General features: G+C 41.8%; 158 protein-coding genes, 8 long non-coding RNA genes, 1 other non-coding gene and 4 pseudogenes across 264 annotated transcripts; 76 read left to right on the top strand and 95 right to left on the bottom strand.

The window, feature by feature from the left end:
* Nucleotides 1-2,926: 2,926 nt before the first annotated feature.
* LOC129587883 (uncharacterized) lies at nt 2,927-5,005 on the bottom strand (the record flags this gene model as incomplete). Its single annotated transcript, XM_055481824.1, has 4 exons — nt 4,395-5,005; nt 4,160-4,331; nt 3,743-4,093; nt 2,927-3,190 (listed from the first exon to the last, which is right to left on the bottom strand). Coding segments are annotated over exons 1-4 (1,398 nt in total), but the record flags the coding sequence as incomplete, so codon positions are not given.
* A 3,255-nt stretch (nt 5,006-8,260) lies between these two features.
* Nucleotides 8,261-9,383, top strand: LOC129587885 (uncharacterized). Its single transcript, XM_055481827.1, has one exon. The coding sequence runs from the start codon at nt 8,347-8,349 to the stop codon at nt 9,160-9,162; it is 816 nt and encodes a 271-aa protein (XP_055337802.1). The 5' UTR covers nt 8,261-8,346; the 3' UTR covers nt 9,163-9,383.
* Nucleotides 9,384-9,470: 87 nt separating this feature from the next.
* LOC129587884 (lysosomal cobalamin transporter ABCD4-like) lies at nt 9,471-14,099 on the bottom strand. Its single transcript, XM_055481826.1, has 8 exons — nt 13,472-14,099; nt 13,116-13,243; nt 12,910-13,049; nt 12,564-12,680; nt 12,286-12,411; nt 11,978-12,123; nt 11,096-11,908; nt 9,471-9,872 (listed from the first exon to the last, which is right to left on the bottom strand). Exons 1-8 carry the CDS (start codon nt 13,599-13,601, stop codon nt 9,679-9,681), a joined length of 1,794 nt encoding a protein of 597 aa, XP_055337801.1. The 5' UTR covers nt 13,602-14,099; the 3' UTR covers nt 9,471-9,678.
* Nucleotides 14,100-14,254: 155 nt separating this feature from the next.
* Nucleotides 14,255-16,971, top strand: LOC129587887 (ras-related protein Rab-11B-like). The gene is made up of 7 exons (XM_055481831.1): nt 14,255-14,415; nt 14,777-14,846; nt 14,966-15,108; nt 15,189-15,241; nt 15,782-15,975; nt 16,169-16,383; nt 16,581-16,971. The coding sequence occupies exons 2-6, from the start codon at nt 14,807-14,809 to the stop codon at nt 16,378-16,380; spliced, it is 642 nt and encodes a 213-aa protein (XP_055337806.1). The 5' UTR covers nt 14,255-14,415; nt 14,777-14,806; the 3' UTR covers nt 16,381-16,383; nt 16,581-16,971.
* A 154-nt stretch (nt 16,972-17,125) lies between these two features.
* LOC129587886 (helix-loop-helix protein 13-like) lies at nt 17,126-18,913 on the bottom strand. 2 transcript variants are annotated; one of them, XM_055481828.1, is made up of 2 exons: nt 18,341-18,913; nt 17,126-17,691 (listed from the first exon to the last, which is right to left on the bottom strand). In XM_055481828.1, exons 1-2 carry the CDS (start codon nt 18,846-18,848, stop codon nt 17,549-17,551), a joined length of 651 nt encoding a protein of 216 aa, XP_055337803.1. In that variant the 5' UTR covers nt 18,849-18,913; the 3' UTR covers nt 17,126-17,548. The 2 variants fall into 2 exon arrangements, with proteins under 2 accessions (XP_055337803.1, XP_055337804.1); XM_055481829.1 differs by having other exon boundaries at nt 17,126-17,688.
* A 543-nt stretch (nt 18,914-19,456) lies between these two features.
* On the bottom strand, nt 19,457-24,428 carry LOC129587781 (thromboxane-A synthase-like). Of its 2 annotated transcripts, XM_055481692.1 has the most exons (11): nt 24,225-24,428; nt 23,702-23,816; nt 23,489-23,588; nt 22,273-22,425; nt 21,671-21,790; nt 21,502-21,590; nt 21,254-21,399; nt 20,566-21,118; nt 20,060-20,284; nt 19,878-19,953; nt 19,457-19,765 (listed from the first exon to the last, which is right to left on the bottom strand). In XM_055481692.1, the coding sequence occupies exons 2-11, from the start codon at nt 23,764-23,766 to the stop codon at nt 19,664-19,666; spliced, it is 1,629 nt and encodes a 542-aa protein (XP_055337667.1). In that variant the 5' UTR covers nt 23,767-23,816; nt 24,225-24,428; the 3' UTR covers nt 19,457-19,663. The 2 variants fall into 2 exon arrangements, with proteins under 2 accessions (XP_055337667.1, XP_055337666.1); XM_055481691.1 differs by lacking the exon at nt 24,225-24,428 and having other exon boundaries at nt 23,702-23,880.
* A 1,687-nt stretch (nt 24,429-26,115) lies between these two features.
* Nucleotides 26,116-41,364, bottom strand: LOC129587686 (cytoplasmic polyadenylation element-binding protein 4-like). Its single transcript, XM_055481538.1, has 8 exons — nt 39,267-41,364; nt 33,845-33,971; nt 29,263-29,478; nt 28,790-28,879; nt 28,588-28,706; nt 28,239-28,353; nt 27,966-28,147; nt 26,116-27,500 (listed from the first exon to the last, which is right to left on the bottom strand). Exons 1-8 carry the CDS (start codon nt 40,551-40,553, stop codon nt 27,273-27,275), a joined length of 2,364 nt encoding a protein of 787 aa, XP_055337513.1. The 5' UTR covers nt 40,554-41,364; the 3' UTR covers nt 26,116-27,272.
* A 3,430-nt stretch (nt 41,365-44,794) lies between these two features.
* Nucleotides 44,795-47,889, bottom strand: LOC129587745 (E3 ubiquitin-protein ligase MARCHF5-like). Its single transcript, XM_055481638.1, has 4 exons — nt 47,189-47,889; nt 46,923-47,125; nt 46,107-46,237; nt 44,795-45,622 (listed from the first exon to the last, which is right to left on the bottom strand). Exons 1-4 carry the CDS (start codon nt 47,350-47,352, stop codon nt 45,146-45,148), a joined length of 975 nt encoding a protein of 324 aa, XP_055337613.1. The 5' UTR covers nt 47,353-47,889; the 3' UTR covers nt 44,795-45,145.
* Nucleotides 47,890-49,997: 2,108 nt separating this feature from the next.
* On the bottom strand, nt 49,998-55,644 carry LOC129587699 (isoleucine--tRNA ligase, mitochondrial-like). The gene is made up of 5 exons (XM_055481566.1): nt 55,412-55,644; nt 53,709-54,850; nt 52,426-52,856; nt 51,472-52,264; nt 49,998-51,156 (listed from the first exon to the last, which is right to left on the bottom strand). Exons 2-5 carry the CDS (start codon nt 54,386-54,388, stop codon nt 50,073-50,075), a joined length of 2,988 nt encoding a protein of 995 aa, XP_055337541.1. The 5' UTR covers nt 54,389-54,850; nt 55,412-55,644; the 3' UTR covers nt 49,998-50,072.
* A 1,032-nt stretch (nt 55,645-56,676) lies between these two features.
* On the top strand, nt 56,677-58,333 carry LOC129587720 (malonyl-CoA decarboxylase, mitochondrial-like). The gene is made up of 7 exons (XM_055481589.1): nt 56,677-56,762; nt 56,831-56,900; nt 57,189-57,279; nt 57,348-57,500; nt 57,575-57,734; nt 57,797-57,843; nt 57,900-58,333. Exons 1-7 carry the CDS (start codon nt 56,746-56,748, stop codon nt 58,145-58,147), a joined length of 786 nt encoding a protein of 261 aa, XP_055337564.1. The 5' UTR covers nt 56,677-56,745; the 3' UTR covers nt 58,148-58,333.
* LOC129587719 (metabotropic glutamate receptor 5-like) lies at nt 58,334-71,892 on the bottom strand. Its single transcript, XM_055481588.1, has 16 exons — nt 71,645-71,892; nt 71,299-71,409; nt 70,981-71,169; nt 69,330-69,477; nt 68,809-69,017; nt 68,277-68,484; nt 66,297-66,371; nt 65,668-65,842; nt 65,187-65,446; nt 63,292-63,538; nt 62,955-63,129; nt 62,088-62,214; nt 61,694-61,941; nt 60,584-60,724; nt 59,512-60,035; nt 58,334-59,261 (listed from the first exon to the last, which is right to left on the bottom strand). Exons 3-16 carry the CDS (start codon nt 71,128-71,130, stop codon nt 58,490-58,492), a joined length of 3,459 nt encoding a protein of 1,152 aa, XP_055337563.1. The 5' UTR covers nt 71,131-71,169; nt 71,299-71,409; nt 71,645-71,892; the 3' UTR covers nt 58,334-58,489.
* Nucleotides 71,893-74,157: 2,265 nt separating this feature from the next.
* Nucleotides 74,158-76,303, bottom strand: LOC129587709 (superoxide dismutase [Cu-Zn]-like). Its single transcript, XM_055481576.1, has 5 exons — nt 75,647-76,303; nt 75,543-75,557; nt 75,261-75,290; nt 75,050-75,169; nt 74,158-74,712 (listed from the first exon to the last, which is right to left on the bottom strand). The coding sequence occupies exons 1-5, from the start codon at nt 75,960-75,962 to the stop codon at nt 74,519-74,521; spliced, it is 675 nt and encodes a 224-aa protein (XP_055337551.1). The 5' UTR covers nt 75,963-76,303; the 3' UTR covers nt 74,158-74,518.
* Nucleotides 76,304-77,117: 814 nt separating this feature from the next.
* Nucleotides 77,118-79,959, bottom strand: LOC129587729 (sarcoplasmic reticulum histidine-rich calcium-binding protein-like). Its single transcript, XM_055481606.1, has 7 exons — nt 79,397-79,959; nt 79,034-79,136; nt 78,654-78,808; nt 78,242-78,586; nt 77,991-78,131; nt 77,768-77,911; nt 77,118-77,660 (listed from the first exon to the last, which is right to left on the bottom strand). The coding sequence occupies exons 1-7, from the start codon at nt 79,803-79,805 to the stop codon at nt 77,215-77,217; spliced, it is 1,743 nt and encodes a 580-aa protein (XP_055337581.1). The 5' UTR covers nt 79,806-79,959; the 3' UTR covers nt 77,118-77,214.
* A 780-nt stretch (nt 79,960-80,739) lies between these two features.
* On the bottom strand, nt 80,740-86,567 carry LOC129587861 (uncharacterized). Its single transcript, XM_055481802.1, is given in 11 exon segments — nt 80,740-81,225; nt 81,228-81,272; nt 81,338-81,365; nt 81,507-81,747; nt 81,822-81,916; nt 82,066-83,109; nt 83,209-83,381; nt 83,651-84,550; nt 84,637-84,840; nt 84,927-85,238; nt 85,723-86,567. Coding segments are annotated over 11 exon segments (3,837 nt in total). The 5' UTR covers nt 86,246-86,567; the 3' UTR covers nt 80,740-80,953.
* A 6,952-nt stretch (nt 86,568-93,519) lies between these two features.
* On the top strand, nt 93,520-107,562 carry LOC129587862 (uncharacterized). The gene is given in 31 exon segments (XM_055481803.1): nt 93,520-93,917; nt 94,241-94,631; nt 94,634-94,975; nt 94,978-95,502; nt 95,505-95,634; nt 95,878-96,344; nt 96,456-96,843; nt 97,047-97,434; nt 97,436-97,572; nt 97,648-97,734; nt 97,794-97,843; nt 97,902-98,145; nt 98,216-98,497; nt 98,499-98,691; nt 98,761-99,067; nt 99,180-99,857; nt 100,081-100,318; nt 100,414-100,862; nt 101,033-102,301; nt 102,460-102,992; nt 103,145-103,382; nt 103,385-103,901; nt 103,903-104,645; nt 104,802-105,180; nt 105,272-105,435; nt 105,571-105,751; nt 105,809-106,062; nt 106,168-106,301; nt 106,385-106,538; nt 106,616-106,783; nt 106,987-107,562. Coding segments are annotated over 31 exon segments (10,683 nt in total). The 5' UTR covers nt 93,520-93,656; the 3' UTR covers nt 107,379-107,562.
* A 117-nt stretch (nt 107,563-107,679) lies between these two features.
* On the bottom strand, nt 107,680-109,697 carry LOC129587780 (uncharacterized). The gene is made up of 5 exons (XM_055481690.1): nt 109,438-109,697; nt 109,034-109,355; nt 108,651-108,751; nt 108,333-108,535; nt 107,680-108,120 (listed from the first exon to the last, which is right to left on the bottom strand). The coding sequence occupies exons 2-5, from the start codon at nt 109,160-109,162 to the stop codon at nt 107,948-107,950; spliced, it is 606 nt and encodes a 201-aa protein (XP_055337665.1). The 5' UTR covers nt 109,163-109,355; nt 109,438-109,697; the 3' UTR covers nt 107,680-107,947.
* A 1,596-nt stretch (nt 109,698-111,293) lies between these two features.
* On the top strand, nt 111,294-116,637 carry LOC129587690 (probable G-protein coupled receptor No18). Its single transcript, XM_055481544.1, has 4 exons — nt 111,294-112,170; nt 113,229-113,775; nt 114,990-115,458; nt 116,096-116,637. Exons 1-4 carry the CDS (start codon nt 111,614-111,616, stop codon nt 116,527-116,529), a joined length of 2,007 nt encoding a protein of 668 aa, XP_055337519.1. The 5' UTR covers nt 111,294-111,613; the 3' UTR covers nt 116,530-116,637.
* A 145-nt stretch (nt 116,638-116,782) lies between these two features.
* On the bottom strand, nt 116,783-120,983 carry LOC129587691 (uncharacterized). Of its 2 annotated transcripts, none has more exons than XM_055481547.1 (8): nt 120,615-120,983; nt 120,224-120,428; nt 119,000-119,053; nt 118,081-118,836; nt 117,816-117,966; nt 117,535-117,633; nt 117,251-117,474; nt 116,783-117,200 (listed from the first exon to the last, which is right to left on the bottom strand). In XM_055481547.1, the coding sequence occupies exons 4-7, from the start codon at nt 118,519-118,521 to the stop codon at nt 117,254-117,256; spliced, it is 912 nt and encodes a 303-aa protein (XP_055337522.1). In that variant the 5' UTR covers nt 118,522-118,836; nt 119,000-119,053; nt 120,224-120,428; nt 120,615-120,983; the 3' UTR covers nt 116,783-117,200; nt 117,251-117,253. The 2 variants fall into 2 exon arrangements, with proteins under 2 accessions (XP_055337522.1, XP_055337521.1); XM_055481546.1 differs by having other exon boundaries at nt 117,277-117,474.
* Nucleotides 120,984-121,664: 681 nt separating this feature from the next.
* LOC129587751 (synapsin-like) lies at nt 121,665-127,753 on the bottom strand. The gene is made up of 8 exons (XM_055481645.1): nt 127,222-127,753; nt 126,307-126,715; nt 125,361-125,502; nt 125,135-125,192; nt 124,930-125,021; nt 124,259-124,536; nt 123,410-123,587; nt 121,665-123,135 (listed from the first exon to the last, which is right to left on the bottom strand). The coding sequence occupies exons 1-8, from the start codon at nt 127,315-127,317 to the stop codon at nt 122,181-122,183; spliced, it is 2,208 nt and encodes a 735-aa protein (XP_055337620.1). The 5' UTR covers nt 127,318-127,753; the 3' UTR covers nt 121,665-122,180.
* A 963-nt stretch (nt 127,754-128,716) lies between these two features.
* On the bottom strand, nt 128,717-133,305 carry LOC129587752 (A disintegrin and metalloproteinase with thrombospondin motifs adt-2-like). Of its 3 annotated transcripts, none has more exons than XM_055481648.1 (15): nt 133,291-133,305; nt 132,921-133,043; nt 132,216-132,496; nt 131,921-132,149; nt 131,424-131,602; nt 131,235-131,318; nt 130,977-131,101; nt 130,866-130,906; nt 130,571-130,712; nt 130,363-130,494; nt 130,032-130,194; nt 129,721-129,816; nt 129,279-129,497; nt 129,050-129,164; nt 128,717-128,951 (listed from the first exon to the last, which is right to left on the bottom strand). In XM_055481648.1, exons 3-15 carry the CDS (start codon nt 132,390-132,392, stop codon nt 128,761-128,763), a joined length of 1,893 nt encoding a protein of 630 aa, XP_055337623.1. In that variant the 5' UTR covers nt 132,393-132,496; nt 132,921-133,043; nt 133,291-133,305; the 3' UTR covers nt 128,717-128,760. The 3 variants fall into 3 exon arrangements, with proteins under 3 accessions (XP_055337623.1, XP_055337622.1, XP_055337621.1); XM_055481647.1 differs by having other exon boundaries at nt 132,216-132,312; nt 132,373-132,496; nt 132,921-133,295; XM_055481646.1 differs by having other exon boundaries at nt 132,921-133,295.
* A 1,375-nt stretch (nt 133,306-134,680) lies between these two features.
* On the bottom strand, nt 134,681-136,846 carry LOC129587793 (uncharacterized). The gene is made up of 5 exons (XM_055481711.1): nt 135,924-136,846; nt 135,668-135,815; nt 135,360-135,574; nt 135,060-135,299; nt 134,681-134,963 (listed from the first exon to the last, which is right to left on the bottom strand). The coding sequence occupies exons 1-5, from the start codon at nt 136,066-136,068 to the stop codon at nt 134,890-134,892; spliced, it is 822 nt and encodes a 273-aa protein (XP_055337686.1). The 5' UTR covers nt 136,069-136,846; the 3' UTR covers nt 134,681-134,889.
* A 932-nt stretch (nt 136,847-137,778) lies between these two features.
* Nucleotides 137,779-141,999, bottom strand: LOC129587792 (AAC-rich mRNA clone AAC11 protein-like). Of its 4 annotated transcripts, none has more exons than XM_055481707.1 (9): nt 141,719-141,999; nt 141,371-141,430; nt 141,180-141,264; nt 139,791-140,257; nt 138,716-139,723; nt 138,553-138,594; nt 138,257-138,426; nt 137,890-137,954; nt 137,779-137,825 (listed from the first exon to the last, which is right to left on the bottom strand). In XM_055481707.1, exons 1-5 carry the CDS (start codon nt 141,864-141,866, stop codon nt 138,966-138,968), a joined length of 1,518 nt encoding a protein of 505 aa, XP_055337682.1. In that variant the 5' UTR covers nt 141,867-141,999; the 3' UTR covers nt 137,779-137,825; nt 137,890-137,954; nt 138,257-138,426; nt 138,553-138,594; nt 138,716-138,965. The 4 variants fall into 4 exon arrangements, with proteins under 4 accessions (XP_055337682.1, XP_055337684.1, XP_055337683.1 ...); XM_055481709.1 differs by having other exon boundaries at nt 138,257-138,395; XM_055481708.1 differs by lacking the exon at nt 137,779-137,825 and having other exon boundaries at nt 137,910-137,954; nt 138,291-138,426.
* On the top strand, nt 139,090-140,861 carry LOC129587794 (uncharacterized). Its single transcript, XR_008690401.1, has 3 exons — nt 139,090-139,718; nt 139,817-140,252; nt 140,405-140,861. It is a non-coding gene; the product is annotated as an uncharacterized LOC129587794 (long non-coding RNA).
* Nucleotides 142,000-142,300: 301 nt separating the features above from the next.
* On the bottom strand, nt 142,301-144,055 carry LOC129587676 (uncharacterized). The gene is made up of 5 exons (XM_055481523.1): nt 143,817-144,055; nt 143,472-143,616; nt 143,150-143,364; nt 142,818-143,054; nt 142,301-142,713 (listed from the first exon to the last, which is right to left on the bottom strand). Exons 1-5 carry the CDS (start codon nt 144,004-144,006, stop codon nt 142,595-142,597), a joined length of 906 nt encoding a protein of 301 aa, XP_055337498.1. The 5' UTR covers nt 144,007-144,055; the 3' UTR covers nt 142,301-142,594.
* A 448-nt stretch (nt 144,056-144,503) lies between these two features.
* LOC129587673 (uncharacterized) lies at nt 144,504-147,096 on the bottom strand. The gene is made up of 7 exons (XM_055481520.1): nt 146,886-147,096; nt 146,563-146,710; nt 146,292-146,506; nt 145,787-146,026; nt 145,343-145,641; nt 144,781-145,185; nt 144,504-144,706 (listed from the first exon to the last, which is right to left on the bottom strand). The coding sequence occupies exons 1-7, from the start codon at nt 147,022-147,024 to the stop codon at nt 144,647-144,649; spliced, it is 1,506 nt and encodes a 501-aa protein (XP_055337495.1). The 5' UTR covers nt 147,025-147,096; the 3' UTR covers nt 144,504-144,646.
* A 2,303-nt stretch (nt 147,097-149,399) lies between these two features.
* On the top strand, nt 149,400-151,216 carry LOC129587679 (homeobox protein Nkx-3.1-like). The gene is made up of 3 exons (XM_055481525.1): nt 149,400-149,759; nt 150,189-150,403; nt 150,751-151,216. The coding sequence occupies exons 1-3, from the start codon at nt 149,477-149,479 to the stop codon at nt 150,991-150,993; spliced, it is 741 nt and encodes a 246-aa protein (XP_055337500.1). The 5' UTR covers nt 149,400-149,476; the 3' UTR covers nt 150,994-151,216.
* Nucleotides 151,217-152,498: 1,282 nt separating this feature from the next.
* LOC129587675 (uncharacterized) lies at nt 152,499-154,770 on the top strand. The gene is made up of 3 exons (XM_055481522.1): nt 152,499-152,633; nt 153,021-153,687; nt 153,993-154,770. Exons 2-3 carry the CDS (start codon nt 153,042-153,044, stop codon nt 154,496-154,498), a joined length of 1,152 nt encoding a protein of 383 aa, XP_055337497.1. The 5' UTR covers nt 152,499-152,633; nt 153,021-153,041; the 3' UTR covers nt 154,499-154,770.
* A 100-nt stretch (nt 154,771-154,870) lies between these two features.
* On the bottom strand, nt 154,871-157,919 carry LOC129587674 (uncharacterized). The gene is made up of 4 exons (XM_055481521.1): nt 156,560-157,919; nt 155,863-155,925; nt 155,533-155,649; nt 154,871-155,323 (listed from the first exon to the last, which is right to left on the bottom strand). The coding sequence occupies exons 1-4, from the start codon at nt 157,616-157,618 to the stop codon at nt 155,144-155,146; spliced, it is 1,419 nt and encodes a 472-aa protein (XP_055337496.1). The 5' UTR covers nt 157,619-157,919; the 3' UTR covers nt 154,871-155,143.
* A 447-nt stretch (nt 157,920-158,366) lies between these two features.
* LOC129587680 (uncharacterized) lies at nt 158,367-160,959 on the bottom strand. The gene is made up of 3 exons (XM_055481526.1): nt 159,293-160,959; nt 158,957-159,115; nt 158,367-158,644 (listed from the first exon to the last, which is right to left on the bottom strand). The coding sequence occupies exons 1-3, from the start codon at nt 159,632-159,634 to the stop codon at nt 158,477-158,479; spliced, it is 669 nt and encodes a 222-aa protein (XP_055337501.1). The 5' UTR covers nt 159,635-160,959; the 3' UTR covers nt 158,367-158,476.
* Nucleotides 160,960-161,613: 654 nt separating this feature from the next.
* Nucleotides 161,614-163,533, top strand: LOC129587681 (U-scoloptoxin(01)-Er1a-like). The gene is made up of 5 exons (XM_055481527.1): nt 161,614-161,806; nt 162,086-162,155; nt 162,353-162,485; nt 162,697-162,819; nt 163,175-163,533. The coding sequence occupies exons 1-5, from the start codon at nt 161,726-161,728 to the stop codon at nt 163,266-163,268; spliced, it is 501 nt and encodes a 166-aa protein (XP_055337502.1). The 5' UTR covers nt 161,614-161,725; the 3' UTR covers nt 163,269-163,533.
* Nucleotides 163,534-166,430: 2,897 nt separating this feature from the next.
* Nucleotides 166,431-169,296, top strand: LOC129587677 (homeobox protein MSX-3-like). Its single transcript, XM_055481524.1, has 3 exons — nt 166,431-167,033; nt 168,006-168,214; nt 168,828-169,296. Exons 1-3 carry the CDS (start codon nt 166,724-166,726, stop codon nt 169,101-169,103), a joined length of 795 nt encoding a protein of 264 aa, XP_055337499.1. The 5' UTR covers nt 166,431-166,723; the 3' UTR covers nt 169,104-169,296.
* Nucleotides 169,297-178,685: 9,389 nt separating this feature from the next.
* Nucleotides 178,686-180,095, top strand: LOC129587845 (uncharacterized). The gene has a single exon (XM_055481785.1). It carries the CDS (start codon nt 178,687-178,689, stop codon nt 179,884-179,886), a length of 1,200 nt encoding a protein of 399 aa, XP_055337760.1. The 5' UTR covers nt 178,686; the 3' UTR covers nt 179,887-180,095.
* Nucleotides 180,096-180,242: 147 nt separating this feature from the next.
* Nucleotides 180,243-185,135, bottom strand: LOC129587670 (ATP-dependent RNA helicase TDRD9-like). 4 transcript variants are annotated; one of them, XM_055481514.1, is made up of 8 exons: nt 184,961-185,135; nt 184,523-184,888; nt 184,270-184,403; nt 183,135-183,885; nt 182,579-182,934; nt 181,927-182,398; nt 181,095-181,596; nt 180,243-180,872 (listed from the first exon to the last, which is right to left on the bottom strand). In XM_055481514.1, the coding sequence occupies exons 2-8, from the start codon at nt 184,807-184,809 to the stop codon at nt 180,387-180,389; spliced, it is 2,988 nt and encodes a 995-aa protein (XP_055337489.1). In that variant the 5' UTR covers nt 184,810-184,888; nt 184,961-185,135; the 3' UTR covers nt 180,243-180,386. The 4 variants fall into 4 exon arrangements, with proteins under 4 accessions (XP_055337489.1, XP_055337491.1, XP_055337490.1 ...); XM_055481516.1 differs by having other exon boundaries at nt 184,523-184,881; XM_055481515.1 differs by having other exon boundaries at nt 184,979-185,135.
* Nucleotides 185,136-185,635: 500 nt separating this feature from the next.
* Nucleotides 185,636-191,076, bottom strand: LOC129587773 (somatostatin receptor type 4-like). The gene is made up of 6 exons (XM_055481679.1): nt 190,138-191,076; nt 189,709-189,866; nt 188,687-188,770; nt 188,225-188,310; nt 187,539-187,887; nt 185,636-186,649 (listed from the first exon to the last, which is right to left on the bottom strand). Exons 1-6 carry the CDS (start codon nt 190,321-190,323, stop codon nt 185,989-185,991), a joined length of 1,524 nt encoding a protein of 507 aa, XP_055337654.1. The 5' UTR covers nt 190,324-191,076; the 3' UTR covers nt 185,636-185,988.
* Nucleotides 191,077-191,439: 363 nt separating this feature from the next.
* LOC129587658 (neogenin-like) lies at nt 191,440-211,987 on the bottom strand. The gene is made up of 19 exons (XM_055481487.1): nt 211,117-211,987; nt 203,583-203,748; nt 203,019-203,161; nt 200,616-200,897; nt 199,731-200,021; nt 199,382-199,657; nt 198,681-199,037; nt 197,715-198,005; nt 197,579-197,628; nt 197,004-197,452; nt 196,612-196,709; nt 195,983-196,300; nt 195,418-195,750; nt 194,806-194,959; nt 194,483-194,727; nt 193,857-193,973; nt 192,859-193,260; nt 192,115-192,296; nt 191,440-191,783 (listed from the first exon to the last, which is right to left on the bottom strand). Exons 1-19 carry the CDS (start codon nt 211,337-211,339, stop codon nt 191,682-191,684), a joined length of 4,479 nt encoding a protein of 1,492 aa, XP_055337462.1. The 5' UTR covers nt 211,340-211,987; the 3' UTR covers nt 191,440-191,681.
* Nucleotides 211,988-213,025: 1,038 nt separating this feature from the next.
* LOC129587843 (putative thiamine transporter SLC35F3) lies at nt 213,026-217,206 on the bottom strand. 2 transcript variants are annotated; one of them, XM_055481781.1, is made up of 8 exons: nt 217,069-217,206; nt 216,820-216,953; nt 216,231-216,570; nt 215,742-215,961; nt 215,425-215,550; nt 215,134-215,323; nt 214,888-214,977; nt 213,026-213,292 (listed from the first exon to the last, which is right to left on the bottom strand). In XM_055481781.1, exons 2-8 carry the CDS (start codon nt 216,950-216,952, stop codon nt 213,153-213,155), a joined length of 1,239 nt encoding a protein of 412 aa, XP_055337756.1. In that variant the 5' UTR covers nt 216,953; nt 217,069-217,206; the 3' UTR covers nt 213,026-213,152. The 2 variants fall into 2 exon arrangements, with proteins under 2 accessions (XP_055337756.1, XP_055337758.1); XM_055481783.1 differs by having other exon boundaries at nt 216,231-216,543; nt 216,820-217,157.
* Nucleotides 217,207-217,940: 734 nt separating this feature from the next.
* Nucleotides 217,941-224,426, bottom strand: LOC129587882 (guanylate cyclase 32E-like). Its single transcript, XM_055481823.1, has 16 exons — nt 224,088-224,426; nt 223,192-223,321; nt 222,708-223,014; nt 222,575-222,641; nt 222,275-222,421; nt 221,666-222,153; nt 221,351-221,523; nt 220,827-221,100; nt 220,552-220,725; nt 219,981-220,471; nt 219,698-219,838; nt 219,444-219,567; nt 219,260-219,358; nt 218,981-219,177; nt 218,758-218,807; nt 217,941-218,574 (listed from the first exon to the last, which is right to left on the bottom strand). Exons 1-16 carry the CDS (start codon nt 224,269-224,271, stop codon nt 218,051-218,053), a joined length of 3,570 nt encoding a protein of 1,189 aa, XP_055337798.1. The 5' UTR covers nt 224,272-224,426; the 3' UTR covers nt 217,941-218,050.
* Nucleotides 224,427-224,540: 114 nt separating this feature from the next.
* Nucleotides 224,541-230,314, bottom strand: LOC129587682 (prestin-like). Its single transcript, XM_055481529.1, has 14 exons — nt 229,590-230,314; nt 228,632-228,794; nt 228,150-228,310; nt 227,697-227,965; nt 227,326-227,490; nt 226,972-227,210; nt 226,797-226,897; nt 226,454-226,692; nt 226,300-226,395; nt 226,095-226,201; nt 225,852-225,921; nt 225,485-225,760; nt 225,063-225,405; nt 224,541-224,940 (listed from the first exon to the last, which is right to left on the bottom strand). The coding sequence occupies exons 1-14, from the start codon at nt 229,684-229,686 to the stop codon at nt 224,729-224,731; spliced, it is 2,538 nt and encodes an 845-aa protein (XP_055337504.1). The 5' UTR covers nt 229,687-230,314; the 3' UTR covers nt 224,541-224,728.
* Nucleotides 230,315-230,684: 370 nt separating this feature from the next.
* LOC129587683 (2-acylglycerol O-acyltransferase 1-like) lies at nt 230,685-232,707 on the bottom strand. 2 transcript variants are annotated; one of them, XM_055481531.1, is made up of 4 exons: nt 232,322-232,707; nt 231,785-232,262; nt 231,174-231,370; nt 230,685-231,064 (listed from the first exon to the last, which is right to left on the bottom strand). In XM_055481531.1, exons 2-4 carry the CDS (start codon nt 232,027-232,029, stop codon nt 230,913-230,915), a joined length of 594 nt encoding a protein of 197 aa, XP_055337506.1. In that variant the 5' UTR covers nt 232,030-232,262; nt 232,322-232,707; the 3' UTR covers nt 230,685-230,912. The 2 variants fall into 2 exon arrangements, with proteins under 2 accessions (XP_055337506.1, XP_055337505.1); XM_055481530.1 differs by having other exon boundaries at nt 231,785-232,707.
* A 4,708-nt stretch (nt 232,708-237,415) lies between these two features.
* On the top strand, nt 237,416-240,419 carry LOC129587753 (SKI family transcriptional corepressor 1 homolog-B-like). Its single transcript, XM_055481649.1, has 4 exons — nt 237,416-237,770; nt 238,500-239,008; nt 239,065-239,204; nt 239,437-240,419. Exons 1-4 carry the CDS (start codon nt 237,703-237,705, stop codon nt 240,094-240,096), a joined length of 1,377 nt encoding a protein of 458 aa, XP_055337624.1. The 5' UTR covers nt 237,416-237,702; the 3' UTR covers nt 240,097-240,419.
* Nucleotides 240,420-240,596: 177 nt separating this feature from the next.
* On the bottom strand, nt 240,597-242,442 carry LOC129587754 (beta-alanyl-bioamine nonribosomal peptide synthetase ebony-like). Its single transcript, XM_055481650.1, has 4 exons — nt 242,268-242,442; nt 241,581-242,183; nt 241,116-241,273; nt 240,597-241,012 (listed from the first exon to the last, which is right to left on the bottom strand). The coding sequence occupies exons 1-4, from the start codon at nt 242,383-242,385 to the stop codon at nt 240,863-240,865; spliced, it is 1,029 nt and encodes a 342-aa protein (XP_055337625.1). The 5' UTR covers nt 242,386-242,442; the 3' UTR covers nt 240,597-240,862.
* Nucleotides 242,443-242,877: 435 nt separating this feature from the next.
* LOC129587800 (putative thiamine transporter SLC35F3) lies at nt 242,878-246,096 on the bottom strand. 2 transcript variants are annotated; one of them, XM_055481718.1, is made up of 8 exons: nt 246,048-246,096; nt 245,775-245,893; nt 245,016-245,433; nt 244,540-244,759; nt 244,275-244,412; nt 243,794-243,983; nt 243,454-243,543; nt 242,878-243,304 (listed from the first exon to the last, which is right to left on the bottom strand). In XM_055481718.1, the coding sequence occupies exons 2-8, from the start codon at nt 245,866-245,868 to the stop codon at nt 243,084-243,086; spliced, it is 1,371 nt and encodes a 456-aa protein (XP_055337693.1). In that variant the 5' UTR covers nt 245,869-245,893; nt 246,048-246,096; the 3' UTR covers nt 242,878-243,083. The 2 variants fall into 2 exon arrangements, with proteins under 2 accessions (XP_055337693.1, XP_055337692.1); XM_055481717.1 differs by lacking the exon at nt 246,048-246,096 and having other exon boundaries at nt 245,775-246,041.
* A 146-nt stretch (nt 246,097-246,242) lies between these two features.
* On the bottom strand, nt 246,243-249,039 carry LOC129587881 (arylsulfatase B-like). Its single transcript, XM_055481822.1, has 10 exons — nt 248,810-249,039; nt 248,517-248,625; nt 248,265-248,315; nt 248,016-248,128; nt 247,859-247,895; nt 247,584-247,789; nt 247,392-247,518; nt 247,232-247,294; nt 246,914-247,082; nt 246,243-246,824 (listed from the first exon to the last, which is right to left on the bottom strand). Exons 1-10 carry the CDS (start codon nt 248,912-248,914, stop codon nt 246,518-246,520), a joined length of 1,287 nt encoding a protein of 428 aa, XP_055337797.1. The 5' UTR covers nt 248,915-249,039; the 3' UTR covers nt 246,243-246,517.
* Nucleotides 249,040-249,307: 268 nt separating this feature from the next.
* On the bottom strand, nt 249,308-254,750 carry LOC129587830 (arylsulfatase B-like). 2 transcript variants are annotated; one of them, XM_055481761.1, is made up of 16 exons: nt 254,316-254,750; nt 254,072-254,215; nt 253,916-253,989; nt 253,440-253,621; nt 252,730-253,118; nt 252,538-252,663; nt 252,061-252,198; nt 251,854-251,990; nt 251,637-251,796; nt 251,448-251,560; nt 251,301-251,337; nt 250,985-251,190; nt 250,783-250,909; nt 250,516-250,705; nt 250,068-250,376; nt 249,308-249,858 (listed from the first exon to the last, which is right to left on the bottom strand). In XM_055481761.1, the coding sequence occupies exons 1-16, from the start codon at nt 254,491-254,493 to the stop codon at nt 249,558-249,560; spliced, it is 2,811 nt and encodes a 936-aa protein (XP_055337736.1). In that variant the 5' UTR covers nt 254,494-254,750; the 3' UTR covers nt 249,308-249,557. The 2 variants fall into 2 exon arrangements, with proteins under 2 accessions (XP_055337736.1, XP_055337737.1); XM_055481762.1 differs by having other exon boundaries at nt 252,730-253,028.
* A 1,230-nt stretch (nt 254,751-255,980) lies between these two features.
* Nucleotides 255,981-269,989, top strand: LOC129587880 (cAMP and cAMP-inhibited cGMP 3',5'-cyclic phosphodiesterase 10A-like). Its single transcript, XM_055481820.1, is given in 25 exon segments — nt 255,981-256,982; nt 258,128-258,230; nt 258,317-258,370; nt 258,531-258,764; nt 259,252-259,302; nt 259,374-259,432; nt 259,752-259,803; nt 259,906-260,219; nt 260,373-260,487; nt 260,629-260,938; nt 261,001-261,068; nt 261,181-261,504; nt 261,586-261,666; nt 261,809-261,897; nt 262,059-262,121; nt 266,181-266,184; nt 266,327-266,774; nt 266,948-267,134; nt 267,407-267,497; nt 267,590-267,727; nt 268,070-268,438; nt 268,744-268,862; nt 268,928-269,038; nt 269,104-269,182; nt 269,370-269,989. Coding segments are annotated over 25 exon segments (3,978 nt in total). The 5' UTR covers nt 255,981-256,647; the 3' UTR covers nt 269,550-269,989.
* A 1,407-nt stretch (nt 269,990-271,396) lies between these two features.
* On the bottom strand, nt 271,397-279,844 carry LOC129587778 (uncharacterized). Its single transcript, XM_055481688.1, has 7 exons — nt 279,796-279,844; nt 273,373-273,742; nt 273,069-273,288; nt 272,577-272,807; nt 272,268-272,457; nt 272,112-272,201; nt 271,397-271,915 (listed from the first exon to the last, which is right to left on the bottom strand). The coding sequence occupies exons 2-7, from the start codon at nt 273,549-273,551 to the stop codon at nt 271,728-271,730; spliced, it is 1,098 nt and encodes a 365-aa protein (XP_055337663.1). The 5' UTR covers nt 273,552-273,742; nt 279,796-279,844; the 3' UTR covers nt 271,397-271,727.
* LOC129587777 (uncharacterized) lies at nt 274,433-279,306 on the top strand. The gene is made up of 11 exons (XM_055481687.1): nt 274,433-274,676; nt 274,755-274,969; nt 275,029-275,424; nt 275,873-276,087; nt 276,423-276,475; nt 276,540-276,702; nt 276,769-276,804; nt 276,869-277,015; nt 277,401-277,513; nt 277,821-278,238; nt 278,581-279,306. Exons 2-11 carry the CDS (start codon nt 274,915-274,917, stop codon nt 278,857-278,859), a joined length of 1,875 nt encoding a protein of 624 aa, XP_055337662.1. The 5' UTR covers nt 274,433-274,676; nt 274,755-274,914; the 3' UTR covers nt 278,860-279,306.
* Nucleotides 279,845-281,789: 1,945 nt separating the features above from the next.
* LOC129587652 (exportin-7-like) lies at nt 281,790-288,092 on the bottom strand. Of its 2 annotated transcripts, none has more exons than XM_055481481.1 (25): nt 287,777-288,092; nt 287,570-287,716; nt 287,415-287,505; nt 287,287-287,357; nt 287,119-287,214; nt 286,979-287,053; nt 286,641-286,787; nt 286,425-286,548; nt 286,268-286,341; nt 286,081-286,203; nt 285,862-286,008; nt 285,380-285,746; nt 285,106-285,211; nt 284,902-285,031; nt 284,757-284,830; nt 284,556-284,700; nt 284,272-284,419; nt 283,962-284,121; nt 283,626-283,816; nt 283,352-283,566; nt 283,143-283,281; nt 282,778-283,037; nt 282,549-282,676; nt 282,211-282,415; nt 281,790-282,141 (listed from the first exon to the last, which is right to left on the bottom strand). In XM_055481481.1, the coding sequence occupies exons 1-24, from the start codon at nt 287,792-287,794 to the stop codon at nt 282,241-282,243; spliced, it is 3,351 nt and encodes a 1,116-aa protein (XP_055337456.1). In that variant the 5' UTR covers nt 287,795-288,092; the 3' UTR covers nt 281,790-282,141; nt 282,211-282,240. The 2 variants fall into 2 exon arrangements, with proteins under 2 accessions (XP_055337456.1, XP_055337455.1); XM_055481480.1 differs by having other exon boundaries at nt 282,264-282,415.
* Nucleotides 288,093-288,519: 427 nt separating this feature from the next.
* On the top strand, nt 288,520-291,240 carry LOC129587766 (26S proteasome non-ATPase regulatory subunit 8-like). The gene is made up of 6 exons (XM_055481664.1): nt 288,520-288,988; nt 289,077-289,149; nt 289,589-289,691; nt 289,919-290,185; nt 290,583-290,694; nt 290,767-291,240. Exons 1-6 carry the CDS (start codon nt 288,878-288,880, stop codon nt 290,953-290,955), a joined length of 855 nt encoding a protein of 284 aa, XP_055337639.1. The 5' UTR covers nt 288,520-288,877; the 3' UTR covers nt 290,956-291,240.
* Nucleotides 291,241-291,757: 517 nt separating this feature from the next.
* On the bottom strand, nt 291,758-299,540 carry LOC129587838 (uncharacterized). The gene is made up of 3 exons (XM_055481777.1): nt 298,154-299,540; nt 296,398-297,935; nt 291,758-296,211 (listed from the first exon to the last, which is right to left on the bottom strand). Exons 1-3 carry the CDS (start codon nt 299,538-299,540, stop codon nt 292,039-292,041), a joined length of 7,098 nt encoding a protein of 2,365 aa, XP_055337752.1. The 3' UTR covers nt 291,758-292,038.
* On the bottom strand, nt 299,537-311,732 carry LOC129587837 (mucin-5AC-like). The gene is made up of 10 exons (XM_055481776.1): nt 311,242-311,732; nt 308,242-309,753; nt 307,758-308,111; nt 307,562-307,690; nt 306,289-306,789; nt 305,030-306,211; nt 303,141-304,882; nt 302,822-303,037; nt 299,927-302,741; nt 299,537-299,673 (listed from the first exon to the last, which is right to left on the bottom strand). The coding sequence occupies exons 1-10, from the start codon at nt 311,456-311,458 to the stop codon at nt 299,537-299,539; spliced, it is 8,805 nt and encodes a 2,934-aa protein (XP_055337751.1). The 5' UTR covers nt 311,459-311,732.
* Nucleotides 311,733-315,606: 3,874 nt separating this feature from the next.
* Nucleotides 315,607-323,208, bottom strand: LOC129587839 (mucin-2-like; annotated as a pseudogene).
* Nucleotides 323,209-328,276: 5,068 nt separating this feature from the next.
* LOC129587672 (uncharacterized) lies at nt 328,277-330,942 on the top strand. Its single transcript, XM_055481519.1, has 6 exons — nt 328,277-328,792; nt 328,878-329,057; nt 329,241-329,378; nt 329,556-329,669; nt 330,049-330,114; nt 330,447-330,942. Exons 1-6 carry the CDS (start codon nt 328,711-328,713, stop codon nt 330,725-330,727), a joined length of 861 nt encoding a protein of 286 aa, XP_055337494.1. The 5' UTR covers nt 328,277-328,710; the 3' UTR covers nt 330,728-330,942.
* Nucleotides 330,943-336,478: 5,536 nt separating this feature from the next.
* On the top strand, nt 336,479-345,125 carry LOC129587660 (activin receptor type-2B-like). The gene is made up of 6 exons (XM_055481490.1): nt 336,479-337,074; nt 339,658-339,812; nt 339,886-340,554; nt 340,910-341,329; nt 342,452-342,724; nt 343,369-345,125. Exons 1-6 carry the CDS (start codon nt 337,050-337,052, stop codon nt 343,579-343,581), a joined length of 1,755 nt encoding a protein of 584 aa, XP_055337465.1. The 5' UTR covers nt 336,479-337,049; the 3' UTR covers nt 343,582-345,125.
* Nucleotides 345,126-346,458: 1,333 nt separating this feature from the next.
* On the top strand, nt 346,459-349,023 carry LOC129587812 (uncharacterized). 2 transcript variants are annotated; one of them, XM_055481735.1, is made up of 7 exons: nt 346,459-346,894; nt 347,402-347,564; nt 347,673-347,789; nt 347,854-347,899; nt 348,001-348,072; nt 348,340-348,536; nt 348,819-349,023. In XM_055481735.1, the coding sequence occupies exons 1-7, from the start codon at nt 346,590-346,592 to the stop codon at nt 348,861-348,863; spliced, it is 945 nt and encodes a 314-aa protein (XP_055337710.1). In that variant the 5' UTR covers nt 346,459-346,589; the 3' UTR covers nt 348,864-349,023. The 2 variants fall into 2 exon arrangements, with proteins under 2 accessions (XP_055337710.1, XP_055337711.1); XM_055481736.1 differs by lacking the exon at nt 346,459-346,894 and having other exon boundaries at nt 347,157-347,564.
* A 1,988-nt stretch (nt 349,024-351,011) lies between these two features.
* LOC129587738 (syntenin-1-like) lies at nt 351,012-354,560 on the top strand. 2 transcript variants are annotated; one of them, XM_055481619.1, is made up of 8 exons: nt 351,012-351,167; nt 351,449-351,560; nt 351,913-352,122; nt 352,487-352,648; nt 352,730-352,905; nt 353,038-353,150; nt 353,259-353,409; nt 354,196-354,560. In XM_055481619.1, the coding sequence occupies exons 2-8, from the start codon at nt 351,510-351,512 to the stop codon at nt 354,248-354,250; spliced, it is 918 nt and encodes a 305-aa protein (XP_055337594.1). In that variant the 5' UTR covers nt 351,012-351,167; nt 351,449-351,509; the 3' UTR covers nt 354,251-354,560. The 2 variants fall into 2 exon arrangements, with proteins under 2 accessions (XP_055337594.1, XP_055337595.1); XM_055481620.1 differs by lacking the exon at nt 351,012-351,167 and adding an exon at nt 351,183-351,339.
* A 469-nt stretch (nt 354,561-355,029) lies between these two features.
* LOC129587664 (neuropeptide F receptor-like) lies at nt 355,030-364,099 on the bottom strand. Of its 2 annotated transcripts, none has more exons than XM_055481497.1 (4): nt 363,222-364,099; nt 358,056-358,479; nt 356,729-356,847; nt 355,030-356,277 (listed from the first exon to the last, which is right to left on the bottom strand). In XM_055481497.1, exons 2-4 carry the CDS (start codon nt 358,440-358,442, stop codon nt 355,488-355,490), a joined length of 1,296 nt encoding a protein of 431 aa, XP_055337472.1. In that variant the 5' UTR covers nt 358,443-358,479; nt 363,222-364,099; the 3' UTR covers nt 355,030-355,487. The 2 variants fall into 2 exon arrangements, with proteins under 2 accessions (XP_055337472.1, XP_055337473.1); XM_055481498.1 differs by lacking the exon at nt 363,222-364,099 and adding an exon at nt 358,649-358,671.
* Nucleotides 364,100-365,528: 1,429 nt separating this feature from the next.
* On the top strand, nt 365,529-366,997 carry LOC129587790 (S-phase kinase-associated protein 1-like). The gene is made up of 2 exons (XM_055481704.1): nt 365,529-366,280; nt 366,618-366,997. Exons 1-2 carry the CDS (start codon nt 365,930-365,932, stop codon nt 366,777-366,779), a joined length of 513 nt encoding a protein of 170 aa, XP_055337679.1. The 5' UTR covers nt 365,529-365,929; the 3' UTR covers nt 366,780-366,997.
* Nucleotides 366,998-367,295: 298 nt separating this feature from the next.
* Nucleotides 367,296-369,152, top strand: LOC129587823 (proline-rich protein PRCC-like). The gene is made up of 3 exons (XM_055481753.1): nt 367,296-367,504; nt 367,632-368,028; nt 368,401-369,152. The coding sequence occupies exons 1-3, from the start codon at nt 367,399-367,401 to the stop codon at nt 369,002-369,004; spliced, it is 1,107 nt and encodes a 368-aa protein (XP_055337728.1). The 5' UTR covers nt 367,296-367,398; the 3' UTR covers nt 369,005-369,152.
* Nucleotides 369,153-369,470: 318 nt separating this feature from the next.
* LOC129587723 (uncharacterized protein KIAA2013 homolog) lies at nt 369,471-372,803 on the top strand. Its single transcript, XM_055481594.1, has 5 exons — nt 369,471-370,592; nt 370,760-370,880; nt 371,126-371,511; nt 371,946-372,159; nt 372,316-372,803. The coding sequence occupies exons 1-5, from the start codon at nt 369,790-369,792 to the stop codon at nt 372,715-372,717; spliced, it is 1,926 nt and encodes a 641-aa protein (XP_055337569.1). The 5' UTR covers nt 369,471-369,789; the 3' UTR covers nt 372,718-372,803.
* Nucleotides 372,804-373,273: 470 nt separating this feature from the next.
* LOC129587769 (transmembrane protein 33-like) lies at nt 373,274-375,802 on the top strand. The gene is given in 8 exon segments (XM_055481673.1): nt 373,274-373,471; nt 374,136-374,168; nt 374,170-374,183; nt 374,319-374,363; nt 374,494-374,690; nt 374,772-374,839; nt 374,912-375,126; nt 375,205-375,802. Coding segments are annotated over 8 exon segments (786 nt in total). The 5' UTR covers nt 373,274-373,387; the 3' UTR covers nt 375,335-375,802.
* A 286-nt stretch (nt 375,803-376,088) lies between these two features.
* On the bottom strand, nt 376,089-377,991 carry LOC129587801 (protein jagunal-like). Its single transcript, XM_055481719.1, has 2 exons — nt 377,597-377,991; nt 376,089-376,735 (listed from the first exon to the last, which is right to left on the bottom strand). Exons 1-2 carry the CDS (start codon nt 377,680-377,682, stop codon nt 376,258-376,260), a joined length of 564 nt encoding a protein of 187 aa, XP_055337694.1. The 5' UTR covers nt 377,683-377,991; the 3' UTR covers nt 376,089-376,257.
* Nucleotides 377,992-378,512: 521 nt separating this feature from the next.
* Nucleotides 378,513-383,155, top strand: LOC129587744 (protein HEXIM1-like). 4 transcript variants are annotated; one of them, XM_055481637.1, is made up of 4 exons: nt 378,513-379,063; nt 379,213-379,772; nt 382,307-382,437; nt 382,557-383,155. In XM_055481637.1, exons 1-3 carry the CDS (start codon nt 379,028-379,030, stop codon nt 382,350-382,352), a joined length of 642 nt encoding a protein of 213 aa, XP_055337612.1. In that variant the 5' UTR covers nt 378,513-379,027; the 3' UTR covers nt 382,353-382,437; nt 382,557-383,155. The 4 variants fall into 4 exon arrangements, with proteins under 4 accessions (XP_055337612.1, XP_055337611.1, XP_055337610.1 ...); XM_055481636.1 differs by having other exon boundaries at nt 378,513-379,766; XM_055481635.1 differs by having other exon boundaries at nt 378,513-379,772; nt 382,646-383,155.
* A 3,759-nt stretch (nt 383,156-386,914) lies between these two features.
* On the bottom strand, nt 386,915-389,561 carry LOC129587628 (DDRGK domain-containing protein 1-like). The gene is made up of 6 exons (XM_055481457.1): nt 389,079-389,561; nt 388,817-388,939; nt 388,245-388,375; nt 387,640-387,741; nt 387,365-387,577; nt 386,915-387,310 (listed from the first exon to the last, which is right to left on the bottom strand). Exons 1-6 carry the CDS (start codon nt 389,191-389,193, stop codon nt 387,104-387,106), a joined length of 891 nt encoding a protein of 296 aa, XP_055337432.1. The 5' UTR covers nt 389,194-389,561; the 3' UTR covers nt 386,915-387,103.
* A 1,993-nt stretch (nt 389,562-391,554) lies between these two features.
* LOC129587627 (uncharacterized) lies at nt 391,555-393,755 on the bottom strand. The gene is made up of 3 exons (XM_055481456.1): nt 392,162-393,755; nt 391,910-392,068; nt 391,555-391,730 (listed from the first exon to the last, which is right to left on the bottom strand). The coding sequence occupies exon 1, from the start codon at nt 393,321-393,323 to the stop codon at nt 392,169-392,171; it is 1,155 nt and encodes a 384-aa protein (XP_055337431.1). The 5' UTR covers nt 393,324-393,755; the 3' UTR covers nt 391,555-391,730; nt 391,910-392,068; nt 392,162-392,168.
* A 182-nt stretch (nt 393,756-393,937) lies between these two features.
* Nucleotides 393,938-397,940, bottom strand: LOC129587624 (serine/threonine-protein kinase Chk1-like). The gene is made up of 12 exons (XM_055481453.1): nt 397,555-397,940; nt 397,355-397,430; nt 396,869-397,271; nt 396,379-396,496; nt 396,144-396,267; nt 395,999-396,063; nt 395,851-395,920; nt 395,442-395,735; nt 395,282-395,380; nt 395,033-395,214; nt 394,826-394,963; nt 393,938-394,607 (listed from the first exon to the last, which is right to left on the bottom strand). The coding sequence occupies exons 2-12, from the start codon at nt 397,383-397,385 to the stop codon at nt 394,356-394,358; spliced, it is 1,776 nt and encodes a 591-aa protein (XP_055337428.1). The 5' UTR covers nt 397,386-397,430; nt 397,555-397,940; the 3' UTR covers nt 393,938-394,355.
* Nucleotides 397,642-399,185, top strand: LOC129587633 (HIG1 domain family member 2A, mitochondrial-like). The gene is made up of 3 exons (XM_055481464.1): nt 397,642-398,029; nt 398,602-398,706; nt 398,840-399,185. Exons 1-3 carry the CDS (start codon nt 397,780-397,782, stop codon nt 398,887-398,889), a joined length of 405 nt encoding a protein of 134 aa, XP_055337439.1. The 5' UTR covers nt 397,642-397,779; the 3' UTR covers nt 398,890-399,185.
* Nucleotides 398,060-401,970, bottom strand: LOC129587629 (ADP-ribosylation factor J-like). Of its 2 annotated transcripts, XR_008690383.1 has the most exons (6): nt 401,586-401,970; nt 401,161-401,416; nt 400,764-400,953; nt 399,745-399,926; nt 399,219-399,553; nt 398,060-398,181 (listed from the first exon to the last, which is right to left on the bottom strand). XR_008690383.1 is itself a non-coding variant. In XM_055481458.1 (5 exons), the coding sequence occupies exons 2-5, from the start codon at nt 401,398-401,400 to the stop codon at nt 399,326-399,328; spliced, it is 840 nt and encodes a 279-aa protein (XP_055337433.1). In that variant the 5' UTR covers nt 401,401-401,416; nt 401,586-401,970; the 3' UTR covers nt 399,045-399,325. The 2 variants fall into 2 exon arrangements, 1 of the variants encoding a protein (XP_055337433.1); XM_055481458.1 differs by lacking the exon at nt 398,060-398,181 and having other exon boundaries at nt 399,045-399,553.
* A 66-nt stretch (nt 401,971-402,036) lies between these two features.
* LOC129587631 (nucleolar protein 16-like) lies at nt 402,037-403,755 on the top strand. Of its 2 annotated transcripts, none has more exons than XM_055481462.1 (5): nt 402,037-402,363; nt 402,544-402,671; nt 402,929-403,037; nt 403,288-403,479; nt 403,557-403,755. In XM_055481462.1, the coding sequence occupies exons 2-5, from the start codon at nt 402,568-402,570 to the stop codon at nt 403,707-403,709; spliced, it is 558 nt and encodes a 185-aa protein (XP_055337437.1). In that variant the 5' UTR covers nt 402,037-402,363; nt 402,544-402,567; the 3' UTR covers nt 403,710-403,755. The 2 variants fall into 2 exon arrangements, with proteins under 2 accessions (XP_055337437.1, XP_055337436.1); XM_055481461.1 differs by having other exon boundaries at nt 402,041-402,363; nt 402,424-402,671.
* On the bottom strand, nt 403,697-408,908 carry LOC129587623 (ubiquitin carboxyl-terminal hydrolase 8-like). Its single transcript, XM_055481452.1, has 13 exons — nt 408,302-408,908; nt 408,101-408,208; nt 407,817-408,021; nt 407,507-407,651; nt 407,366-407,442; nt 406,921-407,199; nt 406,689-406,848; nt 405,788-406,619; nt 405,295-405,569; nt 404,955-405,238; nt 404,561-404,897; nt 404,172-404,481; nt 403,697-404,093 (listed from the first exon to the last, which is right to left on the bottom strand). Exons 3-13 carry the CDS (start codon nt 407,972-407,974, stop codon nt 403,963-403,965), a joined length of 2,988 nt encoding a protein of 995 aa, XP_055337427.1. The 5' UTR covers nt 407,975-408,021; nt 408,101-408,208; nt 408,302-408,908; the 3' UTR covers nt 403,697-403,962.
* Nucleotides 408,909-410,024: 1,116 nt separating this feature from the next.
* Nucleotides 410,025-411,143, top strand: LOC129587634 (uncharacterized). Its single transcript, XR_008690384.1, has 3 exons — nt 410,025-410,181; nt 410,337-410,756; nt 410,883-411,143. It is a non-coding gene; the product is annotated as an uncharacterized LOC129587634 (long non-coding RNA).
* A 416-nt stretch (nt 411,144-411,559) lies between these two features.
* Nucleotides 411,560-415,313, top strand: LOC129587879 (aminomethyltransferase, mitochondrial-like; annotated as a pseudogene).
* Nucleotides 415,314-416,549: 1,236 nt separating this feature from the next.
* Nucleotides 416,550-418,756, top strand: LOC129587878 (uncharacterized). The gene is made up of 6 exons (XM_055481819.1): nt 416,550-416,572; nt 416,744-416,980; nt 417,063-417,165; nt 417,228-417,797; nt 417,853-418,085; nt 418,654-418,756. The coding sequence occupies exons 2-6, from the start codon at nt 416,754-416,756 to the stop codon at nt 418,754-418,756; spliced, it is 1,236 nt and encodes a 411-aa protein (XP_055337794.1). The 5' UTR covers nt 416,550-416,572; nt 416,744-416,753.
* Nucleotides 418,757-419,175: 419 nt separating this feature from the next.
* LOC129587632 (uncharacterized) lies at nt 419,176-420,260 on the top strand. Its single transcript, XM_055481463.1, has 2 exons — nt 419,176-419,283; nt 419,343-420,260. The coding sequence occupies exons 1-2, from the start codon at nt 419,275-419,277 to the stop codon at nt 419,775-419,777; spliced, it is 444 nt and encodes a 147-aa protein (XP_055337438.1). The 5' UTR covers nt 419,176-419,274; the 3' UTR covers nt 419,778-420,260.
* Nucleotides 420,261-420,573: 313 nt separating this feature from the next.
* LOC129587876 (ADP/ATP translocase 1-like) lies at nt 420,574-422,005 on the bottom strand (annotated as a pseudogene).
* Nucleotides 422,006-422,018: 13 nt separating this feature from the next.
* LOC129587635 (uncharacterized) lies at nt 422,019-426,505 on the bottom strand. The gene is made up of 4 exons (XR_008690385.1): nt 426,296-426,505; nt 425,893-425,997; nt 425,751-425,805; nt 422,019-422,060 (listed from the first exon to the last, which is right to left on the bottom strand). It is a non-coding gene; the product is annotated as an uncharacterized LOC129587635 (long non-coding RNA).
* On the top strand, nt 426,353-429,917 carry LOC129587625 (lysophospholipid acyltransferase 7-like). 2 transcript variants are annotated; one of them, XM_055481455.1, is made up of 7 exons: nt 426,353-427,475; nt 427,678-427,804; nt 427,864-428,032; nt 428,088-428,239; nt 428,313-428,512; nt 429,137-429,699; nt 429,767-429,917. In XM_055481455.1, the coding sequence occupies exons 1-6, from the start codon at nt 427,267-427,269 to the stop codon at nt 429,687-429,689; spliced, it is 1,410 nt and encodes a 469-aa protein (XP_055337430.1). In that variant the 5' UTR covers nt 426,353-427,266; the 3' UTR covers nt 429,690-429,699; nt 429,767-429,917. The 2 variants fall into 2 exon arrangements, with proteins under 2 accessions (XP_055337430.1, XP_055337429.1); XM_055481454.1 differs by having other exon boundaries at nt 426,354-427,475; nt 429,137-429,917.
* LOC129587630 (neuroglobin-like) lies at nt 428,979-432,645 on the bottom strand. The gene is made up of 3 exons (XM_055481460.1): nt 431,646-432,645; nt 430,652-430,877; nt 428,979-430,001 (listed from the first exon to the last, which is right to left on the bottom strand). Exons 1-3 carry the CDS (start codon nt 431,894-431,896, stop codon nt 429,837-429,839), a joined length of 642 nt encoding a protein of 213 aa, XP_055337435.1. The 5' UTR covers nt 431,897-432,645; the 3' UTR covers nt 428,979-429,836.
* A 354-nt stretch (nt 432,646-432,999) lies between these two features.
* LOC129587840 (uncharacterized) lies at nt 433,000-435,509 on the bottom strand. Its single transcript, XM_055481778.1, has 4 exons — nt 434,998-435,509; nt 434,357-434,430; nt 433,846-434,145; nt 433,000-433,617 (listed from the first exon to the last, which is right to left on the bottom strand). The coding sequence occupies exons 1-4, from the start codon at nt 435,273-435,275 to the stop codon at nt 433,319-433,321; spliced, it is 951 nt and encodes a 316-aa protein (XP_055337753.1). The 5' UTR covers nt 435,276-435,509; the 3' UTR covers nt 433,000-433,318.
* Nucleotides 435,510-438,529: 3,020 nt separating this feature from the next.
* Nucleotides 438,530-442,124, top strand: LOC129587875 (RNA-binding region-containing protein 3-like). Its single transcript, XM_055481818.1, has 11 exons — nt 438,530-438,933; nt 438,998-439,045; nt 439,153-439,307; nt 439,381-439,549; nt 439,784-440,222; nt 440,401-440,495; nt 440,569-440,627; nt 440,723-440,870; nt 440,933-441,167; nt 441,463-441,553; nt 441,614-442,124. The coding sequence occupies exons 1-9, from the start codon at nt 438,739-438,741 to the stop codon at nt 440,954-440,956; spliced, it is 1,332 nt and encodes a 443-aa protein (XP_055337793.1). The 5' UTR covers nt 438,530-438,738; the 3' UTR covers nt 440,957-441,167; nt 441,463-441,553; nt 441,614-442,124.
* Nucleotides 441,301-446,072, bottom strand: LOC129587770 (visual pigment-like receptor peropsin). 2 transcript variants are annotated; one of them, XM_055481674.1, is made up of 6 exons: nt 445,759-446,072; nt 444,815-445,009; nt 444,558-444,740; nt 443,633-443,740; nt 443,219-443,562; nt 441,301-441,777 (listed from the first exon to the last, which is right to left on the bottom strand). In XM_055481674.1, exons 2-6 carry the CDS (start codon nt 444,942-444,944, stop codon nt 441,409-441,411), a joined length of 1,134 nt encoding a protein of 377 aa, XP_055337649.1. In that variant the 5' UTR covers nt 444,945-445,009; nt 445,759-446,072; the 3' UTR covers nt 441,301-441,408. The 2 variants fall into 2 exon arrangements, with proteins under 2 accessions (XP_055337649.1, XP_055337650.1); XM_055481675.1 differs by having other exon boundaries at nt 444,815-444,994.
* A 1,017-nt stretch (nt 446,073-447,089) lies between these two features.
* LOC129587731 (proton channel OtopLc-like) lies at nt 447,090-452,955 on the top strand. Of its 2 annotated transcripts, XM_055481608.1 has the most exons (10): nt 447,090-447,601; nt 447,685-447,799; nt 449,049-449,276; nt 449,987-450,157; nt 450,230-450,277; nt 450,672-451,016; nt 451,208-451,422; nt 451,884-452,394; nt 452,491-452,549; nt 452,712-452,955. In XM_055481608.1, the coding sequence occupies exons 1-10, from the start codon at nt 447,339-447,341 to the stop codon at nt 452,782-452,784; spliced, it is 2,028 nt and encodes a 675-aa protein (XP_055337583.1). In that variant the 5' UTR covers nt 447,090-447,338; the 3' UTR covers nt 452,785-452,955. The 2 variants fall into 2 exon arrangements, with proteins under 2 accessions (XP_055337583.1, XP_055337582.1); XM_055481607.1 differs by lacking the exon at nt 452,712-452,955 and having other exon boundaries at nt 452,491-452,687.
* A 568-nt stretch (nt 452,956-453,523) lies between these two features.
* LOC129587732 (uncharacterized) lies at nt 453,524-457,132 on the top strand. 3 transcript variants are annotated; one of them, XM_055481612.1, is made up of 3 exons: nt 453,524-454,105; nt 454,774-455,622; nt 455,820-457,132. In XM_055481612.1, exons 2-3 carry the CDS (start codon nt 454,824-454,826, stop codon nt 456,317-456,319), a joined length of 1,299 nt encoding a protein of 432 aa, XP_055337587.1. In that variant the 5' UTR covers nt 453,524-454,105; nt 454,774-454,823; the 3' UTR covers nt 456,320-457,132. The 3 variants fall into 3 exon arrangements, with proteins under 3 accessions (XP_055337587.1, XP_055337586.1, XP_055337584.1); XM_055481611.1 differs by having other exon boundaries at nt 453,524-454,123; XM_055481609.1 differs by lacking the exon at nt 453,524-454,105 and adding an exon at nt 454,390-454,642.
* A 1,958-nt stretch (nt 457,133-459,090) lies between these two features.
* On the top strand, nt 459,091-461,846 carry LOC129587733 (uncharacterized). Its single transcript, XR_008690393.1, has 6 exons — nt 459,091-459,393; nt 459,484-459,595; nt 459,665-459,882; nt 460,049-460,418; nt 460,474-460,713; nt 460,911-461,846. It is a non-coding gene; the product is annotated as an uncharacterized LOC129587733 (long non-coding RNA).
* A 141-nt stretch (nt 461,847-461,987) lies between these two features.
* On the top strand, nt 461,988-463,029 carry LOC129587842 (acidic leucine-rich nuclear phosphoprotein 32 family member B-like). The gene is made up of 4 exons (XM_055481780.1): nt 461,988-462,212; nt 462,313-462,680; nt 462,764-462,829; nt 462,890-463,029. Exons 1-4 carry the CDS (start codon nt 462,040-462,042, stop codon nt 462,955-462,957), a joined length of 675 nt encoding a protein of 224 aa, XP_055337755.1. The 5' UTR covers nt 461,988-462,039; the 3' UTR covers nt 462,958-463,029.
* LOC129587841 (uncharacterized) lies at nt 463,017-464,726 on the top strand. Its single transcript, XM_055481779.1, has 2 exons — nt 463,017-464,187; nt 464,406-464,726. The coding sequence occupies exons 1-2, from the start codon at nt 463,344-463,346 to the stop codon at nt 464,669-464,671; spliced, it is 1,110 nt and encodes a 369-aa protein (XP_055337754.1). The 5' UTR covers nt 463,017-463,343; the 3' UTR covers nt 464,672-464,726.
* Nucleotides 464,727-465,163: 437 nt separating this feature from the next.
* LOC129587874 (uncharacterized) lies at nt 465,164-468,979 on the top strand. The gene is made up of 9 exons (XM_055481817.1): nt 465,164-465,171; nt 465,288-465,517; nt 465,825-465,895; nt 466,009-466,239; nt 466,299-466,439; nt 466,499-468,096; nt 468,151-468,354; nt 468,439-468,518; nt 468,576-468,979. Exons 1-9 carry the CDS (start codon nt 465,164-465,166, stop codon nt 468,977-468,979), a joined length of 2,967 nt encoding a protein of 988 aa, XP_055337792.1.
* A 42-nt stretch (nt 468,980-469,021) lies between these two features.
* LOC129587853 (uncharacterized) lies at nt 469,022-470,255 on the top strand. Its single transcript, XR_008690414.1, has 3 exons — nt 469,022-469,166; nt 469,221-469,262; nt 469,821-470,255. It is a non-coding gene; the product is annotated as an uncharacterized LOC129587853 (long non-coding RNA).
* Nucleotides 470,256-474,090: 3,835 nt separating this feature from the next.
* LOC129587873 (uncharacterized protein F54H12.2-like) lies at nt 474,091-475,434 on the top strand. The gene has a single exon (XM_055481816.1). It carries the CDS (start codon nt 474,091-474,093, stop codon nt 475,432-475,434), a length of 1,344 nt encoding a protein of 447 aa, XP_055337791.1.
* Nucleotides 475,435-475,862: 428 nt separating this feature from the next.
* Nucleotides 475,863-477,190, bottom strand: LOC129587850 (uncharacterized). Its single transcript, XM_055481792.1, has 2 exons — nt 476,436-477,190; nt 475,863-476,241 (listed from the first exon to the last, which is right to left on the bottom strand). Exons 1-2 carry the CDS (start codon nt 476,802-476,804, stop codon nt 475,984-475,986), a joined length of 627 nt encoding a protein of 208 aa, XP_055337767.1. The 5' UTR covers nt 476,805-477,190; the 3' UTR covers nt 475,863-475,983.
* Nucleotides 477,191-477,252: 62 nt separating this feature from the next.
* LOC129587846 (uncharacterized) lies at nt 477,253-478,605 on the top strand. Its single transcript, XM_055481786.1, has 2 exons — nt 477,253-478,100; nt 478,199-478,605. Exons 1-2 carry the CDS (start codon nt 477,512-477,514, stop codon nt 478,300-478,302), a joined length of 693 nt encoding a protein of 230 aa, XP_055337761.1. The 5' UTR covers nt 477,253-477,511; the 3' UTR covers nt 478,303-478,605.
* Nucleotides 478,606-479,708: 1,103 nt separating this feature from the next.
* Nucleotides 479,709-488,746, top strand: LOC129587832 (uncharacterized). Of its 3 annotated transcripts, none has more exons than XM_055481763.1 (16): nt 479,709-480,104; nt 480,212-480,361; nt 480,449-480,971; nt 481,404-481,633; nt 481,726-482,079; nt 482,156-482,488; nt 482,790-483,164; nt 483,237-483,527; nt 483,712-484,146; nt 484,381-484,803; nt 485,024-485,635; nt 486,184-486,369; nt 486,528-486,768; nt 486,937-487,109; nt 487,287-487,724; nt 488,174-488,314. In XM_055481763.1, exons 2-15 carry the CDS (start codon nt 480,215-480,217, stop codon nt 487,716-487,718), a joined length of 4,755 nt encoding a protein of 1,584 aa, XP_055337738.1. In that variant the 5' UTR covers nt 479,709-480,104; nt 480,212-480,214; the 3' UTR covers nt 487,719-487,724; nt 488,174-488,314. The 3 variants fall into 3 exon arrangements, with proteins under 3 accessions (XP_055337738.1, XP_055337739.1, XP_055337740.1); XM_055481764.1 differs by having other exon boundaries at nt 479,709-480,113; nt 480,220-480,361; XM_055481765.1 differs by lacking the exon at nt 487,287-487,724 and having other exon boundaries at nt 479,711-480,104; nt 488,174-488,746.
* Nucleotides 488,683-491,921, bottom strand: LOC129587834 (protein downstream neighbor of son homolog). The gene is made up of 7 exons (XM_055481768.1): nt 491,552-491,921; nt 491,004-491,492; nt 490,525-490,653; nt 490,354-490,463; nt 489,993-490,289; nt 489,517-489,817; nt 488,683-489,283 (listed from the first exon to the last, which is right to left on the bottom strand). Exons 1-7 carry the CDS (start codon nt 491,582-491,584, stop codon nt 488,939-488,941), a joined length of 1,704 nt encoding a protein of 567 aa, XP_055337743.1. The 5' UTR covers nt 491,585-491,921; the 3' UTR covers nt 488,683-488,938.
* A 142-nt stretch (nt 491,922-492,063) lies between these two features.
* Nucleotides 492,064-498,430, top strand: LOC129587833 (5'-3' exoribonuclease 1-like). Its single transcript, XM_055481767.1, has 22 exons — nt 492,064-492,270; nt 492,373-492,504; nt 492,575-492,675; nt 492,742-492,839; nt 493,128-493,237; nt 493,311-493,421; nt 493,476-493,555; nt 493,634-493,721; nt 493,779-494,193; nt 494,326-494,401; nt 494,460-494,549; nt 494,629-494,785; nt 494,871-494,987; nt 495,049-495,218; nt 495,480-495,600; nt 495,682-495,771; nt 495,930-496,156; nt 496,371-496,644; nt 496,725-496,817; nt 496,919-497,086; nt 497,160-497,540; nt 497,819-498,430. The coding sequence occupies exons 1-22, from the start codon at nt 492,196-492,198 to the stop codon at nt 498,134-498,136; spliced, it is 3,492 nt and encodes a 1,163-aa protein (XP_055337742.1). The 5' UTR covers nt 492,064-492,195; the 3' UTR covers nt 498,137-498,430.
* A 617-nt stretch (nt 498,431-499,047) lies between these two features.
* LOC129587836 (uncharacterized) lies at nt 499,048-501,925 on the top strand. Of its 5 annotated transcripts, XM_055481773.1 has the most exons (6): nt 499,048-499,191; nt 499,445-499,588; nt 499,647-499,729; nt 500,122-500,234; nt 500,401-500,853; nt 501,399-501,925. In XM_055481773.1, the coding sequence occupies exons 4-6, from the start codon at nt 500,123-500,125 to the stop codon at nt 501,575-501,577; spliced, it is 744 nt and encodes a 247-aa protein (XP_055337748.1). In that variant the 5' UTR covers nt 499,048-499,191; nt 499,445-499,588; nt 499,647-499,729; nt 500,122; the 3' UTR covers nt 501,578-501,925. The 5 variants fall into 5 exon arrangements, with proteins under 5 accessions (XP_055337748.1, XP_055337746.1, XP_055337745.1 ...); XM_055481771.1 differs by having other exon boundaries at nt 499,445-499,729; nt 500,103-500,234; XM_055481770.1 differs by having other exon boundaries at nt 499,049-499,191; nt 499,445-499,729.
* Nucleotides 501,926-502,025: 100 nt separating this feature from the next.
* LOC129587835 (uncharacterized) lies at nt 502,026-503,963 on the top strand. The gene is made up of 2 exons (XM_055481769.1): nt 502,026-502,498; nt 502,791-503,963. The coding sequence occupies exons 1-2, from the start codon at nt 502,130-502,132 to the stop codon at nt 503,286-503,288; spliced, it is 867 nt and encodes a 288-aa protein (XP_055337744.1). The 5' UTR covers nt 502,026-502,129; the 3' UTR covers nt 503,289-503,963.
* A 370-nt stretch (nt 503,964-504,333) lies between these two features.
* LOC129587813 (galactoside alpha-(1,2)-fucosyltransferase 2-like) lies at nt 504,334-506,371 on the top strand. The gene is made up of 2 exons (XM_055481737.1): nt 504,334-504,912; nt 505,058-506,371. The coding sequence occupies exons 1-2, from the start codon at nt 504,568-504,570 to the stop codon at nt 506,132-506,134; spliced, it is 1,422 nt and encodes a 473-aa protein (XP_055337712.1). The 5' UTR covers nt 504,334-504,567; the 3' UTR covers nt 506,135-506,371.
* Nucleotides 506,372-507,241: 870 nt separating this feature from the next.
* On the bottom strand, nt 507,242-508,019 carry LOC129587827 (uncharacterized). The gene has a single exon (XM_055481758.1). It carries the CDS (start codon nt 507,895-507,897, stop codon nt 507,415-507,417), a length of 483 nt encoding a protein of 160 aa, XP_055337733.1. The 5' UTR covers nt 507,898-508,019; the 3' UTR covers nt 507,242-507,414.
* A 1,870-nt stretch (nt 508,020-509,889) lies between these two features.
* Nucleotides 509,890-512,160, top strand: LOC129587651 (histidine-rich glycoprotein-like). The gene is made up of 2 exons (XM_055481479.1): nt 509,890-510,064; nt 510,248-512,160. Exons 1-2 carry the CDS (start codon nt 510,013-510,015, stop codon nt 511,861-511,863), a joined length of 1,668 nt encoding a protein of 555 aa, XP_055337454.1. The 5' UTR covers nt 509,890-510,012; the 3' UTR covers nt 511,864-512,160.
* Nucleotides 512,161-512,958: 798 nt separating this feature from the next.
* LOC129587771 (proton channel OtopLc-like) lies at nt 512,959-520,023 on the top strand. 2 transcript variants are annotated; one of them, XM_055481677.1, is made up of 11 exons: nt 514,879-515,454; nt 515,554-515,604; nt 515,684-515,809; nt 516,286-516,531; nt 516,599-516,772; nt 516,881-516,928; nt 517,348-517,668; nt 518,625-518,872; nt 518,981-519,491; nt 519,562-519,620; nt 519,685-520,023. In XM_055481677.1, the coding sequence occupies exons 3-11, from the start codon at nt 515,756-515,758 to the stop codon at nt 519,794-519,796; spliced, it is 1,773 nt and encodes a 590-aa protein (XP_055337652.1). In that variant the 5' UTR covers nt 514,879-515,454; nt 515,554-515,604; nt 515,684-515,755; the 3' UTR covers nt 519,797-520,023. The 2 variants fall into 2 exon arrangements, with proteins under 2 accessions (XP_055337651.1, XP_055337652.1); XM_055481676.1 differs by lacking the exons at nt 514,879-515,454; nt 515,554-515,604; nt 515,684-515,809 and adding exons at nt 512,959-513,601; nt 513,756-513,870.
* On the bottom strand, nt 519,959-521,705 carry LOC129587872 (senecionine N-oxygenase-like). The gene is made up of 3 exons (XM_055481815.1): nt 521,503-521,705; nt 521,171-521,322; nt 519,959-521,002 (listed from the first exon to the last, which is right to left on the bottom strand). Exons 1-3 carry the CDS (start codon nt 521,697-521,699, stop codon nt 520,170-520,172), a joined length of 1,182 nt encoding a protein of 393 aa, XP_055337790.1. The 5' UTR covers nt 521,700-521,705; the 3' UTR covers nt 519,959-520,169.
* A 1,471-nt stretch (nt 521,706-523,176) lies between these two features.
* On the top strand, nt 523,177-534,429 carry LOC129587622 (uncharacterized). Of its 6 annotated transcripts, none has more exons than XM_055481447.1 (7): nt 523,177-523,466; nt 523,566-523,684; nt 524,049-524,096; nt 526,955-527,038; nt 530,459-530,810; nt 533,157-533,242; nt 533,948-534,429. In XM_055481447.1, exons 4-6 carry the CDS (start codon nt 526,957-526,959, stop codon nt 533,239-533,241), a joined length of 519 nt encoding a protein of 172 aa, XP_055337422.1. In that variant the 5' UTR covers nt 523,177-523,466; nt 523,566-523,684; nt 524,049-524,096; nt 526,955-526,956; the 3' UTR covers nt 533,242; nt 533,948-534,429. The 6 variants fall into 6 exon arrangements, with proteins under 6 accessions (XP_055337422.1, XP_055337420.1, XP_055337425.1 ...); XM_055481450.1 differs by lacking the exons at nt 523,177-523,466; nt 523,566-523,684 and adding exons at nt 528,790-528,942; nt 529,020-529,067 and having other exon boundaries at nt 523,712-524,096; nt 533,948-534,428; XM_055481449.1 differs by lacking the exons at nt 523,177-523,466; nt 523,566-523,684 and adding an exon at nt 528,790-529,067 and having other exon boundaries at nt 523,713-524,096; nt 533,948-534,427.
* Nucleotides 534,430-535,828: 1,399 nt separating this feature from the next.
* On the top strand, nt 535,829-538,836 carry LOC129587668 (probable RNA-binding protein EIF1AD). Of its 2 annotated transcripts, XM_055481508.1 has the most exons (5): nt 535,829-535,986; nt 537,250-537,623; nt 537,746-537,854; nt 537,975-538,086; nt 538,299-538,836. In XM_055481508.1, exons 2-5 carry the CDS (start codon nt 537,531-537,533, stop codon nt 538,483-538,485), a joined length of 501 nt encoding a protein of 166 aa, XP_055337483.1. In that variant the 5' UTR covers nt 535,829-535,986; nt 537,250-537,530; the 3' UTR covers nt 538,486-538,836. The 2 variants fall into 2 exon arrangements, with proteins under 2 accessions (XP_055337483.1, XP_055337485.1); XM_055481510.1 differs by lacking the exon at nt 535,829-535,986 and having other exon boundaries at nt 537,215-537,623.
* LOC129587667 (EH domain-containing protein 3-like) lies at nt 538,750-542,317 on the bottom strand. The gene is made up of 3 exons (XM_055481507.1): nt 541,204-542,317; nt 540,098-540,546; nt 538,750-539,708 (listed from the first exon to the last, which is right to left on the bottom strand). The coding sequence occupies exons 1-3, from the start codon at nt 541,667-541,669 to the stop codon at nt 538,992-538,994; spliced, it is 1,632 nt and encodes a 543-aa protein (XP_055337482.1). The 5' UTR covers nt 541,670-542,317; the 3' UTR covers nt 538,750-538,991.
* Nucleotides 542,318-543,038: 721 nt separating this feature from the next.
* LOC129587783 (mini-chromosome maintenance complex-binding protein-like) lies at nt 543,039-546,693 on the top strand. 2 transcript variants are annotated; one of them, XM_055481694.1, is made up of 11 exons: nt 543,039-543,273; nt 543,438-543,501; nt 543,675-543,781; nt 543,842-544,027; nt 544,312-544,473; nt 544,668-544,842; nt 544,945-545,068; nt 545,136-545,253; nt 545,486-545,663; nt 545,800-546,071; nt 546,208-546,693. In XM_055481694.1, exons 2-11 carry the CDS (start codon nt 543,438-543,440, stop codon nt 546,403-546,405), a joined length of 1,584 nt encoding a protein of 527 aa, XP_055337669.1. In that variant the 5' UTR covers nt 543,039-543,273; the 3' UTR covers nt 546,406-546,693. The 2 variants fall into 2 exon arrangements, with proteins under 2 accessions (XP_055337669.1, XP_055337668.1); XM_055481693.1 differs by having other exon boundaries at nt 543,347-543,501.
* A 1,005-nt stretch (nt 546,694-547,698) lies between these two features.
* Nucleotides 547,699-550,384, top strand: LOC129587844 (melatonin receptor type 1B-A-like). The gene is made up of 4 exons (XM_055481784.1): nt 547,699-548,051; nt 548,635-548,752; nt 548,941-549,061; nt 549,182-550,384. Exons 1-4 carry the CDS (start codon nt 547,920-547,922, stop codon nt 549,963-549,965), a joined length of 1,155 nt encoding a protein of 384 aa, XP_055337759.1. The 5' UTR covers nt 547,699-547,919; the 3' UTR covers nt 549,966-550,384.
* Nucleotides 550,385-551,500: 1,116 nt separating this feature from the next.
* Nucleotides 551,501-554,605, top strand: LOC129587724 (cytochrome P450 2F2-like). Its single transcript, XM_055481595.1, has 4 exons — nt 551,501-552,016; nt 552,546-553,256; nt 553,361-553,584; nt 553,898-554,605. Exons 1-4 carry the CDS (start codon nt 551,751-551,753, stop codon nt 554,224-554,226), a joined length of 1,530 nt encoding a protein of 509 aa, XP_055337570.1. The 5' UTR covers nt 551,501-551,750; the 3' UTR covers nt 554,227-554,605.
* Nucleotides 554,365-558,278, bottom strand: LOC129587725 (RNA polymerase-associated protein RTF1 homolog). Of its 2 annotated transcripts, XM_055481597.1 has the most exons (6): nt 557,897-558,278; nt 557,236-557,813; nt 556,961-557,061; nt 555,900-556,719; nt 555,268-555,576; nt 554,365-554,545 (listed from the first exon to the last, which is right to left on the bottom strand). In XM_055481597.1, exons 1-4 carry the CDS (start codon nt 558,084-558,086, stop codon nt 556,353-556,355), a joined length of 1,236 nt encoding a protein of 411 aa, XP_055337572.1. In that variant the 5' UTR covers nt 558,087-558,278; the 3' UTR covers nt 554,365-554,545; nt 555,268-555,576; nt 555,900-556,352. The 2 variants fall into 2 exon arrangements, with proteins under 2 accessions (XP_055337572.1, XP_055337571.1); XM_055481596.1 differs by lacking the exon at nt 554,365-554,545 and having other exon boundaries at nt 554,891-555,576.
* Nucleotides 558,279-558,431: 153 nt separating this feature from the next.
* Nucleotides 558,432-568,905, top strand: LOC129587847 (inositol hexakisphosphate and diphosphoinositol-pentakisphosphate kinase 2-like). Of its 2 annotated transcripts, XM_055481787.1 has the most exons (18): nt 558,432-558,907; nt 559,118-559,713; nt 561,461-561,538; nt 561,604-561,854; nt 562,272-562,512; nt 563,286-563,549; nt 563,856-564,441; nt 564,678-564,943; nt 565,026-565,138; nt 565,419-565,475; nt 565,551-565,759; nt 566,142-566,410; nt 566,482-566,579; nt 566,970-567,084; nt 567,153-567,398; nt 567,487-567,616; nt 567,684-567,869; nt 568,061-568,905. In XM_055481787.1, the coding sequence occupies exons 1-18, from the start codon at nt 558,868-558,870 to the stop codon at nt 568,651-568,653; spliced, it is 4,338 nt and encodes a 1,445-aa protein (XP_055337762.1). In that variant the 5' UTR covers nt 558,432-558,867; the 3' UTR covers nt 568,654-568,905. The 2 variants fall into 2 exon arrangements, with proteins under 2 accessions (XP_055337762.1, XP_055337763.1); XM_055481788.1 differs by lacking the exon at nt 565,419-565,475 and having other exon boundaries at nt 558,433-558,907.
* Nucleotides 568,906-569,541: 636 nt separating this feature from the next.
* Nucleotides 569,542-572,707, bottom strand: LOC129587848 (uncharacterized). The gene is made up of 6 exons (XM_055481789.1): nt 571,364-572,707; nt 570,794-570,955; nt 570,645-570,727; nt 570,345-570,557; nt 570,192-570,281; nt 569,542-570,073 (listed from the first exon to the last, which is right to left on the bottom strand). The coding sequence occupies exons 1-6, from the start codon at nt 572,484-572,486 to the stop codon at nt 569,801-569,803; spliced, it is 1,944 nt and encodes a 647-aa protein (XP_055337764.1). The 5' UTR covers nt 572,487-572,707; the 3' UTR covers nt 569,542-569,800.
* A 167-nt stretch (nt 572,708-572,874) lies between these two features.
* LOC129587849 (uncharacterized) lies at nt 572,875-577,475 on the bottom strand. The gene is made up of 7 exons (XM_055481791.1): nt 576,980-577,475; nt 576,704-576,784; nt 576,344-576,433; nt 575,347-575,727; nt 574,193-575,078; nt 573,868-574,007; nt 572,875-573,507 (listed from the first exon to the last, which is right to left on the bottom strand). Exons 1-7 carry the CDS (start codon nt 577,244-577,246, stop codon nt 573,412-573,414), a joined length of 1,941 nt encoding a protein of 646 aa, XP_055337766.1. The 5' UTR covers nt 577,247-577,475; the 3' UTR covers nt 572,875-573,411.
* Nucleotides 577,476-578,532: 1,057 nt separating this feature from the next.
* Nucleotides 578,533-580,281, bottom strand: LOC129587855 (uncharacterized). The gene is made up of 3 exons (XR_008690415.1): nt 579,582-580,281; nt 579,440-579,500; nt 578,533-578,687 (listed from the first exon to the last, which is right to left on the bottom strand). It is a non-coding gene; the product is annotated as an uncharacterized LOC129587855 (long non-coding RNA).
* A 4,648-nt stretch (nt 580,282-584,929) lies between these two features.
* LOC129587802 (probable G-protein coupled receptor No18) lies at nt 584,930-591,554 on the bottom strand. The gene is made up of 6 exons (XM_055481720.1): nt 591,435-591,554; nt 590,445-590,555; nt 588,823-590,373; nt 587,604-587,706; nt 586,000-586,209; nt 584,930-585,910 (listed from the first exon to the last, which is right to left on the bottom strand). Exons 3-6 carry the CDS (start codon nt 589,000-589,002, stop codon nt 584,988-584,990), a joined length of 1,416 nt encoding a protein of 471 aa, XP_055337695.1. The 5' UTR covers nt 589,003-590,373; nt 590,445-590,555; nt 591,435-591,554; the 3' UTR covers nt 584,930-584,987.
* Nucleotides 591,555-593,054: 1,500 nt separating this feature from the next.
* LOC129587717 (uncharacterized) lies at nt 593,055-596,334 on the top strand. Its single transcript, XM_055481582.1, has 2 exons — nt 593,055-594,350; nt 594,744-596,334. Exons 1-2 carry the CDS (start codon nt 593,612-593,614, stop codon nt 596,042-596,044), a joined length of 2,040 nt encoding a protein of 679 aa, XP_055337557.1. The 5' UTR covers nt 593,055-593,611; the 3' UTR covers nt 596,045-596,334.
* Nucleotides 596,335-597,375: 1,041 nt separating this feature from the next.
* LOC129587714 (protein slowmo-like) lies at nt 597,376-600,533 on the bottom strand. The gene is made up of 3 exons (XM_055481580.1): nt 600,083-600,533; nt 598,845-598,979; nt 597,376-598,375 (listed from the first exon to the last, which is right to left on the bottom strand). Exon 3 carries the CDS (start codon nt 598,325-598,327, stop codon nt 597,776-597,778), a length of 552 nt encoding a protein of 183 aa, XP_055337555.1. The 5' UTR covers nt 598,328-598,375; nt 598,845-598,979; nt 600,083-600,533; the 3' UTR covers nt 597,376-597,775.
* A 2,543-nt stretch (nt 600,534-603,076) lies between these two features.
* LOC129587698 (dnaJ homolog subfamily B member 6-B-like) lies at nt 603,077-605,703 on the bottom strand. The gene is made up of 4 exons (XM_055481565.1): nt 605,077-605,703; nt 604,195-604,450; nt 603,815-604,104; nt 603,077-603,705 (listed from the first exon to the last, which is right to left on the bottom strand). The coding sequence occupies exons 1-4, from the start codon at nt 605,342-605,344 to the stop codon at nt 603,545-603,547; spliced, it is 975 nt and encodes a 324-aa protein (XP_055337540.1). The 5' UTR covers nt 605,345-605,703; the 3' UTR covers nt 603,077-603,544.
* Nucleotides 605,704-605,816: 113 nt separating this feature from the next.
* LOC129587696 (RNA polymerase-associated protein RTF1 homolog) lies at nt 605,817-609,907 on the top strand. The gene is made up of 7 exons (XM_055481562.1): nt 605,817-606,025; nt 606,722-606,889; nt 607,058-607,133; nt 607,203-607,912; nt 607,982-608,082; nt 608,300-609,003; nt 609,509-609,907. Exons 2-7 carry the CDS (start codon nt 606,722-606,724, stop codon nt 609,568-609,570), a joined length of 1,821 nt encoding a protein of 606 aa, XP_055337537.1. The 5' UTR covers nt 605,817-606,025; the 3' UTR covers nt 609,571-609,907.
* Nucleotides 609,486-613,728, bottom strand: LOC129587697 (MFS-type transporter SLC18B1-like). Its single transcript, XM_055481563.1, has 12 exons — nt 613,106-613,728; nt 612,534-612,629; nt 612,279-612,352; nt 612,082-612,164; nt 611,955-612,019; nt 611,754-611,822; nt 611,468-611,564; nt 611,221-611,360; nt 610,900-611,102; nt 610,742-610,837; nt 610,354-610,425; nt 609,486-610,293 (listed from the first exon to the last, which is right to left on the bottom strand). Exons 1-12 carry the CDS (start codon nt 613,511-613,513, stop codon nt 609,930-609,932), a joined length of 1,767 nt encoding a protein of 588 aa, XP_055337538.1. The 5' UTR covers nt 613,514-613,728; the 3' UTR covers nt 609,486-609,929.
* Nucleotides 613,729-614,872: 1,144 nt separating this feature from the next.
* Nucleotides 614,873-617,201, top strand: LOC129587852 (uncharacterized). The gene is made up of 4 exons (XM_055481794.1): nt 614,873-614,978; nt 615,334-616,450; nt 616,657-616,815; nt 616,931-617,201. The coding sequence occupies exons 1-4, from the start codon at nt 614,890-614,892 to the stop codon at nt 617,021-617,023; spliced, it is 1,458 nt and encodes a 485-aa protein (XP_055337769.1). The 5' UTR covers nt 614,873-614,889; the 3' UTR covers nt 617,024-617,201.
* A 5,178-nt stretch (nt 617,202-622,379) lies between these two features.
* On the top strand, nt 622,380-624,801 carry LOC129587851 (uncharacterized). The gene is made up of 4 exons (XM_055481793.1): nt 622,380-623,423; nt 623,849-624,152; nt 624,253-624,411; nt 624,582-624,801. Exons 1-4 carry the CDS (start codon nt 622,687-622,689, stop codon nt 624,708-624,710), a joined length of 1,329 nt encoding a protein of 442 aa, XP_055337768.1. The 5' UTR covers nt 622,380-622,686; the 3' UTR covers nt 624,711-624,801.
* A 110-nt stretch (nt 624,802-624,911) lies between these two features.
* Nucleotides 624,912-628,627, bottom strand: LOC129587816 (putative cystathionine gamma-lyase 2). Of its 2 annotated transcripts, XM_055481741.1 has the most exons (5): nt 628,447-628,627; nt 628,152-628,345; nt 626,828-626,980; nt 625,715-626,466; nt 624,912-625,563 (listed from the first exon to the last, which is right to left on the bottom strand). In XM_055481741.1, exons 1-5 carry the CDS (start codon nt 628,449-628,451, stop codon nt 625,285-625,287), a joined length of 1,383 nt encoding a protein of 460 aa, XP_055337716.1. In that variant the 5' UTR covers nt 628,452-628,627; the 3' UTR covers nt 624,912-625,284. The 2 variants fall into 2 exon arrangements, with proteins under 2 accessions (XP_055337716.1, XP_055337715.1); XM_055481740.1 differs by lacking the exon at nt 628,447-628,627 and having other exon boundaries at nt 628,152-628,437.
* A 1,580-nt stretch (nt 628,628-630,207) lies between these two features.
* On the bottom strand, nt 630,208-635,417 carry LOC129587695 (solute carrier family 28 member 3-like). Of its 2 annotated transcripts, none has more exons than XM_055481560.1 (14): nt 634,448-635,417; nt 633,545-633,915; nt 633,157-633,306; nt 632,784-632,967; nt 632,612-632,710; nt 632,370-632,432; nt 632,243-632,290; nt 631,821-631,905; nt 631,567-631,690; nt 631,320-631,488; nt 630,931-631,089; nt 630,748-630,828; nt 630,589-630,688; nt 630,208-630,501 (listed from the first exon to the last, which is right to left on the bottom strand). In XM_055481560.1, the coding sequence occupies exons 1-14, from the start codon at nt 634,718-634,720 to the stop codon at nt 630,482-630,484; spliced, it is 1,926 nt and encodes a 641-aa protein (XP_055337535.1). In that variant the 5' UTR covers nt 634,721-635,417; the 3' UTR covers nt 630,208-630,481. The 2 variants fall into 2 exon arrangements, with proteins under 2 accessions (XP_055337535.1, XP_055337536.1); XM_055481561.1 differs by having other exon boundaries at nt 632,375-632,432; nt 632,646-632,710.
* Nucleotides 635,418-635,529: 112 nt separating this feature from the next.
* On the top strand, nt 635,530-638,366 carry LOC129587889 (splicing factor C9orf78-like). The gene is made up of 10 exons (XM_055481833.1): nt 635,530-636,031; nt 636,100-636,159; nt 636,247-636,301; nt 636,523-636,590; nt 636,815-636,910; nt 637,063-637,146; nt 637,213-637,344; nt 637,415-637,557; nt 637,654-637,767; nt 637,955-638,366. The coding sequence occupies exons 1-10, from the start codon at nt 635,904-635,906 to the stop codon at nt 638,062-638,064; spliced, it is 990 nt and encodes a 329-aa protein (XP_055337808.1). The 5' UTR covers nt 635,530-635,903; the 3' UTR covers nt 638,065-638,366.
* Nucleotides 638,239-642,050, bottom strand: LOC129587888 (DNA topoisomerase 3-beta-1-like). Its single transcript, XM_055481832.1, has 4 exons — nt 641,392-642,050; nt 640,600-641,183; nt 639,197-640,233; nt 638,239-639,070 (listed from the first exon to the last, which is right to left on the bottom strand). Exons 1-4 carry the CDS (start codon nt 641,777-641,779, stop codon nt 638,521-638,523), a joined length of 2,559 nt encoding a protein of 852 aa, XP_055337807.1. The 5' UTR covers nt 641,780-642,050; the 3' UTR covers nt 638,239-638,520.
* A 159-nt stretch (nt 642,051-642,209) lies between these two features.
* On the top strand, nt 642,210-643,445 carry LOC129587712 (protein PBDC1-like). Its single transcript, XM_055481579.1, has 3 exons — nt 642,210-642,498; nt 642,556-642,799; nt 642,917-643,445. The coding sequence occupies exons 1-3, from the start codon at nt 642,385-642,387 to the stop codon at nt 643,048-643,050; spliced, it is 492 nt and encodes a 163-aa protein (XP_055337554.1). The 5' UTR covers nt 642,210-642,384; the 3' UTR covers nt 643,051-643,445.
* On the bottom strand, nt 643,440-646,789 carry LOC129587711 (general transcription factor IIH subunit 1-like). The gene is made up of 11 exons (XM_055481578.1): nt 646,308-646,789; nt 645,973-646,174; nt 645,728-645,824; nt 645,487-645,640; nt 645,245-645,397; nt 645,078-645,163; nt 644,770-645,018; nt 644,505-644,708; nt 644,333-644,408; nt 644,024-644,142; nt 643,440-643,925 (listed from the first exon to the last, which is right to left on the bottom strand). Exons 1-11 carry the CDS (start codon nt 646,477-646,479, stop codon nt 643,758-643,760), a joined length of 1,680 nt encoding a protein of 559 aa, XP_055337553.1. The 5' UTR covers nt 646,480-646,789; the 3' UTR covers nt 643,440-643,757.
* Nucleotides 646,790-646,945: 156 nt separating this feature from the next.
* LOC129587713 (organic cation transporter protein-like) lies at nt 646,946-649,816 on the top strand (annotated as a pseudogene).
* Nucleotides 649,817-650,166: 350 nt separating this feature from the next.
* On the top strand, nt 650,167-658,109 carry LOC129587689 (anaphase-promoting complex subunit 1-like). Its single transcript, XM_055481543.1, is given in 10 exon segments — nt 650,167-650,751; nt 650,820-651,008; nt 651,287-651,597; nt 651,791-652,217; nt 652,411-653,701; nt 653,703-654,055; nt 654,249-654,985; nt 655,218-655,822; nt 656,106-656,749; nt 656,906-658,109. Coding segments are annotated over 10 exon segments (5,826 nt in total). The 5' UTR covers nt 650,167-650,431; the 3' UTR covers nt 657,855-658,109.
* Nucleotides 658,110-658,565: 456 nt separating this feature from the next.
* On the top strand, nt 658,566-659,765 carry LOC129587871 (uncharacterized). Its single transcript, XM_055481814.1, has one exon. The coding sequence runs from the start codon at nt 658,566-658,568 to the stop codon at nt 659,763-659,765; it is 1,200 nt and encodes a 399-aa protein (XP_055337789.1).
* A 690-nt stretch (nt 659,766-660,455) lies between these two features.
* On the bottom strand, nt 660,456-666,380 carry LOC129587749 (peroxidase-like). The gene is made up of 19 exons (XM_055481643.1): nt 665,291-666,380; nt 664,843-665,154; nt 664,559-664,722; nt 664,340-664,452; nt 663,934-663,957; nt 663,833-663,847; nt 663,688-663,763; nt 663,578-663,614; nt 663,395-663,473; nt 663,295-663,331; nt 663,187-663,237; nt 662,857-662,973; nt 662,629-662,651; nt 662,229-662,381; nt 661,980-662,082; nt 661,428-661,863; nt 661,177-661,349; nt 660,854-660,959; nt 660,456-660,697 (listed from the first exon to the last, which is right to left on the bottom strand). Exons 1-19 carry the CDS (start codon nt 666,214-666,216, stop codon nt 660,634-660,636), a joined length of 3,009 nt encoding a protein of 1,002 aa, XP_055337618.1. The 5' UTR covers nt 666,217-666,380; the 3' UTR covers nt 660,456-660,633.
* LOC129587750 (uncharacterized) lies at nt 663,886-666,445 on the top strand. Of its 3 annotated transcripts, XR_008690396.1 has the most exons (4): nt 663,886-664,111; nt 664,353-664,678; nt 664,940-665,660; nt 665,733-666,445. It is a non-coding gene; the product is annotated as an uncharacterized LOC129587750 (long non-coding RNA). The 3 variants fall into 3 exon arrangements; XR_008690395.1 differs by having other exon boundaries at nt 664,353-665,660; XR_008690397.1 differs by having other exon boundaries at nt 664,353-665,732; nt 665,796-666,445.
* An 887-nt stretch (nt 666,446-667,332) lies between these two features.
* On the top strand, nt 667,333-668,168 carry LOC129587829 (uncharacterized). The gene is made up of 2 exons (XM_055481760.1): nt 667,333-667,533; nt 667,687-668,168. The coding sequence occupies exons 1-2, from the start codon at nt 667,449-667,451 to the stop codon at nt 667,953-667,955; spliced, it is 354 nt and encodes a 117-aa protein (XP_055337735.1). The 5' UTR covers nt 667,333-667,448; the 3' UTR covers nt 667,956-668,168.
* Nucleotides 668,169-668,377: 209 nt separating this feature from the next.
* Nucleotides 668,378-669,776, top strand: LOC129587825 (uncharacterized protein YwjB-like). Its single transcript, XM_055481756.1, has 2 exons — nt 668,378-668,687; nt 668,768-669,776. Exon 2 carries the CDS (start codon nt 668,784-668,786, stop codon nt 669,333-669,335), a length of 552 nt encoding a protein of 183 aa, XP_055337731.1. The 5' UTR covers nt 668,378-668,687; nt 668,768-668,783; the 3' UTR covers nt 669,336-669,776.
* Nucleotides 669,777-672,407: 2,631 nt separating this feature from the next.
* On the bottom strand, nt 672,408-675,589 carry LOC129587775 (uncharacterized). Of its 3 annotated transcripts, XM_055481682.1 has the most exons (5): nt 675,314-675,589; nt 674,811-674,991; nt 673,946-674,347; nt 673,316-673,827; nt 672,408-672,995 (listed from the first exon to the last, which is right to left on the bottom strand). In XM_055481682.1, exons 3-5 carry the CDS (start codon nt 674,333-674,335, stop codon nt 672,533-672,535), a joined length of 1,365 nt encoding a protein of 454 aa, XP_055337657.1. In that variant the 5' UTR covers nt 674,336-674,347; nt 674,811-674,991; nt 675,314-675,589; the 3' UTR covers nt 672,408-672,532. The 3 variants fall into 3 exon arrangements, with proteins under 3 accessions (XP_055337657.1, XP_055337655.1, XP_055337656.1); XM_055481680.1 differs by lacking the exon at nt 675,314-675,589 and having other exon boundaries at nt 674,811-675,303; XM_055481681.1 differs by lacking the exons at nt 674,811-674,991; nt 675,314-675,589 and adding an exon at nt 674,490-674,743.
* Nucleotides 675,590-676,002: 413 nt separating this feature from the next.
* Nucleotides 676,003-678,663, bottom strand: LOC129587776 (uncharacterized). 3 transcript variants are annotated; one of them, XM_055481685.1, is made up of 4 exons: nt 678,426-678,663; nt 677,965-678,138; nt 676,873-677,814; nt 676,003-676,609 (listed from the first exon to the last, which is right to left on the bottom strand). In XM_055481685.1, the coding sequence occupies exons 3-4, from the start codon at nt 677,307-677,309 to the stop codon at nt 676,171-676,173; spliced, it is 876 nt and encodes a 291-aa protein (XP_055337660.1). In that variant the 5' UTR covers nt 677,310-677,814; nt 677,965-678,138; nt 678,426-678,663; the 3' UTR covers nt 676,003-676,170. The 3 variants fall into 3 exon arrangements, with proteins under 3 accessions (XP_055337660.1, XP_055337658.1, XP_055337661.1); XM_055481683.1 differs by lacking the exon at nt 678,426-678,663 and having other exon boundaries at nt 677,965-678,399; XM_055481686.1 differs by lacking the exon at nt 678,426-678,663 and having other exon boundaries at nt 676,873-677,717; nt 677,965-678,399.
* A 1,128-nt stretch (nt 678,664-679,791) lies between these two features.
* LOC129587756 (high choriolytic enzyme 2-like) lies at nt 679,792-682,656 on the bottom strand. The gene is made up of 5 exons (XM_055481654.1): nt 682,440-682,656; nt 682,113-682,364; nt 681,617-681,764; nt 681,075-681,519; nt 679,792-680,954 (listed from the first exon to the last, which is right to left on the bottom strand). The coding sequence occupies exons 1-4, from the start codon at nt 682,531-682,533 to the stop codon at nt 681,078-681,080; spliced, it is 936 nt and encodes a 311-aa protein (XP_055337629.1). The 5' UTR covers nt 682,534-682,656; the 3' UTR covers nt 679,792-680,954; nt 681,075-681,077.
* Nucleotides 682,657-684,695: 2,039 nt separating this feature from the next.
* LOC129587755 (thioester-containing protein 1 allele S3-like) lies at nt 684,696-690,171 on the bottom strand. 2 transcript variants are annotated; one of them, XM_055481651.1, is made up of 17 exons: nt 689,823-690,171; nt 689,492-689,719; nt 689,341-689,398; nt 689,036-689,161; nt 688,882-688,969; nt 688,735-688,822; nt 688,049-688,660; nt 687,620-687,811; nt 687,385-687,555; nt 687,201-687,320; nt 687,007-687,079; nt 686,696-686,753; nt 686,483-686,600; nt 685,951-686,404; nt 685,541-685,770; nt 685,330-685,378; nt 684,696-685,181 (listed from the first exon to the last, which is right to left on the bottom strand). In XM_055481651.1, exons 1-16 carry the CDS (start codon nt 690,132-690,134, stop codon nt 685,364-685,366), a joined length of 2,943 nt encoding a protein of 980 aa, XP_055337626.1. In that variant the 5' UTR covers nt 690,135-690,171; the 3' UTR covers nt 684,696-685,181; nt 685,330-685,363. The 2 variants fall into 2 exon arrangements, with proteins under 2 accessions (XP_055337626.1, XP_055337628.1); XM_055481653.1 differs by having other exon boundaries at nt 686,696-686,750.
* A 930-nt stretch (nt 690,172-691,101) lies between these two features.
* Nucleotides 691,102-695,302, bottom strand: LOC129587639 (ubiquitin carboxyl-terminal hydrolase CYLD-like). Of its 2 annotated transcripts, none has more exons than XM_055481468.1 (5): nt 695,168-695,302; nt 693,946-695,076; nt 692,686-693,819; nt 692,287-692,601; nt 691,102-692,061 (listed from the first exon to the last, which is right to left on the bottom strand). In XM_055481468.1, exons 2-5 carry the CDS (start codon nt 695,008-695,010, stop codon nt 691,381-691,383), a joined length of 3,195 nt encoding a protein of 1,064 aa, XP_055337443.1. In that variant the 5' UTR covers nt 695,011-695,076; nt 695,168-695,302; the 3' UTR covers nt 691,102-691,380. The 2 variants fall into 2 exon arrangements, with proteins under 2 accessions (XP_055337443.1, XP_055337442.1); XM_055481467.1 differs by having other exon boundaries at nt 691,103-692,061; nt 693,946-695,067; nt 695,164-695,302.
* Nucleotides 695,303-695,654: 352 nt separating this feature from the next.
* On the bottom strand, nt 695,655-699,521 carry LOC129587665 (presenilin-1-like). Of its 7 annotated transcripts, none has more exons than XM_055481499.1 (10): nt 699,294-699,521; nt 698,885-699,057; nt 697,934-698,161; nt 697,436-697,689; nt 697,217-697,358; nt 696,867-697,155; nt 696,707-696,805; nt 696,303-696,560; nt 696,096-696,208; nt 695,655-696,034 (listed from the first exon to the last, which is right to left on the bottom strand). In XM_055481499.1, the coding sequence occupies exons 2-10, from the start codon at nt 698,921-698,923 to the stop codon at nt 695,879-695,881; spliced, it is 1,578 nt and encodes a 525-aa protein (XP_055337474.1). In that variant the 5' UTR covers nt 698,924-699,057; nt 699,294-699,521; the 3' UTR covers nt 695,655-695,878. The 7 variants fall into 7 exon arrangements, with proteins under 7 accessions (XP_055337474.1, XP_055337475.1, XP_055337476.1 ...); XM_055481500.1 differs by having other exon boundaries at nt 698,885-698,994; XM_055481501.1 differs by having other exon boundaries at nt 698,885-698,991.
* Nucleotides 699,522-699,961: 440 nt separating this feature from the next.
* Nucleotides 699,962-706,727, top strand: LOC129587661 (transient receptor potential cation channel subfamily M member 3-like). 2 transcript variants are annotated; one of them, XM_055481492.1, is made up of 19 exons: nt 699,962-700,512; nt 700,612-700,791; nt 700,858-701,088; nt 701,446-701,867; nt 702,234-702,490; nt 702,620-702,726; nt 702,793-702,985; nt 703,139-703,287; nt 703,345-703,517; nt 703,589-703,735; nt 703,936-704,234; nt 704,286-704,521; nt 704,695-705,079; nt 705,154-705,300; nt 705,413-705,533; nt 705,597-705,770; nt 705,863-706,052; nt 706,139-706,281; nt 706,370-706,727. In XM_055481492.1, exons 1-19 carry the CDS (start codon nt 700,456-700,458, stop codon nt 706,503-706,505), a joined length of 3,747 nt encoding a protein of 1,248 aa, XP_055337467.1. In that variant the 5' UTR covers nt 699,962-700,455; the 3' UTR covers nt 706,506-706,727. The 2 variants fall into 2 exon arrangements, with proteins under 2 accessions (XP_055337467.1, XP_055337468.1); XM_055481493.1 differs by lacking the exon at nt 699,962-700,512 and having other exon boundaries at nt 700,664-700,802.
* Nucleotides 706,728-707,503: 776 nt separating this feature from the next.
* Nucleotides 707,504-712,534, top strand: LOC129587758 (neuronal acetylcholine receptor subunit alpha-10-like). The gene is made up of 6 exons (XM_055481657.1): nt 707,504-708,052; nt 709,955-710,157; nt 710,419-710,573; nt 710,851-711,163; nt 711,295-711,529; nt 711,958-712,534. Exons 1-6 carry the CDS (start codon nt 707,965-707,967, stop codon nt 712,302-712,304), a joined length of 1,341 nt encoding a protein of 446 aa, XP_055337632.1. The 5' UTR covers nt 707,504-707,964; the 3' UTR covers nt 712,305-712,534.
* A 270-nt stretch (nt 712,535-712,804) lies between these two features.
* Nucleotides 712,805-715,835, bottom strand: LOC129587715 (purine nucleoside phosphorylase-like). The gene is made up of 9 exons (XM_055481581.1): nt 715,646-715,835; nt 714,921-715,096; nt 714,733-714,836; nt 714,550-714,617; nt 714,356-714,463; nt 714,044-714,062; nt 713,804-713,938; nt 713,600-713,636; nt 712,805-713,296 (listed from the first exon to the last, which is right to left on the bottom strand). Exons 1-9 carry the CDS (start codon nt 715,678-715,680, stop codon nt 713,004-713,006), a joined length of 975 nt encoding a protein of 324 aa, XP_055337556.1. The 5' UTR covers nt 715,681-715,835; the 3' UTR covers nt 712,805-713,003.
* A 721-nt stretch (nt 715,836-716,556) lies between these two features.
* LOC129587788 (alkylglycerol monooxygenase-like) lies at nt 716,557-719,753 on the bottom strand. The gene is made up of 9 exons (XM_055481702.1): nt 719,347-719,753; nt 718,934-719,023; nt 718,722-718,759; nt 718,363-718,514; nt 718,200-718,246; nt 717,900-718,030; nt 717,806-717,838; nt 717,608-717,718; nt 716,557-717,468 (listed from the first exon to the last, which is right to left on the bottom strand). Exons 1-9 carry the CDS (start codon nt 719,503-719,505, stop codon nt 716,793-716,795), a joined length of 1,437 nt encoding a protein of 478 aa, XP_055337677.1. The 5' UTR covers nt 719,506-719,753; the 3' UTR covers nt 716,557-716,792.
* A 273-nt stretch (nt 719,754-720,026) lies between these two features.
* Nucleotides 720,027-723,851, bottom strand: LOC129587784 (ubiquitin carboxyl-terminal hydrolase CYLD-like). The gene is made up of 6 exons (XM_055481695.1): nt 722,581-723,851; nt 721,921-722,484; nt 721,504-721,818; nt 720,699-721,349; nt 720,537-720,594; nt 720,027-720,467 (listed from the first exon to the last, which is right to left on the bottom strand). The coding sequence occupies exons 1-6, from the start codon at nt 723,637-723,639 to the stop codon at nt 720,283-720,285; spliced, it is 2,832 nt and encodes a 943-aa protein (XP_055337670.1). The 5' UTR covers nt 723,640-723,851; the 3' UTR covers nt 720,027-720,282.
* Nucleotides 723,852-724,251: 400 nt separating this feature from the next.
* On the bottom strand, nt 724,252-727,527 carry LOC129587787 (alkylglycerol monooxygenase-like). The gene is made up of 10 exons (XM_055481701.1): nt 727,408-727,527; nt 727,094-727,333; nt 726,759-726,848; nt 726,636-726,673; nt 726,331-726,482; nt 726,217-726,263; nt 725,686-725,816; nt 725,599-725,631; nt 725,372-725,482; nt 724,252-725,130 (listed from the first exon to the last, which is right to left on the bottom strand). Exons 2-10 carry the CDS (start codon nt 727,292-727,294, stop codon nt 724,458-724,460), a joined length of 1,476 nt encoding a protein of 491 aa, XP_055337676.1. The 5' UTR covers nt 727,295-727,333; nt 727,408-727,527; the 3' UTR covers nt 724,252-724,457.
* Nucleotides 727,528-728,492: 965 nt separating this feature from the next.
* Nucleotides 728,493-729,474, bottom strand: LOC129587789 (uncharacterized). The gene has a single exon (XM_055481703.1). It carries the CDS (start codon nt 729,202-729,204, stop codon nt 728,875-728,877), a length of 330 nt encoding a protein of 109 aa, XP_055337678.1. The 5' UTR covers nt 729,205-729,474; the 3' UTR covers nt 728,493-728,874.
* Nucleotides 729,475-730,396: 922 nt separating this feature from the next.
* Nucleotides 730,397-734,215, top strand: LOC129587785 (protein Skeletor, isoforms B/C-like). 2 transcript variants are annotated; one of them, XM_055481697.1, is made up of 10 exons: nt 730,397-730,574; nt 730,782-730,988; nt 731,192-731,270; nt 731,533-731,659; nt 731,828-732,090; nt 732,149-732,428; nt 732,724-733,158; nt 733,251-733,386; nt 733,506-733,622; nt 733,940-734,215. In XM_055481697.1, the coding sequence occupies exons 1-10, from the start codon at nt 730,508-730,510 to the stop codon at nt 734,068-734,070; spliced, it is 1,842 nt and encodes a 613-aa protein (XP_055337672.1). In that variant the 5' UTR covers nt 730,397-730,507; the 3' UTR covers nt 734,071-734,215. The 2 variants fall into 2 exon arrangements, with proteins under 2 accessions (XP_055337672.1, XP_055337673.1); XM_055481698.1 differs by having other exon boundaries at nt 731,533-731,653; nt 733,940-734,214.
* LOC129587786 (6-phosphofructo-2-kinase/fructose-2,6-bisphosphatase-like) lies at nt 734,117-738,325 on the bottom strand. 2 transcript variants are annotated; one of them, XM_055481700.1, is made up of 8 exons: nt 737,576-738,324; nt 736,774-736,923; nt 736,334-736,594; nt 735,620-735,973; nt 735,238-735,284; nt 734,882-735,177; nt 734,533-734,621; nt 734,117-734,399 (listed from the first exon to the last, which is right to left on the bottom strand). In XM_055481700.1, the coding sequence occupies exons 1-8, from the start codon at nt 737,901-737,903 to the stop codon at nt 734,377-734,379; spliced, it is 1,548 nt and encodes a 515-aa protein (XP_055337675.1). In that variant the 5' UTR covers nt 737,904-738,324; the 3' UTR covers nt 734,117-734,376. The 2 variants fall into 2 exon arrangements, with proteins under 2 accessions (XP_055337675.1, XP_055337674.1); XM_055481699.1 differs by lacking the exon at nt 734,117-734,399 and having other exon boundaries at nt 734,411-734,621; nt 737,576-738,325.
* Nucleotides 738,326-738,529: 204 nt separating this feature from the next.
* Nucleotides 738,530-738,719, bottom strand: LOC129587893 (U2 spliceosomal RNA). Its single transcript, XR_008690417.1, has one exon. It is a non-coding gene; the product is annotated as a U2 spliceosomal RNA (small nuclear RNA).
* Nucleotides 738,720-739,283: 564 nt separating this feature from the next.
* LOC129587642 (tyrosine-protein kinase JAK2-like) lies at nt 739,284-744,723 on the bottom strand. Its single transcript, XM_055481471.1, has 8 exons — nt 744,011-744,723; nt 743,282-743,577; nt 742,829-743,222; nt 742,039-742,489; nt 741,139-741,742; nt 740,596-740,992; nt 740,094-740,411; nt 739,284-739,978 (listed from the first exon to the last, which is right to left on the bottom strand). The coding sequence occupies exons 1-8, from the start codon at nt 744,482-744,484 to the stop codon at nt 739,538-739,540; spliced, it is 3,375 nt and encodes a 1,124-aa protein (XP_055337446.1). The 5' UTR covers nt 744,485-744,723; the 3' UTR covers nt 739,284-739,537.
* Nucleotides 744,724-745,159: 436 nt separating this feature from the next.
* LOC129587772 (arylsulfatase B-like) lies at nt 745,160-749,424 on the bottom strand. Its single transcript, XM_055481678.1, has 12 exons — nt 749,154-749,424; nt 748,537-748,645; nt 748,335-748,385; nt 748,160-748,272; nt 747,984-748,020; nt 747,836-747,909; nt 747,276-747,416; nt 746,814-746,940; nt 746,306-746,495; nt 745,968-746,213; nt 745,776-745,838; nt 745,160-745,681 (listed from the first exon to the last, which is right to left on the bottom strand). The coding sequence occupies exons 1-12, from the start codon at nt 749,259-749,261 to the stop codon at nt 745,384-745,386; spliced, it is 1,557 nt and encodes a 518-aa protein (XP_055337653.1). The 5' UTR covers nt 749,262-749,424; the 3' UTR covers nt 745,160-745,383.
* Nucleotides 749,425-749,555: 131 nt separating this feature from the next.
* On the bottom strand, nt 749,556-754,544 carry LOC129587659 (PR domain zinc finger protein 10-like). Of its 2 annotated transcripts, XM_055481488.1 has the most exons (6): nt 753,975-754,544; nt 752,513-753,550; nt 752,184-752,321; nt 751,674-752,072; nt 750,714-751,432; nt 749,556-750,436 (listed from the first exon to the last, which is right to left on the bottom strand). In XM_055481488.1, the coding sequence occupies exons 1-6, from the start codon at nt 754,261-754,263 to the stop codon at nt 749,828-749,830; spliced, it is 3,192 nt and encodes a 1,063-aa protein (XP_055337463.1). In that variant the 5' UTR covers nt 754,264-754,544; the 3' UTR covers nt 749,556-749,827. The 2 variants fall into 2 exon arrangements, with proteins under 2 accessions (XP_055337463.1, XP_055337464.1); XM_055481489.1 differs by lacking the exon at nt 749,556-750,436 and having other exon boundaries at nt 751,317-751,444; nt 753,975-754,543.
* An 885-nt stretch (nt 754,545-755,429) lies between these two features.
* LOC129587618 (xylulose kinase-like) lies at nt 755,430-762,981 on the bottom strand. Of its 7 annotated transcripts, none has more exons than XM_055481439.1 (7): nt 762,876-762,981; nt 760,210-760,977; nt 760,012-760,133; nt 758,832-759,354; nt 756,874-757,589; nt 756,091-756,445; nt 755,430-755,933 (listed from the first exon to the last, which is right to left on the bottom strand). In XM_055481439.1, exons 4-7 carry the CDS (start codon nt 758,981-758,983, stop codon nt 755,540-755,542), a joined length of 1,617 nt encoding a protein of 538 aa, XP_055337414.1. In that variant the 5' UTR covers nt 758,984-759,354; nt 760,012-760,133; nt 760,210-760,977; nt 762,876-762,981; the 3' UTR covers nt 755,430-755,539. The 7 variants fall into 7 exon arrangements, with proteins under 7 accessions (XP_055337414.1, XP_055337410.1, XP_055337413.1 ...); XM_055481435.1 differs by having other exon boundaries at nt 760,012-760,352; nt 760,559-760,977; XM_055481438.1 differs by having other exon boundaries at nt 760,012-760,166; nt 760,559-760,977.
* LOC129587621 (disks large-associated protein 5-like) lies at nt 762,413-764,225 on the bottom strand. Its single transcript, XM_055481444.1, has 3 exons — nt 763,784-764,225; nt 763,429-763,700; nt 762,413-763,117 (listed from the first exon to the last, which is right to left on the bottom strand). The coding sequence occupies exons 1-3, from the start codon at nt 763,971-763,973 to the stop codon at nt 762,986-762,988; spliced, it is 594 nt and encodes a 197-aa protein (XP_055337419.1). The 5' UTR covers nt 763,974-764,225; the 3' UTR covers nt 762,413-762,985.
* A 208-nt stretch (nt 764,226-764,433) lies between these two features.
* Nucleotides 764,434-767,146, bottom strand: LOC129587619 (deoxyhypusine synthase-like). Of its 3 annotated transcripts, none has more exons than XM_055481441.1 (8): nt 766,802-767,146; nt 766,546-766,680; nt 765,810-766,028; nt 765,540-765,626; nt 765,249-765,354; nt 765,059-765,162; nt 764,792-764,917; nt 764,434-764,729 (listed from the first exon to the last, which is right to left on the bottom strand). In XM_055481441.1, the coding sequence occupies exons 1-8, from the start codon at nt 767,000-767,002 to the stop codon at nt 764,655-764,657; spliced, it is 1,053 nt and encodes a 350-aa protein (XP_055337416.1). In that variant the 5' UTR covers nt 767,003-767,146; the 3' UTR covers nt 764,434-764,654. The 3 variants fall into 3 exon arrangements, with proteins under 3 accessions (XP_055337416.1, XP_055337417.1, XP_055337418.1); XM_055481442.1 differs by having other exon boundaries at nt 766,745-766,884; XM_055481443.1 differs by having other exon boundaries at nt 766,754-766,882.
* Nucleotides 767,147-780,152: 13,006 nt separating this feature from the next.
* Nucleotides 780,153-793,456, top strand: LOC129587669 (probable nuclear hormone receptor HR3). Of its 3 annotated transcripts, none has more exons than XM_055481513.1 (11): nt 780,153-780,599; nt 789,142-789,227; nt 789,592-789,622; nt 789,709-789,819; nt 789,903-790,083; nt 790,869-791,104; nt 791,190-791,317; nt 791,471-791,603; nt 791,668-791,775; nt 791,850-791,969; nt 792,144-793,456. In XM_055481513.1, the coding sequence occupies exons 1-11, from the start codon at nt 780,569-780,571 to the stop codon at nt 792,407-792,409; spliced, it is 1,431 nt and encodes a 476-aa protein (XP_055337488.1). In that variant the 5' UTR covers nt 780,153-780,568; the 3' UTR covers nt 792,410-793,456. The 3 variants fall into 3 exon arrangements, with proteins under 3 accessions (XP_055337488.1, XP_055337487.1, XP_055337486.1); XM_055481512.1 differs by lacking the exon at nt 780,153-780,599 and adding an exon at nt 784,055-784,286; XM_055481511.1 differs by lacking the exon at nt 780,153-780,599 and adding an exon at nt 788,511-788,851.
* Nucleotides 793,457-793,656: 200 nt separating this feature from the next.
* LOC129587684 (3 beta-hydroxysteroid dehydrogenase/Delta 5-->4-isomerase type 1-like) lies at nt 793,657-796,617 on the top strand. 3 transcript variants are annotated; one of them, XM_055481534.1, is made up of 4 exons: nt 793,657-793,793; nt 794,231-794,429; nt 794,533-794,700; nt 795,349-796,617. In XM_055481534.1, exons 2-4 carry the CDS (start codon nt 794,249-794,251, stop codon nt 796,140-796,142), a joined length of 1,143 nt encoding a protein of 380 aa, XP_055337509.1. In that variant the 5' UTR covers nt 793,657-793,793; nt 794,231-794,248; the 3' UTR covers nt 796,143-796,617. The 3 variants fall into 3 exon arrangements, with proteins under 3 accessions (XP_055337509.1, XP_055337507.1, XP_055337508.1); XM_055481533.1 differs by lacking the exon at nt 793,657-793,793 and adding an exon at nt 793,823-793,948; XM_055481532.1 differs by lacking the exon at nt 793,657-793,793 and having other exon boundaries at nt 793,816-794,429.
* Nucleotides 796,588-798,449, bottom strand: LOC129587685 (transmembrane protein 267-like). 2 transcript variants are annotated; one of them, XM_055481536.1, is made up of 3 exons: nt 798,253-798,449; nt 797,556-798,020; nt 796,588-797,262 (listed from the first exon to the last, which is right to left on the bottom strand). In XM_055481536.1, the coding sequence occupies exons 2-3, from the start codon at nt 797,856-797,858 to the stop codon at nt 796,870-796,872; spliced, it is 696 nt and encodes a 231-aa protein (XP_055337511.1). In that variant the 5' UTR covers nt 797,859-798,020; nt 798,253-798,449; the 3' UTR covers nt 796,588-796,869. The 2 variants fall into 2 exon arrangements, with proteins under 2 accessions (XP_055337511.1, XP_055337510.1); XM_055481535.1 differs by lacking the exon at nt 798,253-798,449 and having other exon boundaries at nt 797,556-798,207.
* A 1,463-nt stretch (nt 798,450-799,912) lies between these two features.
* On the top strand, nt 799,913-805,407 carry LOC129587718 (uncharacterized). Of its 5 annotated transcripts, XR_008690389.1 has the most exons (8): nt 799,913-801,203; nt 802,003-802,566; nt 803,654-803,724; nt 803,810-804,008; nt 804,142-804,321; nt 804,468-804,615; nt 804,739-805,221; nt 805,318-805,407. XR_008690389.1 is itself a non-coding variant. In XM_055481583.1 (7 exons), the coding sequence occupies exons 1-7, from the start codon at nt 800,307-800,309 to the stop codon at nt 804,999-805,001; spliced, it is 2,322 nt and encodes a 773-aa protein (XP_055337558.1). In that variant the 5' UTR covers nt 799,913-800,306; the 3' UTR covers nt 805,002-805,309. The 5 variants fall into 5 exon arrangements, 4 of the variants coding, with proteins under 4 accessions (XP_055337558.1, XP_055337561.1, XP_055337559.1 ...); XM_055481583.1 differs by lacking the exon at nt 805,318-805,407 and having other exon boundaries at nt 804,739-805,309; XM_055481586.1 differs by lacking the exons at nt 804,468-804,615; nt 805,318-805,407 and having other exon boundaries at nt 804,161-804,321; nt 804,739-804,917.
* A 434-nt stretch (nt 805,408-805,841) lies between these two features.
* LOC129587765 (pleckstrin homology-like domain family A member 1) lies at nt 805,842-807,829 on the top strand. The gene is made up of 4 exons (XM_055481663.1): nt 805,842-806,295; nt 806,704-806,783; nt 807,160-807,230; nt 807,377-807,829. The coding sequence occupies exons 1-4, from the start codon at nt 806,104-806,106 to the stop codon at nt 807,391-807,393; spliced, it is 360 nt and encodes a 119-aa protein (XP_055337638.1). The 5' UTR covers nt 805,842-806,103; the 3' UTR covers nt 807,394-807,829.
* A 329-nt stretch (nt 807,830-808,158) lies between these two features.
* Nucleotides 808,159-812,471, bottom strand: LOC129587799 (U6 snRNA phosphodiesterase 1-like). The gene is made up of 9 exons (XM_055481715.1): nt 812,078-812,471; nt 811,404-811,729; nt 811,092-811,290; nt 810,917-810,970; nt 810,574-810,763; nt 810,179-810,505; nt 809,371-809,601; nt 809,114-809,195; nt 808,159-808,602 (listed from the first exon to the last, which is right to left on the bottom strand). The coding sequence occupies exons 1-6, from the start codon at nt 812,251-812,253 to the stop codon at nt 810,401-810,403; spliced, it is 1,050 nt and encodes a 349-aa protein (XP_055337690.1). The 5' UTR covers nt 812,254-812,471; the 3' UTR covers nt 808,159-808,602; nt 809,114-809,195; nt 809,371-809,601; nt 810,179-810,400.
* A 676-nt stretch (nt 812,472-813,147) lies between these two features.
* Nucleotides 813,148-815,447, top strand: LOC129587663 (thymidine kinase, cytosolic-like). 2 transcript variants are annotated; one of them, XM_055481496.1, is made up of 6 exons: nt 813,148-813,544; nt 813,679-813,710; nt 813,925-814,038; nt 814,120-814,303; nt 814,724-814,843; nt 814,913-815,447. In XM_055481496.1, exons 1-6 carry the CDS (start codon nt 813,488-813,490, stop codon nt 815,096-815,098), a joined length of 693 nt encoding a protein of 230 aa, XP_055337471.1. In that variant the 5' UTR covers nt 813,148-813,487; the 3' UTR covers nt 815,099-815,447. The 2 variants fall into 2 exon arrangements, with proteins under 2 accessions (XP_055337471.1, XP_055337470.1); XM_055481495.1 differs by having other exon boundaries at nt 814,724-815,447.
* Nucleotides 815,448-815,521: 74 nt separating this feature from the next.
* Nucleotides 815,522-818,767, bottom strand: LOC129587662 (m7GpppN-mRNA hydrolase-like). The gene is made up of 5 exons (XM_055481494.1): nt 817,575-818,767; nt 817,209-817,478; nt 816,792-817,037; nt 816,471-816,580; nt 815,522-816,291 (listed from the first exon to the last, which is right to left on the bottom strand). Exons 1-5 carry the CDS (start codon nt 817,629-817,631, stop codon nt 815,931-815,933), a joined length of 1,044 nt encoding a protein of 347 aa, XP_055337469.1. The 5' UTR covers nt 817,632-818,767; the 3' UTR covers nt 815,522-815,930.
* A 2,290-nt stretch (nt 818,768-821,057) lies between these two features.
* Nucleotides 821,058-823,340, bottom strand: LOC129587779 (uncharacterized). The gene is made up of 4 exons (XM_055481689.1): nt 822,336-823,340; nt 822,069-822,282; nt 821,409-821,975; nt 821,058-821,328 (listed from the first exon to the last, which is right to left on the bottom strand). The coding sequence occupies exons 1-4, from the start codon at nt 823,277-823,279 to the stop codon at nt 821,248-821,250; spliced, it is 1,806 nt and encodes a 601-aa protein (XP_055337664.1). The 5' UTR covers nt 823,280-823,340; the 3' UTR covers nt 821,058-821,247.
* A 157-nt stretch (nt 823,341-823,497) lies between these two features.
* Nucleotides 823,498-827,557, top strand: LOC129587722 (galactose mutarotase-like). 4 transcript variants are annotated; one of them, XM_055481593.1, is made up of 8 exons: nt 823,498-823,682; nt 823,779-823,956; nt 824,593-824,951; nt 825,232-825,386; nt 825,580-825,804; nt 826,047-826,276; nt 826,512-826,686; nt 826,992-827,557. In XM_055481593.1, exons 3-8 carry the CDS (start codon nt 824,690-824,692, stop codon nt 827,079-827,081), a joined length of 1,137 nt encoding a protein of 378 aa, XP_055337568.1. In that variant the 5' UTR covers nt 823,498-823,682; nt 823,779-823,956; nt 824,593-824,689; the 3' UTR covers nt 827,082-827,557. The 4 variants fall into 4 exon arrangements, with proteins under 4 accessions (XP_055337568.1, XP_055337565.1, XP_055337567.1 ...); XM_055481590.1 differs by having other exon boundaries at nt 823,498-823,956; XM_055481592.1 differs by having other exon boundaries at nt 823,498-823,962.
* A 350-nt stretch (nt 827,558-827,907) lies between these two features.
* LOC129587746 (uncharacterized) lies at nt 827,908-832,118 on the bottom strand. The gene is made up of 6 exons (XM_055481639.1): nt 832,109-832,118; nt 831,838-831,881; nt 830,860-831,244; nt 829,754-830,186; nt 829,195-829,471; nt 827,908-828,639 (listed from the first exon to the last, which is right to left on the bottom strand). The coding sequence occupies exons 3-6, from the start codon at nt 831,140-831,142 to the stop codon at nt 828,151-828,153; spliced, it is 1,482 nt and encodes a 493-aa protein (XP_055337614.1). The 5' UTR covers nt 831,143-831,244; nt 831,838-831,881; nt 832,109-832,118; the 3' UTR covers nt 827,908-828,150.
* A 4,470-nt stretch (nt 832,119-836,588) lies between these two features.
* On the bottom strand, nt 836,589-840,681 carry LOC129587708 (uncharacterized). Its single transcript, XM_055481574.1, has 3 exons — nt 840,315-840,681; nt 839,504-840,251; nt 836,589-837,473 (listed from the first exon to the last, which is right to left on the bottom strand). The coding sequence occupies exons 2-3, from the start codon at nt 839,724-839,726 to the stop codon at nt 837,001-837,003; spliced, it is 696 nt and encodes a 231-aa protein (XP_055337549.1). The 5' UTR covers nt 839,727-840,251; nt 840,315-840,681; the 3' UTR covers nt 836,589-837,000.
* Nucleotides 840,682-846,153: 5,472 nt separating this feature from the next.
* On the bottom strand, nt 846,154-848,765 carry LOC129587870 (uncharacterized). The gene is made up of 2 exons (XM_055481813.1): nt 848,532-848,765; nt 846,154-848,449 (listed from the first exon to the last, which is right to left on the bottom strand). Exon 2 carries the CDS (start codon nt 847,258-847,260, stop codon nt 846,154-846,156), a length of 1,107 nt encoding a protein of 368 aa, XP_055337788.1. The 5' UTR covers nt 847,261-848,449; nt 848,532-848,765.
* Nucleotides 848,766-852,596: 3,831 nt separating this feature from the next.
* Nucleotides 852,597-856,531, bottom strand: LOC129587819 (galactose mutarotase-like). 5 transcript variants are annotated; one of them, XM_055481746.1, is made up of 10 exons: nt 856,237-856,531; nt 855,923-856,115; nt 855,457-855,622; nt 855,205-855,383; nt 854,940-855,139; nt 854,588-854,697; nt 854,276-854,479; nt 853,851-854,077; nt 853,323-853,485; nt 852,597-852,973 (listed from the first exon to the last, which is right to left on the bottom strand). In XM_055481746.1, exons 1-10 carry the CDS (start codon nt 856,313-856,315, stop codon nt 852,890-852,892), a joined length of 1,605 nt encoding a protein of 534 aa, XP_055337721.1. In that variant the 5' UTR covers nt 856,316-856,531; the 3' UTR covers nt 852,597-852,889. The 5 variants fall into 5 exon arrangements, with proteins under 5 accessions (XP_055337721.1, XP_055337722.1, XP_055337723.1 ...); XM_055481747.1 differs by having other exon boundaries at nt 854,940-855,124; XM_055481748.1 differs by lacking the exon at nt 852,597-852,973 and having other exon boundaries at nt 853,338-853,485; nt 853,810-854,077.
* LOC129587821 (uncharacterized) lies at nt 856,525-860,278 on the top strand. 6 transcript variants are annotated; one of them, XR_008690410.1, is made up of 6 exons: nt 856,525-857,128; nt 857,546-857,846; nt 857,928-858,521; nt 858,686-859,076; nt 859,244-859,566; nt 859,672-860,278. It is a non-coding gene; the product is annotated as an uncharacterized LOC129587821 (long non-coding RNA). The 6 variants fall into 6 exon arrangements; XR_008690409.1 differs by having other exon boundaries at nt 857,542-857,846; XR_008690411.1 differs by having other exon boundaries at nt 856,526-857,846; nt 858,686-858,802; nt 858,884-859,076.
* Nucleotides 860,279-861,587: 1,309 nt separating this feature from the next.
* Nucleotides 861,588-867,429, bottom strand: LOC129587818 (uncharacterized). Of its 3 annotated transcripts, XR_008690407.1 has the most exons (5): nt 866,331-867,425; nt 864,606-864,708; nt 863,699-864,499; nt 862,910-863,525; nt 861,588-862,239 (listed from the first exon to the last, which is right to left on the bottom strand). XR_008690407.1 is itself a non-coding variant. In XM_055481745.1 (4 exons), the coding sequence occupies exons 1-4, from the start codon at nt 867,187-867,189 to the stop codon at nt 862,098-862,100; spliced, it is 1,905 nt and encodes a 634-aa protein (XP_055337720.1). In that variant the 5' UTR covers nt 867,190-867,429; the 3' UTR covers nt 861,588-862,097. The 3 variants fall into 3 exon arrangements, 2 of the variants coding, with proteins under 2 accessions (XP_055337720.1, XP_055337719.1); XM_055481745.1 differs by lacking the exon at nt 862,910-863,525 and having other exon boundaries at nt 866,331-867,429; XM_055481744.1 differs by lacking the exon at nt 861,588-862,239 and having other exon boundaries at nt 862,639-863,525.
* Between the last annotated feature and the right edge of the window lie 1,659 nt (nt 867,430-869,088).

Genomic DNA, 869,088 nt, shown 5'->3' with positions numbered 1-869,088 from the left:
TCGGAGCTTCGTTTCCTACCGTGTCCGATGCCTCTGGTATCGGGATAGACTGCACTACCATCTTTCCTTCCGGTTGTTCCGGAATTGGAATTGGTAAGAATTAAAGTGAACTTCGAATGCAGGTAGTCGCATCCGAGTAGCACTGGGATATCCGCTTCGGTCGGCTGGACATGGAATGTGTGATGGCTAGTAAAGCCCTGCATTGTTACAGGTGCCGTACAGCAGTGTGACACTACAAAGGCGACTTGTCCGCCCACTCCAAGTATTTTGGTGTAATGTCCGAGGGGTTGCATCGTTAAACCGTTCCTCTCGCAAAACCGTTGTTCGATGAGCGAAGTCTCCGCTCCGGTATCCAACATCGCCATTGTGGGCGTGGATCCGACTTGGATTTCGTGTGTCCAAGCTCGAACTGTTTTCGGTTTCTTATGCGTTCCCTTCTCAAAGGTTACTTCCCGTATCGTTGGTTTGATGGGAATTAGTGATACCGGACCGTGGTCGGCTGGCTGTTGAGTTGAACTTTGTGTAAGTTCGACTCCGACTTCACCCGCTTCCTGTACCTCAGGTCGGTTAGCTACTCCGTCCTCCGGTAATTTGGCGGTTCGGAACCGTTGTGCCTGTGCCAGTATCCGTTCCTCTATTGAGGTGTCTGTTGGCCTCAATTTTGACCACATATAGTCGAGGTTCAGGAATGTTCGAGAACTGGCTATCGTTCTAGCTGGTCGCTCTTTTGGCTGGAAGAGGTCCGCTTCTCCCGGCCGAGAGTAAACGGGTACCTGTACTCCCAATGGGACTGTTTCCCATTCTTCGACTTCTCCTTCCGATTCCTCGGTGAGGTCGATAGCTGCCATTGTCGCAGCGTATCTATCCGTTGCGCGTGCGGATGATACATTGGGGAAGTTTCTGTTGCCCCTGTGCGTGAATCGGCGTCCCGGTCCTCCGCGTCTTGGGCATCGTCTGGCCTGCTCGGTTGAGTTTATCCTCACCGGCAATCCGGTCCAACTTCCGTGGCCGGGCCGTACTACGTCACTTTGTGTGACGGACGGCGCAGTCGCTTTGTTCGCACTGCTTAGGTCGGGCAATTTCTGCGTTCCGACCTCCGACGTTCCAGCTTCGAATCGAGGGGCTGGGTCGGTCGCCTCGAGTGCTTGTTGCATCCCGGGCCACGCTTCGACGGTGCCGTTGTTGGCGTACACGCCGAACTGAGCGGCTAACTTCACGACCGCCTCCTTTGTGGAGGCCGATATCGCCTTTGCGAAGTCCTCTTCGGAGCTGTTTTCGTTCAGTCCGAGTAGTTGGAGGATAGTGGCTACCTGTTGGTAGCCTTCCTCAATCGTCGTTGGGAAGTTCGGTTCGTTCCGGGAAGTTAGCGGCTGATTAGTGGGGTTATCCTTGTCCGGTGGTTCGGTCGGATGTTGGAGGTCGAATGAGTCACCGGAGCTCATCGACCTTGAGCGTTTCGGGGAGTTACCTGAGCCGGCCCATTGTTGGGTGGCGTCGAGTTCAACGACTGGCGGGGCGGCAACGGTTCTCTGTATGCCGGGGAACCTTGTTGGTTCCCACCGCTATTGTTGCGGTTTCCGCCATTCCCCTGGCCGGGCGACCGGTTTCTGTTACCGGGGCTACCCGAGCCTCCTGCCTGTTGGCGTTGGCGTGGTGGCGGCACGATGTCCTTCCAGAAGGGATTCACCGAGCCTACCGGGCCATTCGTCGAGTATCGGCGGTACCAATCGTCGTACCACCGAAGGTTCGGATTGTTATCCGAGCCATAGATGCAGCGCGACTCGTCATGGTTATTGAACATGCAGTGCCTGCACCGGAAGGTCTTATCCTTCGTCCACTGGAAGAAGGCCGCCTCCATCTTATCGACGTACGATGTTCCTTGCCGAGCACCTTGTTGTGCCTGGGGAGGTCGGTTGCCTTGTGGGCCGCCGCCTCCGCCGCGGTTAGGGAAGTTCCCACGGCCGCGATTCCCGCCGCCGCGTCCTTTCCCGCGACCATAGCCTCCGCCGCCGTATCCTTGTGGAGGATACTGTCCGTATGCGGAGTACCCCTGGTTCGAGTTCTGTCCGTAACCAAAACCTGTGTTGTTTTGGTTACTGCCCGAGCTATATCCTGGGCCGCCGTAGTTGTTAACGGGGGCTCCAACTCCAGGTGCTGGGGGATTCGAGTTCGCTGTTACCGCGCCTGCCCACGTCTGTTGCTGGACTGGTGCTTGTTGCACCGGTGGCGTCGGGGCCGGGCTTAGTTGTCCGTATTGTGCCGTCGGAGTTTGATATCCGGGCATCATATGGGGCTGATATCCGGTCTGTTGCGGTATCGCCGGAGGTGGAGTCGGGACAGGTGCAGGTGTTGCTGCCCGAACTCTAGCGTAGTCGCTGTCACGCGACTTGCGTACCTCGTACATTTCCTTGCCGTTAACGAAGTCCCGTAAATAGTCGCGGAACTCGATCGGCGTTGACGGCATCCTGATTTCCAGGGCCGCCCGCAGTTGGGGTTCATGAACGTTCTCCTTAAGGTGGTACAGTATAATTTGGTCTGTGACCGTCGGGACTTGGGACTTCATGAACATCATTGCGTCGTAGTATTGTTCCGGCGTTTCTTCGCCGAAACGGAATATCCGTTTGTTAATCCTGGATATCATGTTCACTTCTTTGTTTTTGTCCGCAAATCTCTGCTCGAATTTGGTCAGCCATAAGTTGACTGGCCATCCGCCGAGTGGTTCTCCGGCGGCTTCGAGGGTATGCCATTCTTTCGCTTGGCCGTCCAGTTCGGCTATCAAGTCGGACATGAAGGTCTGATCGTCTTCGTACCATCGTTGGGCTTGACGATACAGGCTTCGGATTTGCTTAAGCCACCCATGAAGTTTGGTGTGGTCCCCGTCGAACGGTGGTAAGGGTTGCCGACGTCCGTGGGCTATTGCTCGTACCAAAGCAACGTGTGCTGGGTTCTGTTCCAGGGGATTTGGTTGTGCCGCCGGCGCAGCTTGTTGTGCAGCCGGGGCGGGTGGTGGATTGACGTATGGCATGTGACCTTGTTGGTCTTCGTACGCCTCCTGTTGGTAGGCATCGTCGTCCTGGCCTTCGTATCCGTCCTGTTGCGGATGTCGAGCCTGAGCCTGGTCTGCGTGACGAGGCTGTTGCGGCTGTCCTTCATACTGTTGTGGTGGAGGCGCTCGATTTTGTCTCGGCGCCTGCGGATAGAATCCACTTGGCTGGTCGTAGACTCTTCCGTACCGGTCGGGCTGTGTTCCCTGAGCCGGCATCCGACTTTGTGTAGGTCGGTTTGGGGGCCTTCGGCCTTGTTGGTCGGAGCTGTCTTCTCCATTTCGTCCGTCCTGCTGCTGGTCGGCCGTGTTGAATGACCGAGCTCGCCCGCGTTTAAGGTCGAACTGCGGGTTCTGGCGGAGCAAGTTCGGGTTGGAATTCGTCCGTGGCGGGCGGTATGCCTCCATGCCAGGTCTTGGTGGCTGGATTGGGAGACGTGAGGAATCTGTTGTCCGATCTCCTCTCGTATTAGGTACCGGCGCGTACATTGTTGTGCGCGTCGCGTACGAGGTGCTGGTATACGCACCGGCCGACGTTGTTGTCGCCACGTTCGTCGTTGGCACTCGTGGTGCCGCGGTCGACGTGTTGTGTTCCGGTTCCGGAGCACTCGGTACTGCTGGTGGTTGTGGGATTGTTCCCACACTCGGGTCAATTGTTACGACTCCGACGAAGTAGGAGGTGTTGTTCTCCTTCTTCACCATTTCCTGGGTCGGGTTAATTCCCCACAGGATGTCACTTATTGTTCGTGACGGGTGTTGCTCCTGTGCCATGGACGTCCGGTATGAGGGCGGTTCGACCCGACTATGTTCTTGGTATGGGGGAAGTTCGACCTGGCTTTGTTCCAGGTGTTTCTTTTCTTCCCTCAGACATCTTGTTTCGATGTCCATTTCGTCCATTTGCCGCATCATATCTGTGAGATTGCGGGCGGCCTGTTCGCCGAAGTCGTACAGTTCGACTTCACGGGCCTCCAGGTAAAGGATGCGACTGTGTTGCGCCTCGTTTACCTTTTGGGCCTCGTTCAAGTTGTACTCAAGTTGAGCTCGGAGTTTCTGTTCCTCCTTAAGGACTTGGTTCAGTCCATGGACCTGGTCGGCTAGCTGGGCGTTTGCTTCCACCAGGTCGACATCGGCGGTCCTTTCGTTAGGAAAGCCCATGTCCCGAGCGTTCGCGTCGATGAACCGTCGTCCCATTCTGGTGAAGGCAAGTTCGATTTCCGCCTCGAGCTCGTCGACTCTGTGTGTTAGGCGGTCGATCTCGTCGTCGGCCTTCTTCAGTTCCACCACATATCTATCGACTTCGTTTCGATAGACCTCGGCTTCTTCGTTGGCCGTGTTGAGTTGCTGGTGGAACGCTCCGGCTGCCTGCTCCGACTCGACCAGTGCGGTCTGTACATCGGCCAGGTCTTTTTGGGCCTCTTCGAGCGCTTTGTTCGCTTCGGCTAGTTCTCGGTTCAGCTCGTGAACCGCATCCATGGATCGATCCAACATGCCCTTGAGTGTAGTGGCTTCGTCGATGTCATGCCGACACGGTTGGTCGGTACGCTTCAGTATGGCATTGAGCCGATCGATCTCCCGTTGTTGGATGGCGATGCCTTTGTTGGCGTCGGCCATTTCGCGTTCCCATTTGCTTCGTTCGAGCCGATGGGTATCTTCCGAGTTCCGGAGTGATTTTCCCGCCGAGTCGATAATTCTGTCTGCCAAAGCGATCTGAGTGATCAGTCTACGGCATCTCGAGCGGAGTAGGTCAACGTCTACGATCCTTTCGGGCGGTGTTGCCGCTATCCACTTCTCGGCCGTATATTCGAGTGTACTGGCCTGGTAGGTGAGGTCGTCCTGGTTGGACTTCACCGGTGTTGTGAAGAATCCGTCCGCACTGTTCGGTCTTGACACCTTTGTTGTGTCAAAGACTTCGTCGTTCGGTGTCGGGGTTCTTTCACTACCAAGTTCGCCAGGTTCGAACATTAACGGTGATGGTCGGATCTTCAGGTCGACTGGTCGACTTTGTGTCGCCTTGGTCGACTTCGCCGTTTGTTGAGCTTCGGTTACTCGAGTCGACTCGCTTCCGGTTGGCGAAGGTCGGCTCAACGGTGAAATGATCCGTTCGGTGGGCGCTGGTATGCTGGTCGGTGATCCAGCTGGGCGAGGGCCGCTTCGTGGCGGTACCTCGGAATCTTCCGTTCTGGTTGGTATTTTAGTCGGCTGGACGGCCGCATCCGACTTTGTGTCGGTTGGTTGCCGTTCCAGGGAAGTCGGTTGCTTGTTGCCGACTTCCTTTTCTCCGACTTTCGAGGTCGGTGAAATCCTTCCGACCTGTGTGGTCGGTTGGACATTGCCGACCTCTGTTGTCGGCTTATCCATTCCGGTCAAAGTCGGTTGTTCGGCCCCTTGAGTTTGTGGCAGGTCGGCCTGCTGTTGACCGACTTCTTTTGCCGGCGGCTTGTCGACCATTTGTTGGTCGGCCGCTGTAGGTTGTTGTTCACCGACTTGCTTAGTCGGAGATTTTCGCTCGGCCTGTGTGGTCGGCGATTTCCTTCCGACTTGGTTAGTCGGAACGTCCATGTTGGGCGAAGTCGGCTTCGGCACCTCTTCCGTCCTGTTGGGTGAATGCCGTCCGAGCTCGGTTGTCTTTGTGACTACCGAGCCCTGAGCTCTGTGTGAGCTCGACTCCAAGTCGGTATGAGACAATGTGGTCTCAGCTTGCGGCTGTTCCGCTTCCCCCTTGGTCGGGTGGGACGGGGCTGCTGTGTCAGCTGGGGCTTCCAGGAATGTTTTATCCCGGGCGTCCTCGAAACTGTCATCCGAAGTCAGATTCGAGTCGGCAAGGAGGATGCGATCGTTGCGTTTCTCCCTTGCTTCGGCCGACTTAGTCGAGTCGGTTGAGGACGGCTGACTTTTGTCTTGACCGGCGTACCGAAGTGAGTACTTCCCGGTCATGTTCGCACGCCGAGAATAGTCCGTGTTGAACTTTCTCGCGTACTGATCTTCTCGAGGATTCGACATTGTTGTCAAGTCAGGTCGGCTCTGGTGGAGCCTTAATAGTTTAGTCAGTTAGAAAGAGAAAGTCGAACAATCTTCTGTGTGAAGATGTTCGGTAAAGTCAGGAACGTCTTTTTGTTCAGGAACTTCCAAGGGTCAGGAACGTCCGATGAGATGTTGTTATTGTTGTTGATGTGTCTGTTGGTGACTCAGTACACAGGGTATTAATACACAGTACAATGGTACAGTACAGTACGTAATAGTAGTACGGTGTAGTACGTCCTATGTTACTGTGCTGACCAGTGTGACGTAACAGGTTAAGTGGTCTTGCACTTCTGCCTACGTCACAGAATGCGAGCCGCGTGCAAAATTTGCAAAAAACGATGAATCACGCCTATGTTAGGCTATGGGAACTTTCCCCTGCACGCTGATTGGCTGCCTCTTAAGTACTGATAAGCGGTCGTTATGACGTCACAAGGAAGTTCGAGAATTTTCGCGCTATTTCCCGTTAGAAAAACAAATTATTTTTGCTCGGCTAGAAGGTCGATCTAGCTCGGATTTTTAAGTTTTTAACCGTTAGAAATTATTTTTATTAATTAAGAAAATTTTCTGGTGGTCGAAACACCGTTAGAAATCAGAAATGAGAGAATTTCCGACCTGTTGCCGGTTAGCCTTTGTCTAACTGTCTAGACAGGTTCGTTGACCTAGCAGGTCGGTTCTCGACCAAAAGCAAAATTCCGAGTCGGTTTCTCCGTCAGAAATTACTTTTCAACCGTTAGAAAATTTAGATCTACGGCTAGAAATAGTTTTCTACCGCTAGAAAATGAAAAGCCGACCTAGTTTCGGCTGAAATCGACCTACAACCGTGACTTTACCAGTGTCGGTGTCGGTGTCGGTTCCACTCGATTTCCTCCGTCCGAGGTCGGAAATCCGTCGTTTCCGAGCTGAAATCCGCGAGTAAAGTTGCGGGTCGCTGTTCAAAGCGAAGGTCCCCGTATGATTGGATTAATCCTATCGCGCTGCAGACTCTCGTTCGAGTCTGATCCGTCAGTTGGGAGAAGAAAAGTCCGTGCTGTTGGGAAGTAAGATTCCGCTCTTCAATGTGGAAGAGACCAAGGAACTGTGCTCACCAGCTGGGTAAGAATCACTTCAGTGATCCTCGTTTTCCTCAGCTGTAAGACGATGCGACCGTTCTGATCAAAGTCAAGGGCAGAGATTGCTTCAGCAATCTATCTGACAGTGACTTTCAGGTTCCTCACAAGTTCTCCGTGAATTGAGCCTTCACCGTCTCCTCAAAGGGTCCGTTGAAAGAAAACCAAACGATTCTGCTTACCATGTAACAGGCAAGCGCGAGGAGATCACGAGTGTGCTTTATTGACAAATAAAGGGAGCAATGCTGCGTAATAGCAGGGAAAGCAAGACCAAAGCACCGATGGCTAAGCAAGCAAGTGAATGCTAAAAGGCTCTTGAGCGTCCGTCAAGGCGTGAAAGAAGCAACTGGCGGCAAGCACGTGCTGTGTGCCATCAGCTGTGTGATGATGCGCAGACTGGACTCAATCCAACGCGAGCGTACGCTGAGTCATATAGCGAGAGAGGGACGAGAGAGCAAGTATGCTCAGCGTGTGCGCCGCATATATCCGCTTCAGCGGATATGAGTGCAGTGCAGCAGCACACGTACGTACAGCGAGAGAGGCGATATGGCAAGCATGAGTGCAAGTACGTCCATGGTGGGCCGTATGCACCAGGCGCAGTCATGTGCCTCTGACACCAATTAACCTGTCTCGTGCAAACGTGGTTTATACAAGACATCTGCTATTTTCTCAACATTTCATGCTTCTTTGAAGTTTTGTAGAAGCACAAATACACGCCACCCGGTCAACTGAGAAGAACAGAGTTAATGAAAATTGTCATAGTTTGTTTAGCGAAAGGCTAGAAATTTGAGCCTTATGGTATTTATTTCTTGTATTCAAACACGAGTCATTATCGCAGGTTTTAGCACAAAGGTCACTGCACAACTTCTATGTTTTCGATAAGCTTCAGGGTTCATGAATGTGGTTTGTGGTGAAACTGAACTTTGACATAAAGAAATACAGAAGTTTGATTACACTAAGGTTAAGGTCGGCGCATATCTTTGCAGCACAGCAAAATCTTGGCCTTTAAAATGACTTCTTTTGTGGCAGAATTGTTTTATTGGCGTAACCGGCTTATCGTGAGATAGCAGCTATATGTAGCTCATATTCCTTAAAGTTAATGCTGTGAATTGTTTGTAAGCGGGGTGCATTGCAACAAACGGTGTCTTTCTGTAGCCGTTCTGTAGCCGGTGCTATATGGTTTATGTGGTAAAAAAACAGAAAATGTCTGTAGAAAATCGCATACTGTTCCCTTTACCGAATTATGGATTCGACCCCACTGAGACAGCGGTGCCGTGGAAACGCATCAAAGCCGCCGGATTCACGGTGGTGTTTTCGACTCCCACTGCTAAGCAGCCGAAAGCGGACAATCGCGTTCTAACCGGCGAAGGATTCGGTCTACTAAAACCTTTCTGCATGGCCGACAAGGAAGCGCTTGCCGCTTATGCGGAAATGGAAAACTCAGAAGAATTTCGCCACCCTATTGCATATGACGCCATTAAACCCGACGATTATGTCGGCATCGTTATTGCCGGCGGACACGATAAGGGAATGCGGGAATATTTAGAGTCGACCACTCTGCAGACGAATATCGTTAATTTTTTCCACAACAACAAACCAGTGGGAGCTATCTGTCATGGCTGTCTACTGGTCGGCCGCAGCCGGGATCCGGCGACCGGCAAATCAGTACTGTTCGGCAAGAAGATGACCGCATTAACACGCCGTCACGAGTTGTCAGCATATAATATGACACGATTATTTTTGGGTGATTATTACTTGACGTATCCCGAGACAACGGTAGAGGATGAGATGAGAGGATACGCGGAAAAAGCGGAGGATTTCCAAGTTGGCCCCGGCTGGCCAATCCCTACGTTGCGTGATTCCGCCGTGAAGCCGTATGGATTCGCGCTAATCGATGGAAATTACGTGTCGTCCCGATTTTTTGGTGACGCCAATGCTTTTGCTAATGCTTTCATCTATTTACTGACGCAAAAAGACGAGATAAAACAATAATCTGGGTAATCATTTTTTCTGCCGGTATCTTTGTAATTAATCACTGCGCTTCGCAATCCAAGTTATCCGCGATCCAGCCTTGTAATTCACTTTTCACGTGATCGCAAAATTGGTCTTTATTGTGAGTTACACCGTAATCAGAACTAAATTCGGCATCGCCTTGATAAAAAAGGATAGGTTACGGGTCTTTCTTGTTAAGTTTTAATTAAACCTTACAATGTAATAAAAACCGGTCATCGGCCGAGTTTCCCGACAAAATTTATATTTGTTGCAAATTACGGCGGAAATTAGAAACCGCAGAAGCTTAGTCGCATAAATACTTTTATTTTCTGGAAATCCACATTAATCTCACAAAGAGAAGCAGGATTCAAAGAGTATACCGGCATACCGGTTAATAAAAATTAAATATTAAAATTTAATCTCCAATCACAATCAACTGAGCAACCATCAGTGTATCCACTTTCCACCTAAATGCTTTCGAATCACAGAAAGGTTATTTGCTGTCAAAACCGAGGGCTATTGATCCGGTTCCCGTGTAGACTTCTTGAAAGAAAACCCACCCCTGCCGTCAAGTTCCAGCAGTGCATCATGATAATTCCTGAGGGTAATCCGATGGCCGACGCTTACGTAAGTTATTCCCAACTGCGCACAGGTAGCATAAAGTTCTTCTTCCACGTCCATGCTGACGGCACTAGTAGCTTCGTCCAAAACTGTAATAGGAAAAGCATCGTTTTTTAACATTCCCTAAATTGCCATGGCGGACATGCTTACAAAGAAACTCACTCCAATTTTATAAAACATCTCAATTTCGGCAGTTTACAGAGTACCGCAAAACCAAATAATCTGCTACCAAGAAAACTGTACGAGCATTAAATATGGGTGACAATTTGTAAAGTAATTGTTCACCTACTACTTTAGTACTCGTACTATCAAGTCACAGTTTATTACATTTGTATGTGGTAAGTAATTCATTTGCACAATCAGTTCCAGACTTTACATTCTTAAAATTTACTATTCGATCAAACAACATACTACAAAGCCCCAGAAATAAGTCAAATGTCAATGTCCAAAAACAAAGTCGGTTTTAGAAATTATATGGTAGATTCTCTTGTCAAGCCACAGCCCCAACAGATTCGCACTGCAATCGACATATCGTAACTGCATTGTTCGCTCGCTTTACATACACTTCACGTAATTAGGAAGCAGTCAAGCCGCCGGCTCTAGTCTGCTCCAACCGCACCTAATCCAAATTGCAGTTCACAAGAGACACACCCATTCCCTCTTAAAAGCCCACTTCTAAATTTGTACTTTATAATTCCAACAAAATTACAGGCTGTGGCAAAGAGATACTGTACCACGGTCGCCCGACAGTGATTCTTAAGGAAATTCAGCTCAGTACCAGCGGCATTTTCGCAAATAATCACAGAAATGTAACCGTATCTGGTGGAGTCAAATGGCTTACAGCCACAATAATACTAACGACAACAGCTCCCTAAAAATAAAACTACGACAAAGTGTCCCTGAAAAAGAGCGAAAATAAGAAGCGGTCAAATTTCAGCACACGAAACCATCGACAACAACAAATGCATACGTCCGACGAGTGCGGTGGTGTCACTCTGCGTAATCTTACAGACTATGACTACAATTTTCAGTTCTGTACAAATTCAGGCGCAACTCTCATTCTACAAGAAATCCTTATTTTAGCATTCAATAAGGCAACTCAATTTTGCTCCCCTTACAATTATTTGTAAATCACAACCACAGCAAAGTGTCAGCAACCTTTTTTTTCCCTTTTTTAAGGAATGTTTTGGCTGTAGTGGAAACTACTTATTACGCCTAATTACACAACTTAGCCAAAAATTGGAACGTCTTAGCAGTGAGTGTGCTAGTTCGCTCTTCGACATGCAATCCATGTTGCAGCGCAAACACTTACATGCCATACGTGGTCGATGATAGAACACGCGCGCAAAAGCAAGGCGCTGCATTTCTCCGGGACTGAGCACATCGTACCAGTTCCAGTCCACCATCTCATCCACGCTCTTCACACGCTCCAGAAGCCTTTCAGCCCCAGCTTGCCGCAGACACTCGCTGACCTTGACCGATTCTTCCGGCTCAATCTCTTCCGCAACACCCAACGGAAAAGCAACCTGCTGCCACAGACTTCCGTCCGTAAAGTACGGTTTTTGCGGAAGGAACAACACATCCGTTGGATGAACGGGTGGCGATAATTGACGGTCTATCCTTCCGGATCTAATCGGCCACAATTCAGCCAACACTCGCAACAGTGAGCTTTTCCCACAGCTACTCGGCCCACTGATCAGGATGGTTTCCTTCTCACGCACGCTCATCGTCAGACCGGCAACGAGCAATTCATTGGTGGTATTTGGTGGAGAAATCTCCACATTATGTAACCGGAAGAGAGTCGATTCATCAGGAATATCTTGCAATGCACTCTCCCCGTCAGACTGCACGGATGTCAAGTCATCTCTGAATTCTCGAGGTATGGACAGGTTCTCTAACAGCTGACCGATACGATGTGCCGTGCCACCAATGTCAGTGATGGACGTGGAAAGATCCACGAGGACCGTGAAGCTACTGATCAAATAAATGCTGACGAATGCATTGGCGCTAATCAATGCAGCCAAATCCGCCGCGGACAGATAGTCGTAGTATCCGGCAAAAATCGGAATGCTGATAATTAAATGGCAAAGAATTCCACCGAAATAGTTGTAAAAATTCAAGAAAACTGCAAGTAATTTGAGTCATATTGTAATACCGCAAAGGATATGTAGTTCCGCAAATAAATCATACACACAATTCAGTGCCAAACGCAGGTTGGTCAGCAGAAGCTGTACAGCCAGCAACGTATGCAGCCTAAGGTTGAGCCGATTTTCTTCGAAATTTCCGCTGTCGTAAAACGCCAGCGATTCAGCATTCGCTCGAATCTGCATGTGTTTAAATCTACAACCAAAGTACTTCTTTAATATCTAGAAGCCATTACAGCGAAAGTGCAATCGGCTTTCCAGAATTCCAGCAAGGATCTATCGCAGTCTCATCGTCCTTAACAGCTTAGTCGAACCAAAATCGACAATAATGTACGCAAGACATGTGAAAGTAATGTACCGGAAATCCCCTTCTTTGCGTTCCTGCTTTGCGACGAAATTGATGACTGGCGACATTAGTAATTTGGATGCAATTGTACCAATAATAAAATAACCAAATATGCTGAGAGGTCCGATATACGTTGTTCTGTAACAAAAACAACTTTATGATACTTTTAGCACAAATTAACCTAGTACTTCCGTAATTGCATTATCTTCACCGAGCCCAACGTGGTATCAATTTATATAAAGCGAAGCACTCTACAATTATTACTGCTTACAGAAATTATTATTACTGACGTTATGAAGGATTTGTACGAGTAGTATCCGATGCGGAATGGAGCGATGATAACGGTGGCGATAATTGTACTGAGTGTATCGCACATCTTGTTGACATCCTGAGTGATTCGCTGATCTCTGTCCAAGAAAAATATATAGTTTCAATCGAGTAGAAAAATACTAGTAGTAAAAATGTGCGAAAACACAAATTACAAAATGAGACAATATTCGTAGCCTTTCAAACCTCACGCAATGCCTCACAAAATGTATTTTAACATTGGCTAGCAAGAAAAACGCACACGCGGAGTACGTACATATTTCGGTATTTCGAAATTTAAAAAAAACAGCGCACAAGCCGCAGACTTACGGATTGTCAATTGTTTTATCCAGCACATTCAACGTATAATACGACTTGTCGTTGAAGTACATTCGCTGCAGTTTCTTCGTCAACAGTTTGCGCCAGCAAATATACATGACGGAAGCGACATACTGCTTGGAGCTCAGTACCTAAAGAATAGATGCAAATGCAAAAGAAACATGTCCAAAACGATTTTCAACAGATTTCTATCTTACAATAGCGCTTCCAAGGATGTACAATGATGCTTCCAAAAATGTCCAATAGAAACCATCCTTGTCTTTTTTCCCTAAGACGGAATAAAACCGGCTGGGCACGATTCCAACTTGGTACCCGATAACTTCGCCTAAACAAAAGGAATAAAAATATACGAACTTTTTTCTCAGCCGATCACAAGTTGGCTATTCCACTTTGAAGTTAGAGCTATTGCATGATTGCGCAATAATGCGCATACAGATAACAGCACGAGTATAAGAGAGACATCATTCTAAACGCAGGCTAAACTTAAAGAGAAATTTCGGATGAAGTTTGCAAACCAACTGACTGCAACAGACGTTTGCAATAGTTTACTTACCTAATATACCAAGGAGTAATAAAACATAAAATAATAAGGCCGTTCGGCAGAAAAATCGAGGAAACAGAATCCTCAAGATGCGGCAAAAACGGCGAAACAACACGCGATCAAAACCGAGTTTTTTCACCATTTTTCAACCTGCCTTCTTATAGCATTGCAAAAAAGTCCCTTTTAACGTGTTCCTTGTATGGAAAACCCTTTAAATTAGTCAAACATATGCCTGAACTGTCACCTATCCATAGAAGACAAACCAAATAGCGACTTCCAGAAACGAAAACGGTTTAGAACACAAAAAAGTTCGAAAAATTTTGGTATTTCAGGCTTGCAGGACCAATGCAGGTGCAGCTGATGGATGCTGCTGGTGTTCGCTGGAGAATATACCGCCACACGATGGCGGTAACCAAAACCTAGCTCAGTAAATCTGTCCCCAATCCCCCCACTCCCCATGCAGATTGACTTCCTTGGCGGCTGCCAGTCGAATGCTGTTTAAAGCGAACGGAATTGGTTTTATTCCAATTTCCATGTCCTTGAAAAACTAAAAATCACTTTCTGTTATCATAATAGATTTAAGCGCAGAAAAAATAAATCGAAATAAGACACCAGATCAAAGTAAAGTACACTTAGTAAACAGTACAGTACAGTACGGCTGAAAAAAAATCAAGATTTCGGCACGGGCCAGCCGATAGAAGCGCCATCTGGTAAAAACACTCTGATCACTTGACCTTGACTAATACCAGTGTGTGCAATATGACACATCCAGCATCGTTTGCATTGCTCTTGATTTTGCATCGTGGCCGAAGGTTTCTGGCTTCCACCTTCTTTTTCGTTGGTATTTTTATGCTTTTTCCGGATTATTTCATCTGAAACTGATGTGGATCATTTTTTGTTAACAGCAGACAATTCTTCATCATAAATCCTTCTGATATCTCCATTATAACACTCAGGTAAGATCGTAGAGTGTGCATTAGTCGTGCAGAACTGAAGTTAATTGAACTGATGGTCATAAGATTCGAGATCGCAGCTAATAATCTGAATCAGCATTAATTTAAGCACGGTAATTGACGTGCTTATTCTTTTTTTGTATGAATTAAAACTAAAGAGTTTAGTGTGTGCTGTTTTTACATGAGATAAACATGGTCAGCAGCGCTGCGCCGTGATTTTCGTTTGCATCTTTGAAAAAAACTGGAATTGCACTTGATCTGATTTGAAGCCATGCTGCCATGGGCATTGTGTGTGTTCTGCGGATTTTTCCGTTTGTTGACTGCAAAAACTGAGAGTTTTAAGTAATCCTTTGTGCTTCATTAGAACACGGCGTTTCCATAATCCGGCGCGAAGATGGGAGGCAAGGATGATGAATATGATTATCTTTTCAAAGGTAAACAGTGCGATATGCGAAGTACTTCGCAGAGCGCTCGCAGTAGCTGAAATGCGAAATCCCATCGTGCGCATTCTTCACAGCTGACTGCCGTGCAGTACATTCTTTTGCGATTACAGTGGTATTAATCGGGGATTCCGGGGTGGGGAAGAGTAATCTGTTATCGCGGTTCACACGCAATGAATTCAACCTGGAGAGCAAGAGCACCATTGGCGTGGAATTCGCCACGCGCAGCATCCAGGTCGACGGAAAGGTTATTAAGGTTGGTGGTGCGCGGAGTGTTCTCGTGTAGCATGGATGTGCGTTCGCTCTTGTTCATGTCGTTCTTCGTCGTCCGAACAGGCGCAGATCTGGGACACGGCGGGCCAGGAGCGATACCGAGCCATTACCAGCGCGTAAGTCAGATTTTGTTGGTTGTGTCAACTCACACAACTGGCGTTAGGGGGAAAATTTGATGAGTTGGCGAAACGGTCGTTTATTTAAGTGCGAATTACGATTATAAACTAGCGTCAAAAAATTTCCACATGGTCGTCTAGCTTTTCATCTTTGACGTTTGCTGACTGTTTACGAGTTGAAAAGATCATCTTTCGAAAATCTTTCTATTGGATATTTTTCCCTTATGCTTATTTAAATACTTTTCCAGTGACATCTACAACGGTACTTCATTTGTTCCTTGTGCGGAAAAACATAACAGTTTTTGCTTTTTAAATTGTTGTGCGTATTGAAACGTCTGTATATTTTGTAACACATTAATCACTCGATCTGCAAGGAAAGTTTGTTCATTTTTTTTTATTAATGGCTTAATTTTCGGGCTTTTTCAAAATCTTCATATGTTTTCCGGTTTGTTTTGGCTTCTTAAAAAATTCCAGTTGCGCAGTTTATGATCTTTTGGTTTGTTCAAACGAGTTTATACTTTATACGCCATTTTTTTACAGGTATTACCGCGGTGCAGTCGGAGCATTATTAGTTTATGATATTGCCAAGCACATAACGTACGAAAACGTGGAACGATGGCTCAAGGAACTACGGGATCATGCGGATCAGAATATTGTCATTATGTTAGTGGGGAATAAGAGTGATTTGCGACACCTCCGTGCCGTACCGACCGAAGAAGCTAAGGCCTTCGCCGGTGAGTGCGCATGCTGTCTATGAATAGCATGCTGTTTTGCTGTAATAATTAAATTGACGTGTGTATCCGATGTGATTATGCGATGAACGCTTTTGTATTTCCTAAACTGAATTATTTGAATGCATGACTTTGCACGTGATGGGTTGACTGGTTTATAAATTGTAAGCCACATTAATGAGCGTCTTTTACATAGAGAGGCACCAGTTATCCTTTATTGAGACATCAGCTTTGGATTCGACTAACGTCGAAAATGCCTTCCAAAATATTTTGACGGAAATTTACAAGATAGTTTCGGCCAAGGAGATTCGTGATAGTCCAACTGGTGGCGACCGCCCTCGCGATGGAAAACCTATTATACCCAGCATCCAACCAACGGAGCCCAATCAAAACAAGAAATGCTGCTAAAAGGTATTTGAATTTCATTCACTGTTTTTAGAGTTTTTTATATCCAAAAATAAACCGATGGTGATTATTTGGAATTAATTCGAAGTGTAGCCTGAATATTTGTCTTATGGAACGAATTTTCTGATCTTGGTTATCGGAAAAACTTGAAACCGTTGAGGGAGAAAGACCGTTAATAATCTTTTGTGCATTTCTTGGTGCAGATGATTTTCCATTGATTGGACGACGACTGATTTTCCTGGTGTCCTTGCAAACTGTTTTGATACTTCAAGCTGACTGTTAGCATGAACTGGGAAAAGATGGTCCACGAATGCGTGTTGTCTCAATATTTTTGCCCTTTTTTAATACACTCCGACCATACCAATTTGGGCAAATGCCTTTTCGTAACGACTGTTAATTCCTTCTACCAGACAGGTAACAATATACGTTTTGCAATTTATTTGCACTGTTCATATCCATACGTCTTTTACATGTTTGCCAGTTATCTGTTTTGTTTGATGGTTCTGTCTAATACTGCGCTGCACATTCTGGATTTGATTTTTTTGCAAAGTTTTTTAGAAAAAATGGTTTTAATAATTAATATGACCGCGAATATTTTCGTTCGACGTATTTTCGTGTGTTTTTTTACGATTGGAAGGTTCAACATTTGAAACACTTATCTGTCAAAGTTTTCTAGGTTTCAAATATTTTGTGATTGTACTCAGAAGTTAACGACTAAAAGAAACTAGGTAATTTCATAATTATGATATTCTGCACTTCTGTCCTTTTAATGTCTCTTTTGCTGGATCTTGAACGTTAAGTCGGTAATGTCTGCACTCTCGTTCTCAATTAAGGAAATGTAGAGTAACCCCGCAAAAGATAAATACCGACACGTTATTAACAATAAGCTGTCTGCCGCGTATAATATCACGAATAAGTAATATCACGAATATCGGTAGTGTGTATCAGTTTACTAAATTAGGAGAACGCTGTTTGACTGATCAGACATTCCATAGCATTTTGCGATAATGAATTTACCATACAGATATGAAATTACCCGTATACGAAAAAATTGACTAAACTGAAACTACGCAGGTGGGCAACGTCCAGTTCGGACGACAATGCCACCAAAACCTACACGTATATTACTCGTGTTTTAGCTGTGTCAGATGTTAAACTGGAGCGTGGAAAGTCATCCACAATCATTTCGAGGATTTCGGAATTGTTGTCGATGTTGGAAATATTGCAGCAAACGGTTGGCCATTTCGTGGTATTCGTGAGAAGAGATGCCTAATTGTTCCCAGTTAATCCAAGCAAGACGAGCAGTGAGATCTGCTAAAAATAACAGGTTGGGAAAACATCGGGATCAATATGAACAGATTTGTTCTTCACAATCAGCTGAGTTAGTAACACATCTTGCTTGTACTTTATTACGTACGTACTTAATAGTAACTGACTAACTGTCATCTATTACGATTCTTAAATCGCACAGTAGCAACATGATGCTACTGTTACTGAATTAGGAAGAAAACCAAAACAACTAGTATCGTCCTTCTTGGATGTTTTGGTTTCACTTGGATAATTCATCATTTAACTCTGTATCATTGCTGGCCAGTTTTTAAACATCACGCATAAAATGAAAATACAGGACTTCCACTGACCGTGTTCAGTATAAAAGCAGTTAATCGTCAAACAGTCAGGTAAAGGAAAGGCATCAAATAAAGTCTCTGCTTTAGCTAACGTAAGACGGCCGGGACATCACTCAAAAGGTCGTCCACGCATTTATCCGCGCTCAAAAGTTAAATTTAGCACAACCAGAAAAATTTTACTACCGCTAATAAAAAACGCTGGTTATACTATCACTTGACACCTCACAAAATAACTCCATGGGAAAAATTATTTGCGCAAATAAGATGTTAATTAATCGACTTGAACGCTGTGTCTCTGGTTTTGCTCTGAAACTTATATGCAATAAAAAATTTACCATTAGATGCCCATTCGGTGGATGCCGGCATATTAGCATTGGATGTCATTCCTTGGCGCAACACTCTTTCAATGTGTTGCAGCGGCTCTTCCCGGCAGTCGCGCAGATTTTCCAGCAGCGAAATATACGCTATAGCCAGTCTCAGTGTGTCAATTTTGGATAGCCGCTTTTCGTAAGGAAATGTTGGCACGCGGTTCTTCAGTTCTTCGAACGCACTATTGATGCTTAACATGCGTCGTCTCTCCCGAATATTGGCTGCTTGACGCGGCTCACTGCCGTAGTAGGCAGCATAATCTGGCATAGAGCCATCGTTCCAGTAACAGTTAACTTCGCCATCCTGCGTGCTGGTCGAAAATGGGAAATTCTGTGCCGATTGGGATGGGCAAGCGGTATGCGAAAGGTCACACAAGTGTACATGCGAAAGGTCACACTCGTTTCCCATTGCGACGCAGCTCGTATCTCCACATACGGTGCATGTCATGCAAGAATGCGATCCAGTATCGTCCATTTGATGGAGACTGTTTAATAAACTAAACACAAACTTTAAATTAAGCCTACGCACAATACAAATTATTTTAGAAACAAGCTGTGGAAGTCTAGACTTGACTGAGACCAAAAACATGAGTTGTTGGCTATATATATATATATATCACTTTGGTTTGACGATAAAGTAAGTACTTATTGAGCCTGAACGAGAGCATAGTACTTTGTAGTTTTCGTATTGTGTCGCTGATGTTGCGTCGTTATGCTGTTTGGCTGACACGTGTATGTGACACCGGCAGCCACAGAAGTTCATGACATTAAGACTACTTAAGGATTGGATGATGCTGGATGTCGTAAGACATGCGTCGAATCAGTTAACAGTTCACAACTCAAACACAATCACCAATTGCACACTGGAGCTGGTTTGAGTTAACCCACTGGGATGAAAGTACGCTAATCCCACGCGCAACCCTCGATAGTAATTAGACTGACTGATTTCCCGGCTACGTTTGTATTTGTTATGTGCTGTATATTACATATGTACGCGCGATTGCTTTACAACTCATGTCCGATTTCCCTAATTTTTAATTTGTAGCAATCTGCCGCGATTAGGCGCGAAAACCGCTTTTTTATACGAAAGCTGATTTTATTGATCAAAACATAATACATTTGTAAATTATATGTTGTGCCAAAGTATTCTCTAATGTAAAACGTTTATAGTAACATTTATTGCCAATTTAACAATCACACCGAATTACCACCGGTCAAAATAACCGTCAAGTAATGCTAGTGCCAAATGGCAACTAGTAAAACAAAATTATGTTCTTAAATATATTGCTTTTATACGGTGTCATCTGCAGTTGGTTGGCGTCGCTCCAATCGGACAAAAACTCCATTGCTCGGATTCATTGTTACAAACGGACTTTGCAGTTCCAGGTTTTCCTGTGTATATAACAAAAATGATCACGCTAATGTCAGAACTAAAGACTGGGTGAATTTTCGAAGTTTTTCTGTTGTGCTGAATGCCATATTGTCATTCACAGTTCAGTAGTACCTGTCCGACAATATTTTCGATTCGAAATCTTTGAAGAATTTGCACAAGTGTAATCCGAATTTCCATCATTGCAAAACTGTGAGCCAGAGAAATAAAGCATTATTTTACAGTGTTATTTGCATCATTTCCTGCGAAACTACGAGTAGCAAATACGCTTAGAATATACTATAACTTTCCCTTGCCTCATTCCAATACAGTTTCTTGGTCCTTCTCCAAAGGCCATAAAGGCCATCTCCTGTATGGCACTGACGTTATCCGGCATGAACCGGTCAGGATTGAACTGCGATGGATTCGGCCACAGTTCGGCATCGTGGTGCAGAGTCCAGACCGGGATGTGAATAGCCATCCCAGCCGGTATCTCTAAGCCATTTATTGTGCAGGTTTCAGCGCACTCGCGCATAACGAATCTGCACATATGATTCATATGAGCCACAATGAATTTACATTACGGTACAAAGCATTCGATTACGCACTTCATCCGGTGCAAATCATGGCTAATCACGTATCAATAATTGGAATCACAGAGTATTTAGCAACCTCTGAGCGGACTGGAAAATGTAAATAACTGGTTTCTACGTTCAACATGCAAATATCGACTAGTTAATGAGTGACCTTTTCCATCTGCGTGTGTGCATATGTCAAATCATTAGTCGATGACCTTTTAATCTTAGTATATAGGTATACTTGCCCAGTAATTGGCGGATACATGCGCAAAGATTCTTTTATAACAGCATCCAAATACGGTATCCGGCACGATGGAAAATGCTCGTCGAATTCCGTTCCTGGCTGTTCACCCACCGTTGCCACTATGTCGCGGTACAGGCGTTCCTGTACGTCCTGATGTTTGGCCAGCAGAAATGTGGTGAAGGCCAGCGCATTGGCCGTTGTTTCGTAGCCGGCCAGCAGGAAGACAAAACAGTTGGCTATCAGTTCGTTTTCTGTTAGATACCGTGCGCTTTGCAGTGGTTGTGGGGTTTTTTCGTGTATCACGTATTCTGGTTTATCCCCGATGATACTCATCGGACTGGTAGAATGCAGTGCTGTGTTAATCGGCATGTTAATGCGGATGTGATCGGCGGCGTCCATCATCAGCTGAATCATGTCGTTGTTCTTGATGCCGGGATTTTTACGACGTTCGTGGAAAACTTTTTTCATGTGTGTCAGGACGCAAAACTGATGTTTCGATGAGTCAGATTTTTTGTGCATCAGCTTAGCCGCAGCACCCAGCTCTGGAAACAATACTGTAAAAAGGTCAGGTACAAGAGTGACCACGGTTTAATTTTAAGGTCCTAAGTAATGTCCATTTTTCTGGCGATTAATTGACGCGTAAATATTTGTATATTCGACATCAAATAATCCAGAACTTGTTTACTTACAGAGTATCTTTAACGCGGGCGTGAAAATCGACTTGAACACGCCGCGGCACATCGTAAGTAAAGCGTCATCGGGATCGGTCTGACTATTGACTTGTAAGGCAAACGCGGCTTGCGCAATAACATCCAGAGTCAATGCTTGAAACATTCTGCAAAATTAGTTAATGAGCCGTAATTCCACAACATTAATGCTTCTTTGTAAATTGATCGTTGCTGTAAATACTGTGAAGTATTGATGAATTAGTGCTTACTGATATATGTCAAAAGGGTTTGGCTTTTTGCTCTTGTCTTTCAACAAGGTTATTAAGGTACTGGCAGCATTGTGCATGCTTCCGGCCGTCTAAATAAAACAAGCAGCATACGCCATGGAATAATGAAGATGTCGTTGTTTCGAGTGTCTTTTGGCAACCTTGTAATTACCTGTCGGACTTTTTTCGCGCTAAATGTGGGTGATATGACATTTCGGACCCGTTTCCATCTTTCACCTCGAAGGCTTGTTAATGTGCTTGCTCCGGGCTCAGGACGAGGCGGACCTAATGCCTATCATCCCAAATATTAATGTATATACGCTTACGTACTCAAATACGTTTTTAAGGAATACACCGAATTTTCTAGATTTCGTAAGCAATCATGACAAATATGAGAATAATTTTACATGCACAGTTCACACGCAGCGAAGTATGACATATTTGTTAATCTCGAACGGAGAATTCACATGTTACATAGAAATCATTTGAAGTGCTACTGCAGTGTATATTATGGTTAGCCTAGCCTTATACAGTATATAAGTTCCTATTATTGACAAACGCCTCGACACGTTAGCTAAAATTTGTTTTTCTATTTATTACATAGTATTGCCGTATTTTTACCTTAGTCTAATTGTAAGAAGTAAGGTTGCAATATTTTAGCTTATATCATGATGTGAGCCCAAAGTGCCCACATTATATTTAGGAACATGCTAGTACTCGTAACAACGCCGTCTCATCGTTTTATCATATTAGCGCACAAATTTATTCGCTTACTGGGCGGTTGCGAAAATTTGAGAAGTTGGTGACCAGTATCTCTTGCAGAATAGAAGTATCACTAATAACCAAAATGGGGCGTATTCCCATTGGGAAGCATCCAAAAATTTTGCCGTATTCTTTGGTCCATTCATCGATGACTACCCACGGTTTCTGAAAAATTACGGTCACACGTGATCACGAAAAAGAGTTTCAAGTGGGCGCCCATTTTTATTTGCTCGAATCTGACAAGTACTTGTCATATTTTAAGCTAGCTATACAGTGCGGCGCTCCGGGCATAGAGGGTATTACAAAGGTCATCTCTGCAATGCGGTACGTCGAGCCGAAAATGACAGTTCACCAAATAGTTTTGCTTCGTAGAACAACGTGAATGATAACCGAAATTGTTTCGCTGCCTGTTTTTGCTTACGATATGCAGTATCCAAAAGAATCCTTTATTTCAGCAAAATTAAAAAGTTTATATGCAGCTTTATGAAAATATCACATCTTGTCATATCTTGTATCTCCTTCACTTCTGCTTTTACTTTTTATCTACTTCACTTTTGCTTTATTGATTTTGCTTATTTATTTATTTGCTGTTATTATTTATTTAACTAGAACCATATTTGCAATATTTTGACAACTTTTGCAACGCCATAATTATTATCATTTGCAGTAATTTGTAGGACATGCATGCCGCGGGTAATATCCAAAGAAAACGAAAGGTTATTTTCAGAATCAATGAAAGTCGCGAGTGGGAAGTCTCAAAATTACTGGTGCCATGCAAAACGGAGATTACTATTAATTTTAAATGCACTACTTATTTGTTTCTTTAGTATGTCAAAAGGTTTCATTGTTTTTGGCCAGGTTTTGGTAGCAGCGTAAAGACATGTAGTGAAAATTTACAAGAAATTGAGTGGAATAAAAACTACTCGAGTATAGTTCTTTGATTATAAGCAGTAACTCTAACGGCCCACTAATGTCACGAATAAAAGTTAATCCAAGAAACTAGAGTTTTGAAGTAATAAGAAAAGAAAATCGAAATCACTTGAAATGAAGGATAACTACCTAACACATTTGCTAAAACATTATGCAGTTTTGGGTGTCAGTACTGCATACTTTGTATGCAGCAGCACTAATATTGTAAGTCCAATAATTAATGTTAACAGCAAAATTAGTACGTATAAATAAGACCACACTGTGGATTGTACACAACGGCAAATGGATCCGTGCTTACCTTTTCTCTCCATACCTCCTTGACATTGGTACTTAAAAGCGATGGTTTTGGTCCTGGTATGCCCATTATGCGAAATGTGCTTAATATCTGTAGGCGTGATCTGAAAAATGAAGAGTTTGCAGCAGAGCCCCCAAATGATTTTTTGCATCGTAATAATTAACAACATTAACGGCGTTTTTAGCCATAAACGTGCAGTGAATGGGACCATAGTACCGTAACCAGATGGTGAACATAACAACTGCCAAGATAACTAGCGCCAGTCCACTTTGCGAATCCATTTTCCGAATGCCAGGTAAGCACCTTGACCTTTTTTGCACAATTCAGTAATCTAAGCCAAAAACGTGAAGCTGTCTGCCTGGTATCGATGGGTGCTAGTCAATTAATCAGAGAACATATTTATTTCGTTGCGGGTACATTCGCTTAATTGAACCTTTAATATATAAAGTGTTAATTACGCCGGAAGCTATTGACCGCGACGATTTAACGAACCACTTGAAATCGCACAAGAAATTTGTTTGAATTACTATCTAAAATGTATTTTCGGTGGCACAGCGTTTCTGGAACGATATATGGTTCCGGTTAGCCTCTGGAGTTTTTAGTTTAATACACAGCGGAGCAAGATACTCCTTAAAACATTACCCGAATGTGCTATCACAAACTAGAGTTGTACTAAAAATAAGGTACTTGTAGTATTCCATTTATGAGTGTAACAATAAGAACAGCGTTGATGTAGTACCTTACTAGCCCACGTCCAAAACCTGAAGCTTAAAGAACCAATGTGTTGCGGCAACGGTGTAAGTGCAGCACATGGTGGAATTCTTATTACTTGTCCACAAATGGGCTGCACGTTGTGGCCTGTATGGCGCTTGCTACCCTACACAATATACAGCTTTGCGGACAAACAACGTCGCCCTTTCTGCAAAACGCTGCTAAAATTGTAACACAACGAAAAGCCTGGTCAGAAATATGTCAGGAGACACTCCAGTTTATATAATACGAGGAAAGAAGCGGCTCGTATATTCCCGAAGGTTCGTCTGCTGGTCTTTCTTTGCATGAGTCAGAAAATACTGCGTGAGAATAATCGCGTATTCTCAAATACCTGCACCCCCAATACTTTTGTGCAATTATGTGTTGAACTGTTTATGTTATTTGTTTGCACCAAACTCAACTAGTTAAGGCACATGCCTGATACATAAACCGTTCATCCTATATCTTACAACTACCTCGTAATTACCTGGAGCTTATGTATAAACAGAAAATCTGCGAGTAATGTACTGTACAGGGCACATCCTGATTTATTACACGTTCTACATATAGTAACCACGGAAAAGATAATCAACTGTTAATAATTACACCGACGTTGATTTCTTGCAGAACTGTTTTGGTTACTTTTAGGCGAAACACTTTTAGGCGATTTAGAAATCTCGGTAACAATGACGAACCCATGAGTGTTGCGGGATTTATGAAATGTTTTCGTTTGGAAAACATATGTAAAAGGACAATAAGATAATTTGTGTTTCTTAAACTTTATTAATGTGCTTTACTTTTCTTTTGCTTCATTAGTATGCTTCATTGTTAAACAATCCGAGCTCTAATGGCGCAGTCAAGGGCACAATAATAGTAACTATTACTGTGCTCTCGCATATTTGCATAATCTAATATTTTCTATAGTGTAAGAAATGTCCACAAATAAATATACAGTATTTCTAAATGAATAACATATAAATATGTATAGAATATTGGAAGTTCGGGGTACGATACTACGATGTATTGAGCAAACGAAAATTGCCATTTGTAACACAGCAAAATCGTACAGTGTTAATGTTCAACCGCAATAAGTAACTTTTGCACATCTTTTAATACAAATCAAATAAAAAAGATATCAGATACGTAATACAAACATCACGGCATAGAAAAACGGCAAACTAGAATAGGAATAATTACGGTGAGTTTACAAACCAACACACAATTTTTCAGTGTATATCAGGTAAAAGCAAACAGAGCTGCGTAATAAAACCCCAAACTTCATATTATGTGAAGAGAGAGTTAAGTAAAAAAAACCAAATACCTCTGCTCTGCAAACAAAATATTGTTTACTATTTCCAAACGTAAACGTTTGTATTGCGAACATTTCAAAGGCAAAATCCCCGCCACGCACAATATGGGATGCAGATGACCCTGATCCATATAGGCTGCTTCAGGTTTCATGGGGTTATATGTCTTGGAACTGATACGCTTTAATCAGCAGAACCGGATGTTGCCGCAGAGGTGGCATATATGTATATCGTGGAAGTGAAGTCCGAAATTTAATCCGGCGATCAAAAGTAGAAAACTATCGGTGTGTCGACCATATTTCAAATAGTTTAAAAAATGTGTACATAAAAATACCACGTCTAATATTGCGGAAGAAATTAAATAAACACATGCTCCAGAATATGGAAATATGAAGAGCGGAAGTTCCGAAAAGTAATAACGCCGTATCAACTCAAGAAAAAACACACAAAAACGGATCCCAGAGAAACGGTGCTTTAGTTCTGCAGCCGAATTGCTATGCATTCATAACTGTGTCATGGCCAAGAGCTCTTGGTTGTGGTTATCCTGATTCGTATCAACGGAAGAAACGAAAGAAACACAACATTTTTTATATAATACCAGCCAATAACAGCCATAATCCAGAACAGCACAAAACGTAAGCAAAAAATAATTCTATGTATCCAAAACCAGTCAGAGATATTGCTATTCTTTCTTGTGTTCACAAAGGTAAAATCACCACAAAATAAAACATAAAAACCAAACAAAAACGTCCTGTTTGTACGTGAAAACAAAAATAAAAATCCCCCACACCAAAAAATAAAACCTTGCCAAAAAATCCAAATCAATCCATCCGTGGATACTATAATGCAGATTCGAAAATATAGAAATTTCATCTGTCCGAGGTTTTGGCAAAAGTAGCTGAGGTTAGAAAACAAATCAACCGGTATACGCGAAAGGCCAAGAAGTTCCCATAAAAGGATGTAGAAATTTCGTAGAAAACTTGTGGCAGCATCATAAGTCAAAAATAATAAGACACCCCAGGATGATGACTGGCGAGGTGCACTGGATCACGGTACGCCGAAAATGTCAAAAAATATCGTCCAAAGATCAGATTGTCCAGAAAAAAGCCACGGGCACAATCGGGGCGCTGAGGTCATCCATATCAAACTATACACATCTTGTCCACAAAATGACTATCTCAATAAAGAGTGATGCTATAGCAAAAAAATATAAAGGGAATGCCATTAAACCACACTGCAAGGTAATCAAACTAAAAAACCAAAAACTAAAGCAAACTACCGACAAAAAAACCACGTTAATGAATATTTGGTGAGTGAGCAAAAAAACAACCAAACAGAGAAGGGGAAAAGATAGAGAACAAAAAAGCAGAAAAGGAGGCAGTTAGGAAAGAAAAATACACAAGCTATAAAAAAGGCTTTGGTAATGGTGAAGATTCAAAAGATAATTTTGGAGAGAAGGGGGTTGACCTTTTCGAGCACACACACTATCAGACCCGGATGTTTTTGGCGGAATCCCGTTCTCAAGAATATAAAAAATATAAATCAGCAGTGTGGCATTATTTGTCCCTTGAAGGCAGATAACGTTGATGAAGACCGTACATGCACACAGGTGCTCCGGATGCACGCCGGTTTGCATAACAGAGTGATAAGGATAAAAGAAAGGAGGGAAGAAGATACCACACTCAGGATTAATGTTGCATTTGACGGCACACACAACAGCAGATAGCAGACTACCAGCGCATGGCGGCCGGCCGGGAGCGGTCGACACTGCTCTCCTTGGTGACCGGCTTGTGGTGGTCCTTTCCCGGGGACGCATGGTACGGGCCCCAGCAGTGCTCGCATAGATAGGCCAGGCAGCCCACTTGCGAGCAGAAGAGCGGTGCACTGCGCCCACTACACTTCATCCCGTGACAGTAATCACAAATCTGGTCATCCAGGACGTAGGGCTTCAGTTCAACCTGTTCAAACATACAATCTGTCATCACATCATGCAATCCTTCATTCAACTCTTTTACAGTCATCAGCCTATATATGCACATACGATTATGTTGCATTTCTGCTTAAACTTTTAAACCGCAGTTCTTGAAATTAATTTGCGGATCACCTTTCAAACCAAACCAAAAAACTTAAATAAAAGCTTTACTCAGTTAAAAACTTAGTTGAACTAAACTTAGGTTTGTTAAATTGTCTCTGTTTAACATTGATTAGGTTCTATTATAAAGTGTGGTAGAGCCATGGATCCGACTTTCTGAACTCGACAAGGGGATACAAAAGTGAGACATACATATAGAGGTATACTGCATAAAGCTTCACTACCAAAAACAGTCTGCATATACGTAATGATTTACAGCAAAAGTATTCTGTGACGTGCATTTTTTAAATTAATTATAACTGTATGACTGTGGTCTACTACAAATATTTACCCGTTTGTCAATTTCGCCGTTTTGGAGCTGTACAAATCTGGCATTGATGGCCGCAATATAGCTCTGTTGGTTGCTGAAGGTGATCCGACCCGCTCCTTTGGGATATTTCAGTTCCGAATCAACATCGATGCCGGCATAGGCCACGTAACCAAACCGCTGATTCATCAGAAGTGCCAATTCGTCTGGAAAGGAAAACAGCGCAATATAAATTAACCTCAAGCCTTGACGGGAAATAATATGTAGGCGCTATTTTTCCCCTCAACAGCAACTCACGGGCTTTCAATGGTCGAGGCACTCCGCCAACGAATACCGTTAAACGGGGATCCAGCTTGCTCTGCGTGTCCAGGTAGCATTCATTATCGGTAAGCCTCCACGGTCGAATTTGCACCTAATCGAGTCAATAAGAAAACATCACTCACTATTCCACTGGAAAGTCACATGATTTTTTTTGCAACCTTTGACTGGACAAAATGAACGAATTTAATCTGTAATATCTACTATCATCACTTTTTCCAGTTAGAAACCGTTATTAAAACGCTGTTATAAACAAGTTGAATAAAATTGTTTCCTTCATCGAGTAGGTTGCAAATATTTGGAATTATTCTCATATGGGTTGACATACTGGTTTATCCTTGCTCGTTGGGCTGGAAACGTGGACGTACAATTTGTCGCCCTCTTGAACAGATGCATCCAGCAAAGCGTGAACCGAGCTTTCATCTTGGAACAGCAGAAAGGCATACCCTAAAAAGATAGAAACACATGCACCAATGTTGTATTAAATTCCACATGTGCACTCTGTAAAATGAGCCGATTATGCAACTGACCTTTCGGTGGAAAGTAGGATTTGCTTTCTGCCTTATGTGGCCAGTCGACGATCAGTGGACCAAAACGCCGGAAACTGGTAGTTATCTCTTCTGTAAAGAAAAACCTCATTATATGTCACATTTACATAGTACGTAATAATTAGTTATTAGACGTATTTTGCTACATTCAGTCTACACGTAAACGCCAATACTACATTTACTCGTATCAACAGAATACATACGTATACCTGCCCAAAGGATTTCATGCGCATTTAGCCCAGTAAGCAACAATTTTCTCTTTTGATACATTTACTATTAGGGCACAAATATCGTTTGATAGAGCATTATAATTGACTGCAGGAAGGCACGCTGCTTTCAAAACACCCTATTCTGTGCACTGCGTTTACGTAATTGTGCGAACAAATTATTTCAATTCAGGTACGTACAGTGATAATTACTGTTATGGTTAAGAAATATCTGTAAACAACCAGTACCTTCGTCGATATCAGGAGGAAGTCCTCCCACGAACACTTTCCGAGAATACAAGTGCATCTGATCACCGCCAAATTCTGATCCGCTTGAATGGTGCCGGGGGGACATGCGCGAGCCCATCGGCGAAATCGAAGACGGGACAATTTGGTCAAAAGGATCCAGAATATCACCGAATCGGCTTCCATCGTAAGAATTGTAGTTTCCGAAAAAATTGCGACCTGTGACAAAAGCAGATTAAGATTAGTTACTTTAATCCGCGCAGAACAGATATGGTATCGCTTAATTATCAACAGCCATATTATATAGTCTACAGAAATACCTACAAGTATATTTGCTTTTGCACAATGTGATGGTCAACCTATAATTTTGTCTAAATGGAGTTTCCAAATTTTGGTAAGTATATGTAGCGTATTAATGATTGTAGTATGATGCTGCAATGTTTTCGGCAAAAGGTTAAAAACGATCATACGTTCCAAATTGTTAAGTATAAAATTAATTCGGTCTATGCCAATAATGCCACTATCTTGGGTTTATGTTTAGTGTAGGAACGGATGGAGAAGCTCTTTACCGGCTTTAATGCGATTCATGGGGTAAATTGTGAAGTAAGCATGCCTGTTTGTGCATACGACCAAAATAAGCAGCACAAGAGAACCCTTGGCCGAAAAGCCAGGCACTTGGAGTTGCTTTATCACCACAGAAACAGCATCGGAGCGGTGACAGGAACATTTTTCGTTCAAGTGCTACTCGTACGTTAATTTAGGATGATTGGAAAATCGAATATCTATCTGATCCCAACAGAATCTATCGTATTGCATAGCAAACTCGAGCGGTGGTAAGACGGAAAATATTAAAGAAGGACAATAAAATAGTTCGTACACTCTTTCGCTTGATATGCATTAGCATGTCGTGAACTGATAAAATTATGAGAACGCGTCACACTTTGCAGCGCTATGTTCGGTGACTATTAATTTACGATTATTTTTTCCTGGAGAATATAATGCTCATGAAAAAATACGCTGCCAAAGTGCTAAGCTGTAAATATGCATGGTTAATGTGGATTTGTCGTGCCGCACGGACATACTAAATTAATCATCAAATAAACACGCAGCTATTCCAGCCGTGCGTATTCCGTCCAGCCACACAGCCCAAAATTAGACTAACGAAGCCACTTTCTATATTCATCATGTTTTTTCTCACACTTTGTCTCTCCGGACCGGATATTAGCTGTGAGCCGTCAACCATTGCAGCAGAGCGACGCTGCTAATAAACTTCCAAAATGAAAACTATGCGTCACCGTTTGCCAAGTAATTACTTCACACTTTTTACGTCGTATAGCTCGGTATACGAGCAAGTGTCTGCCAGCAGTGACAGACATACACAAAATAAACTGGTAATAACATGAAATTGTTATTGTGGTATGCCTTTGTACAATACAATAAAGCATCACAAGCCTTTTCAGAGTTTCGGCGTATTTATAAAATTATAGTTCCTGCAACCAAATTTGCCGCGTGATGTATAAATTATATAGCTTGTAATTTACAAAACACCGGCAATAAAAATAATACGCGTAATGCAGACATGCCGATCGTACGTCTTTCATTTGCATCTGAAGCGCTAACGGTTTGCAAGGATAAACCTAACCCCAAAATTTTCCCTATGTTACAGATAAAGTGTGGGAAAGTGCTGTGGTATATGTGGCATATTTGCACTTTTAGTTAGTAAGTGCATATACACGTCTTATTTAACGAGTGCGGGCATTAGATAATCCGGCCAGCATCTCTTGTATCCTGTAGGAATGTTACAATTTGATTACCGAGCAAGAAGCAGTATCCCCAAAAAGCAAAGCCTCCGCGCTCCACATAAAATGCGAATGCGCATATAGCGAGCGCCACTCTGTGCAGCTAGATGCAATCTGGTTAAGTCGAGCGATTGCCAATGCTGGTCCTTGGCAATCCGACCGGAGATTGATTTCCCTCATGCAATTTTCCGCTGCGTATCGATTTCCTGTCAGCTCCTTTACAATTCGACGAAAGCTTCGTCCGCGTATATATAACAAATGTGTACGAGAGCGAGGCCTATTGCATAATCGTGTGTGTGTGTGTGTATGCATTATATGTGTGTGCGCGCGCCCTTTTCCTTTCTCTCCCTGGACGAATAGAATGCGCTGAAAGGGAAGTGAGAAAAAAATAGGAAGAGCAAAAAAACCCTGGCTGCACCGATTAAGTTGGCATGCAAACGGAAAGGAGAAAAACAGTGCTAACATGCATCCTAAGACACAACAATGGCCGAGTCAGGCAGATTGTCGATTATATGACACGAAAAATATCAATCTAGTGGGCGCGGATGCTGTACAGGCAGCGATGCATATTCCAGATGCAAAAAGCCCTCGCCAATCATTCTTCCACTAATCGACGCACGGATTCAATAGATTTTGTCTAGTGGAATACATGGAGTTCTATACTGGTCGCGGGATATATACACTCTCTCTTTTGCATCGATGTAACCAGTAACGGACGATTGATTCATTTTCATGCCTTGTACCAACACACTACGCCAACAGGAGAAGAGGGCTTCCGTTCGAGTTGCCCATTCACTGGCTTTTGTCGGAGCACTAACAACAAAAATCCCAATTTTCTTCCCATTCATCATACGCCCTTTACTTGTTCTGGAGGACATATTAAAACCCCGATGTATCGAACCTTGTATATAGCTTAGTCTGCTGTACAGATAGTAGCATCCCAAAGGCCTTTAATAAAATTAATAAGGTGAAAAAATCGATGTTGCGCAACAACAATTCTAAGTATTATTTGAGGGGTTTTGCCCAGGACCAAACAAGAAGGAGAGCGCCAATGCTGACGTAACACTGACTGCGGACTATGTACCATTTTGGCGTTTTGGATGAACACGAAGGACCACTACGTGGTCAAAAGCGAGATTAAGTTCCGTTCCATACTTTGCGAGTGTTTATATAACATTATCTGCTTAAAATTGGTATTTTTATAGCAAAACGCCAATAAACACTAGACAAACTCCTTGATTATTGTAGGTACCGTGCGCCTATTCAGAGGTACACCGGTCAACAAATATGTTTGGAAAGCGAATGTTATGCAACAAATTTCCGCGCTTGGTTTGTACAGGCCCGGAGTTTCACCCAATCAGATTAAGACCTTTAGAAATAGCAAAGAAATAACGAAATAAGGCACGCAGAAGTGAGGAACAGACGCGAACAGATGAAACAATACAAACATTATTGTTCATAAAAATTATTTATTGTTTAGATTTTTTAAGAAGCCCAGACAAACTGACCAAAGTCATATTGTCATGAAATCGTCCCCACCGTAGCATATATTGTTCTAAAAACAAAATTAACTATCGATCTAGAACCTTTATGAAAATGTCAACTATGTCGGAGCATAAAACAAAATGGTATGATAATTGTAGCACTGAATGCTTCAGGTGACAACACATATGCCTGGCGCTCCACGAACTTCCGATATTTTAAAGAATTGGCAGCCCATGTAAAAAACCTGAATATAGCGACTGGTATACAGTAGTGAAAAATGAATTCTTGTTTATTCAGCTAGATCACATGGCGAATTTGTGTACTTTTTTCTTACCACAATCAGCGATTATAATCGCTTCGCAAATCTGTTACATAATCCAGCGTATTAACTAGGGCCACAATAAATTAGCTACCATAGCTCAGCAATTATGCTTGGCCATTCCGCAAATTGTTGTGGAGGTTAACCGGATCAACAGAGGAGATGAATCAAAAATACTACGGCAATAGTTAAAAGCACCCTATTATTTTGCTTGGCTGATCTCTGAAAAACTGCATAGTGCATACATAAATGTACTCTCTGAAATGCAACAAATGCTTTGTTAATTATGGTAGGAGAAGGGGATAACATCATATAAGTAAATTTTTTAAAGCCAACATTTATGATGTAGGTACATTAAAATTAATATGATATAAAACCAATGCTATATATTCAACTCGGCAGATAAGGATGTAAAGTAAGAACTTAATAACCCACAACAAAACTTAACAACGTTACGTTTTCAAATTAAAATAGCGCTTACACAAAATTTAATATGAACGTTTATAAAGAATTACAAGTACGAAAACTTTCGTGATTGCAAGAAAATACGTGCTTCTTTCAACAATAAGAACATTCGTCGGCATCCAGACACGTTGTCTGGCGTCGGCACGCAAGCATTTGTTCGGACTTTCATTATTGCAGTGAAAAAAACATTACGGCTAAATAAAAGCCCGTTTTGCGATGAATAATATTTGGTCGGCCTATAAAGTGCCTGTGGGGACTGTATGGGGTGCGGCAATCCCATGGGAATGTTTATCACTGGGAATATTTCATCTCTGCCAGTGAATAACCGGAAAGATGCGCAGAATCGAAACCCAACGTTTATCTGTGTATACGCGGTGCTCACTTCCGGTTGGGGTGCACTAAGCTAATTTGCAAGTGTGAAAGCTTCAGGACCCTTTTATCGACAGCTAATAGTAAGACCTCGATATTACATGCGAATACATAACCATAATTTTTGTTCTCCTATCATCACACATACCTTTGCCGCTGTCGTCCCATCCATTTGTCGCTTTCAACATGTCCGTCAAATGTGGTTCCAAAGAGTATTTCAACGAATCGAAACCGCTCATACTCCCATTGTTGCCTTGATGGAAATTGCGGGGATTCTGTAATGAGTAGAAAAACCTTTTAACTCGTCTCTCAAAGTACTCTGTACATATCGTGCCCTGTATAATTAAATGTAGTAGAGCTGTGTACACTAACTATACTGCTAATGTTACATAATAACTGCACTGAATACTGCGTTGCGCTTTTACAGCATTCCACAAGCTCAAATATTTTGCTTTTAACCGGTTTATCAGCAAAATTAAAACAAATAACCGGGACCACTTGCAACAATTTTTATTATAAGAAGATACGAATAGAACATTCCTTAATTTAATTACACTGTTGTCAATAGGATTAGCAACTATCGTTGAATTATTTTTGCAAATAGTGATCGTACTCAGAGTAAAACAAAATATAAACTACTCGACATTTCAGTTAAAGATTATTATTGCATCTTTTGATGGCAGGGGATATTAAATGTTATTGGTTTTCCCATGATGTGCATTAGCGATATTCTTTCAACTGCCCTCCCATAATTCAAAGCTGCATGTGCCATTATTTGGGATCGTTCCATATTGACGGCACTTCGCAAGCTGGACCGGCCAGCAGTATGCTCGATGGCAACTGTTAAAACTCATTAATTCACGCATCCCTGCATGTTTACAGGATACGCGTTTACCCGGCGATCCGGGAAACGGATACGGTGCTTTGAATACAGCCAGTAAAGAGCTGAGAATGTTCATTGGGCAATGGCCGTGCCGAGAGAAGCATAACATATAACGAGCTCCAACGATAACATCACCGCATAACCGTTCAATATTGACACTATACACAGTCCTATATTTGTCTTTGACCACAGTCCATATTTAGCCCATTTCGGTTTTAAGAATCGTTACTTCCAAACACGCCGATCCATAATGCCGGCAGAATCATAAATGTAATAATTTATTATCACTGCTCCTGGTCTGCTGCTTCTATATAGCTGAATGGCCGCCACACCCATTCACAACCACAGCTGCTGGGCAGCGAATGAATCTTGACGGAATGACCTTAACTGACCACCGCACGGAAGTCTGGCCTGAACTGACCCCGTGATGTTCGGATTTGACATTGCGAGGAGCCAGGTGGTAGCGTCATTTGGGTGTACTGCCAATAAAGCTGAACAAGATCCCCATCTGCCATTGTCGGTTGTCCATAAGACGCTTAAATCAGTACGCATGTCTAGCCTGTACACTCCTTTCCATTGAGAAACGTATAATAACAATTACGGTCACTTGAGACCAACAGCTGGTCAGTCGCGTGGCATGCTACAGAGTACAGATCGACAGCTGACAACGAAAGATGTTATTAGAGCAAGAGCGAATAGCTTGCCGCTACTGCTGATAAGAAAATCAGCAACCGTTGTATCACACCTCATTGGAAGGGATTCAGCTAGCGCTTTTGTAACTGGCTTTTTAACAGCAGCATGTTGATATGGATTAAGCAATGCATTATTTAATTTGTCAACGTTTTACAAATTTTTTTTAAAAAAAATCAAAAAGTGTTACAATAAAATGTTTGCATAAAGTACAGCTAAACTCTTTCACGCATACATGAAACTCTTCAATTAAACTCTTTAAACTTGCTTAAAAGGTTTTACAGCATTAAAAAAACTAATTACAAGCCAGTTAGTTCATGTTACAGTTTTTTCTCCTGAGTAAACGTTTTCTAACCCACCGCATTCGTAAAAACATCCGAAAAAGAGAGAAATTCTTGGAAATGCTTTAGTTATTGCACAAACAACCAGGTTTATCATAAAGAAGCCCTACAAAACACATAGACAATCATTACCAGCCAAGTGCGCAGTGAAAAATGATTGCTCAACCGGAAATGGTGGTTTCCGGTTGCTGGCCAAGTAGCGACCCAAGCAAAGTGAGGTGAGACAAATTACCGAATTACAGGCTCATGTTATTACATGGTAAGATAAGCTACATGGCCACGTCTTATTAATTTTTGTAACTCAGTGACCAGTCTGCAGGAGTTCGTATGCAAGACAAAAATTTAAGATTGTTCAATCTTGATCGCACTTGAAGTTTTTTGGTAAAGGTCGATTTCTTTTGCATTTGCGATTTGCGCTTTGAATGTTGTCTTGAATTACAACTTCTATGTCGTAAGCAAAAATTCTTCAACATTTATTCTATTTTTGCTTTGATTACACCGGAAATTTGAGACTAGTTCAGGATCAAAAAAGAACATCTTGCGTTGTAGCGTGCATACATATGCAACCTAAAAATGATAATGTTTACAGCTGTGCATCACGTGAAACGCTGCGTAGACAAGATTATCGCATAAGTTAGTTGTAAATGTCACGACATAGCCAATAATCTGAAAAAATGTACATATTGTACTTATTAAACAATTTCAAAACTTTTTAATAATTTTTGCATATAAGGCAATTTCCTCAAACGATTCAGTATATTTTAGAAATTCTCAATAATAATAAATTCTTTAAACCACCCAAGTAACTTTTTAATTATTTAAGTAGATAATTAAATTTTTTATACATCTTTATGGTATAAATTGTAAATCATCATCAAAATTATCGAAACATCATTTTCACAATTTCGCAGCACGTGGGTTCGCTTCAAAATGCTATTACACTTTAGATCCAAATACAATACTACGCTACTTTGAGGCCAGGTCGAGGTAGTTATGTATCGGTTGCTCTTCAGTGTGCACCGTAACAAATTGGAGGGGTACGATAATATTCTACCAAAACGCATAAAAACGCTCATAAAATCGAAGCAAATCTTTTCATTTGCTCGTTTACTTCGAAGACAAATAAAAAATTTAATGTTAGCATGTTATCAGCCATTATGGACCAAAGTTTGCCAATCAAAGAAAAACGAGGTAAATATATTCGTGAAGTTAATATGTATCATCCAGAATAACGAGAATCTGCACAAACAAGTAGCAAATACACATTAATTTTAGTGTCGGCAAATATATAGATACAGTAGCCGCAGTTTCCATGAAAGAAGTTTTAATGATCATAACACACGTTGTCCGATCCAAATAGTTTTTATCGCCACTTGAAGATTGTATTTATAACCCAGGCAATGGAAAGTTTTTTCCGCACTGATGATGAAAACATTGACATGCTTGCCGGGTAGAAATGGGTCCTAATTGTCAAACCGAACCAGCCACTCGCATGTGACGCATTGCCAAGTTTGCCTATTCTAAACTAACTAATAAAAACCACCGCTATCGTTTTCCTGTCGCGCAGTAATTCCTAAATACATATCGAGCAAAATATACATGGAATATACATATGTGTATACGAAGCATTATAATAATAATCTCTCTCTCTTACTGACAGCATCATCGTCTGCAGCTGCATCAACTACTTACATATCCCCTTAAGGAAAAGCAGTTTAAAGAGGACGTGTAATAGGCCATAAGAACGCCAGCTGATTGGGCTAGATGCAGCCAACACAACATAGCTCCAAGATTATTACACAAGATTACGTAGCCTTCACGTTGTCTACGCCGACCCTAACTACCATACTGAAAAACGCTGGCGCGGCGGAAGCTATTTTTTATGTTCCATTCACGCTGAGCTAGTAATGCAATGCTAACGAAATTTTGATCAGCTAAGCGGAATATGTCCTATTAAAAAGGCTGTAATAATTAAAGTATTGCGTTATGCGCAGTCCACAATTAGAACTGGCTACAGTGCGGCCTGTATATTTTCAATATGCGCGTGCCGACAACAAATGTCGAAAACTGTGGGGTTTTTTTAGTATTTGTTGACCATTCGACATGAACCTATATCTTACTAGTACTCTTTAGTACTCAGAAAATTGTCAAAAAGTGCAAAATAGCGTTAAGAAAAAGTTTTTGCAATTGAATACCAATTTTTCCTCGAACGTCTGTGGAGTTACAAGTTGCTATAACGAACAATTTTATTTTATCGTTTTTCCATGATGACTCAAAAATTTCCATCTAAACCTTGACCAAAATGCTTAAGACCTATTAAATGTTTTACGTACTTATTTGCTTAAAATTTGGCAACTAATAGAATTTTAAAACTGAATCGTTACATGTACGGTATACATGCATTCTAAATGTAACAAACAAATTAAACAAGCGAACAAAAAAACACGCAATCGAGATCAGCAAACTTGCTTAAATTCTATAATGTTACGAATGCATGAGATACTTTTCCGCCTAAGTTTTAATGGTCAGCAATTGTCGGTATTTCGGGGTGCGATTCGCCTGTCTAGCTGAAGCAGCCGTAGAAAACGAACAAGTCTGGCAGAATAGAAGGTTTTTGTGTTGATTAAGCTGATTCAGATTAGATGTCGATTGCGGCAGACCTTATCATGTGGTTTGCGTGAGATCATCGTCGTAATGTCAATCTAAAATCTCCCCATTTTGCCGTAAATCCTTGAACGAAATGCATACGTACAGCTGTACCAGTGCTTGTTATCGTTTGCATTGCTACTTGCCCCCGTCTGCTTCTTATAGCTGACAACTAATGGCTTCTGGATCAGTTGGATAGAAAAATAATTACCGTATTCTTGGAACAATATTTACCAAAACGCAATGTTTACCTTGCTACCCCCAATCATAATGACGCTCTCTTCGTTGGTGCATGTGCAGTGGCATTGTGCACTATGCCGATTCTCAGACTGAGTAGTTAATATGCCTTAGGGCGGTTAAAAAATTAATACTACTCAGTAGAAAGTCTGCGTTTATAGGAAACGTTTATTTAGCGCAATTCAGGAAAACATTTTTGAAATGAAATTTAATACGGCTGCAAAAAAACTACTTTTAAATTTTTAAAAGCCTACGCTTGCGGTATTTTCTTCACCAAATAATATTATCGATAAATACCATTAGTGTGCGAACTAGTTATCGTCTGGGAATTAAACACAGTTTAATTGTGCGGACCACAGTACACACCTCGCATTCAATCTGCGATACACATCTGACATCTGTACATCGCTTATTTTACGATTTATCTATCATATTACAGCATTTGAAAATTTGATTACAAAGCCTGGTTAGCTTGGTTAGAGCTACTTTTAATTTAGTTTAATAATATAGGCAAGAGATATTAAAGTAAACCCTAAAGTATTATCAAAGACAATTTGCAGTTAACGAGGTACACTTCCATATGTACACACGCGGGTTATTAAAGAAATTGCTTATCCGTTAATGGTAAGAAATATAAAGCAGTTTGTTATGATTGCTGCGAAGACAGATCATTGAGCTGTTAGCCTGAGATTGCGACAAGCACTCACTTATTCCACTAAAACAATATTTACACGTGCAACTCTTAGAGGAAAAATAGATGCTTAATCCCATACCTGATTGTAGCCGGTAGTCGGTGCCGGATCCATATTCCAGCCTGATAAGGAAAAGTTGGCCGTATCACCATTAGTGGTGTGATTATGTGCGATTGTGTCATAGAACGAGGCACCCAAGGAATCAATTCCATTAATATAATCACCGCCCATTGTTCCGGGCACATGATGATGATGATGGTGACTGTTATGGCCAAGATTCTGTACATGGCCATTAGCCGGATGGGAAGCACTGCGCCGATACTGGGCACGATGATTGCTGTTTATATGACCAGAGTAAGCACCATTATTAGCGCTGCATCCCGTATTGACGGGATAACCTGCTGACTGCACTTGCCGGTAATGCGCCTGCTGTTGTGTCATGCCCGAATGTTGATGCAGAGTGACGGATGCTGGTCCCGCCATACTACTACCGGGTGATAATTGTTTTCGACTAATCGGCGATACTGAACCACTGCTAAATGGACTCGTACAGGCGTTCGGCGGGGCAGAACGGCGATTGCTAAGAGGCGCAACGTTGTTCCATGTCGTAAAGGGATTAGCCAGGCCGTGAGGCGAGCCGAAATGCTGTAGATTACTCTCGGAATTAGACGGGCTGAGCGACGGGGACAAGTCCGACCAGAAACTGCCCCATCCCGCCGAGCCGGGCGCACTGCCGGGTGGCTTCAGGTAGCTCTTACCGCTGCCCTGCTCCAGGAAGCGCTTTTCTTCATCATTGGACCCGAAACTGCCCACATCGTTAAAGGAGCCCTTAGATGACCAGACACTGTCGCCGAACAGGCTGTTGCCCAATTCCAGGCCGGATATTTCAAGACTACTCGACGCACTGGATGACGCTGTGCCCGTTGAGCCAGCGCCGCTAAGGGGACTCGATGATTCCCGTCCAGTCGCCGATGTAGCCGCTGCACCACCGCTACTTGCCATCGTTCCGCTCTGGCTATTTGTATTAGCGGGAAATGACATTGATTTTTCCTCTTTATCAGCAGCAGCAGCAGCCGCACTGCCAGTTGGGACAACGACTGGGGGGCTTAGTGAATCCTTAGGTGAATTCTCGTTCACTGCGCTGTTGGCCAGTGCCAGCGCTTCACTGGCACTAGTTATGTCTTTACTTTCTGACGACCAAATCGATGAGAGCATATCTGGGCTTAATTGGAACAGCCGTGATCCAGGCGAGCTCATGCCGGTACTGCGGTCGGTACAGTAGGAGGACAATGCTGGCGATTCGCTTGAACAGCTATAATCAAAGGGAGACCCATAGGAACGGAAGGCCGTCTCCACACCGAGTTCCATAATGATCAGGCCGTAAATGCCGACTTAATTAAGGTCGATCGTATTCCCGTCGGGTTGGTGTGTGTGTGGGCTGTATATGGTATGGATAGTACAGTACATGTACTTACGGTAACGGCAGCTGGACTGTCCCGGTACAGTGTGTGTGCATGCGGCACTCAGCTGCGCCGTTGTAACGGTTGTCAAAAAGTAATTCCTCACCACAATGTGTCGCAGCAACGTGTATATATAGGGATGGTGGAAAATTATTTTAACGATCTCAGAAAAGAGTTTGGCAAGTTATTGGGAATACGGTGAACGAAAAATGAAGCAAGACGGAATTTTACAGTAACAAGCTACTGGCTGCGATTGTGGATCACACCAAGCATGCGGGCTATATGAGTGGGCTTTACTATCCACCATACAGTCATACACATTCACAGCTGTTCGATACAGATCGCCACCTCTTCCAGGACACAGCAGCCAATGACAGCCGCCGATAATCCGTCGATAAATCGGTATTTGTTCACAAGGACTTTCCTCGTTAGCAGCCGACCAATTCGCTGACACTGACGTCAGTTGGACAGGGAATCAATGTATAGATTTTTGTTGATTGGGCATAAATATAAAGCTGTATTATGTATTCGGCTAAATTTGCTGATGGCACCACGCAGTTCTGGCGGAAAATTTGCTATTGAAACAGTTAAATAAAAGAACCGTAATATTACACAACAACATTTGTTATTGTACTGCAGACTGAACTACATTTTAAGTCGTGAGGGCAAAGTGAAGCAAGCCAAATTGGCTAAGAATGGGCCTAGTAAATTTACTTCTCACCGCTTAAGAAATCTTGTTGTACCGCTAGAATAGATAGGCAGCTAATGAAAATTGTAATGTGCATCTTATAGCCGGTAGGATGGCTGGCAGAGTCATAATCGTCACAGCCAAAAACCGGTACCGTAAAAAAAATTACATAGTATTTACGCTTAATACTCACCGCACTGACTTTTGTGTCTGGCGGTATAATCATGACATTTGTTATGAAATAGTGGCGTAATCGAAAGTGTAGTTCAATGCCAGCATTTTCCTATTAGTTATTGCTGTTCATCAAATGCTGTAATTCTGATTATACCTAGCCTATCTTATTAATTTAACACCCACGAATGTTCATTAATTTATTTCTGCTAATTGAATGTTTTAATTTAAACTACTGCAACGCTGCATCCAGCTCACCGAATATCGTGCTACAGACAAAGGGTGTACGCAAATTCGCGGAACTGTTTTGTCTGACACCGGTAAAAACGTTGTCCTTACAATTAGCCGAATACCTCATGTGGACTTCCGCTAATCTCTTCCGCACCTTCACGTCGTTGCGTTTTCCAAATGAAGGGTTACAGGGGAATTAACCATTTCAAATTTCTCAATTATATTACGACAGAATCTGATTATTTACTGAAATATCGTCAGCATTAAATATTAATTGTAAGCCATAACGATGGGTTATTTTATTTAATACGTTTAATTGTAACAATACTTATTCCCGCGTCAACAATAGTGCATGCTCTGGCATGCACAAAACATCTGATGATAATGCTGTAGTCACAATGGATTTGTAATTTTAACGTGCAGCTTTGTTAATAATTATCTTTAAAAAACTTCTGTTTCGACGGCTATTTAATGCATAATGCCCACTTGGTTATGGTAAGCTTCGGAATGGAGATTAGCTTGGTATAATGTAAGCAGAATTAACGATCTGTGCATGTCAGTTCTTTGATTTACCGTTAACTCTGCGATTAGCTTCAATAACTTCATGTCCACTTTCTGTATTGCGAAAAGCTGATCCGGTGTTTTACAGATATAACCACGCATGTGGAACAACTTGGTCAGTTCATGCTCAATTAGTGATTGCTATTCTTTGCAACAACATATTTTTTCTCATCTTTTGTATGTAAGAAAGGCTTGTAAAGGCTGAAAGTGCACCATGTCAGCGGCTACCGCATACATTCAACTTAAAGACTTACGTATTAATAAAAGCACATCAGTTTTCGCAACATACTTGATATTCTGTTATAAATGAAATACTTAGTTATACAAATTTTGTATGATCTGGCGATTAATATTTGCGATTGTGAGTTATAAATAAAAATAATAAACATTCTTTAAAAATGTGAAATACCTACTTTGACTGATTGACAAGTCTAAATGTGGAACGTAATAATGTATCGTGAGGAGGCATCGTTATTAATACTGATGCAAATCGCGTTGCCTTTTAACGAAAACAAGAAGTATCCGCAACTAATATCAGTAATATGCAGGCCAGCTGGCACCCACATTAAGTTTAAGAGCTACTGTACTTTTGTTAATATCAACGTAACGTGCTTTATAATTCAAGGCAAAATTAAAACAAATCAATATCAAATACATCAATAATCATACTTCTATGCTTAGAGACTGCATAACCCTATCGGGCATCGGCTATAATTTGTCGGTGTTACAGCGATTGGTACGGATATTTATGTATTGTTTATTGATGTCAGCCGCATTTGTTTCCAGCTGGAAAACATTGATATTTGCAGGTTTGTGTAGTGCTGCACAAGCTTCTTATGAGAGAGAACAAGTACGCAAGAAGTATATAGTTACTGTAAGTAAGTAATATATGTTATAAGTAAGTAGTTTTTTTCTCATGTTCGTCGGGACGCGCTATAATAATACAGTGGTTGAACTACCCAATCATTTTTTTCGATCCTAGAACCATCGTCTGTCCATTCAGCACTTTTCAATCATTATGTGTTTTCCGTTCTGTCAACTTAAGTAAACAAATCAGAAAAATATCGAGTAACCCGCTTTTACGACGGGAACGATAGATTTTCGCCGAAATACGGTTTCCCCCTTGGAACATTTCTTCATCTTTATTTGTCCCATCAGGATTTACTAAGGATACCCCGCGTATAAACCGCTCGCCGGTCGTTTCTTTTCCCGTTGCACTGCGGCTGCGCCATGCACGGCCGATACGATATACAGCTGCCATTCACGGGGCATACCATGTACACAGTCAGTGAATGGAGGGAAAAGGTGAATTAATTTAAAAGTGTTATAAAAGCGTAATCATCAATCGTGAGCCGGTTCGACGTGGATATTGATCAGTTGCCGGCTACAATTTCTCAAGCAATGAAAAGCAATGCTTTCAATACCCCCCAAACGAAATCATCTCGTTGCAGCAGCAGCAAACGTTCGATCGCGCTGCGACTCCAGCTGAGCATAGGCTGAAATCTTCGTGCGAGCTGCACTTAAAATCGGGCATGTTGATGATGGTGAATGAGCCAGATGGCTTATTGATCACATACTTTCTCTTTTTTCCAAATGTCATTTCCATGAGGCCGCACACCAAGTACGAGATCCCAGTCGATAATTATTCTAAAAACGCCTCTGTCATGTCAGGCTTAGAAAATCAACATGCAAAAAATATCTTAATCCAGCTTACTAATGTAACGCCGATTGCGGCAGCGCAAAATACATCCCAAAAATAACGACAACATCGCTCCATCATTTGGTCAGCGGTGAGAAAGCTCCAACATCTCAGCGCAGTATTTTACGCAAATTAAAACATGTGTAACGATGCTCCGCGTTACTCATAAGGCACATAATTTTCGGGTTGCAGTTTTCACATTTATATTTTACGATCGATGTGGCTTTAGAGGATGTGTGTTATATGCCATGTAGTAGTGTCTCATCATTTTAACACTGAAGTTACGTGAAAGGAAGCAAAACATATAGAAGTATGCAAAGGGCATCGTGTACAGCAATATTTATGGTTAGTAAAATACTAAAATTGATCCATAAGTGTGTGTCAACAGTAACAGGCTAACAGCTTTTTTGCCATCTTCAAATCATTAGCGCAATGATATATTTATTAGCATTGGCACGAAAACAACTTATACCACGCCCTGACAAATGTATTGTAGATGGACTACTAATGGACATCCCTGTAACTGCAAATCTCATGTCGACGGTTTGATTATCTGTTGATTGGAAATATTGGTGGAAATTCCACACCGCACTCAAAACAATAATCTTCCACATTTGTCGCATTTACAAGGCTGAATGCAAGCGCGAACACTGTAATTAGTTCACTTTTCACGTAACGGTGGCTTATCGGCCATACATGATATTAGCAAATTAAGCCTCCTTCACGTTTTCCTACCCAACCCGGACGTTCCTGTCGCGAAAACTGCGCTCTAAGCTAATAGGAAGCAGTCAGGTGACAGTTTGGCGCTCCACTATTCACTCCATTTCATAACCGCGCTCTTCATCGTTATACCCGTACACCTACAGGCCATTTTTGCCCGCAGTAAACAGAGTACAATTACATCACCACCTGACAGACAAATTAACACCGCTGCGCCAAAAAAAGAAAAACAATCCGCTATGCTAATGAATGCTGTTCTGTACACCAACTGAAAACCACACCGATCACAGGGGGGAACGAAATCCCGGAAGTGACTGCATACAAACATACGTAGCGAAGCGCTACCGCATGATAGTATGACACACTGTCCAGCACCTTCACAACAAGAGTCATAATTCTCAAGGATGTCTTTGTGATGGCGAGCATACTGTTAATAGTGGTCTTCTCCGGTATCAGCCTGAGTATCAGCATCTCGCGTTTCAGGGGCATCCATAATTTGCCGTTTATGATACTGCTCATTATGCTTGAGCTTGTAATAAATGCGCAGTATACCTTTGATGGCAATGAATACACTGCCGCCAAGTACAGTGCGCTCCAAATTGGATTTGACACGCTGGCCCAGTAGAAAGCGACCGATTAATGTGGCAATGGTGGGAAAGACCAGGGCGCCGCACAATATCCGCGACGGGGAGCTTTGCTGTTCGGCATAGGCCAGATTCTGCTCGGGACGGTCAAAGACGAACGGACAGATGGAGTGCATGATCCAGCGCCAGTTGCGCGCAATGTAATCCTCCCAGCGCAGCATCTTACCCCAGATTAAGCAGGCCGGAATACTGGGGAGGGTAAGTAGTAGGAGCATCGGATCTGACCGCTCCATTAACTGCAGACCTTCGCGGTGTCCCAACACCTATTCAACAGCACGTCTTTGTTATGAGCAAAATAAAAACCGGATAGCTAAAAACCCATGGAACACTTCGATAATTGTTCTCCACTTGCATACCGGATGCAAAACGCAGCAGAATGTCAAGGAACAATACGCGCAGAATACTGACATACATTACACAAAAATACCGCCCTTCCAACTTAGTATTTGCGAATATATACAGTATTCCTGACATTCCTTGTTAAGCTGGCTGCATATCATCACAAACTGTCAGTCGTAACTTGGTTATCAGTAGCATTTTGCATTTTTCTCGAACCATAAAACTCAGCAGTTACCGAGCGCCTGGATTTTGGGTGAAAAGAACTGAGCTTGTCAGAAACGCCAAACTGCGCTAATTATATTTTTACAGAAGGAAGCGGCTCAATGCACGCCTTAACAGGCATTATTAAAACAGAAACTACGTACACACTACACAATGCAAATTAGGCTAATAATATTACCAACGTACCTGCATGACAGTTAAAGCTCCGTAAGAAACAGCTGTCCAGTATGTGGCTCCAACCAGGCATAATCCCGCAAAATATGGGCACGCTTTATTGATATATCGCTCCACACGATCCAGAACTTTATGTACAATACCTGGTAAAGATACAAACGCAAGAGCGTGATGCAATCGTTTCGACCAGTTTCACAATACCTACTAAATGATACACAAAAACTGAAAGCTGCAATCAAATCTCAGATCAAAAGCAACAGATAAATATGTAAACAAACAACTCGCGAGGAGAAAGAGACTTCGGTTGGTTTTTAAGCTAACTATACAGTACTGCGACCACCGACCGCTCTCGCAATAATTGTAAATTGGCTTATCATGTAAAAGCACTAAATGTCGAAGGAAAAAAAACTATATAAAACAACTTCTGTCCCTCTGTTACAGAAAAATATGATTATTTTTTACTCGTCAGGCGAAATTTCTCGCGCAAACAAATTAATCAAACCTACACGCACCTGCATTTCCCACTCCTGCCATATTAACTTCGTCAATCTTATAAGAAAAGTCGAAAACAGCTAAAAAAAAGCCTAACAAATCCAAAACAAAACATGCATAAATATATAAACGCAAATCAAAACAATTATATAATTCGGAAAACCTTTTCACAAAGTTAACCAGCATACAACGTCGAATCAGATTTAAGAAAATCCTTTGGCACTGTTATTCCGAAATTTTTAACGTTTATCCAAATATAAAAGCACTCAGCCGTACGAATATCACTGCAAGCCACTGACAGTCATCCAGCTTGTCTCCCTTTTCTTGAATTCTTACCTACGTCTCCGAATTTGACCAGATAGAAGGCGCCACACTGTGGACACGCGACTGGAATGGTGACGATCCCTTTCTGCTGAGCGTCAATCCATCGCTGCAGACACGAATAGTGCACCCACTTCGTGGATCCCCGACAACGACACGGACGCAGCCAGCGCATATTGGGCTCTTCTTCCTCACCCGCGAAGCACACCCAACACGCTCTGCAAACAGAAACACAATGCTGCCACTTCGAACCGTTCCATCTGCTTCACTCGGGGTACTACCTCTCGAGCACGGATGTGTCTACCATGTTAGCACCGTTCTTCACTTCGAAGGCGACGGAATGACTGCCACTCGCCACTGGATCATGCACGGGATTTCCCCGTAACATCTGCGCAGTGCCAGTGGATTCCACATCCAGCGCGACAGATGGAGGGACCGGATCCATGATGAATCTTCCCGAACAAACTTACGTTTAAAGAGATAAACACGGCTATAGATAGTTCTCGAAAACCAGAACTGCGCGATTCGCGAACATCGCCAAAAGTAAACCAACAAACTCAAGCACTGCAGAACTCGACTGGAAACTGGAGTGGATACTGATAGTATGTATACGCAATCGATCACATCTGCTGATCTGCAGGTAAACGCTCAGCTGCATAGGAGAACTCAAACACTATTAACAGCCAACAGCTAAAACATTATTGAATGTGTTCAAAATTCAAAGCAGAATTCTGTTAGGAATTCCCGCACATTAGATAAAAGAACTAAATTTATCGAAACCGAAAAATTTTTAGTAAACTACTAACCGTAAGGCGTAAACTGCAAAAACTTATTACTGGCTAATAAGCTGTTGAACACAACAAAGTCACGTCACTGAAGTAAACAGCCGTAAGTGCAACTGACTGGCGAGTATTCATTATACTCACTAGTAGACCCCGCGCAAACTGCGCGGAATAAATCGGTGACGTAACTCACGTAAGCCGAAGGAGTATAAGATTAAATGGGAAGTTTAAAATAAGTTTTAAAACAGATTTTAAAACTTACTGCGTGCTATAGTGTTTACGTTCTGTACGATACGATTATGCGGTAAGTACTGTCGAGTGTCGCGTGCTTTCCACAAATTCTGGCTACGTGTAAACTTTCCACATGTAAACCGTACCTCAGCCACCCTACCGGAAACAGTGACAATCCCTGTTTTTTATGAATGTACACCTGCTGACCTGCTCATTGTAAAATTGATATCATGTCAAAAAGTTCATCTTTTCATCAGAGAAGTTTTTTTGCGCTAGCAGACACCGCGCAAATTGTGCGGAATGAATAATCATGCGATAATAGCAAAATCCAGAGTTTTCATTGATTTATACTGGAAAATTTGCCTTTAATTTTAAGCAGCGATGATCTTAAATTGCGAAATTTTTCTTCCAAAGTGGAACAGCTTTTTCATTTCGATCGGGTGATTTAATTCCACATCAGTCACCAATCGGTTAAATTCACTGCAGTTGCTGCACAGCGGCTTTGTGATACATCTCAGAACTTGTTCTCCCTTCCAATTTTTTTGCCATTGGGAGCTTTTTAAGCTGCGAACTATCCGATAAATAACTACGATAAATAACACTCATAACAGTTTATCACTGATTTATAATCTCAGTTTGACCACTGACGCCGCGGGTGGCCGCTATGTCCCAGTTTAACAATCAGTAGAAGTATACAAATACCGCTATAATTATAGTCTACTTGCTTTCTGTTCCTTTGACCACAGAAAACAGTTATCTAATTAAATTATAATTAATTAATTAAATAATTCCCATTAATTAAATAAGGGTAGAAAAATTTCGGTGTTTATTTCTACGCTTTCTTCCCTGCGTTCCTAAAATGTGACTTTATTCAGCAAAACCAATACACATACATACTGGTATAGTCGGATATGATGTACAAAATGAATAAAAATTTTCTTAAGCGCAAACTATTACCCAAAATGTCAGTTACATGATTGCTGCTCCGCGAGCTCCGCTCGCGCCGCAGCTCGGCGTCGCCTGCGGCTCCGCCTTCTACGACAACCAACGATATTATTTCAAGTTTCGCAAATATTCTCTCGTTTTCTGGATCTGCCTATTTTGGTTGTTCAACCTTATGTGACACTTTTCGGTGTTCAATCTTACTGTAAGTGTGGATTGTGGAGTTAAAAATCCAAGCTCATGTGGGATGTGCAGCTGCCAACTTGCTGTCATTTAAATCAGCTTGCTTCCCTTTAAATCTTGTTGTCCTTTAAACTAAACATGCAATGCCGTCCTTTTCGGACGTCGTTTTTCACAGAAAACAAATTAAATGTCTCTTAAGTCGTAGCAAATTTTTTAAGTACTTCAACGGCAAACCAGTAACAATGACAACCGCCGTGGAAACGTTGCAATTTTAAACTGATCAAACCACCGCGAACGACAGCTGCCTTAAAAACAGTTTCGAGCAGCTGTAGTGCAGTTTCATACTCGAAGACTTTATAGGTCTTCTTTCTCAATTCTTCTTTTTTCTTGAAGCTAACTACTCATGAAAAATTTATAGATTTATTCAAGACTACGGAATAATACATAGTCATGGTTCAAAACCTTCAAAGTTTTCCACAGTCCTTGGAAAGTTGGGCGACGCGTTATGGCTGTCGAAACAGTGGTGGTCGGTTTGGCAGTGGTGGATTCTTGACTTTTCTCATAGGCTTTCTATGTTAAAGTTTTTTTAAGTTTTCTTTCAAACATTTGTTTTTCTTCAAAAACTAACTTTTGCTGGCAAATCTGTACGTTAAGGGCTATCGAACGACCTATAGACGTCGGAGTTTGGTTAAGTGCAGCGCTAATGCATCGATGACACACACGGAATTTCGTTAAGGCTTATCCTTTTATTATTATAGATTACAGTACTTATGCAGTCGTAACACGGTATCAAAATTTTAGAAATCCGAAGAAATGCAGGTTACGATTACCTGCCAAGTGTTAACTATTGTTATTCTGGTGTGTTAGAACTTATTAGAAAACCATTAGTATCTGCCATGCTATACAATATAATATTTGCCATATAATACACAAACAAAATTAATACTAAATATTCACCATTTTTATTTCATGTAACATCTCAAAAAACAGTCTGGTTTCCAATGTGATTGCAACATCACAAAATGAGTTAAACACTCCAGTTGTCACCGATAACACCAATACACCGTTCACATAGATCTTGCTCAACTTTGTCCAGCAAAAACTTCCGACAACGACCGCATGGCCGCTTTTCCACATTTATACGAGAAACACCGAAACGTCCGGTAATTCCATTACTCTTTATCTCTCCTGAGACATCAAAGCGAGAATCTTCCAATGAATTAACATTTCTCCACTGCTCTATATGCACCATAGAAACTCCGAAAAAATCTGCCATTTCCTGAGAAGCTTTCTCGTCGCAAAAAGGCGCCAGCAGTTGAAAGACATCGGGTGTCAGCATAAATCGTAAATTCAATTTCAGCAAATGTTCTCCCGTAAACTGTTGATTGACCGAGTTCCGTATTTCCTCAAGCACGTCGAACATACGAAGTACTGCGGTCTCGTCTTGTACCGACACAGTCGCATCCTTCCATACGTTATCCGCGAAAAAGTTTCCAAAAGTCTTGTTTGATGATTCCAGATAACTGTTCACCTCTTCTGTTAAATACGGTGCAATGGGAGCAATCACAAGGAGTAAGCTTTCCAGCACATAATGCAAAGTCGTCAAAGCCGATCGGCGCTTGACGCTATTGTGTGGTTCGCAGTACAAGCGGTCTTTGATCACAGTGCAGTAAAATGCCGAAACACTGACGCTTACAAAAGCAATAAAGTCTATGATGACTTTATTGTATTCCATGTTCCGGTAATGCTGGTCGATGTCTGAAACAAATTTGTGCGTTTTTAGGAGCATGTAGCGGTCAGTAAGGCACAGCTGCTCAAAAGGAAGGCTGTTCGTCGCTGGATTATATCCATGCAGGCATCCAAGCATAAAGCTGAAGATGCTGCGCCATTTAGCAATATTTTCCACTACGCTATCCACAAGTTTCGGACCAAACAAAATATTTGTAGAACCAGTAGCAAACTGCGCAACCCAAATCCGAAGAGCATCAGCACCGTATTTCTGTACAACTGAATCCGGGTGTATCACATTTCCAAGCGATTTGGACATTTTCCTTCCTTTTTCGTCCAACGCAAAGCCATGCACAAATATTTTCTTATACGGTGCAATATTTCTAAAACAGAAATAACCCAAGAATATTTCATTGCTTCCATCTAGAATCGCTAAACTGCACCTACAAGAAAATTTTCGTTTTGTCTCCGTACTACCAGGATTACCAGATTTAGGAAATACCGGACAGTGGTATACTTAGAAATCTAACGACGATAATCCTCGTCAATCGAGAGCTGCTAAATCTACTAGTCTTCTAAATTATTAAAAACAAATCCACAGAACAAAAGTGACTAATGGTCCGTTAGTCCTAATGGTCAAATTAACTAAACACCGCCTTTAATCAGGACCGTTTCATAAGTTGAATACATTAACATACCGTAGTGCAACGCTGGTCAATAGTGACGTCTGAAACCATGCACCATACTGATCATGCCCTTCCAGATACAGGTCTGCCACCTTCTTATTTCCTAACACACAAGCCCACGAAGTTCCGCTTTCGAACCATATATCGAGAATATCCGTGCCTTTGCGCACAGCTGCATCCGGTAGAAGTCCCAGCGAACATCTAACTGGCTCTGGAAGCAGACTGGGTACATCGCGGTTCCACCACGCACCCGAACCTTCTTCGGCTATCACAGTCCTAATGTGCTCAATACTGTCCTTACTGATTAATGACTTGTTCGTCTCATCATAAAACACTGGGATGGGAACGCCCCACACGCGCTGCCTAGATATACACCAATACGGCCTTTGCTGCAGTTGCTGCTTCATATAATCCATACCATTGCTAGGATTAAATTCCACTTTCCCCAGAGCTTCTACTGCAGCGTCTCTAAGTTTTTCCACATCAACAAACCACTGGTCACTGGCACGGAGAATTACAGGCTTCTTGGTGCGCCAGTCATAGGGATACGAATGCACAAATTCATCGTCACAATGCAAAAGCAGTCCTCGAGAATTCAAGTGATAAATAACAGCACTGGTCCCTTCGGTGAGAGCATCAAGCCCTGGCAAGTCAAATCCTGCCGAAGGTGTAAATTTACCGTCCTCATCCACGTAACAAACGGATGTATCCAACTTGTTTGCCAGCCCTAGCAGGTAGTCGTCGTGCCCATGCGCGGGGGCTGTATGCACGAGGCCGGAGCCTTTTTCGGCTGATACGTAATCTCCTGCAATACCACCATAATCAACAAAGCAATCTTAAAAACACTGTCCATGTCAATTAACTGGGCAAATGAGAGAACTAGCCACTTGTTACTAATAAATAAAAAAAACTGTCTATTTAGCGAAAAACAACATTCCCACGAGGCACCAAGAGTCCAAGACTCACCTGGAAGGAATGGGCATTCCTTGGATTCGTACAACGGGTGCGCGTATGTTGCGCTCCGCAAATATCCACCCGGAAAAAATCCTTTCTTCTTGAATTGCAACCCAGTCAATTCCGAGCAACGGTCGATGAAGTTCTCCGCAAAAAGAAAAACTCCCGGTTTTTCAGGGCTTGTTGAGACAGCCAATACATATGAGACGTTAGGATTGAATGCGATGGCTTGGTTGCCGGGAAGACTCCACGGAGTGGTTGTCCAAATAACCGCATACCATGGTAATTTCTCTTCTTCGCTGGAAAGTTGAATTAACTCCGGCTTTTTCATCAGTTTGAAAGCAGCATAGACGGCGGTGCTTTTGTGGTTATTATTGTACTCTAATTCCGCTTCCGCCAAAGAACTTTGGGAAGACGGTGACCAGTACACTGGTTTTAGATCCCTGAAAGAGAAATAAGTATGCAGCATTGTTTCATGGTCAACATTCACTTCAAAAATAAGTTTAAGAAAGGGAAACTGCAATTTTTTTGCTTGCTAAAAATCTGCTGCATCCCTGGTCACAATTTACAGATACATTCTATGGTCTACCTTAGACATCAAACAAAAAAGAAAAGTCCGAAAATACAGAGTACAGCATTTCCAGTTACACTACTTTATTAGGCTTCAGCCAGTACGAGTACGCATAACAATTCGCGTGCGCAGCTTTACACTGATGCGAATGCGAAAACTCAGGGCGTGCTGCTGGCGATAAATGTTTTTGATGCTGCCGGCGGAAATTAAAAACTCATGACGTCACTGAACGATTGTGATTGGCTAGCCTTTTTCGTCCCGTTTGGAATCATGTCTTGCTCGGCAGCATGGCTCTGGCAAGCAGCTTGTGATGTTGCCAAAAACTTAAAATTTTGGCAACATCGTTTTGGGGTGTGGGGGGATGCTGGGGGTTGTTGCCGAACATGTCCGAAATTCAGATTGTGTTTGTGTCATTGCTCACCTACTACCGTCTTGCAATTACGAATATCGCCGCTTGAATTTACAACTTTACCGTGTAGGTTCCTTTGGATTTTCTCATACGCACAGGGTTTTTTTTAAGTAGAATTGCCTGCTTCTACAAAATTGAAGCTGCTTTGAAAAAGCTGGGCGTTTATTGAATTAACGCTGCAACTTGAAATTTGCACTCAAACGGCAGCTTGTTTTCGCATTCCCGTCACTAATAAAAAGCAAAAATTTCCAATTTGGCAGAAATTAAATCATTAATAAGTAATTTGGGTCAGTATTAATGTTATAATCACATTACCTGTAGATTAGCTTTTCTTTAAATAAATTCCAAAATAACTCGATCTGTTTGGCCTCGTACGCACGATCGCGTGTAAAGTACGTGTTCTTTCCGCTGCTCCAATCAGCAACAACACCCCAGCGGCGGAATCCATCCCGCTGAATTCCCGAATACTCTTCCACCACCTTCTCCGCCTCCGTGCGCACTCGCAGAGGCTCCTTTTTGCCATCTTTGATTTTTAGCCGTTGCAACGCCTTCAATTCAATGGGCAATCCATGGCAATCCCAGCCGGGCTGATAATCCACTCGGAATCCTTTCAAGATTTTGTATCGGTTAGTAATATCTTTAAGAATCTTGTTGACGGCATGGCCCACATGCAAGTCGCCGTTAGCGTACGGTGGCCCATCGTGCAGGATAAATTCCGGCCGATCAGCGCGCACAGTTTGCAAGTGAGTGTATAAATCATCAAACTTGGCGGATACGCGAATACTCTCATCAAGAGCTACACGTGGTTCGCCATCCGCAATCCGTCTCGGAAAAGTCGTCTTTGGCAAGATGACGGTGGAGGAGTATTTCTTTTTAGAGCCAGAGTCGTCGTTCTTCGGCTTCGGTTTGGTTTTTGAGCTGGCATGTCGTATTCCAGGTCTGCACGTACGAATTATACACAGTCTCGGGAACACTGCGGCAGCAGTTGCGATCATGCCGAATCAAGGAATCGTTGAGTCATCAACTTACCAACATGCAGAAAACGGCTGAATTCAAACTGCAAGTCGTGCAGTTCACAGAAATTTGTAGCGAATAAAAATGATGTTGAAAACTTCGAAATGCACTTAACAGAAGCAGCAAGTTGCAAAATAATCAAAAAAGAAACAAAACAAAGGCACAGTACTAAACTTACTAATAAACACCGATGCCAAAAAACATGCAAGCCAAAATAAGCCATCACGTAACATACGTAACGGGCGGGCGTCCTTTTCTGGATGCGCAGGCGATTCTCAGCGTGCACTACGATGCGGATTTTGGATAAACGCGATTTTCTGGGATGATCAGCTGGTTTCGGTTGCGGGCTGTTGACTGCTGTCTGTTTTCCTGGTCTTCTTGTAAGTGAAGTGAAGTGAAGTGAAGTTTATTGTCCTTGCAACGAGGCGATTGCCCCCTCTAGGCTTCAGACAGCAGAAAGAAAACAGAGTGTAGAAACAATATCCAGAAATATAAACATGAAAACATGAAGGTCTTTTAAAACAAGCAGGAAACAAAACAAGCAAAGTAACGCGTTGGCCATTAGCACATGAATAGGCAGAAAGGAAGTGAGTACTTTTACTGCGGTTGCGAAAAGTCGTTTTACCAATGTGGAAAAGGGAGGGAGACGATCGCGCTGGGGTCGATGCGTAAAACCGAAACCCACGAAATGTACAAAGTAATTATTAAGTTTCTCAAAATTTTCAAAAGAAAACCGTGGGGAAAAGGAAAGCACCGACACTTACGCACGTAATCGCCTTGTACTATCGTTGTCAACTATATCGCAACCGTGAAATAATTGCAGGAAAGAAAGAGAAGTTGACACCAAACATTAAGTAACTTCACAAACAATAAATATTCGAGTAAAAAAACATTTAAACAAGAGTTTTCACTTTTTAACACTTTCTTTCAAGATCTTTACTGATGGCAAATTGTTCAGTTTCACGGTATTCAGGGCTTCGGTAAAGGTGGCCAGCGTTACATACGCAATGGATTGTAGCGGAAGGTCATTCCAGACGGACACGAGTCTGTTGAGATATGATTCATGGGTGACTGGAACTGTTCTACCACAAATGGTTGTTGGAGCCGGTTTGATAGGACATGGATGCTTCAGGAGACGGTCAGATGTTCTGGTGTTACCTGCAACAGACTCAAGCACAGCAGCCGAGAGCGTGAGCGGTGATACGATTTGGTCACCCAACGGAATTACTTGGAACACCAATTTGTAAATAAACAACAAGGCTTTTTCAAACGACGTATGCTTAGATCGTCCCATTTTAGCTCTTTTAGCCGTTTGTTGTAATTCAGGACACCGTTGCCTAAGCGTAGGGTTTTGGTAAATCTTCTTTGACAACGTTCGATTATTTTTCTTGACTGTTTCCAGCACCGGATGCGTTAGGGAGCAGCAGTAATCGAGAACTGAGAGGACGAGTGATTCGAAAAGCGAATGCGAGCCCCGTAGTCCGTGTATCGAAAACATGATTAATGTAGCCAATTCTTTGGTTACATTTTTTGCTACATTTTCACTGTTAACTTTAAAATTAAGTTTTCGATCAACAGACACTCCAAGGTGCTTAACATGATCACATTTCGGAACGGGAACGTCATTTATACTGTACTGGAATGGTGAGATCTTATCTTTTTTCTTCGAGAAATGAACATGGGCAGATTTACTGGGATTGAGAATCAGCTGCTTGGTGTTAAGCCATTCATTAAATTTTTCGGTCTCATGAGCAATGGCATTGTTTTGGTAACAGGACTAGGCAATTCGTTTAAGCAAAACGTTTACACTAGGCTTTTTTTCTGGATTGTTTAGGCTGCATATGAACAGGATTTGTCCAACACTGAATTCTGGGACTAGCTGTTTACTGTAGTTCGGAGATTTTGTTAAACAAGTTCTTTTAGCAGGCGGTTTTCAAATAGTCAGAAATTAGGTGCACAATCTGACTAGGGAGATTCATTTCGGTTAACGCACTGATTATTGATTCGTGATTAATTATCGAAAGTTTGAAAGTCCGAAAAACGGCAGTCATACAGTGAAATTCTGGAGAAAATCTCGCAGTTTGAAGCCGTGCATCCTGTAATTCACTGGACAGATATCAAACACCGCGTCGGGCCCTATAGGAGGTGTTTTATTTTTACAGCTGTATGCCTAATGAACCAGTAGTGGTGCTGCATACGGCTTTAATGGAAGCAATTTGGATCAAATGTTCAGGTATGTTTCTCCGTCTGTGTTGGGATTGGCTTTCGGGTGGAATGATGAGTCTGGAGAGGATAACGTGGCAGTCATCCTGTGAAATTCTGGAGAAAATCTCGCAGTATGAAGCCGTGCATCCTGTAAGGCACTGGACAGATATCAAACACCGCGTCGGGCCCTATAGGAGGTGTTTTATTTTTACGCACAGCTGTATGCCTAATGAACCAGTAGTGGTGCTGCATACGGCTTTAATGGAGCAAATTGGATCAAATGTTCAGGTATGTTTGTTTTTCTGTGTTCCTTGATGCTCTGTCAGCATTTGTAAGGGATACAAACGGTCAGACATACCGGAATGCTACACTTCTAACTTTTATTCAATATACTTTCGCTTTTACAACCCACTCTTTTCCAGTCGATAAGAAAAAATGGCATTTTGAACCCGCTGACTGTCGGTCAACAATGAGAAACTTACAATATTAGATCTGTTGAAATACTACTTTATCAGATGAACGGTAACATAACAAATGCACATAACCGGCGGCTTTTAATGCACATTGATTTTGCAGCACATACTTAGACAAAATCAAAGTGGCGAAGTGGAAGATCCAGACAAAATTCGAGCAGCAGTATTTTATTCCGTGTCTTCCACTCAGCGAGGTTGAGTTATTTCAGCTAGTTGGTATTCCTTACGATTACACGTTTCACGTTGTTGAAATGTCTTCCAGGCTTACGAGGAATAGATCTGGGAATGTATCTCATTCGACGTGCTGTTACCGAACTGCGAAGGGAATTTCCGGACATTGCTGAATTCGCCACGCTTTCTCCGATACCAACTTTTGCGGCTTGGCTTTTGACAAAAATGAGATCGGCTACGGACGGTATTAAATTCAGTTCTCTTTACATGATATGTTTTTATGCTTGTAGGTTTTAAAATTACGGTTTCTATTTACAGTTTCCGCTGTGTTTACCGAAGAAGAGCAGACAACGCTCAAGCCAGTCGCCGGCACAACGGATGTTTTATCGTTCGTCCGGAGATCATTATCGTCGAACTGGTTTGAGGATGACAGAATCCGTAGCGCGCTTCAAGGGTTTCTTACCCGAATGTGTTTAACGTATGATATCTGAATTATATTGCACTACTTTTCCTTATAAAAGGGTATTTCCATCATTTTAGGTATTTGATACAAGAGAAACGGCGTGGTTTTGCTTACGATGCCGTTGGTAAGTGCGAACATCATAGTTCTGTGATCATCGGTAACATTGTTTCGTGATTTTAGCAAATTTCCATCTGGGAAATGGAGCTGAAGTATGGCGATTAAACTGGCTGGCCGACACTTCCGGCAAAGGTTTATCGCAGTCATTTGGCCTGATGGTGAACTTCCGGTATCCTTTAGACAGAGATCTAATTGAAAACAGCAATAACTATATATTCAATAAACAAGTCAGTGTATCTAACGAGATTCGCAATCTAGTTGACAAATTTCGTGTTGCTCCAGCTGCAGCTCCGGCTGCGGTACCGGTATGAATGCTCGGTTAATAGCGTGGTTTTATTTTTATTTGTCTGAAACCGCTTTGTGGTTTTCTGTATGCCAGATGTGATACAGATTATAGATAGTACAGATTATTGAATGTTGGAAATATTTTGTCATGATGTTTTCATTTATTACAATTTATAAGAACAGCAATAAAAGCGGTTTTTCCTACGGATTGGGATACTCTTTAATGTTGCACGTTTTCTTTTTATTTATCCACAAAATCTAGTTGAAGAAACCTGGATCGGTAGGACATAAAAAATCTTGTTCCTTCTCTTTGGTAACCGGACATGCATGACATTGCTTACTAGTTACTATCAACAGGTTCGAACACATCACAACTGGCTAGTAGGAAGATCAGTTAAACGTATTCCCTGATCTTCCAGCCATTCTTTGAGATTGCGTAAACTCTCCGTGTCCCCATTGTACGGGCGTATTAACGCGTTACTAGCCGATGCAAGTGAGACACGGCTGGACGCCACTGTGACGTCATCCGTGGCGGACGTCAGCGTCGCGTTTGAGCTGGAGCGCCCACGACTGGAAAGGTCGTCGGCCGACGTCCTTGAGCACATGCGGGAAGACTGGGGAGGTAGGCTAGTGTCCAGAGAGCGGGTGGCGGTCATCCACCAGGGCGGGGCCGTCTCCTGTTCGGTGGGACTCAGAAGCTCCTCTTCGATTTCATTCCGCAGGAGGAGGAGCGACCGGCGTCGGCGCCTTAGTGTCGGTGTCGAGTGAGCCAGTTGTTCGATGATCGGGAGCAGGAGCTCGTAACCGGTTTGGGCTTCACTGCTGGTGGTCTGGATGGCGGGCAGGGGAGGATCCTCGCGGAATGCGGTGCTGGTCTCTTCCATGACGTCGGACATGCGGGGCAGCTTTTTGCTGGGGTTGGCGCGGTTGATGGAGGTGTGTTTGGCTTTTACGATGAAGTGTTCCTCGACGTGGTTCTCGGTGGATTGGGTCGGACTGTCGTAAGATATGCTGGACATATGATTGACCACTTCCGTGGTTGAGCGGGCTTTCTTTATGTTGAACCGCTGTAAAAGGGTAGGGATTCGTTGCGTCAGTGAATCCGAACTTCTCGGCCCACGTCGGTAAAATCCTTGCATGCTAAAAAATAATAAATCACCTTTAATTTATTTTTACTAGAAGTATTACAAATTTATTGCGTTTCGCAGAGCCAGTTTTATAGTCTACTCTTATTGTATCGTGTAGGTAATATCGTAGAGTAAATTGTATAATTACTTGTACCAGTACAACTACGCGAACATAAAATATCTGTGTTTTGTATGTTGTGTAGCAGATTAATTTTGCTATAATTTAGGTACGAGAATGTGATACCTATAGAAATTATATCTACCGTTCAGTGTATCTCTCTGTGCTGCTGGTTTCCATTGATTTGTTAGTAATATTATTGGATCCGATATGGCAGCGCACTTGGTTGGTAGTGGTAAAAGCACTTCGTGTATTTCTTTCGGGATGCAATAAGATTATATACAGTTTAGGGAAGAATAGAAAAACTAAGGCCACCGTTGCACTGAAACTAATACATAAGCACATGGTGAGAATCTTTTGGTCACTTCCGAAGTATATTGGAACAAACGCCAGCCAGATCACACATGTCGTATACATGGTAAATCCAATGAATTTCGCCTCGTTAAAATTCTCCGGCAGATTTCGTGTTTTAATGGCATACACTGTGCACATGACGATAAGAAAGAAGTCAAATCCCATCGGCGCAATAATCCCCAATGCAGTGGTATTGCAAATGAGACGGGCGCGATTTAATTCCGGGTAGTGCAATACGAAATTAGCCGGCTCCTTCAATAGCATTGCACACAATATTGCCACCTCCACGCCAATTATTATCCATGTAATTACAACCTGCGCAGTGCCAACACACATTTTATTTTAAGACAATTTTTTGCATAAACCTAGAAATCCTGATGACATTTTAATTGTATGTATATATATGCGTGCATTACCAGAATTATGTTTACAAATTGGATGATTCATATTTACGGATACTCCACTGTCGTTGGTATAAGTAACCCCGTGACTTTCGTCGACTTATTAAAATTTTGTTTGTATTTAGCATGTCTAACGGTAAGCCGCAGCAAACCAGTTTATCAGCTTTGCATGCGTATGCAAATGCGACAACATGCGCACTGAATGGAAACCGTTTTGACATACAGTAGTACACATTAAAATTAACATCAACTTTATTTTCTCTTACAACTTCATCGTAATATTTTTGAGAATTTAATTAGCAACAGCAGAATGAATAGGCCAATATGCGCATGCCAAATATATGGGTTGCAGAATTATTATCTGTAAAGATATATAATTTTTTGAAAATATGCCGTGTTTCTGTTTTTTGGGCTAGACTCATTGTTTTTTCGACCGCGCGCGTACGAGAGCACAAAACTTACTTGAGCCAAGGCTGACATGAAGCGCGGTTTCCTTGTCATTATCTTTTTCTTTCCGGCCGCCAGAATTCTGGCAATACGATTAGTTTTGGTCACTAAGGCCCCATATATCATGGCGAAGCTAAATCCAGGCAAAATCCTTGTCTGCAGAGATGCAACACAAAAGTTAAACACGAAGGCGAGCTTATCAGAACAAAGTGACGTAATGCGCATAACGCTCTCCAGTATTTTGGTTATAGGTCATGCAATTGATAGGTTTTAGCAAACTGTGCCATTATTTACAGTTTCTTCCATCAGCCGTCACAAATGAAAGGAATCTTACCAGAGTAAACAGCTTACGACAATATATCAGTGCTCATGTTCCGGAAAGTGTTCATTCATAAAATAAATTTGCAGCGAAATTTCTCCAGGGATTTTATGCAAATTCAAAGAGCGCCTGGCTATGATCTATTCCGCAAATAACTCATGGGAACGAACGCTTGGCCATAATGTGCAATAATTATATCGAGCCTGTGGATGTGTGTTGCAGTGTTACTATATATGCATGATGCCGGTAGTCAATACGATGCACTTAAAAAGTACATCTCTGCAGTTACGCAGCCTTACTAGCAGTTTGCAGTTTTACATCACACTTAATTTGATACATTAATTAATTTTACAGTTGTGTTGTCTAACACTACAATAATAATAATACAAAAATCTGTTTTAAAATGCCCAAAAAGCCTACATATTCCACAAGGATAAACACACTTTTTCTGATATTTGTAACTATAGCACAGCGATAATAATTCACATCTAGCATCAAGGTAATTATATGAGCACTGAGCACATATATTTTTTCCAGTGTCCACATCCATTACTATACCTTAAGCGAAACTCATGGTGTAGATATTATTTAAAAATTTAGACAAGAAAAGAGCAATTAAAGATTGTTAAGTTGATATTCTTTGTTATTTACGTTGCAAATTGATAGGTTACGATTATTATCTGTCGATGTACGGGTATATCGCACAGTACAGCAGTCGATTAATTGTATAAGGTCAACTTAAAACGCAATAATGTGGAACGTGGCAAGTACTGTTTTCGTAAACCGTAGCACTGTACTGTACATACGAGATAGCAGGTCTCCAGTGAAGGCTTGGCCACGAGCGGGAATGTTGTGGCGTAGCTGAGCTGGATTCCCACGAGGATCATATAAGACAGTTCCCGTGTTGAGGCTTTGACAACAGTGGTGTTGTTGTGCATCATGAAGACAATTGTTGTGAAGAGTGTGGCCAAGAAACCCAGACAGGAGAAAGATATACCAACTGCCGCTTCCGTACTGTCCCAGCTGACATACTCCAGCCTGATGGGCAAACACGCTGCACATACGGCCAAGGAAGACACAAACGGACAAAATTAAGTCCCATCCAGCGACAGCTCAAATTTATCATCGTTTGTTAAGAAAACGCACGTAACGTCTATGCACTTAAGGATTGTATGTGTTCTGTATGCATAGACAACGTACCAGTGATATTCTCATTTGGTAGCCAGCCTGGAGGACATTCCTTGCATGTGAACTCATCAAGGAGGTACTCATTTAGCTTGCACGGCTGACAAACCCAACAACATTTCACGCCTCCCGTTTGGATGGCCTGTCAAAACAACACCAATTTTCTTCTCCATGGCCACTGCTTCACTAATAAGCTTGCATAATTACTTTTAGACAATGATAATTAAATAAATTACACTCGAGGAGATTTCGTTAAGAAGCAAATGTAAAACAACGTAATGCGGCGTATTCGCGCTGCATTATGATTGGGAAAGGTCATTTCCTGAAGCAGTCATGGAGAACGATAAATACGGTTATGACGGCACACCCAGGTTTGTTGTATTAGTAAAGACGGCATTAACTGGTTGGACATACACTGTAATACAGTTAAATCAATTAAAAATTCTCTTTTAAATCATATCAAAGCAAAGTAGAATCACACATACTCTGTTTTCTCAGGCAGGATTTTACCGTAACTGCATAAAGTGTACTTATTAAAACATTTATCGTATACACACAGTCACAATTGAATCCTGTCTACAGTACATCCCAAGCCATTTGCGAGCACGGAAATAATTAGCGCACATATTTTACTGCATGTGTTGAGTGACACTAAAAACGCTAAAAGTTGACGCTCAAATTAGCTATAGCATAAACGCTGGCGAGAAACATTTTGGACTAATGACCTGGACTTGTAATTACGAGTATTTTTATGTCCGCTTTGGCAGGTTAAAATTGATCAGTGCTTTAACTTCCTGTTCGATTTTCGGGTCTTTATTATTTGAATTGTTCTAGATCAAGCCTAGCGTAATGATTTCAATGTAATGTAACCGAATTACGTACTTTGACTTCGCCTTTTTTGCAGGGATGACTGCACACAGACTCCACTGTGCGATGATGCTGATTCTCGCGATTCCACTGAAAAGGCTGCTCCAGGCGCAGATGACCATTATCCCACTGCCCGACTCGATGATACTTGAATTTTCCATTTCGTTTTTGGAAATTCATGATGTCGTAACTAAACAAAGCATCGGTTATACATATCTGCTTATGAAAGTACGAGTATATATACGTGCATATAAGGTCAATCGTCTGGCACAGAGCCTAATTAAGGGCGATGATGCCGTGGCCGTTGCAGACGACGAAGGCTGTTAAATGGGATTGACAAATTACTCCTTACCGGCCTGGCGGATCCCCATTCTCATCGAAATGAATCATGTGGCCGCTAATACTAGTGAAATTGACATCCATGAGATAGTCCAACAAAAGGGATCCGTTGATCGTTTGCATTTCCGCACATAATCCCGGTACTCCATTACATACTTCGTGATGCATATTATGCAATCCATGCGCCAGTGTGTAGATGGAATCAATTACGAATCCCATCTTCGTATCCTGCTTGTAGCTCTGGGACAGCCTTTCTCGACCTATTAAGAAAAATAATTTGCGCTCCATTGATCGCGATGTGATGCAGAAATGTAACGGGAAACACAATGGACGTGCCATATGTTAAACCATTTTAAAATGATGCTTATTTCTTTCGAGTTCAGTCGTGCAGCACACGTATAGTTGTAATTTTATCCAGCTGCACATCAAACAGAACCCTAAAGTGGTAAGATCTTGTAAAATATTCAGAAAAGCATAACGCAGTAATGCTTATTTTTTGCACCCAATATTCCGGTAACTTGTATGGAAAAAGCTTAGTTAATTTCGCGAGATCTAAACTGTTTTTACTAAAGCAACAAGGTGTGGACATTAATTTTTGGCTGTGCTTAATTTTACTTGTGCTTCTTAAACAAATTAATAGAGTGATAGCGAATGTAATTTTCGGTTTACCAAACCGATACAGCACACACAATCACGTTTTTAAGCAACACAGTAACAGTTCACCGTTTTGGGATTATAGAGCACGGAGCACAGAAAGTTTTAGCTTTGCGATGCATTATACGACTTAGTAGAGTATTAGGAGTGACCAAGTGTTTTCACAAAAGACTTCAGCGGATTATGGTATCTCTTGTTGGGACTACAGTTAACATTTTTTCCTGGTCAGAAAGTGTAAGCTAAGCATTACGTGACATCTGCCGACTCTAAAAAATCACCATGCGGAAAACTCTTGGGCGCTAGAAAGGCTGTGCCCAGAAGGATGTGTATAATATGGGACATGCGATTAACCAAATGGCAAAAGGGGATTAGCAAGCCGCCTACAAAAGGACCGTTCTGATAAGAAACGTCGTTAGCCGCCAAAGAAAACTGCGCAAAGTTACTTCAGCACTGCCGCTACAATCTATCGTCTGTGAGATGCATTTGCAGTTTAAATTGCTTGATAGCTTCCGATTACAAATTGGCTGGTTGATTCATTGATTATTATGTCGTTAGCGAATGTCGTTAAACAGTTACGAAATGCCAATGTATATCCATTTTGTTTTCGTTTGCATGGGTGGGCTTGTGAAAGATCGTTTTTGGCATTTTGGTTGGAAATCTGAAGAATTTTGTTTAAAAAGTGCGCTGTTAGGCCTGTAGCCACGTACGTCGAACATTTTTCAAGATTGTTCCAATCAAAACATGTACATTATTTATTTTTTCGTGATTAGTATGTTTAAATTCGGTAGATATTGTCCGGTAGTCTTCCGTCAGTTTTCACTAATAGTCAATACGGTTATTATTTCGCGGTTTCCCGACCTCTTTCGCTTTTTGACCTAAATTATAACACAGATTTCCTTATTGTTAGATGCATTATGGAATAGTAATTTATATGTCAATATTAATCACAAAGCTAGGCATTTTGAAATCGCAATGTCGCTTGTTTTGAAACCCTGGGTTTCACGCCAAGCTGCAGTATATGAAAAACTTGTAATACTTTTTCAGTTTGTATGAAAAACCTTGCAGTTGATGCATCCAAAAAATCTGAGGAAAAGGTCACCAACAGCGCACTTCACGCGGTGTTTTTAAAGCTTAATTCGCTTTAAAAGCTTAATCTATAAAATCAGATTACAGTGAAAACTCTAATTTGTGATAATAAATGCATTTTTGCGAGTTCAGATAAACTGGAAATTACCTTAGAGACTTGATTCTTACCGGTGCATGTTCGATTGAAATAATAGTTGCCAAATTCAAAACCAGATACTGCAGAGCCTTCTGGTTCAGGAAGCAAGCAATTGAATCGTTCACTCCAGAACTCTTTGAACCAGGGATTCTGCTGGTGCGTCCATGGGCTCAGGCGAAAATAATAATCATCAAACCAGTCAATATACGGCGATTGGATGCGGATTGATATTCCACCCACTGCTTCCTCTTCCACCCCCTGCACCACATCCGTTCGGTCAGCCCAGCCATCACTAAAGAGCAGCACAAATTTCCCTGGTTTTCTCTGCCACCCGGCCTATAGGCTTAATGAAAAATCAATTTCTGTCGTTTACATGAATTTTGATTGCACTTTTTTCTGTGCGTAATGTCCGTTATTTTCCAGCTGATGTTGCATGAATATAAGTTCTGCTTCGATAATTGTGTAACGTGGTTACAATATGGTTGTACACACATATCGTCAATAGTGCTTTACCTGCCGATGAGGAGAAATTTCCCTGAATACGGTGACTTTTTTAACGCTTTGAATAAGCCGGTAACTGTTTGGCCTTCACAAAAACAGGCAATCACTTTGGCTTGAGGATAGAATTTCCAAAAGTTCTGCACGACGCGATCGTACTCTTTTTCGTCCGGATTACTCGGAATGGTTTCTAAAATTTTGAGACCGATTAATGATGATATATTACCTTACCTAAAATAATGCGTTCAAGCTTTTGCACATTTTACTATAACATTTCGTTAAGTATTATTTAATAATAAAAAAACGCCGCAAATACTCTACAAATTTTCAGCATGCACGAAATACTGCAACTTTTATATTAGGTATTTTCATATATGTACGGTTTCTGTAGCGTTCAGCTGCATGTAGTGAACGATTTCTAAAAAATAAAATTATGCAACCCGGCAGTTTTTGATTAAGCAAATTGCATAAAAACGGTCGCCAACTCGAGCTATCTGCTTATATACTGTGCGTTAATAGCTGATCGATCACATGGTATTTGTACGATACTTTTGTGACTTTCACTTTTTAAAAACCGATGGCCAGTAATTTTACTGTGTGGACCAATATATGCGTCCGTCCTTCGTTTATCAATCTGAGATTACCTTCGGTAGCAATACATATTCCTGATTTTTTGGCAAGGCTTTTAAATGCTTCCAGTCCACTGGTTCCATAGCTTCCTGAAGTGAAAAATAGTTACCGCGTTACAGACTGACAGGATACCATTTTCTGATTAGTATAATGCTTCCTTCTTAACATGGCACAAGTAAGTTCATACTAAAAAACGAAACATTTAATTTTTCTTGTTTATTACTGTTCATCCTGCTTAGTCACACTCGAGTGGGTGAAAAAATTTTACTTAAAAGCGATCCGGAGAAAAGTGGAGCATTATTTTAATCCAAAAATTTAGCACGGTTGGCTGCCTTGTCAATGACACTTTCAGATTGGTGAACGCCTCATCTGTCATCCCAAACAAAATAAATTCGACATCTCTGTGCAGCATCAACTGTTTCAGAAGGTTTGATCGTTCCCGCCGTTCTCGACATATTATTAGCGTAAGAGATAGAACAGAATAACTCATACGCTGCTGCATGCCTTTTTTTACAACCCGGCAACTTTGTGTCGAAAAGTAACTGATGTGTTTTTTAATGCCCTCTGCCTCCCTTAAAAGTGTTGAGTTAAAATAATTTTGGTATTACCTAGGATTTTACTTTGGGTCTGGTAAATGTTAAACACAAGAACATTTATTTTGCATTAACAGGTTGTCTCTGATACAATATCACTGTAACATTATTATAGTAATTTATTTCACGTGTTATTGCGTAATCAGCACCCAATCGAAAGGCCGTGGAACAAGAATTTTTACGAGAAGAAATATCTGCATTACTTCTACAAGAATGGGAATGCGAGTGAATTACACTCCCACTCCGGTCCTGACCGCGCTTGACAGGACGCTTGCGCCGGCTATAACCTTCTGCACAACAGCAGCGCTTTCAGGCTCAAATTGCTGCCTTGAGGAATTCCAACATCCTGTGGCGAGAATAGCATTCGTTAATGTACTTCTCCTCCTGTTTCTGGAGAACACTAATCTACATTTTTGCATTCGTTTGGCATCCTGCGCATCTTATTCATGTCCCATTTGCCAAAGGGTTTAATCAACGTTCTCTGCTCACTTTTACATTTTATCCAAGGGCGCAAACAAATTATGTAATGGACGTTCTTATAAGCTTCTGTGTAAAAAAAGGAAATTCACTGCACACACAGTTTTCGTATCTTATAACTATAAGATGGTTCTGCATGCTTTGTAAATATCAGATTTTGTAAAGTAATGTTTTATAACATACATAATGTCCGTAATTTATTCCTAACAGTACATACCGGTATGGATACAATATACAGCATAACTGTAGTGACAACTGTTAACTACAACAAGCCACTTTCCATACTGTAGTTTACAAATCACGTTAATTTGCTTTTTGGTTGCTGTTACCGAAAAAATGTGTAAATTCATAACATAAAAAACAAGTACCAAAATTAGGTTGGTGGCCTCGGAAGCAAGCTGTGCTGTGAAAGGATTAGGCATGTCTCCAGAGATTACCCTTCATTAGCAAATGATAGATAGTCAATGGATTTTCACGCACAGTGCTAAATCTTTACTCGCTGTATCTACTGATGACCGGCAACAATTCCGTGTTCGAAGGACAAATTTCACTATTTTCAAAACACCGTAATACGGAAATTGAAAAGGTCAAAACTAAATATTTAAATTCGCCGCTCTTTTTGCAAGAAGTAAGCAATTCAAACAGAACTCATCAATTTTCATGACATCACTCGGAGTTAAAATAACGGCGAGCTATGACAATAAAAATGCGTTTTAATTTTTTCTCATAAGGAAATTCCCTCACATAGGGTTTACACAGAGGATATGATCTGAAGTTGCAAAGGTTGCAGTCCTTATTAAGATATAAAAAACTATGTGAAAAAGCACTAGATGAACAGATGTAATGAAGGATCGTCGAAGGGCTAAATTCTTACGTTATGCATTACGGCTGTTATACAGATCGGCTATTTACTCTTTTCCTCACCTTTGGTGCACACAGCCGATATATACGTCCAATTATGATGAATGATGAGATCGAGGATGGCGGCGGCTTGGTAGCGATCACTTGGAACTACTCGTAGAAAATACTTGTAGGACGTTTTATCGCTGAGATCCGGACTAGTGGCTGAATAGCCTATTTGAGGAATGTTGAAGAGTTGCAGCAAATTCTGGACTTGGATAGCTACCGAGCTCTGTAAATGTAAAGCGATCCGATACCGGCTGATTTTTTTGAAAAAATGAACAGCTGTTTAACGGAAGCAGTTCCGGCAAAACAATTTTCGATGGCTGAAAATGCCAAATATTTAAAAATTTACAACTTGACATATGTCCAGTTGTACAGTTTTCTGTACCAGTGAGTAAGTAATGATCACGAATTAGCGTGATATATTGTACATTCGAAGTGGCTTATTACCTATAATTAAAAAGCAAAACTACGAGTAATAAAGTAATCTCATGTATGCACGGGAATATAATTTTAATAATAATTTTAACACCCTGGTGTATACGAAACTTACACTTCCGGGACCCACTATCCCAACAAAATTTTTCTTCTTTTTACTCGCAGTTGCTGACGGACTACATTCGGCATCTCGCAGCTCGGCACCAGGTATAACCATATCACCAGTTTGAGCAGCAATAGATTCGCGGATGAACTCGATGGTCTGCTCGAGTGCAACAGGAGAGTACCAACAGTCATCACGAATTTCAACTCCCAGTTTAACACCTGAACCAAAGCAAAGCCCTATATAAATGTGTTACACAAAATCGATGGGTATATTAATATGACCAACAAAGTGCTATTTTTGCTGCTCACACCATGTTTTAAAATTTAGCCAAAAAAGGCTAAAAAAACAAGCATATGAACCTAATTAACTACAAGGACAACAACAGGTAGATAAAAATAACTATGATACAGCTATAGAATATAATGCTAAAATGAATTCTAAAATGGGAAGTTAGTGCTAAAATGAGCCAGGTGTCGGCATTTCGTAAAAAATAATTTAACACGTTTACTTTCGCATGTTGATACAAGTACCAGGTAAAAGTTTGGGATTCTTATTAATGTCATCAATCGTCCGCAGAGTGGCTTCCAACCGCTGAATGCCGTATTCTTCCCAAATCTTGCCGCATGTTCTGTCTCCACTGTAAACGCGTCGATGTTCTGGCTGATGATGGACTGCGAACTGCAATAGTGTATGCTGATTTCTTGTGCTATTACGAAAATTTCCGGCATCGGCGGATATGATTTATGACAACTATATAGGTTTGTTTCGTCACATTTCATCATCGTCCTTAATTGGCAATCTAATAATGCGTATGAAGATAAATTTTTAAACTATGCTGTTCACTTTGTCGTTGCTAAAATTATAAAAGAATTAATTATTGTCGTAGGAACATCAAATATGTATTTGCTTGCGTAACCCCACATGTTCTGTACGTGAACTATGTATTTTTAACCGTGTGTGTTATTAGCTACAAAATTCTTTTGTGAATACCGAAGCAGTTGCTGCATCCGAGATGGTACAAATTACCATCAATAAGGGAGGCAGGCGCGCAGATAGAAAAATTTGCAAGTAGCATCTGCTTCTGCCAGAGGCAACTGTAAATTAAGTTACTTGAGCATTATTCTTGAATCCCATATGTTTTCGACGTTTTTGAGTAGCTAACATATAAACTGGGATCGTAAAGTAAAAACCTATCACACACAGAAACTGCCTTTAAGCTGGGGCTGTAGTACTGTAAGAGTGCCGTTCGTTAATGCAGCCAAAGCCAATGTAAAAACGTGGAACTGGCAATACTAATAAAGGGGCGCAGCTTACCTTCGGATTTTTTATTAAAAACTGGAAAAATGCAATTTTGTAGCTTCTAATCAGTTTTCTGCTAAATAATAAAGCACCCAAAACAACTTTTTGAAATTAATGCGCGGCAATTTGTGTCTTATCAACTGGAAGGATATTACCAGGGTAAAAAGAAAACAATATTGTGTACCAGTAAGTATCATGTGCCAGGCTAGTATAACGCTATCCGAGATCCATACTGTTGTCAAACTGGTGACCCTGCAGCACTGAGTTTTTTCAATTCGCTTAATTTTATAATCGTGATTTTCATATGCGAATTTTTATACTATACACAAATTTCTATACTACAATGCAGCTCAGCTATAAAATATCCGAACTAGCAATAAAGAAGTTTATTCAGTGATTTGATATCGATTCATAACGCTTTCAGTGGTTTACTGATTAACGTTCTCCTTGATGCATTAGTGTGATCGGCGTTGTGTTGTCTTGACAGATCCACATTTTACGACGATTTTACGCCGAATTCACTGACCAGTATAAAATGATTATACTGGATTGCGTGCAAACAATTACAACCAAATATATCCATTTATGACTGACATGAATGCTGTATGGATTTTTACAAGTACGTCAAAGTATCACAATAACGAACTGCTTATAAGTGATACCCCAGTTTGTCCAAACTGTATTAAAATTAATGTCCTGCCTGGCTGACAATTAGATTTCGCCCTAACACTAGTACTTACAGATATATCATAAAAAAATGGTTTGTTTATTTTAATATGACAACGAAAACAAGAATAATATAAAAATCTGATTAGAACCATTAATTAAATAAACATTATATGCACTGCAATTAAGCGGAAAAAATTGTAGTAGTTTACCTACCAGAGCGCCAATCATTATATCTCCGTCCACATAAGCGGTTTTTTTGTGACTGGATGCGGTATCCACAGTGTGCAGGGAAGAAATCACAGTAATGGTCCAGTAAATAAGCGTAATCCGTACAGTAATCCAGATAATTACAGAGGTAAGCATATTGCGTCATTGTACTGATAGTCTTCGCCCAAGCATCATCTAGCATCATATTGCCAACGGTGAAAAATAAAAACAAACAGAAACTGAGCCATTAGCAAATGATTTGGTTTTATAATTTGCTCCAAATAAACAGCCACAGTCCTTATTATCCCGTAATGGGCTGCTTACAATTAATACTGTCAACCAGCTGGTGCCGGTTTCGCTAGATGGCTCATGCACTATGCATAGTGGACGATGTTTTCACAAGTTTATCCCGTGTGTTGTTGTTATCCCGATCAACTGCCAAGGATACTTGGACATTGGCAATGAAGTGCACATTTGTATACGCGCGAAAGTGGATAATTCAAGTATGATACTAATCAACTTTACACGCAATATAAACTGTTGCAACACACTCCTTCCTGTTCATCCTTCACACAACTGATCTTGTCAATGCATATACACACAGTAACATACACACGACACAGGCCTGTTAGCAAAGTGCCAACAAGATCCCAGAGAAAGATATTCTTACCGGATACAACATACGCTACATCGCCTTATGCCGGGAGAAGTTAAAACGGACTCGTCTATTAGGACAAGATATGGTCGTATTCGCGTTTATGAAAGTGATCAGACGGATGCCAGTGTTGGATGTAACACTCGCCCGGCGCTCATGGTGATGTCTGCGTCGACCAATATTTCGCGCAACAGTAAGCACTTACACATGTACAATTGTAGTTCCCTGCGAAACGCGGAGTGTAATAAATTGTGGGAAAAACTCGGCGGTTATCCCAGTGGACCAGCTGTACTACAACTGGACCACCTCGGTTGTCCTGCTTATACGCGCTGTAAAGTGATTGGCACTTGGTAATATCAAGCGCACGACACCACAGCGCATTTGCCTACTAGTGCCAGCGTTAACGCCTACGTACTTGGAAGAAATTAATATCACTCCCCGTGTTCATATTAGGCGCCCGAACAGCCCATGATTGTTGGGTTGAGATTGACGAAAGGGGAAGCCAGCAACAGATTTGAATATGCTCCAACAGATTCCGCCTTCGGTTTTGCGGCTTTGTGCAGTCAAGCATCTGTATAAAACGTATAAAGAAAAGTTACGAGCAGTCCAGCCAGCGGTGTATTGTAGCTTATGCCGCAACCGTTTTAATAAGTACACAAAATTAGTAACATTGTCATAAAACATTATTATCTGTGTCCACTGTCCAGTGTCCTTTAAAGCGAGGTTACAGCCGGCTTTTTCCTGTTTCCTTATATTAAAAGTATTCGGTATTCTTACAATAGTTAAGTAACCGGTCGGTAGGATATCGCCACGGCACTTGCAGTATTTATAACATGAACCTTTTATTTTAAGATTAATTAAGCTGTGTATCACTGTACTGTATATGCTTATATAAGGGTTTTCTGACCCGGCGAACAAAAAGCTCTCTCTTTTGCAATGCAAACTCTAAATCATTATGTTACGGCAACAGCTGAACCATGAAAACATTCAAAAATTCTCCCACACCTAAATGATAACAGATTACTTTACTCAGCACAGCGACGGCTGAGCCGAACAATGAAATTAGTAACTACACAACTGTGGTACTAATCCAGTATTTGTTTAAATTATTACTCTTACGTACTGGATGCACGTCAGCGACTGACTAGATAGGTGTTGGCGCTCTTACATACTATATATTATCCTAATCCTGTATAGTAACAATCAATGAAATTACAGGTATCGAAAATCTGGAAGGTTGTTAAAAATCAACAACAATTGTGTCACTTTCCGAGACAATAAGGAAATACTTACCATTATAGAACGAACTGTTAACGCATTTCGAGCCGGCACATTAGTGAGGTTTTATCAGATTAACATAAACATAAGAGACCAACATACCATATATAAGCGGTTCCACGTGTTGTACAATCAGTTGACTTATGCATGCTGTAACCTTGCGGTCTAATAATTACAGTCATTACCGGCAAAATTTCTCCTTTTCGAAATGTATTGAAGCTTTGGGCAAACTTAAACCTTTAAATTTCTTGCCTCGGGGTGCCTTTAAAAGCATGTGCATTTAAACAATCTTCTTGCAGGTGCATTTAAACAATCTTCTTTCAGAACATGGACGGATATAATGACTTGTTGGTGACACTTGTTTTAGTTACGGTAGAGGCGGGTGATAACTTTTTTTACTGTTAAAACCTCGGTAAAAAAATGGGGTCTAGCTTAGCACACCAGAGTTTTAAATAAAGCTACATAATGTATGAAAGTAGCCGATGATAACCTTTAAAAATATGCCGCTTCATTACGATCAACGTTCAGGCTGTTCCATGGGGTCAGACATTCACCGGTGCAGAGTTGACCTATTACGACGATGCGGACTACGGTGCATGTAGATCACAAATCAATGCCACAGCACAGAATCTCGTACCCATCAGTCACGAACAGGCCAACGGCCAACCCCAACGTGGACCCCTTTTGCACCAATAATGTCTGTGTGAAGGCCACTTATACACCAGTCACGGTACCGGTTAAGGACAAGTGTCCGAATTACAAAAAGACGCGCATCTCGATCTCTCCAAGACGGCCTTCCAGAAATTAGCCAAATTGTGAATCGGCCGTCTGCGCGGCGCAACCTTTTCGTTTGTTCGATGTTAAGAAAATTGTAACATGTACATGACCAGCTGCTTTCCAAAGATAACTTTAAATACAACAGTTGTGTATCCATTTACGTCTTACGAGTAGCACTTACTTTGTTAACACGATCAAAATGACATGTGCAACTTAACGTTTTATCTTATATAAATATTTACAACTTAGATCTTAGATGCATGTTTAAAACTGATTCTACATACGATAATTATAATTTCTACCATGTAAATCATAGATTGCACTGATATTTCACATCAGCAGTAGTTTCTATCTACGGCCCACATGTAGCCCATGTGTTCGACAGCAAATTAAATCACGTATTTTGCCACACAGTATGCATCTGAGAACAACTTTTTAAAGATGGACATCCATAAAAAAACATGATCACGTGATTTTCATCAGAACGAAAAATCCCATTTATCAGAACGTGAAAACCCAGTAAGTCTCTATCCCGGTGCAAGTTCTTTGCTGCATGAACAATATCAGTTACATTTCCAAGTGATTATGAAGTTAATCACAATCAGGTACCAAAATGATGCTCATTGATCTCATCAAAACCAGAAATTAACAATGAAGGCATGCATGAACTTATTTATTCAAGAGCCAGCCTAAAACACGTAAACTAAATGTGTTAGACGCGTACAAAACATTTAGAATTCGATCCCAACATCACCGGAAAACAATCTAAAGAATTTGAACTCCAAGGAATGGAAACGCAAAAATTAATGTATTTACAAAATGGGATCAAACGTGCTATTCCTTGAGCCAACCAATTACGCCGCAAGCCAAACGTCCACCAGCCGATCCCGTCTTTTTGCTATCTGCAGTGCCTCCGCGTCCCAGATCATCCGCTTTCTCGTGAACAACAACGGACCTTCCGATTATAGACTGTGGCCCCACCAACGTCAGAATGTTATCACGCAGGTCAATTTGGGCTTTTCCGCTACCTACAAAATATTATACACTAATTATCTAATACCAATAATTTACACCAAACCTCACAATCAGGAACAAACATCAAAATTCGAAGCACGTTATACGGTTATAGAGCTACTCGTGTGTTAAATAATATGAATCCAGCCATGTATGTACCTTTCTCTACTGCGTTACGTTCAGCGACTACAAAGCCTAATACTCCAGCAACATTAAGACATAGATAGCACACACAAAAATGAAGTTCTCGAAACGTATGAATATGCAATTTTGCATCTCCCAGCATAACCGATTAACTTTTCCGGCGTCAGCAAATGAAACGTACTAATTCAAAAGCCAAAAGTGACTTACGGTCAGCGTTGATGTTTCCCAAATCACCGTCGTGTCTTACAACATCCTCCGGTGCTCCATGCTCATGTGCGCGAGGATTCCAGTGATCACCCGCGGACTGGCAACCATTCGTAATATCCCCTGCAAAAAAGCAGAAACCCCGCGATCAGACCAGACCCATCCGACAAGAATAATAGGATACACGTACAAACTCAAGCAGCAGCGAACTTACCAAATTTGTGTATGTGGAAAGCGTGGACACCTAAACAATGATTTTGTCAATAACAGCAGTTTACTTTTAGATGGACAATGCAAAACCACTTCAGAGCTCAGATAAACACTTGCAGTCAGCGCCGCAATATCTAAGAAATCAAAATATTTAAAATTACTACGGGTAATATATTTCAAATCAAAATATTTAAATAATTTAATTTATTATTAAAATTAGTAGCACTGGGCGAAGTAAATTAAACTGCATTTTAGTTCGGAAAATGTTGAAGATAGCAATACGTACCTGTTGACTTCAAACCTGTAAAAGATGAAACTCGTTAGCAACCTTCCAGTTAATAGAATATGGCTCAATATGCTGTTCATTCTGCGCACACAAAACCACTGTACCGTTGATATCCCCGTAGATGTGCACCGGGCTGCTTGGCTGTCCATTAGGCTGCGATATATCTTGTTCCAAATGGATAGTTCCCCACACACCTGATCCGCCACCTTGGTCCTTCAAGACTGCTACAGTTCGCAGCTTCGTCGTTTGCTGCGAAGAGGAATAGCGTGCAAACAAGAGAACGACGGCCAACAGGCAACTGCCAGCTATGATAATTCGTGCCATAATGCTGAGTTTCCGAGGGGACTGCGTGAAATCTACGAGCCTGGAATAACGCGATGCGATGTTGTCACTGTCGGAATGGCTCGGTTTGCGCCGCATTAAATAAATTGACGTGCAGCTGGCTGAGCTGGGCAAGCAAGAAGCAATGCAAAGGCAGCAAGGGCAACGGCCAATGTTCACTTTATGTGCTTAGCAAACTAGGTACGTTCATGATGTTATGCCATAGTACGCAGCCAGACGCCAGCCAGCTATGGGGAAATCCGCCGGGTGGAGAGTGATAAGGATCGATCACTCGCGATCGCAATTCGCAAATATACAATAAACCCTTCCGCCTTTGGGAATTTGCCGTGTCAGGACAATCGGACATCTGGGCAAATGAAATGACGTGAATATTTGGTAGTTAACTAAAAAATTCAACTACTGTACTGTAAGCGAAAACTAGCCATTGGCCAAGTTGACAGCAGGAAGTTAAAAGTCCTATTAGATACCAAATACTTTCGAATTTCCAATGGGATGGAAGACAGATTTTTGCGAATACCGACACATGGTGGTGGTACAACCATGAGCTTCCTTCGAAATTGCAGCCTTCTAGGAGCGGCAGCTGGCACCCGCAAATCATTACTATTGTTAAGAAATTGGAAATAAAGGTGTAAATTGAAAAGTCCTACTCACAGAGCGTAAGCATTCACATCAATTATAAAATAAAGTACAAACTAATATTACACCAAAATAAATAGTTTCAAACACGTGCATACTAAATCTAATCATCACAGCTATCAAATTTTGTAAGTTCTACTCGTAGAGCGTAAGTACGGTAAGTATTCACATCAACTGTAGTTCAAAGTATAAACTAATATTATAGCAAAATAAATGGTTTCAAATACGTTATACGGGCACGCTAAATCTACTCATTAGTACAGCTAGTATCAAGTTTTGTTTTTACAAAAATATCAGTACGTAGCTTCCTTGTGCTGTTGGTAATGCAAAGTACCGTTGGCTTTACATCGCTGCATGCTGAGACGTATGCATAAAATTAATACCATTGTACTAATCATGAGTACTGTACTGGACTGTCTGCACACATATTATAACATCATTATAATTAATTTATTACTGTACTTAAGTATTGCAGTTCCCTGCGAAGTAAAAGGGCATGATCCCACTCCCACATGCCCACTAGTCCGTTGAAATGGCTTCCGGCAGCCTTCGAATTCCGAGCCTCGTCAGATTCACGTAAATTTATGGTGCCGTTGGTCACTTTGGTTAACATTTTTTTAAACCCATTTTTGATCTCAATTAATACCATCACTAAATTATTAATATGGTTTCACAAATCATTCGCAGCACCAATTTACCAAGCATTGTTCATTCTTGCAAAAACACCACAAGCAACAGGAGGCTCCATGTAGCCAGCCATAGCCGTTCCATTCAGCGTGTTATTGTAAGCCAACTGGTTGAGCTCATTAAGACCAATCTCCCTGTACAGTTGTGAATCTGCGGCCATTTCCTCAGGTGTCACCGGATTCATCCTGTGGTGATAGTAGTCGCCTAGAGTCAACCGGTCAGAAGTGGACGAGAGGGACGATGAAGGCTTCAGTGCGCGCTTTCTCCGGTTGTTCTGGAATTTCGCCAAATAGTCCTGCAGTTTGGCAATCTCTTCATGTACTTTCTGCTTCAGTTTCGGCATTCCTTTGACTTTTTGAAGACTGACGCCCCGTCCCATCGCATGACCGCATGTCGCACAGGCTTCTTGGTGCCGTTTGGGGATGGGGAATTGGAATTCTCCTTCTCCCTCCTCTGCAAAGAATTATGTACTTGGTAAAACCAGTTGAGTATCCAGTGTGCTAAGCCAGTAAAAGGTGACAGCTTGTATCCTCCGAACAGCTCATGTAGCAACTTGTTACCATTGGCTTTCAAAAATCCCATAAGCGCGCCATTTGGTTTATGTTGTTTGCCGTGCGGTTTTTCCTCCACAGGTACCTCTTCGTTTTCTGGGGCTTTGCCTTCGACATCAACCTCCTCTTCTGCTCGCTTGTTTCGCTCCAGTTCTGCGACAAGTAAACCAATAACCCTGGCATTTTTTTAAAAGCGAAAACTTAAAAACAAGTACGCGGAGCGCCTTCTTACTTTGTTCCTTTGAGCTGGCGAACACTGATCGCTTACGCCGGGACGGCAGAGCATAAGAGCCTTCGTTGAATGCCGGTCCGAGATGCTCGCATCCATTTTGCATGTCAGCGAACTGATGCATGGAAAGGGCGTAAACCTCACCTGGATAAAACCGCATGACATCAGTATCCAGTTAGTAAGCTTTTGAAGATTTTTTCTAGGCGGAGGGAAAGAAGCATAGTGATTTATTTGAATTATCACAAATGCTGTACCTGGAGTCAAATTCTTAACGCGCCCATGCATCATCATCTGGGGTCCCTTAGGATGTTCGTCGTCTTTCTCGATGGACACATGACCATGGTCACGGTCCTTTTGGTCATCCTTGTCATCGTCTTTATGTTTATGTTTCTTGTGCTCATCCTTATCATCATCTTTGTGTTTATGGTCTTTGTGTTCATCGTGGTCATCATCTTTGTGCTTGTGGCTCTTGTGCTCCTCTGAGTCATTATCCGACGCGCGCTTTCTGCGTGGACCACCGGCTGGTCCAGCGGGCGGTAAGGATGCATGCAATGCGGCCGTGGGAGCTTCGGCATGTGCGTGTTCATGGTCGTGGTCATCTGTGGTTCACAAGAATACAGTCTAATTTATTAATTAAATATTTCGTAAACTGATTGTATTACGGACCAGAATCCCTTTCATGACCTTCGTGATCACGATGCCGACTACTTTCCGTTGTCGAGCGTGAACGGCGGCCGTGATTTGTAGTTCGGGTGGCTTGCTGATCTCCCGGATGCCTTGTTGTGTGCCGGCTGCGGCTGCGGGATGTGGTGTGGGTGTGTCTATATCCAAATGGAGTTAAGGAAGTGACCCGGTACATGGTACAAAACTCGTGCACATACACGAGTTTGAGAAAAATCATTTTTTCACTACAGTATATATAGCTTTCGTATTAAATCCGGCTTAGGTTAGTACGTCTGTAGTACTATAAACGTATACAGAGTACTTTACCATTAGTGATTCTACTCATTGTAATTCACAGAAGCACGGTACGAGTGGTTAATTACCCTTCGCGATCGTGATCACGACCATGTTCGCCATCTTCATCCCGATCGCGTCCATGTCCAACACGACGGTCCTCTAAATCGTCGTAGTCATGATCGCCATAACCTGTACAACAAAGTTTCATGGTCTCACAAAATTAATCTGGAACAAACGTAATTCATTTTAAGTGCAGACAAATTTTTGATAGTATGTACGTAGAAGAGTATACAAATATCGGTTACGAAAATTATGATTTCAGATAAACCGCTTTCTGATCAAACGTCAAATGGTACGACAAACAGATTCTAGCTAAGAAGTTGCAGCCACTTCTTGCTTGTTAGCTGCACTTAAAGAGTACTGAAGGAAAAATCTGAAATGAATCCTACCAGCCGCAAAAGCTGCTCCTCCGACAGCAGCCGCTCCGACCGCGCCTCCACCAGCCGCCGCTGCGGGGAATTCCTCCATTTCGCGCTCACGTTCTCCTTCCGGTCCGAACTCAAATTCACCTGGACGCTCGGTGGAATGGTGCGATCCATGTCTGGTAGAATCTTTCCGGTGTCTCGTCGTGTGACTCCTGGTGGTGTGCCGCCTGTCGTATTTGGATGTGGTTGCATCCCAGAAGTCATAGAAGCCGGTGGGATTGGTAACCACCTGTGTTACTGGTTCGACATAATTATTCGGATGTCCATGATAACTACCGACAGGAGCCAAAAATGCAACACAGGCCAGAATGGCCAGAAGGACGGCTAATGAGATAAATACTGCGGCATGCTGGCATTTGGTTGTTGTATTCATGATTATATTATTCTGGAATCTATATAAAAAAAGGTCAATCAGTACTTACCGCGCACTCTTATTATGCCCAGATGGGAGAAACCATCTGTTCTACGATTAGTTAATAAGATTTACAGACAAAGTACCGCATAACGCTACCGTGTTAGCACAGAAACAGCCAGGTCTGAAAAAATTGCTCGAAGCAAAAATCAACGTTTTTATGCATTGAACAAAATGGCTTGGTAGCCTGCAGACACGCATGTACAGCTATCTAAAAACTACAATAATAATACATTTGACCGGCAGCAAATGTTTGCGCCACTTTATGCCCCAGGTTAGCGTACTGTTTGCTCTTCTGCTTTTTGACATTTTTGGGAGTCTACCCAAGCCTGATAAAATGCAAGAGTGCATCCTCGAAGCCCGCTCAGATTACTTTTAAAATTATTTAATGGAGCAACTGATCATGGATATTTAGATTAAATGTTTTTTTGGTTATTGTTGGTTCACACTTCAGAGTACCATAATATCATGTTATAACACGAGTTTTTATAATACGTACATCCGTAATCCATACGCTACAAAGAAAAAGCTTTTCCGACTTTACACATTTAAATATGCTTATCAGCAGTTCAGACAGCAATAATGTTTGTTTCATTGCATCGCATCTATGCAAAGTCCTGTAAAATAGTTTTTATAAAAATGCGGTTTGGGAGCACGAATGTTGTGATCATAATTAATAAAGCTCGGTATATTGGAAACTATGTACATACACGTATGTTTGCAGTTAAGACGGTGCGGTAATTACTTACCGCTTGCAAGCCCTAAAGGTAAAAAACTCTCTGTGATACGTATATGATTTTTATCTTTTCTTTGATGCCCATCAATGCTACAATTGTTAGCACAGGAAAGCGATTGTACTCTAACTGCAGTCGTTCTAACCTGACTTGTGAGCAAATTTAGCGCTAAAATACTTTTATTGGTTTTCGTATCCATACGCTTTAGCAGCCACACAACACAGCAACTTAGTGTTCACCGTGAAAACTTAACTACAAATAAAAATAACGAGGGAGAATCAAGCAGAAATGAAATAAAGGAACAATTTGTATACCAACAACAGAATTAACCAGGCAAAATTTAAACGCTGGCAAAAATTTTATTGTTTTTTTGTTTCAGTTTTTCATAACTTCGTCTATCCAAGCTTGATACTGTCCCAAGTTAACGAATAATGCCGGTGTTCCGCCCTGACCGCACTGGATGCCGGAAACGACAATGCCAGCCAGTTGGAAATTGCCGCCCACATTGCACACCAATGGACCACCGCCGTCGCCGTTGCAGATTGTCTGGCGTCCGGTGGCGCTGCCGCACATGAAGGAGGTGGTGTGAAATTTGAAGCCGGGTCCTAAGGGAGAATTCTTGAGGCGGTAGGCGCATTCTGATCCGACCAAATGCGCGTTGGAATCCGTTTCAGGCGTGATGAAAACGGAAAATCTGCAATTATACTCATCAGATATAAATCCACAGAACGTGTGTTTTCCCAGTTTCGAAGAACTCACTTTGTCCCAGTTTACCCCATCCGCCAGCCTAAAACCGAAATCCAAGTTTAATAAATTAATGGCAAAAATCAATGAATTATTTTTATATATGCGTCGACAAAGTGTAGCTAAAAATTACAGCAACCGAACCAAACCTAATTGATGTCAAACCAGAACCTTATTCTTGTACCTGACAATTCATCCCAAAGTAATCAATCTGCCCTGGTCGACATGCCAAACAGATATTACTGAGGGTGATGTCTGCCGGTCGGTTTAACTTCAGCACCGCAATATCGTTTTCCAGAGTTTTGGCATCATAATTGGAGTGAATGTACAAATTGAAGACAGAATAGTCGCGTGGACCGGGGACTTCCGTTGATATATTGAAATCCCATTCACCTAGTCGCACAGTGATGTCCATCGGGCTTCGCCTAATGCATGGTGCACATTAAGACCTTTAGCTATCGTTTATCAGTAGGTTCAAATATTCTGAACTTGTCCATACTTTGTTACGCAATGCGCCGCCGTTAACAGCCATATTGTATCGATAAGAACGGCAGAACAAAAGTAATTCCCACTGGAGCGGTCAAGCAAGGCTGCCTAAAGCAAATCAAATACGCTATGTTGAAAATCAAATGTAAATATCACGGCGGCCAAAATTTATGGTTTGAAAAATCGGTACACGAACAGCGACATCAAACGCGGTATCGTAGGCGAGCGCACTGAATTGCCAAGCTGTTTGTACGTACTTGCCAGCAATATTCGCCAACATCAGCAAAGTCAGGATCGGAAGTAGGAAACTCTGGCATCGGGGGTCCTCCCATGGCCGTCGGATATCCATTACCCACATTCTGATTAAATCCATTGTAAGCCGGCGTTGCTGAGCCCTTTCCTTTAATACCACATTCGCCATTGACGGAATTTCTCGTGTAACAACAACTCAACTCCGGTGACGAGCACCCATACATGGAGACTTCCAGTCCATACAGAGAACAATTCCGTGCCGTTGAATACGGAACACAAATGCCGGGATGGTCCTGTATGAAACACTTATTGGCCTCTTCCAGCGAGTACGACGCATCGCGCTGCAGACCATCGGTGGAAGTATAGCAGCACACTTGTTGTCCGGAACAACCGCCCTGACGGATTCTGTAGCCCATTTTAAAGCAGTTTTGGGCTAACGAAGCCTGTATACAGGATGCGGCTTCGCCACGCCCGCCGCATACGCCCAGTTGGTTCTGCTGATTGACAGCTGCACCCAGTCCTCCACTCTGCTGAAGCGACTGCAAAAGTTGTTGGTTGTTGGCGTTTTGGTTGTTATTCTTGTTGAAAAAAATGGGGATGACAGCTTTCATGAGGCCACCGACATCCGTTGCGCTTAACTGAGGCAAACCCAGTCCACCGGAAGTGGCCGCTGCCGCCGCCGGCAGGGCAGCCGCTCGGTTCACCTGCGGCATGTTGGACAGTGGCACTGAATTGATGTTGGACGCAGCGGCTTGAAAATTTACGGGGGCATTATTGGACGCAGCAGCCTGCATATTTAAAGGTGCGACGTTGATGTTAGAGCTGGAGGAATCGGTGAGCTGCGGTGCGGCAGCTTTGTCAAAGGAAATACTCAGCGGTTCGTCTTTCAGCATGGATGGATCGACGTTGCTGGCCGATGGGTCAGATGAAAAGCAGCAGGATTCTGATGCTTCGCAACCCGACTGGACAATCTGCATTCCCAGGCCGGGACAGAGAGCGGTCAGCGAAGACGCCACACAGATGCCTTCAAATCCGTTACTGGTGCAGGACTGTAATGTACGAATGGTCAGGTTACTAATTTTTCATTCGGGCGTTCAATTCCGATGAATAATTATTCGAGAAAACAAAAATTAATAATATCTTGGCACCTTACGAGCTCGACCTTCCGGTCGGTATGGTATTCGGCTCTCGTATGTCTCTGAACCTTCTGCTACCATTGGGTCGTCGTCTTTTGCGCCCGTCGTAGCTTTAGCCTCCTTCTTTCCCATAACATTATTTATCGTATTGGCTAAGTCATCCGGCAGTCTTGCTTCTGGACTCTCTGTGCAATGCATGAAATTACTTGCATGAATTAGAACTAATTTTTTATAAGAAACTTATTACGATAAACGATTCGTAAATGCTCAAATTAAAACCTACCTTTACGTATGTAAATCTTCCTTTACGTATCTAGCTTTAACTTTATAAAATTAATAAGTTTTGAACTTTCTTTTATTTTTTTCCAACTTTACATACGAGTACAAATGATACATCACATTCGCAAAAACTTAATGATAATTTGTGCTGCCTGAAGAAAACTAAATGTCTTACTTGCACAACAAATTTTTCCAGAGTCGCAGGTCGGGCTAATACCAATCTTCAATTTCATACTGTTGCAAACGCCTTGCATGAACTGCGGCATACACAATCCTTGTCGGCCATCCAGCACGCACTGCTGCATACCGGCCGCAGCATTCTGGATCATCGGCAGCATTCCTGCTGGGATCTGATTTACACTCGTGATGTTGCCCGCGAGCAGCGTATTAGTCGCTGGATTAACGGTGGACGCTGAACTTGGAGTAGTGGTCACCTGCATCGCCAGGAATCCGTCGATTAAACTAGAGGCCATATCCGCTGTACTGACACTCTTGGGGGCCTGCAGTGCCCCCAGTACAACCGACATCACATTCCCGGGAATTGTACCCGCACCCGACGCCTGTACCTGTGAGCTGACGACATTACCAATGGTATTGGCTATCGGGTTGCCCACTGGTGCTGCTAACGCATTCTGAGTGAGTAATGCGGTATTTCCGTTTCCGACATTTTGCGTGCCACCCAGACCAAACGTCTGCGGGTTCGTTACGCTTTGACCGAAATTCGCTACACCTTGTCCGACCACCGCCGGACTGAAGCCAGTTGGAAATGACGAAGTGCCTGCATTGGCACCAGAGAGAAGGTTGTTCTGAATCGGACCGGAAGCCGGTGAAAACATTCCCTGGTTAGTAGAAGACGATGCTAACATTTGGGACGATAACGGTGAGTTTTGTTTAGCTCTCAGAGACATGATCAACTGTGCTGGATCACGACGGTAACAACAGACATCGCGAGTCATAGTTTGAAAGTTAACACATCCGCCGTCTTGGATATCGTAATTGTATAGTTTACAAACGCCTTGCAGAGACACCGGCATGCATGAACCTTTGTATCCATCCACAAAACACGGCTTCGTTTCTGTATAAAAAAGGTCACGAGATTTAATCAAACCAAACTCACAACATCAAACCAAAATTTTAAAAAATGCAGTAAAATTAATTTACCTTTGCTGGCAAACTCTAGGGCGCCATGGTCACGAAACATGCTGGATGGGTCGTTGGGAAGAACGCTCGACCTACTTTTACTATCGGACATCATGGACATCGGATCATCATAGACGCCATCCAAACCATTGCCCATACCAGGCCGGTTAAATCCACCGCCGCCGAATCGCTGAGAACCAAAACTTCCAGAAGGAGCACCACCTCCTGGAGACAAAATCAGATGGAATTCGTAAATGTCGACTCGTATATTCGAAGAATATTATACGACATAGACTTCGTCGGATGCTAACCTCGACCCATAAGCATCTGTAAAATCTGATCATCCCGACTCGAGCCGGATGACATCATCCCACCGCCAGAATACCCTCCACTCAACCCATCGAGTCCGCTGCCCATGCCGCTTAAACCACCAAATCGGGAATTCAGGGACTGCCCTCCACCTCCCAGTCCGCCTAATCCACTGAGACCATCTAGCCCTCCCAGACCGGATCCTCCTCCAAAGTTGCCTAGCCCGCCTCCTCCGCCACCGCCAAAATTTCCTTGGTTGTTGGCCAACAAAGATTGCAGAGTGTTGGCATCTAATCCGTTAATTCCGGATGATCCTAATGGATCAGACGAAAAACAGAGTCATTGTGGGTTGGTACCGATATTCACTTAACAAACGTTAGAAAAGCTCGCAGTCAAAGTGTGCCATTACCGCGCGTACTATTGTTTTACAACAGCCAACAGGTATTGCCCGTTAATGTCAAAACGTATTTTTGCATCATCGCCTTTCTTATCTGATTAGAAAAACATCTTATTTGTTTCCGGTTTATTAGAACTTTCATGACTAATTACAATCAAAGTTCCCAATCCCACTGAGATGGCTTCTTTCAAAGCTGGTAACAATGGTAGCTTCATATAACTAACATTAATGAATATACAAATTACAAAATATGGTCTCCACCGAAAAATCTGTAGTGTAACTTGCAAAATCAGAAAACTGTTGACGAACCATTAGTTCCGGCGGATCATATTTTCATTTTTTCAACACATCTGTCAACCCATTCCCTAAAGCACCAAAAAGGCCACTTATTGCTGACCCACCGCCGCCATTTCCACCGAGCAGTCCAGACAGCCCACTTCCGCCACCGCCGCCGCTCAGTAATCCGGACAGTCCACTTCCGCCACCGCCACTCAGCAAGCTCGATAGGCCACTCCCCCCGCCGCCACCACCCCCGCCCAAGAGGCTGGATAGTCCGCCGCCTCCGCCACCACCGAGCAGACCAAGTCCATTTCCTCCCGAACTAGCCGCTCCGGCCACTGCCGACAGTATTCCAGAAAGGGCACCACCTCCACCGCCTCCTCCCAGTCCACTCAACGCACCCAGCCCTCCTCCACCACCGCCACCGCCGCCGAGCAGGCCACCCAACCCGCCGCCACCTCCGCCACCCAGTGATCCCAACAGCCCGCCCAGTCCACCACCACCACCACTTCCTTTCAAGTTGCCCAGGAGTCCCAGTAGCGGCGTCAGATTGGAGAGATTTATTTGAGCGGATGATAACTGCAGTCCAGACAAGAGTAAAATTACGTATGATATGGAATATTTATTACTCGTTAAATATAACATTTTAAAGTCCGATCAGTAAAATTTCGGTAAGGGTCTCAGAAGATGCACACAAAACCGAAACAAGATAGCTGCTATATGCAATGATCGAAACACGCATAACCTACCAACTGCGCGGACTGACGAGAATGTTTCGATGAAAAGTAAGTAACACACTATAATTACGAACATGGACTTTTTTATAAATCTTCCATGTCAGTGATGTGACCGCGATTCAAGTGATGGTTTTTTTTCGAGCAGTGCAGTTAAGTAAACGCAGCATACTCATCGTAGCAGTAAAACATAGCTGCCGGTGTTAGTAAGTGCTGTAGTAAAAGTACACGGATAGCTGATACAAATTGGTAATGAAAAAACACTTCCGTGAAGACCTTCAAGCCGCGAAAACGCAGTATATTTTGCAGATACCTCATACTGCGATAACTGTTCGCTGAATGTGTTCTAGAAATAATTAGTAAAAATAAGTGCCTGTCATTTAAATGTTATTATATCATCGTAAACTGGTGAATATCTAGCAAAATGGGTCAAGGCCACACTGAACACGCTGCACTTGGTCACTCGATCGTATGCGTCATATTTATAACCACTCTTGATAAAATCTTATTTTATGGTACAGTATAGTTTATGGTTTATGGTACTTATTTTATGGTTGTGAGTCTTGTGACTTTTGAGTACTAAATTAAAAAAGCTTATAAACCAAAATCGGGGCTTTTTAAAGTAGTCCACAATAAGTGGTTTTTACTTTTAAATCACGCTTCCCGCGCGGCTGCAGCCTGCCAGTGCAGATAAGATGCTTCCTTCTCGGGTGGCAGTTACAAGTTACAACATTGCAAATCCATGCCTACTGCCTGCAGTTCGTGGACAATTAAAAAACTTAGAAACATTAGGATACCACAAAAGTTAGATCGGATAAACATTAAACATTAAACACCCATTACCATAAGATTAATTTACGCACCTATGGTGAATGGTCTTTAGGCTCAGCCGCTCAGGTAACCAAAAGCATGTCCTCGCAATCTTGGAACATAGGAAGTTGCTGTTTGAACAGTTTGATTACAATCCACGTTGACAGTCAATTAGTCATGATGTTATGGTTTTCATCCATCTTGTACTCTTGGGCGCAAAATGTACTTTATTCAATTGTACCAGTTCGCCAGCGCTTGCAGAAGAAGTGCTTGCTTTAAAGGGGTCCATATGTCCGGTCACAATCCATATCGGATGCACTCGATGTAGGAAGGTGTTTCCATTTCTACTGTAGCTTGTTGCGGTCTCGAAGATTCGAATTATCTGTCTGACGACAGTCGTGTAGGCGATTTGTGTTCCGGTAGTTTGGCTTCCACATATTTAACCAACAAAAAAATGGAAATTCTATTCGTTCCACACATACTGGATGGACGGAAACGCAGATTATCACGGAAGAAAAAATCCCGTAATTTTCCACTGCTCATCGATCCATCTTCACCTATGACGAGCTAGACCCTTTTGGACTTGACCAAACAATGGGCAGTCCATGTATCGTCACACCAACATGGCACCGGCCGGAAATTGAACTACAATAACAATTACAAGTAATTTGTTACTGAAACTTGTTTAATAGTTTAGAATTAAACAAGCTACCTGGTACATATAATGTATCAATTATATTATTCCTTACTACAACTGAAAAAATTATGAAGTTGAAAGTCTGAAGCAAAACCTTTAAGGTTTGTGTCTATGTTTCTCTCTCTTCTGGTGGCACTGCTAACCACTGGGAACACATCACCGCTTCCGTCTACTCTCGAGCCTGTAGTCTCTCACGTACGGTACTTGCAGTTGTACGTAGATGTGCGCTAACATGGTGGGACGTCTTGCGGAAATGTGGTGGACAGTGGACATAAAGTTTTACACTCCGCAAATCTGGGACTGGCGTACAACGCATGTACAATCGATTTGCCAATCGAATACTATAGAGCCACCTTGGCAAATTGAGGAACATTCAAACATGGGTATTTTGACAAATGAAGAAACACCAAACCAAAACTATTCAGTGCAAAAAAAATTGGGATATTGTAGTCTGTGTCACAGCCTCGAAGGGAAGGACTGAATGGAGCAGATGTTGCAGATATCCGTTGCCCAGTGGGCAATGTCCATCCACCTTGAGTGAGTAGATAATTAATATTATGTATATTGTATACTAGTAGGTTCAGCTGTATGTTGACCATTAATGGCGATTTTCTTGTGGAGATACTTGTAAAATATATTCTTGATTCTTGGAAGTATCTTCAAAGCTATTCATAAAAAAATGGTTAGTCGCTTGATTAGGAGGCGGTGTGTACTTGTACCAATTTTATCAGTAAAATAAAACTAATTTGTTTAATACAAAGTAATACGTTTTTGATATAATTGTAGTTATAATATAAATATTTAATTGTAGATTGTAGTTATAGATTTGTAACCGAATTTCGAGTGCCTTAGAGCAGCAGACATCCGACGCGGTAGTGACCTATATCCGAGTACGCGAGCGATGTTTGCAAGGCACCTGTCGAGTGTCGAGCGACATGGAGAAAGAAATGATTCGATTTCGTTTGGGATGAGATTAGTTCATTATCGTCGCCGTACAACAGGCAGATTAAAATGGCTACCCAATAGGTACATGACATTCTCATGTAGACGCGGGGAAACCTTCACAGCGCCTTGCACTGGGCAGTTAATCCGTTAATACATTAATTGTTTACGAAATGTTTTCTAAATAAACACAGCGCACCAATACGATGGTCGGCGTTAGCCGTTGTATTTGCGCGGGCTTCAAGGATTGCTGTCGCGAACCTTTACCCGCTAAGTGCCCGTATGTAAACGATGGCTAGAAGTTTTTTTTACATAGCGCCGATAGCATCACTCTACTTTAATGTATGCACCACCCCTGATATGCAGACACTGTAGGGATCTCTTGATCAATTTATAGTGGGACCTTTGCCAGCGTCCACTGTACGTCGAAACGGTTACGAGTTACGACTTCGGTTATGTGATCTTTATTATGACTCGATCTCGTCAAGTTCAAGTAGTTAATGTTTGGTTACAATTAACTGCCGCAACAACGGCATCAATTGTAATTCCATAAACCTTGTGTTTGGACCACAAGGACTTTTTGTTAATTTCTTGTATGCCGTGCTTGGCTTTAATGCGCCATTAGGACGTTGTTATATTTTGATCAACATCCGAATCACGCGTCTGATCTCTACGAGTGCAGAAATCTTGCAGATATCCGGCACGTTGGTCGTGCTGTGGAGAGAGACGGATCTTTCTGCACCTCAGCCTGTGAGCGGATGAAATGAAGCCGCGGAATAGATCGTCTAATGTTGTGGATTACTGCCGGAGCATATCCGTAAGGCCCTATGTTATTAATTTTTGCAGGTTTATTGCATTATTTGCTCAACAATTCAACATCAAATGGCATTGCTTCGGCGAACAGTGTGTAATGAATAATGTACAATAATTAATAATTGGCAGAAAACGCTTTTAAATAAATCCGGGTAACTAGCGAGGTGTACGAATCAATTTAAAAGCTTTTATGGCAGCTGCGATTGCCATTTATTGCATATCAAAATCAAAGCAGAAGCCGGGTTATGTTTCTCATTATTGTAGTTTCGGAAATTCAGAAGCCCCCTGGCATATCCGCAATTCGGAAATGCGAGCTCTTCCGGCCCCGATTCCAGAGAAGCCGGTAATCATCGGCCCATCGCACGGACTTTCGAGAGCGAGTACGGTTTATGTTCCAACAGCGCCAGTGAATCCGGCAGTCCCTATTCCACAATGGAACGGCTCCCCAACCATTCGTCACGGGAGCCGATGATACGGCCGACTTCCGACCGGTGCAGTCGGTGGACGATTTTCATCAGCTGTTCTCTTGCGCTGATCGCTCTTGTTGTTGCTGCAGTAGTTACCATAAGATATACCGGTAAGTCAGTGCTGGATCGATTAGCAGTTTAGCATAATATATTTCCGGGTGTGGAATGGACAGAGTGACCAACTTTCATTAGTCTGTTGTGTGCGACGGTTAAAGATCAACAGGTCCACTTGAGATAGTAATAAGACAACGGAAGTTTTGGTAATCGATCCACTTTTGCGGCTACGGTGCATATGGAGTAAAAGAGCCTTTGATGATTATTCGAATACCTTGCAAAAAATATCGAATTTGTAATTGAATAACTTTTTTACAGATACCCTTCAAGTTTCATTTTGATCTTAAATAAATTGCACAAAATATTTGAGTTTCGTTTTTCGCTCGATTTGGCTATTGCATTAATCAAATAAAATTATTCTCTAGCTTCCTTTAGTTTTCGAAACGGTGCTTATCGATCTGAACCGGTTGAATTGTCATACTTTTGCGATGCATACACAGATACATTAATGGTAAGCGTCTGAGCGTTACCACGGACAATAATTAATTTTTACCAGTACAAAACGGTAGGTCACGAATAATATCAAAATATACAAGTTTTATATTCAAGGCATTTATTAAAAAATTTCTGTAACATGGTACTAAGTTAGCACTTTAGGAGAAAGACTTGCGCTGTGTCAATTGGGTGTGATGTATTCAGATCGGTTACATAAATGTTTGTTAATTTATGAAAATGGTCGCGTTGACTTTGAACTTTGTCAGGATAAATTGTTTATAGATATACTATTAATCTTCAAGAGATCATCAGTAGCACTATAAGAGGAATTTCACTCATGAGCATTTTGTAATGACCGTTAATTTATTCCAATTTTGTTTAGACAGCAATCGGAATATATTTATTCAATGATAATTTTCTGTGTTATGCAAGGTAAGCGTGTTTATTTTTATTGATTAATTTTGTTCCAGTGGGCATGGCGGACTCCAGTGCAAACCTTAATTCCACTTCTGCCATTTTGTCCCAAGAACAAGAAGCCCCGCAACAGCCATCCTTTCAAGGTAAGAGGCGCGCATTTGTGTTCAGGGGTTACCGTGACCCAGTCAGATTGTCATAATAAAAGGCGCCACTGAGCCATACACGTGCTAGTTTTGCGCATGGCTGACGCGTAATTGACAATGGTTGCGTTTTTTGACAAATGTTGACGGGAAGAGCGCAGCCGGCAAAGGTGCTAAACTGTGTGACGTTTAGGTGTTTAGCTAGTGTGTTCACGTGAACATGTATTTTTCCCGTACGTACACTGTATCAGCGTCAGCGTGGCCATCGGAAAGAGCGCGGCATTTTCATAATGGCCAGATTACTATGCATTACCCTAAGATGTTGTTTTTTCGTTGACCTCCTTTTTGGTGGCTTGTGTTTAGGCAAATACCTTTATGAGAAAGACGTGTCTCAAATCGGTGGTAATCTGCACTGTTCATACACTTTTCAGCTCAAGGTTATGTGTAATTTGTCGCAAAATAGTGTGTTAATAATTTCATCAGAGGCGTTACGGTGCAGCGCTACTGGTCGCCATCTCAAGCAAGGTCTGCGGGACCTTTTCATACCCGCACTGGCGCTCTCAGCGCGGTTTTGCCAAAAGATTTAGTGAACCTTTCCAGCTGAACCTAAGTAGTGTATTACCGCATCTCAGGTTCAGGGTTTCGTTTCGCGCGGCTGTTTTCCTCAAGGATTACGCAAGCTCCCCTCTGTGCGCTAACTTGCTAAGTGCCCTTATGCCTAGTTAGTACCTAGTTAGCACCTACTCCGCTGATTACCTGCTTCGAAAGCAGTCTTGCTCCACAACATGGCACTGAGCTGCTAGTCTGCTACAAACGTCGAAAAATACCGCAGATTTAATTTTAGCGACGGTGTTAAAATGATTTGAGAAGTAATTCAGGATAATCTAAGCGAAGGTCAAAATGATGCACTAGTGCCGGTAAACTATTTGTTTTCGTGGTTGCCTTAGTATGCGGTTTTATAAAGAGCCGGGTTAGATAGATACTCCAAAAAACTAACTTAACTAGTGTGTGTACTCGTACTTTGTCATTATCGGTACACCTAACTGTGTAATGTATGTTTTCGTTGGGTTCGACTTGAATATCTATATGTCGCGGTGATTATAGCTGGCCATAACTAACTAAATTTATACATTTATGAACTATATCTACTTTGTATATGAATATTTCAAGATCCTCATTACAAATAACATCTGAATGTTGATTTGGTTTTAGCTGCCCCTCAAACTTCAGTCAGAGTATTTAATGGAAGTATGCGTTTAATCACCGGTGATGATTCCATTTATGACAAAAGCTTGGAGAACTCTGCATCGAAGCGCTACAAAGCTCTTTCGGCAAGGTGTAGGACAATGGTATGCGGAAGAAATAGTTACGGTCACAATGGCATAACTCACGGTCAAGATTACGTACAACATTTTCTGATTTGCAGTTGGACACAGCATTCCAAAAATATTTTGGAGGTTTATATTGGTTTTCGGACATTGTGGGGTTCAAGTATGCTTGACTAGTTGGTTACCAGCTTATCAAGCTGATGTACCATTACAGTAATGCTCATGTGTTCCAGGCAAGGAAGTGTCGTGGTTTCTTGGGTTAGTTGGTTCGACGAGAAGGGAATAGAAAGTGATATTCCGGTGGCAATCGAAGCATTCCATGTCAGAGAAAAACTTATTACTGGATTACTTGAAAACATTGAGTCGGATGCCGGGATTGATTTGGAATCCATACGTATTACAGGTACAATATACGAGTATATCTATATTTCTGTCTGTAAGAGATCTTTTAGCAATTGTACAGAGTACCTCATTTTACTGGCAATAGCCACCGATTTAACAATAAATACGAGCGCCATATGCGCCAAGCACATTACTTCATATATTGAAAATATGGTTTTCATCAAGCTACTTAATCATAAAATACTTAATACTTAATGAGACATAATAATAAAAATTTTGTAATTATAGTTGTACTTATTTATGAGTATAAAAAATTTAGATGCACCAAATCAGAAGTTACCGGTTAATGTTTCGCCTCCACAATTCCGTGATTTGACCACCAGCACGGCTAAGCCAACCATTCCTACCACAACCAAAAAAGCCCAGACAGTTGCTAATGGCAATACTACCGCGCGCTCTACTAGTACTACAGCAAAAGCCGAAGATCCTGTGGTTTTGGATTTTAAAACTATCGGCGCGCACGACGACCAGGAAAATGTGGCAGCCAGTAATCCACTTGAGCCCGGCGCTCCCATGATGAGACCGTTTGAATATGCAGCAACCCGTATGTTTTCTGAACAGCCTGTGATCAAGTCGTCGCCTTTTACTAAACTGGATTTTAATAAAACGGACAAAGCGAAAACAGTGGATTTTATACCGCGTTTTCCGACGGTTGAATCATTGTTGCCATTTCTGCAGCAAAGTTTTCCGTTGAATCGTTTCTTTATTTTCGCGCCATGGTGTTCCGGGAATTCCCGCTGCTCCCAAAACGTCAGCCATGCCGGCGACTACACCTGCAACAACTGCGAAGGTACAACAGAAAACTACAACTAAACCGCCGACAACGACAACCGTGACGACAAAAGCACCACTTCCAACAACTGCGATGACACTGTTAACATTTCCTATAACAACACTTGCGCCAACCACAAAGGTGACCGTCGATTTCAATTTCACATGCGACGACGGCCATTTTAAATGCCGAAATGGACATTGCATACCGCTGTATTTATACTGCAACGGCGTGGATAATTGTTTGGTATGTCCATTTTTGTTGGCGGTCATTAGTAATTTAGTACCAATAGCAAATGTTGATTTTCATTATGTGGGCGTTATTTTATGACGGCTTCGGATTAAGTATTTAATGCAAATGCCTGTTAAACTTCGAGCTAACTTTAATTTTGATTTTAAAGTTAGCGACTTCTATCGAATAAATTTTATGGATTTTCAAGGTAGTGTATATAAACTTTTTTTGCGAAGCTGCCGATAATAAAAATAATAAAGTGGATTCTTTTGGCGATTAAAATTATTTTGAATTTTGTTTTGTACGCATAAATAAAATAGCATGCATTTTGTTTTTAGGATGGCGGTTCGGATGAACCCAGCGGGTGCAGTGCATGCGGCGCAGGGCAGTTGTCGTGTGGCGACAACAACTGCTACACGCTGAGCCAACGGTGCGACGGGAAGCGTGACTGTTCAAACGGCTTAGATGAAACCGACTGCCAACAGTGCCAGGCAAACGCCGTCCGTTGTGCCGATGGCCAGTGTAAACCACTGTGGGTTTGGTGCAACAAATTCAACGACTGCGGCGACTGGTCAGATGATCCGCCAAACTGTGATTGCCGCGATGGACAGCTGCGCTGCCTGAATGGTCAGTGCGTGATCGGCGAAACATGTAACGGAATCCGGGAATGCATTGACGGTTCCGATGAGCGGAATTGTACATGCTTAGACCGACTGATGAAGAGCTTCCCGCGAAACGCTGTGACGGGGTAGCTGACTGCCCAGATGGCTCCGATGAAAACAACTGCATGTTTCGGTGCAGTCGTGATCAGTTCAAGTGTAAGGAAGACGGAGGCTGTATCAGCAAAAACCGAATTTGTGATGGTAAGGATGACTGTCTGGATGGATCCGACGAAGAATATTGCTTTCAGTTGTCGGCCGATGGGCAGAAGATCAATAAGCAATTTCTGGAGATTCGAGAAGAAGGTGTGCTGATGTGGAATATCGATGGCGACTGGTATCCGGTGTGCGCACAGTTATACAATTCCTCGCAAACACCATCCGTCTGCCGGGGGCTGACCTATGCGAAAGCCAAGCGGAAAGCGGGATTACGCTGAGCACGAATCGCGGCTATGCTCACTATGATTTCCAGACGAAACGGTATGTCATCCGGAAGCAGTGTCATCGGGATATCGTGGTGCATCTGGCCTGCGAAGGGCTGGTCTGCGGCATTACACCCACCACCAATCACTGGCGCAACGAAGTCAGACAATCGGCCCGCATTGTCGGCGGCGAGGACGCGCTACCCGGACAGTGGCCTTGGCATGTGGCGCTGTACCGTGATGGTCATTACGCCTGTGGTGCGACACTACTGGACCGGCAGTGGATGATCTCAGCGGCACATTGTTTCTTCCCGCATATGTACCGCTACTGGGCCGCACGGTTGGGCTCGTGGCGTCTCGAGTTCCATGCCACCCAGCAGCAGTTGATCAAGATTACGCATGCACTGATCTACGAAGGGTATGATCATTTTGGCAGTTCTGACGGAGATATTGCGTTGCTACGGTTGGATAGACCGGTGGATTTGAGCAACTGGGTGAGACCAGTGTGCTTGCCGAAAGAACCTCCATGGGATCACTGCCAGGCGAGGCATGCAAAGCGATCGGTTGGGGATTGCGAGCAGAGGACGGATCGAAGGCGGATATTCTCCAAGAAGTTGATGTGCCGGTTTTGAACAACACGGACTGTAATAGGTAAGAGATGGTATATAGCACATGGAGGCAGTTTGTTCTGATCAGTATCTTATTTATATAAGCTATTATATTAGTGAAGATATCATCCAACTTCTGATTACCTTTGGCAAGCGTGATTCATGGAAATACAGACAGTTCGCATTTTAATTTGTTTTTTTCGCTTTATACTATCCTTTTTTATGGGTGTTTATGGTATCTTCATTGGTGTTTGTTTTCAACGCGTGGTTTTATTTTTGTTTTCAGCCTTCAAGATCCGGAATACTTCGGGAAGATCTCGGACTACATGTTGTGTGCCGGACAGACCGGACGTGATAGCTGTCAAGGCGATTCCGGCGGGCCTCTGTTGTGCAGTACGGACAAAAACTGGTTTCTAGCAGGTGTAGTGAGCTTCGGTAGTGGATGCGGTGGTGGACCCACGCGACCCGGTGTGTACTCCAGAATATCGAAATTTTCTAAATGGATCGAGGGCGTCCTGCTGAATTCCAGTCGTGGCCCTTTGCCGGCCAATTCTGTATTAAAGCCCTTCAACTGCTTCGGTTACCGCTGTGCCGATGGAAAGTGTCTACAAAATATCCAAGTCTGCGACGGGATTGTTAATTGCGTAGACGGCATGGATGAGGTCAACTGCGAAGCGCGTAATGATACTGGAAAGAGTTCGGTTGGTGCAACCGTGGATAAAAAAGGCTCAAGTCAACATCTTGATTTATCCAGTAAGCACACGACCGGCAATTAAAGATTTTCCGTTTAGTTGCATTGGCGCTGGGCATAATTTTAATAATTTTAATGAAATTCAGTTTAACAACTGATGAAATCTTTTTCAGTGATGTGCTACGAATGGAATTATAGCTGCGACAATGGAAGGTGTATAGACATTCACCTGCGTTGTGATGGTCGGGATGATTGTGGAGATTTGTCTGATGAAAGAAACTGCCAGAGCGTTCTGTCAACGAAGACACCGGCCGGGGCACCGACAAATGTACCAGAGATGCCATCTATGGAACCGCCCGAACCGATGCCGAGAGGAATTTGTCCGGCTGGGTTTTTCCAGTGCAGTGATGGGGACTGCATTTCCATTAAGCAGCACTGCGATAACCGACCACATTGTTCGGATGGAAGCGATGAGTTCGGCTGTCCGACGGATAAATGTGGCAAGGATCTGATCGAATGCACTAATGGACAATGTATCCCGTTGAACGGGTGGTGCAACGGGTACGTTAAAGCACTGCTATAGACTATAGAGCTCAGACTTTCATATAGTAACCGAGATCGGAAACTTTGTAAGTAATGTTATACATTTATATTCGGGAAAGGTTTTACATTTCGAAGCGGTTAATACTTTTCATTGATTTCTTATTTTAATGCAGTGGACATTATATAAAAAATAGTGGTTAACGCGAGCTGACCTTTTGCAGTTACAATGATTGCGGAGACTGGTCGGATGAACCCTCGAATTGTACATGCCAGCCTCGACAGTTCCGTTGTACCAATGGACGTTGCATTGACCAACGCTTCCGTTGCGATGGAAGCCCGTTGTGTACCGATGGTAGCGATGAATTCGATTGCCCATGCCGGGATCTTATCCGACACACGGATCCATATAAACTTTGCGACGGCTACCCCGATTGTTTGGATGGATCGGACGAGAAGGATTGTGTGAAATGTGGTCTGGACGAATTCCATTGTCCCGGTGGAAGCCAGTGTATTAAAAAGAGTCGGATTTGTAATGATATCGAGGACTGTCCAGGCAAAGAGGACGAAAGCAACTGCATGATGTTGACCGAAAACCGGACGCTGGATAATGTGGAGCTTGATGTTACGGCCCAAATCCGGCTATCTGTTTTTGAATATCAACGGTAGCTGGCTTCCCACCTGTGCCGATGGGTGGGATGGATTTAGCGATGTCTTGTTACCGGTTGTTTGTACATTACTTGGCCAAAGGTGGGTACATTTTGAATTCCGTTAATAGCAAGAAATGAGATGACCTTTTCGAAAATGTGCGCTGTTTCTTTGCAGTATGACTGGTGCGCAAGTTGCTTTTGAACCAGCTGGAGGATACCGTAATTTTGCTCTGGTAAAAGGAGCTTCCTGCTCCGAGCGTAAGTGCTTGATTTTTGAGTGTATATGCTTTAAGAAATGCTTAATTGCATTCCGCTTTTTAGAGATCGATGCACACAAAACATGATTGTGCGAGTGACCTGTGGCGGCACTAGTAAGTGGAAATTCCTACGGTTTGTTTTTCTTCTGCTGCCACTGTCGTTTTTTTGCAGCTTGTGGACTCATCCAGGGAGCCATTGCGCCCATTACACGCTCGCTGGCTATGGGTCGCGAAACGCTGAAGGAAATTCTCAGCGAGAGATATGGTCGAGTAGGATTACGTATTCTTCGGGGCGAGGCCGCTTCACCGCAAGGCACGCCTTGGCATGTGGCCATTTACAAGAATGGAGAATTCGTCTGCAGTGGGTCGTTGGTTAGTGAAAGCTGGATTGTGACTGCGGCACACTGTCTAGAAGGGTAAAATACTTTAACTAATGCATTTCTATTCCCATAAAACTGCAGTGATCAAATTGGTTGTATATTACAGGATGCACCAGTTTTACTGGACAGCGAGAATGGGCACATGGCGGCTTAATTCACACAGCCCGTATGAGCAAATCCGACGTGTCCGTGTTATACTAAAGCAAAACCACAAAGGCTTCCTGACATCGGATGGCCGAATAATGGGCTACAAGAACGACATCGCCCTGCTCAAACTGGATAGTCCCGTGTTGCTATCGGACTGGATTCGCCCGATCTGTCTACCGGGCGTGGATGCCAAGACGGAAAGTCGCATGGTCATGGACGTGAATGAGAACATCGTCACGCAAGAGCCTCCGGGAAGGCACCCGTTGCCGTATTACTGGGTGGGGCCGTACCGTAGAGGGACCGGTTGCCAAGACTCTCCAAGAGACGCACTTCACCGTCATCGACAATGAAATCTGCAACCGATCCTACGACGGACAAGTACCGGACCAGATGTTATGCGCGAAGAGTGTCGCAGGAAATTCCAGCTTCTGTCAGGTAAATTTTCGCACTTATTTTGAATATCAGTCGGCAGTTAAAATTATGGTAATCTGTTTTTTATTATAGAAAGATGCCGGTGGCGGGTTGGCTTGTGCCGAACATACCGACCAGTCGATCCTGATGGGCGTTGCAAGTTACAGTCCATGCAGGAGTGATTCAGCACTACCGGGAGTTTTTACTAATATTTACGCCTTTTTACCATGGATCAAAGCAGTGTTGGATAGCGGAACCGAACCTTCTGTGCCGGAATTCGCTGCTTGCTCCGGTTTCCGGTGCCAGATTGGTACATGTTTGCCTATTGCGATGCGTTGCGATGGTCAGCAGCAGTGCCCGACTGGTGACGATGAAATGAATTGTGAACCTTTCTACCCAGGTAAGCATTTCACTGTTTCCCCTTTATCTGGTGGTTTAACAGTTTGGTTAATTTTGTTGTTTTATTGCGTACGGTTTCATGCTCTCGGATTTTTAATTGGTGATTTTTTTAGCTCTCTGCCGTGATCGCGATTTCTTATGCGCAAATAACCGCTGCATACCGGGTCAGTTATACTGCGATGGACACGATGATTGTGGAGATCGTTCCGATGAAGGAAACAACTGTACTGCCTCCTGCGGCAATGGAGAATTCCGCTGCATAATTAACGGCAAATGCATCCCGAATACCTGGCGATGCGATTCGTACGCTGATTGTCCAGGCGGCACCGACGAGGTCAACTGCACCAGAGACTGTACGCGCGGATACTACAGCTGCCCAGATCAACGGTGTATTCCACCATCGTTTGTTTGCGATGGCATTCGCGACTGCGTTAATGGAACGGATGAAACCAACTGCGGATGTCCAGCCGGCAACTTTAAATGTCGAAATGGTGATTGTAAACCACTCGCGCTGTTCTGCGACGGGAAGGCCGATTGTCAAGATGAAAATGATGAAGAATTTTGCAATCTGACGAGCTGTCTGGTTACGCAGTACCAGTGCCGTTCTGGAGAATGTATCAGTCAGAGATGGTTATGCGATGGAGATAAAGATTGTCAAGATGGCAGTGATGAAATCGATTGTGCATCCAATCCGGCCAAGGTTGTTTGTCCGCACGGATACACGGCGTGTCCAACGGGAGGCTGTATTCGATCGTCATGGATCTGCGACGGATCTCCTGATTGTCCTAACGGTATGAAGCCGGGGCAGCAGTACAATACACAAAAATTAAATTAGCAATTAACAAAAGTTCAAAACAGCTTTAAAACAGAATCAAATTCTGAAGAGTTACCGGGGGCAATCATTTTGAAACGTTATTGAAAAGTGAAGTGACCTTATGTTATGTAAATCGGATTCTACAGGAAGAAACGCACATTTTTTATTGATCAAAATCTAAAATGTTGTTGTTTCTGTAGGCGAAGATGAGGACATGTGCCACACCAGTACAACACGCCGTTCCACACCGCCGCGTCGCACAACACGCATCATACCGACCACGTCACCAACAACTTCCACTACGAAAACCACCCCTGTGACAACTATAACAACGTCCACAACTACCACTACCACCGCTACTACAACCACGACTGCCACTACGCCAACGACGACCAAAACAACAACCACCCCGACAACTACTACTACTACCACCACCACGACCACTACGGCACCAACAACGACTACATCCACCACAACAACGCCAACCACAACCACGACGATTCCCGAAACCATCCCTACCGAATCCACCACTTTTCGCAACCCATCGAACCGGACGTTGTTACCAGTTCCACCGGCAAACCGACCACCGCTCGGTCCACGCCACGGTCTCCGATGCGCCGACCGACTACCACAACAGTAAAGAGAGTAATATCCAGCACAACAACGGAAGCGCCGGAACCGTTTACGCTGGCCACGGAAGATGCGGATAATACTGTCGCGCCGGATGGTAAAGCGACGCTGTGCGGCAGTTCCGGACGGTATCAGTGTCCTGGAACGGGTTTCTGTCTGAAACAACAGCGTGTGTGTGATGGATACCCGGATTGTCCCCAGGCGGAAGATGAAAGCCAGTGCAGCCAGTGTAAAAATAAAGCACTGTGCTATCTGTCCAAGACTTGCATTGCCAAGGAGCACTGGTGCGATGGAAACAGGGACTGTCCAAGCGGAGAGGATGAACTGCACTGTGTCACTTTATCAAACAATGGTACTTTTATTGATCTTATATTGATGATTGAATTTTTTTAGGGTTATCTGTAATTTGTAATTTATTTGTGACCTTTAGATACCACACGACAATTAATTTTTTTAGTGGTATCTGTAATTCATTTGTCACCTTTAGCTACCATACGACAATCAATTTGGCAATTCTTGCAGGTACGGTTGAGCGCAATGGACTGGCCCTGCCAATCACCGGACATTCCGGCTACGTCATGGTGCAGCACGCCGGTGACTGGTATCCTCTTTGTGCGACGACATGGACACCGGGTCTGACGCAGGCTATCTGCAAATCCTTATCCTTCACCGACGCAAAATACACCACCTTGGTCAATCATTCCAGTCTGCCGCAAGGCATCAACCCGGAATCCGTGTCGTTCTTCTCACCGGAAGATGTCCGCCCGACAGTTGAGTCCATCACGGAATCACGGCCGCAGTCACGGACCGATACCGATGTGGTTGGTTGCCAGTTTGTTTACGTGGGTTGTTCCACCTTCTCGTGCCGGGATACCGGAACGATGATGGGAGCACTGCAGCGCCGCAATGAAGAACGACGCCGAGCGCGCACGGAAGCCGCACCGTTCGCGTATCCGTTTTACGCGAATATCTACGCCAACGGCGAATATGCATGCGGGGCATTTATACTGAACGATCGCTGGGTGTTGGCCCCGAAAAAGTGCGCTCAGAATGCGGAGGACAGTGTGGAATACTCCGTGCGCTTCGGTGTAACGCGCTTGCAGTCTTTGTCGCCGTTTGAACAGACATCGCGGGTAACGGCCATTGCCGAACATCCATCGCAACCCATTGCCATTCTCAGCGTTGCCGCGCCGCTGCGATTCACTCGCTTCACCAAGCCGGTGTGCTTCCCCGATGCCAATCATCTGCACTCTTTACAGCTGGACTCTTGCAAAATGATCGGCTACAATACCGATATAACCGATGTCCTGATGGAGGCCTCGGTCAGTGTGGTGTCGGAACGGCACTGCGGAAAGATCCCGGAAAACCAGACGTGCGTTGCCTCGCCGTCCGGAATATGTCCGAATCTGGGATCGTGGTTGCTGGCATGTAAAGCCGAATCCGGATGGATACCGGTGGGATTGCCGATGTATAATGCTATCGGGTGCCGGAGCCCTGCCCCGACGGTCATGTTTGTGCATAATGTCAGCCATCTGGGTGAATGGATCCTGGAGCAGATGGAGCGGCCTATTGAACGGAGCTTGCCGGTGTGCAATGGTTTCAAATGTAAACTGGGCAACTGTGTACCACCCAAATCGGTGTGTGACGGCATTCCGGATTGTCACGACGGCATGGACGAAGTGGGATGCAAACAGAAGCCAGATCCGGTTGATGCGTGCGCGGAAGGTGATCCGGGATGTGATTTGAACACGAAATGCAGTCTTTTGGATCCGACTTGTGTCTGCCACGAGGGTAAATAAAAATGCCACTTTTTTTCAATAAAATAATTGCATACAAAAAGTTGTTGTTGGTTGTAACAGTTATTTGTGAAAAACATTATAAACGTTTTAATTAATTTATATTGAATTTATGAAAGATCAAGGGAAATGTCTAAAACGGTATTGTTGCAGATAATCTTCGCTGCGACGGTTTTTGTTTATCGGGTCAGTTGACCTATTGTAACGGACGGCCGGACTGTCAGGATGGTCTCGATGAACCGGCAAACTGCACTTGTCTCCCGAGTCAGTACTTCTGCGCTGCGGATCGTCGCTGCATCTCTAAACTGTTTGTTTGCGATGGAAAAACCGATTGTACAGACGGCGCAGATGAAGCCGAATGTGGCCGGTTAGTTCACACCGAACGCACGCTGGATCTGGAGTGCTCGGTGACTCGTCTGGAGTTCAGTTGCCCCGCGGCGAATTCAACGGGATCAGCACCATGTCTGAATATCGTCGAGTGGTGTGATGGCAGTAAAAAATGTCCCAACGGGACGGATGAACCTTTTGGGTGCAAGACCATGTGTCCCAAAGGTTATTTCCACTGCAAAGCCCATGCTCCTCTGAAGAACTGTGTACCGGAATCCGCTTGGTGCGATGGCAAAGACGATTGTGCGGATGGGCAAGACGAGTTGCCGGAATGTCAGTGTAAAGATTCACAGTTTCAGGTATGAGATTTTGAATGCTTGCTCCTGTTTCTTTATTGTAAAATAAACGAAAAAGTTTTCAACGAAATCATATTGTCAGTGAATTTAGTTTGCAACCATTGTTAAGAGGCGGACGGTCCAGAAATTGTCAAAACGTCTGACGTTAATTATAGTGTAAGAAGGACGGAAAGTGTATCTTGAAGAAAATGGTATGCGATACCCAAGTCGATTGCTCGGATGGATCCGATGAACGTGAATGCTCCTGCACGAAAACACTGAACGCGACGATGCCCAGCGCACTGTGCGATGGATATGCCGATTGTCCGTCGGGTGAGGATGAGCTGTACTGCCTCGCTTGCCCAGAGAACGGCCAATTTCTCTGCAAAGAATCCCGGCAGTGCCTGGACAAATCGAAGTCTGCAACGGAGTGCCGGACTGTACACTAGGCGAGGACGAGCGCAACTGTCTAGCGTTGGCTCCTTCCGGCGCTGTCCCATATGATCCCTTCAACGCCGTTCCGCTTAACAACTTCGGCTTCCTCATGGTGAACATGCGCGGCACCTGGAACAAGGTGTGTATGGACAATTTTGACCGGAGCGCCGCTAACCTGGCGTGTCAGAAGCTAAATTTTGCTACATCAGCGATGACCCTCCCGAAGACGATGCACAGGGATGATAACGTAGCTTTGCACGCGGTCGAGAAGTCTAAGATCCGGTTTAAGTATGCCGAGACATGCCGGGATAAATCCGTGGTGTATCTTTCCTGTGAGCAGATGGGATGTAAGTTCACACAGAAATCGAATGGAACGAAATCAGAAGGCATTCCCTGGCATGCGACCGTTTACACCAACGATGAAGCCGCGTGTGATGGGGTGTTGGTCCATGAGAACTGGGTAGCCACCACCGGAAGCTGCATCGCTTCCTTCACCGATCCCTCATCAGAACGACACCGAACGTCCCGGTGTGGCCATTCGTTTTGGTGCCATCCGTATGAAGAGCAATTCCGCGGCGGAACAGACTCGTTTTCTCTCGGCCTGGATCCGGCATCCCAAGTATGTCTTCCAGCCGGGCGTGCCAGGCCGGTTTACGGTGAAGAACGATATCGCGCTGTTGCGACTGTCCAGTCCGGTGAAGATTACCAATTACGTCTATCCCTTATGTATCGGAGATTCATCAACCGCCGACGACCAGGCTTGCTATGCCGTGAGTTTCCGTAACCAGGAATTATCCGCCGAAATGGTGCCGATATATAACTCTAGCGTGTGCAACCACCGTTTGCCAGTGTTTGAGCACGCCATCAGTTCGGATCAGATCTGCTCGTCGCCGGGCGCTTGTTTCGGATTGAGCGGGAGTCACATCGCCTGTAGGGATGCGCAGTCCGCATGGACGCTTAAAGGTTTGATGAGCTATCGGATGGCGTGCAATTCACCGTACGGATACCCAATTTACACTTCTATGGCCAGCTATGCGCGCTGGATTGAGACGGTCGTGACGAACAGGTCATCACCCAGAGAATGGATAAATCCACCGTGTTCCGGATTCCCTTGTCATCTGGGAAAATGTATTCCATCGGAACTTGTTAACGACGGCAATTGGGATTGTCTGACCGGGGACGATGAACGAACGCAGGATTTTGAGGAGGATTTTGCCAAAGGAGCCGGTGAAGGTTGTCCAGGTACAATATTCTTCCAGTTTTTGGTGACAATCATAATAATTTGTTGGTAAGCAAGTAATTACCTCCGCCGGTAACTTTGTGTTTCTTGATTCGCTCATCCCGGAATCTCGTTTGGCATAGCCGAGTTTTAATCCAAACTTGCTTTTCTATGAATAGGAGAAGAATTCCGTTGTGGCTCCGACCAGTGCATCGCCCAGTCTCGCCGCTGCGATGGTGTAGTGGACTGTGCTGATTTTATGGATGAAATCAATTGCAAAAAATGTGGAGAACACGAATATCTTTGCCCGCGATCGAAAACATGCATTCTGCAGACAGCTGTCTGTGACGGACTGCAGCACTGCGAGCAAGGCGAAGACGAGACCAGTTGTGTGGTTTTGGCCAAATCATTTGATGTCCGACCGGACAGTATGGGTTATCTGGAAAGTGCCTCTGAAGGTTACCTCATGATCAAACGCAAAAGCGAATTCCAGCCCGTGTGCACTAATATATGGACACCATCGCTCGCCAGTGCAGTTTGCCGGCATTTGAATTACGAGTAAGGCTAGCCTTCAAAAACTAAATGGTTTTCTAGACACTTGTGAGTCTATGACTTTCCATGTAATATTTGCCTTATTTTTGTTTTGCAGTACCGTTAGACGAGTGAATACGTCGGAAATCCATGAGTTCCCGATTCCCTTGCCAATGACCTGGAACGCTGTAGTACGCACACTGCAGGCCATGGAATCCGTGCAGGCAAATATGCGCGCAGCATCCGAATGCAGCAATATTTTTATGAGCTGCGACCAACCAAGTAAGTCCCAGGCCAGTTTTGTTGCAAGGTACTTCAAGTTTTCCAGCAACGGACAAATAAAAATTGTTTTAAAACATAATGTTTTTTGTACACCGTACAAAAAATCCGTCTTTAATTTTGTCACTAATTTGGCAGGATGCGGCGTGATTTCCACATCGTTTTCCGAGCCTCTTCAGCCTCCACTAAGCCGCTCTGTGGAGAAGATGGAATCGTTTTGGCCGTGGGCGGCATCGCTTTATGAAAATGGGCGGTACAAATGCTCAGCCGTACTTGTCGAACCTAGCCTGCTGGTATCCAGTTCCGCTTGCGCTAAAGGGTGGGAAAAGCTTTTTCGGAATTTTGTTGCATGTTTTAACAGTTGATATATTTGCAGAAATGAAGAAATGATAGCCCGGCTTGGTGCTTTCCGTTTGGATTCCCGTTCTCCATATGAACAACACATTCCCGTTGCCGAGATGATCCTCCATCCGGAATTAGGCACCGGTCTCAGTTTGTTCCGTCTACAATCGTCCGTGCAGCTCAGCGCAACAGTTCGTCCTACCTGTCTAGCCGGCAACGAAGACCATTTCAGCGCATCACCACAGCCATGCCGCATTATTGGTTGGTCGCTAAATCGCGGAGCGGACGGTAAGGCAATTTAATTACCATTTTCTTGTAACCAAGAAGTCTTAGTCAAGAATGGAAAAGTTTAGCATACGCAGGTGATCACATTTTTTTGCGCTGATTTAACAGATTCGCTTATGGAGATCTACGCCCAACCACAAGAACGAGCTCTATGTCGCAGTAATACTCAGAGACTGGGCGTGTCAGGACGATTTCCCGTTATTTGTGCGGAATTAATGGACACCCGAGTGGATGTGTGCGAAGTACGATTTTTGTTTAATTTTTTTCAGTGTATAATGTCTGCTTATTTTTAAAGTGTATTTTTAACATTGTGTTTTTCTTGTAGAATTTTACCAGTTACGCGCTGTTTTGTCCTCGTGTCAATAACCGGTGGATCCTGAGAGGAATCGGTGCCAGCCTGATAAACTGTTCAATGTTCCCCGTTACTGCTACTTTCGTTGACGTCAGTGATTTGTCAGAAAAGCTGGAGGTTATATCCAGTAAGTTCAGATTGTTTCCTTCAGCTCCGGAACGCTGAAAAATTGGTCTATGGTGAATTAAAATTTATCTGTTGCAGGTAGTAACAATACAAGAGCAGAAGCTTTAAAGGTTCCCACCGTGAACTGCGATTTCGAAGACGATTTCATATGCGGCTACGATTCTGACTCGCCAGACAATATCCAGTGGAAACAAGCTAAAGCCAAATATAAAGTGAACCGAAGCAATGCATCTGTTGCCGATTATGGTATGTTAATTCATCTGACAAAATTTCCTCCATTTTTATGCCTGCTTATCAGAAATTTAAAAACGAAGTTACATTGATAAGAACGCTTTCGTCAAAAAGTGGTGTTCCGATATACTTCTGCTATTTATTAATTAATTTAACTGCTTATTAATTTTAATCAATTATTTGTCAACCTTTAAAAAAATTCCTGGATTTTTTTGAAGGTTTGAGCATGAAACTGGAGCTGAGCGGACGTTTGCGCAATGTATCCAGTCTGCACGTGCGCGGCAATCTGGTCAGTCCATTAGTGCCGAAAATGGCCAACACAACCCGCTGTTTACGGTTTGATTACAACGCTGGACCCCGCGGTAAACTTTTCCTGTACCGACGCCTGGACAACGGTGGGGTGTACCGTATCTGGCAGTCATCCTACTCGCGCTTAGACCATGCAGCATGGATTGAAGGGGACATCGACATTCTGAATGGCGGTTATCAGTTGATCTTCGAGGGCGTCCTCTTAGTCGCCCGACCGGAATACCGTATATCGGTGTCGGCGGAAATATGGCTGGATAACGTCAGACTGCTGCCTGGATCTTGCTCAAACTTGCAAACGTAACGCGCGCTCGGGATAGTTGTAGCTTTTTTTGTAGCACACAAAATGGCAGCTTACGAGATTTTCTGACAAAGTTGTCGTTTATGGCGGGTATGGTTGAAGGACACGGACGGGTATATGGACGGGCTGCCAGCGAGCTGGAACAATTTCTGTTGTCTTTATACCGTATCTAATTGTTTTTGTTCATATTTCTGTGCAGTTTTTGTTGCTACTGTTTTGTATATTATCATTTTTATTGAAATAAAATATTGACCAGTGTTATTATGAGGCGTAGTGCGATGTTGCTCATATCATTCTTAATCAGCACAGAACGACACATATTTTAATTAAAGCAGCATTTTTACAAAATTTTGGCTATTTTTATTGTACAAATTTCACCTACGAGCCGTATTGAATATAACAAAGAACACGAGTACTATCCAAAATTTAGATCCTTCAGCCCGGTGTTGTCCATTTGTAGCCGCGTTGGATGGATACCTCGTTGTAGGATTAACACAGAAATTTTCGTGGAACAGAACTTCAAGTAACTGAACACAGTAACTAAGCACTCTGCTGTAATTTGAAAAAAATATCTATTTTTTCTCTGCGTCCGTGCATTCGACGTCTTGGGAAGCAGGAGTTGCGCACGTGCACGGATAGGACGGGCATCCCTTGGAGCTGAACTGGAAAACCTTGCAGGGAGTTACCAGATTGCAGTATACTGTAGGCCGTTTGCAATTGCTTTTGGGGTGTCCGGTGAGGATTACTGAAAATGTAAAATTGCAATATGCATGCTGCAGCGGGAATGTCCGGTGGCAGGTTTGATTAACGTAGTACAGGAATGCAGTGAAGTCAAAAACACTGTACAGATATGTGTTCTACCGTCATACATAATACTGTATATCGTATATTAAATGCCGAATATGCCATGCAGTTTTTTGCTTGTGTGTACGCACTGAATATTAAGCCGTTTCTGACCTGCAACTCCCGTTGTTACGTTTGCTCCCGGTGCATGAAACTGTATCTGCCTTCCTTGGTTATCCGGTTGTGCCATTGACAAGCCATCGATTATATTACCCGGTAATATTGTCGTCGAGTTATCAACCTTGCAGACGAATCCGAAAATTGGATATTTAACTATAGCATCTGCCGCCCACGAAATACCGGGACCAGTGGCGTTGCTATAAATGGTCATGGTTACAGTCATTCTGTACGTCACGTACATCACTTTAAATTTTTGTTGAAATTTTTACAATATATATCTGTATATGAATTGAGCAATATTGCTTAACATACTCGAACAAAGTCTGTCCGGTAGAATCGTCAACTTTTCTTAAGCGGAAGAGCTCGACATTGTCCGGTCGTGATCCGTTGTATACAGGAAGGTTCTCTCTCAGCTAGAAAAACATTAATTTTTTACGAAAATTTATTTTTTTACTGTACCTTCAGAAACACAACTGGCTAAGTTTTAGTACGATTTCCTTCACTGCCGTTACAATACACTTGAATACAGTACCACGCGACAAGTTTCCAGAGGTAAAACGTTTTCCCACAATAAGATATTGTTATAACAAGTAAGTCACAACACTTATATACTAGATGCGTTTTAATAATACAGGTTTGAAGTTGCGGGTGTGTAAAAAACATTTGTAAATTCATATTTTTATTTTAATGCTTACTAGTGCGCTGTATGATTCGTTGAGGCCTGTGTTAGGTGAATCGCCGGGAAGGTGTGCGAAACGCGACGTAGAATTCGTGTGCATAGCATTTCCACTCGTCATCTCCCGCTGGACAATCAAAATTCCCATCACACCAAACGCTTTTGGGCATACAGGTGTACCCGTCTTGGCACGGCAGATCGTCACCGGTACACTGCGTCCCGAAATAAATGCCCAGAATAATTGCAGCAATTATTCCCACGGCAATAATGAAACCAATACCAATGTAACCGGCTTCCTTGGCATTGCACACACGGTTGGAAAATTTATGATAGTCCACTCCCTGAAAAACAGAATCATTTCATGTTTTTCTATCAAAACTATTCCCGGAAATAAAAGTAATAACAGATTCACAACTTTCTCACCGACATTGTGGGAAATCAGTACAAGTGACTGCGTAAAGAATCAAGCTAAGTACAGCTTCCTTGTTTAATTTGTACAAGAAACGTTTGAGAAACCACTTGAATTACTGATTTGAATTCCACTTCATGTGTCAACAGTGTTGATGGGGCGCCGTATATACAACTGGCAATAAAGTAACTGTTGCGCACATGGATTCAGTAAATATGGTTCCTCAAATTATGCGTCAGTTGCTGAAGCAAACCGTTACACTCTCTGTCTGTCACGCGCAATAAAACTAGTCGTATAAGGCTGTACCTGATTTTACTATCAAGGATTTTAAAATGGGCGATAGTGTCATAGCGATTTGTCCCATTGTTATCGGTGCGCTACATTGTGACGTGACGTTTCTCTCGATAATGTAATAATCCGTACCAAAGATAACACCTGCTCAATTCAACAAATCAGAAGCACACATTACAGATTACAACCTGAAACAATACTGTTCTGTAATACATGTTCTCAGTTTAAAACTTAAAACTTTTACCTAGAATTCAACTGCAAAGATTGCGTCGAAAATGTAGTGCTTATGCTGATGTATTATACAAGCACTAGTCATTATACCAGTGGTCTTTAAGTACCATTTACAATATCAGCTATGAGTTCTGCAGTTAATGCAGCCAGCTTACGCTCGAACAGTGAGAAATGTTTTACCTTTAAAAAAATTAACGGTAAAAATGTAACTAAATACAAAATAGGTTTGTCGTACTTCAAAGTTGCGAGCTTGCGAATAAACCCAGGTAGTGGACTATACTGGTGTTGTACAACATGAGATTTTATTATATCTCGGTATATTCATACCGGTATGGGGTATCAGTATGAAAGGAGTATGGAATTATACATAACCGTGTAATTCCACACTCCACAGTCGACCGATATCAAATGTTGATTTGAAAAAATTGCAGAGTATCAAAACTAAGTAATATACCGACAATAAAAGATCATGTATTTTTGTTGCTTTAATTTGGTACTGGGACTGCTAGTCTATATTCATGTAACTATATCGTATTGCGTGCGGCAATTTAAATTTTTTTAAAAATCTCCAATCGCTCGTACGTCTCATTTTCGAAAAAAAACTAATTGCGATTTTTACCTCTCAGTGTTGCCTGAAATGTGTCCGCAAGTTCTGTGGATCTTAAACTACACTTTCATATGATGGCGTTCCAAAATTTAAACCAAAAACACCGGACTTGCTGGGAAATTTTAGGCACCGCCGGGATGTAAAAATCATGAATGATTTTTCTCGAAAACAAACCGGGTCACCATTTTGCTTGCAGCAAATGTTATACGTTCTGGATGTGCTTTGTTAGGACATAGAAAAAATGTCAATAATTAATCCGGCTGAATCTGCAATGTGCAATTTAGCGGTATTGCTGCAACCGTCATAGACGATTAGGAACAGCAATCATGGAACCGGGTTCCACGGTACACGCCCCAGCTGGCATACGCGGGCAATGTCAGAGTTAATTAACAGTCTCTAAACATTCTCAAAAGTTGTTCGAACATATTGAGTGCATTACAATTGGCAGTATTATTCATCAACATCCGCTGCAAGGCCGCCGGTCGGCACTGCGCAGCCGGTGATTGTGCATATACGCCGTACATATTTAGCCCAGACTACATGACAATTTACTTTCTTCCTTTCAGCATATAGCCAAATTAAAATGTGATTGGATTCACATGTCGGTTCTTGGGCCGGATTCGTCCTGTATATGTGTACGTGTGTGGTGGCGGGAGATACCAGTAATAAAAGTGTAGTGTAGTGCCTGCGCACTCTCTGTCTCTCATACATGTTTCTTCTTCCACACGCCGGGTCATTAGGCCTTCGCCAAGGATGGCAAAAAGTCATTCCCAGTGGTTGTGTTAAAAAGGAAAGTCACTAACCGTTATCCAATAGTTTAATTTGGTGTAAATGAGTCCTTCTTGACTATCTGCCCCACAACACACACGGCTCCTGTAAACACTGCACACACGCAGAGATATATTCTCTTTGTGTGTATATATAAAACGCGCCTACCGCACAATCGATTGCCAATAATCCAGCACCCGCGTAAAACGTGAACATTGTGGAAATGAGCGTAAAGGGCTGCCGTTCGCAAGATATCAGCGCACGATACATCATATCCCTGTCAGACAATCGCCATGGACAACGCGTCAGCCAATGTCTCCAGCAGTACAACGGTTGACCTTTACCGGGCGATTCCGGTGTCGATCCTCTTAGCCGTCATCGATCTCATCGTCATCTTCGGCAACATTTTGGTAATTTTGGCGGTACTGACCACCCGCACACTGCGGCAGATAACGTGTAATTATTATATTGTGTCCCTGGCTGTGTCGGATTTACTCTTGGGCATCTGTGTACTGCCATTCAGCTCGGTATACGAGATTCTAAATTACTGGATTTTTCCGTCGTTCTTTTGTGTCATCTGGTTAACCGCGGATGTTCTTAGTTGTACGGCTAGTATACTGAATTTATTATGCATCTCCGTCGACCGGTATCTGGCCATTTCCAGGCCGCTCCACTATCACAATTACAGCTCCACCAAATTTGTCTTGATTATGATTGGTGCGGCGTGGGTGTTAGCCATTTTCGTCTCCGTGGCACCGGTGTTTGGATTCGAGAGCGGTGCCGGTGATGGTGCGGGACGGACGGACGAATGCAAAGTGGCGGCGAGCGGCTTGTTCTGGGCTTTGTACAGGTGTGTGTATATGTTATTTTGCGTAAAAGCGTTCTGCGCTAAATGGAGCAATTAATGGAAAAGTGTTGTTGTTGCGACCCATTACGGGTATTTGCGTGAGTATTGCCATGCGGAGTTTTCCGCTTCACTTTGGATATTCACGCATCTTCTGCATGGGAATGCAGTGTTTAGTACGGTCAATGCTTATACTGCACAAAAGTTACAATACAGTCAGCTCGCTGTTGGAAAACAGTTTCGATGTTTGTTAGAATATCGATAACCGTGTATATTTTAAGCGTGCAAGCAGTCTTACTCATACCACCATGAATTCATTCGACATTGGGAATTTTCGTTATTCCTACACCGACAAGTTTCAGTTACTGCTTGCGTTTCTTTGACCGCATCATCTACTTAAAACATTACCTAAAAGCTCTAAATATGACACATTTTACACAAATTAGCGTATTACTATTCGAATTTTTATGTTTTCCGGATTTACTCAGTATTTTAGACGACAGCTGTAATTGTAGTTTGAAAAATTGGGGCAATTACCATACATGATACAACATCTAGGTAAGAAAAATTTATGAAGTTTCACCGAAATTTTTTATTAAGAGCTTAAATGGATTTTTGAGATTTGCAAACGTATTACAAACGTTTTACATCAATATAATAGTAAATTAAAAATTATCTCTTTTTCGCACAGGAGAAGAGAATCTTTTTAAAGCTTGCAGAACTTATGGCATCATTATTAAATGTATTCTTTTCTTGATTAATTGCTCATGACACCCTTTTCAAAATTTGACAAGTTCTGGTTAGTCGACAAACGCTTTCAGTACATAAACGCAACGACAGTACGCCATTATAATAATTATATCTTATTTTTACATGACTTAAATTTTGCGCGCAGAGATGCGATGTATATAACAAAGTCCCAAAAGTGCAAGGTTGGCTCAGTTATTATTTCGTGAAAGCCTCTCAGCGAAAGGGTTATTGATTTCATAAATCCTTTAACACTAAGTAAACGTGCAACACTGAACTGCCAGTGTAATGCTGTTATTGTATTGCGTTGATTGCAGTTCCGTTGGCTCATTTTTCCTTCCATTATTTATCATGCTATTCCTCTATTATCGCATTTATTTGGTGGCGGCCAAACATAGTAAGTTTATGCGGGAAGAAAGGGAGCGTTTTGCTTCGTATGCACTGCCGCGGGATGAAGTGCCGGCGCCGACAACCGCTGTCGCCGCGGATACCGGTCGCAACATGTCGATAGCGGACAGTGAATCAATTGCGGCGAAACCCGATCATCCGCGGATATCACGGGTGAGCAAAGTCACCATTCAGTCGGCGGAAACACCACAGGGCGACTATCAGATCCTGCCCAAAGACTCGGTCCAACTCCAGCCGGGCACAATGAAAAGGTCAACCCTTATGAAACGACTGCGCCGGATGTCGAAGGATCAAAAGGCGGCCAAAACGCTTTTCATTGTCATGGCTTGTTTTATCGGCTGTTGGCTGCCGTTCTTCACCGTCTACCTAATCGATGGGGTGTGTAAACAGTGGTGCGCCATTCCGTCATGGATATTTAAAGTGAATTTCTGGTTGGGTTACTGCAACTCCATGTTGGTAAGTTGCACGATGTACACTGACGCGCGGGTGAGGAATTGCAAGTTGGCTAGATTTTGGCTACACTTGTATTACGCTGGCAAAATGGTAATCAGCGGTGCCGTTGTGTCTACAGGAAATGTCGAGATTGTTAATCACTTGTGGCACTTGTGCCTGTTCCCGCCAGTTGCGTATGCATGTACTCGTACCTTCATCGATTTTGGTTGGTTAATGAAATCGTAAAATGTTTGATGAGACGTGATGGGAAATTGTAATGCATTTAGTCAAATAAGTTTTTCTAACGTATACAGAGGCCCTTCTTGCAGATGCCGGTGCGCATCCGCCCATACAACCATGAAATTCTTGAATGAAAATGTTTGCATTGTATGTATTTTATTTTTCTGAAAGGTTAGACGCCGAATTTTTCTTGCAAATGAGGTCATTTTATCAGCCATTTAACATTTCAAAATTTTCATGGTAAAAATTTTTAAAAGAAATTAGTTTATACTAATATTCTCAGATCAGCTATAATTTGAGTAGGTTGCACTCACAATCAGTTACTTGAACTAAAAACTAGGCGTAATTAAACGGATGCTACGAGTTTAAACTACGGCTATTTTAAAACTCGTATCTTTCAACACTGGATTAAGAACTGTCAGATCTGTCACAGGCACATCACAGAAGCAAAACTTCTATCACACTTACTGTACTGTATCAAGCGTTAATAAACTTCGAAGTTAAAAGGAACCGTTTTACTTCAGAAAAAATAAATTAATGCTAAAATTATTTTACAAAATAAAGGAAACGATTAATTAAGGTGGAGCATGAAACTTGTTTTACGCTGGTGACTATATTTCGATTGTCCATAAACCATTTTTCCCCGTTACAGCTTTGTAAATATTTTGTATTTTGGTAGTGGAGAATGGTATCTGTAGACTGGATACAGCGAAACTGCAATGTAATAATAATTCTTTGTGTTACTGCCCGTATACAATGTGTATTATTTTCTCGCATTTAAATATGTATCTCCGAAAAACCCGAACAGTACTTATTTCCGCAGTACTTTGACTTCATTTACATACAGTTCTATAAAACTAAATATGTATCTGGTACTGTAACTTATCAGTGTTCGATAAATCATTTACAAACACCGAAAAGAAAGTTATAATTTTGAAGTGGATAACATATGACATATTTGAATTACGCCTGTGTGGACAAAGTGGCATTTTTCACAGAATCCTGTGATATACGCGGCAAGTTCGCACGAATTTCGGACAGCATTCCGTCGCATCCTGCACTGCGCACTGAACCCCATTAACACCGACCAATTTGCCGAAATGGACCATCATCGTGCCCAGAATAAGATGGCCAGTAGCTCCACGGGAAACGCATTATCAACCGGTCGACCAACTGGGAATGGCTTGTCAAAAACGGCTAATCGCTTAAGACATTGTGTAGCATCGCATTTTATTAGGAAGCGAACTAATAACAGTCATGAACCGGCAAAATCTGATCGATTTCCGGCTAATACCAATGTTGCCGGCGAGAATTATCCTCCTGTTGTCCAACAAGATACACGACTTTCCCCAATTACATCTCCGGGACAACAAGTCCGGAAAATTGCAAATTTAACTCTTGAGAAGCAGCCTCTTGAAATCTCATCAGATGCTAACGCGACCCTTTCCACGGCCGACCACAGATTAGGTAAAGTATTACAGTAGGAAGTGCACTGCTTGCAGTAAGGGATAATTAAGCCATATTTTAGATGTAGGTAAAACCATGATCTGACCGGCATCATCAAAATTTCATTTAGAAGAATCGCTTTATTATATATTGATCGCACAATATAAAAACTTTTTCAAGGCTATTTGCTGTAACAGAATAGTTAAAATATGATGTAAAATTTATGTAATTAAAATTTTTGAGGAACAATTTGAAGGACAGATCGAAAGCTATATCATGATCAAGTTACATGGTTAAGGTTAAAGCGCATTCCGCTTAATTTGTTTGATCTTGGACGTTTTGTAAAATTCTAATAACATTTGCAATATTTTCCGTAATATTTGCAATATATTTGAAATATTTTGCAACGTTTGCGGTATTGACATAATTATTGTTAAGCGAATAACTGCATGCTGAAGAAAATCTTGCCGTAAGTGAGAGATTCCCTTAACATCGTGCTCAAAACTGAAAACATTAATGGTGAAGGTTAATTACGTGTTTCTTGCGCCTTCTTGGGATTGAAATTCGCATAATTTCTCCGATGGTCCGGCAACTGCGGTTACATAATAATATTTATTTCCTGATGTAATGCTTTCAACAAGTCTATTCTCTTCACCAGGATCCAATCAAGTCAATAGCCCAGTAAAGTATCCTTACTCGAACACATGCGCCAGCGGAACATATGCGTCACCGGAAGTAGTACCTGTTGTTGTTAATACAAATACGCGTGCGCAAGTGCTGCTCACTCCTACATCGCCCAGCGGATCCCTTACGCCGGTCCTTACACCAGACAGCGCCTCTGCCGCCGCCGGAAGTCCCGGTTTGCCTGACCGGGAAAACTGGATAACCACTAAAAATAAAGCCAAACGCGTTGTTGCCATCCTGGTGAATAAATTCCCCCACTATAACAGTCCAGAAAAGAGTCCCATTACCAATGGCGTAATACAGCGCGTGGTAGAGGTGGCCGATGCGGGAATTTCCACCAACGAGCCCGAGGTCACCGACATCGGCGTACAGACCAGTGTATCGTTTGTGGATTTAGGACTTATTTAAACTCACAATTATTTGTTTTTTTGCTCAAACTTCTCATGATTCGAGACAAAGTATTACTCTGCAAGGTGCAAACCGAGACTAATAAGCAACTCGAAACGCCGGATTGTTAAATGCACATGAACGCAATGAATGGAAGCGGGCGTTTTTTAGTTAAAAAGTGCACTGCTTATTAATGGCCGTCTCGCACAGTATGCGAGGCGTTCTTAAATCTTACGGTGGTTCGCACTTCCAAAGAACGCGTTTCACGGTTGAAGACATTTTAATTTTCCTGTTCTCAGATCTATCTATATCTTTCCCAAGAAAACGCAAAAAGGTGAAAAACATAAAACTGATCATTCCCAGAAAAATGAGATCACAAGAAAATACAGTCACAAAAAAGACATCCATAAATGATAAAATCTCCACCTGGCGTCACCAAAAACTATATCCACCAGGAAAAATTTTTCCATAACCAAAACACAACCGAAAGTGCGTTCTGTGAGGTAATAAAAAAATAAGAAAAATAAACATCGAAACTGCTGTCAGAAAAAACCGACGATAAAAGCTATGCATACGTACACCGAAATCTAACACAGGTTCACACCGTACATTTTCCCAATCCAAAATTCAGCTGCGGGATGCCATGGCCATCTGCGCCCAGGCCCGTTCGGAAAAGGGATTTGGCACCCACTCTAAAGAGAAAAGTTAATGCGATTAATAATCCAAACGTTGCCATACATACCGGTTACTGGATGATGCAATGGTTACTTGATTTCTTTCGCGGTTTACTCTGCGCCATGGGCTGCACGACAACGTACTGCGGACGCGGCTCCTGATATGGCCGCGAACGCACCACCACGGTTTTGCTGGTTTGTAATCCCATCGGATGGATGCCGGTAGGCAGCGTCCCTGTTTTGCTTCCCACCGCCACGGGATACGGCACACGTTTCACGGAGACATTCGCACCTAAATCAAATCCCTTGTCCATGACATACGAACTTAGTAACGAATGCTAGGACAAATTACCGGAAGCAGCTTTTTTAGATTTCCTGTCTGCCATAGTAATTTTTGGTTTTGCCGGGGCCTTCTTTTTCTTCTTCTTTATCGGTTTCGGTTTTCGAAACACTGAAAAGAAAGGTGTCGAAGTGGCGGCAGTTAGCGAGAAGTCTAGCATTTGGAGAAACGCCTTAGACGCGATTCAAAATTGACTGTACTCTTTAATACGACAATAAAGGTTAATCAAAGCATTAAGGTAACGCATGAATACTTGAAAAGAAGCATGGCTTATGGTAAGCATAACAACTTACGAGGTAAAGAGTTGCGACTGCAAATGACAATCCGTTCCCCATTTCTGAGCGCCTCCAGATATGTGGCTAGCCCGGATGACGGAGCAGCGGTCACTTCGGGACACGGCGCAACAGCCGGGCGGTTTGACTGAATCCACAACCGCAAAACCAGCTACGAATGTGAGTCATAAATAGTGGATGACCAACAAATGTTCCAGAGACGTAGACAGGCACACTGCATAAAAGACTTCCCTAAAAATTTACAGACAACGAATGTCAGTCTTACTTGGTTCTGAGAGAGCACTGTCAGGTGATTTCGGTTCCACAACTGTAACTGCTTTTGCACCGGCGGCCTAACGATAATCACATTCGGCTTCTTTTTGGTCATCACTTCTTCCAGCTTTTGTTTCTTTTGCACTGGACCATCTGGCGATTTCGCGCTTGACAACGAAATAGTACCAGCGATTGTAGAATCTTTAGCCTGGACCGCCTTTGGAACGTTACGGAGGACAGGAAGTGACCTAATCACTGGCTTTCGAGCAACAAAGCCGTTCGTCACACCATCAATGAGTGGCCGAATCGGCAATTTTGCGGGAACCAGCCGCGGTGTAAGGAGATTCACGGCATCTTTAACGCGCTTATCCAGCGTCTTGGGGCTGCTAGCAAGCATCGCAACGCGCAAGAGTAGCGTAGGCACTGAAAGCCCCGTTCGGATTCCACAAGTCATAAGCTTTCAGCATAGCTATTTCGAAGTCAGCCGGTGGTTTCAGATCAGAGAAATCAGGGCGGGAGAGAGGCAGGTCCGTACGGAGAGGTTGCGTGCTGCTAGTGCCATCGCTAGTTTTCCCTTTTTTGGCAATTTCAAAGTATCCAACGGTTTCCAGATCCAGCTGGTCAGCTCGATCACCAGACAAGAACTTCAATGGAGCTGGATCCAACTTCACACCGATCTTCGACGGAGTAATGGGAATAGCTTTCTTCAAAGGACGCTTCTTTGGAAGAGGCTCATCAGCATCGTCCGGATCAATCTCAGGTTCTCGGACTAGTATTAACGGCGTGTTAAAAATAATACAACTCAATAACAGCTGGTTCCATGATATGTAAACATATTTAATATTATAATTAATTATAACCTTTATCTCGAATACTGTACCAAAATGGCACCAGCTACGCTATAAAATCTTCAGTTGTGCATAGAAACTTACGCTCTCCTGGGTCGAGTGCCGCTTTTGGCGTAAACAATAGTCCAGATCCAGATTCTGTAATCAAGAAAATGCGAAATAATTCACACTTACACGACCATTCCAGCGCGGATCTACTTGGCGCGGTTTATTAATTTTAATCTTCTGCATTCTGTCGTAGTTCGTATAATATTATTATTATTTACTGCTACGAAAAGTCACGCACGATGACTGAATCATTCGAAGTCAAAGCAGTATCAGCTGCTAACCAGCTAGCGGAGGCGGTCACTGTTGCAAACCTTACTAATGGCAACGGACAAAGAAAAGCAACGAGCTTTTCAAAGCAAGTCCGCTGTCGGTTTAGATTATTATCGAAATCCATCACTTTAACCGGATACTAAAGCAAAACAACGTACACACGTCTCATTCTTAATTTCGGTAGGTTGATTTCCTCAAAAGACTAAAAGTCAAAAGTCGGCGATCAAGATCCTGAAAAGACAGAACCATTCGAAACAATAATACTTACTCTTTGCATTTGCGAGCTATGGAATTCAAAGCGTCTTCGAAGATCAGGTATATAAAAGCGAAACAAGAAAAGCGCTACTAAAACAATTATAATACAGAAACCAAATAAAATGAAAAGAATCACTGAATCAGATAAAAGCTGGTCATTTCGCAATCCAAACGACCGACTTCCGCAAACTTTTGGCGGCTTGCCAGCTTTAACTGGCTTGTCCGCTTGTTGTACTTAAATGCCCACTGCCAAGTTGCCAGCTAACTGTGAGACGTGAGTGCCAGGCGAGTTTTATTAAATTGAATGCAAATAGTAAGTACTGCACTTTAATGCCAAATTACCAATCAAAATGGCCTACAAGTGAGTGCCGTGTGTTGCACAAAAGTAATTCCGCAGGTAGAGAAACATAAAGGAGCAATAGTGGTTTTTTAGTGGAACAATACTGTCTGGAGAATTACAGGATTGCGTCTCAGCTGAGAATCTACCGTATACAGAGCACCTACTGTACAAGTAAGTACATTTTCAGTGTCGGCGCTTCTATGGTCTGCTCGTCTGCGTAGTAAATTATACATTAGTAACAGCAACCAACCTACCACGCTTGAAGCTTCTGTTTATTGGTGATTTAAATTTTAATCAAGGAGAAGAATAGGAAGAGTCATAAGAATTTAGTAGTCAATTTACTAAACTTTTCAGGTGGCGAAATTGAATCACATGAAGGACAAACAGCAGCCTACCCAAATCAAAATCCAAAGGATACGACGACGGCTTCCGCGGGCTCGTGTCTGCGCCGCTATCTTTATCGATAAGATCTCCGGTAGCCATTTCAAAATCCCACGGTGGCCATGCGCTACTGTTGTCCAACTGCTCATCCCATTCAATCTGATAAGAGTCATAAGACGAAACAGAATAATCCATTACGGAAGCGGTTTCTTTTTGTCGCTGCAATTAATTTCACAAATCAATAATGGTCAGCACATGCAAACAGGCAGCCAGAAAACAGCTGTCGGTGTGCCCCATTTTCAACAATGAACAGGCAACTAAATTCAACTTCCAGCAGTTTTTAAACTCTGAAGACCTGCTTTACTTTAGCAGTAAGGAAAAGCAAGTTACTGAGCACGTAGTCACCTCGAGATATAATCCACAATCATACTGGAAAGAATATATATCCAGTTATTCTTCTTGAGATGATGATGGACATCAATTACCAATTGAATGGAAATCTTCGTACACGTTACGAAACACCTCCGCAAACGAACAAATCCATCAGTGATCTGTTGATATCCGTCGGTGTTTAGCTGCTTCTGCCGTAGTTATTATCGACTTCGGAAGCAGCACAGCTAGAGTAGCAAATTTAATGATTAAGCCCCATTTTCTTGGGTCTGTACAATTATCTCCCCCGAGGGCTCGTAGTTCTTAGACTGCCGCAATCAGAAAGATGTATAATTCGGGAATTCGGGGATCGGACCAGTCAGAAACTGCTCATAAAAATCTGAACTTAAAAAAAATTCATACTGAGCAGCTGCAATGCGGTGGCTGTGGATCAGGATATCGGGAGTGGGTGTAACAGTTCCGATGTCCATTGTTCTTTACCTGCCAATCGTGGGCGAGCAAGCACGGTTGCGCAATCCAACCGGCAATCACGGTGCACGCGCACACCACACTGCAACATTTTACCAGAAAAAATTCTTCTTGTTTGAGTTGTTTCACGAATTATAAATTCACTACGGTCTCAAAATTACTGTACTATCATAAATTCATAACTGATTGAGACAATCAAAATCGTTACAAGTTTATTAAATAACCGGCAAAGTTACACTTAAACAACTGCTGCATTTTCCTTCGTTGTAGAGTAACATAAATTAGAACATCCATAGACTGCCGATTCGTCTTTCTCCAGACTTCTCTCTCCCGAGTCCAGGCGCTCATCTTGTCGACTTGCTTTTCCGAGGTTATCGTACGTACGCACAATATTAAATTGTACAATTTATGTGTGTTAAAAAAATAAATTAATAAAATAAATTTTAAAAAAATAAATTATTAAAAATAATTAATAGATCTCATTCACTTTGAGTCTACGACTGATTCCAGTCTGCCAAATGGAACAACGGCACATGGCACATTATCTGTAGGTAGCTGCTGTTAGTTAGCAACGAGCTAGTAAAAATTTTTACTTTTTTCCCGAATAATTGAAAGCTTACGAATGAAGCCGATTTCTGTTATTAAATTTTGGTGGCATCGACGCAAGTATGCTAGCCTGTCAAGTAATACTAATTTATAGGTGAACCAGTTTACTTTACCGGAACTGCAAATTTGTTAGGCGCAAGAAACAAACTTTCGCAGCGGAACGTTGCTCCTTGAGAAAACAGTTTAAAGCTTTCTAAAAGCAAGCAAATTTAGACTTTAACGGACCAGTTTTGACAGTTCAGCAGTGATAAAGTATAGTAAGCGTCAGGTACAATCGAGAAACATTTTGACAACCGTCCCGGAACCTTTCGGTGACCCTGCTGCTTAACAAAGAAAATTATTTACGAATAGAGACTGTTCTCACAATAAAACGTCAAATAATTAAAACTCACAGCTTTTAAATTACACACCCCGAAATCCAGAATAATTCAGACAAAAAACTCAACGTTACATTCTGCATTAAATTATTGCCAGACATTTCACGACTCCTAACAATTTCCCACGCGATTACATATCTCCAAATATGCCCGCAAAGGTCCGCTTTAGATTCGACATAGTATCATCCGTGTCCGTACTGCCCGCCTGGGGAGGGCGGTTCATCCCGACTGGCTGCTGACCGGCGCCCTGGTAAGGCGGATGCCCACTGGGCGGCCCCATTCCCGGTCGTCCCATTCCTGGCGGTATTCCGACGCCGGAAGTGGCGCCGGGCATCGGTTGGCGCTCCGTCGAAGATGGACCAGCCCCGGCCGTCCCGCCGCTACTGAAACCCTGCTGTCCGAAACCACCGGCGCCCGATGGTCCCGCGGGATTGAAGGTGCTCGTGCGTGAATCGGATTCGCGGCGACTTAGTGGGGCACCCGGTGCACTGCTGCTATCCCGGCTGGGGGGCTCCCTGCTGCTGACATCCCGAATATTGGAGTCACGGGGATCGCGAATGGGTGGGTCGCGTGAATAGCCACCAGGTGGCGGTCCTATCTGGGAGGCTGGGCGCCCCGAGGGGGTGGTCTGCTCCCGGGAAGGACCGGCCGGCGCTCCCGACTGTCCCAAGCTTTCTCTTCGGGGAGGTATCCCGTTGGGGATGGTGGGTGCGCCCGTGTAGCCCGATCCCGGTGTCTGTCCACTTGAGGGAGTTGGTCCACGCTGCTGCTCCATGGGCTGGCCGGGCGTTGTCTGCATGCTGTAACGGCGCCGGTTGGCGTCGGCGTCCATCTTGCGATAGACAATTTCGGCTATCAACTGTCGGTCTTCCTCTTGTGTTTCACCGAGCAGTCCCATGGTGGAGGAGTCGTTGATGCCGATTATATGCTCCTGCCCGTCTTTTCCCACAACGGCTTCTATGGCGAACACGTCCAGACCGCCAAATACACGGGAGCACTCATCCAGCCACATGCGGAATTTTTCTTGAAGTGGCACTTGTTCCAGCATACTGGAGCCAATGTTGGCTTTCCATGAACCGGAAATGCTATCAAAAAATCGGATTAGCACTACCGTATTACAAAAACTGTATAAGTAATTTTAAAATTTGATAGGATTATTTCAATCTAGTCTAATCATAAACTGTGCTTAGTGCGCCAAAAATTGTCTTCAATATTAACAGAACACCATTTAAGTACTGTTACGCATGAATAATCATCAGCTGAATAATAGTATCACAATAATGTATTCCTACCTTAAGACCGCTTTCGGCTTTCATACAAATGCTGCATTCTGGTACTACATTTTATACTTATTCGTACCTTTTTCTGATAAAAGCTTTGTACGACGGGCCGACTTTTTGCAGATGCAAATCATATTTAGAGTCCACGAAGGGTTCTACAGTGCAGTATGATCCACAACTTCCCACAAGACTAACAACGTCTTGGAAGTCGTAATGATTGTCCACACGAGTTTTGCCCAGTCCGCCATGACAATGCCCTGCAACGTAACCACACTTATTGTTAACACCAACTGCCGGAACTCTCGGACTTGTTTGTTTCCGGATTACGCACTGTAACTTCCGGTCGGATTTTTCCGGATTTGTAAAATCAAGAAACAGACTATACAACTACACACTGCACTCCTAGATAATAGATATGTAAAAGTACTGAATTTGCACCTTTGAAACTATGTACGTATGTAATATTATCATATTCAAGCAGAAAGCAGTGTTAAACCGTCCGTTAAATAGCATGTAGATGTTGCAACGACGATACGCTGATAACGCTAAACCAACCGATGGTGAAACTAATTGTTGGTGGTACAGTTATTTGTTTTGCCTTGAAATACTTAACCGGCAAGTATGTATTCAAAATTTATAATAAGCAGTGGGCCAGTGGCACAGCCATACCACAGCTAAATGGTTACTGCATGCATGCATGGGTAATCCTGCGTTGGTTATACCAAATTGTACGTTATCAACGATAATCACATACTCTCCTGGTCATGATTGTAGTTTACGATATTAGAGGGCATTCGTATTGCCACTTATTTTACTGCACAACTGTTTCAAACTATCATTTCATTTTAATATTATTACAAATCATTTTACATGCCGCTCGTGTATGCGATCGGTGGTTAGCGTATTCCACAATGTGCTACATTTTTACCGATCTTAATCACGACCGGAAACTGCGTTGACGTCAGCATCTCTCGGTGGTTGGGGTAGAAGGACTGATGAATTAGAGGGAACTTCTCTTTGCCTAGGCGTTGTTGAATTTGGATGAGCTGAGAGAATATAATAGGCTTGTCCAAAAACATATAGAGACTCTCCAGTGAATTTACAGAAGGAATGTTGGAATACATTAATGCCAGAATGAAATGTCGATAATCCCGATTTGCATCGCGAATCGGCTGGCGAATCAATACAAAGTCTGGTCGGAATGACCTGCAATGTATGCAGTAACATAAAATAATACAATCCCATATGGACATGTACTGCAGTTGTACACACATGTCAAAGATTACGTAAAATCAATGTGCAAAACGACAGTGAATTTTAATACGGACTACGGAGTGCAGAATCGGAGGATTCCTGGTGTAAGGTCTTTCTAATCAATAATTTGTAGCGTACAGAGTGTACTTATGATTTTTTGACTTGATTTGCGTGAATCGGAGTAAAGGCCAGTTACTGTCAAGAAACAGCTCCTAAAATAGTGTCATCCAAATGTTAGGAATTTTTTAGAATCGAAGGTAACTTAGCTAGGTAAGGATTGAAAGTTTAAGCCATTCTATTGATAATTAAGTGCGCAAAGAGTATACTTTATGGGATTTTGCGTACCGGACTACTTTGGTTCCCCCACGCATGATTTCCATATCAACAGCCAAGCCCCTGTCGGATGTGGCGGCCATATTAATCTCATTGAATTCTGCCTAAAGGCATCCAGTAATCACATAATTAAGTTTTGCACACCATATAATTTTGGCAGTTATGTCGTTATAACCACATTAGAAACATGCATAATATTAAATGCTACAGTTCTCACTTGTTCTATGCGGATATCCCATTCGTTCTGGATACGCCGGCCACGGAAATACTTAGACCTATAAGTGCAATATTAAGAATAAGCCATATTTGGAACTGAAATCGATATATTCCGGCACACAGTCTCGCAAACACTGGAAGAAGCATTATTTGAAGCAATTATAGATACCACTACTAATTATTATCCTACGTTCTTGATTACTCGGTATATATTTGCTCTGACTTACCAGTCTGTATGTTGATCATCAATAACTAATAGAATTTTATTTTTTTCCCGCGAACCAGTAACACTTCCTGCTGCCGCAACGGTTTGTTGAACCAGATTTGTAGTAGATTGGCTAACTTGCCGGAAAAAACTTCTTGCAATATCTGGAAATAATGTGTGAAGATATATACGGCAGCTTAATTTGTATAATAAGTTATAAAATAAATAATAAGTTTCAGGATGCTAAAGCCTAAGTGTAGCATAACCGCAGTAGCCGCACCCAAAAAGGTTACTTAGACTTATTACGTAGAGAGCCACGTCAAACAAAAAAGTGACAAGAGAATCAAATTGTGCTAAATTTAATATTTAATATCATAATTATTTAATATCGTTTAATATCATATTAAGTAATATTTTGTATAGATTATTTAACAAACCATAATAAAATAACACCTGCCTTGCGCAAACTTTTGTATATACCGGGACCGTATGTCCAGCATAATAGGTAAAAAAATATAATAATGTAGCTTTGATTTCAAAAGTAACGTTGACACTACATGAAAGTGATAAAATAATTATGATACATACGATGTAAAGCAATGTCTCACTCTCCACCATGACGTGTCTTCTCGCGTTAATCGCATTTGTTACATTAATTTACTAGACTCGATCGATACCCTTTCGCACAATGAATTGCTTCGGCTCAGGATCGAAACACTCTTAATTTACTACGCTATTGATAGAAACGGCTGATCGAACTAGTTCCACCCAGCTGGCACGCAAGCCGATGACCTTTAGGCGTAATATGTTTAGTTGCGTGCAACGCATACTTGCTCAACCACCTTTCTATATTTACACGAATCCTGACTTTTGCGGTAGCGACTACTATTAATGCCTCATATAAAAAACGAACGTTACTACAGAGATATTGTACCATTAATGGCCCATTAAGAAGTTCCATGACTTACTTGCAGGAGTGTAGTTTTTATTCGGCGAGCTGGGAGCGCTCGTTGTTTTCGGCAGTTGGCTTTGCTGCTGCTGCTGCGCCTGCTGTTGTTGCTGCTGCTGTTGCTGATAACGCATCTGCTGTTGCTGCTGCTGATACGCCGCGGAATCGCGCGATGGGAGATTAGGATGACCAGTCGTCCCAGGAGAAGGACTGGAAGATGATGAGGTAAAATTGAGACTCATATTAGGGCGATCGCGTTGCTGCTGGTGTTGCATGGTGGATGATGTCGCTTGCGAGGAGTGCATAACGTTTTGATTTGGTCCTCCGGCAGCCGCTACACTGGATGCGGACTGTGCCGATGGGTTAGATAAACCGGGTGCAGCGGATGCAGGCAGTGACTGCTGCTGCGCATCAGCATCCTCGTCGCCCTGCGAGAGAGTGCAACAAAATCCAGCAAAAAAAAAATTAGCCCACACGCGTGCTCAGCAATAAGGAATTTGATTACGGGGCAACAATGTATAGCAATCTCCGCTCGGCGTTCGTTGTAAGTGCTCGCGCCTTTTGTCTGTTCACATCGTTAACGGATGTATTCACCGTGCGCTGCGCTTTCTGGATTTGTGCGCTTGGCTTACATAAGTAATCGCAGTGCACTGTGTTACAACGTGTGCCCGAATATAAGCACAGGTTTTCAGTTTTCACGATTAGTGTGTGTTTGATCAGACCAGCTATAGCACTGCAGGCATCCCAGCGTTTTTCCCGTTAACGTAATAAAATCCCCACATGAAACTACGCAAAAGCGCCCTATACCGTTTAAATGCTGGACGTTATCGTATTACATGGGGAATTACTGATTGCATATGGGAAATAATACCGCAGCGCATACAAGGTTTAATGCAATAGAAATATATAGCGTCAATGTGTGCATGATGCGTACCTGCATTTCACCTTGACTGAACCGGCGTCGCAGCTGGTTCATTTTACTGCCAAATCCATCCCGGAGACTGGCAAAGGAGGCCATTGTATCCGACATTTGATTAGGCCGGACGACACCTTTTTTTCCCGGGAAAAATGTATCCGCAAATGTCAGTTCCCGCGGCTGGCCAATCCGACAGAATAAACGAATGCGACTGTCACAATGGCGGTGGCAGCTTTAGTCTTTAATAATAGTCAAGGAGAAATACAGTAATCTGCCGTCGCAATCCTGTGTGTATTACGGCTTCAGCCGATTAAATCCCCCGCAACAGATCGCACTAATTTGGATAGCTCAGCGTTTCTCCTCATCACGGATCCTGTTGGGCTGTCAAATGGCCAACAACAACCACATACGTCGCCGCGTACGAATCGCGCACACATTGTACATAAAATCGAATTTTTTTTCTAAAGCGGAAGTCGCCCAAACCAAAATTACTACCAGTTAAGGCTGTACGCTGAGCAAAGCCGTCATATCGTATTGAAGAGGCATGCCAAGCATACGTGCTTCTGTGATGTTTAGGAAACTGGAGTGCCAACCGGGAGAATCGAGAAATTCAGCGATAGCTTGTATTGATTTCCGATAACGGCTTTCGTAAAGTACTGAATATATGCTGAATCTTTGAATGCGGCAATACAAAATAATGTAGTCTCGGGAAAATTTATTCACATGGCGGGCGCACTGGGAATGCTGATGCGCAGCGCGTTATGACTACTTCTATGTGCCGACGGCACAGCACTGGCCGTGTCCATATGTCGGGACTTCATGGGAGGAAGACCGATCAGCAGACAACTTTCTCTTTCTTATGACAATGATAAGTTACACTCGAAAACTTGATCTTGTGGCCGTGTCCGGGTCAGTTGCAAAAACTTAAAACTCTAAAAATTTACCGTCGTCTTCCATTAAAGATTCTCTACCATCCTAATGTCTGTCATATGTACAATAATGTGTATTAACCAGCCGCCAAAAAATATTAAACGTCACGTTTGCGTTGGTATTTTTATTTGTCTTATTTTATTTACGTCTTATACTAGAAGATGTTTACTGAAAAATATTAATTTTAACTTTTATTTACAAGCAAGTTTTTGAAGGACCGTAACATGTTTTTAAAACATTAAAGGTAGCTAGCGCGAGTTTTCATAAATTTCGACACAGAATGAAAAACCAAGTAATAATAACGGGAAGCAAAGCAATTACCCCATTTTTTGTTGCGCGTTTGGCGGCGTTAGATGTACGATGTCGTTTTTTAAGAGAAGCAGTAATTAGTGGTCTGTGGAGAGACTGATGACTAAATTATTCATGAATTGGTTATTAAATAGTGATATTTATTCATTCAATAAGTCAGTATCTTCGTAAATTATATAAGTGTTCTACAATACTTTACACTGCAACGCATGTACTTGTAAAGCTGATTTGTGAGAAAATGTGATTTATTGACAATAATTTATTTATTCGCTGTAACAACAACTCGATAGGTAAAAGAGGAACGTTGACGTTATAGATCTATGTATCGGATTGGGGAACACATCGATGATCAATACAAAAGTACAAACGGGACCCGTCACTATTACACCAAGTCCCATCGGGGAAGTAGGCTTCCTGTCCCAGCATTACCGCCACGGCATTCTTTGGGTGCTTATAAGAGTCACCTGCATCCGTTTTACAGTATATGGCACATGCCGATTCCGGTTTATCTAAAGCAAGCCAGAAACGACTTTTTTCCTCAATACACATTAAAGCTCGGGCTGGGTGGTATTCATGGCCTTAATGGACTGGCACAGGATTTGCTTACCGCTGTCATAGGGAAATTGTTTTCCTTCAGGCATTATTCCCGTCACTCCCGCTGTGTAGTAGGCCTGACATTTTTGGCTGGCATAGGCACTGGCTGACTGTCGTGCGCCGCAAATCTACGGGATATACATGCAGCTAAAGTCAACAATATGGAAGGGACATATAGACGTGGGAGCAAAAGTTTTAATCAGGTTCGACAAGCCAGAAGAGAGATACATGCCGCCAAATACCGCATTATCCGAACAGAGTGACACTTGATGATTCTCGCCGGCACAACCCGTCTCCGTGTTTTGCGGCTCGGGATTATTGCACAGACGCTGCGTGATTTGGTATCCGGTGCCGTGTTCAATACAACCCGATTCACAGGCGCCTTTAGCCCAGCTGGACCATCCGGGATCCGATACCGGAAGGTCACCTGTCCACGGTACACAATCGCCACCCGAACACCACTGTAAATGAGGACCTGATTTTAATACGAGTATTGAACTACTCTGTACGTACTTATTAAAATAACATATTACTGTAGTATCCGTTCATAAATCGATAATACTGCAAAACTAGAGCTCATGGACCCGGATTTTGACCCCGCACGAAAAAAAATAAAAATTAAATGCACGCGCATATTGTAACGTTTAATAATTTTTTATCTATAAGGTTTTCACCCTATCTCACGTTTTTAGATCCACAATATGTTCCATCCAAAGCCGGTCCAATAGTTGATGTCATGCCCTTAACGCTGTTTAGACACTGGAGGCTCCCGCAAATCTCCTAGAACCACATTTATATTTACATAATATGATCATAAACTATGTTGATTATTTCTTCGTCTTCTTTCGCAGTTGTTCCATCCAGTTGTATATAACCAGCACATGTACAATGTTGATATAGGTAGGGCCGTGAACGTCGACACAAAGGGCACTCCGCTCGGCCCTGTTGTGAATAATATACGGCTCATCGCAATAAATATTGGTCGTTATACTTACGCTAATTTTTTGTATGGGATCTCGTACATACTGCGGATTTTGCATTTGCAGGGCACACTGCGCGTTGGCTGTGTATATCTGTCCCGGAGGTGAAGGAAACTTTGCAATGTTATTTTCTGATGACATGGGTGATGAATTGGTATCGTACAAACAGCTGCGCGATCTGCAATAAAATAAATTAGTAATCAGTGACGGATATAATGAATTTTGATGCGGGGCCCGATTACTACTCTACATCTTATGGTCAGAAGTAGAATCGAAGCTGGTGCAAGCTAAATACGTACTGTAATTTAATCGTTAGAAGCGGTCCACGCAAAAAACCTTGACTTACGCTAGCTTTTCTTGCAACGCTGTTTTGCTGCACTCTGACCACAACGTCTGTCCGGACCATCCTCTGCTGCCCGACATGATGTATTTTCCGGTTGGACAGCTATTTCCGTCGCCATCATGCATCAGTCCTATACTGCATTATTTGCGATTATTTACAAGACTGTATCATTTGGCCGCAGTTTCACCACCAGCTAAAAAATGGGAGATACCTATGACCAATCTCATGGGCAACCATATACGCAGCCATAAATCCAGAAGATTGCACAGCGTTTTGTAGCTTATCTTTTGCTCCTAGTTCTGCTACTGTTGCACTGTAATCCGGATTGCAGACAGCTCCGACGCGTGACATCCCTAATACATCCCAAAAATTTGTCATATGTCCTTTGGAGAAGAATTCACTTTGAAGTATACGGGATTTAAAATTACTTGAATTAATTTTATCGCTTTGTATTAGAAAAAGTTTTAAGCACGCTAATTTTATGGAAAAATTATTGGGACACTTACCCATTACGGTGTAATCTGTGCCTCCACGAGAAAGTTTTATGCTGTGCAAGAATTAATAGTATATAAAGATAATGCTTTCATGCGACTGTAATATTTGAGTGCTTTTCTCACCTTGTCAAATAAAGTGCATGATCCCAGTGCGATGGGTCCGATTCTGGTGCCGAATTAAGATTTTTTTGGTATGCACTAAACGCTGCCAGGGTAGTTTCTATATCACCACTTGTGGGAATATCAGTCTAAAATATTGAAACAAAGTAATTAAGTACTGAATTAGTCCTGCAATCAGTATGACTAGATTAAAACCATAAAAAATACATGCGGAAATTACTGACGTTCCAGCGAAAAGCAAAGTAAAGGTCAATGTCGTACCGGTTGTGACGTCAGCATGGTCAGTTTCACTAATTTCACGTCTACAGGCGGGCCGAAAGTCGGCAGATGCAGCAAGAGATCGACCTGCGCAATTGACCATTAAGCGAATCAAACTGCACCATACTGCTGTAATTGTAACTACAATTTATATATTTTTAATTCTGCATAACTTGATCTAGCAGCTCACACCTGATGTAAAAAGAGCAGAAGAAAGTCATGCATAATAGCGGTGGAACCTAAATAACCCGAAAAGCGTTTATAAGCCTCCGCATCCAAAAACACCGATAATTCCAGAGTAGCTCGTTTGCCATCATTTGTTGATCCGGATCTGCCAAGTCGTTGGGTCTGTGTTTCATAAAGGCAGCGTCCTAAACATTAAATACTGTACATACGGTAAAAAGCGACACTGCACTAATTAACGCTTAAGACTTAGCATATCTGTTATGATTTGCCTAACTTTTTTGATTCAATAACGCTTTTTCAAGGCACGTATGCACTCGTACGTGCAAGTGATTACAGTACTAACGATTGCAAAAAATAAGTAAATAAAAATTGTAAAACAAAATTTTATCAGTTAAAGTACTTACTTTAATTATTATACTTATGACCGTAGTTAACAATTACTTCAATATTAAGCGAATATATCACGTTGCCAAAAAGCTGGTTAAGTATAACTTGCAACTTGCCGTTAGGACATTCCGCTTTCCCGTCTACCGCACATTTTTGGGCGTTGCTCCATTCAGAAGCATCATCCAAACTCTTCCCCATTCGCGTCTTTAACGCCTCCAAATTCAGGTTATGAATGCCGAATACGATATGCTGGGTTTTATAGTTCGAATGCAGTGCCCGTTTTCGTAATCGCGGTGGTACTGGAGAAATGCGGTACAATTCGTCATTGTGGGAAATATATCCATTCTGTAGAACAAGATAACAGCATGTTAAATCAGCTGGTAGCACGAGGAATCCGGATTATAAACTCACAAGTGTATAGTCCTGTGCGACAACATGAACCGCTGCGGAAGTATTGTGGTCATTCATGCGGTAAGCGCAAATATCAGACTTCGCAGTGACGTCGGTGCTGTCTAAGGCATCGAAGATCAAATCATCCCGCAAATGTTCGCTTCTGGACAGCTTTAACCTGACAGTCTTGTTGAACATTTTGAGAGTACGGTGCAACGTCTTGGGGCATCTGGTTGGCCACCGGATTGACCTTTCCACGCGGGCGAATGGATGGTAGGGAGTGATGACCTCGTAAGATGGGACTGCAAAACATCAATGGGCAAAACGTAATGTAAATATATCGAGAACATCAATGCGCATGTGTCAGCCTGTGCGCAAAACGATATCCAATAATTACTTATATAAATGCCGGTTACATATAGAGACGTATATGATCGTCGTTTCATCATTAACATAAACAACTGTTCATTCAGTCATTACGCAGATGTGATATATAAATCGATATTTAACAGTATTATAGATATAATAAACATCCTAATTTCAAAAAATACCAACACCGAAATTTCGCCGGGTGCAAAACACTGACGGATGGATGATACAATGCGCTTTCTTATCCAATTTTTTTAACTATTTTTATGCATTAACATGCATTCATTAATCCCCAGAATCCAAATATACAACTTCCTGCACACCTTTTATCAGCTAGTAATCAAACGACTGACTTACCATCCGGAAGTTGATCCAGCAGATCCGGATGTCCAAAGACAGACAAATGTTCTGCCCGTGTCAGCTGCTGGTGCAGCGGTTGATTCTCGAAATTAGTGGACTTTGCAGTGCTGAACGTATATCCTGCCAGAAAACAGCCAAACAGTAGAAAATCCATATTGTATCCCGCAAAAGAATGAAGGTATTTTACAGAAGCTGAGGAACAGATCGACAGAACTTGTTTATGATATTTTAAGAAAAAATAAAAACGCCTATGTAAGAAGATATCTGAAGAAAATATAATATGTTATACTGTAGAATATACAAAATTAGTAAAAATTATATGAGTAAAATACTGTGACTGTCGGGCAACATATGCACGCCCACGCACATGCGTCCACTAACACGAGAATCCCCGGAAAGGTCCATTTGTAATGCGAAACAACGAGTTTTTATAGAAGTTCAACAGTTTTCCGATTAACCATGTGATGTTGTTCTTTTTTTGGCGAAGATTTCAAGAGCAGGTCTGTTTGTCTTTTACTTATCAACTTGACTTTGGCAATAATTTCTTAGTTTTATAGGTTTATACCATCCTATTGTGAGAAGTAGGGTGCCAAGTTGGCGACAATTGATGTAGCAGATCTGCCGTAGCGCCACTGCACTTGAAAATTCAAATTATTTGCTGTATTGTTTTATGTGTATGTTAAGCCATGGTCCATGAACGCTGCAGAGGAAAATGTGAACTGTAAAATTCACCAGTACTATAGGATATGCCTCGTTGTACAAATAGAATACCATACCATACAAGAATACTGTATCAATGCGTAATTTAGGACCGTAATCTTGGAAGCGCGCATGTAGCCAAGTGGCAGTATTTTGTTGGAAAACTTCCTGTTTGAACATATCGTGCTATCAGTTTTCTCATTATCATGAAACAGTGAATATCAAGATTTTTATTAACACGAAGCAGTGAATATCAAAGTAGCTTACCGTAATTATCGAATTTGAAGCCCCCCAAAATACAAGCCCCCCCCGTAATTAGAGCCCACCCCTAAGGTCGTTTGAAAGTTAGCCCCCCCCCCCCCCCGAAATAGAGGCCCATGGGCTTAATTAAATACCGTAAACCCCATATTAAAAAATGCCAAAAAGCTGGTTTGAAAAATTGAAGCCCCCCCCTAAATACAAGCCCATGCCCGTAATTGGAGCCCACCCCGTGGGTCATTTGTAATATTTGTAACCCTGGGCTTCTAATTCGATAAATGCGGTAAACTTGTTTAATTAATGTGAAAGTATAATATACGTTTGACTATTGTATTGCACGATCAGGATTAGCCTGAAAGCAAAGCGAAAGTGGATGTGTGTGAGGTTTTGTGGATTTGCTTCATTGATCGGTGCATTAGCGCAGCATCTGTACATCTTAACTTTAACCTGTATAGATGTACGAATTAAGGATCACAAGGAATTAAGTCACGAGGTCAATTTAATCTTTAAAAGGACCAAAGTGAAGTCGAATTCTCTGAAGTGACACACAACATCAGTAAAGTTTGTGGGATTTTTTATTGATCGTGAGTTATGCCAGTATTGCTTTTAGCGACGCATTTTAGATACCTCATAGCGGAATATCTTGTGCTCGTACCTACTGTACTTGCAAGTTGCAACAATTATGCGCAATAATTGTGTATATAATTATTTCACTAATTAGCCGAATAATGTCGATGTAAGTACAAGAACCATGCCATGAATGTAATGTTTCTTGACCGCTGGCTGCACTGCAGATAAATCGCTACAATTTATTAACAAAATTGCTCTAGAATGTTCTCGCCTATATTACAGTTAATAGAAATTTGCATTAAAACGACACAATGCCGACGAAAAGCGTACTTATTGTTTTCTGGACAATTATTTGCGAATCCGAAGCAGTTCTGAACAGTGGCACCAAGATATTGGCAAAATTCGATATGAGAAACTATCGGTCTTAAAGACTAAAGATTTATCCAATGTCTGGCCCTGATGGCACTCCGTTGTTTGGATTGTTGGCAGGAGGTATATTTCCGTTTAAAAATGCTAAAAGTAAATATAGTCGTTATCAAGTTTTTAAAATTTGAAATTAATAAATTCATTCAGTGTGTAGTCAAAGTGTACTGTAACTCATAAGCTTACGGTTTTGACAGACTGTCGTAGCAATAGAGTACAAAAATCCCAATGCCTGGCAGTCTTGTAGGCTGAGTCTTCCAGAATTAAATATGGGCTGCCCGAGATTCGCGTCAATTATACTGTCTCCAGGAGTAGTTGTGAACGTTTGGTCATCCAATAGCGTTATTGAATTATAGTCCATCGTTGCACTATTACTAAGAACTTGCGATGGATTATATGGTGCAAGGGATCCAGCCGCCTGAGCAACTAGAATAGAAAGCAGAACTGTGTATTGTAGTGGTCTACTTAAGCCAGCACACGGCTTACCCGGTGTCATGACGGTGTTGTCGAACGTAATAAAAGTATCCCGAGAAGGTTTTCTGTGCTCTGACCGCAAACCCATAAGAGAGACAAACAATCGCATAGCTTGCCGGATGTTTAGCAAACAACCGTCTCTGCCGGGTACCATGGACATATACTGACCCACTCCATTCTGATTGTACACCATACCGGGAAAGGTCACGCATGTTTGAGCCGGCGTTCTAATACGAAATACGTGTACATATGCGGCAATATTGCCTATGTGGATATCACCATTACGCAAGCTTTCCTGGATTATAATAACTCTGCCTTACTGTGACGTAGATGATCCGGATCGGGAAATAATCACGAAGCTCTGACCATTGTTAGCGGAAGATGTCCGTTGTATGAACTGGAACTGGTTGCCCATATCGCTACTAATCTGCGTCATGGCCGCTTGCATGAGCGTCATTTCAGCTTGACCTATAAAAAATTATAGAGGAAGATATCAAAACTGCAAAAGAGCCGGCGAAAAGTTTGACAACTTTATTATTTATGGAAATGGGGAATTAATTCCGGAAAACAACTTACTGTAGTCCCCTGGATTGAAATAATAGGGAATGGTTCTTCCGGGCCAACGCGGATATGTTGGATCGGTATTGATGACGAAACTGTTGACTTGCGAAACTTTAAAAATCCTCAGAAAGCAAACAAGCACTGCACAAGGGAGCTCCATAATTGTACAACAGATTGTAAAAATACTGCTGTATATAAACTTTTTGGTTCTGAAATCTTAAGCTGATTACCGGTTAAAATTTTAAGAGTTTATGATGTTCATGTCGAGGGAATAAATAAATTTAGGTTAGATTAACCATAATTGTACTTGTACGTCAGCACTGTACTACGTGTGAGTTTCTGAGCACCTTACAATAGTTAGATGAAGAAAATTCAAGGGTGTAAATCCCGGTATGATTTTAATTGGTACAGTTTTTGATGAAATAGCACATTTTGAGCCAAATTTGAATGGCCTTCAAGTTGCAGCTGACTTCCAAATCCAGTCAGTCGTCCATTTAATTGAACCAAACGGAAAATTCATTACTGTATATAATTACTGGTACGTATTCTGTATGGTTACTACGTATTCCGTAACTTTTAGATGATGCATACTATAATGGTAACGGCTATGCATAAAAATAACAGAAATACGTAATACATGATAGTAACTAAGCAGAGCAGTAGATAATTTTGTTTCTGTCGCAAACGATTATAATGGCATATATGGTGTTTCTAGATGCAGTACACGTTGTGCCTGTGAGCAGTAAGCACGTGAGCAGTTCACCATTACTGGTAAATTCTAAAATCTCGAATTACGAATTCGGTCGCCATTTATAAACGTATACAATTGCACTGTTGGTTATCGAATGCAAGTTGTTGGCATATTATGATAAAAAGGGTTATAATCGAATTATTACATAGTTTGGCGATAATAACAATAATTTTGCGTAATTACGGTAAGTGTTTATCCAATGTCGGTCCCACCGCTCCCAGTGCTGGGTGAATTGGCAGGCGGAATATTCCCGTTCAAGAACGCTGCAAAAATTTAACGAGATAGAAGAATATAGTCTTTACATAGTTGTTAATTTTTTATGCTGTGCACGTATTAGCTAAATTCGGCGCAAATCAATAAATAATATTATTAAGAGCTTAAACATAGAATACGTACGATTTTGGCAGACGGTGCTTGCAATGGAATAATAAAAGCCCAGTGCTTGACAGTCCTGTATACTAAGGCGTCCGTTATTGAAGATGGGTTGGCCGATATTGGACGTAATAATGTTCGTGCCCGGAGAATTGGTATATGTTTGGTCATCCAGTAAAGTAATAGAATTATAATCAATTGCTCCAGGATTATAAAGAACAACTGAAGTAGGGTATGGTGCAGTGGCGCTGGTGGACTGAGCAGCTGTCGAAAAATGCCAAACCTCCATTAAAACATCAAACTTTTGCTCCCCTTAATTTTATGCACGGATGTTAAAATTAATTATCTTCTGCACGTACGCTGTGTCATAAGTGCATTGTTGACCGTCAGTAAATTATCCCTCGTCGGTTTTCGATGTTCCGAACGCAATCCCATTAAGTAGACGAATAACCGCATAGCCTCCCGAATGCTACCTAAGCATCCATTTGTCCCACTGATCATAGCCATGTACTGCCCGTATCCATTCTGATTATACTGCATGCCCGGAAAGGTTGCGCACGTCGTAGCCGGAATTCTAAATTTATGCGTTAAAAGGATTTTGGTGCTACACGCACAAAGCTCCCTGTTTATCATTATGTACACTTACCGCGAAGTTCCCGATCCAGATTTGGAAATAATTACAAAGTTTTGCCCGTTGTTAACAGCAGTTGTCCGTGGTACAAAAGTGAACTGACCGCCCATATCACTGGTAATTTGTTGCATAGCTGATGTCATGACGCTGGTTTCTTGTTGAGCTTATAAAAAAAACCTTTGCAAAAATTAAACGTGCAAATAAGTTGTACGCTAAGGTCACCTTACAGTAATCTCCAGGCTGAAAATAATAAGGAATTGTTTTCCCAGGCCATCTTTGATAAGTTGGATCGCTATTCAAAACGTAACTATTCGCAATCAAGAAAAACTTGCAAAGGACAAGAACTACTGCGAAACTGTTCATCGTAATCCGTTGCAATATCTACTGACAATTAATAACAAGCAACAAATACTACCCAGATTTGGACTGATGCACAGTTGGCAAATCCCTGTTTTAGTGCTTGATCGTTTTACACCATGACGGATATTGTCTTCATTAAACAACATAAGTAAGAAACATAAGTAAGAATCTTCAGAAACGCCGGTCAAAATTAAGGCAAAAATTGTTGCAGTTGTAAGTTGATTAACGGCTTACTTCATCAACCTTAGACAGTCACAGATTTGCATACGTTTCTTAATTTTTGGGAAGACCTGACGCATTTAAGCCTTGGTTTGGCTGTTTCCGGTTATTTCGGTGATGATGCGCCAAGATTTTTTGTGGCTGAGTCGGCTGACTAACCAAATGAGCACGTGAAATTCTTTTTCCTAACAGAGAAACTAACATGCAAGCTTAATAAAGGGTTTTGGTACTACAATTTGTTTATTGTTTGCAGAGAGATCGTTAATTTCTGAAGAATAAGTACAAAACAAAAAAGTATTTTACCCTCTTACTTTGCAAAGCTATGTACGAAGTACTTGAGTTAACAGGATCAACTGAAAAGTATAACCGATATCATCATTGCACTGTCTGCACACTGCACAAATTTCTTTACTCGAATGCTGTAAATCGTTGTATTCTGCAATAAGTATATTAATATTTTCATCAAACATTCACTTGTAGCTTAAAGAGCACCGTCGGCATATTTGCATGTCTCGACTTTTTTGACGCCAGCCGGAAATTTTGTCCCTGATATGGTAATAATGCAGAGTTGCAGACAACTGATCTCTCCAACACAATCGGTTCCAAACATTTGGTAGTTTATTGCATCAGAAAAAGCAAAATTTGAATACAGAACAAGTATGCCGATCAGACTACAAACGTACAAATCGCACAAAATAGCTCAATCGCACAAGAATTCGTTAAATCACTTGCGACCGAAATCGCCCGGATTTGAAAATCCAGAATTAGGAATATTGTTATTGGGAAAATTGTTGTTAAACGGATTACTGGGATTGTTCGGGACAATGTTGCTAGGGATATTGTTATTGAAGGGAATGTTGGGATTATTCGGCTGCAGGATGTTGTTGTTATTATTACCGGGAAAATTCAACGGGTCATTAGGAAACAGATTGTTGTTATTGGTCGGATTGAAAGGAACATTGGGAATATTGTTGTTTAAAGGATTGTTATTGGGGATGTTGTTATTGGGAAAGTTGTTGGGAAAGTTGTTATTGGGAATGTTGTTATTGGGAAAGTTATTATTGGGAAAGTTGTTGTTGGGAAAGTTGTTATTGGGAATGTTGTTATTTGGAATGTTGTTAAAAGGGTTATTGTTGATGGGGATGGTGTTGATTGGCTGCACGGGAATCGTGGGATTCTGGGCTCCTATCGGTGGGACTAAGTTGGGAGTCTGTGGACCGTTATTGACGTTAACCGAGGGCTGGATATTCGATGGAAAAGTGTTGATTGGCTGCTGTGGATTAAATGGCTGCTGCGGAATGAAATTGTTGATTGGCTGTTGTGGATTCGTCGGATTGATTCCGGGTATCTGCCCGCCAATAACCGGCTGAAACTGGCCTCCAATTGTCGGTTGTTGACCAATCAAATTGGTTGACTGCAGCCCGATCTGACTTGACTGGGCACCACACTGTGGCATTTGTGTCAATCCACCAGCATTGTAAGCTTTAAGAAAAAAAGCGGTAACCAATCACAAACAACTACAACACTACCGTAGCTAAAAAAGTCTTACGATCAGGACAATTGTTGGCGTTGCAGGAGCCTGATTGATCGCGGTAGTATAAGGCAATGCCTTGGCAGTCTTTGCGGCTCAGTTGACCCGTGTTGAGCAGCGGTCTTCCCAGGCTCTGAATAACCGGAGCGCCGTTCCCGCTGAATTGGTTGGGATCAATGAGAGTGATGGAATTGTAATCAAAGTCGGGGTCAAAGCACACCCTGCTAGGGTCGTATTGGTTGAGAGGCACATACGGCTGTACGCGGCTTTCCACGTTGGAGGGATTAATTTGGATAAACTGCGCGCGGTTGTTCGGTTTGTTGTGCTCGGACCGTAGTCCGATCAGACTGGCCAGCATGCGCATCACGGCCTTGACGCTTCCCATGCAACCGCTATTTCCACCCTGTATGCTCATGTGCTGACCTTGTAGTCCAAGCTGACCGGCGATCATTCCGGGATAGGAAAAACATGTTGGAGAAGGTGTTCTGCACATTAGTAAAAGACATTAGTAGTTTGGTACTTATAGAAGCTTGTCGCAAAAATGCGCATTAAATGACAATTTCCTTTTACTTGAATTAACTGTAAAGCCTCTTACATACCGTAACTAATTTTAGGTTTATGTCTAATTGTAGGATTTTCTGCCCACAGAAAATGGTAAAACAATCCGTTCCCTGAAATGATATGTGCAGCAAGCGCATGTTCCTGTGGTACCCTACCCTTCTGTATTATAAAAGTTGCACGGTGCAGGTGATCGAATACGGAACGAACGTCAGATTCCCGGACAATCTCAACTGGTTACAACCAAAAAAAAAATTTTAACACGATTTGCAGATAAATTCAGATAACTCCATGCCATAACTGTAACCTAACACCTAATCTCGCTTCGCACTGTTTCTCCCATTGCTTCATTTTCTAGTTTGTTTCCTTTAACGCACCGGTCTGGCTGATTCGGAGCGGTATAAAAGGCCTGACTTCGCCCTTAACGATTAAGTAAGTATGTAAAGTGTACGCGTTAAAACATTTATGTTTTACAAAGAAACTGCGTTGTAAAACAATCTATAGTAGATTATTATGTAAACTACGGTTTAACGCTCGGTAATCAAGTTCATCTCACGTACTTGATGGCTTCCTACCACTGAAGTATGTGAGTAACAAAAGAAGATCAACAGTTTTAGTCCTTTCTCTTTATATTTACTACTCTAAGTAATGTGTCCGCCAACTGGGTTTTTACTGATTGACAACTACGTAGTCTATCTTACTTTATACGGTGACGAAAACTGCACAAAATGTTATGTGGCCATGCACAATAGTCGATATCTTGCTTATAATATAGATATGCCTATATTAATACCGGCGAAAAGTACAATAATTAACATGTACTTGCACACCGTGAGTCTGTTGACTTACCCAGGTCCTCCGTTTTTGGAGATTATGACGTAGTTCATAGTACCAGGAGTCGGAGGAGAATTAAGCAGCTGGAATTGTATGCATCCTTGAAGAAAGCATCGAGCAATCAATAGTGCGCAGGAGATATTAAAGTACTGTACAGATATGTCTGTATGTCAAACATTACGCATCGAAATTAGTGTAAATTATACCTCCTGTATTGCTCATTATGGTCTGCATTGCTTGCAAGATTAGGTTCCTTTCATCGTTACCTAGAAAAATTAAATGGAAGAAGCACATTCCTTCGTTGCGAATAGACGTACAAACATATCACCATTGACAAATAACTTAAATTGTTTTAAATCATATCAATCAATGCGTTCGTATATTTATATGCAGCGTTGAACCGATATGCCTCCAAATTGAAGACTAGGTATAAATTTATCCCGGACGGATACAATAAAAACAGTTTCTCGTATTTTTGTTACCTAAGTGGGTAATTTGTCTAGTTATAAATTTATTAATGTATTTAGCTATAAACCAAGCAAAAACATGCTTACTGTAATCGCTGGGAGTAAGGTAAAATGGTATCCGCCCACCAGTCCATTTGGTATATGCCGGGTCATTGTTGATTACACAAGATTGAGCGAACAATAAATGCAGCCATATTAACTTCCAAATACGGAACCATTTGGAGAAAGACTTCATTTTTAGAATTCTAAAGACGATAGAAAAAACCAGAACAATCAAATGTTAAATGGTTAATAGTACTACAAGAGACCGAATCACAATAACAGATGAATTACCGACATCCGGTCAATTACATAAAATATTCCTCGTTTGCGATTTTGATCACCGGGCCTTCTGATTACCGTAAAATACTTGAGAATTAACGCTGACCAAGTTCATGCCATACGTTTTTCTTCCAAGTCGTTGAAGTGCTGTTTGCGGGAAATGAGTAATAACGCGCAGGTGTACATTGTTTCATTTGCTTACGGTTACTGTAGGTGCAGCAATTAAAATTTAGCGCTGTAATTGTTTATCCGCTTGTCATTAACGTTTTAGGGACACGCAAAGGGTGAAGCTGCTACCAACTTCCACCTTTAGCGTAGATAATAATGTATAGCGCCATACATCACAGTCTACACAATATATTATTACAATTATGAAGTAATAACCAAAATCGATTGTACAGCAAAGTACTTGGACGCTGAAAATATTATGCTTGTTTTTCTTTTTACACCGATGTTATTAATGAAACATTGAGACTTCCGCGTATCTTTGCCAGTGGCATACGTACGTCATTGCCCTAAAACAGCACGGAGAGTTTCTCGTCAAAATTTTGGTGACTAAAGAAACTTATATGGAACTGGAGAAAAAGACAGTATTTTTACAATTATCACAACTGCAACTCAGAGAAGCACATCAATTTTCATTTATTTCTTGAAATCTGGCCGTAGAACTGGTGTTGTCGTAGTGGTTCCAGCAACGGTCGGCGCTATTGTTGGTGCAGGCGGGCCCAGAGTGAAAACCGGAAAAGCGCTGTTACCATACACTGTAACACAACAAAACATTCATTCACATAAGCACCTGTTTTTTAAAATTTTTTGTAATTAGATACAATGGCGAGGCATTTGCGAAGTTCATTGTTTCACCCACAATCTGCGCACTGGACGGAAGGGCATTGGTACATGACTTTTATTGCGGTGCAGTCCGTAACGGACAACCTCCCAACGTTTTGAATGTTAAATCCGCCTTTGGCGGTAATGGTTGGATTTCCATTGGAGGTAAAGGTAAATGGATCCAACAGTGTTATGGAGTTGAAGTCAAAATTATCCTGGTCGAAAATCACTTTGTTGCGATCGTATGTATTAAAAACTTGATTTAACATCCCCACTATAGAAAGGAAAACATTAGCACAAAAATTAATGATCAATACATTCGGGGTAACCAGTCAGTACAAAGTGATCGATATGTCACAGGAAACGAACCAGGATTAATGTTGTTCGTGTTAACAAGAAGAAACGTATCACGATTTGGTTTGTTATGCTCCGACCGCAGTCCGAGCAGGCTGGCCAGTATGCGCATGGCTTGGCGGCGATTGCCCAGGCAGCCATTAATACCGGGTTGCATAGCCATGTACTGGCCGCGTCCATATTGACCGCTTATGATACCCGGAAATGAATAGCAGGTAAGGGAATTCGGTCTAAAAACAACAGAATATTGCCTGGTGGTCCGCTTTTAGGCATAGAGTAAAATTTTTTATCAGTCAGTATTTTTATTGCCTTAGGGTAGGATTTTGTGTACTCGTACCCACTGAGCCCTCCCGTACGTGTGATGACCACAAAATAAATTCCAGGTGGGGCTGGAAGGCTAACTTCCCTAAACCGTACGCAGTTTCCACTGTCAGCTTGGATTTGCAGCATTGCCTCTCGAATCACGTTTAATTCTATTAGATCTGCAGATATAAAATATATAAATCAATGACAATGTCATGCATACAGTAATTTTGCCCCATCATGCAGATAAAGCCGTGAAAAAATCCCCGTGATCCAACAAGATCTTTATAATCGTACATTGTACATAGTCATAAGCTGCACTTGTATAGGTTACATCGGAATCTTTATTATTAGCATTGCATTGTATTAAATTACATACTGTATTCGTTTTGAGGTATGGCATAATACACGTCTCCTCCGGGCCATCTTCCGTACGTCGAATCGGTGCTGATCACAAATCCACACGTCCCCTTCCATAATAACAAAACGAGGATAAAGATAGCCCGCACAAACCGTTTGATGAGATCCGGCTTCCGACTGGAAGAATGTGAGAACAACCGTTCTTCCATGATAAAAACGAGACCGTACACTATATAGAGGAGACGTGTATAAAGTTACATCACATCGTTGCAAGATTTACTGTATTTCCAAATATAGCGCAAGCTAGTACAATGCATGTCAATACGTACATCACTACTTGACGATAATTCTTACGGTTTTGCCAAATAGGCGATTATTGAGATAATATATTCATAAAAAGTTCAGCAGTGATACAAATGTCAAATTTTGGCACACCTTCGAAAGCATATAACATAACCAAGGAGGTTTACGCTCCTCTGTAGTTAACAATTTCCGGCCTATTCGATCAATCAGAAAATATTATACCTTGGAGTCAGTAACAATGGCTCAAAATATACGAGTATTTTGATTGTTGTAGTCCGTTTTATCAGTCCCTATTTTTCTTAGAGCTTATGCGGCCCGAGCGTAAAGGTAACACATGAATTGTACGATCACATATTGCTACTGTAATAGCATAACTATGTACAGACAAACGTAGCTCTCGGTGTATTTTTTATTTAGATAAAAGCGATTGCTTCATAGATAAAATTTAAATGAAACATCCTTCCCAATCAGAAAACAGCGCCTCAACTTTTGGTATTCCGTAAGCGTGACAATATATTCTTGTCATTGAACAACATATACATCCGGTCAGCCTTGGTTGGAGCAGATTGGAATAGTAGAGGAAAATGGTCTGGGATTATTCATAACCTAAGAGTAAAATTACCATCGTATAGCCTTTTCTGGCGGGCCTCAACTGTAGACCAACTGGTTAACGAGCTTACGTTTAAACAAACTTGGTTGGAAGAATTCACTAGTGTTGTTGTGGAACAAGGCGCCGCTTCAAAGTACTGTAAAGGTCGTCCGTCCGTAGGTTGATACAGGAATACTAATCTTTCCTGCCCGTTTACCGTCACGCTGTACATCTCCCGAATCCCATAGTTGTTTAGGTCACTGGATACGGCCGTGTTGGAGCTGAACACCGAAGCTAAGGTCACAGCCGCCGACTGTCCCTGGACGCCGGTAACAACAATATATCGGCCTGTGTTCACCCAGTAAATTCCAACAGCGTTGATGTTGCTAGTGGCACTAGCAGTGTTTCCGTAGGCTGATGCGCCCTGAATGTTGGTATATCCACCCGTCAATTGGGATACGGGATTACCGTTTTGATACAAAAATACATTTCCATTCTGTAAAAAACGTCAGCAGTTAGCAGCCACCTGCAAGAAATTAAAAAACACAGAGCCGGTAATATAATGACTCTTTGAAATAGTATAACAGGATATTTCTTTAAGCTTGATTGGACTAAATCAGACAAAAAATCACAAAGCGAATTTCCAACATTACCGAATCGAGTAAATACGTTAATCCTGCTTGATAGTATCCAGAAACAATATTGTTGGGAGCACTGGGGAAAACACTGGTTAACGGCACACCGTTCTCCATGATCTGCCCGTTCTGGCTGCTTACGCCATACAACAAGTTACCGCTAAGGTAATAAATTCTTCCCCGACTATAATCATTCCAGGCACCGTTGATTTGTAAATTTGGGGAGCATAAGCCAGTTTGCGCAACGGTGGGAACCACAGTTACTGACGGTACTGTTGTAACAGGTTGACCAAAGATTACATTGTTGGATCCATAAACTAAAATGCAGACATGCAGGATTATACAATACTTTAATGCAGGCTACTAGCCTATTATAGCTATGCCAAAGCACGGGGTGAAAATTTTTCCAAATTTGACTGGTTAGCGTATGATTAATATGCAAGTTGTTTTTGAACTGCATACCGTCTTGGCAGTTGGCAGAGTTACATCCGTATATGTAAGCAAGTGCCTGGCAGTCCCTGATACTCAGCCGTCCCGAATTATAAATCGGGAAGTTAGCTTTGGAGGTGATAACTGGCGCGCCCGTTCCACTATACGTATAGGGATCAATAAGCGTTATTGAATTGTAATCAAATTCAGCTGAATTATATATAATGGCCGATTCATTGGTGATCCTGTTGAACACACCCGATGATGCCGCAGCTGGAAATTTACATACAATGTTAAATTCACTAAAGTCATGCGACATTATTATACGGGAACCGATCACAATCAATCACAATTAAACACTGTAAATTCTTCAATTCTCCTATAAAACTAAAATTTAAAAAATTTCAATAAAAGTAACAGTAATTATGATTAGCGTGTAGCATCGTACTGTATATATATATGATTGCGTTTGTTTACTGTACAGCAGTTTAATTTTTAGACCCTAACAACGTAGTCGCGTAATGGTCTGAAAACGAACCAATATTCAGAGCGGACGGATTTGTTGTGACAAAAGTGTCTCGATTAGGCTTATTGTGTTCCGGTCTTAATTCCAGCAGGTACGACAACAAGCGCATTATCTGCGCCTTGTTCTGCATACAGCCTCCCGCTCCTGGCTGAATGGACATATACTGGCCGGCACCATTCTGAGCAGCCAACATCCCGGGATACGAATAACATGTCGGTGAGGCTGCCCTGAAAATTCGGTAAAAAGATCGTCATGGTCTAACTTCCAGGCAGTGTCAATTTACCCGGGGCCTCCGGCTTTGGAGATTATGACAAAATTTTGTCCGGGATATAATGGATTTCCCAATATTCCAATGTTTTGCCAGTTAATGCAACCGCCAGTATCGGAACTGATTTGTGCCATAGCTGACTGAATCAGCAGCATGTCATTACCTAAGAGTGCAAACTTTTTTTATACAGATACAAATTTACCACAAATAAGTTTGTAGGGTTGTGGTTCACCGGTCTTTTTTGATAATTTCTACATTTGTAAAAAATCAAATTGCAATAGTTATACACATTTTAAATTTATCTAGTCTTATGAAATATCAGCTGTTGATAAACTTACTGCTGTAATCTCCTGGATTGAAAACATAAGGCACTAGCCGATTTGGCCATGCTCCAAATGTAGGATCTCTGTTGATTACATACGCATTTAAGCACGCGAAATAAAAGACGAATATAATATAAAAATTAAATTTGAACATGGTAATGTTAGTAATATGCCGTAAATGGCTTGCCGGTTATGTGAGCACTAGCTAAAAAATACCGTAGCGATATTCTTGCGATCAATATTTACCACTCCTTCAAAACAGCTGCTTGAAATTCTTTTGCTGATTATGATATTCTGACGTGGTTATTCGGTATTATTGCGATGATGCATGTTTTGTATGTGCAAGCAGTAAGCACAATGTTATGTGCCTTTTGTGTGTTAAATTATCTATCCTTATGGTGTCGCAGTAACGATCTGCATCTACGAAGCTTAATGCAAACGTTTTTAGCTGTATCTGTAGACCATTACTAAAAGTGATCATCGATATCAGCATCTGTGTCAAAATTCAAACAAAATACGATGTTAACTTTGGTCCTTTTTATACTGTAGATCAAACTCCTTATGTACTTCTTACACGCATACTCGTACGTATCGCTACCTTACAGTTGCTAGCCAAACGAGTATTCCTGTGCCGACAAGCCTCATTTAATTATTTTACACTTTAATTTTTTTTTGTTCAGCGTACTTCATTTGAAGATATTTAGACATTTTACTTAATTAATATACGCTCTAGTTTAGATGTATGGTAATAAGCGACAGTTCTGTGCCGCAGTCATGGGCCAACCACCATCACCCTGAAGTTATATGAATTTTGACCTTTTGCCTCGAAAACTCGTCTTCATAAATATTGAAAATATCGGCCAGCCAGTGCAGCACAATTACGAAGCAGAACTTACAGTTTTAAAGAATAAATGCCATTCAATCTAGTCAAAACATACATTACTGCACACATCTACATGGAATACACCAACGGTGGCCCATGTCGATTAAAGACTTGTCTATTTACTTTAGACATCTGAGTCTGTCTCTGCAATTTTCTCCGCGGCTTCCATCCTAAAATAAACACATGCTCTGGCAACACGGATATTAATTTAAATTTTACTCTATTCCATATGCGTGCACTTAGCTTTTCAGGCCATAATTTGCTGCGGCGCACAATTTACTGCTCTTATGTTCACTTGTCTCCCATTCTGCTTCCTAATGGTTAAGTAACATCTATTGTGGGCAATCGTCATGTTCGCACAAAGTGGTCAATTGCTGTGGACGGCTCCCGCTGTTAGCCTATTCATCTAATTGCGCTCCAGTTTATTCCCTAACCATAACATCTCTCTCTGTGTGTACGCTATCGCCGGCCATAATTTAATTCTAAGTGTTGCATCATGATGAATAATCTTAAAAGCATTTATCCGGCATTTGTTCTCTAAAGACATTTGAGAGCACTCTCGTGTGGTCCCGTTCAAAGGGTCTTCTTGTCCACCATAATTTCATAATAATGCAATGCGTTCATTCAGTGTCCTAATATTATCGTTGACAGATCAGTTAATGTTTTCGCCAAATTTGGTGCGATGCCAAGATATCTGAATTGTTTCGATTCTTATTGTTTCAGATTTAAAGGTGTTATCATTATGCAGCATCTGTCACTTTTCGTTAATATTTTGTGTGCTAAAAATGCATCGAAATACGACAAGAAAAAGTTTCTGTACGAGTATATTTTGCGTACCAACGCCGTGATATTTAAAAACTAAAGCAAAACAGAAGAGACGTAATTGTAAAATTACAATAATTTTTGCCGGTAACTTGCCACTTCCTTTAAGAAATTCACGTAACACGGAAATAGCCAAATTTGACAAAAGGTAGCGTGAACCAACAAGGCAACAGATTAAAAAATTTAATTTAAAACATTTAATTGCTATGCGTTCTCTAAAAACCTGACTGCTGCAACGGATATTTTTTTGTATTATCCGTCCAAATTCGACGTTTCTCCATGTGGAAGTATGCGATTTTGGGACACACAATAGTCGGCTGATTGTTCTCGTGCTCTTATTATGTACATGTCCAGAGACAAAAAAATAAAAGTACCGGCGGAAAGTAATCTCCATCTATGCTCGACCTGCTGTTCTCGTTTGGTTATTCAATACTGCTAATTTGTTTTCAATATGCGTATGTTTCTGCAACTTCTTACGATCGAGCTTTCAATACGTCATATCAGACTACTGCAAAATTCAAAGTAGACGATAATCGTTATATCGGGCCTGTACAGCATCCGTAGTTAGGAAGTTACAGAACCTTGTACTTTTTGGATAAAATCAACCAATCATAATGAAGCTGCCACACATTTCAGCACACATTCCCGGTTATTCTAAGCAGACTTGGTGACAGACAGCGGAAGGCTGATTGGTGAACATGAGCAGATTGCTCTTGTCTTCCACAGCAACATCCCACTCTTACTGTTAGGATGCAAAAATGCTAACATGTTGCTCTTCAATAAAATCTGCGAAAATTTAGTGGACGATTTAGCCGTCAAAGCTGCATTGACCTAACCATTAGTAAAGTTATACCTACCCGCGTCTAAATTTCATCGGATATTCCTCTGGTATGTTTTCTCAATGGAGACCAGCAGCAAAATATCATTTCGGATAAGCGATATTCTTGATGAATTCATCACTGGTGTGCCGGGTAGGAAATCTTTGAGCAGCGATGTCACTTCCATCCCTAAAACTGAGAATCCAAATCAGCGGAGAACTACTGACATGCTGGGCGACATGGACGATTGTTACAGCAACCTTTCGGATGATGAATATCAGTCAGGCGTCAGTGTACTACCCGACGATATGATGAAGGAACACGAAAAACTGGATTCTCCTGATAAATTTCTAAACAAAAGTCTGGGTAGGTGAACATGTTTGCATGAAGGCACTGAACGGCGGACTTTAATATGGACATGGCAGTCATACCACATATCCGTGTAGTACACCGTGACCTTTGTAGATTTGTCTGCTTGTCTGATGTAGTTAATATGGCTTTCGCTTCTGCTATAGCTAATATGGCAGTACAAGATGCATAAGAGGATTGTTCAAATTGAACCTGATTCACGCACATCTATAAACTTAGTTGGAACTTTGATCCTTCACACTAAAATCTGCTATTTAAATTTTAAATATATAAATTTTTCTCAGTACCAGTTTATTTTAGGGTTTGTTTTCAGTGTTGTAAGGATGCGATTGTAAAGTCTGTTTAAAAAATTTGCGACCACTGAATTTTATTACTGTTAATATCAGAGTTTTGTATAAATGTGGTAAAAGTTGAAAATTATTTTAGGAAGAAAATGCAAAAGCCATTCAGATCTCGAAGCTGGTCCGCTCGTACATTCGACAAAGCCCAGAAAAAAGCGTTCTCGCGCCGCATTTTCCCATGCGCAAGTTTTTGAGTTAGAGCGTCGCTTTAGTCATCAGCGCTATTTATCTGGTCCAGAAAGAGCGGAGCTTGCAGCAGCCCTATCCCTAACGGAAACCCAGATTAAAATTTGGTTTCAGGTAAGCCGAAATCGCACAATCCTCGGGTGAAACCAGCGTTGTTTAAAACATCATTTTGTTACTGTAACCAGTACTCAAACAGTAACAAGTAACACTAATAGCTTTAGAAACTTTCATTTGCTCGTTTATCAGTTTTAATAATAATTGTAACAATATAAGCGATAAAGCACTAAAGTTGTAGGAGTCTCAAAGCTATGACATGTTCTTCGTTTGGACAAAAAATTAACATAAAGTTGAGTAAGTTCATTGTAAAGTTTTAAGTTGATTTTGAAATTCATTTAAAAAACGATTTAATGTATCTGCATTATTATTATTATTATTATTATTATTACAATGACCCTTTTCAGAATCGCCGATATAAGACCAAGCGGAAGCAAATGCAAGTTACAGATACAGTGACGGCCAGCCATGTGCACGTTCCGCCGACTGCCCGCCGGGCACAAATCAGGCTGATTATGCACAACAATCAGCTAGTGTGTCACCCTGACGACTTGCCACATCCCGGGATAATTTATCCATGTCCTCTTATGCAGGAATGGATTGGTCATTCTCGTTGGTGGATGCAGCACTGTGAACAGTTTTTGACTTAGAAATCTGCATTTGGTCTGCTATAAGCCTCTGTTTTACTCGAATATTATTGTATACATACTCATAAGCAATAATAATTACCGCACATTCGTGCTGCAGAAGTGATACGAACACTCTTACTACAGTTTGCTGGCAGATTCAAGCCTCAGTTTCTTATAGAAATTTAAGTTTCCTCACAAGATTACATAACTAATTCTGTATCATGATCCTGTATGCTGTATTGCATTAATTAATTTTAAGTAACCGAATATGCCGTACAATTGCGTATGCAAATAAGTAGTATAAACTATGGATATTGATTCGCAGTTGCACACGAGAAGCCTGAAATAAAACACAACTCATCTGAAGCTACCCGACCGTGTCCAACGTAACTTTTTAAAATGTAAAAAATGGTACTGGTATGTGTAACCGGTAGGGAGCACACAAAGAACATAAAAATTAAATCAAAACAAATTACAAACACCAGTACGGTGAATTCTTTTGCAATAAAATGCCGATTATGTTAGCTTGCGGCATTGCAAGCCGCCTTGTGCAGCTTCAATTTACAGTCCATTACCGAAATTTACTTATGTTTTATAAATAATGAACCAGATTCCTTAATATGTGCTATGACAAATCGAGAGTTTCATCAGTTGCCTTGTTTCCTTCATATGACTGATTCCCGAACTTTGTGCAATTTAATAACCAATTAAAATTCTATAGGCGCTTGTTAGTGCTTAATGCAGTTTTTTTAATATTTATTGCAGTTAAAGAATGTGCCAACTGAAATTCAAACGTTATTGTCTGTACGCGCGACAAAATGTAAAGCTGCTTCGGTATTTGTGGTGCTGCTACTTGTACACTTATTTCAGCAAATCATGAGAACAATATTGTACGTACGTGTTAAATAAAGCTGATTATTAATTTTTATCTGCTTGAATCTACCGTACTGTACATGTAATGGATAACGTTGTCCATGTTTAAAAATGGTCGGAATCCGAATGTAAAGCTTGCAAGCTGGATGAAATACAAGTTCAAAGAGCGGGTACCAGCAACGAACTTAAACATGCCGGCTATAAGACGTTAGCGCGTAGTGCACCGTCAGATGATCAACGTACTGTATTCGCCGTACAGACATCATTCAGGAAAAAACATCATTCAAGCAAAATTTCAGCTGATTCGCGCTAGCGGCGGTTATTAGCACTGCATGGTGTGTAAACTGTAGCCTCGTTTAAAACTGCCGATTTGCAGAATGTCTGCAAGTGTGTAATGTGGTGCAAGTCAAAAAAAACTTAAAATTTTCCTTCATACTTCACTGTCAGATACTAAGTAGCCACGCGACTATTAGTGCACACTTGATTACGGAAATTGTCCATATTAGTTTTGTATTTCAACATATTTTCGTTTAGTCCTATTTCGAAATAAAGTGTCAAGACCTAATCATGGCGGAAAGTTCTACGAAGCGAAAACACGTGCTGGTGCTCAATGTTCCTGCCCATGGACATATGATTCCATTGCTGGAATTATCGCGAAGAATTGGTCATTTTCACACAGTAACATTTGCCGTATCCAAAAGCCAAGCTCAAAGTCTGCAGGAGCGGGAATTCTCTCGGTGCAGTCCGGCGAAGACGTGACGCTGTTCCACATCGAGGACGGAGCCAATGTAACGTAACGATAACTACTTGTATAACTGTATCATACTACGGTACTATACAAAATAATATTATACTGGAGCGTCACGCTATACTTTATTGCTTTTTTACAAACATTAAAGTGCAGCCATTACTAAAACTTAAACCTATTTTCGCATTCTTATTTGAATGTCTAACTCGTATTTCTTGCTGGTAATGATGCTGAGGTATATATAAATTCAATTTAGGTTGATATAATTTATTGCATATGTGTGAATGTAAAACAATCAATATAATAATTATAGATATGCGCTTTATACGAATTCGAACGTACTTATTTGCTAGCTTTATATAAATTGCACCTTTAATTTACTGATTAGTCTTAAAAAATGCACGCATTGTTTTTGTAACAATTGCAGAGTGGATTTCATGCCAACAATATGAAAGAAGCCTTCGATAATTTTAACCACGTAATCTGTCCAGGAGTAGAAACAGTCCTGAAAGACATTAACACACAGCAGTCCCGAAGCAACGGCAACAAAAAATTGCATTTATGTACCGGACAATCGCTGCCCGTCGTGGATGTTATTCTGTTCGATATGTTCCTAACAGGAGCCGTGATGCGGAACAAAATCCCCGGTATATTATACTACTACTTTAATTCTCCTCCCGCCATATTATTACGTTGGTTTCTGATGTTGAACGATAAAACACCGGTTGTGGCGCTGGAGGATCACGATTACTTTCACCGCATTCCGGACGAAGTCGGCCAGCCTGTGGTCGGGCAGATGGCGGGCATTTTGGAGCTATTTCTGCCGATTGGTCAGTTTCTTCCGGATGTGGACGGCATTGTTTGCAATTCCTTCCGGGCCATCGACCAAGAGGATTTGGATTTATTTCTACAGGATCCGCGGATGAAGGATAGTAAAGCCGCGATCTACTGCTTGGGTCCGTTTATTCCCGAAGTAAAATGCACTGGACAGACGGAAGTGGAGAAGTGGTTAGGGGATAAAGACAAGAGATCGGTTATTTATGTTTCCTTCGGCTCGGCAACGGTTCCACAACCCGAACAGATAAACGAAATCGGTTGGTGTTTGATTATAATCGTTAATATTGGCGAACAAAAGCTATAACCATTGCCATTTAAAAACTATCCAAGAATGACATATATTTATTTTCACAATAATCAAAAACAGCAATAAATTTAAATGAATTAACAGAAAACATTGCGAAAATAATATTACCGGCATACTGTTATTATTTATTAATAATTAACCTATTGTATGGGACTATATGGAGTATCTTGTATTTGGTGCTGAAGGAATAAATTCTTAATGGGAATATGTAAAGAATGTATTAATGGGAATATGTAAAGAATTTATTTTCCACAGGAAAAGCTTTGTTGATGGTTGATCAACCGTGCATCTGGTCCTTGAAAGCCGGACACGAGCAGCATGTTCCACCGGAACTAATATCCAATGAAGCGAAAGCTAAATTTCTGATAGTACCTTGGGCACCGCAAAAAGAAATCCTGGCTTCTCCGGCCACCAGCGTAATGCTCAGTCATTGCGGATGGAATGGAACGCTGGAAAGTCTGAGCTGTGGCGTTCCTTTGGTGTGCTTTCCGATGTTTGCCGATCAGCTGGATATTGGCAAAATGCTGGCGCGAAAAGGTCTTGGACAGTTCATCCCGGGAACGGGACTGAAACCGGAACGAGTGGTTCCAGCGGAGGAAATTACTGCTGCCCTGAAACAAGTCGGCGAATTCCGCCACGGTGACCAGGGGAAATTTCACCAAGCAGCTGCGCGGATGGAAAATGAGATCAAGCTGGCGCTGAGTGACCAGGGAACATCGACGAAAGAGTTTCACCGTTTCATCCAGTTTAAGGAAGCTTAATATCCATACAACGGAATAATTAACCAGTATTTTGTGGGGCATTTTTAAAGTTCTTTTTTAAATACAATTATTGTACGTGTTGGTTTAAGAAGGTGTCGTTTGTCGAGGCGACCAGGTTGATATCGCAGTTTTTTTAGTGAAAAGCAACAATATTTTTTAGCAATTCTACAATATACTTTGCATATATGCTCGAGCGTTGCGAGTTTAATCATAATCATGTTGCACATAAGGTCAGAAACTTAGTAAGATTATCAGAGTTCGCTCATTATAATATTTACGACGTTAAAATTGTACGCGGTTCGGAAATTTTGTGATTATTGCAACTTCGTTAATTTTAATCGCTTTAGTCTAGTCTGAAATACATACTGATATCGAAAAGGTTATTCCACCATTTCAGATGATGCGGCACAAAATCACGCTAAACAGCAATACAACGAGCTCTACTCTGTACTTCTAATTCGGTTGTTTTATAAGAGCAATCTGCAGTTTTGTACTGTAAATTTTTTAACCATGAAAGTACAGTATGTATCCGTACTTCAGAAACTGAGTTGCTAAAACTAACTAATACCTTGTATCTGAAAGAGACATGCGCCCAACAAGAAGCGTAGCTGACGTGTATCGACGTATTATCATGAAACAGATTTTCTACGAATAGCGAAGGGTTCCAGTAATATTGTTATCGGAGGTTCCCGTTAGAACAGTAGCGTTGAAGGTGTTTATGATGCGAGATGTATTAATAAGAGCTTCCAGTTTTTCAGTTGGTGCGCGGTAGTTTTCGGATCGTTCGATTAGGAAGCAAACGAAACCCAAAAATCCCATCACCATCTAAAAATGCTTTTACATAGAATTATAATATAGGCATAGGCGCATAGCGAAATTCAAGTTACATATACATATAATAAATGTTTTGGCAATAATCTGTATATTTTTTTCTGGGAATTCTGAGAGTAAAAAATGAACCAAAGGCCAGTACCGGCGCACAATTTGTATAAGAATTCCGCGGCGTTGTAAAAAAACAAAACAAAAGTTCTCACCCCTAAACCAAACCCACGATCGATGTTAATTATTCGTGATAGCTTCAGTGAATAGCAGTGATGGTCGATAGTATGCAAAATGGTCAATAAACAACCATCTTCATCCGCCGCTTCAACCTGCAAATATTGAGAAGGGTCACATTACTTGACGCTTACCAAAGTGTTCCGCCCGGTCGAAATTTTGAAGTCGTAAAACTATAAGTACTCGTATACTTTATATATTTGTATTTAAAGACAGTATTGGCCGTGCAATAGTGTTATACCATACACCTTCTAATTAACAAAATTAATAAGCAATTGGCACAATTCCCGATTGTGTAAAAACTTTACCTTATCTCGGGTGCGCTGTCGACAGGTAATTAATTCCTTCCACAGTGGTTTAGATCGGAGACTCTGGAGAGTACTGCTTTTATAAGTAAGTACGACTATATATTTGTACAACTTATTTAACAACACACACATCTTATACTGGAAGAGTTTAAAAAAATTTGTAGGAAAATACGGTTTTGCGCTCATTGCTAGACCCTTAGAGGTTAATCTTTTTGTATTGTCAAAATCTACAAAAACCACATGTTCATGCTCAGATTCCTCGATTATGGACTTACACTGTAATAAAGATGCTATCATTCTTTGGTTACTAAATTTTACCTGGAGAACGCCTCAGAACAGTTTCTGCTACCATAGTAAGTAATATAAATTCTGCTACTGCAATAGCTTTCACTTCTATAAACGCACAGACTCTTTTGGTTTGCTAACCTACGAGTAAAATGGTTAGACCGAAGACGTTGCTGCGCTCCCCTTCATACTTAATTACCGACCAAAATCGTTATTACTTATTAGGATAGCAGAACAGTAGCGGTCTATTTAAAATTTATTATTAACGTTTTTAAAAATATATATGCTCGAAGAAAGCAATGTCCCGGCGTTCATGGAAACTCAGTCACTATGTTTACGCAGCTGATAATATCCGTATTTGTAGTATTTTATACATTGAGCAGCTTACTGTACTCGCACTGTCATACCGTACCGTTTCCTCAAGGACAACTGCGAAAAGCACAATGATCATCAATCCAATGAGGGGCTGACTGAACTGACCCACAAACAGAAGCATCGAAATTATATCTGTAGTTTTCTGTGCCGTAACGGTAAAGCAGTAGGAAGTCAAGGACGCCAGGATGGCCAAGCTCCCGAATATTAAGCATGCCAGGGTGGAAGACCAAGCTTCGCTCATGTTGTTGGATGACGTAATTAAGGCTTCTTGTTTGATCCGCAGTTGTCGCAAAGTTTGTTCAAAATCACTGCTTTGCGTTGTCCGTGCATTGGCCAGTACCCCGGTTTCAGACGGAAGTGACATTGAATGAGTCGGTGGTTTTGTGTGCATCGCAGTTTCCGTGACCTTTGCGAGTGCTGCCTGTAACTGTTTATTGTACCTTTGCGCCGAACTGGTAAACACAGAGCACGTATGCACATAGTACAGATAAATAGGTTGGATACTGATTTGGCTCAAAAAGACGGCAGTACCCCGTAATAATTCAACAATGCCCTTTGGAACAGCCGGCATAAACAGGAAGACTATCGGTTCCCAGAAATTGGTTCTGTTCATCCACTGTTTGATGATGTAACATATTAGTCCCACGAGGCTTTCCGCTGCTAAATACAAGATAGCAAACCAAGCTATTTTTACACGTTTTCCATGTGTCCTTGTAGTTGCGTTTATATCAGGGTTTCGACGCGATCCATGCTGCGATTTTCTGGACTTTTTCAGATTTACTTCGTCTAGTTCCTGTAGAGCGCCAGTTACACGATCCAATTTGCTGATAAACGTAAACGTAGCAGCGGATGCCAAGAATGTGGTAAACATCACCCGAAAAAAGGTCAAGCCGGTAATGATTGGGCTCTGCGGGAAATTATCGTTGGGATCGTCGTAGGCGATGGTCTTCAGTTTGTCGCCTTGGCTTAACCAGTCCATGAAGTCCATTAAGAAAAGTGAAGTGACAATGATAGGGATAAAGTATAATCCGCAGTTTTGACAGCGCGGTGAAGATTGTCCGCAGGTCGAGGCGTTTTTGTTCTCCTGGTGCTTCATCGTAATGATCAAAATAAGAAGGCCGTTCTTTGAAGTTATCTAATTAAGGAAAACAAGTTTGTCCTCAAAACACAAGCATATATAAGGTAAAAGAATTAAGCCTGCTTGTAACCTTGCAAATGCCAAACTGTAAACCCTGCTTTTGGTGGTGGAAAAACCGCAGGAATTCTCGCAGCCGATCGCAGATGGATCGCCAATCATGAATGTTTAGCTGCGCTTCTCTCCCGTTACTCTGGGATGACAGTTTATTTAAGGTCCTTGAGGTTAAACGATAAATCGTCGTGTTGCAGGTGAATAAACAAATTCCTGCTTATTGCAGATGTGGAAAAAAATGACCTGCGTACGTATGGTTGCAGACTTGGAGTACGTCAATTATACTGCGATGGATAAAATACAGATAAGTTAAACACTGATCAATACCGGCACCAGGCACATGCTCGAGTTCGACAGTACTAATGGTAAGGTTCCCAATACCTACGACGCTACCCTTTTTTGTTTCTAGTGTCGATAGTGAATCCTTTAATTTAATAATAACAAAAATTAAATTGTGCCTTGCCGCTGCAGTATTAGTTTTAAAATGCTGTAACAATTCAAATTTTAGGACTTACTGTCAAAATAGCGCCGCGGTTGTACTGTTTTGACTAATTACTAAAGATGTTAATAACCTGATTTGTATGGCCTTACGTATTTTTTCTTTGCTGGTTACTTTATTTACAATGAATTTTAGTTTTATAGGAACAGCGTCGAGCATTGCCGTAGAAATACTACATATGAACTCAAGAAATTTTTGAAGTTTTATGCGATGTCTTGGTGCAATAATATCCACGTAAAACCGCGGACACCTGCTGTTTAACCGCATCATAATTCTATATGTCCGTGAATTGAAATATTCAATATGCTTTTCGGGATGTCTATATCCACTGAAGAACAGTTGCAGTCGATTCGTTCATCGATTTTCGCGTCCAAATTCAAGTCAAGTTTGAGTTGAAAAACAAGTATCTGATAGGTGAGGTATAATCCGAAGAGCTGCAACAGAATAATAATTCGGATGACACAATATTAAACTTAAGTACTTAAGCATAATAATTCATATTTCGGACTTAACTACGTACTCAAATAAATAACTAATGCGCTTCGCGGTAACTACTTGTATAATCACCAAAATTTCGGTAGCAGTTATATCTAGCAATTAAGCAGATAAAAGAAGCTGTCCAATGTCTCTAATTAAGTTTTACGGCACAATCAAGCTTATGTTTTTTGCTAGTTGAAAGTAAACTCCAAGCAACTTTGCCGCACGGGATACTAAATTATATAAAAATTTGAGATTTCTGCACGTACCGTTACAATGGCACCATAATTCACCGTAAACATTTTCCAAGCAGTGAACCCGATGTTATTGCAAGACAGTGCGTTCAAAAACGTTTGCAGTTGCAGGGTTTCCGTAATGGAAAGACTTGTTTGATCAATCTGATGGAGATTAATTGCTGGTGAGTGGGCCTGTTAAAAACAATAGCAACATCATAATTGAAAGCGAGGAATTAGTATCTGCGTTTTATTTTCCGTGCACGAAATATATTGGCTAATAATATAATCTTCGGTTGCGAAAAAAGTAGAAACTGTAGTTATCAGCGATCCGATGTAAAGAAGTGGACATACGAGAAATTTAATTCTTACCGCATCATGTAGAACAGCTCCAGCAAAAAGGATTAAACAGAGCTGGAACAAGTACTGCAGACACCAAAACAGCAATGAAAAAAAGAATATTATCGTTGCGTTAGTGATCTGCGATATATCCACCAAAACGAAAATTCCCAGCAGGATTTGAAAAACCGCACATATAAGCGATACCAAAATAAACGGCGACATTACATTGTCGGCAACTTCCAGCAATATGCACAGCGTGTTATGCGATGTTCTAAACCATTCGATTTTTGAACAGTTTCCATTGCTGCTGATATTATGTTTCAGATCATGATTGATGTGCATAAAATCCACGACAAAGAAAGAAGCAATCATAACAAAAAAATACGTGGGAACCACATACAAGAAGCTAGCGTAAAGCTGCCGATAATCAGGATGATTTTGAAATATGTTGCACTATCCGGTGTTGAACCTTCCATAAAAGCGTCTCGCATCTGCTTATACAAATTGTCATCAATAAAGACCGGCGCCCACAGTGTAAAAATTTGCAGCGCCAAGTGTAGGACACAAATAACGGTAATTATATTTCGCCTTCGGACGGCCTTTTTATGAAAATTAGCCATTTTGCAATGGGGATCGGTGCAGCCGCGATAATGAAAGAGATCAAAGCAGAGAAATAATCGAAACAACGATGTTTTTTTCGCACAGGAAATCAGGATTATTAGATGAATAATTAGTAGCTGGACAACCCAGAGTGTGTAACTGATTGCCGTTACGATGTTCACCAAACTGCGATTCGTTACTCTTCCGTGTAAAGTGTAATGCACAAAATGCCACGCCGTATAAATGAATTTGGCGCAATATAGGCCTACCACAACAAAAACCAGCATGCAGTAACACATGCTGATATTTTCAAACAAGGAATATTTGGCAATCAGATTCGGATGCACTATTAAATTAGACCCCACTTGACTTCCATCAGCGTTAGGAATAGAAAACACAGATCCTTGTGGCGTCTCCATCGCAGCTACTTTGCGCAAATCTCGCATATTGCCAGACGGGATGAAATACATTCCTCCAAGACGTAAAAGAAATAAAAACGGCCGGCATACACTGTATAACAAATTCTTTCTCAGCTCATAAAGTCTTGGTGCTGATCCATTAGTGTTATTGGTAGCGATATTTCCATTCCCATTGTGCACGGCATTTGCGGTTTCCTCCATTTTCCCAGCGAAGCAAGGATGTGGGACTTTGAATGTAACCTTATATGTTTTATATCTCTCCGAACGTTACCGAAAGACGAATGCGCTTTCAAAGAATTTTAAAATACAGTTTAGCATGGGCGGTCACCACGGCACACGAAACTGACAAAGATAATTTTATTATTTTGAATAACAAAATTAATCTTTCATATTCTACGCGTGCGGGACAGTACGTAAATAGTATTTGCATGGCGAAGTCGAATAACCTCCTAATCGATACTTTACTGCACCTTACGCACTGGTCTCTACTGCCTGCTATGAAACCTTCCAGATCGTTTGCATATTTGTTGCATAATCTGATCAGAGTGTTGTAAGGTACGCTGGTATATTGATTTATCAATATTTCTCACCTTATTAGACAAGCAACTGGTATAGGTAGGCGAGAATGAAAATGGAAAGACCATTGTCGCCGAACTGTACGTACGTAGGTCGGCAACAAAAAAGTAACACTATAACAATGTCATATGAGTGAGCACAATCTATTATACAGATCTGTGGATAAGTACATTTGTAGATCGGTACGCGTACGTATGCGAATTATAATAAGCATTAATTATTTGTTCAGTAAACATTATTGCTTGGAATACAGAAAACCAGTGGAAAACAAATTAATTGTATGTACTCACTCCTCAGTAGTTGTACTGCTTAAACAGAGAGCTAGCAATAGTTATTTATCTCATCGGCTCTTGACGATCGCTACATCGTCGTCTTAAAATAACATAATGCAGGCGAAATACGTAGTATAAGCCGCCAAATAATTAACGAGTAAGAACAACAACTAGACATGCACCTAAAAATGTACTTTGGGAAATTACTGCACTCAAAATTTGAACCATTATAAGCCCAAAGTACGTAGCTCACAAAGATTTATTGCACGTGGTTACAATCGCGCTAATAAAAATTAGCAGTTTCGCTTACAATCAGGTACTTGTTAACCGGCACTTTTTCATGCACAAATATGGGGTTATATCTCCATACAGTGCTGTTAAGTCTGTTATATTGTTATTGACCGTATGATGTGCAAGATTTACCCTCAAGGAAATTCGGCTACAGCACTGCAACATGTGACATAATATTTATTGCGAACCAGACAGTCTGATAATTATTACAGCATTACGGTATTCATACAAATAAGCGCCCATGCATTTCTACTGACACAAATTGTAACATAAGAATAGTTCTAGGTAAAAACCTTGGTGCGACAATGGATGTACAGACAGTATACCTGGTTATCCTCCTGTTTCCGGTTTTGTTCTATACCAGCTTACAGTTGCAGTTTCCATGGGTAAGTTTCCAACTACAGATATGTACAAACAAAGGCTTTGACTGGAAATGTATGTATGCACTATGCAGGTCTCTATACAATTAAACTTTAGCAGAAAAATATGCACTGCATATACCTAAAGTATATTTACGGTAAGTTGTAGATTACTTGTAGATTACTTGTAGTTTTAAGGCGTATAATGCATGGTAAGTGCACATCTAAAATTAAAAATTCGCACTACGATTTACAGAGACTGCAACGAATTCTGTCGGGAAAATCTTATATTTTACGTTAATACAGGCGACACCAGCCCAAGACGCCACGGAATCTTCCGCGTCCGTATATGATCTAAAACTTCCAGATGTTCCAGGTGGGTCTTTGTACATAATCTAAGCAAATTTGCTAGGTGTGAGTATATAAGCAGGAAGAAAAGGAGAAATTGTGTATGTAACGAAATTTTGAAGGCGATAATCATTTGTTTCTTTGGTACGCGTACTGCATTTGTACAATATACAGCGCATGTTGATCATGGACTGTACCTAACAACTGAATAATTGTGATGCACAGGTGATCGCGTACAAGAATTTCTTAATTTGACTGTGGCTGGAGTCGATTATCCCATATTTGAGCACATACCGGAAACCAATTTTTCATGTACTAAAGTGGAACAGCCTGGATTCTATGCGGATCCAGAAACAGGGTTTGCATAAATTTAGCGATAAAAAATCCGTAGTTAGGCTGCAGCAGTCATAAGAACATTATGCGAAATGCTTGGAAGCTAGATTAGTGCAGATGTGCCCGGTACTCAATTACTCATTTAATATAAAAGTTTTGGCTGCAGTTATTACGTAAGGACGGATACTGTATACTTACCTTTGGTTTGCACAAGTATGTAACAATTTATATTGCAGATGCCAAGTCTACCATCGATGTGATCCGCAAGGAAAAAAGTTTAGCTTCCTGTGTGCAAACCTGACAATTTTTGATCAGCTGCTGCTAACCTGTGACTTCTTTTGGAAAGTTCAGTGCAAAAAGTTAGTATATTTTAACCTACCTGTCGTCAGAAATTGCGTTTTTATATTGTAATTTGTTTGCTATAATTTAAATATCTTTTACTTTTTTGATACGAAGTATAAAGCCATAATCAGAGTCATGCGGACAAATTGGCAACGTCTTTCTTGCCGCGGCCGATAAACTCGTTAATTCAGTTCAGTACTAGTTTCCCTCAGAATTAATCAAATTCCTTACGAGATACTCAATTTTGATTTGGATTCTAATTTTAATAAATTAGCAAAACAGAGCTCGAGAGTAGAAGACACTCAGAAACAAGTTTGTTTGACTTGAATGAGCATGTTCAGTTGAACTGATAACACTTCACTTATTTTGCAGTGCCGTTGGATTTTACAACTATGCCAATGTGCATCTATACAGTCAGGATGAACTGTTACAGTCTCCATTTCATGATCAAGGAAGTGGACGTTGAGTTCCTCGAAATATGTATCTATCCGCATAAAACAGTAACTTACCGGTTTGCTCAAAGTTACAGTTTCTGAGACAACATTAAATTCTGTCTACTAGATTTGCCTACTATAATATGTTGTCATTTTTACAGAGTATGTACAGATATACAAAAGCACAACAGCGGTGTAATTAAATTTGCTGTGTTAATCAGGCGAAGTCTGACTTTCTGTAACCTGTGACCATGTATGCCTCACGATGCTCGATTTTTACGAACAATATCATAGATGTAGCATGTGGTCATTACATTGTTGTATAAAAAGATGTGTGACTGTTTCCGTATGTATTTACAAACAGTTTCGTATCAAAATTTAAGCAAAGTACATGAAAATCTTCGTTTTAATCGGCAACAGCCATAGCGGCGTAATACAACGTAATTCACGGTCCTATTAATGATAATACGTGCATGAATAGCAAAAACCTACTTGTGGTATTAGTTTTTTAACTTTTCCCTTTTCCCGTATTTGTTTTCTAACTTTTCCCGTTTTCTAACTTTTCAAAGGCACGCTTAGTTACAAACCAAGCTGGCTGAAAATTAGAAAACAGACGAAAATATCCTAGATAACTTGTTTTTAAAAAACGTATGTATGCTTTCCAAAACCAGTAGTAGAAGGACGGAAAAATCGGAAGCCAAATGGAAGATTTTTCCTTAGTTTTTATGGTTTTGGTCGTCTTTTGGAAACAAATCGTGAATATGGCGACTGGAAAGACAATTAATTAAACCCTCCCCCTTTCATGTTCATTCATTTGAAAACGTGTCACGGCGAACATATGAACTTATTCACAAGTAATGAACGTCTGGCAAGTCTTAGAAAAATAACAATGGCAAAGTGATACGTCCTTAATAAAGCAGCTGACAAACTTTCAAGGATGATAGCAAGTCGTTACCGGAAGATGGATGACAAATGTCGCAGCTTGAAATCGGGATTGCAGGGGGTGGAGAATGTCCAGTGCAGAAACACACCTTTATGAACCGGCGAGCATATTCAAATGCTTTCACCTACGATATAGTCGCGCATCATTAAATCGACGCCAGCCTTTTGTATTATGTATTGTTATTTGTCAAAATATTTAAATGCGTCTAGTTTCCTGTGTGACTGACCAAGTCAGTGTCAGTAAAGCCAATCTTCCTTGTAAGCCATTCCAGGTTTTCCTTTTTAACCACCAGCCATTGTTCATCACTAATTCGCAGTGTATCGAAAACAAACATAATATATGGATCATAATAATATAATAATATCATAATATCCTTATACACCTTGATAATATCATACTATCCCTCGAAGTTGTAGTGAGTGCAATTCGTTGTACGCAGCCTGCAGTATGCTTTCCCGTGTAATTAATAAGCTATATACTGAAGAAAATTATTAATTTGTGGTGCTGCATCGGTAACGGAATAAAATACTTCGTACACTACCGATCGTGAAACCGTAAAGCATGGAGAAGTTTCGAATTATTAAACTCACGCAATTTATATACGAGAGTTTGAACTCTCGTACATATATATGTTTGCTACAATCGCATAGTACAACAAATGATAAACAGCATATTTGTACTGCAAATTTTTCGGAAATTCGGGACGTATTGTGCGTACGTACTGCTGTACTTGCACAAATCGCTTATAAGTCTACAGAATAATGTTAGAACAACAGGAACATCGTATTATGACATCGCTACGCATTTCCGTCAAATAGTACAATGGGTGGAGATATGAAAAATATGTTTGGTATTATGTCTTGTATTATGTATATGTTCGGTATTCTTTCTTGATGAATTAAGCACATTATTTCGAATAACGAGCCGATAATTAAAGGATAACAAAACACGGCTGTTTTTAACAGCAAATGTGTCTTCATTTATACTCGTAGAGTTTTTCCTTCTAAAAAATAATTAAGCAAAGCGAAAGTTTCTGTAACTGTAGTCGCTTCGCAAAAAAGGGCACAGAATTTGGACAATAACCGAACCATTGCAATGTCCATGTGAGTGTTGTTACTGATCAGTGGTCAGCGCGTAAACAGCTTTTATCTTACACGACAGCAATATTTTTGACGCCGCGCGCCACAAAACCTATCAATGCTCATCCTCCAGAGAAGACGCCCAGCAATTAACTGCATTTGGCTCGTCTTTTCAGCGAAACGTAATCCATCGGGCGGCAGTCTTTGAGCGGCTCGGAGCTTCTTGATATGCTGATCTGTCCCTCGGGGTGGGTAAATGTGGTGTGTTAAATTGTTAGACAATGATTATAATTTGGATAATGTGATTAGTCCATTGATTAGCTGCTTTTTGTAATTGAACCGCGCGATCGAATTCTATAGCCGGCTGGAGGCTGCTCTGGCTCCATAATCTGCCGAAAGCAACGCTCCATTGTCATCGGCACTAACTGCAGCTGAGGGAGACAATTTAAATGAGACTATTTGTAATCAGGAATTAATCAAAGACATACGCGCTCCGTCTGACTGTCTCCGTGGTCTCCTTCAATGAAAGCGTCCGCGACAAACATAAACTAATCTTTTCCGAGAGAGGGAGAAGAGTGACGCTGCCCAGAGACGGTTCCGGACCATTGCGAGGAGGGAAGCGGTCGCCCGGCAATGTTAACCAGTGCGCAACCCTTTATCTGAAGGCTATTTGGCACTGTCCACTCTCTCCGTGTATATACAGATCCACAGACGATGCCGGTACTGGCGCCGCGGCCACGTCCGGGACGGCTCTGGCCTTTCATATAATGTTATCGCTGTTTAATTGATGCCTTTATAGTCCACGCTCGTTAAATCAATGGCTTGATTAGAAATTAAGTTGATTCTGACGAATAACGTCCCTGCCGCTCTACACAGTCTCCATCGGGCACCATGACGGATCGTTTGTCTGTATAATTAACGCAGATGTGGTTCAATGGTAAATGGTAGCCGAATTAGTCGGCTGTATGCATGTCGCCCAGAGACGGTACTTGGTTGTGGATTGGAAATAGCCCTAAGTCATGTACTGCGCCGCCGTTTGATTGGCCGGCAAAGTGGTAAAAGCATGCAGCACGGGGTGGGGCTTGATGCCGCCGCGGAATCGCTGTCGTACCAGCAATTGCAGTTTACGTTACGCTTCTGTTGACAATGAAATGTTTACAGAAGTAGTTGGATCGAACAAATTAGCTAGGAGAAATATCCGAGCGCGTCTTTGAGCTGCACTTTTTCTCCAGCGCTTCTGACGAGATTGAGTGTAGAGTGTGCGTTGGCGATTTGCAATTGGTACAGCCGTCGTCTTCCTTTAGTGTTCCGATCTGTCATCACTTTTGCAGTTGGACTGTGCTGTCATTTAAACTCTCGACACATCCACGGATATGGATTCTGTTATGAAATCCATATTGTAATTGCACCAGTCAGGCTTAATATTGGACGCCAGCTGAAATCTTTAACGGTGGTGCAATTGTTCATGACACGACTGCAAATGACGATGTCACAATTGGACAAGGAACAGAAAAATCACCATCCAGTCGCGCCTGTTGTTCCTCATCCTAAGCGGAAGCCAATATCTTTTACGGTCGATTCCATTCTAAGCGACAATGGACAACGTTCACCTTCACTATCGCCGCGATTGTCCGACTCATCCTCGCCAATTTTACCAGAGGATGGCGATATCAGTGGCATGAGTAGTCCGACGGGGGAATGTGGACAGAACACTTTCCCTTCCGGTCACGCCTGGATTAGTCCTTCAGTTATTCGGAATTCATTTTGTTCTGGAAGTGAGTGCTTAACATTATTACGTCATTTCAAAAGCTAATAAATACACAAGTATATAAAGTACTAATACATAATTATAAAACTTGTTCATGCATTTTGGCGTAGTTTTCGTTTTTGGTGTGCGTTGAACCGCGCACGAACTCTACAGGTACGCGTTCCAAAGCTCGATAAGTAACAAAAGCTTCGGAAAATTTGTATTGGCAATTAAGCCTAATCAAAGCGAAGAGGCTAGCCGGCAGTGGTACCGGACCATCGCCGATAGAATCGTTTTTAAGTACAGTACTCTCGCTACTTAGTCTATCTTCAAACAAAATCTGACACTGTTCTGAGCAAATGCCGCTAGTCGTGCCCTTTCGAGCTCTGTCGGAGTAGGTTCAATCGTGCTTTTTTGGTACAGTATCTGTATCTGTACAACGTGGTGACGCTGTTTCGAATGCATTTAATCAGAAAAATATTTATTTCTGCAAAACTACAATAATTTACAATTATTTAACGTATTTATTAACTGTCGTGTTTTAAGGAAACCGTTACCGTACAGTTTTCGTAGTGAATGTAAAAGCAATCGAACTGGCTGGCAACCGTTTAGAATATGGCAATGCTGGCGCAGACGTTTGTAAATATACCTACCACTAATAATTATTATAAAGTTATTCACAATTAGTTTATAACAACGGATTCCTTAGAGTATGTACAGGTTTCGACCGCGCAGACTTCAAACTTGTATTCCACACAAATTTGTAAAAATGTATCTAGAAAGGTTGTTTCTCGCAAGTTCTATGTTTTGTATGCATATAGTAACAATAAACGAAGTTAGACGCCCCTTAGCCAGTCTGCCTAACTTAAATCGTATTTTAAATTTGCAAGGACAGTGTTATCAATAAATTTGTCAGGATATCAAAAGTGGAATGCATACATCATTTGGAAGTTATTTTAGAATGTAATTGGATTCAGCTAAAATACGCATTTGATTTTAGAACCTGGTGATCCACGACTAATTAACGCTCAGAAGTGCGCCCTTCGCAAGCACAAGCCGAATCGGAAACCACGAACGCCCTTTACGACTCATCAACTTTTGGCATTGGAAAAAAAGTTTAAAACTAAACAGTATTTGTCGATTGCGGAACGTGCCGAATTCTCTAGCCAGCTTACGTTAACGGAAACTCAAGTCAAAATATGGTTTCAGGTACGTAATGATGAATGTAATGTACTAGCAACCAAAACACGCTCTTACACCATTAAAAACTCCGCATGTATAGTACATATGTACTTCGAGAAATCTTCTGGAAAATCGGTGACATTAATTCGTATGAAGCATTTCTGTCCGTAATTACTGGAAACAGACTGCTAGCATTGTAACTTGCATTCAATGCGAATTGAGAAGCAAAAATGCACAGCATATATTTAATTTCGTTTCGAACTTTATGTTTACTCTACGTTCTAAGAAAATAGGTTAACTAATGATTCTAGACAATGCTAATCGAATCAGGTAAAAGCAGCTGCACGCATTGGTAATGTGGCGCCCATAAATCGGGTTAGAATTTAATTGCATCGATTAATAAAAACGACGAATGCAATGAATATTTTATCAATGCCTGTTACATATTTTGACACGCTGGCTCTGATTATTGATTTGCGAAACTAAATTAGCTGTGATGACTGCGTTCGTTTTTTTATACAATTTTTTGTTAATAGTTTCCAATTAATGAGATGTTAGCCAGATATAAAAGTACTCTACAAATGTGTTTATATCTCTCGTCACGTTTTATATTAATATTCTGAAATATTACCGATTGCAGAATCGACGAGCCAAACAAAAGCGTATACAAGAAGCGGAAATCGAAAAGCTGAAGATGCAGGCCTCTGCTAAGCCGTTTTTCCCGCCCGGAATGGCCATGGCCAATGGCTTCGCAATGCCACCAATCTTTTCACAAGCCGGCAGTTTGGCTTCCCTTGCGTCCACCCTGCCTCAACAGATTCCGGTGACGTCGGCATCCTCAGCATTTCTTCCGCCCCCGGGATTTAGCTTATTTAATCCATTTGCCCAGCATCCGATGATGTTTCCGCCACGATAACCAGAATGTGCACTGTGCAGTGACCTTTCAATTGTGTAATGAAAATTGTTATACTTATTACCGTATGTATACAAATGTATTATGGATTTACCTTGGCTGTTATGGATTCTGTATTTCCTCTTGTTTTAAAATCAGAAAATATGTTTGAAGTGAATTATTGGTATTATTCCCAACTTGTATTAAAACCCTGCTTAAATGACCAGTTCGCCAAACACCGTCTTTTTAATGCAAAATTACTAGATTATCGCATTATCGCTTGCTGATGAGGAGGATGCGTGGTGCATGTGTCAGGAAATTTGAGTCAGGAATCATGGCAAAATGTAAAAAATGCACATCACTGGAGTTGTCAGTTTTATGATAGGAGATTTATTGGCCGGCTCATAAAGTGCCTGCCACAACAGATCATGCATGAACCGTATATATACCGGCTTTAACCTAATCGTCGGCCGTTTGCCACTTGGTCCGGCGCTTTGAAAATGTTTATGGGCGCATTTAGACAGTCAACAGACATCTGCGGCCTCCTGCTGCAAATTTATATGGAATACATACAATAACTCTGGCCGATAGATCAACGATAGTTCATTTTGACTTGTTCCTAATTTCATCCCGCGCATTAGAATAAGCACACCCGACACGGTGTGAATAATATGCAGTCAATGAAAATTAAATAGCACGCCACGTGGGATGCATACACTGCTTGTTATGCATGCTTGGTTACCTTTCAGCTTAATAATGGACTCCCAGCTAATTTTTCCTCTTAAACCTATTGTTAGCAGATAGCTATCCTAATTTTTGTCAACCTGCACCAATCGATCACAGGACTATCGATGTACTGAATATTATTATAATGTACGCGCAGAAGTCCAAATGTATTTTCCCACTTAACCATTAAATCTGTCTTTGACACGCCAAGTTCATCTCGTGCTTGAATGAGTCGTTACAAAACCTACAGACATATCATTGTCCAAGAGGTTTTTGTTAAAGAATGAATTATTGACAGTAGTTGTTAGTTGTTCCCTCGTATCGATAAAGTTCAAAATCTGTATTCCAACATTCGCAGTCAATTAATTTTAGCTATACAGCAAAAGCATCTGAAAACATCTTTTTTATAATAATTATGACAGTGGAAACAAAATTTTCTGTGTTTCGATGAGGTTTAATTATCGTAGCCAGATGTTTGATACGGAAACACGTACTGTACGTCTGTCAATGCGGTGGGTACGCGCATGGCCGGTTGCCGGTTGGTAATCCTTTTCGGCAGTCATCATACAATCAATGCTTCTGATTTTTACAGCGGTATGTAGTCCCTTTAATCAAAAAACGATTTAAAGTTTCTCCTCGGCGACTACCGTTCTGCTATGCCTACGTGCAGTACTTCGTTCTTAGAGCTCATTTGGAAGTGAAATGCTACAGTTAGTCCAGCTTCTCGTCGCTTAATTTTGTCAGTGTTCGATAATAAGCCAGAAATATGGAGGCTGAGATTACGCTAGACGATATGCACTGGTGATTTGGCGTAAACGTGTTAATGTATGGATCCTGCTGATTCCGATACCCATCTCAAAGTGCATCGGCACATCCCAGAAAGGGTCATCGCAGTCATCTTCTGGCTTTTGGCGGCAGCAAAGACTGGGCGCCAATTTGACATGCCGGGAGTTAATCAAGCAAAATGTGGTCAGATATCAGGTCAATATTCCAGCTCCAAATAGCTACCACCCATAAAATTGAGTGCAGAAATTTAAATTAAAATATCAGGTTATGTCTGGAAAAGTGTAAACTATAAGACTGCCGTCTGTGTGATCACGATCGGCTGGTCTACCGGGCACTGGCAACTTGACAAGTGCAACAGCGCAACTTTAAAGTTTAGACCGCCATATGCAATACAAGCGGCAAGTATAGACTGTACCGTTGCACTGGTCCAGCTCACATACTCTGTAGTTGAATTTCTTTATTTCTTTGTAATTATTTTTGTATCACAGTTGTAATGCGTGTATCTGTTCTGAACTATAAGTTATGGTATATTGGTCAATTAAAACTTAAACAACAAGCAGAAATATTGCTCTAGATCTACGTAGCTTCCCAATTATTAACAATAAACCATATGCTAGGTTCGAAGTGTAATTAGTGCAATTATAAATTCGTAATAGCGCTGATTGACGAGATCACAGGGCATGCAGCAGCGCCAGCAGTATCTGCTACCGGCAGGAGCTTTTAAGCCGAATACCATTTGCAGCTAATGATAGCGTGACATGATATGATTTCACGGAAATATAGTATGCTAAATTTTGTCATGCAATACCCATATTAGCCTCCTGTAACATGTCCGCGCCGTCAGCGATCCTTCAAATATGACAATTGTCCGCAAATTGAACATAATGCTTTCTTCAATTGAAAATGGCACTTTAGAGGTTTCAGTATATCCAAACGGAAGCCTCTTAAGAATCATTGGAACAGAATGAGCCCCACAAATGCACCACATACGGACCAGCGACTAGAGCCAATCGACATGATCGACGAAATGTCAGAGATTAATTAACAGCCACTTTTCCTCTAAACGACGATCTGGGAGCTGAATTTTTCAATTATGAGATTTCCTGCCGCAATGAGAGCTTGCGCATACCGGTAATTTCTTCTCTGACAAACTTCCGCTGTTGTTCAATTTGACAGTGATCTGTTGTTGACCTCCGTGTCCTCTGATATAAATTGCTTGTTGAACAAACCGGTGTCAAAAATTTAATATTTAAACACTTTAAAATTTTTATTACCGCACTCCCCGTATTATTTTATTTAAACCGCTACCAACACCATTTATTATACTCATATAGTACAACCGCAAAATTGCGTTTTGCACATTTTCTTTTACTATCATACAATATTTTTGCGGTCTGCAGATATGTGTACAGGCATTTGCAGAAGGTAATTCCGAATTTTGTGTGTAACACTTATGAACATTCAGATACTGTTCAAAAACAACTGGCAAGTATTTCGTAGCTCAATTGAATTCTGTCATTGCAAATTTTTGAAGTATATAATAATTATCTTGGAACTAAATACACACGGGAAGTGCAGTTTCAGTCCTTTAATTATAAACTGATGCCTTTTACATTGCTTTCTGTCTGGTGACCTTAAAGTTTTTGCACCTTTCCTAACACGACGGAGCTGTTACACTTGTCGCGCCGCCAGTGCTAATTCTGTACTCGCCTTCATTGACGCAATTCCTCGAGCTAAATAAATTTTAGTCCTAAGTCCTCTCATTTCCGTTTGGCCAAGGGGATATTCATGGAAGTTAAATGCGTCCAGTTGAGTTGGCTATTACCCAGTGAATTGATTTACAGTGCGGCACGCAATGCAGTCATCGAAACCGAGATAATAAGGCCCATTAGTTGTTATAATCCTATTAAGCTCCTATTTGGATAACATCAGCCACGAGGGATCTATGGCTCCATTTCTTCTCACTTACAAAACGCTTTCCGCCCATTAACAAGCACCCAAACATATATCATAATTATGCGCTAATAAATACCACATTGCCGCAGCTATAGAAATGGGAACTATTTCAGGTCGAAAATATCATGCCATCAGCAAGAATTGTAAAAATATCACTCGCTCAACGTTAATGTCAACTGGATCCGTTTCTTGTTTAGATTGCTTTGCCTTTTAAAAGGCAACGGGCCTTATATTCACGTATTTTGGCCGATCATGCAGAAAAACCAAAATGCATAGCTTTTTTTAAAATTTTATGCTTCCTGCAGATGAAAATATTTTATTAAATTATATTTCAAATAAGATATAAATAATTCTTTTATTATGCTATATTTAGAAAAAGTGACCTTATGTGCTATCGCGACATAGGTATTGCTATCAAGACCATTTATTATAAAAGCTGATTATTGCAAAACAGGCTTCTGCTCCGGTTATAAATTACACTCATGAAGTACTGTGTCAGGTTATTCAATTCTTATTTAGTAATTAGTTCTCATAATTGTTGCTGTGCGGCACTGATTGCTAAAGGCCTAGAGCTAATTAAGCAGCATACACACACCTTTAGAAACATAACTCAATAAGTAAATTGACTAATTTGTATTAAAAAACTAAGCATGTTGTCATAAAGGTTATTACGAAGCTTGCAGATTTGCACCAGATCAAATGAAAAAATTTTCAAAAACATTTGCTTCTGGTGTTATATTTTTCGTGAGTGTCAATACTTTTTTTGCTGTCACCGACGATCACTGCAGAAATTATGCGCAATTACCACTTGATGGATGGTCCGCATCGTTGTTTTTGTAATTAGCTCTAATTTCGGAAGCCATCAAAAGCCTGCAGTCGTGTTGATTGTCAGAAAGAATGCCGTTTCTCGTTTTCTTCAACGCAACCTTAGCACCGACAATATACCATTTGACATACCGCAGGATTTGGCAGTCTTTGAGGTCAAACAGCTACCGCCTCGAGAACTCATTTCTTGCTGGACCACAGTTTGATTAGCTACAAACTGATCATAATCTTGACACGACATATTTTATATCTAGAGGTAATTTAAGCATTCATTTTCACCGACACTTGCAGAAAGCACGGTTTACTTTTTTTCAGTCCTAATTGTACAGGTACAGCGTACATATATAAGCGCACATGCGGTACGATGAATTGGAGATACTGTAGGAAAAGCGGCGTCATTTATAAAGCATCGCAGTTTTTTCTCAGTTCAGTGTAATTTGCAGGTGACTAATGAATTTTATCATAAGACTTGTTTAATTAAGAAAACTGCTCTGATTAATTATTGATCAAAAGCATGTTTTGATCAATAACTCTTATCGATATATAGACGCTCTCACGCCGGTTACGAATGCATAGTCGAACCAAGGTGGTCGAACTGTATTAGCATAAACATTTCACATAACAGTTTTCATATTTTACTTATAGAGCGGTTGTTTCAAAAAGACAATTTTAACATTACTATGCCCCAGAAAACTGAAACTTGAAAGAAATCTCAATCGAATCTTTTCTCTCATCTACAAGTATATTGCAGTCGTGTTATTGTGCTCTACTGTATTTGTGTAGTTCGCGACTGACTTTTTTGGCACACAAGATATGGCGCGAGTATCTTTTAATTATACTCGTGCCGCCTTTTCCCGCTGTGCTAAATCAACCGGCTGCCATCTTGATACGGCGTGGCATCCAGCAGGGATGATGATATTTAATTTTCAGAGACCCGCGCTCAGCCTCCAAAGATTCATTTGCCGGATTGGGCAATAAATGGCTTAATCGAATTCGCGTTCAACAACTCTATTACCGTCTCAATACGCTCATCAGAGTAATGTGGCAGAAACGTTTAGAATTAAATTATTCATGCAGTAGTGGAGCATTAGTCCCAGTGCCGGATTGTGCAGCCAGTTAGCCGAACAATCAATAAAAAATCCCAACACGACACATTCACACGCGGGACGTCATATGCGTCCCACAAACAGTCGGCACTAACAGAATTTAATTATACAGATCATCCAGAAAATCTTTTCAGCGCAGCAGTCCAAGTGGAAAATGATAAGACTAACAAATAGTTTTATGTGCTAATCTGCCTATAGATTGATTTTTAATCATCTGCCATATCGCTTTATTGGAGTCGACATTGAGCGGTTAATTTAGCTCACCCCCTGCGCGACCGGCATCCGCCTGCAAAGAATATCAACCGGTCTTCCATCATATGATGCATTGACATTTTGATCCTCGGCACGCAGCAGCACCCGGAAAACTTTCGAAATACGGATTATCATTCCTGTCTCTATGTTTTTACGTGTTTGACGTGCGCTGCAGATTATAACGACATAAACTATAATCACAAACTGCATTTTTTATTGCATTAAAGCATGTAGTACAATAGTGCATTGTATCGTACTCGTAAAATGTTTTAGGATCACTTATTTTATCTTTAACAGGTACAGTTTAAAATGGGTTTGTGTACCAAGATTATTCGAAACAGTACTACAATTCTACAAATATATTAGTCCTGCCACAGATGGTACGCGTTTTTTTATCAGATCTAGAGTCATAAAAATTATCATAATAATATTATGGTATCTTGTTCCGTTTCTAGCGTAACGCCAAACAACAAACACAAATTATTTCGGTTTAGTAAATGTAAGCTTTTCTTCAGTCGGCTAAAAGTTTGCAGTATTTACCCAAAAAACTGCAGGCGCACTGTAGTTCTTTCTATTAAGCAGGAATGTATCGTCGAGAAAAATTTCGTCTAAGGATCTGGAGCCGGTCAGTTCAGGCTGCCATAAAATGAAATACTGATCATCCATTAAATGCGGACGACTACGGTGCGCTGACTGCCGCGAAAGTTATTTCCACAGAATTATCTTTGTAGGCACGCTATCCCCCTGGTTAATAAGTCAAGCACGTATTTAGTCATAAAATAGAACTTCCTGTCGTTAAGTGCAGAGCCATCTGTTTCTGTGTAGTTTGCGTATCAACAACAATTTTTCATCAATTACCTTCTCATTACGACTGTCATAACTCATTAGGCTTTGCCGGAAAATGGTTGCTCTGCGCTGGTGTTTATTGCTTAATGCACGCGGGCGCCATATTTCGGCTATTACCGCCAAAACAGTCGCTGAACTACAGCGCTTTTCTTTGCCTTTAAGTTTAGTCCCGCTGGAATTTGACTGGCGAACTGTAAACGGGAAACATCTTTGTGAAACGTTGGCCAAAAATGCCGCTACGCGACACAGGTCTTGATATTTCTGGAATAGACCATTCATTGATTCTTTAATTACATAAACGCAAAGTACGTGACCAGGTGACCTATATGCTACTGTATTTATATTTTTAGGAGTGTATTATTCTGCCATGGTGCTCCTACTACGATATATATTCTGGTGCTCGTGTATATTCTGGATCGTCGATAGCGCGCCGCCTGCACATATAGCAAATTTAAAACATATAGCATTGAGTGCATGTATTGTACAGAGTATTGCGATGGTATCTCATAAACATTTTAGGCGAATAACAGTAAAAACACAGACATTGTAAAATACCGTAGCAGCATTTTCTTATGCCGAGATGAAAGGCCTAGGAATACAAGTTCTAAATAAGTGCGGAGGAAGCATTTTTTGTGACCTCGTATTGGTACCCTGCAACGCTCTCACGTTTTGCGTGCCAGAACAGTGAGCATTAAAAAATCAAGTTGAGAAATTGCAATAGTTACGATATTAATTTCGTTAAATTTGTATACCGGTTGTTATACTTATTTTTTTCCGGCTACTCTGGATCTGGCTAGCAATATTTCCGAACTATTGACTTATTTTATTCTTAACATACGTATACTTCTATGCACGAACTGTTTACAAACCTTAACATAACATCTTTTGTCAGTGTGCGGATACTTGTAACTTGGTTAGCATTCGCGAAGCGGAGGTTGCTTTTTTTAAATTTGACGCACCTGTCTGTGTATTCGTAAATTATACTGTATATACGTAAGTTGTATCGAAGAGAATATATCGAAAGTCTGCAGTGTGAATAAGTCAATAATTATTCATGATAATACTCGTGCCATTTGTAACATGTATTAAAACGGGCACGGGTCACATTATTATTCTTCACAGTCGGATACTTATTTACCGTTCTGCAGATCTCGCAATCACATGCATGTTACAACTTCCTAAATGTTACACGTATACCGATATAAAAGTAATTGAGCTCAATATGTACAAATATTGCCAAATTATAGATGCGCATTAATATAATTTGACACTGTCGATAAGTGTTTGCTCCTGGATTTTAGTGTTTACGATCGCACAAAGAATTGAATTATGGCGGTGTTATTGCGATTTCGAGTGTTGTGAGCTGCGCCTGAACACTGTTCTTTGTTGGTTTTGACTTTTATGACGCCTGGAAGGTGTCATTTAATGAGGACGAAAGCCGTTCCGATAGATCCTGCAACGCTGCACACACGAATTCTATGGCATCAATTACCGAACATGAGCGCAAATTAACAAGATATATCGCTCAAATAATTTTTAGGTTCATTCCAACATGCCGTTTGTAATAGCCATCTTCGGCTTGGCATATTCCCCATCATCGCAGATTGTCAACTTTTACGTTTGCGTCACGTTTGACATGCTTATTAAGTTAGAAAACGTAACCACTGTTTGGTTAGAGGCATCCACCCGAATAACATTGCCATTGCATGTACCATGTCCGAGCTTTCTAATAAGCTTATTAATTATTACGGTGCTAGACATGGTATTACTTTTATAACATTGCCTATATCCAAATGTATGTACTTATACAGAAAAACAAAGAAATTAGTGAAAGTGAGAACTATTAGTTATGTTATCCACAAAGAGTAAAAACTGATTTATAAATAAGAACCTGACCCGGCAAGCGAAGCTGTCGTAGATGTGGGTTATTGATTCGCTAGCAGTTAAGAGCACTGATGTTACAGTAGACCATTGTAACAAGTCAGTTGCAAGTACTAGCTGTATGCGGCATGAACCATATAATTAATAATGATTTAATATCAATTAAATAACAACAAACAATTAACTGATATCAAGCACCGAAGCAGTTGTTATTCACTGCCGCACCTTCTGTGGCAAACAGAAATACTGAAACCAAAATAAAGCACTACAAAATACTAACTACAAAACCCTTTTTATCCAGCGAAAGCCAGTACAGGCAAAACTGCCTGCGCTGAACGTTAATTAAAATGGTACGAGTTAAAGCACTGAAAAAAACAACCAAAATCGGTATTCCTGGCCTTGGAATGCATGGTTAGAGTTCCCAAAACGGCTGCTGCATTTTCATCAACTACCGCTATTATTTTTTTTTATTATTATTCATCGTGGAGCAGGTAGCCCATTTCCGGCTAGAGTGACATACTAGCTGGGATTTTAAACCTGGCCAAACAGTAAAATCTAAAAGTACGAGTACTCTGTACAGATAGACAGAAAAGGACTCCTTAAACAAAATTCACACGGTTCAAAGCTTGCTTAAAAGCACCAATGGTACGAATATCGAACAGATCAGAAAAATTAGAATCAACAAAAAATGTCCACAATTTATTAACCTTCCAAGCAAAGGTCGTCTCGCCAACTTTTCTTCTTCGCTTCCGCCGCTAATGCAAGCTCCAGCGCTGTTTCGAAAACGCCGTAAATCGAGGTTTCCCGGTAGCTTCGTGGATTTTCCGGCTGATAAAACAGATCATTACAAACATACAAAAATGGTTAAAAGCAAGAAAACAACGCGTATGCGTTCATGACCTGACCATTTAAGTATGTATAGTTACTTTCGGGCTTCAAGTTTTTTAACAACTTCAAGGGCATTTATTTATTTATGAATGATTGATGTTTTTTTCAACAGATTCTTTCCCTTTGAATGCACATTAAAGTTGAAAATGTAAAACTTTTATTGTATACTTCTAGAGACTGTGCTGCGTTATTTAGCCGTAGTAGCTCGCCTCGACAGTGGTCCCTTCACTAGACAAAAGGCTCGTTGCGGCACGAGCTCATAAAACTTTTTTATTGTTGTCGACAAAAAGCAAATTATTTTTGAGCCTTGGATCCGATACAGGCTTCAACACGCGCCAGATATGGATGCGAAATCTGTTGTTACAGTTCATAAGTTCATATTCATAATTTATAATTATTATAACAGTTGCCTTTGTTATATTTCTTTCCGGGTTTTCTCCAAATTTTTTACTATGAACTCGTTAGTATCGAATGATTATTTGCAGCAGATCAGTACAGTACTTCCCCTTCATATTGTGGAGCAGCCTGCAATGATTGCCACGCAGGTTCCGCAACCAGCAACCAGAAGGAAAGCAGCCAACCTGGACGGTCAGCCTGAAGCCAAACAGCACGTCAAGTCCTTCGCCCTGGTTCACTGTTTCGTCAACACGGACTTGCCATCGTTGAGCCTGCGACGCTGCGATGAACTGATCGCCTCGGTTGACCACGTCTCCGATCACTTGTTGCACGAGATGTACGAATGTTGTCCGGATTTGTTAGCCCGGAAGGAATACCCGCATCTCTATACGATTCTCGACAGCACTTCATCTTCCTCCTTCGCTAGATGTATTGCCTACATAAGGAAGCAGCAAGCACTGTATATCGCGTTGGACGGGCGATATGCCAATGCGCAACCGGGGACTGATGACGAAAAATTGGACCGTAGCTACAAACCAGCGGTGCTGTTAATTGCTACTGAGAATTTTATTTTTATCTTTGACTGGACGAAAATGGATACCGCGTTTGTCCGCTCGATATTACAGCCGCTATTCGCTGATCTCCATGTGCACATCGTCGTGCATGATTTTGCCACGAAAGAGAGAATTTTGTATAAAAAGTATGGGATAAAGGCGTACAATCTCTACGATATAGCCGAAGCGGAGAAGCGCCTGGAAAAGAAGCAACATTTGAGCGCTCTGAACACGTACAGCATCGCGGATTTCCAGCAAAGATACCACAGTAAAAGCCGTATATTCGAAAAGTCATCCCACGAAACATTCCAGCATACTCCCTTGGAAAAACTGCCAAAAACTCCTAGTCGGGGTGTGAACCATTATTCACCGGAGATTTTAGAAGATTGTATGAAACAGGTGGTGTATTTGCCCATCATAAAGTCCTTGCAGACGGAGCTGTTCATGAGGCGATGCCGACAAGCGATGGAGGATGCGCTGCTGGACGTGTGGATATCGAGCGAAGAGTGGGCCTACTGCACAGCCAGTTCCAATACGAATGCGCCCATCTTTCCCAACGAAAATGACGAGACTGAGCTCACGGTGGACTGAGACCCTATGGAGTAGTGTTTCTCATACCCGATGAAAATCTGAGGATTTTTTATCTGTTAACTTAGAATTGGTTCGGATGGTGGCACTGCGTATCGTTTTATGTTTTACAGTTTTCGTTTAGCCCTAATGCAATTTCTGTTGTATTTGTTTACAATTGTGCCGGGATGAAAACAATGATTTGAACGATGTGCTAATCCATGTTATCAGTCATGAACATCTCTCGCAGTGCAGATTTCTGACTCGTGGAAATTCGTGCTCTTTTAACGATTCAATACGAAATTCACTTTTTCAGCATATATTGTTTAGTTAGAAAAATCGTTTACCAATGTCTGCCCATTCGCCATTTTACGCCAATCTCTACCAAAGCGTTTTACTGTTCCAAATTCTTAACAATTCTTATCACAAAGAAAGAAGTCAACAAATCTAACCCAAAATTATGCACAGCAGTTAGTAAAATTTTACCTTTTGGCAAAATATGTTAAACAGTAGTTGTTCGAGCTTTACACATGATTCAAAGGTGAGCTAAAAAACGGATGCAAATCGTTGAAAAAAACTTCCTGATCACGTTTAGCAGCATATTTGGAATTCTTCGCGCAGGGAACAAACTCATAATCACTGTTCAACAGCATATGCAAAGCGTGCCGAATGGCTTTCCGGTACCCCGGGACTTTCACTTGCCGGGTCATGGGATCCTTCATCACGTCCGCACCAAAACATCCACGGATAGAGTTGCGGATGATACGGACAAACACCATCATATCTTCATCGATCACCGTGTCGAAATACATCACAAAGTTATTATCTCGCAGCAAACGTCGGTGACGATCCAGGCTACCGCGAATGCCAATATAATTAGACTTCCCGTTTGCTTCGTTATCCTTGTGCGGTATCAGACTGATGGCGTTGGTAAACAACAAGAAGACTAGGGCCGAAAACTCCGGTCGACCTTCCAATAACGTCGTGTTTTCTAGGATTAACTTGTTTTCCTACAAAAAGCGTTTTCTAACTTAATATCCTCCTGAAAAGTTATTAGTTTGTGATTAAACTCTGAAGTACTGCACCTCACCATAACACCTCAATGCATACAATATTTTTTGTTCATATATAAATACCTACCATCATGCGGAGCCGACAGGATTGCCCCTTTACCTTAGTTAACTGCGTATTAATTTTAAAAGAATACTGTTTTTACAGTAGAGTCACCATACCACGGAATTGGAGGAAACATCAGCGGCCACAATCCATCGCTTCATCTTCTGTAAGGGTGCATTATTCAGAGTGATGCTGTTGACCGACGACCGTTCCATCCGGGTCACTTTCAATTCCGTTCCCTTCGTAATTCCACAGAATTCCCGAATTTCCAGTGAGCTTGCGGGTCCGTTGAACTGCACCACTTCGAATTTCGACGTGGCATTGGCGCTGGACGCGGCAGAATCGGTTCGTATGCTGCGTGGTTGCAACATCAATTTGGGTCGAGGAGGTTCTATGCACTTCTGGATATCCCGGTTATCGCGCAGTTTTAAAGACCGGTACACTGCTTTTGGAACCTGACGAGGATTGTCTCCGCTGAAGAAGACCGTGATGGCACCTTGCTCATCAATTCGAATTTCGTTGTCAGGATTAACTCCGATATTTTTATGAAAAAAAGCTTTCACTCCATTTGTGCTGATGACAGACGAATCCGATACTCGGGCATATAGCTGCACACACCTGATCGAAAAAATAAATATGTTCAAACTTCAAAGCCATTGATGTAAGTTTGTTTCACCATAAGCAATCTAATACAGACCGTTGCTGGAAAAGGAAGTACTGCTAATTCTAATTCAAACAAGTGTAAGGTCAGCAGTAACAATGTTGTATACTCGAAAACGTCGCATTACTGTGATATTCGTCACGACTCACAGTTAATTAAATTCAAAAGACATAGTCGTCATACTACACCTCCATCACCTTATTTTAACTAATTTACCATTTCACATTGTAACAAACTAACTGCTGTATTTACGTTGACAACTTAGGATTTTTCAACTTTCAACTAACCGCAGTTCATCGAGAAATGCATCACCCTTGGCGGCCACCCGTTTCGTGTCGCCGGTTCCATGGAAAAAATTCGGATAAAACGCCCCAGTAATTACCAGCTGGAGCAGCAATCGCTGGTCAATCTGATCACCAGCAGTGTCCCATTTAGATGCTTTTCTGTTGCGGAAGCTATGGGAATGGCCCACACTGAACTCTTTAACATGATTTTCCAGATCCGTCACGAGAGCGGAGACTTCGTTAATGCGGTGCCACGAAATTGAGTATTTGTTGCACCATTCCCTTTCCTCATCAATGGAACTACGAAAGACCGTGCTCTTCTGATCATACCAGGCACGATAAGCCGCTAACGCTGCCAGGGGATCGCTGCACTGCCCATCGTCCCATTCCAGCTTCATTTTGTACTTGTCATTTTCCTTCCCGAATCCACTATCCAAAAAATTTCGCGACGCAAGGCATGCCGCTATAATTATTCCTAAAAAGTCAAGGTACTATGCAAACAACTGTGACGGACAAATAGCTGATATATGTGGTAAAAGAAAGTTAAGAAACCACCAGACCAATAAAGCATTTTGTGTATCTCAAATTTAAATGAAGTAGTGTAACTGCCAGGTATAAACAAAGTTCAAAAGGCATTTTTCCAATCCAGTATTACCTTCTTCGACGCAATCAAAACAAACGGACAGAATAATCAATCGGCTCAGAGCAATATCCAGCGGTAAAGAAGCCATAACGTGTCCGAAAGCTGTCAGCTGTCCGTCGACTCGTTGCTCCCCTTTGTCATGACTGGGATGATCAGGAACCGTCAATGCTTCGGCTTGCATGAGCTCCAGCACATTGCGTTCGATATCGTTTGGATTAGGCGCATCTATGACGCCCGTCAATATTTCATATATGGTACTGGCAATTCCAAGTTTCTTCACCCTCAAAATCGTCCGATGTAGTGGCACCCGTAGCATTTCCGGTGTGGCGTGAGAGGGCAGGGTGTCATAAAACTCTCTTTGAACCAATCTAAAAGTTTGTAAGTAAACAAGAAAAAAAAATCAATTTACCAAACAAGAAAATTTTACAGCCGTAATAAAAGAAATACAATAAGATATTAATTAAAACACAATCCACTCTACAATCTGAAGCATGGAAAACGAAGAAAGCCTTTTAAAGCACAAGCGGAAACGAGAACGTATCGAAGCAGGAAGCACAAAGGAGCTTACCGGTAACAAATCCCCGACGAAACCCGCCCCGCACGTCCCCTTCTCTGCTCGCAGTTGGATTTCGACGCCCAGGTGAGATTCAAGCCAGTAAACGATGTGTTTGCCCGTCGTTCCAGCTGCTTTGTCAGGCAGAGATCCACAATATACTTCACATCCGGAACCGTAATCGAGCTTTCCGCAATATTGGTCGATACGATAATTCGTCGCACTGACGCTTTTTTCGGTTGGAAAATCCTTCGCTGGTCTTTGTTGGCAATAGTCGAATGTAGAGGAATAATTTCCCACTCTGCTCGCCGTCTAGCGCTCTCACCTTCCAGTAGCAGCATAATGCTTTTTATCTCCTTTATTCCCGGAGCAAAAATCAACACCGATCCCCTTTCAGTCGAGCGATTGCCTCTCTCCGCCTCGTCGAAGTAGGCGACCAGATTGACCAGACATTCGGTAACTACTGGCTGCATGTACGGGTCATCCAGGGAGAATACACCAAAGCGGAAACCTCCGAAAGGGATGTCGTCAAGATACTTGACTGTGACGTCAAACAGTCCGCTATTCAAAGCGATGACCGGCGGATTGTCGAGGTAAGCCACTAACTTTTCCATGTGCATTGTAGCTGACATAACAATTAACCTGACTCGGCAGTTCTTGTCTTTCAAAACGCGTTTCATCAGCAATAAAGCGAGATCCATCTCCTCCTCGCGCTCATGAACTTCATCCAAAATCACGTGCGTATAGTAGTCCAATCGTCCTTGATCTGTTACACAATTGTCAAACTACTTTTCATTTTCAGTGCCTGTATCTGCTTGTTGCGTCAAACAAGTGTACAAAAGCGGCTTCTATGTCTTTTGTCTTCAGATAAATAATAGCCTCTTAATTATTGGCGAACAAGAGGCAAAAAATCGAGAAAACTGAAATTCAAAAAACCAAAATCAAGAACTTCAACATCGAAATTATCCAATGCTTAAATGAAGTTAAATCCTGAAATGAAAAGCACGACGGACTACTGCTGTAGTTTGATAGTGTGAAACAGGACAGAAATCCAGAATTCGCATACAAATAAAATAAATCATCATGCTGCAGTAAGCGGTCAGGGTCTGTATATACAGACCCTGAAGCAGTCAGATAAATTATCTCTTACTGTGCACAAGCTTCTCCAGAAGGACCCCGAGAGTGCAGTAGACGACCCTTGTTTCGGCACTTTGAACACTTTCCTGGGCAATCTGATACCCAATCAGACCTCCTAATGTCCAACCACGCTCCTGGCACACATATCTACGAATTCAATTACGTCAAAAACGCACTCTTTCACAACCACGTTCTTAAGCGGCACATCATGAAGCATCAGTGAAATGTTTAAGTAAAATTCATAACAAAGACCTGCAGGAACTTACTGGGCAATACTGACAGCAGCGATGCGGCGGGGCTGCGTGACCACGATATAGGGCATTTTGCCCCGCCTCACAAAATTCTCCAAAATGTACTGGGGAATCTGTGTGGTCTTTCCGCAACCTGTTGCTCCATGGATCAGGGTAACGGGTGAGTTCCTCACCGTGTCCAGTATAGTCTGACGGTATTCCGCAATGGGCAGTCTACCATCGAATTGGATGCCCTTGCCCTGGCTAATGCTATCATACTCGTTCTTGATTGTAGCAGGTGGTGGACCGAGGTTTGAATTCATGGCTGAAGCGTAAGTGGAAATTCCCAGTCAATTGCCCAGCAAACCAACGGTAAAGGCCAGAACAAGAGACACCTACAGGCTACAGCACATTGCATACAACTCAACGAGCCAGCGGGTCAAGCAAACCAGGCAAATCACTGCGAGTACTTACTGCTTCAGAGGAACTTACACAAAATACCAAATCCCCACTGAAGACGCACGTCTTTCAGGAATACCAAACACTGAAACACGACAAATCTGATCTTTGCGAGATGGAAAGAATTCAACGGATAACTTATAACTCAGTCGAAAAAAGTATCGAGTTTGACAAAATACAAATGCTGTCAGCTTTTCGGCGAATAAAAACCAAAAATGACGCGTGTCACGTGCGCCGACTACCAAGTAGTAGTTTCCAGACAGGTAAACCGCTCCTCTAAGCGGGTTGCCGTAGACCCCTGCGTATAGCGTAAAATAATTTTTTATTTTTTAATCTTCAAACTTTTTTGAAGATTTTTTCAGATAAGTACAAACGGGTTACAAAATTCATAATGGGTATGGGTATATAATATATATACCCACCTTGCAAAATTAAAACCTTCGTGAAACACGCACGTCGAACCTGCACGGGTTGTCTAACACGGTGCATCTGGGAAACAAACGTTTAGCTAACGTATTTTTTACAAACTGTTTTACTCGGGTTATACGGTTAGTCATACCAGAACTCTAAAGCTTCCGAAATCGCAGCGCGTACGTTTTCTTAATTTATTTTTCAGACTCCTGAAAACTCGATCTCGAGCGTCATTTATTAACTCTTGAATTGAAGATGCTTGAAATAAAAGCGTTATGTTATAACAATGTATGGGTTTTGGATACGCAAACGAGACAGTACCATCCCGCCCAGCGCGCACCACTGCAGGCATTGAACAGCTGCCGCCTCGTACAAATTCTGATTAGTGAGTAAAGAACGTAACAATAAACATAAGCGTAGAGTTACATATGGAAAAACTGACACGTAAGGGTATTGCATGACGAAGCACAGCATATGACGTCCAATATAACTGATAGAAAACTAGAGTGTTTTATATACGTACTTATATTCTGCGTAGCCATATAATACGATAACGTCCCATCATGACAACGTTGAGAAAGACATTTAATCTGCGAGCGTAAACAATGACGTGGGTGCATGAACAGCTGTGATTAAAGCAGCATATTAGAGCCAGTGGATTCTGGTGACATTAATTCGAATGTGGTCATCACAGTTTTGCGCGTGACCATCGGTTCCTGGTAGCGCATCAGCGGCGTCCAGGCGGTTATCTGAAAGGACGCGATGACCTCGCCCTTAATGACCTGCATGTCGACACTGGTGTCCTCGTCACTGTCGTGCTCCACACGGTTGACATCGGTTTTAACGGGCGCCACACTGGTCGTCGGGCCGCAGTTGGTGCTACCCGTGTTAGGCGTTGATGGCATCGGTGAGTGCTGCATGTTACAGCTGAGATAGAGATTGGGGCGTTTGTCGTACTCCGGCGGAGAGAAGTTTTGTGACAGTTTATAATTGGAACAGTACTCGGGCCGGTAGCTGGACTCCCGCGGTAGCATCAGATTCGGTGTGCTCAGTGCGTCGGATTTGTTTTTCGTACAGCGATAACAGGCTTTAGCGTAGCTCTGCTTAAAATTCTCACTTAAAATGGCGTATAATATGGGATTAACAGCCGAATTAGCGAAACAAAGGCACTGCAGTATAAGCGATAAGTAGACAATGCGCTGACTAGCGCGAATTTCCGCGGGAGTCAAGGGACAGGACAGCAGATGATTAAACTGGCTGGATGCGCTGAAGGAAATGAACAGCTGACTTCCCCTGGAAAAGGCCAGACAAGATTAAAAAACTGGAGGCAATGAACTTAAAAGAAATGCTGAGGGAATACAAACTGCAATAGTTAACAGTGTTACAATTGTAACATACTCCATATTTGGTGGTACACCATTCAAGGTTCGTTTTCCGATGACAGTAATGTGAACATACGGCGTGGCCATGCATTGTTCGGTTTGTGCTGTGCATTTCAATATGATACAAGCTACTGTTTAGTGTCTTTCAGAACTTCACCCCACTTCAACAAACTAAACTGGGAATTCAGTTGCGCTTTGCTTCGAATTATGCACATATTTTTCCTTTGGAATTTTACGGTAGCAGCATCCCCGCGAGTTTTGACATGGAGTCGAGTATCTTTCGCGGCAGAATCGATATGACATCACTGAGACGACTCATCGGATGTTGGTTAATCTCTCTCGGCTTACAAGGATACATAGTCTTAATTTTGTGAAGAGCTTCGCGAGATTGTTATTAATTTTCTGTGGCCTCCAGCCTACTTATGACCGGCCATCGAAATTATTTTTGTGCACTTTTGGGAAGCAAATACTGCAGTGCAACAACGATGCATGACCTTTCCTCGGCAAACATGATTCCACGTAATGGTATTTGCTCTACTTTTATTATTTTAATTTAATCCACCAGTCTTATAATAAATTTCAGCAGTGACCGAAATCGAATGCTCACTTCGATTTCAAAACGTGTACAGCTAACATATTTCACTAGCCTTAATAATTAAATTTAACTGATTCAAATTTGTGTCATTGAATGAAATTTGTTGGACGTATTTGCGCAAATGTCAGCGTAAAGGTGGCACCATTATTAGTTTAACCTTACACCGTTTAATAGTAATCTGCGATATTGCAAGCGTTGACCTTACCAATAAGGCGTCCAGCACAGCAGATAAACGACGATTACCACAAATATCATGACGGTGACCCTACGCAGCCGGGTCCGCCGTTTTGTAACGGTGGGATTGGGTGGATACACTATGGATGAAGTGCTGCTGGGGTGATCGTGCGAATTATGACGACTGCGCAGTCGCTGTACCACCAAGCCATAAAACGTCAACATAAAGGCCACCGGAAATGCGTAACCCAAGACGAAACAATACAAGACGAATGCATGGTTTCCGGAAACATGAAAGGAATCGGGCCAAAATATGTTACAGTGGGTTACGCTGCCATCTGCGGCTGAATCGGTCTCGGCGTACAAAAACACCGGATACACTAAAAAATTTATGTGGGCTGTCAGTTGTAACATCTGTGAATATTCAATTTCGATTATGTATTCCCGTGTACTGCCACAATAATATTGCTATGACACTGTACAGGCCACAGATACGCAGTCTGCGATGATTTCCTTTTCATTAAGCTCCAGAAAAAAACTTAAATAATGCCTTGAAATTCCTAGAACTACTTGAAAAGTCTTGTGAAGAATTCTTCAGTATTTTACTTCTCGTTTTGAATTATAATTGTAATAAAAAGGTTTAGCGCTAAATGTTGTATGTTACAAATTCTGCTTAGTTAGTAATCTGTTTTGCTTCATACCCTAAAGCAGACTTACTGAGCATTATGGCTAATGCCCACACCAGGGAGCATACAAAAACAGCTGTTCGTGTTGTTCGGATCTGACGACTTCGAATTGGTAAACTGAAATAAAATCATAGATAATTCAACCATATTTTTCACCTATGCATTTGTCGGCTGTGCATATATGTATGATATGTAAAAATCGAGCGATTCTCTCAGAAATTCTGATGAAACAATAATAAGCAGTTCTGTAGTTGTACTCAAAGCAACTGCTAAAACAAAATCACCTGGGTCTCTGACGCCCTTTGTGTAAGTTACGGCTACAGTAATTTATTACAAATAAGCCTATGAAATATAAAGATGTATTTTATTTTTAATTTGTAGAACCGTTAACATTGACTAAACAAGAGATATTATTATGCAATCGTACTTTGTATTTTGCTCGTATATACACCAAATTCAACGCTACATCATTATTGCTCCTACAGACACTCACCATATTGCTACGTAGCGATCTGCAGACATCGTGACCAGGAAGAAGCTTGATGCAAATTGATTGACCGTTGACATTGAATAATAGCTGTCAGAAACAAAATCCTTTTAGTATACGGGAAAAATATTTTGACGCATATGTATATAATGACAGCGTCTGTATGCATAATATCTATATACGCGTACAAGCTACAGAAATTTGCAAGAAAAGTTTTTGGATAAGCAGCTGCACTGCCTAACGGCGATATGTTTATAACAGCTACATTACTTTCGGAAGGAAACTCTCAGTACATCTAGAGGAAATGAACAGCTTCCAGACCGGAAGCTTTAAAACTTTGAAGCTGCGAGGGATAATTGTCTGCCAAAGATCCGTTCCATAAAGTTAGGTGCACCCGGGGAAGAGGATGTGAAGATAATACTGTACACTTTAAACTTCCCGTTATGGTACTACAACCGCCTTCACTTTGCACTTATCATAAAATTATAAACCCCATACCAGAAATTAGAGGGAAAACGTTATGTAAAGAGGCGTGGCACGAAAGCTACCAGTCGTGCTGTATATTTGAAAAAAGATTTTATTTTAAGAAGTCAGTTTTCATGATTTGTATTGGCATAGTATTTTTACTTATTGCGGAAACAACTGCAATGAAAATTTGCTTAAATGCCATGGTTCTTTGCGCGCGAGCTTACCATGAAAATAACTGCGCCACAAACAGGTGACCTAAACTTTATCTTCGAGGAAAACGGTATGAATCTGCGGCATGCACCATTAAAAGTCAGTTGGCACTGAACTTGACACATTTAAGTTAACACTGCGACGACTGTAGCAGTGACGACAGTCGATGGCTTTGGTGATTACTAATATAATGTTCAATACTATGTGAGTACAGATTCAGTAAATCCAAAAATTGTAAGGAAATTAGAAATAGGCAACGACGCACAAAAGTAAAATATGATTCGAAATTAACATGAATAATAGTATCAGACACCACAACGCACAAAAGCCAAAGATATACAAACCCTTACATTTTGCAGTAAATGTTTCCAAACGGCCAGTGTTCAAGTATGGATGTGGTCATCAAGAAAGGGATATTGACGAGAAAAGCGATATCAGCCATCGCCAACATCAAAATAAAAACGTTTGTTACGGTGCGCATTGCCGAAAACCGGCACACCACATAAAACTACAAAAGAGGAAACCGATGATACATATAGACAAATTTGTGTGCATTTTGCGATGAACTGCTATCAAACGTGTATAGTAAATTTCTGTACTTATAAGAAAGGCATTTCTTAATGTTCGAGCATCGATTATAGTAGTAGTAATTAAGGTATGGTTATTAACATAAAAAGCAAATCTCCTGGCTCATAAATGAGTTACTGCACTTATGTATACCGTGTACGTAATGATTAAATATAACAAAAAAAAACACAAAATATACATTAAGCACTTACAACTAGAATATTTCCGCTTAATCCCACCAAACATATTATGGCATTTATTGCATTAACGGTATACAAAACCGCCGGACTCGCACTGGTCGCAAAGATGGAATCGTTCATGCAGGCATGCTGATAATCGTAAACAGAGCTGGGGCTGGCGCGCATCGTGGGTTCCGGATTAAGCGGCATGGTATACATATGTATTCTTCAAAATGTCAACCCCAAGAAGTAAGCGTAAAGATGAATGCTAATAATGAATCTCTAAGTAGCTCTGAATTTCCGTTGTGGATAATATTATTTTAACTGTTGGATGTGAATATTATTTTCACGTCCAGAAAGCACACAGGCGTTGATTAAATTTGCTGATAAAGAGAGCAACGGTAAAGTGATCCTCGAGGAGTACCGTCAATATCATCACATGGCCGGAGATTGGTGCAATATGATTAAACGGGAGAATACATATGCATGTATTCAGATGTGTGGGAATGCCGGGTGTCCTCCGCTCAGGACACGTGCTGTGCCAGCGCGACGTTAAGAAAGGGAGAGAAAAAAGAGAATTAAAACTCACCGTCGGGAGTAAATGGCAGTGGATATAGCCGGGACGGTTTACACTTCACACTGTGTCATTGTAGCGGGATAAGTGTGGATTTAATATGCGCCTATGTGTGAACGTGTAGCACCGTCAAATCATCCAGTCTGATGTGCCGGGGCGCCAGTTGTGTTAAGTAATAAGCACCATGTACGCACTGCATGCGGCATATACGCGTTCCATGTATAACTAACTGTATTACAGTTTACCAGGAAGTAATACGACAGCACTGATCCGGCTTCCTGGCATCGTCCGGCGCATCCTCTTTTTCTCTCTATCCCGCTTCCCTGCGTCTAACGCGGCGGCGGCCTGGATTACCTTGCACGAACCGAAGGGAAAATAATCAAAATATTGCCTTCCTTACAGCGGCTTCATTGCCACGTCGACGGAAGAATTAAAAAGCTAAGGGATTTATCGCCTTGACCGGCATTTGCGGTGCATTGTACAACAAATTATCAAAATCTTGCTATTTGACCTTATATATAATAATGCGCGCTGATTTTCCCATTCAGGTGCATTTCGGTGTGTATGTGAAAAAAATCCTTATCATACAAATGGATGCAGTTCACGTGCGTTTCTACGTACTAATGAATGCAATTATGCTACACTGCGTCTTAGCTACGTTTCACAGAAAACGAGAATTTTCTGACATAACAGCCGTTGCAAGTCAGATTAAAGTGAGCCATCATGTGCAGTTTAACGTCAATTAATAACATCAATAGCGCTTTTTTCACTTCACGGAATTTTTAATTAAACACATTCAACAAAACAGACAACAAAATCAGATCGTTTGTAACTGAGAACACCGCTAATAAATACACACTATACGGAGAACAAAAACTTCTTCCCACGTAGAACTCTTTGGTAATCAGACTACAATTGTACATGTACAGGCATCGGACAACCAAAAAAGCTTTTCACAGTAGTTTTGTCTGCTGACACAGAAAATACAAATATGCGACAAGTATCAACAATTAATAAACTCAGAGGCAGTTATTGCATTAAGGTCCTTCATTAATCCTTCCAAATTGGCCATTTCTTGGGACAATTCTTCCGTGCTATAACCATGCTGCGAAAATAATCAAAGGGTCATTTATTTTTCAGTGCTACTATTTCATATACCATATTTATAAATTTGTTGTTTCAACGTACTGTATTAAAATGCTCTCAAGTCTTTTATTCTTTACCAACTCGATGTTAACGTACTTAGTTTAACTGTCACCACACAATATGATGTCGATACTAATATTATGGTCTACAATTCTACATACAACCAAAATATTTACCAAGAGTACGACAGCAATCGCTTGAAAAATTGCTTATAGCGCATTTTTTAATTTTTTCCTAGTACCGTCTGCACGTCACTGTTACAAGCCCATTTTGGCTGTTGGTGCACTTACAGCTGATCTTCCGTCTTCCTTTCTAGGGAGATCGGCGAAAGTGACAGGTGGTTTATGCGCTTTTGGTTGATTTTGTATAGGCACCGTCATGGGAGCCCGCTTATACGGACTTCCGTTCATCATGGCCGTCAACGGTGGATGGACAACGGGAGGCACCGAGATTTGAGCCAAAGGCTTGGCAGCTGGAAAATTAGCCACAGTTTTCAAAGTAATCACAGGGTTGGTCATATATATTTCTGGAATAATTAGGTATACGCCCTGGAATGCCGCGAAAGATCCATACGATTACCTCCATTCAAAAATTCAAATAATTCTAAAGTACAATAAAGTCATAAGGGTTTCTTTTTTATTAAAATTGTCAAGCAGTGTGACGCCATAAAATTAGTTTCTGTGGAGCTTTTCTTTAATACAAGGACAGTCATTATTTTAAAATATGTGAATGCGTAGCCTGAAAATTCCCTAAGGTGGCATTTTCACCATCGCTTGACATCATCTGACCATGATGGCGTCGTTATTTCTTTTTCCTTACTTGAACATGTGTTCTAAATGAATATAACTGAGCTGTCCATTTTCACAGAACCCCACTAATCTGAAACGTATTCCCCATTAAATTTGTTCACTTAACAATAAGAGATTTTCTTCCGCACGCTTGATCCGGGTGCAGTGTATTTCTCCGCACAACAACAACCATCACCCACAATATCCCGCTTGAATTACACACCATACAATGGGATCTTTATTTACCTAAATGCCTCGGAGTGGTAACAGCTGGCTGCATGGCCCCAGCGGCGGCCACGGCACCGTTGACATGATGATGATGATGCTGTGGAGGCGGCGCAGGCACGCTAAAGCTCTTAAGCGGGTGGGGCACGCGATGGGATGCGGAGCGCAGTGTGTCGGATGATCCCTGCGCCGCGGCGCCGGAACTCCCGGCATCGAATGTCGACGGTGTGGAGGGATCGGGTGATGCCAGCGATTGATGCGGACTGCATTCAATGGTCGGCAAGCGTACAGTGCCGCCACCGCCGCCGATTACCGGCTGACCGCCGCGCAGTGGAAAGATATTACGCTGCATGCTGTCAGGAGGATTAATGCGTGCGGCGTTATTGGCTGTGTTGTTCGGCATACCCACAACGTTGGTAATGGCTACAATGGGAAAAAGACAGCTTAACCATTAATGCCCATTATGGGAAAACGTGGAAAAATTTATTCGCCAAGTGGCTGTTTTGTTTAATTGGGTTCCAGGGAAGGCCGTTTCACAATTTCGCCATCGCGTGACAGCGGCGATTAAATAGACATAAATTATGGCTAAAAGCTAAAGTAAAAGTGATCCAGCATTAAATACTTTCACCGACCTCAAGTTGAAATGTTAGCCACTTCACGTGCCACCAATTTGCTGTTCGCTGAATAATTAAGGCAATTTTTCTTTTACAATTTAGCAGTCGCAGCGCAACAAATATTATAATCAAGCAGAACGATTTCCGATTACGTAACATGCATTTTGATGAGCAACAAAAGGTGCATGATTGTTATTTTTGTATTCTTAAACCACACTGAATCCATATTGACAAGAGATCAAAATAATCGAAAATGTCAGCTAAACGACGTAGTTATACGGTTTCCTGTGTAAATTACCGGGAATGCTGGAGGAAAGGGAAGTAAAGAGATCGTCATACACCGTCGGTGACCATTATATATGACATGTGGTATCATATTATCGCTTGTAAGTTTATTTTACGTACGCTCTTTTTGTGAGTGTTGATCCAACGTAATTTGGAAAGGTCGCTGGGTCCGCCGGCTGAGACTGTTGAATTTATTCATGTCATTGTAGCCTCGGCCGTCAATGTTGTTCTTGATATCTAGAATAAAATCGAAATTCTTAATTACCTAATTCAAATTTCTTGGTACTATTTTCTGCTGCTTAATTATCCAAAGATTATATAACTCTGTTGTATCAAGGTGACCTTCTGCGTTTGCGACCCGGAGAGTGCATTTGGTATTACTACATCGTATATTGTATGCAAAACTAATGTGTTAACTTTGCTGTCAAAGTGTTACAACTGCGCCTTCTTGTTTGTTTCCAGTAACCATTAAAAATCATCGCACTACTGAATCCCGATGTATTAGCTGAAAGCAACATAATAACATAAAAAGCACAAATAATAAGAGTCAAAACATTTCCTCAATCGTTTAGTCCGATAACCCTCAGGGCGATTGTTCCCAGCGCATTCAGGGGTGTCTAAGAGGGATTTTTTTACTGACACTCTCCCGTCAATCATGTCATTACACCCGGCCCGGCGACATGTTGGCCTTGTCTTTACTGAGTGGCATCGCGTAACGTTTTTTCCCACTGCTTATGACTACTTACCAACAAATGAATTTGTGCGCTTCTGTAATCGATCTAAAGTGGCTGAGAGATTGATGTTATTGGTGTATTCGTTGGAATGCTTGAGGATGGGGACAATTTCATGGGGGGATTTCTCCGCGACATGCTTCAGCTCCACATTGTCGGCCGGATGATGGTGATGATGCATCCAGAGATCGGGCGCTTTGAGATCCGTCTGCTGCTGGCCGGCTTTGTTCTTCTTCGAGCCCGCCTTGTAACCATTGGTCCTATGTAATACAAGGACATTACAACCATTATTTTTTTCCCCGCGTCGGCGGCACTAGACAACAGGATTTGGGACCCACCCTTTGCGCAGATTAGAGGGTGCCTTGTGTTTCCGCCAACAGCAAATACTAATTATTATGACGATGACGACAGCAGTCACGCTGGCAACGATGGCGATAATTATGTACAAGGTGTTCATGGCGATCCCATGGGACGAGCCAAATTGAAGCAGTTCTAAAATCAAACACGACCCTCACATTACAGTCCCGACAAATTAAGTACTGGAACGGATGATTGTGACGCGTGCATGCATCCGTTTCATAATCGAATAAATTGAAATATTTACGAATTTTACTAATTAAGCCGCTTGGAAATCAGCTTTCTCGTTAACCCAGTAATCTTACTTACAGCGACTGCTAATAAATTCATTAAAGTTCATTAAATTATTACTGAACATTATTTTTACCAAATTCTCGCAAGTTTGCAAAATTACAGGTTCATTTTCTACATATTATTTAGCATTTTATTGCTTATTATAAAAAATAATGCATTTGACTGCCGTTTTCAAGAACCGTTCATTGATTTCTTCGTTTAAAGCAGTTTTGCCATATTTTTTTTTATTTTATAAAATGAAACAAAGTGAATTATTATTAAAAATTAGTTTTCGTAAGTCTGGATTGCCGAATTCATACCATCGGAGTACGCTCGCGGATCCGCATCTGGCGGTGCCGTGATGAAAGACACTACCGCTGATGGAGGCCCGTAACCTTTACTGTTGCGTGCCGTTATTTTGAAGTAGTACTTGGTGTTAGGCAACAGGCCGCGGATGACCGTGGTTAGTTTATCACCCACTACCGGCTCTACGGCCCAGTCGCGGTCGTGCTGGGAATTGTCGACGGTGTAAAAAATTACATAGCCGGTTATCAATCCGTTAGGTAGTTCAGGTGGGGAGTAGTTAATCATCACAGCGGTTGGGTTATTGGCCAGGGACATAACGGTTAGATCCAGCGGCGCCGAAGACGGTGCTACAAAAACTCTAAGTTAGTATTACGGGAGATATTAACGAAAATTTTAATTTTTTTTCTCTTTACCTTACTAACAGTGCGCACTGTTAAAGCAGCCAGAAACGGCCATAAGAAAACTACAAAAATTTTATGAAGAAAAGGTACAAATTACGAAAACATGAAGGTCACAAAATATGTGGCAAAATACTTTAGCATCACCGCTTATCCTAATAACGTTAACTTAGTTACGTACCGGCTTCGGCCGTTCTGTTGACGACACTCAAACTCCATGTGCTCTGCATGCCGCCACGAGTCACTCGGACTTCGAAGATGTACTGGGTGTTGGGTCGCAGTCCGCTTATAGGACACTCCAGATCCGTTGAATCAATGGTTTTTGGCCGGGAATCACCATGCAGTTTCGAGTAGCGAATAGTGTAAAATCGGCTGTCGGAGGGTGGCTGACCGTTGGGCAACGAAGAGTCCGTCCAGCGTACAATGATCATGGATTCCGAGATGACCTGTGCCTGTAACCCAACGGGTGGAAGGATGGTTGTCGCTGGTTCGGCTGGGGCTGCAAAAAACAAAAATCCGTTTGTAAGTAAACCCGGTTTCCGTTTGACCGGTTTGTGTTGCATTATTAACGCACAACGGAATACGTATATTTTTAGTGTACGAGTAGTTTTGCTAGGTAATGAAAGTAAAACGATACTATTGGCAGGCATCCGCTGCTCACGGATGTCCGTCAAAACTTCCATAAAATATTTGTTTACCTGCTACTGCCGACAGCGTCAGTGGATACTTTTTTACCATTTAGCTGCTGTATTTGTCCGATACATGTAAATCAGCTTTTCAGTTTCATGTATGCCGGTTTTGCGGTTTTACCTGATGGAAGCCGGGTTGTAACACTTTCGTAAGTTGGCCTTCCGTCACCCATGTTATTGAATGCTCGGAGACTTATGACGTATTCGGAACCGGGTTCTGAAAAACAAATTAACGGTTAAGACCAGCCAAATGAAACGATATCCAATATTACGCAATACCGGCACGAGGAAAATAGCGTTAAAACAGTTTGGTACTAAATGATCCGTACATAATTGATTTTGTTTTGGATATGTGATGAAACCAAAAACACTAAAGCGTTTCTCCGGTTTACGCAATTTCATTCCGTTACATAATGCCTTCGTAAAAATAACCTGTCACGTGGCTGCACTGACAGGTGTACACCTTCCGGAACTGGAAACTACTGAAAATATTTGTGTATTTCCGCTCACCCGAGATCCTCGATGGAATAAAACCGCTCCTTACTATCCACCAATTTGGTGTAAACATCCGGTATTCCAATGCCCCACCCAATGGTGTAGCCGCGCACCACCACATTGGAATCACTGGGCGGTGACCAGCTAATGATAATGCTTTTGGCGGTGGCACGGGCGCGGGTTATTTTTGGCATACCCGGTTCTTTCAATTCATCCACGTCATCGCGGAATGTTTCTCCAGTCAGCCATTCCGTCGGTGGACCTGTGCCATTGACGGTGGCCGCCGAAATGCGGAAGAGGTAGGGCTGACCCCGTTCTAAACTGGTGATAGTGTGCGTCCGCCGGTTACCGTCCACAGTAGCCACTTCCGTCTTCTTTGTACTTTTATTGCGGTAGCGAATTTTGTAGCCGGTGATTACGCCGTTTTGTGACGCCGTGAGCGGTGGTTCCCATCGAATTGTAATACTCTGTGAAAAAAAACCACAATCATTTTTATCAGTTTGATTTCATTTTGTAGTTTAAAACCTTTTAAAGTTCTTGTACAAGAAATCCATACAAAAACCAAATAGCAATAAATTCTACACAAAACTCACGTTTGCGCTCGTTGGCTCAATTACAACATTCTCCGGTGGAGCAGACGGCACTGGAATGTTTGGAAAATATTAATTATTTGATTTATCATCACCTGCATGAAAGCCGAAGAAATGGAAGAAATAAAAATTCACTAACCATCAGAGTGAGTACGAACGTGGACATCGGTCGAACTGACGCCAGGGCCGTTTTCGTTAAATGCAACAACCGTTACCGCATATTCCGTGTACGGATTCAAATTCGTCAAGATGTACTGCTGCTTTTCGGTATCTAGTTCTTGTGATGGTTGTACTGCGCCCACTTTCCCGTACGAAATCCTGTATTTCTGTATGGATCCACTGCCATGGTGAGGCCGGTCCCATTCCAGTTTTATCTCGGTGGTGGACAAGGGATATACGCGGAAATTATTCACCGGTCCCGGTACATCGACTGTACAAAGAACAAACACATCGTGCAAATAGCGGAGAAGATTATTTATTTAAAAGTGTGAAAAGCATTGTTACCTATGTTCTAGTTACCGCAAATGGCAAAACATTATCCTTCTAACAAGTAAATGTGAGGCCATGTAGTCCCATGTCCATTAGCAACCTTGCTTTAATATTGATAATCTGATCTTAAAATGCAGCGCGCAGGTGGCGATATTAATGCGAAAAAAGCCCACACGTTGCAACCATCTCTTTGTCCTTGATTTAATTATTTTAAAAACTGAATCCATTATCCTTGATTACTGAATCAGTAAATTTTGTGGCTCATCTGTTTACGATGTCAAATGCCTTATACTTCGAACGTGAAGTTTGAAGTATGGAGATCACATTGACATCGGTGACGCGTCGTTATGCGTAATCTATTACTGTACGTTTTACAGAGCTATTAATTTTGTATGATCAGAGCTGGTCATTATATTAATAAAAACAATGCAATAATCTGCGGAAGTTATACAGCGGAATTTTTACAAGTTTTCAGCAAAACAGGTTATGCAAGCGAGTCGCTTCTGGTCGATTAACTTGCTAGTCACGTAAAGCCTTAATATGTGCCTCGGATAAACGAACGCACGGCCTTAATGAAGAAATTATGTTAACAACCAGTAATGACCACAACCATTACCTTCAGGATGCGTCCGCACCAGTACTTCTTCCGATGACTCTCCTGGGCCGTGCCGATTGTACGCCACCACCCGGAAAGCGTAGTTAGTGTCCGGACGGAGGCCTTGAATGTTGGCCTCCTTGTTGGCGGCGGATGTGTTGAAGACCCGCTCCCTCGTGGAGCCCTCTTGTTTGTAGTAGACGGAATATGTCAGAAGGGGTATATTAGTGGTAGCAGGGGCTTGCCAGGTTAGTGTTACGAAGCGTGAGCTAATTAGATGCGTAACGACATTCCGCGGCGACGAGGGAACATTAGTTAAAGAGGACGCTGAACCTACACGAGGAGCAGGAATATTATGGAATACAGGCATCGTCCCATCTGTACGAAAGCAACCAAAACACAAAATAATGCAACGGCACGTACAAACAGAGGAAGCAAAAGCTTACTCAATTGCGGTAATATATAACTCAGGCAAATAAATGCAATTAGGTAAACAACAACGTAAAACGAAAGAATATAATAAAAATTCAAAACTGTTACTGTATCTATAACGAAAACAGAATCGGAAGTACGGGGCACCATTACAAAGTAATGACCATCGGCAAGCCATTTTCCACCATACCGTAAATCAAAAATATACATTTTACACTGCTTACTTAACGTTCTGACTGTAAGAACAAGCATATTATAAAACCCAAAACCGTATTATCTAATTATCATACCAGCATCCAGTACGACCAACTGTGCCGTGGCCTGCACTGTTCCCTGGACATTGCTACCGAAGCACTGATACACTCCGCCGTCGGATTTAACCAAGCCCAGGATCCGAAGATTCCTCCCGTTATCAATTTGAAAATAATCACTCGGAATGACCATATCACCATTTTTGTACCACTGTATTGTCGGCTCCGGTGCGCCCCGGATTTCACATTCCAGCAACACATCTGAATCTTTCTGACCGTAGGTATCCACAGGTCGTTTAATAAAGACCGGCATTTCTAATGAACACACAAAGAACATGGCATTAAAAAGCCGGAAAAAAGGCGGAAATCACAAACCACAACGGCTTACCATGAATTTCTAGTGATGCCGAGCTTTCCACTATATCAGCGGAATTTTCAGCTCGACATTTATATTGTCCGGCATCATCTAGTTGTGCATTATCAATCTGGAGATTTCCCACGCCCAGAATAGAAAATCGCGTGTTCCTGGTATCGACCGGAAGTCCATTTTTTAGCCATGTAATAGCCGGAACTGGATAGCCATATGCCGCGCACTCCATAACCGCTTTCCCACCCCGTAACACAGTCACTTGCTTTGGTCGCATTGAAAATACTGGTGCTTGCAGTTCGGCATCTGGATCTGCCAAAAACAAACTTCAAAATACGGTACGTGCAAAATATCTACACATACACTGTAGAAAAACATAAAATACGAAATTTTAATTGTGTGTATTGAACCTATTCGCAAACACCCTTGATAAAATAACAATTAATTAACAATAACAATTATTTGCCGCAATTACAGGATATTATAGTGTGTATCACATATTAAAATTTTTTTTACGAAACCAAAAGACCATTACACCCTTAGCATACAGCTTATGCTATTAGGTATTCCCACTTTTGATTGATGCAAGCAGCAAAAAAGAAATTTTCGTTCTAACATTATTTGGTCTGTTTGTGAAATCTCATGAAAGTTTGGAGAAAAACGATTCCCATATCCTTTTTACGAGCCGCAGTGGCGCTGAAGTGATACATGATCCTAAGCAAAATCTCCGGGAAAAACCACGCTATTGAAGTATCCCTAACCCACTGGCATAGTGTACGTGCTATTGTATCGCTTTCCGGATCATGTTATATAACGGCAGTGGAGCACCTAGCATTTCTGTGCATTGATCCTTTTGACCTCCTTTTCATCCCTGGCTTTAATCAAGCATTCATATCGCCCAAATACCTGGATCAGTGTCCACAGTTAATCGACCAACAGAGCTGAATTTGCTCCCGTCAGCGTTCTCGGCTTTACACTTGTAGTTCCCAGCATCCGCTGCCCGCACACCGCCAATCTCTAGTGCACCACTTGGTAGAATAAACATCCGAGCATCCAGAATTACCGGCCTGTCGTCCCGGTACCATGTAACGCTGGCCGACGGAAGGGCCGGCGTGTTACAAGCAAATCGCGCCGTCTGCCCTTCTATGCGATGCTGGTTCTGTGGTTCATCTTCGAATGCCGGTAAAGCTGAAAAAATTGGTCAAAAATTAGCTTACGAGTTAGTTTAAAGGTTAGTTTAAAGTTAGTACCACACCACTAGCTCTACTAAAATATGTGAAGCATATATGCGAAAAAATAGTATCATAAAATTGTAATGATTGTGGTAAGCCAGCATTTAGTCGTAGTAAATGTTGCAAATTAAATTTACTGTTGCAAATTTTCGGTCATTTCGAAACGAGAGCACCCAAAATCTGAACATATACGTGATTGTAAAATGGTGCAACATTCCTTATGTACAGTACCTATAATACAAGTACAGCCATATACCAGCAAGTACACAAGAAAATATTTTCGCTGTGAACCAGATTATGAATAAAATATGTTTTGCTCGTTAAGTTGATTATAATGACAGGCTGTTGTAAGATTTCTCAAATGCAAAGTATATACATCCGCCTGAATGGTTTGCATTTGGGCATTTATCTATTAATGGGTATCTTTTATCCTTTTCAGGGAGTTTATGTCAAATTTTGCAGCGCCCCTTGCTGTTTGTGACAAATCGATAGCACATGCTGTCTAATGTCCTCCTATTCGAGATAAGAACCCTTAGTAATCTTTAAGAAATCGCCAGATCAATACTGGAGTGGACCAAAGTTGCTGATCCAGGAAAACGTCCGCAATTACGTAGGCCACTAGGTCAAATTTCGTTAGTGGCACAACATTATTATCAGCTTTTACTGCACTGGATTCTGCAACCTGCCAACTGAACAACAACTTTGATTCAGACCATAGTTAAATTAACTCAAATCACACTACCGAACATTCGAACGCATTATATCTGCTGTTTTCCTAATTGGTTGTATGATATATCACACGATGCCCATTTCTTAATCTGCATACATACTAGTACGTACTTATTTTTTTACCATGAAAACAATACAACGCACAGCAAACGCCGTACAAAACTAAAAGCAAAAGGCACTTCATTCGCAACTATTTGTTTTGTTTAGTTTCTGGTGGAAGAAGTATAACAAAATTTATTATTTATATTTCCAATCCCAGAAATAGTCATCTGCAATAGCACGAAATAACAATGACGCTATTTGCGGGAAGCATACACAATTGCAGCGGTAATGCAATTTCTTCCTAATCTAGTTCACTTCCGGTCAGCGCATGCCGTTCCCGATATATTGCCGCTATATTACTCATAGCCCATTAATGGATTTTCAGCCAGTCTAAACAAAGTCCTGTAACTTAATCTATCACGCTTTTCGGAGAACGTTTCCCTTTTCACGGCATTAATGTCGCCATAAACAAGTCGCAAGCAAAGTGGTCCGGCCACTAGTCAAACAACTCTTTCTGCAGCCATGAGCTTGCCAGCTTCTGCTGATCTCATTCGGAATGGTTCTCGTGTTCCTGCTCGTGTGCATGAACCAGTACATGTGGCAGCAGTCCCTTGGGCAGTCATTTCCGCTTAACGAACTTTTGCTAAATTATGTTCGCACAGTCCACTAACTAATTACATGGCCGCGGAAACGGGCTAGCATCTATTTTTGTGAATCATTTCTAACTTTATCGTATTTCCATTTATTATGACTAGGCTCAGAAAATAACAGTGTAACGCACAAGTTTCTTCTCGTTAAAAATTTAACAAGCTCTGCGCGTAACTATAAATAATTTTTGGGGCTTTTTTAGGAAACCCACAGACTAATAATTTTTTCGACTTTTTTGCCGGCACGATGTCGTTGTATAGCAGTGCAAACTAAATTCTAAACTACAGAGCAGGTGAGCTTTGCCGAAAATTCGTGTTTCACGCTGACCTGCTTATGTCGTAATTTATGGACATTGCGCAAAACAAAGCAGCCATAAATCCTCATATCGCGGATGTGTCGGTTACACTCGCTCATAAATACCATCTGTCGCATTAGACGTGCACAGGCATACATAAATATCTATTCCCTCAGCGGCTGGCCACCGCGTATGTTCCTCACACTTCCCTAAAAGTCGGCACGTGTCCTTCTTTATTACGCGATATTGCTGCAACAAAAGCGTTTTATCGCCTACGCATGACCGCCGGCACACATGTGCCCTTTCCGTCACTCTTCCCCGGCGCACAGCGCACCACCCCTCCCGTTCCGTTATTCAACTTACAGGCAATCTGCAATTTGGCCGCTCGACTGACGATCGTTCCGATGTTGTTGGTGACAGTGCACTGATAAATGCCTTCATCTGGTCGATCTGTCCGACTGTGAACGATCTTTGTGAAGAACAATGATCCGTTGGATAAAACCGACCTGCAAAACGTCCCACAATCACAGATTGAACCCAAACAGGAAACAGAATGTTTTCCCTGCTCCGAGGGACATGCGCATGCGGGACGACGTGACTTATGAGCACAATCACATGTTTATAGCTCTTTACCGAATTTTCCTAAATCGATCGTTGTGCATTCTTCAGTAATATGATATCCAGATGTCATAACGCTTAATGTGTCGAAAATTAATCATGAAAATACTGTACGTGTTCAATGAAAAATCTATATAAGAAAATTTTTCAGATATTCGTAAATTTAAAACAGTTAAAACACAAAAAAATTATACATACATTCGTAATACGTCTGTATCGTTTGCTCCAGTTGTAGTTTATTTTCGATTAATCATGATGCTTGGTTAACGATTTTCTATCTGGTTTACAACATTATTTGCAAATATCAACCTTCTTCCGTCGGCGGCAAGACTGATGGGAACTTCATCCCGTTTCCACTGCACATGAGCATCTGGTTGACTGGACGTTGAGCAATTCAAGAGTAAAGGCCGATCACGAACAGCAGTTACATCTGCCGGTTCAGTGGTAAAATAAAATGGCTTAATCTTGTTCTGACCTGTAAAATAATATCATCCATTATCGTAATTGAATCCGATTGATATTAACAAATAAACCCTATTGTATGTTTATACAGAATTACTTTTTTGAGTATTTCTTGTTTTTTTTTCGGTTGCATTAAAAAGCAGGTGGACAGTGCACACATGTACTAATATCATTGTACCGGAACGCCCAGCCGTAATTCAATTAACGCTATTTTTTTAGCACATGCTGACCGGTTTTAAGTGCTTTGGAACGAAGAAAATCAAATCAAGACCCCCAGAGTAAGTGAACAGATGGGCAAAATTGAGCCCAACTGTTTGAATGGGGACTAAATTCGCGTGGGACCCTGGTGGTCTCGCTCAAGGTTCCTTATTAGTCCCATGGGATGCACAAACGATTACCAAAGCACTCTCGACTTAGCTCGCACGCGAAAGTATTCATGAGACGCTGACGCAAATATATTTCATCAAGTCAGAGTTTTCCTAAGGAAATCTGATCAAAACATCAGAGGCAATAATCTAAGTGACACAAGAGGCATTTGCATCCCAACGATCTGCGCGGGTACCGTAACTGTGGCCCGCTGGCCAGTGGTGACTGCGCTGACGCTGCAGCCGCGTCTCTCATTAAAATGCAGCGCAGAGGTTACTGACTTGCAATGTTTTGATCTGATATGGATTATCAAACTGTCATGATGATTTCACATGGGTACCCCATCTTTCTTAACAGTTAAGACATTGAATTTTGATGATTATACGATTGCGCAGATGAAGAGAGTGAAATCGTTAAGGAATGACTGGGCAGTCAAAATTCATTCTGGACTTCTCGTAACGCTGCGCAACGCGGCTCCATCAGCTGTGTGTTACTAAACCAACAAAATTGCTCTGCGCATGTTTCTTGGGAATACGAATCAATAGTCGGCTATCCCATATTATCTGACTAGTAGGTCACTGTTTAGTTTTAGTAGAATTGTGCAGAATCAACCGGACAAGAAGCCAACGCTAATGTCTTCTTAAAACAGCGGAAGAAAACAAACAAAAAACGCCATGATTGACTGCTCATTGAAATGTAGGAATTGCATGTTTCAAGAGCTGCTATTGTCCGCTCAACCGGCTGTCATATTCGTTTTATTGTGGTCTGACCTTAGACGTTCGCTAAAGAAACGACCAATCCGTCATACATCATTCAAGCCGGCATAATGAATTGTCGTTTTAACACCTGACGACTGCGTTTCGCGGTAAGCGATCTGCCAACGGAAACGACTGCGAAACATTTAATACAGCACACTGTGAAAAGTGCAGCTAGATCGTATGGTGCTGCGGATATGATTATGCGTCCTTTTTCTCTTCTTAACACCCATCCAAAGTGAAGCGCCGTTGGCTACTTTGTTACAGCCACTCAACTACATCACGTTTGGTGTTTCTTGTCCATCAAGTGGCTACAATATGCAGCGGCTTTCCCAGCACGATTCCGCGATGCGCCCTTGCTGTGTGCAACTCTGACCAGTAACTGGAAAAATAAATCACTCAAATGCTTCTGTGTGCAAATCTCCTACTTGAGGCTGTGTGTTGCCAGTGCAGTCAGACCAGCTGAGAGTGAAATATGGATCCTGCTGGCCGGACGGCGGCGATGATGGAACTAGTGACCATTACCGAAGCGGCTACCCTAATGATGCCACAACTTAAATATGCTAATGCAATAAAAACCGATATTCTAGTAACGAAGGCATGCAGCTATAGAATACACCGCGTTCGGTCGATCCGTCTAATTTTCCATCGATCGGCCCGGCTGTGCGTACCGTATAAATATTAAAAGCATTTGATGAATGGGAATACGAGAGGCAGTGGTCAGTTAATTTGGTCAACATTGCTATCCAGCTAGCACAAATTCACAGCCGATAATTGCGTGTACGCAATGCAGAAATCCAATATCTGCCCACTGTCGATTTTCATATTGTGGTCAGTGTATTTGGTTGGACGACAGACACCAGGCAGTAGGCATGTTCCGCGATGAAACCGAAACACTCCAACTTGCAGCAAATATCTATATTTACAATTTAGCACAGAGTGTTAGCTAAAGTATTCAGTTCAGATTATTATTTGGGACAAAAATGACTAATTCATGAGTGATGAAAACCTGCATGTTGAAAACAAAGTTACTGATATTATCAGTTTCATAAACGCAATCAGCAATTTATGTCAGAAATTAATTTGAAAAGAAATACTTGCACTGACGATGTTGAAAAATTTGATTTAATGTTTCTTTCTTGCTAAAAGTTTTTGGAAAGAAATTGTAAATCAATTTTGAATTTGCAAGCTGCAGTCCAGAACTTTCAGCGCGGGGACTACATATTCCCACGTGAACTGCACTCCGACGCCCAGAAATCACGCAGCCTAGTGACACAGCCGGAAATCAATTGGTTACTGCAACCTCACTCCACAGGAAAGATATATTTCTTTCAAGTAACCTATTCACTACATGCATCCGGTGCGTTGCTCCCTTGCAGTGTCTATCGTCCACCTGATTGCTGTGCCTCTATTATTTTTGGGATATTTGAGAAAGACAGATTTTCATAGAGATGTCGATTTTGGGCCAAAGGTTAATGTAGCAGACTTTGTAGCAACAGGATCTCAACCTGGTGCAGTGTGTCCTAATATCGATAACTCGCGCTTTATTAACAATCGGCTACATGAGCCCGCTGGGAAGATAATGACCACGAAGCTGATTACACCCCATTTCACTCCTTTAGTATTCAGCTGGACGCGTTGTAGCGCCTTCCTGCTTGCATGATTAACTAATACCGAACGTTTCTTCTTCAATGACTGCCGTAAATGAGAGGCTTCGCAGCCTTCGCTGCAACAAGACAGCAACTTTTTTATTCTAAAAGTCTTCGTTTAATATGAAATAAGCTTTCGTTTTGGCAATAAATAGTGATACAAATTAGAGACCTGCGCAAGTACACAATTAACGTTACAGCGGGAAAGATGTGTACAATAATATAACATGCGACCATCTGTCACAATGGCAAAATGGAACCCTAGGGTAGCTTTAAAAGTTTTCATATTTGTAAATGTAAATTACAGCATTAGAACTATAATTCAAGTTTGTGTAATAAGGGGGTGTTTGTTAGAGGGGAAATTTTGATGGTAAATATCCGCTGTCGGCCTTCTGTTCGTATTTTTCCACTGTTTCGTTTACGTCTGCCCATATTTATCAGAACCAGTATTTACGCTCCTGATAGCTACACATTCTGCTGGCTAGCATCCCAGCCGAACTGCTGGTGTTATCATTTAACAGGATGCTATCGTTTACCGTGTGCATTCGTCCAGATGGACAATTAATAATAAGTGCCGGCCAATCACCGTATATCCGGGGAACACTTGGGATTGATTGCAATCAGCTGACATATTGTAGGTAAACGATAAGGCATATTTAACTGCACTGTACCCCCGATCATCCTTGAGTTCTACTGTAGTGATTCGCACACAGACTAATTACTTCAAATTACAAGTATATTGGTTACGCTACACCGAATGTGAATGAAACATTTCAAGGAAAACGAACTGAAATTACTAGTTTCCTTTAGGACAATTTTTTAAAAATACAGTACTGCAAAAATTTTTTTGCAGCTGATTCATTTGCTAAACTATTTTTTGTTTATCTTTTTCTAATGTCACTGAGTACAGTAATGTAAAATAAGGTGTGTAAAATTACTTGCTGTGCTACTTACTATAGTGTGAGGTAAGTAAGTTCCTGGTGTGAATAGTAAATAGTGTGAGGTAAATAACTACTGGGTAGCTATAGTAAGTTCCTGGCTGTGCATATAACGAATTATATGTATTTTTGTTTTATGAAAATTAAACGCTAACAAATTTGTTTATCAGCGTTGCAGCTACCAGTCCTGCACCACTACTGCATATTTCTGATTCTGGCATCTATTTCCAATTGAGAAGCAATCATAAAAATAAGTTTACCCTTCGCCCAAAATTTATTCATCCTAAATCAATATCATTTCTCGGCTATGAATGATTGGAATTCCACTGACCACTGCCGACAACCGGTAAGTACTAGTACGCAAGAATATTTTCCAGATGACGAAACAAAGATGGCATTCTTGACCGCTTCCCACATCTGGAAAAATTGTCAGATCGCCCCACCAGAACGGACACCCGATGCCGGCAACCATACCGAAATTTCAGCAGCTGTCCACATCAGCGATCACTTATGCGTTCACTGTAAGCGCAATATGGCGCTTTTAAAACTGTTCGATTACGTTTTCTAAATGCTGAAAAATGTATATAAAAAATGGTGTGGAACTGATCAAAAACAAAGGAATAACAGAAGGTCGAGAACCAACAAACACCTTCAGAAGAACTGAAGCTTTAATCGGCACTATTTTATTTTAAATTTCTTAAAGTGAAATCATTAGACATATATGAAGCACCAACCGGCTCGAATGCGTCAACAAAAGTTTCAAACTGTAACGAACTTTTTAGATTACAACTACTTTGTACCTGCAAAACAATTTAAAATGTATTAATATAACACCAAAATCGTGCATCAGGTATTTAACGTAAGCTAAATGTTTATTGCGACTGGCGCACCAGCAGAGCAGATCTTTAGCATCAAAGCACCAAACACACAGCTTTAACAAAGCCAAAAGTCAGAAGTTTAAGCCGCAGACAGGTTGATCATTCTTTGTACTTTGAGAGTGCAGGACATGTTTAAAGCAAATGCAACATTAGAACTGTTATCCTTCCTTTTACAATCAGTTGGACTAAGTACATTTCACGCGCCGTGACTGCACCTGCCAATTTATCCAAGCTGCGCAAAAATACCTGATTCCATAAATCCTAGGGTACGTATACCGGCAGTGGTAACACCGGTTGCCGGTTAACATATTATTAATCGCTATAAACTCGTAACTTTGGCTGGAAATTATAGTTTAATGCATGTATAACAATGTGTTTGTATGCTCTGGTAGAGGGCAACTGTTGTAATTATTCGACAGCTGGATCGACAAAAGTCAAATCGATCTACGACAGCTATACGGTTAACTGAATGGATATTAGTGGTTATAAAAAGTTACAACGGTTGTTCCGATGCCTCACTGGGTAAACATGCTACAGCAACATACACGACTGACGGATGGTGGGAATCGTCACAGCAGAGTGTGGTTCCATGGCTGTTATAGCTGGCCCAAAAATCAGCACATTAAACGAGCGATTCTCATGGGGTAGGCCACACTTTTCAACTTGGCTGAATCAACCGGAAGTGGGGACAAAAATGGAAAATTCGATCACAAAAATTTAATCAAGTTGATGAAATTGAATTTATCATTGTTATTCGTTTTGACAGTTCCGCACCGTTCTGCGTATTGACATGTAAACGGGCAATATTTAACTTCCATCAATATGGTATCTGTAACTGGTGATTTTCTCGCCTCCGCACAATCTTCTCCAAATTTAATGCAATTAGCTTAATCAAAAGTACAGGACAAACAATCTTCCAACAGGTACATATTGGCACAAGTGCACCTGCTACTTAATATTATAAGGAAAAAAATTTGTTTTGGACTCTAAAGCTGCTGATTGTAAAATTATTTAAACCTATGAGAATTTTTTTGGAAAACTACTGATGCAGGATTGCTGATGCTAAATTAAGTAAATACGGAAACGGCAATTTGTTGCAAAAGATGATTTAGTTAAAGACTTGGATTTATTCCGCTGGATCAATGTTTTAATACGGATTTGCCAGAGAAGCAGAGCCAGAATACTGTACCTATCTTCACACTCTTAACCGGCAGCAATCTTCAGCATCAGTTTTAAGTGCGCATAAATTTCATCAGCTTAAATCAATATTGTGCAAAGACGGCTTAGAAAAAGATAAATATATGTTTAAACTAGATATAAAAACAGAAGCGGCTTTCATCGGCATTCACTTCGGTACACATATTTTGTTATAAAGTACTCAAAAGACAACACGGGCGTACTACCAGAAGGTATCGCAGACACCGGCGTCTGTTCTGATGGATAGTCGGACCTGTTGTAAAGCACTCGCGGTCTTTTATTATTGAACTGTCTTGGCTTGAACAATATTTCAATCTCAGTCCGAACACGGACAACAATAACCGGACGACGGATAGGCAATAATGCCCGTGAAAGGGTCAGATAACTGTTTCTGCCTGTGGGGATTACTACTCACTTCGGCCAGCATGGCAAAAAGGTGCCAAGCAGAAAAGGATGTCAGAGTGGTCTATTCTCCTTGAATTGGAATTATAAATGCAAATGACAAACGCGGTCAGCACTCTGTCGCTCCTCTCTATTGCTATGCACAATTCGCTTTTTATACGCATGTCAGAGAAATTCAGTCGTGCAGGAAACAAGTAACTGCAGAATTCATTTGGGGTGCCCCATATACAATTTTAATCAAAAAATTAAATAAAACAAATCGCAGTGCAGAGCGGTATGTTTTCTAATGTCTCATATTTTTTAAAAACAGAATTTGGATACACAAATAAGGCACGTTCGTAGTGAAATTATTAGTACGAACGTGCTAAACTACTAACATAGTGGCTCAGTAGCCTCAGAAAAATACGAAAACAGCGTCTTATGGATGTATCATGTCCCTGCATCGTACCAAAATATCACCACCATCAGGCTGCTGAAAATTTTTATCGTTCATGTTGACTACATCGGAAAAAACAATACACAATAATCTGGTAATGAATAATGCACAAGGTAATTTTGGTTGAAGTTGAACGATTCAGAGCGGAATATTAATAAATACAGAAACCAATGTAGCATTCACAGTATTAAAACCACAGCCCAATAATACTACTGCTGCGGTGAAACTAATAAGGCACGAATAACAGATAGATCTGAAAATGAATCCGATTAGAATTTTTGCGAAACTGATATCTGCGCACTGATCTAGCAAACCAAAACGACTTTCTAACAAATGTTCTGGCTAGTATCCCCCAAATAGTTTTTCCCATTAACACAAACTCAATCAACAAATAAGCTGGTCTGTCGTGCAAATTTGTTTAAGAAAAGTCGGCATCTCAACTGGTCACGTCATGTTTTTGTTCATTAATCATTTTCTTTTTATCTGACTTTAACTGCACTCCATTTTTGTAATTCAATTTTTCATTGCAGCCTGAAAAGAGGTTACGCCACAAAAGCGCGGCATGGCAATCGGAGACGACCAGCGAGACCGGCGACTGTTTAAACAGTAAAAAATCATCCGGATAAACATCACTTTTGTGAAGGGGGGTGTTTTTTCAATTGCTATCATTTAAGTCAAAGATATCCTGTGCCTCGTGTAAGGGACTATTTTCTATATGCAATACACTACGCACACTATCAAGCCGAGAGATTAAGCTCACCATTTCCTGCACTTGCTAATGCCGATTGCCGGATTATCCCGAAATACATCATAACAATCTGGGCCAATGGCCGTAAGGCCCATAAACATTGGCATCCTCGGCTGATGCGCAGATGCTGCCGCGGATACGGCATCGCGGTTCCGCTGCACAGGGGACTCCTTCGCACTTGGTCTATGCCAATAGATTCCTGTAGCCGCTGAGCATTAAGTTTTCTTCGCAGCATGTACAATGCGTCCTCCCATCCGGCAGTCCCGGCATCGCGCGCGCTATTCAACACACTGGCATCTCACTTTGTCCTCATCAAAACAAATCCACCCGCGTTTTCATCACCGGCTTCTTCCCGCTGACAATGGGACATACAGATTCTTACCGGCTTATTCAAACTTCCACCCGCCGCGGTGACAACGTGATTCATCCAGCTATCGTTTATAGCGCATGTGGGCAAATGTTCCACTTAGAAAAATGTATGCTGTTTGGCGTTAACACATATAGCGCTATATCCATACAATAGGCGGAGAAAAATGATCGATCAGGGAAGCGTGTTCCTGCTTGGACTTTCGGCTTTCATAAATTTAACTTTACTGCATGACTGTTGTGAGGAGACTTCTTTTTGCGCCGTACGAGAGACTAGTCATCGCGCGCTACACACATCCACCGATTAAACTTGTCTCTTTCCGCCACAAATTAACCTAAAGCGTTGCTTCTAGATCCGAGAGGAATAGCTCAAGTCCAGCAGCATTTCTCTTCAATCAACTTGCGCGCGCTGATCACTAAAGCTGGAAGTGGCGTAACGAACGTAGTCCGTGTTTATCACCCCTTGCTTAAGGCCCTCGTGCACAGGAAAACTGCAACAACTCAGTATTGCTTATAGTTATGATTAAGTTACTGGAGAATAAAATCATAAAGCACCGCTATATTTTTAGTTAATAGAGACGAATCACAAAATCAGCTTAACCGAAATACGATACCCGTTTCAAAACGCAAAAAGGATGATATAATTCTTTGCTTCGTCGATTTTGTGTGATGACCCCACTCGCAACGGTCCCGTTACGCTGGCTGCTGCGAGCGCTGCTAGACTGGTTTACATCGGACACACCCCACTTAATGCAGTGGTAGCCAATAGTGCGCTCACCACTCACCAGTAGGGATCAGCAAGTAGCGGTAAGTACAATAATAATATTTAACGGTTTTGTACGCCATATCGGGCTCAATACGAGTATATATATGCGTCGTCGATATGGTCAGCGCCGGTGCTTTCGGCTGACAGTTCATAAAGTGATTGCGTGCGAAAGACTGGTTATTAGGAGATGCAAGTAAAATGCGATAAAAACATCACTTTACTGGTTTTCCTCCTCTTGCCGGAAACCTAATTTGTCCTGATTCGGTGCTTTTGAAGCAACGAAATCAGATTTTGACGGCTGCATTACGAAAACAAGAGGCACGTGCGTGTCGCAATGGCTTTGGACACTGCTGTTATCGCCATCACGAAATTCGCCAATGGCAACCGGTATCCATCAATCTGCCCTTTTACAATCGGCATCCTCCGTGATTGTATACCCATCTTTGGCGCTTGCGTTTTTCAGAATTCTCGGTTGCGTCCGAAACAATTTCTGAATACTTTTTGTGTAATGTCGTACAGATTGCAGGTGCATAATTACGTTTATCTTCGTATGCAATGTTCGGTGCTACATGCTGTAGACTGTCATCGAAACTAAATGTTGCTGTGGATCGAAAATTGCGGTATTTCCGGCTCTAGATTGTTTAGACGCACGTCTAATGATATTTATCATTAAAAGGAATAAATGTTTTGGTTTTATTTTTATATTAATTTAGCTCACCGGCTCACCGTAGAAAGAACCAAAAACCCACCCTTAAAATTTAAAAAATAATGTAGACTAATATTGTTTATTGTACTGTACTCTAACAGCTTTGACATGGATAATTGTGCGATAATTTAGGTTTTGTATCCCACGTTGGTTGACCGAAAACGCAAGCTTTTGCATTCATATAGTAATTTCGTTGAGTGAAATTCATTGTTATTTGCTTGATTGTTTTTTTAGGCGAATGGATACTCGGTCGTCCGGAAGAACAATAAAAATAAAACCAATTGCAATTAAAACAGCGCCCACAATTTCCAGTTCCGCAAAAGTTTGTCCCCGTGCATACGCATCTATAACTGAAGAAAAAAATATATATTATAATCCGCTGTCTATACTAAACGAGTTAAAAAATAACGTCCTCGCAAACTAAAACTGCGCAATTTTTATTTAACATAATTTTTAATTTTGAAATTGTAAAAACAGTGGATTAAAGGCAGCGTCTGTGTTCATCGTAAAACGCTCGCTTTGTGAAATCTTGACTGTCACATAAGCGTCTTTTAAAGAAGTACTGGCACAAGTTGCACATAGCTACCAAAATAAACGAATAATTTTTTATTTATATTGCTAGTCGTATTGAGTTGTGAAAATTCTCTAATTTGGGTTCGTTCTTTACCCAGAAAATTGTTTATGCACAGACTATAAAGTAGATTTAGATACTTGGCCAGTTTCTAGAGCAAGTCTTATTATTATTACATCTATTATTATTACATCTAAGATGTTAAGCGTACGTAGATACAGCCTGGCCACGCCAAGTTCGGACAGCTGCGTAAAATAAATTCAAAAATACTTTTGTTCGTGATTATGTTTCTCTTTTAACACTTTTTTAGCGTAACTTTTTACTGCGGATCTAGCGATATCAAAATTGGAACCTTCTGACATATCGCTAAGCAGGTAGGCGGTGATGAAGTGGGCGGGGCAGTGGTCGTTTTTAGGGTGCTTATAACTGCCCTCTAGAAACTTTAGGAAACTGAATTTTTCAGTGAATTTTTTTAAAAACTATATAACTGCTCAAAGGGTGTCCTTTACGGTTCAGCAACTCAGCCCTGAGCGATCGGCCCTAGAGGTAACCCCAACTCAAAGTTCGTCTCCCATAGACTTGTATGTTATAACACACCTGCCGACGAACGCGGCTGCCTAGCACACAAATGTGGGAGATTTGAAGTTGACCATTTCCTTGGATGAAACATGGGTCCAGTAACATGATTTTAATGAATCGACAGCTATCTATCATACATGCGGGAACACGCAAGTGCCGGACAACTGGAAGAAGGATCTGACAAAGCGGTGATTAAAAAATGTTATGATTGATATCATAATTCGTTGGTACGAGGCGCATCGGATTTTTTGTGAGAATGGAAAACTTAGATTAGACGAATAGCCGTCCATAAACAAGATCTTATCAAGATCAGATAGCTACGACCGCTCACCGCTGTACAGCGAGCGCCCAAAAAAGGTCATCCCACATTTTGGAGGTGCCCGCAGGAAGGCTGCAAAGGTCACGTAGTCTTGGTAAAAATCGGGCGGTATTAGGCACCGTCAGAAAGAGAATTGGTTGACCAATACCATGAAATTAATTAGGCTGGACTAGGAAAGGGTGGAATTTTTAAACGATTTTTGAAATGGGAGCTGCATCCCAGAACAAATGGGTCGAATCGCATTTCGAAGCTGGTCCGTTCCAGTTTCGATCTCACTGTAATTCTGGACATGACTTCAGCGTAAAACCTTTACATGCAATAGTTGCTGGATACATACGCTGATCATACAAAAATGTAATACGGTTTTAATTCTAAACGGATGATTTCTGGTAATTTTTGGGGAAAAGTGTCCGAACTTGGCGTGGCCAGGCGATACATCGGTAATATATCTGGACATAAAAATCAGTTTTACTTACGATTGTTAATCGGGATTCGTAGGAGGTTGTACATGGACATGAAGAAAGGAGTCGCAACACTTATACCATAATTAACAATAATGGCAGTAGCTACAAATAAAAGTAAATCACCGAAATCATACTGCCATAACACTGTGTACGAAAATTAAAAACTAAAATGCCGCAAAGTATTTCAATAAATATATGATGGTCCGACCGCTTTGAAATACGGAGTGATTTTGCTTTTCATCGAAAGGATTTTCTTACCCAGGGTGGCTCCTCCCGACCCGGCAATCCATCCCCAAGGAACCGAATCGAAAGACCATGTTTCCATACCGGCGATCCACAAAGTCAACGGAAACACCCATCCAAACATCAAAATAAAGATTGCAGTGCTGGACATATACAACGTGATTTGTCCGAGCTTAGCCGTCTTTAGAACGTATTTCAAATAAACCTAGAAAATTTTGCTTAAAACCATAAAATTTCATTCCTTACAAAATGTTTCAAACCTTAACAGTAAAAGTTAAACATCAAACACGAGATATTTAAGCACACCTGGTTAACCGCGTAAAATGTCGCAGCAACTAGGGTCACGGCAATGCCAGTTATGGAATCCGATTGAAATCCTTTCACATACGCTGTGAGTGCCACACCCGTGAACGAAACAACTGTAGCAATTATCTGTAAAGAGCATTTACAAAGTTTTAGGAAGTACGGAAATTCAATGCACATGCGAGTGAAAACCGAAATAGTTAAAAATACTATTGTGTAAGAAAACTGCTCGTTGTCTCACTACAACTGTCATGCTCTTTGAGCATCACATCATAATTATAATAATAATCTAATTGCTAAGTACATGTATGCAGTTGTACCTTTACTAGCAGAATCCGTTGATGCAGAAATATTATGCTGATGACATAAACTATGGCGATTTGGGAGGTCATTAACGTTGTCGACTCCGAAGGAGATATATACGACAGTGTCGACATGTACAGGCCCAAACTGACAATGCTACTTGCTCCTAGGACCACGGTCACTTTGAATAACGAAAGTAAGGTTACGCCTTCGGGGCCATACACAAGTATAGCTTTGCTGTAAGAAACAAAGCTGGACAATGCAAAATCTCAGGAAATAAATTTTAATTTGGACTTATGCATGTATCACAGCTGTAACTTGTTCTTCTGAGTGTCTATGTTTTTAATTTACAATTATTGTTAATATAACAGCAGATGCATTACTGCCGGTTCGCTTTTATTTTTTTGTTATTGCAACTAATTTATGAAGACTTGGAAAGATCACGATCAACCTTTTACTGCCGCCTATACTGGGCAGTGAAACCTTGCACGGAAATATTTACATACTTAATTTGCTTTTCAAATCCAAATGACCTTCGCTTTGCAAAGGTAACTGCTCCGGAAATTAATAAAAACAATGGGAAGATCCAAACTCGAATCATTTGGCTTGTGTACATCATCAAAAACGGCGCGTTAAAGTCCTCTGAGTACGACTGCTTTGCTAGCTGAGATTCTGCAATACTGGTTCCGGTTGCTCCAAGTACTAGTGCAATGGATAAAATAACTCTTTTCCCGGTGCTTTTTGGAGTGAGTTCAGGTTCCGGCGTAGCCACAAGTGGATCCGGAAGCTCCTCCGATATGGCAAGCGATCCTTTTCTACCTGTATTTCTAACATGCCCAGATTCGTCTAAAAAAAATTTTCGAATAGCTAAATCCCAGAATCTTTTAATTAGGGATTCCGACAGTGGTCAAATCCTGAGCTCAGGATTTGACCAGTTAGGTATATGTACAATATATATTGGCATTGGGCAGGTAAGCACAATTTGTTAACAATTCATCCATAAAAATATAATACTTTTATATTACTGTAGCAAGTGCCGAACTTTTGAAAGAAGAATCTGCGCATGACAATATGCAAATCGAACTTAACCTCTACCTTTTTCCATAGTCACACGTTTGTCGGAATCCATTTTTTCTGGATAATGCGTCGCACTACTGGACGATGCCAGCACTTCCATGTTGTTTCCATCAGTTTCTTCTAGATCCGCTCGGGTTGCCATTTTGAGCATTCTGTACAGTGTACTCGTATTATCCTTGGGTTTCCGATTGCATATACTGTATTTTTACTTCCAGCATTCAGAAAAGTCCCATGGAATAATTGTTTAAAAAAATTTGTAAGCCTTACATCAGAACATTCTCCACCTAGCGTTGTTCGAAAACGTCATATGCGATTGGTCAAAACAAACATCCTGGACAACTACGTAGAGCTTCAAATTTTACGGAAGCCGCTTAAAAATAAATAAGCGTCAGAAGCTATTAAGACCGAAGGCTGGTGAAATTCGTTCTTAATTGTACGTAATAATTTGAGTACATTGTTTTCTTATCAGACACTGGTGTATTTGTATAGCATTACTATCCCTAATCAGAGATTTCTTTATGCATTGCCGCGGCAGCGGCATAGCACAAGTATAGCCAAGTACAGCGAGCCATGCAATGTGCTGAGTCGTTGTTGGCTGTCATAGGTCGTCACAAATGCAAAAGACGGATTATCGGTACGAGTCTCGAATCAGTTTGAAATTCACCATCCACTGATATTCAGTAATTCCAAAGTTCGTAGCGGCACTCTATATAATTAATATTGTCATTTTCTATCGAAAATGTCGATCTGGTGCATAATGGCATCGCGCGCGCATGTAGGGTAACATCTAAGAAGTCGGAAGAAGTAGGCTATCTCGCGACCCTTGCGTAAGATTGTGGACAATGTTTGATGGCACTGCCTGTTACCGGTGATTTACGACCCCCACCAGAACAAATGAACATGAGAGGCAGCGCATTAGTAACGAAAAACAACATCACGCATAGCCAAACCAAGGTGGATAGGGTACCAGGGTGGTTACCCTATCCACCTTGGCCAAACTTTAGTGGACGGAAGGATATAATAAGCTCGAAAACAAGTTAAATTATTTCACAAAAGTGATACCGTGATGTTTGCGCTAATTATTGTTATCCACGGTCTGACATGTGAATAAGAAGTGTACAAGAAGTGCAGTACGTATATCCCATCGCGAGATTTAATTATATTTTACGGTTACATGTTACCGCTACATTTATCCACATCGCGGCTGCTAATTCCAGTACAACAACCCCCGCATATTTTATCTAAACGTCTATGCATTATTTATTTCTTTCTCTTCCATGAGCTGTGCCATATCGTTGCTTGGAACACCTTTCTTTCGATAGCTCATCATCAGCGGCACTGCTTCCTTAGAAAGGTCACATCGAAATCCGTCAGGCTTAGTATCCTTGTAGGGCGGAAGAGCAAGCGGGTAGTTGTTATTGACCTTTTCATCCTCCGGCAAACTTGGGTTAACAGGCTGACCATCCCAAGCTGTCCGTAGCTGTAGTTGGCTGAGCGGTGGCCTTTTAATGTTGCTCCAGCGTCGCTGAAGTTCCGCTTGTGGTGGACTACGGATGCTGACGAGGAACGGCTGGTTGCCGGCATTTGGAATATCGCCCATGGAAACAATGTTACGTAGCTGGTGCTTGTCGGAATCGACGTCGTGTCCCAGTAACCAATAGGTCAGTTGTTCACCCTTCCCTTTCATCGGCACCAGGCCTCTGGCTTCGAAACAGTATCCACCCAGAGAATCCAAAATTGTTTTACATTGTGGACTGCAGTGTATTCGTAAAGCTGCGAAAAAATAATATTGTCATGTGCATACGCAAAATCGTATGAATTATTTCAGGTATAAAAAGTTGAGCTCCATCATCTTTGCTTCGTCGTCATTTTTTATCTTATTAGAAGCAATAAAAACAGCGGATTTTAAAATTGTCATTCCTGACTGTTACAGTTACAGCCAGTAGCAGTACTCACGTTTCCCGGTTGATTCGTAACGAGACGCCGTGTTCACAGTATCGCCAAATCTATTCAAAAGCAATAATTAAGTTAGAGCCGGAAACGATCATATTGCTCGTTTCTTATTGTTGCACATAGACTGACAAAGTACTCGTACAACAAACCAAGACTGCAACACCATGTCTTAAGACCTAATTTGAAAATTAAGTAATATGCTTCACAAAAAAATTTGACTAATTACAGGCAGTAGCGCGGCATCTTAAGGCCCACAATTCCAGCCACGCATGATCCGCTGTGGATGCCGATACGCAGTAACAGCTGTTGAGAAGGACGATGACGTATGCGGAAGCATTTTATAGCCGATAATAAATGGATGGAAATGTCAGCAATTACTCCCGCATGACGCTTGCCGTTTCGAATGGGAAGTCCGCTGACCATCTAAAAAATTATAGCAAATGCTTGTGTTAAACGGAGGAAATTTTTAACAAGCATGACGATACGAATTCATTTAATCCCGTACCATGTAGCTGTCTCCAATCGTTTCCACCTTATAAGCGTTTGCGTACAGCTCCAGCATTTTATCGAATAATGTGTACAAATCATTCAAAAACTCTACAACCTAAAACGGAGCAACGGCGTTACCCGCAAATTTTTTTCAATCATTTTATTAATCAGGCAATAAAATAAATTATTCCGTAGCATACCTCAAAGGGTGTACTTCCGGCACTTAAGGAAGTAAAGCCAACAATATCGGAGAAAAATATTGTTACGGAATCAAATTGTTCGGCTTCCACGGTCTTGCCGTTTATTAGCTTTTCAGCAACAGGGCTACACATAAACGTGAGTTACGTAGTACTCTAGTGTAGGGAATCTACGGTTAAACAAATTATTTGCAATCAGAATCCAAGTTTTTAATTAATTAATATTGTGCTCTAACGGAATCGTTCAGAATGGTTACCGTGGGAGCATTTCATACAGCAGGCATTCCGTGCGCCGCTTTTCTTCCGCCAACTCCATTGTTCGTTCAGCCACTTCGTTTTCCAGATTTGTGGCATATTTCTGTAGCAAATGCACCATGTTGTCCAATATTGTCGGCTTCCTGTGGAAACAAATTTTGGACGTTTTCCCGTATATTTGCCCAAGATGGTGTATATACACCATACAAAGTTTATGTATAAAATGTATATATACCGGTACAGTACATTGTATTTTTATTTGCATTATTTAATAATTAAACATACATTCCCTGCTTTAATAATTTAATTCGCTCCATGATGCTGGGAAAACTTGGCCGCGCAAAGGGGCTTTCTTCCCAGCAACTGCGCATTAACTGAATTAGATAATGCGGCGTAGTGTCCAAGAGGTGACTGAGGGACGGTCGAAATAACGCTTCGCCATCTCCATCCCTAATTTTCTTAATAATCTCGTCGTTTGTTAAATCGGTGTGGCCGAATGGACCCTCTCGGCCGATGATTTCGTACAGAATCAGACCGAATGAATAAACATCTCCGCTTTGTGAGCCTTCTAGAGGCGGATCAGTCATTCGGAGAAACTCCGGTGCCATCCACAGACGACGTTGTTGCGGTTTGGACGATGTTATTTTGAACTTCTTCCGAAACTCGATCAAACCGAAATTCGTAATTTTCACGGTAAATTTGCTGTCTACTAGTAGATATGCCGGCGATAAGCTGCCATGGGTTTTGTATACGCTTGCGTGAAGATATGACATTCCCTAAAAATGAAGAAAAAATCGAATACGCAAAATTAAAACGTGCAAAGGTAAAACTGAAAAAAATGGTACGAAACAATTACCTTGACAATGTCCACAATAAATGACCAGATAAAACCTTTGCAGAGCAGCGGAAAAAAGTGCCCGTAAAGTGCTTCGGTTAGTGAACCGCGCTGGCAGTATTCGGTTACCAAACAAGCCGGTTCGGTGCAGGCGCCGATGAAGGCGCATAAATTAGGGTGGGCCAATTCTTTCGTCTGATAAAGACAGAAATCCAAGTTTTCTTTGTAAATTACTTGCAGTACGTAATTATCGCACAATTATACTAGTGTGTTCGAATTTCCTGCCACTGCATTACTTTTTTTAGATCTTGTTTGATATCGTCGGTTAAATCCAAGCAGCGAATCCAGCAGAGGCGCTTGACCGCCACAGCTTCCCCTTTGAAAAGGCCCACTTCTACGCCGCGCGTGGCCGTCACGGCTTGCAGCTCAACCAGCGCCTCCAGATCCAGGAAGCTGGAGTAGAACATCTTGACCATCGTCGGCGGCAGATCTCGCGTGCACAGATAATTGCGTATGCGCTCCACCTGCAAATCCTTCCAATCCTTAATTCCAGCTTCTGTTCGTTCCATTCTGAATATTGCAATCAAATATTTCATATACGCAATACGCAATCTTTTAAAATGCGGTACGTTAACACTTTGTACGTACGTGCTTAATACGTGTTCAATACGGTCGTGCTTAATACGGTTAACACAGTCGTGCATTCATCTTTTAAGGAGACTCAGACTTTACTTTGTTTCCTGCATGTGATCATGATTATTACAGAAAAATAAAACGCGCAGTGAATTATATCATACTGAAGAAGCGCAACTGCTCGCACCTGAAATAACACACTGAAAAAATAAAAGTGACGACTAAACTGGGAATCAGCAATCCAATCACCCATCGCCAAATGGTAGGACAATATTCGTTGTCAAAACCGCAGCGCGGTTCATCTGCTGGAGGGAACGGATATGCCCATGAAACCTCTTCGCCATCTTTCAGTACCAGAACCTAATAATTGACCGCTTTATAAACACCCCCATAATATTACGTACGCTACAAAAAATATGCAAAACATGTTTATTCTAGGCGGATTAGGCAACAGGCTATCTGGAGAAAGGTCACTATGGTAGAACAGATTTGTTGTCTTTACCGGGAGGTCGCTGTGGTAATCGTGTCCCACAAAGAATACTCCGATGTCTACCAGACCGAATCTATCGAATCCATCCAGCGATTCCTGTTTCCTCACTGCCAACAATGAATAATTTCCCTGTGCTATTCCGTTGCTGTCCATGTGAACATCGTATCCCATGGCGCTTTGGTAAGTTCGATTAACAAAGTACTTCATCAAACTAACGCCATTGTGAGGATCTGGACACTGGGAACGGTTTTGCAGACATTCATGCAGCGCTATCGAATACTGCATAACCGCATCGTGCAGATACACCGCTTCGGTTCGGACATTTCGCGGAATGTCCTGTGGCCAAGCGAAACTGAATGGCGGCAGTTCGGCAAATTTGTTGACATTCTTGGTGAATTCATCAAGGTTGACCTTGTCGGTTTTTGGTGGCGAGGGAATTATTCCGAAGAACGACTGAAAGGCTTTAATAGTTTCAGGTTTAACCTTTTCCAAGAACACTCCTAAAAATAAATACAACGAGATTACTTACTGTTTTTGTCTTGGACGTGATAAGTTTTAGAAATTTCCCGATTCATTCATAAGCACAATCTCGTTTTTCTACATTATTACTCATAAGTTTACCGTTTAGGTATTTTGAGGCTTCTCTTGAGCGATATTGCTCCAGATATATCCCAACAACAAAATACAATCCGGTGTCCAACAGACCGGCCTGGTCCATGGCCTCCATAAAGCCAAGATGTTCCTCGATATTGCCGATTACAACATAAACTATATATATTCAGGAATACTGTAAATTTACTTAAAGTTTTGATTACTAGATTTTATTTGTCGAAGCATGTTATGTACGAGTTTCTCAATTCTGCAGCGACAGTTTGAGAAACTTTTGCCGGGTACAAATCAAACTTTGCTAGGAAAACTCACTTCTTGTTAAATGTTGCGTGTTTTGTACAATTTTCTTGAAGGGATTCGGTAGTACGCTAGGCATTCCCTGATAGAAACAGACTGAAATTGTAACTGAACGCTCCAAACTCATGTATAGCGACGTGTACCGTACCACGAAGTAAGTTCCTGTCCAGGTTTCCGTATGGAGAACCTGGATACCCTGTTCGGTGATTTGCTTTTGAACTGATTCGCTCAGTCGTCTGGACTTCTCGCTGTTATACAGCAACGTGACCTTTTTCCAGTTATATTTTAGCAATAACGAAGCAAGCGGCTTTGCAACTTGTGATGCCGGTGGTTTAACGGAAACAAAGGTTGCGTAACCTCCAGCCGAATTATTACCATCCTTCAGCGCATTATGGCAGAAATACGACAGCATCAGCTTGTTGAAATCGGCTGCCAGTCGGGCTTCATGCATGCACCTAATCAGTTCACGGTCAAACATAAGATGGAAAGTTTTACCTTAAATGCTTACACACGCAGTATACCGGTGTTATTTATGTCACATAAAATGGAGAAAATTTATTTTTTTCGTTAACATGCCTTAAAATTTTTGCAAAACGTTTTAGGCAAGTTAACTTAAGAGTGGGTGGCATTACGTTTCTTGTGGCCCAATGATGGCGGAGAAATTGTTTACACAAAATCTCGCTGTATGTTTCATGCTTTCCGTCTCCAGTCCGTAAGTTTCTGCGTATTCGAACTCCAGTTTGTGCCCAGCAAGAATGCCATCTGGAAAATTGTGATATATTTTGTAGACAAACAGACCATTGAAGAATTAATTATCACCATTAAGTTTTACTGATTTCATAAGTAATACATCACATGCAGCGTACTACTACTACTGGGTGGCCGAACAAAATGTCGGTCTTCTTTTGGTTTGTTTCTTGCGAACCACTTGTCGTAACGTTAACTATTTAGCCACGTTTGATGGCTCATTTGCAATGGTGCAGGTTGAAATTGCGTGAAAAATTTGCGTGTCCCAGCTTGCAAAACGTATGTAGGATCTCGTGGCATTTCTTTCCGTACGGACTATTTGAATACTTTTGGTAAATTGCAAGACATATACTTTCAGACTTCAGTTGAATAAAAGTTGTGGACATGCTGCATGCGCTGGATGAGTTATGCAGTCAGCACACTTTGTGACTTTCTCAAAAAATGCCGGTTTTTGAATTTGATTTTATTAGTATTTTCATTATAATTTTTGGCTGCAGGACACGAGACAACGAAAACTGCCGGATTTTATTTTGAATATAGCATTTACAGAAATAACAATTCGTTAGATTAGCTTCCTGAAGCGTTGGTCAGAAATTCAAAAAACCCTGCTAGGGGATTTCACGAGAATTACTCATGCGCAGTTTTAGTCATCCCGTGTACTGGTCAAACACGGTCACCATTATACTGCAGTTCCTTACAGTAAAAAAATATAGAGACACCCCTACCCAAAACAGTAACGTGAAATGCTTATTCTAATGCATTATTCATTGTGCAGTTTTACCTGGGTGGTGTTCATTAATTTGATTAACAGCCAACGCAATTGCACCGCTGATTTGATATCCTGGTCGATTATAAGTAGGGAATTCCCGTAATCTTTTCGACCCCGATATGTAACCAATTCTGAACGTCTCACCGTTTACAAATTCACAAATAAACAATAAAGAAAATTTCAATATTAAAATCATAGTTTTGACAGAGATTGACAAAATGATTTTAATGATAACAAAAAAGCAGACACGTAACGATTCGAATGCGCATTTTCCGCGGCCCGCACCGTGAAAATCCGACTATCAATATGCACGGTCAGATATGCAATCGAAATTCCTGTGGCAGATGGCAAAACAGAGTAACTTTCAGAACAGAACGTTTTGAGTACGAGAACTGTTCAAAAATGAGATTCTTATTATCTTTATGCGTATATATAAGAAAGGCGTCTGCAATTTCGTCAGTGAAATCCGGTCGTAAACTTTTTTAGATGTTCTGATACCAGTGAAGAGAATTTTACGTGGATAAAGTGCAATACTGTAATATACAGTACAGTATAAATATCAGCCAGCATCACTCAGTTTTTGCACACATCAACTGCATTCACAGCCATAAAAATCGCACAGCAATACGAAAACACTTCTAGTGTAAGGATCTTTAATTGGTTCCAGGAAGACCTTCGACTCTAAACGCCGGTGTTGGCCAGAATCGATTGTCAGGAGTTTCTTCCAGAGGTATATGGTCCGGTTCCGCTCTTTTTCTGATTCTTCGTTTGGCCTCGGCGACTGCGTCTTCCACACAGAGAAATATATTGCGTTCCGGTATGGTTTTCAACACTTTTAAGCGCTTGATCTGATCAGTGATGGATCCTGAAACAAACATTGTTCAACACATTTGACCAGGTTGCTGTAACAGGGCTCAGTAATGGGTATTAAAGTGACCTTTTGATTTTTGCACATACGAGTATAAGCTGTTAATCTCTGGGAGTTACCTTTGTTTTGGCTTAATAATATTTCCACTCCCAGCTTCTCAAGATCGCTGGCGATTTGCTCCAGAGCCCGCAGTCCAACGGAATCAATGAACGATGTCATGTTCAAGTCGATTATGGCTCGGGTCAAATCGGTTTCGAGCTCGTCTAAAGTATCGGTGGACGCTGTGGCGGAACTGGAAGGTCGCATTAACGATTTAGCTTTGTTCGGATCATTGACGGAGAGTGTCAGTTTCTTGAAGGAAAATTTTGTCTTTTTGCTGGACGGTTTGTCAAAACCTGCCTCTTCAAATTCTGAGAAATCCGCTAAATTTGGAGCGCTTTTGGCAGTGCCGAGAGGAATTACCTGATCAATTCATGTATGGAAAATTTATTGTTTTCCTTTTATGACAAGTAAAAACGTTTCGAAAGTATCTGTGTTTAACCTGATGATTTGTCTGTTCGAGTAGTGGCCGAGATGTTTCCTGGTCGTGGACACGGTTCCTTTCGATCATGACAGCCGCAACCACTGACCGCCTGCGACCAATAGGTGACTCTTCGCGCTCGTTGACAACAGTGGCAATATAACTACCGGGATCTGCCACAGGAGGTGGATTAGGGTCGATTATCATGCTTTTGATTTTCTTCACCAAATATTCAGCATTCCCAAAGTGGAAGGCGCTTTGAACTTGCAAGATTTTGATACCCGGTATTTCCGTTGCCTATCCAGGATTATACAGACGCCCAGTTTAATCTTTTTCAGAGGCGCATAATTTTATTATTGTTCGTCCTTATGTTACTGTATATGGTTACCTCTCTGTATTCTTTTAGTGGCAGATATCCGGCTGATTTTTTTATTCTCCCGAGGACGCGGACTTTTGGCCTGTCAGCATGAAGGAATTTAATACCTTTAACGCTGATAATTTTGTTAACCAATAAGTAATAATGCGCGATTAATTGTTGAATACTCACGTCCCGAAATTGTGATTCTACTGTTTTTAAGTGCGCTATACAGCGTTACATATATCGTATAAAATCAGTTTTAATTGAACGCACCTGTGACTTCGATAGGTAACAAAAAATAGAGAGAAAGTTATTCCAATGATAAGTCCCACTCTGACATCCAACACAATGCAGGCAGTAAATGTGATAATCCAGGTAAACTGCAGCAGTGAACATACATTATCGGCGAGCGTGCTACTGCTATTACGGTATATACGAGTATATACTGTGATTACTGTCCAAACTGACTGCTGCATACCGTGTCTGGTTTGCTGGCTTTCCATAAAGTTGGCAGGTCCCCAAAAATCTTCAGGGTCATTATTAAGGTCACCACGATATTGGCAGAAACGATTCCCTGACAATACACACCCATGGAACGTAGGTTTTGCAATTCGAAAGAAAATGTAACTTACAACCGGCAGGTAATATAGCGACTGGCCGACAGACAGAAACAAAACCATCATGAACAAACAGCCAAAAATCGTGGATAGCTGGCTCTTGCTGCCCATTGACTGGTTGATAACTGATCGGCCGACTGGTGCGGCAGATATGAAACAGGAAAAGAAAGACCCAAACACATTGGCCGATCCTATTGCTATCAGTTCCTGACTAGGCGAAATTTTGTTTCCTTCCTTGCGGGCGAGAATTTTAGCTGCAGTATCCATTTTATGGAGTGAAAGATAGTCCACATTGATTACAAATAGGTAATTCGACATTGATTAAGTATAAATATAGCCCTGTGCTTATTTGTTGTACCTGAAGATATCGTTAACCCAAAGGACACCAAAGCATTTATAAATCCCTCTCCCAAAACATGCGGTATATAGTCCATAGGCGGAGGTTGTGGAAGGGGTAAGCTGAAATTATAAATCGTATTAATCATAGTTATTGAATTAGCGTTGAAGTGAATGTGATCACTGGAATCACTGACCTTTCCGGAATAGCACCTAGAATTCGCACACCAAACCGTTCGTTGAGATTGAACCAATATGATACTAATGCACCCAGTACTAGCACAAAAAACTCAATCGGGTACACAATGTTGGTTTTGCGGAAAAGGATGGGCTGGAGAAATTCCCTAAATCCCAGTATGCACGATGCCGCCAAGACGGATATCATTGTGTCATATGCATTGATATTCTTGATGTTGATAAACATATTTGACACCAGCTGCCTAATCAAAATAAACAATGTCAGTCACGATTATTTTGAAGATCGCACACATTTTAACAACATGAAATTGCTGGCACTGCACATAGTTTTGTTGCGGATTTTGTGTACTTGCCCATGGATGCTTTGCTAGTCCGCAATAGGGGAACAATCCAATGCCCAACATGTTCGGCACCTGACCAAAAATCGCCTGCATACAGCAGGCCACGGAAAATGGATCCATAACATTCGTTGAAAATATATTCGACAAGAATCCCAGTTTGAAAATTCCCATTAGCAGCTAGATCATCAGGAAGGCAGTTAACTTTATCAGTTGACACCGATTACGTTTATCGTTATTCGTTACCGATATCGTTAAGCAACAAGTATAGTACGAAAAAATTAATACCTTGATATTTTGGTCAGTACCAAAAGAATTTACCACAAAATGCACAGTTACATAGTTCATGCCTAGTGTAGTTATGTAATTTAGTCGGTTTACAATACCTGAAATAAGCCAGCTACCAGTGCTACAGCGCCGGCAATTTGGAAATGCACATCCAACATTTCCCCTGCGTTGGTTATTGTGTAGTTTTCTGGATGATAATGCTCACGAATTCTGGACATACTGACGCCAGTCAATGCAGCGGTAATCGGCATTCCACCAACAGAATTCTGTGGTGAACTTCCCAGAAAGGCGTACATAAGTCCAGGGAAGATGGTAATGAATAAACCATGCTGGGGTCTCATTACGGCTGTCATCGCTCCAGCCATGGCTAGAAAACATTCCGAAATGTTCAAAATGTTGCTCGATATTTTATTTATATATGTGTCTTCTACCACAATAAAACAAGGTGCTATGATCGTCAGCAATATGGCAACTGTTTCAGTGGTTTGGCAATAAGAGAACTGTACAGATATCAATCAGATCGAATCGGATTTAAGCATACGGCTTTTTACCTTGCGGAAGATGAATCATGGAAACAACAGCGCCGCTGATAAAATCCTTTAAAACCCATGTCCATTTATAATTCAAAATGTTCGAGATTAAAGGAAACAGGGATCCCAGGAACTGAACGGGCCTTTGGTTAAGTCCATAAACACGCCGTTTTATCACCGCTCTACAACGTGCACGCGTGTCATAACTACAGTACTCGTACATGCATAAACCATTTGGGAAGGTACAAACCACCTGTGTATGTATAAGCGATATTCATAAAAAAAATTTGCTTACTACGCCGAAACTGCAATACTAAACACAAGAATTATTTATTGTGTACAGTTTTAAGTAGTTTATATGTAACAGGACTTGTGAACTGGACTGATACCAGCATTACTATACCGGTTGCTGGAAAGGTCAGCGACTAAGCAGCTTACACGCTAACATCTACATGATATTTATTACAAACACCGTGCTAGTCGCAACTCGAGAACTGGATTACTTCGTGTTTTTGGTGAACTTATCGACGGAGTCATCTTTTTCGGATTTTGTTGTCCAACATCCGACATCATAGCACAATAATCTTGAAGCGTGAAAATGTTTTGTGCTGGAAAGAGTTGTCTGCGTACACTTGTCCTTTAGGTCGGAGCTTCCTGATGAATCAGCTGCAATCCCATTTAATATATTATATTATAAGTATGCACATAATGCAACATTACCTAACAATAAGTTAAGTGGAAGTTAACGACAGGCAACTCAATTACGCAATATGAAATTTTTGCTTTTAAAATTTTAAAGACGAATTAAAAAAAGAAAGCTTTATTATCGCAAAATTTGATAAAAACAAGTTTGTAAAACTGTTAAATATAAATAACTGAAAGTATGCTTTTGAAATTATATATATTTGAGCTTTAACTAGCGAAAATCAACTCAAATGAGCCTGATACCGCGTGAAATAGTATAAAGGCACCACTATACATTATAAATAAAACAATCCCTAGTAATGACCGTTTTCTCTTGCATCGTCTTATGAACTGTATTAAATGGTGACCGAGAAAACTGACTTTTTTCATGACTGCAATTATTGCCAAAAAAAACATATTACGCATTTATTACACGAGCTTTGCGATTTAGAAATGCTTTTACGAAACACAAATCCAAAGTGTCTTACCTTCCTCTATAGAATCCATTTATGGTGTAAGAAGAATTTGAAAATTATACTAGAAGTGAAGGCATGTAACAATTTGTAAAATCGGTATTACAATTATACGAATATTCCTAAAAGAATGTTGACTTGTTAACGTTTATTCAGGCTGTAAGCAAACGAACCATTTTGGCATTAGTTCCAGATACGCAGAGCGGTGCTTACTAAAGATGGTAGACCAAAAATTTTATGTTGTTACGTACACTGATTCATTGAAGGTTTTCATACTTTACAGAAACCGATCTAATAATCGTACCTGACAATGATGTTTCATCTTGCAAGTCCGGTGATAGGATTGGACTTTCGCTGTCCGTAGTAAAATATGGTGGACGATTTTTGGCATAAGAAGACATTTTTCAGAGCACATAAACGCGGGTAATAACAAAATGTTTATGTCTAATGCAACTGCATCATTCACTGTGCGTACTTTATGGCTACTACAAAAAGTTATAGTGTATCACCTATCTTCGCAATATGAAATCATTGAGGTGCAGAAGAATTGTGGAAGTTATGTGTGGTTTTTTATACCAAGTAGGAACGATGTACCATTTACCGCCGTCGCGTAAACAATCTTAAGTCCTGAACATTTATTATTGTTATAAGAAACTGTTTATATACGCACAAGTGCATTGTGCACTATAACCAGCACTCCTCGTATGTTGTGGTTTACTAATATTTCGTGGACAATGGAAGCACGTACGATACGCAGTTTATCACAATACTGATAATTCCCACGCATCACTTAAGTGGACAATATTTAAAAGTCCTGGAAAAGCAATAACCTCAACTTATTTTGTAGGTCGGATAAGATAAAAATATCGGATTTACAGCAGCTGTATGTATGGTCCATAGCAATCAAACGTTATCACAAAACAGCACACCGCAGATTGCAATAATTACAATTTCCGTCTAATAAATTAACTAAAAGTGGCAGAGTCGGTAGCTGATTACAAACTTGATGTTATGGCAGACCGACATACGAAAAGATTTATGTGCCTAGTGCTTACTATTTCAACATTTGATAAACATTGCAATCTTAAACAGGATGCCGGCATCACCTTCGAAACTTCAGGCAATAATATTGTAACTATTGTGTTCTTGCCGAGTGCCTTTGACTGTCAAACCTTCTCTAGATTGAATGCACCGCATCGTCAAGCGCGTCAGGTAAAACAGTTTTTTTCTTAGGAATTTAGGATATACAATAAAATAAACACCTGATCATAATTCCAGAATTATTTAGCGAAATCAGTTGCAGTACTAGTATAAAAGTACTTCAGACTGCGCCTGCGGTGGTCATTCCGCAGCATGCCATTCAATTTCCGTTTTTCGCCATATATAATGGTATCCACTATTATTCCACTCTTATAATTTATCTCTAACTATTGGTGTTTGTACAAAACAAACCGCACAAAACAAACAAATAAAATTTTTTAGTAATAGTATCAAACAGTTTTGATTTTAGTAATAAACAGTTTTTAATTAACTGCGTTTGCTTGTTTGCGATGCAAAAACATCACTGCGCGCTGGCCATATCATGATATCGTTGACTAGCGTACAGTCATACAAAGGTCTGCATTTGTTAAATAAATTCAATTTCGCTGCAAGCATGTCCATACAGTCCTTTGTGCGTATCAAAAAGATCCCGTAGAGCTTTTTTGTACTGCTGGTGAAGCTTGTCGATTTGTTGTTCGGTCGGGTGAGAAATATGTGGCACAGGAATTGGTTTTCCCACTACATAAAATGCATACAGTGTATAAGCTGACTGATGATGAATTTTAAAAAACGTACAATATCTCAGTACTTGCAGATTTGAAGAACACACTAGCTAATTAATGCCTACCGACAATGTTGATAGGCCTGCGATAAGGATACCAGAAAGGTATTTTGAGTGATCCATAAACATAAACTAATACAGGAACTCCAGTTTTTGCTTGGACCCATCGCTGAACTTTTCTCCACCGGGATCCGACGGGATTGTTAAATACTTGATCATAGATATCATTTTCTCCAAAGCCGTAAACGGGAATAAGGTGACAGCTACAAAATAAAGTGGGTAATATGATCAATAACATCCGGACCAAAAACAATTTATGTGTGCATGCTTATACCGTTACACGCATTACGATCATACAGATACGTGTAAATATAATTAGTCAATATATTAAAGCTGAGATTTGAAAAATAAAAATGCTGCAAAAAAACTAGTTGAATAATATCGCTATATCACTGCATAACTAAAATGTCTACACATGGGTGTTTTACACCAGACGACAGTGCAATCTGGGATAATAACCACACAGCGATTCTGATTCATTCCAACCATTTCTTTTAGAAATAAAGTGACCACTACATCTATAGCAAAAACAGCTGTTCAAACGCTTAAATGCAGCAAAACTCTGATAAAAATGGAAAAAGTTTCTTGTGCAGGCAATAATTATTGTTACTATGTACCCGGTTTTTAAAGCCGTTCGCACAAATCCCTTCCTGTCTTTTAGCACCAGTCTGTGCATTCCTGGTCGAGCGTCCAGCGTCTCCGCTGCTCCCCCGATGACCAGCACCATGGCATTTCCGGTGCCCTTGTTAGCCATGTACCGAATATTCTCTTCTGATGCATTGGCAATTCCTAGAAGCATCAAGAAGTCCCGGAAAATCGGATGGATGTAGGCCAGACGAGTACTTAATTGCGTGAAGCGCATTCCAGGAAGTTTCTTGCTAATATCTACGGCTTCCGTTGCAAAACAGCACAGACATCCGAATCCGACGTAGCCGTGGGGATGGTATCCAAAGATGTAATTTTTGTCTGGAGTAATATCGGATGGGGAGACAATATGCACTTTCAGGGAAAAGTAGTGCCTCCATAATTTGAAAATACTTAATTTCCTCAGTGGTCGATAAAGCCGGCCACCTCGGTTTGGAGCTTTGTCCAAAACTGTCCACAACAAAAGTGCGAGAGATACCCAGAAATAGTTAGTAAACAAAAGTTTATACCATAGCATCCATGTTAGCATCCATCCACATGTAAACCAAAACGTGATTAAAATCGTCACTACGGATAATCCAAAATTATATACCAAGGTGCGCATTTTTTCCGACATTCCAATTTAAGTAAGCGCTACATCAGCGGCAGTCTAACGAAGGATACAAAATGTTCGAAAAAATTAAAAAAATCCAAAAAAACTTTTGTTTATTTAATCTGCAACGAAAGTAAATACCAATACATGTATCGATTCTATTTGCACAGTATTACGACTACTCAGGAGAATATAGCGGTCGCGCTGCAAGCTTTCTAAACGTTGTTGTATTATGCTTTGGTCTTGTTTTAATTTTGAAAAACTAATTTAACGTAGTACGAGCATCTGTTTTGACTCGAACATAGAAACTAATTAAGTGTTAGAAGTACGAGTACTGAATGTATAACACACAGTTCTAATCAACCCAGCCTCCTAATCAAGCTCAAGGGTCATCATCGCTAGAAATTTCCCAGTAAGTATGGTTAAGAGAGATAACACAACATGCACTAAAACTTCTGACCAATATCGAAATACGAAACCAATATCGAAATCCTTCTAGCAGCTGCAGTGCTTAATTAACTGCGCGAACGAACCGAATTTTAGGATCTTCTTCTTGGGCTCACCTAAAAATTAATAAAAACGGTCATCATGAAGTGGTGCAGGCGCGTGTTATGTTCTGTACGAACAAAATGCACTGTATTAACATTAATAAGGATATAATCTGCAATAAATTTTATTCTTTGCGCTCTTTTCCTCGTTATTATAGCCAACATCGAGTAAATGCATGTCGTTGTCGACTGCCAAACTGCTACTTTGTAAAAAATAAATTTATTTGAATTTCAAAAAGGATATTTTGTGGGTTTCAATAATTTTTTCTAACTTTTGTTACTTGTTACAGAAAACATATACAATATGCAGCTGTTTGTTACTTTGCGCAATTATGAAAGATACGTATTTCTGGCAGCTTGGCGTTTTTTTTAAACATGCGCCTAGTAATTGATAAACTGTAAATTTCCAAAACAATTAGCGTAAATCGCTTTACGCTTACATACTAGGGGCAAGCCGTACATTTTCTTATATTATCATTCGTTCTTTGCTGTAAGTATTAATACATAAGAATAATCTTGAAAATTATTGCACAGCAAGTTTCCTGTCTAAAAAATTAAGCCAATAGTTATTTTTTTGAAACTATTTTCACTGCAATTCTGCGCGACTACCGAAAATATGGAATAGCAGTCATTATTATCCCAACCTAAGGCTGTTGTTAAAAGAAAGAAGTTGGTGATTACCCAGTTCGATTATGGATATCCTTCACATGAAGTAGAACTCTTGCACGAAGCCTGTTCTCCCTGGAGGCTCGTCTCACTCCTAACCGGCAAATAAAGCAGCCCAACTTGTCAGTCAACCTTCAACTAGATTAATCAACTAAAACTTTAATCGCCACATTATTATGGATTTATTAAGCGAGGCAAATACGCACTATACCTATCACTTCGCAAACAACACCGGCAAGCAACATAGCTTTATCTACAATACACACGTGTACTATTATAATCCATCAGCATCATCCATCAAATTTTTAAATGTATTACTTAAACTGATCTGACGTTTAATTTGGTCAAGTTGCACCGGCTTATCCATTTGTAATGTCGGTTTTTATGACAGCGATCATGGATATTACTAATTTAAAATAAAAACATTTACCTATCGATTTGTTCTGCCAGCCGGAAATCAATTTTTTAACAACGCATTATCATGAGGGAAATAAGGTTAATTAATCATTAATCTGAAACCATACGTAAAGTCACATTTACTGATTCGCAGATGAAAAGTAAACGTAACCACCTAACAAGGAACATCCTCCAAAGTGTGGTGGAAAATCCTACCAGTGATGATTAGATTATACGATGGACAGCCAGTATTATCCAGTAGGTAATTTCTCTAACCTGTGTAACACTTCGCATTTCCGGTGGCGGATGCGACAATTTGATATTTGGAAGGGCGCAGGTGGTTGGATGGCAATATCCGCCCAAAGTGTCAGTAATTACATCAGCAGCTGCATCTTAGTTACGAGTTGCGTCTTCTCATCCGGCTGATTTAAGGGATTCCCAGCATATTCTATACAAGCACATCGTACAGTTGCTTTTTGTGCTTGTTATCCAGCTAATCTCCGGTAATCCATTCCATCGCATAAGTTAAGCTTCCATTTTCGTACTTTTATGTAGGTTTTACTTTGATTCATACCCGGTGACCTTTACTTTAGTGTTGCTTATACACAGCTACCATTAGAGTTATGATACTAACAAAATTTGAGCACATACGACAGCAGCACTCTGTTAACAACTTTTTCTGTAATCTATTATGACAGAAATTTTTGATTACACATATTGCAGTCTCTTTAACAGTTATCAATTTTTTTATAATCAGTTTTAACTTTTCTGTTACGCAGCAGTCTTTAGTAAATTATGGACAGAAGCCGTATTATGAACTGCTTGTGCTGCGAAACAGCCGCTGTTTTTACGTGGAGTATTTAAGAATAAGCAACTCTGCTGACGGGAATATCTGCAGTCGGAGTCCGATCCAAATAAGTTTGTCATTGAATTTAATCCAATAGCGGATGCATGCAGCGCATCCCGAGCTGAAAGACGCGTATGCGCATTAAGGGCCTGCAAGACAGGAGATGGGTGCATTAAGTTAAATTGCCAAGCCGGTATAGCTCAGTGATTTGCATGATGTAATTTGCTTGGGGACACATTTGCTTGGTCCCGGGATTAAACGGTTCAACAGCTTTGATTCGTTTAAAAACTGATTCGATTTAGCTTACTTGTTGGCCAAGAATCTTCTCGGTTGCTTAATACAGCCATATTCCTTACTGTTGGCCGGGACTTCTTTAAAGAATATGTGAGGACGACCAGATAAACACAACCGTTGCATGCAGCAGTTGGAATGGACGCGACTACTACCGCTTGATCGATACCGACGTCCAATCTCCATATAGACATGTACACACGCATAACCAAATCGTAACGGTAATGGCGACGCGGACACCGTGACAGAAATTCCATTGGAGCAAGCTCAAGCGTTACGTCTCAATTTTCTTGTGCATCTTAATTCTTAAGCAACTCGCTTTCGTCTTTGCTTTCTAGCGTAGGGGGTCAAACTTAACACAACCTGAAAACTGGACTTTAGTCAGCTACGCCCGCACAACAATTAATTAACATTATTAAACACGGAACTGAAAAAATTATCTGTTGGTTGACGTTTTCTTCAAAAATATGCTTCCATATTTACAGCGGTGGATTTGAATAATAATTGCGTTTGTCATCCGCATAACGGTCTATGTAATCTGCCCACATGACCGCAGTGGATGTTGGTAGTAAACCGAACCGTTCCATGCAGTAAAATATAGCTTGTTTATTTATAGCGTCTTTAACAGCAATAGCTTAACAGCAATAGGTTAGGTTTTTTGTCAAGAAAAGAAATAAAACTGCATCTTCTTAAGAGTTTGGAGCTTCTTTTTTTAAAATCAGCTGCACATAGCAAACAACAAGAATGTCGTACAATCACTATAGGTGTACGGTTTAATCTTTAATAATTCTACTATTTGCCAGTATTTTTCTCTCTCACCGTTGTTATCTTTGCTCATAATGATGGTATTCCAGTTCTCAGTATAAGGATATTCTGCCCAATCATTTAGAAACTATGTTCGCGAAAAGGTCATCGGTGGTTTTAGCTAATCCCTAGCTATTAAAAACTCGTATTAACTGTTTACAGTTGTCTTTCGACATTCAGCCGCTTTACGCGGTGCCGGAAGCGAAAGGCGGCATGAACGTTGGTGCTAGCATCAAGGGAGCTAAACTCGGAGCTAAATTAAATTCATTAAATTCCAGTCAAATAAGCATGAGCGGTATATAGACTGTTTGCTCAAACCTACTGCATTACAACACTTACCGCAGCCGATTCGCTCTCTCCCAGTGGTATCGCAGTCGGGAGCGATCGGGCTTATCATCCAGCCCATCTTGTTCACACACCATAATTCTTTAATGTGCGCATCAATTTGGATGGCATATTGCGAGTACCATAATTAAGATTACCAATATGTTATCGAAATAACTGGCCGATATTCTGAAGTTCTGAGCATATCTATAAATAAAAATTATTTTAAAAAAAACAAGTATTCAACCAATAGTTTGAACATGCTCATTTTACAAAACGAGTTCTGTGTTGGGTTGTTGAACCTCTATATTTAATTGTACTGCTCTTCACAGAAATTACCGGTAATATGTCGTAACCATTTGCTCGCCAAAAACAACACCGCTATTTGATGAATTTCTGTACATTTGAATTATAGTCACTGCGAATGCATCTGTTCGTATGGTACATAAAATTACTCAACCAATATGGATTCAAGGATACTTTTCAAGAGTTTTAGTCATTTATGGTGCACAAAACGTAAAAATTTTCAGTATGTTACGATTCCGGTTATGATCATATTTACTTATAATTATCGCGCGAGAAGCTTTAGTTTTTATGGCTTGTGTTTTGACTGCAAATGTACATATTTAATTCTAAGGTTGTTTTAATTGTAGATTTTAATTTTTGGAGATCACCTTTACACCATCGCATTTTCTTAGAAACAAAGATAAGGATCTGTAATCGCTGGAAGTTGTGAAAATAAAGAATTGTACAATCATCCCGATGTCCGCGTGGGAAAGGGTTGGTCTGTTCGGGTAGCTGGAATAGTAGCGCGTTAACGGTAACCGGTATACATACAATATACTGTCATTGGCCATTAGTAACAAATATTTACTCGATTGGCTTCGTAGCCTGATTTGAAGCCCACAACATGTCAGCAGCATACGGGAGACGCAGCAGACTAATCCCATCAGCATCCCTGTTCTCTTCTGAGGCTATTTTACCGGCAACTAACTGCAATTTAATTATTCCCGATCGGATCTCTGTTACATTGTACTGGTAAACGATGTACGAGCGCAACCGAAATACTCCAGCGTAACGGTGGTTTAAACAGTGATCGGAAAGTACTATTTATTTACTGGTCCACCAGTATGCTCCTCTTGGTTTTTAAAAGTATCATAGCTTTTACACTTTGGAGAAGCAGCAGTATCTTTAATACACGCTAGATAAGTTACTTCTGTCGAACGTGTTTGCACTACAGTACTGTATTAATAAAACCGCACAAACGTATTTAGCTCTCTTAACGCTCGCGCTGATGACCTTTACTTGCACGGAATTCTAAGCACTGAACTTTTTGTTTTGATCACCTCGCTATCGGTTAAATTTTCTTCTTGGTAGAGCATCGGAGAAATTGTGAATGTGTTGGTTCGTATTGATGCTGTAATGGAGCGAACATTTGCGAATGCTAACTCGGATGTTCCAGCTTCGGGAGATGCGGAGAAACCCTTCGCGTAAGTGCGGTATGAGACACCATTAAGTCTATGATATTGTCCAGCTGTAACGAATTAATTTTTATTGCGCTTATGGATCGGAGATAAGTAGCAGGGATTTGTGGTATAGCCAGCGTTAACGTTGTATGACCACTTGCTCCATATTTGTGCAGGTATTTTGAATTGGAACGGAGCGGTCATATATACGAAATTAAATAGCGCGAACTCAAAATGCTAATTAAGTCTATCCACATTTTCGAGTGTCAGTAAATATTTTTAAAATAATCCACGCGAATTGTTGCCAAGTTCTTTGTAAGAAGTTGCCACATTTTTCACAATACTGTATTAAAAGAAACGCACTATCATTACAATTATGGAGGCGTCCTAAGATGCTACTTCAGTCTGCTTCATTGAAAAGTTTTATGCATAAGTGCATGTTTTCAAAATGACTTACAAATAGCGATATCGATAAAATACTGTGTTAGTACTTGACGGTCTTAACCTCCATTCCGACCAAGATAACAACCGAAAATGCAAATTCCATTTTGCAGCAAGATTCAACATTTTACACCTATTAAACTGCAAATAATGTACTGTTAAACGTCAGCAACAAAATCTCTTGAAATAATGTTAATTCGGGTAACATCAAACGTTTTTTTAAAGCAAACTGCTTATTAGATTCTGTAAATAATTTTTCTTTCCGCCATTAAGCAACAGCCGATAATTTCCTTCGTATGACGATGACTGCAGGGAACGATGGGTAAGCGATGAGGACATCCGTTCCTCTGCTCAGCTGGACGTTGGCTGTCCGCGCGCCTCCAGCGAAGACAAGCGTGGCAGGCGCAGCAGCAGCAACTGTTCATCCGGTGCCAATTCGCCGTCACCCGCGCACGACTCCGTGCCCAACCAGATCCATACAGTTCAGCTCTTCGACGTGCCTATCGTGGCGCTGAGCATTGACCGTCGACTGCGGCTGTGTTTGGCCCAAATCTCCAGCACCCTTCTCAAAGACTTCAGCTACAACGAAATCCATAACCGGCGCGTGGCACTGGGCATTAACTGTGTCCAGTGCACACCAGTACAGCTGGAGATTCTGCGCCGCGCCGGCGCCATGCCCATTTCCAGTCGACGCTGTGGGATGATTACGAAGCGCGAAGCTGAACGTCTGGTGCGGTCGTTCCTGTGTGAAACTAAACCACCAGCATTACCGGACGACTTTGCCTTCCAAATCGCACACAGCTGCGCATGGGGATGCAAAGGTCACTCAGTTAACAACGAATCGTGTCGAAGTTGTGTCACTGGTATATTGTTGCAGGACGATTCATGCCTTCGCGGTATAACAGTAGTCGAGCCAAATGCATCCAATGTGTTCATTGCCAACAATACTTTTCACCCAACAAGTTCATCTTCCACTCTCATAAACTTCCGGATTCGATTTTCTCACCGGCAGATGCTGTATGTGTTACTGCGCGTGACAAGGCAAAAGCCCCGGCAGCTTTTAATTTTTGTTTCTAGTCAAATATAAACAATTATAATTAAAAATTAAAGCATAATTAAAAATAACTATTACATTTAAAGTATAAATATAATTAATTTTAATTTAACATTTAACGCAAGATAGCGTTAATTTAACATTTAACCTTATCGTAAGATACTGAACCTTTTTTGGTTAATTCGTCGCGCATAGGCCAATTTCAACAGCTGGCGACGCCATATCCGCTTAATGGAAGACATTCACCTTCCGGAAGACATTGTCCACGCCTGGGAAGACGTCAAAGCCATGTTCAATGGCGGCAGTCGACGCCGCATCATCACCGCGTCGGCTTGCAGCACATCGCTGCCCCGCAAATGCTCTATCGGCCCCTCGCGTACCTCCCACCCAGCCATTCCCACTGTCCGCAAAATAACCCCCGTGGATCTCGGCACTAACGTCAGCCGTATCCCCAACTCCCCGCTGCCGCTGACCCTTGCCGGACATTATCCGACACCGAGCTCGGTGTCGGCGCCGCTGGCCAGCAGCGCCAGCTCCTCCGTTATGCCGTATCCGTCCATGATCCATCCGGCCGCCTCACTACTCCAGTACGATTGGCTGTACCGGCAGAATGGGCACCATAATAGTCTCCTGCATCCAGGCGCGGCCACCAATCTGTGGTCGCACATGCAGGGATCTGTGGATCAGGGCATGATGTGGCCCTGGAGTCCGGCGCATGCTGCCGCGGCTGGACTGGCCGCTAGTATATTTTCTGATCGACGGGCGGATATAGGATCGTTCTTGTCCAGTTTTCGCCCATTGCCGCCGTGTCCGGATGGGACAGCGCGAAAAGATAAATCCTCCAAGGAACCTTAAATCGGCGCTTATTCTATGCTTATATATACAGCTGTCTATACTTATAATTATACAGATACGTGGAGTCTGTAATATTAATGGTAGCCACAAAAGGAACACATACTCAGTCGAGCCGAATCATATCTTGACACTGGCTTGACACTGAATCAGATCAACTGCATAAATTAATTAACGATAAGAGCTTGCTGCGTATGCTTCTGTGTATTCTTTCGCCGTTTGATAAGTCCAGAATTTAGAAATCCAAAATTGCACCGACATCAGAGCATATTTGCTATGGATATCCAGTATGTACATTGTTTCCTCTGACGGTTCTGTATTCTTTGTAAATTGTATTATTTTGTTTAGGTTTGTATGTGTCTGCCTGTATCCTTATCTCCCAATAACATGCGAAACACTTGAAATATGTATACATAACCATCAACAAGGGTGCGCAAATTCACCGGCCATTGCACAATTAATTCGTAGCGTAATATTTCGTTTTGATTGGGTCGTTTTCTGCGCACACGCAGTTCAGATTTTTTTAAATCGAAATTAATGCAAAAGAACCACAGTAAGTTCTTTAAATTTTCGCAGATAGGAAACCAGCTGTACGTAAGCAAAACTATATAATTATGTATACCATATACAGATATACTGTATACGTAGCTGCAATTTTTAGAGAGACCATATTATTTTGTGAATACTAAATTATGGAAAGAATCGATAACGCCAAAATCTTGTGATCCAAAATTATAAGTTCCCCGGGAAGCGGATACAGCCGTTCCTTCTAGCGACCAGCAGAGCAGTAGTTCCCGACATCGACCGTCACCGTGAAATCACCGGGGCAGTTTGCAAACGGTTTCTCACCTCTTGCATTGGTCCATGCATGTGGCTGATCAGTCAGAAAACGTGTGCATCCAAACATTTCCGCTAGTTGCTGCAAAACAATAAGAAGTACGAGCGCGGAGCACATATAAATATTTAAACCCGAAATTAATTCATTGTGCTCCGAGCCGCATTGTTTTACTAGTTTCACCTACCTGGGTAAGAGGACTTGTATTTTGCGCTATGGATATTTTGAATCCATCTTTTGTAGCTTTTTCATGGGATAGTTTGGCTAAGAGATACATGGCATACACATTTTCTTTAGGAGTGTTGTATAAAGGCGTTCCCATTAAGAAATGAGCATTTGCTTCTCCTGCAGCAAAAAACAAATCCTGACAAAATGACAAGGTAATCGTAATTAATAATTACTGATTACTGGTGTTGTATAATCACTCTGATATGCTGCACATAAAGTATACGTATTTTACGTACGACATTGTACATACATTAACGATTAAATGGATATTAAATGTCTACTTTGTAATAAGATCTGTGATACAATCTTACATTTAAAAATTAAAACTACCGTAATTTCACTGGTATAATAAACAATTTTACAACATTATTCCTTATTTGGGAATGATAATTTGCTTTGAATCGGACAATCTTCCGGGCCTAACCTGGAACCGACGGGTTAGCCGGGAACTGACCGGCAACACGCGCCGTGATGTCATCGAGATATTGGAAGACATTGATCAGATGCGGATGCAAACCATCCAATGGGAGATTAGCAAAATCCGTCGCATCCGCCGATGTCGCCACCCCACGCAGGACGTTATTGTCGTCGACAATGACAAAACTATGTTTAGCGAATAAATGCCAAATTCGTTTCAGTAAAATTAAATAATGCCCAGCCATCAAACTGGGATCCGTCCGCTCCAGTTGGCCTTTCTGGACAAAACTCTCCGCCAGCAGCGTCTGCAGAACATCGGCTGGAACACTGTCGAACGGCTTCTGAACGTACGCATAATTATTGGACAAATTTTCCACCGTGTTTTCTAAAGTACTGAGACCAGGCGATTTGAATACGCTTTCGATGAAATCTTCAAGTTTAATATCTCGGCCTTGCTGCTTTAGCTGGAGAAACGTGGATACGGCGGTTAAGGAATCCGCGTCTTCGTCCTTGGCCGGCTGTCTGCTAGAAGTATTCTGGAAGTTGGACATGGCAAATCTGGGCAGTGATTTTTGCGCTTCAAAATACGAGTACCAGGGCGAGTCGTAGTCTGTAAAGAACAGTAGTAAATCGTAAGTTTATCCTGGATAGCACAGAGCAAAAACAATGGAAATGTGCACTGGAATGCATATACCTTCGGGCTCCATCGTGATCGACATGCTCGCAGATTTTGTGAATTTCACGTAAACCAAGTAGAAAAACCGAAGCAGTAGAAAACGGTTTCTCACGCGTCTGTTTGCTATTTTTGACATGCACAAAAATGTTCGGCAGTAGTGCAATTACCAGCGCAGTCTTATATACACAAGCGCATATCATTTGGCTTATCATCGCAGCATGCCATGTGCAGTGTGCATAGCACAGCTGATCGCTTACGAGACGACGTTAAACAAGTTTTTCAGCGTACAAAATACACTCTGTTTGACTTTCGTTCACTGTAGCCAGATAGATATACTTGCACATAGTTTTTTCTTCCAGGGGCACAACTACAAGTTTCGTATGAAAAAGTACCATTATTATATGCTTTATTCAGAAAACAGAGAATGCAGTTTCCCACGCACCCACCCATGGCTCTAGCAGTGGGCATTTCTGTTGCATTGGAGGTAGAGGATGTATTCTACATACAATATTAGCGTTTTCCTGCCCCGGGCAGGTTGTGACACATTTCGAAATGCGTTTTTTATACAACACAATGTCACAATTTTAACTCTGAAACATAATAATATTACTTTTGCTTGATGATAGACATCATTGAAATTTGTCTCTCTTCGAGGTGCAGTAACTTTAGAATGCATTTCCCAAATCGCCGCCGTTCCAGACCGTTCACGGACAGCAACCGGTGGCGTTAGGACCGTATTACCTTTTGATTCCAGCTCCAAAATTAATATCACTTAACAGTGGCAGTGTTTTAGCATTTAGTTTTTCAAACAATGCGAACTTTTTACACTTCATTTTAGTATTTAGACATTTCAATGCGATTGGAGGAAATAGAAATGTTGTCCTTTATGCCGCTGCTTGATTCTCCGTTCCACCACAATCTCGTTATCCTCGCTTTTATTTCAAAATCTACAAAGTTATTCGGAATGACCAGCATCAGAAATCCGGCAATGACCAATGCAGCGGCGATTCCGTTGAGCAGGCTAAATGAATCCCCTCGTGCGCCAATATCAATTCCTTTACCAAAACATGATACGAAATCAATATTACGAAATGCATCTTGTCCCTTCGCAATGCAAAGTGATTAAACGATGTTTCTGTACGAATTCAGCTGGCTTTAGTGGCTTTGTAAAATTTATGCATAAACAACACAATAAACAACGTACCATTGTTTATAACGATTTGCAGAGGTCTCGACATGGTAATGAATACAGGCGATGCAAAGCTAATTGCCACGTAATACGCCAAGGCGCCAACTACAAATACAAAGTACAACCATGAAAAATAAAATATAAATATAAGCTGTTAGTCCTTATAATCAAGCACCGTTGAAGAGAGAGGGACAAACAAAACGTCCATTAGCTTTTGTAACTCAGTTTTTTGTAATTAATTTCAAAGTTAAAAATACGTAGCCATAAAATTTAATCTAATTCGCTGCATAATTAACGTGTTAATCTGTACATGTGTGTTTTACAACGATAAGAAATAGAACCATCAAGTACTAACCGGCTCCGATAGCACCTTGCGCTACTATAATCAGCCAAGGAGCGGTTTGGAAATCCCAGATTTCGTTTCCGGTCAGTTTCAGTGCCAGAAAAAGCGGCCAAGAAATCAGCACCATGACCGTGGAAGTCAACGACTGGTACAAAGCGATCTGGCTAATAGTAGGCGTCCCAAAATGTTTCTTAAAAAGTACCTGTAAAATATCGTGAGAAACTAGGATGTTGTTTTTTCTCAAAAAGCAGCACGCACACAACATGTGCACATTTACGATCTACATTTAATATAGTATACTTCTGAAGTAGCGCACAAAACAATGGATTTTGTGGAAATCATTTGGGTACCTGCACGTTTACTTGTATTCATAAATATTTTCGAAAAGCCACTGATGTTATTATCAGTTATCAGTATCACATGTACACCGACTGCAGCAAAATTAATACAAGTGGATTGTATTCGAAATTTGAATGCTGATTGCCAAACATACCGACGTTACTGCCAGTGACACCGATGATCCCGTCATCAGAGCTGCAGCGATCCAGGAATCGCTGGAGGAAACCAGTTCTTCGCCGGATGCATACGCAGTCAGTACAACCCCGGCAATGCAAACAATAATTCCCAGTAGCTGCAACATTTATCCTGACAATACGATATGCAGTTAGGTTAATCATTTGCACACATATTACAAATTTACCCATGCCAAAATACTTCTGTACTAACTGTAAGAAGTAATTCGAACATGGTGTACGCACCTTAAATATTAAAAACTTCTCTTTCAGGAAGACCCATGAAATAATGTGGACTATGATAATAAACTGGCTTCCAATTGTGACACATTCCGATACCGAGGCGTACGTCACTGCCCAGTAAAACAATCCATTGATGGCGATAATGCTTAATGCGAACGGAACTAAGTAAATTACGCAGTTCAGCGGTTGGAATCCTTTTGGTCCCATTAAACTTTTTGCTTCCCTGCAATAAAGTTTACATGTTAAGGTATCAACAAAAAATTACCTTGTACAATCTAAAGCGCTCTTTCTTTCTCAAAGTTCAGTTATTACTGAACAACATTTTATTCTTTTTCCTTAAAACTGCAGCGTATCGATAAATGCTACTCTAGATATAACGCTGGGACCATGGCATACATAGTATTATTGGCTTGGGATAATTATAATTAGAGCTAGAATTGGCTAACTAAATCCTTTTTTCACAGTATAATACGACTTACACCCAAAGACCTTTTGCAGATATCCTTTTGTTCTCGCCGGAAATAACTATGCTGCGGTGGGCCTTACCACAGATCCAGATTTTATGGATCAGGCCGGCATGCCCACAGGTGTATTCGTATATCATCCTAATGCAGACCAAGGCAGGAAATGTAAGCATCCGAACAATATTGCTGCACCACAAGAAAAAGAACGGTGCATCAAAGGTCGACCCATTGACTTCCTTCGATAATTGCTGGTCACCCACGGCTGTGCTTGCACAAAACAACAAAATCACCAGACTTATTCCAAATCTTTGCCAGTCTGTTTCTTCAGCAACAGGTCCATCAACAGTGACTTGAGATTCTATTGTGACTGATGAAATTTGAGGATCATTCGACTCCGAAAAATCTCGCTCATATTCCACGCTCAGAGTTGAAACTACACAACAATTTGAATTTTAATTATATATAAAACGCAGAGAATTTTTAGCAGTTTTATTCATTATTTGTGTCATAAATACTCTGCATATCCAACACTGCAGCACAAATCAGATAAACAACGACTTCATTATATAGCAACGTAAACCACAAAAAAACAAGCGCTCACAAGTTTTTTGAAATCCTTTTACCAATTGCTGCTAAAAGATTTTTGTATGTAATGTGACTAATGTCGAATGTTAAAATCATGTATACAATACACTGTATGTGAACCACGTAGGTACTATATATATGTAGAAGATTTGAAGTACTGGAAAGCCGGTGAGATTTGCGAAACCTTACCGACAACGTGTGTCTTCTTATTGTCTGATTGGTCGTCCTGCCCAAGAACTACATCGACTTCCGCTAAGGCTGGTTGTCCTGACTCTCCCGCCATTTGAATAATGATTTATGGTTGATTGCTACGCATCCGAAAAAAATCGTTCTAGCATGAGTACTAGAAAACAAGAACGGAGCACACACAATACAAAGATCGGCATCGGTGGAAATAACCCATAGATAACTTTCCCGGAAGTCCGGGATTCTGATACAGTTTGTAATAACTGCAAAGATTACCTGCTCATAGGAATACGAGTGAGCTGGAAACCAAAATATCCGATAACAGTTTTACGCACAAGAACTTCTCGATTGCTATGATAAGCTTTTTGTTATTGGTATCTGTTAGCTGCAAAAGGTCAGCAGCTGTTTGCAGCTAATCTAATCTTTGTGGTGCTGACACGATACAGGCAGCCGTAATTCTCATTATGAATCGAACTATCTGTACACACTAAAAATTTCATTACAGAAAATCAAACCAAGTTTTTTTCTCTAATAACATTAAATTTTGCACAACAATAGAGACAAGTGCCATAATGCGTTTTGTACTGCCCCTAATACATCCAAGAAAAAGGGCAGATAACATCAGGGTAAGCCAACAAAACGTCCATTAATTAATTACATTTCTAATGTAATTACTTTAGTAGCAATGCAATAACTTATTTATTTACTCAAAAAATTAAATAGCATTCTTGCTAACCAAATAATACTCAAGTTAACCAGGGTTCTATTAAGCCATGATGAAACGCGGTTTTTGCTCTTGGATCCAGGTCAAAAATATCAGGATCAGAGGGTAGTGCGGTTGTATTATACTCACGGATCTTTTCCATCAGCAGGTCAGCGATATTCTTGTGCGAACCCGCAAGATTGTTATATTCACAGGGATCTTCTTCGATGTCAAAAAGACATGGAACCAGTAAAGAATGGCACGGCAATGCGTGGCTAGGCTTTTTACAGTGTACGGCTGCTTTTTCGTGTTTGATAAACTTGGCATGAATACCATTCGGTGGTTTATACCTACACCCATAAGGAAAGGCCGTCGAAGCTTCGTACCATTAATATCACAAGACACACATTTCGCAGCATTTTTTAAAGGGCATTTTTACCAGTGATCCATGCGAAATGATTTTGTTTTCAAGCCTGCCGGTGATCCGTAAACCAGTTTATAATTTTTCCATCTTATAGCGTATTCAGGACCCACTGGATCAATCTGATGCACAATCTCTTCTCGGGGTGAAGGTAAGCCTTCGGATATAGCGTCCCAGGATCTACCGCCTAATCTATCAGCCAAATGTGAGAATCACTCCACAATGCCGGTAGTACGTCCCATCTGTTCAAAACACCCAGTTATTTCCTGTCAAACAACGCAGATGTAACAATATTGTTCACCTAACTGCGATCTGCGTCCAGTCTACAATCCTCACCGATTGCTAGAAAGCAAAATGCGTAATTTTTCCCAACTGACTGGTCCATCACATTCACCATTGCTAGAAAGCAAAATGCGTAATTTTTATTGACGAAGGATTTTTACCAGGAACACCGTGTTGTATATAAGTAAAACAAGTAGTAGAAAAATCAGTCTACCGGCATGTTCTCGGCGATCGTCGTGCTTAATATAGCTGAAGTGTTTTTCATCTTTCCATGGCGCTTGTGTTGGGTCATATTTCCCAGCAGCATGCGGGGCCATGTGGGAAAAGTAAAGAAAAAGTGGCTAAAAAGAAAAATTAGAATATTATTTAATCGGTTATAAACAACGCAATTTAAAGTTTAACCAACCTTTTCATAGTGGTGCTCGTCTATCTTTTTAATGGCAACTTCGGTAAATAAATTTGTCGAATATTGTCCTTTGCATTTCTGGCAGGCAGTCACGTTATCCCAAAGATCAAATCCGCGCCATTCTTCCTTGCGCACTTCCGGGGTGTAATTAAAATAGTCGTTGGCACCGGCGTAATAGCCGAAGAAAGAGTCGAAACCCCGGTACACTGAAACCGACACCAGAATAATTCCCAAGACAATCTTGTACACGGTATTATGCACGCATCTTTACCTACAAGGGGTCATTGTCCGTTTTGAATAACCTAAATGCCACTAAAAAAATCAAAACGTTTATTGAAATCCAGGCCTGCTAGCCAAATGTGGAGTACAATAATTACAGCTTTATATAAATTGATATGGCTACAATTCTTTTATAAAAACTTATAGGCGCACTTTGCCAATTATGTGAGTGGAATATCCCAAATCTTTCAGGTATTCAGGCAAGAGTTTTTCCTCCAGCGGAAGCGCCCGATCTTCTCCAATCTGTAGAACCAGCCGCTGCATTCCTGTAGGCACAACACAAGTTGTATTATAACTGACACCAAAAGCAGCCAAATTGCATCAAAGTGTATTCCATACGAAGTAACTGCTTTGTACTTGCACATAGCCTATTCGTTGTATAATCGATTGTAAATTGATTACCTGTGCGAAAGGGATATTTTCCGGTCATTAAAGCAACTCGGGAAGGTGTGCCTGCAAACTGAAAATTAAATGTTCCATCGTTTACTTCATCTCTGTAAATCCATTCCGTACAATTATGCGCATTCCGTACAATTATGCGCTTAAACATAATGAGCAACAAATAACGTTGTCCGACCGTGATTGTTGCTATTCTCGGGTCGTGAAATGTTGTTTCAAATTTATCAGATCAACAAATTTTACCGGTTGACGTACATAGATACTGTGCGTAATAATCATGCAAAATTACGCCTTCTTCGGCCAGAATATCAATATTCGGAGTAGGAATTTCGTCGTAGCCATGAAAACTGACATCTGTCCAACCCTGTAGCATAGAAGTATTAATGTGCACTTAAAAAACACACATCTACGGGGTGGAAATAACCGGAAACAGTGCATCAAGAAATTAACCCGATCGAAAACTCTAAAAAATATAAACACCTAGTACAGCATTAGATACTTGAAGTACGAGTATCTCATCTTTGCCAGTTACTACAACAGAGGCGTACCAGGTCATCTGCCAGGATGAAAACAATGTTTGGCTGTTTGACCGCAGTAACAGTCAGTGCCGGCATGATAAGAAACAGAGTGCATGCAACGTTTCCATATTCCATAATGCTTTTTCTCTTAATACAATTTTGCCAGAAAGAAAGGTTTTACGAGTAATAAGACAAGAAATTTCTCGTTGATGCACTCAAAAAAAATGTAGAACAAGTAAGAAAGGTTTGTAATTAGAGCGGGAAATTCCTAATTGGCGTATGATCACATCCATCATGTGCAAATTACACACAGCAAGCTTTTTTACCAAAAAAGTGAACAAAAGCTGGTTCGTTATCTACAATGCCTCCAGCTGTGCGGTAGGGCTTTACCGAACTTTGTAGCGAGACCGCAAGCTTCATGCATTATGGATACTTATTTGATTGTTAAACAGCTAGAATGGCTCATCGTGCCAACAGAAGCGAACAGGAAAAAAGTGTGTTTTCGTAGTTTCGCATTAAGCATGCAACAATGCAGACAAAACAAAACCATTCTGCTGTTTTTCGAATTTCTTCTTTTGAGTGGCATACGATCGTCATGATGTGCCAAGAAATCTCAGAATGCCTTTCGATAGGCAAAAGCCATCATTTGTGCACTCATGAAAATTCTTATACAAATAAAAAAACATCACTCCAAATTGAGCACATCGAAAAATTATACTTGTTTCACAGAGAGCATATGCGATCACGAAATGTTAAAACTCCAATACAAAACAATTAATCAATGCAGCCATGGCTGCATCAGTCCGTTATTAAGCGACGCTTTTGCTTTGGGATCCAAGGGCACATTCTGGGAGATTGCTGCAGTGGCGTTGTATTTCCGTATTTTGCCCAATAACAGATCCACAACATCGGGCAACTGTTCCGCTAAGTTATTGTACTCACAGGGATCCTGAACAACGTCGAACAAGCACGGTGCAACACTGGCATCACATGGTCTGTCATTCTTCAGTTGACCACAGCTTAACGCACCGGGACTATCAACAACGAGGTTCTCTTGGATCCCTGTTTCCGGTATGTACCTAAAACAACAACACGATTAAATACCCTGTTCGCTAAAAACGACAGTTTCCAAATTTTAGCAACAGTAACAACACACGCACATGCATTTACTACCCTAAGGAACTCTAGTATTAAACCTATACCGAATAATCTCAGTACAGCAATTCGATCTTGTTCTGAAAACGACAGAACCTAAATACGCTTTATAAGCTAATCAGTTGATCTTTACCAATCGTCAATCCGATTGTTATTTCGTAAATTTGATCCCCACACCAGTTTATACTGGTTCAGTCTTATGGCGTATTCTTTCCATACGGGATCAATTTGCAGAACGATTTCAGTACGGGGCGACGGAGTAGCATGACTCAACGAGTCCCAAATGTCCAAGCCATCCATATTCCTCAACGGTATACCTCCTCCCAGCCGGTAAAAGGTTGATAACCAGTCCGTTATGTGATACAGTTCGCTGGACACTCGCTTAACGGACTTAAGTAATGGGCTCCAGATAAAGCTCGCTACACGTACGCCTCCTTCAAATCTGCAAAAAGCGGATTACAATTTTGCAGGTTAAGGTGTGAGATACAAAGGAATCGCTAATCAGAAAGAACTAAAGGTGCGGTGGCACAGACTGAAATTTTTAAAGCTACACAATGTGAGCTCGAATCCCGATATCTTACTGTGATGCTTTCGCTCCTCGCAACGGCCAGTTGCTGGCGAAACTCGATGGGGGCCCAAAGTGTATCCCTTCCACGGCTCCGGCTCCACCATTATCCGAAGAAAACAAGATAACCGAATTCTCCAACAGCTTTTTTTCGCTCAGCGCCTCGACCAACTCCCCGACAGCATCATCCAAAACCGCAACGGTTGCTGCAACAAAGTACGAAACAAATAATGACAGTCGATGAAGAATCAGCGAGATGGTGACAACGGGGAAGGGAACAAACCAGCATACTTCCGTCGACCTTCGTGGGCGATGTGTTGAAATCTATCAATGTACTCTTTGGGAGCTTGCACGGGATCATCCTCGTTGGCATAGTGAGGCGCAAGATGGGATAAAATCAGGAACAGTGGCTAAATCAGGAAGAGACCATGCAACTCATATTGCAATGCAGCAATAAGGAGCCAAAAATATGGAGTATGACGTACGCGGTCACTGTTATGCTCGCGAATTCTTTCTATTGCTTGGTGGGTAAATAAATTGGTTGCATATTGTCCTTTCGATGCTTTTGCCGGTTGTAACCCATCCCACATGTCAAATGCGCTGTATCCGGCGCTGACTGCTGTCGGAGTATAGTTATAATAATCCACATATCCGGTATAATATCCAAAAAATGAATCAAAGCCCCGGAAAGCTGCAACAGGATATTACAACATACATAATAAAGCTCAGGTTGCATATAAATTTTATACCAACATGTGATTCCGATAAAGAAATGACTAATACTAGTTAAATGTTCCTTACTGGGGGTCATCTCGTTCCTAGCATAACCAAGGTGCCACTGCAAATTAAAAGAATTACGTGGATTAACTTAATGACAGGAATGCGAAAACTTCGACACGGCCAAAAACAATGTAGCAAGGAATATTTCAGGAAAGAAACGATTCGCACCTTTCCAACTAGATGAGTGGAATATCCCAGTTCACGCATGTACTGCGGGAACAGTTTCTCCTCCAGTGGTAATCCTCGAGGTTCACCAGCTCGTAATACATAGTGCTGCAGTCCTAGAACAAGAATGTAACCTGGCAGCGCAGAGGAAACAGCTCAGTAATAACACGACCATTGTCCAAAGCACAATACCGGTTCGAAATGAGTATTTTCCGGTCATTAAAGCCGCTCTAGATGGCGTACACATGTAATGCGCATAATGGCTGTTCAAAATAATTCCTTCCGCTGCCAATTTATCCAGATTTGGTGTGGGAATCTCTTTATAGCCATGAAAACTAACATCATTCCAGCCCTACAAGTACCAAATTTTAAAAACCAATTCAGCATTAAATTTAGAGTTGCACAATACCAGGTCGTCCGCAACGATAATTATTATGTTGGGTGGCGCGGGAGATACGACTTGTCGTGTTGCACGCACCACAGTCGGTGTGTTTCCGAGTAAAAGGGGTATAATAACGAAGGGGAGCATCCTCAGCAACCAGCTGACTGCAATGACGAAGGTAGAGCCCAACAAATTTCGCTAATTTTAAAAAGAACCAATTTGAAGGATACTTACTGCGTCGCTCAGTGTAATTACTGATGTGAGATCGTCGATTGGACGGTATAAAGGACAGCACAGACGCACACGATAGCATTCCCGTGCCGAAGATAATGAACGATGTGCGATAATTACCAAAAATATCCGCTAACCACCCTGATAACCGACAGTACCTTATTATTACAAGGGATATTTATATAACATCACGCATAAGTCTTACGCAAGGCACTGCATAGAGAATTAACAATATTAGTAAACACACAGCAGTGGCATAAATTGCTCGCACTAACAATAGCCCATAAGAAGGGCGATATTTTTGCATAATGGATGGGATTTCCGATGAAATACCGGTAATATCGTGATTCGTTTGCTCACGCAGAAACTATAGGAGATATTCAAAGCTAACTAAAAATCAGAGAGTGCTAACATCAAAATCCTACTCTTATTGACTCGTAATGAGTTAAATGAGATAAACAAATTATAAACGTCAGATACCTGCAATTGGCGTTCCGAAAAATATCGAAACTCCTTGTACCAAGCAAACAAGACCGAAAGTCTGCGATAATACAGACAGGCCAAAAATGTCAGCAAGGATTATTGAGTTGAGCGCGACACGGCCACCTAAGAAAAACATTTTACCAAAATTCACCAGAAATGTTACAACGCCAGATGTGCTGGAAATGTTACCGGAAGCAGCACCGTAACCAAGCGAACACAGGGCTAACTGGAAATAACTTCCCGCCAACCCCATAGCCTCCACTGAGAACCCCGCCATAACATTTAGAAACATGTACACAAGGAATCTGCGGTGCCTTTGGTGGTCGCCAATAAATCCTCCCAACACCCGTCCCAGGAAGCTCGCGATTCCAAGATACGATAACAAATACGCCGCATCGGATTTCGTTGTATTCAGCTGTCTAACAGCATAATCCGGTAAAAAGGAAAAGGGAATCCGGTAGCTGGCACTGAATAGTGCCGTACTACAGCTGAACAGAACAAAAGCAGGATCTTTTAGAAAATGCCACGCCACTCCGCCACTCGTTGAAACAGCAGAACCACTGCTTTGCAATGCTTCTCTGCAACCGAAAGAGATAAGCCATGCCAAAAATCAACGCATTTTACGAAGAATTAATTTTTATTTTTTGCTGGATGCTACTCATTAGTACCACGTTACAACTGCTCTTACCGATTCGATAATTTACCGATTCAATTAAACTGCTGACTCGATAGTACTACCGGCACTAACAAACCGGAGTTAGTGCATCTCGACAGTCGTACCGTTATTAGCTGTATACAATACTACACAACAGCTGTCCCAGTGTCCACTTTTCGCTACTGTGAGTTAATGCTCACCGGGTCCAGTTTAAAATATTAAGCGACAAACAGTATTCACTAACCGTTTTTGTGCCTGATGTTCAGGATTTGGTCGCAATAAAATTCCAACAACGCAACACAAAGAAATGAGAATACCGGAAAATGTAAAATAGCTTTTCCATCCGTATAACTTGAGAATATGTTGTGCAAGTGGCGGGATAATAAAAGCACCGAACCCTGCGCCGGAAAGACCGATTCCCGTCGCCTAAAGCATACAACAATAAATATTAACTGCTACAGTATATCGCACAAAATACGCTATTCTCACTTCTCATTCACATAAATCATGAACTGTTGCATAACAAAAACTGATCATATCATAATTATGGGAGTCTTCATAAGAAAAGCATAACGTAACGACTTAAATAAAACAAATTAACAACTGCATCTCTCAGTAACATCACTACAGCCAGTAATCTGTACGGCTGTCACGAAAGGATAGATTAAGGATTAAACGATACTGCAATCACAATATATTCAAAATTTTATGTCGCACTACCGTCGAACGCGATTCTTTGAACCATTCAGCCAAAACAATAGTTTGGGGTAAATACATCAGCCCAAAACCAAACCCTGGAAAACAGCACCTCATCACTCATGCAGTAAGATACTTAGACCGCACCAGTAACCGGAGATTATACCCATACGGACATACCAGTAATAATTCCATACGAAATAATAAGAAAATTAATTCCAGTGGCAAAAGAACTCAAAATGCAACCAAAGGAAGCAACCACGGCGCCCACAATCGTCACGGTACGACAGCTGGACTTGTCAATTAAATAACTGGAGAACGGACCTATATTGTGCAAACCAGACGGAAATGTACAGTAAGTAAACAAAGGAGCAACCACTTATCGATAGTCAAACGACAAATCCCGCGATACGGTGCTACTAACCCACTGCCAAGAGCAGACCACCGAGCAGCGAAGGTATCCAGCCAATTGTTGCTCGACCTGCGTTGAACTGGTCCAGCAGGACATTCAGCAGCACTCCTGTGGAGGCAATCACACCCTGTACGACAGCGTTAACCAGGAATGTGGCCAAAACCACAACCCAGCCGTAACCACCGTCCATAGTTACTGATGTGAGCGATGCCGTCAGAAAACGAAGTCCACGGCAACGAAATGATTGCGAAACCACAACAACGTCTGCTCGTCACATGCGAGCGCATAATTTCTAACTCGCATTTTACGATTGCCGGGCAGAGTAACAGAACGGGTAGCTGGAGGCAAGAAACAAAATACGCAACATAACGCGTTAAAAACAGAACATACAGCACAAAAAACAGATCTCATTCTCACCATTTAAAATTCTTGCCGTTCGACGTGTCGCTGTCTCGCTGATAGCAAAAACTGCAGGCTCACTTGAAGTTGGATTGCGAAAGCGGCGGGCGGATGTTTCTGCGCTCGAAGAGGCAGTTACGTGTGTATAATTACAGTATACTGCCTGCGCCACTGCGACTGCCTCACTGCTGGACAGGTGACAGTTGACAAGCAGCTTCCGTGGTCGCGTTAAAAAACTTTCTTGGCGCTTGAAGTACCTGGCTCGTGCTGGTCTGCGTTCAGCATACAAATGTCCCGCGCTAACATTCTGGACAAATGTATGCTGAACACCTACGCACTCCAAGGTCTACCACTGCGTTATCGGCGCCAGTTGGGAGCCGAATTTTTCCTTGTGCGCTAATGCACTTCCGCTACCGGCCAGCTGTCTCCATCGTTTATACCTGGACTGAAACAATCAGTGTCTTCAACCCGCATTGACGTCGCACGGTCGCCGTGCAGGGTTTTATTCTATGTAAAAGAAGCCAGAGTGTGGGTCTAGCAAATGAAGCAAATTTTCAGGACGGAAATTTCGCAATCGAATTGGCTGCATTTTAATATAATGTGAAAGACGTTCGATCATCAACCGCATACACAATACACATTAACTGTAGACTGTATAGTACGGTAATTCTGCAATGCGGTCGCCGGGCGGAAAGAGGGAAACGTAAAAAATGTCATGCATCCAGTCTGCAGAGAGAATTTCCGAGTTGTAACTTGTAAGCAACGTCTTCATCTCGACAGTTGCTAAATTATAGTTGTAGCAAGTGTTCAGATTGATTACGTGGATGTCACAATAAATTATTTTTGAAACCTGGACAGAGTGAGCTATATATTGTATACGTTTGTAATTATAGCGCAGAAGCGAGGGTGAAGCGTGATTTCACTGATATGCTATAAAAACATATTACATAAGCAATAATTCCTCTACTAGCAGATTCTAGATTGCAAAATAATAGAATAGTTAAAGACATTGTAATTCAGAAACCGGTAATTGGCGATCTCTCCCTCCACTTTGCTAACCGGAGGTGTGCAGCTCTGGATTTCTTGGGAAATTTTCGAAGCCGATCGCTGTGAGATTCGAATGTTTGTTTCGAAACCAGGTTGAAAGATTTTAATTTCCTGGGTGAGTAATTTGAATTCTTTCTTCGACCTTCATTGTCGGTTCCCTTTTACGATTATTTGTTTGACCAGGCGTTCATTCCAGAGCAGGCAAAAAAGTGTAGCGCAAATTGCAAAATGCACTGCACAGCTGTCTGACAACGGAAGCGCGCGCTGTCCATAAGCCTTACCGCCTGTAATAATACAAGTAATCATTGCGCGGTGCGCATATGATCTTCCATTTGTAATCATATCACGCTTTCATGTGTATAAAAGTGCGGTGATGCGAAATGCATTTATTATTGACGGGGAATAGTGAAACAGGAGTTACCGCATCCATCGCTCGAGCTGGGATGCTGCCGGCATTGCCAAAAAGGATCCGGTTGGCGACTATGTGGATATTGATAGTGCTAGAATCCCATCCATTTGACTAATCTAAATATCGATCCACCCACACATTCAGCCAGTGCCAAGCGTACGTGCTATGTACTCGTACAAGTAATAATCACCTGTGCGCTCCCCAATCCAATTTTGACGTCATTTGCCTAGCGGGATGGTGGATGAATTTAAAACATGCGACCACAGGGAAACCTGAGCATTTTACCTTAAATCTACCACGACACATGGAAGCCTCTGCCTTTTGATCCAGAAATTGTTTTTGCTGCGATCGCGCTTATTGTGTGGTGTTGCACAGAGCGCGCACCGACGCTTCTCCATTCGCGTTTGAGGCGCTGACGAGCAGCGGGATTTCATGTTGACAGTGTAGCTTTCCTGTTGTCTGGCCAGTGTGTGATATTCTGCACTGACAATGGCGTCCGAGGACGATGTGGTGAATTTCTTGACCAGGAATCCCGAATTCATCCAGGAGTACATTGCCAAAAATCTTTCGGTTAGCTCACAGATCGATTTAGCTCATCAGATCCTTGCGCTGACGGATAAGAGCGAAAGCGTGACTGGCAGCCAGTTTCTTCGGGCGACCATTAATGCTCAAAATGAATCGGACAAGGTAACTAGTGTTCTCTGGGATTTGTCCTATCAGACAATGCAGTTGGTGGAGGCCGATGGGTTCCACTTGTATGTCGCGGATAATGCTGCCGAGTATCTCAGCCTGGTAGTTCCGGAGGAGATTTCGGAAGCCAACAGGTATATTAAAATTATATTTACAGTATTACCGAGTTTTTGGTGATTTTTGGTATTATAAGTGTTCGCTTTTTAGTGTTGTTAGGAAGTTTCAAGCAGTTTTCTAAAATTTAAGTAATTGATTTTGGGCAAACAGTGGTGTGGCAGGAAAGAAATCCAGTTTTTCCTTTTACGTCTTACGAGTACAATCCTAGGTTTTGATTTTTTGCAGTTTTTGGATGTCGGTTGTTGCAAGGAAAGTGATTTAAGTCCACTTAACCTGCGCAGAGTGATTGTGCTGCGCTAATTAGCAGCAATTTTTCCTAATATTCGTATTAGTGATATACTGTTAATTTTATTAACGATTTATTAGTAACTGAACAAAATATTACTGTATTATGGCGTGTAGAACTAAAACTAACAATAAAAGCCGGATATTGCTTGTTATCGCAGCAAACTGACGGGTCAGTACTAATTAAACACAGAGGCGTACGAAGAGCTTTTGAGATTACTTTGAGCTGTGCTTTTTGTAATTGTAAAAGGACGGATTTTTTATGAGTAAGTATTAATTTGGTAATATTAACATGTTGATAAATCCATCGAGGTATGATTTTGTAAGTGTGCCTTCCAAACATCCAACCATGGGATATACGGCTTATTTTCACACCGTTCAGATTTTCTGAACCAGCGCTTTATTTGGTTAACCGGTTTTTCACAGTTACGTAAAGAATTCCGATAATTTTTAGTGTTACTTATTAGTTAAATTCGGATAATTTCTGCGTAAAACTGCGATTTAAACCGTCTCTTGGCCTTTTTGTGCTGCTTATTTGAAAGATTGGATTTACAGTTTACAGGTTGGATCTGTAACGGATCACTTCTTACGGCTTTGTTGAAACAATAATATTATCCTCGTACGACTCAAATGAGAACTGCATTGCAAAAAGAAAATATTTATTCATTATGATAAATTCAAGTTTGTCTTATATTTTATGTGGGAATGATACTTTTATGGACAGTCTGACCGTTTTACATATTCGCAAGAGCATAAAAAATGATCCTAGAAATTGACAGTGTATCCGTTACAGCACAAAAAACCCGCATTAGCCTGTTAGCGCCTCATTCTCATATCTACCGTTATTTAATTACGTACTTAATTTGGATGATTTCAGGAACGGTATGGTGAATGGCGAAACAGCGGCTTCGTTTCCGGTGTCAAAATTTCGGATGCAGCAGATTTGTGACATTAACACCGGAAAGTTCATTGCCGCTTTGGTAACTTGATCACCTAACCACTTTTGCATTTCCTACTGGTAATTTTTAATAATTACGGCTATCGTTTATGTATTATGTAACCTCAGGTTGCCCGCACGAACCAAGTATTCCGCATGGATGACTGGAGATTGCAGCTTCTCGTACGTAAAATATTTTTCAAGTGAAAAAAATTCCACCCAGTTGATTGGAAAATTTGATGCTTATACATTTATACGTAGTGTGTTACAACTGTAATACGCCTTGGTGGAGATGTTCAGTATCTGACAATTGATTGGTTTTTTTACATGACTGATTGTGCAGGCTGATGATGTGTCCAGCGTTCTGGATGTCGGCTGTAACAGCGAAGAAACCGAAGCCATACTAGCAGTGCCAATTACGTTCAGCAATAAGCCAGTCGCGGATATTAGATTCGCAACTGGTCGTGGCGATTCTCCTATTTTCTCCCTAAGCAAAGCCGTTCAAATGGTGGGTGTATTGGAACTCTTCCGTTTTCCCGGTGCGGAAAAAGGACCGTTCAGCGCGAAAGATGAAGACGTAAGTACTGCGAATTCATTAGTAATACCGAATACGTAATAATTCAAACACTTTTCTGTGTCATCGTGGTTGAGCAGTCATGCTATCAATACACCATAAGCCATAAGGTGCTTTATCGGAAAAAGCGAATCAGGTGTACAAACATTATTTTAATGTTAAATGATAGCTACGGCGCTGTATTAGCCAATTTGTGTCGGTATAAGAACTGTTTTCTTGCTGGGAAGAGTTGTTTGTCCTATTATTCTAATGGATATTAATAATCATTCTAACGGGCGGGAGACGCGGGGTTTTCGATTAGCCAGGCTGTTAACAAGAGGCATTTGCATTATTTATCTTGGGAAGCCCTGCAGGGATTTGGAGGAATTGAGATGGTCTAATGAGACTGAAAATTTGTTTGTCCTTTTTCCACGTGAATATAAATGCCGCATGAATGAACAGCCTATTTTATGCACATCTACGACGATGTTTTCTCTTTTCCCGGCTGCAGGTTGCCGTTAATTTTGTCACACTGGGTGCTTCAGCTGTGCACGATGGATTGGTAAGCCATTCGACACCAGGAGAAAGAATGTAACCAGGTGCGCGTATTGATTTTTCGGCTTCCACTTGCAGCGTCTTCAAGAGCTCAACATGCAAACTCAACTCAATAGCTATCTTCTGAACATTGTCAAGTGAGTGCCCAGAAAGTAATTCTCCACATAATCGCGTGTGGATGACCTAAAATATCATGACAAAGAGATTATTGACGGTATCTTGAAATACTTAAAGCATTAAAAAATAGCCAGGGTTAATGTAACGTTACACCGATGTATTTATTTTCCTTAAAACCCGAAGGTCACCGTCCGCACATAAACGTCAGCGTGTTTGTTCCGTGGTGTGCATGTCAGGGGTATTTCCGGTGACTTAAAAGCGCAAATATAGCCATGCATCCTAATCCTGAAAGCGCTCACGGATGTGCTGACTTTTTGCTACACCTGCCCTGTTTTTTAGATCAATTTTCCAGGATATTGTTTCGATGGATACGGTGATCATGAAGATCATGGTATGTAAACAATACCATAACAATTATTGCCCCGCCAGGAATATTCTCAATAAAATTGCTTAAAGTGATCAGTGGCTGAAGGGGAGCTTTTGTTAATTGCAGAATCACGCACAGCGGCTAGTTAATGCGGATCGTGCGTCACTGTTCCTCGTGGATTCACGCACCCACGAGCTATATGCCCGCATCTTTGATATTGGTACGGAAGAGGTGGCTAATGGGGAATCCGCTAAGCCAAACATTGCAAAGGAGATTCGATTCCCCATTGGAAAGGGCATTGCTGGCACGGTGGCCGCCACCGGCGCCGTCATGAACATACAGAATGCCTACGAGGATGAACGATTTAATCCGGAGGTGGATCAACGGACGGGTTATAAGACCAAATCGATCCTGTGCATGCCGATCTTCATCCGCGGCAGGTGACGATAGATTCAAAGATAGGGCTTTTCAATGTTGCACTGGGATCGGGTGTGTTGTGGTGCTGCAGTAATCGATAGACTGCGGTGAAAGTGCTGCAACCAATATGCAGCCGTATACTTTCACAGACTGAACTTGAAAGTAACGTTTTTCAGTGTGATTGGAGTTGTTCAGATGGTTAATAAGCAGATCGGAACATTCACTAAAGCCGACGAAGAAGCGTTTGAGACCTTTGCCGTTTATTGTGGACTGGCGCTCCATCACGCGAAGGTATCACGCCACAGATCCAGAAATAGGATGTTGTTGTGTCTTAAGACACCGTTAGTTGTACGCAAGACAGATCGTTTGCTTGCAGTTAATTACGAAGTGTCATTGCAGTTCATGGCTACATTGGCTCTTTGTTTTTAATAGCTATACGATAAAATTCGCCGGTCGGAGCAGAAATATAAAGTAGCTTTGGACGTCCTAGCCTACCATTCTACATGCACCGACGATGAGTTCAATATGCTCAAACATGCTAATATGCCGGATGAAATTCCGGAAATCGACCGTTTTGAATTCTCTCCGTGGAAGCTAACGGAATTTCAGAAACCTCTCTGTGTCATATACATGTTCCGCGATTTGTTTGGATTAACCCGCTTCGACTTGGACACATTGATTCGGTTTAGCTTAACGGTTCGGAAGAATTACCGCAAAGTACCTTATCATAATTATACACACGGTATGGAAACAGTTTCCGTCGACGTCTGCATTTATGGTTGATTTGATCGGTAATTTCCTTAGGGTTTTCCGTCGCCAACTCCATGTATGTTTGTCTCAAAACTAATTCCCATGTGTTTAAGCCATTAGAGGTGAGCTATTAATGGAATTTAAATATTTTATGGGCGTAGAGTTAACAGGGACTATTTGTTGTTGCTTTCCAAACGACTTGATGTGTTAACTGATGCAGGAAGTATTTTACAGGCACTTGCCTTATACGTAGCAGCTCTTTGTCACGATTTGGATCATCGCGGAAAGAATAATTCATTTATGGTGAAATTTGCCTCACCCCTTGCCGCTATTTATACAACCTCGACAATGGAGCACCATCATTTTAACCAGACAGTAGCTATTCTGCAGCAAGAAGGTCATAATATTTTCCGTTCCTTGACGCCGGTAGAGTATCGCGAAGTATTGGGAAACATCAAGCACTGCATCCTCGCGACGGATTTGGCGCTGTTTTTTCCAAACAAAGCCGTATTAAAAGGTATTCTAGAGCAGTGAATTATGGAGGAATTTTTTGAGCAGGTACACATGGAACTACATCAGCCTTCTGAACAGCTTAACATGCACTTGACCATTTAGAGACGCGTTCGATTAATGTTTTAGGGCGATCAGGAACGAGCTCGTGGACAGGAGCCGATTCCCATGCTGGACCGTAGAAAAGCGAACGAGCTCCCAGCCAGCCAGGTAGAGCACTTTTTGTTTGTCTTCCCTTTTTTTCTTGAGCAGTATGAACCGGAGAATGCTTTCCATTTAAAGCCGGCATATCATTACCATGGCTTTTTGATTGTCCGTTGTGGACAAATGCAATATTTGTTTCCTGTCGTAGTGTGGCTTCCTTACCGGCATTTGCCTGCCTTGCTACGAACTTATGGCGCAGTTGCTGCCAGGCTCCCAGCCCATGTTAGATGGTGCCAGGTAAATAGGGATACAAATTTATTATTTATAGAGTAAAAATGCGTAGAAATGTAAGAATATTTAAGTGAAAAAATTTATTACGGTATGTTGGTACATTATTTTATAGTTTGTAGTTTACTAGATGTGCCGTGATTACACTTCGTACGTCATTTCATTTACAGGAATAATCTGGAAATGTGGACCGAAGAAAAGAAGAAAGTAGAAGCACAAGCAGCTGAGAATAAGTAACCATATCGCACATTGTTATTTTAGCGCGATGTGATGCCGGAGTAATCGATCTCTTTACCGCTCTCTTCGGTGGAGCTTATCAATAAAAGCTTTATTGTTTAAATTATTTCAAATTTGACCGCTGTGTATATTTAATCCATCCCGGTTGAGACAGAAGGTTATGTAGATTAGATGTTGAATGACTACGGTTTTAAATTTTATGGATTTCGTCAGCATAAAATGTGGTTGCAGCATTATTATAAAATTGCTTTTACCATTTATTTGACTGGTTTTTGATCTGGTTTTAATTTTGGGCTGTTCGCTGTGGAAAATGGATTAAATCAACAGTTTAGCCTGATTTTACGAACCTTCATATTGTTTACTCTTGTATTGTATGAATTATAGCTAATTATTCCGCGATTAAGTGTAAAGAATGAATTGTCATCTACTCTGTACATTGCACCTATCAGACCTGAGTATACGTTAGTGACATGAAATTTCGCTTGGCGTTTTTTAATAAATTTCGATGAGCTGAAGGGATCTCATTTTATTACAGTGAGTTTTCTTTCGTGAAAACTGTAACCAATGCTCCTGCTAAAAAACATGACCTTCTAAAATTCTCGTGTGGGCCTAAGTGTTCCTACACCATAATTATTTTCTTGCATGCCGAAGCCGATCTCGGGATGTCAGATTTACCCTGCAAGCGCCTCTGGAAGCAAGATACATACCTTGTTTTTTCTCTTCAAAAAACTAGCGCTGCTCTTTTATGTTACAGCACGGCTGGCCATTAGTTTGGCTTGTTACACGGTAACTTACGTCTTACAGTACACAGTGTCACCAATGAAGCAGTGACGATCCACCAAAGATTTAAGTTTCCTGCAGAGGTTTAGAAATTCAGTATCAATTCTATAGTAATAACAATTATAATCACCGTAAATGCTGTTTCTTGTAAGTATTTGTAACTGTATGCATTCCACTGGGCATAATCCGCATAACGATTTGTTTACTGTAATAGTATCAGAGGTCCAAAACTATTAATTATATTTTACTATTAAATTTTAGGGTGACACTATAGGCACCCCAAAAACCCCCGTTTACTATAGGCACCCCTTTTCCGCACCCCGTTAATTAAAGGCACCCTTATCTTATTAATTGATTCTTTCGTGCACCCTGTTTTTTATAGGCACCCCTATAAAACTTTAGCATACTAGTACAGTATTATAATGTAATTGTAGTGTTAGAACCTAGAATCTAGATACGGTAACTATGGTCGCAAAAGTATAGAGAGGCAGACCGACGTCGATGTTACAGTATGTACCCTCTTGTACAACTTCAAAATGCTGGGTCGAATCATTGTGGCTCATCACGGGCCTGACACCAGAAGGTACGGTTTTTACAAAAGCCGAACCGCACCGAAAATGGTTAGCAGAAGCGCTGGACAAAGAGGAGGCCACCCGGTGTCCGAAAAGAACCGGCAGAAAACCGGCATCCGAAATTACGATTGCGAAACGAAACACCAGAATTACCGCCGACGATGCCATCCTCATTAGATCCAAGTTAGCAGATCGGCCTCACCGCCCGATCACCGGATGGAAAGCCTGATTCTGTCTGTATGTATGCGAGTATCTGTATGAGACTGACGCACGTACATGAAATCATTTTCGAATTCTGTATCCGAAATATGCTATTAATGGGTGCCTATAGAATACACTGACAGGGTGTTTCTATTTAATAAACAGAAAAGGGTGTCTATAAATTACGGGGTGCGAGAAGGGGTGCCTATAATAAACGAGGGTGTAAGGGGGTGCCTATAGTGATTTCCTAAATTTTAAGTAAGTACTTTAATTAATTTATTTCATGCTTATGCGCTCGTACAAACTACAATCCTGCCATATTTAAAAAATAATTAAAATACCGGCATGAGCTCACTTTTAAAAAAATTTTTAAAGTATTCTGGTGTTATGTTACAGCACGGCTGGCCATTTGTTAAAAAATTTTTTAAAGTATTCTGGTGGCTTCTGGTACGGTCATTTTCAAGGAAAGAACTATCCGTTTTTTCGATTAAGTACTAGTACTTAATTTTCTGCAAGTACTCGTACAGTGAGTACGTCCTGTACAAGTACGTCGTACACCACACACTACAGTCGTACGGTGAGTTGTGACAAAGAACGCGATTTGAGTCATTTCCACGAGGCGGCGTTATTGAATTAATGGAATCACAATGGGGTCACTTTGGGACTCTGGGCTGAGTCGAGTCACAGAATGCGCGTGTGGGTGATTCGACTGGACGAGAGAGTGAAGTACAAGAACTCAACGTAGAGCTTTTTCATGCTCCGTCGATCGCGTCTAAAATTACGCTTTTTTGGTTTTCTTGATAAATTCGTTAAGTATTTTTAATTATCGCGTGCAGTTGGAGGAAATCAAGGACACTACAACGATTCTCCCATTTTCCTGATTTCAAACGAAACATTTTTCACTCTTGGGCGTGTAACAGTCTACATTCTATGGAGATCCCTGTAGTTATAGCGCGTGCTTGATGACTACTTGCTACTACGTGCTTGATGAAACCAGACAGCTGGATGAGCAGGATGACTACTTCCTTCAAGCCTGAGCCCTTAAGGATTTAATCATAATGATCTAAAGACCGAATTTGATGATATAATCTTTACTACCCCACGGATACTGATCGTTTTTTGCTGAATCACTTCTTGATATCCAAATTTCAGACCTGCTCAAACCATTTACTACGCCTGGAATTTCCTCCATAGCTTCTCTTATGATCATCTGTCCCGTGGTGCTGAAACGTTTCTTCGTTTGGTTTTGAAAGCAGAGGAAGGAAGCGAAATTAAATGCCACATCAGGTATGAATCATAGGATACGATGGCATACCTTTACGTGTGCGCTAGAAATGAGAAGGAACCTTTTAGCTGACAATGAGACATGTTCAAGACTTCAAGAAGCAACTCGGTAGTTTAATATAGGTGTATCAGTATGAGACGTGAAAGATTTTGTGCAAATGTCGCATGTAAACAAATAACAATACGTATAGAACATTCTGTATTTTACAACCATATCATTGATATATCATACCCATTACCCACACAGTAAAACTTACGGTTACTTTAACTTACCCAATGAATTGTGAGTTGCGAATAAAAATTTATTGGGAATTGACAACCAGGGATAAGGATTGTGCAGTTTATTTGTTTTTAAAACAGTAGGATAAATGAATGGACAGTAAATGAACGCTGTATTCTTCACAACAATAGATACTGACACTTACGGTCTTACCTTCTAGTTCTAGGGGTTTGTAGGAAGCACTAATGTGTATATAACTAACAGAACCATACAGTAGCTGTTTCCTGACTCTTAACCATTTCTAAATATCTTGCTAATCTTTATTCTTAATTAGAATGCTCAAATAAGGACTCATAAACCAATAACCAACCATGTTTTGCCTAACTAGTCTGTTTCATAGCTCGATGAACTTTAATCCACCTGATCCCACAACAGAGGCTGAAAACAGCACAAGAGCAACAATGTTACAGAGTTTCCCTGTTTCGTTTTAATTCTACGCTCTTTTGCACGTTATTAAGACAAGAGTGTGCTAAGGAAAAATAAGCGAGCGCTACGATTCAAAAACTGTTAACGCTCGCTGCCTTTACCGCACACAGGCTTTTTGAGGCTCTGTTTGTAAATTTCAGTCGTTTATTTGAATTATTTCCTATCGATTGAGAAAACGCGATATAAAAAATCACACATGCTATGCTACCCTTACCTACGATTAAAAATCCGAAGGAATTTTGAAATAAGTTTTATTAACTCGTGTTGCATTCTAAATCGCTTCCACCAGTGCTCTCTCTGTATTATGAATTTGATCAATGACTTTTTGGTGCGCTTTTCTTGTACGTACTACGAAGTATCTGTGCATGGAAGATTCGGACTAGAGTGGGCTTTATTACTTAATGTAATGGTTGGTCACTTTATTTTGCCATTTTTTACTGTACTGACTGTATGCCAAGATTTATTTAGCAGGCATCAGTATTAGAAAAGGAACCGGAATTGTCGATTTGTAGTTTGGTGTTTCATCTTTCCTGGTTATTATCCATTCATATATTTTGATATATTGTTTGGCATAATAAAGGGTTAATAGGCATAAAGAATGCCTGAAACTATTTCCGGATCTGATAGTTAGTTGATGGCAGTTTCACATTACTTGTAGGAATTTAGCCCGCGAACGGCAGCGAACAGCAGCAGCTCTTTTGCCAGTTATTCCAGCGACGACAATTCCAATTCAAACGATGTTGGTGGCACACTAGGAGCGATGGAGGCTATGGACACATCAGAAGAGCCTTCGATGGACACAAGCCGTCTGCAGGGAAGAAAAACCCGTGAAATCCCCGCCACGGAACGCATGGTTGCCATGATGCATCTGTCAGAAAGTGCACCCATTCTCGCATCGGAGACCGCCGTGGGATTGGGCCGTACTGGTGATGTGCGCTTTCCGGAAGATTTTGGGGATGTTTTTATGCGTTTTGACGGCCTGAGCGAAGACCAACAGATTCAGTGTGTACAGGAATTCCTTCTTCGCATGAACCAGTATCAACACGGGCAGATTAACAGCTATTTGAAACCTCTGTTAAAACGAGATTTCATCACCTTGCTATCAAGTGAGTAATTTGAGCGGTAATTACTTGAGACACGGCGATACTTGGGTGCATAATGTCGCTCAAGTACGTGTCATGCAATCACCGATTAGTGCATGCGAGATGTGCATATCGTTCTGTACTACTTTTATATCAATGAAGTGTAATGCACAGTATTGTACCGACTTTTTGAATAGATTTGGGTTTACACGTTATTGCCGAAAAGATACTTTTCAAGTTGGATGCACAATCTCTGCGATCTGCTGAACAAGTTTGTCATGACTGGGGCCGTGTAGTAGCCGAAGGACAATTGTGGCGGAAACTCATTGAAAACAATATCCGAACCGATCCTTTATGGCGTGGAATCGGAACCCGCCGCGGATGGTACGTTTATTGCGCTATAACGAAAGCGGGAATAATCAAAATATGATGTTAATCTACCTTTCTAGTAAAATAAATCTGCATTACGAAACGATGGTGCTGTGTTCGCAGCACGTGAGAGGCAGCGCCCGCAAGCAGGATATTATGCATTTTAATTAAGCAGGCGCTTCTAGTTTTGCGCATGCGATTTGGCCGTCGTTCAGTGAACCATACCTTTGACGTGCGGTTAATTTTATACAGCATAAAGTTAAGCCGGCGTTGGGATTTGATTACAGGATAAAAAATCTTTTCCGGAAGTATCCATCTCCTCTAATCGCAGATTCATATTACCGGCAGCTTTTTCCGATAATTATGCGTGATATCGAGGTAAGCATTTTGGCCCGGCAGCGCAGCCGTCAAAGTGTATACGGTTGTTTTTGCTTGCTAGTTACTTTACGAGTGCTACTTTTTTTATTTAGACAACGGAGCGTAACTGGAAGCAGGGCAATTTTACGTTGCATAAGATCAATTGTCGGAGTGAAAACAGCAAAGGCGTCTACTGTCTGCAATATGATGACGAGAAAATTATTAGTGGATTACGTGACAATACCATTAAGGTGCGTGTCGTCCGCTTGTATTTACTTTGGAGCATGATCTTGTTAAAGAAATTAAATATGTGCTCTTGTTTATTAATGTTTGCGTTCCGTCGAATGCTCACGCACTTTATGACAGATGAAATGAATACTTTTGATTTCATTACCATTGTAGTCCCAGTCGTATTACCAGCTTCCTGTGTAATTAGTAATTCGAAATCTTACTGAAATGGAGAAGCCCGTGTTTTGATTGACGTTTTCTGGCTTTTCTGTTGTAGTATTTATTTTCAAGGATTTCGTAGCTTTTAATGCATTTAGGTAAGAGTAAGTACGTTGGAATTTTTGTTTGAAAATTTGCTTTTGTAGATTTGGGATCGCACAAGTCTGCAGTGCTCACAAATCCTTACGGGGCACACCGGATCGGTGCTGTGTCTGCAGTATGATGAGCGTATTATTGTTAGCGGATCCAGTGATTCCACAGTGCGCGTGTGGGATATTACTCGTGGCGAATTGCTCAACACCCTGGTGCATCATTGTGAAGCTGTACTGCATGTGCGCTTCCAAAATGGCATGATGGTCACTTGTTCCAAAGACCGTTCCATCGCCGTGTGGGACATGAATTCTCCCAAAGATATCGGACTACGCCGTGTCCTCGTCGGTCATCGAGCTGCGGTGAATGTCGTGGATTTTGATGATAAATATATTGTGTCCGCCTCCGGTGATCGAACCATTAAGGTATGTTTGTCTCTGGTCGAGAGTACAAGTGCAGCTTGCTCTCTGTTGGCTTTAGCGTATTATGCATAGTGTGTGTGGTGTAGTCGGACTACTTTGCATTTCACTGTGTTTACGTAGTTTCCCATGGTCATTAAAAGTGCGGTCTGCATCTTTAAAGGCCGACGAGATGCTTGTCGGCGAATCGACATCGCCACAAATCTGTTTTGTAGCTGTTTCCTTCCGGCTTTGTTTAACGAAATTCATTTACCTAATTGTGATTTGATCAGACTATTTGAAAAATTGCTCAACCCCTTTTTATGTTTTAGGTTTGGAACACATCGACGTGTGAATTTGTCAGAACTTTGCAAGGCCACAAACGAGGCATTGCCTGTCTACAGTATAAGGAGCGCTTAATTGCCAGTGGCAGTTCCGATAACACAATCAGGTATGCGCTTACATTTTTCTTTGCAAATTAATTTTACAAATAACGAGATGAAAATTACCTTGTAGATTGTGGGACATCGAATGCGGCGCGTGTTTGCGTGTTTTGGAAGGTCACGAGGAGTTGGTGCGTTGTATAAGATTTGATAGCAAACGGATTGTGAGCGGAGCGTATGATGGGTACGGTGTATGCTACAGATCTCCTGCTTTGAACCATTTAGTAAAGTTACTTTGTTGCGTTTCAGAAAAATCAAGATTTGGGATCTCCAAGCCGCTTTAGACCCCCGAACCATGGCGTCATCGCTTTGTGTCAAGACCTTGGTGGTAAATAATTAACTGATTGATATCTGCTTGCATCACGAAAAAGATTAATTTTCAGAAAATTTATTTGTGTTGTGTGGTGCGGTGTGGTGTAATGCACAAGAAAATACTGAGAGTTGAAAATTACAGAGTGTGATGCGATGCAAAATTTATTTGTGGTGGTTATTTTTAATACAACTCTGATGTTTAGGAGCACACCGGTCGTGTATTTCGCCTTCAGTTCGATGAATTCCAGATAGTAAGCAGCAGCCACGACGACACGATCCTGGTGTGGGATTTCTTCAACAATGCGGCCATCACACTACCTCATCCGCACGGTTCCCGCAGCCACAGTCGCGGTGATGCCGAACGGAGCATTCCTCTGAAATGAGAGCGATCTTTGCAGCAGCACGCTGTGACGCCGCTTTCCCGTGTATAGAGATGTGTGTGCGCATTCGGCGGGCGGGAATGTGCACGTGTTGGTGCCGTCGTTACAAGAATCGGGGAAATACGACAAAAATCCATCTATGTATTGACGGCGAAGTAGAGCGAATCGTGTGTCCGTGTTTATTTTAACCTGTTGTTGTCTCTCTGTTTTAAATTCATGTCTACGCTGCACTGGGATTCGATAACTACCGGGATCTCTTTTCTTTTGTGTGGATTATTGATTAATTACTTCAGGGCGTTTGTTTGACCATTTAACCACAAGCTATATTGTATTCATATGGGCAGTGTCGGTGGACATGTCTTTTTTGGCAGGTTTTATTGTGCCAGTCTGGGATTTTTTGCATATTTCAGTTTTATCTTGTCGGAGTAAAAGTGCGCATTCGACATGGTTGCAGTATTAAACTTCAATCATTTACTTCACTTAATTCTCGTGCACATTTTCAAACTTTCGCCATGCAGTCGGCTGATAGCAAAACAGCTAATATGAAGGCCACATTCGTGGGAATCAAAACCTTTCAAACAAAACCACAAAAAAAAACCAATTTAAGCAATCACGCCAGGCATTCAAAAAATTTCCCGCAGCAGCACCAAAAATTTCAGGTTAACCGATTTCCAATTTTCGTATTGGCATAAAGAGTTTGTGACTGCGTTTACAGCAAAATTTCAAACAAAAGCAAGCAAAAAAAACTGTAAAGATAAAAAAGTAAAACGATATGATCGTATAAGAAAAAAAGCTCCACCGCGGCTAACTGGAAAGGCAATTTATTTCCCAACTTGTTATTCGCCTGATTCCGCGGTCTGCAGCTTCGGCGCCTTATTCGGCACAAATTCAGGGGAATCTGGATAGCGGCGTTTCGGATCCCGTGGCCCCACGCGACTGCCGCACTCGTCGATGGATTCATCGTCCAGCAGTCGACTTCGCTCCGTCGTCGTGTGCGCCTGTTCGTCCCGTATGGCCATCTGGGCCAATATCTCGGAAAACTCACTCAGCCGCTTATCGGCAACCGCAGCGACAGTGTCCACTTTGCGCTGTGCCGCACGGAGCTGGGAGACACCGCGAATGATATCCTCCGTCATTTCCTCACGGCGGGCTCGTATCCCGGCCAGCCACTGGCGGATCTGTATATGTTCCGCGGAGAAGACAGCCTCTTTCGGCGGCTTAACAGCCGCCTGCGCTAACAACTGTGTTATACGCTCGTTCAGTTGCTTCTCCTTGGACCACTTCTCCCATTCCACCACGTCATCCCAGAAGTGAGAAGCAGTTGTGTTGGCGGACAATGCGCTCTTATTGTCAAGGCGGCGGTTTCCCGTCTCCTGCACATTCTCAGTAATCTGGCTCATTTTACACTATCTGTATCTGCATGCACAGCTTCACAACTGGATGGCTGGAACTAAAGACTGTGTCAGCGAAATTTGTGAGGTTTTAGAAAATATAGGGAAAAAGCGCCAGCAGAAACTTAAATTAAAAAAATAACTCAAACAAACAACAAAAATTCAAAAACTAACCAGTAAAAATTAAGGCAAGAAAGAGGCATTCAAAAGCCGTTCCAGCGATTTTTATAACAACGGCACACTGCCACAATATGAGTGGTGACGGTCCGGCACCGAGTCGGGCTTGTGGACCGAACCGGATGGAGGAAGCGGGAAAAGGGAATGCGGCGTGTGTCGTTCGCCGTTCATATCCCCGCATACAAAAATGCGATACATTTCGTATGAGTTGTAAATCTTCACTCGGCTGCTTTTGCTGTTTTCTTAACTTTCATTTTATTCGTTTCAATGATCTATCTACAAACTTTTATTAAATACTACCGCGAAAGACGAAATCGGCGAATGCCGCAGGTCACCGCACCACAGCAGCAATTGAACAAAAATCTCAAAATAACATCGTATTAAAATAAAATCAAAGAAAGTACGATGAGACGAAGAATATAATTTATACAAGTACAGACTACAGAATATATGTATATCTAAATCTGATAATTATATATAATAAATAATAATTAGTAAATAAGTACACGGTAGTAACATTAAATGCTAAAGCAGCAACTTCATTGTGCCACTATACTCGTATCACAAATCTGGTCAATAACCAAAAGACATAGGAAATGCTATGCTAAAGCAGTTAATTCCTCTTTTCCAGTTGTACATCCTGCATTTGAAGTTCCACTGATGTTTTACGTTTGGAACGCAGTGGAACGGAGACCTTTTCATCAGGTATGATAAGCACAAAAAACGACACCGCCACAACCACAAGTCCTGCGATCTGGTAAGCGGTGACTTGTAAATCGGATTTGGTTTGTATGTCGATTACTGCAAATAAAGCCCCAGTTAAAGGTAATTTATAAAATGACGTCACATTGGTCAATTTCGAAATGATCTTGCGTTTTGTTACATGCCGGCAATTGTATTGTACTTATGCCAGTCATGTGTGTGTGCTGCGGTGACCATTATTGCTGCACGGTGTATGTATATAACACCGACTGATCATATAATCCTTGCTACTTACCTGTATTTGTTCCTAAACTTAGCAATTCTCCCAATGACATGAAAAAGGGCGATGTTATGCCGAGGCCATAGCCATATAAGAAACCAACCACTGCAAAGCATAAACACGAAGCAGTCGAAATTGTAGAACACAATCGATCACAATGTCGCCGCTTACAGAATGAACAGATCAAAGAAGCTGCCAGTATTCCGTACTCCAAACGATCGAGGTCAACTGTTTCGTTGCCGTTCAGCAGCAGTACCAGTGGCACAGGAAAAAAAAGAATTGTGTTGGTCACGCCCAGGATCATCATTATAAACGAAGCTTGAGTCAGGTTGCTGCTTGGGAAAGCCTGAGCGTATAATATCTGTAAAAGTGCTGTATAATTAGCAGTTCTTACGATTTTATGGTTACATAAAACCCAATGTCGATGGTAGAATAATTAATTTATCCTTTTAATTTCTGTATGTACAAATAAATACTCACTTGATGAATCGAAAGCCCGACGGCGGAGAGCAAGATGGCTATTATTCCGATGTACGACTCGTCGGTCTGAATGGATCCAGAGCCGGACGCTGCCGTGGATGTTTGTGAGGCGAGTGTAGTGGTCAGCGTATCTGTTGCATTTTCTGGTGCCGGTTTCTCGGTTGCAACTTTCGTAATACTATCGTACGCGATCAGAGTGACACCGGTGAAGCTTGCAACAACGAAGATCAGCTGCATCACAAACGATATTTATAAACTGCTATTTATAAAATTATTTTCAACAAAATATACCATTTATCTATCATACTGGATATTTATCTGCCTAATTTGCAACTTAATTGTTAAACCGGGAATACATTATTTAGTTTATCGCATGTACAGTAAACCTGTAAATGCGGCTTGTACTTGTACTATAATATACTTTTGCGTGTCATCATACATTCGAATTTGTATATGTTGCAGGTAGCTACTATATACACTTGGAAAGCATACCTTGATCAGATAAATTTTGTGCTTCATAAAAATAATCGACAGCAGGTAAGAAAATGCCACAGTGCTGGTGAAGATGGCGATGGAAACGGACGGGTGAATGTATTTGAGCGAGAAGCTAAATCCACATTGCATAACCAGGAGTGATAATCCAACGGGAATATAATGCCGCACCAAAACAAAGGCAGTAAGGCCTTCCGGTCCGGTCACCGTCTCTGATTCTCTGCAATCAAGGTAGGCATCGTGAATCGGGATATTAACTAATTTTTCAAGATTAAAGTAATTTCTCCATGATCAGCTTTCGCACCTGCGATAATCCCGGAATGAAAAATGACGCCCTTTGACCTTGTAATAAATAAAGGCCACAGCAATTCCTAGCACCCAAGTCAGAAGCCGGCATGCTGATTTCAGACCGACGTATGTGAAAGGTGCATTGAAAGCGCTGGGAGTTCCGTCGGCTTTTGTGGCATACAGTAAATTATTCATCTGAGATTCCGTCACACTGGATGCAACATATCCGAGAAGGGGGATAATGCCGATGAGAAATCGCGTCCAAGTATTCTTCGATTTCTGTGGGTTTTCAGTCGAAGTTTTCTCGGCAAAACTGACCGATCCCGGAGTGTCCACTGCAATGTTGGTAATGATTTCCTCTGCGTCATGATGACTGGGATTCGTGCCTGTTTTTTTAATAAAACAATAGAATTTGCAATATTTACAAGGAGATCCTGTTAAAAGCACAACAAGCTGGACCGACAAACAAGAAAAAAAATTAGAATGTGGTTCACGAAAAAACCCTTTTGGCACTGCATTACTTAGATGTTTGCGGTTCAACGACCTTTATTACTGTATACAATACCAGCTCATTGTTATGTAATCGTAATCGCTGTTCACTGCTGAAATATGAATGATTGTGCAAGGTTGCAGTGACTTTTGAGCCCACGGTGTGGAGTGGTATCATCCACAGAATATCAATCGTGCTCAGTCCATGAGCTGCTCACATAAGGATCGTAGTCATACCTTAATTGTCAGCAAATAACTGTTAGTAATTAGTACGCAAGAGGTGACGGATAATGTAAACTGTGATTTTGGTTCCCTAGACATCCCATGAATTCAGGATACAAAAGCACAAATTGCTGCCGCTGTTTCACGTAATATGTACCACAAACACACTACATTTTCTAGAGTAGTACCTAGCCTACCATGCCACAATTGCTCAGCGCGTCAGTAACTAATCAGAATCCGAAATAGCATCAGAGCATAGCCGCAGTCGTGATAGTTATCACTTACAATAAATTAAACGAGATAAACTGAACTGATGTGTCAGAATCGATATGAAAGCAATGTATGAAGCAACGTACGCATCGTCTTTATAGTACATAGATTCACAGATGAAACTCGAAATAACCAGCCTACAAATTATTACTACTACAATTTGTGTTCGTTCTCCGTAGTACTACCGTATATTATTATTTTAGTACAAAATTATTTTAGCTCTAGCCAAGGCAGATCTCAATAAATCCCTGCTCACCCTGACTTCGAAAAGTAAATGACTCTGAATTTGTCGTGTTTTTGCTTACAGTATCTTACGAGTCACTTCAGCCCATTTATCAAGTAAGCAGCCGAACGGTAGTTAGCTCTTTGCATGTTCAACGTCCTGTATTGTACATGCTCTCAAAATTGATTTCTCAGAATTATCGCGAAGATAACCGAGAAATAACTTTGGGCATCTGCTTTGCCGTCCTTATCACACCAACCATGTCTAGTGTTTCCAAGCAGAAACGTAAGGCCAAGAAGGCCGGTGCAGCTGTTGCTGCGCTTCAGCAGACTACGGAATCGAATGGATTGACTAATGGTCGTGCTTCTTTCTGCCAGTGAAACTGCAACAGCCATCAGTAGCAACCAAGGTAAGAAAACTCCATCCCATTAGCCAAGGACATAGTCAGACATGGGCTGCGTTGTATAGTGGCGGACTTGGAGGTGGAATTAAATGAATGCGACATGAGCAGTCAGTTTTGCACTGGCTCCGGTCTCCTGGCCAGTCATCCGCAGTCGCGCGATCTGAAAATCCACAATCTGTCCGTGAGTGTGCGAGGGTCTGAGCTTTTGCGCGACACACAGCTGGAGTTGAAGGCGGGCAACCGCTATGGTTTGATCGGATTACACGGTGGCGGAAAGAGTGTGCTGTTGGGACTTATCGCCCGCCGCGAGATTCCAGTTCCCGCGGACTTGGATATTTCCCACGTGCATCGCGAGATGGCCCCGGAGGATAAGCCCACGTTGCAGTGTGTGATAGAGGTCGGTGAGGAGAGGATGAGACTGGAGAAAGAGGCGAAGGAGCTCAGTCACGCTGCTCTAGAAGGTGCTGTTACTGCAGTATTCATAGGCCTAGTTCTCGCTTTCGATCACACCGCTTTGCCGTCAGGTGTGTTTTTTGCCTGCCGTAAAAGATGGCGATTTTATCCAGGACTAATTTCTCGTTTCCCTTTTTTAATTAAGTAATTAGTAGTGCGAATTGTAAAAGGATTTGTTGTTCTTGAATTTCCTTCGTTGTTATCTTTAGTTGATACAAAATGATTATGCGCTATGGCATATTGCATTTCTTTTCGGCATTTTATTTACGATTAATCGAAACTGACTGGAAGTACATTCCGAATATCTGTGTACTAAGGTATTTAACAAAACTCGCCACTAAGTGTGTTCTTCGGCTTCACTGTGACGATTTCATGCTATGAAATGCGCATTTTTAGTATTTCTTAGTTCTTTTTATCGTATAGCGGTGATCGTGCTTAAAATTTGAACTTTTATAGTCTCGCACGATAAATTGATGGATATTTATGAGCGACTGGACGAACTAGGAGCGGAGACTGCAGAAACGCGTGCAGCGCATATTTTGCATGGTTTAGGATTCACTGAAAAGATGCAACAGACGAAAGTAAAGGATTTCTCCAAAGGCTGGCGTATGCGCATTTCCCTGGCCCGCGCCCTCTATCTCAAACCTTCTGTGCTTCTCTTGGACGATCCGGTATACTTGCATTTTCTTCTTTACTAATTTTCATGAAAACGTTAATTAATGGTTTCCTAGTCTTTTCTATGGTGATCAGTACTGTATTGTGAGTGCTACACTGCTAATACGTGAAAAGTATTCGTATTTCTGCGCCGTACTTCTGTATTACCGTTGATTTTTGATGAGAATGATGGCTTTGTATTCGGTTTTCGTTTGGCTGAATGACAATTTTGAATTTGGCATCCGTTGTTTGCTGCTAAACTGTACTTGTTTCCTTGTGAGAACAAGATGTTGCCGGTAATTGACGAAATTAATAACTGTTGATTACTGATTTCCGCTTTTTTTATTTTTAGACAAAGTATTTGGATCTGGATGCCTGCGTGTGGCTGAGAGAGGAACTGAAATCGTAAGCAACCTGGCTGTCAGTATAATACATTGGCCGTTTTATGGTGATCATATTTATATTACAGGTACAGGAGAATTCTCGTTTTGATTTCGCACTCACAAGACTTCCTCAACGAAGTGTGCACCCACACTATCCATTTGAATCAAAGGCACCTCAAATACTACGGTGGTAATTATGATTTTTTCGTGAAGACACGGACAGAGCAAATGGAAAACCAACTTGAGCAGGTTGAGCACACCGCACACTCATTCGATCTGCAGCTGATTCCCAATCTAACTATATGTTCTTCGTAGTACCAATGGGAGGAAGACCCATTTGATCAAGTGAAGGTTTGTACATTATCATTGCGATAAAAGCTTTTACTTGCATCCGTGTTAAGTAGTCAACTTGCAGGCCCTGCAAAAGATTTCCCTGGATAGAGCTACACTTGTCACTTGGTGTTACCACAACTTCTTCGCGAAACTTGTTATTGGCTGTTTTGTAAAAATTGATATGCAGACGTACGGCAAGGATTACGAGTCACTTCAGCCCATTTATCAAGTAAGCAGCCGAACGATAGTTAGCTCTTTGCATGTTCAACGTCCTGTATTGTACATGCTGTCATGCATGATGCAGCTGTTTTACAGCAGTTACACTGTAACTGGCGTAATGGATGAGCAATGCAATGCTGACTTGCAAGTTGATTGGGGCAAATTCTTTATTTGATTGTATTTACTGAGTGGTGCTCGCTATTGTGCATATAAGCATATTGTAAATAATTTGTTAACTTGTAAGGCAAAATGCGGCAGTAGCAATCCCATTGGAGCAATCCCATTGGCTATAACCATAGTCGTCTCGTAGACCACGGTACGCCGCGTACGGTTATATTCTAGCTATGGCCGTTGGTATTGCTACCGCTGCATTTTGCCCAAATTGTCAATTACAGATTGGCGAAATTGTGGGCATAACCGAAATGGAGTCTCCCTATTGGGTAAATGCCAGCATTCGGACGGGTGGACCGCCATCGGACAGTAGGACGAAATGGAAGCTTCTTGTCCGGTAAGCGATTATGTAAGTAAGTACTTAAATTGCGAATGAACATATTATGGAGGAACCGGCATAACCTTGCTAAATCTGTTTTTGCAGTTTTGCATATAGTTGATGTAGTGTAGTGGCTTCGCGCCATATTAGCGCGTGGCAACCCGCATGGTTGCGTTGACCTGTAGACATATGTTAACCTGTGTATTTACATATATGTAACCTGTTCTCTTTCATTGTTATCATTACTCGGTATCTATCCGGCCAGAGTGGCACCACAAATACCTGTGCCAAGACGTGACAGTTGAGAATATTTGTTTTATTTTAGAGTAGGTGATCAACAGCATGACGCTCTGTTGGATGATGTTTCAAAGAATAAAGGCACCGGCGAAGAAGTCGCCGCTTACCTTGAGTCAATGGAAAGACACTGGTCTGTTATCGCTGACAATCAGAAACTGAAAAGCAAGTTGTGTGATTTGGATAAGATCTCTCGTCCGACAACCAGGGAAGATTTTCGGGAATTTGTGACGAATAAACGCAAATGCCTTCCGCATCCTTGGAGATTGTCCATCCCGGAACTGAAAAATTTATTGCCCAAGCGGAAGCAGAAAGCTGTTGACGCTGGAGACTACAAGTTAGCGGCGCACATACAAGAGCAGCTGAACGATTTAAAAGCGTACCAACCGGCTCTGGACGAATTTAATGCAGCCAACTGGGTCCCACCAGGGATTCTTGACAAAAAAGCTGTAAGTAGCATGAGTGAGAGTCGTTATGTAACGAAGACTGATTAAGTCTGAAGCCGTTTTTTTTAATAATCGGTTAAAATAACAGTTCAAGCTGGGTACAATGCTTGTGGTCTTTTATTGTGTTTTAACTATGGCCGATATTCTGTTTTAAATAGCCCAGTTTCACAGATATAATACAGTGACATCGCTGCATCTCGAAATTCGTTTTCTGTTCATAATTATGGCATCTGGAAATTATGACTGTTGTGTTGCGGGTACTACGAGTATGTTACAGTAGTATATTTCGAGCTGGTGTTATTGTCACAAGTGCAAAGTTAACGTTAAGCTTGTTTTGTTTTTTAGAGTCGAGAGCTTATTCGGAAGCGAATTGGACGCCGTAAATCCATGTCCGATGCGAAGAATGTTTTGTTGGATGATGTTTCGAAAGAGAAAGGCACCGGCCAAGAAATCGTAGCGTACCTAGACATCCCGGAACTGAAAACTTTGTTGTCCAAACGGAAGCAGAAGGCTATTGACGCTAGAGACTACAAGCTGGCGGCGCATATACAAAAGCAGTTTGATCTAAAAGCGTACCACCCGAGCTGGCTGAATTTAATACACCCAGCTGGGTCCCACTATTGATTCTTCATACACAATTGTAATAAGCACGAGTTATGTCGTTACGTTACGATGACTGACGCTTAATTAAGCGTGAAGCCTTTTTTAGCTTATTTGGAAGCGCCGTAAATCCATGTCTGATGCGAAGAATTTTCTGTTCTGATAAGAGCCGGAAATTTAGAACGTCGTTGTCTAAGCTCTGTGGAAGATTCACGCAACTAGACACTTAAAAGCAAATGGTTTATAACAGAATTCCCATTTTCATAATAACAAACAATTACAATGTTATTAATGCGACCCGGCAGAGTAGCTTCGAGGACCGGATCGGATGCCGATGGTAGAATACAAACACAGATAAATTTTGTTTTTCATAAAAATAATCGACAGGCATGAAAATGCCACAGTGCTGGTGAAGATGGCGATGGTAACGGATGGGTGAATGTATTTGAGCGAAAAACCAAATCCGCATTGCAAACCAGGTGTGATAAGCCAACGGGAATATAATGCCGCACCAAAACAGAGGCAGTAAGTCTTTCCGGTCCGGTCACCGTCTCTGGTTCTCTGCAGCTCACGTGGGCATATAATTTATAGTGTATTAACTACTTTTTCTAGATTAAGTAATTTCTACAGCTTTCGCACCTGCGATAATCCCTGAATGAAAAATGGCGCCCTTGGACCTTATACTTAATAAATAAAGGCCACAGCATTTCCCAGCGCCCAAGTCAAAAGCCGGCATGCATGACCGATCCCGGAGTGTCCACTGTAATGTTGGTAATAGTTTCCTCTGCGCCATGATGACTGGGATTCGTTCCTGTTTTTTTTTTATTAAAACTAAGATTTTGCAGTATTTACAAGGAGATGCTGTTAAAAATGCAACAAGCTGGATCGGTAGACAAACCAGATAGAACATTAGAATGTGGCTTACGACAAAAACCTTTTGGTAAGTACTGCATTACTGACCGGTCAAGTTTCGCGGTTTAACGTTGCCGGTGTGACTGTATAGAAGTATAGCAGTAGCAGTCTCGTTTGTTGGGGATAATAATACCAAATCTAGAGCTGTTCACAAACAAGCGGAAAGGCAAAATTATAAAAAAAAAGTACATGGTTTGAAGGCATCGGTGATGTACAATATAGTATTCAAAAGCTAACCATAAGGACAAAAGTATTCACTTAAATCTCGAACAATTTTCTGACGCATGCTGTTCATGTGGTGGTGTTTTCATGTACCTGGCCACGCTTGGACCTTCGGTAGAAAGGTACTTACTGTATTGTACAATATGTTCCGCATGTATTGTAGCCACAAGATAGGGAACAACAATAACGACATCGGTAATAACTGCTATCACTTCCCGACGATATTGTTTTATGTATGTACTCGCTTTATCAAATTTCCTTACAGAGAGAGTTTAGTAAGCAACAAGCTTCATAGATTTTGAAGGTTTGGTGTACCTAGTTTTCGTACAATGCCTCGTACTGCATATTTATTGTACTATGCCAACAGCAGAAGTTGTAATCGAGTTTCTATTAATTCCAGCCGTTTCCAGGGTCTCACAATCAAGTCGACAACGGAGCACGACTGACTGCACTTCAATTTACTCTGTTTACTACATTGTAATTTACAGTGGACAATTTACAGATAAGAATAAAACTATCAGCGTGGTGCAGTTAACAAATGATGATCATGCAGCGCCCCGACGGTTAATTATAAAAACCCAAACATTGCATTGCATTAATTAAGAGTTTGCACTCAAGACCTTTATTACTGTAAAATACCGCACATTGTTATTAATCGTACTCGCTGTGGCCTGCGAAATATGAATGATTGTGCAAGGTTGCAGTGACCTTTGAGCCCACGGTGTGGAGTGGTATCATCCACAGAATATCAATCGTGCTCAGTCCATGAGCTGCTCACATAAGGATCGTAGTCATACCTTAATTGTCAGCAAATAACTGTTAGTAATTAGTACGCAAGAGGTGACGGATAATGTAAACTGTGATCCGAAAATTTTGGTTCCTAAACATCCCATGAATTCAGAATACAAAAGCACAAACTGCTGCCGCTGTTTCACGTAATATGTACCACAAACACACTACATTTTCTAGAGTAGTACTGACATACTACACGCACCGCGTGTAGTACTACCAACCTGACCGCAGTCAGCAGAGAAGGAACTCTGGAGATTGGTGTTGGTTCTGTTGCCTACTTCCGCAGACAACAGGTACCACAAACCACACTCTCACCACACACACTACCACACTACAGGAATACCACACAGTAACTTCCGCCTAGGTACACACTACTGCTTTCCCTAAACGAAGGTCACTCACAGCACAAACACCAACAGGACTAAGATGATGTTACTCGTTTTAATCTTATTGATGTTCACTCCAACTCAGTCACACCGTAACTACTGAATGCTAGCCGACGACGAAGCGCAGTTCTGATCGGAGGCTACCGATAAGAACACGGATGTACTACGTCATCGCTAGTACAACAGGGAACACACGTACATGCGCACCGTAAACTCATACAACATAATCCCAATTAGGAAGCATCCATAAATTACGTACGCAGAAAACCACGATTTTTTCACCCCTCCCTCCCCCTTCGTAGCGGTCCGTCACGTTTGCTTGACCCCTACCCTTGGTTCGCTCAATCGTAATACATGGAGCTGACCACCCCTCCCCCCTGGGTTCGCCGAGGCCGTCACAGCTTGTCACGTTTTTTGGACCCCTCCCTCCCTGGTTCGCTGCGTACGTAATTTATGGATCCCCCCTTATGTCAGTAGACTCAGTACCCACCATGCCACAATTGCTCAGCGCGTCAGTAACTAATCAGAATCCGAAATAGCATCAGAGCATAGCCGCAGTCGTGATAGTTATCACTTACAAATAAATTAAACGAGATAAACTGAACTGATGTGTCAGAACCGATATGAAAGCAGTGTATGAAGCAACGTACGCATCGTCTTTATAGTAGATTCACAGATGAAACTCGAAATAACCAGCCCCGCTTCTCTCTGTACACCGAACATAAAAATTCAATAGTCTGTTCGTTTCCGAGAGCTGCACTGAGCGGGTTGATCCTATACAAAAAACCGAAAGGCCTGAACCGCAGGCCATTGCAACAGATGACAAATAAAGCGTAAAAACGAAGGAAAATTCTGCAGTCCACAAAATAACCCCGCCAAAAAACGACAAACAATCAATATAAACTGGGGCTAGCCGTGTCCAGTGCCACAGCACGTCACATGAGAAAACTCACAGTCTTGCTGGATGGTGGTTCGTAGATCAGGACCATTTCACCTGCGCAAGCAGCACATCAAATATATTTCCGTTAAGCATCAAGCAAAAAGAAGCCAACATCGCACTAACATTGCATGCGCCATTCAATCCATTGTTTTTTCATTCAAAATCGACGAACGCACCTCCACTGCCGGTGAACTCAGAGTTCAGACGCAGCCAAAATTTATCCAGCTCTTCACGCATAGCAATCCAGTCCAGCATGGGATTACTATTGTCCAGCCCTTTCTGCGTCTCGTTTAATTCACGACGGAATAAAGATAAATTCTGTGTAAATCTGTAAGCAAGTGTTCACATCATTACCCAAACGGTAATGTGTAAACCTATGGTTACTACGTAAAATAATCAAAAATAAATCTTTACGAATTACAAACTGAGGATTATACTTGTTCTATTCAAGATAACTGTACCTGTCGCGAGTCTTATTTGATAAATTCCGCTCCACTCCATCCATCAAGATGGTAAAGCAGTTGGCAACCTGACCCCGTTTGTCTTCGGGAAATGATTGTATAATGCGCGGTTGCAATTCTTGAAAATGCTAAATGAAAACTTTATCAATATCTGTGAGTACTTTCACTATAATAAAAAAAACACTGCAGATGCGTTAAAATCATAAGCTTGCAAATCTGTCAGTTATACCTGATCGCAGAGAAGGACCAGACCCAATAACGGCCGTGAAAGACTCCAGTGATTGCGTCCTTCTTCGAACATAGCAATGCGTAAGATTGTTGTCATCAGCTGCTGGAAAAGCTGCGGCTGCACTTCGTAGATGCGCAACACAGAGGAACGATTTTCGGTGGCAGCCAATTCAGGATGCTTGTGGCGACGCTGAATTTCCCTATATAAAGCGGTGATGATGTTGTCCAACGAGGAGCAGCTGGCTGAATTCACAACAGTTTCTACAACAGCACACATGTGTATTTTCACGGTTCTTTTGAACCTAATAGCTTGAAACTGTCTGGCATCGGTAACAATATTAAAAATTACATGCACAATTAACCTACCGAGAGAATTTATCCCTTCGGAAATACTGGTAAGAATGTATAAAAACACTGGAGGATCCACATTGATCAGGAAGTCAATGTGGTTCAGAGAGACAACGTCGAGTAAGGAGTAATACGCCTGACCGAGTTTTGGATATTCCTACCAAACATCACAGACATATTGAATGAATACCCAACTAGTGCAACGGGCAGGAAAAACCACGTCGTACCAGGAGATCAGAGTGGGAAACTGAAGTGATCAGTTTAATGAGAACTTGTAGCGCCTCGTCCAGCGTGCGATCACCGTAGAGCAGAAAAACACCAAAATTGCAGTAATTGCCCATGAGAGCGTATTTGAACATGGTGAGTGCCACGGCGACGCCCTTCAACTTGCGGGGATATAAATCCTGTTTTGGAATGTCACTAATGGTCAGCATGCGCGTACCTGCGATAGAATCAATCAGAATTCGTGGTCAGGTTAAATATGAGCAGACAACCTCATACCGTAGACGGTGAACATCTTGCTAATTTCTTTAAAGAGCAAGATCCCGTTTGGAGACGAGATATCAAACTGTATCCGCTGCGAGCGATTTTGTGCCAATTCTGCCATGAATTTCAACATAGGTGTCGTCACAGCGGGGTCCGAATACCAATATTCAACAACGCGCTGGCACACGTTAAGGTACTTGGGATATCTGCAAAATACCGAACAACACTGTAGAATGGTAAAAATTTCATCATTATTCTATTAAATACAAAACAATCTAAATTTTCTCAGTTAATCGAAAGCGACATATCGTTTCATCCGACAAATCGATAAATTAAAGAAATATCACTTACATCCAGTCAAAGAATAAAATATATGATGTACGGTTCAGCAAAGCGGATGAAATTCCTCGGAGGTCTCTCGCGATGCCGATTGCCGCCAGTTTTGCTTCGCGCTCGTTAAACATGGCAGTACCGGCGTGGGTCATAAGTCTACCCAGTTCCTCAAATTCCACTGCAAAATTAGAAATTAAGCAAATCCCTGAAGTTCGATGTTCTGATATTCTCTGATCCAGCTATCCTTTATGTATAGAAGACATTAGAAGTACTGTCAGTGCCCTACCAATATCATTTGCCAAAAGGAGCGCAGAGAAATACACCGTACCTCCGATTGGCCGCATGAACTCATCCAGTTTATCCTCATCCTCTGCCAGTTCAATGATTAACAGCCGCGTTAAGGAGGCGTAGAATGCAGTACGGCATTTCAAATCACCCAATGTAGAATTAGCGCCCAAAAACGAGAAATGTTCACTCTGAAATCGGAAAACTAGTTAGCAGCAACTAGGTAGCACGTTAGCAGCACCCACTCTAGGAGTAGGCACATGCAAGTTCAATACAAAATAACAGGCCAAGTATACGGATTTGCGTTTTGATAAACCAGTCGCTAACCGTATGATTTTTCAGCAAAAACTGAACTTCATCCAGCTTGACCATACGTCGAATACTGCTGTATCCCATAGAAAGATCGTTGAGAAGCTGCAGACTACGGGATACGACGCTGTCGCTGTTCCCCCAAAATTTTAGGTTGGTCACACTGAAACGTAAACACATCTTTAAAATCTATCATCTGTTATCCAGAGGCCACCGTACATTTTGCGGATCATAATACTCATCACCATCAGTTCGTCATCGATACCCAGTTCATTCTTCATTACGCGATACACCTGCAAACAACGGCATCCCATTACAATCGTTCAACAGAGCTTTCATATACACGAGATCAAGCATTCCGTACCCCTTTGGGAGACTGGTCACCGATGTATACTTTACGGAAACTTTCAAAAAATTGTAACAGTGACAACTCCAATTTTTCGCTCTTCCGACGGTTCAGTCGACTATCGGTGTAGCTCATCAACCGCATCACTCTACAAATTATTTCAACAAAAAGTACTGATAAACCAAAGCATGAGTAAATTAACTGAGCTATGTTGCAACACACCGGCATATCAACTGTGCATCAATGGCGTCACTTTCCTCGGATGCCGCATAAGCAATCCGTCCACTGACAGCGGCTCCAATAAAGTACACCAGCCATGCCAAACGCTCTACACAAAACAAACCTCATGAATATCGTAGCAGATAAGATTAAAATGGATGCTTTATGTATGGAAATGAATATCACAACGAAAGCATGAAGTTTTGTGCCTTACTGAGCGAATGCAATTACTAATTCTTCCCAAATACAAAAATATGAGCCAACAACAAATGCTCACCTTCTTCTACCAACAGTTCATTTTCGGCTCCTCCTTGCTTACGGAGCAGATCATCATAAAGACGTGCAGAGCGATCAAACAGCTGGACCATAAAGGAGCAGTTCTTTTCGTATTCACACCGCACGATAATAGCAAACTGATCCAGCTGTTGCTGCAACAGTCCGATATCCTCAATCGGATCCTCAAAGCCATCATTGATGACATGAGTAACCATATCCAGATGAGCAACAATCATAGCTCGCGATACTTCCGGTGCATAGGTGTCCAAATGTGAGGGCTGACTGGATTTCACGTACGGCATAGATGCCACCAAACGTTGCCATAAACTGAGAATATAGTGCAGACTATTGTGGGAGAATTGAAGATGCTGCAATGCAAACAACAATCGTTAATAATTTTATCAAAAGTGATAACGAAATTACTGCGGCTAGCATGAGTTTGCGAAATAAAGTGCTGTGAATTTAACTGAGTGCTAATCTTACCTGAATACTCATCACAGTAAATTTGGCAACCTCTTGAATAAAGCTACTATAATTGTCTGACTCCATAAGTTCGCTCAGCTGGAAGTTGGCTTTCAGTCGAGAGAGAAGACGGCAAAATTCATGGTAACAACTCGGATCAACCAGGGTCTGTGAAAACACAGTAAAGCTTTAATTAAAAGCGAAAAATTATTAATTTCACTAATGATCTCCCATCCTTACATCGGCATGGCTTTCCAGGATATCCCGAACACCGAAGATTAGCGTATTCAAATATTTTGAACGCTCTGTGTTGCTGAATATGGAACGACGAACCGAAGCCAACTGGATTAGAACTCCAAGAGCCTAAACCAAACAAACGCTGCCACATCCGAAAACAAATCAAGTCTCATATTTTACAAAACCTTACCAAATGCGCAATTGCAGGCGGAATGGTGGCGTATAGCGTAAAAAACAGCTTCAAATGCTCCAGATCCAAAAAAGCTGCGGAAGTAAAGAATATCACGAATCGCCAATACAAACTGACACCAAAATGACGCATCAGAAGAAACTATTGTTGAGCTCACTTGTGCGCCACGAAGCCGGAATCTGGATCGTATTGGAATCATCTGACTCGTCCAAGGCAGTCCCGATGAAATCAAAGGAGAGGCATGATAGCGACAAACTGAGCAGACTGGAGAAGAGCGATCTCTGCGAATGACGAAAGCAAAATAATGACGCAACAGAAAGCAAAACACCAAAATTCGTACGATAGATTAGTTATTATCAATTAGACAAATTACCTGCGTTTCATCAAGATTTTGACTCTGCAATTTTTTCAGCGCTCCATCCAGTAATGTGCAGGACAGTTTGTAGATATCATACAGCTGATTATCACGATAAGCCGATGAGGTTTTGATATGTGTCGTCAATGACCGCGAAGATTCGCCCTGTGAATAACGCAACAAATCCCTCAGCGGCCAGTTAAATAACGGATATCTCCCCCACAACGCAGTACTTAACGCAAAACGTTTAATTTATGCGATATAAACATCAAAATGCGATTCAGCACACACCAATAATAGAGAAGAGGCAACTTTTTTAAAAGAAAATTTGCAGATAAATAGTGAAATCAGTTTACCCCGCCAGCATGACACATTTCCACGGTCAGCGCAGTCAACAATTGCACGCCAACGACACTTTGCTCCATGCTTCCCTGAAAACGAAATTCCCAGCGTAATTGGAAGTGAATACAAATCAACGTCGGACAATCAGTCCCACCTGGATAAATTTAGACACATCATCGATGACGTTGCGAAAGACAAAGTCGTCCTTTTCGCGATCATACCATCCGTATTTTACGATTGTTGCAAACAACTACAAAAACAACACGCATTCGCTCTTCGTAGTGCGTCACTTGATACGACAGCAAACCAAAACAAAGCCTACTTTGGTGGCCGCCTGCATAATGTACGGCAGGGACTTGGGATTGGAATAGAGGAAATTCAGTACAAAATTTTCTGCAAAAATATACATCGTTTGCCGATACTGAAACTTCAAAGATATCTGGTGCGTACTGATTTCGATGCGTTGGAGAAGTGGAAGCATGGGCTGCTTGGAGCAGAGTTTGACGAGGGTGTTCAGGCCCAGCACGATGGAGTAGGGCGACTGAAAACGGCCAATACACCAGTCAAACGACAGTACCGTTAACGGGATAATTTTCTCTACCCACCTGGCCCCGTTCCAGCAGCATCTGACATTTCTGCAGGCAATCCGGGCTCTCCGCGAACCCCAGCAGAGCCCGCTCGGCCTCTTTCTGCACCACGGGATTCGCCGCTTCGTACAACTGTCGGCAAAAGGCTTCGATCTGAAGCACCTCCTGCAAGCACAACTCGGTTTACCATAGAGAATTTCACGGAGATCAGTTGGGGAATCGCACCTGCTCCAGACTATTCATTTTTATTAATCCAAATGGTAAACGGCTGTGACAATATCGCGACCACGAGTCCACGATCTACTCGACAAGATCACGTAAACATTCACTGTCAGCGCAGCTTTACAGTCGGTAGAGCCGCTCGCTGTGTGATCTTACTTCACCGTACTACCCACAATAATGCGGAAAATTTTGTCAGTATGTGTAAAAGAATGAAAAATAAAAACGGAAAATTGTCATAACCGTCAAAAACAAAGAAAGCCAGCTGAAAGCAAATCCTCTTTTGATCGATGAAGAGAACTCGTGAAAATTAAGTGATCATTTCATATGCACCGCGTACGTTGTGGTATTTTTTATTTCTGTATATTTTTGGGATGTTGAAAATACCGTGTTACCAAAGATTTGGCACGCGGGCCTGAGCGCTAACAGTAGCGAGCCGAACAACTTCTGCAAGCGCTGTTGGTTGATAGTAGTACTTGATACAAATGCACGGAGGAATTTTAATTGTTCCACATTCGAAAACTGGAAATTGAAAATCTTGGAAACTGAATTTTTAATAACTTGATTTAATTTTAAGTAAAAGCCTTGATGTAAACGTTTTAACTTTTAAGCCTAATTGCCTAAAGATCTATCAGCGGTTCGGCAGACGGCAGTATAACGAGGCATGGTTACGTGACTTATGGCCAATCGCGTTCCCCCATGATGACCAAACATTTTTGTACTTCTCTCGTTTTCTGAGATTTCTCTTTCGTTTCGGTTTCACTTTGAAATAAATACCAAATCAGAAAATAAATCTTGTCCGCAACTTTCATGAAACTCTTTCGATAGTCGATTTTGGAGTATTTGATTTAGGATTAGTTTGAATATTCACCGAAGAGGGCTGACGTTCTGAGTTCGTGTCTTTGATTGCTGTTCACATTGTACTGCGGAAACGAGTCCAGAAGTCCGAATTCTCGGCGCTTTCACGGAATCACAGTTTTTCATTTTGCAATTACAAAACTTTAGCGGTACTCTTCATTGGCCGCCTTTTACAGCTTTTCTCGGTTTCTCGTCTAGCAATATCTTGTGATTAATCGGATCCAGCAGTTAATAATTACGTGTGCAAAGATGGCGATCGGCCTGCAGAACGTGATGGGACTGTATCGCCAGCTCACTGAAGAATGGAACAAGCGTCCTATGGAGAAGAAGAAATGCGAAACACTGCTTAACAACCTGAAGGTTCGCTATGGCTTGATGGCATGCTGTTCTTTCTTAAATGTTGTTTCTTCAGTATTGGGCGTAGTAAATAAAGTTGGTATATTAACAGGTAGCCTTAACGGAACACCATTTTATCCCGACAACAGAGGGCGAAGCGTCCAAGCAAGAAATTATCTTGGCCAGTGAGTCTCCACAATGCAATATTAGCAGGGCTGTTTAGTGTTTAGTGTTTAGAAGATATAATGAGAGATCGGGCTTCCACGTTGCATTGGTACATGTGGAAGCATTTCACGCTCTCAGAGAAAATAATCTCGGCATTACTGGGCTGTGCGATTAATCTGTGATGTGTACAGCGTTTCCAGTGCTGATACATTATTTTTCCTCAAAATTCAAATACAAACTAGGGCCGTATTTCCACTTGCGCCGTCGTTTGCAATCGTGGATTGTAATGAACTATCCCGCGCAGAATAATTATGGTACTGTAATTATAATAGCTTTGTCCTGCTATATGTAATGCTTATGTGGGGTAGCGGAATTTCAAAAATTTTGCTCATTTTGGAGATGCACTGCATTATTTTCCTTATATGTATATTTGCTACTTATAGTATATTTTGCCTACAGGAGACGTACTGGAAATGGGCGCTCAGTTCGCTATTTTCGACAAGGATCTCAAAGGCTTCCAGCGGCACATTGACCAGTTGAAAGTTTACTACTACGATGTCAAGTGAGTCTGCAGTTGCAGTGCTTTGAGTTTTCTATTTTTATATGAAAATAATGTAATGAGAGATCGGGTTTTCACATTGCATTGGTACATGTGGAAGCATTTCACGCTCTCAAAGAAAATAATATCGGCATTACTGGGTTGTGCGATTAAACTGATATGTACAGCGTTTCCAATGCGGATACAGTATTTTGCTCAAATCAACCATGTATTATGTTTCTGTATTACAGAGGCGGGATTGCGGATTCCGCCATGATGAATCAGTTCCTGGGCTTGTATCTGCTGTCACTGTTGGCGGAGAATCGTCTGGGTGACTTCCACAGTGAAGTGGAGCTCATGTCGTTGGATACGATTGAGAAGGATCCCTATCTGCGCTTTCCCGTGCAGCTGGAACGCTGTCTCATGGAGGGCAGCTTCAGCAAGATCTTCGTGGCGCACAAGAACGTCCCAGCGCCCAGTTATGGGTATTTTATGGAGTTGCTTGCCAAGACAACCAGGTAAACTTAATTAGAATTTTGGGCGATCCATTCATTCGATTGGTTAATGTGCTGTCAGATAGAGTTAAGTTTGCCGTGAAACGTAAGCGTTTCAAATTGATGGGTTAATTTAACCACATTTTAGTCTTTTTGATACGGTATTTCGCTGCCACGTTTGTTGTTCGATGACTACCTCGTCCTAATACATTTGCTAATAAGTAATAGAAGCGTACTACAAACAGTACAAAGTAATAATAATACTTTGTCACTAATAATTATTACTACTTAAACTGGCGCTTTACAAGTAGGCGTCTCGCGGTATTGCAGCTTGTGTTGTACGGTAATTAAGGTCATCGAAAAATTAGTTTTTGGGACGTTTGTAGTTATTTGTTGCTGAAAATTCTTTCTTTTCCATTAGGGCAGAAATTGCTAAATGCCTAGGCCGTGCCTGTCCGGTCATCAGTGCGGAAACCGCCAGAAAGATGTTATTTCTGGACTCGGAAGCGGATCTGAAGAAATTTGCGGATGAGGTAAACATTTGTTCTGCAGTGAGGTGATTGGTATCAATCGATGCGAAATAACGAGCACTGCATTGTAAACAGAATAAATGGAAGAAACAAGGCACTTCGTTTGTATTTGACACCGAACGAAATTTGGTTATGGATGAACTGAATGTGGATGCTATGGATACCGATAGAGAAATCAATGTTGCTGATCATACTGCCCTTTCATATTCGGACGTTGCCGAAACGATGCTCAGCTATGCAAAGGAGTTGGAAAAGATTGTATAGATAAGTTGTCTGGACATCATACATACTTACACTGTTTTTTAACGCGAGGTCTGGGATTTGTTTTGTTAGCCTTTCTTTTCTTCAGTCATTCGAACTTAGAATTACTTGTTAGTTAGTTCGGACGAATAAAGTTGTGGGTTCTGAATTCAACTTCGAAAAGCAGCTGTTAACCATGTACTGGCGAAAATATGGTACAAATTAAAGTACCTACTTATTTGAAGCTGCTGTTTGTTATAAAATAAGCTGTTGTTATAATAATGTACGGGCACAAGATTTCGTAAATCGTAATATTCTATCCCATTTCCCTACTGGATCTAAATCCGTCCTTATTACGGTGTGCAGTATCTAAATTAAAGCGTACTTATTACGGTGTGAAAAAAAATGTATTAAAATTTGATGATGGTGCAGTATAATTATACTGATTTGTATTTCTACTTCTTTAAATACGTTACTTGCAGCCTAAAGTCAGAAATGTGTTGGCAAGCTACGTTATTTCCCAGCTGGATCTCGGCTGGAAATTGTTTGTGTTAATTCCATTTACGTTTGCTTTTCTCGCTTTTGTTCAGTGCTGAGTATCAGTAGATTGCTAAATTAGAAGCGAAAAGCGTACTTATTACGATGTTTGTATTAAAACTGATAATGGTGCAGTGTAACTACTAACTGTACTTCTACTGATTTTTATTTGTACTTCTGTGAATTAATCTTATAAGTTCTATGCTTGCAGCCTGAAGTCTGCGTTGTGTTCGCAAGTTACGTTAAGGAGTGCGTACTGAAACGGACCAGGCATCGTACGACGTTATTTTTATATTTAATCGATAAAAGCAGAATAAACAAAATTAATAAAAATAATAAGGAAATAACGGGCAATAGGACGAACATAACAATAACCGCAGACTGAGATGCACAGCACCCCGAGGAGAACTGGACACACATATAACAATCTGAAATGCAGCCAACAATTCGCATAAAAAACCTGTCCAACATTCCATTTTCGCCGTCGAAGGATGCAAGACACTTCAGTTATACCACAGATTCACAGAAAATCATTTTGAGCGTAGATCATCTCTTTGTACGTTTTGCGCTTTACAGGGTGCCGAGGCCCTTGAGACTCCGCCCGACCGGTGACACATTGCCGGCAAAATCCAGCGGCTCCGCTGAAGCAAAGCAGCACCAGTGGCCTAATTTACACTGCGGTGACTTAGACACCCGACGGTTCCGGCACTTTATCCTGAGATCTTTGGTTGGCATACATGTTCCGTCTGTGGCATTGGGATCGGCGTTAGGGACACAGGCCTGTCCGGCTGTGACCTGAGCGACCACCTGCGGTGTCTCCACCACCGGCGCCGCCTGCATACTCTCCTTCTCCGTGACGAATTTCTTACCGGGTTCCACATAACAGCACCAGGTACCAAATTCGCAGTCTTCCGAGGGACCGGCTTGCCGGTCAGTACAGTTGGCGTTGATGTCCCGTAAGGTCATGCACTGCCCGCGCAGCGCTTTGTTCTTGTTAGGAGCGCACGAGTCGGGAGTCTCCACGGTGGGTTCCACGACCACGGTGTCGGTAACCGGAGCGGGAGAGGTGTTGTCGCTTGTTGATTCACCAAAGCAGCACCACTGCCCGAAGGCGCAGTCCAGCGAGGGTGCGGCGCGTCGATCGATACAGTTGACGCTTAACTCGCGCATCTTCATACACTGACCATCGTGGACGGAGGAGTCGGTATTGGGTGTGCAGGACGGGAGCGGCGGTAGTTTGACTGCGTCGGTGGCGACAGTGATGTTGAAGCAGCAGAACTCGGAGCTGGCGCAGTCCGGTGACTTGCCCGATCGTCCCCCACGGCACACCGTGTTCAATTGACCTCGCTGAACACACATACCATCGTGAACGGTAGGGTCACTGTTCGGCGTGCAGGATTTCGTGGTCTGTTGGCGGTTGCCATCAGTATTGGGAGTGTCGGTGTTCTCGGTGCCCTTTGCATTAGGATTTTCAAAGCAGCACCAGCTGAGGCGCGGACAATCTGGTGACGGCGATGCGAACTTGTCGACGCAGTGCACGGAAAGTTCCCGGACGTTGAGACAGATTCCATTGTTGATGGTCGGCTCGCTGTTCGGTGTGCAGTGAGCAACTTGCAGGTTGATGTTGCTACCGTTGACAAAGTCGATTTTAACCCCGGTTGAGACTTTATTGCGATCGAAACAGCACTTCTCGTTTTGGGCACAGTTGAACGACCGGGCGAATGACTTGGTGCCGCACTGCGCCGTCAGCTGATCACTGGCCACGCACTTTCCATCTGTTACTGACGGGTCGGTTTCCGGTACACATTGCGATGCGGACTGCACGGACTGGACACTTCCGAAATCGAAACAGCAGAACTGATCGTCCGCACATCCGGTGGATTTAGCGAATCGCTTGGCGGCACACTGTGAGGGCAATTGGTCCTTGTTCAGACAGGTGCCGTTGGTGACGGAAGGATTTGTCATCGGACTGCATCCGCTGCCGGTAACGCCATCCGCGACCTTGTTGCGGTTGAAGCAGCACTTTTCGTTCGATGCGCAGTTGAAAGACCGGGCGAAGGATTTCGAGCCACATTGTTGGTTTAATTGGTTATTCGGTACGCAGGTTCCGTCCATAACGCTCGCGTCGGTTTCCGGCACGCACTGCGACGCCGCCGGTATCGACTCGACGTTGCCGAAATCGTAACAGCAGAATTGGTCATCCGCACATCCGGTTGATTTGGCAAAGCGTTTAGCACCGCACTGTGGCGCTAGTTGGTCTTTGTTTAAACAGGTACCATTGGTCACCGAAGGGTTGACACTGGGACTGCATCCTCCGACGGCGATCTTGGTTGCCTCGCGGTCAAAGCAGCACATTTGGCCGCTGCCGCAATTGGACGATTGGGAGAAGAAGCGCGATCCGCATTGACTGGACAGTTGATCCTTGTTGACACAGACTCCATTGGTGACCGTTGGGGCGGTTTGCGGAGAGCACTGACTGGACGAAGCCTGGTTAACCCCATCGAAACAGCAGAACTGGTTGGTATCGCAGTCTTTAGACTTGGAGAAGCGTTTGGCACTGCACTGCGCCGTCAGTTGGTTAGCGTTCAGGCAGGTACCGTTGGTGATTGCCGGCTCGGTGACGGGACTGCAGCTTCCAGTGGCCTTATCGGCGTTCTCGTTGCCAAAACAGCAGAACTGGTCGCTACCGCAGTCATCGGATTTGGAGAAGCGTTTGTCGCTGCTGCCGCACTGAGTGGTCAGTTGGTCGACATTGAGGCACGCACCGTTCATGACGGTCGGATCGGTGGACGGGCGGCATGTGCCGACTACCAGCTTCACCTTTACCGGTTGGGTATTACGATCGAAGCAGCAGACCTGACTGCTACCGCAGTTGAAGGATCGAGCAAACGATTTACCGCTGCACTGAGTGACCAGTTGGCTCTTATCCAGACAGGCACCGTCGGTGATGCTGGGATCTGTTTCCGGTGAACACTGGGCAGCTGATGTGGCGTCCACTTTCGTTGCTGTACGGTCAAAGCAGCATTTCTCGTTGCTGCCGCAATTTGAAGAGCGCGAGAATGTCTTGGATGCGCACTGGGCGGAGAGCTGAGCAGTTGCGATGCACTGACCACTGGCCGTCGGGTTGGTTTCCGGAATGCATTGCCCTCCAGACGAGGTTGAAGCCGCAGCATCAAAACAGCAGAACTGATCACTCGGGCAATTCTGAGACTTCGCGAAGCGCTTGTTGGAACACATCGGTGTTAGTTGGTTGCGTGTCAAACAAGCGCCATTTGTGACGGCAGGATTCGTAACTGGACTACATCCCGCGACGTTCTGCTTATCAGCTACCCGATCAAAACAACACATCTCTCTGTCGCCGCACTGGGATGAGCGGGAGAAGAATTTTGAACCGCATTGACTGTTCAGCTGGGTCTCGCTGACACACATGCCCTTTGAAGCAGGTTCGGTTTGCGGTGAGCACTGCGTCCCGCTCATGGCCTGTGAAAGGTCAAAACAGCAGAACTGACCGGCATCGCAGTCTTGTGACTTGGAGAAGGCTTTTCCGCGGCACTGACCCACTAGCTGGTTGACATCCAGACAACTGCCGTTATTGATTTGCGGTTCGGATTTGGGACTGCACCCGCGTCCGGCTATCTTGTTGTCTTCATTGCCGAAACAACAGAACTGGTCGTTGTTGCAGTTCTCGGATTTGGAGAAGCGCTTATCACTGGTGCCACATTGAGCCGTCAACTGATCGACGTTCAAGCACACGCCACTTGTGACCGATGGATCCGTTGATGGACTGCATGTGCCGGCTGGGAGCAGGAGAATCTTGTTAGAAGTACTGCTGCGGTCGAAACAGCACTTCTCGTTGATAGCACAATTAGCCGATCGGGCAAACGATTTCGATGCGCACTGCGCTGACAGCTGATTTGTCCCCACGCACTGACCATTGGTCACGCTGGCGTCGGTTTCTGGTACGCACTGTCCGCCCACGGATGTCGGCATATCAAAACAACAGAACTGATTGGTGGCACAGTTCTGCGATTTGGCAAAGCGTTTCGTGGAGCATTGCTGGACTAGCTGATTGGCATCCAAGCACGTGCCGTTGATCACGGATGACTCGGTGCTCGGACTACACCCGGCGGTGGTGACCTTGTTCTGTGCTACCGTTTCTGCTCGGGTAAAGCAGCAGAACTGATCGGCCTCGCAGTTCTCCGATTTCGACAGAGCTTGATTGGCACATGCGTTAGCCAGATCTTTCGCGTTGGTACATCGCCCTCCGACCACCGTGGGGTCACTGCTGGGGATGCACATGGCCCGCTGTTCTACTTGCAGCTGCTGTTCCTTGTCCGGTTCGGTCTGGAAGCAGCAGAACTGCTCCTTGGCACAGTTAACTGATTTTGAGAGACGCTGACCCTGACATTGGGTGTTGACCTTGTCCATGTTCAAGCAGAATCCGTTGGAGAATGGACTGCTCATCGGGATGCACAGCGGTGCGGAGCTGGCCACTTGTTCGCGGTTCGGACTGACTGTCAATGCTGGCTGCGCTGTTGTTGTTGTTGTCGCCAGTGCAACGATTTCGTTCGTGGAGGATGGCGCGTCGAAACAGCACCAACTAAAGCGCGGACAGTCTTCGGATGGCGATGCACGCTTTTCCAGGCAGTTCATTCGGAGATCGCGAACCTTCATGCATGTGCCGTTTGTTACTTCGGGCTGGCTGTTAGGACTGCAGCGTATACCGGAAACTGCCGGAGCGACCTGTAATTAGCGCATTCGTAAACCACATGGCACCAAATGTACGATATAATAGAATTTCAATAAAATACAATATTCTTATTGTACCTAGTACGGATATAAATGCAGTATGTATTTCACTGTAGTGTTAAGTTGGAATGATAAGTGCGCATTCGCCCCATAGTAGCAAGGTCACAACATTATAATTACCTGCAAGCCGGAAGTATCAGGGTCAGTTGAGATTTTGTCCTTCTTGTTGTTGCGATCAAAACAACATTTCTGACCAGTTGCGCAGTTGAAAGATCTGGCGAAAGAGCGGCCCGCACATTGTGCTGCCAGCTGTGATTCATCCAAGCAGACTCCATTGGTAATCGTTGGGTCGGTTTCCGGCGCACACTGGTTGGCAGTCTGAATGGACTCAGTGTTGCTGGTCGGAGTATAGCAGCAGACATTGTCGTCGGCGCAACCTTTAGACCGATCAAACTGTTTGCCGGCACAGCGTGCTGCGACACTGTTGGCCGGAATGCACGTACCACTGGTCACATCCGGATGATTGTTGGGACTGCATCCGGCACCGGACAGGGAACCCACCAAGGTTACCGTGGTGTTCTCTTGCGGTGGAGGCGGTGTGGGCGAGCCCAGGGTTGGTGAGCCGGTTGGCACGAAATCCGGCGGCGACTGCTTATTCTGCATATTGCGGTTGAAACAGCAGAATTCTTCGATCGGGCAGTTTTCTGATTTCGACAAGGACATTCCCTGACACTGGCTTTCAAGGAGTTCCAACGGCATACACTGACCATTGTTGATGGTAGTATCGCTGTTCGGTACGCACGGTGACCTTTGGTTGGTGCTCTCTTTTGTCTCAGCTGTGAAGCAGCAGAATTGCTGGGAATTACAGTTTGGTGATTTGGACAATCGTTTATTCTGGCACTGCGTGGTGATCTGGTCCAGGTTCAGGCATGTGCCCTCCTTCGTGTTGGGACTGCTGGTGGGTATGCAAGCGCTACCAGACTGCTGCATTTTAACGGTCGTTTTGTCGTCTTGACTGGCAAAACAGCAGAATTGATTGTCGGCGCAGTTGATGGACTTTGACAGCCGTTGCGTCCCGCATTTCTCCTTCAGATCCCGAATATTGGTGCACACTCCGTTGGTGACCTGCGGCTCCGAATTGGGACTGCAGCTGCCGGCGATCAGAGTCGGCACCTTCAAGCGGCTGACTGGGTTGGTAAAGCAGCAGAAATCCTGCTTGTCACAGTTGTCCGATTTGGCAAAAACCAGATCGGCGCATTTCGTGGCGAGCTCGGCCGAACTGGCACACGTGCCGTTGGTGACCGTTGGTTCCGTGATCGGTGTGCACGCAACGTCTGGTTCAGGATTGGCGAAGCAGCAGAACTGTTGGCGGCCACAGTCGTTGGATTTGGAGAAGCGCTGCCCCATACACTGAGTGGACAGTTGGTCGGGGTTCAAGCACAAGCCGTTGTGCACATCAGGGGCGCTGGCCGGTGTGCAAGTGCTCTGCACGGTTTCCTTCTGTCCGTCCAGACCCAGACGATTGAAACAGCACATTTGACCAATCTTGCAGTCGGTGGACCGGGAGAATGAACGGTCAGAGCATTGCTCACGCAGGCGTTCCTTCTCAACGCATGTGCCATTGTTGAGAGTCGGCTCCACAATAGGAGTGCATGAATGTGGTACTTCGATCTTGGGAGAGGATGATTCGAGGTGGCCTTTGAAGCAGCACCAGTGATCTGTGTAAATAAGAACGAATTTTGTTCAAAATTCATATTTATGTAACATTCATTCTCAGACAGTCTGCGTTAAATGATTACGTAGTAAAAATACCAGTAAATAAATAAACAATCGTAAATTATTTGTAAAGTTTGTGGTTCAAATAAATTTATTAATATGCCACTGATAAGTAATGACGCAATGTTACGCGCAGGTTAATTGTAAATTATGTCAATACCTTGCCGGCAGTCGCCTGATTTAGACACCCTGGCATTTTCACAGTCAGTCTGGAGATCGCCTTTCGCCACACACCAGCCATCGTGAACCGAGGTGTCGCTGCTAGGCGAGCACGTCTGTAAGGCAATCTGTTTCACGTTGTTTTCAAAACAGCAGAATTCATCAGGCGAACAGTCTCCCGATTTTGAAAAGGTCATCGATCCACATTTGTCCATGAGGTTACTGCGAGCCACGCATTTGCCGCTGGAAGCCGGGTCGCTCGATGGACGACACACACGAGTCTTGGGCGCAATAACGACATCCGGCAGCAGTCGGTCTCCTTCGAAGCAGCAGAACTGTTCACTGGAACATTGGGAGGATTTGGAAATGCGTAAATCGTTGCATTGGGAATGCAACTGTGATTTATCGACGCACATTCCATTTTTGACATCCGGTGCCGTGTTGGGCGAACACATCGCCGTGCCGGTTTCCAGTTTGTTGGCAATGTTTGACGCATCGAAGCAGCAGAACTGATCGTCGCTGCAGTTAACTGATTTTGAGAAGGCTTTGTTGTTCTTGCACTGCGTTGTGAGATCGCCTCGGTTTATGCAAGTACCGGTGTTGATCGTTGGCTGCGAGTTAGGTGTGCACTGCCCAGTAGACTTAGCAGCGGTGGGCGTATCAAAGCAACAGAACTGGTCAGGTGAGCACCCGGTAGACTTTGCGAATCGCTTGGTACCACACTGCGATGTTAGTTGATTCCTGTTGACGCAGACACCATTCGTGACATCCGGTTCTGTTGCTGGACTGCAACCTGCAGACGCTGTTCCCTTATCGGACGCTCCGTTGTCAAAACAACAGAACTGGTTGTCGTCGCAGTTGTCGGATTTCGAGAACCTTCCGTTAATACACTGTCCTGTCAGTTGATCCGGGTTCAGGCAAACGCCATCGATGACCGATTTGTCGGTATTAGGCACGCAATTACCACCGGAAACCGCCATATTTTTAACACTGGTGCGGTCAAAACAGCAGAACTGATCGGCACTAGAACTGCAGTTAGACGATTTGGAGAAGGCTTGATTTTTGCACTGTTTTGAAAGGTCGCCTTTGTTGACGCAGACGCCATTGTTAACGCTCGGTGCGGTAGACGGTGTGCATTGTACAGACGGCGGCGCAAAACAGCAGAACTGGTCGGCGGCGCAGTTGCTGGATTTGGCGAAGCGCTGCGACTCACACTGCGTTACTAGTTCGTTCTTGTTGCGGCACTGCCCATTGTGAATGTCGGGCTCGGTAACAGGCGTGCAGCCTCCAGTATTAGTGACCGACTGCTTGATCGACGTCAACGACTGATGACTCTGGAAGCAGCACATGGAATCCGTCGGGCAGTTGAAAGATCGAGCAAAGGTCATGCCGTTGCACTGAGTGGGTAGCAAGTCTTTGTTGACGCAGTTTCCATTGGTAATTCCCGGCTCAGTGGATGGGCTGCAAGTGGTGGCAGCAGGATTTGCAGTGGTCGTCCGTTAGAAAAGCAGCAAAACTGGTCTGAAATGTACAACGTAAAACGTCAGTAATGCATACATATAAGTTGTACTCGTATTTTGACAGTTGTAGCTCAATTCGTCATTACGCTAATTTGTGGTTTCATCGCACATTTATTTTAGTTCTATTTTATCTGACTCTAGCTAAACCATAAAAAAAATAAAACACAAAATAATAATAGCGATTAATAACTGAATTATACTTTTGAGGAAAGTTAGCTTCTGCTATTATCAGATTCTGTTAGTTGCTTTCTTACCTGGTGCGCAGTCACTGGAAGTGGACACTCGGCTTCCTTTGCAGGAATCTGACAGCTGGTCTTGATCCGCACACCAGCCATTTTTATTGCTCGGATCCATGACAGGCGAGCATTTTGTGGCGTCCTTGTTGCGGTTAACGACAACTGCGGGTTCTTGAGCAAAACAGCAAAATTCCCCATCTTGGCAGTCATTTGATTTTGAGAATCGTTTATCAGCACATTGGGCGGACAGCTGGAAAACATCCACGCAGGTGCCATCATTGATGCTGGGGTCAGTCAACGGTTTGCATCCACCGGTGGAAATCTTGATGTTGACTGGTTGATTGCTGAAGCAACAAAACTGACTGGCTGTGCAGTTGCTTGATTTGGATAATTTCGAATTTGCGCACTTTTCGGTCAACTGATTTCGTTCAACGCACGTGCCGGTCGCCTGTGGTTCACTGTTTGGTGTGCACTGGACGCTTTGCAGTGCGGCTTCTTTTTCGCTGTTCTCGGTACGGTGGAAACAGCAAAACTGTGATTGACCACACTGGTCGGATTTGGCGAAACTCTGGCCTTGACAGTTCATCGCCAACTGACCGGCCTCGAGGCAGAATCCGTTGGTAACGGAGGGGTCAGTTTTCGGTGAGCAGGCATTCTGTGATGACGCCAACTGGGGCAATCCTACTTGGGTCTTTTCGGCATCTCGTGTAAAGCAACAGAATTCGTTGTCTGCGCAGTCGTTCGACTTGGACGCCAAGTGATTTTTGCACTGTTGCGAGAGCTCCTTGAGATTCAGGCACACACCGTTGTGGATGTCTGGCTCACTCAGCGGGGTGCAGCCTTTAGTAACTGCAACTTTGTCTGGTTTTTGGGCGCTCTTTCCGGCTGTGGTTGGAGCGAAACAGCAAAACTGGCTGGTCGGGCAATCTGTGGACGATGTCGTCAGCATGTTTTGGCACTTCTTTGCAATATCTTTGAGGATTAAGCAAGTGCCGTTGGTTATTGTGGGATCGGTTGACGGACTGCAGGATTTCGTTCCTGACGGAGGCACTGCGCTCATATCGCGTTGATCGAAGCAGCAGAACTGGCCTTGCGCGCAATCGCTCGATTTTGCTGCTGGTTTGTTCACGCACTGGGTAGCCATCTCGCGGACGGTCATGCATGACCCGTTAACGGTTGGATCATTGGCCGGACTACAGCCGGTATCCATTCCCAGTTTGTTGAGGTTCAGCGCACTCTTGGTTCCAGATGGGGCGAAACAGCAAAATTGACCGGATGCGCAGTCTTTCGACGACGTGGTCAGCATATTGGCGCAGTTCTGGGCGATTTGTCGGAGGGTCATGCAGGCACCGTTTGTGATGGTGGGGTCGGTTGATGGACTGCATGACTGCAGAGCGGAAATCGGCGGTGATGTTGGTGATTGTGTGGGAGGCACTGGAGTGTTTGTGGCAGTATTTGGAGGTTGCGTAGTACTGGTTGGTGACTGAGGTGAAGGCGTGTTGGGGGGCAAAGGTGTGTTGGGCGTAAATGTAATTCCGGACGCCTGGTTACCGGTACCACTTGGCTGGTCAAAACAGCAGAACTGATCTGCAGCACAGTTACTGGATTTTGCGGTAAGTTTGTTAACGCACTGCAGCGATATGTCACGCAGATTCAGGCAGACACCATTCGTAACCGTCGGATCGGTGGAAGGAGTACACGTTGCAGGTGCGGGATTTCCTGCCGACTGCTTGTCAGTTGTTCGGTCAAAGCAGCACCACTGGTCTGTACCACAATCGTTTGATTTTGCCGTGAATTTATTGACGCATTGCTGTGAAACTTCGCGGATATTTAGGCAGACACCGTTCGTAATGGCTGGATCGCTTAATGGACTGCACGACGCCAAGCCGGCTAGAACGGACTTCTTGGATGCCGTTGAATCGCGTGAGAAACAGCAGAACTGATCGGATGCACACTGCACCGATTTGGAGGCCAGCTGACCTTGACACTGGGTCATCAGTTGACTGCGAGCTAGACAAACGCCGTTATTAATTGACGGGTCACTGTTCGGCGTGCATGGTGTTGCTGCGGGGCTCGGTTGCTCTTTCACATCCTGATTGGGCAGGTCAAAGCAGCAGAACTGATTCGCGCCGCAGTCGTTCGACTTGGACAGACGGCGGTTTCCGCATTGCTGACTGAGCTGAGTCAGTTCTACGCAAGCGCCGTTGGTGACCGATGGATCGGAATTTGGGCTGCAGCGACTGTTCACCTGGCTCAGAGAGGTCTCCTGGACGGTGATATTGCTAGCTTGCGGGAAGCAGCAGTACTGGTCACCACGGCACTGAACGGATTTGGCAAACCGGTTACCACCGCATGCAGTGGTCAGTTGGACGCGGTTGAGGCATACTCCATTCGTCACAGTGGGATCGGTCATGGGTGTGCAGCTTCCCGACGGCATCTGTTTGACCTTTGATTCGTTCGCGTCCAAATCGAAGCAACAGAACTGGTTGGGACCACACTGTTTCGAGCGGGCCATGCGACGGGCTTGGCAGCGGTCCACCAGTTGACCTTTGTCCACACATTCGCCGGAACCGGTGGGATCGGAGTCTGGTACGCAGAGTTCACGAGGACGATTCATAACTTCGACTATGAGCTTGTTAGGTCGTCGGAAGCAGCAAAACTGTCCTCGTTCACAGTCGCCAGATTTGGAGAAAGCGCCACCAGCACACTCAGCAGTCAGTTGGTTGGGCGCCAAACACACGCCGTTTATTACTTCTGGATTCGAAGAAGGTCGGCAATTATGGACGTCAACGGAGACCTTCTTGACCTCTTGAATTACTGGCGCAGCTGTCGGCTACAATAGCAGTAGTATATTTAGACATGCGCGCTTCTGCGTCACGCCGTAGATTAAAAAAACATGCATTTTCAACTAACCTGAGCCTCTTGTGGACGATTGAAGCAGCAGAATTGTCCGTTGTCACAGTCGCTGGATTTCGACAAGAATCCTCCCGAACAGTTGGAAGAAAACTGGTTGGCATTCAAGCAGAATCCGTTGCTTACGTCAGGATTGGTTGCCGGTCGACAGGCGGAGCCGCTGTCCGGCTTTATTTTTTTAACTTCTTGCGGTTGTGTCACCTGGGCCGCGCTGGCCTAAATAAAACAATGACTACAGTATGACCGCAACACGGAGTAAAGTTATGAATTATTGCGCAAATTGCGGATAAAGTCATAAATTACTGCACAAATTACTTACCTGGAAACAACAGAACTGATTCATTCCACAGTCGGCCGATTTGGACAGTCGTCCGCCTTGACACGAAGTGGTCAGTTGGTTGAGAGTGAGACAAGTGCCATCTTTCACGCTTGGTTCACTGGCCGGAGTACACTTGCCACCGGAAGATATCTTTTCTGCTTCATCGGGTGATGGCAAAGAGAAACAGCAGAATTGAGTGCCAGGACAGTCGTTTGACTTGGCAAACCTCTGCCCAGTGCAGGAGGCGATAAGCATGCTGCGATCGGTGCACTTTCCATCGTGGATGCTGGGCTCCGTTAAAGGTGTGCAGGTGGCGCTCTGGATAACTTGTTTTGTTGGTGGTGATGGTGGCTGTTGGATAGCGTTCGGATTGAAACAACAAAACTGGCTTTGACCGCAGTCGGCAGACTGCGACAACCGTTGACCTCGGCACTGGTTAACCACCATCGATTGGTCCACGCAGACACCGCCGTTAACAAGCTGTGGTTGGCTGCGCGGTGTGCATTGCCCATTTTCACCTGCTTTGTTCCCTACATCAGCCGTTGATACTGCGTTGAAACAGCAGAATTGGTTAGATGGGCAACTGGAAGATTTTGCAAACGTCTTGGAACGACAGCGGGTGCTAAGCTGATTCAGCTCGGCACAGAAACCGTCATGAATGTCCGGCTGGGTATTGGGCGTGCATGACGTAACCGAAATTTCCTGTTTCGGCGCTGTAATAATTTGAGGTTGAGTGGAAAAGCAGCAGAACTGGTTCTGAGGACAATTATCGGATTTGGACAATCGCATTCCGCGACACTGGGATGTTAATAAGTTGGTCGCAACACAGCGGCCGTTGGTAATTTCGGGGGCACTCTTGGGACTACAGGATTCCGAAGAACCGAGCCGGTTTTGGTCGTTGGCTTGTTTGTTGGTGTCCGAGTTGAAGCAGCAAAACTGCTGAGCAGCACAGTCGGCAGATTTTGAAAAGGTCATGCCGCGGCATCGACTAGTCAGTTGGTCAAAGGCGATACACGCGCCGTTGTTAATTAGGGGTTGGGTGTTTGGTGTACACGAGGCTGCTGGAACTTCCTTTTCAGTCGGACGGTTAAAGCAGCAGAACTCATTGACGCTGCATGCGCTTGATTTGGCAAACACCATTCCGACACAATGGGTTTGCAATCGGTTAGCTACAGTGCAGATGCCGTTGGTTACCGACGGTGACGTTGAAGGCGAGCAGAGTTTCACACCGAATGGAGTCTCCTTCGGCGGAGCCACGATGACGTTATTTTGATCTGGCTGATTCACGAATGTTTCTTTGGGTGATGTGACCTTCGCTTGATCTGGTGACCCTTCGCTTGGTGTAACGAAACAGCACAGCTCGGACTTCTGGCAAGAGTCGGACCGGGAGATGCGCTGTGCACGACACCGGCTGGCGAGCAGTGAAGTGTGCACACAAGCGCCATTCGTCACCGATGGTTCGGTCACCGGTGTACAACCTCCAGTCTGTGGTAAGGATTCCCGTTGTGGTGGAGGGTTTGATCCGTCAACAGACTGAGCATCGACAAAGCAGCAGAAATGTTCGCTGGACGGACAGTTCAGTGATTTGGCAATGCGCTGACCTCTGCAGTCAGAGGTCAGCCGTTTAACGTTGACGCAGCGTCCATTTGACACCCAGGGCGCGGTTTGTGGACTACAACCGCCCACGCTGTTCAGACTGGTTAGCAGCACCTTGTTGGTCATGTTGCTATAAACCGGGTAGCCTGTCGACGGGAAACAGCAGTATTCATTGTAACCGCAATCAAGGGATAGCGCGAGTTGGTTAGTGAAGCATTGTTGGGACACAAGGGCGTTATTGACACATTTACCCACAATCACACTCGTGGAACCTTGCGGTTTGCACGCCTTACCACTGCTATACGGGGTGGTTGTCAACACCGTTGCTGGTGTCGTTGTTCGGGTTGTGGTCGGCGTTGTGTAGGTGGTGGTCGTAGGCGTTGTGGTGGTAGAGGTGGTAGTTGTGGGTGTGGTGGTCGTTCGCGTCGTCGTCGGCGTTGTAGTGGACGTGGTCGTCGTGGATGTAGTTGTTGTTGGTGTGGTTGTCCGGGTTGTTGTTGTGCTAGTGGTGGTTGTAGTTGTGGGCGTTGTTGTTGTGGTGGTGGTAGTGGGCGTGGTCGTGCTAGTCGTCGTTGTAGGTCTGGTGGTCGTTGTAGTGGGCGTTGTGGTGCTAGTGCTGGTCGTGCTAGTGCCCGGCATGAAGCAGCAGAATTCACCGCTGAGACAGTCACTGGACGCTGACATTTGCTGGTTGCTGCAGTACTGCGACATTGCCGAGCTGCTCCAACAAGTACCTTGAGCGCCGGGATTTCCATCGGGTACGCAAGTGTTTCCGCTTCCGTTACCACTGGCGACGGTCGACGATGATGTCGACTGGGTGGTAGTGGTGCCGGTTGAAGCCGTGCCCGTCGAAGTGATCAAAGGTGTTACGGACGTTTGGGTGGTATATGGACTTGTGGGTCCAGTGCTGATGGTGGATACGGTAGACTGGGTGCTAAAGGTTTCTCCGCTGGGATTGAAGCAACACAGTTGACTCAGCGAACAGTCCAATGACCACGAGATATCGTTCCCATCGCACTGCACGGAGATGTCGGAGCTCTCCACGCACAGACCATTCATAGTGGGATTGATGTCCGGGGTGCAGGTGCCGGTGGGAGGTGTTGGTCGAGTTGGTGGTACAACGGGATTACTGAAACAGCAGTACTCATACAAACCACAGTTGAGTGACGGTGCGGCTTGTTTCCCTGCACATCCACTGGCTAAATTGAACACGGACAGACAGTTTCCGTTGGTAACGTTAGGGTAACCCTGGGGTGAACAGAATCCGGGTGTTGGGGTAGGGGTAACGGTTACGCTGGTTACCCCTGTGACTCCAGTTATGCCGGTCACCCCTGTTACGCCGGTCACTCCTGTTACGCTGGTCACTCCTGTTACGCCAGTTACATCGGTTACTCCCGTAACGCTAGTAACAGTTACACCCGTAGCTTGGGTAGGCTGGTAAGCAGCTGTGGTGGTACCCGAATTAGGCACCGTTCCTAAAAAAATAACAAAAGGCATTGGTAGTTTGGTAGCAAGCAGAATATATTGCAAAAATTGGGAGATGAAGCTGTACCGCTGCTCGGTGTTGTGCCGGTAGATGGTGTATTTGTTGACCCTGATGATGGTGTCGTAACTCCGGTCGAAGTGGGCGTCGATCCTCCGCCACCAGGTGTTGACGGTGACGTGGTGCTACCAGGTATAACGGTGTTTCCTTGAGTTTCGATCAGGTAGCAGCACAGTTGACCACTATCGCACTGCAGGGACGTGCCGACTTCGTGGGCGGCACATTCCGTCGGCAGCAGCGAGGTTTCTGTGCACATGCCGTTTGTGATCGTGGGCATTAGTTCTGGCGTGCACGTACCGCCGCCACCCGACACGTATGTTAATGGTGGCGCTACTGGATTGGAGAAGCAACAGTATTCTCCGTTACTGCAGTTCAGAGACGGGGAGGCTTGCATGCCGGCGCATTGCGGGTTCAGATTCCAAATCGACACACATTTGCCGGTAACTGGCAAGTTGCGGTACATCTGCGGAGCGCAGGCCTGTCCCGTAGTTGAACTGGTGGTGGTGCTTCCTACAACAACACATGGTTCGAAAACGAATTTTCTCTTGCAAAATTGTTATGAATTTCCTGTAATAAGCAACTGCACATTTGTACAATTACTGCCACATAACTATCCGAGGCTATTATTTTAACCGCATATTTAATTACGCACTGAGTTATTTCTGATGGCAATAACCGTACAGTAAAAATATTTTATGACTAGCACGCAGACTTAAGGTATTCATACTTCGTATTACACATTTCCTTAATCAGAAAGCCGACTGTCTGCATGTCTGATTAGGCAGACATAAAAATCCCATTTATTTTGTTTTGTCTCATAGAAAATGAATTTAACCGGATGCCCGTGTCAGCATCAGCGGAAGTGTTAACAATAGCACGGATGCGGCAGACTTTCCTCACGTAGCGGCACATGCATGCTGAGAACGATCAAGCCCTCTTAATACTAATTGCGTTCGTATGGTTGCGGTCTATTGTAACTCTGGCCACGTGGATATAGCAGAAGTGCGCTACCGCCGAGATAGGTCTGCCACAACAATGCACTGAAGAAGCAGGTCTTTAGCATGCGATTGTGACCGGCAGCGATAAAAAATCTGCTTTCGTACTGTACTCGCTAACCGCTGATACCGTGCGTACAGTACACTCATGCATGTGCCGGTAGATGGACAGTCAGCAGACAATGACCTTTAGAAAAAGCAGACTGACAGCCGATTAAGATTTCGAACGGTAGATTTTTTTAACTACTTACTCTCGCTCTCGCGCATTTTTATTTATTTTAAATTACCTGTTGATGACGTTCCCGTTGGCGTAACGGTATACGGAGTCACCGTGCTCGGTGTGTTTGTGGCCACTGTTCCCGTTGCTCCCGTAGTTCCCGACGACGGTGTCGTGTAAATAGTGTAAGATGTAGATCCTGCATTATCATACTAATTGTAAGCGTTCGCTGACATAATATCCGAAAGACTGTAATAACAATTTACCTAAGGTCATGGTTGTCGGCGTCGCCACAGTAGTTAAATCCGGTAGACCGGTGCCCGAGTAACAACAATACTGTGTCGTTGCACAGTTGGGTGACGTCGAGGCTTCGATACCTGCGCATCGCGATGATAACTGATTATTGTCTACACAGAACCCGTTGTTGACGGCCCGATTCGAATCCGGAGTGCAAGAGCCAGGCGCGATGGTTGCCGGGATCTGGCCCATATCAACAGGGCCATTGCCATGCGAATAACAACAATACTGGCTAAAACCGCAGTCCAGGGAATAATCGATTTGGATTCCCTTGCATTGTGATGCAATCTGAGTGCGATGCACACAAGTTCCGTTCGGCAGACCTGCAACAGTTTCACTTTTCATGCTTCATAGTTCTCACAGAACAAAATTTTTTGAAAAAACTATAACTGCAATCTAGCATATATTTCAGGATTTCAGATTTTTAACGACATTTTCTCGTTAAATGCGTACCCGAAGGCGGTCGTCCCGGTCGGCAAATGACCACAGGAGCCGCTGTGCTTCCACCCTGCCCGCTGGACGAAGTGGTGGCTATTCCTGACGGCGTAGTAGTCTGGCCTCCGATCGGACCGGTAGTCGGGGTAGTCTGCCCACCAATCGGACCACTCGTTCCCGTTGCACCTCCGGCACCCGTCGAGCCGCTTCCACTTCCGGCTGTTGTTGTTGTTGTCACCCCCGGTCGTGGTGTGGTTGTTGATGCCGGTCCCGTTACCACGGCAGGTGTGGTGGTCGTTGTCGTCGTTGGAGCACGAGTGGTCGTGGTGGTGCTCGTTGTCGGCACTGTTGCCGGCATAATGAAACAGCACAATTGGGTGGCCTGGCAATTCAGCGATGTGGACACCAGCATTCCTGGGCATTGTCTGGCGATGCTATTCGATTCCACGCAAGCACCATTGGCGATAACCGGATTACTAGCCGGTGAACATGAGCCGGCCGGTAAATTGAGCCCACCGTTCGGTGAATCGGCGACAAAACAGCAGTACTGATTATTCTGGCAGTCAATCGACGGGGAAATCTGTTTGCCCTTACAGCTCTGGGCGATCTGGGAGGATGGTGTGCAGACGCCGTTGGTGATGGTCGGATAGCTGCCCGGACTGCACAGGCGCGTATTACTGGCCGTGGATGTGGAACTACTGGTCGTGGTGCCCATTGTCATAACGGTGTAGTAATTATTATAGCTACTGGAACCGACAGCCTGCTTAGATGTGGTATCACTGTAACAGCAGCTTTCACCGGGATTACAATTGGTGGATGTGGACATTTTCGCACTGCACCGATTGGACACTTCCGACGCCGCCACGCAAATTCCGTCGGGAATATTCGTATTGGCATCCGGAATACAGAATCGGTCAACCAGATCGCCGTTCTCCGCTGTCTGGCCCAGCGCCGACAAGCGTGAAATGGGCGGAGTGGTAACGGCCGCCGTGGGCGGGGCGCTGGTGGTAACCACATTGTCCGGGTTGTAACAGCACAGCTCTTTACCGGAACAATCCAGAGAAATACCCTGTTGCAAATTTTTACACTTTCGTTGAATCTGATTCCGCAGCACGCACACGCCCTGTACATTGGGCAGGTTTTCCGGGTTGCAGTCTTTCGGTTTCGCTGAGATGGCGGCCGGCACGGGATTCGGTTTGGCGGCCTCTTTGTTGGCGGTGTTGCTGGGCGCTGGTGGCTGCTTGTTGTTCTGCTTCGTGTTGGCACCGTTGGATCCAGTGCCGTACGATGTCGATGAGCCTTGATTTTGCGATTGATAGCTGTTGGCTTGGTTGCCTTGGGCATAATTATTTCCGCCGCTATTGCCCCATCCGTTCATACCGTTGTTGCCGTAACCTCCGCTGTTGTACGAATCGCCACCTCCGTAGCCACCGTATCCGCTCATGGGATTTGATCCGAATACGGAGGGCATGTAGCTGCCTCCACCGCCCAACGCGGGAGGTTCGGGAGGCAGAGGCGCTCCAGGAAGATCTGCAAAAAGAATTCCAAGATGTACAACTTTAGACATTCTGCGCTGTAGTCCGATCGATTTCTTAAAGTATATCTTGCATGTTTTTTATAAATTTTTAATAATTTGTGCTTAGTGTCGAATCAAATGAATCAAACGGTCTGGTTGATATCACAATATTATGAATTTGTGTTGCGACGGATTCGAGCGTCAAATGCTGGCTTAGTCAGTTTGTAGTGGTAATATTTATAAACTATATTCAGATACAAGCCGGAGGAGAACTTCTTTAACAGTACTCAGGATTTGTTTTGACTTTACACGGGTTTAACTTGATACAGACTCCGAACGTTGATGATTTATAAAATTGTAATACTGTATACGAGTACTGCTATTTTGTAAAATGCCCATTAATTAACACGTAATTTGTAGCATAACGCGCTGTCGTGTACTAGTAGGCCTTAAACCGTGATAACTACTGCAGATAGTAGCTTATTCAAAACTAAACCAAATTCACCGGTTTATGAAATACATTCATTAGAACATACTTTTTGTCGTTTACTAATGTATCGTTATTAGTTATCGTTAAATATTTTCAGTGCAATTATTTATTGCACTGTATGCATTGCAGTGTTTAGTAGCATGATACTTGAGTCACCGATGATTTTCATTGTACTTACCATATTTAGCGGAACGTCATCGTTATCATTTGTCAATTAGAGGTTCGCTTAACAAAACGCCAACAAAATTATAATATAGTACTTGTCTAATTTAATATTCTTTTGTAAGTAAATAACAGGCCATATTCGCATATTCATATTCTGTATGTATTTTATTAGCAGTAGTGGACGTCTGCTACATCGGAAGTCAAAATTGCATATTTTGCAGGACAACCTACGAAGTTCAAGTTCAACAACCGTGTGGTCTGCCAATCATTTTCAAAGCAGTTAGGCTTCTGCCGACTGGTTCACCTACTTTTTATTCTCTCAGAATTACGTTTTTGAAAGCTATCATAATGTATTTCTCATCTCCTGTTAATAGACTGTAGAAAGAGTTGAAGATAGAATAGACAGATAGTTTGGACTCTTGATATTTGTAAAATCGTAGATGCTTCTTCTACGTTTGTACTTATTTTGAATAGATTTCTATCCAAGCCATTACTTAATATAATTTAATGTACCAAAGCTTCTGTCGAGAAAAAACTCAAATTTCGAGATCTCTTACCGGTTACCCTACATTAAAACCGAAAAGCGTACGTTCTAATTGTTCAGAACTATTTTGTGAAAATGTTAGTGGAAATGTCTTTTTGTATTTGAAGCCATCTGGTGTAGAAATTTGGTTAAAACTGTAGCGCAAAAAAATTCGCGGAAAGAGTTTACTCAGTGTAGCATATGTGCGATAAAATAATTACCATGAAATACGATTATTAATACACGGGCATTAATTGATTTAAACTGATCACTATGGGGTAAACAAACAAACTAATTGAATGTTTAATCGCAAGTAGGACTTACTAAAATTCATTTGATCCGTATTAGGATAATTCATAAAGGGATTTGCTGCCACTGAGCTCTTATATCCTGTGGATATGCCGGGATCACCGTATGAGCGGTCACTCCGCATCGGACCGCCATTATTCCCAATCTGAAAACCAAGTTGCCCTGCTGCCCTCCCATACCATTGGATAAGGATAGCAGACAGTATTGTCAGTGACCCTGTCCGACCGGCCATTATGAGGACGCGGTCCCGCGGCAGCCGTATTATCCGGACGAAATTGGACTGATGTTACCGGTGTAACCTTAAGTGTCCAAGCGGTAATCAAGGTCGACAGAAGCACTTAAGAGTGCCGAATGCACGCGGCGGCTCCGATGCGAGAGATCAGTTGTCAAGAAACGAGACCTTCTACGAGAAAATTAGAAAACGTAAAAATTTCGTGAAAAAGACATATTGATGGTAATAATAACAAAATGGATGATCATGAGAATACTGGCTACCGGCTAGTGTATTGATGGTAGCGATGAATGCGAAGAGACTAACGAGCCACCACGACGTAGTCAGTCCGAAAAGGAAGTAAATGACACTTGTGTATTGAACGAATCATGTTTCACGCCCGAGGACGATGATCTAAAGTTCATGTACGAGCGGCAAAAAATAACAACTTTTGCTACATAGATATATGTCACTTCTTTGCTGGCATCTTCGCCGTGATGCAGACACCGAGGATTTCTTAAAGGTGTTTTAAGTGGGCAAATCAAAAAAGTGCACTGAAAGAAGTTAAAGTATGTACGGATTTATAACTTCTCGATCCATATAATAGGTAGATCAACAGTCATTCAGTACCCAGATTTCGTTTCTGTTACGCTGCTGTTTTGTTAAACCCTATTTCAGCGATAATAATGTTAATGATCCTACTATCTGCAGCATCCCTTCCTTATCGCTTTGATTACTAAAGGAATGAATTATCGTTAAGTATGGCGCGGACGTCCACCTAATAGTAGCTAACGATCGTCTCCGTATCCACATATCGGCGAAACTGTGATCACATGTCGATTCAGTGTATTTTAACAAAATAATTACAATTATTTTGCTTTCTGTGAATGCACATTTTTAATTGGTCTTAATGAAATGCGTTATTGTGCATTAGGTCAAAACCAGTACGTATTGTACGTGTGGACCATATCGATGCGATTCACAACTTGCTTGAGCTGGTTCAGTAGTCACGGTACTACTCTGTAGAGCGGCGTATTACACCATAACCTTTTGATGAAATTTTAATATGACGTTAATTTATGCATAATTGACTCATGATTGGCGTTCGACCTTGAAGCTTTTTCCACTGCCGCTCGGCTATTTCGCGTTCCGGCACACGTTTTTGTTATGCATTTGTGGTTTTTGTTTATAGATTACACCATCAAACCTGACTGGAACATGTAGGTCAAGAGGCGGCTGGATTGGTTTGCATAAACGGTTGCATGTCAGTCACGCTCGGATCCACTTTGTAATGCGTAAAACGGTAGCAACCCTTGAACTTGCTTTGCTTTCGGAGTGTCATGCTCATCATTGCATACACTGATTTGTCCGTTACGCTGTCGTTATCAGTTACATAAACCCTTGATGCAATCCATGGTAACCTTTAATTATAGTCACAGCGAACCGCCATAACCGGATACCATCCACAAGCAGTGGCACGATGACAAAACTCTTCATTAATACTCGTAGCACATATTAGATCGACGCGATTGGTTGTTAGATGAAATTATAATTATATGTTCATCACCCAACGCGAACTAGGGCGTCATTTACGAAAAGATGCGACGTCGTGAAATTTTCTTGCACATGTACGTAATAATTTCACACCTCAAAACGTGACATTGTTTTCTGTCCTCGGTAGGCACACATCGTTACAAGCTAATAAGCATATTGCTGGTGCAGATGAACTATGGCATATATGGCATGCCTTTGCGGAAAAGAGTGCAACTGTAACTTGTATCTGTCCTATAAATTCTAAAAATTTACAAAGTGAACTACAGTACAAAAGCAGTGATATAGTATGTATGGACTATAGGTCTGTGTGTAAGTGTTGATGGGTTAGAGCTTAGGTGTTTTTTAAAATAAGTGGATTTTTATCGTGTACTGTAATTGTAGTTTGTAATAAATTATGTCCAAGAGCATATTACTCAAATATGCACACCAGTGTCGCTCTATATGCCAAATAAACTGCTTTCGTTAAACAGATCGTTAGGTTAAACAGCAATGCCAATGAGCAATTTCCATGAATTTTCAGAAAGCTTATTATTGCAGTGTGTTAATATTTTAGTCGTAATTTATAAAAATACGGCTAGTTAATTTACAAACATGATCAACGTAAATGTATTTTACTTGTATAAAATGATAGGCCGCTAAACGGTCAGTAAGCAACTGGAGGAAAGTTGCGAAGTATCGAAAAAAATAAATGGAATTGTCATTAATGGTACAGAGTACACGACTATAAATATAATGGATTTAGAAAGTGATCTGGTAATTCCTATTCAGCCACGTGCGGAGCAGTTACCAAATGGAAAATGTCTACGATCTCAGAGACAAACATGACTGAATAATGTAGTTTTGGTTCATTACCGACGCGGTACTGCTTTAATCAGAAATGTTTTTCGTTTGCGATTCTTTTACCGAGAGCACCTGGCTGCATTAAGAATTATATTCTTATGGTCATCGTGTCCGTTGCAAACACTTTCGCTTTCTTAATAAATTGAAGCGTGTTGTACAGTCAGTGCAGTCTAAGCACGTACGGCTCCTCTGTTATTGAGCGCTGCCGAATTGTGAACTTGTCCACAGTATGTAATTTTTATCGGCTGCGTAATCACTCATTCCTTAATTAATTAAAAGTACACCATAAAAGCAAACTCCAAATCAAGGTGGACATGTATCGCGCTTCAGCTAACAATAAGCAATCTGAATTTCCGAAATAAGTCATGACAACAAATTTCTACGTCATCCAACTGTATCCAATTGTGTTTATTGACGTTACTGTATCAAGATTTTTGAACGATAATATGCTAATAGTAATAATAAATAAAAATAAATCAACGCTTATGCTTTGCATTTTGCGGCATAACTATTTGATCTTCGTAAAAAACGAATATAGAGTTTTTTGCGCAAGATTAAAAGATTTACGCTTCTCGTAATCTTGCCATTTGCCTATCAAAACGACCATTTTCCGAAAACGTCCATCAGACCAAAATGAAATACGATGTTTCAAGCGTGGACAATACAAGATGCAGAGTATATACCGCGGCAAGTTGCTGGTTGAATTATCAAAACTTACAATCCGTTGGTTTCGAATGACATCGCCTAATCGACAAAATTGCTGCCATTTTCCGGCAGTGTAATTAGGGTCAATTTAACGGCTGGGAAAGGATATACCTGCGGTGCGATGCTAGTGATTGCTCCGAGATTGTTCAATAGTAATTAATAATGAAGAGTAATCAGGAAAAGATGTTGGTTGTTCATCACTTTGGTCGTAGGTTATTGACCCATCAAGCCGAATCGGCATTTTGTGTACGCATTTCAAACACAGTACATAATTCTTAACTGTTGCAACAGATCAGTTTATGCAGCAAAAAATGAAAAATAAATGCAAAAGTGCATATAGAACTGCTTATTAATTTACAACTTGTCGATTTGTTGACCTTGTGTTGATGTTATTGATAACTCTAAATTTTATGAATGTGATTACGATAACCATTTTAAAATATGAATGGCAGTTGATATGTACGTAGAGACAGTAGAGTAGTTGTTTGCCCGTTTTTGAGACTAGGATCAGAAAGGTGTAGAGATTATAATTAGGCAAATACTCGTACAGTAATTATTGGCTTTATTGGTTATTTGTCTTGCAGCTTAACTAGCGTTTGATTTCATTAATTCAGTGCTGTTAATTTAAAGGTCAGCACGAACAGGGACTAATTAAGTGCTGGGATCTAGGGGGTTTTAATTGTTGCACAACATACTGCGCCACCAGGCTTCCTTTTACTCGAGTGCTTTTCAAAAATTTTTAACACAAATACGTTAAAAGTTCAGCATTCCTAGCACAGCGGTAAATACACTAGATGAAGTCTTGTTCAGTAGTCATCCTCAACTGTAGTCCGTAAATTAATTTACTGCTTCATCTCGATATAACCGACGTGATGCAAACAAGCTATTTCACGTATTAACGGCAATTGTTGGACTGAGTATAGAGTAAATTCTATAGAATACTTTAAATGATGCTTCAGCCATGAAAACTAATTCTTCGTCAAATTTTCTAGGCCTAGTACTACCTAGATAAGAACAGGTTACCGTACTATTTGAAACCAGAACTTCTATGCCAGCTAAAAATACGGTTCTTTATTTACGAGTAAAAACAACGACAATTTAAGATCATACAACAAACCGGAAAAATCTTTGGGAAATGGGAAACGAAAACAAACAGGCTAACAAATCAGCAGAACATGATCATCACGAAAGAATTTACGAATATCGTTCGACGTTTTGTGCATGCGGAGGGTAGAAGTTTTTACAAAGACCTAGGCCAGCTGACCGGTTCGGCTGCTACGTCATCCACTGCTGGAGCGGATTCCGCGTTTCCCGCATCATCCCGACCAGCGGGCACAACAGCGTCCCTTCTGAAACAACACAGCTGATCATCGGCACAATTCCGCGACGTCGCTGCTTCTCCTCCTTGGCAGCTGGTGGCCACTGTCGCGGGATCCGTGCAGAATCCGTTACTGATTTCCGGGCTGGTGTCCGGCGAACAGAAGCTCTGACTGCTCACATCACTACGGGAATCCAGTCTGGAGAAGCAGCAGAATTCTTCCGCGGCACAGTCACCCGACATGGACATCTGCATATTCTTGCACACGGTGGGTAGGTTGGACTTCAGTGCACAGGTGCCTTTTTGCGCTTTATCCGAATCCGGAACACATTCCGCTTTGGAGGCAAAATTTCGTGCAAAGCAGCAGAATTCCCTAGCACCGCAGTCGCTGGATTTGGACATTTGCATATTTTTGCATGTGCTTGTGATTTGGGACGACTGGATACATGAACCTTTTTGCGAGGGATCCGAGAAGGGTGTGCACTCGGTCTTCAGGCGAGGTGCCGACCGGTCAAAACAACAGAATTCTCCAGAGTTACAGTCACCCGAGATAGACATCTGTTTATTCTTGCAGGAACCGGGCAGTGTCGATCTATGCACACAGCTGCCCCTCTGGGAACTGTCGGAAATTGGCGTGCAGGGAGCTGTAACCTTGCTCATTACGTCCACAGATTTTGGCACTACATCGGCGAATTTGTTAGGTGACACACTTGCAGCGCTCTTGTTATAACAGCACATTCGGTCCAGAGCACAGTTGAGTGATGTGGACATTTCGATTCCAGCGCAGCGTTGGGCTAGCTGGTTTGTATTGACGCAAAAGCCGTTATTAACGGAAAGGTCATTTTCGGGTACACAGTATCCGGCTGACGGGGTGGAGGGCGTGACAACCGCCGTGGGTTTGTAACAGCAATATTCATTAAATCCACACTGCAGGAAGTGGACAACTGGAGGCCGTTGCAGGCGACAGATATCATAGCCGCCGCCACACACAGACCTTGCTGAGCGCTGGGACTGGTGTCGCTCTGCGGGTTGCAGACTTGCGTTCGGGGAGATGTCGTCGGCGTGTTAGTTGGATATGTGTAGGCTGCGGTCGTGACAGTGCTTGGTGTCGTGGTAGTCGTGGACGTCGTGGTCGTTGTAGTGGATGTGGTCGTCGGAGTTGTGGTTGACGAGGTTGGTGAGGTCGGAGGGGGAGTGTAGACAGTGGTACTTGGAGTGGGAGTATAGACAGGTGTATTTGGTGTCACAGTAGGTGTCACGGTGACGGTACTGTCTTTTAAGGTGAAGCAGCAGAATCGGCCGATTCCGCACTGACGGGACGTGGAGATCTGAATGCCGCGGCAGGAGTCCGCTAAGTTACTTTGATCCACACAGAAACCGTTGTTGACTATGGGCGTCGAGTCGGGAATGCACATAGTACTACCGGTTGGAGGCGTGCCGGTATTGTCGTTATTATTGTAGCTGTAGTATGGTGCGGTGGTTGGTGGTGGCGGAGGTGGAGTTGGTGCAGGCGTATAGGACGGTGTAGTTGTAGTGGTAGTTTTAGTGGTGGTTGTCGTGGGCGTAGTCGTGGTAGCTGGAGCCGTCGTGTATCCATATGTTGTCATTGGTGTCACCGTGACTGTTGGTGTAACGGTAGGTGGAGTGTATGGGTTTGTTGAACCTGTGGATCCTGTTGGCTGTCCATTTGTGCCAAAACAACATAACTGACCAATCTGGCAGTTTCTCGAATTACCCATCTGTCGACCGGCGCAGGTGCTGGAAAGGGCATCAGAGTTTACGCACTGACCATTGGTAATTTCTGGGTTAGTTTCCGGCGAGCAGGCACTCGGGGCGGCCGTTGGAGGAGGCAGCGTCGGGCTTGTAAAACAGCACAGTTCTGATCCATAGCAATTCAAAGACGGGGAGACTTGAATGCCTACAGAAGTGACATAATATGATCTTCATGCCGACAAATATTGTTAACGGCGGCGCGTGCTGCTTACCTGAACAAGCTTGACCTATCTGGGAACTCGCCACGCAAATACCATTGCTTATCGATGGGTAGCTCATCGGACGACAGCTGCGACTTGGCGCTGGTGTTTGTGGGGCGGTTGTTGGTGTGGTGATAGATGGAGGAGTGTAGGCAGGAGTGGACGTAGGACGAGTGGTTGTGGACGCTGTGGTGGGTGCAGGGGTATAGCTCGTGGTTGGTGATGTTGGTGGTGCCGGTGTGCTGTCTGAATATGCCGGATAGTAACTCGGAGGCGCCTGGGTTATGGCTGGTGGAGCATAATAATTGCCATTTTGTGAATTCGATGCCAGAGCCAGTAGAACCGCATCTCTGTTGGGCAACTGCTGAGGACGCTGTACTCTCACGGAGACATCTTTGTCTTCGGAAAAGCAGCAGTACTGCGATGACTGGCAGTCGTTTGATCTGGCTACTTGCCACTGTTTGCATGCCACCATAATATCACTGGTCTCGACACAGATACCGTTGATGCTATCGCTGTCGCGGCCGTTAGGTTTGCAGGAACCCGCCGGTAACCGCTGGCGATTGCTAGAGTACTGCGACGGAGTCTGGTACCCGTATCCCCATGCATAAGCGTCGTTTGTATTAAAACAGCAGAACTGCGTTGGTTTGCAGTTCCGCGAAGTGGACATCTGAACGCCCTTGCAGGACACGCCAATCTGGTCGGAATCAACGCAAACGCCGTTGAGAATTTTGGGATTCGACTGTGGGATACAGGCTCCACCAGGTCGCACATCCAGGACGTCCGGCGACTGGTAGCAGCAATATTCTTCGCCCAAGCAATCCAGGGAGGGGGAGATTTGGATTCCGCGGCATTTTTGACTGATGTCGGTGTTGGAAACACAAAATCCGTTCTTAATCTGACGATTACTTTGCGGACTGCACGAACGGTTGGCCACCGGCGCCGGTGTGGCAACATAGGGCGAGCCAGTAGGTTTGTAGTTGTTGTAATAAGAATCCGTTACCGGTGGAGGTGACGGGGTCACTGTCGGCGGCGGCGACGGGGCCGGTGTGTAATATGCTGATGTGGTAGTTGGTCGCATTGTTGTCGTAGTCGCCATTGGGGTGGGGTACGTGTAAGATGCAGTAGTACCAGTGACCACTCCAAGGTCACTAGCGTTAAAGCAACACAGCGACGTTATCGGACAGTCTCGCGAGGTCGCAATATTGATACCCTTGCACTGAGTAGACAGCTGGTCTGTGTCGATGCATTTTCCATTGTTAGCAGAAGGCGCCGTGTCCGGTGAGCAACGACTGGGAAGCCCTGATGTAGTGCTCGTGGTGGTGGTGGACGTTGTTTGAGTGACATATGGAGGCGTTGCCGGAGTGTAGGGAGGCGTTACCGGAGTATAGTAAGGCGTGCTCGGTGTGTACACGATACCCGTGGTTCCGGAAGTATAACAACAGAAATACGTAGGTGGGCACCCTCGAGAGGGCGCAATTTGTATTCCTTTGCACGAAGATGTCAGCTGGCTAGGAGCGACACATGAACCACCTGTCACCGAGGGATTGTTATCCGGAACACAACCACCAGCCGGAGGTGAGTAGGTAACAGGAGGCGGCGACGGCGTTTGGTAACCCGTTACGTAATACGGCGTTGTGGTGGGTGGAGATGGCGTAATTGTGGGCGGTGGTGACGTGTTTATTGCAAGAGGATAACAACACAAACTCATTATGGGACAGTTCAGTGAAACTGAAATCTGCATGCCTTTGCAGTACGTGGCCAGATCAGTGGACTCTATGCATGTTCCATTCGTGATAGTTGGATTGTTTTCGGGAATGCATCCTAAACGAGATGGTGGTGGCTGTACCGGCTGATGGACGTAGCAACAGTATTGTGAGTAGCCACAGTCCAGAGATGTCGATATCTGTATGCCTTTGCATTGCTGAGAAATTTGACTGAAGGCTACACAACTGCCATTGCCAATATCCTTGTTAGCATCCGGAACGCACTTTTGAGGAGGTCCTGGCGGTGGTGGCGGAGTGCCGTATCCATAGTTATTCGACATACCGTAACTTTGTTGTTGTTGGCCGTACGAGCCGGGTGTGGGTACGATTACATTCTTGCCGCTATAACAGCAGAACTGCGTCACACCACAGCCTCGAGACGTCGAGATCGAAATGCCAGTGCATTTCGCTGAGAGGTCATTGGCGTCGGTACAGAAACCATCGACGACATTCGGGTTGTTGTCCGGTACACACCCGTTGCCGTATGGTGTTGATGGGGCTGGCGTCTGCTTGTTACTGTAACAGCAGTACTCATTTAAGCCGCAATTAAGTGATGAGCTCGCTTGTAATCCGGAACATAAATACTGAATCATACTCGCGGCGACACAAGTGCCATCGTAAATCGCCGAGTTGGTAGCCGGAATGCACAGTCGATCCGGCTTGTACGGGAAATAGTACGGCGTGGTCGCACCCTGGTTCCAACTAGGCGCGTATGTTACGCCATATGTTGTGGTTGTCGTTGGCGTGGTCACAGTTTGTCTCGATGTCGTTGTCGTCGTTGTGGTTGTCGTGGTCGGTGCTGTCGGTATTTGATAATACGTTCCGCCGCCGCCCTGACCGTACTGGCTGGCCTGCATGGACGAAATTTGCTGCTTGAACGCACTCGTTCCATTCAGGAAGAAGCAGCACAATTCATCTTGATGACAGTTATTCGATGTCGCGGAGAGCATTCCGCGACATCGTTGAGGTCGGACCGTCCGTTTGGCGCAGATTCCCTGAACTTCCGGTTTAATTGAGGGAAAGCATGCCGTTTCTTCAGTCTCGGCAGTCAATGCCGGTCTTGGTGTCGAACCCACGATCTGGATCTCAATCAAACTTGGTGTAGCGGAAAAGCAACAGAGCTGCCCAGCCGGGCAGTCGGGTGATCCGCTGGCAACAAGGCCAGCACAGTTCTTTTGCCTGTCTGCTTGAGCGGAACAAAACCCAGGGTTTTTCGGAGCAACTGCCGAAACACACTGCCGCTGTGACTGCTTGACAGAAACTGAAATGATTGTTCCATTCCGTCTAATGGCGAAACAGCAGAGTTCGTCTTTATCGCAGTCTTTAGACATGGACGATACCAGTCCGCCGCACTTTGCTCGCCGAGCGGATCTTGCCGCGCAAATCCCGCTTGAGCCAGCAATGTCATCCGGAACACAGCGCTTGGTCACGGGTTTCGACTGCCGCGGCATGACCTTAGGGGGCGGTGACGCCATCAGGTCTCGGACGGTTAAAACATCGTCGTTGGTGCCCGCATTTGCGGCTGTCAAACCGTTGGATATTGGCTGGTTGCCGTTGGAATTAAAGCTCCAGTCGTAACTGTATTCTCCGTTGTTATTTGCTGGCGGTGGGGTGACAGGGCTGAAACTGATAAAATAAAAGAATTTAGCCAGAGCGACCTCGTTAGCGAGGTACACAACAGTTATAATTGTAAGAAAAATCAGTGCGAATTGCTAATACAGAAGGTAATTTATGGTTCATGAATTCACCTATCGTATGAATTGTGGTCGGCTGGTTTTTCGTATGGAAATCCACCCAAAGTCAGCTGTTGCGGATTTGGATTTTCGGCCGGTCCTTGACTGTACAGTCCAGCCGGTTTTGGCATGTTGTATGGGTACGCATACGGATCGTCGTTACGAGTTGGAGGTATTCCCGAGTTTTGGGGATAACTGTATTCTGAATATAAAAAACAATTAAGCATTCAGATGGAGATATCGGAAATTACGGGCAAACTACAGTATTACAAAATACTGTGCAACAAAGGTGAAGATAAAGTGAATCGTTCTGTGCCTTTCTGACTTCTGTTCAAATCAAGCACTAGAGTAGATAAATGTAGATTGAACTGAGCAGAGGGAGCGTATTCAAAAATCTTAGGAGCGTTTCATTTCCTCAAGAGTGTTTCGTTAAGTTTTAACGTGTACGCCTAAAAAAGACTGCATATCAATTTTTTTGTTACTTATGTTTTGTGACTACGTCTGTACACTTTACAGTGCTGATTTTTCCATAGTATTGTACAAGAATAAGAATATTCATCCAGTGCTTCTAAAACACATATGGGCAATCACTTATGATTACCAATCATTAAGATCATTAATTCAAATAACCTTCAAAACTTCGTTCCATTTATGCAAAGATTAACGCCGCCATTTTGAAAATCTCAAGATCGCAGCCCGGGGTACGGAAATGAAAACGTACCATCTTCTCGACCATTGACCTTGTAACGTGTCTGGAGGCTATGCGGCCGGTGTGTTATTATCTTGCCCGCCGTATCAATTATTCTTACTTTCTACTGACCACTAGACATCGAACTCGAAACACTGAGAAAAGCAATTCAAGTGAAAGTAATTACACAACCTCCAACAAAAATTTTTACATAACCCATACTGCTACTTTGTTGTTGAAATATAATACATGAAAATTTCAGATGTGCAGAATCTGCCATGGTCCACAAATAAATAAAAAATCTGAATTGTTAAAGAGTTAAAAAATGCTATACTGTACTTCTAGTTCAAGCGTTTGTAATAAATTTACTGAACAGTAAACGTCTGCCAATATTATGTTATCCTAACTTACGATTAGGCGGAGAATCCTGTTGGAGTTGAGCTGACGGAAATCCTTCTAGTCCGGATGCAGATGGCATCTGGGGGTTGAGTCCGAAATCCACTCCCATTCCCATATAATTTGGTGGACCAGGCGGCCCGAAAGGGGGCTCCATTGGCGGCCGGGCCATCCTGGCTCCAGGATCTTCCATTAGCGGAATAGGAGGTATAGGCGGGACTGGCGGCCCCACTGGGGGTGCAGCCATACCCGACATCTCTTTTGACCTGGTCTTGCCATATCCGGCAGTATTTGAACGCGTCAAATCCACTCCGGCAACAAAGGGAAAAATGATACAGAAAAAATTAAAAAGGAAAATCTGGACAGAAGTCGATCGAGGTCCATTATGATTGTCACGGACTAGAAGCACCGAGTGCTAAATGCCGGTATTGACCGGTGGCACCGCTCGTTTACAACCTGCACAAAATTAATATTACGGAAATGTATTTAATTAACACATGTATTACAATGTGTTATTGTTAGAAAACTTACTTTTGCGCAAATCCGGTTAAAAATATGTCAGGGTTTGTGTACCATCTCTCCACGCAATAATCATTGAAGAATAAGAATATTGTATAGCTGGTGTACGGATGGATGATCACCTCCTAATTACATGGACTTGCAGTTTCGTATACAGCAACTGTTAATTCTTTAGAATGAGCGACAAAAAGAACGACTCAATACGTGTTTTGAACTAAACGATGATGGAAAGAAGAATTTACAGAAGGTGCATGAGATCAACGTAGCCGGTTTCCGGGGACGTTGATCTCTCAAGTCAGTACAATGGCGGAGGAGCAATAGAACGAGATGCACGGTCCGGTCCATACTTGTAGCAGCGGCCAGCATCTGCGCGCCAAGGGCGAAACTTAATTATTGATACCTTTAAGACATTTTCACAGCTTAATTTGTACTCACTTTTTTGTGCCGCTCTTTATCTTATACCGCACGTCGAATACATGCCAATGCAGTATGTATTTCTTGGATACTGTGATTACTGCATGTAAATACTTTAAAGTGCTTAATGCCGTGTTATGGTTATTGTGGGGAGTGGAAAGTGGAAACCAAACAATCAGTTTTCGTAAGCCGTACTGTTCGTGAGTGAAAGTGTACAGGACAATACAACCAATACAACTGCACAATAAATTATTATAATGAGCACGCGTAAAGTGAGTGTAAATCATAATTCTTGGCGATATTCCGTTGCCATATTATGTACTCACCAATCAGCAGTGTCCCATAAGGCATTAGCAATATCAACTGATAAACAGAAAAAAAAATAAAAAGCTTTGCCGCAGTCCAGGCAAGCTGGCAACTCTTAAGCTCAAAACAATCTGATTTTTATGGACCTGTGGTACCTACAGTCTGTACGGGTAAACAATCCATAGAGGTTCAGATGACAGCCTGACAGGATTGTTTTCCTTACACCACATGTCCACATACCATCCTTGCATTACTGTTTTCTTTAATGAAATGCGTCGAAGTTTTTCTGTTTGGTTTTTTTGCTGCGTATGTTGTTAATGTCTTATGGTTAGTGGCGTGGACACGGCAGAGTACTGTACTTACATCGTTAATACGGCAACGGAATATCGGCAAAAATTGTGATTTACAGGGTTTTCCTTGGATTAACGAGGATTTGTTTACGTATAAGCAAACTCCCCCTCTCCCTCTGTGAACCACACATAATAACCGCGTAGCGGTACAACAGACTGATTAGTTGTATATATAACAAATATTGGTAGGACGTTACGGCAAGAAACCGGCGAGGTATATCTACGGAATAGGAATATCTACATATGCCAGCGGATCAGCATATAAATCCAATGTGTTAACGCGGCCTCCGTTCAGGGAACAGCTCCACTAGGAGCAAATTTAGATAGTTTTTCTGTTCTCAGACCGCCTGCAACCGATATACATACGGACTTAGTGCACCGTGAAGTTTTGCTGGTTTTGCTTCCCCTAATGCGTGTTTTGCTTTCAGTGTGCAGAGTTTTGACAAATATTTGTTTGACTTGCAATTTAGTAAATGGAACTGCTTTAAGGTCACCACGTAATAGGCGCCCAAGTCTAGACCATAAAATCCAAACAGGCAAAACTCCTTAAGTTTTATTGATGTGTATTCCCCTTGAAAAACCTGAAACAGCTATAATTCGCACTAATTTTACCCCACGTCTAGCTCAACACGGGATCCCACCGGTGCGCGCGAGTGTCTGCAGTACAATACACCTCCGTTCTTTGGTTCTTTATCAGCAAAGGCAGCAGCACCCGCATGTTACCTTGAGGGTTGGACGAGGCACGTATCTATATTATGTTCTCGTACTCGTAATACGGAACTACCTGCCGTTCTGCAACAAAAGTTGTGACTTGCGACTTCGAGTCTGTGGCGCTTTGTAGCTGACTGTCCCATATCCTGGTCACTGCATGGTCACAGTGTAACCAGGATGGCGGACAGTCAGCTACACTGTCACGTTACAATCGAATTCATTAATTTTGTTATTACAGTTTAAAAAATTACATCTACCAGGATACATAATATTATAGCGGCGGCGGCGTCGTACATACAGCAAGCGTATGGATATAGGGGGCAATTAAAGTCTGAGGCAAGGAATTCTTGTAGTCCCTTCTCTCAACCACTGGAGTATGACGTTGCGGCAATACATACATATGGCGCAGTACTTTAGAACATCAAGAAACATGTTTAGCCATAAATATGTAAAACACCAGCCGGGTGAAGGCATCAAGTGCAGGGAGTGTTGCCTCAGCCTTTGAAAGCAGCTACTTTATAAAATTCCATTCTGTCTCGGGTAGGGGTCAATTGGTAATTCGAAAAAAATATCATGTCAGCTTGAAAGGCCTGCCGCGGCCTCTGGGCCTCTTGGCCGACGCCTCTGTGTGTATACTATGCAAGTTGTGCATTTGCAATAAAAAGGCGTACGCAAAACGGTGAAAGACCCCCACAAGGGCATCTGACTGCCTCCTAACTGTAGTCGGTTTGCTCCTGTATTCTAAGGTTATTCTGAGGTTACATACAATACTAATACCGTACTAGTATTCCTATTATTATTACGAATCGCAGCACAAATCCCATGCAGCCTTGCTAGTATTTTATCAACTCTAGCTAGCTGATCTCTAAGACTGAATCTTTTGCTCTTTTAAAAGTTTTACCAGATTAACATGTAGAATCAAGATGATGTTTGAAACTGGAACTGCTTCACTCCTGTGATTTCGTACTGAGAAATTTGCGTACCGAGCGACCTATCTAATACTCCGGCACTACGCTCTAAGAGTCCAACATTTTCTTCAGGTAAGCTTTTAAATGTTTATAGCATGGATTATGGGATGGCAGTAAGTCAGTAACCACAACATACATATTACAAGAATCCATATGAGATATTTCACATTGATTCTAGAGTACGAGGGTACCTAATCAAGTAATGTCGTTCGCATATAACTTACGAAAATAAAAATATGAAATCATTTTTAAAAAATAGGGCATTCATAACTGTATCAGTAGGCTGATGGCCGAGTCAATGCCCACTCTCGGTGGCAGTCAGCATGAGTCAGCGTGCCATTCACTCGGGTGAAAACTTAATTCATTATTAAAAATGGCGCGCATGACGAAACATGGGTTTCGCGCTATCATGTACGCAAATTTTTTAAAAAAACTCAATGCAACCGAATGCCATTCGGAAATGCAATTACTGTTTGAAAGTCAGTGTCCTTCATTGCGCACAGTGGAGCGATGGTTCTGGCGGTTCCGTGCGGACAAATTTGATCTCGACGATGATCGGCGATCGGGAAGACCAGTTTCAGCGAGGACTCCGGAAAAGATTGCCACCGTTAAGCGCCTGGTTGAGAAGGATCCCCATATATCTATTAGAGAGATAGTGGACGAAACCGGGATTAACGAGGCAAGTGTGGACTGCATTTTGCGTGTTGATCTGAATTTGCGCAAAGTAGTGTCGCGTTGGGTACCTCATTTGCTGACTTCTGCCCAGAAGCGTTCGCGTGTGAATTTGGCCGAGTTAATTCTAGAAGATTTATCATCCAAGCGTCAGTATGAAATCTACACTGAAGATGAAAGTTGGTTTGCATACTACGAACCAAAACGGAAGCAGCAAAATAAAACTTGGATCACCAAAGGAAGCGGAAGACCGACAATTGTCAAGCGATCCCGAAGTACTTGGAAAGTTATGTACGCCTTTGTATCGGGCAGGAACGGAATCATTCACAAACGAGCTCTACCTCCTAAAACTACAGTGAATTCTGCGTGGTACTGTGAAAATGTACTTGAACCTTTCTTTGCGAAAATGCGAGAAAAACGACCCCAAAGTGGAACGACCCATGTGATTTGGCATCACGATAACGCCCGTCCACACACCTCAAAATACACAAAAAATTATTTAGCTGCGTCTGGTATGAAAATTCTCCCGCATCCTGCCTACAGCCCTGATTTGGCCCCCCACGATTTCAAAATATTCCCCACTTTGAAAGATAAACTTCGCGGAAAAAAGTTTGGAAGTGATGAAGAACTCGAAGGAAATCTTGATAGTGCCATCTCTTCTCTGGGTCGCCGTTTTTTTGTTTCGATGTTCGATGAGTGGAGGGATAGATGTAGAAAATGTATTAAGGCCAAGGGAGAGTATTTCGAGAAAATAAAGTGAATTGTGCGAACCAGTAAATAAATAAAAAATATACGACATGACTTGATTAGGTACCCTCGTATCTTGCATTTGTGCTTCGGACTGTGATATAGCGTATTCTGTGAGTATGAGGTATGAGTATGAACCTGCAGTGTGATGTTTTACTAACAATTAAACTGTACATGGTTGTTTTATAGGCTACTACGGACCTACGGTACTGCCGGTCAAGCGAGCGCTGTTGTTGTGAACGGCGTATCATTGATCTTTAATTTTTGGGAGAGGGGAGAGTTCCATAAATATGGCTAAAGCCTAAAGGGGATCGGGAGAAGAATTTCTCCATGGCTGTGGGCGAAGAGGTCAGCTATTACTATAATTATGCTTCTGAGCATTTGAAGCTGCAAACTACGCGCTTTGTAAGTATTTTGAATACCTATTGTTAGGGCTTCGCTACAGCTCTGTAAATCTGATGTCAGTTCCGTTTTCGCGCGCTACTTTGGGAATAAGCTTGGCTTTTTGCTTTCCTTGTTTTTTCGTCCTCCTGTGGTGCGCCGGTGACTGGCTGTTTTCGAAATTTAGACCCATATTTCAGAGTTCGGGCTGCTTGCATATCCTGTACTCCATAGTACGGCGCAAATAGATGTAGCCGGATTCAGCGACTCGCTGCTCTCAATTTTAATTGTAAATATTAGCATCGATCCTACAGGCAGCTAAATTCTGGCTTATTAAGAGCCGATGCCTGTTTTAATTGCGAACCGGCATGAGACTGACACGCGAGCCCAAACAGCACCACCGCTTTTTCTATTTATTCTGTGAAAACCTCATCCGTATCCCACGACGGTGCTCTGATTTATTTTCTTTTTTCTAGTGGTTCTCATACTCAGCTTCGTCAAACCGACTACAAATCGTAAAAAATTAATTTTCAGATATGATGTAACTGACAGGCATCAACGTGCTGTGATCAAGAAATTATTATGTGTGTAAAATGCAAACTGCAAAATGCAGGCTGTCATCAGGTGAAGTAGCTGTGGCTGAAACGCCAGCAGAAATCATAATCTAATCTCCTGAACAAGATTGCATTCAGCGCGCTCCGACCAGTTCGCAGTCTGTCAACGCCTCCTTCACGAATAGTTTATCTTTATATCTGAAATGTAAACGCACGAAATATTTCCACTTGTACTGTTTAAACGTTTCCTCATGATTTACTTCTCGATGGCACAGTCATACTCCACCAAGCTGTTTTTACATTACACATCACAGCCAGCATTACGTGTCTCACATCAACAATGGACAGGAGGTCGAGCTTTCTAAACTTCCTCTACAGCGATCAAAGTAACACACGCATAATACGATACGAACACATATTTTGATGCATCTCACGCATGCTATCATCGCGGCAGCGACTCATACCTGATGATGACCAGTCACACGGAGACGGATTATTATGGCTTTTTAATAATTCGACACTGTAGCTACGGTTGCACACCGTAGCTGCTGGCGCTGTCCTAAATCTGTTTGGCGTGTAAAATTGTGTAACGCTTAGTACTCCCCATTTCTGCATCCCTAATACTGGTTGCTTTTCCACGGCTGTGCGAGGGAATAAATAATCTTCATTATCGTCAGAATGGAGAAACAAGAAAGGAAATCCCGACTTATTCTGCTTTTGGCGTTTTTCCTAACGCTAACTGCCATCGGATTATTGGCCGGTAATCGAAACAACAATCCCATCATCTTATAACGATTAATTGGCTGTTGCTAAATCTCCTGTTGTCCGGGCGCTGCCTTGATTAGGTGCCATGAGCTCGGACGAATGGGTTTATGCGGAAATACAGCAGCTGAACAGGTCGCCTAGCCCGTCACCTGAATCCAGCCGAGCCGGTGCTGATGAACCAGGCTACGCCAGCCATGGACTCTTCAAGGGGAAATTTGTTCCACCGGGAAATATCTTGCGGGTGCAACATTCTGTAGATTGTAAGTGTGTTAGTAAACGTTGTGTGGGTGTTCATATTATCATGTTTCCATTTTTTTCGTAAAGTAAAAAGTTGTGTGCGCGTTTTGCCTGACTGCACAACATCCGTTACGATAATTATATATCACCGCCATCGTATCTGTGCACGCACATTTTGGCTACTTTGTACCGTTTATCTTTTATAGTAACCTGTAACGCCTCGACACGAATCTGCCGCTATGACGCTTTTGACCCAAGGGATGGCCATCTATATTATGTGGAGTCGAACTCGTACGCCAGCATAAACCTGGCGGAGTTTTGTGAAAAAACATCTCAAGCTACTGGTACACTTACTTGTTAGTTGATGCAGTGAACAGTGTGTGTTGTTGAGCTTTACCGTTCCGTAGAATGAATGTTGCTGATTGTTTAATTATGAAAAAGCTTCCTGGATCCAAGCGATCCTAGTAAGATATCGTACAAAGCAGACCATGCAGATGACAATCTTGCTCTTTTCCTTCCAGGAATTTTAGAACATCCAGGTGAACCCAGTTTTTGGCTTTGGATCTCCACAGTCATATTTCTCTCCTTGGCTATACTGTTCGCCCTCTTCGCAGCGATCGCAACGCTAGTAAATGGTAACTGCAAAAATTTTAGATTTACCTTTTGAAACGATAGCGAAAATAGCGAGATATCAGACATTTGTAATTTATAACGTGGAACAGGGGCCTGTTGTAGTTTTTCTTAACAACACCGTCGTTTCTTCTTTAAATTACTTTAATTAAGTAGTGAACGCATTTGGTGCATGCATTGTTAAACTGCCGAATTAGACATGCTTTTTTACCTCTTGGAATCTACTTGTGTGCCTGTTAAAAAGCGTTAGTTTATATCTCCAGTTGACTCATTGCAGTCGTTAATACGTACAGTATGCAAACTATTAATTCAAGCGCTCGGGTATATATTAGCAATCGATGTTTTGAACCAGATTTCATTTTCATGGCTGATAATTTGCTTTAGTGATATATGTCCCGATCTCCGACATTGCGGGAATCCAGGGCGTATATGTGTGGAACGCAATTGCAAGTAAGCCCTCTACAGATTTATTGTGAAATGGTTGGACCTGTGGCATGTTTGATACTTAAAAATGTTCTTACCATGTTTACAACAAAATATTGGGAGTAATCGTACACTTTTTCTATGAGTATTCAGTGGAAGCTTTGTTTTGCTTTGCTGTATATATTAATGCTTCGTTTGGTTGTACTTTATGATAACTGTAAGATGTAGGTATAGTAATTTATCGTTAATTGTGCATGCACAAGGGGTAATTAGAGCTGTAGCTAAAAAGCAAACAAAGTAAGATGCAGCCGCATGGTATAATTTTTTTGTATAATCTGTACAATTTTGTTTTTTACTAGGTTTGAGTACCTTGACCACGCTTTGCATCTGGGCTGGCATGTACTACAGCCACCTGCGGTACAACATACTTCCAGTCATTGTTATCGGCTGGGGAGGGACAACATGCGGCCTGGCATATCATGGGAATGCAGTCTGGATAATCCTTGCAGCGCTTCTGATATTCATCTTGAATATTGCTGTCATCCGGTGTCGGAGAGGAGTTAGTTCTGTACGTCATCCTGGAAGAGCGATATACGTTAAAGGGCATGCAAAAGACGGGCACGATACCACATACTACTGAAGCAAACTTGCCAGCCTTTCCACATTCCTATTTACTGTTGCTGACATTGTGTTGTTTTGGGTGGTTTTGATTTCTGATTACCTGTATGTCCATGACATTGTATCAATGATTTGCCATAATATGTTTACTGCGAGATGAAATGTACGAGTTTCCATGTACGATTCCATGTTTTTGTTCTAATGGTTTTCGCACATAAAAGACAGCAGAATTTTAAATTCCGAGACTGTGACTTGTGAGCAACCCAATGTAAAGCACAGCAATGTTCCGAACTTCCGCGCAAGATAATATTCAACAGCTAGGGTAGCGTCTCAGGGCTAATAAATAACTACTGCAATAGTGAATTAGCTGATGTTCATCTGACCCGTTCGATTCTCGACTATTTAAATTCATTTGTAATAGCTAGACTCGAAAGGCACTTTAAATGCGTTCTGTACGATACAGAGCCGGAAGTTCTGTAATTTTTCGATCACACCCCCCTACCTCTGATTGGACGGCCGAGTTAAAGTGTTCTGTATCTAAAAGGAACTCTCCTGGCTCCGTTACGATACAGAACTCGCATTCTTGCTAGGCCAAACTTATTTTTGATGTGGATGCACAGTCCGCTGTACGTCTAAGTCGGAGTAAGTCCTATTTTTAATTTTCAAGTTTTGAGGATGTAATTAACGGGAGTTTAATTTTTTCTATCGAATCAACATTCCAGTTCTGCTTTGTTCACTGATTTTAGCTGCCTCCGACTGTGCATGTTTCAATTTGTATCGTGGCAACAAGCAACTTCGCCATAGCCGTCAGCGCGAGGAATACCTCAGCGTACTTTACATGCAATATGGCCTTTCGCTTTTTCACCAGTCGTTTGATTTCTTAACTTAACAAAACTTCAGATCGCAGAAAAACAGAAAGGAAACTAGCACAAAATTGTTGTGAAAAATGAATAAATCGTTGACCAATTCAACTACGGTAACTGGGCGCTTTTAGAAACCGTGGTCTCGTTGCTCTGTAACGCTCTATAAGATTCAGCGCTGTACCATTGGTAGATTCACTTATACAGAACTCCCGGCTCTGTATCTTACAGAACACATTTAAAGTGCGTTTCGAGTAGTACTAATATCGATTTTTTGTGTACTTAACTGTAAGTACGGTTGATTTAACTTCACTACATTTACTTCTCGCTGTCGGCACATCTGCTGTCCAGTATTGAAATTTATACCTTAAACTATTGTAGAACCCAGTGCTCACGGGCAGACTGGTACGACGCAAACCCTCGAGATCACACAAGGTACTGGTGCTGTAAAAATTTTGAAATTACTTATGCATATTTCAAGATTATGATAACTGACGTAAGTTCTTAAACGCATAGCACAGTGCGAGCACACTAGAGTAGATTTCGGCATAGAAAATTTCTTCTGCACACATGCAACATTTTAAAATAAAAAACGATTGCTTTACTGGACCGGTTTTACTAAATAAACAAAAATAAACAAACAAAATTTAATGCTCTGATGTTACTGCATTTTACTGCCGGAAGTTCTCAAAGTTTATAGATGCAACTACAATAGTGTAGTAAGCTACAGTAAGTGTGCTCAATTACGCACTGGCTACACGAATGCATGTTTCTCGAAGTGGTCAACAGAACTTACAGTGGAGTACTTCGTAAAGGTGGTAAAAGCCGCAGCAAGAGCGCTGCGCATACGGCGGTGGGTATGCGGTACCACCAGTTTGAAGTCCAGCGTAAGGTCATCACGGCGACACGGCCTGTCGCACACGGCAAGGTCGTGATAGCTCCGTTTCGTGGCGTTCCCCACGGCGTGGGCGACGTCCACGCCATGAGGAATTAAGTTATTAACATGTCATATGCCGCGGATGTGTTTCTCGGCCGGCATGCTAGAGCGAAATTCGGAGGAACCTTACATACTGTACTTCCGAACGCAGTTGCGACGGAAGGCATGCAGGGAAGATCGAGGAAAGTGTTTGGCATGCATGGGGTGAGGTACATGTGGACACCGTCCCGATGCCCGACATAACACCATGTGTACATACTACCTAAAAATGATATGCTCATTACAATTATCGCGTTATGTACTTAGTAAAAAACATGCTCTATAAGATGAGCTATATGGTACTTTTTGGGAATTATTTTGAAAATTCGCTAGCCACTTCACGTTAAGTTATTGCATCATTGCATGTGCACAACAGAAAATGCGAAACCGCTTCATTGTTTCTGAAGCCGGTCCCGCGTTATACCTGTAGTTAAAACTTGAACATTGTGAATATATATATATATTACCTTCAACATATTAATTTTGTGAACGTTTGTTCGTTTGTGTTCACGGCCACATTCAGTTCCAGGTCATGTTCACTAAACCAGAATTGACCGATAAAGAAATGCAAAAAGCAAAGCGGCAGAGAAACGACCATCAAATGACATAGACATTTATTTACCTAATGTTTTAACTGGCTCGGAATTGAGGCATGTTGCCAGAACAGCGTTCGAGATTTTGAGAGAATTAAGCCTTTTGTGGAGAGAATAGAATTTGAGACCATCAACGGTTCCAGATTTTCGTGATCCTCAACCGGCATGAAGTTGCACTGCCGAAAGATATGTAAACCATCAGTCACCTTCTTAGCCCTTTTTGTGCGACTTCGAGGTATCCCATGGCGCAAGTAAGCAGACGCTCATCTGTGATCTGGATAACAACTTAGGGAGTAGTATAATCGTCGTTGTTAAACATGAAGGAAACCAATTAAACAATAATTAAAATCTTAGGGAGTTGGGGTTCATTATGTACATTTCGTATTAGCAAAAGTTTTGGGAGACCTGCAAGTTTAGATTGCCGAAAACGAGGTGTTGAGACCACGAAATATGAAATGCCTTAAAAAAATGCCTCGTCGGTCGTCCTCCGCACGGTCGGCAACGATGATATTTTAATTTGGTGTCCGATTTCATGTTTTTCGATTTTGTTATCGTAGCAAACTGTTCCGTTACACTTTACCTTATATTGCGATTGTAATAAAACAATAATTGTACAAATGTACAGCTGCAAGAAAGAACCGGCCAGATTTCCGGTTTAGTCTCTAGACATGCTTTCCCTTCGGCTTTTACTCCATTTTTTGAAAATTTTGTTGAAAATCTTATCAAATTAAAATTAGAATAAATAACTGGTACTACTGGATATTTTGGGTTAATGCCGGGAGGCTAAGCGACAGTAAGGCGGAAGAAGAAGGAAGCATAGGATTATGAAATACATGTCAACGCAGCTATTAGAATACATCATGTTCTGGTGGCAATTCAGGGCTTGCGCGCCGGGATAGGGACTGAGTCGCAATAAAGGTTGTATTTTTAAAAAAAAGTGCAATACTTGATTGTACTTAGTAGTAAAAAAAAAGTACAGCATCTGTCATGGGAACAGTACCAGCGTCGCCGACGAAACTTAGACGAAATGTTCTGTGATTGGGCCGTAGTTGGCGGATAGTTGGTACCTTTAATAAGTATCATGGTACGAGTACAAACTATGCACCAGAACAAACTAGCATTTGTAAAAGAAACACTTCCTCTATGCTATCCTGATCGGGGATCGTACCCATTACACAAATTGCGTTTCCCCGTTGTATTTGCGTAGATATAGTTGGTTGGTTGGTATTCGAATCTTTAATTTTTATAGAAAACTTGTGACTGCCCATGTATTGTATTTCGAAAATTAATAAAATGTGTTCCTTCGTAGTACTATATTCTAGTAGTGTCTAATGTCTACTGTAGTAGTACCATTCCGCAAGGTGGGTAGAACTAGATACCCACCTTGATTTCCGCCAGCCGCCGGCCGGTTCCTGGCTGTCACCGGCGAACGTTATTTAACCAACGACACTAGAGCAAAGAAAACTTATTGCTGATCTACGTTCATTATCTCATAAATTTTATCTATGATTTTGCAGATACGCAGTATTGCAAAGCTGTTAAGCAGCAGCAACAAAATTGGTTTGAATTCTTAAATCTTAGCTTGCAGTCGGTAAAACTGAGTGCTCGATAGCACCGTTGAAAATAGTAGCCCGGAAAATTTTGCAACGTTCGCTCGCACTGTTTTCTCAGAAGCTCCGCTGAATTCAAGAAATAAGAAACTTTTCTTTTTGAATTGCTGTTGCACTGGTTTCCGGTATCAAACCTCAAACGGCACGTTCAAGTATATCATTATGATTATAGTATACCTATGGTGCAATGCCATCTATTCTTTCATTAGTTTCATACCTTTTAGTCTTCCGGATCTTTTTTTGTTAAGAATACTGTAAGTAATTATAATTAAACTGAGCAAAGGCTGGGGCCTCATTTTGCGTAGTCAGCGACTCAGCGCTACTAACTAGAAAGTTTTAGCGGCAGTTTGCAGTAACCCGTGGCGGGAAGCATCTGCGAGCTGCTCGAGGTCATTAAACCACGCCTATTTTTCCGGACAAGTCAGCCATCTTTTCTGCGGATACTCAAGGTTGAGTGAGACACGTCAGAGTCATGTGAGCCAGAATCAAGTTGGCAGCGCAGCGGGCGACATCAGCATTTTTCTATTTTATGATCCGCACGCTTAAGTACCGCAAGGCTAGTTTCAGTGCCGTCGCCAAATGCGGAACGAATTTACTACTATATTCGTCAGAGCGGCCGTTTAATACCATCACTCTACGTAGCATCGGAAACTTGTACCCATGCGAGCCGGTCTTCCTTGACTGCAATGGAGATGGCTGAGCGGCTGATTGTGAGCTTTCGCTGCAGAGTGCAAAGCAAAACAAAATACTGCCGTATGAACTCTGATTTCGTGCAGGGTGCAACAAAATATTATGGCCTTGGCGTATGGCATGCCGTCAGAAGCAAAGGCAGTAGTAAATCGTTTGCAATAAATATAGTAATTATTGCAAATTTGCTACTGTTGTACCGCACGTAGCTGCATTACCCACGAACCAGTTACGGCCACGGGTTAGCTATAAACGCTGTAACATGTAAATTTGTGATGGTCATAATTTGTTACAAGGAGAGTTTTCAAGTCATACTAAACCAGTATGACTTTATGCAGTCGACTTCCATTGTTCATTTGAGCACAATGCGGCATTGTAGGTGACACAATCCGCATTAGGCATTATTTTCTGAAATTCCAACTTCAGGTGACAATTTTAAACAGAAATACGGACATTATACGGTAACTCAACACTTGTCCGGTAACTTGTCAACGACAATTTAAATAAAAATTTGCTGTAAGACAGAGTCCCTCACCACATCTCTATACTTTTTACGCTTATTATTATACCGAAAGACGAAACGTAGTGTACTTCGTGGTAAACAGCACCGAGGATTTACCATAATATTATTGAGACAAGCATTATGAAACGCACATTTTGCAAATGCGCATATTAAAAGGCTTTACATATCTATATAGTATGCGCCAGCCGCCAGTCTATACTATACATATCTATACGCTTATGAGCAGATTTCGTACATCTATGTCAAATCATTGGCCATCATAATTGAATTAACAGGTGCGCCAAATGCTGCATAAATTTAACAACTGATAACAGTTCGCTTCTCCATACATATCCGACTTAATTTTTTTTAAATGAGATACGGTACATGCAGTACTGTACTTGTATCATAGTGCTTGTGCCGGTTCAACGATTGCGGACTACGGCAGCACACTGCGCACGTCTAGGTAAGACTCTGGGCGATAACGAGCACAACGGCTCACCACGACATCTAATATGATCTGCTCATGGGTCGGGTGATAGATAGTACATTAAATTGGTGAGTAATTTGTAAGTTCTACGGTCCTTATTCGTTCTTGGAATCAAACTTCTAAATCAGTTTTGGAAAGATAAAACTGAACATTTAACGAAGTCGATCATTTGTTTAACATTTGGAAAGCAATCGAATCGTGTGTATGATCATCCGTTGTTGTTTTACTCCAGCTGTTTTCCGTTGTGGTTTTAACTCTATCCAGCTCCGTCGTATTCGCATAGCAGTAAGCTATTTATTTGCCTTATCTCCGAATCGCGTTTGTGTCATCGCTTAAAGAAGCAAGCACCCACCTGAAAATTGTAACCGCAGCTGCGTAAAAGGGGACTTTAATACTTGAATTTTGGATAAATGTACTATCATGTGGATGTGATGCATATCGGTTCGGAAACCAATCGTTTGAATGAGCCAGTTGTATCCAGGATGACTCCTGACTAAAAATAATACTTTCGAATCGCGCATGCCAGATTCTTTTTGGAGTTGTTTGGAGAAACTAAAACTGGATATACTTTGCAATTATTCACGGACTTTTAATCAAGCAAACCACTATTCATAATCCCATCAGTTATGCCGAAATTGTTGGTTATTCCAGGTAAAGGCGGTTGTACGTACATGCGTATTTTCGTGTAGGACGTATAGATTATTGTGGAATGGACAGATGATAGAATCGTATACATACTGCTTGGTAAGTATACGAATTGCAGTGGTTGTTGACAGCATGTAATTGTGGGTTTGTCAGTCAGCTGAGTTGACCACTCCCTGTCATATGTAGTTGAAATAGCGTAGTGTTGTACAGGAAATTACATGCGTGAACAGTTACAAGAGACCCTTAATTATTTAACCTAGACACGGTTTGTAATTTCGCATTTTGTTACTCTTTGAGCCTTCTATGTTAGAATTTGAGTACAGTATAGTCACTATAGTGAGTTGATTTGTTAAGTGTTTGGCCTAATGTTTATTCGGTATGTGGGTATGCGTTCAGGATTTTAATGGAACCAAAGTTAACTAATACAGAGTACAGATATACTGTAACAAAAAATAACACGTCCTTTACATTTTAAGAAAACATCATGGCCGGATACTGCCGCTGTTTATTTTTTTTTTAAACGATGACCCTTCTACAACCAGTTGTTTCGTATTTCAGAAAATTCGAAATTTGGTAAACAGAGTGTGGTACAAAGAGCAAAATTTGTGAATCTGGCATTGCTATCATGAATTTTCATTCGTCATTCGTGCAATTGCAATATTATATGATTTTTCGTACAGTCGTACTGCATTATTCTGATAAAAAAATTAAGTTTTCGCCTTTAACTTTAAGTTAGTTCTAACAGAATTTCAGCCGCTGATTTTCTGTTCTGGTAAGAATCTCGGAGATGACTCCTGTACCATAGAATCATAGATTAATATGCATTCGTTTGCACTTCCTCCTGAAAAAATTACGATACGGATCGGATTATGTGTGTAGATGATTTTATCAGATCACTGGTTGCATAAGCGGCTTCCCACTCTTGTCTAGAGTATCGGCAGTTTTTTCATAGCATGTGCGCCATCTTTTTTCTGCGTGTGCCTCCAACAGTTGGTAGTAGTAGACGCGGAGATCAATCGGAACGATCGCTGCTGATCCGCTAATACGACACTACGACAGGTCCACACGACCACACCGTACGTTGCAATCCGCTGCACGTCCGCGACATCTAACCGCGAATGCTGGCTTGATCGTGATAAGTTCAGATAGTAAAAGTTCTACGGTACATACCGTAAGTGTACGCTATAAAGTATAAACGCAGTGTCGAACTTCCGTTGATGATTCGACTTTCCACTTTCGATATCTTACGGCGATGCAGAAATGAAGAGTGCCGCCCTCTGAATTCTGAGTTCGTGTGCGGTTGTGCCATAAGCAAACCTCATGGTCAGTGTATCACGATATACAAGTGCTGTATAATGACACCGGGGCACCCATAAAGAATTAATGAGTATTTTACACAAACTTCTTAAGTACTGTATCTGTTTCATTTCATGCATGTTAAAATTTGCGCCATTAAATAATACGTTACAGTACGTTGTTGTACGTCAGCAGCTAAGAGTTCCTGGTAAATCAAGATATTTTGTTCATTCTTTCCCAGATGGACGTTACAGATGCATAGTCAGTACGCACTGACCACAAACAGTAGTAATTGCAATGGCATGTCGAATAGTTTTTCCATAAACTTTATTTTGCGAAAAACTAACGGCACTGCTTTGGCACTCCAGGTACTTCACTACGTACCGGCATTTTTTAGCTTTGGTTGATTTAACATAGGCACATTCAATGTACCTCTGTTAAATCACTACTTTGCTATACTGTACATAAATACTGCATTTGTATTTTCAACGTGGGAATGTTTCACTTCTTGGAGGCTTGTGCAGGCATCATTTTTTCTGATCCCCATTAAAAACGCTTAGAACTGACTTTTTGTGTGCTAGTATTTTTACATAAGCGAATTAAAGGAAATATTCTGTTGCGTCCACGACTAAAACGTTTACAGAATCTGTGCTCTATAGATATGCTGTCATACAAGAGCACATATACTTTTAATAACAGTCATGAGATTCATAGCAGGATAAATAAAAGCCAAAAAAGCAGCCGATACTGTGTTCTCATGACGAAAGTTGTTTGGCTGCAGCTGGCTTGAGAAAGTTTGCTTGAAAATGTATGTTTTTTGTGCCGTTTTGCGGTTTGTAGCAATTTTGAAGCTTTGCCAGTCATACAATCTACTGAAACTAGGGTAGGCTTCCATTTCCAGGCCCACAGTTTCCTTACGTAGTTGTGGTCGTAAGATTGATTTTGCCGAAATGAACTTTCACAAAGATGACGCACAAAGTTACAAACTACCAGTGAATAGGTACAGTAATGGCAAGTGTTGTCATTACTGTTTATTTTAAAACGGAATGCATTATGCTGACGGGAAAAATACAATTTCCTTCACACGGCATTAGATATTAGAACTGCTGAATAGTCTATTTGCAAGTATGATTGTAATTACAAATACATTATTACCTCTCAGCATAATAAACATTTTTGTGTAGCGCTGTATGATGCATTGATACTTGTTTGACAACATGAACTGAAAATTTCAGTTTTTCACAGTTTCTTGCCTTTTTACAAGTTAAAATTAAAGTTTTTCCTTTTTTGTAGCCGCCTTCTTGTTTTTTGCGCCGGTGATCCTGGCCTTGATTTGCGAGCATTACGACGATGTCCCATGCCAGCGCAATAAAACAGAATGCCGCGTCAAACAGAAAGTGTGCATTGATGAACCCATGTGCTACGCGTTTTGGATACTGCAGAAAATTGTGAGTTGACTCTTTCGTGTACTCGTATTTCCGAAATACAGGAATAGAAAAGTTGACAATTTATTCACTGTAGGACGGTGTGGAGCGCATGATTGTATTGAAGAAAGGATGTTGGAGTGATAACAGTTGCAGTAACCAGTCACGATGTATCAGCCGGCAAAATCCTCGGGTAAACCCTTTCAAAAGGGAAGAAGGGCCAAACTATTTCTGCTGCTGCGAGGGAAACAGCTGTAATTCGCAGCTGTTCATGACGCCCGATAAGTCCACCAATGTGTCGGATCAGATGAAATATCATGAATACCTTCCGCATAAAGAACTGCAGACTGCATCGCGTATAACAGATCTACCGTTTCAAATGCTGAATGAGCCGGAAAACCCTAATCGTTATCAAAGCAACAATTCCAGTTCCGGTGAGATTACAGCCGGCCGACTACCGCATGGTCCTGTCGAGAAAGCCACCACTCTGGATTCTTTTGTGGTCATTGTCATTATTGCCAGCATTTTGTTCGCGCTCATCGTGCTGGGAGTTTTGTTTGTGTGCATACATCGCCGATACCATAATCAGGCGCCTTGGGATGGCAAAAACTCGGGTGTTGACTTGGAAAGTCCGTTACAGATGGCGCCACTAATTGCCAAAGAGTACGAAGATCAAGACGGTTGCGCATTGCTAAAGAAGATCCAGTACCTGGAACGGAAGTCCTTAGGGAGATACGGAGAAGTCTGGAAAGGCAAAATTAACGAGGTATGTATGATTGTGCCTTCCATTATTACTTACAATAATATTAATTTGGTATTCGGAATGATTTTTGTGACACTGATCGCGGATTAATGTACCTATCTTTGACTGCGCCGACATTCTTTGCATAATAGTGAGCGCTTAATGATGGCCGTTTATTAGTTAATTAACTGCTTTATGTGTTATTGGCATATTCGTTTACACTGTCAGCTGATGAAAAGTCTGCTACATTCTGCTTAAATATATTGTATTATTGTTTCCGTCTGCAGTTTATTTAACCAGTTTCAGTGGTTTGATAGGAGTACGTTTCTTATTGTGAATGACGATTTATGCCACTGAATAAATCGAGCTGATTTGACAGGTTATTGTCGCGGTAAAAGTGACCCCTATCGCGGAAATGTCAACATGGAGCAATGAAGTGAACATTTATAAAAAGTTTCTTCTGTCTCCGCATCCCAGCATTCTGCGCTGTCTGATGTCGAGTGATCCGGGGTCTGATCTGGGTCGCTTACTCTTGGTGACCGAATTTCATCCCTTGGGCTCCCTTATGGAAGTACTCAAATGTCGTGTGGTGAGCTTGGATGAAGCGGAAAAGATTATGAGTAGTATGATAGCTGGTATCGCATTTCTCCACGATTCGGATGGGAAACCGGCAATAGCGCACCGGGACTTCAAATCCACTAATGTGCTCATTAAGAGCGACCTCACCGCCTGCCTGGCCGATTTCGGGCTGGCCAGTGCATTCGAGCCCAACGAACGTATTGGCGATAAACATGGACAGGTAAGGAAGGGCGGATGATGCTCGGCTGTAAGAAAATACCGTCGCTCGTCAACGATTTAAATGGGCGTAAAACTAGCGTACTATGAGTGTGGAATGCTGAATGAGGTTTCACGGCTGATAGGTTTTGAAAGTTTGTATTAGAGCATTGCTCAGAGTGCGGTGAAACTGCCGGTAAAGCACCGATATGTAGTCACACGATTGGAACGTTGATTCGGATGACGCTGTATAGGTAGCTTTTCTCGGCATCTTATTTTTAACGAGAAATATTGATATTTTCTTTTCACTGCCCATTGAACCGTGACTGCGGATTACGTTTCCCTGGGGCATAGGTCTTTTCACGTTAATCATGTTACTGCATTAATAATTATCTTTATTTTTGGATATTTGGCTTGACCAATATAATTCATAAGCAAAGTTAAATGCAGTTTTATAACAAGATGAAGTCAAAAGCACTTATGGATTTTTGTAAATACCTGTCAGAAAACCGCCTTCAGGCTGCAGAATGAGCGACGATAACGACTTTGTGTCAAGACATACTGGAACAGGTTCACTAAATTACTCTGCATCGTAAATTTTGAACTACCTTTGTGCAGGGCTGTGGCAAGAAAGGATCGAAGAAATGTACTGCGTCTGTGAACTGTTTACGAAAGTCATTGAAAATCGTGCTTACAGATGTAGGGCAAAATGAGTCCGCTGCTTGTACTTACCAGGTTAATACAAGTAATTACTGTGTAGAATTTAATGACGGTTTTTTTTAATGCATATTTATAACAATTGTTTTATTTGGTAACTTTAAATGAAAAGAATGCCAAATTCTTTATCTGATTTAATTTGAAATTTGTGTTATTATGATTAATATAATGAGTTGGTGGGTGACCACTACACACTTAAATAAGATAACTTGACCTTTACCATAATTTGGTTTTGTGAGCCAGACGAAATTTAAAAAGTCTGGTATGATAATTTACTTGAAGCAATTTAATGGAATGTTTTTGGTTATGTATGCTAGAATGTTTTGGGTTGTAGAAAAAATTTGCATAGGCTAGTCTGATGTGTTCTTCGTGGTAATTCTGTGTGTTAAAATATCGGTCTCCGTGAAAAATAAAGTTCGCGGTCTTGCAGGTTGGCACGCGACGCTATATGGCACCGGAGTTGTTGGAAGGCGCCATTTCGCTGAATGTTGCATCATTCCTACGCGTCGATATTTATGCATGCGGTTTGGTGATGTGGGAAATTTTATCGCGAACCCGATTCACTCCAAATGAGCAAGTCGGAATATACAAGCTGCCGTTCGAAGACGAACTGGGAATTAGTCCGACCAATGAAGCTGTTCAGGGCTCTGTGGTTCATAAGCGCGTACGGCCGGTGCTTAAGGAATCATGGCGGAAGGATTCGGTAGGTGAACATATGTTTGTAGAGTATTGATTAAACTCCGCGTAGTGTATTATCGATCGGTTTCGGGAAATGAAACACACATGACCGATAGCGGTGTTTCTGCCTGAGTTGCGTAATTTCCTACACATTTTTGTTTGCTTTGCATTCACGCTATCCTACTAGGAATTTGCGAAGGAGCGCATCGAGATAATCAACCAGTGTGACACCATGTGCAGAGATAAACTGGTGCCATGGGTTCCCAATACAATGCCTCTATGTGACAAAAATTCGAATTCTCAACCTTGCAGTTGATTATGTGTTATCACTATCAGTTCGAGGGACAACGACACGAAGCTTGTGGTTTCAAACTTTGTTTAGTGAATTACGACGAGAGCGCATAAAGATATCTTTTACTCAATATCAATAAATTATACAAGTATTCTCTTATTGTTAGTCAAACCAAAAATGCAACGTAGTGCATCGTTAAGTGATGAAAAGAGCCTGTGGCACACGACCTTACAATTAGTTTGGGTGTGTGACTGGAATTTATGTACATACGGCTTTTGCTCCGGGTAGGGCAGATGCAGCGCAAACGATGGATATCCGAAAAATATGTTTACGAAATTATTTTAATATGACATTGCTAATGAAGTTACGTTTTACAGAGAACATCTCCAGTATGCGTCACCATTGAGGAGTGCTGGGATGCGGATCCGGAAGCGCGACCCACTGCATCGTGTTTATTGAATCGAGCGAGACAGTTTGCTCACTTGCTCGGTTCGTCGTCGGATGGTGAACTTCCGCCGCGCTACAGCGACCTGTCATTAATATCACCGTCGCTCGCATCGCCCCTACGGGACACCACCGTGGTGGCATGAAACCCGGGAAAGGGGAGAAAATATTATCATGGCGAGCATTATTGAGAAAGCGCACTTTTTGCAGAACCCGAGTGATTGATTTGTATTCAACCGGAATGTATACAGGAGGAGAAGGCATTTTTATCTATATGCACACTGTATATCTCTCTCTTGCTGTCTGTTTCTCCCTTATATTGTTTTTGTGAATCTTGATTGACCCAAATTTGTGGGACCAGACTGCGCCAGACCGCGATGCAGACCGTACGCACACATTAACTACACAGCACCAAGTCATCGTAATTGGCCAGCGTTCTGAACAGTGGCCGATCTTTTGATTGACAAAAGTCGAGCGGAGAGATCCAAGTATGCTGAACCAGAGATGCCTCCCAGTACGTTATATGACACAGCTGATTGACTGGGTTATACTCACTGCGAACTGACCCAGTCCCGCCTGTTTGATGAACCGGCACGGTATTTTGACGAGCTGCCGTACGAAGTGAAGGACAGTGTGTATTTCACTGTACATGAAGAGCTGAAAGAGGGAGACGAGAATGCGGCGGGGGATGCGAGATGTGATCTTTGGACAATCGGAAGTATTGACATCTTTATTTGTCCATTGGGTTGGATACATTGTTGGAGAACGTACACGGATTCCCCTGTATTACGTCGAAACTCTTGACCAAAGTCCGGACTTCTTGTGCCGTATATGTTACCAATGAATTTTTTATACCTCTTCTGTTCCTTTGCGTGGCCAGTATGACTACGTAATGGCAGACAACGCGTCCAAATGTTTAACGAACACACAGGCTTGTTCGTAGATCTGAATTATTTCAAGTTTTAACTTATATTTGTTCATTTTTAGCTTGATTTTTACATAGTTTTAATTGCTTTGTTTTTGACGTTTTGATTGCATGCTTGCGTTTTGATTTTACTTTTCTAATTTATGACATTAGTGATATTTCATGCTATACCCGGTACAGTTTGTATTTTTAAATATATTACAGTTTCAGCTTGTTTTTTTAGCATTTGCAGTGGCTTAGACGTATGCGCTTTTGCGCTCCACATTTTATGTTTGGTTGCTTATATTTGGATTTTGGATGTCTCGCTGTACTACGTCTATACCAGAAGCCCGCTGCTGACTGGTCTTTTTGTGGAGATCGAAGGCCACTATGTCTGCAAAAAAATGGACATCAATTACACTGGAGAATTTTGGAAACTTCAAAATTATTTCGATGAATCCGAAACCTTGCGGTCGGCTAGTGAAACCGGCTTCCAAAGTTCTCTGGTTGCAAAAGTAAAGAAAGCACCGGGTACCACTTTTGCCGAAATGCCCGTATGGATGTTGATCAGCTGATTGTAAAAATTTGTTTTTGCCAAATAACTGGGGTGAATGTTCTTGTCGGGAAATGAATTCGCACATATCTGATTTTTAATGTTGTTTGCAGTTTTTAAGAATATTAACATTATTGATATAGTTTGCAGGCGAACTGTTGGTTTGAATTTTTGGGGATTATGTTATCATGTTTCTTCAGTGAACATTTGTACATAAAATTCATTCTGGAGAATCTGTTTTCATTAACGTAAATGGATTCGCAGTATTTCAACAATCCATATACGTAGATCATCATCGCTTCACTTTTAACTTTGTGCTGAATTCACGATGGGCTAAGAAATCAGATAAGAAATCACGGGAATCGATAAGACAAAGTACGCGTTTACGAAAAACGAGTCGATGTTACAGAGCAGAAAACAAACGGATCGTTATCGACAACGATGAATCACATCTCAACAGCTGGATACACTACCGGGGTCACCCAGACCGGAAGGGCATGGTAAAATAACTTAGAAGCCAAAAACGATAGTGATGGATCTCGTGACAAGAGTGTGGCAAGTTTATCGGCTTGCGATGTTCGCTGAAGTTAAATTTGTAGAACTCTTCACTTGACCACACTTCGACCATTCACAGATTACACCGTAGTTGCTGGACACTTGAGTAAAGCAAGAAAGTGATTGGGTGATTTGCAGGATATGAAAGTGGCGTAAGATAGCTGATAATAACCAGCACTACGTTCGCCGATCACCTTTAAATTAACACATACCGTAAGTAAGATTTTGTTTACCATAACGACCAAACCGGCATATTATATTTTTAAGTATCGGAACGTAGACCGCAGAAAGGTCTTTGGTTTTGTAAACTCATAGCCATCAATCTGTGGCCCCACGGTTTAATATCGCAGCTCACGGTGAATTACGGATTAAATACTAGTATTTCTCCGTATTTGGCTCATCCAGATCTACAGTAAAATTTGCTGCCACCAATTATTGTACATACAACCACGTATGCGATTACACGAGTACGGAAGCACTGCAATTACTGTATAAAAATACCGCATCTCAATTAGGAATTTAATTGTGCGTAAAGAAAAGGTATTTCGCCACTGCATACTAATTTGATTTTGAAATTCACCTAATCGAGGCACTTCGGCGCGGTGAACTCTTTACATTAAGTAGAGATCAAAAAAGATGCAACCTGTAACTAAGCATAACCTTGCGAATATTAGTTTTACTTGAATACCGGCTTTGCAAATCGAAGCAAATAAACTTAACAAAAAATAACCTTAACTCGAAATAAACTTAATTTTATTTGCCGACTAGAACACATGATAAGTGTCTTCGGTTCTTTTATGCTGTACATATATTTTCTTGTCTTCCAAGATTTTAGGTTTCCACTCCATTAACCAACCACGCAGCAAGTAGGCACACGCATTTTTTGCAAATGACCACTACAGTGTAAAAGAACTGCATCCAAGAATGCATTCAAATAATACGAAGCCGTTTTAAAAAATACGCGTACCAGTTGCTCACGCGTAAACAACATGTACAATTCAGCGCAAGCATTCGATTTTAGTTCCGACAATTACTGAATGGGTCAGCTCACCCAGTGGCTTCGTTTGCTGATGGAAAGGCTACTGAATTATCTGTAAAATATTTTTGTGGTTTATATTACTTTCTAGAAATCATCGCGTTCCATGAGTAATAAAGGAGCTCTGAGATTCTGGCCTGCAAAGAGGAAGTCGGCTTTAGATGCGCGTACGGGTGTGGTAGTATTCTTGGCGATCTTAAGTACAATACTTTTTCTAAAAGTCCATACGGACACCTTTTCTATTCACAATCGAATAATACGCCTTATCGGGGTTCGTGCACGAGATGCGACGGTATCCGCTCCAAATAACAAAGAGCAACATAAAAAAGCATGCCAGATGGATTCTCGTTACCTCCAGTCTGAAACCGCTATCCAACCTGATTACTACAATTTGCGCAACTGGACGCTAGGGTGAGTTTCAAAATCGAAAAAACGAAAAAAACGAAAACGAAAATCAATCAGTATTTGTATTATATACCGGATAAAAAATTTTTTTGGTTGCGTATGAGTTGAGGTCGGTCGTTCTTGACAATTTAATATCACAGAAGTTATAAAAAAAACTAGGAAGTACGTATGCGTAAGAAAAATACGTATGCGTAATCTGAGATGCCTGTATACAGATATCGTAGGTTACTAATGGTTTAGCGCGCATTTATTTGATTGTAAGCTGTTGCAAACAGTGGCTGAGTCGTCTTCGACAATCCAGATAATCGTATAAAATACAAATTACTGTATACGAAAAAGAAAAGTATTTGCTGTACACTGCTGGTATCCAGCTAGCCCTATAGAAGTTGCAACTGTTTGCTCCGCGTACTTCTATAAATTACTGGTTCTGGTTTCAGTACATTTTATAATAATTTTCTAAGGCAAGTAAACGACGCAATAATATTGTAAACATTAACCTGTGGTTTGCATTAGGAACGTTCGAAAATGTCTTGCCAATACCACGATTTACTTTTTGGGCGATTCACAGCAGCGGAACTTATTTTCTACTATGTATGTACACTTTACAAATCAGTCGACATTTTTGCGGAAGCCAACTCCTGACAGATATGGCGACGATGCTTCGGCATTTCTCATGGTCAGTTTCAGTATTAGTAAGGTTGCAGATTATGTTCAAGTAAATCTCTCATGTGCAGATCTAGAACTGCCAAGGCTCATTAGCATTCTTCGAAGCCGGATTTTTTAGATTCGAAATATAACGAAAATACTCAACGAGGACAGCATTGCCGCGCTTCAACGGATTGAGCAAGAAGCGTTAGCGAATCCAAAAAAACGTATTGTGGTCATCCAGGGATACACGATGGTAAGGAGTGTACATTTGTTCCGTGCGCGCTCTTCCGAAAATAACCGTATAATTTTTCCTTCAGTGGTATTCTTACTGGAATCGGAATAATTCTGTCTCGCAGTTTGTGAGTAAGTCGCCGTTTGTTTTCCAACGCAGTTTTCCTGGTAAAACTGCAATATTGTAAACAGGACATTGAACTTTGTGCATTTTGCTGTTATTCTTAATTAAGAGGATCTCCATGCTGGACTACCACACATCAAACGAATCGCTTCTTTGGTTTGTTATGCCTGGATGCCTCAGCGTAAGCTTGTTTTAAATATTGATTACCGCACTTTATAAACCTATGCAGTATCTGATGATTATTCACATACTTAAGTTGGTTAAGTAGTTGGCGCTAATTGTAAAATACTTGTAAACGTTCCCGTAATTACAGTGCGTACATACAGTATACAAATATCTGTACAAGTATTGTACATAATTCTACTCTCGTAGACATTTCTCGCTTTGCTCGTCGATCGGTCCCGCATTTACGTGTAGTTTTTATTTTAATACCAAATTAATTATTCAGCTCCTTTAAATACCGACAAAGATTTAAAGTGGGTAACCGCACTACTGGACCACCAAATGCAGCAGATCAACCAGATTGCGCAAAAAAGTCTGGAAGAGACCAGTGCGGTATACTGGAGTAAATCTATGGACGTGGCTGCATCCGATCTGAAGAATTACTACGACTTCGCACATCCTGATTTGGAAATTCTGCTGCGGGTACTTGCCTATTTGTACACCTATTGTTGTACTATAAATTTAGGCGGAAAGGTTCAAAGGATGGCAGCTACTAGGGGGCAGCTATTTGTTAGGATGAAAGTTAGTAACCTCTACATTATTCTACAGTTCAAATGAGGCAGTTCTGGTTTCAGTATGATTAAATACTTACAATTAAAACGTGCTTACTGCTTAGTGATAATTATATAAAGTATGGATGATGTGATGATGTAATATGATGTAATAGATAATTTTTCATGTTCCCCTCTGATTTGTGGTTTTCAGGACTGGCATGACCTCCTGCTTTCTTTCGGATGCCGGTTTGGATAGCACACTCAATGCTGAAATTCTTCTGGTGAACTTTGCTGATAAAACGTCGATTACACTGCCAAAACTCACGTTTTAACATTGTTAATGCTGTTGTTCCATTGCTTTTATTGTGTTCGTGCACGTGGGCACTAGGAGAGGGTAATTAAAGAGAAATCAGTTATGTAACTTATGTTATATCGTAATAAACGATCCTGATTAAAGTTTATTACTCTAACCAGGATCGTTATTAGCTAAAGTGCTACATTACATAGTACGTAGGATTTGAAGAGCTCACTAACGATGACTTCTTCGAACTAGCTGTAAGAACAAGGAATTCCCGGTTGCCAAACTGCATAATTAAACATGGGCCAACCCGAATATTTTTATTGTTAGCTTTGTGTACAGTACTCTTTGTCAGCAGAAGCTACGGTATGTTTTGCTGAACACTGGTGCGGTGAAAATACGTAAATTAAAAAACTATTAATACCTTTAGGGTTATGAGTCATGACGTAAAAATTGTATGTCAGAGCTTGGTCTAGTGTTTATTTCCAAGCAGATGTGCTTATTTGTCATTATTTCTTTAATTTTAATTACGGTAATATTATCATATGTTATTATCATAATAATTATGTTATCGTAGGTTGATAGCGTGTATTAAACGACACACTGCTTAAGGTTAAAGTAAGGCGAATATTTATAAAAACACAAGTACGAACAAAAAGCATTATTTTGTTGCCTAAATATTCATTTCATTGCTCTACGATGCATATATCGTCCACATCCTGCGTACGTCCCCAGCATGGATGTTCCCTCATGAGCTTTATAGACTCGACCAGGTGTTCCGCAACGCAGTGGAAACCATCACCAATGTCCGGATGGACCACCCGACGTGGCTTCAGACCTCACTTCCTGTTCGTTTTGGTGGTTTGGGGATCAGACGCACCGAGAAGCTAGCCCCCTCTGCCTACCTGGCATCGGCTTCTTCGTTGCGCCCACTGATTTCTAGGCTATGCCCGAAGTTAACGGCCATGGATGTGACTGCCGCCACGCATGCTTGGAAGATATTGGCCGATACAAATGAACTCCCGGCCGAACCATTTCGACATGTCCAGAAAGCCTGGGACACGCCCGCGACGCTCCACGCTTTTTCAGACTTGACCACATTGCGGACTACGCCGGATGAAGTCGCTCACCTGAAAGCCGTATCAGTTCCAGAATCCGGCGTTTGGATTCATGCTTTGCCGGCAGCGTGTCTTGGTAATCTATTGGAAAACAATGCCTTCCGTATAAGCGTCGCGTTGCGTCTGGGAGCACCAGTTGTTACTCCCCACGTGTGTGTATGTGGCGGTTTGGTGGACAGTTTGGGCCGGCATGGGCTCCGATGTAAACGCTCAGCTGGAAGACTGCCACGACACGACGGTATAAGCGGGGAGATTACCCGTGGGCTGAAAACGGCCGGATTCCCAGCGAGAATGGAACCAAAAGGTCTGTCTGTGAAAGACAAGAAAAGGCCGGATGTGATCACCCTTGTACCGTGGGAGCGCGGAAAGCCGCTGGCGGTGGATGTTACCTGCGTAGACACCCTGGCGGCCTCGTATATCGACCGTACTTCCGTAAACGTCGGTGCAGCAGCTGAGATCGCGGAGAGGAGGAAACTAACGAAACACGCCTGGCTCCAACCACGGTACGATCTCGTTGCAGCAGCCATCGAAATTTACGGACCTTGGGGAGGCGGAACTAAGAAGCTAGTGGAGAAGGTCGGAAACGGTATAGCGACGTCCACTGGCCAGAAACGGGCGAAAGAGTTTTTTAAGCAGCGAATGTCTATCCAAATACAACGGGGAAACGTATTTGTGTAATGGGTACGATCCCCGATCAGGATAGCATCGAAGAAGTGTTTCTGTTATAATAACCATTTTGTTTTTGGTACTGAGTTTATATCCGATTCCGATACTTATTAAAAGTTTCGCCACTATATATAGCAGAATCAAAAGCTCATGATTTTTATTTAGTTGTATTATTTTTTCCTACACCGCTGAAAAGTGAAAACTACATTATATTTTATTGAAAATTGAACCCTACAACGTTTTGCGCTTTCACAATACACTTGTGCGAACGTGAGGCTACGTAACTACACGTACTGCATCCGCGCATATATGTACACTACGCCGTGCGGTCGCTCGGTGAGATCATTCCTCAGCTCGAAAATTTATCGCTGTTTAGAACGAAATTCAGGACTTCCGTCGCATTTGATTAGAACTTATCGTCGTTTTCGTGGCTTCCCGTAGTTTGTTCTCGCAAAATCGCCTCCTAGCTGATAATCCGGTAAGGATCCACATACGAACTTAGAATTTCCACAAGTTTTTCACTAGACTGTTCATAGTTGGTTTGGCTTTGTCTCGCACACGTGCAGCTGTTCAACACGTGTAGCTCCGACCTATTTGAATTGTGAATCAGCTGATTGATTGTATTTGTACGAACGTAGGAGGTTTCTTTTGTAAGTTTCTTTGCCAAAGATTCATGTTGCCGATTTAACCATTCTTGTCGATAGCTGAATAATTAGTATCGTTTGTATAATTTCGAACATATTCTGAATCCTGAAACAGGGTGATTCCACTTGTGACTTCGTTGGTTGTTCGTCTGCTGCCATCCTAAACAACGGGAAAAATGTCCTTGTATCCGACTTTGGAGGACATGCACGTCGGTGGCCTCATGGAGGTAAGTTAAAACTTAAAAGTACATATTAGAATGTTGGGATCTATCTATAGAGCAGCAGCGTAATGCCAGGATCGAAAGCACTTGACTACCGTCTTTGAATGCGCGGTGTTGCAGTGTTTAGCTGTTGGGGTTGGAGCTGCAGTTTACTGCTCCCAGACTCAACCACGCCATGTTGTTGTTTCTGTATAGCTCCTTAAAAAATTTGTATGGTGATTTATCAGCAATGGTTTTGCACTCGTATCAAAAATTTGCTGCCGTTGTTTTGGGCTAACATGGTTTCCCATTTTGGGTGATATTATTCTTGATTGTTGCACTCCTTCGAACGCTGAAACCCAGATGATTTCATTTACAGGCACAGAAGGCGCACGATCGCGCCCAAGCGCTGGCACAGCAGTCAGCCACGCCCCCGTACAATCCCGCTGCGGCGGGCTTCGCTCCCAGCCCGGGCGCATTCACGGGCGGCATGTACCCCTCCCTGAACGAGTACATGGGACTCAGCCCGGAAATGATCGATCAGGCCTCACGCCTGCAGACTCAGCAGCCTGCTCCCGTTGCTTCACAGGTACGGATATTGTAAACACGCTGTGCAATCTACACGTTGCAGTTTTTGCAGTTTTGGTACGTTTATTATAAAAGGATGTTTACGGTTCTATCCTCTTTAATTAGTAAAAGGAAATTGTTAACTAATACACCAGTCCTTAATTTCGACATTTAATGAGATCTGGAGATAATGATGGTTTGTTTTTCTTTTGTATGGATTCAGAGAATTTTTTTATGGTTGCATTTTTCCTGCTTTTTACGTCTGCCAAATATGCTTGTCTATGTAAAGTATTTCCTCGGTGTGTATTTCGCCGGCAAAAGCATGATGTACAGACAGTACAGTCATAGTGGATGTTCCGTTTGATCAGTATTCTGATCTGTTGCAGGCTGTCGTCAGTCGTCCGGCAGCTGGTCCTTTGATGAGCGGTCCCGTTACGGGTGGTTCCGTTGGTCTGCTGCGCGCCCAGGTTACTCACGGGATTCGTGCGGTCACGTTATGCAAAGATGGCAAAGGCAAGGCGGGCCTGCGCCTGTACTCGGTCAACAATGTAAGCTTTTGTCGCTTCGTAGTAATAGTGCCGACAACATTTCCGCACAAAGTGTATTAACATTGACTACCGGAAAATTAGGGTGTGTTCATCTCGTTTGTTATGGCCAACTCTCCCGCCGCGCTGTGCGGATTGCGCTTTGGGGATCAGATTCTGCAGATGAATGATGAGAACTGTGCCGGGTGGAGCACAGATCATGCGACAAAAAAATTGCAGAAGGCTGCGGGCGATTCCATTCGGCTGGCTGTTCGCGACAGGTATTGTTGTGCTTTGTTGTGAAGCGGTTAACTAACGATGTATACATCTATCCCGTGATTCCCGTCGTAGTGGGTCAGTGAAATAGACGTTGTATTGCACGGCGATTAACGATTAATTTGACTCGCTTGCAGGCCCTTCGAGCGCACCATCACCATGGTGAAAGATAGTGCCAATCGTGTTGGCTTTGGCTTTCGGGATGGCAGAATCGAGAAGATTGTTCGTGAGTCGTCAGCTGCTCGCAATGGTAAGGAAATTTGTAATATGACTGATTGTGGTGCTGTGCTTTACAGCGCAGTCATAAATCGTTAGGATGATTAGCCATTTGTTCTTATCGGTTCTTACGCATGCGTAGGCATACTGACGGATCACAATCTGTTGGAAGTGAACGGCCAAAACGTAATTGGTCTCAAGGACAAGGAGATTTTACAGTTGCTCGAGCAGAGTCCTAATGATGTCACCATCACAATTATGCCGTCTGTTATCTTTCAGCACATTATGAAGAAGTAAGTACTACAGCAGAAAGCGCTCTTCCCACCAGTATCGAGGCTTAACAGCTGTAGTTCGGTAGTTTTGACTAGCTGAAATGTGAAAATTTTCAAAGGATTTTTACCTCATCAGAAAATTTCGACCCATCTGTCAAGTGTAGGTAGGACTGTTAGGCTCTTGTTCTTAAAAGAGCGATTTTACGAACCAGTGTTCATTATGTATTAATGCCTGCTACCCAGCTGAGAATTATAAGGCCTCGGCACTGGAAGCAGTTAAAATGCTGATGATGATGATCCTATGTGACGAGTCGGTGTGACATCTGAGTTATGCTACCGTATGACTTCCACACGTGCTTTTTTTGTATTGAGCTTGAGCTTATGTAAATCAAATAAAGGAATTCTGAAGGTTTCTAGACTAAAATGTTTGGTCAACGCTTTTTGGGTAATGTGAATTAAACTGTAAAACCTAACCTGTAGTCCGGGTATTTATTTGCATAATTATGCTGATAAGAGTGTCAAAATGTTTTGCATATTTGTAATTAAATTCCAAAATTCCCAGCGGAGATTCTTTGAATTTCGTTGCTACGATTAATTCAAGCATACCGCCGTTTCATTCGATCTGCTTCGCAGAACCTACTTTTTTCCCGTTTATCCTCACATAAAGCGCTTGTCGAATGTTTAATGGATATTTGTGCCAGCTTGTCAATTGTTGAGTTGGATTAAGGAAGGGTGTTTGATGGAGGCATATGGTTCGCTGGTGTACATAGTTTAACACTGCCGGTTCTAACGTTACGTATTTTGCAGTATGTCGGGGGATTTAGTTCGTAAATCTATGGATCATTCCGTGCCGTGCATCTAATACCAATAAGCAGCCTCTGCGCTAATCCGCTGGCCATGACAGATCCCGCGTTCCGCATCTTACGTTCTTGACTCGGACATTCAGCCTGTCGACTTTTGCACTGACTGCTTAATTGCCAATCGGTCTCAGTTCACAATTGTTAATGCCAAAGTGATTTTTTTCGTTTTTCGTTACAGTGGTATTTTATAAGTTTTATAAGTTAAGAAAATAGATTCCTATGGTTTTTTGCCATGGTGAAACTAGTCGAATAAAAGGCGAATGAAACCTAAATTAAAAATGTCTTCTCTGGATGGAAAGAACTGATCGCTTTCATGTTTGACATTTAAGTATTGCTTCCCTTTGAAAATGGACGAGGGTGTGAAGTTCTAACGTTTCTCCGACAGTCGGTCCGTCTGCCTGTGGGAAATAACGCAGTATGGGACGGTAGTTTGCTTCGGCGTCTTTGATGGCGTTCAGATGTTCGCTGCATGGTGTCCCGGTAGTCAACACGAGTGGATCACACTAACATCGTTTGACAACCTGCCAGCACGTGGCCTTGACACATTGCATCGATTTATGCGCCTTTCCGGTAATTTGTGTTTTTGTCGTTTTTAGCTACCCGGTAGGGTTTTTACTGAAAACATTTGCACACGGACAGGTGCTGGCCTGCCGCGTCCGCAAGTTTTTTCTGAAAGATTTAGTCTTTATCACTTAGGTTCGGTGCACTGGAAAAGGTCATAGGTAAATTGTCTGCCTCTGCTAACGGCGCGATATGACAAGTGGTAATTCCAAACCCATATTTATGCAACAATATTAGTATTGATCGCTTTACACCTGCGGTAAACCAATTCTGAAATTTTCCAACTGCATGATTGCTCCTTTTCGCATCAAACCATTATAACATCACCAGCAATTTATTCACAATGGTGCAGTCACAGGTTTATACAAAAGAAATAACTCCAATCACCGTACTTAGCAGAATCAGCCTGCAGACACACATTCGCATTATGCCGGTGCTTCGTTGGTGCAACGAGTTGCGTACACCCCCACTTTGCCTTGACTGCCGTTATAAAAATTCTTTGATCGCTACTCATCTGGTGAACAACATACAACGTAATGTCGTAATGGACTATAGCGAACGGTTGGTATTGAATATTTTCCCGCTTCTTAGCCATAATTGTAGGCTTGCAAACATCCATCTGGCATCGCGTGAGCATAATCGTATAATCTGCTTACGGGAGATCCGGTCGACAAAAGGTCACAGTGCTGTTAACTCGGCGGGATGCCGGTCTTTAAGAGCCACTTCGGTGACAGTACTTGCATGCCGGTTTAACCGTGTGTGGTTCAGCACGAAGGCATTATTCCCACACAGACACCTCACCCAAAACAAGAACACATCCTGAAATTCCTTCCGGAAATTCTCATTTAAGAATCCATACAGAATAGGATTGGTTACCGCACTGGACATGGCAAACAGATGCGCGCCGACAAAGATTCTCTGAAATAAGGCCTGATTCTCGGTGTACAGATCACTGCTGAAATCCGCGATAATATTCACCACATTCAACGGCAGCCAGCAGATGGCGAAGATGAGCGCAATTATGCATAGGAGTAAATTGGTTTTACGCTGACGGCGCCGCTGGCGCTTCCGCCGACCGCGAACAATCTCCAGAACTTCCGAATCCTCCTGGGTGGTGGTGTGATGCCCATTAACCGACAGAGTCTGCGGAGTGTCCAACCGCGTGGAGAAACGATGACGCAGTTTCAAGACAATCTGCACGTGCGCGATTCCGATTATGAAGCTGGGCATACAGTACTGGAAGACCATACAGAAGATACTGTACAGTGCCCGTCCGTATGTGATGGGCCAAACCTCCGTACAGCGATAAAACACACGGATATTGGGGATGCCGATCAGGAGACTGGTGCGAAAAATGACGAAGGGCATGGAAAGAGCCATGGAGATTAGCCATATGAAACCGATCATTAGCGCCAATATGATGCGGCGACTGGGTGTCGGGTTGATACTGTACACGATCACTTTGTATCTGCAAAGATTGAAATTATCCACTTGACCTATTCATTACGCAAGCATATATAATTTCCCGTAATCTCCCAAAGGTGTCCGCAATTTCGGCGATAATTATTCACTGCGTTTCGACTATATGTGGCTAGAAATGGTAATCCACAAATGCTGGAAGAACTGCTTTCAAGGTTTTAAAAAGACTCTATATAGGTAACGGATTATTACGACAAAGTTTCAGGAAGATTTTAATTACTATCTCTATAATACAGATGTAAATATATGCAACGCATACTTACATATACCGCACGTTTTTGCACCACTTAGACGTATACCAGCATATCAAGACAAACACAGTTAATATAAACCTGTCACGACTTAATTCAAAATAGAAATCGTCATCGACTAATTTTGTTAAGGTTATCAAATTCCTTAAGTTAATGGGTAACTGCAAGAAAAAAACTGATTTGCGTTACCTTTCTAATGCGATTGCCGTAATGCTGAGTGTAGAAACGTAGACGCTGGTAGCCTGAAGAGCTTGTACAATTTTACACATCACTCCTAGCGTTCCAATAGGATGCCCCAGCACCTCCAGCTAAAAAATTTTGTTGAATAAAGAACATCGCATCTGAAGCACAAGTGTTTTGAAATTCAACGACCAGGTGAACCACGTTGATATCCAACAAACACGTATTTGGTAGAATTTTACATTTATTAAAAATTTGTACCTACATCGAAAATTAGATGTTTAATTATTAGCAATTTTTCTTTTATTTTCGACCTTTATACTTCCGCTGCACATGGGAGCCCAGTTATAGTAGCATTGTCTAGATTCGGCTTCGGCCTATGTGTGGTTTTTATTTTTAATACTGTCAATGGTTTTATTTTTCATACTGTTTTACATAAAAAAAACTACAGGAAAATGTTAATCACCAAATTATTTATTGTATCCTGGAACCATCATCACCTTTTTACGAGAAGTGTGCGTATTATACGGCAATAATCTCATTGCTAGTACTTGCATTGTAATACAGGCGAAGCTACTTTTCGGAATATCTGACTACGCCAGTGAAAACGAATGGCAAAGCAGAAACAAATAAAACGATAATTACCATAAATTGTGGAGAATGAATACACCTTTCTACGGCCACCTGGTCTTTAATCGCTAGCAATCGGGACGTAAAGTCGAAATTATAGCGGGATTGCATGTCATTCCCCGCACACCGCAATACTGCGAAATATCGGAATATATGGTTTTGACATCCTTTATTGGTTCGGTAGAATGGTTTGAATAGTCACATTGTAATTATCCGAAAGTAAGAAAAAAAATCTGTTGACAGCTGCACTGAAGTTCTTTTTGTGTATCTATCGCAGCCGTCGCACACGAATGAAGTAACCTGCCAAAGTGATTAGCCGCTAGACGATTTGATCTGATCTGTTTTTGATTAAAACTTTTAACTGCATAAACTTATGTATACGTATCCTTTGATATATCGAAATAAACAGAAAACCTTTTATGATTAATTTTTGTATGTCTGTGTTTTGAATTGTCAACAAAAACAGCAACTTAGATGCGAAATCTTCAGCCGTAATGATACATGTTTATTGTTGACAAACGGCGTTAAGACACGTTTTTCAAAAAAATTTGTGATTTTCATTAAGATGCATAAAATTGTTTTCTTACAAATAAAATTGTAAATCTAGTTACTTAAACCTCTTTGCTTTATTCTAGTGGTTAAAGATAATATTTGCAACTTGTATACAATTAATTTTGCGCATAATGAAATCCGGGCAGAAACTTACCAAAGTAAGCGGTGTTGTAATGGAGCACAACACAAAATCTGACGCGGCAAGATTGGCAATGAAAACATGGCGCATTATGCGCATCTTTGGTCGGGAAAAAATTGTAAACAGCACCAGTGCATTTCCCAAGGCACCAATAATAGAAACAAAAATATAGCCAACTACGGTAATCAACACTCCGTTCTTGCCCAGTGTTTCATCTGGACCGATCACGTTGGGTATAAGATCATCCAGATCGTAGGTCTTGTTCAGACCAAATATCCGTACATGCTGTCCATCCGGCATTAGTTCCATCATGGCACCGGCTTTCGACAGTGCCTCTTGGGTTAAACCCGGTGAATAGGCACCTGCTGCCGCTTGCCGGGAATGATATGTTTCCGATCCCATGATTAATGCAGGATCACGATCAACAACTCCTTAATATCTGAAGACGACAAAAAAATCATTCTATGATGGATCAGAAATATCATTATTATTAATCAGCACATCTTGTGGAGAAAAAACGGCACAGTTCTTATGGCTGTGGTCTGTTCTAAGTATCATTACGAAATTATCGTAGGAACATACGTATACTGTATAATATATACTCGTACATATATGTATGCAGCGGTGTGCTGTCCATGTGCTTCAGCGGCAGTGTTATACAATACGTACACAAAATGCGTAAATGAAGCCCGCGCCCTTTGCACGGGCATTCCACCTATGGTATACATTTCCGCTTCCAAACCGGGTGACAACATACTCCCCGATGACTGCAGATTCATCGGTGGGTGTAAACCGTTTAAGTGCATATATAGCCTAACGTGTGCGTCTCACCAAATGAAGCTGCACCGGGATTTTTGACTCGACTAGCGCGTATCAATTATGGAAGATCCAGTGTCATGGGAGAGTATCTGTTTCTCACGGATGATTACAATAGGGCTTGTTGGTCGTATCGTCTTGGAAACCCTATCGATGTTCCAGACTAATCAGAGGCGAGCTTGCCGAAATTATTTCCGGATGGTATAATTAATAATTATTCGCCAACGCACAGCGCTTGGCCAGATCCGGCTCATTGGGAGCATCAGCTTTACAGATTCTCCGAAGAACATTAAATTGCTTATTAAAAATTTCTTAAAAACTAACAATTTTTTGGATTTTCTGACGATACGGATACGGCATATTCCAGACACTACGTCGTACTGTACATATGCAACTGATTACTCAAAGGGTCTCAGTCTATGGTCACAGATCGACGCAATATCGATTTGCATGCTTTACACTCTACTGGAGCTATCAGAGGATACATACGAGCCAGTCCTTAATCTAGCGTGCGCACTACTTTGTGCTAATTGTTAAAAATTAACATTTCTTAAAATATCTCAGGTGGTTGCTCGGGCGAAAGGAGTAACTGAGGTCATTCAACACGGAAGATCATTGACATTCCTGATGTGTCTGTGTATGTACAGGAAGACCAAATCACTCTAGGAAAATGTTGTAGATACAGAAAATCGAATGGCTTCACGAAACTTGCTTCCTACAAAATGACGGAATTTGTGCATTATCTCGAAGGATGTCTTGTATATTTATTTGGGTGAACTTCTCTGAGTTTTTAATCATGTGGAGCATGAGTAACTTTGATGACGTACACAATCAGGATAATAATGGTTAATTGCTACACACTTCATATATAATATTGCTCTACAGTAGTTACTCTGCATTGCAGCATACAACGTACTTATAAAGTTTTCAAACAGTAATTTCACTTGTCAGTTTTCAAATTTCTGCAGTAGCGACCAGAAACTTGCCGCTGGTACAAACGAATGCAGACAGACGGGAGCAAAGTAATGCGTCAAAAATCAAAATACTGCATTCGCTTCAGCTAGTAAATGTTTTTAGTGCAGCTTCTGAATGCGCTGAAACGAACACAACTGCATACAGGCATTTTTAATAATAAGTTCATTAAGGTGACCGGAAATGTGGTGGCAAGGTCGACGTGTCCGAAGTCTGTTGAGACAGAAACATTGCTTGCAGCGTCAACCGGCTAATTACTGCCCAAACTCCATTTCCTGTCTTACGGAGCACGCAAGCTTGGACGAATAAACACATCAGCACATCACAAAATCTAATGAACATAACGGGAAAAAATCAATTATGCCAAACAATCTGCAAATTAGATTACAGGAAGTGATGGTGTAATATTTCAAATAATCTATTGAATGCTTGTCAGAGACCGGGCAGGCCCCCAAAAGCCGTTTCTTTCCGTTTTCAAAATATTGCATGCCGAGTCGTTTATTTGACATCTCAGCGTCGACGCTGGTCGACTTAATTCGTGTCTTTTTCTTTCACATATTACACCACTGAACTGGAACTGACTCGTACACATAAAGGGTCAAGAACACTTAGCGTTAGCGCCGCATACAATCACATTAGGCAGATAGTATTTCAACAGACATTATTTATCCCAAACTATCAGCTCAGACGTTCATCTCCGATTGCAGCATTTCTTCTCTATTAAACGCCGCCGCTATGCATTCTTTACAAGCTGGCATCACAGCAGAATCCGGCTGTATTCAGAAAACAAATTAGCATTATTTACTTGCAGTCGGCGTGTGTTATGCAATTTTCTTTCGGTCAATGTGCCGAAATATTTGTTGTGAATGATCCCTGCCAACTTTCTACACGTACATGTGACCTCTACAGTCTGTACTCTCTGGTAAAAATTAACAAAATTTCTCGTTTGCGCCTCGGTGTAAAAACGGTCTAGCTACAAATTATAAAATGTAAACGTCGATTTTGTAGCGCTTTGAGTTTGCTAGCTGCAAGCCCTCAAAAATGGCACTTCGTCGATCGTTTTTCAAAGCTGTAATCCAGGGATTAGGTTGTTCGCTGCCAGCTAAAAGTTCACCGCAGCAACTATATATTTGATTTGCATGACGATTACGCAATACTATGGCAAATGTCTCTTTTTTGTGTACACAGTTTAGTTGATAGTGAGAAGTTGCGATACTGACCGCTCGTCGTTAAACAGTCAGACTATATTGATGTGCGACTCTCACTGCCTTTTGTAGTGGTCGATGTGCATATATAGAGTATATCGAAAGCTTAAAACCAGTAACCAGCGACACCAACATTTGAACACCTTTTGAAAATAATATTTCAGCAGCTCCGTGATGGCCGTGTTGGAAAAGCTTCGCAGATTCTTATTAATTTTACAACTAAAGCTAAGGCATATTAAGTGACGGAAAAAGTGATACTTCTGTGACAAATCGGCATATATTTACATCCACTTAATCGGCAAAAGTGCATGGGATACAGCTAAAATTTTCTGGGACTTGATAGAGATAACTGATGGCCAAAATTACTTAATAATTTTTATAAGCGCTATGCGTTAAGTAAAGATCGCGAATTAAAATGCATGTATTGTATGCTAATTTAAGGCTTGCAGATATTAGCTTTAGTGGTCTTCAAAAGGTGTAATCTGTATTAACGCTGCAGATAAAAGTAAGGTCACAGCAAAATTACCGGTATTTATCTGGTAGCGCTAGAACTGCAACAGCACAATCGGATGTACAATTATTCATGATAATTACGTACGGGGCGCAGGGGTGTCAATGCGTGTCAGCAAACGTTACAGCATGGCAGCAGAGATCTAGAACACATAATTGCTAAGATCACAACAGAATTTCCATAGCGAAATGTGTCAGTTCAGAAATCCAACGAGGTTTCCTATTAATTTCACTTTACGTTTACATATACACGCGGCTTTTTTGATTCCCCGATAGGCTTTTGCGGCAACGTAGTCAACCAAGACGTACGACTGACTAATGAAGAGCTCCAGTAACTTCTTTCCGTCGAATTACCATGATGATCTAATATGACTTCCCAAGAGATCGGCTTAGCAGCCACTCGATCCGATCTTGGGATTTTATGCTGAACCCAAAACTGACCCATATTTTTCCTCGTTGTTGCCGACTACGCTTATAGATTCCTGATTTAAATTTCATTGAAGAAATTTACGATGCAGTGCAAATGTTTCGACTTGCGTTATACCGGAAACAAAAGTGAGGCGGTAAAGATGTTATAAATGACCGCGCATGTCGCCAGTTTATATTATCTTCGCTGACAACAAATTTATCGTATTCCAGATGTGTCTTACATACTCTATAGTCTGGACGCATGCATACGATGCTTGTGGAAGGAATTAAATTCTTAGTACAAACCTCATTTTTGGCTACCACTGTACGGCTGAAATACCGGAGCCATTCTCTGTTCGTTTATTATTTAGGAAACGCAAGCAGAAAAAAAGGAGTCTGGTTTCCGACAACCAAAGTGAGTTGTGGCTTACAGTACGCCGCTTACCATAGTAAAGACCTGAAGCAGTGGTACTATGCATTAAATCTTTATATATTGAGCATAAGCCGTCAGTGCAACAAAAAACAATTGTTATAGCACTGGCGTGCTACAAAAATTAATTTATAATTCAAATGATTTAATTATGTATTGGTCTGTATATAATTATGCTTGTATCGTGCTACTTATTAAAGATGTCGTAATTATGCTTCGGTTATGTGTAAATAATTTATACAAAGCTGATAACTAATGCTATAAATGTTTATAGCACCAAGTAATATAAGCGCCGTTTTAATGCTGATTGAGAACGCCGTCATCACAATCGCGAAGAAACACCAAAAATCGAATATATTTTCGAAGGTCATCAGAAATCATGGTTTAACAACTTATAAGTTTTGCCTTACGCATATTGTTTTAAATTTTTATCAACAATATGTACAATTGGGTTATGCTTTGAAAATTTAACACGAGTAGGACTCCTCATGCGGCGATGATTGCGCAAGATCGCATCCAACTGTATCCATGAATAACAGCAGGACGTCGATGAAAAATGGCAGAGCATGTGGACAGACAAGCGCAATAATTCGATTTTAACAACTACTTGTGGTGTTGACACGGCTACACCGCAATTACATTACTGTAAACGACAGGGAAAAAAGGTCATGAAGCAGCGTTGAACACCTTTTCTTGCAAGGAGTGTGCGAGTAAATAAACACAATTCAAATTTAATCTTATCGATCATGAAGTATGCTCGGCTTTATGTTTTGCATCGAGACAAGCATCGAACGGCAGACACGCAGAGGGAAGGAATAAACCTTGAATACCGCCACTTACCGTCTTTTGGAATCGTAATTAATTCCCGTAAGATTTGTGCGATACATTTCCATCCAAGCAGGACAATTTGGGAGTCATAAAATGCAGCATTACGCAGTTTCTATCTAGACTGACAGCGTTGATCGTAATGCGTAATTAACCGTTTTCAGACGAGTAACCATCCCATACATAACTCGTCCTTATTTCAAAATAATAAAATACTAGTATACAACTTTCGCTCGCGTCGCTAAACAGTAATGCAACGTCAATTTCACGCTGTAATGTCAAAATGCAAATGATGCCGGTTCTACCATGCAGTATGGACTATGCATATGACACAACATCCGCATCGACGGACACAACAGCGAACCGCTTACGAACCGATCCGCCAAAACACATCGTACACTTTCTTCTGTAGACATACAATCATGATGTTCATTCATGCATCTGGGCAGTAAAACGAGGCGAATAGCGCACAACCGTAAGGATAGTCTTTTAACCGGAAACAGCAAGCATCTATTTGAGTATCCGGTAGGGTGGAAATGGTGGGGACCACTGTGCGCGTGCATATATGCACGGGCTGTCAACCCACAACTGCAGAATGGTATACTGTATACGCACGCCGGACTGCCGATATCGATGGTTATATGCCGGCGCACTGCAGTGTGTGCATATGTGTTTGCCTTTGGTAAGTCCACTATGTAAGCTGGATTACGGGCGTTTCCGGTCTAATTAGAATTCATCTTTTGTACCAATCCATTTTAGCCGCAAATAGGCACATAGTGTCGCGACCGGCGGGCGTAGTACACGTCCTGCAGCTGCTGTTGTGTTATGGTGCGACGTAATATTTATCTCGTTTCGTGCCAACTCCACCCCAAACAGCCCGGCGTGTACAGAATCCCGTTCGGCGACGTGGAATGTTGTGGATTCCGGATTCCCAGTGCGTAAATGCTCTACGCGCGCTCCAGCTCTCGTAAATCATGCCATTTCCTTATAGCTTTTCCCCGTTATAAACAGACGTAACTCTAATGGCCAGCCAGCACCGGCGCGTTTGTTTGATCGGGATTGTGTTCCCGCGTAATCAACACGCTTACTTAATACCGGAGAAAAACGCGGCCATAAAATTCCCAACGCACCTTGTGCATTGTTGGTTTTGTGGCCCATCAGATTCATCATTTAAATTTGATGAAATTGATGACAGCGATCTACTAGGTGTCTGTCACCTTCGTTTTAACACCGCGCGCTGATGCATAACCTTTCAGACTTACGGGTAAAAAAATACATAGGGCGACACAAACAATTAACGGTTTCATTGTTCTTATGTGTTTTTAGTCAGGTCGAATAAAAAAACGTGACTGCAGCCTTTTCGTAAGAAACTCTTATCATAATCCGTTTCCGGCTTTTGCAAACGGCAATAATAACTCTTAATCTGCAGCGTGGGACGGTGTAGTGCCGCAAGCAGCCATTTCGAGTTCAGCATGCGCCGGAATTCACATGTACAAAATGTCAGCGTCCACGGAATTGTGGTAACGTGACTGATCATGTAAACTGTCTTTACAAATCAAGTTTCTTTCTTTTGGTACTTGTCATTAATTTTTATGTATAGGTGGTATCGGCGATTCTTCTAAACCAGAAATCGCCTTTAGTACATTTCGTTGCACCCCAATCCGCCCTTACTTTAGTTGATCCTGACAGTGTATTGCAGTAATATGTATGTTCACAAAGTATCGGAATTATAGGTTGTTCAGTTATCATCGGGAAATCACACGCACACCACCTACGCAAAGGCGTCTTCCATCAGCCGTAATTAGTGTGCGAGTATTGGCTTTACTGTGCACTGCACTTGTTTATTTTGCATTTCAATTCCTACCCACATTTCTGTGTTTCCCCCTTTTAATTAAACACATACCTACTGCCTATGAAATTATTAATTACCGCTCTTTCTACACAAATGACGCTTGCAGCAAGACATAACAAGATATCGCATTACGGTAATAAAGAATGCATTGACGTAAAAAGTGTGTTGTTATTCTTACAGCAGTGTATAATTAATCAACGGAATAACAGTGAATAAACAAAATGATTTCACAGTTTCTAGTTTATAAATTATTTTTTCATAAGACAACAATAATGTACGAAGCTGCTATCCTCAGATCTAGACAAGCAAGTATGCGATCGTAGCTTAAGCTGAAATGCATGATTAGTGCTAGCGGTCCATGTTTTCCGTACATCAAATTTCTCAGTTAGAGAATATCAAAGGAAATAAACAAATGGCGGTAGACCTCTTATTCCATGACAACAAAATAAATCAGAGTGTGACTAACCGTCTTTGTTCTTGCCTAAGCATCAAGTTTTATTTTTGCAGTAAAGATTTCGGTATTTTATTGAGCATAATGAACTAAGTTTACATTAGAATTAGAAAGACAATTACACATAAACAGGTTTTGGTGGAATATATCCAGACGATTATATAATTACCGCATTTTTAAGACCGTAATCGAAGATAAACGGGACTGGATTTTTGCTTACGATCAGCATCTTTATCATTTAGTTTTCACACCTCGCACGCAGAATTTTAGATTCTGCATCGAAAAAGCTTGTTCTACCCTGCAATAGACCGAATTTAATTATTGTACAATAATTATCAAAACTCTGACGTCGCACTCCTATCTTTGCGAACGTTGCCGGAAGATAGTTTGCTGTCTTTAATTACTCTTTGCGTTGATAAGATGAAACTCATTTCACGAGATGGGAGAGTCTTCAAAGTGGATGCGAAGCTGGCGGAAATCAGTAGTACGATTAAGAGTCTGATGTCTAATAATCAGCATAACGCTGGCGATCACGCTGACGAGGCTGGAATCCCCATATCGCAGGTGGAAGGACCCATTCTGGAAAAGGTCATTGTGTGGGCCGAATACCACAAAGACGAATCGCCTACAACTTGGAATTTTGAGAACGAAGAAGCGGAAGAATTATTCCGGTTAAAGTATGAAGTCGCTCCGTGGGATAAAGAATACATTAAAGTCGACCAAGGCACAATCTTTGAGATAATGCTGGCAGCGCATTATTTGGACATAAAGGTCAGTGAATGAATATCGAAAACTTTCACTGTACCCGGCTACCCCTACCACGTATTGTATAGAGAGTTGTCAGGTTATTTAAGTACCTAACGTGTGCTTGCATACCGAAAACGGTGTATCGTGTCGGGTGTGGCTAAAGGTCATCTCGTAATCGATTTTGCATCGTTCCCCGGTACGTTATCACTATTTGGACGAATTTCTTGTACCAGAATACAGCGTTACTCGTGTGGCGAAACATGGTTTATTTTATAGAGCGATTAGCGGGCATTATTTTTCTATAATTTGTTTTTTATAACCTTCTTGGTACACTAATGTGTACAAATAAGAACCTATGCAGGGTTTAATCATGCTCTGCTGCAAAACCATTGCTGAGATGCTAAAAGGCAAAGGAGTGGAGGAAATTCGTCGGCAGTTCAATATCAAGAACGATTTTGATCCAGAGGAAGAAGAAGCTTTGAGGAAAGAAACAGATTGGACAGAATGGTCGGAATGGAACTAACATGTGTGATGTAGCAGTGTGCCATACTTCTATGTACTTGCTTAAAGAATGTGTTATTGCAACTGTACGTGGGTTCTAGCTTCGTAATCGTTCTTGTTCTTAATACAGTGCAGATGCCCGCTATTTTATGTTGTATGAAGTGCAAAGGTCTGTTCTTTGGAATTAAGTAAATCTCCTTGGAATTCGAAGCAGAGAACTGAAATGACCGTAATTATAATATAATAATACGCCAAAATACGAAAATATTTGGACTTAGCTACGGTCTACGGCTTACGAGTATATTCACGTATTATATCTGTATTTATTTTTACGAGTACATTCATACATTTTTGTTCGAGATTTTTGATCTTAGTTTACCGTACAAACAAACTACAAGCTGAACTGCTAAAAAATAAGAAAAAAAACAAAACTACAAACTACCTACCTCCGAACGGGGGTAGCTTACATACATGCTGGAGTCTGAAAGTAGAGAAATGCTCCAACATGTTGTTGAATTATGTTATATGTATTGTGGATTCACGATTCTTAATCTTGTAACATGTTTTTAAACTACAAATTGCAAAACTAATTACCTTTATTCGTTTCCTGGCTGAAAGCGCGTGCTTTTCTCATATCCACAATGTCTATGGGGCCACCATCAAATGTGCGGCCCAGTCAGCCATTCCGCATGCCTTCCCTGCCAGTACGACCCTTGAATCCTCCACAGAGACCACTTTTTCCAGGAGGTACAGCACACTCTGTCCCTGCTCAGACATATGCAGTTACTACATTGCAGCTCTTCCATTCTTCGACCATTTGTCGAAGCGCAGCACTGACGCAAGCTGATTGTGTCGTTTTTACCATGTTATCCAGGTGTCAGTCGCGATAACACAGGACGCGTCCAAATTGCTGCGCCTCGCGTGGAGGACTTCGATGACGATGAGGATGATCGCCGACCCAAGCGGCCAGCCGCACCGTCCAGTGGAGCGGGGTTATTCGCTCGACTGCCGAAAGTGGGAGCTGTTGCACCTCCTCCTGAAGAAGCGTACCCTGTGGCCAAACGGAAGAAACCACTGGAGAAACCCAGTGCACCAAGTGGCAGCAGAGTGTGTTCGGTGGATAGCATGTTGGAGGAAGCTGAGATAAAACGGATGCAGGCTATTCAGAGTTTTCTGAAGAAACCCAAATCCGCTGCCAACGATGCCAGACAGCAGGCAGTTGTTCAGCGTGAGCCAGCCGAAAGCGCTGACTATCTTGGATTGAATTCTGGGTACGGGAAAAGTCTCGAGCAAAGTAGTAAGCAGGTTGTTTTTCTCACCGCGTTGATATTTGCGCCGTAGCAGCGCAGCTACGAGTTTTACTTCTGTTTAAAGGCTTTGTAATCTTCACTTGCGGCATGTATATCATGATATGTTTATAGTTTCTGGTGCACCTATAAACCACAATACTTTTTCTTCCATTTTATTCTTTATGACTACTCTATTCGAGTGATCATCTATTGCCTTACTTTGTGAGCACTTTCTGTTACAATATTTTTTATTTTAAATAATAATTGTGTTCATATTGACATTAACTAATGTTATTTAGTTCAGTTTATTTCTGAGCAGACCAGTAATCAGTAATGTGAACTTCGTATTAACAGAAATTTGGAGGATTACGGCGCCGCCGCGGCGGATGATGATCTCCAGTGGGAAGTGGATGCCTCAGCCTATGCCGACGACGATTCATATACTTCTCCACAGGATTATCCATACGAGCCACCCCAGCCGGAGCACAACTTGACCCCATCCGGGATGCACCCGCCGACGGGAACCGTATGGACGGCGAATTACAAATATCAGGACGTACAGAATATTGTCGATCATCCCGCTCCCCGAGCGGCAGCTGCTGCGGCCTCTTCTTACCAGACCGACGAGCAGGTGCACCAGTTGGTGGCACGTTATGAAGGACCGGAATTTCAAGAGTATTTGAAGGCGGGAAATTCCCTTAACATTGTCGATTTTCGGGCGGATGAATTGTTGGGGAATGCGCGAGCGAATGTCATGCGTGGTCTGACAGATAAAGCGCTGAATCCGCCACCGTCCGGACCTGTCCCGGTCAAAGGGAAGGTGAATTCAACGGCAAAGAGAAAGGGACAAATTACCTATCTGGCGGCACAGGCCCAGGCCAGGGAGACGGAGCTGCAGAACGAATGGGCCAAGAATCGGCAGACTCGCCAACAGGCATCGAGGAAGTACGGCTTTTAAGTGCCTGGTATTTGACCGTCTTAAGATTTATCGGTCGCCTGAATTCTTTTTCGATAATCATTCAGATGTTTGACAGTCTAGTAACTGAGTATCTTCTGTGTATCATTAAAAAAAATGGAAAATTGCATGTCAATCTTGTCTGTGTTTTTGTGGAAACACGGAATTTGATGTGCGATGTGGTTGTTACTCTTATTCGTATTCCTTAATTAAGAATAAAAATATTTATCCCGTATTAAGATAGACAAATCCTACATACTTAAGTATTATTTCAGTTTTTGTTACGGACAAAGTCTTATTAATTTTCAATCCTTAAACTGGCTTTGAGTCAATCAGTTTTTAACGTCCGAAGTTTACCGCACCTTCCAGCTCACCATTGTCACGTCCACAGTGTACGTACGTGCACTTTGTAAATCGTACGAAAGAGAGTTTGTTGTGGTTTGATACGATGTAGTGTATTTCGACGTTTTCGTTTTGCTACTGTTTTTTTGGTAGACGCACTCATTAAACAAGTCGTAATAGTTTCGGACTGATAAACTGTTAAAGTCTCCTAGTGTTTGCTCTTTTAAAGCGTGCTTTTTTAAAAGCTGGAAACAATACTTTCAGCTTTCCTTTTTGCAGATTTTGCAAACTGTGCAGCAGGCAAGCTTATAGGATTGCAGATTGTTGCTGCACGGTTACTGCTGTCAAGACTGGATTGTCGCTATCTGTCAAGCAGAGAGTTTTACAGTTTCATTATCAGCAGCTGTCTCGCTCATCGCTGATAACGGGGACGAAGTAAAGATGCCATGAGCATCCCGGATAGTGTGAGAAACTGCGCATGGCTGGTATTCCTCAGGATGTGGCCGCATATTTCCCGCACGCTTCAACTATTATCCGATATGAAGATCACCCTGAATTATCGCCGTATTTTTCTCCTGCTAATCGGTTTGAGCATGTTTCTCTACGCCATACCCGTCCTGTTCCGTCGACTGCGCGGGACACGACCCGCACATTTTGTCCCCTTTCAGTGCCTGCAAGAGCGTCTGGAAGATTTCAAAGACGCCATCCACACTTTCGACGCCAGTCTGCATTACGACGAAGTGGAGAGCAACTACTTTCCCTTCACAGGCAACGGCTATATTGCCCTGGGCGTCGTACAGTCCCTGTCCAAATTACTCATACGGCAGGGACGGTATTTTGAGACAGTGCCATATTATCCGCTGGTCAGCATTACGGTGAATAGTCCGCTGTTGGGACGGAGTTTGGACGAGACGGCGGCGACGGTGATGGACTTCCGCAAGGGAACCGTGCATTTACTACAGAGCTTCGGTGAAGCGTCGCATGTCTGCCTGCAAGTCAGCAGGAAAATTGCCGCGCACCGCAAGATTCCGCACTTATTAGTGGAGACGGTGGATTTCTATAATCCATCAGCGGAGGATATGGAAGTGAAGATCACTCTGCATTCAAATTTACGAGAAATTAAAGAGGCTGTCGTGCTGGACGGAAAGGCACGCGACAGTGAAATCGTCTCAGGGATTGTGGAGAATGCGGGATCCAGTCAGAAAACCGTGATTGCCATCGCCAGACCGAAACTCGCTGATTCCAGAAAGTAAGTGACCAATTGAAGTTGTTTACGTTAACCATTGGATAGACTGCCGTCTCTGGTTCTCTTTATTTGTACTTCCCAAAATAATCACAGAGAGAGAAACTTCATCGTGAAGACATGAACGTAATTGACACGGTATTCTGTTAATTTGTTTAATTTTGCATTTGCAGAATTACGCTGAAAGCGGGCGGACGAATACAGCGGCAGATAGTAACAGTCATAAGTTACGAATCGTTTGTGGACAGTGCCAATACTGCACAGATAAAGAACAATGCAATTGATGAAGTACAGGTAAAATCTAGTACTTTAATAAACTTTCATTATTGTACATCTTTCAGTTGTTAATGACGTGACATACCGGCGATTTCACATCCTTGCTCGGAGCTGGGTATTTGGCTATTTGTCACATATTTGCGTATTTCTATTATTGTAAATCGTGTTTCTGATAAGTTCAAACTTAATTTCCGATTATCACGGACAATCTAGATGGCTGACTGAAATTCACCAGATTTGATATTTTGTGGACTGTGTCACAGGCTTTGTACAATTCCATTATTGGCATCCCTATGGATATGTTATTGAACAGCCACTCGATGGTGTGGGAGGCCTTATGGAAATCTGGTTTTACCATAAGTTATTCCAAGGCTGCCAATGTGTACAATGGAGATAAAATTAACGCGACCGTATACTATGCGCTGTGCTTCGAGAAATCCTCCAGTCAGGAGCTGAAGGACGTCAAATCCAGGGAGCAACTCCTGACCCTCCGACCGACATTGGAGGCACCGAAAAGTGCCGGACACTGCTATGCCACGCACAACACTCTGCAGGCATCTTCCCTGTGGTCCAGCTATCGTTCTGTCGAGGAAATCGTCCGAGTGTCGCATTTGTGGCGGTTGACTCTGATGAAACAAGGATGCGGCAAGTACGAAAAATAATGTAAACAATTACAACTACCAGAAGTCAACTCGTTCAGTTTTTTTTTGTTGACGCCCATTTTTTGAAGGCTTCTTTTCCTGCGATTGCAATTATTTCTGACTTTCTGAATACGTAAATTATACATTAAACTGATTAAAGGTCTCAGACGGTTTATGGTTGTACCATAAGGTTGTAAATAAGGTTGTACCACTACCACGTATCATTGTAAATATGTCTAGTTACTGTATATTTGCTCTGCGGTTTTTCTGTATGGATGTTTATTCTTTTCCGTTATTTATTTTCCAGATAATTTCATTTAATTCAGCTAATTTCAGTAAGTTAGTTTTCCCATGAGCACAGACTTGTTGCTATGTGGACTGTCCGAGACCAAAATTTAATGTATCGTAATTTCATTTGCTCAAATATTCATGTGTTTTTCAGCTTTCTTGCCATGGGAGCGGAAGGTTTTCTACAGGCTTTTATTTTGAGTCTCGGCGGGCTTCGCTTTTTTGGCTACGAGCATCTGGAAATGTGGATGCATCCATCCGAATTGCATCGAAATTACGATTTCCGGCGCATTGCTTATGGAGCGGATGCCCATTTGAATATAGCCATACGTGTGGGAGAAGAAACGGAAAACAAACCAGTTTTACAGGTGACTATACAGCGCATAGCAAAGTTTTTTAGGGGCGAATTTCACAAATAACCGGAGTTCCGGTCACACAGTCCTCGCTTTTGCTTTCCCTTTTTTTTATTTCTGTTCTATTATCTGTTGCTTTATGGCATTTCTCTGATAATTTGGTTGCAACAGGTTTCGGTTGATCGTTCCGATAAAACCTTTTACGCTTGCGATGCGGGATGTTTGGATCCTCCAGTCGCTTTGACCAAAGAAATGCAGGAATTTCCGGTGAAATTAACTGACCCATTGACTGCCATTCTGTATATCACTTCCGATAAAGAGCACATGGAGGAGCTAAAACATACCCTGCATGTAAAAGAAATCAAGGAGTCGGATCCTCATCCTCACCATGTCTTGGCGGAGCACAAACACGGCCACAGTCTAGGAGGACTGCCGGCCTTATTCTGGATAAGCGTGGCGTTATTGGTTGCTGTTTTTCATATATTTTTAATACGACTTGTTGTTAATGAATATTTTAATCAGGATAATAAGTCATATGCGCCGGCGAAAAGGCCGTCACGGTATACTGCTTGATTTGCTTTTTTATATTTTCCCTGTTGTTGCCTGTGTTGATGTTGATCTGTTTGTGATAAATTATTAAACAATTGAATAAAGATACGAATTCAGGATCAGCGCAAGCATACTGTACTCGCACGTTTATTTTAGATTATTTTGGAGATTTTCTGATACTTTTATTCTTGAATTCAATCCAAATGATTTCGTTATCTAAGAGCAAATTTCGCCACCGCGCAAGCTGAGTGCAGGCACAAAAGTGTGCGAGTTCTGCTTTGGTCGATGGAAAAGATTTCGTTATTATAAAAAAAAGTAAAAATTTTGTGCAGTGTAGTAGCGAAAATGAATTTAGAAAAGACCCAGAAAATAATAATCTTGTCAGAAACAATAATCTACTTATGTTCTACTGTAGTACATTTGGGAAACTCCGCCTAGCACCCAAAACTGACCGGTGAGGCGGTGACACGGAGGGGATATCACACGAAGAGTGTCGCAAAGGCAACCGCACAGTTCCGGCGAAACTCGCATCGTCACATTCTTGCCATCTCCAAGCGTATCAGTCAGTGGTTCAGTTTTGAATCTGGAGCACCTGAAAAATCGATTTATTTCTAATTTCTACACTCAACGTGGAATTTCTCGAACCAGTTGTATTCCATTGTTTTTCCTAAATTGACATTATTATTTTTAGAGGATGGCCGACACTGACCGAACACCACCGGCTTCGAATGCTCAAGATGCACCACCAACATATCCCGGACGCAGATCGGGACTGATGGTAAACAGAAGTTTCGCAGTCAGTGTACTGTACTGGTTTTGTGAGAGAGTGGCGCTACGAAATACGCACGTCTTTTTGTCTCCTGGTGGTTTTTAAAAAATCGTAATGTTCGTACTCTTTTGATAATAGTATGTAAAATAAAATTCGATGAAGTACTTGGAAAATGCTGTCTAGCTGCTAGCACTAATGAAATCCGCTGTTCTTTCGCGTCCTTGTTACACCCATTGTCAGTTTGATTTATGGTTCCAGAAAAGATTGCTGCTTGCAGCTTGTTCTTCCCGTGTGGGAATTCGACATTTTTTTACTAACCATCGCAGTAACACCTTACTGTATTACTAATACGGTAATTAGTATAAGTAGTACATTGAAAATTAGAATTGTGGAAAATACTAGCGAATTAATCAGTTAGGATTGGCATAATTGTAGATTTGTACTAATTGATTATGGCGTGCGCCGTGTGGTATAAAACTCATAATTGCTAAATAGTGAATTACTGATATAATTACTTAATGATTATATATTTTGTACAAAGCGCAACGTTGCGGCGTCCTGTCCGGTACTGAAAATTAGGGATCGCCGACATTGTGCTTACGTTGATATAAGTAGTTTATGCAGCCGTAGCAGAATAATTGATCGGTGACGTGGTTTTAATTTTTCGTTGCAGGCAATCGTTTCGGAACGCCCGATTGATTTTCTTTTTGAATTTAACCAGGTGAATTTTCATGAATTTACGTCAATCTGAAATTTTGAGCACCAATGCTATTCGTCTGTAATTGGTGGCAGTTCCATTCTTTACACTATATGGTTGTAAACTTGTCGTGGTTGACGAATTTCATTTGTTTTACAGATTATCTGTCGTAATATTTTCCATCCTGTATTTGACTACCCTCGGGTACGTATCTGGACGTTAGAGAATGGTGAATTTTGTTTAAAGAAAAATGCGTTCTTAAAATAATTAAATTTACGATATTAAAGGTGCGGTGTACTGAATGCTAATGTACTGAATGTACGTGTCATTTCAGAGGAAATGACGCATACTATAAAGCTCTGTTGGCCATGGCCGCCAGCAGTGCGCTGCGCCTGTATCAGCGCACACGCGAACCAGGTAATCGCGGGGCGGAAAGGACCTATGCCCAGTTATTCCAAACCTTGCTGATAGAGGACAGCTGCCATTACCTTATGTACTGCGTGCTGTTCGTGATTGGATCTCCTGTCACCTGTGAGTGAACGTTATCCCCTTTTTAAATGCCAATCTTGCGTATTATAGAATTGTGTATTAGAACACGGTTATATGCTGCAGTTGTCCTGATGCCCATCGCCATATTTGCATGCATTCACTCGATGGCATTCTTCGTCAAACTGGGAAATGTAATGCTGCCGTGTAAACGTAATTGGATTGAAATACCGTGTTTAACAGGAGTGTGTATTGGTTAAATGCAGGAAATTGGAGCCGGTGCGGCCCTGCTGCGGCCTGTCGGTCGCTTGATCGAGACCGAACAGCAGCGAATGTTAATGACGGCTGCCTTGGGAGAGATTCTGATGATGCCCGTGTCGGTTATCATGGTGTTCACGGGAAAAGTTCTCCTGCTCGCTCCCATAATGTATTATCGCTTTCTACAGCTGCGCTATCGTTCGCGACGAAATCCCTACTGCCGGTATGGTAGAGTTACAGTTATTTCTTATTTTCGCTGCGCTTATGATGCTCGTACTGTATTCTTCCAATTTTCTTACAGGCAAGCATTTTTCCAGCTGCGATTAGCGGCAGAGCGCTTGGCCATGCGGTCTCCCGCGGCCATTAGCAACATTATTCTCAAATGTGTTGGGTTCATTTCCCAGTTGGCTCCTCAGATTCCTGCGCAATAAGGGTGTGGTTTATATTCATTTTTCACGGATGGTCGGTATCCTGGACGTGCTGGCGCATAGCCCGACTGTGTGAGTGCACCGCATGCCTTTGTTCAAAATCATCTCATTTCCAGCCGATTCTCTGCTTCGGACGGTGGTACCAACTATCGATCGGTTTTTCTGGCTTTTTGTTACTATCATTCGTTTTTGTTTTGGTTTTGCTAATTCCCGAAGACCTGAGTTTCAGGTTTGACGTTTCCTATTGCAGCTGAAAAGATTAGTCGCTATTAACCTACAGAATGTTGGCATGCTTTTTATCGTGACGTTCATATTACTAATTACGCAAAAGAATGTCTGCTGCATTATTTGCATATCCTATAATGGAATTCGTGATTAAAATCCAGCTTTTTTTTACTGTATTTGCATTCTTGAACGTTGAACGATATGCACTGGCAATGAAACCCCTTGTGCATTAAATTTTGCTGTGAACCTTCTCGTTGTTTGTCGTGCGCAAAGTCGCAGCTAATTGATACAACAAAGTAAAATTACGATACAATCATACAGTATAGTACTAAAAGATATTAAACTCGTATCAAAAGACTGGGCCCAGTGATTCCACGTTGCTTGTAAGTTGTAAGCAATGTACAGATAATAACTGTCAATGCCATATGCAAGCAAACATGTGCGATCTAAAAAATATTATTAAAAACTCTGCTTCTTAAATATAGATATACCTCAAATCCTGCATAATGTGATATCAAATTCAAGACCCGCTTTATACCGAGTTACTCAGTTTTCCACGTAAAGTGTCTTCAATTTTAAACTTTCGTCCAAATTAAATGCAAGGCACAACCAGCAAACACAGATAACATTGTATCAGGGAAAAATAAAACCATTTTTTCCAAAACAAGGAGCCCAACCATGAGCGACAACAGACTGAGTTTTCAACGAGACTTAAAACCTTTATCCCAGGATCTGATGAGTTGACGGGCAAAATGCCAACTGAAGCAGTGGATTTGTAGGGCCAAGAAGAAGAAAATATTCCATAATACCACAACCGGCAAATCCAGAAAGAGATTTTTCGTATGGCGCACTTGCGCATACTCGACCAGTTCCCAGAAATAATAAACAATCCCACCGATCACCGGCAGTATACCCAAGAGAATGTTACCATAAATGAACAAGTTGAGCAGACCGATGCGATTTCGCGGCAACGACGCCAGGGCGAAGCAGGACGGAATAATGGACAACATCCAAATGTACTCCCATAATATCGGCTTCGGCACAGAGAGTTCGGCTAAATCCGGTATGAGAATGTCCAGCCGGTCCAGCGCATCGTCAGCCATCTTCACCACCATCAACAGCCAGAGCGGAAGATGGAAAAACACAAGCGTCCGACGCAGTTTATCCTTGTACTGAATGCTGCAATCGAAAAGAAAACAACGCACTTTCAACCGCTCACTTCATCGTCTGCCAAGGTACATCGGGCACTATAAAAAGCGCACTTGAGTCTCTGCGAAAACAGTGAAGAGATTCTTCGCGTTTCCGGTTGAGATGCGCAGATCGCTACTAATTATAAGTAATTGTCTGAATGGTCAATAAGCGCCGCTATTCAGGGCACTTTACTCATGAAAACAGTAAACAAGTTTTCACAGCCTCTTTTAAAATTTTAATAAAATAATCCTCCAAACTAATAAAATGTCTATTATGAACAGGTTCCGAAACATCTACGGATGGCTGTAAAATATATAATTACAAATTACTCGATACTGACGATGCACCTATATGCACCCATATGTCTCTGAAGATTATCGCGAACTGGTTACTGTAATTAACCCAAAATCGAAAGAAAATGACTGAGGACTCTGAACAATTTTTACAGGTTGTAAAAAAAACTAAAATAGCATACCGTAGCACACATTTTATCACTTTGATAAATACCGCTTTTCTTTACTGACTTCCTAACTTTTTCTTTACTGACTTTACCGATAAAAATTATCCATTACGAACTGTACTGTATCTGTACAGCCATAATATTATTATAATGATAAAATACTTTATAAAGTATCAACCTCAGTCCTTACTACTTATTTAAACAACCACGATTTATCAATTATCAGTAAAAGTTTAAAACTTAGGCACTATTTATTCATGAGGAAGTCATTTCTATGAAGTACAATCGGATCCCAGTTTTATTCGTTCTTAACATGTGCCGCTTCAGCGGACACCCACTGAATCATGAGTCCTGACAATCACCTTAATTGATAAGGGAAGCAAGCTCACCTTAATTGATATCGACGAGGAACGGTTTCTCGATGAGAGAAATCACTCCCATCTGTCCCAATTACTCGAGATCCTTTCGACGCCATCACAATTCATAAGCGAAAAACCTTACAACAAACTGATGTAGCAATCGCTTGTCTTTTCGTATGCTATCGATAAGAAGACGACGAAGTCACAAATGCAATTTCACGAAAAACTACTATACTCTAGTTCAATTCCCAAAATATAAACAAAGGCAAAAGCTTGCAGTCACATCTACAATACTTTTTTACTCCTTTCAGACCTGTGTGAGCAAGACTTAATAGCGAACAGAAAATTAAAACAAATTTATAACAAATTTCTGCAGTATGTCACCGATCGGGATCAAAGTCTGGAATTTTTTATTAGCAAGCCGCAAGGCGCAAGCGGAATGCACATCCTCTGACTAGTAGTACTGTATAAGACATGCGCTTCGCTGAGAACCTGGCTTTTTCACATTGCTTGATCAAAAATATTGAGGGAGCTGTGACACGCCGCTCCGCAGAATCCTGATTTCGTTATATCTTATTATTATATGTTCGTTCTCTTTTTAATTCAGATATTTTTGTATTGTTGTTAAACACAAATAAATATCCAGAAAGAAGGTTTTCGATACGGCGGCACTACTGTACGATATTCAGGGGGATCAGGCATGACTTGGTCGTTCTGCCAGGTGCTTGATCTGGTAGCATTGGCTGTTCTACTAGAATGCAAAACCAACATTATGACGTCATGAAGTACAATACAGCAACAGGCGTGTATAAGTAACTGCAGCCAATCAACATGCTCGACTCTGATCTGACCCGCCCTTGATATTGCGAAACTTTTGTTGGTAACCAATGACAGAATCCTGCTGGTACTTTGAAGCACATAAAAGAGTCTTTGCGATAATTTTAACGATCAGTGTGCGCAGTTTCACGTTGGTAATCGAGAGCAATCGTTTTTCGTGAATCCGTTTCACAAGACAAAGAGCGTTCACAGTTCATACAATTCTGCAAATTCTTTGTTGTCAGTTTTTAATTTTTAAACGGTAGACGTTTAGATTCAATATACAGTATATTGAAAATATTCTACATTTAATTTCTCTGGTCACAGAATATTTTTCCCTGTGTTCCCCGAAGCCTCCAAAACGTTCCCTCTACTGAGGTTGTCTTGCTATATTTGGAGACCTTTTGATCATGGATGACATAAGCGGCGGAGGGACTGGAGTCCCACATAATGCAGATTCTTACATTAACGCACAGAGAACCGCTGGAGCACATCGGAAGCAGAATAGCGAAATAGTAAGTAGCGCGACCAGCGACAGCAGCGCCCCCACACCTAATACCATGATTGCGTCGCCTGCCTCGCATGTGGATGCCGCGGCCAGTCGTCCGGAAATGACCAGCATCGGACGGGGTCGATTTCGTCGGAATGTTGTTGGACATCGTGGTAGTGCGGATAGAAAAGGTAAATACCGCAGTCGCAAAGCAGCCAACCCGCGTCTTAATAACAATGCTGACGCTGATCGCCGCCCAACACCATCCGACGGCTCTGATCAGTCAGAACGAGGCGTACAAAAGTTTCCAAAAACTTTTAACAATAGAAAACGTTTCCAGCGCCAGCGTAAAGATCACAAATGGAAGCCGTATCATTTGTTAACATGGGAAGAGAAGAAAGCGTTAGATGAGCGCGAGACCATACGGGCGGAGCAGCGGCGTAATCAGTTAACCACACTGGGCTTCCCCCAGGCACCGTATAATACCACGCAGTTTTTAATGGAAGATCATAAATCGGAGTATGATAAACAGTTTGACGACGAGACAGCCGGCTTATCATCGGAGGAGAGCAGTCCGGGCGATGCTGATATCGATTCCCTGCCGGCCCTGGATCGCGGCTACGATCAAGAGTATATGCGCGTCTTGACCGCTAATCTCAACGCATTATCGAAGGAACGCCTGATAACCTACGTTCTGCAGATGGAACAGGAGAAGGGCGTACTGGAGCGGCAGGTGCGACTGCTGCAAAAGGAAGTGGATGATTTGACGCCCAAACTGGATGGGACGGAATCGAGCGACGTGGATGCCAAAGAGGAGCGCCGGCTGGCGGTGCCCAGTGATGATGGAAGTGACGCCACTGTCGATTTCCCGGCTACGCACAACATGGAGATAGGGTCTGTGTAAGCAGACGTGGTATTTGCGTTTATATTTAGAGCCACACAAAGTTTTTATTGCTTCGCTGCCGTATTACTTACGTGCAGCATCGGGGCAACACAGACGGCGCTACGGGGTCTTCTGTTACGGTTAATGCTTGTGTGTGTGCTAGGGATCTGTGGATTTTTTTGGCAAATCACGTAGACCTACTTTTAAGGAAATGGTATTAACAGATTGTTGCATATGGGAGTATACTGTACTTGTATGAATTTTTGACATGCCGCTTCTCTTTTCCGCTGTTGTGTTTGAAACATTTATTAATCAACTTATTAATTCAGTTTCCCGTGTTGTATTTGGGCGTACTTTTCATGAGTTTCGTTATGGGAAAAAAATGTCGCTATGGCTACACTTGAAGAAGGTTGGGTTTGTTTTTAATTTGTTTGCTCAGTTTAGTAAGTAACAGCTGCTATCATGAAATCTCAAAAAATTGCACATAGTGTATTTAGTAAGTACTAGTAAATTTTAATCTTATTTTTCAGCTTTAAAATTAATTCGCTGGTCGAAGCAGGATTATTGTTGTGCTGCCCCATGTCCACGATGTGGGGTATTTTTTGTTTTGATTTTGAACAGAAGCTTCAAAAAATAAACAGAAACGCTTGGTACTCGCATACAACATCCAGTTGCATCCTTATCTTTGAGAAAAGAAAAATGCCCATTTTGTGGGCGACTGGAATAAAGATTGAAGTTAACGGTTTCACGCAAAAACTGATCAATAAACAATGTGACCAGACTAATATTATAGTATTAAATCCCTCTGTAGAAGTGAAATCTTAATTCACTGTAGTAAGCTGGTAAAACGATTAAGTTCATATGTTGCGTTGGGTGCCTTTCGTCACACTTTCATCGTAATAAGCTAATGGTGTCCAGTGGTTTCGTTAGAGATTTTGCGCAAAAAATTTGTATTTTGGACTTCATAATATACTGCACAACACCATTCTTTCAACGTATGATTAGCAGTTAACATAGATAATGCTAGTACGAACCTCTGATTAAGCGGTTTATTAAACATCAGAGTGATAAGACAGCGAGTGAAATCTGCTTAAATTCGCCATCTTCTTATAATTAACCATCGCAAGTTCAACTAATTTTTCTAATAAACACTATCAGTATTATAGCAAACATTACTCAGTTTTACTCATTGTTAAGTTTTCCGTCTTTGATACGCTACAAAAGAGTTTTCTGAGAAGTATTTTAAACATACTTCAGAAGGCTGCCCACAAAAAGAACGTTTCTGCATAATTTAGATATTGTGCAGTATTATTATTGTCTTATTACGATTGTAATTGCAGTTCTAGTACAAAAGCTAGTGTAACAGTTTCGGTTTTCTGTGAGAATTTAGAAATCGTAATTTTGGGCATTAAAGGTGTTGCACTCGCAGTCAGTCGCAGATGAGAAATGCGAAGTCAGGGAACAGTGACCTTTCATATATAGTGTTGTCACTGTTGTGCAGGCATATATAGTACAGCAGCAACCTTTCTCTGTGCTTGTTCCCGATTTATGCTTATTACCGTGAGGTGTTCGGTACTGTAATAACAACAGTTTCATGCATGAAATTTTTATAATAAGAATTAAGCGGCTTTAATTCAGGGGGTAAATAGCAAAATACTAATTGTAAACAGTAATGCCTCAATTGACGAGATCTGAATGAATATTCGTACCGTTGCAAAGCTCTGATTGTAAATTGTAATCAGATTTCGTTTTAAAGGGGGTCTGATGTCCTGGTTTGTGTTCCACGTGCATCAGTTCTGTAGGAGCGGTGCGTTTTATTACCATTATTAGTGTTGTATTACATATGGTACTGTAATACTATTATTACTATAGAATATGGAGCTAGCAGCTTCGATTTTGCAATTGCACATCCTGAAAATTTCTAAAACCTTCAGTTGCACCTGCAGTTTGGAACACGTACTCGGACGGCATAGTCACTACTCTACTGGTGCATACCGCAGTATGCGCGTATTGTACAGTACTAATTCTGTATGGATTCTGTATGGTCACCTTGTTTTGATAGTAGAAGCTGTGGATTGTCTTTGTTGGGTTTTTTGTGCGAAGTAGTAAATTTTTAGTTGGTAGCCCATATGAACTTTCCCCCGAATTTCTTTTAATCTATCGTAAATGGACATTTTGTGAAACATTTATTTACACCCTGTCCCAACAACTTATTAAGCATGCAATCACCTCATGTGCTCTACTGTGCACGCTTTTTGTTACGATTAGTAGATCACCACTACAAATGGTACAATCATAGTCGTAAAATTTTAATGTGGTTCTGATCATGTGGATAATCACATGTTTTACGATTGGAGTTTTTACATGGAATGCCCCACTTAATTAATTTTTCACGTAGTACAAACCGGCTTGGGCACTTTTGCTTCGTCTCACAAACGATGATTATCGAATACTATTGTACACGTATTTCTGCATTATTCATTAGGTCATCTTGATACTGATGCACGTTTAATAAACTAGTTACCCTGCGCATCTATACTTATTTTTGCAGATGGCTCTTGTTTAACCACTCGCAAAATAGAGCTACGATTCTCTGATAAACTGCACGGTGCATGGGTTACGGATGGATCGTGTGATATGCTGCTGGTGGAAGTGCAATCGCGGCGTCTCGTGCCTGATAAGGTTCGTTTGTATGTGTGCGGCAGTGTATAAAGAAAAATCTAAGCGTACTGTAATTACTGTACCTAGCGTTTTTCGCCTAGATCTAGGTCTTTTGATGAGGTGCGTATGAAATTTTGTAGTTGCACGGCTGCTGCGGCAATTAGCGGTTTCCATCTCCATTCAGACAGCGATCAATTTTTGCCGTGCTAGCAAGTGCATGTGTATGCAGGAACTGTACAGCGCCAACAAATGTACACATGTGTACAGCCGCCCGCACAAAGACTCGTTGGACGACCTTGAGGGTGACATTAGAAGCGGGGTAGTGGTTGCAAGTTGTGCGATACACTTTGGAGTTTTCAGTCGAGTGGATGCTGTGTCAGCTTACGTATTATGGACGTAAGAACCGCATTATCCGCGTGCACAGGAAGGGAGGAGAGGCTCTAGCTACAACCGGTATGGGACACCATCATCCAACACGCTTTCATCTTTGCATGTTCCAAAATGAATACGAATACTTCTGCTGTACCTTTTCCCTGGAGCTTCCTTTTTTTCATCCAATATTTTACAATATACATCGGCTTTTACACATAGTGTATGGTTATCGTTATTCATAAATAAATTATACTTCAGAGGATACATTATGTGATGGTGTGTAATATTTTATCTTATCAGTCCTACTGGGCAACCCAGAAATTCTTGGTACTAGCTAGCTGACTGAAAATAAATATTCACTGTAATATTTAACATGCATTTTGCAAATTTGCATGCCGCGTGCGTGGTAATTACATATTCTAGGGACGCTTTCGCACAAATCTGAATATGCATCGCGGACACTTGCACTTCGTCATCTGTATGAGTAGTGGCCGACAGAACTGATCATTTCGAAAAGGATACAGTAATGTTTCATTTTTTTAAAACATAGACGCAATGTAAATACACAATCAGTCAAAATTTGTATCTGATGAATTAAGCTGGTATACAAATTTGGGAATATTACAGCCACCGTATCGTTGCACTAATCATACGAAAAAGACTGACAATTATTAAATTTAATTATAGTTCTAGTCGGTTTATAGATGTATAATGTATTAGATTCGTTACGCCGGCAAAAAAAATTATATCAGTGATTATGTTCAAAAGTTTTTCTAGTCTTCGTTACAGAAATGAAACGAAATTAAAACAGCATTGTATATTCATTCCGAGTCTCTGACTCTACGTGGAGCTCCGGTCGAAAGCTCTGCGCAGCGGTGCATATGGAAACACATATGAACAAGATTTAGTTTTTGCGTGTTGTGTAACATCTTATGTATCTTGAAACCGGGGTTACGTTGATTTTGTCGGTGTTGGCCGTCTTTTCGAGTTTCGTTATCCGGAAAGTCAACGAACGTTTCACATTAAAAGATGCATTTGGCCTTGTATGTTATTACTTGAGTTTGCATAGTGAACTGAATGCAGACGAAAAAAAATATCCATTCTAGAGTAGTATTCCGCATTCGCAAAGTAAACTTAACGGTTGCGTTTAAAAATTTATTGCAACAACTGGACAATACGGTGAATAATTCTGGTACAGTATACGTGTAATTACTGTGTCGCTAATATGGTATGCACGAATAACACGATGTCCACGGTAAATGGCGCCAACAGTTAATTAATACAACTGCATTTATTTAGTTTCCTCTCAGATGTTTTCTTCAACTGCAGCTTTGCTCGTTGTTACAAAAATCACAATAGTAGGCAATACTTTTCGAAATAATTATTTTGGGTTTCTTTGTATGTACTGTACTTTCGGTATTGTTAAGCACTATGAAATCGGAAACAATTTTTAAGAGAATCAGGTGTGTTCCTGTTATCAAAAGGAGGAACGTGTCTGTGACTCGGGAAAGCGCAGTGCTTACATGCGAGAAGCAGATTCAACGGAAATACAGTAATGTCGCACTTACTAATGCGGTAGCCTTTATTTAACCTTCAAATTTTAAACCCGGAAAAGATAAAGCCCAATCTAGCCGGCTCACCGCAGTCGGGAGAATTCCCAGAGGGCAAAATGCATATAACCATCTGACATGAGCTATTACAGCATATACGCACACCAATATATTAGCACGGCACCTGCATCTTGAAGCACATAAAAAGACAAGTCGACAAGAATTGCTTACATACTGCCAACTAACAATAAGAATAAAAAGCACGTTGCAAATGTAGAATTACAAACGCACTAGCAGAAGCACAGCGCTAATCAAAAAACAAGAAAATCTTATAATCACCCGCGCGAAGATGGTTTGAAATTGTAATGATGCCGTACCAGTAGCTTTACCGAACAAATTCTCTGTCGATACTTATTACGACTTCAAGCAATAGAGGTACAGAAAATTATTTCAGAATTAAGCTCGTCAAGAACTACTCTACATTTTACTGCTCTACTCTTGTGCAGTTGTGTAATAAACGCGCATGCAGATGACAGAGTTTGCTGAGCAACTGGAGATTGGAATAAATAAAAGCTAATAGCTCTGCACCTTAACTAAAATTCCTTCAACTCATTCACAGTCGGAAATCCAACTCAAAACCAAAATTTGTCCAATTGTGCGTAAACCGGTTTGGTGATTAAATAAATGAGACACAGCAAAAGCGAGCTTTTTCTAGAATGATTACTTCTCGTATAAACAACGGAGTAGTTGAGTCATACTTCTATTGATAAAATCATAAAATTAATTATACATCGGATCGCTTCATGTCGTACACAAGCTAGTGCCCATCAACAAAAATAGAATCATTAAAATGTTTCCTCATGAAAAAGTTTCCTTATTCTACAATTTTAAATTCTCGCATTGTCAATAGTATAGTGAACGTTCGTACTCTGTAGTTACAAATTCAACGAGGATTCGTTCACCGCACGCACAAATATCGTACGCCGGTGCAGTGTTTAGTGTTTACTCTAGTTTTAAATGAAATCGATGTTGACTACAGCCAATGGAATATGCATAAAGCATCCAATTTGACGCTCAACGATCTCCTGCCGGAAGAAATTTTAATTCGTATTTTCAGATTTCTGGATTCCCCGACCCAACAACGCCTGCATTACGTGTGCCGCTTATGGAAACAAATACTGGAATCGCAAGCGGTCATCTCGCAGGTTATGGTGAGCATCGTCGCCGACAAAGACTCCCGTTCAAGGGTACAATCAACCGGATGTGGTCATTATAATTGTACAACTACTGCGCGTTGTTTATCGCGTCTTATTCAGCCCGGCACGAAAAGCCTGATCATTGCCCATAAAGACGCTTCAAAGACACTCTCGACAACAAAGTCATTCCAATCCGCCTACAAACTGTGTCAGCTAACATGCCAAAATACATTTAGCGGAAACTTTCCCCACCGCCTATCGTGCTTGAAGACTGTTGTGATGGATGGAATTAGTGTGCATTTTACCGGTCTACTGCATGTTCTGCCAAAGCTGCCAGCGTCGCTACGTCATTTCACCCTGCGAAATGTTGTGCTGGACCATTTCGCTTTTCTGCCTGATAATCGCAGTGAGTACCGTGGAAAAATCATCCGCAACGGTAAACCGATGTCGGGTATTTGGTTGTACACCATGGAAGTTGTACAAGCCCAAATAAAACTGCCGGTTAAGGATCTGACAGAAGCGAAAACAAAAATCTGGACTGCCATCGAATGCGAAAATGCCATGAAACCGCTAAGTAATGCTGAAATTCAACAACTAGAAACGCTTGCAGCGGATGGAATCAGCAGTAATATGAATCAGCATTTCCGAGAAATACTACAACGACTGGAAGCTACGTTTGTGATTTTTGATGTTGTTAGTTTTGTCAAAGAAAATTTAAAGAACCTACCCACAGTAGTGCTAAGAGAGCTGCATACTGCTGCGTGCCTTTAGTGAACAACTAAACACATTACTGCGCCTACATTAAAACTGCGTAATAAACAAACATCTGCGCTTGCCGCAATAAAGGATTGCTATTGTAAAGTTAGGAAAGCAATACCGTCACTATACATTCAGTATGGAAAAATAGGCTATTCCGAAAAATATTGTTTAGCAATTCGAATGTACTCGTACTGATGTAAAGAAAATAAAAACACTGCAATACGCATGAAACAAGCACACGAACTTTTACAAAAATCATTCTCTTAAATAAAAATGCGCTAAATTCACATGCACGAGAAATAGATAAATATACAGAAGTATATTTCGTTGCACAGCGTACAAATATCTATATACTGCAAGTACAAAAAGATTCGGATCCTTCTCATAATTTTAGGAAAGCGAACTTTTATATTTCATTTAGAACTCAAAAACTAGCTAAAGGCCGTGGATGGCGGTGATTAGATTCAAACTCAACCAGACTTCGTGAGAAAGCTATAATAGCAAACCAACAATTACAGTAGGCTTCACGGTTCGAAATCCATTTACGATTTTGAAATCACACTTGTTGCCTATAATTCGAACTTGCGATAGAAACCCTTAGGGAACGTACGCACATGGTAATTTATATTTGCAGTTTATAATTTTTTCGACAACTGCCTTGTGTTTACAAGCACATTCTTTTGTCCGACGTCTACCACCACGGCGGTAAATAAATAAAAAATTCCAGAAATAAACAGAAAACCAGTTGCAAAATTGGCCACCACCGGAAAGTACGTAAGTAAGCATAACTGAAAAAAACAGACTTACAAGCTATGTTGGAACCTCTTGCGTCTGCAATTTAATCAGCTTGTTACTGGATTCCGCCAGTTCGGCAATCGATACGCGCCCTCGTTGTTTGATAAACTTAGCCACCGCTTGCAATTCTTCCATGGAGATGAAAATAAACTTGCCCCGATCGTCAATAACACCCGTTAACAGGCCGTCAGCTTGCAACTTTTGGACCCGATCGATGCACTCCTGCCGCACAACGAACAGTCATGGTCAATCTGATAACAGCGTCACAATACCTACCTGTGTTTTTAATTTAAAATGAGCTGCCAAATCTTCCAGCAGGACAATCTTATTCTGTTTGATGTATTCGATGAACTCTTGTAAAAGATTTTCCCCTTCCGGTTCAGGCGGTTCTTCACCCTCGGCTTCGATTTGGAAGGATTCCTTCAGTTTGAGATATTCTTCATGTTCTTTCCGTTCGCGTTCTTCGCGCTCTAATCGTTCTTGCTCTAACTACAGAGACAGAAATTCTCAGTTCGACACTGTAAAATATTCTCATTTTATTTGTTACTTACCCGCTCCTCTTCAACCAGTTTTTCTTGTGCCTCTTTGCGCTTCCGCTCCTCTTCTATTCGAGCTTCCCGCTCCTTCTTTTCCTCACGCTCTTGTAATTCAGCCTACAACACCACCTTGTAAGGATACAACGGCAAAAATGATACTAATGAAACAAACAACAAAATTCGCAAACAAAGCCAAATTCCGAAAACCAAAACATATTGCCGTAGCTGATTTAACAAATCTTAAAAAAGTATACGAAAATCGTTAATGAATTAATCAGAATATTATGTAAGAAAAATTCGCTTAGGAAAGGGAGGTGCAAGTAATAACAATAATAACCAGCCAAGTATCTGTAATTCCAATGTTAACAGTAAATTGCCTTATTGTTAGGTAATACAGTGAATTATCTTCACGCTGCATAAAACGTTTTCCTTATTACCCAAGCGATACAAAAACAGAATCAAGCAAATCATAAGGCAAACCATTACACAAGCATCCGATCTGCGCAGAAGTTAGTCAAGGAAAAGATATATTTTGTCTATACCGTATGCGATGCATCTGATCACTGTAAGAATGAGACGATAACGTGGCAAATGATGCGCTGTGCAAAGATTTTGCGTACCTGTCTGTGTGCTCGCTTTTCCGCTTTCAGTTCCAGCTTTCGACGTTTTTTGGCTCCGATATTAGAATCCAGAATGGCTGAGTCTTCCACATCATCTCCTATTTCATCTTCTGATCCAGACTGGTTAAATACTAAACAGAAAAACATCATGAACAAGTGAGAATAACCTCACAACCTAAACTAAATCGTAAGAAAATCCTATAACTGTTTTTCGAGCGTATAATTTTACCAGGGATCCCAACGCTACAACGCAAATAGTATCGCAAAGTGTGGGAACGAAATTACCACTGCTACGTCAACTAAGCGATAATTAACAAAAATTATTACAAAATTATTTTCAAAAACTCCAGATTCGGAAGACAGAAAAAACTCAGTAAAGCCTGGAGAAATGACCCGTTTTTCTTCCATCAGTGAAATAAAAAAAAACCAGCGAAAAAGACACATAGTACTAAAACCACGAACACTGAACACTGCGCAGGACGGATCGAACAGGAAAGCACAAACTTGGACAGAATTAATTATTCATCAAAACCTGTAAAATTCGTTTATGCAGTCCGCTACATCGTTCTCACCTTCTTCGACCCGAGGCCTCTGCGGTCTGGCTCTGTTCCTAACAACCCGTCGGCCACCGGCTCGTCTTCCCTCGTCTTCATTAGGAAGTTCAGGAGGCAGCCGCGGACGCTGCGCAACAGGCTCTGCAAACCATAGCGATCCTGAATTATCACAACGAAAATGTGCGACAACCAAATCACTCGGGCGAGCGGAATAATAATAATCAGTAAAAGTTCTAACGCGAACTCCTTTCTTGACAAAAATCCAATTTCATGATCTTACCTTCTGGAATATCAGGGGAAGTATTACTGTCAGGTTTCTTCTTCCTGGAGAGGAAATAGGCCAAACAGGCAAACACCACGAATCCAATGGCTAACATAATGGACGTTGTGTCCATGACGGGGCTCTGGCTGTGATTGTAATTTGTGCCAACAAAACACAACAGACAACTGGGTCAACTAAACTTGAAACAAGAAGGCACGGATGTGCTTGGTGAGTTCTCAGTTGAATGACTCAAAAACCAAGTTGCGAACCATCCACGACCAGCGAAACCTGAGCAGAGCTCAACAAGTCGACAAGAATCACAAGATCAATGCAGATTACTCGGATATGGAGTTTCCAGTCTACTGTTCAATAAAATCCAAAGATTTCACTCAGTTTCATTTCAAAATACATTACAGATACCGATATAATAACAATGAACTATTAACAATTAAAACTGTCCAACGCGTATACATAAAATAACAAACAACTCATCAATGTATCAGTATGCAAAAATTTTAAAATTCATTAACATCATGTAATTTCTCTAGACAACATCGTCTAGAGTAACCTTTTTGTGTTTTTCGATTTTTCTTGGGAATTTTTGTGGATAAATAGTGAGCCCTGCCATTTCTGGTTCGAACCCAGATTGGCAGGGACAAGTAAAGTTGTTCAGAGGAACTACAGGTACTCTCCAGTGTACGAACTGCCTCGGTTCTCGCAGCATCTTTTCGTGACTGTATTCCTCTCATTATTCCTTACTTAACTTCATACTGCTCGAGTCATACGTCGGAACGCATTCTTGTCTGTCTAATGGAGTCGTCAGGACGCTGGAGCCTTTGCTGCAGGAGCGACGCATGCGCCGTGAGGGGACATTCTGGGGCGTCTGAATGTTGTGCTTCAGTGATCTGGGGCTTGCCTTATAACGCTTCGCGTTTGGCCCTTTAACCAGTGATCTCATCAGCGCGGCATCCGGTCAACCCTAAATCCTGCTTTTATGGTAAATGCGGCCGAAGAACGTAGATCTGTGCTGTGGAGCCTTGTTGACTTCTGCAACTCTCACTGCGCGTTGGATCGTTTCATTTCGTTGTTCATGTCGTTGGGGTATCGTGGAACGAACGTGGATCTTCAGGCTCTGGAGACGGATGGAGAAGCGCGGATGTTTGCGGTCGGATTTTTTGTTGTTACGCCCGAAGCAATCTGGGGCTTGCCCTTACAACGCTCTGCGTTTGGCCCTTAACCAACGAGCTCGTTGGTGTGGCACCTGTGGATTCTGGCTGCTTGTTTCCGTAGTTTTTTCTGTCGGTCTCTGTGTTTGCTAGGTTCGCGACTGTCGTAAAATCATCTTAATTGTCAGTTGTTTTCGCCTATGTTGGTTTGAACATTTTTCATGTACTGGGATGTATAATACAGTACTCATCAGCAGAAACCTGACATGGAGCAAGCTGAGCAAATAGCCATACGAAAAAGCTTTTATACGCCCCGAGGAAGGGGAACTACGACACAAAAATGTAAGTATTCGGGATCGACTACTTACTTACAAACTGGCAACTGCAACAGTGCCGGGGAAAACGGACTGTCAATTTTTTATATGATATAGTTCTTAAATTTATGCAGTACTAGTAGTAATAACATACTTTGTAAGTAATCAGCTCACCTTTACCTTGTGGAATGAAAGAGTACTTTGTCTTTTAACGCGCGGGATGGTAGTAACTTCGGGTGTTGAGATTTATAAGTACTTTTACAATTAAGTACTGTAACTGTAACTGGGAATTCAATATTCAATAAAACGGCAAACGGGTATTCTATTTTTATTGAATATTGAATTCCCAGTATGCAGTACATTTTTCAAAATTTTTCTGGGTCACCGGAAGCTGGACCAACAGCAGGTTACTCAGAAAAAAGTCCTAACAGATATACGAGTACTGTTAACAATTTCTAAACAGACTGTAATACCGCCTGCACTTTGTTAGTTTACCTCCTTTGTGGTGTTACGTACAGAATTACCGTATACAGGGTCTTCGATTCTGAGTATCATAAGTTATTCATAATATATGATTTATTCTGCACGAACTTATTCGCAGAACAAATCATATGTTATGAATAACTTCACGATCATAACTTACAAGTGAACCGGCGCGATGATAAGCTAAGACTTCGGAATACTTAATTTAACTGCTTGTATCAGAGAATTAATTTAGACTAGTGATTATGTGCATTCTAGTAACACGAAAGCGCAATATATTTTGCTGTAAATACCAATACATATCATGCATCATCAGTAATAAATATAATAATATCGGAATACTTAATTTAACCGTTGTATCAGAGAATTAATTTAGACTAGTGATTATGTGCATTCTAGTAACACGAAAGCGCAATTTACTTTGCTGTAAGATACCAACCAATTCATATCATGCATCATCAGAAATAAAATACGTATACTTGTATCAGTTATATCTATATGATTTGTTAATAAAAACAATATGAAAATTTGGTTATTTATTCATTATGCTGCTGCCAGATGTTATGGTCAGAATGATTGGACCCCAGGAAGCTTGTCATGTTCTCCGCCGTGCAGGAACATGGCAGCTTCTCGATGTTGGCCTTCAGTTTCAAATCCAACTGCAGCTGGAACACCAGTATCTGGTAAGTGAGGTACGTCCCCATCAACTGCAAAATATCATGCAACCTCCATAAATTATTTCCGTACTTGTTTAGTTGTCTGCTGTAAAGTTCTAGTTAAATCACTACACTAAAATTACAAAGGTCATGTAATACGGCTGTATTATAACTTACTACTTTATTAAATTTAATGGTCTAACGTGAAAGGATGAATTCGTGATACATACAGCCATAACAGTCGACGAGGTCACCGTCAGCATTTTCCATGCCGAGAATCCTATCGTTGTGCAGGTTAGCTTGCTAAGAAAGGTTTGTAGGTGCAGAGTTTGATTTTCCGTGAGGTCGTTCGTATTCAGCTCGTACAGCCTTTCAGAAGGCGAGTGGGCCTACAGTTTAAATAAAAAAAATCAACACTCGTACAATTACTCAATATACGATTCTTTTAATGTGTAAAAGCTCAGAACTCCGAACGCTCTTACATTCCGGTTAAGCGAGGCTCCAGTAGAATACATCATGAATATCTGCGAAAAAGGTCAAGAGATAGATCAGCAGAAACGTCAGCAGAATGGGCTCCAAAAGCCCCTTTTGTCCGAGATCGTACAGCTGAAAGATTATCAGCAGCACCTGCAGTATATTGGAGGTGAAGGTGGTCAGCACGAAAGCAGCGAAGAGCCTGTCGCCTTCTTCCAGGAGAACGCATAAGGAATTGTGCCGCAAGCGGAACCATTCAATCCACGCCGGTAGTTCGGCTGCTGAAACGGATGACTTCATATCATAATTCAGATGGAAAAAATCGAAATCGATGAGAAACGACACCGCGAGGAACAGATAACACGGGACAACAAAGACAAAGGATAAATACACGGATGCAGCGACGTCAAAAGCCATGACGACGGTCTGGTACACGCCCTCCTCGGGAATAGCGCTCAACAGCAGTAAGCGTAAACCGCGCGTCGGAATCACTAACGCTTCCACTTGCCCGGCTATGACGATCAGCAGATGGACAACCGCAATCACGGACAATGTTTTAATTTTCCGATCAAATTTCTGGGCAAAGTTGTTGCATTTGCAAAGGTCAAACGCGCACCGGTACCGCATTCCGTCCCAGCACATGAAAAACGCCACAATTCCCGCTTTTCGCCAGCAGGCGCGCAGCATAATAACGTGGACAATCAGCAGCTGGGCTATCCACAAGAGAAAGGTCACGGCGTTGACCAGCTGACCCAGGTTATCGTATGTGATGGGAACGCCGGTGAATTTCGCGATAACCCCGCAAATTACGTGTATGCTGAATGCTACCGTGACCAGGAAGATTATAATTGAGTAAATTCGGCAGAACTGCTCCAGACGGTGACGCCATTGATAACCGCGCGATTTCGGTGTAATGTCGCCGGGCGTCACGCTGGTGTTGGCTGGTTGACGAGTATGGATACCGGGATTGATGAAAAACAGGCCGCCGAGGCGCAGGATGTGTAAAAAGGGCCGGCACAACTGGAACAGTTTGTTATGGTGCAGATATTCAGTTTCGTCTACGATTCTATCCAATTTGGTTTCAACAGATTCTGTATTAGCCGGTGCTAATCCCTCGACCGACTGCGAAACCGTCATTCCAGCGGAAAAGATGAAATTATCGTCAGCCATATAAATGTGGTAAAGCAGTAAAATGCAACACGTTACAGAATAATTGTGGCAGTCAAAAACAGCTTATTCTCTCAAATTACACCGAGAAAAGTGGATAAACGACCTTTCTCACCATTTCGGCATCGAAAATGAATTAAGAAAAGGCTGACCAATTTTTGATGGTTCATGAATATGGCTCACATAATGATTTTGTATTATGCGAACAGCGGATTACGAATAAATAGGCGGAGTCGCGGCCTCGTGCAGAAATACAAATAGCATACAGGAAGTGAAGAAGTAGTAATTCCAGGATGGAAGCGGACGTAGGTGGCTCCCGTTACACAACATGTTTAACATTATTTTGCCAAAACTGCTGCGATCAGCAATAATTCTTAAGTGGCTAACCATCAAATTCCCGTTTTCGTGATAAAGCAAAACGGGCGAGCTGTTGGATTCCCGAATAAACAGGATGGTTAAACAAGAAATGCAATTCAAGCAGATTTAGTCCTACTGTGCGACAACGCGGAATCGCAACCAAATACCTATGTACTTCTGTTATCTTTTCATAGCATTATGACACGCGGTGTTAACAAAACTACGATATAAGTATTGCTGAATGTCAAAAAATACAAGACCTTAATCTTTCTCAAGGGTACAAATAACGAAAATACACGAAGAATACAAATTCGTAAAGAGCAGAGTTAGACTAAAAGTAATGTTTATCCCAGCTCGACTTTTCTGTCACAAAATAGCTAAACCATCATCAAGTATGTTGACAGAGATAGTTAATTCACGTAATACTAAAACACAAATTAGAACACCGAGAAAATAAAATAAACGTAATATCAAGAAACTGCCATTCCTTGCTATAGCACCTTCACGCGTCGAGACACTAACGCTTTTTAGGCATCAGAATAAAAAGTCAAAAATCAGAATTATCAAAGAAAAAAATTCCTGCGGACCGTTTTTCTTATCAAACCTGCCCGCATGATAAGAAGAAAAATGCACAACGAAAAATTCACAACAAGTGAGAGAAGGAGCTGATTTTCGAAATCAGAATCCCTTAGAATTACTAGAATTACCGATAAGTTCATCACCGTCGTCATCTTCGCTTCCTTTCCAAGCCACTGGTTCCTCATCAACCAAATGATTCAGTTTCTGCCGGAAAATAGTGAACATACGCTTGAACTCCAATCCGTTACCCTTCGACAGACGGAAATCCATGAGGAGTTTCGATCCGATTTGGACGAACGACAATTTCAGCACTAACGGTATTCGGTAGCGATCATTTCCAGATATCGTGTACTGCAAAAAAAATATAGTATATCGAGAACAGTTTATTAACCTACGAAAAGATACCCTGAATTAACCTTAGCTATCAAATTGCAGTTAATGTACTAACGTCGAGCACCATGCATGAAGTTAAATGATTAACTAAACTAAACGCGTCTGGAATCTACTACTAAATCACAGAAGTTTCGTGCACTACGATGTTATAGAATACAAATTACAGTGCTATTTACCGATCCAGAGGATATGTGCGTGATTGACATATGCATCGGGTCGAGGATTTCCTTCAGTGTATCAACGGCTTCCTGGACGCCACATGATAAGAAGAATCGCGTCATACGTTTCACCAAACGTGCCATGGGATGTTGTTCCTGGAAATTGAAATTAAAACTGCATCGCCGCCATGTTGTACCAATTGCAAAATTGTGACAGTAACATACCTTCAACGCATCGACGCCTTGTGACTGACTTAGTAAGAGATCTTCCAGTTTTACTGGCTGAGACAACATTTTATCCATAACGTCCGCATCGTTAGCACTATCATCGTGGCAATCACTTTTCGGTGGCAGGGTAAGAATATTGATGTCAAATCGAATGCGCTTCGGCGGCGGAGCACGAATCGCTGTACAACAGTAATATCTACATTTTTTTCTTGCAAAATTCTCATTTTTAGCAGCGCAGATTATTACCTCTCTCTGTGAACCCTCTCTTGTACCAGTGGTTGTTCCGAATGTCATCAATCGTGGCTCTAGCTGTCGGTTGTGGGTCCAACATTTTTCGTAAAATCGCTAGATAGATATTATTGTAATAATAAAAACTACAGAAACATAACACATAAAATGTACCAACCTATGCATTCAGTAGGCATTTTGTTCCACGGTGACAGCGTTAACGAAGCCATTTTCCATGAACAGTAGGCCTCGTGCTCGACGTTGGCCGCTTCCCAAGGCAGTTCACCGCTGACCATGGTTACCAAAACAATACCGGCCGACCAAATGTCCAATGGCTGGGCATGGAATTTATCACGATTGTATACCTCCGGCGCAACATACGAAGCAGTCCCACGGCGAGTTGTAATTTCTCGCAGTTTGCCTTTGTCGCGGAACAATGTGGCCAAGCCGAAATCAGAAATTTTTATGACATCTGAAAAAATCATTAAAATACTATCTAATCCAATCCACGGAAGTTGGCTTTACGACCGGAAGATTTCCGCCAAAATCAAAATATTTATCGGCAGGTTGAAAGTCTCTCCACTGACCGTTCTGGTCCAAAAGCAGATTTTCGGGCTTAATATCGCGATGCACAATACCCATTTGATGAAGGTAATCCTACGATAAAAAGAGTTAAACACAAACAATCGCTCCACCTACTCCGCAGTCACTAAAGTACGATGAACACCGACATACCAATCCATTCATAATCTGCACAAACCATTTGTGACACTTATTGCGAGGAACACCAAAGTCTGGCTCTACAACGCAGCAAATTTTAAATCAAAGCAAAACAAAAAGCAACAACAAACAGAACTAGAGCAGTGCGCCACGGACTTACCGATTCTGTCGTACAGTTCACCGCCACACGCATATTCCAGAAAGATGTACGTATTCGCCAACGTTTTCCGTGTAGCAGCAAATTCAATGATATTCTCATGGCGGATATTCTTGTGAATCAAGATCTGAGAAGGAGAAAATTACGATAAACACCCTTTTAATTAGGCAGTTATGGCGAAGTAAACTGTAACATTCAAAAGTACGCTGTACATACTACGCTACGCTCCTTCAATTACCTCTCGCTGAACCAGATCCAACACAGGTCGATTTTCCTCCGTCGATATAGTCTTCTGAATTGGAATAACCTTCATTGCCAAAAGTTTTTGCTGTGCGACGTTCTCCACAAGTTTAACGCTGAAACAATTCAAAAATATTAGAATTTCCTACTAAAGTAGTTTTAAAATCTACCTATACGTCAAATCCGGAGAATAATAATAAAAAAATTGTACTTAAATCATTACTCAAATTTCCCGCTATTTACGTATTAAGAAGTAAGAACCCTGTTTGATCTGCCATAATCGATGATATTAGTAAAACTGGAGTCACGTTATGTAATATGAAGGCGAACTGCAAAATAATTTCTAAATTTGCCTTTTTTTAAAAAATATGAATGCGTCTTTCAAAGGAAAAAATTATTGGTAAACCTAAACTGCAGCTTCCATAAAAACCAACCGTAGGCAGCTACAGAAACTGATAAACTGATCTGAAATTTTCACTGCAACTTACTCGCCATAAGCGCCTTCTCCCAGTGTGGACAGTATGTACCAACTCCCGTGAAGACTGTCGTTTTTATCCGCAGGAATGTGTATCGCAGCGCGATTCTTCGGGATTTCACGTTTACTCGAACTATCCGATTGATCTGACCCGTCCAGAGAGGACTCGGAGGAATGCGACGAGTCCGTCGTGTCTGAGCGTTCAGGCTCATGAGGATCCACAGGGCACTCCGCTTCGTACGCTGGCAGCACGTCCACTTCCTCTTTTGCTTTGCGTGATGCATACGGCTGGTTATCACCGTACAAGGAATCACACGAGTCCTGATCATCCGTCAGACTGGCACAGGTGTCGGGCGCAGTGCGCACGTTGCGAGTTTTATTCGTAGCAGCATTCTCGTCTTGCGTGGCTAGAAGTTCTAGAGCACAAATCCTTCTTACAGCTGCATATGGATACAATCTATGACAGTAGTTTTAAGACTTCCCCAGCTAAATTACTTACCGGTGTAGTTATCCATAATATTGGCCGCCATTGTTGTGAAAAGACGCTCGGGTGAACAGCCAAGCTAAAGAGCTAACTGCAAAATAGAAAGCCTAAGAAACTTTCAATTCTGGAAACCCCAACAAGAAACTTCCAAACACGGATGATATTAAATGCGTACAAACATTCATGAATGAAATGCGTACAACAAAGCAACCTACTCTCGCAAGATGAGTTGTTGACTGCCACCAAGGCGGTTGCGGCTATGGCCTGTCGCATTTTTAAACTGCAGTTCTGATTTTGAGTTCAGTTTCAAAACACAAACTGGCCGTAAGAAAAAAGTTGATTTATTAAACTAATTAAAGAATAGGATTTCATCCATTAGACAGTTTTCTTTTGCGTCGTGCGTTTGTTGGGAATACTTGTGAATAAGATCAACATTAACGATGTCAACAGCAAAGTCAACATCTGACGATGATCTGCGCTGGATTCGTGCTCCAGCATCCAGTAATCCAGAATTCCGACCCAGTGTATTTCCGGAAACGATGTCAACAACAAAACCAAATGTAGACAGTGAACTGCGCTGGGTCCGTGCTCCAGCCTTGGATAATCCCAGCTTCCAACCATACGTGTTTCCGGAAACAATACTAGAAAAAGCGAAGCGCAAAACCCTCGCAAATCCCATCGTTCCTATCGGTACGATTTGGGAAGAAGATTTCAGAATTTCGGGAGTTATAAGCTACATGAACCTTGGAATATCTTTTTAATCTTTTTAATTTCGGTAAACTTGAATGTGAATTTCGATTGAATGCTTATGCTTTGTCCGCTCCTGGATGCTGTTGCTCTCTCTGAAATCAAAAGTTTTTACTTTATTGTATGAACTAGTAATAATATTATTATTAAATTTGTTTGAAATAATTATGTATGAAAGTTTATAAAGTCGTTAGTGGAACATTGTACTGTACTTGCGGTAACTTTACTGGTTCCATATTTTTATATTTACATTGAATGTTACGAGGATAACCATTTGTTTTGTTTTTTTGCAGTTTCAGTGTGTCCCTTTCATTGTATTTTTGCAGCTTTGATGGCTAATGTGCAATAATTACTATCTGTACATTATTCCTGATCATGATAATTATTACAATGATCGTTTTCATGTACGTACGTTAATCGGTAAACCGCACGGAGAATTCTGCTTTACCGAATTTATTTGTGATTTTTTGTTTTACTTGAAATCTTGAATCAGTATTGTGCATTTCTGTTTTCAGGCGTTCTTGCTACTAGTGCTGCTCTTGGATACGGATTAATCAGCATGCGCCGAGGAAATTCGGTGATGTCGCAGTACATGATGCGCGCCAGAGTAGCAGCGCAAGGTAATTAATTGCCTAATCTACTGTTTTCATAATTTGGTTTCTCTTATACGAGAATAAGAATTATTTATATAAGATAGCGTCATGCACCTGAGCTAACGCAAATAGTTATTTACCAGTTTATTTGCGATTTTAGGTTTGACCATTGTCGCGCTGGTGCTCGGTGTATATTGGGGAGCAAAATGAACATTAATTATTGCGTTTCGTCTGGTGGTGTAGATTTTTGTTATACAGTGTGAATTTTTGGAAGTTAATATACAGCTCTCTTATCTGAGTTTGCCTGCACATCCGTAAACTGGAAGATTCGATAAACTCAGTGGTCAATTCTCGACTAACTGGATTAATTTAATTTGGAAACTGGTTGTTTGAGTCTTCCATCTTCTACTTTTTAATGGAGCAGACGTTAATTGTATTGCTTAAACAATAATCTTATACAACAAATACAGTATGGACGGCAAGAAAACCAATAAATATTTAACAAAACGCTCAAAATAATGCATCGATCTGTCACTCACTTGTCTATCTGCGATTGCTCAGGGTCAATGGCACGCCGCAGAATTTGCGCAGAATACTGACCAATGACCACGCGAGACATTTCGCACTGGCGCTTCAAAAGGAATTTTTATTCTGTGAAAGTACGATAAAGTAAATTTTCAATTATGCCATAGTGCTGATCTGTGGTTTGCATGGTTTGCTTCGTATTGTTGTCCAACAGATATATTCGGTCACCGTCATCCTTCTCGCTGTAGTACTTCGGCGCAGAACATGCCGGCAAAATATAGACGTCATCTTTATCGTTTATACCCAAAGCCTGATACAATTCTCGCACACTTCTCGGATTCGGCAGATCCTGTAATTGTAGCAAGTCAAATTTACAGTCTTCGTTCGACAGCCTTCGAATCTAAATTCTTTTCCTCGATCTCGCCAGATCAAGCAAAAAGTAAGCTGTATAATTATGTGGATTTCAAATTTCACTCCAAATGACGGCAATAAAAGCGCCAAATTAAAGACAAATGCATCTCTACCCGTGCGAAACATCACCTGTTTGTTGGCGATAACAACTATTGGCCCGTCATATTCCGCGTCTTTGAAGACAAAACTAAAATAGGCTCGAGCAGATTCCATGGTTGCATCTTCCGCCGTAGCGTCAACAACAAAAATCACCAAATTGGCCATGTGGAGGAATTCTTTGGCGAATACTCTAGTCGTTTCCGCACCTCCCACTGAAAATACCGAACATAAAATATAACCTATTCGAACGATAGAACTGCAATTTTTACGACTGATTATAATGCAAAAACAGACAACACTTCGCGAGGCCAAAATTTCTCCCGTGCACAATCTCCCAAGTGATGCGAAAGACTGCATGCTGCGCAGAACGCCTTAATTTAAAAGCTTCCTTTGTTTGTTTGTCAGTATTGCCACCATGCGGTCAGCTGATCGAAACACAGAGGTTCGGCGAAACAAGGCGCATGCGAAAATCCCAAAAGGCTCGCAATCCATTATTCATAATCCGAGCCGTTGAGTGGGAGCAAGCCTCCAGCTGCGCAAATAGTCTTGACAAAAAGAATTCGATTTTCTTTTATTCTGATTAAATTACACTGCGTCAAGACGTCTACGGGGGTTGTCTTTGATGTCGATAACGGTAGTAACAAGATTTTATGAAACAGGAATCGAGTGTTATCTCATAAAAACGCGTTCGATATGGTGTAAATAGTCTATTACCCATAAACATTCAACCACTATCGTACCTGATCACGTAACCTTCTGCATGCTCCTCTAATAAAATCAAAAACGAGCTAATGCTGGTAAGAAATGTATTACCGGAAACTACCTGCGCACTGCACCACACAAGGGCGAACATAAAAAATTCGTCAATAAAAGTCGTAAACCAAAGCGCCCACTTTAAGCCTTTAGGTGGGACAGCGAAGCTGCGAACAGTATGAACATTCTGTATCATTATGGCAGCTATAAGAGGCTTACAGATTGCTAGAAATATTGAAAAAACTGAGCAGTGCTTTGCGTTTATTCATTAAATTTCGAACTTTGTCAGCGCGTACCTTCGTAATATGTTTGGCGGAGTCCTCTGAGATCAACACTCGTCATTCTGACGCCTAGAGTAGGCTCAGGATCATCTGAGAATTTGCCGGGATTCTTATAATCACGCAGTAGCCGCTGGAGAAAAGCGGTTTTTCCCGCGTCCGATAGGCCCAAAACGACAATGTTGCGTTTCCGCTTATCTGGAGAGATCTAAAACATCAAACGACACATGTCCATTTGCAGCAGTTGACAAACATTTACTGAAATTAATCACAAAAAGGTTTTAAAGTGACGGTACAAGTTTAATATACACCGTCAAAACTTTACAGTATTGCAAGGCAAATAGTAATCGATGTGATTATTTCCTTTATCTTTAATACTTATTACAGGCTACAGCTGACTATAGTACGGTAGTACCTCTGCTAAAGTAATGGGTTTGAGAAGCAAAGTTTTTCTCCGTTGTTGATGCCTCTGGCGTCCGTTGAGAACGCTCAAAACAGGAATGTTTCTGGTCTGTCTCAGCCACATGCATCCTGAGATTATGATAAATCCCGTAGTTCCCAACAGCGGCAAATACGGTGATTTCCAGTCCAGAAAAGTTTCGTTTCGCAGCTCTTGCAGAGCGGATACGGCAAGCGTGCCCAGAGTGATTAACATTTCGCGGCGCACGACCCTAGTGCATCAGCAAGCAAAACGGTCAAGGTCTGATAAAGCAGCAAGCGACAAAAACGTTGGTCTTAAATAACAGATTCAAACAAATACCAATTAATTAACCAAACACAATTACGAGTACGAAACAGACTGTAAATAACTAAACAAAATTAATCGTAACGGTAACTCACCAAACGAAAGATGCTGCGGATGCAGCAGTAGAAATAAGTACACTACAGATTCAAAGGTTTCCTGATTTCCACATGTAATCGCGAAGCAATCCGCAAAACATCCGCTGAGCTTGAGAACTCCACTTTTGGACTAGGATCGTCACTCATTGCTACCACTAATTACGAATAAATCAATCATGATAGGTTAGGTGTAAACTTGTAATAACCCATATACGAGTATAAACGGACGATATCCCATCAATCATCAGCAAAAGAACTGTTGTTTGGACGTATTTTCTATATAAGCCGCAGGCTTTAGGATCAGCTGATCAGTGATCACCGTCAAAATACTCAAAATACGAAATTAAAGACCTGCAGTCTGGAAGAAAACTTATAACTGAGGTACTGTATTAGAATGGGGAATTTTTCTGGCATAACGAGGCTAGAGTAACAGGCGAACGACCACTGATGGGAGGAGAGTCCACCTTGAATCAGGTCTAAGCGCACCAATCAGCGGTTACGCGCGTTGGAAATGGAACTGCCTTGGGACAGCGCGATTCCATTCTTTTTAGGTGGCATTGGATTTTATTCTGATTCGGTTTCTCTGCTCCTTAAAATGTCAAAGACCCGAAGCTCTTCTACAGTTTAGAGGAACTCGTGAACTGCACGATACTCTTCAAGTTTTTCTTCCTCAGAAATCTGAATCAGCTTTTTATAGCTTTATCGCTTGTTATTTTAGTATTTGACGAGGCTGGTGCGAAGTTCGCGGGTGATCTGAACAGTAAAAGCGCGAGTGTTTGTAAGTTTATTAGTACAATACCAGGAACCAGCTATCAAAGATTGGGCATATTGTGACTAGCATCCACTGTCTAACTGTTAAGCGGCAGCCGGAATTGTGTCGGAAATCTGTCACTGCCGCAGTTTAATTGTGCCACTGGAGCTCCTGAGCAGTCCTGAGCGATTTCTCCTTTCTATTTAGATCCTCTGCTGTCTTTCACTAGAAATGGGCAAAGCGCGTTCCAAAGTTAAACGCGTTAAAGCGTACAGCTACACAACTGACAGGAAAAAGCTGTGGAAGAAACGGAAGCAGGTTCCACACATAAAATGGTATGTCCTGGTGAAGACCATTTCTACTTGTTTTGTGTGGTCGAAGCGGTAACTGAGACCGTAACTCGTGCTAAGCTGACGGTTCTCAGTGGCGCTTTTCCGCCTAGCAAGATGAACAGTGCATTCGAGTTTGTTATTGCTGACTGGTTTTGATTTATCCTAAGCGTGAAAACTTGTCACCTACTTTCCGGCTGTTTGCTTACGGCGGGCGCTTATTATTCCTGTACGAGGTACGAACGTTCGTTTTCTTATTTTAGTACTGAAATCAAAGAAGCGTGGAATGCAAAGAAAAGTATCGATCAGAACCTGAGGCACATGGGTCTCGCTGTGGACGCGAATAAAACACTTCAGATTGAGGATACAAAGGTATGTTTTGGGGTTCCACGTGCTGATGCATTACGAATATTGTTATTGGTTATTATGGGGGCAGAAGGACTATTGGTTTCGCTTGCGATGTAACCGACAGCGGTCTCATTTAAACTATTTTCGCGTTTCGCAGTTATCTTTGCATGCTATGCCTTATGGCAGTGCAATGGATAATTATTTTAAATATGTTTTCTGAGGTTTTAAATTATTACCAAGCAGTAGTGGGTAAACCGGTGCAAAATCTGTTTAGGTGAGGTTACTTGGAAAAAACACGAAGAAGAAAGCCGAAAAGGTGGACGGAGATGTCGAAATGGGTGAATCCAGTGTAGCGGAAATTCTTCAGAAAAGTGCGGCAACGCCACAAGAGTCAGGCATGAAATTGTCGGAGCCGGAGGCTGAATTCTGTATGCTGATGATCGAAAAGTATGGACAAGACTATAAGGTAAGCTAAAACCTTCGTGATGCTTGTTTTGAGTTTCGGAGAATGGGGAAAATAGTAAGTACGTTTATTTCTTGCAGGCAATGGCTCGCGATGCAGACAATTATTATCAAGAAACACCCAAACAGATTCGCCGTAAAATTCAGACATTTCGACGTTTCCCCGGTCCTCACGCAAATTTCCTGAAACGCAAAGGATTGTCCCAAATGGACGTTGATGAAACGGAAATATGAGCATTTCATTGTTGTTTTTCTTTCAATACAGCTCTGTAAACCTGAATAATCATTTTTGTCAGATACCGTGGAAACATTACTAAAATTTAAAACCATCGAAAAACTGATGCTAAAGCAAGAACAAACCAGAAAAATCCAAAATTGCAAATAAATATAACACATCTCTCACGAGCTCATTTGAAAATACATTAGCACTCTAACGAATGATTTTAAAATTTATCACACAAATGACATAGGTTCTCGACTGAGTTCACTAATCTATTCTTTCGTAGAACAGAATGTACGCTTTAGCAGAAACAACACTCTGGGCTGAAGTCGGCGATACCCGATCGTCATCAAAACGCAACCACGTATTGTGGTCGGCGTGAAGGACATTAGAGGTGTCTGCAAATGAAAAAAACCAGTTTTGCACAGGCAAATGTTATCTCCAGTTTTCCACCAAATGTTGTCTCTCATACTTACAGTGTCCGCTCTGTAGAGTGCCGGAATGATCCACAACTCCATAGAGACGATATCGCGCCTGTGGTGTTAAGCTGGGCAGCCGGCAGTAAGGCGCTAAATCTAGCTTTTGTTCACAAACGACAAATCTTTCGTCTTTTCGGTCCGATGGTAGATACGGATTTCCGAATCGATTTAACTGCACAAACATCAATTTCGGAAAGCTTCGAAAGAAGAACTGTTGTGTAGCCGGGCGATCCCTCGCACACCGGGGACAGTTCCACTGGCACCGGTTAACGCTGGCATCAGCCTGCATTACCGTGGCAATCAACTTCTACAAAACCAAAACAGCTAGCAACTAGAACATCTATCTACAGCTGACCGCGAACTCCGTGCCATCAAGTTTCTCTCACACTGAGACTGAGCACTTGGCCATCGTCCGCACCCAGGGCAATCATCAGCATCTGGTCGCTATTGAATGTGCAGGATTCATAACGGCATGCCATGCATTTCACCACTGTTTCCCGGATGAACGAAAGCATAGAGTCGATAGGGGTATCGTTTACCAGTTTGTGGCGTCTGGCAGTTTCTTTAGCAAGTAAATCGGGCGGCAGGTTCTCGCTGTTTTCAATCGTCTGAGCTTTAACCCTTTCCTCTCTACTCGCACCGGCTAGTTTGGCTGAATTCGTGTCCCAGTGCAGTAGATCCAACAGTTCCTGTAAAGCTTCAGATCCATCCTGCTGGGCACTCCTAAAAAATGTATTTTACAACATGCACTGATTGTGAGATCAGCAAATATATACGCACCCTTCGAAAACCTTTTTAAAACTAGCCAGTGCACTCTTGAGAAAGACCGGAGCAAAATATTCATAATAACCACTCCACAATGATCGCAAACATTGGATAAACGCCGAGGTCACTACACCTTTCGTACTCCGCGGCAGATCATATGCTTTCATCACCGAATCCATTACCGTCGATGCCGAGCTCAGATACAATTCCCGTACAGGTCCCGAGTGTGCCAAACACTGAATAACTGCATTCATGTAGCACGTATTCCCCATATTGTACAATCCAGTAAAGCCAGGCTTCTGCAAGCCATCAAAACAGTGAACAACCTTATAACTCTACCATAGTTTTCCTTTACCGAGACACTGGCTTTCAAGAATGGTTTATGCCAATCATCTCCAGAGAAGTCAGGGAATTTGAACTGCCTTGGCTGAGTGACGCGTTTGTCTGGCTTCAGAGTTCTGTTGATCTCTGGAATCGGTTTTTCCTGAGTGCCGCCTTCAAGCACAATGGGAATTTCTCTAACAACCGGTGACGGAGCACGCGGCGGAGGAGCGTATCGCTGGCCAGCAGGCAAACCAGGAGAGTGCGGCCGACTTCCTGGAGTCCGGTCAAAGGTATTCGCTGATATTTCTAAGTGAAAATGGAAACATTAGAATACTTAGATTCTAAATGTCGCATGAAAAACGTGCTGATTAATAATGCTGAATCACTAAGGGGAAAATTAAATTCCAATCCGCAAGTCGAGAAAACCATAATGCTCACTGAGTGCATTTCGAATATATAGCCCCACATTTCTCGCTCTAATACGGTACTTGCGAGAACAAATAAAGATAATCAATTACAGTTACCATTAAGGACAGTATTCATGGACTTTGGTGGTAAATTTTCTCGGTCAACTTTCTGAACATCTCTGGATACTGGTTCCACTTTTGGATTTACGCTTTCCGAAGAAACAGTTGGTTTATTTGTTCGTGATACCTCCGGTGTCTTCCGAATTCCGTCTTCTTTCAGCGATTCACTACTTTTTGATTTCGATAAATCCGTTAAATCAGCCGACCCTCTTTTCAGCGTAATATTTGGATGGAACTCCGTTATGCTGAATAACGATTCGTCCTGACCCTTCTTGCCTGGGGGTGCAGGCTCACCTTTGTCGAGCACCACATCGCTTGTTGCACTGACTACCGCCGGTGCGGGGGGATATTGTGCACTCGGCTTCAGTAAGCGGTTTGCAACCGGCGTAGATGGCTCCACACTGGCATGGTCTGTTTTAATAGATCCAGTTCGATTTCGGTCGTCACTCAGTGGTTTAAAAGCAGTAGGTGCAGAAAATGTGCTAGGTGAAACGACGTCGGGAAACGTGGCAAGGTCGGACGACACTCTTTCCTGGTGAACTGACAATTCCGAAGTCACGGTTTTCTTGTAGAACGATCCATACACGCTATTTTCTGTCTCCAAAGATGGGAAGGCTTTCCGTTTTGGAATGGGTGATGCGCGAGGTGACAGCCTGGAAAATATACTGATGGAAGGATATTGCACGCTGTCGAGAGACGGGACTGCTGGTCCATTTAGAACTTTTTTGGACACGTTTGGGTCCGTAGTGCCATGCGGGAACTTCAATAGATAGTCGTAAAAGCCACCATCAAGTAGCAGTGATGGCTGCTTCAGAGGTTCGGCAGAGAACTACAACGCGGATTATACACTATAAATAAACTTCTAAATTCACTATAAATATCAGTTCAACAGTTTCACCTCTGTTAAAATAGTTCTTATATCAGATATCATCTTCGGAACATTTTCAATGTCTCCCATAGCATCCATCAAAACCACGTGGTCAAAAGTGTGCCGCCTTTTCCACAGGTCCTGCATGCGGGGATCAATAACTTCCCCAAGATAACCGGCGTTAATACTTCTGTCGCAACGAATAACTGTAAGTTACTGTGTTCGACAACGGGCACGATCTCGAAATCACGACAAAACGCACCTGTTATTCAGCTTTTCCTCAGGAATATTGATAACTGCATTAAACTTAATCTGGCTGGAGGCAAAGTTTTCACTTTCTCGAATATCCACGAGCAGAACTGAATTTTTGTGATCTTTCAGCAACTGGTGCAACTCTTTCGCGTCGATGGACGACTTGAAATCCGATCGCACTTTCGGCTTAACGTTCTCTTTCTTTGAGATCGCTTCATCGGGAGAAACATGATGGATTACGACACTCGGAGCTTTGGCGGCTGCTTTGACAGCTTGTTTCTCTAAATACCTGTAAAATGTCGAAATCACAACGAAGTGCAAAAAAATATACAGACTGCAAACAATTAATCGTTAGCAATTACGAGTAGGTAATACATGTTTAAGTGTGTTGTTTCGCCAATAAAAATTACAGCAAGAAAACACAAGCATTTTTTATTGTTTAGTAAATTTCATACCGCTCTTGTAAACTGCTGGACAATCTTTCTGATTCCGTCACAACTTCTTTTAAAAGACGAACATTCTTATGCCAATTCTGAAAAATCAGAACATTAGCACAAAGTGTGCAACACACGTCAGTAGAATCATCTTTTACATACCGGATCCGCAAGGAACTGTTCCGACTTTCTCAGAGCAAAGTACAGATCAATGTAGCGCATGGCAAACAAATATGCCTGTTCTTCATCCTTTTCCTTCACAGCAGTGTCAAAAGCCGAGCCCAGTGATTTAAGGCTGTTGAACATCCTGCAAAAGTGCAAATATTCCAGACTTTACAATCAATCATTATATTCTCGAAGGATCGTCAATTTCAGCTAAAAATAAGCATGTTTCTTCATAGGGATCGATTACGAATTTACACAGCTGTCAACACTATACGGGATAGCAACAGGATTTAACGGGACACCTTACCTGGTGGCAGTAGCTTTCTTTTGCAGAGGTTTCGTATTTTTGTTCATCTCTGTTTCCAGTTTCTGTACGGCTGTGTCATCCTTTAGCCTGTTATTTAACGTCTCTAAATCCTCGGCCAGATGTAATTCTTTAGGAAAAATTCGAGCTGTTCGGCTCATTTCTGTGTCTTCTCCTTGGTATCACCTGCCAGATATTATTCAGCAACCTGCAAACGGCGATGGTATGAGTTTTATCAACTGTTGATAATCCTAATTAGTAGTTGAAGCTCCTTTCCGATCACTCACTTTCAGCGTCACAGTCCGATAAGTCCACGAACCAACCGCATTCCAAAAGGAAATTACAAATGCGAGTTCAAAGGACAAAGCAGTTCGCACCGAACAGTACCAACAGCACTGACAAAAGAAAGGTAACACCGTAACAGTGGCGTAAAACAATCACTGAATCAAAGCGGGAATAAGAAAATATGCATTGCATAGAATAAATACCTATGCAAAAAAGAAGACGCTGGGTTTTCTCCAAACAATTATATGCAATAGCAGCAATACGCACTACTTGCGTTTAAGAAGCAAAGTTTCTGGGATAGCTGGCGATGGCAGACTCAAAACGTCATAACAGGAACAACGCAGGATTACGATAGGCAACTGAAGTGTTATCGTGTTATGAAAGCAGTCAGGCACTGATCCGGATCAACATAACTCCAGAGCCAAGATTTATGAAATGAAAGTCTTCACTGTCACAAAAGCGAAGCCTGGATAAATGATGGATCTTCGATCTTCCCATTCAGTATTCAACGTCTTTTAGGTCTTTTCCGCTGCTGGGCTTCTGAGGATTTCTGAGCTTCAAATCTCAGAAGCTAGTGCGTGGCGATTGTTCGCATAAAATCACAACAAAGCCTCAGGAGAACATGGAAATCAGAACCTCTGATTGCCCCTTAAAATTAAGACTGCCTTATTCAAAGCAACTGATTATCACGTATCAAATTAAAAGCTCAAATATATCTTAAATTAGATCATCAGGAAAACGTTAAAATAATCGATGACTGGACTGTTTCTCGTAAAAATTATGTCGATAAGGATAAAACGGGCAACGTTAGTATGGGCCCATTGTAAACTACGTACTGACTAAAGCTCGACTTTGTAGGGGACACTGCGGCGCGACTGCGCGGCGTCAGCATGGGGAGGGCAAAAACAAAAACATCTCGTTACGTGATCTAAGTACCGACCACAAAGGGGTTTTCCAAGAGATTATTCCCGCCTAGTTGCGTAACTCAGATCAGTCAGCTGGGATTCTTTTAGACTTTCAGTTATTTTTCAGGCTCTTAGGAGCTGTCACTTATGGCGTACAAAACGCGCAAAATTAAAATTACGTGAAGTGGTGAGTTATGAGTGGTGAGCTATAGGTAGTGAATAATAACGTTTCATTAATAACTGTTGATTTTAATTAAATCGGTGATCTTTAAGTGGTGATTCAAAATGGTGAATCAATAGTGCTGATTAAATAGTGCTGATTAGATACTGCTGATTTAACAATGATGATAAGACTGGGGTGATTAAAAAGTGGTGATGATAGAGTGGTGATTCAGCAACGTGACTGCCGCCTCGTCAACCGGAAGCCTAATTTCCGGACTTATAATTTTTTCTGAGTTTTTGTAAATTCCCATTCCACCCTACCAGTTCCAATGAGTGAGTGGAATTTAACGTATTTTTTGGAAGTGACAGTTATTTGTACTGGAAAGGCTCTTCTAATGGTACTACAGTATACTTAGTGAATCTGGATTAGTTGGTGATCCATTTAAGAGCAAGTCTCTAATGTTTTTCAGTGTTTACTTCCCACTTTATTTGTTAGAGAAAACCAAGAGAAATTTGAAATGGATCAGTTTTTTGAGTTTGCGTACTCGGTTGTAAGACGTGCGGAGCGTTATCTAACAGTCCAGAATGGGGATCAAGATCAAGATGGGGTTGACGGAGCGCTGACGCAGATGGATTATTTGCTTGGGTAACTTACCCAAACAGCAACGGTTGACAAATCAATTTGTTGGAATTTTGAATGTTTTATTTGTTAGATATACTAGAGATATCTGCGAAAATGTTCCGGAGGAGCGGACGGTGCAAGCGCAAGAGCTTTTTGATGTTTTAATTAACTACTCCAGTCGCTTACGGGATCTACTGCAAGAAGACGAAAACGGGACTGCGTCCGTTTTCCCATCACGCAGCACACCAAAGTAGATGGAAAAATATTCCTTCTGGAGGATGATTTAGCTGAACTGCGGTTCGAGGGATTTACTGTGAATGATATTGCTAAGCTTTATGGAGTTTCTAAGAGGACAGTCACGTACAGATTGGCAGATGCTGGCTTGAATAGGAAAGTAAGTGTATGTGCCAGCATCACGGCACGGTTGGGTGCAGTACTCGTAGATATTTTAGTTCGTTGCAGATTTGCATTGGTGAATTTTACCTTTTTTGATCATTATATACGTAATAAGCAGGCTATGTGTTAATTTAAATTCGTTTGCTTTTTCAGTATTCGGAATTGAGTGATGTGGATTTGGATCGCGTAATTGTGGATATTTTAAATTCGTTCCCGAACGTAGGATATCGTTACATTAACGGCCAGTTAAAATCAGGAGGTTTAACAGTCCAACGCACGAGAATTCTGGCTTCTATGAGAAGACTGGATCCGTATGGCATAGCTAATCGGTTTTTCCATTTTGTCCTCGCCGCATTTATTCAAATGCTGGCCCAAACGCGCTGTGGCACATTGATGGCAATCACAAGTTGGTTCGCTGGGGATTCGTAATACACGGGATTATTGACGGTTACTCTCGAATGGTTATTTCTCTCGTCGTTGCAACGAACAATCGCGCAAGTACAGTGCTGCAGGCCTTCCTCGTTGGCGCTGAAGCTTGGGGAGTGCCGTCCAGAGTGAGAAGCGATTGCGGCGGTAAGGTGTACAATACTGTTTTTGCGCCTTTGTCAGTTTTGCGATTGTTGCTTTTCATCAGTGTTTTTTCTGTGTATGAGTTGACAGTTTTCAGTTCTGACTGATTTTACTATTTTGTATAACTAGGTGAAAATTTCGGAGTTGCACGCTGGATGGAGCATTATATGGGTCCGAACCGCGCCAGTATCATTATGGGACCGTCAGTTCACAATCAGCGGATAGAACGGCTGTGGAGAGACTTGGGTCGCGTTGTGATTAAATTATTTCGATCTATTTTCATTCACATGGAAAATATGCAAATTTTGGATATGACGAGTGCCCGCGACATGATGGTTTTGCACTTAGTATTCACGGAAAGAATACAGAATAAGCTCAATAGCTTCATTTCTTTTTTAATAACCACAAATTGCGCACGGAGGGCGAAAAGTCACCAAGGCAGTTGTTTGTTCTCGGCTGCAATCAGAAGGGACTGAAAGGTTTTCCTCTGGAAGAAATCTTATCGGTCGACAATGCACTGCCTAACGCCGACGTGGATGTCGCAGAAAATTTCCCTCAGTACTTAAGAAATCAAGTTGGCCATTCAAGGATTCTGTCCCGGTGTGCGATAAAATCAGCAGTTTCCTGTTGAAGCTCAGGTAATTCGGGCTAGTATGGATCTGATGCGGGATGATGGATTTCATGGAATTCAGGTTTTTGCGAAGCGAAAGAAATGTTACAACATTATTTTGGTTAATGGTAGACTGACAAATCAGTGTGTCCGAATTTTAGAAAAACCTTAGTACTGCTTTCCGTTGATAATATTACTACCGGCAGTGTTAGAAGCTAGCTAATCTTTCAGAAAGCGAAAGTGAGTTTATTGCTTTAGTAAGTTAGCGTTGTAATTGACTGCTTCTGCTGAATTTAACGTTTTGTAATTGTTGGATGCATTGTTTTCATGGTGAAAACGCAACACGGCTTGGTGAGAATTAAATTTGCGGCAAGCATGTTAACTGAGAAGAAACCGCTGCGGTGACAGAAGAATTTTTAATACAGTACGCCGCCTCGTGAAAATACGTGTACGTTCCGCCGGTTATTAACGACACTTACACGTAAGTCCGATGAAGAGCTGTTCCGTACATGCCCGCTGTCAAAACTTAAGTTACAAAGTATGTGATAGATTGGTGTGCATTATTTTATTGTGTCGGAATTATTATGCGAATTGATCTGGTTTGCTTCTGGTCTCGTTCAGCTGCGTTAAGGAAGTTTGGCATCCTTGCAAGCACGCGGGATCGGTTGACTTGGATAACGCTTCAACAGTCATCTTCCCATGGATATGAAGACCGGCAGAAATTACATCGTTACTTATTGTGGCGTGCAAAAGCACTCGTGCTGTTGGACAGTCGTCCAAAAACGTAATTTTCCGAATGGCACCGGAAGAAGTTCCTAAAGACGTGCTGAATGCTTATAGATCCCAGAGGGGCGGAACATTGGACCTTGGTTTTCCAAAAGCGGGACCAAAAATGTGCGGAAGAGTTTGCTCGCGCCTTCCGTGACGTCAGTCAAAGTTCTGGCATGCGGTTCGGAAATCCGCAGATTATCATGCTAACTGCCGATCAAAACATCACATATGCCCATAGCATTGCTAAAGCCGCGGTCGAAGACAAAGTATAATATTTTGCTCTAGCTTAAAATTTAAACAAGGTTTTCTATGGATATCACACTTCTAAACTTGTTTAATCGCTTCACAGGTCATTGTGAGTTGTACACTGGGAAGAGCAGATCGTTTGCGCGCAATTGTGCAGAAAATCGCTTTGCAAATCAATTGCAAGCTGGGTGGATCCATTTGGCGCATGGCTAAAATGCTGACAAGGTAAGGTTAAATCTGCTGTTATGAAGATAATGACAACAAATTTCGTATTGTTAATTTGTTTTTCAGAAGAAGATCAGATGAGCCTTATGGTGATTGGAGTGGACGCCTATCACGACATCAAACGAAGAAATTATTCGATCGCAGCTTTGGTGACTAGCACGGACGACGATTTTACACACTGGCATAGTCGTTGTAATTTTCAGCCACCAAAAACGGAATTGGCATCAGGGATAAAGTTTTCATTCGCTTGTGCAATGATTTCGTATCGCAAGGGTATGAGCGTTTTAGTAGAACATAACAGATTTGACTTCCTCAGACGTTTTGCAGGAAGACCCGGTCAATGCCGTTGATTTATCAAGACCAGTCCATTTCGGAATCTCACATCCATACTCGGAAACACTGCAGTATTTTTGATGAAAGTACAGTATTGCTGACGGAAGGTCTTGCATTTTTCTCGCTTGCAGTGTATTAAATTCGTGTATTTTGCAGTGTGTTTTCGTGTTAATATTAATTTATGCTTAAAAAAATACCTGTTAAGTATCTCATGGTCAGCGATGGTCAGAAAGTCAGCGCTTACAATACTGTACTGCAGATTACGTTATCCTTTATGTTACCACTGCCGTAAAGTCCAAATAATATTTACATGGCTGTATGCATCGGATTGTCTGAATAAAAAAGTTCAAACTTGTGAATGTTTACTTTTTTGTTATGCTGTTTTTATTGTTGTGCAGGTGTCACATGCAACAGCTGGTCATTCACGGCAACGATCGGCATGAATTCTGGGAATCTGTTTGCATGTCGGATGTTAAAAAGCAACCGGAAAACAGCGGCACATTAAGTTTGTTAACCAACGAGAACGGTGGCATCATTGATGATACGGTGTAGATGAATACCAGTCGCGGACATCTCTTCGCTGTTGTTAACGTCGGTTGTGCGGCAAAAGATCTAGAATATTTAACGAAAAAAGTCTTGGGCTTCCAGAAGAAAGGGAAGGATGCTCAAATTGGCATCGTTACTGTGCAGGAAAGAGCTTTGATTGCTGTTCAAGGTTTGTTGTAACGGAAATCTGTATTCATAATTGCTGTTCGGATTATATAAGTAATTGCTCACGTTCTGTTTCAGCATGACGACGTTTAAAAAACTGTTAAAAGTATGTATTGGCATGGAGTTATCATATTACCGATAAAAACAGACTTTTGTCAGTATTGTACCTATTCGGCATTATGTTAAAGAAAAATGTGCTTTCGATTTCGTTCGTTTGATTCGAAGTTACGGTCACAGTGACACTTAACCTTTGCCGTATATATGTCCTTTTTCAGTGATTAGGACCGGAAATGTCAAGAGTTATTCAGCCCGGCTTAAAGGATTCGGTGGATAGCTTGGAATTCATGCAGACTACGTTTTGTACACTGTACGGATTTGAGGGATGCCGAATTACCAAATGCGGCTACACCGGCGAAGATGGCGTGGAGGCACGTGCTCAGTGCTTACACGATGGACGCTCTAGTGTTCCCATGCATAATTCAAACTTGCTGCAGATATCCTGTCTTTCCAAAGATGCTGCGCCTTTATGTGATATATTGTTAAAGTCGCGTGGTACGTGGTACGTTAAGGGCAGGTACGAATGGCTGGTTTGGAAGCCAGGATTCACTCCGGCTGGAAGCCGATCTGTGTTTGTCCGGAAACGATATTAACGAACAAGCGACACCGGTAGAAGCTGACCTGACCTGGACAGTAGGTAAACCTATTAAAGCAAGCAACGAAATTTCAAAGTATTCCCAAAATTTGTAATTGTTGGAAATATATGCGTTATTGTAGGAAAACGCCGTCGCAAAGAGGGTGGATTTCGGGTGCAGAGAAAATACTTCCCCAAATCAGAGGGGCGCGCAGAAAAACGTGTTGGAATTATTTCCACTGGAGCACCTGCCCGAAGTGTGAAAACTTGCGGCCATATTACGCACGAAATTGTATGGATGCGATTTATCAACTGGCATCGTTTGCATGTCATCGAAACAGTGCCTTTGCAAACTTGGAGTTTGTCCGTAAATGTTTTGTAAATCTGTATGTTCTGTAAGTTTTGTGTTCTGGAAATATTAATGGATGCGAAATCCAGATTTGCTGTGACTTTGTCTTTTTACCTAGAGCTATGCTATTGTCGACGAGAAAGAAGAACAAGTTGGCAAGGTTACTAGTGGATGCCCCGCACCGTCCTTGGGAACAAATATTTCGATGGATTATGTGAACACCTCGCTTTCAAAGCCTGGTACACCTTTGCGAATCAAAGTGCGCAACCAGATTGTGGAGGGAAAAGTTTCGAAAATGCCTTTGCGCAAGCAAATTAGTACCATGACAAAAGACATAAACAGAGCTAAGGTCTGTCGTTACAGTATTATAACGCGCTAAGTAAAAGTATGTAACTGGCTCACCTATGATTCCGTTATGTTTTGGTTTCGCTCGTTCGTTTTTTAGCCTGTGCAAGATAACGGGATCGTCATAACTGCATCATCATAACTGCACTCGTTTTTTTGCTACTAATTGTTAGTTGTTTGAGTAATCCTATGCTCAAAAAACCAAAGCTCCATAGTTGTATTTGACCGGCGGTTAGCTTCGTTTGCCGCATAATGTGTTGAATGCATTGCAAATAAAATTTTATGTGTTTTTACAAAGCGCATGATGTTACTGCAGAAAAATACTTTGCTGAATCCTAAACCGGAACCGTGTGCGACGAATGAATTACTCTGCTGATTTATTTTACTTTTTTCCGCAAAAATCGTTTCACAAGAAAGTTTGTTGTCGAGAACAATACGCGTATGGTAAAAATCGGCAGTGGAACACGACTAATAAGCGGAAGCCTTTGTTTTATGCCGGCCAAAATTTGTAGACAATTGATTTGCGAGCGGCATGGAAGAACTAAGTTACCGCAAGTGGGCTGTCTGTTCTTGTTCCCACCAGCATGCCGCTATAAGCTGCTGTGGCGCCAATGGTTATTTATTCGCAGCTTGCTCGTAGCTGGTCAGTTATTGCCACGCCTTACGCATGGGTTACTGTAAGAACTGTCAAACTTATTTTAAGCGGCAGATTCAGCTTAATTCACATCAGTCGGTTTCTTTTAAAGTGGAGCGTAGAAACATCGAATTTATCTTATTTTCGTTGACAAAACATTTTTTTGTTTTGCGTTTCCTGTGTGTGACTAAAATGGTTGATTTTAGCTATAAATGTGGGGTAAGAGATTGCCCATGTGTGATCCCATTAAAGGCTGACATCGATTTTTCCTGGAGCGGACCGTTGGGCGGGCTTAAATGCAGTGTTTTTGGATGTAATCACGAGTACGGTCTGCATGTTCGCTGTAGTTTATCGGCAGCTGTTAATCTCGAATTGAATTCTTACATGGGAAACTCCGCTAGCCATCGCTCCCTTATAAATGAAAATGCTGCAAGTATCACCGGATCCACAACTACGGCCCAGCACGCTGATATCAGCCCGCAAGGAAGCGGAGCACAAATTGTTCAGCCGCCAGTTTCTGGAAGCAGAGCTCAGGGTTTCACAGGAAATGCGGGGCAGGGTCAATATCAAGCCTTTAGTATGGAACCTTACGGCCTGGCAAGTAGTACAGTACATCCATTGCGAAACTTCCAGCAGCGTGAGTTGCCTTGGAGTACATTTGGCGGTGGACAGCCAGGCATTCCAAGAGCACCGGCACGTGGATCTGTACCACCTGGATTTTCAAGCAATTCGAATGTGGGAATTTTATCTTTGCCGGTCGGCAGTGGCCGGGGCAGCCGGCGAGGCCGTGGCGGGCAGCAGTATGCAGTCAAGCGACCCAGAACGGAGGAATTTCGCTCAATGACCGGTTCAAACCAATTCGGACAGCCAGTGAATCAGAGGCCAGTAGTACACCGTAAATATCCCATGGAGATTTACTTTTTCGTAGCGCCGAAGGAAATCAGATTCCGTCCCAGCGAGTGGGGTAAGTTTTTGAATTTTGTGGGTGTAAGGGTTTCTTATTAGAGAACAATTTAAATCTTAAATATCTGTTTAGTTTTAATTGAAAAATAAAATGTTTGTACTCTAGTTGATTTTTAAGTACGTTTTATGTTTGAAATGTATACGTTTTCCTCATAGCTGATGTTATTTACAGCGAATATCAGATGGAACTAGATTTCATGCGGAAAGCGGGACTAATTCGGCAAGTTGAGTTTGACGTACTGGAAGGTCATCACATCTACGCAAAAATTTCCGAAACGTTTGGGGATTGTCTTGGCAACCAGGAATGGACGTTGTTGAGCCGACTTGATGAGCCGGGAAAGCTGAAGAGTCCGTTTATTTGGCCAACAGATTTGGATATTTTATCTCCATCGTGGGCGGATCAAGACTTGTACGTACAAAGTGAAAAATGTTAAAGCGGTAATTTCGCATAGAATATTCTGCTGGTTTGAACTGTCGCATACGATTTTCAGATACACCGAGAGGGCCGTAAACCAAGCGCGAAGACGCATGTATATCGCTCTAGCTCATGGTACACTGAATATTCCGCGGGAAATCTTTGAGGAATTTGCTGCGGTAAATAGTTTGTATTAACGAAACGATATGACGTATGCCGCTATGATAATATGTGTTTACAGGATCAAGGAAGAACTGTGGAAGAACTGGATTTACGAAACGTTCCAAGTAAAAAATACATCCGAGGTCAAAACTATATTGCTATCGTTACTGAAGAAGACTTTTCCAGCTGGTATCACAAATCCCCGATCGCTTTTGGTCTGCGAGAAACATCCCGTGCTTCTACATCCGCTTTGGGGAGTGCCTCCCGTGCTTCTACACCCGCCTTGGGGAGTGCCGACCGTGCTTCTACGTCCGGCTTCCGTAGTGCATCCAGTGCATCATTCGGCTTCGGGAGTGCATCCAGTGCATCCTCCCGCTTCGGAAGTGCCTCCGTTGCTTCTACATACGGCTTTGGAAGTGTGTCTGCATCAAGGAATTCCTTTCGGGGACGGTTAGACGATACTTCTCCGTCTCCGCCGTCTTCACCGGATTTGCCTCGCCGTCGTCGCGGTCGATTAATGTTCAGCGATAGTGCTTCTGGTCGTCAATTAAACAATAACGTCATCGTACTTGGTGACTCGGATAACAGCGAAGCTGAAGAGGAGAAGAAGAACGTTGTCGCGGCCAGTAGTCCCGCAGTTACAGAACAGGTTATTGGTTTTGAACGATTAAATCGAACAAAAATTTATGCTTTTTATTTTGCAGATTATTGAAGTCGCTGAATTTCCTGAAGTTGACCCAGGCGCAAGTGAAATATCGATTGAAAGCATGAGATCTCGGCTGTGCTTAAAAGTTACCGGTCAGCGACCAATGGTCAAATCCGACTTCGTATTTGTTTGGATTAAAGGAAGCAGCAACGTACAAAATTTTATCGACTTTTACTATGCGCGTGCTGATGGTTTGGCTTATGGCGGAAGAATGGAGGTGGAAATGGATGAGTAAGTGTAATAACTGTGCTTTTCAGTTTGAAGATTTTTTATTTTTGACATGTATATAAGCGCGCTACTGTAACAGACACGGGTGTATCTGTGAGCTGTATTATGTACTGTAGCCGCTAGATGAAGTGAGACCACTGTTAGATCCGGGCGCTGCCTTCCACTCGTCAGGCATTGAGCACGAGCCTTCCTCCCACCGGGCGGCGCACACTTTGCATTGCATTTAGTATTGTGCTGCCTGCCAGGGCACCCAGAAACCACAACAAACCAGATTTATAAATAGAAAACTATTAGAGCTGTGTCATTGTGCTCTTAAAACAAATATCTTTCGTTGCAAAGAATTAAAAATAGCAAAGAACAGTAAAACATGTCAAATGTTGGTAGAAGCAGAGGGAATCAAAACATTTTTGCATGGAGCAAAGTACATATATTGGGCGTGCATTTTTCCGTACACCAGACTCTGTGGTCTCACTTCATCTAGCGGCTACAGTAGTTTACGCGCCGGTATTGAAAACTGTGTTAAAATACGCCGTGTTAAAGATAACATGCACATAAAAGTTTATTCTTGTAGTGCGTCGGATTTTGACGGGCCTTTCAAAGAATGTATCACGGAGCTTTGGAAGGATTCCGCTCGTACAAGATTCCGGATGTTGATATGGAATTATTCGAAGTGACTGATGGGATTACTTTGGTAACCGGAAAAGCTATTACAACAGAAGGCGGCATCTCGGCTTTGCGGGCATTTGGATTTCTTCTGCGTGAAGCAATACTTCATGGGAGTCCGTTTCCTCAGTGGTTTAATAATTCCGCTTTCCGGTACGTTCTGAACTTGCCAGTAGAAGTGAATGATATTTTCCGCTTCAACGTTGGAACCGGCGATACCATCAAGGACATCCTATCGGGCACGGGGCCGATCGTCTGGGCAAATGAAACATCCTTGCAGACTTGGGCAGAGAATCATCCAGCTTTCCGGTAAAATTCGACGAAATTGCCCTATAATATTAAATTTAAGAAAACTGAACAACTAACAACGTCTTTAAATTGTGGATAGCACTGAAGTGTTATATTGCAGACTGTTGCGTTGGTGCAACAAGGACGCCAGAAATTGTGTCGACACATCGCCGAGTATGAACTGTGCGGGAAGCGAGCCTCTAATTTAAAATATCTAAGTGAAGGTTTGCTGGCCGGAACGATGGGAAAGGTATGAATCACTTTTTTCAGTGCGTGTGATTGCTCTTACTTGCAATAAAATCGTTGTAGGAGCTGAGAGAAATACGTGCTCAATGGAAATTCTTCGAGAAAAGCCTTTATCGAGAGTTTGAAGAAGGAGACGATTTGCTGGAAGAGTTTCTGCCGTACAATGAACATGCCGAAGATATTAGCGATGAGCTGATGGCTGAGCAGCTGCAGATTGTGAACTGGTTTGATGAAATTGTCAAACACGACCTTAGCCACCATGAACGACGACAACTGCTCCGTTTTGTTACTTCCGGGTACCGCATTCCGGCCACTCCGAAAATCGCAATTGTTTTTTCCGTTGGACGAGAAGAAGAACGTCGCCCTCAGGCATCTACATGCAGCCATAAGCTTATGCTACCCATCGGATGCGAGTCCAAGGACAAACTGCGGCTGCACCTTCGCGAGTGCATTTTATCTGTAGACAGCGAGATGGCGGGATTTTTCCAGATGAAATGAATAACGTGTAAGGGAAATTTACTTTATTAATGACTATTTGAATTTTTAACACCCTAATTCAACCATAAATCACATAATTAAATTAAATTATTGCTAAATCGCTGTATTTTTTGAGGGATTGTTAAGCGGTAGCTGGGCAGTCGTGTGGAGTGAGAAATTACGGATTTGTTTTCGTTCCTGTTTTGGGTGGAATAATCAACTGAATTTGTATCCGACTTGAATGGATTACGGAATATTGGACTTCATTTAGTTTTGCAACATGCTGTTAATGGCTTTGATAACCGTTAAGTGGAAATCTGTTTGGTTTTATAGGAAATTCTCCAGCACATTTTGCTGGCCGCATAGCATATGAATAGCCGCATGGCATTTGAGTACTAGTTCCTTCGGCAACGGGAATTTTCTTTATGTTCCAGCGTAATTAATTTCAATAATTTGTTATCCTTGTTTTATGTTATGATTGAGAAACTGAACTGATTTTAATTAAACGCGACGTTCGTCAGCCGAAAAATCTGTCACCGACTACTCGGAGCCAACTACAATATTTCCACGCGAGACTTTCAAACTTTTAACCGGTACGCATACTTAAAAACATCTATTATTACTCAAATGTTAAGCGCGCCGCCCACCTGGATCATGATCTGTGCGGCTCATATTAAAACATCTAACAAATAAATTTGACAGAATTAAGTATGTAAAACATAATGATTTCTTTACTACAATTGTTTTTTTATACAATTGTGGTAAAGAAAATCATTATGATAAAGAATCAAATACATCAAGAAAATCTCGAGCTGAACACTTCGATAACTGCGGTAATCGGAAATAGCAATCAATTCCACACGGTGTCCAGTTAATGACCGAGCTTGCTCGCACCTGGCCGCAGTTCCATAGCGTGTCTCAATTCATCGAAAATAACTAACACCAGCGCACCACCAATGCCACGGAACATGTTGGACAGGGCGCCCATAAAGGATGTCGGGAAATCTTAATTTTGGCAATTTTCATCATGGCGTCCAGTGAATTCTTGTAGAAAATTTCCTTGCCTGCCGACTACATCATCACGCGTCGTCGCACGGTATCCCGCGGATACCTAAAGCACAAACAAAAATCAGAAAACGTACTTATAACGGAGCTGAGTTAGAATTACGCCATAAATTCGGCAATCGCCGTGACGGTGAGGCGATCATAAAGTCTAAGCATGATGGGCACTTTGCCTTCTTCGAAGTAAATTTTAAATGTGTCAGATACACCAAAATATGCAGCTCGATAAATAAATATTCCCTGGATGGAAACGTTGAAGCTGCGATACAAGCCGCGAATGCCATCGGTTTGGTAGGTTTTTCTCATACAGTTCCATAAACCAGTGAACTCACGAGTCCCCGCGTTTTTACTGACATCCACTCTAAAAAACAGCTCATTTCATACGTAGTCAGCCAGTCAGCCAGCAATTCCATGCATGTCCGATCTACTGTACTAAACTGTTGAAATCTTTTGCAATACTATTGTACAATATTTGTGTTTACTGTTCAAATTCCAAACTTCTGAGACTAAATTATGGAAATCACATAACATTACACAACAAATGATGTCAATTCCGAAAACACTGTTGAAAACAGAAAGAGGATTGGAACATACGTCTTAATGTAATTAACTCGGAATCAAGTTCTAGACTGTAAGCTGCTATAATTCCATAAATCTATTAATTTTAGAAAAATAATTCAGTTACTCGCAATAACGGATAATCAGCAATTTCGATCCGGTTAAATGGAAACGACGAACTAAACTTTCTCGCAAAGAGCCAGAAAGTATATAGTACTCGTACAAGTACATACCAAGCAGAGTTCGGGCAAAATCAAGGTAAAACCAGCGACTTCATACCAGCTGCACCCCGGCCAGAACCTTGCCCAAGAAGAAGGAGAAAAACTGTTTATCCTTGTCATCGCCCGACAAGAAGATGCGCTCACATTGGCCTTTAAATGCAAAATTCAAGGCTTGCGTGGGGAAATAACGAAAGACGTTGGCCTGATTACCACATCAGAAATTGATTTATTCCCGCTCTTTCAAATACAAATGAAAGCGCCCATCATGCTTTATAGCGCTGCTGCTTTCTATAGTCTTTCTGCACCTGTTTAATGAGCTTGACACGCTCTAACGGGGCTACAGCCGTTTTGAAAATGGCTGCGGCAATTCCCGGTCATAAAATCCTTGATTACTGCTGTCGCATCCATAATGAAGGTATCAGCAACGTCAAATTATCCGAGGAGGAACCAGCGATATGCAGCCCTACGAAAATATAAACGTACGGATGAGCACCTGCGGCCGCTGTCTGTATGCACAAGCAGGTTTACAGTGTCAAGGGGTACAGAGGCTGAACACAGCATTCAAATCAACTTAATTATGACGAAAAACATCGCTAATTACAAACAAAGATGTTGTCCAAGATGGTACTGTTGCAGGAATTGTAGCAAATCAAATACCTCGCAATTCTCATCGCAAGCATGGCAAAGTTTACGATAAACCGTTTATCGTAGGCTTTACGACAATTCGTTTAAACGCAAGAGCACTGGTGGTACTTAAATTTTAATAAAACGACACGTAGCGAAAGCACTTACAATCAAGTGACAACCAGTGGCGAAACGTCTGTAGTCGCGCCTGCCGGCCGACTTTGGATGTCATGAGCACGTCTCACGCCAAGGGTGGGTGATTATGGTTAAAATTTAAAATTTTACGTATATTTATTTACTTTTTTTATTGTATTATAGCTAACCGGGAACAAGAAACCGAAAAAGTTTTTAAATGGTGAAATCAAACGTAGCTGTGTTTGTACTGGGTGGCCGAACAAAATGTCGGTCCGTTCTTTGAAGTGTTGCTGGTCCATCCAGCCTTTAATTGACAGCTTTCTAGTTTCATTTGAAAGAGCAGTGTCCGTTCCATATAAAAAACAGGAGAAACCAATATCATACAAAGCTTTGAATTTTTTACAAATTCTTTTGAAAAATGGGTGAAGTTGGAGGATGTCCGGAAACCAAAACTGAACTTTGTCATTTTGAATTCAAAATTGCCGTTATTCGACGAAGTATTTTCATGGGTGTAACCTTACTATTTCAGGAGGGAAAATGTTTCTTGTTCATCTCCTCGCTTTACAAAGTAAAACATGTGACCTTTGCTGGATGTGTTTGGGCTAAAAGCGGTAAGCACAAAGTACCGCACATACGATTCTCGTGAAATCAGCTAGCCGGTGTTTTAATAACAAATTTCTCTCTGACGCTTCAGAAACTGACAAGGCTTAAACGTATTCCCATAAGAGCAATCATTTAGCTAAATTTATCAGCCGAATCGGCTTATCTGGTTGCAGCCTGTTTTGGAGCAAAAAATTTTCCCTAAAATAAGCGAAAAAATCTGACAAAAAACTTGCAGTTTTCGAAAGGTCTAAAATGCAGGAACTGCATAGCTCATTCAGAGCATGCACCATTTGACCATGCAAACAACCTGTTTTTCTTTTAAAAAGCAGAGAGTGTTCGCTAAGTAAAACAGGTGAAAAAATAAAATTTTGCGTGGTGGAAAAACGTAACACCAGGTTCACAAGTTTGCGAGCGGGACAAATAAATTTCCACACGTTTGTATTAACACTGTTGTTAATCAGCATGTTTTAATTTTCTGAAACAGATTTTACTGTTTCTGGTAGCTAATTAAATTTTCTATCGAACGCCTCTAACTACTTTACGATAGGACAAATGGTTCGCGAGAAACAAACCAAATCAGGAGACCGACATTTTGTACGGCCACCCGGTAAACTGCTTAAGTATTGAGTAATACCCAAACACGAAAATGCCACTGCATATTGCGGTGGTTTCTATTCTCGAAACACCTACTCTATGTACTACGTGTACATTAATTATTAAACGATTTAACAAGCTGTAAGATTAAGAAAGAAAAATGGGACTGCCATTGAAGAACATATTCGTATGATATTTTATTTAACACTACCAAATTAAAACCAAAAGTCCCGAACCGTCGTTTGACGCTTACATCCTTTATACTAAAAGAATAAGAAGTGCTCAAAATTCAACTGCGGGGAGTCAGCCCCAGCCACACACAAGACCAAACTTCGATATCTTGCTATCGTTCGATAGCTCTCATCATGTAGTAGAGCCATCAAAAGTTAGATCTGAGAAAAACAGTTCCAGTTTCATAAAAAATTGAAAAAACGTAACATGCCGAGTCTACGGGAGAAGTGAAGAATCCACCATTGCAGAACCGACCACCTCACCATTGTCTCAAATAAACAGCCAAAACCTTTTTGCTGCCAAGCAGCCACGGGCTTGCACAACGTTTCACTGGAACGAAACTTGAATGTTTATAAATGCGTTTCTAATTTCTCATCGAAATTCAGACTCCGAAAGAAAGGAGGTTTGATGAAAAAAAGCAACGAAGAGTCGAAGCGTATCGCGCAGTTCAAGCATGATCATTAAGACAACTGTCCTCCGCAGAAGTCTGACCAGTTTTAAAGTAGCAGCGCGCCCAAGGGCAGCAGCTGGTGACTGGTGAGCATTGGAAGTACGCATTTCTTTTTGTAAAATCTGTGACAACCAGCAGAAGGCGAAGCAGCCTGGCAGAAAACGTTTTAAAAATGTAATAAAATCAGCAGCAAAACATTATCTACAGAACGATATGAATTACGAAGCCGATTTAAACCGCGCGATTTGCACGGGGTCTGTCATTCGATACACATCTTACATATCAAAGTCAGCAGCAGAGCCAGCAAAGTTTGATTTGAGAAGAGTAGGCAACGGTGGCTCCAGATGTCACGGATCATTAGAGTAGGTTTTCCTTTGCGTCATAAATTTTCAGAAAATCTGATTGTTCTCCAACGTGTGGAATAAGAACCGAAGACAAAGCCGCAGGCGACGCCGAGCTGCGGCGCGAGCGGGGCATCAAGTGAAACATTAATCGTGGCAATTTTTTTGCACGGGATTGCATTCCGCTTTCCCACCATTTCCCATACTGATATTTTCGGTTTAAAGGGCATGGGTGGAAAAATTATTTTTACGGGTGGGATATGCAGAAACCAGAAACGTCAAATGAGCAACATGTGCTCCATAGTTCTGAGTCATAGTGCTGTTTCCGGCATCCGACCTTGGGAATTTACGATTGCTCCAAGTTTGTGACGTGGCCATGAAAAATTATTCGCACATACAATACAACGCATGATACGAAAAGTTAACCGTGATATTTTTCATCAAAAAATAAATAATAATAATCATGATATCCTTATGATTTTAAATCGTTCCTATTCCGTAGCCGGTAGCCTATATATTGCGCGCAATTTGCGCGGGGTCTACTAGTCACTTAATAAACCGTATACGTACTCACCAAAACAAAAGCACACGATTAAAATCAAAAGATGCGACATTTCCATTAATTTAGAGCAAGCCATCTTTAGCTGCTGACATCAAAATTCTTTTTATAAAAAGATGAGGCAAAGCTCATAAGGAAGCAGAAAAAGATCAAGTAGGATAAAAATTACTGTGCAAAAAGATCTCAGAACCTGATTCAAAAAAAAAGTAAACGGAAAAACCGTGGTACTACTCACGCAGCACACTTGACTTTGTGCAAATTATCTTTTATCGGAACAACACTTAAACCATAATTTAATCACAAATTTAGTAAACATAAATACTTATAAAACTGAAAATTGATTTTCAAATTTCGAAAAACTTTAACCTGTTTAATTTTACACAAACCTCAACTTTATCGTTCTTCATTTTCAGCACGCCCACAAAAAAGTCTTTCCTTCAATATCAATCTCGTCCGAATCCACTGCAAGCGTAACGTCCTTGCGCGCAGCAACGCACAAGACAACATCATCGTGTAAAACTTTAACTGTATCGAGTACTATCGACCACGCAAGCTGGCTGCACACCGAAATGCAGCGATTACGAGCAAGATGAAAATCCTTAACTTTTCACAAACCTTTTTAATCTTTTCCACCATTTCAGCGGTGAATTTATCCCAGCCTGACTGCAAGCTGCACACGAAATAAACCGTTTTATATTAGAGACTTTCAGATAATCACATAATTAAATGATTATTAATTTTGGATCAGTGCACTTACGATTAACTTTCCAGGAAAGCAAACTTCAATAGGAACCTCGTCATACACTTCGGCCAACTGGTTCTCTGGAACAGTCGCAGCTCTCGACGCAAACACATCTGCAGGCTGCAAAGTGATATCCACTCGTAGAGACATACTGTGACATCAACGGAAACCCAAAAAATGGGAAGAACAGGAAGAATCAGTTTTAAAAGCTAGACGCATATTCGCAAATCGCAAGTAAGTACTGTAAAGTGTAAAGTGTAAACAGTAAAACTAGCTGCTAGCACAGCTGAATGACAGACACAGATGACTCAGCAGAACCACAAAGGTCGTAATCGCTTTTCCGGTGCACAAGGCGCCAGTTACGTTACTAAGTCACCACATTCAAATCACCACTATTACATCAGGAGTTTAAACTCACCGCTCTTAGCTCCCCGCTCTGAACTCACGCATATAAATTACCAATTAACTCAAAATCACCGCGTTCAAACCATCACTTTCACATCACCATTTTCTAATCAACACTAATCTATCAGCAGTTATTATTCACTAATTATAGATCACCATTCATAACTCACCACTTCACGTAATTTTAATTTTGCGCGTTTTGTACGCCATAGTCACTCCATAGTTTTCCCATTTTCTTGCCGTTGTGTTTCGACTCGCATTTCACAAACACAACCATCTTCGAACTGATAAAAAGTGATAAGTTGATAACTGATAAGGATTGTGATACAGCTGAGCGTACCGTACGCTTCGTCAGTACTCCTACTCGTGTCGTAGTGTAAGTACAGTACTTACTGTCGATTTCACTAGTTCGGTTGCTGACGTACAATCATTGATTTACTTATCAGTTTTATCTGCAGTCGAGCGCACTTCGCTGCAAAGTCTTTGCATGTCCAGACTGCCTGTCAGTGTCAGTCGATTTCGTGAAGTAAATAGAGACCGTCTGAATGTCGCCGTTGTTGTTAAGCGAGATCAACCGTAATTTGTTTAAAATCCTGGGTTAACCGAACGTCGTCTGGGAATCCGATTCAGCCAGTTGTGGTACTGAAGTGGTTCCTGAATCCTGGCCAGTGCCTTAACTATTAGTCTTTAACACCCTGTGGGTGCAATAAGTAAAATTGCATCTGAATAAAATTTGCGAGTAAAACTTTGCTCCTTGGGCCCTTGGCCCTTGAATCTGGAATCTTCGTTTGGGGTTTTCCTGGGAAGTAGGGAGTCATCGTTGACTGCGCATGACCAGCCCATACAACTCAGGTTAACTCGACCGGCAGCCTGTTAAGTGTCAGAAGCAGAAATCAGTGTGATCTTATCGGTATTTCTGTGCATACGTGGATCCGGCATTTTGGGAAGAGTTGAAGGCAGGCTGTGAATTCAGCGCACAACCAAATGGCGTCGAAAGACGAATTGGGATATTTTGCCTTTCTGTTGTTCTCCGTCATCTTTGGATGGATCGTGGGCCGTCTTCCGGCTGGTGCGCCAAGATTATGGCTCTCCAGCGGCATCGGCCTCCTGGCGATCCTGCTTTTTTGCGGCTCCAGCTGCTTGCACACGTTTTTCACCATCGTGGTTAACGCGCTGATAGTCACCAAATTGCGGTAAGTCCGACGAAATTGGAATGCTTGTCTGTTTTGGACGGGTTAACTATTGCGGCGGTGGTCGGGTCTTATAGATTTAGATTATTTTTAATGCTTTATTGCGCACGATATTACCCTTTTTTTAAATTTCTAATTTATATTTGTGATTTATTTACTTTTTAATTGGTGCATTTATATAATTAGTATGTGTATTTGTTTGCAGGGATTGTCATAAATGGTCCTTCGCATTTTGTTTCGGGTATCTTGCCTTCTTCCGCACCGCTGAGCACTTTGGTCTTCCCGAGACTACGGAGTTTTCCAATGCAGTGCAGCTGATCCTTACTCTGAAAGTGAGATATCACACAGCAGATTGCAGAATAAACTTCAGTGTTAAATGTACATGTCTTAGGCTGTCGGTGTTGCCTTTGAAATCAACGATACTCAGCTGCGACGAAAAGGACTTTCGCCCTTCGCTTCGTCGTCGCCGAATTTCTCTCCAACCAATACTTACGCCAACGTTGATCCAGGATTTGTTAATATTATTCATTACTGCCTTTGTTTTATGGGGATCATGACAGGTGCGTATAGAAACGCTGAACATCACTCAAGCAGTCTTGCACGAAGTGTTTTTAGGCCCTTACTTTAAATACAAAACATTCGATGACATGATCAACTCCGATATTTTGAACAAGATGCCACGGGAAAAGTTGGCACTGCAGCGGATGCGCATTTTACCGTTTTATTGTGGATTGTTTTTGACGTTGTCCGCTGTCTTCAACATTTCGGTGAGTACTTTACTTTAGATATCGCATGCATTCCACAAACCGTGCCTGAAAATTCGTTCTTTGTCTTTGTTAGACTCTTTATGACGAAATATTTTATGCGACCACGAATGCACCGTACCGGTTCCTCGTTGTGATGGCCCTGTTTGTGTGGTTCCGTATGAAATTCTATATTGCATGGGTATTGGCGGAATCCGCTTGCATAGCGGCTGGATTGGGTATTTATCCCGCTATTTGTAAGCCTAAACCAGGACACGGGCCAACAGAACCTGAAAAGTACGTGTACCGCGTTGGTAATTGATAATATTATATTACGCTCATCGATGCGTCCTTCGGTTGCGCCGTGTAATGACAGACTGGTAGTCTGTTCAGACTTCAGATTCGAAATCGCATTTTTCTTGTGCTATGCATATCAAGATCAGACCGTATCAAAGCGTTTAGTCCCGTATTCGACGCGCGAAAAAAAGATTGCACGAGACTCATTCTGATTTCGTTTTGTCCTTTTTCTGTCTGGTAGCAAATTTGGTGCTCGTCGCTTTTTGTATAGAAGTAAGCATAAAAGATATTATACGCGATAGCGATTCTGATACTCTATATAAGGAAAACATCATGAATGTCTGTACTCGTACAGTATTATCAAGTGTGGTTAGCGATTTTCTTGTTTCAGTGGTATGTTTTAGCTTTTTAATCTTTTACGATGGTATGATCCTTTACTTTGCACGATTGCACTGGTTTGCTTTCATATCGCAGTACAACGTATTATGCATCTGAACTCATTTCTCTTGCGACATCTTCGGTAACTGTTTGTTTATTAACAATAAGTCCGGCAAGTGGTAGCAAAGGATAGAACTAACTGTACGGCATAGACACTCTGTGTGACATATTTTCTTTCGATTTTAGGATACCAGTGGAAGTTGATGAAGAAACCGAATATAGCTTCGAAACGATATACAATATCGATGAGTATGCCGTGGAATTTGTTCCCACTGTTCGTGAGGCCTTAAAATCCTGGAACATGACTGTCCAGTACTGGTTAGCCTGGCATGTATACCGTCGTGTCCCGATGAAATCCATCCGCACTGTGGTTGTCATGTTTGTATCAGCTTACTGGCATGGTTTACACGGAGGCTACTATCTCAGTCTGTTGACCGTTCCCTTGATGCTCATGGCTGAAAGCTGGATATCACGTTACGATAGCTTTGGGGCCAAATTTGCCAACTGGTTCCTACGGATGCGGGCCTTTGAATACATGTCCGTTGGGTTTATGTGCTTAACGGGAGCCAGAACATGGCGGTACTGGAGCAGTTTATATTTTGCTGGACACATTATTGCCGTCGTTGTCTTCGTCGCCGGGCAGGTTTACCGCAAGATGACCAGAGCCAAGCGGCATGCGGCGGTTAATAATAAAGCGGTGAATGTCGAGGGAGCGACGGGAAAAGCTCACTTTGAATGATTGGATTAGGGTAATCGTTACGTTGTTGTGTTTTGCTGATTCGGCGTAGTTGTTGAATATCTAATTTAAATTGTTAGGGCTGTTTTCCAAGATGCTGGTGATGAATAAGATCTTGTGATGGTGCATGTGAATGTCTGTGGCGGTTTTCTACACGCTGCCTTTCCTTGTCGGTGTGGGATAAACCGGTGACATTGTTTGGCGCATGTAATAAATGGCTTGGGCAAAGAATCCCAACCAGGCCTCTTCGATTTCGGCTGTCCAACGGGAATCGAATATTGGTTTAATCGCATAGATGAATTGCGGTCCGATAAGCTAATCCAAAAGGCCACAAAAGAACTCAATTAGGAGAAGCACAACCGTTGCACATGCGTCGAAATTAGAATTGCGGGTGTAGTACTCTTAATAATTATTCTAAGGAAGCATCTGCCAGTAATAACTGACTATCGGAAACATGTAATTTATTTAACAACAATTCGCTGTTTGGTCTGCTGATGGAACTTTTCTACATAATATATGTTCATACTATAAAATGTTAGTAGCTCTTTGAGCTGAATATTGGTAATATTTAAATCTTTGTTGGAACAGTGCAGAGTATCGTTTACAACAGGTATAAAGATCTAATGAATTCACTACGGTACTACAGATTATAAAATACAGTACGTTTTATTGTTGTCAAAAAATGAAACCGGCATGTCTGGTTAGTAGTTGCTCTGGTGTAAACTGAACGGCTGTTGCAAGAACTGCTTATCAATGACTTGCCATGATATCTACAGAGTACCGATGTTTTGCCAGTAGTGTACGTCAAAATTATGCCAATCTACAGTATGTAATACAAATAAGTTCTAAATACAATTTAAAACACGCCATAGCTCTATAAATTTAAACGGTAAAGCTTCTATTTACGTCACGCATCGTACGACTGATTGTGATGCATGGCATTCACCTTCATAACTGTGACCTACCGGAAGATAGTCAACAGGCGCACCATATTGTACGTGTTTCAGACCCAACTCCAAGCACAGGGCGATGAGTTTTTCCGGTTGTTCTATTCTGGATACACACTTCTCCACAAATCCCATCACCCGCAAACCATGATTGCGGAGCTGCTTGCTGTGTTTCATTTCCTCGGATGTCAGACCTTTGAAGGGCAAAAATATATCCTGCACTTCAGGATGGGTTTCGAAAAGCCTATAAATAATTCAGACCAATGATTAAAAAGATGTGCTTCCAAAGTGCGTACAGGATTTAATATCCCAGTGAAATTTTGAGGCGTTGATTTACGTTTACTTTTAAAATGTCGCAAAACGATTTTACGAACATGAAAGTCGGCTTTATGTACATTTTACGTTTGAAGCTATTAGTAGCAGCCTAGCAGGCTACAGTAAGAGCAATGAGCAACTTGCAATTGCAATTTAATTGCATACGAGTATTTTGTATGTACAACAGTATCTATACAAGTACAAGGACCACAGTGGTACGAGTACGAGTACCGAAATTTAATTAAGCCGATAAGTGTTTTGGACGCCATGAACGCCACTATTTTTACTGACATATTTGAGTTCTAAGACAATTTAAAGTTTTCTTTCGAACTCTAGAATAAATATGACATATACTGTAATGTTGCGCAATGTTTTAATTTGATTCTGTTCAGTCAGTCTGACATAATTTACAATTCTTTTGCTCAGTCGACCGCGCATGGTTGTAATCTAATATTAATTTATCACAAATAAAATAACCAAGCACCTGTACTTAACTTTATTTTATAGCTGAGTCTATAACTATGTTTTTATGCTTATTCAAAAATTCATGTTCATGGTTATGTAGACAGCTTACTCGTAAAAAGGTTTCCAAAAACCTTATGCTCGGTCTGTGACCGGTTGACCATGAATGTGCCTTTCCGGTCCCACTTACCAGTTACCAACGGTGGTCGTCCCAGTACAAAGTGCATCCACTTACCGTAGAAACATCACGACACCGACTTCTGCAACGGCACTGCGAACAGTGGCGAAGGTCTCTTTAATGATGCCCTTTTGCCGTTGCGATAGGGATGGCGGGACATTTTCGTTGACCTGTGTTCCCACTTGCTCCGAACGTTTTCGCGTCCTGGAACTCATGGAAAATGCACTGATACTGCGGTTCATGCGCTCAGCCACGGTCCTGTTGGGCCTATCCGCTGCCGGTCTCTGTCGGCCTTGATTTTGTCCCATGATTGACCGCGTCAGGAAAAAACATCAACGAATAATCTGCGCAAAAGTAAACGCCCAAATGCAGCACTGAATGCCGGGAACTTATTTCACTGGAAATCAATAGTCAATCATCCATCAGGTCAGTTCAAATAAGCTTTAATACATGTAAGAGCATATAATTAAGAGAAATCCGAAGCCGGCACGGTAAATATGGTCATTGAGTATTATGACAAAACCATCCAACGCTACAGTATATTCTTTGCATTAATAAAACCCGCATGTCGCGGTAATCTGGTAAAATGCTAATCTTTCATTCGGGTTAAAATCCCAGACAAATCCAACGGAAAGCTCTCGTTAAGTGCCGAGATGCGGACACAGGAAAAGCCGCTCGTTGTTGAAGATGACGTTAATTTGATCCACTCGAATGCATTACGCGGCAGTACACACACAGAGCGCCGCAGCCCGTGCACGGTCAGTGAGATGACGTTAGTCGTAATTGGCCTTTGATTCCTTTAGTGTTTGTAAACCATCCGGACCGGGAGTAGCTCCTACAGCAGCTAGCCGTACCCGAATGCAGACACCCGGGAACAGGAGGTAAACGTGGTTAAATCAACTGCGCACACATCCAGGCAACAAACTGTACAAGCGCCGGCATCGAATCACTTCCATGTGGTCGTCGCAAAGGAATAGTTCATTTCCGCTGCGGAAGATGCTAGGCTTCCGGCGGGTTATTTGACGAACTGATATGCTTCAAGCCACAGTAAACAAAATCATTCATTTATCTCTTCAATTACTGGTCGCAAACGTCCGAGAAAGTGTACGGCATATATCACCGAGCAGGTTGTTTTTTTGCAACATACGTGTTATTTTGCGTCGACGTGTCTGCATTAATGTAATTTATTGCTCGTTAGCATCACGGATTGGTTTAAAATAGATCTTGCATAAACAATCATCCGCTTATTATGATGTCCATAAATTTCACTCTTCACAGCTTATAATCAGGTTGTGATTGCTCAGCAGTTGAAAGGATGACCAGTAAAAAGATCGTGTCACCATTTAACGGAGTTCTGGCACTGAAATCGCACTCATACCCACATAGGCTGTTTACAACCGTGATCGTAATTTAATTCCCTTTTAACGTCGGTAAACACGTGGTTGTACGAGAAGAAATTAAACAAAGCCTTCTCGAAACTTTGCTTTCGCTTGTAACACGAAGATTCAAACTTAGCAAGAACCATTGCATTTTAAGTAATTCCTCAGACGAAGTTCGACGCCAATACAGCGAAGTATGCCCATTTTAAATTATCGCAATACCGGAGAAAGAAATATACATTGCTAACACAGTAAAATATCAAACGAACAAAACAAGATCGGCCAAAAAATGGAGGCAAAAGCAATAACCGGAAGTACTGCACACCCGGGCATAACACATATCGGCGAACCCTACAGTACTACCCAACAAACAGCGCCGCCTAAAACCATGCCGATAATGACGCCTTTTGCCAGTTTCCACATCTGCCCGAGTAAAGTGGAACGCTCATTTGGATGTCCATGAATACCGTGGAAACGCACGACTTGCTTCGCAGTGTTGTCATTGTTGCTATCCGTCTGCCCAACCATTTCCTGGGAACTCACGTATTTCTGTACAGCGTGAAACTGGTCGTAAAGAAATTGTCTGACGCTACTGCGGCGGGCTTTTCGCATGTCGTCATTTGGAGTCTTCTGCACGATTTCCGGCAGATCTACAATGCAACACGTCAGCGTTTAACTTATGTTTCCATGCGCGAGCAATAAAGGAATCTCAGCACATTCGTTTTAGATTTGTTTAAAACCACATGCACCAATCATGGCCATTCGTCGTCGATCCCGGTATTGAAAAACCAAAAACGTGGAAGTGAAAATCTTCTTCAGATTCACTGGCCATGAATTAGCTAGAACTTTCTCTTAGATTTACATCCATGCCAAAATACCGGGAAGCTCGGGTTGGTTCTCAAATTGATTCCTTTTTGATGTCGGGAACGATGGCACGGATGCGGAACGATGGCGCACCTGTCTGGGTCGAAGCCTGGGCTGCGCGTCGTACTTGAAAGTTTTCAGGTCCTCTAAAAATGGCTTCAAAGTAATTTTCTGTCGGTGAGCGTTTGGCGTATTCACAATCGGATCCGTGAGCGCAGTAGTAAATGTCGGCTCAGTTGCTGTAGTGCGGCCGGGAGAAAACTCGTTACCAAACGTAGTAACAATGAGGATCAACACAACCATTGATGTCAACACTGCAAAAAAAAGCAGTCACTAATAACTGATTACAGGAGTTACTGATTAATACAGTTAGTGAAACTACTGAAATAATTTATGATTAGAGTAACTGAAACAAATTACTGCAAAAGCCGTTTCGAAGACTTTTTTAAATTCGGAAAAGGCTAATTCTAAAACACGTATTGGAAAAAAACGCAATATCTGAATATCACAGTAATGTACGATTACCGCAAACATCCTCGCCATAAACGCATATCACCAGCCACGCGCCACTGACCACTGTCCACATCACAGCATTCGATCTGTAAAAATTTACCATGCCTTTTTCGAGCTTTAAATAAATAAGAAATGCATGAATCAACACCCAACTAAGTTACTATGTACTTACTATCTCTTGATCAAAACGAAAATAGTGGATAACCGCCCCAATATTTAAACAAGTACGAGTACTTCAGAAATACGCGTTCCTTACTGACCGGTGAATGTACGAACATACGAAGCAATGTTCAATCATAGCGATTAGCATCATTTACAACACATCACCTTCGCTGGATTTTGGCTCAAAATTTATGACAAAATCATCCTGGAGTTAAAACTGAATATACCACAGTTAAAACATCGTCCATCAGGGGAGTGTAAGGTTACTGTGCTCACGAACCACGACTAACAAGTAACAACGCACGTTCCTAATTATCTTATCGTGCATCTGTAGTTGTAAACCTGTTTTACACTGACATCGAACACATCGAAGGATGAGCAACAGTTCAAAACTGAACAAACTTCGATGTAATGAATAAAAAAACGCTACTATCGTATCAGGTAAGCTAATTATATTGTGGAAAAAATATTTCATTAACCATACGGCTTACCCCATGAAGTTTGAAGGACTTGCTAGGCTCGGTTTGCCGATATCACCGTTAAAATGAGCGGCAAGGCATTCTACGAGTTGGATAGCGATTCCAACAATTCCTATGATGCTGTGCACACAGTCTCCGTGTTCGCCAAACAGGAATGATTCCAGAAGTTTTGGAATGTGTTTCTGCGTCGGGAGTGCACTGCTGGCTGTCTTTAATGCGCCGTATAAAAGCACCGAGATCGCGAGAATTCTGCTGTTCACAAACATTGGTATGGATTTCGCACAAGCCATGGGTTTAGTCACAACTCAAAAAGCTGGTGTAAATCAGTAAATGGCGCCACTGTAAATAGGTCAGAGTTCTAACTTGGCAGAATGATCCGTCGTTTCTGTAGAAAGTAGTACTTCTAGAAGAAGACTAACTGAATCAATAATGAGAACTTGCTGGTTGTCTGAGGTCTCTAAGTAGGAAGTTCAAGGAATTCAGAAAAGCACAAAAAAACGTGATTATTATAATTAGGCGAGAACAGCCTCAGAACATGTTGGAGAACGGAACAGTAGTGGGCAACTCGGCATAGTGGTGGTAGCGCCGTACACTGGCCGTAACAGTGTAGCCGCAGTGGCAACCTCCACCAGTCGATGGTTACACAAAGTGCACGCCGGAATCATATACACTCCGTGGACAATCTCTCGATTGTGTAGCGGCAGGTACGGGATAAGAAACAGGAATACTGGGATTTAAAATAATTTCGGATTTGTGTATATAAAAGGAATAATAATAGTAGGGGAAAGAATTTTGTGAGTGTATGAAGGACATGAAAGGTTGTGGGTGTTTCTTTACTACAGTTGAGACCTTGAAAATTGCGCGTTTAGTCTGTACCTTTCCATAGGTTTACACAGTCATTTTGGTGGTAGAATTTGTGTTGTTAAGAAAGTTGATTGCTTAATGGAGCGAACTATTATGTTTTGCACTGCTAGTCTTGGATGTGTAGTAACAGGTGGTTTGTATAATATGGGATGTAGGCTGGGACGTACATTAAAAGGTTGTTCGAGAGAATGTTTGGTTTAATTGGTTTGTTGACTGGATTTTTTTAGTTCGGTGGGTGTATTAGAAGTTGAGGAACTTTGTGTTTGAGTTATTATGGATTTGACGAAGTATATGCAGTGAGGAGAATGTTTTTCTTGTTGGTTATTTTCTGATGGCCGGTTTAGATTTTCGGAAGCTTACTGATTCAGGTTGTTGTGTTTTGTTTGGCTTTGGTCTTTTTAGGTTGAGTATAGTTTAGTAAGTTTGCTTTCATAGATAGTTTCTTTTAAGTATTGTTCTTTTTTAATAAAATAATGGAAACTGGTTGTGGTCGCAAGAATACATGCGTGAGCATGTGCGTGATCATAGAGAAAAAACCGCAAAACGGAAACTGATGGTAATTGTAGCAAGAAAGATAATGAAGTAGTGATGATGTTAGACATGAAAATGTGAAGTTAAAAAACAAAAATGTGAACTTAACAGGGTCAGCAAAACACAACAATTCAGGACAAAATCGTAAAGTAATGCTTAAGAAAAGTTACGGACAACCATCACACATTACCATACTCCGCAAATGTCGTTTAGCACGTTTCCTTTACAAAAATTGTCCAATAATTGTCCAAAAATTCTCCAATAATTTTTTCCAAACATACCAGAAAACGCACCACCTTTAGTATTCCGATTACATTTTTGTTTTTTAACTTTTTCATTCTCATATCTAACATCATTACCACTTCCCACATTATCCTCCCTGCTACAATTACCATCAGTTTCGATTTGCATTTCTTTCTATAATCACGCATATACTCATGCATGTATTTCTCACAATCACAACCACCTTCAATTATTTTATTAAAGAAAGAATTCTTAAACGAAAATAATGTATGAAAGAAAACATACTAAACCATACTCAACCTAAAAAGACTTACCAAAGCCAAACAAATGACAGCAACCTGAATCAGTAAGTATCTACAAATCCACACCGGCCACCAAAAAATAACCGACAAGAAAAACATTTTGCTCATTCCATATACTTCGTTCACTACATAATTACTCAAACACAAGATTCCTCAACTTTTTATATACCCACCGAACTAAAAAAATCCAGTCAACAAACCAATTAGACTATACATTTTCTCGAAAAAATTTTTAATGTACCTAACCTACTTCCCATATACAAACCACCTGTTCCTACACATCCAAGACTTACAGAGCAAAACATAATAGTCTGCTCCATTAAGCAATCAACTTTCTCGAAATTTCTTGAATTTTCCACAGTAATCCATCACTATCTACAACCCGCAGCACACTCCACTTCCTGTAACACTTCATTAAACACTCAAATACGAACAACCAGAAAGTCGAATATATTTATACCATACTACAGTAAAAATCCCTTTATCTTGACCCAAATTCAATGTAGACCCTTTCTTCGCTTAACTGGATTAGTACACCCTTTCTTCATTATCACATTTCGTCAAACATATCACCTTTAATATAATTTACAGCCATTTAACGCCCAAGCGTTAAATGACGTTAACGCAGAGCGAGCTCACGTGTCTTGGCAACCATGGTTGCATCCTTCAGAATGCTTCCAGGGCCACTTTGCCACGTACACGCAGTTTCACGGCCAGAAAAATTCGCAAACCTCCCGCCCGCCCGTTTATGCGCATTGTATTGTATCTCAACGGTGTTCGGTGTTTTATCTCGTGTTTTTCTTTCTCATACTGCTTGTACCAATTCGATTTCAATAAAGGGGTGTCCGGCGCGGCTTGTATCATAACCTGGGTGACCGACGGCACCCGTCAGCGTGTCGTCTGGACATCGCTCAGGCTGATCACTTGCCCCGGCATCCTCAGGCGGCAACTTTCGGTCGTGAGCGAGCTCATAAGCGTTAATATATTATTAAATTCTCTATTCAGCACTTTATATTTCTACCCCCTTATGATCTCCACATACAATATGCTCCTGCAATGTACTCGTACATTATGTAGGAGCACATTGCAATATGCTCCTACATATGTAGGAGCACATATATATAGGAGCACATTGCAATGTGCTCCTACATATGTAGGAGCACATTGCAGGAGCATATTGGATTACGTTTGTTTGGGTACTACAATTCCGTTTTTCTCCTCCAAGAACCGATGAAACCGATGCAATGTGCTCCTGCATAATGTACGAGCACATTGCAATGTGCTCCTACATAATGTAGGAGCACATAATGTAACCTAAAAAAGATGCCGAGCCAACAACGCCATCTACAAGTTTCACGCATCGTTACTCGACTCATGTCACATGACTCATGTCACATGACTGTTAGGCCCCACCGCTTCCTTCAACCGGCCGGACCCTTCCGTACTCTACGGGCGCCAAAAATTACTTTTGTTTACACACGGATATCGAAGACCAAAAACCGAAACTACAGTTTCATATATGCCGACTGATTCTAGTCGTATACCGCATATAAGAACCTGTCACGGTTCAATGAACCTGCCGCAAAAGTTAGGTACAACGGCGGCAGCTGCGGCGGCTAGTAGTTTTTGCTACTTTTATTTATGTTTTTATTTTAAAATTTGTTCTGTCCCTGTTGTGACAGTGTTGTCGTTTACTTTTGTGATAGACATTCAATGCTAACTCAAGCATAGTTCTGCCACATCGAAGGAAGCGATCATTAGCAAGTAATGGGACATCGGAATATTTCGCAGCTTCGTGTGTGACGCACGGAACATGGCAGCGCCTGGGACTTATCTCGCAAAACCAAGCAACCGGGAACACCATGCTTTAAAAGCTCCCTATTTTAACGAAAGCGATTCGTTGGTTATCAAGCATTTACCAGAGACATTTAGTGAAGACGATGTCAGAAAATTCCTGGCTGATGCTGGTGCAGTGGAGATCAAATACTTTGGATCTTCTGGCCGTTTGGTACGTCTTTGGAACGTTGATTTGTTTTGTTTGGATGGTAATGACGATGCAGTATTTCCTTCAGCGAAATCTGGCAATTGCAAGATTTGACAATCCGGACCTCGCCGTCGTGGTATGTCACGAAAATCTTGTTCTATTTCGATAATTCGTGCATAAACGATAGAGATATTGTTTTGAGTTAAAACCAGGCATTATTGAAAATTAAGTTATTGTTTCTAGATAATGCAGAAACTTCATCAGATCAAAATGGGCAAACGTCGCTTGGTCGTGGAATTTGCTGATGAGAAGCTGACAAAACATTTGCCCATGGTGAAAGAAAACACGGCACGTTCTTCGGACTATGTTATGACAGGTGAAACCTACTCTAACTATGCGTATGGATGTTCTTGGAGCGTAACAAATTCATTTTCGCATCGACATTAATATTGAATGTTTGATTTTTTGTAGGATCCCAGTCACTTTGAAATATCACTATCCACCACCTAGTCCGTCCATCCTGACCAATGTCATGTACATTATGGCCCAAACACCGGCTTTATACGTGCAAGTTATGCATTTAATGAACAAAATGCACCTGCCAATTCCGTTTGGACCGCTGCTGCCACCACCAAAAATGGTACAAATTTGTTTGAAGTTATTGGAGATGTTAGATATTTTAAAACGAATCCGCGTTTCATTTTGACATTTTCGACGAAATTTGAGAATTTCCTTTGGCTAGCGTGCTTATTGTATATGAAGCCACTTTAATGCAGTTTTTTGTATACGAAGGACCTTTAATTCACACTTACACAAGTTAACCCTAACAAAAAAATTTTGTGTCTTAATTAAATTGTGGAATGAAATTTCTTAGTTTGACAACATTTCTGGCCGTGCTTCGGAAGCTGTTGATGAAATGGTCGCGGTTTCTTCTGATTCCGAATGCGAAACCGAATTAGCATCAACAGTACCACCAAGGTTAACGAAAACGAAAGAAGGTTTACCGAAGCGAAAAAAGATTAAACTCTCTGGACTTCTGGAGACGCACGAGATGGCACCGGTTTCAGCGTTACCTGATCAAGACATATTTGACAACCCTTTTTCCGGCCAAACTCTCGCTGTCCGGCGCATGCATATCGAGCCTCCGACAGCTGAACGATTGGAAGCTGTGGCCCGCAGCAGTGGGGATGACGACGGCGTCTCAGGGGAAGGGTTTGCTATTTTAAAAGCACCCGAAGTTTCTCCCCAACCCGATTGTACAGCTTCGTTTATCAGCGCGCAAGAACTTGATAAATTGCGCTCGAGTGCGGAAGGTAAAAATATTGTTACTTACTGTTTGATTTTTCGCATTTCAGATACTGATTCCAAAAATGTTTTAAAACAGAAAAGTATGTCGCGGTCATTGCTTTTATAATTCAGAGTTCTGAGATGGCACTTCAGCTATATATTTCATAAATAGTGGTATTTGCTGAGCGATTGTGTTGTTTTTAGAACTCCTGAAACTACCGCCGTTTAAAAAGTACGACCCTGGACAACCGTCATCTAAACTGTACTTGAAAAATCTAGCAGAAGCAGTTGAAGAAGAGGTAAGACGATTAGCGGAAGATTCAGTTGGGACATTAAATGAAAAGGGAAAACTATCTTTGTTTACTTTTACAGGATCTGAAATTTATTTTTGGGCGGTATGTGAACTGGAACAACAGAGTGGAAACTGAAAGGTACGCAGTTTGGCTGAGGCAAAATAGGCCATTAGTATTAGCGACGCTGTATAATGTAATGTCACTCACAGTAAAATTTGCATCTCGCGACGCAGTTTGGGTTCCTTTAGCTTCAGTATTCGACTAATGCAAGAAGGACGAATGAAAGGGCAAGCATTTATTACCCTGCCTAATCAAACCAAAGCCGCTGAAGCACTCAAAGAAGTTCATGGATGTCGGATTAAAGAGAAGCCTGTTGTTGTGGTATGGAAAATTTATTTGTTTCCGTTTCTGCTGCAACGTTCTCATCGATTCTACTATTTTAGGTGTTCGGGAGATCTGATAAGTAAAGAGGATTGCCACTTTGCAGCAGACGTTTGCTTCACGTTTGCTTATATGGCGAATGCAGTTTCCGATAAGTGGCTGCTGTGTTCTTTGCTTTTGGCGAGCTTTTGGCTATTGAAGCTATTACAGTTACGAAGTAATACGGACACTGCATGACAAAATTTTTGAGATGCTGAACTGACCCTTCGAAGCAGCCACGTTTTTAATAAGCAGCAGGTGAGCACAGCGAGATGCCAGTTTGTTGGAATATGAAACTCATTTCCCGTCATATACTTTCTTTTTAGTAGTGTTTTTACTAGAAAACGTTGTTTAGTGATTAAACATTTCGGAAGTGATTTCAACGCTATCTGTACAGCATTTTAATATTGAAAATAAAATTTACCAAAAAAATATTCGTAGCATTTGTAATACTTTGTTGATGTTTGATTGAATGCCATCGATTTGCCTGAAATTGCCATTAAGTAAGCACTCTCAGCTCCATATAACTACGATCGACGTTGCTGTTCGGCAGAGAGCCCCTACAGATGGAAACACTCGGCAAGGCGGACGCCCTGGGAATCAGCAGGGTCGGCGGCTCCTGGTGCGAAGGACTGGAATCCTCGGTGCGCTTGAAACAGAAAAGTGTGCGGCGCAACCATTGTCGACATTTCTTGGTGTAGCAGAGATGGACTAGCGGAGTGAAGGCCGTGGAGCTTTTGGCCGTAAAGGCTGCTGTGGCTTCCAGTTGAACCGGGAGAGTGGATGGATCATAAAATGTTTCCCAGGTGGCCACAATGGCGTACGGCGCCCAGCAAACGATCATGCAAACTCCGACGGCAAGCGTCATCTGTGGAAAATATAGGGTACATTGCATGATTTGTTATAATCATATTATGGCTGAAGGGGTTATTAAAGGCAGAGGTAACTGGAGGTTATCCTGATTGCTATATCATCTCGATTTCGGATAATCTGTAGACTTGGTAATTGGGTGAGGCGCGCGGAGCTGATCGAATAAGTACTTATTAACATTTTTAGCAGACCAACAATATGGGCTAATGCAGCTGACAATAAACTTACGGTAAAATTTTGGATCGCAGTCATTGAGCCCCTTTATGTGTCATGAAGTATCAAATGCTACCTAAAAACTGATACTGTAGCGGTACTTTCAATAGAGTAGAGTTTTATTTGTTCTTCAAGATTTAGCTGTGAATTATTTGTATCAGTGTGCGTTCAGAGTATTCCTATGTGGGATGCCAGAGGAAATAAAATGATGATAACTAAGTTATTCGAATGACGGCTAATTTTCTTAATTCTCCTTTTCAACCTTTTTAGTGTGGGGGTGCAGCTTTTTTAGTGAGTTTATGTGTGCGCATTTCGTTCTGACGTTGTGACAAATGTGAGCAGGGAGTGAGTTCTTGTGCCTGTTGCCCCCTAAATTAACCTTGGTAAACAATAAATTTCACCAAGGGCTTCCAAACACCGGCTTGTGTTTCGTGTTCATACGTTTTACATTTCTGTCTTCTCGTTAGTCATCTAAGAAGTCTGCCTAGTCACGCTTAGGTTGTTTCAATATTGTTTGTTTCCAGTGCTTATTTCCGAATATCATGCATTTGGGTCATGGCTTTATCAATTAGTTAGTTGTTTGTTACGCGGAGCGTAAGTTTTAGGATTTCCATTTTTGAGTACGTACGTGTTCTTCCCAGGTTTATGCGAAATGCGTTAACGTTTAGACTAATTTGAAGTAATTTCCCCGTAGGAGTTTGTATGTATAATTGATGGTAAGAATTATACATGAAATTATGTGACAGGGGAACTTCTTGCGTGCATCACTGTTACCGTATAACGTTAGCACTTCGATATTGCTGGAAATAAGAGGGGTAGCGCTGGACATTATGTGTCCCCTCCTAGAAAATAAGACGCACAGCTTTTGCGAACAATCCCAAAAGGGATTCTTATTACAAGAAGCACTGCCTTCAGTTGTTTTAAATTTCAGCTCCTTTATTGGGAATCAGTAAATGATTCGCAAGCACCGGCGTCTAATTTCTTTTAATGTTGCTTAACACGCGGAATGTAAAGATATTCCAGTACATACTCGTTTAAATTATTGTATTCGCGTGGGGCTGCATGCGCACGGATTATCCGTCATGCTTCCCTTGATTAGCTGGAAAAATGATGTTAATTTACCGGCGCACGGTGTTTTTACAAATTGAGTTTACTGAATCACAGAGGGTTGTTTGAATCACAGAGATACAGTTCCTTAGGACTACCGGGCGGGATGCGTGACTTACCATGAGAGTGTCATTCTGGACTTTTGTCCATTTTTTAGCGAATTCCATATTGACGTAGCGGCGTTTCAGGGAGCGCAGATGGCTAATGACTCGATAATAGAAAACCGCGGTAAGAAACACCGGAAGGGCAAATCCCGTGATCATTAGGAACGTGATGTAGAGCACCGAAATTAGAGATTTTGATGACCATTTAATGGTGCAGCTGGATCCATGCTTGCCGAGTCCGTATTCTCCCATACCGACAATCGGCAAAATGCAAAGGAGAAAGGACAGCGTGCAGATGGCTGGAATAATTATCCAAACTGTGCCACAGTGACATTTTTTGCTGCGCTGTCCTTTTCTAGCTGCAATCGTAAGTTCGTAACAATCGGTTCGGAAACCAATAAAGCACGTGTGGGGCGGAAACACACTTACCTGTATGCTTCGATGCCACTGTACTGTGAAGCACGTATGCAATTCCTGGTAAATCGAAAATGGATGCAAGGCCGAGAAACATTGTAATAAAGGCGTATCCAACACACCCTAAAAATTATGTTGTTATTATACCGTACATGATAATCGCAAAATGATTTAAGAATTCGTTTGATTTCTGTTGCATAAAACACCTAATAAGAACCCTTAAGTTATTGCGCATGCACCCGCATTATGCAAATAGCATATGCTGTAGTTTTTCAAACTTACATTTTCGTGGTCAAAATAGCTTTAGATTTGAATCTGTATTTTGTAATAGTAAAGCTCGCCAAATACGATACGCATCGGCACGACGGACTGTATTGTATTGTACGAGTATGTACGTGCAGTACTGTACAAGATATGTGCACAGCTGCATATTGCATACATTTTAAGGTTTTGCACAAACTATAAAAATAATGTTTAATATCGAAAAGCAGAACCCGCGACAAAATATAAAGCATATTCTGTAGAATGCAAACGTGATTTTTGCATTCTACAAACTTAGAAGTGAAGAAGTTATGTCATGTTATGATTTCCTATTATTTTGTTCTTAATTACGTTCCTCCAGACATCCAGGGTAAGCAAACCAGATACTAGAAGTACTGTTAACATTTATTATATCAAAACTGAAAAAATCAGCCAAATCTTCACCAGAAACAAGTTTAAAAAGCCTTGTTGTTACAATAAATTTACAGCGTATACGGATAACAATATATTAATACAACCATTTTAGAACATTTAAGTATGACGCTGATTTTATTTTATATGGTCCCAGTTTACCCTCTTACTGCCAGTGCTCACTAGGAAAACGTAGCTTTCTCAACTGTGCGCAAAATACTTCTCAAGAATAGTATAAGCTTTATGATCCTTTATCGGTTTGCGGTACCTGCATGGCCGAATTTCCACTGGTGGCTGATGAGCGAAACGCCGACCATGGGATACGTTGTCAACGCGAGCAAACCATTGGAAATTGCTAAAAATCCCATCAAGATGTCTAAGGGCAGTATATGACCTTTTTGCCGGGCTATTCCTATCAGAACTACTCCATTGGCATACAATGACAATATCCCTGTAAAAAATAAAACGCTTACTTGAAGCGAGTTGTTTTTCGGCATGAGAACACGATCAGGATTATGGACCTACAAATAAACAACAGATAGGCAGCAACGCCAATATCCGCATTGGATGACAACTGAGATCCGGCGGATATGTCAATGTATCGCGTTGGTTTCAAGGCGAGAGATTCGGTTGATTTCGTTGACGCGTTGAACATTTTCTGTCCCACTATCACTGTTGCAGCATCAAAGCTTTTTCTTAAGTCACCTGTACGAGAAGAATCTAAAATAAAATACATTTTAAATTGCTGCGGTACAAATTGTTACAATTAAGCAACCACATTAAAAAAAGAATAGTCTATACAGCTGTATTTCTGAAGCTTGCTCTCGTACATACTGGGTAAAGCACTAATTCGGGATGTAAGATATCGCGCTGCTCAAATTCTGAAATGCTAAATTCGCAGTTTTAGACCGCGGTTACCGGTATGGGATGATGCGATACCATACACTTACTCGAGCATGGATTAGGGAGCTAGCAGATCACCACCCATCCACTTTGATGGCAGAAAGTACCTCGGGCTCGTGTTATACTAGGTGCAAGGTAGTACTTGTAGTCGTAATCTTATGTAAAAGTATATTATATGAAGTATATTTTATACTCAATCGGCCGTTGTTTAGGCCATAGTTTATTTCATATATTTTCGGAACTCACTACATGCGGATAGATATACAATATATCTATATTCTGTACGCACTCGTACCTATTGCCTAATCACATAATACATCATACCGCAGTAGATATAATACATGTATTGTTAGAATAATAGATCTACGAGTAGAATGTACGGCGATTCTACGCGATATTGTCTGCTGTACCAATGGGTGTATATCTATATATTGTATATCTATACGAGTATGTGTAAATACAATACAAGACCGTACGTATGTATCAGTATAAGAACTATCGTTGCCAAACATTGTTTAATACCTGTGTTCGTAGGGCCACATAAGAAGTATACGATTAGTACTTACGTTCAGTAGGAACTGGAAAGCGGAAACAAAATCTTCCTGGGCATCTGACACCTCTTGGTGACTGGATGATTGGTGACTGGATGATTAACAAGAAACATAAGAACAGGCTCGTAATTAAACGGGAATGATATGATGATCACATGCAGCTGCTCCGTGGCGTTGCGATTGAGTACTTCCCAGATTATGTACAGTACAAACATAAAAAATAGTAGATCTGAACTGTCTGCATGCGACACATCTGTGTTTATTTGTTGATACACTCTTTTAATTAATTCTATTGTAATAATATCAAAACTCTAGAAAGCACAAGCTTTTTGTCCCAACCATCGTTTACAGTTGAAACGAAAACAATCACCACTGCGTTGTAACATCAGCTCTATGAGTGTTTTGCTCTATGAGTGCACACTACTTGCAGACTACAACAGTTCCCGTTTTGTTTTCGATATTCTCCATGGAAATCGCGTTTAATACGATTTCCTCTCCGCTTAGCCACAGTTTGCACGCACTTTTTTAATTAAACTGCCATGGCACACCTTATTTATCTCGGCCCATATGGGCACCTGCCGGCTGCCGCCAATAACAAGCTACAGTACCTGATTGATAACACACATGAATTCCTACAGTGCGCAATCAAAATGACATTTTCAGTCATTTCCTTTGATGTGGTGGATTATTTCGTACTCATATTACAGAAAGAAAACGTTAGTCTAAGACTTTAATTCCTAAGTGAGTACGGTTTGATAAATTATAATGCGTGCCTAGCAAAATAATCTACGCAGCTCGGATTACTGTATAAATAAATAAATTGTCTCTTATGGCTTTAATTGAGAACTGATGTAACTTGTATAAAGTGCTTACTTTGTCATGAATGAGATTTTCTTTGATGATTTTCATAAGTGCATTAATTGTATAGCTTTGGACACGCACAAACGACTGCCAGTAATTTGATCTACGGTAGTTCACCTACGGTAGATGAATCAACTAATTATTTAAAGTTGATGACTGACCGCAGAAAACTGGCTTGCGGAAGTATTGCCTGGCTCCTGCTAATACGAATATAAGCATGTAAAAAACTTAATATGTATTTACTGCAGCCAACGAAAGGTTTTCCCATGTGATAATATCGATGCTGTAGCAGTTTAAGATTCTTAGGACGTTTACTTTTATCCTGCACAAATGCCTAAAGCACACAATACAATACGCTATTACCGGTGTACGAATTGTATACAATAGTACAAACTAGTACAATGTACATAACGGAGACATGCAGTAGTAGCAAGTAGTTCGAAGTACAGCGATCTTATAGTGCATGCAGTAGCCGGTATACATTCGTGTTACGTCAGCTTGAACGTAAAAACCTTAAGAGTTGCCCCAAAACGCAGTTATGTTTAGCAATATCGATCGCTGAATAGCTTACCGACATTTCAGCATGCCCGAATGACTGCTACAAGTCGTTTTACAAATAAGTCAAAGAAACGCCGAAGCATGCGCTCGGCATTGAGATTTGCGACGTTTTCGTCGTCTACATTGACATTACGGTTTCTTGTTCCTAATTCATACCGTTATATAAAATTGTTACAATGACAGATGGCACAGGTAAGAAGCCGAGCAATGCCGATGGAGTGCTGCCGGAAGTGGAGCCACTCGTGCGTAGTGAATATCGGCATATCCGCTCGGCTAGCGGCTACTTCGAGCCACCGTTTCATCATCCCGTTAATTCCACGCCGACCGCCGAAGCTGATACCGTGGTCCAGACGAAAAACGGGAATGCACCGAAAGCGCAAATCGAAGAGGAAACCATGGATGACCATAAGCGCTCTACCAAATCGAATGCCAAAGCGGCGTAAGACATAATTACAGTAGTTTATCGTTGCGAATTTATATGTACTGTAATAAAACACTGGCAGTATTTTTGTATTTTATTAGCTATTCAACTTGCCGGTACTTCAGCTGTCTTTATGCGCTCGTTGTCATCGTACTTTCGGCAGCCTTTCCGCTGGCCGAAATTATATCGCTGGAAATAAGACCTCTGTTTTACGAGGTAAGAATGCGCGAGTGGTAGTTCATTGCAAACTGGTTCCTAAAATTTGTGTGGCATATAGGGTTTAAGAAGATTAATATTGATAAATAATTAAAGAATGCATGGAATCCTCAATCCTAGATTTGTGGCTGTATCTTTGTTGGTACAACGAAAGTGTTCCACAATATGAACATCGCTGTCATCTACCAGCGGCTCGGCGTTCAGTAAAATTGTTCGGGAAATCAGAAAATTGGTTGCAGTAGATCTACTCTAGTGCAAATCTTTGAGCACTCGGCATTTTCCGCTTCTTGAAAATAAGGTTATTAAAGGGGCACTTTTCAACTTTTAGAGTAACGAAACTCAACTTGTGCAACCGATTCACCGAGTAGAAATTTAATTTCAAAATTTTTCCCAGAATCTTGTTAAGTTAGCCTGACATCGGAATTTCCTCTTAATTAGTGAAAATGAAATGGCAGAATTACTATGTACATTATTTAGTCGGTAGGTATTTATGGATTATGAATATACATCAGCATGTTTGTGTTAAGCGTTTTGAGATTTTTGGCTTACGCTGGGGTACGGAGTGAGATTGCGAGTTCGGTTGCTGTTGGCGTTGTTTGTCTGTTTGTGTGCTTTAGCGAACGTGCTGACACATCGTTACTCTCTGACTCGATCAATCATCGTATTGAACGTAATTCAATGAAGCGAAGTTTCATTTTTTTGTGATTGTTAAGGCAACTGTTTAGCACTGTTTGCTACTCATGCGTGATGTCTAGATATGATAAATGTAAAGCAATATAACCTGCGCACGCATACGATTGTTTAAGAAACAAATTTAGACAACATGTTTCGTTCCCTTCCGCTTCCCTGAGTACGGGTGCTCGCATCGTAATCAAATTTTACTTCCGGTTCATCCGCAATAATTAAACGAGCTTACTAAAATAGTCGAAAGGAATATTTGAAGGAAAATTTTTTGGTTAAAATGTTTAAAAAATTAGTGGCATTTCGGTTTTTGAGAACAACGGATTTGGTACTGAAGTATATTAGTTTAACAACAGACTGATAATGTGTAAATATAAGCACGAGTACTTATAGATAGAAAAATGTAGCGCCAACTGCCGCCATGTATAACAAGTTAACAACCTTTTTCGCCGAACATGTGAAACATATAACGCCGCCTTTCTCGTTCACAAATTTATATACACTACCAGATTTATGCATTACGTTGACACATTTATCGCCATAAATCTTGATAATTGGATGTTTGCAGAGTTTTTATTTGTATTTGTACGGAGTATCCCTGCTCTTCCTGATCTTCGCCTATGGCTTTCTCTTCCAAAGCGGTCGCCGGCAGAAAGTCTATCTGATCTCATGGGCCCGGCGCAATACGACATCATCCTCCATTAGCCGACATCATGACAACCAGGAAGATCCTTATTGTGACTTCCTGTCCGACCGGAGCCACGCGTCCAGCAGTGGAAGTTTCTATTTGCGACTGGTGAGTGAAGCGCGCTTGACAGATCATTAAGTGCTCGTGAAAATTCTTTAGCAGGAACCGCCTTTCTCCAAGTGTTTTTACCATCTCAGCAATACACAAATGCATCTAATAAACCGGGAATGTGCACTCAAGTCAGCACGGCTAATTTGCTTAACCGCAATTGCACTCCAGCTTATTTTAAACATTTGAAGACACGCAGTAAAAATACAAAAGGTGTGACAGATAGAGCGTATAGACTTGCCGAAAGGCAATTAGATTATCGTCTTTGAACACACTGTGTCTTGCGGCTTGCACAATTTATTTAATGTAACGCGATTCCAATATAAAAAACATTAACAACTAATAGTAACTCACAATCTTTAAGTATTTAAACTGTTCATACATGTCCATAGTTCTATCCGTTCAGTCATCGGAGAATTACGATGTGCCGTTAATTTTGCTGCGACGTCGATAATTATTAAATATCGAATAATGCAATCGGCACGATTCGAGATTAATTTTTAGAATTTTCTGTAGCAAATTCTTAAACGTATATGAGTGCAATTGCATTTTTTTACGTTTTTCTTGTATGATTGCCAACAGTAGGGGTCGTTTATTTGGTCATGTTGTAATATGTCGGAAAATATTTTAATTTACAAAATATTATACTAAGTAATAAAATACTTGTTCATCATTTTATTTGAAATCGGTGATATCTTCATTGTTTTTAGGGAGCAATGATATTTGGAGTGGGTGCAATGCTATATTCCGTGCTGGAATTCGGACAATATTTTGAGATTCCCTTCGGTTCCCACTGTGATGATATCCTGACGGCCATTACACCGGCAGCCAGATTTGTTTTCTCATTTGCACAACTTTATCTGGTATTTTTGAACAGCAAAGTAGGTGAGAAATTTCTTGTGTATCTTTGTAAACACGATATCTCAATAAGCGGCTATGAATTGTTTCTACAGATTCGAACTGACCGATACAACGTCTTTGCCAGCTTTGGATTTATGCATGTACGTACTACGTATTACACTATACTACCTCGTCAAAAAATTGACCACTATCATTTACATGTACTTACAGTGTAAATTTTAATAAGAAAAAAGAGGCTTTAAAGTGCTGTCACATGTATATTTTGCTGCTGTTTACCAAAATGTTTTAATTATTTCATCTCTTGATTCTGTTGACAGATGAACTGCAGTATGCGTACATATACTATAACAGAAATATTATAATAAGTATAACAGAACTGTTATAATTTGTGCATTTATGTGTGCGATTTCATTAGCGCAGCTGCTCTTGAGTCTTTTGTTAAGTACTAGTATAGATACGAGTATATCGGCCCTTTGAGCCCAGCTATTTGATTATATTCCCCAATATCTTTGCATAAACTTTTTTTTTAAACAGATGTTTGCAACGAACATATCTGTCTGGCTGAGCGTATTAATCGAGGAAACTAAGCATCAATTCGAAATCAGTATCTTTGAGCCGGAAAAGCTGCGTCCGCCGGGCATTGCCGTTGCGGATGTGCCGGAAATGTTCTTCTCCGTGAAGCCGTTCGCTTCATTGCGCGCCAACGTGACCGCACAAGGGAATTTCACCCAAAGCTCTAGGATCAGTGCTGTGCCCAACAAAGTACAACATCGATTACAGAGCTACTTAAGTGGCATCGTGGACTCCTTGGTCAACATTTCTAACGAGTACGAAGCTTCCTGCCGGTCGACGACAACCGTTGGCTCCATTATGCAACAGGTAAATTAGCGGCTTCAGACACTAGGTTATGTCTTAAAATACAATTTTGAAGCTGTAGCACGCTTGCCGCAAGTTTACTACGAATGGAAATATATACGTTGAAAAAATTAGCGGCAAGTGTGAGTTTGCTATATGATGCCGGCACTGCTACAAATGCAGGTTTTGAGATAACTAATTTATTTTTTCTCAAGGCTAGCCCGTTCTTGTATCCGTGTATTGTGGAGAACAGCCTGATTTGTGCGGCTCTGCTGTACATGATGTGGAGCGGATTGAAACATCGCCGGTTCAAGTACAACAGCAGCACCGATGCGGATAATAAAAACAAACACCAGTTCTCCGTAAACTGTCACAATGCGACGCGGGGGCTATTTCTGGGATTGTTAATGGTTGTTATGACTATTATGAGGTAATATAAGGTATTTAGACATGCATGCACTTGTCGGCGATCAATCACTTTAACAAATACAAAAAGATGCTTCTTGGGCGCTTTGCATTATGACTTACTTGCATGTAACAATTTGCATATATTTCAGTTAAGCAATTGATTCTCATTGCGCGGTACCTGTCGCAATATATTTTCGATTTTTGCTATCTTAGTAAATACTCATAATTATTTGTTTCTGTTTCCGTTAAATATATTTGTACGAGGCTCATCGTCTATTTGTTAGGCATTGTAGTACTAGGATACAATAACTTTACAATTTGCAGTATTGACTTGTGAGCGTAACGATTTGCAGTTTGTACTGTTCTGCATGAAACATGCTGACGTCTATATTTTACATAGTAAAATGGTTATAGACGGCAGATACAGTACATGTATGACATAAATTAATAACATTGCGACCATTGCGTGCTTTTGTCCTGCAGTATGGTGCTGTTTTTCGTCTGGATCCGTATGACCGACTACTACACATTAGCCATCTTCCAGGCGTATGTTATGGAGTGCATCCTGTACACGACCTCCACATTAGCGGTTTGCGTTGCCTTCGTGCGCATTAATGCACTCAAGTACAAAAGCCACGGAAGCTCACGGATAGATGACAATCTGCTGATCATCTCCCAAATGGGTGTATACGTATTCCCGGTCTTCGTACTGATTTCCGGTCACCACACCATTATGGATAATCCCACGAAAGAGAATATCAGCGCATTGGTCTGTGCCGGTCTGGAAATAATCCAGTCCACGCTGCAGACGCTCTTCCTGCTGGATGCTACGCGCCGGCGACCCAATAAACAGCGGCACGTAGACGATAAGCCGGGACGGGAAATGGTCACTTTCCTGCTGGTGTGCAATTTCAGTTTCTGGGCCGTTGACTCTCTGGAAGCCTGGCGCCACCAGCTGTATCCCATACAAATTCGTTTCTACGGTATTTGGACGGTAAGAGCAAAAAAGTTGTACAATAAAGAAAGCTCTGTAATTATAATGTTCAAAAGGTCATAAATTGTGGGCTCACTCTGGTTTTCTGTTACGCAGTGGACACTGATCACGCACGTATCCATGCCGCTTCTGATATTCTACCGGTTTCACTCAAGGTACAGTTTTTCAATTTTTTGGCGGCTGAAACTCAAAATTAGCGTTTTGCACCTTTATGTTATACATAAGTACCTACAGTATAAAATTGATATGATATAATATTGCAGATTTTCTGGCTTCAGTACTCAATCGTACGGTAATTATGACTTTTCATGTTGCAGTGTGTGTCTTTCTGAAGTATGGAAAAATGCGTATAAAATAAAATCCCCGGCCATCAAAACCAAAGAAATATAGCTTGAAAAATATTTTTCCGCCACATTTTTTTGTTGTTGTTGATTACTTACTGCATTGTTTCTGCTGTGCCTTTTTCGATTTGTATTTAAACGTTTTGGTTTGAAGTTTTGTGTGAATTGTGTAAAAATATAATTGTACAAAAACACATGATATGATGCTCTTCATTATCCCTAGCACTGTAATTTATGGCAAGGCACATAAGTGAGCTTGACTTATTTATGGATACTGATACTACAGAGCAGTCGGCATTTGTACAATACTGTATTAATTTTACATAACAATAACAACGTATCTTTTGTGCAATCTGTACTGCACAGAAACCTGCAGGGACAAAAACTACAGGTAGTACATCACTGCTTTTGCAAACCTTTTGCAAACCTCATAAGTATACTGTTACACTACTGTAGAGAAAACCATGCCATGCATTTCACACAATTTTTATAAATTGTAGTGCTTGTGAGAACATACGTATTTAAATGTGGTACACTACTCGTACTTCTACCGTATTACGTTTGCTGCAGTATTTAGTGGCCACATGAATCACCCGGTTATTTGCTGTATTTCCGCGGCGCGCATATTGGACTGCTTGTAACCAGAAATGCAACAAATTTCGGTGTAGGGCTATTTTATCTTCGATCTAATCAGGATGTTTGGGTCACCCGAAAGGAATTAACACAATGAAACATTATACGCAAAAGTGCATGGAAACCATTACAATACTTACTGTATGTATGTGAAAATGGGTGCCATTGCGGGATATGTATACGTACAGAACTTAAAATTAGCCTACCTAAATTTCCACGATCCGCTACCGTACTTTCAATTCAGTTCCCGTAGCCTGCCTAGCACACTGATGTCAATTGATAATTTTATGGCAGATGATCAGATATGAACAGTAATTTTATCGTTACTTCCGAAATTTGTTTACGTAATTTCAGCCAAAAGTTGGTACTCTTAAATTAATCTTTTAATCCGAGTACTAGTTGATTGGATTGAATCAGCAGTGTGTTACCAGCGGGTTATTACGAGTGACTGTAGTTTCACAATTTCACAGTAATTATTAGTGTAGTTTTATATCCGTGTATTGTACTCGTAGTTTTCATAAGAAAATGGCAGCCGCCACAGCGTGTATCGAAAAAGGACCTATTTATACTACGATTTACAAAAACATCACCTAGTGAGCTAGGTTTTTAATTATAACCTCTAGACATCATTGGGAGGTTATCACAACCTTGGTCTGAACTCTGAAGTGAATCCTGGAATTGTGGATCGCCGGGCTAGTTGACTCCTCGAATTAATCTGACTTCTTACCTATCATTTGGTAAGATGATACTAACTTGTAAGAGCTGCTTATTTTTGTTCTTTTTCACTGTCACCCACAATACTGCACCGTTACATGATAGTTTTCGTAAAATTCTTCTACACGTTTTTAAGCCTTTTTTATTTATCGTACTTTTAAATTATTTGTACGCTCTATAGAGTCATTTCTTTAATTGTACAAATCACGTATAATAATCTAATTCCCTGTGTTATCTATTCTCTTGCAATCGCGAACGGAATCTGCTGTGTCAGAAACACACCCACCGTTTCCCTCAATCAGTAAATTCGCGTTTTCTCTGGCAACATGGTAACTTTCTGTACCGTTGATACTTCATTTATGGAGAAATTCTTGCATAAAATTAAGCTTTTTGCCGTAGTTTATCTATCCAAAGTATGGCGTTGATATTAAAATTTAAGTCTCGAATGATACGCACTGACAGATATAGCATGCATACGGTATTATATTTGTATTTACGATTACTTGCATGCTCGAAATCTTTATCTCACCAGTCAGTTGTTGTACTCTCTGCAGTATTTTGTAAGTTAAGTACACCTGGCTCGATCATGGCATATTCTAAACAACTCTTTAAATTTTTATGATAAGAAATTAGTTAAATTTCAAACAAACGTCAGATGAGTTTGTTTTAATTAGCCGATTAACTTTTACAGTCATCCGACGTCTTTGCGATCCACAAGTACTGTACAAGTACGGTACAATCATGCGAACGTTCTTCCTGCGACTACCGGTGTCGCTGATTGCGAGGAAGTTCTCTTGTCAGCACAAAATGCTTGACCGATCTTACGTTGCAATGCCGTCCTTGAAACGTTACGGAAGTGAGCAATTTGAAAAAAGTTTCGGATACTGTTCCATACTGGATCCGGCCAACGAGTTGGACCGGAAAGCGAAAATCGTCGATATGCGCTCCGATACGGTGACTCAGCCGACACCGGAAATGCGGGAAGCCATGGCGCACGCCATAGTGGGCGATGACGTGTATTTGGAAGATCCGACAGTGCGATTACTGGAAAGCACCGCGGCGGACATGTTAGGCAAAGAGAGCGCTCTTTTTGTTCCCTCCGGCACCATGGGCAACCTGATCAGTGTGATGATACACTGCCAGGATCGCGGTTCGGAGGTGCTGCTGGGCGATAAATCGCATATTTTCATGTACGAGCAGGGAGGCATTTCGCAGTTCGGGGGTGTACATGCGCGAACACTGAATAATCTGCGCGGTGGAACATTTCTGGTCGACGAAATGGTGTCGAAAATTCGAACGGCCGATGATATTCATTATCCGCGCACGCGATTGCTGTGTTTAGAGAATACGCATAACATGTGTGGAGGAAAAGTGCTGCCGTTGGCTTTTCTGACCAAGGTCACCAAAAGGGCAAAGGAGAATGGCGTACCGGCCATTCACATGGACGGAGCCAGATTGTTTAATGCTGCAGTGGCTTTAAATGTTCCCATAACGAAATTACTGGAGAACATCGATTCTGCCAGCGTGTGTCTTTCAAAAGGTAAGCGCATTAGCGCATACGAGCTTTTGTGATATGAACAAATGAATTCGATTGTAAAAAAAGATGACTTAAAATATTTTTACTGTAATAATAAGAAAAAAACTGTAAACTTTGGCGGTTGTTTCAATTTTTTGTAACAAAACTGAAGACAGAAACTTCTGTATTAATTGCATTTTAAAAAAATGAACCATCAACAGGTTTGTGCGCTCCTGCTGGTTCCTTAATTGTCGGAAGTGACAAATTTATTGCGGAAGCGCGACGACTGCGGAAAGCCTTGGGGGGCGGTATGCGACAAGCGGGAATATTGGCTGCTGCCGGTTTAATCAGTTTAGAAAAAATGACCGCTCGATTAGAGGAAGACCATTCGCGAGCGCAGCGCCTAGCGGAAGCCATTGCCAATTATAAATCGCCTTTCTTCCGCGTCGACGTGCAAGGTGTCCATACCAACATTATCCTCATTGATCTGCAGACCGATCGTCTGCCGCCGTCGAAATTCTGCAAGAGGCTCGTGTCGGCCACGGAACAGGAAGTCAAGGAACTGGGCGAAACTATTTATGTCCGAATGTTTCCTTTCGGTCACAACATCGCCAGAGCGGTGGTGCACAATAATCTCAAAGATGTCGACATTGAAATGGTCATGTCGAAGCTGCAGTATGTGGCTGATGAGCTGCAGGAAACCGAGTTCGTCTATCACTAACGTGATAGTAACGTCAAGTTTTATTTCTGTTCTGTTAATCGAATGTTGGATTCTGCTTTCAGTGTTGAATTTCGACACATTAAGTAATAATAAGTAGTATTAATCAGTGCGCAGATCCTCTTCCAGTAATTTCAGACTCGGTTAGCAGCAGGATCGGCTCTATCAGCCAACTTTTTAAAAATTAGAATTAATACTTCTATTAATAAATAGAAAATCGAATTAAAAAAATGAATTTCCAGCGTGGGAAAAATAATTTCGATAATTCGGAAAGAAAAATCGTGATTGGCTGGCTGCGGATAAGCCCCGCCCCCCAAGCACAACAATAGAATATTAAAATTCAAAATTCAAAATTACGTAATTGGCCTAGTGGCTAACGTACCCCGGCACCACTGGTACCGGGTGCAAACATTCCACTCTTGCTCTTCTTCAGTTTCCAGATCACCGTATTTCAAAACAGCATTTTCTATTTTCGACCTGTATCCTTGAAATTAACACTTGTGACCATGGTTAAATTTCAATGTAAACAGTGTGGAAAAATTATTGCACGTAGAGATGATATGCAACGCCATATCAAAGAAGTTCATAGTAACAAGAACCGCGTGACCTGTGAGAACTGCCGCACCGAAATGCTTCAGCGAGCACTTCCACGCCATCAGCGCAGTAACTGTCCACCAAAAAGAAAACCGCGGGAGCCCCGCCTGAAAGCCGTTGTTCCTACGGGGAAGCGTAAGCCTACGAACCCCACGGCGGTTACACCAGCGACAGCAGCTCAACCTGCATGGAATTCTACAATGCCGCCGTCAACTGGATCAAGTGCGCCACCGGTTTCGCAGGAAAAGCTGTGTTAGTTTCGCGTGCTATTGATGTGAAAAATGTTAACCAGTTGAAATGTGAACGCTGTGGAAAATTTGTGGGATTTATAGAAAAGTCAGTCTCGGTTATTTCTACTGAATGCCATGATTGTCGGCTTGAAGCCGTACATTTGTTGTTCGCACTCAGTGGCGGGAATTGACTGTGAACCAATTAGAATAAAATTAAAAATGTCGTAGGTGTGTGCTTGCATTCGCTTACCCAATGCCATGAGGTAAAAGTAGAGCAAATGTTAAACAATGAAAAAAATCGTGCCCGGTGCACGACTTTTTGTTACAGCTCGGTCACAAATTAATTGGCACAGTATTTATCCTTAAATTTTGTCCATACTGCGTTTTTGTTTACCGCTGTTCTTCGCGTTTTTCCTTTGAAATTTCATCAAAATACTTATTGAACTAAAGAAATTGGAAACCTAAGAAAGCCTAAGAAAACCTAAATAAGTCGCACGACGGCAACATGGATCCCTTTATACCGCAGGACGACTTTGAACGCCGCGTCATAGAGCTGCTATATTTCCGACGGGACGAGCTTATGCAGCTCGAATATTTTCAGTTGGATTTGCAGGAGCAGCTCAACGCTGCGCATGCTGCGCCTGCTGCTATGCAGAATGTGGAGCAAGCGGCCGCGCCGGTCAATGCGGCCGGCGGCGGTGGTGGGGCTGCTGTGGAGGATTGGGGGCCGGAATGGCCACCCGTTGTTGTGGAGGAAGTGCCGATGAATGGGGACGCTGGGGGATGGGGAGCAAATGATGGCCAGCCGGCTCCGGCGGGTGGATGGTGGGATGCCGCTGAGGGCGAGGATGGGATGCCAGAGCAGGCGGAAGAAGAAGAACCGGCCGCCGAAAATGACGCCGATTCTGGCTTGGGTAGTGACGGAGAGGACACGACGGACACAGATGAGGAAGAAAATTAATGTAAGACCACTTTTTAATTATTCCTAAATTTTTAATAGCAGTTAGGCTGGAAAAGTCATTTTATGTGATAGAAATTTAAAGGAAAATAAATGGGAATTTTGTGAAATTTTCAGTATAAAATTTGTAGTCTTCATGTACACGCATACACACATTGAGTTCAATATGTTGCGATAAGTTTTTACAGAGCTCTCTGTTGTTGACACGTTAATTTATTGCAGTTGTATTTCTGGACGGGGTGTTCAGCCATGCCGGCCAGTGAAGCTGATTTCGCGCCGCTCCCGTCGGTGACCATTCGGCCGGCCGATGATACACATCTACCGACAGCCAACACGTGCATCTCACGATTTTATATTCCGTATTACTCTTCCCAGATCATCATGCGAGCCAAACTGCTTTTAGCCATTTAAACCACGAACTTTGGGTTTGTGTGATAGGAAACGCGACTTAGTTGACATAAGATATTGTTTTGTGTTTTTCATATGCAGATGGTTTGGTTCTCCCTGCTGTCTGCTAAAAAATGGATAAATAGTTTTCTGGCTTTACTTTCGTAGCGAATCATTAGATTTTTATGTTGCGTGCAAGCGGTTATGTTTTTTTGTTGATCATGAAATCCAGTTAAATGGTTTGCAAATTTTGGTTACCGCAGTCCGCAGTTAGCGCGAGCTGATTTAAAGATGATGAATCTTATTATATTGTAGTTGGTGAAGTAACAAACTTTTTATTAGAACACAAATACTTTAGTTGTACCGTGTATGTATTTTTAATGCAGCGTACATTAGTGCATTTTTTAAGCTTTGGCCACAAAATATGATTAGGTAATAGGTACGTAGTCATACTAACGATAAGTAGGACTGCTTTCGAAAAGAATAATTGCTGCGAATTTGAGCGTGTCGCATGACCTACCGCACGCACACGCACACCGCATGTACGTAACTGGAAAGCATTACTGTAAGTAAACCCGAAACACTTTGCGGTCGTAATGATTTTACAGGACTGCAGATGTTTGCTGCAAACGTGCATTTGTATTACTAGTAGTTCTATTTTGCGTGCCGTTTGGACTTCTTTGTGTGCAGTGTCTGCTTCGCTGAAGCGATGGCCACTAACTTCAGCAAGCGCGTCCTCATCACTAGCTCCTCCTGTTTACTTGGTTGCGCCGTTCTGGAAGCGTTCATCGCAGTGGGTTGGCAAAGGACCGGGCTCGCATTTCCCGTGCTGATCGACATCCCAATCTGGTTAAGACTGGTATCTGTGCGATCCCATGGCCATCGAAAAGCTGATCGATGATTTGAAGGTCTGCTCCGTGAACGTACTGCTTCTCACGAGTGTGAGCGAACTGTCTGTTCTGTTGGTGAATTAAACAAGCGACGCCGGGGTTTTGCAGCCGAACGTTGTTGTCTGTGCAGCGGAGCGCAGTCCCGATGCCATGGACCAGCAGCCAGCCGAGACTTTCCAGCTCAATGTGCAGTCCACGCAGCATCTGAGCCAGTGTGCCAGTAAGTGTACGCAATTGTCTGCGTTCGTTTGAAGCGATTCATCACAGGTGCGTGATGTGTGTGCGTTAGAGAAAGTGGGCGCTTTCCTTCTCTACATCATCCGGTTGTTGAAAGATACTCCGATGGAAAGACTGGGTACAATGCAGCGACTGGTTCCACGGAAAAGGAGTTTCGTTTGCACATTAATGGCGATGATAAGATGGATCGAAATACCAAATTGGACAAAGTGGATAGCAATGTTCATGACATCGTTTCGCCAACGCTTAGTCCGATGCTCTCCATTCCAGGTATTCTGCATGCCTTAACGTTTTTGGTTAGTTTTTCTAGCTGGTTCATAAATTCATAATTGCATGTGGTTTTTTATCGGATTCATATTAATGCAACGCTGTCAGTTTATAGATTCTTTAATACAGCAGTGGGACATAATTTTGAAATTAACACTTCTTGCTTCAGATGCATTTGTGGACGATTTTGACACTTTTTCGGACGATGAAGGTATTCAAAACCAACCAGACCGAGTGAAATCTCCCCCCAAAGAAAAGTGAAACTGCCACCCATGACGAGAGCATTGCCAACGAAAACCGCAGCGATATTGTTGCATCGATTCGGAGTGATTTCTTGTCGTCCAGCCATTCGGAAACTGGCCAAGCTGATGTGAATCTGCAAGATTTTGATAACATTGTTTATTTAGGTGGATATTATTTTATCGGATATTGCCGTCCACGAGACTTTGATTTGGATCTCCGTTTCCCTTCCAAAAATGCGCAGGAAGTGTCCCCTGTTGAAGATGAATTAGAACATGGAGAACTACTACCTGCAGCCGGTATGAATAATGGGATGTTTTGTTAATACAGGCTAAAAAGTTGAATTGTTTTTAGATGATATTGTGTCGGAAAGCGGCGTGGCTGTTTCCATTGTGGAAGAGATTGATGATCACCCCGCCAATGCAAGTGAAAAAGAGGTTGAAGAAATTAGCAACGATAATTCGGGCGGTGACAAGAAACTGGATGGAAATGATCTGTTTGCTGGTCGTAAAGTTGGGGCGGTGGAAGGTGGAGATTAGGATGCTGCACACGAATCAGCTAGATCCACTTCGTCGTCTAGACATTCTATTATTGGTAAGGTTTTCAGCACCTCAGCAGATATTGTGATATTTTAAGTATCTTGCACAGTTTTTGAAACTGCAAAATCAAACTGAAACTACCGGTGGACGCAATTTTAAGTGTTTTGCACAGTTTTTGAAACTGCAAGGTGTGGTTTCATTTGACGGAATTATTTAAAATCGCCGGCATAATCAGCATCAACTTATTTGTAGACGATCTATTGGGTGTAACACGGTCGATAGTCAACGAATACTCACCGGACGGGAGTGTTTCGCCTCAATTGTCACCTAGACTAAATCTTTCGAACAATGCCTCTCCATCCTTATCACTTAAGCAAGCGTTTAAACCGATTGACATTCCGCTGCCATCGGACGACTGGATGGAAGATAACTTCTTTACCGCCGTCCACTATCCAGTAGTGATGCCAGAAGTGGCTGAAACCGTTATGGAATGAACGGAAAAGCCGCATAAACAAGGTGAATATACACACCAGCACAAAGTGGACAGTTTCTATGCCGCGGTGGACGCATTGTGCCTGATCCATCAACAAGCATCTTCCTCCTCGGATAATTCTTTGCGTGAGATTTGCGCTGACGCCGATCAGAATGAAGAAGAAGCTATGCTGTTTGATAGTATAATTAATGTCTGCGAAGAGAAATTCATTTTCCCGGGGACTCCGATACGGAAGCTGCAACTCTCTAAGGTCAAATTGCCCAGTGATGCAGATCATTTTGTGGCAATTGTATGGAAACCTGTAGAGGATGTGGCGGCTCGAATGGTGCTGCTGGATGTAGCGCTGCATGCTGCCCGAATGGAACAAGATGATGTGGAACAACAGATGGTCTACGATTTGGCCTTCCAGGCTTTGGAGCGCAACGAGGCACAGTGGTGTGATTTCAAGCAGAGTGAGGCGATTCTCAAGGAAAAATGTGTCAGTGTGTTGTGGAACAATTTGTTACTGGTCATTTGAATTGATATGTCTAGTGATGATTAGAGCTTGTATTCCTTGAGCGGATGGTCGTGAGCGTCTGCTCTGCAACGATTTTCCTATGATCTGTGCTAAAATAACCTTAACCGACTACTGTAGTGCACCACAACTGTAAATGCTCAATTAAAAATGGAATAGGCGTAGTACGCTATTGTGGAGAGCGCCGCATTCGACAAATAAATATTAAAATAAAATAGAAAATCCTTATTGGTTTAGTGGCTAAGCGACACAATTTGTACTCGTTTACTCGCATATAAAGAAGATGCTGTAGCAGAATTCCACATTCAATCTCACTAGCTTCGTTCCGCGTATTTTACCTTGCTCTTTTACATTTATTGCTGTATTGTGTTACCATGGATAATAACGCCGACCATCCCGCTCCTGCCGTTAATTTCCAGGATGCAACCGCCCAGGTTGAGGCATACCTGCAGACCCTGGCGCCGACGACGTCCACATTGTATTTTGATCATTTTAAGATGTTGGAAATCCCAGCAACGCCATTGCTTGCCCAGTTCACCAACATCCAGTGAGTTTTATTCACATTAATAATTTTAAAAAAACCCAAATAATTCGGTAAAAATCTTAGAATGAAAAAATACGTAAATAAATGAAAAGCAAATTTATAGATCCATCACTGCGGCCAAGTGTGGCCTTACATCGCTCGCCAATCTCCCCAGTAAAGCGACATTGCAGTCGCTGTACTTGGAGGGCAACGCTCTTTCCGGATCGGCCTTGGAGGCCCTCCGTGACTGTCACTCCCTCCGGCAGCTCCACCTTCCGGACAACCTGTTTGACTCGGCGGATGACTTCCGACCGATCCGAAACCTGCCTTTGGATGTACTGGATGTCGGATACAACCCGATCACCCGCAGTTCGTCCTGTCAGGAAGCACTGGAGCTGCTGTTTCCCAACACCGACATCCAAGTGACCGGACACCTCGTCCAGGAGGATTCCAGCAGCGATGAGGAATCGGAATTATATGTTTCCGATACTGGTAATTATTTTTATTAATGTTCTTAATTACTATCTAACCGTCTTGCGTTCCTTTTTATTTATCAATTATATTTTTTTTACTAGAATTCGAAGAAGAATCCACCAAGGATTCTGAAGAAATGGCAGCCGCCGTCAAGGCGCTGGAAGAAGGTAAACTTGATTTTTAAGCTGAATTATTTTTAATTTGCTTTTAATTCTTTTTATTCGTAGATCCGGATTGGGAAATGGATCATGTGAGCAACTCGTGCTCCGAGGATTCTGCGGATTTGGAAATGTAATTTGTTTGTTGTTTTTCCGCTACTTGTGTTATTTTTCTAGCATTGTTGAATGAAATTAATAAAAATCAGTCGACTGCGGTCTCAATTAACGTTTGACGGATTATTAAGTGCTCGCACATACGTTAGTTCAGTTTACTTTTACAAGTATTTGCATACACACATACAAACTTAACGTTACCACAGCAACGCTCCGTAGCTACTTTACCCATCTAGTTGCTAGTCTACCCAGCCAGTTGCTAGCGTATACGATTTATTACAACCTGCAAAATCAGTTGCTGACTTACACCACTGGAACTCGATCTCATGTAAATTATTTGTAGTTATCTGCTATTACAAACTTGTAATATTTGACTTACACGATTTATTTGTTTGTACTAATCTCTAAAATGTCCGAGTACCTTTCTCCAATGGATTGGGAGGCCTGGGGCCGTAATTTTAATGAAAGTGTGGCGTCCTTTAACGCTGAATTCGATATCGTGGATGAGATCCTGCGGGAAGCTGGTGTGGTTCCCGAAGTGCGCGAGGGATTTGTCGATCCGGATACACAGAAAGAGCAGTTCCTGCCTCGTTACGAGGCCATCTCCCCGCCGCCGCTCGAACCGGATCCTGTTCCCGTTCTTATCCATGTGCCGGAACCCAGCAATACTACCCTGTTTCAACCGCCATGCCAACTGGTGCCAGCGTTCGACCCAGCGCCTCCGATGAACCCATCCCCACTTTCGCTCGGTGAACAAGCATCGCTGCACGAGTTCCTCCAAGTCCGACCTGGCGGCTTGGTTTCGATGTTCGCCAACGTGGACACTGTGACTTTGGCGCAAGCCGGAGCGTTGACGATCAACATCACCCGTGAGAATGGCATCCCGCAGTTCGCGACCTTGCATACCAGCCGTGGGAAGGAGAGGGCCGGCTGTGCCACCACCATGGGCGAGCTGCGTGCAGTGCTGCGCTTTCTCCTCTCCGCCGAGTGCGAAGCCCTGAGCCGCAGTCCGTCGCCACCTGTCCAGAGGAAAGAGCTAGCCAGCCCGTCGTTTCGAAAAGAGTTCTCTCTCACCCTGCACGCCGCCTGGATCTCTGGCAAGCACCTGCAGCTGCGGATTTCGCGCAGGGGCGACAACCATCGCAGCGTAGCCACTCCCAAGATCAGCCAGACTACCCTCCAGCGCCTCCGAGGCAAGAACTGGTACGAGCTCCTCCCGCAGCTCTTCCCGGGATTCTCCCATGGGATCAAACGTAAGGTCACAAGTTCATTCAAGTTCAGTTCATTGTTCAACGTTCATAAAGTTCAATGTTCATTAAAGTTCAGTGTTCATCAAAATTCATTTCCGTTCAGTTCGATGTTCATATTTTCACGTTCATTGTTCACTGAATCTAATTTTTTATGGTAAAAATGTATTTTTATATTGGCTTCAACGGCAAGAACTAACTAAATTATTTCTTCATTTTTTTAGCGCTACCGCAGGAGTTTTGGAACGACTTCCGGGCTTACCTGACCATGGAAGCCGTCCATGCTGCGCGCTCGAAGGACATCGTTGGACCGACGGAAGACCAATTGTTTTCCATGTTAACCGAACTGCATGCTACCAGTTTCTACAGCATTTTAATTGAACTGATGCCTGTGTATTCTGATTGTTCTTTTACATGCTTTGCAAGCACTGAATACGTGCGTCAGCAGTGTCAGGTGTTGAACTTTCCTGTCAACTATTGTGTAGCCTAGCCACTGCGTAGGTTAGCAACAGCAGTGCGTACGTTAGCTCCTATCAGTATTTCAGTTGATGCTCACTTGTTCTGAATAAAATTCAGTTAGCGTGATTTTTGTTCTGAAAGTGTTGCAAATAAATTTTAAAAATGGATTACACATTATCAGATATTGATATGGCTGACTTGATAGCGGATGGTGATTGGGATGATGATGATGGTAATATGCAGTTAGATGATGATACTTTGCGTGATGCCGCGCTATTAGCAGCAGCAGATGACTGGGAGTATGAAGATCCCGTGCCCCAGTGGGGTGGTAGTGCGTGCATAGCTGATAGTGTTGACGTTCGGTGCATCGGTCGTAAATATTCTCGAAAGTTTCGTGTTCATCTTAACACTTTTGATATTCAAGTTTCCGAGTTAAAGGATATTCCACACAGTGATATTCCGCAAACTATTTGGTGTATTCTTGAGTACATTTTGTCTGTTGTTTTAACTGGTGTAAGCGACCATGACGCGGTACGCCTACGTGTAGATTCTCGTCATTTTAATCGCCCTTTGTACACGTCCTTGACGCTACGGTCTGAACTCAGTGTAAAACGTTGGATGGCTGATATTCAGCGCGTTTTGAATAGTCATGAAGAGTTCATCATTGATGATTCCTTCCAAATTTTTGTCCAGCATACGGAAATTCCTGTGGGTCGCTGTCTCAAGGATGTACCTGCATTGCTAATGCGGCGGTTGAAGAAGATGAAGTCCGTGGTGGTTGTGGACGGCAACGATGACCTTTGTATGGCGCGCGCCTTGATGATTGGTAAAGCCTTAGCCGACAACGACCAGAAGCTATTCCGAAGCCTGCGACGTGGTAAGCGAAAGATTACAAAGTTAGCCAAGCAGCTTATCCAGGAAGCCGGTTTACCAGAGCGGCCGTACAGTCTGAGTGATATCCCCGCGTTCGAAAGAGTTCTTACGAAATATCGCATTATTGTGGCTAGTGTTGATCATGCGAACGCGATAGTCCATAAAGGTCATAAGCATAAGAAGACCATAATTCTGCTGCATCATGATGGTCATTTCGATCTTTTGAAATCGTTGCCGGCGTTTTTTAAGCAGAGTTACTGGTGTTTTGACTGTATGAAGGGGTACGATAATCGCATCCATCACCGTTGTAGTGCTTATTGTTCTTTATGCCTTCGTGTTGATTGCCCGCGAGATGCAGTTAATCCGATTGTTTGTGGGGACTGTAATCGTACTTTTCCTGGGCAAGATTGTTTTAATTACCACAAGGTCGGTAGTGCAAAGGGTCGGCATCGACAACGTAAAGCTATCTGTGCGACCGTGAGGCTGTGTGCCCAGTGCCGATGTATTTACTCCAATGCCCGGCGAAAGCCGGACAATCCCCATCGTTGCGGTGAGACCAAATGCAAGACATGCGGTGTGTTTGACCTCCCGGCTGATCATCGCTGCTACATGCGTCCCAAGCCGTTTACGTTGGACCGGAAGACGAAATGCAGCGCCTCCAAGTTTTTGTATTTTGATTTTGAAACTTATGTTTCATCGTCAGGCGACCTTGTGCCCAACTTGGCGGTATGTTTTGACGCTGCATATATTTCATAGTGTAACTACAAAATGCTGTGTTATAATAGGTGGTGCAGAATGACGAGGGGGTTGAATGGATTTTCCCGGACTCTGTTAGCGATATTGGCCAGGACGTTACCGATGACCTTTGCGCATTCCTTTTCCAGGAAAACCACCATGGTTATTACGTCATTGCCCACAATTTTAAGGTATTCTGTCCAGACAGTTCATTTAGATTCACTCTGGTATATCGGACTGCTTTTCATAGGGGTTTGACGGATACTTTATCCTCAACTGGTTGCTGCGTAATGGCATCGTCCCAAAGGTCATCATGAATGGCGGCAAGATTTTGATGTTGGACGTCCCGGCACCGTACAACATCCACTTCCGTGACAGCTACAACTACAATCCGCAAAGTTTGTCCAAATGGCCGGCGACCTTTGGATTGCAGAATGCCAGCAAGGGAACCTTTCCCCACCGATTCAATCGGCCCGAGAACTGGAACCGCGTTGTGCCTTTTCCTTCCAAGGACGAGTACGGTTATGGCAGTATGAAGATGAAGGACCGGATGGATTTTGACCGGTGGTACGATGCGGAGTTTGCGGCCAAGGGCGGAGTTTTTGATTTTCGGAAAGAGTTCGTTCAGTATTGTCAGAATGACGTTACGGTATTGCGTCAGTGTTGCCAGCAGTTTGCCCAGCTCTTCACGGACATTAGTGATGGCCTGAATCCTTTTGTCTCGGCCGCCACCATTGCCGGAGTCTGCAGCGTGTACTGGCGGACCTTCCTGTTGAAGCCGGAGCAGATCGGCCTGATTCCCAACCAGGGCTTCGGACGCAACCGCCCACAGTCCGCCAAGGCCCTTCGTTGGCTACAGTGGATGGAAGCCGAAGGTCAGTGCGAAATTCAGTCAAAGGTCACCGGCTCAGAGCACAAGATCGGCTCGTACTTTGTGGACGGATTTTGTGTCCAGACGAATACGGTTTACGAATTTCACGGCTGTTGGTTCCACGGCTGTCCTCAGTGCTTTGCCGGCAATACCGTGCATCCATACCGCGGCCTAAAGATGTCGGACGTTTACCGGGAAACCATGGACCGCGACCAGTATTTTAAAGATATGGGATACAAGGTAATTGTCGTATGGGAACATGAGTATGACAGGATGCGCGTCACTGACCCCGAATTCAACGATTATGTTCGCACCGTCAACATTCAAGTCGGAATCAATCCGCGGGATGCCTTCTACGGTGGACGCACCAACGCGGTCAAGCTCCATCACAAGGTGGTGGAGGATGAACGGATCTGTTACTACGACGTCTGCAGCGAATATCCGTTCGTCAACAAGACCAAACGGTATCCCACCGGACATCCGATCATCATCACCAAGGATTTTGCGGATCCGCGCAGTTACTTTGGCCTTATGTCTTGCAAGGTGCTGCCGCCCGATGACCTGTACTTGCCCATCCTTCCGTACCGTAGCAAGGACAAGTTGACCTTTCCACTTTGTCGGACCTGTGCCGACCAGCGCATCAACGCCCCTTGTGAGCACGAGCCGCACGAGCGCGCGCTGACTGGCACATGGTGTACACCGGAAATCGCGGCAGCGCTGGACCGTGGTTACGTCATCGCGGAAATCTATGAGGTATGGCACTTTGACCAGCACGAAGACCGCCTCTTTGAAGGATACATCAACAAATTCCTAAAGATCAAGACCGAGGCCAGTGGATGGCCGACGGACGTTACGACCGAAGACCAAAAGACCCAATACATCCAGGAATACCAAGCCAAAGAAGCCATACAGTTGGACAGTGAGAAGGTGCAGGAAAATCCCGGTTTGCGCTCCTTGGCCAAACTGATGCTGAATAGGTAAGTAGGTTACAGGATTCCCACTTCATGAGCAGTATTTATGTTTTGTTGTAGCTTTTGGGGCCGCTTGGGTATGCAGAACAACAAGTTGACCACGGAGTACGTTAGTGACCCGGCCCGTTTTTACGAACTGCTGCTGTCCGGCCAGTACCATGTCCACTCGTGGGATCTTTTTGGAGAAGAAGTCCTGCAGGTCATGTACACCAAGGAGGAAGGCTTCATTGAAGATAATCCTAGCACGAATGTTGTACTTGCTGCGTAAGTACTAGTGACCTCGCACGTTTCTGGCCATGACCTTTCTTGTTTTGACCGTGACCTTTCCCAGTTTCTAACTGACCGCAGGTTTACAACTTGTTGGGCTCGGCTGCATTTACTGCAGTTCATGGAACAGGTCCAGGACCGACTGTTATATTTCGATACCGGTCAGTCAAAGACGTGCTGCGTTATACACGATCCGCAATTGCACTGTTATATTGCAGACTCTATTATCTTCGTGGACCGACCCGACCAGCCCAAGCCGGAAACGGGCAAGTTTTTGGGTGACCTTACGGACGAACTGAAACCCGGACAGTACATTACCGAATTCGTTAGCCTGGGTCCGAAAACATACGCGTACAGGACTAATGATGACGTCAGCATCGTTAAGCTTAAAGGTTTTACTCTCAATGGAGCTACTAGTGAACTGATCAATTTTGAGCGCATGTTGTCGATGTTGGATACTTCAGAAGAAGTGAATGTTAATTATCCTGATTCTATACAGCGCCATAAGCCCAGTTTGACTTTGCGGCAGCGCGACATGTCTAAGAAGTTTCGTATGACCTATGACAAGCGCCGAATTGTTGAGAATTGGAACACTTTACCGTTTGGCTATGTACCAAAGTGAATAAACAATAAAATCTGACGTTTGACGTTTTAATTCATTTTGCAATGGTAATTACAGTAGGTCGACAAAACCGCAGCAAATCAACATTACAAAATCAATTAGTAACTATTAAAGTCAGAACATCAACAGCATTAAATACATATTCCGACTGCCCCATCTCCCACTGGTTGGAAGGAGAACTGCCAATGTAAGGACTGGATTCAGGAGTCTTGTGTTGATCTTTAGTCCGCTTTTGTTGCAGAAATGACTGCCGCGACAAGTCGTAGGAGGGAGTTCACGAAAGGTCAGCCCGTAATGTTGTAGATAGCAGTGGCATTACATGCTGTGTCGTTCACGCAGAGGTCCAACAGCCGAGGGCGGTGGGCAATAACTTTTATAATATTTTCAAGGCAGACGAACGTTATTAGAATAACAATCAACATTAACCACAATAAACCAATACAAAACTTTCCGAGGCGGTTGTCGATGCGCTCGACCAGGTCCAGCCTGGGAATCATGCCCTGTAAATTCGCCATTTTGCTCTCTTAGGCGTTCACTGTTCACTTAAATAATTACAAACTGAACTTGAAATACTCATCTGCTGTGTTGGTAAGACTCTGCGTAGGTTAGCCACCGTGTCGCTCAGCCACTGTGTCGGTTAGCTACCGCGTCGGTTAGCCACCGTGTGGCTTAACCACTATACCACCGGAAACAAACGAAATAAAAGCCGTAATTTTCCTTGATTTCTTTTCCTTTTTAAATAATAAACGAAAATGAGTTTCATGGAAAGTTTTGGCTGTTCCGAGTACGCCACGTACGAAGCGCGATTGGCAACGTATAGTGACTGGTGTCATCCTTGCAGGCTTAACGCGTCGCGCTCGTTGGCAGAGGCAGGGTTCATATATTCGGCCACATGCTTTGCAACGTGTTTCCACTGCAAGCGCACTCTGTCGGACGACTGGGAGGATGGGATGGATGCGTGGAAAAAGCACGTGTACCTCAATCCATTCTGCGGATACGTGAGGGCCATGCGCGGGCGGGCGTGGGTGGACCGTGTGTACGACCTGGCATGGGGAGGAGCCCAGCCTTTGGATTGGTGGACGTAGACATTTAAGTGTTTTCGACCAATTGTGTGCGTTTGAAAGCGCTTTTGTACGTCTAACTGTTGTTTTTTTTTATGCGCAAACATGTATTCAGTGCTTGATAGTGATCCACGTTTTAAGGCATGCTTTGGCTGTTGTGTATGCGGACCGACTATGTCGGGAAAAAGTGAATTTGTGTTTAATTTAATTAAAAACCGAGAGCAGATGATAGACCGACCGCCTGATCGCATTGTGTATTGTTATGGTGAATATCAGAAAGGATTTGATCTGCTACTAGAGGCAGAGCCGGAAGTGGAATTTGTTAAGGGCATAGAAGAAGTACTAGCCAATGATGATTTTTTTAATACTAATCAACACACGCTGCTTATTATTGACGACTTGTCACACGTAATTAACAAGGATATGCGATGTACAAAGTTATTTACGCAAGGCATACATCACAAAAATGTATCCGTGATTTTGATCCTTCAAAATCTCTATAAACAGGGAAAAGCGATGAGAGACATTATGCTAAATTGCCAGTATCTAGTACTGTTTAAGAACGTGCGTGACGTAAATCAGATTAGTACACTGGCTCGTCAGATGGGTCTACCGCACCTGGTGGACGCTTACCGAAAGGTCACTTCGGAGGCGTACCAGCCAATCATTCTGGACTTGAGAAGTAACTGCCCCGACTATTTAAGGGTGCGGTCTCATGTGATGCCGGATCAGTATATGCGGATTTATTTAAGTAAGAACAACAGTACCCTGCCAAAGCCATGTCGGAAAGAGTGAAGACCTTAGCGCCCTACATTATTACTTTACGGAGTCTGAGGCCGAAACAGCGGAAGGTTTTACTAGAGTATGTTAATCGGAACCAGCTGAAAGGGATAGAGGAGATTGCAGTCAATATTATTAAAAATACCATTACCTTGCCGCCGGCTCATCTGGATACCTGTAAACGACACCGAAAGTCCCTGAGGCTCTTGGCACTACGCCGATACCCGATCAAGAAAAAGCGAAAGATCCTGCAGCAGGGCGGATTCATTGGAGCACTTTTACCCGTCATTGCCGGTGTGCTAAGCAGTTTAATCGGCAATGGATGAATTTTTAATTGTACCTAAGCGAATAATGGACGACCGCCTGGCCAATAAAATTCAGTTGAACAAGCAACCTCCGGAGGCGGTAGAAGTGATATCCCTAGACAATTTAGTTGCCAAGATCGTTAACCGTAATGATATAAGCGAGTACGAGAAGGCCAACCAGCTATCTTCAACGTTAGAGCGCTTTCTTGCACTGAAGCCACGTGCGATTCCCGAAGAAAACCCCATCCAAGTGCCCAAGTACGTCGCGCCAAAACCACCCGAGCCGGCTAAAGAGCCCAAACGCAAAGTACCCAGGCGTCAGTTGAGTCCGCCCACTACACCAGCAGAAGTTGACCACCAGGAAATTTTTCATACACCACCATCCGGTCGACTGCGTGCCCGCAAAACAAAAGGAGGGCAAAAAGGCGCAGGCAATCCACGAGCCAAGTGGATAACCTTACCGTAGCATGTCCTCTTTTCTGCCATCAGTTCTACGCCTTTGCCGAGTTTTCCGGATAAATTGTGTCTCAACGTGTTGCAATGAATCAACTCCTGAAAAAATATCTGGACGCAAAAAATCCCGGAAGCTTTGGCGGCGTAGAAAGGTTTTATCAAGCGACAAAGCAACACAAACTGAACCGTGGGAAGGCCCAGGAGCTGTTGGAGGAACTGGATGAGTACACGGTAACAAAGGACCGTTCGAAACGTTTTAAACGCAATCAAATTGTGGTCACGGACCTTCAAATGCAGTATCAAATTGACTTGGCTGATTTTTCTAAATATTACAAAGAGAATGATGGTATAAAATATCTGTTGTTTGCCATAGACTGCTTTTCTAAAAATCTATGTGTGGTTCAAATGAAAAGCAAAAATGCTACGGAAACAAGAAATGCTTTGCAAAAGTGTTTGATGACTTGGGTGAACCGATGCGTGTACAGACTGATAAAGGGCGCGAATTTGTGAATGATATTGTTCAGTCATTTCTGAAATCCAAAAGAGTGGAATTTTTTACATCCGAGAATGAAGATATAAAATGTGCCATGGTGGAGAGAGTAATACGCACTATAAAATCACGCATGGTCCGGCTATTCAGACACCGAGTGTCCACACGCTATACCGATAAGCTCAATGACCTGGTGCATTCGTACAACCGTTCTGTCCACCGCGCTCACGGCATGCGCCCTGTTGATGTCACCGAAGAAAATTCATTGGAAGTATTTAACAAGCTGTACAAAGACACTGTCGCTGAAGAACCCAAGTTTAAAGTGGACGATACGGTTCGTCTAGCTGTTAACAAGGGAAAATTAGACAAAGGATATAATTATAATTTCAAAGAAGAAATATTCACCATTGCCAAAGTCGTACGGCACAAGATTCCTGTATATCGGCTAAAAGATGAGCACGGTGTAATTATTAAAGGGCAATTTTACGAGAAAGAATTATCACGCGTGCGGAATGTAGAGAATAAAGAGCATACTATTGATTTTGTAATCAAACGGCGAAAAGGTAAAGCACTAGTACGGTGGTTGGGATACGGGCCGGAACACGACTCGTGGGTCAGTGAAAAATGTTTGAAGGATCGCCATTCTACTTAACGCTACCCAGCGATGTCAACAGTTTCACCGAAAATACTGCATCGGACTGGACAACACGCCTTAAGCATCCCATATCACTCAAAGGGCGCTGGGAAATGGCTTTGGTGGAATTTCAGTGCAATAATTCTTTATATACTCTGAGTCATGACCAGCATATTATTCTGGATACTGTATATGGCCTGGAGTATACTAGAGTCTGGGATAAAGAGAAAGAGGCCAATACGGATCGGTTAGTAGAAATACTAGGGCGGAGTTCGTATACTGAGGACATAGTAGTGCCCGCTGGTAATTATAAAAATGTGGCGGCAATACTGGAGGTGATCAACAAGAACGCACCAGTGATGAGCATGAAGAGCCCTTATTTCCGCGTCAACGGAAGCCTTCTCAAGAACTTGAGCATTTTGCCAGAAAATAAGTATGTGCAAATGCAACTCGATAGCCATAATAATCAACGGGTCAAAATTACTGTTGGAACACCACGAACAACCGTGTATTTTCCCCCGGAATCCATGGCATTGCAGAAAATACTGGGATTTCGAAAATCACACCTAACAACAGACTTTTGGGATCTCACCCCACAAAAGGCAGATTTTTTGGCTGTTGATGGCGTTGTCGAAACGTTTATAGAAAAATGCAAGGATGAAAATTATTCCGAAACTCGGGAATTTATTGCTGATCAAGCGGCTAATGCCCATTTGCAAAATCAGAATTTATTTGTTTATTGTGATGTGGCTGACTACAGTTTAATTGGCGATACTGCAGCGCAGTTTTTGCGTAATGTACCTATTAGAGGCGGTACGGATCCTCTCGTGGAAGCAAGGTTCGACAAGGCCCATTATGTCCCTGTTATTGCTCAGCATTTTGAGACAGTGCACTTGACATTGGCTGATGACCTGGGAGAAAACGCCAAGTTCGAGAACGGCAAATCGTTGGTGAAATTGCATTTCCGACCGCAGAAGCTGTTTTAAAATGCCTTTAGTACCGTATGTTCCTGACCCACGGCGGTATGAAGACGTTTTCGTGGCGCAGACTGGTGGTAGCCCTCTTCTGCGCTATCGTGGTACTTTGCAGAATGGTTCTGGTTTTGCGCAAGTATTAAAGAATATTATTGCTAAGATTTCTTCATTTGCTAAACCTATTATACGAAGAGCGGCACCGCATGCTAAGGCAGCACTCGAAGCAGCAACACCGCACTTGCAAGAAGCAGCCACCGGAGCTATTAAAGACGTTGCTGCACAAGCCAGCGAAGCTATTAGTAGACGGATGCAGCAAGGCGAAGGTGTGCGGAGAAAGCGTACTCGTAAAGCCCGTAAAACTTCAAAGCGTGCCCGTAGAATTCCCCCGACAAATATTCCTGATTTTCTGTAATCATGGCTATGATGATGATGCCCAATTCGGAGCCAGCAATGCAGTTGGAAAATCAGCTCTTTGCTTTGCCTGCAACATTGACCGACCGATGGCGCACTGAACACGAGAAACTTAATCCTACAACGATATTTACCGAGGATGGGACGGCTGGCGATATTAACTTCTACATTCCTCCTAGTACGGCCGGACTGTTGAGTTTAGGTGACATGGTACTGGAGTTGGAAGTGGCAATAAAGGTCAAGAAAAATAACCAGAATAATTTTGAAATAATCACTGCCGCTGAGGGGGTGGCCCCGGTGAACAATTTTCTGCATTCAATATTCCAATCGGTTCATGTAACGGTGGCTAATCGCCTCATCTCGGACGCGGCAACATTTTATCCGTATCGCGCTTATTTTGAATCATTGTTATTTCATTCTCCGGAAGCGCAATTTTCGCAATTAAGCTCAGCGGGCTATGCGCTGGATTTGCCGGGAAAAATGAACAATCAGACCGATAACACTGGTGAAGTATGGCGGCATGACCTTTTTGGGAAGGGAGAATATGTACAATTATCCGGAAAAATATTTGCCGATTTATTTGACCAAAGCAAACCGCTCTGTACGGGCATTCCTGTCCAAATACGATTAGTTATGAACCGGCCAGAATTTTGCCTACGTGTTTGGGATGCCGATAAAGATACCAAAACATACAAACCATTCATTCGGAATGCTCGGTTATCAGTACGCCGTTATATTCCGGCTCCGGACTTTATGACCGCTGTAGCCGGCCAGTTACTGAATCGCACGGTTAAGTACCACATTGAACGGATTGTCATGCGGGTGGCCGACATTCCGAAGAACACCCAAAGTACTGTAGTGACCAATCTGCAGATTGGTCAAATTCCTAAGGTGGTATTCATTGGTTTCCTGGACAGCGAAGATTTTCACGGCAATTACCAGAAAAATCCATTTAATTTTCACCATTTCGACGTACGGCAGATAAGTGTGGAAGTGGATGGACAAAGTTATCCGACCAAACCATACAATGCTGATTTTGCGAAAAATCAGTCATTGGAATGTTACGATGGGTTGCTGGATGCACTGGGCGCAAAAAACCATCCCACCGGATGCTGGTCGGTCAATCGTAATGGCTATAACGAAGGATACGCTATTTTCGGTTTTGATTTGACACCTGGTCATACGGGGCGTGGACCGTTGACTTTAATCAAACAGGGAAATTTAAGTGTGTCGGTGACCTTTGCAAAGTCACATGCTAAATCGCTGATGATGGTGTGCATGATGGTGTTTGATAGTATTATTGAGTTTAACCAGCATCGTCAATTGATTGCTGACTTCTCAACATGAACTCGGAACAATTATCGGCGGCCATGCGGGCTAACCCTATTACTAGCTCGACATTCCGTGGTGTGTTTGCTGCCGATGAAGTACCAATGGATCTACAGCCTTATCCTGCATCATGTATCGTCAATACGGACCCAGCAAAGCAGCCGGGAGAGCATTGGGTAGCCATATACCAGGACCAAGCCAGTGTCATTGAATTTTTCGACTCGAATGGGAAATTACCGGCGTACTACAGCAACGCACTCAGGCAAAGATTTTCTGGTAGTGTTAGACTAGTGACCCAAGGCGAAGTGTTGCAGTCTGAATTTTCTACTGTGTGTGGACAGTACTGTATGTTTTTATTTTACAGAGGTGCAGTGGTCAGCCATTTGGCTCAATTGTTAAAATGTTTACTGATAATAAGGCGAGCAATGACAAGATGGTTTGCCGAACTGTTAATCATTATTTCCAGCTTAATACAGAAATATGCAATAGCAAATTTCTAGAAAAACAGATTGTTCGTGCATTAATATGAAATAAATAACCAGTAATTACGGCATGCAGCGTTACGCGTTACATCATCATTTTATCCAACTGGGCACGCACTTCCTTACGGAACTGTGCCAAGTAGCCATCAACATCTAAATCAATACACTGACCCACATCAAGCTGATTAAGCAACAACAACACACCATGAATCTGCTTCTTTTCCAGAACGTCCTTTTCGGCAGTGTTCCATTCTTCATCTGTAGCGATTCCGCGCATCGGCGTACGACCAGTCGCATTTTCACGGTGCTCACGAATATTGCGGAACATAATTTCAGCCAATTCCTAATAATTAAATCGGACCAGTGTGAAAACCTGACGGTTTAAAAATAACAAAGTGCAAAAACTGACAGCTCAAAAATTATATGTTGTAAAATACACGCATCGCAAAAATTACACATTGTTAAAAACCGACAATTAAAAATGACAGTGTAAATTGTAACAAGTAAAATTAAAATAATTGTACGTATTCAACTAACCTGTTTCAACGAAACGGAAGCGAGACCAGGCTTGGGATCCGCGGCGACATCGTGAGCTTCGTTGGTGTCCCGGATCTCCTTCAGCAGCGTAAAGTCCACCACCAGTTCCTTGAGTCCTTCGTAGGCCTTCCGACCGAAAGAAATACCGACCTTGGTTGGGTACAAATCTTTGTTAGGCGACAGGTTGAAACGGCGTACAGTGGCCAGGTCCATGTTGTTGTAGCGGCTCCACTGGAAGTACAGGTTGTCGTCCAGGCAGTAGTGAGGAGACAGCTTTCCATTATCGAACAACGGCGGGCACGACGAGACCAAGTCGGCTTTACCAGTCAGCATTAATCCACAGAGGCGCAAAAAGTTGTTGATGGTCATGGCGATGTACTTGTTGGCATCCACAGGTTTAAAGGTGCCATCCGGCTGCTCTTTGAATTCGGCTAGGACCACCTTCGTCCCTCCTCCAACCAGCGAACCAGGGCAAACTTGTCGAACCCGATTTTGTAGACGGGCAGTCCCTGTTCAGTAAAGGCGTAGCGGGCATGCTTGCCGGTAAGAACGGATGCGCTGTTGCTGCTGCTGCTGGCGATGTCGGATTTCTTTTGGCGCTTGATAGGTTCCAGCTGCGTCCGGTCTTTGGAGATCTTCATGGTGATCTTGCGCTTAGGATTCTTTCGGGCCGGGGTCGAGGTCGACGGGATATCAGCAAGAAATTCCATTATTGAAAAATGTTGTTAAAACAAAAGGTCACCAGCGATTTTCAAAGTTAGATCAAAAAGGAAAACAAAACTGAAAACTGTTTTTCAGGGCTCTGGCTGTAGACTGATTTTATACTGATAAGTGGTTAAAGCTCATCCACCAAATCGTTAGGCTAGCACTGTGTAAGTTAGCCACTGCAGTGTGTACGTTAGCCACTGCGTCGGTTAGCTACACCATTGCGTATGTTAGCCACTGCGTCGGCTAGCTACACCATTGTGTAGGTTAGCCACAAGAGCACTGCCAATACACTTCAAATACGAGCTACAGCAAAATCAGTTGTCACATTTGGATTTGATGTTCACTTGTCTTATTAGAGTGCTGTCAAAATGGCTGTTCCCTGTGTTGTTGATGCTAAATATGTTGAGATTCAAAATGTTAAAGTGTTTAAGCATTTTGCTATTATTTGTCCTGAGAAAGGCAAGAGTATGTTCGCGACAGTTTTCCATCCATCTAAGAAATACATTGTTGAAGAATATGGATTACGTAATGTGAACAAGGGTGTTATATTTGGCATGCAATTGTCAGAAAATATCCGCAGCCTGCGTAATACGATCGATACCTGGTACTCTGTTATGTTTGACGATTTCGGTGACGAACACGATTGTGGCCTTCCTCATTGTAAGGGCGAGCGTCAGTACGATGTGCAGTTTTATGCAAAGGGTGCAGACAAGTGTGCCGTCCTAGCCAGCATTCTGAAGCCAGCGACCGTTCTCAACCTGGACGATTTGAAGTGTCCATCGTTTTGCCAGCTGTCCAGTGAACGTCCAGACAAGTGGAATAAGCCTGTTGCGTACGCCAGATGGTTGGAGGGGTACCTGAACCAGAAGACCTGCACGACCTGCATGAGAGAGCGACCGGATACCAAGAAAGAGCTGACCCAAGATGAATGCGAATGCGGAACCGTCCACTGGATCGGTAAGAGTATTTGTACCGTAAGAATCCTTACGAATCGTTAGTCATTTGTACCAGTTGATTTTGCATATACGTAGTAGCAATGGTACTCGTATTAACAGACTGTCAAGGTGACCAATGTTGTGGCGACTGCGGAGCTAAACTGCATCTTGGACCTCGCTCAGTTGGAGAAGACACTGTCGATGGCCCAGTACCTACCGCATAGATTTTCCGGTTTACTCCTCCGGACACTGCATCCCATTAAAGGTCACTGTCAACTATATGCTAATGGCCGGATTACAGTCAACGGCGGCACATCTAGACGGGAGTCCTGCGCTCTCTTGCATTATTTTACTAGTGTATTACGTCAGTATGGTTATCGCTGTATGGTTACAAATTATCGTATTGTTAATGTAATTGGTTCCTTTAACTTTGGTCAGAAGTTAAATCTGGAAAGTATTAGTAATCGCCTGCAGTTATCCTATACTCCTGAATTATTTACTGGTTTGCCTATTCGCTTATCCGCATGCACTGCTGTTCTTTTCATTCGGGAAATGTAATTTTCTGGGCGCAAAGTCTGTGGAGTGCTTGAATGCAGCGTTAACGGAATTAAAATCAAAGCTGTGAACAACCGTCGCTTCGCTCGCCCTGTGTTGGTACCAGTACGATCGTTCACCTAGTACACTGCACTCAAAAGCAACTTACAAATCGATAAGCCAGCTCGTGCTGACTTGGTTGATAGAGATGACTCTAGTACGAAAACGAAGATAATAGTTTTCCCAACTTAGTTCCCAAAGCCAACTTTGAAAAGTTTGTTCTGCAGAACTCAGACCTTTTGGAGAAGCAAAATGCAATGGTAGATTCAAAGTGTTTCCTGTGATGTGATTGGTCCAGCAGCTAACTGGAACCAGCCAATCACGATTTTTCTTTCCGAATTATCGAAATTATTTTTCCCACGCTGGAAATTCATTTTTTTAATTCGATTTTCTATTTATTAATAGAATTATTAATTCTAATTTTTAAAAAGTTGGCTGATAGAGCCGATCCTGCTGCTTCGGTTATTTTTTGAGTGCAGTTTCCGCTTCATCTGTGAAAATCGGAAAGATTTTTTTCTATAAACGCTGATATGTACATGCTTTGTCGTTCGTGCTTCGACAGCGTGAGAACGAACCCAAGACTTCATACAACTGGAAATGGCTGCGGCAATAATTTAGAAATGGTTTACTTTAATAATCGCTTTCCATTATTTACAGCACACACGTTACACAAAAGTTACGAAAGTGTTAAGGCAAATTTGGCAAAGATGGGCATCTAGTTGTCCAGTTACGTACATTATTAATTATTGTAGTTGTTGTCCTCACACAAGCATTGCCACGGTAGACACAAATTGGAGTGTTTATTTATAATTGTATTAAAACCCAAAAAGCCTTCTTAACCCTACCAAATGAGTACAAAAGTTGAAAAACTAGCTGTAAGAAAAATATAAGAAGCTTTAGACTCAGATTTTTGGCAGAAAAAATTTTGAAACCAGCGCGCCAGTAACGTTACTGGCACCGGCACCGTACGATACTACGAGTGCTAGTTTTTGTCTCTGATGACTTCCCATGAGCAGTGGGCACACCACCGCAGCACAATAAAAATTGTCACGTCTGAAAACGGAAAATTTTGATGACACAAGTTGACTCACAAATTACCGAAGTTATTCAAACACATTGGATTGCAGTTGCTGGAATTTGGAGTGCCTTGTGTAGTCAGTAGTCTGAACAAGCTTCATCCTCTTCACACATTCCTCAGGAACACAGTGCAATTCAGTGGAGTCCAGAGCCGGCCTTGAGCCCGCTTGATTCCAGGTTGAAGAGTGCGTCAAGACTCGAAAGATCTGCGATTCTCCAGTATGATAGTCATAATGTGATTCCCGTGGAAAAGCTTTGCTTGTGCCTTGTGGTACCTACTTTATTCGGCATCTTCTGTTGGCCTGGTTCTTCCAGTTCCAGGTGGCCCTTTCTGATACGCATCACTACCTAAACGGTAATTGCAGTTTCGTCTGGATACCTCAAACTCAGAATTGCGTTACTTTACTTAATTTAAGGAAACACGAGAGTACTTTACTTACTGCTGGCATTTGGTAACTGCAGAGAATGAGTCTTTCCAAGTTTGTTCTGAAACGCGATATGCTGACGGTGCTAATGAGCGGGGATATGTCCGCAGTGGTGGATGTTGGAACCTTCACAGTTCCAGCTGGATGCTTATTGCAGGCAAGATCCTTTAACGACGAGACCAACCAGGTAATGGTTTTATTGTATATACCAGACAAATTTATTGCATATACCAGACAAACAGTGCATACAAATTTAAGATGATGTATGTGGCAGGTGGTTTTGGAGTCGCTGGACGAATTCAACGGCGTATCTCAGGGACTGTTCGTGCAGGCGATGGAGAAGGATCTGATTGAGATCAGTTTGTTCACCACGATGCTGCTGCGTGCGGAAAAACAGCATCGTCTGCGTCTGTTGGTATGCCGCGACGAGAATTGGCTGGAAGAAGCCATTCATATCTTCGAAGAATCCGATGTGTTGGTGTCGTGCGGAGCGGCACAACTGCATGGCACAGTGCGCTATGTGGGACCGCTGCAGAAACTTCCGCCGGGCAAGGTCGGCGATGAGAAATGGTTCGGTGTGGAGGTGACGTACAGCAATGTGGATCTGCTGCGCCAACTGGTACCCACCGCCGGTGATGGATCTCCGCATTTCAAGTGTGAAAACGGCCGTGGATTGTACGTAACGATTTGCTCAATACGCCTGGCCGATGTGATAATGGAAGTGCCTTTCGAGGGGAAGAAGCCGTTCTCTGCGCGCACCAGAAAATCGGAGACGCTCAAACAAGTGCAGAACGAAGGTTGGTTGTAGCAGTAAATGGTGGAGTTGCCTAAGACTGATTCGCTAGATTCTATGATTTGCGTTGGATTCAATGCGTAAAACGTCAACATTCATCATATTATGAAGTAAGCTATTTTATTTACTCGTATTTCTTTTTCGAATTGATGTTTTATTTTTATTCTTATATTAAATTTAATTCGTTTTAAAATTTGTATCGGTATTTTGAGAAAAGAGGGTAACTGTTCTCAACAAAATCGTGTATCTGACTTCTTATGCTGTGGTAAAAAACAAAGTGACGGAGAACCGCTCCTTTTGCTGATACTCTTATGCTGTGGTAAAAAACAAAGTGACGGAGAACCGCTCCTTTTGCTATTATGTTACACATTCTAGGTTTTTTACATAACTGGTTTGTTGATTTTTTTTGTATAAATGAATCATATTTGAATTCCAGTATCACGGAAGGGTTTTGGAATGAAGCCAGGATGGTCGAAGGAGTTCGATGTTGCGCCCAAGGCATCAGCAACAGTTCCCGCCATTTCATCCACTGTGATTCCTACCTATGAGATCAACGACCGAGTGGTGTGGATCAAGGATGATAACCGGCACGTCAGGGGCACAGTAAGGTTTATTGGTGAAGTAGGCGGAAGTCGGGGAAGCGGACGGAAGATGGCTTTGGAACTGGTAGGCTTTTGGACTTAGCGCTACAAGAAATAGAACTGCTTATGATATTGTGAAGATCATAAGCAGCTGATCACAACGTTGTAATGGTTTAGGATTCACCGGAAGGCGATGATGATTTCACGGGCATGCATAACGCCATTGCCACCTTCAAAGTTCAGCAGCGGTATGGCGTCTTCAGGGACGAAGAAGACCTGTTAAAACAGTTGATGCGAGAGAACGACTACGGGTACTGCCAAACACCTGCCGCACCAGTCGTCGACAAGGATGGTTCAAAAAAAGCGGAGAAGGTGAAGGATAAAGAACAAGATAAAAAATTGAAAAAAGGCGATCGGGTGGTATGGTATGACAAGGAAGGAGTGGCAGTTCCTGGTGAAGTCAAATTTGTCGGTAATGTGCCAGAGAAGAAGAAAGACAAAAGCGTTGTGGAAAAAGTTGGCGTCCTATTGGCAAGTGTTTTGCTCGATTCAAAATAAGTCGTAGGGCATACTGTCCCGGCGCGACTATTTCCGGTTTTGTTTTCAGGATGTCCCAAAGGGGGATAAAAATTTCGAAGGCAAATCAGCGGACGGAAAACAGTTATTCCCATGCAAGAAGGGCCATGGCATACTTGTTGGGGTCTACGAATTGATGTTGGAAAGTGACTATAAGGCAACACTCCCGGCTTCATATCCGGAAACTCCACAGTCCGCTCGTGAGGAAAACCCTTTTGAGCTTCTTCGAGGAAAAGAATTGGAAGTTGGCGATGAGGTGATGTGGATTGTCAAGGCTGGTGAGGATGGCGATGACGTACAACCGGAACGTGGAACAATCAGATACATTGGCTCGGAGTTTCCTGACAAATACGTTGTTGAATTTGTGAGTTTATTGTTTTCTCAACTTTGGGAAATCTTCTTTTACTAATACAGATCTGTAACTGAAAACGATGTTTTACTACATGTACGAGTATTAATTTTATATCTTCGTTTTACTCCTTTTAAATTGTAATATTAAAGATTTGATTCAGAGGTTTCATGCTGTTAATTCATATTTTTATAGAATCGTATGATGGAACTGGGTAATTTTAGGTGGCAACTAAGCGATTACCTACTAATTAGTATCCATCAAAATGTCTGCTAAATTACGGTGATAAATAGATGAGTTTTGTTTTTCTGTTCAGAGAAACAAAGTGGGACAAGAGAACTGGACAGGCAAACACAGAAAGAAGCAGCTCTTCGAAAGTAAACCGGGACATGCTAGAGTTATGGCGCGCGAGGAACTGATGTTGTATGACGAATTCAAAGCGCGGTTAATGGGAGGAGTAACTGCCCCGAGTGTTCCTGTGGAGAAATCCCCACCTCCTTCATCGCAGCCAGCGCGAGCACCAGAGCCTTCGCCGGATGACTTGGTGACCCATCATCAGTCCCACGGCGACTTCGAATTAGGGGACCGAGTGGCCGTGGTTGAACCGGAGAAGCCGCTGATAATTGGTACGCTGCGCTGGATCGGTGTGGCTAAGCGTATTTCCAATCAGTACATGTACGGAGTTGAAACGGTAAGTCAGTAGCAGGCGGCTACGAGATGAGAACGTAACGCTCTTTAAAATTTGCACTGCATTTTCTTGTAGGACGAGCAAGTTGGTGAACACGATAATATGGCGTTCGGAGGTATTATTGGGGACGCGCAGTCCGGTTACGCCATTGCATTCAACTGCAAACCTGGTTACGGCAAGTTCGCCTCCACAAAGGACGTGAAAAAGTTGAAGGATCTTGAAATTTCGGATCCCAAACGACCGGAAATCAATTTCAGAGTAGGAGATCGTGTGATTTTACTGCGAGAGGGCGGTCCGGTTGGCACTGTGCGATGGAAGGACGTGGATGGACATTATCCTGTTGGATCGGCTGTTGGAGTGCAACTGGTATGGGCTATGAAGCTTATTTTCTTTACTTCGTTATAAAAAATCAACGGCAAATGAGCAGCGACGAATTTCTTTCTAAAACATTATTTCTAGTAGAAGAAATTGTTAGAATACTGGAAAGAATGCGTAAGGGTTTTTTTTTGCTAGGGTTGTGGTTGGTATTGCTGCATTTCTGTTTGTGCAGGATAAGCCGTTAAGCCCCGAAAATGCGTCGGAATACTCAGGTGTATTGAAAAACGGATCGCACACAACTGACCTGCATTGCCCTGCGGGATGTGGAATTTTTGTTGGATGTGATGAAATTGTCCCATGTGATGATGCGGAAGATGTGAAAAACAGTGAAGAGGGTGGTTGGACTGTAGTTGGTGCAAAAAAAGAGCCCCAGCCTAGTGTTGCTCCGGCTGCTCAACTTGTTTCTTCGGTGTCGCCATCGGTGACGCACCCAGTGTTCCCAGGCACTATCTCCAATCCGAAACAGCCACTACTCCCACCCCCAACTCCTGTAGCAGAATTTGTCATCGTAATGAACGGCCGTGTTTTCACGTATTTTGACGGCCAAAAGGTATACGGGACTGTGAAATGGCTAAGCCAAAGCACAAAAGAAGCCGGAGTAATTTGGGTATGTTGTCAACCTATTTATAGACCTTAATAAGATTGGTGTGAAGTATGAACCTATTTATAGGCCTTAATAAGATTCGCTATACCTATGACAAATCTCGTGTAGTTTTGCTTCTCGATCAATGCACTTGTCCTATATTTAAATCCTGCATGCATTGATTGTTTCACCGTTAAATATTGCTGTCTTTAACGATATTTGAGCACTGTAACGAATTTTGGTCTTCTGTTATTATAGGAAACGTATGTGCCTGGAACGCCTGGTGGCATTCATAACGGAATCAAGCTGTTTGACGCCCCTCCTGGTTATGGCTCTACCGTTCTCGTGGATGTACTGCATCCAGTGAAAGAGCAACCCGGAATGCCTTCTACTTTTAACCCGGGATTCATTCCACCTCCGCAGCGCCCGCAATTTCTACCGGGATTACCGATGATGCAGCCTATAGTGCCATTAATGCAGCCAGCATTGTTCCCACCCATTATTCCGCTTCGACCACAAGCTCCTTTATCGCCGCCTCGGGCAGCGTATCCAGTCGCAGGGCAGTTCGTGCCTCCGCGAGCAGGTGTTTTCCCAGCTGCAAATTCTCTGCAGCCGATTTTAATGCAGCCACCGCGACCTTCTTCCAGAACCGAAGTGGAAGAAGCTATTCGGCGGGCCGATGTAAGTTGAAAATATGAATTTATGATGTCCAATGTGCTCCGTTTAAAGATGATATATCCGTTTTATAAAGTCATGTGATTGGACTGTAAGAAGGTATTCGGAATTAAGAACTGTATAATTAGTAAGTTGTATTTGAAATTGAAGATAATGTAAGTTTTTTCACCAGTTTCATGCTGAAACCCTATATGTTCTTGAATGGTAAGGGTAACATGTTTTACAGGAAATGGAAAAGCTGTTATCTGAGCGTCAAAGCCACGTTGAAATCTTTCGCATGCACATGGAAGAGCAATTTAAAGAAGAAGACGTTATGGTTAAAATTGATCCGAAATTTAAAAACACTTCGGGTTTTGTGAAAATTCTCCCCCGAACCGATGAGCCTTATCCTGTTGTCCACATTGCCAACGGGGAATTTGATTTAGTTCGCACTGTTCGAGAAGTTCAGTATTTTCCTCCAGTGTTTATTCATTTTGAAGTTCCGGATCGCTACCCAAATGTTGCCCCTGTTATGAGGGTGGAGTGTAATTATGTGCCACAGGCTAATATTCTGAATATGGTAAACGGTATTTTGGATCAGTGGAGAGTATGCCAAAATGACGGAAATCAAAGTCCATTGTATGAGGCTCTTCGGGTGGTGCGAAATAACGTGATGGCGTTGTTTGGTGTTCCATCTGGAATGACCATCACCAGTCGGGGTGTTTCGGAGTCGGGTTTTTTGGAGCGGGATGTCTTAGGATTGTGCGTGTTCGACAATGATAAGGAAGCGCGGGTCCATTTTGAAAGAATCCATAAATTCAATGACAAAAAGATTAAGGATGTTGAGGAACGCGATAAGGTCAATTGATGAAAAATGTCGAAGATGACTATTACAAATTTGATTTTGTTTACAGTATTGCACTTGAACCATTTTTAGTGACATTGTGTTGGAAGGTAATACTTGGGTTAACCGAATCTGGCTTCACTGACTTCTCAAGCGTGCTTTATATTGCCCTTAAATTTTCCATGTGATGTTGGAAGACTGTCTTTTCTGGCATTCATCGTATCATGTTTCGGTTTTCAGATGTGCAAAGTGGTAAACTGTAAAGAAGTTTGTGTTTTTCATAAAAGTGCAGCTAAAACACGCTGGTGAAGCAGTGAATTATGCCGGATTCTAGAACTCTGAGGCGAAAAAGTTTTTTTATATTTGTAATCCACTAAACTTGATAATTCTTTGATACTTCTTCCGTTTAGTTCACGCACAAAGGTCACGGTTTTTCAAACCCAGATTGATATTTTTTAATCGCTGATGATTTCTCAGTCAAAAGTTACGTTTAGCGGTAGACGCCGGTAGTCAACAACGAACGTTTTTTATCCAAAAACAGGCTGCAACCTTTTTATCTTCAGGTGGAATGCTCCATCTGTGCAGATCGAGTTGCTCAGTTGGAATTGTCCGACTTTTCGGCGGCATGCCCACATTTATTCTGCCGCGGTTGCATTACTAACCATGTGCGGGCCCAAGTGGAGCAGGGGAACACTACTGCCATACGCTGTCCTGGTGACGGGTGCGATGTCCAGACCACGTTACATGAAGTGAGTGGATTAGGAATTTTAGCATTCAGCCGTTTCTCCGCGTTATGCAGCCATGTTGCTTCGGCGGTTTTTTTGTGATACGGAACATGTTTGCACACTAGCGTTAGCATTTTGTTACTACACGTTTCTCAGAGGCTCCATGTTTTTCGCTTTTGTAGCTGGCTGACGTAGTCAGTCGTGACGTTTTTGAAGCATTTGGCGGAAAGCTGCTGGACCAAAGCTTAGCCACCATGAACGATATTATGCGCTGCCCTCACTGTACTCACGCAGTGGTGTTCGAGGCGGAAATGCTGCCCCAGAACGAGCGTTATATCACCTGTCCTGATCCCAAATGCGGGAAGCAGTATTGTCCTTGGTGCCGCGGAAAAGACCATGGCGATCAGCCCTGCATGACCTTTGGTATGTGATTATTAAGTTGTATTTGTTTCGATATTGTGTGCTACGACTCGAATAATTTGATATTATATTGTCTAAAATTTTACGTAATGTAGCCTGCCAAATCTTCGAACTTGAAACTTAGTTTTTTTATAAATTTGCATTTTTTATAAGTTACTGTTTTTGCTATAGAGCAAAAACGCGAGCTACGAAATTCATACGTCAATGGGAGTGCCGAGGAGAAAGCCCGACTGGAACAGCTGCACGGGAAAGACAACATTAAACACGCCATTGAAGATTTTGACGCCGAAGAAACCATCCGTACTAAATGCAAAATTTGTCCAAATTGCAAGACTCCAACTGAAGTGAGTGTTTGCTGACAACTCAGGGTGGTGGGAGCGGTTTTTCTGTTGTCTGCTTCTTGTCCCCGCTTTAGACCGTTCAACAGCAGCTCCCTTGTACGATCCTTGGCACTGTGGTATTCGATTGTAGGCCACAATTGTGGCGTAATATCGTTTAGAGATGCATTTGATTGTTTGTAGAAAGCTGATGGTTGTAATCACATGACCTGTCCCAGATGCCACACCCATTTCTGCTGGCTGTGTGGTCAGCAGATGCCGGAACGGGATCCGTACAGTCACTTTGCAAACGGTCAATGCAACATGTACCAGCAAGGTGGAGTCTTGGGTAACTTTTTGGGTAATATCCGGCCGATGGCTCGACCTCGTGCGGGTTACCAGCAGCTGAACCGTCAGCCACATATATTTCGAGCGGGTTATGCTCGGCCGCAACCCCATAGACAACTGGACGAGCGGTTCATGCGCGACTTCCTAGAACGACATCGGTACCCAGATTTTAATCGGAATATGCAGTTGAATCGTCTGGCGCGTCTCCCGGAGCATGGCCAACAAACAGATCAAGAGCAGATTCAGGAGCAAGCATGGCGTCATCCAGAGCTGTATATATTTGAATAAGACTATGTACGCAAGGGTGACACTTCAGTACGAGTACCATAATGGTTATCTCGTCGTCTTCTACAGTGGTGTTGGAGTTACTGAGTAGCATTTGTTGCAAATCTAATCGAACTACAGTGCCAAGGTCGTTATAATTTGCGCTTAATTTCAAGTGTTTATACGTATTAATGTGTTTATACTATTAATAATAGTTTTTGCATGGTACTGGTAGTCCGCTATCATTAGCTTGATGATTTTATACTAACTTGTACTTTACATATGCCGCAGAAAATATGTACATGCGAAGCATTCATACGAAGTTATTCTTTGACGACCGTATACAGTGCTTCAGTTCGCATGGTAATTTTGCCGAACTTAAGTGAAAAAATGTCAACTTAACTATTGCTGCATTAGATGAGAACTTTGTTTTTTGGAGCTGGTAGCCTGTTGAATAACTGCGCCTGCCTTTGTTGTAGAAAATTGAAGGATGCAACCGGTTGCAGTGTACTCAGTGCAGCACTAATTTCTGTTGGATTTGCGGTGTTCTTTTGGATAAAACGAATCCCTATAGCCACTTTGATCGAGTGGTCGGAGGATGTCCGAAGTTTGATAAAAGATAAGGCCTTTTTGATACAACACACCTTGTCACTTTTTTATCTTTCACTTTGTATATTGCACGCACACTACCGTATTATTTTTGAATTATAAAAGAGTAACAGAGTTCCACGGTAGCTACTGCTCTTTTCCGCTTTTTTATAATCGCTGTTAATAGGTACACTGTATCATTGCACTCTCTGGAATGGGAATATTAGTTTTGTGACTTCTGTCATAATTCGAATGTGGCTAAAGGTCATACTTGCATTCTTCGGCTTTCGTATGTGTGACAGTTCACTGATAAAAATTAATAATTTTGTGATTTTAGTTTTTTTAGATGTCGTCTAATGGTTGGTGAGATTGTGCGGTGTTTTTTGTACTAAACTTCTTATGTGCGAATCATGTTTTTCGGGTTAGCTTCTGCGGTACACAAGTACTTACGAATAAATTACTGAAAACAACAAATGTGATGTATAATAGACACAATAAATAATATAAATTCAATATAGAAGTACACGTTAGCAGAATGTACAGCTGCTCGCATTATGCGACAAAGAAAAACAAATAACAAGTTAACAATCCCTGAATCCACAAGGGCTGATCGATTACTCATATTTACAGATACCACATTTAAAGAACTGCGCTGTTTAAATATACTGATAAGCGCACATGCTGCCGATAACACTTGCGTAACGCTGTTCAAAAGTCGCGGCCGATACTGACTTCTGTCGCGTTGTCTTCTGCGCTGGCAGTGCATCCTCTAATTTCACCTGGGTAATATTTGGCTGAATTTCAAAATCATGCTTCTCTTCTGGCACGGTTATTCGGGCAAGGGTTAAGGAACTTTCCAAACTGGAGTAAACTGCGGAAGCCGAAGGCAAATCTGCGTTCTTGTCTCGCAATAGCTCCGCTAACGCCGGGATAAAATGAGGCATAATTGGCCCGTCAGGAATTTCCAAAAACGATACACCATTCGAGCGACCATAGGAAAACTACATGAAAAAGTTGACGTGTAAAATCAAAAATCAGATACCACAAATTAGGAAATCTAATTCACCGTCGAAAAACAAACGACTACTGATTTAGTAACCCAAACCAAATGCGCCATACACCCAGATTCTCGTTACGGTACCATAAACCCTGTGAGGAAAGCTTGATTTATCTTACTTACTGACAGCGAGATGATTAAAGAAATCATAAGGATCACATGGAATTATGCCCTAACCTCCAGCTTTCTTGATGTAGCATTCGCAAATGTAACAGGGGCGATCAGCGTTGGAGGCACATTGACCAACAACCCACCACTAGGTTGCAATGATTTCTCTTTTGCCAAAGCCGTTACAAACGACTCCACTTCAGCTCCATCCAAAGCCACGATGGATTCCGGACGGGAGTCGATTAAATTTTCCAGGGAGTTTTTGTTAGTCGTATCGATGATCTTTCCAACAGACAAGCAGGTTTCTTTAATCCATTGAATATTCATACCACCTTGCCCATGTTTTTCGCTCTCACTACTGGTATCCAACCTAAAGACAACCATAATTTTTCACCGGAATGTCACTAATCGCAGTGCAGCATAGCCGAGTTAAGACACAGGAGCAAAAAAAACTAGTGCAGTCGGTATATCTGAAAGGATAATGTTAAAAACGATGATAATATTAACTTGTTACTTCAAAAACCATCATTTCACCAACTGCTTACTCATCGATTGATTTGTCCGCACACTGTCCGTCAGTAGGTGGTCTGAGTGGCATTCGAAAAGCAATGCCATGAATGTCCATTGTATCTCGGAAACCGCTTGTCGTGGGCGTGATGTATCCACAACATCTGTCCGCGCCGCTTAATTTCCGACTTAGAAATAAGGCTATCCACTGATGCGATACAACGTAAAAGAACGGGCATTCTCCGCTTGTCAAATTGTCCAACAATTCCAACAGACTAGTAGACCATTCTTTTTGCAAATCAGGCATCACTTTCTGCCAATCAATGCTCGCTTCCCTGCAAAATATAATACATCTGAAAGACGAGGACTTGCGAGTTCGAAACGTTCACGGAACCGTACATCGAAAACACTGCTTGTCGAGGAAACGTTTTCACGCCGTTGAGGAAAGGGAAGATATAATACTGCAGCAGCCGCATGAATCGGCTACCGGCTGCTTGGCCTTCTCCTTTCTGCAACAACAAAAAAAGTTTACGGAAAAAAAAACACGTGGAAAATTATTTTACCATGTACCGTTGGCTTGATCCGTTTCGTCCGATCTTGCGGCGTCAGCGCACTTAACCATTTCAGGTCATTTGAAATGGTTATGCGTAATTTAGTTTTTAGGCTCCAATCGTAATAATCTTTATATGGAACGAAAGCCTGCAATCAGTTCAGTTTAATAACTTTATTTATCAAGAAATAAATGAGCAAGCGCTCTGACGAAAAATAACAATTCTAAAACACCAATGCCTATCTACAGAGTATTAACAATAAGCGCATTTAGGATTTATCACATAAATACACAGTAAACAAATCAACATACATTAAGAAAACTGAAACCTAGCCAGAAGAATGAAATAAAAAATTTCATAAACCTCAAAAACTTAACTACTCTTTATATTTCCATATATGGAATGTGATCTAAAAAATATATTTCCTAACTTTTCCTTAATTTAAAATTAAAGAAAATAGCAACGTATGGCAGACTGTGGTAGTTAGTTAATTCAAACCTCTTTGTAGGCAACAGGCTGATTAACTGACGCGGACTGCACGATGTTACGCGCATGGCCGGGTTCCTGTAAACCGGATGCCAGATACGCAGTTCTGGCGTCTTGTCTTTTCAGGCGATCCACCAGCGAACTGGCTTCGATGACTATACTATACGGCACCGTCGACGGCCCTTCCAACTGCGTAAATTGTGTGCTGTCCGAGGTGGAATCATCGCGATAAAACGGATTGGCCAGCAACGGTTTTTTGTAGGCGCTGCTGCTCTGTGAATTGGGACTGTCAAAACCGCTGTCACTTTCGTCGTCCAGAAGGTGCCGCTTGAACGACAACTTCTCCTCGCAGCGTTTAGCGCGGAACTTGCTCAAAGAGACCTGTGGGCGCAATCCCGATGAAGTGGAGCGTGGCAGTTCCAAACTGCTACGGCTGCTTGCAACGGCGCCCGCCGACCAACTGTTGGATTTGCGCGGAGATGGTGCAACGGTCTTTTTCTCCTAGTTCATGATGCGGATGAAGGGATGATGTGGCGTGCTGAGAAACTATCTAAACTTACCTTGGAGGGGGTCGCCAGCTTACGGCCCGACATGATAGCTTCCGAACATCCAACTCGAAGAGCGTCCTCAAACGGTTTCAAACGTTCATGTAGCGTATCTCAAAAATTAACGACTCACGGCTGTCTCAGACAGTCTGTCTGTAAGTGTAGTGTTTCGAATCGCTGCACTGACATTCACAAATCGCGTGGAAAAGCAATTAACCAGAACTATGAGACTCTTACTTCAAAATAAAACATTTTCAAAAAGAACTTTTACGTAGAAAATCACTGAAAATGGACGTTTTCCTCTAACAGACCAATGATCTAACAAATAAAGTTATAAAAATTCAAATCTTTTTGGGCCTTTTAGTTTTGAATTTTGATTATTGAAGTTTTGATACTTGCAAGGAGAAAGGAGCTGTCGCTCTTTGACTTGAAATGAAAACGCGGCACTACTGGTTACCGCCTGTAGGAGGCAGTTTGGAAGCTTTAAATGGTGCTATGCGAGATAAAATTTTCTCCTGGCGGCCTGACCCGATTTATTTACCCAGATTTTTTGTAGTTGTCGACTTGTCGTCGTCACTGTTTGTGTTGTGGCTTTTTGTCAGACATCAAAGTTGAGACTCACGTCAGGAGGTTTTCGGTTTTCCGTCTGACGTTACAAGATGGGAGTTCCTAAGTTTTATCGCTGGATATCGGAGAGATATCCGTGCTTGAGCTCCTTGGTGAAGGAAGATGAAGTAAGTCGTAAATCAAAATGGCAGCGACCGAGTTCCGGAATCATTTTTCCTTTGTGTTGCCGAATCTTGGGGCGCGATGGACACGGGACTGTTTTATTGTAGATACCAAAATTTGACAACTTTTACCTGGATATGAACGGTATCATCCACCATTGTTCCCATCCGAACGATGCGGATGTCAGCTTTCGCATCAGTGAAGAGGAGATTTTTCACAATATTTTCCATTATATCGAGGTACGGCAGAGCCCGGAATCCCCCATAAAAATTCCATCAAGTCGAAAGTCTGCATAATTTAAATCCATAGGTCCTCTGCACCTTTATTCGTCCTCAAGGCATTTTGTACCTGGCCGTGGACGGTGTGGCGCCGCGCGCAAAAATGAATCAGCAGCGAGGCCGCCGATTTCGGTTCGCCAGTTTGTTGTTGAGTGGTGATTCATGTGGGATCGGCAATGCATGAAAAAACTGTTACAGGTCCGCGAAGGATGCTTATGAACAGGAACTGATCGCTCGTCGCGAAGGAAAACCGCTTCCACCTGGAGAGCGTTTTGATTCCAACTGCATTACGCCAGGTGAGTCGACTCTTGATGTAATAAAAATAAAATCGCGTTTTTTGCTTTTCTAAGTTTATTTTCTACTGGGAAAAGGTTGCACGATTTCTGTATTGGTTTATTATCGTTTTTTTTTAAGGAAAAGATTACAGGATTGATTTGTAATTTAATACATGCAGAATTTGCCTGCCATTGTTGTCATTTCTGGAGATCAGACATAATATTTTTATTTCTGTTTGCCCTGAATGGAGGCACTGAAAATGGGTATACTGCAGTACTTAGGTCGGAAACTCGGAATAATAATTGCAGGTACTGATTTTATGGAACGACTGGACAAGCACCTGCAATACATGATTACCCGAAAGATTTCCCAAGATCCGTCCTGGCGGCATCTGGAAGTTTATTATTCAAGCCATTTGGTACGCCCCGGGTGCAGTTTGCTTTGGCTTACCACAAGATGCAGTTTGTCATTTACAACACTGCAAATTGTAGGTGCCGGGTGAGGGCGAGCACAAGATCTTGGATTTTATTCGCTTTATCAGATCGCAGAAATCGTACAATCCAGATACTCGCCATTGCTTGTATGGACTGGATGCCGACTTAGTAAGATTTCACTTTCGAAAAATATTGAACGCGGTATGCAAAGATCTTTTGCAGGTCATGCTGGGACTATCTGTCCATGAACCGTTTATGTCGCTTCTGCGCGAGGAAGTCAAGTTCGGAAAGACCGCTAAAACGTACGCAGAAAATCGATGGCGATTCAGTATGGTTTTAAGAGTGGTTTGTTTTTTCATCCCAATTTTTATCGGTTTTAGGGAAACGAATCCCGAGAAAATCACTTTCCATTTGCTGCATTTATCGATTCTGAGAGATTATTTAGAGCATGAATTTGAAGGCGTAAAGGTGGGAAACATTTAGACGACTATCTGTTATTGTTATGTGGATATTTGTGCTTTGCAGCCGAATCTGAAATTTCCTTTCGATCTGGAGAAGATTATCGATGACTGGATTTTAATGGGTTTCCTGGTGGGAAACGATTTCATACCTCATCTTCCGGGGTTGCATATCAACAAAAATGCTTTTGACGATATTTATCACGCATATTCCGAGACCCTGCCCAAATTGGATGGGTACATTAACGAAGGGGGTTATTTGAATTTGGAGCGATTCCAAAAGCTGTTGGATGCGTTGGTCTGCATGGACCTGGACCGTGTAGAAAATGAGGTGGACGATATGAGTTGGATGGAAATGAAGCGAGGCGCAATTGTCCATGACGAGCTGCAGACTGCCAGTGGATGGGATGAAGCCGGTCCAGAAGATTTCGATTTTCAAAAAGCTCTTGCTGACAACGACATCGAAGAGGAGGCTGCGGAAGGTTCGTTTGATGGCCATTTCTGATTTTGTTGATATTTTGCTTATATCGTTTTTTTATCTCTTCAGTTGTACGGAACGGTGTGTAGCATACCGTAACCGAGAAAATGTTTATTTATTGTGTATTCGATTCTAGAACTGCAGAAGCAAAAAGTTTTCGAGCACAAAGAGAAATACTACAAAGACAAGCTTCGAATGGCAGAAGTCAACGAGTAAGAAGTCGATTTTCGTTTGTCTCCAGCGAACGCAAAAACACAGTCGATTTTTTAGCCAGACCCTATCTGACATGGCATGCGAATACGTTCGGGCTATCCAGTGGAATCTTCACTATTATTACCATGGCGTTCCGTCTTGGGAATGGTATGTCGAATTGCAAAAAATATGGATAGAAGTATTTATATTTCTACCAGCACTCTGTGTTGACCAACCTCGCATGCAGGTTTTATCCGTACAACTATGCTCCATACGTTTCGGATTTAAAAAATTTCGCGACGCTCAATCCGGAGTATGAGCTGGGTGAACCGTTTAAACCATTCGAGCAGCTGATGGCCGTACTTCCGGAACGAAGCAAAAAGTGCTTACCGGAGTCATTTCATGTAAAATAGAAATTGTTGGAAGCAAATAAGTTTATGTTTGATGGTGTGCCTTTAGTCAGGTAATAATTTCTTGTTTTTGTTTCAGTACTTGTTTTCCGCGAATAGTCCGATTTACGACTTTTACCCGGCTGACTTTGCTACGGATTTAAACGGGAAAGCCAACGAGTGGGAAGCTGTGGTTTTGGTACCATTTATCGATGAGGTAGCTCGTTTGGGACACAGTAAACCTGGATAAAGAAATTTATGCAGTAACATAATTGCAGAAACGTCTGACGGATGCCGTGCGGCCCTTACTGAATCAGCTGCGCCCCGAAGAGAAGCGCCGAAATGTTATTGGAAAAGGTTTTGTGTTCCATCATAGCGGTGAACCCAACGGCCAAGTGTACCCACCTCCGACGAAGAAATTCACTCCCATTAATCCTCTTCGTGCTGTGTAAGCCATTCGGGGATACTCTAATGCCGCAATTTATTCTACGGTTTTCGTTCCTTTTTTTTGAACGCCCTATATTTTTAATGCTCGTTTTTACTCGAACACCGAGCACTATCACTTGTGATTGCGATTTATTTTGTTTGTTGGAAATAGTTCATCAATTTTTCGATCGCCACTTTGACTTTAGTAGTAGGAAGTACTTTCAGAAATATTATGCTGATAATCTGTTTAAATTTCCCTAATGTAATTTGCCGGTGTCTGTAGGATTAGAACTTATAACTACAACTTCCATATTTTGGACCGGAAAAAAATACGCAAAGGTCGCCTGACCAAAGGACAGCTATACCAACCCGGCTTCCCGTCGCTTGGTTTTGTGCCGCATTCAGTAAGGATACAAGTAGATTGTGCATAATGCGAATTATTGTTTGTTTACTATTAATGGTCCCTTGTGCTGTACTTCATTTAGGCATCACTGCAAATAGGCGCTGTAACAGTGTTTCAGCGCCGATCTACGGGAAAAAGTATGGTGTTGACGGTACACAAGGATCCTTCCACAGTACGTTCAACAGTCGTTAAATAGAAGGGCGTCGTTGCTTCTGAATATTGCTTTCTCATACTTAAATAGGAAATCTTTGACACTCGTAGCTAGTCAGATATTCTTAGACTTGAACTACAGTAAATGGGAGGCTGTCTGAACGGATGTGTTTGTTATAGAATTACTTGGAGCGAGGGTACAAGTTCCTTGGCAAGAAAGTATTCGTCAGTTGGCCCCATCACACAATGGCTCTCGTGACCCGCGTAACGGATGGGATGATACAATTTGTCGCTGTTAGTCCAAGGGGATTTTTCGTGGAAAATGGTGGTTCTACTGGAATGCAAGTGAATATGGAAAACGAACAGATGGATCAGTACTCCAAACACAAGAAGGAAATCGAGGCAAAGTTAGTAGAATTATACTTTAAAAGTCGTTAGAGGAAGTGCATGATTACAGCATTTAATTACTGTACAGTGGTGCGCAGCTTCTGTAAGGATCTTAATTGTGTCAAAGTTGCAGATGCAACGACTATATTTTTAGAACTTGTTTAACCGCAGTCGAAAATAGTTGTACGTGTACTATTGCACAGTTTCTTTATAAAAAACCTGTGCTTGTTTTAGATTGAAAAATCGACAAGGCATCCAAATCGACAGTGCCGATGTTTTGTACTATTGTCGCGTTTGTGTTGGGAAGCGTTACGTTTTTCGGAAAGACAGTAAAGTGGCGTATTTGGAGCCTCAGTGGTCTTCCTGGGAGGTCCCGTTTCCTGCCGAATTGGTGGTTCTCGCTCCTCCTGAAACAGAGACGAAAAAAAGATTGTTCGCTGATCAGTTGTTCCCGATGAATTTTCCCGTTTTTGTTTTGGCTTTCCCGTATTATGGCTGCCAGGGAAAGGTAAGAGTTTTCGTGTTTCCACACATACAACTATGTGTCTTGGGACTCTAGTTGGGAGTATTTAAATTTTGAACTTGTAGGTTGTCTCGCATGATCGGGCGGAGAATAAAGTGTTCGTCATCTTCGAGAGGCCAGCGGAACCAATTATGAGCCATGTTTACAATCGGGAAGATGTATGTGTTTTTTATGGCTGAGAAAGGTTAACCAGTATTCTATATAGTAGACGAGAAGTCTGGAGAATCGGAGATGTTGTGTTACTTGTGTATATTCACAGGAACTTTCTACCCAATACGAGCCCGCCTATCAAGCTGCGAGAATACTTAATTTGACTCCACCTATTGTTTCTCGTTTGACTGGAACCGTTTATGCACGCATCAACGCCGGTGATAGCGAAAAAGTCAACATTGGCTTCTCGTTAAAAGCATCTAAAGCCAGTACCGAAGTAGGTCAAACCGAGGGAAAAAAATTTGCATTTGAATTTGGAACTTACTGATATTTTAAATGTGTCTGTACAGGTTCGCGGGTACACCAAACGGGTCGAATCCGACACGAAGCCGGGACAATACAACTGGTTGTATTCAGAGAAAGTGTTGGATTTGTTACACGGTTTTCGACAGCGATTCCCCGAGTTGATTGGTCACTGGATGAAGAATGAGTGCCAGGATCCGATCATGGAGGAGGTTTATCCGGGCCGAGCTGAGGCGAAATTAAAAGAGGTCTCAGATTATCTTAAGACGTTACCGACGTATAAAGTGGCTCAGCAAGCATGTGGTGAAGAAATGCTGGACGATGGAATTATTGCAGCGATACAGGAAAAAGTTGCTTTCGTTAAGAGTCGTTACGGAAATCGACGCGACCGATTTCGGGCATTTATTGCGCCGAAATTTTTGTATAGGGTAAGTCTCGTTTTGCTGATTTGAAGTATCGCACTTTTGATCTTGGTGTAGAAGGTGCCTTAGAGCTTACACAGTACACTGATAGATAAATTATCATTATTTCTTCTGTTATCTTGCGTTTTGAAGGTTGAAAGAATGTAGAGTTACTAGAGTAACACTGTAAACTTTGCCATAGCTAAAACCTTGCGATGTGCGTAGTCTGGTTTTCTGCGTTCTTAAGATTTTTTATGTTTAGCTGTATTTAATCTTTATTTCGGCGTATGGTTTTTATTGTTTAGTACACGGAGGAGGCAGCGGGTGTCCTTCCTGATGACACTGTAATGTGGGAGATGTACGATCGCGTGGTGAACATCAGAGAAGCGGTGGTGCCGCTCGGCCTGCGTGGAACTGTGATCAGTATCACAAAATCTGACTTGGCGGCTAGTGTTTATATTACTGTCCTTTTTGACGAAGCCTTTGCCAGTGGAGATGCTCTAACGTACGTTCAGGAGTTGCCAGCTGCTTCCTTGCTGAATATTACACACGGTGAACGCCGGCAGTGGGAACTGGAGCACCAGTATGGCCCAAGTGTTTACCTTCCAGCTCAGCGAGTCTAGATAGATGGTGATGCTCAACTGTGTTGTGTTGAACTCTTACGTCTCGGGATTTTTGGTATTGTTTTCTGCACAGCCACCACGCATGTTGGGAGCTTGGAAGTTGAAAGAGTGGAACGAAATCGTTTTTGTTGTTTGCCTCATTGTTCTCAGGATCCACCGATGAAAGCTGATTACGTTATCAGTTCTTTAATCTTTTATGTTTTTAATAACTGGGAGAAGGTGGTTCGAGATCGTACTTTAATGAGAAAGCTGCCACCTGTACGAAATTTTACGTGCTTCAAAACAAATCAAGGCAAAGTCGGCGGCTCTCAGTGCATTTTTTTCAGATTTTCTATAGCTAGAATAACTCTAGCACTCACGCATTGCTGCGGGATTTAAAGTTGGTTTTTGTTATTACTGATACGGTACACCGATAACGGCTATAAGCTATAATGGGAAATTTTGAAAATCATATTCACTTAAAGATTTTGTTTGAGCCCTCGAACACCGAACACCGACTACTTTGGTGTTGACTGGCTTTTCCATTTAATACTTGATGCACTATCTTAGCTGCCGTATTCATGCATGGGTCATACCGGCTCACCTTATTAATTAAGTTGATTAAGTACAGTACTCGTATAAGTAATTGCTTGAGTTTTGAGTTCTATATATAACTAGTACTCTGTACAGTGTATGTGTAATGTGAGCGATGCATCTCATGTGAATTGTTTCACTCGTTTGTAATTCGGTTTTGTCATTAATAATTCTTTTGAAACTTAGAACTATTGTGTAAGCAAAAAAAATTTATTTATTGTATTATTATTTAGTAATAACAATCCTTTAACTGGTTGTCGGACAAAACTGCTGCGAATGGCAGTTGCGTGTTGTGTTCTGATGCTACGATTGGACTGCAGATTGCCAGTCCTGGGTCACCGTCGGGAGCACGAATATGTTGTCATCGTATAAATTTAAAATTATACGAGTGCCTAAAGTTATTTCTGTTAAATCTGGTTAATTTTCGTTATATTTATTATTTATTCCAAAGCCGGGAGTGAGCTGTCGTATCCCAACTTCAGGTTTGTGTTGAGAAAGTAAATCTGACACAGTGAAACTGAACAGTCTACAGATACGTTTAATTTGATACTATCTACTCTACAACTGTCGTTCAAGTATAGTAGGTTCCCTTGACTTGGGAAGCTGGGAAACGAACTTGCGTTTCCCAGTGGCCAAGTCCATACAACGTGCTTGCAAATTTTTCGCTCTATGCAGGTGCGTCGGCACACGCATACACCTGGGTGTATAGCGCCAGTATTGTGCAACCTTATTTAGATTCCCCGGTTTGTCAATTTGCGTCGGCGTTTCGGACACACGGTGAACAATAAACACCGATGTTGACACCTATGCATTCCACAGACACTCTTCTTTGAGTGGCTTTTTCAAATCTCGCAAATTGCAGCTATTTATTTTTTATCGGTACGCTTTCAAAGCCGCTATAGATATTTATGAATAGATTTTAATCCGTAACCTCAAGAGACAAGAGTGGAAAGTCGTGAGTGGGAGAATAGCATAGAAGGACCTTGATCAACCTGCCCGATAAGGTCTTGTGAGGACAAGGTAAGTCAACCTAAACCGCAGACACTAAACAGCCACCAGGATATTTTGCTGTTTTCAATATTTGTTTTTTTGTAAAGTTTTGTTTCCCCTATATATCTTGTAAAAAGCCTGGTCTGAGTCTGGTGAATTTCGTGCACTTATTTATGGTTAGCAGCCATTAGTTTTTCTTTTTCTGTTTATCCTTGCTTTTATTGCACGCTCAAGCTGACGGGCCGAATTAGCAAAATTTCGTCACCTCAAACTGGAAGCAATAATAATCACTGCATTTCCTGTGCCTATTAATTAAATATATCAGTATATACTGTACCTATTAATTATTATTATTCAGTTCCCGGAATCGAAATCATTGATCGTAACAAAGGTTTATCTTCAGTTTGTACAAATATCTGCAGTATGAATCCATGCCAGAACTGGGACAGAATGGAACAGCACTGGAAGACTGCGAAATCTTCACAATCTAAGGATCAGGCTGAAAATGCATTCACCAGTCTGTTGAAAACTGAAGGTATAAAAATAATAAAATCTTACTGAATTATTGTAACTTACTGAGGCTTTAAGAGCGTGCATATCAACCCATCGGAAACGTGTAAAGAGATTTTTATTTATACCGGACGTACATTTTCCATTTTGAGTAAGTACTTCTATGAATTTAACCGGTTACTGGTTTCAAGGCGCTGAGCGTAGCGGACCGGCGAGTGACAGCCGCGACGGAAGTTTTCCTGCCTTCTACCAGCCACCCAAGGATTTTTTTACTCAGGACGCCAATCCCTTCGGTCCGTGGGCAAATCCCTATCGCGGCTGCGCGGATGGGATGGGACAGTATCACCCCCCGACTGGAACCTCATCGATGCGCCCACTGCAGCCGGAGACCGCGTATCAAGGCTCGAGCAGCGGGCGTGGCGGATCTTACAATCCGTTTAGCAGTGGCAGTATCTGGTCGACGGGCAGCACCAGCACTGTCATTCAGGGGCCACCCCGTTACGTCTACGATCCGGAGTATGAGGGGCCGCGTCCCGCTCCGCTCCGTCGCCACGGAGGGTTTGATTCCCGCGCCGACGATAAGGAACTGACTGCCATCTACGAAGCATTGTCGAAGCAGCAACTGCGACCGGGTATCAATCCGTGTAAGTGTTCTTTTTGTTGGAACATGATCGTTCGTCACATAGAATGTGAAAAGCGGTATGGAATGGTTGAAAAATTATTGGGAAGTCAATCTATTTTACAGTAAAATTTAGTTTCACTTTACAATTTAAATCGCTGTAGCGCATTAACACGAGGAGAGTTTATGCTTAATTACTGGCCAGATATTCAGAAGTCACGTACTCGTAACTTGGTAAGTGAGCTGAATATTCCAGCGTGTCTATTCTTTCATTTAAATGTGTACGACGTCTTTACCTGCTTGTCAATAATCGTGAATTAAAAATTATTTTAAACAAAAGCAAGCGTTTAATATTTCCGCTCTTTCCGTTGCTTCCAGAACTGGTTATACTGCCTTGTTGAACACCCACCGTACGGAGCTGTCGCACAAATTCGTATGAATTCTTTCTTTACTCGCATTAAGCCGGTTCATGTACTCGTTCCACTACTCCACATATTTCATAATTTCCAGACAATTTACAATTCGGTTAGCACTCCCCATCAGTTGATTACTCCGTGCCTTTTTTTGCAGATGCGGCGTATGCGACTGTGGTGCAGTCAGAACATCAGGCAAATCACGGATATGCGAATGCTGGGAAAAACCGCTCGCCGTATGCCAATCCGTACGCTGATTACGCTCTGCACAACCAGCGACAAGGGAACACCAGCATCACGGAAAACGTGGCGGCCGTTATTGAATGGAATCATTGATGTCTGATGACATACCTCGATGTTGCATGTACATTCTTTTTGATTTTTTTATGGCTTATACTCTTTTTTACTTGTTTAACAATATAGTTGTTATACTCCATTTCAAATTGTTTCAACTGCCTCAGTGCCAATCTTGTCATACCTTTAAGGCCAGCTGGTCACGAATTTTGCATGCCGAAAACTAAAGCATGGATGTGTAGGTAGCGGATGAATTTTAAATTTGTTTTACGATCTACTCAATGTTTTAACGAAAATACTGTTTTTTTTGTTATCACTACGCTGTTGGTTAAAAAACGAATTTTACGCGCTCGGTCTTGTCGTGGCTGCCTTCGAATAGAAATCTTCGATCTCTAACGACAGCTTGATGTTTCCCTCAAGCCATAGACAAAAATTTGCGAACTGGTTTTCATTCCATATAATTACTCGTTCACCAGCTGTAAAAGAGACACTTTCGGTAGAAGGACACAACATTGTGAAATTTGCAACACATAATATATGGGAACAACTCAGTTATTAGTTTAGCAGTTCCCGCCTTACCGGAGAGCTGGGAAGATGTTCCACACCGTGAGACTGTTTTCTGGTCTGGCTGGAATGTGTATAGTTGGATTTATTTTCTGGATGTTTGTGATTGCATTCGTAGACTTTAATACTTCCGAATTTAGAAATCTTGTTCCATCTGCCAACTATCTTTCGACTTCGTACAGCGAAAAAGTTAATTCGGTAATGAAAACACCCAAGGAATTCTTAAGGATAGCTCTGGAAAATGCTATCCATACGGATAGATCGGAGCCCGCCACAACGGTTAACTCCACATCCGGAAAATATATTGATATTTCGCCGTTTCAGTTTATGGATTATTATAGTCAACTTGCCAGCATGAGCGGATGGGTTGCCAATGGAACAGGCTTGACCGTCTCAGAGGTAATGACTATAATCAGAAGATCTGCTATTATCTGTACTAGTGCTTCCAGTCTTTAAAGGCTGAAAGAAAAAAATGTTACTACCGTCTACCAGCAAGAATTGTAAATCAATGTGATAGGAATAAAGCGAAAGCCAAAATGAACTGCTTCATAAAAGTGCAAGGTGCCATTTAATTGAGCGGCATGCTTATATAGCTGAATCAATATCATACGGATAAGTTTGGTATGCACGCAGTACACTCCAGAGAATATTGAGGAAGTCGCAAATGCATATTTAAATACATAGTTTTTAGATGTTTTATGTGATGAACTTTGGAGATCCGTCACATCTGAACTTCACCAAATCCATCACGGCTCCCTATTCGGTTGCGATGTGGACCCAAAACCGATTAGCATTCCGCGCTGATTTACGGACGCTACGCGCCAAAGGATTCTTAGATCCCAATGAGACTATGATTGTCCCTAGTAAGAATCCACCGCCATACGTTACCGTTGACTTACCAGTGGACATGGACGTGCCCAGTTGGATGATGGCCGTGGGGTCACTGTTTGCCAACGCCAAATCGCGCGATGCTATTCCGGTTCTGCTGACCATTAAAGCACACGCCGCTGCGCAGCATTTTGAAAACATCACCATGCAAAAAGTGAGTTACAGCACCCTGACAAGCAACAAAGGCGAAGTCATCGAAATCATCCCCAGGATGTGCCGAACAAAGACACCAAACTACGTCAGTCTTCGCACAAATGGAAAGTGGATGAATCTACGCGATGGAGCATCAGGACGCTACTGACATTCAAACGAGACATTTATAATCAGAGCATAGTTCTATTGGTTGATAAACTGTACGAAATGATGCAGTCTGCGCCCGATGTCCGCGAGTGGGCGCTGCCCTCCGTGGTGGCCGTACATGTCAATCTTGGGAAATCGCCTTCGCCGGTTGCGGATGAACGGCGTCTGCTGCGCGCCGTTCTCCATTACCAGAGACTGCATTCGCCCGTTCTGTTTTATCTATTTTGCAGTGAAGTTGGTTACTGTAAGCAGCTGTTCACCGAACCGAATATTGTATTTGTGGAGAATATCACTTCGGAAGTCAGCGTTGCTTTGACTTCTTTAATGGATTATGTGATTCTCACAGACAGCGTGGAAGGATGGTTAGGTGCGTACCTGGGAGACGCGGTGGAGGTTTCTTATATAAACAACGAGAAAAGCGAAGATTATTACTACACATTGCCGGATTGGAAGCGTTTTTTGTAGTTCAAAATGAACTGCATCTTTTCTCGCAGTATTTCAGTGATCTTGCTGTGTACAAAGCGATACGTTACAGATTTGTATTAATTATAATTTATACACCACTGTATTTCTTGTATTTGGCATACGCTGTGTGTGCACAGTTGTTAACTACTGCAGCTAGCGGATTTTAATTTTTGTCCTAAACGTTCCGTTAATACAAATGTCAAAATTGTCGCATGTGTTACGGAATTGCATTTACAGATTCAATGTATTTAAGCATACTAAATCAGGACAAATCCAAACTTCTGAAGTACAGAGTACACCTATTGACTTTCAACTTCGACAATGTGCGACATTCGGCAACGTTAACGCATAAACCAGTTCATTAGCTGGACAGAGCAAGAGTTTGGCAGACACCATTACCGTATACCCTTGACCTTCAAAGTTCAATGCTTCTAACCGTATGCACAACGGTGATGCAAACCGGTCTGCCACTTCTTCCAAATTTTTGAAGTTTTAGTGCAATAGCCGCCGATGGCTTCTGGTTGTCAAAGAAATCCAATGTTTTTTATTTTGTGAGCTTGTAAGACCGCACATTACGTCTATCGTACTGTACGAGAACACAGTGCATGCATGTTTCCTATACACCCAAACCTAGCTAGCTTTTACTCGATCAAAACATTAAACATGCGATATGGCGACACATCTGTATTTTCCTCTTGCAAGTGAACTGTCTGGAAAATTAAAAAAAACTCGTGGTGTGGATAAAAATCGGAAAAGCGCTTTTTGTTTCAGGAAGAAATAGTGCATTTCGACTTCACGGATCATGAGGACGGTCAATGTCGACAGTGCAGACTGTCTCAGATGTTTGTACTGGAACTAGATTACTCTTTATGACCGGAAATGCGAGAGATTGCTACATGCAGATCTTAGCAATGGGGAGCTCACAAGCAGTCCGGAAGGCACCGCAACTCTGCGGTATTGTGATAATCTCGATCTCGCTGACGTCGCTGATTATTTTGACGTATTCACCGGGAACGTTGAACTTGAATCGTTTTCCTTCTGAAGAAACTGCAAATTCTTCTGAGTTACAATGTGTGCCACCATTGACAGCAGCGGATTCGATTGGCAAGGTTTCTAGACTGACGTATGCCAGCAAAATAAATTCGTCCATGATCGACGAGGCAAGTAAACTGACCGATACGTATAATTTTTAGAGATGGAATAAAACGTACTGCACATCTGAAATGTACGAGTACTGATGTAAATATTTTCAGCATAGCGGAAATATGCACAAATTTGTAATAAATACCTCATCTAATTATTTAGATTCTGATGCAAATAAACGCTGCCGGAGATCCACTCCAAATTACCGACGATTTGTCGTTAAAAAATCAGGGATTCATTCTAAAACTTACAGTGCAACGACTGCGAATGAAAGTGAGCAAACGACTGAAACACGCTTCCTATCATCTTGCCGAGACAAGTCGGATCATGCAGTCGTACGAAAACAAAACTCCGTTGTTCATTTCTTCCAATTTTGATTCGCAAGGTGGACTGGGAAACTGGATGTTCATGATGGCGTCTATGTTCGGCTTATCCAGGACCAACAAGCGAATACCGGTTGTCCTGTACAACTATTCTGCCTTTGACAGACATTTTGCCAATTTCAAGCTGATGCAGATGGATCGCGTGACCTTTGCCGGAAATAGCGGGAAGGCAGCGTGGGAAGCTGCGATGTTAAGAGAAATCGCACCGGGTGTATATACAGACTGGCTCGCGAATGTATCATCGAAGAAAAGAAATATGAACGTTCTTTTGGAAGGTTATTTACAATCATGGAAATATTTTCATGAATACCGCGCTGATATCCAGTCTTTATTTACATTCAGCCAGGACGTATACGTTAAAAGCGTTGAAGCGATAAGCACCGGCTTGCAAAATTTGCATGATGCGTCTCCCGATGAAGTACTGCGACCGCTAACGATGCCGACATTAATAGGGATTCACGTGCGGCGTGGAGATATTCTGAATTTCAACCAGCGAGATCACGGACATCGTCCAGCCACGGATCAGTATTTATTACGTGCGGCTCTACGTTTTCAGCGAATGTTTGCACCGGTAATTTTTGTTGTCGTCAGCAATGACATTCAGTTCTGTAAGAATCTCTTTCCCGAACCAAATTTTGTATTTATCGAAAACACTTCACCGGAAGTTGATATGGCAATCCTTACTTTAATGGACAATCTGATACTAACTGTGGGAAGTTTTGGATGGTGGGGCGCGTATCTAAGTGATGCACGGCAGGTCGTTTACTATCGAAACTGGCCGGAAAGTGGAAGTGATATGGAAAACATGTTTGAACCCGGTGACTATTTTCCTTCGTTTTGGGAAGGGCTGTTGTAAAGCTTCAAGGATGCTCGCTTATGGTAGACGAACATGTACAGGATTTTTGCGGTATATAGTGCAAATCCTTGCTAGCAAAGAAAATAAAAATTAACCAAGGGAAAATCACGTGTATCGTTAAAAAACGTTGATTGTATTGTGTTGTTCGGTGAAACTTCGTTAGTTCTCGCAATATTTTCTAGCTTAAAAGGAGCTTTTGCGATTTAGGAAGTTGTTGTTGTTAACTTGCTATAACATTTATATAAGAATTTAAGCAACAGTGTGCAACAACGTGCAGTGCAGCAGGACGTAACGAGACAGAATTGTTTGTACGATCACAAACCGTGATGTAGGATTACAGTAAGAGTACGGCACAGGTTTGACCAGGACGTCCGTTATGCCTTACATTTAGGGACAGTATCAGAATTCAAAACAATGACTGTCAATGAGAAATTTTTACTGTGCACTCACTGTGCATATTCTTCCGACGATACCTACAAAAGTTCGAATTACGAGTCCTACTTGCAGCACTTCAATTACATAATTGAATTACGGGTAAGGTGCGTACGTACAGTGATTAACTTCTGATCTTTGTGTTGTGCTATCTCCAAAGGCTTTAATTTCGTTGCGCAGACGGTTATTGCTAAATACGAGTACATATCAAGTGAAACCAAAATTATGGTGTTATTGTCAAAACGGCATTATAGCAAAACACAATAATTTTGCGCCTCTTCGGCTTCTAACACATAATTTAAACGTCCACGAGCTTTCAGTTGTACTTCATATTAAATCTGAAGTATTAAAACTAGCCCAAAAAAATTAATTTTTCACAAAAAGATAGTAATTTTACAGTACAACATAATTACATTTATACCATTGTCCGCACGTTTACATTGACCTTACAAGGCACAAATAACTGTCTGAATAATGACGCATAGAAGTACTCATACTCCGAGATTGAATATTGTGATTACATTTTCTTTTTCACATTCAGCAATATAATTGTAGCCTTATGGAGTTAACGAGCAAAGCAAATCTTCAAAAAGAAGAAAAAAGGAAAGCATCTGGAATTTGCTATTTGTGCGTTTATTAGTCAGATCGACAGTATTATGGTGTTTATTCCACGATATCCAGCATGTGTTGTACATCTGCTGGCATCACTTCCGATTCATGAAGCTCAAACAGCAGCAAAATTAACCGAAAACAAATACCAAAAAGCCGAAATACTGCGTACAGAGGGTGATTTCGCAATATGCTTCCACTCTATTCATAAATTTATTATAATATCCGCCGCATTGACTTTATTCTAATATTTGCTCTATCTGAAAGCCCTTCTTCTCTGCCATCAACTCCACACAATAACGCCAGGAAAAAAGTATCTGACATATCAGGGTAATTGAAATACTAGAGAAAGATCGGCGCGCGACTGTTAACAAACCACGAATCGACGCTGCATACTTCTGATACAAAATTCTTTTAAAAATCCCGTTCGTTCCAAAATCCATGGATGTTGAGTCCGGTAAGTTGCTCGGCCACATGCCCTTCGGAATGTTTCGGACGCCGCGAGAAGCTAGCCGCTGGCAGATTTTTTTGGAAGTATGTGCGGGAGCGGAGTCCTGATGCAGTGCCACCTTCCTTTCTTCGCCTGGATAGACACGGGGGAAGTCTTTTTGCACCAATGGCTCCAACACGTTTTGAATGCAGAGATCGGCGGTTATTTTAGGGGTGGGAGGAATGAACCGGATCGCTGTTAGGCCACGAAAAGAAATTCCGGCGATGAACATACCACCTAGTTGTTTTTTAACTTTGCAAAATTTTATCCAATTTTCGGGATTTTTGGATCCTTTAAACTTGTAGCAGATCTTTCTTCGCTTGCCCGTATAATCAAGATAGACTCAAGCTTCGTCGATTAAAATAATGTAGAGTGAATTTCGCTGGTTCAGAAATTTGGCAAATTGGGAACCACGACAAGCACGCTGTTTTGCCTGCTTTTCTGATAGGGCCTGTACTTTGACATTTTTAGGTACTTTCGCTTCAAGATCCTGAAGAACAATTTTCGATATCGTGTACTGGGATGTCCCAAATTTCCTTGCCAGCTGTCTCTGAGACGGTGGATTCGGTATTGAGATAACCCTCTTGACTTCGGCGACGAGAGACTTTGTGGGAACTTTGGGTAGGCACTGATTTTCTAGGCATTTTACAGGCGAACCATTCCCTTCACTCTCGGGCCCATAAAGTTTCAACATCTCATTTACCGTAGTATGAGAAACAGCGATCCCTTTGCTCATCAAACACTCGGCGATTTTTCTGTGGCTTTTACAAATTGTTGATAGAGCCAGCACTCGGCACCTTGTTTTTAAATCGGTTTTTCGTGCCATGTTTATCGCTCGAACTAAACAAATCATTTTGAACAATTAGGCACACTTCATCCCACAAGACTGGCTAGCAAACAGATTAAAAGAATAGAAAGGGAAATTTTCGGGAATTTTTTCCCGTGCTGGAAGCATATTGCGAAATCACCCTCTGTAGGTAGATGAGATCGATCCACAAAATAAATATCCTTATTTAAATTGTTTACTTCATTTGAATTTGTGGTTTGTTTACTGCGACCAGGGAATTCAGAGGAAAGACCGCAGTGTTGCATTAACATCAGCGATGATATTTTTGCGAAACTGCTGATTCTGGGTGCTTTTGGCACGTCCAGCGGCAGGACAGGCATACTTTGACCTTAAACGTCGAAGATTCAAATAATTTACGGGAACGAAGCCTTATCGCGCAGTACTAATTTAGCGTTATAATCAGAAAGTGCCACTGCGTTATTAGTCCATCCACCATAAATTACAGCTGGTACTTTGCCATGGAAAATTGTCCGAATCATTATTTGGAAAACCTATCACGTACCAAAGGTCAGCGAGCACGCCAAAACATAGTGATCTGACGGTACACAGTTCATTCATGTAACACAAGCTAAACGGCCCTGTTACTTCGGAGGGTGGCCATTCGCCCGACACACCAGAACAAACGTTTAGCTGAGCTTGGAGAAATCTACAAACATTCTCAAATTTAAAAAATGCAAGTTTTGAGGAAAATTTTAAAAAATTTTATACCAGATCTTTGATGCATTTCTCGAAAAGCAGGTTGTAAGAATATTGAACTGCCATCTGTTTTTTCTCTTGAACGAGAATGTTTTACTTTAGTAGTAGAAGTAGCTGTAGTGTAGAACATAAAGACACTGCTGCATGTATACTTCTATAGTGTAATGATATGATGAGTATCGGCTTACGGTGTACGATAGGAACCAAATCATCAATGAAGTACAAAAATGACTACAGATGATAAGAACTAAAGTATCTTGCTGACACAATAAGTAAATTTCGCGCGAAACAATATTCTTACATAATTTTGCGAAGATAATGTTTTATGACGATCATTACGTTATGTTAAACATTAATAATCATTGCACACAGCTAGATTTACTGCAGGAAGAGTTCCCTCAGACCAAATAGAATTTAAAAATTGTTCAAATCAGGAGAGAAAAAGGAGGATTCAGTGCAGCGTCATAAGTTTTCTATAAATAAATATTTTTTCAGTTGATGCGATCTTTAAATACAGAGCTCTGCATTAGTCAGCAGCTTTATGTATGGGAAAAGCCCAGAAAACAACCCTGACCTTTGGTCTACTGATGTAGTGATGGCATCGCTTTTGTAAGTTTCTTATTTGATGCAGTGCGTGGAAACTGCAAACCATTGCAAGCAAACAGTATATAAAAAGAAAGAACCAACGTTAGACTTCCAGTTCGTGCAAAGCAAACTACTAATTACTACTTCGGAATTAAGAATAATTTTAATTTTACGAGACATTGCAAAATTATCACTGTCGTGTGCCATTGTGCCATCACAATGAAGTTCTATGTTGGGGTTGTTTTGGCCATTTGCCTGCTCTTACTCGAAGGTATGCCACGACGAATAAATTATTTTCCTTCCGATTCCGTAATTTATAGCTAATGGCGAAAGAACAGTTTTGACCATGTCTTCACTATCACACCAGATTTACTTAACGACGCAACAAAAGCAAATTGTAAACAAATCCAGATAAAAAGAGTTTTTTCATACTAATGCCTTTGTTCCGTTGCAGACGTCCACTCGTCGCACGACGAGCCCGTTCCCGGTACACATTCAAGACCCACCTATGGAACCACAACGCCACACCACCATGCTAAGCGGGAAGCGACAACGGCTTCTTCTCACCAAAACGATACGACACAAAGCCACCATGCCAAACGGGAGGTGACAACGCAAGACCCGCATCAGACACCGACGCATGGTCACCACAAGCGTGAGGCCACCACACAGGACCCGCATCAGACACCGACGCATGGTCATCACAAGCGCGAAGCCACAACGCAGGACCCGCATCAGACACCGACGCATGGTCATCACAAGCGCGAAGCCACCACACAGGACCCGCATCAGACGCCGACGCATGGTCATCATAAGCGCGAAGCCACAACGCAGGACCCGCATCAGACACCGACGCATGGTCATCACAAGCGCGAAGCCACCACACAGGACCCGCATCAGACGCCGACGCATGGTCATCACAAGCGCGAAGCCACAACGCAGGACCCGCATCAGACGCCGACGCATGGTCATCACAAGCGCGAAGCCACAACGCAGGACCCGCATCAGACACCGACGCATGGTCATCACAAGCGCGAAGCCACAACGCAGGACCCGCATCAGACACCGACGCATGGTCATCACAAGCGCGAAGCCACAACGCAGGACCCGCATCAGACACCGACGCATGGTCATCACAAGCGCGAAGCCACAACGCAGGACCCGCATCAGACACCGACGCATGGTCATCACAAGCGCGAAGCCACAACGCAGGACCCGCATCAGACACCGACGCATGGTCATCACAAGCGCGAAGCCACAACGCAGGACCCGCATCAGACACCGACGCATGGTCATCACAAGCGCGAAGCCACAACGCAGGACCCGCATCAGACACCGACGCATGGTCATCACAAGCGCGAAGCCACAACGCAGGACCCGCATCAGACACCGACGCATGGTCATCACAAGCGCGAAGCCACAACGCAGGACCCGCATCAGACACCGACGCATGGTCATCACAAGCGCGAAGCCACAACGCAGGACCCGCATCAGACACCGACGCATGGTCATCACAAGCGCGAAGCCACAACGCAGGACCCGCATCAGACACCGACGCATGGTCATCACAAGCGCGAAGCCACAACGCAGGACCCGCATCAGACACCGACGCATGGTCATCACAAGCGCGAAGCCACCACACAGGACCCGCATCAGACGCCGACGCATGGTCATCACAAGCGCGAAGCCACAACGCAGGACCCGCATCAGACACCGACGCATGGTCATCACAAGCGCGAAGCCACAACGCAGGACCCGCATCAGACACCGACGCATGGTCATCACAAGCGCGAAGCCACCACACAGGACCCGCATCAGACGCCGACGCATGGTCATCACAAGCGCGAAGCCACAACGCAGGACCCACATCAGACGCCGACGCAAGGTCATCACAAGCGTGAGGCGACCTCTACCCTTCACCCCATGCAAGCGCCCGAGGAGACTACTACCGAAGTAGCGACTTCTACAAACGCAACACATAGTGCTTCCAAACGGGAAGTTTCATCGACTACTTCCCAACCCACTCTGAAGCCGTCTTTCCAGCCGGCTGGCACAGATCTGCATCCTTGAACTCCAAAATCAGAAATAATTACAAAGTTTTAGTGAAATCGCATATTATTCAATTGGCTGTGGCAGTCAAGCGTGTAATGTAATGCATAGCTGACGTGTTGTCCATATGTATCTGAACCAGTTAACTGATATCATAATACTCGTATTTCTCTAAACAATGCATTTAACGGTCGTGGTTTAAACGCATACTATTCAGAGATGTATATGTTGATACTGCATTATTGTCTTACGCCTGTAGAAAGCAGTTTATTCATTGGTCGCTGTAACTGGCTCACAAATTAAAGTAACTGAAAATAATTAACGATATTTATTAATTTTATTCATGTGTGTCTTACAATACCGACAACTTAAATTGAGTGACTGGTAAAATTCTCCAAAAGATGCTTGTAGTTTTTTCATTCCAGTAGTTCTTTTACTTGTAGTTCGTCGAAATATGCTAACTGTTGTGCAATAAGCGTTAATAATTACATTCAGTGTGTAGGCTACTCTACTTGATAGTTTTGCGGCACATGACATCGGCAGGAAATTGGATAAATAAGGCTCAAATAAATGCTTTAAACTTTTGTTCAGAACGTTTTTAAAACGGGGCCCAGAAGATTTAATTACATTACAACTGCGCGGGATTTGACGATGTCCAAAACACAATCGCGGTCTATACTTTAGGTTGACCATTGTTTTTTATACTTATATCAAGTTACACCGACCACGACGACCGATTTCCACGGAAAACCAATAATTTAAACCAGTGAGCAGTTTAGATAAATGTCCAAGCTGCCGACTAAATTTGCCTAATATTCAAACATACCGGTACTGTAAGTACGACAGGCTGATTTTTAATTAATTTATGAAAACTGAACTTATTTGAAATTTATCGACCACATTCCTTAGTGTTGGTGCAGTCAATAATCACTCCTGGCGACTGGTATAAAAATAATTGTGCAAATTTTCTAAGTAATTTATATACAATGATATGGCGCATTTGAGAACCGGTTAAAGAGAGCTTCATTTTTTGACGGCAAAGCGACGAGGTAGTACGTAATCAGAAAAGAACTTTTCAGTACTACAGCAGTAATGTACAGCATACAAAAGTAAGCAAAAGAAACAGTACTTGAGCATTGTTGGACGTGACTGTATAATTTGCCTTAGTGCTTGCACGGTACATGACCGCTCGCAAAATTAAACCCATTCAGAAGAAGAAAATAGCTGTATGTCTGCGAAAAAAAGGTATTGTACGGTTCCCAGTACGGTAATTCTTTCTTCCAGGTGGACAAGTACAAGCTGGTAAACCGAGACGCAAAGTACTGACAGAAACTTTGACACACAAATTTCGTTACCTGCCACACATAGGAAAGAGCATGCAATATTTGTTGGTCAGTGTGGAGCGTTTATTTGTCGTCGTCGACCTCTTTTCCCATGCTGCAGCTGCATCGCAATTTACGCGATAAAGGAAAGTTTTTTTCCAAGGTTGACCTTTGATTATATGATCACTATTGAGCAGCATGGAGAATCCGCCACCAACAGAGAACAACCAAAATGGATTTATCCCGGAAGCACAGCCTCTGGTGGTTAAGCCGAAAGTCCAATACAATCCGCGGTCCGTCAGCGGCTATTTTCCTAGTTCGCCTAAAAGTTTCCGATCAGTTGACCACGATCCGGTGCACGCGTCGCATGCGTCCGCCGAAACTCTGGACAGCTGTGTTAGCGATAGCGATTTGGAAGAATCCCAACAACTCGCATCGTAAGTAAATTCCGTATCAACTTTGACGCACTAGCGCGTGTGTACTGATTCTAGTTTTGCTAATATTACTAATATGTGATCCCCCGTCGATGAACTGCGACTGTAATTATTATGTGCAAGCTGTGCAATCTGGATTGTCTTCGTATGACTGCAGGAGTTTCAACTGGAGATTTTTAAGCTGTATATACGCGTTCGTGTTGTTTGTACTTGGTGCTGCCCTTCCGATTTCTGAGATTATTGCTGTGGATATAGGCCCGCTTTTTTATCAGGTAAGCCAAGATGTTACGTTCATGCACTATCTTCAAAATTTATGTTTTAGTGCGTTCCCATAGTTTGGCTAATGACAGCAATTTTTTTGTGGGATTGTGTAAATTTCGGTCGCCGCCAGTACATTAGAGGGCTAAGGGCTTGCCCGAAATTTATAAAACGCTACGACAATCAAACTGACATAAGAAAAACAGTAGTTTCAGCTTCAGAAACTAATATGTTTTTTTCTCGAATTTACTCGTAAAACTGAAACGGATAAGTATAGAATTACTATACTGAGCAGAGGAGAAAGTTGTAAGTATCGAACACGAGCTGTACATGTTTCCATCAATCAAAGTTTGCACTGCTGAATTTTTTATGATAATTGTTTGTACGTCCTACCTAGAGTAGGCTAGATCTGTCATCAAAAGCTACCCTTGCAAAGTATTTATATATTTATAAAAAAATTAAAATTTAATTTTGTGATGACCTACTCGGAAGAAGCTTACTTGAATATTACAGTCCATCTCAGTAGCACACGTATAACTGTCATATTCGGTTTAGTTTTACGATATTGCAGTACACATTACAAAAATTTTATTGTTAGTACGAGTGCTGTAATATCACAGTCAAATTTCTAAGCGTTTCCTGTCAAGCAGAGAGAAGAGCCTTGCTGTGTCCTTTCACGTTCCTAAATGTGGAGACTTAGTTTGCCGGCATTTCTATTGACACATATATGACGCCACAAGGGCGAAATGCAAAACTGGAAACACTTAAAGTGTGTTGTACGAAATAGCCTACGTGGTCAGATGTTACAACTATAAACAGTTTCCAAAAACATTGCTGGTGGCTTTTCTATTCAAATCGTAAACAGATGCACTTTTTTTCCTGAAAGGAAACATTTAGAACAAGAAGAACAAGAAAGCCTGTATTATGTTCTCAATTTTCACTTGAAAGCAAGTCACCGACACCTTTGTTAGCATTTGGCTGATTTAGCATGCTTCGTATACGTTTCCCTAAGATTCAACAGCATTCCCAGGAGAAGAACAGAACCTATACCCTAATGCGGCCTTGGTTAATGTGTTTACATAATTTCTTTTTCAAAAGCTCCAGTTGTTTCTGTATGAGTCCTTTTGTTTTCACTAAAAGCTGACGCTGCAGCGTTTGCGAAAAAAGCCAGTTCCAGTTCATTCTGCAGCCTTGCGTGACCGAGCAAATCCTTCTTTTCGGACTATGGTCGCTCATTAGTAATTGATACAACCGAGGCATTACGAAAGCTACAGGCATAAAATCGACTGCGACGGTGTCAGGATAGTGGAGACGATGTACTGTGTCGCCCGTAGACTTACATTCAACTTTGAATTCTAGAATTCCTTGTACCTTTGTTTATAAGTCTCCAGGGACATCTCAAAAGAAAGAGAATAATTTGTTGTTTCTTCTGATACTAAGTTAGCGCGGATCCGCTGCAAATTAGATGCGATATGAGTGTTTTTATTTAACATGGAAGTCTATGGAAGAAGCCTGCACTTGTGGCTATGCTTGTGGTGCGGATTTACTGTGGACGGCTGCAGTCTTCCGACTAAGTTGCTGACTATCTGTCACTATCAGTATGTGAACACTTTCTGAAATACGAGTCCAGAAATTTATGTTTTCACTTGACTTTGTTTCCTGGACTTTAATCATTAAGAAAACGGCCATGGTTGCAGCTTAACCACTCTTTGAAGACACACCAGTACCTTGGCTCTTGGATCCACCATGTGCGAGGCCAAACTGCTTTTAACTCAACTTTTACCGCTAGAATTTTCGGGGACAGTGACGAAACATCATGTTTTTCAGTTTTAAACAAAAACAAACCATTTAGACGCAAGGAAATTTCGTTCTGCTGGAACGCAAAGAGCGTGCAAGCCTATGGAGTTCGCAAGATCGGTCTCCTCCACCGTGACGTCATCGTACAGGCTGCCAGTTCGATTTTATGCCTTAGAGCTTTCGTAATGCCTCGATACAACTTATACACCATAGTTCGATAAAACAGTTCACTTGAGCAAATAACTTAAGTACGTATTTTTTTATCTTAGTACGTACAGTGAATATAGATGGGGACATGTGCATACACTACTGTACACTGATGCTGAGCAGTTCAGTAAAAGACAACATGTTTTATAATAAGTAAAAATGTAATTTGCAGTCTAAATGATATTTAGCGAACTGCTACTAAAAATTACAACGGTAGTAATTTTCAAATGTTACAGATTAGTACAGGCAGATGCTGTATTTGCATTTATAATCTAATATGGTAGTTCCCAAACTAGAAGCTGTGAAAAATAAATTTTTCTGCGTTGTGTTGCAAAAAAGCACCATACTGCACAAAGAGATAACCATCAACATTCCCTTATTATATTGTACTTATGTCACTCTCTTAAAACTGTTTGCTTTAACAGAGCTTTTATCTATACCTGTACGTTGTGTCCTTGCTGTTCCTGTTGTTTGCTTTCGGATTCTTATTTAACACCGGACGAAGACAAAAACTCAGAGTGATATCATGGTGGCGTATAAGAGTGCGTTCGACGAGAAGACTGGTATCACCAATATTGGGACTGCGGAAAATGTCTACTGGTCGCAATACTCCGGCCAGATTTATACCGCATAATAACTTAACAAAAACTGGGAGTTTTTACCTGCGAGTGGTAAGGCTAAGGTTTACAGCAAGAATATTTTTTGCACAAATTCGTCCACAGTCTGTGTTTTTGTTAGGGAGCGGTGGTTTTCGGTATCGGTACCATGCTTTATTCCTGTTTGGAATTTGGGCAGTATTTTGAACTGCGCGGCCTGGGAACCGACTGCGACGATATATTCTCGGCCATTACACCGGCTTTCCGTTTCATATTTTCCTTTGTGCAGTTGTACTTAATTTTTGTCAATGCCAAGGTTAGTGCGCAACTGTGACACGTGCGCCACTGGGCGGACCACACCTACACGAACCGCCGAAATTTATTCAAAAGAGTAATGTTAATGCTGTGCATTCATGCATTTTAGATAAGGACGGACCGCTACACGAACGTTGCCAGTTTTGGCCTCATGCATGTAAGATGTAAACTTTCAAAACCTCTGTCAACAAAAACTGCGTAGGAGTAATTAACAACAATAGTTTCGGTGACCTTTAAGGCCATTTCGATAATCATCCAATGACTATAAGCAGCGGCCGTGCGCATATATATTTGCCATATTGGCGAGCAGGTTAACGTTTAAAAGTTAACGAAAACTCTGCATAATGCGTGATTTGCACAATATTGTGCAGTGTTGTCTAACAACTGTAAAATGGTAACGCTATCTTTAATATTTTATTTTAATTCTGCCTGCTACGGAGTTGGAATGAACACTGTGCACAGTGCAGCACAGTGTACGGTAATTCTTCATAATAAAATCGCTAAACAGACACGCCTAGAATTGTAAGTAAATTACAGCTATTAAAGTTCTGCATCACTGTACGGAAATATCCCTAGATGGTTGCCACGAACATGTGCATTTGGCTGAGCGTCTTAATAGAAGAGACCAAACACGAACTGGAACACAGCATTTTCGAGCCCGACACCCACCGGCCTACCGGTTTTGCAGTACACCTGAGCCATAGTGTTGGCCATGGCCACGCCGATAGTTCTCACCATTCACCGGCCCATGCCGATGGTCACGCACCACAAACTCGACTGGAAGTATTTATTTCCACTGCTAACGAAGCCATTAAGACAGTTATCAATGAAACAGTTACCGACCGCCATCTTCCGTCATGTCGCGCTCGAACCAGTATGGGGGCTATTCTGCAGCAGGTAAAGAAACAATTCATTCACTCATTTTAAAGCAACTTTCATTTCCGCACACAGGACAACATTCTGTGCGTACTTCTATACCGTGTGTACGTGCACAGCTGCCTAATTCGATCAGCTGGCATTAAACGCTAAGGTGACACTGCATATTGTTAATGCAGCTGTCTTTTTGTAAAGTATAATGAGCGGGGATTTTGTATGCCCATTATGCACATATAAACTTCAATAATGCTCGCAAGAAAATTACACTCAATGGAGGGCGATAAATAATAACTCTTTGGAATTTCGGGGAAGCATTGATTACCATTCGAAACACATTTACATAAATTAAACAACGGTAAATAGCCATGGTGTCAGGCCAGGATCGACCAAAAGCTCAACGCAAGTGCATGTTTTTGTGTATCTTGCTACAATTTTAGCACCTTCCTTTAAATACCTTTAAATATAGGTATATAAATACGTGTACGTTGCTGAAAATTCTCTAAAACGACTGTCGCAACCACGCTTAATTTAATGATATTTAATAGACAAAAGAAAAACCTGCCCGAAGTTTTGTTCAGCATTGTGTATAAATTAATGCACAGCTAGATAACAGATAATAAGTATCTAAAGAAATTAAAAACCATACTCATCTCGCTTACAACTACTAATTGAATGCACTTTAAATATGTCGTTATTAGCTAGATCAAAATTATTATAATCTTTAGGCACTTTTGACCTTGTAGCCTTGCTTCGAAATTGCTATGCTTTGGAAATTTGCACGTAGTTTGCATAGTTTTGTATCTGACAATTAATGCTATGTACAGTTGACAGTACAAATACAGATATGTGCAACTGATATAATACCTTTTTGTATCCATATTACGCGGTCTTACTACTTTATTTTCCCACACATTTTCTTACTTCCCCCTTACAAAACAGCATTTTCCTAGGTTTTTAATCTTTAATAACGTTATTAGGCAATTCCCTTCGTGTTTCCCTGCATAGTGGAGAACAGCCTGATTTGCGCGGCCTTGTTGTTTGTTATGTGGCAAGGCTTAGGACTTCGTAAGAACAACAATACCAATCTCCCAAATCCGGACGGAAGTACCACATCCACACCTCTGTCGATAACGGGCAGAACCAAGCAACAGTATACTGTGGACTGCCGAGGCGCATCTAGAGGATTATTTGCCGGTATACTTGTGGTCATCATAACTATCATAAGGTGCGTAACCGCTGTGTAGGTTTCTTTGGTGCAGGTATCCCACTTTAAAATAAAACAGAATTCAGTTGTTTTGATTTTAAAGTACTGTAATACCATGCATTTTTTCAGTATTGCGCTATTTTTTGTTTGGGTGTGGAGGCCAGAGTTTTATGGACTTGCCGTTTATCAAGCATATTTGGTGGAGATATTTTTATATTCGGTTTCCCTTGCTGCTACTATAGTAGCTTTTGTGCAATTACGACCGCTAAAATTTGATCTGGAAGAAGGGTCTGTGTTGGATGATATCCTGCTCGTGATCTGCCAAATGGGAGTGTACTTTATCTCTGCCTTCGTACTCATATCCAGCCGGCATTCCTTGTTTAAAAACCCGACAAGAGAAGAATTTTGCGCAGCACTGGCAGCATTTCTAGAAATGACACAATCAACGCTCCAGACTCTCTTCATGCTGGATGCTACACGACGGCGACCTTTTCTGCATAAACATGTGCAAGAAAAACCGGGTCGTGAACTGGTGACCTTTTTGCTGGTGTGTAATTTCGCCATGTGGGGAGTCAATGTAATGGAAGCATGGCGCCAACAAATGTATCCTCAGCAGTTGCGATTTTATGGAACCTTTGCGGTATGCTTGTGCAGTATAGTTAACGCATTAAATAATTGCCCAGTTTAAAATAATGGTCACTTTGCTTCAGTGGACGTTGATCACGCATATCTCAATGCCGTTGATCATCTTCTACCGTTTCCATTCGAGGTAAGATCAACATAATTTAACAGGGACTGAAAAGGTCCATGTAAATTATGGATTTTAATTTCAGTGTATGCCTGTCCGAAGTTTGGAAAGCCGCTTACAAATTCAAACATCAGAACGGCCATATGCATGGTGGTCATGCGCACCACCAGATCGTCCACAGACAGATGTCGGTGTGATGTTGGGATTGGACATATTTCTGGATGTGGATTATTGGATAAAACATAGGCTTTGCAGTTACAGATTATACTGTATACGGATACGCCCTGTAGACATATCATTATTATACAACATCTAGACTTACAATGGAGCAAAAATCTCTAAAACAGAGCTGAAGCCTAATGTGAATACGGTTGTGATGTAATTCGCTTTGTACCAGAAAACGAATCAATTAAAATCCATGAAAGTGAAAGCATTGTCTAATGTACACAGGTCAAGCAGTACTGTAAAAAGCTGCACGGCCACAAAAATTCGAAGCGAAATTTGACTTTGTCAGCAAGTCTAATAATACGCATATCAGGCGGTACACGAGGGTAATCTTTACTTTCAAAATTAATGCACAAAATTTTCCAACGTGTCATCCATTTCGTGCAGCCATTTCGTATGGTGAATCCGGGCAGTAGTGTCGGTCATAACGGATCGATGTGTATGATCCCGATATTCCAAAACACCCTCCTTCTCCCGCTTGTGACGCTCCCAGTCTTCAAAGATCCGAATCATTCCGTCGATATCAAACTGCGGGTAATCGGTGGCGTCTAGCAAATCTCGCATATAATCAGCCTGAAAAAACATAAACACACCGGCATCTTTTTCGGCCTGTGTCCATGCCTGCTCCCTACCACTCCACTTTGCCATATCGTTTTCCCTCTCCTCCACCTTCGGTAATTTTATTTTACCCAGAATGACATCACGCGCATACCAGGCTTGCGCGTCAAACAGGGGGAAGGTGAACCACTGATTCTGCATACCGAGATAGATTGATTTGGTATTGTGGTGCCAGAAGATGCCTTTGTACAGTCCCAACGGATACCACACATTGGCGGTCTTCAAGCGAAGATGATCCGACAGGAAAGGGAAATGGTGCTGGTAGCCAGTGCACATGATAATCGCGTCCACATCTGCGCTGGATCCATCGACAAAGTACGCAGTTGCGTCTCGAAGTTCACGGAGGAGAGGCTTCTCGGTGATACCATCCGGCCATTTGAAGCCGAAAGGCCTGCTTCGGTAGCTGATAGTGACCGACTGGCAGCTATACTTGAAGCACTGAATCGCGATGTCTTCGGCAGAATAACTTCGGCCAATAATCAGAACACGCTTCCCAGCAAAGTCTGCTGCATTACGGAAATCGTGAGAATGCACTACTCGGCCTGGGAAGCTATCCATTCCTGAAAAGAATGGCATAATACAATGAATAGTGTCATTTTTGTTCCAACAAAATTTAAAAAAAACTTAGAACATTCTCGTATCACGTATGTATGCAGTATGTATATCAGTATCTAGTACTTATACTATATTATATGATTGCTATGGGCTATGGGTAAAATCTGTCGTACCTGGAAATTCCGGGTAATTTGGAATCGAAAAATGCCCAGTGGCTACCACCACCCAGTCAAACTGTTCGGTGTGCACAATATCGCTTTGTAAATCTTTGACAGTTACAGTAAATTTGTCGCTTTTGTCATCAAATTCCACCCAGCGGACGACGCTGTTAAACTGAATTTACTTTTGCATAACACCCTTTTTCACGCGACTAGTTATGTAATCCCGTAACACGGCGCGGGGCGGACAGGGCGGAATGGGTTTGCCGAAATGGTCGAGAAAAGTATAACCCGGTACAGGTAACTCCAGACATTCTATCGGTGACAGCGACCACAGACCTCTGTACATGCCAGAATGGACTGGCTCGCCGAACTCATCCAGTCCAGTGCGCCAAACGTAATTCCACAGGCCGCCACAGTCGCTCTGTTTTTCATAGCAAACGATTTCCGGTTTCTTTGCACCGGCGCGCTGTGCTTTCTCGAAAGCCCATAACGACGCGAGACCACTGGCACCGGCTCCAATTACAGCCATACTCGACGTCATGATATTGTTCGGGCAAATAAGAAAACCAAAATCTCTAATCATAAACTACGTATGTATCTACGTTCCGCATTCTCCGTGGCGTACACATACCGCACGCTGTACGATGTCCATTTCCGAAAGCATTTATTACCGAAATCCACATCGCACGTAAACACCATGGAGGCAATAATTAAAAGTTATTATTTTAGGATGCACCTTCAAATGTTGTTGTGATAGAACCGCTCTAAACAAAACTTTTTTCGCTTTACAATATTTATACGAGCATGTACAGTACAGTACGAGTAAAGTATTGCATACGTGATACGGTAGGCAACCCTCAACAGCAAAAGCGGCAAAAGATTACAAATATAGATATTTCTATATTTTCTGTTTTTCACATTGGGCTGATATCAGATTTCGGTTAAGTTTTTCCCTCCAGGCAACTTTTTGTTTTTTGACATTCTGCGCAGAAGGAGAGAAACAGAACCAGACTGTTTTAAAAGAACGGTTGTTTTCCTTTCGGTTTCTGCAGTGTTCATATGTGAGATAAGACCGCGCAAGTCTAAACAAAATAAGGAAACAGTTGTTGATTTCAAATGTACTGTCAGGCAGTGTCAGCTATAGAACATTACGCGTAGAAAAACACTTTTAAAATGATGCAAATGTTAAGCTGAGAGTTTTATTTTCGAAATATAATAATAACGAATCTCCTTACATAAATCAAACTTCAAAGTGACCAGAGGTGGTGTAAAATTAGCACTTTCTATAAATAATTATACGAGTAGTCGAGTAAGTATTTATAGCGCCCAGTTACAGTAGATTTTTACACTGTACATTTCTCACAGTGTTCGATTTTTCGATTTAACACAATACCAATAAATTTTTTGTTTGGTAATCGATGATTCGATGTCCAGCTTTCCTTTCAGTTGTCAGTTTATTAGGTACAGTACTTTTATGGGAGCTCACAAGTCAGTCGAATGTTTTCTACGGCATTTTTCGGTAGCACTGTACTTGACTGCGGTCCACAAGCTGCGGTTTTAACCGTCGACCGCTTTCCATCGAACTTATCCATCAGCTTTCCCCCGCGCCTCGTAGCGGTCTGTCACGTTTGCTTGACCCCTCCCCCCTGGTTCGTTAAATCGTAATACATGCAGGTGACCAACCCTCCCCCCTGGGTTCGCCGAGGCGTCACAGCTTGTCACGTTTTTTGGACCCCTCACTCTCTTGTTCGCTGCGTACGTAGTTTATGGATCGCCCTTTACTACAGCCGATAGCGTGAAAATCGTGCCTTCCCAAATCGCAAAATCAAAGCAGTGTTCAGTCTGTGACTTTGCAAACTTTTAAACAGCCATTTTTCCTAGATACGGTATTACAGTGTGTGTATATTAACCCACTCTGAACCGGAACCGATCTATTGCCCGTGCTTCGTACTCGTAAACTGCATGCTCGTACTTTCCATCGCCCTGCCCATCGGGTTTCTGATTGGATCGTAATAAAACCTCACCAATAAGATAGCAAATTTAATGCTCTTTCTAATGGTGTATGGTTAGCCCGAAATACCGCTAAGCCGAACCGTGCAAAGTGTCGTAGACCCTGCTACACATTGCGAAATCCAGCGTTCTTCTGTATTTATCTTTCGAATCGCTGGCTTAAAGTAGAAGTAAACCAAGTTTAAATGATCTTTAATATTAAGTTCTTCAATTTTTTTTCAAGCTTTTTGGAGAGAAATTCCCGAGTTCTTCCGAATCTTCGAAATCGTGACCCACCATTTGAACGTTGTGTTTCTCGGTTAGGTTCTCGAACCATGGCATACTGGCAGACTGCTTTTTACTGTCTCTGCCTGAGCTAAAACGTTAAAATTAGGTTTAAACTTTTATAAAACTGCAGGTGTCTAGCAAATAAAGCTTCTTCTGAATTTTGGGAAGTGGCCAAAGATGACCTAAAATCGTCTGAAAGTTAATAAGTGACGTTAGGGCTACCGCACACCGGGATAAGCTCAAACGGAAGTGAGTTCTAATGGTGCTACTGGCAGTGTGCATTCGGTTACTTTTCTGTTTGGCACGGCTAAATTTAGTGCTTGCCCATAGACCCTATGCTATAGCGTGTATTGGTAGTTTTATCACTTTTGCATCAAATTCGTTATGTTTTCTTGTATTTAGAAGATTCTGAAAAATTCTAGATTTTTTTCTCTACAAAACTCATACACATACGCCCAGAATTACCAAGCTTGCCAAAAGTGGCTTTTCCCTAATACCGTATCTAATTTTTCCTCCTTGCGCTTTGTGACTTTTCAACTCAAAGATTCGAAAATTTGCTTTCCTTTTGTTATTCAGGAAAGGATAATAATTTCTTCGGTGCATCGGTTTGCAGGTGGTTTTGGGATTTCCCATTTCGTATTGGCTTGACTTGCAGAAAACGGTAAGAGTGCGTCTGCGACCTGAGAGTGTGAAAGCTATCTGCTTTAGTAGGTTTTCGTGCTGTTGTCCGGGGTCCGGGTTCTGAAATTTGCTGGTTTTCCATGGAATAGGAAAATATCCTAATTTATTTATGAATGCATAGCTGATTGTGTAAATCATATAGAAGAGTGTAATGAAACATTTGTCATTTGCTTGGTTTTTCGAGCGCAGCATTTGGAAAGTTTGGTTCGATAACAGTAAAAAACAGGGAATTTGTGAGTTATTTCGGTATATTTATATCCCTTTCGACCGTGTATTGTGCAGAAGTTTTCCACCTTTAAAGGGATTCGTGATCGCTGAGTTTTTGTGGTTTGTTGAGATTCAGTGTGTAATTTGGTTACGTACATAATCGTGTGCCAGGATTGTAGATGTGCTTGACAAGTCACAAGTGCTAGCGTTATCGCTTACACGTGGCAAGCCACTACACTGTGAGTGTGTGACTGCAGCACGTTTTTTGTGATTACGTAAGCAGCGTAAACCAGTTCTCGCTAGTTATAAGTTACAAGAGTCATCTTCGGCTTCGCCTCAGATGCTCTTGTGGTCTACAGTCATTTCCTTGAAAAATAATTCTTATTCGTTTATTTTTGAAGCCTGGTTTAGTGTATGTTTTTACATTGTATGATTGTATGACTGTATGATTGTATGACTGTTCATTACTTCAGTTAGCTTAATCTAATCAGGAAACATCATTACATAGCTGATCGGTTCATTTTATGTGAAGCAAAATGGTTAGTAACACGACTAATAATCGGAGAGCGGTCAGCGGTGCTAAGTTTCTAATAATTCTGCTTCGCTACTTCTTAATAACTGATCGATCGTTTTTGATCGAGTACAATAATATCCTTTGTTCAGTAACCAGTAGGTTTGATCGGTAAATACAGTAGTGTGAATTTTTGGAAAATTCCATTCATTCAGTCGGCAGCAAGGAGTTTGTAGTGATAACGAGCAACAGAGATCACGTTGTCCTAATCACCGAACATTAGTAACCGCAACGGCGGGTCCATAATTTCCGTTTACGCAGCAGCCCGGATTAATGGTCCTTAAACACTGATATGACCTGTGGGTTGGCTCTTTCTGAATTTCGATTGTTTCCGGATAACTGTTTCCAAAAACGTTTTTGACAGAGATTTTAAGCATCTAATGGCGTTTGCATTTAAGTTCACGGGATGTCGTTCTACCCGGTACTAGGTAGTCAAACCGTTCTACCCGGTACTAGGTAGTCAAAAATTTTTGTTTATTGGCAATGGCCACCAACAAAACAAAAACTAGCCCTCGCGGTCACACTGTTTGTGGTAGGGGGTGGTAAGGCCGGTGGTAATTGAGGATCTCGGACCATGGCGACCATTCCTTTTATTCAGTAGGATTGGTCGGCGGATAGACATGCCAGCTTCTGCACAATTCTGTTCGTTTGACAGCTGGAGCATTAGCGTTCTGCTGGACAATGATAACGGTTCTGCTCTTATCTGCTCTAAGCCAGTAACGCTAAGATAATATCCCTTCCCTGAAACTTCAGCTTCCATTCACTCTACAGGCCTGATCGACGGTCAGTATGTTTCCTGTAACTCAGTAGGTCTGGTTAGTGGATAGTGTTACTAGTACCTTTGTGCGGTACTGTTCATTCGACAGCTCAAGAACTTTGTTAGCATCGAACAGTGGGTACTGGGCAAGGGTTCCGTTGGGTTCCGTTCTCATATGCCGGTCTGGTCCGTGAGCTTTTCATTGTATAGGAAAACTAACGGTCAGTAAACTTTCGCTTGCAAACTATGGTTAGACACTGCCTGTTTTCTCACTACCACCGAGTGGACGAAGTGCGATTTCGCCTCTACGTAATATGTAAAGGAACTATGCAGGTAAATATGTATAATCTCAAATATCCCAAATTTGCATGAAGACGCGTGAGTACAGTATGAGTAATAAGATCGTTTTACACCGAAACCACTTTTTTGGTACTTAATTTAATTGTAAATTTTATGGTTATTGTAGATCTAAGTGTTTTGTAATGCACAGAGAACAATGTATGAGTACGTGGAAAAGCTAAAAAGTTCCAGTGCAAAAGCGCTTTCCGGTTCCGAAAACCAGGAAAAAATTTCTTCGCTTTAGAGCATTTTGTTGAAACGTGACAAAGTTGAAAATTTTTCGAAGTTTAATTGGAAGTACAGTTTTTTTTATTACAGTTTTTTTTTGCACTACATACTTGCATTTGAGTATTAGCTGCTCCACGCAACAGTGTTTTGTGTAAAAGGTCTTTCAAGGTCACCTTGAACTGATGCCTGTACCGGTACCGGCATCCGAGTGGTCTAGGGCAGATGTTTTTGAAAACAAAATGCATGTGGGACCCTTTTGGGACATGCTGAGTTTAATGGTGAAATCGGTTTTTTAATTTGCTTAGCGGTTTTTTCAAGCCAAGTTCCACGGGGCGGCCGATCATAATATAGATCTATTTCCTTGATAACTGATCAGACTATTTGTTGCGCTTTGGGTACGAGGAGGAGTCAAGCATCTTCGGTAGCGCGTTCGAATGTCAAGACTCTTTGAACACTGTGCGACGGCATGATTCTCTTAACAGCCAACCGTGGAAGGTTGCCCATCTAAGTGCAATGTGACCGTCACCCGTGAATGAGTGCTATGATTGACAGTGGCCAAGTTAAATGTGGACTGCCAGCCTTCCGCAGTTCGCTGTTAAGTGAATCATGCTATTGCACACTCAACGCACAGTGTTCAAAGAGTCTTGACATTCGAACGCGCTACCGAAGATGCTTTACTCCTCCTCGTATTCGACTCTTGTTTACGAGGGATATGCTTGCATGCCTTTCTTTGCAGGGATGGAGCCGAATCCTGGACATAATCAACAGGGTAACCACAACGGTGAGGAAGCACAGGCGCACCATGGTGATTTACATCTTGGTAAGCTAATTGGCATTTGTACTTCACTTCAGTCACGTTTTTTCCGCTTTCTTCGAAATTGATGTTCATGCACGTCTATCAAAAGTACTTGCTTGTGAAAGATGCATTACCAAAACCGGGCTTTGCTTTTGTTGGAGAATGTGTTGCGTTGCATGTGAATGTGTTGTGAGTTAGCGCGTAGCAGACCTGGACAGTTATGCAAAATTAACGTACCGTTAGCGTTACGTTTTACATGGAACATTTCTGCAAGTAAACTGACTAGGGAACATTTTCCCCTTCCAAATTCAAAAAATTCTCATGTTTTGTAAAATGGTAGTGTCTATTGACTATTGTAGTATGCTCAAAAAGATATTTTTATCTGCGATCGTCAAAGGGGCGTGGCCAGACAACAGTTAAAAGTTTGCATGCTATCACATACTACTGTGTAATGCAATGCAGCGCAAGTGTTATTCGTAATTATTATTATGTTAACTTTTTTTTACTGCACACCGTGGACTTTTGGAGCTGTCGAGTAATGATGTAAAAGAAGCCCACGTGCGTCGTGTCGCACCGTTGCTGTCTGTGTGCACACACATCAATTTGTTGTATACAATAAGTTGTGCAAAAAAGCATTTTTCTACTAATAAACAATACGTGCTTTATAACAAATTTTCGAAAATGTACACAAAGGCAGGCCCGAGCCGACGCCCGTTGGCTTCTTATACATCATTACTCGACAGCTGCAAAAGTCCACGGTGCTGGAAAAAAAGTCAACATACTGTAATAATTACGAATAACCAAGTACTTACTACAGTGTTAATATCTATATACTTACTATAGTGTATAGTATATCTAATACAGGTAGACTACCTGTATTAAGTTCTTGGAATAACTTATACTGCACTGCATTACACAGTATTTGATAGTACTGTATGCAAACTTTTAAATGTTGTCTGACCACGCCCCCTTGACGATGGCAGATAAAAATATTTTTTTAAGCATACCACAATAGTACACCACAATTTTACAAAACATGACGATTTTTTGAATTTGGAGGGGGAAAATGTTCCCGGGTGAGTTTCGCATTTTTTACGCGCTACGTTACAGTTGTTAACGAAAAATACAGGTATCTTCAGTAGCGTTACGCTTTTCAAGTTACGCTTTAACGTTACGCTGTAACACGAAAATAGCACGTGTTTCGCTAAATCGTTGGAAATAGCTTCCTAGGTGACCAGGTCTGGTGCGCATCTGTGTGGCGTGATAATTTCCAAAATTTCATTTGATCGCATGGGTCAATTTACATTCACATCCAGCAGTACATTCACAATAATAGCTTCTATACATGTCATGGATGGTGCCTGTTTACTGTTAGTACTGTACCTAACTTTACCTGCTCTGCAGATGTAACGGCTAACCTTGAATATCAGTTGGTTTAAAAAAATTAGAATAAAATAAACTATATGCTAACTGTATGCTTCTAGTAGCAGAATGAAATAAGGCATAGAAGTATTCCAAAGAATCTAAACACGGCATGCCGCATGAAATCAAAACACAACCGGTTCCTTTTGCTTGTGAGCACAGAGTAACGTTGAGTGTGCATCCAGAATTCATCTTTTTTCTTGCATGTTTTCAACATTATAAATCAGCTATGCTTTGCTGTGTGTCTTAACTGTGTCTGAAACCTGAATTAAAAAATATAGCAGTCAAACTAAAAAATCTACTGGAAATACATCTGAAATTTGATTTCTGTTGGCGCGATTCTGTTTTCACAGTTTTTGCTGGACAGTGATGTCGTCAAATCTCCCTTCATCGGCCTGAGTTTCCTTTTACACGAGAGCAGCGGATCCAGAATGTGACAGTTAACTCTGCATTTCTCCAAAATTCTCGACTTTGTCTTTGCATTTCCGCCCATTACAGTTTCATTGGTTCGACTGCCTTATTGATATATTTATATTCCGCAACGTAATTAATCGATCTATTAATCATCCTGATCTGGCCAAAGGTTCCGTGCATCACACATTATTATCGATGTTCCAAAAATGTCGATACGGTAAATTTCATAATTTGACAATGACGCCAACTGGTTCACTTTTAACTTTATGGCCATGTGTCTTTTATAGCAAAGTTTCAAGAAGATCGGGTAATAAGCAGACTTTTGGTACACAACAATGCATTTAACTTTTCACCCATTTTAGTGCGCCATATCCCGGATGTTGCGCGCGCCAACGGTTTTCAGAACAATGTATACAAATCGTTTAGCTTTAGAATGATATAAAGTGTTACAAAAACGTGATTCGAAGTGCGCGAAAACGAAAGGTCTAGTGTGTGTATACCATTTCTGACGCTATGTACCGGGCCATTTTCCTTGACAATTTAACGGTTGCGCAACGGCGTTTGGGAATTGGCGTATGCGCGCCGTGACTGTCTAATGTACATTCATATAATTCAGTTTAATTAATTTCGTGGTTGATTAAGTTTGTCATTATAGTTAACGAGTGGCATTATGAATAGTAAAATAATGTGGGAAAAGGGTTGAATAGGTTTGGGAGCGGAAAATGCAAATACTGAAAAAACCTTTGGAATGCCCTTTGTATACGTCTATGGTACAACCGGTGCGATGTAACAGTATTACTATTTTTCAAATACAATAGCCAAACCTTTATTCGGCTTAAGCTGAATGGAAATTTGCTGTTATGAAATTCTTAGTTAATATTGAATCTGGGATATCGTTTTAAAACAAACGGACTACAAAGGACGCTCCGAAAGTAATTTTCCCTATTTTGCCTCCCTGCCATTTGAAGTAATAGATATGTGATGTATCTTTTGTTGTATAAGCAATTATATAAACTACTTAGAGAAATTAGAAGCAAAAAATTCATTGAAGAACTGGGAAAAGCGTTAAACAGAATAGCCATAACTTCAAGTTGTACCAACAACAATAGAGTTTTATAAGAAGTTTTCGATTTTTTACCGTCTGGCACCTTGAGCAGCTTTGTGGTTTTTCCACCTAGTTATCGAGAGTTAATTTTCTAGAAAAGCATCATGAAGAAGTTACTTGTGTAAGTAGTGTCGTACTTGGAATTAGGAGAGAAAAGAATTCCAAATTTGATTATATTTTGTGCTTTACGAAAACTCTGCAGGAAGACCAAGAGAAATACCAAAAACTGTTAGGGTAGGTAAAACCCGTGGCGAAGTGCCGCAAACTTTGAACGGCTTTCTCAGCAGTTTTTCTCCCTTTGATTGTGGTTAGGTAAAGAAGTTATATTTTACTCCTGTACGTTAATGAAAGACGTTTCTAAAAATATAGTTCATAAGCACTAAAAGCGTTCAAGCAGGGAGACACAAAGTAGGAAAATTTACTTTTGGAGCGTTCTCTGTACAACCTGGCTATGGTCAGTTAACATGGATTGTTATTACTAATAAAACAATGCTACTTTTCAGATTTGGGGAATGCGGCCCCCGCTCCGGTTAACCTGCAAGCCGATGTCCCCCACCTGCAGCACCTCCTAGCCAACGGGGAACAGGCGTTTTTCGCCCTGAATGTGGCGTTGGCGACGTCCGAAACTCGTCGGGGGGAACTGAGGAAACAACTGGAGCAAATAGAAGACCGGGTTTACGATGCGGAGCAGCGCGCCTCCTTCGAAGAAGAAGGTCGGGTGGAGGCGGAGCGTTCGGCTGGGGAAGAGCGTAGCGGTCGGATGGATGCGGAACGTTTGGCGGCGGAAGAGCGCGCTCGTCGATTGGCCACGGAGGAAGAGCTGACAGAACTGCGCGCCGCCATGCGGGACAGAAAGTAAGCAAAGAAAGGAAATGTAACTGTTGCGAACAAATACTTAGTCTTAGTGAACGATGGAATTACTAATTAAACTATTCGCATTTCAACTACAGTTCTTTTTACAAAGAACGTACCAAAAGTAAGATTCCCTGTTTTGCCTTCGTGCCATCTGAAGTAAGACGCAACTAATAGATTTTTGTTACATAAGCAGTTGTGTAAACTACCCAGGAAAATTAGAATCAAATAGTTTGATGAAAAAAGAAAGAAAGGACAAATAGAATCGATTGTATCACTTCTTCGGTTTTTCCTTATTCATTCTTGTGTCACTTCCACCGCAGTCCAATTTGCGACAATAAATTAAGGGTTAATAGCAAATAGTGTGCTTAATATTTCTGTGGTGGCAGACCATCTTGGAAATTCAGGTGTTTGGAAAAAATTCCCTTCTTAATCAACCTGCTCGATTCTTTGCATCAATGAAAAGAACATTTTATGGCTAGTTATGCGCATCTGAGATACCAACGGGCTTCACGCTACACCGGGAACAATAACTTCTTTCATGAAAGTTTGAATTTTTGCCGTGTGAAAGTAGGGCAGCTTTGTGGTTTTTGCACCTAGCCAGCGATAGCTTTGTTTCCCAGAAAACACTATGAACAGTTTCTGTTGTTTATTAATCGAGATTAGAAGAGAGAATGCTTAACTGTTAGACGCTTTGTACGTTAGAAAACGGTAACAACATGTCTGAGAAAAATTACAAAAACTCTCAAGGTAAAATCCGTGGAAAAGTGGTTGATGGGTTTTTTTGGCATTCTTCTCCCTGCGGTAGTTTTTAGACTAAGGTATACAGTATTTTACTTTGGTTCCTTAGTGAAGGACATTTATATTTGTATGGATAGTAAAAGCTAAGACATTATGCTGGGAGATACAAAACAGGGAAACTTACTTTCGGTACGTCCTTTGAACTACTTTTTACTTTCAGACTGCGGCAGCCCTTCTGCTGCTGCTAACGTTTCCGTCTGGCGCCTTACTTGCTTTTTACTTCATTAGTAAAATCCAAAAACGGCTTGATAACCAGTGCTCGCTTTCCCCTCCGCAAAATTTCGTGTTTTGTTTCATAAATAGTATGCACTATGCACTGGGGATAAGTAAATAGTACGTATCTTCATCGGGAGTGGTATATGTACATAATATATATATATAAATGTGGACAGTGTTTTAATGGTTCAGTGCATTTATTTCAATAGCTCGATAACAGTATCATGTCTAGTTACGATTAAACAACATAATTGGACAGTGTTTAATTTTTATGAAAGTTTTCGCGTATTTTTGAACCGTAGATACCGAGTATTGTTGAATCAAGAAGTGCAATCCTGAAAATGATACCGAAACTCGGCGAGCTTTTCTAAAATTTTATGTTGTAAATTGTTAGGCCAGTTGGAAAAATACTGTGTAGTGTGTACTGAGACAGTATGCTTACCACTGAAGTCGAAATCAGCGCACATGTACCAAGATATGAGATTTACATCAGTAAGTAGAAAAAAATGTGCAGTATTTTAATAGATATTTTATTTTCCGGTAAGTTTCACTGTATTTGTGTAATAAAAATCGTCTAAAGTAAATTAATAATCGTCTAAAGTATGGGAGAACGTTCGGTGACGTCTGCGCGCGCACATTGACGATGCCGCCCATCGCACAGTGCACACCTGCGATACGGATCTCCTCTAATTTGGATCGCGGATATGCTGCATCTCATGGTTATGGACTTATCAGTTGGCAGATTATATACGGATTCAGTGTGAGCTGAAGTGAAGTCAGCTGTATCTTCCGAGCATTGAACGGCGTAATTTTTGTTTATAGTTCTACGAGCCAAAAAAAAAACTGTTGAAAGAATTTTAGATTTAAAAATCATGAAAATAATCGTAATGTGTCGGCGCCCTGTGTAAAACGAAATTGAAGCTAATAAGAATTATCCTTTTATCGCTAACGCAGCTGCCGTACAGGCAGGCCAGAGCTCTCGATCGGAGTGGAGACCGGTATCTCATGGTCAGGTGCGTGTGGGCGGCATCTTTGATGTGCGCGCTTAGATGTCACTGAACGTTCTCCCATACTTCTTAGATGGTTAATACACAAAAATAGTAATACTTTTCGGATAATAAGAAATTTATTAAAATACTGCACGTTTTATTCTGCTAGATGATGTAACTCTCATATTTTGGTGAATATGCGCTGATTTCGACTTTGCTGGTTAGTGCTGTATCGTGTAATCATTTAATTTTTTATAAAAGATAATTTGTTTTGAATTTGGAGTCTCCCCAATGTGCCATGGTACGTAGAACTACAATAACTATGTTCTTGCTTTGCGGACAGCTCCAGCAGTCCCCCGGTGGCGTTGCTCATCGGCGGAGTAGTGGGATTTGTGGTTGGATTCTTCTTGTGGAAGCGCAACCAATAAAGTACAGTACATACATCGGATCGGATAAGCTTACTGTATTCGCTCGCACATCTTGGACCACAGAGTGTGTGTACGGGAAAAACGCGCATTCAATATACACACTCTAACCGGGCCAAACGCGCGATTCGCGATTTGATAAATTTCTGATGTCTTACAACATCTGGACTGGAGAACTTCTTGAATAATGAAAAAAATTAGAGCTCTAACAATTTTTATCATGTTTAGGCTCGAAAGCAGCCATTAACATACAGCTTTGGCGTAAGCACGAGTTACAAACGGATTTTGTTGTGGTTTTTGGGGTGCCCCTGGAGGGGGAGGGGTACGTTCCGCGTCAACATTCTTGATGGCGATGAACCACCGAACAATGCGAGCTTTCAGCTACAGAACCTTTTTTTTCCAGAGTGAATTGCCATTTAAATGAAAAGACTTGATTTAATAAACAAAAATTCACAAGAAGAACTGTTCATCTTGAAACCAAATGAGGAATATTTCGTAGTCGTGCATTTTGCCCGGTTAGAGTGTGTATATTGAATGCGTGTTTTTCCCGTACACGGACTCTGTGGTTCAAGATGTGCGAGCGGATACAGTACATTAATTGTAGTAAAAACTTTTGCATTTTTCAGTAGACATTGTATTTATTTTAATTTCCCTTGACAGTAATTTTGATTATCAACTTTGCTTACCTTGACTGTTTTTTCTTCTCTAGTTTGACCTTGATTACCTGCGTATCACTGGATTGATTGGGATTTCCTGGATGTTTTCTGCGGCCTTTATTTATGTTATTATGTTCATGGGATGAGGGTGGAAGGTTCGTGAGTGGTGTGCGGCTTCGTCGTTTTTGATGTACGTTTTTTGCATGCTGGAGCAGTAAACCAATTTATCGGTTTTTATTTTATCGCCTGTAACGTTCTCAGTTTTTGAGTGATAACCCTTCATGATTGTGGAACATACGGCACATCTGTAAAATTGTTGTTTTGGACGCGGCGAGTTTTTCTCCAAGGCGATCGATCTCGTTGTGGAAGAGTACAGTTACAGCTTGAATGTCAGCTGCTGCATTGAGCATTGCTCGTAGTACTGTATTGCTTTTTCTCCTGATTTGAGCACATTCCATTTTATAGTTTTTTGAGTGGGATTTTAAGCATTATGCTGGAACGAAATAAAACTCAGTTGCCGCAAAGTCTGATGCCCTAGCAACGCTCCGGTCTGCCAAAATGCACGCCAACGTGCATTTTCTAACGAAGCTTCATGCAATGTGAAACCAAAATCAGACAAAAAATCTGTGCACAACCAATACACAGAACCCATGCATGTCCTGTACAAAGCTGAACAATTCAATATTAAGTAAATTATCCAACTGCGCCAAAGGGCAGTAAAGGGGCTCTTTGAGCAAGCTTTCCATTCTTCTCGCTTTCGACGTGAAAATATTCAAAACTGTGTGTGCAGGAAAAAACCGCCAGGATTCCAGGGTGGGTTAATCGGCGAGATTCACGGTGAAGAATAAACAAAAACCGCTACAACAGTGCTTCTGCTCTGTATATGAAGGCGCCACGGCATTCCCCAGGTCCGCGATGAACCAGGATTAATGAAGAAGAAAAATATATACAACTCCTTCTGCGATACAAAGCCCATCCATCCATCAATCATCCAGTTGCAGCACACGGGAATATATCATCAAATTAAAATTAACAGTTTAATGCCACTAATCAGGCCGAAATCAGGATGGCAGATGCGCAGCAACGGCCGCCACTAATGCCACACCCTTTCCACTGCCGTCTTTCGAAAGCATAACATTTATGGCGTACCAAGCGATTCACACCCGTAGAACTTAAAAGTCGCGAAACGTAAAACTTAAAAGGCAAAACTAAAAACCGTAAAACTTAAATCTAAATCATTGAACTGTAAACCATGAAATGTGAAATCGTGGTTTTCGTGGACACTTTTCAGAATTCCATTTCCGCATGCCGATTCGATTGTATTCAATGGAATCCATGAAATTATTGGAAGTTTGCTCCAGTATTAAATTTCAGTTAGGTGCAATTTCCATTAAATCTAATGAAAATTCCAGCACGCAAAACGAAAATTCCAAAATCAAGGCCGAATTCCAATAATTACGTAGGATTCCAACAAAATAAATGGAATTGGTATTGTGGAAATGAATTTCGAAAAGTGAAAAGGCGAAGTACGTTTCATGGTTTACAGTTCAAAATTTACAGATTTAAGTTTTACGTTTTAAGTTTTGAAGTTTACGGTTTTGAGTTTCAAGTTTACGTTTCAAGTTTCACGTATATTAATGTGAACAGAAGCAGCATAATAAGCTGCCAGTATGACTGTGAAGAGCTGAGTGAATAAATGACTTTATGAAGACGTGACAATTCTGAGTTTCACGTTTCAAGTTTTATGGTTTTGGGTTTTAAGTTTTGCGTTTTAAGTTAAGTTTTACGGTTTAAGTTTTACGTTGTAAGTACTACGGGTGTGAGTCGTTTGGTACGCCATAAATATTGAACTAAGAAAAGCAAAAACATTCCAGGTAAGCAAACTTCAACGTCGAAATCAAAATTTCGTTGTACTGTGTACAATATCGCAGATGTAAAATAAACGCAATGTATACTGTAAACTGTAAGTATGTTTTTTATGTTTTATATACTAGAACTTTTCCATTAGCAAACTGTCAACTCAAAACGTTTCTGTGAAAAAGCAGAACAGACAAGCAGCTCCAGCTGTTAGCTTAGCAGCCTAAGCCTAAGGGTGCGTCTCCAATTCGAAGCGAATCTAGCTTTGGTACCGTTGCTCAACCGCACGAGGTGGCTGTATGCAGTGGCCACGCCTACAGATACGGTACGCGAAGCCACCTCGCGAGGTGGAGTTGCTGTATCGCAACAAGATTCGCTTCGAATTCGGGACGAGGCCTAAGTTTTTGTACTTTGTACAGTGAGTGCACAATAATATTGTGCAGAAGTGGCGTTTATTTATTTGATTTGTTATTTATTATTGATCATCTGAAGATCTCAGAGTGATACATGCGTAGTTCATGCCACAGTGGACCATCTGAAGTTATAACTTTGTTCACTCGCATTAAATTTTATATGGTGAAATGTGACATTATGACAAAATAAATGCTTCTCTGTTTTCTTCAGGTAACGCACTAGGAGCCCTCAGGAAGCTAACATAGCCGCCTATGACAAATCCTCCATAGGCGGCTATGCTAGCCGTACAGGCTAGCAGTGCATAACCCTGAAAGAAAAACATAAAAAAAATTATTTTGTCTAATACTGTGTATTATTCTGCATTTTTCAAGACTATACATAAAAATTTAAAGCAGGAATGAACAAAGTTATGAATTTTCAAAGATTTACGTTAAAGCAGCCAGTGGCATGGGCCACCGCACGCGTGCTCCTGTTACGTTGTCACTTAACAACTGGAGGGTCCACAGATGGTGCAATGGCTGTAAAATCACGAATAAAATCAAGTAAGACGCCACTTCTCACTTCTGCACAATATTGACGGGAATGCGAAAACAAGCTGCTGTCTGCGGCAAGTTTCAAGTTGCAGCGTTAATTCAGTATCCGCCCAGCTTGTCCAAAGCAGCTTCAATTTTGTAAAAGCAGGAAATTCTACTTAAAAAAAGACATGTGCGTACGAGAACAGCAAAAGGAATCTGCACGGTAAAGTTGTAAATTCAAACGGCGATATTCGTAACTGCAAGACGAAGGTAGCTGAGCAATGACACAAACATAATCTGAATTTCGGACATATTCGGCAACAACCCCCAGCTCTCATACTTTAAAAACGATGTTGCCAAATTTAAAGATTTGGCAACATCACAAGCTGCCTGCCAGAGCCATGCTGCCGAGCACGGCAAGATTCCAAACGGGACGAAAAAGGCTAGCCAATCACAATCGTTCAGTGACGTCATGAATTTTTAATTTTCGCCGACAGCATCAAAAACATTTATCGCCAGCAGCACGCCCTGAGTTTTCGCATTCGCATCATTATTGTGCACTCGTACAGTGAGCAAAATGCTAACGAAAATGCAAGCGATTTACATTTTGTTCAATTCATCCGGGCCGAATTTTCTGATGAGTCGTGCAAGCTTAGGCCCTAAAAAGGCTCGCCCAGAACAATGGGTCTTTAAATTTTGGCAATAAAAGTAAAAGTCCCAGATCTCTCCTTGATGTCCGTGTTAAGTGTTTCGCAAGTACGGACGATTTAACAACTCCAATCGGGAACTTTTCTTGTTGTTTTATTGTTGTGAGGCTGCACTAATCCTGCGATCAGTCAGCGCTCCGATAATGTCGGCCTCAACCAAACGAAAATTGGTAGCCCAGGAGTTCTTGGGAGAACTCGTTCTACCCGATGCAACGAAGCAGCAGGAAATCGTTCAGGTGATTGATTAAGTTGTGTTACCCAGCTTTAATTCAGTGGGATCTTTGTACCAAAACGAGAGTTGTCGGGTTATTTTTATTTATTTTTGTGCGCTTTTGTGATCGGTGATTCTCTTCATCAGGTGATAGGTTCTCGCGGAAACAATCTGCACGAAATTCAGAATGCTGCTGGAGAACGATTTTTAGCCAGCATGCCAACGAAATTCCGGAAAAACATATGGATTAAACGAGGTTTGTGTGAAATGTTAATAGTCGTTTCAGTGAAATTTTTTGGTAGCGAAGTTGCGAAAATTTCTGATGGAGCGGTGTTCACGTAATGATAACTCATACAGTTGGTTGTTTTTTAAACAGGCGATTTTGTACTTGTGGAACCGATTGCAGAGGGCGATCGCGTTAAAGCTGAAATTATAAACATATTACGGACCAAGGAGCAGCTGTGTCATATTAAAGCGAACGGATGCTGGTAAATGCCCAATACTGTTCCTGGGCATTCACGAGATTAATATAAATTATAAACGCTGGTCATGATAGTAGAATCGTTCTCATTATGGATTAATCGGATATGACACTAGCGTTTTTGATAAAGCTCATGTTCGAGGAAAATTGTTATTTGTTGTTGTTATTTGACTCCGTTGGAATTGATCGTGAAATGGTAACTGTGGTTAAACGCTTTAGGCCGTCCGCGTTTGAGCAACCCGTGAAAAACAGTCCCGAAGCTGATCGCGTTGATCCTTCCCCGGCTGCCGAAGACAGTCCGGATGATGATGGAAGTGACATGTCGGATTTGTCGCCTAATATGAATAGAAGACCCCTGCATTCCTACGATTCTGACAAAGAGGATACGTCGGAAGAAAGCGACTGATGGTTGTACTTGTACGGGGCATGTAAATTGGATTGTTTCCTACTTCTTCCTGGGATGTCAACCATACCAGCAGACTCAGCAGTACACCTGTAAGCCGAATACTTAGATGCATGTGCATTCCTTTTCAGCAGTACTTAACAGCTGTGACATTCAATGGCTCACGTAATACTAACTCACAAATGTCACAATGGAAGGAATGCAGGAATTTTCCCTTCTGGTTTTCCGCTGTGATATGCAACTATAGATACTGCAATCAATAGTGCATCCATATCAAGGTTGTTTTTCTTACTTTTTGACAAGTGGGTTCTTCCGCATTTTGTGAACATAAATAATTAAATTATTTTTGGCGAACTGGTACGAAATAAATCAAACAAGGTATTAAACAACAGACAGACATCTGTAAGCGGAGAAATGGTAGTTTAAAAGGAAAATCAAAACAAGCAATAGTTTACTGTGACAGGAAAAACCGAAAAAAAATATAAAAATTCTCGTGTAAGCCCCACACGTTAAGCTTCTCCATTCCCAAGACGCGGATAGATTCCTGACTTGGACGGTGGAATAAGATGTGCCGGAAGTTCTGCAGGAAGCTCATTTCCTTCCAGTTTGATACGGATTAAATGATTAGCCAGCGCCCACTCTTCAATGTCCAGCATTCCATCTTTATCCACATCCGACAACTTCCATATCTTGCCTAATACGGAGTTAGGGAGCTTGGACTTAATCATTTCACCCTTGGCCGCAGCTCCCGTAATTTTCCCATCAACCGGATTGAGCATATAGAACACTTCGTCATATTTGTACTTGTCTTTGTTGACAATCCATTCCGGTGCATCCTGACCGGCGTTCGCTCCCTCACCGTAGCCCACTCCGAATGGAGATTTCGTCAGTCCATCAAAGGCACCTCCCTTGACGGCTGGTTCTGTCGGCTGACGGGATTCTTCCAGACTGATCATGTTCATCAGACCGGATATCTCCTCAGCCAGCATTCGGTCAACATTGCGAATTAGCTTGGGATTTAACTGGTGAAACTTTGTGAAGTCCTGATCACGAAGAGCTTCCTGCATTTTCTGCAGATTAGGGAAATCACCCGGGGAAATGTTGTGCTCTTTGTGAATTTGGGTGTAAACTTGAGCCAAATTGTCAATGAGTTCTTTCTTTTTGCTGTCTTTGCCGAAAACCGCTGGCATTTCTTTGCGCAGCGCGCTGATGATGTAGGCATGCACCTGCAAGCAAACATTTTCTTCGCGTTAGTTTTACGTTTCTGTATTGTCCACATCGTGTACTCTTGAAAACTGAGCGCCAAGGTACCCACTGCGTGTACAAACGCACAGCTAAGCAAAGTGAAGCCGACAACATAAAAACAGCAACAAAATAATACTGGAACAAAATTGAATAAAGCACTTTTTGAATTGACAATTACTTACGTTAAGGTAAAGTACAAAGTCCACTAGGTTACCAACAATACTCTAACCCTTATTGCAAGCACAACTCTTGTGTAGAAATCAGTAGAATTATGTGCTTAGTACAATAGACTGTGTAAGATAAAATTCCACACAGACTATTTCTTACTTACAATCAGCAGAACAACCCCAATCATACGGTATCTACGAACCTTTGCAAGGCGTGCCCGTTTTATCAAATCATTCAGTTTTCTCAAAGCGGCATTTCTTGGTAGACTCTGAATATCTCGGAACAAGTCAACCTCCTCCGCTTCAAAAAGGCGCCGATTAGAGTCATTGTGTAGCGGATGATCCCAAAACGAACCAATGTACACTCGCGCCACTTCCGGTGTGTTAAGCACTTTTCCCAATGACCACATCAGCGCTCCATACACTCGCATTAACTGCTGATGATCAACCATATCGGCTTTGTTCAGTACAATCCGTATTTTATCATCATGGCCACGTAATGCTTCGATAGCGCGACGGAATTCATCGCTGATATCCAGTTTGTGGGCATCAAATAAGAGTATTATTCGGTCCACGCGCTCAGCAAACCACTCCAGTACACCGGTGAATTCATAGCCGCGATCAATGCGCTGTTTCTCGCCACTCAAAATACCTGCGGAAATAAAGAGGGATCATAAAAAGTTAGACAACATATGCGACATGTACAACTCGGAACACAGCGGATAGTGGATGTCTACTCAGTAATACTCAGATTGCGAATCTGTTACTAAAACTATGTCCCTGGAACGGAAACAGAACGCCAAGATTCTTTTATGAACTCACAATAGCGCCTCGGGCGAATATGTTATTCACAACAGATACTTCACAGTTCACACATGAGCAATTCAGAGAGTAGCTCAGTAGCAGAGGAAAAACTCGTGTACTGTGCGGTCTACAATTTTATTACCAATAGAACGGAACCCATCACTACTGTCATAGCCAAAAATTCCACAATTAACCAAAATAAATTCGCAGAAACCATAATATAAATAATTCTGGTAATTTTTAAAACGTTTACACTTTACAGAAGCCAACCAAAACGTAAAAACAAAATTCACCATCACTTATCACTGTTACCAGGTAATACAGCAGCCAGCGAAATATGCAGTACGACAAAACAACAAGAAATAAAACAAGATCTAATTTTATGCCATCGACCTATATTCTGGGGAATGGGGATAACGTAACATCTGATGATCCCTAATTTGCACTCTTCCTGCTTTATTACGAGTACACCTTTCCAGAATTTTACGCGACTACCACAACGTACCAGGAGTATCCACGAACGTCACACTTTCCAGCACTGGACTATTCACCAAAGAGCACTGAAATCGATTGAGGAAGTTGTTGCCAAATTTACTGAGTTTTCTAAACTGTCGTTTAGGATCGACAACCAGCGCATTGCCTGGTATGACTCCGTCCTGATCGCCGTTCATGATGGCAATAAATCCATCTGTTGTCGGTTCGGGACCAATACGCATTCCCGGAAAATCTTGTTCAATCAAATAACGGATAAAAGTTGTTTTTCCGGTTGAATACTGTCCCACCAACAAAATCATGGGCTTGGCATCGAAGTCCGGGTCATCGAGCTGCGGACTGTGGAAGTCATGGAAGCGATAATGTTCTTCCAAGGGGAGGATGTTCTGACGGTACAGTTTCTTCAGGCCGTCCACTACCGTCGAGAACACTTCGGGTTCCTTACCCTTCCCTCCATCGTTTCGCATCCAACGTAACATTTTATCAACAACAAAATTTACTTTAAACGTAAATCAAAATCAGCCAAGAATTCAAGATCCACACAAGGTGCAAGCATTGAATTCGCCTTATTCACAGTAAAACATGTGCAGCTGATGTGACCGCAGAGTATTTTCTTCGATCAGATCATCCAAATGAAAAATCTGGAACAAAATTACAAAACCAGCAAAACTGATACCACATGTGATACAGAGGCGTGCTGCAATAAATCGTATGATTGTTCTCGCTTTCCACGAAGGTAATGGATTCTCAAATAGATCTACCGCAGATGATACACACTCCTAAGAAGTCGGAAGTCAAAAAAGCAAGTTATGCTCAGGTGGAAAATGTCGACGCACACGTCTACGCGAAAGCAAGAATGCGATGGCTCATGTCAATCAAATGACTCATCTGGTCGGCGCGTATGAGGCGGAAGCGGCTGCGCGGACAAGCGGTTCCTTTGCTTAACTCACTCGGAAATATTAAAGATTTATTATATTTTCAACTTATTACTGACATCAACTTGGAAAGTGGCTCAACTAGATCTAGACCAAGATTGTGGTTTATCAGTTTGTCCATATTGTAAACTGAACGTCCTTCCGTTTCTACGAAAATATCGTTATCATAATATTTTCTAACACCACTATCGCACACAAAACATGGTAATAAATAAGTCCTGTTTACACTTTACAGTGCTTAAAAATTCCTTAAATTCTCTAAAGACAAAGGGCATCTGTTTCCAAGGAAGAATTAAAGCGTGCAATATGTTTTGAAAGTCAAGAGACCAGACCAGCTGACCTCTGCAATCCAAAATTAGAAAAAAAGTTGAAATTGTCGCCCGGTGGATCACTGTATGAATGGATGGATTTGCATAGGCTACAGACGTAGACAGTAAGCTGTAAGCACATTAATCAAAACGACAACCGATTTTGTCTTGCAGTAATGATTTTAATCTTTCGCTTAAAAATAACGTATCAATAAAAATTAAAGGCTCAAACTTAAAATGAAGTGCAAAGATTACGGAATGACTTATACCAATCGAACAATTCTGACAGGGGGTACAAAACGTTTTAAGAAAGGGGAGTCAAATTCCAAAAAATTGCCAGTTGACACCCCCTACATTGCGCCGCTGAGCGAATTAGGATCCCGATTACTACGTGTTATAATAATTATGATTTTTAAAAAAATCTTTTCAAGTTGATAAAACCACCAACTGAGCAACAACAGCGCTTTCGCGCCCGTATTTCGTGGTCAATATATAGGAAGGCATAAGATGATAAGGACCGCTTCGTTTGTTTCCGGTTGGCGACCGCCATCGGGCACTAGCTAAAGTCGGGTCTCCGAATATCCAGGGGCAATTCCCGCGCATTTCGCTTGGCTTTCTAATTTTTCTCAGTTTTCAAAAAAAATACGAATACCTGTATTTCGTGTTACCCGGATCAGTCATCTCGAGGTCAACGTAAGACTTATAAAAGCAGCCGAGATTTCCAGGAGTGTATCATCGATTCATCATACATTGTGTGCTTCGTTTTGCGGACGATCTGTAACCCTGGCAAAAGTGCTGCAGTATTTGACAACTGACGATTACGAACCTTTGGGCCTAACTGTAAGGCCCTTACAGTGCTTACACTTTACAGTCCTTATTAGACCTTAGCTGCCGCAGTTTACTTACTCGCCAGGATAACAAATTTCAAGTGTTGTGCCCGCATTCCACTTTTTTGCGCTACCCTCATTATTGTCATATCGGTGACATCCCCTTCTTAATCGCAGATGCCTGCTCACGCACGTCCAGATTGGGTATCCAATCCGTATCGTACCGTGGATCAGATTTTTGGTGAGTTGTGCCAAGGCTGAGATTGTATTTTAGATTGTATACATACAAGTATACAACCATGCTTTGGTTTTCCACTCTTCGGAATTTAGACCTACCTAATCCTAGAACCTAATTTGCTAGTGGCTCGGTGCAGTTTTTGTCCCGCATTTGATGTTGTAAATCTTTTTTTGCAGAAAACAATTCGGAGCTTTACGTCAGCGATCCCGAACGTCTGTGTCGCGATATTGCAGCAGCCTTTCAAGCTAAAACTTTCGACGACCGTAGCGACTACCGATACTTCGTATGTTGTGATAAGCAGGACACTTTTTTGGCTGTTATGAAGATGTTCGTTGTTTGCTAGATTCCGTCTGTGCAGTCGTGGAAATGCCCGCGAGATATTCCGCGCAGGACTTTAGTGCATTTCCGCTGCATGATCCAGAACGAGCAGTCGTCCGCCTATCATCAACCGTTTGTGCAGATCCGTAATTCGACATCAGGAGAAGTACGCACGGTGTGTGGACTATTTAAACATCATGTGGCTCTTGAGGTGAGGCATAAAAATCTGTCACTGTGTAGAATGCTTGTTTGTGTTCTTACTTATTTGCAAAAAGAGTTTTATTTAACAAGTATGCTGACCTTGTGGATTCTAACATAATTTACATAACGTTACATAATTAACTGTTTTATCGAATGACGGTTTCTTTAAATTTTCTAGTGGTGTTTCTAATAGTGAGATTTGTGACTGCAAAAGCCGTTTTGTTAACCATAGAAATTTTTTTACCGTTATATGCAGGAGCACGTATAGGAGATTAATGGCGTTTTATTGACTAGGAAAACCAAATGTGCCTAGCGAACAGCGATCCGCGGAGTTTGTTCCTTGTGCAGTCATTCAAATGTGTTCCTGTTCCGGGGGAAACGCAGTGGGTGCAAGATTTGAATACGCTTCATGACTCTGCTCGCGTTTCCACCAGCGACTGCACCATTATAGCACATGTATGTGACTGCGCACTTTCCCGCAGGGCGAAATAAATTATTATGAAATTCACGAAATAGCACGAACTAGAAGGCCATATAGGCAAATACAACTGTACTTAAATTAACTATAAGTGTATTTTGTATTATATCGCACAGAGTTGAGCTCAAGCCAGTCTAATGTACAGTAAAATTAGTATTGTTCTTCGTTGTAGTTTTTTGGGAGTGCTGCCGACGGTATCAGGATAAACGAAATGTACGATATATTTGGAATTGTCTACGGAGGCAATCCCGATAAAGCACCGGAAGCTGTGGAACCATTACACATGGCCGTGTACTTTGCGAGGAAACGGGCACACAGCCATCCCGAACTCTCGTTCAATACAGCCGGTAACAATGATGCCATTACGTTAATTTATGGTGTATCTCTTATTCATTGTTCTGAATGTGCTGTTGGTCTGCAGTGTGAGATGGCATTGTCGCATTTTTCAGAGCTTAATGGAATCTTGCATGAATTGCGCTATCTTCGACCGACTTTACTGGAATTTCTACGCAGTTTCGTCCAAGGTGACATTGTGGCTGCGGAGTACCTGTTAATTCATCTGCTATCATCAACGTGAGCATTAATTTGGCAGCGATCTGGCAGTAACTGCGTCATCACCACATTTTCGTTCGGTTTGCAGATACGGTTCGCGTGACGGATTGCCGATAGGGAACTGCTCTCTTAATCTGATTAATTTTGCGGATCGGCCAGAATTTGCTGCCAGATTTAAGGCGTTCATCAGCGAAATCATACCAAAGGTCAGCTGGTTGATAAATAATTTGCAGTACGTAATGCGGCATTATATGCAGTGGGAGCGTTTTTGATGAAAATAGAAAGTTAACGTTACATATTTTCATCTATTTTATAGAACAGTACTTTTGTTTTTCGGAATGAAACAGAAGGATTGTACAGGCTAAAATATCAGATGTCTGGTAGTGAAAAGCACGTTCTCCATTTATTGATGTGCCACCTGATGATAATTTCACATAGGCAAGATTTTTCTCTTTGGGCATTGCAACGCTGAACAACGCCCGTATGTGCCCGAAGCTGGATGTCGAATCTTCTGATACAGAACAGGAGTTGCTCCCAGGCATTCTACAATTGACGGGCCACACTCACTTGATTATAGATGAAACAACGATGGATGCGGGAACCCTTAATGATGCTGGTATGTGGATCGATATTTTGGGCATCTGGTAATTTATTGTTTGGCTTGCTTTGTTGCGTATTTGGTTTAACTGAATTCGTTACATCTATGGTACAACTTATTTAAGTATAAATGCTTAGTTAACGTTTGATTACAGGGGTGAAAAATTTGCTGGCTTTGCAAAAATTAGCCACAGAGCAAAAGATGGACATTGATTACTTCACCCAACAAGTTGAATTTGCGATGGATACACCTGTTTTCGTCCTTAGCCATGGCCGTTCGCTTATTGAATGTCGTTACGTGGTGCCGGTGAAACCCGATAATTCCTATACCGAAACAGTCTTATCGGACGATACTGTGAAAGTTATACGGAAATATTTAACTGCCGCCAAATTTGCATCTTACGAAATTGATGAGGACATGCGAAAGGTGAAGTAGTTTTGCCTGTACCGAATATCTTGCTCTGTAATGGTGCATAGCGGCATTGCACGAGTTTTACTGCAGGAAACGGGTTTTCTCACTGGGTGTTGAGCGCCATGAACTGTAATAGTTTTGATTTTTTCAGGAAATTGTCGATGACTTTGTGGAAAAACGGAAAACCGACCGTAATATGTCCGGCATTTTACTTCACAATCAACTGGAGCTGGCGCGCTATGTGTGTATATCGCACGGAGACAAGGCTTTGACATCGGCGCACTGGAATCACGTGCAGATGCTTGAGAAAGAACGGATTGATCGTATGAAGCCCTCCATTAATCCATGATTTCGTGTGGACTGATGGCTTTTACTTTCTGTGTGCTGAGACTTATCTTAGGCGTCTTTAATTATTCATGTTTGCTCATTGTTATGTCGTATTGCTGGACACATGCAGTAGCGATTGCTCTATCCTAAAATTTAATGCATTGCTGTAATTAGCAGGGTCTGACAGCTGTTGATTTCATTGCTTATACAAGACAAATCGGGAAGACAACTGAGTGAACTTTAATTTTTTATTCAAGTTCGCCACAGAGTTGTGACTGACGTTCTAACCATAAGAAAGAATTAAATCGGATTTTATGTTTGAATTTCTCTCGGAGATTTCTTGAGTCTTGATTTGCCGAACAGCTTTAGCGAGACACTAATTATCCCTATGCAGTACTTATATGCCGTAATGCATCATGCACGAGTAGTAATTTTTGTAATTGGTATGCCGAGGGTGGAAGTACTGGCTAATTAATGCCTACTGGATTTGATAATCAAAGCGTTGTTTTTCAACGGAAATTACTTGACGGGAGAAATCTAGCTACGTGATTGTATTGGAACATTTAACAAGCCAGTTGTACCATCAACTTGGTTCTAGTGCGGAAAAGTGCAAGACGGGCCACGGGTTTATTTGGGATTCTCATTGTTCAATGCATTTGTAACCGCATCATGCCAGACACAGGAGATCGATTCCCTGGATGGATGAATGACAAAAGAGAGGCGCCGGAAATAGTGTGCATGTAGGGAATGAGGATGTGTCGTGGAAGACGCAATTGGTGAAAGGTGATACTCGAGCCATACTTACACGCACCATTGTGTGCTAGAATTGTATCTGTATGCTTTACCTGTGACAGCTACAGTTTCACGTCATTGTGGACATTATTCAGTTAACAAAATTATTAATGCATCCCTCAAAAATTTCGGCGGTTAAGAGATCACGGTATGCAGTATTGCAAGGACGAATTCGGGACAGTGCGACATGTAAATTTCTCGTGAAATTCTCGTTATCCGACATATGGCCGCATTTCCAATCTTAATCGTGCTCATTAAGGTACACTGTGCAGTCTATGTGATTCGCCTCCGATCCGAAATACAACTCTTCCGGCGGCGTTTAGACCGGTGCTACGGTACATATTGATGCAAGTATGTTTGTCCGGGACTCCTGGACTACGAGTATACATACAGCACTACGTCATAATCTCATTAGGCAGATCCGCCCATCTGCAATTCACAGTCACAATGCTGGAAGGTGGAAGTATCACGAACTTGTCTGTTTCATTAACCTTCAAGCATACCCGCAGCGTCGGTTGTGAAATTCCATACTTCTATCTGGAGGAATTAAATCTGTACCCGAAGCCGCTTTTGCACTCGATAATCCTGATTCCTCCATATAGTTACAGCAACCAGAGATGGAACATTTGTTTGGAGGCTCATTGTTAATATAATTACATGTGATATCTTGCGTTTCTAAAATTAATTGTATGCGACGTTTGAGTGTATTCATTAAGATTTATTCATTTGACTGCGTGTGCAGACATGAATAACGCAACGGATGCAGTTATGCCATTATGGCAGTATGAATCTCATAATGATACTTTGTGGATTCGTGTGGCTTTCATAATCGTCATGATCGTATTAAGTATCGCTGGTTTTGTGGGCAACGCAATGGTAAGTTTACACTAATAAATTACAAGGTTAGAGCCAAATTAGGAAGTAGCGGTAGTCAAATTAAGGTAGGTACCTATTAAAGCGATGCTGTTTCTTCCGCCTTTAATGAATTTTTCCACAGATAACAAATTCAGTTAATTACTGAGTTTCACATGACCACGGTAAATATTCGTTGTCCGTCAAAGCTGCAAGCGGCTCGAAACGATCGAGATTAATTGATATGCGCTAGCTGTGTAAATGTCTTTGTTTTTAAGCGAATATCATACAACTGTAATAATATAGTACAGATAATCCCACCACGAAAACCTTGAACACGAGTGCCACTATAATATGGATAAACGCTTTGGCTACATTCTACATATATATATATATCTATATGCTATATGAGTCTATAGTGTACGAATACGTGGTATTTTTATTATAAATTGAGGTGCTTTAATGTAGAACGCTTCCCATGAATCCTTGCAGCCGAACATCGAAACTAGTAAACAACACGCTCAATTACATTGATTTAGACTTTAGAGTAGTGCATATTACGGCTATGTGATTGAATAAAACAACCTGATAACAATACTTTTTCTAGATAATCATCACGATATTGCTTGTTCGGGAGCTGCGATCTACTCAAAATGCGTTCCTAGTCAACCTGGCAGTTTCCGATCTTGCACTGATATTGATAGTCGTTCCGTTTAATATCATTAGTAAGTGAAATGGTGGTGGTACGTACTACGTATACCTCAGCAAAATATCTATATAGATATACTCTTAATTGGTGTACTGGCACTGTGGCACATACAGTGAAGTGCCAAAAATTTGTTAGAAAATGAGCCGACAAGACCCGCTGCAAGTATTTTCAATGCAATTACTTCCTGATTATTTATTTCCACAGGTGTGGTCCATGGGAAACTGTTTTGGGCCGATCGCATGCCGCTGTGCATTTTTGTTGCCAGCGTATGTGCACCGGGTTGCTTAACAGCAATATGGTCAAACACGGGAACGGCTTTTAATCGGTACGTCAAGTGGAAGTTGACATTTCTTTTCTAGTAGTTATTTAGATAAACAGTGTTTCTTATTTGCGGTCCTAGTGGTAGATTGCGTTTTAATTTTATGTTCTATGCGTCAACGAATAGGTACTTCTTCATGTGCAAGAACGATATTTACGACCAGCTGTTTTCGCCGCGCAAAACTGTGCTGTGGATACTGGCCATATGGGCGATTTCTTTTCTCATCCATATGCCCAATCATCTTGGATGGGGAGAAAACAGTTATGTTGAACAGTTTTATCTATGCACCCGTGAAACCAATCTGTGGACATATTCCACTTTTTTCGCCGTGGTAGGCATTGTCCTTCCCATCGCCATTAGCTTCTTCGCCTATTTTAACATCTACCTGCTGGTACGCCGCACAAAATCCGCACGTAACATAATTATTAAAATGCGCAATCCAAAACCTCCAACCACATCGGCAGCATGTTCGGCTAGTTGCGGTAGCACACTGGAATCGTCAATCCGCATTCCGCTCGTGTCGCTGAAATCCGATGACGACAAAGCAGTGAAAGCACTGGTGGCCGTTAATGATGCCCTGACCTTACCGGTGAAGCATTGCAACCGGCGTAGTAAAGCATTCTGGCATGAAATCCTCCTGGCACAGACGCTGTTACGCAGCTTCATGCTATTTTTGGTATCCTGGTTGCCGCTAGCGATACTCCTAATGCTGCCCATGGTTCCTATCCCGGCATGGATTCATCTGGGAAGTCTGCTATTAGCGCACGGTAGTACAGCAACAAATGCCATTCTCATCTACAGTTCGGATAAGCGGTTTCGGCACGGCGCTCGGAACTTGTATAACCGATGGAGGGGAATTCGGGAAGGGTTCACCGAGTCTGGCACCGGCACAAGTGCCTCCTTCATATGAACCAACAATTTTTGCACATATAATTGGCATGGATGTATATTCTCGTACTACAATATCCACTTAATTGCCAACGCATGCCGCTCCGTCCGTGGCCAGCATTTGTCTTAAATTACTGGAATCACCCGTTATTAAAATTATATCGACTAGCAAGGTCACTTCTCGACCAGCTTTTCTAAACAACTTTTTAATTTATTGAAATTTTTGTACGTTCCAAAATGTGGCAAACAAAAATATTGTAATTGTCGTATACAGAGTAATAAGTATTCTGTAGTAATAAGTATTCGGTTTGTATCATAAACACTTTCTGCATCTTCTTGGATTTCCTGTTTGTTCCGTCAACTGTAGCGTTTTATATCAGAGTTCATGCCTTTGATTGCAAAGGCATTATTTCTGGAAGAGGAACCGGGGATAGAATATATGTGCGTAAAGACATCATTGTTTTGTAAAAAAATCTGGATGTTAATAGCAAAAATTCCAGTTACTATCTATGTAATTGCAAACTTTATGGCCGGCGGAGGAATGCTTCGAACACCTAAGTGATTATACAGTGACACATGGATAACAGCAAAGACTACTGTACTGTTGGGAACTTGAATGGTCAGAGAGTGTTGAATAGGTGACCTTTTAAAAATGCGTTTGCGATGTGCTTTACATTAGAAAACCAACGGCACCGAAAATTAATCAGCTACAATACATGGTACTCTAACAATAATTATTGTAACAGGTAATTCAGACTGCATTTGTACCTGATAAACGTTAACCAGTGACATTAGCAGTAACAATTATAAAATATTGAACCTGATGATGACAATTGACAGGTGCCGTAAATTGCAGATTGATCGATGAGAGTTGCAAAGCTTAAGTATACTTGTTTTTTATTGCTTTCTGTAGCAAAAATGCAATTAAAAATAAATTAATTATAAACTATCCTTGTACCTAAGAACACAATCTGGCAGGCAAGGCCTCCATTTACGACGTTCCTTGATTTAGGATTGGTTAATATACATATACCAGCTTTTGTAACTGGGAAGACCTTTTGCAGTTTTATCCTAGAGGCATTTAATAAAAATAATTTTTCTGGTACACCGCTTACACGTAATAATTATTTAATTTTGCCCCCTGTACAGACCATGTAGGAAGATCAAACCAAGTTTTATGTCTTTACCGTTTCGCTGGTTATCTCGCCTCTTGGAAATTTCGAAGCAGGTCACCTAAGGGCTTTTACATAAAAGAATTTTGCGGTCTTCTAGATTTTAGTAATCAAAGCGAAGTACACGAATTTACGTCTTAGGTTTCCATTCGCTTTTGCAGCGGCGGTAAAATTGGGTGCATAATTTGCCCAGTGGGCAGTGACTAATGCATTTTCCTTATTTTGAAAGAATAACATGACATATCGAGTATATTAAATCTTGCTATTGTCGCAAGCACAGATGTAAAAAACAATTCCTCCAAGCTGTAAAAGTGCGGTTGAGTCATCTAATGGCTATATTTTGCCGATCATCCGGCAAGAGTGCTGAAGTTTATATAAAGGCTCATTTTCCTTGGCCTTGTAATCATACAAAGCAACCTAATGCTTTAGCGCTGCTTTTTTGCTCGAAATTTTGGTGCGAGTAAGGCAGCACATTAAGTTTCCTCTGAATCTGCAGCCATTTACGTGCAAAATTGTATCAGCAACAGATTCCAGAGGTACTTAATCAGCTGTCGAACACCGCGACAGCCTTTTCGCTAGCTATACAAATATTATGTATGAATAATTTATAGAATATTTTTACTCAAATTTTCACAATGATCGAAGCGCTGTTGGGAAAAGCGTGGAGTGTCCTGACGGCGTATCCCATTCATGCAGTATGGATTGCCTTGCTTTTGATTGGCTGCGCGTGGTATATTTTTGTACGACAAATGGTCACCGGTTTACCACCTGGTCCGCTGGCAATTCCCATAATTGGGAATGCCTGGCTTCTTAACGGAAACGGTAAAGAGAGCGTGCAGACGCGTTTGATGCGGATCGGAAAAAAATACAATGGAATCTTCACCATGTACATAGGACGATAGTAAGTGAATTAGTGAACCATATTACAGTATTAACTGTTAACACTCAACTGAATACCCAGCCGCGCCCATGTAAAAACAGTGCCACCGTCGTCTTATTTAACCAGTGCGTTTGCATATCCCATCGAATTAAATTATTGAATGCATTGATTATGAAAGGTTAAACCAGCTAATATTTGTGCAGTCAAGGCAAGGAGCTTCCAAAGAATTAAATGCCGCAAATTACTGAGATGTTTACATCAGGAAAATTTTAATTTAAGCTTTCTTCGGCGATTCGGTATCACACACCTACAGTCGCAGCCAAAGCTAATTATTTGCTTTTGTTGAAATATTATCTACCGGTTTAATTGCGGCTGCAAATCTTTATACGTGAATATATACATGCATTATACGGTCATAATAGCAATAACGGGCATGATGATTAAAGTATATATGCACGATTTCAAGTAAAGTCTGGTAGGCTAAGTAAAGAAAGATTATGTTTTTATATGCAGTTATTTCCAGCTTATAAGTTTTTTTGCCTGGTTGCAGCCCAGTGATATGGCTGTCCTCGTACAAAACATGCCACGAAGGTTTTGTGGCCAGCGGATGGGACTGCGCCGGACGACCACCCGAGTTGCCAGTGCCGGGTTTGGATCCGAGTGGCAAAGGCTTTCTCAACATGGTCCACGCCGGCATCAATCCCGTCGAATGCGAAGTGCGCGATTTCGTCCGGCACAAACTGAAAGGTTTTGGAGTGCAGATCATGCAGAACCGGATAATTGATGAAATCAATCAAATGATGAAAGAACTCGAAGCCACCGAGGGCACACCTTTCAATCCAACGAAGATAATTGCCCAGACCATTGCCAATATCACCCTCGGCACACTGTTGGGAAAGCGGTTCGATTATGATGACGCGCATAGCCACAGAATGATTGAAATGTTCAGTGAGAGTGTGCGCTTACTCATGCAAATGACACTGGACGATGCGTTTCCCATTCTGAAACTGTTTCCGCGTACGTGTCGCAAAGAGGGCTACACGAAATTTCGCTACTGTACGGAATATTTGAGAGACATTGTTTACAAAAATGTTGAAGTGTGGAATAAGGGCTTCCCGACGAATATCATGGATGTTTGGATGGATCAGAATGCCGCTGTCTCGGGAGATAAGAAAGAGACCTTCGATATTGACCGCTTGCCGATGATCCTGGGACCGCTGTTTGTCGCCAGCTACGATACGAGTACAATGACACTCTCGTGGTACGGTGTGAGGAATAAGAAAATAGTTAAAACATTTTGCGCCAACAAAGAAACGTTATGCTTCATACGGTCATGTATATATTGGTGGTTTTGCATTTTTATAGGATTTTTGCCGTAATGCTGCATAAACCAGAAGTACAGAAAAAAGTCCAGGACGAGATCGATTCGGCGATCGCTTCAGGTGACATAACATTGGAACATCAAGCACTGTTACCGTACACGGAAAGCGTGATGCTGGAAGTAATGCGCATGTGGCCAGTGGCTCCCTTTGCCCTTCCGCACTACACAGATGCAGATGTGCCAGTAGGCGGTTACACGATTCCAAAGGGTAAGAAATTGTTGGCAAAATAATAACGTTTAAAACAAAATTATAATATTAGTACTAATAAGATTGGAAAGTAAATGTCAGCTGGACCACAATAGAAACGCAGAATGTTTACAGCGAGCAAGTACATGTACTGTAGAACAAATAACTATAACACGATGTAAAAGTAGAACGACTGGTACAGCTATACTATGGAGTGTGTAATTACAGCTTACCCATTATGACACATCTATCATGGAAGACTTCGCTTAAATCGTAAAGGCACAGGATATTTCATCGCTGTCGCTTGCCATTTTTTGTATTATTTATTCTTTAGGTACTCGTGTATATCTGCATTCCTTTGCGGTGCATTACGACGAAACAGTATGGAAAGATCCCTATGAATTCCGCCCTGAACGGTTTATCAACAATGGAAAAGTGCACGTGCCTGACTGGTTTGTACCTTTCTCCAAAGGTCGCCGAATGTGCATGGGGGATCAAATTGCTAAAAAACAAGTTTTCGTTATTTTTGCCAATGTGATGCAGAAGCTAACGCTGCTTCCAGCAACACCGGAAAAACTCCCTTCGCTGGATTTCCATACCATTGGTTTTTTCATGCTGCCGAAACCGTACGAAATGAAAATCAAGTTTCGACATAGAAGCTGAATGCGTTCATGGTATCTCAAAGACATTATATGTTTCACATTTTTTAAAATTACATTTGGCTTACTTATAATTAATTGTGCCATTACATAAGTACTTCCTTCTATAAATAAAAAGATAAAAATATTGTGCAACGACTGCTAATTTGATACGGGTTCAGTTATCTACATATGTTCATGCTTATTTCCTTCCCAAAGATGCTTGGTTGTGGGATTTACTTGCTTTGTAAATCTTACAAAGCCCCCAGTGGACCGTGTTATATTCAGCAAACTGTACGGTAATGTACTGCTCTGTAACGGGTGCTCCTGTTGCCGAATCACACCTGAAAAATAACCTGCACTTGGTTCGAAAAATAAACTGAAGAATCTGAAATACGCAAAAACGCAGAAATGTTTTCAAGCGAACAGCGACAGCATCACACAATTTGATCTGCAACAATCACAATCTTGCTCACAACTCACAATTAAGTAAGTACCGTACGAGGTTGTTCAAATTAACATTGGTTAAACTAAACTCAAAATTCCGCAATTACGCTTTTTTAAGTACCGTACGAGTACTGTACTTGAAAAAGCCAGTTATTTAATACTGTATGGAACAGAATTCCAGCATATATAGATATAACTTACGATTAGTTTGTGTCGAACGTACACTATGCTGCAGGTATAAAGGCAACCTTTATTAATCGTACTGCTGTGTAAAGCAGCGAAAGCCAAAAAATATATCGAGCGTCAAACAATCTGGAAGATAATAGGAAAACACTAAAAAACTATCCGCCTTTCTGCAAAAAAGCACATTGTGCAAGTTCACTAAAAAGCGAAGTGAACATTTCAATATCAACAGTCTACGCAGAAAACTACAGAGTACAGACCAATAGGCATAGAATCATGTTAAAAACAAAATGACAAAAGAAATCTAGCTATAACCCATCGTCGATATACAGCAAACTAACTAGCTAGACATATTAAGAATTATTAAGAACTAACTAGCTAGGCAGGAATATTGCGGACAAAGAGAAAGCGCACCCACATATTTAATGAATCTAACGTACCGCCAAAAATCAATCCAAGTCAGACGTGGAGAAAAAATCCCAGAAAAAACAAAAGCGGGTTACATTAACGACAACACGTCGGCATCAAAACAGATAAGGGCAGGTCAGAGAATAACGCTTCCGGACGGGAAAACGGTGAGACAAATTAAATTTAAATGCCTTCTCCTTCCGATTCAGTCGGGTTATGGATAACGCCCGTGAATTTAGACTGGCAAAGCGCCGACCCATCTTCGGGAAAGGAACTTCGACTACGTGTCCCAATTGACTCCCAAACCAAACCGATGCCATGTTCCTCCAGCTGCGGGCTGAAAATATCGGACAGATATAATGCATTCCACTTAATCTCTATTACATTATTTATATACTGATTTGACTACTGTGATCGAACGCAAGTATGCAATAATTTTGAGCGCTTAACTGTTCGTTTATTTACGTGAATATAAATATAAGGTTAGGGCACGGGTACTCAAGTTGCAATTGCGTTGTTGAAATGCGTGCATTTATATGAAAATGTATCTTTCAGTTACTAATATTATCCAGCATGGGTGTAATGCATAATACATATGTGTACCACAATTAATTTATGTCTGCGATGCTATACATATTATATAACTATGGTATATCCCACCGTAATAAAGGAGAAGCTATGAGCGCGGCCGACACATTGTCCATCTGCCCATCGCGCACCACCAGGTATATGCGGTTACTCTCCGGATCATAAATATACTGATCCTCGAAATACGCAGCCCAATGCCCAATGGCAAATGATGTTAGACATACTCGGACTTGGTGAAATTATCTGCCGGCTCGATTTCAGCGAGAGGGTGGTTTGCTGGCTGGCCTTGATTTGCGGGATGGGGCACTGGCTATTAAGTCGTTAATTCGATGGAGAAATTACCAACTGTACAAAGTCGCACAGAAAACAAACAAAATCAATAAGGCTTGATTAGCGGATTACTAAGAGCGGTGAGTGAGTGAGGACAGTTGTTCCCTTTTTGTCTTCCGCTGTGGGTTCCCCTTTGTTCTCTGCTGTTTTCGCGGCTGCTTGCACAAAGTTTTCAGGGGTGTGCACAGCCAAATCCTAAATCATCTTTCGCTCAATTAACACGCTCAATTCTGACTGAAATCGTGCAGCAGATTCCTGATCCCCAGTCAAAGCAGCGGCATCTCTCAACTTCGACAATTCACTTTCAGCATCTTTCATCGTAACATGCCGTCTCGGAAACTTATTGTATTGTTCTGCACAGTAAGCCACATGGGCAGAAGTAGGGTACAGCAGCGCAGTTAGAGCCCGCTGCAAATCCTGCTCTTTTTTCTCCAAAAACGTTTTGGTGGGCCAGGGCGTTTTGTACCGCTCCAGTTCGTTGAACAAAGCAGTATATTCGCATTCTTTCGTTATGCCGTTGGAAACATTCCGCAAAAGAACCTCTTCCTCATGATTACCAAACCTGAATAACACAAAAATAATGAACATTCAAAATGTTTAATTAGCAAAAGCTACTTCAGTAACGAAAATGCAAGTGCGGACACACAGCTCAGTTATCAGAAACATTTAAACAGTAAAAACAGCCAAACTAAAACGATGAACACTTCGCTGCATTTCCTGAATCTGATTTCGCACTGATGGGTGTATTAAATATGAAAAATGTCAAATACTATACAGAAATTCAAGAAATTTTTTACGCTTACTTCACGTTAAGGGTAACTCGGGTATAGAACGGCACAGGAGGATCAGTCAGTATGATGGAATACGGTTTTTTTGATTCTCCAACGCCGACGATCTTGCCAATCTAAACATAAAAAATTTGAAAGCACAATACAGCTTTCTCATTGTTTAAAGCAGTCCGATAACTTGATTGACTGCTTTCATTTCACAGCAATAAATCAAACATAACAACACAGCAATAAATCCATAAAAAATTTAAACTAAATAACTTCAATGCTTTTCATAAGCCTCACATTACCTTGTAATATCCATCAGTAAGCAGATTCTCCTCCGGTATAGTGTCACAATGCGTTGGCACATTATGCAAGACGGAATGGTAGACTCTTACAAAACAACCCTTCACCGTATCTTCGAAAAATGGGAAAAACTGCCAACCAATCAAGCGATCTCGCTTGATAAGAATTTTTTCAACTTCCTGATAATTTGGTTTTCTCTCCACATCCTGATTGTCGACCGAGTCACAACAGCCATCCGAGAGACTGTCCGAAGTGGATGAACTAGTGTTCTTTCTTTCCTCGTCAGATATGGCATGATCTCCGTCCGCTGTCTCACTACCACTTGATGTATCCGCAGCAAAAACCGTCTTTTTGGTGGGAAGAGTCATCCAGCCATTGACAGCCAATACGTCCAAATGTTCGAAGCGATCATGGATGTTCTTTAACTCCATATAGAGCATTTCCCAGAAACCAGCCAAATCCGTCGGGGTAGTCGTTGTATTCCCCATCTCGCACTCATCAAGCAGACCGACGAACTGCTGCATTTTCTTGTCAAGAAAGAGCCGAGACTGTCCGATTGCCAAGTGGATCTGGTCAGCCCCTGCGAGCGAACGACATCACGGTGTTTGTGCACATCATACACATGCTAATCAGCACAACGCACAAACGCACGGACCAACTTACCATCCTCGGTAATGGTCGGGGACGAACTGCCAGGCCCGGACTCCTTCAGCTTTTTCTGCCACTGCTCTGCCAGGCTATTTTCAAATGATACCTCCTGTGCCACAAGATCTCGGAAATACTTGATCTGCTCGTCTTTTGTTCCATCAGGCTTAAATCCAGCCATCCGTAGATTTTCGCTGCCTTGTGGCATGTTGAATTAGAATCTTATTAGATGAAATAGTAGCTACGTTTATAATTCTCAACGAGAAACAACAATACACATATTAAACGGGAACGCTTATGTAACTGATTTACGTAAATCCGCGGATAAATATAAGTCTGCCTAAAACCTAAAACAAAAAGTGAGATTCCGACGAAGGACGCGAAAAGTTCCATAAACAAACGTTACTCCAGATTTCAGAATTTCAAAAGTTACTTTGTTTGTTTACTTACTAAAGACGTAAGTGCAACAGGAAAGGTGGCCGCCACCTCGTCGGATAAACCAACCCCGACTGTAATGCTTGCAGTCCGTATTAAAACAAATCGGTCCATAATTCAAACTGATAATTTCATAATGTTATGATTATTATCCATAGATTCTTTTAAGATCGTTTTATCACTATTGTGCTTTGTGCTACGTATTGCGTCAAAGCTCACTGATGTTTCCATCGTTTTTCATCGTTCATTAAAATTATAATCCTCGGTAGCAGTAGTTCAGGCCGAAGAAATCTTCCAGATCCTGGTCAACCCATCCTTATGATCGTGGTGTTATCGCTAACTAGTTACTACTATAACTAGTACTAGTTAACGTTAACTAGTACTTGAAGTTACAGTACTTTGGATAAACCTTCAGGGCTCCTATCAGACTTGAGCCCTGTTATCGTTATTGAATATTTTTCCATTTGTTTCCCGCGATATCTCCCTCGTTTTCCTCTTTCGTGACTCGCGAGGACTGGGGATCTAGTTGGGGCTAGAGCAGTTGGATTTCGCGAATGTCTAGAACGAATTCACCTACTCCAGTAATTGCTAAAGGTACTGTACTTACTTACTTTAAACCGCAGTATACATGCATGGTCTTGCCATTGCGTAATGTGAAGAGTGAAGACGCATAATAAAATTAAAGCAGATTAACACAAGGTCGGGTCAGTCGTATATGACGATAGACTCAGACCAAACCAGACCATAAAAATGAACATTTTTTTTCATGTTAATACCAATAAATAACAGCGTTCCAAACCGTAGATCATATCCATTTGGACTTAGCTGTCGAAGACCACAGTCACAGTGGCTCGCTCAGCACATCCCCCGTTAACAGCTCTTCCCTCCTCCCCTCGCCCCAGCACACCCTCCGTCCGTCCCCCCTACCTTCTCCCCATCGACGCCGGTCCATGACCGTGCCCATCAACATCGCCGCCCTTCCCTTGACAGCCTCAGGCGGCGACTCCCTGTCCGCCAGTCAGGACATCTCCCCGGGCAGTTCCCACAAGGACATTCCCCCCTTCCCCCTGCCAGTGGTCGCGCAGGCACCCAAGAAGCCCAAGCGCTTTATCGTCTCTAAAATCAGCGAGGCGTCGTTAAAAGACGGCGGCGGGCTGATTCTGCCGGATCGTACGAGTGCGGGCTCGAGTCTAGCGGGCAGTCCGGAAGTGGGACGAGCCCGATCGCCCCTGGTGGCTGGGGTGGCGGGGGAGGAGCGGGTGGTTAGTCCGTCGTCCATGGAGGGATCACTGATCAGCTTAAAACCACAGGCGATGCCTGCTAATGCCCGTCCGGGGTCTCTTGCCTCCGGTGCGACTGAGCGATTGTCGCGCGGATCATCGAAAGATCAGGCAGAATTGGTAAGTTGCTGTCGTTTTTCCTGTTTTTAGAGAATTCGCTATTTTCTGCAGTTTTCTGTGACACGAAGGCAGGAAGATCATGCGAGAGGGTTCACGTTTTTTCGAAATTTTCGTAAGGGCCTCCTGAACCCTTCCGTGGTGGAGAGACTAGTATTTCTTCGATGCGCTGTTTTTGGATGGTTTTTCTATCAGTTTTCCTATAAGTAATATTGCATTAACTCTTGATTTCTTATAATATCATTTGGAACGAAGGTACATAGTGTTGTTTAATTCTTGAGAGGGCTATCTTGTAACACGAGGTGACGGTAGTGGTTTGTGTGAATATCGTACTGATGCTTTGATGAACTTGGGTGTGATTACTCGGTGATTCATCTTTTCGCTGTGTTTGATTGCCTGCAGCAGTTCGTAAGCTAAGAGGCTGCGAAGTCCAAGCATTTTGATTCCTGTCTGATGTTTTTGTTGACGTACTTTGTAGCAGTGCATTGACTGCTCTTTTCGAAAGCTTGTGTTTGTGGGCCGTGGCTAATGTTACTCTTCCATTAATTAACGAAACTGCAGCAAGATCTTTAACGTGTGTGGAATTTAAAATAGAACCTTTCGAATATTTTTTAAGGTTGCTTCTGTTTATACGGCATAATTGAAAAATGTTTCATTATTAAAAACGTGACTAGCATCCCTTTAATTCCCGCCAACTTGTACTGAACTTGGTTTGGTACTTGGTTTGCAGTATTGAAACTATCCGTTGTTGTTATACGAGCGTACGTTATATAATACAATAAATAACTGGGTGTAATAAGCTACTGTAAGTAAGTACATCATTTCGCTACACGTTTTACAGCAAGAAAACGTTTGCATTATGTATGCAGTAGATGGTTACACTACCAAAACATTTTTTTTAAAAGCAGTGTTTTGCTAATACGGGTGTGGATTTGAATGGAATCTGCCTTTTAATACTGTCGTTAAACAATGTCGCAGAAGTTCCAATAAAATTTGTGGAAACTTTTCTGTGAGAAACTGTTTACGTAGACATGGTTCTTCTACCTTGTCTGATTAAAATGTGCACAAATTTCTTATACAGGAAGTAATTTAGCGCCAGTTTACATTTGACATATATACTATCGAATACTCTTCATTGGTATCGAATATGATGGCGCTCTGTACTCTAGATGGAACAAGATGCTCTGAATTTTTAGATTATTGCCGAAATTGATTTCTGAATGAAGGTGTTATTTGTGAGAGTGATTGATAGATACCATTGTGCATTCGATTTCCATTTTAATGTTTTTAACAATGCGGTTATTTGATCATACGGGCAGAACTCCAAAGAAAACAAAGCATTTCTGGAGATGCGTTATCACGCATTTGTGCCTTCGGCAATAATCGCTCTGGTTGCTGTCTATAATTAGCATTATTAACTACTCATACCTAACCTGTTCTAACTGTTCGAGTCTGATCCGAGCCGTAAACACTTGTTGTTTTGCACAGAAAGGTCCTTCCACCAGCTTGTCGCTTGTACTGGGCGGGACTTCTAAAAATCGCAAACCGCATACATAGCATCTTTTCTCGTAATGCCGCCTGTGTACGGCGTAACCGCGTGTTATCATCCAGTCATGTGTAGTCGCAGTCTGATCGTGCCGGGTTGGTTGAAAACATCAAACAAGGGAAAATGTGAAGCTTCATATGTTTATACATTATCCCTGTCATGGCATTCCGGCCGAAAGCATCATTTCGTCGTTTTTCCTTGCAGCCACAGAGTGCTTCCTCGCCGTCATCTGGTGGTCAACCTGACCATGAGCCCTACGTTACACTGGGCGTTTGTGCCATGGTTGGTTGTTTCGAATTTATGTCTTGTATTTTATTGGTATGGCGTTTGATGCAAAATGTTTGTAGGCCAAAAAGGCCAAGTCCAAGTATATGACAGAAATACTACGACGCATAACGCAGGAGTTTGACCAGATTAAGACACTGGTGTTTGATGAGCAGCAAATCTTGCATGATCCGGTGGAAAAATGGCCGGTCGTGGATGCTCTCATTTGCTTCCAGTCGGAAAGATTTCCACTGGACAAAGCCATCAGCTACGCAGATTTGCGGAAACCGTTCGTGGTTAATGATCTTAAAATGCAGCACGTTATTAAAGACAGGTAAGCAGAGTGCGAATCTGATAAAGGTACAATTTGTAATTAATTAATGTGCCTTATTTAGTTGACGTAACTATTAATAACATGACTTACATCTGTATTGAGATTTACGCTTTTTGTTTCGCTAATTTGACTTTAACGTTTTAAAATAAGTGTCTTAAGATAAGTGTCGATGGATTAGCAATCTCGTATGTACAAGTCTGGGTGTGCTTTGCGATATTACTTTTAATAAATGCGTTGGTACAGTTACATTTATTTATATTAAATCATTTGAATGTATGTTAGAATGAATGCTGATGTTCTGATGTTTTGCAAATGCCTTTAATGGTTGGATCTGTTTTAGTCCCTAAAGTAGATGTGTAAAGGTTCGCCTTTTAATGCAGACCGATTTCTTGCGGTTTGTCAGCTTTCTTTAAACAGGCGAAAAGTCTACGAGTTGCTCAAGTCGGAGGGCATTGATGTGCCGCGCTACGCTGTGTTGGATCGGGAAAGCGGAAATCCGGATGATGCGCACATCGAGGAATACGACGATTACGTGGTGGTTAATGGGGTTACCTTCAATAAGCCATTTGTGGAGAAACCCATTTGTGCTGATGATCATAATGTGTACATCTACTATCCCATGGCGGCGGGTGGTGGCAGCCAGAGACTCTTTCGCAAGGTACGGTTCCGGTTACTATTATTCGTGTCTGTCTGTGTTGATTTACTTAATACTTCTCTCATCCAATTTTCCTGTCGACCTTGGTTATACTTCGTCACGGCTGAATGTGAAGCGGAACTGCTTTCACATTTATCCGAGCGAAACCTCTCACTATAATATTATATGCGTTATTATTAATATCTCGTATTAGATTATCAGTTCATTCACGATAATAATCTTACTTTTCAACTGTTTCTGAGAAATTAGTTTTGTGCGATTTTTGCGTTGGTTCAAGAGCAAGTTAATTTATGTTTTTCTGTCGTGTTTTATTTGGCATGGCTGTTAAATACAAACTACAAAGTCACAAGGTGGCGTGCATACTTTCGTGAACCAGTTGCATCCACGTTTAATTGTAGCTGCTGGCTTGCAAATATGGCTTGATTCTGTTGGTGGATGGGAACTTCAGTTGTCTGTTTATTAAGCTTAGTAGTGCCGAATAATCGTTATTCGATATTTTCAAACACTTTCCAATACACTTGTACCGACCGGGTCGCCTTTTGATGCTCGGTATTGCTTGCTGACAAAACGCAGAGGGCCTTTGCCTCGCAATGCCTTTTTATCGTTCCACTGTTGACATGTGATTACATTGTTAGCCGTGGCTGTTTGTGAAATGTCGCTGGTTAAAAAGATGAGGTGTTCAATTTTGCTCTATTCTATCCGGTTAATAGCGACACTTATTGCCCTGGCAATGGTTACAATCGCCGGAATTGATGGACTGTTTTGTTTTTGTGTAGATTGGAAGCCGTAGCAGTGTATATTCATCGGAGAGTAAAGTCCGGAAAACCGGTTCCTATATCTACGAGGAATTCATGCCTACCGACGGCACTGACGTCAAAGTGTACACTGTTGGTCCCGAATACGCGCACGCTGAGGCGCGCAAATCCCCGGCGCTGGATGGCGTCGTGGAGCGAGATAAAGAGGGAAAGGAAATTCGTTTTCCCGTTATACTCAATAACATTGAGAAATTAATTGCCAGACGGGTGTGCATTGCCTTCAAGGTGGGTTCGGGTGAAGTCCGGAAATGAATGGTTCTGTCTGTCAGACAACTTCCAGAGCTCGGTTGTCTATTAATAGCAAGCAAAAAATGGCTAGTTAGCGGGATGCATCTTTAAGTTCCGAATTATGCAAGAAAATTTCCCTTAATTAAAACATTTATCCAAGGATATTCGTACTAGGGCAGTTACGGTGCCATAGCCAGTTGTTTTGCACAGTAATTTTTGCCCTGTGATCTGAATTTATAATTTTGTGTCCGCACAACTTACCCTGTTTTTGGTTTTGTAAATATCTTTTTTTTGGGTTTACAGCAAACCGTTTGCGGTTTTGATCTCCTGCGTGCCAGTGGTCGCTCATATGTCTGTGATGTAAACGGGTTCAGCTTTGTAAAGAACTCTATGATCTACTACAACGATTGTGCGAAAATTGTGGCTAACAATATTCTGCGGCGTTTGGCGCCCCAGCTGCACATCCAGTGGGCGATGCCGTACCAGCTGGGTGACCCTCCCATTGTCACTACGACTTTCGGAAAAGAAATGGAGCTGCGCAGTGTAGTCGCTGTCATCCGGCACGGTGATCGTACTCCAAAGCAGAAGATGAAAATGGAAATCCGCCATCCGGTATTCTTTGAAGTATTCGAGAAGTTTGGGGGAAAATTTGAGACCGATGGGAGAGAAATTAAATTGAAGAAACCCAATCAGTTACAGGAAATATTGGATATTGTAAGGAATCTGTTGGCCAATCGTGCTGATGAGCCTGAAGTCAGGGATAAACGGCTGAAATTGGAGCAGCTGAAGGCTGTACTGGAAATGTATGGGCATTTCAGTGGGATCAACAGGAAAATACAGATTAAGTATCAGCTCATAGACCGCACCGACTCGCCCTGTCGATCTGAAGGTACGAGTACATAACGATTTGTTTATCCAAGTTGTTTTATGCTGCCTTCGGAAACTCTGCCTAGTGGCTCCGTAAAACCGTTGCTCCGAGTTCCTATAAGTTTTATAAGTAGTGTCTATTTTTGCTTGCATCTTAGATACCAGCTGTGCTGATTAATATGAATTAGTATTGAAAGAAACATGTAAACCGTATAAGCGATTATTGGGAACAGTTGAACGTGATATTTTGTGCTTTAGCTCCTGTGATAATCGACCCCGAAACCAGCATCCCTCCTGGAAGCCTAGTTTTGATTATGAAGTGGGGCGGTGAACTGACTCCTCTCGGAAAATACCAGTCTGAGCAGCTGGGGCAGATGTTTCGTTGCATGTACCCTGGATCGGGTGAATTTTCCCGAAAAAAAGGTCATGGATTGCTCCGTTTACATAGTACATTTCGTCATGATCTCAAAATTTATGCATCGGACGAAGGACGAGTGCAAACCACAGCTGCGGCATTTGCCAAGGTAACGCTTGATATTGGTAGCAGATATTTAGTTCAACATGACTTGTGACTGAATTTCTTTGTGTTGTTCTGGTGTTGATTAGGGATTCTTGGCACTGGAAGGCGAATTGACACCCATCTTGGTGCAGATGGTGAAATCTGCTGACACAAACGGTCTACTTGATAATGATTTGGATGCACGTGAGCATGAGAACGCGTAAGTTATTCGCATGCTGTGTGTCTGTGTGCGTGTGCTCCTTTTCTTGTCTTGTTGTTTTTGCGTTTGGTGATGGACTTGCGGTTGCCAGAGCGCGGCGGTGGCGGGTTTCAAGGAAAAATGGTGCACAGCGAGGTGGCAGAACTTGTTTGTTTTAACTCACTGTTTTTACTAACACAATTAGACTATTCCTTAGGGTGTGAAAACGTTTTTTTTGTTCTACGTGTTCCATATGAAGAAAATGCAGGTTTTTATTTTGGTGGTTGAATTTGATCTTTAGGGTAGATTTTACTCCACTGCTGGGCCGGTCGTATACCGCTTATTGCTGTGCTTATAGGTCTGTGCACTGGTGCTGATGATCACATTTGCTGTAGCGATCTGCAGATTGTTTAATGGGGTTTATGTGTTATAGCGTTAAAAAACGGCTGAAAGCCATTATGAAACAGGATCGTGATTTTACGGATGAAGACTGTGAAATTTTAAATCCCACGAACTCTCTGGCGATTAAAGCGTCCATGGACGTCATTAAGAATCCCGTGAAAGCCTGCGAACAGATGCATGAAAGCATCAAAGAACTAAATGCGTTCATTCGGGAAAAAGCCGCTAATTTGGATAGCGACGGTAGGTCTTTTGATAAATGTAGTTTATCCTGTACAGTAGAATTAGTAATTCTCATTTCGATCATATTTATATGCAGTATTTTCACTGACGTCTCATTATTATTCTACCGGGCTACCAATGCCTTCCTTTTCTCGTTTCAAATTTTGCTTGACATGGTTGATTAGTTATGTACATCCCTTGACTAGGTAGATTTTGGATTATTTGAATTCGTAAGTGCGTAAAAATAATCTACAGGAATATTGCTTTTGGACAAATTACATTTCCGTATTGGGGGATGCTTTGATTTGGTAATTATTTCTTGAAATTGTTGAGGGGATTTTGTAAAGGAATAAAAGAATGTATTCAGACGATCGATAGGGATAATGATGTGTGCATGTTGTAGTTCCCACGCTGTACAGCGGTGAGAGTTGGGATTTAATTCAGCGTCGTTGGGGAAAGTTGGAGAAAGACTTCCGGTTGAAGGATGGTAGTTTCGACATAACCAAGATCCCGGATATCTACGACTGCATCAAATTTGATATTCATCACAATCAGTGGATTAGTCGGTCGGCCAATGCCAAGCAGCTGTTCAGTCTGGGTCGCAATTTAGCCAACATCGTTGTGCCGCTAGAGTACGGGATCACGGCCAAAGAAAAGTTGGCGATTGCGCAGGTTGGAATATTGTCTTATCTGATCGAGCTGGCTGTGACGGATGAATAGCGTACAGTTGCGTATGTCCGTAGGGAGTTGCGACTCCGCTGCTGAAAAAGATCAGGGCCGATCTGCAGCGTGTCATTGACTACCAGGATGACCCGGAGAACATCAATCGCTTACATCCGAGGTTAGCTAACTGCTGCGATTAGGAGTAGTTGGTGTCGAAAAGGTTTCGGCCAAGATAAATGATAAAGATTTTAGGCGGTCTTCCGTGGTTTTACTGACAAAGTTTTAATAGTCTACCTCCATTTTACACCCTTATTCGCTAAGAAAGCACCAACAAAATTAAGTAGACGAAAAGATTTTGCGAAGTAACTATACATTTTAGAATGCTTTAACAATTTGTCTTTTTGTTTCACTAATACATTATTATCTACCGAAAATATGGAACGAGCAGTACCTAAATGGAATTCATTATTAGTTCATGCAATTTGTGCACTGGTTGTTCTAGAATTAGAAATATATTTGCAATGTTTTTTACTACTTGTAAAAAATTTAAGCATTGTTTTTGCTGCAGGTTTTCACAGAATGTTGCCTCACCTGGTCGGTTGGTCCGCAGTCGACTGTATTTTACCAGCGAAAGCCATATACATTCGTTGATGAATATGCTGCGGTTTGGCGGGCTTATCGGGGTACACAAGAAAACGATTAAGCGCAGCCGACAGGACTGTTTAATATGATAATCCGAAAACGATTGCAGGGAAATGACGAACAGTGGAGTCGCGCCATGAAATATATTTCGACGGTGTCCGAGTTCAATTTCCTCACGCAGATTGTCATTATGATGTACGAAGATCCTAACAAGGAGCTGCGTTCCGAAGAACGCTTCCATATTGAAATCCACTTCAGCCCGGGAATGATGCTGCGCAATGAGGATGTGGAAGATACGGAGGGTCCGGGATTTCGTACCGTCGGAAGTGTCGGTAAAGTCAGCAAATCGGCATCGGTAAGAAGACCCTTCACTTTGACACATTTTTGTTATGGAAAATTAATTTAGATTGGAATTATCATTATAGTATTTATTGTATTGTTAGAATGAGTCGATCGACTTTTTGGTTACTAAAGCCAGCACCACTACCTTGAAAAATGAACCTAATGATCTACCGTCCTTACCGAAGAAAATCAATTCAAGCTTTGCGACGTCTATGTCTCATTTGGCCGATGGTAAGATTCCTTGTGCAACACGGTGGTTAATGATACACATATCTAAACTTAACTGCTTGGAATGCAGGATGGTTGGATAACTTGGATTCGAATTCCACCATAAATTTCCCCAAAACTCGCTATGATCGGTCGACATTCACCAAAATCAGCGACAGTGGTGTAATTATGAATCGGGTATTTAGTACGGCAGTAATCAAAGGTGTCAGCTCCGCGTCGAGCTTGGATAAAGTGGATGATAAAACAGACAAAAAGGGTAAATATGAACTTTTCGAAAACCTTTTCGGTTTTAATTTTACTGCACTTTTTTTAGTTAATTTTCAACAGGTTGTAAAAATTGTCTACGCTGCTTCTCTTAAAACGAACGCGTCATGCACCTTTACATGCGCCACTTATATACGCAAAGTGCAACAAAATTACTATTAGTTTTTTCATTTGATATGTTAGATGGCGATCAGTGCTTGCATGTGCCGAACGTGCACTCACTGGAAACACTGCACAACGCTTTGCATTTCCATGAACTGGACATGTTCCTGCAAACAGTAACGGAATCGTCCTCCAAACAGACATCCGCAGTGACATCGCCAATTCATACACCTGATCAGCATCCGCTATTGTCGTCCTTATCCCACGAACAGGATGACACCTCCCATAATCGTTTCTGGACCCATCAGGAGTCCTTCAACGCCGACGTGTTAAATCAGGAGAATCAGTTTTCGGCGATGAACAGTCTGGCCAGCAGCGCCGTGACGAGTCCGTACATGAACGGACCAGTGGGCTTCTTCACCACGGCCATCGGGCATTCGGACAACGTGCTGACAACGAAGCACAACAACATCAGCGAGAGTAATCCGGATCATTTGAAAGCGGGGGATAATGCCGGCGACAGGAGTTTCAATTCGTCTAGTCCACGGATTGATTCGCTGGTAATGTCGCCGATCAAGGAGGCGAATCAGGGGATGGGTGCGGGCCCGGGCGGCGGCTGCGACGAAGAGACGGCGCTGCCCCCGCGGAAACTCAGTTTTAGTGCAAATCCTTGATGCCGCATGGCTGCAGATTATTATTTTGTGATAATTTGGTTAGTGAGATTTCACCATTTAAGGTTGTGTTTGTTCGTTTCCTTTCAGTCTCTTTTGAGATGACTATTTATTTATTGTGTGCGTTTTTTATTTTATTTTATTTTTTGTGTTCATTTTGGAACCTCTGTTAAACAGGAAAATGTGCGAGAAACTGAATAAGAAGGCTTCGACGCTTCGAAGTTTGCTGTGTGTTGATTAAAACCAGATAATGCATTTTCGGGATGTGAGACTTACAGTATCTACAGATATAAACAATTATTTTATAGTTATTATTATTTCCTCTGTACATACATAAAACATGTATGCGGACACTAGTTAGAGAGTACAGTTACAATTGCATCGTTATACCTGTTATGGAAATTATTATTGTACCAGTTAGGAAAACATGTTTGTTACGATACCTTTTGTTTTGACTCTCACTAACTTGTTGTTATCGCTTGTACTTCTTTCGCCAAACATTAAATTTAAAAGATAATTATTACAAACCATACATATACAGACAGTACTTACTGTTCTGCAATTTTTGTTTGGTGTTGCAGTAATTATGCATCATGATTTCGAAAATGCTTGAGATCGCTTTTTGCTTGAGATCTAATTCAGTTCTATAATAACGAATCCGTTAAATTGTGTCGGTTTATTTCTGCTGAATCTAAAATACAATTACAAGGCTGGTGTTTTGACCAACGTTAACCGCAGTAGGAGTAAGTACTGATATGCGTCAGCAAATTCACCTGGATTACAACAGGTGCACGAAGTGTACTCTGCCGTGAGACAAAATTACTACGAAATGACTAGAATACAACGGTCATTCTTGGGCTAAAGCAGTAATGTTGATCAGTCATCGAAATATCATTTTTATTAACGAGCTCTTCTTTTTCCATTAAGGACTGCATTTTCTTAAAGGGCTACAGTTACACGTAACCAGTAAAGGCCAAAATAATTTCCGCAGCCGCTGCAAGAGACATGAAAAATTGCATGGACCTGCTTGAAATACTTCGAAAATGACCGAACTCAATGCACCCAGGCGTACAAAAGAACAATCAGAGATCGAAGATCCAGAGTTCCGGAATCCAGTTTCAGTTTGGTACTTGTGTTACACCCTTCTCCTTCAACGTGGCCCTCTTCGTTTCGGGCTAGCTGACGGCGAACTGTCAGAATGAATGCGTTTCCGGAAACTCGTTGAAGGATCATCCGTAGCGCTCATCAATCCCCAATCCTCCTCGCTCATCGTGCCAGAAAGCATCCTGCTGAAGTTAACCAATGGAGATTCCACTTGCTGTTGTTGGCGGTATACCCTCAGTTTTGCAGCCGTGTCGTAGCATTTCACGAACAAATTTGGTGAGGAAACGATGTATTTGTTATACCTTTTATTACGGCACTCCTGTAGAAAAAAGTGAATAAGGAAACAAACAATTTACCAACAAGGAACAAAATACATCCATAAAAAATAACTTTGACGGCAATCCGAAGTCATAGAGCAAAACTATGGTAAAGCTTACGTGGAATAAATGTCCAGGAGCTGCGCAGTTGCAGCAGTAAAACTGTTTGTTTCTCGTCGGTGAAACAATCAAGCCGCTATCCGATGTAATCTAAAAAAACACTAAAAATTGAACCCTATACATGGGAAACTGCAGTACACTGCCTACTATTACCGTAGCATGGTACTGCCGCCAGGTTTCAGTGCAGACCGCGTCTAAATGACCAACAGATTGGCAACGTCGGCATGTCAGACGCAACGCCTTCCAGTGGAAAGGGCATTCATTCTGCAAGTGTTCATAACTGTGGCATATCCCGCACATTATCTGCGGACATCGGTGGTGCTGGACCGGCGTCCTTTCGCCACAACAGCAACATATTTGTGATCTCTAATGCATAGGTAAACCGAAACTTTAACCAAAGAAAGGTTTAAAAGAAGTAAATACCGAAACATGAAATTTATCAGGGAAACATACTTGTCGTTTATCTCTTCTTTGAAGATAAACTCCATTTTCCCGCATTCTGTCGTAACCACTAATGCCCCAGACAGCAATATCGTCTGTAATTTGGCAGATTGTTGACAATTTTCACGGGTACTTTTTATTCGTTGCAGCTGATTTCCTACCTGGCAGAGCAGCCATGATTGCATCCAAACATAAGAAATCGGATGATAAATGTCCAATCCGTGACTTTACTGCGGGTTGCATTGGACCGGATGCCGGTGGGATGCGTGCAGAATGGTTTAGACGTTGTTCAACGCCGATGTCCACAGGAAATCCTGGTTCACCTACAAGAAAATTATTAAGATAAAAAACGAAATAGCTGCCAAGGAAAAGCAACATGTTTCACAAATCAACCTTCCAACGAACTTCATGGTAAATGCAGAGTATTGGTAAATGGTAACCAGCTGAATATTAACTGATTAATTGGTAAGCAACCGAATATGGATTACATACTATAAAAAGTAGTGTTATCATGACAGTAAAAAGCTAGCTGTGAAAGTAAGCAGTAAAAAACCGAAACTGTCTACACTTTACAAAATTATTAGACAGCATCAAAGATCATATCATCGCGGAATAACACAAAATCCCCAACGCAATAAGTGCGTAAATAAACTGTGCTTAAATCACTCACAGAAGGCAAATTACAGTAAACTCGAGGCTCTGGATTCATTGCACAAAAAAATCCGAAATACCTGGTGGGAGGAAATTCGTATGGGCGTCATGACTATTTTCACCACCATCCCACCCGTTTCTGTCGCCAGCGTCCTCGCGTTCCCAATCAGAGAATATCCCACTCAGTACATCTTTCTCCAACGCATTCGACAGCCGCGGTAACCTGTAACGTCTACGAACATTTTCGTGCGCTGAACGATTCCGTGTCGACATATCCCGATCGAACACCGCCGCAATCTCCGCATCCGAATCATCCCAAGCATCCGCATCAGCGGGAATCACGCGGGAGGATACAGGCAGAGAGTCGGTGCTCTCGGATAGAATACTGACGGTGGACTGCTGCGCAGGATGCGATACGCGCGCAAAATGCACGCTATCGCCATTGAGCAAACTGTTTTTCACCGATTCGACCGCAATTTGTGCTGGCCGCGACGGCATCGGAAGCCTCGATGCAGGATGGATTTTTTTCGTTGCTTGATCCTGTGGGTGTATTAATTTTTGGAAAAAACTCGGTGTTTTAGCTGCTTCGGGCGCGGAGTCCACACGCAAGCGTTTTGTTCCGTACTGGGAATTATCTTCATCGTCATAGTCAGCTGTTCGTTTAAATTGCGCATCCGTGCGAGCGAATCGTCTTCCAGCATCATGTAACATATCATAATGCGAATGGACTGCAGGATGGACAGTCTGACGGAGGTAGTGCTCCCGTTGCTCCAGAGGAGGGACGGCACGCAGATAAATATCAGATCCCCGTGCGTCAGGCAAGGCACTGTCCCATGAAGGATAACTCTGCAGCGATTCGGATGACGACATCTGGTGGAAGCTCAACCGTGCTTCGGGACGATGGTACGGCGACAATACGGGACCGGGACGAGGGGGACAGCTCGCCAGATGGCTGTGGCGAAACGGGGATGTGAATGTGATGATGGTGGTCGAAGGGAAGCAAGGGGGGTCGGGGCCCCCGTGGGTGAGGTGCGGGGATTGGCGCCGTCGGAGCCTGATGATGATACAGTGGCGGCTGCAGATGTGGTGGTACAGGCGGCAGTGGATGTCGCATGGGCTGTGGTGGAAACAGCAAAGGCTGCGGGGGATATGGATGAGTGAGTGCGTGAAATGGAAACGACATGGTTTCTCGACTGGAATCATAGGGCTTAAGTTAAGGGGATTATTTAGCACTCTGACAGTTCAGGATCGAACACCAGATAACATCACCACGAAATAACAATAACCGAAAATCAAACCAGAAAAAACATCGGTACTTCGAAGTATAGGTTTTAACTTTTAGAGTTATTTTGTTTTTACGTTAAAAAATAAAAGTTAAACTTGTAGAAGGTCCAGCACTTGTAACGAGTTGTAAGTGCAGCACTCTGCTTATGTAAACAGTATTAAAAGTAAAGTACTGTAGTGTGCGTCTGATCCCGCGACCGTTGTCCGATCGTTAGTTGCCCTTACACACCGATAAAATCTGCTTACAGACGCCCGTTACGGCGGTTGTTACCAACTTCGTTCAATTAACACTTACAGCAGAATGAGCAGATACAAACAAAATTATCGAGAACATTTTATGAAAACAACTTGTCGCGGATTCAATGTGCAGTTTCTAAATGAAAGCCGAAAAACAACTACCGCAGGACAGTTGAGCAAATTTTAAACATTCAATATGCCTGTTTATGCACTCATACAACATTCATCACGTGTGTTAACTCAACACTACTATCCGAACCAGAGAAAACACGTATACTTACACAACCTTTCAAGAGCATCATCTATCCACATAATAAAAAAACCTTCCGAAAAACTGCGCAATATAAACAAAGAAAACCAGCTTCAGAGATTCTAAAACAAGCAAAACTAACCACAGACTGGAGAATCATGAGGCAAATTTTGGAAGCCAACGCTGAAGAGTACTGTTCACTGTAGTACTGGCGGCGCGGATTGGGGGCCGGTGAAGTCATAAAACTAGCACTAGTCCGCAGCGAACGATTCATCTGCTGCTCCGCTAGATGCTGTGCCACAAGGGCCAACCCTGCCTTCTGCTGTTGACGCGCTTCGGGAGTAGGCTGGATCAACTTCACCTTATGGTTAAACTTAATTCCGAGTTGCCGGCAGGCCGAATAAATGGTGGTTTAGGAGAAAAGGAAGGAATTCGAGTGGGTGGGAGCATTTGCTAAAATAGCAAAATGCAAGTTAACAAAATATAATAAGGTAAATACTGTGATGAACTAATTTGAGATTGTGACTGAATTCATTCTTAACATTACGTTTTCAACAATACACCAGAAAAACGATACAGTAATAATTGTTCTCAATAACAATAAACTTGACTGTCGCAGTTATGTATGTCCATTGAAAGTTTTTGGTGCTTAGTTTGTATCCGATGTCAGATACTTATTAAGGGTGATTAGACCATTGAACGCATTGATAAAATGTATTTTTATTCTAATAAGTAATCACAACTGCTAAATTATCCGTAAACCACTAAAGATACTGGTGTACAGTGTACACTTCTCAAAATATCAGCACGTACACTAACGGGGATATTGGAATGAATACTAGGCCGCTTTTTTAACGGTTTGGACACCGCAAACTGCTTTCCATTGACGGCAGACAATGCTGGGCGGCTAAAATCAGGTTTCACGTTCGACACCAAGCCTCCCACTTCACTTCCTGAAAGCATAAAAAAATCAGTTTATCAGTGTGTATCGTTTATCACACCTCGAACTAAACAACCGCTCAAACTTTCTGGTTAGCTTACAAGTGAAGTACGTTCAGCGTATTTTTCAAGATATGAATGTGCAAATCAGATAGGGACACCGACAAAATCACAAAAGTTACAAAGTAAAACCACAAACCTGATTCAAACCGCACATGCTTAGTTGAAACAACACTTTTTTCCGCGCTGTTAAACCACTCCTTGCGCTTCTTCAAGTTGTCAGTTGTCGGCGTGACCAGCAGATTGCCGGGCATACTGGCAACACTAGCATTCAATGCGCTCGTGTCATTCCCCAGTGGCATCGAAACGTTACTGCCTTCATCACTCTTCAACGAGAAACTGGTCATGGAGATTCGGCACTTCTGGCTTTCCACTATTTGCTGTGCGCGGAACATATTCTGCATCTGTGACCGTTTCGGTGATGTTCCCAACGAGATCAGACTTCCATCCATTGTACCACTTCGGACCGATTCACTGTGCTGGCCATCCACAGTCCCGCTCTGTGTACGGATCACAGAAGTGTGTAGTTGTGAGCGTTTCGGAGAACTGGTAAACGACAGCAAATTCGCATCCATCATATCGAATTTGACCGACTCATTGTGCAGACCAGTTTGCAATTCCTTAATTCTCGTATTCAATCCTATCACTAGCTCCTCCATCTCCGTCTCCTTAGCAGAAACCGCATTCTGACTAACTTTTACTTCATCTCGTAGCAGTGCAATCTGGGCATTCAGACTCTCCACTTCCGACTCCAAACTGGTTTTTTCGCAGCTCAGTACTTGCTTGTCCTTTACCAACTGCTCATTTTCCACAATGGTCTGGTCGAACATTTCCTCAATTTTGTCGTATTTCTCCTGTAACGTGCGGTACTTTTCGGGTAGCGGGGTATCATCGTCGTCGTCTTCCATCGACATTGTCCGTTTCATTTCTTCGGCTTGAGCATCCAGCTGTGCTTTAAGGTCCTCGATGATTTTACGCTGACTGTCCACAACCAGACGGACATCATTCACTTCACCTTCAAATTCCTGTGAGATAAGAGCAATGTTCAGGTTCAAATCAAAGCACAAAAGGTCATCGTTTGTACATATAATTCGCGCATTAATATTCAAACCAACTCTTAACTAAGATCTCATTGTTAATCAACAGTGGCTTTAACACCAAGAGGTTCATTCTGCAGTATGACAACTAGGTAAATGCACAAGGAAAAGCCATAAAAAATTCAAATACACCATATTATTTACCGAGAATTTAAAACCCAATAAGCCGTTCAAAACCTTTTTTCATAAAACCTACCACAAGGCGTTTTTCTGCCACTTCCAGACGTTGCAGAGCGCCAGCCTTTTCGGACTCCGCTTTAATTTTGTGAGCCGCAGCCTCTTCCACTAGAGTCAAAACATCCTTAGCCTCCGTAAGCAGCTCCTGAACTTTGGCCTCCCGTAAGACTTTTTCAGCGGTCAAAATGTCCAGCTGAAAATTCACTTGTTGCAGTTCCTCGCACAGCGCTTCATTCACCTCGAAGTCATGATGCGGCGTCTGGACTTCTGCCCGCGGAGATGGAGGTTTAATCAGCTGGCGAACGAAACGACGGGGAGGAGAATTCATATCCAGTGACATATCCGTTTGGGCCAGAGCGAGCGATGGCTCGTCCGTTTGAGTGGACATCTCCTGACCGACCTGCAGTGCAATGACGTCATTCGCTCATGATTCCGAATTGTGAAATTTTCTTGTTGAAACAAATTATCTGAGAAACGGAAAAGCTGCTCGAATTTTTCAGTTCTGTCGGTATTATATTACTAAAACTGGTTCAGCGAAAAAGTACAAAAAAATTACCGAGTTTTGGTTCGAGGTTTACAGTTTTCACAAAGTACCACTACCAACTACCAAGTCGCAAAGATCGCTGCAGTAATCACAAAGAAAACACTTAAAAATAACACAAACTAGATTTTTTACAACGCATTTCACCAACAAGTCAATAATAACGCATGTCTAGTCGTTCAATATAAACGTTACAAACGCGATAACATCGTGGCTACTTCCCTTGAGGTATCATTTTACGAACGTGCGAAACGTAGCAGTATTCAAAACAATACTGCTTCGCTCCGATGCTACCCTAACTGTCCCTAAGCCTCCATGAACAGCTTTAATCAAATTACTTTTACTGCGTACGGATTTGAGATTTTATTCAACTACCCTGTCAAGGTTTCGCATTTTACGACCGGCACACACAAGTGACACAATGTATGTTTGTTAAATATTACAACGAATTTGACGAATCAGAATTCAAACGTACCACTTTGTCGCAGACAGGAGTCACGAGGCTCTGTTCTTCTTGGGAATCGGCTTCATCCTTTTCCGTCTGACAGCCAACGGTGTCGAAAGTCTGACAGTAAAAAAATTGAATCGGAAGATAAGGACGCAATCACGATAAAAATTTCAAAAAAACCAAATTATTATCGTAAAATGAGCTTGAGGAACTAATGCTCCGGTGCTTATCTGAATAAACGGCTTCAATCAGATTTATCTCTTATGGATTTGTAATTTTATTCAGTTATCAAGGTTTCATATTTTACGACAGTCAGTGGTCCGGCACACACAATGGATGAATTTACAATTTTACAGTATGTTAAACAATACAACGAATCTAACGAACCAGTTTCTCGCACACGGGACTTTGTTGCTCTCTGGAATCCGTTTCATCCTGATCCGTCTGACAGCCAACGGTATCGAAAGTCTGTCAAAAAATATAATGGCGACTTAATAAGATATTAGAACCCAACCTGGTCCAACTATGATAAAAGTAAAAACAACAAATTATTCAGCGTAAAAATGTAAAATACCAAAATAAGCCTGAAGAGGTAAAGCGCAGCAAGCTTCACAAACGGTGTGACACGAACTAAACCTGAAACCTGATAATGCATTTACGTACGAGGCAATGCTGGTGCTGAAGTTCTTGGACCTCCAGGATTGGTTCTTCAGGTGCAAGTGCCGTAGAATTTTGGCTGCCATTCGAGAAAGAAATTACTCCGCACTTTCCGTTAACATGCTCTAGAAGCTCCGCAATAAACGCCAGATCCACCAGGAAGATCAGGCCACAGACGTCGCGAGCCAATAAAAGTTTCAGAAATAACCAGCAATGTAGGAGTACCAGTGGTGCAAAACGTTGATTCCACAGAAACTGCAGAAAGCTCTCCATTCTGCAGGCAGCAGGCCGTAAGGGGATCCTCGCCAGTCGCCGTTATGGCGCTATCGATTCAAAAATCTACTCTTTCCGGTTTAGTGGACCCTCAGAACTTCCCGTCTGTAGCATCGTAGACTTTGAGTTTAAAATTTAAGGTAACAGGGAGAATTTGTCCACATCCCCGCTGACAAATCAAATTCGATCAAAATTAGCGCAACCAGTGTAAAGCTGCAACGGTCTTGCGTTATCCTGAACTCTGAAGTCAGTTTAATGAATGGCCGCGCACTAGAGCAACGAGCCTTGAAACCATAGCCTCTCCATTACAGTACAGTAAAATCCAATGGAAGTCACATCACCGCCATAAAGCTTTACAGTATATTAATTTACTAGCGCACAAGCGCACTATCGCAGTACTTGATTAAAATTAAAAATTATTACAACAATAAAAAAAATAAAAATGCTTGTTAATTTTGCGAGCGGGATTTCACACCACAACTCATATATGCATGTTAAACATACATGCATATATGATAAACAACGTAAAAGTAAAAGAAGACACAAACAAAAATGATAGTAGCAGATAACGAAGTGAACACGGTATGTATTGAATCTTGTGATGGTCCGCCATGTTCATTTCAATATTAAAGGGCGTTTCCTGCTGGTGTTACATGTACAGATAGACATCATACATGTAAACTTTTGAACCATTTTGATCACACTGTTCGCACATAACATATCACATAACAACATAAAAGTCTCCATATGTGGGTGCTGCAATTGCATTATTAATTAATTTCGAACGCTGCATCGTACATGCAGTGATGAGAAATTATTGGGATGCAATTCAGCATCGCCACCAAGTGGACATGGGAGGAGAATTCCGATTGACGGGTAGCAGTTTCGTCACAACTAAGATCCCGAATATCTACGACGTATCATATTCATCGCAATCAGTGCATCAGCCGGTCGACCAAGCGGCCTTTCGGTCGGCACCGCAGTTTAGCCAAGCTTACCCTCGTCAGAAAAACCATATACTTTAATGGTAACTTTTGAATTAGACTTAGATATTACAGATGATCTCCTTGTTTTATAATACTTACGAATATGAAACATTTAGATATGGATATAGAACATCATTTTGTATTTATTTCGACATATATCACATAACTGGTACTACATAAAAAAACCAACATCCGAGACATACTTTCTCATGAAAACACCAACATAATCAGACCAAAAAATCAAACTGGATAATGCGTCAGGAGCGTAAACGGTGAACTGACAGAGTGCTAAAAATTTCAAAATGCCAGCATGGACAGCAAAAGCGGCTACTAAATGCATCAACAGCTAATTAAAACCAGGATAACAAGTACAATGATGGATGTCGACATCCACGCATTTCCCGCTAAATTTGCGTTCCGGCCATGGAGCTGCATAGAGCAATAATTCATCTGCCCTGTAAAACATTAAAGATCAGCACGGCTGATTTGCGTACATATGATATGTTTCGTCGCACATTATTTTCCTTCATTCACGTAAGACCATTCGTTATCAACAAAACGCTACCATATGCATAGACTTTTGATACACCACCCACAAAATTGCTGTGCATGTTGACATGCAGTTAGTAAGAAAAATATCTTAAATTAAGCATTAGTGTTTCTGTTACGAAATCATTTGGCCAAAACAAATTTGAGAATCGTCACTTCGACAAGAAAAATTTTAAATTGTTTTTACGAATAAAACTTCAATGATCAGTACAGTGCAGAAACCCCACGCTGATTTACTATCTTTTATTTTTTTAAATATATCATTTAAAAATTAAATAAGAAAAATGCTTGCGAAACGTGGCAAAACGAATTTCAAAAACGTAATAAACTTATCATCAACGCATCCCTAATTACGCAATAACTCATCGTCAAAGCACTTACATGTCGACATGCAATCAGACGACAAAAGAATTAACAAAACAAAATTTTAGTACGTTAAATCTGTCATTGTTGCACATTAATAAAACCTAAAGAAAAATCGTCTGCATTAAAAATATAACTTGATCGGTTTCTTACGTTGCCTAATTTTTTACTCACGTTTTCAGTCCACAAGAAAAAACAAAAGTTATGGTTACAAAAAAAACTACTTATTTCCATAAATCAAAACTCGTTTGGGATCTTCTAGGCAAAATAGCGCTTTATTCTACCCGTCGATTACCTGTTGCTTTACTGCATGTCGTCATGCACAATCGTCCAGCGACGCAGTGCTTCATAAGGACCTGCAAATAAAAAATACACAATGATTCAAAACATTTTATTTTATGATGCTTGGTATGGAAGGCTGTTCGCTTAGCTCTTACCTTAGGACTTCTCCAACATTGGTGTGGGTCCTCACATCAGTGCAGACTGGGTTAAGTGCTGCACCTGCTTTCATAACATGCCGTGCCTGACAAGCTCAACGCACAAAATAGCAATACTTCCAGTGCTTGCATTGACCATTAACGTTCTAATTTGGCTGTCGACAGCCATAAAACCAAAAAAATCGTAGAGGATCAAAACAAAATAACAAATCGTCTGGAAACACCGTGGTAAGACTGCGAGAAAGTCGAAAATCGCCGTTACTAAAACTGGCTGTCGAAATCAATTTGATCGCAACGGCGCTGAACGTGATCTGGGGTTGAACATTGAAATTGCCTTACAGCCAATCAGAAGCAGCATAAAAGTGGCCTGTAGTTAGCGTAGTCTGCAGCAAAAGTATTGCAGTCACCGCGTGTGCAGTTTCGCGTAATTCTTTAAACTTTGTCGTTAAAGCTTTGCTTCCAACTAGTTAATTTGGCGCAGTTTGCTTCAAAAGACTTTTGCTTTTTCGTTTTTGCGACTTTTGTGACTTTTGCTTTGGAGGTAATAATTCTTGTCGGTCGACCGATCTTCTTGTTCTTGCACAGAAACTATGTGTTTCATAACTGATTACGTAACAAGGTTTGCAGAAAAACTTTGATACTCTATAACGGCCACACATGGATCGAAATTGCTTTTTAGGTTATGTGGCGAGGCGACCAATGTCGGTCGACCGACAAAGCTTTCGCTTTAGATTAATTACCTTAACATTGTTATTTGCATCGAACGGTGATAATTTCATATTGGTTAAGAAAATAAAATTTTGCTTTTGCTATCGCCAACATAGACGGCTAACTTAGATACAAATTTTGATGTTCATGTAAAACTTGATTTCTACTCGGCTGCCAAAACTATGCCGAGGATATATTTTGTGATAGATTGCGGAGATGTTCGATTATTTTGATGTACTTTAGAAAATACTTTTTGACGAGGGTTAAGTACTGGATCACAGGAAATTCACAGCCAAAAAGGCACTGTCCATTGTGCAGGTTAGAATGTTGCCTTATCTGATCCGGCGGGTTGTGGTGGATGACGAACGTACGCCTAGTGCGTCCGTAGGGAGCTGCGGCTCCGCTGTTGAAGAAGAGCAGGGCCGATCTTTAGCCCACGTGTCATTGAGATTTGAAGCTGTATCAGGATGACCTGGTTGGTGTACATGACACATCAAACGTCAGTCGTCGATCAAAGTCCGAGTTTTTAAGTCTGAGTAAAGTGATCATGATTGAACAATTCAAAATCAAAACATCTTTGTTGCTGTAATTCTACGAATTACAGCAACAAAACCCCGTGGAACGTGACCAATCCAGTGCTCCAGTGTCCAATCCAGTGTCCATATACAGGCGATGCAGGTCCCTAGCCGCATTGCACGGTAAAATACTAGTAACATGGAGAGGGGTTCCAAATGATACATAATATTACCCATCAAATTTCCGGCAATAATCATATAAGCATAATTTGAATGCTTAAAGTTACGAGTCACGACACGTCACTTGCTTACTATCACCATGCAAATCTGAAAACCTTAAATCGCTAACGCGCCAGAGGTCGACTGCGAGGCTGACTACACGGTCGACCAGTGTCCAGCTGAGAAAGGTCATTAAGGCGTTCCGATGGATTTCGATGTCTTGGGTTTCGGTGCCTTGTAGAGCTCGACTGCTCGATTACAGCACGGCAGTTGGAGAAGGAGGTTACAGAAATATTTCGTCGAGGGTTTTACTGAAGTTTAGTACTAAGAACAGCAACATCGTCCATGTTTTCACCGTTGTAGACAGAGGTCAACGACGCTGCAATATCCGTGCCCGATCAGCATCCGCTGCTATCGTGCTTTACCACTGCGACAGGATGGCAAAACCCCACAATCGCTTCTGGGCCTATAAGGAGTGCATAATGCTAACGTATGGAGCCAGGAAATGAATTTTCACTTTTCAGCAATGAGCAGCCAGCTGGTAACAAGGCCTTGACGAGTTCGTCCATGAACGGTCAGGTGGGCTTCTTCACCAGAGCCATCAGGCATTCGCCATTCGGACTACGTTAACGAAGCACTCCATTAATTTCAGCGAGACAGGAGAGTAATCCGGATTATTTGAAAGCGGGGGATAATGGCAGGAGTTTCGATTCGTCTAGTTCGTGGATTGATTCTCTGGTAATGTCGCCGATCAAGGAGGGGAACAATCAGTGGATGGGTGGGGTAGCGGGTACGACGAGGAGACGGCGTTTCCCCAGCGGAAACTCAGCTTCCGTGGAAATCATTGATTCTGCCAGGTTGCAAATTATTAGTGTATAATTTTGTGCGGAATCGAAGAGGGAGAATTTATAACACTCACTCCTCGATTCGTTTTATATATAATGCCGTTTTTTCTTGTAATCGATGATTTTTTTTAAAAAATTATTTATTGCACGCGTTGTTGTGTTTTTGATTACGTTTCCACAACTAAGTTGAACTAACTGCTTAATGCCAAGCCACTGTTTATGGTTAGTAGCGCGCAGAATGGCGATTTTGGACGCCTTAAAAATGCAGCGAAGACTTTGAAACTTCCCATTGTAAAAATTAATTCGATTACGCATATTTATCGACCAAAAAACTATAGAGTAGTATGCAAAATTTAAAGCTGAAGTATATGCAGTGTATATGTACGTAGTATCGTAATAATGCAATTTCTTCATGGTGTAAAATGCAGATACAAGATTATATGCACGCACATCCGCGTAGCAAATAACAATGCACTTTCCACAGTCACGGTATCCTTAATTATACCTTCTGCCCTATTACAACTGCAATATTACTTAGGAGCCGCAAAGAAATAATGAATTAGATTTAAAAACATTGCTGAGTTTTCTTGACCATTCGATGCATCGTAACTGCGCTATCTCATACTCTCAGATATATTTACGATTTAAAACTAAAAAAGGTTGCTCAGCGCCTGCAACAAATTCGACCCAGAAAGCGTCATTAAAAAACGCAACAAATGTCGGTTTGTCGTGCGCAAGCGAGTATTGATCGGGTATATTGCGCTGCGAGTAATGCTCCGTGTTAGTCAAGTCATATTTCACAACTGTAAATTACACAATTCATGTCGTGTAGATTATGGAGATCGATACGACGCGGACAATACAATGGTAGTCAGAATACATTTATATTATGGAGGATACACAATATACGAATGCGTATGCCGGTACATTATACTCCAGACACGCAATGGATTCGCACTTAAATCGGTCAAGCGTAAATGTCCAATCCCACGCTCAGGTCATTACGTTGGAAAATTTTTCACATTTTTGCACTGCATTTTCCCAGCGTCCACAATGCGGATGCTGGGAAACGATATATTTAGTAGAATATTCTAGCTGCAGAATGGGGGCACATTTGAGGTTGCATGCTGACTGAAAGGGCAACAGCACTTGATGGCGGTAATTTTTTGCCCCGCACACACACTGTTCCACACCTACCGGCGTGGCCCGGATGTGCACATGTGAAAGCCAAATATGCCCTTTTGAATTATTCCATTCCCAGAGAACATATCGTAAAGAAAAGTCAGAAAGTGCCACTTATGAGCGATGATTGGGAAGTTGCATAACCGATAGAAAAAATAAGAAGTCGGGGCAACGCATTAGGTCACGCATTCTATCAGAGTGTTGCCAACGTGAAGGCAACACAGCGAAGATTGTCGCGTACAGTAATCACGACAATAATATGAAATTCTACTATAAAATTACTAATAATAATGTCGTTAAAGTGCATATTTTTTACGGGTGGGCGGCAGACTGAATGACCTCGTCCTTGCCGCACAGAACGATACTCTGCCAGTTGTGTACGCAAGTCGTATTCATCCGTTATTCGTGCCCGTGTCTGCAGGAATTATGGAAATTAACAGTATTGTGCTTAAATTTTTTTTCGGATCAGCTAATGTCCCCAGAGACAACCTATTCACTTTGTCGTGATGTAAAACGGCTGCCCAAAATCATGCATCGTGCACGTGCGACACACCCTTCGCCGTCGCGATACGCTACATACTTATAGCTCATATTAATTTGCCACTGTAAATACTTGTAGTTCAAAATCTCCATTGTCGCAGCGGCTTCGTTCAAACTAATTATAAGTTTCTATTTGAAAAAAGTTCGATTTCGGGAAAAGAAAAGAGTGATGCATGTTGCTTAAAAAATTGGTGTATCTGTAATTTATCAACTACAGCTGAACTAAAGTATTCCTGCATGTGATATGTGTATGAATTTTGCGGGATTTAACAACAGGTGCACAAGGTGTAGGTGGGTTCCACGCAAAAGCGTTAATTAGAAATCTTTTTCTGGAATAGTGCAAGTAATTCGCCTTTGACTTCACGTGCACTTGTTTACCCAAGTGGCTTCGTCATACAGTTATGTAATAATTCAACACTCCCTTAATATGAAATCTAAGAGAACTATTTGCTTGCCTGTGTTTGTTGTATAAGGTTACATATGATGCGACCTTTACAAATTCGCAGCATAAAGTACCTCGGTAGACTGAATCAATACTCAGATAAGATGCGTGTCAGATGAAAAATTACAATAACCTCAATTCAATATTATGGTTTAGTAAATTCAGTTAGTATCTCAGGGCATTGTTGCTATTGCCAAGAATCCCGATGCGAATCAGCATATCATGGATGTTTCTTAATTAAATCAGTTCAGTATCGTACACTTCTGTCCGCCGCGAGCAAATCGCTACAAACGTCAGATACCAAATATTATGTGACCCGCACTAAAGACGTACAACTAACTTATACCGGTGCATGTGATACCAGTACTTCGAATGCTGCCTTATATGGGCTCCCCTTATATTACTCTCCCTTATCTGGGCTCCCGAGCAATATGAGCTACCCTCTACATGGGCGGTTACGTTATTGCTCACCCTTTCGCAGCTGTTATCAGTGTTATGACTGACTGAAAATTTTGATTATTTAAAATACTTAATTTGGCCAGTACTTTTGTAGCATTTTTCAGTTTGTTCATTGGCAAATCCGGTTGAAATTAATGTAAAATATATATAAATAATATATAAAAATATAATTCGGATGTGAAATTTCGGAATTCTTTGATGTGCTCACTGGTAAATCGGACTGAAAGAATTAAAAAAGATTTCTGCTACAAATCTGATAAATTTAATTTGACGGGTATTGCTAACTAGCCGGGAGCCCAGATAAGGGAGAGTAATATAAGGGGAGCCCATATAAGGCAGCATTCGAAGTATGGCATCGAGTGCCGGTGACAGTGCCATAATATTTTTTTAAATTATAACAACCTTGAGCAGAATCTTAGTCAATTAAGGTCTTTATTGTTGAATGAGCTGTTTCCCCTCCCTGGTTCAGTAACGCATAACCGCAACAGGACGCCAATTAAACTTTACCGGTGCATGCCGATCCTTTGCGGCGCCGCTTAAGCAGACATTTACAACATAAAATATTCAAAAACGCTGTGCGAAACTCTTTGGAAAACCCGGCATAAATGAGTGGGTTCAGTGCGGAGTTAAAATAACCCAGCCATACAAAGAACGCATAAATTCGGTGATCCAGTTGGCGGCATCCTTCACAAAACGGCTGCAGTGTATAAATGAGAAAGAATCCGAACCAGCAGGCCACAAATGAGCACAAAATAATCAGCAGGACTTTAAAGACCTTGCGTTCCCGGTCCTTAAAACTGGACAGCCGCGAGAGAGCCGCCTGCCCGTTGACCGTGACACGCCGGCGCAGACCGCGCCCGCGCGGTAACTCGTCCAGTCGCAGGCTGCGTGTCCGATCCAATCCGTTGCCGATTATTGGCGGGGCGGTGGCCGAGGCCATGGGGAAATTAGCAATGGGCGACACGTCATCGAATTTAATCTCAATTAAGGCCGTCGACGACGAGAGATGGGTTTCGGTAATCGAAGCACCGCGGAGGACCATTTGTCGTGCCGTGGCCGGCAGCTGCTGTAGGAGTCCACCCACATCGTGTAGTTCATTGGAGCTGGTGGACGGATAGGACGGCGCAACATTATTAGGTCCATTAAGCACGGGACGGACCGGATTGTGTTTTATACTGGAGTAACTGCATGATTTATGCCGATCGAGGATCTGATTTTTACGGCCAGCCACGGAGAAGATGCGAGCATAACAGAACAAGATAATAGCCAATGGAATCCAGAAGGAGCCGCAGGCCGAATAAACACGATAGATTTCATTGGTGACATAATTGCAGCCTCCCCCGGCTGTTGCATCTTCAAAGATGCCCTGGAGAAACAGCGGCGGCATGCAAATGACCACCGAGACTGTCCATGCTAAAGCTAAAGAACAAGATAGCGAAATTAATATAATTTTCGTCATGCTAAGTGTATACATAATACGTTATGTATAATCTATTGGTCACTGGTACCGATCAAATAAATGGCCACTTTCTTCGTCCGCCGCGCCCCATACCACAATGGCCAGCTGATAGCCATAAACCGTTCCCAACTGATAATCAACAAATTCCAAATGCTGGCAGTACAGAGAAACACATCGGCTGAGATAAATATCCAGCAGACCAAGGTGCCGAAATACCATTCACCACCCGTTACTTCCATGACGGCGCTAATTGGCATGACTAAAAAATGTAATGGTATATCATTATCAGCAGCATTTTTTTTGTCCCAGAAGACGGTCTGCCCTGTCGTGTCTCCGTTACACACGCGGGATGTTATTGTAAACGCATTCGATTTTACCGGTTGTACTGACGCATTCAACCAGAAGCGGAAGTATTTGTTATTTCACAATCATATTGGTAAAATGAGTAAATATTGCGCATGTGGGAATGGTTAAGGTGTCCGTTTTCGATCGACATCTTTGCGTCTGTTTGACAGCAAATGCTGCGTTGTTGGCTTTATAATAACGAGACGGACACAGAATGCATAATTTATTCGCAGTTTTGAATTCCGTTAAAAAAATATTTTGCGCGATAACGTATGTGTCCGCCTACTGTTTTCAAGCTGAATGTTTCTTTAATTTGATGGGAAATTAAATAAATAAGTTTAATGTATATAAATATATAAACAATTCATTGCATGCACATTGATTAAAGTTTTGTGTAATATTAACCGTGCTTGTGTATGAAAGCTGACAGCTGTTAACCTTTAAAATACTACGTATATGTATACACATTTTCTGAAGATTAACCGCTGCATTAATTACGTATTTCATATTTTTTTAGCTTGATTTGTCTTTTTAAATGTTAATCAAGCTGTAGAAAGTCAGAAATCCATACAACAGAGTTGCTGTCGCGCGTCTGCTGGGAAGTAGGAACGTGAATATGTGTACAACTACGTATTTCTTTGTAGCCTGAAGACATTTGTTCACGCATGTTAGCAGAAACGCAGCTAAATTGGAGGCCTCGTTGGTTGGCATTAAAATCCTTTTAGAATCCGTGAGATTAAGGGCTTGTTCCGACCCAATGATTTTTAACTGACTTATAATGCATACCATTTCACACCGTATTTGCTTTGCATTACAAGATTATTTTGAGCCGTACATGGTATTGTGCGCTAAGCAATCTCTTTCTGCGCCTTCGTAATTAAGTGTGCCTTTTTCTGTGTCATGCAGCTTTTGGATATGTTTTCAATATATAGATATTATGATCATGTACATATAATTATCTCTGCGTTTTTTATTAGGCAACAAATTCAAAAGCTGTATCTGGCTAATGCCTTATGCTAATTTGTATGCATAAAAAATATGTGCGCGTATGTAGCACAGCACAATCATTTCCCAAACAAAACATAAATTTGAACCGATCACCTGGGCGTTGACGTCAGTTATTAGCTGTGTCAAAAGAGATATCTACAGGCTAAATTGAATCTTTTGTAGTGCCCAGCATAAAAATGAGTTACCGAAAGGTGACGGTTTACGGCGAGAAGTTTATGAATATTCTCACGTCAGCAAAATAATTCACACCGGAAAACATATTGCAGGAATAGTCTTTATAAACCAGGAATAATGGCTTACCGAAATTAGCGACAAGTAAATCTGCCACGGCCAAAGACACGATGAAGCAGTTGGTGACTGTGCGCAATTTGCGGTTAAGAGCCACGGAAAGTATCACAAGCACCTACACCGGAAATCATGTAAAATTCACAATTTAATCAGCTACAAATCTATGCAATCCCAATGTACGCAAATCCTACTCGTAGATGTATTCATTAAAGTTCGGGGATTGTGTTGTGCTTCTGCTGGGAGATGCGGCGTATGCTCGCCGTGTAGAGTTTCTCCCGGATGAACACTGGATACTGTGTTACGCAACTTCGTACTGAATTCGCCATGCAGCTGGCGAGCAAATGACCTGCCCCGAGTGAGCATCCTAATAAATGCTGGGCATCTTATAATTATAGCAACAAAGATATTCCGCATAAGAGTGACAAGACATTAAACTATTTATCACACTAATAATAATCATACCAAAAGCTCGCCTGCCTGTTAAAGATAACAAGAGTGATCTTAATTAGTGCTTCAGAAATTAAGTTTTATTCTGTCATAATCTACTGTCTTGCTTTTGTAGTTCTGCGAGTTATTATTGCTTAATAAATGGGGATGTGTGCTGCAGTGTGCATTTGCACTGCAATGAAATCTGCCTAATCAGTTGTATTATGACAGTAGTCACAGTACATATCTCAAACACTAAACACTGACCACTATAGTACAAATTAAAATAAGGCAAATTTGAATTTCATTTAGGTAGTGAAGCGTAATGCATGAAACTTCAAAACGCTGTTGTGGTTTTTGAATAATCTGTAGAAATTTTTTAAATAATTATAGTCTCACAAACATAGCATGTTAATGCAGTTCTAACACAAGCAGATACCCCTTCTAACCATACGCGGTTATATGTAAACTGAAACAATTTCTCGGGAATGTGGTTTTAAAATTCTGATGCGTTATCACAGCTTAATATTTCTAATGCGCAGGATTATTAATTACATGTGCGGACCTCTCTACATCAGTTACAGATACCGTAGGTGCATGCATGCAGCGCATGCAAATGGTAACCATAATGTCAAAAGGTTAATATTTCCGGTTATTAATTATTATGAAGCTAAAGATGCACACAACTCCTTACCAAAAATATCAACTATCAACTACCCTAGCACATATCATCAGACTTTCGGATTTACAGTACTTTATGGTTGATAGCGTCTGTGACATTTTACGAGCCTGAAAACAATCTTACATTTCCAACCACGCCAACAATTGTCATTAATCCCAGGAAGATGAGCAGAAACGTGGCACCCAGTGTCCCCAGCTTGTATTCCGGGTTAACCTTTTCGGTCCCATTGTTAGAAAAGTTTCCATCAAAAAGCAGTTTGTCATGATCGGCAATATTCACTGCACCAATAATATTGGTAACCATCGTATGCTAAAACACATCCGCCAACAAATAAAGAAGTGTAGTCTGCATCAGGGATGCCGGCAGCGTATCTGGACATACGTGTGACAGCGGCTCACATCATGCAAATCAATTAATATCATTAAATCCATCCCGACAAGGACAAGAAAAGCATACATGGTGCACTGAAGATTTCCTGACTGCCACTGAACTTGCCATTTTTTATACAATGCTCTGCAGGCAGGATGTGCATGTATAGATATAAAAACTGTTACCGTTCCAAAAAGGTTTACAAAAAGGAAAATTAATCATCGCCAGGATCCAACGGATAATCGTGTTACGCACTGGCAGCACAACCGGTCAGTGGCAGTTTAGTTTTGTGGGTATGGGTATGTGTGACTAAAGAGGACAGTAATTATTCCGTGGCTGGCCGCTTTGCCGGCGCACGCAATCCACACATACACAGCTTCCGCCTAATCTTTGATGGTTGCGCCGACTGCCATACTGTATCGCGGGATAAAAAATCCTACCGTGATGATCATGATCCTGACTTTCAGCGTCCATTGTTAGCCGATGAAAAAAATCCATAGTATTAATGTCGGGGATTTGCGCGGGAGACGACGGGCATTATACGCGATGTGATTAACAAGCATGTTTATCATCACGTACAGGCCATGTCGTATTCCATGCTAAATAAGCCGCTTCCTTTATATAATTGGTAATCTAATTTACTCTGGTCGGCCTCCTCTTGCGGTCGGCGTCTTTTTCGGCTAAAATAGCACTGCAATTGCATCGAATTGAAATGTGAGATAATTAATAAAAACCTCCGGAGCCGAAATCTTATACTCCTTCTCTTTGTCAACCCGCTCCGACTCGATTTCCGTCCTGTTGTATGCCCGTTAGTGCCGGCTACTGTGTACAGTGTCACGCTCCACAACAAGTCAACATCGCGATGTGCGTATAAGTATTGTACGTACTCCTGAACGCCGTCGCCGCTGAAAATAATGATACCGGGTGATACGTATCTCGGTATCAGCACAGCGCGGCATTATTAAACTGTGCTCCGCGCGGCAAAGCTTTCGGAAGGGATTTGCTTCCTAATCAGCTAAACCGTCCTTGGCGAGTAAATGTGTCCGGTTTGATCCATATGTGCTACCGCCCACCCGTCCCGGCATCCTGTGCTGCCTTTTGGGACAGTGTATTTCTTTCCAGATTGTGAATTATGCAGTAGAAAGTGTCGTTGGACTCTTCACGTCGTCCATAGTGATATCATAACAAAACTGCACTCCCAAATTAAACGCTGGGCTGTGTCACCACATGTTGTGAAGTTTCATTTTCCGATGCGTCAATGTTTGTCGCACCAAAGTGACCCCACATCCGCGTGCATGTAAATATCTATATCATGCCTACATAATAATATTTGGTATCTTTGTTTGTTAAAATATGCTAATTGCAGGTAGTCGTACAGTAAATAGTTGCGACGATGTGCGCGGAGGCCGTATGTAATTGTATGTAAACCTGGATCATTGGTCAAACTATCCGTTCCGTTCCCGTGCCTCCGGGTTATTATTCAAAGGCTACACTGCCAAAAAGTGTTCAACAAACTTAATGTAACGTCTATAGACATATACAAGGAATGGTCTCGCTGCCTCCCGCATATAAGAATACATTCATATATTAGTCATATAAATATAAAAATATATTCGTTTGGATTATTCCGCAAAAAATCTGGGTATAAATACAGCTAGTGATATAAATTATGGACTACTGCGCCTGCAGGGCACAAGGAGAGTCTATACCGTGCACTAAATATTGGAATTACAAAGTTTATCGGTCTAGTCAGCCAGCTTAAAGAAGAAATTAACGCTGAAGAATTAGTTTTCGTATTTTGCGATAGTATAACATTTGTTTTTTAATTACCCTAAATAAATTAATACTGTGGTGCCAAGTGAATTCCGAACTATCCCGAAGTACACGTACTTTGATGGGCTGCCCCTGCTCAAAAGCTTACTTGTATCATTTGAATGAAAGGAAGTATATTTAAATTATTGTATCATTGTATTCGATAATAATCTAACAGTAAGTAATACTACTGTGCTCTTGCGTAAAACAAAATTTGGTAAAATTAATATTGTATAAGTATTATTCGGCAGCGACGTCGTTACTTCAGAACGGCTGCTGACCTCCAAATTACGCCATAGACGCTCTATATTTTTATTGCTGTTTATTGAACGTACATTAAGAAATATCACACCATTTAATTTCGAAGCGAACAGATTCGTAGTTGCTGCGCCTTTGAATTGTTTGTGATAGAAATAAAGATACTTTTCAAGTGCGTATAGATAATGGTCGATTGTCAATATTTTGCTGTCTGTTTTTAATTTATCACGCTATATTATGCAGGAGTTAGGCACTCAGAGAAACAACATGCGATACCATTAAGGTATCAAACTCACTATCGTCGACATGCAAAGCGCTTCGAGGGTCCGATGGGAATAAGTTTAATGTCTCCATACCGGTACGATCGCACTCAAAACATCCGCAAATATGTTACTACAAAATATAACAGATTGCGGCTGATCGTGACAGCCAAAACAATAATGGCAAAAGCAGCTACATGGTACTTACAGAAAACTGAAAAACATCATGATCACTATCCAAAAATACGTTGAGTGCGTAGATACACTAGTTTTATTACGGTAATTACTTACGCCCAATAAAAAAAAATATCCTAAAGGGAAATTTTCGGTGCTGTGCAACTAAGTATATCTGAATGCGTGTGCAAACTTGTTCTGTTAAAACGAAATTTGGAGATTAAGTTAAATTATTATATATGCGGATTCGTACAATTTACTGTATGTGTAAACAGTGTAGACGATATATGTAGATTGTGCTGTTCGAATGTAGAATTACTGCACCATATACTCGTATAACAACAATATGGAGAAATTTCTTTTGAACCTGTGGCTACTTTTAATCTTATGCACAGGGTGTTTCGTGCCTAGTGAAGCCCCTGCGCAGTGCATATTTGTCAGTAAATCCTTCAAAGGATCATGCAATGGGGATAAAGTCTGCTCGGATGCTTGCCGGAAAGAAATTAGTCAAGCCAAAGGGACCTGCTCCACCGGCAGATGCAACTGTGATATGTGCGAGCTTCTTATTCAACAGATTCGAGCCAAAGGTCAATTTTCCAACTGACCCTAATTTTATATACTAGTTAGTGGAGCTGGAAGGTTGAACACAACCGATATTGACATGGTACGTTGTTACTGTGGTTCAAAGAAAGTTTTAGAAATTACCGTTCGATTTCCAGTCAAGGCAAATACGGAGTTGCGGACTATCTATGCTTATGCGGTTATGAAATAGGACTGCACAGCCAAAATGGATTACTGTAAACTCTAAAAACTTTAGAAAAATTATACCCACTTTACTCGGGCCAAATCATTTCCTTTTGTGGTTTTCGCTGATCACTTGCTGTTCGCTTCACGCGTCGTATCGTTGTACGTACGAGCTCGAGTAACAAAGACCACGTGGAATAATTTTGCGCTGGTGCTTTTTTATCAGTTTAATTGTTTCGTTAATTAATTGCGGTGTGGCCGGGGCCGGAATTGTGCAATAAAGCGCAGCTACAAAACAGTCCGATGCTGTTACCTATCATCCATACTACGTGGTATACTACCATCCGTACAATATAGAACCTCGAATTTTGAATCCAAACGTGTATTGCTGTAGTCAACATCATTTCAAAATGTTCCGGAAAAGCAAATAGTGTTGTAATCAAGGTACAGTAAATTTGGTACAGATTCGGTATAGAGTCGAAATCCAGAGTCGAAGTCTAGTAGTAATGGTACCGTAGATAAGTACAGTAGGTACTATTTACATCTATAGTAAACGCATGGTAAAATGATGCGTAGCTGTTGAAACAAGTTGGCGGCCAACCGCTTCCGGTTGAATAATTGCTTGTTCCCGGTGTTCCCATTCTGGACTGTGCAACCGCATCGTATCTGCGACATTTATCATATAAGATTGATTCGATCAAAATGTCAGAATGTGATTGTCGGCGCACCATTGAGCACAACCATCTACAATGCAATTATGTACTCGTATTCTCCTATCGAAAGGCATTTTTTTACAATAAGTTAAAGTACTGTACTTTAATGTGCGTCCCAGATACCAGAGTAACAGACTCCACGGGGCACGGCCACACGAGACGAGTTAACCAGAATTACTTACGTCTTACCACCTACGGTACTCTGTATTTGCTTTTCCATATCTACTATTTGATTTTCCAGTCTTTTTTTACAGTCACTTCAGCTTTCCAGCGTCAAGAAATATTTACTAAATATATTGTTTCTTTGATGATATTTTTGGAGATTGGAATTCTGTATTATTGTTGATTGTCATCCCGTTTGTAGCAAGGCAGGGACTTGGAGTAACGCTGCAAGATGAATTAATCGGAACATTAATCACCGTATTTACGATTAATATTTATCCTTAACTCCTGTGTAAACAGTAAACTGCTTCACTACGTGACTACAGTGCTTTTTCTACGAAACACTGAAGTTGGTCTTCGATTCCAACATTAAGTGTTATGTAAGTCAGCCGATCACTACGCAGTCTTCACTATTGGAAAATGGATGATTCCAAACCATCCTTTATATATCCCAGTCACTCCGACGTAAAACACACCATGAACGGACAGTTTGAGCGTGGCGAATCCGATTCCAGTGAAACGGAAAGCGAGGACGAGATGGAATCTGCCAACGAGGGGGAGAGTCCCGTTGTGGCGTATGCGCACCCATCGTTACATCGTCCACATCTACGCAGTCCCTCATCGGAGGAAAGCTCTTCCGTGCATTCTAAACCTCCATCCCTGGCGTCGCACTCGCGTCTCTCCACTCCCATCGAATCCTACTCCGAACAACACGAACGCCGTTCCTCGTCGCGCTCCGTTAAGCGAAAGAAGTTCGCCGATGAGATCGTGGAAGCCAGTCTGCGACCAGCCTATTATCGGCATCGCTCGGGCGAGCATCATCGCAGCAGTCCATCGAAATTGCACCCGGGAATGTCGCCTGCGTCGTCGTATTCCAGTTCGATGGAGAGTCCTCGCCCCGCTCACAGTCGTCTTCCCCATGCTCCGTCAGCGCCGTCCCTTAATCCGCGGGGCAATGATCTCGTCAAAGTGGAAAAGCTGCTGAAACGGAAATCCGAACTGGGGAAGGGCGAGAAGAGGAAAGACGGGACGAAGAAACAGCGAACGGACTCGTCGGGGTTCTTCTATGGTGGAGAATTTCAAATGGCTGAGGAAGCTCCAGAGCGTCATTTCTGGAGCGGTAATGCACGATTTGGCGCTGAAGATCTTCGCGTTAAAGGTATTGAAAATTAATTAAGCAGTCAATCTTACCAGACGCTGTTCTTACTGCTACTTAATTGTTTACGGACAAAATGTACGCTTCACACTGTGCACGCGATTTTTTAAAATAGTTTTTATTTTTTTCATGAATTCACTTGTTTTATTTCTCGTATGCGTTTTCTAAAATTTCTCGTCTTTTTTGCTGTACTGAAATTTAACAGCGATTACGGTTTTCTTGATTATGGGCTGGAATTTGAGAACTTGATAGGTATTAGGTGCAGTGCCACTGAACATTTAATTACAGGAAAATCGTTTTGGAAGTTGTTTTTGCTGTATGAAAATTAAACCCCCAAAAAATAAATGTAGAAAAAAATAAATGTCGTTTTTATGTATTTTATTATTTTGTTATCAGGGAAGGATACTAAATCAGTCTCGAAGCACAGCAGTTCGAAAAAGCCTCGTGTGGATGACGAATCTCGGCGACAGTGGACTGCCATGGACGACTTGAAGCTGATAACTGCGTTGCAGCAACTGTGTGACTTTCAGCTAGTGGCCAAGTATGTTTCTTTCAGCATCAAACTGGACGCCGCTGCGCTGGAACATTACTGGACACAGCTGTTAGACGATCCACGGGTGTGTCGCTTGTCCATAGATGGACTGGATAAAATCCCCTTGGACACCATTCAGCGTATACGGAAAATGAAGTTCCTGACGACGGCCGAAGAGGAGGCCATCAGGAGCGTTACACCAGGCCATGCTAACCTCGAGACATTCGAGAAACTGATACGATCTCACGCTCATATTTTCTTCCCGGGGCGAACGCCTGAAGATTGCCTGGTCACGTGGAAATATTTGTCACAGAGAATCAAGACCGAGTTCGGTGCTGCACCTCCGCTAACAAATCCTGAATTACCAGAGGATCTGGAAGCGGCCCGGCTGCGGAATCGCATCCGAGACGTGCAGACCCGGGCCAGCTGTTTCGGAAAGGAACTTATCAGCCTAACAAATCACTTAAACTATCGATCCAAGCATATTGCTTGCGAAGTGGCCTATCTGAAGGCACTGGGTGAACGAGTGGGCAGTGGCACGCTGCCCGATCAGACACGACCAAAATTTCAACGGGACTTGAAAAGCGCCCTGGCCTGCCTGAGCGGCGTTTGTGTGGATTACGCTATCACGACGGACGAGGTGACGTTTGGATATTCCGATGAGAATGTCACGGTGGATGTTGATCTCAGTCTGGAGGGGAATATCGTTAATCTCCAGCCGCTGCAGGGCACGATCTTTCTGGACGTAGAAGGTAATTTCCACATCGAGAATCAGGGCGCCTTTGAAATCGCCGTCAATGGAATGACATTATTGGCTAATGAGGACGCTGAACTGCGAGACGATTCAACCCTGGAAGTAGGCACGCTGACCTTTCAGTTCTATACCAATCCCGGGGCCATTCGGAAACACGTTGAACGAGCGGTCATGGAGTATACAAATCGTGTCCGGGGTGTACGCAATCATCAGAATACGGCGCCGCAGAATGTGCCGCCTGAAGCGGAAAGCGAGTCGGATGTGGACGACGAAAACGGGATGGAGCAAAATGGGCTGGATAGCAGTCAGTCGGGCAACGATTCCCAGACGGATTCGGACGAAGACGATGATGAACCTGGCCGCTTGACTATGAATATTAACGGTGCAATGAATGCCGTTCACTATGACTGAAGCCTGAATAGATTAATTGTTGATCGCATGGTTGAGACTGGTGTTTTCTGATTTGCATTTTTTGGTTTGCGTTTGTAAACTACTTTCTTAATCTGTTCGAAAATGCAGGTGGCATGTGAATGTTCGGTATCTAGTAATCTACTAGCTGCTGTTATTAATTGTAGAATGTTTAATTATTAAACGTACCTTTCTATTAAATCATGGGTTTGCATGCGAGGTTGCTGTTTTTGACTGCCTTTAAAGTTTAAACTGTTGCACCCGGGACTCTTTTTCGTTGTTTGCAGGTACGAGAGACTACCGCACAAAATTTAAAAACTGAATAATAATTATGATGGCCCAGCTGGCTGCGGAAGCGCACTGTACTACATTGTACTGTACTTACTTACTGTGTTACAAAAGTTCATGTTCTCGGTGCTGAAGTTAAAAGATAGGTTTAAACATCTGCTATTAAGTTTTTGACAAACAACACGACATTAAGTCGAAAATTTTTGGGCCTGGCAAAGAGTGTTTTCCTTTTAAGGAGCTTGATTAAATTATTAGAAAAATTTGCAACTTCTCGTGCCCTTTGGTTACGAGCGCGGTTTTAATAATAACATTAAAAAGAGTCAAAACTTTTGGAAATAGTGTGATCATAAAAAAATATTCAGACATATGGCCCCCCAATTCTGCGTAGCTGATGATCGCCCCAGTCTATGGCTGGGTGCCCACGAGACGTCTCTAAATCTGGTTCTGGCGAGTACGCAGTGAATTAGCGATTTCGAGGTGCGAAGAGAACTAGCGGTTACGCATTGGATTAGCGATTTCGCGATACGAAATGAACTAGCGACTACGCGCAGTGACCTAGGAGATCATGTTTCGAATTCGATATCAGATATTGCTGTGAAAATTCTGCCTTAAAAGCGAAATCGCTGGCAGAGGCCCTAACAAGGCCATAAAAAATCAAAGAAAGGGGATGTTCGGGAAGGGTAGAACTAGTAACTAAATACCATGAACTAAGATATCGGCAAGTTATCACGGTATAGGACTATAGATAGGTACGGTGTTGGCTGGCGGCCACCAGGTTTCTATAATTAGAAGTTCGCTTTGTATGTATTCCCGTCATTATGCGAATACGTTTCTACTTGCCTTGTGGTTTCCGTTAGTCTGAAATAGTAAAGCACCGAAACTAAACGTGACTGCAAACCAGTCAAACTGAGTTTTGTACTTTCTACATGAAATTCCTCTTATTTGATCTGTGGTGTGTCTACGTACTTCCAATTTTGTCCGAATGTTCTTTGTGTTTCACAGCAAAAAGTAACGAATTCTATTTCTCGATGGTCAAATTGTCCAGTATAACTTTTTTATTCACTGTAAAACTGCTGTAACATTCCGTGATTTTCGACACTTAATATCACTACTACAACAATCCCAATTCGAACAAACACATGAACAACCGGACTATCACCAAAAACTTCTCGGCACCTGGAGTTCATCACAGTCTGGTAATCTCAGTTAGCACAACGGATATTTTTTTAAGTATCGTAATAAGCTAGCATCAATCCCATTGCTAACAACTGATACTGATCACCAACTGTAAGTGTAACTAAAGGGATACTTAGTTGTGACCAGAATAAATTACTCGACGCTCAAGGCCTCTGGAACGTACATATTCCTGAGAAAACGTTTGACCTTTGGACCGAAATACGAACAATGCTTCTGCCGTGGCGACTTAGTAAATAAACGTAAGGTTTCTTATATTTCTTCCATAGAATGTAAACTTCTCCCGAGATCTGCTGCTTCCATTGTGATCTTCTTTACCACCCACTCCATAGCCTGCCGGCCTTTGCTGGCATTGGCGGCTATTGTATTGGACATAGCCTCTTCCAGCTTGCCCACCAAAGGTAATCCATTAATACTGATTTGTGCTTCCTGGGTCAGTAATGTCTTGGAGGGATCCGAGGGGTGGGGCGTATACTCCAGCCGCTCCACAACTGAGATAAATTTACCCAGAGAAACATTCTGAGATTCTAAAACCATGCTTTGTGCTGCGGGATGGACCACAGATTTCTCCGTGGAATAACAATAGTCGGAGATGTTGATGATGGACTTCACCCATTTTGGGAAGGCCCATTTCGTTGTAAAAACGCGATGTGTAGTGAGGGCACCATCCGGTGCGACTTCACGGTCGATAACATCGATCGCTACAATGTTCTGACTGTTGGGATTAGGGTACTTCCGCCAGGCGGCCTGGGTTATGGTGCTCCATGGGTGATCGAACACGTGCTGCGACTGCCAGATCTTCATATTGATTTGCCGGATATAACTAACTCGGCCTGGCTCTGACGGAATCGCCTAACAATAAGAATGAAAAAAGTTCAAGTCAGTGACGCGAATCATATTGGCAATTAACTGAAGATCATAAGCGGACACATATTACTAAATGATAACAACTATTACATTATTTATGATATACAAACTTTTATCATTACATTATACGAACACATAAATGTAATATACCAATATAGAGCTTAAATGCTCGAAGTCCACAATGTATTCAAGCTTCTGCACATGCGAGAATATGACTCGTACTACTGCATAAAAACTAAAAATAGTACTGTACTTACTACAAATACGAGTATACAATCACATAAATATAGATATATTGCAAAAATATCAGCTGAATACCACAGAAATTTCTATCCGGAAGCACATTAAATTTCATGAAATTAAAGCACTCGTCATATAAAGCAAATGATTCGAGCAGCAGTTGATGGTAAGTCCATATATTAAAAGGTAAAACCCATTTTTATTTAACACCCACCTGTGGTATGCTGGGTGGTATTAAATTTCCCTCCGGTACACAGGGAAGAAACCAATCAGTAATAAAACCTTAAAGGCTCAATCTCCAAGTCCTCCAGTCCTTCTGACAGATAATATCGGGCAGTCGGTCGTGAGCCTAAAAGATTGATTTCTGATGCCGCGCGGACCATGGTAAGAAACTTTGTTCATGGTGAATCAGGGATCACAAATTGCAAATATTTATATAACTCGTACTGATTAGTGACCACTGACCACATAACAAAATCTTACAAGTACTTAACTTTGCCGCTTCTATACGATAATTATAAGTTAGGTACAGTATTCTTTTGATACAAAAATTCTGTGTTCATTTAAAGCATTTTATACAGTATATTTATCGAAATTATGCTGAAATTTAAAATACGAGTACACTTCATTACGATAAAATATGACAAAATAATTACTGTACAGCACGCTTCACACCGAAACTCAAAAGATCTACTGCATGGCAAGTTAAGCACATTAACCATACTTGAACTATTACCGACAGACGACAGCGATTCAGCTTACAAGTTAAAACAATCTTAAAACAAGATGAGGTTGCTAGTTGCTACCGAAACCGCCGGCGGTATTGGTACTCATAAAGCCAATGCTCGAAACTTACTCATAAAGCCAATGCTCGAAAATTTAATAGTGCTGCCGAATCCACCGAATAATTATATCTTTCTTTACCTACTCGGGTACGATTTGGAAGTTCGCACCGAAAATTAGCTAAAAACATGAATATTAAGGCAATAATTCGGAATGTTTGCGGGCCATCAAATTAATATCGTTTCCCAAGAATCTAATACACATTGCACAGTTACATATCAATAAACTGCACAGAACCCAATGTCATTACACTGTCACACAGCTTTGAATTGCGTCATCTGCATCAGGCATGGGGCTATAGTAAATAGTACTGTAAGAACTATATTGAACTAGTAACTGCAAATGAGAATTTTGAGTGCATGTAAGTTGAAGTAAATTGCAAGTCCATTACACTGTGATTCCATTATCAAACCAGGTCTTTTAGAAGAAAATAATATTACAACATTGACAACAATTTTTAGTTATTGCACTATCGGGCCCAGATAACGCAAAGAATTATCGTACATTCGTACTTCGAGTTTCGGAAGCAACTGTCGAAATCTAGGATACGGAAAACATACCGATATGACAAACTTTGAAAACGTAGAAGACTCAAGACGCTTTACGTACCTTCAGGATAATCACGCTTCCTTCCTCGCTATCGCCTAGCCAGCGGCTGCCGAATAATTTCCCGAAACGCCCAGTTATCCAGATTCCCGCTATTCCCGTTGATACACCCACGGTTATTCAGGATTAAACTAAAGTACTGTACTCTTAAAGACTAGGTTGTCTAAATACGAAGGGAAGGAAGGAAGTATGGAAAACTATAGCGCCAGATAAAAAACGGTGGAAATGGCTGCAGCCGCTAAGCAATAGGAGTTTTACTTTTGCTGAACTAACTTGTAAATTCTAAACTCAAAACTTGCCAAGCGTTCTAGAAGCGTGAGCAGTCTTTCACCGTTCGCGCTATTCTAGTCTGTAGGTCTATGTCAGCTGTAAAATGCGAGCGTACGCAAGTTCGGCTGCTGGCCAGTCTGGCACGAGTCAGCTGAGTGAGCCAACGAATCATGCGTCTGGAGCCACATGCGTCAGCGTACGCGACGAGGGTTTTATAGGGTTGTAGCACGGTCCCTCTAAGTATATTGTCGATGCACAAACTGTGTTAGGCGCCGGCCCAAGGCCCGAAACTGCTCTGTTTGAGTGTCCCTGTACCCCTTGCCGAGCGTAAAACGCTTGCAAAGCGAAAAAAACCGAAACCACAACTTTGCTGTGTGCAGGGGTTCTCTGTACCTCTCTTGAGCTGCCGATCTCAGAACCCAGCAAATTGGGATTCCGAATATTAACAGAATTAGAAGAATAATTGTTTAAATGATTCTATTAAAAGTAATAATAATTTTTAGTATTATTTCTCGTGCTCTGGACTTGAAAAGTATTTAACTTACGTTGTAATTTAATTTTTTCGCTAATTAGACCATAGCTGACTGCAAAAGTTATCTTTCCCATGCAGTGCGATTGGAGCTGAACGATCTGACATGCCAAATGCGTAGTTTCAAATTTGGCGATCTTCTCGTGAAAGTTCATTTTGTTCATATTTGATTGTTATTTCTTTCGAAACTGATAATTTTGACTGATAATTTAATTTGCTCCTTCTTATTTCCTTCTGAAAGCTACAGATTAAGGAGAAACCAAGTGATCAGCGTACGGCAGGTTATCTGCATGGGGTGGGACAATACGTAAATGGGTGTGTCCACCAATGGCAGTCTTTAGCAATGCGGATTGGCTAGAGCATGTATCAAGGCGGATTGGCTGTACTGAGCTACGGAGATAGCTAATAGAGTAATCCTAGCGTAACTTTCACACTTCCTGTAAGTCACACGCACTCGGACCCTGTAAGTCGCACGCTCCGCCCCTCTGTTAAAGATACGTTTGCGTAGGGCGTGAGATTACGTCATCATACTACCCGCCTGGCGTAGCTGGGTTTTGGGGCCGCTTTCGATTTTAGCACAGGTCGTACAAGGCTTGTACTTTCTGTGGTTGTAGTTTCTGAACGGCGCAACAAACGCTCAGTAATGTCCGTCACGTGTGGTAAAACAGCGACATTCGAGAAATAAGACAGTCGAGTAAATGCCAAAAAAACGAAGACATACGTGGGAATTTTAACGTGCCAAAAGCACGGCAACAAAGCCGGTTCTTTGTTTCGCTTTTCGAACTTCCGGTGAATGTTTTTTCAGATATTTATTTACACTGCAGCTCACGCTGGAACAGTGGAACATCAGAATTACACGCATCGCTTGAGTACTAGTAGTTAATTACGTTTCTGATAATGAATAATAATGATTATTAGTGAGGCCATTCGGTAAAAATTAAAATATAGAAATATTAGATAGATGTGTAGGTGCGAGTCCATGCGAAGCATGCCTTTGCGCCTATATAATTAAATGCCGATCACTGGCGATCAGTTAAATAAACTACTCAAGACATGAGTTGAAAGTTTGTGACATTCCAGGCGCTCAATTTCCGGTTCTTAAGCCGACACGGCGTGGTTGGAGCGGCACTATATGGTTACAGCCATTATTGCCTGAGCAGTGGAACACGTGAGAACCAACAATAAGCCACAACTACAAGCAATTTTGACAGCTCGAAATATTAAGTAGGCTCTTTTTCAGTTGTAGCTTATTACACTATACCATTCACGCTTATTACACTATACCATTCACGGTAGCCGGTAGATTCTGTCAATGGCGCCGTCAAGTACTTCCCGTGCAAGTCTCGAAGACCTTTGCATCCAAAGTACTTTACGTTGGCAAGTGAACTGCAATGCCGGTATCGGTTGGCAGTTCCAAAGGTCGCGATCTGAATGAATCTAAATTTAAGTCACTGAGCGCATTAGCTCCATAGTCCGTACTTTTGCTGCACGCGCACTTGTGTAAAAGAAACTTTTGCTCTTCAGCACATGCCACCGTAGGCAAGAAATGGCTGGTGGCTGCTCGCCAAGTTGGCATTAAGCGCAGATCTGCAATTAGCTGATGTGAACATAGCCGCAGGAATGCGAAGTCCGACCATGATAGGTTCATGAACTTAATGCCTAATCAGCAGTCTACTTCAATACTGTCTTCTGTGTCTTAATTATAGCAACTCTCTTCTATGATTTTTAACTTCAAAATTATGGCAACTGGCTTTTGCTCCGTTATGCGAAGTCCGCTATACGAAGCCTACCTGCGCAGATTAGCGCACACTTTCCACTCGAAAACCCTAAGAAATCGTTTCCTGCAAAAAAACGTTTAGCCCAAATTTCTGCAATACAATACACTGCAGCATTTTATTAAAGCGCAGATCTGCAATTAGCTGATGTGAACATAGCCGCAGGAATGCGAAGTCCGACCATGATAGGTTCATGAACTTAATGCCTAATCAGCAGTCTACTTCAATACTGTCTTCTGTGTCTTAATTATAGCAACTCTCTTCTATGATTTTTAACTTCAAAATTATGGCAACTGGCTTTTGCTCCGTTATGCGAAGTCCGCTATACGAAGCCTACCTGCGCAGATTAGCGCACACTTTCCACTCGAAAACCCTAAGAAATCGTTTCCTGCAAAAAAACGTTTAGCCCAAATTTCTGCAATACAATACACTGCAGCATTTTATTAAATTACGCTTAACCCTGCGTCCATTAATTTTTTAGTAGAGAAATGTAAAATAAAAACACCAGATGTAGAAGTATAGTTGAAGCAAGACGAAAATACAACTTTGTAAAAAATTATCTGTACAGCCGGAACAGGCACAAAGATTAATTTTCACACAAATTTCAACAAGTAACAATTCAAAAGCAAACTGCGAATGTAAACCGAGATTTAGATAAGAAGGCACCATTGTCCGTGTTAGTCTGTATTACATCAGCTGTAAACACTTACAGTAACAAGCGAATACCTTTTGTAAGGTCATAACAAGGGATCACCGGTTGCATTCACAAAAAGCCAAGTTTATACGGTACTTGTAATCTAGACATAACTTCCACTTGGCAATGAACTGCTCCAATTGTATCATGCGAACAGCAGCAGGGAGCTTATCGCAGGTTTCAGCTCTCCAACTTCCTTAACTGCACACTTTCTTGGTCGAAACGGAAGTTCCCCGAGTTTCCGTAACTACACGGCAGTTTTTTCCTTTCACTTTAGCCTCAGCCTGAGCTTTAGCTTTAGGCTTGGTGTTGCCACATGATTTCGCACTGGCGGATCCCTGCGCACGCGCATGCTTTCCTATCATGGGAAAGAAAGGTTTAAATTAACTCGCCATGTTTGACCATCAAAACGACGACGTTAGTCTGTCTTGGACAGACCAAAATAAATCGGTAACGTCAGTCCGCACCTGTAGCTTGAGCATGCGCCCGTGCGTGAGCGAACTGATGAGCCATGTGGTGAGCCGTGTGCGGATTACCGCCGAACATGCTGTCAAAGTTGGGAACATGAAAGTCCATGTCCATGTGCGGAAAGGCACTGCCACCGCCGCCGAACATACTGGGACCTCCCATCTTGTTGTGGCCAAATGCGTTGCCGAAATGATTTTTCAGATGGTCACTCGGATTTGGTGACTCATCACTGTCTTCCCACAGATCATCGAAGGAGAAAGATTCGAAGCCAGGCCCGCCAAAATTAAACCTACCATAAAATCCCGTAGCGTGAAAAAAATTAACAGTACTACTTGCTATCTTATACGTAGAAACGACAAAGAGAAAAATGGACACACACCTGTTGTTTTTTGGAGCCTTCTGACCACCTCGGAAGTTATTTCTGTGGAGATCAAATTGGCGGAAGAATTCTTTAGTATCAAAATTGAAATTGTTAGGACCAGAACTGGAAGAATGGAATGTGAAGGTGTGGCTGCCCTGTCCGTGTCCCGGACCGAATCCCGTGTGAGCATGGCCGCTGTCCGGTCCAGGCTGCGGATAACTGGACATCATGTCGTACTCTTTACGCTTTTTCGGATCGGACAACGTCTCATAGGCTACAAGCAGAGCAGCATAATTTACACCAGAAAACTGACGCGGGTATTTTCTTATCTGTCCAGATTTAGTATCACTAACTGGTAAATCTTATAAGAAAAACTTTACAGAAAATATTGTTACAACCGGACAAGGTTCGTAAAATTACGATTCTTGCATAAAAAGCCCACTCTTATCTGTATACAGAAAAACACAAACACTCGAACTGCAAGTATTGCAAACTTATAAAGCATACGAGTAGTATGTAAATCATGTCCCAAAACCCGAAAAAATAATTAACAAAAGCGAAAAATGCTAAGAAATATGATAAAGTACAGCATAAGCTAAAAGTCACAAGGCAAAAACGAAAAACTGACGGTAAAGCCGCAAAAGGAAAAACAGACTGCAAATCAGCAAATCAGCAACAAAAGATCAAGATCATAAGCTCATAACGGAAAGATCTCATTCTCATTTAAAAAAATACATATGCTAAACATGTGGATATATCTGCGAATTTCCACTACTACCTGTTCGGCACATAATTTGCAGTTTAATACATGTAAAGTAAGTTACAGTATTTATAAATCTATAAAATCGGAGTTTCGAAAATCAGCTGTGATAAACTTGATGATTTATTAATCCGTCTCACCTTGGGCAACCTGGCGAAACTTCTCTTCGGCATCCTCTTCCTTATTCTTATCTGGATGATACTTCAACGCCAACTTCCGAAAGGCCTTCTTAATATCCTTTTCCGTGGCCGTCTTCTCAACACCAAGGACTTTATAATAGCTGACAGGCTTAGCAGCAGTTTTCTTCTGCGCACTCTCACCCATGCTGACCAGCAGAACAACAACAAAAACAAACTGTGCGATTCGCCAACGGTTCCTGAAACGCTGATCCAAAAGGCGTTCGTCCATTTTTCTAACAGCGAGGTTTATAAAGATAGCAAATACTGCAGTCTTTCATTCAGGTCAACAAATTTGCAGTACAATTCAACTCGCTCTATCCGCGGGGAAATAACCAGTGATGTGCGGACACATCAGCACTTCAAAGGTAATTTTTCCCGTTTAGAAAGCGAATATTAATCACGCATCCTTAACATTTTGTGATGCAGAACTGTAACCGTTCGTCAAATTCGTTTAAGTTTCACTTTATACTAATCAGAGCACAACTACTACTTGTAGTAATAAAATATTCAAAGTAAAAATTTTATAACGTAGGCTTCTTGTCAATTTCAAATGAAATATTCAGAAATAATATGAAAATATGCGGCGGCACAGCTTTCTGTTTTTGAATGGTCGGTTAACAGCATGTGCATTGCAAGATGACGTTTACAGTAGCTATGCGTGACGTCACAGGCGCTATAACCTCGACAACGTAAATAAATTTTCGACTCTTCTGCTTGGTGCGTGGAACGGGCTCATCTTGTTCCTGGATAAAGCAGAATGCAGATTCGTTCATTTGTCCATTTATCTGCGAATTGTTTTCGTAACGCAACTTTTATCAAAAAATCTCGCTGTTATTGCTGATACTAGAGTTCTTAATCTGAATATTCTGCTCTTGGAGTGATCGTAGCAAACCGAGCCTGATGAGCGAAGGTGAGTAATGGAATCTAGCTAATTTTCAGTTTTCTGTTTTCAGCTGAAGTTTAATAATGATAGGTGCTTTACTGATTCTGATAATGGGCCTTGGCTGCAATATTATTATCTCTAACCTGATATAATTATATGTTTTTTTAATTATGCCACCAGTCGTTTCGGCAGTAATCTGTGATACCATAGGAAGCAGTTTTCATTAAGACCTCTGCTGGGTGCGACAACAGTGGTTGTGCTGGCTCTTCGTTTACGTTGTAGCTTCGTTTGCTGCTTTCCACCCGAGTGTTAAGTAATCCGTATCTGCCATGTTTTAAAATTTTAAGATTGCACTAACAATTTTAATGCCAGAAAAGGACTTAAAGTTTACAGGAATGGTATGATTAATCATTAATGATATGTGTTTACAGGAGTGAAGGCTATTTCGGCCTTTTGCTGTCAGTCATTAAGTACTGTTGCACAATACTATAATTAATTGTAACCGTAAAGTACTGCGATATTTCAGTAATTTCGTGTTCTTCTTTCACCTTTGTATAATAATGGTTAGATTGCGAAATTGTATGATAAATTGTAATTGAGAAATTGTTGGTTTAGAAAGCTGGCCGCTAGCTTAAAGATTCAATCATTCACGCTAGCGGCTAGCAAATTAATCGTAAGTACTTAGATTGTAGTACAGTAATATAAATTTATGATTATTTTCAGATGTCTGATTCCGAACGCGAGGAACCAGAAAAGAAGCGTCCGCATTCTTCTTCGGACGATGATGCTGCTGATAAAGACGAGCCAATACAGTCTCGCCTGCGAGCCAAAAAAGCCAGAGCGAGTAATATTTACTCCAGTTCTGAAGAAGAAAATTCCGACGAAGAAAGGGTATGCCAGTTCTTTTGAGATTTTTAATAATAAGATTTTACGATTGTTTTTAATTGAAGTAGTTTCTGAGGTTTCTTATTTGTTCAGTTCTTGTTTATAATGTTACAAGTTTCGTTACGGTGTTGAAAATACATTATAGAATGCTCAGTGTTTTGTATTGCTTTTTAGAGAAATAAGTCCAAGTTAAAGAAGAAAAGCCCGACAAAGAAACCCAACGCTGTTTCTGATGATGATGTCGAAGAAGGTTTGAAAATCTGTTTGTGAACAATTTGTAAGTAATGTCTTGAGCCTTCATTCTTGTAACACCTTGTAGGTGAGGTTAGCGATCGCGGCAGCAGTTCGGATGAAATGAAGTACAGCGACGGTTTGGACGATCAGCTGCTCGGCGACGAAGACGATAAGCAGCGATTGGCATCGATGACTGAAAGAGAGCGAGAAGAAGAGATCTTTCGCCGTTTAGAGCATCGCCAAGCCTTACAGCGTCGAGCTGAACTCGAGAAGAAACTCCGCCGCCGAGCCACTGAGGGCGTCAAAGGAAAACCAAATATCAAAGCCGTCGACGAGACGAGTGCGCGCAGTAAAGAGCGTCGTTTGATGGTGGAAGGAAAAAAAGACGTGAAATCCAAAGCTATGGATAAATTTAAACAGGCTCGCGAAGAGAAACGCAAAAAGGACGCTGAACAGGAGAAAAAGAAGGCTGCGTCTAAGCCTTCGAAAGAGAGTGATAGCGAATCCGACGCTGATGATGACGACTTGCCGGATGTCGAGCGGAAGAATGTGGATGCCAGCTCGTCATCGGACAGTGATTCCGATGATTCCTCCGAGAAGTCTGATAAGAAGGATGACGAAAAAAACGCCGATAAGGAGACTATTAACACCTATCAGGATCTGGATAAGATCCGCGTGGAGCGGGACAAACTGGTGGAGTGGATGTATTTGTCCTTCTTCCCAGAAACCATGAAGGGCTGTTTTGTCAAGGTTAATTTTGGTGATGTCGATGCCGATAAAAAACCCATCTATAGGGTAAGAAGTGCATCCGTAGCAGTAAAGCCCTAGCACGGGTCGCTGGTTTTATTCTTGGTAATCGTACAGATTGCCGAGATTGTCGGTGTCGGAGAGAACAAAAAGCCATACGTCGTTTCCGTGGGAGACTCCGCTAAATCGCACCATACCCAGTTGACTCTCCGTGTCAAGTAAGTCTGATATGGACCACGTACTTCAGAAAATGTTAAGGTTATGATGTGGTGGTGTGTTAGTGGTGTAGATGACATAATGCTGCAGGTTACTTTCATGGGTTTGAAGGCTACTTATCTTGTAACATAGTAATTTTGATGGCTTTTTTTAGCTCACTTGATATAATTTGTCCTTTGCGTTTTTTGCTAACCGTGCGTGTATCATCTAAAATTTTAGGGTTGTGGATCGCGAAAAAGATGTACCATTAAATTTCGTATCCAATAGACCAATTGTTGAAACGGAGTTCAACGATTTCTTGAAGCGTTTAAATGACCGCAGTCTGCCGGCTCCCACGAGAGGGCATTTGGAGAAAAAACTCCGAGACTTAGATGCGGCGCGAGCCTATCGCAAAACCGACGAGGATATTACACGCATGGTAGAAATGAAGAAGAAATTTGCCAATCGTCCGCAAAACCTGGCTATGAAGAAAGCCGAACTGGTCAAGCTGAGAAGCGCGGCCCTCTTGTCTCAAGACCATGTCACGGCCTCCCGATACCAGGCTGAACTGGACGAGTTAAACGCCCAGACTCAGCAGTTGGATGCTCCGCGTCTGCAGAACCAGGCGAAAATTGAACAAATTAACCAAAGAAATAAGAATGTCACATTAAAAGCCTTGGGCGATGCAATGAATAGTCAACAGCGGGCTGAAGTGGAACGGTCCACTGACGATCCCTTCACGCGACGTTGGGGCACACCGACCATGGTGCACCGAAAGGGAGCCGCCGGGGCGGCTGCTACAACGGCACCGGGAAGCAATAACAAGGAAGCCGAAGCGGCCAACGGAGGTGGTGCAGCGTCCAGCATTACATCGCCGGAAGCGCCAAATGGAACTGCAACATCGGGCAAAGTGGATCCTTTCAACATGCACAATTTCGATATTGGTAAGTGAAAAAACGGGTTAGAATTTCTCATAATTGTTCCGTTTTGTAACTTGAATCGTTCCTGTTTGTTGTTGTGAAATTGTATTATTTGCTGACAATTAAACAAGAGTCTTTTTCCGTAATCTCTGGAATTGCGTAACAATATATGGCCATGCATCCAGAATTTTCGTTTCATGTTTGCGTTGATAGTGTGTATACAATTTAGGTTGGTTATTTATTTAGTAATTGGGAAGGGTGCAGCATGGTAGTGTGCAGCATAGGGGTTGCCGCCTATTCTGATTTATAAATTGTTGTTAAATTAGATTTATTAGCGTGGTTGTCTAATTTATTTTGTACAAGTTCGTTTGTCTTTGGTTATCTGTTACTTCTTTATACACTTTAAATTCGATTTTCTAAGTCCTCATTATTGGACACAATTTTTTCCCGCAAAAGTCTAGCATTTTCTCCTGTGTTGCTTCGATTTCAAGTCTGTTTTAGCATGTTGTTATTTATTATTTGTTTGCAGGTATCGACATCGATTTGGGAGAATTTCCCGTTGCATCTTTGCCATATCGCCGGAACAAATAGTACCAGGGATTTAAATCCCATTAACTATAACAGCCGTTAGTTATAGTTTAAACGTTTTATGGCTTTAAGGAAAAATAATATAACGGTATCCTTTGTTATGCTATGGCATCGTGCGCATTTCGCACTTGAAGGTTATAAGATTACTACTGTCCTTATGTTTGCGGATGTTAGCATTTTGCTTGACCTACGTTATGTTGATCTGCATAGAACCATTTTTGGGAGTGCTGGCTGGGAAGCGTTGTTGAAATGCGTTTTCTTTTGAAATGCCGACGCTCTCTTTCTTTGGTTTCGTATGAAGTGATAAAAAAATTCCCATTTGAAAACTTGTGTTTACGATTAAAACACGTGCTTGTGTTGATTTACAAATACGTCCCATATGAGCGGCCTTTTGGACGTCCAGTGGAGTCGAGTAGTGCTTGTCGGTCGCTGTAATTGGGAGCGATTTTGGATGCCTGGCGGCTCATGCCCTTGACGGGGCCCAGCTGGGCGACGCCCATGAGGGCCACACGGTTCGTGTGGCCGTGCCGTGTCAGCATGCGGTGTTGGGCTTGAATTTCCGCTTGAAGTTGATTGTATTTATGCAGTTTGATGGCGGTTTTGACCAAAGCGTAGATGGCGTCCAGTACACCGACGATGAAGAGGATCACCGCAAACACGGTTGTGGTGTACTCGAAGCCTTTTATCTGGTTGATGTAGCCGCCGATACAGGATCCCATTGCAACGCTACAATGATCTGTTTAGTTTGGGAAATACAACGATCCGCTGGAGACTGTTTACACTTACCCGAGGCACAATATGATGATCATAATAGTTGAGATTGTGGAGTATGCGGCAAGTTTGTTCATTTTCTTCAGTCTGCAAAAAACAAGGCGATTTGATCCGTAAAAAATCTGTATGCAGGCTAAAAATATTGGTCTACACTCTACATCACTTCGGTAATAATTCATGAAAATCATAGCATGTGCAAACGATGTTTACTCAAACAGTGAGAATGGCTTCTGACTATTCAGTTTATTTTAGCGGCAAAAGCCGGCGGAGAGTGACTGATTACAAATTAACTTTCAAATTTTAAACAATTATAGGAATGTTTAAAATAATTAGTAGATCGACTTAGTAAGATTATTCTTAAAAAGCTTGACATAACTGAAAATATTTGCGGCATCATTCTTACTCTGCGGTTTCCAAGAGAGTGTTGAGGCTGGCTGTGACGACCATACTTATACAGCCGCCGATCACAAGGAAACAAATCACATTCAGCCACAATAAACTACAGCAAAAACAGTTCATTATTTCGCAGGTGCGCGTGAAGGGTGGTGGGTGTTAACGCACTTATTGGGCAGTTTGAAAACTTCACATGGTCCCAAAAAGAGAAAGGTCAACCCCATAACCAATACACCAAAGATGTTAACGCAGTCCAGACCGCACACGTAGTCGTGCGTGATCAGCCACTGCCAAAACGCCATTCCGAAGGCGAATCCCAGCGGAATAACGGCTAAAAGTATGCCCTCCACCGTGAAATTTAAATCATACACCTGTAAACAAAATATTTTATTTACAATTATAAGTTATAACAAGTGCAGTACTTCAGCAGGCCTAGGCTGGCACTCAGCGTGTTTTATGGTGCAGCGCAGCTGAACTTGTATTGCTTACTGCGCTGATATGCGGTTCCAGTGTGGAAAGCAGTGCGCCGAGGGAAAAGATTCCAAAAAAATACATGAGAATGGCAGAGTGCACAGACACCTGTTGAAGGAATCGGCGCTTTTTCTTTCGCGATTCTTGTATAACGGGATCTGGAAAAAAGATCCGAGTGAAATATTTTCCTCGTGTAGGAACGGACATGGGTGAATATAACGAAATTCTTGATAATGTGCAATAGTGGGAGATTGGGAATGCGTACTTATGTATGGACGTGTATCCATGACGCATAAAATAACCAGTCCCACCAAAAAGAAGAGCACACCCAAGAGCAGAAAGGTTGATGCAACATCTGCTATCTAAAAATATAATTCCAATATCATTTGCAACTGACGACGTCATAAAGTAGTTATTAATTCATATTGTAAAAACAACAATTTCAATATATGGGTATAAAAAATAGAAGCTTTCGAACTATTTTTCTGACTGCATGACTACAGTAAATCGGTTCGTAACTTCGCATGCATATTTTCGTGAGTACGGCTTACCGAATACAGAAAACCACCAATTGCTGCACCAATCGTGACGCCGATTCCAATGCACGTTTGAACACTTCCCTGAATACAAACCATACAACATATATATATTCCCTCTATTATATATCTGTTATACATATAACATACATTCCCTCTATTATACAAAAATGCGTTGAAGCATTCAAATGTTAGAAAAATGCTTGTATCACTTACATATGCTCCAGATTCATGTCGGGGGAATTCCAAGAGCGTCTTCGTTATGATGGCCAACTCCAGCGCTGTAAAAGCCAACTGATTAAAAGATTTATATTTGTTCTTTTGTGCAGAGACGATCCGTTACCGGCAAATCCGGCGCCTTCGATCAACTTAAAGATATACGCCATAACTATAAAGCGGCTCCAACTTTCTTCAAAATGTAAACATCTAGAAACAAATATTTTTTTCCACTGCGCGCACCTCATGGACAAAAGTTTTGATTATAATATACACATTTAAGATATGCCAGGATCTGGTAGAATATTTTGCACCACCACGCACCCAAACAGCAAAAACGAAAGCCCGTTCAGAAACATTCCAATGATCAAAACGCTTTTGGTTCCCGTTCTGTTAACCTGAAAAGTCAACGAGGAGAAAATACATACGATGTCGGTATTAAAACTGTATAATTTATACGGAACACAACATACATTGTAGTATATATGCATAAATTTCCGCCTCATAAGCGCAGTGACGCACCATTGCGCCTACCGTTACAGTTTTATTAAAACAATAATACTAATTTTCGACACATACACAGCGTCTCCAAACGGGCCAAAAAGCTATTACTCCCAGTGCCCAGGTGGCGAACAGGGTTCCCGTTGCAGATGATAGCAAGGTATTTGCTTCCACCTAATTATGTCATGGTTAACAGCACTGCGGCAATATGTAATAGGCATATCGAATTAATAAAATCCGGCTTTAAATCAAAATCAGACAACAAATACAAATACAAGTTATGCATTGCGGCAATATATAACAGGCATATCGAATTAATAAAATGCGACTTTAAATCAGAATCAAACAACAAATACAAATACAAATTATGCGTTGCGGCAACATATAATAGGCATATCACATTAATAAAATCCGACTGTAAATCAAAATCAACCGCGAATGTTTACCCTTAAAGCACATACAATCGTTAAAATATTGCCAAAACTACATGTAATTAACTTTTAACCCAGTTAAAAGCTTCCAGGGAAAAAACTTAAAAATCGAAAATAGGAAACAATATTCATTATAAGTAATAAGCCGGATCTTGATGAATGTTTTATTTTTTAACGTCAATTAATTAACATAGGGCTGCAACATAGAACGTCGCTCACAATAGCCGGTAAGGCCAGCGGTTGTATCCCGAAGGTTATATAATAAGTTAACTTGGCTGCCCACAAACAGTAGATGGTCTTGCGCTGTTGCCCGGTCAATCGGCTGAGATTGAGCGACTCAATCTCCCAGTCATCCTCCGGATGCCGGTAGAGGTGGGGCTTCACTTCCGACAGATAGCGACCGCGCAAGCCCGATGAGCCGTGAAAACTGAAGGAGCGCTGCAAATTCATCGAATCATTCATCTCCACCTGCACGGGTTCCGCCACCAGAGACCGACTGGTGGAGTGCTCGGAGGCCAGTCGCCACGAGCTGTTGGAACTGGACAGGCTGTCGTCGGAATTGCGCCGGATGCGGATTAGCGGAGTGGTGGATCGCGGAGCTGCGGTGCTGCTGTGATGGCCTCCCATATTTGCGATGGATTGTTATGGTTATGTACATATATACGTAAATGCCAAGTGACTTAACGAAGAACTTTAATAATTAGCTGATACACAACATACTTTATAAACCGGAGTAAACTGCATGTACGCTTATATGATGTTTGATCGGCATAATTTTAAGGAAGTCCCCCCGTGCATGATGCGATGATTATCTACATTTTCCCAATATTTTTATAAAATATACAACCATTGCGAGGCTTCAGTGGCAGCCGTGCACTGTACGGAAATACGATGGCCCAAGCAAACAATGCGTTTGCTTTGCCCGTGGGTCATTCTCCGGGCTATGCATGAATCACAGATTTGCTTCAATAAAAGCTTCGCTTGCAGTCTGCAGTTAAAAAACGGCTGTATATTTGTTAATTTGAGCCATACAGTTCGGATATAAATTATACAGGCACTCTGTAAGGTATCGTACAGCGGTTTTTAGAACTGTCCTGAACCGGCAAGACCTCATCATATAAAAATTTGGAGCAGTTTTATAAACAGTAGCTTTTGAGTAAAGTGTGTGATGCATTCATATACTTTATCGATGCGTTTTTCACCATTTTTCAGGGGCGTTTTGATACATATCTGCAATTTGGTTAGTTTCGCATGAAATTTAGTAAACAAAAGGCACAGACGCCTATAATTAGACTAAATATGGTAAAACGAGTAAATCCAATACGCAAAACAATTATTGTGCAGTGGAGCAAGCTAGCTAGTGAATGTACTGTAGAATACTTGTCGATCCATCCAAAAAAGGGAAGGTGCAGACATCGGGACATGCGTACATATTTGCAGCACGATTTATATGTTAAAAGATCATTCTTTTTATAGGTAGCCTACTATGTAGTAGACGCATTAAATTTATGGATCATTATCGAAGATAAGGGCGACAAATTAGGAGCAGTGATCATCTTATCATCATTAATATTGCAAAGACTATGTATAAATTGTGTACTGGCATGCAGTATAATAGTGTCGTAATTTTGCACTACTGATGTCATCTCGCCGGAGGTTTGCACTTATTCCTGTTTCGATTATGGTATATTGATTGCATTATACACTCCGGTATAACCGTATAACCCATTGATCTATGGGATAAATTTATGCATAATAATATTCCCCAAATGATAATACCACAGCATGCGTAGCATGCATTGCAATAGTCTCGGCGCCATGTAAACTAGTGTTTCAACAAACAAGTTACTATTGTGAGCGTGGAATATAAACGGAGTGATTACTAATTTCTGGATCTGCAACATTTTTCCTTAGACAAATTTTTGCAAGTAATAATGTGTGAAAATCACTAAAAACAGTCTTTTAGAATGTGCAGTTAGCCATAACCATTTGCTGCCAGCAGAATGACACTAAAATTAAAACAGCAGTACACATCGGAAACGCCACGATCAAACGGTGAAAATGACATGCAGCCTCTTCAAACTTTAACCAGGTAACTTTACGCTTATAATTTGGGACAGTAAATTGCTTTACCAGTATCCAGTTTTATCTCATAAAATTATTCCATAATTGCTACGCAGCTAACGATCTGCTAATTTTTTCATGTGTTTACTTGGCGGCAGGCTTTTGGTGTGACCTGAATTTATGCAGGCCGCAAAATTTTAAAAATACTACTGTTTACCTTTCCGTAATAATAGTAAAAGCTATTAGATGTTTCACCCCATTCTACTTATTACATAACTATGATAATGTGCGATATAGGAGCACAGCGTGATAAATGGCGCGTAAAATAAATTTGTTCATTTTAAATGTTACATGTGCTCGTATCATGCAGCACCTTTTTGCAGGGCTTCGTCCACGCAAGAAAGTGCCGAAACCAGATCTAGAATGAAACATACTATGGAATTATTGGATTTAAACGACAATGTACTGTATCAGATTTGCCGTCCTTTTATTTTGGTTATGCGAATCGGTGGGATATTCTTCCTGCCAACAAAGTTAGAGCGCGTCAAGGATTGCCACTCTAACAACTACATACCTGACGAACCCGACGACTTCGGGGCTGGCCGTCGCACTAACCGAAACAGATCGGAGTTACTATGCCAGATCTACTGCTGTACAGCATTGTGCATTGTTGTGACCTATGGGTGTAAATTCGCGTATAATTTCTATGCCGTTATCACTCCGATGGGAGACAACGTAATGACAACAACCAACTTAGCGACGCTGGTTTTGATGCTTAGCTTTTCTAACTGGCATATCAACATGATCTTCTCCCATTTTATTATGTTGCGCGCATGCTGGAGGAGCTCACTGATCTATGAATTTTTCGTACTGTGGGAAAGGGCACGATATATTTGTCCTGAGGAGAACTGCAACCGATTTTGCACACGCTTCCGCAGCATCAGGAACGTTGTTGTTATGTCCGCGCTTTTCTGTGTATTTGCAAATATGCTCAGCGTTTTTCTTCCTTTATTGATCGCCAGTAAGGATTACGAAGCTGTACGCCAGGTTATCTACGCTGGTTTCGGAACGGATAATATTCCTATTTGTATTTTCCAGCTGATTGGACATTTCTTTGCTAGCTTTATCTACATTTTGCCGGTCTTCTTTTATGTTTTATTATGTCAAGCTGTTGCTCAGGATTTTCAGCATCTGAATCGTGACCTTTCTGATCGCATTGGCGAAGATGGTTCATTCAGTGGCAATTTGGAGTGGTACCGTTTACGACACATACAGCTGTGTCGCCTTGTAGAGCATGGTGACAACGTGTTCTCACTTTTTACTCTGGTATCCATTGCGTCCAGTGTGGCCCAAATGTTCATGCTAGTGTTCGTGACCTTTGAATACGGTAGAAAGGGATTGTTTAGTGTAGTTTCAGGATTGACCGAATTCTTTTGGTTTCTTCTTTATTTGCTGCAGCCGGCGTTGTTGTTTGGTATGGGAATGAAGCTGAACGAAGCGGTAAGCGTATAGTACTTTGTAATATACAGGTTACTTTTAGCTACGGTCAGGTTATGTCTTACTCCTGCAGAAAGGTCGAAGAGAATCATAATTTTAAGGAAATCGAAAACTAAAGCAGAACATTATAGACATTGGTAATGGTGTATCAATTTTTTTCAACCATATATATATAGATGCTAAGAGCGCTAATACGTGTCTTCTTACAGGCGCATTCTCCTCTTTGGGCACTTTACCAGCTTAATCATGAAAAGCTAGCAACATCGGAAGTTCTTCAGTTGCACACCTTCCTCAACAATCTTTCCTGCAATCAAATTGGTTTTACTGCGTGGAAAATGTTTGTAGTGGAAGCACCAGCGTTACTGAGCGTATGTCGAGTTGTTAACACTGAAAACTGTCGTTTCGTTAACTGTATGTATTTCAAAAAGAATAAAGCTAATCGAAGGTTGCTTTATGTTTTTTCCCAAATATTGTGTATTACAGATTCTTGGGATTTACTGTACGTACCAAATTCTACTTTTTCAACTCCAGTTGGATCTAGACGACAAAAGTGACAACAGCACAAAGGGTCACTGAAACTGAACTGGCGGAACCGCTCAAAGATTAGCATGACTGATTGATTGCGCTCCAGAAAAGCCAATTATCAAAAGTAGAATCGGGTAGCGGGAAAGCGGAAAACAAGTATCTTTAAATATCCACCTGTCCAGTATTTTCAAACAATTATTTGTAAAGTTTTTTATCACCCTCTGTGCAATCTATGCGCGCTGTCATTAGTTTTATAGCTAGAGTATATATATATCATTGACTATGCATGGCATGATCTCCCTGTGCAAGTGAGTAAACAACACTAAAAAGACTCTGAGTGCTGCAGTTACAACATGTACATCGAGCTTAAGACGAGAGGTACCCAACATATGGTTAAATTGGTACACCCCCGTGCTACATATTGTTGGAAAGAGCGTTTTGTGATCTACAACCTGACATTGGCAATGTTCATTAAAATTTTAAACTGAAACAGCTATTTTGACGTTAAACAGCAGTACAACAGAAAGTTGCCAAAAGCGCTCCGTTACAGGCAGCAGCTTACTGCTGCCAGCAGTGGCAGATCGAGCCTGCCGGTCAGTCTAGCGGGCAGTGATCGGGTCTGCTAGCGCGTCTTCCAAGTTATCTCTCTCTCCTCGCTCACAAAGAATAAGTAGGTCTTCAAACTGGCAACGGTAGTGATGAAACTGACAAACAAATACTTATTCTTAATATTCTGCACCGCAGGATTTGACCAATGTTGAACCTTGACTGTATGGGCATTTTAAAGCTGAAGTCGAAATTTTTAAAAGAAAGCAATATTCTTATGGGTATGCTTATATTTAACGAAATGGCTGAGCGCCCCGACAAACCGGGCGCATAGAGTTTAGCTGTGCGCCCCGAATGCTCGGGCGCACAGAATCAGGCTCTGCGCCCCGAATTTCCGGGCGCAGAAATATCGGCGATTTGCCGTTTGTCCGAAGCTTTTTTATGTTTTAACTGGCTACTTTTGTTTATTTAACCACTCAATGTTCCTATTGTATTGTCAAAAGCAGAACAGCTTACATATACTGTATCCTCAACCTGTAAATTTGTTTGCTTTATTGCGGACTACTGCAACAACAGCGAAGACGCGTACCTAATAATCAAGCTTTACTTGAGCACGGGATGAAGACACTAGCACCGGAACCGGCGCAAAGACTGCAGGAGAGCAAAAGTTTAAAAATCCTTAGTAGCTTGTTTATCCCATTTTTTATCGCATGATTCATTGAAAAGGTTGCTTAGAACATCACGGAATCAGTCTGGGAGATCCTGGTTTTAAGCAACTTTACCGCATGCTAATACAGTAACACTGGTTTGTCACGTTCTGTTAGTAACATGCCACAGGTCATCTAGGACGGCACGGAACTCCACTCAATGCACAAAACTAATTCCGGTTAACGCAGCGGCGGTAGTTGCACGGCTGGACGACTTGGTTGAACAGTGTCCAGCCGAGAAAAACCATTAGGGTGTGTCTTTTGGATGTACATCCCGATACTGGAGAAGTAATGCAACTCTGATTGACGATGTCGCACAGCGACTGCACTATCGTGTTTAGTACGTACACTTTTTTAGTTCCTGTTGTGTCCACTGCAATAAATCAAATAAATAAATAAAAAATCCAAATAAGATCGCCGATATTTCTGCGCCCGGAAATTCAGGGCGCAAAGCCAAATTCTGTGCGCCCTGAATTTCCGGGCAGAATTTGGCTTTGCGCTGCATCTTTAGCTAGTAATTGTAAGAATTTTCGGCTAGCCATTCAGTCAAGCTCTTCAGTATTTATAAAATAAATACATATTTATTAGATTTTGAGGTTAGTGAATGCCCAAGCTACCGCCAGTATTACAGAGCAACGTAGGTTAATGAATACCCAAGCTACCACCAGTATCACAGAGCCGCTGTTTGAGTGACTTAGTGATTACGGTAAACGGGCTGCGGGCTGGCTTTCAGATATTTAGAAATTACATATAAATTAGACAATTTAGACCGTGAGATACTGAGGTACTCAGATTTCTAGATATTTTTAAAATTCGAAACTTTGGAGGCTCAAAAAATTAGAGGTAACGGCCCCGCTGCGCGGGGCCGAGTCGAAATATTTAGAAATATTAGAAATTCTTGAAATATAAAAGCTTTGGAGCCGGCTTTCGAAAAATTTACAGTTATTTTGAGGTATTCAAACAGATTTAAAAACATCTTAAAGGTTTCCAGAATTAACAAAAAATTATAAGTTTGATGGGATTAACAGTTTTAAATAACTATAGTTTAGGTTGCTAAGTTGCGAAACTTGTATTTGGTCATTCGAGACGTTTCTAGAATTTACTGGAAATTTCTATGAACTTTAAACTGCACGAGTTTTGTTTACAAAACTTTTGAAGAAGAATAGGTTATGCGTGCCTTTTCCCCTAATTTGTAATAGGGGTTTTTTGCCGCATAACAGCATACGGAAATCAATAAAGGTTGATATATACTAAGCACTGAAAGTTTGAAAGGGGTTTTGAAAACGTTCCGGAAACCAAAATTTTTTTCCAAGCTGCAGGTAGGAAGCTTTAGAAGATGCTGGATTTTATAAAATAATCAAAAGCTTCACAAATGGATTCTCGAATTAGGAGATAATTTCCAAAACTAACAACCTTTAAGTACTAACAACCTTTAAGTACTACAGCTTATAAAAATCTTTTTAGACCTTCTCCAAAACTTAATATTTTTTTTAAGATAAAGGTAGGAACGTTTGCGCGATGCTCTATTTTACAAAATTATCAACTTATTGAAAAAATCAATTTTGATTTAGGAGATAATTTCCAAAAAATAAGGACGTAAGGATATATGAATCTATTGATATCTGTAATTCAAGTGGTTTATTCACATTTTATTAACAAAATACGCGATTTAAATAGTTCAAAACATCCATTTTTATGCCTTAATACCAAGCAGGACTTAACAACGTAATAAGTACAGAGGGTCATTCAGCCAAGTGTGGACACTTCGAAAAAAAATTCCTTAAAAATTTCATTTTAAGAGAAATGATACCATAAGCATCTCAATACAACGACTAACTAATATGAATGCTTCCTGCAAATTTCGGTGAAAATCCAGCGTAAAATACTCGCGATATTGTCTGTTAACCAAAAGACTCCGACTTCTATCCCTTGACCAGTCAAAATTTGGCTTTCGATCACCTGGTTTTAAAAGGATCGTCTGTTTTCCAAATCTGCATGGTTTTAATTGTGAAAAACGACGATCCGAATATTTTTTATAGCAAAAACGATTTCATATTCTTGCGCGTTCTTGCGGTAGGACGGTTGGAAAAAACGCGAAAACAGGAAGAGACCCGCAGGAGCCAAGCCCATTGCGCGAACTCTTATGCACGAAACTATAGCTATCCTTTCCATCACTCCATAAACTAAACTTGTAAAACAAGTCTTTCTCTACCGTTTACAATGTTTATTGGTCGAGAAAGACGTCTCACGGATCAGGCCTGGCAGGGAAGAAGAAGTCATCCAGAACCCGAGACGTGCTCCCGGGAGCACTGCTGAGTAAACAAGGACGCAGCTTCCCAATCGAGAAATACTAGTAGTTTCTTCAGAAAAAGGATTGTTCGAAACCCCCGATAGGTTTTCAACGAGTTATGGCGAAAATCCAAATTTTAGATAAATTTTAACTAAAGGGAATCCATTTCCTATAGCTGAACTGGTCAACTGTTGCCAACATGGGGGGGACAAACTTAATTTTTTCCTGAGCTACAGGATTTGGAAATGGTGACTCGGTTGAATTTAAAGTATGGTTGGATGTTGTGGCTACCTGATAAATTTTTTAAAAAAGTAAAATGAGCCTGCGACGGCTAAGGAGAAATTTTCCAAAAAGTGTCCACACTTGGCTGAATAACCCTCTGTACTATCAATTAACAACGTAGAAAGATTCGCGATCTGCTAGCTTGAACAGAAAAGACTACGCGGATGTGATATCTTTTTGTTATTTAATTTTAAAATGTTTCGAATGAAATATGCTCATCAGCGATTTTAAGCCGATGACAACAAAGTCTGCACTCTGCAGTTTGCTTCGGGTGTATTCGCTATCGTAGTTCGGAAAAGACACTGAAAAGAGAAGAAAAGGTTCGAGCAGGATACACAGTACTAGTATTTGCTTTTCGCCACATGGCCCGGTTGGTATGCAATCGGTCACTGTGGTCAAGCAGTCTTCGTGGTCTGACCGGCTACTGGCTACCAGCAGGCTGGCAGCAGAATGCTCTGTGCGTGGCTTTAGTGGTCACTTGCCTGTTGTACTAAACTTTGACGCGAAAGTTATCAAGTCCATGAAGATATTCCTGTTACAGTGTACAATGTCGGCATCAAAGTGAACAGGTAGACAATTACTCGCGCTATCCGTTGCACTAATTTTCATCTCGATGTGACGCCGGGTTCGCCCGGAATTTCGGTTTAAAGTTTTGTTTTTGATAGTTCTACGGCGTTTTTTTCGAATTTTTGAAAACCCTTCCAGCAACGGATAGTCGACATCAAGATCTATCATAAGGCGACATACCGTCCTAACCGGATGAATAGTGAATATTTTTACCAGGGTCGAAGTTAAAAATTAATTTCCTCATTATTTAGTTAATGACCCTACACAACTTCATAAAAAAATTATCAGATGATAGCACAACATCTTGGTGGCATACGGTAATAGTTAAATTAACCGTACATTTACCACCGCGTGCACACAAAAAATTAGCGCAAGGGGACCATATGTTGGGTACCCCTCGTCTTAACAGTTGGCATTCATAAGCGAGTGACCATATCTAACTTTCTAGCCTCCTCGAAAATCTGGAAGCTTTAATACAGTACTATTTGGTTTTTGTTGGGTTTTTGATGATTTAAATTAGTTTCTAATTTTCGAATAATGAGTCAAATATACCAAGATGCCCGATGCCCCATGTTAACACAGACGAAGTATATGGGCCAGTGCACGGTGGCTCTCGTGTGGAATAGCTCATGTAGAAACACTTGAAAATGCATAATTATTGTTTGTACTTCTTGAAATACTCTGTATTAGTATAAGTTGAGAAAACAGTCGTTAGCGCGATTATATTGATTCGGGTTAAACCGACACATCCTGTGTGTTTGCCAACAGGGAGCCGGTTCAGCAGTTTATCCAGACTCCCTTGGACGGATAGACACAGGAAACAGATGATCAGCATGGGTTCGCGTGTTGGCTTAAGCGCCAACTGGTCACCGTAAGATAATATCCCGGCACCAGCATCTGCACAACAACACTCCATTTTTCACGCCGATTATAATTGAATTTTCTCGTCGGCAGTATCACGCCGTTGATACATGATGACAACTTTAAATAATCATGCTCCCATTGCTAATATGTCTCCATCTGATTGCAAAGTCATAGGCGCAAACGGACGTTTGTGGTGTTCTTTGGGGATTAATGCGCTATGATATGTAGATACCGTCAGTGTATAAAATGGAAATTCGATATCATTCCCACAACATTTTTACTAACAGGAACAGTTTCTCGAACGATCGTCTGCTCGCACTTATCGTAACATTCAAGTGGTTAAATATAATTTAATAAGATATTCACTACATTATGATATAGTTTGTTAGTCAAAACATAATTTCTTGGATCGTCGAGAAAGCTTATCTTACACTGTTCATTTGGGGTATTCGTCAAAAATGAGTGCAGAGGATAAAACCTTGTACCATTACTGTCGCCCTCTTCTGTCTCTTATGCGGCTTGGTGGGTTGTTTTATTTACCAGAAAAGCTGCAAATGTCGGCGCGGGTACTTCGTGAGGAGTTGGTTGAAGATGATTATCCCCTGCAGAGAAAGCATTCCCGCCGATATATATTTTTCAAGTGCTGGTGCTGGTTTGCATTCGCATGTACAGTGGCATACTTGGGCAAATTTCTCTGGAATTTCCAGTCTCTTCTGCGGTTAATGGGCAATCCTATCAATGCCAAGAATCTCACTGAATTTGTCTTTCTGTTGACGTTCTTTAATTGGTTTGTGCAGTTTACGTCTTGGCACTTTCTCATGATCCGCGCCTGCAAAAATAAACTCTTTATTAAATTTTTTACGCACTGGGAAATATTACGATTTAATTGTGCGGATAAGAATTGCAACAGTTTTGAAAATTATTTCAAGCCGCGGCGGAATCGGCTGATGTTCTTGACGGTGCTGCTGGTTTTAACCAACATTCAGGCCATTTGGACGCCGGTTTTAGTGGACAACGGCACATTCGATGCGCAGCGGTTTGTAATATACGCTGGATTTCAAGGATACTGGCACGTGGTGGCAACGGGAGTTATGCTGATTGGCCACTTTTTTGCCAGCTTCGTGTACATCACACCGGTGATGTTGCTGGCTTTGTTGGCGTATGCACTTTATGGCGAATTTCGACACTTGACCAGGTTAATTATAATCAAAACAAAAAATTTCTAATCCTTATGTAAAACAAATAAGCATAGGAGCAAATGTGCGGCAACACGTTTACTCATGCGGCTACAAATTTGTAATGCACTTTTGTTCTACAGATACAACCTAAATGTAAATTTGCTAGCTGAAAGCGGCATCAGGCGTTAATTTTGAATAAAATAAAATATAACGCTTAGGCTCAACAACTTTTGATGAACATATATGATTTGACCAAGATACAGAATTAAGGTAAACATTTCATTCAACTGTATATCAAATGATGCTCTACCATGATCTACCGATAAACATTTTATGGAATCAACAAATCTAACGTAGGGAACGAATACTGAAATTTATGAAACTATATACATTATAGAGAAACAGCAATCGTCGTATTTTAACACTGCGCTATAATTTAAAGGAACATGGCAAAGAATATTAACGAAGACGGCGAGCTCGTAGTGCAGTCTGTGGAGTGGTACCGGCAGAAACATGAACGCCTGTGTACACTGGTCAGTTTGGGCGACGACATCTTCTCGACCATCGTTCTGTTGGCTGTATTCGGCAGCGTCATCGAGCTCTTTATGCTGATGTTTGTGGTAGTTGATTACTCGGCAAAAGGGAAATTCACGGTGATTACCGCGGTTAATGAATTGTTTTGGTTTCTGTTCCACGTAACACAACTGGTCGTCGTCATCGGAATGGGCATAAAGGTCAACGCGGCTGTAAGTGCATAACTTATGATGATCCGCGCCGGATTAATGCAGTTTCAGTTCTATTTTTTACTCGTTAATTGTAGTACTCCGCTGATTGTCTTCTTTGCAGGCGCATTCACCCTTAGACATTTTGTACAAGTTGGATAACAACAAACTCCGGCCTGGAGAGGTTCACCATTTGCATACATTCCTTAGTAAACTCAACGGAAATCAGATTGGTTTCACGGCCAGCAGACTGTTTACGATCGATGTGTCTGCCGTACTCAGCGTAAGTAATGATTTTTGCCACATCCAAATGATCGACGGCTTTGGCAGTACGTACAGTACAGCTTTAGTAAAATTTTAAAGCTTTCGAAACCATTTATAGCGCTTCTTTTGCTGCTAATTTAACGCGTTTGCAATTGTAAAATGCATCCTTAAATCGTATTTAATTTCCAGATTGTAGGTATGTACATTACGTACCAGCTCTTATTGTTCCAATTGCAAATGGATCTCACGAGCGCTGACGAAGCAGCTACAACGAACAGCGGAAACACTACGACGAATATAACTTCTGGAAATCTTTAAGCATCTGCTTGTTTTAACCTTACATTAGGTTTTACTAACAACTACAGATATTTTCATAATCTTTGGCGGCTCTTGAGTCTTAGTATATGATGCGTGCAACATGTTGATCAACTTTGTGATCGCTTTTTTGCTCTCTCGAATATTTGTTGATGCAGTTCGTTTATTAGTGAGAGATCCTATTCAGCTTCACTTCGTTTGCTATTATCTAAAAAAACTGAAGATGGCTTTGCGTTACAGTAAGCGTGGTCATGCGTAATTATACAATTATTATACTTTTCAGCGTAAGTGACCTTTACGTCGGGCTAACGCCATTAACGACATGTAAAGTCGTATGGACTGCAGTTAATTTACAGAGTCGAGTAATAAAACTTATATATACATAATATCCGACCACACATTCACGTTATTGTTAATAAAGCTTTATACTGCTGCAGTGTGAAATTTTGATTTCACAAGAAGCTGACCCTTATATGCTGTTTTTTACCAATTTAAAGAAGAGTATACAATATATAACCATATATAATATGTACGTTTTATACCAGAATCAGCATTTCACATGGATTATGCCAAAATATTAGTCCGACTCATCATCATCATCATCATCATCATGGTGACAATTCATTCCATTTTCTTTCCCGTTCTTCATTATATTTTCCCCGCACGACGCCCATAGTGCTTGGTCCAAATCAGCAATTAAATCTTCCACGTCTTCTAGTCCAACGGACAAACGCGCTAAATTCTGGGTTATACCAGCTTTTGCTAGGATTTCTGGATCAATTCCATCGTGAGTCATTACGGCGGGAAAACTGACAATCGATTCACACCCACCTAAACTGGCAGCTAACGTGAATACCTGAAAAATTATAGCAAAAGGTCGCATCTTTACGCAAACAAAAGCACCATTTATTTGATGCTTGTAGTTATGGTGTTATACAACATTAACGCTTGTTTAACAAGTATAATATGACGTCTGCGCACTAATCGGTAGAGTGCAGTTAATATACCTTTAGACACTTGAAAAATTTCCATAAATCCGCTTTATTTCCTTTGACGTAAAAAGATAATACACTGCTGTAGCCTCGACTCTGTTCTCTGAATAAATCATATTGAGGATGTGATCGCAATCCAGGATGGTTGACCTTTTCTACACATGGATGCAAGTCTAGGAAATTGGCAATGATTAACCCACTTCGCATATGCTCCCGCATACGCACCGGTAAAGTTTTCAGACTACGAATCGCGAGGAAGCAATCAAACGGCGATGGTATTGCTCCGAGATTGATTTGGAAAAATCGTAATCGATCATACAATTTCTCATCATTAACTGCCACAGCGCCCATCACCACATCCGTGTGTCCGCACAAATACTTAGTACAGGACTGATGAGAAATGTCCACGCCCAAATCCAAAGGGCGCAAAAAATACGGCGTGGTAAATGTATTATCAGCGGCAATGATGATATCCTTATTGAATTTCTTAACCAATTTTACTAATTCCTGCACATCGACAATGCGCATGACAGGGTTTGATGGCGACTCGATCCATATCAGTTTGGTTTTTAAGGTCAGAGCACTGGTCACTTCATGCAGGTCCAGCATGTCAACATATTTCGTTTTGACGCCATTTCCCGCTGCAACTGAATCAAAGTATGTGGAAGTTCCGCCATACAGATCAATGCCGGCTATGATTTCATCACCACTCTTAAGCAAATGGACGATGCTCGCCAGAGCAGCGGTTCCACTACTAAAGGTCACCGCTGCAAACACAGCCGTTCTTTCAAATTTAAATATTGCAGGCAAGGTGGTACTTTTTAACTACACTTATACGCTTATTCGGCTTACGATTACGTTCCACACAGATAACTTGAATATTTAAAATATTTGGAGAAACCTATAGTCGATTCAGTACTGCGTTATGCATTAAATGTAATTGTCTTCCAAGAAAGTGCATGCCGCGAAAAATATTTGCTATTCACAAAATTTTCGTTCGTGGCTTTTCAAAGTTCAGCGGAGCTGTCTGGTCGTATTTAATGTCTAAGGTGTTGTTTAAAAATTCAAAAGAAGTAACTGATTGTCATCATTATGGGGTTGTGGACCCCAGTGCTTAATGTTTCTTACCATACTGAGCATCTTCTGCGGCGGCGAGGGAACGTTCCAGTGCATCGCGCGTAGGGTTGCCACAACGTGAGTAATCAAATTTTTTGAAAACTCCAGGCTCACTCTGTCGGAATGCTGTCGAACACGCGATATGCGGAGCAAGATCTTCTGTACCTGGAATGCAGTTATTAAAGTGATTAGAATTAAACGGGTATTAAACGGCTATCGAAACAGACATTATGCACTACTTGTTGTGTCAGGTACGTCGCTTTGATTCATTGTGACACTTGTGTGCAAAAATGCGGTGATTTCATCGCTTTACTTGTTTCTCTTAATACAAACGTTTAACGTGTCACGTTCTGTCTATACATTAAAGTAATTACTCCTTGCAATTAAAGTTTTTGAGTGTTTTCGACAGCGAATGATGAATGACCTGCTGCCAAGTCAACTCTGAAGATTATCCTATGCAATGCAATACAGCGTCACCCATAGACTGTCATATCTGTACTGACAGTACAGTACATATCGACAAAATACATACAATACTTCTGTAGATACAAAATATTCATGTATGCTGTGCTGTGTAAAACTTAAATTTGGCATTACAAGGTTAAAAAGATAGTACTTATAATCCAAAATCGCACTGCGATGGCCGAGCATCTTCAGCAGAACCGTACACAGTTAATTATACTCTTGTAGCGCCACTAAAAGTCTTTATAATAATAAGATATTAATACTTATTTAACGAATAAAAATTAATAACTGCGTAATCGTTATTATAGCGTTACATAGCCGATTTTCAGAAGCAAATATTACCCGCGCATGCTATTTTCTCGTAGGTATGTAGTTAAAACTATGTAGTTAAAAATTTCCTCTGCCGCACCAACCTAGGTTATCACAGCCCTTTTCTTCTACTCGCTAAGAACATAAACCTGCCGTATGAGGTATTCCGTATGAGGTATCTTTGAACTGTCTATCTTAACAGAAAACCAAAAGTTATATTTCATTCTACGAAACTCTTCGATTAGTTTTCTGTGACGGTCATAACGCGTAATCAGATGAAGGACCTTCGATGGAGACTTTGATGACCTGATCAAATCTTGCCAATTATCAGGTGGCATTTTAGAATTACGTTTGAATAACTGGAGTGATCCCCTAGCACAAATTTAAAATAATCTGAAAATTATTGTCGTATGCTGTAGTTATACAAATTACGTTATTCTTTCAACTACATGGAACGCCAACATGTTTGAATATTCGGGAAATTATTGACCTTAAGCGAAATTTCGGCAGTTTCGATGCATCACTGTATGCGCTCTATTGCAAATTTACAGTGGAAACTTACCCCATTGGTCTGGCTCATTTCCGGTATGGATAACGTTAGTGGCAAAACTGGGAAACGGCACAAATTTCATCTGAAACCATGATGCATAGTCGTTGCTTAAGCGACGAGCATTCAGCTGCGTGGACGGAAGAGCAGGACCAAGGCTACCCGACCGATAAGGTCGTGCCTTGTTCCGGGGGATTTCTCGGCGTTTACTAATAAACATTGAAACATGCAACAAGTAGAGCAAATGTAACGATTAATCAGTAGTTTACAGAAAACACAGCAATCCACGGCGATCCTTGCATGCACTCACCCCATTAATAATATTGCACGAGAGGACAACGTATGGCGACGTGTATTTTATAACAATTGACGGGGCAATCAATGTTGCTTCCTTAAGGTCATAATAATATAATTGTTATATACGGTAAACAAGTAGGACCATAAGGACACCTGAGTAATAGATTTACAGCGGCACTAATGAAAAACATACACTTACAGATGTCCATCATAATTAAACAATGCAACAGAGCCACTGCAGTATATATACGCGTTTGACATGCGAACCCGTGATCAGTTGAATTGTATTCACAGTGGCCACGAAATGATACAGCAACTGTATCTAGATACTTGAATAATAATTGATAATACGCAAATTGACATGTCATAAAATCAGTAGGTTCACAGAAACAGCTCTTGACGATACAATAAGGCTATACATGGCATTAAAATGCCGAACGGAGATTACTGGCGATATTTTTCATTTCAGTATATCCTTATTTCTGCAATTTTCGGGTCAGAATATTTGACTTTTACTAGGTTAGAATACTGAAGTATTCGCTAGAAGGCTTAACTGCCATAATACTGCCGAAATGACTGTTCATTTACTATGCTTCACTTATGACGGCAATTCAACTGGCAGCGCTTAATTAATGAGGTGTGCGGAGAAAGGTGTATATGGTTTTCGCAACACGGAACACACTTGTCAAAATGACTTCTTCCATACTTCCACTAAAGCGATGGTATGGTAAATGGTTTTCTTTGGGCTTGAATTTTAAAAATTTGCTTATTCACCATGCCAGGGAGCAGCTTCCGTATTGTTAGCAATCTTCGGTTGCCTTATTGAGCTTATTCTAATATTATTGAACTGGTATCGCAAACGGCACATTTGATCGTTCATATCGTAATGACTGAATGCCGGTTTTACATGTACATGCGCATGTACATATCTTGCGCACACGTCTACTTTCCGAAAGACGTCATTCTATTTAATACCAATTAGCATACCGCAGGTAAACCAATGTAAAAAACAACTGAAGTTGAAAAACTAAAGCTAAACAACTAAAGCTCGCACTTCTGTTTCTAAAACCGTCAGCCTTTGCGTACATAATCGATTCAAGAAGTTTATTAAAATTAGTTTTTTCTATCATCAGTGAAAAGGTCACTGTCAACTTGCCACCCGCAGTAAAAACTTAAGCAAATTTGTCATACCATTTCAATGCTCAACATTTTTGACGACATCGAACGGGCACGTGGGTTTCAACTTAACAAATAATTGTTGTCTCACCAAAATTATTTGTCTCACCAAAAACTGCTACGTAATATTGTATAGTTAACGATTTTGTTGTTTACTGAACGTTTCTTTTATGTTGAAGCACTAGCAGCACGTAAGGAATGCTGGATTAATGCAATACGAAACTGCCACAGGGCGCAGTAAGAGTTTTGTACCACAGGACATCCGCATACTGCGTACACACTTAACGGGATGACAATATAATGGCTGTATTAGCAGCAAATACTTGAAGATTGTATTGATGGGGTCGCTGGTCAAACACCTGCACGACTAATATGCCACGGGGTGGTAGACTTAACAATTTTGCTAACTGATTTGTTCTACAAATGATGCAATAAACCATAGGAATAAACTGCCGCGACGATTAAATAAGCACTACAACCTGTACTGCAAAATAAAAAAATAGAGTGCGCATAAACAAATTTTCTCATAAATCAATAACACATGAACTGTAAGTTTTACTTGAGCAATAAATAAAATTCATTTAATGTATCTTTCACTGCAGTTGAAAATATGTACAAGAGACAAACTGTTTACAACATCGACATTTACACGAAAATTTAAACCGATAATATTTTCGAAGGATATCTATCTGTGCAAGAATAAATTCGTCGCAACGACAAATAATTACGCTTTTTAAAAATCTACTTTCGCTGTAAGTAAGGTTCAACAATAAACAGCAAGTAAAAAGTGCACGAATACAGTAAATCAGTACAACATGCAACAAGCGAATTCCAAGGAAAAACCAAGGTGATATCCATGCTTTCATACTGGTTCAGACATCGATCAACAGAGCTGAAAAAAGAAATTGTAGAGCCTATGTTAAGAATAAACATGTTAACATTTATTATCATATTCGTTAATTTTTAAACGCCCACGTACAAGCTAAGCTAGCGCACATAAAGCACGACAAGCATCCGGTGACTAGCGAGCGGAATCCTACGCTGATAATGTCCGATCTTCGCGCTGGCGCCATGGCAGCCTAGGTTCAAATAAAAATTTATTCCGCTTATGTGTTTTGTGTAGTTTTAGAGCACTAACCATTCCTCCAATGGTGATGCCCAGTGATGTAATGTTTGAAAATCCACATAACGCATAAGTGGCCACAACCTCCGATCGCTCCTGTAGTTCGGTCAAATAAGACAAATGTAAGTTTATTTTGTAATTTATGAACCACGACTTTTGGTCGTTTCGGCGCTCGATTCTTTATTCAAATAATCTTACGGTAATTGTCCGGTTTTTAATAAGTTCACCAAGTTTCGTGTAAGCGATAAACTCGTTGAGAATGGTTTTGGTTCCAACAAGAGAGCCAACTTCCGTCACGTCCTCCCAGTCGCATCCCATTGACCACGCCAAGGGAACGAATATATAGCCACAAATAAACTGCAAAACTTCTCACAATAAACATTGGCTAAACATTCCTTCTTACATCCTAATCCTATATCGGTGAAGAAATTAGTGAACTGATACATTCATAATTCATCCAAACATGTTTTTTTGCGACACAGCGGCATTTGTGTCTGCATCATGATCAGTGTCAAAGTCAATTAAAAATATAATAGCTTCCATAAATGTATCTAAACGTCGTCTGTGTGCCGTCGTTATCAAATTACCTCAAACGTCAGACCGTGAATGCCAACCAAACCGCCCAGGTATTCCAGAAGAAAATTGAACATCTTCAGTGCCGCCAGGCACGAGATGAGATTGGCTACAATGTAGCTAATTAATTTGACTGTCTGTTGGGCACCGACAGTGGCCGCTTCAAGAAGGTTTTGTTCAGCACTGCAAAAACACACCGGTCAGACGACAATGGGGTTTTCCTAGCGGGGAAACTTTCATGTCAACTACAGCAGTTTTTACCCTCGATCCATTGCCGTAACGTGATCGAAACCAGTTTTCGAGGGTTCCACTTCCGGGTAGACTAATTTGGCTAGCGCCAGTGAACAAGGAGCCGACATAATGGATGCTGACAGTAAGTGGACAGCTGAAATGATAAAAGGTATTTTAACTATTTTTGAATAGATTTCGTCATTCGGCCTAAAAATTTTATGTCAGGGTAATGGGCTTTACGCTGTCTTTTTTGCATACAAGTATGTCCGAAAGCGTTTACGTACCGCTTACTCCGAAGCTGATGTAAGCAGCCAAAACGGAGCCGGCAACATTGGCGAATCCCCCGACAAACAAAGCGTGGAGTTCGCTCTATTATAAGGATAAGTCATATCACTACGCATAACCATTACGTGTACTTGTGCAAAAGAGGTGTAACTAATCTAAAAGTTAATAAACCAGTGCAAAATGCATGTTACAAAATCGACCTACGTAGTGTTCCGATATAAATATGCAAGCACGTGATAAAGTGAAAACTAAACATATCTGCCAGCACTTGCATGTAGGTTCTAAAGACAATAATATAATATTTGTTTGCTTTGCCAATCCCCAGAATCGAAATGCAAACCATCACCATAGGACCCAATACTATTATAAAATTTTGTTTTATTACTGTTCAGTTTTCCCATGATATCAAATCTACACATACCTTTGTCATGACGTCGAGGTAAGGCCTAACCATTAACGGAGCTTCGGTCTAGACATAAGAAACAAAATTACCGCAGTACGAACATGTAAAGCGTCAACCTACTAAGTCAAATTTTAATCTTCCGTACCATACCGACGAATATATTCGCTGCAGCAGCAAAGGATTCGCAGGCAGTGGTTCCCAGTGTAACCTGATAAAAATTTGCATCCCTTAAGACAGCATTGTTATTGTCAGTTCAACACAATTCACAAAGTTCAGAAATACGTAATAGCTTATATTTTTGTTAATTGTGGCTGGCAATTTTCTGTATACTCACGCGAGTAAAATTTAATTTTCATGTACAATGTACAGATACATACTGGAACATACATATAATAACCACCCAATTTTTACGATGACCCACTGCATCACGCCCAGATAATACAGTGCCGCAATAAGGAAGCCGAAGAACACTATCACAGGACAGACCTAAAGAGAATGCTTCCGAGTCACTCCGGGTCAACCTTTGTCAGTGAACTACGAAAGAAGAGAAAATACTTACCGCAAAGGCAAAAAAATGCTCCCTGAAATTTGCACCGAAGACGAACTCCGAACCGGCATCCGTAAAAGTTATGATAGACTCCACAAGGTCTCCCATCCAAACAAATACAGACCGACCAGCATCCCATCGCAAAACAATTAAACCAAATATCAGCTGAATGGCAATACCCCAAACAACGGTATACCTGTAGCAAAGATGAATCGAAAATGTTACAAATAAATCCGAGACTACGATAGTAAAACCGGCGTTTGTCAGATAGCAATAGCTACTCGTACTTATTTGTGCTACCGAAGCACAATAATATGTGCGGAAAAGTGTCATATAAAAACTGATGATGTACAGGTTGGATTTGTTTCTGTGAATCTCAACGCACCAGTTCACTCGTGCTGGATATTTCGAAATAAGGAATCCAAAAAGGATTATTCCAAATATTCCTGTTAAACTCTGTAAGCGCCGCGGTGACTTCGCGCAATCCACGCCCAGGAAAATAATCACTGCACAGAAAAACAGGACCACCTGGATTCTGCAAGAAACCCAACCGGAGTTTGCATAGAAGTACTGATGTTTTGTCATAATAAATTTTTCCCGGTACAGCAATATGTTATTTGCACCATGATTCCCAAACTTGCTGTGAAGGTGGAAGCAATGGACCTCAAAACTGACCACAGAGCACACTTACATAAGGCACTACTTATTGCACACGATAAACTACTCAACATCTGGTGATTTCTCATGGCACTTTGCTATGTTGCAACGCTCACCTTTTCCGATTTTTCCTGTGTTGTCGTAAATATTTCCGAAGTGGCTTTGTGTAAATAGCAACTCTGCTCCATAATGGCTTGCTGACAAATTTGAAGTAGATTACGCAGACATACACAACCACGGTCAGGATGAAGAGTTTTTTCGCTTTGGAAAAATCGCGAACGCAGGCATATATGAGAAAAGCATTGTAGGCACAGAAAAGAATACTGTAAAGGGCAATGCGAAGAATTCGCCGGTTCACTTTGAAAAAATTCCGAATTTTTTCCTCAGCAGCGGATATAATCTGTACAGGGCCGAACTTTGATTTGGCGGTTTCTGGATCATGCTCAAATTTCTCGGATAAGGGATCTTTGTGCGCAGCCGCTTCATTCTGTTGTAACATGTAACGATAAATAACATTCAAACATAAACCATGTTTATTCAAGAGCAGTTTAGGCGTCAATAAAAAATTATACAAAGTACGTTAGCCCCACCTACAGGTTCAGCGCATAGATCAAAAGTTACACAGCCAGCATTATTAATAACAGTCAATAATAAAACTAAGTTTATCACTGCAATATTTCCCGTGAACGGTTCTACTAATTCTTTTGCAAACTTGTTGCTGACATAAAAAATTACATGGACAAAAAAAGTCAACTACGCTTGTACGGTATGTATATCATGGAGCATATTTCCATCGCTTATTTTTCTATTAATTTATTAAGTTGTTGCTGAAATTCGGTAGTACGTACGAAAAGGTTTGGTAATTAAATATTATAAAAAACGGTAAATACTTTAACCTTCAGCGCTGGACAAACACCGAACACAAAACACGTACAAATCAGATACAACTCCTCTCAACTGCAGCATACCCGGGGTATATTTAAAATTTCCCCCCTAATTCTCTAGTTACTCCGGCATACCATTTGGCTGTCCGTGTCCGGTTTCCGCCCATCGACACTTCCCTTTTCGCCTGTCTCGCCATCATCGTGGGTCGATCTACTCAATGAAACTGCATCACCATCTTGCTTATACGAAGCACGGACACTTTCCTGCGGCGTCCGATGACCGACATTGTCAGAAACACGGACAAACTTGGATGCGTCCGAATCGTCGTATGAATGATTGTCATATCCAGCTGGATGCGATGCAGCGTGCGTTTTCAGCGATACAGGATCGACAACTGGCGGTTCCATTATGGATAGTGCCTACTGGAACTCTACACCACTTGACCACGCTAAACACTCGATAAAGTAAAGGAACATACCGCTTAATTGATGTACAGATCTCCAGGCAAAAACCAATAAAGCTGTGCACAGTTTAAGGGCGCAACCCAGACAGCACGAGCGGATAATAATATCATAATATAACTCGGATTTTTCGGTGGTCAGCGTCTCAACAAAAAGAAAAACTGCACCGGCCAAACACACCTTTTGGCTTTTTGTTATACGCAGATGATTCGCCGTATACAGTAAATTTGAAGAATGCAGATTTATTGGGTCATTCAACTTAACATTGGTTAAACTCAAAATTACGCAGTTCTCATCACTTCAACACATAGTACACTTCATCCAGTCTCTTACCGATACAAAACGTTTCCTGAACACACGCAGCGTTACCTCGCATTAAAGCAACACTGATTCTCTGCTTCAGAAACTGAGTGGACCTTTTCTCCTGTGTCCCGTGATTTGAAATTTGAAGTGATCACAAGTAAACCGTAGTGTAAGTCATACTGTTTTTCGGATAATATTTGTCTTTAGGTTGAAAATTTTTGCGAAAGCATGCTTTTCGGACATAGTCAGCAATAACAACGTAATTCGATCAAAAACGGCAGAATCGGCATTTAGCGGAGAAGCACATAATCCATGCCTGCCAAAAAACCTACCGTACCGCTCCAAGCAAATGTTCGCGACTATGCAGCGCCGCATTTACGTACAGTGGTACACTGCAGCCTGCGGCTGGCTGGCTACTCTGACTCCACTTGCGCTTTTATGGCAGACAAAATACAAATTAAATTTTTATGGCAGACGAAAATGTAAACAAAACATTTTTGGTATATTGCAATCGTAAAATACAATAGTTTTAGTCGTAAGTGCGAACACAAGAATTTTCCGAGAGCATTTTTTGCCTTTCTAGTTTTTCTTCAATATCCTCTGTACAGACAACAGTGTGGGCTTTGTATCCGTTCAGAATCGCGTTGTAGTATTTGTGGGGTTAATCCAGTTCTGGTTTACCGTTTACTTTTCCATTTTAATTTCTTTGCGCATGGAATTATTGTCACTGAAATCGGAATACTGACCGAGTACCGGAGTACGCGTGATTTTTTATTTGGAGTTGTCAAAATCTGTCGCGGACTACTGGGAACTGCAAGCACTAAAGATGTCGGATGCCAGCACGGATGCGGATGCAGCTGTCTTTGCAGTCCGCAAACGTCGACCCAATGCCGCAGCAAAGAGAAAAGTCACCAGCGAGGAGGCAGAGGCAGATCTCGAAGAAGCATCGGTGACGTACGTACGTGAATGCAGGCTTGAACAATATATCATGCTGTTGATGGTGACATTCTGACTGTATGTAGCGCGAATGTGCTGGAAGTTCTGGAGCAGCAGAAATCGAGGAAGAGACCACATGGAATCAAGTAAGGCACGCGTGAGGCTGTGTGTAGGTTTCGCCGTACGCATGGGAGATGGACATTTATTATTGATGGGGACCGATTGTTTTGCAGTATCGAAGACCTTGCTGGAACGGGAGCGGAACGATTAGACAATCAGTCCACTACGGTATTGTTATTTTGTTTATTCCCCCATTGCCGCGTTTTTTCCAACTGATAATTTCATGCAGTTTAGCTGTTTAATTTTGGATGCAAAGTGCTCGTATCGTAATTTGTTTTTCGCTGTAAATTTTCTAAAAAAGAGCCATTTTATGGTAAAAGTTGTTGGAGAAAATTTTCTAATGAAACACAGTATGTAAGTAACTGCAGACTACTGTTGGTTTTATATAGGAAGTGGAGCTTGCCAAGCTGAAGATGCAAACTGGAGGAATGGTCAGCTTGAAAACCGCTAGAGCCATGTAAGGACGCACAAGACTAGTTCCATGTGAATATGTGCTGTTGTATTCCATTAAACTGCAGTCGAGTTGAGTGGCTTGTTTTGCTAAGATCGTGTCGCTGTATTGTCTTGTTTGCAATTTCAGCTGTTAATTAATTTTTTGCGTACTCGATCACGACGATCAGCAAACATTTTGAATACATCCATTTCGATCACTTATCGGCACATTTTTCCTTTTTCTTTCAGGGCTTCTCTACCGAATTTGGAGTCAGGCGGACAGCACATTGATATCGGTACGGAGTTTTCCGCTGAAACTCAAAGGCGAGACGAGGATTACGACATGTAAGCTTTGTTTTATCGGGTTTTCTTTTTTCTGTTTCTCACCTTAATGATTTAACCTGCGCATAAGCAGGATTTATCACGATGGAGTTAATCCAGTCACAAAAGCTTCGGGATTGAAAAAGCTTCGGGATTGAAATTTTGTTAACCAATAGGATGACCTTCATTGAAGAGGAAATTATGAAGCGAAAAATCCGTACTGGCGACCATGAGGAGGAAAAGACAAGTTCTAGCAGTCGGTAATATCGGATGTTGTTGGACGCCGCTGTTTTAGATATTTAATGCCAATTATCCTATGAATGCAGGAAAATCCTACGCCCGGAGGATGCCTTGTTGGTTGTAGCCGAACGCTATCAAACCGACACGAAGCACCGATCAGAAGAAATGTTATCACATCAAATGCTTTCCGGTATACCGGAAGTGGATCTCGGCATTGAGTATGTTGTGGGAACAGTTTTGATTCTTATAACCTGGATCAAAAGACTTTCTTGACCGTCGCGTTTTTAGAGCTAAAATCAGGAATATCGAAGCTACTGAAGAGGCCAAACGGCGACTGATGCAGAAATACCGTGAAGGCAGCCCTGGAGATACCCGATCTAGCAAAGTGCAGAAGGAATCTACCGCAATGAGTTATGTCCAGCATATGCGATGTAATACATGCTTTCCACACGATGGTCGCCGATTCATAAACGTTTGTTAAAATGTTTTGTTTCGCTTCAGTATTTAAGGAAAAAATGTTTCTGCAGATAACTTGGACAATTATGTTGACCAAAGGGAAGCAAAGCCGGATCAAGTGAAAGCTCCCAGTGGAAACAAACCTTTACCAGAACCTGTCAAGCAGCCTTCGTTACCTTCTGCAGGTAAGCATTGTGAACTTAAAATACCAAATCAGTTATGCCTGACCAGAAGAGTCAGAATTTCGGTTGAAAATTAGACAAATATTTATGTTAAATGTGGTCACTAAACATCTCTCCGACTCTCACGTGTATAAATACTACTGAAGGTTGTCCATTTTTAGCACAGTTAATGCTTTGCTTTGGTTTTCAGAAGCGCTTACCGGGTCAGCTAAACCATCTGATGGTCAGTGTTTCGACAGATTTAAGAAAAATTTCATGGAGAAGTTGGAGAAAGATAAGAAATCAAAGCGGGATAAGTGATTTTGTGGGACAAGGAATGTGGGTTTTAACTTCCGCTAAAACTCACAGTGCATCTGGGATGATTATAACCTATTGAGTACGGATTCAGCTTGTGCTACACTGCTTGATTTCTCTAGTACGCCTTTGCAGTATTTGCTTTGTGGGTTTAAAACAAAACCAACATTGTTGAATTTTTAAGCAAAATATTTTAATGGATTATCAATGAAGTTACTTAATTTCATGTCACCCGTGTAATTTTCGTACGCAGGCAGAGATATAATCGAAAATTCGAACAAAATAAAAAAAACGACGGTAATAACTATTATTACCAGCAATTTCAATTAATTATGTAATTAAATGTTGTACAAAACGATCATCATGTACAGATAGCACATGTTGTTAGCAACAAGCACCAAAGTTTAGGTTACAGTTACGAGGAAGACAACAATATTAAAAAGTACATCGCTGGAACACTTATCAATAATCTCCCCTTCCCCTGCCACGACTAGAGCCACGGCCTCGACGTGGTCGTCGTCCTCCACCGCGCTCCCCACCGGCTCCTCTTGGCGGGCCACCTCCACGCGGCCGACGATCTCTTCCTCCCCATCTTTCTCCCGGCCCTCGATAATCCACTCTACACACAGTCGCCATATCCTTATCGCAAAATATGCAGCCAGATCGTTCCGCACCGTCCTTGTCCTCCATCACCAGCGTCCGGCTTTGACATCTGGGACACGGATCCAGTTTCACTCTGATTTTCTTCAAATCTCCCAAGTAGACCTTGAGAGTGCACTGATTACAGGACAATCGGCGCTTCTGTCCTGACGAGGTTTCCAAGACCAGGTTACCGGTATCACATCCGTAGCATGTCCGCACAGCGTTGGTCGTCATCGAATGCGGACAACTGGGATGGGTGCACTTGTTGCACGGGGCATTCTTCGGCATATCCGGAAAGGGCGGATTATTGTAGCAGTATGGACAGAGGGGTGTTCCTCTTGTTGCCGTTGTCCAAAAAATAAGGTCATAACTAAAACACCAATCCACATCGTTAAGGACAATTTTGCTGTTCAGTTATACAGTGTGTAATGTACAATTTCACAGGTTATTTAAAAGCTAAACTGCCGCAGTTAAAAATATTCGATTAAGAGCTTACCCGTCTAACGGGCATTTCAGTTCCTGATGCAGCCCAATGTTTCCCTGGCTCGGTAGAGATAAGGCTTCGTTACAAAAATTACAATACAAACGCGGAGGTTTTGTAGTGATCAGTTTCATAAAACGTTGGCATTTCCCACATCTTCCAAACGGTTTCCCAGACTCATTTAATGTTGTGAAGGAGGAGTGAAATAAACCCTCCATCAACATAATTTTTTCTATAAAATAGCGAAATTTCCCCTTGAAAATCTTCAGGGTATGATCTCGGACGGCAGCGAAATCCGCCTGACCCTGCGCGATTAAATTTAACTGCTTCTCCACGGCGGAACGCATTGTGGACAGCACCAAATCTGGATCAATTTTCTCATATCCGTGAACAAGCATAATACCCAGCGTAGTCGGAATTAATTTCCGACCCGTCGTGCTGACGCCAACATAATTTCTTTGGCATATATTGTTAATGTGGACGGGTATACTGGCGTCAGTTCCGATGCCATGTTCTTCCATCAATTTAATTAATTCGCTTTCAGACAGATAATCCGGCGGACTGGTTTTTCTTTCGATCAACTTCACTTCCTCTACTTTCAAAACCATCTTCTCTTTTATATCCAGCATAGCCGAAGAACCAACGGCCTGCCACGGCAATACTGACGTAAAACCGGGATCAATCAATTTTGTAGCAACAATTCGGAATTCTTCCTGTCCGAGCATAATTGTGGCCGTCGTTTCGGTGTAGACACAATCCGGCATAATGGTGGCTAAAAAGTGACAGCAGATATATTCATACAACCTCCAGCCTTCTCCCAGTGTGGCTTCTGTAGCCGCTTTCGCAGGTGTAATCGGAGGGTGATCACCGACATCAGTGCCTTTTTTCGGCTTTTGAATGCCGATTTTAAAAATACCAGCCACTGTCGAAGCAAATGCAGAACATTTCGATAACTCTTGCGCAACCTGTTTAAGGTCGAAATTTTCTGGATAGGAGGAAGTTTCTGTTCGGGGATAGCTAATATAGCCTTGCGTATACAGCCGTTCAGCGATCTAAAATACAAGCAAATAGCGGCAACATAAGATATTCGTAGTGAGAATAGTGACCGCGAGAAGACTGGCTATACTGTGCCAACGTTTTTAGCCAAAATAGCAACAAAAATTTAACGCGGTATCCTGTTCTCGGTATGTTGAAGGAGAGAATAAATTGACCGAACTTTCGTTTTTATGATATGTAGTAAGTATCCAATGTTTTATCATGTTTCATGGCTGCAAACCTTTATGTACTCGTAGAATTCAATAAAAAATTTTCATGATAAATCTGTTAAGCAATTTATAGTGGGTGGAAAAGCCAGAACGCAGACAATAAAACCGGAATTTTTTTCTGGTCAATAAAACTGTGCGCTTGCAGAAGTTTACCTGCATAGCATGATGCGGGGCCATCCCCAGTCCCGCACTAGCCACCCGAAGTAAACTAACGGTATTCAGTGCATTTGGCCGCTGTTTCCGACACTCCTGGGTCGCCACCGAGACGACTTCCGCCGTTTTCAGATCTTTTAGATTCTTTAAAATCATCTCCGCGACGGGACGGTTGAACATCGCGCTCCTTGCCCAGGACGGCGAGAACTTCTCCCCCGAAGGTGTCACCAATACTGGCTCCGGAAACCAGTATGGCTCGGGCTTGAATTGCTGGATTTCGTCGTGACGTCGCACGCAAAACGCCAGCGTCGGCGTCTGACACGGTCCGAACGATATCGTGGCGCTGTTCAGATCGCCAAATTTCCCATTAAAATGCCTCGTCTGAAAGCGTGTAAATGCACATCCAATACGCAGATCCAATTCCATTCGAGCGTCAACGGATAGTGATTCGTTCTTATTGGGAAACACCAAATTGTTCATAGCGTGCTTGATGTCCTTGCTAGTCAGAGCGCTGAATTTCGCTCGATAAATATTTGGTTCACGCGAGGTCGGCTTATTCATGGCGGCCGTGACCGATTGGATCACTGTATTAATAAAATTAAAATCAAGCCATAAAAATCAATATAGAATTTTCACAGTTAGACAACAAAATTCTCCAGTAGCGTGGTAAAATATCTCCGTCTAATGAAATTCGACTACTGCAGGCGGATATTTAAATAATAACAATAAAAACTGCCTGGTCAAGAAAGCAAACAATCATAGTACATTTCTACAACAAAATATTCAACGAACCTTCAAAGCAAATGTTTTCCCCTTCTTTATCACAATCCAACCACAAGACCAATAAATCAGCGCCCTTGGCTTCTTGATGCAACAATCGCGGGATCGCCAGACTGGGATTGGCTTCAATCTGCTGAACTGGACAATCAAAGAGTTCAGCCGGATCGGTGGCATTCCAGTTGTTGAAACGGCCAGGGAAATCCACTCCCATGACATGCCCGCATGTGCTCGTCATCTTGAAGAATATCGGTTCGCCGCTGTTCGGCCACTGTCCCGTGAATTCGTGCACGGAGCAGGCGCGGTTGAATGCTTTGCGCGAGTTCAGCTTCCCATTGGAGAGGATCTCCGCGATTGTCTGGGCCAAGGACGGCTTTTCTGCAACCATCAATGCGGTCCGCATTCTACTTGACTAGTAACTAGTTGTCTATAATGTGGGAAACGAAACCCTGGAACTGAGTGGAACTGATCAAATATTAATATTATGAAAAGCCAAAGACCGTGCCGTGCCGCACGGAACTGAAATTTATGATTTCCGAAGCGGCAATCCGCAATGAATCCACCAACTACGGAACAGAACTATTTACTGTGCAGAAAAACGAACGATGTCAACAACACAAAACACAAATAAAAAGATGGCAAGAAAAAGATAAGATCTATAAATATTTGGTCCTGACAGGCTCAGTGGCAGCGAGACTGGTGCACGACTTTAAATGGAAACTCCCGCAGGCGGTCGTCAGCAAGCTACCGACCACCCTTGTCCGGCAGTCTTTACAAACCAACAATTTGCATGTGCTCTGCTTGCCACAGGGTCCTCCACACTGCAACGATTTTATCGCATACAGTTTACGCAACGCGCAGTGTTGATTTGTCGATGCTTCATGCGGAGTGGTGTTACGTACTTACTTCACAGAAAGGTTTTCGAAATAGTTTTTCATTGAGGAATCTGGCAGTTGTAACGAAGAACCCATTGAATAATTAGTTTCTCGTCCGTTCTCGACACTGAACATGGATCTGAAGGATCTGAGCTTAGACGCAGCGCGATCCATTGCGTTTTGTCTGAGCGAACCCGCGGAAAAGTATGAGAATGATCCTGAAGTGGAATTCCTGTGGGCCATGAAGGTATGTCTGGCGTTGTGCGGACGTTTACCCACAATTTCTACCTAAAGGACATTGTAGGCGATGGAGCATGCTGAGGTGCACTTCAACTTGGTGTCCTCGGTGGATCCGCGTCGTCTGCGTCTGACTGATCACGACGATCGTCTTTACACGGACTTCAAGAAGTCCTTCCCGGATTTTCACTTGAGTCCGCTGGTGATCGAGGAATTGAAGAGCGATGAAGCCAAGGAAAAATGGCGCACTTTCATGAAGGAGTACGAGAACGACGTGGCTGACTTCAACTACGCGACGCTGTTGCGCATTGGTAAGGGAATGCGAAACAGTATGACTGTATGTCAGTGTATGGTGTGCAATAATTCGGATTTTTTTTATTAGATTCTTTTGGTCTGGCAATTTAAGTAATTTGTTGATTTTTCTCTAGACGCTAATCAGGATTATTCCGAGACTAACACTATCGTGGTGCCGCGCGTTCAGTTCGTGGTGCTGGAAGTGGCGCGCAATCGCGAGGGCTTCAACGATGAACTGCGCGCTAAGTACGGAAAGAAGGAAGCGTGACATACGGGGAACCATCATCGCTCGCCAAATGACATGCACCTTTTTTGCGAATTGATGGACAGCAAATTCTTAATATCACGTTCTGATTAACCTCATCACTGGTATCTGTTAACTGCATCGGTTTCATTTTTAATACGCGAATTTGCTGTTGATTAATAAGTAGCCTCGTGCTGTAGTTGTGGTTTATGGAAAAATTTTCATGCGATCGCTGAGAAGCGAGCGATGATTAGACTGTCATTTCACTTTTTCGCACGTTCCTCGAGCATCATAAATTCATTAATTTTTTGCAAGGATTACACTTATTATTTGTCATAAAGATGTTCATGTTCAAAATATTCGTGTTATAGTAATAGTTGTATGGTGTGCGTTGCTTTCTGTTATATTTTTAATCGTTAATGATAGGTCAAGGAATAACACTCCGCAAGTGTACAGTATTGCGACATCGCACAGTCAATGTTTACCATTCTTTGTTCTGGGAAATGTTTTTCTTCCTTGTGGACGAAAAGTCGGGTAGTTTCTGTCAATAATTTTCAAAGACCAAGAAACATCAAAGCTAAACTCTCTAACAAAAACTTTAAAAAAACAAAAAAGCTTTAAAGGCAAAAGGAATAATACAAGAGAATCAGTTTGAACAGCCTAAACGCTTACGTCCACCATTCGAAAGCCGACGACTTCATTCAGCATCACAGTTGTCAATTCTGCCCACACTAAGAACTTTTCTTCATTTGTGTAGCATATCGCAGATCAGCAGCTTTAATCATTTCGTAGAGCGGGACCAGTATCTGCGGAGGATAGCCTTCTGTTTGGGCTCTTTCAGCAAGCGGCTTCAGTCGCTCTTGTTGAAACTTCTCGATGGTCTTTTTCATTCTGGCCAACTAACATACAACAAAGTTATATGTACAGAGGAGGTGTTAACTTGGAAGTCAACTTTATGATCTGTTGATGAATCCAGTTTAGTACTGTATTTAAATACCTTTTCTCCTAGTGCTCTGTCTGTTACAGGATAACATGCCCAGTAATGTCGTAAGATCTCTGCAAGCGATGCGTATACACCCCGGATTTCTTCTCGAAGCGGTTCCGGAAGATGAGAATCTAAAATTAGATATGTAAGCGCAAAGTTGGAAACGGCGCATTTAAATGTTGAGCTAACTGGACTAAAGACTCCATCCAACTATTAAATAATCTGACCGCTAAATTGCTTTGTTGAAGGCATTAAATCTTGTTGCTATTGCTTTTGGTATAAAAGTTTGTTTAGTTTATTATTAAAAACGTGATCGCTCACCTATTCCGGTTTGCCGGCGATTTTTTTCGTTAGCCACATCATGAAGCGCTTGCATGGCCATTTTTGATGAGATAGCCTGTCCATAGATGAATTTAAACAGTTTAGCAGTTAATCCATATGTGTCGATACACAGATCATAGATAATAAGATAAGTACAACAATTCCACCTTACCATTCTTCGTTTGATAGTCATATCTCTAACATGGGCCTTCAACGATTCGTGCCGCTTTTCAACATGACGCCGGTCCACCGGAAGGGGGCGCTTTTTCGACGGTGCTCGATGGTAGCGGTCAGTTTTTTTCAGATTCAAAGAGGCTCGACTGGGACCAGTGTCGTTCTGAAGGATTTCCAATTCGTTCTGGACCGTGCTCCCGAACTATCCGCATTAAACACAACTTATTCACTACAAAATTGAGAGTAATAACGATATCCTTTACTTTAGGCGGAAGATATGTATCCTCTCGCACATCCATGACATTCACACTGGAACTTCCGGGAGTGGAAGGCTGACTATCAACCGCTGAGAACAGCGTGGATTTTCTCGCCTCGGTTGTGTTTAAAATACGAGTAGAATGCTGGTTGAAACGCTGGATCAGCTGAGCGCTCGAGATACTCACAGATCGCTTCTGATTCTTCGCCGACGCCATTTCGTTAGTATCAGGACGGAACACATTCATACCAAAGCCCTAAATAAGGACAACCCTAACCAAAGCGTCGGTAACTGTCAGAAACAAACAGCATTTACCTCTTCATCGTCTAAAGTGCCATCCGATAAACTTTTTATGTTTGCCGAACTGTCTTCGATCCCTCGCCGCGAACTTTCCAGTAGTTCTGAAATAATGCATCCAAATTTGTAAAATTCGTCGATTAGCAAGTAAACCAATTTCTTATGAATCAAAATAAGACGCTCACCTTTCTCCTCCATTACAGCAGCATCGCCGAAAATATTATCGGATGCACGGTCGACTGCGCGGTCACGGTGAAAGTAATGCGACTGGAAAAAACGCACCCAAAAGTCTTGTTCCGTCAGTTGATCGGGAACTAGCTCGGCATGCCGCTTTTTGACTACACCAAAAAGCAGCAATTAGATTATCCAAAAATAACAATCAGTTCACATCCAGGTAATCCAGATCTGCGTCAAGAGAAGCACGCACCCGCAGGATAAGTCTTAAAAATTGACTGAATAATTTCCGGAGTCAGATTGTAGCGCATGGAATTTGTTCCGTCAACTTTCGGGACAACATCCGCCAAAAAAGCAGCCGAAATGCCGGTATCTTGACCGCTGTTTCCGGTAAGATTTCGCAGCTTCTGCAGTAGAAATCCGGCACAATTTTAAAATCTTCATCAACAATATTCACGAAAAATCGGGAACGAACACAATCATACTATGCATACATCGGCATTATGCGCCCAGAATTCGTCCGCCGTCATAAGGCCGTTTACGACAAGATCTTTATAAAGCTGGAACAAGCGGGGGTTCTCTCTTAGAAGCCTGAAAAATTTTTTGTATGAACTGTGTATCACATACACCACATAACGAAATCATGGCACATGCATGAATTCACAATTTTAAATAATAGCGTTCGTCGAATTAATATCAACTACTTCACTGTGCAACACTAGAACTATTTTTATCTTACTTATTTTTGTCTTCCAGTTCCTTATTAATTTTTCTCTTGAATTTCGGCAAAAGCTGCATCAATAGTTCTTTCACGGAGTTCCGGTCTTTTAGCTGATCTGCTTGTCCCTTTGCATTAATAAAATGGAAATTGAAGCTTTCGTCATTTTGAAGAATAATTTGCAGCTGCACTTTGCTTTTGCCTTCGGCGGAAATCTTTTGCACTGTTAACAAATAATAACAAGATATCCCGTTTAGGACCGACACACTATCTTGCCTGCTATTAGTGCTACTCGTTACTCGTATCCACTGATGCCAATCAAAGTAAGCGAAAACCAAATCCCTATTTTCACTCACTTTTTATATTGGAGTAGTGGTAGGTCTTGTCGAAATTATCCTTTCCTGCGATTTGGAAAGCAAGATTCTGCGATGTCATGTACAGGGAGCCCTTCTGATTCTGATGGCGGACTTGTTCAATCACCAACAGAATCTCTTCGCCATGGCCATTTGATTTGCTAGAGCGAGCCATTTCCGAATGGCTCAGATCTTTTCACACACCAGAGGCAAATGCAGATAGTCTCAGCGCTGTCAGCTCCGAGGATCAGATGTCACGGCGCTGATGATACCTCGAAGAAGTAAACGGATCAAGAATGTTTATGAAATCTCACGTTACCGTTATGAACACTGTTCCGCAACTCGGGAGTTATCACGATGTTATTCCTGAAAGTAAGGAGCAAGGACTACAATTAAGTATGTCCGAATAAAATGCAATAACAATATATCAACTTTCAAACGGCAGGAGGCGAAAAAATCAAAGACAATTTTACGACATTTTACGACAGTCCAAATCTATTTTAAACAACTTAACAAACGTACCAGACTCACCAGACGCGGACAAATCAGATAAACTTAACGCGAGTCGGAAATAGGACCGTACGCGTAGAGCAATTACGTGATCGACTGGTCTTTTAATTTTACGACCGACAAGTAGAAAAACCAAAACTGCAAAAACCATAAATGTTATTAACCCATGGTACTCATAAAAGAACATTTTATTGAGAAGCCGGCATAGATTTGTCAATTCACATGTGTTATCATCGTGGACGACTCGAGCAAACTTTTAACAGCGATCACCTGAGATATGCAATTTTCAGATCACCAAGTTTAGTCGCAAAAGCTGATGAGGTAAGCATAAAAGCACTGAGAAATTGCTGTGGGTTTACCGCAGTCTGATCCGTATTACTATTCCCTAGTAGCGTTAATGATTTGTTGCAGTGTTGCATCGGAATAATCGCGCATGCCTGGAACTTGGGAGAATTGGTTTGACTGATTTTCAGCCTCTTATGGAGACGTGTCCTGATCTCCTGTCTTTTTATTACGTTTTTACTGGTTTATACCATCTTCAGTCTCCCAGCAATGGAGGCTGGCGGAGAAACTGTATTCGGAAAAACTGCGCAGCAGCAGACCGCTGCCGATCCGACCATGGTGCCGCTTTTGCATATGAACGGCATCGACAGCCAGAAGTTAACTCCCGACCATCTGAATGGGTTGGTTTACGAACGCAGCAAATCTCCGGTGTCCGTTTCAGCCCTGAGTAAAACGACGGTTACCTCCGTTGTATCAGCTGCGGAGAACGATATGGATTTCCTGTTGACGAGTCTGGGCGCACCCGGTCGGTATCAGGTGCTTCTCTTTGCTGCCTTAATCTCCTGCATGATCCCGGTTGTGTTTAGCGATCTGTGTGGAGTATTTTATGGAATTTCACCGGTGAATCTTGTGTGCAATGGAAACAATATTTCTGAATCGGAAGCAAGTGATTTTGACGATACAGGAATAAAATATATGAATCACAGTTTATTGCAAGGAAACCTCGCTTTGCTACAGAATCTCAGCTGGTCGCCGCAAAATGACACCTGTGATACATACAGGACAGTGATATCCGAATGCACAAATATTTCCTATGTATTTGAATATCCCTGGGTGTGGACAATTGTTTCCGAATGGAATCTGCTGTGCGATCGGGCATGGCTGGAGAATTTCTCTATAACGATTTATTTTGTTGGCGTCATGATCGGCAGCATTGCATTCGGTAGTTTGGCCGATCGTTTCGGACGGCGCAACTGTATTATTGGCTGTTATCTTGGCTACCTGCCGCTGTCGATCGGGTTAGCGTTTGCACCTTGGTATTGGTTATATGCAGTATTTCGATTCTGGGTGGGATTTTTCATTCAGGGATTGCAGAGCGTTTGTTTTGTTCTGCTCATGGAATTCTGTGCACCGAAATATCGCGAAATTATGGGCGGCCTGGAAGGGATCGTGGCGAATTTTGGTATAATGCTTTTGAGTGGGATTTCGTATTGGTGGGGAAGATGGCAGTATATTCAGATTGCAATCTCGGTCCCTACCTTTTTTGCATTGTGCAAAATTTGCCTGCTTCGTGAAAGTTTACGCTGGCAGATGGTCCATGGAAAAACGAAGAAGCGCGGGAGAGTGTTATCAAAATTTTGCGATGGAATAAAAGCCCACCGGATGGACATTTGGAAGATGTCATTGGTACGATTTTATTTGTTTTTTCGCATCCAAACACTACAGGGAATGTTTCTTTCCGGTAGATGTAATGGTAGCCTAATATTGATGGTTGAAAAAAAAATTGTTTGCGATCGTCGTGTAATTTTGGTGTTGAAAGTCCTGACATTTCGTAGTCTTTGCCGGTTTGGTTTTACTGACTTCGGTTTGTTAAAAATGACAATTTCTTACAGTCTCTGTTTTTTTACAAGATTACTAATATGATTACTAATTGTAAAAAGAGTAAAAAATGAGCAGTTTAACGATTCGGCATTAGTGTAATTTTATCGAGTTTCGTCGACAATTTTTTTGTCCTGTAATATCTTTAGATGGGGAATGCTAATAATTGCTAAGCTCTGCTTGCTAAGGAAAAGTGCATGTTTAAATGTGCGATAATTTTATACATTATTCTCCTTTGCAGATCAAATAAGCGATGCTCTAAAAGCCGAAGAAACTGTCGAAGAACGGTATTCATGGCTAGATTGCTTCCGGACGCCCAATATGCGCAAATACACCATCTTGCAGTGCTTCATGTGGTTTACAGCTCTGTTTGTTTATTACGGAATCTCGTTCGGTATCGGTGATTTGGGCGGCAATATCTACATCAATACATTTGCCTCTTCCTTCGCCGAATTCCCCGCTGCAGCCATCGCAATCTTCACGATGACAAAGTATGGCCGCCGAAGACCGCTGATTGTGTACTACTGTTTGTGCTGTCTGTTTCTGTTGTGGTGCAGCATTTTTGACCTTTGTCGGTAAATCTGATACCAGCAGTGATGCCTGGAATTTGGAGATTTTACGAACTGTCACTGTGTTCGTTGGTCGATTTTTCATTGCGGGAACATTTGGTATTTTGTTCGTCTACGGCAGTGAATTGTTTCCCACTATACTTCGGAATACGGCATTCGGATTATGCCTCGCCTGTCATACGTCCGGTGGAGTGATAGCGCCCCAAGTGCTGCTCTTGGGCGAAGTGATACATACTTCGGTGCTTTTCTTTGTTTTTGCGGCATGTGCTCTGCTTTCGGCGGTGTTTGTGCTACGGTTACCGGAAACCTGGAAAATTAAAATGCCGGATACGATCGAAGAGGTCGAAAACGTTACCGGTGTCCTGGAATGTGATAAAACAAAGCCTTTGTAAGATGACTTCTCTGTTCCTGAATAGTTTTCTTGTGGAAAGAGCTGTTGAGTGTATGTTCCTCTGGTTTAGTTCCTTATCCAATGTCCCAGAACTGATAATATTATTTTTAGCTTGTGCATTAAAATTAATAATTATTGAGTGAGAGTTTACCACGCTATGGGCCACCTAATCCATGTTCATTAGTCTTCTGTCTTTTGAAAGATAATAATCTCTTTTATATAGGAAAAATTGCACCGGCAAATTAAAATAAGTTTGAAATAATTATTATCGGACACGATAAAACTATGTAACAACATTCCAAAAAATCAAACGATCACAAATAGTTAAGTAATTGTTAACACTGCTTGACCGAACCAAAAGATTACTGCTGGGCCGTGCTGGCCAGCTGCTGTATCGCACCTTCTATAAGTACGAGTACGTACCGTGTTGTACATGTGCTATTCCGCACTCTGCAGCTCCAGACTCTTTTGTGTTGGATCGTTAATAGCACTTGCTGTAAATAATAAACGCTTAAACAGTTTGTGAATTCTACAATTTGCAGTCAACTTCGCAGTGATCTTTGATTACTATTTACTGATAATATTTTCATGGTATTTCCTGAAAATTGTTTCCGTTTTTACGTAAATTATTATGGTATGGGTTTGTTTTCGTAGCAGCAGGTTGAATGAGAGAAACTGCGCCATGTAAGCCCTGAGCGCGGTAAATAATTGCCGTACATCTTCGAGAAGCGTCCACATTTTTGTGAATCCTTTCTGTATAATTCCACACCTCCACAATGATCCGATTCACGGATCAGCTGTTTAATTTTAATCACCTGGCTGTTGACGATGCGGAGCTGGAGCCGAAGCGTCCAAAACGTGGCTGCGCGGAGAACCAGCTGGCGCTGGCCAGTATGCGTCTGTCCTTCGGTGAAACGGAGATTAGTCTGCTTCGCCACAAGAAAACGCCTTCGGATAGTATTCCTATTTTCGCACAACGACAGCGTGGAGATGAGTATGAAATGCTGACCAAATACGATAAACTGACTCTGGAACAACTATTCCGGAAAGAATGCTCGCTGTCCGGGGACGCGAAAACTGATACAGCGTCTGCTAGGTTTGTAATTTGTTCATGCGTTTCTGCGGATTTTATGCAAATTGCAGGATGTGCTATGTTTTTAGCAGCGATAAGAAAAATGTGATACTCTCTCCGAACTTCCGTATTCGTACGGGAGGGGTGAGTGCGGAGCGTGATGAAGAGGAGTTCCTCCTGATTCAAGGGAAGACTGTGATACGCGGGAAAGGATTAAACGCTGATTACCAGATTTTGTGCGAGACATACGTCGTAGAAAAGCCTGTTGTTGACGCTGTTTGGTAAGAATTGATGGACATGGGTATTTTTTAATTTCTGTTCCTTTTTCGGATGGCTGCTAGTTCTAGTAGGCTAGAAATCAACAGTTAAAATGTATATTACATTAACATAATATTCGTAAATCTGGCGACTGACATTCGTTAACATTACTAATTTACACAAAAAAATTTTTATTGCATGGCAGACAAACTTGGATTTTCATGGGATTTTGATATGTGAAGATAATTGCTTAATTCAAACTTTTCTCTGGAAGTGATGCTTATTTCCGGTTATTTTTAAGGTGCACTTTTCGCCACCACGATCGACACGTGAAACCGCAGCACGCCACTCTGACGCCACGGTTAGAATCTTTCTCTGCGGTGGAAACGGTTTGTCTCGCTCAACAGAGGAAATTAATCATCCACCGCGACAATGGCGAGCGGTACGCCTTCAACTGCGGTTTTCCCATTCGGAAGCTGTGGAGTTGTCCATTGGGATTGTTAGTGGAGAGGGATCCGAAAATTGCTTCTGATCTAACTGATATCACTGGTTATCCGAGGCTTTTCTCCTTGACTTGCCATCTTGATGAACCGGCACCAATTCTGTTTCTTGGTAAATAAGATATGAAATGACGATCAATAATAACTACGAAATTAGGCAACAGCATTACCAGTTTCGAGATTTTTAAATGACTTTCATGGTTATTAAATGATTTGTACCACTTTCTGTTGTATTTATATTGCAATTACTCAAAAGCGTCGCATTGCATTTCTTACGATATTTCACACGTTTTCGGCTGATTTAGGAGGAGATACGGATCAGTCCGCATCGCTGTTATTGCATCCCGAGTGCGAAATCGTAGGCACCGTGGACGATCTCCCGTTGATTTTAATATTTGATCCCTCGAAGAACACACATTCGTTATGGTTTGCGCGCCTATCGACTGCGGAGGATATTGAACAAGCGTCAGAAACGCTACGGAAGCAGGCTTTAAACGGCAAAGGATTGCATTTCCATCGGACTTCTGATTCCAAGCATCCCCGAAGACTGTCCAGTACGCTTCCGGATGGTACGACTTCCTCTATTGCGACGAAATCTCCTATATCACCAGCAACAGCCTTGGCCAATGGTGGTCCACAGTCTTTCAAAAAGCCTTTCGATCTCTATAAAAAGGCCCTCGTGACGAGTTCCGAGAAATTCTCTCCCAAAACGACTGAAGTTGGCCCGTTAAAGTAAGCCTGCTGCACGCTCTTTGTGAGAGCATCGATCAGTTTTAAGTATTATGTTATGTTATTTTGAGTACTTTTTACGCTAGAATTTATAATAAAAAATTCTGCTTGTTTCCTTTCTTGAAAATGTTGTTAAGAACGTTGGTAAATGGGTATCGTTAGTGTTACCGTGTTTTCATGTTCTTTGTCGCTGTAGCTTGATGACTCCTGGTAGCGGTCCTTCCGGTTCCATGACTGGGATAAGAGATCGCGCTCCTTTCACAATCGGCCCTCTTGCCACCGATATGTTGTCGTCGATTACGTCTGCAACTAAAACCTGTTCAGAAATGTCGATCAGCACTTCCAAATCCTCATTCTGCTTTCCCACCTCACCTGTCGGCTCTCATACCGACCATCTGAATGTCCCCGCGCAAGAGCTGATGGATCTCCGATCACCGGTTGCATCTCTTGCACAGTCAAAAATCATGTCCATGCTATCGAATACAAGTATTCCCGGCGAGCACACCTCAGGATCGTTAACCCGTAAGCATAAGCCCGCTGTGTCGCAGCACAGCTATCTGCGCAAACCGCCCCGGCTATCCCATCCGACGCGAACGGTAACCGACGAGCTGGCCTATCCCAAAGTGGCAATGGTTCACATCTGGTCGGATGCGTCTGAAGGAATACGTCAGTCACTCGGCAAGGATGTTTTTCTATTAGCAAATTGTGGAAACGAGTATTATTTTTGTTACATCCTGCCATCACATAAAGTCCTGCGATGTATCCGGTTGATTAAGGAAGATGATGTGCAGCATCTTCAGCTGAGACTAACGGTGGATACCGAATCCAGTATTCCGGCACTGAGTGCTGTACGTATTGGCTGCAGTGAATTAATGGTCGTTTTGGATCCATCCCAACAGTTGGTGGTGTACAGCACTCCGGATAACCAAATCTATCGTGTGGATTGCCGGTTTGGGGCGGCGGCGGCTGGTAAGATGCTTTTGCCACTGGTAACATTCGAGCCACCGGTGGCGTCCAGTCCGGTGTTGGCGGGTACTACAACCACCGTTCTAAGCCCTAGTTTTTCTCCTGTACCGCATTTGGGCGAAACTCCCCCGATTTTATCTACAAAATCTGCTACTGTGACCCGTTTAATGCCAACGGGAGGGAACAAGTTTGTTATGATTACGGATAACGAATTCAAGGTGTGCCGTGTGGTTTCCAACTTGACGACCGATTTAATCAACCGATGTTGCGCTGTTCTCCGGCTCATCTTACCGCGCGACATTTTCAGCAAAATGAAAGCGGGAATGGAGAAATCGGTATTGCAGATGGAGAATTTTCGACAAGTTGCCGGTCGCTGGGATGGCTTTTTTATCAGCATTTTGCGCAGTGTCGGATGCATCGTTAAAGTGGCCACCTTACCCGATATTGCTGTACATCAGTCTGACTGGGAATTATTGTCATCATCCGCGTTTGCTAAGGTTAAACTGCCTAAGCAGCATGCCATCCGCTCTGAACACAGCGACAGAAGCGGAAATTACGATAGTTGCTCAAAGGAATAACCGAGTCTTGAAGAAGGTTTTGCTGTGCCTTCATCTCGTCTACGATGAATCTCGTTTGTGCTGTCTCTGGAGCTGTGAGCGACAGTGTATGGTTTCTTGGTTGCTTTTACTGGCCAAACTTCTTGAACTACCTCGGTATGTGGAATTTTATCAAGCTTTGCTGAACACTGATCAGGAGAAATCTGGAAGTGTGAAAGTGGAACTGGTTGGAAATGCTGTCTCGGAAAAAATTTTACCCGATAATCCGCCCGATTTGTTCGCCTCTCTGGAAGGGATGCTCCGAAAGCGGCCGCAGAAGTACGGTGAAAGTAAACATTTGATGGAGAGTTTTTGTCAATACTTGATACATTGACTTACAGCTAGTAAACTCAGTCAGCGCTTTTAACAGTAAGGTACGAAATTTAGCAAAACATGTGAAGGGGAATATTGGCGTATTGCGGTTTTTTTGTCGGGAAGTAATGTTGACAACTACAGCGTTCACATGTTGTAGGTATCCAATAATGCAAGGAGTGAACCCGATTGCTAAAGACATCGTACTTCTTGTCTCCAACATGTCGAGCCATACCAAAGATGCATCCGATCGTATCGTGCAGATACTGGAGCGGAATTATCTTTCATCAGAAATGTTTTCTTTATTGCCGCATTCACTTCGAACCGCTCTGCAGCACCGTTTTGCCCAGATGTGCGAAGAAGTCCCGTTTGAATTGACACCCGATCGTCTTTTCGAGATGGCCAGACGAGAAGATGCCCTACTATGCAGGCAAGCCGTAACCGGAAAAGGTTTACGTGACTTCTGCGTGAGCGAAGTTCAACGGAAGGTGCTCAGTAAATCTGATAGCCACGATGCATTCCGCAAGCGGACGACACCGTTGCCTCATAATCTGATTACCAAACGGTTTGCTGGTGATGCGCGATTGAGAGAAGCGGAAAAGTTGTTGACTACTTCGGAGCCCGTAATTGTACCGCTGAACGCCATGCATTCTGCTAATGAGGTGGATTTTCGGACGGCACAGCAGACGTGGCTGAAAAGTTTGCTACCAAGGATTTTGTCATTGCCGGTCGCCCGAGGAATGCTGTGCCTTCGTACGGAATATGCTTATGCTACAGAAAAATTAAGTGCACCGGAAATGGTGTTTTCTGGTGTTGAACGAGGGACAGGACGAAAGATTTCTCTTAAACCCGAAGAATTTACGACTGGATATGATTTCTGGCCTCGTTTTCATAATGGTAAGATAAGAAAAACGTTGGAGCATTTAAAATTATGCGGTGTTAAACTGATTAGGATTGATTATCTTAAACTCTTCGCTAAATTAACATCCACGAAATTAAAAAAGTTAACGGGAAAGCAACCAGCTAGCTGAGAGTCTTGTGTGGTAAGAAAACATTTTATAATAATCTGTGAATACCAGGTATATTGTATTGGCTTTTAGCGGTTGGATTACATTTGATTTGCTTCAAGGTGTTGCCACCGGACTACGCTTACGCTGTTACGATCAAGATGCCATCCGGTTTGACCATCATTGGTTGGCATTTAATGCGGCTCAGTATACCAAACGGGAATCAGTGGATTATGCGGGAATCTTTCTTGGCATGGCCCTGAACGGCGCTGTCGATATCAGAACCGATCCAATGGACCTGCATAATATGCTGGTTCGTTTAGAAGACTCCGTCAGCATTGCTGTTATTCTAGGGATGGCGTGTGTCAACAGAGGCACTCAGGATAAGCGCTACTTCCGAATGATCAGTCTGCATATTGTATCGCTTATTGAAGATCCAAATGTGGAATTGTTGATACCACAAAATATCTATGTGGCATCACTTCTTTCTCTTGGCTTGCTGTACAAAGCATCGGCTAATCGTTTTATCAGTGAACGGCTTTTGGAAGAAATTTGGACAGGACCACCACCTGAAACCGATGGAGTATCGCAGCCGGCGAGCAGCGAGCGGGAATCAGCGTCATTAGCTGCTGCAGCTGGGCTGGGATTCGTGTTGCTCGGTCTGGGAAACGAGAGCGCTCTCGGCCTGGCTGATTTAGAAATACCGCAGCGTCTAAGAACTTATATGGTGTGTAATTGATAGTTGTGGTTGATAATGCCGTTTAGGTAACGGAAAGAATTAACTTTGATTTGCTAAGCCTTCGCATTTTCATAAACCTTCTTCATATTTTTTTAAAAATTATGGTAGCTGTGAATGGAATTTTGTTTTGTCACACCTTTGGAAAGTTTGAAAGAATCTAGAAATTTTCGTGATTAATCTTTAACGATTATGTACTATTATGTTTACTATTTTGCTGATATTTTAAAAATGGATTTTTTTAAAAATTCGTAAATGTGAATACTTTTTGCAGATCGGCGGTTTGCATGGAAAATGCAGCACCCAGTTCAAACGCCCTGAAGTATACCAGTCCTCAACATTTTCAACTCAACGGCGAGAAGACGAACAGTCAATTAATATCCACATTACCGCACCTGGTGCCATTCTGGCCTTGGCAATGATATATCTGAAAACTGAACGGCGCGATATAGCCGATTGGATGGCCATGCCGCAGACTCTGCAGGAACTAGATGAAATTCGACCGGATTTTCTGTTGCTCCGTATCGTAGCCCGTTCTCTGATAATGTGGGAGTCAGTGGAGAACAGTGAAAAATGGATTAGCAGCAACTTCCCACCGTGGATTTTGAAGAATGTCTTTTTAAGCACCACCGATATGGAAGCGCAGGGACTGGATGTGGTCAGTATTACACAGGCCTACTTCTTCATTCTAGCGGGCAGTTGTATGTCGTTGGGATTGAAGTATGCGGGAACGGCGTCGGAAAAGACCAAGACGATTTTCATGACAACGGCGCTTATGATGATTAAGTGGTCGGAGGATAATAATTTAGCACGACAGTGTAGTCAGAGTTTGATGCAGACCTGTCTGACCACGATTGTTGTGGCCTTGGCCAGCGTTATGGCAGGGACGGGAGATCTGGAAGTGTTTCGTTTGCTTAGGTATGCCAGTAGCCTGTAAATTTTGTAAGTATTCTAGTAAAAGGTTGTAAAATTCGTGTCGAGTGCAGTAATTGTTAGTCACTCGCTTCATGAGTATGACAAATATGGAATAGTGAAAAATGCGGGTGTCTGATAGTTCATATTTTATATTGTTAGATACCTTCATGGGAGGAGCGGTGGACCGCGATCACCCATTACATACGGTCACCAAATGGGTGTTCATATGGCGATCGGTTTGTTGTTCCTCGGCTGCGGCATGTACACTTTGGGCACATCGAACGAAGCCATTGCGGCCATGCTTTTGGCATTCTATCCGATGTGGCCTAAGAATCAATCGGACAATCGGTACCATCTACAGGCATTCCGGCATTTGTACGTGCTAGCCGTGGAGAATCGCTTGATGATGACGCGCAGTGTTTATGGTGGTCAGCCGGTCGAGGTTGCCGTGCGCGTGGAGATGAAAGACTCATCCAAAAACATTGTCTCCATGAAGAATCTACTCATGACACCGTGCGTATTACCGGAAATCTCCAGCCTCCGGAGCGTATCGGTGGCGTCTGGTGATTCATGGCTGACATTCACAGGAAAAGATAACTGGGTTCAAATGAAAAAGCTGTTGAATAACGGAGGACTGGCCGTTTATCCGCCAAGCGGACTTCGAAAAAATCACGATGTGCGGTTGTTCTTGATGAATTTTAACGGTGGTGTACTGAATCAGATTGACCGGTTGATGTCGCGCCCGGCGAATGGACACCAGACGATGAAAAAGCTCTTGCAACAGCAGCATTTATATTTCTCTGATCTTGGATTAGCGGGTCTGTTTGAGATTGCTAGTCGAAACTTGATGGGAAATAGTGCCACGAATTTGACCGATGATCAGTGGATTGCATGGATTCTGTACGAATGCGCCGGATACGGCCAGACCGATGCATTTATGGAGATTATGACATTTTCAAAAGAAACCGATACGACGTTACAGCAGATCGCTGCAAGGATTTTATCGGAGAATTCAACCGAAAATGACGAGAAAAACGGGAAGTGGAAAACACGACTGCAGAAGCGAAATTTTCTCCACATTTTGTCGGGAAATGCTGACGCGGTGTGAAGTTTTTCTTTTGTGTTTACTTTATTTTATTTTGTAAATTGTTAAGCCGACATAGTCGGTGTTTTGCCGCACATTCTGCGATGTTTGTCTAACTCGTCTTTGATTCGTTATGAACTTACGAATGATAAACCGACGGAAAAGTTAAAAGTTTTATCAGTCAGACCTCTGTTTTTCATTATTGATTAACCGTGAAAGTAGTTCATCGCTGTCTATGAGGACATCGATAAGAAGACGAAAACAACGATAAAATCACAAACCGCACATAAGTTATCTCGCTTTATCACAGAATGCTAACATTTTACCGCGAATCAGTATTCTATAGAACTATAGTTGAACCAGGCACACTGCAAGGAAAAAATATCAAAGTAAACCTCTGCGCAAGCACTTCCATATCACAAGGGTAAATGCGATCAACCAATCAGCTGCTGATTATGCAATCCAATCCATTACTCTGTGAAAAGCCAAAACAAACAAAGTGTGATATGAGCTACTCGTACCTACTACCTACGCAGAAAGACCTGGATCTACACTGGATGTATACTCGTACTTAAGCAGCCGTGTTAGAAATTTGCAGTTCACATTTGCATTTCGCAAAAACTGTTAGAATTCCATAGCACTTTAAATTTTAATTGTCATAAGATCCAGATTTCTTTCAGTTACGGCAGTCCGAGCGGTCATTTAATCATTTTGATTTAATTCTCAATTCTCACCATGAGCCGTGCCAGTACCGTCGTCAATAAGCTGCTGAAGCTCTCCTTCGACACCTCGTCCCTTCTCTTCAATGAACTACGTTTCCACAATCATACAGCCCATCATCTGGGAGCGTTGTATTTTCTGGGAGAAAATGACAAACGCATCGAGGAGATCTATCACCACGCTATGGTGGAATCATCCGATCCCGATGTGCCGTCGCCGCACACCATCACGCGCGCCAACTGGCGCAGTATCCTGGGCGATCGCCAATTTTGCAAGGCCTATAAAGATTACTTTGAACAGGAGTTGCCGGCGGAAAACTGGCGGGAGAAATTTCTCCAAATTCTGTTGGAAAACGAACCTCATCCATTGATCAACGGAGTGATTGGCGGTGTGGTGCATCCGCTGATTCACATCGGATACGCGCTGGAATTAGACAGCAGACTGGTCGCGGTGGAAGCACTGACACAAGCCGCGGTGTGCTACGATAGTCTGCACGATACTGTCGACAAGCTGCAACGCCCGCAAGCGGGTACGAAATCGCCGATGGAGGTTTTTACAGGCATGCGTGCGGATAATCGGCTGCCGATATTCGAAAAATCGGACATTGATAATATAGAGAACTGCGTGAAAATGTGCAACGATCGCATTCTGCAACATTTCAACCAGTGGAAGATGAACAGCACGCTGGAGAAGACGATCGAGGATTTGTTCGATGTATCACTTTATATTTACGGCGCGACACATCGTCCCAATGAAATTGTCTTCGATTTCTTCCTCTTGCACTTACTGACGGCAATGCATGCCGTTCGGGTGACCTTTCCATATCTGAAAGATCCCAAGATCGCCGAACATCTGCTGCTGCAGTTTTTCTACTTTGCCGGCGTTCTGTATGTTAATCAACGGCGACCGGAAATCAACGAGAAGTTGATTGATGATTACCAGCTGGACGCTACGAAGACGTGGGAATATGTGGTGGATCGTGCGATTAACACCAAATTGTCGGAGGATTCCCATTTGGTGAAAGTCATACACACGCTGCGTTCGGCGGAAAAAGTGTACGGAAGCAAAAACGGGCTGTATCTGAAAGCAGCCGTGAAGACGGTAGACAATTTGGATTTGAATATAAAGCACCCAGAAATAGACATTCCGTTCCCGTGGGTGGTCGCACCGGAGGACCCGCGGCAAGCCAAGATGAATGCACTTCAAAAGCAATAATCTTATCTAATTACATTTTTCGATAATTTACATGCTTCTCCGCGTCTTTTACTCCTATAATTGCAGTTCCTTGTGGTTTGTGGTGATTTTTATTGTGACCGGCGTGGATGTTACATGAGCAAAGTACGCACGCCCAATATCTATATAATTACTCGTACAATATTATTAATTATTGTTATTGACATTTGTTGCTTCTCTTGCATCGTACTTTTGTTATAGTTTGCAGAATACTTTTATGTACGCATTACTAACTAGTGTCATTGTTAATTAAATGGTTTCAGAATGTCTAGAAATGTGTTTCGGTATTGCACATAATAATTTGTTTTTATTCAAACATATTTTGTTTTCGAACAGTGTACAGATTCTAAGAAGTGCGACATTGTCCTTTACTCCTCATACATTAAATAACGGAAAGTGGATCTCTGCTACTTAATATGCCAAATTGATATTGATATCCTGTTAATACTATATTATACAATTTGACACCCATTAAGTATCCTCGTACACACCTGGCTGTGAGAAAATTGGTGGCTTGATATTGTCATGTGGGTTCCAACTTTATTTTGAGTTATTATTTTCGATTTTTCCGCATCTTGTTGCTCGTAGTTATTCTGCGTTCAAACTGTAATAGTGGTCAGCAAAGTCTGGATCAAACACCGGTAATATCGAGTTTTATTCATTACTCTGAACTGCAAATTTTTGGTTTATTTCGACATAAAAAATTTTAATCGATGATCAACATCCAACAGTGGAGCTTCTCATAGCATCGATCAACTTGTTGATGACCTAACTTAATTGTCCTTCAAGATTACATTATGACTGAGCAAAAACAATACCAGAAAATGCTTGCGCTGATGCTAACAGTCAACTAAATCCCCGCCCACGGTTGCAACGAAAAATCGTCAATGTTATCGCATGGTATCCTTTGATTTCTGCAAAAAGTAAATGGCGGTGTTTAAAATCAGTTCTTTGTAGCCGCATATATCACGCAACAGAATCATATTTGCTCTTGTCACTGGCAATTATACTATCAGTACACCGACAAAATGATACAACCGCAATATTTAACCAGGAAAAGCAAAACTTACGTATTGGAAACGGTCAAAAACACTTTCGGTTGTATTGACTGTATTCCGGGAACTGCATTGCACAATATCCGCGACAAAGAAATCTTCCTAATTTCGGCTAGTTGAGCTGTAAAGTAGGCCTTCTTATACTCAGTACTCGCACGAAAACGTCTACCGGCTGAAATAACTAACGTATCTCTCTGTATTTAAATTTTAGCTACGGGTTATGAATAAGTCATTTTTCAGCCATTTATTATTTACGAATAAAATTATTTAAGGACAGTAAAGTATCAAATTAAAGCTCAAAATAATATTATATTCAGACTACATCCTTCGACACATACCGTCGGAAAGAGTGTGAGCGAAGGGTAAATTTCCTTCATACCAGAACCTGTCGGCTACCCGCAGCCGCCAAAATTGTTCCGAAATAATACAACTAAAAGTCGGACCAATAAAAGCATCCCCATTGTGGAATTCCGAAATACCGCCAATATAGAGATCAATATCATCAACAGACCTACACACGAAAATAAACAAACTGACTTCTCAATGTATATGCGGATAAATTTATAAGTATCGGTGGAAAGGGCCATACTTATACACGCTTGCCAGCCGATTGGCCATATCTTCCGGTAATATGTTGAGGGTCTTGAGGTCATTAAAATTGGACGCTGTGGGCAGTCCGCACAGCTTACGGAATTTCATGTAGCCCGGTAAACCATGATCACGTCCCCGCTGCACATTCATGGCTACCAAATCCAATCCAAACGAGCCCGTAGGATTGGTGGAAAACAACTGCTGTGACACGTCGGTGACCACGGTATTCTCGATGACCTTTCCTTGCTGCGTCGCCAGTCCACGGACCATTTCGTCGACGGAATTTTGTTCATAAAGGAAAGCCGATTTAAAGAACGTATCTTGTACACGCTCGGACTTCTTTGTGCTGAAATCTGGGTTGAGACGATTGAATTTCGATGGGACCATGGCGTGTCCGACGCGGAAAGCGGCTGCCGCAAACGAATTGATCAGACCTGCAAAATACGCGCGGAAAATGCTAAATTCAAGAAGTGCAACAGTGGTCGGTTGTAAATATTGTTGCAAAATACACCGTTTAATTGGCCAGCAGGGACTGAAAATTTTTGTTTACCGGGATGTATAGAAATATTATATCCTGAGAATCGCCCAAACGCCTGCGGACGCAGTCCAACTCGGTCCATCATTTCTTCTCCGAGGAGCAGTGGCAGCCATTCCTGAAAGGTCAGTTCAGTTGTCCTTCTGCCGTTCGTTTTTATATGTGCATCTTTATATTTGTTTTTATACATGTTTTTATATATGCATCGAACAGTAGTTTTATTTCGTGTCACTTATTCCACTTTGACTGGTAATCCGTACTCACAGTATACGTGATATGTTGGAGTTGTGCTGCAACTATTGCGCGGGCTTCTTGATACAAAGTTTCATCATTCCAGCCGGGATTCAATTGTTGAAGTGTCGTTGCTAACTGGTTATGATGTCGCATAAATACCGTGTGCAATGTTTGTAAACCAAGCTGCAAATTGCAAAGAAAGGTCAAGTTATTCCAGTTCATGTAAAATGTTCAAGTTGTCCCACTTTCTAGTGCTGCCTGTGCCTAATTATTATGATGTGATCAATAATACGACTTATCTTAAATATATGGCGTTTTCTTGCTTATTCACTACTAGATAATTATTTTCACTATCTGAACTTCAAAATTCTTTTGACGACAATGACGACTTTAAAAATTATTTTGAGGATGCAATGGGCTGTATGCTTACCTGTACGTTGCATCTGTCATCACCTGAAACCGAGAAATCGTACAGCATCAAAAATAATCGACTAGCTCAAATTTAAACTTAATTAAATTTGTGAAAAGGCGCTAGTATTGTACTCGTATTGGTTGTTATTACAAAGGTGTGTTAGTTAAATGTATCCAGTTTTTATCATTGTTAAACATTTCTTAACGTGTTTTTTTCACTGCAAGCTTATTCTAAAAGTTTGCGTACCCGCTTTAAAACAGGGGCGTCCATTAGCGGCATCCACACAGGCCGAGTTTGACGGATCCGCCGGTAAAACCGTGTAATGTGGACTATTGGGAAACGGAGTCACGGATTTTAATTGACCTTTAAAAGTACCAAGTATTGGTTGTATAATGGTATAATGGTTGCGTATAATGATAGCTGCTTGCATCATGAAATCAGTTATACAAAGTACATACAGTAAATCCATTAAGAATAAAGCTGTGTATGCTTGAAATCACCAGTAATTATAATTATGACAACGTTTGATAGCTTATTGTGGTAGTCCTCCAGAGAATGACCTCCTGCATAGCTTACCTCCAGAAAATAACCTGATAGTATTGACAGTCGAATCCTTTGTTCCGTAAACTACAAAAGTAGAGCGTCAATTATAAAATATTATGTTACACATAAGAGTCAGCATACTTTGACTTCCGTCAATGAAAGCGCTGAGCTGATTTATCTACAACAGAAAACGTATTTGCCGAATAGGGAAAGCTAACATAAACTGAATATTTCTGCAGACCTGTTCACGCGGACCTAACCGGCATCCAGGTCTAATACCCGGTAAGCTTCGCACAAATTCCATGCATGTCTGTCCGAACCTATTCAAAATGTGCCGCAGCGTAAAATAATGGCTCTGTTTTCCTTAAGAGGAAAATTGTATTGGCTGTAATTCTGTCTTCACGTTAAGAAACCTCTTACTCACTGAGAATAAAACGGATCATTGTTGGGAATGGTAATGGCTGCAAGCAGAAATTAAATAAACACATAACCGGAAATGCTTGTTGATTCTTGGGAATATTGCTGTCGCCTTACGGAGACATTGCGGATGGGGATTGGCTGTGCCGCAGCATTGCGGTGCATCAGCACTTAACTGGGCACGTGGAGTTTGCTAAATAATGCAAATCAAACCGGTTCCATTAACAATGCACACGTGCCATAGAGAAAAAAGTCTTCCCACCGTCAAGTCATGGTCCTGAAAAAATTCAGTAAACCTGAATTCCAAGTTGCTCATATTATAGGACTTGTTGTGTTTTAGGAAAGCCAGGCTGTTTGACTTACCAAGAACTGGCCAAACTGCATAAACTGAAAAGACAAAAACACTTTTAATATTATTCAAGTTTAATTGTGGTACATTGATACAGTATTGTTATTCCAAGTTTCTCGGTTTAATTTTATTCCAGTTCACACTTTGCTGCACTTTACAGACACTTCCATTATAGACCATGTTGAAGATACAGTACGTACGTATTCAGTCATGACGCAGTTGAATTATGTACTTTCTATATGTATCATCATAATATTATTATTAAACCAACTATTGTCAGTTTAATATTATTATGGTACTATATAAAATTTATACGTAAATGTATATGTACTTTATGATAAAAATAGCTTTACAACTAATTAATAAAATATTTCGAATTATTATTATTAATTAATTTAGTGCTAACGTAAAGCATTGTACCATGTTTGTCCAGGTTGGCGCTAAATGCTGTGTGGACCCAATCAGCGATGAGCTGACGAATCTCGCACTTGGCAGAGGCTGATTGAGGGAATTTTTTCGTGGCTCCGAGATACCTTTTTGAATAGGAAAACATTTTAATTCTCATACTTAGGATTTCCGGCTTTAAGAAGAGTTTTAAAAATGTTTAACAATGAACGCAGGCTAGGGCAGTGTACGTACCGTCAGCATAATCTGGTGCCAGCAAACGAATAAAGACGGTTGATTCTTTGCCGCGACTTGGAAACGCGATATTGTTGCATTCTCCGGTGTGCGTGCGATATTTATTCCGAGCACAAGCAGGTTGGACGTTGGGATTTAAAAAGTCCTTTAAAGGAATAACCGGCCTAAAATAAAAATTCGATAGAAATGTTTTTAAAATTGCATTATACCTAAATATATCCTTTATATGCATATATCCGGTATTAGACATTTAGACGTGAACGAGAAAAAATTAAATTGTTTACTGTTCTTGGACGACACAATCCGGTACTTTAGAACTGCTTGGTAACGGTGTCGTTGTAGTAGTCTTTCGCACAATAACGAATTGTGGAGTTGTCGTAGTAAACACTTGAAATTGTGGCGCCTCCGACGGCTCCGTGGTTTCAGTGAAAGTGGTTGTTGGCCGTGTGCTGGGCGGACGCGAGCTCGGGAAAACAAAGCTTCCGGCTGGTGCCGGTACTGGTCGTTGTACTGCTGTAATTTCCGAGCTCGGAGGAGCCGGAGCCACAGTAACCAGCGGAAGGGCAACCGTAGCGGTGGATTTATTAAAATTCAACCTGGAACGCATTGTATGCGTTTATTACACAGAACTATATATATTAAAGACGCAATTGTGATTCGCCACTTCTTCACTATGAAATTAATTAAAATAAATAAAGCACAAAGTAAGTAGCGAGCTGCAACTAGGCTTACTGTTTGGCCACAGATTTTCCGAACTCTTCCAGTGTAAATGCATTTTTGGCGATATCCAAAGAACCCGGTTGCGTACCGGCAAACATATTGCTCATGCTCCCTGTTGATCCAAACGATAATTGGGGAAAGGAATTAGCAGTCATGCCTTGGCTTGGAAATGTTCCGAATTGCGTGTTGGACTTCATCGCTGCTTCGTTCATTTTATTTTGCACGAAATTCTGCGGAACAACCCAGGCATTCTTTTGGAACATTTCATTTATTTGATCCTGTAAATTTTGGTTAAATGTATTTGTATTCCAGTTAACAGAGGGGAAACTGATGGACATGGGAGCAGGCGCCGGAAACGTGGAAAACTTTGCCGGTGGCGAAGGTGATAAAGAAAAAACATTACTATTTGGCATTTCGATAGTTGGAAACGTTGGGAAATTCTGGCCAGTTACAGGTGCATTAGTTGTCAATTGTTTTGAGCCAAATTTTTTACCGGAGCCACTGGGCTGTGGACTAGGCATCGATGGAAACTGCATGGTTCCCATAGGAGTGAATGGTGGGAACGTCATTGCCTCCATACTGTTCGTACCGGCACTGGAAAAGGATGTCGCTGCTGCTGGAGCCGGCGAAAATGAAAAAGATGGTTTAAAAGAAAATGAGCCGAAGGGATTTTGAAACGACTGCCCAAAAGGCTGATTAAAAAATGGTTGACTAAATAAGTTAGTATTCGGCTGAAAAACAGGACTCGGTGAACTAAGGAAAGCATCATCGTTGCCACTGCGGCCGAAGAAACTGTCATGATCGTCGTCGTCATTGTCATCGAAAAATGTATCCTTTGCCGTAACGATATTATTAAAACACTGTACGCATATTATCACAGTAAAAAAGTACCAAAACTTTTTGTGGTGTATCATGGTCGACGTTGCTAATATTGCCATGTAAAACTCACAGACACGGCGGTTTCGAAAACGTCCCTAGCACACCTGACAAACAAAACCAGGTTGAACTTCGCTGCGGACAAAGCGTTACTGGTTTCATTATATAATATTTTGATGTTTTTATGCCATTGGGTAGAATACTCAGACGCTCTTCTTTAGTGGACAAAATAGAATCGTCTATCAATCATAAATTCTTTTATGTGGATTAGCTTTTTTCTGCCTTAGTCATGCTGCCCGGTGTGCATAGCATTACTGTGTCCGTACTTGCAGCGGCAACCTGTGCGGTATTTGTATGAATATGAATTAAACTTACACCGGGAGTGCGTAAAAACTAACCACAAGTCATAGGCTACTAGAAGTTTACAACGTCTGTCTGACGCTACACGTATAACATCGTATGCATGCACTCTTATTTATTTTAAACATCAGTACAAAAACCAGCGATACCGGAAGCAAGCGAAATCCTTAATGGTGTTGCCCGAAACTCATCCAGTCACTCGCCAGCAGTGTGGCAGTTTTATGAGAATAATGCTAGGAAACTTTGTACACTTATTCAACGGTCATCAGCACTAGCGTGTTATATACGGTTCTCAGACTGTCATGCTATTCCGTTAAATTCAGCAAAATTTAAATTACGTGCCTGTTCTGTAAATTCTGGCATCAGATCACCAGGTCATAATACATGCTGCTCTCTTTATAAGTTAAGTTGTTGTCCTCGTACAGAAATTAAATTAAAGTTGTAAATCAGTTTTTGTGCACACACTTACATATATTGGCTAAAAATTCCTAATAGCTATCCTTTGCCAAAAACTTACAAGGTCATCGAGTTCTTATGATATCTGCTTCTGTTCAGTCAAACACGTGGAATAAATGAGCCATTTTTTATATACAAACCGGTAGTGTTCGTAGAATGTTGTTCGGTGGGTTTTGCGAAACGCGTCCGATGTGCATACGAAATTATTATACCGATATCGCCCCTATACCGCAAAAAAATAATCCATTATGATAATGACTTAATTAATGACCACCCACCGGATATCTAGAAGCAAAACGTAGCCGGTGTGACTTTAACACTGCAGACTTTTAGACTTGGAAGGCATATAAAGACGAGAGTTGGCAGCAGATTAAATCGATACAGCAGCTTCAGTCCATCTTATCAGTTTGGGGCAAAACAAACCAAATACGTTACCTTTGTCTTAAAAATTTTTTCAACATTTTTTCATAATACGAAAATGTTCTTCCGCACGGTAGTCGTTGTACTCTGCTTAGTTGCACAAGCGTTTGCCTGGTACGGCAATAATTTCGGAGGATTTGGAGGTAAGCATTGCAACGGTTGTTGTTACAAGTTATAACACTGTACTTACCGTTAGTGCGCTTAATACCCGACGTAGATGCAATTTCTTTTGGCGCGAAGTCTTTCTGCATTCATGATACATCGACATTTTTCATAATTTATTATGGATTTAATAGGGTTCGGAGGTGGTTATTATGGTGGTAATTATGGCAACAACTGGGGAGGAAGCAACGCAAATGCGCTTGGTGGTGCTTCCGCGCTTTGGGGCAATGCCGCAACAAGAAATACGGCCTACACCAACTCAAATCCATGGGGTTCCAGTGGTTATGCAAATAACTGGTCTGGTGCGTCCGGATTAGGAGCCAATGCCTTTGGAGCAGCGATGAGCAATAGTAATTACGGGAACAACTATGGAAGATGGGGAGGCTATTACTATAGACGATAACTTATTTCTAGACACTTTATTAGAGTTAATCCAGTGTTTGTGTGCATATCTATATATGCATCCAAAAATTAGTGTACAACTGAGACACAATGAAACACAGCTCGCTTTTGTTTTGCAACGCTTATACTGACATCTTATGGGCGCGAATTATGAACGTACAATATGTTATTGTTTTTGTTTCTGTGGATTAAATATTAAAACTATCGGGCATTACGCAACGATGCTAACGTTGTGATTGACCAGTGTCCACTCGTACTTGTACAGTAGCTACCATTTTTATTACGTAAAGCTATGCCAGCGCCCGGCGGATTCAGTCAATACACCAAAAGCCATTTACAACGTTCGTTAGCCTGAAGATTTCAATCGGAGCGCGATTTACTTTTCTGTCGTTATTATGGGTTGTTGCAGTTACACTTTATTGGTGAGAAATAATCAAAATTTATCTATTGTATTGGGATTTATTTACGAGTCAACGTCAGCAGTCAGCACAATAGTGAGCACAGCGAGCCAAAAAGTTGATAAGTACGAGGTTATTGAAGTAGCCGCGCCCCAGTAAAGGTAGGCTACTGCACAACCAGCTGATCATGAGCCAGCTACCGCACTTCGAACTTCGAAGCAAACACGGCAAACTCAATGCGATCCAAACGAAATGCGAAATGCGATCCAAACTCTGGGGAAACTGGAAACTGAAATGTTACACGTGAAGAATCTGTCGTGCCTATTAATTTTTAAGTATTTCTCTACTCTTTTAATACAGACTACAGTTATTGCTAGTGTTAGCCGTTAATTATTTGTTCCTGGTTTTATTGCAGCACGTAGCGTGAAACGATGGTGCCAAAAGTGATTCTGTATATTGCGACCAGCAAAGATGGTTTCATAGCCGATAAGAATGGCGGAGTAGACTGGTTGCCTCCTCCCCCAGAAGATGGCGCAGCCGAGGATTTCGGTTACAAAGACTTCTACGCATCCGTGGATGCGCTGGTGATGGGCCGCACCACGTACGAACAAATCCTAACGTTCGGACCGTGGCCGTATCCCGGGAAAAAATCCTTCGTGCTCACACATCAGCGCGAACTTCCCAAGCCCACACAGTCGCCTGACGCCCATGTCGAGTTTACGTCGCTTCGCGCTCCCGATTTAATGACGCGCTTGGAAAAAGATGGTATGAGAACAGTCTGGCTGGTGGGTGGTGTAAAAGTGATTGAGGTTTTCTACGACCATGGACTGATTGACGAGTACGTTATTACTGTGATACCAAAAACACTTGGCGAAGGCATCGCACTACCTAAAGCGATACTGGATCAACAGGGACTGGTGGAGCTGGAATGTGTCGATATCGGCATGGGCATGAAACAAAAAAAATTGGTGAAAAAGAAGTGAAAGGATTTGTCATTTGATTGATAAGTTCTACTGCAGCTTCGTGAAGTTCAGATATGTGCGAGATTGTATTCGGATTCCGGTAATTTTTTTATAACTTGGTGGTTTGTCGATGGCTTGATGGATTTTACAGAGTAGTATTAATTAAATAAGAGCGAAGAATTCTGCCTTTTGTTTGAAGGGCTGTGGCGTTTGAGTTGTGGCGTTTTCTTTAAATGTTACTGCATCTTTGAATAGTGTTTTAAAAACGTGAGCTCGGATTTGGCGTTTCCCACCGGAACTGTGCATTGTAGCTGAGCAGGACGTGGTATTGACGTACTCGTATTCATGAACAACGAGTACGCGTATTAAAAAAAGGTGGTTTCTTTTATTCAAAATAGAATGAAATATTCTACGCTCTGCTCGCGAGTCGCGATACGAGTGTTTGAATTTAATACGGTATAACCCTGGAACCGATTGAGGTATTTCAGCGCATTTGGATAATCTAATAGGGTAAGTAACTTACCAGCTGGTTTTATTTACGCAGGACCCCGTAAAGGAGCGTAACGGAACCTTCGAACCACACAAAGTGTTCAAATAAAAATCCCAAAATAAATATTTTTATACTGCAACGCTGAGCGCTTCCTATTTGCACGCTTCCTATTAAATCACGTTAAAATTTTTTACTATGTAAAGTTTTACACATTAAACCATTTCGCAGTATCAAACTTCGAGCGAAACGTTTAAAACGCACGCATCAGATTTAATTCGATGTCGTACAGAGAATTATTCATTTGACAAGCCCGACAGTACAACAAGGTTAACGGTTACCGACGTGTCTCAGAACTGCAACAAAATACCGAAAAGCAAAGTAGTTTTTCATAATATTATTCTGATCATTATTAATAAGGATCACCAACCGGCGAATTGGTTATACCAATGAATCCGTTTCGTCACTCGCGTGTCTGTGACATTAGTATAACCACGACTAAAACCGTAACTGGCTGGTTTCCGGTTGCATATGTAATGACTGTCGCCACTTCTCACAATCGGCGTAAAATATTCAGTTTTACGCGAATGTCCGTAAATTTATTGACTTCCATTGCAGCGAAACACCTGATAGAGTGCATAATGTTATTAAGAAAGTTCCTTTTCCGACTTATTTACCCTCAGGCTAACAAGATCTCAGCGTTTGCAATTAGCGAAATCCATGCCGTGCGTATTCACTTTCTACAAAATATAAGAACGTTGACAAAAGTATTTACTTCGCATCTCGCATCAACATACGCACGCACAGCTTTTAAAAGCCTATTTAAGTGTTACAAGGTCCTTGATTACGGAGGTTCAAAAACCTACGAAACACGTCATTAGGAAGGCCATATACATATCTAGTCTATCGAGTAGTAATCGTAAAGTGACCTCTGGTTTGTTTGATCTGTGATCGGATATTGCAAATTTATTTTGCGCCATGCAGATAATCGCCGGCTTTTTCCTCCTTGCGATATCATCCTTATCATTCGCAGGTAAAAGCGGCAAGCAAAATCAGCTCTTATAATCTAAGCACATCTGCTACTGCTTACATTGAAAAATTATTTTAAGTTTCAGGAGTTAAGTTTTTGTCATTAATATAAGTTATTTTTGTATTTTGTCTGAATTTATATGTTTGCATATGAATGTACTGTAAGTGACACGGCGTACGCAAATATTATTATCCTAGAGGCTACGCTCAATAAAAATTATTTTGGGAAGACTATTAATTTACTTCTGTTAATTTAATAAACACTATTGTTTTTACTGGTAAAAGACTGCATGTACGATCGATCTCATAGTCGTCTTAACTTAAATTAAGAATTCGTTGCAGAAACTTCTTTACCGTCCTATGTATCCCGCTTTCGCCGTCAGAGGAATCGCCTACAGGCGTTAATTTCGCTGACGCCATTACCGGTTTTGGGGTTAATCAAGTAAATACCATTTCCAATTCCAATGCCTACGGAGGTGGTCGGTCCGACGGGAACGCGTTCGGTTCCGTCAACGGTGGATTTCCTACTGCTGTCGGTCACACCAACACCTGGGTACCGGGCGGCAATGGTCAAGTGTATACAAACAACGTCGGCTTCTCCGGCACTAGTGGGAGAGGATTTGGGTCCGGCTCAGCAATGGGTTTTGGAGGCAAATAGATTACTGAATAATGATTCGCAGTAATTGTTAATGTTCCTTCTACTTCCTGGTTTTGCGGATGTCTGGTTAATTTCTGTAATTCTGATACTCATTATGATCCGCGCCTTTATTTATAACTGTCGTAACATTTTATCGGTGTAAATTAATGAGCCAAGCACTTTAAACGCAAGACCAAAACAACGATCAGATTAAAAGAGCTACAGATGCACGTGTTCCAGTTGTTACACCAGCGTACAATAGTTCCATGTGTACTTCTCTAGCACTACGTACACAGTAATTGGAGGCATACTTAACATTTATGGTACTATAATAATTATTATGTACCCACAGCTAAACGTAATGAGAGTTGTATTTTGTGTGCACATTCAAAAATTCTACCTGACAACAACATTAAAAGTCCTTGCTTACTGCTTTTGATCTTGTATTTCGGCGCGAGAAAATCGATTCGTAGTTTTGCCATAATTCATTCATGCCAACTACAAAAATTAAAACAAATTTAGCAGATAAAACAATTTGAGCTGGTAAACCTTCAGTAATTCATATTTTTTTGCAGTAGATACCACCCATAAATCATGCAGGTGTGTACAATATAAACCACTAATACTCGTACTGATTTTGAACATACAAGTAGCTGAGTGAATCTGTAATGTGAGCACGCATACTACTTGTACTCTTGTAGGTATTTTTAATTTTTTAACCATACACAGATTAATGCCACTTCATTAGCGCGACGCGAAAAGGTCACAATTCACACTGTAACTTGCAGTGAAGTACCTACTGGTGTCACATCTTCGTTCGTGTATTTCTTGGAGGGTAGTTTAAAAGTTTTTAAAGTTTTTAAAAGTTTTGAAGTTTTAAAGTTTTTAAAGCTTTAAGATTAGGCCCACTTTGTACCTACAGTGATTTCTTGAGCTTAGACACAGTTGCAATTAATGTTTTTCTCATTTCTTGCGAAATGACGCAAAAAACAAGTGGCTAAATACGCATGGTTGGACTGGAGAGCCAGGAGATCATAATTACAAATTCACAGATGAGCGACTAGTTCACAAATGCACAATAAGGAGTGTTAACATCAACATAAACACGGAATCAAGGCTTCGTCGACTGAGGAGAAAGACTGCACCAGCGCTGGTTGGATCATTATACGGCTCTACGCAGAGCCAAATGCGAGGTTTGTGGTCGTTCATACGTTCCAGACACCACGGCAGTGGCGGAACCCGCCGTGGTTCAGCTACGAAACTGTACGTGTTGCGCTCCTCGATTCCGGTGATACTGATGTAAACCCCTGGCTTATCGATGGCAGACTGGATGAAGGTTGCCGCCGAGGTATCTCTCACCCGGCGCTGGACGTGGGACGGTTTAGGAGGAACAAATCCTCCGTTACCAGGAAGTTTTCCATCATGTACCGCTGCTGATGGGACTTCGAAATCGTAAGCATAATATACCACTACGCTTCCCTCAGAAGCATCAATAGCAATTTCCAAACCCGGCTCAGGCAGGTGTAAACTAAAAGAACAATACGGTAATTATGTAATTTTCGTTCATATCAAGAGCATTCTCAGACAACTCGGAAAACAAGAATTCAAATGCGGTCACAAATAGAATGTCAACTATATCATCAACGGCTAATAATTCTTGTTGTATCGTTGTATTGCTATTAATTAAGCGAGCCGAACCTATTTAAAAAAGCTGCCCGATAATTTTCAACTCATGGGCATTAATATCGGATGTTGAGCTTTATTCTTTACGAAGGAGCATTCGAAAAACCACAATGCAAGAATAATTTGTAGATAATCTAGTTGTAATTGTAACAGTGCTTGATTTACCCGATTATACGGCTCTGATCCTTTTCCACCGTGTCGGTAGTCCGTTTCCCAAAGGGCGGATTGAGCGGTATCATGCAAGTAGTTTGAGCCAGTTGTAATATTTTATCCCGTGCTAATCCTAGCGGACTGTTGACAGTGAGAATACGATCTTCCCTGTTGCCGGTCACTAATAACAGTTCGGTCATATTTATGTCGTTCCCGACGCCGATAGCAAAGGACGTAATGTTGGCCGCAAGGGCTGTCGCTGCGCTTTCGGCCAGACTGTTGTCGTATGGGCCATTCGATTGTCCATCAGTTAGCAAAAAATTAATCTTCGGGGTGCCGACAGCACTCTGGACAAAGGTTTCGAACTGGCCGATGCAATAATCGACAGCTAAAGAGGTATGTGTGCTGCCTTGCAGATATGGAGTTCGTAAGGGATTCATTACAGCTTCTGCAATATCCGAAATTCTGCTGTCAAAGGAAAGCACTGGCTGAACATAGCTGGAAAAAATCACTAAAGCCGTGTGCACCTAAAAATGTAGTAAAACATTAGATTTTTGAATTGAATCAATCAGTCCGTTTGTAAGTTTGAAATTAATTTACTAAACGTAAAATTAATTTGACCGCACTTGTTAGACATAAACGTACCATATCATTTGCCACCTCGTCAAGCATATCTTTAACAAATTGACGGGAACGCTGGAAATTCGACTCTTCGATACTTCCAGACGCATCCATCATAATGCACAGGTCCATGCGTGCTGGACAGTGCTTTACGCGGCATGATCGCATTGCTGTTTCTAACGCTTGGGAATCAGCAAACCTATTACAGTATTTTTTCCAATATTGGGCCTGCTCTCCATAGCTGTCGGGGATCTTTTCACCAGCGGCCTCTCCCAGAGAAAGAGCTAAACGTACCGCAAGTCCGGAAATGAGCGGCAAATCCAATTGGTCTTTAGTCATATCTGACCACTTTACATTAAGATGCCTTTGGATTTCTTTACTGTACTTTGTCATCCTTTTGGTAGCTTCAAACATCTCTTCCGATACCTGTATGGCCAGAGAATATATAACACTTTTTGGAAATACATGTGTACGATATATAATATTACTGTAATTGACTCACTAAGCGCAAACTATACAATAAGCATTTTCATATTAAAGGGTAATTTTATTGCCTTACTCTACATACAGCAGGTTTTTCAAATAAAGATTCCATAAAGTATTTTTACGTAGACTACATCATAATGATGTAGTGTCACAATGTATTTCAAAGTTAAATAACTGGTGCTCGTCCATACGCATTAATGCAGACTGAGCCAGTTATATTGTTCATCAACGCCGCCTGGAATAGGTTCGGACCATTCAGTACCAGTAGTAAGTAGTAAGAGTTATAGCATTCATAACGGGTCATAAGAACATCTTCAAGTTGAACTAGAACACTTGATCGTAACATTTATTACTTAATAACTTAGCTAACAGTTTAATGCCGTTTAATATAGCAGCTCATTACCTGCCATATTCCGCCTCTATCAGGAACAGCGCCGTACTGCGATAAAGCGCATGCCGTTCGACGTAGTGTATCCTTGTCGTCACCAAAAATTTTGAGGATTTTATGTACCACCGCTTTCACTACATTTTCACCGGATGCACCTCTCTGTAGCGTTAGATCGGTTACTGCAGCATTGGAGCAACTGCAGCACATATATAACAGAGTAAGAACCGTACAAAAATACGGGATGACAGCATTTTGTTTCATTTTAAAAAATTTGGTTTAAAACTAACAATAAATTAACGTTCACACTATAGTTGGAATAAACAACTGTCATCCACACATTTCAGGTAATGAACAAGCCGCTGAACACGGCGCTTGAGGTGATGCATTGTGATTCATAAATACTCGCTTTATCGGCCAGATATGAATGATAATAACAGTTTCAGACTTAGAATGAGATGACGTCCTTAACATCGACAATGAGTATTAATTGCATCACCGCCGAAATGCTACTACTGTACCTGTAGTCTAAATCTTATGAACCAATTTGATGTACATGTTAGCCAACCGCGATATGCAACTAAAAATACAAGACCCGCTATCCTATACGGTACAGACTGTATTGTACAGTACATGCGAATTTTAACAATGCAAATACGGTACTTGTATAGAATATTACGTATTCAAAAAACAATTAAGTCTAACTGTATCCCTTGTACGAATAAATTGTGCTACGTCGCAACGTATCTTTCAGAGTACAAAGAAATGAATTGACGACATTGACGACATGCCGCCAGCATTATCTGTAGACGGTTGTTAGCCATCAGAGGTGCGGCGCGACCTTGAGAAGTCGGCAAAGATAAAATTCTTTACTTTGTAGGAGCGGTCTGTATTACCTTTGTACTTGTGCTATAGTCTCGTATTTCATATTTCCTAACACACGATAGAGTACGATTTAAATCGTTTGATATACTTATACGTTTGTATATTGTACTTTGTACATAATAACTTAATTAGATTTGCAAAACTGCTCTTCTAATTAGGGTGAGACTAAAAATACCGGTGATAGTTGGACACCATGTAATTATAGCATGTTTCAGGATCTCCTTATGTTTAACAACGCACCGCAAAATTAAATGAGTCCGCATTAATAAAATACAAATAATTTCCCAATGACATGAACCGACAGATTGCTTTATAAGAAAGGAAGTCAGCAAGATTGGCAGAATATTATCGTTTTATTCATTATGAAATTTCTTCTCTCTTAATAAATTCCGTGCACTTCAAAAATTTTGTACACCGTCTTCACATCACGACCAGTTATCCGCTGTTTACATATTACGTATATTGCATCAGTTTTACACAGCGGAGTCGTACCTCATACTATCAGTTTTGATCTTATGATGTCAGCTGCCACCCACGTCATAAAGACAAAAATAATGTGATGAACCTGTTTTTGAAAATATTGTTGCAGAGATGACGTACCCGATGTACAGCTCCTGTCACTGCTAAAATAACAGACGGAAAGCCAAATACGTGCACGTCGAGATCTAGCTTGAAAAGTGTATGTGTTTTGTGCGGCCAAGCCAACAATACTGATAAAAACTCTTGATTCTTTCGACAAGTTGCTCTTTTCGTCTTCCTTAGTGTGTCGTGGCGTACGATGCTGTTTGTGTGGAATATATCCAACACCGTTTGAAATAATGCCGTCATAGACAGCGGGAGACGGTTCTTCGAAATCCCACGCCCAGTAGCCTTCTGTGGCGCCAATACCGGTGCTTATTGCGATTTCCATACCGGGCTCAGGAAAAATTAAACTAGAACAGATTAATCACAGGATTTCATGTCATGCACAAATGAAATGCGCGTACAAAAAGGCGCTTATTACATTGTCTCTGAAATCGCCTCGAGTGCGATGTTAAGGAACAAGGACAACAAATGTGTACATTTTCAAAGGACAATTAATAATACATACGCAGTAGCTCATTGTTAGCGTTACGTTACTGGTTGTAGAAGAGTGTACTGTAGCAGAATCTACATAATAAGCTGAATTACTAATAAGATAATGAGAATGAAATACCTAATAATTCGTTTTTGTCCTTTTAGAATGCTATCGGTTATAACCTCGCCCACCACTGCCTTTTGCACTGCATTACATGACGAATGCAATATTTGCTCGATTTTGTTATGAAGTTCTATGGCATTAAGCACGGAAAATGCTTTTCCGTGTTTTCCGGCAAGATCATCCAGCTCTTTCTCCTTGACATCTGGTCCAACTCCGATAACTAAGTTGGTTATATTGGCTTTTTGCGCTGCGCCGATCGCCGTGGTCAGGTGGACTGGGCAGAGTTTGCCACCACTGGAGTGGCCATCGGTCAGCACCAGGTTGTAATTTGGAACGCCGGTAGATGACTGAAGAAAGTTGTACGCCTGAAAAGCGTCCACACAGTGCATGATGGCATTTCCCGTGCATGTTATGCCTTCTCGCTTGGGATTCAGTGTTTTCAGGGGATCCATGACGGCCTTTTTGAAATCCTCCGTCCACAGGCTGTTTTAATGTATCTGCCGCACTTACGTGTCCGATTGTGAGTACATTAATCAAATCACGAACAAATAGACGAGAATGGTCATAATCGTTTTGATTAATACTTCCTGATCTGTCCATAACTATGCATAAATTCAACCGACTGGTGCAGTTTGGTTCACCGCAATTAATCGCTAGATGCTTTATTTCTTCTGGCAAAAGGTGGATGTTGTAAAATTTCTTCCAGTACAAGGCTTGTTTGTCGTACGAATCGTAAAGGTAATACTGTTCGCCGGATAATTCTAGTTCTAGCAGTATGCGAGCCGCAAGACCGGAGTAAAGTGGCAGATTGAGGTTTTCCACAGTTACGCTTCTCCAGTCGATTGGTGAAACTTCCGGCCCTAAAGACTCCTCATTGTTGGAAGTTTGAAGGTATACATTTTGCAGAATAGGAGATGCATGAGCGCCTTTAGTAACTTCAAGTAGCTTGCCCGAAATCTGCCCGAATATAGACCATTTTTCACATGTCGGTAGTAATATTTAAATAGCGACTTGCCGCTTCGCACAGCTAGATATATTGTGCATAAAAGATTACATACTTCTACAGATATCTGCTCATATACTGTAGTTCTGTTCAGTTTACTTTACCTGCCATATGTTTCCCTTGTTGAATTGTTGATTCCCGCGGTGGTGTGCCAACATGCATGCAGTGCGGCGAAGATAGTTTTTATCGTCTGAGAAAACTCGCGATATTCGACTGATGACAGCGTCAAGCACATCCGGTCCAGATTGCCCTTGCTGCAGTGTTTTGTCGATCTTTACCTGGGAAGACATTGTAATTAATGCTGTAAAACATAAAATCCATGCATCATTCCTGTTTGCCATAACTGGCTATTCGATAACTGGAATAGTGTCGGCAATTTCCAAAAAAATTGCTCAAGGTGTTGTGGTCAAGCAGTGTCGGGACAGGAAAAACTTAATGATATGAATAATATCGCGCACACGTTGGCATGTACAAATTGTAGGTGCAATCAACAATTATGTATACTCGTAGTATTGTACTATGCACCGAAAAATGATAACACCACTGCAGCACATGCATTCAGTACTAGGTTGCTACTATTAACTAAGTTAATTATAAGAAGGTGTTATCATCAATTATATGACCAATGCTGAATCAACACTGCCAAATGAAATATAATAATCATTTATAAAAAATTCACTTATGTGCAGATATTTGAATACATAATTATGCATAACTGATTTCTGCATTTATGCTAATCAGTAAGAGTCGCTACACTAGAGTGCAAATACGAATATAGGTATTAAAAACTTTCTTGTCATGAAAACCAGCGTCGTGTCAAAATGTCATTTTGTACTGTATATCTATAGCTCGAAAAATAAAAGCAAGTGCGCCTGCAGTAACAATTTTTGACACATGCATACTGTAGCTTATGTGACCGTGCAACTCACAAACCAACGATTACTCATTGTGCTGCAGCATGTACGGGTAGCTCGAAGGTATGCAGTACACTCGTATAGACATATTAAAATTAATACTATATTGATGATGGCACTGTGAAAAAACGTTTTCTCAACTGCGTAATATAGATATTCATTTTGAAGAGCATATATGTACAAGTACATGAGCGGTTCAATTACACGGGTTTAATAATGATGCTACTTTCCGTTATAAAATTGCGGTTTTCAATCTACACATACATACAGTACCTACATCTATATAAAAATTAAAGCAACTATCTGACTGTTTAAAATTAAATAGTAATTGTGGGCCACTGAAAGTACGTGTGTCTATGTATTTCCACTTTCATCAACATTACAGTACACTGACAAAATTAACGCGTGCTCTGTATCTCCAGTCACGCGATGCATTTGCTTGTTGCATTTAACGATGCGACCTGTTGCATTTGCAGGGATGGTATAATTTCTTGTTTCTGGCGCATTAGTACAGATACTTTTTCAAAGCTCCTTATAAGGATTTCGTCATTTTATTCCCTATTGTACCGGATATCCGTGGACAAATTACATCAGTCCACGAAGTGACGAAACATGCTTATGGGAACGGCTGGAGGGCATGTGTCAAGGTTAAAGTACGTCATACATACCGAGCACTTACAAGTAAAAAGACTGTGCGGTTATGCCCAACGCAGCTTTTATGGGACTACTTACAAATTAAAATAAGTAATAAAACAATAATTATTAATATAATAATTTGTTATCTTCAGGTTGCCTTCGTAGTGTAGTATTTGTATCAGCATTGTGACATTTTTTTCCGATCAAACTAAAAAAACCGTGATAAGACCGTAGTTTTAAAACCGTGATTTTCCGCAATTTAATACCCAACTTTCGCTCGTAAAATGTAGACCGTGCATTACAGCAGCGTACCTACATTGTATACAGAAAAAGAGAGGCGAAACCTCAAGACCTGTCAGCTGCAGTATTCCAAAGCAGTAAAACACCGATCATTTTATCAGCAATATTGCCGTATACGACTCGTTGGGTACATGATTTTACTACACTTATTTTTGAAAACAAAAAAATTAAGCGGTACGTACATATATGCGGTCTAACTGTTCTAAAAAGCGACTCAGCGTGCATGCCAAAGAGAAAGAATACTTCTGTCAGGCTTTACGGTTAGTTGACGTAAGTACTTGTACAACAACAGCGGCGTTCGATAAACTTCGGTTCATGGTCACAGAAAACGATGCTCCACCGTATTACAGGTACGATTTCATTCACTTGGTTAGGATATGAAATATTAAATGTTTAACAGGAAAGTTGATCGTTCAGGGAGAAAAGGGGATGATCTTCGTCATTTCGCGATGGGATAATTGCCCTGTACCGGCTAGGGCGGCAGTCGTACTGTAGATGGAGCAGTCGGCTCGAAACAGGTTTACTGATCCAAGAATTTCTCAAATTGTAAATCTCGCCCAGCCGAGGTCGTGAATGGAACAAAGTGGTGTTCCTGTTCATCCATTTCCGAAACCAGCAAAAGTCCTGTGTGCAGTGCAGTCGTTCCAGATAATGCTGATAGCCATCGACCGCTAGCGACCAATTCGCGGCATACGCCAGTGATATGGTTAGCAGCGCGGGTAAATCGGTAAACGTGTAAGGTTCCATTTGTCCTATGGTGGTGTTGGAAAAGGTCACCATTCTCAAATTATTAAAATTCCTGCCTGAGAAATCTTGTCGCATGATGATAATATTGTGGCAGTTTGCCAAGTGAAATCTCACAAGCCTTTGAAACTGCAGGTCACGCAGGACCTTTGTTCTATCGCGAGCTATGCAGTACCGCAAAAGAAAAATAACAACATGGGCGGAGATTTTCTGGAAGACCTTGAATTTAATGTTAACTAGGTCATCGTGCAGAAAGATGCCAATCGGCCTGATCGGTCGCTTGTGAAACAGTGATACCAACTTCGTTAACTGACTTTTTGTTACATTAGCATCGCAGCTAATAGCCAGCGCTCGTGCTTTCGACGCAGCATAAGCATCACTGGCAAGCACCGGAAACTGGCAGTACTTGCTCGCATTATGCAGGTTCCATTGCGCTTCGCTCATTTCCTCCACCGAAAATGGGTCTGGTTCAGAAGTGTAATGCGCTGACGAGCGTTTAACTGAAACAAAATAAGAAATTCTTCTCCAATACAGTGTTACAGTAAGTAAGATTTACTGGAAAAGTCGAAGATAAAAATCTTTCGCACAACGTTTGGCGCTTTTGTATTAGGTAAACGTACTAGCTATAGCATCCAGGCTTCTTCAAGATGATCCAAGGTGCTGCAGTTATACATTAGCAACACCCTTTTAACGTCTGTTTCGCTTAATTCTTCTCTTTGACCCATTTTAATTTTGTCTCCGTCGAAATAAGATCGAAGTGTCAAGCTTGGATTCATTGAGTTTTTTGCGCCGTTGAGCGGTCCATAATGCATAATGGATTCGACATCGTAAGGCAAATTGTGGGTATCCATATTGTGGTACTCTTCGAACTGATTGCTCACATTAGGAAAAATGTTCTGATAGTGAACACTTACAAAATCACTGCGATCAGGTCGGCTGTGTTCGTGGAACAAACCCAACTTGTGCAGCACTTCGTGCATGATAATTCCAATCTCAGAAAGACAGCTGCGGCTTAGCCATATAGGATTAGCGCCATTTCGTCGGCCGATATGGGTGTAACAATTTCTGTAACACCGTCACTTTAATCAAACTTGTAGCTACACGTAACTACCAAATTTCCGTTGCTGTTATTGCAGAATCCATACCGTATTGTTAATCTTACTTGTCATTTGCGAGCTTGAAGACAATGTACTCTCGAAGCGCATTTCGTTTAGTGCCGATTTCGTCCACTTGCTGAAACTGAACGCAAGAACCAGTCTGTTCCTGGATTGTTTCCAGTGCTGCCGTAATATTGGCCACTTGAGACCTCTCTGTAAAAAATGCGGATACGATATAATTTCCGCTGCGATCAATAAATTTTGCCGAATATGATAAGATGCAAAACAATAACCAATTAATAACCTGAAATGGAGCCTTGATAACAAGAAATAATGAAAATGAAATTAACTGCCTAAGCCATTAGTTGCCGCCGTTCACAAAATTACAAATACAAATGTGAGCAATACTAATGCTGTTTAATAATTAGCGAGTATAAAAAATACCTATAATAATTTTTGCTCATGCTACCCGAATAGTTGATGCTTAACATGAACATATGTATTTAGCTGCAATACAAAGGTCAGAACTAGCAATCCTTTCGACAGGTCTGTAATACCAACCAATTCTTTGGGGTACTGTATAATGAATAATGGTTTCCCTTCCTGACTTCGGCCACAAATATGATGGTGGTAGAATTCCCGTGACCTGTGGATCCTTTAAGTCTTCAGTGAAGTCGGGACGCGGCGCGTCAGCGGCTGACAGTGGGTTTCGTGCTTCCGTTGATTCACTACTCGTACTACCGGTGTCGCCATTTAGCGACTCGATGAAGGATGGAAGTGTCAAGACCGATTCGTGGAGCTGATCTCTCCAGCCTAAATTGAGTACAACATCTTGATTAGCAGGGTTCTCTCGCAATTACGAAGCCACTGAGCAAATCAGAATTTGACCTTCTGGTACCGGCACCGGTCTTCGGCGTGTACTTCTGGAGTGAACCAAGGTAACGGCGAACAACGCGCAAACAAGCCTAATTGTACAATCCATTTACAATGCGGTCAGCCCCTCTCATCACCAACCGGAACCTTCCATAACCTTAGAATTTTTAAACGTGTTTCTGATCTCCAAGAATCGTCAAGTGTCAGTGTTGCGAATTTTGCGATTAAAGTATAAGTACATAAAGTGATGACGAGAGTTGTAGGTGGTAACGGGTTCAACAGTACAAGTACACGACTACTGATTCTATCGCAATATGTTTCCGGGAGCGCCTCTCAAATCACAACAAAACAAATCACAAATCTAAACGACATTTAAACCATGCTATATATTTTCATCCACCCTTTTAACGCATCAAGAATGATCAAATGGCCAGTGCCAACAAGAACTGACGTAGCAGACTTTTTACATGACCCGAATTAATTATCTATGCTTGATCCGACAGGGAGATGCCCATATTCAGATTGTTATCTTTGTCAATTTTTTAACGCATACGAGTTTTCATTACAGCAATAAAGTGCAATATTGCTACTAGGTAAAGCCGTTCTAAGTAAATTTTCTAAAATAAAACAAGCATTCGCACCGGTCATCAGTATGGTTTATGCAAAAGCGCGACTTTTAAAGCAGCCATACAGGGAAGAAACGAGTTAAAGCGAACAAAATGTTAGATCGTACAGTAACGCATACGTTATACAGTAGCACGCAGTTTGCGCTCATATAGATATTTAAAATGAAGATTTCAGCATCCTGATACAAAAGCGCGTCGTAGATGTGCAGTGTACGACAAACGGTTTTCTTAATAGTAAAATCTAAAACATGTACTGCGTATGAGTACTCTCTTCATTTGATATCAATCAGTGAGTATTCAACAATTACGTCCACTGCTTCGTTCTCTTCAAGATAAACGTGAACTGGACGGGAAGCGGGATTGATAATGTCGCTTACATGGATCAGATCATTCTTTACGCAGATCGGTTGATAACTGGTTACCTGCAAATAAAACATACGTCTTCGGAGTGCTCTTAACATTGTGAAGTCATGCAGGAATTCATGCCGTTAAATTTAGTGTTAGTATTCGCGTTTGCAAGAAGGGTCACACTTAATAATTCTGTACTTATTAACTGATCTTCTAGTCAAACTGTCATGACTGAAATCATCAGGTAATGCAGGCTCGAACCCTCTAACTGGTAATTGTAAAATAACACATTATTTGCGTTGTTGGACCTTTTACAGATTCTCTATATGGGTTTGGTTTAGTTTGGTCACCATCGCGCTCAAGGAGTACAAGAGGACTGCGTGAACATCCCATCCTTTCTGTACTCATTCATTAAGCGCGATGTTATTGCACCTTACCTCGCTTATTCTAATGATTGCTTTTGTATCCCCTTCCTCATATCGAAGAGATTTCCGGTTGTTAAGGGAAGTCATGCGATGCAAGTATTGCAGGTCCTTAACAAATTTAAATCCGCTTATCGCCGACATTTCTATCATCATAGTGCCGTTTCGCGTGTTGTCGTTGTACCTGAGCAAGAAAAACAGAGCCCTTTTGAACGCCACTTAACATATTGTATAGGGTGCTGACTGCTGATATTGAAGTACGAGTACTGTTACTGCATGTAGTCGTAACACAAATACTTTATACTCATACACACTTAATGCAAACTTCCAAATCAAAATCTGCGCCCTGGTTTTTGGATTTCGTCAGCGATGCTTTGACTTCGATAATGTCGTTCTGTCGTGTTGGTCGGGACTGCTTGTTAAATTTGCACTCCACCTGGCAGCGTCCGACTCCGTAACCAGAACTGCGCAGTGTCACCTTGTTGGCTGCTGGTGGCAGTGGACAGTACTTCGGTTCGTCATCGTGAGGGGATATAATTTTAGTGTCCAATCGCATACCATCGGAAAATATCTCCACCGACAGCGACTGGTCCGAATTAAAGTACTCCGCAGCGGTATCGGTCAGAGCTTGCAGAATCATAATCCGATCCTGGAAAATAACGAAAAACAATCAAAATACGCTTTTCTAAACCGGTGCGTACAAATAATTATATAGCTGACATAGGCTGTAATTGCCTACTTGCGTAGGTTTGAAGACGCCCTTGTTCCTCCGTTGAGAAAGCAGCCAGCCTATGACCGGCGACAAATCGCCTCCGTAGCCGGCATCGTGTAATGCCAGCAGTGCGTATGCTGTGGTTTCCGCATCTAAGATCGCTTGCATACCGTCAGTGGATGTGGCAGTCCAGTATTTCTTCCCCGAAGAATACTTGGCCTGACTTTCCAACTGATTTTTGCAGTGCTGGGTGAAATTGCTTTTCAGCCGCTTCAAAGCGTAACATGAGATGGCCAGGCCGTACATATCCTTTGCGAAATTTCCTTGCACAGTGAATTCCAGTTGGATTTGAGCCCGTCGAACGGCAACATTGCGCGTGTTCGAATACTGTGGACCGGCTTCCGTGAATGTCAGCAAGACGAAACTCGTTAAGGACGTTTCTCCCACGGCTCCTCCACGATAAGGTCTGTCGGCGATTTCTCCATAGTCTTGAAAGTTGCCAGTGCTATTTTGCCTGGATTCCAAAAATTTCAGCGACTGTTGCCAAAGATTATCGTTCACAGGTATATATTTCTTTGCGAGGATCAACCCACGCGCAATGTATGCTGTCAACCAAGTGGAGCCGGCAGCCCTGGCTGACCCTTTTGTACTAAACAAATACATACTTCAGAACACACAATTTTGAAAATGTTACAAACATAAAAGACCAGCAGCAAAACACAATGATTAACCGACAAATACAAAAAGAAACTGAATTCCATACGACTATTTAGAGTGCGAAGAATTTTTATGCTTACTTGTACGATCCGTCATTGGAATTGCGGAAACAATTTAAATTTTTGTAATCTGCAAAACTCAAATAATCTTTATGATGATCTGTCTTCTATACATTAATTAGCGCACTGAGGCGCACTTCATAATATAATATTGTATATTTGCTATAGTACTTCAGTGCGCACGCAGTTGACAAAAGTTGAGGAAGTGGTTAGCTTTCCTTAACAGACGTACCAGCTTGTAAATTACGTATGAGCTCATCGATCTTTTTCTTGTGAGCAACCGTTTCGTTTGGTTTATTTCGAACTGTATTCGAAGGGCGAAATGTTTCCAAAATTTCATAAAAAGGACGTTTGCCATAAATCGAGAAATTACTGGTTCGGCCGAAGAATGGTAGAATTTGCTTGATGGTCCGGTTTTCTCTCCCACTGAAAAATCTTGTACGGGCATTCCAAACGGGTCAGCTGCCAAAAGAATAGCATTTCGGATGTCACAGCCAGTGTCACTTACGACTGGCGTAAATGACCTAATTCGAAAATTTATGTCATTTAGCTTGAAATAAAAACTATGAATCTACCGATAAAGTTGTTATTCAAAATCAAAATATTAATAAATACATGCGTATGAATCCAGTTGTAGCTTACCGTACAGATGGAGAAGACAAGAACTAGACTCTGGTACAACAGAACCTTCCCGTTCCACATCAAAATTATCAACCGGAATTTCGACTGTTCCGCGGGTCACGTTGATAACATCCGAATTTCGGTATTCCACCACGCCGCTGTGTATTACTTTTACAACTTTTTGTATTTGGTCGACTAGACCGTATTTAGCCCCGTCAAATAGGTAAAGAGAAGCTGTCACTTTCTGCACACTTTTCTTAAAAGGTCCCAGTGGAAAACGGAAGTGCTGGGCGCGCAGTGAGCTTCTTTCCAAATGTCTGTGAAACACGGCTGTTGCCCCGATTTCCACGTTGAAGCTCATAGCGACCGCTTGATCCCGGACGTAGAACAACGTAACATTGACATAACCGGATTCGTTCTCGATTAGACTAGCTGGAAGCTCCATGCTGATGTAGAAATCCTGACAGACTTTCAACTACAGAAGTATATATACCTTGTTCGAAAGATCAACGAAGTGTGTTCGCAGACTTCGCTTATATTTTTCATTGATTACCTCAACAGGCGCTTTTACCAAAGCCAAAGAGTAGTTGGTATTTGCAGCAAACGCAGTTATTGACCAGGTTGTTACGGAGTCGGGTACAGAGGTTCGAAAGGTCACAAATCCATTAGTGCTACAGATAGCGAATGCTGCTATTACACAGGAACTAGTAGTAAGGTAACTTTTGCCGTACAAGGAGTTATTTGCCAGCAATATATTGACACTCACTCTGTAAAATTTGTAATAAACAGGAAGCTGTCCCTGAAGTTCGTCCGCAATTGTACTGCTGCAACAGCAAACGGCCAAAGTTTAACTCCATCTTCACAAACCACATTCGAGTATTTAGCACAAATTTTAATTGACAATTGTGCTAAACTTAGATGACTGGAAAGTTGTATGTAAAAGCAGTTGAAAAACAGGCATTCGCAATGCCTCCCTTAATTTTAACGAAGCTGCTAGAGCCTAGAGGCAACAATGCCTCGAAAACCGACGACCAATTGGCAATCTGCTGCAAAAAGCGGCCATAATTTTCGTTTTACCTGGTACTCGCGCAAATTGAGAACTGTCCTCTGGACAATCGGCACGTAGGACGTGAACGGCGAGGTTTGATTTCTGTGGTAAAGATTTTGTTCGCATTACGATATGGGGAAGTCAGCCACTGTGGCATGCAAACACAGCGCTAGTGACTAGTGCTACCTACAGTATTTGTACATACAATATGAGGAACACTTACACTAAAATAAGCGGTTTGTTTTTCATCATAGCACTGTTGAATAGTTTGTTCGTCTTCGCATTTGGCTGAGTCAACTAACGCCGGCGCCGGACGCGACCAGGAACGATATTTCTCTGCAACCTGTAGAAAGCAAAATCAGCTTCGGGTTTTCATGTAGCTTTTGTACGATCCAAAATCTAAAAACCTCAAATGCAGTTATATCGTTGCCAGACCCGTGTTGTAGCTGCAGTACAGTTTTATCCAGAGCCAAAAATCCGACAAGGGAATTGGGAGGTGCACCGACTCGGATGCGTGCCATTTGACCTGGCAAGACGTGATCACGTGACCGATCCACCGGTGTAACGTGCAGATGAACCTGTAGCAGTTTCTTCCCTTGAGAATTCATTTCAACCAAAAATTTTATATTTGATCGATTTTACTGTAGCCAGTGTCGACGTCTCGTCCACAAGAAATACGCCTCCAGTGCTGTAAAGGTCAGCATCTTTTAAGTAATATGCCACAATTCTTGACGCCGGTGCCATATCGGACGTGACCATAAAGGTCAGCTCTCCACTATTTTCGTTTGTCATGGAGACGTTCTTTGTGAGCAAGATCCCTTTTCTTGAAACAACCTGTAAAGTTTTTGAACATCGGCTTACTCTTTTTTCGTTTTTCTATTTTTTATGCTATAAATGTTAATAAATTATGTTAAATATCTTGTAGCTATAGTAAATGCCATGATTATTACAAGATATTGACAAAATACTAATTAGTTTCCTGATCACTATTGTATCAGTGTCTCCCTGTACACTGTAGTCTGTTATAATTATCGTCTGACACCATAATGATAGAAAACCGACCAGCCGTACCGAATATTCCATATGTTTGCAGTTCTGGGTGCATTGCAAGGAGAACTTGACATCGTTTCCGACGCGGTATTTTCGCCCTGGCTCGTTCATATGTAGTTCCGCATGACCACCTCGAGCATAAAAAGTGATTTCTTCCCTGACCTCGCCAATGTTCACCGACAACGTCACCGATGTCGCAGCGGACGACGATTTGAATGGCACAACCACAGTGTCTTCATCCACTGCCACTATTTTCCCGATTACAAAATCACTGGATCTGTCGTCCTCGTGTTCAGTGTTATGCGTGACCTCTCTGCCAGCAAACTGTCCTTGAGTCCAAATGTTTCTGGCACGAAAATAAACCTTACTTCCGTCATGCTTCATAACTTTAACCGTTGCATTATTCCACGCGCCCGGTTGAAAAAACTCTTGCGGCATGACCGCGACCATCTTGAATGCGTTACAGTAGAAGGCCAAATCTTTCCTAACTTCCACGCTCTTTCTGGACTGTGTCTCAGTTGCAGTAATCGTTAGCGTCAGGAACGGTTTGGTGTTTTTCTTGATTTGGCAGTATTCCATTTCCAGCTGACTGAGATTCAACTCATAATCTTCGGTCGAACTTCCATCTATCTTCTAATTAGAAAAATTACCAACCATGCACCTTTACATAGAGAACTAATAATTTTAATTGCACAAGTAAAACTCACAGCGAAACCAAGTTGTTTCGGTTGCAAATTCAAGCTATCCGTTAGCGTGACTTTAACGGTTCCGGAAACCGGAATGCCGATATTATTTCTGAAATGATGACCCAGTAAAACTTGCAAAGGTGTGGTTACCTTGCTGTCAGTACATACATTATCTGAAAGGTCAGCCGTAAATTCGCTTGTTTTGCCACGACGAATGATTCGGGAGCAATTACATCCAACCGGAACAAAGGTAATTCTGCAACAAGGGGTGAAACGTGACTGCTAGCGTACTTCAAAAATTCTGAGTTTGAAAAATGCCTACGATATTCTTCCACCGACAAACTCTTCGTTGCAATGCCAATATGTTTTCCAGCGACTTCTACAGTCCATCGGCCAACATCGGGATCCAAATTCGGTAGGCCGAAAAATCCTTCAAAATATCCCGGATCTGTAAATGTACACTTATATATCCAAACAGGTAATTCGATACTATGTTTCTTGAACTGAATATGTGAATGAATTATTTGAAAGGTTAATAATGCAGCAAAGCAAGTGCTGGTGTTCATGTTCATGTAATATCAACGTGAATGCGAGCACGAAAACGACGCACAGAAATTATAAACTTACAAGCTTCGTATTTAGCTTTCTGATTCCGCTGAACATCGACTTCTTTCTCCGCGGGATTCTGACATGACAGATATTACTTACTGTAAGTGCGAGACTAGGTGAATACTGTGACAAAGGTTGAAAAAGGTCACGAGCTTGTGGCCAAGATTACCAAAAGCCGGACGTCCACCGTGTCGACAGTTTGGTCCAGTCGCAACTCCGCATTTAGAACCAGAACACGATAATTTATGATATCGGCAGGTCGATACACTGGTTTGTCCAGTTGAATCAGCACTAGCGACTCGTTCACTAACAAGTCCAGTTCGCTGGTTTTTGCTGTGTCGCATAGCGAATCGGCCAGTTCCAGACGGTAGCGATTGGTGACAGCAAGGTCATCGACCTACAGTTGACACAAGAAAGACTATCAACATGAAACCGACTGAAGCGCTACAAAACCGTCTGCGCCGATATGTATCCAACATTGACTCAAGACCGTGAACCACCTGTATTTTCAGGATTCTTCTTTCGCCAGGACTGATTGATAACTTTGCATCTCCGAAATCTCCATCCCCGCCTTTGATAATTGCCTGGACTTCCACATCCGTGGAGTATGATGACGATATCGTGATTTCAAAAATATTATTTGGACGGAGAAAACGAGAGTGGTAGACAATTACCGCACCCTGCTCCACTCCGTCAGCGAAAGCATATTTCGCACTGCATGCTACAAAAACCGACAAAGCTAATTGTAAGAACACAAGACTCTGCATATTTGCAAGCGCTACAGATGTTCGCTTTTTTTCTTCATAGAGCATTTGGTGCAAAAAGCTAAGCTTAACATATTTTGCTATTGCTTCTTTGATTGCTTCGCACTTATTCTACAATCGGCAGCAAACGATGCTGATATATTGATATATATCGGCATAATCTTACCCTTATAGATGGCCCTTGGATTAGGGATTAAAGTGCAGTGATCGCTTCCTGGCATCGATATGTCACAGTGAGCAAACTACTGACGACAACCCCATGTTACCGGTTCCGGCATTGTGGTCAGGGCTATCCTGGTAGCGTAACCCGTGGCCGGTATGACGACACATGGAAAGGGATGTTTGCTCACTTTGCAAGCATGTTTGCTCACTTTGGCTGATTTTAATGTCTAGTAGAAGCGCGCGTAAAACAAGAACTGACGATATTAAATTGCTGTAGACTGCGACAGCGATAGGATCTGACCGTGAGAAAATAACATGGTACGTGCAGCGTGTTACTGCTGCGTTCCATGGCCAGGTCCGAGCCCTTGCTCCCGGCGCACTGCTTGTTGAACCTCACGCTGCAGTTGGTTCAAGCATTTTGCCGAAGACGTACTAACGAATAAATTGATCTAATTTCGGCATTGCCGACTTTCGAAATCATTCACTTACTTATCCACTTCCTGAAATATGCGCTCTAGTGAATTACGTATATGTGCCCTTTTTGGTTAGTCGTTAAACGAAAGTGCAGTACTCTGTAGTTACACTGAATATCGCCGAAGTAAGCTCATGACCAATTTCATGTCGGGGGCATACATGCATTAACCCCCTTCGTGAAAGGATTTCCATGTAGCATTTTTTCATCTGAATTTCCATGCAGTATTTTTTCACCATGCAACGTTAACAGTTGTAGACTACTTTGTGAATAAAGTATGTACACGTAAATGAATTTCTTTACGCAAGACTGATGCGTATCATTTCCGCCAAAAGTATCATACGTCTCAGTTATCGAAAAATAAATTTAAAATAAATTACCATATAACATTTTCAAGACTACGTCTTCTGACATGAGATAAGACAAGCCAAGATGAGAATAATACATTGTTATCAACAGCGAAAAAACAAGATCTATCCATAACATTTCCATTTTTTTTCAAAGACAATAAAAATAGTTCAACCCGTCCAAATCACTTCTCAAACAGCACTACTAAGAAACAAAGCACTAAATAAGTTTGCAAATATCGGCTACCTTATCTGTTAATCACAAATAAAAAACAACCATCAATTTCCGAAAAGCGATCACGATAAAACGCGTTCATACCTCCGAAGCCGTATTAAGATTGACAAGCTGGGATTCGGCTTGTTGTCCCACAGTAACGCTAGTAATGGGCTGATACATCAGAAAATAACAATCTTCAAAGAATCTCGACATCGGTTCCGGCAAGCTCTGATGCTGCTCAAATTTCTCCATCAACCGCTTATGACCGAACTCCGGATCTAAATATTCACTCAATTCCGGACAAGGGCGCACTTCCGGAATATTTGAGCCGCGGTCACCCTCACCGCCCTCTCTGTCGGCCATGGAGTCCACAAAATACCACAGCTGATTGCCATCCTTGGCGAAAGTCACATAGTGGCTGGTTTTAATGCACACAACGGCAAATAATTCCATGCGCACTTGCTCTTCTGGCAACGGCGCCAAGGTCGTCTGGATCTCATAGGGTTTGTGCTTAGGATTGCGCTGATGGCGTTTAACGGAGCACTTCTTGCAGAACGCCATTGTGCTTAATCCCGAGCGAGTTTTGTCTTCCAAATTCATCCAGTTGTAACATTCCTTGCATTCAAACTCCGCTTGCTCCTCCTGACAGAACGAGCACTGCCGCGGATAACCGGCAATTGCGTCGGTAATATCCAGGACTGCACTGGGGAAAATATAACGATACATTTTGTACTGAGCTCCAGAACGCGGTGTTTGCAGCAGCAGACATTTGGGCACCTGCCAGAAAAATCAAACTTTATGCATTGGTCAGTGTTCCAATACAATCTGCCATACAGCAGATGTCGCGAATTGTGATCAAACGACAAATAACGAAAACATCCAAAACGGAACGAAGTGAGCTGAACCCGGCTCACAATAGACTGAACCACACAGATTCCATGTTACGATTTGGCCATCAGAGCTGGCCTTCCATTTTAAATTACTTTTACAAAAAGCACAAACCTCTTTAAAGCGAACGTCGGAAGCGACCAAAGACTCGTCGAACAATTGCTGCACAGCTGGGATAAGGTTCATCTGGTCCTTTTCAACAAAAAGTGTGTACCAGTTGCAATCGCCTGTTGTCAACTTCAACAAAGGATCAATTTTAAGGATTTGTTGGAACAAAGACGTCAAAAACTCCTCCGGATCACGTTCTTCATTGGTCAAACCGGTCACATTCCCAAATACATCCATCAATTCTCGCAGATGCATCACATCTACACACGGCACGTACATCGTGTTCCGAAGAGGGTGAACAATCGCTTCTCGAAGGGCGTGCTATAAAACGTTAAAGAAATAAAAGTATATGCTTAAAAAATTAAAATACTTGCTATCGTAATTCCCACTCCAAAAATAGTTCACCTGAACTTCTTCATAACCATGGATGTCGCGCTTTCTTCTAGGCCGAGTCAGAATCTCGTCGAAGACGTTAGTGAATGCAAACATGCTAAATAAGGTGGCGTCCAAATAGCAGGAATTTTTGTGGCCTTGGATACCACGTTTTCTACCGCTGCAGATCTTGTCATCAATGCGGCGCAAAGAAGCCGGGTGTAACTGCGGCACAGGCTGCGATGGTGTTAAGTTAGATCGAGAACTGAGTCGACCGCCAACTGGAGAATTTTCGGATTTCGGTTCCATCCCATAGTAAAATGACATAGGATTCTGCTGACCTTCGCCGATCACCGGCTTTGTCGGAAGAGACATTCGACTAACCGATGACGAAGGAACGGCTGAATTTTTCTGGTTTTGCGACAGAGAAGGGGAAACATTCTGCGCTGCTGGCACTGATCCAGAATGAACAGAATTGTAGGAATCCCGATAACTAGACGTCTCATGCTGTATGGGAATGTTGTGCTCTTTCACTGTTCCATCCACAGTACTGCTGTTTAATTTTTCAGAAGGCCAGTGTAAGTCAGAATCCTTCTTCGTACTGCTAAAACCACCAGCTGATTTCTTATCATCCGTCACCCATTTATGGATCTCCTGTTTTGACGCCTGCTGAACTTGCGGGACACGTTGTCGTTCTGGATGTTTGGAAGCAACGTATGCGGTACTGGCATGAGCGGGCTGAACATTTCTCCCCAAATTATTCGTCATAGCAGAAGTAGCGGCCGGTTTGACAGGATCGTTTGCCTGCAAATTAATTGCCAGTCTACTGGACCCAGACGACGGCTTTGGGGCATCCACATTTGATGAAGATAAAACGGCTGCGGGCTGTATCGCGCGCCTCGATGCATCGGCAGCATTCGCCAGCGAAGGTCCTCCCGCGGGAGAATTCTGTGGCGGTCTCTTAGCCATTTCACTGTAACTAGGTTTCTTCGTCATTTGCGGCTGCACCCGAACGGGGCCAGATTCTGTTCGGTGTGCCAAAGCTTGCTCACGGGCTTCCTCGTAAGGAAATAAGCATGTCGCAGGAACAAATGCGGCATGGTTCGGTTTGGTTACAAAGAGCTGGTCCCCGTTGAACTGTCCTGTTCCACTGCCGACTGGTTTATCCTAACAAATAAATCGGCTTATACGACGCAAAAATTTAGCTTGCTCAAATCAGCACGACTACCAGTATAGCTGAGCAAGAAGAAGAATAAGAAGTATCAAGAAGTCTGATTAAGAAGTCTCACTCACAAATTCAATGCCCACGTACAAGTCCTTGTTCGACTCTTTTAAAAGCCAGCCGATCCATCTGACTGTGGCAATTTGCGGGTCGCAATCATCCTCAAAGTAACAAACCCGGCCATTCAGCTTAAACGGCAGCTCATCCACCAGAGGATTCGCAGCCGCTGCTCCAGAGCTCTGGAATGCAGGAGGCGAAGGAGTGCTCGTCGAGGCTTTAGGCGCCAGATTAGAATTGACAAAAACCAAGCTCCTGGAAGATTCCGACCGGGGAGACTGGCTTCCTTTATGCAATCCGATCGCATTGGCTGCAACATTAAGAGCACCGTGCAGCAGGTTTCCTATGGTTTTCGACTCCGCGGGAGATTTTCCTCGTTTTCCAGGTGCACTTTCATGAGGAACGAGACCATTCATGTTGTAATCCTGCGAAGGATTTTTTGGATAATTCTGCGTAGAACGATCCTCCATCGCGGCATCATTAAAGCTGCTCTGTGATTCGTGCCGCAAAACCAAGTCGGCCACCGATACAAACACCGCACAATTCGGATTGCACGTAAAATACCGTTTTCCATTGACGGAGCCGTCAGAATCACCCTGGCCAGCATGATGAATCAACCAAACACCGAACCATATTCCGGGACCCTTGTCTGGTACTGGTCCCTGATAACACACCACGCCAGGATACGGCATAGTTTCAAAGGTAACAGTAACATTGTTTCCATGTTCCACCTGCATGAACTCCTCCAATCGCACATTTTGACGATGATCAGCCAGTAATCCAAGTCGTCTCGGCTGATCCACGGGCAACAGCAGTTCCGCCATATAATTGGAAATTTCTCGCACGGATCTTGTGTCGGTTTCCATTAACACATTGGCACGATCCAGTGACATAAGAATAAGTGCTTCTTGTCCAGGCTGAGTGTCATCGGTAGTGCACACCAAATGGAAAAGTTCTCCGGGAGGAACAACGAGCCGTGCTTCTTGTACGCTGGAATCGTCGCTGAGAACTCGGGCATGGTTCTTCTCAGTGCTAATGAACTTTCGAGGGATTTCCTTCGTTGCCTCATTAAATGCCATTGTAGGTGACAGGCGCGAAATCTATCAGGAAGAAGGCAGGTTCGTGGCCGTTCAACGCTGAAAATAGTCGCTCATTAGTGAGTCATTACCAACTTAAAAAATCAAATTCCGAACTCCAGGCAAAACATCTTCGTGGCTCGCAAGCCTACTTACACAGATTCACAATTTTATTTACATCTTCAAAGCCTTGAAGATTGACCGGCAGCGAAAGCGAACCATATAAAACTGCTAACGGAAAAAACTCACTATTCGATTTCCGAAACCTTTAGAAAAACGAGCGAAAATGCAAACGCGCTTGCCACGGTTTGTGTTTTGTCAACAATCGTTGTTCGGTATGGGTTACCGCCCAGGGGTGTGTTGGAGCTGCAGTTAAAACTGATGTTGGGTGAACTGATTTGGTGAAGAACTTATTTCAGCTATTCCTCTTTCTACCGAATCGTCCCACAATGGCTGGAAAAGATAATAATCGTAGGTTCTCGGTGACTTGAACTTTAAAGAATCTGTGTAAAGAATGTTTTCCTCAACATTTCGGAAGTCTGACTCTATTTGTTGTATCGAGAACCCTTAACAAAATGCGGCATTCAAAAAGTAAAACTACTTGATATACATAAAATGAAAATTTATCCCAGATCGCGTGAAATGGGGCAACAAATTTCGATTCTTATTAATGATAAGCAACTTCATTTACAGGAACAAAGATCTATAAAATACAAACAAAACTAAATACAAGTGCAGCTATAAAAGTGAAAGTCACATGCCAGTACTTCAGTTTAGAAGTTGCAGATCGAATCACGGTTTGGAATATGAACGAATCTGGCACATTGCAAATTAAATTTGATGCTCGTTCGTTAAAACTGCAACAAAAAATTTACAAAAATACTTGCTCATTTGCAAGACTATCCAGGAACGGCTTAACAACATTGCTGGTAGCGAAGTAAAAAATAACACCAAAAGTAATCGAGATCGGCAACGCTGGCAATGCCTTCCGGTACATGGCCAGCAGCAACAGCGTAAGACAGAGACCCTGCAAAATCATAGAGCGAATAACAGAAACGGAAAATGCTCACTCATCATAGCCGACTCACAATGAGAATGGATATAAAACAGGCCAGCGTAGTGTTCCAGTCTCCGTTAGAGGATGCTTTACCAACTAGAACACTGTAGAATATGAAGTCGCCCAAACCAAGACGAATCCCTCCTAAATAAGGTAAGGGTTTAACATATAGGCACATATTTGGCTAATTCAAATGGACTAATACAAATATGAAATAGCTTCGTATATAAACACTTACGCTCTTCTTCCACTTGCTCGCTCATGACGGGCTCACTTTGAGTGCGGCGTTGTAGAGGAACTATTGGAGCTCCACTTCCGGCGTGCCCTTCCTCAGCCGTTGTCGGTGCCGAAGCCGACGGATGTAGCGCATGTGCTACCTCATCATTATCCACTAAGGTTCGGGAATTTCGGCGACGATGTCTGGGCCGACCATCGTGCGGTGTTCCAGTTTCCGTATCCACATCCGCAACCATCACGTACGAATACAACACAGAAGCTAAAAAATAAGCACGATAAACTTAATGGCAGAGTCAGATTCAAAAAACCGCAGCGAGAATCAAAATGGCGCAAGATTTACATTACCTATAGGCTATGTACAGAGGTTAGGAGTGCAAGTTAACAATCATTAATCAGTCCACTTACAAGTGTATATAAGACCAGGAAGGATAGGTTCATTTCGTTCCTGCGCGGTTTCAACCAAAACCCGCAACGGTCCTTTCGGGCACAATACAGCAATGAGATCTAAATTGTGCAAAACCGTTTTAGGAAAATTTCGAAAACTTTTTCAAAAACTAACGTGTACCCCAGATGGATATTGCAACGAGAAGGGCCCATGTGGTCCAATCAGGGAGATACTTGATGAAAGTCAATGCCATCAGCGCACTAATCACAATCAAATACGCTTGCTGAAGGATTAGCGGGCCAATATAATGGATGCAGATCATGCCCACAATCCCGAAATTCCACATCAAAATGGCAAACGTAATATAATCCATGGGAATGTTATACGTCCGCAGTAGTTCGTTCATGTAAATGTACGTGAACATAAACAACAACATAAACGAGGACAAAATCAACCATCCGTGGATCACCTGGTAAATACATTTTGTAAATAACTAAATCCATTCCACTTTATTTAACACAGCGTCCCACCTTGTAGAAACGGTATTTATACAGCAGAATTAGAACAATCGTCATAACAATGATCACTCCCAACATGATGGCTGCATTGGCCAGAGCGTTCCACGATTTGGATGTGTAGCTGGCATCCTGCTCGTGGAATGGTGTATATGGCCTATCGGGAAAGATGAATAATTTCCCGATATTATAACGGCGAATGGCGTTATGTTTTGCGTTGTATTTCATGCTTACAGATAAACACCTTTCTCAGTGTAATAACTGAGAGACGCGACGGTGGCCACGACGACCGCCATGCATAGTGTGACAGGCACAAAGAGCTTGATCACATGCTCGGCGCCGTACTTCAACTCTTCTTCCTCCTGTTCATCAAGGGCGGCCGCGTCTTCAGCAGCAGCGCGTGCTTCGTCTGCGCGGCGACGCGCCGTGTTGGGTGTGCCACCTGTGGATGGAGGGCCATGCTGATGACGAGCGGCTCGATTAGCGCCCTGAAAACCATTCTAATTCTAGCATATGGTGGATCAACGATAAATTCTGCTTAATCTCAGCCATAAAATTAACGCCACAAAAACGAGTTTTCTATAGAAAAAATATTTATACAGTAATTCAATCGTTCTACTTTGCAGGCGCGTAGACCAACCATAATTACAATTTCTGCATAGATCTTTGTCTTCTGTTTCTTAAGGGTGATAGCAGAGAAATACGGAAAATTTGAACGATGTTAATTCTTACCCGATCACGAGGTGGTAACGGTGGAATGGCATCAGTGCTCGATTCGGGGAATGCGTGGGCATTCCTGGTGTCGGTTGGCAGCTGCGCAAGCGTTCTATCGTCCGCGTCGTCCTGATCGACCATAATGGGTTCGAGATCAGAAGACTCTCCTCCACCTAGAAAGCGTCTTCTAAAACGATTCCCTTGGACTGTTAGAGGGACGTTACTCCATGCGCTCCTGCTCTGGGCCTGTGTAAGCACAAACTGAGGGTATTCAGTACAGCGCAGTGCAGTGTGTGATGTGACCCAAGCGCGCTTATAGGTGTAATGGGAAGTGGAATTAATAGGTACCTCTCCGTCGTTTGAAGAGGTGCAACAATCTCTCTCACCCGTAAACAAAAATAATCAATACGATAGCTATCAAGTGAAACCGTAATAGGCGGTCTTGTGCTATAGAACTACAAATGACGGACAACACGAACTCAAAATCGCCAAAACATTATTGAAACAAATAAAATATTCAGCAATACAACAAAATATGCGAAAATAATGAAGAGTAGAGCAGGGAAGTGTTAGGTGGCGTTAGTGCACAATGCACATGCAACTGCATGTGGCTGGCGCTGGCACAAAATGACCGAAGCGAAGCCGGAAACTGCAGAATTATGCGAGTACATACTTATGGCTGGAGTTGTTGAAAGTTATTATTAGTAAATAATGTTTTAATCGTTAGTTAATACTAAATACTCGTATCAGCATAAATTAACAGTATAATTTTTGCAGCTGACTTTAATGGTTGAACCATCATCCATGTATGTATCTTTCACAATACAGTAGTATTCTGTGCGCTTGTACAATCGTATTACTGCAAATCTCGTTTAAATTGTCAGTAAACTGCACAAGTGCACATTTTCACGTAATACGAGAGCATGACGAGAGTATTGTACTCCCGCAGTCCTGTTGTTTTGGACTTACCGTTGATTGACTTTCACATAAAGGATCCGCAGCATCCATCGGCAGATAGTACAATAATCGACGACTGCCGAGGATAATTTTAATATAGATATAGCGTCTGCAGCGGTCTGCTGAAGAATTCCGGATACACCAGGAAGTGCAAAGATTTAAAATAATGAGGCAGTTAGTAATTTCTATGCACAAGACAAAATCTAAAGTCTGTTAAAACAAAATTTTATCCACAGTAAATAATAATTACTTAATAAGAGGGACTGTTAATATTACGCATGATCACAGTTTAAACATAATTATAGTTAACTAACAAGTCTTCAGTTCATTATTATTCTATGCAGTATGCTGCATGCATTGTCTATACCCCGCGATGTCAGTAATCTTGTAAACACAGTAATCTTCCAAATAGTAAACTTACTTAATTTCAACAGCAATTATACACAGGCTGCTCACATAAAATTGCAACCTGGTATGAGGTGTGTACTGCGTACAAACTTCAAACAAAAAAGGATATGCTGTTTTGCAAACAATCAAGTTGCAAAACCCGATGATTGTAGAGTAGCCGAGTTTGCAACTTTGCTATAACGTTTGCAACTATGCCATAAAGTTTTATGATCATGTGCATTGTGCAGCTGCACCGTTTTTCAGCCTGCAGTTATAAACCATGTTATGGCATTTCATCTTCTAGCGAAATTGATTAGTTTTGGCTAGCGATAAAAAAGATTTTCGCTTATTATTATGTGTTGTCGGTACCCACAATGAATTATCAGCTCGTCCTTACCGATTGCATTTCCTATTGGTAAACAGTGAAAACACTACATATGCAGTGGGGTTGGTCAAGGATTAGTCAGTCAGCCATTCGCAACAGTCCAGAATTTCCAGTTGCAAATTTGCCGGTGGCACGGGTTGCATGACTTGCATCTCCATGCATAAAAAACGAATATCGCGCAGATAAATACAGCATGCATTTGCTAACGAGTTGCTGACTATGCAACAAACTGTCAAACAGCATTAGATATACTTTTAGTCGAAAGTTAGTGATAACTAAAAGATACTTAATTATGCTACGGTAATTATGATAAAACGTTGGGTTATTAAGTATTGTACGTAAGTACAGTATTGTTTTCTGTGATGGGAATCTCTTTGCGTCGGCATGATTTGTCTGTACTCACTACTCACGAGTCAATACTCATACGCCTATACTCGCATGACTGCTCCCGTATTTAAAAATCCAGCTAACCATTTAATTCAAATATTTCGATCGGCATATTTTCTGGCTTGTAGCTTAGTTCATCAGGCATGAAATCTTGAGTTTTGCTTTCATTGGCTTTTAGCATTAAAAGATTTTTAGTTCCAATCGTCACTGCTGTACAGTTTAGAAAGTTTAGCAAATTTACCACAGAAGTGAACTGTGCTGCTTATGGATGTGGAAATTACAACTGGATCCAAAATATGCTGGACTATGTATGACATGTTACTGTTGAGGCACTGAACTGCCTAAGCAGTAAGCAGCTTCGATTTATTCATGGGTTCGTTCTGGTTGAACTGCTGACGTTCTTGCATTCGGTCTACAATCAGCCATGGAGAACTTGGCCGGTGTTATAAAGTTTGCGTCTGACAATCTCAGCGCCGATGAGGTTCGCAGTCTTTTTTGCTGTGTATCTGTACAACCGTACGATATCGTGAGAGATCTGATCATGCTGTTGTGTATCAGAATTTAATGGATTTTTTTGCAGCAAGAAAAGCCCTACATCCCAGTGTTCTGCGATGTATCCTTGAAAACACTGGCGGAATTCATGCTGGATCGATGGAAGATGAAAGTGCCCGATGTGATGATCAGCATTGTAACGGGAGTCTTCCACCACAAACACTGGCCGGATGATTATGTTATCGCGTTCCAGAACGGATTGACCAAGGTTTGGCTGAGGTGATTGTAGTGGCTGTTGCGCCGAAGATGGTCTGATACCATTTTCCTTGATTAGCTGATGAATACGTCGAATGCGTGGATTCTGACCCACGGATTTCATGCGGGGATTGTGAAGCTGCTGGGAGAAGCAGTGCGCGATGAGCAGGACAAACGGACGGTTTACAAGAGCAAAGCATTCCGCCGCTACAACAAAAGGGTCTCGCAGATCACTCTCATCGGGATTGTCACGGATAGTCTAGTCAATGAGCTGGAGGCCTTTCGCTCGGGTAGTGAAGGAGGAACAGGGGTTAGTGAAATTAGGTATTTTTCGGGCGGAGCTGTTTTGTGGGTGAATTTGTCGCTTTTAAGTATAAGTAGACTTGCCAGTTATTTACAGTATTTCTAACAGCTAAACACTTATAACTTCTGAATGCATTTGCTACTTTAATGATGTATTAGTCTGCTTCTTTCATTAATTTTAAACGGTTTTATCATTTTTGTCCATTTAAAATATTGTTAGATCGAAAATGGGAAAAGATATCACATTTTTGCTGTTACGCTAATTACGGCGAATGATTGATAGAGAGTTTGGATGTAATAATTATAGTACAGTGCTCGTTTTTCATTTGCAGGCAAAATTATGTCTTGTGTTTACACTTTACAGCGTCGACGAGTGGAACTGGAGCTGGGTATCGACAAACCCGCGCGCCAGAAGTACAACTTGGATCAGTTCCACACCCACTTTATTATGGTCAACGGTTCGAATAAGCACACGGTGACCACATTTCGCACAGATCTGGAAAGAGAGTTGCAGAGATTTTCTAGTGTGAGGAAGAATTTCGCCAGCGGGGATAAGGATAATTCCTCCGACGACGAAGACAATCACAGCGTTATGCCTGCCCGCAACACGGAAAGCACGGCATCGCGGATGGGTGTTCCACTGGTGGCTTTAATGATCCAAGGCGGGCCCGAAAGTATTCATCACATGTGGAATTATTTGAGGAATCGCACGCCGGTTGTCGTTGTGAAGGGTTCCGGATTAGCTGCTGATTTATTTGCCAATCTTTACGAAGAGGTTGCAAACAGGTATGTATTTGTTTCTAGGTTAATCAAAGGTATCACAGTTCCTCGGAGTTGCAGATTAGATGCTGTACTGTTTTACCTGTTGACTTTCTGACTTGCGCTTTATTTAATGTTTTCTATCGAAATTCGGGATTATGTGTATGTCCTGTGCGTTTTTCGGCTACAGGCACGCAGAGCCGTTTTTCTGGGCTAGTGATTGATGGTTCCTTCCATCATATTATCATCCATGGTTGAGACACAAACCCTTTTGGCTGTGCTCCTCGGATTTCAGTAGATCGAATCTGTAATCTATCGAAGTTTCGGGATTTCCTTGTTGTGTCGCTGCGTACTCACTTTGTGGGACTTGCACTGACATAAGTAATTTTTTAGTTCCGATCTGGAAAAGCATTTGCAGAAGCTGACACCAGAAGTTTTGAAGCGTTTGGAAGTACTTTTTCCCAGGGGGAAACAATGGGAACAAGACGAGAAAACGGAATGTTGCAATAAAATGATTGATTGTATGAGGATGGCATATCAGGATGATCTTAGCTACGTTACCATCCTGGATTTATCCCGTTCGTCGTCGGATTTGGCGGACATTGACTTGTACATACTGCGAGCTATTTTCTCTAGTCAGCAAGCACGAGGTATGTACACTTGTATCTATATACAGCTTCCTAATAGCATCGCAATTTGTGAAGAATTAGTTGCAGCACATTATTTACGTTTTAATCATGCTTGTCTCTTATTGTAACAATGCTTATTACCTTTTCTAGAGATGGACTGGAAAGAGCAGATCAAGCATGATTTACTGTTATGCCTGCAGTGGAATCGGCCTGATTTTGCTCGGGATGAAATAATGCAGCGTCTTGTTAAAATGAAAGTGCGTCGATGCTCGATACTGTGTTTTCATTTTATCGCTGTTTCATAATATTCCGTTCCTTTTTAGATCGATAAGGACGTATTCCAGCTTTCGTTATACTTGAAGAATCGTGAAGATTTTGTTGATCTAATCTTGCATCAAGGTTTCAAAACGCACAAGTTTCTGTCACATAAAGTGTTGATTGATCTGTTCCGGTATGCCGAAGACACACAATTCTTTTCCGTGAATGTTCTGGAGAACCTTTTGGGCTATCCGGCGGGTAAGTGATTTTGAAGCGGGGCAGATAATGGGAAAATCTCAATGTGTGCCACCTGAGCACATTGGGAAATGTTACAGTCCATCCACGTTAAAAGTTTTGTTTAAATTTTTTAGCACAAGTATGCTACAGAATGTTCACGTCACGCTTTTGTAGGCGCTATGATAGGGGAAAGGTTTTTATTGGAAGATCTGAACTGGATTGTTGCCACATTCACGCGAGTGGAAGGATTTGTGAACTCGTACGAACTTTCCACCAACTCGTGTGGGATTTACAGTACCGAGCCGAGTGTTGCAGAAAGAAAAGTAAATTTATTCTGGCATTTCTCCTGACCGGGCATTATTGTGGTTGCGGTATTGTAGGCTCTCAACGCTCTGATTGTGTGGTCGATTTTAATGGGCCGGCAAGAGCTGACTCGAGTTTTTTGGAAATATGTCGAAGATCCGATTCCGATGGCTATCTTTGTGAGCGCCATGTGGCATGGCCTGGCCTCTTTTTGTCGGGAGCCTGAGCTGGAAAACCAAGTTCGTACGTGGTATGATTGAAGTTTCCTTTTATATTTGTCAGCCAAGAATCGTGTCATGTGTGAAATCAATCGCTTTTCAGGGGACGTGATTTTGGCGTCATGGGCATGGGTGTTTTGGGAATGGCCTACAAGGAATCTCTGGATCGCACCTTTCAACTGCTGGATCGAGAATTTCCGGATTTTGGTCGGCGTACTCCTGTTCAGCTGGCATACGATGCGCGGAATAGGTGGGATACGAGTTTGATTAAACGATATTTTAGGTTTTGATAGTGCTAGAAATGAGCGTGCTCACATCGTATACGATCTGTGCTATTTTTTCGCTTTGTGGTGATGCTAATAAGGCTTGTATTTCGCTTTGCTGCATACCCTGCTATAAGAGAAAGCCTTTGTACACGGAAAGAGTTTAAGTTGTGACCTTTGGTTGTAGGTGGTTTCTGGCCCATCCATGTTGTCAAAAATGGATTAATCGACTCTACATGGGCCACATTCAGATTGCTTCTCCTCATCCTGGTTCTCCTCAAATTCCCAATTTCGTTAAAATACTCCTGTCTGCTTTTTTGATATTTCCAATGTTTTTTTGGATCCACTTTCCGTCCATTGACTCGGTTGATGCGCAGAAGAAACGGAAGCATTCCAGAACACAGGACCATAAGATCAGAATTTCCTGGGAAGAAGAAAATAGACTGCTTACTCTCTCTTCTTCTGGTAGCCAGCTAGAAGGATTAGGTATGTGATCGGTTTGTGCACATTGTCCGCGAATAATGCCAGGTTGTACAGAGTCCGCGTCCAATATGGGCTCGAACACGGCTATGGGCCGCAGCCAAGATGACCGTCGCACGTGGTTGATGACGTTACAAGATGATCAAGAGAGAGCAGTGAGAGGCGAAACACGACGCAAATTCTTGAGGCGATTGTTTTTTGGGAATTTAACCGGCAGCTCCGACCAGTTTTCCCTCGTGGAACGCATATATCTGCTGTGGACAGCGCCTATAACCAAATTTTGGACCTTTCAGGTCAGTTACCGAGGGCCATTTATAACTGTTTGAGATTTTTCTTGCATTCTTCAACTTACTTGAATTTTTTGTAATATCTAACATTATATGAAAGAATTTGATTCCGCTTTATCCGATTGAAAAATGCTATCGGTTTTGAAACGGACTACTGTTAAATGTTGTGGTTTTTGCAGTTTTTTTACTGGTTGTACCTGGGATTATTTAGCGTTGTGACTCTGATGCCTGTTTGTTCACATGAAGTTAAACGTCTTTTTGTCGCTCCTAAAAACCCGACCAACATTTCACTGGATCCAGAATATTTGGAGCGTGAGATGGAAGACTCACCGACAGTGTCGTTTATTGATGTGGTGTTATGGTGTTGGACGGCGCTGATCACCGCGGAAACGTTCTATCGCAATTATCGATTAATGAGCACCCGTCATTTTTTCCATTTTATGACCAAAATCATGGAAATGATCTTCATGGTCACGTTCCTGGTTGCTTACTTTACGGTGCGGGTCATTGGACAGCAGCCCAAATTGGTTACAGCATTTGCTGCTCGTTTATTGATGTGCGTCGGTAAGAGACGAACATGGACTGGACGGGAATTTTGCTGCACAGTTTGCTTACTTACGTTGTTTGATCACTTGCAGGTCTAATATATTTTTCTTATCGATTGATTGGGATTTTCTTCCCGATCTCGGATACCCTTGGCCCAATGTTAGTGCGGATTAAATTTATGATTGGGACGGATTTTGTGGATTATATGAAATTAATTGCACCTTTTCTAATCGCAGGAGGTGAGTTGTCCCTCAGTTGTCAGATATTTAGAGAAACAATTTTTTGCGTCATTTCGCTATAGTTGTTCAGTATTAATACTGTAAACACGCAGTACATTTTCTGGAATTTTAGGAGTTACTTGTCAAGCGATTCTTTTTCCGGATATGCCCTTATCACGAGAAGTCTTTCGGATAACTTTTCATCGTGCTTTCTTTAGTCAGTTCATGATCCAACCGATTTCTGAACTTGCTTTGTAAGGATCTATTTTTTTGTTTTGGTTTTTGCTCGATAATTCTTAATTTTGTTGTCTTGATAGTACCGAAACTTGCGAAGCCAAAAGGTTAAACCGAAATGAAGCGGCTTATTGTCATGCCGGTGATTATAAAGATCCCGCGTGTGCTACGGTGGGATTCTGGGGATATATGACCGTCATCCACTACATGGTCATCTTAAAACTGGTCTTGGCCACTCTTCTTTATGCTCTTTTTACGTACGTATGTGTGTTTGCTTTTTCTAGAGTTGAGAAAAAGAAATTTTAAAATTCTGTCTGGGGCATTTCGCTTAGTTGCTGTATTCCCGTAGTGCTACACAGCTGCGGTATGAATCGGAGGCCGATGCCATATGGAAATTTGAACGCTACAGTGTCGTAATGGAATTTGCAACACGTCCAGCTGTATCGCCACCCTTTAGCATCCTGTACTACATCTTCTACGCTGTTCGGAGACTGATTCGGTTCATAAGGCAGAAATGTGTCAGAAGCGATTCACCAAAGGTACAACCGTCCTCCAGTGGCAGTTGTGAAATAATGGTTGGCTGGCATTATCACAGCGTGTTCATTTGCTTTTTGTGCATATTAAGAGAATGAAATCCGTGCAAATGAAAGCTCGAAGAGCCGTTCGCCATGACGATTTTCATTACTGGAAGGGTCTGGTTAGAGAATACTTCCGGGAGGAAGAGAGAAATAAGCGGGAAGCCGCAGCACCACAACGGACACTTGATAAGTATGCAGGCAGTTTCCCACTGTTTTGTTTTGCTACTTTCACTTACAGCAAAAGCTGTCATTTTTTAATAATTTCAAAACCTTTGCAGGGTCGTGCAGATTTACGAAGCGCTGCACGCACATGCCGGTGATCTTAAACAGATGAAAGAGCGACTCGGCGATTTAGAAGCAATTGTTGGCAAATTTCAAAATGCCTCATACATCTCGCCGGGAAGTTCGGCTTGATACTGTACCTTACCGGATGCGAGATTGACTTGAAGTATACTTTTGTTTATTGTTGTCTACTGAGAACGTTTTAAAACCGTTTTGGACCCAGTGAAGGGTTATTTATTTTTCTTTTGTAATCATGACATTTGATGGCTGTTTTAATTGTGGCTGTTTTATCAGTTATCATATTTGTCATTGAATCTCATAATTTTCTTCGTTTTGATAAACGTTGGAACCGTGTATTTTATTACTGTAGTGTTTGTTAATGTTCTTGTTGCGGTATGAGCATACACAATGCTGTACAAAAAGGTGCGCCGCAGTACAAAGTATACTACTCGTGGCAAATAAACTTTGGTTAAACCTTTAGGTTGCTTTATTTGCCAGATATAAACGATGCATTGTTTGCTTAATATATTATTCGGAACACTTTGTATGCAAAGGCTGCACACCGGGAATAACGGAATAGGAAAACCGATACATAAAATTGCGAAGTTTACTTAAAATTTGAATTTCATTGTTGTCTGTGTGTCGCTACTCTGCCAGATTATACGAAAAATGATTAAATTTTACATTGTGGACTCATGGTAGGAATGGAAGCATTCTCATGAATTTTTCGAACAGACATGCGTCGATATCATAAAGGCTGCAAATTAATAAATGCGTTCAGTTTAAAACATGTTAATATTATTTTGGCGGAACCCAAAACGTCGATTTTTTCCTAATAGTAAGTCAAAATGTTAGATTGTGTGTAATTAACGGCCGAACCGGCACGCAATGCAACATTAATGGTTCATAGATATTGCATAGTACAGTGACTGCATAAACGATTTCCCGGATAAAGCCGGTGGGTAGTGCTGCTCATCGGAAATAGTCAATAGCGGCTGGTTAGTGTACCTGGCGTGTGGGACTGCCATGTTCTGGGTGGTGCAGTAATCGATCTATCAATCCCCTCCGCGGTCCCACTTGACATCACCATCGCCAGTTTACACCACACTGCCGCTACCAACATGTTGTCGCCATGATAGAGTTGTATTTTCATAGATGAATTACTTCGCCAGTTATACATTACTTTACGCAGATATATAAATATACGCACAATTTGCTTAGCGTCTACGTTGTATTAGGTATCCATATCTTTCTCGGGTCGTATCAGTGCTGTGCTTTGCCAAACCTGATTTGGCTCGTACGTGCGCCGGTAGCTGTACTTGTGGCAAACCCGTTCAGGTACGCCACTGACCGATACATAGGTACGTGTGCAGTTTTAACCGCTTTGTGCGTTGATGGATTCTCCTGGCTGCGTTTGTATACGATACATCTATCAACGTGGGTGATTCATTACGACAGAAATGCTATGAACGTCTGGATCTTCGCTTCGTTAATCCGATATCGCGTTCGATAGTGCAGTATTCCATTTTTTTGCCAAAGATGCTGGTGTAGATCTCTTTAGAATTGTCTGCGGAATTTGTACGAAACAATAATGTTTTGGACAATGCAGTGGCCGCTCTGCTCAGTTTTGGCTGTAATCGGTTGGCTTCCGTTCGGATATGCTCTCATACCAAATTCAGGTGGGTTCTGTGGGTGGCTGCATGTACTCGGAAACGAAGCAGAAAAATATCGATGGTTTAATTCACCATGAATTCGCGATTTTATTTTAATAATTCGTTCACATATGTACTTTAGTTGTTTTTAATACACCCACGATTCACGTTGTTGAATAAGCCGGTAAAATTTAGTTAAAATATTACTACTGTGCTGAGTTTTACCTTGAAAAAAATGGGAACGAAAATCATTTTACGGTAGACAGCCTTCGACGGTGTTAACGTAAGATGTTTTGTACTGTAACTGCGGTGACGCTTCATGCGTATGCCAGCGTCATTTACTGCGTGAGAAAATTAATATCATGATGTTGTAGGTTTCGCCGAATCTAGAAACTATGCAAAATTAGCATAAAGTAAGTAGGATATATGTAATCCCACAAGAAACAAATTATGATCCATAACGCAAATTACAAAGATATCAGTTTTGAAGTGAATATAAGATTTAGAAACGTACAGGCCAAGAGAAAACACATTTGTAATTATTTCTAGACAAGATGTCTACTCGTAGTAGAATCCTGACTATGGCATGATAATCCGGAGAGCAGCCAGCGGGAAGCGGCTTTCGTTAAATCTCCTTACTTTACGTGATTGCGCCATTATTCTTATCTGAAATTGGCGAAGTAACGGGAGCGCTGAGACGCTTGAGCCGGCGACAGGCGGAAGTTGGTCGATAGGAGTTTCAGTTTCGCACCCCGTACTTGAATGGCGCGATTCAAGTGCTTCTTTCACACTAAATCGATCATGTGTCTATTCAAAATTTTCCGGACATTTCTGGTTATTATGTTCCTCGGGCTTTTGTCAACACAGGAAATTTGGTGTAATATTTGTTTGATCAGGGATCCCATGTACTGCATACAGTACTTACGGTGCTCTTCTCTTTCCGGCGATACCGTGCACTAGCTGGTCACAGCAGTGCCGAAGCTCAGTCTTGTTATCGATTCCCGTTCGCCTACGTATAGTTTCTATGACATGTGTAATTAAATTTATGTTTTGGTTAAAAATATGGTAAAATTGATGAGCTGAACAAAAATATTTTGACAACTGTGCAGCACAGCAAGACTTGACTATGAGAACGGAACACTGCGTTGTAGGCTGTACAGTGTAGACATCTGTACAATTCGGAAGGCACCCAACTCAGCAAAATTAACAGAGAATATTAAACAGATCTGTTTTATAACATTTTTCTCGTCGTCGGTAATTTTCATTTGTATTTTAACAAAATGCATGAAATTATGGTCTGATAAGATAAGCAAGAAAATGTTAGACACTGCATTTATGATCGCTTTGATCGGTGGTCAGGAAATCAATCAGTAAAAGAGCGACTTGTGACACCCTGAGACTTCCCTAAGACTTACCATTAGTATATTTTATATAATGTTATAATAAGATTTAGTTCGTAAATATGAAGTTCGGCGCAATGCTGTGCCCGCTCCACTACAGTAAGCATCTTTTACTGCAAACCGGTTTGCTCTTGGTAGAAATTTACTTATCGTTCAGGCGTGGTAACCGCAAACCGAATGTACTCTGTGTGAAAGTCAAAATTTGTAGTTGTCTCGTTCGCTTAACGCACGCTTTGAGAAGCAGGTGCCATAACAAAAACACCATTATCAAGGGAAGTATAAGTAACAAATCTCTGATATCTGCTCGTATCTGTACTTGTAAACCAACAACGATGAATATCTAAAGAAATATATAAAATGTTGGAAATCGATAACTGCAAGTATTGTTTTATTACCGATCGAGTATCCAGACCTTTCCATATCTTGATATACATATTTTAATTTCTCCACTATCTTTCTTGCCTTCGTTTAACTAATAAACAGTGTTTACTTAAGATTATTTGTGACCTTCAATGCTTTTTTTAAACAGATGACAAACGAGCGCCAACAGTGGAATCCTTTTCTGGGTCATGGATGGCCGAATCTCAGTTGCCAAAGCGATCTCTTTCGAATGAAGAATCTCTGTTCCGGAGTTTGTTTCAAGAGTACAACAAAAATATTCGCGCCAATTACAATACGACGGAATCGTTAAAAGTCGAGCTTGGAATGACCATCAGACGCATTGAATATCTGGTAAGTTGACCTCTTGTCCATCTCATCAACCGTATGGATAATTAATCCGCTTAGTTTTCGTGTTCGCTGTATATTTATTGAGTGTATCAGCGGTTGCAGGTTAAAGTCGTTCAGTTAAACGTTTGAAGTGACCCTTATAAGCACACTTCCGGTGGTTTACGATTAGTGTCTTGCGCCTATATGTGGATACTCAGTTTGCCAAGTGATTGTAATTTCCATTGTTGACTTTTTTATGTTTACTGGAGAATATTGTTTTCATAGGACGAAAAGCGGCAGACACTTTTGTTTCATGCCACAACTCGTATGCGCTGGAAGGATCCCCGCTTGACGTGGGAACCGGCAAAATTTGACCAAGTCCAAAATGTCGCTTATTCATCGTTTGCGCTCTGGATTCCTGATATACAACTAAATAATGAGTATGTTTGGCAAACAAAGCATAAAATAATGCAGACTTCAGCCGATCATGTCATAAGAAGTGTAATATGTTCAACTGGATTATGTTGTCGTGCTTTATTAAATGTGGCAATGTATTCATTAATTATGACAAAGATAAATAATAATTAATCCTTATTGTAAAACTCGTGCGCATTATTCTTGAAGTAGCGATCTGCGTTCCATGACTGCTACAAGTTTAGTTGTTGCGTATCATATAATTATAAGAGCATTTTTATTATTTATAATAATTTTTTATAGAGCTGATGCATTTGGATCGAAAAATTTCGAGCACGTCTTGGCGCATATATACTACGATGGACAAGTGATGCTGTCATCGCCATCTGCATTCAAAATCTACTGTGGAATGGATTTCGGCAAGTGGCCGTATGACGAACAAATGTGCGTAATAGAATTTGAATCCTTCACCAATGACGGCACAATTGTGGATCTGCAAACGATGGGTGGAGATGATCGAGCTATCCAGGTGTCCAATTTCTCCTCTTGCAATGAATGGCGCATTGTGGCGGTCCGAGCGGACAAACAGATTAAATCCTACGAATGCTGTCAGGGGGTAAGTTAGTACAATGAGAATAAAAATTATTTTGCAAAGCACCACCGCCTGTAAATTTCACTGTATCTTGCTTCGAATCTGGTTTGAATTTTGATTAAGGATTGATTAAGGCTGTTGTTTGTGATTTTCAGGCATTTCACAGTGTGTACTTCAGCATCACACTGCAACGGAAAGAGAATTTGTATGGCACGCTGCTGCTTGGACCTCTGATAACCATGTTAATAGCTTCCTGGATCCTGTTCCTGCTGCCTTTTGAAAATTCTGGAAAATTTATTTTTGGCGGTCTGCAGCTGGTTTTTGTGGGTGTGTTTGCCATATTTCTAAAGCATATCTTGCCGCCATCCATCAATCAAGTTCCATATATCGGTAAATATCAAATAATGTGTTATATCTCCACTTATATTGTATACGTAGCACTATGCAAAAATATAATATTTGTGGATGCCTGTGGATACGGTGGAGTGCGCATGTGCAGCATGTATCGCTTTAATTATAATCGAATAGTTTGGTAATACAGATATTACCGTACACGAGCGAAACTGGTATGACTGTTATAAATTTGTAATACAGTATGTGTATGAACAAGTACCGCTTAAACTAATACACATCAAATGAATAAATCTATATGATTTTTCTGACTGATTGCTCACTTTCCGCCCCAGCGTCATTTTAGCTATTTATCAGCAACATGTTCTTCTTAAACGCATAACTGCAGCTAATGCATTGATAGTTATGGTTAGTTATGCCGGCTGTTTTATTTTTCTACTTCATGAAATACTGCATCCGTTTTGCAGCGACGCTGACCTTGAATACGATGGTCCTCATTCTGACGGCGATATTTCTGCAACTACTGCTACAGTGGATATCCCGTTTGAAGTCGCGCATGCCCTCGTCACTGCGCACCTTCCTCCTGGAAGGAATGGGCCGTGCCTGCTGCTTAGTGCCTCTTAGCGGCTACACTAAACCGCCGACCGTTCACGTGTCCACTAGTGAACAGGAAGTGGACCATTTTGAACTGGAAGATGCCAGTGCCTCGATACTATCCGATAAGAACCGACAGGAATGGTCGATTTTAGCCAAATTACTGAACCGTGTGACGTTCGTCATGTACGCTGTTATATCGCTGGTTATGCTGTATTGACATCTGTTTATATACCAAAAGACGCAACAAAGTAGTTATGTATTTAACTGAAGGTTTTTAAGAGAGTATTATATGTCATAGAGGAAAGAAGAAGCATTGTTGAACGACCTAGTCATTTTCTACTTCGGCCTTTGTATTAATTTTGTCAACAGTTTTAATTTTTTTGACAATCTTTGACAGTTTCAATGGGGTGATTGTTAATCAGCTTGTTAAAAAACCCAGCAATTCGGCCGATTTCCGAAGAGCAAAGCGCTTTTTTCACATTATTCCTGTGCAAGAAAATTTAATGGTAAGCACTGCATGTGCTGTAACGGTGACACTGGAATGATAATACTGTAATTTATACCATGGGGGCAATTTTTTTTACGTTAATACTGTATAAGTACTTATATAAACGTGATCATGCGAAGCAGCCCGTATTGCAACTTGGCTGAATAAGTGAATCTAGACTAGATTTTGTCCCACTGGTGCGGCATTGGTAGCAAAACAGAATATTGATATTACTATAATTAAAGATTTTATTGTTGCTTACAATCAGCTGCGATCACAGCTTATAAAATTGTTACACAATAAAAGCCGAAATATTTATAAGCGCTGTTGCGTATTCATCACTCATTTTCTACTCGGTTTTGCTGTGGCTTTCATCTTGTTAACGGTGAAAACAGTTAAAATAAGTTGAGTACTAGTCATGTAATGAGTTTACGGTATGGAATGGGGACATGATTTCGGCGGAGCATGGTTCACTAACACAGCAGCAACTTCCGGTGACCTTTGCGGTTCCGTTTGCTCCTCTTGCTGGATCCACGTCACCACTTCGCCGACCAACTGTTGCAAATGCGCCGCTCGTCGCTTACCGACCTGAAGTACTTCCTCGTGGTTGGGTCCGAATTCGGTGTCATCTTCCACGACTATCAAATTCGTTATCAGACTTATGCCCAGAACGCGCAGTCCACAGTGCCTGGCGACAATTGTTTCCGGGGCGGTTGACATTCCTATTCTCAAAAATAGCAGATTATGTTAATTAGACTGTTTTGCCTAATCAGATGCTAATTAACCGCCGCAGATTACATAGTGTTAATCGCACATCTTTGCCGGAAAAGATAGTAACATTACTTTATATTGTCAAATTAAGAAACATATCTGGACATCAGTATTTATTGTGATGTTGACAAAAAGCTATATCAGATGCTACTCATGATACAAAACCAAGTGAAACTTAGAAACTTGGTTACAGTTTTCGGTAACAGGTGTTAGTATCCTTGCAGTTGAAAATTAAGATGTTTTTTTTTATTTACCACAGCAATCGGCTCCGAGAACCCGCATCGCACGTGCCTGTATTAAAAAGAACAATATATGTAGGACAAATTTGAAGTTGAACTTCGAACGCAAATATTTGAGCCGACGGGCGCCGCGATAAAAGTCCAGCAGAACGTTTGCATAATTTTGCTATATAAACTGACCGCAGCAACAAGTGTACTGTTTGTTATCTGGATACTTACTTCAGCCGGAGTCTCGAAGGTTGGACCGCTCAGCATTGCATATACACCTTGATGAGTGTGGTCTCGTAATCCGATATTCGAAGCGATTTCTTTCACGACCTTTCTGAGTTTAGTGTCGTATGCGGTATTCAGTGGCTGAAATAATTAAAACCGCTATCAATCTTTCTCGTTGCGTGGTTATACTCTTTTTTTCTCTATATAGAGTCTTAATGACCACGTTATACAAATATCTGTCCATACCTGAAATCTTGCTCCCCATCTGTAAGACAAAACACAAAAAATATAGTGGTACAAGTTAAATGTTGAATCATAAATATTGTAGTATTATTTATCATTACAACTAAAGAACTGAAAAAGGATTTGGCAAAACCTTTTAAAGGCATGTAATTAAGCAGCTCAGAAAGTATTCAATATAACGCTGCGGTTGGACGTCTAATGCTTTTTAGAGTAAATATGATAAATCATCATTAGCACGCATGCAGATAATTACTGTCATTTTTCCGTCAATTTTCTTTATTCTCAGGGTTTTCGCCGAGTGCTTTTTTGGCTCACCTTTCGTCGTTCGGCCCCATCAAAGCATTGTTACCAGAAAGTCCCGGAAAATTTATGTGATCTTTTATTATCATCAAATCTCCCACTTTGTAGCTCGGGTTAACACTTCTGTAACATAAAAATCCCAGTAATCTAGACACGATTCATGAAATTTAAAGTTGGTTTTTTTAACATGGTTGAGAATTGCAATTTACCCGGCAGCATTTGTGACAATCAGAGTGTGCACGCCAAGGAGTTTAAATACTCTAACCGGCATTGTCACCTGCAACCAGTGGTCAACAGGATTAGTCTTGCAATACAATAAGATCGCTACAAATTCCTTATCAGTATATTGGCATAGTTCTCATTGTCAAATCACTAAAGTAAAACTTTCTCACCTCTCTCATCTTCCACCCTTCGTAGAAATGAAATCTGCCTTGCATGCACACAACCGCAACTCCGCTTAATTTGCCGAAAATTAGTCTTCCCACATGTCCCGGGACTACGAAGAGAGCATTGCTGTGACCTTCTGATTTACTGTATGTACACTTTATCAGTTTCGTCGGGGGTTGTTATTTATCCTTACCGGTACTAACAGGAAAGTAGGGAATATTTTCGTATTCCACCACATCCCTTTCTTCAATCAGGTCGCCCAGGCCACCCAATCCTGAGCCGCAGATGATAGCAATCCTCGGACGATGTCGTGTCTTCTCCCGCAAGGAGTTGGCAATGGTCTCGTATTCTTCGAAGATGTCTTTGAACCTGCTAACCAGTCTCTATTCATATCTGATTGTGATTTTCATTGCAGGATTGAAAAGAATATTTTTTAATAATAAACAAAAATATATTATGTTGTGTTGCACCAACCTGTTGTACTTACCCGCGTTGTACAAAGTACGGTGCAATACAGTGAATACACTATTGTGTACAGATATATAGCATATCTTTGGGTGTAGTGCACAATACAATAAGTATTATAGTAGACATATATAGTAGACATATATATAGTAGTAGACATATGTATAGTAGACATATATAGTAGACATATATATTATAGTAGACATATTATAGTAGACATATAGCCGGTAGCAAAGTAAAATTTTTGTTTACAGCAATATTAAGCAGTATTTAGATTTTGTAGGATATCAGCATTCCAAATTTTCTTTTTGATTCGTTATTAAATGCTACTGATTGTTATTAATTTATAAAATTTACTTTGCATTTTACAGGTCGTGCATGCATTATGGCTCTTAACACCGAAAAAGTTTAAAAAGACAGATATGTATTATGTATATATTGAGAACCACTTACGAGTCGGGTGACAAATCCTCCATCTTTTGAGCCATTATTGGTACGATTGTAACAAAGGGTTTAAAAAATTAAAAGGAAGCAATAATGGCAATTTGACACTTGCGCCCTTGCAGATTTCTGTAACCACGACGTTGTCCGAGTTGATTGCATAACCACACAAAAGAAGCCCTTCAATGCAGCTTTAAATCAAAATATCATTTCCAAACGTTCTTATGGGGTTTGATCCTGATAAGACTACCGCAGTGTGCCGTTATCAGCAGCGCTGTTGATGATATGATGCGCAATTATAAGATAAGGATATTGCATAGAAAGCTTCAGAGAAGTATAGCAGAGCCCGATAGCATTTGTACGAGTATCTTATCAGATAGCTGACTCGTGCGCGGTTTATTTATGGTCCGATTGGTGCCATTTGGAAATACAGTACCTTGAGTATTTGTGCTTAATGCATCTTTGTGCCTACGATGGCGTTAATACTAAAAATCTGTACATCTTAACATTTCGAAATACTTCTAATCTCTTAATTAGGCACAGAAAATAGTTTACTAAAGCTACTACCTAATCCTGAATTCACTGCCAAATTTTCTTGATGGCTTCACACTTGAAAGATATTTCAAGGTAGTTAATTTTGTTTTATCGAGTTACCACATTGAAATAGCACTGAAACAACAAAGCAACATATAAAAAGTATTTTATAAATAATAGCAATTACCTTGACAGGTGCAGCACAATCCAGTTCGCACTTTGTTTACACTTGCAATTTAAACTGACTAGTTACAGTAACTCAGACGAATTAATTAACGGCTAACAAACGAATTAATTAATGTACAATACATTATCCTAACTTTTAAAACTGGTGCGGAATTATGTAACGGAACTGCCTTCAATAATATTATAAAAATACTGAACCCAAATAACATCTTCTTAATACTTTTATAAGCCATAATCGGAGATGCAAGAACGATGTACGTATCCAGCTTTCGCGGGGAAGAATTCCAATAAGGAAAACCGCGAACTCTGCATACACAATCTCCCGCACAGTACCGAACATCACTATTCAATACTGATTCGAAATCACAATTGCATTAAGTAAACGAAAGGACACCTGACAAGTTTCTCATTGCCAGTAAACCTGGAAAACTAATGCGTCTTAATCGCTTTTTTCCGTTTTCAGAACCGCAACTGCCGGTTCGGCCAGCGATCGCCTTTTCTCCATTGGGATTTCTTTCTTATTTTTGGCGGCAAAAATCAGCGCCGCCACCCAGAACCATCCGGACAGTGCGTACAGTACTTCTCCCACGGTGACCGCCCGCTCCGAGAAGCCGAAATCCTTCCGCGCTAGTACCCAACAGATACCGCAGCGTGCAATTTCCGCCACCGGTATCCACCAGCGATCATCCAGCAGCGAGCCCAGATTGCCGGCCGTCACAAAGATACACGCACAGGCAATCCACACCGTAGGAATATCCCACTGCTCGTAATTCTGGGCGCAGTGGTCGAAGAAATACAGCAGCGCCAGCGTGTGGACAACACAGTAGGCGCTCTTCCATTTGGAGATCTTCACATCGTACACCATGGCCGGATGCTTGATGTCGGGCAGTGTAGCGGGGTCACCGAGACGCGGCGTACCCGGCATCCATCCCGGACCCATGAACAGTGACATCATTTTGTGCTTCAGTGTCTTGTAGTTCATGCATTTCATGATGTTTTCGGTGTAGTAGTTAATCTGCACCCACATGCCGTTGAAGTTGGCGATCGGCGTCAGAATGCCATACACGACCGGCTCATCGGGATGTTCCGGCTCGAAGGTGCCAAACATTTTATCCCTGAGAAAGGTATTTAGTTCTTTTCGCGTTATTAGTCATGTAATAGTGTCGCGTTAAACAAACACTTAATTACCTTTCGCGCAAGAAATTATGCTAATTTTTTCATATTATTTGTATTTGTATAATTTCTTAGACGCACCAGATAATTAAAGCTCCGGCATAGTTCTTGTCGATGCAGTAGCGGTTCCGCCCATGGTGGACACGATGATGGCTGGGTGTGTTGAGAATCAGTTCCAGTGGACCCATGCTCCTGTGAAAAGTGAAAACGTAAGTACAAATGCACCGGCGCATAATTTTTTCGTCAGCAGGCGCAACGTAGCTATGATGTCCAACTTACTTGATTACAGTTGTGTGGATGTAGAATTGATACCTGAGAATGAAATACGGTTTATAAAAACCATAGCGACAGCTGAGGAATAGCTGCCAGATACAATGTGTTAACTTGGATGTGAATCAGATGAGCAACAGGTGTGAAACCAAAGAATGCCATGGGAAGATACACAATCCATGCGTATATTGCTCCGAACGCGCTTTGTCGTAAGGCTGTCGTGAGATTGTACTCCTGTTTATGCAAAACGCACTCTTTTTTAGATGCCAAACGCATTCTTTAAACTGATTATTAGATGATCAAGGACTACGATATTTTCTGATACTGCAGTCGTGCTAATTATGTATTAATACGTAGAGCAGGCGTGTTATGTATCAATAAATTTTCATTAGGATGTCCATACCTCAGAGCTGTGGTGAGTCTGGTGACTTGCCCAAAGGATGCTAACCTCTGCAAAAATGTTGCACCTTTTAAGGGAACTCTAGAGTTATAATTAAATAAGCTCAAACTATGTTGATTAAATACACATCAGGTGTTATTAGTAAAACTAAAGCTAAACAAAATACCGTGGTTCAATCTGTGTAGCCAGTAATAAGCCAAATCGGCTGCCAAAGCCGCTAGAATCCAACCGGTCCAACTTTTCAGCGGGATCGTCCATAATCTCCAATTGTCGAAGATGTATACGTAAACGATCAGGTCCACTCCACGAAGAAGAAACCTTGACAAATTTTAACCGGCTTTAAGCAAGCTGCACTTGTACAACTACACAATAAAAATCACCTAATAAATAGTTTGCCAAAAAATCAATATCAGAGGCAAACGAATTGTATATATACTTACGATTAATAGAGTAGGTAAAACAAAAACACACACGCACAGCCGATAGACGTGCTGATGAATATGCTATCGTTTTTTCCCATCTTACTTGACGCTCTGGGAAACAATTCCGGCGGTCATCGAGACCTGCAATGAGCAAAAGATAAGTACGCGGTACAAACATGATAATCTATATTATCACTACTGCACCAAAAAATACCAGAAACAGATTAATACTTCACAAAAGCAACTGTGGTCAACGTTAACCATAATATATAGAGTAGTATTCAAAGACAAAGCTGCAGTGAGTGCAGGACTTACAATGCTGTCATTTATGCGAAATCCTTTTCCTGTGTAGTAGTACTTCACAGCCAGTTCGATCAAAATCATTCCCATGAATACGAAGATCACCTGAAAGAAAATGGGTACACAGGTATGTATTGATGTATCAAAACCACAAAACGTAAGCCTCATTTGATTACGGTATAGCACCTAACTACGTGTATAGATATTATATCTATATACTGACATACTGTCACTCTAGAAACAGCTACTCGTAGTTACTTGTACATGGTAACATCGCGTAGTGTTATATGGCCGGAAAAATTTTAATACGGTTTTCTGGCCAAAACACATACAGTATTTTTAGCATTTGTTGACAGTGTTATTTGGATAACTAATTTGCAATCGCAGAAACGTTCAGTTACCAATTTACCCTGTTGTATCAGATTTACCTGATTGGCATAATTTGGTATTTTTTCGACATCCTTAGGATCAAGATCGGGAATTTCACTAGGATGAATAAGATAGAACATTAGCCGCCAGTTAAAGAGCGGGAAAATCTCCGTCCCATTTCCGGTAGCATTCGCAATATTGTGAACGTCTGCAGTCATATTTGGATATTTGAATTAAGAATCCTATCCCCGTAAGAGGATCAAGCACTATCCACAGCAACTGACTGCCGAAATTTAATGATTGCACACAGCCAAATGCAGCTAGTACAGTGCCTATTTCGCGCTGGATTAAAAACGCAAAAACCAAAATGCAAACAGATTACCAGCTGTTGCGGTACGCCAGCCACATTAGTTTATCACAGTAGCAGCAGGTTGCAACCCTGATTGACATCATATGGTGGAAACAGGTTTTGTGGATAAAGTATGCAGCATGGCATGATTACACTTAACAAATGATCCATCGAAATGATAACAAAGAAGCAAGGTCCATACACAATTTGACAGATTGTCTTGATATCTTAACCTGCAAATATTTTCATTATTTTCGTAATGAGAGCATAATGAATCGCGTGGCGTGTTATCTAGCAGTATCACAAGCTTTGCCGATACTGCACTAAGACAAAAAAGACGACGTGATATCGCATAAACTACATCCTAATCATATTATTGCAGCAAGAAGATACAAACCGGAATCCGTACACAAATAAATGTAATACAAGTGAACACTAATATTGAGAATCGAACATATCTTAAAAATTGAATGCTTTACAAAGATAAACTAAAAAAATTACCCGCGCAGCTCAGGAATACATGAGGAAATACAAATGCCGCTACACGCGTGAAAAAATCAAAAGACTCAATAAATCAGTCATTATTAATGGAAAGGAACATGTCAGATTATTTCTTACAAGGAAAAACTTGAGGATTAAACAGTATTTAATTAAAAAACAACTTTATTTTGGCCGAAATAGATTTGCGGCAGACCGGGCAGTCATGCAGTGTTCGTGAGCAGTTGCTGCAGCTCAAATGTCCACATGACTGAAAGGCCACGTCAACATTTTTATCCAGGCAAATTTTACAGTGCCGCTCCTCGCACACCCGCCGATGCTCTTGCTGTAGTGCTAGAAGGAATAAAAAAATGCGATTTTCAGTAGGTGATATTAATTAATTGATTATTTGAGACAACAAACCTTGCAGTTTTCGTTCCAACTCCAGTACCTTATTATGCATTTTTGTTACATCGCTTGCCTGCAACGAAACAAAAGGAAATAATATTAACAATAACGAAATAATATTAAAGGCATAGTCAACCATTTCTTAAAAAGTGGGCCAGTAAGGGCACGGTAACGTACTTGTCCCTTTTCCGCATCCAGTCTACCGAGACCGATAGGCTGATACATGAAAATATAACAATCCTCGCATATAGTCCGCACAGATTCGGGGGGTTGAAGATGGCGTTCCAAATATTCCATTAACCGCTTATGGCCGAACTCCAGATCCAAGTATTCATTAAAGTCCGGGCAGGCACGAATCTCAGGAATATTAGAGCCACAAGCACCTTCCCCGCACTCTCGATCGGCCATGGAGTCCATGAGATACCACAAACTGTTGCCATCTTTGGCATAGGAAACGTAAATATTATTACTGGCCTTGATGCATACAACAGCAAACAATTCCATGCGCACTTGTTCTTGTGGCAGCAGTGCCAAAGTGGTCTGAATCTTATAAGGCTTGTGCTTGGGATAGCGCTGATGGCGTTTAGCGGAGCACTTCTTACAAAAAGCCATTGTGCTCAGTGCCGAACGAGTCTCGCCCTCCAAATGCATCCAGTTATAGCACTCCTTGCATTCGAATTCCGCTTCTTTTTCCTGACAGAACGAGCACTGTCGAGGATAGCCGGCAATCGCATCGGTGATATCCAAGACTGCGCTGGGATAAATGTAGCGGTACATTTTGTACTCTGTTCCCGAGCGCGGGGCCAGGAGCAGCAGACATTTAGGCACCTGTGTAAGCAAGAACGACAATGAGACCGGCACCGTTTCAGTTAGTAGTTTCCCCGTTCCCCGTCAGGAAACCAGTTTCCCCGCTTCGCATCTGGTGATACCGTGGAACATAAAATATAAGACTAAAACAGACAAACAAAAACACTGGACAGACCTCTTTAAAGCGAACGCTGGAAGTCACCAAAGATCCGTCGAATAGTTGCTGCACAGTGGGGATGAGGTGCATCTGGTCCTTTTCAACAAAAAGTGTGTACCAGTTACAATCGCCCGTTGTTAACTTTAACAAAGGGTCAATTTTAAGGATTTGCTGGAACAACGACGTCAAAAACTCCTCCGGATCACGCTCTTCATCGGTCAATCCGGTTACATTTCCGAACTCATCCATCAGTTCCCGCAGTCGCATTACATCTACACACGGCACATACATGGTGTTCCGAAGTGGACTGACAATTCCTTCACGGAGAGCGCACTATGAAGTATGCACAACAGACGCTAAAATACCAATGCAACAGGACCTTCTGCAACACCCGTCTGCAGCGTTCTGACTGTTCAGTGAGCCAAAATAGTTTACCTGGACTTCGTCATAACCATGGATGTCGCGCTTTCTTCTAGGCCGGTGCAAAATCTCGTCGAAGACATCAGTAAATGCAAACATACTGAATAAGGTGGCGTCCACATAGCAGGAATTTCTGTGGCCTTGGATACCACGTGCTCTACCACTGCAGATCCGGTCATCGATGCGACGCAAAGAAGCTGGGTGTAACTGCGGCACCGGATGCGATGGTTTTGAATTTAATCGAGGATTTGGTCCAGACGACGGCTTCGAGACATCCTGGCTTGATAAAGAAGAAACTGCAGCGGGCTGTACTGAGCGCTTAGATGCATCGGCCGCATTTTCCAACGAAGGCAATCCTGCGTGAGAATTTTGGGGTGGTCTATTTGCACATTCACTGTAAGAGGGTTTCTTCACTATCTGCGGCTGTACTCTTAAAGGGCAGGATTGTGCGTGAGCCCGCTCCTGGGCTTCCTCATAGGCTAACAAAGATATTACAGGAACAATAGCAGCATGGTTCGGTGGGGTTACAAAAATCTGATCTCCATTGAATTGTCCTGTTCCACTACCAACTGGTTTATCCTAGGAGATGCAAATACGTACTGAAATTTTATTTTCTCAAAATTGATAAAACTTAGCAAAGCATTAAGTCCAGTGCGCTACATTAAGACAACTCACGAACTGAATCCCTGCGTATAAATCGCTTCCAGGTTCTTTTGAAAGCCAGCCGATCCATCTGACTGTGGCAATTTCCGGGTCGCCCTTATCCTGCAGGAAACAAACCCGGTCATTCAACTTAAACGGCACACAATCAACCGAAGGATTCGCAGGCACCGCTCCGGAACTCTGGAATACAGGCGGCGAAGGGATACTTGTCGAGGCTTTAGGCGCCAGATTAGAATTAACGAAAACTTGGCTTCTGGAAAATTCCGAACGAGGAGACTGGCTTCCTTTATGGAATCCGATCGCATTGGCTGCAACATTAACGGCACCGTGCAACAGGTTTACGATACTTTTCGACTCCGTGGGAGACTGTCCTCGTTTTCCAGGCGAATTTCCACCGAGGGCGAGAGCATTGGTATTGCACTGCGGCGAAGGATTCTGTGGTGAACGCTCCCCTATCGCGAGACGAGTACCATCAGAGCTGCTGTTTGATTCGTTCCGCAGAACCACATCGGCCACCGTTACAAACACCGCACAATCTGGATTGCAAGTGAAATAACGTTTTCCGCTAACGGAACCGTCAGAATCGCCCTGGCCAGCATGATGAATCAACCAAACACCGAACCATATTCCCGGCCCCTTTTCTGGCACTAGCCCATGACAGTAAACGACGCCAGGAAATGGCATATTGTCAAAGGAGACAGTCACACCGGTCCCCGGTTCCACCTGCATGAACTCCTCCAGTCGCAGATTTTGACGATGTTCATTCAATAATCCAAGACGTCTCGGCCGATCCACGGGCAACAGCAGTTCCGCCATATAATTGGAAATTTCTCGCACGAATCTCGTATCGGTTTCCATTAACACACTGGCACGATCCAGTGACATAAGAAAAAGTGCTTCTTGTCCAGGCTGGTTGTCATCGGTAGTGCACACCAAATGGAAAAGTTCTCCGGGGAGAACAACTAGCCTGGCTTCCTGTACTGTAGCATCATCGCTGAGAACTCTGGCATGGTTCTTCTCCGTACTAATGAATTTTCGAGGGATTTCCTTGGTTGCCTCATTAAATGCCATTGTTGGTGACAGCTGCGAAATCTGTCTAATGCAGTCAAAATGAAGGCAGCTTAGTGGCCGTTTGACGGAAACCGAAGTTTGAAACAACGTTTGTCATAAAAACATTACTGCAAACCAAAACTTATCGACAAGTCTATAAAGCACGTACTTCCACAAAATTAATAATGATGTTTCATCACCTTCAAAGTTTTCTTGATTAACTGTACCACAGTACCAGTATAAACTCTGTTTAAAGTGTGTACAATAAGTACTTGAACACAAGTAAGTACTATTTGAGTAACTTTTTGCGCAAGCGGATGGTCATTGACCTGTTGACCACATCCAGCAATTTCCAGTGCCACTGGAAAATGGCGCTGGATTTGTGGGATTGGAACAACAAGTAAAGACTTTTCCAAATTCCAGGCGACAGATAAAGGACGACAATTTATTAATAATGTTCATAATTTTTATTAGCGATTCATACTGGAAAAAGTAACAAAAGACTATCAGTTAACGTTAACTACAAAAAAATTAATTGTTTTGTCGACATCGACGTACTAATCACCTTATGCAATTATCTGTATTGCAATTATCTGTATTGCGTGAGTGTAATACCGTATCTTACGCGCGCAATACAGCGGATTTATAACGAGCTTTGCCGGTTTGCCCGCAGTACTGAAACATCTACGATACTCCTAGAGACAGTAATTCATATTTTCTTAATAATGAATAACAAACAGTGACAATGGAATGATTGTTTGTTAGTGTAACATATGACTCGATATGAATCATCTGAGCCAGAAATGATTGATACATACAGCATGATACAGGCAACTGCATTATTTGTGTTTAACTGGGGAGACCGATTTCACAGCCTTTTCGATCATTTTCTTTTTTCTGAGCGCAGTCGATAACCTTTTGCCCATACCCAAGGAAACGACCACTGTAATCCAGTAAACGATCGAAGCAAAATACAGCACAATCGCCGTGTTGCGGACATCCTGAGAAACATCGAACGCTCTAAGAATTCCGAAACCAGCACCACACCGAACAATCTCCGCAGCCGGTATCCACCAGCGATCATCCAGCAGTGACCCCATATGGCCAACCGTGACGAAAACGCACAAACAGGCTAATGCCGCCGTTGCCATACTCCACTGCTCGTAATGCTGGGCACAATGATTGAAAAACCACATCACTGACACGGTGTGGATGACACAGTAGATTTTCTTTCCTGTAGATAGCTTCACGTCGTACACTGGCATCGGTGCTTTGATATCAGGCAACTTGGCGGGATCTCCCAGACGCTGACTTCCTGGTTTCCATCCCGGCCCCATAATCAGGGAACTAATTTTATCCCTAATGGTGTCGTAGTGGGACAATTTTCTAATGGACTCGACGACATAGCCGAATTGGATCCACATGACGTTGAAGGTGTTCACCGGCTGCAGGAGACCGTAGACGATTTGCTCGTTAGGATGTTCCGGCTCGAATGTCCCAAACATCTTATCCCTGTCAAGATGATAATTGATATACTTGTTCACCATCTGTAAGTTTTGCAGCTTATTTCGTATCTATGCACTATGCAGCGATACAATAATTTTGTAATGAGCAGTTTACTTATTATTTTGCATTTAAAACAGAACGGTGATGTTTAGTCTCGTACGGTACAAGTAGCACCCTACATTTAGTGCATCAAAAGTCGGCTTCTGCAGCTGTGGTGTTTTAAAGTTCACATATTTAACAAACTTACCAGATGATTAAAGCGCCCGCATAATTTTTATCGATGCAATATCGATTTCTGCCATGATGCACGCGATGATGACTGGGAGTATTGAGAAATAACTCCAGTGGCCCCATGTTTCTGTGATTCAGGAGCAAGTGACAGATTTGTCAAAATGCTTTAGAGAATACAGTACCGGTTTATGTTTAGCATTACATAATTCGCACTGTGCATTATGGTATTTCCAGCGAACTCACTTTATCATTGTCGTATGAATGAAAAACTGATACCTACAAAACAAAGGTGATTTCCACTGGAAGATTTTAATGTGCTGTAATGCTTACAACTGGTTAATCTGAAAGTGGATAATATGCGCAACAGGTGTGAAGCCGAACACTGCCATCGGAAGGTAGGCAATCCAAGCGTACAGTCCACCAAAGATGCTCTGGCGCTGCGATGTTGTCAAGTTGAACTCCTGCATAAATCAAGCATCTACCGTGGTCTACACAAGTACATAATGATTAATGATGCGATATTTGTTGCACTATTTTAATAACTCTGAGTCTCTAACTGTTAAAATTCTAGATCTACTGGCATCGAGAATACGTTTTTTCTGAAAAAGGTGATAATATTGTTCAGGCGGTCTTATTTTTAGTTTGACTAAACCAGTCTAATTCTTTTCTAAAATATCAATCTGAGCACTTTATTCCTTTTCATGAAATTTCAGAGCATTGAGTAGGTAAATCTCAAGCACCATTTAATGGTAATGCACAAATGTAGTATTTTGTAGAAATACAAATGTAGTATTTTGTAAAATAGTAGAATGTTAATGGCACCAAAAGGATTGTTGATCCATGTTGTACAGTACAGCTAACCTCCGAACTGTGATGCGTCTGATGAGTGGCCCACAAAATGCTGACCTCTGCAAGGCGTGTACAAAAACTAGCAATCAAAAACAAAACCCAGCCAACTGGATGTTAACGACTAACCATGGCTTATCCTGTGCAACCAATAAAAAGATAAATCCGCCAAAAGCGCCGCCGTAATCCAGCCTGACCAGCTACGCAGCGGAATCGTCCACAATCTCCAGTTATCAAATAAATACACATATAGCAATAAATCCGCTCCCCGCACGAGGAATCTGTATATAAAAAGTCAAACGGATCATGCTAGTGGAGGATTAAAAAGTCTTATTTTTCTCACCAATGTGTACCAATTGCTCTGAACACTAAGTTTAACACTTCACTGACAACTTGAACAATTTGTGAAAACTTTTAACGCACAGTGAACCTACTTCGTAGTCATCATGGTCAGTCCAGCAGTTATGGAAGTCTGTATGAGCACAGGAAAGGTCATAATTTTCTTGCCACCATGCACAAATAACGGGCTTTACACGACCGCAGTTATCTGTACGTACGATGCTATCGTTCAAACGGAAGCCCTTTCCCGTATACCAGTATTTTACGACCAGTTCAATTAACAGCATCGCGTAAAATATGGGGGTAGCCTGCAACCAGAACAATGAAAAAATAATAAGCGCGCGGCTAGAGAGATTTTGTATTGCACAGAGAATGAAAAAAGCAAAAACGACCAGCTTTGCGTATTCGCGTGCAATCCTTATATTAACTATACGTTCCATAATGCAAGTACGTGTGTCCAGTTCACGCACACAATCTTCGAAAACATAAAACACAATTACCCTAGATCAGTCTACAAATATTCAAAAACATGCTGTTTTTGTCGACGGCGCACCTGGGCAAAGTAGTTGGGTACACGGCCAAGGTCTTTCGCATCCAGATCCGGAACTTCATTGGGATGTACCAAGTAGAACATCATGCGCCAATTAAAAAGCGGCCCGACTGGATGAATACCATCTATCGGAGCGCTCATATTTGTAGCGTTTATGATAGCACTTGCCGGTCCTGACGGTACATTCAGCTCCATTTCCGCCATGCTAGTTTTTAACCCTTCCGTGTCTCTTTGTACACCACCCTTAATGCAGAAAAGTTCAACTGAATTATAAATTAAGGCATTTTCACTACGAGTAGCAAAAAGGCAGTCGTCACCGGAAAAGCAAGCTTTATATGTTGCCCACCGCGTTGCAAAAATGATGCAGCTGCTGTCAATTAGACTCAATACAAAGTATAAACATCGTTTTATACACATACAGATCTGTATGTGTCTTGAAGTGGTTGGTGTTGAATCGCTGATAAGTACCGGCGTGGACGCGTGATTAAGTATAATTTCACAGGTTTTAGCAATTAACAGCAAAAACGTGATAAGATTATTGTGGACCTGTGGTTACAACAAAGTTCGAGTTTGCACCAGACGGTCCAGACGTGTAATGTGTAATGAATGCCGACTATTCTGAGCCATTTGTATCTAGCAAATCATAAGCAAATTCTTCATTTTAAATATTAGCTAGACTCGAAAGGCACTTTAAATGCGTTCTGTACGATACAGAGCCGGAAGTTCTGTAATTTTTCGATCACACCCCCCTACCTCTGATTGGACGGCCGAGTTAAAGTGTTCTGTATCTAAACGGAACTCTCCTGGCTCCGTTACGATACAGAACTCGCATTCTTGCTAGGCCAAACTTATTTTTGATGTGGATGCACAGTCCGCTGTACGTCTAAGTCGGAGTAAGTCCTATTTTTAATTTTCAAGTTTTGAGGATGTAATTAACGGGAGTTTAATTTTTTCTATCGAATCAAGATTCCAGTTCTGCTTTGTTCACTGCCTCCGACTGTGCATGTTTCAATTTGTATCGTGGCAACAAGCAACTTCGCCATAGCCGTCAGCGCGAGGAATACCTCAGCGTACTTTACGTAATATGGCCTTTCTTTTCACCAGTCGTTTGATTTCTTAACTTAAGCAAAACTTCAGATCGCAGAAAAACAGAAAGGAAACTAGCACAAAATTGTTGTGAAAAATGAATAAATCGTTGACCAATTCAACTACGGTAACTGGGCGCTTTTAGAAACCGTGGTCTCGTTGCTCTGTAACGCTCTATAAGATTCAGCGCTGTACCATTGGTAGATTCACTTATACAGAACTCCCGGCTCTGTATCTTACAGAACACATTTAAAGTGCGTTTCGAGTAGTACTATTAATGGCTTTCCACAAAACACAGCGCGGTCGGATGCATCATCAACTTTTATGCATATGGACTTCTCCTGAGTACGTACGTACAAACTGCAGTAACAAGACAAAATTATAAAGCTATTTGAAAATATATTAATCCCGTCCTCGCGAAAAACATAAACCCTGTGGTGAACTCACAGAAAGATAAAACAAGCCCATAAAAACAATTCGTAAAACATTACGTATGAACTAAAAGTATCACGTACAGTCGGTACAGATAACAAAATAAATCTCAGAAAGTGAAAGAATGTCTAAAACCGAAGATCACACATCTGAAATGAACCGCGGAAACAGAAACAATTATAAAAGAACGGCACCATTAAAATCCAGTTTTAAAAAACAGCTTATTATAAACTATTCTTATTTGAAAATGGCACGGTCGCATCCTGTTACTTTTCACCGCGAGCCACTTCGTCCTGCTCCTCCAGCGTCTTCAACGTCTCCTCGCGCATTTCGGGCTGATCGTCCTGCTCCGTCGGTTGGGGATCCTTCTTCACTCCCCCCGTTTTGTAGTACTCCAGATTGTAGAAGACCCACACGGGAATGGATATCATACCGCAGCACATGAATGTCCCCAAGGCAATCTTTTCCACAAAGGGAATCTGCACTTTCGGAGGAAAAGGTATTACGTGGCCCCAACGCGGATGGATGTCGCGACGGAATAGGCGAAATCCACCTGCAAGGCGCAGTAGCGATGCACTGCGTCCAAGATGCGCCATGACGGGACCGTGGAGCGTGAACGAACCACAGGATCGGTTGGTATACTCAGTGCAAATAACTTTTTAACTGGGTACAGAGTAGGGCACGATCCGATTACAACATTTCTACTGTCAAACACTGCAACAGCCCGCGGTCATCCAACCACCGTACAGATATGATATTCTGAGATAACAGACACTGCTCGAAGCAAAAAAATACTTACAATCACAGACTACATACAGTACCCGCAATTTATTTTGACCTGCAAACAGCAAACCCTAAAAATTAAAAACACCATAAAGTGCTGTCAAACCATTTGGAAAGCCTGATATTCAGTCCAGGACTGCAAAACTTGTAACCGCCTCCCTGTACAGTATGATAGACATATACATTCGACAGAATGTGATATTTATATCTACTTACTCTACGTTTATGAAAAACAAAGTTTTTACGTTTTGTGTAATACGCAAACCAAAATTACCAAATAATTTTTGAAAAAGAGCTATATAGATCTCGCAGTCCGATAAGAAAATGTAAAATATGCAAAGGTTCTAAAGGTAAACGTATTGTCCCTATCAAATAAGATGGTCACGGCGAAGGAATTTTCTCTTCTCTGCTTCAAGGTATACATTTTGTCATTTTCATAATTCAACGAGTCAGTAATTCAATAAAATTTTATTCATTGCTTATGAATTAAAGTTTAAGATCTCGCAAACCTCGTTCGCTTTTTTGTTTGTAGGGTGTTTAATATTATGTCTTATGTCTTGTAACAAATTTAGCTGTTTTAATAAGTACAGTAAAACAGCAGAAGATTTGGACCATTCGGAGTAACGGAGCATAAGTAGTGCACAATACATCTTCTGCAGTGCTTGATCCTACAGCTGTAGAAGCGATGCGCGCCGCGAACGACCGCCAGCATCAAACATAAACGATCTTCCGCAGGATGCATAACGAATCAGACGGCGACCGCTAAACTTCAAATGTAAACAACGTTTTAACAAACATATGCGATCATGTGAAGACGTCATTAAATAATTAGTAGAATAAAGCATTGCGGTTTATAATGCGATTTGGACAACGGTACAACGGTCAGATAATATCGGCTTTCGTGTGTACCTTGTATCGCTCACACACACGCAAACGCATGTAGAAGGAGAGCCATTATTTATGTAGGAATTTATATCTTCGTATAAATGGTCTTTGCGGAATAGCTAACCACAGCAGTACTAGTACTTTCTGTTCAGTAAAATCTTGCTTTTGCGTTAATCGGATTACCCTAAAGGCAAGCAAATTCCATAATTCTGCCTATCGCGCGGCATAAAAATGATCCCGACTGGCATGACCTTGATGACCTGTGGATTTTGTATCTTCCTCTTAATCATCTTTGACTGTAAGTTGCTTTAATGATAACAGCATATGCAGTTGAAAAGCACATTTAAAGAAAATTTTATACATTGCTGCATTATATGTGATTCATTTTTACATCGGGAATTTCAGGAAAACGTTATCATTACAACAACTGGTGTTGTTTTTCGGCGTCAGTTATATTTTATGTTTTCATAAAATTCCAAGATTCATGTACGAAGGTAATTTACAGATTGCCATTCTCTACAATCCAAAGCAATTAATAACACGACGGACTCCGAGCGTCCTTACAAGGGCCGTTTGATAGGCAAACTGAAACAAATTAAAAAAGGAGAACTGCCAAACCAAGCGCCAGCATTCAGAATATCTGGGACATTGTATGCAGTCGACGAGCAGCTGCTTTACATCCATGATTTCGTATACGATGCGGGAATCCCAGGTATATAGATGTATTGGAGGATGTGTTAATTATTATTTGCTCGCAGTATTTCATGCATAAAAGTGATAATACATATTAGAAAGGTAAATTTTTTGGTAGGGTACCGGGTATTTAGAAGTTTTATAAATAACCTATGAATACTAATTATACTATGACTACAGTATTAAGAGATTTATTTACTGCAGCGTTACTGTTTACTGCAGGGATGTTTCTATGGGCCATTTCATACGAAGAGCGAACAAGAAAGGAAAACACCTACATTATTCCTTTCACCAAAGATTGGTAAGCAGTCATATTTTCGTCGACGTCGTCTACATGTATCCGTAAGAGCATAATGTAGTTTAAACATCCGCACAATGCAGTTTTAATCAGGAAAATGTAATAAATTACCTAGTTGTGTACATTCTGCCACGAATCTACAGATGTACCAATTGTTCATCATTAACACACCGCACGACCGTGTTGAATTAAACATCTCTGCATTTTAAGAAATTAAACATCTGAAGTGCAATATTTGGCGGATGACATTGTTTTGAACTTATAGCACCGGTCCCACTTGCACGGCAATACCAGCTGTTTGGGAGGAAAATGTGCTGGTCGCTCTTCCGCGTCAGATTACCTTTGACACAATAACCGAATTCGCTTTGGCCACGAGGAAAAACGATGTAATGGTAAACAATAACGCACACTTCTCCATTAAAAATCCTCGTTCGACAGAATTAGTTCGACAGATTAAGTTGAAAATTTCTGCGAACTTCAATTAAAAACTAGATTGTATTTCAGCTGAGAGCAGGGGATATCTCACTTTGTGTTAAAGTGTGGTAAAATTAACTTAGTAGTACGCCACAATCAAGGAGAAGTACGCATCCATACCGGTTCCGAGCGGTTTCAAATATCCGCGCCCGGTCATCATGCCGACGCGATTGGGTCATTCCGTCATATCCGGTGGAGTGTCATCCCGACAGATAATTGTGCAGGACTCCCGGCGCATTTTCATCGAACAAGTGACCTTTGATGGTTCGGCATCGGATGCGTTCTTCTGGGTGGATCACGGTTCTCTGCCCACGCCCGCCGGCTTCATGGTCCCACCAAATAATGACGAGTGCGTATATAAAAAGCCCTTATTCGTTTATGCAATGATCATTTCCAATGCTCTTTAGAACACCACCGGAACCGCTGCCTCGTCTACCCAAAGAGCCGCTGACAAAATACGACGCTTTGCTGGACTTACGACGGGCGCACCGACCTGGTAAAACCGGAAATGTGCACTCGCTAACGGTTTTCGATGTGAAATCGGTGGCAATCTACGATCGTACATACGGAACAGTATTCGGTGATGCTCCGTTGGATGGAGGTGTCTTACGGGGAAAGGTGCCGGCAGCTATGGATGACCTTACCGTGCATCGGATGTCCGAGAAAGCTGCATCGTTGCTGCGTGATGTACGGCGCTATCTTTTTTTAAAACTTTACCGCAAATTCTCGTGGAAAGCACACTTTTTACACCACGGTATATTTTACCAATGTTTGAGGTGATTAATTTTGCAGTCGCACACAGCAGGTGTTAGCGATGCGAATAACGGCAATAACAGAAAACCGTTTAATTTAGATCACATATATACCGATATATGGTTTAGGTTTATATGGTTTAGGTCACGGAACACTGACCAAAATATTATCCTTTCCGTAAGTTTATATTGCAAAATTATCGATTACCAGGGTGCTGTGAATTTTACAGCTCCATTATGAAATTAGCATTGACAATGGAATTCAGTCGTTAGCACTTCCACGCAACGGCATACCAAAACCAAAGATACAGTTGTCGGCATCCGATCCGACTTCCGGTGAACAGCTGATGTCCGATGATCCCAAAGCGGGCAAGGAGCCTCTGCCCCGTGACAACGTACTGGATGATCTAAGCAGAAATCACATCTGGAATTGCGAGATTCTGGACAACCTCCTGGAAGTGCAGTGGAAGGTTCAGAACGGTTACATCACCGTGACGCTTTCCGCGCCGTCATCTGTCTTACCCAATGCGGACAGTGCGTATTTGGCATTCGGACTGAGCGGCTCCAGCAAAACCGTGCAGATGGTCGGCAGCGATGTTACGCTGGGTTTCGTTGGACCGAAAGGACTGCAACTTCGAGATTTTATTTTAGGAGGAAAAGCAGTGGTACATGCAATTAATTAACAATCACGAATATAAATTTTTACTGCGGTGGTATAATCTTACTATTTTCATCAACATCTACGTGTAAATTTTAGTGCAATATAAGTGACCCCAGCGCAGACGCCGTTTGCCCACGCAATCTGATCGGTGGGAAACAGATATCGCGCCTCGTCGGAGGAGGTGGAAATGCCGATGGAATGTTCAAATTTAGCTATCGGAGACCATTACAAAGTACAGTGCTTTTTTACTCTTAAAACATTTATTTTCTTCGATGTTCTACAAACCGAAAATCCATGAGAATTCTCTATTTTACGTGCACACAATGTCATATTATTATTTTGCACGAGCAGCTACTGATGCCTTCGGAAAGGACATCCCACTGGATGTACCCGTGTATGTCGTATGGTCCATTGGACCGATGAATGTAGCAACGGAAATGCCGGACTACCACTCAGTGCACGCAACAGGTACTCGTACCAATCGCCTTAAAAAAGCGGCTGGCTTGCAGTAAGTAGGTAGTTGTACTTTTTTATGATACTAGTAAAATGGAATGAATTGATCATTGATTTTGGTTGTTTTTGTAATGTTTAAATTTTAACTAGCAAGTAGTGCACCGGCGCTTGCAATCATTGTTATTTTGGTGGCTACTGCCCATTGAAGAAATTTACTGATCATTTGACCTTTTCTCGGTGCACATCGCGAGGATACCGCTACCCAGCTAGCCATTGCAACTTAGAACTGTTCCCTAATATTAAAAATATCATAAAATTGTCTGCATTTTTAGGAAACTCGTTACTGCATTTTGGACGATCGCCGGAAAACAACTGTGTTGTGCTCAAGAAAAGAACTGATCTAGTCGAAGACGACATTCTTCCGCCAATTTTAGCAAATTCCACTTTTGTTAATCTGCCATAGACAAACCACTTTTTTGTGTTAACACAGTGTGTATACTGTACACAACCACAGATTCAGCGTTTTACTCAGTATTTTAAAATTTGCTACTCCAGATTTCTAATACAAACCACAATAAAACAATGTGAAAACAAACAGTAGCAAAAATACTCCACATAAAAAGCTTTGCGAAATAATGTGTCATTACTAGTTCTCCATACAATAAATATGCCATGCGGTAAGCGTGGAACGTATGTCCAGGGTTCCAGTAAATGCCAGAACCACAGTTTTGCGTCACCATCACACCGAGCCATGCATCATGCGATAATGTCAGGCTTTCTGGATCTCGTCCACTGTAAACCAAAATTATCTTCCGTAAATCAAATCATTCAAATTAGAATAACGATGCATAAATAAGCAAAAAAAGCGATTTCGAAATACACGCGTATTTATTTTAAAACTGTGCTTGTATAAAGGGCTGCACACTTGTTCGAATAATGATGGGATCAGGTGTAGTCTCCAGCGCTTCGTCCCGGCTCCGCACAGCACTCACATTTTTGGGTCGCGGTCGGTGACTACAAGAAAACATGCACATCAACATCAATAACAGACATTACTCGGCAAGTTGCACACGGCGAGCCAAGCGGAAGGGGAAGGAAGTGCGGGAACTGCAAGGTCGTGCAATTTATCCACATTATGTACACAGAATTGTTTTCCAGGAAATTCACACGAAGTACACATTAAACGCAACAATGAACCTCAAGATTCTCTCAAACTGTCCAACAACAACAGATCCCCACTTCCCCCCATCCACTGGCCCCCTCGGCTGACGTACGTGTCGACCGCTTCCACGTTTAAAGGAATCAAATCCATATCGCAGCCGTAGGCGCGCGGCGTCAGTTTGACCACCGTGTGCAGGGGCACGTTTTGGTAGGGCAATTGTTCGGCGGGCTGATTGAGGAAATAACCCAGTAAACAGCGCAATATGGCTTGGTGACCAATTACTAAAACATTATTCTGCCGCTCCAACTCAATAATCACAGGTTCCAAACGTGCGACTACGTCCTCATAAGATTCACCACCGGGATAACGATAATGAAATTTATCCGCGTCTCGATTGGCAAATTCCACCTAAAACCAAGTCAGCAGTTTTATGAATGTGAAAACCAGTAAAGCTTCAAAGTAGCATACCGGGTAAAGTTGCTGTATCTCCGCGTAAGTTAGTTCTTCGCAGATTCCTGTAAACCAACAAAATCTGAAAGTAGTCTTAATACCTACGTGACAACATTCACCCAATTTTTATTCCACATGCACCACTCGTAAAGCGGCAACATACTGTAAAACTTTTAAAATCAACGATGTAAGTATACCAGCATTTAAGTCAAAACTCAAAAGCTCAAACTGAAGTAGAAGAGTTCTGAATGTCACTCGTATGATAAAGGAAGAAAATTTAGTATTAAAAAAAACGCTCTTTTTTAACAAATTCGGTCTGTCAGAGCCCACACAAGATAGCTTCAACAATTTCAAAAAACGTACATTAAACTCCAAAAACTTATTGAATTCAGCAACTCACCAGCATGGATTTCATTCAAACACTTCCACTTCTCCTTGGGTGCATCGATAAACTGCGCCGTCTGTATTGTCCTTTTCAGTTGGCTGGTCCATACATGCAACCCCGGGATGTTCTCTTGCTTAACAAAATCTCCTAATTTCCTGGCGTACTCCATGCCGCGCTCGGATAAATCACTGTCGCCACCCAGCACTCCAATCAAGTTGTGCTCGCTTTCGCCATGGCGCGTCAGATAAATCGTACGATGGGTAATGTGGATATTCATGAGGAAGTAGACCACACGACTCTGAATGTGTCCTCCCGGCCGGTTAACCAAATATTTCTGCCCAGCGTTGTATATCCGAATAAATGATAACTCTGCAAATGCAATCAAAATAAGAATTTGCACGAGATGCCTAATGCGAAAAACTGCAACAAAACTCAATAAATGCAGGCGGATAAATTCTGTTAATGCAACGGGCGAGGGATCGCAACAAGTGAGTACTAAAACGATACAGCTTAGAAGATGAAAAGTAACAGGTAGTTTCGTCAGGCGTGAGAACTTTTGCACTAGCAAAAGCACACAATCGGCATTCTTTTATAGTTTTGTCAATCAAAAATTCACGTGAGCGGCAAAACACACCTCCATAAATTGCGGAGTAAGCGCAATTCTACGCCTAACAAACCCATCATAAATGTCGTCAGACGTTCATATTTCCCACTCAGCACAACCCTTACCACGGTCTATATTATCGTCCAATGGCTCGTACGCCGCTTCGTAATGCTTAATTCGCTGGATAAAATCTGTCAGAGCCATGTCATTCGGCGCCGAGAACGTCTTGTAGTCGGGTCCATTCAGTTTGACGTCTTGTATGTTGTTCTTGATGATTTCCGGATCGTTGCATACGCTCTCCACAAAGAAAACATTAACGCCACGCGGTAAACAGGATTCGCGAATGAAATTGCGGCGTCGGCGAGTTGTATTGGTGGCATCGTAAACTGTAATCCAAAGTGCGACTGGTTATACTTGCGAACACCAGAATCGTCTTTCTGCATTAGATAAATCTGCTTGAAAACTATCTTAACATGCTCTGGGTTTTACCAATTTACCTCCGCAAGAAAAAATTCGGATTCATCTAACCAGAGCTTAATAAATATATGCGGAGGCTACTACGTACTGGCAACATCGCCTCCCTCTTCGAACCACTTAAATGTGTCCTGCAAAGCGTCTTTCGCCACTTGCTCGCGGATTTTCATCGCTTCTTCGTTGTCCACCCTGAAAAAGTCATGGCTGCGATAGCCCTGAACGGCTTGGCGGCGGTATTCCCCTGCAGTCATGCAACACGGTGAAGGTAAGCGCAATAATGGTATTCAACTAATAAGCGTTCTAGTAAAATGTTTGCAGCAAGCTGCAAGCGTTCAAATGTCTATCCTAGTCCAACAATACCGGCCAGCTAAATATTACCGGGAAAATCGTTATCTGTTAAATCCTGGGACATTTTACTGAATAGATACAGGAACAGTTTCGCATAAAATGCAGTAAATGCACAGATCCATCAGATTTGAACTTCACACAATTCGCAAAATCGGGATTGCAGTATTTTAAGTATGTACGTGAAAAAATAAAAATCTATACATTTGGGCTGCAAAACTACAAATACAAATTTTTCATACCAACTAGGATTGTGATAAAAAAGTAGTTTTAAAAGCTGAAATGTTGCTTTAAATTATCTTTTTCGCTCATGTTTTTACATTTATTGGAAAATTAAGACGACGGCGATAACGAAATACTGCACAAACATTCTGCTGATTCCCAGTAAAGATAAAAATAAAACACAATGATAAATTCGAGATCTTCAAATACTGTGTTCAAGATTTCAATTTCTGTTTTTCCCTGCTAACAGTTCATCCACTGCTCAAGCGTTATTTACACGTTGCATCCGGTCTTAGGAACCCGGTTCCATACCGTCTGCCGCTCACCTAAATTGAAGGTGCGTGCCTTGATGCCAATCCAGTTCAGATAGCGCGTCAGTTTCTTGGAGATGTATGTTTTCCCGCGCGCTGGCAGTCCCACCATGACGATGACATTGGGACTGCAGACTTTGTCCCCCACATTATGCATGGAGCGTTCGTTGGGCGACGCGTACGGCCGCAGCGATTCTATTGTACTGCGGTTAGGCAGATCCAGCAAATCAGAGGAAGAGCGGTTTCTTCGCAATCCGCCACCAAGAAAACTGGCTGGCAGCGAAGTTCCCAAACAGTGCGACGAGCACGACGAGTTGCAGGACGATGGACGATTGATATCCATTTTCTGTTTGCGTGGCTTGAATAGGATCGATTTCGGCTGATTGTTGACAATACTGCCTCCAGCGATAACGAGCACTGCGGCGCCACAATAGTCCAAAAATCACCGGCTCGAAGGAAAATGAATTATCGACCAGCTGGTTGTTGATTAGGGAACTCGATAACGCGGTGCGCTACGGTGGTACGCTGTCGACGCCGTACAGAGTCTGCCTTCTACAGACATGGTTCAGCACATAAAAACAGTGGCCAAACTTTTGGCACGGTTTATGCGCGCCGATCAGCTGACAGCTCAAGGCCAAGATTGCAACGAGATTGACGCTACACGACTACTTCGACGTCATAAGAAACGTGCCACCAATTAAAGTCAAATCCAGTTAAAGTAACGCTTCGCTTTTACACAAAATAGGTATCTCAAAGAAATCATAAATTTTTTATTATTTACGCAACCGAAAATTATCTTCGGGATGTTTTGAAGAGACACGAGTAATAAAATTTGAGAGTACTAACGGTAAGTACCACAACAATCCTAACGGTAAGTAACACGGCTTTCCGGTCTCCATAATGCGGAGCGGAGGCAGCTCATTCTTACACCCATACCCATTCCCCTTTCTTTGATTATTGATGTCCCCGAAGGGACGGGCCGATCCCAGAAGTACTGCAATACTGGGCCAACCCAGGCAAGGATAGAGCAAGCTCCAGAGCCTCGCCACGCTCCAAAAATTCCAGTGACAATCGGACCCCCAATGGGGGTCGCGGTAGTTGTCACACTACCGAGAACAGATACTACACTTTGATCTTAGCCAAAAGGCCGAGAAGCGATACCGTATTACTGCGATTACACGATGTGGTGCATTGGCCCAACGGTTTATTCGCGACATCTTCGTATGTGATTTATGGCGTACTTGTCATCACAATTATGAAAAGAATTAAAAAAATTAAACATGTATTCTATAAAAAATGTTTTATTTGAAATTATCAAATCGTAGAAATAAGAATTTAAAAAAGTTTAGATTAGTTAAGCCATCAACATTCCGATGCGTTTATGCGCAACCTTAACCTTTATCTGCAGCCTGCACTCTGGGAGGCAGTGACGCTGCGCTTCGTTTTCTAGTTTCTTCCACCCACCACAAAAGCGTTCCGGAATAACAGTCGGCATACGGAAATTTGCTATCCTTGTGCCAACAGCAGCCATTTGCAATAATTTTTATAATAAAGTTACAGTTCGACTCGACGAAAAAGAAAAACCGCTGAACGACTACTATGAACGTACATATCCGTACTTCCTTGGCACTCTTAGTCAGGGCCATTCTAGAATTTGATCATAGAACAATTCTCTACGGAATACTCGTCGGAGTAACGGACATTACTAATAAGTGAAATTAACAAACAATCTGAACTTTTATTTAGACAACAATTCTTGTTCCAGAAATTAGAAACAATGCACTCATTTCAGCTGGCGCAGCAGTGCGAAGTGTTACCAAACCATTAAATAATACAGCCAGCTACATCAATTAAACTTCAATTTAAAAAATCTTCAAAGGTCCAACAAAGCAAATAAAACAATAACATGCTGAAAACTCATTGCGAAGTTGTGATCAAATCCCTGAGACAGCAGCTGTCAAATAAGCGCTATAAAAACTAGGCCTGTTGTAAAAGATCAAAAAATGTCCGGTATAAAATAACGAAATCCGGCCTCTTGGCTGCCTCATATTCCCAGCATGACCGCATAATAACGTAGATTTCATCGGGGCACAAAGCCGGTTGAGCGAGTCGCACGCCCTCCTTCAGTTTCTCACTTAAATTGGCTAAATCACAAAAGTAAGGCGGTGCGGCAAACGTGAACATTTCCCAGCAAAGAACTCCAAATGACCACGAATCGCTCTTGGACGAATATTTGTGATAATCTATCACTTCCGGGGCATACCATGCCAATGGGATACTCCGGCCAAAATTCTGTGTTAAATAATAACCACCGGTATCCATGAAGCGAGCCAAACCGAAATCACTAATTTTCCCACGTAGTTCCGCGGTAACCAAAATATTCCGCGCGGCAAGATCTCGATGCACAATATCTTTGCTCTGCAAAATTTGATTAATTAATTAAACAACAGCAACGGCACTTTATAACTCTCTATGCAATTCTTATATGTACTAGAGCTCCAATTTTATTAGCCGTCCGCCTTTCCAGTATTACCTGCAGATATGCCATGCCGCTGGCAACATCCGTTGCGAACTGTAGCAGATGGGTCGGAGATAAACCGCCCTGGTGATTACGCAGATATAAGCTCAGAGCTCCATTCTGAACGAATTCCATCACCAGCAAGGGCACTGGATCGAGCACCATTCCCACGGTTTCTACGATATTCTCATGCTGCAGCGATTTCATAATGTTCATCTCATCCCGCATTTCATCCATTATTCGGCTGAACGTTCGATCGCCTTTAATTTGTTTCAGCTGTTTTACCGCCACTACGCGTGGCTCATCATCGCTCAAGGGATCGGTGTACAGTGCCTAAAACAAACGACATGCTTATTAACATTAACGATAAATAGATGGATGAACAATACCAGTAGTACACTATATGGTTACATAAAACTCAGAGGATAGAAGTAAACAAACAGAAATACAGTACATAATAATTTTCCCAGAACGGAGAGAAATACTTCAACGTTATGTCATCATTACTACCATTCACCTTATTCACTTCTCCATAGCGTCCTTCTCCAAGTCTATCGACGACTTTCAACGCCGTTTCTTCTATAAGCCACGGATCATAGGGGCTGCCGTTTGTTTCTCTTTCTCCCAGGAAATTATTTAAATTTAGATCCGCTGTCTGCATTCTGTGTTTCAGACAATTTCCGGTGACCCGAAGCAGAAACTCCTGCTTGGATTCTTTTTTTATTCCGATTTCGATTGTTCCATCGGGGTAAAGCGGCTTGCTTTCGTCATATAACAGATGGAGTACTTTATTCATTTCACGTAAAATCACATCGACAGCCGGTCGCTGCAAGGGATCATTGTGCCAGCAGCGCTCCATTAGCCGGTAGACATCCTCTGGGCAAATTGAAGGCTTTTCCAGCCGATATCCATTCCTAATACGAAGAAAACACGGTTACTGAAGTTCACAAACTGGACAATCGGAGCATTTCAACGATATCAGACGGCAAATTTTACGACACTCCATGAAAACGGATAAAAAATCAAAATGGTCATAATAATATGCAAAGATTGCTCTAACCTGTACAAAGATTCGGCTTCTTCGTCACTTATTTCCAATAACGGCACCTGCCCAAAGGTAAACAATTCCCACAGAAATGTCCCGTAGCCCCAATTTCCCCGATCCGAATGAGACAAAGTCTCCCACGCATCATTGGCATCTCCCTTCGAATCCAAGCCCACCCAGTGTACAGATTCACTGCCCAACCCGATTGGTCCAACGACGACTTTCACGGATTCGCCTAGATAATCCGCAACGAAAACATTCTTCGCCCGAATCGGCCCGTATCCTGCTTTCTGTTCATCCAACCACCACAGTGTTTTAGCAATTTGTGTGGCAATGTCCAACAAATTCCGTAGGGATATCAAGGCTCTCTTCTGTTGGAGAAACTGCAGGACATTGCCTAGCGGGAAATATTCGGTTACGAAACTTAGCGGGTTCAACAGGATTCCATAGAAGCGGATCAACATGGCCGAGTTGGACAGGTGCATTAATGTCTGCACTCCAGCCAGCCATTTTTGTGCGGATTCCATAGAGACATTACTTGAAAGGGATTTCACTGCAACGTCCACGCTCTTCCTGTCAGAGATCTTTAAGCAGCCTCGTCGCACTTGGCTATGCTCCCCTATACAAAAAAAACTGAATAAAAATGCCAAATAACGGTTAAGCTATTTTCATTAGGGCACCGAAATAAACACAAACACAATAATACAGCCGGTGACTAATTTCACCCATGCGTTTCGTTTTAAGCAAGTACATATCGTGTGCTGTATCAATTCTACAGTATCAAGGAACTTCTTACATTAAAATAAATCACATCACTGTGTTTCAAACCACAGCTTCATTCAATCGACTAAAACGTGTTTAAAACCATGCTCTGCAGTCTGCGCCGAATAAATTTTTTTTTAATTTTGCAGTTACCGTCGTGCACATGTGAAGGCGACGGGTAAGTCAGCCCGGACGGCGGAATACACAGAGGAACGGAGAAGTTTCCCGTGTCATACATCCTCCCGGTATCCTTAGCGTTATCACACGAGCTTGGAAACAGCTTTAGTCCAATTAGCTCATTTTCGTGCGGCCTCAGGCATTCTTTCAGTAGAATTCCGTCATGGGGTGATTTATAATACGTCAACAACTCCGACAATGTGCGAAACTCCACTTTGGACTTGCGGACTCGATAATGGCCGTCGCAAGTCGTATCAATGACAAACGATCGGAAGGGCTGTTCCACATTACCAGCCACATCGATTCGAAACGTATTGTACATGTCCGTGGACTGGCTCAGAGCAAATGTTCCTTCGGGCTTTCCATGTAATTTCTCATACATCATATCTTTTTCCATAGGGCCATGGCATTTTTCGCTTCTTAGGACCTTCAAAATACCGACAAAGCGTTAAAAAACACAATGAAAGTTAAACAGTTAAACAATGCATCCTTCTGACTGCGAATTCGACATAAACCAGGCGAAGTTACCCATATAAAAATATAGTAATTATACAGAGTACTTAAAACTGCAGTCTCACATCACAAAAGCGTGATCCAGCACAAAACTGAAAATTATGGCAAAACAAAACCAAGAAAAAACGAGAAAAACAAATTTTAAGTTTATAACAATGTTAATATTTTATAAAATTAAATAAAAATTGTGTAAATCGAATTAAGGGACTGTAAACTGTTTTAAATCATAGGTAAGGGACTATGACTGTCATACCTGTAAACTGGGATTACAAAGAGCCCGGCAAACATCATAATAAAATTTATGCGTAAATCTGAAGTATCCATCCAACAAGGAAATGAAAGACTCCAGAGCGGCTGTGCTAGAGAACCGAAAACACAGCGGCTGACCGGAAATACGATTGATATGGCACGCTATCTTTTCCGGGATTAAATTAATATCACAGATGTCCGTTAAGCGACAATATGGTATCCATTTATCTCCTTCCCGACGCTCCAAAGTAATCAATTCATCCAAAATATTCAGACGCACTTTGTTAACGGGAAGGTTGGGATTCACTCCTAACTGACAGGAAAAATGCTCGCACACATAATGTCCCGAATGTTCCATCAGACCCCAAACAAACTGCTTCTTCAGCAGAAAAATCGACCTGCAAAAACAAAAGTTTTACGAACCTGCACAATATTCGATGAAAAAAGCCATTAATACTTTGGGCCGTTCTTGTATTCGTCAGCAAGTTTGTCAACAGCATCCTTTAAATGTTTCGTGGACATTTTAGAGGCTAAGGATGCTTTCAGCTTCTGCTGCACACCGTTCCGCTTCTGCAGATCTTGAGGGATAAATCGCTTCTGCCAGCTTTTGATTACTTGCTCCGAAGAAAGACCTTCTTCTTTGATCACTCGCACCATATCGAGCACAGCTAAACCTCTCGCTCTGGGCAGGCAGTCAACATCGCTCTGGTCGAAGAAATCCTCGATCTGTCCGTCGATGAAATCCTGACGATACTGCCAAAAAAAAATCCTTTACAAAAATCTGAACACATTAAAAATTAAGCTATTAATCAATTAATGCAGTAACAAGGAATGCCTGCTTGAATCTTTACGTACAAGTATAGTAAACCAGTTTTTATTTTAACGATAAATCAACTGAGCACACATAACGCAAATCACACATGGAAAAATATTTTCCGAAACCAGAAACCTGCAGAAAAATTGAATTAAAGTAAACTGACACGATATAATTTGGATTTTCAAGCGAAAGTGAACTATCATCATGATAAAACTCAGATTAAAAAAATTTGAGACTAAAAGACTAAAAAGAGACTTACCATATGCGCTACGATACGAAAACTTTTAAATAGTTCTCAAGTGACTACTAAATTCCTTTTCCATCAGAAATACAAAAATCCAATCCGTAGTTTTCTGTTTTCTACTGTACCTGTAGAAAGAGATATTCAAACGCCGCGGCATCCCTCTCCGCCAGGAGTTTATAATCACAGAAGAACCGTATCCGTAACTGTAGTGTGCGATCATTTTGACTATCCAGACGGATTTCGCGGCAAGGAGCCAGCCAAATACCATCACGGCAACTGTAGATCCCAAATAAATGCGCCGCCAGTGGCTCCACATTCAGCGCCCGTACCACCTCCCGGATAAGGTGCTCAACACAGATGCTTTTCCTATCGCGAGCATCCACATCGAGAGGCCTACCGTCGACGGCCTGTAATTTGAAGGCTGCTGTGTCCGACAGCGACGCCTGGGCACTGATCGTCGGACGGATATTCTTCCGGTAGATCGACGATCCCATCGAGCTGGCATCATAGCCCGCATTCTCGTGGGAATTCCACGGCCAAGATATGAGCGACGAGATAGAATCGGTAGAATGCAGCTTCTTACGACCACCACCTTCCATGGTCTGCCAAACTTCAACTGATCAAAGATTCAGCATGGAAAAGTCCGAAAGCTGTTTTCCACTTTTCCTCAAGAGACGCATTTTGGTACAAAACTGTCTTAAAGAAATAGCAGAGGGAAAAGAAGAAATCCGAAAGACAAAATGCATTCCCATAAGTGACGGGTAGGTTAGAAGTCCGCACACGCTAAGATCCCGAATATTAACGATGCCATCCAGGGATTGAGATCCTCGATCGCACTGCTGCACCGTGCACGTAAGCCTGTGGGCTATGGCCCTGTATCTGTAATAAGCTATGCTGCTGCCAGACGCAGGCCATAGGTAACAGGCGGCGTCTACGTTAACCGCACTAGAGCGCTCACAATCGGCATCCTTATCCGATCAATAACTGTGTGAAAAATTTAAGTTAATTAAAAATTATGTAATCCCGTAAAACAAAGCAGCTAGGAAGCAAAGATTCAGCATGGAAAAGTCCGAAAGCTGTTTTCCACTTTTCCTCAAGAGACGCATTTTGGTACAAAACTGCTAGGAAGCAGGGAAGCAGGGACTCTATAGCACTAAACTGCCATTACAGTAATCTGCAAATTAAACTGCACGCGGCAACTCAAACTGGTAAAAATCTGGCTTTATTCCTTCCGCTGCTTACCATAACAAAGCAATATGAAATGAACTATGGAATACTTCATAGGAAAATCCCGGTCACGCATTATTGCTAATCACCTTATATGTCAAATGCAATTTTATAGCCGTTTTGTTTGACAACGAGAATTCGTACTCGTATACATGCAGAGCACAACCGTATTGTTTCAGAAATGATGTTAAAAAATATTTTGCAATTTAAAAAAGTCAGTATAGATTCGTGTTAAAAAAATTCTCGATTTGATTTAACGAAATTAGTCAAATTACAGCCATGGTGCCATGATACCATCGTGAAGCGCAGTTGCCGCGCGTGGATCCGGTCGCCAAGGTCCACTCAATACCGCACTGGCATTGTACACTGCCAGTTTATCCAGCAACAGTTTTTCGATGTCCGGAAAATAGGAGACAATGTTATTATGTTCGCAAGGATCCGTTTCCACGTCAAACAAGCAGGGACTATCGCGGACATGGCATGGAATGTCAGAATCTCTGTGCGGGCAGTGCAGTCTACTGGGTGTGTCCCTTTCGAACGAGGCGTTAACTCCGCCCACCGGTGGATACCTGTTACCCAAAGTTCAGGGTTATTACCTATGTGCATAATAACAAATGGCTAAAAAATATTGACATTAATAACTGTGTGTATATAATTACGTACCACCCGTCTGGAATGCTTCCAGTTGCTGTCCAACCGCCTAGAATCAATTTGAACTGGTGCCACCTGTGTAAAAATAAAGTCACAAATAATTTACAGTTTTACAGTCTATCATTATAATGAAGCAGTTTTCATAAGTAAAAAACAAGGACGCCCATTAGTGTTTCAAAATATACAAGCATTATATTCATTTACCGGATGGCATATTCCTGATTCACACTATCAGCTTGTATTAAAACTTCCTGTCGTGGTGAAGGGTACCCATTGGCGATGGATGTCCAGATGTTGTGACCATCGATTTCACCTGGCGCCTGTCCTCCTGCAAGGGAGATAAGCGTAGGGAGCCAGTCGGAGATATGGAAGATTTCGTTGGATACGCGGCCGGGCCCTTTAATGAGATCGCTCCAGACGAATGCCGAAGTTCGCACACCTCCTTCCCACCTGTATTGCATCAGAGAACACAGTCGAAAAGGGCATCGGTATAAACTGCTTACAAATGCATAATAAACGTTTTTCCCTACAAAAGCAATTACTGTGTCATTTTGGTTCCACGCAGCGGCCAGTTAGTGCCGTATGTAAAAGGCGGCGTCGTGTGGATTAGTTTTTCTGGACCACTTGCACCGTTGTCAGCAGTAAAAACGATAATTGTATTGTGAAGGGCATTGCGCTCCTGCAAAGCATCCACGATCTGACCAAGTGAATCGTCCAGAGCCGCAATCATTCCTGTAAAAATAAGGAAGTACGAGTACGATACGATACGCTCGATATTCATAGCTGATGTCAGTTTATTAGTGTAACTGCGTCCAATAAGCGTTTATGATTTAAGTATTTTACGCGTACTAAGTTACTAACCATAAGCACATGGAGCGCTATAATAGAAATAACTAGTAATTTAATTTTAGAAATTTTAAGAAGCAATAATTCAATGGATATTAACGTAGTGCGTATGAACAGCCGCGTATATTCTCCTTAATATGCACTACGATATTAACAGTAAACTGCATGATGGATAGTGAATCCCTTTAAGGATCAGCTGCGTACCGGCAGTGGTTTTCCGACCGCTATGAGCAATATGGTCGAAACGATTGGTGTAGCGGTCTGGTGCTTGCATGGGATCTTCGGTATTGGCGAAATGGGCAGCTAGGTGAGCGATGTACATGAAAAGGGGCTACGGAAATAAAATTGCGGTTAAACCAAACCCAACAAAACATGTGCTACGGTTTTTCAAAAAAGGTTCAACCTATTCAAACCCGTATATAAGATGTGGTAAAACGGCACATGCTTACATTATCACTTATGTAATAACGCAACATAGTTATTGTCCGGCACACTTATCAGTTGTTCTTCGCATATACTCTGTACATACCTTTTTCTTTCTTACATGTTTTTATATATTTTGGTGTTTCTTATACATTTTCTTATATATTATATACTCGTATTTTTGGTTTTTATACATACCTTTGGTACGCATATACATAGCTCAGGTTGTACGCATATACATACCTTTTGGTTGAAATTATGGTTTTTTATGCGTTCATTTGCTTTCGCTGTCAACAGTTCGGTCAAATACTGCCCCGTGTAATTCCGTCCAACAAATTCCAAATTATCCCATAAATCTAGACCGCCGTATGCCGGATTAAAATCCTAGCGGAGTAAGCACATTACAGCAGCAATTACAAGTTACAACTACTACTCACTACTCACAAGGTTATCAAAGATAACGTAATTGCATATATATAATTTGGAGTGACAAATCACAGTAACCATACACCGCGTTACTACAAATGCTATTTCCATAAGATTTTATAAGCCTGATCTATTTTGTAAGCCTGATCTATTTTATAATTTTTTTATTTTATATTTTATCTATTTTATATTTTTTTGTTATTTTATTTTCTATTTTTTCTGTTTTTTTTATTTATTTTATATTTTGTTTCTGTTTTTATTTTTTATTTTTTTTATTTCTTTTTACTAACATTGATCTATTTTATAAGCTGAAGCACAACAAAAAGAGCATTTCATCATTTCATGAAACAAACTTTTGTTATGTCATATAAACTTACCCATATTAAATTGCTTGTGTAATAATCCACCCAGGCATTGAGATATCCGAAAAAGGAATCAAATCCTCGGCTAGCTGAAACCACCGTGAATATTGGCCCACATTAAAAAGTAGCAAAAAGTTAATTCCATTGTACTTAATCTACTCACTGGGAAGCATTCGATTTTCGGCGTAGCCAAGATGCCACTAAAATACATGAACATGAATATGACATGACTTGCTGCAACTGAAAATTTTTGTAAGTCTCTATGTATTAGTTAATCAATGATTCCTGCTTATTCGTAAAATCTGGACAACAGTAACGAAAGTACCCTACCACACAAACCTTGCCATACATGTGGGTAGAATAGCCTGCATCCCTTAAGTATTCTGGCAACAATTTCTCGTTCAATGGTAAACTTTGTGCGGTGCCCGGCGTGAGAACGCCGTTTTGCATTCCTGTACAGTAAGTTTCGCCCAAAACATCCGTGCAGAAAACTCGCATTCACGATGTTCAGTACCTAATCGGATCGGATATTTGCCAGTCATCAGTGAGGCTCGTGACGGAGAACCTTAAAGCAGAAAAAGGTTAACCAATTTTTTCAAGTTCTACATAACAACGTCAAGTTGCAAACAGAACATGGAAGTCACAAAAAGTCAACATTTGCAGACTGAATTATTAGTACTGTATTCGTAAAACAGATTTGTTCACAGCCGCCTCACAAAGAGCTTGCGCGTAATGGCTATTAAGGATGACCCCGCTCTGCGCCAACCGGTCAATATTTGGTGTTGGGATTTCATTGTAACCGTGGAAGCTGACATCATTCCATCCCTGTGAACACACAGATAGCATGCGCCACGTGAGAAATCGGTATTTTCATTTGTATTTTTCCAATGTTTAACCCTCTAATTCTTAAGAAGTAGGGCCCAGCTTGCTTTTTGTGAATCCGGTGATTACTGCCTGTCGAATTTATTTGATTTGAGTACGTATCTCTGCAGGCATCGCCATGCTGATTTTACAGAATATGTTGCTGTTAACAGCTGAATAAGGAACGCTCCGCTTAACCAAACACAAATACTCGGATCATAGTGCCAAAATATTAGATTTTATTAAGATATACAAAGCTCGCATATTATGCTTGCTTCCACTTGCCGGATCTGTATTTATTAGTTTTGTATTTACTTAACAGTTAGTATTTGTACTTAATAGTTAGTATTATTTAATAGTTAGTATTTGTACAAAATTATAAACTATATGGGAATTTTATTTTAGACCAGTACACAATACTTTAATTTCACCAAATGCCATTTGCGCGTTAAAGACACGTTGAAGTCCTTACCAAATCATCGGCCACGATAAAAATTATGTTTGGTCGCTCTTCTGCCCCGAAACCAGATGCAAATGCATGAAGGAAGATAACAGCACAAAAAATTGCCGGTAGTGCCATGTTTCCGAACTTTGGGAATGGTACTGATCGTGAGTAGTACTGTAGCGTATTACCGAGCCGAACTAGTAAGTACTTTATCTTACTAATGCGCTACCATTCCTTGAAACTGACAGCCTGTTACCTACACCGATATTACACGTTTTACATATAACGCCAGTCAGAATGCGGACTGTTTCTACAGAAATTGTTGAACTCACGCTTGCAGGTGCAATTTTTATAGTTTCGTGCAACAATCGTTATCAGCGTTTCTTCTAAAACCGTAGAAAGAACCTAGAACCATAATATCTGCGGTAGATACTGCGGTTTGTGCTGCCCGAGAATATAGACACGCAATTAAGGCTCCAACGGTACTGCACTTTTGCTAAAGTATGATTGAGTCAAAGGTCAACTAGACTACGCGACATTGTTCCTAAGTCTTAGCACGTTTATCAGTAAACCGGTTAACTTAAAATTCTGCACACAAGTCATCCAACAATGCATTTCTGGAAGAACGCGTAATAAACTAGTACTTCCGCCTTGTACTAAATGCAAGTACAATCGAGTAGGCAAAACCAGACCATTTTAAATCACAGCTTAAACAATGGCGGTGGCTCAACATACTGTGGAATACTATCAAACGATTTGCCAGGATGAAACTTTTGAAAGTGCATAAGAAGCATGCCGCGTCGCATAAAGCCCAGCGTACACTCCTCGCATTTATATGGAAGATCTTCATAGCGTATCCGGTCGCGCGGAGGAATATACTTTGCTCGCGGAGTATGTGACTGCTGGGTTAAGGATTGTCGACGTTTTTGTTTAGCCCGTCTCTGCGCTTCCGCGTGCTTCGGATCATGAGCAATTAAATGCGTACGGAGATTGTGAGGAGTCTGAAATCCTTTTGGACATAAGGAGCACTTGTATTGTAGTTCGTTGCTGTGAATTCTACCGTGATAGGTCAGCTGGCATTCCGTTCTGAACATCTGACCGCAAACCGAGCAAATGTGTTTTTTTGGCACGTGTGTAGTTCGCATATGTATCTGCAACTGTTTGAAAGTTGTATAATCCCTGGAACATATTCGGCACGGGTATTTTCCATCCACACAATGAATTACGGAGTGTTCCTTATAAAGCGGAATCGTGGAAAAAGTTTCCAAACAAACCGGGCAGTTGAAGACATTCATCCCCGAATGGGCGTGCTGTAAGAAAGACTATCAAATGACGTTACTGTAATTTCTCTTGAAATTGTGTAGCATTCTTGAAATCGGACCAAAATCGCCGTCGCAAGTAAAATAAATGCTTAAAATCTCCTACAAGTCAACAAAAACAGCAAATTCAAAATTTGTACACATGTATCAATCTGAAAATTAACAAAGCGGCAAGGCGATGCAGGTAACTGCTGGTAAACATGCCCTATAGGCTCTAACTCATAATCAGGCTAAGCTGCTTATGTTTATACTTCTGTAATACTGATACCTTCACATGCACGACGCAGCCAGCTTTTGTCATGAATCTTTCTTTGCAGTATTCACATTCAAAATCGCCTCCAAGGTCCGAATGTCTGTATTGACAATGAACGTCCAAGTTTTCCTGGCAGGAAAAAGATTTATTGCAGTCTTCACAGCGGTATTTTAACTCTGTGGGCGCCGTGCGCTGGGTACGATACGTCCAATATTCCGTATGTTGATCCACATGGTCAACCAGCTGAGCCAATGACAAAAGAGACAGACGGCATCCAGCTGGACAAATTAAAGCGATATTCGGCGGTGGAAAGTCCTCCGGTTGATGGCGAACTTGGTGGATCTTCAGAAGATAGGCAGTACGGAACCTTGCCTGGCAAACTTCACATTCGTGCGGGAAAGCTGATAAATTCTTTCGAGCGATGGAACGCAAAGCTGTACTGTTCTTGTAATTCGCTAAAGACTTTGGAGAAACACATTCAGCATTCTTGCTTCCGCTAGGGATAGTTGCCAGCAAGGCCGGAGGAATACTCCCTGATAGTCCAGGCATACCAGCATTACGCTTCATCACAACTGAGATGGTTGTTTCTTCGTTTACGCGTACGTCCACACATTTAAAATCATCGTACTGAACATTCTTGCTCAAATCGCATCCGAATACTCTGTTCGCAGCAAACATTCCCGTGCTGTTTTCGGCTTCGTCGACGTCAGTTTCATAACCAGCCATACCATCATCTAAAAATTAATCTGTAATGATAATGGGGAAATTAGTTGATGCTACATTTGAAACTGCTGTGTACTATGCATGTATGTGTCGTTCCACCTCACATTGTCACGCCGCTGTGATCGATACAACAATAAATGTATACGAATAATTACAAGCACACGATCTGCAACCCCACTAAGCCATACGTTTTTATTACAGTCTTTATGAATACGAAAACGATCAAAGTTGCTCAGAAATGTGTATAATTACCTGAATTAATTAGCGGCAGCAGTGCTCGATTCTGACACCGCATCTCTCCAGTGCCAAGCATATCTTTGCCAATCAACGCAGCATAACTCGTCGAGTACCATACTTTCAATTCCTCTCCAGGTTGTATTTTCCTTATCGCAGCAAAATACACTTCCCCATCAGCCCAATATGCTGCTAGATTCTGCTCCGCAACAGTATCAGCCATTCGTACAAATTTCATCCAGTTGGACGTATCATCGCATTCCAGGTTGAAGTACCACATTATTTCATTTCCATTGACATCACGCATTACGGTGGCGTATTTAAAATCCTTCTGTACTGCCTTCCTCCGCGGTGCATACAGTGGTCCGAAAATTGACTGCGGCTCAATATCGCCTTTTGCCACTATTCGTTTTGGCCCTGAAAGGAATGCAATTCATCTGTTGTTAGCAACAGCGCGAACAGAAACTTCCCATGCAACATCGCAACCGAAAATTTGTATTTCACGTCAAAATCGCTTTTATCAGTTACCTGTATCGTGTTTCCCGAGATCTAACCGTAAATTATGCGGTAGAGAAGCATACGCTCTGGGAATAAAGGGCGCATCTGCACACAGTACGCGGTGAATTAAGCAGGGCGTATCCAGCAAGACCAAGCATTCCGAACACCCTATCAAACAAAATGTCAAATCAGCATCCGCAAATTCTCGCAGCGAAACTAAAGCAAGATAATTTCTTAAACTACAAAACCTAGATCTTCCCGTACCAACAGGCTTCTAACAATATATTAAACACGCCACTTTATACGGTCACCAAAAATGATACAAAGGAAAACATCTAATGAAAGACAATTCCACATACAAAATTTTCCATAACGCCAATCCGTCGTAGTTCCGTCGGACGACGGTAGACCGTTCTCGCCCCCATACTCCTCGCTGTTTCCACACTGCATAACTTCCTCGCCTGTTTTTGCAAGCTTTGAAGAGCTACAAGGAGCCACTGCCCCGCTCTCCGACAAAATACTAACTGAATCTGCATCGTCGTCTGTGGACAGCTCGGTTCGCTTCCTCCGTCCGCCGTCGGTGTTGTCCGTAGTCGATGTGCGCGCGCGCGACAGCAGATACAGCTGCCGTGCAACTACTTCGGCGGGAGAGAAATCAGCGGTCAGTGGAGGATTCTCCAGATCAGCATTCCGTGCCTTTAGCAGCATCGTGTACTCCGCAATGCATCGGTTGGCTAAAATTTTGATCGCATCCCCACTGCTGACCAGCTGGTATTCAGTTTCCGCTAATTCAGCGGCTTTCTTCCAAGCGGCACCAGTTTCTTTGGACCCCCTGGGGAACTGAAACGGATTCACATCCAACACGATGCGCAGTTTCTCCAGGGTGCCCGGTTTGTGCTTGCGCCCGAATTTCGGTGTCTTATCGGCTTCGTCTACCGATTCACCATCCGATGCCTCCAGGAAGTCGGACAACGCACCGATGGAGTCCTCGTCATCCTCCGATGAGATGTTCTTTCGCTTTCTGTTGCCATCCGCAGTGTTGATGTCTGCATGCTTCTGTGATAGGAGATACAACTCGCGGGCAACCTCGTCCAGTATTAAATCGTCGGGTGAACAAAGCACATTGCCCTTCAGCCTACACTCGTACTCCGCAATGCAACGCCGTGTCAGTTGCCGAAGCGAATCTTCCCGACACACGATGTTGGAATTTTTGTACACCAGTTCCACGGCTCGCTTCCACGCTTCTGCTCGTTTTGTCGTGCATCCGGGATACTGGAAAGGATTAACTTCCAATACCGTACGCAGCTTCAGTACAGAGTCGGGATGCTGACCAACTTTGAACGGTGTCGGTGCAGACTGATTTTCCGCTGAAGTGGCGGTGTTGCTTGCCACACTGTCTATGGAAATATAAACAACTCATTAATATATTTCCCAAATCATAGCCAAAATACCGTATCCGCGCATTGAAAAAACACCACATTAAACAAACTACACACCCTAAAGAAAATTTATTTCTTTGTTGTTATTACTGTGTTGAACCATGATCTATGATTTTTTTTTCTATTTTGTTTAAAAAATTTTCAGTGGAAAGACAAGCGTCAGAGACTATGACGAAAATTTTCAAAAATTTTATTCTTGATCAGATCTCAGTTTTTGGCAGTTCGAAGAAAACTTAATTGCTACTTGCTACCACCTTATCTTTTGCTGACGCTAAGTCATTCAAAACACAAATCATAATTCACAAAACACAGACTGCATAACATAGAAATAGTTGCTGTTTGAGTGTTCCTCAAACCTTACAGTAACCAGCTCACCACTTACCAGCCTTCCTTTCATATTTTCGGGAGACTGCATCTCCGAAAAGGGTAGGAATACATCCTTGCTTTAAACTGTTTTTGGCAGTAGATGCACTAAAACAGTTAGCTTCAAAATGATCAGAACAAACGGCAGAATGAACGGAAGGCTGGAAATCCAGCCTGTTGATACTCCGCAACCAACGATCGCGAAGCAGAGTTACTTTTGGAAATTTGTGGAACGAATGGGGTCCCACAGTCGTGCAATCCTTTCTATCGCTGTTATTGTTGCAACCGACAATACAACAGCGAACCATGATGGATAATTAATATCGACCAGCGAATCCTTAGGATCCCGTACTGCTTGCTACTCGTACGGAAAATCACAACTTAGATCTTAGAAGTTAGAATCTGCAAAGCAAAAGCAGTGTTGCCATGCCATGCATACAGACTGATACAGTACAAAAAGCCCTTTGGCCTTTTGAAATGGGACCCAAATCACTACTGACGGGAATGCGAAAACAAGCTGCCGTTTGAGTGCAAATTTCAAGTTGCAGCGTTAATTCAGTATACGCCCAGCTTTTTCAAAGCAGCTTCAATTTTGTAGAAGCAGGCAATTCTACTTAAAACCCTGTGCGTATGACTGGTATGAGAAAATCCAAAGGAACCTGCACGGTAGTTGTAAATTCAAACGGCGATATTCGTAATTGCAAGACGGTAGTAGGTGAGCAATGACACAAACACAATCTGAATTTCGGACATGTTCGGCAACAACCCCAGCGTCCCCACACCCCAGAACGATGTTGCCAAAATTTTAAGTTTTTGGCAACATCACAAGCTGCTTGCCAGAGCCATGCTGCCGAGCAAGACATGATTCCAAACGGGACGAAAAAGGCTAGCCAATCACAATCGTTCAGTGACGTCATGAATTTTTAATTTCCGCCGGCAGCATCAAAAACATTTATCGCCAGCAGCACGCCCTGAGTTTTCGCATTCGCATCACTAATGAAAATCAGGGAATGGGATGAAAGCTAAATTTTATAAGTAGCAGCCATATCGTGGTGTTCGATAGTTTCTACCGCGTAAAAGAACAAGTCATTATTTAGCATTATTTCCTTATTGCGTACTTTCGCTTCCGGATTTATTCTGGAGTCAAACAAAACAGTTACTAGCGATTCCGAAGCGTTTAAATCAATAAAGTTTGGTCTTTTATAATAGTCCAAGTATTTATAAAATTAAAGCGAAGTTATGTCATTTCAGTTTCACTGCTTCGTCAAACTAAACTTATCGTCGGTTTTTTAAGGGCATTAGTGGGTTCATACAAAAATCTTTACAAAGTCTCGATCAGTGTTCAGTTTACTGCTATATATAGACAACTAACAGAAGATAAGGTTAGATAACTATCTTCTGCTTTTTTGCGGTGAATTAACATAAGCCCATTGCTCGTGTGATATATATATCATATATACTGCCACGACCTGCATAACACGACTGCATTTAATAATTCCCGAAATGCATATTTCTTTCAAACATCACAATTCCTAACAAATTATCCGAAAAAACAAACTTGCCAGCTTAACAGAAAAAAAAATATTATTCTTTCTTCGTAATCTTTTGCAGTATTGTACCGTATCTAGCAACCATCTTATCATAAATTTCTTTACAATTTTTGTTATATTTGACAGCCAGCGTGCTAGGAGGGAATCCGGTGGAGTTCTTGATCATCTGGTAAAAATTTCCTCCGCGTAATCCGTGGGCTGCCCGGTATGCCGCTCCATATGCAGCTGAATTGGTCATGGACTGAGTGTAAACGTCAGCCTGGAAAACGTTAGCGATCACTTGTAACAGCGTGCTGTTACGACTACCGCCACCAGTCACATAGATGCGAGTTTCCGGTGTAACTTTGAATCCAAAGGATTCTGCATGGTAACGCTTGGCGATCGACTGCCCCTCAATTAAGGCACGAATTTCTTGTTCCGATTCCAATCTGATTGATGACATCAATATCCATTCAGAAACAGGCTGTATATACAAGTATATTTATATGTTAAAATTGCTTTAATTTTGAGTTTGCGCAAGCGCGATCAAATTACCTTTCGTGAGCTTTAATTTGCAGCAGAGCTACTTACGTTAAATTTACCTACCTTTCCATGGGATTGTCGTCAACATCAAAATAAAATCGTCCCTGAACAGAAGGCACAATTTCCACTTGGTCATAATACAGCCCAATTACGCCGGCATTGCCGGCCGGCTGCTGCGAGAGCTTGTGCTCGAATTCCGCCCACGTTCCATTGGTATTTTCCCCCATAATTTTCTCCCGCATCAGCGATCCGTTTTTAAAACACAGCATGGCAATGTATTGGTCCTCCATCAGTGGGCTGCACAAAATGTGACCTTCTAGCGCCGGTTTCGGATTGGACACGATTGCCGATACCGTATCGGATGTTCCCAGACTAATCAAAATATCACCAGTGTGCAGTTCCATGCCGGCAACCGAGGCTGAAAATCAATAATTTGTTATGAAGATTGACAGCTTATTTAAATTCAGCTCCATGCCTAACCGAGCAATGAAATGTTTGCATAATTAAAATATGCAGCATGATAAGAAATAAAGCAAATAAAGGTAATTAGAAAAGAAAAAGTTTCTTATAAAAAATATATTATAAATTTTTTTTATATTTCCTGTATGGTCCAAACCGCCGAGAATCTGATGAGCATTGCGCACTCTTGATGCCTGCGATTCCAGAAATTAAAAGCAAAAACATTCAGCGGCATACAATTAAATTAATTTTTTAACAATGCATCTCTCTAATTTCTCGAATAACCATCCATTACGACATATGGCAGCTTTAACGCTAAACTAAATAAGCAAAAAAGACTGTGTATACTGTGTTGATTCATCACAACCAATTAAAGTTTCGCCGTACATGGGTTATCGCCAGTGCAAGCCACAATTTTGCAGCTACTTGCAAATCCATATCTCTGACAAAAATATTGCCCAATATTGCCCACGACGCTCCACGATGCAACAGGATTCTGTAGGCGCTTTTTCAGATCGGGTGCGCATGCTGCTAAACAGCTGGGATCCCAATGTTTACGCCGGATATCCATTAAGTTCATTCCGCTCCCATCCGCCCAGTCTATGGGGACATATTTACCAGCCAATAAACTAGCCAAAAAGCTGCTGACTAACGAAATACGCTCGGTATTTTCGTAGGCCGATGGATTCTCCTCATTGATTTTGGCAATTTGTGGACCGGTAAATCTCTCGTACGCCCGGCTTCCGGTGACATGCGCAAGCACTTCCGGCCCGCCCACCGAACTTTCCAGTCGCCGGCACTGGGTTGTGGTAGTGGAATCCATCCAAATTGGGGCATTGGGAACAGAGAATAAATTTGAGCATTGTTCATTTAGCGTCTTGAAAGGGTTGAATCTAGATAAAGTGCCTTCTGCTCCTGTCTGCCAGTATACGCTGCCATGCTGTTGACCACTGCCCGAGATGGCTAATATCTTATGCATCGGGAGTTCGGAACGTTGGAGCTTCTGTAGGAGCAGATCCAGCGCTTTTACCCAGAGCAGAACGGGAACGGTAACACGACTGGCACCACTGGCGTCGGTATTGACACATGCTCCACCTTGCGTTCTAAAAACGAATTTAACGTAAAAAGTTGTGTCAGTAAATACTAGATAGTAATATCATAAACATTTTGCCCAAACAATTTCTCATATTATACGAGCCGGCGCCGGACGATGTACCTAATTATTGAATTAACTCAATCCTGATTAAGTCGGGTATCGTCATAACGAAACCCATTTTATATTGTATAAATACCGTACAACAAACTATGCAACCATCCTAAAAAGTTGCGACAGATGCGGACAGATGCGTAGGTGTAAATTCGAAGTTTACAAGTAATAGTTCTATTTTATAAGATTTGCTAGTCCGACTCCCTCTTTGGTATTATTTTTAAAACTTTAAATTGCTCAGCTGCCTTGTTAGCGAAAATAATTCAGCGATTTTGATAATAAAAAACAACATCATGGAGTCTTTGGGACTTGGGAGTATATTGTACGGATAACACTGATCTGTTTACTGCACAACGCCAGTATGTCGACCAACGATCAGGTGTTGTAGATTTATTACAGCTGTAGCTGCAATAAAATCATGGCGTTGCGCGAATGGGTCGACGATTCCTACGGGCACCGTTTCAGAGATGATATTTCATACTGCCATTAAAATTTCCTATATCGGCAAATTTGAATTCCGTGCACTCGTCATTGTCAATAAATTTACAATAGGAACATGATAGCTCTGAACTATAAACTCTGGGGCTGCATGAATAAAATACGAAGTGTTGGAACTTTTCATGGAGCAAACGCCAGTAGAGAATAATAAAGATGTGCACCACATTTCGATTATCTGTACATATGTGAAAAACTTTTGCGCTGTTTTAGGACAACAAACTGCTACAACATGTACATACAAAAAATATTAATGACAAAAAATTTACTTCATAAACTACTATACCATTTCACTTGTCGGCAAATAAGACACATTAGAGTATTAGATCATCGCTTATGCATTCTTAGTGTAATTATTGTGATTACATGTTTACGTACATTAACATTTAGCTCATTACATGTATATATCAGGTTATATTCATCGGGCATTTGCGCGACTGCTTATATATAATAATGATCCGAATCTACGGTAGGTAAATATACTGTACATGTGTAACTAATTAATGCAACTTAATGCGAATATGTTCTGTAACTGCAGTAATAATGACGCTCGCAAAACTTGCATTGTCTTAACGGAAAAATTTATATAAGCAGCTTCGGTTACCTACAGTACTCTGCACTTTATTTTTCATTGCTTACGAACCCGAATTCCGGTAGCTCATTATCGAAATGCACGCTTTCCTCTTTGACCACTTCCAGTTGTTCGCCGATCAGCACACCTTTAAGCTGCTGTGTACTTAAATCCAAACCCAGAAACAACTCAGTCATTTTAATCCAACGCTCTGCGGAAGACATCCAGCAGCTTGTGTCAACTATCCAATACAACACAGCGCCGGTGCACGCAACTGGAAGCCGACTTCCGCACAATGTAATGCTTAATTAACGCTGATGGGAGTAATTGCTTTCAGCCGGAGGAAACCAGTATCAAAACACAAGCTGTCTTCACGGCGCGTACTTATACCATCTCGTGCACAAATTTCTTAAGGGGCAAGATCCAAAACGCGCCGGAAGGAAAATTTAACTGAATATTATCGTCGTTTGCAGCGGTTGACGAGCCGGATGCCGTTACCGTTGTAAAGAGCTTAATTGATGACGATGGGTAAGTTATAATTTTCCACGTTCCTTTTAAATGGAGAAGACCAGATTACGTATACGTTCCATGGTGCCTGAAACTATAACAAAATATTTTTTTCAAGGCGTTTGAATTGCCATATATGTAACTCCTTGCTGAAAATGACATCACTACCGTAGATTGTCATTGTAGTAACCGTAATTAATTATTGATCCCATTCAAGCTGACAGCTTAAACCATTAAAATAAGGACTAATATCTGTTCCCGGTGGCGGCCGGATGCATAGTACTGTCAGGATGCATAGAGCATAGGCATATCTACGAGTATACAGTATATGGTACTATATTGGGGTAGACATATTATACGTAAACGTCTACCAACTCTCACTAAAACATTCAATCATTTACATACAATACTATGGAAGGATAACAATGTGCAGCGCAGGGATGGATTAACAAGCATAATGACAATTATATTACACACACAAGATTTAAAAACCTAGCACTATATCATTGTACTTATAATCAAAGATTAGCTTGCCATACAATGCTTACTTTACCAGTTTACCTTAACAGTATATTTGATGTTCCACGAAAATTACAGAATGTAGAGCCGTCATATACAGTACGGTCTCTTAAATTTTAGACCCAACAGAATTAGGAGCGCACTCTATTTTCCTAAATTTCTCCTGCAGCTATGCAAACGCTCAAACCGCTTCCTCTTTCTCTACTGTATGCGTATGTCCTCTTACCGGCGGAAGTCTCTAAATGTTTGCACAAGTAGGGGAAATTTGGCCGTAGATAGGGAGGATTGTATTACGCAGGTGCAGCAACACGCCGTGGAATAACAGTGCAGCCACAACGTGAGCTGGTCCTTCGGAATTTGACGTGGCCGCATGAACAAACACTATTTAATCACAAGTATTGTATTATGTATAGCAAGTATTTACAGTTGGTCCGGGCAAGCGATCCTCTTCCAGCTTGTGTAAGACAGTGGCAAATACACCCGGTATCCCGTGAAACGAGGCATCATAACTTCGTAAACAATAATTCACTCCGCTACCGCTGAGTTAACAGATCGTCGCTGCCACTGCTAGTATTACACAATTGGAACTATTAAGTTAACGGTGTGTACGCAGTTTAATCTAGGCCACTTGCAGGTAAAAACACACGCACGTTGTCAATAAAAGATACATTAATAATATAAAGTTGCGTAATGTACTGCCGAAGCGAATGGCGTCCAGATCAGACACTTCTGTCTACCTCGTATGTGCAAAAGAATGTTGTTTTGCAGCTTACCTGCACAGATGTAACCGAGTCGAGAGATGGCAAGCGGCAGATCAGATCATCCAAATGATACTCAATGCAGCATCCTGCCGAATTCAATTACTGGGAACATTGCCGTACTCTTGGCGCATTAGCGGAAATTCATCATAGATTGACCGATTTGGCTCTGATGTGATGCTATTTTTATCCGGCACTCTTCCTACACCGTACTATTATCCAGGGAATATGGGACAAAATTAGAACTATTTTCCACCTCTTTCCTGAACCGTAAGCCGGGTGGAAATTACTCGTGCAGCCACTGCACAGTGATGCATCTCGGCCGGTGTAGGCTGTAGAGATTGTATTACAGGAACAGCTGCTTGCATGACAAACACTGTAACAATGTACCTATTTTATACAATCCATACATCATACAGTATGTTGCTATGTACCTGCAATAATTATAGAATAATATAGAATAAATTATATACACACAACGCATCTTTTTCGTTGTTTTCGAGTTTAAAGGTTTGTTGTGTGTTGCTCCCGCAGGCTCGCCAAGAAAGCCCTTAACGAAAAAATAAAATTATTAATTACGATACATTACACTGCCAAACGGTACTGTTAGAATTGCAATGTGTTAATGAAACCTATTATTTCGCTCAGCTGTCTGCTCTTTAAAAGCTGTTTGTCTATGAATAAGAATGAGACGATGCCAACAAATTTTAATACATCACATCACGAAGATCTACTTAGTGCGTAATGGACATAATAAAATTAATAAAAAAGAATAAAATTTAGAGTTTACAGTTTACTGCAACTTGGACGTGCGTAATTATGCTGTACTGTTAAATTAATAGTTTGTACGTTATCACAGGAAGCCCAATAATCATAAAGTTTATGTTACGTGTACTTAATACGTTCGAATATTTAAGCGATATACCTGGTATGCATATGTCACATGTTGATGCCTGTACGACTTATTATTCTTGAGGGTGGACAAGCTACAGATTAGACAATTTGGGCACTCTTCGACCGTAGCATTGGCCATAGCCATATCCTTTGGTCTTGGACCGATTGTCGGTCCGAATCGTCTTTAGCTACGGTTTCAAAGCTACGGCACGGTCAATGCAGAGCTGGCATTGACCGTAGAAAAGACAAACTACGGTCATCCTCTTTCTCCCTCTGCCTTCGCAGCTGAGTACAACTGCCTACGGGGAGCCAAAATCAGAAATGTTCAAAAAAGTATGCAGATTTTTCTGGGATGTTTAAGAATGTTAACAGTAATTGTTTTCTATTTTAAAATGACTTCAAAACGAACCATCAGAAGATCATGAAATTTCCATTTGTAGCGCATCAACTCAACTCCCTGTAAAAATCGCATCGTGCCTCGCTTCCGATCTGGCACGAATTTCAAAATTCAAAATACCCGCTTTTTATGTAATTCGACAAACTTCGACATAGATTTGCAAGATTACAGTCCGTGCTACACTTTTATTCTCCATTAAGGAAAGGATTTTTATTGTTAACAATAAAAATAACTTATCCTTATCCAGCAGTAAAAGACCCTGACTGGCGTAGAAGTTTCGCGTGTCTCCAGTTTGGCAGTTTGCATGGTGCAGATAGATTAATGCTGTGATGAATGCATTTAATAAAGTTGGTTAGAGAAGCAAAAGGATTCGAGACTAAGATGAAAATAAAGCTGCAACAATACTGAAATCACAGTTTTGAACCAGAGAGTTTTGAAGTTGTGGTTTTCAAGTTTCAGTTGACTTTTCTTCGGTTGACAAAGTAGACACTGGGCAGTTTTCGCTTTTGTACAGTGAATTTCGCTTTCTTTCCCTAAAATCAACTGCACGGGCGGTCGCACCTAGGAGACCCGAGATTTTGGGGTATTGCCCCCTGAGCGCTGGGGCATTGGAGTGACTTGGGGGAAATCCCCCACAATCTCAGGTGTCGTATGGCCGACCGCCCGTGCAGTTGATTTTAGGGGGAAAGCGAAATTCAAAAATCTTCCTCAACTATTTTGTTTAGAATTTTACGGTGAATCCAACGGTGTATTCAGAAAAATTCCTGATGGAAAGTGTGGGGGGAGTTCTTCGAAAATTCAACCGGGATCTCGCTACGGGCCTGCAGTGCCCTGCACAGTATTGATACCAGTATTGCTACTGCTTTCTCCAACGCCGGAGTTTGGGCAGCCAAGTAACCGGGCTGCAGTGCGTTTGGCCACAGCCGTGAGCACTGCTATTGCTAATGCTACTGTCAATGCTGGCGCTTGCCCAAATTCGCTAATACTACACAAAAGTAGGAAAAATAAAAACTCTTTGGCCACCAAAGTAAGCAACCGTACATTTTTCTACCATTCCGAAATTCCATAGGCGAAATCAAGAGGGACCAGGACGGTAAAGGGGGATGTAAGGAAAGTACTTTCAGAGTAATAGCTCGGCATTCTTTACTGACTTAAATTCCATCCACTGACTGGGCTTCTTTGTTAGTCTCCGCGGCGGCCTTAGCAGCTCGAGCTTTTTCAATAGCTTCCCGGATCTTGGATGAAGCCTGCACGTTCGCGGTTGGTTTCTTTGTTGCTCCATTCTGTTAAACCCATGGACGCCAAATCAATAAAAATCAACAAGCTACGATAGGTACTTATGTCATTCAACACAATAATTACAACATCCAGAATTTTATCAAAGCCTAAAGTGCTCCGCTTTCTTCGATGCTGGTACAACGTTCAATGCTATTTTACGCAATAAGCGTTGGTACTGACTGTGCTTACTTAACCAGCGTTAAGTTGTTCCGATGTGAACTAAGCCTGAGCCAAGGTCAAATAAATAATAATTTTTCCATGCTAGTAGATAACTGGAAACAACTGAAGATGAATTCAGTCTCAACTGTCAACATACCTTTTTCATTCCATTTGCCGAAGCTCCATCCACAGTAGATTTAGCCTTCTGAGGCGTCATCCAGCCATTGACAGCCAGCACGTCCAAATGTTCGAAGCGATCATGGATGTTCTTCACCTGCATGTAGATCATTTCCCAGAACCCCGCCAAATCCGTCGGGGTGGTCGTTGTATTCCCCATCTCGCACTCATCAATCAGACCGACGAACTGCTGCATTTTCTTGTCAAGAAAGAGCCGAGATTGTCCGATTGCCCCGCGGATCTGGTCAGCCCCTGCGAGCGAACGACAGTACGGTGTTTGCGCACATCATACACATGCTAATCAGCACAACGCACACACACGCGGACCAACTTACCATCCTCGGTGATGGTCGGGGACGAACTGCCAGGCCCGGACTCTTTCAATTTCTTCTGCCACTGCTCCACCAGGCTGTTTTCAAATGATACCTCCTCGGCTACAAGATCTCGGAAATACTTGATCTGCTCGTCTTTGGTTCCATCAGGCTTAAATCCAGCCATCCGTAGATTTTCGCTGCCTTGTGGCATATTGGAGTAGTTGATTTTTAGATCGTAGTTATTAAGTTATGTTTAAATCTCGCAATGTCCAATGGGAAGCGATGCTATACACAAACCGAAACGGCAACGCTTACGTGAATAAATATAAGTGATAATAAGTCTGTATAAAATCAAAAAAACAGAAACGGAGATTCTGACGCGAAGAGTTCAATAGATTAAATAACCTGTAACTTCTGTGACCGTTACCGATGAAACTCTAAAGACATCTAGATCGTTGGTGGATTATGATTGATCATTGATGTTAAAGTACTGATCCATTTCAAACGCTTCAGAGAGCGGAGGCCGCCGTTGTACGGTACTCGTACTGCACAGGCCACAGAAGCTTAAATGAACCAATAACGAACGCTCTTAACGGCTGGAGATCCTCCCCCATGGTCAAAGCACGCCTGTACCAGTACCAGCACTGAAGCGCTAAAATTATTTTCGCTTCTTTAATCAACTGACTTGTGAAGTCTAAACTTCCCGTCTTTTTTGTTGGTCATTTGTCATAATTCTAACGCGAAAGAGCGCATTCAAAATAACAACAATACCAGAAAGATATTTAGAGTGCTAACTAACACAGATATAATATTATCCAAATTTAAAAACTTCACAAGGACAGCTGCACCCGTTCTGGATCTGTGAGCATTCTATCACTTTTTCTAAAGCACTTCAACTTCTTGGAAAACTTTTGGCAAATGTTTCCGCCACAAGCAGAGGAAAAATAATTGATGCATCGGCACAAACCTACGAAATTCGTACAAGGTTTTCGTTGTTGTTTGGGAGCAAACAAAAAATGACTAACAAACCTTCACAGGCGTAGCATCAATCTTTATCTTTCCCCAGGAAACAGCCTCATCGGGTCGAGCACCGGAATCACTACCATCAAATTCGTGCGCAGTATTCACAAAAACCGAAAAGTCCGCTCCATTTCTCTGAAACGTCAGTTTCATAAAATTATTGTCATGTTCTCTTCAAACCAAACAAATGCAATCACACACCAATTACTGTGCAGCAATAACAACGGTAATTACATACTGTGCTTTAAATCTGTAAACAGAAAAGAATTTTCTTACCATGAGATTCGCGTTGCAAATGTGGTGTTTGATCAGACCTCCACCAAGGATAATCATGCCGGAATTAACCGCAGTCACAGCCAAAAGGTTTAAACTTCGCACGTCTGATGGTGAGCAACATACGAAAGAAAAATATACATTCGTATTTCAATGGCGTTCATCAATCTTACGTGAACAAACAACAACTTACCTTGAATGATGTCAAGAACTAATCCCGGATTTTTGTACGAATGAAAATACAGCATATCCCCGATTGCGCCATCCGTAATGGCCGGACTGTAAACAGGAATGTCATTCTATAAGAAAAAATAACGTATGTGTAAAAGGCGAAGCGAATGCAAGTATAATAATGAAGTATTCAAGATTTCAAAGCCTAATGTTTAAGACTGACCGAAAGCACAAAACGGAAACTCGACACTGACAGTCACGGGAGATATCATACATCGTAAAAGAAATACTGCTGCCCATAGTGACTCCATACCTTCCAAGCCCAATAGTAAACGCTATCCGGGTTATTAATTTCTTTTCCAAGTCGATGTATTAATTTGCTTGGCGTCCATAACATACCCTGCAAAAAGAAAAACTGTAAATATGAAACCGTAAGGTACTAATGTGCCATTTAGCGAGACAACCCGCAGGGCTTACAGTTAGGCAAGCAACAATAACAAATCTTAATGCAAGCAACAATAACAAAAGTTAACAAGTAAGACAAATATGCTTATTCCAATCAATCAGCATCCACTTTACTTACTTCCTTCTGTTGTTCGACTAACATCTGGTCCAAAATCGGCATAATCCAATCTTCTAACTGGCAATAATTTTTCGTAGGGATCAGTAAGTTTCCAATTCTGTTGATTTGGTTTTTCCTTAATTCAGCACCGGATATATCAAACCGGCCGACGTATGTCGGTAAAAAACACTTCATAAAATCTTCTTCTATCCCACCGGCTGTAGTAACGAGGCCGTCCACCTGTACGATACGAAAGTACTTTAGCTGGCATTTTTACACGCGATAAGATTTTTACGATTAATTATTATAACTATCAACCAACAATTCTAGAGATTTTTTATATGCAACTAAAACTAAAAAGCACCAATAAGTATAAGCGTCCTGCTTTTAAAAAATACGAAAATATTCAAGGATTGAGATATAACATGTCAACTGTGATGTATTCCATAAAATGCGGGTGCCCGGTTATTATGTTAAGAATAATCCTCAGTTTCCTGCGCAATAAAGCGAGAACGGAAAACTACCGTATCAGGCACACAATGAAACTGACAAAGAACAGGCGCACTCCACTGACAGGTTAGAAAAACTGCAGTTTTTCGATTTTCCTGTCTCAAATATTAGAGTAGCTTATTTGTAAAAGATTTCTTGCGATTCTGCGTTCCCGTTATCACTTTCGTTAAGTGGTTTTAAACTTTTCGCTATAGAGTCAGTCAGTTAGTCTCACACTGGCTTCGTGGCTTAGCCACTTATGGCTTACCATATTATGCTGCACCAGAAACTTAATCGTTTCGCGAACTCCACAAGAAATCATATTCGAGGTGTAGCCGAGGAATATGGTGCAATTTGTTTTTGCCAAACGGTCTTCAGGTTTGGGAGTAATCTTCGTCTTTATCTGCAACAAAAATTCATGCACAAAATACAAACAGGATAAGAAGCGAAAAGCACGCTGCGCTCACGTGGCGAACCTATCCCGGTTCTCCATAAAAGCGGTAAAGCCATTCGCAGTTTCGCACCATTCTGTTGATCTCATCAACTGCTAAACCAAAACAAGTGGCCTGAAAGCCCGTAGTTCGGAAAGCAGATAACAGTTTCGAATAATCCACCGAAGAATCGGAGAAATCGTAGCCCCGCACAGACTGGCCCAAATCATCACACTGCTGATCACTGTTTGCTCTGCACACATCTGTGTACCATTGTCCGCTGTTCTGGTCCATATTGCAAATGTGCGGAGTCAGCTACTTTAACAAAATTGAACCAAAAGAATGAAAAGATGGAAAAATGAATTTGCAAACGAAAACCATAAAGCCGCTCTAGCTGTAAGTGGTTAAAACAAAACTTAAAAGTTAAAGTCAAAACTTATCCCGCAAAGTCAGAATGACATTCGGACAGCGGAATAAAAACAGCGCGATTGTACTCGGAAACTTGCCGTAAGCTATCCGCACACTAGACGTGCCGCCGCGGGCGGTTCCATATATGTTTCTGTGGGAAGCAGTTTATGGATATTCCTGTTGGGACGATACGAATTTGCGGCTGTCGGCTTCGAAACTTTCGGTAGTTTTGGTACATCTGCCAAACGATTTGTTAACGAAATTGGGAAGAGGATTTCCCTACAAACTGGCGAGATTCGTAGTCTTGAGTTTTGAAACAGAACATCTCTAGCAATTCAACGTGGTAATGCTGCCTCCGTATTCGGTACCGTTGAGAATGTTGTTTCGTTTAACCGTAATTAGATCTTGATATTGTTATCACGCTATTGAAATAAAGTACACATTATTCCTTTATTCCTTTATACTAAAAGAATAAGAAGTGCTCAAAATTCAACTGCGGGGAGTCAGTCCCAGCCACACACAGGACCAAACTTCGATGTCTTGGTATCATTCGATAGCTCTTATCGTGTAGTAGAGCCATCAAAAGTCAGATCTGAGAAAAACAGTTCCAGTTTCATAAAACATTGAAAAAACTTAACATGCCGAGTCTACGGGAGAAGTGAAGAATCCACCACTGCAGAACCGACCACCTCACCATTGTCTCAAATAAACAGCCAAAAACCACCTTGCTGCCAAGCAGCCAATGGCCTCCAGAGCGTTTCACTGGAACGAAACTTGAATGTTTATAAATTATAGGGGAGCCTCGCGTTTTTATTTTTTCTCATCGAAACTCAGACTCCGAAAGAAAGGAGAGTCTGATGAAAAAAAGCAACGAAGATCTGGAGTCGAAGCGTATCGAACAGTTTCCACCATGATCATTAAGACAACTGCCCTCCGCAGGAGTCTGACCAGTTTTAAATTAAAGTAAGTAAGTAGCATACCAGCAACGCGTCCACGGGCAGCAGCTGGTGAGCAATGGAAGTAGGCACTTTTGGCACAGTGAGCGGGCTCGAGAGCAGTAAAAAAAGGTTTTCTAAAATTTCTGTTTTGTAAAATGTGTGGCAACCAGCAGAAGGCAAAGCAGCAAGGGAGAAAAATTTTAAAAAAAATCGTTGTAAGTCAACAGCCATGGCGCCACCCCTATTCTGCTCGGTGGAGTTAAATAAATACCGTACCGTATTGCGTATTGCAGATCGCTCATACTACAAAATACCATATAATAGTGGTAGCTGTTGGACTGAATTATCCTCAGAAGTCAGAACGGTATGTAGCCGATCTAAACCGCGCAATTTGCGCGGGGTCTATCATTCGATGGATTTTACTCCAAGTCAGTTACTCTGCAGAACCAGGAAAAATTAGATCTGAGAAGAGGTGGCTCCAGATGTCACGGAACATTATAAGTCTTTCCTTTGCGTCCTAAATTTTTGAAAATCTGATTTTTTCCTTTATGAGGAATAAGAACCGAAGGCGGAGCCGCAGGCGACGCCCGATGCCAAGCTGCGGCGCGAGCGGAACATCAGTGAGACATTAATCGTGGCAATATTTTTTGCCCGAGACTGCATTCCGCTTTCCCACCACTTCCTATACTTCGTACTGATACTTTCGGATTAAAGGGCAGGGGTCGAAAAAATATTTTTACGGGGGGGATAGACAGAAACCAGAAACACGAGCAATGTCTGCTCCTTAGTTCTGATGGTGAGTCATAGACTCATAGTGCTGTTTCCGGTATTAGACTTGGGGATTTACAATTGCTTCAACTTTGTGACGTTGCCACGAAAACATTATTCGCACAAACAATACAGTGCATGATAGTGCTGATGACACAAAAAAACCGTGATCTTCGTCACCAAAAGATAAATAATGATGATATCCTTCTGATTTTAAATCGTTCCTATTACGTAGCCGATATATTGCGCGCAGTTTGCGCGGGGTCTACTAGTGTATACTTAATCGCTCAACATTCTAATAACTACGTAACTAGTAGACCCCGCGCAAACTGCGCGGAATAAATCGGTGATAAATTGTTATTTAGGAAAACTACAAAGTACAAACCCCTGACTCCAAATTTAGTTTTATAGAGCGGAGCGTTTGATAATAGCTATAATAATAATAAAGTTTGATTAGTTTCATTGGCAGAGATAGACAGTATTTGCCAAATACCTATTTGGTTAACTGCTTATCGTAACTTATGTCGTAAATAATTATTATTCTTTATTTTGGCCATAGTTCACTGACAGATTAGTGGCAGTTAGAATGTATCACAGTTTACTAATTAGTAATTACATAAATGTGTAAGGCCGTTTTGACAAAACATTGTCGCGTTCCGCTGACTTCAGAGTTAACCTTAAATTAGACCCGAAAAATTTGAAAATTCCCAGGAATATGCCCTTTTTGTTTGCAACTACAAAAGAAAGGTTTTAAGCTTCTCCCAAATCAATCAGCAGCGTATGCCGGTCAGTTGTCAAGAACTACAAATAAGAAAAGCTCCATAATTACTGGAATTTTTGTAGCCGTATTACAGTACTTCTACAAAATACTGGTTCAGATATCATTCGGAGCTTCGTTAAATTTTAGTCAGTGCGTTGTGATCGACAAAACAACCCAGTGATACTCGTACGACGGTACGACCACCGATGTTAACCTTTAGACCACTTAGAGCAAAAATACTTTCCCGTGTCCAGTTTCCTCCTACTGTTTACACACAAAACAATTTAAACCTGATGAAGACTTTAAAATTTCGCTGTTCTTTGGTGAATTTTTTGCACCGAGCGCGAGCTGCTGCAATTAACTGATTGCGAAGAGCATAAATTTGTCTGACGCCCCGAAGAGCGTCACCGCTCACTTTTCCAATTCCACAAATCCAGTACTACTACTGTGTTGGCGCTCGCGCTCGTGCAATAATGTGGTTAACAACCAGCGCTAGTTTATTATTAATTAACGTCGATAACTTAAGCGCAGTGTCTTGCTTGCGACCCCCGCTGCAGATAGGCGTCGCCTACGCTTCCGCTTTCTGTTACGTGCTTATAAAATTTGTTTCAAGTTCGGCAAAAATCTATGCATTCGTGTAGTACAATCCCCAACGCATTGTCGCATCCCCAATATCCCCAACCCAACCCATTAAACGCATTGTCGCTTCGCGCTTACGTCCGCACAGATGGTTCATTAATGTAGCTCGCCGCACCCAGGCGCACCGTGGAGGGTATTCCCCTAATTTTTTTTGTTTTGACCTTTGATGGGAGATGACGGACTGCTTGATGACTGCTGCTTGATCTGACTGCTTGATGACTGCTGCTTGAGATGACTGCTGCTTGATCTGACGGACTGCTTGATAGCTGGCGGAAAGATAGATTCGAATGCGGATAAGTTTCGGTTTTTAAATCTTCTGTTTGTTTTTAATTTTTGAATGCTAAAAAATGCGGTTTTTGTTTTCATAAAACCGTTTTTGTCTACGTTCCTTAGCCTATCGGAAAAATATTTTAACCCCCCTCCCCCCCTGTGGAAGCAGTTTCAATAATAAGTCTAATCAACCCGTTGCGAAAGGCAACTACTTTATCTTTGGAATTTGGGTCGCTCCCACTTTCCAGGAGATTCTGCATGTTCAGTCTTTAAGAAACATCACTTTCAGAGCCTGCATATTTTAAAAACTAACTCTCAATAAAAATCTTATGAACTAAAGGCAGTCCGATAACTAACTGACACCAAAGTTCCATCAAGTGTAGATGTCTTTTCCTGTGTTGTTCGTGACAGTGGTGGCTTGGGTGGGTTTGCAGTGGTGGGTTCTGCACTTTTCCCGTAGACTTTGTATGTTAAGTTCTTTTAAGATTTTCTCTAAAACTTCACATACTTTCAAAAAACTGACTGGTTTCTGCAAATCTGCAAACTCCCGGCTATTGAATGACATATGGACATCAAAGTTTGGTTCAGTGGCTCGCTCAAAAAAGGGTGACAGAAATGGAATTCGCTAAGGCTTATTTTATTAATATAACTACTACGTAATATTAATAACAAGCCCAGCACGGATGAATAATGTCTTAAGATTTCGAGCATGTAAAAAGGTTAATTGCATATGTATTACATATGCAATTAACCTTTTTACATGCTCGAAATCTTAAGACTTAAATAATGGCACGATGATGTTTATTACATTAAGGAGGCACGAACAAAATAAACAGGCATGAGCAGAATCGGTTATTCTGCTTATTCGCGGTTCGCTAATTTCAATGACAATTCGATGTAATAACAATAATTGTAATAATATAATCTGAGGATTCACAAAGAGCCCATGTTAAGCTAATGGCCACCATGGTAACAAGCTTTTGAGTGACCACTGGACTGTGGGGATTGGGCTTTCCAGAAAATTGATGATGCAGGAACACTCTCGACACTGAGAGGATTCTGTAGCACTTTAGAGCGTGCACATTGGATGTGTAGAACGGGAGGACATTGAGTACAACGGCAAAGTGTCGAGGACCCTTGTTACTTAGTTAGTATTCATATAACCAGTTTACGGGATCTACATCCGTACACAAACTTTTGCGGCGCAAGTTTATTACGCAATGCACACTTCGCAACGGTTGATCGCATTGGTCCCAGCCGCTAAGAAAACTACGAAAAGTAAGAAAGAGAAAATCTATGAAAACTTGAGAAACCCTAAGAAAGCCTAAGAAAACTAAGAAACCAAAGAAATCTAAGAAACCTGTGAAACCTAAGAATACCTAGGAATACCTAAGAATACCTAAGAAACCTGAGAAACCTAAGAAACCTAAGAAAACTTAAGAAACCTAAGAAACCTAAGATATCTAAGAAATATCGTATATGAAAGAATACGAGGTATACCGATCACGCTGGTGGGATTGACTGCGATTAATTTTTGCACATGTTTCTTAAATTTTCAATACTTTGTAACGTGCCGATGCCGAAGGCCGCGGTCTGTCTCGGTTTTTCCGAACGGTCCGCAAACAGACAATGTATTTACCATGTATGTCTATGGGGGCCCATGGCAACAATTTGTTTTTTGGGGCTACTCCTTCCCTTTTGGGGCGTATCGATGGCGCAATAGCGTAAGAACATTCGTGCCGTTGAGACGAATTTAACGCACTTGGCCGCGTCGAAATCGGTTCAGCCGTTCGCCCAAACATTGGCTACATTATCAATCGTGTATACGTGGTTACGGATGTAGATAACCAGTTTACGGAGGACTACATCCGTAATAATAATCTAGTAACTACTTGGGTGACGTCTGATTTTGGCTTTTTTCGTATTTTTAGCGCTTCGATTCGGTGGTCGAAGCGCGCTGCGTTGTTTAAATCTTAATATTTTGCATTAACTACTACAAATACTTAGTTTGGAGCGAGGTCCGAAGTCGAGGCGTGTAGGCCCACCTACACCACTGCAGGCCCACCACCATATTTTTATTTCTGTAATTTTGAAGTACTGTACTGGAAAACAGATGAATGCTGAATTTAACGGTAGTGGACAAATAGGGGGTCATTTTATGTCTTAAATTATACATTCGTTAAGAAGTTCGATAATAAAGGGACAATAACGGTAGTGACAAATAAGGGGTCATTTTATGTCTTAATCCGCAACCAGCTTTGTAGCGTTACGGCGCATAATTTTATGAGGTTTGTGGAAAACATTTGCTTTTTTTACGCATCGAGTCCGGTGACCGAGGTGCGCCCTGTACAGCATGGACAAAAAAACGCATAATCCCACCCATAGTATTCCGAACGCATGCGGCGCAGTTGCGTTGTACGACTCAGCTAAAATATCCGGTTGTCGTATAAGTGCACTTGCCACATGCGTACGGATATCTGGGTGTGGAGTTATGCGTCTTTTTATAGTCCTCACACCGGAAATAATAAGCAGTTAATATTGTTAACAATACTTTGCTTTACCGAAATGAAGGCGATGTCTGAAGCCGAGGCTGTCAGGCCCATGGCAACAATTTGTTTTTTGAGGCACCTGCTTCCCCCTTGAGGCGCATCGGGTCGGCAATAGCGCAACATCACCCGCTTCGTTGCGACGATTCTGGCGCACTTTACCGCGTCAAAATCGGCCTACCCGTTCGTCCAAACATAATTTTCTTAGCAAAGGCCGTCACGGCTGTTACGGATGTAGTTAACAAGCTGAGCACGGATGAATATTGGCTTACGACTGGGTAAATAAATCAGTTCAAACTTCATAGGTTGCAGCGTATTCGAGGAAGCAATTCTTATTTTGTTTGAAAACAATTGGCTTTTGCATTAAGACAGCAGATCTTGTTCAGTTTAGCAGATTTAACGGATGACAGGAATGCTCTGCAGTTAACTTGCTGTTCCATCAGCTGTAATTTTTCCCTTTTTTGTCAGTGATTTGCCTTTTTTTTGTTAGTGATTTGCCATCCTGCGGACGCTTACTGGCATTATCGTTTAAGTTAATAAATCGAACTTTTTTCTTTAGAGTCAAAATATCTGAATCCTAGTTCTTGGAGTAGTGACCTTTTGCCCCTAGAGTCTGTTTGGTTTGTGGCTCGGCTGCTGATTTTATGCTTGTTCTGTTAAACTATCAAAATTCTAATAAGCTATTGTAGCCATTGAAGTGTCCGAAGTGATTCGTTCACTCAGTTAATGGAAGACAAGAAACGAAGAGGCGATGCCTAAGATTTTTCTTGCGCAAATTTAATTCCTGTGGCAACAGACCAGCCTATGTTAGGCTTATGGCATCCATGGTAACAAGCTTTTGAGTGACCACTGGGCTTGGATTTCTGAATTTAGCAAACAACAATTAATCTTAGATCACCCGCCAGACCGGGAGGTTTTTAGAACATTTTAAAGCAGGAAAATCGGATGAGTAGAAGCTGAGATTACCGCGGTCTAACAGGCGAGGCCGAAGACCTGCTAGAGATGTTTAGTATTCATATAACCAGCTGAGCACGGATGAATATTGGCTTACGACGATTTTAAAAACTTATTATTTTCTTTGCAGTATATTGTTTAGCATGTAATTAGTTTCTCGAAAAGTCAGAATGGCAAAGCCAGACAACTGCCCAGGATGGTTGTCCGCGACGAGCGTACTGCGTTGTTGACCTTTAACCCTGGAGCTTGTTTTGTTTTTTTCTCGCGTGCTAGGTTTCTGTTCATTCTACTCAAAATTACCAAATTATTAAGCTACTCTAGCAGATGCAGCGGCCGAAATGATTTGTTCACTCAGTCCGTGAACAGAAGAAACGCAGAGGCCGAAGCTTTTCTTATTGTTTGAGTGTAGTACTTTGTATATAATGTGCCCGTGGTAACCGGCCAGCCATGTTAGCTCTATGGCATCCATGGTAACAAGCCTTTCAGTGACCACTGGCCTTAATCATTTGATGATAGCAAGACAAGACTGGCCTTAGATCACCCGCAAGACTGAGAGGTTTTCAAAACATTTTAAAGTACGCAAATTGGATAATAATTATTAGTGTATGACTTTGTGGACGGCATCGGCTGACTGGTGAGAAAAATTACTGTAACTGTGGCAGAATTCCGTCAGAAGATCGGTAAAACGATAACGCAGGTCGCAGCCAACGAAATATATCTATATAGAAAGAAACTACTGCGTGCCATAACTAAAAACATTTCATCTGTACAGTTACAAATTATTCAATATTTTTATCGACGTTATTGCACATAATATTGCAACAGTTTATTACAGTATATGCAGTTTATTATGTGCAAAGTTTACAATGTAGGTAAGGGTGAGCGGATAAGCGACAAACAACCGCAGCGGTGTGACGCCGGTGTCGTAATAACAGAAGTCAGAATGTATCGTTTGCTTTGAAATTTTACAATTTGCTAATATTATATATAATGCAGAACTGGAACTATGTAGATGCTATACTGTGCTCTAACAGTAAGGAAGGCAGTACTGTATCTGGTCTGGAAAAGTCGACGGTGTTATGTTTCAAATTAAATCAAGGATCAGTTACATTAATAGCGAATTTGGGCAAGCGCCAGCATTGACAGTAGCATTAGCAATAGCAGTGCTCACGGCTGTGGCCAAACGCACTGCAGCCCGGTTACTTGGCTGCCCAAACTCCGGCGTTGGAGAAAGCAGTAGCAATACTGGTATCAATACTGTGCAGGGCACTGCAGGCCCGTAGCGAGATCCCGGTTGAATTTTCGAAGAACTTCACACTTTCCATCAGGAATTTTTCTGAATACACGTTGATTGAAATTCTAAACAAAATAGTTGAGGAAGATTTTTGAATTTCGCTTTCCCCCTAAAATCAACTGCACGGGCGGTCGGCCATACGACACCTGAGATTGTGGGGGATTTCCCCCAAGTCACTCCAATGCCCCAGCGCTCAGGGGGCAATACCCCAAAATCTCGGGTCTCCTAGGTGCGACCGCCCGTGCAGTTGATTTTAGGGAGAAAGCGAAATTCAAAAATCTTCCTCAACTATTTTGTTTAGAATTTTACGGTGAATCCAACGGTGTATTCAGAAAAAGCCTTTGATGGAAAGTGTGGTAGGAGATTTTTTAAGAAAATTTAATATCTGATATTGTGCACTCGTACACTACGTACAGCCGTACTGCAAAAGCGAAAACTGCCCAGTGTCTACTTTGTCAACCGAAGAAAAGTCAACTGAAACTTGAAAACCACAACTTCAAAACTCTCTGGTTCAAAACTGTGATTTCAGTATTGTTGCAGCTTTATTTTCATCTTAGTCTCGAATCCTTTTGCTTCTCTAACCAACTTTATTAAATGCATTCATCACAGCATTAATCTATCTGCACCATGCAAACTGCCAAACTGGAGACACGCGAAACTTCTACGCCAGTCAGGGTCTTTTTACTGCTGGATAGGATAAGTTATTTTTATTGTTAACAATAAAAATCCTTTCCTTGTGGAGAATAAAAGTGTAGCACGGACTGTAATCTTGCAAATCTATGTCGAAGTTTGTCGAATTACATAAAAAGCGGGTATTTTGAATTTTGAAATTCGTGCCAGATCGGAAGCGAGGCACGATGCGATTTTTACAGGGAGTTGAGTTGATGCGCTACAAATGGAAATTTCATGATCTTCTGATGGTTCGTTTTGAAGTCATTTTAAAAATAGAAAACAATTACTGTTAACATTCTTAAACATCCCAGAAAAATCTGCATACTTTTTTGAACATTTCTGATTTTGGCTCCCCGTAGGCAGTTGTACTCAGCTGCGAAGGCAGAGGGAGAAAGAGGATGACCGTAGTTTGTCTTTTCTACGGTCAATGCCAGCTCTGCATTGACCGTGCCGTAGCTTTGAAACCGTAGCTAAAGACGATTCGGACCGACAATCGGTCCAAGACCAAAGGATATGGCTATGGCCAATGCTACGGTCGAAGAGTGCCCAAATTGTCTATTGTGTATTTTAGTTTTGTACATGTTTTGCAACGTTCCTCAACGGCGGACCATCAGCTGTCGATGCTGAGTTGAATGGATCTTGTTTTTTAAAGTCAGTCCTCTGCATGCATGATCTTTAGCCTGATAAAGTAATTGAGTTTTTGGTTTGCACAAGCATCCCCTTATGTTTGACTACTTGATAAAATCACGACATTTTACCACAATTATCAGTTATCGTATCACACTCTCATGGCGATGCACAGACAGGCTGAAACAGCACTGGGACTGGAGAGTTTGGCTGGAAAGAATGCCTGCCCCTGGCGTATATGGATTATGGAGGCTTTGTGAATCGGTTTAATCAAAATGATTACTTGCTTGATTAGCATATTCTGCAATTTCGAAGGCATGGTTTCCGACATCAGATCAAAATGTTAAAGGCAAATTATTGGCAGTTACAGCATCGATCAAGAAGCTTGATACGGGCTACACTACATTGATAGCAGTGGTGAAATTGTGGGAAGAGTTTTGCTCGTGAAAGTGCCACAACCGGTAGTTGACAATGGCTGTGGACAATGCCATTGGGCGGCAGTGGCTGATAAATTGTAATACTACTATAACTATGAAAGCTTTTGTCTGATTTTTTTTATTTGAATTATTTAGCCGACACTTGATTTCGGAAATCTCGACCCTGATCGTTGTAGCCGGCTGGCTTGTACTTTTGAATGTATACGTAGTGTCTAGCAACTCTACCCGTAGGTAGTCTAGCGACCACTTGATGTCTCATCTGCATAAAAATAATTTATTTGGGCTGGAAGATCTCAGATTTAGTTTTTGGTCTGTTGTATGAGTACACGACATTCGAGATGCGGTGCACTAAAAAAAGTTCAAAACTTGGGAAAGGAATCCAATAAATGTTCCAATTATAATGAATTATTATTCAGCCGTGCCTCCCCAACCGTGCCGGTGCAAATTTTCCCCTGAACTGCTACGCTAATACATAAAGCAGTGAACAATAAAAACTAAGAGGAAAATACTTAAATAGCTGTATTCTGTAAATACAAATAAGTACTTCGTTAGATGTCATACAGTCGACAATGGACACCGCTGGGTGCATGTACAGCAATTAGCGAATTCGGGCGTACTGCGCTGCTATCCGTTTTCGTGCCTAGGTATTTAAAATAAATTAACGTTATGCCTACGTGTTTGTTTGTTTATACTTCTAGTGATACTTCTGTTTTTAAATAATTATACGGAGGAATACGAGAAGGGTTGTATCGAGTTATTACGCGACTAAATGTCGCATAATGCATTAGTGTTCCGGGTGCGCCGACGAAAACACAGATCATAATTATTAGTTCATTGTATAGTTGATGTCCATCTCACCCGATTGTGAATTAATGGATCGGAAATTCGGAACAGATAAGCGCCAGGCCATGGATAACGGACGCGCTGGACGCCGTCAACGAAAAAAACTTCGAAAACAACAATCTGTTAAAGATGTACGAGTATAAGTACATCTATAGCTATAGTTACGATAGAACTCATAATCATATATATACAAAATTTAATTATTACTTTGGATATAATGGCGGTAAACAGTGACCTTTGAAAGAAGGCCAAAGGGAATGAAGGGACCTGTCCTTTTGAATGCCTGAATGTCCCTTCGAATGAAGGGACATGTATGCCTCTGTCTCTTTTCCCGAGTAAAACAACTTAGAAAAAAGCGTGTAAGTTGAACGTGTAACTACTAACTACCGCTATAGGTGAACGGATGTGTCTCAATTTGGGCCTTTAAATAACCTTTGCTAACGTTTTTTTACAAGCTGTTTTACTCGGGTTGGGAAAAAGCAAGGACCACTCCAGATCAATGCCTTTAGCGCCAGAGGCAAAGGTCAGTGGAATCCTAATATTAAATACGAGTTTTACCATAGAGGAACCGAACAGCAGCATTGGTCGGTTTCTCTGTGGTTTTACCAAGACCACTAACATTTAACAATAAATATCGTATAACTACACTGTTCCTTGTTATATTGGTATTGCAGCATTGTTATTAAGATTTATAATACCGTATACACGGTTGACGGTCGCATCGTCGCATGCATATTGTTATCTGAACATAATTTTCTCTAAACATGGTTGGGGACATTAGAGAACAGCTTTAATTAACAGTTTAAGTGTTTTGTGGATCGTTTAATTTCCTTCAGTGCACAGGCCGCAGGAGACTCAATTTGCAATTACATGTTAACCCCAGTCATTTGCCGCACCAGCGCGACCGTAAAGCCGCCATAAAGGGTTTCCGGTTCTATGACAAGAGAACTTTTGCTTGGTATCGATTCCCCATGCCGCGGAGTATGGGTACCAGTAGCTATGCAGCATTTTTTTGCGTATTTCCACGGCTGGACTACAATAATTGTAAATCGTGGTTTGTAAATTAGTTTAAGATCAGATGTTTTTGCCAACATTAAGTAAGTACTTACCTAAGACGTTACTGTTCGTAATAAAAAAGTTAAACCACCTTCATGCGCATAACAACAAGTAAGTAAGCAGTATCTGTAGATAATGATACTACTGTATTACAATAGAGTACTGTACTTTAGTAACTTTACTAAACAATTATTTAATTTATTTTACTTTAAAGTTTCTCTTCTTACTTTTTTCTTTTAAGTTTTCTTCTTTAAAGTTTATATTGCTTTGGTTATATTTACACATATTTAAGGGTCACCCGAATGCCGTGATTTGTGGACAAACGGGCGCGTATTACGACGCTATATACAAGTACTCGTATTCTCCCGGGACGATAATGAAAAATGAAAACGGCGCTGTCAATGGCATCAGATTCTGATAGAAAAATAAATTAGAAGTTAATTCCCACACTTTATTACTACTATTAAATTTCGACTATAATCAATTAAATTGCCAAGTTAAGCGTAATATCGTATTATTGAACTTATCTGTAGTGAGTGTATTAATTCACGTAACAGATATATATATAGTATATAGATGTTACAAAGTCCAGATGCACATTTAGTAACAACTTGATGCTGCATGCACATTGTGACATCGATTACGCCCATCGCCCACATTTATTTCGAAAGTTAAATATAAAAGTTTTCGAAACCTTATATTTTGTGCACAGTTCGAGATTTTAATAGTGTTAACAGATTCTAGTAAACCATGGTAAAAAAAGTTTAATATACATTTCTGCGTTACTGTACTAAAACTTTAAACTGTTATAAATACATAACTAGTTAACGTGACTTAACTTAACTTCGTTGAGTACTCTTTTTTTAACTTATTCAGGAAGACCAGCCAAAGAGTACGGTACCAGAATTGGCATAATATAGCACCACCCGCCTGCTGGTCACTCATTGGATGACCTCGACTTTAAACCACGTGCGCTCATTTCCGGGTGTGCACTGACGCATAAGGTCTAATGGGCGGGATGTCTTATAGTACCAAAAAAGCCATTCAGAGCGGGCGCTTGAGCGGTACGTGTGTGTGCTGGTATTGCACCGTTCGGGCCTTACAGCCGATGATTCACCGTACGTAACTTCACCTATCGGCGCAGTTCGAGTGCTATATTCCACATAGCAAAACTGATGACCGAAAGCGTTATCAGCGATATTTCTGAATGCGTACTGTATGTACGAGTACGTGCCCTTAGTGTCCTCTTTGAGATCGAACGATGGCGTCTCACGGTAGCCGAGCGGCTCTACGATCCGGGCTAGCTCTACGAACTTGTTCCATCCATTATTAAGCTACCCGTTGCGTATATCCTGACCTGGACCACCCAGCCCGTTAGACCAATCGTAAAGCGTTTTGCAGCCCCACTGTTTCCCGTGCAGTTTTTGGGCTGTACTTGTCATCGGACATTTATGTTTCGAGCATTATAACATTAAACTCTTCTTCGTTAATAACAATTTGCAGAATTTTTTCTGTGCCTTGATCTCAAAAGTTTTCCTTTCTTTTGCGTTTCGAGCCGTACATTTGCTTGCCCAATGCGAAATCTGGAGATCTTGTACCGGTAGTTTTAACATGTTCATCGGTGATCATTGTCAAAAGCGGATTACTTATGTATGCAGTGATGTCCACGAATATTAAAGGTAATTTTTTTCTGTTGATATTTGACTATGAAATGTGTTCCGATAATTCCAGCTAAAGAATTTTATAGCAAGGGTTTTGCAAAAAAATAATAAAAATTTATTAGCTTGGAAAACGTAATGTCGGCTTTGTTGAGGTTCAAATTTAGCCCACGGCAAAAGAAGCTGCGAGAAAGAATTATGTTATATTACGATTGTAAGAACATGAATTCGAGTATATCTACATGGCCTCATTCGTTCATGAGGTGATCTGGCGTAATATTGCAAGTGCAGGTGCGCGGTCACTTCTCTTCGGCCTCACGGTCGTTTTTTGCTTTTGCATCCGGCGTTTGGTGTTGTAGCGACACCTGGAAATGTTTGACATTGTTTGGTTTTAAGTTACTTTAACTGCATTTTGTATCTCAAAACGAAAATTTATTACATAGTATTTTTATCGGCAGTTTTAAATTTTATCTATTAAATTTTACGTCCGCGAGCGGCGAGCGAGAACGCCGGAACGTTGGGCTGGGCGTTGTTGCATGCGTACGAGCATCCCAACCCGGGCCAACCGCATAATGTAGTTGTGCGTAGTCTAGGGGTTATTGCCCTCACGTGTGCACCAAGAGCGTTGGCTTGTACCTTGATCTTGATGCTCACTTTGTTAGGCGCGTTTTTTGGTTTATCTGTGATGAAATTTGGATACAATTATTTTCATCAATAAGGTTTCTCATACGTCTGTAATATGTATCAACTGTACAAGTTAAATAATGTTAGATTTAATTAATAAGAGTGCGCCGTGGTACATAACTTCCGGGTTACACTTTGGAACTTCCGTGCTTTTCTGGTTGGGACACGTTGAGACTTGGCATGCTTCTGCTTCACGAATCCATGCAGAATTTGCATTAGTAATTATTATAAATATATGTTTTCGCGTTGCAGTTGTAATTTAATTCTGATCGAAGGTAGCTGATGCAAATTATTAAATAACTTAATTTAAATTTTTGAAATAATAAATGCGTAGTTGGCGCGGTAACTTTATATTCTCTCGTTTTTGTATTGGCAGTTACAATGGTCTGGTTCCTAGTGGGAAAATTTCAGGTATTCGGCATACTATAACATTTTTTCAATGGTTTTTTCGAAACATATTGGCGAGTGTATGAAATCATTCATATAATAGTGCAATGAGATAGGAGATTATGAAAGCTTGGTCTTGCGCTTGGAAAGGCCAGTTCGGGTGGGTGCTCTAGATACCGTGAGCCAAGTTAACGATATCGAACGGCATCGGGATTACCTGTCAGGCTAGCGCAAAGGGAATATGGTAGTAATCACTCCCGCCACGAGAATTACTGCAGCCTTACGGGAGGTGTCAATAACCTTTCGTTCCTTTAGGCTGGTCATTTTTATACTATAGCTATACGCATGGCGTACATAGGATATCGTATTGCCGGCTCCTCATAGCTCATGGCGCTGCCTATAAGGAAGAGATTCAAGCAGGCAGCGTACGTGATGTCCCGGAAGGGTGGCACGTTTAGGGAATAATTTCGGGCAATGCCAGGCATCCCGGTCGTGCGGTGTACGCTGTAGTAGTACTTACATTGGCTATGCAATGTATGCGAGACGCACGTGGTGGTTGGTGTGGGTCAATGCCCGCGCAAGTGCAACAAATGAGGAATGAACTTAGGCGTGACGTCAGCAAGCCAGACAACTGGGCTGCACTCATGTGAACTTTTTCCCATCGTTACTCCTGTACAAGAACTTGCACACATTACCTTAAGAAAGATGTTAAGTAATTTTTTCGTTCTAACTTCTTCTGCACTAATTTCTTAATTTCAACCGTGTTTTTGCAAAAAGTTTTTGGGTACCCATATATGAATACGTGCAGTAAATACTTCATCACGAATAAAATTGCTTACTCTATCAGCGGTCACAATAAGCCAACTGAAAAATTTTACATTAATTTTAACCTCGTTTAACATAAACACCCTACGGGTTGCTATTGTTGTTATTAACAATTTTATGAAACGGGTCTATGGCGCAGCCACTGCCACGGTATGGTCAGCTTGACAAGGACTACTTAGGAATTCAGCAGATTGGGGTGAATGGTGAAATACAGCTACGACTGACTGAAAAAATCATTACTGAATGCTGACTGCAGTTACTATTACTGATTTTCGTTATTTATGTTGTTATAGCGCTAGAAATGTTGCTTCTGGAATTAAGATTAGAACTACTGTCGATCTCCAAATTCCTAAGACTCAAAACATTTAATGCTTTCTGGAAAATTTGCTAGTGCCTTGACGTGTTTTTACAGAAGTTCGATTTTAACTGCTTACGGCTGAGAAAAATTTATAATATTGGCCAACAAAAATACTTTTGTTAGCAATCTTCTGAAAATTAATAGCTACGTGTGAGAACGGTAGATGTTGTTCAAATTTCAAAGGTACGAAATCGTTCAGGAAGAGTAGAATTTTGCTATCTGTTACGATAATCTGCTGAACTTTCGCTCTGAACAATTCATGATGCCAAAAAGGCACTCGAAAGTCGAAACTGATGTAAGTAAGAAAACGGCTGGGTACCACATTGTTGGGTGCATCTTCCCAACCAGGTTGTTCACCCCGAATGACTCAACAAAAAATGTACAACATTCAGGGTCAAATATTAGACCGACCCGCTTTTCTGGCGAAACACTGGCATTTTGCTTGTGTAAATATAGACTCTTTTTAATAAGCCTTCTGATTGGTGGGAGCTGAGCATTTCTACGGATTTGCGTACGTTAGGAAGGATGTATACAATATACCGAATGACAGGAAGCGATCTGGAAAACGTTCAAGTTCATTTGTTTGTTGACAAATTCGGTCAACGACTTGCGGCTACCGGAGGCCAGGGACCTCGGCGCGCGTAAGGCGTTTATCAGCTGAGAGTGCCGGCTTGTATCGGTGCGGCCGATAGGCGCTCTCTGTTAGTAAGAAATATTACGCCACATTTGAATCACAGGGAAGGGACTCCATGCAAACGTTTTTGCGGTTTATAATACCGGCACAGTCAGCGTGATACGATAAACTCACGATTTCTTCATTGGAGCCGAGCGCAGTATTGCTCAATGACAACAGTCGGGCCTATAAATTCCGTTATCTTATTGGACGTTAGCGCCGGTGGAAGTGTTCGGGAAGACAAGAAATCGATCGTTTCAAGTACTTCACCAGTCGTCGGGCCATTGACTCTTACAATATTCACAGGCGCATCGGCGCAGTTGTGCAACACATAAATCGATTGCGGAATGAATGTGTGTGCTTGTGCCATATGACAGTAGTGTGTTATATATGGTAGACGGAAAGGGCAATGTACTCGTCCGGTGGTATTGCTCCTGCAGTACGATGGTATTGGCGAATCCAATAGGTTTTACAACACAACACACAACGTTCGGTTAGAGTTAGCACGTGTATTAAAATCGTAGTCTCGTAATGTTTGGTAAGCGATTCAATAGACCAGAACAATCAAACGGTAGTAAATAATTTGCCTGCTAACGTTCATCCGTGTTGCAAAGTTTAGCGAACGAAATACGGCGCTTGTCGGTCAGGTTTTTCCGTAACGCCTAGTGATTTTGTTGTCCTTGACTCCTGGCACAAGTTTGAATGGGATCAGATGCTTTGACACAGTTTCTTGCCGAAGTCTTCAAACTGAAGGGGCAATCTACAATGAAAAACTCTACAGGTACTAATGCCGTTGTGGTTGTTTCGTATCATAAATATGTTAACTGAATCAGGAAATTAATTTGAGAATGTTCGAAATATTTATGGAGTGTGTGGCCAAATTATTATGCATATATTAATTTTTTTAGATCCTTAGCTCTTTGTGAGCGATATGTATACAGAAAACCTTTACTTTCACTGCCGTTGTTAGCAGATTTCAAAACTTACTTAATTTGGTAATTTTTTATTTTTTATTATGCAGTCGCTGCTGCTTCACTAGCCTAGAGTACAGTGAAGGGCATTTCGTTTCGTATCACTGATTATCGCCCGGTCATATTACCGGTCTGTATAGTACTTTTGTACGCTTTCAGCAATCAGTCAAATAGCCGAAGTACCGTTCTCTCACTGGTAATAAATTTACCGGCAAATATTGGTGCTTATGTTCATTCATTAAGCATTTCCTTGTTTACCGTCACTGAAAACTTACAAGTTAGAGCAAGTTTTTAATTCTTACGCTAAAATAAGTATAAACCAGAAAACGTATGCAGGCGGTGCCAATATTGTTAACCATTTTAAAAGCAGCTATTGTTAAACCATTTATTGTTCAGTAGTTATTGTTCAGTATGCTTTCTCGGCAGAATTTAACGCCAGATATGTAGATATTATAGATAGCACTGTTAAGTATACCAGCGCAGGTACGGAAGTACTCCTATAAAATAATTGTTCCTAGCTTAGAAAGCTACCAATTGCTAGTTTTGTCGCTTTATAATACTTTTTAGTTGACTTTGTCGGTTTTGGAATACAGAGGCAGTCACAAACGGTAGTTTTTCAGCCGTCAAGTAGATTCCCTAGATTTACTAACTATAGGCAAACATAGCTTGAAAGTTTTGGTTTGTTTTATTCAGAAAGTGATCCAAATTTCGCATGCTCGCGAGATACCAGAGTGAGATAACCTGACATTAAATTTATCTTGAGCATCGAATACGTGTTTTGTGCTTGTGGACCACAGGACTAAATTAATGGAAGTAGGGTTTAGCACTGATTAAACTTTACAGTTAGCTTAATATACGAACTACGACTCTACGAGTTCGTTACAACTGAGCGCCTACCGAATTTCACATCCACTGTGAGTGCGAGTTCGGGAAGCGGAAGTACGATTTTTTAACCAGGAAGGTGGAAAACAGCGCATTTCATTTTAAATGTTTGGAAAGTAAAATGATTTTTTTCATTAAGTATTACGTTTCCAAAAACTGTGGGATGCAGTAAACGCCGTTTTACTTGAATAATAAGTAACAGTGACAATATGAATAATATTCTTATGAACTGCTAAAGTTGTGTCTTTTTGGCACTGGATTTTGAGCGATAGTATTTCTCTTATCTCCAAAAATGCTATGTTGTAGATTTTTAAAAAAGCGTTTAAATAAGAAAAGGCTGCAGTGTTGTGTGAACATCTTCGACTAATGGAGAGATGTTGACCCGAGTGGGTGTTCAAATAGTGTTATAAAGATAGCGAAAGACATTTCGGCAGTCCCTGGCGCAAATTTTCATCCTTGTCCAGTGGCGACGGCGGGCTGCGGCACCGGCGTATGTGTGCAATAATGCCAGTTTTATCGATCCGCAGACTGCTCGGTCGCCAAGACAGGAGTAGAAGCTGTTAAATTTAAAAATCGACTTTTTCAAAATATAGATAGATCTACACTCATACGACGCCAAAATGGCTCTGCAGTCGGCACAGGCAGGACAGGGCATTGAACCCTGACGTAAGCAATCCATGTAAAGTAATCTGTACAAACGGAAAAAGCTTGACAGACTGTTGCGGTTTGGCAAGCGACAAAAATTTTTGAATATTGCTATATGATGCGGCTAGGGTAAGCGCTATGCTGCATGCCAAAGGACCCGGCATTTTTACCTTCATCAGTCACTTGTATGTACTAACAGGATAAATATGCCGTAGAGATACTTGTGTTTACAAACACACACGGTTCGTGGTGTTTGGCGCATTTGTTGGAGCAGAGCCTAAATGAAAATCAAGTATACCGGAAATGCAACCGACTAGAAGTTTGTTCCGCCATTTCAGACAACATTGCGGTGGTCAATGTAAAAAAGAGCTCTTCCTGATTTGATTGCACACGCGGCTGTAACTGCATCTTTAACGTGAAACCGATAAGCAGGGATTGAGTGATAATTGGTAATTTTGGAATACTATAGGCACTTGATAACTATTATATATATCTGTTATGAAGTATGTATACTTGTATATTACCATTATTTGCGCTTGCCCCACGTATTCCCTTTTGTAGTTTTATAAAGGAAATTTAAGTTGTTAGTGTATATTCGTGTGCACCGTTATCGTATTTTGTGTTTCTTGCTTAGTACTTAGTATATTTGTGAAGGAATCTCGCTTGTCTATTGCACTTGACTGGATGGTACGACATTGAAATGAGGTTGTAATCCGAGAAAACACCTTCTTCGTCTTAACTTGTTGTCATTTTTAATTTTTAGAACAACGAACATTCTCAGTTGTAAAGATAGCTTGAAAACAGTGACTAATGTTATTGGTTCAGTAGTTTTTATTTTTCCGCATATGCAACATAATATGGTGCAACTTTTCGCTGAAATTAAATGATTGGTCAATTTTTGGTACGACATCTTTGTGCAGCTTCCATAACGAATATTCCCGTTTCACGATTGCATTTTTATCCGTGCATGTTGCTTCGTGGTCAGTTTTCAATCGTGAATTATTTAAATTTCCAAAATTCTAACACAAACTGTCACTGTGACTGTCGCGGTTCATCTGCATATTTGCATGCTGCAATAATATTATGCAGTATTGTGCATTGTTGTGGCCAGCGTTAATTGCACAATTAAAGTAGAAGTACAGCATGTTCTGTTTGAATCGGATTACTTCCCGGTGGTCATGCATGGAAATATTTCTGAGAAAGAAGGCTACACATGCGTAAATTCAGGCATCTAGCCTGTACATTATTCATAGCATTTTTTATCGTTTCGATGCGAAATGAGGTCTGGGTCAGTGAGACTGTTTGTCGGAATTTTTGATGAACAATTTTTGAGCAGCCGTGGCTTACGTAATTGGAGGAGTGTTTTTTCTATTGTAGTCGGCTTGGAAATCGTGTTGCTGGCCGAATATATAGTTGATCACTGTTAGCTAGATTTCGAAATAGAAAAGTATTTAGTGAAATTTTGAGGGTTTGCGTATACCATTAGCTGAGCAATACTTGTAGCCGGTTCTGCTTGGACAATCTGGGTCGACATAGTGGCTGAAGCAAAACAGAAGAGGCGTTTATCGTGGTGAAGCAATATGGCAGAATCTTCTCCTTGAGGTACTTATTAATTGTTTAGAGCTCAGATACTTGATGAAGATGCATGCCATGGTTGGCGATTGGTCATGCACGATGGATGCAGGCGCATCAAAGTGTAGATCCGGTCTGCTAATGCAGCTATGCGGTAATAAGTTGCAGAAAAAATATTCTTTGTACTGTCTTTAGTTTGTACCACACGATTCGTTTCAGGGGTGTGTTCACCACATAATTTTCATAAAACGGTGGATTAGATTTTCATGATACTTCGAAGGGCTGGAACTGCGGTACTAACAATAAATTAGCGCAATAATTATTAACTACATATACGCGTAAGGAATTATGAACCTGCATACGCGTAAGGAGTTATGATCTACGTTACAGGTTTCGAGGTGGAACTTCAAAAACGACACAGCTATTGCATTATTATTTGAATTTAAACATTAAAGATGCTTCTTTTAATAAACCAAGTCGTTAAAGTCAAGAATGAAATATTAGCAGAATGGCGAGTAGTTCCTGTTGATCGGCAGTGTCTAAGCGGATCTGCCTGTTCGCGGGTGACCTTTTTCTTGAGGATACCGGTAGTGCGACTGTGGTGGTCAGTTCATGAGTAGGGAGCATACCGGAACTGTACGCAGCACTCAGTACTCTCCGCGATTCTTTTCTGATTTGTTCATTGAGACTACAAACAAAAGGCACTACGCTACGCAGAGCAGAGACTGGGTGTTCTGGGGGAGTCAGAAGTTGGTGACAAACTGCATCTTACGTTGTGGACGGACTATGTATGCAGTATGTATATATGGTCGTAGCAGTTGGTAGAAGAGATAAGTAGCGAAGATGCAAAGGCGGACGTAGTTTAGTGGGTCAACTTTGGTGCAAGACCATGACCATTTCGTGTGCAGTAGTCATTTTCGTTGGTTAGTGCTGCCATGCTGGTGTCAGCGTACCAGCTGAAGTCAACGCAGCTACCCGTTCGCTTAGTGTGTGGTTTTCCATCATATAGAGAAATTACGCGAGATCTCTGCCGGTAGTGAATAGCTACCGGTTTTTTTTATGATTTAATGTCGTTCGTAATACTGATCATCCCAGCTACACATTGACCATCATCGGCAGCGGAGTCTGTGTGTGTTGTGTGTCCGAATTATCATTTTCCATCCTATGGCAATGCACGATATGTCATATGATGACATAACACTTTTGACACCTTCAACGCAATGGCCGGATAATTCGTGTGCTGCAATTAGGCAGCTAAAAAATACCTGTTGGAAATGTGGGTCACGTCATGGCATTGCATGCTTCCGGTTTTTCAAAATTTCATGGTTTACTGTGGATTTGCATACACAGTTCTGATAGTCGTACTGCGGCGCCACAGGAAACTATGGGTTTACATTTCCGGTTGGGGCTTACGTAGATCTGTGACCTCAATAATGTAATATTTTGTTGATTTGCGAATCAGAGGTTAACTGATAAATATTGTTTAATGGGTCAACTACAGTAGCCGGTCCTTATCGTATGCGCGTCTTCCAAGTTCCCATGTGTGAACCAACTTTCTGTTTACAGCTCAGATAGAGATTATTCCATGTAAAGTCTGCGGTGATAAGTCGTCGGGCGTCCACTATGGGGTGATCACCTGCGAGGGCTGCAAGGTACGTTCGACGTAAAGTATCGTTTTGTTGACAAACTATTACTACGATAACAACCTGTTGTATCCCATTTATGACACCCTTATGAATAATTATACTACGGTACACAACTAACACAAGCATTACGGCATTATGCACAGTATATTGAATTAATAAAATTGCAACAAAATTGGAAATGATTCTGGTGCCTGTAATCGGTATAATTAAATGTCGCTTATTACAAACTAAAAAATTTTGTGGCAATTGTGTCAAGTTTCTTTGAGCATACAGATACCAATATTACAGAATTTTAAATTATTTTGACGTTAAAACATTTTACCAGGCTATGTACAAAGCAGACAATCGATTGCTACTTTTTGTGTTGTAGGGATTCTTTCGCCGCAGCCAGTCCTCCACAGGTACAGTAGTTGTCCTTACAATTAGTTATGTTATCTGTTGCATCATAGGCATTCGATAAAAACCAGTTCTTTTGACCGTTTTACAGTCAACTACCAATGCCCTCGAAATCGGAATTGCATCGTTGATCGCGTGAATCGGAATCGTTGCCAGTACTGTCGCCTGCAGAAATGCATGAGACTGGGCATGTCGCGGGATGGTAAGCGCTGTTCACCGTCAGTATAAAAATTGTACAGAAAACTCTGTTGTAATGGAGGTGCATTTGGATCTGGTTTTTTGTAGCGGTCAAGTTCGGGCGGATGTCAAAGAAACAACGGGAGAAGGTGGAGGCGGAAGTGACGTTCCATCGCATGAACAACATGCGCACGGCACAAGCTAACGAAGCGTCTCGAAACGGTCATCCGATCCCGGACAGTACTTATGATATCAATCAGCCGACCAGCTCCACGCCGATATCCTCTGGGTGAGTTAAAGAGTATAAGTTTTTGTAATATTCTGCTGATAAAATATTAATTTTCCTTTGTACTGTAGTTGATTGTATTGTGACGGTAACCAGCAATCGCAGTATCAAATACAGTCATTAGGATAATTATTTTTAGCGCTAACGATGTTCCACTGCGGTTAACGATTTTGGGACAGGTTTCGTTAATTTTCGTAAATGGAAGTTGAGCGTGAGAATGTATGAATTGCTCATCATTAGCGAGCTGCATCAGCCGGGCACGACATGTTGCGACAACGTAAACTTTTGACCCAGATCCTGTACTACAGCTGCTGTTCAGTAGCATTAACTTATCTTGCTAAAAGTGACTGCTGTCTTGAATTTCTGATGTTCACTGCAATTATATCAGTAATAATCACTGTTCCTCATTTGATAAAAACTACAGTATACCAAAGAAGATAATTACTGAAAACGCACCTTGAATTTAGGGAAATCGATGTAACGAACAACTCTGATAAACAGTGACCCGGCGAAAACCTGCACGGTTGTGAATTTCCCTTTTGCGGAAATAATTCAGACTTTTTTAATTTAAATTATGCTATCAAGATTGTAGATGGCACAATCAATATGTAGATACAAAGCAGTTTCCGTAAAATAATAAAAAAAACAACAACTCGCGTAATGGGACATGCAATCGTGCTTTATTGCTAACGTGTTTATCACAATTTACGTATACTGGAATGATTATTATTAAATTTCTTCATTTAATAAAATTAAATAACATGATAATTTGAGCCGGTGTGTTGCAGATTTTCCGAGTCGTCTAGCCCGCCACCGTACACTCCCAATTTCGGTCTACCCAACGGAGTGATGAGCTCGTACCCGCCGATGACCTATCTCTCGGACATGGCCCCGTATATCAGCGAACGTCCCGACAGCACCACCATCGACCGCCATCATTCACCTCCACAGCAGGACATTGTTGGTAGCAGTACACCGGGACACCTGACGCTGCCTTCGGAAGCGCATATGCTTTTCAATACAGGTGTGTATACTTAATCTGCTTTGCAGTTGAATGTACAGTATCGTACAATTATCGGTTTTACCCAATTCGTCCCGGAATTTCACAGAGCGACTGACACGGGTGGTTTTGGATGCCCATCACAAAACCTGTATGTTCTCCAATCAGGAAGTTATCCTGCGCCGCACCGAGTGGGATGGCAAGGATAGTCAGGGATTCAATACATTCCAAGATATGGTAATGTCTGGTTATGCTGATCTTTTCTAACTACACAAAGCGGGTTCCTTTGGGTACAAGTCTGAGATGATTAACTACAATAATTTCACTAACTAAATACTACTAATTTTACTTTTTTACAGTCTAATTAGAAAATGATGTTCTGTTCTGCAGTCGCGTCTCCAAGTCTGGTTGGATTGTGCCACGAAACTGACCGACGTACTGCAGCAAATTATCGAATTTGCCAAGTTGCTGCCTGGCTTTATGAACCTTCGTCAAGAAGATCAGATTATCCTGCTGAAATCAGGTAAATAAGTGATTCGTGTTAATAAGATAATTCGGTTATTAACGTTACGATTTGGGTATCGCAGGTGGTTTCGAAGTAGCAGTACTGCGCGTCAGTCGTTATTATGATCCGACAGCCAATATTGTCCTCTACGGCGACACATTTGTTCCCATTGAGATTTTCCACCACAGTGGTATGTGCTAAACACTACGTTTATTAATTACATTGTAAAGGTTAATTATACGGGTGCAATCTCTTGTTTTACAGCTGAGGGCGCAGAGTTCCAGTTTGTTACCAAGATCTTCGAATTTGCCAAGTCAATTATTGACATGAACTTAACGGAATCAGAGCTGGCACTATTCAGTGCGGCGGTCCTCATGTCGCCAGGTATTTGCCAAATAATTAGAAATTAACGGATGTAATATTTTTTTAACTAAAATTCTACACGATATACACACCTGGGTGGAAATAGGGTTGATGCTGTATGATTTCTCCTTGCCACAGCTTGCCGCAAATGATTTCTGACAAATTAAAAAGTTGACCTTTTTTTCTCGCTAACAGATCGACCAGGTTTACGGGACCTGCCGGAAATCGACTTCCTTCACAAGCAAATCATTGCTGCCTTACGGACGGAACTGTTGCGCACGAAGCGCTTCGAAGAGCAGTCGTATTACGAGCGGCTGACGTACAAGCTGGAGACACTCCGTGATCTCAGCAACGAGCATCTGGTACTGCTGAGCAATTTCAAGCGGCTCTACACCTCGGCCATCGACATCCAGATCCCGCCGCTGCACCGCGAGCTGTTCCCCTGCGATCGCGTAGCCTGAACCGCGTGCCGCACGGATCACGTGACCCCGACAGTTCTCTCGACATAAAGTTTCTATACAGAGAAAGTGTTTGCTGTTTGTTCTCCTGAAATGGAATTTTAATTCTGGTCTCTTCTAATGGAATGTGGACGGCTGCGACTGGATGGATCGACAAAAACGCGGGGGAAAGAAATTTCTTCAGTTGTTCGTCGCGCTATCCTTGTCGGCGAAAAGTTAACAGAGAGATTTTATCTTCGGATAGACACACAGAGAGCTTTGTATACAGTTTGTAGTTAATTCGTGTATATTTAAATTTTGCCTGTAATTTACGCGCGGTTTTACTCCCTTTTTCTTTCTCCCCTCGCATTAACTAAACCTCATCCGATTTGATGCACACTGGTTATTGTTGCGTTATCGTTGTGTCGCCGTGGACGCCGGTTCCGGCGCAGCTGTGCGGGGACGAATGTTTTGTTTGGGACATTTGGATCTTCCGTCATTTTACCTATGGACATGACATTTTTGCACTGCTTTTGGGATTTTGGACATATCTTATTCGTTATTGTGTTTCATCGGACGCTGTCGCATCGCCAGGTGGTGGAGCAATTCGCACACTTTGTTTTTCTATTATCTGTGTCCTTTTTAAGCGATTTTATCATCTTTAGCGTTTAGAGAGAAGCCATGTTCTTTTTTGCTTAATGTCCCGAATACGCGACTTTCGGTGGCAATGTTTTTTGATACCTTGGCGAGAATGCTGGCTGCTGAATTTTTCGAAAAACGGCCAGAGAAACATATTTTGTTTCTTCCGTTTTCATTTGATCTGGCTGGTATTCTTGCTCCGGTGTAGAGAGCAGAGTTTTTTTTCTTTTGAGAAGTTAATTTGCTGTAATAGTCGTCCCCTTTTATTCGCCTCCTGATGCTGGTTGATTCTGGAGATTTTACTCTGTTAACTCTTTGATGTTTTCTTGGCTTTGTTTTCTTTTACTATCTGAAAAGCCTGTGCAATTGTTGCTTTTGTCTTGAAAATGCTTCGTGTTTTACTTTCTGTATAAAATAAAATGTATTCTGATTCGTGGAAACAAAGCATTCACAACTTACGAGTATAGTCTTCAGCTTTTATCTGTCGCTGTTTATTGACTTAATCGAACAATTACGGGTGAGGCGGATGATAGTCCAGCAGACCATAATTTTATAAACAAATACGTGATAGCCACAGTAAACTACTATACGATACGCTTGTTGTCATTCAAAGAAAGTTGCAAATTGATGGTTACAGAACTTCATTAACTAGCTAAGTACCGTTTCCGGTGAATTGTATTTATTGTCTGCACTTTTTATGGCAATGTTATGCGCTTGGAATTTGGAACGTTATTCTTGCTAAGTTCACGTGAAATTACCTGGCTCCTCCGTAAGCGGAAGTCTTTCTTGTACTTGTATTATTATAAGATTCATATTATTTATATTTGTATTTTGCTTGACTACGTGTCTCGAAATGTAGACGACACTCGTGCACATAGATATTAGATACCTGTTGCTCGTAATAATGTTAACTGTAATTACGAGGTATTACATTAATTTTTGATTTCCGGTGTACAAAGTAGTACAGACTCTGTACCGGTACGACTGACTAGAGTTGTAAACAGTGCGCTGTGAGCCAAATAAGATTTTGTTTTGCCGTATGAAGTTGTCAGTCAGCGTAAACCGCCGTGGGGTTAAGCAAAAATTAGTACTTCTAACTTCTTTTGAATTTTTTCTTTTTGGGCTTATTTTCCGCTTTCATTCCGCTGTATTTGTTAGCGATTCCTGATGTGATTTGTCAAATTTGTTTGCTGTCGTTCTTGATAGCGGACATCTGCGTACATCATGATCATGTCTCTATCGGATGTGAGTACCGTTTTGATCACAGGTGGAAACGGTTGTTTAGGCCGATTTTTAGTGGATCTTCTCCAAGAGCACTTCGATAAAACTACCACGGAGGCCAAGAAGATCATAAGAATTTTGGATAATTCTACTGATGGGCAGGATTACTTCAGGGAACGATATGGTAAGCTTTCAGATGCGGAATGCGGAAACTAGATAATACGGTAATCGTTTGCTGTTGCTGTGCCATTTATCATTGAAACGAAGTGTCAAAATTGTTTTAACAGGACGCAGCGATCATGCTTTCGAAATCGAGTTCATCACTGGTGATGTGCGAAAGGCATCAACGGTTCGTCGAGCAGTTAAAGATGTGCAGTGTGTATTCCACTTAGCCGGAATTGTGGATATCTCAATGTTCCCCGGCGAAAATCTTATGTGGGCTGTCAATTGTCGAGGTAGGTAATTATGGTTTGTCATCTTTTGTCATCTTTTGCTTTGGTTTGGTTTGTCATCTTTTGCTTTACACGTTCATCTAACATTTTCTTTCAGCACATGTTTTGTTCTGCCAATAGGTTCGTACTCTTCCAGAATTACGATTTTCGTAAATTTTGAATGTGAAATTGTCAGAAAAAAGTACATAACTGCCATATTTAAATCTAATTTTCAAAATTTTTTATTTCGTTTTAAAATCGCTTTACATTTACGTGTAATTACAAAGTGTTGAATTTTGATGAATAATAATATCGGCATTAGGCATCTTATTAGAGAATTAGAGATAGCAGTGATAGCAGATTCGCTCACTTTGTTCAATGGTGCAATTGCGCTCGTTAATATTTATAAAAATCTCAGCTGCTCAAGATGACGCTTTCACAATTGTTAAAACATTTGTAGCGTCCGGTTGAAAATCTGTAGCTAATTTTGCTTAAATGCCGCTTGCAGCCGTTCAGCTGTATATAAATGAACCACCCGATATCGTTGTCCTAAGATAAAATTATTATTATGATTTTTAACTGATCAGAGAGAAACCTAACGACAGCACCAAATTATATTCATGTGTGCGTTCACAAAGTTTTAACTTCGTTCTGCATTTTTTATGTTGTTAGGAACGCAGGATCTTCTGGAAGCATGCTACGAAGCCAACGTTTCGTACGTCATCTTCACGAGTTCCGTCAACGCTGTCCTAGGCGTCAACCCGCTTGTCGACGCTGCGGAAAATGATTGTCCAAAACCCTCGGAGTGGCTGTACAAGGGATACGGAGAAACGAAATGGTTTGCCGAACAAATGGTCAAAGACGCCGATAATCTTCCTCTGGCCAATGGCCAGCGTTTAAGGACCATATCGCTGCGACCAACAGTGTTTTATGGAGAAAATGATCGTATCAACGTGCCGGTTTTGTTGAAACTGGCCCAGAACGGTGGAAATAATTTGCTGCAATTTGGGAATAATGATACTGCTAAAATCCAGCAGACGTATGTGGGGAATGTCGCATGGGCGCATGTGCAGGCCTTGAAGAGTTTAATCGAACATCCGGATGATTGTGCTGGACAAGCGTATTTCATTACCGATAACACTCCGATGCTCAGTCCTTTCCAGTTTGCGCGACCGTTTTTAGAAGATCGCCGGATGCGTTTATCCAGATTCAGTGTTCCCATTTCTGTGATATATTTCGTGGTGTTGACCTTTATATTCGTCTTCAATCTCTTGTTGCGGGTTTGGCCTGACTGGGATGCGGTGAAGAGGACTAAACTGCCAAGTAAAGCTCAGATAATGTTTTTGAGAATGGGAGTGAGTTTTGATCGGTCTAAAGCGGAGCGCGTACTGAATTATTCACCACGTTACACATACGAGGAGTCTGTGGATGCAAGCAGAAAATATTACGCACAAATGGAGTTATAGTCGCCCTCATGGCGCGTTTATGCGCCCGTATCAACGTCAGATGTTCCCTTATGTTTACCCAAGGGCAAGACCATTCTGACTGTAGAAAGACGACTTCCGCACAAGCAGGCTCTTAGAAATTGGCCAGTGAGTTGCTTTGTCTGCCTCGGAAAACTCTTCTGATTCGGAATTTTTTTATTGTGAACAGATTTGATTTATTCCTTTGTAGACGTTGAGATTTTTATTCACTCTAACACCTCGTCTGGGCCCTGTGCTGTACTCAATTCGGGACTCCGGTTATGGATATATGTGATTTTTACCGGTAGCGTATGATGAAGTGGTTTCTGTTGCTGATTTCTCGGCTTGTATTTTCTAAAGAATTTTATAACGTACGAATAATTTTTCTTGCCTGATAACTGGTGCCAAAAAATGTTCAAAAAATGCAGTGCTATTGTTGTTGGACTAAGCGAACACCGGACCGGAATCGTTTTAGCAACAGAGCACCGGAACATATCTTTACAGTTGGCACTCACTGTTCAGAACTAACACTACGCAAATTCACAAAAGCGTATTAAAATACACTAGAAATCTAGCGTAAACAATTCTTTTAGGGTTAGAAAACCCAAAAACATTTAATATCCACATACACAATCTCGCAAAACAGTAATACTGACGTAATTTTCTAATTAAAATTAAAAAAAGCTAAAAATTAAAATACCAGGCTGCTGTAAACGTATAAACAGTGGCTTTAGTAAAATAAAGTGCGCTCGTATTCGTCCTCTTCATCAGATTCCGAAGGATGTGTAATGACTAGTGTCGGCGGATCACGTTCGCGTTCCTCAATGGGAACTTCGTTCAGCAGCACGATGTATCGTGCTAACAGAGGAAACAACGGAATGAAAAACGGGAACATCCCGAATGGACTATGTGGAGGGAACACGGACGGCACAAATCCCCCATTCAGTCCGCGCCGTGCAGCATCGCGGAAGAGATGAACAGCATGTAGGACGGAGAATTGTAGAAGGCGATATCGGAAGTTTCTGTACCAGTTGACGCAGTACAATATCATGGATATGATGAACAGCACCAATGGTATGACAATGTCGTGCATAGGCGGTGGAGATTCCATATGCAGAGCGTCCTAAACCGCAAAAAGTTACTTCCAAATTATGAAGTGAAATCTATTTACATATTTAAAAAACAGTATAACATACAAACATGAATTTCAGGGCTTTGTGTCACATACAGAGCTCTGTGTAAAACACAGAGCCGAACACGCTACCAAATCACAAAGACTAATAACCGTACACAAATCATAATGACTATAAATCTGTCGTCATGATAGAGTTTTTAATTCGCTTATTAAATTTTCGATTTATTGTTTCATTAATTAAATAAAGAAATAAAAATACGACACTATTAATCGGATTTTACCTGCAGATGTAGAGATCGAGCTTTGATGAAATGATCAACATCAATCAGCGCAGACATGATTCCGGCGTAGAGAATCTCTCTGCGTACATGCACCGCATGGGTGCGCTGCACTAATGTGACACTCCATGCCAGACATCCCAGACAGATGTGCACCGAAGAATCAAAGCAGGCCCGGAAGATCAAGGGAAAATCATCCCCAGATAACCAGCGCAGGATCACATCACCGATGATCGTCACGGCTGGCAGCACAATCAGAATCAGTACAATGGTGCACGAGCAGATACCAGCTCGCTTGTATCCCATTGTCCGTCGCGCTGGAAGATGATGCCTGATTCATTAAAGATCAGCTGGAAACGCGAAAGCATGCACTGATGACGGATGTCAAACTTGCAACTGTGGCCTGGTTAAGCGGTTTGTAGCCACTCGGTCCCCTTAATTTGCACCTTATTTTCTGCGATAGCAAACCTGGTAAAGTAAAACGAAAAATATTCGCACATGGTTTTCCGCAGTAACAAGCCCACAATCTTCTTACAAGCATCTAATCAAGATCAAGAACTTCTGTCATTATTCTCTAGAGAAATTTCTGCAGAAAGGTCCAGAACTAACTGCAAAATTATGCAGTTTGAGAGTGGCTGATAGAATTCTGAATTTGCATTTCTTTATTTGCTGACAAAGTCGTAAGCACTATTTTGCTTACCGAATGCTCGGTGCATAGTACTGCATACGTCATCGCGGCTCCTCCTACTTCCGGCGCCCCGTTATTATGCTCAGTCGCACTATTCCGGCTCTACGTCCATCACTCCATCTACACGCGCTGCATAAAGACCGAACTAATTTCAACAAAAAATCGAATTCGTTCCCAGATCCTAGCCTACAACTTCTACGGCATATCACTGACAGTAAATCTTCTGCGGGGAGACCCTTCATATATTGCAGGCGCTAACGGATGAAGGATATTTATATACAGTATGTGTACAACCAGCTGCTTTATTGCCCCTGAGAACCGCGCGGACGGTTCTCTAATTCACCAGCGGGTGCTATCAGCGTTACTGCCGTTACATACATGCATATCGATTAATTTACTTTTATTACGCCAACGATCCACCGAAACTCAATCGATAACTATACTCAAATACATTTATATGGGCATACTTCTAGTTTCTACCATTACTTCGAAGTATTTATAGATGAAAGCACACCCATAAAGTAAAGATACTCTGGACTCTGTAGTACAGTACCACAACGGCAGAATCCATATTCCTTACAACTGCTAGCTCAACATTAAGTTTTAAGCGAAAATTTAATTCTTCAAGTGTGCAACACCGCTTCGTTATTAAAACTAAAAATCGACACTCTACAAGTGTGCACAATAAAAATCAGATGGTGAAACTGATCAGCTGTTGACGTGTACTACGCAAATCGTGTGCATTGTGGTGTGATGGTTTGCATTGTACAATTGTATTGATTGTGTTGTTTATATTTAAATTGCTTTTTTTAGTGTGACTGTATTCTGCATTTTGTCACATACTTATTAGTTATTATTGTAATTTATTAGAGACGATAATAACCTGACAGACAGATCGGGTTATGCAACTCATCTCATATATGCATATACACACCGCTCAACGTATTGTGACCTTTTTGCACACGTTATTTTATTTTAGCACATACTATATGTGCTAAAATAAAATGTTCTACCACATATAATACACCATATTTAAAATTGTGAGATGCAGCCGTGCAGCGGAATAGTTTTGAAAACCAGTATTCCATTGAAATTAACTATGCAGTTACTGATTGTACTCGTATAGTGTATTGTGCAGTTATCACACTGGTAGTCTGGAGTCTACGTCTATATCGCGTGAATTCCGTGTAGAACAGTAGGGATCTACGATATTTGCATCGTATTAAAATGCAATGGGGGATCATTAAACCACTTGAGCAGCTTATCCCGCTGGTTGTCAGTCGCTGCCACAACCTTCCCATTTCGCGATTCCGCTCGTGAAGTCTGACGCGTCGGTCCCAGTGCGTTCCTCTGCCAAGCATACATACCTTATAATGTGCCTTTACTGCTCCATGTCATGACCATATGCTACACTTCTGTGCGTTAAGTAATATGTGGGTTTTTATAATTTAATATAACCGGTGTACGTCGCACGCGACGGACGGGCCCATTCATGGAAGCGCACCGAGAAGTATAAAAACATCTCAGCATTATCCGGCTTTACGCACCTACCAATGGGAGGTGTCTCTCCCGTTTAACAGCACAATACAGCCTGCAGCAGCCGGCTAGACGGATCTCTGCTGAGCAATCATCGATTATAATGCGCTTACTTCTTCCATATTACACCGGCTACCGGGGGAAGCTCCATACAGGATTTCTGAAGAGCAGGTCGCATTATATTCCGTCCTCTGCAGCGATGATCTACTTCGGCTTGACATCCGTGTAGCCGGCGCGCCGAGTGCCACCGAGACGTGCTCAACAACGCGTAAAATGTCTGTGTTCCAATATTGTGATATGTAATTTGCTACGGTGCCGGCGATTGTGCTTCATACCGCCAGTTAATCGTGTTGCGCCATTTTTTTATTCGCTAAAATTTATAGAAAATTTGGAATGTGTTAACTACCACAGGAATGTGTACGGGATGAAAAAAATAAGAGCGGTGATTGTTAATTAATTGATTTACCGACATTTATTCATCCAATGTGGAGCTACCATGAGCATTGTATGTGAACTATTTTCGGATCGAGATGGGCGACGACAGCGCGCATTCGCCCACGGTTAATCATTCTCCAAAAGGATCCGGTGATGAAAATGCTCATCAACCAACCGTTGTCCGAGACGACAGCGAGAACATGGCAACACCATCAACAACAAAGAATCACTCTCCAAAATCCAACACGGAGAGGAGCGGATCATCGAGCAATAATGAGGAAAAACACCGGGGTAATCCTGAAATCAATGTGAAAGAAGAGAGAAATTCCCCACGGGACAGCGACGCGGGAACCATCGTGCGTGATGAAGTAGAAAATATTAATGTGGAAAACATTAGCGCTTCCGCGGTGCGTAATGATAATAACGCAGCAGACAGTCAAACCATGGTGCGCAGCGCTGATGATATGCCCGGCAGCCAGACTATAGTGCGCAGCGACGAAAATATTACACCAGACAGTCCCACCGTCGTGCGCAATGATACGCCACCGCGTCCCCGCTCCGAACCGGAAGTGTTGTCGGATCGCAGCACGCGATCATCCAGCCAGCGCCGGCGGTCATCGGCACAGCGCGTGGCTTCAACTGGCCACAACCCCACGGTGGTCACCGATGAGGTAGATGGCAAGCTGTCCGACGCCGTGTCGCGGCGGTCCAGCAAAAGTGCGGTGGATGAGCGGAGAGATTCCGTGCCGGGATCGGCCGGTGAGAGTGTGGCCGGCAGACGAAAAATCAGTGCCACTGTGTCTAGCCCGTTAGCCTCGTCGGCGCCTGGAACACTGAGGACCAACCGGAAAGAATCATCGGAATCAATCAAATCACAGCAAAATGCCCCTGGTGGCCAGCGTGATGTGGCGGACACTGGTCATCGCTCCTCGGGCGATAAATCGCGATCGTCGATCTCACAACGACTGCATCCTGGAAATTCGATCGAGCGGGTATGTTAACACAGTGTTTATTTTGCGATGCCGGCTACGACATTTAAAATAATACCCTAGGCTTTTTAAGCAACATGATAAACTGGTCGTATCATGCAACAGATACTGTACAGTATGTCTTTTACTGTTCAGAAGACGTCAGAACCTGATGAAATTATTAAGACCAGTGCGTACAGCGTACATTAGCAATTTACGAGACTGCAGTCGGCACTAGGCAGCATACTTAGCTACATAATTTAAATTACTGGCTAATTATTTTTACTAACGAATTAATAACCCGAATATGTGCACATCAGCTAACTACGAACGAAAAATTTTATTGTTCGTGTCAATTTTGTCAGTCACGGCCGACAAATACAACAACATGCGCCGTCCAAAGCAGTGCAAACAGGTGAATGTGTTCTTAAGTTTTTGAATGTGCTCTACACCATAAACTTAAAAAAATTAATCACGGCATTAAAGCAGTATTATGTGTTATTATTAATTTTATAAAAAGCAGTGTCTGGAGTCTGGAGTCTGTACAGATTGCACTGTGCTCATTCCAAACACAGACCGTGTTAACCGCTGTGTGGTTGCAGCTTGAAGCAAATATCCGCAAGCAAAAATATTGTGATGTTCATTTGCATCGGAGTTTAAAGAATGCAAAGTTGCAAACTGCAAACAGTAAACTGTAAACTGCAAATTTCGGTTTTCCCAAAGTTTCGTAAGCTTTTTCTTTTTGGTTTAAATCTTTGAGGTAAATTTTACACGGAAAGCTGCAGGAACGTTTTCAAACTTGGCAGTTTTGTTGTGTTAACAGGATCTGAAATCAAGCATTGGCTTGCTGGATTCAGAGAGTCCATTCGATGGCGAGAGTGGTCGCATTTTGAAGGAATGGTCCAGCATGGACAACATTGACAGCGTGGTGGCCAGTTCGTCCAATATTCCCCGATCAAAACAGCAGCACGTCTCGCATCTGATCAATCAGCTCAAATCCGTTACGGCATCGGAGAACTCCGATTCCGATGAACAGTTATCGCGGACATCCAGTCCGTTGCTGCACGCCAAAGACAATGCCTCCATCAAAGCCAAAACGCAACCCGTGGACGGGAAAGACTCGCGCGCCAGTAGTCATCATCCCTACAACGTCATCTTCGAATCCGATGAAGCGGCCTCCTTGGAGAGTGAACTGCGCGCTAAGAGCCGTGCGGCGGGACGTGGATTCCGCGAGAAGCTGGTGCAGTCAGCGCCCAGTAATGGGCCGCGATTCCTGGGCGATATGCCCAGCAGAATTGTGTCCATTAGGAGCTCCTCCGATCTGGATGCTAACCGTCTGCAGAGTATCCTGGATATCTGGTATTCGGAGCTGCGACAGGCTCTTCTGGTAAGTTTCATGTGGTTCTAATCATTTTGAATTCAGCTTTCGTTTCGTGGTCTTAGCAGCCTGCAATCCACATGAATAATTTTGCGATTATTCTTTCGTTTTTCTGGAAAAGTCTGTTCCATGAGGCCAAGAGGTCAAAACTCTGCTTGGCAGCTGGCCTTGACCGTAACACTTTGGAATTCGATATGCAAAATTTTTAACTACGAATGAAGACTTTTCATGAGTTGAGCAATATCTACGGCCACTTATACGAAGAGCGGTAGAGATATTGGATACGTGCGAAGGATTATACTATCGACTACTATAACCAGTATACTAATGTAGCTAGCGAACGAACGGATTTGCAAATAGGTGCGTGCTTTGTTATAAGCTGAAAAGAGATTATTGCGTTCTAATTTTACTCTACCGTCGTACTTGACGAAAATTGGATTTTTGTGAAGTGGATCAATATAAATTCGTTTGCAACTGCACCGTGCTGGTAGACTATTTGATTTTGGGCGGCGCTGTTATGCAATTATGACCGGTGCTTTTAACTAGTGCCAGCAATGAGGCGTGGGTAAAATAAAATAACTATGCAATACCGTAAACTATATCGAATTTGCTACAGAAATATAGATATGACGAAGCGTAGTCATATCTGCGTTACATTTTTTAATTTTGATCCGCATCCTTTTGGTCCATTACTAATACACTCGAAACGTCAGCAAAAGCTTTAATTGCTCCTTTCTCAATAAGTTTTGCGGATGTATTACATATTTAGTTAAGTATGTACCTTCCTATGGCTGTTTGGGGCCCTAATCTTGCTTAACAGTTAAAGTATCAATCTGAATGAGAATTAGCGAACGTTCGCCGATAATGGATATTCTGGTAATAACAGCTGCGATGTACAATTCGGGTTGAATTTAAAAAGAGGTTGTAATGGTATGGTTTTCTTTTGATTCACTAACGGTATTTACAATTGTTAAATGTTATGAAGATCTTGTACGTAATTCTTGTTGGTGTTTTGCGTTGATCCGTTCTGTGTTTTCTTGTATTGCACAGTCCGGATGTTTGACCCGGGTGTTATTAATGGAATTTCTGGTTACAGGCGGAGAACTCTGCAAATCGGGAGCGCGTAATATTAGAATTCAATAACTCGATGAACGAGCTGATGAAGAGGTGAGGTGTCGTTTTTCTGTGCTGCTTAAGTAGGTTGATCCTCGATGCCATACGTTGAAACGCCGGCCGTTGATTGTCTTCTTAGTCAACAGCAAGATGTCGATCGTTTACACAACGATATCGATTCCCTGCATCGATTATGCCGCTCCTACAGCAAAGGTATTCACCAGCGCGATAAAACTATCGCTAATCTGGCCGACGCACTGGCCAGCCAAAAGGAGCAGGTCGTTCTGGCCCGTTCCTTCACCGCCTGGAGGAATGAAAGAGAAGAAAATCGACGCGAAGTCAGTACATACCCCTGGTCGATGCGTGATTATTGATCAGTAAATTGATTTCTGATATGATTGTCTACCTGGTTTCCATTAAAAAGTCTGATTTGGGCAAATTATGCAGGCAGAATCTATTTCATGGTTGCAGCAATCCCTTAAAGTGATAGCCAGTCGACATTATCGACAAAGAATTGTGCAGAGAGCGTGGAGTGCTTGGCGTGGTTTGGTTCAGGAACGCTGGCGACAGCGTATTGAGAAAGCTTGCCAGAAACGGGCGGAAGAAGTGTGTGAGCAGCTGGCAGACCGCTACGATTCAAGAATCGCAGAGGTGAATTCATTACTTTTGTAAATTACTTCAGACGCTATCATGCATAGGTTTACTTACTAGCGTTTGCCGTTCATGAAAGCAGTTACGAATAAATAATAGAATTAAGGCAGACATGTGGTAGTGAAAATAAAGACGACGATTTTTAGTTGGAGGCGCTTGTGAAACAGCTGCGAGAGGAAAACAAAACGTACCGGCATGAATTGAGCATAGTTAACGCCAAAGCCCGTAATGCTTTGCTCCATGGTGTTACCGTTCTGAAAACTGATCTTGCGACATTTCCTAACAAGCCGGAAGGTATGTGCCGATCAACACCTTAAATTCTGATTTACATCATATTAGACGACCTGAATAATTTTCGCATTGTTCCACATTCGTTGTCATGATATGACCGCTAAATTCTTCTTCTTCCTTTTTAAGGGGATTCCGAACCTTCGTCCGGAAAAGTAAACAGCGATCCAAATAGCCCATCTAACGGAATGGGGATGCAGCAACCAGAAATCACTCCAAACGGGGAAAATATCTCGACCAAGAAGCGATTGAAGTCCTTTAATTCTGGTCCGATTCCGTACGCGGTCGAAAAGCATAACGCCACGAGGAAGAGCTCTGGTGCCAGTTCCTCTTCCAGTGGGAAATCGAATCGCAGCGTGATCTCAGACGGTTCTCGTACTAAAGATGGTTGATTTTATGCCATTGTGATAATGCATTCTTTGCCGTGTATCTTTCTTTCATGATCTTTCAGCCTGGTTTGATTAGATCACCGTCCTTTCGAGGGTTTTTATGTGTACAGCGACTGTACTCGTCTTTGTTGCACCTCGTTAATTTACTTTCTTTGGCAGTGTGGTCTGGTCTTAATTTTTAGATTTGTAACTTTTACTGCGTGTTTAAGTAGCCATTGGGTTGGTGGGAGACTGAGTAATGTGGCGTTGCCCACGGGCCACCTGCATTATCTAAGACTGAAAGCAGTTCTTACATCAAGAAAATTTTATCAGTCGTAAGAATTAAGAGAGTAACAAATTAGCAATCACAGTTGTATAATAAAAAATCGTTCTGGATTTGTTTTTGGCACGGCATTTTGCGCATTGCTAGTATTATTTTTTTTACTACAGTGGATCAGCACCCAGATAAAATCAGCTGATATGTGATAATGCGAGTAAAACGGAGGTACTTACTCTTTTCACAAGTTACATTAAATTATGTACTACATAGACATAGTCAGAACGTACATGACGCTAATTTTATTAAGCTACCATACATTAAGAACACTTGTAAGAATTTAAAAGCTTGCTGTCTATTCTAGCTGACAATTGTATGACAAGAGTTTACTGACTACCCTGAGGCATTTGAAGTATTATTCCAAACCTTTTTATTTATTGCCGCCAAAACACGAAAGGTGGAAATTTTCGCTGCTATAAGTCACTGATAATGACGTCACACACCATCGCGCTCTATCTACGTACAACATCCAAATATCGAGTAAACCGGTACTTATTTATCGCATTTTCCTCGAGGCCGGAGCGCATTCCGCTGCGTATGCGTTATCCGATCGAGTGGCTGCATGTTTTGCATGTTTCACACTTACGTATCAGTCAGCAAAGTCAGTTTGGCCTTACAGCGCGCAGCTTATCACAGCGAAGGTTTTCGTCATTTTACAGCTTACACTGCAGAGGACGACAGTGCAGCTAGATTTCCAACTGGGTTCGTGGCTTTGTGCACCTTCCTAGCTGCTAGCATCTACCTTGCTGTGGTTGCTTTTTTCCTGTCTTAACCATTTCCACGGCAATAATGGATCAGAAGGCTGCTCCCCCTCCATATGACTATGGCGCTGCCCCTTCGCAGCCGCAGTATCAAGGCCAGCCGTACCCAGCAGGACAACAGCAGTCCTACTTCACTCCCCTTCCCCAACAGCCTGGCCCGTATCCTGCTGGTGCCTATGTGCCACCTCCGCAGCAGCAGTACCAGTACCAGCCTCCGCCGGTAATAAATTATTATGACTTCAACTGTCTTCAAGTCTTCAACTGAAGTATCCCGGCTGGTGGATGCTGTTGTTTTTAACTTCTAATACCGAATAGGCGAATACGAATTGTAAAATTAACAACTGAAAGCAAAAAACGCTTCTGTTTAAATTTTGAAACATAATAATTTTTAAGGTTTGACCATAAATTATTACAAGTAGACAAAGCTATTCAACGTTAAACACGACATTAGTGCAAGTAGTACTTTTAAGCACGAGTATACATACATGTGGTAAACTTTTGTTGGAAATTCCGGATTGTTTGTTATGCTAAAGCGGAAATCATGAAGCGCGGAAATTGGTAGTTGCCTATTGATTCCGTACCTTTTTTCCCTTATCATTCTGTATAAAGTTCTGATTATTTTTTCTAGCCCACTGTGGTCCATGTCGTTTCCGATCCGCACATGCATCCGCACACCCATACGACCACCACCACCGTCATTGTGAAGAAGTAAGTCGAATTATCATAATAATAACAGTTTTTATGCAATATATTGCTGATTGCAAGTTGGTCTTCAAATAGTTCTGATAAATACGGGTGATGTAAAGTATAAACTGAATTTTACCGCAGTTAAGCAGTTTTATCGTGAAACTGCACGCTACCTGTGCTTTCCGTTCGAGGAAAAAAGTGAATTTAATTTCTGCTGATGATTTTTCAAGAGCTTGATGACACTCGACAAACATAACACTTTTTTCATAACATGTCGAGAAAAAGCTTCCATAATTTGGGATGCCAACAACGTGGTGCAGTTATATAGATATCACATTTCTTTCCGTATTATATGGTAAAACAGAGAAGCTCCTTGTTAATAAGTTTTTTTTTGCAGTGAAGTGAACCATTGCTTGCACTGCGTTATCAGCTTGTTTTTCCCACCATGGATCTTCGTGTGGATCTTCCGTAAGTGTTATAAAATGAAGGAATAATTACTTGTAGTACTTTAAATCATACGTTGGTTGTCCAGTGACAATATCAAAAATTCACTTGTTTTTGTGCACATCTGTAGTGCCTGACCATTAATGAAATAAAAGTCGTTTTGTTTGCAGTGTGTTTGACCAACTGAGGTGGTTATCCAAAAACACCGTCCATCGAAAATGGCTTGAAGACTGTATAACATCGCACACGCTTGCATATCGCCACAACATCATCAATATTTAGATGGTTTCCTGGTAGAAATAATCAGTTTTTCCTGCATTCTACTTTGGTGTTATTATAGAAACGAATACTTTCATTTTAGTATGTGATTTTTGTTATTTTCATTTTGTTTATTCTTTTTATAATCTGGCTTTTCGGTTCGAAGAGATTGTTCGCGACTTCGCGTGACTTTTGTGGAGCTATTCAAAATTATCTAACTTTTGTCGATAAGCTTTAAATGTAGACATTCTAATCGGACTGAACCTGTGACCTTTTTTGTCGGTGTATGGCTTTATTATCATGGTCGATACTCTTTTATATACTTACAAGTTTACAACAGCTGAAATGAAGTGCTTTTCGCTTGGGATATCGATATGATGGCTGTTTCAGATTTGATGTGTGAGTAATACCTGTCTCTAATATACGTGATATTATCATCTTTTTCGTTTTTCTTTTGATTGGAAATGTAAGTAGTAAGTACTAGTACGGTCTGTAGTTCTGACGATGCCGGAACCAATGAAATCAGCAGAGTGACGATAGTATTATGCCTGATTAATAGGCTTCAGTCCAATTTGTGTAAATCATCTGCAAAGCTGGAAAGTTACCCTGCATAACTGATAACGATATGTGTTCACAGTTCCGCGCACACATCAAAAATTTCCACAAAGATTAAAATAATCATGTTATAGATTTTTTAAACTGTCCGAGGACGCATCGGAGAGAATGTTCATCCGGTGACAAATAATTATTCCGTTATACAACCACTCACGGCTGGCCGGGCAGGCGCCAAACAAAATTCGAGGAATTTTATTATAACAATATTCAGTATCATCATAGGAACGAGATTCGTAAACCATTAACAAGTGGTTCAAAGGAACAGGAAAACTATGAACGAACGGAAAACAAAGCGGGTGGCGGAATTATCGGGATTGTGGGCAACAACTTCGATCACCATTAATTTTGTAACACTGCCACACGAGATTTTGAATTACAATTCAGACTGACGGAAGGCGGAAGAGCGTAAAACGCTCGTAATAGACTGGGTGGTTCCGCAAGAATCCGCACATCTTCCCTCGATTTAGACGGTTTCATGTCTGGTTGCCACAGTAGTTGTAGTTGTGCTTGTATTCGTCAGACACTATAAAGTGAACGCAGAATAATTAGTCCACAGGACCTTCACACAATTTGAAAATCGAAAAACTCAGTAACAGATTAATTACCACATGTACGAGTAGCTTTAGTATTTTGTCACTGTAATTACTACTTAGTACGTAGTCGTACGTAATACACTTTACTATTTTATGTGTTTTATTAATTTTAAATACACAAGTTTTGCATTGTTTTATTGCACGCTAGTGTGGAAGCAGCACTAGTAATTTATTAACTAGTGAAGTAACAAAGTTAAAAAAAACGTATGAAATGAAAATTACGATACAGGAGCGCTCTGGTTTGAATAGTAAAAGCAAAAATCACTTGGATTAGTAATCGCCGTTAAAATCTTAAAGTAGCCAAATTTCTAACATTGTGAACAACAATCTTTCTGGGATGAATAAAGCATACATACGGTACAACGAAACAGTAATCATGGTCAGTTTTCAATTCCATTAAATGGAACTGCTAATGTCGGTATGTTTCAAGTTTTAACTTACCAGACATATCCATACGAAGATCCACGGCGGAAAGAAAATGGAAATAATGCAATGAAGCCAGTGTCGAATATGTCCTTCTCGTCTGTTAAAAACAAGAAGAGGGCTTATCGTTAGACACGTTCTGCTCACAAGGAAAGTCGTCGGTAATTACGGAGTGTGACTTTTGTTTACTTATATATCTCTACAATGCATGGTTACATAATTTGTAATATCTATAGAATTATGTGTTATTTAAATTATTAAATGCTTCAACTTACTTGACGAATATCTCCGAAGGCATGGCGCAGATTTCAGCGACTTTGATAAAGTATTAATGCGCTCCGTTTACTGTTTTACAGCAGAATAGTTTCGTATCCAGATCTAACAATATTCGCTGCTGCTGAAAGATTTCAGGACTTGTCTCCTTGACTTGTGTGACTGAAGTATTATAAAGTACTCAACTCACGTTTTACTCAAGAAAACCCAAAACGACCAGAGTTCGCGGGAAACTGCAAACGGGAAATAATATTTGAACTCGTTTCACTAACTATCTCGTACTCGTACAATCATATCCTTAAGGCGAAAGTACCTGCAGCAGCAGCCATCCGTCCACAAAGGTGCAGTTAACAGTACCGCCGTTTAAAGGATGTTGTTAAAACAAATTTGTGCAGTTAACAGTAACATTCTGCATTTGAAAAGTTGTTACACGATATACATGATTACATGATATACATTTAGGACAATTGGTCTTCACATTCAGAACGATGCAGCGCAGTGCACTGTACGACTGAGTTCAAAATATCCGTTTCGTACAAGTGCACTGCACCGCTTGCTTACAGAATGCTGGGTATGGGGCTATGCGACCATTTAGTCCTACATTGTAACTATAAGTATAGCCCGTATAATAGATAAGAAGAAAGTTCAACACTGTTCTTATGGTGAGTACCGGCTTTTTCGGAGCGGCAAAAGTAAAAACGAAAGAGAAGAAACATAAAATGTACTTATTATGTACTCGTATTCAAATGTATTCGGCGCCAGCATTCGTCAGACAGACAGGCACAAAGTAATTTCGCAGTCGCGGTATACCTGCACGGCTGTACTGGCTATATTTATACTCCATCCTGAAAACAAACTTTTCTATTTCACAGGCTACATCTATATATCTTCATAATCTCAGGATCAATCACAAAACACTGATAGAGGAATAACCTCATCACAGAACAAAACAAGAAAAGGAATACTTTTAGATAAAAGGAAATTCTAAACCATTCAGTCACGACGAGGAAAACCGTCCCGAAAACGCCTACATCACAATGCCACCAAATAACTTCGATTTCCGCTACGACAACGAACAGCTTTAGCACACTGTTCAAATCCTTCGGCAAACTGACACGACAAGCGCTGTAACCGTTTCTGCAACAGCATCACAAATGAAAACGTCAGATCGAAAAGTACAACAACTGCAACTTTAATGAACTTACTCGAACAGTAACTAATAGCTTTTGTTTGTCGAGCTCGTCCAGCTGTTCCGGGCACCAAGCAAAGCTTAAATGGAAATCAGGCTTTTCGTAATACTGCGGCATATTAAAGCTCTTCAAACAACTGTCGACAATCTTCACCAGTCCTCCCATTTCCTTGGAGCCACGACCCACGCGCAAAGCCAAGAACGATCTGTGAAACAAATCAAAGCAGCTATACATGTCACGTATTATCGTAACATAAAGCTATACATGTCACGTATTATCGTTTCAAAATAACGTGCTGTGAAACATACAGTCAACGTCATGGTATTATTTTACAGACATCATTTCGTTAAAAACTCACGTGTTGGCCTGTTCATTGCAGTAAATTTCCACGTCCTCGAACGAATATGAAAACCTGCAAAGAGCCGGTAGAATAATAACTACGGTAGTACTGTACAATACCGAAACCCCGTGAGATATATTTGAAAAAGGTGTACTTGTAAAGTTGTAGTTGAAACTTAATGAACCAATTTTACCGGGGAACAGACGATTTCTTTATTTCCGTCTTCAAGTGCGCCGTAAACTGCGGGATTTCATGATAACGCAACATTCCAATGCGTGACAGGCTTATATGCGGTTCATCTATCATGGACCAGTTGTGATGTTTAATATCGGGAATTTTCAGGACTTCCGCCAAAAGCTGAGCGAATAACGGCGACAAGCCTTCGACCGGCGCTAAAAAATATCCAGCTGCTTATTGTAGCATGCAAAAGCAGCATGTAGCTCTTTTCGCTTATCAGTGATATAAGTTCATATAACCACAGTAATTAAAGAGGCCCAAATCTTACAAATCATGTAAACGAACATAGCCCTGTTTCCAGCAAAGTGCGGATAAGCTCGGATGCGCTGATCATGGTTGTAATCCATATCTGTGTCATCACTCGCCGGATCGGCCATGCTGCTGTCCAAACTGGGTGTCTCGTCTGTGGGATGCTCGAATCGGGTCAAAGCATTACGGTTGCGACCATTACTAATTGATTCCCCGCGTTCTGTCTTCGGGAATTCCTCCTTATTGCAGGGCACATGCACGTTTGATCCCGAGAAGTGGGAATGTTTGTCAAAAACACTTTTCTGTTTGGACGGTGTTCGTTTTCGTTTCGAGCTGACCAACGTCCTTTAAAAATCATAGTAATATTAGTAATATTATTATACACACAACCAGAATTTTATTGCGGTCACTTAAAGCAAATTCACTTTAGTGCAGGCTGGTATAACATGAGTAACTACGGCGCTTTAAGTTCGCATACTGCAACTTCACACAGCTTTGTTACGGCAGCTGTAACGGCATATTCTATTATTAATTTTAAAAATAAATCTCAAGACTCAAGCTTTAACAAGAGACGTCATCTATTCCTGACAAACGCATCATGGTCATGTAACCATCAATGATCAAAACACATGGTCACAGTAGAAAGGGTTAAGGGGTTATCAGTTTTTCTTTCCAAAACTGTTTCGGACTTACTTCCTCACTCCAAAGCTTGCTTTCGAACCCTTTTCCGACTTTTCTTCGTTAAATTCAGAGGTCCCATTATCATCGAGCCACTTTTGAAGAATGTAGCGAACTTTCGCCACCATCGCCATTATCAAGTTGTTCAGGAAAAAATAAAGAGCCAAAGAAACAGCGCTTCGTAAACTCATGAAGCCACGTATGTTGTACAATTTGGCTGAAAATTTAGTCAATATACGAACTGGAAATGTTTGAACGAAAAAGAACGAAGAATGGCACTTCGTAAAAAAGATTTCAATAACAAAATACTATAACGTAGCGAAAGCAGAACTTCATGGACAAACTGGATAACTACAAGAATACCCATGTCCAAGCGCGTCTAAAAACAGTGGTAAATCGACTGCGTACACACAAAAAAGCTGTGCGATGAAGCTGTGGAGCCTGTGGTCAGCTGCGGATTGACAGTAGTAAAGACCAAAGATAGTGGACTCACTTTCCTTAGCTACCTCCAAGGCGGTCGGCCACTGAGTATAGTTGTCGCCTCTTATCACTGCAGTAATTTTCAGTTGTAACTCACGGAGTACAATAATTTTGTTCAATAACTTCGCCCCGATTTGTTTGGCAGTTGAAAAGTATTAATACTCTTAGCATTGCTTTACATTTTGAAAGACTCCTTATCGGCAATTTGGAAACGCGGGAACGAGGGGACGCGCTTTCGCCACGGTACATACCTCGAAAAATCTATCAAGCGGTAAGCCAGCCGCAAGTCGGTATTACGACCACGAAAGAGCGCTGCAGCGCGTTTACAAAAACTCAGTGTATTTCGAAAAGCGCAAGATAATTCCGTATTACGTATCCGCTGATGCCGTATAAATGCAGTTAATTATTAAACCATATTTAATAATGTGATTTAACCAACAATATCAACAAGGTCAGACGTATCAGACGGTCGCAACTAACCATAAGAGGGGTGCCAGCGCTACATTGCTACTGATCGTCAACTACTACTTTTGGCGGCTGCTGTCAACAGTAATAACTACAGTACCACCCGAGCGAAAATATTTTGTGTTTTTGGTTTTCTACGGTACTGTAGGTGTATAGTGTATGCAGTACCCTATTTGAATGTTTCGAACTTTCAAGGAATCAAGTTTCAACTTTTTCTGTTTTCATTTCGATTTTGTTAGCAATGCTGCCTTGTAATATTTTCCTGTTAGGAGTCGCTGATTGTAGGATAACATTCTTTTAATCTTAAGGAGAAACCTTTAAGTCTTTAACCAGCTCAGTATTCTGCCTTGCTGCCAATAGTTTTCCACGCCATCTTATCCAGGAATTTTGATTTTGCTGCGCACTGTCTGACTCCGAGTTCAGCGGTGGTCCTACTTCCGCAGAGTCCAGCACGGAACTTATTGTTTATCGCGTTTTATTATGGATAATTTGCGAAATGAGCCAGTTTCACCACGCGGGAGCAGAGGAAGCATACAGGTATGGCATTTAGTTGTGTACACTTACCGTAACTGTAAGTGTTGACTTTGCGAGGTTTCACTGAAGCCTGGAATCACCAGACGAACGCGTCTTGAGACCCGTTTGTTCCCCTTTTGACATACATGTTTTTGCAGCTCATTTTTGGGCCGATGTTTTCGGGAAAAACGTAAGTTTGATTATGCAGCAAGAACCAACATGCACCATAAAACTTTGTCTTGTGTTTACAGTTAGTAGTAATTTTGAATTGGTAATTAACGGAAATGGAAATAGCACAGTGTCTGAACATCGACAGTTACTCCATTTCAGTTTACAAATATGTTGTCCAAAATTACTACTTTTATTAGTTTTGTATGATGATATAATTACGCTCTTTCATGCAGAACTGAACTGCTGCGCCGCATAAATCGCTACAAAATCGCAAAGTATAAAGTTCTCCTGCTAAAGTATGCAAAGGACGTGCGTTACGAAGAAAACTGCGTCAGCACACACGACAGGTAGGATTATGGAAGGTGCAAGCACGAAAATCAAACTACTGCTGCTTCCAAAGGGGATATTTTTGTGTATCCAAATTACAGACACGCCGTACCCGCTAGAAACGCTGTGATGTTGAAAGAATGCACAGAAGAATGCTACGCGTATGACGTTATTGGCATTGACGAAGGACAGTTTTTTCCTGATATTCTGGAATTTGCGGAGCATCTGGCTAATTGTGGAAAGACTATCATTGTTGCTGCGTTGGATGGGACATTTCAACGCGGGGTACGTTTAACAATAAGTGACTTCTGTTCTGTTTTTGTTAAACTTTATTTTCGAAACCGAATTCCATTTTTTTAAATGAAAAAGGGAATAAGAATTTGATGCATTGAATTTTATACTGTGTTCAAGAATTTTATACTTCATGACGCCGATAGTTTCCTGCAGTTATCCCCCAGAGGAAATATAATAAATTCCTGTTGTACCTTTTCTAATTCTTTTCGGTTTCTTTGGCTTATTGGTTAAGATTAAACATCAGTCAACGACTTAACGGCTTATAAAAGTTGCATTTAACACATGTCGCATAATGTTTGCTTTCTTCATCCTTTTTGAGTGTATTAATTTTTTTTGCAGTGTGCTGTTGTATTGTCTTGGACTTGTGGAGGTGGAATTTAAATAATAATGTAAATGTTTTCCTTTTTCTAGCCTTTTGGAGACATCGTGCACCTGGTGCCGAAAGCGGAGAACATCGTCAAGTTGTCAGCGGTATGCATCATCTGCAACTCGGACGCGGCCTTCACCCGGCGCTACAGTGCGGAGACAGCGGTTGGTTCAGCGCAGCACCTATCAGCCAGTTCGCTTCCTACACCCACACGTCCTGTCTTCCAATTTCAGGTTGAACTGATCGGGGGCTCGGACAAGTACATGGCGGTCTGCCGCGAATGCTACACAAAAGATCTGCCGCTGGAATACAGCAAGTTGACGAATAGTGAAGTGCGACAGCGTTGTAGCCCGATGAAAAAAGAATTTAATGAAAATGTACAGCGGGATCATGATCTTCCCGTGCGTAAATTGTTTTGAACAAAACCACATGGGGAACTGTCTGCTGTCGTCATTTCAGTCATTGTTGTGAATGTTGTTGTTCGCATTGTACATCATGGTGTATTTTGAACTGTATTTATGTTTGTTATGAGTACTGATAATTTGATGCAGTACTTCAAACCTTTTTATGGTGTCCATCGTCTGCTTGCGCTGTGTGGTGCGAAGTTTTTAATTTCGTCTTTGTGCTCAAGCTTGTTGCATTTTGTATACTTAGCACCTGGTCCACTTATGCATCGCACTTGCTTTTGCTGGTTCTGTGCAGTATATCACCATATTCTTATGTTTAATTTATTTGTACAAAACGCTTCGTGGCAATGGCTTGTAATAATTACCCTCGTGCGCAAACTTTTGTTAAGTTATCAACGCCACATTCCAAAATAGTCAAGACTCAACATTCACAAACAGTCAGAGTTTCTTCAATCACAAAAGCTGGCAAAATTCTCTGTTGCTGGCACCAAAGACAACCGGTACCAGAACGTTAGAAACAGCAAGATTCATTTCAAGCAAATATCTAACAACCAACTCACCAACATTATTATCCAATCAGATCGCAAAACACACGAAGTCATAAATTCGAACTTAACTGGCCACAGTGGCTTTCAAACAGCAAACCGTTAACCGAATTCGCAAACCGCACTTAAGAACAAAAAACTATTAGCTAAACAGCAACAACACCGCAATAACGAAAACAGAACGCCAAAATCTTGTAGAAACAATAATAACGTAAATCACACCAACTTCAAACTGCATTTTGCAACATCTCTCAGCCTGAAGTTCCCTGAACAATGATTTCTTCCCGTTCTTTAACAAATCAATACCCATTCCGCAATACACTGGGATCGATCTTAATGCTGCCGGGTTTCCAAGCCTGTGGTACGAAGTCCTCGAACTCAATAAAAGGGTAGCGCATCTTCGAGGGAGATGTGTAAACTGGCACTGTTCCATCAGCATCATCCAGTTCCGCTGTCGGTGGAATCATCGACTCAGGCCCAGAGTGGCGGGGAGATTTCTGTCCAAAGGCCGCGTGTTTCTGTACAGATAAAGGCACTTCTAATATCTTCCGGGACGCTGTTGAACTGGGAGCAGCCTGATGCTGTGGAGATTCCTGACTTGACGGGGACGGCGTTCCTAATATCACTCTTCTGTTCATCTCGATCCATCGCTTCAGAGGACTACAAACAACAAATACATTGCTATTTAAAATGTTACTTTCAAAGCATTTAGCGATGCTGGGATTATTAATCTTTGCGTAGTTCTATGGAAGCTATGATTCCCTCAGTATTAGTAATATTACAGATACATACAGTAATTTTATTAAAATTAATATGTGTACACATATTATATCGCATACTTAATAAAAGGCCGGATCATGAAGTAGGCTTGAGCTTTGTATTTGGAGTTAGCAGTTGTCTGTGGACCAGTTGCTCCAGGCAAGTCTTTGACAGGCATCCATTCTAAAGCCTACAAGTCAAATATGCAAATGTTCATTCTTGCAAAATAATTTTAAAAAATTAGCACATTCATAGTTTTACAAGTTACTGATTTACTAAATGCTTCAGATTTCGCTAACCGGCTAACGTAAGTTCAAAATCAGTTACTGTCCTCCAATCCCGATCGTTAATAATAAACCATAATCTTGACCAATAAACACCTGACCATAAAAAAGGCTCACCTTGACTTCACCTCTCGTCATCGGTGAGAAAGCAGTGTCTTTAGATACGCCGTGCACAATGAACAACTGCACAAACATGTCATCACAGGAGAGCTCCAAATACTCGTCTGGAGTTATTTTATCCGATATATCGTAGCCTGTCTCCTCCAGCACTTCGCGCACCGCACATTCCTGCATGGTTTCGTTGTTGTTCTTCTTGCCTTTGGGAAATCCGAAACGGCGATTAAAATTCTCAAGAACAAGCACCTAAAACAGCAGCAGAAATTTCATTTCGAGTTTTGGGGATATTTTATAAGCAGTTCGTCGAAAGTTTCGGATAAAAACAGAACGGAGATTTAATTATAGCACTTGTGCGTATTTAACCGTTCTGAAAAGTGGCAATTTTCCAAGAATAACAAAAACAAACGGATCACTCACATAATCAAGTGTTTCATCCAGTAAGATGGCTCCAGCAGTGGGAATATTGGCTTTATACTGCTTCCACGCTTTCCAGTGATCATCCAGATACTCCACGAATTTGTGCAAAAATGGCACGTGACGGCAGGCGATCTCACAGAATTCGCGCGTTCCCACGCGTGGAAGCAGGGGATTATTGTCGCAGTAATGATCCAGATAGAACCAGTGGGCTTCTTCGATTTTGAAGAAGACGCGCACAAAGTCCTTCATTTCCTCGGAATCCAATTCCAGCTGCAAGAATTATAAGCACATAGTAGTGAAATTCTCTTTTTCCTGTTCAGCGCTAGAACTAACAACACAGCTTAAAGATAATCCTGCAAAACGCACCAGGAAACGCATCAGAGAATCATCCAAAATGGTATCAGGTATTCCATTGATAAGCATGACTGGAGGATCCACTTTAAGCGAGAAATAAAAGTGAAACTAGAAAAATAACCCTCTCACTGCTCACAGCTATAAAAGCTCGTATATTATTGAATTTACTGTAATGAAACTCTTAAAATAATCATTAATCAGTATCCGAAATAATTGTTGCCGTTGTGGCTCAAAGTCAACACTTTTTCAAGATTTTAGAAAATGATTTCTCCACAGAACCGCGTAGAGCGCACACCTCCCCAAACAGCTGACACGTCACACCGACCCTGCCATGCGGCACGCTGTTTCAACGCATGCCACTGGTGCCAGACGTACTTCGTACGAGTGCTGAAGTAATAAGTACTACCAAAAACTTACTATAGTGCCAAGAGGACTGGGAACGGCTATCGTGACGTCAGCACTCTCGCATACAAACACTGCTGCTGACAGTGTGCATTCCATTGCAAAACCAGTCTTTAGGCTTAGGCCGGATTCACGCTGACTTCTATCTATCAGTTTTTCTGTTGAGACACCGCCCAAAACGGCCGGTTTCTTAGCAGTATGCGTGAACGCGGCACGCTTTTCTAAATAGATACCTAAATAGGGAGCAGAATTGCGTTCACACAGTCACCTTTGAATAGGTGCAATAAAAGTTATTGTTTAGGGGCTTCCGATAGTCAGCTAGGTCTGCGTGAACACATGTCGCCTATCTACGTATCTAAATGAAACGCGAAATTAAAACGGCAAAATCGCAGAACGGTAATTATTTTTTTCACGTCTAATGTTTACGAAGATCAAAGATTTAGTACAGTAGTTATAAAAAATGCGAAGCATTAACTGCCACTAGTATCACAGAGCCGCTACGTAAATGAATACGGTACACGGGCCGGCTTTTAAATATTTAGACATACAGATACTTTAGACAGCATACAGACAAAATTTACTACGTTTTCTTGAATTTAGTACTGAAAATTTCTATGAACTGAAAACGCTAAGTACTGAAAGTTTGAAATGTTTTTAGAAACCTTCGGGAGACCAAAACTTTTTTCAAATTGCAGGTAGGAATCTTTGAAAACGCTGGATTTTATAAAACTATCAAAAGTATCGAAAACTAAATCTCGAATTAGGAGATTATTTCCAAAAAATAAGGGCGTAGGGATGTACGAATCTATATAACTGACACGAGTTTATCCAGTTGGGCTTATTGCTAAATATCTCGGCTTGCCATGCGCCTGATATCGGCTTGCCATTATGCAGCGCTCAGCCGCCCAGGAGGCTATTTGCTACCGTTACAGCGGGCGGGTGCCTATATCGCTGCCTACTGCTACCGTGGGCGGTTGCCAGTTGCCGATACAGCGGGCGGGTGCCTACGTGCCGTGCAGAGGTAGTAAGCGCTTTATAATAATAATTAATATTTTCGTGCAATATTAAGTGATTGAATTCCATTACAGTAAATTTGCAGTGACACTGGCAGAAGAATATGAACTGCACACCACAGTCAATTTACAAAGCAGTGTAAAATGGGCAATGCTTCAATAAATTAACTAATATTACGTCACAAAACTTATTTTATTTCAACTGTCATCACCAACCGGCAACAGCTATTTGTCATAAGCGATAAATTTATTACCTGCAAAGTGCAACCACAAATAATAATACTTACCAGTACGGCACCCAGCGATATTTCCTTCATTAAAACTCTTTCCCAGTTAAATGTTTACAGCGTATACATTGTGTCTGCCAACAAACAGACTCGAACTAATGATTAATTGGATTAATCCGCTAAAAGAATTCGTTTTTAAAAAAATAATTATAAACAAAGATCGCGCGCATTCAAACTGTGTCCGTGCGCTTGTTGCGGTTTTGCCTTTACAAGTCTAAAGCAAATGCATGCCTTCGTTTAAAATGTGATCTTTACGCAAATAGGTTGTATGTGCTTTACATGATAAAGTACGGTAATACTTTGCAATGGTAATTAACGGAGCAAGTTGTCATATCCTGAATCAAAACATCTTTTTAGGTCATCACATAATCATTCTGAAAGCATTTTAACCAGAAATGCATATATGTCCATACACATAGGAACCTCAAGTGGTTCCTATATGTCTTAACCATTGTGCCTACGGAGCAAACGAAAAGGTACCTTTCGATAGGAAAGCACTGTTCAGGCCGCGCATTGCTATGTATAAATTAAGAGCTAGGTAATTAACGTTAGCATAGGTATGCTGCGTGAACGCAATTTTGGGACCTAATGCAATTAGGTGGTTGTCCCCGGTTGAACTCACATCCCACTAAGCAATTAAGATAGATAGGTGTACGCGTGAACGGGCCCTTAATTCCTTATACCTTTTTCAGTTTTTCTAACTGCAAAACTTCCAAGATAATTACCGGAATTAATGCTTTGCATTATTGAGATACCAGTTTGCAAGTTATCTGACCAAAGCGATTTTATTTAAATTTCCTCAGCTTTCTACTACCACAGGACAATTCACCATTAAAACTGTTACAATAATTTTCTCTTACCGCGGTTAATCTCATCGTTTTTGTTGCGCTGGAAGCCGTTTAAAATAGTATTTACACACAGCGAAATTAAAGATTTTGCTGAAGTTTCCGACAAAACAAGGCAGTTCGTGCAAGCCATTTGCAGTAAATCAGGACACTGCGATCGCAGCATGTGTCCCGTTAAGTGCTGCACGGCCTGCCTGTGAGATTCCGTCGCATTTAAAAACAAGTCCATATTTTCAGCGTCCACAAGCACGGAATACACGTAGTAGCAGTAGCGCGTCACGGTTCTCGTAAATCCAGATTGGTAACACAAGTTACCACGATTAAGTTGTGTGATCAGCTGCAATTCCCCGTCAAAATCAAAATCGAAGCTGAAAGTCTTTGGTAGTTTGATGAGATCAATGCACTCCTGACAAGAAATATGCCGGCCCACTTTGAAAGCACAATATCCAGCCACAAAAATTAATGTTTGATGTTCTTGCTTTTCCAGTCGATCGGGAAAATGCTGACTCACATCAAATATACCAAGAAACCAACTCACAAGATCGTCCGCAGTTACAGGGCTTTCCTTTTCTTTGTGGGCACGATGCAGTTTTGACTGGCCAAACAACACTTTATGTGCACTTAGATGGCCCGATAGCTACAATTTAGACTGTGATTCGAACACTTCGGTCACCGACACAAGATACGATGCTCCGCTCAGCCCTCTGTATAGACGAAATCGCCCTTCAATGGGATCGTTTGAGATTTTGGCTGCAAAACAATTAATGTAAATAATTCAATATAAAATTATGTGAAATGCAGATTACACCATAATTATGAAACACACCAGTAAGAATGTACGGTATATCTTCTTTCTCAATCAAGTATTTGATGAGACGTGGTAAGCCTTCAAGTGTACGCTGCAGTGCTTTGAAGGTATCGATAGATAATCCGTTGCTCTTAAGTTCTTTTGCCCGGGTTATTTTGTACCATTCCGCTGTCCACTCACGAAATTGCTCCATAAACTTAAAACGCTCATCACCCATGTGAGTAAAGGGAGCCATCTCTGGAATGCGGTAGCGAAAATGATTGGTGGTGTTGCGAACATTCCACATTGACCAAAGCCTGACAACCATGTCCACAAGTATGACAGTTCCACCTACACCTTCAAAACGCACATTTCCAATGGATAGTTTTTGGCCATAAGTTCGAGGCCACGTGCTGTCCGCTCTGAAAATACCTGAAATTATAAGCGTTCAGTTTGTACTCGTAATGCAAGTTGACTCACTTTTATTGTTTGATAACAGCATGATTTGGTACCTTCAGAGCAATATTAACATTCTGCCGCTCTAACGAATTTGGTGCGACAGAAACGGCTGTCAAAGGAGTAGCTTTCAAATTGCTGGTCTGTTCTATGCTGTAGGCATGTTGAAAATGACTCCAGTGCGCTGATAAAACATCGGTGTCCTCAGGTTCATCCTTAAAAAAACGCCGTATACTAGGATATATGAGCGTTCCGTGCTGGTACCAGTTGTTGCGGATGGTTTTTATGATGTGAACGGGATCAATCACGAGAAACAAAGGACGATCTTGGGCAAATGGATTTGGTATCCAGCATGTCTGGTCGTCCATGGCTGCCAACCTAGCCAATAAACTAAACAAGCTCTGGTTCTTCTTGTGGTTATCCGTTATGATGGAAACAACTTTTATCCCTCTCTCTTCCAGGGCGGACAAAACATCCATTGTTTCCTTGTGAAGCTCTTCTGCCGTCATGTTGTGAGACGGAACGAGCATTACAATTTCGGATACACCAGAAGCCACTCCCGTTATCATAAAAGCAACCACTTCTGTCGCCGGCGATGCGCAGTTATAGGCTTGTCCGACGATCTAAGCAAATATTGTAGTTAACAACTTGATAACTGCAAATTTTCTAGTGCAGTGAGTACAAAATTAACAGCCCACTGGTATTTCCAAACGTACCTTTCCGCCTTTGTAGGAATACTTAGGTCGGACACTAATTTCATCAATATGCAAATTCACAAGGCGCTCGCGGTCTGTTTTGGCTCGCTTGCTGATACGATCCACATTCTTTAGCTGGAGCTGCTGCATTCCCGGACCACTTCGATAAGGTTTCATGACCTTCTTGATGGAGCTTTCACAAGGGAGAGTGAGTGCCGATGTCGAGGATATCATTCTACAAAAATGCAGCTGCGCAAATACAGTAAAATTGTTTCAACTTTATTATACCTGTACGCAGCTGCAGATTTCACGTGTAAAGCAGCAGCCCATGACAACATTTCAGGGAAATATCTTCTACATTCTGGCTTGATCCCCAAGAGTAACACTTGTTCTTTAATAAATCCAATTTTGGCAGTAGCTTCAGAGTCTTCCTCGAAATGCTGACGGAGGCTTCCAATGGAATCTGCTACGTCTTTCTGAAAGCACTCGTACGGTACTGTCTTTTCGTTCTGACAGTGGTTCAGTAAGGCGTCAATTTCGTCGTGATTTTCTATTTTTCCTAGCTCCAGTGGAAGTTTAACATTCACAGGTGTTCCGATCTTGTGGATGGAGAATCGCACCGAAAGGTCGGCCAAAATACAGATGTTTTTTTCGATAACAACAAAGCCATCATTGTCCTGCACTGTGTATAACTGTAAACTTGTTGCACTCTGCAGCAAGGTCCATATCTTTTCCTCAGTGCGACGGTTCAGATAAACTAGCACCTCGTCCACGTTCCGTACCCGTTTTAGCTCTTCTTTCATTTTGGCCAGTCGCTCTTCATTTATTTCGGCCTTCTTTCTTCGTGCTGATGGATCGGTGCGAGGTTTAGGAGTCTTGGATGTGTGATAAGACGGCACGCTGATTTCTTTTCCTCGCTCGCTCTGGAGACTGTAATTAGCGGGGAACAGAGTGGGAACAGCATCTTGGGATAGTCTTGGTTTCGCCAGCCTGAATGATACCGTGGTTCCATCCGGTCGTATCGCTGACGATTCGCGTAAAATAAAATGATCTTCGAAATGAATCTCACACAGAGTGGATGACTTGGATGGCTGAAAGTCTTTGCGGCCAAGATTTCGCAGCCACTTATCCAAACGGGGTTTCTCCTTGGGAAAAGAGAAAAGAGATCGCTTTTCCTCGCAGCCCTTCCGCAGGAAATCGCAGCCGGGAGCAACACAATCATGTCCACGCATTTTTCAAAACTCCACACAAAAAATTTTGATATGATCAAGCTTAAAAAGATTATTAGGATAAAATAAACTAGCAGCAAAAGCATGTGCTGCCTAATGTGCAAGTTCGATTTGTATGCGAGAGTGATGACGTCATGAGCAAATCCAAGCCGCTTACCAGTCCTCTTGCACTATAGTAAGTTTTTGGTACTACGCACATTTATTTGTGTGGCTGTGTTTACGACGGCTGGCAGATTTGCATACAACGGTTTTTTGCTGTATGTTTTCTTTTCCCGGAACGAACGTATTGTTGTGCTATTTAATATCTAAAAAGTTCCCTGTGTAACAATTATGTAGTATGGGCGAATAATTTGTATTCCGTACTCCTTTTATTAACCGGAAAGTAACTCAGTAATTGTGCCAAAAAGTTAGAAGCCAGTTTTGCTAGATTCTGTCTACAGTACAGTACTTCTACTCATACTAACTTTCTTGAAAGACTGCAGCCATTATTTATCTGTTGAAGTTATGTGGGAGTCGAGGTAGTGCTTCAGTGGAAATTCATTTAAACTTATTTGGATCAAAATTCGAAATCATCAAACATCGGGACTTTTCCAATCGAATGCGAAAGGCTCAGGAAAGAGGGAAAGAGTCGCAGATCACACGGGTAGCATCCCACGGACTTTGGTTGGCCGTGATAGTCCGTGACCGTAAGTGATAACTGATAAGTAAGTAATTTTAAAGCTTAATGGCCGTTACTTATTTCTTAAACGGATTGCTTTTTGCTTTATCATTTTCTCTGTTATGATGGAAACTTCCAGTTCATATTATTATAATCCTTGACTACCTACTAAATGGCGGTTTTCGTTTGTTCTGTGATCTGTCGCTATCGCTATCAATGTTTTGTTTACATTCCTGATTACCGGATTGCTGCCTTGATTCACGAAAGTCACAGCAAATGCACAGCCCTGTAAAAAAGTGACCATAAATAGGAAAGCAGAATTAGATTATTTGTTTCTAGTTCTAGTAAACTGTTCGTCACTAGTTCTAATTTTTTCAAAATTAGAAACCATCAGTGCAGAAGTATGATTTATACGAAAATTCAAAGGCATCTAGCATAATTAGTTTTTCGACTGACACCGAATGGGCCCATTTTTATTTGTTTTTCGACTGACACCGAATAAAATGGGCCCAAAGGATTTATTATTTATTCCCGTTGTTTGCTGCCGAATTCGCCAGGACTTGTAATATGTTTAGTTTTGACTTGCACCGTTTTTCTTTGAAAGCGTTGGTGAATAGTTTTTGCTTCTCTGTATTTTACTTGCAATTTGCACTTGCAGCTGTGGACTGTATAATACGTTCCATTTCCTGCGGCGATGCGTTTACGGTGTCGAGTTATCGGTTTGACTGCGTGATGCGACTGATAAGCTGTCTGTGATGGGTTGCTGCTGGAACTGGACACGTTGCAAGCATATTTTCTGCTTTTGCTGCTATTCCAAATACCACAACCGCTATAAAATGAGGACGCAGACGTTCGGGAAAATGTCGTTCGCCCAGGCTGTACACATGTTTGAAATTGAGAATAAACACGGAGCCGTATTGACTGTGATTGATTACGGTGCACGCATTGTTGGACTCAAAGTTCCTGCTGCTAATGACACTTTTGTCGATGTGGTGTGCGGCTTCAAGTCTTTGGAAGGTAAGTTGGACACGACCTGTGGGAACCGTGCGGTGTTTTGAGAAGCGCTTTTTAGTCCGAGCTTCTTTTGATATTTAACTGAACCATGATTGGCCATTAATCCCTATTGCGATGGTAGAAATTTTATTTTCGTGCGCAAAAAAAATTATATTAAGTGGTCTCTAGGTTGAAGGAAGATTTTATTTTCGCCTCCCTTATGAAGGTGTTTATGTTATTCATCATTGTATTGCAACCGATTAGCTGTACCACAATTATTTACGGGTTGGTTGTGTGCTTTCAGACTATCTCAAGGATGATCTGTATTTTGGAGCACTTGTGGGACGTGTTGCTGGAAGGACCGCGCCCGCCACTGTCAATATAGATGGACGAACTTGTAATCTTGTGGCGAATGATGGAAACAACCATTTGCACGGAGGGTTGAATGGCTTCGACAAGGTAAAGCATCCATGCGCGCTGATTTTTTCGTAAGAGATTGCAGTCAGTATTCGTACGTAATCTTCTTGCAGTTATCGTATTTAAGGTGTACATTACAGGCTGTCAGATACACCCATACAAGATTGATTCGGATTGGTTCAAATAATTGATTTATTAATCAGTAATTTATTAATTCAGTAAATATACTTAATAGGTTGTCTGGCGTGCTGAGCCGATCGAAGAAGAAAACGGTGTTAGTGGCATCCGTTTTCGGCATAACAGTCCTTCCGGCACCGAAGGCTATCCCGGGGAGTTGGTCTGTGAAGTAGAATATCGCCTGACCAACGAAAACGAAGTTATCATCAAGATTAAGTGTCTGGCGGAAGAAGCGACGATTGTTAGCATTCCGAATCATGCTTATTTTAATCTCGGGGGCAAGGTGCGTAAAACTCAAAAACCTAAATTTTAGAGCACAGCAGTGCATAAACTGCACATTAAGCTGACCAAAAGATTCGAAAGTTGGATTTGATTTGAGAAACTTGCTCAAAGTATCGTCAACTAATTTTTGGCAGTTTGTGTTTCGGTAGCTACATAGTATCGCAGGGACATGGTCGAACTGCTGCAACGATTTCTGACTGATGTGACGTTAGTACACAGTGTCTTTATTTCGTTGCATTGCAGGACGAACCAAATATTTATGAGCACATCGTCAGCATCGCTGCAGAGTCGTATCTACCAGTGAACGAGAATTCCATACCGACTGGGGAGATTGTCCCTGTCCAGGGAACGATTTACGACTTTCGGAAGGGGCGCCGTCTTGGTGATGCCATCCCAACCACTCCCGATAATGGCTATGACCATTACTTTTGCTTGTCTGATGTTCCACGCACAACGCCAGCACATGCAGCCACGTAAGTGCCGATTTTCCTTGTATTATTTTATGATTTTATAGGCTACAGTTAAACTAGATTTGATCGAGTAAGTGCTGTATATGCATGTGAATGCGTTTAGGTGCGGCTAAACGGGTGTGATGATTGTCATGATACTGTATCTTAATTGGAGCATGCATTTTTTAAGCAATGGTTTGCCGCTGAATCATATTCCGGTTGTCGGTGACATTATCAAAGACGTGACTGCGTGTTGCAGAATTTCTCACCCGAAAACCGGAATAAGCATGGAAATTCTTACAACGCAACCAGGTGTTTTGATGTATACCGGAAACTACCTCCATAAAGATGTTGTGGGAAAATACGGTGAAATTTTGGATCGACATTCCGCTATCTGCTTTGAAACACAGAACTATCCGAATGCGATTAATACGGTAGGTAGATATAGTTACGCTCGGCAGCAGACGCATCTGTTATTAATTTGTTATTCACTGTGATGATTTTTTTACGATAAAATACGTTTGAGCTTTTGCATCGCGGGAGGCTAAAATTAACTTCCTTGTGGTTCGATTTGTAAATAATTAAATGTTTCGTCGCACTTGCATGGAAACAGCTTTCATTTAGAAGTGCGTAAATGTTGAATATTGTCTAAAGAATGTGTTTTCCTTAATTTTCTCCTTGTTAGGCTCGCCTATTGGTCGGGAGAAATCGTCATAAATCAAGTTTTTTACTTTTCTAGCCGGGATTTCCTTCCCCAATCGTCAAATCTGGCCAGACTTATCTCCACACCACTATCTGGAAATTTACCAAATCCAAGCATAAGGATTAAATTAAATATTTGCCGATTTCGACCCGCTTCGCCGTGGGTGCTTTTTACTGCTTACCGCTCGTATGGCATGCCATCGGCTTGTAGGATTTCGTGCCGCGGTTAAGTGCTTATTCACGAATGGCTTGCTTAATTCGGCGGCACAGTGTGTTTTCTTGTCTTGACGCGTAAACTAAATTGTGGATGGCTCATTGTGATTGTAAATTCCTAATTTATTTATGTTTGGTTGTTTTATTGCGATTGTCGAAGAATCTCAGTGGAAATGCTGTTTTCGCAGGAAAAAGCACATTTGAATACTCATCGTGTTGTTGGTTTCATATCTATCGTTTTGTTGTTGCAGTTGAGGAAAGCACATGAATACTCTAGAGTATTTTTAATTTGTTCGGCCCTCGTTTTTGGAGAATCTTTCTGTGTTGACACTTCGCAATCTGCGTGTTTTGTTAAGACTCTGAATACTAACGTGAAGTTATATTCGACAACCGAAAACTACCACTTCGTAGCTCGCTGTTAAACTAGCTAACGGCCAGTACTATTCAGTATTATTAAAAAGACAAAAACGACAATAGTGCTTTTCGAAAACTTTTGTTTGTTACTTTCTCGAAATCTAGTGATATCTTACACTTTAATGCGTACGACTGAACTGACCAATGCATCCACAGATTACACACTAACAGTTTTCCAGTGTAGAATTTCTACACCGGTCGTCTCTTAAATTACCGAAAGCTCGGACTTAAACCTTTCCAGTCTCTTTATTGCATCGTAAACGTTATGTTATCACTGTTATATATGCATATTCAAACTGAATTTTTTTTATTTTATTTATGTTCATATCGCGACATATTCAACAGTCGTAAGTCTTATCACTTAGGCCAGAAATGCCAACTGAATTTGTATTTCTATGGTAAATACACTGTACGTAACTATAGCACAAAATCGCTTAACATCTTACAACAAAAATTGCTGAACATAACGTGATGCAAACTTGCATGGAATCCCTTTTGAGCAGATGAAAAACAATTACACATCATACAAGTGTGCATATGATCGTATCTTACATAATCGTATGATTTAACTAAACATATTTGCAAAATTTGTCATTCGTCGAGATTTTTTCAAATAGTACAGCTACTTTGACTAGTCCCAGCCACAAAACCATAAATCTCGTTGGGCTAAATACAATCATATGCGCGGGTACATCAAAATTAACATGTTCATCTGTGCGACTGGCCATTGCTCCCTGTCCCACAAATCGAGCAGTGCACGTGTCTGGGATGAGATTCGCATCCAGAGATAGCGGAAGCTGGACACCAGCAGGCATTTTAAATGGTTGCACGGCTTCGACCGTACAACCGGAAGGGACTTTGACGAATGGTCCGTGAGCCATTGCTTCCAGTTTTTCTGGATCCTTCTGGTCGTCGGTACTGGTGCAAACAATTTGGTTGGCGATTTTGAAAAGGAACAAACATGTACCCGCTGGTCGGTGTAGATGGCCGGTTGTCTTGATGCCGGTAAGGAAATCCGTAACGGCATCACTGGCGCCCGGCATGCGACCCCAGACAACCTGCGTTAAATAAACAGGACAATATTCAGATTACATCATACTGCTTCATTTCAAACTTGTACAAGCAAATGCCGTTTACACTTAAACTCGAATATCTAATAGCTAGAACAAATAAAATAACTGTTCTAGCTCTTTACGTATTACCTGGTTATAGCATCATTAATACTCGTATGCTTGACGTGATGCAGTAAAACCGAATCAGGTTAGATGTTGTCAGAAAACAATGATAGTCTTTTTCCCAACTGGATACCGAAAGCGGTCAGTTATGTACGTACTTTTGCAGAATATACCGGTATAAAGATGTACATACTATTAATGCCCGCTTTGAGTACATGACTTATAATTAAACAATATTAACTGCTAGCGCTAGGCCTATTGTCGTAGCTCAAAACAGTTATTGCATCGCAATACCTACATGGAGTGATACCTACATATTATACAATATTGTATATGTGCAGTTTATGTTAAATTTTGTATAGTTTCGACATTACTTCCAACAACAAGATTCAGCGCACTATGTAAAAGAAACGATCCAGCTGTTTTCGGAAGTATTACCGTAATTAGTTGATTTCCGATAGGGCCAAAGGCTCCCTTGAAAAGTCCCGATGGAAGGCTGCTCCAGAATGGTCCGAGTGGTGGCTGCATCACAGCTCGGTGTGGATAAAACATGCGAGCGCTGTGCTGACGGCCTCCAGCTCGGACATCGGTCATATCAAACATATCTTCCAATTTACTGTACGCTAGAGGGCCTTCGAACGGTCGCTGATTAGACGAGGAAGCCGGCCAGGAAATTCCTTGTGCCGTGATGAAATCCTGGATCATTTTCCACCTTCTGCATATACGCAAATAACACAATGGTGCACAAAATATTATGCCGGCACGTCCCAATATAGAACACTTAGTCACACCTAATTAGAAGCTAATCGCATGAACCTTCCATGAAAGTTTGCAGTCGTACGTGTAAGTACTCTTCGATTTACTACAGAGTAGTCTACAATGTATTTTTTATGGTTAAAACAAAACCAAAACCCAGTAAAGCAAAAAAGCAATACATAACTTCTGTAAAATAACAATTATTTTATATATGTGTCCGTGGTGTATTTGTAATAGATACCTGGCGTGATGCCGGTGAGACCGGAAAGTGAAAACAGCATGAGTCGGACGCTGAGCCGGCGGACGAAAACCGGTAGTAATTAACTTCTTCAGTGGTACTTCTGGTGCAGACAGGATGGTAAAAATGAAATCATTGCGAATCAGTACACGTTCCGTTTCCTCTTCAATAAAGAGTGTAAAATCCGAAACTGGGATCATTGGCGCGGTTAAGTCCTTTGATAACTGCCAAATCTCGCCGTGTAGGAGACCATTTTCAAATGTTATGGTTAAAATATCGTCCCAAGTGGAGCCACGAGAAACAAGAAACCAGTTCAGCAAGCCACGGAATGGATGTATTAGCTGGGTATAAGCATCCATAAAGGACAATGGAGATCCGCGCTTCAGTTCCGCCGTATCGTACAGCTCGCTCGGGATTATTTGGGGATGCGCCGATTCTGCAAACATTGCAACATACTACAATAAAAGCCGAGGCGACATAGTACTTAATTAAAATTAAGCAGGCTTTGTGTGATCGTAATACTGCATATATGACAAGTGAGGAACAAAAATCATTCTAATTACTGCATTATACAGCACTGCGTTTTGCGTATTTTTACAGGCTAAACAAACTGACTGCAGTTTCAGTTTGTGAGTAAACATTTAAGCTCGATGCGGTGTTACCGTAAAGCACGCGCATTATGTACTCGTACCCATGCATTTTTTTAACAACTGGCGATCGTGTTTTTAGTAGTACTTATAATTAAATTAACAAGTGCTTAACAATGATAAACGTATGGGCAGAATGGTATCATTTTACTGGATTGCTGTGTGCGACTGCGGATCATATCTGACTCCCAAGAAACTCCAGTAATGCAACCTTTTATCAAAAAATTATTATTACCTTGACGATGTTTGTGTCAACAAATGTTGTTGTACTATAGCAAGAAATATGCATAAACACTTTGACAAATTTTTATTGCTCACTAAGTTTTTAACTATAAGTACATCCTATCTCTTAATATAATATTATATTCTTCTGGTATACTGAACACGCTATATGTAGTGTGAAATTATACATTCTGTATTAAGTGTATTTTATACTGCTTGCTGCAACTTGTGAACTCCTACCATCCTCACAAATCCAGTATTTGTAGGGGATATTTAAATCCTTGGGCCGTAAGCGTAGTTCCTTGCAACAGAAATCCTTCCAGATGTCATCGGTCGAGCACAGATCATTCATTCGCTTCCCTGTCTGACGAAGCATCGCAGTTCCCTCGGGACCGACATACTCCACCAGAATGCGGCGCAACACTTCGAACGGCAGTCGCAACAATAAGCCAGTGTTTTCCGGTTCACCTCTCCATTCCATCACCTGAACGTCTTCGACCGGAAGTTCAGTGAGTACATCCATAGTTAACGTTACGCAAATTAGACGGATATAAAAGGATAATTTCGTACGAATAATGCCAGAAAGGTACGGAGCAATGGGAAACGGTCGAAATAATTGCTCGAACTAAAATCAAAAAGCGTTAAAGTAAAAAGATAAGTATTTGTACTGACTTATGAGTAGTGTGCTGCGGTCTGCCTTGAACGCGCATTGGTCTGAATTGACAGAATTTATTTTAAATTTCCTAAAACTGTGTGGCATGCATTTCCCGTGCTTCGAAGATCTCAACTACGCAGGGCGTGCAAGTGTATGTTTTTTAGGCTTTTGATTTTGACATCATGTATGCGCTCACTTTGCGTGCGCCTCATGAAGAAAAGCAAAAAACCAGAGGTGGAAGAAGTCTCCGTGAGCCTACGTATTTCACGGGGAAGTAAGCATGCGAAATTTATGATTCATGAATATGATCTATCATCCATCCTGGCTTACTACTTACAGTTTCCTACAGTTTACGCAAATAGCGGGTGACTAAACTGCTGAATCAGGTACGTGCACTGGCTCCATGGTACTCTACGAGTAGTATATCGCCGGGGATCGGTAGTTCACCCATTATTTTGAGCTTTTGTAATAAGTTGAAGCTTTCGAGTAACTCATTTCCACATGTACAATGGAATGTCATAGCGTATCTACAAAATTAGATTTATACAAAAATTACGGTTTACGTTCACTGTCAATGGGAGTACGGAATTCGGTGGATGAAGTTTATCTAAAAAACACAATAAACCAATAAACCATAATAAGTAGATGCGTGGATCAGTTGTTAACAAAAGTAAATGTTGCTGAAAAATTAATAACAGCTGATTGTGACGTAAATCACCTAACAGGCTAACCGGTAACCGTAACGGTGTACGTATACAATGAGCAGTAGTCGTCAATTGACAACTATTCTGCAAAACAGTTATGTGTACGTAGCGGCCAATTAAGGATACATACCATACTTGAAAAAAACACTGGATGATGACATAAACTGTGCGTAAATGCTCTAGCATTTACGCACAGTTGCTAGAGCACTTGTAAATGCTAGAGCAATCGCTATGCACTGTCGACCAAAATCTTTGGCAAAGCGTTGGTGACGCATTACAGTTAGAGCAGAACCAGATTTTTGCGGCAGGTTCATTGAACCGTGACAGGTTCTTATATGCGGTATACGACTAGAATCAGTCGTAGCATATATGAAACTGTAGTTTCGGTTTTTGGTCTTCGATATCCGTGTGTAAACAAAAGTAATTTTTAGCGCCCGTAGAGTACGGAAGGGTCCGGCCGGTTAAAGGAAGCGGTGGGGCCTAAGAGTCATGTGACATGAGTCGAGTAACGATGCGTGAAACTTGTAGATGGCGTTGTTAGCTCGGCATCTTTTTTAGTTTACATTATGTGCTCCTACATTATGTAGGAGCACATTGGAATGTGCTCGTACATTATGTAGGAGCACATTACATCGTTTCATCGGTTCTTAGAGGAGAAAAACGGAACTGTAGTATCCAAACAAACGTAATCCAATATGCTCCTGCAATGTGCTCCTACATATATGTGCTCCTACATATGTAGGAGCACATTGCAATATGCTTCTCCATAATGTAGGAGTACATTGCAGGAGCATATTGTATGTGGAGATTATAAGGAGTAGGAATATAAAGTGCTGAATAGAGAATTTAATAATATAGTTAATTATATTAAAGGTGATATGTTTGACGAGAAGAGATAATGAAGAAAGGGTGTACTAATCCAGTGTAGGGAAGAAAGGGTCTACATTGAATTAGGGTGAAGGTATAAAGCTGTAGTATGGTATAAATATATTCGACTTTCTGGTTGTTCGTATTTGAGTGTTTAATGAAGTGTTACAGGAAGTGGAGTGTGTTGAGGGTTGTAGATAGTAATGGATTATTGTGGAAAATTCAAGAAATTTCGAGAAAGTTGATTGCTTAATGGAGCAGACTATTATGTTTTGCTCTGATAGTTTTGGATGTGTAGGAACAGGTGGTTTGTATATGGTAAGTAGGTTGGTAGGTACATTAAATGGTTATTCGAGAAGGCGTATAGTTTAATTGGTTTGTTGACTGGAGTTTTTCAGTTCGGTGGGTATATAAGAAGTTGAGGAGTTGGATTTGAAGAAGTATGCAGTGAAGAAAATTTTTTCTTGTTGGTTATTTCGCGGTGGCCCGGTTTGGATTTGGAAACAGTGCTGATTCAGGTTGCCGTGTTTCGTTTGGCTTTGGTGCGTTTTTTTAGCTTCAGTATGGGTTAGCAAGTTTTCTTGCACAGAGATCTGCGTTAAATTTTAAGGGTTATTATCCTTAATAAAATAATGGAAGGTGATTCTAATCGGAAAAAATATATGCGTGAATACATGCGTGATTATAAAAAAAACGTAAAATGCACACTGAGGCCTGAGGGTAATTGTAGTAGGAGGATAGTGAAGGAAGTAATGATAAGGTAAATAGGTTTATGCAACGCTAATTTTTTTGATTTGCAATAATGTGTTTTAACCGAACTGTAAAATTCGTGATTTGGAAAGTTTAGATACCAGTGACTCTGAAATCATCGTGAAAATCGGTTTTATGGATAGTGCTGCTTTATTAGATACGACTAATGTCATACCGCTTAAGTGCACACAGGGTTATAAGCGTGATTAACTTTATAATGATAATTTAATCTGGGTTAGGAACTCAGAACCTGGACTAGAAGAAAAAGCTTATGTTTGTTATGGTCGTTTACCAGGTGATCGGCTTTACAGCACTTCACCTGAAAAATATTTTAAATTACGATTTTAAAGCGCAGACATTAGGGTTCGAAAAGATTGCTCTTGCATTTTTTGAGCTCTGAACCTCTATCAACGGGATCAGTTAGAACAAAAAATCAATTATTAGGTTCTTAAAGAGGACAATTTTTGTATAGGAAAACATTAGGTAACAAAAGCATAGCTAAGTATTTATACCCTAAAATTTTGTACTATACTATTTTCCTGTTCATATACTATACTGTTCATGTACTATGCTCCTGTTCATGTACTATACTACTTTTGATAACAAAAGTTTCAATTTCAAAGCTATCAAATTAAACGTCCTATTTTCATAAAACCATTGCCGGCATTGGTGTTATCACTGCCACTAAACAGACCGACCGTTTCATCCTGGATAATGAGCTTTATTTGAAGTTAATTCAATAATGAACATATAATTTTTATTCTATTTGGAATTCTTTATATGTAGCAAAAACTAGACTACTTCCAGTCAATATTACAAAATTCTGTTAGAAATCGTGCTGTTAAAAATCAAAAGTATAAACCTCCTCGAGGTTGCAGTTAGAATTAGTTGGGCTCAGTAGAGCACATAGTTACAACATAGTCAATATAGGTTCATAGATAAAGATTCGCTTCGAATTCGGGACAAGTCCTTACTTCTACTATTGTATTGATAACTATATTAACACTGCATTTGCATGATACTCTTAAATTATTTATATTTTCGTTTTTTTTCCTGAACCTGTCGCTATACAATCGAGTAGCGTAGCGTCGACGAGATTGGGCCACGCAGTGTATTTAGTAGGTATTCGTGTGAATCAATACTCAGAAATTGTACTTACACAAAAAGCGAATCGATTGTTAGTTATAACTTATGCCTGAGTCAATGCCTGAATTTACACCGACCTATATAATTTAGGTAGCTACCTATCGAGGTTCCCATGGGTAGACTATAGTCTACCCATGGGATCCTCGATACGTATGGTCAGCGTTGGACTGTTGGTCACCTTTCGTATGCGCCGGCAAGGCAAAAAAATATTGCAGAAGTTAGCTAGCTCACGGCATGCATCAAGTATACTTCTAGTTATTTCAGATGTAACAAATTTTTGTTTATCTTATCTCGAATTTATTTTATTTTTATCTATATCATCTGCACATTTCTAAGTATAACTCAAATATAAGGACATTCAGTGACCGCAGTTGGTAGAAATTAGCAATTTTTATCCCGCAGTTATCCAGTTGTTGCAGTACGATGAAAATACATATCGTACAGCACTGTATCTATCATCTATCTGTTCGTGTAAGAACAAATATCGATTTTTAATTTTTTACAGTGCAATTATGCAGTATGCTCGTACTGTGTAACAAAAGAATCGGTGTACCAGGTCTGGGGTTTTCTGTGCCATTATAGTTTGAAAGCAAAAAGTTTCGGAAGTGAAGGAAATTTCAAATTCGACTCCATGAAAATCTTAATTTGGAATTATTACTAAACTGCATAAGCATTAGCGCATACGGTGTATTGTACTATACGCAGGGGATATTTCGTAGTCTATAATCGTTAGTCTAACGTGATCATGTATTGAACGTATTGCCGGCATCTCTCGAACATCACTTCTATTCGGCAAATCCAGGTTTTATCCTGCGCATTAAGGTGTCGATATTCGATGAGCAAATTGCTTGTCGCATTTAGCTGACAGCAACCTGATGTGCGAACGTGATATGTTCGAGGATATCCCTGTCCACAAGAAGTGTTCCCGGCGTTTCTGAAGGCTTTTTGACTCGCCACCGTAGCTACTTGTACACTTGCCGCCTTTTCGTTGGCAACATTGCGTTTACCGCAGAGAACGCGTTGATCTGGATTAATGCTAAAGACCATATGCAAGCGATTACAATCGGCGTCAGCTGGCAACGACGTACGGGATCCTCAGTAAAAAAATCTATAATAGCTGCAAGGAACTATCCAGCCGTGTAGCATAAATGCCGGGTTCGCTTTACGTAATGGCGACTGAGGAGCATGCGACGCACGCAAGATGTGGTCGTCTACTCTCTTCGCCTACCAATCAACCACGGAATGCCGGATTGTTCTGCGGGATATATAGAAGTCGCAAAACAGTTGAACAAGGATTTTTTTCAAGAAATGCCATATTTCTTTTCATCCTATTGAGACGTCCACATGACGGATGGAATAGAATTCTCAAGAAATTCATTAACGCTACGATGTACAATACTTGAGTTACACACATTAAGCCGAGCGTTTCGGGAAACAGGGCTACAAGCCATACTCTTCACGCCAGTATGATCATGAAGTCCAAAATTTATTTAATAATTATTGTGGAAAAATTGTTCTATTTTTTTGTTATTGGAACGTTGAGCTCGAGGCTATTTCAGAAAACATTACTTACCGCTAATTTAAAATAACCACTTAAGTTACAGACCTTGTCGAGTTATAACAAGCGCGTCTTTTAAATTTACAGAAATGCGAACAACTGTACGTAGTATTATGTATCTGAGTACAAACAACGCAACGGAGCTTTGTGGACAAACTTGACTTCACGACTTATTAATGGATTTGCTTTGTTCAGTAGCGTTTGCACTTGTTGGTGCATAAAATGCATACGTCCCACCACACAAACCAACTTAACGATATCGATCAAAATTTAAATAAATGCAACACTGTTGCGAATACAAGGAACCTTTAACACTCACACTAAATATCGCCAAAAAAACCGCTGAAAAAGGAAAAAACACAAATCGATTGCAGACAACACAGGAAAATAAATAACCACGCACACAAATCTTCAACAAAAAAAAACGAAAACCTCAGTGATATCTGATCACACTGGTAGCAGTGTCTGGTCTAAAGCAAACATCTAAAGCGAAAACAAAAACCAACCGGCTTCACACAATGCTCAATCATCGATGCGTGCCGTACAACCTGCCACAGTAGCCAAAACTCAAGATCTCAAATGTCCAGACCATTGTAATACTCCACACTAGCTGCAAGACGTCGAATAGATTCAGTTGCACAATTCCAGGAATATTCATAGAGTATTTCATCCATCCGCTCCAATGCAAACACTTGGCAACATCAGTGCTCGGCACAGCACACTTTACAGTTGCGATAGCACTTCCGCACCGCCGTGCACACCGCAATCACCACGGCCAGATTGACCAGGGCCCCCAGCAGCAGGATGATGAGCAGACTCAAGAGAATCCTAAAGGTGAACACCAAATCGCGGGTACGCTGCGCGATAATATCGTCCCCCACCACTCCCCGATTGTAATCGGCATCTTTGGACAGGGTCGACAGAACGATCCCGTAGGAGACAGCGGCGATGACCATCAGACAGGCGGCAAACACCGACATGAGGAAGTGTCCGGAACGGTAACGGGCCGGTGGGTTCATACGGCAGGGGATTCCCAGTGGAAGAAGGCCAATAAAGGCGGCTATTAGCTGGAATATAGCCGACACAATACCCAGATACATGTCCCATCTGAAGTAGACCAGTTTAGTATTCTCCGAGGACAGCAGAGGATTCACATGTGAGATCGGATGATGGGCTACAAACAAGCACACCACAGCGTCATAAGTACTCTGTCAATATGTGCATGAGAACAATCAAACCCATTACAATCATTGGAAGCGTGATGGATACCGACACCGTTCTCAACGACCTGTCTGCGCTGATTATACACAATCTATTGATCCCACTAAGTCTGGATATGTGTACATATACACACCTCTCTCACCTACGACACCCTTTTCGACACTCAAGAGAATTTCCTTTTCCTCCGGCAAAGAAAGCCATATAGACGGCATACGGGAATAGTTAGTTCAAAACAAAACGATAAACTCCTGAAGGACTTCCCATGAAGCTGCTTACAGTCGGAACAGACGCCGGAAGGTCCATACATCGGTCGACGTCGTCAAATAATTTATTAATCTTTCATCAATAATCGAAATTTATTAGCCTATCAGTTTCGTTACACAATCTGTTTTATGACTGAATACGCTTCTAAATGCACAAAACCATTAAAACGCGGCATGGGCCTTGCAGAACCGCAATAACCCTGTTTAATAAACAGAAAAGCAACGTTTTTGAGTATATAGACAAAGCAATAAAAGCACCAATTAAATTAATAATTCAAAACGGCAACTTTTATGACCGCAATAAAATTAACTCATTCAACTGCAGAAAAAGTGCATATTTCCCGAAAAGATCATTTTTGCATTAACAATGCACAGCTGCAAACTGTTACGGGATCAGCTGCCGTAGCATACCGGCGATACCGTGAATGGTTAAATAATTCTAGCTGTCATACTGGAAAGGTGAGAACCGAGAAGCATAATATTATACGACAGTTTGTTATCGATTTTTGCTGACGCTTTGCTCACGAAAAGCAACATTTTGCAGAGTAAAAGACCATTTTGTCTGTCACAACAAGGAGTAGCAGGCAATTCTAAACAATGGCGATCGATACGCGTCGAGCCTAGGAAAATAAGGGAGTGCAATTGGATTTGGAAACCTAGGAATTAAGCGTAATACTAGCCGCTTGTTTCGCCAAGGGTAACGGAAACGATTCAAATCAAAGCGGTCATCCATTGAAAATTCGATTACGGCTATGGAATCATAAAAATTGCTACATGCGTGGGCTATGCAACGGAAGCCGAAACAGCCGGCTACTTCTTTCGCCTCAATTGGCAACCTGATAATTTTTCCCGGAGAAAATGTGCTAATAACGGCGGCATTACATATAGTCGCCGTTACAGTGTGAGCCCCAATGTTAACTCTCCACTTGGGATTATCGATCTGGAAACCCCCCAAGCCGCCCAGTACAGAGGCACGCACTAATACAGATATCAGATATGTATTCGCTCATAGCAACCGGAAACTGCTGAAACATCCAGGAAATTCACCAACCGAACTGGAAGGAATTTAACAAATAAACATGAATCAGTGTATTCAATATAAATGTCACGATAAACAATCTCCTACTAAGACTCACTGAAAAAAACGTTCTGGGTTTAACTGCAAATACGAGGACGAAATATCTATATGATCATTATCGCTTTTTCTAAAAATTCGGATATTTCGGAACATTTAATGGCACCGCAAGCTTCAACGCTTTTTCTTGTTGTCACATTTACCCTTAAAAAATGGATAGTTTTGCAGACTACTAGCATCCTCATCAATCAGAGCAAGTTAAGAAGCGAACAAAAAGCTACAAATTACACAGATACCATCGTCGGCGGCTAAATACAAGGATCTGAACTTGAACGTCTAAATGTAATTATGACGCAATATGACGGCGCTGATGCACATCTTACACTCACTCGTTCGGGCGAATCGATACGTCAAACTCTTCCTGGCAGAAACTTTATTAAAGGATCTCTTAAGATCCGTTTAGGCGTTTACTATAATCGTCCCATCATTAAGAAGGAATGTTTACACGGTTTTGTAAACTACCGCGAAATTCTGAATATTATCACTGTCCCGAAATTCCTTCTCTCCCTCATAAGCAGCAAAATTTTCCGTAAAATCACAAGAAAATATGGAAAACGAATGACTCAGTTACAGTACAATGCCTACCATAAATATCGGTGATCAGCATGGCGGCAGCGGTGAGAAACTGCAGCAGCGCCAGCGTCCGCCAGACACGGCGCATTCGGCAGGGTAGAGCACGATCCCGTATGAGACGAACGCCATGCTCATCGAACTGCTCCGAACCGAAATTACTCATCTGGCGCTCCTTTGAGATGAGGACGCAATTAGCGTTAGATGTCGTCGCGTGGACGTGATCAACGAGGACCATGATGGCGGCGCACAGCGGTACACAACTGATCAATGAACAGGTTTTCCACTGAGTAGATGCGCGGCTGGAATATCAGCCGTTTCCCGACTTGGCCACAGCGATCCACGGAGGCAATACGCAGGGATAAGCTGGGGCGGAGGATTTTCGCACTTTGTCACTGCCAATCGATCTGTACGGTCTCGTTAAGGCACCGAGAAGAAATATTAGTTACTTATCGGATATCAATGGACTTGGGTGATTCTTTACGGGCAGGGAGAGAAATATATTAGTCCGGGAATAAATTCAGCCCGAAGAATTCACGGTAATGATATGGCAAATTCAAGGCAGCCAAAAGCGACTGATTGACCAATGAGATAAGGCAATTCGTCAATCAATGCGGCAACCCGGTTGCTAGCGCCGAACTGCAGTGAGCCGCTCTGAACTGAGCACTGCCGCTGTTGCGCCGTAATCAGAGAACAGGACGCACACTGCAAACTGGGAGAGTGCGGGACTGCCGAATTTGGCCCGTTGCAACGGTTATTATATCTGCAAGGCGCAAAGGGCTTAATTAAAGTCCTACCCGAAACAAAACGATACAAATCTACTCACTTGACGCATGCAGGAGGAATTAAGTATGAGAAGCCCTGGGTGGAACAGCGGCCCAGCATGAACTTATTGCCAAATTGCTAATGCCGTGGTAGCATACAAATGTATGAGCAAGCAAATCGGTTAAGCTGGCGGTGTGCGGTGAATGGCAGTGTCGCAGTTTGTAGTGTTGAGGCCTGTTTTTTCTCGACGTTTGGATGGTGGAGAATGCGCGACCCTGTGCGCGCTGACAGTTGAGTCTGGGAATGAAATCGATCGATATAAAATGGAATATAGCGGGGTTTAAATATAGTACGGCTTATTGACTATTGAGTAATATGGTGGATGGCATAGGTTTGCTCAGGGATTCAACCGGTTTCCGTAGGATACAAATCCATACAAAACTGCACTTACTACCCGACAACCGGCATTTTAAGTGGTCTGCCGTACGAGTGTGTAGCGCAGCCGGAAAGGCAACATAGACGGGGTGTACAACAACAGGGCCAGCACTAAAACAGGACACCCATTGAAACCCAGCATTTTCCAAATTGGAATTATTCGAGTTTCACAGATGCCGATTGCCGACTGTGTATGTAGCTGCCTTTACGACCGTGAATGTCGGTATGCTCAAATTAAAACGAGTATTCTGAGCGGATGCCATTGCATTTCGCTATGCTTCTTAAAAATTCAACGAATTTAATAAAATGCCTGGATATCGATGCCAGAATCGCCTTAAATTAATTCAACACGACTATTGAATTACAGTGCCATATTGTTGTCATATAATGCATAGAATTACATTATTCGTCTTAAATTTAAATGGTGCATTCGCTGCATTGGAACCAGAAAAGTTAATGTTGGACCATTGTTGGTTAACGCAGCAAGAAGTGATCGCGAGGCGGGTGGACTCGGTCAACCAGTGTCCAGCCGAGAAAAACTATTAGGGCGTGAACCGGCGTGTTGATGGGGTGTACATCCCGACGCTGGAGATAAATTCTGTTGTTGATTGCGGCATTACGCGGGAGTGTTTAGTACAAAAAATTATCTCACACATCCACAGCTGCAACTTGAATTCGATGGCGCGCTGTATTTCGTAGTGCTTTGATAGCAATTCGTTCTTCCCCTCCATTCCCCTCTATTTTCCGTTGAGGAGGTAGTGTTACCAAGGGCGACGGGGTCGGTTGTATCGATGACCTGTGTTCCGGTGCTATATATATGTAGTGTTTTCATACAGTGAAACTGTTTCTAATGAATCCAATGAAACCGAAATAATTATGAAACTGTTTCGAAAGCATCGGTTGCAATTGTCGGAAGTTGTTGTTGCCGTAGACTGCGTTAACCAGCGCAGTACCGGGTGGCTGAACAAAATGGCCGTCTGTTTTTTCATGGTGCGCTGGATCCGTCCAACACTGAATTGACGTTTTCCTAGTTTCACTCGATAGAGCAATGCTTTTAACATAAAAAAGTTAAGTTAAATCAAAATTTCCATAAGGCTGAAATTTTTTATGAACTGTTTTGTAAAACTGGCTGGGTTTGGATGATGTCCTGGAAGCGAAAATCTGAAATTATCCGTTTCTAAATTAAAAATTCTTGCTATTTAACTAACGACATTAATGTAGCTTATTTTACTATTTCTGGTAGAGAGGTTGTTTCTCTTTTTTTACTGTAAGGAATTGCAGTATTCTAGCAACCTTTGCTTGGCCAGTGCGCTGAAGAACAGACACTTTGCACGAGTAATTCTCGTGAAACAGGCAAACAAAGTTTTTGAGAGCAAATTTCTAACCAACGTTCTAAAAGCTTCCCCGATTTAATTTTGTTTCTGAAAGGGTAATGTGTAAGCTACATATTAAAGTTAAATCTGCATTTTTCTGTGCTACCTGTCATGCAGCCGAAAATTGTAACCGAAAATACTCGAAAATACCAAATAAAAAACCGGCATTTTTCGAAAAAGTCACAGTGTGTCATGACTGCATAACTCGTTCAGAGTATGCAGCATGACCACAACTTTTTTTCTATTGAAAGTAAACGTATTTTACTAAATGAGACAGTTAAAAATATTCAAAAGGGCCGTAAGAGGAAGAAATGGCACAAGATTTTATGTTTTGCGAGCTGGGGACGAAAAATTTTGCAGACAGTTTTATTTGGCATCATTGCAAACGAAGACGGCTTAATTTTTTCAAAAACTTTGTTTTCTGGTTTTGTGTCTTATAAAATTCTCTATCAAATGAGCCTAAACAGTTTACGGTGCGACAAAGGGTCTGCGAAAAACAAACGAAAACAGGAGACGGCCATTTTGTTCAGCCACCCGGTATTTACGATTAATTTAATTTGCTGTGCTTATACGGTACTCAGTGCTGCCAATTCTACAGTTATTCGTAGTAAGTTGAACAGCGGCAATCGTATCGCGGTTGTACTCAAATGTTTTATTAACAAATTAATTTACGGTAACCGTATTCTGTGTGTGTGTGTGTGTGTGTACAGATATAAATATTGTGTGTTTGTAAAATTTGACAAGGAAGGTACCGTACCGTGTAAACGGTACCGGAAGGTACCGTTTACAAACACACAATAGTTTCTTTAGTCAGTTTTATGCACTTTATTGGTCAAATCATACTTGGGGACAAAGTAAAGAAAGAAACATGCAAACTACAACAAGAAAATCTCATTTAATTTATCCAGCCCTTCCATCGTGCCAAGCACTGACGCCGCGTTACCCCGCTGAATCCCTATCGACAAGCGCTGTCTTAAAAATTCATGCGAGCGTGTTTCGCCAGTTTGCTGCTGAAGTCTCTTCCCCAGTTCTTTGATAAATGCGATTGCTGACGGTCCCCATGGACCCATGGTTTCAAAGGCAATTGGAACGAATAGGTAACGGCCAGCTAGGTAAATATAGAGTCTGGATTTCTTATCCTCAGCTTGCACGGCGGCCGCTCCCACTGTGGTCGAAGTTGCTTTGACATGTGACGGCGCAACCGTGTCTACACATGTCACGTCCCATGCGAGACACAGCCCGCGTTTCCATGCAAATGTCGTGCAACCGTCCGGGCGGCGTTCCGTAGTGTGAGAGGTTCCACGCGGCTCCAGTTTTGCGGGCACACCAGCGGACACACATCCTCGGCAGATGATGCTGTTAAGCCCGCCGTGGCGCGGGTGCCTTCCGGCGGAGAAAACACATGACAGCCCGTGGCGACCGTAACCATCCACGGGTTTGAGACATTTGACGCAGTCGTGAGGTTCACAGATCGTGGCGCCGAGGCGGAGACCAACGCTGATCTTCAATTCGTCGTCGCCCAGCAGGTTACCAATGTGAGCGGATGGCAGGGCGTTCAACCAGATCCCGGCTTCAGGTCTGGACTGAGCAAGCAGGCGCGCTGTATTTATCTCGTCACCCTGAAACACCTCGAGCAGGGAGGAGGGAAACGTTGCATAATGGCAAGTCCCAAGCCTTTTGCGACTTCCGGTATGCTAACTCTGGAATCTCAGGCTGGCGGGCTTTCAGTTTCCATGACTCCACTGCACCAGAAACATCGACAACACCGTGGTCAGGCAGTAATGAAGAGAGCAAGCCGGATACGGAATGAATCGGAGCCAAGAAGGCTGGTAAGGATAATTCTTCCGACCGACGAATGCCAATTCCACCTCTGCTAACCGGGAGGGTTGCCTGACGCCAAGGCGGGTAGTCGTTGTGGTTGGTTCGTACGTTTGACAAATTCTGGAAACAATCGCGCATCGTTTCATCCAGCTGGTATAGCAGGGCGGGATATTTCCATGCATTACAGCACCGCAACATATAAATAATTTTCGGGGCGCCGAGACAGTTCTTCAGGAACAGTGCAGTGCTTGGTGGCTGCAGTTGGCAGTTGGAGTTCGCACACCACCTTCAAGGTGCTGGCTTTCGACGAGTAAGGGCCAATTGCTTCATCTAAAACAGGCGCGCCAAGCAGGGACAGGGTAGACGCCGACAAAATGCGCAATCGCGGGAAACGGTCAATGAATTCCGCTGTGACATTTCGCTGCGAATCAAGTGTTCCACCAAAAACAAACAGTTCACATTTGGCTTCATTGACCTGCAGTCCGATAGCACGAGCGCGTTCAGTTATCCGGCTGAAACATTCCGCCACTATCGCCGGAGCTCCGCCCATGGTCCCGTCATCCAAGAACCATGCGTTGAGTTCGGTGTTCAACGAGGATACCAGTGGGTGCAGTGCGAGGCTGAACAGCAGCGGGCCTAGTGGGTCGCCCTGTTGGACACCGGATTCCGACGATAATGTCAGGTCGTCCACGTAGAGGGTTGAGTGCTGGCCGTAGGCGGCGGTGAGAAAATCGCTGTACTCTGGAAAGCGCTCTTTCGCTGCGGTCAGAACGGCTTCGCGAGACAAGGTGTTAAAGGCGTTTTTGAAATCCACCTTGAGAACAACCTTGGTCGTGTCGCAAGTGGATTCGAGAAATTTCCTGGTCGCGTGAACAATCGCTTCTGCTCCACCGCGCACGTTCACTCCCAATTGTTGCGGAGACAAAATGGCTGCTGAACGGTCTTTTAGTCGGGCGCAAATTATCTTAGCTGTCAACCGGCGGAGGGTCATCCCAATCGCGATGGGGCGCAACCCGACTTCCTTCTTTCTTAAGGCGATCAGTTTGCCACCGAAAAATGCAGGGCGTATTTCAGCGGGAATGTTTCCGTCGACGGCGATGTTCATGATGGTCGCCAGAGTCGCACAGGGGGCGGAGGGGCGTGGGCTTGGCTCCGACCATATCCGCAGGTATCTGTCAATTAGTCAGTAATTAAGCATTCGTTACCCTGGACTCAATTTCTCGCGCCTTGTATACTGTAATTTTATCGTACGTATGCATTAATGCGTTTAGTATGCACAACGCCGTGAAATTCGCAATATAGAATAAGACGACGAATAATGCTGAAATAAAAAAGTAAAAGCCGTCCATGGATGACAATGCGTCCTGCTTGCACCTTTTCGGGCAGACTTCCGATCTCACAATCAGGAGCATTTGGTCTATACAAGAGCTCGAGCCTCTATCATACGACTGTTTTCTTTTGATCATACTGCATTTTCAAAAGATTTTCTTATTTTAACGAATTTGCAGTTACTGCTAGATAATTATAAAAGCAAGATTCGACACGGCTAAAAGTGGCCTGTTCATTCATTAAACATTACGTAGTTTTATGGGCCACACTTGTCCGATACAGCCTGGCCTCAAACGGGTGTACAATAATATATCTATATTTGCAATATGTATGGAGACGAGCAACGCTCACAGAAATACATTCAAATGAAAGATTTGTCCCAGTTAGCACGAGAAGGGACCGTACATAGCACACTCATGGCATTCCCACGCATTATTTCCAAACTGAAACGCTGAAACAAAAAACAAGTAGAGCGGCTCTCGCCCGTCCTTAAAAACAACTTCTTTCCAATCTTCTATAACGTAACAATGCCGGTCTCGCACCAAGTGCCAAAAGTCTCACATGCAAAGGGAACAAAATTGCAGCGATCAGTAAGCGACTTGTATTTTCCAATCTTCTCCCGGCAAGCCAGTTCGGCAGCGGCGCCAGCACAATTTGAAGTTGCATCAATGTATGAATCACACATCGTGTCGCTGCACGTCACGTCCCACACTAACGGCTGTCCGCGGTACCATTTCCAACGTGTGGCTGCGTCCGGTCGTTTTCCGTTCTCTCGCAGAAAGCCCACCGGCTCCGGATACGACTCGATTCCGGCATTGCAGAGGGCCCGCAGTATGATGTCGTTTATACCGTTATGGCGCCCTCTTCACTTCCTTACAAGCCCAAAGCCCGTTTTCTGCTACATCTTTTCCACATCTGGTACACGAATGGCCCTCAACAAGTTTAGCACCCAACCATAGGCCAACGAAAATGCGAAATGTTTTGGTCTCCACGAATTTCGCCTTTCCGGAATAGCCAAGCCCCTGCGTATTTAGTGCTGACTGCCCTCAAGCGTGCTTCCTCCTGTTTATTGTCACCAATGTTACTCCACAATGTATCGACATCCTTCTGAATAACGGCGTTATCCCATACACATTGATGGACACGGGCCAGGTCCAGAGGCAGCTCTTCACAACCGGGCTCCAGTTTCCAAGATTCACACGCATCATTGACCAACTGCTCGCTACTGCCATTAAAGATCTGGGATGTCAGCTGACGAGTTGCAAACATGGAAGCCAAAAAGGCTGAAGGAGCCAATGCTTTCGCTCGTCGCACACCCAAACCACCTTTGGCAACAGGGAGTATAGCCTGCGTGTATACACGCCCGTCCAGTTTGGTGTTAGTGATCTCTTCGAGGGCTTCTTTGACGTGCTTGTCGAATTCATCCAGAAGCTCCGACACTTTCCAACAAAGGCTACAGCGCAGCGTACACATAAGCTTCGGGATGGACAGGCAGTTCCGCAGGAGGTAGAATCCATGATGGGCGTTTAGCAATTGCACGCGCTCTATAAAAATTTTCAACGAAGCAATTTTCTGTTGCAATAAGTGGGTTATGGCCTCGTCAGTTAATGGTGCACCAAGAAATGTTACCGTTTCAGGCTGCAAAACAATCGCACCGGGAGCAATTGAATGCAGCCTGTTCCTGGCCACCTCGCGTTCTTGAGCAGTTCCACCAATCAGGAGCATTTCGCACTTCGCTGAGTTCAACTGCAGTCCGGCGGCACTGCTGGCGGCGATGATTGTCGTCAGGTCATCTGCCACTTCTTCCACCGTACCTCCCAGTGCACCGTCGTCCAGGAAAAACACCCGCAGTTTCGAGGACAAGCTAATGCAGAATAGTAGTGCAACGAGGCAATAAAGCAATGGCCCCATAGGATCACCCTGCTGGATCCCCGTGGCGGAAGACAAATCTTCATCACTGCCATTGCAAGATAAGATAGATGGCGCTCCATACGCACTCAAAACAAACGGATAATATTCGGGAAAGTGCTCTAATACAGACTGCAACATAACATTACGGCGGACGGTGTTAAAAGCATTTCTGTAATCAATTTTAAAAAGAACCCGTAGGCCATGGTGCTCATCATTTATAAAACTCCGAACGGCGTGCACAGCTGCTTCCGCTCCACCGCGTGTGCCACATCCAACTTGAGTAGGAGTAAATAATTCCTTCGCTTTCTTACCACATCGCTTCGTGACAATCTTGGCAGCAAGTCTTCGTAAAACGTTACCACAGCAATAGGCCGAACACCGCCATCTTTCTTAGACAAGGCAATCAGGTTCGCGCCAAACAAAACTGGTCGCAGCTCCTCCGGCACCTTGCCAGCCACAATAAAATTCATTACCTTACACAGTGCAGAACAAAGTTGAGATTCGACAGCATCCTTGCAACTCAGCATATCCTTGAGGTGTTGTGGACGGAGACCATCCAACCCTCCCGCGGATCCGCTTGGAAAGCTTAAAAACAGCACTGATAACTTCCGCAGCCGTGATGGGCGCGAACGTGGGCACGTCACTGTCTGCGGGAACAGGAAAACTCGTATCCACTGGTGCGTCAGGGTGTTTCGAACGGAGAACCGATAAAACTTTGGCATCGATAATAAGCACACTTTCTTCGGACGCCAATCGAGCAACAGCTTTATGCACAGAGCATTCGTTGATGCATGAATCCACCATTCGGCGTAAATGTTCTGCATCATCAGTCGCGCGGTGCCCGCCGCGGGGGTTTTGTGGTCGGGGTGCCACTAAGGGGCCGAACTCCACTTTCGAAATCCCGTAGCTGCCGTCGAAAGCGCCCGGTTAGAGATTCCTTCTTCTTCGATGCAGCATCCCCATCTGTCGCCAAACATTGAGAGGCGAAAGTAACAAGGAGGTCCAATTAGAAACGGTGGGTTCCTTCACACACTGCTCGACAGCTCTTGCAAAGGTTTCAGCTGCTTGCGGACGAGCTGCTCGAGGAATACCTTTATTAATCCTTCCAAATCTCCTAGCGCTCTTCAGTACATTTATGAGGCTTTCTGTAGTAGGCCGGGATACTGGTTGAATACTGGTAGCCTGAGATGGGGGAGCGGAAGGACTGGCTGTCACTTGCACCAGAGTGGATGACAGGGTTTTAGGGCAGACATTCCTGTGTGTTCCCCATCCACGCAGTTCCTTACCACATCCCGAACACAGAAACGATTGAGTGGGCATAAGCGAGCTGTAAGTAAAGGTATAAGGGCAGAAACAAACTCTACAGAACAGACAACATCAGGCCTTGAGCGAGGAAACGACATACCCACATTACTTGGGGTTCATTTAGCATTCCCCCCAAGTAACTCCGTTGAAAGCCCGAAAACAACACAAGAGATGGAGGAGATCCATCATGTAATTGGCATTGTGGAATTGGGATTTCAAAAGTGAAAAATGTTAATAATCCACGAAAACTACGATTTTACATTTCATGGTTTGCACTTTGCAGTTTCAAGATTTACAAATCTGGGTTTACGGTTTTGAATATAATGTTTTAACTACAAATGTCGTTGCATAGCTCTAACTTACTGTACGAGGGCATTTAGGTGCTGTGAACATACCCTTCACGATTAGGGTGCGACGAACACCCGGCTGCTCTGCAGCTCGCAACGCTACTGGCATCACGGTCGGAATTTTAAAATTAAATCCAAGTTTAAAACGCACAGCATCCAGTACGAGTACTCGCACATATTTGTTTATTTCCAGTATCTTGTTGTTTTAGATTTGTTGTAGTGATGTTTGTTTTCTTTTTTTACTAATTATTCTGATTTGCTACGTGTACTAAATCCAACTGTCCACAAATATCAGCTATGGATCTAGTCGCCAGAGCTTGTTATAATGCTGTTATGGACGCTGCAGTCAAGTCATGTCAGGAGGGAATTTCTGTTCTGAGACTTAAAATTGAAGCACCATGATCTTTTAAAATGTGGTTTGAAGAAACGATAATTTTTTGTGGACCGTAATTTGTCGAAACAGACGGTGAAAATACTTGCATACAACATTTTTGCCAAAATAAAATTTTCTGTAAAGTTAGTTCCCGGGTGTTCATCGCACCCTAATCGTGAAGGGTATGTTCACAGCACCCAAATGTCCTCGTAAGAAATCTATATGGTATATATCTATATAGTATATACATATCCAGATTCAGATCAGATCTATATTGCAACGAATGGGATACACCAGAGCCGGTAAACCAGAAAAGACTGACCCAAACCAATATTATATTCTGAAAGCCCGTAGTCGAAAACCCGGCCAGATAGTATTCATTTCTTTCTTGACCTCTTCCGCTTCGAGCGCCAAAGCGGAAGAGTTTTGACTACAATGTAGGACTAAATGGTCGCATAGCCCCATACCCAGCATTCTGTACGCAAACGGTGCAGTGCACTTGTACGAAACGGATATTTTGAACTCAGTCGTACAGTGCACTGCGCTGCATTCGTACTGAATGTGGAGATGTTGGGTATGCGACCATTTTGTCCTAAGCTGTACCTTCACCAAATGCAACTAAATTATTATTATAATAATTATCATCGTGGTATGTTTAACCAGGCAATGTTGCCACGTAAATCAACTAAAATACAGTTAACTCTGCTCTACTGATAAAATTATCAAATGAATTTAATTAGCAGACCATTATTACGGCAAGAACAACTACGTACGTAACGTTGTCATCAAGGACAATTTCTGCACGAGTGCCGGCCGAGCAGCTATCGCTACAATATCACTAGTCACGACCATGATTGTCTGTTCAATCAGTGATCGAACTACCGCCACTGTTTGTTACCAGAGCCCGTTAGGTTAGGGAGTAACCGAATTGTCTTAACCCTCCAGTAACAAGACTAGGTCAGTAAGTGACTGAACTATGTCCAGCGCAAACGTTCTGGGAGTTTGTAGATTAGCACGTGGAAGACAGGGGTAAGTTCGCTTCGGGGATTCAAAATAAATTATTCGTAGATCTAAAAGCCAGAATGAATGTCTTCGAGTACTCAAAAACAATAAACCGAATTTTCTACCAAATCTGCGTTTTCCTGCTGTTTGGCGACATAGATTTTAAAAATAAACCTATGGAACTATTGGAATAGATCGGCCGTGGACCACAAGAAACGCAGAGGCAAAGCAGAAGCTGTTTCTTGAAGCTACCGGTACTGCCCAGAGCACAGAACCCGTCAACCGAACGAATGACCGAGCTGACACTACCGTCCAGTTCACAGAGCCCGTTAGGTCTACGAATGACCGAGCTACCGGTCCGTGCACAGAGCCCGTTAGGTGAGAGGGTGACCGAGCTACCACTAGAGTCCAGTTCACAGAGCCCGTTATTTGAACGGGTGACCGAGCTGACACTACTGTTCAGTGCCCAAAACCCGTTAGGTCAACTATCCCGATAGGTACTATCCAGTGCACAGAGCCAGTTAGGTGAGAGGGTGACCGAGCTACCACTAGAGTCCAGTTCACAGAGCCCGTTATTTGAACGGGTGACCAAGCTACCACTACTATCCAGTGCACAGAATCCGTTAGGTCAACTATCCCGTTAGGTACTATTGAGTGCACAGAGCCCGTTAGGTGAGCGGGTGACCGAGCTACCACTACTATACAGTTCACAGAGCCCGTTATTTGAACGGGTGACTGACTTGCCACTACTATCCAGTGCACCGAACCCGTTAGGTCAACTATCCCGTTAGGTATTATTGACCCAGCTACCACTACTGCCGAGTTCTCAGAACCCCCGTTAGTTGAACGAGTGACCCAGCTACCACTACTGTCGAGTTCTCAGAACTCGTTAGTTGAACGAGTGACCGAGCTACCACTACTTTCCAGTTCACAAAGCCCGTTAGGTGAGCGGGTGACCGAGCTACCACTACTGTCGCACTTGCACTATTTCAGATTTAGTACCTTATAGATAGTGAGATTTCGGGTTTCTTTTCGGGTAGAGGATATAACAAAAATTATCTGTACAGCCAAAGGGAATGTTTCCGACCTTGAGAGAATCATGAAGTTATTTTTATACAAAATCCGTGCTTTTGCCTTATTGTGATGTACCTATCGATCATTTTTCCACAAAATAAAGATGTATACCGATAAAGATTCATTCAAAATTAAATAAAGTGGCCGTGGTCCGTGGACCACAAGAAACGCGGAGGCGAAGCCGAGGCTGTTTCTTGTACTATATAATATACCGCCCTTTGTAAAATTGCATGTGCGTAATGTATGGTTTCATTTGAGAAGTCGGTTTAGAACTTTAAACGTATACCTGTACACTCCGCGGTGTAATACAAAGTCCAATGTATGATTTTTTTATGAGAAAATACACAAAGTTTTCGAAAAGCAGTGTCACGTTTGTTTTTTAAAATTGTTTTCTTGAACAACAACGGAAGATGATCCGAAAACGAGAGCCGAACAAATTAAACTGCTTCAGAATATTTAGGTAGTAGTGCTGATCAGACCTGGCTAAACATTTGGCAGATGTTTTTGCTGAAGTAGGGCACAACGCTCTCTTGCGCGCCCGTGAAAGATAACGCGAATTAGTCACCACAACATTCTCAAGCCGAAAGCTAACGGCTGCGCTCATTGGTCCGCTACGTGATCCACAGATGAATTACAAAACGCAGCTTCGAAGCTGCGTTTTCTATTTCACATACACATTCACCTCCGATGTTGTGCATAGCCAACCGAGCTTTACACAGTGGTCACCGGAACCCGTAACATATAGTAAATATTAAAGCATTCTAATTCCTAATTTGCTAATAAAATGTGGTCAGGTATTAATCCGCATTAATAATTTAGCCTCACTTAGATTGAAAAGTTGTTACTAGTTGTTGTTACCAGACTATTAGTGATTGTTAATTTAGTAGTTACGATTAGTAATTAAAGTAATTATTATTAGTGATTACAATTATCAATGCACATTTGTAATGTGGTGTAGGTGGCGTTACTGTAATTAAGTCTAATTACATTAATTAATAACGCGTATTAATTAGCTAAGTTACATTGGGTAAATGGATACATTCATTTCTTCAGTTGAGTTGTAAATTATTGCATTATAAATTAATGACACCTCAAGCATGCGGATTAAAACGCGCCTGCGGTCCTGCTGTACAATTCGTTTGTGTATACGCAGCACGATTCATTTAACAGTCAGTGCTTGCGTTTTCTGTGGTGATCCACTGCTTATTACTGGTCCAACGCATTTGTATTTTTTGCGTGTGTGTCATCCATCGGTGACGCATTCTGCTTTCACATTTTATTTCGCGATATCTTTCTTGATAAGATTAGCTAGGATTGATCGGGCCTAGTATGCGCTTTCCTAAACCGCAGCAATCTATGAATAGATCATAGAACAACATGATTGAGTATTATTCAAATGTGTTTTTTCCTGCGAAAATAGCATTTACACTGAGATTCTTCACCAATCGCAACAAAAAATTAAACATCAATAGATTAGGAATTCACAATCACAATGAATCATCCACAATTTACGCCCTAAGACAACAAAAACATTGTACCGCCGAACTAATCAAGGCATTCGTGAATAAGCACTACACGCGGCAATCTTACAGGCCAACGGCATATTATACGAATAATAAGCAGTAAGTAGCACCCGTAACCGATGCGGATCGAAACCGGAAAAAATTTAATCTTTCTGCTTGGTAAATTTCCAGATTGTGGTATGAAGGGGTGTTTGGTCAGCGTGGACGACTGGGGAATGAAATCCCAACTAGAAAAGTCACAAGCTACAAGCTGAATTACAACGATTTCACCCCACCAATAACGGAGGCTAGCAAACTGATATTAAGGAAAACTGTTTCCTCAGGGGGTATTCAGCCTTCAACCTAAACACTTCTAACGAAAAATAGTTCTATACTATTGTGCTGCAGACATATTACTATAAATCAGTGCGGAACATTTCCACAAGGAAGTTAAATTTGAGCACCCGCAATACGGTACAAGAGCACAAAGTATATAAAGGCAGCATGCTAAATATTTATCGTAAAAAAACCCGTCAGGATGAATGATAAATTAATAAAAGATGCATCCTCTACCGAGCGCAAATAAAATCTACTAACCGTATTAATCGCATTTGGATAATTCTGCGTTTCGAAGCAGAGTGCGGAATGTCGATCCAAAATTTCACCACATTTTCCAGAAAGGTAGTTCCCGGTATACATCAGTACACCTGGCTGCGTTGTAAGAATTTCCATGCTTATTCCAGTTTTCGGGTGAAAAATTCTGCAACACACAGTCATATCTTTGATATTTCTACAGACAACCGGAATATATTTAGCAGCAAACCACTACATAAAAAATGCATGCTCCAATTAAGATATCGTGACAATCACCACACACGTTTGGCCGCATCTAATGCATTCACGCATACAGTACTTACTCAAATCCTGTATAATTATATCGCAGCTTACTTAATAAATACAAGCTTGTCCGGTAATTTCTGCCGGTTCAATACAGCGCAATACACAAATTTGCGTGTTACACCAAACGTAGTGTAGTGGCAATCGCTATAGCGCATACTTCGCGCTAAATATGTGCTATCTGTACCTTTACGACAGAAATTACCGGACAAGCTTGTACAAGGACACTTTGCTGCATGTGTTGGCGCTGTGCGTGGAACATCAGGCAAGCAAAAATAATTATCATAGCCCTTGTCCGGAGTGGCTGGAATGACATCCCCAAGACGCCGCCCCTCACGAAAGTCGCAGAACTTTTCGACCGGAACAATTATGCCCGTTGGGATGGGACTATCGTTTATTAAGAGATACGACTGAGCAGCAATGCTGACGACGTGATCGTAAATATTTTGTTCATCCTAAAATGCAACAGAGCATCATTTGGAATTCGATGCAGCAGTTGACTGTGTTTATTGGGCTCAGTATACGGAAGGTGACTGCTCGGAATTAATTCACGTAATTTCTAGCAAGTCCTGCCAATAAAGTTAAAAAATTTACGTAGATCTGCGTGCGATGCTGTAAATATCGTAATTCCTTTGCTTCTGAATTTCACGCACCTGTCCTCCAAGGTTCAAATAAGCATGATTCGATGTGCTGGCAATTGTCATCTCCTCCGCTAAATACCTGATGTTGATAATAACCTCATCTTCATTGTTCAGCCGGTATTCCACCACACAGCCTTCGGTGCTGGAAAGGCTACCGTGTCGGAAGCGAACACCAACACCATAACTGTCTTCGATCAATTCAGCATGCCAGATAACCTATCAAGTATTTATTGAATTAATTATTTCAAATTAATTTCGACTAATCGTGTATCCAACAGACGGGAAATAACTTATTCAGTAAAGCTATCGAAAAAATAAATTCACCTTGTCGAATCCAATCAAACCCTGTACAGCATCATACACCTTCATAGGCTCGATTTTTCCCGCAACGCGCCTCATGAGCGTTCCTACGTGTTGATCATCATTAACGTAGTCTGAAAGAACGAAACCCAAATCGTGAATAATGCTGGATAAGTCGCCTAAAAAAGGCAGTTCGATATAAACCAAATACGAAATTTAATTCACCCACCTTGCAAATACTCTTTAATTTGCAGAGTACCAAAATAAAATTAGATTAATACCAGCTTGACTAAAACTTGTTCTGATCTAGCGCGTAAAATGTACTGATCTAGCGCACTTTGTACATGCCACATGGATTCTACAACTAGCACTCTACCTTGCAAAGCTCTGAATCCGCGAACAACGTCGACAAACATGCCATTTGCAGCAAGGACTTTCAATCCAACAATTCTCGCACCATAATCAATTAAAGACATTTGACTTCCACGGCTGTTTCGGATTGTGTATTGGTGAACGTTCTGAGAAAAATTAAGTTGTCCAAAAGTCGTTTTTGTCCAAGGCCTGTATTTAGGAAAACTGATAAAAATTAACAGAATTACAATAATCCTGCCTGCACAGCAGCTGCAAACGGCTTGACCTACGGGGTTAGTGGCACTAGTGGCTCTGGATCTTTCGCCTGTTTCTTTCGCTGTATCTCCTTAAATTCAGCGTTGTTTACCACGCGCTCGTCTTTTCCAACGGCATGAGACGACATCATGCCACTCAACGGCAAACTCGATGATCCCTCTGCACTTTTTTTTCCTTCCGGCACACGAGACATCTAATCAGACGGGGTCGTGTTGCAAAACACATACAGCACGATAACTTGTAAGGCAGAAAAACTACATACGTACCTGTTTATAAATGGTCAGATTTGGATACCTCTGCCAATCCTTACGGGCTTTTAATACTTCTGCTTTTTTAAAATATTGCGACTTCTGAGCCTGATCAGTTGTAAACCCATGTGGATTTACATTCTTGTCCAAAACTGCTCGGCGACATTTATGGTCGTCTTTCAAACTGTAAGAAAAACCGAAGTTACAAAACAGTACTTAATCATATCCTTCTCATGACTTCAGCCACGATGAGCGAACTCTTAAACTGCCTGAATTACAAATGCAGTCGGTTCCCAATTAAAATTGCAATAATAACAGTATTTCACGCATTAAGAAATCGAAAAATAGCGCTCAACTAAAATACTGGTGTCCTGCAGAGCGCAGCTGCTACTGATTGATTGTGATTTGTGACTTTAAATAAGGAATTACACCGTTTGAATAAATTAGTTTTCAAAATAATTAATTTTTGCATTGCGCAGCTTACCAATTATCCACATCTGCCAAGAATTCGGAACTGAATTCACGAGGTGAAGCAAAGAGCACGCGACGGTGGTAATTCGATATCGTATAACCATTAACGTCCTTAGTGTCGGCTTCGACATCAGTCCAGGCGTGGATTTTCCCTTTGTCAGGCTTGCCATGTTTCACACATAAGTCTTTGACTTTTTGCTCTCTCCCTAAAGAACATGCACTGTTCATTACTAACAGCTTTTTCAGCGCACACAGCGTAACAATTAAAGCTGTCTAAAAAAATTCTGGAGTTTATTTCCGGTTCCGTTTGGTCCACGGTTTACTTACAAAAGTCCAGTTCTGATTTTGGAACTTTAATCTCCAAGAAATGGTCGCAGAACGGTGTGGAGGGAGAAGCGGAGGCCATTTTCGTCGCACAAACAAAACTTGACAACGATTATCAGTATTATCGATAAAACACGGCGGTCAATGCATGGAAAAATTAATCAGTATGGAAAAATTTTCGAATCCACAGTACAAAATCTCTGGAAATCCGCAAGAACACCGTCCATAAATTCGAACAACCTAGCACCTGTTGCTTTCAGATTTCTCGTACATCTTGCCTTCGTTCGACGGCACCGTAGAAGCGCCACGCCAGTCACTAGAGTCCTTTTCTCAATGACTTGCCGGAATCCAAGTAAACGCCACCCGGTGATCTACTGCTTTTTGTACGACAGCGCGTCATACGCCGCTATCGTCCTGCTTATTTTTTGTTAGATTTGGGAGTACATCCTGGACCGCGGACCATTAGCCACAAAACCTTTTGTTCGGATATTTGGCATTATTTATGTTTATTCTTGTTTTACTCGTAGCCGCCGACGTAGCGCCGACATAGCGCTTTTTGGTTAGAGATGGAGCGTTTATGGGCGTTATGGCTGGAGCGTTTTTGGAGCGTTTATGGGCGTTATAGCTGTTGTGGTATGGTAGTACACGGCTACGTTTACAGAAATGAGAAATCTGTTGGATGTATTGAAGAACTTCCGATTTTTCCCCTCCCAACATTTGTTATTTTCAATTGTTGTGATTGTGATGGCATTTTCTACTATTTGACTTGCTCCCTGCCGCGAAATCCGTCTGGATAGTCAAAATGGTCGCACACTGCAGCTGCGGATTCGATTTTGCTGTGATTATAAACTCTTGGCTGACAGGGATGTAGCGACATTTAAATCTCTTTCTACAGGTACTGTGGCAAACCGAAAACTAAATACATTTTTGTGTTTCTTTTTGTTGTGTTTGTTCTTTTCTTGTTAAAAGTAACTGCGAACTACAGAATTTAAGGAACTGTGAGCTACATTCCCTACTAGTAGCGCATATGCTGAGCTGTACTGAAATATGTATTGCTTTGAATTTTAATTTATTTTATGATGTCTTTGTTTGGAATTTAAGAATGTTAGGTTGACGAATTTGCTGACGAATACAAGAATGACCCAAAATATTAATGGCATTCTTCATCGAATATTGGCAGGTTGGGTTAGAATATGTTTTTGCAAGTCGATTTATCTGCTAGCAGCTAAAGAAGCAGTTTGTTTGGGTTCCTGATGTACTAGTAACATTCAGGACATTATGTATGTATGCAAGCATTTTTCCTGCCAGTTAGGAGTGACACCCCGTTCACAAACTGCGTATTTTGGATGAATTGATCATTTCGGAGCGTCGAGAAGAAGATAAATGGATAGTGTTGGATGCCATATTGTCGATTGACGGACATCTGTGATATTAATTTGATCCCGGAAAAGATAGCGTGCCATATCAGTCGTATTTCCGGTCAGCCACTGTGTTTTCGGTTCTCTAGCACAGCCGCTCTGGAGTCTTTCATTTCCTTGTTGGATGGATACTTCAGATTTACGCATAAATTTTATTATGATGTGTGCCGAGCCCTTTGTAATCCTAGTTTACAGGTATGGCAATCATACTCTACTTGTGTCAACATATGTCGGCGTCTACTTATCGTAGAACTTTTATTTGATTTTATTATTCAGGTTTTTGTGTAAGGGAGCACAGCAAGTGCGGCGAGGTTGTTTAAAGATCTCCGACAGGGAGAGCGTGGGCATTGCAGTGAATCTATATAGAATCAGCACTAAAATGGCTGGCAGTGCAGACATAAATGCACCTGCCCAACTCGGCCATGCCGATCCGCTTCTATGGAATTCTGTCGAACCGCTGAGTTTCGTAAGCGTATGTTTCCCGCTGGACAATGTCCTGCAGTTTCTGCAGCAGAAAAGTGCCCTGATATCGTTACGGAATATGTTAGATATTACTAAACAGATTGCTAAAACACTATGGTGGTTGGATGAACAGAAAGCAGGGTCCGGGCCTATTCCGGCGAAGAATGTTTTCGTTGCGGATTATCTAAGCGAATCCGTGAAAGTTGTCGTTGGACCAATCGGGTTGGGCAGTGAATCAGTACACTGGGTTGGCTTGGATTCGAAGGGCGATGCAGATGATGCGTGGGAGACCTTGTCTCACTCAGATCGGAGAAATTTAGGCTACGAGACATTGTTGTGGGAATTGCTGACCTTTGGGCTGGTACCGTTATTGGAAATATGTGGCGAAGTAGCCGAATCGTTGTGCAGGTAGGAGCAATCTTGTCATAAAGTAAGACTATGCAGTTTATTTTTTATCCGTTTTTTTACCTTAGTTTGTCATTTTTTTGCTTTAAAAATGGGTAGTTAGCACGTTTTAAAAACACCGATTGTTCCATTTTGTAAATCTGAATATCCGTGTTTTTGACTGTCAGGAATGGATATCGGCTGGAAAAGCCCTCAGTCTGCCCAGAATATGTGTACTGAATAATGGAACGCTGCTGGCACAATGATCCCTTGCAGCGACCGGCTGTTGTTGTGAAATAAATAAAGTAAGTACTCCATCTTTTATATGACGAAAGCAAGCCGCTTAACTCCGATGGGACAATTGAAATCGAAATAAAATAAGCTAGAGTTCCTGCTTCGGGTCACCGGAAATGTCTGAAACACAGAATGCAGGCAGCGGATGTAAATTTGAGCAATTACATTGGAGAAAGAGAAACAAACGGCAGGCCATATGATCCTTGGCTTATAGAAGAAACCGCGATGAACGTCTTTGATTGACTTGGAGAAGGTCGATATGGAGAAGGAAGTGAGCAGTTAAAGGTAAATAAATGACTTTGATGACTTGATACTGCAGTATTTTTCTCCACTTTTGGGAAAATTGTTGGTGTATAATTCTGTTTTGTGCTTCGTTGTTGAAAACGCAATTTGCGCACTGTAGAAGTTTTCCGTGGCGAATTTCAAACCGTGATCTTTGTCGTTTATTTCAGGCGCTGTATAGCGTATACTGATCCTTTGAGCGATGATGAGCCACACGTAGTGGCCGTAAAACAACTGAAGCAGATTATAGATGAACGAACGTTCAGTCGGATAATGGATGAAATGCGGGATGAGAAGAACATGAAGAAATCGCTGCAGCATGAAAATATCATGGAAACCGTGGGAATGGTGCTCGATCCGGTGCGTTTGCTGGTGATGGAATTCGTTCAGAATAGAGCTCTGAGCTTATATCCGTAATCACCAGGGCGGTTTATCTCCGACTCATTTGCTACAATTTGCAACGGATGTTGCCAGCGGCATGGCTTATCTGCAGGTAATACTCGAAAGGGGGATGGTAAACAAAATCAGAGCTCGAGTCATGTAGAAAAATTATGACGTGTGGTTGCCATTGGTTAATTATTTGATAAATTTTGCACAGCAAAGACATTGCATCGGGATCTTGCCGCGCGGAATATCTTGGTTACCGCGGAACAACGAGAGAAAATTAGCGATTTCGGGTTGGCTCGCTTTTTGGATACCGGTGGTTATTATTTAACACGTTTTTGGCCGGAACATCCCATTGGCATGGTATGCCCCGGAAGTGATAGATCGTTATAAATATTCGTCCAAAAGTGATTCGTTGTCATTTGGAGTTCTTTGCTGGGAAATGTTCACGTTTTGCCGCACCGCCTTATTTGTGTGGTTTTATCGGACATTTTTTTATCTGTTAGAGCAGGACTGGTTTTGGTAGCGCTTATTTGACAGCTGCTGTCTCAGGAATTTGATCTCATTTTCTCAATGAGTTTTCAGCATATTATTGTTTTCTTTGCTGTGTTGGACATTTGAAGATTTTGGAAAATTGCAGTTTTAATTGTGAAGCTGGCGGTATTATTTAATGGTTTCGAAATACTTCGCGCTGCTGACTTCAGTGACTTGAGCCAGCTGATGGTGAGGTTCAATGTTTCCTAATTGCGGGAACAAGAACTGCTGTCCAAATATCCAGATTGCTTGTTAATATCAGTGGTCAATAATGTCCATAACTCTGGGCGGGTATTTCCGTATTGAGTTGTTGAATTTAGTGTTCTATGGACAAAATTCTGGAGCGACACTGGCTAAAAGTGCTAAGGAAGTACAGAGTTGCACGTCGTGCGTTTATGATAATCATCAAGCGGTTGTAGTTGTTAGTCGAATAATCGAATTTATAATTTTATTTGTAATTTTATTTGCACCGAGCGCGAAGCGCGAGGTGCTGCAATTAACTGATCGTCAAGAGCATAAATTTGTCTGACGCCACGAAGAGCGTACGTAACACTTTTCCAATTCCACAATCCCAATACCATTTCCCAGTGGTGTTGGCGCTCGCGCTCGTGCAATAATGTGGTTCGCAACCACCGCTAGTTATTAAACTTAGTGAAAGCTTTACACAAAAACGCAGATTTCTAGCTATGAGACCACAGGAGAGATGCGTCTGCGGATTACTACCAGCTACTCGTACGTATACATATATACAGGGTGGGGGCAGTTGCATAAAAAATTTAAATTTATTTCTGTAACTAGTTTTGATATTCACTTTGAACTTTACTTGTGCAACTTTTTACTGCGGAGTGCGGACTATTTTGAAAGTTATTGAGTGAACCAAAAGGTGTTCCCTGTGGGTAAGCAAAAGAATCTTGTCCTATCCATGCTCGTGGTAAATTCGAAAAAAGATCTGTCGCCCATAGACTAGTATGTTAAAGAGAACTATCCGAAGAAAGTGGTTGCCTAGAGCACTGATCGCTTCGGTCACGATATCTGCATTAGAAAGGAAGCTAGGAAGGCACTATCAAAAAACTACGTTATCGCTTGTCATTTATCAGACGACTGAAATTTTCCAAAAATTATTGATTGAACACGATAATTTCGTGGTAAGCAGCGCGTTTTTTTCGGGAAAATCCAAAGTAATACTTCGATTCCCGTTGGCTGCTCTTCAGCTTTTAGCAATAAAACTCTATTAAGGAAGTTTCTCTATACCAAGAGCTACCATGCTGAAATAACATAAAAATTTTAGAGCTTAATGGTAGCGGTTGAGGAATTTTTGTCACTGCCCACACTTGGCTGGACCACCGTGTAAATGCAGTGTCACTGCCCGACTGTCGGCCAGTGATTACGTGTTGCACATAAACACATCGCAATGTTGGTGACAGTAAAGTTATGTAAAAGATTTTATATACAATACATCTTTTAACTTAAACTGTTATAATAAATGTAATGAAGTTTTAAGGAATCAGTTTGGTATTACTTTTAAATGTTAATATTTAGTAATTAGCAGATGACCATTGTTAACGGCACGGTTAACTTCACTGGGTTTGTTATATTGCATTGCCAATTAAACTTGACCACAACGCTGCTCGATCTTAACCATCGTATAAGACGTGACCAATGCCAGGAATCGTGCCTACCGAACCAGTGGCCGATATAATAATTTTTGGTTTGTTAAAATGTTAGAATGGTAATAACATTTCCCTATTTCTTCCCGAACATATATGCACAAGTCCAAGGTCGGCGATGCTTCACCGATTGGTGTTGACGTCCGAATTTCTTTGTGCCAAATTTTTCTGTAATTTAAGCAAGAATGTAGCCCACTGAAGCGAGGATTTTGCCCAGATGTAGGATGTAAATGTTTCAAAAGCGTCCGAGTTCCCGTCATGGGGATACTCTAGAACGAACATGGGGATACTCTAGAACGAAGCACCGGAACACGTTGATCGCACCGATCGCGATTAATTCCCGAATTTGTAATGGTGATCGCGATTAAATCCCGAATCTCATCCCCGAATCTTCATCACGGGAATGAGAATGGACGAGGCCACAATTGCGAGGCTGAAGCTAGACGCACCCCAGTATTTCCGGTACAATCTTGCAAGATGGGGACTGCTGTGCCGGGCCGACCGGTAGGAATGCAGCTGACCGTCGACACACTCCATCGATCAGGTAAATCCAGATAATGCACAGCCAGCGTGACGAAAATCTGTAACGCAAAAGGACCACCAATACAAATACTGTAATCTCATTAGCCACCGAGTGAGTGATTAGCGGCACAAAGACGATTACAGTACATTTCAGATAACAGTTACAATGATCAGCACATCAGTATTGATATGCTCTAGAAGTACGGAAGATGCACTACACCTATCGTACCAGATGACCATCCAAATTCAGTAGATAAAGTGGGAAAAAAAGAACATGAATCATTTCTTATGCCTAATCCGCAGACTACCAGCAAAACACTTTACCAGAAATTCAACTACGTGCACGAATAATATTTGGATGATGATAATTGTGACTTCCGGTAGGTTCACACACTTATATTTTCGCTACCAGAAGACACGATCGAGAGCTCTCCATAACGTATGTTCTTATTAACAATTGCAATTCACACAACATTCCAGCAAAGACTAATTTCTCGCACAAAAAACGGATGACCACTCTTCCGTTTTAACATGGCAAGTTAGAAAACAGAAAACAACGCCGACGTCCTAATACGGCGTTTGCAATTGCAATACCAAACAACCAATTAGTGATCTCGGACGTAAGAAACAGGCGTGTACTTGTATCCAGTTAGTACATTAAATGCGCACATTATACATGGAATGTTAATAATTATAGATAGAAGTATTGATATGTTAACGTTGCTTTACCACTATTAGCTTGATGGCACTGACAATGAGGGCCTTCATTCTGTGGGGATCCTGCAACGAACGCCTGAATTCCTGCCACAGGAATCTTTCTAATACCATGACCGCTAGCGCTCTGTAGATTGTGGTCCACACTCCACACTTGCCTTATTTGGTAAACCAGTTTTATTGATTTGATCAGAGGACCTCAAAAGATTTGCACTTCACAGGCTTCAATAAGTAATTAAATTGGTTAAGTAATTAAACTTAACAAACAATAAGTACTGTAAATGATAGCTGCATGGTGATAGCTGCAAGCTCAGTCATTCATACTCGTACTGCACATAAGAATGATAACAAAACTAAAATGGCATAACATGTACATGTACTCTCAATGACCAGTTGAAACAATTACTGTACAAATATAGTACTAGCATAATCAATAACACAAAAGGATATCAGACATTCTTTTGTATTACTGAGCACTCGTATGATCTCCTATGGATTTGGTATTGGTAGTGCCAGGGCAGCTGTTTGTATGATTAATGTGCTTTCTTTAGGAGCGTCTTCGTTACAAGCTAGTTGCAATTGTCGAATGACTCCAGTGAAATCCTCTTCTGACGAACGCCCAAATTTCCACCTGTGTACGAATCTCATTAGAAAATGCGCTCAGCAAACGTACAATTTCCGTCTGACGCGGTAGGCATTGCCTTTTGCATTATTGCTAATAGCGCATAATCACTTTGTCTGCAGGTCGTCTACGGTATATTACGCGTACACATCCGACTTCCCATGATCTACTGTTGCACTTACAGATAAAGGGACAACTTCAATAATGGCCAAACGGTATGTTGGGTTTTCAGGCAGCTGGGCGAAAGACAATCCAACCAGCTGACAAGACGCGTCACACTGGGCTTGTCCAGTTCGGGGCAGAATGATTGGAACATGAATAGCATCGACTTTTCGAAGTCATCTGGAGCGGAATTGGCAAAACTATAGTGCCAACGAGATACAAGTATTGTGAACGGATTCCTGTCAGAATCTAGTTCATAGCCGGAGCAGTTCCAGATGCAAGTGCATGGGTCCGCTTCCACAGTATCTCCTTCTACGTCAGAAGTTAAAAACAAAGTGCGGTATTTTATAGATCGGTCGCTGTTGAAAGATGAGTTTTTCAATAAGATGTTGGCACAAACGCTCCTGTACTCTGGTACGGGCAAACAGTATATCGTCATCCCAGTGTGACCGTTGTCGTCAATTTTTTTAACTTCGAGGTGGATATGCGGGTTAGGGAATTTCAGAAATTCTCCATACAAGAGCTCCGAATTATCGGTTACCACTAGCCAATCAAGTCTGACTTCCATTATGCGCAGAAGATCCACGAGGCAAGATAAACATTTTTTCCAGTTTCCGGATAGATATATAACTTTTGTATCGGACGTAACGCAGTGCGCAATCAAATGAGAAAAAAGAAATGCATTTTCTGGATCTTCTCGTCGGTGTTTAGCATACAGATCCAATGAGTCTATAATTTCACGAATCCCGCTATAGCGAGTTGGCAAGATAACGGACCGGCATCTGTGCCAGCATGAGAGGTCGAAGAAGTTTGTGCATACCCTTATAAAACAATAACAGCGTTATGTTACGGTACCAACTCCAACCTAGTCCTTACACTTACACTTACATTAGATCAGTGCCGCAATACAAATATTAATACACTTACCTTTTGAGGTAGCTTTGAGCGTACGCATCGAGGTAAGAAAATATCATCACCTGGATATCCCAAGGTAAGTCAAAAAGTGACTGAGCGGAACCATCTTCGCAATCTGCAAATATGCAGTAAAAGATCAAGATGTGAAGCTTGAAGCTTCCATTATCCATACATTCTGCCAAGTTTGATACTGGATTAAACGAAAACGGAAGACCTGCCAATTGACAACTATATCTGTACTCGTCAAGAGCGAGGTTTATACTACCTGGGCATGGGTTACCCTCGGACTTAGTGATGGTTAAATTTTAAAACAGTGGTAGTACGATGTACAGAATGATATAGTGTTTACGATTAAAATAATAGTAAAAGTTAATACTACTTACGTGTTATTGCTACGGAAATAGTACGACGGGTACGAGTACATACTAGTGCATCTATGTACGTACGTATCGTTAGTATAAGCGTTATTACAAAATTAATTAAAGAAAAAAATTAGAAAATTATAAGAATTTGCAATAATAATTTAATTTACGAAAGTGCAATGCGCCCGGAAAACTTCATAGCGCGCAATTAATTCGCGCAATTAATTAAGTGCTATGCGCCCGGAAAACTTAATAGCGCGCAATTAATTTGCTGCGTCCCAGAAAATCGTGTTTGCCGCTACATAGCAGCAACTTCGGGTACATGCGTTAAAACTTTCGCTTTCGCACACTCCGAAACACTTTTTTGCACTGTTTTATGACATATGTTTGCACTGTTTTATGTTTTGCTCTGTAGCCAAACGATTTGCATACAATGGGATGAAAACCGTTTGTGCGCACCTCCAGTTAGGGAGTTATCGGTGAAATAAAACTGAGAAGTTCAAATGCACAGATAATGACAGATGTGTACCAAAAATCTCATTACAGACCGATCCTCTTCAAATTCTACACGAAGTACACATTCCCTAACCGGATGTTGTGCGCACTTAGGATTTTCACGCCGACAGTGTATACTAATCATTTGGCTATAGAATCCATAAAATAATGCAGAAAAAGTCTTTTGGAGTGCGCGAAAGAGAAAGTGGATGTTGTCGAAATTCGAAAATTAGTTATGTTGACTAGAAGATCTGTAGTAAATTCTTTTCACATTTGTGACGTGCACGTAGCGGTTGACCATGAGATGTTAAAGACACCCGTTGTCGAAATTGCAAACTTTAGAGGTTTGTAACCGTTTGTTGAGCGAAACTGTCGAAACCGAAACTACTAAGCATGTGCTACTTAAACTACGAAAAGTTTGTGAACCTCTGCAACCCCCAAACGATTACATCATTACAGTAAGAAAAACAGAGTTTTGCGGACGAATTTCCGGGCGCATAGAAACGACCTTTAATTTATGTATAATAATATAGTAATTTAATTTTTAAATGATTATTTAATATTAAATAATTAATAATTATTAAGTAATTCAGTTTTTCATGAATATTTAATATCAAATAATTGTATAAAAAAGTAAAAAAACTGAATTACTATGTTATTTTACATAAATTAAATTTTATTGCAAATTTTTATGAAGACTAAAGAGTACAGGGTGAAGTAAGTACTTACATGATCTAATAGTTGGTTTGAGCAAACTATACAAATCATTACTTTTTGTGAGCGATGCTCGTCTCTGTACATATTGCACATAAAGTCCAAGCATGCAAATCATTTAATATTAATTTGCTTCTACGCAAAACTTATGTTTCTACATACGTACTTTTCGCTTCACCAACGGTCGCTGCCGTAGAAACCAAACTAATTAATTGTTCATAGGTTGTCGCTTTCACCATTTGGTCGACTTTTGTAATGAACGCAGCCGTGTCGGATAATACATAATATGCAAACTCAGGATCGTTTGTAGTTGTATGGTATCTCCATTTTATCACTGTGATGGTATTTATGTCACAAGATACAAATACAGTGCCCGTTGTTCTACGCCAAAAGTACGGAAATTCTGGAATCTTGATTGCTGTTTTTATCAAAAACATGGGATCTGGATAATCTGCACAAGGCTTGAAATTCAGCTGTACTTCACTATATTCTTCGGCAGTAAGATAAGTATATTCCGGAAAATGAGTGACTGCGTGCGACCGAACGCGCCTTGTAGTGTCATCTGGTCCATCAATCAGGTAACAGGACTTTCCCGAGAGAAGTTCGACTTTTACTAGCGATCCGTATTCCATGTTTCCATATAACCAGTGACAGCACAGGACGCCTTTTAGGATGCGCGCAGGCTGCCACGATTCAGGCTGATTCTCTTCCAAACTTATGAGTACCTCAATGTCATTAGCGCTGCTTAAGTCTCTGTCGTCGTAGTCTGGAACAGACCCATCTGGCCACACTGGATCCGAACCAGATAGCGCCTCGCAACAAAGAGTTCTTCGTAGTCGACTGAATGGAACGAGAAGAGAATTTTCACAAGAACCAGTTTTGACCAGTAAACCGCTTTCGTGAACCCCACAGACGCGTCCACGCAACACAACATTATCGGCTTCAGCTAACACATCCACTGTCCATAGTGACCAATCGTCGGTATATATAAACTTATGAATCGGGAATGTCACAAAGTTCTCCATACTTATATATTGTGATCAACCAAACAAAGCTAATGATTTGAGACCTGCTTGGGCAGCTACAATATTATGATATTGTCACATATATTATTGTGCTAAACAGTTAACATTGATGAATTCCAAGGAATAGCGATCGATAAGGACACCGTAAACCTCAAAATTCGTCGCCCGTTAGAAGGTAGCTGCTACGACACGTGCCCATCGGTCGGCTTGTTATTCCAAAATTAATACTACAAACCTACAAAGCCTACAAAGTAGTCCTACAAAGCCAACAGTAAGTACTGTAGTAGTAGCCCTACAAAGCCAACAGGGAAAGCCAAGCAAAGTTGTTTTTCGCATTTTGCAACGCTTATTTTAGTTTTTTGTTTTTCGCACCGCTTCTTAATCCTCAGTATGAGCCCAGTGCGGTATCTCCAGTTGGTGTTACCCAGTTTTGATCATGTGAAATTTCAAGAGTTTCCGTGGCCGTGGTAGTTTGTTAGTTGCAGTTCGAAAAGTGGTCGAAGAATTCAGACTAATACGTATATATTCAGAATTCCGAACTGGGATTTGGCGCACCGATACAGTTGCAGTCACGGCCGTCGGCGCTACAGTAGTACAGTAGTACTTATTATTTTACTGTTTACATTTTTCTCAGCTGCTGTTAGTTTTGTCATGAAAACCGAAAAGGTTTGCACCTTCTCCTTATATCAGCTAATGTGATAGGCCTGTACAAGTCTACGGGTTAAACCGTTAAATTGAAAAATAACTCAGCTTGCCGTGTTCCTTAACCGGATTTGGTTTTTTTGATTGGTAACTTTTTTTACGGTCTTACACATAAGCCGTCATGTCGAGATATTTGCTTTGTTTTTCAGCTATTTATCGATAGCCCTGCGGCCCCTGCCGGATGTTCTGCGGGTATGGATACCACTCTCATGCGAAATTAACATTGGCTAGGAATCTTACGAGAGAACGACTTTTCCAATTTAATTGGCATTCCCTCCAAGGAAGTGCAGTTTGTTTTGATATTCTGGCAATCGGAGCACGCGGTGATTCCGGACGACGGTCACGGAAAATCTTCTTCGCGGAAGCAAACTTCTCGTCCACCGCCGAGAGCGCGCACTTGACACTTCTGTCGTATTAGCGTCGGACATCGTCGACGCTCCTGAACGACTGCTTCTTCCGCGCGTCGTTGCCGTTTTGATTCTGTCCTTGCATATTTGCCATCCGGATATCCTGACCAGTGATCTCACCCGCTGGATGCGTGCTCTGCAGTTGCCTTACCGCGCTACAGCCCAGATCGTACAAAACCTTTAAGGCAATATGACGGGAACTCTTACGAACGATGCTAGTGTACCCAGCTATGCGGAACTGGAATGCCATTTTATAACATTGTGCAAATTGCTTGGGATTGATGCTTGTGATCTTCCGAAAATATTTGTGGTACCGGTGATTGAGCGGTTTATAATGGAATGTGCAGCCGTCTGGGCGTCGTTCGCTCGTGTGTGAGGTGCCGCGTGGTTCCAGTTTAACGGGAAAGCCGGCAGAAACGAGGGCGCGGCATGCAATATTATTGAGCCCGCCGTGCCGTGGGTGCCTGCCGGCTGAGAAAGCGCAGGATAGGCCGTGGTGTGCGTCTGTGCATATCGGTCTACTGGCTTGTGACACTTCATACACTCATGTGGTTCACAAATAACCGCGCCAAGTCGGAGGCCAACCGAAATTTTCAGCGTGTCGTCGTCGAGCAAATTCCCTATATGAGCGGAGGGCAATGCATTCAGCCAAATGCCTGCTTCCGGCCGCGACTGGGCAAGTAAACGCGCTGTGTTAATCTCATCGTCGCGATACACTTCCAGCAAGGTGGACAGAGATACGTTGCACAGCGGCAAATCCCAGGTTTTTTGCAATTTCCGGACGTTAGAT

The sequence above is a fragment of the Paramacrobiotus metropolitanus genome, unplaced genomic scaffold (assembly GCF_019649055.1).
Source record: "Paramacrobiotus metropolitanus isolate TYO unplaced genomic scaffold, Prichtersi_v1.0 Parri_scaffold0000026, whole genome shotgun sequence".
In the NCBI taxonomy this organism is placed as follows: domain Eukaryota; kingdom Metazoa; phylum Tardigrada; class Eutardigrada; order Parachela; family Macrobiotidae; genus Paramacrobiotus; species Paramacrobiotus metropolitanus.
Note: the sequence above shows the minus strand (reverse complement) of the source record. Positions and strands in the feature narration are given on the sequence as shown.

What these genes read in the sequence shown, in the direction of transcription:
- LOC129587885 (XM_055481827.1), top strand. Translation starts at nt 8,347, where the DNA reads ATGGTTTATGTGGTAAAAAAACAGAAAATGTCTGTAGAAAATCGCATA.
- LOC129587884 (XM_055481826.1), bottom strand. Translation starts at nt 13,601, where the DNA reads ATGGTGAAAAAACTCGGTTTTGATCGCGTGTTGTTTCGCCGTTTTTGC. An exon ending in ACATCCTTGGAAGCGCTATT is followed by an intron (nt 13,050 to 13,115) that starts GTAAGATAGAAA and finishes TCTATTCTTTAG; the next exon opens with GTACTGAGCTCCAAGCAGTA. An exon ending in CCTGCGTTTGGCACTGAATT is followed by an intron (nt 11,909 to 11,977) that starts GTGTGTATGATT and finishes AATTACTTGCAG; the next exon opens with TTTTCTTGAATTTTTACAAC.
- LOC129587887 (XM_055481831.1), top strand. Translation starts at nt 14,807, where the DNA reads ATGGGAGGCAAGGATGATGAATATGATTATCTTTTCAAAG. An exon ending in ATATGATTATCTTTTCAAAG is followed by an intron (nt 14,847 to 14,965) that starts GTAAACAGTGCG and finishes TTGCGATTACAG; the next exon opens with TGGTATTAATCGGGGATTCC. An exon ending in AGAAGCTAAGGCCTTCGCCG is followed by an intron (nt 15,976 to 16,168) that starts GTGAGTGCGCAT and finishes TCTTTTACATAG; the next exon opens with AGAGGCACCAGTTATCCTTT.
- LOC129587886 (XM_055481828.1), bottom strand. Translation starts at nt 18,848, where the DNA reads ATGGACGATACTGGATCGCATTCTTGCATGACATGCACCGTATGTGGA. An exon ending in CACCGAATGGGCATCTAATG is followed by an intron (nt 17,692 to 18,340) that starts GTAAATTTTTTA and finishes TGTTATTTTTAG; the next exon opens with CAGATCTCACTGCTCGTCTT.
- LOC129587781 (XM_055481692.1), bottom strand. Translation starts at nt 23,766, where the DNA reads ATGGATTCGCAAAGTGGACTGGCGCTAGTTATCTTGGCAGTTGTTATG. An exon ending in ATGTTCACCATCTGGTTACG is followed by an intron (nt 23,589 to 23,701) that starts GTACTATGGTCC and finishes TTCATTTTTCAG; the next exon opens with ATCACGCCTACAGATATTAA. An exon ending in CAAATTTTCGCAACCGCCCA is followed by an intron (nt 21,791 to 22,272) that starts GTAAGCGAATAA and finishes TTGGGATGATAG; the next exon opens with GCATTAGGTCCGCCTCGTCC.
- LOC129587686 (XM_055481538.1), bottom strand. Translation starts at nt 40,553, where the DNA reads ATGGAACTCGGTGTGGAGACGGCCTTCCGTTCCTATGGGTCTCCCTTT. An exon ending in ATGGGACGACAGCGGCAAAG is followed by an intron (nt 29,479 to 33,844) that starts GTATGTGTGATG and finishes CTTTTGTCACAG; the next exon opens with GTCGCAATTTTTTCGGAAAC. An exon ending in TCCTCCTGATATCGACGAAG is followed by an intron (nt 28,880 to 29,262) that starts GTACTGGTTGTT and finishes TTTTCTTTACAG; the next exon opens with AAGAGATAACTACCAGTTTC.
- LOC129587745 (XM_055481638.1), bottom strand. Translation starts at nt 47,352, where the DNA reads ATGGATCCGGTCCCTCCATCTGTCGCGCTGGATGTGGAATCCACTGGC. An exon ending in GACACATCCGTGCTCGAGAG is followed by an intron (nt 47,126 to 47,188) that starts GTAGTACCCCGA and finishes TTCTGTTTGCAG; the next exon opens with AGCGTGTTGGGTGTGCTTCG. An exon ending in GAGCTTTAACTGTCATGCAG is followed by an intron (nt 45,623 to 46,106) that starts GTACGTTGGTAA and finishes GCTGTTGAATAG; the next exon opens with GTGTTGGGACACCGCGAAGG.
- LOC129587699 (XM_055481566.1), bottom strand. Translation starts at nt 54,388, where the DNA reads ATGATCGCAACTGCTGCCGCAGTGTTCCCGAGACTGTGTATAATTCGT. An exon ending in GGAATGCCCATTCCTTCCAG is followed by an intron (nt 52,265 to 52,425) that starts GTGAGTCTTGGA and finishes GTGGTATTGCAG; the next exon opens with GAGATTACGTATCAGCCGAA. An exon ending in TTGACCAGCGTTGCACTACG is followed by an intron (nt 51,157 to 51,471) that starts GTATGTTAATGT and finishes TTTCTGTTTTAG; the next exon opens with AAATATTGCACCGTATAAGA.
- LOC129587720 (XM_055481589.1), top strand. An exon ending in AATGAGATCGGCTACGGACG is followed by an intron (nt 57,501 to 57,574) that starts GTATTAAATTCA and finishes TTCTATTTACAG; the next exon opens with TTTCCGCTGTGTTTACCGAA. An exon ending in TTTTGCTTACGATGCCGTTG is followed by an intron (nt 57,844 to 57,899) that starts GTAAGTGCGAAC and finishes TCGTGATTTTAG; the next exon opens with CAAATTTCCATCTGGGAAAT.
- LOC129587719 (XM_055481588.1), bottom strand. Translation starts at nt 71,130, where the DNA reads ATGCTTACCTCTGTAATTATCTGGATTACTGTACGGATTACGCTTATT. An exon ending in GAATCCCAAACTTTTACCTG is followed by an intron (nt 69,018 to 69,329) that starts GTACTTGTATCA and finishes GCTTTGGTTCAG; the next exon opens with GTGTTAAACTGGGAGTTGAA. An exon ending in AATGGGGATCCGCCAGGCCG is followed by an intron (nt 63,130 to 63,291) that starts GTAAGGAGTAAT and finishes TGCTTTGTTTAG; the next exon opens with TTACGACATCATGAATTTCC.
- LOC129587709 (XM_055481576.1), bottom strand. Translation starts at nt 75,962, where the DNA reads ATGCGGCGCAAACCGAGCCATTCCGACAGTGACAACATCGCATCGCGT. An exon ending in TTTCCACATACACAAATTTG is followed by an intron (nt 75,170 to 75,260) that starts GTAAGTTCGCTG and finishes GCTTTTTTGCAG; the next exon opens with GGGATATTACGAATGGTTGC. An exon ending in GGGAAACATCAACGCTGACC is followed by an intron (nt 74,713 to 75,049) that starts GTAAGTCACTTT and finishes AATATTTTGTAG; the next exon opens with GTAGCGGAAAAGCCCAAATT.
- LOC129587729 (XM_055481606.1), bottom strand. Translation starts at nt 79,805, where the DNA reads ATGAATACAACAACCAAATGCCAGCATGCCGCAGTATTTATCTCATTA. An exon ending in AGGTCATGAAAGGGATTCTG is followed by an intron (nt 78,587 to 78,653) that starts GTCCGTAATACA and finishes TGTGAACCACAG; the next exon opens with ATGACCACGACCATGAACAC. An exon ending in GGGATTTTTGAAAGCCAATG is followed by an intron (nt 77,661 to 77,767) that starts GTAACAAGTTGC and finishes AATTCTTTGCAG; the next exon opens with AGGAGGGAGAAGGAGAATTC.
- LOC129587780 (XM_055481690.1), bottom strand. Translation starts at nt 109,162, where the DNA reads ATGGGAATTTTGATTGTCCAGCGGGAGATGACGAGTGGAAATGCTATG. An exon ending in ACGAATCATACAGCGCACTA is followed by an intron (nt 108,752 to 109,033) that starts GTAAGCATTAAA and finishes ATGTTTTTCTAG; the next exon opens with CTGAGAGAGAACCTTCCTGT. An exon ending in ACCGGACAGACTTTGTTCGA is followed by an intron (nt 108,536 to 108,650) that starts GTATGTTAAGCA and finishes GACCATTTATAG; the next exon opens with CAACGCCACTGGTCCCGGTA.
- LOC129587690 (XM_055481544.1), top strand. Translation starts at nt 111,614, where the DNA reads ATGGACAACGCGTCAGCCAATGTCTCCAGCAGTACAACGGTTGACCTT. An exon ending in TTGTTCTGGGCTTTGTACAG is followed by an intron (nt 112,171 to 113,228) that starts GTGTGTGTATAT and finishes CGTTGATTGCAG; the next exon opens with TTCCGTTGGCTCATTTTTCC. An exon ending in GTTACTGCAACTCCATGTTG is followed by an intron (nt 113,776 to 114,989) that starts GTAAGTTGCACG and finishes CATTTTTCACAG; the next exon opens with AATCCTGTGATATACGCGGC.
- LOC129587691 (XM_055481546.1), bottom strand. Translation starts at nt 118,521, where the DNA reads ATGACTTGTGGAATCCGAACGGGGCTTTCAGTGCCTACGCTACTCTTG. An exon ending in CAGTGCTCTCTCAGAACCAA is followed by an intron (nt 117,967 to 118,080) that starts GTAAGACTGACA and finishes TCACATTCGTAG; the next exon opens with CTGGTTTTGCGGTTGTGGAT. An exon ending in CAGTCGCAACTCTTTACCTC is followed by an intron (nt 117,634 to 117,815) that starts GTAAGTTGTTAT and finishes CTTTCTTTTCAG; the next exon opens with TGTTTCGAAAACCGAAACCG.
- LOC129587751 (XM_055481645.1), bottom strand. Translation starts at nt 127,317, where the DNA reads ATGTCGGATACAATGGCCTCCTTTGCCAGTCTCCGGGATGGATTTGGC. An exon ending in TCAGTCAAGGTGAAATGCAG is followed by an intron (nt 126,716 to 127,221) that starts GTACGCATCATG and finishes ACTCTCTCGCAG; the next exon opens with GGCGACGAGGATGCTGATGC. An exon ending in TAAAAACTACACTCCTGCAA is followed by an intron (nt 125,503 to 126,306) that starts GTAAGTCATGGA and finishes CATTATTTCCAG; the next exon opens with ATATTGCAAGAAGTTTTTTC.
- LOC129587752 (XM_055481646.1), bottom strand. Translation starts at nt 133,077, where the DNA reads ATGGATTTTCTACTGTTTGGCTGTTTTCTGGCAGGATATACGTTCAGC. An exon ending in CACAGATTACACCGTAATGG is followed by an intron (nt 130,713 to 130,865) that starts GTAAGTGTCCCA and finishes GGGATGTATTAG; the next exon opens with GGATGTCACGCGTCGGAGCT. An exon ending in GCCCATGAGATTGGTCATAG is followed by an intron (nt 130,495 to 130,570) that starts GTATCTCCCATT and finishes CAAATAATGCAG; the next exon opens with TATAGGACTGATGCATGATG.
- LOC129587793 (XM_055481711.1), bottom strand. Translation starts at nt 136,068, where the DNA reads ATGGAGCTCCCTTGTGCAGTGCTTGTTTGCTTTCTGAGGATTTTTAAA. An exon ending in CAACACCGTCATGACACCGG is followed by an intron (nt 135,300 to 135,359) that starts GTAAGCCGTGTG and finishes TTTCTATTCTAG; the next exon opens with TTGCTCAGGCGGCTGGATCC. An exon ending in TACGACAGTCTGTCAAAACC is followed by an intron (nt 134,964 to 135,059) that starts GTAAGCTTATGA and finishes ATTTACTTTTAG; the next exon opens with CATTTTTAAACGGAAATATA.
- LOC129587792 (XM_055481707.1), bottom strand. Translation starts at nt 141,866, where the DNA reads ATGAAGTCTTTCTCCAAATGGTTCCGTATTTGGAAGTTAATATGGCTG. An exon ending in CCTTACTCCCAGCGATTACA is followed by an intron (nt 141,431 to 141,718) that starts GTAAGCATGTTT and finishes TAATTTTTCTAG; the next exon opens with GTAACGATGAAAGGAACCTA. An exon ending in CATAATGAGCAATACAGGAG is followed by an intron (nt 141,265 to 141,370) that starts GTATAATTTACA and finishes GCTTTCTTCAAG; the next exon opens with GATGCATACAATTCCAGCTG.
- LOC129587676 (XM_055481523.1), bottom strand. Translation starts at nt 144,006, where the DNA reads ATGGAAGAACGGTTGTTCTCACATTCTTCCAGTCGGAAGCCGGATCTC. An exon ending in CATACCTCAAAACGAATACA is followed by an intron (nt 143,617 to 143,816) that starts GTATGTAATTTA and finishes TTATATCTGCAG; the next exon opens with ATCTAATAGAATTAAACGTG. An exon ending in CACGAACAACATTAATCCTG is followed by an intron (nt 143,055 to 143,149) that starts GTTCGTTTCCTG and finishes TCCTTTCTATAG; the next exon opens with TGGGGATGTTAAATCAAGTT.
- LOC129587673 (XM_055481520.1), bottom strand. Translation starts at nt 147,024, where the DNA reads ATGTTCAAATTTAATTTTTATATTATATTCGTCTTTTATTTCGCGTGC. An exon ending in TCCAAAGCCGGAGGCCCCGG is followed by an intron (nt 146,507 to 146,562) that starts GTAAATTGACAC and finishes CCGAATTTTCAG; the next exon opens with GGCAGCCTCACCGACATGTT. An exon ending in TAACGTATTTACTCGATTCG is followed by an intron (nt 145,186 to 145,342) that starts GTAATGTTGGAA and finishes CGTTTTTTACAG; the next exon opens with AATGGAAATGTATTTTTGTA.
- LOC129587679 (XM_055481525.1), top strand. Translation starts at nt 149,477, where the DNA reads ATGGAGACCAGCAGCAAAATATCATTTCGGATAAGCGATATTCTTGAT. An exon ending in ATTTCTAAACAAAAGTCTGG is followed by an intron (nt 149,760 to 150,188) that starts GTAGGTGAACAT and finishes AAATTATTTTAG; the next exon opens with GAAGAAAATGCAAAAGCCAT. An exon ending in AGATTAAAATTTGGTTTCAG is followed by an intron (nt 150,404 to 150,750) that starts GTAAGCCGAAAT and finishes GACCCTTTTCAG; the next exon opens with AATCGCCGATATAAGACCAA.
- LOC129587675 (XM_055481522.1), top strand. Translation starts at nt 153,042, where the DNA reads ATGAAAGAAGCCTTCGATAATTTTAACCACGTAATCTGTCCAGGAGTA. An exon ending in CGAACAGATAAACGAAATCG is followed by an intron (nt 153,688 to 153,992) that starts GTTGGTGTTTGA and finishes TATTTTCCACAG; the next exon opens with GAAAAGCTTTGTTGATGGTT.
- LOC129587674 (XM_055481521.1), bottom strand. Translation starts at nt 157,618, where the DNA reads ATGAAGCACCAGGAGAACAAAAACGCCTCGACCTGCGGACAATCTTCA. An exon ending in CAGTTGTCCTTGAGGAAACG is followed by an intron (nt 155,926 to 156,559) that starts GTACGGTATGAC and finishes AGTACTCTCCAG; the next exon opens with AGTCTCCGATCTAAACCACT. An exon ending in ATCGTGGGTTTGGTTTAGGG is followed by an intron (nt 155,324 to 155,532) that starts GTGAGAACTTTT and finishes AAGCATTTTTAG; the next exon opens with ATGGTGATGGGATTTTTGGG.
- LOC129587680 (XM_055481526.1), bottom strand. Translation starts at nt 159,634, where the DNA reads ATGATTGCTTCTTTCTTTGTCGTGGATTTTATGCACATCAATCATGAT. An exon ending in GAGCTGTTCTACATGATGCG is followed by an intron (nt 159,116 to 159,292) that starts GTAAGAATTAAA and finishes TGTTTTTAACAG; the next exon opens with GCCCACTCACCAGCAATTAA. An exon ending in ATTATGGTGCCATTGTAACG is followed by an intron (nt 158,645 to 158,956) that starts GTACGTGCAGAA and finishes ATTCTGTTGCAG; the next exon opens with CTCTTCGGATTATACCTCAC.
- LOC129587681 (XM_055481527.1), top strand. Translation starts at nt 161,726, where the DNA reads ATGGATGTACAGACAGTATACCTGGTTATCCTCCTGTTTCCGGTTTTG. An exon ending in TATGCGGATCCAGAAACAGG is followed by an intron (nt 162,486 to 162,696) that starts GTTTGCATAAAT and finishes TTTATATTGCAG; the next exon opens with ATGCCAAGTCTACCATCGAT. An exon ending in TGGAAAGTTCAGTGCAAAAA is followed by an intron (nt 162,820 to 163,174) that starts GTTAGTATATTT and finishes CTTATTTTGCAG; the next exon opens with TGCCGTTGGATTTTACAACT.
- LOC129587677 (XM_055481524.1), top strand. Translation starts at nt 166,724, where the DNA reads ATGACACGACTGCAAATGACGATGTCACAATTGGACAAGGAACAGAAA. An exon ending in GAATTCATTTTGTTCTGGAA is followed by an intron (nt 167,034 to 168,005) that starts GTGAGTGCTTAA and finishes ATTTGATTTTAG; the next exon opens with AACCTGGTGATCCACGACTA. An exon ending in AAGTCAAAATATGGTTTCAG is followed by an intron (nt 168,215 to 168,827) that starts GTACGTAATGAT and finishes TACCGATTGCAG; the next exon opens with AATCGACGAGCCAAACAAAA.
- LOC129587845 (XM_055481785.1), top strand. Translation starts at nt 178,687, where the DNA reads ATGGATGCGAAATCTGTTGTTACAGTTCATAAGTTCATATTCATAATT.
- LOC129587670 (XM_055481514.1), bottom strand. Translation starts at nt 184,809, where the DNA reads ATGAATTCAAACCTCGGTCCACCACCTGCTACAATCAAGAACGAGTAT. An exon ending in TTTTGATTGCGTCGAAGAAG is followed by an intron (nt 182,399 to 182,578) that starts GTAATACTGGAT and finishes TTGACTTTTTAG; the next exon opens with GAATAATTATAGCGGCATGC. An exon ending in ATGTTTCCTCCAATTCCGTG is followed by an intron (nt 180,873 to 181,094) that starts GTATGGTGACTC and finishes CGCTTTTTGTAG; the next exon opens with GAAAACAAGTTAATCCTAGA.
- LOC129587773 (XM_055481679.1), bottom strand. Translation starts at nt 190,323, where the DNA reads ATGTATACCATGCCGCTTAATCCGGAACCCACGATGCGCGCCAGCCCC. An exon ending in TAAGCGGAAATATTCTAGTT is followed by an intron (nt 189,867 to 190,137) that starts GTAAGTGCTTAA and finishes CCTCTTTTGTAG; the next exon opens with TTTTATGTGGTGTGCCGGTT. An exon ending in GATCGCTACGTAGCAATATG is followed by an intron (nt 188,311 to 188,686) that starts GTGAGTGTCTGT and finishes ATTTTATTTCAG; the next exon opens with TTTACCAATTCGAAGTCGTC.
- LOC129587658 (XM_055481487.1), bottom strand. Translation starts at nt 211,339, where the DNA reads ATGCTGCGAAGAAAACTTAATGCTCAGCGGCTACAGGAATCTATTGGC. An exon ending in TACAACCCGGCTTCCATCAG is followed by an intron (nt 196,301 to 196,611) that starts GTAAAACCGCAA and finishes TGTTTTTTGCAG; the next exon opens with CCCCAGCCGAACCAGCGACA. An exon ending in TACCACTCCGAGGCATTTAG is followed by an intron (nt 192,297 to 192,858) that starts GTAAATAAAGAT and finishes CTAATTTTCCAG; the next exon opens with CTGCCAAGCCTTTGGCTCAA.
- LOC129587843 (XM_055481781.1), bottom strand. Translation starts at nt 216,952, where the DNA reads ATGCTCAAAATGGCAACCCGAGCGGATCTAGAAGAAACTGATGGAAAC. An exon ending in GGATTTGAAAAGCAAATTAA is followed by an intron (nt 215,962 to 216,230) that starts GTATGTAAATAT and finishes TGTTTCTTACAG; the next exon opens with CAAAGCTATACTTGTGTATG. An exon ending in CATTTTACGCGGTTAACCAG is followed by an intron (nt 215,324 to 215,424) that starts GTGTGCTTAAAT and finishes AAAATTTTCTAG; the next exon opens with GTTTATTTGAAATACGTTCT.
- LOC129587882 (XM_055481823.1), bottom strand. Translation starts at nt 224,271, where the DNA reads ATGATTTTAATATTGAAATTTTCTTTATTGTTTATTTGTGAATTTGTA. An exon ending in ATCATTGGGCCACAAGAAAC is followed by an intron (nt 223,015 to 223,191) that starts GTAATGCCACCC and finishes TGAACTGATTAG; the next exon opens with GTGCATGCATGAAGCCCGAC. An exon ending in AAATTATTAAAGCAGGGAAT is followed by an intron (nt 219,839 to 219,980) that starts GTATGTTTAATT and finishes TTGTTTCCACAG; the next exon opens with GAAGCCGACAATATTGGACA.
- LOC129587682 (XM_055481529.1), bottom strand. Translation starts at nt 229,686, where the DNA reads ATGTCTTCTTATGCCAAAAATCGTCCACCATATTTTACTACGGACAGC. An exon ending in AGATGAAACATCATTGTCAG is followed by an intron (nt 228,795 to 229,589) that starts GTACGATTATTA and finishes ATGGGATTGCAG; the next exon opens with CTGATTCATCAGGAAGCTCC. An exon ending in GACTAGCAAAGCATCCATGG is followed by an intron (nt 227,211 to 227,325) that starts GCAAGTACACAA and finishes TTGATTAGGCAG; the next exon opens with CTGGTGTCAAATATGTTTAT.
- LOC129587683 (XM_055481530.1), bottom strand. Translation starts at nt 232,428, where the DNA reads ATGTCGGAAAAAATGCGCACCTTGGTATATAATTTTGGATTATCCGTA. An exon ending in CGAACGGCTTTAAAAACCGG is followed by an intron (nt 231,371 to 231,784) that starts GTACATAGTAAC and finishes TTTATTTTGTAG; the next exon opens with CTGTCACCTTATTCCCGTTT. An exon ending in CAGGCCTATCAACATTGTCG is followed by an intron (nt 231,065 to 231,173) that starts GTAGGCATTAAT and finishes CATTTTATGTAG; the next exon opens with TGGGAAAACCAATTCCTGTG.
- LOC129587753 (XM_055481649.1), top strand. Translation starts at nt 237,703, where the DNA reads ATGGAGCGAACATTTGCGAATGCTAACTCGGATGTTCCAGCTTCGGGA. An exon ending in CTGCGCATGGGGATGCAAAG is followed by an intron (nt 239,009 to 239,064) that starts GTCACTCAGTTA and finishes ATATTGTTGCAG; the next exon opens with GACGATTCATGCCTTCGCGG. An exon ending in TTTTCTCACCGGCAGATGCT is followed by an intron (nt 239,205 to 239,436) that starts GTATGTGTTACT and finishes CGTCGCGCATAG; the next exon opens with GCCAATTTCAACAGCTGGCG.
- LOC129587754 (XM_055481650.1), bottom strand. Translation starts at nt 242,385, where the DNA reads ATGTCAAAAATAGCAAACAGACGCGTGAGAAACCGTTTTCTACTGCTT. An exon ending in GATCACGATGGAGCCCGAAG is followed by an intron (nt 242,184 to 242,267) that starts GTATATGCATTC and finishes TGTTCTTTACAG; the next exon opens with ACTACGACTCGCCCTGGTAC. An exon ending in ATACAAGTCCTCTTACCCAG is followed by an intron (nt 241,013 to 241,115) that starts GTAGGTGAAACT and finishes ATTGTTTTGCAG; the next exon opens with CAACTAGCGGAAATGTTTGG.
- LOC129587800 (XM_055481718.1), bottom strand. Translation starts at nt 245,868, where the DNA reads ATGGCGGGAGAGTCAGGACAACCAGCCTTAGCGGAAGTCGATGTAGTT. An exon ending in GCAAGGTGCTATCGGAGCCG is followed by an intron (nt 243,544 to 243,793) that starts GTTAGTACTTGA and finishes TTGTATTTGTAG; the next exon opens with TTGGCGCCTTGGCGTATTAC. An exon ending in GCAAATCGTTATAAACAATG is followed by an intron (nt 243,305 to 243,453) that starts GTACGTTGTTTA and finishes GTTTTGGTAAAG; the next exon opens with GAATTGATATTGGCGCACGA.
- LOC129587881 (XM_055481822.1), bottom strand. Translation starts at nt 248,914, where the DNA reads ATGGAATATGGAAACGTTGCATGCACTCTGTTTCTTATCATGCCGGCA. An exon ending in AAAACGGACAATGACCCCTT is followed by an intron (nt 247,790 to 247,858) that starts GTAGGTAAAGAT and finishes TGTCGGTTTCAG; the next exon opens with TGTACCGGGGTTTCGACTCT. An exon ending in ACGAGCACCACTATGAAAAG is followed by an intron (nt 247,519 to 247,583) that starts GTTGGTTAAACT and finishes TTTTCTTTTTAG; the next exon opens with CCACTTTTTCTTTACTTTTC.
- LOC129587830 (XM_055481761.1), bottom strand. Translation starts at nt 254,493, where the DNA reads ATGGACGGTGGTTACGGCTGGGTTGTGGTTTTGGCCACATTCCTGGTT. An exon ending in GAACATCAGGCACAAAAACG is followed by an intron (nt 253,119 to 253,439) that starts GTTAGTGAATAC and finishes TTTCGGTTGCAG; the next exon opens with AGAAGCATTGCAAAGCAGTG. An exon ending in TGGTTACGGTGCTGCTTCCG is followed by an intron (nt 252,664 to 252,729) that starts GTAACATTTCCA and finishes TGTTTTTCTTAG; the next exon opens with GTGGCCGTGTCGCGCTCAAC.
- LOC129587778 (XM_055481688.1), bottom strand. Translation starts at nt 273,551, where the DNA reads ATGAATAATTTACTGTATGCCACAAAAGCCGACGGAACTCCCAGCGCT. An exon ending in TCATTCCGGGATTATCGCAG is followed by an intron (nt 273,289 to 273,372) that starts GTGCGAAAGCTG and finishes CCTTGATTGCAG; the next exon opens with AGAATCAGAGACGGTGACCG. An exon ending in AAGTTTAGGAACAAATACAG is followed by an intron (nt 271,916 to 272,111) that starts GTAAGTAGCAAG and finishes CTTTATTTGCAG; the next exon opens with TAATCGACATACAAACCAAA.
- LOC129587777 (XM_055481687.1), top strand. Translation starts at nt 274,915, where the DNA reads ATGGTCGTGCTTCTTTCTGCCAGTGAAACTGCAACAGCCATCAGTAGC. An exon ending in CTGAGAGAGGAACTGAAATC is followed by an intron (nt 276,476 to 276,539) that starts GTAAGCAACCTG and finishes TTTATATTACAG; the next exon opens with GTACAGGAGAATTCTCGTTT. An exon ending in CACTTCAGCCCATTTATCAA is followed by an intron (nt 277,016 to 277,400) that starts GTAAGCAGCCGA and finishes TGTCAATTACAG; the next exon opens with ATTGGCGAAATTGTGGGCAT.
- LOC129587652 (XM_055481480.1), bottom strand. An exon ending in AAAATCTTGATGAAACGCAG is followed by an intron (nt 286,549 to 286,640) that starts GTAATTTGTCTA and finishes CGTCATTCGCAG; the next exon opens with AGATCGCTCTTCTCCAGTCT. An exon ending in GATGCACAGTTGATATGCCG is followed by an intron (nt 285,032 to 285,105) that starts GTGTGTTGCAAC and finishes AATAATTTGTAG; the next exon opens with AGTGATGCGGTTGATGAGCT.
- LOC129587766 (XM_055481664.1), top strand. Translation starts at nt 288,878, where the DNA reads ATGGCGATCGGCCTGCAGAACGTGATGGGACTGTATCGCCAGCTCACT. An exon ending in CACTGCTTAACAACCTGAAG is followed by an intron (nt 288,989 to 289,076) that starts GTTCGCTATGGC and finishes GTATATTAACAG; the next exon opens with GTAGCCTTAACGGAACACCA. An exon ending in TTGCTTGCCAAGACAACCAG is followed by an intron (nt 290,186 to 290,582) that starts GTAAACTTAATT and finishes CTTTTCCATTAG; the next exon opens with GGCAGAAATTGCTAAATGCC.
- LOC129587838 (XM_055481777.1), bottom strand. Translation starts at nt 299,540, where the DNA reads ATGACCTTTGCTCGATCTTTCAACTGCCCGACGGATTCCATGTGCTGC. An exon ending in ATCAGGCGACTGCCGGCAAG is followed by an intron (nt 297,936 to 298,153) that starts GTATTGACATAA and finishes TTATTTACACAG; the next exon opens with ATCACTGGTGCTGCTTCAAA. An exon ending in CTGATACTTCCGGCTTGCAG is followed by an intron (nt 296,212 to 296,397) that starts GTAATTATAATG and finishes CGCTAATTACAG; the next exon opens with GTCGCTCCGGCAGTTTCCGG.
- LOC129587837 (XM_055481776.1), bottom strand. Translation starts at nt 311,458, where the DNA reads ATGGCCGGTCGGACAGGGTCACTGACAATACTGTCTGCTATCCTTATC. An exon ending in CGGCACAACACCGAGCAGCG is followed by an intron (nt 306,212 to 306,288) that starts GTACAGCTTCAT and finishes TTATTTTTTTAG; the next exon opens with GAACGGTGCCTAATTCGGGT. An exon ending in TTCCAGTGACTGCGCACCAG is followed by an intron (nt 299,674 to 299,926) that starts GTAAGAAAGCAA and finishes TGTACATTTCAG; the next exon opens with ACCAGTTTTGCTGCTTTTCT.
- LOC129587672 (XM_055481519.1), top strand. Translation starts at nt 328,711, where the DNA reads ATGGAGAAACAAGAAAGGAAATCCCGACTTATTCTGCTTTTGGCGTTT. An exon ending in TGCCATCGGATTATTGGCCG is followed by an intron (nt 328,793 to 328,877) that starts GTAATCGAAACA and finishes TGCCTTGATTAG; the next exon opens with GTGCCATGAGCTCGGACGAA. An exon ending in TGTGTGGAACGCAATTGCAA is followed by an intron (nt 330,115 to 330,446) that starts GTAAGCCCTCTA and finishes GTTTTTTACTAG; the next exon opens with GTTTGAGTACCTTGACCACG.
- LOC129587660 (XM_055481490.1), top strand. Translation starts at nt 337,050, where the DNA reads ATGCCGAAATTGTTGGTTATTCCAG. An exon ending in GAAATTGTTGGTTATTCCAG is followed by an intron (nt 337,075 to 339,657) that starts GTAAAGGCGGTT and finishes CCTTTTTTGTAG; the next exon opens with CCGCCTTCTTGTTTTTTGCG. An exon ending in TTTGGATACTGCAGAAAATT is followed by an intron (nt 339,813 to 339,885) that starts GTGAGTTGACTC and finishes TATTCACTGTAG; the next exon opens with GACGGTGTGGAGCGCATGAT.
- LOC129587812 (XM_055481735.1), top strand. Translation starts at nt 346,590, where the DNA reads ATGAGTAATAAAGGAGCTCTGAGATTCTGGCCTGCAAAGAGGAAGTCG. An exon ending in TTGCGCAACTGGACGCTAGG is followed by an intron (nt 346,895 to 347,401) that starts GTGAGTTTCAAA and finishes GGTTTGCATTAG; the next exon opens with GAACGTTCGAAAATGTCTTG. An exon ending in ATGCTTCGGCATTTCTCATG is followed by an intron (nt 347,565 to 347,672) that starts GTCAGTTTCAGT and finishes CGGATTTTTTAG; the next exon opens with ATTCGAAATATAACGAAAAT.
- LOC129587738 (XM_055481619.1), top strand. Translation starts at nt 351,510, where the DNA reads ATGTCCTTGTATCCGACTTTGGAGGACATGCACGTCGGTGGCCTCATG. An exon ending in GCCTGTACTCGGTCAACAAT is followed by an intron (nt 352,649 to 352,729) that starts GTAAGCTTTTGT and finishes CCGGAAAATTAG; the next exon opens with GGTGTGTTCATCTCGTTTGT. An exon ending in CGGCTGGCTGTTCGCGACAG is followed by an intron (nt 352,906 to 353,037) that starts GTATTGTTGTGC and finishes ACTCGCTTGCAG; the next exon opens with GCCCTTCGAGCGCACCATCA.
- LOC129587664 (XM_055481497.1), bottom strand. Translation starts at nt 358,442, where the DNA reads ATGGGATCGGAAACATATCATTCCCGGCAAGCGGCAGCAGGTGCCTAT. An exon ending in TTACAACACCGCTTACTTTG is followed by an intron (nt 356,848 to 358,055) that starts GTAAGTTTCTGC and finishes AAAATTTTTTAG; the next exon opens with CTGGAGGTGCTGGGGCATCC. An exon ending in ACGGCAATCGCATTAGAAAG is followed by an intron (nt 356,278 to 356,728) that starts GTAACGCAAATC and finishes CAATCTTTGCAG; the next exon opens with ATACAAAGTGATCGTGTACA.
- LOC129587790 (XM_055481704.1), top strand. Translation starts at nt 365,930, where the DNA reads ATGAAACTCATTTCACGAGATGGGAGAGTCTTCAAAGTGGATGCGAAG. An exon ending in CGCATTATTTGGACATAAAG is followed by an intron (nt 366,281 to 366,617) that starts GTCAGTGAATGA and finishes GAACCTATGCAG; the next exon opens with GGTTTAATCATGCTCTGCTG.
- LOC129587823 (XM_055481753.1), top strand. Translation starts at nt 367,399, where the DNA reads ATGTCTATGGGGCCACCATCAAATGTGCGGCCCAGTCAGCCATTCCGC. An exon ending in GAGACCACTTTTTCCAGGAG is followed by an intron (nt 367,505 to 367,631) that starts GTACAGCACACT and finishes CATGTTATCCAG; the next exon opens with GTGTCAGTCGCGATAACACA. An exon ending in TATCTTGGATTGAATTCTGG is followed by an intron (nt 368,029 to 368,400) that starts GTACGGGAAAAG and finishes TCGTATTAACAG; the next exon opens with AAATTTGGAGGATTACGGCG.
- LOC129587723 (XM_055481594.1), top strand. Translation starts at nt 369,790, where the DNA reads ATGAGCATCCCGGATAGTGTGAGAAACTGCGCATGGCTGGTATTCCTC. An exon ending in ATGCAATTGATGAAGTACAG is followed by an intron (nt 370,881 to 371,125) that starts GTAAAATCTAGT and finishes ACTGTGTCACAG; the next exon opens with GCTTTGTACAATTCCATTAT. An exon ending in AAAACAAACCAGTTTTACAG is followed by an intron (nt 372,160 to 372,315) that starts GTGACTATACAG and finishes TGGTTGCAACAG; the next exon opens with GTTTCGGTTGATCGTTCCGA.
- LOC129587801 (XM_055481719.1), bottom strand. Translation starts at nt 377,682, where the DNA reads ATGGCGTCGAAAGGATCTCGAGTAATTGGGACAGATGGGAGTGATTTC. An exon ending in CCTCGTCGATATCAATTAAG is followed by an intron (nt 376,736 to 377,596) that starts GTGAGCTTGCTT and finishes TTTCGATTGCAG; the next exon opens with CATTCAGTACAAGGATAAAC.
- LOC129587744 (XM_055481635.1), top strand. Translation starts at nt 378,793, where the DNA reads ATGGATGACATAAGCGGCGGAGGGACTGGAGTCCCACATAATGCAGAT. An exon ending in AACATGGAGATAGGGTCTGT is followed by an intron (nt 379,773 to 382,306) that starts GTAAGCAGACGT and finishes TTATTTTTGCAG; the next exon opens with ATGGCTCTTGTTTAACCACT.
- LOC129587628 (XM_055481457.1), bottom strand. Translation starts at nt 389,193, where the DNA reads ATGGACACAACGTCCATTATGTTAGCCATTGGATTCGTGGTGTTTGCC. An exon ending in GAGGCCTCGGGTCGAAGAAG is followed by an intron (nt 388,376 to 388,816) that starts GTGAGAACGATG and finishes TTTTCTGTTTAG; the next exon opens with TATTTAACCAGTCTGGATCA. An exon ending in AACTGGTTGAAGAGGAGCGG is followed by an intron (nt 387,578 to 387,639) that starts GTAAGTAACAAA and finishes CTGTCTCTGTAG; the next exon opens with TTAGAGCAAGAACGATTAGA.
- LOC129587627 (XM_055481456.1), bottom strand. Translation starts at nt 393,323, where the DNA reads ATGGCTGACGATAATTTCATCTTTTCCGCTGGAATGACGGTTTCGCAG.
- LOC129587624 (XM_055481453.1), bottom strand. Translation starts at nt 397,385, where the DNA reads ATGGCGGCCAATATTATGGATAACTACACCG. An exon ending in TATTATGGATAACTACACCG is followed by an intron (nt 397,272 to 397,354) that starts GTAAGTAATTTA and finishes TTTGTGCTCTAG; the next exon opens with AACTTCTAGCCACGCAAGAC. An exon ending in TCTGCTTTTGGACCAGAACG is followed by an intron (nt 395,736 to 395,850) that starts GTCAGTGGAGAG and finishes TGATTTTTTCAG; the next exon opens with ATGTCATAAAAATTTCTGAT.
- LOC129587633 (XM_055481464.1), top strand. Translation starts at nt 397,780, where the DNA reads ATGTCAACAGCAAAGTCAACATCTGACGATGATCTGCGCTGGATTCGT. An exon ending in AAATCCCATCGTTCCTATCG is followed by an intron (nt 398,030 to 398,601) that starts GTACGATTTGGG and finishes TTCTGTTTTCAG; the next exon opens with GCGTTCTTGCTACTAGTGCT. An exon ending in CGCCAGAGTAGCAGCGCAAG is followed by an intron (nt 398,707 to 398,839) that starts GTAATTAATTGC and finishes TTGCGATTTTAG; the next exon opens with GTTTGACCATTGTCGCGCTG.
- LOC129587629 (XM_055481458.1), bottom strand. Translation starts at nt 401,400, where the DNA reads ATGTTAATCACTCTGGGCACGCTTGCCGTATCCGCTCTGCAAGAGCTG. An exon ending in AACCCATTACTTTAGCAGAG is followed by an intron (nt 400,954 to 401,160) that starts GTACTACCGTAC and finishes TTGATGTTTTAG; the next exon opens with ATCTCTCCAGATAAGCGGAA. An exon ending in CCGCCAAACATATTACGAAG is followed by an intron (nt 399,927 to 400,763) that starts GTACGCGCTGAC and finishes CGGTATTTTCAG; the next exon opens with TGGGAGGTGCGGAAACGACT.
- LOC129587631 (XM_055481462.1), top strand. Translation starts at nt 402,568, where the DNA reads ATGGGCAAAGCGCGTTCCAAAGTTAAACGCGTTAAAGCGTACAGCTAC. An exon ending in TTCAGATTGAGGATACAAAG is followed by an intron (nt 403,038 to 403,287) that starts GTATGTTTTGGG and finishes AAATCTGTTTAG; the next exon opens with GTGAGGTTACTTGGAAAAAA. An exon ending in AGTATGGACAAGACTATAAG is followed by an intron (nt 403,480 to 403,556) that starts GTAAGCTAAAAC and finishes TATTTCTTGCAG; the next exon opens with GCAATGGCTCGCGATGCAGA.
- LOC129587623 (XM_055481452.1), bottom strand. Translation starts at nt 407,974, where the DNA reads ATGAGCCGAACAGCTCGAATTTTTCCTAAAGAATTACATCTGGCCGAG. An exon ending in AAGAAAGCTACTGCCACCAG is followed by an intron (nt 407,652 to 407,816) that starts GTAAGGTGTCCC and finishes GCACTTTTGCAG; the next exon opens with GATGTTCAACAGCCTTAAAT. An exon ending in AACAGTTCCTTGCGGATCCG is followed by an intron (nt 407,443 to 407,506) that starts GTATGTAAAAGA and finishes CTGATTTTTCAG; the next exon opens with AATTGGCATAAGAATGTTCG.
- LOC129587878 (XM_055481819.1), top strand. Translation starts at nt 416,754, where the DNA reads ATGGAACTAGATTTCATGCGGAAAGCGGGACTAATTCGGCAAGTTGAG. An exon ending in TCTTTGAGGAATTTGCTGCG is followed by an intron (nt 417,166 to 417,227) that starts GTAAATAGTTTG and finishes ATGTGTTTACAG; the next exon opens with GATCAAGGAAGAACTGTGGA. An exon ending in ATGGAGGTGGAAATGGATGA is followed by an intron (nt 418,086 to 418,653) that starts GTAAGTGTAATA and finishes TTATTCTTGTAG; the next exon opens with TGCGTCGGATTTTGACGGGC.
- LOC129587625 (XM_055481455.1), top strand. Translation starts at nt 427,267, where the DNA reads ATGGCGTCGAAAGACGAATTGGGATATTTTGCCTTTCTGTTGTTCTCC. An exon ending in CCGCTGTCTTCAACATTTCG is followed by an intron (nt 428,240 to 428,312) that starts GTGAGTACTTTA and finishes TGTCTTTGTTAG; the next exon opens with ACTCTTTATGACGAAATATT. An exon ending in GGGCCAACAGAACCTGAAAA is followed by an intron (nt 428,513 to 429,136) that starts GTACGTGTACCG and finishes TTTCGATTTTAG; the next exon opens with GATACCAGTGGAAGTTGATG.
- LOC129587630 (XM_055481460.1), bottom strand. Translation starts at nt 431,896, where the DNA reads ATGGGACAAAATCAAGGCCGACAGAGACCGGCAGCGGATAGGCCCAAC. An exon ending in GGTGTCGTGATGTTTCTACG is followed by an intron (nt 430,878 to 431,645) that starts GTAAGTGGATGC and finishes AATTATTTATAG; the next exon opens with GCTTTTCGAAACCCATCCTG. An exon ending in CGCCTGTTGACTATCTTCCG is followed by an intron (nt 430,002 to 430,651) that starts GTAGGTCACAGT and finishes CTTTTGGATTAG; the next exon opens with CTTATCGGACCGCAATTCAT.
- LOC129587840 (XM_055481778.1), bottom strand. Translation starts at nt 435,275, where the DNA reads ATGGCTTGTGCGAAATCCATACCAATGTTTGTGAACAGCAGAATTCTC. An exon ending in TTATGGCGAGGATGTTTGCG is followed by an intron (nt 434,146 to 434,356) that starts GTAATCGTACAT and finishes TTTTTTTTGCAG; the next exon opens with TGTTGACATCAATGGTTGTG. An exon ending in GAACCAACCCGAGCTTCCCG is followed by an intron (nt 433,618 to 433,845) that starts GTATTTTGGCAT and finishes GTTGCATTGTAG; the next exon opens with ATCTGCCGGAAATCGTGCAG.
- LOC129587875 (XM_055481818.1), top strand. Translation starts at nt 438,739, where the DNA reads ATGGCAGCGCCTGGGACTTATCTCGCAAAACCAAGCAACCGGGAACAC. An exon ending in ATCCGGACCTCGCCGTCGTG is followed by an intron (nt 439,046 to 439,152) that starts GTATGTCACGAA and finishes TATTGTTTCTAG; the next exon opens with ATAATGCAGAAACTTCATCA. An exon ending in CAGAAGCAGTTGAAGAAGAG is followed by an intron (nt 440,496 to 440,568) that starts GTAAGACGATTA and finishes TTACTTTTACAG; the next exon opens with GATCTGAAATTTATTTTTGG.
- LOC129587770 (XM_055481674.1), bottom strand. Translation starts at nt 444,944, where the DNA reads ATGTTCAACGCGTCAACGAAATCAACCGAATCTCTCGCCTTGAAACCA. An exon ending in AGTGGCATCGAAGCATACAG is followed by an intron (nt 443,563 to 443,632) that starts GTAAGTGTGTTT and finishes TTACGATTGCAG; the next exon opens with CTAGAAAAGGACAGCGCAGC. An exon ending in TCCAGAATGACACTCTCATG is followed by an intron (nt 441,778 to 443,218) that starts GTAAGTCACGCA and finishes TATTTTCCACAG; the next exon opens with ATGACGCTTGCCGTCGGAGT.
- LOC129587731 (XM_055481607.1), top strand. Translation starts at nt 447,339, where the DNA reads ATGACAGATGGCACAGGTAAGAAGCCGAGCAATGCCGATGGAGTGCTG. An exon ending in CCAGCTTTGGATTTATGCAT is followed by an intron (nt 450,278 to 450,671) that starts GTACGTACTACG and finishes TTTTTTAAACAG; the next exon opens with ATGTTTGCAACGAACATATC. An exon ending in GTTTCTACGGTATTTGGACG is followed by an intron (nt 452,395 to 452,490) that starts GTAAGAGCAAAA and finishes TCTGTTACGCAG; the next exon opens with TGGACACTGATCACGCACGT.
- LOC129587732 (XM_055481609.1), top strand. Translation starts at nt 454,498, where the DNA reads ATGGCGTTGATATTAAAATTTAAGTCTCGAATGATACGCACTGACAGA. An exon ending in TGTACTCTCTGCAGTATTTT is followed by an intron (nt 454,643 to 454,773) that starts GTAAGTTAAGTA and finishes TAACTTTTACAG; the next exon opens with TCATCCGACGTCTTTGCGAT. An exon ending in CAGCGTGTGTCTTTCAAAAG is followed by an intron (nt 455,623 to 455,819) that starts GTAAGCGCATTA and finishes AACCATCAACAG; the next exon opens with GTTTGTGCGCTCCTGCTGGT.
- LOC129587842 (XM_055481780.1), top strand. Translation starts at nt 462,040, where the DNA reads ATGGATAATAACGCCGACCATCCCGCTCCTGCCGTTAATTTCCAGGAT. An exon ending in GCCCAGTTCACCAACATCCA is followed by an intron (nt 462,213 to 462,312) that starts GTGAGTTTTATT and finishes GCAAATTTATAG; the next exon opens with ATCCATCACTGCGGCCAAGT. An exon ending in ATTATATGTTTCCGATACTG is followed by an intron (nt 462,681 to 462,763) that starts GTAATTATTTTT and finishes TTTTTTTACTAG; the next exon opens with AATTCGAAGAAGAATCCACC.
- LOC129587841 (XM_055481779.1), top strand. Translation starts at nt 463,344, where the DNA reads ATGTCCGAGTACCTTTCTCCAATGGATTGGGAGGCCTGGGGCCGTAAT. An exon ending in ATTCTCCCATGGGATCAAAC is followed by an intron (nt 464,188 to 464,405) that starts GTAAGGTCACAA and finishes TCATTTTTTTAG; the next exon opens with CGCTACCGCAGGAGTTTTGG.
- LOC129587874 (XM_055481817.1), top strand. An exon ending in ACCTTGTGCCCAACTTGGCG is followed by an intron (nt 466,240 to 466,298) that starts GTATGTTTTGAC and finishes GTGTTATAATAG; the next exon opens with GTGGTGCAGAATGACGAGGG. An exon ending in GCCAAACTGATGCTGAATAG is followed by an intron (nt 468,097 to 468,150) that starts GTAAGTAGGTTA and finishes GTTTTGTTGTAG; the next exon opens with CTTTTGGGGCCGCTTGGGTA.
- LOC129587873 (XM_055481816.1), top strand. Translation starts at nt 474,091, where the DNA reads ATGGCTATGATGATGATGCCCAATTCGGAGCCAGCAATGCAGTTGGAA.
- LOC129587850 (XM_055481792.1), bottom strand. Translation starts at nt 476,804, where the DNA reads ATGACCATCAACAACTTTTTGCGCCTCTGTGGATTAATGCTGACTGGT. An exon ending in CTTCCGTTTCGTTGAAACAG is followed by an intron (nt 476,242 to 476,435) that starts GTTAGTTGAATA and finishes TTTAATTATTAG; the next exon opens with GAATTGGCTGAAATTATGTT.
- LOC129587846 (XM_055481786.1), top strand. Translation starts at nt 477,512, where the DNA reads ATGGCTGTTCCCTGTGTTGTTGATGCTAAATATGTTGAGATTCAAAAT. An exon ending in CGGAACCGTCCACTGGATCG is followed by an intron (nt 478,101 to 478,198) that starts GTAAGAGTATTT and finishes TCGTATTAACAG; the next exon opens with ACTGTCAAGGTGACCAATGT.
- LOC129587832 (XM_055481763.1), top strand. Translation starts at nt 480,215, where the DNA reads ATGAGTCTTTCCAAGTTTGTTCTGAAACGCGATATGCTGACGGTGCTA. An exon ending in TTAACGACGAGACCAACCAG is followed by an intron (nt 480,362 to 480,448) that starts GTAATGGTTTTA and finishes TGTATGTGGCAG; the next exon opens with GTGGTTTTGGAGTCGCTGGA. An exon ending in AAAAAGTTGGCGTCCTATTG is followed by an intron (nt 482,080 to 482,155) that starts GCAAGTGTTTTG and finishes TTTTGTTTTCAG; the next exon opens with GATGTCCCAAAGGGGGATAA.
- LOC129587834 (XM_055481768.1), bottom strand. Translation starts at nt 491,584, where the DNA reads ATGTCGGGCCGTAAGCTGGCGACCCCCTCCAAG. An exon ending in AGCTGGCGACCCCCTCCAAG is followed by an intron (nt 491,493 to 491,551) that starts GTAAGTTTAGAT and finishes ATCATGAACTAG; the next exon opens with GAGAAAAAGACCGTTGCACC. An exon ending in AGCCTGTTGCCTACAAAGAG is followed by an intron (nt 490,654 to 491,003) that starts GTTTGAATTAAC and finishes AACTGATTGCAG; the next exon opens with GCTTTCGTTCCATATAAAGA.
- LOC129587833 (XM_055481767.1), top strand. Translation starts at nt 492,196, where the DNA reads ATGGGAGTTCCTAAGTTTTATCGCTGGATATCGGAGAGATATCCGTGC. An exon ending in TTCCAACTGCATTACGCCAG is followed by an intron (nt 492,840 to 493,127) that starts GTGAGTCGACTC and finishes TAATAATTGCAG; the next exon opens with GTACTGATTTTATGGAACGA. An exon ending in ATTATGGCTGCCAGGGAAAG is followed by an intron (nt 496,645 to 496,724) that starts GTAAGAGTTTTC and finishes TTGAACTTGTAG; the next exon opens with GTTGTCTCGCATGATCGGGC.
- LOC129587836 (XM_055481773.1), top strand. Translation starts at nt 500,123, where the DNA reads ATGAATCCATGCCAGAACTGGGACAGAATGGAACAGCACTGGAAGACT. An exon ending in CAGTCTGTTGAAAACTGAAG is followed by an intron (nt 500,235 to 500,400) that starts GTATAAAAATAA and finishes ACTGGTTTCAAG; the next exon opens with GCGCTGAGCGTAGCGGACCG. An exon ending in GCGACCGGGTATCAATCCGT is followed by an intron (nt 500,854 to 501,398) that starts GTAAGTGTTCTT and finishes CTTTTTTTGCAG; the next exon opens with ATGCGGCGTATGCGACTGTG.
- LOC129587835 (XM_055481769.1), top strand. Translation starts at nt 502,130, where the DNA reads ATGTTCCACACCGTGAGACTGTTTTCTGGTCTGGCTGGAATGTGTATA. An exon ending in CAGGCTTGACCGTCTCAGAG is followed by an intron (nt 502,499 to 502,790) that starts GTAATGACTATA and finishes CATAGTTTTTAG; the next exon opens with ATGTTTTATGTGATGAACTT.
- LOC129587813 (XM_055481737.1), top strand. Translation starts at nt 504,568, where the DNA reads ATGTCGACAGTGCAGACTGTCTCAGATGTTTGTACTGGAACTAGATTA. An exon ending in ATTCGTCCATGATCGACGAG is followed by an intron (nt 504,913 to 505,057) that starts GCAAGTAAACTG and finishes CTAATTATTTAG; the next exon opens with ATTCTGATGCAAATAAACGC.
- LOC129587827 (XM_055481758.1), bottom strand. Translation starts at nt 507,897, where the DNA reads ATGTTCATCGCCGGAATTTCTTTTCGTGGCCTAACAGCGATCCGGTTC.
- LOC129587651 (XM_055481479.1), top strand. Translation starts at nt 510,013, where the DNA reads ATGAAGTTCTATGTTGGGGTTGTTTTGGCCATTTGCCTGCTCTTACTC. An exon ending in TTGCCTGCTCTTACTCGAAG is followed by an intron (nt 510,065 to 510,247) that starts GTATGCCACGAC and finishes GTTCCGTTGCAG; the next exon opens with ACGTCCACTCGTCGCACGAC.
- LOC129587771 (XM_055481676.1), top strand. Translation starts at nt 513,363, where the DNA reads ATGGAGAATCCGCCACCAACAGAGAACAACCAAAATGGATTTATCCCG. An exon ending in TAATTTTTGTCAATGCCAAG is followed by an intron (nt 516,773 to 516,880) that starts GTTAGTGCGCAA and finishes CATGCATTTTAG; the next exon opens with ATAAGGACGGACCGCTACAC. An exon ending in GATTTTATGGAACCTTTGCG is followed by an intron (nt 519,492 to 519,561) that starts GTATGCTTGTGC and finishes ACTTTGCTTCAG; the next exon opens with TGGACGTTGATCACGCATAT.
- LOC129587872 (XM_055481815.1), bottom strand. Translation starts at nt 521,699, where the DNA reads ATGACGTCGAGTATGGCTGTAATTGGAGCCGGTGCCAGTGGTCTCGCG. An exon ending in GAGCCAGTCCATTCTGGCAT is followed by an intron (nt 521,323 to 521,502) that starts GTACAGAGGTCT and finishes TCAGTTTAACAG; the next exon opens with CGTCGTCCGCTGGGTGGAAT. An exon ending in AAATTACCCGGAATTTCCAG is followed by an intron (nt 521,003 to 521,170) that starts GTACGACAGATT and finishes CATTCTTTTCAG; the next exon opens with GAATGGATAGCTTCCCAGGC.
- LOC129587622 (XM_055481447.1), top strand. Translation starts at nt 526,957, where the DNA reads ATGGAGCCGAATCCTGGACATAATCAACAGGGTAACCACAACGGTGAG. An exon ending in CCATGGTGATTTACATCTTG is followed by an intron (nt 527,039 to 530,458) that starts GTAAGCTAATTG and finishes GCTACTTTTCAG; the next exon opens with ATTTGGGGAATGCGGCCCCC. An exon ending in GCCGCCATGCGGGACAGAAA is followed by an intron (nt 530,811 to 533,156) that starts GTAAGCAAAGAA and finishes CTTTGCGGACAG; the next exon opens with CTCCAGCAGTCCCCCGGTGG.
- LOC129587668 (XM_055481508.1), top strand. Translation starts at nt 537,531, where the DNA reads ATGTCGGCCTCAACCAAACGAAAATTGGTAGCCCAGGAGTTCTTGGGA. An exon ending in AAACATATGGATTAAACGAG is followed by an intron (nt 537,855 to 537,974) that starts GTTTGTGTGAAA and finishes TTTTTTAAACAG; the next exon opens with GCGATTTTGTACTTGTGGAA. An exon ending in ATTAAAGCGAACGGATGCTG is followed by an intron (nt 538,087 to 538,298) that starts GTAAATGCCCAA and finishes TAAACGCTTTAG; the next exon opens with GCCGTCCGCGTTTGAGCAAC.
- LOC129587667 (XM_055481507.1), bottom strand. Translation starts at nt 541,669, where the DNA reads ATGTTACGTTGGATGCGAAACGATGGAGGGAAGGGTAAGGAACCCGAA. An exon ending in GACGTTCGTGGATACTCCTG is followed by an intron (nt 540,547 to 541,203) that starts GTACGTTGTGGT and finishes TTATTTCCGCAG; the next exon opens with GTATTTTGAGTGGCGAGAAA. An exon ending in AACGGGCACGCCTTGCAAAG is followed by an intron (nt 539,709 to 540,097) that starts GTTCGTAGATAC and finishes GTTTGCTTGCAG; the next exon opens with GTGCATGCCTACATCATCAG.
- LOC129587783 (XM_055481694.1), top strand. Translation starts at nt 543,438, where the DNA reads ATGCCTGCTCACGCACGTCCAGATTGGGTATCCAATCCGTATCGTACC. An exon ending in TCAGCGAAATCATACCAAAG is followed by an intron (nt 545,254 to 545,485) that starts GTCAGCTGGTTG and finishes AATTTCACATAG; the next exon opens with GCAAGATTTTTCTCTTTGGG. An exon ending in TTGATGAGGACATGCGAAAG is followed by an intron (nt 546,072 to 546,207) that starts GTGAAGTAGTTT and finishes TGATTTTTTCAG; the next exon opens with GAAATTGTCGATGACTTTGT.
- LOC129587844 (XM_055481784.1), top strand. Translation starts at nt 547,920, where the DNA reads ATGAATAACGCAACGGATGCAGTTATGCCATTATGGCAGTATGAATCT. An exon ending in GTTTTGTGGGCAACGCAATG is followed by an intron (nt 548,052 to 548,634) that starts GTAAGTTTACAC and finishes TACTTTTTCTAG; the next exon opens with ATAATCATCACGATATTGCT. An exon ending in CGTTCCGTTTAATATCATTA is followed by an intron (nt 548,753 to 548,940) that starts GTAAGTGAAATG and finishes TTATTTCCACAG; the next exon opens with GTGTGGTCCATGGGAAACTG.
- LOC129587724 (XM_055481595.1), top strand. Translation starts at nt 551,751, where the DNA reads ATGATCGAAGCGCTGTTGGGAAAAGCGTGGAGTGTCCTGACGGCGTAT. An exon ending in ACCATGTACATAGGACGATA is followed by an intron (nt 552,017 to 552,545) that starts GTAAGTGAATTA and finishes GCCTGGTTGCAG; the next exon opens with CCCAGTGATATGGCTGTCCT. An exon ending in AGTACAATGACACTCTCGTG is followed by an intron (nt 553,257 to 553,360) that starts GTACGGTGTGAG and finishes GCATTTTTATAG; the next exon opens with GATTTTTGCCGTAATGCTGC.
- LOC129587725 (XM_055481597.1), bottom strand. Translation starts at nt 558,086, where the DNA reads ATGCCACAAGGCAGCGAAAATCTACGGATGGCTGGATTTAAGCCTGAT. An exon ending in TTACTGATGGATATTACAAG is followed by an intron (nt 557,062 to 557,235) that starts GTAATGTGAGGC and finishes TTTTATGTTTAG; the next exon opens with ATTGGCAAGATCGTCGGCGT. An exon ending in CGAGTTACCCTTAACGTGAA is followed by an intron (nt 556,720 to 556,960) that starts GTAAGCGTAAAA and finishes TGTGTTATTCAG; the next exon opens with GTTTGGTAATCATGAGGAAG.
- LOC129587847 (XM_055481787.1), top strand. Translation starts at nt 558,868, where the DNA reads ATGTCTAGAACGAATTCACCTACTCCAGTAATTGCTAAAG. An exon ending in GGGTGTGCATTGCCTTCAAG is followed by an intron (nt 563,550 to 563,855) that starts GTGGGTTCGGGT and finishes TTGGGTTTACAG; the next exon opens with CAAACCGTTTGCGGTTTTGA. An exon ending in GGTTTGGCGGGCTTATCGGG is followed by an intron (nt 567,085 to 567,152) that starts GTACACAAGAAA and finishes AAACGATTGCAG; the next exon opens with GGAAATGACGAACAGTGGAG.
- LOC129587848 (XM_055481789.1), bottom strand. Translation starts at nt 572,486, where the DNA reads ATGATTCCAGTCGAGAAACCATGTCGTTTCCATTTCACGCACTCACTC. An exon ending in AATCATGGCTGCTCTGCCAG is followed by an intron (nt 570,728 to 570,793) that starts GTAGGAAATCAG and finishes GCCAAATTACAG; the next exon opens with ACGATATTGCTGTCTGGGGC. An exon ending in CTCCTGGACATTTATTCCAC is followed by an intron (nt 570,074 to 570,191) that starts GTAAGCTTTACC and finishes TTTTTTCTACAG; the next exon opens with GAGTGCCGTAATAAAAGGTA.
- LOC129587849 (XM_055481791.1), bottom strand. Translation starts at nt 577,246, where the DNA reads ATGGAGAGCTTTCTGCAGTTTCTGTGGAATCAACGTTTTGCACCACTG. An exon ending in CTCCTGTCTGCGACAAAGTG is followed by an intron (nt 575,728 to 576,343) that starts GTACGTTTGAAT and finishes ATTGCACTGCAG; the next exon opens with GTCGGTCAGGAGATGTCCAC. An exon ending in GCATGTGCGGTTTGAATCAG is followed by an intron (nt 574,008 to 574,192) that starts GTTTGTGGTTTT and finishes TTATGCTTTCAG; the next exon opens with GAAGTGAAGTGGGAGGCTTG.
- LOC129587802 (XM_055481720.1), bottom strand. Translation starts at nt 589,002, where the DNA reads ATGGTTACCAATATTATTGGTGCAGTGAATATTGCCGATCATGACAAA. An exon ending in TTTACTTGTCGCTAATTTCG is followed by an intron (nt 586,210 to 587,603) that starts GTAAGCCATTAT and finishes TACATTTTTTAG; the next exon opens with TCATGCCAATTAGCGCCGTC. An exon ending in AGTGGCCATTTATTTGATCG is followed by an intron (nt 585,911 to 585,999) that starts GTACCAGTGACC and finishes CTTGTTCTTTAG; the next exon opens with CTTTAGCATGGACAGTCTCG.
- LOC129587717 (XM_055481582.1), top strand. Translation starts at nt 593,612, where the DNA reads ATGGATGATTCCAAACCATCCTTTATATATCCCAGTCACTCCGACGTA. An exon ending in TGAAGATCTTCGCGTTAAAG is followed by an intron (nt 594,351 to 594,743) that starts GTATTGAAAATT and finishes TTTTGTTATCAG; the next exon opens with GGAAGGATACTAAATCAGTC.
- LOC129587714 (XM_055481580.1), bottom strand. Translation starts at nt 598,327, where the DNA reads ATGAAGATCTGGCAGTCGCAGCACGTGTTCGATCACCCATGGAGCACC.
- LOC129587698 (XM_055481565.1), bottom strand. Translation starts at nt 605,344, where the DNA reads ATGGACGAACGCCTTTTGGATCAGCGTTTCAGGAACCGTTGGCGAATC. An exon ending in GTTTCGCCAGGTTGCCCAAG is followed by an intron (nt 604,451 to 605,076) that starts GTGAGACGGATT and finishes CTCTGCTTGTAG; the next exon opens with CCTATGAGACGTTGTCCGAT. An exon ending in GGCGCATGCTCAAGCTACAG is followed by an intron (nt 603,706 to 603,814) that starts GTGCGGACTGAC and finishes TTCCCATGATAG; the next exon opens with GAAAGCATGCGCGTGCGCAG.
- LOC129587696 (XM_055481562.1), top strand. Translation starts at nt 606,722, where the DNA reads ATGTCTGATTCCGAACGCGAGGAACCAGAAAAGAAGCGTCCGCATTCT. An exon ending in AAAATTCCGACGAAGAAAGG is followed by an intron (nt 606,890 to 607,057) that starts GTATGCCAGTTC and finishes ATTGCTTTTTAG; the next exon opens with AGAAATAAGTCCAAGTTAAA. An exon ending in CATGCACAATTTCGATATTG is followed by an intron (nt 609,004 to 609,508) that starts GTAAGTGAAAAA and finishes ATTTGTTTGCAG; the next exon opens with GTATCGACATCGATTTGGGA.
- LOC129587697 (XM_055481563.1), bottom strand. Translation starts at nt 613,513, where the DNA reads ATGGGAGGCCATCACAGCAGCACCGCAGCTCCGCGATCCACCACTCCG. An exon ending in TGGAACCGCATATCAGCGCA is followed by an intron (nt 611,103 to 611,220) that starts GTAAGCAATACA and finishes TTTTGTTTACAG; the next exon opens with GTGTATGATTTAAATTTCAC. An exon ending in ACTCTCTTGGAAACCGCAGA is followed by an intron (nt 610,426 to 610,741) that starts GTAAGAATGATG and finishes TGTTTTTTGCAG; the next exon opens with ACTGAAGAAAATGAACAAAC.
- LOC129587852 (XM_055481794.1), top strand. Translation starts at nt 614,890, where the DNA reads ATGACACTAAAATTAAAACAGCAGTACACATCGGAAACGCCACGATCA. An exon ending in CCTCTTCAAACTTTAACCAG is followed by an intron (nt 614,979 to 615,333) that starts GTAACTTTACGC and finishes ACCTTTTTGCAG; the next exon opens with GGCTTCGTCCACGCAAGAAA. An exon ending in AAGCACCAGCGTTACTGAGC is followed by an intron (nt 616,816 to 616,930) that starts GTATGTCGAGTT and finishes TGTGTATTACAG; the next exon opens with ATTCTTGGGATTTACTGTAC.
- LOC129587851 (XM_055481793.1), top strand. Translation starts at nt 622,687, where the DNA reads ATGAGTGCAGAGGATAAAACCTTGTACCATTACTGTCGCCCTCTTCTG. An exon ending in GAATTTCGACACTTGACCAG is followed by an intron (nt 623,424 to 623,848) that starts GTTAATTATAAT and finishes TATAATTTAAAG; the next exon opens with GAACATGGCAAAGAATATTA. An exon ending in GCATAAAGGTCAACGCGGCT is followed by an intron (nt 624,153 to 624,252) that starts GTAAGTGCATAA and finishes TCTTCTTTGCAG; the next exon opens with GCGCATTCACCCTTAGACAT.
- LOC129587816 (XM_055481740.1), bottom strand. Translation starts at nt 628,356, where the DNA reads ATGTTTATTAGTAAACGCCGAGAAATCCCCCGGAACAAGGCACGACCT. An exon ending in CGCAGAAGATGCTCAGTATG is followed by an intron (nt 626,467 to 626,827) that starts GTAAGAAACATT and finishes CTGTGTTTGCAG; the next exon opens with CGGTGACCTTTAGTAGTGGA. An exon ending in AATTTTTCAAGTGTCTAAAG is followed by an intron (nt 625,564 to 625,714) that starts GTATATTAACTG and finishes ATAATTTTTCAG; the next exon opens with GTATTCACGTTAGCTGCCAG.
- LOC129587695 (XM_055481560.1), bottom strand. Translation starts at nt 634,720, where the DNA reads ATGGAACCGCCAGTTGTCGATCCTGTATCGCTGAAAACGCACGCTGCA. An exon ending in AGCATTTTTTTGCCTTTGCG is followed by an intron (nt 632,711 to 632,783) that starts GTAAGTATTTTC and finishes CATTCTCTTTAG; the next exon opens with GTCTGTCCTGTGATAGTGTT. An exon ending in TTCACGGTCTGACGTTTGAG is followed by an intron (nt 631,090 to 631,319) that starts GTAATTTGATAA and finishes GAAGTTTTGCAG; the next exon opens with TTTATTTGTGGCTATATATT.
- LOC129587889 (XM_055481833.1), top strand. Translation starts at nt 635,904, where the DNA reads ATGTCGGATGCCAGCACGGATGCGGATGCAGCTGTCTTTGCAGTCCGC. An exon ending in AAGACAAGTTCTAGCAGTCG is followed by an intron (nt 637,147 to 637,212) that starts GTAATATCGGAT and finishes CTATGAATGCAG; the next exon opens with GAAAATCCTACGCCCGGAGG. An exon ending in TTATGTCCAGCATATGCGAT is followed by an intron (nt 637,558 to 637,653) that starts GTAATACATGCT and finishes ATGTTTCTGCAG; the next exon opens with ATAACTTGGACAATTATGTT.
- LOC129587888 (XM_055481832.1), bottom strand. Translation starts at nt 641,779, where the DNA reads ATGCGGACCGCATTGATGGTTGCAGAAAAGCCGTCCTTGGCCCAGACA. An exon ending in GGAAAACATTTGCTTTGAAG is followed by an intron (nt 641,184 to 641,391) that starts GTTCGTTGAATA and finishes TTATTAATACAG; the next exon opens with TGATCCAATCGGTCACGGCC. An exon ending in CCCCGCATCATGCTATGCAG is followed by an intron (nt 640,234 to 640,599) that starts GTAAACTTCTGC and finishes CTTGTATTTTAG; the next exon opens with ATCGCTGAACGGCTGTATAC.
- LOC129587712 (XM_055481579.1), top strand. Translation starts at nt 642,385, where the DNA reads ATGGATCTGAAGGATCTGAGCTTAGACGCAGCGCGATCCATTGCGTTT. An exon ending in AATTCCTGTGGGCCATGAAG is followed by an intron (nt 642,499 to 642,555) that starts GTATGTCTGGCG and finishes AGGACATTGTAG; the next exon opens with GCGATGGAGCATGCTGAGGT. An exon ending in CGCGACGCTGTTGCGCATTG is followed by an intron (nt 642,800 to 642,916) that starts GTAAGGGAATGC and finishes ATTTTTCTCTAG; the next exon opens with ACGCTAATCAGGATTATTCC.
- LOC129587711 (XM_055481578.1), bottom strand. Translation starts at nt 646,479, where the DNA reads ATGGCTCGCTCTAGCAAATCAAATGGCCATGGCGAAGAGATTCTGTTG. An exon ending in TGCTGTAATGGAGGAGAAAG is followed by an intron (nt 645,164 to 645,244) that starts GTGAGCGTCTTA and finishes GCATTATTTCAG; the next exon opens with AACTACTGGAAAGTTCGCGG. An exon ending in GCACTTTAGACGATGAAGAG is followed by an intron (nt 645,019 to 645,077) that starts GTAAATGCTGTT and finishes GTCCTTATTTAG; the next exon opens with GGCTTTGGTATGAATGTGTT.
- LOC129587871 (XM_055481814.1), top strand. Translation starts at nt 658,566, where the DNA reads ATGAGCCGTGCCAGTACCGTCGTCAATAAGCTGCTGAAGCTCTCCTTC.
- LOC129587749 (XM_055481643.1), bottom strand. Translation starts at nt 666,216, where the DNA reads ATGGCAATATTAGCAACGTCGACCATGATACACCACAAAAAGTTTTGG. An exon ending in AATGATCCGTTTTATTCTCA is followed by an intron (nt 663,474 to 663,577) that starts GTGAGTAAGAGG and finishes CATTTTGAATAG; the next exon opens with GTTCGGACAGACATGCATGG. An exon ending in TATCAGGTTATTTTCTGGAG is followed by an intron (nt 662,974 to 663,186) that starts GTAAGCTATGCA and finishes GTACTTTTAAAG; the next exon opens with GTCAATTAAAATCCGTGACT.
- LOC129587829 (XM_055481760.1), top strand. Translation starts at nt 667,449, where the DNA reads ATGTTCTTCCGCACGGTAGTCGTTGTACTCTGCTTAGTTGCACAAGCG. An exon ending in TAATTTCGGAGGATTTGGAG is followed by an intron (nt 667,534 to 667,686) that starts GTAAGCATTGCA and finishes TGGATTTAATAG; the next exon opens with GGTTCGGAGGTGGTTATTAT.
- LOC129587825 (XM_055481756.1), top strand. Translation starts at nt 668,784, where the DNA reads ATGGTGCCAAAAGTGATTCTGTATATTGCGACCAGCAAAGATGGTTTC.
- LOC129587775 (XM_055481680.1), bottom strand. Translation starts at nt 675,056, where the DNA reads ATGAAACAAAATGCTGTCATCCCGTATTTTTGTACGGTTCTTACTCTG. An exon ending in ACGAGGTGGCAAATGATATG is followed by an intron (nt 673,828 to 673,945) that starts GTACGTTTATGT and finishes CTACATTTTTAG; the next exon opens with GTGCACACGGCTTTAGTGAT. An exon ending in GATCAGAGCCGTATAATCGG is followed by an intron (nt 672,996 to 673,315) that starts GTAAATCAAGCA and finishes TTGTTCTTTTAG; the next exon opens with TTTACACCTGCCTGAGCCGG.
- LOC129587776 (XM_055481685.1), bottom strand. Translation starts at nt 677,309, where the DNA reads ATGGATCCCCTGAAAACACTGAATCCCAAGCGAGAAGGCATAACATGC. An exon ending in GGACAAAAACGAATTATTAG is followed by an intron (nt 676,610 to 676,872) that starts GTATTTCATTCT and finishes AATCTGTTCTAG; the next exon opens with TTTAATTTTTCCTGAGCCCG.
- LOC129587756 (XM_055481654.1), bottom strand. Translation starts at nt 682,533, where the DNA reads ATGGATTGTACAATTAGGCTTGTTTGCGCGTTGTTCGCCGTTACCTTG. An exon ending in TACAGTACCCCAAAGAATTG is followed by an intron (nt 681,765 to 682,112) that starts GTTGGTATTACA and finishes CATTTTTTACAG; the next exon opens with AGAGGTCTCAAGTGGCCAAT. An exon ending in TTCAAGCTCGCAAATGACAA is followed by an intron (nt 681,520 to 681,616) that starts GTAAGATTAACA and finishes ACGGTGTTACAG; the next exon opens with AAATTGTTACACCCATATCG.
- LOC129587755 (XM_055481651.1), bottom strand. Translation starts at nt 690,134, where the DNA reads ATGCTCTATGAAGAAAAAAAGCGAACATCTGTAGCGCTTGCAAATATG. An exon ending in GAAGAATCCTGAAAATACAG is followed by an intron (nt 689,720 to 689,822) that starts GTGGTTCACGGT and finishes TGTCAACTGTAG; the next exon opens with GTCGATGACCTTGCTGTCAC. An exon ending in GAAAGCTAAATACGAAGCTT is followed by an intron (nt 689,162 to 689,340) that starts GTAAGTTTATAA and finishes GTACATTTACAG; the next exon opens with ATCCGGGATATTTTGAAGGA.
- LOC129587639 (XM_055481468.1), bottom strand. Translation starts at nt 695,010, where the DNA reads ATGGCATTTAATGAGGCAACGAAGGAAATCCCTCGAAAGTTCATTAGC. An exon ending in TGTACGTGGGCATTGAATTT is followed by an intron (nt 693,820 to 693,945) that starts GTGAGTGAGACT and finishes TTTATTTGTTAG; the next exon opens with GATAAACCAGTCGGCAGTGG. An exon ending in ATGGTTATGAAGAAGTTCAG is followed by an intron (nt 692,602 to 692,685) that starts GTGAACTATTTT and finishes AACGTTTTATAG; the next exon opens with CACGCCCTTCGAGAAGCGAT.
- LOC129587665 (XM_055481499.1), bottom strand. Translation starts at nt 698,923, where the DNA reads ATGGATGCTGCGGATCCTTTATGTGAAAGTCAATCAACG. An exon ending in TATGTGAAAGTCAATCAACG is followed by an intron (nt 698,162 to 698,884) that starts GTAAGTCCAAAA and finishes GTGCTTACACAG; the next exon opens with GCCCAGAGCAGGAGCGCATG. An exon ending in GTTTTATATCCATTCTCATT is followed by an intron (nt 696,035 to 696,095) that starts GTGAGTCGGCTA and finishes ATGATTTTGCAG; the next exon opens with GGTCTCTGTCTTACGCTGTT.
- LOC129587661 (XM_055481492.1), top strand. Translation starts at nt 700,456, where the DNA reads ATGGAGAACTTGGCCGGTGTTATAAAGTTTGCGTCTGACAATCTCAGC. An exon ending in CCTTTTGGGCTATCCGGCGG is followed by an intron (nt 702,986 to 703,138) that starts GTAAGTGATTTT and finishes ACGCTTTTGTAG; the next exon opens with GCGCTATGATAGGGGAAAGG. An exon ending in TCGTTTATTGATGTGCGTCG is followed by an intron (nt 705,080 to 705,153) that starts GTAAGAGACGAA and finishes GATCACTTGCAG; the next exon opens with GTCTAATATATTTTTCTTAT.
- LOC129587758 (XM_055481657.1), top strand. Translation starts at nt 707,965, where the DNA reads ATGTTTTGGACAATGCAGTGGCCGCTCTGCTCAGTTTTGGCTGTAATC. An exon ending in GATATACAACTAAATAATGA is followed by an intron (nt 710,574 to 710,850) that starts GTATGTTTGGCA and finishes AATTTTTTATAG; the next exon opens with AGCTGATGCATTTGGATCGA. An exon ending in CCTACGAATGCTGTCAGGGG is followed by an intron (nt 711,164 to 711,294) that starts GTAAGTTAGTAC and finishes TGTGATTTTCAG; the next exon opens with GCATTTCACAGTGTGTACTT.
- LOC129587715 (XM_055481581.1), bottom strand. Translation starts at nt 715,680, where the DNA reads ATGGCTCAAAAGATGGAGGATTTGTCACCCGACTC. An exon ending in CTACTTTCCTGTTAGTACCG is followed by an intron (nt 714,837 to 714,920) that starts GTAAGGATAAAT and finishes CTCTCTTCGTAG; the next exon opens with TCCCGGGACATGTGGGAAGA. An exon ending in TCTCGGAGCCGATTGCTGTG is followed by an intron (nt 713,297 to 713,599) that starts GTAAATAAAAAA and finishes TTTTGAGAATAG; the next exon opens with GAATGTCAACCGCCCCGGAA.
- LOC129587788 (XM_055481702.1), bottom strand. Translation starts at nt 719,505, where the DNA reads ATGACTGCAGACGTTCACAATATTGCGAATGCTACCGGAAATGGGACG. An exon ending in TACCAAATTATGCCAATCAG is followed by an intron (nt 719,024 to 719,346) that starts GTAAATCTGATA and finishes ATTTTCTTTCAG; the next exon opens with GTGATCTTCGTATTCATGGG. An exon ending in GCTACACAGATTGAACCACG is followed by an intron (nt 718,247 to 718,362) that starts GTATTTTGTTTA and finishes ACATTTTTGCAG; the next exon opens with AGGTTAGCATCCTTTGGGCA.
- LOC129587784 (XM_055481695.1), bottom strand. Translation starts at nt 723,639, where the DNA reads ATGGCATTTAATGAGGCAACCAAGGAAATCCCTCGAAAATTCATTAGT. An exon ending in CCAGCGTTCGCTTTAAAGAG is followed by an intron (nt 721,350 to 721,503) that starts GTCTGTCCAGTG and finishes TTGCTTACACAG; the next exon opens with GTGCCTAAATGTCTGCTGCT. An exon ending in GTTGGAACGAAAACTGCAAG is followed by an intron (nt 720,468 to 720,536) that starts GTTTGTTGTCTC and finishes TATTCCTTCTAG; the next exon opens with CACTACAGCAAGAGCATCGG.
- LOC129587787 (XM_055481701.1), bottom strand. Translation starts at nt 727,294, where the DNA reads ATGGCGGAAATGGAGCTGAATGTACCGTCAGGACCGGCAAGTGCTATC. An exon ending in AGACGCATCACAGTTCGGAG is followed by an intron (nt 725,817 to 726,216) that starts GTTAGCTGTACT and finishes TGATTTATGCAG; the next exon opens with GAGTTCAACTTGACAACATC. An exon ending in ATTCATACGACAATGATAAA is followed by an intron (nt 725,483 to 725,598) that starts GTGAGTTCGCTG and finishes CCTGAATCACAG; the next exon opens with AAACATGGGGCCACTGGAGT.
- LOC129587789 (XM_055481703.1), bottom strand. Translation starts at nt 729,204, where the DNA reads ATGGCGCATCTTGGACGCAGTGCATCGCTACTGCGCCTTGCAGGTGGA.
- LOC129587785 (XM_055481697.1), top strand. Translation starts at nt 730,508, where the DNA reads ATGATCCCGACTGGCATGACCTTGATGACCTGTGGATTTTGTATCTTC. An exon ending in CCTCTTAATCATCTTTGACT is followed by an intron (nt 730,575 to 730,781) that starts GTAAGTTGCTTT and finishes GGTAATTTACAG; the next exon opens with ATTGCCATTCTCTACAATCC. An exon ending in ATACGATGCGGGAATCCCAG is followed by an intron (nt 730,989 to 731,191) that starts GTATATAGATGT and finishes TGTTTACTGCAG; the next exon opens with GGATGTTTCTATGGGCCATT.
- LOC129587786 (XM_055481699.1), bottom strand. Translation starts at nt 737,903, where the DNA reads ATGGATATCAATCGTCCATCGTCCTGCAACTCGTCGTGCTCGTCGCAC. An exon ending in TTTGAATGAAATCCATGCTG is followed by an intron (nt 735,285 to 735,619) that starts GTGAGTTGCTGA and finishes GTTGGTTTACAG; the next exon opens with GAATCTGCGAAGAACTAACT. An exon ending in AGATACAGCAACTTTACCCG is followed by an intron (nt 735,178 to 735,237) that starts GTATGCTACTTT and finishes ACTTGGTTTTAG; the next exon opens with GTGGAATTTGCCAATCGAGA.
- LOC129587642 (XM_055481471.1), bottom strand. Translation starts at nt 744,484, where the DNA reads ATGGAAGGTGGTGGTCGTAAGAAGCTGCATTCTACCGATTCTATCTCG. An exon ending in GAAGCCGAATCTTTGTACAG is followed by an intron (nt 740,993 to 741,138) that starts GTTAGAGCAATC and finishes TCTTCGTATTAG; the next exon opens with GAATGGATATCGGCTGGAAA. An exon ending in GCTATGGAGAAGTGAATAAG is followed by an intron (nt 740,412 to 740,595) that starts GTGAATGGTAGT and finishes CGTTTGTTTTAG; the next exon opens with GCACTGTACACCGATCCCTT.
- LOC129587772 (XM_055481678.1), bottom strand. Translation starts at nt 749,261, where the DNA reads ATGGCACTACCGGCAATTTTTTGTGCTGTTATCTTCCTTCATGCATTT. An exon ending in CAAATATCCGATCCGATTAG is followed by an intron (nt 748,273 to 748,334) that starts GTACTGAACATC and finishes CTTACTGTACAG; the next exon opens with GAATGCAAAACGGCGTTCTC. An exon ending in CGGTCGGAAAACCACTGCCG is followed by an intron (nt 746,496 to 746,813) that starts GTACGCAGCTGA and finishes TTATTTTTACAG; the next exon opens with GAATGATTGCGGCTCTGGAC.
- LOC129587659 (XM_055481488.1), bottom strand. Translation starts at nt 754,263, where the DNA reads ATGGTTCGCTGTTGTATTGTCGGTTGCAACAATAACAGCGATAGAAAG. An exon ending in TTGGCGTTATGGAAAATTTT is followed by an intron (nt 752,322 to 752,512) that starts GTATGTGGAATT and finishes TTTGTTTGATAG; the next exon opens with GGTGTTCGGAATGCTTGGTC. An exon ending in GCTGCGTCGTGCATGTGAAG is followed by an intron (nt 750,437 to 750,713) that starts GTATCAGTATTA and finishes TCTTTCTTACAG; the next exon opens with CACGCCCATTCGGGGATGAA.
- LOC129587618 (XM_055481437.1), bottom strand. Translation starts at nt 758,983, where the DNA reads ATGTCTTCCGCAGAGCGTTGGATTAAAATGACTGAGTTGTTTCTGGGT. An exon ending in TTGCACTGGCGATAACCCAT is followed by an intron (nt 756,446 to 756,873) that starts GTACGGCGAAAC and finishes ATTGATTTTCAG; the next exon opens with CCTCGGTTGCCGGCATGGAA. An exon ending in GACGACAATCCCATGGAAAG is followed by an intron (nt 755,934 to 756,090) that starts GTAGGTAAATTT and finishes GTCATCAATCAG; the next exon opens with ATTGGAATCGGAACAAGAAA.
- LOC129587621 (XM_055481444.1), bottom strand. Translation starts at nt 763,973, where the DNA reads ATGCCACAAGGCAGCGAAAATCTACGGATGGCTGGATTTAAGCCTGAT. An exon ending in CCCGACCATCACCGAGGATG is followed by an intron (nt 763,701 to 763,783) that starts GTAAGTTGGTCC and finishes GTTCGCTCGCAG; the next exon opens with GGGCTGACCAGATCCGCGGG. An exon ending in CGGCAAATGGAATGAAAAAG is followed by an intron (nt 763,118 to 763,428) that starts GTATGTTGACAG and finishes TGGGTTTAACAG; the next exon opens with AATGGAGCAACAAAGAAACC.
- LOC129587619 (XM_055481441.1), bottom strand. Translation starts at nt 767,002, where the DNA reads ATGGACCAGAACAGCGGACAATGGTACACAGATGTGTGCAGAGCAAAC. An exon ending in TAGTCGAACAACAGAAGGAA is followed by an intron (nt 765,627 to 765,809) that starts GTAAGTAAAGTG and finishes TTCTTTTTGCAG; the next exon opens with GGTATGTTATGGACGCCAAG. An exon ending in TTTACTATTGGGCTTGGAAG is followed by an intron (nt 765,355 to 765,539) that starts GTATGGAGTCAC and finishes TTTTTCTTATAG; the next exon opens with AATGACATTCCTGTTTACAG.
- LOC129587669 (XM_055481511.1), top strand. Translation starts at nt 788,740, where the DNA reads ATGGCAATGCACGATATGTCATATGATGACATAACACTTTTGACACCT. An exon ending in TGAGATTTTCCACCACAGTG is followed by an intron (nt 791,776 to 791,849) that starts GTATGTGCTAAA and finishes CTTGTTTTACAG; the next exon opens with CTGAGGGCGCAGAGTTCCAG. An exon ending in GGCGGTCCTCATGTCGCCAG is followed by an intron (nt 791,970 to 792,143) that starts GTATTTGCCAAA and finishes TCTCGCTAACAG; the next exon opens with ATCGACCAGGTTTACGGGAC.
- LOC129587684 (XM_055481534.1), top strand. Translation starts at nt 794,249, where the DNA reads ATGATCATGTCTCTATCGGATGTGAGTACCGTTTTGATCACAGGTGGA. An exon ending in TTACTTCAGGGAACGATATG is followed by an intron (nt 794,430 to 794,532) that starts GTAAGCTTTCAG and finishes TTGTTTTAACAG; the next exon opens with GACGCAGCGATCATGCTTTC. An exon ending in GTGGGCTGTCAATTGTCGAG is followed by an intron (nt 794,701 to 795,348) that starts GTAGGTAATTAT and finishes TTATGTTGTTAG; the next exon opens with GAACGCAGGATCTTCTGGAA.
- LOC129587685 (XM_055481536.1), bottom strand. Translation starts at nt 797,858, where the DNA reads ATGGGATACAAGCGAGCTGGTATCTGCTCGTGCACCATTGTACTGATT. An exon ending in CTCGATCTCTACATCTGCAG is followed by an intron (nt 797,263 to 797,555) that starts GTAAAATCCGAT and finishes TTTGCGGTTTAG; the next exon opens with GACGCTCTGCATATGGAATC.
- LOC129587718 (XM_055481583.1), top strand. Translation starts at nt 800,307, where the DNA reads ATGGGCGACGACAGCGCGCATTCGCCCACGGTTAATCATTCTCCAAAA. An exon ending in CTGGAAATTCGATCGAGCGG is followed by an intron (nt 801,204 to 802,002) that starts GTATGTTAACAC and finishes TTGTGTTAACAG; the next exon opens with GATCTGAAATCAAGCATTGG. An exon ending in ATTTCCTAACAAGCCGGAAG is followed by an intron (nt 804,616 to 804,738) that starts GTATGTGCCGAT and finishes TTCCTTTTTAAG; the next exon opens with GGGATTCCGAACCTTCGTCC.
- LOC129587765 (XM_055481663.1), top strand. Translation starts at nt 806,104, where the DNA reads ATGGATCAGAAGGCTGCTCCCCCTCCATATGACTATGGCGCTGCCCCT. An exon ending in ACCAGTACCAGCCTCCGCCG is followed by an intron (nt 806,296 to 806,703) that starts GTAATAAATTAT and finishes TATTTTTTCTAG; the next exon opens with CCCACTGTGGTCCATGTCGT. An exon ending in ACCACCGTCATTGTGAAGAA is followed by an intron (nt 806,784 to 807,159) that starts GTAAGTCGAATT and finishes TTTTTTTTGCAG; the next exon opens with TGAAGTGAACCATTGCTTGC.
- LOC129587799 (XM_055481715.1), bottom strand. Translation starts at nt 812,253, where the DNA reads ATGAGTTTACGAAGCGCTGTTTCTTTGGCTCTTTATTTTTTCCTGAAC. An exon ending in TATGTTCGTTTACATGATTT is followed by an intron (nt 811,291 to 811,403) that starts GTAAGATTTGGG and finishes GATATTTTTTAG; the next exon opens with CGCCGGTCGAAGGCTTGTCG. An exon ending in AAGAAATCGTCTGTTCCCCG is followed by an intron (nt 810,971 to 811,091) that starts GTAAAATTGGTT and finishes GGCTCTTTGCAG; the next exon opens with GTTTTCATATTCGTTCGAGG.
- LOC129587663 (XM_055481495.1), top strand. Translation starts at nt 813,488, where the DNA reads ATGGATAATTTGCGAAATGAGCCAGTTTCACCACGCGGGAGCAGAGGA. An exon ending in GGAGCAGAGGAAGCATACAG is followed by an intron (nt 813,545 to 813,678) that starts GTATGGCATTTA and finishes ATGTTTTTGCAG; the next exon opens with CTCATTTTTGGGCCGATGTT. An exon ending in CCGATGTTTTCGGGAAAAAC is followed by an intron (nt 813,711 to 813,924) that starts GTAAGTTTGATT and finishes TCTTTCATGCAG; the next exon opens with AACTGAACTGCTGCGCCGCA.
- LOC129587662 (XM_055481494.1), bottom strand. Translation starts at nt 817,631, where the DNA reads ATGCTTATCAATGGAATACCTGATACCATTTTGGATGATTCTCTGATG. An exon ending in ATTCTCTGATGCGTTTCCTG is followed by an intron (nt 817,479 to 817,574) that starts GTGCGTTTTGCA and finishes TAATTCTTGCAG; the next exon opens with CTGGAATTGGATTCCGAGGA. An exon ending in TGACGAGAGGTGAAGTCAAG is followed by an intron (nt 816,581 to 816,791) that starts GTGAGCCTTTTT and finishes TTTGACTTGTAG; the next exon opens with GCTTTAGAATGGATGCCTGT.
- LOC129587779 (XM_055481689.1), bottom strand. Translation starts at nt 823,279, where the DNA reads ATGCGTGGACATGATTGTGTTGCTCCCGGCTGCGATTTCCTGCGGAAG. An exon ending in AAATCTGCAGCTGCGTACAG is followed by an intron (nt 822,283 to 822,335) that starts GTATAATAAAGT and finishes GCATTTTTGTAG; the next exon opens with AATGATATCCTCGACATCGG. An exon ending in ATTCCTACAAAGGCGGAAAG is followed by an intron (nt 821,976 to 822,068) that starts GTACGTTTGGAA and finishes ATATTTGCTTAG; the next exon opens with ATCGTCGGACAAGCCTATAA.
- LOC129587722 (XM_055481593.1), top strand. Translation starts at nt 824,690, where the DNA reads ATGGGTTGCTGCTGGAACTGGACACGTTGCAAGCATATTTTCTGCTTT. An exon ending in GGTTGAATGGCTTCGACAAG is followed by an intron (nt 825,387 to 825,579) that starts GTAAAGCATCCA and finishes TATACTTAATAG; the next exon opens with GTTGTCTGGCGTGCTGAGCC. An exon ending in ACGCCAGCACATGCAGCCAC is followed by an intron (nt 826,277 to 826,511) that starts GTAAGTGCCGAT and finishes TGCGTGTTGCAG; the next exon opens with AATTTCTCACCCGAAAACCG.
- LOC129587746 (XM_055481639.1), bottom strand. Translation starts at nt 831,142, where the DNA reads ATGGATGTACTCACTGAACTTCCGGTCGAAGACGTTCAGGTGATGGAA. An exon ending in TCTCACCGGCATCACGCCAG is followed by an intron (nt 829,472 to 829,753) that starts GTATCTATTACA and finishes GCGTATATGCAG; the next exon opens with AAGGTGGAAAATGATCCAGG. An exon ending in TCGGAAATCAACTAATTACG is followed by an intron (nt 828,640 to 829,194) that starts GTAATACTTCCG and finishes TATTTAACGCAG; the next exon opens with GTTGTCTGGGGTCGCATGCC.
- LOC129587708 (XM_055481574.1), bottom strand. Translation starts at nt 839,726, where the DNA reads ATGGTCCTCGTTGATCACGTCCACGCGACGACATCTAACGCTAATTGC. An exon ending in GCTGATCACCGATATTTATG is followed by an intron (nt 837,474 to 839,503) that starts GTAGGCATTGTA and finishes GCTTGTTTGTAG; the next exon opens with CCCATCATCCGATCTCACAT.
- LOC129587870 (XM_055481813.1), bottom strand. Translation starts at nt 847,260, where the DNA reads ATGTTGCAGTCTGTATTAGAGCACTTTCCCGAATATTATCCGTTTGTT.
- LOC129587819 (XM_055481746.1), bottom strand. Translation starts at nt 856,315, where the DNA reads ATGGCCTCCGCTTCTCCCTCCACACCGTTCTGCGACCATTTCTTGGAG. An exon ending in TTGGCAGATGTGGATAATTG is followed by an intron (nt 855,623 to 855,922) that starts GTAAGCTGCGCA and finishes TTTTTCTTACAG; the next exon opens with TTTGAAAGACGACCATAAAT. An exon ending in CGGATTCAGAGCTTTGCAAG is followed by an intron (nt 854,698 to 854,939) that starts GTAGAGTGCTAG and finishes TCGTTCTTTCAG; the next exon opens with ACTACGTTAATGATGATCAA.
- LOC129587818 (XM_055481745.1), bottom strand. Translation starts at nt 867,189, where the DNA reads ATGGAGAACTTTGTGACATTCCCGATTCATAAGTTTATATATACCGAC. An exon ending in GCTCAAAGCTACCTCAAAAG is followed by an intron (nt 864,500 to 864,605) that starts GTAAGTGTATTA and finishes TTGTTTTATAAG; the next exon opens with GGTATGCACAAACTTCTTCG. An exon ending in TTGAAGTTGTCCCTTTATCT is followed by an intron (nt 862,240 to 863,698) that starts GTAAGTGCAACA and finishes TTTGCGTTACAG; the next exon opens with ATTTTCGTCACGCTGGCTGT.